This window comes from Lissotriton vulgaris, chromosome 11 (assembly GCF_964263255.1).
Source record: "Lissotriton vulgaris chromosome 11, aLisVul1.2, whole genome shotgun sequence".
In the NCBI taxonomy this organism is placed as follows: Eukaryota; Metazoa; Chordata; class Amphibia; order Caudata; family Salamandridae; genus Lissotriton; species Lissotriton vulgaris.
The window spans coordinates 308,903,919-310,057,351 of NC_141699.1; the positions used below are offsets into that span (position 1 = coordinate 308,903,919).

The window sequence follows — 1,153,433 nt, forward strand, 5'->3', positions numbered from 1 at the left end:
GTTCGAAAGCTACTAGTTCCGGTGGAACGGTGTGAGGGGAAGGGGTGAATGTAGATTTTAATCTAAATCCTGTATCACTTGTGGCTGACTGGGAATCCTCCTCGATCTTGTTTTCAAAAAAGTTTTTCAGTCTGAGTTTGCGAAAAAAATCAGACAATTCGCAGAGTAAGTTGAAGCGATCTAACCGCGCCGTAGGTATAAAACCTTGGCGTTTCTCTAAGACAGAACTTTCATCCGGGCTTAGATCAATTGAGGATAAATCGGTTACTAGGCTCTCAAACTGCTCGGGCCTGCTCATGGCTCCTGAGTCTTGCTCCGTGTATTGTCCCCTACAGCTTCTTCCTGCGCCCAGTAAACCTGGTTGTTCCCTCTTCTCCTGCCCCTGCCCCTCCTGCCCCTTTCTAAAAAAGGTTTTGGGTACATGCTCTGTTGGTATTGGGGATAATACATCGGTGGTGGGTTCCAACCCAATAGAGGTGGGAAAGGGGGTTGTTGAAATGATTGATGAAAACCTCCTGAATGTGGAAAGGAGTACCATGGTTGGGATGCTTGTGCTCTCCTATATCTACCTCTCCCTCTTTGTCTGTTTCCCATTCTACCATTGCTGGACCCACTAGTGTTAGAGTCATTGTCCCCCGAAGTATCAGTGTCTGCATTATTTCTGTTAGGTGGTATGCATTCTGGACAAGAATAGGGATATACTTTTGTATAGGACCAGCGTTTTAAGTATTTTTGGAACTTTTGAGCTTTGGACTGAGCCAAATTTTCTTTGTATTTGTTGAGTTCTTTATTGAGCTCGTCCAGTCTTTTTTTGTATCCGGTCTTCTCGGTGGGAACCCAATGATGAAGCATGTCACCCACTAGGGGTGAGGGAGGGTTCTTTTGAAAACCTAAAGGGTTTTTTAGAATAACACTGTAAACACTAGTCCGCCTCTGAAGTTTTTTGCACCATTAGTCACTCATTTGTTGTTCATATGTACATAATGAATCTCCATGGGGAGTGAGACCTGAGCTGGAGAGGTAAACGCCATCGGGCGGTGCCGTGAGGGAAACGGCGGTGTGCTTGGCAGAAGCGAAGCCCCAGGAAGTGGAGCGCCGGGAGACTCCCTCCCGCTCAAACTACATTGCCCAGCAGCCTTAGGGGCGCCCGTGATGCGAGGCTAGCGTACGGAGGCGCGTGAAAAGCCGACGTGCCCAGGAGCCCCTGGGGGAGTGAGACCTGAGCTGGAGAGGTAAACGCAATCGGGCGGTGCCGTGAGGGAAACGGTGGTGTGCTTGGCAGAAGCGGAGCGCAGGGAGACTCCCTCCCGCTCAAACTACATTGCCCAGCAGCCTTAGGGGCGCCCGTGACGCAAAGCTAGTGCACGGAGGCGCGTGAAAAGCCGACACACCCAGGAGCCCCTGGGGGAGTGAGACCTGAGCTGGAGAGGTAAACGCCATCGGGCGGTGCCGTGAGGGAAACGGCGGTGTGCTTAGCAGAAGCGGAGCCCCAGGAATCGGAGCACCGGGAGACTCCCTCCCGCTCAAACTACATTGCCCAGCAGCCTTAGGGGCGCCCGTGATGCGAGGCTAGCGCACGGAGGCGCATGAAAAGCCGACGTGCCCAGGAGCCCCTGGGGGAGTGAGACCTGAGCTGGAGAGGTAAACGCCATTGGGCGGTGCCGTGAGGGAAACGGCGGTGTGCTTGGCAGAAGCGGAGCGCCGGGAGACTCCCTCCCGCTCAAACTACATTGCCCAGCAGCCTTAGGGGCGCCCGTGACGCGAAGCTAGTGCACGGAGGCGCGTGAAAAGCCGACACGCCCAGGAGCCCCTGGGGGAGTGAGACCTGAGCTGCAGAGGTAAACGCCATCGGGCGGTGCCGTGAGGGAAACGGCGGTGTGCTTGGCAGAAGCGGAGCCCCAGGAAGCAGAGCGCCGGGAGACTCCCTCCCGCTCAAACTACATTGCCCAGCAGCCTTAGGGGCGCCCGTGACGCGAGGCTAGCGCACGGAGGCGCGTGAAAAGCCGACGCGCCCTCTCGCCCCGCGAGTCGCGCGCGGGAGGCGCTAGGGAGAAGCCCGGGACAAGGGCGGGGCCGTCTGTGGCCGTCAGTGGACTTCAGCGGCCGGGCGGGCCACCCATCTGACATCTTGCATTAGGTGAGTGGAGTCCCATTTAACATGGAATCTATCACTAACACGCCCGCACTTGATGACTTTCCATTTCCGCCCCCTTCTTTCGAAACCTTATTAGAGAATGCCTTAAACATGGTGTCCAATGAAATCGCCAATACAGAAAGGAGAATGTCAATGAGCAATTCTAATACCAACTTTAAGGAGGTACCAACCCTGCCATAATCATCGATTCCCAGACTGATACTATTGCCACAATCCCGGTAAAAGGAAGCACTAAACCGGTAGGGGAAAAACGTAAAAGGGCCTCCTCCAAACCTTTTGTTAATAAAAGGAGACAACCCACTTGTAATAAGAATCAGCCCACACCACAGAGCATGTGGACTAAGCAGAAGCAACAACCTTCGAGTGGGCCAACAATTTCTATTGCCGATTCAGAACTTGTGGACCCTGATGTTACCTCCACTCCCACTGGCATTCCTACTGGTAACAACAATACAATATGGACACAGACTGCCCCACTAGGGGATAACACCTTCCTAACTAAACAAAATGGGAATCTAATAGAGACTATTGTGGACACTATTTTTAAACGTTTTCAGAGTCAAATGATCGTACAGTTTAAGAATGTTTTTAAAAGATTGGACAGATTGGAAAATTTGGTAAAAAATGAAGAAGTGAAAAGAAAGGGAACCGTCGCACTGGATCAGATTAGGGGTGACCGCCTCCTGAAAGACTTGGAGACACTGAGTAACACCTTATCTAGTGGGGGCCTGCAACCTCATGTAGTAGTACTAAACCTGTCAGCGCATCTAGCACTGGCGGCACACAGATACCTAGCCAACCACCCATCCCTCCACTAAGAAGTAACAGTGCCGGGCATAATAAGGCTGCAGCTAGCTCGCAACCTAAAACAATTACACCTGAAGTCCCGAGCACTTCACACCGTGCTTGCCCTACCACTAGAAACCTGAAAGACTCTCAAGTATTAGCAAAAACAGGGTCCAACTTGGGTAGTACTAGTAATATGGGCCGGTTTGGGGACAGCAGACCCATAAAACATCAGGGGCCTGCCTTGCACTTGCCCCCAGATGCCTGCCCTTACGTTTTGGTCCTGGCAGGCATCCCACCACTTAGGGAGGGACAAGGAGAATCATGGGTCCAGTTAAATAATAAATGTATTGACTGGCTAACAAAGCATAAAGGGGTTGGCTATGATATATCAAATGAGATCGTCTCAGCCCGCAGGGTGTCGTGGGTAGGCCCCCTATTTAAAGATATTAAAGGTGACTGCAATGTCATTAACTTCAGGAACCCCGGCACAGCTAGATTTTTGCTCAACACAAACAATGCACGTCCAGGCCCGTCCACTGTTGTAATTCCACTTCCTTTAAGTCACTTCTATAGACCACCACAAAGGCCATTTTACCCAGCTCCTTCTCCCTTTGGGCTATATAATAGGTTTGCACCTCTATCAGATTTGGAGTCACACCTTGGACTGACCATCAGTTACCAAATTAGTTACCACCATAGTGACTGATCAGCCACCCCTGTTAGCTAATCAAGAATTAGTATTATCGACCCCCCGTGGTCGTTTCACCCACTGTTGAGAATAAACTGGAATGCATCACAAAAACGGAAGGACAGAGTTCTGACCTGTCTCTTATGAGTTGGAATATAGCTGGTCTTAAATCGAAATTAAAAATCAAAGAATGGACCGATTGGATAAAAAGCTTTGATATACGAATGATGCAGGAGACCTGGTGTACCACCCCACTCACATTAGAAGGTTTCTGTTGTCACAATCAAACTGTACATGCCCCGCCGATGGGTCGACCTAGTGGGGGTCTTTCAATCTGGGTGAAGATAAAAGCTGGTGTGCAAACCAAATTGATTAAGAGTAATGCAATGTGTTTCATGGCCTTGAAATATACAAATAGGTTAAAGTTATGTTAAATTAATTTTTACAATAATGATTTTACATCCCATCCAAATGAAATTTTTTTAATGTTTAAATTTATTGATGAAGTGATTGTTGGGCAAAAATATGGAATTTTTGACGGCATTTGTATTGGTGGAGACTTCAATGCTCATATATATCGTAGTAATCACACGTGTAGGTGTCACGGCTGCTAATCCTCAGGGTCGGAACGATGCTCAAATGGGGTCCACCTCCAGACGTCCCTGCACTCTGACTATCTAAAACCTTCAGAGTGCAAAGGCAGTCAGGTGAGGGAAAAAAGGTAGGAACAGGAACAGCAGGGATAGGGACCTGAAATGACAAAAGGGGACACGTTAGTCCACCACACACTAACTTCCTTGTTCAATCTCATGAGGGCTTATAAGGACCCTCACCTGATAATGCTCAGGAGACGACCCTTCCCTCTGCTGAATTCCTTCTCATGCTGAGGTAAAAACGAAGTAACAATTAGGACCCTCCTACAACCCCTATGTGTCATGTGTGTTGTTCACCCTTCCTCACAACCCACATTCACTCACCAGGTGCCAAGAGAAGGGAGCTGTAATGTATTCTCAATCGTACTAATGGTAGATCAATCTCTCCCCAAGTTCCTGATCAACCAATAATACAGCAACCAGTGTTCCTCACAAATGATAGTAAAACCAAACTTAAATATAGCCAGCCAGCTCTTCCTGCTTGAAGGGAATGATCGGAGCAAGAACAAGTACAAACAACAGGAGGGTGCAATCCCAGCGGCTCCTGTAAGATGTTCTCAATCGAGAGTACAGTACATAGTCTCAGTGTAATGTGGAGGGGGAAATCCGAGCGTCTCCACCAAACACCCAAAAGAAGGCTGAAGAAAAAGACAAAAAGGCGCGGAGTGTGAAACCCAGCGTCTCACGCGCCTACTATGAAACACAGCACCAGCCGGTGTCTGCATTGCGGTTATTTGGCCGCGTCCCGTGAGTGAAACGAAGGGGGCAATCCGGCGTCTCCAGAGTCACTCACCATTCAAGATAAGATGTCACCGCAAGGACGCGGAGGGGGCAATCCAAGCGTCTCACACGCCTCGCGGGAAAACCAATAGACAATAACAGCCGGTTACTGCCTTCAATCATCTCTGCACAAACTTGCTCCACAGCCACAGAGCAAAACGAACCACACCTCCCCAGCAGCTCCGCGGAGACAAGGCGTCCGCGAACAACAGAGTTCATAGGACAAATCACGAGCACCAATTGCAGGCTTCCGTAGGACTTTATGCTTTCTGAAGCCGTCCCACTACATGCAAGGCATTCTGGTAGATGTAGTCTATCCTCTAGGCAGGCACCTTAGTCAGTCCCTGACAGTAGGAGTGGAGAAGAATTGAGGGACCATCTTGCCCCACGTGTCTTATTAAATGTCATGGAATTTGCTGGTACTGAGGGGAATAATGTTTTTACCCCCACATATATTGGTCAGGGGAGTTCCTCAACTATAGATTATATATTTGTCTCCCCAACATTGTGTGACATCTTGGAAAAAGCTGAGGTCGTTTGCTCTCCCTACAGTGACCATTACCCAATATTAATACAACTAAAAAACCTTGGGATTAATCAAGATGAAACCAATAGGGTAACTGGAGTAAAAAACCTGGAAGCATCTACAGATGGGTTAAGAGTTGTATGGAAGGGAGCTGACAATAAGGGCATTTTAGCAAGTGTGATTCACAAACACCCCACACTAATTATGAATTGCCTGACCAGTGATAAACCGGGACACGTTATTGTTGATTCCTTCTGTGAACTGTGTACTGCCATTAAAAGAGAGACCTCGAAACCAGAACGGGCAAATAGAACTAGTAACCCACACTGGTTCGATTTGTCATGCTCCAGGGCTAACAGAGATCTGAGGGATGCTATTAAGACCATACCGAGAGATTTGGCACCTGTAAGAACATTGAGAGCCAGGTATAAGTCCACATTACGCACCCGTTCTGAAGTAATACCGAAGGACCATTGGGAAGCTCTTGTACGCACTGCGGTTTTAAAAGACACTACAGGGTTTTAGAGGGAGGTCAAGGCCCTTAGATCGCTTGGCTCTAATTTAACACCTATTAACTGTAACATCACGGGGGACACATGGGCCGAGCATTTTTCTAAAATCTATGCTGTATCAGGGTCTTCCCTTGACATTGTCCTCCCCGTCAGGTCTCTGAAGATTGAACTATACGAGGTTGAGGATGCCATATCAGAAAGCGCGGGCAATAAAGCCCCAGGCCCTGATGGCCTATCAATAGATCAAATCAAATCTGAAACTAGTTTTTGGGCACCCCTCCTTTGTAACCTTTTTAACAATTTATCTGATAATTCCATCCCAGAGTCATGGTCTAACAGTGTTATCGTGCCAATATTAAAAAAAGGCGATAGATCAGACCCCGGCTGCTATCGCCTGATATCACTGATTGACAATACCCTAAAGGTTCTCGGGAGGGTAATTTTTAAGAGGATAAACAGTTGGGCTAACGATAATGACATCTTACATCAATGTCAGCTCGGTTTTAGATCCAATGTGGGCACTGTTGAACAATGTCTGAACTTGAACCTGTTAACGGCAAAATACACCATTGTAAAAAAGTCCCCCCTGTATTTTGGTTTTATGGATTTAAGTTCAGCCTTTGATTTTGCTAACCGTTCACATTTGTGGTCACTCCTGCTTAATTATGGTTTAGATGATTCTTTGGTTTATTTTCTCTCCTACCTGCACAGGGATTTAAAAGCCCGTGTTTGCATTAATAATGAGGGTGAGGTCTCCAAGGACATTTTAATTGGCAGGGGGGTTAGACAGGGCTGTGTGCTCGCCCACCTGCTTTTTATCTTGTATATCAACGAGCTGAGCAACACTTTATGTACTCTATCCAATGACGTCCCAATCGTTAATGGCACCCCCATTCCCGCTTTGTTGTACGCAGATGACGCGGTGCTAATGGGCCGCACACCCAATGCCCTGCGTATTTTAATTTCAGGCTTTGTTTCCTTTATGGCAGAGTTGGGTTTGTCGACTAATTTTAATAAATCGTATATTATGAACTGCGGCCCTAACAGATATAACATCACCACAATCAAATCAGGAGAAAATACTCTAAAAACCACAAGCACTTTTCCATATTTGGGACTACTATTCTCAAACTCTGGATCCTGGCAGCCACATGTCGCTTATGGGAGAAATAAGATTGGCAAATCTATCAATTCGGTTCTCTCCCTCCGTCAACCTAGACATGCAGATGTTGTCTCCTCACTCATAAAGATCTATCGCACCCAATGCCAACCCACGGGCACGTATGGCTCAGAGGTGTGGGATATTCCAACTGCATCTCTATCCAAACTGAGGAAAATAGATTTTGTCGAAAGGTATTGGGGGGTGTTGTCTCCGCGGCAACATATATTTGCCATAAAGAACTTAATTTACCTTTCATAGAAGACTTCATTCGTTCAAGATCAGCTCTTTTTTTGGTTAAAAATCTGGCTTAACCCTTCGGCCCACTTAACACGCAGTATATTATCTGACTGCCTACAAAGTGATAGGTTCCACCATATCCCATGGTTGAATGCGGTCGAGAAAAGTTTGATCAGTGTGGGGCATGGCTCTTTATTTACTTTCCCTAACACCACAGACCGCTCTCATAAGAATATAATTAAAGGGGCCTTGTACAACCTTTATGGTATGGAACGGGTAAGATCTGAACACCTTAAGCCATCAATTATCAAGTACTCTACCCTTCTCAAACCCATTGTTGGCTCATCAGTGTCACCTCAGAGATATCTGCTTACTACATTAGGTAGATGGAATAGGAGCCTTCTGTTCCGGTTCCGGGATGGTAGTATTGTGAATCTGTTACATTTTCCTCTTGGATATAACAAACATCTTGATAAGTTGGATTGCCCTTGCACGGCGGGTGGCAAACAAAGCTTGGTACATTTTTTCTTTTTTTGTGGCTTTTATAGGCTGTACACTTCTCGATGCTTAATGCCGTATTGCCGTAGACTTGAACTTAGAGATTTCAATCTGGCATTAAAAACCTTTCAAATGTTGAGTTCGGATGAGGAGATATTCTGTGCAAGTAGCTTCCTTAAAGCTGCTGTTCGCTCCCGTGCTACTATGGATCCACTCTGAAGAAATCAGTATAACTGCATTCTTTGCACAATTTCTTTTTTTGCACATTTGATGGCTGTATATCAATGAATGGACATGTGGAGGCTCTGCTCTATATGAAATGATATTTTTAACTTTTATACAACTTTTGTACCAATCATTACCTGCCTTTACTAATTGCACTAATATGATGTATTCGTTGTTTTAATCATGATTATTTTGAATGTATATGTACTTTTATGGATGTATCTACTCCGAATAAAGATCATTTGACTTGACTTGACTTGAATGTCCATCTCCTTGGGCTATCAAGTTCAGCAGTGTGTTTGATAAAAACCTTGGACTTATCAGGCTGTTCAAACATCTTATCAAGGTGACGGATCAAGCCATTCCTGTAAAATTACAAGTTGCACAATGTACCTTTTAGTGTTAGAGATGATTTAGCAGAGGAACTTAAGAGAATGTGTGAGTCGGGTGTGATTGAGCCTGTGGAATCGTCTTTGTGTCCCTTTGTCGTGGCCCAAAAAAAAAAATGGTAATCTTAGAGTCTGCATTGATTTGCGAGGCCTGAACAAGGAAATATGGGTCCATTCACACCCTTTACCCTGTATTGATGATATTCTTTCTAAATGTACAGGTTCAATGTGGTTTTCTAAGATTGATTTATCTTCTGCATAGCATCAGGTTGAGCTGTCCTCATCTGCTAAACACCTTACTGCTTTTGTTTCCCCTGTTGATACTTTTCAGTTTAAAAGGATGCCTAACGGGCTGGGCTCAGCGGCATCTGTGTTTCAGCGTATTATTGAAAAGGTTTTGGTGGTAATTGAAGATACTGTTGTGTTCCAGCATGATATCCTGGTAGCAGGAAAATATAAACCTTCATATGACAAGAATCGTACCTATGTTTTGAGCAGGTTACAGGAGAAGGGTATTGTTGCCAACAAGCTTAAATGCGTCTTTGGGGTAGACTCCATTGAGTATCTGGGCCGTCATATTTCCAGTAAGGGAATTCTTCCGAGAGAAGGGGTTGATTGATGTTATCATTAAGGCTTTGTGTCCTAAGAAGAAGGAACAAGTGATTTAGTTTTGGGGATCTGTGAGTTCTATTCTAAATCTATCTCCAATTTTGCTACCTTTTTGTGGGATCAAGTGTGCCAAGGTGAATTTGACCAGATTAAGCGTTAGCTTGGCAGTTGCGAAATTTTAACTCCTTTTGATTCTTCTTTGCAGTGCATTGTTTCGGTTGATGCCAGTTTGGATGGTCTTGGTGGTGTGATCAAGCAAATCAAGCAGGGTGTCGAGCACACCGTTGGGTTTGCCTCTCGTTCTTTGCGAAAAAGTGAAAACAACTACTCCGTTATTGAGAGAGAGCTTTTAGCTTGTTGTTGGGGTGTCGAAAAAATTAAGACCTTTTTGTGGGGAAGGACTTTCAAGCTGTTGACCGACCACAAGCCTCTCATTCCCATTTTGAATGGGGTGGTGGTAACGTTGATATACTATCCTTAAACCACAGGTTTGTCTACATTACCCCCAAATGTTTCCTTATTTTACACCAGCAGTAATGAAGTAACTGCCGAAAAATATTTTAAAACCAGAACAAGCAGGGCCACTCCATTCAGAGCCCATGCCAAAGGTATATACATAGAAAAAACTAGGTTTAAAGCAAGATAAGTGATAACACTTGGTGAAGGAATCTGAAGTTTGTATAATGTATATACTGGCACAATATATTGCTTTCTCACACACTGTATGTCTTAACTCTTTCAGCACATGGGTAATCTCTTGAGCATGACCTCCTAGATGAATGGTGCGGTGTCAACGGGATGCACTTTTCCTCTTGTAATCCACCCCCTTTTATCCCAAATGTGAAACTATGATTAATCATATTCATCAATCAGGCATATTAACATCAGACCATATTATTGTCAATCTCTCCTTTCAAGAATCTGTGACGGAGTCCTGACGAAGGCGCAAGCCGAAAAGTGTGTAGCTAGAAATCAAACCGCAAGTCTCCTCATATCAAGAAAATTTTGAATATATATTGAAATCATTGGATGTATAATCAACTGTGTTGTTATATGATGAAATGAACATGTTGATTTTTCCTTCTGTAAATAATTAAATGCAGAGATAAGATAATTTTGAAATGTGAGAGAAACTATTAGTATTTAATGTATGCACACTAAAATATCTGTTTTTATATAAAAATAATTGCTATTAATTGAACAGATATCTTTTGTATTGAGAAATATTTCTAAAATTAGATTTTTTTTTTAAAAGTAATCATTTTTCCATCAATACACTAACGGGAAAAAAATAAGAAATGTATCAGATATTAGGTTATTTTGTGCTCGATATAAACGTGGTCATATTTGAGATTATTTGTTTTGATATGCCTGTGATTTGTTAAACCCACCTTGCCAAGGTGTTCTTTTCCAAGAATTCTGGAGTTCTGCTGAGTCTCCTTCTATGCGGAGAAGTGGTAGTAGAAGAGTTCCACCAAAACGCATGGATCTGTAATCTTCTTAAATAATTCTGTGAATGTTCTTTATGTATCCTATAAGTTTGCATCTGTTTAAATGGTTCTGTGAATGTTTTTTATGCATCCCATAAGGATGTATCTGTTAAATTGCATTTAGTTATTTATTGTTTGTAATAATTCCTATGATCTGTTGTTCTTGTTTCTCTTTACTCTTGTTTCTTTTTTCCTTTTACTATGGTTCACTTATGTTCTTTTTCTTCCACAGTTTAGTTTTCATTCTTCTTTTCTTTTGTGTAGTAAAGAAGGGAGATGTTATAGTAATGTATTCTCTTATTCTTAAGAATGTTCCCTGGCTCCATGGTAATGGAATGTGTATATTTGAACTCCCAGGGACTGTTAATCATTTCCCTGGAAGCTGTGGGAACGAACGGTAATTAAACACCAGATTTACCAACTTACCTTGTTTTTGTAGTCACTTCACTTTCATAAACTGCTCAACTGCATGTTCAAGCTCCAACAAAATTTGTTCCTCTCCCATAATCTTGTAAGTAGTTGAAATATTGGTGTCCATTTTGGGAACAGTTAGTATAAAGAACATGCCCAAGGCATCACCATTGTTTTGTGTTAGAGTTCTTGCAGGGAAGCTCGCACACTCTTTGTTGTAGTCTTCTGCTTCTTTCATGGTACTTGTATCTTCTGAACTAGCTACATTCAAAAGTTTAATCTTTAACTTTCCACAATGGTTACATTCCTCATGCAGTACTGACAGCAGGAAGAAAAATAAGTTAGTGTTTGTTTCGAGGCTTGGCTCAGGCCAGTAAAATTAATGATGTCAATATACGTTTGTTAGAACTGGGGGTCTCTATTTGGCTGAGGTAGGTACCTGAGTGCAAATAGGGACCCTTGCTTCTAAGTCAGGGAAAGGAAGGACACCTTCTCAGATAGATCCCCCGTTTCACCCCCTCGGTAGCTTGGCACTAGCAGCCAGGCTTATCTCCAAGGCAAATGTGTAAAGTGTTTGCAACAACGCTCTCAGTAACCCAGTGATAACACCACATGAGTTTCATAAAAAAAACAATTATATGTTTATAAAAAAAGAGATATGATGAGACCACACAATAAAAATCCAACATATGCATACATGTAATATTTCATCTTGCCGGTTATTAGGCCAGCAAGCCCTTGTAGGTTCTTTCAGTATTAATGAGCAATTCTCGATGATTCAATGCAGTCCTAATGCAATTCTATGCAGTTCGTAATGCAAGCATCAGGCACTTCGTAATGTAAAAATAATGCAGTTTGTGATGCAACAATCAGGGGTCCGGGCCGATGGCAATGACGATCGCAGCACTTCTGGTCACATTGTCTATTGAAGCAGAGAACACGACTGCTCCGGGACACACAGTCACGGGCAATTTCTCACAAATGTCTCAGGCTGCAACAGGGGACACGCACACGGGGCGCTGAGACTCACTTGAGCTCCGGGTGCACACAATCACTGGGCAATCCTCACGAAGGTCTCAGGCTGCACGAAGCACATGCACACAGCGTCGCTGAGACTCACTTGGACTCTAGGTGCACACGATCGCAGGACAATCCTCACGAAGGTCTCAGGCTGCACGAAGCCACGCACACAGCATCGCTGAGACTCACTTGGACTCCGGAAGCACATGATCACGGGGCAGTTCTTGCGAAGGTCTCAGGCTGCAAAAAGCTTACACACACAGTGTCGCTGAGACGCACTTGGAAACTTTTATGTTCCTGAGTTTCCACACCAGGGAGCCAGCTTTCCTCGGGCCCTTGGTGAAAAGTTACTTCAGGACACAGCACACAGCAAAGTCCTTTCAAGCAGGGGGACACAGCACACCGCAAAGTCCATTAGCCTCTCCTTAGTTAAATCAGCAAGGTGCAGGTCAGCCCCAGAACACACAGCAAGGGTCACGCTTTCTCTTTAGTTTCTTCAGCTGTTCTTCCTTGGCAGAGGTTCCTCTTGACCACAAAGTAGTTTTAATCCTTTTCAGTCTTGATCATTCCAAAGCCCAGGGGTTTCAGCTCTCATAGTTATACCCCTAAATGTCTTTGAAGTCTTTGTGTTCAGGGGCACTGACCCCTGTCCAAACTACTTCTGGGTGCCTCCCTGCCAGTGAAACCGTCTTCCTTTGATCCTCAATCACTCAGCAGGAGATGGAGACATTGTTTTATGGCAGCAGCCTAGCAACTTCACCTACAGGGGCTACTCCTCCCCCCCTACACTCCAGATGCAGGTCAGCCTATTGCTGTCTCCCCTCCTCGCCTAGGTTAAGACATTCCCTAGAGCCTATCACATTCAAATCTAGACATTCAATCCACAACCAGGCAGAGACACTCAGAATTGTTAGAACTAAGAAACCAGGCACTTCTAAAAAACCCGGTTTCTAAACACGCAATGCCAAAACCACCTTCACAAAAAGATGTGTTATTCAATTGTGTGTTCAGGCACACTAAACTTCACCTCTCCATCTTAAGCCTATGAGAAGATAGGCTGGAAACATACTACACAGCCTTCCCCATTCTGTCCTACGGGCAAGATGGCCTTGCAACAGTGAAAAATGAAATGGAGAATATTTCACTGTCAGGACATGGTACACACCTCAGTTCATGTCCTACCTTTCACATACACTGCACCCTGCCCAGGGGGCACCATGGGCCTACCATAGGGGTGTCTGATGTGCATAAAAAGGAAAGGGTAAGGCCGGGCAAGTTGATGCACCAATCAGGACAACAAGGCAGTTAGCAAACTGCGCGCAGGCACTGCAGTGGCAGTCCTGAGTTTTCTCTTTAGGGCTACGTGTGTGAGTGGCACAATTATTGTTGCAGACCCACTAGTAGCATTTGCATTACCAGCCCTGGCACACATAGTGCACTTTAATAGGGACTTTACTAGTAAGGCAAACATATCAATTATGGACAACTAAATACCATTACACTTTATACATGGAGCACTTGCACTTGGACACTGATCAGCAGTAGCAAAGTGCCCAACGCGTCTAGATTGGCAACACTATGTTAGAAAAAAGGTCTAGGGGGAAGGTGAAAAGTTTAGGGAACTTTAGCCAAAAAGGGTCAAATCCAACAATGCTGAAATGCTGAAGGGATCTAAACTGAGAGTTCAGTCATCTAGAAACACAGAGATATCTGTTCCCTCTGATTGTAAACTGCAGTATAGAATAAACTAATCTGGTTCTGATCCTCCCTCTTGTACAAGTTTGTGAATCAGAGCCAACAATTGGCAACGTGTTGACCAGCATTTGCAGCAGGTTCTTGTGAAAGCTCCATCCTCCCCATTGGTGTTCTTAACTTGATAGCATATTAGAGGAGTGGTCAGCAATCCAGACGTGAGCGTTAAAATAAAACAATTGAGACATACAAGATATATAAATCATGTTGCACTTTTTGGAGGAATGTGGAAGGAAGTAGCCAACAACAAACAGCGCATGATGTTCATGTTCATTGCATGAGAACTGCAAAGTCAAGTGATTCTGAAATTCGAAGGTCGGGGAAACTTGAATGGAGCTGTAGAAACTGCAAATGGATCAGTAAGTGCACGAGAGACGTGACTTGATTCAAATGGTAGGTCAATGGCATATCAGCAGCCATTTTAGTAATTTAAGAACACTGACTGACATTGTTTGTTCTGCCTCGATCAACTGCACTGACTTGCACTACTACACAGAGCTACCACATGACTCTGGAAATTGTAAACAACGCTGCGGGAACCAGGAACACCCCCTCGTTGGGTGACAACTATTACTAATGCTCTTCTGCTCAGCGTCAATATAAACTGAATGGAAAAGCACTAAAGTGGGCTCAAATCTATCAGAAGGGTGCCATAGCTAGTTACCCAACCATACCCAACCATGCTCACTAAGGGAAAGCAGCTTTATATATAAATAAAATCAGCAGGTTTGTAGCAGGTGATGTGGAATGCTGTTTATTGCACATCCAGTGCAGTTCTGCAGCTGGAGCGGTACAGGGCAATGCCGAGTACACTACACAATATGGGCTTGTGGAGGGCCAGCCAGAGTCTATCCAGAGATGACAAGTATTGTGTAAGAGGAAGGGTACAGTCCGCAGACTGGTCGCCGTGTCATTGGTCATCAAACAGGATGTGGCAGTCCATGTCATTGTCCAAGGTGAGTGCATCTGAGTGAATCGGTGGTCAGTGGAAGGTCATGAGGCCATGTGTTGGGGCCAAGCAGAAACAGTCCAGGTGGTGGAAATGAATGCTACTAAGTCCTTCTGATCATAGGCACATCCACGTCCTCATCCCCGTGCTCAGCCTCACCTGTGGGTGTTGCTGTACTGGCTGTGGCACTGTATGCCACCGACACATCAGGGGCTGGAGGTAAATTGTTGGCCGCACTGTGTCCCACTTACACATCAGGTGCCGGAGTGGTTAGGCCTGCAGCACTGGGAGGCAGAGACACACGAGGGGGCGGAGATGTGGATGGTGTGGGGCAGCAGCAATCATCATTGCCACGCCTTGTGGCAGCAATGCCATGATGAGGAACTGCAGGGCATTGTAGATCCCAGCTATGTTCCATTGATTTGCAACGGTGGATGCCATCCTTTCAGCCTCTATCCGCATCATGTCCTCCATGAGCCTCCGCATGGAGCCACTATGAATGGACAGGTGTTCTTCTCTCCACGTCATGACTCCAGCAATGTCAGTCAGGGCTTGTTGGAGACCATGGAGCGGGCCTACACAACCAAGGATTGCATCAAGTTCGGTTGCCATGATGCCGAAGCTCAACCTCACCTGCTCTGCGGTCTCTCTCTGGCACTCCAGCACACAGAGTTGGAAGGCCATGTTTGTTCCTGGGGGTCTTGGGGGAGTGCCGGGGCTGTGGGTGCCTCCTGCTGGGTGCTTTGGGTAGTGGGTGGGGTCTCCTCGATGTAGCTGGGATGCGCTGATCCTGAAGGTGAGTGGTGGAAGAGGTCAATGATGTCTTGGATCTTTTGGGTGTCGATGTTGGTGTTGTTATCCTCGTCATCAGTGAAGAGTGGCTGGGACTGCTCCACAGGAGGTGTTGACGACGCTCCTGCAATGTGAATGGGAGATGGTGTTTTACAATGTGTCCACATGTATGTAGCCGCATGGCATTGTACATTGTGACAGTCTGTAGATCTGGGTGAGGACCCAGAGTCATTGTGGGTGTGCACTGTGCACTGCTTGATTGTGCATGTGTGCCATGGTGCCCACCTCCACCCGTCCCCCCAGTACTTGGTGGTCACTCACCCTGTTGCGGTTGTGTTGTGTCCTGTCGAGCAGTGTCCGATCCCTAAACTCCGCCAACAGTCTCCACACTGATGACTGTCGACACCAACACCTCCATGTCATCCAGCTCGAACTGTGGAGCTGGGCCCCCACCTCCAGTCTGCGTTGCTGCTTTCTGATTGGCGGAGAGTTTCTCCTTGGTCCTCCGCTTGATGTCATTCTATCGCCTCTTGACCTCGTCCATTGTCCTCTTGTGTTCTATGATGGCATGCACCTTGTCCACGATGTCAATATTACATTTTTGTTGCCCAATGACATGTTGGAGGTGACGAACAGTTGTTGATGGTGTTTCATCACCTTTGTGACTATGGTCCTGTTCGCCTGTGGACTGAACTTCGTCTTCGTCTTCTTCTTGTCCTTGCCCTTCCCTGTCCCCGAGGTCCCTGGCTGGTGTTCGGGCTGGTCATCCGGGGTGCTCGTGGGGTTGCGCTCGTCCACTGTGCCTGCTCCAGCTGCCTACATGGTGCTTGGGTGTTTTTTTTAGATTTGGTGGGGGCGCACATGACAAAGTCCAAAACGAATGTAGGTTGTATGCAAAATATTTCTTCTTTATTTATTAAAATTTATAGAAAAGTTCATTGTTATCTTCACAAAAAGATCAGCCAACGCGTTCCACTCCCATGCGGGGAGCTTCCTCAGGGCTGAAAATCAAACATATAAACATAAATTGTAGGTAATACATTTATAGACAAGGCATATTTATAACATACATTTAAAAGACCCAAGCTCATACATTAAAATACAAAATCGAACACAACATTACTACACTACCATTGCACACAAACCAACTTATTTTCGTGAGTCACTAAAAGTAACATGACTCCAGCAGGAATGCCCTACCCTTTAACCTCTGCCTGGAGCCATCTGAATCCAGCTTCCGGAAGAAGCTAAAAACATATCTATTTTCACGATAACTGGGCTTACTCCACTCTTCTGCTTTTTGAGTTCTTCGGTTTCAGCGCGGGGACACGCCATCTGAGCGTACCGGGCGCTATATAAAATTCCCTTATTTATTTATTTACATTGCTATATAAATGATCGATTTCTCATTTATCCATCATAAATAAATTCTGTTTGATGTCCATAGTTAACATGTATAATAGCCTAGACAGAGGAGGATAGACCTATACCGAAAAGCAGAAAAACGGGGGAAGATGGATAGGTTTCCGGTATATGAAAAGCATAGACATGTGTAAGGACATCCAACAAGGGAATGGTGTTCCAAAAACAGAAAAGGAAGAGAGAAAAGAAGAGAAACAGAGAAGGAAAAGAGAAAGAGAGAAACAAAAAGTAAAAAAGCAAATATCAGTGAGGTAGCCATAATCCATCCCACGTCCCTGATTCTTCCCAATGTCACTGCATTGAAGATAGTTAGTCACAGACTATCATCAGGCTAAATTCATGCCGACTGCAAGACTCATTACTTAAATTGAGTCTTAAAAAACACACAAGGAAGCTTACCAATATATAAGCAGTTGAATTCCAAGAGTAGATAATCTATTGATGTTTATGCGATGATAAGTAAGCCAGTCAATATTCACCGTCACTTCAGGACTATTTGGAAACAACAGCATAGAATCAAAGATGAGCATTGGCTGTGGGTCAGTCACTATTCAGTGGTCACTAATTGGTACCAAACATGGTTAAATTTATCTCCCATATCGGATAAAGCATTATCTTACAGGACTGTACCTCATATCCCACCCAATGAGTTTTCTCCTCAACCAGTAAATCCAGAAGGGCTCACAATGTGCAGTTCCCAAAATATATTTTTGAGACTGTGCCTTAATTGGCAATCAAAAGCATATGGGCCAACAAAAGTCTCAATTTGAACACTAACCTTTTTAGTATTCAAGATTCACTTGTCGATAAATTGACCCCCGGCTATTTCAGTCATCGAATGCTAAGGCTGAGGTAAACAGTCATAATATCGATTCCAAAATATAGAATGGACATAATATCGAAGTAAAAATATAGAATGGACAAAATATCGAATGGACACAATATAGTGGTTAAAAATATCGAATTTAAGGTAAGTAATATCGATTTTCAAAATATAGAAGTCAAAATATCGAAGTATACAATATAGGCATTAAATATATCGATTTTTTAATAATATCAATTTTTTAAAAGTGTTTTGTATGTTAGTATATGTGTGAAAAGTGTATATTAATTTTTGTAATGTAGGTTTAATGTATTTTAAGTAATGAATTTTATGTTATTTAATTTTTGCGTAATTTAATTCTGTAGCGGGTTGTGGGTTTATAGGGGAATAGGGTGGGAAGTAATTTAATTATATTAAATTAAATATTAATTTGTAGCAATTATTATTAATTTTTAAATAAATTTTGCTTTTTAGTTCTGTAGCGGGTTGTGGGTTTATAGGGGAATAGGGTGGGAAGTAATTTAATTGTAATTAATTAAAAAAATGTATTTATTTATTGGTATTCATTTTGAATATATTGTTATTTTTTAATTGGTAGTTCATATTTATTAATTGCCAATTAATTTGTATTAATTGATTAATTGTTAATTATGTTAATTTTCTAAATTTATTTTCTGTAGCGGGTTGTGGGTTTATAGGGGAATAGGGTGGGAAGTAATTTAATTGTAATTAAGTAAATACTTTTTTTCATTCATTGGTATTGATTTTAAATGTATTGGTAATTAATTTTTAATTGGTAATTAATTTCTATTAATTGGCAATTCATTTTTATTAATTGGTAATTATTTTGTATTAATTAAATATTTGATAATTAGGATAATTGTATTAATGTATTTCCTGTAGTGGGATGTGGGTTTATAGGGGAATAGGGTGGGAAGTAATGTAATTGTAATTAATTACATGTTAAAAATACTTTTTGTGTATTGATAATTAATTTACTGTTAATTTTTAATTGGTATTAATTTGTATTATTAATTAGTTTTTGTTATTGAAAATTAATTAGTTGTTAAATAATTATGAATAGGTTATTAATTTTTAATAACTAATATGTAGTTATATTTCTAATTAATTACATAATATTAAATTGGTTATTAATTTCAATTAATGTTTTATTGGGATTGATATTTAATTTATTTTTAATGATATATTAAATCATTACTTTCCCTACTGTTAAACTCACTGGAGTGGGAATAGTAATTTTCACCCTCCCGCTATCCAACGCTTTCCCTACTGTTGCACTCTCTGGAGTGGGAATAGTAATTTCTACCCATACGCTATCCAACGCTTTCCCTACTGTTGCACTCTCTGGAGTGGGAATAGTAATTTTTATCCCTACGCTATCCAACGCTTTCCCTACTGTTGCACTCTCTGGAGTGGGAATAGTAATTTTTACCCTGATGCTATCCAATGCTTTTCCTACTGTTGCACTCACTGGAGTGGGAATAGTATTTTTTACCCCTACGCTATCCAACGCTTTCCCTACTGTTGCACTCTCTGGAGTGGGATTATTAATGTTTACTCCTACGCTATCCAACGCATGCCCTACTGTTGCACTTTCTTGAGTGGGAATAGTAATTTTTTACCCCTACTCTATCCAACGCTTTCCCTACTGTTGCACTCACTGGAGTGGGAATAGTATTTTTTACCCTCCCGCTATCCAACGCTTTCCCTACTGTTGCACTCTCTGGAGTGGGAATAGTAATTTTTACCCTTACGCTATCCAACGCTTTACCTACTGTTGCACTCACTGGAGTGGCAATAGTATTTTTTACCCCTATGCTATCCAACGCTTTCCCTACTGTTGCACTCTCTTGAGTGGGAATAGTAATTTTTACCCCTACGCTATCCAACGCTTTCCCTACTGTTGCACTCTCTGGAGTGGGAATAGTATTTTTTACCCCTACGCTATCCAACGCTTTCCCTACTGTTGCACTCACTGGAGTGGGAATAGTATTTTTTACCCCTACGCTATCCAACGCTTTCCCTACTGTTGCACTCACTGGAGTGTTAATATTAAATGTTACCCTCCTGCTATCCTACGGTAAAATATTGTACATTTTTTATTAATAACTTAAATTAATTATATCTTAATTTTAAGGTTATTTGAGTATTTTTAGGTATGTTTTAGTTAATTATATTTATTATTTCATTAATTTTAAATTACTTTTAAGACATTTAAAAAAATTCGATATTTTGACTGACTATATTTTTTACAGACTATATTTTGGATTCTATATTTTTGTACTTACCTGTTTGTAGATAGGAATTCGATATTTTGGCATTCTATATTTTGGTGACTATATTTTGGTAAGTCTATATTTTGTCATTCTATATTATGTCAGTGATCCTAAGGCTGAATTGGCTTTAAAAAGGATGCACATAATCACGCAGTGGACCTGTATGAGAACATGAGAACAGAACAAGAATGGACACTAACTATGATCCAGTCACTGTATAACAATCACTATTTGATAACCAGCGACGATCAAAAGTATGATCCTAATAGGACAAGACATTTTCTTATGGGACTGTACCTCATATCCCACCCAAAGGATTTATTTCACAAAGAAAAGTTCCAGAAAGGTGCATCATGTATAGTTCCAGGAATATATATTTTGAGACTGTGACATAAATAACACTAAAAGGCATATAGGCCAACATAGTATCAGTTTGAACACTGACCTCTTTTTAGTATTCAGGATTTTCGTGTCCATCAATTGACCGCGAGGTATTTCAATGAATGAATCCTAATGCTAAATCGGCTTTAGAATAAGAAGCGCGTAATCATGCAGTGGACCTGTGTGGGAGCATAAGAGCAAAGCTCAAAAGAACCCTTCTTAGTGGTATAGATCATTTAATATGCTGCTTCCAAAGCGTGTCAATTTAGCACTGAACATATATTCAGTATATTCTAAGATTTATTGACAGTGATATGGTTTATTAAGAAAAGGGCACCAAAAGCAGCCCATGCCGATGAGAAAAGTGACTAAAAAGGCATCCTGATTCATTTATCTCATACCTCTTGTTATGTGTGGGCAGAATAAGGCCAGTAGTAATTTGCAGCGCCCAACCTTCTAGCAAGTCAGAGGAATATAATAATTCCTTGAATAGAACACGAGCGTTGTCCCTGAATCCGGACCTAATGGAAACAAATACTGAAAAAATGTATCGTACATGTATTATTAATTTAATTGTCAAGGATTAGTTACGCCAACACTTATTGGTAATAATAACGGGTCCCCTAACCCCCAATACTGTTGACAATAAAAATGGCCTCGATTTTAACTGACATTCATACATTAATATCAGTTTTCATGAAGGGACTACATGTCCCAGACTCCCTCTTCCTCGTAATCACTAGATAGCTGCCTCTCCCTATGGTGCTTGGGTGTTGGTCAGTTTGGGTTTAGGTGTTTTTCTACTTTTATGGTGATTTTTCCCACCTGCCTTGTGTGTGTTGCAGGCCTGGCGCTGCTTATCGCAGATTTCCTCATTGCGTTTTGGCCCATCGCAGGTTTTTTGGTGTTGTGGTTTGTGTTTTTGTCTCCATCGAGGTGGTTGTATCGCAGACATTGTTCGCGGTTATGGCAGACTATAGCATGCTACCGCCTTGTTGTGAATTCCACTTTGCGACTGGGTAATTTTCCCACGATAGGCTGCGATGTTGAAAATTGCGTTAGGCTAAGCTTGCGGTAGTTATCACACATTCTTGTGAATATACCCCTAAGTACGCAACTTCCTGTTTCTCAACTCAGTGGCAGAGCAGCTAAGAGTATTTTGTTTGTGAATTCTTTGTTCCTAAGACACATCTTCAATTTTTAACAGTTACATTTACATTTACATTTACATTTTATGGAATTAGGAATCCATTCTAAATTCATAGTTTATAACAGCCATCCGGCTATTTTTCTGATTCTGTTATCAAGCGTAGTGCCTGGGAGAATCAGAAAGTACAAGTTCAAAGAGGCAGTACTTGCATAGGAGGGGGGCTAAGAGGAGGCATGGATAATGCAGTGTTTGGTGTCCAAGAGAATTGCCAAAAATTAGATCTAAACTGTGACAACAGGTCATGGATAAAGCCAATGCTGTGTCTGCACACCCTTCGACTGTAGATGAGTGCAAACAAATGCTTTTAAGATCTGAAGGGTGGGAGAGCCTGGCATCTGGTGAGTGACCTGGTATGAATTTGAAACTCACTCCCTAAGCAGGAAAGGTGTACAGTATCTAAAATAGTGCAAGATTTGAGGAGATTAAAGAAGGAGCAGAGACTGGGAGTGTAGAGGACCTAGGTGATCATATATGAATAGGCATCAGTATAAAAAAATAGGACTTTATGTGATGTTAAACCACAATGATGAATATTTACATGCCTTTTATATATTTTATAATTAATGTTAATTACAAAAAATGAGAGCACTGTATTAAAAAGACTAAGGTCATAATTGTTTTTCAGAATTTTTCAACTGGAGAGTTCATTCAGATTGACATAATTCATGGCTGAAGTACAAATCTCCTTGAACATTGGCCATCTGTTCCTCAGAACACCCTAAACATAAATAATTGGCCACAAACAATCTGTCTGTATCTAGCACTTCAGGAGCAGGGGCTGTTGGCTGCATACCAGCCTGCCCTTCATGAAACATCAGCAGTTGTCTTGAGGGAACATTTAATGCTATCCCTGTTCAGTCAAACCTATGTCCTGCACTCATGTCTGCCACCCACTCAACTTAGCCTCCAACATCGCAGTGGACCAAATATATATAGAATAAAAATGTTTTTTAGTATTATGTATAGTGTATAGTTTATGTTTTTTCACCTGATTTGAGTAATGGAAAATAAATCATTGTTGCTATTTCAAAGACGTTATTGTATAGTCCACAGAACAAACACATAATAATATTTAATTTGAGGAACTATGGGAGAGTCATAGATTATGGGCTACTAGTATCACAACAGCAAACAAATATACAATGCTATTCATGTTGTCAATCTATCTGTTCATCTCAAGATTGTGCTGGTGTGAAAATTGAATAATTTGATAAATATGTCTTTATATAACACACTTCAGAGGAAGACAGGGATGATCACCACCACAGCCTGTAACGCTATCTAAAATGAAATTTGAAAAAGCAGCAAGAGGTGCACAGACACTGGCAATTATGCAGGCCAAAACAACTCAATCTATGCCTTCTATCACTGTGCCCACAATCACAAATAGCAGAATCACACAAAAAGAGCTTGCTTCTGCAATTGGGGCCACCACAAAAACTCCATCTGATAGCACTAGAACAGCCACAATGTCCATGACCATGCCACTGCTGTTGGTACCCATTCCCCCAAACTGTTGTAGATGTACCCATTGCAGAGGGGGTAAGAGTTAGCAGAAAATAAGCTTATCACAGAAACCTATAAAGATACTAACATAGACTGCAACCCATCTGGTGGGAAAGAACATCCTGTTTCTGCTGACCTTCCACCACCTGTGACTACGACCTAAGTTGTACACCCCTTGGCCCCAAACATCACAGAAAATGTTCTTCATGGAGGAAACACATCCTGTTTAACAGCACAATGCACAGAAATCCACAAATGCCTTCAACAATGATAAATAGTATGGAGACTCTCTGTGACAACATGAGTTGAATGCTCAAGATGCAGCAACAGTAAAATAGAGTAAATACACAGCACCAGATAGACCTGGTTTAGGAAAGTAGATTTATTATTTGGGTGGACAAGTTTTCACCCCAAAAGATAAGGACACAACTTACTAGATGTCACACACTTTAAATAAAAGAAATCAGTCAGGCTTAAATCAAAGGCAATGTGTAAAGTCTTAACGCAGTGCATAAACAGTAGAAAATATAACACCAAACACAAAGAAACTAATTTTAAAAGAAAAAATCTATGAGCAAAATGAAACCAAAATGCCAAAAATCTAATAAGGGGAACGGGAGAAATGGATTTTCAAAGAATTAAAGTTAAAAAGTGCCAAAAAATAAAGTACTCAATTTAAGTCAATAATTGCAGTCGAAAGGGGCCAAGGTACAATTTCAGGCCAACCAAGTTAGAGGCCGGGTCAGATAAATCAAGTCAATTCGTCCAGGTGAAATCCTGGAAGTCAAAAATTTTAAAATAGTCCTACCTTAGATAGAGACTTTGTTGTTATTTTCTTGAAAAAAACATTGACATTGTTTCTCGTCTCAGGCATAACGGACTTTGCCACTTTTTGAAAAGAAAAATCCTCTCCACACATGATCCTGTTGACACTGTAGCCACAGCGGAATCAAACGCTAGATACATGAAGCAGTTTGGTCTCTGCTGGCGCACAGGAGCAATTGAAGTTCCTTGCTCAATGTTTTCTAAATCCCAACTTAGAATGGAATTTAGTTGCTTTTCAAAGATGAAGAGATCTCTGCGCGGGAGAAAGCTGAAACACAATCTGACCCTGTGGAACTGCCAGTGGGACACTTTTGAAATGTTTTCTCCAATGCTCCAGTTGAAGTTCTGGAGCATTGGAGAAAACGTTTCAAAGGTTTCCAAACTTTCTTCTGGTGCCCAAACAACCAGAGGAGTATACTTCTATGGTCCCTAGAGCTTAAGAGAAAGGCACTTAGAGACTTTCAGGGTGTCACGCAGAGATCATCAGCAAAGTCCAGTCCCAGTCTGGTTGCTACTGATCGACAGTGAATCTTCACAGGAATGTCCCACTTTTGTATGTTCCTTGAACTACCCAGGGGATTAGTCTTATGATCAATGGAGACCTTTCTGTCCTTACATATCACGCGGAAGGGGGTCCACCGTCTCCTCAGGACCTTCTCACAAGTCACAGATGCCAAGTGCTACAGTTTCTGTCAGTCTGGTATCCTTTCACAAGTCCAGTAGTATACTGAGGAAGGGTGGTTGATGGGACAGCTCTGTAGGGTTTACCAGCTAGTGGGGCAGGCACTTGCACACCTACATTTTCAGTAATTTCTATGTGTCTTACTATTATAAGGACCAAAATGCAATATGTCAAGGTAAAAGCCAAGGTAGCCAAGGTAAAGCCAAGGTTGACAAAGTCTTCAACCATACTAAACGTGTACTCTGTGAGCTGGGGTGTGTGTTGGGGGGGGGGGGGGTGTTATGGCTCCACATCTAACACTGAAATCCAGTTTTAATTAGGCCCCGAACTCACAACAAAAACGGAGACAGATGTCTAGTAAGACAAAGGAAGGTTCTTCAGTAACCAGCCTATTAGAACCTGTTCAAAGGAGCATACGTTTTACATGTGCCTCCGATACGACTGTCATGCATAATTAAAACTGTTGCGCCAACAGGAGGAGCATCATACCCCACTGTGAATGTTCTGCTGAGCTTAAATGAGTAATCTCTCCCTTTTCAGGTCCTTGCCAATCAAAGTGGTCTATTTTTGGCACCTGGGAGGTATTTCACATCTTATTACAGGTATAGCAGCAGTTGCAGACTAAGGCTGATTAGCCAATAACGGCTCAAGCAAGTAAATATATTTTTATTTTAAATAATATATCCAGTTAGAAAAAGTCCAACTTTATCAATTAATTGGATTTTTAAAGACAGCTACAAAAAGGTTTCAAACTTTTTCTGTGGCTGTTTCCTACTGAATAAATCGTAGTGTGGCTCACTGGTTAGTGGCGGCAGACCCGAGAGCAGAGGACGGCCCGGGACCAGGGTTCGATTCCCGGCGCGGCAGGTTTCTGGACCAGGGTCAGCGGACTCGATAATTCTCTCGCCTCGGTGCCCACTCTGATCAGCGATCACACTCGGCAACTCTGGGCATTAGCTTGCCTCATCTTCACTAACGGCCCCACCAGACCGCCGGGGATGCCTGGTCTCACCCTGGAGATACCCATTAAGGGACCATCTCTCAGGGAAGCCAGGAAGGGTTTCGCAGCGGTCGAAGCGCCTTGGGACCCTACGGGTAAGTAGTGCGCTATATAAATGCCAATACATTTACATTTACATTTACTGGATACACCATACGGTGGGGAACTATGGAGCAATGATGATACCAGATCCCTAGAGATTGTTGAAAACCATTTTTATGCACAACCTTATTAACCTTCCGGTCAGCTCCCCGCTCTTATACTGGCGGAGGCTTTAGATTGTTTTTTCAGCTTCTACGATATTTAAGGGCCCTTGGGTATGTCTTTGAGCAGCCTAGGGCCAATAGGATCTCCTGGCTTCGGTTAATTCGGCTACAACATCACCAGATCGTAAATGAGAACCTTTGGTCTACCCCTGCAGAAGGCATTGGGGTATCGAAAGCAATGCTAATGGTTGCTTACTGGTGTTATATTGATGGCCTAATGCTTAACCCTGCAAAAGCAGGCACTCGAACAGCCTCCTTTTTGGAGTATAAAGACTCTTATAGTCCGGAAGGCTACTTGGATGAGATTGAGCCCCCATCTGCTAAGAAACTTTATAATATATTTCGCATGGGAACTTTGCCATTACGCTCTGTGACAGCAAAGTGGAAGCGTGACTCCAGTAAATCAGATGGTCCTTTCCTCTTTGCTGTCAGGCAGAGTAAACAGCCAAACATATCGTATTCTTTTCCCCAACCTACTATGGTTACAGAAGGAAATGGATCCTTCCTGTATGCTGCATTTTTGGCCTCAGGTATTACAAAGCTTCATTCAGAATTTTGAGAAGTGATCCAAGGCAATATATCGCAATTTCTGTCTCACGATTCTTGACGTTTATGTGGCGGTTTGCAGAAAAGATGCCTTGCTGAAGGGCTTATGTTTGCATACACCCTCTTAATCCTAGCTCTAACATGTATCTGTTTATTTTATTGTAAATATTGTATTTTAGTCTCTGATCACCAGTCTCTAGATGCATTTGACTGAATTTTATTCTATGAATCATTTAATCTCACTGTTTTTATTGCTTTTAACCACATCCATACTTATGACGAGCCAAGCTCGTCATGAGGCACAGTGGAGCTGTGCTCATGACGAGCTGGGCTCCTCATAACGGCTGCAGCACTCCCACGCGCAGCGAATTCCCCACCTGTGGGGGTTCTATTGCAGCGGGCATAGACACCTCAGGGCAACAGGAACACCCCACCCCACAGTTAGCATGCATCCCGCAAATAACACACTAGACACCAGTGTTATATTGGGAAGAAACTGTCGCAGGTTTATTTTATTACATACAACGTTATGTAATCATAGTGGGTTATCTTACGGGCAATCCAAGGGCAGGCCGCATTCTCGCCACCTGCCCGCCTGATGAGCCAGGCAGCACCGTGGCAAACCACCATGTGCTGCCCCTATGGTAAACATAATACTCACGCCCCTTGCGGGGCGTACTAGGCAAAAACCCCGGTTGCACAGGCCCACAACCGCCCGAAGGACAAATGGGGCGCCGACACGTGTTCCCGGAACCTCCCATGAGGCCCCAGGTCTTAGGCTCTGGCACCCCTATGTGCCCGCTGAGGTCCAGTGCTGACCTTCTCTGCTTCCGGATTGCCCTGTAACTCCGCCTGCAAGAAAATTAAAACATTAAAACGTTCAAACTGTCCTCCACAATCTGACACACAGGGTGAGAGGTTGGGAGGGAAAATGTGTGTCCCACGCGAGGACACTACGACGCGTCCGGTGCGGCAAAGAGGCAGAGAAAATGGCGAGGGGGCTTAAGTACCCCTCGCCCTGCCTGCCGCACCGGACGTGCGCACTCAGCTCCTCCTAGCTCCCCTCGGGACTCCGCCTGCCCGGGGGAGGAGAGAGGCTAGTGAGGGGCAGGGGGAAGCCCTCGGTATCTAAGGGGCCGCCCTCCTGATGGCCACTGCGTGGCCTCGGGCAGCCGCCTAGACACCTCAGGGCAACAGAATCCCCCCACCCCACAGTTAGCATGCATCCCGCAAATAACACACTAGACACCAGTGTTATATTGGGAAGAAACTGTTGCAGGTTTATTTTATTACATACAACGTTATGTAATCATAGTGGGTTATCTTACGGGCAATCCAAGGGCAGGCCGCATTCTCGCCACCTGCCCGCCTGATGAGCCAGGCAGCACCGTGGCGAACCACCATGTGCTGCCCCTATGGTAAACATAATACTCACGCCCCTTGCGGAGCGTACTCGGCAAAACCCCCGGTTGCACAGGCCCACAACCGCCCGAAGGACAAGTGGGGCGCCGACACGTGTTCCCGGAACCTCCCATGAGGCCCCAGGTCTTAGGCTCTGGCACCCCTATGTGCCCGCTGAGGTCCAGTGCTGAACTTCTCTGCTTCCGGATTGCCCTGTAACTCCGCCACAGCCCGGCCGGCGGCAACCGTCGCCGCCCGGCCCCCCCCCACTACTTAGCTTCCTTCCTACCTGCAACCTTTGTCCTTTTGTCTCGCAATTAACTTTTCTCAGTTAGCAGTGTCCCTACTACGGGATACTAACACGTTTTTCTACTATTGAAGCTAAAGCTTGCTTACGCACAGCCCTCCCAATAGCAACCAAGAGGCACAGCCTCAGACCAGTACTTGACCATAAAGTCTAACTGATTATTAGTGCGTTGTGGGCAACCAATAAAATGGGGGCCTACTGTTGGAAGTTCTATTGTGAGAGAAAGCATATCGCTATACTGAAAGTAAACATGTGGGGAAATCTAAAGCCCGCTGTCCCAACTGCTCCATCTCTCAGAAACTAACATAAGTATAAAGATGGAACAAGAGGTAAATAACCTGACATTCAGAGAGAAAATATTCTAATTTCTGCCGCACATTTAAATTGGCAAGTTGACAGACTGGAGCTGGTCTTTATCGTAAGGATACATTGCTCTCACTCCTAAGTCCCTGAGGTAATAGGCTCACATGCACACTGTTCACCTCGCACTTCTGGCCGTCTTCCTTACCACTGCATGGCGTACTGAATTGTGCCCCTCACTAAGGTTTAGGAATGAACACATCTTCTGAAATATGAAGACGATGCAGCGCGTGTATCCTGGGGTACTGAGTGCCGCTTTCCACCTTAAACTCTTTATACCTTATTGCATAATTGCTAACCGCTGACTGAAATTCAGTTGAGGCGCCCATAAATGGAGCTCTGCCCATGCGCCCTAGACGGGACATCCACCACACGCGCACAACTCTGCCAAAATTGGCATTTCTCCAGGTACAGAGACACCTCTACCAAAGCATCCTCTACCCAGTGCTATTTATGTCCTGACTACACCTAAACACCAATGTCAGAGCAATTCAGAGCGAAATAAAAGAATTAAAAGCTGTGGGGTAAGCTACAGGGCTCGCAGTCACAGCTACTCCATGGATTAATTGTCAGGTCACCTTCATCAGGAGCGAGCCTCCACTCAGACCTGTCCATCTCTCTGATAACTAAATAGGTTATGGTTGTAAAACGAAGGAAATTACATAACCATATGCAAGATTTTTATATTTACAGCACATTACAGAATGGCAGTTGACAGGCTGAAGCTGGTCTTTGTCGTTCGGAAGCCATTGCTTTCCTACTTCGTAGTCTATAGGAAAATTAGTCTTAAAAATTGCACACTATTCACCTCGAAATTCTAGCCTCCGCCAAACCACAGCTTGGAGGACCGAATTGTGCCCATCACAATCAGCTTAAGAATGAACACCACTTCTAAATTTCTAGGGAACCTATCCGCCCTAGGTAGTATGTACATGGAAATTACCCCAGGGAGCCAAGTCGATCCCCAGGGGGACCCATCCGCGGAAGCCCATACCAGCGTGTTGGCTGCCGTTAGCCGGCCTCTCCAACTAATATAACAGAGAAGACATGTTAAAACAATGCAGAGCGAGATACCTGGAGTACAGGGATGCCGCTTATCTCGTTAGTCTCTTTGTAAATTAGCAGCCTCAAAGATGCTGTGGATTCAAGGCCTCCTACGCTGTGCAAGCCTATGTAGACCAGCTGACAACGTCGGTCAGGGAAGAGATCTCAAAGCCCGGGAAAGTGGCAGCTGAGTGCGGGCCACCCTGACTACTATTTATGAAGGGCAACTGGCGGGGCCAACACTGCCCCCCACCCGACAGAGGCTTGATTACCGGACAGTACTCCATACCTAAAAAGTTGACCAAACGCTCCCATGCGCTCAGAGGGTGGCAACAAGCCTGCACCCGACATATCTAGCCAGATCAAGCCAACAGCTGGCAAGGGGGACCCCCTGTCCTAAAAGCCAGACAGTGTTGTGCCTCAAATTGAGAAAAACTGTGCCACGCACCAGGAGCCAAACTGAAACTAGAGCGCCGGTGCATTTACTGCTGGAATAGCAGTGACGGGCCCTGCCGCACATAAGTAAGTTCGGGCAGGCTTTCTCACCCACTGAGGTTAAAAGATATCAAGAGACAGGTGGGTACCCCGCAGCGCTAGGCGGGGAAAAGAAGTGCCCCCTCTCCCTAGAATGGCACAGGTGGGCTTCTATTCATGAATGGTGTACTCGTGCAATATATTGTGCCCCGGCATTAAACCCCAGCAACATGACGGGGAGGACAATAGCAGAGCCTAGCCATGCAAAGCCTGAACACAAATAGACAGGCAGTACATCGTGGCATAGCACTCCTACAAGCCCTAACAGGGCTGCAACCCATAGCCCGCTAGTACCTATGCGTAAGGAAAATAGCCAACTGTGTAGACGTACTACCCACTAGTGCTTGTCAAAAGGACATGCCCCAAGAACTGCCGAGCGGTCATCTCTTATCTTGCCCAAGTTAGAGGCTCCCAGGATCTGCTGCCCAAGTGAACCTGGGTGTGAAACCAACTCTTCCCCGGGTCGCTTGCAGCCACAAAATAGCTAGCCCTCCGCCAGCGAGTTGTGGCATGGGCATACCTGAATCTAGTGAAGACTGGCAGGCATGAATTGCCGTGCTTATGCTATACCATGCCCTACATACACATGCCTGAGATAGTATAGCAAGGAGCCTTCTAAACTTGGGAACCAGTTTGCTGTCTCTATACACTGTATGCTTCCCGGATTTGCAAAAGTGCGACCACTGCTAGTGCTGTGAAAGACAGTCTGCCTGTAATGCAGCCTTGTACCTCTATATGTACTATGACTCTAGAACCTGCCCACAAGTCACTATAACCTTCTGAAAAGCACTTTACCTACTGCTTGTAATATTTGGTCGTGCATGTCACTATGTTCCATGTGACGTGGCGTATGCTATAAGAAGGTGTTCGATGGTGCTCCCAAATAACCGTTCTGTGCAAATGACGCACCTGACACCTGTGGTTAACTGCTGCGGCAACGACTAAAATACAAGAGGATGCAGCGACAATGATGACAAAACTGGGACTAGCTTAGCGTGCCGCATACTTGTGGAATCTGACATTACAGCCGCAAACAAGGGCTGGAATATTAACGCTAGCATAGACGCCCAGAGGACACCCCACCAGAATTGCTGCGCAAGTGTCATACCTATAAGTCCTGACTAATGGCATAATGAGTGGCAGTGCGCTGATAAAAGATCACTCAGCCGCAAACATACGTTGCACAAATTTTTGATGGTCAATAGTGTGGAACATGTCATGTAACTACGGCGACTTTTCAACTGCTATTTTGAAACACATAGTGCTTGCGTCCACCACAGCTTACGAAATTAGTTCTAGTGGAAACTTTGACATCTAACAGGTGTAGTGCCTAAAACATCGCGCCAGACGAGCAGGAGGTACGATGCCCGGCCGCGGGCTATTATGTAGTAACAGCGAAACAAGGGTGACATCTCCCTGAAAACAGCCACCAATATATCATGCGCCGGTCATCCGGGACCGGGAGGGCAGGGGCCACCCACACGGCCGTTCAGGGGAGAAAGAGACCTGTGGGGGCGACAATTACCACACACTCACGAAGCCCGAAAATGGACCTCACCCGGGCGAACCGGACGCCGCCAAACTGTATCTACCTGGTTCGTAAGGTAAACACCTGTTACAACGCATTCGTTACTCCGCACTACCATTACAACGCGACTTTTACAACGCATACCATTACAACGCATTGCGCTGGGGGGCGCTCTAGGATAGGGAATAAGTATAATTTACTATCCAACACCTTCCCTAGGGTCCACGGGGACTGGAGTTAGAATAGTAAATTATACTTACCACTATCCAGCACCTCAAAGCGCTATGCGTTGTAATGGTATGCGTTGTAATGTAATCACTAATACCTCTACCTGTACAAAGAAGCATATGTAACTTGCCCATAAGTCACATATCCACTTGTAATGGCAAGTTAGCTATACCCTGACACATTTGCCCACGTATGTCACTTATCTACCTGCAGCTAGGTAGCTATGTAAGGTGTACACAAAACACAATAGCAGGGCATAGTTTGTGTAAGTGGAAACGCTTCCACTTGCTGGTTCAGCAAAATTGACCCCACACTGGAAGCCAGTCTGTCACCCATAGCCCTGCTTAGTGCGACAGAGGAAAGCAGTGACTGTTAATCAAAAGCATGGTCTTGGTAGAAATTGTCTCTACTAGATCAAGCAGCTGTTACATGGGTTTACAGAGGTCTACTGGCTACTACAGAGAACTTTCAAGTTAGTTCCATGTACATATGAGAACTGGCTAATGGAGCCCAGCAATGTCTGTCAGTAACAATTAGTACATATATTTCCCCAATAGCCTGCCGATACATAGAATGCAGAATATTACTTCCTCAGTCTGACCAAAGGGGGGGTGCTGAGGCTTGAAATTGGGGCCATGTACCTTTGAAACCTGCTCTCTACCCCATGAGCTCCATCCACCCTCGAATGGTGCAATATTCTTAAACATAATGCAGAATAAAGATCGAACCCGGGGCCATAAACCCTAAAAAACCTGCTCTCTACCTCCAAGAGCTACCTCCACCCTCGTATGATGCAAAATTTCAAATCATTAAGCACTTTTCAAATTTCAACCGTAAACGAGGGAACAGTTTCAGTATGATGCGCTCATACAATTGTACCAACAGCAGGAACTGAAAATGCCTGCCACCCCTACCGCCAGCACCCAGCCATCTAGGCTACCCCAGAGCACCCACGGCCGCAACCTCCGCAAAGCCTGAGTGCACACAGAAGGGGGGCACAAACCGTTTAACACAGCAGCGCCGGAACGACCTCTATGGCTGATGGCAGAAATCCGCAGTGGGGTGGGGCCGGCCCGATGTCCTCGCCCCCGTCCCGAAAATTTTGTTACGCACGTTATGGAGTAAATACTAACCCGCGCTGGACCGAGCAGAGACGGTCCTATAAGACATAAACTGTAGCTATCTGGAATCAGTAGGGCAAGTTTGCATGCTAACCAAGTACGATCTGGCACACATGGCAACGTATACACGCAGCAAGATGGAGAAATATGAAATAAATGCAACCCGCCAGAAATTTATGGGGGATTTAATGTAGCATGAACTTGACCCAAAAGCGTTTGAGCGCTTGACAAGAGCTCCATAACATTACACAAGGACACATTCATTGTGGTATGATGATTTGCCCAGAATCGCAGAATGTCAAGTGAGCCTGCCGAGACTCGAACCCGTTACCCCAGCTCCGAGGTCGGCCCCCCTAGACGATAGGCCACATTCTCTCCCCAAATCGGATGGAAGTATTCTCATATTACCATACCCGATGTATCAGACCGCTACCCTGAGCGCCTAGTCCAAACCCGTTTCTGGCACGGGGAGGGTATTGTGAATGCCATGAGACAGCGGTGGAGTCCCATCATGAAGTGATCATATGCAATCTCCGACAATCTGCCTCAAAGTACACGACGCGGAGCGGGCTGGCATTTCTTTAATTCACCGTGCATTAATCTGTTCATTCCACATTTATAGCCTCCCCGTATTAGGCGCTTGAAAGATGTACCGCTGTACAGACCCGAAAGCTGTGCTTTGCAGAGGTCTACTTCTTGAATGACAAGAGTGCGAAAGGTAAATACCAGAAAACCACATCGCGCTACGGACTTCCTGGGTGAGCCAAATGGACCCCGCCCCTGTGGCCAAGATGGCGACCGGAGGCGACACCGAAGGGCCAGCACCATGCTAAGGGGCACCTCTTCCCCCGAGCCACTCAAAACCAAATAGCTCCTCCTCCTTCACAAAATCCAACAAACCACTTGCAATGCCTATGTGGCCCCACGTATTTCCACCCGATCGGCGCCATCCCCAGTTCCGGAGGATGATATTCGTGAGTTACCTAGGAACCTCAACATCCCTCGCGTGCATCAACGTTCCTGACCCGGATAAGAAATTCCGTGATGTGAATGACAGAAGGCCTCACAGAGTTTTACTTATAACACTAAACCAATACATGCTAGGCTGCCGCTTTCGAACTCTTCTAATCGGGTCGAGTCGGAGTAGGCACAATGTCTTGACCGCACGGTCCACCAGGAAAGTAAAATTACACCAAAGCACACTGAACAGGTGTAGTGCCCAAAACATCGCGCCAGACGAGCAGGAGGTACGATGCCCGGCCGCGGGCTATTATGTAGTAACAGCGAAACAAGGGTGACATCTCCCTGAAAACAGCCACCAATATATCATGCGCCGGTCATCCGGGACCGGGAGGGCAGGGGCCACCCACACGGCCGTTCAGGGGAGAAAGAGACCTGTGGGGGCGACAATTACCACACACTCACGAAGCCCGAAAATGGACCTCACCCGGGCGAACCGGACGCCGCCAAACTGTATCTACCTGGTTCATAAGGTAAACACCTGTTACAACGCATTCGTTACTCCGCACTACCATTACAACGCGACTTTTACAACGCATACCATTACAACGCATTGCGCTGGGGGGCGCTCTAGGATAGGGAATAAGTATAATTTACTATCCAACACCTTCCCTAGGGTCCACGGGGACTGGAGTTAGAATAGTAAATTATACTTACCACTATCCAGCACCTCAAAGCGCTATGCGTTGTAATGGTATGCGTTGTAATGGTCGCGTTGTAACGGTAAGTAGTTGTAACGGTATGCGTTGTAACATGGTACATCCGGTTCGTAAGCATGCATAATGACCGCGCCTAAAGCATATTGCGCCTGGCCCTCTCCTGCACTGAGCAGGCCCTACATCCGACCCTGAGGAAGGTTAAAATAAGCCCCGGGACATGTCGCCTACATTACCCCCTTGTCGACGTGCACCAGAGGGATGCCATGCCGATAGCCCCGAAGTTACATGGCACTAAAATCACCACCCGAACCATCAAGCCAGGAAAAATGCCCGGGCAGCAAGGCTTCCTCCAGATCATACAGGGAGGGGGGTGGGGTGCACGGGGATCAATCGGTACACGCGGCCGACCGAGAGAGAAAGGCAAAACAGGCTGCTGCTCACACCATGGTGCTAGAAAACACCAAATGACACCAAGGTCCTCATGCTATGCCAAATGCACTATCAAGGTGCATGCCGGATACCGCCAGGGCCCACCAACTACCCCCCCCCACCCACGCACGCGACCCCTCCGAGTCTGAAGGACAAAAAGGGGGGGGGGGGCACTCACAGAAGCGGACAACCGAAAACACCCTCCTCGCAGAGGGGCGAATCACCGTCAAGACAAACCACCGGAGGAGACAGCAAACCGCGCAAAACATAACTATGCTATCCACCACAAACGACCGTTTAACAGCCCTTTCTCCAAAATTCTCCCCTCTATACCCGCCGACAAAACATGCCCGTGAGGAGCCGAGGGAGGCAGGAGGTAAAAGGCACCTTAGTTAGGGTACAACTGTGGCCACCTTTTCGAGGTGTTTCGTCACCGCTGCGCAATCACCAAGGAAACCGTGCTGGGGATAGTCCACTCGGAACATCATTCAACAAATGGAGATAAATGCCCAGAATACTGAGTGCTTCCTCCACAGCGCCTCGAGAGGTGGGAAACCGCTCTCCGGATCGTCCCCAACCAAGCTATTACACTAGGGGGCAGCCCAGGAGGACAACGCACTCGCCTGGCACAGAGGGGAGGGAGGTGTCCGCAACCCCGCAAACGTGCTTGCAGACCAAGTCATGTCCCCCGTACCACCTGGGACTGGCCCAGAGGCGCTGCACCCACCGTCCGATGTCGTGCAAGGGAACCCGAAGCAAGACCAGGCCTGGAGACGACGACAAAATGTGTGTCCCCCGCGAGGACACTACGACGCGTCTGGTGCGGCAAAGAGGCAGAGAAAATGGCGAGGGGGCTTAAGTACCCCTCGCCCTGCCTGCCGCACCGGACGTGCCCACTCAGCTCCTCCTAGCTCCCCTCGGGACTCCGCCTGCCCGGAGGAGGAGAGAGGCTAGTGAGGGGCAGGGGGAAGCCCTCGGTATCTAAGGGGCCGCCCTCCTGATGGCCACTGCGTGGCCTCGGGCAGCCGCAGAGTCATGACGAGCCCAGCTTGTCATGAGCACAGTTCCACTGTGCAGCATGACGAGCTGGGCTCGTCACGAGTACCGCGGCTCCGCGCCCCTCCCTCCCCCCGCGTGGGAATTAGCCCGCGGCAAAGGGGTTAAGGATTCTGTACACTGTGATATTTTTATGAGCTTTTATGGCTGTATAGCAGAATAAGAATTATTTGATTTATTGATTTACTGGATAATGCAGAAATACTGATTTAGTCTGATTTACCAATATTTCCTATGAGAACAGCTAAATCAAAATAGTGAAAATAGTTTTTGGTAAAATAGTCAATGTAGGTATGAACTAACATTAATTTAGGCATGTACAAATTATAGGCACTAGGCACCCTACTTTATTGGCAATAAGAAAAGTTATGGGTTGACTTATTTTGTGCTTACAATTTTTTTTAAGTTCCTGCTAGACATGGCATCTTTTGGCGTGATTTTCTCTGTCTTTTTGCTTCTGACCTCCTGTTTTTGACTGTGAGCTGAACTCCGGTTTTGATGGTTTTATGGCACTTTACCACTGCTGATCATTGCTAAAGTGCAGGTGCTCTGTGACTAAAATGTAATGGGATTTGGTTTCTCAATGATTGGCAGATTTCATTTACTAGTAAGTCCTTAGTACAGAGCACTATGTGTGCCCAGGGCCTGTAACTCAGATACTACTGGTGGGTTGCAGCACAGATGGTGTCACCCACTTGGGTAGCCCTTTAAACCTGTCTCTGGCCTGCCACTGTAGTGCCTGCTCAGAGACCTGGCAAGTCCACCTAATTGCCAGGCCCAAACCTTTACTTTTATTGCATGTAAGGCAAGCTCCATGGGCAGGGTGCAGTGTATTTAAAAGTTAGGACATCTACACGTGGGTTTTACATGTCTTGGTAGTAAACAGCTGCTAAATTAATTTTCACTGGCAAGACTGATCTCTCCCATAGGTTAGCATTAGAGCTGCCTAGTATTACAAGCGTATATTTGCCAATCGGGAGCAGATAGAAAACTGGAGCTTGGTGTCGCTGGACTCACAATTTAAAGCCACATCTTTAAGTGAAGTTGGGTTTGAAATTGGAGGTCTGAAAATGCCACTTTTAAAAAGCTAGCCGCTTCTTACTTAACCATTCGATGCCTCTACCTGTCCGTAGAATACACGTCTGGGTTGGATGACAGTATGGATTTGTAAATTCACTCTAGACAGTCACACACCGGGAGCTGAGGTGTGCCCAGCATATCCTAATGGCCCATCACCAGGCTGGTGATCCTTCCTGAGCTACAATAATGGGAGGAGCTGACACTTGCACCAGAATAGGGTTGTGCCTATCCTCACATAAAGAAGTCACCACCACATGTAGTGCATCTGGGGCCAGGGAGAGAAAGGGCAGGGTCTTTTCACTACAAAGACCTTTCTTTGAAGTCTCCCTACTTCAGAGACCAAAATAGGTATAAGTACTGGACCTCTGACATCATTTTCTTGGATCACTTCTGGACTGAGAACATTCTGTCAGTAAAAAGAGCTGTTGTGCTGCCAGGAAGGACTGCTACTGTGCTGCTTGTTTTGCTCAGTTGGCCTGCTGCCTCTGTCCTGGGAGTGAGACAACTGGACTTTACTCTCTACATCCAGCTTTCTAAGGTCCTCCAAAGGATTGAGTTGAGCATGCCTCTTGTTGGAAGTCTCAGGGCCATCAAAGACTTTCCCCGTAGCACCTGGGCCCCCCTACTGGTAGTCCTACTTGTCAATCGGTGCCAAATCCAGTTTCTGGGCCCTTGGAAGTGAGTTCCATGCTACAAGTATAAACCAACGCAGGGTTATCTTTAGAATCGGCGTGTATCTGTAACTTTGATCTTATGCCCCTGCCTGCAACAAAGCCATGGTTCCTGCATGAGGTAATGACTGTGACATACAACGCAGGCTCTGAGGAGGTTGCAGAACCTCCAAAGAACTGCCACTGCGGGAGTCTTGAGCACTGCACCACTGACATGTGTGACGCATTGCTCCGACTCCAGCACCTCAGCTGTGGCCCAGTGATTTCACCTCGATTTAGTGCACCCGAAGCCTCACAGATTGACCTCCGGCTTTATCATTGACCCCTCACAGCAGTAAGGAACCTATTATCATCTTTGCAATCACTGCATCAAATCCCCTGTGCCCCGCTATGTTCCTGGGCTTCATTGACTTCCAGACTCTGCACCACTGCCAGGAACCAATTCATCACTTGCTACAGTGATGCTTGACCTCCTTTGGGCAACGCAGCGTCCTTGAGTACCAACTTACCAATTACCTGCATATCAGTAAGGAACTGACACCGTACATGCCTCCCCGATGCCTATCCTCCCTACGTCATGTTTAGTTGGTGTTTTCCAGAGTTGTGCCCGCACATGATTGATAGTAAGCTGACTGACCCCAGGAAGCTTGCTAAGGAAGTGGACCTCTGGCTCAGCACCAGGGTTCAAAAAGGTTTTATGTGGGTAGCTCCCAAAAGATGAAGGAAGGGTGGATAAGATGAAAAGTAAGGAGTTCTTTAAATGCCCCAAACTAGCTCCCAGGTTATGGATTCCTGACCCCATGTCCGAAATAAGAATTGGTTCCCTTCATAAAAACCTGTGCGAAAGGGAACCCTGAATTGTTTTGCCTGTAAGCAAGGAGGGCTCTTCAAGGGAGAACCCAAGTGTCCCAAGCAGGAAGAGCCCTCCATTAGTTGGCAATCACTGGGGATGGTGATTGTAGCTCTTGGGGAGGAGTTGGTCACAGCTATTGGTGGGGAGCCAGATTAGTTGACCTTATTCTTCCTTTTTCTTTAATGGTCCAGAAAACCCTCATACCTGACAACACTAAGAAGTACAGTCAGTGGTTGCAGGAGAAAAAGGAAATACCTGCCAGTCAAATTCAAATATAGGCCTAACTCAGAGGTCCTTGAATAAATTCACAAAAAAAACCCAGAATAGACCAGAGACAATTCAAATAATTGTGTCAAGGCATCATAACAAATACATAAAGGTTTTATTACATAGAATAAGTTTTTGTTCAATACATAAATATCAAGTCAACTGATAGTTCTTAAAAACAGGATAACTCTTCAATATAGTCCCACATACCATTTTCATACATAGCTCTCATACCATCATATATACCAAGGTTACATACAGTTCATACCACACACAAACGACATATCCAAAAGTAAATAACAGCCATGGGCTGATCTCAGTATCATAGATGGAGATAAATCGTCGGGGGAGATGAGGGAAATCAGTCAGATTATCCCCAGATGAGGAAAACGCCGACGCGCGTTTCGGTGTGTGGCCCCAGCCGGGGCTACACCTTCATCAGGGCGGAGATGTACAACTCACAGTGGGACAAAACATCTGTAGAGACAATACCATAAATCAACTAATCAATTTAATTTAAAAACATCACTGTTAGGGGGGCTAAGGTAAATGAGTTTTCTAATATCAAAAACATAATAATGGCCTAGAATAAACTGCAAATCAGCACTAAGACAAACAGGATAACATGTTATCAGAATAAACAACGTAAAAGACTCAGATTGCATAGTGGTGCAGAAAAAAGAAAAAAGAAAAACCAAATCACAGTGTTCATGCACAACCCGTGTCAGAAGAAAGAACAATAAATAAATAAAGACCAAACCTACAAATACAAGGGTGCACAGACAATACCTCAAGAATCGTGAGATAGTGATCCAGGTATAGGGATTAAATGGGTGCATTTCACCTCCACAACTCAAGTGATTTAAGCAGGCTAAAGAATAATTATGAGCCTCATAATAGTCCATACCAATTTTAAAAGGAGGACACGCTACATTTCGAGAGGGTGTTCTGCCCTCAAGGGACCTGGTGCTATCCTGTTTGTCTTAGTGCTGAATTGCAGTTTATTCTAGGCCATTATTATGTTTTTGAAATTAGAGAACACATTTCCCTTAGCCCCCCTAACAGTGATGTTTTTGAATTAAATTGATTAGTTGATTTATGGTATTCTCTCTCCAGATGTTTTGTCCCACTGTGAGTTGTACATCTCCGCCCTGATGAAGGTGTTGCCCCGGCTGGGGCCACACACCGAAACGCGCGTCGGCGTTTTCCTCATCTGGGGATAATCTGACTGATCTCCCCTCCATCTCCCCCGATGATTTATCTCCATCTACGATACTGAGATCAGCCCATGGCTGTTATGTACTTTTGGATATGTTGTTTGTGTGTGGTATGAACTGTATGTAACCTTGGTATTTATGATGGTATGAGAGCTATGTATGAAATTGGTATGTGGGACTATATTGAAGAGTTATCCTGTTTTTAAGAATTATCAGTTCACTCGATATTTATGTATTGAACAAAAACTTTTTCTATGTAATAAAACCTTTATATATTTGTTAAGATGCCTTGACACGATTATTTGAATTGGCTCTGGCGTGTTCTGGGGGGGGGGGGGGTTTGTGAATTTATTCAAGGACCTCTGAGTTAGGCCTATATTTGAATTTGGTATTTCCTTTTTCTCCTGCATTTTGTATTTTCCTCGCCTACCTGCCTGCATTTAGCCGGGGGTCCCCCTTCTCTTTAGGGTACAGTCAGTGGTTGACCATCAATCGGAGGATGGTGGAGGGTCTGAGAGACACAGGCGCCAGTATTACAATTGCCTGGTGTCATCTGGTGTCTGAAGAGGAGGTAGTCCCTAATTTGGTCCACCAAGAAGTTGCAGTAGACAACATTGAGTTCAAATGTGTGGTGGCTCAGGTTACCTTTGAATGGGGGTGGTCTTAGGTTCCTTGAGGGTAGCTCTGAGTCCATCCATTCCTGAAATTCCCATGGCCCAGGAGGAAGCTGAACCTGTGGGCGATGCCCCGGAAAGTATGGGAAAGATGTAGCCAAACTGGGAGACCTGCCTGTGCTGACCCATTGGCAGCAGGGAGGAGGCCCCATAGGGAAGAATTATGTGCTATGCTGAAAGAGTGCCTCACTCTTGAGAGTCTTGAGAAACAGTCTGAGGCCCAGGCAGCTGGTAACACCTCAGGATCTCACCATATCTATTTAGAGAATGATCTCTTGTACAGCAAGCCTTAGGTTGCTGAGCCTGGGGCAGTGCATGTGCTGGTGGCACGCCAGCACTTCGGAGCCTAACCCATGGGTTTGGTTCATGATGTGCTGGGTGGGGCAGGACAAGACTTTTGATAGGCTTGTCAAACACTTCTATTGGCCCCAAATAAGGATGGCCTCAGATGCATTTTGCAGGCCCTGTCCTACCTGCCAGGTGAGTGGCAATATTGGAGGGGAAGATGCAAGGCTCCCCTGCAGCCATTCCCAGTCATGAGCACACCTTTTGAGCGGGTGGGCATTCACATTTGGGGCCTCTGCATTCCAAAACAGCCATGGGTAACAGGTTCATCCTGGTCTTGGTGGATCATGCCACCAGGTAACCAGAAGCTATCTCTCTGAGGATGGTGACTGCACCCGCTAGGTCACTGATGGAGATCTTCATGTCCCTGTACATGAAGGCCATGTGGAAGGTGTTTGGTGAAATTCACATGATCACCACCCCTTACCACCCCCAAAGCAATGGGCTGGTTGAAAGGTTCAACCATACTCTGAAGGACATGACTCTGAGTTGGATGTCCTCTTGCCATGCCTTTTGTTTGCTTACAGGGAAGTCCCACAGAAAGGGGTTGGCTTCAGCCCTTTCAAACTTCTGTATGGGCACCTTGTGAGAGGACCTTTCAGTTTGTGAAAAAATGGCTGGGAGCAAGCTTGAAACCGCTCCAGGATGGATTCAACTACATGCTGATCTTCCAGAATCAGACATCCCTCTTCTGGAAGCTCACCCAGGAGAATCTAAAAGCTAGCCAGGATGACATGAATTGTTGGTACAACCAGAACACCACTCCCGATGAGTTATAGCCAGGTCAAAAAGTGTGCGTGTGTTTTTGTGCGAGTAGAGCCATGTGCTCTACAAGACCGCTGATCTGACCAATTAGAGGTAAGGAGCAGAAGAGTGACGTTGTCTACCTGGTAGACCTGTGGACTCCTAGGAACCCATTGAGGGTCCTGCACGTGAACCACCTAAAGCCACATTTTGAGAAGTCAGAGTTGATAATGCTCATGCTCACAGATGATGCAGTGGAATAGGAGATTGAACCTCTTCCCGACCTCCTGTCATCTGAAGAGCAGGATGGATCAGTGGAGGGTGTGATCCTTTCCCCTGCACTGACCCCAGAGCAGCAGAGTAACTGTAAACAGGTGCTGGCACAGTTCGCCTCTGTGTTCTCACTCAGCCCTGGAGTCACCCAATGTTGCACCCATGATATTGACACTGGAAAAAGCCTGTCTGCTGAGCACAAGTCTGATAGGTTATCTGACAGATTGAGGGCCAAAATCAAAGGGGAAATTTGTAAGTATAAGATGCTGGAGTTAGGGGTTATTAAGCCATCCAACAGCCCTCTGTCCAGTCCAGTGATCCTTAGTCCAGTCCAGTGGTTCTGTTCCACTAGGCTGTTTGCCTGCTGTCACAACTGAACTCCTGTTCTGTGTGGATTACCGTCGACTCAGTGCAGTCATGAATACTGATGCACATCCTATCTCTGAACTGATGAACTCATTGATTGCCTTGGAGCTGCCAAGTTCCTCAGCACATTTGACCTAACGTCTGGGTACTCGCCTATTGCCTTGACCGAGGGGGCACAAGAGAGCTCAGCGTTCTCAACACCTAAAGGTCACTACCAGTTCTGGGTCATGCCTTTTGGGTGGATAATTGCCCTAGCCACATTTCAGAGAGTGGCAAACCAGATCCTAGTTGAGGTTGGGAAACTTTAGTGGTATCAATCTTGACAACATTTCAGTTTTCAGCTCCAGTTAGGAGGACCGTTTGTACCACCTTCAGGAGGTGTTGCAGGCCCAGCAGATTACAGACCTCACTATCAAAGCCAGTAAGTGCCAGATAGGGCAGTGGTCTGTGGTTTACTTGGGACACCAAAGTAGGGGGTGGCCAGGTGCAGCCCCTTCGACCAAAGATTGACATCATTCAGACTTGGGCACCCCCAAAGGGACCCAGATTAAGGTGAGAGCCTGCTTTGGTCCCACCAGTTACTACAGGAGATTCGTCAATGTATACTTCACTACTGTTTCCACCTTGACAGAGCTGTCTTCCAGGAAGCAGCCTCATCAGGTGATCTGGACAGAGGCGTGTCAGACTGCTTTTGACACCCTGAAGGAGGTCGGGGGTACGGGACCTGTGCTTTTGGCTCCTAAAATTTCCAAGGAATTCATGGTGCAGACTGATGTCTTAGATCATGGTGTGGGTGCTGTGCTTTCAAAGCTAAGCAAAGAGGGCCTAGATAAACCTGTAGCCTTCATTAGTAGGAGGTTATTTCCCAGGGAACAGAGGTGGCACTCAATAGAATTGAGAGTTTTTGCTGTGGTCTGGGGTTTGAAGAAGCTTAGACTCTACTTTTTTGGGACTCACTTCTGAGTTCAGATAGAACACAGGCCCCACACAGGCCTCTCAGATGGTTAATGCACATAAGGTTTGAAAATCCTAAACTGATGAGGTGGTCCATCTCTCTTCAGGGAATGGACTGTACGATGGAGCACCGCCCTGGAAGAGAACATGCCAACACTGGTTGTCTTTCCAGGTTTATCCGCATTAGTGATGAGAACTCCCAAGAGGTTTTGTAGATCTCCCCACTTTCAGCTGGGGGGACATACGTGTTAGACCTGACTCTTTTGGCATGATTTCTCTGGTCTTTTGGCTTCTACAATACTGTTTTGACTGAGCGTTGAACTTCATTTTTGCTGGTATTAGGGCTCTGGGCACTTTATCACTGCTGACCAGTGATAACGTGCATGTGCTCTGTGACTAAAACGTAATAGCATCTTGTTGTACCATGATTGGCATTTATGTTTTATGAGTAAGTCCCTAGTACAGTGCACTACGAGTGCCCAGGGCTTACAACTTGGATACTACCAGTGGGCTGCAGCACAGATTGTGCCAACCACCATAGTAGCCCTTCAATCCTGGCTCAGGCCTGCCACTGCAGAACCAGTGGGTGCAGTCTCAGACCTCCCCGGTGACCAGAAAAGTCCACCTACTTGCCAGGCCCAAACATTCCCTTTTATTGCATGAAAGGTCCCACTAATGAAGGCCGTAGGTAGCACCATGGGTAAGGTGCAGTGTATTTTAAAGGTAGGACATGTATGCATGGGTTTTACATGTCCTGGTAACGAGAAACTGCTAAATTCATCTTCAATATGGCAAGACCAATCTCTCCTATAGGTCAGCACCAGAGCTGCCTTGTAACATCTTACAACCGTATCTGCCAATTGGGAGCAGATAGAAAATTGGCGTTTGGTGTCTCTGAACGAACAATTTAAAAGCATGTCTTTTCATGAAGTTGATTTTTAAATTACTGGTCTGAAAGTACTACTTTTAAAAAGTTGCCATTTTCTTACTTAACCATTTGGTGCCTTTGCCTGTCCCTAGAATACACGTCTGGGTTACATGACAGTTGGTCTTTGTGAATTCACTCTAGACAGTCACACACCAGGAGCTGAGGTGTGCCTGGCATATCCTACTTGTCCATCTCCATGCTGATGAGCTTTACCGAGCTGGAATGGCGGGAGGAGCTGACACTTGCACCAGAATAGGGCTGTGCCTATCCTCACACAAAGTAGTCGCTACCAAATTTAATGCGTCTGAAGCCAGGGCAAGGAAGGGCAGAGTCTTGTGAACTTCAAAGACCTTTCTTTGAAGTTTCCATACTTCAAAGGCTGAAATGGGCATAAGTACTGGACCTCTGACACCATTTACTCAGATCATTTCTGGACTGAGAACATTCTGCCAGGACAACAAGCTGTTTTGCTGCCATGAGGGACAGCCACTTTGCTGCTTGCTTTGCTGTGTTGGCCTGCTACCTGATGCTTCTGTCCTGAGAGTGAGAGGACTGGACTTTGCTCTCTACATCCTGCTTTCTAAGGTTCATCAAGGGATTGAGGTTAGCTTGTCTCCTTTTCTTTTGGAAGTCTCAGGGCCATCAGAGACTTCACCCCTAGCTCCTGGACTCCAATGCTGGGAGTCCTACTTGCTAAGTGGTGCCAAATCCTGTTTCTGGGCCTTTGGAAATTGTTTCCTTGCTACAAGAAGAAATCAACACCAAGCTGAGTCACTACAGAACTGGCGCCTCTCTTTAACTTTGATGCTGTGCCACTGCCTGCACAGAAGCTGTTGTCCCCGCAAGACGCAACAACCATGGCCCTGGCTTACAATGCAGGCTCTGACATCACCGCAACGCCTTGCCACAGTCTTGAGCACAACAACACTTATGTCCATGACTCATCGCTCCGTCCACCGCGCCACAGCTATGGCTCAGTGGTTCACCCTCAACGCCGTACCTCTGAGACCTATTGGCTTGACAACTGGCTACATTATTGACCCAGCAAAGCAGTAAGGAAACAAGGGAAATCTCGGCAATGACCGCACCAATTCCCTTGGGCCCCACAACTTCCCCGGCCATCAGTGACTCCCTGACTCTGCCCCATTGACAGGAACCAATGCCTAACTTGCTTCAGTAATGCCTTACCTCCTTCGTGCAAATGCTGATTATTTTTGTCGTTTTGGCTTACTCAGATAAATATTGGCTATTTTTCTAAGCTTGTGTTAAGTACTTTGTGGTATTTTCACTGTATACATCCACAAATAATTTACACATTGCCTCTGGGGATAAGCCTGACTGCTCATGCCAAGTCACCAAGTGGGTGAGCATGGGTTATTCTTAGAGAGTCCCTTACTTACCCTGCCTATGAGGAGAGTCCCTACTTGGACAGAGTAGGAACCCCGGCCAACCAGAGACCCCATCTTTAACAGGTCCACAAAAGAGTTTATTTTTAAAGGTCTTTCTGCAAGCATGAAAGTATGTATCCTTCAGAGGCCTTTGTCATGGTCCCAATTACCTTCCAATTATGCTATCGTAAGGAAAGATAGAGTCAATAAAACAGGGGGCAGCATAGCAATAATCTTCAAAAACACTCTACAATGCAAATTTGACCCTCTAAACTTCCGTAACTGTGATGCTGCCCTTTTTAAACTTTCACTACATCCCAATTTCACCTTCTCAGGCTTTTTAGTTTACCGACCACCAGGTCCTTCCAATACCTGGGCTCTATCCTTCCCGAATCTAACTACTCCCTTCCTCATGAACTCTACAAACTTTTCAATCCTAGGTGACCTAAATCTACATCTTGAGGACCCCCATAACTCTAAGAGCAGCAATTTAATATCTGATCTAGCTGCGATGAATATCACGCTCTGTAACTCGGGCCCCACTCACAGATTGATACGATCTTCTCTAACCGTCCCTATATCCACTGCAGTTCCGCACTACCTTTACTTTGGTCGGACCATTTCTTATCCAAATTCAGTTTTGCCTCCCCCCTATTTTCCATACCGCTCTCAGCTCAACCCTTAAAGTCCGTTAAAGAGACTGGAAAAAATTAGATATAAACATCCTGAATCAGGTCCTAGACTCAAATCCCCCCTCAGTTTGATCCAATAGGGAAACTTTTTCAGGAGACATAGAAACTATCAGGAAAGGTTGACAACTGGCTCGCGGGTGCCATAAACACCTGTCTCCCCCTTTCACAGAAAAAAACAAAGGTCCATAGAATCCCAGCTCCCTGGTTCAGCGAATCATTAAAAGCTGTAAAATCCAAATGTAAGCTCCTTGAACGTAGTTGGAGGAAGGACTATTCCCCAGAATCCAAGGAGGCCTACAAAAAAGAATTAAAACAATATCACAAATTATGTACTACCACCAGGGCTAGTTTTGTCTCTAAAAGTATCTCTGAGGCTACTAACCATTCCAAAACTCTCTTTGGTCTGGTCAAAGAGCTGGCGGGTTCCGAGACCACAGCTAAACCACCTCCCCTAAATAACAACCAGTGCGAAGAGCTCGCTCAATTCTTCACAAAAAAAATTGAAACTATCCATCAGGATATAGCCAACTCACATTCCAACATGACTCGGCAATCACAGACAACCATACCTAATACCACAGCCTGCCCCTCAATGACTGACTCTCCGTGCACTAATGTGTGCCTGGACTCCTGGCCACTTTTCAATCTGGACGTCCTGATAAATATATTAAGTAAACTAAAATCTGGTTCACCCAAAGATCCACTCCCCATCGAAATATTAAAACAACTTGACAACTCCCATTTATCCATGATTTTCAAAACCTTAAACCTCTCCCTGCTAGAATCAACAGTCCCGGCTAGCTGGAAACACGCCATGGCGACACCTACGGCAGATCCGAGTGATTTATCCTACTATCACCCTATTTCCCTTCTGCCAGCCATCTCTAAGATCCTTGGGAGGCACATTCATTCCCATCTCTCCCAGTTTATTGAATCCAATCAGATTCTTCATCCCTCACAATCCGGCTTCAGATCAGGTTTCTCCACCGAAACAACACTACTGGGAGTCACAGGGAATCTGCACCACCATCTTGACAGAGGAGACACAGCTGCGCTTATACTACTCGACCTGAGCGCAGCATTCAATACGATCTCGCATACCATACTCATTAAGACACTATACTCACTGGCCATTTGCGGCCCAGCACTGAACTGGCTCTCCTCTTTCCTTACACACCGCCTTGTTTCAAATCTTCTCAAACACGGCAAATTCCAATATTCACTCTTCACCCCATGGGGTTCCCCAGGGCTCTGTGCTCAGACCTTTACTTTTTAATCCGTATGTCAGGCCTTTGGCCTATATCACGGAACAAGCTAGTCTAACCCTATTCACTTACGCTGATGACTCTCATATCACCTTTTCCCTTTCAAACACGGGCCCTGGCTCCACCTCCCTCCTACAATCAGATTTAGGGAAAATTGCCACCTGGATGAACAACAACCTCCTCGTATTTAATGGTGGTAAGACCGAAGTTCTGATTCTGGGCCAAAGACAAGACCTATGGAGCTCTGCACATTGGCCTGCCGAGATGGGTCCCCTCCCTCTGCCCACAGACCATGTCTGCAATTTGCGAATTACCATTGATAATGCCTTAACCATGCACCAACAGGTTATCAAGGTCTTGGCGATCTGCTTGACAATCTTGCAGTGGCTCCGGAAAATCATCTGTATGCTGCCCAGCAACACCCAAAAATCTGTGGTACATGCCCTTATAACATCCTGGCTGGACTACGGTAATGTTCTCTATCTGGGCGCCAACAAGGCAGTGACCCGAGGACTACAGTTGGTACAAAACGCTGCTGCAAGACTACTATACAAAATTCCCAAAACAGCCCACATCTCCGGACATCTCTGCGACCTACATTGGCTCAGGGTAGAGAGTTGTATCAAATGTATCTGAGCTACATGTTTAAAATTAAAATGGGCACCGCTCCACTATACCTACAATCCCTGGTCTGCTCCTATACGCCTTCCTGCCACCTTCGGTCTTCATCCCACGAAAACTTTACTGTACCTAGAATCAAACTCGCCAGGATGGGTGGCAGATCTTTTTCATACCTTGGTCCCACACTCTGGAACTCTCTCCCCATGGACATCCGCATGGACATCCGCAAAGAATCTAGTTACATACGCTTCCGCAGAGCCCTTAAAACCTGGATGTTCAATCAATAACTCTGCTCATAGTTTTGTACTTTATTACCAAGTACTCTGCCCGGTGACCACTCTAAAAGGGGTAACTTTCCTACAGTTGTAACATGACATGAGTACAGCTCTACAGTAATGATTAGTGGACCTTGCAGTATATCGGACCAATTGAACTGCTGTCCGTTGTATAACACATGCAGTTATACAACTCACAATCCAGGTGGCAGGACATGTCACCATACCTTGTCATTGAATGCACATGCATATACACATGCGGTTATGAAAGATCATTGAGACAAAGGCAAGGTTGGAAAATTCATCTAAAAACCACAATCTCAAGAAGCCACTCAACCCCACCATCCACCTCCTCAACACCTAGTGAACAGGACTGCCCAGTCAGGTCTTGAAGAATTTCTGCCCGTATAGCAAACATACAAGCTAAAGATACTACACCTGCCGAAAAGAGCTCACCATACATATCATCAATAAGAGGGACTTTTTACTGTGTCTGAGTCTGATATTGTGTAGCATACACAGTCACATGCATTAAGCAATGGTGACTAGGCCTGAGTGACTGCACATCTTTATGACACAGCGTTTCTACTGTGCGAGTCACCATAGACGAGCGGACTTATCAAGGACTTACCCACACATCTATCGCTGATTCTAATGAAAATAGACAGGTGTTGTGGGATTGTTTACTAGTACTGTCCAGCACTTACCCAAATTCAAAACCCTGAGCTACATGTTTAAAATTAAAATGGGCACCGCTCCACTATACCTACAATCCCTGGTCCGCTCCTATACGCCTTCCTGCCACCTTCGGGCTTCATCCCACGAAAATTTTACTGTACCTAGAATCAAACTCGCCAGGATGGGTGGCAGATCTTTTTCATACCTTGGTCCCACACTCTGGAACTCTCTCCCCATGGATATCTGCAAAGAATCTAGTTACATACACTTTCGCAGAGCCCTTAAAACCTGGATGTTCAATCAATAACTCTGCTCATAGTTTTGTACTTTTGTTACCAAGTACTCTGCCCGTCCAGCGCCGGGAAACCCTTTTTGGGTAGCTGCAGCACTCTATAAATTTAATAAATAGATAAATGGTATCAGGGTGACAAAGTAGATGGCATAATATAGTGCTTCAGTCCACATGACATTTTACATGCCATAGGTCTAGTGTTTCCACTAAAAACAATGGCCTTAACTATGCCAAATCGGGTTTTCAAGAATTTATTGACTTTGATTTTGGGTCAGAGCACATACACTTGGGCACTGGTTATGAATGTGTCAGTGCTAAAGTTCAAAACTGCCAGCCGATGAGTCCAAGTAAAAATTGAAAACTAGTGGTGACCACTCTAAAAAGGGTAACTTTCCTACAGTTGTAACATGACATGAGTACAGCTCTACAGTAATGATTAGTGGACCTTGCAGTATATCGGACCAATTGAACTGCTGTCCGTTGTATAACACATGCAGTTATACAACTCACAATCCAGGTGGCAGGACATGTCACCATACCTTGTCATTGAATGCACATGCATATACACATGCGGTTATGAAAGATCATTGAGACAAAGGCAAGGTTGGAAAATTCATCTTAAAACCACAATCTCAAGAAGCCACTCAACCCCACCATCCACCTCCTCAACACCTTGTGAACAGGACTGCCCAGTCAGGTCTTGAAGAATTTCTGCCCGTATAGCAAACATACAAGCTAAAGATACTACACCTGCCGAAAAGAGCTCACCATACATATCATCAATAAGAGGGACTTTTTACTGTGTCTGAGTCTGATATTGTGTAGCATACACAGTCACATGCATTAAGCAATGGTGACTAGGCCTGAGTGACTGCACATCTTTATGACACAGCGTTTCTACTGTGCGAGTCACCATAGACGAGCGGACTTATCAAGGACTTACCCACACATCTATCGCTGATTCTAATGAAAATAGACAGGTGTTGTGGGATTGTTTACTAGTACTGTCCAGCACTTACCCAAATTCAAAACCCTGAGCTACATGTTTAAAATTAAAATGGGCACCGCTCCACTATACCTACAATCCCTGGTCCGCTCCTATACGCCTTCCTGCCACCTTCGGTCTTCATCCCACGAAAATTTTACTGTACCTAGAATCAAACTCGCCAGGATGGGTGGCAGATCTTTTTCATACCTTGGTCCCACACTCTGGAACTCTCTCCCCATGGATATCTGCAAAGAATCTAGTTACATACACTTTCGCAGAGCCCTTAAAACCTGGATGTTCAATCAATAACTCTGCTCATAGTTTTGTACTTTTGTTACCAAGTACTCTGCCCGTCCAGCGCCGGGAAACCCTTTTTGGGTAGCTGCAGCGCTCTATAAATTTAATAAATAGATAAATGGTATCAGGGTGACAAAGTAGATGGCATAATATAGTGCTTCAGTCCACATGACATTTTACATGCCATAGGTCTAGTGTTTCCACTAAAAACAATGGCCTTAACTATGCCAAATCGGGTTTTCAAGTAATTATTGACTTTGATTTTGGGTCAGAGCACATACACTTGGGCACTGGTTATGAATGTGTCAGTGCTAAAGTTCAAAACTGCCAGCCGATGAGTCCAAGTAAAAATTGAAAACTAGTGGTGACCACTCTAAAAAGGGTAACTTTCCTACAGTTGTAACATGACATGAGTACAGCTCTACAGTAATGATTAGTGGACCTTGCAGTATATCGGACCAATTGAACTGCTGTCCGTTGTATAACACATGCAGTTATACAACTCACAATCCAGGTGGCAGGACATGTCACCATACCTTGTCATTGAATGCACATGCATATACACATGCGGTTATGAAAGATCATTGAGACAAAGGCAAGGTTGGAAAATTCATCTAAAAACCACAATCTCAAGAAGCCACTCAACCCCACCATCCACCTCCTCAACACCTAGTGAACAGGACTGCCCAGTCAGGTCTTGAAGAATTTCTGCCCGTATAGCAAACATACAAGCTAAAGATACTACACCTGCCGAAAAGAGCTCACCATACATATCATCAATAAGAGGGACTTTTTACTGTGTCTGAGTCTGATATTGTGTAGCATACACAGTCACATGCATTAAGCAATGGTGACTAGGCCTGAGTGACTGTACATCTTTATGACACAGCGTTTCTACTGTGCGAGTCACCATAGACGAGCGGACTTATCAAGGACTTACCCACACATCTATCGCTGATTCTAATGAAAATAGACAGGTGTTGTGGGATTGTTTACTAGTACTGTCCAGCACTTACCCAAATTCAAAACCCTGAGCTACATGTTTAAAATTAAAATGGGCACCGCTCCACTATACCTACAATCCCTGGTCAGCTCCTATACGCCTTCCTGCCACCTTCGGTCTTCATCCCACGAAAATTTTACTGTACCTAGAATCAAACTCGCCAGGATGGGTGGCAGATCTTTTTCATACCTTGGTCCCACACTCTGGAACTCTCTCCCCATGGATATCTGCAAAGAATCTAGTTACATACACTTTCGCAGAGCCCTTAAAACCTGGATGTTCAATCAATAACTCTGCTCATAGTTTTGTACTTTTGTTACCAAGTACTCTGCCCGTCCAGCGCCGGGAAACCCTTTTTGGGTAGCTGCAGCGCTCTATAAATTTAATAAATAGATAAATGGTATCAGGGTGACAAAGTAGATGGCATAATATAGTGCTTCAGTCCACATGACATTTTACATGCCATAGGTCTAGTGTTTCCACTAAAAACAATGGCCTTAACTATGCCAAATCGGGTTTTCAAGTAATTATTGACTTTGATTTGGGGTCAGAGCACACACACTTGGACACTGGTTATGAATGTGTCAGTGTTAAAGTTCAAAACTGCCAGCCGATGAGTCCAAGTAAAAATTGAAAACTAGTGGTGACCACTCTAAAAGGGGTAACTTTCCTACAGTTGTAACATGACATGAGTACAGCTCTACAGTAATGATTAGTGGACCTTGCAGTACATCGGGCCAATTGAACTGCTGTCCGTTGTATAACACATGCAGTTATACAACTCACAATCCAGGTGGCAGGACATGTCACCATACCTTGTCATTGAATGCACATGCATATACACATGCTGTTATGAAAGATCATTGAGACAAAGGCAAGGTTGGAAAATTCATCTAAAAACCACAATCTCAAGAAGCCACTCAACCCCACCATCCACCTCCTCAACACCTAGTGAACAGGACTGCCCAGTCAGGTCTTGAAGAATTTCTGCCCGTATAGCAAACATACAAGCTAAAGATACTACACCTGCCGAAAAGAGCTCACCATACATATCATCAATAAGAGGGACTTTTTACTGTGTCTGAGTCTGATATTGTGTAGCATACATAGTCACATGCATTAAGCAATGGTGACTAGGCCTGAGTGACTGCACATCTTTATGACACAGCGTTTCTACTGTGCGAGTCACCATAGACGAGCGGACTTATCAAGGACTTACCCACACATCTATCGCTGATTCTAATGAAAATAGACAGGTGTTGTGGGATTGTTTCTAGTACTGTCCAGGACTGGGTAATTCAGGAAAGGTTTACCCTACATTTAAATATGTAGGTGATGCAACAGAATCTGTGAGGAGCTTCTACAACTCACAGCTGTTCTAATTCTTTTAGCCAGGAGGACAAAACATGTGTTGGCTGCGGTGTTTTGGATTTTTATATCTGTGACTCTGACTTTGAAGTAAAAGAACTAAACTTCAGTGGATTTAAATGATTTATTATCAATATCCTTTCACTCAATACGAGGACTTTTATTGATTGGACTATTGTGTGGTGTGTGCTTGATCTTTCTTTGGTCATTGTGTAGCAAACATATTTAGGCATTATTATGTTACTTGTTATACATTATTAAGTGTGCTGTGTGATGCAACCTTGTTCAATTTATTCTTTTAACTTTTTTTAAATAAACAATTGGAACAAAGATGTTTTAGAAAATGTAATGTTTTAATAATAAAATAGTATTTGTAATAGGTATGATATTTTCCAAAAATGATTTGTGTTGAAAAAATATTAAAATAAATATTTTATTTGCAATGCATGTGTCTGTCTAATTCTTTCCTTAATCATAAATACATATTATATCTATTTCTAAGAATTCACTTTATTGTTGAAAAACATAAAAATGTTGTCACTAATTGTGTTTATAATTTAATTTTTAATATATTTCCTATTTTAAATTACAAAAACAGAAGGATGGGCCTGCTTCTCCTTTTTATAATCTTATTAGAACTATGATTTCTGTTTCCCACCGGTTCTAGCCAGGTGGTAAATTTAGGTTCCAATTTCTCATGTGGAGTAGATTTGCTAATAACTTGAAACAACGGTTATCCTCTCCTGCAAGCAAATTAATTGCATGGTATATTGTATATGTTTATTTTACATGCTATTATCCGCAAGCATTTTTACTTCAAGGTAAAATTGCATGAAAGAAAATCAGATGGAGCAAACATTACAACATAAAACTATGACGTCATTTTGCTCCAACTGATTAGCAGCCGAGGACTCTGTGCTGGCAGCTGATCAAGCACTTAACTATTGAAAAGTAAAATATAAAGTCTGGTGCTTTATCTACAAGTGACACTGAGACTTATTACCCAAATACTTACAATATTGCCAGGCTAAAATTTGTATGTATTGAATACAGATAATAAGTATTCTCATTGGGGTAAAAACCCTATCGGCTGGCAGGGAAAGGGTTTGGAGAGGCAGGGTGCGGTGGGGACAAAATACAAAAACAAACCCCCCTTACCTCCTCACAGCCGCAGTGTCTGTCTCTCCACCGTTGTGTCTCTTTTAGGGGTGGGCGCAAATTCCATTCCGCTCACGGAAATTGCGATAATTTGACATCTTCGCGTTCCGCAGAGAGCGCGAAAATGTCAAAATTTCCACAATCCGCATCGTACCGGAACTTTTTTTCTTGTTCGCGCTGCAAAAATACATTCTCACACGCGCGTTCGCCTTACCTGTATCCCCGAGTTCGCCAACAAGTTTTCCCGATCCGGTCATGTTCTCCACGAGACGTTGGAGTGTTGGTAGCCATTTTGCGCTATCTCTCGAGAGCTGGCGCCAGCGATCACGTCATTCTTCTCACGATCACGTCATTCGTCTTGCGATCATGCACCGAGAGAGTATGAGATCTCAAACACGTCAATCTCCACCACGAGCGAGAGCGTGAGGACGTGAATACGTCATATCGAATTCGACAAGGAGCGAGAGAACCCAAACACGTCATACCCAACGCGACAGGGAGCGAGAGAACACAATCACGTAATTTTGGACGCGCCAGTGGAAGTAATGTGAAGCTCGAGAACTCGAACATGTAAAATTTTCAATTTGGAGTAAAATATCAGCTCTAGCAGCATGAAATCTTCTGCAAATGATGATTTGGATGAAAAAACTCATATTGGCATTTGGCTGTCCTTTTTGGTGCAAGGAATAACCCTGGGCATTGGGATCCAAGACGGCGGCGCGCGATTAGAAGAGGGAGCCCCGGACCCGCGGACAAGGTAAGTGTGTTTTATTTATTTTATTATGGCTCTGTAACAACAATAAAGTAGTAGGGGAAGGCGGGAGGGAGGCACGTAGTGGGGCTACGCGGAGTGCGGAGGTGGGCGTAGTTGCTCGCCCACTTCGCGTAGCTCCGCAAAGCCCCACTACCCCTGCTACGCACAGGCTTAGCAAGGAGTCCTTTTTTAAAAAGGTGGGGAGAGGGAGTAAGTGCCACAGAATCTCCAACTTCCTGTTCCTGTCCAGCAGACTCCTCCCAGTGCTTTGTCCATCTCTTGCTCATTCTGCCTTTGGATTTTGAGCTGGAAAGATCATTCTTTTTGTCTGCTGCATCATTGCAATTGGATTTGAAGATTTTGAATTGGATATTCTACAAGTAAGTGGTTGTTGTGTCTGTTTGATTGGGGGCATTGCAGTTGTTGCAACTATCATTCCTTTTTTTTTTTAAATGTTGTGGTAGTAGTCAGTAGTAGCCCTGAGATAGTCATGGCCTCATGGGTGTGTGCATGATGAAGCAACTGCTCCTTTGGTGTTTTTTTAATGTATTTCATTTTCAAGCATCATTTAGGGCCTGGATGGCATTGGATTGAATTGGGAAATGTGTTTTTTTGGGGTGGGCTTTCTGTTGTTGGGCCTGGCCTTTTGGCTGGTAGCCATTTAGAAGCCTAGGCCTGCAAGGTTGTCTGGCCTTGTCTGCCAACAGGCCTGCTTTCATCCAGTAGGCTCAGAGCAGGTAGCCACAGCTTAAGTAATCAAGTGTTTCTGTGTGGTCTGTTATTTTGTAGACATCATTTAGGGCATGGGTGGCATTGGATTGAGTTTGGAAGTGTGTTTTCTTGGGGTGGGCTTTCTGATGTTGGGCCTGGCCATGTGGCTGGTGGCCATTTTGACGCCTAGGCCTGCAAGCTTGTCTGGCCTTGTCTGCCAACAGGCCTGCTTTCATCCAGTAGGCTCAGAGCAGGTAGCCGCAGCTTTATTAATCAAGTGTTTCTGTGTGGTCTGTTGAATTTTTAGACATCATTTAGGGCATGGATGGCATTGGATTGAGTTGGGAAGTGTGTTTTCTTGGGGTGGGCTTTCTGATGTTGGGCCTGTTCATGTGGCTGGTGGCCATTTTGAAGCCTAGGCCTGTAAGCTTGTCTGGCCTTGTCTGCCAACAGGCCTGCTTTCATCCAGTAGGCTCAGAGAAGGTACCCACAGCTGCATTAAACAAGTGTTTCTGTGTGGTCTGTTGATTTTTTGACATCATTCAGGCCATGGATGGCATTGGATTGAGTTGGGAAATGTGTTTTTTTGGATGGGGTTTCTGTTGTTAGGCTTGGCCATGTGGCTATTGGCCATTTTGAAGCCTAGGCCTGCAGGCTTGTCTGGTCTTGTCTGCCAAAAGGCCTGCTTTCATCCAGTAGGCTCAGAGCAGGTAGCCACAGCGTTATTAATCAAGTGTTTCTGTGTGGTCTGTTTTATTTTTAGACATAATTTAGGGCATGGATGGCATTGGATTGAGTTTGGAAATGTGTTTTTTATGGGGTGGGGTTTCTGTTACTGGGCCTGGCCATGTGGCTGGTGTCCATTTTGAAGCCTAGGCCTGCAAGCTTGTCGGGCCTTGTCTGCCAACAGGCCTCCTTTCATCCAGTAGGCTCAGAGCAGGTAGCCACAGCTTTATTAATCAAGTGTTTCTGTGTGGTCTGTTGAATTTAGACATCATTTAGGGCATGGATGGCATTGGATTGAGTTGGGAAATGTGTTTTTTTGGTGTGGGCTTTTTGATGCTGGGCGTCTTAAAGACATGCCTTTGTTGTGTGTGTCTGGTGTGTGTTGGTGTGCAATGCATCCTCCCTGCAGACCTTTTTGGGCCCGTGAATTTTTGTATTTGCATTTTGCTGCATTAAAAAGGCAGAGCAGTGTGCTTTCGCATGCATCCTTTGCCTTGCTTTTATAGGCCTTTTGTCAGCTCCTGGTGTTTCCCAGGCCCCCTGCTTGTTGCTTGTGATTTGTGAGTGTCCATGTAGCTGGTGGCCTTTTTTTGTGGTTGGAGTTATTAGTGTCCTGCTTTTGCCATATAGGCCTGCATGATTTTCCTATTGGCTTACTGCTTCCATCCATCCACCCCTTTTGTCAGCAGCAGCTCCATGAATGGTGTGATGCTCAAATAATGTAATGGTAAATAGGGTCCACCCCACTTCCATTACATTTGTATTTTGGTGGTTCTTATTCTCTTTCCTATCCTGAGAGTGTAGTGTGTGTACACAGTAGTAAAACATTGCCCTTGATGACAAAGTTTCAAAAATGGCTAGACTCTATCTTTTGTTTGCACTAGTACAATAGTAACTGAACCACAAATGCAACATTTCACTGATGTTCTTCTCCTGGCTTATGTGCTTTTAGGTGCACAAAAAGCCAGAGGAGGAGGTGTCATCATCATTACCCGTTGTACTGCCAGCCAGACAGAAGTCCTGCTGCACATCACATCCACGTGTGACCACAACTTGTTGTGGATCTGTGTCCTGCCTGACATCTGAAGAAGATGGCCCCAAGGAAAGGTACCAAGTCCAGTACCAAGAAAGTTGCCAATGAGAAGAAGGAACAGAAAAAGGAAGTGCCAGCATTAACCACAATTGGTGTGCCGGCCAATGTTTTTTTTGGGACCAAAAAAGTTACCCCTGCAGCAGCGTTGTCCGGGAACCAAGCTGGGAGCAACACCTCAGTGTCGGGATCTTACGAATTGCAGCGACCTGTCTTCCTCCGTTTCAGGGAAAGCCTCGAACATTTATAAAACCCAATCGGGTAAATGTTTGGTTTCCTTGCCTGTAGTAAAAGACTTCATTGTATCTTGTAAATAGTTCCTGTGGTCCAGTTAGTCAATTCCCCTATAACACGTATTGGGAGTTTCAGTTAGTGAATTCTTGTATCACAAGTATCTGGTATCCCCTCCTAAGATGGCCGACGAGTTGGGCTGTCTCCCTACACTGTAGAAAGCTAGAAGGTCTAGTTGACTTAGGAAGCGCGCAACCTCCGTGTTGCGCACTTCAACGGAGTTTGTTCTGGAAATCTGCCGCTTGTTCCCTGAGCTCCGCGTCGATTTTCTTGACGGGAGTTCAGAGGAGCAGGCTTTTCCAGGGCAACTATTCTTAGCTCAGAGCGAGGGTTAGTTTAGACTCGGAGACTGTAGGTCTCAATTCCATAGTCTGACTGAGGCTAGTGTTCGACTTCGCACCTGAGGAGAATGACCGGCAGCAGAGACATTGAGAAGTTCGGCGCTTCAGAACACAGAGTCAAGACGAGTGAAAGCAGTCTGGAGTAAGCAGCAACTGGGACAAATACAGTAAGACTGCTGGCGCGCATTTTGAGCTGCGTATTTATGGCCAAGAGAACCCTACCCTTTGCGCTTGCCTTATCTTCACCTTTCCTCTTGTACCTTACCCTGTTCCTATTTGCGCGCTAAAGGAATTCCTTTTGGCCAGGACATTGCATTTTGGTGACAAGCTGGACTTAAAGGCTCTGCTGAGAAAGAACCCCATTACAGCCGCAGTTGGAGGATTCTCAGGTACTTAGTGAAGTAAACCTTAGACAGAGAGAGAGTTCCCAATTACAGTACAGTCTGTAATGTTAGTCTCCCTTGCCTTATAGCCAGAAAGTCTTCTGCTGAGTATTCCCACTACGTGAAGAGTTGGAAATGCCTTGAGAACCACTGGTAGGATAAGCTTACTTTTATCTAATATAGAGTGGCATAAGAAGAGATGGGTTGTTGTTTATTCTCTTCCCCTTCTGTGTATTAGGCACTCCTTTGAGACAGACAGCAGCCGTTACTAAGAGTCAAGCAGGCTGTGCCAGTGACTACCAAGTTCAAGGTGTCTCTTCTTTCTTCCACTTCCCCTTTTCCCTCTGGCTGGTGTATTCTGCTCTTAGTAGCGGAGACACTGGTGGGAGGGTGATTGGGACTTGCTTCGATACTGCCTCTGCGAAGTGTTCCTGAGCCTTCTGACACTCAGTACCAGTGGTCCAACCCCACCAACCTTGGCTCAAGCCCTTGAGTGTCGCAGAGGTAGCCAGTCTACTAACGAGCAGCTATGTTGAAATGTCACTATCGCAAAGTAGTACACATTCAACGCAGGCGGAAACTCAGCAGATAAGTGTGCAGCCGCAACAACAGCAGCAGCCTTCGCAACAACAGCAGCAGCCTCAACAAGAACAGCAGCAGCTGCAACAAGAACAGTAGCAGCTGCAAGAACAGCCCACAATAGTTGTTGTTGCTCCTGAAATAGGGGCATTTCAGGAAATCGAGCCTCCTGCAGACAAAGTGGAGCAAACCACTGTTTCAGAAGATCTATTGTCTTCCAGACCACCAGCAAGGAAAAGGAGGCTTAGTCCATCATCTTCTTCTTCAAGCCATGCGTCTGATGATTGTGATGCCACTTGGCTGCCACCAGCTCAGTCTGAGAGTGATGCACGCCACAAGACAATGCTTCTGAAAAGGAAGGTTCCAGAAAAACTTAAAGTTATGGAGGTAGATATACAAGAGGGAGAGGATGTTGATGAAGAGTCAGACGAGCCAGTCATCACGCACATCACTCCCGCCCCAGAGGGGATGGAGACAAACATTCTCACCCTATCCAGAAAGGCTGTTACTGAGCGGGATGTAGCACGGATACCACCAACACAGGTTACACCACCACGACTTCCAGCTGCCATATTTTCAAAGGCCCGTCAGGGACCTCCAACATCCAGTTCAACCCTTTCAGTAGGTAGTGGTGGTAGTAAAAGTCACAGTGTACCTGCACAGAGTCACATTCCAAGCACACCCTCCAATTCATTTGGTATTGAAAGTGGCACATCCAGCAGTGCCAGAAAGTTCTCCTCCCCAGTTTGGGACTTCTTTTCTGTTAGCACCAGGGAGGAGAACATTGCTATATGCTCAATTTGTCGCACAGGTGTTCGGCGCGGTAAGCTTGGTACAAACTATGGTACCGGAGGCCAAGCAAGTAATTTCCGAATACACCACACTATCGTGTGGGAGAATCACCTACTTTGCTTAAAACAAAGTAAAAGAAATCAACCCATTCAAGTTGGGCAAGAAGAATCAGGGGACGATATTATTGAGGTGGAAGGTGAAGAAGAGGGAGGCATTTCTAGCCCTGTCCCAGTGGTACCGCCCACATCCTCCTCGGTAACATCTGAGTGGCACCGCAGTAAGAGCCATACTCAGAGTCAGCCTGAGACACCAAGGCGACCGAGTACTGGAATGAGACAAAGTGCGTTGTTGAGACTAAGTCGGTTAATGAAAACAACAGCACCACAAAGCAAAGTAATCCAGCCTACCATTGAGAGCATGCTTAGGTTGGAGGGGCAGTTCCAACACAACCACCCAACAGCACAGTTGTACAATGCGAAGCTGGGTAAAATGTTAGCACTGGACCTTCTCCCTTTTTCATTTATGGAAGGGGTGGGTTTCCTTGAATTTGTGTCAGCCATCTGACCTAAATGGAAGGCTCCCAGCCGGCCCTATTCCGCAAGAATTGCTGGTCCGGCACTACATCATGATGTGCTGGAATTGGTTGGACAAGCTTTTCAGCAGATTGCTGTTCAATATATCCCTCTGACAACAGACATGTGGACCAGTTGCCAAGCCACAGATTGCATGTGCATCACTATACACTGGGTCTCTTTTGTGGGGGTTAGAGATAAGCTATCTGAACGAGGTGTTGTTGACACAGCTGAGATTTTTAAAGCTACTCGGAAACATGCAACTGTAGCTATGTTCACCATGGAGAAATCTCATACTGCTCAAAACATTTTGGACGAGTTTCGCAGCAAGGTTTTTGAATGGCTATGCCCAACAGAGCTTAGTATTGGTTTTGTTGCCACAGATAATGGCAGTAATGTACTTAAGGCCATGGACCGTGGTTCCTATTTCAGGGTTCCGTGTTTGGCGCACTGTATAAACATTATCGTTCAAGTCTTTCTGAAAAAAGAAACCATAGTCAACAAACTTACTGACCACCTGCCATAGAATATGCACTCATTTCAGCCATTCTTTTAAAGCTCGGAAGCAGCTCAGGATCATTCAATGTGAATATAAGATGCCAGTCAAAGCACTCATCCAGGAGGTGGCAACACGTTGGAACTCTACGTATTACATGCTTGATCGTCTGTTTGAGCAGTACAGGCCACTCAATGAATATGTCATGCGAAGAGGAGATGCTACTGAAAAAGGCATTATCCTTCAGATGGACCAAAGAGGCCTAGTTAAATGCCTGACTGAGATGCTTCATCCTTTTGAGGTCTTCACACGTGAAGTCAGCAAGGAGTACTGTGCAATGGGTCAAGCTATCCCATTATTGCAAATGCTAGAGCATCAGCTGAAGAAGGTGTCTGAATCATACCAATTTGTAGAGGAAAAAAAGGAAGCCTATAACTTGCTGAAGAGCTTAGCTGAAAATACAAGGATGCACAATAAGATTTTGTCACAAGAACATTTCATTTCTGCCACAATTCTGGATCCACGGGCAAAAATGGGACTGAAGACATTCATTCCTTTTTCAGAGATGGATGTTGCCCGCTACAAAACTTGGATAGCTGAGGCAGCGAGTAAGTTGGAAAATGAACGGCCACTACTTAAAAGCCCGGTAGATCAACCCACAAGAAGTACCGCAGCAGGGCATGCGGCATCAAGTGCAACTTCGGAAGCTGAGGGCAGTGCGTTTGGCTCACAACACTCACCATCACTATCGACAACAGCAACAATACCTGGATCCTTAGGCCCAGTAGAATCGTTAAACGATTGATATTTACAGTTAGGCATTAATAAGCACAGTGCTGATGCACAGAGAAAAGAGCCCTAAAGGTTAGCAGCAGAACCCCTGAACATTGAGCGGATGGTCCAGGCCTATCTGGACGACCCAACAAAGGTGTACATTGATCAAAACCCATTGCAGTATTGGTATAGGAAAAGGACTGAACGGCCACTGCTCAGCAGGTTGGCGATAAGCTATCTGGCTTGCCCTGTCGCAAGTGTCTCTTCCGAACGTGTTTTCAGTGCTGCTGGTTCCATTGTAACAGTGAGAAGGACCAATCTCTCGGCCAAAAGCGTGGAGAGGATAACAATGATCAAAATGAATCAGCACTTCATACCACCGAATTACACAATACATGAAGCAAGCGAGGAAGATGAGGACAGTGGCTCAGGTGACGGAAGTAGTGTGTCACATCATGATTACCTACTACTGGCTGAACCCTCAGAGTTTGAGGACGAGCTATACTTCCCTGACAATTAGGCTTGCACTTACTGTCTTCCTCACTTTTTTTCCTTTATTTGTGTGTCTGTCGGTCCAGTTACAAACTTTGAATCACAACAAATCCATTACCACCGTCTTCTACTCTTCTTATTTAAATATACAAGTGTCAGGTGTCTGCATTTGATAGTACAGTCCTCCGAATCCAGCTCCTCTGCTCCATCATACTGAATCTCCAGCCTAAATCCATTGCCCTCATGATGATTGGATGATGGAAAAAGACTTCAAAAGAAGTGGAACATGATGACTACTATAGCTATCCTCCTTTCAGACCCGAGAGAGACTGCCCATTAACTGAAAAGGAAATGGAACAGGTAATGATTGATGCCATGCATTGGACGCAGATTTGTAGACTGAGTGATTTTGTTGTTGTTTATTGTGCATGAAGTTATGTCATTGTGCACTAATCATCTTTCTACAATACACACTAAACGTAACTCAAGGCAATTTTCCCCTTCTTGCAAATAAGAAATGTGTACTTCTACTGCAGCTTGATACATTTCTTTTGATTTAATACAGGAAGTGGAACTCAATCTGCACACTGAGCATGACAACAGCACCATCCATGAAGATGATGATGGCGAAAAAGACGGCCCGTTAACTTAAGATGAGAATTAACAGGTAATGAAAATGAATTGCATACATTGGACACCTGACTCTGAGTGATTGGTGTTTGTGTTTTTGTTGTTTGCTTGTTGTGCATGAAGTGAAGTCAAAGTGTACTAGTAGTCTTACTGTACACACTAAGGAGTGACTCAAGTATCGGAGATGATTGATGAAATAATAACAAGTCAGGAGGACATTTCATGAGTGGCATAAAAAAAGCCTAAAGGTAAACACGTTAACAACAACCACAGCAGACCCAAATGTCTGTGTAGAAGTGGAGTTGAGTGTAGCGGTGGGATGACTGTATTGCATTAATTTACTAACTTAAATTGTAAAATGCTATGTTTGGAATGGTAATGGGCTTTGTCCAACTCTTTAAAAACAGTACTCTAAGCGGAGGATGTGCTAAGCAACGTGCCGTCACTGTGGGCCTGCTCTGTCCTATTGTTGTTGAAGGTCAATTCTGGAAACAGACTAGAGTAGAGATGATGCATACATGCCGCCTCGGAAAGTGTTCTTGTTGCACTACACCATAACTTGTGCATTTGTTTCAACTTTGTTTCTCCATATCCCCTTTGTTTTTCCATCTACAATTACAGGCCGGGCCTTGCCCTATACTTGGGGAAACATTACAATGCACACTTACCTTACCAATAAATCTACATTTTTTCTAGGCGGGCAGTGGGACTGGCGAGTGGCGACACTCAAGATTGATAGACAAGAGGAACAAGAGGAATGCCGAGATGCAAATCCAGTCCACATTTTTGACTAGGATAACACAGTAACAGTATCAACTTTCATCTTCTTTTAAATAATTTGATTAATTTTTTTGTCTACAATCTTTACAATAGTGTGTTCTTCTTGTTGTTGTTATTATCATTAGGTTTTCTCTCTGTTTATGTTTCATCCCTACCAATATTTTAAAATTGTATTTGCTATCTGTAAAAGTATTAAGCCCGTAATAACTGAAAAAGAAGTGTATGTAATCCGGGTCTCCTTATCAATCATCATCATGCATGCATTTCCTTTTTCTCCTTTAACATATTGATATGGATCTGGTAGTCTACAAAAATTGTCGTTTGTTGTTTGTCCACGTGTACTGTTTTTCACTGTCAAACCTTTCCCCAACCCCCCTTCCCATCCATTCAACAAAGCCTAACTCTCTTCCCCCGGGCTGTGTGACTTATTGAGGTGTGACTAAATTAAATGTACACCAATAATTAATCACAGGCTTGCTGGGGCGGATGTTGCTAAAGCAACAGTACTTTAATTTCAAGGCAGAGTGATGATCTTCTTCTGCTTGCCCACCCATGAGCAGTATATTTTAGAGGGGATTTTTAACAAAGGAACATATACCTTAGCATTAATTGCCGGCATTGATTGGATTTTTTGCCATGATCATCCTCATACACAGCACTATCTGTTACGCTGTGGGCCTAGTCAAGTGACTCGACACAACTATAGTTTATAACTCTGTCTAGTAGACTATCCCCACCACCATTATGTTTAGTTGTACAATATTTTTGCATATTATTGTTGCTCTGTAAGTTCTCTACTGTACTTCATTCTACTACTCCTCAAACAGTCCCTCAAAGGCGACTGACTGTCTCATTTTCTTTTTTTGCAAATGCTGCTGCCCTGCCAGTGACTAATACTACTACTACCACACCACCACAATCATGGGATGTTAGAAAAAGGAAACCATCATGCAGCCATCGCTGTGCCTAAGTTAAACATCAAGCAAAGGTAAGAAAAGTTTGGAGGAGGCATAATTAATAATGGAAATGTTTTCAATCAATTCACACACCCCTTTGAGTCCAGATAAAGAATGCATAGACTAGAAGAGAAAGACTGACAGTACTAGTAGGACAACTTAATCAGTGAGGAGTGGCACATCTATCTGTTTGTGTCTTACACAGTCAGTCAATTATTTAAATCAAACACTGGCTATGGGTGGACCTGCACCAGCAAGGAAACAGTGTTATGTAAAACAGTAACCTCACCTACAAAACATTAAAAACATTGTATGTAAAGTAGAAATATATAGATTTAATAGAACCCTAACAAAAATAAACTATGTAAAAAAAAAACCTTAAAAGCTGACCCACCCCCTCCCTAACCCCAACCAATGTCCGTAACCGTAATGAGAGTCCAAAATGTCCAACCCCAACTCCCATTTCCCACCCATCAAAACAAGAATTAAAAAAGGGGCAATAGACAGGGTTTATGTGTGGCATGATTGTCTCTGGAGGACACATCGCATTTGCTCTTCTAGTTTGGCGACGCAACGCTTTAAGGCGCAGCAGTTGCAGCCACAGTGGGGGGCACCAGAGATGGTAAGGCGGCGGTGGGCGGCCGCCAGACGGTGGCGCGGTACCTCTGGGGGCGGTGGCTGGGGTCTGGAGGATTGGAGGAGGCTTTAAGGGCTGCAGTCTCCTCCTTCTCCTCTTCCAAGACCACCAGCCGCCGATATTCACGCTGGATTGCCTCCAGCTTGCGGCGCCGTGCCTTGGCGGCCAACTCCTTTCTATCAGGTTTGGAACTGGAAGGAGTAGCAGTATATAAAACAGAAAAAACAAGACAATTTTTAAAATATACTCTTAGAAAAACAGTAAGACAAGTTAATTATACACATAGTGTGGCATGGTAGCACTATAAAGCACAGTACATAACATTTGTGGTATGTATCTATCCTCCCACTTGCTTGGCTTTAACATTTGCAGGATTTTTTTCAGGCATTCAACCAACCATGCTTCAGATTCTTTACTATCAGCCACCTTTGCAATTTGCATGATTGCTTCACACGTATCCTTCTCTCCGTCAGTCATAAATATTAAATCTCGCCCGGCCTTCTTCCTTTCACCCGTCTTTCACTTTTTTTTAGTTCAACACCAGGTGATCTGATCTGACTTTTAGTCTTCTCCATAAAACTTTCATAGCGGAGTTGAAATCACAGATAGATGAGGCCATTGGTTACTCAATACTACCTCCCCTAATGCCTTTACTAATGCCAATTAAAGAGTGTCTTTACTCTTCAAACGTTCACAATAACTTTTACTTATTTAGGGCATCATTAGGATGGCGGGCGGACTTTGTCCACCTGCCATCCTCACACTAAAAGGGACCGCCCGCCATAATGGTGGGGGTCCTGTGGGGGCAATTAGGGTGCGCCTGCCAGAGTGGCGGGCGCATCCCGTATTTTTAACATTTTGGCGGGCGGTGCTGAAAGCAACGCCCGGCGCAATGCTAAAAATACAAGTTGTGCTTTTCCAAGCACAATGTGACAGGCCCCACGCAGAGCTTGCCACGTTGGGCTTTGAAAGGCAGGGGGTACCATAGGTAGTAAGTACCCTCCATGGGGGCCCGCAACGGGCACCCCAAGCTTACTCCGGATGCCTTTCCGTGGCGGCAATGCCACCACGGAAAGGTATTTAAAAATGCAGAATATATGGCTGGCGGTGTGTTTCAGACACCACCACCATATTGAACCCTTTTTCGTCCGGTGGACATGTCGAGTCTGCGGAAAATCGGCGGACGGTTTCTATCCACTGCGGACCCCCAGCCATTGTAATATGGCAGGGGGGTCTTTTCTACAGGGATGGCGGGAGGTTTGCCCCTGCCGGGCCAGCGGTGACTACCGTCGGCCCGGCGGGGGCAATCCGCCCACCATCCTAATGGGGCCCTAAGTCTCAACAGTACAGTATACATACATGCAGTACACCATTGCATTGATGGATTATGAATCTAACTTACCGCCGGCCGCCACTGATGCTGGCACTCCCCCTACCGCTCCATCGGTATCGGCAACTGCCGCATCCTCCCCCTCCACGTCGTCTTTACCGCCACTGGCCCCGGCAATGGTGGTCGGTAGTGTGCCTAGAAAACATTACAGATTTTTTAGGCATCATATACACCTCCCCCTATTGGTCAGTAGCAAGATTGAAAAATTAGTTAATAGTATACAACATACACCACTAGTACAAATCAGGTAGTAGTAGAATAGACACTAGTATTTATATATGGTCCCTATGGTCATTCTAGCCTTTGCTTAGTTAGCCAGAGCCATGCAACCATTTTACCTTTGTGTCTTTTATTTTTGCACATGTGACTTTACCTTGCAGCTTGTTGTATAAGACACTTTTAAGCCCACATGACCTCATACTGCTACTGTCTAAGCGGTCAACCAAAACATTAACAAGGCACTTTTTTATGAAGTTCTGGTGTACTGTTAGTCCATATTGCTTATCTATAAATGCTACACTTTTTGGCACAGCTGAGAAATGCTTGCAATATACTAATGCACACCATTTCATTTTTCGCATTACAGACAGAAGATTCCCTTTGCTTTGCAGAGCTTATATGATCCAACAACTACCAGTACTAGGTTCTTCCAAGGTGATGGGTCCCCAGAATTGACCACCACTGTTCAGTTATCATGATTTATTTCCCAACTGTAAGTAAGTGTAACAATTTTTATTGTTTTAATGTTATTGATTTTCCTGTTGGTGCCGCATTATCGAGCAACGTATAGAGCTTGTCATTTCAAAATGCAAAATTTGAACTTACATAGAGTTGCTGGTATTTGGTGTGGACTTACACAAGTGAGCGAGCGAAAGGAAGGGTGTGCATGTGCATTGCTTCCATGACTGAGAGGTTGGGTGTGTTCTCTTCTGGGTTGTCTACTTGTTGGGTATCTGGGGGAGGGTTCGGAGAGCTACTAGTTATGACAAGACACTACTATAACTAGTCGGGCAGGGGATTGTAGTGGGTTATGAACTTCTGATTGAGGTGTGTGTGGAAGGCCCAACCTCCCATCACCAACATCCTATTTTCTTGTGAAAAGTTCTGTATGTGCAAAATCCCTACAACAGTAGTAGTATGTCCTATCATATTAAAATAGTTATAAATATGGTTGGGCATTTGTTGGTGTGAATTGTCAAAGCCTCAAGATTAACAAAGACTCAAGATCAATGAGGCTAGAAGTAGTACAAAAGGACGACCCAAAGGACTGGACTTAATGGCTGGAGCTACTGGTGAATCTGAGTTTTATTTAAAACCTTTTAAATAAAGAGTGGCCAAATGGGCAAGCTTAGCTACTACAGTACAGACAGACTAATAGTAGTAGTAGTACAGAGAGTCATTATAGCAGAGGCAGGGATAACAAGATTTTCGAAACAGTACAGATCGAAGGATAATTGTTGATAAAAATTAGCATTAGGAAACGGAAACAAAAGTTCGGCAAAAATATGGTGCAGTAAAAGTTATGGAATAATAATTATTATTAAAAACAAGAAGACTTACTAGGGCCAGCAGAAGAGCCCGCGTTGGTATCCTCCTCCTGTCGATGGTTTTGTTCTCCCTCCAACTGCACCCCTGTCTGCTTGCCCCTGGGTGCTGAACAGGAAAGGTATAAGAATGAGACAAACATTGATGAATGGTGTCAAACAAATAAAATATTTTTAAAGAACGGTCAAGACTTATGTAAACAACAATTGCAATACCTAAATTGACCGATCTCTTCTGGAAAACAAGTAGTATCGGGGGATTCGCGAATCGACTACTTAATATTTATCAACACTAATCCACTCTTCCATTCGGATTCCAGAATACTAACTAGGCCAAAGTAAGACGTACCCTCTGAATTAGCCCACCTATTCCAGGCGTGCCAATTGTGCATTAAAGTATGCATTTCCACTTCTTTTAGTCCTAAACAACGCATATCGTCAAATGGAGGACACATGACTAAATTTGTGTATACACCAAATTTTTGGTTGATTGATTGATGCTGATGTTCTGCTAGTGCTGCTAAGCCTATTATCACTCATTGAGCAAACTAGAAAAGGTTCTAATAAAGACTGGGGTACTAGCAGCACGTGACGTAACAGAGGGGGCTTCATGCAAACCGCTAAAAAATTACAAACTCAAACAAAGTAACTAAACCTAAGTATCAATCCACCCCTATCTCTTAGTGACAGGACAAAGTAACGACTAGAGTCACTATAGCATATGTTACTTAATTTCTCTAAAATAAACTCTTACATAATCACGCTAAGTAAGCGAGCGCAAACGCAAAGTTGCAAACAAGTAAGATTAGTAGAGCAGAAGAGCACCTGTGTCATAACAATTACAGAAGACTTTTAAACGTAATTTACCTGTAATGTAAGCAGCAGCATTCTAGCTGGTTGAGAGAGAAAAAAAAGATATTCGCAATATATAACACAGAGCAGAAGAACAGACACAAAGTAGTAATAATTAAATATTTACTCACCAAGACCCAGGACCTTCACTCCTAGCAGGTCCAGCAGGTCCTGCTCCCGGTCCAGAATGTCGGACCACCGGTGCGTCAGCTGGGCCTGGGTGCGCCAAACCCCAGAGCAGCGGAACACTGCCGGGCGCACCTTCTCCCACCGCTGCCGACGCTCACGGAGCCCGTACCTGGACCCAGGCCTGCCACCTGCTGAGGGTTGAGGGGAGGTGGCGCTGCACAAAGAAAATTAGTGCAGCCAACTCCACCTCCCCAAGTAAGGCCTGTGCCTGCACTCCTTGTGGGCGCCGCCTTCCACAGGGAAGGCGGTCGCGGCTTTGGCTGCGGTGAGCCCTACCCTTTGACATGATTCTGGGGAGAGTGAGATGGGGCGGAAAAGAAGGTAATGAAATTAAAAAAGTAAGTAAAGGAAATGAAAATAGCAGGCAATAGAAAAAGAATGAAAAAGTAGCTAAAACCACAAAAAAAGTAGACAAAAACAAAAAATATAGAAGCAGAAAAATAGTCAGAATAATAATAAGTAAAAAAGAAAAAGTTTCTAGAAAGTAAGGATTGAAAAGATAAAGGGAGGATGCAAAAGCAGGCCCCAAAACCATATCATAGAGTGAAAAACAAGATGGCCACTCCCATTGCGACCACATGCGCAAGTTCACGCAATATTTTCTCCCCGAGCACGCAAAAGGAGGTGCGAACACATGAAAGCATTCACGAACAGGAAATGCGAAACATGGACGGGCGCGAGCATGCATTGCGTGACCCGAAACAGGAAGTAAGCAGCTCGAGCGGGCGTAACAAGTGAAAACAAGATGGCCGCGCCCATGAGCGACCGCATGGGTAAGTTATAAAAACATTTTTCAACATGATCACGCAGAAAATACCGCGAACGGGCCGGAAAAAAACTTCTGCGTCTTCGCGATATTTCCGCGTGATTGCAGTGATTTTTTAATTTTTTGCAATAGTTTGCAAAAGTGAATTTCGCAAATTCCGCCCACCCCTAGTCTCTCTCTCTCTGGCGAATCCTGGAAGCAGGAAGCACCCAGGTTCCCTTTAGCCAATCACAATGCTGCAATTACATGTTGTGATTAGTCTGCACGCCATGGTTCGACACTCAGACAGGCAGTGGGAGCCTGGGCATGTTCCTCACAGGCTGTGTATTACAGCCTGGTGAGGAAAATACAAAGTGTGCATAACTGTTTTACCAGCCCAAGATGGTCAACCAAACCGTCATGCGTACTTCGAGTATGCAAACCACTCCACCCCATGCCACCAGCCCTGCCCTGCAATATGCTAGCCCACACCTACAAAAGATAAAATGACAATAATGACGTTATTATCATTTAATTTTTCCTGCTCTGAGAGCAGTATGGCAATGCTCCTCTGCCTTAGCGGAGAAGCCACCCCTAGTAAAAAGCTTGTACTTTTGAGACATTCTGGCTAATCTCTAATATGGCTCAGTTCCTCATGTAAGGTGGCACTAAACTTTGGAACACACATCCCTCAAATGTTAGAAGTGAAGACATGGCTACATTTAGGGAAGGTAGATTCAGCATTCATATTTAATTGCTGTTCCACAGTGAGAGCATAGTGTATTCTGATGTGTTTAGTCTATCAATTGCCAGGATCTCACCATTGTCCATGTCGTCACTTAAAATCCCTCGGTTCAAAACAATTATTTTGTTGACACCTACCTATCTATAATTACACATGCATACTCTCCAAATAATGCTAAAACCTATAGGAACTATGAGGTGGAAATTTGGGAGCAGACATCGTATGCAACATGACCTTTGGATGAGCTGTGCCCTTTCATGCTCAACTTTCTTCATGCTTTGCTGTGGGGTTCATGCACTGGTCATAATCTTCGTGATTTCACTAACAGTAAGTATCAGTCCCAAACATTACATAGCACAAGGAACAAAAATCCATGATACAAATACAGCCATGTAGTTCAGTCTAAATACAATGTCCTATAGGGGCAAGTTTTTTTGTATTTGTAAAACTTTGTAAAATTTGTAATTTGAGGAAGTTTGCAAAGTTGTACACAGAATGAAACAAACATAATCTAGTGCAGCAAATTAGAAAACAGTTTTGTGTAAGTAATCACTAACGCAGCATAGTTTGATGAAATCAGCAAACTTTCGCAACGTGTGACTTTTGACATTTTTACAGTGAAGTAGAAATTTTTCAATACTTAGGGCTACATTATGAGTCTGGTGGACGTGGTGGGGTGGAGGATCCAGGCACCGCAGCACCGGCGATTTTACAGCCTGATTACGACTTGGGTAGTCGGACCGCACTTGGGCCCCCGGCTCTGCCAGGAAACCGCCGTTCCCTGGTGTAGCAGCGGCGGTTAGAGGCTGCAATATGCTTGGCAGATTTGCCAAGGTCCCAACAAGTATATAATGAGGTCCCTCTCAGCCATGCTTTTCATGGTGGTTCCACCGCCATGAAAAGCCTGGCAGAGAGAAAAGAAAGGTGGCCCTACCGGGTCTCTTTGTGCCACAACCGGCATGTGCATACACACAGGGGGGCATAACATGTGCTCCCCTGTGTGCATGCACATAGGATCCTGCACATCATGGACTTTCGAGTCCATGCTGGTAAATGTAAAATGTAAATTGCTACTTGTATAGCGCACTACTCACCCGCAAGGGTCTCAAGGCGCTTGTACGAATACCGATGTGGAACCCATCCTGGCTTTCCCTGTGAAGCGTCCACTCCTGGGCACCCCCAAGGTGGAGGCCAGGCATCCTTAGCGTTGTGGGGGCCGTTGTGGAGATTAAGCAAGCTATTGCCCAGAGTTGCAGAGTGGGACCCCATGATTGGAAAAGGAACCTTGTGTGGTGTTCGTTACTCAATGGCGTATTTCCTACAGTTACAACAATGGTGTATTGTATGCATTTCATTTGTGTCCATAGCCAACATTCCAAAACCATACTTTCTAACAGTTTCTGCCCCATGTCAGCAACACTGAATAATTCCAAAGAAGTTACAGTACTTTAGGGAGCTTGCAAACTGCAAGCTTTTCCTAGTATTAGTACAGTTTGATTTACCTCGAACCAAAAAGAATGGACGAATCCGAGTCAAACTATATCTAGGTACAGATTTGTTTAATTAGTGAAATTGGGTTGATAACCAACTCGTATTCCCTGTGCTATGACCCTCGAGTATGCCCATTAAAATGAAAATTCTAATGCTAAGTGTTGGCATATGAAACCATTACCAAGCTTCAGTAAATTGGGTAATAGCCCCCAGGTGATTCAGATAGATTTCAAAATGCCCTGTAGTAATATAAAGTGACATATAAAAGATAAATCCCTTTAAACATTGTCATTTAATACTGTATCTCCAGATATACGATATGTGGCAACGGTTTACATATTTTATGATGCCATTGTATTTTGATTTAGGGAGGTTCATTCAACTTTTGACATCTCATGGACTGATATATTCTTAAGTGCAGTACACTGAGAAGCGGCTTCGTGTTTGTAACCATATTTTATCTGTTGCATTTTTCGATTCTTTTTTTGGCAAGTAGCTATGAGAAGGAACATAATGACAAATAATTATGGAACAGTTTCACTTGGGGACGTGGGGTAAATGCAGCACAAACAAGCTTATCATTCTGGTATGCACAGATTAAGAATACAATTATAGAGTTTTGCAAAGATTACTGCGTTTTGGAAAGACTGAAACCCACTGGCTGCACCATCGAACAAATTGGATGTAAACATGAACATACATGTGCTTTACAATAAAACATGTGTTGTGTTTATACAGGACGTGAGTCTAGTGTGTTATAAAAGGGGTAAAGTATTCCAAAAAGTAAAACTCCTTTTGGAACGGAGATAATTGAGAAGAGAGTGGGGACAAGGGATTACATTGTGCAAAAATACTGCAGTTGAAATGGTATTTTATTCTATTGTGTGTTTCATTTACTTGCCATTTTGGTGCTGAAAATCATTGCCATTGTAACAACCAAAAGGTTTTTAAAAATAATATTGTATATTGGACAGATGCGAAATTCTAAAATATTGCATATGATTGGATTCTACCTGGTAGCTATCTAAAAGGAGCTGCACAAAAGCTTCATTAAATGTGCAACCAATTGTCCACAGTACACTCCACAGACATTCAACTTTATTACAACAATGGAATGTTGAAAGCTTAATTCGAGTGACTGAGGAAGACCAATAATGGCTGATTCTGATCTTCTGCTCTAACATTCCAAAATATGTCTCTCTCGTTCTCCCTTAATTTAGAACATTCTACCTTCAGTAGATGGAATGATATAATACTATTACAGACCAGCTGCCTTCAGCTATCATGGTTGTGAAAGGCACTTAAAGCTTCCATAGACGCTCGCCTGTGACTCTGGGCTTTAACTGAGAATTAAGGTATTTATCAATCATTAGAGCCCTCGGCAGCTGCCTATAATTTAATATTACAGGATGTCCTTGCAGCAAAAGGAAGATGGTGGGCTGTCGCTGCAGCTGTGAGCTTTCCTCCGCAGTTGACCCCAGCCCGCCATGCCGCTGGCCTGTTTACCTGTTGGCTACCCTTTTCACTTCCCACTGCTCTTGGCATCCAGCAAATTATATAATAATTATTAGTACCCAATCGGCAACCTGATGGGGCAGCTCCGTGCTCGGAGGCTCCGAGGCAGCATGACATACCTGTGGTATGTGAAGTGGCATTCACAACTCCAGACTCGGCACAGCCAAATGTGATTCGTGGAGGTGGAGGGGCCATACAGCAGCAAGAGCGATCAGTGAAGTGACACCAACAGCTGACATTTTAAGAGAGGCTTCAGGTGGCCACCATCAATCAGCGACAGGGAGGGAATCCAGCTTCCGGGTGGACAACCCTATACAGAGGCTCTTGAAATCCAGCAGTGCAGCCAGCCTCCTCCAAGTATGCTTTGAGAAGCATCCCAGGTCGGGCCAAAAGTCATCTATTGTGGACATGTTAACAGAAGCAGCTCAGGCTCAAGTCGGTAACATAGTTTACAACAACTATGATACATCGCATGCTAATACAACACAGTCACTACAACGACCTTGTTGTTACATCGCATACCATTACAAGGTACGTTGTTACAACAACTTGCTGTAGGGGCCGAAGGTGTTGGATTTTTAATCCAACACCTTCCCTACTGTTGCACAGACTGGAGTTGGAATAGCACATTATACTATTCCAAAATCCAGAACCCCCCATACAGCAAGTCGTTGTTATAACTTGCGTTGCAATGTAATGTGGCTTAACAAAGAGGTTGTTGCAATGCCCGCATTGTAATGGCATGCATTGTAATGTGGCCTATTCCTCAAACCGCGAGAATTGATTTATCCGCTTCCATGTCTTCTTCTATACCACCCCGCAACTGCTGGCAACAATGTTTCAACACTTCTCCCAATTCTGGTGACTTTGCAACGAGGGAACTCTCTTAGTCCTCTTTGGGCTCTCACTTAATCTCCTGTGATCGAGTTAGTTCAGCATGGGAAGATTGATTTTGATGAAAATCAAAAAGTATATATGAATTCACAAACAGAGAAGGTAGCTGCGGTTAGGCTGAGGCCCCAACAGTGACTGAGGCTGGAGATGGGTTGGAGCTGATAGAACAAGAGGATTCACCATCAGCCTTGGGTGCTTCAGTGGAGAATTCTCCACAGCGAGCTAGCTCAGTGAGTTCACCACTTATAGCAGCAACCATGGATATTGAGGGGAATATTACCAACCTACAGCGATATTTATCGCTAAGTAGGGTTAGCAGTAATATTTTTATCGCCACCCTTCACCTGTTTTTATCGCTGAGATAACTTGCTATTAGCAAGGTTTATCTCAAAAGTGATAAAAATAAGGCGAAGTGCGTAAATATCGCTGTCAATACAGCGGTATTCACGCATTAGCGTGGCAATGCTCTTAGCCATGTTATCCACCTCCCATTGGATAACATGGCTAAGAACTGGTCAGGGCAGGCGTTAGCATTTGGAGATATTCACGCTTAGCGCAAATATTTCCAAAGCTTCGCCTGTGTTGATCATAGGCGATAGCGATGTTAGCGACTGTTTTCAGTCGCTAACATTTTGGCACGCCCACTTTGCATGTCATTAGTGATAAATATAGCAGACATGCAAAGCGGCCCCCAAAATGCTCGCTATCGCCTACAAGCTGTCGCTAACTGGTGTTAGCGACAGCTTGGTAATTGGGAGATAAAATTATCGCTGCTTTAGCGGGAAAAAGTCCCGCTAAAGCGGCTATAAGGGCCCTTGGTAATATGCCCCTAAGTTTTCTACCTTTTCTGAGGTAACTAACGCAGACACAGCTACAAACTATGCAGCTATGGATAATCCATCCTAATCCAGTGCCATGTCTGGCCCTACTCCGCAAGCAATAAGAAAGGTGGCAAACAGCAGGCTCAGAGGAGCCAATGCAATCCGAGGAAAAACTCGGATTTACAAGAGGACTCTAGACACTGCGACTCAGCCACTGCTCATATGAAAGGGGGTGTCAGAGGTAGACCAGTGTGCAACTGTTTTACATCTAAAGGGTAAGTTAAAGCCTTACTCTCCCGACTAACTACCATCTGCTCGTCTAGCCAACTAGCAATGGGGGTGGGGAACAGCTAGTCCTGGAAAGTCATGCTACCAGCCCCTTCAACTTTGAAACTAGCCTGACTCAGTATGAACTTTTAGTCTCTTCTGGCAGCATCCCCTATGGGTATTTCACACCAATAGCTGTGACCAATACTTCTAAGCCGGCTGACTCACAAGAACAATCTTTGTCCATGATTTTACCGTTTTTTCAAGCACAATGATCTGAAGCACAGGAACATTATGCCCAAGTGTGGGCAGACAATTTGGCACTACAGCAGTCTTTAGCTGAGGTGACTGGCAAGGTTACGCTGCTTACTACAGAAATGGCTGAGCTACAAAAATGTATTGCAAGGGTTTGAGGCAAGTCACCTCAGCTACAGCCAAGTTCATTAGAATCCGTGAGAGTCAATTGCTCTCTGTTCGAAATAAGGTTACAAAAAATTGCCCACGCTGCAATAATCTGGAGGTATTTGGAATACCCGAAGGGAGAGAGGGGGTTGATCCAAGGCTGTTTATAGTTAAGATTTTTGAACAAGCATTCCTTGAGCTTGCAGAATGGAACATGGACTCACAAATGCAATGGGCACATCGACATTCTATAAATCAGACGCAAACAATTGTCAAAGCAAAGTCCTCATAGCCTCGCACAATAATAATGTTTGCGGGCAAATTTTTGCTTAGGCAGGCAATATTTTTTTAAAGCCCAGCAGGCAATGCCCATGACAGTTGAATCTATGTCCATTACAGTTCGGTCAGACCTTTGCAAACTAGCCAACGCTGGAAGTTGCACCAAGTGATCAACCCTCTGAAAGCTGTTGGCACCAGGTCTTTCTGCATGAACCTGCTCGGTTCAAAATGATCAAAGATGGACGGGCACAGTTCTTCTACACAGAATCTGACATAGTGCAGGCTTTAAGCCATTGGCAAGGGTCAACCTTGCTTCTTTAAACAGCCCAACACCGGGAGGGTTGCCTGGGGGTCCCCTTTCTCTTGAATCTTGCTACTTTGATAGAATAACGGACAACTAATGTTTAGATACGACTGATTAGTCTATATGTGCCTCTGTCTTTTTTTATGGTTCACTTTGTTTTTTCTTATATTTGGTCTTTCTACTGTCTGTTGGATTTATTTGCTCTCACAAGGGGGAGCGAGATATTTTCTTACTGGACTCAGGACGGGGATGGTGGAAGGGTGCTTGGGCTGGGGGCTCCCACAGCGCTGTGTATTCAACTGACAGCTAGGGGGCGTTGGATGATTTATTTTATCATACAAGGGGGGGGTTCGAGGGGTTAGAGGCCCTGGGGATGTAGTCACTAATTTCAAATGGACCGGCATGGGGTAGGTGGGGAGAAAATGCATCAGAATGATTACGATAAGCTCTTTGAATAGTGGTTAACAGTGTAATTTGCTGTTATTATTATTATTATTATTATTATTATGTTTCTTATATAGCGCCTGAATCGACCCCCGAAGGGGTATCTCCACGCTTGCCTTGGGAACCCGTCCTGGCTTTTCCCTGTGAGATAGCCCCTACAGGGCATCCCCAAGGTGAAAGCCAGGCATCCCGCCGCGGGAGGCCGTTGTGGAGATTAAGCAAGCTTAATGCCCAGAGTTGCAGAGTGTGAACCCATGATTAGGTCAGGCACCGAAGCGAGAATTATCGGGTCCATGGACATTTGAGCTCAAGACCCTGCCGCGTCGGGAATTGAACCCTGGTCCTTGGTCTGACCTCTGCTTCAGGGTCTGCCTGATCTAACCAGTGAGCCACACTTCTCTGTCTCAGACTTTAATTTAGGAAGTGCACAGCAGAGATTAGTTTGACCCAATGGCTGGGTTAATATGCATGTGTTGGAATATAGATGGCCTTAATCGTTCTAATAAGCGACAATTAGTTCAGTAAGAAATAATGATGTATAATACACAGCTATTTAGAATAACCGAGACCCACCTGGCTTATAAAGATTGGTTAGTGCTGAACCACTTTGGATATTTCTAGTAAGCACATTGCAATCTGTCTCAATATAAGGGATGGCTATTATAAAATCTAAGAACTTGGATATATATTTACTGAAAACTTTAGCTGACTCTAAGGGTAGATGGGCCATTGCTCAGCTTGTAATATACAGTCAAAAAAAGTTATTTGCACAGTTTATGGTCTGAATGTTGACGAACCTGGAACGTTTGATTCAGTAAGTCTTGAATTCTTAGATTGGCAGAGGAATATAATGCTGATGAACGATTTTAATAGTATAATGAGTTAAAGAATAGACTCTTCTAATCGGCTCGCTCACTTGAGGATGACTAAAACTAGGGCACCTATATAAGAACTCCTGTGAATGCATGGTTTAGTAGATGTCTGGAGGTCAGCACATCCTTCTGAGCCAGGGTATACTTTCTATTCCTCCCCACATAAGCAATATTCGCTCATAGACATGATCTTTGCTGGGGATCTGCTAATAGAGGGAGCAGAAATGGACGTATGCCCTAAGGTTGCTTCCGATCTTAATCGGATACTGCTGGTACTTCGGAATGTAATGGGTGAGAGGAGCCATCACCTGTTTACATTTCCTCGTCACTTACTCACTAATATAGAGTATTGGGCACATCTTGATGGATCACTTAGAGAGTTTATTCAAGTGAATAACGGGTGAGCTCCATCACTGGTTTTGTGGGACACTATGAAAGCATACATAAGGGGTGTTACTCTTCAGGTCCTACGCTATAAAAATAAATGCATGCAGCAGGACGTGAGACAGCTCTGGCATAAGATTTTGCAATTAAAACTCCAGCACGCATAGGCAATACAATATTAGTCAGAGACCTGGGTGAACAGTCAATACATCTTAGGCTAGTTGAAAATCGATGCTTGGTTGATCTTGCTTGCTTGATCGAGGGTTAAAAGAAAATGTAGCTGCCAGTTACCACAAGAACAAAATACTTCAGTATGAATTTGAGGAGAAAGCAGGGCATATTCTAGCTCATCAGAGCTCTGAAATATAGAAGTACTATCCGATGTATTAAAGAGGAGGACGGAGTGTTACATACTCACACCCAAACAATCGCTGAGCAATTTACAACTTTCTATCGGGAGGTCTACGGTGAGCCTCAGGGGCTAACTATTTTGATATCCTGGAATACCCACAAGGTTGCAAATTATCACAGTTAGAACCTTACCAGGCATCTGAGCTTCAGAAGTATGGCCCACATGCATCATTGTTACATTTTGCACTTCCTAATTTGCGAAAAATAAGGAATCGCAAATTAAGAAGTGCAAAATGCTATGCATCATTGTTTTCGGTATTCATTTGGGATTCGGTAAAAATCGCAATTTTTACCGAATCCCAAATGAATACCGAATTCTTAAGTGCATTTTCGCAATTCCTATTGATTCCTATGGGCCAAAAGGCCCATAGGAGTCAATGGGAAGGCATCAGCAAATTGCGAGTGGCACTTTGAAAATTTCATGGGTGCAGGGGGGGTCCAAAGGACCCCCCCATGCACCCCTGAAATGTATTTTTCGCATCATGTTTCACACACACATGTCCTAAGGACATGTGTGTGTGAAACATGAATGTAGAAAAAAAAACATTTGCAGCATTTTAAACACTTTTTCCAAATTTACCGAGTGGTTCAACCACTCGGTAAATTTGGCACCCTAATTGCGACTTTGCACTTGTGAAAGTAATGATGCATTGCTTTTAAGAAATCGCACATCTGCGACTTCTTAAAAGCACCCGCAATTTTAGAACTCGCAACAATGTTACGAATTCTAAAATTGCTTCATGCATCCCAAAAAGCACTTTTGCATTCGCAAACGGCCGATTTTAAGTAATCGCACCGTTTGCGACTACAAAAATGCTTGATGCATGTGGGCCTATATCACTATCGGTGAAATTAAGACAGCTATTAATGCTTTATCCATTGGGAAGGCGGCAGGAGAGGATGAGATTCCACTTATGTTTTACAAAGTATTTATAACAGAATTTCTCTACTTTTCAAGCATATAGATGAAGGAGATGTCCCTGTGTCATGGACTTTAACTAGTATTGTCGTCTTTCTGAAGAAGGATAAACTATCAGTAGACAGGGGTTAGTAACGTCCTATGTCTTTGACAAAAGCAGAAGCAAAGGTTTTTTCTGGCTCCTTTTATGCATAGCATAGTGTCATCTCAACAGCACGGTTTTGTACACAGCAAAGGTACTACTAGTCACATTAACACAGCAATTGCATCATTTGTTATCATTGAAAAGACTAGAAATCGGATCAGCAGGATCCTTTTGGACACCAATAAGGCCATCAATCGTGTGGTTTGGGAATCCCTGTTGGCTTTTGGAATAGATTTATCAATTGGGTCCAATCTCTACACAGGAACCCTATGGCAAATGTCCTACAGGGGGAAATCCTTCTCCTATATTTAAAATCTGTAGGTGCACGCATCAATGGTGTCCGCTTTCCTTCTTCTTTTTGCCCTTTATTCCGAGCCATATTTAAAGCATCTCCTACTGAATGAAACAATTTAGCCAGTAATGTCAAATGGCTCTGAACTCAAAGGCTCCATTTATGCGGATGATGCTGCGCTTTTTTCAACAAACCCGCTGGCTGCCCTTATTCAAATATAGAGGAGGCGGATCGATTTGGAGTTTTTTCTGGATACAAGCTAAACCTAGCAAAAACACACATAATGCTAAACTTTGATTTGGATGTTAGTGTTCCTGGAGTTACAGTTATGGCTACATATTTAGGAATACAACTGAGCAGTCACACAGATGATATTTTTTTCTCAATTATGAGCCTCTATTGCAGACAGTATCTTCAAAAGCTACGGCTTTGGCATTGTCTCCACTTCAGCATTGTAGAATAGTGTAAAATGATTAAAATAATATTTTGACAAAATGTTTGTACCCATTTTAAGGTATTCCACTTCATGTCCCTGACTCTTTTTTCCAGCGTCTAAAATGTGTAATTAATTGCTTTATTTGGGGCTATAGAAGGGCTAGACAGAGTACATACCTTCTAAAACTTCCATATAAATAAGAGGGATTTAATCTTCCCAACGTCACGTTGTATTTTTGGGGCGCTTTTGCCAGTCGGATCCATAATCTGTTGACTGGGTAGGATCCGGATATATCTGTTTTAGGATACCAACTTGCTTTGGGGCTTGAAGTTAGGTTTTCGTTAATAAGCTGACAGACCCTAAAAACTACCAGAGAGTTTGATTTAAAATCATTAGGGATAGGGTTTGCCTTTGGTAGGAAATTTGCTCCAGGTATTCTTTAGCTACACTGCATACATATACACCAATTTGATGCAATCCGGTCTTCTCTATCGTATCTCATGATTTGATGGGAAAAGCATTGGGAAAGATTGGTGGTGACAACTTTAGGACAACTGTATGACCTTAATGTCGTTTAGGCATTCACCTTGTTAAAAGCAGCATATGAGCTCCATTAACGGTTCTTTTTTAAGTGTCATGCACGGCTGCAAGGACAAATAGACCTCGAAATATCTGATATCTTGTTTTATCTCTATAAGGTATCTGGTAATGTTACCATTATTCTACTATCTCAGAGGTTCTCTCTGCAAAGTTAAGATGACAGCTCACTACTACCCTCCAAATGGAGCAGGGTACCTGTCTCTCAGATCTCAGCAGTAGATCTTCAGGAGGCTCTTGAGGTCTTAGATTGGCCAACTCATTCAGTGATTTTAGTATTGCAACAATTTGACTGTTTGTATGCTTTATTACACATCCAACTGGATTCCTAATTGAACCTCTGATTGGGGCTCGGATAAGGCTTACTGTCCGAAATGTCACTGCTATGTGGCTGATATAGTACACATGTTTGTTGGTTGTACGGTACTTCAGAATTACTGGACTGATGTGGCCCAGTTGATAACATCCCACCTTTGGTTTGATTTCTAGTTGTCTATAAAATAAATGCTGGTGGGGCATAAGCTGTACTATGATTTTAGTACTAGATTTCCTTGCTTTGGAAGGCCAGATACAAAATATTACATAAAAACACCTTGAGTTTCTGAAATAGCAGATTGTATATCTAGATGACAAGGATTCTCATATGCCCTGCTGGAATTCCAGAAGAGGATCTAAAGAGATATGATTCCCTGGGTTTTTACATGAACATAAATTATTAATTGTTGTGCATCCATCTTGTCCTCCCATAGATGGTGAGAAATCTGAGAATGATTACGGATGCATCCCTGTCCGTTCGAAAACAGAAATTTGCAGACTGCATGGTCTCCGTTAATTCGGTGCCAATAACACCTAGAAGCAGTTGTATGACACTATATCAAGAAAAACCACATCAAAATACAACAATATTGTCAAAAACAATAAGTTTTGTGACCATATATGTAAACAGTATAGACACATATATTAATGACCAAAATATTACACAAAAATCTCTAACTTAATATAATAGATTAAAACTAAGGAAACATAATAACAACATCAAATCTAAAATACAACAATATATGAGGAGTTGCCTGATCTATTCTGTGTGACGGAGACCTGGCTGCAGGATGCCGACACGGCCGTTGTTAATCTGGCCTTCCCGCCGGAATACTCGGTATTCACTTTAAACCGAGCTTCCAGAGGCGGAGGAATAGCTCTCGCTGTTAAATCTTGCTATTCTTGTACGTGGCAGGGGCAAAGAATTCCGGGGTGCGAAAGTGCATTGTTCAAGGTAGCCATCACACCTAACTTCACCCTGTCGGGCCTCCTGATTTATCGGCCACCGGGAAGTGAAGTGGCCTTTAGAGCGGCGCTACCTGACGCCATTAGTGAACTGGCTATAGGGTGCTCCAACTTATCCATTATTGGAGACCTAAATCTGCACTTCGATAACTCATTCAGCCCCTCGGTGTCCAGTGTTGTGGCAGATCTTGAGCGCTCCAGCTGATTCAGCTGGTGGCACAGCCCACCCATTCAGGGGGTCACACCCTTGATCCGTTTATTACTAATCTGACGGAAGCCTGTATTACCAGCTACACACCTTTAGCCTGGACTGATCATTACTTGATACAGATCCAGTGCCCTATTCCGGCTATTCAACCTAAGCCAGTGGTGTGTTCGATGCCAAGACGTCGCTGGAACAAACTTAAACTGGAGGAGTTTTTCCACCTCCTATCGGCTGACCCATTTGTCATCACGGGGTCGCCTGACCAGGTTTATGTCAGGTTTTGTGATTGGGTATCTAGGGCTTTGGACACTCTTATTCCCTTGGTCAGCTGCAAAACTGGGACCGGCAAAGCCAGCCCTTGGTATGATGACTCTCTGCGTGCATTGAAGGTCTCCTGTAGGCGTGCAGAACGGGCGTGGCGTAAAGCCTATAACAGCACGAAGAAAGCTCTCTACCTGGCCACTGTGAAAGTGTACCATCGGGCGGTATGTCGAACCCGTGCCGCATTTTATGCGACTCAATTTAGGACTAGTTCGAACCCGTCTAAGGCTATCTTTAAGGTATTGAAAGACCTTACTGCCAAAAAGGTAACAATGACGTGCCAGAGCTCCATTGAGCACTGTGAAAAATTGGCAGAGTTCTTTCTGGAAAAGGTGAATGCTATTTATCGGGCCTTTCCTTTGCCCATTCCCCTGGCTAATCCATCTTCTATGCCATTACCATCTGAGGGACTGCATTCCTTTCCTACTTTAACCTCTGATAGCCTTGGCACATTGGCTCGTCATGCGAAGTCTGGGTCCCCAGAGGATCCACTCTGCCCAGACGTGTTCAAGGACCTAGCGGTACATGACATCTCGCCGCTATGTTCCTTGATCAATACGTCATTAACTTCTGGCGATGTTCCACTGAAGTGGAAGCGAGCCATGGTTCGTCCTATCCTTAAGAAACCCAGCCTGGACGGGAGCAAGCCGGAGAGCTATCGGCCGATTTCACTCCTGCCGTGGCCGGCTAAGGTTATGGAGGCGCACGTAAATGCTGTCCTCTCGGAACATCTCCGCCGCGCAAATATCCTCGACGCGACGCAGAATGGGTTCAGGGCCGGTCATAGCACGGAGACGGCTCTGCTTTACATGGTGCAGCACATTCGCTCCGTGCTTGACGCGGGACAAACGGCAGCGCTTGTGCTATTAGACCTGAGCGCTGCCTTTGACACCGTCTCGCACCCGATCCTTCTGCAGCGCCTAGAGGAGGTTGGTGTGACCGACATCGCTCTCCAGTGGTTCCGGTCGTTTTTAGCCAACCGGGCCTTTAGCGTGACCGTCCCACCTTATCAGTCCAAATTCCATCCGTTGAACCAGGGGGTCCCCCAAGGCTCCTCGCTGAGTCCTACGTTGTTTAATCTGTACGTAAGGCCGCTAGCTGAGGTCGTCAGGCAATGGGGTATGACGATGGTGTCATACGCCGATGACACCCAGCTAGCGGTCACGATCAGCGGGGATGCCGAAGTGGATGCCCCCAGGTTTCAACAAGGACTGCGGGCGGTCGCCAGCTGGATGACGTCCAACTATCTCCAGCTGAACGCTAGTAAGACCGAGGTCATGGTTTTTGGCAGACACCCGGAGCTCTGGGGAGAGAGATGGTGGCCTGGAGATTTGGGTCCTGCTCCCATCCCAGTCGCCGAGCTTAAGAACCTCGGGGTCTGGCTGGACCCTTCCCTCACGTTTGTGTGTCACACCAAACGCACGGCGGCATGCTGCTTTGGCATCCTGCGCGGGCTCCGTCCAGTGCTTAAGTTCTTCGATGCCACCACCAGGCAACTCATGATCCAAGCCACAGTCATCTCGAGGCTGGATTATGCTAGTTCCTTACTGGTTGATTTGAATCAGGCGGAGATTGGGCGCTTACAACGGGTGCAGAACGCCGCAGCAAGAGCGGTGGTAGGCCTTCCAAGATTCTGCCCCACCTCCAGCACCCTGCGGTCACTGCATTGGCTCCCGGTGGCCCAGCGGATCCAGTTTAAGGTCCTCTGCGTCGCCTATAAAATCTTGAAGGGTTCCCCAGCTTTGATCTTGATGACCCTCCTCGCCCATTACACTCCAGCGCGTCTTTTGAGATCTGCGGACCTAGAACTAGCTGTGGTGCCGCGCTTCAAGCGGAGCAGAGCTGGAGGACGCTCGTTTCGAGTGCGTGCGGCGGTTATGTGGAACTCCCTGCCCCCGGCGATTCGTGCTATGAGGGATCTGCTTTCCTTTCGCCGTGCGGTGAAAACCTTTTTATTCCCTTAGTTTGGTTACACTGTTTGTTTGTTTAGTTGGGTTGTGCAGCTGCCTTGTCGGGCGCCAGGACGCTCCTTAGCTGGAGCATCTGTGCGCCAAATAAAAACGCATAACATAACATAACATAACATATGAAACAAAAAAAAAAGAAATATCAAATTGGCCTACACATTGAAACATAACACTGGAAAATTGAAAGAATTTTAAATAAAAAGAAATGATAATATATTAAAATTATATATACACACATATAAATATAATTCATAATACAATGAATATAAATTAATATACATTAGATATATGATGAAAACCCTAATAAGCGTTTACCACCGTAAATGGTGCAAAAAAATAAAAACCCTAGTCTCTAATCAACCTATAAATCTAAACAAATAGAAACTCTTTTCCAGTTAAACAATAATATAAATAGGCCACAAAAAATGCAAAACAAAATGCTTTCTGAAGAACAATTACAGCAGGATGGTAAGAATCTGCCAGATTTCACTTCAATGAACCCCTAAATAATACAATAAAGCAGGTTTAACATGAAATGAAAGATAACACATGTAATACATGTTATGATAACAAATCATTAAAATTAGGCTACATGTCTTAATCCAATATACAGGTGTATCCTCTACAAGAAGAAAAACCCCTAAAAAAAGAAAGGGACAATGAATTGTTGGCAATGGTTTGCAGCCTGTCCAAGTAGGTACCCCTATTCTAGTCAGGGTAAGGGAGTTACACACCCATGATAAACCCTATTTACCCCCTTGGTAGCTTGGCACAAGCAGTCAGGCTTATCTCAGAGGCAACGTGTAAAGTATTTGTACAGTAAACACACAGTAGCACAGTGGAAACACTGCAAATTGACACCACACCAGTTCAGCAAAATAACTCATCTTTATCTACAACAAACACTACCAAAACAACTAAAATCCAACATACATAAGGAAAGATAGCCGTTTTAAAAAGTTTATGCAAGTTTAGTCCATAGAACTCTATGGATGCATTCATTTTACCACAAAGTACCTATGATGCAGCAAAATCCGAGACAAAAAACAGCCGCAGAGGAGGGAAGCATCAGAAAACACAAGTGGTGTGTCGATTCCTGAGTCCCAGGCAATGGAGGGGTCAGTTCTGCTACACGGCAGGAGAAGTGTTGCGTCGATTCCTTACTGTGGTGGAAGCGTTTCCTCAAATTACGGACACGCAGCCCTGGCTCCTTACTGCAGTTATGTCGCTGGAGACTTGGCACACAGATGTGAATGTGTGGGAAATTCAGGCACAATGGGTCAGTGTGGCGGCGGCGAAACAGGTGCTGTATCAATTCTTCTAGTTACAGATAGGTGATGCGTTAATTCCTTTAGCCACATGAGCGGCGCTTCGTCGATTCTTCAGCCGCACCACAGCAATGTGTTGGTTTTTCAACGGCACTGCGTTGCTGCTGTGGTAAAATCAGGCACTGAAGTCGATGCATGGATTTTCAGTACATGAAACGGGTAACCTTCCTCCAAGGTCCAAGAACTGGGATTGTCACCACTTTGCAAGTTATAACTCCCAGCATAGGAGTTATGGGGTGCTGCAGAGGAAGTCTTTGCTGGCAGTGAGACATCCAAAAGGAGGCAAGCACAAACAATCTCTTGGAGGACCTTGACAAGCAGGATAAGAAATTAAAGTACAGTCTTTCTACTGCCCAAGACCGAACCAGCAAGCAGCAGGCCAGCATAAGACAGCAACAAGCAGATTGGCAGTTCCCTTCCTACATTCTCCAGCTCTTCTTCTTGGCAAAGTCTCCTCCTGATCCAGAAGTGTTCTGAAAATGTGGGGTTTCAGGTCCAATATTATACTCCTTACCCCTTTTGAAGTAGGCATACTTCAAAAGGATAGTCTTTGTATTGCACAGATCCTGCCTTGCCCCCACCTGGTTCCAGACACACTACAGGGGGTGCAGACAGCTTTGTTTGAGGACACGCACAGCCCCATGAGTTGTCAGTGACAACTACTCCCACCACTCTAGCTCAGGAAGGTCCATCAGCCTGGTGAAGAGCAATCAGGATATGCAGGGCACACATCAGCTCCCTTTTTGTGACTGTCAGAGTGAATGCACAAACAGCCAAACTGTCAGTCTAAACCAGAAGTGGATTCTACAGACAGGCAGAGGCAGAGGATGGTAAAGTAAAAAAATGCCCACTTTCTAAAAGTACACAACTAGGGATAGGCCTATATCTCTAAGTGTTGAAACGCATAAATAATTTGAGCTTTTTTAGACAAACACTTTCAACTTATGTTTATCTTGGTTCATTTATTCAAACCTCTTCACTTAATTTTTTAGGAAGAAATTTCACATTAATAACATGAAAGAATGAAAACAATGTCTTTCAGTTTTCATATCACAAAAAACACATCATAAATCATTTACACAAATGAAAGCAATAAATCATATTTTACAAACCACCTCACCAATAGACAATTTCTATGACAAACAGTTTCTGAAAAACAAATATACTACAATAAAACAACTACTTCCTGTCTTATTGCCCTACTCTTAAATGTCCACAGAGCGTTTCCTTAGTTTATCAACTACAATGGACAATATATATTATGGGCATAAAGGGTACTTTATCCCTCAGTTTAGAATGGATTTAAACCATATGCCGACGCGTTTAAAGTTCTGTTAAATTCTTCACAGAACTCTCATCAGGGCGTTTCTTCTAGATCTAAAAAAGAAGTTGTAGAATAAAAACAATTTTTAGTATCTTCTCCCTTCCTATCAATTTTTCACAAAAAATATGCTTTATGCACCTCTTATTTCATAGTACCTGAAATAGTTTGGTGAAAAACTTCACACTGATATATACATCGATTCAGGACAATTTGCGCTCCTTCGGTTCACAGGTATTCTAAAACAGCGAAAGCAATATTTTACTACAGGTCTTCGTGGTGTCTCTATTGCACTCTTAATGTCACCTTTTTGCTTTTGCCTACCTTCTTGCTGTTCTCTTATAGCAGGCTACAATTCTCAATGCCTTTTATTGTATTTTACCGCCTGAACCCTGCAATTAATACAACATGTTGTTTAGTCTATACCCCTGTGTGTCTAACATCTCTTTAATGTTGGAGAAAGCTTTAATCAATACCTGTTTGTGGAGCTGTCTCAGCTTATTTAATGAGGCCACCTTTATTCTCTCTTAAATTGTACTGCTGTCTCTTTGTGATTGCAGAAAGAATGAGGTTCTATTTATTTCTTTTAAATAAGCCACGCTGTGTCTATTCACGGTTACAATGTTGCCTTTTGTTACCTTTATCCTTGTTCTTTAAGGGTGAACCGCTTTACTGAGTTACTTGAAGCCTTCCGTCAAGACCCGTATTTCCTGTAACGAAATACGCGAGTGAGTTTGCCTGCGTGATCTGCTTGTATCCATTTCTTTAAAAAAAGATTCCAAAGCATTAACTCTGTCTTCAGACTATCGCCTCCATCACTAGATTTCCCTTTCATTTATTATAGGAGCTTATAGAGCGCCTGGTGACGTCTCTCGACGTGTCCCCGCGCTATGGAGAAGAGTGTTACTTGGATGGAGCAGAGCATCAGACAGTTTAAGTGGTGAAAAGATAAGTTTTTAGATGTTTCCTAAAGAATGTTTCACTTTTTTCCTGTCTGATATTCATAGGAAGGGTATTCCATTCCTTGGCTGCGAGAATGCGAAAGGATCTACCTCCAAGTCTGGCTTTTTTTGGGCGCATAATCTTAAGCAAACCTGTTCCCTTCGAGCGAAGGGATCTGGAAGGTTCATAGGGTGAGGCTAAGTCAGACAGATAGGAGGGAGCTCTGTGGTGAACAATTCTGTGGCACCAAAGAAGGGCCTTGAATATTATTCTCTTTTTTATGGGCAACCAATGTAGAGCATCCAAGGAAGGTTTGGAAGGAGCTCTTCGCGGAAGTCGTAGCACAAGGCGTGCTGCTGAATTTTGTAGGACCTGTAACTTCCTGATGTTTTTTTCTGAGGTTCCCAAAAGAAGCACATTCCCATAGTCAATTCGAGATGTGATGAGGGCCTGCGTCATGGTACGCCTGGAACTCAGGGGAAGAAGATCCAGGGTGCGATGGAGTGTCTTCATCACTCCGAAGCATTTTCCAACTGTTTTTTTGACATGACTGTCAAATGAAAGTTTGGTGTCAATCCAGACGCCCAAGTTCTTGGCCTCCTGACTGGGGGTGGGTAATGATCCCAGACATGAGGGCCACCAATCCTTGGTCCAGTTGGTGTTGTTCCCACCTATGACGAGTACCTCTGTTTTTGTTCCGTTTAATTTGAGGCAATGCTCATTCATCCATGTAGCCACCTTGTACATACATGAGTTGAAGTTATCTGCCTCATAGGAGGGGGATTGAGATAGGGAGATCAAGAGTTGAGTGTCGTCGGCGTAAGAGACAAGCTCTACGCCGAACGATTGGATCACCTCTGCCAAAGGGGACATATATAAATTGAACAGGGTGGGACTCAGGGCCGAGCCCTGAGGTACCCCCTGTTCTAAGATCAGACTTTCAGAGAGATAGATCCCTCTTTGGACCTGAAAGCTTCTGTTTGTTAAAAAAGCCTTCAGCCAGCATAGAGCCTTTTTAGTGACTCCCGCTCTGTTTAGACACTGTAGCAGTATGGAGTGAGCTACAGTGTCAAACGCGGCACTGAGGTCCAGCATGATCAAGGCCATGGTTTTGCCTTTATCAGCTCCCTCCCGCAGAGTTTCAGTAGCTCTTAAAAGAGCCGTCTCTGTGGAGTAACCTGTTCTGAAACCCGATTGTGATGGGTGGAAGATATTTTGGGTTTCGAGATGGGTCATTAGTTGGGCGTTGACCACTTTCTCGGCCAACTTGGCAAGGTAGGGGAGTAGGGAAATTGGGCGAAGATTCTCCAGTATGTCCTGACTTAAATTTGGTTTTTTCTTTATGGGAAACACTATGGCTTGTTTCCAGTCAGCAGGGAGGGTGGCTGTGGAAAAAGATGTTTCCAACATAAGTCTAAAGTGTGGCTCCAGGACCGAGAGGCTAGCATTTAATACTTTCGGAGGTGCGGGGTCACGGGGTGATCCAGATTTAATCCCTTTACAAATTTTTTCCAAGAATTCAGTTGGAGGTACAGAGAAGGCACATAGGTGTATAGACGTGTTGATGTGATCTACATTCTCTGAAAAATCAATGCCAGATTCTATATTGCCAGAAAAATTAGCGTATTAGCCACCATTGCTCGTTTCCCGCTTACTCGAAAGGAGATTAAAAGGAAAGGGGCGTGGCTAGCTGCATCATCCAATCACATTGCGGTCACTTTCCAGAGTCCAAACAATGTATTCTGGGAAGTGTAGTTGCTGGTTTGACCTTCATTATCAAATGCGCTCATATTAAAAGCCACAACTCTATCATTCAAACAAATGTTATTAAATACACTCTCGTGTAGTGTACAATATACAATTGCCCTGCAGTATTTTCCAAGTATATAATGAAATTTATGCTTCAGACCTTATTAAGTTCGCTCATATTGTTGAGGCCTGTCACTGTACTAATGAACTTCATAATTAGATAAGCCTCTTTCTATAACAGTAGGCTTTCTGAGTCAATGTGTCGTTTAGCTGCACTTATTACTGCCAAAAGGGTCCAGTAAAATAATTCTCACCATGGGTTTTTGCTACAAAATGCTCGACCATTGTGTGGTAAATAAAATTACCGGGACTATTTTTCTATACATTAAATGACATTAAGGATAGCTCAATAAATGAGAGGCAGAGTCCGTGGTATCTGAGTCATACGGGCTTTAATTAAGTGGCTCGAGTCACTGGACATCGGGTTCCATCACCACTAAGGTTCAGGAAGGGATATTCAAGGTTTTATTAACATCACACATTATATATAGTAAAACTGTGCAGTTGCATTGAATACAGTAGGCGTAACAAGTGAAAAAGAGAGAGATAAGAACACATGGGCGTAAAAGAAGGCGTGTACAGGGGCGTACACGGAGGTGTGTGCTGGAGGCGTCACAGAAGTGTCATAGATGGGTGGATGCATAGAGAAATTCTGCAGGGTCAGCAGAAACCTTTACCACATATGCGCGCGCAACTGAGCATGACGTGGTATTGACGTGTAACTGGGGAGAGCTGGGGGGCTTGACTTTAGCACTAGTAGAGGAGTCTGGTGTCTGGGATGTCGGAACGACCTGCACCTATAGCATTTCTGATATCTTGTGTTTGGAGGATGTGTTGTCTGAAGTAAAAGGTCTCTCGGGCAGAGGACGTACATCACTGAATGCTAGTGGGTGCATACGTGTCTTCGTGCAATGCGCGGGGCCATGGGCCCACTATGGCAACGGGTGCAGTAAATTACTTGTAAGGAGACAGGAAGGCCGGGCCCTTTGCTCTGCAGGCTGGAATATGTTTACCTATTTCACTAGACTGCAATGTGTTTTTTCGGAGACTGAGCAGATAACTGTAGGCAAAATACCGTCTTGGCAGGCAGGCCAGGCCGAGCCGGGCACCGCTCGGCTGGGCAGGAAGTAAGGTAGAGGTCAGGGATGCATACCTAAACTGCAGCTTTCTGAGACAGAAGAGGCTCGGAGCCTCAATTAAGGGCCTGGCTCGACTGAGCCAGAAAAACGTGGAAAACGTGTGCTTTTGCAATATTTAAAAGTGCACCATGTAAATGCATTGGAAACGTAGGCCTGAATGCAGAATTGACATTAGAACCATGAAGGGCCGAATTACTGACATGCTAACATTAGACGGAAATGCAGGGAATTTATTAACAGGCACGGAAAAGGAAGTACATGATAACATGGACATACATGGGGCACGGGTGCATGGATAGGGTGCGAGTGGGGGTCACACTGACTACCTAAAAATTTCTATTTCCTCATTCCCTCCTTGGCCCCTACTGTGCCCTTTAGGATATATCTATTTTCATGAGACCATCTATTTGTTCGTATAACATCATTTGCTCATCTTTTTTCATTCGGGCACGGGAACGTGAACGTGGACGGGGAATACAAGACGTGGCGCACAAGCCTCAAATTGCTGGGCCACATTGTAGACAGAGACAGCAACTGAATACTACAAGCAATACTAGTCCTAAAAACAACAGTACTTTCCATCCCCAGGCTGATATCACACTCCAGAGCCAACCGGACCAAGTCCAGGTGCCAGGATTCTGGTGTATCTGGTGAGCTATTTTATGAAGCCTTGTTATTGCTTTATATACCGATGGTGCGTTATTAGGAATAAACACACAACAACTGGATCCGATCACTCTACAAGCCCCGCCCCTATCGGCCAGGATGACGTCAAGAACAAGGCGATTTTGAAGAACAACAAGTCTCATAGCAGACTGCTCTTCGGTCAGGTTACCTAAGGCAGAAGTAGTCTCATTCACTACTGCTTCCAAAGTTCTGGTTAATTTGCGTATCAGTTCACTGTTTTGGACAGGACCTACAAAGAAAAAGAATCCTTTATTGAAATCTGTATATTGCTCCCACGCTGTCTCAGTCTGATCGACAATTGGGGACTCAATCTCCCTCTTATGTCTTATATGCACAAGATGGGTATCTCGATGATAATTGGATGGGGCTAGAAAAACAGGTGGTAATAGGAACGCGATATAACATGCTCCACCCCAATCTAATGGCAGACGTACATAAGCTGTCTGACCACAAATAAAGTAGGAATGGTGAGAAGCTTTGAAAGTAGACTTTCCTTTATCACTGAATTCGACCACAGTATTACAATCACTGTTTCCTAGATGTACTGAACCATTCTTTCTAACGCATAATTCACCTTTCACTGGTAAAACTGTTATAAACGGCAAGTCCGAATTAGTCTCGGACTGAACGTTCAGAATCATGAGGCTAAGGGTAAAATTTCCTAAGCCATACACTTCATTTTCTAGATCGGTCCCTGTCCTTTGGGGAAGACCGTCCTTGTCTGGGAAACATGCTTTATTCATAACTGTATTCAGGTTCCCCCATATCCAATTGCCCTGGGAAACTTTGGACTTACTGTCTAAGGAGGACATTAAAGTAAACCATGCTCCGCACGAACCATTGTGTGTAAACGGATAGGGAAATTCATTTTCTGGTAAGGTGGGAGTCGGCCACACACCCAGCAATTCGTGACATTGCTGGTCTGATGAGAATGGTGTAACATACGGATAAAAGTGTTGTTGCGCAGTGCTAGTCGATAGGATAGTTCGTGAGGGGGCAGGTCACTGAATGTGTGCTCTATGGTGTCATTGAAAGAAGAATGTACATGAGAACCAAGAGGAGGAAAGAAAACATGTAACGTCCAGCTTATACATATGATCATAATACTCAGAAAAAACATAAAAAGCAATGTAACGATGCATCTACTGCGTAGATTTTTACAGTATTTCACTTTCTTGACTTTCTGTCTATCTCTCTCACTATTTGGGTCTATCTCATACATGTCAGAAACCTGTCTAACCGCTTCACCCGAGGGGGACTTAAACAATTAAACGCTGTCTGACTTACTAGACCGTAACTTGACTTTATACTCCTGCTGCGGAGTTTTCTCTAACAGAGGGAGTTTAGTGTCAGTATCAGAATCAGGGCAGTCCTTGGGAAATGTCTCTGGACACAGTCCATGGAATCTTTTAACGTGGCTGGAATGAAGCCAGCCTTTCCTTCCCTCTACTTTCACTGCGGTCCTCGTGGTCATCAACACCAGCTTCGGCTCCCGCCACCTGGGCTCCAGAGGGCTTGAGCGGTCGAAGTTCCTTATACAAACGAGATCCCCCGGAACGATTTCATGCGGTTTCACCTGGGTGTTGTCCGGGAAAGCAGCCGCGACCTGTGAACGACAAGAGAGTAGTGCAGACATCAAGGAAGCCAGGTAATCTGTCAGCATATTACTATCAACATCGGTGATCTTGCGCGGCATAGGTGTTCCCCACATATTCGGTGGTCTTCCAAAGACCACTTCGTACGGGGATAGTCCAGTTCTGGAATGTGCTACCATACGCATGTAAAAGAGGGCAACCGGTAGGGCTACCATCCAATCTACACCTTTTTCTGCACAGACCTTCGCTAACCGTGTTTTCAGAGTCTGATTATGTCTCTCAACGAGACCAGCTGTTTCGGGGTGTCGTACGCAGTGAAATTTCCACTGGTACCCTAACAGGAGAGATACCTGTTTCATGAGCTCAGAAGGGAATGGCTGTCCATTATCTGAGTACACGACACGGGGCAAGCCGTATCGCGGGAAGAATTCACGAACCAACTGCTTGGCAGTGGTCACGGCAGTGTAATCTGGAACTGGATAAGCTTCTGTCCATCTGGATAGGGCACATACAACTACGAGGACATACTTGAATCCTCGACATCTGTCCATCTGGATATAATCCATCTGGAGGACTTCAAACGGGTGGTCAGGAGGATGAAATCCACCTTGTTCCACGGGAATGCCTTTGCCTGGATTGAACTGACAACAGATCATACAGGTACGTACTTTCTGTTTTGCTGCTGCACGTAAATGTTTGTTGAACCAAAGGTTCTGTATGCTGTCTAGCATGGCTTTTTCTCCTAAGTGTGCTGGACTATGTGCTGTATTAATGATAACTTGAACCATAGAGTCGGGGAGAAACCATGTGGCTTTCCCCTTTATCATCCATCCCTGATCTGTCTGGACCCCTCCTTGTTCAGTCCATTTCTTGATTTCGTCTGGAGTAGCATGTGTCTGTATGTCGAGTACATCTTGTGTGGGATCCCTGACTGTCATGCAATTCGTCAGTGATGGTACTTCGGTCTTTGTCGTGTCAGCTGGAATGTCTGTATGAGTCTGAGCTGTAAGCTTGGCTGTTCGATCTGCCAGGTCGTTACCCTGGGAAATAGTGTCAGTAACTTTCGTATGTGCTTTGCACTTCATGATGGCTATGGCTGTAGGCAAGTGTATTGCCTCTAACAGAGCTTGAATGAGGGGACCATGCTGTATCTTGGCTCCATGAGAAGTCAAAAAACCTCTCTCTTGCCAGAGGACACCGAAGTCGTGAACGACTCCGAATGCGTACTGTGAATCTGTGTATATGTTTACTTTCAGGTTCTTGGCTCGTATGCAGGCTTGGGTCAGAGCGATGAGCTCTGCTGCTTGGGCAGACAGGGTGTCAATACGATGTGTTTCTATGACTTCAGTTTCAGTAGTCACTGCATATGCGGCCACTAACTCTCCTGTACTTGTTCTCATACATGAACCCTCCACATAAAGTGTCAGGTCTGGGTCGGGTAATGCAATGTCTGTCAAGTCTTGTCTTGGCTTCGTCATGGTGTTAATGACTTCCACACAGTCATGTGGTGTAGGGTCTGCTGTAATCGAGGGTAACAGTGTAGCAGGGTTTAATATGTTGCAACGTCTGATCTCTATGTGTGGTTGGAACAGTGTTAGTTCATACCCTGTCAGTCGTGCTATGGTCAAGCGCTGAGTCTGTGTCCTGTTTAAGAGAACCTCCACAAAGTGTGGGACCTGTACTGTCAGGGGATGTCCTAAAACTATGGAGTCGCTTTGTCTGATAGCTAGAGCTGTTGCTGCAACTGATTTTAGGCACGCAGGCAGAGCCTGGGCTACTGGATCCAATGTACTAGAAAAATAAGCACAAGGCTTGTGTTTTCCTGCTTGATCTTGTGTGAGAACAGATAATAATGTGCCATCGCGTTCAGTGACAAAAAGTGTAAAAGGTTTGCTGTAACATGGTGTCGCTAAAACAGGTGCTTGACATAGGGCTTTCTTCAATTCATCAAAAACAAGTGTATGTTCCTGAGTCCAAGGGAGGACAGTCGAAGTCGCTGCCTCCTGTGTTGTCAACTGTATGAGTGGCTTTGCTGGATATGCGTACTGGGGAATCCATTGTCTACAGTAAGAAGTGAGGCCAATGAAGGCCCGTACTTCCTTTTGTGTCTTGGGTTGTGGAAGATGTGCAATCAACTGAATGCGGTCAGGTGTCAACTGTCTACCCCTCTTGGACAGCAAGTGTCCAAGGTAAACCACTTGCTGGGCACAGAATTGCAGCTTCGAAGGGGACACTTTATGCCCCTTTTCGGCCAGAAAATACAAGACTGTCAGTGATGCACGTTCGCAATCACGTTCTGTTCGTGCTGTGATCAATAGATCATCAACGTACTGGAGCAGGGCAGTGTCAGTAGGCATGTGAATACTGTCTAGTTGTCGTTTCAGTGCTTGACTGTAAATACTAGGGCTTTCTGTGAACCCTTGAGGAGCACGCGCAAATTTGAAGCTTCGGCCATTTAAACAGAATCCGAAGAGATACTGGCTTTCCGGATGGATGGGAACACTAAAAAAGGCGTTCTTGAGATCAATTACAGTGAAGAACGCAGCTTCGGAATCAATGGCAGTCAATAAGGAAGAAATGTCTGGGACCACTGGGTATTGGGGTATTATGCATTTGTTTAATTCTCGAAGGTCAATCACCAGTCTGTAGACCGGTGGTGCATTCGGGTCAGTTCGTTTAAGAATCGGGATGATAGGAGAATTACACACATTGGAGTCAGTTTCTACAACCACTCCTTGTGCAATGAGCTTGTCAATAATTTTCAGTAAGGCCGCTACAGCCTCGGGTGGTAACTTGTATTGTCGAATTCGGGGCAGTACAACTCCTTGTTTGAGAGTAACACGATATGGTGTAATGTGCATGCAACCTACATCAGTTGGACCTTGCGCCCATAAATACTGTGGTACATTCTGCAATCTTGGATCAAAATCTCTTAACACATAATGTCCTTTAAAATCACGTAAAAACAATCTCACTCCTTCCGGAGAACAACAAATCACTGCTCCTAGTTCTTTCAATGTTTTTATACCAAGCAAGTTTTCTGGACATGATTTCGTAAGTAACAAGTCTGTAGTGCGAGACAATGGACCAACTTCTAGGGAAACTGGTTTTGATACTTCATTAACAATAGGCTTTCCTGAAAATCCCAGGGAAACATTTCTTGAGCCTGAGAGGGGTGCCCCTGGAACCTCGTCATGACTGATGGTAGTTCTGCTCGCCCCTGTGTCAATCAAAAATGTTCTGTCTTTCCCTAATACCTGACTATGTACATAGGGACCCTCTTGATCTACAGGAACCTCAATAAGGGGCAAGCCAACCTCCCTCTCTAGGCTGTTTCATGAGTACTGTTGATAATCTGGGTAATCTGACTGAGCATACTGGTATATTTGCTGTGTAACTTGTTGTGTGGCAGCTATAGGCTGGGGTACGGCTACTGTCTGTTGCGCGTTCTGAGGAGGTTGCGTGTTCTGCGGAACATGTTCCTGTCTTGGAGGACGCGGTCTTTCTTTCATCTTGCCTGTAGCTATATTGTGTTTCAGAACGGCACATTCATTTATATAGTGACCTGGCTGTTTACAATAGTTGCACGTCCCTTTTACAGGTGGCGCGCCTTTTTTCGGACCATCAGCTGCCGGAACAGTTTGGGCAACTAATACTTTCATTTTCGTGTCTTTCATGCGTCTCTTTTCGTGTTCTTGCTCCTCTCTGATTCGGTTCTGGTGGTACTGTAACATTTGTAACATTTGGGAAGGGGTATTAGCTTGCCAGGTACTCTCAACCTTTAGTACTCTATTTTTAACTTGTGGTAAGGAATTCTCTACTAATTGTGGAGAAGTGTGGCTCAGGGGTTAGAGGCGGCAGACCCGGAATCTGAGATCGGCCCTGGACCAGGGTTCAATTCCCCGCCTCGGCGGGTCTTGGGCTCAAAAATTCCATGGACTCGATAATTCTCGCTCCGGTGCCTTCTCGACTCACGGGTTCACACTCTGCGACTCTGGGCAATAGCTTGCTTAATCTCCACAATGGCCCCTCGCGGCGGGATGCCTGGCTTTCACCTTGTGGATACCCTGCCGGGGTTATCTCACAGGGGAATACCAGGATGGGTTCCCTAAGCAAGCGCCGGGAAACCCACTGCGGGTAGCTGTGCGCTATATATGCTCAAATACATTTACATTTGGTCACAAAAAGATGTGGGTACGATTCACTACTTGTTTTTAGCCCGCTATTAATAATGAAACATTTCTCGAATCTGGAATAAAAATCACTAGTGTCTTCGTCTTGTTTCTGTTTGCAGGCTGAGATAGCATCCCAGTCTTCCTTTTTAGTTGTCAATAACCTCGGCAAGACCTGTACTAATTATTCTGGTAATTCTTTAGCTTTGGCCCCGAGGCCAGTACCAGGGGTCCGTCTATTTTCCTCGTCTTCTAATTCTGTCCAACTAATCATTTTCTCTCCCACTTCCCATTCTTTTTCTTTAAGTTTTTCGTAAATACCTGCAGGCAACAGAACTTTTAACATTTTAAGTATATCAGCATATGTATACTCTCCCATGCGGAGCATGTCTTTTAATTCACGGTGGAACCCTGCTGGATCTTTATCATGACAGGGCACTAATTTTTTCATTTCTAGTAATTCCATTTTTGTCAAGGGTGTGTATACGAATACTCGATGAAGGGTACCTCCAGTATCTCTAACGGGATGAACCTCTCGTAAGGTATTCTGTCTGTCTATGTAAAATGTTTTCCTTACTGGGGGTGGAACAGGAACGAAATGTGGAGTCAGGAAAGTCCTGTATTTGTGTCGCTGTTCTAGAATGACATTAATTAAATCGGTACCTAGGCCTCTCCATCTATTTAGGAGTAACTCTTCCAATATATTGTATAGGGGACCTGGATCAGAATGCTGACTTTCGTACAGTGTAATGAGATGTTGGATCATGTACATACCAGCTAGTCACTGTTCGTCTGGGGAAAGATTCAAAAAGGTTTGCGCTACTATGTCATCTTTATATACGCTAGTATTGCCAGCCCATTGCACTGATGACCGGGCTAGTTCCTGTTCATGCATGGTACTAAGTTCACTGTAACCTATTCGTTGTTTCAGTACCTTATCAGTGGCTTGGAATAGATGCTCAAGAGAACATTGTTCTGGTATGGGAGAAAGAAAACTTTTCTTACATTCTGGGCGTATGGGTTTGTCAAAGGGTCTCGCCCTACCTACGTACGCTATTCTATTTGCGTTCTCAGTTTCTATATCATCGTCTTCTGAGACTTCATCCTCTTTCTCGGTTTCGTTCTCGTCGGCCCGTTCTTTCTCACGTATGTCGAGAATTTCCTTACGGATTTTTCTGTACATTGCCTCTACACAACTTTGTTTATCATGCTTTCCGACCGCTATGTTATCACTCCAATCTAACATACGTTTAGTTACTTCTCTGTGTGGTTGATCTTGTTCCCTGATCAAGCAATTTATCAAGAACTGTAAAACCATGCGTTGAGTTTCCACCTTTCTGTGTGCCATGGCCTCCTGTATACTTTCTGGTCCCTCCCCCGTTCTAATGAAGTGATATATCTTGTCTAATTTCTCTCTCATGCCTGGTAAAGTGATCAAATAATCTGCAACGCGCCTTAATCGTAGTGAGTGTAAGACCAATGAGTCCTCACCCGGTACTGGATCATATATACAATCAGTAAGGTTCTTTCTAAGGGTTGCGTATGTTGCCTTTGGTGTTTGTTCCAGTGCTAAATCTCGTAATGATATTCGTTTTACTTGAGGAGGGGTGGAGAAACCCCCTCCCGCGGCTCCTTGATGTGAGCCGCCGGGGCTTGCAGGATGCACTGACACTGGTAATATGGGTGCTGGTAAAGTAGGTGTAGGTAAAGTAGGTTGGTCCTGGGTTACTGGTGCATTAAAAGGATTGCCAGGACCAGTGGCAGGAGAAACAGTGGGGGGAATCGCGTCATTAACAGGGTTGTGAGGATGAATATTTGGAGGAGGATTTGTATTTGCATACTCTGGAACAGTGTCATCTAAGTAGGAAGAAAGGAAAATTTCCGCTGCGGTCTGTTTATGACGAGGTTTAGTCGGAACCAGTGGTGGCGGCAAGTTACGGGGTACTTCCGGGGTCACTTTGTGTAGGCCCTCGGCAAGAAGGGGATACATGCCTTTCATAAGGGCATTTCTTTGTCGGTCTAATTGTTCTGCTCTAACTCGTTCACCTTCTTCTAGTAGTTCTTTTTCTTGGGCTTTTTCTGATGATTCTCTACTTCTTTCTGCTTTCTTAATTTCTTTCTCTTTTCTTCTATGCGCTTCTTTACGCCACAATTCTATGGCATCTTTCTGGGATTGTCTGGCTTTCTTTTTCCACAATGCTTCCTCTACTCTCATGATGCAATCAGCATCCCATGTCCCTGAGACAGGCCATCTATATTTCTCTTCCAGATCTTTGGTGTAGTCAACCCATAAGTCTAAGTAGAGTATGGCATCTAAGCCATGTTTATGGTACATAAAATGTCCGGGAGTGTCCCTAGGCGGGACGGGAACTGCTTCTTCGAGTATCCCTTTCCTGGTTCCTATCTGACGTAATTTCGAAAACAGCGGCATATTTGAACTTACTTGAACGTGAACACAATAAACACAGTAATGAATTACAAACAATCATTCATACCACGACATTAAACACATTAAAACATTTCGGACAGATACTACCTGGTACATAGAAAAACATAATTCTGAATATCTCGAGAGACAATACTAGAATACTGAATTACTGGATGCACTGCTAAAACAGTACAGACATACCGGTCCCATAAAGAGACACGTCATACCGTATCCACCTAAGTGAACACGTCTGGACCGGGTCTGCGTACCCAGACCCGTCTGGACCAGGCACAAATTAATGAACCCGTCTAGATGCGTTCCCAACAACGGTACTCACCGGGAAGCAAAACTGAAGGCCTCGGAAACTCGACACTGGACTGGACTGGACTGCTACGGCGTCTGGCTGCTACGCATGCGCTTCGGAACAGGTGGGCCTCCGGATACCTCGGACCTTGCTCTCTCGGCTTGGGCTCTGGTCGGGACTCTCCGCATTCCTCACCGCCTCGTCTGGATGCCGGGTCGCAGTCTCCGTCTCCTCCGTGGGCCTGAGGGAGTTAGCAGGAAAACCCGCGAATGTGCACTGAAAGGGGTCCGTCACGGCTGTAGAAGGGGTCAGGGGCCTGCGTTACATCGCCGGCGCGTGGGGAAGGGGAGGGGTCCCTATTCGGGCGCCAGATTATGTGGTAAATAAAATTACCGGGACTATTTTCCTATACATTAAATGACATTAAGGATAGCTCAATAAATGAGAGGCAGAGTCCGTGGTATCTGAGTCATACGGGCTTTAATTAAGTGGCTCGAGTCACTGGACATCTGGTTCCATCACCACTAAGGTTCAGGAAGGGATATTCAACGTTTTATTAACATCACACATTATATATAGTAAAACTGTGCAGTTGCATTGAATACAGTAGGCGTAACAAGTGAAAAAGAGAGAGATAAGAACACATGGGCGTAAAAGAAGGCGTGTACAGGGGCGTACACGGAGGTGTGTGCTGGAGGTATCACAGAAGTGTCATAGATGGGTGGATGCATAGAGAAATTCTGCAGGGTCAGCAGAAACCTTTACCACATATGCGCGCGCAACTGAGCATGACGTGGTATTGACGTGTAACTGGGGAGAGCTGGGGGGCTTGACTTTAGCACTAGTAGAGGAGTCTGGTGTCTGGGATGTCAGAACGACCTGCACCTATAGCATATCTGATATCTTGTGTTTGGAGGATGTGTTGTCTGAAGTAAAAGGTCTCTCGGGCAGAGGACGTACATCACTGAATGCTAGTGGGCGCATACGTGTCTTCGTGCAATGCGCGGGGCCATGGGCCCACTATGGCAACGGGTGCAGTAAATTACTTGTAAGGAGACAGGAAGGCCGGGCCCTTTGCTCTGCAGGCTGGAATATGTTTACCTATTTCACTAGACTGCAATGTGTTTTTTCGGAGACTGAGCAGATAACTGTAGGCAAAATACCGTCTTGGCAGGCAGGCCAGGCCGAGCCGGGCACCGCTCGGCTGGGCAGGAAGTAAGGTAGAGGTCAGGGATGCATACCTAAACTGCAGCTTTCTGAGACAGAAGAGGCTCGGAGCCTCAATTAAGGGCCTGGCTCAACTGAGCCAGAAAAACGTGGAAAACGTGTGCTTTTGCAATATTTAAAAGTGCACCATGTAAATGCATTGGAAACGTAGGCCTGAATGCGGAATTGACATTAGAACCATGAAGGGCCGAATTACTGACATGCTAACATTAGACGGAAATGCAGGGACATTATTAACAGGCACGGAAAAGGAATTACATGATAACATGGACATACATGGGGCACGGGTGCATGGATAGGGTGCGAGTGGGGGTCACACTGACTACCTAAAAATTTCTATTTCCTCAATTGGGGCAGTCATCACTTTCTTTTTAATTCTAGACCTGTGCTTTGTGATTCTGTTGTTCACCTGTTGAGTTGTTTTCCCTATATAGATTTGATCCCACGGGCATACTATTGCATAAAGTAAATTTTTAGTTTTGCAATTAGTGAACTCAGTGTGTTTCCACCTAACTTCCTTGTGGTTGAATTCAGTACCTTCAATTGTATTACTACAATGCTACACACACAGGTACCACATTTGTGGTGACCTGCTACTGACTTCATATTCCATTTTTTTTCATAACAAATAGAGGCTTTGGGAAGGGGCATTCAAGACCTTCAAAGAGGTGCCTGTTTCTTAGTATAATTTGCCTAAATTTGTTCGTGTCTGGGCCGAAAGTTGTTACACAAACCAATTTTCAGAGTTCTCGCTTCTCTTTTACTTATAGGAGGTTCTCATGAGGTGTGAACCTTTCTCTCTTTGCTGAATGCTTCAATAATTATTTGGGGGTAACCTCTTCTAGCCATCTCTTCACAGAAGCCAGCTGCATGTCCATTAAAGTCTGGTACATCTGTACAATTTCTCCTCATTCTTAATAATTGCCCGTAAGGGAGATTCTCTTTAAGGCTTTTGGGATGGGCACTTTTGTAGTGTAATATTGTGTTTTTATCTGTCTCTTTCTTGTACAAAGATGTACGCAATTGATTCTCCTCAGATCTAGTTTCAACATCTAAAAAAGTCATTTTTGTGCTACTTGCCTGTACTGAAAACTTGATGTCATTATGTTGGTTATTGAGCCAGTCATGGAACGATTTCAATTCTACCTGGCTCCATTGCCACAGTAGCCAGATATCATCGATATATCGCAGCCATTGCAGTATTTCATCTTTGAAGGGATTGTTATTCTCAATAAATCGTTCTTCATATTGAGCCATGTACAGCACAGCCATCTCCGGTGCATAAGGACAACCCATGGCAGTACCTTTTACTTGTAAAAAGAATTGATCCTCAAATTTGAAGTAATTTTTCTTCAAAGCTATCTCTGCCAGTTGCAAAATAAATGCAGTTGGAACTCTATGGGGGTGGTCTCTGCCATCCAAATAAAATGCCATCACTTTCAGAGCCTCATCTTGAGGTATTTGGGTATAAAGCAATGTGACATCAAGTGTCACCTTGAGTTGCTCTTGATTATTGAAGACTAAACCTTCCACATTATTGATGAAATCTGTTGTATCACGTAAATACGATTTTACATCCTTCAAAAATGGTTTTAAAAAGAAGTCTACGCACTTCGAGATGGGCTCTAAGACCGAGTCACACCCAGAAACTATTGCGTAGCCCGGGTGGTTTGACAACGCTTTTGTGAATTTTTGGCAGGAAATATAAGACGGGAGTCCTTGGGAACCTTTTAGTTAGTAATTCATGTTCCTTAGGTCCCAGGAATCCTCCATCAAGACCTAGTTGTAAAACTTCAAAAATCATTTCTTGAATAGACTGTACCGGATCATCTTTAACCTTTCGGTACCGGGTTTGGTTGTTCACGTGGCTTCTTCCTTCCTCAAGGTACATTGCTTGTGGCCAGATCACTACCGCGCCACCCTTATTGGCCTGTTTTATGACTACCGTAGTGTCTGCTTTTAGTGTTTGTATTGCTTTTTGTTCTTTATGGCCGATGTTTCTCTGAACATATTTTTTTGACTTCTCTAGTTTATTTATTGAGCAGAGTATTGTTTGTTCAAAAGCATAAATTTGTTTAGGAATATTCGTTTGTTGGAATGAACTTGGATTTAACCCGAAGTCCAGTCACCTCTTTATTTATCATAGGCTCTGCATTGGCAAAAAATCTTTTAATCAAATTTTTCTGCAGAACTCGACTGCCTCAAGTTTTAATTTTGTGTAGTCTGTAGGTTTTTGTGGAACAAATTTTAGGCCCAGATTTAATACCTTCTCTTCTTCTCTAGATAGTTCTTTTTCTGACAGATTAGCAATAGTGGATGTATCTAGGACTTGTAAAAATGGTTCCGGGTTCTCATTTCCCATGGGGCGTTGAACCTTGTCCTTTGTTGCCCTCTCTTTTCTAAAAAACAAACCTGCTTCTTGGGATTTTCTGGCCTTGATAGTAAGGCCTGCCTTCTACAGGGCCTTCCACACTTCCCAGTGGTGGTGCAAGTGATAAACCCAGCTGGAGCTTAACACTGCAATGTCATACAGGTAGGCAGAACTGAAATCCTCCAGCTCAACCAAGACCTGGTTGACCAACCTCTGAAAGGTGGCAGGGACGTTCTTCAACCCAAAAGACATAACTAAGGACTGAAAGAGCTCTTCTGGCGTTGAAAATTCTGACCTCTCTTTGGTCCCATTGATCAGGGCAATCTGCCAGTACCCAGATGTTAGATCAAATCTACTGAGGAACTTGGCTGCTCCCAGCCAATTTATGAGCTCATCAGCTCAGGGGATGGGGTGTGCATCATTCTTGGGGATGGCATTGAGCCCATTTTAGTCCACACTGAACCATAGGTCAGGAGTGGCACTGGGCTGGCCCAAGGACTGCTAGAGGGTCTCTATCACCCCTAATGCTTGTTCTGAATCAAGTTTCCCAAATAGTTGCTCCTACTATTTTAAAACGTATTAATCTATCTGTGAGAACAGGGATTGTTCCATCTTTATGGAAACAAGCCATGGTGACAGCACTGTTTAAAAAAGCAGGATTCGACCAAAGTGTACTCTAAATATCGCCCTATTTTACTGCTTCCAGGGATAAAAAAAATTGAAGAGAAACATGTAAATTCCATCTTTTCCTCCTATCTGGAAGATAATGGCTGTTTTCACTCAACCCAAACAGGATTTAGTTTAGACCTCATCAGGGCACAGAGACAGCTCTGATTGCTGTCGTTGAGGAAGCGAGAAAAATCATGGATCCTGAAGGCTCGGCAGCAATCATCCTCCTAGACCTGAGTGTAGCTTTCGATACTGTGAACCATCAACTGCTGATCTCTAGCACTAGAGTGGCAGGGATATCGGGAACTGCACTAATGTGGTTGGAGTCTTTTCTAGACGGCCACTCATTTCAGGTCTTCGAGGGCAACTCCATCTCCAAGAGTATGCCATTGAGGTGTGGGGTGCCACACGGCTCATCTTTAAGCCCCACCCTTTTTTAATATTTATATGAGCCCCCTCGCCAAAATTGTTGAACCCTTTGGCATACAATTCCTTACATACGGTGATGATACCCAATTGATAGTATTCCTTAATCAACGGGGAAACAGTCCAAACAATCTAGCTATTTGTTTAGAAAAAGTTTCAGACTGTTTAGAGCGCTCTTTTCTTCAACTAAACAGAGCAAAGACAGAATTGATGTTTCAGGGTAAACCCCTCCCAGTTGGCTCTACCCCCTATGGCCTAATTGCTTGGGCAGCATACCAATGCCCAAAGATCAAATAAAAACCTTTATTTTAAAACTGCTCTCCCCTGAGGCGGAAGCCGGGGGACTCTCTGTCTATCCCTTTACTTTTTAAACGAATACCTGCACTCAGCTGACATTGTCCGCGCATAGGGCAGTGAATTGATCGGTGTATTTTTAAATACATTTTGGGTGGCTAAATCACTGCGCTTACCCTCTGTGATTATCGCGCGCTGCAAAGCGCGATTGCTGTGCTCATTCCCAACAGCGCTGCCCTCTCGGTCGCGGTCACGTGACCTCTCCTACCTCACCCGCCATCTTGAGGAGGGAAGGGCTGCGCTCCAGTCTATCCAGCACTCCCGCCCTCTTAGATTACTTAAGGGGCGTTTCATCTATCACAGGTAAGCATGGGCGAATTTTGCGAATCTCGCGTTCGCGAATTTTGCGGATTTGCGAACTCGCAATCCGCAAAATCCGCGAATTCTTGCGAATTTGCGGATTTTTTTTTTTTTTGTGTTTGCGCGGGTTTCTGCCAGTTCGCGAGGGTTTTGTACACTTTCGCAAATTGCGAACTTACCTGTCGGGTCGCAAGTTTCGCGAACTTGTTGTTTCTACGTGTCCAGCCTGTTTGGGACACTCTTCTTCATCACTGCCACTCTCTGACACCACTGCCACTCTCTGACTACTCATGCCACCATCTGGCCCACCCATGCCACCCTCTGTTTCATCACCACACCCTCTGGTTGTCCAGTGTACATTATTTTCGGCAAAGCAAAGCACACCTTCCCTGCCTCAAGTGACCTGAATTAATTTGGGGCTGATTAATGTGTCACAGAATATTTTTTTAGCTGGCACCTGCTTCCTTAGTGCGCCCTGATTAGTGATCTTTTGCACTTGCTAAGTGCTTTCATTGTTGCAAAATTAGTTACAACACCTGCCCTGCCCCAACTGACAATAATGAATTAGGGGCTGATTAATGGATTTTAACTTCCAGCCTGGCTCCTGCTTGTCTCCCTTAGCTGTAATTCAGGACCTTTGTGGCATATGTGTAACTATTCTGAGGTTCAGAGCAGGGTCACATAATAGTTGCAACTGGCAACTGAACTCTGGAGGGGCCCCTCAGGAAGCACTACAGGAAATGGCTACTAATGATGAGCCTGAACTTTTGAACCTGGTAAGTAGTTTCAGTTTTGCTAAGATCGTATTTCTGCAATTTAGCACTTATTCGCGGGGCGCGAAGTTGTACTGGGAAGCCGCGAACTCACGCGAACAGTGCGAGCAGTGCGAGCAAAATCCGCTGCTCGCGGATTTGCGGATTTTGCGGGAGATTCGCGAATTTCGCGGATTGCGAATTTCCCGAAAATCCGCAAAATCCGCGAGCGAAACGGATTTTCCGCCCATGCTTAATCACAGGCAAAACCTTTATTTTAAAACTGCTCTCCCCTGAGGCGGAAGCCGGGGGACTCTCTGTCTATCCCTTTACTTTTTAAACGAATACCTGCACTCAGCTGACATTGTCCGCGCATAGGGCAGTGAATTGATCGGTGTATTTTTAAATACATTTTGGGTGGCTAAATCACTGCGCTTACCCTCTGTGATTATCGCGCGCTGCAAAGCGCGATTGCTGTGCTCATTCCCAACAGCGCTGCCCTCTCGGTCGCGGTCACGTGACCTCTCCTACCTCACCCGCCATCTTGAGGAGGGAAGGGCTGCGCTCCAGTCTATCCAGCACTCCCGCCCTCTTAGATTACTTAAGGGGCGTTTCATCTATCACAGGCAAAACCTTTATTTTAAAACTGCTCTCCCCTGAGGCGGAAGCCGGGGGACTCTCTGTCTATCCCTTTACTTTTTAAACGAATACCTGCACTCAGCTGACATTGTCCGCGCATAGGGCAGTGAATTGATCGGTGTATTTTTAAATACATTTTGGGTGGCTAAATCACTGCGCTTACCCTCTGTGATTATCGCGCGCTGCAAAGCGCGATTGCTGTGCTCATTCCCAACAGCGCTGCCCTCTCGGTCGCGGTCACGTGACCTCTCCTACCTCACCCGCCATCTTGAGGAGGTAAGGGCTGCGCTCCAGTCTATCCAGCACTCCCGCCCTCTTAGATTACTTAAGGGGCGTTTCATCTATCACAGGCAAAACCTTTATTTTAAAACTGCTCTCCCCTGAGGCGGAAGCCGGGGGACTCTCTGTCTATCCCTTTACTTTTTAAACGAATACCTGCACTCAGCTGACATTGTCCGCACATAGGGCAGTGAATTGATCGGTGTATTTTTAAATACATTTTGGGTGGCTAAATCACTGTGCTTACCCTCTGTGATTATCGCGCGCTGCAAAGCGCGATTGCTGTGCTCATTCCCAACAGCGCTGCCCTCTCGGTCGCGGTCACGTGACCTCTCCTACCTCACCCGCCATCTTGAGGAGGGAAGGGCTGCGCTCCAGTCTATCCAGCACTCCCGCCCTCTTAGATTACTTAAGGGGCGTTTCATCTATCACAGGCAAAACCTTTATTTTAAAACTGCTCTCCCCTGAGGCGGAAGCCGGGGGACTCTCTGTCTATCCCTTTACTTTTTAAACGAATACCTGCACTCAGCTGACATTGTCCGCGCATAGGGCAGTGAATTGATCGGTGTATTTTTAAATACATTTTGGGTGGCTAAATCACTGCGCTTACCCTCTGTGATTATCGCGCGCTGCAATGCGCGATTGCTGTGCTCATTCCCAACAGCGCTGCCCTCTCGGTCGCGGTCACGTGACCTCTCCTACCTCACCCGCCATCTTGAGGAGGGAAGGGCTGCGCTCCAGTCTATCCAACACTCCCCCCCTTCCCGCCCCCTTGATGCATAAAAGTGAAGGCACATCCCGTCCGCGCAGCGGGCGGGCGCAGCGGGCGCGCCGGCGGCGCGCCGGAGGCGCGCCAGAGGCAAGCCCGTCTGCGCCCGTCCGCGCCGGGACCGGGCCCAGGGCCATAACCCCTGCCCAAAAGCTATCAGGAGACTTTAAAACCTACTCCAGCCAAAACCTACATGCGCTTCGACCACTCATCTTGGCCAATTGCTCAAACATTAAACCCTCAGAGATCCATAAGGATACCGCTATCATCTGCCCTCACTGTAATGACACTATCCCACTAATACTCCCCCAAATTAACGGCACTATAACCAAACACGATCTGGGTGCTGCCACCTCCATAGCCCTTATAAATGCTCGCTCGCTCGGTAAGCATAGGCAGGAAATCCATGATCTTATAACTGATTTTAAACTAGATATACTGTTCATCTCCGAAACATGGACTGATGACACTTCACAGCCAGACTTGGTCATCGCTGTTCCAGAGGGATTTAAAGCCTACTGTCAGGACAGGCCTAAACAAAGAGGGGGTGGGATGGCCATAATTGCCAGAGATTTATATTCGGTCAGAACGACATCTATTCCATCTACTTCCTGTGAGGCCATGCAATTTGCCATCAACATTTCCCCCTTGTTCAATTTCAAGGGAATACTAATATACCGTCCTCCAGGATCGAAGACGACCTTCCTATCCAACATAAACACCATGATGGAATCCGTAGCCACGGAAAGTACCTTTACGGTTCTAGGTGACCTAAACTTTCATTTAGATCTAGGTCACCTTACCGATTCTGCCGCCCTCATCTCTGATCTAGGTACCCTAGGGCTAAAACAACTTGTTACATCCTCCACCCATCAAGCAGGCCACATTTTGGACCCCATCTTTTCTAACCTAGAAGGACTGCAAATTACCAATATTTTGCCTATGCCTTGGACCGACCACTTTGCAATTTTTGCAAATATAGTCACCAATAATCATCGTAATATCAATCCTCAACCTATGCCTAAACAATCTTTCAAAGACTGGAAAAATATAAATTATGATGATTTGAAACTCATACTGGAACAATCTCATCCAGTGTTCGCTTCAGACTCCAATCTAGCGCTTCAGCAATTATACGACTGGATGGGCCAGGCAACACACCAATCAGCCCCTTCCAAAGAACATTCTAGTAATAGAGCCAAACCCACCGCCCCCTGGTACTATGACAAACTAAGGGCACAAAAACAGATTAATCGTAGTAAGGAAAGAACCTGGAGAAAAGACTATGATATTACCAGTAAATCAGTCTATAAGGAATCCTTAGCATTGTACAAAACCATGATAGCGGAAGCAAAAAAAGAATACTACAGTGATCAAATTGAGAAAGCTAAGAATTCTAGTAAACAACTATTTTTAATCACAAAAGCACTATCAGGTAATTCCCCAGACCTTACTCCCCCCCCCGTCACAACTTTTATGTGACTCTCTTGCCTCCTTTTTTTTCACCAAAGTAGATGATATCTACCAGGCTTTCTCTTCCAAATCACCTCCCAGTACAATCTCTTCTACTACTTTTTTTCCAGCCAACACGTTTCCCAGCTTCCAACCGGTCACCCCGGACCAAATACAAAATACACTATCTACTATTAAATCAGGATCACCCCTGGACCCCTGCCCTCTCTCTGTACTCAGACCGGTTATGGATGCCATCATACCGGCACTCACGCAGGTCTGCAATTTAATATTGTTGTCAGGCAATTATCCGGACCCCCTCAAAAACACTTTACTAAAACCTCTGTTAAAAAAACCCTCCTTGGACAAAAGTGAGTTAAAAAATTATCGCCCAATTGCCAGTCTACCCTTCATGGCAAAGGTGATTGAAAAAATTATGAACACCCAGATTTCCGAGTTTATTGAAAAACATCAGCTCCTCGACAACACGCAGTTTGGGTTCAGGAAACATCACGGGACAGAGACAGCCTTGATTAAAGCCGCTGATGATATCAGGGTAATCAGGGACCAGGGTGGCACTGCCATACTGGTTCTGTTAGATTTATCGGCGGCTTTCGACACGGTCGACCACAACACCTTGGTCGACCGTGTCCAGGGATTTGGCATCTGCCACACTGCCAAAGACCTAATCACGTCCTTCCTAGCCAAAAGAACGCAGGCTGTCATTCTGGGACCCTTTCAATCAGCCCAACTCTCTGCTCCTTGCGGAGTTCCCCAAGGCTCATCCCTGAGTCCGACACTTTTTAACATTTATGTGTCGGACCTTGCTAAGACCATCAAAGCACACGGGATGAGCCTAACCTCTTACGCCGACGACACCCAACTAGTGTTGGCGATTAAAGGGGATGGAGAGCAAGTAGCTGAAAAATTTAAGAAAGGGCTCCTAGATATAGAAGACTGGATGGCTACCAACTGCCTAAAGCTAAACTCGGAAAAAACCGAGGTTCTCATCTTTGGACCACTCTTACCAGCCTGGCCTACCAGTTGGTGGCCAGAGACCTTCGGTACTCCTCCCACTCCCACCTCGAAGGTTAGGAACCTCGGTGTCATCTTTGATGATGGGCTAAATTTCATGAACCACGCCAACAAAACAGTATCGACAGCACATTTGAAATTAAAAATGATCCGGAAAATACGCCCTTTCCTCCCTGACTCTGCCATTAAGACACTGGTTTCCGCCCTGGTCCTTTCATCCTTGGACTATTGCAATGGGCTATTCCTTAATGCTCAAACTAGAGTAATTGCAAAACTCCAAACAATACAAAATGCGGCAGCTCGCCTTCTCTCCGGCAAAACAAAGTTTCAACCCATCTCCAAAAATATAAAAGATCTTCACTGGCTTACTGTACAAAAAAGAATTCATTTCAAATCCCTCTGCATTGTATTTAAAACAATCAACAATCAAGCACCACATTTTTTAAAAGACCAATTAAAACATTACAAACCTACAAGAGCTTTACGATCAGCCACTCTCAGCCAACTGGTCGTTCCTCGTACCAAAACAGTTACCTGGGGTGACCGACGCTTTTTGGTGGCGGCCCCCAGACTTTGGAACACCCTGCCTCTTAACATCAGACAAAGTGTCACCCTTCTTCAGTTCCGTAAACTTTTGAAAACCTGGCTGTTCTCTCATTAATCTTTTTTCTTTTTCTCCCATCACATCTGTTTAATTATCTGACTCACCCCTCACTTTTCCTGAGTTTATAATGGTTTTAGCGCCAAGACGCCCACAGGTATATGCAGCGCTTTATAAATATTAAAAATAAATAAAATAAATAAATAAAAGCTTAGGAGTCTGGCTGGACAATAAACTGAACATGAAGGACCAAGCCCAGAAGGTAGCAGGATGCTGCTTTAGATTACTAAGGATGATAAGGAAAGTTCTATCCTATTGTCCTTTGATGTGAAGAAATTATTAGTCCAAGCCCTAACTCTTTCTCGCTTGGACTATGTGAAAGCCCTTTATTTGGGATCCCCACGATCCACAATAATGAGAATCAAGATGGTTCGGAACTGTGCAGCAAGACTGCTTCTACATATTCCCCACAGAGAATGAGCTCGAGCAGCTATAGCCTCTCTACTTTGGCTGCCAGTTGCAGAGAGGATTCAGTTTAAATCCCTCTGTGTTACCCACAAGATTATGGCCGCCAACGGTTCACCAATCATCCCAGCAGAACTTTTCATTCTGAAAACAAACGCATGGCTACTGTTCCGAGAATTTACAGGGCCAGAAGTGGTGGCCGACGATTCTCCTACACTGCCTCCAGAAGGTGGAACGCTCTTCCTGACTATATTCGGTTGGAAAAAGACCATTTGTCTTTTTGCAGAAAGTTGAAGATGTTCCTGTTCCCAGCTATTTAAGGCGCGCACCTATAGGCTCGGCTCTTAGCGCTGGGTGACCTTAGGGTAGCCATGCCTTTATAAGTGCCATTTTCATTTAATTTCATTGCATTTCATGCTAGCATCAAAGAAACATCTCCCTTGATGTTGGCTTTGACCTTGTCAGTCAACCTGCAGATTTTGTGTTTCGCAGGTGGACTATCCCCAGTATCCACATCATGAGTACAACAATGGATGACTCCTGGGGTCAAAGAGAACAGAGAGTCAAACTATCCCAGCAACTGGTGACAGTCATTCTTCTGTTCTAGGGTCAGTGTAGGGGAGAGGTTCACAAGCTCTATGTACCCATCCTGCTCCTTAGTAAACAGGAGGTCAGGAAGAGGCTGAATCTACTCTTCCATCCCATCATCTATAGCCAATAGCATAGTCAATTTAGACCTCTCAAAGTGTTGTTTGAGGTGGTTTACATGCAAGACCCATAAAATGTTCATTGGAGTCTGCAAGTCCACCAGGTAGGTGATATCACTATTGTGCTCCTTCACCTTGAAAGGCCCAGACCGCTTATCCTGTAGAGTGCAGGGCTCCACTTGGGTGATGACTGACTTTCTGGCCATGCTGAAACTCACCCAGAGTGGTATTCTGTTCATACCAGCATTTCCTGTCCTCTGACCTGCTTCTAGTTTCACCTAAACAGGTTTCCTGAAGCGCGCAGTCTGGTTTCTGAAGGCTGGCATGTAGCTGAATACATAATGCGGGGGCTTCCTGGAAGCTTTCTCCCAGCCTACCTTCAACAGACTAAGAGGTCCCTTCACAGGGTACCCATACAACTGCTCTAAGGGGCTGAAGCCATCTCCCTTCTGCAGTACTTTCCTATGAGCAAAGAGATGGCATGGTTAGGAATGTCCTACATACGCTTCATGGATTCTGGCAGACCCCCTATCATGCCCTTTAGGGTACAGTTGAACTTTTTAACCAACCCACTACTATGGTCATCCTGTCACTGGATTCAAGCTATCCTGGCTGATATGGGGTGATACCCCAAACCCGATCCCAAGATGCTTGTTTCTGGTCCAGAGAGGACCTGGCCGTGCAGTTCAGGCTGGACTGTTCCCATAAGTAGCAGTGCCGAGACTGATTTGCATATGGCTGTGTCCAAACTGGGGTGGCATAGTGAGCAAAACTACGATGGATTCAACCCTCATTTCTTGACTGGGGGTGAGTAGTTGAAAAGTTTCAAAACTCTGGCTATCATCTTGTTGTGTGTGCCACTCTCTAAAAGTGTCATTTTCAAACACACGATTTAAAAACCACCATCACAGGAAGATGTGTTTTAAATGCTGAGTTCAAGGAACCTAAACTCAGCATTTAAACCAAATCTCCATGTCTTCTCAATTGAAAGTTACACCTGTAAGCTGTTACAGCCAGGTCCAATGAAAACTGATGGGAGAGATAGCCCTTGCAATAGTGAAAAACACAATTAGCAGTATTTCAGTAGAAGGGCATGTCCTACCTTTCACTTACACTGCACCCAGCCCATGGGCTACCAGGGGCCTACTTTAGGGGTGTCTTACATGTTATAAAAGGGAAGGTTTGAGCCTGGCAAGTAGACATGGCAGTTCAGTATTGCACTCACAGCCACTGCAGTGGCAGGCCTGAGACAGGTTTGCAGAGCTACTCATGTGCATTGCATAATCAGGTTGAATTATAAACCCTTGGCACACACAGTGCATTTGACTAGGTTCTTACCAGTAAACCAAATATGTCAATCATGGATAAGCAATCACAGTAATAAATTACACAGGGAGTACATGCACTTTAGCACTGATCAGCAGTAGTAACATGCCAAGGGTTAAAAAGTCTGCAAAAACTAAGTCCAGCATGGTCAAAAGTACAGGAGGAAGAAATAAAAAGACACAGGAAACCACATCAAGGATGCCAGTTCTAACAGTATGTTTTAGAATTGAACATTCAAAAATATTTAAAAAATTGAGTAAATCTTTTTTTTAATTCTTTTTATTGTCAGCATAAAGTGAAAACAGGCAAAGACACTGCAGGTATACCAACAATATCTATATATGAATATAAACAGAATGGCAAAAATACAAAATAAAAGAAATACACAGTGCTAAACAGAAGATTCATACCATTTTGAAAGAAATCCCCTTCACAGAAAAATTTAAATAAAGTTGCCCCAAAGTTTCTCAAATTTAAGCAAAGACCTGGTACCCCTAATTCGTGCTATTCCCGCTTCCATGCTATGAATTTCATTGACCAAAGACCACCACTGCATAATATGTGGCGGCTGTGACGATATCCATGCCCGAGCTATCGTAAGTTCAGCACAGGACAGCAGAATAGTAATTAAAGCCTGTTGCGGTAACGTAATACTATGTATATCTAGAAGTACGGTAGGAGCTGTAAGTAGTGGTGGCCTTAACAATTTTAATTTCAGAGCTTTATCCAAATTAAGCCAAAAGTCATTCAATAATGGGCAGGAAAATAACATGTGTTCTATATTAACGCCCACAGTATCGCATTTAGGGCATTTGGTACGATCAGTATATAGTACATTTGAAGACCATTTGAGAATCACTTCCGGAGTATAGTATAGAAAACAGGAGGTTTTAAATTGTTGCAATCGTAGGCTGGCGGATTGAACCAAATTATTAATTTTTGAGAGAGAGTGAGCAATCTGATCTGGATAGATAGTCACACCTAATTTAGAGCTCCACTTCTCTGCTAATTTGAAACAATCCTGTTTTACATAAGAAATTAAGCAGCTATAGCCAGTGCTTATTACTGATTTGGTTCTAGATAAATAGAGGCACTCCCAAATATCGGAGTCTGAAATCGTTAAAATTTTCATCCGACGTATCAAAAAGTCATGTAACTAAATATATTTAAACCTCACAGACTCCATAAGATGGTACAAATTTTTGAATGTCTCGAAGTCTAAAAAACCATTAGTACCATACATGTCCCCTAACGTTACAATACCATGGGTTGCCGACACACTAACCCGGCTATCATTAAATATCCCCGGAAGTCTGAATGAAAAAAAGAGGTCTTACAGAAAAACAAAATACCGTACCAGATCTTGGCAGTATCTTGAGCTGTCTTAAATTTAACTCTTTTGTAAAAATGTGGGTCAATTAATCTAAACAAAAACATTCTTGCATCTGAGTTGAGCATAATGGTATGGAAAAACAAGTTTTTTAAATCAGGATTAAGCAAGGAACGGAGGCGTCCATTAAAAGTAGCCTAGAAGTAGAGTTTAAAGTCTGGGAAGTTAAGTCCACCCATATCAATAGATCATTTTAATGAGGATAAGCTTTTACGTGCTTTCTGATAGCCCCAAATGAAGCTGCTAAAAATTCCATCGAGCTGTTTACAAAAAACGATATTAAGTGCCAACGGAATAGAACGAAAAAAATATAGAAATTTCGGAAGACTTTTCATCTTAATTAAATTTATTCTACTTATGATATTTAATGGTAGTTTCTGCCATTTTTTTAGAAGCAGTTTTGTTGATTTAATAAGCACATCATAATTGATGGGAATTATGTCACAGATTTTAGATGAAATTTTCAACCCTAAGTAGTTATCAGCCCTAAAGATCCCCGTAGTTATCCCCGCTATCTGGGTTATATTCACGTTTAATTTATAGCCGGAGATATTGCCAAATTTTTCCGCTTCAACCATAATGCCCTCTAGTGCTGTTGTGACATTGGGAGAGTATATTGCAATGTCATCCGCATATTCAGTAATTTTCAGGCAGTGGGGTCCTGAGCAGAATGAGGTTATCCTAGGCTGGGCCAGGAGTGCTAAAAGAAATGGCTCCATAGACAGGGCAAAGAGCAGGGGTGACAGCGGGCACCCCTGCCGAGTTCCCCGTGCGATCGAGAAGGCAGAGGATAACATACCTGAATAGCTCATTTTAGCTGTAGGCTGATCATATAAAGCCAGAATCCAGCTGACCACTTTACCCCTAAAACCAATGAAAGACAGAACCGACCAGAGATAGTCCACCCCACTCGGTCAAAAGCCTTCTCGGCATCTAATAAAATCATACCGAGTGGGGAGGCTTCCGTCTCTGCTATGTCAAAGGCTGTAATAGCTGTTTTCATGTGGGTCGTACTGTCCCTGCCCAAGACGAATCTGTGTTGTTGTTCACTAACAATTTGAGGGATAATCGGGGCCAGTCTATTTGCCAGAACCTTGGCAAAAGCCTTCGCATCTGTGTTAATCAAAGGAATTGGCCTGTACGACACACATTCTTCTGCTGGCTTGTCCTTTTTTAGGAAGAAAATTATTTTTGTTGTATTGCAAGAATTCGGGGCCTTCCCGGTTACCCCAATGTATTGTGTTACTATAAGAAAAAGAGGAATTATTTCCTCAATTCAAATTTTATATAGTTCCACCGGGATTGAGTCTTCCCCTGAAGCTATATCCATAGGTAGAGATAAAATAGCCTGCCTTAGTTCCAACTCGGTAATATCATCTGACAGATGTACTAAACCGGGTAGGTTAAATTTTTCCTTAAAATAATTTTCCAATTAATCTGTAATGTCAGATGTAGGGGGTTGGTTCTCGGGGGTATAGAGGGTGCTATAATACTCAGTAAAAAGAGTCAAAATCTGCACAGGTTGGTTATAAATAATTTGGTTTGCACCTTTTATACATTTAATATGGGTGTGAGCTCTATCATCCGCCACTTTGTAAGCCAGTAACTTGCCAATTTTGTCCCCTCCTTCATAATACTGAATTTTAGACTTGTACATTTTGGCGCAGCTTTTTTCAATAAAAGTTGTTTTAAGATTAGATTTTAATGATCCAAGTTTTAGCTCTATTTCTACAATGCTGGTGGAGCGCAAACGAAGCGCCTCAACCAATAAAGTTTCATATTCCATAATATCTGCTATTAATTTAATATTAGCCTTACAACGTTCAGAATTCTGTTTATAAATATATTGTTGCGCATGGCCTCTAATGCTGACCTTACAAGTGTCCCAAACACAAATATGAGAGGCCGTGTGGAGATTTATTTTAATAAATTCACACACATGCACCTTAAGCTGAAAAATATAAGCTGTATCAGTCAATAAATAACTGGGGAAGGAAACCAATCTTGGAGCAGTTTGACCCTCAGAGTAGCTATATGTTAATAGAATAGGGTTATGATCTGAAAACACCCGAGGGCAAATTTCCATAAAGCTATTCTGAACTATTTGATCCGTTGCCCATGCCATGTCGATACGTGAACAAAGTTTATGAGGGGCTGAATAGAACGTATACCAGGTATGTCGGGATAGAGAGAACGCCATACATCTTTAACATTCTGTACCCGGCTGAGATCTAGAATACCAGCCCTGACTTTGTACATACGCTGAAAAGTACCCAGTCTTGTTGTATCCTGCTGGTAATCCATATTGCAATTAAAATCCCCCATCACAATAAGTTCCCCCTCCCAACCCAATAGTTCCAAATTCAGTTCATCAAAAACAAAAGCTTCATCCGTGTTAGAACCATACATTCCACAGAGTACATATTTATGATTACCGATACAAACTTGCGCAATCACCCATCGGCCCAATTTATCAGTACCAGTTTTAATCGTTTCAATTTTGGATCTTTTATCCTTTAATATGGCAACTCCCCTAAGAGAAATCTGTTGAGAAGAGCAGACTACAATCTCATAGCCCAGCTGGTTAAGTAACTTTCTATCCTTATAAGAGATATGTGTTTCGGATAAAAAAATTAGCTGAGGGTTATATAGCCTTAGTTCTTCAGAAATTAGTCTTCTTTTATTCTTACTATTTAGGACGGCTACGTTCCATGCTAAGCATTTTAATATATGCATTTTAATCGATAGTTTAAACCAGTTTCTCCATACAGTGTATTATTAAGCAAAATAAATAATTTTAAAAAACAGCGGTGCCTTCCTTTCAAATTGAAGCCTTTATCACAAAGTGCTGGCTTTTTAAATATTTTAACCCCTCCCCCAATGATCACCCCTCGGAGAACCTGGGCCCACCCCCCCCCCTCTCCCTCAACCCAAAACAAGAGGAAGCCCCCTACGTAGCTGCTGCCGTTGTATGGGCAGCTCAGAACTAAGCAGCACCGGGGCTACCAGATCACCCAGGAAAAAGAGGCATTTTAGTTGCTGTCCCCCGAGAACTGAGAAAGTTAAAGAGAAAAAAAATATACAAGCTTTAGCTCAAAGTTAAACTCATCTTAGATAGCATGTTCCTCGCCTCCTTCTCATCCGAGAAGTAATAGGTATGGCTCCTTTAATGACTTTGAGACGGGCAGGCTCCTACAAAAACGCTTGTTCCCCAATAACTTTGAAAGGGTCTATAATTTTTTTTATCTCTACCTCCTATCCATAGTAGGTTTACTCAAATCTGAGCGAACAAATCGAGACATACTTTCAAACTTGATAGGAGAGTTGGGGCGTGCTTTTAAAGCTACTGCCTGCCTCAAGAGAAAATTCCCAAAATAAATAATAAAGGGCCTAGGGTATTTGCTATCCCTATTCTTCTGAAATGGGGGGAGACGATGAGCTCTTTGAACCTAAGAGTCCCAATCCCAGTCAGCTAAATCAGGTAGAGCTTTATTTAGTAATTTTACCACGTATGCCCTTGCATCCGACCCCTCAGCACCCTCCGGAATACCAAGGAGTCTCAGATTTGATCGGCGTTGGCGGTTCTCTAAGTCCTCAACTTTCAGCTGTAGAGTAAATCAAACAATTTTTCAAATTAAAAGGAAAACCAACACAACCAATGAATGTCTTGCTCTCATCAGACTGTAAGAAAAGAAAACTGTCAAAAACAGCACTAAGCATTCCAGCAAAACAAATACAACTACAAAGAAGCAAATGCAACATCCAGAATATAATTCAAAATGTTCACCTGCAATGTAAAATTTTTACAATAAATATATAAATACACATATTATTTATTTTAACAATATGTTTTACACTCTAAAGGTGACAGATAAAATGTTGGAAATAGTAAAATACACCAAATTGCAAAAACTGAAGCAGTTATTAAATTATAGATGCTATACTAGTAGCAAGGAGAGCACCTTCAGTAAAAAAACTCACCTGAAATTCACCAAATATTACAAAAAGGCATGCAATGGCAGGTCTGAAAGCATTAGGGAACATAAGCATCCCAATAATATTACTAAAATGGAAGTCAGAAACTTTTGACAAGACCTGGAAGAGGCCAATACTGGCTCACAAGAGGCATCAGAAACAACACTCCTGAACAACAACAAACCAACTCCAGCAGTAGATCCCTATACAGATCAATTGCCAGAGCTCATAAAACAGGCAGCGAAACACAGGTAGGAGCAAACAATTATATAAATTAGGACATACCCTCAACACTTACTATCCACACGTTAAATAAAACTTTTTTATTACATGACAACCTCAATAACTGTAAAAGAGTTATCATTTATGCTACCAATAATAATTTACTAACTTTAATGCAATGTAACACATGGATGGTGTATTGTACTTTTAGAGTTGTGCCCTCCAACATCTAGTCAAATATACACAATAAACAGTTATCAAAATACAAGCATCCCGATAATTTATGCATTGTCACCGAACAAGCAAAATTAGAAACTTACAAATAAATTCTTTCACATATAAAACAATAAATTAACAAAAATAACCCACAAAAAAAGCATCATAGATTTTAATAAGGAAATAATTTCGACTATACTTAAAATCTGCCTATAACATGCAATTCAGGAAAGCTACTATTACTTTAACCAGAGGATATAGATGCACCAACAAAAAAACACCCTGAATATACAATACCCAGAGAGCCCATAATAAGGACATAAAGAACAAATCAAATATCTTTATCATAAGTTTCTAATAATATGCTAATTAAATCTCTCTAATACCAACAACATGAAACCAAACTAGCTCCTCTAATGCATAATTATAAGGATTCTTAGGTTGGTCGCCTTGTCGCCTTCTCCGATGCAGCTACAGGCAACAAACCAAGTATCACATTCCATGGTGGAGGTCTCTGACAACACAATTTCCAAAGAAGCAAAGACAAATAACACAGTAGAAGTATGGCACAGTTCCATGCAGGAAACACTTGGAAGAAGCCACCAAACCCTCTACCAATTTCTAGAAATACTTGCAAAAGAACTAAGGGCTCCATTATGATGTCGGGCGAATCGCCACCGCCATGGTGGCGGTGGCGATCCGCCCGACAGAAATGCCCACCCGCCACCCTTCCCCCCCCGCCACATTACAATGGCGGGGAGGACCTCAACGTATGGAAACAACGCCCGCCACTTTTCCGCCCCGGTCGCATTGCGGTCGGGGCGGAAAATGATTAATATGGTGGCGGTGTCTATGAGACACCGCCAGCCATATTACAATGGCACAAGTGCAATGCCTTTCCGCAGCGGCAATGCCGCCACGGAAAGGCAGGCGGTGTTCACTCTGGGAGCACCCTGTGGGCCCCCGGAGTGAAGGCAAAGGGGGGTGGTACATGGGGGGTACCTGTGGTACCCCCCTGCATTTACATAATCAAATCGGCAGACACCGCGCGGTGCCTGCCGCTTTGATTATGTAAATGATGCACAGCATTTTTAGTATTGTGGCGGGCGGAGCACAGAGCTCCTCCCGCCACAATACTATTATTACAGGATGTGCCCGCCACTGTGGTGGGCACATCCTAATGGTGCGTGCGGGACCCCCGCCCTTAGGGCGGGCGGTCCCGATTTCCGATAGGATGGTGGGCGGACAAAGCCCGCCCGCCATCCTAATGGGGCCCTAAGCTTCAGGAACCACGACTAAAACACATACTAACCAAACTCAAAACAAAACTCTCCAAATAAAATGAAGAAAAACATGAACTCCTAGCATGAAAATGTTGCTAACAAACATGGCCTAAGATATCTAGACTTAATAGCAAAAACCCTACTTAAAAGAAATACAATAAAAATATAATTTTGCTCTCTAAAATATTACCACTCACTGTATTAATGTTCATGTGTAAATATTATTATAGCAAATTTAAAATACCAATCTGAATTTCTAAAAGTTTTAAAAACAAAAATTCAGATTGATAATTTAAATTACTATGATTAACATTTGAAAATAAATAAATAAATATGCAATATAAAATAACCAACATTACTTTAAATAAGCAAACATATTTTTCTATCACATATCAAAATATGCAAAAACCATAAAAATCCATATATTTTGTCAAAAAATAAACAAATACAACATCAAATAAATTAACATAATTAAAATAAGATAACACTCATAATTTTATAATCTAAGTTTTGGTCAGTGACCCAAAAATGCACCCCCCAATAAAAAAACAATAAAAAAGAGCCCAAAAATGTGCAATAAATCGAGAGAAAAGTAAAACACCCAATGTGACTCCATTAATACAGGGCGTCCAATCATAACTTGACAAAGTAGAAAAAAATAAACAACAATCTCCAGGAAACCAAGAAAATCAAGGAAAACGTAAGAAAATGTTTTTGCGTTTACTGAATCTTTTTCCTTGAAAACAATTGAATTCAGCCAGATAAAAAAATATGGCCCGAGGTCTTGAAATAACAAGTATTGGCATAGCCAATAGGTCTCACTTTCGGGACCTTATAAGTATTTAGTTATGCAGCAGAATATCCTTGGTGCAACAACACCAACTGTTGCATGGCTAAACACATAAGTTCTCAAATGCGAGATCTATTGGCTATGTCAATGCTTCTTTTCTTTGCAATAAAAGCATTTTGTTTCTTTACTCGTGCACATTTATGTCTACATCGCACTGTCCTCAAAGGAAGAAATATTTCTATAGGGCACTCCTAATCCCAAATATTTTGCATGTTACTATGACTTGTCTTCCTGAATTTAAAACATCTCTTACCAAGTCACATAATATAAATGGGGTGTACAATACAGTTCTGCAGAGCTACTTCTTCGTAGAGTGAAATACTTCGAAAGGCACTTGCAAAATTATAAGATCCGACCTTAGTAAGTGTGAATCTTTTTCTTTTTTAAAGTAGAAGCAATAAAACATCAAAAAAATTAAAGTGGAAAATATCAATTAAAAAAATTAGAGATTGACACAACAGCCCTCGTACTGAAGTGCACTACGTTTTAGGCAGATGTGCACCTCTGATAAGAAACAAGCATTGGTAAGCCACAAGGGCTCTTCATCTAACCCAAATTAATTTGGCAATTTTTTTTAGCATTGCCAATGCTGTGTGGTATGTCTAAAGAGCAGGAAAAAAGAAAAGCCTACAACGTGGCTGGCTGTGTCCTTTTGTGGGCAAACGGAGTATGGCAACAAAATGACAAACGTCTTTTTTACGTTTATTTACCTATCGGAGTTGGATCAATAAATAAAAACATAGAGCACATTTTTTTCTAAAGCAACTTGGAGGGCGCTGATGACGGAAACATGGGGGCAGAAAACAACACTGAGGAAGGAGGAAAACGAAGACAAGCACATGGGTGGGAGCAACATGGAGCTGAAGTGGGAAGAAACAAACAAACAAGAAAGCAACACTGGCAACATATTTATGGAAACCAGGGGCCATATTATCAAGAAAGGGCAATACATTATCGCCGCTTTTATTGCCAGGAAGCTGCCGCTAAAGCGGCGATAATGGGCTTGGTAATATGCTTTTGTGAATTCCCATAGACGCCCAGGTTAACACCAGAACCTGGGCTTCTATGGGAATTCACAAGGGCATATTATCAAGCTCATTATTGCCGCTTTAGTGACAGTTTCCTGCCAATAAAAGCGTCGATAATGTATCGCCCTTTCTTGATAATATGGCCCCAATTTATAGGGCTCTAGTTATCGAACTGAATAAAAAGGTCAGGTGGCTTTTAAAAGGGCTACTCCTAAACTGCATTCAACAGTCTGCTTATGTTAAGGCAGTAGTATCCATTATCCTCAACCACTACGGAGACTCTAGGAACTCTTGCAGAGACTGCATGGTTTCAATCAGAAGATCCTGAAAAAAGGCTTGATGACGTGATGGATACCGATTAGTCCAGTAATGGTATGGTGCGACCATGAGAAGCACACAAAAGTGAGATGAGTAGGTAAGGCGAGTAGCACAGGAGGGTTAGATGTGGGTAAAGGAGGGATCATGAGGACAGGGGCAAAAATTACCAAAGAGAAAGAGAGAAAAAAAAATACAAGAGCAAGGGAAAAGGGACAGAAAAACGGGGCACAAATTGAGGGGAGGTGTTGGGGATGGGTACGGGTAAAGAGGCTGGTTCAGCAGAGGGGCGAAGAGGGCAGGAGAGAAGATGCTTCAGAGTCAAAGAGAGAGACACACTCAGGGTAAAAGCAGAGTAGCGGAGGAAGAATGAGCAGGAAAGGAGGGTGAGAGGCTAGTGGGAGTGGCGGGAGGAGCAAGAATGGTGGCGATAGGAGTGACATGTACAATTATAGCAGGATTAAAAATGGCATTGGTAAAGATAAAACTAAGAATCGGTCGTCCAGGCGTGCAAAATGCATGACACTCAACGTCGCCCACATTTTAGGCTTCTGAGAGCTGAGCGCAAGGTGAGAGGCTAGTGGTACTGCGAAAAGGTGGCGGGAGGAGCAAGAATGGCGGCGATAGGAGTGACATGTACAATTATAGCAGGGTTGGAAATGGCATTGGTAAAGATAAAACTAAGAATAGGTCGTCCAGGTGTGCAAAATGCATGACACTCAACTTCACCCACATTTTAGGTTTTTGTTAGCTAAGCCCAAACACAAGAATGAAACAAGCATTGGCTGCGCGGCCGTGAAAGAAACGCGGCCGCGCGGTCGTAGAAGCAAAAGTGATTACAATCAAGCAAAAGTGATCACGGGGACGCGCTCTCTTGTGGGTCTCGTGCTCACTACGCCACTGGAGTCTAGCTATCCTGGCTGAAGATGGCGGATTGCCAGAAACCGGTCCTAGGATGCTTGATTCCGGGCTAGGGAAGACATTGCTTGGCAGTTCGGTCTGGATTGTTTCCATGAGGCACAGGGTCAAGACTGATTTGCATATGGCCATGTCTGAATTGGGGTGGCTTGGTGGGCAAAATAACGATGGGTTAAACCCAGATCTGTGACTGGGGGTGAATGTTTTGCCATTGTGTAACATTTTGGCCATCATCTTGTGTGTTTTGCTGTTCACTCTATGTGGGAAGGGTATGGCCAGACGTGGGTCCCATGCTCACTACGCCACTGAAGTCTAGCTATCCTGGCTGAAGACGGCTGATAGCCAGAAATCGATCCTAGGAGTCTTGATTCCGGTCAAGGGAAGATATGGCTTGGCAGTTTGGACTGGACTGTTCCCATGAAGCACAGGGTCAAGACTGATTTGCATATGACCATGTCTGAACTGGGGTGGCTTGGTGAGCAAAATAATGATGGATTAAACCCAGATCTGTGACAAGGGGTGAATATTTTGCCATTGTGCAACATTCCATCCATAATCTTGTGTGTTTTGCTGTTCACTATATGTGGGAAGGGTATGCCCAGATGTGGGTCCCGTGCTCACTACGTAAGGAAAGGAAAGGGTGCCGCGAGGAATGCACGCAACGCCAAAAGCAGGCTGGCGAGTGGTGTGCACGCACCATGACGAGAGAGGAAAGCCATATGGGTTCACCATGACGATAAACTCTTGTTTATTCACAACGCCAATGAGGTAATCTCTTCCTCTTTCTACATCCTAAAAAAAATAAAGAAACTACTTCCTTTCCTCCCACCCTCCGCAGGTAAAACCCTGATGTCTATATTAATACTCTCAAAAATAGACTACTGTAACACACTCCTGCTGAATGCTCAACAGAAAGTCCTCAATAAGGTACAATTGGTCCAAAGCTGCCAGAATGTTAACAGGCATCCCAAGTTCCAACTCATCTCACCTACCATCTGCCAACTTCATTGGTTGCCCATCAGAAGCCGGATCAAATTCAAAGCACTATGTATCGCATACAAGGCAATCAATGATACAGGACTACAGTTCCTAAAACAAGCACTAAGCCTACACACCCCCAACAGACCACTACCCTCCTCCTCAGCACACCTACTTCCAGTCCCACACAGCAAGAAAGCCTCCCGTGGAGACTGACATTTCCTAGTGTTTCCTAGTCACCACAGCAAGACTCTGGAACTCCCTTCCACTCCCCATTAAAACTAGCCCCACACTTATCACATTCAGGAAACAATTAAAGACCTGGCTCTTCAGCCAGTAGTCTCCACTCTCAGAGATTATCCTCTGAATTACTCCTGAAGCGCCTAGACACGCCAGGGTATTTGCGCACTATATAGTTGCTTAAACATAAACATAAACATATGGGCCGGGCCTCAAGGAAATCTTTCCACAAAACCTTTTTCTGTGGCCAGGAAAAACTTGTTCGTGTCACCTCTTTCCCCTACCTGGGGATCACCTTTGATGAGAAAGGTAGTTGGGGTCCCCATGTAAAAAGCAGAGTAGCCACGCTGGCCAGAACTTCCGCTGCCCTCCATGGGTTTTCAAAAAAACTGGGGGGTAGGCCATTCGCAGCTATCAGTAAAATATATAAAGCTAAATGCATCTCAGTAGCTTCATATGGTGGCTCACTGTGGGGTTATAAAAGAGTTGATCCCATCCAGACTGCGGAAAACAAATTTTTTAGATCTGTTTTGGGTGTTCCGCAGTCAACCCCGTCCTATACTGTCCATCAGGAATTAGGGGAAGGCTACATCGCTGATTTGATTAAAACAGCACCATTAATCGCCTGGCTCAAGATGTGGCTTAATTCTGAAATTCCCCTAAATCATACTATAATAAGGGACTCTCTGACTCTAGACAATGTACATAGGATTGGATGGTTGATGTACATTAAGGATAGCTTTTCTAGGTTGGGGAGGCCTGAACTATACTCGGTCATTGACTCTATAACATCCAATGACGTCGTTTATACCAAGGTGGCCATGAAGGAGCTCCTTTCTTTGGAGAGGGAAGAAACTGAGCTAAAGAAACCCTGTGTTAGGGCCAGTCTTTTGCTGGCTATACCTAGTGGTCCTGACAACTACCTCAACGTGGTGACTCATCCCTACCACAGGTTCATTTTAACCCGTTTTCGACTTAATTTGATTCATTTTATCCTGGGTTCTTTTCCTGTGTGGAGCACCCCTGAAAAGGCCCCGCCCTGTTCTTGTGATCTCTTTTCGGAGCAGAGTACAATGCATTTTATAATGTTCTGTAGTTATTATAATGATGCCCGGAAGTTGTTTCTTGTTCCTATACTCAAGGAAGCAGGATTTATCTTAGTCAGACCTGCTCTTATTTACTTACAAATGTTGCAAACTCCCAGGATCATGTTTTATGTGGCAAGTTTCCTGGTGAGAGCTATAAGAAGTAGGAACATCAGACTTAAAAATGCGCCTACCTCCTCTTGTAGCCCAGACTCGTTTATTAACTAGTCTGGCTGCTGGTAATTTTTGGTCAAGAATTCTAGATTATAGTGTATCAGGGCTTGTAGTAACCTTACTTTAATATCTATGTGGGGACCCACCTATGGAAAAATTGCACTTTTTTCTGCACTTTAGCACTTTGCACTTTAGTACCTCGTACTAATATTTTATCAAAAAATTTAACATGGTGTATAATGATTTTAACTAAAATGTTTCTTTTTAAATGTTTTTTAACTGTTTTTAACTGTTTTTACTCATGGTATTTGTTGTTTGTGATTTCATGCCATTGTCTTTGTATGATATTAAGTTATCGCAATAAAGAATTTTGACTGACTGACTGATATGGCGCCTCTGCTCGTCATTGTGCACTTAACCGCACGCTCAAAAGCATGTGGTAGCAATTTGAAAACCCACACACTAAATGTCTCGCCGCGCAGGGCACGCACTGGCTCAGGAGAGATATAAAAACATGTAAGGAAAAAAACATTTAAACCCACCCAAAAAAATACTTAAAACACTGTAATAAAAAAAGATACAGCAAAAAAAAAACATTCAAATCAATGTTAAACACATAGAACGCCCATTGAAGAGTGGCCTCAGGGACCCAGGGGGATAGAAGAAGCCACAGACCTGCCTGGGGTCCAGGAACATAGGCAGTGAAGACTTGGGGCTCAGTGAGGTGCCTGGCTTGTACAACGGGACACGGCCCTGGCGCAGTGACATAAAGTGGTGCAGTAGAGATGTGTGGCACCTGCTGAACTTGCCAAATGATTAAGCCAGTGCTGGTGAGTCTGGCTCTAGGGGCTGGGCTTAGGCAACACGTGTGCAGGACATTGGAGTAGTGCACAAGCGCAGTGGGCCAGACGACCCCAAAATTTTAACTGTGAGAGGTGCTTTTGTAAGGTGCAGGGTGCAGTGACAAGCCACCCACAACATAGGGACACTGTGACCCTGCACTGGAGTGGTAGGTAGCTGGCACTCTGATGGGTGCTCCCCCACCACTTAGAGAGGGGTGATCCAGATATCCATTGGATATCATACCCTACTGGCGATGGGAAAACCCAGAGGGAAATAGGTGGGGCCTCCCCCAGACCATGAGGACACTGCACCTGACCAGGTGCACAAGGAGTCGGAGAGTGAATCCTCAGACGTCCCTGTCCAGCAGCAACTGGCTAAAATACTAGCAGCCATTGCTGATACCAAGGCAACACTACACCATGATATTAGTACCAGGGTAGTAGGCCTGGGCCTGCTGAGGACAGAGCATGCAAAACTTGCGGACAGGGTCAAGCAGACCAAATCCTCTCTGTCAGTTATTACCCCGGCGCAACAGTCTTTGACCAGTCAGATGGGGGAAATATCCAACATAGTTGGTGTATTGGAGTGGAGAGCCAAGGACGCGGAGTGGCGGAACCGTAGGAACAATGTGAGAGTCCTGGTTTGCAGGAAGTTGTGGAGGGTAACGATATGATCCAGTACTTGTATGGTTGGCTCGCGAGGTGGTCACATTTGAGGGCTTGTCCCAGTTTTACACCTTACTGAGAGCGCACCACGTTCTAGCCAGACAGCCGGCCCCGGGAAGGCCCCTGCACCCGTGGTGGCCAGGATGTTCCACTTCAAAGACAGAGATGTGCTATTGCGGAAAGCGTGCATGGAAGTATCATATGTGGTTGACAATAGTAAAGTGTCATTGTTCCCTGATTACACCTGGGAGGTTCAGAGGTGCCGCATCTCCTTCCTTGAGGTCAAAAGGGCTCTACACGAAGAAGGGATCCAATACTCATTGATGTTTCCAGTCCGATTGTGGATAATGCTAGACACACTTTTGTGATGATCCGAAGGCAGCTTGGGAATGGTTGGAAGCCTATAAAATGGAAGGCCGTACTGGGACACTACCAAATGTGGCTCAGCCTGGAGATCGAGAGTCAGGGAAGAGATTGAGGAGACATCAGCGGCGTGGGAGCTCGGAGAAACCGAGTCTGTCACAGACTGAAAAAAAAAGCGGAGCCATTACAGGCAGTGGCAGTCATGATGCAGGGTCGGCGATCGTCACCAGAAAGAGGCATGATACGAAGAAAGGGACAGATGAATCAGACTCAGACACATCCCATAGTGGCAGAACAAGTCTGAACTGTGGGATGTTAACTCAGGTTTCCACCTATTTTTCCCGCACCGACTTCCTTTCTTGTGCTGGCCTCCCCCTGCCTTAAATTACTGTGCCTTCTCCTTTTGTTTTGGGCTCTGAGGAGGGTGGTAAAGGTGGCCCGATGCGCTCCTGGGTGTGGGTCGGACTGACTAACCAAGGCTGATCCGTTCTGGGCGAATATTGGTGCTTCTGTTGGGTGCCTGTGGTGATTCCCACGCTCCCTCTAGGTCCTAGCTTTTCAGCTCTGGGACTTCACTTGTTGATGCAGGTTTGGGCGGATGGCCATTGCTAGACCATCCTGGGGTAGGGGAGTTGTTCAATTGGGGATGTTTGTTCTTGCTTATTGTTTTATGCATGCAGAGGGGGCGGGCCTGAAGACTGGAGTGTTAACAATTGGGGGAGCAGCGGGGTGGGTGGGGGAGAATGTGGAAGCATTCTATTCAATGCCTAATTCATTCAAGTTCATTACATGGAACATACGGGGGATGGGGTCTATGGCTAAAGGATATAGGATATATCGGTATTTGAAGAGGAGAGATGTGCATGTAGCTCTCTTGCAAGAGACTCATTTGACTAGTGGCGAAGCGGATAAATTACGCAGGAGAAGGAAACATCACATTTATGCCACTATTTACTCTGCTTTTGCTAGGGGAGTATTGATATGGGTAAGGCCAGGAGTTCCCTTTGAAAACACCTGCACTAAGGTTGACAGTGAAGGCAGGTTCGTTCTGATAACAGGGAGACTGGCTGGGAGAGAGGTGATGTTTGGGAGTGTGTATGCACTGAATATAGAGCAGTTGGCATTCCTCACCTCCCTTTCGGCTCAGTTGGTTTACTATGTGGGGGGGGACACACTGCCATTGGTGGTGATTTTAATTGTGTGGCGGATACTGTGGTGGACAGATCCCACCCGCTTTCACTGGGGTCGCAGGTGCAACGGGTCACAGCTGGGTTTCGGAGCCGGATAACTCACTGCAGCCTAGAATATATTTGGAGGATACAGCATGTGATAGATAGGTAATACTCGTATTTCTCCCCTATGCAACAAGTACACACCAGGTTTTTGTGCACACCAAACTTCAGCACGTCCATCACACACACAAAGTCTCTTTGTAGGACCCTTTCGGACCATAGTCCCCTTTTGTTGACACATCAGCTCCTTGGGAGGAGGCCCCCGATCCCACCGTGGAGATTAAACCTTCTTGCGTTGGAAGATGCCCCATTCCGAAATTTCCTCAAGGCCCTCATTGAGACGTATTTTTTATTGAACCCAGAGTCAGAATCCCCTGTATTAGTGGAATGAGAGGCAGTTAAGGTGGTGGTGAGGGGTCATTGCCTAGGGCAATCAATCGGTGCGCAGTGGGAAATTAGGCAAGAGTTATTGAATTTGGAACATTGGATTTGGCAACTAGATAATATTCAGATGGTTGGAGGCTAACTCTGGAGAGCGTCTGCAAAAAGGTCCAGGCTAGCCATAGCGATACGGTAGAAAGGCTGAGGTGCCACAGTTATCGAGATTTTGAATCGAGCCCTTTTACCCTTCCAGGAGGGGTTCCTCAGGGCTCCTCCCTGAGCCCTACCCTATTTAATGTTTATGTTACCTCCCTCGCCCCGGTGATTCGTTCTTTTGGCTTCGAATTAACATCGTATGCAGATGATACTCAAATTGTGGTATCTCTGCTCCCGGGGCGAGAGGAAGGAATTGCGGCCAGATTCCAGGATTGCATGATGGCAGTAAGTTCATGGATGGCTAAGAACTGCCTTAAATTGAATTCCTCTAAAACTGAGGTTCTTCTCTTTGGAAATGTGACCAATCTCTGGACCCCTGACTGGTGGCCTCACGAAATGGGAGCCCTACCCATTCCAGCCACTACAGTAAAAAACTTGGGGGTAATTATTGACTCCCAACTCTCCTTTAAAGCACAGGCTTATGCCTTATCATCCTCCATTCACTGGATAATAAAAACTATTAGGAAAATCCTTCCTTTCCTCTCCAGTGATAGCAGGAAAACGGTGGTGACAGCACTTGTGCTGTCTCGCCTTGACTACTGCAATAGCATGTATCTGGAGGCCCAGCAGGGAGTTCTGAACAAATTGCAAACGCTACAAAATGCTGCTGCCCGACTGATTACTGGTCTACCTAAGTTTGCATCGGTAGCTCAGGAATTAAAAAATCTACACTGGCTTCCAATACGGAAACGTATCATGTTTAAGGCTCTTTGTATGGTATTCAAGGCAGTAAATGGAATAGGTCCATCCTTCCTTCAAGAACACCTCCAACTGTACAAACCAGGGCGACAACTAAGATCTGCTAATAAAAGCCTGGTCATGACTAACCGTATTAGGAAAGCCCGTTGGGGAGGCCGTAGCTTCTACCACGGAGCATCTAACATCTGGAATGAATTGCCTCTCGCCCTAAAACAAAGCAATGATCTCCTGACCTTCAGGAAAAATATCAAAACATGGCTTTTTAACCTCCAGTAACTTTCTTTGCCTCTTGGAGATAATGTATCGTTTCAGCGCCATGACACCGCCCGGTAACAGCGCGCTCAACAAATGGTAAAAATAAATAAAATAAATAAATAAATAGGGGTGCAGAAGGAGGAGGGGAGGACCGGTCGTTATATTGGCGTGGTTGATTGCCTTAAAGCAGAGGAGCACCGATCACACAGGTTCAGACAGACACTGGGGAGGTGCTCCATTTCCCCAATGCCGTTAATACCCTGTTTAGCACTTTCTAAAAGAAATTATATTCTAGCCCCGGGCCGGTCTCTAATTCTGACATTCGGGATTTTCTTGAAGAATTGCCATTGTGGACTATGGACTAACAGGTGCAGGATGACCTGGGAGGCCCAGTGACTCTGCATGTCAGGACTGCTATCGCGACCATGGCAAAGGGGAAGACACTCGGTCTGGATGGACTTCCAGTGGAGTTTTATGTAGCATACGTGGATCAATTGGCGCCAAGATTGGTGACCCTATATGCAGAGTCTCTGCACCCGGGTGCCCTGCCTGAATTGACCCACAATGCGTTGGTAATACCCCTAAGGAGGCCAATGCTCCAGTAACAGAATACCGACCACTCTCAATGCTCAACCTTGATTTCAAAGTCCATAGTAAAATATTGGCAGTCAGATCGGTCCTGCATATGCACTCCATCGTTCATGCAGATCAGAACGTCTTTATTCCCTTCTGTAATACCTCCTATAATCTGCACAGTCTGTATTATGTTCTGTTCCATGAAGAGACGAGATCCATGCCCTCGGCAGATGCGCTGTCAGTCGACCTGGAGAAGGCCTTTGACACGGTCAGATGGGAGTACCTTTCTGAGACTATGCTGCGGCTGGGCCTTGGGGAGGGGTGGATGAAGTGGGTTCAACTGTTATATGCCTCACCTACTGCACTGGTTAAGACTGGAAAATCAGTATCCTCCCATTATCACATACAGTGGGGGACCGAGCGGGGGTGCCCCGTTTCGCCCATATTGTTTGCATTGGCGATCGAACCCCTTGCAGAGTTGGTTCTGCAGGGTGGAGCAGGGATGAGTCTTAGATTAGATGGGTGAATACATATGATTTCATTGTATGCTGATGATCTGTTGATATAACTGGAGGCAGCAGTGCCTGGTACCTCAACTGTGCTTACACTACTGGAACGATATGAGGCGCTGTCGGGCTTGAAGGTTAATAAGAAAAAGACCTACTTGTTTCCTCTGGTGGGTCTGACACATCGGCCAGCATGTCTACCAGCCAATATTAATTGGATCCCTCACTCATTCAGATATATTGGGACACATGTTTTTCATTCCCTGGAAGATCTGAGGGGAGGGAACCTCGATAGGGCCCTGTGGTCTCTCCGGACATCTGTACACTTCTAGCTCACTTTGCAGATGCATATCATGGCGAGAGTCTCTTTGATGAAGATGGTTATGCTGCAGAGACTGCTGTACTTTTCTGTTAACTTACCAACCCAGATGCCCTGGGGATGGTTCAGTCCTTTGAATGCCCTGGTGAGGGACCTGATCTGGGGGTATGATAGATGCCGGGTTTCCCTGCAGACGTTACAATGCCCGATGGAGCAAGGAGGCCTGGATGTGCCAGATTTTGAACTATATATGTTGGCTGCCCGGTTGCAGTGGCTGGCGCAGTGGATGGAAGGGGTAAATGCAGAGGGAACCTGGCTAATAGAAACCGACGGTGACCCGGCTTTATTGTTGGCCAAATTATTGAGACCCGCAGTCAGTGCTCCATACAAATCAGTGATGATCATGAGGTTTATATGCTACTACCTTGCATCTATAATCTAAATGAATTTTTCATTGTGTTCTAAAAATGGGGGTGCATCTTTAAAACCTGTGAATTCATTCAGGGTTGGATTACCTTCAGAAATAGATCTTTTTGTACGCTCAGTAAAAACCCTTCTCCTGATGATGACCATGTAATTATACAAAGGTCGAAACGCCGTTGACACATATGTGGCCGTAACTAATGAAGGACACATCGTCTTGCTTGATATTGTTTCAGTTTTGTCCTGAAGCTCTTTTGTTATGTAATCCCTTCTGTCTGCCACTTGTCTGGTTTTGTGTTGTATAACACATTATTTTATGTACCAGTAAATTGTTCTGAGCATTTGTCCTAATTGTTTTACTATTTATAAATTGAATAAAATTGATGTACTTTTTAAATTCTTTTTTATATGGGTTTCTCAATATTTTGTTTCTATATAGTTTCTTTTTCTCCTTTTTTAAATTTAATCTGTTGGTATCACTGATTGTTTGTAAAATGTGTATGTTCATGTAAATAGTATCTTGAACCGTTGTTAGCACTAAATATTGATTGCCCCGGGTTCAGGTGTGCAGGGCTGGCCCTGTTGTTAATAATGATTAGTTGGACAGGAGCAGAGGCCAGAGACTTGAGCTAGGAGGAAGCAAGGGGTATCCAGAGAAGGCCAAAAGTAAATTTATGGAAAGAACTACTGGCAAACTTGGAAAATCCAGAGCTAGCACAAAATACTGGTGAAGAGTTAGTGAGCGGCAGCGAGTGATACTCACTTGTTTGCACAGGTGAGCCTGGTAGAAGAGTACTGGTCAAAATACAGCCTCTCCCTTCTGGAAGGGTGGACAGGCGGCGCTGGCGGTGGGGAAACATAAGCAGTGGATGAGGGAACAAGGCGTGGAGTGGAGGCCTCTCTCCTCCTCCCTCCCCCTCCCCTCCAGGTGACACATGCGCAGTATGGCATAGACTGCGTAATTGCTGATAATCATGACTGTACCCTCAGAATCGAATGCCCTTGGCATGCAGATTTTTCTTTGATTTCCTTTTTTTGTTTCTTTGGATTATTTTACATGTCCATGGATTATATGCTCAAATTCAACTGACTGGGTGTACAATCTTTGAGGACAGCACCCGAACCCGGGACTGGGGCCCAGTTGCTCACCGAGACAGGGCAGGGGTCATAATAGTTGCTTGTTGGTGGCAGTGGGCTAGTGCACGCACAAGGATTGGCAGTTACTAAGATCAAACATGAGATTGATGACGCTACCCCCTACCCCAGGATTGCAATTGTAATGTATGAATGTTAACCTGTCTAAAGTGATAAATGAGACCTACACCGAAATCTTGTTGTTGCCAAAATTGTATAGCACAAATGTGAAAAAACCATAAATGGTAAAACACGTAGAATGCACATATAGAATATAAATAAACATAACAGTTCACATAAAGGCCTACCGCAATACAGTAAACTAACTAAAACATTCTACAACAAAAAAATACACAAAAAAAACATCTAAAACGAAAGGCTGGCCTAACTAAATCTAAACATGCCCCCGCCACTAAAGCCTTAGAAAATAAATTCAAAATAGTATTAATGAACCAGAGACCAGCAACAGGAAACTGCAATCACAAATTCCACAAATAGCCAAAATGATGAAGAAATACTACTAAAATCTTAGAAACTTGTAAAAATAATTGCAAAAAATGAAAATAGAAAAATGCTTCCATCTTATAAATCAATGTAAACAAATACTTATTTTTTAATGCTTATGTGATAATAAGCATGTTAAAAAATGTTTTAAAGTCTGTGCTGAAACAAATTAGGCCTGGGTTGAATTTGTAATGCAACCGACAGAATCGGAGGAATTTGGTAATTTCACTTTAACTCTTATAACACGGAATTACTTATAAATTCTGCCGCTCCACAGGAATAATTAATCTGCAGTAAATGGTTTCTAAAGTTAATTTGAATATTAAGTATTCACTCTGGGCCTCATTTAGGAGGCTGTGCGTCACTTTTACGCTGCCGGTGCGTTACTTTGTGTGACGCACCAGTGGCGTAAAAAATGCACCTTTTTGCACCATATTTACAAAGTGACGCATCTAGGTAGATGCGTCACTTTGTAAACCCCTGCTCCACATTATACCTGTGCCAGGTTTAATGTATGCAAGGGAGGCGGTTTCACGCAAGAAAGGGTCATGGAACTGACGCAGTGAAATCTATAAGATTCTAATTCTAGGACACAAATGCGTCAATTTCTTATGCCTGCCTCACAGCAGGCGTAAGACTGACACAGGCTGTCTCACATGGGGTTTGCCCCATGTGAAAGGACATATTGCTGGAGTTGCGTCACTTTTGTGACACACTCCAGCAATGCGTCCCTTTTGCGCCACACAGATACATCAGAAACACTGACGTATCTGTAACTCCTTGCGCCATGATGCGTCATACTTTAAATATGACGCATCATTAGTGTCGCAAGGAGGGTGTAGTGAAAAGTGATGCATCGCTGTTTTCACGCAGCGATGTGTCACTTTTCATAAATGAGGCCCTCTATGTTTAAAAAGCATTGCAGATTAAAGTTTAATCTGCAGTGGTTTTAAAATATAGAGGTAATGCTCCCTCTTGCAGCCCCGGTTAGAAACCACTGCAGTGCATACATCTTAATGCCCTTACATACTCTGCAGTAATCACTGCAGAATATGCAAAGGTACCAAGTGGTAATCAGGAATCAGCTGTCTCAACCTCCACCGTTGGGCCACTGTAGCTTGACAGTAGTCCGGTCGAACAAAGAACTGACAGCCGAGACCATCTGCTTTCTTATCTGGTCTCGCATATCCATAAATGGCTTCACGGGCAAGAAAGTTATTAAATGAGACCAGAATAGCCCTAGGGTAGTTTGCTTGGCCTTGTCGTGGACTCCGCACAGTGAAGGGAAACCTGTGCGCGCGTTGTACTTCTCGTGACCAGTCCCAGTCTACCATTTCAGGAAAGGCATCTTTCAGTAAATTGACAATAAACCTCCTTGGATCAGATCCTTCTTTATTTTCAGGAATTTCCAAAAAACGTAGATTACTTCTACGGGCCTGATTCTCCAAACTAGCGATCTTATCGGACAGGTCCTCTTTTAGGGCTGTAAAATCGCCAACTTCCTGTCTCTGTGCCATACTTTCTTCTTCCAGGGCTGCGATTCTGGCCTCTGCTTCGCCAACTCTGTCAGTGGTCTCAGAGCACATCTTAATTGCACGGCGAACTGAATTTTTGACCTTAGCACAGGTCACCTGCGTGCGTAGATTTTCGGCCTTACTTTCAGCCCTGTGGCTCATCATGGTGTCAAAGATCATTTTCAGAGTGATCTCCTCACAGCCTTCACTACTGTCCTGTGCTGTAACGGATCCAGAGACGGAATTAGGGTTGTTTCCCACAGTATCAGTAACATCGGAAGAGGGAGCAGAAGCCGAGTTAGAAGGTAAGGTATTACCCCCTCTAGGTGAATTAGAGACAACTTCTTTACTCCCTGCACGTAATGACCGCTTTTTCAAGAGTTTCTTTTTTATGGCAGTAGCTGTGTTAGCGTCGGGGCTCATACTGACTTCGCCATCTGAAGATAAACTCTCGCAACTGATCTCAGCCCAGTCTTTGTGAACACCTGTCGTCTCATCCGAGGAAAGTTCCGACAAAGAAAAGAACTTATCCGAGGTTTCCAGATTAGTACACTGTGTGGAGTCACCCGTTGCTTTCTGTTGGTCATTTTCTACTGATACTAATACTGATAGCGTGGGAAGAGAACAAGAGCGACTAATACCGGCACCTCCAGAGACTACCTCCCCCATAATACCCTTCTTTAAGGGATTAGCCAGCAACAAGTTTGGAGAATTATTTAACGGAATATTGTCAATTGCAACTGTAATAGTAGATTGGTCAGAACGCGGCTCCGTCACATCTAAGCCTTGCACATTCACATCAGTTATTGTTTTTTTTCTGGTCACTTGCTTCTCAAATAGGGCAGGCAAGGTTTGTAACGTGGCATCTTTAACATTTACGGCCTCTTTATGCTTGACAGGGGGTCTGCTGGAGTTCTTACCCTGCTTTGTTGTTGTATTAGCCAGAGTTGGGGGTGCAGCCTCTGGAGCCTCGGCCATCACGAATCCCTCGCCGCCCGATTCCGCTCTTCTCAGCGTTCGATCCTCGTCGTCTCTCCTGTTGCTCCGGGTGCTGACAGACGAGGGTAGCGGTGTCTTTTTTTTCCCCTTTCGTGTTCCGCCTCCGCCTCTACCAGGAAAGACGCTGCTCTGCGCCCAAAACAGACAGAGTGTAGCACGCCACAGCGGAGACCGCCGACTGAGCTCCGAGAAATTCAGCAACATTCGTGTAATCCTTCAAGGGGATACTTTGTATCGTGTTCAGCACACCAGTATGCCGGTACGTTGAGAGACTTCCAAGGTACTTCTCCGCAATACTTTTCTCAGCGTCGCAGAAGGAGCCTGATTGAGCAGAACAAGCCCGGGTAATCAGCCGGAAGTGGTCAACGCCTCAAACGGCCCCGTCTTGCGGTGTCCAGCAATGGAAGAAACGCCGATATAAACGGGTGAATGACCATATGCGACCGTGCAAAGCAGTTCAAACCGAATATATCACAGAGCGCTATCATGGCAGGTTTTCCTCGCAGAGAATGGCTCTGTCCTCTCTCCCCTCTCCCGGACGCCTGGAGCCAGGGAACGAGCTGCTCACACAGCCTTCCTCACGGCAGCCATCTTGAAAGAGGCTACCGTTTTTCTTCAAGGCCCAGCAAAGCTAAAGATTGTATTCAAGGGCACAGTCAGATACTTTACTTCAGAGGTCAAAGCCAAAGAATACTTGGACTCTATCTGATCAATAAATCAGATGTTAAGGCCTTTATTGAATACAAGGTTATTATGTTGTAGGACTATGAGGACTATAAGGGCTGTTAGTTTATGTTCTCTTGTCGAAGCTTCAATCTTCTTCTTTCTCTTTTTTTTTTCTTTCTTTCTTTCAAATAGGACTGATAAGCTTCTCTCTTTCTTTTCTCTTTCTCCTCTAAATTTTCTCTCTTTGTCTAATGGCTTTTTCCTCATCCCTTTCTTCCCTTTCTTCCTGTATGGACGCTATGGCCCAGGGACACGGCACCCATACGTTCTAGGAACTGGTAGTTCCTATGCCTCCTATAGTGGGGAGGGTGGGGGGAGGGGTTCTGGGGCAATGGGTGGGGGTGGGAAGAGGTAAGGGTTGGTGGTGGGGGTGTAAGGCAGAGGTATTCATTGCAAGGATGTTTAATCGGTATTTCAGTTGGTATTCAAGTTGTAGTAGTGAGGGTTACACACTGTTGATGTTTGCTAATTTTTTCTTAATCATCATGTCAATATGGAGAAAAAGGTGAAAAAGGTGAAAATATGTACAATTAACATTAATGGTCTCAATGACTTCAAAAAGATTGGAATGTTTCGTTCTATGATTCAGACACTGTCTATTGATTTATTATGTATACAGGAAACTCATATTGCATGGGATAAGCGCTCACTTTTGGACAAGCTGGGATTGGATGTGTTACTTGTATCTAAGCAGATGGGTATAAAAAGAGGTGTTGCTATATGTATGCGAAAAGGAGTTGGGAAGTGTTTGAAAACTCTAGCTGATAAATGGGGTAGATGGGGACTTGCTGAGTTAATCATTGGTGGATCCAAATTTACCGTATGCTGCATGTATGGTCCAAACTTAGATGATGGGGAAGTTTTTAATACGATTAATGCACAACTAGCTATGTGGACGCAACCCATTATAATGTGTGGGGATTTTAATATTCATTTGTCGGCTGACTGGAATATTAAATTAGGTAGGAGATATACGGGATATAAACCTAGAACTTATAGTGCCCTTAGGGAGTTGGTTCTGAATAATGGACTAACGGATGTTTGGCATAAAATGTGCTCTAAAGATCCTGGATATACCTTCTATTCTAGCCCACATCGAAAGTTTGCCCGATTAGACTATTTTTTTACGTCTTCGCAGTTTTTGGAGTCAATTAGTGTCGAAATTCTACCCCAAGTCATCTCAGACCATAATCCCATAATTGTTGAGATCGAGGTCCCTACAGAATGTCAGAACACAAGTAGGTCTTGGTCATTTCAGAGAAATTTGTTATGTGATGAAGAATATTTGCAATGTATGGCGACTATTATTAATGATTTCTTTTTAACAAATAACGATACGGCCTCCCCACCAGTGGTTTGGGACACTTTTAAATCAATCGTACGTGGAGAGACAATTAGCTTCGCAAATTTTAAGAGGAAAAAAATACAAACAGAATTTAAGGAGAGGTTAAATAAGATCAGGCTAGCCGAGTTGGATCTTGCGACGGCATGCAAGAATAATATAAGCATAGAAGACGCGCAATTACGTTTAGTAATTGAACGTTCTGGTCTACGGACCCATATTGCTGATAAAGTAGCATTAGATTTTAAGCAATACAAAACAGAACGTTATGAGTATAGTGAGCGCACCGGCAAAATCTTAGCACAACGTCTCCGTCAGAAATCCTCTGTTAATGAAATTCAGGGTGTCAATGACATGAATGGGGACTTTCACGAATGTAGGGAAGGAATTCTAGAATCATTCCTGGAATTCTATAAAACATTGTATAATGACTTCAACAATGAAGTAGATAAGACTCTGAATCCTGTAAATTATTTTCACAGTACCAATCAATCATTATTGGGATGTGTAGAGGCTGATTTATTTCGACGCCCAATAAACTGGGATGAGATTGAGCAAGCCATTTTGAGTCTTGCGGCTGGCAAAGCCATGGGATTTGACCAGATACCTCTCGAATTTTACCGGACATTCAGACATATGTTGAAATCAGAGTTTATAAAGATCTTTAATTCAGCATTTCAAGGGAAACCACCTGATTCATGGTCCACCGCTATTATAGTGGTGTTTTTAAAGAAAAACAAGGATTCAAAAGAATTGGGTTCATATCGACCCATATCACTTATTACGGCAGACAGCAAGATTTATTCTAAAATTCTTGCAAATAGACTTAACCAGGTAATGCCCAGTTTAGTGTCTAATATTCAACACGGTTTTATCAGAGGTAGAGATACTACTGATCACGTTAAACGGGTGATCACACTTTTAGATTGGGCACAGGCAAAGGAATCCCCAGTTGGGGTGATCCTACTCGATGCTGAAAAAGCGTTTGATAGAGTAGACTGGGGATTCCTTTGGACTGTGTTAGAAGGGAAGGGGTTTCCCCTACAATTTATTCAGGCGGTGCGCTCGCTTTACTCTGCTCCTAAGGGTATAATAAGATTAGGTACTGACTATTCGAGATCTTTTTCAATCACGAGAGGGACTAGACAAGGGTGCCCTTGTTCCCCGCTTTTATTTGCGTTATACATAGAACCTTATTTGAGTAGACTCATTTTGGAACCTAATATTCCACCAGTTCGTCTTTCTGAAATTGACCATAAAGTTCTAGCGTACGCGGATGACGTTGCAATTGTCACTTCTGATGTCTCCTCTGCGCTACCCAAAATAATCGATTTGGCCAATGAGTTCGGGAAGGTCTCCGGTTATAAGCTAAATATTACAAAAACTCAGATGATACATTCGGAAACGGGTAAACCCACTGATATCCCACTAAATTCTACTGGTTCATATCTTGGTGTTACTCTATCTTCTAAGGTTGAGGATATTGTTGCATTAAACTTAGACCCCCTACTCATATCTACCAATAGAACGTTAGAAAGATTTAATAACTTACACTTGTCATTGTATGGTCGAACTAATGTTATTAAGATGATGATTTTTCCAAAATTTTTGTATTTTTTCCGTACTATTCCCCTGTTCTTCTCAATGTCCCTTTTCAACAGAATAGACAGAATGGTGTCGAGGTTTTTGTGGGGGTACCATCGTGCTAGAAGATCTTTAAAATGGTGTACTCTCCCATCAGATTGTGCTGGTTTGGGGCTTCCGAATTTTAAAATGTATTACTGGGCTATTGCTCTGAAAACTTTTCGGGTTCTGCTTTTTCATGATTATGTATCAGACCCAGCCATTTCACCTTCTATCTTCGAAATGCTCTTAGGTACCCATGCGCGGCAATGTCTGTTGAAAGTCATTGAACCCAGTTACTATAAAAAAACAAAGTTCAAGGTGCTCCTTGCTGCTTGTTTAATTTGGAGGCAAATGAACAAAATTTTACGTATAATCCCAAAATTGAATTATTACACACCTCTGTTTGATAATAAGATATTACCCGTAATATTCCAAGATACTGTAATTTACCGATGGCGTATGAGTGAGATTTATCTACTGGGTCAATTGTTCCAAAACGGGTCCCTTATGTCCTTTTCTAAACTACAAGAGACATTTGGTTTATCTAGGAACGATTTTTTTAAATACCTACAGATTCGCAGCTTCCTGGAAAAAAAAAATGTTTTACTTACCGATACCATGGAAACAATTGACATTCTAGAAAGCTCCAGGAAGAACAGTCGTATTGGTATTATTTACCAGTTAATGAATAATAGGATGCAGAATGATCTTGATCATCACACCCTGAAATGGGAGAGAAAGATTGGCACTGCAGGGATTGATTTGGTAAAAGTGTTTGAGATGAGCAATAAGACACTAATTAATAGCTCTCTTAAGAGTCAACATTTCATGTCCACCTTAGATCTTTACTATACACCTGCAAAACTGGTAAAATGGAAATCTTTAAAAGGTATTAACTGCAGTCGCTGTGGAACTTTAGCAGCCGACTCAATTCACATGTTTTATAGTTGTACCAAACTTGCTGTATATATTGAGAAGATTGAAAAGTTTCTGTCTAATTTGCTACATGTACGGATTACGCTCCATCCTACTATCATTATCTTTGGTGTTTATTTTCCCTCTCGGAATTTAAAGACAGATCAAGAACATTTTTTGTTTATGGGAATGTCTATCTATCGAGCTTGTATTACCTCTAGATGGTTGGATGTTGATCCACCAACTTTTGAGTTATGGCTGGGAAAGCTGTTAAATGTATATAGAATGGATAAAGCAGTCTATAAATTGAAAGGACTCAAAAAGAAGACTTTTGGTCGGAAGCTATGGTCACCAATTGATAATTGGATTTAAAATGTATAATGGTTGTTTTGTGTAAAGAATTATGTTGGATTTCTCATTTTTGTTTTATCCTTGTATGTATTACCTCTGCCAGAAAATAAATAAAAAAAATAAAAAAAAAAAAAGGTACCAAGTGGTATTTGACCGTACTATTTTCTTGCTCAAACATTTTTGAATGTGAGGGGCCATTTTGTGCTACGAAAATAGCGCCAAATGCCTACTGTGCACCCTTGTGGAATTCCATCATGGAATTTTATTGTAATTCTATGGAATGCCACATAATAAAATGTCTCCAATTCTGCCCACCCTTAAAAACAGATGTACAAACATATTTAATATTACATATAAAAAATACTGAAAATATTAAGCTATATAAAACTTTATTGATAAAAAAGTACTTTGTCGCATATAATAATGTTTAAAAATGGAAGTAATGTAAAAATGTTTTAAAAAAATTACTGGAGAACATGCTTAGAAAATAGTAAAACTGCAATACAGCTATATCACATATAGCAATTGTATTTTTTCTGAAGTAAAAATGTCTTGAAAATAAATTCCCAAAAATATGTTGTAATTATTGAATAATAATGCAAAGCAAAAAACAGAGGAAATGTTTTAAAGTGTACATAACAATAACATAAAAAATGATACTGTACAAAAACTATAATATTAAAGAGGCTATGTATATTGTAACTTACTTTACCTTGTATGAGATTGGAACTGCAAGCAAATGATATCACCTTTATTATTCCTATTATTCCATCCGCATTTGGGAAAGTGTTAAAATTTGGGGGAGGTTCACATTTACTCTTCCCACTCCACACTTAACAACATTAGGAAAATGTTGGATTTTAGGAATATGAGATTTACTATTTACACACTAAGTTTAACTTAATTGAAGAAAGTTTTTCACTTTGGGAAGGTTCATATTCCCACTCCAAACCTAACGAAATTGGGGAAATCCCACTTTGTGGGGGTAAAATGTGCTATTCCCACACCACACTTAACCACATTGAGGAAAGTGTTGAATTTTGAGGAGATCGTGTTACTATTCCCACCCCACAATTTACTACACTGGGTAAAGTTTAAGACCTTGGAGGTAAGTGAGATTTACTAATCCCACTTCAAACTTAATGACATTGGGGGAAGTGCTGGAATTTTAGGGTCCAAAACTAACTACCAGAAAAATAGACATAACACAAAAAATATTATTTTACAGACTGCCCTTTTAAATACCCTCCAAAAAGTAAACAACAGAACATAATTAAGGAAAGCGGGGAGAGGTATCAAAAAATAAAAAATATGTACTATATTCTCATAAACATCATAAACATTGTTGGTTTAAAATATATATATATATATATATATATATATATATATATATATATATATATATACATACATACATATATATATATATATATATATATATATATATATATATATATGTTGTAATTTAAAACAGATAAAAATGTGCAATATTTTAAACTATAGTGAAATGCATTTATAGTAATTTTTAAAAGATGTAAACATTATTTGTAATATCTAGATACACATATTTTTATAACATTTTAAAAATAAAAACATACCTTTTTTATTTTTATAAAATGTAAATTATTTAAACAGAGATTCATTTTTTTAAACCTTTACATATAAAAAGGAATATGCTACTTACCAGTATGCATCTGTTCTTGGCATGTAGGGCTGCTGACATTCATATCTGTGCATAGATCGTCGCCTAGTGTTGGGTCCGGATGATTGCACTTTGTCCTCCTGGAAGAGTCTTCGAAGTATCATGAGATAGGTGACTCCTCCCCCGGACTACAGTGCGCATGGGCATCTTCTCCATCCTCAGATTGTTTTTCGCCATTGTGGCAGAGATGGAGATAGTAAAGTAAGATATGGCTATTCAAAAGATAATGCTGCAGCTGCGACAGGCACCGGGGAGGAGGGCGGGACCGGGGAGGAGGGCGGGCGATATGAACGTCAGCAGCCCTACATGCCAAGAACAGATGCATACTGGTAAGTAGCATATTCCGTTCGAGGCATGTGGGCTGCTGAATTCATATCTGTGCATAGACTGTATAGCAGTATCTCCTCTAGCGGGGTTACCTGTGCCAGCTGCAGCAGTTTGAAAAAGAGTTTTTAGGACAGCTTGGCCTACAGCAGCTTGCTGCTTTGCTTGCACATCTACACAGTAGTGTTTTGTGAAAGTGTGTATGGTAGTCCATGTGGCTGCCCTACATATGTCTTCAAGAGGAATATTCCCTAGGAAAGCCATGGATGCCCCCATATTCCTTGTAGAGTGTGCTCTTGGTGGGACGGTTAAAGTGAGTTTGTTTTTTTGATAGAATATTTGAATGCATTTAACTATCCATCTGGCTTTTCCTGACTTTGATATTGGATTCCCTTTATGTTGTGGTGAAAAAGCAACAAATAATTGCTTTGTCTTTCTAAATGAGTTCGTTCTGTCCACATAGTAAAGCAGAGCTCTCTTTACATCTAGTGTGTGTAGGGCTCTTTCAGCTACTGACTGTGGATTTTGAAAGAACACTGGCAGTTGTATCGATTGATTAATGTGGAAATTTGATACAACTTTTGGCATAAACTTAGGGTTTGTTCTAAGAACTACCCTGTTAGCATGTACTTGCATGAAAGGTTCTTGAAATATTAGTGCTTGTAATTCGCTAACTCGCCTGAGTGAGGTAATGGAAATTAAGAAAGCTACCTTCCACGTTAAGAATTGCAGTTCGCATGAGTGTAGAGGTTCGAAAGGAGGTCCCATAAGTCTGGTAAGTACTATATTTAGATTCCAGACTGGGGAAGGAGGGTGTCTTGGAGGGATCACCCTTTTAAGACCCTCCATAAAAGCTTTGATTGCTGGTGCTCTAAACAGTGAAAGGTGTTTCCTGTTTTGAAGGTATCCTGCTATAGCAGCTAGGTGTAGTCTTATTGAAGAGTATGCTAGGTTGCATCTTTGAAGATGCAGCAGGTAACATATAATGTTTTGTATGGAAGCATCTAGTGGGTTGATTTGGGTATTGTAAATAACAAATCTTTTCCAGTTAGCTGCATAGCATGCTCTAGTAGTTGGCAGTCTTGCCTCCTTGATAATATTCATGCAATCAGGAGGCAAGTTGAGGTATCTGAACTCTAAGACTTCAGGAGCCAGATCGCTAGGTTCATCTGATTGGGATCTGGGTGCCTGATTTTTCCATCGTTCTGAGTTAGAAGATGGGGTGCGAGGCACAGCCTTTGATGAGGAACTACTGAAAGCTCCAGGAACGTTGTCTCGCCCATGTGGGAGCAACCAGGATTAGCATGAGTGACTGTTGCTGCAGTTTGCGTGCCACCAGCGGAATCAGCTGTGCTGGGGGAAAAGCGTATGCAAATCTGCCTGACCAGGTCATCCATATCGCATTGCCCTGTGACAATGGATGTGGGAACCTGGCAGCAAAGTACTGGCATTTCGAGTTTTCTTTTGTGGCAAACAGGTCTATTTCGGGGTGACCCCACTCTTTGAAGAATGGCTGGAGAACTTGGGTGTGAATCTCCCATTTGTGTAGTTGTTGGCTGTGCCTGCTGAGCAGGTCTGCTATCTGATTGTCTTTCCCTGGAAGGTGTTCTGCTAGGAGAAAGATGTCTTTTGGAATTGCCCACTTCACATTGCGGTCATGTTGTCCGTCCGGATCAACACAGTCTTGTTGCACAAGTATTTCTGGAATGCTTTCAGGGCTAGGAATATCGCTAACATCTCTAGTTGGTTGATATGCAGTTTATTTTGTTTGGTTGTCCAGAGCCCTTGTACTGTGTAGTGAAGGAGGTGGGCTCCCCAGCCTGTCAGTGATGCGTCCGCTGTTAGTACTAGTTGTGAAACCGGCTCTTGGAACAGTCACCCCTTGGAAAGGTTTTGTGGGTTCCACCATTGCAGAGAGTTGTGAGCGTGACTGTCTACCAAAACTAGGTCTTTTAGTTGTCCTTGAGCCTGGTTCCATTGCTGTGCTAGGCATTCCTGCAATGAACGCATTTGAAGTCTGGCATGGGGGACAATGAATATGCAGGAGGCCATCATGCCTATGAGCTGCATGAAGACACGAGCTGGCAGAGAGTGTTGTGGCAGAAATTTGCAAATGAGCATCTGCATGCTGGCTATCCTCGCTGAGTTTGGGTATGCCTTTGCCACTGAGGTATCTATAGTGGCTCCCAGATATTGTTGTATGTGGGACGGTCGCAGATGCAATTTTGGGTAGTTTATCGAGAAGCCTAGGCTGTGTAGCAGCTGTAGTGTTTGGGACGTGTTTTCTGCACATTGTTGGTACGATTTTGCTTGTATTAGCCGATCGTCCAGATACGAGAACACATGAATGTGTTGCCTTCTGAGATATGTGCCACTACTGTCACTAAGCATTTTGTAAACACTCTTGGAGCTGTGGTTACCCCGAAGGGCAAGACCTTGAATTGGTAGTGTTGACCTTCTATTGTGAACCTGAGATATTTTCTGTGAGCTGGATGGATGGGTATGTGATGATACGCGTCTTTGAGGTCCAATGTTGCTAGGAAGTCTCATTGCTGTAGTAATGGGAGCACTTGCTGTAGTGTGATCATATGGAAGTGCTCCGACAGCATGAATTGATTTAGGGGTCTGAGGTCCAGTAATGGTCTGAGGGAACCGTCCTTCTTGGGAATAAGGAAGTATAGGGAATATACTCCTGTCCCTTGATGTTGGAAAGGGACTGGCTCTATGGCCCCCTTTTCCAGCATGCATTGTACCTCTTGTTGTAGCAGGGTGATGTGTTCTTTGGACATAGGATGGTGTCTGGGTGGTATGTTTGGGGGGGTAGAAGTGAGTTCCAGGCAAAAACCATAATGGATAATTTGTCTCACCCACCTGTCCGTGGTAATTGCGTTCCAGACAGGTAGGAATTGTTGGAGTCTGCCTCCGACCGGTGTTAGGTGGTCTGGAGGTAGCGTGATGAAATCACTGTTTTGTGGTAGTGGAGGCTCTGGTGTTATTGCCTCCACGTCCTCTTCCCTTATTATTGTTTCCTCTATAACCTCCTCTGGTAGAGTTTTTGGTAAAGGAACTTTGTGTGTTGCCTTTGTATGATGATGACGTTTGGGAAGTATTGCCTCGTGTATCTGCCCTGTATGAGGAGCGTTCAAAGGAACTTCTGTGTTTGCTGAAACTGCAATGTTCCCATTTACTTTGCGGTTTTTGTGTCCTTCTTCATTTTATCTAAAATGGTGTCTACAGCAGGGCCAAAAAGGAAGTCTTGATTGACTGGCTAATTAAGGATGGTGGACTGCACCTCGTTCTTAAAGCCCGAAATACGCAGCCATGCATGTCGCCTTAGTAAAACACTAGTGTTAATAGACCTGACTGCGGTGTCTGCTGCATCAAGCGCACATTTGATGGAGGCGTTTGTGATGAACTTTCCCTCCTGTATGAGGACATCAGCTTGGGCTTTAAAAGGCTCAGGTAGGTGTTGTGTTAAGCTTTCAAGCTGGTCATAGTGTGCCCTGTCGTAACGAGCTAGCAGAGCTTGTGAATTGGCAATCCTCCATGAATTGGAGGCTTGTGCTGCTACCCTTTTACCTGAGGCTTCGGGGGCCTTATTTATGAAGGCCTTGCGCCACCGGTGCGTCACTTTTTCCCATGTTAAAAGTGACGCACCGGCGGCGCAAGGCCTTCATAAATAAGGCCCCTAGTATCTTGGATTCCTTATCGGGGGAGGGGCTTCCCCCGTTGTCTGTGAGTTAGCCCTTTTGCGTCCATTAGCCACTACTAGTGAGTCTAATGGTAACTGCCCTCTGATGTAGGTAGGGTCTGTAGGGGCTGCTCTATACTCGTGCCCTGGCTGTATCTTTAAATATGTCAGGAGCGTGTTTTAACACTCCCTTTAGCATAGGAAGTGTTCTGACACTTTTTTCTGAAGTAGGGAAGGTGTCAAATAAGAAGTCTTCCTCTACAGGGTCATTATGCATATCTACCTTGTGGTACTGTGCTGCCCTGTCTATTAATTGGTTGAAGAAAATGGTGTCATCAGTAGGTGATGGCTTAGTTGGATAAGAGGAGACATCAGGGATGGGGTGGGTGTTATAAGGGTCAGTTAGCTACCCCCATGGTTCATCTTGAGGGTTAGGATCCTCTGGATAATCATAATCATGCTGTGGATCCTCCCCTGTGTTTCCCTCATTGTCCCCATAGTGAGAAGGAGAGTAAGGAGCAAAAGGAGTAGTAGGCATAATGGGATAGAAAAGAATGAAGGGTCTAGAGGGAGAAGTCCCAAAGTCCTTCTTCTTTAGTGGAATAGGGGAATGAGAGTCAGTGTCCAGTGGTCTCTTCTTCCTGTGCAGGATTGTCACTTTACCAGTCTCAGGATTAATATATATTTTAGCCTGGTCGTCTGCTGGATCTGGATGGAAGAATTCTTCCTCCACTGTTCTTGGTTGTGACTTTTTTGAGTCGGCAACACCTTCTGTTTTGACGACCTTTGGTGCCTTAGTGTTTTTCTTCGGCTCTGGCCCTTTTTTCGGGTCGGCGAGTGTTTTTGGGTCAACCGGGTCTTTTGGTTCGACATGTTTCTTGTGCTCGACAGGCTTTTTTGGTTGACTGTCCTTTGCCGAGTCGATGGTCTTTTTAGGATCGACTGGTGTTTTTGGAGCACTGGTCTTCGGGTCGATAGCCTTCTCCGGCCAGGATTATAGGCTTCGATACGGCACCCTTCCCGTCGGCGACCTTCTTTGGTTCGGTGACTTTTGGCACAGCCCGCTTTTTCGGGTGGACGTCATTCTTTGTGTCGGCGCCCTTCGGCTTGGCGTCCTTTTTGGGCTCGACGGCCTGTTTGGGGTCGGCGCCCTTCGGCTCGACGGCCTTTTTCGGGTCGCCGGTTTTCTTCGGGTCGACGCCTTTAGGCTGTCCGGTTTTCTTCGGGTCCACAGCCTTTTTAGGTCCTGGAAGATTCTTTGGGATTGCGGTACTTGGCCCTGGGGTATCTGAAGGTTTCGGTTTCGGTTTCGTAGCCGAGCCGGATGGCAAATGTTTCTTTGGATCTTGGCTAAGGCCTTTTGCTGATGCCTCGACCGGAGCCTTCGGTAACAGGGTAATTGTTGTCGAGGGCAGTGTACTCACGATTTGCCCCAGTGGGATCTCGTCATTGGAGTCCGAGTAGTCCTCGACGGTGACGATCTCTAGGTCCAAATCTGGAACTTCTGGAAGTTCTTGGTCATCATCGAAGATGTTGTCCGGTTCCGGTGCCTGCCGCTGCATCTGTTGCCTAGCGGCCCGTCGATTCCGTATGGTTTTCTTCGACCAAAACTGGGCGTAGGCTGGGCAAATTTCTTCCTAATGGCCTGGAGAAAAGCACTTGTTGCAAACTTGGTGCTTATCAGTATGCGGGAACTTGGAGTAGCATTGTGGGCATCTTTTGAACGGGCTCCTTTCCATTGACAGCAGGCCCATGTGGCGTAGAAAAGGCCCAACGGCCCGCGTCAAACGGCCGATTCAAGATGGAAAGCTTTATCGAGTCAAGAGGTACCGAACGAGAACAATACCGTCGAAGTCGAACGCCTTTTGGCCTTTATAAAAGTTTTGTTTTGATTCCGAAGTTGGAGTGTAGGGAAAACATCCGAACCCAATGGCGGAAAAAAACAATCTGAGGATGGAGAAGATGCCCAAGCGCACTGTAGTCCAGAGGAGGAGTCACCTATCTTGTGATATTTCGAAGACTCTTCTAGGACAACAAAGTGCAATAATCCGGACCCAACACTAGGCGGCGATCTATGCACAGATATGAATTCAGCAGCTCACATGCCTCGAACACTTAGATTTGATATAGTTTTAAAATTTCAAAAATTAAAAGCAAATCCAGATACATTTTCACACAAAAAAAATATGTGAAATATGAAAATAACCCCCTCCCTATTCTCACATAAACCAAACAGCCCACTCCTAAACATATCACACAACAAATACAGATATGTAAAAAACAAACGGATTAATACATTTAAAAAACTCAAAATGCACTTTAAAATTATATAAATTATAACAACATAGCACAGAATGTTATTTTTAATGACATTACAAAATTGTCACATAACAATAATCTTATATGACTTGGCTTGACTTGAATATTCTTATATGTGATATTCTGACCTAAGATATTTTTGACACCACAATATTTAAAACATGATACTCATGTCTCACAATATTCTTTCCACTATATTTTTTCAGAACAACCCAGGTGCATTAAACCACATTTGACAGTGAACTTTAAAGGTTTGCCTCACGAGTGAAGCAGGTATAGTGCTTCCAAGTCCAGTTCTATGTAAAGTTCATGATGTTGCATGATAAGCATAGGATTACCCAGAAGGACTTTTGTATGGAAGGATGATCAAATCCCAAAAAGAGAAAACTTCAAGATTAGCATCTCATCATAACCAAGAGTCCACCCAAGTGCATCTGTAGAACTTTTGGGGTAGGTCATTGGACCTTCAATCCTACATTATGGAAACACGTTACAATTTAGTCCAGTGGTCTTTCCCTGAGCCCAAATCCTCAGCGAACCAAGATCTTTAAGGGCTTGCACCTTTGCTTGTCGACTCATTTACAAGCAAACCTTATGAACCAGCTAAGTGTGGCATGAAGAACTATATAAAAAAATACTTAGGGCCTCATTATGATGCCAATTGGACCAGCTTCTGCGGTCCTGTCGGAGGCAGTGGTACTGCTGATGTCTCGTCAGACTCAGTCGGCCAGACCGCCGGATTACAATGCATGCAACATGTACTCTGACTGACCGCTAACAGACTGCCGACTCCGACAGCCTTTCTCTGACCTCTGAGATGGCAAATGGATAAAATCTGCAGCCTTAGAGCTGTCCAGATTACGATGTGCATATCTGACAAGTCAACTGTGCCGGTCTCACTGGCTGCCTCGACTCAACGGAAACGAACGATTTTGGGTGCATACTCACCCAAATTAGCTTCTCTCCCACAGGATCCAGGGTGGATCCCTTTCTCAAGGTCCCCCCTACACCGTAGCAGCTGAACCCCAAAGACTACGACCCTGTGGGTGCAGAATGCAGGTAAGTCCGTAGGTGGTATCTATCCCCTGGACTTTGCACAGATCGTCACACTCCAGCAATAGGGTACATGCATTGCAAGGCATATCCCCACATATGCCATGCATGTGTGTACATATCATATGTTTCCTGTGAGTTTGTATGCACTTTCAGTGACATATTCGTGGGTATGTGCACCACCGTGGATGAGAGTGCTGCAGTATCAGCGGTTGCATCAGGAGGAACTTTCCCAGAGTGGGTGGGCGGAATCAGATGGCGGCAGGGGTGGTCATATGGTTGGTCCGACCGGCAGTGTACTAAGGCCCTTAGTTGTTATTATCCTAACATTAACATGTAAATGAAAGCAAAAGTGATCGTTATTCAGGCCAAAACAAGCTCATTTTAAATAAACTTTGCAAGTATGGAAGGGTGAGTGGATACATCTGGGAATTTTCTTGATGTTAGATTTTTATATGTTGATGTTCCAAAGTGGACTAGTGACTCTTGAATGATAAGAAAAGGAAAAATATGATCTTCACCTCTTGTAGTCAAGTGCCTTCACAATAATGGCCAACATTTTTAGGTCTCAGGCAAGGCGACAACTCCATGGGGACTGGCAAGGATGGAGAATGTATAGATATAGACTGAGAGGAGAACACTTGACTGCTGTTAGTGGCGGGCCAACGTCTCTGAAAATTCAGTGGACCTGGTACAGTGCCAGTTACATCTCACAAGTCTATGACACATCTGAATCTTCTCCAAATCTACTACTGTCCTAAGAACTATTCGCCAATGCAAATATTGGATAATTATCTAGCTTTCTCTAGGGGCAAATGTGCCCATGAGGCGATATTGGCAAGCTGCTGCAAATATACAAGCCATGGGCACAACAGAGCATTTCCTTAGTAAACTGAAAAAAAACCCGCAAGGCACATTTTTTCTGCACAAGGAAGGTGGCTGTGGTCGGCTTTATTTTTCATTTTTGGGTTTTAAAAAAGGCAATAAAGAAAATGCACACAGTCTAAAAACAACAGAGAAGCTTCCAGTAACACGTTTAGTATTATAAAAAACATTGGCGAGAGCGCTCAGGGATCAATGAGAGAGGCTTTGTGTTGATTTTTAAAGTTCGGGTCAGCAATGCATATGATATAAACAATGACGAAATACTGGCAACCGCAAGGAAAATGTACAGCAGCATCTCCTGTTTCTAGCCACCACAATTGGAGCTACTGAATGCCAGCAGCAAATGTGAAGTGAATGAAATAACTTGTAGACGTCTACAGAGTTTGCCATATGACAAATGGATCCAGATGTCTACAATAGAGTAAAGAGGCTAACACAATGGCACCCCTTCAAGTTTCCGACGGTCCTGAAAAATAATCAGCTTTACTGGTGGTCGAATGGTTAATGAGGCCATTTGGAGAGAAGTATCACAGTCATCAATGATGTAATTCCGGGTTAACTTTAGAAGTAATGGCCAGATAAAATGTCTAATAATTCACGAGTGAGACCTCATTGTGTGGTAAGTAGCAGACATGATCTTGCCACAGTGAATTATGGAACTTTCCCTGAAACGTGTAAAATAAGGCTCAGAATAAAAACTAAATGGAGGATTTCTCAGAGCTCACGAGTGAACTATAGAAAATAACTGTTAGTAATTAATTGGGTGGAAATGATCGAAGACTGCCACCAAAGTATGAACCAATTCTCTTCAGTGACATTACCGAGGACAGAGCGAATATTCATGTTGTGTCTCAGCTGCCTTACTTATCCCCTAATAAAGCAAAGCTGCGTAGGATTCTTTCACTTCATCCATAATATGTTTTAGTAAAATGTACTCTATTTAAGAAGCACATTGAAATGTTTGTAGTGAAAAACGTTAGATGTAGGTAGAGCAGGCAAGCAGGATATACCTTACATGCCCAAACATTTTCATTGATCATGATTTTCCCTCCTTCCTCACTAACACAAACTTTGATTTTAGAAATAGATACACATAATTCATTCCATATATGTGAATATTTTGGGGCTTCTGTAGAAGGTGAGGGAGCTCATGCACCCTCTGCATCTGCTTTATTAAAATATAATAAAATATTGAGCATGTCAGGGACAGAATGTGCTTTGAACTGTAAATCGTTCGCTTCCCCATTCCACTTTGTGAAGCGTAGAGGCACTGAACCAATAGTGGCATTCAGGGCCATACTGGGGAACTAAACGCAGACCTGGACAAAAATGCTCAAGCCAGCCCGCTCCCTTCCTTTTCTCTGCTCTCTTTTCATCCATCCATTCTCTCACTCCTTCTCTCCTCTCTCACACTCTGACTCACTCTCTCGTCAACCCTCTCTCACCCTATTTCTACAAGCCCGGGTGACTGTTGCAGTTAATCTCGTGGGTTGAGATGGACAGAAGGGGGAGTGACACAGGCACCAGCCCTGGCTTTCTGATCATCCTCTGATGGCTCCAGCCCACTGGGCAAAATGTCCGAAAGAATATGTTGCAGAGCAGACATCCAACAACAAAGTGAGGTCAATGCTAACAGCGCGGGAGTGTGGCGGGTCCTGCCTCCTGATGGAGTGCATACCCTGTAGCACTCAAACAAATGCCACTTCCTTCCCTGTAATAATCATGCTTCCATTTACACCCACGTTCCTCCAATGACTCTGTTTCTTCCTTATTGGGGTTAGCGGTCTCATAGGCTACTGTAAATTCCTCAGCCTCATCTCACTGCCCCTGATGTACATGCCATTAATTATATATCTTCCGAGCAATAAAGTTACATATTTGTCCCAATAATTACAGATATCCCCATCGAAGCGCAACCAGTAGTGTCAACATTCAAAATATCTTTATGAATACATCCTCCTTAATGGCTGTCTTATGTATTTTATATCACGTCATTCGATAGTCATTAAAACCACCTTGACCACACTCCTTTGATTTTCGCTTTCCCTATCTGCTATCTTTGACTGCCTAATGGACTAATCCTATCACTAAACATACTCTCGATGGCAGGCTTCTGCAACCAGTAGCTCGTGAGCTAATGGTTGCCCTCCGGCTACCTGTAAGTAGCCCGCCTATGGTAAACCCAGCCTATTAAATTAGAAACTTTTTCTAGGATGAATTAATGTATGCACATCACATTTGAAAAACATGTATCCAAAACTAACACGTGTATTTTCAAATCTTCTAAGTCGATATTTGAGAAAATAAATTATTGAATTTTCAAAATATATTTAAAGTTGATATTTGAGTAATAAATCATGCAGCACTGGGGAGACTTATAACTCATTATTTCCTTGGTTCTAGCGACATTGCAGTGTAGGCTGTTAGGTATTACCCACATAGAGGCATTCAACATTGACAAAAACCTTTTTCACATTATTGCTGGCAACACTTTCTGGTGCTAAGTGGTGACCACTGCTGGTAAGCTTGTATATGATGGCCACAAATGTAATCTTGTCTGACATGGTCACTTTTACAACACTAATAATATTAGTAGCTCGAGAAGGTTTTCTTTGAACATAAGTAGTACCTATTGCAGAAAAGGTCCGAGACCCCCGCTCTATAGGACCCACAGACCTTTTATCTGCATCCCAAATACTACACATTGAAGTCGTGACATACATGGAGGTCGTGACATGAGCCTCTTTATTTTTTTTTTAAATGCACCTTATCTTCACCATCCTTGCAAATCAGGGTACTGTCTGTGGTAATATCTCAGTACAAAGATACAATCTTCAGCAGAAAGGCTATCCTTCGGCAGAGGTGAACCTCTCACAATGATAGCTACGGAAGTGAAATATGCCAATGATTTCAATTATCCTTTAAATCTTTCAAATAACGTGATTGCTGACTCTAGAAACTAGGCAATCAGGCGATGCATCACTTTACATTGCAGGTGTCTATACCTCCATTAAGCATTAGCAGGTTTTCTTTTGTTGTATTATTGAACAGCCATGGTACTTCAGGAATATTCAGAAAGAAAAACACAAACATATTTTCATGTGACTATTGACCATGGCCCTTATTTATGAGGCCTTGCGTCAGTTTTGCGCCGCCGGTGCGTCACTTTTTGTGACGCACCGGCGGCGTAAAATATGCGCCTGGTTGCGCCATATTTAAATAGTGACGCATCTAGGTAGATGCGTCACTTTTTAAACCCCTGCGCCACATTATACCTGCGTCAGGTATAATGTATGCAGAGGGGGCGTTCCCCCGCAAAAAGCCTCGTAATAGTGACGCACTGAAATCTATGAGATTTCACTGCGTCACTTTTAGGATGCTGTTGCGTCAAAATCTTGCGCCTGCCTCACAGCAGGCGTAAGACTGACGCAAGCCCTTTCACATGGGGCTTTCCCCATGTGAAAGGACGCATTGCTGGAGTTGCGTCACTTTTGTGACACACTCCAGCAATGCGTCACTTTTGCACTTACAGATACGTCAGAAATACTGACGTATCTGTAACTCCTTGCGACATGATGCGTCATACATTAAATATGACGCATCATTGGTGTCGCAAGGAGTGCGCGGTGAAAAGTGACGCATCGCTGTTTTCACGCAGTGATGCGTCACTTTTCATAAATGAGGCCCCATCTTTCTAAATGTAAAGCTATGGTGATCTAATACAAGGATGCTAATATGACTCTAAGCCAACTGCTTATTAAGTGTGTGCCATATCAACGGCCACGTCATTCATATTACAACTATTTGTACTCGCACCAGTATTCGTCTCAAGTATCCTAAATAAATTTACCTACGGCTAATTAAATCAGGACACATAATGGACAGCCCTGACTTGAGAAATAGCCACAGCCTGAAGGCAAAGACGCCTGTAGAACAAAGTAATGGGCAATGTCCTTCAGCACATGCATACCTACACCAAATGCTTCACTCAGATCCAAAACATGATGTACCGGGTCACTATCCAGTATAATCCTTCACTAAGAAAAATATTAGTCTTGCCTAAACTTGTTGGACGCTTTCCAATATGACTTACTCCCAAACAATACAAAAAAAACGAATCCAATATAACAACAGACCACTTTGTCTCCGGTTATGAGAATGCGAGGGCTGTGCATTACGAAAGCACATTGGAACCACACAAACGGTGGGAATGTGCACTTCGCAAAGGCACATTTTGTGGAGAATTCAAAACAAAGAGAACACTTTAAGTAGCCCAAACCCAAATATGTCAAATTGTTATAAAATCTGAAAAATGTTTTCATTGGTACTTTTCCATCTATCAATTTGCAGCTGCAAGGTGGCCAACAGTATTTGTCACACCTACAGGGGGTCCTGGCTTTTTGTTCAACAGACCATTGCAGCATTCTGGAACTTCTCTTCTGTTTTTTACATTTGCAGAATACAACATGCTGCTGAAAAACACAAGACAGCTCAAGATATCAGACATGAACGTGTTCCCCTATTATACGTTACCACATGATAAACATCACCCTTTCTTCTTTGATGCCTATCAAACTGTACCTCCATAGTGAACACAACCCTGTGGTCCTGAGCTGTACATAACGCATACACCCCCTATACAGAACACACCGTTTTCACTGCTGCACACCCGACAATGCCTTTGGCTACATGCCATTGCAACTGAATGTTGGATATTGTGCATCAACCATTGCATGTTTGCTGATAGGTGCATGATGGTGCCTGTGAGTTTGATGGACTCTAATGAAATGACTCTCTATAGCTTGGCTAATTTGCTGCGCATGTATTCGAATTTTGTATGCACTTTTGTACGTATTGCACCTCTGCCCCAAAGCACTATACATAAAAACAAATCGGTTTTGCTCGAGGTTTATTTCTTTCTTTCTTATGTATGATTTGTATTACTTATATTCTGTTTCTTCTCTGACGTTTTACATTACACCCTGTTCATACCTATACATCCTTTGCTCATGATAGGTGCAACCCCACAAGCTTTCCTTAAACTTTTCTTCTTCAATTAAAGTTTTTGTTTGTGATACAAATAGAGGCAAAGCATGACATGATACGTGATGGTGATTCGTATTGTATGGAGATTACACCTTCTGGGCCTTAGTCACAAACTGGAAAGGGGCGACCACTCAGTCCCCCCGAACGTATGGTAGGGTGCCCTGACCCCCCGGGAGACCATTTTGGGCGGGAGGCGTGCCCCGGCTGGTATGCCCGAAGCGGCGTAGCCGGGGCGCGCCTTTTCCCGCCCAAGAGGGGTTGTCCTAGACACCTACACCGTTGGCCACGCCCCGTAGGCGGATCGGAGGAGGGTACACGCCCTCCCGAGGAAGAATAAAAGAGCAACAATCTAAGGAAGCATCCTCTTGTTCCTGTGCTTGGAAGCTGCACCTCCTCGTTGCACGTGAGCCCGAGACGGAACAAGGAGCCAATTTTGAGAACTTGTAATTTTTGTGTTTCTCCTTTCAGTGATTCCGAAGCTTTGGATCCAGGACCTCGAGTCAAATAGCCGTGAACGATGCCTGGCAAGAAGGTCGGAAAGAAGGTTGGGACCGAACAAATGCTTCGCATGCTGGTGAAAGACATGGCGAACATGAAGAAGCAGATGGCGGCAATGAATGGTACGGGTAGACCGAAGAAAGTCATCGGGCCAGCATTGCCGGGAGTAGTCCCTGCCGGGAGAGGTAAAAGGGCCAGGAATAGGGCGGCAGGGGGGGAGGCCCCGGTTCCCGAGTCACCTCCGGCGAGCCCGGTCAGTCCAGTGGAGGCCCCAGTTCCGAGCCCGAACGCGGGACAGCCGATCCCTGTGGTAGTTACACCCGTTAACGAGGGGGATATGCCTCCCGAGCTGGCCGCCCAGTTGGCAGCGTGGTTAGGCAAGAGCAACGATTGTGCTGTGGCACCGGGAGACACGGCCGAGGAGGCCAGGTTAATAATGAAGCAGTTGCGGCAATCGAGAGATGCTGCGAAGGCGCCTTGTCCTCTTGTTTCCCCGCAGAATCCCTCGGAGCAACCGGCGTCGAGCGTTGGAAAAGCAGCAACAACAGATCCAGCTACTGCTTCGGGTAAGCAGCCGTTGCCAATGGCGGGGGAGGGATCGTTACCCTCAAGGAGGGAAAAGGTGGTCCAACATATCCCGTTGGATGTGAAAGAAAGGATTTGGGCGGATAAATATGTGAACATGTTTTCGCTGTTGACCGATCATTATGAGATAGAGCACGTTAAAAATCAGAAGGAGTTGTTGCATCCGAGTGTATGGCGTGCCAAAATGGCGGGTTTCAGGGTAGCTAATTGGGCCAGAGCGTTTGGAATGTTCACTGCAATCATGGGGGAACGTAGGCCTGAAGTATTGTCGGAATTAGCTTGTTACCAGACACGTATAATGGAATTTTATGAAACGTATGAAGGCAATCAATGGATGGGTTATGATAACAAATTTCGTAAGGCCAAGGAGCACGATACATCCCTGACGTGGGATTGTTTCGACTCCATTTCTTGGCAGAAGCAGGTTATGCCGAACACGACGAAGTCGTCTTCTTTCGGCGGGAATGGGGCGGAGCCTTCCCGCCATTATGTGGCGGCGCCCTTTCGGGCGGGTGCCAACAGTGATCAGCACACAAAGAATAACGGGAACTCGGGTAGAAAAGGGGTCTGTTGGAGCTTTAACAGGGGCAAGTGCACTAGGCCACAGGGGACATGCAAGTTCAGGCATGAGTGTGCAGGGTGCGGACAGTCTTCACATCCTGAGAGTTCGTGCCAAGAATGGTGATACAGGAGGTAGAGGGGGGGCAAACAGGTCTAACGTCGACCGAGGGGCACCGTTACCTACTCCCGTTGATATCATGGCAATGATCCCTTGGCTGAACGAATACCCTGATCATGTCTCTGCCGGGGTGTTGCGAGACGGTTTCTCATATGGTTTCCGCATCCCGGCGGGGGATTTTCGGGGGGAAGCACAGTGTAAGAACCAACTATCGGTTCAACAAAATACGGCGGTGGTACAGGCAAAGATTGCAAAGGAGGTGGCCCGAGGTCGGGTTACGGGTCCATATGGAAACCCGCCGGTTGTTAACTTTGTTTGTTCACCGTTGGGAGTAGTCCCCAAGAAGGACCCGGGTGAGTTCAGGTTTATCCATAATTTGTCCGCTCCTAGGGGTCTTTCGGTGAACGATGCGATTGACCCGGGAGTTTGTTCGGTGCGGTATGCATCCTTTGATGAGGCCGTCGCCATGTTGAATCGCCTGGGGCCCGGAGCGCTGATGGCTAAATCAGATATCGAGTCAGCGTTCCGGTTGCTCCCGGTACACCCACACGATCAGCGTCTCTTAGGTTTTGTGTTTCAAGGACGCTACTACATGGATAAATGTATGCCGATGGGTTGCTCCATCTCTTGTGCGTATTTTGAGAAGTTCGGTACTTTTTTGCAGTGGGCGTTCACCAGAGCCATGGGCCTTACGCAGGTTATGCATTACCTTGATGATTTTCTGTTCCTGGGGGCAGCTGGGGACACGGAATGTGCACAGGCTTTGAGGGAATTCTGTAATCTCATGAAACGTTTTGGCGTGCCATTGGCACCAGGCAAAACGGTAGGGCCATCTACTTCACTCGAGTTTCTGGGAATTGAGCTCGATTCTGTAGAGGGGTGCTTCCGTTTGCCCAAGGAGAAGGTAATGAAATTTATAGCCTCACTTGAAATGTGCCTCGGCGAGAAAAAAGTAACTCTCCATCAGTTACAGCAAGCTGTGGGTCAGCTTAACTTTGCCCTTAGAGTGATACCGATGGCTCGCCCCTTTTCCCGCTCTATCGCACAAGCCATGGTTGGCCTCAAGGAAGGGCACCACCGCACACGACTGTCAGCAGAGGTTCGCCAGGATATGTGCATATAGCTGGCATTTCTGGCGGATTTCAACGGTCGCGTCGTGTGGAGCAAACCGCCAGCTTCCTCCGAGGAGCTGGGGTTGTGGACCGACTCGGCAGGGAGTGTGGGCTTTGGCGCCATCTTTGGTAATCAATGGTCGGCATGAACATGGCCGGCGTGGTGGCACGATAGTGGGCTCACAGGTAACATTGGGTTTCTTGAGCTGTTCCCCATTCTGGTGGCCTTGAAAACATGGCCAGAAGGGTTTCGTGATCGCACTGTGGTTTTCTGGTCTGATAATATGACCGTTGTTGAATGTATCAATAATCAGGCAGCACGCTGCAAATGGATTTTGAGATTGCTGAAAGAAATTGTCCTGCTATGTATGAGACTCAACGTCCATTTTAGGGCAAGACACGTGCCTGGGGTACTGAACCAGGCGGCTGATGCACTCTCTCGTTCCCACATGCAGGCCTTCCAGGGTTTTCTGCCCTCAGCGGACTTGGTGGCGGCACCATTTCCCGAAGCTCTCTGGTCTCTCGGTGCCCCGGATTACAAAACCTCGTGGGAGAGAGTCTAGCACCCAGGACAAGGAAGGCATATGAAGGGGCGTTCCGTTCCTATTGGGAATTTTTGGGTTCAGCTAGGGGGGAGCATTGGGGGCAGGAGGAGTATGTCCTGAAATTTCTGGTATCACTACATCAGGCAGGCCGATCACTGGCAACAGCCAAATAGGCACAGGGCCGCCATTGCCTTCATGGCGCAGGCACATGGCATCCAGGACCCCACATCGTCCTTTCTCGTAAGGAAGGCTCTGCGTGGGTGGCAACGCCTTGAGGGTCGTAGAGTGGATGAGAGGCACCCGATAGGTCTAGAAAGGTTGTCCCTGTTAATGTCCGTACTCCCTGCGACATGTTCATCTCAATTCGAGACAGTGCTGTTCCGGGCCGCTTTTGCATTAGCATTCCATGGGGCTATGCGGGTGAGCGAACTGGTAGCGAGGAATAAGCAGGATACGGGGGGAGGTCTGTGTCGAGAACACATTCAAATTAAGGGTGAGACGATGGTAGTCTCAATAGCCAGGTCCAAGACCGATCAGGGAGCGATCGGGGACTGTGTGGTAGTCCAGCGGATTCCAGGGTCTCCCATGTGCCCGGTAAAATGCGTGGAGGAGTATTTAGCGCAGAGGGCGGCATCATGGGGGGGAAGCTTGCTGAGACACACCGACGCCACCCCACTGACGAGGTTTCAGTTCCAGCGGGTGTTAACAATGGCAATCGCGGCAGCGGGTTTGAACCCGAGCGATTTTGGGACCCATTCCTTCCGGATAGGGGCTGCTACAGAGGCTACAGCCAGGGGCCTGAGTGTTGAAAAGGTGAAACAGTTGGGGCGTTGGTCCTCGAATTGTTATAAAAGGTATGTGCGGTTGCACATGTTGTGAAGCTAATGTCATGCACTCACGCTTCTTGTTTTCTGTTTGGTTTACAGTTTCGCGAGCAGGCTTTGCGGGGCTGACTGTGCAGTTGACCCGACACCTGGGGACCAGCGGTCAAAGATCACCGGCTGAGGGAAGAGTGGTGTGGGTCGTTGGCCACTCATACGTGAGGCGAGCTGCGGACGTATTCAAAGCAGGTGACATGATTCACGTGGCTGGGGAATATGGGTGCAGGGTGACCTTCCACGGAAGGGGCGGACTCTGTATTGACCAGTTTCAAACTTTTATGGAAGGATTGCTAGGGCGGACGAGGTCACCGCCGTCTGTAATCATAGTACATCTTGGGGGCAATGATTTGGTAACCATTGGTCGACGAGTACTTCTCGAGTTAATTTTATCCACAGTGAGTTGGTTGGCGAGAAGGGTTCCGGGGTGCACGATCGCATGGTCACACATGATTCCTAGAAGGGTGTGGCGGGGGGCCCTCTCTGTGTCAGCTTTGAATCAGTCGGTAAAGAAAGTTAATAACAAACTTAGTAGGTTGTTTCGTTCAGGCCAGTTGCATTGTATTCCACATGGATGTATTAGGGGGGACCATATGTATCTTGAAGATGGGGTCCATTTGTCCCGGGAGGGGAATGTCTTACTCATAGGAGACTTCATAGCTTGGTTAAAGAGTTTGTGTAGCCATGACCTTTAGTAGGAGTTTGTGGGGGGTCCGGATAGCCGGTCAACTATCCGGCCTGTGGCGGTAAGGTCATGATCGGTGAGCAGTAATTGGAAGATCCCTAGAGGTGGGGCGCCACCCATTATGGATGGGAGCGCCCGGGGGGAGGCGGCCATTGGCCCCTCACACGGGGAGGCGGTACCCCTCTAAGGATGGGGCCGCCGAAAGGGAAGGCGGTCATATGCCCCTCCCTGGGGAGGAGGGGCTACGGGCCCCTCCTGGGAATTTCCCGGGGCCAGGACATCCGCGACGGTGGATGTGGTAAGCAGTGTGGGGTGGGAGAGGGGTCTACGCTACCTTCTAGACACCTCACACGAGTCCTCGGACGACCACTAAGATGGCGTCGAGAAAATATGGGGCCCCCGTTAAGACAAGGGAAATTGGAAGTTGGCACAGAGGTACAGTCCTCTGTGCGCCCGCCCCTCACCAGTAAGGGGGGGGGAGTTCTGGTATTAGGGATCTGACACCGGTTACGACCTTGCCGTTGGCCCGTAATGTTAGGATGTACAATTTAATTTTGAGTATATGCATTTGCAGGATGTTTAGAATCGGCTAGGAGAACCTTTGTATTAGAGACGTGTTAAGGTTAGCCAATAAACATCGTAATGTAAAAATGAAATTGTACATGATATGAAACTGTTATTTTAATGTTTTAATTTTGTTTCATATTTTAATAAATACGGCCGGGAGGGTAACTCTCTCCCGCCTTCCAAAAGTCAAGAACTGTGTCCGTCTTCCCATCCTTGGGGATTGTGTTGGGAGGGGGTGACGGGTATCCCGGCCATATGGAAAGGGGCGACCACTCGGTCCCCCCGAACGTATGGTAGGGTGCCCTGACCCCCCCGGGAGACCATTTTGGGCGGGAGGCGTGTCCCGGCTGGTATGCCCGAAGCGGCGTAGCCGGGGCGCGCCTTTTCCCGCCCAAGAGGGGTTGTCCTAGACACCTACACCGTTGGCCACGCCCCGTAGGCGGATCGGAGGAGGGCACACGCCCTCCCGAGGAAGAATAAAAGAGCAACAATCTAAGGAAGCATCCTCTTGTTCCTGTGCTTGGAAGCTGCACCTCCTCGTTGCACGTGAGCCCGAGACGGAACAAGGAGCCAATTTTGACCCACCCACCAGCCCCTTATGGCAACGATTAGTACTGCAATAAAGTCGATTAACGGTGATATTATCTCTTTTTCAGGTTGTTTTAATAAAGTCTGGATTGTCTTTTTTGAGGATAATAAAATGGTTGCTATTTAGCATGTTCTTAGGCGAAGTATCACAGCCTAGTTGAATGATGTGTTACTGGTGTAAATAAAGGTTATTGTGTAATATCCAGTCTAACAGTTTATTCCGTCCTCATTAGGTTCAAAATGTCGTATTTATTTTGGTCGGGCGGTAAAGTCATGATCGGTGAGCAGTAATTGGAAGATCCCTAGAGGTGGGGCGCCACCCATTATGGATGGGAGCGCCCGGGGGGAGGCGGCCATTGGCCCCTCACATGGGGAGGCGGTACCCCTCTAAGGATGGGGCAGCCGAAAGGGAAGGCGGTCATGGGCCCCTCCCTGGGGAGGAGGGGCTACGGGCCCCTCCTGGGAATTTCCCGGGGCCAGGACATCCGCGACGGCGGATGTGGTAAGCAGTGTGGGGTGGGAGGGGGGTCTACGCTACCTTCTAGACACCTCACACGAGTCCTCGGACGACCACTAAGATGGCGTCGAGAAAATATGGGGCCCCCGTTAAGACAAGGGAAATTGGAAGTTGGCACAGAGGTACAGTCCTCTGTGCGCCCGCCCCTCACAAGTAAGGGGGGGAATTCTGGTATTAGGGATCTGACACCGGTTACGACCTTGCCGTTGGCCCGTAATGTTAGGATGTACAATTTAATTTTGAGTATATGCATTTGCAGGATGTTTAGAATCGGCTAGGAGAACCTTTGTATTAGAGACGTGTTAAGGTTAGCCAATAAACATCGTAATGTAAAAATGAAATTGTCCATGATATGAAACTGTTATTTTAATGTTTTAATTTTGTTTCATATTTTAATAAATACGGCCGGGAGGGTAACTCCCTCCCGCCTTCCAAAAGTCAAGAACTGTGTCCGTCTTCCCATCCTTGGGGATTGTGTTGGGAGGGGGTGACGGGTATCCCGGCCATATGCACTTTATAGTACTTTTTGTAGTACTACACAACTGCACTTTTGTAGTAATTTACACTTCTGTAGCAATTTACACGTTTGTAGTATGTTCCTACCTACATTACTTTCTATGGGATGGTGTTGGAGTAGCAATGTTTGGCCGTGTGTTGTGCTGGACTTGCTACAAAAGTGCTATAGAAGTGCAAGTTACTAAATAAGTACAGTTTGTGAATATCATAATCGAAATGTAGTAAAAGTACTCAAAAGTGGAAACTTACTCAAAAGTGTAAGTTACCTTTATGAATCAGGGGCTATGGGGCACATGCATCAAAGGAAATTGCATTCGCAAATGGTGTGAATCACAAAATTCGGCCGTTTGCAAATGCAATTCCCATTTTTGGGATGCATTAACATTTTTGTAATTTTCGAAATTTAAGAAATCGCAAGATAAATTGCGATTGCATTTAGGGAATCTCAAATTGAGATTCCTTAAATGCAATGCATCAAACTCTAGAATTCGCAAATAAGGGGAGCAAATTACCATGAAGTTGACCTTCATGGTAATTTGCAAAAACTTTGAAAAATGCACTAAAGTGCATTTTTCAAAGTTCCATTTTACACACACACATGCCCTTGGGGCATGTGAGTGTGCAAAATTTACTTCTAAGCAGATTTCAGGGGTGCAACAGGGTGCCCTTTGGACACCCCTGCACCCTTGAAATTGCATTCTTAATTAGCAAATTTCTAATGATGAATTGCAAATTAAGAATGTCTTTCCATTCATTCCTACGGGCCTCTAGGCCCATAGAGAATGGATGGGGAGGTATTCCTTAATTGCGATTCTCAATTAGAGAATCGCAATTAAGGAATTTTAAGAAATCACTATTTTTATAGCGATTTCTTGATGCATTGCAGTTTGCAATTCCTTAATTGCGATTTCTTATTTTTCGCAATTAAGGAATCGCAAAATGCAATATTGATGCATGTGCCCCTAAGTGTTCTAAATATGAATGAGGCAGGTATGAGATCAATATTTTTCGACCAATTCTTTTCATAATGAACTTGTAAAATTAACAAGTCTCAATACTTTTGTCTATTATTATATATGGTTGTTCTTTTGCAATCAGTGTCATTTTATGGCTTTCTTTGTTTGCTGTTTAATCCTATGGTGGCAACAGACCTAAACATAAGTGCGATAGTACATGGGAGTGTGGGCATAGAAAGGGTTTTAATCCAGCATCACATCTTTAATTAGACTTCTGGCAATAGAACTATGGTGCGGGTACGAGTACTATTTGAGTATTTGGTGAAGAAGTGTGCTGAAGGTCTATGGTTCTGTTGTGTTAGTGCCCCTCCTAGGTATACTTTGTTCGCTTTTTCATTTTGAATGCCCGTATGGTTTTTTACACTTCACTCTATAAATGCCAACACCAGTGTGGGTCATATGTACTTAGAGCAGTTTTACTTTCCACACCTAGTAATGGAGGATGATGCAGTGATACCACATATTTTTTCCTTATCTTATCTGCAAATTTCTGCGTACTGTGGTATTTCTCAGCAGAAATCTGACCAGGTTTAAACTGGCCAAATGTATGTGTCTGAAAAGATGCAAAATGTTTATGTTACTTGGATCCCTGATTCGTATACAAACTCAGATTTGCACCCGAATCGGGATTAGGATGAGTGTCAGAAAGAGGCCCTTATGATTTATTTAATTTTTTTTTAATTTTGGGTGTGCTATTTCTTTCTTGGTAGCAAGATTATTTCGGTCGAGCAGTTTACAGCTATCTGATGACCAAGGAGTCTATAGCTGCAATAATTCTTTTAATTTCTCTATGAATATTGCTCCTGACGTGATAGTTGATGTGTTTGCAATTATTATGTGCATACACAGGTACACTGCAAAGATGAAGGGTATACCATGAGGTGCCCATATGAACATTTAAAAAAAAAAAAAGAGCAGTCCAAAGCAACTCAATTTTTTTGAAGATCCTTCATGGAGAATAAACAGCAAAAACAAGAAAACAAAAGAAGCTGACATAGGATACTGATGAAAACAAATATAGTTTTATTAACAAAGCTTTTTGTCTAGTATTGATGGCAGGTAACAGTACCAGTCGCTCAGCACAAAATATATCAGCATCCCCCACCCACTCTCCCAGAACACGGGATGGAAATACATTTTTTTCGTCAACACAGTGTTCCGTTATACGGTCATAAATATTCCTTATGACCATTCTGTACATTTTTTTTAGGTTACTGATATCATATTACTCCCTATAACCGAAGAGCATCAGTCAAAGCCAGCTTGACGTCTCTACACGGGCAGGGGTAGGACTCTCCCGCAGGAAACACATGTGACCAATCAAATACTAGGCCCCTAAGTAAATTTGCTGTCTTCAGAGTCCAAACATTATTATTATGATATATTAAAGTATCCAACACATTTGATTGAAGACACAAAAAACATAAAAAAGTTAATTAGGCAATTGCAAAATAGACACGTCTGTAAACATGTATAGCTATGGTATGTATGCATTTTAAGTGTTGGAAAAGCGCTAGGCAAACTAAGGGAACAAAGCTGTAAGTTAATTTTCTTGATTTCATGGGTTCATCCTTTATATTCAAAGGAATCACAATGGAGATGAATGGGGACATTCCTCTGAAAAAAACATTGACTAAATTGGAAGTACTCAACAGGAAATGCTTTGACTAAAAGTGTAACTTTTCCCCAAAGGTTGACCAATGTTTTTTGCAATTACTACAGTGTGTGTTCCAAAAAGTCTACATTGCAGGTGAAGAAGTATTTAAATAAATAGAATGGCAGTCTATTCAGATAACATGTGACTATTCATCATAGAACCAAGAGGTGCACGCTATGCTGCATACATAATACTTGCAAGAAGAATCAGAGGACTAGATTAAAAAATACAAAGAAGGATAATCTCTTTTCCATAATGGAGAGCATGGATTTATCCAGAAGACATGTGCATGTGATGTTTCATGTGAAAATAGGTTTGGAGTTAGCAGGGTTATGTTTTATGGCAACTATTAATTTTATCTTGTTGCCTAGAACCACTGTAGAGTATTTTAGACTATCCTGTTTTAGGTCCTAACCTATAATAACTAAAAGTGCTCCAATAAAAGTCAGTGTACACTATAAACACCTGCAGAAAACAACTTTTAAAATGTCATTCAAAGAAAAGTAAGTGAGAGATAATGAGTCATTGTTATCTCTTCCAGAAGCGGCTAACACAATGCAACTTTGTAATACAAGGTAGCAGCAAGAATTATTAGTCTAAGATCATTCTGCTTGAGTTTTACTACTTAGAGGTGTAATTAAAATATTGTTTCTTCTTTCTTTTGTTTCTTCCATGATTATGCGCTTGGGTTAAAGGTGCAGAGCTTAGAACCATGTTTCAGGTCTGATCTAATTATATTATATACAATAGAGGCAATGTGAATTTTAGAAATCATATTTGATCTTTTGGTAGTGTTTAAGTCTTTCACTGGTGAAATGGCTGACTCATAATAATGTTTATCAGTATGTAGTTTTACAATTAACGACTGAATGGGTAAAACCCTTTCATACATCAGCCCTCCTAATAAATCCAATTCTTGCGAATCAGTGTTAATAGCAGGACATCTGCCAAAGATCCCTATCATTAAACATTCAATGCAAGGTGTGGTGACAGGTACCTGTGGAAAGAGTGTTGACATCATGATAGTGGTGAAAACATAACACAACCATTTCCATATACTATCAAAATTCATAGCTGTGAGGTGTCCCATTGTTGTGAGTGATACCATAACTTTAGCAGATACTAGCTTTTTACCCTACTGCAGTTTACTGCTGGGGTTTTTTAGACCCTATAGTAAAACCCAAAACACAATGCGATGTTTGTTAAAATGTCAGGACTGAAAAAGTTAGAGATTTGAAATGTGGACTCTTGGCAGCAATGAATGTCCACACAACAGCAGCAGCACCTTAATGCATTCAGGCACAGAATGCAGAAAAGTAGTGGCAAGGACACTTAAATCAAGAAGTTTTAGGTGCCTTAGAATGTAGGGCTACAAATGGATTTAAAGGTTTCACAAGATACTATGCTATTGGCAGTGCTGACTACCCTAAAATGTCATAATATTCTGCGTCCAGGAATTTGTTTATTAAAATGTGTTTATTAAAATATTTGAAAATAGCACTCTTACTTTTTTAAATCCATTAATAGTCCTATTAACCAGACAAAGCCCTCACAGAGTGTTTTTGACAGGTAATGCGATGTGAGAGAGGGTAATGAGGTGTGAGTGGGAGAGCAGTACACTGACTTCCTATGCTTAAAACAGTCTAACATAAGTTCATTGGACACCCTCCAATCAGAAGACACAACATACCTATCATTACTTCTTTAATTTAAATATGTGCTTCATAATCTTCACTGCAAAAAAAAAACCAAAATGTTTTTATAAACACTGGAAAAACACAATTTTTGTCTATTTTGTGGTGTAAGCAACTGAATAAACACTAATGATCACTGATTTCAAAATGATTTTGAAAGTATTGAGAAAACACCACTGAAATCCACACATAAAACACTGAAAATAAACCAGTCAAACTATTTTTGCAATTCCTGCTATTTCAAAAATCTCCCTCAGCTCTGAAGTTGCCTGATATTATTTTTTATTACTAAGGTTTTGAGAGCAAAGGAATACAACTGTGTTGTCAAAAGATGTAAACAAGATGATGTGGTGATATATTAGAAAACTGGAAACCTGGAAATGCCAGAGTGGTGGCAGAATACACAACATCCAGAATGGGAAGAAAATAATACTGTGTTGTATTCTTTTTAAAGATAATATCAACATCCTGAACAGAAAGTGCTACTATTAGCTCTAAGGCTATCATTAGAAGTTGGCCTCAAAACTAATGTGGAAATGGTACACTCAGAGTACTGATACCACATGGTACGGTAAGTACCGGATGCAATATTGCCACCTCATTACAAGCTTTTGACTGTGGATACTAATTCCTACAGGGTTACTACATTTTCTGGGCCATCCTCACTGATACATTTTCCTAATTTTCAATGCCAAAATGTGTCTTAGATGTCTCAACAGAGATGAGAAGCATATTCAGAGCTTGTAGAGGAATATGGATGTGTGAGTATAGATGATAGGCAAGTAAAATGCACACAAAGTGTCTACCTATTCATCTATTAGTTCTGCATGTTTAAGAGCAGGTCTTGTTTTTTACCTTTTTTCATCTCTCTCAGCCTCTTCAGACATTGTTGAACCTACTACTACATGGTAAGTAACATTTGTTATAGTAATCCAAACACCACTTCACCCAATTAATAACATGCTCCTCTGTGTCTATTATCAGATTATGTATGTTCCATCAGTGCCATAAGGTGAATTAGCATACACCACGAAGTCCAAGATAAAGAAAATGTACATGATGGAAATACCAACTGGCCAGTAACAAACAGTTTGTATTTGTGGCTTCTAACAGATTCCGGTTTTGAAAATGCACGTCTATGTAAAGAAAAGGGAAATTGTACCAGTTAATTACTTATAACAATTGGAACCAATAGAATTAGACAGAACATTATAAAACAACAGTCATTTTTCACAATGCAAAGGGAACCGGTTAGAGTGTTCTACTTGTCATCCCAATAAATGGCCAAAACCATTTAGGACACAAAGTAGATCCATTCATGAAAACTATTTGTAACTGGCCAAATTTCAACAGCGATCAAAGCACTTGAGATTGGAGTCATACATTCGACAGTGGCCCTAACATGGTGAAATGGTGATCTTTTCCAACATGCTATTGATTACCAGAGCGTGAAGTTCAATGACATTTGACATTTTTTCATGACAAAATTGTGTTACAGTACAAAATGATGTGTTACACTTTTGATTAACTGCGATGTAGAATGTTTGCTGCTTGAGCTTGGCTAACATCTTCATGGTTGAGAGGCATTGTTTCATGCTTTGGCTCCCGCATATTTGTCAAGGGTCCGAAAACTCCCCTATTTTCCTTAAAACATAAATGATTATCCCTTTTTCATTTGTGATAGGTCATGTGACTTCTAATGGGGAGAATGTCTTATACTTTCAATGCTACCATTAGCGGTGTACCAGGCAGAAATAAAAAATGTACATCAATCGTGACAGGGAGTTAGCATAAAAATGGGAGCAGATAACACACACCTCCTGAAGGTAGCTAGCCTTTTATCTTCTAGTTCAACACTTGAGAAAAAGTTCTAAAGCCAGTGAAAGCACAAGAGATGTTGAAGCACTGACGAATCTAAAGCCCAGAGGATGATTGACTCAACGTTATATATATGTGTCTGATAATGCATGTACTACTCGATGGTCAACAATAAGGCATTGTAAGACACGTTCAGTTTACAGAAAATGACACTCGGACAATACGGTGAATGCTCAGTGGGATTGATGAATGCAATGCATCAAGTAGTGTATGCCTAAACCTAGACTCTCAAAGATTAATAGCATATCCATTAATAATACAGAAGTTTGGCAAGTGACACATTTCCAGTGTTTTCAGCAGGACTCAGGAATGAGATAAGACAATAATTCAGTATAGAAAAATTAAGGCGGAAGGAGCTCAGGACGAGAGGTACCTCTATATACCAATCTCAGAATGAAGAGTGGGTGAGATTTTCAGAAATTTCAGGAGATGAACATGTCAGATTGCTGCCACCAAGGGGCAGATTTATGTTAACTGGCGCATCCCCAGGGATGCACCAGTTAACATGCGCCATAGTGCGCCACAGCTCCGCCAGCCATGGTGCGCCGCATTTATAATGCGGCGCACCATGGTGCAAGAACGGCACAGATGCGTGACGCATCTGTGCCGGAAATGTGGCGCATTGCTGGAGTTGCGTCGCAAGCGCGACGCAGCTCCAGCAAGGCTCGGGGGTGCCCCATTTTAACAATGCTGCGTCAAGACCTACGCCTGCTTCAAGCAGGCGCAGGCTTTTGACGCAGCATTGGCTTAAAAGTGACTGAGTGAAATCTCATAGATTTCACTCAGCCACTTTTGCGAGGCGCACCTGCCCCGGAACGCCCACCCTGCGCCGGAACACCCACAAGCGGTGCAGGGCTTTACAACGTGACGCATCTGCCTAGATGCGTCACGTTGTAAATCGTTCGTAGGGATGCGCCACGTTTACGCCGCCTTGCGTGACGCAACAGCGGCGTAAACGTGGCGCAAGGGCCTCATAAATCTGCCCCCATATTTCTAGGCAATCCCTTGAGTGGCAAGGGTTTGTGAATCAGGGTGATGGTGATCACTCACTAATAGGATAAACTGGTTTACAGAATATTTCACTTCTTCAAACAACAGAGTTTGCTCAAGAAGGCATCCACTTCTCAACCTATGGTGAGAGCCTAGTGTTGCCCACCAGTGCACCTCCCAAACTCTCTATTCAACATTTTGAGAAGTTTCCTCTCAAACTTTCTGCCGTTTCCAGCTGTGCTTACCACTAGTGGTTGTGCACCGCACTTGGTGCAGAACAAATTGAAGGTTCAGTGAGTGCTGTCCAATGAGAGAGTTCATATTATGTATTGATGGCTAAATATGTACTCATACATGTTGCAACGTAATATACATGTTTGACTAATTTTAGTGGATCCACTGCCAGAGATAACTGAGGACTCCTCATAAAAATTCGAAAGAGAGCTTGCCAAATCTTGTTCAGTGCTAATGTAGGACTTTTTTTTAACTTTTTCAAACCTTGAAGATGGCAGATTAAGAAATGTATTATGCCTTTCTGATTGTCAAACTTTAGCAAGCAGGGTGCAGGCGTTATGTGCAGTTTTTCCTTCCTTCGCAATGGATAACTTTTACCAACAGATTGGTCTAAATACTGTTGAAGGGATACACTCTAGATTTTCACACTTGCATTGGCCATGGGAAATAACCATAAACAGGTTTACAAAAAAGTACAAACACAACAAAAAAGGAGAAAGCTAGCTTATCCATTATCGCATGATATAACTGAGTTACAAAAATGTATTTATATTAAAATAAGCACTGCTTATGCATTTTATAATACTGTTACCGAAGTCGACCAGTTCTTTGTTTTTTTATTTATTTTATACAAAATAATGCTACCCTGATCATGTAGCACTGACCACATAAAACCAAAAGATCCCATAACATAATATTGTACCTTGATGCCTATTAAAATAAGCACTCAAAATTGAGACTTTCAGGGTCAGTATGTCCGCTTCATTGTGCCTCTTTTGCTTTCATTTTTAAAAGTACCAACCATTTGCGTGCCACCGCTCCTTCCGCAGCAAAAGTTGCTGAGTAAAGTTAAGAATACATTTTGGCCCCATGTTAAATATGAAGTGCTGACTATCCTGTGGAAGAGGAGGCTGAGTGTGTCACGTAAGACAAATCTGAAGTGTTTTACAGCCCTTGATTTTATTGGAGCACGGCACTAGGGAACCATCTCTTTTCTGCTTATTCATTCCGAGTGGCAGGATCCACCCACCCACAAGAAGAAAGAAAAGCTCCTGTGACTGATGGCAAAGAGTTCCAGCTCTGTAATTCACCATCTGTGCACATGGTCCTTTGCAGACAGACCATCATCTTTTTTTATCACTTGTGGTGTGTCTTCTGTATCCAAGGTTACGATCTTCGTATATAGAGTAGGAACATAAAGCTGCAAATAGCTGCTGAGCTGCTCCCATTCACAGGATGAGAAGACAATAAGCCACCATAATTCTATAAGGTACAATCATGGTTTTAGGCTTATCCAAAGCTCAAGTGTTAACCATTTAAACTGCAACTGGTTATTCCTATATTTGTCACTGGGCTCACAATTAGAGCACAGCAAAAATGCTTCTCAAGGATGCTTTTCCTGGTACGTCAAAGAGTTTTCTGTTCCAAAAGACAGAAGTAAGCGTACTAATGCCCCTGTGGAAGTGTTGTTACCTCTAATCCCATCTGTACTACTTTACCGTCTGGGGGGGCATGATGGCTGTTTTTGGCTGACTCTTTGCATCAGAGTCTATGGCAGCTTCTCTGCTTTTCTTTCGAGGGGGTTTCTTGATGGGTGTTTTCTTCACTGCTGAGTCACCAATTTCTTGCTTGGAGTTGGAAACATGTTCCTGGCTGCTGTTGGAGTTCTGCTTCTCAACACTTTTAGCTGGGCTTGGGATTGCTTCAGATACAGGGCTGATCATTTTTTGTAGGTTTGTTGTGGTTGGAATGGCTGGAGCACTTGCCTTCTGGCTGCTTGTAACCACTGAGCGTTTGGCCTTCTGAGGTGGAGTTGGCTTCTCTTTCTGGCTTTGAACTGGCCCAACTCCATTTTGCTTGGCTGGGCCTTCATTTCTGTTCAAGCTCTGGGTCTTCTCTTTTAGTTGGGCAGCCAACAGAGTGGCAGCTTCTGAGGAAAAATGGGGGTGAATTACCTCAGAGACAGATTTGCTGTGGTTTCGGTTCTTAAGTGCTTCCTTGCTTTCTGGAGACTTTTTGTCAAAGTGGAAGTTCCCAATCTTCTTCAGTGCATTTTGGACTGTGCCATTCATGTTCTCCACATGATCCGGGGCCGACTTATTCCTGTGTTTAGTTTTAGAGGGAGACTGTGGCTCTTCTGGGGTTACACTTGGAATAGAAGATTTATGCACTTTATCTCTGCTCCTTGAGTGGACTTTCTCTTCATTTTTATGATGCGAGCTGGAGGATGTTTCACCGGAGATCTTCTTTGTGCTGTGATCCTTGGCAGAACCGTGCCCTTGCTCTGGAGAATCGGAAAGACTTGTCACTTTATCTGTTGATTTGTTGGTGACAGGCAATGAATTGGACTGGTTAGAGTTATATTTCCCATGAATCCAAGACACCTTCGGCTTTGTGGAAGGATCTGGTGGGGGTGGTTTTGTTCTCTCAGGAGAAGGAGGTTTACCACCAATGGTGGCACTTTTGTTTTCCATCATTGTCTCCTCTTCATCCTTCGACTGCTTGGATAATCTAGCAATTTTCGCATAAAGGGCTCCACCGGTAGATCCTGACCCACAAGATGATCGTTCACTATCAGAAGACTTTAGAAGAGGGGTTTCACTCATATCGGGATGGAAAGCTTTATGCGATCCAGTTTCTTTTAAGCATGTGTATTCCCCTGCTTCATCTTCACTGATGGGAGGAGCAATCTTTTCAACATGACTTGAACTTCTTTTCTCTTTGCTCTCTGAGACTGATTCTGTAAGAGAGAAACACAAGTCATTTTATTGTTCATATTCTCAATTGGTACAAGCATAAAACACAATTTTCAGTTAGGACACTGTATTTAATGGACAGCCCAATATGTTTCTTTTCAAGAGTTCAGGTGATTAACATACCACACTTCCTGCATGTGTTCACTGAATGATTCATGAATAAGATAATAGACCATATCAACTATATGACCCAGAGAAAGTCAAATGTTGAAAAAACGAAACCTGCTTTACTGCTCCCTTCACCCACACACAACCAATACTTACTTCTTATTCCCGTCCAAAATTTACCTGTGCGATATCTGAGCAGGAACGATCTACCACACTCATCATTTCCTTAGCATAGCCTAATGTGTTAATTTTCCTCCCTTTGAGATGTTGACAGAAGCAAAGACCCTGTTCCCTACCCACCCTTTCTGTATCAGGGCAGTAGAAATCAGCCTAGAACTGAAAATTCACACCCTTTTTCTCCCACTTTTAAATTCTCAATTCCCTCCTAATTGCTTCAGAGGCTGAGAATTACCCATTCTATTGACTGTAATCAAATCAGGTATTTACAATATTTACAAATAGCAGAAGTGCAGTATGAAGCGATCAATAAAAAACTATAAGGGCCTTATTACAATGGCGGTCAGACAAGCATCCAATGGCTATCACAGTGGAGTGGGACCACCTGACAAGTAGTCAGTGGTTCCACCTGCCGCATTAGGATTCCACCACCGTGTAGGCAGTGACAAGCATCCCTTTTTCTATTGCGGCTTGTGCTGCAGCCCAGAAAAATGCTGCAGCACAAGCCGCAATAGAAAAAGGGACGTCTTTAAACATCAGTGTACAGTGTGGCAGTCACCATGTGGTGCCTGGCACATGGTGCATGGATGTTTTGGGGTGGCACATAGCAGGGAATGGGGTTAGGGACCCTTAAAGTCCCTTTCCGATAGCCTTTTTATGGCGCCATGTAAAGGCCATCTGAATATGACATCCTAATCCCTACAGAAGTCCCTCATCGGTCACCGCCTCCATTGTAGGTCTTAGGCTCTGACAACTGGTCTATCCCCTTGCCTGCTGCACTCCAACTGGTGGTATCATATTCTTGCTGTCGGACTGCTGTCAACATAATCGAGCCCATGTTTTATTATGATTATTATTGTTATCATTATTATTACCAACATTATTAATATAATAATATACACAATACAATAGAAATAATCATCATAAGTCTTTATTTTTATCAGTATAATAAGGTTGGTGCATTATTTTCTTATAACAGGAGTGCCATGATATAAAAAGACACCTGTCATAGCAGCATGATGACATCACTCACTTGTAATTTTCTCAAGTATTACAAGTGAATAACGTTGTTGTGACACGTGTATTTGATGCTGACATGTCCTCACTCGTGAGAGAAGAGAGCCCTCTGAACAGATTGTATTACTGAATATCACCACCAACCATATTGTGGCATACTAATATCGAGTACAGAATAAAAACAGACAACATATCGAAAGGTAAGTGCATTTAGGGAAGTATAAAGGTACTATTCCTAACTCCACATCTACATACCTTGAAGGTATACATATCCCATATTTATATCTGCTTGCTGCCCATCAAATTAAGATGTGATGCAGAGAAGCATGGCTGAATCAGAACTAAAAGAGTAAAGGGGCACACAAGTAAATGAAGGCGAACAGGTAGATCATAAATGACTGCAGCAGGAAAAATATTCTCGGAGTCCTGCATCCCTGCCATTTATGGACCCTGCGAACACTGGGCCTTATTTATGAAGGCCTTGCGCCACCGGTGCGTCACTTTTTCCCATGTTAAAAGTGACGCACCGGCGGCGCAAGGCCTTCATAAATAAGGCCCACTGAGCTTGGGGTCAAACGGGCCGTTACAGTAGAAAAAAGTCAGGGATACCATCTGTTCCTCTTTTCAACCATAAAGTATTGCCCTGTGCTTGTTGCCTATATTTCATAGAATCTCGTTCTATTATGGACGCAGGTTTATTCATGGCTGTACTTTGAATCATGCTTCCTCCACCTCACACAACTGCCCCTGCTGGCCTGCTCTACACATTTTTACCACAGGCTGCCTTATTCAGACACACCTCGTCTGTGCAGCAGCACAGCAATATATGACTACTCACTGGCCCTCGTGGCATCAGAGAGAGAAGGCATGTTGCAGGAGCTGGTGTTCGTGTGCCGTTGTTTGCTCATGTGCATCATCATGCATAGGCTGCGTAGTCGATACTTGAGAGTTTTTATTTCGGGGGTTTATTGTCTGTTGTTTACGCATAGTTTTGTATAACTTTGGAATGTAATCTGTGGTACCATATTATTACAATATGACTGGTCGTTTTTGTTCCATGCTTCCCCCTTCTTTTGTAATGATATCTTTTGACTTCCTCAATCAAAAATTGCAAAATAAACAAAAAGCTACATTTATTGCAAGGTGTTAAAATGTATCTGAATATACTTGACCCATCACATATTATAATGCTGACACCATCTTTCTTCTATTTATTTGTCCACCCTGCTGTACCCAAGAAGATAAAGTTATGATTGAGAATTTAGATAGAAAGGTCATGGTATAAAAATCAGCATTTATAAGATTTCACAATAATGTATCACAGTAAGCAGTGCTCACAGGGCGACACCACTGCTCAATTACATACAGCTTACAGGATCAGGGAGCAGACAGCTTACATCCGAATTACCTGATTAGCCTCCGGAAGAAAGTGTCAATATCATGTAGAGGGTTCTAAATATAATCGATGAAATAAGTATATTAAGTCATAAAATAATGAGCATATAAGTAAGTGCCCTCTGGCTTCCCACACTCTGCATAAATTATCCCTTAAATGTTTGCTTTAAAATATAATTCTTACAAGCAGTACTCTTGTTGGAAAAATCAGCTTGACCATTTCTTGTAAATGTATTATATACACAAACAACAGCTTGTCATTATCACCCAGCACTTTACTGTACTACTGTCATGGATGAACAGATTCTGTCTTTCGTGTCCCTTTACATATCAAGGATGGTCATCTCATTTCAGAGATGTACTCTTCTAATATACAAGGGACAGCCTCAAATGTGGCAAGCATCCTCAGTATGTCAATATTGCTCCACCATTATGCACCATGAATCCCTTCTCGTCCTGCTCGTATAACCCTATGTTTACCACCAACTTGACCTTAAGTGCCTTTTCCACCCTTCCCTATAACCCAGATCTAGCTTTGAGGGACTCTAATGTCTGATGGTGCCTTTCAACTCCAATCGCTTTACTAACCTCTGCCACTGATGCTGCATGACCTTCAGCTTGCCCTTTTATATCTTTGGGCTTCTTTCACTGCCCTTACCTGGAAACCATTCCCTGCCATGACTTACTGTCTACGCTTTGAGGAGTCCCATGGCCTCTATGTTCATCCATTCAAACATGTCTCTTTCTTTCTGTGTTGCTTTGGGTGGGATCCTACTGCACCTGATTTCAAAGAGGTTATTCATCGTCGCAAATATCTCCTCAGTAAATACACTATATTTCCTTGCGGTCTGCCCTGATGTGTATAATCTTTCTATTAACACAGCAGAGATAGATGTGGACATGGAGTAGTGAGGGCAGGTATCGGTATAAACATTTAGGGGGAGATATTCAAACCTGTTGCGCTGGTTTAGCTTTGCAAAAGAGACGCTAACCAGCACAATTTTATTAATGTTTCCTATTTTCTTTCCAGTGCAAAACATTTTTTTGTGGTGGAAAGCACCCTCTAAGTAGCGCAAAGAAGCGTAAAGAACTGCTTTGCGTTACTTTGCACATAGGGGGTGGTACATGGGCATTCCCATGCAACCACCCATGCCTTTTGACGCAAAACCATATTTACAAAGATTTGTAAACATGGTTTTGCGCCAAAAGTTAATGCTCCTTCAAAGTAGGCACTAACTGGAGAAAGGTTAAGGTAAGAGAGAAGACCCCACGTGTTCCAGGGAACAAGGTGCTAAACGACAGTGTAAGTCAAAGGAATATCCCTGGACAAACTTTTAGACAACTGTTTTTGTTGTACTATCACTTTACTCACAACTCATCCATACATATACCCTTTGAAAACAGGCCAAAAACGAAAATATAACGTTTACACTCTTTTATTGAAACACAATTTGGTCACCTTTGGTTAAAATTTCAGAAAAAGCTAATATTCTGAAAACATTCAATATAAAAATATCTCATACATTTCAATAAAATATATAAAAGAAAAACTTTTATCAACAATGCCAAGTTAATACATAAAAATAAAGAAGACCACATTCACCCTAGTCTAATAAACACATTTTTTGAAAAAAAATCATTTCCAATAACACAAAAAGAGAATGACAACATAAACCCCCTGTACTGAATAACTTGAATGATGTTTCTACAGATTATTTGGATCCAATAGCCTTAAAGCAATTAATACATTGCCACCAGAATTCCTGATTTGACATATGTCTGGTGACCCATGGGCTTTACTTGGATTCTCTATTTCACAGTGCGTTGACGCGTTTCGGTGTTAATGCCGTGGATAAGGTCATACCTTCCTCAGGACAAATTTGAGCGGGGTCATCATATTCCTGCCACTGGTATCCTTCTGTATATTAGAAAGATAACCATCAGTACATAATTTTGTCTATCTAAAACAATTTATATATAACATTTCATAGCATCATTAAAATTATGCTCCTGGTTTATTAACGTAAACCCCTGGCTTTAGCTCATTAGCTGGGACTTGAATATACAGTCTCCTAATACAGCAATGGATTTGTTATCTGTGTGACTTGGGGCATCATAAGTTAAAGACGATAGATGTGATCAATATATACAAGTTACACGTCTGTATTAGTTCATTATAGATTACATTGTGTGTTTGGTATCACATAGTTGTTTTATAAGCCCTCCATTACACTTTAGTTGTTGGCCAAAGAGGAAAAAACATCACTAAAACTTTAGCTTATTCCTATGTCTTATCGCTACCAACCTTTAATTTTTCGTGTAGGTACAACAGTGCGATCAGCAGGTAGATATCATGTATAGCTGATCTTGCCAGGTACCATCAGAGGCACTATTTCACTCTCATACGAGGTTCGTGGTTAGGTGTTTCAAATCTAAGGAAGATTTCATAAAGAACTAATGAGATACACTCTCTGCCGTCTATCGTTCTCACTTCTTTTTCGGGCTCATAACCATATTAATTCTTACCTTCTACAAGCTCTGTCTATTAAGTTCCTCTATCTTGATCGTTCTATCTGTTTTCATAGGTTCCTCTATTATTGGATGCCCATTATCATTTCTTTGTAGTTCAAATTTCTATTCTGGAGAGATACATCTGGAATGTTATATATTTTTAAGCTATACATACTCCATCATGACCCTGTTTTCTAATAGTCCTAATTGGGTTTCCTTACCTTCTAGCGTATACAGTATTACTGTCCCTGAGGTTTTCAGTAGTCGTGTAGACACGAGCGTTGATTAGTTCTGCAGGTTATAAGCTAAAGTTTTAGTGATGTTTTTTCCTCTTTGGCCAACAACTAAAGTGTAATGGAGGGCTTATAAAACAACTATGTGATACCAAACACACAATGTAATCTATAATGAACTAATACAGACGTATAACTTGTATATATTGATCGCATCTATCGTCTTTAACTTATGATGTTCCAAGTCACACAGATAACAAATCCATTGCTGTATTAAGTGACTGTATATTCAAGTCCCAGCTTATGAGCTAAAGCCAGGGGTTTAAGTTAATAAACCAGGAGCATAATTTTAATGATGCTATGAAATGTTATATGTAACTTGTTTTAGATAGACAAAATTATGTACTGATGGTTATCTTTCTAATATACAGAAGGATACCAGTGACAGGAATATGATGACCCCGCTCAAATTTGTCCTGAGGAAGGTGTGACCATATCCACGTCATTAACACTGAAACGCGTCGACGCACTGTGAAATAGAGAATCCAAGTAAAGTCCAGGGGTCACCAGACATATGTCAAATCAGGAATTCTGGTGGCAACATATTAATTGCTTTAAGGCTATTGGATCCAAATAATCTGTAGAAACATCATTCAAGCTATTCAATACAGGGGGTTTATGTTGTCATTCTCTTTTTGTGTTATTGGAAATGATTGTTTTTCAAAAAATGTGTTTATTAGACTAGGGTGAATGTGGTCTATATTTTTATGTATTAACTTGGCATTGTTGATAAAAGTTTTTCTTTTATATATATTATTGAAATGTATGGGATTTTTTTATATTGAATGTTTTCAGAATATTAGCTTTTTCTGAAATATTTACCAAAGGTGACCAAATTGTGTTTCAATAAAAGAGTGTAAACGTTATATTTTAGTTTTTGGCCTGTATTCAAAGGGTATATGTATGGATGAGTTGTGAGTAAAGTGATAGTACAACAAAAACAGTTGTCTGTCTAAAAGTTAGTCCAGGGATATTCCTTTGACTTACACTAACTGGAGAAATACTTTAATTTCTCCGTGCTTTTCCGACTTTCCATGTGTGCTGCATTGTGCAGCACGTATGTAAAGTGGGAAAAGGTGTGCATAGTGCCTAGCACAGTATTTTGTACAAGAAGGGTGCTCTTCTTGTACAAAACCTAGGCTTCACTCATGTACACATTCTAGCGCTGCGGCTCAAAGGTGTGGAAAGGAGCAGCAAAGGGGTCCGTTGACAAGGAGGATATCGGATAAGGACCCTTGGGGGTGGTCTTCTTTCAAGCTTGGTTTCCTTGCTCAGAACTTAAAATAGTCCTGTTGCTAAGGGAAAGAATAAAAACGCATTCAGTCAACAGTCTACATGATTGTACTGCTGAATATAGATACCAACAATATTGTATACAATAAGGTGGTCCCAGTACTGTAGCATCCACAGTGTTAAACAGTAAATACAATTGTGCAAACACAGTTTTCGGGTGTAACAGTGTTATTTAATCACACTGAAATAGATATTTTGTTGCAAAAGCCTACATTTTAAACATATATTCAACATGACAGTGCCCCAGGTGGAGAAGATGGAAAGGGGGGGAGGTTGTGACTTCGGTGGGGTAGTGAAGTGAAGTTTTTAGAAACAATGGTGACAAAAAATCACAAGTAGTTCAAGCATACATTCCTCATATGCCTGTGCAACAGGCGGTCAAATACACATTCATGATAGTACACAATCCATGTATAGTTTTGCCATGTAGCAGAATGTTCACAGTAAAATAAGTACTGTTGAAGGAGAGAGGCTGAGCAACATGCAACACGCAGCAGTGCACAGCAAGAAAGACAGGACAGTAGGTAAGACGCAGGAAGTGGTGTGTTACCAGCAGGCACGGACAGCATTACGGGCTTCCACTCTGAAGACTGCCGCATTGAACTGCATGAGAAACTATTTTACCACTACTCGCCTTCAAGGCAGATTTTCTATGAACATTCCACCTGGTGTCTTCTCTGCTTGTTCTGCCCCACTCCTCACCTGAGTGTTGCTGCTTGTCCTTGCTCACCCTCTCTCTTTTCTGTACAAAAAGGTCCACGCGGTCTTGCCGTATGTAGTTCTGTATTCACCACGCCCTTGCATCTGTCACATCTCATTCACCCCTGCTCTCTATTTCCCTTAAGCCTCACGTTTGCCTCCTGCTCCTGCGGCATTTTCTTTCCCCTCCATCACTTCCACCCAGTGCGTAATTTGTGAAGAAATAAATGCAAGGACGCTCGTCAAGAGGCCACTGAAGCTTGCACCTTCCATTGCCTCTGTCAGTGCTGCCAACGAAAGTACCAAGACAACTATTAACCATCACACTCTTGCAAGTGTGACAATTATAGTTTTCCAAGTCCCCAGAGCTATAAGATTGGGTTTGGCTGGCAGTTATCAGTCAATGTTAAAGTATTTTAACCCCTCCCCTGCTGATGACGGAACCGTTCCGTCATCAGCTACGGTTGGGCTGTGCTGATGACGGAGCGGTTCCGTCATGGCCCGGCCGCCGCACCTGCGCGGCAGTTTTAATGAGCGGGGCGGGTCATGACAGAACCGCTCCGTCACCAGCACAGCTCAACCGCGGCTGGTGACGGAGCGGTTCTGTCACCAGCATGCGACCGCCGAGCGGCCGCCCCGCCCACTTAGCGCTGCGGCGGAATAGCTGCCGCAGTGAAAGGGTTAAATTAATTATCAGCTGTTGTTATATACTGGTGTTGTTATATGATGTTGTTATATGTTGTTGTATGCTCATACCCAAAGTAGGCAGACATAGTCACCGTGTGGCAAACTGTCATAAGCACCGGTGTTGATGATTTAGTGCTGATGCCGAGCACCTGGAAACCACCAGCTTAAATTAAGCACTGCTTTCACCTCCCTGTGTGTTCAATTAACCTGCCATCACTTCCTTCACACCCTGTCTACAGCTCCATATTTATTTAATTTTATTTTTAAAAGTTTTATATAGCGTCGGCTAGACCCGGAGGTATCAGAGCGCTTTACATGAGTATCAGACCATAGTTGCAGGTTAATTGTTACAAAGATTACACAGTGATTAGAGCATTGCAACATAGTTACATGTAAGGTCAAAACAATCAAAAAGGACATATATATAATGGAAAAAGCAAGCAAGGGTAGAGATTCAGGGGAGTAGGAGACGGAGAATGAAGGAAAGAAAGTGGTGCGGAGGGTGAGAGACACAGCAGGGAAAGAGGTGGGGAGGGTGAAGAGGACACAAACCGGTAGACAAGTCAAAGCTGCGTCCAAAGTCCAGTAGGCTGTGATCCCAGGGGAAGTGGAATCATTTCCCCGTCTCTGTTGCGAGAGGCTCCCTATACGCAGTGGACTCTCTCAGAGGGGTCCCTTAGAATCCTAGGCCTACATACTGGATCCTTCCCCAAAAAAGGGAGAGGGAGTGCTTTGGCAAGGGGTGCCATACCATACCTCAACTGTGAGTGGCTCCCTTAGTTGTTTGGACTCTCTCAGCGGGTTCGCTGAGACTCCAGAGTATAAATATTGGATCTTTCCTTAACAAGGGGAGAAGGAGTGCTTAGTCAAAGGGCACAAAAGGACAGGGGGCTAGGCGGTGTAGCAGGCAAGGGGAGAGATTCAGGGGGGAGGGGATGGGAGCAAAGGAAGTAGACAAAGAAAGAAAGTGTACTAAATGGGAACAAACTGTATCAGTATGGGGGACAGACTATTTTCTCACTGTGGCTATGAGTTTGCCCCATCTTTAAGGTAAAAGCCTAGCACAGGTCATCCAGAAGTAGTCGTGCAAGAGTAGTACATCCTGCTTCCATTGCTTTCAGCAGTCTCTCCCCTGCATCTTGCTTGAACTCCCAGTCCCACAGAGAATTGCAAAGAGCTGCAGATGAGCATCTCATTCTGACAATGCACGCTTCAAAAGAAACAAAAAGTGGCCTGTATTGAAGGCTCCCATGACTTCATTAGAGTCCTCTTATTGTTTCTAGCTGAAATGAAGCTTAGTGGGAATGGATACTGCATTATATTCTTTCATTTTGTTCTGTTTCATAGAAACATTAGAAGGTAATTTCGGAAGGCCTATTTGGTACCCAAGCCTTTATTATTACAACTGGAACACATTAAGCAAAAGGGTTTCAAATGAATGTTCATCCTATTAATCTACTCCAGTTTAATGACTGTTTCTTGAACCTCACTGTACCATTTATTCATTCTCACTTTAGGAAAGCCCCTTTGTGTTAAGAATATCACAAGCCCTGATTGAGGTGGGTTATAAGGGAGGTTTTCCCCCCCGTTCACCCCTTTCCCCCCTTCCCTGCCCCCTTAAAACTCTCTTTCCCCTCCCCCCCTAATCTAAAACTGCAAGGAGGTTGGGATGTCCCTTTTGTCTGAGTGGGTTGAACCTGTATGCTGGGTCCCCTAAGAACAATCGGCGAATTGCTGTCAATGTGTTTGATGTAAAACAGTACCTTGAAACAGTGACATTTGATTATGGACCATGTTGTTCATATTTTTTCGAATACTCTGTGGCATGGCTCAATATAGTCCTGCTACACATGAAGGGGTGTAAGTTGACAGTCTGAGTGGGCACATAAAAGACTCCTAGGTGTATATGTGGTATGTAGGAGCATGGGTAATTTAATTGGCCATTGATCGTAATGTATAGGTTTCTTACTTGTTTAGGTTACATATTCTCTTGACAAAATAAGTGTTTAACAGCTTTTTGAAAAGATGAAAAACAATGAAATATAAATGCATTGGAACTGTTTATGTACATGAATAATCTATGTATATGACTATATTGTACTGTATATATATATATATATATATATATATATATGTATATATATATATATATATGTATATATATATATATATATATATATATATATATATATATATATATATATATATATATATGTATATACGTTAACGCTCCCACAGCGCACCGCACATACCAGTACTCTCCAGGAGAAGAACGGACACTGAAATCCGGTAGCGAATGCAGCAGAGTTTTTTTATTTTTTATTTTTTAGTGAATCAGGGGTGCCACGATCTGATGCGTTTCGGCGATCCTGTCGCCTTGCTCACCATATATATATATATATATATATATATACATATGAAAAAAGCAAAGCGCTCCAGCGCTAGTAGGAGAGCTCACCACAGCATCCAACCATCCGGTCTTTAGAAAAGCACCCAGGCAGCTTGCACACCTCCCTCCAAGCTTTACAGAGTCCGACGCGTCTCGGGGCTGGAAACGCCCCTTCTTCATGGACAAACAGCCATTGCACACCTTATTCACCTCGTATTCCAAATGTAGTTTATTTGAAAAAGTTACGCCCTAAGTGGGTGTGGTTACTGAAAGGATTGAGTCCCCAGGCCTGCTAGTTACTGAAGTCCTTCGAGGTGAGGTAAAAATATTCCTTGAGTAGGCGGCGTGTCAAGGTGTAAAATATTAAATCCTTTTATTGCATCCTTAATTCGGAATTGTAGGGTGGGTTGTGAAGCTGCATATTTTCAGAGGATGTCGCGCTGGATTTTAGAGATGTCGTCACCTCAACTCAGTCTGCATTGGCGCAGAATTTCTGGACGCCAAGTGAAGTGGAGCCTCTCCCCACGGCAGGAACCGACCGTGTGAGTACATGAAAAAAGCAAAGCGCACCAGCGCTAGTAGGAGAGCTCACCATGGCATCCAACCATCCGGTCTTTAGAAGAGCACCCAGGCAGCTTGCACACCTCCCTCCAAGCTTTACAGAGTCCGACGCGTTTCGGGGCTGGAAACGCCCTTCTTCATGGACAAACAGCCATTGCACACCTTATTCACCTCGTATTCCAAATGTAGTTTATTTAAAAAAGTTACGCCCTAAGTGGGTGTGGTTACTGAAAGGATTGAGTCCCCAGGCCTGCTGGTTACTGAAGTCCTTCGAGGTGAGGTAAAAATATTCTTTGAGTAGGCGGCGTGTCAAGGTGTAAAATATTAAATCCTTTTATTGCATCCTTAATTCCGAAGTGTAGGGTGGGTTGTGAAGCTGCATATTTTCAGAAATACATTTGGAATACGAGGTGAATAAGGTGTGCAATGGCTGTTTGTCCATGAAGAAGGGGCGTTTCCAGCCCCGAAACGCGTCGGACTCTGTAAAGCTTGGAGGGAGGTGTGCAAGCTGCCTGGTTGCTTTTCTAAAGACCGGATGGTTGGATGCCGCGGTGAGCTCTCCTACTAGCGTTGGAGCGCTTTGCTTTTTTCATGTACTCACACGGTCGGTTCCTGCCGTGGGGAGAGGCTCCACTTCACTTGGCGTCCAGAAATTCTGCGCCAATGCAGACTGAGTTGAGGTGACGACATCTCTAAAATCCAGCGCGACATCCTCTGAAAATATGCAGCTTCACAACCCACCCTACACTTCCGAATTAAGGATGCAATAAAAGGATTTAATATTTTACACCTTGACACGCCGCCTACTCAAGGAATATTTTTACCTCACCTCGAAGGACTTCAGTAACCAGCAGGCCTGGGGACTCAATCCTTTCAGTAACCACACCCACTTAGGGCGTAACTTTTTCAAATAAACTACATTTGGAATACGAGGTGAATAAGGTGTGCAATGGCTGTTTGTCCATGAAGAAGGGGCGTTTCCAGCCCCGAAGCGCGTCGGACTCTGTAAAGCTTGGAGGGAGGTGTGCAAGCTGCCTGGGTGCTTTTCTAAAGACCGGATGGTTGGATGCCGTGGTGAGCTCTCCTACTAGTGCTGGAGCACTTTTCTTTTTTCATGTACTCACACGGTCGGTACCTGCCGTGGGGAGAGGCTCCACTTCACTTGGTGTCCAGAAATTCTGCGCCAATGCAGACTGAGTTGAGGTGACGACATCTTTAAAATCCAGCGCGACATCCTCTGAAAATATGCAGCTTCACAACCCACCCTACACTTCCGAATTAAGGATGCAATAAAAGGATTTAATATTTTACACCTTGACACGCCGCCTACTCAAGGAATATTTTTACCTCACCTCGAAGGACTTCAGTAACCAGCAGGCCTGGGGACTCAATCTTTTCAGTAACCACACCCACTTACGGCGTAACTTTTTCAAATAAACTACATTTGGAATACGAGGTGAATAAGGTGTGCAATGGCTGTTTGTCCATGAAGAAGGGGCGTTTCCAGCCCCGAAACGTGTCGGACTCTGTAAATCTTGGAGGGAGGTGTGCAAGCTGCCTGGGTGCTTTTCTAAAGACTGGATGGTTGGATGCCGTGGTGAGCTCTCCTACTAGCGCTGGAGCGCTTTGCTTTTTTCATATATACACATATGTATGTTTTTATGTTTTATGGATATTGAAAGTGCTGTGATGTGATTATTGTCATTTTTAAAGCCTGAAGAAGGTGGTTGGACCTGTAAGACCACCGAAACGCGTCGCTTCTTGGTAACTTTTTAAAGATATATTGTCCTTTTGGCGACATTCATTTTTGTGAGATTTTGTCTCATTAAGTTTTTAATTGTCTATGAATATTGATTGGTCACGCACTTTTGTTTTTTAACTTAAAACTTGTACTTTGTTGTGATTTTAATGTTATCATGAACTTAGAAGGTATAAATAAATGAAACACATTTTACATTTTTGATCAATTGGCACATATTGGAAGCTCCTATTGGATGAGTGAGGCCTGATTAGTTGAAGTGTGGGTGATGTGAAAAAATCAAGAGGGGTTTGTGTCACTTTAGGAAAGAGTCCTGGTCGCCTTTCACAGAGCATAGCAAATACATTCCTTTCCTTTACTAGCCTTCCATTACCTATCTTTTCTGTTTTGTTTTAGGAACAATTTCCTGTGACATGGTTTGGAAAATAATGTATTTTCATTTCATGGATTTATGTTCTGTTTCTTAACCCTTTCACTGCTGAAGGGTTGGCACATCTCTGTTCCAGGAGCGTTTTTCAAAACATCTTAATTTAGCTGTCAAATACATGCACCATAGTGGCCTCTTTGTGCATCCATACAAACCATATGTTTTAAATCATCACACTCAGGGCTATGTATTGGTGGTAATTCAGGTTAGCAAAAGGAAGAAATGTCCCCAGTATTTTGTTGTACTTTTCAAATGGAGAAACATAAATACCAGAATTCCCACTGAGGAAATGTCTGTATTCAGGAAATACCAAAAATATTCTTAGATAAATTAGTTTATGGTGTTTATGGCAGACTGTTCATTTGATGACAGTTATCGAACTCTGATCTATTTGAAAAGTATCAAAGCAATACATTTTAAAACTCTGCACAACCTATGTTACCTAGAGCTGCAAGCCACATTTCCCTCGTCCTGACTGGCTGGCCAGTAGAAGACGGTGAACATGACATTTGTCAGATTTTCAGCAATTTTTATTCTAGAAATGTGAATTTACCTGAGTCGACCTCGTGCTCCAAATTATGGTTTTCACGCAGCGACCCACTTTATTGTTGTGCTAGGTCTCATGAGCATGGGGGTATGAGATGTATGGGTTTTCTATGGGTTCAGAGTGCCTACAGGAAACACTGCAGTTAGTGCACTCAGAAAATTTGGAAATCCACTTAAAGCATGATGCCTGTTGAGGGGAATCCAGCTTCGGTTACAGGTATCACCCCTGGGGCATACAGACATATACCACAGTCATGTCGTTTCAACATCTACAAAACCTAAAAATGTAAATGCTGGATGCCACTCCTGTTTTTGTCTTGAGTGCATTGACCATAACAACTGTGAGTTTTTCAACACTTTTCCCCGAAGCATGGTAATTCTTTGCTACAAAAACAACAGTGGTCCCATGCAATATAGGATATGACATACAAATGAATACAGACACAATGGATTCTGTATTTGTCTGACTTGTCCCGCCGGATTGAGGTCAGAGTGTATTTACTTATATCAAAAAATAGAGGATATTTTCCCTCTATTTTTTGATATAAGTAAATACACTCTGACCTCTATCCGGCTGGACAAGTCAGACAAATACAGAATCCATTGTGTCTGTATTCATTTGTATGTCATATCCTATATTGCATGGGACCACTGTTGCTTTTGTAATAATTGCTCCCCGAGGTCCTGTGCTGACTAAACTTGGGGTCCCTTGTTGTTTTCTAAACACATGGTAATTCTTTACAGCCTCCCTCACTCAGGAGAATCTCCCTGCTCAGACTTGAAACAAATTGGTGACACAGTGTATTTTGAGAGTGAGAATAACAGTCAGATAGGTTTCTTTAGGTTCGGAGTGCCCACAAGTGTCATGTATATTTAGGAACTTTTGAAACCAACTTAGAGATAAGCCAGTTTTAAGACACCTGTCATGTGGTGGCAGGTTCGTTTTTGCTGCTCGTCAGACCTTCCTCTTGCTGATTGGCTGCCCAGGAGAAAGCTCTGAATATGTAATTTGTTAGATTTTTAGCATTTCTTTCAAAAACATAATTTTCTCTAGTCTTCCACATGCAGGAATACATCATTGCCCATGCTGAACTACATTGGTGTTTCCCTGGGTGTCTTTATAATGAGGGGACTTGACATGCATATGTTTTCTATGTCGTTGGGGTGCCTTCTGTTGTTTGGTCATAGGTATAACACCTGGGAAATATATGACCATACATTTTCAACATGTATGCATTCAACGGTGTCTATTGCTGGGTTCCAGACATTCCTATCCCTGGCTGGCTGGACAGGAGAATGAGCTGACATTTTCATATTTTTACCTTTTAAAAAACAAATGTGTAATTCCCTGCAGTCCTCGTCACACAGTAACATATGCTAGACAAGGTTTGATCCACACTGGTTTACCTCTAGGTCTCCTAAGCATGGGGGTACTTGGCGTAGTTTTTCTATGCGATAGGGGTGAACCAAAGGTGATGATCTTGGTGCAGTGCACCAGTGAAATTTGGAGACAAACTGAAAGAGAAATACCTGTGATATACATGTCATTTGGCCATAGATATCACACTTCGTTCACATCAAGCATACCGTAGGCATTTATTTCCAACTTCAAGAGCTCTGCCTTGGAGGTAAAACACGAAGCGCTTCCTCAGTTCCTCAGGTTTACAGTGCTGATTCCAGATCTCTCTCACCCTGATTGGCTGGCTGGGAGAACGTCCTAACAGAACTTTTGCCACGTTCTTAGAATTTGTTTTTAAAACATGGCAACTCTCTCAATTTCCAGCTTGCAGGAACATATTCCTGCCATAGCCTGACCCTCTTTGGTTCCTGAGTCTCCTGAATGCCTGGATACCTGACATGCATAGTTCAACCAAGAGTGGAGTGGAGTAGAGTGGAGAGGTGGAGTATAGTGGAATAAAGTAGAGTATTGTGTGATAGAGTGCACTGGAATAAATTGGAGTGGAGTGTGGTAGAGGGAGTTGTGTGGAGTGGAGTACAGCATGGTATAGTGGCATAGAGTTGACTACAATGTTGAATAGTGACATATACTGGAATACAGTGCTGTGCAGAGGAATAGTATAGAGTGGAGTAGCGTTTGGTGAAGTTTGGTAAAGTGGATGGGTGTAGAATGTCATTCAGTGGACTAGAGTGGAGTAGACTCAAGTGGCATAGACTGGAGTGGGGTAGAGTGCAGGGTTGTACAGTGTTGTATCATAGAGTGTTGCTTTGTGCAGTATTGTGGTGTAGAGAGTCATGGCAATGAGTGTTGTGGCATAGATGGTTGTGGTGTACAGGTGGAGTGGCATGGACTGGAGTAGCATCCAGCAGAGTGGCTACAGTGGAATAGCATAGAGTGGATTGGCGTAGAGTAGAGTGGCATACAGTAGAACAGCAAATAGGGGAGTGTTGTAAAGTGGTGTGGAGTGGCGTAGTATTGAGTTGCATAGACTGGAGTGGCGTCCAGTGGAGTGGAACAGCATAAAGGGGAATGTTGTAGATTATAGTTGGGCACAGTAGAAAAGCATACAGTGGAGAGAGAAATAGTGTCGATTCATACAGTGAAGTGGTGTACAGAGGAGTGGCATGGCATAGACTGGAGTGGCATATTGTGAAGTGGTGCAGGCTGGAGTAGTGTACATAGGAGTGGCTTACAGTGGAATAGTTATAGCATATATTCCATATATAGTTTTAGAATGTTAGAGCCTGTTTGTCTGCAGTGTTCAATTGGTTCACGTCTGCACAGCTGAAATGTAACAAAGACAAAACAGAGATCATGTTCTTTTGGGAGATCCCCTCTCTGTTTTGACACTACTTCTGGTCTGATGATGCCCCTCGGTCCTCTCCTTCAGGCCTCCCAGTAAAAAATCTTGGAATCTGGTTGGATGAAAAACTCAGTTTTGGTATTCAGATTAGCAAGCTGAAAGACACCTGCTTTGGTATCCTGAAGCTTCTCAGAATATGTTTGCCCTTGCTGACTCTTTCTGCCAACAATCGTTAGGGCTCTGGTTACATCCTGTCTTGATTATGTCAATGCATTGTACATTGGACTCCCTGGCTACCTTATGAACAAGTTGCTGCTCGGCTACTGCTGGACCTACCTAAACACGCCAGCGTTAAGCAGCACCTGCGCAATTTGCATTGACCGCTGATAAAAACTAGGGTTATGTTCAAGGCTCTGGTCAAGGCCCATGAGGCACTCTATGAGTATGGCCCGGGTTATCTGAGGAAACGCTTTGTGTTTTACCTCCCAGGCAGACTCTTGCACTCCTCTAATGCGTTTCTGGCTGCCACCCCCAGAATTCATCTAAAAAGAAAGGGGGGCAGCTCCATGGCACATCTCGCAGTGAAGTCTTGGAACTCTCTCCCACTTGATCTGCATAGCATTTCAAATTCCACTCAGTTTAGGAAAAAAATCAAAACTTTCCTATTCACTTAAGCTGGTTTTCTGCCTAGCCTTCATTTCTGTATCCCACTCTGGTTTCTCTTTGGTCTGCGCCGGGACACTCTTCTGAGTACCTGCGTGTGTTATAAATCATTGCTAACATAACATAACAATAGTGTAGAGTGGCGTAGAGTGTAGAGGCATACAGTGGAATGATAGAATGGACTAGCGTAGGGTGGAGTAGTGAAGTGTCAGCACAGTGGTGTCTAGTGGGGTGGCCTAGAATGTAGTGGCATACACTGGAGAGGGGATAGTGGAATAGCATACAGTGAAGTGTGGTATAGTGGAGTAGTGTACAGTGGAGTGGCATACAGTGGAATAGCGTAGATTGGAATGGCGCAGAGTGGAGTGGCATAGAGTGGAATAGCATAGAGTGGAGTAGCATTCAGTAGAGTGGTGGACAGTGAAGTGGTGTTGGTACAGTACGGGAATATCGTCGCAAAAATATCGACTTACCTAAATATCGCTGCAAAAATATCTACAGGAAGAAATATCGATGACAAAAATATAGTCTGACCAGAATATCGACAGACAGGTAAGTAATATCGTTAACATTAATATAGTTGTAATAAATATCGTTTACAAAAACATAGTTTACAATAATATCGTTTTTTAAATAATTATAAGTAATGTAGTGTTTTTAATGAGTATTTGTAGATAAAGTAGTATTTTTAGTAGTATTTTATTAGTTAATAATGTATTTTATGTTGAATTTAGTATTAATAGTTCCGTAGCGGGTTGTAGGTTTATAGGGGAGTAGGGTGGGAAGTAATTTAAATATAATGAAATAATAGATTAATTAATGTTTTAAATGAATATAAATAGTGTAATAAATAATAGTTAATTAATTTCAATTAGTTAATTGATTAATAATTATGTAATTAATGATGTTAATTTATTAATTAATTTTAGGTGTGTGTACAGGAATTTTTTAGTGAAAATGTAGTAAATTAATTACAATTTAATTGATTAATTATTTAATTAATGATTAAAAAAATAAATAATAATTGTTATTTTATAAATGATTAAATACATTTAGTAATTTTTACCCCTACGCTATCCAACGCTTTCCCTACTGTTGCACCCTCTGGAGTGGGAATAGTAATTTTTACTTCTACGCTATCCAACGCTTTCCCTACTGTTGCACCCCCTGGAGTGGGAATAGTAATTTTTACCCCTATGCTATCCAACGCTTTGCCTACTGTTGCACCCCCTGGAGTGGGAATAGTAATTTTTACCCCTACGCTATCCAACGCTTTCCCTACTGTTGCACCCCCTGGAGTGGGAATAGTAATTTTTACACCTACGCTATCCAACGCTTTCCCTACTGTTGCACCCCCTGGAGTGGGAATAGTAATTTTTTACCCCTTCGCTATCCAACGCTTTCCCTACTGTTGCACCCCCTGGAGTGGGAATAGTAATTTTTACCCCTACGCTATCCAACGCTTTCCCTACTGTTGCACCCCCTGGAGTGGGAATAGTAATTTTTACCCCTACGCTATCCAACGCTTTCCCTACTGTTGCACCCTCTGGAGTGGGAATAGTCATTTTTACTCCTAAGCTATCAAATGTTTTAATTAGTGATATATTGTATATTTTAATTATATGTATGCATTATTTTTGTTATATAAAGTAATGTGTTAAATATATGTATATGTCCACATTTATTAAGTTTATAATTAAAAAGTGTTGTAAATTTGTTTTAAATAGTTAAAAAATAAAAGTAATGTAATGTATTTTGTTAATAGTACTTATATTTATTTATTATTTAATGTAATTTTAATTATTTTAAAAAGTCGATATTTTTTACATCTATATTAATTACAACGATATTTTGGAGTCGATATTTATGTACTTACCTGTTTAAGTATAGGGAGTCGATATTTTTGTAAACAATATTTTTACAACTATATTTATGTCAGCTATATTTTTGTAATCAATATTTTAACACCCTACCGTGGTGTTAACTGGAGTGCCGTACACTTGAGTGGGGTAAAGTGGACTAGCATAGAGTGGACCAAAGCTGCATACAATGGAATAGTGTAGAGAAAATTGGCGAATAGAGTCTTAGCGTATTTTGGAGTAGCATACATTAGAGTGACATACAATGGAGTGGTGTACAGTGGAATAAAATAGAGTAGAGGGGCTTAAAGTGGGGTGGTACAGGGGAGTGTCATACAGTGGAATAGCGTACAATGGAGTGGTGTTGATTGTGGTGGAGTACAGTGGAATAGCATACAGTTCAGTGCCGTACATTGTAGTAACATACAGTGGAATAGCATAGCGTGAAGTGACAGAGTGGAATAGCATTTGGTTGAGTGGTGCAGAGTGGAGTAAGATATAGTGGAGTGTGTACAGTGGAGCAGCATTCACATTGGAGTGGAGTAGAGGGGAGTGGCAGACAGTGGAGTGGCGTAGACTGGAGCGTCATAGAGCGTAATAGCGAACAGTGTTGTGGTGTAGAGTGGAGTGGCATAGAGTGGAGTGGGGTAGAGTGAAGTGGCATAAAGTGGATTAGCATAGAGTGGAGTGCATATAGTACAGTGACATAGAGTGGAGTAGCCTAGAGTGTAATTGCAGATAGTGGCTTAGCGTAGAGTGGAGTGGCATAGAGTGGACTGCGGAGAGTGGAGTGTGGTACTTGAAACAGATGTAGAATGAAAGTGGGTGAAAGGATGTAGATGTAATGTTGCAGGAATATGAGGTGTAAATGGTAAGTTTTGGTAGTTAGTGTAAACCGTGTAAGTGTTGTAAAAGTTTAAGTGTTAAATTACTTAGTTATACCTTGTGCCACGGTATACCACAGTAACTTTGTGGTGTACCATGGGACATGCCAATGAGAAGACAGTACCTGATTGGCTTATGTTTGGCTTCTGCATTTGCTACATTCTGGGTCATGGACGTTATTGATAGCTTTTGGTAAATAGTAGGTTTTATTGTTTTTCCATACCTAGTACCACTTTCTTAATATGGTAATAGGTAGCGAAAGGTATATTTCTCTATATATTTTTACAGCACTTTATGGAAAACCATGCAATTTTTTAAACATTTTTTTAAGTAGCGCAGTATAGGTATTACTGCGGTACTTTGTAGATTTCTTTTTAAAGATTTACCGATATTTAAAATTAAAAATACACTGTAGCATACTAGATTTGTAAACTATAGTGTACTACAGTGTATGTTTAATTTTTTGACATATATATTTTTTAAACATTTTTAAAACTGCAGTACTTACTAGAAAGCACCATGGTACTACACATATTTGTTTTAAATATATATACATTTATAAATAATTTTCCCTACTGTTAGAACTTGTATCACTGTCCAAATAGGGACCCTTGCTTCTAGTCAGGATGAGAAGGATGCACCCTTTAGATAACCCCTGCTCACCCCCTTGGTAGCTTGACACCAGCAGTCAGGCTTATCAAAGGCAATGTGCAGAGTATTTGTACCAACACTCACAGTAACACAGTGAAAACACTACAAACTGACTCCACTACACTTTAGAAAAATAAAAGTATTTAATCTAAACTAGACAAGACCAAAACGACAAAAATCCAACATACACAGTTCAAGAATATAGTTTCAAATGAGTTCTTAAGATTGCGTTAAAATAATCCACAGTTGCGTCACGTTTTAGCCAACAGTACCTTTAGATGCGACAAAAGTTCCAAGTGAAAGCTGTAGCGTTGAAAAGCAAGCAATGCGTCACTCCTGAAACCCTGGGGAGATGATGCGACAACCCCGCTGGAGGTAGCGGTTGTTTTGCGTTGATTCTGGTCTGTATGGGGAGGGATGCGATACCTTGCGTGGATTCCGGTGCACATGTTTAGATGGAAGCGGCTCACAAAAGGTATGATGCAACGATCTTCGGGGCGGCGACGCTCTCTGGTGCGGCGATGATGCGCGGCTCAACGGCGATATTCTTCTCTTGCGGCCCCTCGATGCGATGGCTCTACCACGACTCTCGCAGCAAAGTGATGCGGTCCGCAAGCAAGCGGTGCGACAATCTCACCCATTGACGACATGCTTTGCGACAATACTCGCAGCGATGGTAATCGTCCTGCCCCGGACTGGTGCGTACCATAAATGAAGGAAGCGACGACTCTGGCAGCAGCAACAGGTGCTGCGATGATCTCGGCCTTCGTAGCGGCGGGAATTTTCTCACACTGACGGGGATGTGCTCCGCAAGCGAGCGATGCGTTAAATTTTGCAGAAAGTTTTTAAAATCTTGGTTTCCAGCTTCCCAACACGGGTACAACTTCCAGAGGCACCACAACTGGCCCAAGCACTCTGAGAAGGAAAGAACTCTTTCAGTAGAGTTCAGGGAAGCTGGGAGTGAAGTCCTTTTGTTCCTGCGACTCCTTAACAGGGAGCCAGCTCTTCGTTAGGCCCTTGGAGATTCCTTCAAGCAAGGGGACACAGCACAAATGAAAGTCCTTCCCCTCTCCTTGGCAGCAAAGCAACTGCAGGTCAGTCCAGCAAAGCAACAGCAGGACAGTCTTCCTTCTTCAGTTTTCCAGCTTTCTCCTTGGCAGAGGTTCCTTCTTGATTTCAGGATGATCTAAAGTTCAGTGGTCTGGGGTCCTGTACTTATACCCCCAAAACGTCTTTGTTCTCTTTGTGCAGGAGGGCTCTGAACCTGGTCCAAACCAGTTCTGGAGCACTCTGTTTACATGACTCCTTCTTTCCTTTCACAGTGCAGAGCAGACACATCAGACTCCCCACAGGAGGTGGAGCCAGCATTGTGGACGGAAAGCACAGCCCAGGAGCACTTTGTTGACATGATTCCTTCCCTCCTTTCACAGTGCAGAAGTTCAGAGATATCAGACGCACCACAGGGAGTGTAGCCAGCAGTATCAAGGGCAGGCACAGTCCTATTCAGGTCCCAGGTGCAACTCCTCCCTACCATCTAGATGCAGATCTCTCTATTCACCACTGGGCAGACTCATTCTGTCTCCTGGAATCCCCCAGCCCTGTCACTCACAAACCAGACAGTCAATTCACAAACAGGCCAAGGCACACAGAAAGGTCAGACAAGAGAACAGCCACTTTCTAAAAGTGCTGTTCTCAAACACAGGATTTAAAAACCACCTTTCCTAAAAGATGTGTTATTAAATTATGAGTTCAGGGATACCAGACTTTTATGTCCTACCTTGCTCCTATGGGAAGATATGCCGGTAGCCACTGTAGCCAGCAGTCCCCATGATAGCCTACATGCGAGGTAGACTTACAATAGTGAAAAACGAAAATGGCTGTCATTCACTACCTGAGCATGTCACCTGCACTAGTACACGCTCTACCTTTCACATACACTGCACCCTGCCCAAGGGGGTACCTTGGGCCTTCCATAGGGGTGGCTAATGTGCACAGAAAGGGAAGGGTTAGGCCTGGTCAGTGGGGACACTGACCAGGAAGACATGGCAGATCACAGACTGCACACAAGCACTGAGGTGGCAGGCCTGAGACACCATTTTAGGGCTACTCATGTGGGTGGCACAATCAGTGCTGCAGGCCCATTAGTAGCATTTGAATCACCAGCCCTGGCACACTCAGTGCACTTTACTAGGGACTTCTTAGTGATACAAATATGCCAATCATGGATAACTAATTACAATAACAATTTACACAGAGAGCATATGCACTTTAGCACTGATCAGCAGTGGTAAAGTGCCCAGAGTCCTATTGCCAACAACCATAGGTCAGGAAAAATAAGGGAGGAAGAAGCAAAATATTTGGGGATAACCCTGCAAAAAGGGCCATTTCCAACACCCACCTGTTACAAAATAAATTGCAAAACCTATCACTTACCTATATCTAAGGCTCTAACTCAGAACACAGGGGAAGTGGCCTTAAAACAACATGGCTTACCTTTAAATCTTGAGGATGCAGTCATTAGCCAATCAAATCAAATTTCAAATCTTTATTTCGATCATGTGATCATAAAAGATATACAATATAACACATCAATTAAAATTCCAAAGTATCAATATTTCATTTAGTATAAAATACATGAGATAAAAGAATGTTAAAACAAGAGAAAGAGTGGACCAGAGGAGAAGGATTTTCATGGGTCTCCTGCCATCTTTATGTAACGGGTTCGGACATGCCACATTGCAGTTAAAAATTTAGCTAGTGCAAACACAGTTGGCGGAGATAAGTCTGTCTTTAGAACTCTAAATGCAGGTGTGAAAGTTCTAAATCCGAGGTTTTTGAGGAGGGGGACGAGCCAAAATTTCCTACTTTTTTGGTAGGCTCGGCAGAAAAAAATTATGTGTATTTCGTTCTCCTTAGTGTGGGCACATGCGGGGCACATCTCTATTGGGGACCGACCAGACCATGCTTTGGTAAAAGACATTAAAGGAAGGGTCCCATACCTCCATTGCAGGAATAATTTTCTTGTTAAAACAGGGGTCATACCGTCCAAAACACTTTCAAAATTGTATGAGTCTTTGGTTGTAATAAAACTGTGTGTCCGAGATCCCTCTCGTGTACTGTCCAAGGCTCGGAAAAGCATCTTATCATAGTATGCTCTGGAGAGCACTTTCCTTGGGATCCTGGTACTTGTGCTTTCCGGGTGTGACCACAGTTCTGATAATCCAAGGGTCTCACAAGTTCTCTTAATATAATTTAGCCAAGGAATCTTGGTGGCATTGGGTAGCGATAGGAATTCCTTTAACTCAGTTCTATAAGAGGTGAGATCTTGGCTACTCCAGAGGCGACGACAGAATGTTAAAGGTTTGAGCCCTAGTTCCTCCGTAATGGGCCTCAAACCCAATTCCAGTCTCAGGGGCAGGAGTGGGGTACTTGGTGGGGGAGCGGTCAACTGCCTTAAAAATTTGTTTTTCTGTAATCAGCAGGTTGGAGGAAGAGGTATTACCCCACATCTCTCCCCCGTAGGTTTCTCCCCCCCGCGCCTGGGCTTTATATATTTGGATAGCGGGACTCAGAGGGCGGTATCTTGACTTAGTCGCAATTCTCATAATGCCACCCGCCCTCCCAAGGGGGTACCTTGGGCCTTCCATAGGGGTGACTAATGTGCACAGAAAGGGAAGGGTTAGGCCTGGTCAGTGGGGACACTGACCAGGAAGACATGGCAGATCACAGACTGCACACAGGCACTGAGGTGGCAGGCCTGAGACACCATTTTAGGGCTACTCATGTGGGAGGCACAATCAGTGCTGCAGGCCCATTAGTAGCATTTGAATCACCAGCCCTGGCACAATCAGTGCACTTTACTAGGGACTTCTTAGTGATACACATATGCTAATCATGGATAACTAAGTACAATAACAATTTACACAGAGAGCATATGCACTTTAGCACTGATCAGCAGTGGTAAAGTGCCCAGAGTCCGATTGCCAACAATAGGACTCTACTCACCGTCTCCTCTACCAGGAAATCCGCTCATGGCTCAACACTCTCCATCACACCATCTCAACTCTTCCCAGGCAGAACCACCATCACCATCTACAATAACGGGATTGTCCTAATTCAATCCACAGACAGGAACCTGGAACTACTAGACAACATGTTCCCCACCTTCAAACAGCACCTCTCCAATCCACGAACCCCCACTCACAGCACCCCCAGTCCTCTCATCCCCAAACGCACAGCCTCCAATCACAACCCAGCTAACATAGCTCAGCTCCAAAACGGCACGCACCTCTCCACTACCCCCAGCACCTTAATAACCCACCCACCTTCTGTAGCTACCCCACACTCCTTAAGCACAGACATAGATCTCTCCCCCTCTACCCCCTGCACCTTAATCACCCACCGACCTATTGTAGCTGCCCCACACCTCTCAATCACAGACATACACCTCTCCCCCATATACACCAGCCGCACCCCATCACAGCTGAGGAACATCTCACAGCTCTCCCCTCCCCAATCCGCGGCAATCAGTCACCCTCCTGATCATACCTCCCATTGCATACCACCCGTTCATATCCCCCAAATTCCTCCATGCACTAGCGAAGATCACCCCCCTTTGCTCACTCCGGTTATCCCCACCCTCCTCACCCCCCACCACACAACCTCTGCGAACGTCGCAGATGCTGCTGTAATCGTTCACCCATCCGATCCCACTTCCCCACACCCCTCATGCACGGGCGATTATCATCCCCCTTCACACATCACCAATACCCCCACCCTCCTTATTCCCCACCCCTCTCCTCACACAAGTCGCGCAGAACCCACCTCCACCACCTTAAGCATACCTCCCGCGTCCCGCGACATGACCAACCCTCACCCTCTCTCCCCCCCCACTCTCACTCCCCACTACCCCACCCCATCGGCCAGACTCATGGAACACACCACCTCCCTCAACATAACCCCTTATCCTTTATCCCCTCCCATTCTTAGCCCCCACCCCCCTATTGTCACTCCTTCCCCCTCCAGTCTACATTCATCCCTCAACTCACCCACACCGCCTACCACAAGCGCCATCACGCACGCTATCAACCGCCCCCTGTCCTCATCCCCGCCCCCTGTTCCCAAACTCTCTCATCCTTCGAACGCTACCCCACCTACTCGGACCGCAGAGCCCTGCTCCATTGCGCGCACATCACGTCACATTCGACCCAGTTCCCACCCCATTACCCGACTCAAACACTCACCCACTGCTCTCACTTCCAACTCCATCCCCAATCCAACACTGGACACGATCATCTCCACCCTCCTACAAGTCAAGGAAGAGCTCCATACCATCAAAGAACTTCTTCTCACACACCCCAGGCACCCACTACCCTACTCTTCCCCGCCCAACAAGGACTCCATTCGCCCCTCAAACCGTTCCACCTTGCTCTCCCCGCGTTGGCCCTCTATCCCTGATCGTAAGGCCTCCGGCCGTCCCCGTCGCACCCTAAACACCCTTTCGGGCCGAGACTTACACAATCTACTCTGCTCCTATGGCCCAGGTCCCACAAAACGCGCACCCACAACACACCTCCCCATACCCACGATTCCCACAAATCCCCTCAGGCCACCCACACTGAACGACAGAAGTTCTGTCCCTTGTAATCTCAAAAATATCCCCCTCTCCTTAGAACATTCCCCCACCCTCCTCACCCCTAGACTAAAGTGTATCCTGCTCAACTGCAGATCGGCCCGGAGACACTCCTCTGGCGTCGCGGAGCTCATCTTATCAAGGGGCATTGATCTAGCCATTCTGACTGAAACATGGTTAACTGAAACATCCACACCCATAATGGACATACTAGTCCCCCCCAACTATCGCATTATTAGACTCGATAGGAATGGCAAGACGGGCGGGGGCATCGCATGCATCTACAGGAGCAACCTAGCTGTCACTGAAGGCCCCTCCCCCTCTCTCTCCTCCTGCGAACTCATCTGCCTTGAGATCTCTAGTGAGGGCAAACCTGTGTGCTCCCTTCATGTTGTTTACCACCCACCCGGTGATAACTTCATCTTCACCCAACAACTAATGGACATGATATCCACCAACGCCGGTCGACAGCTCAATCAAATTTACCTGGGAGACTTCAACCTCCACTGGAATGACCAGAAAGACACTGTGGTGAAGTGCCTTAAGACGTTCCTCGACGCACTTGACCTCACCCAAATCTGCAACGGTCCGACACATGAAAAAGGCTCTATCATTGACCTTATCATCGCCAAAGAAGACTCTACCCAACTAGTCGCAATCGAACCATGTGACGGGTCAGACCACCACATCATCACCTTCTTCATCAATGAAAAAGTCAAACTTAACCCGGCGCAACCTGCCAAAACCAAGATTTGGAAGAGGGACCTGAAGAACCTTAACCCAAAGTCCTTGCCTGCCCACACAGGCAGTCTCCTTCTTCCCCCGACGGACGTCACTGATGTGCATTCATTGACCAACCTCTACTTAGACTCCATGTCTACAATAATCAATGAAGCCGCACCCTTGCAATTGTCTCCACCAAGAACTCGAACCCATGGTACGATGGCAGACTCAATGAAGACAGACGTGTGATGCGCTTAGCTGAGCGCGCGTGGAGATCGGACCCCTCAGCACTGAACCTTAGAACGCTTAAGAGTAAGAGAAACACCTACTTCAGAAAAATCAAACGCTCGAAATCAATATTCTTTAGCCTACAGCTGGATCAAGCTAAAAACCGACCAAAAAAACTGTTCGAGTTAGTCAAAACCCAAACCAAAACGCAACCACCACAACCCAACAACTTAACAAAGGCTATCCCAAGTTGCGAAGACTTCTCCGCTTTCTTCAAGCAAAAGAACGACACTATAAGAAGCGATCTCATCAAGGACGTAAGTCGATTCGCCGGCTCCATATGCATAACTAACACTCATGCTAAAAACAACGCTTCATGGACGTCCTTCGACACCTATTCCGAAGAATCAATTCACAAGCTGCTGGTCACCTTGAAACCCGCCAATCATCACACAGATCCCCTACCTGCCAATGCTGTTAAAGTCCTCACCCCCCTGTTCCTCCCACTCTGGACTAAAATCATCAACTGTTCCCTGCAACAAGGGCTCATCCCAGACTCCCTCAAGATTGGGCAAGTCACGCCTATACTCAAGAAACCCACAGCTGACCCGGCCGACCCAAACAACTATCGTCCTATCACCAATATCACCACTCTAGCAAAACTGTTAGAAAAATGCGTACAACTCCAACTGACATAACACATTGAGCAGTTTGACCTCCTCAACTCTCACCAATCCGGATTCAGAGCAAAGGATAGCACGGAAACGGCCATGACACACATAATAGATGATGCCCTCCAAATCCTTGATCACAATGAGTCTTGCCTCCTCATCCTCCTTGACCTTTCTTCAGCATTCGATACGGTCAAACACGAGAATCTTCTGGAGCTCCTAAATACCAGAATGGGCATATCCGGGACGGTTCTCAAATGGTTCACGTCCTTTCTACACAACCGTTCACAGAGGTTCAAGATCAACAACGCACTGTCCTCGCCTGTGCCAGTAACACTGGGCGTTCCGCAAGGTTCCTCCCTATCCCCCACTTTGTTCAACCTCGTCATGGAACCACTCACCTCCTTGCTTCAATCTTCTAAGGTACATTTCCATATGTACGCCGATGACACCCAGCTCTACCTCAAGCTTCAATCCCCTGAAGACATCAATCTGTTGAATGCCACACTAAGAAACACCCAAGCTTGGCTGGCCGTCAATCACCTCAAACTAAATGCTCTGAAAACTGAGTTCCTTCTGATCTCTCCTCCTGCGAAAAAGGCCATCACCCAAACCTGGCTCAATCATTTAACCGCACTCAATGTCCAACCCACCATCGTGGACTCAGCGAAATCCCTTGGCATCACACTGGACTGCAATCTCGACATGCAGCAGCATATTAGCATAGCAACTAAAGGAGCCAACTTCCAAATCAACACGTTGAGAAAACTCAAACCCTTCCTACCACCCAAGGACTTCCAAACTGTGGTACAAGCCTTAGTCATTCCTCGCATAGACTACGGAATTGTGGCTCTCAGCGGGCTCCCCCTGACAACAACGGCTCCCCTAAGAGCCTCCCTGAACACGGCCGCGAGACTCATCACTGGCTCAAGAAAACACTCACATATATCCCCTGACTTAAAAGCCCTGAACTGGCTGCCTATTGAAGCCAGAATTCAGTTGAAAATTGCCTGTATGACACACTCGGCCGTACACCACAAGGCACCCAACTACCTCTCTCATAAGCTGACCATATCAGGAGGCTCAAGATCCAACAGAAGCACAAACACTCTCCTCCTGAAACCACGGAGATTCCAGAAGGAAAAAACATACAAACGCTCCTTCTCTGGAATGGCACCTAGGATCTGGAATGCACTCCCGCCAGAAATCAGGCTTATCCCGTCCACTATACTCTTCAAGAAAGAGGTGAAGGCCATCCTTATGGCTAAATACACCTGAACACTATTGATATTGGAACAATGACAGTATTTGGCTCCCTTATTATCAGCGGTCTGAATACTTACCTTTGTACACTAGGACTTGAGTGCCTCAACATCCTGCAACGCACCCACTACTGACTATTGCTTTACTGTCAACATTGTGCTTACTCACCCTCTGGGGTGCTATAATCTTATCCGTATAGACATTGTATTGCTTCCATATTATTGTTTCTTGATTGTTATTACTCTGTATACTCTTGTATGATTGATACCCTATTCTTGCAACGCACTGTCTACGGAATCTCATATTGATGTAAGAGTCTCGCTTATCCGACCTACTGTTTCTGTAAAGCGCTCTGATATCTGCAAAGATCTTGTTCGCGCTATATAAAACTTTAAAAATAAATAAATAAATAAACCATAGGTCAGGAAAAATAAGGGAGGAAGAAGCAAAATATTTGGGTATAATCCTGCAAAAAGGGCAATTTCCAACACCTACCTATTTCAAAATAAATTGCAAAACCTATCACTTACCCATATCTAAGGCTCTTACTCAGAACACAGGGGAAGTGGCCTTAAAACAACATGGCTTACCTTTAAATCTTGAGGATGCAGTCATTAGCCAATCACTTTCATGACGTTCTGCAATATTTGGCACATTTACAGCAAAAACAGATATCACTAATGTAATAAATGCTTACATTACTTACCTGTAATACCAAATAGGATCACCTGCACACCATAAAACATAATCCTGCCAAATTTCATGTGTGGTGTGTGTTTGTGTCTGTGTGTCTGTGTGTGTGTGTGTGTTTGTGTGGGTGTGTGGGTGTGTGTGTGTGTGTGGGTGTGTTGGTGTGTGTGTGTGTCGGAATGATCCATTGATCAGGGCCTGAGAAAAAGGGGGTTACCCAGACACATAATCCTCATGCACTTTTTTTAAAAGGTATATAGCCTGGGACCCCAAATGGCACTACATTTTGCAGGAAGCCAGATCTTGGTCCAGAAAATGTACTTTTCTGTGATTTTGTGTAAGTCTGTTCAGTAGTTTAGGACAAAGTATTGTAGAAAAATATTTGTATATCTGGACAGTTGGGTTCAAGGGAATCTAGCAAGAGTCGGCTTGCCCAACTTAAAAAAATGGAGTGATCTGATTGGCCGGTTGTTTTTATCCCTTGGGCTACCTCAGTCCCATGTATGGTAATACAATATTACTTATGTTAAGACCGTGAGAAATTAAGTGAAAAATACAAAGGTTAAAGAGACGTTATTGTTAGTTTAAACCTTTAGTGACAACAACGGTGTCATTTGAGATGTCATGACTGATGTCATAAATGGTGTCATAGACATGTCATTAGTAATGCAATATGTGAGGTCATAAGCAGTGCATGGCAGGAGCGCAAGATATGTTTTTCTCTGGTAACTATAACAGGTGAATTTATGTTTTTATTTTAGTGCAAAACATTACATTGGCACTGACATTTTCACCTAACTTTAACCCTTGTTTTTTTCAGTGATATATATTTATATTTCAACACACAGAAAACACCCTCTAAAGTCTGGAAGAGGGCACACACTACAATGGGATCAACTGCAAAAAGTGTTTGTTCGTTTCAAATTGCTGCACTCAAAAATAGTGATCTAATTGTCTGTGCATATTCTAACATATAAAAGGACCCTATCACCATGCCCCAGTAAATAATGCAGAAAATTGTACCGTTAATAAATAATGCCCAAGTGGGTAGTGATTTCTGTTCTAAGCATACCCTACCTGTGATCACTTTTCTAATTTTTGAGTGCAACTTAGTGCCGTCATCATCTTTCCTTACCTTTTTTTTTGTGATATTGCCTCATTATCTTTTCCTGCAAAATGTCACCCTAACACATGACATTGCAATGGGGAGATGTGACCATTATGTCAGAGTATATTGTTATGGATTTTGTCGACTAGTATGTCACTGATTGATAAATCTTCTGGTTCTAGTTATTATTATTTGTTTTTCCTTTTGATCTCATTATTTTCATCACTATGTTCGATTGAAAATGTATGCCATCCTTTCCTTGAATCATGTAAAGACAAACCATTGAAATATTGTAATGTGTTTCACATACATAAACGATTTGGGAAGTTATACATTGTGTAACAAGGTATTACTATTACATTTAAAGATGGTTGCCGTATTTTCACCACATACATTTTGTTGTTTCCTTTGTATATGTCTGGAACACTAATCGTGTTTTCAAGTCAAGTAATAATGCTTGCACTTCACCCGTGAATAACACCTTCAATGCTAAAGGTATTTTCCGCCTGTGCTGCATTTTCTGATTTACCATTGTTCATGACGAGCTGCTCAACCGTGCCTCATGACGAGCTCGTCATGAGCATCGAAGGTGATAAGACGCTATAGGACAAATTGTGTTAGGTTTACCAATGACATTTGATATGAGATGAACTCTAATTGAATGCCTTCTCTGGACTTGGATACATATTGTTTGTGGACGTATCAGGGACTCACTCTCCAACCACCATCACAGACCTTGGAAACCTGTGAGACTCAATGAAGCATATATACACACATTCTCCAAAGAGCATCCAATCCCGAAGCCCTGTTGGCTGGCTGTGGTGCACGTTTGGGTAAGGCAACCCATACGTATCAGCCCCTGCCTCCTCTCCCAGGTCCAAGAGAGAAACACACACTCGGGCAGTGTGGTTCACAAAATCATGTATTCACATATTCTCATTGCCATTGACAGCAGAAGAACTGAGAAATACCCTATGCATTTGGGCGTGTCAGACGCCTTGATCATGCGTGACATACTGTTTTTTCCTTCAGTTTTAAAGCACATCAGGTGTAAACATAAAAGCCGGTCTGCAGGGTTAAAAAATTCCAAACCATCTGTGGCAGCCATCTTAACATGGCATTGCTCCCTTCATCCTTGTGCATCATATGCTCCAAGTAAGATTTCCCTCTGATGTTCCTTGTTTGCACAGCATTTTGTCCAAAGTTACCCATCCACTCCTACCCGTTTCCTTCCTCCTTTTCTCCTTTCAATATTTTTCTGAAAAACCAGTTAGGTGCACCATCTCTCCTGACAATTCCCCCTCATGTCAGCATCTCCTCAGGTCCTTCAAATTAAGACAAAAATGTTGGACATTCTAATTTGACATGGCAAAGCTTAGTCTCAAGTATACTGGCTCCTATGTCCCACACCACATTGAAAAAGACCAAGGCCATTTTTTGGCAGACATGAATTATAGTAAAAATATTATGGGGTCTTAAATTGACTTAAGGTTTTGCGACAATGTCCATGAGATTGGCTGGGATATAATGCAAAGTATGACAATATTTCTTTTTTGGAGCTAATATATTTTTGACTATGGCATTATTCTGTGGTGTTAGAGATGTGTTGTCATCCATGCCAACTGCTAGTATAGTTTCAACTGATCTGGGATCAGTGTGAAGGATACATTTCTGAATTTCCTCACAGGATGAAGAATAGCCTAGTCTTATTTGCTGTTAAGCTGCCGCCAAATGTCAGCTGTCCAGTTTTAAACCCATTGGAGGTAGCTCATAATCTTCTCAAAGTAGCAAAATGTGGATTCAGCATGAAGAAATATTAAAATATCAGAGTGATTGGACTATGAAGAAAAGTTAGGGATTTGTTGATGACAAATAGTGGTGGGATGAGAGTAGTGAGGATGGAAAGGAGGTTAGTCGGAAAAATATGTAATAAAAAAAGAAAGGAGTATGAAAATTGGAGGAAAGCAAGAGTTAAGTTACAGAGAACAAACAGACATATGACACGAGGGAAAGCAGAGAGAGAAATGAAGAGAAGCACAGAAATGAAATGGCAAGGTGCGACATAAAGGAAAAGAGACAAAATTTGCAGGAATTCATAAAAATAAGAAAAGCGAAAATAGTTGTGTAGGGAAAGGGAAAATGAAGAGAATAATAGGGAGGGGGCATTCAATGGAAGAAAGATTTAAAGAGAGAAAGGTGCAGGAGTGTTCTGAAAAGTGAGATGGTCAAGGGAAAAAAGAGGAGCGGGAGATCAAGAAAAATACTTGTGACAAGCAAAGATGAGAGGGAAAGATAAGTGTGCAATAGGTCGAACGATTGAAGAGAGGCAGAGGTAAAACAATGCTATGGGGAAGAGGGAGAAAGCATACATGAAAAAAATGGTTTGGAAAGAGAGAATGGAGAGTACACGACATTTAGAAGTCAAGAGAAGGGCACAGAGGAAAAAAACCAAATGATGATCTGAAATAAATAGATAGAGAAACTGAGGGCCACTGGATAGGGTGTCACACTTTAGAGGGAGTCATTTCCTGGGCACTGCATTTGCATTTCTAATTTGTGAGAATGTGTTGAATGTCTTTTTAGGTCTTGTGTGGGCATGGCAGCGTAGCTGCCCCGCCTCTGCGAGAGAAGCTGTAAATACAAGATTTCTAAAAGGGACTATAAGCCCTGCCCCTCCTTTCCATTGGGTAGCGTCAGCGTTTATTATAAACGCTGGCTTTCCAATGGAAAGGAGTGTTTTTGGGTGTCACCCTGTCCGCTATTCGTACAGCCCCTCTGGACACCGTGTATTGGTTTGCGGCAGGCTGTCGTGAAGACTTTTCTTATCTGCTAGTTTATTTTAGCAAGCAGATAAGAACATTCTTTAGTACAGCCGGGAAGCAGGCACGGAGCTGGGAGGCGCACGGTATCACTGGGAGGACAGAACCAAGGCAGCAGCGTAACTCAGCTTTGCACAGAGCAGACCCACCACCCACAAAAGACACGGGGAGGGCGCGCAATCGTCCATGCCCGCAGCTGCATGGTCCACAAGGCGGCACCTGGTCCAAACCCTGGTTGCAGCTGCAGAGACTGGAGTACTGGCACTGCCCACGTCAAAGCACAGTAGCACAGAGAAGTAATGGAACAGGAGTGTCCCGAGCAAAGCACAGCAGTACTGATGCAGGTTAATTCATAGCATAGGATTCCTGGTGAGAAGAACCCGTACATTCCCGTTCAGAGCAAAGAAGCCCCTGCTGTGAAGAACCATTACTGTCCTATTCAGAGCCCTGCTGCAAAGAACCGGTACTGTCCTATTCCGAGCACGGGAGCCCTTCTGACAAGAACCAGTATTGTCCTATTTAAAGCTCTGATCAGATGAACCGGCACTGTCCCATTTAGAGCAAGACTCTGCCGGATCGCGTTCAGAAGAATTGCTCTTTAATATTAAACGGCGTGCAAGTGTAGAATAAGCAATGTTCTGGCTAATGCCAAACATTGGGAAACATTAACCTTCATTCTCACCATGTTAAAGGGAGACAGAGAGGCGAGGGCTTCAATGTAGTGCAGTGGGGAAGCAGCAGATTAGCACTTGTGTAAAAAAAAGAATAAAAAAGCACAAGCACGTCCCCTACCAGTATTGGATTTGATTAAAAAGCGCAGACGGAGCCCTCAATTTTTACATGGCGCCCACTTTTCCCTGAATAACCTACAGATGTTTGCCACGCAACAGCTGTAACTGCGTGCCATGGTGGGGGAAGTGTCGGATTACATAGCGCTATAAGGCAGCTCAGTGGCGTCACTAGGGTTGGTGTCACCCAGTGCGGTAACTCATGGTGTCACCCCCTCACGACTTACCCCATGATGGACCTCCTCGGAATCTGCCAGTGACTGGCGGGCTCGGAGGAGGTCCATCATGAGGTAAGTCACGGCCAAAGCTTGCTGACTGCCCTCCTTCCATTCATTTATTGGATGTTTAAGTGTTTAATCACTAATCTTAGAAATATAATAGAAAACTGTTTATAAGCATTTGTAAGTAAGGTGGGCACGACAACAAAGGCGTGGCATGTAAATGTTTTTTCGCCACGGTGTTCTTAACCACTCTGTCCCCCCTTACGCTTTGAAGTGGACTCTCAAAGAGACTCATCTTTAGATCTACCCATCTGAATACTCACTGAGAACTGGCGCTCTGAGAGGTGTGGACGGGATTGCTACCTAAGAGTATTGTAGGTGAAAATAAAAACAATTTATTAACCCCTTCCATGTGGCCGCGATTCTGCGCCTGTGTGGCAAAATCGCGAGTGGGCGGGTTTATGACGGCCCCCAGCCGTAATCAGCACACGAGCACCGTAGTGCATGACGGCTGGGGGCCATCTTCAGCATGCAATGGTTAAGATTGGCTAAACTCTTCTAAACTTACACTTTCATGGATGCGAAAGCATTTTAGCTTTTACAAAAAATCTTTGGAAAAGTCCCTACCATCAATCTTCGAAGGGCCTTTCAATACTGGCCATCTTGCTCCTCTTGTAACTAGGCGTGCAAAGAAGTTCAGGTATGTAGTGAACCACACAAAGACTTAATTGTGATAATAGTAACTCTTTGTCTGAACGATTCATGTTACGTAAAAACGAGACTCCCTTCCCTCACAAATGTGTAATGCCGGATCTGTATACATGATGTGAAGTGTTCTATTGTCCACTTTATGAAAATACTTACCTTTGTATTCTGTACATACAACTTGTGGAGATTCTTGATTAAATGTCAATAAAGAAATGTAAACAAATAAACATAAAAAATAACCATCAATGAATCCGAATGAATGACTAAAAATCAGCCTACAGAGTCTCTAAATAAATGAGAGAAAAGGAGAACAACAAATATGATACCAATAAAGTCATGGCACTACAACTAACAGTTCTACCCCGTTGATCTTCTGTACTTTACTTGCCAACCCAGGTATGCTGATGCAGATTACATATACGGATCTACTGGACCGTTATATATAGTGCCCCGGTGTTTTTAGGCTTTCTTGCATTAATGAGGCCAGCACCGATTAGATTGCATTACAGGCTACATAAACTCGGATAACCTTTTCTGCAAGAGGAAGGACTAACGTGTGAGGTTAATGATGTGTTATCGAAAGACTCTTATGTTGCCCACAAGGATTGAAATCTAAAATGGGCTCCATCGTCCTTTGTCTCATTGTTTTTATTTAAATGTTACCCACGGGCAATCACGCAAGGTCAACACGGGAAACATGAATATAATACAAAGATAGAAAGAAGTGCACACTTTTGGAGAAAAAACACACCGAATCCAATTGTGCCACTGCCAGGCAGTCGTACTTTGAATCTTACTACAGAACCAGTTAATGGCTGCATGGAGAAAACAGCAGTGCTTCAACAGATGCCTTGAGTGGTACCAACTGTTTCTGCCATAGCAATCTTTCTGAGGAATGAACTTCACGGTTGCCCTCTGTGGCTCTGTCCAGAAGTCGACATTGACAAACAGAAACACGTTACCTGTGTGCGGCGGAGACCCCTGGAGCAGCGGGGGGCCCTGCCGGGCCTGGCCAGGCCTGGCGGTCGGGACCGGGGCCTGGTGTGATTCCCAGGTGCGGTGAGGACGATCCTGTGGTGCTGACCAGCCTGTGATGTGTGAGGCGGGCTTGGGAGACTTGCAGGCCAGGCAGTGAACAGGAAGGTCAGATCGGGCCCTGTGAAGGGGGCGATGGCGTCCCCGCTGAGAAGAGCCCCCAAAGCCTAGGGAAGCTGTGCAGATGGCGTGGTCGAGGCCTAGGTGCGGATGTCCTCTGAAACGCAAATCCATGCCGAGGCACAGAGATTGGAGAGTCCGGATATCCCAAAGGCTGACGTGGTGTCGGTGAGAAAAAGGAATCCCTTGGCTCTGCGGTTGACTGGAGCGGGAGCTCCTGGGGACAAAAAGCAGTGGTCTGCCCATGAGGTGAGGTGTCTTGAACAGGGTAGTTGAGTGGCAATTGTGGGGGCTGGGCAGCGGTGCAGTGACATCACGGCTGTAAGCACGGCCTTGGGGCTAACCCCGTCCTGGTTGCAGCCCTGACTTGCTACGGCCCAGAAAAGAGCCGGCAACCCGATGGAGCGTACTGCACCGGTCCCCACGGTGCTGCGGGGGAAAACGAGCAGCTCGAGGGGAGGACTTAGAAGACAGTGCACACTCTGCGTGCACCGTATCCAACATGTAAATCTCCTCTTTCAAAGCACTGGGCAATCTCTGGGCATCTTCTAACACGCTCCTTTCGACAACACCCTTCACCCGCGTTGAAAACAGCGGGTCTGGGAGCCACGTCACGTGAGTGACGTCATATAGCTGAGCTAATTGGACAATTAATTTTGCCGGCGGCCGGGTAAGGGTTCCTCATCACATGGGGTGACACAGTGAGTGAGCCTCTGCTTTAAATCGCTACATAAATCAGGATTTATGTAGCGATGTAAAGCAGAGGCTCACTCACGGTGTCACCCCATGTGATGGTGTCACCCGGTGCGGTCCGCCTAGTGACGCCACTGAGGCAGCTGCCTACAATGACCTTAACTTCGCACCGGCCATGGCCAGCAATCACAAACCATTCAACAGTTCTCTACCTATCCCCCCCCATCCACACACACACCCTTTCGGAAATGTACATCTTAAAAGAACACCCATGGTTCATTTACACCAGAAATGCCATTCATGTTGTCAAGCTGCAACATGCAGTACACCCTGTACAGTTATGCTCAATTCTGCCCTGCAAAAACCATCCCAGTAAACTATTCTGTGAGGCAAATTCCATTCCCAGCAACTTAACACAATAACAATACAAATGTAACTTTCTTCAGCAAACGACAGGCTTCCCTTTTCTCAAACTTGTTCAACAATCACAGACTTGTTTTGTACTGTTTGGGGCTCTCACTGTGATGTAGCCATAAGCATCTTTGGAGGGTGCTGGGTCAGGAGGTTGTTAATGCCAAAGTAGTAAAAGCAAGTACTTGTTTAAGTGGAATTCTGAGCAATGTTGAGAGGATCGTTCAGCTCTATAGTGTTAAGCCCACCTCTGATATTACAACTTAAGGTGCTCGCGCATTGAAATGGAATTGCACCTTTAGGCTGCTCCAGATAATGTTTTAAGTAAGAGACCTCTGCTCTGGCACAGTAATGGTTCAAGTTGCAAAATTTAGTTACAACAAAGAAAAATTACAAAATTTAAACAAAATAGAGATCTTGTTTATGAGAGATGTTATTTATTCACATACTGAGAGTAATACGAACATGTGAGAAGCTGTCAACCGCCAGGTCCGCGCTTCAAGCACAGAACGGGCTAGTTCCACAGCCTACGATCTGAGGATTCACTCTAGCTCCAACCCGGGAGGTCTTTCAAAATACCCAGACTTCCAGATTCAAGCACGGAACGGGCTTGTTCCACAGCTTACGATCCGAGGATTCACCCTAGCTTCAACCCGGGAGGCCTTTCCAAATACCCAGACCTCCACATTGTTGCTCTCTTTGATGACTGGAGCCCAAGGGCCCATTAACTTTCCCTCTTCACGTTGCCACATCATTGACAGTGGCATTTCTGGTGCCCTACCCCGGTCCCTCCACCCCCCCTTGTTCACCACCATCCCAGTCCTAATGAAGACCCCGCAGTAAGGTGTAACGTCGACTTACTCCTTTTACATGTCCTACCCAAGCTCAACAGAACATTTTTGACTGTGTTTTAACCATTGGGATAGGATTATATATATGTATAGAAGTGTGTAATGGCGATACCAACATGCCCATGTGCTGTCAACTTGCTAAATGTACCGATGTGACCACATGTGACCTCAGCCTAACTCGTTTTACACTATCCCGATCCTCACCAACCACATACCTCCTCCTCCCTGTACCCCTTTCACCCTTGCCTCTCTTTGGGCATTTAAATGTTTAAAAAATTTTGAACAAATGTATGCATTATCCATTTATGATTGAGGATGTGAATAAATTACATCTCTCATAAACAAGAGCTCTATTTTGTTTAAATTTTGTAAATTCTCTTTGCTGTAACTACATTTTCCAACTGGGACCCTTTTATATGTAACACTGAACTACCCAGGTCCCAGTACCAGTGGGTCAACCCTTTTTCTATAACACAGTAATGGTTCAGGCACTGGACCAGGGTACCAAACTGATAATAGTGGTGATTATTTACAGTGTATGGTAGGCCACAAGAACGCCTGAGCGCTGTGCAGAAAATAGGTAACAGGTCTGCTGCCCAAACGGAAAATAGAAACAAATAACAGTGCAAAATCACGTTTACATTCAGGCGTTACAGAGCGTATATTTTATTTATTTAAAAAAAATAAAAACTAAAACAAAAATCATTGTCATTTACAAAGTCACTGGCTCAAAAATAATGTAATTGCGAGACATATTGCATTGTAAATGCTTCTTATGTTATATATGTGATCTTGCCTCTATGACTAACCGAACAGGGAGCCACAGGAGATTTTAACAAACAACACTTGTTCACCATCTCCATGACCACACTCAGTAAGCATCCACACAGCGGGAGGAGCAAAAAATCACGTACAATTATACTTCTATAAAAAGCTAAACCAGAAGCAATGCGGAGGACAAAAACCATAGAGGCAACATTTCAAGACACTGTAAAACAACATTGCCTCCACATGAAACAATGTCACAAACCGCTGATTCTAACGACCTTGCGCCAAGTACAGGAAGGGAGGATCAGGTTAAAAACCATGACATTGACAGAATGGAAGCGTAATGCCATCCCGGGGCATCTGTTTGGAGAGGCTTGTAAAATAAAGGTGATAGCTGCACAATTTTTGTTTCACTTATGTGTTCAGTAATACTCAGTTTTATGAGTTGTACAATTCTGCATTGCAGTTTGTAATTAAAAACACAAAGTCCTAGATGATTATTTTATTGCTACAGTTCATACAATCTTGGGCTCTCACTGCAAGAGGGCCGGATCATTCCGATCCGTGCGTAAACCCCAGTTAGTGCATTTTAAAAAAAATATTAGGAGTTTTTTTTAACCACACCTACTAATTACCCAGTGTGATAAAATACACCCACAGTTTTCACTATGTGCATATCAGAGGGACACGCTTGTAAAAAATACTGGGGAAAATGGCTGCTAACAACTATAACAACTAGGACATGCTGTGTTTAGTGCACAAACCCCCGAAATATACATATTATGCCCCATTTTAAACTGTTAAACTTGTAATAAGTGACAATTATTGCGCCCCATACATTCCAAAACCTAGGGTATGTGATTAATTAGGTGTGTGCATTATCTATAATCCCTCTAGAGTGTTCGTATTTGGGGACATAGTCTGAGCAGATAAAAAACAAACATGTTTACGAGACTACTATCATCATAAATTAAGAAAATTACTTTAAAATGTAAGAGGGCAGAGATGTTGATTGTGAGTAACACTCCATTTAATTGCGAGAACCAAGATGTATTGGGAAAATTGGGCAACATGTGTGGAAGAGGACGCAGATGAATGGTGAACATGGGACTTCAAGCGTGTAAGATTCCAGACAGTATCATCTTAAGGACCATGTATGTACAGTCTCCCTAAGATTCATAGGAATAGACAAAAACCTCCAAGAAGACCCATTATTTCAGGTATTGGGATACCCACTGAAAAACTCTCACAATTCATTGACTTGCATATTAGACCATATGTACAAAATTTGCCCTTTCACATTGAGGACACTAAACATGTATCGAATTTGATGAGTGACGTTTGGGAATCAGGAATGATACTGGCTACACTAGATGTAGTCACCCTATATACGAATATAGAACATCAGTTGGGAATAACAGCGATGGAAAGTTTTCTCAATAAGCAGAGTATTATGAACACACCAGAATGCTCATGGATATGACAAGGGTAGTTTTGGAAAATAATATTTTTTCTATTTGAAGATCACTGGTACAGGCAGAAACTTGGTACTGCGTTGGGTTCCAGATTTGCTCCGTCTTTTGCTAACCTATTAATGGGGTGGTTTGAGGCGGAGTGGATCTAGGGTCATAAGGGCAGTAGGTGGATCGACCATATTTATTACTGGGGGCGGTTTATAGATGACTACCTCCTCATTTGGATAGGTACCACCGAGGAATTACATGATTTTTTTAATTACTTGAACACTAATGAGGTGAATATGAAATTTGACTTTTCTCATTTGACCCTTTTGGATATTGAATTGTTTGTTGAGAGGGACAAATTTTGTAGCACGATGTTTCGTAAGGAAACTAGTTGCAATGCATTATTACATGCCAACAGTTGTCACTCAAGAAGTCAAATCAACTCAAACCCATATGGGGAAATGCTGAGAGCACGCAGGAATTGTTCAGAACAATGTGATTTTCATATGAACTTGAAAGATATGGTTTCTAGATTCAAAAATAGGGGTTATGACTAGAGAATTGTTGGTCAAGCAAAGGCGAAAGCTCAGAAACTTAAGAGAGAAGATACTCCCAAGATTAAGCAGAAAACCAGTGTATCTGATGATAAGGTTGACAAAATTAGAGTGAACACTAACTTTGGAAAAGGGAGTCAAAAGTTGTATACGATACTCAACAAATACTGGCATCTTATAAAAAATGATAAAGATAAAGTACCATTTCTTACTGATAAAGCCAGTATTACCTTTAGGAAGGGTGTAACATTATCTAACACTGTGAGCCCTAGTTACCCCAGATCGGTACAAAATGAGAACTGGCTGAGCAATCAACTTCAAGGCTTTTATTGTTGTGGAAAATGTAGCTCATGCAGATGGGCCACCAAGAAAATTAAGATGTTCAATTAAAATGATACAGGGTTGCATGAAATCAAATAATTTATCAACTGTGATACTACATTTGTTGTATATATTATAGTCTGTACGTGTAACAATATATATGTAGGGAGTACGATTAGGCGATTAAGAGACAGGATGACATTTCTGAGCATTGAAGAATGGAGACACAAGATACCCAATTTTGGCACATCTGGTTCCAAATTCTGATGACCATGAGAAGCATAAATTTAGTTGTCATGGAGTTGAGAATGTTGAAATTGACAGGCGAGGTGGTAATAGGATTTTTAAATTGAGACGTACCGAGGCAATGTGGATAATGAAATTGAAAGCAGTAGGGCGGAGATTGAATTATGACCCAGATTTACAATATTTCTTGGGGCAATAAGTTAGCGAAGAAAAGTCTGTACATTATAGGGTCTCTAACTGTTAAGGATGCTTGATACTAATAATTGTGAATTACCAACTGTATTTTGATAAACTTTGTAAAGGACTATGTACTATTCAGATTTGATTATGATTCCGATGAGTGTACCATGTGTATAGATAAAGTATTATATGAATGTATAGTAAGAGGTAATGAGGTTGATGCCAATATCAGACTAACTTATCAAATGTCACAGTTGGTGGATATTCATTTAGAAATGTGTAAAGAAGAAATTTATCTTTAGAACAATCTCTCTATCCCTCTTATTTCTTATCCATATATAATAATTATTTATCTTACTTTGATTTTAACTCAGGAGTTGGATATACAATTGTTTTGTATGAGTTACAATTAGGACTTCACGTCAATAACTACGATCCCATAGGGTTCTGATGGTCGTATGGGAGCTTTGATGTGGCATAATGATGAATATGAGATAAACCGTCTTTTTGTGCACTTGCCTAATAATAGGTATACATTGATTTATAATATTGAAAATGCAGGGAAACTATTGAAGGGAACGTTATTTTTTAATATCCCTATTGTCATTGTCTGCATTCAAATCGCCCATAGACATGGTTCGGAACAAGTCTATTGAACTCTAATAATTTTATACCCTGTTAATGGAGGCTTATACGTTGGAGTTGAACCATGCATAATATAGTTCAGAGAAATTGTGGTAACTTGAAGCAGAGCGTTACAGGATGTTTAAGTTCACAGTGGAGTGTGAACTATTTTTCTGCCTGCGAACACTGAGACTTTCGGTTCGATTCCACCTCAAGGTGAGGTGTTTTTGGATATGTTCTTCTTTTGATTACTATTAGATATTGACTTTTTCATAGAATGATGCTTTCATTTTTAAATGCGGATGGTTGACTTTAGACAATTTAATCTCTCTTCGGGATACTGTTTAGTAACTGGTGTACAGCAGCGGTTCTTGATATACTTTCGGATTTTGTATTGACATGGAATTTAATATTCAACAACTTAAATAAGTAAACTGTAACATGTGAGAATGTGAATATAATGGGCGAAAGATGGCGCCCATGTAGTATGCGGATTGAGAGCAGAACTAGATACGGACCACTGACCCTCCTGGTAGGTCGCTCCCCCTCCACGCAGCTCTGACTGTGTGCCCCTGCTCCTGCTGCCGCTGCTAGTGTCCTCGTCGCTTTGTTTCTGCGCCACTGTCTCCCCCTCGATGTGCCCCGTTTTTCTCCTCTGTGCCACTCGTTTCCCCCTGTGCCCCATTTTGCCTTCTGTCCCATTGCTTTCCCGCCGCTGTGCCCCCTGCGGCCCCACAACCCTGCCCACTCACTGCTCCTGTCTCCCGCCTCCCAGCTGCTTCTCCCTCCCACCTCCCCAAAAATGCCGGACGCTGTGTGGTGAGGTGAGCGACCCCTGACCCTCCTGGTAGGTCGCTCCCCCTCCACGCAGCTCAACTGTGTGACCCTGCTGCCGCTGCCACTGCCGCTGGTAGTGTCCTCCTTCGCTTCTGTACCACTGTCTCCCCCACGTTGTGCCCCGTTTTTCTCCCCTGTGCCACTAATATCCCCCCCCAGCGCCCCATTTTACCTTCTGTCCCATTGCTTCTCCACCGCTGTGCCCCCTGCGGCCCGCCCCTGCCCCCTCGCTGCTCCCGCCTCCCAGCTGCTCCTTCCTCCCACCTCCCCATAAATGCTGGACACTGCTGGGTACGCCGCTCGCGCACCAAAGGCGCGCCTTAGGCAAGCCCGTCTGTGTCCGTCTGCGCCTGGACTGCGCCCAGCACCAGAACCCCTGAACCCCGCGAACGCCACGACACCAGACTCCACTACGACGCCAGCACCCTCCATGCACTCAACGCCGGCCGAAACCACACCTGCTTCCAGGCCTCCCCGAAACGGACCCACGGACCCTTCTCCTGCCGCACCTGCAGCTTCACCTGCAACAGAACCACCAAACCTCCAAAGACTGGACCCAGCCACCTGCGCTGCATTCTCCTCAACACCCGCTCCGCACGCAAACACGCTGTTAAGCTCTGGAATCTGCTCGACACCTCTGCCCCAGACGTGGCCTTACTGATTGAGACCTGGTGGACATCGCCATAGCCATCGGCTACAAGATCACCCGCAGGGATCGCGCCAACGGAATCGGAGAAGGAATAGCCATCATCCACAAGTCCACCCTCAAGGTCACCACCCACGCAGACGACACCCTCAACACCGCCAAACACCTGCACTTCCGGATCCACACCGACCCCAACACCACCTTCATAGGAACACTCATCTACAGACCCCCCGGATCCCGGGCTCAGTTCAGCGACTCCATCACCGACCTCGCCAGCACCCACGCACTCGCCTCCACGGACAACATCCTCCTCGGGGACCTGAACTTCCACCTCGAGAACAACGACGCCAACTCCGCCACCCTGATCGCCAACCTTGCCAACCTCGGCCTCAGACAACTAGTCACCGCACCCACCCACACAGCCAGCCACACGCCGGACCCAGTCTTCTCCACAGGCACCCACGTCGCCTTCAACCACACCACCGAACTCCACTGGACCGACCACTGCTGCATTCATTTCACCTTCAAGAAAAAACAAACCACGCACCACTGCACCCACCAGCTGCCTCGCCGCTGCTGGAGCAAAGTCACAGAAGACCAGGTGATCACCACCCTGGCCCAGAACCCACCCACCGACCGCACCAACCCAGAAGTCGCAGCCCGCAACCTCAGACAGTGGATCAACAACTGCACCAACACCCTCGCCCGCTCAAGAAACCCGCCAGCAGCCACGCCAGTAAGAGAGCCACCTGGTTCATTAACGAGCTCAAGACCTCCATACGCGCATGCCGGAAACTGGAGAAAATATGACTCCACGAACTCACACCGGACAACCACGCAGCTTACCAGGACGCCACCCGCAGACATCACCACCTCATCAGATTAGCCAAGAGATCCACCTTCAAAGACTGCTTGGATAACAACGCACACGACATCAAAGAGCTCTTCAGCATCGTAAAGGAACTCTCCCACCTCAGCGCCAACAGCAACGACATCCCGCCCACACAAGAACTGTGCGACTCACTAGCCAGCTTCTTCCACCGCAAGATCGCTGACATCCACGACAGCTTCAACACCATGACCGCCCCTACTAGCCCAGACTCCTCCTCCCCTGTGAACACCACCAGCGCTATCCACCTGACCTCCTGGTCCAACGTCAACGACGACGAGACACACAACTTTATGAACTACATCCACTCAGGATCTCCGTCAGACCAGTGCCCACACCACGTATTCAACAAAGCAGACGCAGCCATCGCACCCCAACTACGGAAGGTCATCAACATCTCCTTCGAAACAGTGACATTTCCGGAAAGCTGGAAGCACGCCGAAATCAACAAGAAAATCATAATCGAGACAATCGTCAACAGGCAATTGGCCCCCCCACCTGGAAGACAACAACATCCTGGCCCCATCCCAGTCCGGATTCAGACGAAACCACAGTACCGAGACAGCACTCATCGCCACCACAGATGACATCAGGCACCAACTAGACAACGGCGAAACATCAGCCCTCATCCTCCTGGACCTGTCGGCTGCCTTCCACACGGTCTGCCATCGCACTCTAAAGACAACCCTCCTAGAATCCGGAATCCACGAGAAGGCCCTTGACTGGCCCACTTCATCCCTCTCCTGCAGAACCCAGAGCGTCCGCCTCCCACCCTTCCGATCCAAAGCCACCGACATCATCTGCGGCGTCCCCCAGGGCTCATCCCTCAGCCTGACGCTGTTCAACGTCTATATGGCCCCCCTCGCACAAGTGGCCCGCCATCACGACCTCAACATCATCTCCTACGCCGACGACACCCAGCTCATCCTCTCCCTCACCAAGGACACACACATCACCAAAACCAACCTCCACGAGGGAATGAAGGCCATCACCGACTGAATGAGGAGCAGCCGTCTGAAGCTGAACTCCGACAAGACGGAGGTACTCATCCTCGGACCCACCCCCTCAGCCTGGGACAACTCCTGGTGGCCGACCACACTGGGAACAGCATCAACACCCACCGATCATGCACATAACCAAGGATTCATCCTCGACTCCTCCCTCTCCATGTCTAAGCAGGTCAACTCCGTCTCCTCCTCCTGCTACAACACCCTCTGCATGCTCCGCAGGACCTACAAGTGGATCCCGACCAAAACAAGAAGAACAGTGACACAGGCCCTCGTCAGCAGCAGACTGGACTACGGCAACGCACTCTATGCAGGAATCCCAGCCAAACACCTACGACGACAACAACACACCCAAAGTGCCTCCACCCGACTGATATTCAATGTCCCCCACCACTGCCACATCACCCTCCACCTGAGAGACCTACACTAGCTCCCCATCGACAAGAGGATCACCTTCAAGCTCCTCACCCACGCACACAAAGCACTCCACAACGCTGGACCAACCTACCTGAACATTAGACCCAGCTTCTACACCCCCACCCGCCAGCTCTGATCTGCCAGCCTCACCCTCGCTGCTGTCCCCCGCATCTAACAAACGACCTCCAGCTGCAGATCTTTCTCCTACCTCACCACCAAGACATGGAACACTCTCCCTACCCACATACGGCAGATCCAAGACCTACTCGCCTTCAGAAGACTCCTCAAAACCTGGCTCTTCGAGCAGTGCAGCCCCCCTCCCTCCCTTCAGCGCCTTGAAACCCTCACGGGTAAGTAGCATGCTCTACAAGTACTCTGATTGATTGATTGATTGTATCTGTCGAGAATCGATGAGTTAAACAGCTAGTAATCTCCAACTCATATGATATTAGACGAGACAAAGTTTACATGAGTTCTAAAATTGGTAATTCTATATTTTCACACAGGTCATGTACTCGTGGACTGAATAGATACTTACAGATACAAATTTACAGAATCATGCTAAGGTGAGATTGAATACACGCAAGCATTACGGTTATTTTAATAGTTTTTGTGATGGTATCCAGTTATTTTATGGGAGTACCTTTTCTTTCCCCTTTTACATAGGAACATTTATAATGATGAATCCCGCAGATACTCATACAGAATAAGAGAAAGATTCACAGAACTGTATTTACTAAGGTGAGGTTTTAATTGGTATGGGCTATACTGTTAGTATTATTGACTGTGGGTGCAACGATTATATCAGGGAGATAATGTATGACACCCTTGTGACTTAGGAGTGGTATCCGAATTTGGGACACTGTTGACCAGAGAATTCATACCTGAGGAGTAAATAATACAACAACGATGGTGGAATACAATTTTTAGGGTGAGAACAGTATTTGGTTCATTTAGACCATCCGCTATTACTGAACTTTAGGGATTGGCGAAAGCTTGTAGTGATGCTTTATTTGGAAATGTACCAAGGTTACAAGTAAAATTGGAAAGTTTCTTTTGATGTGCATTTAGTTAAGACAAACGGAGTAGAGGGACTCTGATTGAGTTGCTGTTGGGACAGGAATGCATTAAAATTGATACTAAATTGATAGGTAAACGGATTTTAAATGAGTTTATAGTTTGTGAAGTTAGTGGCAATAATAGCGTTTCAAGATAGAATGTCCTTCTTTTATAGATGGTTGAATTGATTGAGTATTTAAACAGATGATTATAGTTTGGTGTAGTAGTGTTTAAGGCGAACCCTGTTTTGTGTTAATATGCTCCTGGGTCCAATATATGCATATGGGTGCTAAACTAAATACTTTCCTCTTACATAGTATGCTTTCTTCAGTTTACTAATAGATCACAATGGTTGAACTGTGACTTTTGTTTACTATTTTCTTCTCGTTTTCTGACTGGATCGTGGATCTGAGTTCAACTAATTTAATAATGTAACAAATTGTGAAGAACAATGTTTTATTTTATTTATATTGGGTTGCAGCCCTGATGGAGTCATGATTCAATAGGATTTGCATGACAAAACACGTGTTGACTGCATTTCTGGAGTTTTCAGTATCACCTGGATTTGTACAACAAAATTCTACAAAGAAGTTGTTTGTTAAAATTGGAGTAATTCTGGACTTGTGATTAATCGATGGCTTTGTGACCAACGGACATTTACAAGACTTGCAATTAGAATTGATAATTAAATATTTTGATATCCATTTTGGGACTTTGAAGCAAATATATTTGGATGACCTGCTACTTGAATATTATTGTATTGTTAAATTTGCATACTTGAAAGTTTGATAATTTTATTTACAGTGCTCAGGGAGGAAGTTTCGTATAGTTTTAGTAGTGCCCATTATGTGGGGACCTGTGGGATTGTTTGTTAACCGATCCCTTCACCCTTGCTAGCATGTATTGACTTCAGAAATTCTTATAACGAGCCCAGATAAGACGGTAAAGCACCCTAACCTATACCTGGTTACCACTCGTGTTGTAGAAATATATTTAATTTATATTTTAAAAATAAAAACAAAAACAAAAATCATTGTCATTTACAATGTCAATAGCTCACAATAATGTAATTGCGAGACATATTGCATTGTAAATGCTTGTTATGTTATTTATTTGATCTTGCCTCTATGACTAACCAAACAGGGGAGCCACTGGAGATTTTAACAAAACAACACTTGTTCACCATCTCCATGACCACACTCAGTAAGCATCCACACAGCGGGAGGAGCAAAAAATCACGTACAATTATACTTCTATAAAAAGCAAAACCAGAAGCAATGCAGAGGACAATAACCATAGAGGCAGCATTTCAAGACACTGTAAAACAACATTGCCGCCACATGAAACGATGTCACAAACCGCTGATTCTAACGACCTTGCGCCAAGTACAGGAAGGGAGGATCAGGTTAAAAACCATTACATTGACAGAATGGAAGCGTAATGCCATCCCGGGGCATCTGTTTGGAGCGGCTTGTAAAATAAAGGTGATAGCTGCACAATTTTTGTTTCACTTATGTTAAAACGCACACTAGGTAATAAAGCATAGAGTAATACTCAGTTTTATGGGTTGTACAATTCTGCATTGCAGCTTGTAATTCAGAACACGAAGTCCTAGATGATTATTTTATTGCTACAGTTCATACAATCTTGGGCTCTCACTGCAAGAGGGCCAGATCATTCAGATCCGTGCGTAAACCCCAGTTAGTGCACTTTTTTTTTAAATATTAGGAGTTTTTTAACCACACCTACTAATTACCCAGTGTGATAAAATGCATACACCCACATTTTTCACCATGTGCATATCAGAGGGACACACTTCTAAAAAATAATGGGGAAAATGGCTGCTAACAACTAGGACTTGCTGGGTTTAGTGCACAAGCCCCCGAAATATACATATTATGCCCCATTTTAAACAGCTAAACTTGTACTAGTTGATAATTATTGCGCCCTATACATTCCAAAACCTAGGGTGTCTGATTAATTAGGTGTGTGCATTATCTATATTTCCTCTAGAGTGTTCGTATTTAGGGCCATAGTCTGAGCAGATGAAAAACAAACATGTTTACTACACTACTATCATCATATATTAACAAGATTCCTTTAAAGTGTAAGAGGACAGATATGTTGATTGTGAGCAGCACTCCATTTAAGTGCGAGATCCAAGATGTAGTGTGAAAATAGGGCAACATGTGTAGAAGAGTCACAGGAGTTTGCCTTGCGCCAGGGTGTACCGCAGGGATCAGTGTTAAGTCCCCTATTGTTTAACATCTACGTCCAGCCTCTGGCTACGTTGGCGAGTGATAGGGGCTTGGCACTGGTCTCTTACGCTGATTACACTCAGTTGGTGATCGCTTTCTCCCAAAAAAATGTCACAAATTTGTTGGAGTTTAAGGAGGATCTTGCCGCGATAGCGGACTGGATGGCAGCAAACTGCTTGCAGTTGAACGCTGGCAAGTCCGAAATCCTGCTGTTCGGAAAAGATCGGGGAATGTGGTCTGAGAGTTACTGGCCTGACCAGCTGAAACCTGCCCCGCTGCCTAAGGAGACAGTGAAAAATCTTGGTATCTGGTTCGACAGTGAATTAACTTTCGACGCCCAATCCAAAGCCGTGGCCGGAATGTGTTTTGGCGTTCTGAGGGGCTTGAAACCATTACTGGGTTTCTTCCCCTCGAAAGTCCGCCAACTCATCCTAGAGGCGACCATTTTGTCAAGATTAGATTATGGGAACTGCCTATATCTAGGCGAAAACAAAGCTAGTGTTAAGCGTCTGCAGAGGGCACAGAATGCTGCTGCTCGCATGCTGTTGGCTCTCCTCTATACCTGCTCGGTCTCCCATATCATGCAGAGGCTTCACTGGTTGCCAATAGCAAAGCGTATTCAATTTAAGACGCTTTGCTTGGCGCATAAGATCTTATCACCGCAGGCAACGGCTGGTTTGAGGGGATTGCTGCAGTCTTACACTCCCCGCCGTCCTTTAAGATTTGCCACCTCAGCGCTGGCATGCACCCCGAGCGTCTGGATAGCCAGAGCGGGTGGCTGTTCCTTCCGTTGCCTGGCTGCGCAACTATGGAACTCTCTCCCCGGGTCAATCAGAATAATTCAAAACCATCTTGCGTTGAAAGCCATTAAGACCTGGCTTTACCGGGCTTATGGCTGTTTGTTGCGGTTTTATGTCTAGGAGTTGTTGGTCTGCGCTGGGAGGCCCCGTTGCTGGGGCAGCCATGCACAATATAAATCTAACAAATAAAATAAAATAAATAAAGAGGACACAGATGAATGGTGAACATGGGACTTCAAGCGTATAAGATTCCAGACAGTATCATCTTAAGAATTTTGGGAAAGACATAATTTGGGGGCCCCTGCACAAAACAAATGTGAATTCTCTTACCCATTTCCTGAGAATTCAAGCCTGCATGATGTCAAACTATATTAAATTCTACGTTAAACATAAACAGTCTCACACAAAAACAGTTAAAAAATGTTTTGACTGGGACCCCAAAAATCTTTAAGATGACATGGGGTCAAGAGGCAGTCCGAGCTAGAAGTGGGCAGAGATGGAGGGAAGTTTAGATAGATAAATAGAATAGGCAGTGGTGGAATAGGGAGAAAGTGCACTTCCTAGGGCCCCTTTCCAGGTGGGTTCTCCAGCAATTGCCCACTCTGCCCATGCCTTTAAACATCTCTGATTACAGAAATGGAGGGAGAGGATCTTCCAGTGTCTGTTAATATGCTGACATGGGCATGAGTTGGATATCATGGATGTAGGAGGGCAGTGACTGTTCTCAAGTGTCAACATTACGTAGGTGTTATAGAGTATTAACACCTCAAATTAGTATTTGATGCACATGAAAAAGATGAGTGAGAATGAGTGTGACCTGATGCTGACATTCATAATATATGTTCAAAATCAAGGGAACAGCAAAGCATGAGTGCATTTCTAATTATGTGTAGAAACACACAGGCGAATGGTTTACATTCAGTCCTAAAGACCTGAAATGATGAGATTCGGTGTTGCAGGATATGAAATTATAGCCCAGTACCGTTTGAACCGAGCCTGAATTCTTATGAACATAAAAGTCATGGGCGGTATGCTTCAATTAATCTCAGTCACTGGTAATACCTTGGGTCACATCCCAGTCCATTGTTTCTTTGCTCACCATTCCACCTCAGATTATAAGCAGCTATATGCAAATCAGTCTAGGGACTGTTGCAATACCTATAGTCTAGCTTAAACTGCCAAGCCATGTCCTCTCCGAACTCTGAATTCTAACGTGACAGACTCCATCTAGAAGGATGACACACCAGCTCTGGCGGTCAATAATTGTATTCAAAACACGTTATTAATCTCTCATGCCATCTACAGGACCATAGATGCCCTGCCTCTCCCAATTCAATGCATGTTGACTGGTCACCAGGATTTGATGTTGAGGTGGATCCATGCTATGAAGCAGTCTATACGTGGAGAACATTTCCATCAGAGAAGAATGTCCCTTTAACAGTGTTCAGAAAGTCAGCTTTATGCAATGTGCTAATAAATATGGCACTGGCACAGGAACACCAGTTGTGAATTAAAAAGGGCAGAATTCAAGTGAGAGAAAATGACTTGCTTTGACGTGCTGGAAAATGGCTTGGTTGGACAAGCTGGTGAAACAGCTGCCACATTTCCCACAGTAAATATATTTGGCTTTTACTCACCCTCATGTGGTACACAGTACACCGGGCCATCATCCGTGGTATCAAATGATGAAAAGGAGCCACGCGAAGACCAGGAAGGGGACGGCTGTTCCACAACAGATGGAGGTTCAATGAAGCTGCAGTTGAAAGTGTTGTCCATGTCGTGGTGAGCCACTGGAAGGGAAAAGAACAGCAATGACGCTATGCAGCAGAAAGGAAGCACCACAAACGTCCATTTTAGTGAACAAAAGTACTTTCTTGAAGGCTTTTTTACCACCAGAGGAAAGGAGGTTATTCAAGCTTGTAAAAGGGTAAATACACAAAAGCAACTCATGTGCTGTTCATAAAGCCATTTTGCCCACGTTGTCCAAGTAATTGACCTTTTTGTTGCAGAATTTTGAAAAAGAAATGTCAGAAATAATTGTGTTGCCTGTTATGAAATTTCCTTTTCACCAGGCATACTTCAGATACTGTGAATAGCTTTAAACGGACACACCTGATATACTACACACCATAGACATAAGGAAGGTGACATAAGTTAAATAGTTGCCTTCAGGATCAGTAAGCTGAGCACCTCTCCATTTGGGAATAATACACCACTTGGAAATCGCAGAAATGCAGGTTGAAGTGCAATATAAAAAATACATTACAATTATAACAAATCTTTGCCAATCACTAGCCTGGCCCAGGGATAAAATAAATGTCATTGAGCATTCATCAATTCTTTTCCATAATATGTGGCTATATTCAAGACATTTACACCACTTTCTCAATTAAGCTAAATATATTCTGATGAATATTAAGCAATCAATGAACATTCGGCTTTTGTGTTGGTTGTGGGCTAACCTTATTGACACTCATTATCCAACTGAATCCTTTGTGTACATACTGATGACCTAAAAGCACTAAAAAGTACAAATTGTGAAAGGGGAACTCCAATAATAAAACAACCTCCACTCTCTTGCAAGTTACCTAATACAAATCTACTCCTGACTCCCAGAATTCATTTCTCAAGTTGTAGAGTGAAGTTCTAAAGTGGCATGAATGCCAACAAAAAACAGGAAACTGCACTCCTGGGGCACTAATGGATAGAAAATACTTCAATTTATTTATGTATTTACCACTCTGGGAGTGGTACAGAAACCAGAGTAAATTCAGCATTGCCACCACCCCCAATTTCACTTGTTACTGTCTATTGAAAAAGAAATACATTCCTGAAGCACGTGCCTGGAGATAAAAAGCACTGGCTGCACCAACAATGCTGAATAAAAAAAGTCTTTCAACTGAATTGAGTGTTATCATTCACTGTGCTTTGCATAATGAATCTAGGCTAATTGTTTTCTGTCTTGTAAGGCGGAGAGCTCCCTCCTCCTTTCGTGATTGGCTCCTTTTTGGGTTATTGGGCTGACAAGCTCTGGGATGCACCTGCACTCTGAGAGTTGTACAGCAACATGAAAAAACTGTGAACAGCATTGCCAGGACCCTCGAATGTCACTTTTTTCTGTCTACAGAAGAATGACAACAATCCTTAAACACATGGCTAGAGATAGACAGAACTGGCTTCACCAAAAATGGTGAATACTAAAGACTTTCAACTAAATTGAGTGCTAGCATGCACTGCATTTAAAACAATGTATCTCGGCTAATTGTGTGGATGTATTCCAAGCAAAGCGATCCCTCCTCCTCTTGTGATTGGCTCCTTGTTGATTTGTTGGGCAGTTGAACTCTAGGATGCACTTGCACTCTGGGAGCGGTACAGAAACCCGAGAAGACAGTGAACAACTTTGCCAGCACCCCCAAATTTCACTTATTACCTTCTGAAGAAGGGCCACCATCTTGAAACGAGTCTAGCAGTACAAAGCACTGGCTGCACCAACAATAGTGAATGCTAAAGACTCTCAACTGAAGTGAATCTTATAATGCACAGCAATTACCATAATTCATCAGTGCTAATTGTGGGATGGGAGTCATCTGTGCTCTGGGAGTGGTACAGAAACCTGAGATACTGTGAGCAGCATTGCCTGCACCCCCAAATCTCAATTATTTATCTCTCTACTGAAGAAGGACACCTATCCTGAAACACATTTCTAGAGATACACAGCACTGGCTGGACCAAAAATGGTGCATAATAAAGAGTTTCAATTGAAGTGAGTGTTATCATGCACTGCAATGCATCTGGGCTTACTGCGTGCTGGTATGACAGGCAGTGTGCCCCCTCCTCCTTTTTGTTATTGGCTGCTTGTTGATTTGTTGGGCTGACGAGCTTGGGGATGCTCTTGCACTCTGGGAGTGGTATAGTAACCTGAGAAGACTGTGAGCAGCATTGCCAGCACTCCCAAATGTCACTTATTACTCTCTTCTGAAGAAGGACAACAATTCTGAAACACATGTCTGCATGTACACATGAAACACTGGCTGCACCAACAATGGTGAATACTAAAGTCTTTCAATTGAAGTGAGTGTTATCATGCACCCTGTTTGCCAGGCAGTGTGTCCCTCCTTCTTTTGTCATATATTTGTAATTTCACCTGATACAGTTCACAAAGGCTTCACAAAATGCAAACATATATGTTAACAAGGGTTGCTTGAGGGAAGATCCTTTAAATATGCCAAACATCAATTGTTGAGGGAGCGATACAAACACTTAGAATTATATGAAACTGTTAAAAATTGAGTTGAGTTACATTAAAGATTCAAATGCGGTTATGCCTTAATGCACACCACAAACTTGTTGCCAAATTTCAATACAGTAGGACATCCATAGACGGTGCTTGAATTGGTAAATATTAATGCCTATTGCATTTCATATATTTATTTTTATATAGCACAGTGAAGACCGTCATCTTGTGCATGGTAACTGGAAAGATTGTGATGTTGGAGCTATGATGACTGTGAGATAGCCTTTAGTTAATATTAACATACTGGCGGTGTTACTACTGTACATTTAGTGTAGCTTGTCCTCCTCACTGAAATGCTTATTCTGGTGTTGGGCATTGGTATGACCTGTTTTTCTGTTGTGCATTAGGTATGACTTGTTCTCGTTGAAACAGCTGTTCTGTATGTTGCATACGTCGAATCACCTACTCTTCTAACTGCACTTGATTGGGTTGCTGTACGTTTATGATGATCCATTCTATTAGTTCAAATGCTTATGCTGCAAGATCGGTTCTGTCTGTTGTACATTTGATCTGACCTGCTCTTAATTAAACAAGTGTTGACCAGTGGAAGCTGGAAGAAACAGGGGTGGGGGTGGACGGGTGGGCAGGCAATGTGTGTGTTGAAATGAAAAAATATAAAAATAAAAGGCAGCACATGCGAAAATACACTTAAAATATATTTAAAATAGCTTACCTTATGACAGGACCTCCTGCTCTGAACCTCTTGCGACTGTATCTCGGCCACCACCAGGAAACTCCCTCGACCAATCCTGGCGCTGCTCTCATGCTGTGAGATCAGCGCCCTGATTGGAGGGACTGGATTCACTTGGCGCTCCCCAGTGCCCTGAAGGCCTGACCTTATTTTAACCCAACTGCATTATGACAGCTCAGTTAGAGGTTTCAAAGTGTACCTGTCTGGCTGGCTATCCCAAGACGGCCGGCCAAAGTGTGATGTGCACTTTGGAAAGTGCATTCACTGCCCACCCTTCTCCATGCTGCTGTCATTCAGCAGCCGCCCACCCCCATCCTGACACTCGGTTCAGGGCAGGAGGATGAAAAATAAAATGGTAATGAATTACCATTTTCTTTCTAAATGTGAGGCTTTGGGGGTATTTTTAAGTGGTGCAATGCTTCTCTACTCAAACAGAGGAGCCTCCCCTGGTGTTGATTATCGGGCATAGGGAATGACATGTTCTTTCATTTGAAATGCTGTTCTGTCCATTGTACGTTTGGTGTGTCATGTTTTCATTGAAATGCTTGTTCTGGCTGCTGAAATGCTTTCTCTGTGTTACAGTTGGTTTGATGTGTACTCGTTAAAAAGGGTATTTAGATTGTTATACATTTTGTATGGCCAATTCTTCAACACTTATTTGGGATATTTTATAGTTAGTATGACTGGAACTTTTCATCAGTACTATTCATCTGGCTTCTGTACATTCAGTATGACCCTTCGTTCCCACTGGAATGCTTGTGCTGCCAGATCTGGGGTTTTAATGTTTTCTCAGTGCTTCGGATGCTTCCTGAATACACAATCTCTAGCTTCTGAGGGCCCATTGTGTTTGACTGGGCTATGGGCGTCTTTGTTTCCCTGGCCTTTAACCACCTCAAAAGAAGCGTGCGCCTGCCAAAAAAATTTGCTGTCATGGGCTTGTTAAAACTTTAAATCCAAGAGCTACACAAAAAGGGTCATTATCTTCAGCCGGTCAAGATTAGCTTTGAAGCTTTAGTCGGGCCTGTGATTTCAGCGCCAGCAGTCCTGCTTCTGTGGACACTGTTGGAAAGTTCTTGCTCCGGATCTTCTAAGTGTTTTCCGGGGTCAAAGCAACCACATTATCTGCATTGGTTTCCCACCTGTCTCTACTCAGAACTCAAAAAGTTCTTCTAAGGTATATGTAGTAAACGAAGTAGACTGGTGCCAAAGATATATAATTGTAGATAAAGATATTTATTGCGAGTAACAGAGAATAGTTGGTGCTCCCACCAAGGCTAGCAGGCAACTGCCCACAAGAAGCAATGTACAGAACATCAGCAGCTCAAGAATCTAAATAGAATCAATAACTTAAAGGGGAAAGGTGCACGTAACACTACATGAGAATACAACATATCCTCTTCCCTTCATACATTAAAAGAAACACACGAAAAGTTATGAAAAGGAAATAAAGCAAGCAAACAGAAGAAAAGAAAAACGCACCATAAATTAAAAATCTTCACATACGTAATCTTTTAAGTAACTAGGTGGTCGTCTGCATCTCTGAAAAGGAACACGAGAGCCAACCACATTATCCTTATTACCTACATGAGTACCATCATGAACACAAGTTTCATCATCCTCATCTCTTGTACTTTTTTTGTAAAACGCAACCCTTCTCATATTCCAGTGTTCCCCATTGTACAATGTAACAAAACGATTATGTACAGATTTAACCTTGATTGGGCCCCTGAATTTTGTCAAACCACTGCTAATGCGACCAGGTTTCACCTTCACTAGGTCATTAACCTTAATCTTATTAGCAATAACCCCATCACCATACTCATTTCCCTTTCCATAATTCTCCATTTCTTCCATATTCACACCTTTCTTCATCCATGCAGGTAGGAGCTTGGTTCCAGCAGCCCTTCCTCTCACCATTTTGAAAGGAATTTCTCCAGAAACACTGTTCTCTGTGTACGATATGCCCACACTAAATCGTTCACCATACTTCTAACATCACCACCATAAGAAACAGCCATCGGCATCACACCCTTCACCATCCTGTTCTCCCTCTCCACAACCCCATTCCCTTGTGGGTTATAGAGTGATGTTCTTGAATGTATGATCCCACATGCCTTTAAGAAAGACACCATTTCACCTGAAGTTAATTGTGTTCCATTATCGGTGATTATTTTCACTGGATACCCTTCTTCTCTGAAAATTTCAGACATCATGTTAATAGTAGACCTGGTTGTGATTTCACAACAGAACTTCACAACCAACCATTTCGAGCAAACATCGACCATGACAAGTGCAAATTTCATATCCACCGCCAATCCACAAAAGGGTCCAATGAAATCCATGCAGACAGTGTGCCAAGGTAACCCTGGATCCTCTATTTCACCATGATTACCCTGACCGCCCACCTTCAATCGCTTCTCACTCTCTAAACAATCCACACACCTTTCAACCCAACCAGATATCTGCTGATCCATTCCCGGCCACCAAAAATGCTCTCACACCCTTTTCTTAGTAAGAGACTACCCAAGGTGTCCCTCATGCGCCAACTTGAATAAGGGAAATCTTAAATCACACAGTGGAATATACTTATCATCCTTCATCACCAAGTTTTCCTCTTTATTAAAAATTGACAACTGATCTAAAACTTTCAAATACGGTCTTAAACCAATTACAAGAGTGCTTTCCCGCCTGGCTCCCTTTACAATCAACTCCTTAACACTATGCAAAACCTCATCCTTTTCCATACTTTCATTCCATTGCGTTTTTCCTATCGCACCATAACACAAACTAACCACATCATCAATAGCTGCAACTGCACCTTCACATTGTGCTAATTCTACACCTGACCTGTCCACATCCTGCCACGGTAAAGGAAGCCTCGATAAGCCATCCGCTTGGCAATTCTTCCACCCAGGTATATAAACCACCTGATACAAGAAATCCTGCATGCGTGCCGCCAATCTCGCCAACCTTGCGGACCCCTTACCAGCACCACCAGGTGACAAGATTCTCAGCAAAGGTTTATGGTCTGTGAGTAATCTGAATTTAAATCCCCACAAGTACATCCTAAAATACTCACAGCCCCATGCGGCCGCTAGCGCCTCCCTCTCTATTATCGAGTAATTTCTCTCTGAACTGGTAAGCGATCTTGATGCAAATGCAACAAACTTGAGACCAGCAGGATGCTCCTGTGCCAAAACAGCACCTACACCAACTCCACTTGCATCAACAGTTAACACAGATTGCAACTTGGTATCAAAACGTGTGAGAATTTTAGCCTCACAAATCTCCTTCTTTATGTTATCAAACACTCCCTCCAATTCCTTGTCCCACACAAATTTGCAACCTTTTCTCAACAATGCCCTGATCTTCTCCGTCTTATCTGCAAAACGTTCCACAAATTTCGCGTAATACTCTATTAAACCCAAGAAACTCCTCAACTGATCCTTATCCTCAGGTGCAGGAGCCTTCCTTATTGACTCCAACAGGTCTCTTTTTGGTCTCACTCCATCAGCTGACAAGGTATATCCCAAATATTCTACCTCCTCTACAGCGAATCTGCACTTCCCTTTCTTTAATGTCAGACCCGCTTTCTCCATTTTGTTCAAAACTTCACTCAAAATCACATTGTGCTGTTCCATACTTTCGCCAAACAACAAAACATCATCCTGGAAGTACACTACGTTCTTTATGCCACCCAATACTGATCCCATCATGTGCTGAAACACGCCAGCAGCAGACGCCAACCCGAAAGGCATGCGCGTAAATTGATAAATACCCTCCGGAGTGATAAACGCCGTCAAAGATTTTGATTCATCATGCAGTCTTATCTGATGGTACGCGCTTCGTAGGTCTAGTTTTGTAAAATACTTCCCTCCTTTCAACAACAAGATCAGTTCATTTATATTAGGTAAGGGATAATTATCCACAACGATATTTTGGTTCAGGGTGCGCAAATCCACACAAAATCTGTACTTCCCATCAGACTTGGTCGAAAGAACAACGGGCGAAATCCAACTAGATGTCTCTATTTGTTCAATAATACCCTGCTCCAACATCTCAGTCAACATCTTCCTCACTTCATCCCTTGCAATAATGGGCACCTTCCTCACCTTATGCTGCATGGGAATTGCATTCTCCTTAAGCATAATTTTATGTACATACCCCTTCAATGCCCCAATCTCCTCCTTGAACAAACTTGACATCCCATCCACAATCGAATCTGTTGTCACCTCATCCACAACCATCACTTGATTTTTTTGCCCTGGGGTTTATAATAATATTAAGATCGTACTGATGACCCCACCCAAGTATTGGCAGTCCAGAATGCGCAACATACACTTTTCCTTCCACACTTCTCCCTTGAAATACAATGTCTGTCAACATGTACCCAATAATGTCTATCCTCTCATTCTGGTACCCCCCTGGGTTGATATCCTTAGGCTTAAGAACTACATCTGGCCAGTTTTTTCTAAATAGGCAAGCTGGAATAATCGTCCAGAATGAACCCGAATCAACCATCAATTCGGTTTCCTTACCCTTTATGACAAACACAGCCTTGGGTCTCTTCTTTCTACCCTTTTCACCTTCCATCTCCTCATCACTTACACACAATATTTTGTTGGCACTCTGTACTTTGCATCCGTTCACCACGCACACTCCTTCATCTTGTACAACAGCAACCTTTGTTTTACTATTCGTTTTGCACATCTTATAAAAATGACCTCTTTTCCCACACTTCTTGCATTCTTTGTCCAATGCAAAGCATCTTCTATAATCAGCTGTATGATATGTGCTCCCACACCTTGTACAAACTTTCTCCTGTCCCCTGTATTGCTCCGCACCATTTTGTGCGTTCCCATTATACTTTTTCACTCCTCTTTCGTTTCTTTCACTACTTCTCCTAGAAACAACCGCTACTTCCTCCTCTTTTCCATCCAGAGACACACCCACGGCACTCACATTTTCTTTGACACTTTCTTTTTTCTCCATTTCTTTCATGCAAGCACTAGATTCCTCTACAACCTTAGCTATTTCTATTGCATTTTGCAAGGATGGATTTTTTGCCGCCCACAATTTTTCTTGCAACTTTTTGTTCCTACACTGGACAATAACTTGGTCCCTTATCATCTCATCCCTTATTGTCCCAATATTGCTCTTTATTGACAACTCCCTTAACCTTGTAACAAACTGGTCTATGTTTTCATCCACCCTCTGCGGTTGCGTATAGAATTTGTGCCTGGCCATGACAATATTCACTTCCTTTGAATATTGTTTCTTAAGTCTGGCTTTTGCCTCAAGGTAAACATTGGCTATAACTCTCCCATCTGCATTTGTGCCAGCAGGTAAAAACTTGAAAGCATGCTGAGCCTCCTTACCCAGTGTGCTCAACAACAACGCTTTCTTCCTGGCTGCGCTAAAATTTTTCCCATCCAATGCCTCTATGTAATTTTCGAAAATTTCAATCCATTCCTCCCATTCTATTGGAGGATTCCCACTCTGTTGCAGGAACGATGGTGGAATCACCACATTATGCCCTTCCATTGGTAAGTATAAATCTTTTCACCCACCTCTGTAAAAAAAAAATATTATTTTAAACAATCCCTTTTTTTTTTAAAAACGTTTTTCTCTTCCACGCTTATATTCACGTTTCAATTCCTTTGTCCCTTTGGCTCTCTAAAGGAAGTGACTGCTATCTTCTTTTCTTTACCGACTCGCCTATGAAAACGGGTTGTTTCAGAAGTTCTCCGTCGTCTTCCGTCACCTTCGTGAAGGGTTGCTAAGATACACTCTGTTTTGTTATTTTCAAAATGGCCGCTACGTGCCACGTCACTACGTCATGTTTTCCTATAGCTGTAGTGCGCTCCGTTTCTAGGCACGGCGCACGCTGCTCTACGTCATGCCTTCAGCGTCATAGTCTTCCCTCAGACGCTTGCACAATGGATTGTCAAATGGTGGCATGCACAGACTTCGTGAGCTAAACGGCAAAACGCGCTGACTCCACGGGCTCCCAAGGTATTTTAAAAGTCGCACTTAGCTCGCTTTAACTGCCGTACGGTAGACAAACTTCAAAAGATGCACACTTGTACTTCTAGAGTTGTACTCTCTTTTTGGCCATTCTTTTACAACAGTTCACACAACAAAGTCTTGTTTCACGATGATTTCCTTCTTTTTCTTCGAGTTAGACTTCACTGTCCATACTCTGCATCCCGTTTTCTCTGTTGTTTTTCTTTCTTACTTTTCCTTGAATATTAGCGATTTTCTCCAATATCTTCTTTTTTTCCTGCCAAGATTTCTTGATAAATTTTTTTAGCTTTCTTCTATTTTCTTCTGCACACGAGATTCTTTTCCACCAACAGAGGTAAAACCTCACTCTGTCCTCATCATTACTCTGCTAGCCATCGTCGCCATCTGTAGTAAACGAAGTAGACTGGTACCAAAGATATATAATTGTAGATAAAGATATTTATTGCGAGTAACAGAGAATAGTTGGTGCTCCCACCAAGGCTAGCAGGCAACTGCCCACAAGAAGCAATGTACAGAACATCAGAAGCTCAAGAATCTAAATAGAATCAATAACTTAAAGGGGAAAGGTGCACGTACATGAGAATACAACAGTATACCACCAGAATACTGAGTTTTGGATATCATATAAAAAAAATTGCAGCCAGAATATCGACTACTAAAATATGATGAAGTTAAGTGCATATAAGTAAGCATAGCTGTACTATTTTTAACTCAACTTAAAGGTACTTTAAATATGTGCTTCACAGGGTACATAGCTGTATATTAAGAATAGTGAGTCTATACTTAACTATACAAAGTTAACTTGACAATATTTTGTAGTCAGCATTCTGGCTATAATATGTTTGCAGGGTGATAATGAAAACCTGACTGTCATAAACAACCTTAGGTGTGAGGGGTCAAAAAGGGGTCAAAAAGGTGAAAAATCAACTGCTTCCTATGGGATGCCTTTTCAGTTCATTGATGTGTCTAAACTAAATATAGGTTGTAAAAAAGAGGGCTATTATTTAGGGTGGGCGGTTGCCCACCACATGGAATAATGATTCTAATATGTAACTTAGGGCAATGCGTCAAGTTTTAATGCAGTACCAAAACAAAAGTAAAGTAAAAACATCAAACAATAACAATCACAAACCAAATAAATAAAATGGAGTACAATTTAATAAATAAAATGACACAAAAACAACAAAAATGCAACAAGGGGACTTCAAGGCATGAATTAAAATTGTTTACATAAAAATAGCACCAAAAAGCACTAAGCACTAAGCACGAATGATATCATATCAAAGCAATGGATCAGGAACTAGCTGTGATCTTGGCTGACTAAGATGGAGTGCAGGTCGAATACACCAAGCAGGTTTGTCTAACTCAAAGGTTTTACAATCTGCCGAAAAATTTACATAAAGCAAAATATAATGGTAGGATAGGATAACCCTGATACCCATGCCCTTGTGGAGGGGTCATAGAAGGGCATCGCTCCCCACTGGATCTCAGTGGCAAAAACTAAAATGGTGCCACTTGTGCAGTACTTCTTAAGGCCCACTTCCCAGTACTACTGTGAAATTACAATGAGATTAGGGTAGAAGAAAAATAAAGTTGGGTGTGTGTTTGTTGGTGTTGTGTGACCATGGTGAGTAGGCCAGCATTGCTGGATTGGACGCCAATGGGAGGGTGGGTGCAGAGCCTTGCAACAGGCCAAGTCCTGCAATCAACCCCATACCATGCATGGCTGAAGGCCATGAGTGGCGATATTTGGTCACCCACAGGGGTTGGGCGCTTAACCCATTGCTATGCAAGGGCAGAGGCCGTGCATGCAAGGGGTTATGTGTTGTTGCCCTGTAGTGCACGATCAAGGGCCTCACACTGTGGGAGGGTTGTGATAGATAGGTTTGGTAAGAACATGTTACTTCACACAAAAAACAATAGAAATTCACTGAAATAAACAAAGGTTAAAGTGGCCATTTAGTTAGGCATAGTAATCCCTGACAATGTTATTGTTTTTTTTTACATTAGAAATTCACAGAAAAAAAGAAAAATTAAAGTGATGTTATAGTGAGGTTAAAATGTCAGTTAAAAGTATTAAGTATATATATATATATATTCAATGAAAAAACCATTGGTTTTAGGCCATATATAGTTAGGGATTTGCATTTACAAAACCTTTTTTTATTCGCATAAAACCATTGAAATTCCATATATAGTTATAAGCGCTAACTATATATCGCGCACCCGCAATCCACTGCTGATGATGTCACATATTACATCATTCATGACATGGTTAGTGACATCACTGATGACATCACTGATGACATCTCAAATGACATCACTGATGACATCACTGATGACAACATCCAGTGACTGTATGTTTCTGTAAAGTAAAAATATGTCTTACATATTGAAGAATGAGTGGATGTATAAGTGTCTGGATGAAGGATTTAGTAGGTGCATGTCTGACTGTATGAGTGAGTGATTAAATGTGTCTCACTGAGTGCATGGGTTAGTGACTAAACTGTCTTAATTTGTGCATCATTATGTCTGTTGTTCTGTAAACTGCTGCATGTGTTGATCAGTAGCTATATGAGTAACTATATGGGTTATTGATTGGTTGCCCAAGTATTTGTATGGGAGACTGAGTGTGTGTGTGGGTGGCTGGGAGGTGTATGACTCTGTGCATAGATGTGTGAGCAGTTGATTCACTAGATGTATGGGTTCAAAAGTGCATGTGGAAACAGCTGTATGGGCGGTTGACTGTGTGCATGAGTGTATTGGTGAATGAATGGATATCTCAGTGCTACATGTCAAAGTAAGTACATATGTAAAACACAGTACATGTGAGAGTTGACATATATAAATAACTGTGCATAAGAGCCAGTGAATGTGTGAGTGGCTGTATGGATCATTGTGAACTTGTATCAGGGATTGTATAAGAGAGTAAAGTAAATATGTGTTAGTATATGTTTGAATAAGTAAGGTGTGTATAACTGTATAGTTGAGAAAATGGAGGTGTGATTGATTTTTGGCATAACTGACTAGGTGTGTGAGTAATCCATGGATGAGTGACAGTCTGTGACTGTCTGTTTACACTGATTGTATCTAAGGTTATATTAGAGTCTGAAGAGGTTCATGGTATTATCACATGAATGATATCATCAGTGATGTTATCAGTCATGTCAAATGAGATGTTTTCAGTGATGTCATCAGTGATGTCATTTGAGATGTCATCAGTGATGTCATCAGTGATGTCACTAACCATGTCATGAATGATGTAATATGTGACATCATCAGCAGTGGATTGCGGGTGCGCGATATATAGTTAGCGCTTATAACTATATATGGAATTTCAATGGTTTTATGCGAGTAAAAAAAGGTTTTGTAAATGCAAATCCCTAACTATATATGGCCTAAAACCAATGGTTTTTTCATTGAATTTTCAAGGTTTTGTAAATGCAAATTCCTAACTATATATCCACTATAACCTATGGTTTTTTCTGTGAATTTCATTGGTTTTTTAATAGCAAATATGAAAAGCTTTAAAATGTCAAGTACGTGATAGATAAAAACGTATTCGTATTTATGCACGCTGATGTGCTTTGAACGCTGCCCCCCCCCCCTCCCCTCTTTTCTCTTAGTAGTACTCTCTCTTTGCAGATAGTGAACGGTAGTTAACGCAGGCCTTTGCCCCCGTTGTAATCCGTCGTGCCTGCTTGTCTCTCCATTTGATTGATTGTTATCCAAGCATTTACTGTTTTAGAATTGGTTCTCTTTGGATCATTCTCTATTTACAAACAAGCACAAAGTCGCAATACTCTGTTTAGTCTTTGCAGATAGTGAAAAATCGTGTAAAAAAATAAAAGTAATCGAGCAAAATCAGTAGGCCACTAATTGGATCTCTTTTTGACCTCGCTAAAATAGAAATATTAGGAACAACCCTTCATGAGAAATACGAAAATAGTGAGATGAACTGAGCTCCACACCATGAGGGCTGCAAGACAGCTCGACTCCGTCACCCACCCTGCCCAAAATAACGACAAACCCTATGCAAATATTAAAAATATAGACAACACACCAGCAAAGAAACAGGGTAAAACATTTTATTAAATAACTATTTACATAACTATTTTATACTTTTTATTGCCCGATCCGGCTAGCTCAATCGATCGAGCATGAAACTCATGCACTCTGATAGCAAGCGTTGCTACTGATGCTATGCAGACCAAAACTGGTTTTCAGTTTGTACATTTTTCTAGATTTTTCAATCCAAGGTTGGTTGACTTTGTAGAACGATGGCTTCAGATTTTCAACATACGGTGTGGTGGCGCGGACTGGGAGGGGGCGCTTCGCTCCTGCCCCCTCCCCAAGTAAGTTTTTCATACGTGAAAGTACGTTAATGGTTTTGGTCCCTGAGTTGCTTCAATGTCACTGCCATTCTCAAATGGCATAAGTTCTGGATGTTGGGTGCCATAGTTAAGAGTTCTGAGCAGTGCTTGTAACACTGTCTGAAGCTTATTTCCACCTACTGCAGCTTCCCTATTCTCAAAGTAAGTGAGTGTCGTTTGTGGACCTGACTGCATTAGAAAACAATGTGATATGTTACCTTCCTAAACAGCTTGACGGAGGCCCCTGAGGGGCGGTGTGATGGCCATGGACTCGGAGAAGACGCTTGGCTCCGACACCCTCCCCAAGTCTTATAGCACCGGTGTAGCCTGAGATCGCCCCCGACATAGGCGGCCGGCTCCCGGGGTCCGGCGGAACTTTTTGCCTTTTGATGACTCTTCTATTCTGGACCTTGTCCCACAATCCGTTTGACCTGAAGACACGCTGTAGTGGGGCGCCCCTTTACCGTTTCAGTTGCCATTCCGCCCGCTTTTGCTACACTGTGCCTCTTCCGCCATTCTGCTGTTTACCGCCCGCTCTTGCGACTACAGCGTCTCGCTCATCATGTAGTTGAGTTGCTCCCGCTCTTGCGGTGCAGCGATAGGCGGCTGCCACAGGACTCTCAAAATGGCGGCCGGCTCTTCGGTTTTGGACCTGGTCCACTAAAATGGCCCTGGGACACCTTTGAACTCGGACGCTTCCCTGATAGGGCTTGGGTCCCATTCTCGAAAGCGTCCCCTCAGCCGTGAAGATTCTACAAAAGTCTTGGGGGCCTCCGACTCCAGCAGGCTTCTGGTGGGGAGCGGCTGCCATGATTGCTCGTGGAATGGCCACGACGGAGCTACGAGATGGTAGTGCTCTCATGCTGACGCCAGCTTTAGTCTGAAACATCCAGAAACACTTTAGACTACCAATTCGATCAGTTCCGGTAGCGCCCCAACATGACCCGGAAGAGAAGAACTTGCCCTCCCCTCTTTGACTGATGGTTCTTCTTGCCTGTCCCCTCTGTTGTCATTTAACAGAACTTTTTGGACTGCTGAAAGGGGTTGTGTTCCGAACGCTGGTTGGTGGAGACATTTTGACTATATTCTTGACCTACGTTGTCGCGTAATGCGTTATATGACACGCCGCGTTAGCGCACCCGGAAGTGATCCGAGGCGCGGCGCGCAGCGCGTAACGTAAGCATAACAGGTCATGTGACTTGTTAATAAAACTTTTCATTGGTTCATTTTGCTTTTGTTATTTTAATGATGAAAAGCTTGGTCATATGACCTAAAAATTACGCTTTTTATTGTTTTCGAACATTATTTTTTTTAAAACATATATGTTATAATATTCCAGGCTAATGTACTTTCCCGGAAAATTTACAACTGTCCTGCAAGTAAAATATATTCCTTTTTCGAGAAAAAGGGCGTTTCTTCGTTCCATGACGGAGCCGTTGAGTAAAAGAGACTCGGCCTGCTGTCTTAGTCGCCGATACGCCTGATTATCAGATTCTTATCGATCACTTTATGTTGCAGAAATGAAAAACACAACTGCCCTTGACCATATGGCTGAAATACCCGCCACCCCCTCTCAACACAATCCCCAAGGATGGGAAACCGGAAACGGTTCTGAACTTTTGGAAGGCGGGAGGGAGTGACCCTCCCGGCCGTATTTATTAAAATATGAAACAAAATCAAAACATTAAAATAACAGTTTCATATTATGTACAATTTCATTTCCACATTACGATGTTTGGCTAACCTTAACAGATCTCTAATACAAAGATTCTCCTAGCCGATCTAACATCCTACAAAAACATTTGACTTGAAATTGTACATCCTAACGTTAAGGGCCAACGGCAAGGTCGTAACCGGTGTCAGATCCCTAAACCAGAAATACAACCCTCACTTGTGAGAGGACCAACCGCACAGAGGCGTACCTCAAGTGCATCTACCAAATTCCCTTGGACTTGACGGGGGCCCCAATGAACTCGACGCCATTTAACGGTCGTCCGAGGACTCGTGTGAGGTGTCTAAGAGGTAGCGTAAACCCCCTCCCGAACCCCACACAACTTACCCATCTGCCGTCGCAGATGTCCTGGCCCCGGGAAATTCCCCAGGAGGGCCCGTAGCCCCTCCTATCCAGGAAGGGGCCTTGACCACCTTTCCTTTCCTTCCGGCGGCCTATCCTTAGACGGGACCGCCTCCCCGTTGAGGGGCCAATGGCCACCTCCCCCGAGCGCTCCCATCCGTAATGGGTGACGCCCCCCCATAGGGATCTTCCAATTACTGCTCACCGATCATGACCTTACCGCCCGACAATAAATACGACAAATCTACCTAAATTACTAAATTACAAAACAATTATAGCCTATTAAAGCATGATTACTGATCAATACTACTGCAAAATACTTTATTTGCAAAACATACTGAAATTGACCATCTTTATTGCATACTCAAAAATTATCACGACAATTGTCACAACCTGTAAGAAAAGAGAGTTACCACATCAAAACTTCATTTCAAAACAACTAGCTGTCCTCAGGGGCTGGTGGGTGGGTCAAAATTGGCTCTTCGTTCCGTCTCGAGCTCACGTGCAGCGGGGAGGTGCAGCTTCAGAGCACAGGAACAAGAGGATGCTTTCTTGGCTTGTTGCTTCTTTTATCCGTCTTCAGGGCGGGCGTCAACCCGCCCCCGCCCGCCTCCGAGGGCGTGGCCGAGTGCGTCAGTGTCTAGGACAACCCACTCCAGGGCGGGAAAAAGGCGCGCCCCGGCTACGCCGCTTCGGGCATACCAGCCGAGACTCGCCTCCCGCCCAAGATGGCTTCCCGGGGGGATCGTGGCACTCCACCATACGTTCGGGGGGACCGAATGGTCGCCCCTTTCCATATGGCTGAGATACCCGCCACCCCCTCTCAACACAATCCCCAAGGATGGGAAACCGGAAACGGTTCTGAACTTTTGGAAGGCGGGAGGGAGTGACCCTCCCGGCCGTATTTATTAAAATATGAAACAAAATCAAAACATTAAAATAACAGTTTCATATTATGTACAATTTCATTTCCACATTACGATGTTTGGCTAACCTTAACAGATCTCTAATACAAAGATTCTCCTAGCCGATCTAACATCCTACAAAAACATTTGACTTGAAATTGTACATCCTAACGTTAAGGGCCAACGGCAAGGTCGTAACCGGTGTCAGATCCCTAAACCAGAAATACAACCCTCACTTGTGAGAGGACCAACCGCACAGAGGCGTACCTCAAGTGCATCTACCAATTTCCCTTGGACTTGACGGGGGCCCCAATGAACTCGACGCCATTTAACGGTCGTCCGAGGACTCGTGTGAGGTGTCTAAGAGGTAGCGTAAACCCCCTCCCGAACCCCACACAACTTACCCATCTGCCGTCGCAGATGTCCTGGCCCCGGGAAATTCCCCAGGAGGGCCCGTAGCCCCTCCTATCCAGGAAGGGGCCTTGACCACCTTTCCTTTCCTTCCGGCGGCCTATCCTTAGACGGGACCGCCTCCCCGTTGAGGGGCCAATGGCCACCTCCCCCGAGCGCTCCCATCCGTAATGGGTAACGCCCCCCCATAGGGATCTTCCAATTACTGCTCACCGATCATGACCTTACCGCCCGACAATAAATACGACAAATCTACCTAAATTACTAAATTACAAAACAATTATAGCCTATTAAAGCATGATTACTGATCAATACTACTGCAAAATACTTTATTTGCAAAACATACTGAAATTGACCATCTTTATTGCATACTCAAAAATTATCACGACAATCGTCACAACCTGTAAGAAAAGAGAGTTACCACATCAAAACTTCATTTCAAAACAACTAGCTGTCCTCAGGGGCTGGTGGGTGGGTCAAAATTGGCTCTTCGTTCCGTCTCGAGCTCACGTGCAGCGGGGAGGTGCAGCTTCAGAGCACAGGAACAAGAGGATGCTTTCTTGGCTTGTTGCTTCTTTTATCCGTCTTCAGGGCGGGCGTCAACCCGCCCCCGCCCGCCTCCGAGGGCGTGGCCGAGTGCGTCAGTGTCTAGGACAACCCACTCCAGGGCGGGAAAAAGGCGGGCCCCGGCTACGCCGCTTCGGGCATACCAGCCGAGACTCGCCTCCCGCCCAAGATGGCTTCCCGGGGGGATCGTGGCACTCCACCATACGTTCGGGGGGACCGAATGGTCGCCCCTTTCCATATGGCTGAGATACCCGCCACCCCCTCTCAACACAATCCCCAAGGATGGGAAACCGGAAACGGTTCTGAACTTTTGGAAGGCGGGAGGGAGTGACCCTCCCGGCCGTATTTATTAAAATATGAAACAAAATCAAAACATTAAAATAACAGTTTCATATTATGTACAATTTCATTTCCACATTACGATGTTTGGCTAACCTTAACAGATCTCTAATACAAAGATTCTCCTAGCCGATCTAACATCCTACAAAAACATTTGACTTGAAATTGTACATCCTAACGTTAAGGGCCAACGGCAAGGTCGTAACCGGTGTCAGATCCCTAAACCAGAAATACAACCCTCACTTGTGAGAGGACCAACCGCACAGAGGCGTACCTCAAGTGCATCTACCAATTTCCCTTGGACTTGACGGGGGCCCCAATGAACTCGACGCCATTTAACGGTCGTCCGAGGACTCGTGTGAGGTGTCTAAGAGGTAGCGTAAACCCCCTCCCGAACCCCACACAACTTACCCATCTGCCGTCGCAGATGTCCTGGCCCCGGGAAATTCCCCAGGAGGGCCCGTAGCCCCTCCTATCCAGGAAGGGGCCTTGACCACCTTTCCTTTCCTTCCGGCGGCCTATCCTTAGACGGGACCGCCTCCCCGTTGAGGGGCCAATGGCCACCTCCCCCGAGCGCTCCCATCCGTAATGGGTGACGCCCCCCCATAGGGATCTTCCAATTACTGCTCACCGATCATGACCTTACCGCCACAGGCCGGATAGTTGACCGGCTATCCGGACCCCCCACAACAACTCCTGCCTAAAGGTCATGTTATAAACTCCTTAACCAAGCTATGAGGTCTCCTATGAGTAACTCATTCCCCACCCGGGACAAATGAACACCGTCCCCCAAATACATACTGTCCCCTTTGATACAACCATGCGAAACAGAATGCAGTGTACTTGAACGAAACAATCTACTCACTTTGTTATTTATTTTCCTTACTGAATTATTCAGAGCAGAAACAGAAATAGCCCCCCGCCACACTTTTCGTGGGATCATGTGGGACCATGCAATTGTGCACCCCGGAACTCTTCTTGCCAACCAACTTACTGTAGAAAGCATTGCCTCAAGAAGAAGTCGTCTACCAGTGGCCACCAAATCGTTGCCCCCAAGATGGACTATGATTATAGACGGCGGTGACCTTGTCCGCTCTAACAAACCCTCGAAAAAGGATTGAAACTGGTCAATACAGAGCCCGCCCTTTCCGTAGAAGGACACACTGTACCCGTATTCCCCAGCCACGTGAATCATGTCACCTGCTTTGAATACGTCCGCGGCACGCCTCACGTATGAGTGGCCCACGACCCACACCTCCTTTTTCACAGCCGGTGATGTCTGACCGCTGGTCCCCAGGTGTCGGGTCGACTGCACAGTCCGCCCCGCCTCGTAGGCTTGCGCAACTGAAACCAAACAAAACAAGAAGCGTGAGTACATCATTACGGCTTCATAACATGTGCAACCGCACATACCTTTTATAACAGTTCGAGGACCAACGCCCCACACGTTTTACTTCTTCCACACTCAGACCCTTGGCTGTAGCCTCTGTAGCAGCCCCTATCCGAAAGGAATGGGTCCCAAACTCGCCGGGATTTAAGCCCGCGGCCGAAATCGACATCGCAAGCACCCGCTGGAACTGAAACCTTGTCAGTGGGGTGGTGTCAGCGTGTCTCAAAAAGGTCCCCCCCCATGATGCCACTCTCTGCGCTAAATATTCCTCTACGCAAACCACAGGGCACATGGGGGACCCGGGAATCCTCTGTATGATTATGCAGTCCCCAAACGCACCCTGATCGGTTTTGGACCTGACAAACGAGACAGTTATTGTCTCCCCCTTGACCTGAACGTGCTCTCGGCACAGTCCCCCCATCGTATCCTGCTTGTTCCTCGCCACTAGTTCGCTTACCCGCATAGCCCCATGGAATGCTAGCGCAAAAGCGGCTCGGAATAACACTGTCTCATACTGTGATGAACACGTTGCAGGGAGTACGGATAATAACAGGGCCAACCTATCGAAACCTATCGGGTGCCTCTCATCTGCTTTGCGACCCTCAAGGCGTTGCCACCCCCGTAGCGCTTTCTGGACTACGAAAGACGCTGTCGGGTCCTGGATCCCATGAGCCCTTGCCATAAAGGAAATGGCGGCTCGATGCCTCTGGGCCGTAGCTACTGATTTGCCTGCCTGATGTAAAGACAGCAAAAATGTTACGACAAGCTCCTCCTGGCCCCAAAGCTCCCCCCTAGCAGAACCCAAAAAGGACCAATAGGAACGGAACGCCCCTTCGTATGCCTTCCTTGTCCTGGGCGCTAAACTCTCTCCCACGAGGTTTTGTAGTTCGGGGCACCGAGAGACCAGAGAGCTTCGGGAAAGGGTGCTGCCATCGGGTCCGCTGTGGGCAGAAAACCCCAAAAGGCCTGCATACGGAAACGAGAAAGCGCATCAGCCGCTTGGTTCAATACCCCCGGGACATGTCTTGCCCTAAAGAGCACATTCAACTGCATGCACGATAACACAATTTCTTTAAGCAGTCTCAGCATCCATTTACAACGTGCTGCCTGACTATTGATACTCTCCACCACGGTCATGTTGTCAGACCAAAACACCACAGACTGATCCCGGAACCCCTCAGGCCAGGTTTTCAGGGCCACCAAAATAGGGAAAAGTTCGAGAAAAGCAATATTCCTCGTCAATCCGCACTCATGCCACCATGACGGCCATTTTTGAGCCGTCCATTGTGTGCCGAATATGGCGCCAAAACCTATACTCCCCGCCAAATCTGTCCACAGCCCCAGCTCCTCAGAGGACACCGCCGGTTTTATCCAGACAATTCGACCATTGAAATCCGCCAGAAATGCCAACCAAATGCGCATGTCCTGGCGAACCTCTGCCGAGAGCCTCGTGCGGTGATGACCCTCCTTCAGGCCGACCATGGCTTGTGCAATCGAGCGGGAAAAGGGGCGGGCCATCGGCATTACTCTCAGGGCAAAATTCAACTGTCCCACCACTTGTTGTAATTGATGCAGTTTTACTTTAGTCTCACTGATACATGTTTCAAGGGATGCCCTGAATTTTTCCACCTTTCCTTTTGGTAGTCGAAAACAACCCTCTACCGAGTCGAGCTCGATCCCCAGAAACTCGAGGGAAGTTGAGGGACCCACGGTCTTACCTGGCGCCAATGGCACCCCCAATTGGTTCATCAAGACACAAAATTCATTTAAAGCCTGTCCACATTCTGGATCCCCGGCTGCCCCCAAGAACAAAAAATCATCGAGATAATGCATAACATGTTGAAAACCCGTCTTCTTTGTGAAGACCCATTGCAAAAAACAACTGAACATTTCAAAATAGGCACAAGATATAGAACATCCCATTGGCATACATCTGTCCATGTAATAGCGACCCTGAAACCTAAAACCAAGGAGACGCTGATCGTCTGGGTGTACCGGGAGCAACCGGAACGCTGACTCGATATCTGATTTTGCCATCAGCGCCCCGGGCCCCAGGCGATTCAACATGGCGACGGCCTCATCGAAAGATGCGTACCGCACCGAACACACTTCCGGGTCTATCGCATCATTCACGGAAAGACCACGTGGGGCTGACAAGTTATGTATCAGCCGAAATTCACCCGGGTCCTTCTTGGGGACCACCCCTAGAGGGGAACAAACAAAATTATCAACCGGTGGCAAGTCAAATGGACCGGCGACACGACCTCGAGTCACCTCCTTCCCAATCTTTGCCTGTACCACAGCCGAATGCTGTAAGACCGATAGTTGATTCGTACAGTTAGCTACACCCTGAAAGTCCCCCACTGGGATGCGGAAACCATATGAAAACCCGTTCCGCAACACCCCAGCGGAAGCATGATCCGGGTATTTACTGAGCCAGGGAATCATTGCCATGGTATCAATCGGAGTAGGTAAAGTCGCCCCTCGGACTATTTCAGACCTGTTTGGCGCTTCCCTTACCACCGTTATCACCCGTTTTGGCTCTGCACATGGACTCAGGATGGGATGGCTGCCCACACCCCCCACATTCATGTCTGAACTTGCATGACCCCTGGGGCCTCGTACATTTACCTCTGTTAAAATTCCAACAGATCCCCCTTTTACCTGCGTTGCCACTCGGCTTCGAGTGGTACTCGCTACCTGCACCCATCCGAAAGGGTGTCCCAGAGTATTGGCGGGAAGATTCACTCCCGCTACTCCCTGACAATGGCACTTTTAACATTCCAGTACTCTCCATTTTTTGCCATGACACGGAGTCGTAACAATCCCAAGTCAGAACTGGGTCGTGTTCCTTAGCTTTTCTAAAAATATTGTCATAGCAGAACCACTGATTGCCCCCATACGCTACAGAATACTCCATGATACGCGATTGATAAATAGGCAACTCGGTCAGCAGCTCGGGCCTGCGCTCACCCATGATGGAGGTAAAAATGCCCCACGCTCTGCCCCAAGTACCAATGTTTTCGTCAACTTTAAAGGCGGCCATCTTTGCGCGCCAAACACTTGGATGCATGAGCTCCTTTTGGCTCTTAACATGCTCCATCTCGTAATGGTCGGTAAGCAAAGAAAAAATATTAACATACTTATTCGCCCAAATCTTTTCCTTAATTTCCAGTGGAACATGTTGAGCCACCTTCTCCCTTCGTGAAGGTACAGACCCTTCCCCCGCGATCGGCAATGGCCGCTTACCTGAACCAGAAGCTGCATCCGCCGCCGAACCTGGGCCTGTTGCATTTACCCCCACCGGAACTGGCGGGGTAACAGAAGATGGTGCCTTCCCAGCCTCCCTAGATTCCCGCAGTTGTCTCATTACTGCCCGGGCGTCGTCAGCCGTGGTGCCCTCGTTATCTTTTCCCAACCACGCTGCCAATTGTGCCGCTAACTCGGGAGGCATATCTCCCCCGGTCACGGGGGTGACCACCACGGGGATCGGATTCCCCTCCTTCGGCACCGGGGTTGGCTCCTCAAGTGGGGTATCAGGAACCGGGGTTTCCCCCCCAAGCGCCCCCTTTCTGGACCTCTTGCCTCTCCCACCGGGGACTACTCCCGGCAAAGGCCGTTTCGGTCCTTCCTCCCCGTTCTTAGCCGCCATCTGCTTCTTCAAATCGGCTACCTCCTTCATGAGCATGCGGAGCATCTGATCGGTACTGACCCGCTTTCCGACTTTCTTAGGCATTCTCAGACGGGATATCTGTAAGACAAAAAGAAAGATTACAACGCTCAAAATTGGCTCTTCGTTCCGTCTCGAGCTCACGTGCAGCGGGGAGGTGCAGCTTCAGAGCACAGGAACAAGAGGATGCTTTCTTGGCTTGTTGCTTCTTTTATCCGTCTTCAGGGCGGGCGTCAACCCGCCCCCGCCCGCCTCCGAGGGCGTGGCCGAGTGCGTCAGTGTCTAGGACAACCCACTCCAGGGCGGGAAAAAGGCGCGCCCCGGCTACGCCGCTTCGGGCATACCAGCCGAGACTCGCCTCCCGCCCAAGATGGCTTCCCGGGGGGATCGTGGCACTCCACCATACGTTCGGGGGGACCGAATGGTCGCCCCTTTCCATTTATCTTTACTGCGTTCCTACATATTATACCTTTTATCCGTCATGTAATTGGACTGCTTTATTTCACTTGCCTTTTACTGATTCGAAAACAGTGACTAAAAGTAAAAACTTTACCAATGTAAATACTACTACCGTGTTTTGTTTTAAAAACCTTTATTGTGAAAATATCAGTATACAAATACGGGCCTATAACCACGTGGGCCGGCCACGGAGCAAACTGAAATCGTATATGATGAGGAGACATTTACACTGTAGAGGAACGTAACGAGCGGGCCATTAGGTTGCAAGAACAAAGGTGTCTAACAGTTGCGGAATCGGTGGACGTACATTTTGTAATTAAAATACGACAGGGCCACTTACAATAACATTTTCTAGATATACATTTGCGGGCAAGGAGTTACGAGTCCCATTTATACCGGCGCCATTTTGTGCGAGGCCGGGCAGGTCCAAGATATAGTCAAAATGTCTCCACCAACCATCGGCCAGACCAGAACCCCTTTCGGCCCTTTATGCTACAAGATGGTGTCTTCCATTCAGAAAATATTGTTGGCAGCATTTTGAAAGGAAACAGAAACAGCCGTTCTCCTAGTGAGTTTCACATTGTTACATTTAGGAAGAATGTTGAAGAGTAGTATGTGGAAAATCTGAAGCCATTTTTCTACAAACTGTCAATCAGACTTGGATAGAAAAAAAAATCCTGAAGAATGTACAAACTGAAAACCAATTTTTGTCTGTATAGCATCAACAGCAACGCTTGAGTCAGCTTTGTGTCAAGCCGCCATTTTCATTCAATCAATAGCGTCCCCCTGCACACATTCAGGGACCTGGTCGTGTCTTCAGATGAAACGGATTGTAGGAAAAGAAGCAGAAAGGAAAAGGAAAAAAGTTCCGCCGGACCTCGGGAGCCGGCCGCCTATGTCATGTGCGACCTTTGGCCACACCAGGGCAATAGTGAAGCTGCAGCAGGTGCACATAAGCTTCAGACAGTCTTACAAACACTGCTCAGAAATCTCAACTGAGGCACTCAACATCCAGGACTTGCCATTCGGATCTTGGCGCCTTGTGCTGGTTCCGACCTATTCACACATCGGTCCACTACTGACATCACCTCATAAGCCAACGGGGCACCCCACGCCGACTTTCGGCGCAGCATTGTAGGATGGCCACACCAGTGCGGCAACTTGCTGGACACCACCTCGGTGCCATCCGGATCTCGGCGCGTTCGAGTCACTGTGCCGGAAGAGTGACCGGAACTCAGCTGAACACGCCGTCTTTCGGCGCAGCATTGTAGGATGGCCACACCAGTGCGGCAATTTGCTGGACACCACCTCGGTGCCATCCGGATCTCGGCACGTTCGACTCACTGTACCGCAAGAGTGACCGGAACTCAGCTGGACACGCCGTCTTTCGGCGCAGCATTGTAGGATGGCCACACCAGTGCGGCAATTTGCTTGACACCACCTCGGTGCCATCCGGATCTCAGCGCGTTGTGCTGCCTTCGGCCTATTCGCACATCGGTCCGCTACTGACGCCGCCTCACGTGCCAATGGATTTTCTACGCTTTTTGTAGCCCTATGCCGCATAACAGGTCATGTGACTTGTTTATAAAACTTTTCATTGGATCATTTTACTTTTGGTTTCCTAAAGATGGAAGGCTTGGTCATATGACCTAAAAATAACACTTTTCATTGGTTTAGAACATTTTTTTTTCCCAAACGATGAAAGCCCCACCTTGTTTCTGGATCATTCAGACTGAAGCTGGCGTCAGCATGAGAGCACCACCATCTCGTGGCTCCGTCGTGGTCATTCCGCGAGCAATCATGGCAGCCGCTCCCCACCGGAAGCCTGCGGGAGTCGGGGGCCCCCAAGACTTTTGTAGAATCTTCACGGCTGAGGGGACGCTTTTCGAGAATGGAGCCCAAGCCCTAGCAGGCAAGCGTCCGAGTTCCAAGGTGTCCCAGGGCCATTTCAGTGGACCAGGCCCAAAACCGAAGAGCCGTCTGCCATTTTAAGAGTCATGTGGCAGGCGCCTATCGCTGCACTGCAAGAGTGGGAGCAACTCAACAACATGGTGAGCGAGACGCTGTAGCCGCAAGAGCGGGCGCAACTCAGCTGGATGGCCGCCACCTGGGGAGGCCCGTTCACGCCGCCTCCCCCACGCGCCCCCCCCCCCCCCCCGGGCCGCCGCACGCAAATTTTCGGAGCAGCATTGTAGGATACCAAAACCAGTGCGGCAGTTTACTGGACATCACCTGGGTGCCATCAACATCTCAGCGCGTTCTGCTGCCTTGGGACTATTCGCACAACAGACCGCTACTGACGAGGCCTCCCCCCGCACCACCCGGGACGCCCCACGCCAATTTTCGGAGCAGCATTGTAGGATACCAAAACCAGTGCGGCACCCAGGCGACATCACCTGGGTGCCGTCCAGAACTCTGCACGTTGTGCTGCCTTGGGACTATTCGCACAAAAGACAGCTTCTGACCATTGTTGCTTTTTTGGGTGAAAAATGTTTAAATGTTTTTACAGTTTTTGTTCCGTTCATTATAGTTAAATGTTAATAAAGTTTTAAAATCTAACTTTGTTGGAGTGCTATATATGTTTAAAAAATCGGGTGAATGGGGCCTTGAATCGGATTATTGTCATGTGTGGGCTTTGCAAGTGTACTGCTACAAGATCGGACATTTCAAACTCAAATGCACGTTCTTTTTCTTACCTTTCCGAAGCATGGAGCGCAATAGCAGGCAGAGAAAGGGTGATGCACGTGTTGAACACTGCCTGGCCTGGCAAGTTGCTGGCAGTGCCCCCCCCGCCCGCTCCTGAAAGAGGGCACACACACACCGCCGCCCCGAGTACTTCATAAATCTTTAAAAGACCATGCGCTTGTTCATGAGGCTTAAATGGTTTATCACCCCTTCTAGAACCCCTGCATCGACCCTCTGACGTTTCCTGGAAGAATTAGCACGTAACACAATACCAAGCCCTGTCAGCTGAAACCCCCGAGAAATCATGGGGCATATTATCAAGGGGGGTTATTTCCGCTTTTTTGGCTTTAAAAGCCAAAAAAAAAAGAGATAAAATTATCTCCCTATTACCAAGCTGTCGCTAACACCAGTTAGTGACAGCTAAAAGGAGATAGCGACCATCTTGGGCCCCGCTTTGCATATCAGTGATATTTATCACTAATGACATGCAAAGTGGGCGTGCCAAGATTTTAGCGACTGGAAACAGTCCCTAACCATCGCTATCTCCTATTACCAACTTTTGGAGATATTCGCGCTAAGCGCGAATATCTCCAAAACCTAACACCTGCCCTGAGCAGTTTTAGCCATGTTATCCAATGGGAAGTGGATCACATGGCTAAGAGCATTTGCTGGATAATGCATGAATATCGCTGACTTTTCAACGATATTCATGCATTGCGGCCGTTTTTTATCGCATTTGCGATAAACCTTGCTAATAGCGAGGTTTATGTGCGATAAAATTCGCCGATGTGCGGCGATAATTTTTGTCTCTAAACAAGTTAGAGACAAAAATTATCGCTAGTTGTTGGTAATATGCCCCTGGGTTTTTGCTTGCAGGAATCGGGAGGCGGGAGACTAGCACTGAAATCAGTAGTCTCACGCCTGAATCGGGAAGGTTGGCATGTCTGGATACTCTACAGCTGGGGCCATAAACTACATCCGCAGGGCTAGGTGATAGCCTAGGTCCGGCCTGGACAATCGGACACAGAGGAAGAGGAGTGTCAGGGGGTGCGGTAGTGAATAGGGTGAAAGGGAGGTGTCGGGCGGGCACAGGGTGTGATTCTCAGAGAAGAGCAGCGCAGATGGGGGGAAGTATATGGCCCATGCATGAGAGAAAGAGCGGGGGTGACCAGTGCGTGGGGGAGATGCTTGCGAGGGTGGGGAGCCATGCTGAGGATCGGCGGCGTGCAGAGAGTGGCCCTGGTCAAGGCATCTAAAATGGCTGCCGTGCACGACAAAATTGTGGCATTGGACAAAAACGCAAGATGGCGCAGACAATGTTTATCAATAAGGATTCATTTATAACAAAATATTTACTCGCAGTGACAAAATGGTGGTCAACACTTCCTGATTTCCATCGAATCGAACGTTAACAAACGTCACGCAGCAAAAGAAAAAAAAAAAAGCTCACGCACAGAGCAGTTTTTTGCCATGTTATCCAATGGAAGGTGGATAACATGGCTAAGAGCATTTGCTGGATAATGCATGAATATCGCTGACTTTTCAGCGATATTCATGCATTGTGGCCGATGTGCGGCGATAATTTTTGTCTCTAAACAATTAAAACGAAGCACAAAATGGCGAATTCCCGTTTCGCCACCAGTTTGCGGCCCAGTTCGCGGCCCGTGAAGCGCTTCTACCGTGAAAAATCATTTTTTTTTATTTTCCCCACGGGACCCTTTAATAACCCCAACAACATTCCTAGGGGGTCAAGAGGGGTATACCTTGCCCCCTTTCAATAAATTCCCCCTTCGTTTTTCACCTCTTCTTCTCTCTCGATCCTACCGAGAGATAAGATGGCGGCCGCTCCGGACTGTTTAGAATGTTGACAGACACCGGAGAGCCAATCAGCTTTCTGTTATCCAATGGAAGGTGGATAACATGGCTAAGAGCATTTGCTGGATAATGCATGAATATCGCTGACTTTTCAGCGATATTCATGCATTGTGGCCAATGTGCGGCGATAATTTTTGTCTCTAAACAATTAAAACGAAGCACAAAATGGCGAATTCCCGTTTCGCTACCAGTTTGCGGCCCAGTTCGCGGCCCGTGAAGCGCTTCTACCGTGAAAAATCATTTTTTTTTTATTTTCCCCACGGGACCCTTTAATAACCCCAACAACAATCCTAGGGGGTCAAGAGGGGTATACCTTGCCCCCTTTCATTAAATTCCCCCTTCGTTTTTCACCTCTTCTTCTCTCTCGATCCTACCGAGAGATAAGATGGCGGCCGCTCCAGACTGTTTAGAATGTTGACAGACACCGGAGAGCCAATCAGCTTTCTGCGCGCAAAGTTCCGTTTCGCGAAAAGTAAGCGGACCGGATCGCTGCCCGGAGCGCTGTTACAGATATATATCTTGTTTTGAACGTTAATTTCTCAAAAACTACTGGAGCACATATATTGAGACCTAGCAAAGGCACATCGGGCTAACAGTCCCTACAATTTTGCCAAGTTTCGTGAAAATCCATTCAGCCGTTCGGGCTAAAAGTGAGTCCAACCGCCCTATGGAAATTAACATGGAAAAAACGCGTTTTGGGACCCCCCCTTTTTCTCGGCCCCCCCTTGACGACCCCCCCCCAAATTTCCAGGAGCTGCTCAGAAACAAAATGTGCCATTTTCCTGAAAATTTCAGCCGATTCCGTCCACAAACGCCAAAGTTATTAGACATAGAATTTTCAAAAATGCCATAGGGAAAAAATCCTAACTATATATACCTACTGGCGACCGCCAGTAGGTAATATATATATATATATATATATATATATATATATATATATATATATATATATATATATATATATATATATATATATATATATATATATATATATATATATATATATATATATATATATATATATATATACACACACACTGTGGGCCTTACTTCAATGTCGGGCGGAATTGCTTGTGCCCGATACCATCACGGTTACGGATCCAACCGACCTCTGGTCCGCGGTCCCGACTGCTGAATTATGATGTGAACACACATGGTGCGGTCTCATACTCCCATTTCTCAATTGGAGGTTGTGCTACAGCCGTAAACCGCCCATAGCGGCTCGTTCACAATTTGGCCGAGATTGGAGGAGTATGGAGAGCGGAGGTCGGCTCCGCTTACCGGCACGCCCCTCGGTCTGGTGCTCCACGTCTGCCGGCAAAAGTTGTTGGATGAAGTGCATGGACTGCACAACGTGGCGCCCCCCCGACCTGGACTTTGCGAAGGTATCGGGGAGAGGGAGCAGATTCTCTGCTAACAGGTTGCCCAGCAAAGAAGTGATTTCGCCAGAGACCCGCAACGTAATGGAAGCGGCAGGAAGGAGAGCATTATTTCAATGCCAACTATGGGAAACTTTACCTTGTGTTGAACTCTGAACAGGCTGCTTTCATACATTGGGATTTGACAACGGCATCCAGGCACCCCATACAGTGAAAGCGGCAAGCAACAGCCGGTAAACACCTCGCTTGTCCGCTTTCTATGGCCACAAACATCTAGCCAATGGGGTTCGCTGGCAGGACTTATGAAGTAAAGCCCCGCGAAAACTGGTAACTGATCACACAGCAGACAGCCGGCACTGATGAGGCAACCGCCGAAACGCGTCTGCCAAGGGCTGTGAAAGTGTGAGCTGCGCGCCATTGAAATGCTGTGACCTGGTGTTAAATAAATTTGAGTTGGGCAAACCTAGCATGTGTCGGCTCGTTCACAATTTGGGCGAGATTGGAGGAGTATGGAGAGCGGAGGTCGGCTCCGCTTACCGGCACGCCCCTCGGTCTGGTGCTCCACGTCTGCCGGCAAAAGTTGTTGGATGAAGTGCATGGACTGCACAACGTGGCGCCCCCCCGACCTGGACTTTGCGAAGGTATCGGGGAGAGGGAGCAGATTCTCTGCTAACAGGTTGCCCAGCAAAGAAGTGATTTCGCCAGAGACCCGCAACGTAATGGAAGCGGCAGGAAGGAGAGCATTATTTCAATGCCAACTATGGGAAACTTTACCTTGTGTTGAACTCTGAACAGGCTGCTTTCATACATTGGGATTTGACAACGGCATCCAGGCACCCCATACAGTGAAAGCGGCAAGCAACAGCCGGTAAACACCTCGCTTGTCCGCTTTCTATGGCCACAAACATCTAGCCAATGGGGTTCGCTGGCAGGACTTATGAAGTAAAGCCCCGCGAAAACTGGTAACTGATCACACAGCAGACAGCCGGCACTGATGAGGCAACCGCCGAAACGCGTCTGCCAAGGGCTGTGAAAGTGTGAGCTGCGCGCCATTGAAATGCTGTGACCTGGTGTTAAATAAATTTGAGTTGGGCAAACCTAGCATGTGTCGGCTCGTTCACAATTTGGGCGAGATTGGAGGAGTATGGAGAGCGGAGGTCGGCTCCGCTTACCGGCACGCCCCTCGGTCTGGTGCTCCACGTCTGCCGGCAAAAGTTGTTGGATGAAGTGCATGGACTGCACAACGTGGCGCCCCCCCGACCTGGACTTTGCGAAGGTATCGGGGAGAGGGAGCAGATTCTCTGCTAACAGGTTGCCCAGCAAAGAAGTGATTTCGCCAGAGACCCGCAACGTAATGGAAGCGGCAGAAAGGAGAGCATTATTTCAATGCCAACTATGGGAAACTTTACCTTGTGTTGAACTCTGAACAGGCTGCTTTCATACATTGGGATTTGACAACGGCATCCAGGCACCCCATACAGTGAAAGCGGCAAGCAACAGCCGGTAAACACCTCGCTTGTCCGCTTTCTATGGCCACAAACATCTAGCCAATGGGGTTCGCTGGCAGGACTTATGAAGTAAAGCCCCGCGAAAACTGGTAACTGATCACACAGCAGACAGCCGGCACTGATGAGGCAACCGCCGAAACGCGTCTGCCAAGGGCTGTGAAAGTGTGAGCTGCGCGCCATTGAAATGCTGTGACCTGGTGTTAAATAAATTTGAGTTGGGCAAACCTAGCATGTGTCGGCTCGTTCACAATTTGGGCGAGATTGGAGGAATATATATATATATATATATACATATATATATATATATATATATACATATATATATATATATATATATATATATATATATATATATATATATATATATATATATATATATATATATATATATATATATATATATATATATATATATATATATATATATATATATATATTACCTACTGGCGATAGCCAGTAGGTATATATAGTTAGGATTAATTCCCTATGGGATTTCTGAAAATTCTATGCCTAATAACTTTGGCGTTTGAGGACGGAATCGGCTGAAATTTTCAGGAAAATGGCACATTTTGTTTCTGAGCAGCCCCTGAAAATTTGGTGGAGTTTCGTCAAGGGGGGGCTGAGAAAAAAGGGGGGTCCCAAAACGCGTTTTTTCCATTCATTTTTCCATAGGGCGGTTGGACTCACTTTTAGCTCGAACGGCTGAATGGATTTGCACGAAACTTGGCAAAATTGTAGGGACTGTTAGCCCGATGTGCCTTTGCTAGGTCTCAATATATGTGCTCCAGTAGTTTTTGAGAAATTAACGTTCAAACCAAGATATATATCTGTAACAGCGCTCTGGGCAGCGATCCGGTCCGCTTACTTTTCGCGAAACGGAACTTTGCGCGCAGAAAGCTGATTGGCTCTCCGGTGTCTGTCAACATTCTAAACAGTCCGGAGCGGCCGCCATCTTATCTCTCGGTAGGATCGAGAGAGAAGAGGTGAAAAACGAAGGGGGAATTTATTGAAAGGGTGCAAGGTATACCCCTCTTGACCCCCTAGGATTGTTGTTGGGGTTATTAAAGGGTCCCGTGGGGAAAATAAAAAAAAATGATTTTTCACGGTAGAAGCGTTTCCCGGGCCGCGAACTGGGCCGCAAACTGGTAGCGAAACGGGAATTCGCCATTTTGTGCTTCGTTTTAATTGTTTAGAGACAAAAATTATCGCCGCACATCGGCCACAATGCATGAATATCGTTGAAAAGTCAGCGATATTCATGCATTATCCAGCAAATGCTCTTAGCCATGTTATCCACCTTCCATTGGATAACAGAAAGCTGATTGGCTCTCCGGTGTCTGTCAACATTCTAAATAGTCCGGAGCGGCCGCCATCTTATCTCTCGGTAGGATCGAGAGAGAAGAAGAGGTGAAAAACGAAGGGGGAATTTATTGAAAGGGGGCAAGGTATACCCCTCTTGACCCCCTAGGAATGTTGTTGGGGTTATTAAAGGGTCCCGTGGGGAAAATAAAAAAAAAATTATTTTTCACGGTAGAAGCGCTTCACGGGCCGCGAACTGGGCCGCAAACTGGTAGCGAAACGGGAATTCGCCATTTTGTGCTTCGTTTTAATTGTTTAGAGACAAAAATTATCGCCGCACATCAGCCACAATGCATGAATATCGCTGAAAAGTCAGCGATATTCATGCATTATCCAGCAAATGCTCTTAGCCATGTTATCCACCTTCCATTGGATAACATGGCTAAAAACCGCTCTGTGCGTGAGCTTTTTTTTTTTTGCTGCGTGACGTTTGTTAACGTTCGATTCAATGGAAATCAGGAAGTGTTGAACACCATTTTGTCACTGCGAGTAAATATTTTGTTATAAATGAATCCTTATTGATAAACATTGTCTGCGCCATCTTGCGTTTTTGTCCAATGCCACAATTTTGTCGTGCACGGCAGCCATTTTAGATGCCTTGACCAGGGCCACTCTCTGCACGCCGTCGATTCTCAGCATGGCTCCCCACCCTCGCACGCATCTCCCCCACGCAATGGTCACCCCCGCTCTCTCTCTCATGCATGGGCCATATACTTCCCCCATCTGCGCTGCTCTTCTCTGAGAATCACACCCTGTGCCCGTTCGACACCTCCCTTTCACCCTATTCACTACCGCACCCTCTGACACTTCTCTTCCTCTGTGTCCGATTGTCCAGGCCGGACCTAGGCTATCACCTAGCCCTGCGGATGTAGTGTATGGCTCCAGCTGTAGAGTATCCAGACATGCCAACCCTCCCGATTCAGGTGTGAGACTACTGATTTCAGTGCTAGTCTTTCGTTTCCCGATTCCTGCAAGGAAAAACCCGGGGGCATATTTCCAACAACTAGCGGTAATTTTTGACTCTAACTTGTTTAGAGACAATAATTATCGCCGCACTTCGGCGAATTTTATCGCACATAAACCTTGCTATTAGCAAGGTTTATCGCAAATGCGATAAAAAACGGCCGCAATGCATGAATATCGCTGAAAAGTCAGCGATATTCATGCATTAGTCAGCAAATGCTCTTAGCCATGTTATCCACTTCCCATTCAACAAGCGCATGGTCTTTTAAAGATTTGTGAAGTACTCGGGGCGGGGGGGGGGCACTGGCAGCAATTTGCAGGCCAGGCAGTGTTCAACACGTGCATCACCCTTTCTCTGCCTGCTATTGCGCTCCATGTTTCGGAAAGGTAAGAAAATGAACGTGCATTTGAGTTTGAAATGTCCGATCTTGTAGCAGTACACTTGCAAAGCCCACACATGACAATAACCCGATTCAAGGCCCCATTCACCCGATTTTTTAAAAAAATATAGTACTCCAAGACAGTTACATTTTAAAACTTTATTAATATTTAAATATAACGAACGCAACAAAAACTGTAAATATATTTAACAATTTTTTGAAATTAACCAGAACTATAACGATAACAACAACAACAACAATAATATAACTTTTATGCCTAAATTACGCAAACATTTAGCTAATCTGCTAAAGGGGGGAGTCGCCATTTCTTTACAATAATCAATAATGAAAAATCCACATCAATAGGGTTGCCCGTTTTGTCGATGCAGCACTATAGTGCAATATACACAGCACCTGGGGTGTCAAGAGTGAACAGGTCTTTCTTTGTTCCTTAAAATGTTATCTGTGTCAACCTCTTCCGAGAATGCTGATGCGTTAGGGATTTCCTTGTGACAGCTGCTTCATAGACAGACGATATCTTTGTTAAGTCATTAGTGTTAAGTGTGTCTGAAACTACAGTGCCCTTCTGTTTTACTTTCCACAGACACTACAGAGTTTTGTGTGTTGTTCTTCTGAGCGACAATTATTCCAGAGGTTTCAGGTTCACTTGTTTTGTTCTGCAGTGAGTTAACAGCTTTAGAGAGTTCATGTTTATTTGCTATGTCCTGCTGTTCGTGAACTGCTTCAGAGACGTCAGCCTCATTTTTTATGTTTCAGTAGATCCTGGACCTGCCCGGCCGCGCCCAAAATGGCGCCGGTGTAAATGGGACTCGTAACTGCTTGTTTTGTACTGGTTGCCCAACCTTGATATCACGAGATACATATGCAGTTTTGAAGCACATGGCGGAGGCTTGTCTGCTGTAGTGGGGCGCCCCTTTATCGTTTCAGTCGCCATTCCGCCCGCTTTTGCTACACTGTGCCTCATCCGCCATTCAGCTGTTTACCGCCCGCTCTTACGGCTACAGCGTCTCGCTCACCATGTAGTTGAGTTGCTCCCACTCTTGCGGTGCAGCGGTAGGCGGCTTCCACAGGACTCTTAAAATGGCGGCCGGCTCTTCGGATTTGGGCCTGGTCCAGTAAAATGACCCTGGGACACCTTGGAACTCGGACGCTTGTCTGCCAGGGCTTGGGTTCCATTCTCGAAAGCGTCCCCTCAGCCTTGAAGATTGTACAAAAGTCTTGGGGGCCCTCGACTCCCGCAGGCTTCCGGTGGGGAGCGGCTGCCATGATTGCTTGCGGAATGGCCACGACGGAGCTACGAGATGGTGGTGCTCTCATGGTGACGCCAGCTTCAGTCTGAAACATCCAGAAACAAGGTGGGGCTTTCATCGTTTGGGGAAAAAAAATGTTTTAATCCAATGAAAAGTGTTATTTTTAGGTCACATGACCTAGTCTTACATAATTAGGAAAAGAAAAGTAAAATGAACCAATGAAAAGTTTTATTAACAAGTCACATGACCTGTTATGCTTACGTTACGCGCTGCGCGGCGCGTTCTGGATCGTTTCCGGGAAGCTGCGCCTTGCGCACCGGAGCACATCCGGGTGCGCTAACGCGTCGCGTCATATGACGCATTACGCGACAATGCAGGTGCAGAATATAGTCAAAATGTCTCCACCAACCAGCGGTCGGAATTCCACCGCTTTCAGCAGTCCAAAAAGTTCGGTCAAATCTTAAGAGCGGGAGCAACTCAACTACATGGTGAGCGAGACGTTGTAGTCGCAAGAGCGAGCGGTAAACAGCTGAATGGCGGAAGAGGCACAGAGTACCAAAAGCGGGCGGAATGGCAACTAAAACGGTAAAGGGGCGCCCTACGACAGCGTGTCTTCAGGTGAAACGGATTGTGGGACAAGGTCCAGAATGAAAGATTCTTCAAAAGGCCTCATGGTGTGGAGCTCAATTCATTTCACTATTTTCGTATTTCTCATGAAGGGTTATTCCTAATGTTTGTATTTTACCGAGGTTAAAAACAGATCGAATTAGTGGTCTACTGATTTTGCTCGATTACTTTTATTTTTTTACACGATTTTTCACTATCTGCAAAGACTAAACAGAGTATTGCGACTTTGTGCTTGTTTGTAAATAGAGAATGATCCAAAGAGAACCAATTGTAAAACAGTAAATGCTTGGATAATAATCAATCAAATGGAGAGACAAGCAGGTACGACGGATTACAACAGGGGTAAAGGTCTGCGTTAACTACCGTTCACTATCTGCAAAGAGAGAGTACTACTAAGAGAAAAGAGGGGAGTGGGGGGGGGGGCAGCGTTCAAAGCACATCAGCGTGCATAAACACGAAAACGTTTTTACCTATCACGTACTTGACATTTGACAGCTTTTGATGTTTGCTATTAAAAAACCATTGAAATTCACAGAAAAAACCATAGGTTATAGTCCATATATAGTTAGGAATTTGCATTTACAAAACCTTGAAAATTCAATGAAAAAACCATTGGTTTTAGGCCATATATAGTTAGGGATTTGCATTTAGAAAACCTTATTTTACTCGCATAAAACCATTGAAATTCCATATATAGTTATAAGCGCTAACTATATATCGCGCACCCGCAATCCACTGCTGATGATGTCACATATTACATCATTCATGACATGGTTAGTGACATCACTGATGACATCACTGATGACATCTCAAATGACATCACTGATGACATCACTGATAACATCTCATTTGACATGACTGATCACATCACTGATGATATCATTCATGTGATAATACCATGAACCTCTTCAGACTCTAATATAACCTTAGATACAATCAGTGTAAACAGACAGTCACTCATCCATGGAGTTACTCACACACCTAGTCAGTTATGCCAAAAATCAATCACACCTCCATTTTCTCAACTATACAGTTATACACACCTTACTTATTCAAACATATACTAACACATATTTACTTTACTCTCTTATACAATCTCTGATACATGTTCACAATGATCCATACAGCCACTCACACATTCACTAGCTCTTATGCACAGTTATTTATATATGTCAACTCTCACATGTACTGTGTTTTACATATGTACTTACTTTGACATGTAGCACTGAGATATCCATTCACTCACTAATACACTCATGCACAGTCAACCGCCCATACAGCTGTTTCCACATGCAGTTTTGAATCTATACATATAGTGAATCAACTACTCACACATCTATGTACAGAGTCACACACCTTCCAGCCACCCATACACACACACTCAGTTTCCCATACAAATACTTGGACAACCAATCAACCCATACAGTTACTCATATAGCTACTGATCAACATATGCAGCAGTTTGTAGAACAACAGATATAATGATGCACAAATTAAAACAGTTTAGTCACTAACCCATGCACTCAGTGAGACACATTTAATCACTCACTCAATCAGTCAGTCATGCACCTAGTAAATCCTTCATCCAGACACTTATATATCCACACATTCATCAATATGTAAAACATATTTTAACTTTACAGAAACATACAGTCACTGGATGTTGTAATCAGTGATGTCATCAGTGATGTCATTTGAGATGTCATCAGTGATGTCATCAGTGATGTCACTAACCATGTCATGAATGATGTAATATGTGACATCATCAGCAGTGGATTGCGGGTGCGCGATATATAGTTAGCGCTTATAACTATATATGGAATTTCAATGGTTTTATGCGAGTAAAATAAGGTTTTCTAAATGCAAATCCCTAACTATATATGGCCTAAAACCAATGGTTTTTTCATTGAATATATATATATATATATATATATATATATATATACACACACACTGTGGGCCTTACTTCAATGTCGGGCGGAATTGCTTGTGCCCGATACCATCACGGTTACGGATCCAACCGACCTCTGGTCCGCGGTCCCGACTGCTGAATTATGATGTGAACACACATGGTGCGGTCTCATACTCCCATTTCTCAATTGGAGGTTGTGCTACAGCCGTAAACCGCCCATAGCACCAGCTCCCATTGAGAAATGGGAGATTGTGTTCATCCCTGCACTGTGTAGAGGGCACCTCAAAGTGCCTGCCATACGGTGCAGGGGTCAGCAAGGGGGCACCATAAGTGCCCCCTCGGCCCTCAACCAGAGACCACAAGGAGAAGGGGGCCCTGCTAGAGGCCCCCTAACTTACTTTACCACAGTCTTTCCTTGTCGGAAAGCCCAGCATGGAAAGCCTATCTGAAACTAAGCATCATAATCCCAACGGAGATAACGCTGTCCATTGGGATTACGGGCCAGTGCCGACTGGCCAACGGGCTCCTTGAGCTCGTCAGAAGCCAGCCCGAATGACCGGCCGGTTTCAATTCCAACTGCCTAAATTGTCATGAGACGACCAGAAGTGAAACCAATGATGAGTGTTGGAAAGCCTCCGACCTGATGTCAGAGGCTTTCCGACACTCATTGTAATCGGCCCCTGTACATTTCTTTATTTATTTAACTTTATTTAGTGTTTTGTCTGGAAGTATCCAGTTACATTATGAAATACACTGTCATTGCACAAGTACGATTAAATAATCTTACACATGAAGTTAGGCACAATACGTAAAAAGCAAATCAAGGAAAACATGGACATATGCAAGGGAACATTCAACATGCAGTGGGCAGCCCCCCAGAAACACACCATGGCCCAGACCCTAGAGAAAACACCTCACCCAAACATCTGGTGCAAGACTGTAGGAACAATAAAGAAAATAGAAGTCACAGAAAACGGAACACACATCACTTATCGTGTGACATATATCCCATTTAGCCCACTCCAGTGGGGACAATGCCCTATCCAGCTGAGAGGGAGTGTCAGGTTGCAAGGATGCCAGATATATTCTTAAAGGGCCCCATATGTCCCTGGGCTGAGAGGAAGACGGTACTGTGGTAACGTACACCTTACTCCTCATGTTCTCCCCTCCATATTTTAAGGAGTGCAATGATGTAAAACAAAGCCATAACTACTCTTGAGACAAAGATGAGTAGGGTTTTCGACAATATTGCCCCTATAAAAACAGCAACCACATATGTAAGACCTTCCCCGGCACCCTGGTACTCTGACAGTTTGAAATCAGAGAAATTGGCATGTAGAGTTAAAGAATGCAAATGGAGGAAAACAAAATCAAATGAAGATAGACTGGCTTATAATGTATCACACAGAGACTATCTCAGGAACTGTAACATGGCCAGGCGTTCACATCTAGCCACCCGAATAGTGGAAGCTAAGGGTTCCTCTAAAGAACTTATCAGAATTCTGAAGGAGTTTACTACCCCTAGTGGGAGCAATCTTGCATGTCCCCCTTCGCAAGACTTTTTTGAGGAGCTTTCTCTACATTTCACTAGCAAAATAGATAACATCTATAACTCCTTTGCTTTAAATCCGGAGCATATGTCAGAAATCCTGGTTCCAGATAAGCCCATGCTCCCAAAACTGGAGTACTTCGACCCCATAACGATGGAGCAAGTCCTCGTGTTATTAAAACATAGTAAATCGGCTGATGTGGCTCCTCCCCACATCATGTCTGATTTGGGGCTTGAGCTGGCTAACCCTATTAAGGAAATTTGTTATCTATCTTTATCATCTGCCTCTTTTCCGTTGAAATAGAAAAAGGCATTTATTAAACTGTTGCCAATAAAAGCCTCGGCTGATCAGGGGGATCTTCAAAATTATAGTCCCATTTCTCTTTTGCCCCTATGCTCAAAAATTATGGCGTCTATGGTGAACCATCAACGTTTAGACTATCTGGAACAGCATAACCTCCTTGACCCTTCACAGTCGGGTTTCCGTACAGGTATTAGCACTGAGTCTGCACTAACTGAAGTGTCAGATACGATCAGGCTTCTGTTGGATGAAGGGGCCCTCTACTATGCTAGTTCTTTTGGACCTATCAGCAGCCTCTGACACCATCTCTCACAGGATCCTCTTAGAGAAACTGCGAGGGATTGGTGTGAGGGGGAGGGTGCTGGATTGGGTAGAGAGCTTCCCCTCGGAAAGATCTCAATGTGTTTAACTGTATACTTTCGTGTCCAGGACCACAATTGTGGATAAGGGAGTTCCTCAGGGCTATGTGCTAAGTCCCACACTGTTCAATATCAACATGTCGTCTTTGGCTTCCGTTATTAGATCATGCGGGTTTCATACCATCTTGTATGCCAACGACAAGCAGATTATTGTCCCGATAGAGAAGGACACAGGAGGGACTAGAGACAGATTAAAGCTATGCATGTCCAAAATTGCAGTATGGATGAAAAAGAACTTCCTGCAATTGAACTCCAATAAAACTGAGATCCTACGGTTCGGCAAAGCCGAGCAGATATGGACTAAGGAGTGATGGCCGAAGGAACTTGGAGAAGCTCCCCGCCCCAAAAATTGGGTAAAAAATCTGGGTGTGCTAATTGACTCTAAACTATCCATGGAGGAGCATGTGAAAACTTTATCTGGTAAATGTTTTGTACTAATCCGCATGCTAAAGAAGATCTTCCCATGGATTCTGCTCTCCACCAGAAAGGTCCTGCTACAGGCACTTTTAGTCAGCAGGCTTGACTATGGAAAAGTCCTGTTGATAGGGATGAGGGAAGATCTATTTTCCAAACTTCAAGTCGTGCAAAATACGTGGCCCGCCTAGCTCTCAACAAACCTGCACGCACCCCCTCTGCCCCATTATTGAATGAGTTGCATTGGCTACCAATGAGGAAAAGAGCAGTTTTTAAGCTCCTGTGTCTGGTTTTCCACACCTTGGTTGGGCTAGGACCAGAATATCTAAGGAAAAAATTATTATGGCACACTCCATCCCATCAGATAAGATCCAGTGGCCATAAGTTCCTCCAAATTTCTAGAAATAAAAAGGTCAGGATGGGTGGACGTGCTTTCCCTCATGTTGCCCCTAAATACTGGAACGCATTACCAGAAGACCTGCGGATCAGTCCTACATTCATGGCCTTTAAGAAAAAACTAAAAACATGGCTATATTAATGTATTGATGTTGTATATCGCTGTCTGCATTCCGGGCGCCGAGATCCCCCTAGGGATGATTCGTGCGCCACACAAATAATAATATTAATAAATAATAATGTTGCAAGAGGCAAGGCTGCTCATCCACCCCTGAATTGAAGGCGCGGTCCAGCCGCCCCAGTGGATAGCCACCTCTCTCTTAGCCAGTAGGAGACAGTTAGCCGCAAATCGTCGAATCTTTTGGAGGAAATTAACTACATTGCCTAGGAGGGCAATTTCATGTAAGGGGTCCAAGGGTAAGTGGATCATGTCCCCCAGCTTTCTGTGCACTTCTGTTCAAAAGGCGTGTATGCGGGGGCAGGTCCAAGCTATGTGTGCGAAGTCAGCTTGTGGGGCACCACATTTATGGCAGTTGTGTGAGGGGTCGATTCTGTGGACTCTGGCCGGGGTAACATATATTCTACGAAGAAATTTGAAGTGAATCAACTTGTGACGACAGTTAAGGGAGAAATTTTTCGTGACTATGTAGCAAGCTGCCCACTGCTCGTCCATTATCTACCTGCCCAAGTCGTCTTCCAAGTCCCTACGGATCTTGTCGTCATTAAGTGGGACGAGTGTTGCGCAAACCCTGTAGAGCTTGGAAATTGGGTGGACCCCTGGATGCTCTCAATGAGTAGTGTGTGAGGGGTGAATGAAGGCGGTTCGAGAGGAAACTCTGGGAATGTGGCGCGCAGAGCAGAACGAACCTGCAGTAATATAAATTTGTCCATGAAGGTGGCATCAGAGAACCTAGACTCGCCTTTGGCGTCAAAAGCATGTCTGTCGGGGAACAGATCACCAATTTTAGCAATGTCAAATTTTGGGAAGGTACGTTGTATGAGTCGTTCAACCCTGATTTGCAACCAGCGAGAATTGGAAATGGGCAAGTCTGTGGAATAGAGGTTGGCTGTATCCATGACCCGCATTATCTTTTCCCAGGCCCAACTGATCAGGGAGACCGTTTGGATTTCTTGTGGGTCTCGATGAAGACCCTTGGGGAGTACAGTTGTCAACGTCTCAGGCAGGACAAGATCAGCCTCTGGTTGAAGATAAGGGATCCGGGCGAAACCATGTGTGCGCGTAGCTGCACTGTGCAACTAAATAATATAAATGCAAGTCAGGCATGCCATAGCCCCTTCTGTCGTACGGGAGAGCCATAACCTGCCAGCGGACACTGGCCCGCTTGTTCCCCCAGACCAGTCTAAGCAAATGACAATGAAGAGTCATAAAGAAACTATTTGGAAGGGGAATAGGAATGTTGTGAAAAAATATGAAAATGTAGGAAGCACATTCATTTTGATAAGTGTTCCCCGACCAGCAATAGACAGCAGGAATCTAGGCCACATGTCAATTTGCGCTTCCAAAGTGAGGCGGAGGATCTGTTCGGTGTCTAGGTGCATGCGGATGCCCAGATAATTGACAGAGTCAGTGTACCACTCCAGAGGGAACTCGAGATCCCATGGTTTCGCGCTGGGGGTGAGGGGGAAGATCACGGACGTGTGCAATTGATGCAAAGGCCGGAGTATAAGCCAAAATTAAGGATTTCACGGATGAGAGGACTTAAATTAACTTGGGGATCCCTAACATAAAGAATGGTGTCATCAGCATATAGTGACCTTAAGGGTGGGCCCTTATTAAATTGTAGGCCTCTGTGAAGGTGTTTTTCTTGAAAATGAGGGTCCATAGCAAGAATAAATAATAAAGGTGAGAGTGGTCAGCCATGCTGTGTGCCGCGCGACACTGCAAAGGGTTCAAAGAGCGTTCCGTTAAGCCGGTGTGGGGCAGTGGGATGGCGATACTGCAGAGCTGTGGTTGCAACAAATCCAGGAGGTATCCCCATACAATGCATGATGGACAGAAAAAAAGGGCCATTTCAATGAATCAAAAGCCTTTTCAGCATCTAATAGTATTGCAGCCACCGGAACCTCTGAGTTTATCCTATGTAGGGTGGAAAATAATGTCCGTAAATTAAACGACGTGGAGCAGTGGGGAACAAAGCCAGATTGTGTGGGGGCTATTATAAATTCCAAAAACTGGGAGAGCTGACAAGTGATAATCTTGGCTAAAATTTAGTAATCAAGATTTAATAATGAGAGGAGCCTATATGAACCGCAAAGCCACAGATCTTTACCTGGTTTGAGGAGTAGAATTATGACTGTTTTGCGAAGGGTGGGTGGTAAGACTTGTTGTTCCAAGGCCTCTCCGTAAATCTCAAGGAGTTGTGGCAACAATAAGTCTTTAAAGGCCTTGTAAAAGTCGCCCATGAATCCATCAAGACCTGGGTAAGGCATCAATGGTGGCGATGACGTCTGGTTTAGAGATGGGCTCTGCGAGAAAATACTGCATGTGTTTTTCCAGGTAGACAAGCGCTATCTCATTTATATATGATTCCTGCTTAGAGTGGTCGCTCCCAATCCTGGAGGCATAGTGTTTTAAAATAGGACAGAAATTCCCTTTGGATCTACTTTGTGTTAGTGAGCTGTTGGCCGAATGAGGGCTGTAATGGGGGAATGTAAGCCTTGCTATAAGGAGGTCTGATCAGTTGCTCGAGCACCCTCCCCGGTCGCTCGCTTGTTTTGCATTATGATATTTTCCCATGAATAAGATCTCCAGATGGGCCGTGTCTCTATATTCCGAAAGCAGGGTCACCCGTTTTTGTTCGGCCTCAGGGTTGCGAGTATGCAGTATCCCTGCGTCTAAGTCAATTAACTCATGTTCCAGGTGGGACAGAGTTCCGCACAAATTGCAGAGTACTCCGGTGTGTTTAGAAATGCACACACCTCGTATGTATGTTTTAAATCCCTCCCAGAGAACCGCCATCGTGCCCACCGAGCCAGTGTTTATGGTGAAATAGTCCTCAATTGCTTCCCGGATTTCGTGTTGAAAGAGCTCATGATCTCAGGTGCGGCTAGGGAAATGCCATTGCCTCTCAAATCCCTCAGGACGGGGAATCCCAAGCAGCAATAGAACGGGGGAGTGATCGGAATATGTCCGAGGGAGAGTCTGGATCGAACGCCACCAACCTAAGACACAGGGGAAAGTTAACCAGTAGTCAATTCTGGTCCAAGTGTTGTGGCAGCTAGTGTAATGGGTGAAATCAGTGTGTGTTGGGCTAAAGGACAGTCCCAGGTCTAATATGGATAACTGTGCACGCAGGGACTGGAGAGCTTAACAAGCATAAAGTTTGGTATCAGGGGCAAGGGAAGTGCTGTCTAGTGTCCGGTCTGGGATGATGTTGAAGTCCCCTCCCATCAGCAAGGTCCTAGGGCCGAGTTGTAAGAGTTGGGAAAGTAGGGAATGATAAAAGTCGGGGGAATCAGTGTTCGGGCCATACACACAAACCGGCATGATGCTGTGGCCCATCAATGTGCCAACTATGACTATGTTCCCGTCTTTGTCACGGACAGTCAAATGCAGACTGAACAGGATACGTTTGTGTATGAGAATGGCAGTGCCTCTAGCATGGCTGCTAAAATTAGCTAAATATCTATGGGCTCCCCAGCTAGAGGCAAAGCGGGCAGGGTCAGATGCGGGCAAATGAGTTTCCTGTAGGAATGTGATGTCAACTCTAAGGTGAATCAAATAGTGCAGGATGTGGCACTTCTTCCCATTATCATTAAGGCCACGGATGTTCCACGACATCAGTGACAAGTCTGAGGGGCCATCAATGCGTCCTAACTGGGCCATGGGTGTGGTAGCATGTATGAACCAGAAGGGTGTGGACGCACAGTGAAACAAATGAAACAAAATACAAAGAAATACACCCCCGCCACCCCCCACCCAGCCTCCCAACCCAACAGGAGAAGCAATACCAACAATGTCCAGGCGAACCATAGTACTAATTGAATCAGCAAGAAAATGCAAAAAGCCCAGTAAAGGCACATTCATAATCAACAAAACCAATACCAATGTACACCAGTCGGGGGTGGCAACTCAAGTGCAGCCAACCAGCAATCCAGGATAATAGAGAATATATAAAAGTATCCCAATGTTTTCACACAGAAAAGGAAGAAGAGGCCATTTGAGTGGAATCCGACGGGACCTGTCCCAGAAAAAAGTTCCATACTGGCATCCGAGCCACTGTGTGGTGGAGAGAGTCCATGTTCCTCACCTGACCTCTGAGTGCTGTGTTTGTAAGTGCAGCAAAACTTTTGAGCTTCTGTGGGGCTGTCAAAGATGAGGGCCCGACCATTGATCTCGAACCGTAGCCATGCAGGATAGAGCATGCCATTTGTCAACAAAAGGTTCTTGAGCGTGGCTTTGACACTGTTGTGCTTGCAGCGGGCCTCCTGGACCATGACAGTGAAGTCCGGCTATAAAGACAACTTGGACCCTTGCCACACGGTTTCCCCATGCTCACGTGCCAGGCGGACGGCAGTGTCGCGATCCCTAAAGTTCAGAAGGCGGGCGATGATGTGCCTAGGTGGGCAGCCAGGATTTGGTCGGGCCTCCAAAGTTCGGTGTGCATGCTCTACCACGAAGCCAGGGGTAAAAGAGTCCCTCCCGAAGACATCAGTGAGAAGTGTTTTCATGAAAGTATCCATACGGCCTGGAGCCGTGGATTCGGGCACATCTATGATGCGTATGTTGTTTTGGTGACCGCGTGCCGCCAAATCTTCATTCTTGATGGCAACGTCTTTCAGGATACGTTCCACATGGTCAAGGCCCTTGAGGGATTGCGCAGTTCCATTTTCGGGGTCAGATATACGGGATTCCGCCACATCAAGGCATCTATCATGTACCTGAACCTTCGCACCCAAATCCGCAATAGTCTTGTCCAATGCATCAAATCTCCCGTCCAGGGCCTTTAAGCCCGCCTTCATCTCCTGGAGTAGGGAGCCCAGCTAGGCAGGGGAGTCAGGAGTAGAGGTGGAGACCCGGTCCGACACTTCAAGGGTGGTCGTCAAGGAAAGGCAGCAGGCAAGGGACACGGGAAGCACAGCAAGGAAGGCGCAGGCTCACTGCAGGGCCGGAGGCAGCAGCAGGCCAGACTGGTATCAGGGGGGAAGGGGAGAGGCAGCCCAGCGCAGGCGGGACATTGCAGCAAGCGACCCCAGTGATTGAGCGCTGTGTATTCTGGCAACCAGGAGGCTACAAGAAAAGGCCCCCATAGGCCCTGTCCCTACAAGGTCCGATAAAATGCCGGGGGAAGCTCACGTCACAGCACGCGGATGGCCGAACGGGCCGCCGCAACGTATCTGGCTGCAATCAGTGTGGGCATCAAAGTTAGCTAACCCGCCCCGCGCCGCAAGCGCTCACCGCCCCCTCGCATGGCAACCCAGTCAATGTACTCACGGGACCTTCAGCCTCCGGGCCGCAGCTAGTGTCCAAAGGCCCACGCCACCACCATCTTGGAAATTGCACTCCTCACAGAACCATCGCGTTTCTCCGGAATGCCTGTTCCGATTGTCCTGCTGTGTGGATTGCAGAGCTTAGGAGCCGCACAGGTAACCAGCGGCGGACATCTCCAGGCGAATGGCGGCATGGAAATGGGTGATAAATTATTGACTGCTGGAGTGGCCGACGGAGCTTCAGAGCTGCGCGGCCATCTTGGTCCGCGGCTTGGCAATTCCCCTCAGCCCCCATGCAGTTATAGTAAGGAGCACGTTCCCATAGGAACATTTTTGGTTTACTTTCAATTTTGGCACAGTTTGACAAATGTTTACAGAACTGTTTCAAAAAATGTTTTGAAAGGTTTTGGCATCATCCATCAAGCCGAGCTGACAAAAAAGGGGGAGGGTCCCAAATGCATCTACACATTCATTTTGTATAAGAAATGTTAGATCAACTACAGCCGAAACAACTGAAGGAAATGTCATTAGTGATGTAATCAGTGGTGTTACTGACCATGTCATGAGTGATTTAATATGTGAGGTCATAAGCAGTGCATTGCGAGGGTGCAAGTTATAGTTAACTCAACTAACTATAACAGCTGAATTTCTCTGGTTTGTATGAGTACAATCTGACCTTCACTATAACGTCCCTGTAACCTTCGTTTTTTTAATGAGATTCTAAGGTTTCTAAATACAATCTGCTAACTATAACATCTTTGTAAATAGTTTTTGGTGAATTTCTAAGGTTTTTTAAATTCTATTTGCTAACTATAACGTCCCTGTAACTTTTTTTTTTTTAGTGAGTTTTTAAGGTTTTTTAAATTCTTTTTGCGAATTATAATGTCCCTGTGACCTTTGTTTTTTTAGTGAATTTCTAAGGTTTTTTAACTAGCAGTCATGTTTGCAGAATGGTGGAGAAAGTGGGCTGGATCTCCAACCACCTCTCTAAAGTTCTGCTCTGTAGGACTTACAGGAGGTACCAAGAGGGCTTCTTGGCCCCCAACGTCCCTCAGGAGCTAAGGAGACTTTATCTCCCAACTAGTAGAGCGCTGGGAGGCACAATTACATAGTGGTGGAGAAAGGGGGCGTGGCCTCTCAAAACCTTTCAGCAATCCTGCTGTAAAAGACCTACTGGAGGTAACAGGAGTGGTAGTTGGCCCCCAAGGACGTCCTTGCGGGCCAACTACCCCTGCTATTATCTCCAGTAATTCCCACACACCGGGATTGCTGAGTTCTAATAGCAGACCATGCCCCCTTTCTCCACCACTCTGCAAACACGACTCCTGGCGCGCTCTTGGTTGGGAGATGAAGTTCTCTTCACTGCTGAGTGCCCTTAGGGGCCAACTAGCCCACCTGTTTCCTCCAGTAAGCCCAAAACAGTGTGATTGCTAAGAGCTGGTTCCAGGTCACGGCCTTTTCTCCACCACTCTGCAAATGCTCATCCAGGTGCCTAGGGACTTGAAATCAAATCATCAAGAACTATTTAGGTCTCCCCGCTTCTCTAAAGCCAGGTTGGGCAGCCGTGCTTTCTGAGTGAAAACCGCATCTCTTTGGAACTCCATGTCTGTACACCTTCGTAAGGCTGAGACAAAACTAGCATTCAGGAAGGCTCTGTAGACCTGGCTTTTTAGCCATCCTTAAAGACCTCCTCTCTTACTGCTGAGTCCGCCGTTTGCGCTGGTACCCCTCCATTGGAGGTAGCTGCGAGATGAATAAATGCCCATTGATTGATTGATTGAACTTAAATGCCCATTGATTGATTGATTGAACATCCCCACTCTGACTGAGCTCAAACATTTCCAGAGCTTTTATATAATTAGAATAAAGTGCACTTCTTCTCACTCATTCTGACTGAGGGTTGGTCTTGGCCCTGCTTCTGGTAAATTTGCCTTCTCTTTTGATTTCTTTTCCTCACCGTCATCCTTTTGTTTCATCATCTCCATTTCCTGTTTGTCAAGCAGCAATCAAACAAACAAAAGCAGGAGGCTGGAGACTGTTAGAAATGTGGTCTCTAGTTGACAATGGTTTGCAACCTATCCAAATAGAGAACCCTCACTTTAGTCAGGGTAAGTAAGTTATACCCTCAGAATAACCGTGCTCACCACCTTGTTGGCTTGACATGAGCAATCAGGCTTATCCAAGAGGCAATGTGTAAAGTATTTGTACACACACACACACACAGTAACACAGTGAGAACACCACAAAAGGACTCCACATCAGTTTAGAAACATAGCCAATATCTATCTGTTCAAAATAAGACCAAAATGAAAAAAATCCAAATGCATTTATCAAGTTATTAAATAAAATTATAGCCATTAGAAATCAATGGTTGTGCTTACCAGGACAAAGTGCCTTACATGCGCTAAAAATCAAACACGATGTGTGGTGCAGGGCAGGTGAGTCGTTAAAAAAACAGATGATGCATTGGTTCCTCACTGCTATGCAGGTCATTGGCACAGTGATGCTCAGGGACAGTGTGTTGCATGTAGGAGGTGATGCGTCACTAGTAGCAAGGGATGCATGAGCTCTTTAGGGTGATGCAGAGTCATTGAGGCATCCACATCCAGGGACGATGGGTGGCACAGGGGAGGTGTTGTGTCCTTTGCATGCATGACACTGTTGAATTAAAGAAGTCCTGACGCTAGTTAGAAGTCAAGGGTTTATTCAGGAACACAGCATAACGGTACAGCACCAACTGTACGGCAGGATACCCATCTTTGGAATGAGTGATTCATGAGATGCCATGCATCAATACATTCCATGACATAGCAGGGTTCCATGAATCTCCCAGATTACAACACATCCCCTTGTCAATAATGGAGAAAAACAAATAACAACAAAAACAAAATCAAATGCATTAAAGAAAACAACAGGACAAAAGTTGGGAAAATCCTACAAACAGGAAAACACAGTGTAAGAGAAATATTGCATCAATATCAGACATGGTCTCTTAGCTTCACACGAAGATTTCTACACATACTAGAGGAAGTGTCATCTTTTCAGTTGCAGGCATCCTCACTAAAGGAGTCATAACATGACATGAGAAGATCTCTCCAGCCTTGACGTGCTCCAGATGCAACCCGTGTCAACCTTCACAACATTCTTTCTGATGGCAACAATTGTGAAAGGACCCATGACGCCAGAATTCCCTTTAGGAGTATGTCTTGGATTTTTCACCATAACCCGGTGACCAAGGCACCACTTCTTGTTTTTCACATGCATCTTGGAGTCATAACTCAATTTGTATCTTTGCTGATAATCAACAAACCTAGCATGCCTCGTTTCAACAGCAATACCCACATCACGACATTCAGGAAGCCAAGAAGGATTTAACTTCGAAAAAGCCTTCCTTCCCCTCAAAGGAGACCTCTGCATGACTATATTAGCAGTAGTGTGGAGTGTGCCCACCATGTATCTCTCAAGACACTGCTGAAAGACAACTTTGACTCAAGAGCATGCTGAGCACAATCTTTGACAACGCTGTTCATCCTTTTGGTCAAACCATTGGCCTGCGGTGTATACAAGGCTGTTTTCTGGTGAATTATGTTGAGATCCTTAAGAAACTTGCACATTTCATGAGACACAAATTGTACCCCATTGTCTTTGACCAAACATTTAGGCACACCCTCAGACACAAAAATATCTCCAAGGAAGTCAATAACAGTTTTAGTGTTCACAGTGGACACAAACTTCGTAACCAGCCACTTGGAGGTATAGTCCACTAGTAAAAGGACAAAATGTTCATAGGAGGGCAGAAGTTCAAAAGGACCTTTGATATCTAGGCCCAATTTTGACCACACAACATCTGGGACCTCTACAGGGGATAAGGGCGGATGATTGGGAATGCGAGACTTATCGCTGGAGGCACACAACACACAGTCTTTAACAACATTTTCAGTCATGTGGTCCATACCGGGCCACCAGTATCTTTCTCTCACACAAGCTTTGGTGAGAATTCTCCCCAAGTGATCCTCATGAGCTATGTTAATTATTCTGTCCCTGAACTCAATGGGAGGAATTACTCGGTCTCCCTTCATGAGATTGCCACAATTTTATTTTATTTATTTATGGGTTTCTATAGCGCTGGAATCGACTCCAACTGGAGTATCTCTGCGCTGTGATACCAAATAAAATTTCAACATGTATGCAGATAAAGGCATGGGGCTAGATTTTATCAGTGAACAGCAGAGTTTTCAGTTGTTTCCTGAATTTTAAATGATCTGTGCAGAGCTTAAGGGCCAGAGGAAGTTTATTCCACAGTGTGGGCCCTGCAACAGATAAAGCTTTCCCTCCGTGTCTAGTTTTTTTTAGCACGAGGTACTGCCAACAGAAATTTTTCGCTAGATCTCAAGGATCTGGAGGGAGTGTAGGGGGTGAATTTCTGCTCCAGGTATATGGGGCCATGTCCGTTTAAGCATTTATGAATAATGCAGCATATCTTAAACTTGGCCCTTTGTCGAATACTCAACCAGTGTAGTTTCTCAAGGAGAGGTTGTGATGCTGTTCTAGGGGGGGGCGTTTAAGACAAGGCGAGCTGCCGTATTCTGGACCACCTGGAGCCTATCCAGAACTCCTTCATTAGCAGAGAGGAGCAATCCGTTGCAGTAGTCGATGCGACTCAGTATAAGGGCTTGCACTAGGGTTTTTCTGAAGGAATCCGGTAACAGGGGAAAAATTCTGCGCATCATGCTGATGGTGTGAAAGCATGAGCCAGCTACCATATTACTGTGCTGTTTAAGGGAAAGGTCATGATCAAGGCGAATCCCCAGATTTTTGACGATCTGTTTGGGCTCCGGAACAGTACCAAGATCAGATGGCCACCAGTCTGGGGTCCACAGTAATTTGGCATCTCCAAACAGCATTACTTCCGTCTTGTTGACATTGCACTGTAGGAAGTTGGTGGACATCCACTGTGCGACGGCTTTCATGCCAGCGGAGAAGGAGTTTCTTATTTCCGCAGTGAGATTTTGAAAGGGAAAGAGGAGCTGCGTGTCATCCGCATATGACACGGGAATTAAACCAAATTTGCGCATCACTCTTGCCAGGGGTGCCACGTAGATGTTAAAGAGTGTTGGGCTCAAACAGGAGCCCTGTGGCACCCCTTCCGTAATCTCTACCTCAGTTGATCGATATTCACCCATGGTGACAGTCTGGGTGCGATCGGTAAGAAAACTCCTTAGCCAAGCAAGGGCCTTGTTCTTAATCCCTACGTTCGACAACCGGTCAATAAGGATGTTGTGTGACACGGTGTCGAACGCTGCTGACAGGTCTAATAACACCAAAATTACCGAGTAGCCTTTGTCCTGAAACATATGCAGGTCGTCAGTAACAGACAGGAGGGTGGACTCTGTACTGTGTTTCGGCCTAAACCCAGATTGGGAGTAGTCTAGGCCGCCAGCTTTCTCAATGTAGCTGGATAAATGACGATTAACATATTTCTCAGTGAGCTTTCCCAAGAATGGTAGCAACGAGATTGGTCTGAGATTTGATAGATCAGTCCAGGGAGTTGTGGTATTCTTCCTGATTGGCCTAACTAAGGCCTGTTTCCACTGTTTGGGAACAGAGCCTGTACAGAGGGATAAGTTGATCAGTTTTTCAATGGTGAGAGATAAAATTCCGAGCAAGGTGGGCATAAGTCTTGCCGGGATGATGTCATCAGGACTTCCACTTTTAATCTGCATCGTGAGTAGAGACACCTCTTTGGGAGTAATTGGGGGGAAGAGGTCTAAGGTGTGGGGGCCGCTATTAAGCTCTGAATCTTGAAAGATAGAGACTGCATTGGTAGTCAACGTGTTGTTAGAGTTGACTATTTTCGCATAGATGAGATCTATTTTGTTAGAGAAAAATTGAGATATATTGTCACAAAGTAGTTGTGAAGAAGTGTCAGGACTCTCACATGCTGTTGGATTAGTAAAGGAATGCAGGACCTGGTATAATACTCTGGGGGAATTGTCTGCAGCCGTAATAAGGGTGGTAATATGGGTTTTTCGCGCCGTTCTAATAGCTTTATGATATATGCTTAAAGCATCCCAGTAATGTCTCCTATCAGTTACAAGATGGGTAGATCTCCAAATCTTTTCTAATTTTCTGGCTGTTTTTTTTAGATTCCTGAGCTCTTCAGAGAACCAGATCTCTTGTTTTTTGGCTGGTCTAAATAGTTTTAAGGGGGCTATCTCATCTATGACTGTTTTAGTAGCTTTGCTGAACATATCAACAGCTTTGTTGATATCTTCAGGAACCATATGGAAGGGTTGAACAAATTTCTCTGCAAAGGAGGTATCATTAACTTTGTGCCATTGCCGCCGTACTTTTGGGATGTTGGTAGGGTTGATGATAGTGGTTACAGGATAGGGAGTATTAAACTCAAGGATAAAATGGTCAGTCCAGCTGACCTGTGTGGGGGGAAGGCATGTAACACTGGAGAAATTGGTAATTATAAGGTCTAGGGTGTGTCCGGCCACGTGCGTTGGGCCCACATTGTGTTGTTCGAGACCTAGCAGTGAGAGATCATTTAGAAATGCTTGTGCTTCTTTACAATTTGTGAGTTCACTGTGTAGGTTGAAGTCACCTATTAGCAGGAATTCTTTGTCTTTGTGAACATATGGCGCAAGATTTTCCAGTAGTATGTTGACAAAGTTAAGGCTTGGTCCAGGGGGACGATAAACCAGGACACCTAATCTGGTTTGTTTAGTGGAATGAATTGTTTTAAAAATCAGCAATTCAATGTCCGGGGTGCAGAGTTCTGCCAAAACAGTGCAGTTGATATTATTTTTATGAGCAATAGCAATTCCTCCACCTATTTTCTTAGGTCTGTCTAACCTGATTATTTTATATCCTGAAGGAATGGCCAATGTAATAGAGGGAGTAGAATGGGGTTTAAGCCAAGTTTCAGTCATGAAACAGTAATCAGGCTCGTTCGTGGAGATAAGGTCCCATATTTCAGAGGTATGCTTAGGTAGAGAGCGTACATTGCAGAGGATGTTTTTGTGACCCGTGGTTTTGGATGTTTTGAAAGAGGGTGTATGGGTTTTCAGACATCTTTCAGGACTTTCTCCCTTCAGGGTAGAGAACTGGGATTTGCAATATAGGCATGTGAATAAAACGACAATTCATCTCTCACAGACCAATATGCTTTTGATTCTTGGTCTAAAGCCTTGTAGTCAGACCACCCCTGGCTCGTCCACATTTTGAGAGAAGAAAGAGTTTTGTCTTTCTTTACACCATCCGACCATTCTGCACTGGAAAGGGCTGGCTCAGCAACCCAACATACACTCTCAATTTCACCATCATTCTGTTCGTACTCAACAGGCAACTGAGAGAGACAATTGGCGGACTTGTTGCTGGGGCCAGGTATCTATTGTACACAAAAGTTATATTCCTGGAGACCTTCACTCAAGCGCCTGAGTCTGGGTGTGATATGTTCACTCTGACGGCATGACAAAATTTGGACTAAGAGGCGATGATCTGTCCTAACCAAAAATGGGATACTCCAAAGATAAAACTTAAAGTGCTGCACCACCCAACACTCACTCAAGGCCTCTCTCTCAATACATGAGTAATTCGCTTCTGCATCCCTGAGAGCCCTGGAGGCAAAAGCGACAGCCCTCTCCTCTCCATCCACAACTTGAGAGTGTACCACCCTTAACCCCTTGAGGCTGGCATCAGTGGCTAAGATGGTTTTTCGGTTGACATCAAAATGCCTAGGGTGGGTATCCTCCCAATTTCAGATTTGATGGAATCAAATGCTCTTTGGCAGTCACTAGACCACTGGAATTGCGTACCCTTTTTAAGTAGAGCACTGATGGGTTCAGTCACACTAGCAAACCCTTGCACAAACTTGGAATAGAACTAAGCAAGTCCCAAGAATGACCTCACTTGTTCCTGATCTGTTGGGGTGGAGGCCTTCACGATACTCTCGGCAAGCTCTAACTTGGGTTGGATCCCTTCTCCTGAGATCACATGACCTAGATATATAACTGATCTCAACCCAATGCAACATTTTTGTTTTTTTACAGTAAGTCTCCTCTCCTTCAACTTCACCAAAACACATGTTAGAGTCTCACCATGTTCTGTTTCACTCTTGCCATAGACCAAGATGTCATCCTGGAAGATCACGATGTTGGGTATCCCTTCCAGGACCATCTGCATGACCCTCTGGAAACATGCCGCCTCTGATGCCAAGCCAAAGGGCATCCTTAGCAAGCGATAAGCTCCCAGAGGTGTCACGAAACATGTAAGATGCCTCGAGTCTTTGTGTAGGAGAACTTGGTGATAGACCGAAGACAGGTCTAACACACTGAAAATCCAGGCTCCTTTGAGCATGCTAAGGGACTCTGAAATATTGGGCAGGGGTAGGCCATCCACCCAGATCCATTTGTTCAAACCCCTAAAGTCTACAAACATCCTAACGCTGGCACCTCCATCTTTAGAAGCCAAAACAATGGTGGCCAACCATTCTGAAGCTTCTATCTCCTCAATGACTCCCAAACTCAACAGTCTCTTGAGCTCAGTTTCCAATGGCCCCATCATCATATTGGGTACTCTTCTCACTTTATGCACACAGGGTACAGCCCTCTCCTAGAGGACAATTCCGTGCTCGAACCCTTTAAGACAATCCAAGGTATCGGCAAAAACTTCAGGAAACCTATTAAAGTACTCACTACCTTGCTCTTCATAATCCACCAACATGACTTGATCCCTAGGATCTCTTGCACTGGGATTGAGCATGATACCTAAATCACATTGGTGTCTCCATCTCAGCACATTGTCCCCTCTCTCAACCACGTAGACTTTTCCAACAGTACGTCTATTTTTTAACTGGATACAAGCCTGAACATATCCAAGGACATTCATTTTTGCAGCACCATAACTGACAGGATTTATATCAGTTGGCGACATTGTCATGCTGTCTAACCCCACAACCTCATCCCATTGCTTGTTGCCAACCATGGTGAAAGGCAAACCAGAGTCGGCCAGTACAACAAAGTCCTAGCCATCCACTAAGATGCTGCACTCCGGCATTGTTATTTTGCCTGCATTAACGTCACCATCATCATCACTGATACTTAAAACCACAGTGTGCCCAGTCTCAGGCCCCTTCTCCGGGTTACGAGCTTTTTTAAAAGACTTGCAAACCTGAGCATAATGTCCCTTGACACCACATTTGTTGCACACTGACTCTCTGGCATAGCAATGAGGATAGTTGGAGAAGTGTGAGAAACTCCCAAACCTAAAACAAGTAGGCTTAGAATATTCCCTTGGGGCTTTGTCATTAGCACTACTACTAGTACTAGGAGGACGATCTTCACGTTCTGTTCTCCCCAGAAATCCTTTGAGAGTACCACGCATGCGTGTATCCTTCTCTGAAGCTTTATACTTGTCCGTAGGTGAAACTTTGGCTACCTTGTCACAAACCTCCAAGGTGTCACAATCCACTAGAGCATGAACGTCACATTGCCCCTCCTTTTTATCCTCGCTGTTTTTCCTCATCTCTTTCACCCGAGTAGAAGTGTTCTCCATTCCCTCTACAATGGCAACAGCTTCAGCCAAAGACAGGTTCTTTGACAAAAGTTTTTCCTGAACTCAGGTGCTGTTGGTGCAGAGGGAGTCAGAGAGCTCACCAAATTCACACGTCCGTGCCAGAGTCTTAAGGGAGGCAACATAACTTCCTACCAGCTCAGCGGGACCTTGGAGGCTGGTAAAGAACTTGTGCCTTTCTAGGACAACATTAATGCGGGGACCAAAATATTTCTCCAACATAGTCATAGATATCTTATAAAAATCAGCTGGTTCTCCGTCACCATTACAAACTGGAATGAGATCCATACTATTGTAAATATTCCTTCCTTCTACACCTAAATTGTGGACAGGAATAGCTTGCTTTCTCAATGCTGAGAACTTCTCTCCACCAATCGCTACAATGTAAGATTCAAAGAGATGTCTCCATCTTTTCCAAGGAAGGATCGGTTCACCCTTCTCTGATAGGAAAGCCGGGGGCTGGAACATACTTGTTGTGGCAGCCATGGTAATATTTGAAATACAAATCAGATGAAAAGAAACAATAAGTCAATCTGAGACATATAATGCAAGCACACTGAAAATCTAACCTATTGAAGTGCCAACAGTTGAAATCCATACTTGACAGTTCCTTCCACTGTAGAATAATTGTTGGCGATTATAACATGAAAACCAAACAAAGCTACTGCTGTACTAGGGTGAATTCATGAATAAGGGCAATGTCACTGCTGTACTTGAGGCAGGTTTAGCATAAGAGTCATTCCAACATTGCCAACTCTCACCAAACACTGAAAACTGTGTAGCGATCAATGACGAGTTAAGAAAAATGACAAGATGAGCCTTGAAAGTAGAAATGTGGCGTGTGCTCCAGTATGCGTTCCTCCGTTGACACAGGTTTGATCCGACATGCCTTTCAGGATGCGTTCCAGAAAGGAATTGCCACGCGCGTGGGAGATGAAGGTTAAGCGCGAGAAAACACTGCTGGCGGTGTGGCAGTTGAATAGGTGAGCCTCGCGTGTCCCATGAAACAGCCTCACGCTCATCCAAATGCTTTAATTGTCGGGAAAAAAACAATAACTTACAGGTCTTGTAGTGATTGAAGTCCCGGCCTCAATTTTTTTGAAGAATAATGAGTGCAGACCAGTAGATGTTTAAGGTAAAGTCAGCAAACAGGGGAGTCGGTGCTGGAGGTGCCTGTCCCCAATCAGGCAAAAACTAGTTGTCAACAGTGTTGAATTAAAGAAGTGCTGAAACTGGTTAGAAGTCAAGGGTTTATTCAGGAATACAGCATAACAGTACAGCACGAACTGTACAGCAGGATACCCAGCTCTGGAATGAGTGATTCACGAGATGCCATGCATCACTACATTCCATGACAAAGCAGGGTTCCATAAATCTCTAAGATTAGAACAGGCACCTCAGTTCCTTACTGCATTGCGGTGTCGATGATGAAATCCGCGCCCGGAGAAGATGCGTCAATGATCGATAATAAGTCAAAGGTCAAGTCACGCTGCATTGATTCCACAGCAACGAAGTAGGCACTGCATCGGAGTCAGAGCTGTGCATAGCGGACTTCGGTGATGTCGAGTTTGAGACTCATGCAGCGGTGTTTCTTCAGCGGCGCTGCAATAAATATTTAGATCCTGCATTGTAAGCAGCGTCATTGCATTGAGCAGAGACCACGCTCCAGTGCTGGCAGCGGCGATGCATCCAGTTTTGCAATGATGCACTGGTTTTGACTGTCGCTTTGAGTCAATGCATTGGTTTTTCTTCTTGTTGCACCAGAACTCACTTCCAAAGGCTCAGGAACTGGACTTGGCACCACATGGCAGAGCAGAGCTCTCAGCAGAGGATCCCAGGTGCTGACAGATGAAGTCTTTGATGGGCTAAAGACTTCACACAGGAGGCAAGCTCAACTCAATCCCTTGGAGAACCTTAGAAAGCAGGATGTAGAAAGCAAAGTTCAGTCCTTTCACTCCCAGGATAGAAGCAGCAGGCAGCAGGTCATCATAGCAAAGCAAACAGCAAAGTGGCAGTCCCTCCTGACAGCAACACAGCTCTTCTTCCTGGCAGAATGTCCTCAATCCAGATGTGTTCTGAGTATATGGTGTCAGAGGTCCAGTACTTATTTCCATTTCAGCCTTTGAAATAGGCAAACTTCAAAGAAAGATCTTTGTACTGCACAAGATCCTGCCCTTCCTGGCCCTGGCTCCAGACCCACTACAGGGGGTGGAGACTTCTTTGTGTGGGGACAGGCACAGTCTTATTCAGGTGTCAGTGTCAATTGCTCCCACCAGTCTAGCTCAGGAAGGCCCATCAACCTGGTAATGGGCCATCGGGCTATTGTGGGCACACCTCAGCTCCCTTTGTGTGACTGTCTAGAGTGAATGCACAGGATCTCAACTGTCACCCCGACCCAGATGTGTGTTTAGAGACAGGCAGTGGTACAGAATGGTGAATGTAAGAAAATTATAAATTTCTAAAACTGGCATTTTCAGACCTACAATTTAAAAACCACCTTCAGTAAAAGATGTGTTTTTAAATTATGAGTCCAAAGACACCAAACTCCAATTTTCTATCAGATTCCTATTCGAAGATGCCACTTTGTAAGATGTTACAAGGCAGCTCCAATGCTAACCTATGGGAGTGATAGGTCTTGCTGTAGTGAAAAACGTAGTTAACAGTATTTCACTACCAGGACATGTAAAACACAACATTACAGTACATGTCCTACGTTTTAAATACACTGCACCACTTGGGAAAATCACGGCAAATATATGTCAATACTCCGTAGGAGTGCACCCTATCTGCGTGGAATACCCCCTAGAAAAAGCCACGAGGTGCATGCCAGGGCAAACATATACACCTTCTCTGCATTTTTGTTGTACATCTCTGGGCATAAATGTGTGTCAATCCTCCCATTGTGAATCTGGATTGGATTTTACTTATTGTATTCCACTTGCTCATCTGTTATGTTCTGACTCGGAAACGTTACAGGAATTCGACCCCTAGAGTATACTTCGCACATGTCTTGACAATCTCCCACCTCTCGAATTTCATAACATTTGCTCCCAGATTATAAATCCTGTGGAATTTTAATAAACTTTACATTTTCATTTAAAGGCTCACTTTCCATTAGGCAAGAGATTCTGGATGGTGTATATGGGACTAGCCTAGTGGAAAAATATGGGGAAATGTCTATTGATGATACTTACTGAAAAAGCAGGCAACACCATCACCCACCTCTATGGGATTGACATTATCAAGCTGAGAAGAATGAACACCTGAATTTGCCCTTTCAGTTCTGAGTCCCATAAACTGCATATCTTCGGGAAGGCGTATTTTCGATTAAGTCATTTGTAAGTTATAATCACTGTATTCTTTAGGTTTGTACATTCATTTTTTTTTAGGTTTGTACAGAGAACAAAAAGTCCTCATCCTGTGCTCTAATTTAAGATTCAAATGTGAAGAGGAAGTGGAGACTACAACACATAAAAGTGCCCTGTAGCGAATCTGGTGGAGGGGAGATAGAACAATTCCGTTTCAAATAAATCTAAGGCCAACATCGCACTAATTGATTCACAGCCCTGTGCATGTAATGCCGTCTCCTTATTTTTAACAAAACAAGAGGCAAAAAAAAAACCAAAATGACAGGTAGTTACTTAAAAATACATAAACAGGATACAGGGAGGCGGATATTGCAGCCCAGAAGGAACCCCCAGTGGGTAGTCTTTCCTGCATCTGGCAGCTCTGAAACATCTGTTTTCACGGTGGCCAGTGAGGAGATAAATGAGGGTCTGACAGTGATGAGAGGAGGGAGGGTTGGCTGGGTTGTTGTCTTGGTGACCATGTCTCACAGACTGGGTGCAAGTTCCATGTTTTTCAAGGTCACCAAACTCCTGGTCAGTTTTACAGGAGTAAAACATCTGGGAATGTTTGGTTTTCTGTTAAAATATCTGGAAGAAGGGCCAAATTTAATAGACAATGAACTATTGGAATTTGTTCCTGCATATTTTACTTATTTATATTTATTATTCGAATATGTTGTGGCAGGCGCTGCACACCTCTTGGCTCCTGTTACAGAACTCAAGAGGAAGGAGTTGCAAAGTAAAACATAATAGCAGAACAATGATTATGCCTTTATTTATGATCTCATGCTAAGAAGAATTACTTCCAATAAAAAAAAGTTAGATAAAAGTGATCTGATGATTATTTTGAGTCTTTAGATTTTGGCTTAAAGAATATTTCACCACAAACATTATGGAGTACCTTGTTCACCAAACTTGTGTTCCTCTGCTCTATTTAGGGTCAGGAGAACCACCATGTTTCCCCTGGCATAGCCTCTGCTGCCTCCAGTGGAGCAAACCTTTAACTAAGGGGCAAAATTGCATTGGTGTGTGCTTATGCGTGTAAGGAGGCAGACCGTCTACTTACTGATGGAACAACTAAGTTGTGTTTTTTAGTGTTTGGGTCCGTCATGGATAGCCTGAAGGTCCTGACCAGGAAACAGGTCAATGACCCCATGCACGGAGGAAAAACCTCACTGAACGTGAATAGCTTTATTCTCTTTTTTCCACAACAAACTCTAACTTTGGGAGTTTGTTGTTGAAAAACAACTTGCTGTGCAAGTGCATTGAGCATGACTTCAGCACATTGAGCTTCGGTGTCTTCAGAGGGCCGGTATGTCGGGAATAACATTTATGACAGCATTAAATGAAAATATTTATTTTTCCCTGTTCCTGATACAAATCTAAGTACACACTGTCTAAATATAAAAATAAATAAATTATCATGGGCACTGTAACCTTTGTACAGGTCTAAACATGTTTTTTTTCATCTGTCGTGTTTTTCGCTTCTGTCGCATGGACATAAGGGGATCCAGACAGGCACTCACTTTCACAGGGAGGGCTGGCTGGGGGCTAGCAAAGAAGAGAATAAGGGCATGTGAAATTGCAAAACCTTTTTCTGCAAAACTACACAGCATGTTAAACAACTATACAAATTATGCACTTGCTTGCAATTTGTGATATCTCAATTAAAACGTGCATGCAAGAGACTACCTCGAGTTTAAAAGTCATCAAGATACTGACAAGTGGACGGGTTCACTAAGATAATATATTTCCCCCAAGAGATTTGCTGCAGGAACGAATCCTCTGCAGCAAAAAAGACTGTGTATGATTGGATACTGGCACAAAATTATACAAATTATGCAAGCGTAACCGAAAATCTCGCATGAATCTAAAAGTGAAACACCCACGCTAGGACATTTCAGAGACGAAATCCCCAGAATTTATAGGCCGTGCTGAATTAATGTTTTCAACTATTAATTTCACCAGCCGATCGCATTGCAACTGCTGTGTTGAACTGGATGACTGCTGGAGAGGTATAGCAAATGATCCTGCCACTGCTGCTGCATCTTCTGGCATTGTCTTTGCTTTGGCTGCCACAAGCCCTAGAGCCAGGTAAGATGTCTTGTCCCAAAAGCGCCGGATTTATGCCTATTTGCACATGATGCCTCCCTGTGCCCCATTTCCTTTGTTTTGGATAGAGCCTCCTTTGCAAATAAGCAGCCTGTGTTCAGCCACAAAATGCATCTTTTCTGCTCACTATAGAGCCCAAGCCTCACAACTATGCATATCATCTATATTGCCACCAAGGAAATCCTCTTCACAGGACACCATACATTATTCAATTTGCACCATCCGCCATCAGAAGCAGACTGTAAAGTGTGATTGATTGGTTTCTACGCTTGGAGATTACAATGGCATGTACGCAGATAACATTTTATGCCTAATATGACTTTTGTTCCATGAAGAGGAAATTCATGTGTTGTTTATCCCTCTACTGTTATTTATTGTTTATTGCAATGGTCAATGCTTATGTTGCAGAAAAGGTGTTAGGGTTGTTAGCATCATATCAAGGTATAGAATGGTCCCACTCTTAGGAGTCCAGTACACCACTGAACAACTGTTGCCTGTAATACCCAATTTCACTATAAAACACTCGTTATGGCTTCAGAGTGACCATTTATCAGATCAATTTAACACAGCTCTAGCTCATTCGGTGATGGAAACACCAGATATCAAACAAGTCTCAAACGCACCTGGAAGATTGCAGCAATAAATCACATATGACCCCAGGATGTAATTCCTAAAGAAACGAGTCAGATGCACACACTCTTAAGCACAAATGCACAACAGAGGGCCTGCCTCCAGTTCAAGGAAATGATTAGCAGCCGATCAGTTGCATTGTTCAGATAAAGCCCAAACAATGCATAGTAGTAAGTGTCACCCTAGACACACATGACACACCCAGGCACCTCGACCACCTCAGATTATGGCCTCCAGTTGGTATTTATGGCCCCTTCTATCAGAGTGGGATCAATAATATAAACACGCAGTTTATGACCCACTGTGCCAGTATTTCCTGACCAAAGGGGGTCGAGCTTCACTTTATTGCGCCCACTGTATAATATAAAGCATGCAATGTACCTAATGAAAATTGGATTCCAGCACGCAGCTGTAAGAGATGAGGCCTTTATTGTTTTAATTCAACTTAAACTGTTCCTGTTTGCCAAGACTGGCTGTTCCCCTTTTTGATAATCAGAATGTGCTTCAACAGGGTTGAATGTTCTGCGAAGATGCTCAATTTTGGCATTCCAAATGCCATGGTTGCTGACTTCCAAGGTTACCTAGTTTTGAATCCGCCTTTTACCGATTTGTTTCCACCACTGTCTATATTCTGTCCCCATCTAATTTTCAGGCACATTTGTATTCCTACTTTCTCCCTCAGTCACTCTTTTCGTATCTCCTCACCCTACTTCCCCCTTTTCTTTATTTACATCTCTGGACTGGGGCGGGCAGATTGTTTTGAAGTGGGGCAGTTTGTTTTGGATTGGAGTGAGGCATATTGAAGTGTGGTGGACTAGGAGGAATGGAGTGTGGTGGATTGGATTTGTGTGAGTGGTTTGGATTGGAGTGTGGTGGTTTGGATTGGTCTGGAGTGGGGTAGGGCAGAATGCCATGGGGTGAGGTGGGGTGGATTGCATGGAATGGAGTAGGGTGGATTGGAATGGGGTGGATTTGGGTGTACTGCACGATTATGTGTGAAAGTATCATTTCAGAAATTACACATAAGAAAGGAACAATGTCGCTTTGCAGCGAAATAATCTTTGTCTTTTGAGAACCGTGGCCACGAGCAAAAACCAAAGAAAACTTGAGTGGAAAGTGAGAAAGGAAGTCTTTGTAAAAGAAAAACAGTTTAACTATATAAAATAAATCTTTGCAATTGTGTCTGTCCTACTTAGCACAGTTTTGCCAATCACATGCCTTTTGTTTGCGGGGCACTAAAAGTTAAACCGAACAAAATAGAACCTCAATCAGGGTGGGAGCAGCGGATGGGCGCTAATTAAGTTGAATCAATCAGTGTTTGGCCCCTGCTCCACAGAGAGGAATGGAAATGATGTTAGGGCTGCCTTGACGAATTATGGGGCTGTAAAGAAGAGTGCCACCATGGAAGCCAACAAATGGTACACAATGAGTGGGCTCCAAGCCCTCTTATGTGTCTCGCAAGCAAGACGCATGTGCCAGCACATGCTCTTGCAGGCTCGACCCTGAAAATCCTGATGAACTGCACTAATTTTAATCCTACCCAAGCAAACAGCTTTCGAATAAAACATTTCTCTCCTATTACAACCTACAACTTCGATTTCCTATATCAAGTTAAATGGCGTGCTGTCTAAGTTGAATGACATGTTTCCTAAGTTTTATGCTAAGTTTACATGAAATATTGTAATGGGAATACGTTTCTATGTGGCTAAAACCCGTATGGTGAAGTCCACCGCTATATAAATGAATTAGGTAAACAACCCAGCTATATATTTACCTTAAAAGTTTCACAAGAGAGCCCATTGTATGACTAACTGCTCGTGGGAGGGTTTAATCAACCAGAGAATACAAAAGATGGGCACTGCTGGGGAAATTATGTTTCGAATACAAAACAATTGGGCCATAAACCGTTTAAGGAAATTATCCAACTATAGAAAAGTAAATGAGAATCCCTGGGTGTTTATGGAGCAGGAGTATGGAGTTACATAACTCCTGGGAAATTGATTGCAGATGATGGGAAACATGTTTTTAGCTAGACTATTACCTTTACCAAAATCAACCTCAACTTTCATTACACATGCGGAAGCTGGGGTCGGTTTTGTGGTGCACTCTATCAATTTAGCTCCACTGGTATTGTGGTTACAACTCTGGAATTACCCCAGGGCTGTTCTATCAAGGGAAGTTCAGACTGATTGCTTAAATCTTGAAAATGTAAAGACTATCCCATGGTTGGTCTTTGTGAGAAAAAAACTTTTACACCTTAGGTCTGACAGATCATTTTAATCTCCCTGAAAAAATAAAACCTCAGACAAAGAAAAGGGTGAAAAAGAGTTTATTTTCATTCTATGAAGAGGGCAGGTTAATAAAATTGCTTGATTCGTGTTCCATTATTAATTATACGAAAATATCTATTGCTGCTGGTACTAAACCCTATTTGTTATGGTGTATTAATCCTCAGTTTGTATTCTACTTGTCAAGATTGAGATTACATCTAATTCACCCTATATTTGCCTTTCCAATGGCTGCTTCTTGAGTTACTTCTTTTTCAAAATGTCCGTGTGATGATGTTTTAACCCAAACGAGCTGTACATTTTATGCTATTTTGTACATTGTATCATACGTTAAGGGTTCCACTTTTATGCCCCTTCCTTCTGCACAAGCACTTTTCCTCACATAAAGAAGCCATTGAATATATCCAATCTTTAGCCTTACCTGAAATCTGTATGACGTCACCTAAGTATATCCCTGCTTCTATAACACGTAGGAAACATTATCCAATGTAAAAGTTTAAATTCCGTTTTTTTATCGTCTTATAGGAATAACAACTATTTGGCTGTTATTTCAATTGTGCATTGTATTTTAATCTATCCGCTGTAAAGATGGCTTAGGTCACACTGATCTTATGAACTGTACAGTCTTGTGCAGGACCATATCTTGCTGCTAGTAAACATATGGAATTTTTGTTGTTGTAAAAATGATCTTATTTTTTTTAGCCTCTGGAAAGACAGTTATATATTTTATCTATTGTAGTTTTTGGCGCTACTACGTACTTTTTCGTGTGATTATGTATGTGTTTTATGACAATTTTTGGTCGAAAAAAGACGATTAATTGATTGATTAACTAACTACTCATAAAGCAATATGATCATAAATTCGAGGTTTACACTGGAAAATAATCATATCACAATACATAATTACTCTCTTTTTCACTTGGCATTACAAATGTTGCCTATAACAGCTTGGGCTGGTGGAAGGAATAGATAACATATTTACATAAGGAATCCCGAACATTCCTTTACCCTGTGCTCCTGTGCATGCCGAGTCTGGTAGCTCAGTCTAAGGTATTCAGTACAGGGTGTGTAGGACCTTATGATCACAGGTGCAAATCCTCGCAGGTCCACTCTGCCTTCCATCCTTCTGTGGGTGATACAAATAATATCCTTGGTTGGATCACACTAAACATCTGTAAAACAGCTCCAAGATACCCTTCTTGGCTTAAGCATGATGTGGTTTAGGTTAAGTCCTCCCAGTCTGCTATTTACGTTTAGCAGATCTGAGCCAAGGAAGCCATTTGAAAATGCAGGACACACCAACAAATCTCATTACTGCCCTAGCGAAAATTTTAAGCAATAAGAAGTGGTTTGTCCCTTACTTGTTTACTTCAAAGTTTAAACTCAAACTCTTAGGTTTGAAGGCAGCTTCCCACGTTCTGTCTCAAAGATTACGTACGCATGGTTAAATGTTCAGCAATGCTCTGCAGCAGAGGGGCACACTCATTCCAGCCAATCAGATTGTGGACCTATTTCACAATCCGGTTTCAAAAACTGAGCCTCAAATAATAAGAACATATGGAAAGGATTAGGAGCCAAACACCGCAGAGCCTTCCTTTAAAGTGGAATAACAGACTGTCCTGGCAAAAACAAGAGGCTTGCAGAATCACTTTATTTGTGTGGTTGTATGGAAACAGAGAAAAAGAGTTGAGCAGGTGAGGGACATCAGAGATAGGAATAGTACGAAATGTGAATGAGGGACGCAGGGCGGACAAACAAAGCAGATAATGGTGATAAGGTCGTGGGCCTCATGCTGTCTGTCCATTGTCCTACCTACAAATAAACCCGCAGCCCGTCATAAAATTCATGTTTGTCACCTGTGCCTCCACCTTTCCTGCACGTTCACTGTTCCATTCATCCACTGTTCTTTATTGGTGAAAGACATCAGGGCACTATATTCTGAATTCAGTTCTCAGGAAACTGTCTTGTTTCAGGAGCAGATGTAATATGCTGAGAACTCTTGCCTTATAGAGTGTAGCAACTAAAGCTGACACACTAAAACAGTGGTTCCCAAACTGTGCGCCGCGGCACCCTGGTGCGCCAATAAAACCAGCCAGGGACGCCGCCAGGGACGCCGCGGTTGCAGTTGCTGAGAAGAATTCATCATGGCAAAGTCAATGTTCTCGGAGGTACAGAGTCAAATTAGCAATGAAAAGTATTTGCAGTGCAAAAGTTCTTCAGAGAAAGCTAATGGAGACATGAAATAAATGACTCAGAAAGAATGTGCAAATATTTAGTGAGTAAAAAGTTAAATTACCCATCCCTTGTGAATATGATACTTCAAATTCTTTTCACCAGATTGAAAGGTACACATTCCTTACCAGTAAGAACGTTCTTACTGTTTGGTATCTGTCATAGTTTACTATTCTGCAGGACATCTCTAATCTTAGTGCACCACTGACACGAAATAGCACATTTAATGAACTTTCAGCCACGTTACAAAGCAGCCGCACTGCTATAGAACATGGCTAAAAAAACATTGAAAAAGCCAATACAGCTCGTAGGCGAGACTTATTGGCTTTGCCAAAGCTTGTTCTCACAACCAGACTTTAGATGTAAGTTTTAATGTTGATACATGGTTGGGGTATGGGGGCATTAGGGACCTGCTGTCCCCGCGCCAGCAGACATAGAAATAAAAGCTGCTATTTTCAAACTGAGCAGCAGAAATAAACACAGACTGTGATGCGGTCTTCTCAAAATTGCACCATGGCTTATCTGAAGTCAGGACACAGCAGGGCTGATGAAGGGTTAGCTCCAAGTCCTATACAACTGTTGATGATGCTTTTGACACATGGCAGGGTCCTCACGTGGACAGGACTAACCTTGTGGTAGAGCTCACTGGTATGAAAGGTTACCCTGGTATACTTTAGACAAGCGCCTTTTGAGATAGTGGGTGTTCTTTGTATACGTTACAGTAAAAGTGTGAAATCCTGCATTCTATAGAATGCCTAGGTAATGTATAGAATGCCTGAAAATGACTGAAAATAGAACGTCAAAGTATGAAATGATTGATATTTTATACATTGCCTAGGCATTGTATACTTTATCGGATTGTCTGCCGGCAAGGTATATAATACGCCTAATCCTGCCATTTTATTTGCGCCAGGTAATTTGTGAAATCCGGCATTCTATAGAATGGCTAGATAATGTATAGAATGCCTGAAAGTCGGACGTCAAAGTATGAAATGATTGATATTTTATACATTGCCTAGGCATTGTGTACTTTGCCGGATTGTCTGCCGGCAAAGTATATAAGTAAGTCATGCCAGTTCTGCTTTGTGTTTTACTGGTAAGAATATTCTGTTTGCATTCTGTAGGTCATGCCAGTTCTGCTTTGTGTTTTACCGGTAACAATATTCTGTTCGCATTCTTCTTTAAGTCGTGAAATGTATGTACAAGATCAAAGTGCCAAAATATAAGGTGTTTTTGTGTGAAGAATACACGTGAGTACAATTCCACGTGTTACTCCGGCCTTTCTTAGTGTAACAAGTACTTCAATCTCAGTTCTGCTTTCATTGTTTTCCTGTAAGAATATCCTGTGCTTTATTTCGTAGTTTTGTTCTTTCAGTTTCAAATGCGTATTAATTAATAAAGGCTTCCCATCTTGTGCCCTTTTAACACTTTGCGTAAATGGTACTGGTCATTCTGTATAATGCCTAGGAATTGTACAGAATGCTTAGGAAAAGTATGTAACATTTTCACAAAAAACTTATATTTCCTAGTTTGCCTCTAAACCATCAGGCATTCTATACATTACCTAGGCATTCTATACAATACCGGGATTTCACACTTTGACAAATGCCTAGGAATCTCATCTTGTGGCCTTTTAACACTTTGCGTAAATGGTACTGGTCATTCTGTATAATGCCTAGGAATTGTATAGAATGCCTAGGAAAAGTATGTAACATTTTCACAAAAAACGTATATTTCATAGTTTGTCAAAAACCTTCATGCATTCTATACATTACCTAGGCATTCTATACAATACCGGGATTTCACACTTTGACTGTAACATATATTTTACACAAAAGATAGTGAATAATCCCTGGATGGAAAGAAGTGATAAAAGTGCTACCCTTGATGTCTTGTGCACTAGTAGACACATGATCATGTCAGGGTGAACATTAGGCTATCTTTTCACAGTTCCCTGAGCAGAACTATCCTCTTGATGGGGATCAAGTGTAACTTTCCACAAAAGCTGGCGTAAAAGCATTATATACCTGTTGTACAGTAGCACAGCTAGTGTACAGCATAGCTGAACGTTTGAAACAAAAGTGCAATAATTCTTGCCGCACTATAGTGCTTTTTTTCTGGCGAGGCCAGAGGAACAGATCAAGCAAAAAGAAAGGTGGAGAGAGGGTCGTGGCAAGCAACAACAAGGGAGGAGGATTGGGGTGGCATGGCAAGCAGCAAAGAGGGAGAGGTGTGGGGGACATGGCAAAGAACAACGTGACAAGCAAAAACGTGGGAGGGGCAGGGCATTCAGCGAAGCAGGAGAGGGTGGGAGGGATGGGGCAAGCAACAAAGCAGGAAAGGGCGGGAAGGGACGAGTGCAAGGAACACAATGGGAGGGGTGGGAGGGACAGGGACAAGCAACAGCGTGGGAAGTGGGAGGTTTATGGCAGGTAGCAATGTGGGTGGGAAGCAAGAGATACGGGGCAAGGAACAACATGTTAGGGAGGTGGGAGGGATGAGGCAAGAAAGAACGCAGGAGGAATGGGACAAGAAATGACAGGGCGACAGCGAGGTGGGAGTGCAAATAAATGAAACAAGCCTTGGCATAGCCAATAGGTCTCGCCTTTGGGACCTTATAAGTGTTTAGCCATGCAACAGTTGATGTTGTTGCACCAAGGATATTGTGCTGCATAACTAAATACTTATAAGGTCCCAAAAGCGAGACCTCAAACCCAATAGTAACTTTTCTATGCACCTATAGGAATCCTATTTTTCTATGATCTTTATTAAAACTAAGCAAGGTTTCTATGCATGTTATATTCACAGTTGCCTAATAGGAAGCACCCATAATGTTATATCAAACATATGTGTGATGGGTAATTACATTACATGTATATATATATATATATATATATATATATATATATATATATATATATATATATATATATATATATATATATATATATATATATATATATATTTTTTTTTTTTTTTTTTTTTTTACTGCAATCAAAGTGATGAGGTCTGATTATGCAGTGAAATCTGCAGTGATCAATTCTGACAGGAGAAAGACCACTGACTCATTGTCAGTGAAATTGCTCTCCCTCCCTCGCACCTCCACCATTAAGTGAGGCCTTCCCCGAGCCCCTGCAATAGTGGTCCAGTGGATCTCTGTCTCCTTTCTCAATTTCCCCCTTTCACTATCCTTCTGTGTCCTCTTTGTCTTTCCTCCACTCTTTTAGCACTTTTGCTGCCTTATTTGCACTTTTCCCTCTTTTTTTACCTTTTTCTGTCTGTTTTTCCCTGCCGCTGCTGCCCTCGAGGCCCTCCCCAGCACAACCAGCATGACTGGCCCAATCCAGCTTACCTCCCCGCTCACGCCTCCAAGCTGTACAGCCCTCCCCGACCCCTACTTAATGGCGTCTGCTCCACAGGCATGCAGAAGTCGCACCAAAGGCAAGCCTGTCTGCGCCTGTGCACGGCCTGACCGTGGCCAGCGCCAGGAACCCTGGCTGTCTGCACCGCCAACGCTGCGACCCAGCAGCACTCCACACTCTCAACCAAGGCTGCAACAACAACTGCAAGCTAGCATCACCAGCCGTCTCCCATGAACCCTTCAGCTGTCACCACTGCCGGCACTCCTGCAGCACCGCCAGGACCATGGATGCAGCGCAATCCACCTGCAAGAGCACAACCAAACTGAAGACCCTGCAATGCACCCTCCTCAACGTTCGATCCCTCAACACAACCATGCCACTGAAATCTGGGACCTCCTCAACAGCACCACCCCAAAAGTAGCATTCTTTACCGAAAACTGGACCAACACCACCTCGGGACCGGACATCGCCATCACCATTCCCCAAGGATACAAGATCTCCAGGAAGGAGTGCCCCACCTGCCCAGGAGGAGGAATCGCCATTGTCCACAAATCCACTCTCTGCCTGAGCACACTCTCGGACGAGCCCACAGACCTGATGGAACACCTTCACTTCAAGATACTGACCAGCCCTACCTCCACCATCCGAGGAACCTTCATCTACCGACCCCATTTAGCCAACTCCATCACGCACATCATCTCCCTGCATGCCATCGCGTCTACCAACTACACCCTACTGGGAGACCTCAACTTCCACCTCGACAATCAACTGGACCCCAGCACCATATCCCTCCTGGACAACCTCCACAACATTGAACTCTGCGAGATCGTGACCGAACCCACACACCCTCTACCCCTCTTCACAACGGGAAACTCCATCACCTTCAGCCACACCACCGAACTCCCATGGACTGACCATAGATACGTCGACTTCACCTTCAGAACACCCACCATCCACAGACACCAGCACCTGCTCCCACAAAGAAACTGGACCAGAATCTTTGACGACCAGCTAACCTCATCACTCAACAACTCCACCCCAACCATCGCGGAAAACAACAACCCCAACACCGTAGCCCGATCCCTGCACAGGAAGATCTCCGACAGCGCCAACATCATACCCCCCTCAAGAAAAACAACAACACCCACGCCAAAAAAGCTAGATGGGTTACCAACAAACTTCGAGAGTCCAGACGCACTTGCCGTTACCTTGAAAGGGCCTGGAGGAACACCAAATCCACAGAAGCCCACAACAACTTCAGAGCCGCCACCAACACCCACCACCAACTCATCAGAAAAACATGGAAAAAAGCAATGGAAGACAGAATCTCCACTCATGCACACAACAGCAAAGAACGCTTGAAGATCCTCAAGGAGTTCGCCCAACCCACCAGCAAGTCCACCGACATCCCTCCCTCACAAGACCTCTGTGACAAACTCAGCTCCTTTTTCCACCACAAACTTAGCTCCTTTGTCCACCAAAAAATCAAGAGCATCTATGACAATTTTGACGAAGACAACCAACACACTGAACCGTCACCAACCACCCCGACACCCTGAAGCCAGCTATCAACAACTGGATAGCCCTCACAAGCGAGGACACACTGAAGATGATGAAGTCAATCCACACTGGCGCCCCCACGGGACCCTGCCCCTCTCACATTATCAACAGAGCCGCAGACACATCGCACCCATGCTCTGCCACACCATCAACCGCTCCCTGGCAACCATCTAGTTCCCCCCACGACTGGAAACACGCCGAGATCACCTCCCTCCTGAAGAAACTCTTTTCGGACCCCACCAACCTCAAAAACAACAGACCCATCTCCCTGTTCCTGTTCCCAGCCAAATTCATTGAGAAAGCCATCAACAGCCAACTCGCCACATTCACCGAAGAGCACAACATCCTCGACTCCTCCCAATCCGGCTTCAGAAAAAAACACAGTACCGAAACCGCCCTCCTCGCAGCAACAGACCACATCCGCACCCTACTGGACAAAGGAGAAACAGCAACCCTCATCCTCCTTGACCTCTCAGCGGCATTCAACAGTCTCTCACTGCACCCTAATACGCAGACTTCACGATGCAGGGATCCAAGACCAGGCCCTCGTCTGGATTCGCTCCTTCCTCTCCGGCAGTAGGCAGCGGGTCAGACTCCCCCCTTTTCTCTCCGACCCTACACCAACCAGCTGCAAAATCTCCCAGTGGGCCTCCCTCAGCCCTACACTCTTCAACGTCTACATGGCTCCGCTCGCTCCCATCGTCAGAACCTACGGACTCAACATTGTGTCATACGTAGACAGCACACAACTCGTCTTCTCCCTATCCAACGAACCCAACACCGCCAGACACAACTTTCGAGAAGGTATGGAAGCTGTTGGCAAGTGGATGAAAAACTGCTGCCTACAACTAAACACCAACAAAACGGTAGTACTCATCATGGGCCCAAACCCTGATGCCTGGACCGACACCTGGTGGCCCCCTCCTTCGGAAGCCCGCCCACCCCCACGGACCAAGCACACAACTTGGTAATCATCTGGACTCAGAGCTCAAAATTGACCACCAGATCAACTCTGTCTCGTCCCACACCTCCGCCTCCTATGTAAGACCTTCAAATGGATCCCCCTCGAACACAGAAAGACCGTCACTCACGCCCTGGTCACCAGCAGATTCGACTACGGCAACACACTCTATTCCGGAATAAACAAAAACCTCACCCGCAAACTACAGAACATCAAAAATACAGCCACAAGACTGGTCCTCAATCTGCCAAGACACTGCCACATCCCCAGCACCTACGCACACTCCACTGGCTCCCCATCAAAGCTAGAGTCACTTTCAAGATGCTCGCCCACTCTCACAAGACCCTCCACAGCACTGGACCAGCATACCTTCCATGCACCCCAAATGACCCTACGATCAGCCCAGCTCTCCTTTGCCATGGTCCCCCACACTAGAAAGACCAGATCTGGAGGCCGCTCCTTCTCCTTCCTCGCGGCCAGAGCCTAGAACAACCTTTCACTCCACCTCAGACAGACAACATCGCTCCCCATCTTCGCAAGAAGTGTGGAGAAGTGTGGCTCAGGGGTTAGAGGCGGCAGACCCGGAAGCTGAGATCGGTCTTGGACCAGGGTTCAATTCCCCGCCTCGGTGGGTCTTGGGCTCAAAAATTCAACGGACTCGATAGCTCTCGTTCCGGTGCCTACTCAACTCACGGGTTCACACTCTGCGACTCTGGGCAATAGCTTGCTTAATCTCCACTACGGCCCCTCGCGGCGGGATGCCTGGCTTTCACCTTGTGGAGACCCTGCTGGGGTTATCTCACAGGGGAATACCAGGACGGGTTCCCAAGGCAAGCGCCTTGATGCCTTCGGGTGATACGTGCGCTATATAAATCGCAATACATTTACATTTACATTTACAAGAAACCTCAAAATCTGGCTCTTCAATAGACCCCCTTCTTGATGGACTGGAACATGTGACCCCTGCTCTTCCCCTCCAGCGCCTTGAGACCCTTGACGGGTGAGTAGTCATGCTTAAGAAACACCTTATTGATTTTGATTGATTGACAGTATCCAGTGAGGTCTACATTGATGAAGTCTGATTGTGCAGTGAAATCTACAGTGATCAATTCTGACAGTATCCAGTGAGGTCTACAGTGATGAAGTCTGACTGTACATTGATATCTTCTACGGTGATCAAGTCTGAATATTTGCAGTGAAATGTACCTCGATGACTTCTGAGTGTGCCATGACGTCTACTGTGAAGAAGTTTGGTAGAGGGCAGTGACACCTGGTGGAGCTTGTCAGGGTGAAATAGTAAAAAAACACAGTTATTGTGGATTCAAAGGCTGCTTTCCCCTCGCTCCACACCTGTACGCATGTCTGTCCTCTTTGTTTCCCAGCCCGGAGAACATCACAACAGACAGCCAAATATGCACACAGAATACTTGCACATTGATAGGTCTCTATGCTTTGGGTTTCCAACGACCCTCCCAACCCTCAACCCGTCCCCCCTCTTACCCCATGCACAAATAACACAGCAAGAGCAGTTTTCTTCCACCAACTGCAGGAGATGCTGCTAATCTTTGAATAAAAGATGTGTTACAGTGGGATCTGTCTGGAAGGACTATAATAGCCTGAGAATAAGGGCATGCTAATATTAGCAGACAGTTGTTTGGGTGCCTCAGCCGGCGCTGCCGCCCTTCTTTCTCCGACTGCTTGGAGCTGGCAAAGGACACAAAGCCCACCGAAGGGTACCACCTATGGGCTAGCATTTAACAGGGCTGGTAAATGATTGATCCCACTACACTTACCCGCATTAGCATCATCCTCTCTCGGGGAACGGCCAACCCACAAGGGCCTCTGACGGCAGGTCTGTCATTCCATCTCATGCACTCTCCCTCCCATGCCTGCTTCCTTATATGCGTTGTGTGCGTGCTGGGTACCGCAGGTGCCCTCTACTGTCAGAGATGATTGCAGGCACGGCTCAATGCCAAGAAGTAAAAGAGCCTCTGAGAAAGCCTTACCCGAGGGCCCCTTGCCTTTTGGGGACTGGAGTCCTTGACCACAGTGGGTCCTAGAAGACAGGGGATGCTGGCTGCCTGGAATAATTCACACACATCGAAACCATACACTAAGACAATTACCAGACAGGGGCTGGGTGGGGAAGAAATAGGTCATCTTCCTACTTTAAAAATTGTTAATCAGTATTGCACTTCATCCCGCTGCCTGTGAGTGCTTTTCAGGCTGCAGCTGTAGACGAACAGAAAGACATCCAAGAAACAGTAGTGTGTTTGTGTAACAGTGAATGGTGTTCAATGAGGCACCTGATCCAGGTGCGCCACTGCTCACTTCTGAGACCCAAAGGCCATGGCTGTCAACATTTAGAGAAAAGGCAGGACATGCACCTGCCTTCGGCCAATTGTGTGCTTTCATTATTGAAAGCCACCCGCAAAGGCCAATCCAATGTGTGGAAAATCTAAAGCCACACGCATGAGTTTTCTGAAAGTCTGGTGTGATTCCAAGAGGCCCTCTCCTAGTGCAGTTCATGCGTGCTGTACTAGGCTCTACCTAAAAAGCACCTCTAAAATAACAAATGGAAGGACACAAACTGGTCAAAGTAGCAGTACTTCAGCCATGCTCCAAAGGACTGACCATCACATGAAGAGAAAGTGAAGCCAGCACTCACTGAACAAAAAAAAGCAAGGAAGTGAGAGTGACGATGAAGCCAAACAATAGTAAACATTGGGCGGGATCTAAGGCCTCTAAAAGTAAACAAAATGTCTCACAAGCAACAGCCCATGCATTGTATCAGATGAAATCTAAAAAGAAGAATCACTTGTATCTAATTTCTTTTTATACATTTAAGATATCACTATTGACTGAAACTCCACAATACCATATGCATTTTGCAACAAAGATTATATTCTGTATCTTAATTTGAGCTTGGTTTGTTACTCCTGCAATTTTTCGGAGCGGCTTTAGTTGTCTCATCTGATTTTGTTTATGTATTTGGGGATATTTCTACCAAAGAAATATCTGAGACCTTAGAGTTCTAGAAATCTAAAAATACTCTGTTTTTTCAAAGAATTCTCTATTGGTGCCCTCTCTTACTCAATTGTATACACCACTTGTTAACTCTAATCATAGCAGCTATTCTCAGCACTGCAACCAATAAGGAGGCCTTTTTCCATCTTTGTCGTGGCAGATGTACAGTGACCTCCAAGACTTCAAGCATTATATGAACTCCCTGCTCGAAATGCATTGACTGCTAGGTGCTTCAGGAGTTTTCAGAGTTTCTTCTTGTGTAAACACAATCCAGACATTAACCAAACTACATCATCTCTACTATATTTAGAGTAAGAAACATCAATGTATCTGCTACCTTTGGTCAATCTTCACCTCTTCTTGTCTTAGACTTCAGGAATAACACTTTAACTGTATTGCCTCTTTACAATGAGGCAATATAGGACAGCCAGAACTTCTCTAAAGTGATCAAATCTCCGACATGAGGGAGCTTGCCTCCATGAGAAAGGAACAGCAGCACAAACATATCTCCACAAGAATGCAATGGAAGAGGTGTTAGTGTCAGTGATATATTATTAATATTACATAATACTGAAACTCACTCCATCGCTTGATTAGTGACTAAAGGTCTGCAGCCAACAATCCTCTTACTTAATTGGTTAAAACCAAAAAGTATGGATTTTAAACTTTATCAATGGAAACTCATTGACATTGTTACCACTAAGAAGCAATGCTATTAAAATTGGCCAAAGATGTCATAGCTGTCCAGTTAGCCAGATGTACAAATGTGCACTTCCAAAGTGATATTTACCTAAGTACAATTATTTGGAATTCTATACGTTTTCAATAATCTAGGTACTTTCGCAATGTACGAACAATGAGTCTGATGAAGTATCTATTTTGAGAGCAACAGTAAGTATGATTTGATGAAAAACAATCCCTGCTCTTCACTTTTCCTTTCGGCTGAGTGTTATAACCCCAATAACATCCTATAAAACCACAAGGCTCAAAGGAAGCACAGATGGAATATTTTACTGTTGTTCCTCTGGAGTCAAACCACATTGAAAACCTACTGGGCATCTTGTATAAATATTTTGTGGAATGTGATAATTGTAGTTGTGATTTGCGAATACCAGAAACATTAGATCACTTTACAAAGAATGTCCTTTTTTCTGGCATTCCTTTGCGGTAGGTTGAAGCAAAGTTCATCTTTAAACATTGAGGGAAGGTTAAGTAATTGAAAATCTACTATTTGCCTGTTTCAAATTTGGCAAAGTCTCAGTTTGCATGCTGAGAAATTATTTTAAAAATGTTGTAAATATCATGACATTGTCAACAATTGTTTGCATGCAATATTATTTGTCGAATGTACAAGAAATATATAACTCTAATTGTAATTATGTAAGTATTTTGAGATTCCTTATCATAGCGTTTTATATAACCTATACGGAATTGTAAAATGAATTTCAATTTGTTTGGGATCGTCAAAAATCTCATTTGTTAAAACAGACAGAAGTAAGCCTTCCACTTGTGCAGAATGTACACCAAGCTTCCACTGTATGGCATGAGGCTGTTTTAAATATTCTGCTTGTAGGCCCAGATATCTAATGAACTCCAAGAACAATGTCGGCAAGCAATGTGCCAGGATTAGAAAAAATGGCAAAACATGGCGAACAATCATGGTAGTTCTTTCAACACCTTCTGATATTTTGCCTGTTGTTTGAATGAAGGACACTGTGATCTCCTGCTGCTCTTAGCTAGCCAGTTCCTTTTAAATGCCTAGCTACATACTTTCAGGAAACATCATCAGCAACTAGATTGTTGATCCTGGCTTGTATTTGTAAAACTTGGATTCCAGAACGCATGACTGTGGGTGAGTCGTCTCTAACCAATATATCATTTGAGAGACTTACCAACAACCTTTGGTAGCTTCTGACGGCCCAGGGGGATTCTGGGTAACTTCATGCTGATCCGACTGAATCTGCCGCAAAGACGCCTGGATACCTTCTTACTTGCGGAGGGTTCTTGGTTTGCACTAGAAGATGATAAAAGCATAATTTTTATGCAAAAGGTAAACACCAAAATAATTTCTTAAGCACGGAGCTGGGACATAACTAACAAAATAAATCAATGTCTAATTCAATTGAACACACCTCCTCCAGCCATTTAAAATGTCAGTATTGCAGAACAACTGCTTATATCTAGGGTGTCCTGGCACTGTAAAGATAGATATATAGCTGTATAGCTATATTTGGATACATATATATAAATTTCTACACATGTGTATGTATATATATATTCAATGAAAAAACCATAGGTTTTAGCCCATATATAGTTAGGGATTAGCATTTACAAAACCTTATTTTACTCGCATAAAACCATTGAAATTCGCATATATAGTTAGATGCGCTAACTATATATCGCGCACCCGCAATCCACTGCTGATGATGTCACATATTACATCATTCATGACATGCTCAGTGACATCACTGATGACATCACTGATGACATCTCAAATGACATCACTGATGACATCACTGATGACATCTCAAATGACATCACTGATGACATCACTGATGACAACATCCAGTGACTGTATGTTTCTGTAAAGTTAAAATATGTCTTACATATTGAAGAATGAGTGGATGTATAAGTGTCTGGATGAAGGATTTAGTAGGTGCATGACTGACTGTATGAGTGAGTGATTAAATGTGTCTCACTGAGTGAATGGGTTAGTGACTAAACTGTCTTAATTTGTGCATCATTATGTCTGTTGTTCTGTAAACTGCTGCATGTGTTGATCAGTAGCTATATGAGTAACTATATGGGTTATTGATTGGTTGCCCAAGTATTTGTATGGGAGACTGAGTGTGTGTGGGTGGCTGGGAGGTGTATGACTCTGTGCATAGATGTGTGAGCAGTTGATTCACTAGATGTATGGGTTCAAAAGTGCATGTGGAAACAGCTGTATGGGCGGTTGACTGTGTGCATGAGTGTATTGGTGAGTGAATGGATATCTCAGTGCTACATGTCAAAGTAAGTACATATGTAAAACACAGTACATGTGAGAGTTGACATATATAAATAACTGTGCATAAGAGCCAGTGAATGTGTGAGTGGCTGTATGGATCATTGTGAACTTGTATCAGGGATTGTATAAGAGAGTAAATATGTGTTAGTATATGTTTGAATAAGTAAGGTGTGTATAACTGTATAGTAGAGGAAATGGAGGTGTGATTGATTCTTTGCATGACTGACTAGGTGTGTGAGTAACTCCATGGATGAGTGACAGTCTGTGAGTGTCTGTTTACACTGAGTGTATCTAAGGTTATATTAGAGTCTGAAGAGGTTCATCGTATTATCACATGAATGATGTCATTAGTGATGTGCTCAGTAATGTCAAATGAGATGTCATCAGTGATGTCATCAGTGATGTCACCAGTGATGTCATTTGAGATGTCATCAGTGATGTCATCAGTGATGTCATTTGAGATGTCATCAGTGATGTCATCAGTGATGTCACTGAGCATGTCATGAATGATGTAATATGTGACATCATCAGCAGTGGATTGCGGGTGCGCGATATATAGTTAGCGCATCTAACTATATATGCGAATTTCAATGGTTTTATGCGAGTAAAATAAGGTTTTGTAAATGCTAATCCCTAACTATATATGGGCTAAAACCTATGGTTTTTTCATTGAATTTCAATGGTTTTTTAATAGCAAATATCAAAAGCTGTCAAATGTCAAGTACATGATAGGTAAAAACATTTTCGTGTTTATGCACGCTGATGTGCTTTGAACGCTGCTCCCCTCCCCCCCTCTTTTCTCTTAGCAGTACTCTCTCTTTGCAGATAGTGAAGGGTAGTTAACACAGGCCTTTGCCCCCGTTGTAATCCGTCGTGCCTGCTTCTCTCTCTATTTGATTGATTGCTATCCAAGCATTTACTGTTTTAGAATTGGTTCTCTTTGGTTAATTCTGTATTTACAAACAAGCACAGAGTCGCAATACTCTGTTTAGTCTTTGCAGATAGTGAAAAATCGTTTAAAAAAACAAAAGGAATCGAGCAAAATCAGTAGGCCACTAATGGGATCTGTTTTTGACCTCGCTAAAATAGAAACATTAAGAACAACCCCTCATGAGAAATACGAAACTAGTGAGATGAACTTAGCTCCACACCATGATGGCTGCAAGACAGCTCGGCTCCGCCACCCACCCCGCCCAAAATAACGACAAACCCTATGCAAATATTATAAATATATACAACACACCAGCAAAGTAACAGGGTAAAACGTTTTATTAAATAACTATATACATGGCAGCCTGCTGCAACATCGATCCAAATGCCTTTTGGTGACTCTTCCATTGTGAACATTGTCCCACAATCCGTTTGACCTGAAACGATTACACAAATAAAACATTTGTGAGTTTTAAATTTCCGGAGAAGTATAATTCACCAATAGTTTTCTCTGTAGATCTTTTTCCATTAACAATCCTAGTTCCATCACCCGCCCAGGATATCACTACTGTTAGTTGTCATTGTTGCTTCTGTTTTAATAAAAAATGTTTTAAGGTGTTTACTGTTTTTGTTGCGATGTATATATTTATAAGTTATTAAAGTGTTATAATCCTACTAATTTTTTTATCGATTATTGCTGTTTGAGATATTCCCTGTCTACAAACAGAGAAGAATAGAAATATTCTGTCTCCCTTTGCAGATAGTGAAGGATAGGTAATGCAGACTTTTGTTCCCCGTTGTAATCCGTCATGCCTGATTGATTGATTGGCTGGACATTTATTGTTCAAGGAATAGTTCTTTCGAGGTACTCTCTGTTTGCAAATAACGTGGAATAGAAATATTCTGTCTAGTCTTTGCAAGTAGTGAAGGAAGGGTAATGCGGACCTTTGTCCCCCGTTGTAATCTGTCATGCCCATCTACTCCCCACTGATTGAGAAACTAGTTCCACCCGGACCATTTATTAGAGGTACATCATCTGACTCAACCGGAGAGAACCCCTAATAAAGAAGACATATGTAAAATACGAAGTAATCCCTGTATCCTGTTAAACAGAATCTTTAGCATGAAACACACTTGAAAAGGAAGGGAAAGAAATCGAACAAAATCAGTAGGCCTCTGATGAGTTTTTGACTTCGCTAGAAATAAGAAACATGAAAGTGGTGAAAGAAGCCAAGCTTGACGTTACGGCAGCCACAAGGTAGCTAGGCTCCGCCACCCCCCCACTGCTCCAAGCATGTCTGTCCCACCGCCCGCCACGCCCAATAACGGTAACATGAAATAAATACAAATCAGCAGATACCTACCCCCATTCCGGAAACTCCCGAAGTGCAACAGGTTCGCGGCTACGCCCATCCGGAAGACGAGGCCTTCGGCACGTGTAGGGCGAGTCCTGCTGGCAGCCGTCGGCCGGGGAGGTCATCCTGTAAGGTGGGCCAGGAGAGGAGCCGAGGCCGACGGGATTCTTCTTCTTTCTTAGATAATGGCTGCGACAACGGGGGGGGGATGTCTTGCACATGCCACCGACCCCCCCCCCTCGTATCTCCTGGTCTGGCCCCGGCTTGATATGAGCTCCCCGTTCTGGCCTGAAGCGGCGCCCTGCAGGCCACGGGGGGGGGATGTCTTGCCTCTGCCTCCGACCCCCCCCCTCTTATCGCCTGGTCCGGACATCACGGATATCAACGACAGGTGTCGGCGTGGGGTGCGCTGGGAGGGAGAGGCGGCGCGAACAAGCCTCTCCCACCCCCACAGGTGAGGGCCCCTCGGCTGCACCCCCAACGCTCCACTCACCCAACAAAAGGGTTCCTCCACTCTTGCGATACAGCGACGCTGCATTCATCCGACAAAAGGGTTCCTCCACTCTTGCGATGCAGCGACGCTCCACTCACCCAACAAAAGGGTTTCTCCACTCTTGCAATGCAGGGACGCTGCACTCACCCAACAAAAGGGTTTCTCCACTCTTGCGATGCAGCGACGCTGCACTCACCTGACAAAAGGTCTCGTCCACTATTGCGAGGCAATGATGCTCCGCTCACCCAGCGGGGGTCTCGTCCACTGTTGCGGTGCAACGGCGCTTCTGAGTTCAACTAGAAAATGAGTCCTGCATCCAGAAACGTTCTCCTCAACTTTGAAGATTCTATAAGAGCCACTGGGGCCCCCGACCCCCGATGGGGAATGACTGCCATGATCACCCACGGAACGACCACGACGTAGCCGCGGGACGTCGGCGCGGTCATGCCGGCGCCGGCCTCAGTCTTGAAATCACCAAAATCCTGCAAGACTACCAACTTGATCAGTTCCGGTGGGACACCAGTATGACCCGGTAGGAGAGATTTTTACCTCCCACCCCTCTTTGACTGATGGTTCATGTCGCCAGTCCCCTCTACTACCCTTCAACGAAAACTTTTGGACTGCCGAAAGAGGTCCCGGTCCAACCACGAGTTGGTGCAGACATTTTGACTATACTTGGACCTTCCTGACCTCACCCAAAATGGCGCCGGTACAAATGAAACTATTGTGCCCCGATTGCTCAGCCTTGATATCATGAGATATGTATGCAGTTTTTAGCACATGAATTGATATGGGATAAGACTGATTATATGTTCGGACAATTAATTGATCCGGGATGGGTATTGATTATACGTTCGAACAATAAATTGACATGGGACTTGTACTGATTACACATTCGGACAATGAATTGATATTAAGTTCTAATGCATCATGGATTACTGTATTTATTGAAGGTTAGAATTGTTGACACTTTTGGTACTTGCTCACAATGAATTATCGATATGATTTTGTTGCACTTGTCGCACTTTTTACTGATTATATATTCGGACAATGAATTGATCAGGGATGGGTATTGATTATAAGTTCGAACAATGAATTGACATGGGACAGGTACTGATTACACGTTCGGAAAATGAATTGATATTAAGTTCTAATGCATCATTGATTACTGTATTTATTGAAGTAATACTGATCTCTCCGCATGAAATTAATTTTCCACATGCTACACAAGTCAATCTCATCTGCCCAAAGTTCTTTTGCAGATTTGGGACCGTTTCCCTTGCCTCTGACTCACTTATTGCTAAGTCATTGGTGGATGTTTTTGCCGGTCGGGGGTTATCCCCCAAATCTCGAAGTTGTGCTTTAGAATAATTAAAAGGGTGCCACCTCTCCATGTGCCGATGCATGGTATGATTACCATAGCAATATTTTTTTTCGGTCCCTCTCGAGAGTTTTTTTTTTGCAGATGAGGCAGGTAACGAACCTGGCTTTAACTTTCTTTTCATGAGAAGGAAAAGAAAAAAATTGCCAGATAAAATTCACTTTCACATGGGACGTTCTTGGCATTTCTTTTAGTTTTTTAATGTACATGTTCATAAAACGATTACACAAATGAAACATTTGTGAGTTTTAAATTTCCGGAGAAGTATAATTTACCAATAGTTTTCTCTGTAGATGTTTTTTCATTAACAAACCCAGTTCCATCACCCGCCCAGGATATCACTACTGTTCCCCATGTCATAAAACCTTAGGATGTTCAATAACTGAAACAGCTAATATGGGTTTACTTACAGGAGACATCTTTTGTTCTGTTTTGTAAAGTAAAACTATTGTGAACGCAAGTATTATACATAGTAAGTGTTTAATATAGCATTTGTCAGTCATTGGTTAAGCAGCTAGGACCTGTTCACTCTTAACACCCCAGGCGCTGTGTATGTTGCACTATAGTGCTTCATCGGGAATACGGACAACCCTATTGATGTTGATTTTTCATTATTGATTATTGTAAAGAAATGGCGACTCCCCCCTTTAGCAGATTAGCTAAATCTTTGCGTAATTTGGGCATAAAAGTTATATTATTGGAAGTAGATGGTTATAGTTCTGGTTAATTTCCATTCAGAATGTCCTACACAGCACCACTCTAGGTAAATATGCTGCCTTGGGACTATTCGCACAACAGACCGCTACTGACCATTGTTGCTTCTGTTTTAATAAAAAATGTTTTAAGGTGTTTACTGTTTTTGTTGCGATGTATATATTTATAAATTATTAAAGTGTTATTTTCCTTCTACTTTTTTGTGAGTGCTATATATTTTTAATGTGACACATAATTGTGAAGACTTTGATGTACAAAACGCTTCTGGCTCGGTCCCACACACCCTCACAGTGAGAATCCCCTCTCCAATCACAATACAGGATGGTTATCAGATTGCAGGAACGCGTGTAGTGTGACGGATCTCATCGGGTGGGGGCCTTGATCTACTGTAACTTCTTTGAAGAGGGGTGATTCTTTACAGTTGAGGCCATAAACTACATCTGCAGGGCTAGGTGATAGCCTGGGACGGGCCTGGACAATCGGACACAGAGGAAGAGGAGTGTCAGAGGGTGCGGTAGTGAATAGGGTGAAAGGCAGGTGTCGGGCGGGCACAGGGTGTGATTCTCAGAGAAGAACAGCGCAGATGGGAGGAGGTTTCTAGCCCATACATGAGAAAGAGAGCGGGAGTGACCAGTGCGTGGGGGAGATGCTTGCGAGGGTGCAGACAGTGGGTCAGTCAAGACATCTAAAATGGCTGCTGTGCTCGACAAAAGTGTGGCATTGCAAAAAAGGCAAGATGGCGCAGAAAATGTTTATCAATAATGATTTATTTATAACAAATAAAATATTTACTCGCAGTGACAAAATGGCGGTCAACACTTCCTGATTTCCATCGAATCGAACGTTAACAGACGTCACGCAGCAAAAAAAAAAACGCTCACGCACAGCCGCTGGAAGACATGTATCAACATATATGTGCCTCCTCAGCCACCCTCAGAAAACGAAAAGGGGTCAGGATACGTCTCCCGTACCCCCTTATACCTAGTAATTTAATGAAATCGAAACACAAAATGGCGAATTCACGTTTCGCTGCCAGTTTGCGAACCGGTTCGCGAGCCGAGAAGCGCTTCTACCGCGAAAAATCTAATTTTTATTATTTGCCCCACGGGACCCTTTAATAACCCCAACATCATTCCTAGGGGGTCAAGAGGGGTCTACCTAGCCCCCTTTCATTAAATTCCCCCTTCGTTTTTCACCTCTTCTTGTCTCTCGATCCTACCGAGAGACAAGATGGCGGCCGCACCGGACCGTTTAGAATGTTGACAGACACCGGAGAGCCAATCAGCTTCGCTACGCAAAGCTCCGTTACGCGAAAAGTACGCAATCTGGGACGCTGTCACAGATATACCTGTTTTTTAAACGTTAATTTCTCAAAATCCACTGGAGCACATATATTGAGACCCAGCAAAGGCACATCGGGCTAACAGTCCCTATAATTTTGCCAAGTTTCGTGCAAATCCATTCAGCCGTTAATTTGCGAACCGAGAAGCGCTTCTACCGTGAAAAATCAAATTTTTATTATTTGCCCCACGGGACCCTTTAATAACCCCAACATCATTCCTAGGGGGTCAAGAGGGGTCTACCTAGCCCCCTTTCATTAAATTCCCCCTTCGTTTTTCACCTCTTCTTGTCTCTCGATCCTACCGAGAGACAAGATGGCGGCCGCTCCGGACTGTTTAGAATGTTGACAGACACCAGAGAGCCAATCAGCATCGCTTTGCAAAGCTCCGTGACGCGAAAAGTACGCGATCTGGAGCGCTATCTGGGACGCTGTCACAGATATATAAATTTTTTAAAACGTTAATTTCTCAAAATCCACTGGAGCACATATATATTGAGACCCAGCAAAGGCACATCGGGCTAACAGTCCCTACAATTTTGCCAAGTTTCGTACAAATCCATTCAGCCGTTCGAGCTAAAAGTGAGGCCAAATTAATATGGAAATTAACATGGGAAAAACGCGTTTTGGGACCCCCCTTTTTTCTCGGCCCCCCCTTGACGAACCCCCCCAACTTTTCAGGGGCTGCTCAGAAACAAAATGTGCCATTTTCCTGAAAATTTCAGCCGATTCCGTCCACAAACGCCAAAGTTATTAGACATAGAATTTTCAAAAGTTCCATAGAGAAATAATCCTAACTATATATACCTACTGGCTATCGCCAGTAGGTAAAATGATATATATATATATATATATATATATATCAGCAACCAAAGAGATCCCATAGCCATGGGAGCGCGCTCCACAGTGTGTGCTCTGCCCAGGGGTCGGATCCTTGACCCAGGTAATTGTTTGGAACAAAGGAGGCGGCACAGTCAGAGATCGATTTTAAGCCTTATTTATTGCAAGACTTCACCCCACCAACGCGTTTCGGCCTCACTCGGCCTTGCTCACGGTTGGTTAGTCCCTCTACAGTGTTTGTATTTATACTGACCCATTTGTAGCCATTTATGAGGCATTATGGGAGATGTAGTTTTAGTGCAAGTAAATAAAAAGAAAAGAAAGACTTTGCATCCTTTTTGCACTTAAATAATAATTATTGTTCAAAATCAAGGGTTTAGTACCCATTGTCTTTGTTAGATGTTTTTCGGAGTTGTTCTGGGTATAGTACCCATTTTTGTTCTGAGGTTCTATTCCAGATGGACATGCAGATCCTCTCCAAAGTTCATCCCCTTCGGGTGTTTGGTTCGGAGTCTAATTATCATGCGAGACTCCATTTGTCGCAATCTTCTGACCACATCACCTCCTCTTTCCATTTTGTCTAGAACTTTCGCTCCGAAAAAATGCATTTGCCTCCAATCACCATTTTGGCAAGTACTCATGTGCTTTGCAGTGGCATATTGCATGTTGGCATTTTTTACTGCTCGAATGTGCTCCAAGATCCTTTTTTTTAGCATACATGTGGTGCACCCCACGTATCTCATTCCACATTTGCACTCAATTATGTAGATGACATTTTTTGAGGTACATGAGATTTGTTGATCTATTCTCATTGACTTGCCATCTGGTTCTTCGATTGCTTTCATACTCTTTCCAATTTTGCAGGCTTTGCAAGTGTTGCAGGGTTGAAATCCTTTTCGCTGCATTTCTAGCCAGTTTTCTCTCGGTTTTTCTTGGAAGTAGCTTGTGACCAATAGGTCTTTGAGTGAAGTGTTTTTCTTGTATGTTATTTGCAGTGAGTTGCCAATGGTGTTGCCAATATCAGGATCATTTTTCAAGAGATGCCAGTATTTTCTCATTATTTTGGCAATGTTGGAGCTTTCTTTGCTGTAAGTCATTATTAGTCTTGGAGGTGTGTGGGTTTCATTCTTTTTTGGTTGTTCCATCAAGGTTTGGGTGCGTGTTTTTTGATCAATTTTCTTTTTGCAATTGGTCAACACTCTTTCTTCGTAGCCTCTCGCTCTGAATCTGCATTTGCTTTCCTCAATGATTTTCTCCGCATCTTCAGCTACTGAGCAGTTCCTTTTTAACCTTGTAAATTCGCCATATGGTATGCTTCGCAGCAGTGGTGTAGGATGGAAACTTGTCCCATGAAGCACACTGTTCGTGGCTGTCTTTTTACGAAATAGAGTTGATTCCAACTTTTCATTGTGCACATATATTTTTGTGTCCAAGAAGTCTATTTCTTTGGTGCTTGTGTTGCATGTAAATTGCAGTCCGACATCATTGTTATTGAGTTTGTTGAAATATGACTGGAATTGCTCATTTGTGCCGTGCCATATAATGAACAGGTCATCGATATACCTGACCCATAACATTATTCTTTCCAGATCTTGGTGATTTTCTTCATTCCACGCTATGGTCTTCTCCCACCACCCCATAGTGATGTTGGCGTAGTTTGGTGATAGAGAAATGCCCATAGCGGTGCCACAGGTTTGTCTGAATAGTTGCTTGTTGAAGAAAAAGACATTGTTTTTTAAGCATAGATCAATCATTGATATTAGCATTTTCGAATGGTCCAGGTATATGATGTTTCGTTGTTTGAAATAATATTCACAGGCTAGCATTCCAATGTCATGGCGGATTGAGGTGTAAAGTGAGACCACGTCAATGGTTACCAGTAAGAATTCAGGGTTCCAGGTCACATTCATTAAAATTCTCAAAAAATCACCAGTGTCTTTTATGTACGATGGAAGATTCTGAGCAATGGGAGCTAAAAATGTATCGACATAGTTGGAGATATTTTCGTATAATGATCCGCACGAAGAAACAATTGGCCTCCCTGGTGGTTGGTTTAGGGTCTTATGAATCTTCGGGAGAAAATATATGCACGGTATTATAGGGTGGTCAATGGTTAGGTACTTTTGCTCTTCTTCATCTATTAGACCATTTTTGTGCCATGTTTCCAAATGTTCATGCAGTTCTTTTTTCATCCTTTCGTACGGATTAGTTGTCAATTTTTGGTAGTTGTTTGCCTGGTTTAATTGTCTCATTGCCTCTTCTATGTAATCAGTTGTTTTCATCAGGACAATATTCCCCCCCTTGTCCGCGGGTTTTATGGTGATTTTAGTATTGTTCATTAATGTTTTAATTGCTGTGCGCTCACTTTTTGAGAGATTTTCCCGTGTCTTATTCTTGACTTTGATGAGATTGTCCAATTCTTTTACCACTGTTTCCGAAAATAGGTCTATCTTATTCCCAGGTGACAGTGTTGGATAGTACCTTGATTTCCTCTTCAGTCCTGTTGCTGGTCTGACGTCAGTTGGGATGTTAAGCTCCTCTAACAATTCAGCATCCGTGATAGAGGTACCATCTAGGTCAAATAATGATTCAAAACTGTTTTTCATATCTGGGATATCTGCAATGGTATTGAAGGGAACTTCCTCATTAGTATCATGTACAGTGTCGATGGGCTCTGTTTCTATATATATATATATATATATATATATATATATATATATATATATATATATATATATATATATATATATATATGATATATATATATATATATATATATATATATATATATATATAAGTCAGCGTAACTTCTACTTCAAGAAATGACAGCGCAGGACACCTCAAGATACTTTATTTAATTTATTTCGCCAGTTACGGCTTGGTCACGTGACCAAGCCGTAACTGTCAAAACGCGTCGGTAGGAAGCTTTCGCAATAACTTAAATCAAGCATCTTGAGCTGTCCTGCGCTGTCATTTCTTGAAGAAGAATTTACGCTGACTTATTTGCAAGGGTAACCGGTACCCGCGCAGGACCCCCGCAAGTTAGGATACATTGCTGATACTCACCTGAGTTTGATTGTAAGCAAAAGTAAAGGGTATTTATTGGCAAGTCACGTGTTGACACTTCTTTGTTGCAGCAAACCTCTGATGAAGGGCGGAGCCAGAAACGCGGCAGGTGCTGCGGGCGCAGGCTGTGTGAAAGACCTTTCCTGACCCTATGAACGCCTAATGTGAGTGCACCCTGCAAGTGGCAGTTTGTGGACCTTAATCTATTCCGGCCAGCCAGGTCGGGGGGGAGCACCGCCGCACAACATGCGGTTCCGTGGCTGTCTTTGGTGATAGCATACAGGACTACCAGGCGAGTGGCAGAATGGGGAAAGCCACCTTTGACACACCCGTGTAAGATAAACTTTATTGAACAAGGAAGTGCTGCCAGCTCACTTGAGTTTGATTTGGACTACCAATCCCAGGATACATTGCTGATACTCACTTGAGTTTGATTGTAAGCAAAAGTAAAGGGTATTTATTGGCAAGTCACGTGTTGGCACTTCTTTGTTGCAGCAAACCTCTGATGAAGGGCGGAGCCAGAAACGCGTCAGGTGCTGCGGGCGCAGGCTGTGTGAAAGACCTTTCCTGACCCTATGAACGCCTAATGTGAGTGCACCCTGCAAGTGGCAGTTTGTGGACCTTAATCTATTCCGGCCAGCCAGGTCGGGGGGGAGCACCGCCGCAAAACATGCGGTTCCGTGGCTGTCTTTGGTGATAGCATACAGGACTACCAGGCGAGTGGCAGAATGGGGAAAGCCACCTTTGACACACCCGTGTAAGATAAACTTTATTGAACAAGGAAGTGCTGCCAGCTCACTTGAGTTTGATTTGGACTACCAATCCCAGGATACATTGCTGATACTCACTTGAGTTTGATTGTAAGCAAAAGTAAAGGGTATTTATTGGCAAGTCACGTGTTGGCACTTCTTTGTTGCAGCAAACCTCTGATGAAGGGCGGAGCCAGAAACGCGTCAGGTGCTGCGGGCGCAGGCTGTGTGAAAGACCTTTCCTGACCCTATGAACGCCTAATGTGAGTGCACCCTGCAAGTGGCAGTTTGTGGACCTTAATCTATTCCGGCCAGCCAGGTCGGGGGGGAGCACCGCCGCACAACATGCAGTTCCGTGGCTGTCTTTGGTGATAGCATGCAGGACTACCAGGCGAGTGGCAGAATGGGGAAAGCCACCTTTGACACACCCGTGTAAGATAAACTTTATTGAACAAGGAAGTGCTGCCAGCTCACTTGAGTTTGATTTGGACTACCAATCCCAGGATACATTGCTGATACTCACCTGAGTTTGATTGTAAGCAAAAGTAAAGGGTATTTATTGGCAAGTCACGTGTTGGCACTTCTTTGTTGCAGCAAACCTCTGATGAAGGGCGGAGCCAGAAACGCGTCAGGTGCTGCGGGTGCAGGCTGTGTGAAAAACCTTTCCTGACCCTATGAACGCCTAATGTGAGTGCACCCTGCAAGTGGCAGTTTGTGGACCTTAATCTATTCCGGCCAGCCAGGTCAGGGGGGAGCACTGCCGCACAACATGCGGTTCCGTGGCTGTCTTTGGTGATAGCATACAGGACTACCAGGCGAGTGGCAGAATGGGGAAAGCCACCTTTGACACCCCCGTGTAAGATAAACTTTATTGAACAAGGAAGTGCTGCCAGCTCACTTGAGTTTGATTTGGACTACCAATCCCAGGATACATTGCTGATACTCACCTGAGTTTGATTGTAAGCAAAAGTAAAGGGTATTTATTGGCAAGTCACGTGTTGACACTTCTTTGTTGCAGCAAACCTCTGATGAAGGGCGGAGCCAGAAACGCGGCAGGTGCTGCGGGCGCAGGCTGTGTGAAAGACCTTTCCTGACCCTATGAACGCCTAATGTGAGTGCACCCTGCAAGTGGCAGTTTGTGGACCTTAATCTATTCCGGCCAGCCAGGTCGGGGGGGAGCACCGCCGCACAACATGCGGTTCCGTGGCTGTCTTTGGTGATAGCATACAGGACTACCAGGCGAGTGGCAGAATGGGGAAAGCCACCTTTGACACACCCGTGTAAGATAAACTTTATTGAACAAGGAAGTGCTGCCAGCTCACTTGAGTTTGATTTGGACTACCAATCCCAGGATACATTGCTGATACTCACTTGAGTTTGATTGTAAGCAAAAGTAAAGGGTATTTATTGGCAAGTCACGTGTTGGCACTTCTTTGTTGCAGCAAACCTCTGATGAAGGGCGGAGCCAGAAACGCGTCAGGTGCTGCGGGCGCAGGCTGTGTGAAAGACCTTTCCTGACCCTATGAACGCCTAATGTGAGTGCACCCTGCAAGTGGCAGTTTGTGGACCTTAATCTATTCCGGCCAGCCAGGTCGGGGGGGAGCACCGCCGCACAACATGCGGTTCCGTGGCTGTCTTTGGTGATAGCATACAGGACTACCAGGCGAGTGGCAGAATGGGGAAAGCCACCTTTGACACACCCGTGTAAGATAAACTTTATTGAACAAGGAAGTGCTGCCAGCTCACTTGAGTTTGATTTGGACTACCAATCCCAGGATACATTGCTGATACTCACTTGAGTTTGATTGTAAGCAAAAGTAAAGGGTATTTATTGGCAAGTCACGTGTTGGCACTTCTTTGTTGCAGCAAACCTCTGATGAAGGGCGGAGCCAGAAACGCGTCAGGTGCTGCGGGCGCAGGCTGTGTGAAAGACCTTTCCTGACCCTATGAACGCCTAATGTGAGTGCACCCTGCAAGTGGCAGTTTGTGGACCTTAATCTATTCCGGCCAGCCAGGTCGGGGGGGAGCACCGCCGCACAACATGCAGTTCCGTGGCTGTCTTTGGTGATAGCATGCAGGACTACCAGGCGAGTGGCAGAATGGGGAAAGCCACCTTTGACACACCCGTGTAAGATAAACTTTATTGAACAAGGAAGTGCTGCCAGCTCACTTGAGTTTGATTTGGACTACCAATCCCAGGATACATTGCTGATACTCACCTGAGTTTGATTGTAAGCAAAAGTAAAGGGTATTTATTGGCAAGTCACGTGTTGGCACTTCTTTGTTGCAGCAAACCTCTGATGAAGGGCGGAGCCAGAAACGCGTCAGGTGCTGCGGGTGCAGGCTGTGTGAAAAACCTTTCCTGACCCTATGAACGCCTAATGTGAGTGCACCCTGCAAGTGGCAGTTTGTGGACCTTAATCTATTCCGGCCAGCCAGGTCAGGGGGGAGCACTGCCGCACAACATGCGGTTCCGTGGCTGTCTTTGGTGATAGCATACAGGACTACCAGGCGAGTGGCAGAATGGGGAAAGCCACCTTTGACACCCCCGTGTAAGATAAACTTTATTGAACAAGGAAGTGCTGCCAGCTCACTTGAGTTTGATTTGGACTACCAATCCCAGGATACATTGCTGATACTCACCTGAGTTTGATTGTAAGCAAAAGTAAAGGGTATTTATTGGCAAGTCACGTTTTGGCACTTCTTTGTTGCAGCAAACCTCTGATGAAGGGCGGAGCCAGAAACGCGTCAGGTGCTGCGGGCGCAGGCTGTGTGAAAGACCTTTCCTGACCCTATGAACGCCTAATGTGAGTGCACCCTGCAAGTGGCAGTTTGTGGACCTTAATCTATTCCGGCCAGCCAGGTCGGGGGGGAGCACCGCCGCACAACATGCGGTTCCGTGGCTGTCTTTGGTGATAGCATACAGGACTACCAGGCGAGTGGCAGAATGGGGAAAGCCACCTTTGACACACCCGTGTAAGATAAACTTTATTGAACAAGGAAGTGCTGCCAGCTCACTTGAGTTTGATTTGGACTACCAATCCCAGGATACATTGCTGATACTCACCTGAGTTTGATTGTAAGCAAAAGTAAAGGGTATTTATTGGCAAGTCACTTGATGGCACTTCTTTGTTGCAGCAAACCTCTGATGAAGGGCGGAGCCAGAAACGCGTCAGGTGCTGCGGGCGCAGGCTGTGTGAAAGACCTTTCCTGACCCTATGAACGCCTAATGTGAGTGCACCCTGCAAGTGGCAGTTTGTGGACCTTAATCTATTCCGGCCAGCCAGGTCGGGGGGGAGCACCGCCGCACAACATGCGGTTCCGTGGCTGTCTTTGGTGATAGCATACAGGACTACCAGGCGAGTGGCAGAATGGGGAAAGCCACCTTTGACACACCCGTGTAAGATAAACTTTATTGAACAAGGAAGTGCTGCCAGCTCACTTGAGTTTGATTTGGACTACCAATCCCAGGATACATTGCTGATACTCACCTGAGTTTGATTGTAAGCAAAAGTAAAGGGTATTTATTGGCAAGTCACGTGTTGGCACTTCTTTGTTGCAGCAAACCTCTGATGAAGGGCGGAGCCAGAAACGCGTCAGGTGCTGCGGGCGCAGGCTTTGTGAAAGACCTTTCCTGACCCTATGAACGCCTAATGTGAGTGCACCCTGCAAGTGGCGGTTTGTGGACCTTAATCTATTCCGGCCAGCCAGGTCGGGGGGGAGCACCGCCGCACAACATGTGGTTCCGTGGCTGTCTTTGGTGATAGCATACAGGACTACCAGGCGAGTGGCAGAATGGGGAAAGCCACCTTTGACACCCCCGTGTAAGATAAACTTTATTGAACAAGGAAGTGCTGCCAGCTCACTTGAGTTTGATTTGGACTACCAATCCCAGGATACATTGCTGATACTCACCTGAGTTTGATTGTAAGCAAAAGTAAAGGGTATTTATTGGCAAGTCACGTGTTGGCACTTCTTTATTGCAGCAAACCTCTGATGAAGGGCGGAGCCAGAAACGCGTCAGGTGCTGCGGGCGCAGGCTGTGTGAAAGACCTTTCCTGACCCTATGAACGCCTAATGTGAGTGCACCCTGCAAGTGGCAGTTTGTGGACCTTAATATATATATAAAGTTGCAGAATTCCGTGCTTGCCAGCTTCCATCCCCATGAAGAAGGAGCAGGGGCTCTGAAACGCGTTGGGAAAAGAAAACTATGTAAATATTAGCGCTGGTTTGGAATAAAAGGATTGTTAATCAGCATCTGTGGAGTGGCGTCCTTGGAGCTCAGGGCACCTTTGGGAAACATTTGACACGGCAGCCCGGCCGTGTGAGGATTGCACCACCTGTGTGAAAGATGTTACAGTTCTGCGGGTTTGGAGACTTCTCCTGAGCCTTTTTGCAGCACAGATGACCCCGAAAATAATCCAGCGCGATATTTGCTAAACCCACTGGAGGGTTTTAAATGATAGACATTGGAAAGAAAAATGAACTGTCAAAGACACGGACCCCAACTTGGGGATCAATGACACTACAATTACCGGCATGCTGCTCACCTGGGAGCACGTGTGCCAAACGGAAATTTAAAAAGTTGCAGAATTCCGTGCTTGCCAGCTTCCATCCCCATGAAGAAGGAGCAGGGGCTCTGAAACGCGTTGGGAAAAGAAAACTATGTAAATATTAGCGCTGGTTTGGAATAAAAGGATTGTTAATCAGCATCTGTGGAGTGGCGTCCTTGGAGCTCAGGGCACCTTTGGGAAACATTTGACACGGCAGCCCGGCCGTGTGAGGATTGCACCACCTGTGTGAAAGATGTTACAGTTCTGCGGGTTTGGAGACTTCTCCTGAGCCTTTTTGCAGCACAGATGACCCCGAAAATAATCCAGCGCGATATTTGCTAAACCCACTGGAGGGTTTTAAATGATAGACATTGGAAAGAAAAATGAACTGTCAAAGACACGGACCCCAACTTGGGGATCAATGACACTACAATTACCGGCATGCTGCTCACCTGGGAGCACGTGTGCCAAACGGAAATTTAAAAAGTTGCAGAATTCCGTGCTTGCCAGCTTCCATCCCCATGAAGAAGGAGCAGGGGCTCTGAAACGCGTTGGGAAAAGAAAACTATGTAAATATTAGCGCTGGTTTGGAATTAAAGGATTGTTAATCAGCATCTGTGGAGTGGCGTCCTTGGAGCTCAGGGCACCTTTGGGAAACATTTGACACGGCAGCCCGGCCGTGTGAGGATTGCACCGCCTGTGTGAAAGATGTTACAGTTCTGCGGGTTTGGAGACTTCTCCTGAGCCTTTTTGCAGCACAGATGACCCTGAAAATAATCCAGCGCGATATTTGCTAAACCCACTGGAGGGTTTTAAATGATAGACATTGGAAAGAAAAATGAACTGTCAAAGACACGGACCCCAACTTGGGGATCAATGACACTACAATTACCGGCATGCTGCTCACCTGGGAGCACGTGTGCCAAACGGAAATTTAAAAAGTTGCAGAATTCCGTGCTTGCCAGCTTCCATCCCCATGAAGAAGGAGCAGGGGCTCTGAAACGCGTTGGGAAAAGAAAACTATGTAAATATTAGCGCTGGTTTGGAATAAAAGGATTGTTAATCAGCATCTGTGGAGTGGCGTCCTTGGAGCTCAGGGCACCTTTGGGAAATATATATATATATATATATATATATATATATATATATATATATATATATATATATATATATATCTCCAACCAAGGAAATGTGCGCCTTTCAGCACGCTACACAGACCACACCATCAGACTTGACAAAGTTCTTTTTATTCAAGAAGATTGCAGGCATAACGCGTTTCGAGTTCAAAATAACTCTTTCTCAAATGCCATCAGCTAACATCTCCGTGGGTTCGTTAGGGTTTTTAAAATAACGTAACTCTTAAAACAGCGAAGAGGGACTTCAGTCTCTTACATCCAGTTAAAGGGACAGTAGTTCAGGAATTGTTACTGCACGCCTTGCAGGTGAAACAACAGAGGTGAGTACTACACAGTATACTGGGTTCACAAGTAACCCCACAGTGGTACGGATGTCACAGTTTCCTCTGCTGTTGTGGCTTCAAATGTAATATATGTGCTCACAGGGACTACATTGCCCATAATGCTCCTTTACGGCCCTTCAAATTCATGCTGGTCTTCACTGTCGATTGTGGCAAAATTGCAATTAGCACAAGTATCCCGAGTATATATATATATATATATATATATATATATATATATTCATAACGCCGAAACCCCCAGATCATGGGTTTTTCCAAATGAGAGCACTCCAAGCCAGTACGGCGTAGGTTAAAAAAATATATATATATATATATATATATATATATATATATATATATATATATATATATATATATATATATATATATATATATATATATATATATATATATATATATATATATATATATATATATATATATATATAATATAAATATATATATATATATATCCGGAAGACTGCTCAGGAACACCGCTTCCCACGTGGAAGACCAGCAGGCAGAAAACAAGCAGACACGAACCCAGGCTGTGTGCGAAAGTCTGTGCGCTTATTTGTTGACGGCCATAACGCGTTTCACCACCGGTGTGGCTTGATCACATATATATATATATATCATATATGTATTACACAGTGGGGGTCACCAGTATTTAGTTATACTTTAGGTCACAGTTTCCATATGTAAAGAATTTTTATTTTGCTAATACATTTGGTGCCATTTGAAATATCTTCACAAAACTTTTCAAAACATTTTTATCTGCCTCAACTCTTACCTGCAATGTCGTGGGAGATCTGTAAAGAAGAGACTGAGAAAAAGGGGAGTTCCCAAAACATCGTTTTTCTATGTCCATTCTGAGAGTAGTTCAGAAAAAAATAGTTTAACAAAAATACATCACATTTGGCAGGAAGTTAGATTCTTGCTTATTTGATGTAAGTCTGCTGAGCAGTTTTCGAGAAATTAGCATTTAAATTGTAGTGATATCTGGACAGTTGGTCCTGCGGTGCCCGCGCAGTAACACATATAAAAATAAAAAGAGTATTCTGATTAACCTTCCAGACTCAGCATTGGCTTTCCACAACTTGAAGAAAAATGCTGTGGTCGCCACTTCAATACAAAAGGACTAGTCCTGAAAATATCATTGTAAAATCCTAGAAGCAGGTATCAGATGACCCCAAGGAATTTGTAAGGGTCAGGTGGGATAGAGGACCCTAGAGAGCAAAAAAAGAAGAAAAAAATATTAATGCGGGTCCGTTGGCATTCTTCTGGGACCCTGCGTGTCCTCCTTGTGAGGTACAGCAGGATTCCTGTTGGAGACTATTACCACGAGATTCCTTGCTAGTCCGTCTCGCAGTACTGAAGAGTAACACTTGTACTGCAATACCTCGCGATTATTGCAGTACTGGCACAAAAGTGAGAAAATAAAGTGAGGTGTGGTGTGTGGGGGGGAGTTTATTGCCTGTGGGTGCAGGTCATGGCTGCAAGCCAGGCCCTGTAGCCAACTCCATGCCACACAAGTTCAAAGGCCCTGTGCAGTGGGGGTTAGCTCCGCTGTGCTCAGTGAGGGAGTTTGTTGAATATGATCAAAATACCCGAACAGTCAGTGAAAGAAAATCAGGACATCAAATTGGTCATAGTGATGTTCTAGTTTGATGTGGTACTAAGAGCTTACTTCACATTAAAAAATTCCGAAATTTAGCGAAAAAAGCCAAAGGTTTAAGTGATGGAATAATTAGGTATAGTAATAAGATTTTAGATTACATCAAAAAAATATGAATAATTCACAGACAAAAAGGAAGGAGCAGCAACAAAGGACAGCAGTAGGAGGCCTTGGGGAAAGCAACGCAAGGGAGGTTGCTAAGGAAAAGGATGGAACCAGCAACAATGGACAGCAGGATGAGGCGGAAAAGCAATAAGGGAGATGCAGGGGACCAGGGAGGGTGCAGTAACAATGGATAGTGGGAGGAGGGTGGGGGGCTAGCAACACGTGGGAGGGGCGAGGAGAGAGACAGACTGCATGCACACACACTTTTAAAGAGTGCATTCCAAAAAATAAAATAAAATATCTGCAGGAGCGCGTGGCCATTGGAAAGACAATAGCTGCAGAAAGGAAGCTGTACTAGGACCATGCTCCACAGCAGGGACAAAGATTAAAACCTCAGGGGAAATCAAGAGGTGCTGACCAATAAGAAGCAAGGAAATTAGAGTGATGTCGAAGCCAACCAGTGGAAACTAATGGCAAGTAACAGAAGGACATTAAGTCCATGTTATGCCTTTTTTTTGGTAACAGTGCATACGCTGTCCCAGGCGAAACCTATAAATGTTCTTCCTAGGTAAATACTGACACAAATAACTGCATAAATATCTGTATCTATATATACATTTAGATATAAATATTCATTAAAGAAAAGGTTACAAGGACATTATAGATTATAGTTTGGTTTGGATTTGACGCACACAAAACAATAGAAATTCAGCAGTTATAGGTATCTCAAGTAACTATAACTTGTGCCCTAAGGTAACCATAAATCACGCCCCTCCCAAGCAGTCTTCTCATGAATAATTTCACTGCAAATGCTGCAGTGATATTATCAATGGTGTCATAGAATATGTTGTGCAGGTTATAATTACCCTTGGGCACAAGTTATAATTACTTGAGATAATAATGACTGTAACTGCAAAATTTCTAAGGAGTTAACCCCTGCAGCCAACCTCCCGCAAGCTTTCAATCCTATACCATGCCAGCCTTTAGAAAAGTTACTACTTCTACACTGAGAAAAAGCCTAACTTTAAGACTTTCGGTATTCACAGAAGGCATTTAGGAGTCCTAAAGTTAGGAGTCCTAACTTTACTACTTCTAAACTGAGAAAAATCCTAACTTTAAGACTTTCGGTATTCACAGAAGGCATTTAGGAGTCCTAAAGTTAGGAGTCCTAACTTTACTACTCCTAAACTGAGAAAAATCCTGACTTTAAGATGTTCGGTATTCACAGAAGGCATTAAGGAGTCCTAAAGTTAGGACTGCTAACTTCTGTGAATACCAAAATGAGTAAGTGCCTTTGGTGAATACCAAAATGGTAGTAAGTTTAGGATTTTGTCTTACGTTAGTTCTGTGAATCGGGCCCTTCGTTTGACCACTGTACATATAAAGCCCTCATGAGCATTTAGGAAGCAGGGCTATAGGCATCATGTGTGAACGTCCACCACCTGCATGAATGTGTTTTAGCTGAAGATGTGGGGTTAGTGTTTAAGTTGAGTGACAGACAGAAGAAAGCAATATCAGTGCTTGTCGTCAGCACTCAGACGAAAACATAGGGATCACTTGTCAAGATTTCCTTCCCACCCTCAACTTTCCCTAAATGTGTTTGGTTTGGCTGCTTTCATCATAAGGTGTATCTCCGTAATGTCAGGAATACATGAGTGAATCACTAGTAGGTTATATTATAATCAAAGCCAAATGGCCATCAGCAGCTGATGTGAGCTTGGAGTGCTTTCTGCAGACGAGAGCTTCCTTTTTGGAAGTCTCCTGTCATGTGGCCAGGAGACAAGCTCAGCAGACAGAGTCTGGGCAGCAGCAAGCAGAGCCCTGATGATGTGTTCCATCCCACACAGAACCCTTGGCTAGACAGAAGGATTTTAGTAACAAAGTGCAATGATCCTCACGTGTTATAGCCACAAGGACATCTTGGCAAGTTATAGAGTTGGACACCAATGACCTTTGAACTACAGTTGCTTTATATTATGTGAACCAACCGCTGGTGTGGAGAGATGCACTGGCACCATATCGTTGAGGACCATGGAGAATGCGAACTCCTTACAAAGGAGCAAAATATTTTAAACACAAACAACTCAAAAACAATCTTATTCAAAGAGGTCTACCACTTTACCAAACGACGTAAATAGACCTACATGGAAAATACTTTTAGGCTCTTATCAGAAAATTGTGCTCCGGGAACAAACTCTGGATCAGGGCCGGACTGCGAACCAAAACCGGCCCGGCAAAGTGCTTGACCGGGCCCCCTCCCCACCCTTAGGGGGGGAGGGGCTGAAGGTGTCCCCGTGCTCTTTGCCGGGGCCGGTTTTCAGCCGATTTTGGTACAGGGACGATTTTGCAGCTATGCAAATGCTAATTAGCTAAATGGTATGTATGTAACATGTTTGATGCAAAATATGGAATCGCAAAATTTGCGATTCCTTATTTTGCGATTGCACTTAAGGAATCGCAAATTTTGCGATTCCTTAAATGCAATGTATCAAAGAAAAAATATTCAAAAAATGCCCATAAGGATTCACAAATTACCACCAACTTCAAGTTGGTGGTAAGTTGCGAATTCTTTTAAAAAAGCTTTTTTCTAAAAAACCAAAGGTGCCATATGACGCTCATACATGCCCTTAAGGCATGTATGTGCGCCATATGCCCCCAAATGTTATTTTCAGGGGTGCAGCAGGGTGTTCTTGAGACACCCCTGCACCCTTGAAAGAATTCCTAATTTGCGATTAGCAAATTGCTAATCGCAAATTGCGCCTTCATTCCTATGGGATTCCTGGCCCATAGAAATGAATAGGTAATTTGCGATTAGCAATTTGCTAATCGCAAATTAGGAATGGTAAGGAATCGCTATAAAAAAGCGATTTTGTTCATACATACCATTTTGCATTTCCTAAATAGCGATTCCTTAATATTCGCTATTTAGGAAATGCAAAATGGTTTGATGATACATATGGCCCTAAGCCACACCTTGGATAAGATAATATCCATCTAGCCGCACTTGCCAAATTTAAGAATCCTTTTGGGCCCTTCTGCCTGATCCACAAAATAGATGGAAATTCTGCAGTTAAATGGATCGAAAACAAAGACATCTCCTGATTGGTTGGAAACAGGGCCTGTATTTTAGGATTATGACATGTTAATAATTTAGTGAAGTGGTATGTTTCATGTAAAAATAGGGGATGGTGGTGTTAACTAACATGAGTTAGTGGAAGAGGTGTGGCGTAGCGGCGCAGCGGACAGGCCACTGATGGCAGACGCTGGGGATCACGGTTCGATCCCCGGCACCGGCGGCAGGGGTCTGCCCAGCACCACGTGACTCTAGTCAATAGCTTGTTTAATCTTCCTGACGGCCCCCAGCGCTCGAAACCTACTACGGGTAGCTGTGCCCTTAACAAATACAGGATTATATTATTATGAGTTATTTTCAAGTCTTTCAGTTCTTGAAGATTTTATATAAAGTATATGGACATTTACTGAAAATATTTACCTACCATATTGCACACCCAGGATATTTATTAGCTACATCTCTACCATTTTAAACTCAGCTTAGAGATGCAACCAAGCCCACAGCCTTAAATGCTAAATGATATGTGTAAAATAGAGTGCAGATAACCTATGTATTAATTTAATACATGTAATATTCAGCATACACCTAGCCACACGGTCTGAGCACACTTCACCAGTAGTCTAAAGTTTAAAATAAACTGAAGTAACAGCAAAATGTAGCAGTTTATAGTAAGCTGGACAATACAAATAATTCTACAGGTTTAAGGTATAGTTAAGAAGGCACGCTTTTTGTCTTATTCTGAAAATAACCTAATTTAAACTGAGTTCTACAAGGTAGTGAGTTGAGATGTTATCATTTAGACATGAAAAGACATTAAAAGACATGGGGCTGTATTACACATAGTGCCCTCGTGAGCACAACAGGACATGTGTTGCTGCTGTTTATGCCCCTGGGCACTATGGTATTATAAAAGGGGCGGCAGGCGCTTGTGCATCCCCATCTGTAATGCTGATGGGGCTGGCGCACATGCAGCTCCAGCGCTATCTTTAGAGGGCATTCCCTTATTTGCATGGGGGCATGGCTTTATGGAAATGAGGGACTCACATTGACTCGGCACCCATGTCGTATTATGGAAGAGGGAGCTGACGCAAACATGCCAAAACGGTGACCCATTGTCAGTGTGCCTCCTTAAGGCAGGCCTCTGCGGGTTGGAAAAGGAGTGCCATAGACCCCTCCCACACATCCCCCTGCAGGAAGGTACAGTCACTCACTGCAACCAACTGCAATGGGATCTCTGACCCCTCTTCAAAGTGCAGGTGGGTTGTTGCCTACACAGAGAATCATGGAGCCGCTTGGTAACAGCCACCCCGCATTTCAATGAATGCCCTAATACCAGGGCTGTGTAAGTTCGTGGTTGCCCTGGGGCCATGAATTCATCATAATGGAACACACCGTCCCGGTCTGCACACCAGGGACATCCTTTGAAAGGTGCACTGTGGTTCAAACAAGGATGGCGTACCCTATATATATTGCAGACCCTGGTAGGAAGTTTTTTAATGTTATGTTTTAGTGACTTCTAGTAAGATGCTGTATTTGTCTCTGATCTATTTTTTCTGGTCCTGTTGTGTGGAGCTTAATTTTCAGGTATCTGAGCAAAACTGGGGGGAGGGGGTGACTTTGTGTGAAAAAGAAAACTTTAAAGTGTAATCTGTTTTTGAGAGTGAGCCACAGAATGTGCGGTGGAATACAAATGATATAATGATTGCTCATCCTGACTGCTTCTGGTAGTTGCCAACTATATGCCAAAACAGCATTATGAAACTTTTTAACATTGACATTTTCTACTATGGGTACAGTCAGAATTTATCAAATACACAAAAGGTGATGGGAGGTATGCTCTGCCACAAGTTTAACCACTGATAATAGCTCGGTAGCATTCCACCACAACATTCTTTTGTTCACGATGCAACATCAGTTTGGACATAGCCATACGATAATCTGTCTTGAACCTGCTCCAATAGGAATGGTCCAACCCAAACTGCCAGGCCAAGTCCTACCTGAACCAGAACACAAGCAACCCAAAATTGGTTTCTCATTGATGGGGCTCTTCAGTTGGGTGTAGCTTGGCTTCATTGGTACAATGAGCACAGGACCAATGTCTGGACATAACAATGGCTTCTTAGGATGTTTCATCAAACACATAACAGGTGGAAGTAGACTATTCCTATTGAAGCATTATTCACACTGTTTTGCATATGTCTGGGTCCAAACTGGGGTGGCATGGAGCGTGAATAAATGATGGATTATAATGCTGCCCCAAGTGATTACCAGTGGTAAGACTTATTGCAAGCATTCCTAACATCACCTTTTGTGTGTAGCGAAGTTAGGTAGTAGTGTTCACAATGGAAACGTCCGCACTGTTCAATCAGACACGATATTATTCTAAAAAAGCTTTAGGTGTGATATATTAGGAGGATTCCTATAAATTTGGGTGCTAAAGAACCTCAAAGCACCTACTACCTCAAGGTGCTATAGGTACACAGGATTGTGAAACCAAACTAGAAACATTGGGAATGAGATTCTGATTACAGCACACATTACAATCAAAGTATTTTAGTCTTGGCTAAAGTAATATGCCACCAGTAGAAAGGTCTAACTACTATACACAACAAAGATAAATAATAGCACGCACAATAAAGAAGAATAGATCCAACCAATCCACATTAATTTTAGAGAGAGTCCTCTTCAAAACCACAAATGATGACGGCAGACCGTAGGCAATTTGATCACGTTGGAATAAGATTGGGCACATCCAGTGTTTACGATCCTAAGTAAATTGAATGAGCATTAAAGCACAAGAAGTATATTTGTATATTACAGCCTCACTGGTCAAACAAAATATTCATTGTGAAGGAACCGCCGCACTACGTAAGTGTGAGGAGGTCTTAAAGAGAGAAATTAATAACCAACTCTTTAAGTTATGTGACCAGTGTATCGGAGTCCATCTTATTAAGAGGTACTGTCCATAAATTAAAACCTGTCGAGAGTGGCGGTCTGCCATCATCATTTGTGGTTTCATTTTAGCAGATCAACAAAGAACAACCTACCTAATTTCTGCCTTGATGAAGTCTCTGTGCGAGACGAAACACGTGTTGGCGATTTATGTGCTGGGAGATCTTTTTAAGAAATTATGAACATTAATAAAGAACGATCTGATGAAATTTGAAGAGGACTCTCTCTAAAATTAATGTGGATTGGTTGGATATATGCTCCTTTATTGTCCGTGCTAATATTTATCTTTGTTGTGTATAGTAGTTAGACCTTTCTACTGGTGGCATATTACTTTAGCCAAGACTAAAATACTTTGATTGTAGGGTGTGCTGTAATCAGAATCACCTTTTGTGTGTTTGTGCATCACTAGGCTGGTGGTGGATCATGCTGAACAGCCACTGGCCTGGGTATGCGTACATTCCCATCTGGAGGGTTCCTGGCCTTGCAGTCTGGGTTGGACTTTTACTGTTGGAGCAAAAGCAACACCGACTAGAATAGCACACTGAGAAGAAAATGATGGTCTGGAATGTAGCCTGCAGGATCGTCCTTCCATCACCTTGTATTGTTGCCACATTGTCTTCTGGGCAATGCATGCGCAGGTACAATAAATCCAACTAACATATGTCATCCATAGTTAGTGGACTTCACAAGTAAGGTGTGTGCTCAAGGAAACAGGTATCCAGACCTATATTTAGGCATTCCCCAAAATTGACTTTATGCATTCATATTAACAGTGTCATAGTCCACTTGCAGTAATTTTGCATGTGAATATTATGTTGAAAAAAAACTAGAAGCAGGAGATTGGAGGGTTGTTTCAACTATCTCATCACGTGCCATGAAAAATAACACTAAAAAACACATTTGCAGAGGGTCAAGGGGAAATAATTTACCAACCTGTCTACTCGCGCCCCTACTGTCAAGGTACAAACAACAAAATAGAGAAGACCAGGTCCATGGTGGTGTGCTGCCATAGGCGGTAACTGGGATTATACAGGTACGTGTGTGAAAGGGTGTATTGAGTCACACTGGGCTATGAAATTCCCATCAGACCACACTCGTGGCGGAATTACATCATATGGGAGTAAGTGGTCGCTCCATTCATCGCCCTGACCGTCATGTGATGGTGCGGAAGAGGATAGCGACATATTGGCCACAGTGTTGCTCAAAGAGTGGTACTAGATGGGTGCAGTGCTCTAATTGTGGTGCTCACTAAAATTGACTACCTAGACTCAAGAGTAGTTAATAAAGGATGGTGTAGGTGTCAAGATTAAAATCACTCCTGGTAGTTAAGGAGTAAAAACTACATTGTGGCGCTGTGCAGAGTGGTCGACTAGTTTCAGCTTGATGGAAAGATACTCCAGCTTTCTTCAGGACCTTATAAGTAATAAGCTACTGCAACAACCAGTGTTAAGTACAAAAGTAACAAAGTAACATTTAAATTAAATAGATAACGTGCAGTGTACTTGAAAGGGTCATCTATCTGCCCGGAACCTGGAGCCCCAAGTGTCCACAGAAGACAGAAAGATAATCTTCTTCCCAGCTTCCCAGGCCTCCCCTTCCGCTCAGTCTTCAGCAATGGGTACCGACGGAGAGAGCGGGGCCTCTATTTCCCGAGCGGTTGCCGGGTGAGGTGAGGTCTTCACCCACACAAAGCTGGGAAGTAGATTATCTTTCTGTCTTCAGTGGACACTTGGGGCTCCAGGTTCCGGGCAGATAGATGACCCTTTCAGGTACACTGCACGTTATCTATTTAATTTAAATTTTACTTTGTTACTTTTGTACTTAACACTGGTTGTTGCAGTAGCTTATTACTTATAAGGTCCTGAAGAAAGCTGGAGTATCTTTCCATCAAGCTGAAACTAGTCGACCACTCTGCACAGCGCCACAATGTAGTTTTTACTCCTTAACTACCAGGCGTGAATTTAATCTTGACACCTACACCATCCTTTATGAACTACTCTTGAGTCTAGGTAGTCAATTTTAGTGAGAACCACAATTAGAGCACTGCACCCATCTAGTACCACTCTTTGAGCAACACTGTGGCCAATATGTCGCTATCCTCTTCCGCACCATCACATGATGGTCAGGGCGATGAACGGAGCGACCACTTACTCCCATATGATGTAATTCCGCCACGAGGGTGGTCTGATGGGAATTTCATAGCCCAGTGTGACTCAATACACCCTTTCACACACGTACCTGTATAATCCCAGTTACCGCCTATGGCAGCACACCACCAGGGACCTGGTCTTCTCTATTTTGTTGTTTGTACCATGAAAAATAACACACCTGAAAAATTCAGGTAAAAGGACAGCATGGAGCAGATGTTCCTAATTGTAAATGTTTCTTTAAAACACTATTGTCTTTATGATGAAATGTAGACAGCTCGTAATGTGATAACCGCACACCCAGAATTACCAATATTAGTGAGGGTAGTAATTCCTGGGTGTGGCATTAAATCAGCATTGTGAGATTTTAATCCTGGAAATGAGAATACCCAGATTTGTGCACTGAGCACCATGTTTCTTTGGCATTTTACCATAAGTCTTAACCAGGTTTTTACTGGCAAAATCTGCATGCTGAAAAACAACTCGGGAGTATGATTCCTGCAAGCATAGACACCTGGATTGAAGACTTGACAAGATGGGAAACCACAGAAGCAGACATCCTAGTGGCACTGGGCAAGAGGGGGTGAGTGGTTGCAATGGGGACTGCCTGGGAAAGATATCTGTTAGTGTTAGAGGCAAAGTCCAATATTAAAATCCCCCTGAAGGGAGCAGAACAGGGAGATTTTCCTACTGAGTTAAAGTACCACAACGGTAACAGGATAAGGGCCACGATAAACAAGTTTGATGGGGACATAGAATGTTTAGCAGTGAACTACGCTCCTTTAGTTGGGTCTGGGCCACCGTCGACAAAGTGAGTAGTGTACGTGGACCCTTAGAGATCTACTTCGGCTATGAGAACATGTGTGCTGGGAAGCGGAGACTGTGGTATGTGGGAGAAGATGAGGACGTAGTTTTTGTGGCGTTTGTTTTGTAGGCAATGCTCTGCTCTGGATGCCATGCCAGCGGCCTTAGTATACGAGACGTGACCAAAATGTGTGCAGGTTGCAGATGGGAGTAGGGGGGCACCAAGCCCTCCAGGGATAGACACAAGGCTGCAAAGAGAATGGGTGGCCTTGACAAGATATTCGCTACTATATATCCTGTTTGATCTCTGCATTCATGCATCATGTACCCAAGTTAGTTGGTTAATGAAAAAAGAGCAATACAAAAAAAAAAGCAAGCACAAGATCCTTAACTTCCCACAATAAACGAATTTTGCACTTACTCCAAGAGGTCTTCCTTCTTGCGGCACACACAGCAGCAAAACAAAAGGGATAGCAGCAGTATTAGCAGAAACGCCACCAAGGCCCCGGCTCCAATCACTCCCATACGTTGATTGGCTTCTGAAAGAATATACAGAACATTCTCTTAGGATAAAAAAAATGAAAACTTAATAATCACAAACTGTTGTTTTCAATATGATATTCAAACACTCATTTTTAAAGATAAAAACTTTAACGTAGGGATGCAAAACTAACCAGTACTGCACAGAAAACCTCATGTCTACTTAGTCTTGTGCTGTATTGAAAGTAGTGGACTTTGCTCAACCTTTTGCTAAGTACAGGCAGGAATCTCTGGGCAATAACTATGAAAAGCCAGAATTACTGTCTATAATGCTGCATAACATTCGCTCTTTCCATGGGGAGGGCTGGTGAGAAGCACTGTTGCTGCTTTAATTTCAGGGGGCTGCAAAACCTGCACCCACCAACAACACGCATTTACAATGCAATGGTCTCACCTTTGCAAAAGTTAGAGCTATTGCAGAATCAATTCATTTTGATGGCAGGCTATTTAATTTTAACCTCGCTTTCCCTTGTAGTTGCTGCTTTGACATTTTATTCAAGAAACGATAGGTTTGGGACTTAGTGAGAATAAGTTGCAATCACTTTTATAACGTTCAATGCACATAACAAGTCTGCACCCTGCTAAACAGAGAGCTGGTCTGTGTCTCCCTACTTAGTGGGTGCATTTAGAGAAGTGAATGTAAGGTTGTGACACTCGCACAACAGATAATCTGTTAAGGTTATGTCCCCCATTAGAAAGGTACAGGAAACATACATGATATAATTTTTTTATCATAGCTTTAAAGATTCAGAATTAAACACCGAAACATCTGTTCACCAAAATGGCAAGGGTAGCGGTTGCAACATCACTTACCTTTGACCCCTGGTTACACCACGGGTTAAAGAGTAAATAAACAATTGCACGCTGTTTGAAAATATATATGGTTTTCTGTGCGCAAAAAGCAACTGTGCTCCTGAGCAGTTTCCAAGAAAAACAGAATAGCAGGGCTAGCCTAGGTCGGGAACGCGTCCAAACACAAAGAGCGAGGGCATTTCAAGCATATGGACATTGCCTAGATATTACGGAGCACGTGGGATCTGAAAGTATATATCGCCACAAAAAGCAGTGCATGTGTGTTCTAGCATGCTACATTTGAAACGCAAACTATCCTTGCAAAGTGTATTTGAACATGTACAGGCAACACATCACTACACCCCAAGCATTGTCGCCACAACCCCGAGATGGCAATATAGGTGCATATACCACTGTTAATTATACATATATAAATAATGCATGCTTATTTTTAAGTAGTCCGCTTGAAAAGGCAGTTTTAAAAAAAAAATAAGCGAACGGTGGAACCAAAATGGTTACTTTTTTACATTTTATGAATACATTGTTCACAAGTTAGTAAAAGCCACAGCGACCACATAACTATGGATTTACTGTATTTGCCGCATGCAACAAAGAATCCAGCTCAAACGGAGGAAAATATTGCAGAGAATGTACCTCTCATTTTTTTTTTTTACCGGGCATACATTTAGAGATAATCGTGGTGCATAAAATGGTTTACCATGCTGCATTACTCTGTAGCACGGCCGATGGTAAAGCTCAGCGTGTAACCACATACACAAGGAAATAGAAGCAGCACAATGAACAAATGCACAGCGCCATCAGGTGTGAGCACATATTTTACACTATAGTTGACGTTTCTATACAACATATATGGAGAAAGAGCAGCGTGCTAGCAGGCCCCAGCAAACACATCGGACCTACATATACCACTGCACACAGGCCGAAATTGCACGTGCATTCCTGCATCTGGGGCATAACGAGCCTACTGCACACTCCAGCGCCGTCCAAACACCCAGCCATGCGCAACGCAGGCAGTGCCTCGAAACCCTCTCGTCAGCAGCAGGATTCTGCTGAGGGGGAGGAGAGGGGCTGAGAACTTGCTTTAACATGCCCGAAGGGTTTGTGTTTTCCTAAACAGGTCATTAGTGCCAGGGGTTGGTGCAGCTGGCAGACATGAGGGAGAGGCTAATGTGCAGGTTGCTGCACACCCAGATATTAGGAGTGTGTGCAGATGTAGCCCGGAGTGATTACACCTGGTCTGCGCGCGTAGCACCGGCCATCTCTCAAAGAGGTCCACTGCTGCATCAGAGCAGGAAACACACCCACCAAGGAGACCCCGGACACCTCCACAAATAAGAAATGGTTAGGACTGTCACTTCGATGAAGATCTGGAGGGACATTTATGGCGAAATCGGGCATTTCTTTCCAAAAGATAAATACATCTTGCAAGCTACAGCTTTCATGCTGAAAACACAACGTAAAAAATCACTTGCCTAACAGGAAACGGCACTAAAGAACCCCATTCAAAAATAATCAAAAAAATACATTGAAATGTTTTTGAAAAAGTGGTGTACATCGATAACTATAAATCCCTTCTTTTTTAAACACACCCGACCGTTACACCAGAAAAAAAGTTACAGATATTAGAAGATAAGGATTTCTTTTATCGCTACAGAGCCAATGTAAACAACAGTCAAAAACACGCCCCCAGTCTGAAAAGAAACAATAGTCAAAAACACGCCCCTCAGTCTGAAAAGGACGGGACTTAAAAAGAAAAAAATACGTCATGGTGACCTCTTCTCCAATGGCTGGCCACCGTCTAGGAGGCCAGCCAATGGAGAAGAGGGGCGGGGCTTAACCTTGCTAGATTTTCTCCTCTATCTCATTAAATCTCGCCAGCGAGACTACGGAAGCGCAGCCATCGCAGGCTGATACCTAAAAACGGCCTCCACCCTTTCGACCCACTGGGAAAACGCCCAGTGCCGGCTGCGACCAGTCCGGCCTTGAAAGTAACTTTACAGATAGAAAATTGGTTCTGTTGTTCTTGCACATACAGAATTCACTTGTGAATAAGAAGGGTAGGTTTCGATATGGGTATTCTGTTTCACACCCAACTTATTATCAGGCCCCAAGTTGGATACTGAAATGCTATGCCAGGGGACCACTACCACCAGACACAACCACCGTATGTCCAAGTACTTCCACAATGCCAAAGCAGAGGTCCAAACACCTGGACAACCCACCAACTGGCCAGACACAACCTGATTTGCCCAATCAGCCTCAACACAGATGTAACAGTATACCCCGTGTGCTCAATAATCCCTCAAATACTCAGTTTTGTATCTCACTTTTTATCTGCGAATGCTTAACCTCGCCTGCTGTTCTTCAAATGTCAATGCACAGCCTCAAGCCTAAGAACTCAATAAACAAACATCTGGTACAACGTAATTGTTTCCATACATATCCCCAAATGATCGGTAACTCATCTTCATGTATAGCTGAATATGCCTACAAAAACCTCTTAAATGCAGAGAGAAGCTTCAAACTATGCTATCGCCTCAGCTGATCAATTCAGCCTTTCAAACTGCCCTAACTGACCACTGCAACCTCAAATTTAACAGATACTGAGTCAACCATCCACAGCAGCTTCAAAGTGTGCAGCAACTACCTAACAAATATGACGTAGGATGAGAATAAGTAACTTAAAAAGAAATATCAGGTTTATGCTGCTTATCAACCCGAAAGACAAAAATGAATTAATGTGCTTCATTTTAGCATTTTTTAAATAGGTATTAGGGGTGTGCAAGTTTCAAAGCCTTATGGCATTTTGTATCAAATTCTGGAAGCTACACAATGTAAATGGCTCCTATAAGTAAACAAATATTTAACGGGAAGCTCATGGCAACATCACGACTGGTGCCTGGAAAGGAAGGCAGAGCTGGACTGGGAACACCAGAGAGCCCTGGCAATTCTGTTGGACCGGCCTCTGGGGTGGTTTGGAGGCACAAATGGGAATGTTTCTGCTAGTGAGAAGAAGCACTGCTGTCCCTTCCGCTTTTGTTACAGGGGGGCGATATTGCAGCCCTACTGCAAAACCAGCCCCCAGTAACAAAACCAGCCCCCACCCCTCCGGCCCACTGAGAAAACACCCGGTGCCCGCTATGGCCAGTCCGGTCCTCGAGGAAGGTATGCATACAAGGCACTTTTTGGATCAACCATGAAACCCTCACACTCAATACTCCAGCTGCCAGCCAAAGCTGTAAAAAGTGGATACTATTGACAGGCGGCACACTCCACCAATGCCAGCCCACACACTTGTAGCCATCCAGCATAACTTATCTGGGGCGGACCGCAGTGTTACCCAAAATCTGTATTTTGCATTTCACTTATTTCTTATGAAATATATAATACACTTATTCCAATGCCATTTGCTATATTATTATTTTTTTCTTTTCGCAATCCATAAATCTTTATATATATATATATATTGTTTTCATAACAGTGAAAATCAATGCAGCCCAGTAACACCTTTGCATCTCTAGCCCTAACTATATTGGGGAGAATGTTCCCACACACGAGACAGTCCTTATTTCAAACCAATCTTTTCTTTGTGAACAAATATTAGATGCCTGAATTCATGTCTCCTTCCTTGGATTATTAGTCATGGCTATTATAAAAATGATCGATTATTTGAGACAGATATTCAGTAAATCCCTGAATAATTATTTTATTGGACAAACAGGGTTTAAAAATCTAAGGGCTTTCTTACGAGTTTGGCAGTCCTCCTGCAGCACCACCATTACTGCGCTGGCGAGAGGACCGCCAAGCCCGTGGTGCTCCGGCCCACCAGATTCTGAGTTGAATCCAGGGCGGGTGGACAGTGCTGCGCCACTCTCAGGACGGCAGCGGTGTTAGGCTCATGCCTTATCAGCAGACCACCGCTATGGCAACGGCTGCTGCATGTTCCTGCACGGTGTGGCATGCACCATGTCATGCTTGCCACACCATGCAGGAATGGGGGTGAAATTCCAGGGGGGCATGATATGTAATATGTTCCCCCTCCCAAGTACCCACAGGCTTAGAAGCGGCAGTAGGCCTTGCTAGGGCCCCCTTACCTGCATCTTCCCCACCCTTTTCATGGTGGGCTCACAGTTATGAAAGGCAACTCGGAATATGCTTGGCGGTGCTGCAACAGCACTGCCAGCATATTCCTGCCCCTTACTGCTGTGCCACCACCATGGGATCCTGTGGGTACCGCTTCAGATTCTGATGCCTGTCTCCTCTTTGTCATGCTGCCGTCTTTCAGAAATGCACACACCTCTCTGAAGACTGCACTGGCGATGTGGTTAAATGTAAGAGCGCTCAACACGCTTTGGAGTTGTGGAGCAAAGGCGTGATTTAGCACGGGTTCAGGCACAACCTGTGCTCATAGTAGGGAGTCTGAGATCTCATGAAGAGGGCTCAAGCCAAATAGCCCTGGGAGTGCACTTAAAGGTACAGAGCACAGCAGTAGGTAGTAGGCAGCGTGCCAGCAACATGAGGCAAGTAGTAGAGTGGCAGTCCCTCCTGAAGCACAGCACACAGCAAGCAGCAGGCTAACACAGCAAAGCAGGTAGCTAAGTGGCAGTCCCTCCTGTTAGCACAACAGTTCATTCCACAATGTGCAAAATCGAGAACCAGCGATATCTGGTTACCGGTCCAAAAATGTCTCATTAGAAGGGGTCAGAGCCCCAGTACTTATACCCTAAAATGCCTTTGAGGTGGAGGTTACTTAAAAAAAAGTCCTTTTAAGTGCAACCAGTTCTGTCTGTTTAGCTACCCTGGGGGCTGATCAGTGCTTTATGTCAGAGCAGGACACTTCCTATTGAAGTGTAAGTGTCTGTTTCTTCCCTTCTTCCCTGCCCAGGGAGACCCATTAGAATGCAGACGTATTCAGATACAGCTCAGTGTGCTGTGTTTGTGACTCTCTAGAGGGAATGAACAAAGTGTAGCTGTCACCCAAACCCAGATGTGTATTGGAGAAAGGCTATAAGGCAAACAAAGAGGTACTAGCAAAGAAATGCCTACTTTCTAAAAGTGCCACTCCTAAACTAGTATTGCGAATTCCAACTTTACCAGTACAGATGATTTGTCATTACAAATCCAAAGAAATTAAATATCAAGCAGCTACTCCTCTGCAATCAGGAATTACAGCTTACAAGTTTTGAAGGAATCACCGATGAAAACCTATGAGAGGAGCAGGCCTCACAGCAGTGGCTAATGAATTTGGCAGTTTGTCACTGCCAGGACATGTGGCACATATATGTATATGTTCTACCTTTAACATGCATGGCATCCTGCCCTTAGGATCACGTAGAGCCTACATTAGGGGTGACTGATATGTAATAAAAGGGGAGTTTAAGGCTTGGCAAGTAGTTTGAAATGCCACGTTGAAATGGCAGTAAACTGTGCACAAAGATCCTGCAATGGCAGGACTGAGACAGGTTCGAAAGGCTACTTATGTGGGTGGCACAATCAGTGCTGCAGGGCCACTGGTAATACTTTAAATACAGTCCCTGGGTATATGGGATACCAATTTACAAGGTACTTACATAGTAAATCAAATATATCAATCAAGTATACACCAATCGCACCCATTTTTAAGAAGAGCACATGTACTTTAACCCTGGTAAGCAGTGGTAAAGTGATCAGATTCCTACAGCCAACAAAAACAAGGTCAGAAAAATAGGAGGAGGAAGGCAAAATGTTTGGGGCAGCCTTGAAAAAAGGGACATTTCCAACAAGTCCCCAGCTCACACATGCCAAGCAAATATGAAAATTCATGAACACACTGAAAGAGAGCTTGATAAGATACTGAACACATTAACATTCAGTTTTAGATCTGTCACCCTCTGTTTAAATTATATGTTCACATTATGGTGCAATGCTTCAATAACTTCAGCAGCTGAAGAGTAAATAAGCAGACGTCACCCCGGTTCTATAAAAGCAGATCCAACCAAACATTTCTAGCAATTACCTTCTAATTTCAGAACTTCTGATTACTTTCGAGATCCTGGTAAAAAAGTATAAATAGACACATTTTTAATTTTTCTTGATGAACAAGCAGCACTAGATATTACACAATCAGGTTCCAGAGAACTGCATTACTTGGTAATAGCGCTGTTGCCTACTGTGGATGGCATCATCTGGATGCTGGAAGAGGGCAACAGAACAACTCTGATTTTTCTTTATCTCTATGACAATTTGATACTATGTCACATGACATTTTGGATGCGAGATTGCATGACATTGGGATTTGTTGCATGGTCAAGGAATGTCCCAAGTTGTATGCCCAAGATAGCAGTCGGTAGTACAACTGCATCTTTCTTTTCTACTTCTATAACAGTAAAACAAGGAGTGCCACAGGGCTCTTTACTCATCCTGACCTTTTTAGGTCGACCCTGGGCAGCGCATGAGCGTGCGCTGCTCTGCGAGGCATGCTGTATTCTGGTATGGACTTGAAGCCCCACCCATTTTCTGTCCATCTTTTCAATTGGGTTCTGTTACTGTCCTTTCTAAAGGGTTGCTTTTGATTCATGAATAGACTTAGTAATCCCACCTTAGTACAGCCTTGTCTGCAGATGTAATCTCCCATAAGGACAGGACTTTTTACTTGAGTTGTTACACCGTCTGTTTTATCTACAGTCTGTTAGCACTATTTTCTTTAACGTTTTTCCCCTGTTGCAGGCACAAAGTGCTTTCCTGTAAGGGAGCTCTCTTTACCTCCGGATGTAGTGCTATGATTTCAGCACGGTACCCGCTTTTACATATGTATTACCAATAGAGCCAACTTTACATACAAATGCTTTTTTTTGTAAGAGCACCCCATACTGCTCTTTCACTTTAATGGCAGCTGCGCACCTGTTTTTAGATGAGCCACTTCTAAAGAAAGGGGTGTGGTGACCATTAAAGTGAAAGTGCAGCATGGGGCACTTTTACAAGCAATTGCAATGCAATAGGTATCGCATTTGCAATGCAATCGGTATCACATTTGCAATGCAATAGGTATCGCATTTGCAAGAGAATAAGCTACTGTCATTGTAACGGACAATGCCTTTTATTTATGTGTTGTTTTTTAAAACATAAATAAAAGGCATTGTCCTTTGCAATGCCAATAGCTTAAACTATCACTATTACATTGCAAATGCTTGTTTAATATGTATGTGGAACGTGTTGCATGCCTATTCAAATCCTTTGGCTTTAAATTCATGATATATGCCTAAGACAGTTGCCTGGTGGTTACCCAGTTTTATAACCCAAGCCCAACTAACTCAACTTTTAAATTGGAGCTATCAGCAGTAACCCTATGGATAGCGGACAATGCATCACAGCTAAACAATGCGAAGATTGAAATTCTAATTTTTGAAGACCTACAAGACAGTCTGTCATCGGAGTGGAGGCCTCGCAACTAACCCTCTACTCACTCAGCTTGTGCAGCTCCAGGAAGGAATGTAGGCATCACAATTGATACAAACAATGACACCCGCCTAACAGATCTTGCCGCCACTTTGCTCAGGAGACCAGCGGGGGCCAGGACTCCCCGCCCCACAACCCCTTGCGCTCCTTCTACAGCGAGCAACTTTACTCTTGCGCCTGGAAGTGCTGTATTTATTTGCCAGTGGGCTCCTGCAGAGCGGAACGCCCGCCTAACAGATCTTGGCGCCACTTTGCTCTGGAGACCAGCAGGGGCCAGGACTCGCCGCCCCAGAACCCCTCGCGCTCCTGCGACAGTGCGCAATGTCACTCTCGCGCCTGGAGGCGCTGTATTTAATCACCAGCGTGCTCCCGCAGTGCGGGACGCCCGCCTAGCAGATCTTGCTGCCACTTTGCTCAGGAGACCAGCAGGGGCCAGGACTCGCCGCCCCACAACCCCTCGCGCTCCTGTCTCACCATGCAATGTCACTCTCACGCCTGGAGGCGCTGTATTTAATCACCAGCGGGCTCCCGCTGAACGTGGGCAGCGCCCGGGCGAAGCCCGGTCTAAGGGCGGGCCCATCCGTGCCCGTCAGTGCCAGGAAAGGGCAGGGTCACATCCGTTTCGTTTGCTGTCCAGCTCAGGTCGACTTGGGAGGCTGTATTTGAATAAGGTACTGTTTTTGTGACGTTACCCACTCCTTCCCACACATTGTGGAAAACTCTTATAACGGTTGTTTATTTGCCTGTGTTGATCCAAGCAGATCCCTCTAACTATCCAATACTGTTCTATAGTGATGGGGAAAAGAAAGACCATGGAAAGGGGAGAAGCAGGGGTGATGGTGGTATGGGCGGTAAAACTCATAAAGGGAAAAAAACTAGGAAAGTATCAAAGCATTCAGCGAGTAATTGTGTCTTAGATCGCATTGACTCACTTACAATGGAATGTGAGGACCTATTAGTAAGCGAGCCAAATTTACATGTGAAGGATAGGGCTCTGATAAGTCCTTTACAGCATACAAGGGTCAGCCCAAGAAAGTGCTCCATGATCCCTGACATGTTCTTCAAACATAAAAAAGGCCCTAAAGAGAGCAAGGACACATGTCAAACAAATTCTGGTAAGGAGCCAGCCCCCTCTGATCTTGTCCTAAATTCCACAGAAAATAGTGGCACTCTGCCTCATTGTCGAACCCTCAATGGGAGAATAGCATGCAGTGCCCGGATCCACAAGTGGTCAAAAGACCAGAGCAGGGCGAAAACCAGGCCAAGAGTCATACTGCAGACACACTAGAAGTTATTAGTGTTGTTCAATCACTCCAGACAGAACAAGGCACTTTGAAGGTTATGATGGAGAAATTAACATCTACGATTAAGCTTTTGACATCAGAAAAGTCTTCTAGCACCTATTGCTTAGCCTGTAGTATCAAAATCCTATGTAAGCAGCCACTAGCCCAGGCAAAATCATCATCCACCCTAGTCAATGAGACACATAATAAAGCGATGCCCCTATGTAGCGAAGTGGTTAAGCAGAACCCTCCACTCGTAGTATTCCCTACTAAATGTAACGCACCACCCTCTATCAGAACCACCAATGACTCTCTTCCTAATAACACATCTAGTAAGCAGCTACAGCAGTGTTGGAGTCCACACGTAGGCATACCATCAACAAGGCAGTGTGCTAGTCATGAAGAGAGGGAGGATCGTGTAATCACCAAGTTAGATAAAATCCATAGAATCTTCATGGTGAATGTACCAAAGCTGGGGCATAATAAAATAGAAAGTGCTGATTCACAGACCAATAAGGACATACATTGGAAACGGCATGTAAGGGGCTGTCGCTCTATTATAAGGGAAGACATTGTGAAAGCGCGTAGGCTTACATCCCCTATCAACACCCTGGATTGTATTGAATTAACTTTCCTGAATGACGTACTAGTTGAAAATCTACTGGCACTTGAATGTAAAACTTGCTCCCCTGACCATTCCTCCATCCAGTTTAGACAGTCACCGCCTGCTTGCAAACCTAATTACCATCATGGGCTATTGGCAACTAGAATATGCAGCTCCACCCTTGAATGTAACGACTGACTGACTGGTGATCCAATATTCCATACTGGTAGTGGAGAAGATTAGATAATAATGGGGGAAAGTGATCTAACAATGTTTCTGTCATTTGGAGTCAATAACAGTTCGTGTGAGCAGGTTCAACAATTAATTTTGCAGTTATATGAACCTGTGGGATCTAAGGGGCCTGGTATTCCTTTCACACGGAATCACATGTACCCACCACTTAGCACTCAAAACCCCAAAAGAGACACCCTGTTATCGTGGAATATTGCAGGTATTGGCTCCAAATTATCATCTCCAGATTGGCTTGCTTTTATCGACACTTTTGACATCTGTTGTGTGCAAGAAACCTGGTCATTAACTCTGCTTCATCGGGTAGGTTTCTTAAATAATATGTGCTGGCAGCAAAGGGGGCAAAAGGTCGTCTCTCGGGTGGTCTGTCTATATGGGTTCGACAATCTTTAGGTATCAGCATCAAGGAACTTCCTTCTAATGATAATGACATCCTAGCACTAAGTTTAAACTTGGGACTGCTAGGTATTACTGATATCTATAATATCTATGTGAGGGGAACAAGAGGGGGTAGATCTTAAGTTTTAGCAGCTTTAGTTGAACTCCTCGATTCCCACTCTCAAGAAAGTAACATAATTATAGGCGGTGATTTTAACTCAACGTTTGAGCCACTTACTAGCGAGGATTGGCTACTCACTGAAGAGGAAGACGCCCAGTGGGGAATCCAAAAGTTGGAGCTTGTTCCCATAAAGAAATGGACAGAGCCGGTTATACAGATAAACTCTGTTTGCCTAGAGAAGGGGCTTAGCGCATTAAATGGTAGAACCACCTGCGACAGGCTGGGGGCTAACACATTTAATAACGGATTCAATAAAAGTAGAATTGACTACATACTTGTGAGTTTGAAACTCTGGCATACTGTTGATGATATGGAAGTAAGGGTTCAATTGGAAAGTGACCACAATCCTCTGTGTGTAGCTCTTAGCTGGTGGTCCCCGGAGGGATCGCCCAGTAGTGAAGCTGAACTGCACACTAGGGATGTAGTCCCCACAAATGATATGAGATGACTCAAGGGGTCGAGCATAGCTGAAAATCCAGGGTCCCTAGAGAAAATTCTAAAGGATGTTGACCATGCCTTAATAATGCTGGTTAACGCATGTTCAAACAGTATTGGGTCGGACATCATCAACCAGTCCCACAATAGCTTTTTCTTACATATGAAACCGTATTTTATCAAACCTTATAAGCCTAAGAAGGCAACATACCATAAATCTTGCGGCTGGGACAATAAAGATTGTCGGCCTACAAGAGCTCTTCTTGGGGAGACCATTAAAAGTGGGGAACCAGTCACAGTACGAGCAGCCAGGAAGGCATACAAAAACTCCATGGCCATAGCAAAATACTCATGGATGAAAAGAGATGGCTTGATCTTAAAGAGGCTAGTAATAAAAAGGACTGTAAACTATTCTGGAGCATTATAAAGTGGGACAGAGAGGGCATGACCGAATCTGCGCATAATTATGTTTCGCACGAACAGTGGGTCAAACACTTTGAACCACAATACGCATGTAGCCCACTAGAGCCAACTGAGGGGTAAGCCATGTCTTTCATGTAGATAAGGCTTTTAACAGCAAAGATGTAGAGACAGCTCTCAGTGCAGTAGTTGGAGGGAGAGCTCCTGGCCAAGATGGCATTCCTGCCGATGTTTTCCTCTACGATAAATCCAGATTGGGAAAGTACATCATGCTACTGGTAAATGCAATTGCGCGAGAAGCCCCAATTACCGGACTCCTGGAAAGGAACTGAAATTATCCCAGTGTATAAAAAGGGTGATAAATCATTGCCGGGGAATTATCGATCCATTAGCGAGATTGACTCACTACAAAAAAATACTGGGGAGATTAATCCTTAATAAAATCCAGGATTGGGCTGAGGAGAACACATACTGTCACCCCTGCAAGCCAGCTTCCGCGCATGCAGAAGTACCATCGATCAGGTGTTCCGGTTTGTCTGACTGCACTGGAAGGTGGTGGTCCTGGGCAAAGGCAGCATGGATGCTGCCTTTGTGGACCTGAAATCAGCCTTCGATCTTGTTCCCCGTTCCAAGCTTTGGGCAACACTTCATGAATTAGGGCTACCTATCGAACTTTTGACACTCCTTATGAGATTGCATAAGGGTAATTATGCTAAAACACGATGGGGATCTCAGTGTCAGGTGGCTGGTTCATTTCCTGTTGAGCGTGAGGTGTGACAGGAATGTGCTAAGGCCCGACTCTGTTGACTCTATTTGTTAATGGGATAGTTGATTTCATGTCACGCGTGAACATAGATGCCCCGATTTTAGCATGGATTAAAATCCCAATTTTAATGTTCGCGAACGACACATTCATAAATTTGAAGACCCTGAGTGGGCTCCAACGAGCACTGATTGTATTTGAGGAATTTTGCTCAGCTCGTGTTCTTGAAGTCAATGTGTTGAAAATGAAACATGACTTTGAACCATCACAGAGTTTTTAAGGGTGGTATTTTAATGAATAATCGTCCTTTGGAGCAAGTTTGGGAGTTCACTTATCTGGGAGTGAACATACAGTGTGACCTAAAGTGGAATCACCAGATTGACATGGCAACACTGAAACATCGTCAACTGTCGGGGGCCCTACGCCTTGAACATAACAGGTCCCTTATGAAACCTATTAGTCCGGTACTCCAAGTATATGACTCAAAAGTCGTAAGTTCTGCTCTGTACAGTGTTGAACTATGGGGGCTAGATAATGTGCTTAAACTTAGCGTGTCAGAAAATAAATTCATGCAGGGCATCGCTAATCTCCCTCAAAGCACACCACTGTGTCCATTGTTTTATGACCTTGGGAGAAAACCCCTCTGACATTGCTAAGCTACGTATTGTGTTGTATTGGCGACAACACAATATGTAGCACCTTACGCTAAGGGTTTTAAGGATATCAAAAAAACTGACACGTTTCATAAAATCAGTTGGCTACGTGGTATCAAAGATATCCTAGCCAAAATTGGCATGTCTATGCTTTGGGAGGACCCCACTACCGCTTGTTTTCCAACAAAGAAGATCTCAAAAGGAAAGTATTGGGAGGCGATCACGGCACATGTCCTTTAGCAGGATCCTTCCTGGAATCTAAATCTACCCTGAGTTTAGAACCATACTGGGACACTGTCTCAAAACCATTAGACAGGAAGATTTACTTCCAGCTGAGAGCAGGCACGCTCCCCCTAAGGTATTTTACAATAAGGAGGAACACATCTTCTGATAGTAAGTGTCCAAGCTGTCTAGCATGCTCTGAATCAGGTGTGCACATGTTATTTGCCTGCCCAGCTTATGATACCCCGCGAAGGGTGTGGTTAAGCCCCATATGCAAACTCTTGGGGACAAGAAGTAGCTTGGTAGCTGGAAGAATCCTGCGTACTGATATCACATCCCCAATTTTTTTAGCAGTTGCCAAATTCTTATGGTGGATGTGGATAATCAGGTCGAAATGTATCCCTGTCTAAAAATGTGTATGTAAATTAGTTAAAATATTTGTCTGGTTTAATGGTAACAAGTATCTATGTTCATCTTTTTAAAATAGTATTCCCTTACAGTATGATTCCCTTCCTATAATATTTTCCACGTTTTGTTTAGACACAGTGTTTTAGAAAATGAGATGCTCTGTGTTAGGATTGATTATCTGTTGTGGAAGAGATTGTTCCAGGAATATTATGAATTATTTGTCAATCAACTAAATGTGTGTAATTATCCAGCATTCGAACAAGCCTATTTTACATATTCTGTGTGTGATATTTGTATTGTAAATTGTAGATATGTTTTATGTGCTTTTATGACTATCAGTCGAATAAAGCTTGTTTGAACTGAACTAAACAATGTTTGATACCTCATGTCATAAGAAGAATATCATCTTTTACATTCTTCCTTTTAAAGTTACTTAAAGTATTACTTAAGAAGATTTGTATTTCATGCTATCATACTCTCACAACTGGACTATTGCAACTCCCTATTGCGCGGTTCTCCAACGTTTCAGCTGTATGAACTAAGTTACCTCAAAACTTGGAAGCACACACCATGCTAAGATTGTATAGCAGGACTAGGATGTCCCCGACCAGTACTAGCGTTTGGTAAAAAAACAATTGTGTTCAATAGGGTTTGTGTAATTCACTGTACCTTCTATAAGCAAGATTCGGTTTTTATTCAGGATAAAATAAAGCCCTATAGCCAGAAGAATCATTGTGCTCATCCACAGCAACACTTATCACTATTTTGCACTACAAAAGGACATTAGATGGCTTCTCTTTCTTTATAGTTGCTGTTGAACAGTGGAATATTCTGCCCCTTATAGTAGGATCGCTCTCTGATTGCTTTGTTTTTAAAAAAGTCTAAAAGACCTGGATTTTCAGTATATTAGTAGCCTTTAGCAAAGCTGAGTTTCCAGGTACACACCCACCACCAGGACACCTTTTCAGCTTTCACAAAACGATTAAAGTAATACAGAATAACTTGCTAATGATAATAACTGTACTATTACACACACATTCACACGTTTTACTCTTTCTCTAAGTGACTTCCCATTGAATGTAGCACAATCTAGTGCACCCTGAACCTGTTACAGACATGATGTGATATAACATGAACACTAATTAACAACGAGCATTGACAAATTCAATAGGTCTGATTTTGGCTGCCAGTCATTTAGCATGTAAATTCTTGTTTTGTTATGTCATGGTTTTTGAAAAACATATTGTTGGGGAAGCTGCCAGGCCTTTGTCAATTAAAAAAAGAAAATTTGCTAAGGGAAAAAAGCACACAATACCATAGTAGTCTCTGTCAGTAAAAGGAGCTAGTTTGTATGTGGATGTACTGCTTGTGAAAATGCAGAACACTGTCACACAGTGAAATTAGCCAAAGGTTCTTATTTTTGTAGCCACAGCGGTAGCACAATTATGTATCACCTTGGACTGGCTGAGCCTGACACCCGATACCCGACATTTGTAATATGGAGAAATAGGTTCATGCCCATCTATAATATTGAGGCCAGCTTGTATGAATTCAAAAGTAACGAGAAGAAAAGACTAGGTGAGATTATGTGGTTCCCAGTTACAAATTAGTTTGCAGGGCTAAGAGCTGATCCAGGTCCAGCCTTACTAGCTGAGTGCAGATTAAGGTAATACATTAAGCCTACCTAGATGGAACTCATCAGTTTAATTTACAAGAGGATATTAGGTTTTTATTTGTTGGTCCATTCTGTTAAAGCATAGTGTGTAGCTACGGCCACATAGCATTTTATCATACTGTACATTAAAGTCACTTCTTGTACTCGGATGAAATCTATTGGTTAATCGTGTTCTAAGATGTTATTATCTACTGTCACGTAGCACTTTATTTATCATGTAAAACTCTGCTGCTTTAGCTTACTAAATACTATCAAATTAAATTCAAATCTCTTTCTGATATACATAAAATGAATTGTTTAGATTAAATTAATTGATTAATTTTATTATATGATATTATGTATTTATTTATTCTATTAAGCACTTTAGCTATTATGTAGAATTCTGGTGCTCTTGCTTACTAGCCTACACATGGGTGTAAATATTAAAACCATTTAAAACTGAAGTTAGCCAATGGCTAAATCGGGATGACACATTGCACCGTACTGTATGCTCCAATGGGCGGAAGAAAAAATGAAAATGACACGATAATAGACCAATGGATGAAGAGGGCTGACTGGAAGCCTCATTGTATAAGTCTATTATACATATAATGATAGTACAAACAAAAGGTCTTGGCTAAAGCCAGACCGATAAATGGTGCTTGCTAGCAAGAGGCTCTCTGTCTAGGCATTTATTATGCAATCTAGACAAATGCAGACTCTCTTGTTTTATACAAAATAAATGATAATTTCTTGCTGCTTGTTCCTATATGGAAAAATATGATTTACTTATGTGTATTCCGGTGCATATAAAATAATCTGCTATGGATTGGTGCTAGATAAACCTCTTGCTAGTTTAAAATATTCGTTTAATTTGAATTATGTTTCTCTCTTAAAGCAGATCATCCTTAGTCTTACAGTCCCTGTGACCTTTTTGTCAAAGACTATTATAAACTACATTTCCATCCATTAAGGTTTATACTAAAATCCGATGTGCATGGCATATTCTCAGTCAAGTCTGTTAGATATTTATTAACAGATGTGCCCATTTCCTGACACAAAAGCACATTCTTGCAGAATTAACAGCTCAGACAAAAGTTATTCTCCACGTTATTGATTTACTTTAGACCCAGAGAAGGGAAGAGCCCCTTCTTATCTTTACCATCACCCTGGAGTGCAAGAAAAACAACTCTGTATATTTCAAAGATCTTTGGGGTCCTATGAGCCTTGCTGGATATAGAAAGAGATTTTAGTTTTTTAAAGTCACTATTATTAAACTTCTTTTTAATATATTTTCTAGCACCTTTTGGCACATTCTAGACACTATTGAGAGCTTCCATAAACTTCTTACACTAAGATTAGGCTAGGCTCATTCTTTTCACAGTAATAAATCCTAGCTAGTGTGTATAGTGAAACACCTTGAGATGGAGATGAACGTTAGTCATGTCCGAGGCCTGATTTAAATAGTTCAATATTTTGCTTTTGATTTCATTGGTCATAAATGCTTCTAAAACAGGGGAGCCCAGAGATGGGACAGGAAGGCTGTCTCCGATCCAGAGTATTTGACAAATATATTTATTTACATTGAATCAAAACAGAAAAAAAGAAAAATATTTACATAGCCACCAGCTATCTAGAGAATGTGTACGATATAGTCTCCCTGGACCAGCAGTGGATATCCCAATGCCTAATCATCATGTATCTTTTGCATGCCTGACTCTGCTTCTGAATGCATTCATCCCATTTAAAGTAAGTAACCCTTACTTCATGGATGGCATGATTCTAAACACCCTCAAGTTGAAACATGTGTAAAGTGTATGACAAAAGATGATTTCTGGATGAGCGAAAAGATGCAAAAGCTGGTTTAGGGCACCAGAGAGATCCATGTGGCTATTTAAACGTTGGACCTGCTCTATGTAGCCTGAGGAAATGAAACCCTGTCTGCCTCCAACTTTATCAGTCTAGAACTGAGGCTTCAAATTGCAATGTCCTCTTTTCAATGTAATTTTGGCCTCTCGCATTCATCCTAAATGGCTACAAACTATTCCTACCCTTCTTACCATCTCTCACATAAATCTGAAGCTATAGCACTTGTGTAATCTTGTCTTAACAATGCCATTGGTATTTACTTAGGTCATCGACTTTGGCCTTCTAATATATTTAAAAGGACACTTACATAGAGTGAAAAATGTTGCAGGCCAAATATGTATGAATTTATGTTGTGAGTACATTAAACATGCATACATTTACTTTCAGCTGAAAGCATTTTCTAAGCAGATTAAATTCTAGGCTTTGTGCACTGACCAGAATGTATTTGAATAAAGTTTTTTTTAGCCATTGCTAATTATTGTCAACTTTCTGGTTGCTGCTTTGTGATAATGAATTTTAGAAGTCCCAAACACGTGAATATTGAACTCTCTGAATCTTACGAAAACACTACTCTGCAGAACCTTCATATTGGCAAATTTCAGAAAATTAAATGAAATATTAGCACCAAGAGGTTGAGTTAATGTAAAGCGAAATTTCTTCAATTCTTGCAATATATCCTATCACTTCTTTTGTCACCACATTCGCTTTGTTTTCTTTGGTTTCTTTGTAAAAGAGATTTGAACTTTCACTCACTTTTGTTTGGAGTTCTACATGTCTTCATGAGGTTCATCGAAACATTAATATTGTTAAATATTCTTTAGCTACATTGGCAGTGCCTTAGTCAATTATAACTACTCACTTAAAAATAATTCCAATTTGTCAAGTATATTCTGAATAGAGTGGCTTTTTAATCTGTGTTATTGCGTATTGGCTCTGTTTTGCTGTGACTAAATCAAATGCTGCCAATCCAGTGAATGGCTGTCTCCTCCTGTTTCAGGTAATGTTATGTCTTTGCTTATCTTTTTAGTTTTTCTGATTTGCCCACAGTATGTTCATAATTTGTTTGATTATGTTACTGAATATTGTGAATATCATTTGGCAAATTCCTTCAGATAAGTCAGGATTGAACCCTTTAGAGAAATGTGTCTTTCTTGTAATATTGAACCTCTTGCCAATTTCTTTTCCATGTGAATATGTCATTCTACAGCTGATTTTATTATTTGGGGATTTCCTTACGGGTATTTTTCTGCGTACAGTTAGTACATTTTTGTTAGAGTCAGGTTATTTCTTATCGTGCAGCTTTCTTCTTTTGTGGGCCAACATCTTGTTGAAGTAGTGTGTGTGGTAGACTGAACTGTACATTTTAAGGAGACAAAGTAAGTTGTGTCTCAACATTAGCTATTTACCGAAGACGAGTACTATGAAGGGCAGGGTATTAAACAACTGTTTTATACATGATGCATTTTTCCTTGACAATTAACTGATGTCTTACGAAAGTGCTTTTATCTCTTAAACCGGGAAAGTTCAACTATTTGTGATCTAAATGTATTAATGTTGACCATTCATTTTGTCCAGGAGTTCGTAAGATTAGCCTTGCCCTACAATCCAAGTGACCCCAAATTAGAAGGAAATAACGTGATGTGGGAAAAATATACACACTTGTGTCCACATGTCACATCACTTCAGGAAAGGATATCTCATGAAACTGAAAAGTCATCACCCTATGGCCCTTAAAAGCCGCTATTTTTCTCTTACTTCCCTAGTTCCTTTTACACTTCTTATTACTTTTGACCAGTCTTCTATCAAGTTCCCTAGTTGGTTTATTGTATAAAATTTCAGTTTGCTAACTTTTCATTTATGCACTAACGTGCTCTGATTTGAAGTATTAGAGTATTGAAAAAGCAAACCTACTCCCCTGTGTAGTTACTTGAGACCAGGAAGTCCTTATTGCCAATTACTCTAAATATGAAAGGATAGGACTACTGGGTGTCTCGGACTGCAAGCTGTGCCAGAGCTACATTATGTGTCATAAACATTATAAACTAAGCTACGAGACAATGCACAACTTTTGTCAATGTGATTCTCTTCCTATTCACCCCCACACATCCTTCACCCCCACAGAGCATTTTTACTCTTTCAGTGCTCTATCAGGCAATCCACCACACACTAACAGCATTAACAGCATGTTTTTGAAACTATTTATAGTGTACTGTGTTTTGGTTTCCTTTCTGATTCACATTTGTGTGCAGTGGTATCCTTTTATTACTCAAGTGTATATAAATTCACTGGTGCATCTGTTAATTATTTATATTTGTTGCCAGTGCCTTTTATTTATAGATACAGACCAAAAACCTTCGTAGCTTCTCCAAAATATACTATTTTTTTTCCTGATCTATGTTAATAGACCACATTAGTGGAAGTATGAGGACTGTGAGTTCTTTCATGTGATTTTTAAATACCATTATATGGATAAAGAAACCAATGACTTTACACTCTTGCTGCTTTTCCTATGCTTGACATGAGTGGCAATTTTTGTGTAGGTGTGGAAGTAGGTTTGTAGCTGTTTGTATATCTTGGGAGCCACCGTAGTGAGAAACATCTAGTGTTTTGCTGAAGAAAAGATACCTTGTGAGCAATTATTGATTAGATTTTCATGAATAGCAGTCCTGCTGACTGTACCTCATGTGGAAATGTGGAGCAACATCTATAAGTTGCAGAGATCTGTCTCAGTGTTTGACCTTATGCACAGGGCTTTAAGTGGGATGAAAAAACTGGGTTTGAGGGGTCTCTCAAAGGGGCGTGACCGATGCAATTAAGGGCATGGCTTAAAAACACATAAGCTAAAAATCTGTGCTTAGCATACTGTGCCGCCCAACTGGTAGTTTACTGCTTCTGTCCTTGCATCCAGTTACATAATACAACAAGTAACATTACACTTACAACAAGCCATGACTTTTAGATTTGTCAATAGTTGTTAGTTGTGTAAGATAAATAAGAACCAACTGTATATAAGATTGAAAATGCTTCAGTTTTGAAATGATGAGACTGTGAACGAACTTTAACAAGTCTCTTTGAAGTTACATCAAATATACTGAAGGGTGGTACTGCTGCAGAGTTAAGATTTATTTTTCAGCACTGGCAGGACCTGGCCCACTTAAAGCCCTGCTTATGACTCGCCTTCATGTCGCATCTTCAGTTTTCTTATAACCAGTAAGAAGCAATTGACGATTAGCATGGGTGTAGCTGTTGATTTTAACATGGGGGATTCATATTAATAATGCAATCCAAGGGTGAAAAGAAACACATTCAGAACGCCTTATGCCTTTGTTTCCTTCCTGCACCTGTCCAAATCCTAAAGTGTAAAGCAATTGAAACTGTTTCTCGCTGTGAGAAGAATGTGTGTGAGGCATCTAATAACCACAGTGTCTGCGTCGTAAACTCAGCAAATAGAGCATGCTGGGCATTTATGAACAGGATGTGATCAAGAGGCTACGCCTTCACAAACAAGACGACGGATACAGAGTTAGCCAGAGACATACATTTGTATGACGTCTGTTGCTAGCAGGCGCATGCCTCAGCAGGGCCAGCTTTTTGGGTGTAATTCAGACAAAGATGCAAGAACAGCATGAACTGACTTAACACTACAGGCCTGATTCTCAAAATGAAGTACATGTAGCGCTCTAGTGTTTCCACGGGGTTTCGGCTGAGCCCCGAAAACACATGCATACAATGTATCACCTTCTGGCCAGGCGTGGCCAGAAGGCTTTAAATAAATGGACGGGAGTCGCACGGGACTTCTGGTCCGATACAGCAACAGTGCCTGCCTGTCCAATTATTGTCTGTGTGGCTGGTATGTCTTGGGCCCATGACGTATGTCCTTTGTGTCTGACCCCGACACCCCCACACTGGCGACAAGGGTGGGATCGCGATAAGATCGCCCCCAGAAGATGACGAATCCGTACCTGGGTGCCGGAGCCGCACGCTGGGTCCGTGTGTGAGCGCCGAGACCAGCATGGCGGTAGAGAGGCGTCTGCCGAAAGAAATTCCTGCACCGGTAAGCAGCGTATGCCAGGAGCTGCGAGAGGGACCGGCATTCAAGGCGTGTGGAAGGCGCGAGCTTCAAAGACAAGCCGAGCGTCTGGGGAAGCTGATTACCGGCAGAGAAGGGCGCGCATGCGCACAAGCAACAAGGCCTGCCTCAAGCACGCAAGCCGGGTGTAAAGGCATCGGAGAGGCGCCGAGGGTGAGCACCGAAGGAGAAAGGGAACAGAACATGAGTAAGCAACAGCGCACATGCGCAGGGACAGAAGGTGCATAAGTGAAAAGCACAATAAGCACTGGCAGCCCGGAGAGACTGAGGGAACCAATAAAACAAGCACCCAGCCAATCCAGCAAGCATTGGTAGCCACAAGGGGAAAATAGCACAAACAAAGACCTCCAAAACAGCAGGAATAGGACCATTAAAGCCCATAAACATCAGGATACATCAACCAAAACAAGGGCAAGGACACACCCAAGCAAGGAAGGACCCCACAAGCATTGACACCAACAAAGGCCCAAGAGCGCAGTATGTCGAACCAACCGGGAGCCGCTGCTGGGGCACAACAACCAGGGAGCCCACCAGCTGTCGCAGCAGGAAGAGCACAACATGGACCACCCCCTGCAGGACCACCCCCAGTGCAACAGGCAGGGGTGCAGACACCACAATCAGCGCACTCCCAAAATACAGGCATTGCCGCCATTCAGTGAGCTCATTGACCCAGGAACAGCCGCTACGAGGTGGGCAGTCTGGATTGGGCGCTTGAACAATTACTTTGTGGCCACCCGAGAAAAGGATAATGAGGTGAAAAGATCGCTACTGCTGCATTTTCGTGGTGATGAGATATATAAACTCTTCGCACATCTCCCAAACACGGGAGGAGCCACCGACTACGACGCCGCTGTCCCAGCGCTAAATGCCCACTTCGATCCACAACTCAACCCGCATTACGAACGCTTCAAGTTTCGACAATCTAGGCAAAGAGAGGGAGAAACAATGGATGCGTTCCACGCACGGTTAAGAGAATTAATCAGTACCTGCCCGGACGACGACCAGACAAAGGAAGTCACTGCGCAGTTGATCCAAGGATGCCGCAACAAGCCGTTAAGAACACTAATACTGCGCCAGCCTCGCATCACATTAGAAGAAATACTACTGTTAGCTCAATCGCACGAGTTGTCTGATGCCAGAGCCACAGCAATGGAGGCCGCTCTCAATCCTAATGCAGACACAGGAGCGACAGTAAAGACGGAGAGGGTGGATGCCATCCGCAGCTCTGGACGCAACAGTCGAGGGCGTTGGCCAACCAGAACACCACAGCGATCGACGTGTGGATACTGCGGGCGAGAAGAACACAACGCCGAGAACTGTCCTGCCCGAGGGAAAAAGTGCTTGAAATGCGGAATACAGAACCACTTTGCAAGTGTGTGCAGAGGTGGTTTTCGCGGAAAGAACCAGTAAGGAAGGAAGATAACATCAGGAGCAATCAGGCACCTAACCATGGATGACACACAGTCCTCGCGCTCAGCAAAGTCCTAACATCGCCACTACGAGTGCCTAGATGACTCTTCTACCGAAGAAGATGACGTATGTGACTTCATATCATTCACCAGTGACTTGAAGAGACGACGGAGGCCACAACCCAAATGCCAGATTCAAATTGATGGATCACCGGTGACAGGAGTAATAGACACGGGAGCTACCATAAACGTGATGGGAATTCAACACTACAAGGCCCTCAGCCCAAAGCCACAGCTGATACCGTCCGCAGTCCGGATACTTACATATGGAAGTCACGAACCACTACCCCTACGAGGCACAATGAGAATGCAAGTCAAATCAGAGGACCGAGAGGTGACAACAACATTCCATGTCATCGAAAAAGAAGCTGATCTACTGGTTAGGAGCCACACGGCAGAGGACCTCAATCTCATTGCATTCGCTAATGCTGTAAAGACCCTTCAAGTCGAAGACATCTTACAATGGTTCCTGTCCCTGTTTGAAGGCTTAGGGACAATCAAGAAAGTGCCTGTGAAACTTCACATAGATAAAGCCGTCCAACCCGTCGCCCTACGCCATGGGAGGATCCCATTCCACCTGCGAAAAGCAGTAGAACAAGAGCTGACCTTGCTAGAACAACAAGGAGTGATTGAGACTGTGACTGGCCCAACGCCACGGGTGTCTCCTATGGTAATTGCAGAGTAGCCTCGACAACCAGGAATAATACGAATCTTTATTTACATGCGTATGCCAAACAAGGCAATCAAAAGGGAGAGACACATCACGCCAACCGTGGATGATATCCTAGCTGACCTGAATGGAGCCCAATGGTTTTCGAAACTAGATTTGAAAGCTGGATATCACTAAGGTTAGCAGAGGAGAGTAGGTATATTACTACCTTTTCAACACACCTGGGCCACAGAAGATTCGGGATATCATCAGCTGCCAAGATATTTCAAAACTCAATCAAAGAAATACTATCCGGCTTGCAAGGAGTGCTAAATGTCAGTGATGACATATTAATACATGCCAAGACGAGCGGGGAACATCATCGCAGACTGAGAACCACCCTCAAAAGACTAGCCGAACATGGAGTCACCCTGCACAAAGACAAGTGCAAGTTTTTCCAGAAGTCCATAGAATTATTTGGATATGTATTCGACGCCGAAGGAGTCAAGGTGGACCCCCGAAAATCTCAGGCCATTAGACATGCGCCTGCGCCCAAAACAGCATCTGAAGTAAGAAGTTTTCTCGGCATGGCCCAATATTGCGCAAGATTTATCCCAAGTCTAGCGACCATCGCTGAGCCACTGCGCAACTTAACAAAGAAAGACAGTCCCTGAAAGTGGGCCCAAGAAGAAGAAGAAGCGTTCATGAAAGTAAAAGACGCCCTGCTAGATGGAACAACCATGGCCTACTTCGATACCGAAAAGCACACTGAGATCCTGGTAGATGCCAGCCCGGTCGGGCTGGGAGCACTACTAACTCAAGAAGCTGAACCCGGAGCGTGAGACCCCTTAGCGTTTGCCAGCAAAGTGCTCACACCAACAGAGGCAAGATACTCCCAGATAGAAAGAGAAGCACTAGCGGTTAAATGGGCGTGTAACCATTTCCACTTATACATCAGGGATGCCCATTTCGAATGGTGACAGATCACCAACCGCTAATATCAGTATTCAAGAGTACTGCCCGCCACCAAGGATTGAGCGTTGGGCAATCCAGATACAGCAGTATCAGATGTACCTCGTATACAGGCCCGGATCGAAAAACCCTGCTGATTTCCTATCTTGCCATCCGACAACAAGAGACATGACCGAAAACGAACAAGACACGCAAACAGAAGAGTTCGTGAATCTGATTTCCCAGGGGGCCTGCCTGCAAGCAATGTCTGCGACTACCATCAAAAGCCAATATGCCAATGATGCTGTTATTCAACGGGTCACCCAAGCGATACAAGCAGGGTCATGGGAAAGATTTCTCCACAACGTTCAGGATTGGAATGAGGCAGAACGACTACATCTGGGAAAATTCTGGAGAATACACAATGAACTCAGCATTGCCGAGAACGGACTCATACTGAGAGGATCCCGGGTGGTAATACCCATAACCCTACAGGAACATGCGACGGCTCTCGCACATGCTGGGCATCAGGGCACGCGAAGAATGAAGACCAGAATGAGGGAGAAAGTATGGTTTCCTGACCTCGAACAAGTGGTGGACACCGCTGTGCAAAACTGCAGGGCATGTCAATTGTTATTATTATTGGCTTTGGCCATAAAAGATACATACATGAAAAAGCACAAGATCATATCAGTTTACACATACAAGTCTAAAAAGGGTTAAAAATGTATCTGTAAGAACAAAATTAATTATAAACATCCTTATAGATATACATACATAAAAACATTAACAAAAACACCAAAGCTTCATCTCAGTTATTATCTAGTTAATTGACAAGTGCCCCTGAAGCCCTAGCTCCTGTCGTTACAGAAGATCCTGCACCGGCTCCGTGGTCGTGGCTCAGCCTGGATTTCGGCAGCTTCCCTGATGGGAGAATCACAGTGGTCATAATTGATAGCTACACCAAATATCCAATTGTAGAGGTGGCGGCATCAACAAGCTTCGTGAACATAAAACCAGTGCTCAACAAAACATTCGCCATGTTTGGAATTCCACTGGTGCACAAAACAGACAACGGACCCCTTTCCAGGGGCTGGAATTCAGGGAATTTCTGAAAGGACTCGGAGTGAAGCACCATCGCATCACACCACAATGGCCCCAGGCCAATGGAGAGGCAGAAAGGTTCATGACAACCATCAACAAAATTCTGCGAATAGCCACGGTAGAAGGTACTGATCCCGAAGAGGCACTCCAACACGTTCTCAGAGAGTATCGGAGCACCCCCCACAGCACGACAAAAATATCACCATGGTGACTCATGCTGTCGGGACCGCGGAGAGATCGCCTTCCTATGGCAGAGAATTGGAGGCCGGGAACCCTACTCTCCTGTGGCAACCCAAGAGCGAAGACGGAGGAACAACGACAAAGCAAGTAGGAAGAGGAGAGCTCATAACAGAGAACTAGTACCCGGAGATTCACTACTAATCCGGACCCGAAGACCTGGTGGGAAATTCCGCACCCCATATGAAGCCGAACCATGGGTGATCATGGCGACCAAAGGGACCCTAAATAACCGCGCTGTGAAACGGGGAAGAAGTAATACGTAACATCTCGCGGTTCAAGCGGATACCGTCTGATCCTCGACGGGAGGAACAAACGGATGATTTGCCGGCTGGCGACCCTGCGGAGAGCAGACCTGAGCAAGTTCGTCCAGACTCAGCAGCCGACATACATGGAGTCCCCGAGCAGTCACCCCGCAGAGTCTCCACCGAACAAATACCTACCAGAGAAGGCAACGGATGATCTCCAGCCAAACCCAAGACCTAACCCAAGACTGGTAGATTTTGCCTGCTGAACTGTCACTCACATCAGAGACCGTCAAAAGACTAACTTGGGAAGGGATGTAGCACTCTAGTGTTTCCACTGGGTCTCGGCTGAGCCCTGGAAACACATGCATACAATGTATCACCTTCTGGCCAGGCGTGGCCAGAAGGCTTTAAATAAATTGGCGGGAGTCGCACGGGACTTCCGGTCCGATACAGCACCAGTGCCTGCCTGCCCAATTATTGCCTGTGTGGCTGGTATGTCTTAGGCCCATGGCGTATGTCCTTTGTGTCTGACCCCGACATCCCCACAGTACACACGTCTTAAATAAGCCATGCTTTCTTTAGGGCTACAGGCCACGCATTACTGTAGTTTATGAGCGTTTTAGGACCTCAAGTCGATTGCCATACGGTATTTGGCCAACGAGGCATGATGTATGTTCCCGTCCAAATATACGTATTCATACAGGGACATCTTAAGACTTCTGGGTGGCCTGGGTCAAACGTATTTTGGGGGTCCGTGCTTAGAACAGCTTTGTATTTATAATCCAATGTCAGCTTTTTCATGCAGTCTTTAGACAGGTTACTGACACTGCACAGACAGACAGATTGGTCCAAATTCTAAATGAATATCCATCTAATATTTAGGGGTAGTAATGCGTGTTTTCAATTTGTAATATAACAGCAGCTCAAGAATTGTATTGCAAATAATCTCTGCGACCCACAGGCATTTCTCATAGTGAAGTCCTGTGTTGACCTAAAATAAACTTTTTAATGGATGTTGTTGAAAAACTTAAACAGCGGACTTATCTGCAAAAGGACTCCCTTATATCAAAAGTCTGAAAAAGAAATAAAAGAAAATGGTATTTAAAACAACCTATCTTTAAGAATCATTCAAGGTCATCAAGGCACGATCATGTAGACAAGAGAGCCGGATCTATAAGGGGCCCCTGACAGGCTGGGGCCCTGGGCAGAGCCCACTTTGCGCATGCCTCTGTATTCAATATGCATTGCATGCTGTACACATGTGCATGGTTGGATGAAATTCGGGAATGTTGTCCCTCTAAATAATGTACTTTATTCTTCATTATCAATTCTTTTAAGTGAATACATACTATTCCCTGCACACGCACACTATGCAAACATGTATACTTCGAGGCGCTCTCTGACACTTAATACTGATTCCAAGACCATTCAGTTTAACCTCGAAATGCAGGTATATTTTGGGAATGCATCTCTGTGAATAACCACTAAGTTATTACTGTGTAAAAAAATATTCGCATAATGTGTACTGAAAATCTGTGACAACTCCTCTGACTCTCCTTGCCTACACCAACTAGTTCTATGTCAGTTTAGTTATTAATGTGCTTGTGGTGTGTACACACGAGTTTCATACACTGCACTCAAGTAGATTAATTTATATGCTCACATGCATGCTCTCCGTTGAATACTTTGTGCAAAGAATGTGCTCCTATATCCATCATGACTTTAGTTAGTTACATCTAGAAAAAAGACGTGTTCCCTCAGCAACCATACCTGATCAGGACCAGAGCGCTGATTGCCACTAACGGAACAGAGCATGACGTATGCACATTTCCTTAGTACCAGTATTCGGGTGTTTTGCCGAACCATAACGTTCCTATCACTGGTACAGATCGCAGAAGGATCAGCTGTTTGCTAGATCCTCATCTGGGTCCATTCACACGAACACTGCAGGCACATGAGGACGGAGTCACATAAGCACTGCACTTTGCCCAAAGCACGAGATGAGCTGACAACTTCAGCAGCCTGTAGAGCACTTCGATTCTCGAATGCTATGGATTGCTGAAGAGGCACTTCTATGCCAAGTTTGCATTCTGATGTCTAACCCTGAGCAGGACCTGTATCAGGGCATACAGTGCCACTGGCTGAAGCCTGGGGAAGGAAGGCATGACTCCTGCAAACGCCACTATAATGGAGACATCATACAAGGTAAAGTGTGCTGAAAATATACCTTGTGAGGAAGAGGCTTAAAATCAGCAGACAACACACTTGTAACTCGTAGGGAGCAGGTAACTGCGTGCCACTGACAGCCGAATAGAATACACCCACAGCAGAACCAGGCTAGGAAGCCAGTATCACTGGAAGATAGATGTGTGCAAGAGGCCTGACAGATACAAACACAAAATCTGTACTTACCTCACTAAACATATGGGTTTTCTAAAACAATGTACTTTTCTATGCTCAAGCTGTGTGCGGTGAGGAATAGTGCGAGTACAGTCATGTATTCAAAAAAGGTTTGGTGCAGGCACTGGGTGGCAAAATTACCTGGAAAGCAAAGAAAGACTTGGAGACCAGGCAAGGTTTAGTAGTTAGGAAAGGAGCCAGTGCTTGCTAGGTACTGTACTGACAGCCGAGACAGGATATTAATAAATAGAGCATGTTTACTCAGCTCTGTGAAACTGTAACACACTACTGTCGTTATGACTATGACCCAGCCATTTGCTCTAAATTCACTTTGTATTTTCCAAACATTAAGAAGAGATCCAGCTTTCAGACCACTTCCTGTCTCCCGCTTTCCACGCGGCACTGCTGTGCATCAGAAGCCAAGGGCTGGCTTTATCCGGCATGCCAGAAACAACAGCTGCTATGAATAGCTTGGGTTGGACACTTACTCAGTGCCCACAAGCAGGCCTTAATACAAACAATTCTTTTTTTCATACGCCCTGGCCGGCATGCGGGCTGAACACTTTCAAAATAAATGTGCAGTTAAAGTAGCCCTCTTTAACATTCTAGCTAGCGCTGTGCATGCCAGGGCAAAACAATCTGAGGGTAAGCATAGTGAGAGTGTACGGCTTCTGTAGCACTTTTAAAGTGAAAGCACACACATTAATCTCCCAAAGGCTACTACTAGTCTTGTAAAAATTGAATTTCCTTATGAAATTCTACGCCAACTGATATCAACTGGCCTGGTTTCCCCAGGTACCGGAACTAATTTTACCAGTGGGCAATTAACATAAAAAAGAAGGCATGAGCTGTGCTTCAGGAGCCAATCTTTTTCCACCCATTAATTTTTTGGTCTCGCATAGGCAGCGCTTGCGCTGTCTCTTTGGGAATGCTGTATTCAGGATATGGGCATAAAGCTCTGTCCACTTCCCACCCATCTTTTTTATTGGCTCCTGTCCCTGTCCTTTGTAAATCATGGCTTTTCATTGGTCAATAGGCTTAGTTGTCCCTCCTTAGTTTCCACCTTGTCTCTTCTTGTAACCTCCTATGGGGACACCGCCTGTTACATGTGTTGTTACTCCCTAGGTTTTATTTACAGCCTCAAGACACTATTTTCTTAAAAGGCTTCAGGCAAGACACAGATTCGGTCAATAGCAAAGCTGGCAGTGGTTATTTTGTTCACTAGAACATCTCACATTTATATGAGAGCGTCTTTACATTTGCCTTCACCAGCTCCACACAGAGTACAACCTAATCCAAAATTAATGTAATAATCCTTTTGCCACATTTCAAAGCTACTAATTGTATATATGGACAAAACTATTTGAATGTACTTGATGTCTGTATTGCATGGAATGCATTATGGGTAGGGTGGATTTACCATATCTTCTGCAGGGTGCAGTACCATATGTGATCAAAAGAGGTCTGCAGTGCAGATGTCTTGCTTACTAGGGACCTATAGGAGCAGCTTGCTATACTGCACCGAGTTATGCAGTGCTGGTGCCTTGCTCACTAGGGACCTATAGAAGCAGTGGTACTGCACCTAGACATGCAGTGCTGGTGCCTTGCTCAATGAGGACCTCTAGGAGTAGCCTGCGGTACTCTACCGAGACATGCAGTGCTGGTGCCTTGCTCACTAGGGACCTCTAGGATCAGCTTGCGGAACTGCACTGAGACATGCAGTTGCACTGCCTTGCTCACTAGGGACCTCTAGGAGCAGCTTGTGGTACTGCACCTAGACATGCAGTGCTGGTGCCTTTCTCAAAAGAGACCCCTAGGAGCAGTTTGCAGTACTGCACTGAGACATGCAGTGCTGGTGCCTTGCTCACTTGGAACCTCTAGGAGCAGCTTGCAGTACTGCACTGAGACATACAATACTGGTGCCTCGCTCAATAGGGACCTCTAGGAGCAGCTTGGGGACTGCACAGAGACATACAATGCTGGGTCATGGCTCACTATGCAAACATTTGCAATGCACTAGGTCTCACATTACTGAAAGTATGAGCTATTGGCTTCGCATTATTACTTGTAACGCCAGTACCTCAAACTATCTGTAATGCAAGACTATTGCATTGCAAATATTTTTTTCATTAGCAAAAGGAGAGGATTCGGTGTTCCCCTGCCTGAAGTAATCTCCTCTCCCACCTCCTTATCTTCCCTAGGCCCACCCCACCCCAACAGAAGTCCACGCACTCATTAACCACCTACTTAAAACAGATTAATTTTTGTTGGCTTAGGACACCGAAAACTTTACCACTGCTAACCAGCGCTAAAGTGCATGTGCTCTCCCCTATAAACATGGTAACATTGTCTTATACCGAATTGGCATGTTCAATTTACTTATAAGCCCCTAGTAAAGTGCACTACATGTGCCTAGGGCTACTAGTAGGACTGCGGCACTGATTGTGTACCCACTGAAGTAGCTCTGTAAACATGTCTCAGGCCTGCCATTGCAAAGCCTGTGTTTATGGTTCAAACTGCCATTTTGACCTGTCAAAATAAACCTTTTACCAGGGCCAGACCTTACATCTTATTACATATGTCAACCCTAGGTTCCAGAAGTAATCTCCTCTCCCTCCCTTATCTTCCCTAGGTCCACCCCACCCCAGACAGAAGTCCATACACTCATTAACCGCCTACTTAAAACAGATGATAAATGTGATATGTGACTTAACCTAGCAATCCTACAACCACACAGGTATACCTCATTCCAAGGGAGTTAGTCTAAATAGTAGTAAACTTGTGCTGAGATGCACCTTGTAAACAGTAATAGCCACCAATTTGAATATCCACATGTAGAAGTAGGCCCTGGACAGCCCGAGGGCAGGGTGCAGTCTATTTAAAAGATTAGACATGTATTTTTACGTTTTACATGTCCTGGTAGTGAAAAATGCTTACATGTTTTTCTCTACTGTCAGGGACATCTCTCTCATAGGTTAACATTGGAGTTGCTTTATTACATTTTTTAAGTGTAATTACCAAATAGGAAGATATCACTGGTTCATGTTTAGTGTCTCTGGAATCCTAGTTTAAAATCTTAACTTATGGTGAAGTTGGATTTTAAATTACAATTCTGAAAATGCCACTTTTAGAAAGTTGGCATTGTCTTGCCTCGGGCATTTGGTGCCTGCTGTCTGTCTCTGGGCACATGACTGGGGCTAGTTGGCAGTTGGGTTTTAAGCATTCCTCCTAGACAGCCACACACAATGGGCGCTTAGCTGTGACTGGATGAGCCAGGCCATCACTGGCAGGTTGAGAGAAAGGATCTGGGCCCAGTCTCACTTACACCTGAAAAGACTATGTCCTATCTTCACACAAAGAGCCTAACAGCACTGGATTGTCATCTCAGCGTGCTTCGAGCCAGGCAGAGGAGGCCTGAATTACCATGCACTTCAAAGCCACTATCTAGAAACTCCTCCCACTTTCCAGGACCAGGCCTCAGACACCACCACCTCAATACACTTCTGGACCTGTGGATGCTCGGCCAGAAAGAAGGATTGCTGTGCTGCTACAAGGACTGCTACTCGGCTGGATTGCTCTGAAGGAGCTGCTTCTCTGTTGTGTTGACCTGCTGCCCTCTTACCTGGGGAAGAAGATCTGGGCCTGCAACCCATCTTGAACCCAGGACCCTAGAGTTACTCTAAGGGCAAGTCTGTTGGCCTTCTGATCTGAGTCTCAGGAACATAAAAGACTCAGTGACAGCTCCTTTAGCGCGTTCCTGACCATGCAAGTGCTGCCCCTCAGGTCCTTGACCCTTGGGTTGGCTCAACAGGCTCTTAAGTCAAGCTTTTGGGCTGTTCACAACTGAGACCGTTCCTGTTTGCTCCGCGCAGTCGCACCAAAGCTCAGCGCAAGCCACTGCCAGTCTGTCTCCTAGCACAACTAGCATCGCTTCCATTTGATTGCCACCACAAAGCTCCAGCCTGCCCATCTGCAACACCCGACCTGCACTTCATACCATGCCGACACCCTCCTTGCTCCCTGCGGCCCTCTCCAAAGCGAATGGGTCCCTTGGCAAAAAACTTGAGAAGGTAAACCCTTCAAGCGGGTGTCATCTGGTACTATATCTGACCCACGCTTCAACATGGTCAGCCTGAACATTTGACTTTGACCAGATCCACTGTGACCAGATAGCTGCAGTTGGTACTTTCTGCTTTTAGGACCTATATTGCAGTTTATTCTTTAGAAATCCATAACTCTGGTTCTACTGATTGGATTTTTATAAATTGGTCTTGTTTTCTTTATTAAAGTAAGCTCTATTTTCCTAACCTGATATGGGATTTCACTGAGATTTAGTGTTTGAAGTGTTGCACAAATACTTTACACATTGCCTCGAAGTTAAGACTACCTGCTCTGTGCCAAGCTACCAGGGGTGAGCGCATCTTAATTTGCTTGTGGCTTACCCTGTCTTGGGTTGTGTTTGCTGCTTGACCAGGGCTCACACCCCTGTCAACCATTAACCCAATTTCTAACATCCAATATTCAACTAATCTTTACTCCTCTGCCATGGATCCTGCCTTTTACTCCAGCTGAATGATCTGATCCTAAAACCTAATTGAATTCAGATTCTTTATTTTTTCATTCCAGTGCAACCTATCACTGCCTTTAAACCCCTAACTACTAGTTAGGAGTACACGTGTGGAGATTCAAATTGGCAGCTATTACTGTTTCCAAGTTGCATCTCAGCACATGTTTACTACGATTTAGAGGTAACTCCCCTGGAATGAGGAATACATGGGCGGTTGTGGAATTGCTGGGTTAAGACACATATCACATTTACCATCTATTTTAAGTAGGTGGTTAATGAGTGCATGGACTTCTATCTGGGGTGGGGTGGACCTAGGGAAGATAGGGGGGGAGGAGACTACTTCTTGCACCTAGGGGTAACATATGTATTAAGATGGAAGGTCTTGCCCTGGTAAAAGGATTATTTTGAGAGGTCAAAATGGCTGTTTGAACCATACACACAGGCTCTGCAATGGCAGGCCTGAGACTTGTTTAAAAGGGCTACGTAAGTGGGTAGCACAATCAGCACGGCACTCCTACTAGTAGCCCTAGGCACATGTAGTGCACTTTACTAGGGGCTTATAAGTAAATTGAATATGCCAATTCGGTATAAGACAATGTTACCATGTTTATAGGGGAGAGCACATGCACTTTAGCACTGGTTAGCGGTGGTAAAGTTCTCTGTGTCCTAACCAAACAAAAATGAATTCAGCAAAAAATAGAAAAAGGAAGGGAAAATGTCTGGGGATAATGTTGCAAAAAGAGCCAGGTCCAACACTGGACTTGAAGCAGAATTCAGTAATTTTCACCAAATCGTGCAAAACGCGCTGAAAGGGTTACAATGGCTTTTGATGTTCAAATGCCTAAGAGGACAGGTCATTAGTACACATGACGAAAAAAGGAGATTAGCAAAAATTGTTTTAGAGGCTAATAACCAAAACTATATAAGTTGAACATGAAGCAGTTTGGGCAGATCGTAAGGTCGCTTTTAATATGCCAAACATCTTGCAGGAACAAGAAACCTACCTAACAAAGTCTATCACAATCGAAGAGGTTGAAAAACCATAAATACCTGAGATGCTGATAGTAGGACTATACAGAGTGACAAAAATAATTGCCTTATTGAGCAATCCCTCGTCAAGGTTTCATTGCAATGTGGCCCTTTGCTGATCAGATAGGATCAGTCTTAAGTTGTTTAATGTTGTGTATTTTGTAAAGCTCACTATCACATGGGCATGTATTCTGGTATTGGTGCAGATCTAGCCTGGCCTAGGTCTGGCAAGTGGATTATTTGAAGAGTCAGGTCATAAGCTTCATGCGCAACTCAAGAAGTGAGGAAGGGCTCTGATGTGTAACGGCAAACCGTTCCAGGCTTTAGGGGCAATGTTGGAGAAAGCTCAACTACTAGTTCTGATTCTGTGTATGGGTGGTACGTGTGCAAGTAAGATCCATCCGAGAGGCCTGAACTGGGCTCACTTATGATGCATAGTATTTGGCTGTGAAAGGAGCTAACTAAGAAGGAAGGTCTTATATCACTGGATGTCACAAAGGGACATGATTGGGAAGAGCAGCCATACTCGTTGCAGTCGCTGAGGTAGACGAATACAACTGAGGCATTTTTGAAACAGAGTGGCATCATGCATATAGTAGCCCCATGATTAGTGGTAGCTATCATTAGGTTGTTTTCTGAGAATGTTATGCACCGATGGAGGCTTTAATAAACCCAGAACCAAGAAAATGACCACTGCTTGAAGGAGAAGATAGTCAAATAAGTTAGCATATTTGCAGAAGGTGATGGCTCAATGTAAGCGCGTTACTGGGTTCAGGCCACAGCTCAGTCACTGGGGCTTAGACTTGGTACCAGTGGAAAGCAGGGAAATGGTGAATAAAGAAGACATGGTAAAGACATAATTTTCATTCACAAAACGTCATGATTGTGAAAGAGTGTCTGCATGAGTGATTATACGACTGGAAGTTAAACACAGTACTTTTTGTTTCTTTTAACAAAGTGACACTGTTATATTTAGAGGTATTTTTCAGTTCAAATGGATGTGTGGGCCTTGAGTTTAATAAAAAAGGGTGACAAAGGACAACTTTGCACCTGCAAATGAAATGTATGATGCTTCAAGTGAGGTTTTAACCTCAAAATAGTGATTTGCCTGGTAATGATAAGCCTATCACAGATTATTTTTACAAAACGGTCAGTCAAAAAAGAAGATGAGTCTTCAGTGGTATCTCTGTGATCCCTATTCACAGTTAAATAATGTACAAAAGGGTCCATTTGAAAGCTTATAGTAATTGTTTTTTTGCCTAAAGTTATCACCAAGAGAAACTGGGCAGCTTTGTATCTCCTCTTGTTCCATGCAGTGGAAAGCTCCTCAGACACCATCACTTGCGCCACTTTTGTTTATAGTATGTAGGGATTTGCAAACTTTGGGTCATTTGGCAACCTTAACATTTCTTCAAGGGTTCGCCGGTGACAACTTGACATTGTTACATCTCTAATGGTATGGAGAGATGAATATGATATTTTTTCTTGTTCTCTCCCATGCACCTAATATCTTTTGCATGGTGTATTACTAGCACTTAAGACTGAATGAGGGAAGTGGTTAGTCCTCAATTAAAGGATGCTCAGCCCATACTCCAACCAACAAACTCAAGCATCCAGGCACCCAAACATTCCATTCAAGACTCTCACACCAACATTCCAATGCATCACATTCTATTGGCTGAGCAGCTACAATAACACCCAACAACAACTGAATAGAACAGTAGGGGGAAAAAAGAAAAGAAAGTAAACAGCTGTCCATAAAGCCACTCTGAACAAGGGGCAGACAACAGTGCATATAGCACATGATGTCAACACACCACACAACAACATATCCCTAAATGAAGGGTATGCAAAGGTAATTCACAAAAATGGAACACCTAACCATTGGACACCCTGCTGAAGAGGTAGTGTGAATAAAAAAATTGCAATAATTATACACATGGGACTCGTACCTATTGGAACCCCTTGTGTGGAGGCTAGAAAAGTGAAACATAGAACAATAGAACACATGGGACTCGTACCCATTGGAACCCCTTTTGTACAGTCTAGAATATGAACAAAACGAATGAATATATGGGACACGTACTCATGAGCAATAGAAAAAAAACATGGGACTTTTACCCATTAGAACTACGTAGATGGGACTAAAACCCTCAAACTGCGTAGATGTGACTAGCACCTACTACAAAAACAGTGGGACTTGTATCCATTAGAACTTCGTAGATGGGTCCAAAACCCACTACAGACTGCGTAGGTGGGACTAACATCCACTACAAAATCAAAGTGAGAAGCAAAACGTGACTACACCCATGAACTGTGAACACAACATTGAAAGGGACTAAAGCCCATCAACTTTGAAAAGGGAGAGACACCCTTAAAACACCCCTCTAGTAAGGGTAAAGACTAAGGGCAAGATGTAGGTGTCAAAATACCGGTCGGAAACGGCAGAAAATCGGTATTTTCGGCCATTTCCGACTGGTATTTTGACATTGATATGTAGGGGCACTGAAAACATACAGATTCGGTAATTTTACTGAATCGGTAATTTTACCAGAATTGGTACATTTTACCGATTGGGTAAAATTACCGATCGGTAAAATTACCGAATCTGTATTTTTCTATGTAGGTAGCACTTCTAACATGCACATCTGTGCCATGTAAAATGTAATGTAATGTAAAAAGGATTTGTATAGCGCTGCGTTCACCGGACGGTTTCTTGGCGCTGATCACCAACCCAGGAGGAGGCAAAGAGGGGAGAAAGAAGAACTTTATGTATAGACACCACGGAAAAGGTGAGTTTTTAGGAGAGAGCGAAAGTGAGGATAGGAAGAGGAGAGTCTGAGGTCTAAAGGTAGGGAGTTCCAGAGTGAGGGGGCCAAGAAGGAGAATCTAAGACCTCCGTGCTTTTTACGCCTGTACCTAGGTGTCTGGAGGAGGGCGTGATGGGAGGAACGGAGGTGTCTGGGGGGTGCGTACAGATGAAGAAGAGAGGAGATGAAAGAGGGGCCAATACCGGCCAGGGATTTATGAGTTAGGCAGCCAAGTTTGAACTTGCAGCGCTCCGACACAGGAAGCCAATGATCCCTAAGGGCATGTATGTGTGCCACATGGTGCACAAGCCAGTTATAGGGGTGCAACAGGGTGTCAAAGTGACACCCTGTCCCCCTTTGCAATTCGGTATTTTTACCGATTCAGTAAATACCAAATCAGTATTTGCTATTGAATCCTATGGGCCTTAATCGATCTTACCGATTCGGTAAAAAATACCGAATTATTACCCACATCAGATTTACCAATTCTAAAATACCGAATCAGTAAAATTCTGTATTTTAGAATCGGTAAATCTAAATTACCTACATCTAGCCCTAACTGTCTATGGGCCAGATTTAGGTCGACATTTACCGACCGGTAACGGCAGAATCTGCCGTTACCGACCAGTAAATGGCTATTTCTAGATGTAGGTGGCCTATTTTACCGATTCAGTAAATTTACCGAATCGGTAAATTTACCTACTCTTCTGAGTCCCACAGGCCTTACCGAATTGGTATTTTACCACCCAATCCAATTGGGTGGTAAAATACCGATTCCAGGTGTGCATGCACATGTGTGCATGCACACCTATGGCATGTGACAGACAGACATGCCCTTAGGGCATGTCTGTGTGCCACATGTCCCACATGCCTGAAATCGGGGTGCTAGAGGGTGTCAAAGTGACACCCCCTGCACCCATGCAACATTCGGTATTTACCGAATCGGTAAATACCGATTCGGTAATGCCCATTGATTCCTATGGGCTTCAATGCCCATAGGAATCAATGGGCATTACCGAATCGGTATTTATCGATTCTGTAAATACCGATTCTTACAGAATCGGTAATTCAATTACTGATTCTATCTACATCTCCCCCCTTCTATTTTACCGATTCATAAATACCAAATCGCTAAAATTCGGTATTTATGAATCGGTAAAATATACTTACCTACATCTGGCCCTAGGTCTCTTATATTACAATCCTTAAAACTGACCCTTCGCCGGTGAACGGCATCTCACCCGAGTAGTACTACCATGACAACTCTAGTCTTGTTGGCACAAACAAGCATGTAATAAAAGACATAACACATTAAAAACAAGTTGGAAACAAACATTGTTGTTAAAATAAAGATGTGTGTGCTCTGCCTTAAACTTCAGGCATCGTACTTTCTGTCCATGAAGAATGAGGATACTGCGAGTAGAGAAACTTGTGTGACATGGAACATTAAAGCAGAACCTGATAATGCTCTGCTAGAAAATGTGAGCGTGTGTGCTAGAAAAAAACAGTGTGTCCATTGGAGCTACAAACCAAAAAGAAACAAACAGGACTGCCAGCACCGTATCCGTGTCCTCAGGTCCTTAAAATAATTGAGATGCTGTTCTCCAGGGTAGTACGCCATCCGAAGGTAGATGAAAATTCAGACTAAACAAACGGGCACGTAAGGATGACAAACGCCAGCAGAATCAGGTTTAGGGTGCTGGCAAGCTGGGATGTAAACTTCCTCGAAACCCCAAAATGGCAGCACGCATAAGAGATGCACACCGAGTGGCTCCAAGCACATCTGAGCAGCAGAGCTTTTCACAGCAGCTCGAGGAACCCCAAGACAAAAGGAACGTCATTGAAGACTCTCCTCTCTGCGACACCATAATGATGGTACATGTGCGCAATACATGACTCGTGCTGGTGTCTCTATTTAAACACACCGCATCGGTTAAACTGCCAATGTAGTTGGCTGTGATTAGAAACAATTTTAAAAGTTCAATAAAACTGACTGAAACAGTCTCCCGGTATATGGGGGGCTTCTTCAAAGTGCCCTATGTTTTCAAATATAAACATAGCTATTAATAGCAAAGCATTTGAGGAATTGCCTCAAGAGAGTAAATACGAGACAGAATGAAAGACAAAATGAGCCTCACCAGTACCGGCCCAGGTCGCTTGCACAGGGCCAAAATCCAAACGAGGGCCGAACATTTTCCATAGATGAAATTCCGGCACTGTAGAAGGAACTCCAAAAGCAAGTCTAGACCTTCATGCAACCAAACAAGTCATGTGTAGCCAATGTCCAGAAACAAATCTGTTTCGAACAGATCGATGGTTGAAGAGTGGGAAGTAAACACTAGGCTTTGAGTAGTTGAGCTACTGATCTCATGTTGAGTTGTAGCGTATTGTCCAGTGTTAAGTGGAAGATGTCTATGAGCATTCCATGCATGTGCGTGGGTTGGCCAGCGTGAGGAAAACAGGCGAAGAGCAAACAAAGTGCTCAGGATCATATAGGCTGTCATAGGAGCAAAAATCGCTAATCCTTTAGCCCAATGAAGTACAAGCAGGTTGAGGCTGTCCATTGAAAAGGACACTGGTCAAATACTCAAGATCACACAATCAGTCAGAGAAGCAGGAACTCCCAATACATTAAACCAATGAAGTACAAGCAGGTTGAGGCTGTCCATTGAAAAGGACACTGGTCAAATACTCAAGATCACACAATCAGTCAGAGAAGCAGGAACTCCCAATACATTAAACCAATGAAGTACAAGCAGGTTGGGGCTGTCCATTGAAAAGGACACTGGTCAAATACTTAAGATCACACAATCAGTCAGAGAAGCAGGAACTCCCAATACATTAAACCAATGAAGTACAAGCAGGTTGAGGCTGTCCATTGAAAAGGACACTGGCCAAATACTCAAGATCACACAAACAGTCAGAGAAGCAGGAACTCCCAATACATTAAACCAATGAAGTACAAGCAGGTTGGGGCTGTCCGGTGAAAAAGACAGTGGTGGGGATGGCACGCCGTCTACAACAAACTAGAGGTTTATTCTTAGTTTCTGTAGGTTTCCTTTAAAGATTTATTGTTTCAAAGTCCTTTTTAAAACACGGGTAGTTTCAAGAATCATCGCCAAAAGTCTGTAGTGATGAAGTCCGTAGCCAGGATGCAGTTTTATGTAGATTTATTGAGTTCAGATACAGGTAGATAAATTGTGGATATACAGCCCCGCCAGGAGAAGTCTGCCTGCTGCACAGCCCATACTCCAACTGACAACTTAAGATCCAGGCACTCAAACATTCCATTCAAGACTCTCACACCAATATTCCATGCATCCCATTTACACTGGCTGAGCAGCTAGAGAGAAAGTAACCAGATAAATACAATACAGGTTACAACACCTAGATGCCACTTATACTCGTGAGGCACAATTGATAAATATATCTGAACTTTGACACTCACAAGAACCAAGTAATGAATCATATGAATTACTATTCTCATCTGCAAATAGAACAATTTTGCTCACAGATAAAAATGCCATGATCTTTCCCCTACTAGGCTGGTCTCACAGACTTCTCTAGAAGCTAATACACCAGCTCCAGAAACAAACCAGTCAGCCTCACGGCTGATCAAGAAAGACTGCAGTGGTACCTGGTATGAGTAGGATAGAATTCATGCTCAGATGGAGACAGCTAAAGTCTACATCAAATTAACAGGGATACACCACAGCAAGAAGGTAACTGCAATTAGTTAGACAGGTGGTAGTATCGTTGAAAAAAATGAAGAGTGAAGTTCAGAAATTGATTTTCCATGGTGCGCTGTGTTAAGTTCATAACCCCACACACTCCTAGTGTAGTTTCCAAGTATTTATTCAAGACAGGTTAAAGTGCACCAACCCATGCAGGCAGCTAGACCATTCAACCTACATTCTAAACATTCCCTTAGCCCAGTGTATGATGCTTTGTGCTGTCATAAATGACCTAGACACTGCTCTGGTCATCTAATTGGGGAGAAGATGTGGCCTGACAGCTAGGGTGGTCGACCTCCATCTGGAGAACCAGGTTCGTGTCTCAGCGACGACACTCCTGTGATTCTGGATAAAACACTTAATCTCACTGTGCCTAACAATAATATTGTGTCCTTATCTAATGCAACTGGTGCTCATTTAAAGCGATCTGATACCTGATACCTTTGGGTCAAGTTTGCAACTATATAAAGCTCAGAGAAAAACTAAATACAAATAAGCACAGATGACATAGGTAACATTCCAGTGACAGGGTACTAAGACAATTAAGCAGACCATAACACACTTCTATTAAGCACCCTGCATTTCTGAGTCTCAGCTATTGAAGACTGTGAGATTTTTCAGTGCAATCGGCAGACAAAACTTTTCAGGGAAGCCTTCAAGAACCTTTACAGCTCCTTACTGCATGAGACTTTATTGGATTTTCCCAAACATTTCTTTCAGGCACTCACTTCTATGCCTCTCTAGCCACTCATTCCTAAATGCACCATGAAAGTAAAGACATTCACCGAGTCATGGCCAAAAGACCCTTAAACTCCAGACTGTTTCTCCAGAAGTATAACCTTATGTTACCAAAGAGACACTAACAACCAAGGACCAAAGAAGATTTAAGGCTGTACCATTATGCACATTATGAAACATGAACTAAAAGGAAGCCTTGTGTAATAATACAAGATTGCCTGTGACATGCTGGGTAAGTTTCATGTTAGTGCTGGTGATCAGAATCTGGCTGTTCAATTTGATATCCCGACCTTCCTTATAAAGTACATGTCTTCATTTTCAACCCTGAGACATTGGAGCAATTTCTCAGCAGACAGTTCATACATTTACGCACTTAAGGACTTTTACATTTAGAAAGTAGACGTCCAGCATGTATAACAGGTATTATTCTCAGTATCCTTAGGAATTACAGTAACAAGGTAAAGGAATTCAGAGTAAACAAAGAGAGAGGTATATTCGCCTCCAAGATTGGACTCTGAAAAGTTGAGTTTTTTCCTTTTTCTTTCTTGTTTGCCTGAGGAAAGGGTTACTCCTTCCTAAAGACACTGAACCACACTCTATTTAAAGGTACGCAGGAAAGGTGTCATTGGGCACATTATTAAGATCACAGTTCGGAGGAAAAAACGCAAATAGACAAAACCTCCTTGGCAATTTTGTAGCTCTGGATGATTGAAAATGAAGATTAATACAAAAGTTATTAGCAAGACATCAAATTTCTCTAAGTATCAGGGAAGAGGAAGGAGCCAGCAAGACTATCCAGAAATAAATTCAGCATAATTTCCACCTGCAAGAAGCAAACAAATTCAGGGACAAAAGCAGTAGGAAGGGGGCGAAAATAGAGTTGAAAATCTAGGTACAAATGCATTGCGATGCATCCATCACTTGTAAATGATTCTTTATGTGTCATTCCAACAGGAACTAACATCATCTTAAATTGGGTATAATATATCTGATATCATTTTAAGTACAGACCACCATCATGGAAATGGTTGTTTATAAGTCTTGTCAACGTATGGCAGTAAAGGTTTGAAAGCACACATAGTGAAAGGGGTGACTGCTTTTCTCTCCAACTCAAACTATCTTGTCCCATATTAAGCGCTGGATTTCATCCACAATGCACTGCACTGAAAGTGTAATTCTACAGGTCATAGACCAGTTGAGAGAGAATCTGGATAGAGGGCATACCCCAGCTATGATATAATTAGATGTATTCTCGGCCTTCGATGCAGTCGATCACAAGATTCTTTGAGGATGTGTGGTGGGTTTCAGGAAAGTGCCCTAAACTGGCTCACCTCCCTCAACCTTTTAGGGCAGCAGATCTTAAGACTGAGTGTGTTGTGCCACATGGGTCTGCCTTTTCCCCTCCAACTATTCAATATCTACTTTCAACCCCTCATTATGGAACTTGTGGACGAGGGTGTGGGATCTTTAACTATGCAGATGACTGTCAGAGTCAACTTAACCTTGATTCACTGAAAAATGTCTAAGATCATTTTAACATTATGTTGTGTTTTATCAGTGTTTGGATGAGATGAATCCACTAAAAATTAAATGGAGATAAAACTAAAATTGTGGTGCTAGGTCAAAATCCTTATTTATGGTGCAATTCCTTCCGGACTGTGGAAATAGGTGTGTTTTTCGCCCCCAAACCAGTGGTAATACAACTTGGCGTTTGTGCGGATCAACTTCTTTCTTTTAAGCCACATATCATTGAGGTGGTTTCTAAATGCATTTTCACGTAAGGAGCAATTAGGAAGATCCAACTATTTCTGACCATGGATGCTGTGAAAACCATCATGGCTGCCGTTTTTAGTGCCAGATTAGACTATGCCAATAGTATAGATCTTGGTCTCCCAGAGAGAAAGATTAAAAGATTGCAGTTGATTCAGAATGCGATGTCCAGGCTGGTTTCCATAATTCCTCAAAGTACATGAATCACTCCTTATCTGAAGAACCTTCATTGGCTCCTCATTAAACAGCAAATTACATTTAAAGTGTGCTTCCCAATTTCTAAGTCTCATACGGGGATACCCCAGAGATTACTGAAAAATCCTAAAAGGACTCTCTGATCTGCATCCACAAATGTGTTTGTTGTACTCTGATTAAAGAAAACTAGGGAAGGTGTGGGCAGTTTTTCAGTGCTGGTCCTTAAGGAGTGGAATGCCCTCACAGAAAGAATTTGCTTGATTGAGGTATTGGCGCCTTTTAGAAACTCATAAAAAACGTGACTCAGCGGTCATTCAATTAACAGTTATAGCTTCCCTTCTTTGCTTGCGACTCTCTTAACTATTAGCGCCAAGACACCTACAGGTGAATCATTCATTTTAGAAATAGCATATAACATAACATAACATAATATTCCTCTCCTGCAAACTCATGTGTCGGTTTGGCAAAAGAATAGAAGCCCAATTCTGACATGAGTTGCCCAGCACTGAACTCCGCAATTCCACTACTACCCTTCTCGTCTGGTGATCTGCGATGCTTGTGAAACACCCCAGTGGGTGAATGTGAGCATGGATACTTCAGTGTCGTATAGGATGCCATGACATTTAAACACCTTCTGAGCATGGCGTCCAGCAACAAGCTTCTCGACTGCACTAGGAGCACACTGTTTTCTGCCGAATGCTTACAATCTCTAGAAAGTTATTGCTGCAGATGTAGCTTGTGCTGTTTATGCTACTGTTTTACAGTAATGGGTGGCATGTGGTTTTTGGACGGTATGTATTTTGAACTGTTTGCATTAAACTATTTTAAGTCTCAAAGCAATGTCACAAAAGAGGAGTTGCAAAAGGAAAACACAGCCTGTGGCCAGTCCCTGGAGAAAGCGGCTATTTTGAATAGTTTTTAAAAGTATTTTAAATGATGCTTATTGGGCAAGACTGGGGAAAGGCATCTTTGGGGAAATTAAGATTAGCCTCATCAAATGTACATCTCAACGCTAACCACAGTGTGTCAAGTCTTTCCAAGGACTGGACGAAAATTTGGTTAAAAAATGTATAAAGGCTTGAGCAGTATTGTCTGTAAAGTAGAGAAGGCCAGACACCTAGGAACTCCCTAAGGGGATGAACTTGGTGTGAGTCAGGGAGGCTGGAACTCCAAAAGTGCTATCAAGGTTAGCAGACTGGTGGGCAGTGTTGTGCAATTAACTAATAGCTGCACGCAAAATCATATCTTTAATGACTAATATGTTTTCTACATTTCAAGGCATAAGTGTCTCAATTCATCACCCTATACCATGCACCAGAGCTGGGATTTTCATAATGTCATCACTGCTATTGATCACCCCTCACTGCTGTCTCTCTGGTGTGGTAGATGCGAATATAATGCTGTGGTTCATCACTTCTGCGTGCCATGTGAACCAAGATCACAGTCAGCAGAGTGTACAGTCCAGTAATGAAGCTCAACCGGTGTTAACAAAAATGAAATATAAATTGGAGCTTATAAAGCGCGCGGCTACTCCAAGGATTGTCCCGGCGCTGCTGGACCGAGGGAGCATGGCCTAGTGGTTAAAAAAGCCAAGTTTTCAACTGTCTCCTGAAAACAATCAGGTCCTGAACCATCCTGAGATAAGGGGCAAACTATTCCACAGGCGGGCGGCAAGCACTTGAAAAGAGCACCCGCCCGCCCGAGAATGGGCAAAACTGGGAATACGTATAAAGGCCTGCCCAGAGGACCTCTGGGAGCGGGTGGGCACGTAATTGTGGACCCGTTTCCTCAAATAAATGGCTCCCGTACCATGAAAGGCCTGGAACGCCAAAACCAGTGCTTTAAATTGAATCCTCTTACGGATTGGGAGCCAGTGCAAAGTTTTTAGATGGGAAGACATATGTGCTCTGGGCCCCACCATAAGAATGGCCCTGGCTGCAGCATTTTGAGCCACCTGCAGTTGGTCAAGTATACTCAAGAAGACCCAAATATAACACGTTGACATAGTGAAGCCTTGAGATGATCAAGGCCTGAACTACCGTCTTCCGGTGCGCTACAGGCAACATAGGGAGAAAGTTATGTTACATTCTCAACAAGCTAAAACATGTGCCAACCACAGAAGGGAAGCAATGTACTGACCACATGCTCCGGCTGAAGAAGGAATGACATCAGAGAGTAATCACAGGGCAGAAGTGCATTCTTTCAACAAGTCAGTAATATATATGTCCAGCTGCCTGCTGGATATGCTCCATCCCCCATTAATGATGTTGGAAGGCAGCCGCTCCTAGAAGGCGCTCCCAGAAAGCAGGGCTCTTATTGCTGCCCCATGTCTGAGCTACACTTCACAAGTAGGCACAAGGCCGTGGCCACGGGTTTGAAGCAGTTAAGCCGAGACCTCAGACATGCAGCTGGCTTGACCAATTGTAGCTGCTCCTTGCCACGTGGATGTACAAGGAATCTTCTACTTTTGGCAATCAGATGCTAAAGTTCTGTCATTCCATGCTACGGCTGGAGCAGCTGTTTATTCGGGCATGCTCCATTCTGCATTGAGTGGCATCTTGCTGCTGCCAACCATGAGAGAGACGTCCCCAGTGACAGGTGCCTCACCACATTAGCACATTTGCTGCAGCACCAGTAAGACACATGAACATTTCCTAGAGTGTACGCCCTGTCTGCTTGAGGGGGCACTGCCCAGACTTATTGGCTTCCACTATACAGAAGGAAAGCTCACTGATTTCATAAAAATATTTTGTTTTGAATCACTCGGTCATCGCGCTTCACACAAAATCCCTGCCAAAAATGAAAACCTAATGTAAACAGACAAATGTGGCCTAACGGCTAGAGCGGTCGACCTCGAAGCTGGGGAACCTGGTTCAAGTCTCGGCAGGGACGCTCAACCTCCTGTGATTCTGGGCACCTCACTTAATTTCCCCCTGCTTGAAACATAATTGTATCCGTCTGTAACAAACCTGGTGCTCATGTAAAGTGCTCCGATACTTTTGGGTTGAGTTCGCAATGTATAAAACAAAAAAACAATAATGACATGACTGTCGTATATTTGACAAAAGATTTACGTCCCATCCATAAAACATACCGTCTTAGAATCTCCTATGCTTCTACATGCTGGTGGTCACACTCACCACATAGTACCCATAAAACTGGCCTCTCTTCCTTTCATTTCGGTAGATCCCTACTTGTCTGGTGAACTTCAGACAGAAACTGGGCAAATGAGATGCTTCTAGGGAAGCATCAGTAGGCGGCACCTGTAGGACCTTCGAAAGATCTCTATTTGAGGTGCTCGAGTTTGGTGATTATGGAGTAGATCATATGGATCTGTTGTAAAAGAGCTGCCTGCAAGGGAAATCTCTGCTTCCTGTTTCTCTGGGATTCTTAAAGGTTTCCTATTGAAGAATGTTGAGAGGACAATGACCACCTGTTCAGGCCCTAATAAAAAATTACATCCTAACTTCTACTACCAAAACCCATGGGATCAGTTTCTTATTCAAAACATGGGACACCCGCATTGTGTAAGCTCATTCTCCACCTTGTTCAACTGTGATAAGAGATGCATTTGTGTCTCACAGTAACGTACTGTCTGGTCAATACGTAGAGTCACTTGACAACTTTTCAAACTCCCTATGCCACTGGAACAGCAAAATAACACTTTAATCAAAACCTCAAAGGGTCACTTTCTGCAAACTTGTCGTCATATTGGCAATAGTATTGACTTAAAGCTCCTGTCAATTAGAGCTCAGACAAAACCATTGTCCTGCTTGTCGTAAGAAGATGCTTTGTCTCCCTTGATTTCCTAGTAGTGCACTCGAAATAAGAAGGACACCTACAACTTCTTGCTCAGTAGACTCATGTGCCTCGTTTGAGTATGGCATGGTCTAGTGTCTTCTTGCTTTTTGCATGGCCTTTAGAAAGATGCAGACACATTCTTTCCCTTTCCAACAGATAGAGTTTTAGGGATAACAATCTTTGTCATTCTTCAGTGAACCCCAGTCAAACTCGGGGTATACACCTGCATCAATTGTTTTGGTGAAGGGCACCATTGATCCTGTAACTTACTAAACAGTGACACATAGCTGGAGACTTTGCATCATGAGTGCATGTGATGATTTAATCTTGCTGCTTCATAATGGTGAAATGTCTCTCAAGACTCAACAGCCAAAAGTAACAACTGAGATGAAGGAGTTTCATCAAACTGAAACTGCAGAATTGTAGACACAGATGAGGACGTGAAATGCCAATATAAAGAAGCAAGTGCATATTTTGCATCATTGGCCAGTGGGCAATTCCACATTATGGTGGGAATTGCAGGCCATCACATGATCTAACGAATTCATTGTCAGCTGTGCCTCCTCACAGTACCACATTCACTCTAGCACCAGAAAAGACATATACATTTTTTCCATATCGTATGCCACATTCTTGTGCACACATCATGAGAGATGAGTGTCACTTTAAGACAGGCACCCTGCCCAGCCAATTCAAACATAGCTTGGATCCTGATATCAAAAGTTTCTATCCCCAATTATTGTGTCCATCGTGTAACCGCAAATCAGAACTCTTGCACCTCCTTTTTTTGCATCTGTTTTAAAGGCAGCTGCTAAACTGAGTACTTATTAGGGGGTTCTCATCTGTTTTTTCTCTTTATTTGCAGGCCTGGCAATTGACATGGGTTTAAAGGATTGGAGTGACGGCATGACTTCTTGCAGGGACGAGGGGCTTCTGTTTGCTTACGGTATAAGGCGGCACTTTCCAATTCCCAATGTGTGGTAGTGCAACATAAAATGAATGGCCTAACGCCTTCCCTGATGGCATTGGTGCTAGGCTAGGTGTGGGATTTGTAGAGCATGGTGTTCAAGATGGTGAGTGGTGTCTCTACAGACTATTGGCAGTTAAAAGCAACTTAGCCTTACCAGGGTGGCGATCATGTGGCGGGGGAGTATTCCCCTTGCTGGCATTGAGGCTTATTTTTGGTGTAGTAGTAGGGGTTTATTTTAGGTCATTTTTGCTTGCAAAGGGAGAGTGTTGTATCTTTTCACTCATGTGGCCCAAGGTGAGCGGTATTGTGTAGTCACAGCTGGCAACTTAACTTGTGCATTGTGTGGGATGTCCACAAGACCATATTTATTACGGCAGTTGCTCTCTATTCAGTTTTGCTCTGCACTGTTGTGCCACCAGTTTAATTGGGTTTGGGATGACAAGCTTCTTGTTGTGGAATTACAGATGTCTGCTTTACTGCTAATTTGTTGCAAGGTGTGTGGAAATGGGTGGCTTTAACTCCACTAAAGAAAAAAAGGGAAATCCTCTTTCCCTAGGCACACTACAATATGAAGAGATTGGTGCTATCTAAGCATTAATTGAAGTCTACGATGGAAGAGACTATGGGCCAGATGTATCAAGGCTTTTGCGACTCGCAAAGGCCTAAATTCGCAGAATTTCGGCCTTTGCGACTCACAAACTGCCTTTTAGCCTGATTTAGTATGTATCAAAAAATCGCAATTTAAGGAATCGCAAAAAATTGCGATTCCTTATTTTGCCATAGCATTTAAGGAATCGCAATTTTTGCGATTCCTTAAATGATATGTATGTAACTTTTTGAAATTGCGAATTTGTGTTAAGAAATCGCAAATTACCACCAACTTGTAGTTGGTGGTAATTTGCGATTTCTTTTAAAAATGCCCTATTTGGCATTTGTGAGGGTGGCATGTGACACACATACATGCCCATAGGGCATGTATGTGTGCCACATGCACACACATGTACATTTCAGGGGTGCAGCAGGGTGTCTTTGAGACACCCCTGCACCCTTGAAATAATTCTCAAATTGCGATTAGCAAATTGCGAATTTGCAATTTGAGAATTATTGCACTATCATTCCTATTGGCCTCCTGGCCCATAGGAATGCATTGGAAATTATTCTTTATTTGCGAATTCTCAAAATGTGAATTCGCAAATAAAGAATATTTAGGAATCGCTAAAAAATTAGCGATTTTGTACATACATTCCATTTTGCGAATTCTAAATAGCGATTCGCAAAAAATCGCTATTTAGAATTCGCAAATCGGAATCTTGATACATCTGCCCCTATGTTTGAAACTCTGGAGGAAAAAGACGATAAACAGGTGAAAAAGTTTAAATATTTCATCTGTCCTTCCCTCCTCTCCTTTTCGAAAGTTTATTCTTCCACATTGCCTTCTTCACTCTGAGTCTAGTTTCAATAATTCACTGGCGAGGAGGTTGTAGAGTAGAAGCTTGGAGCCTGATCATAATGGTAAATATGTTTATCAAGGACAAACTCCCTTTTCTCTTGAAGAATCTCTATGAGAACCTGGGCCCCTAACACAGCATTAATGGTGGCCTTAGCTGCTGGATTGAAAGGCCTCTATCAGACACATTTCATATGCAGCTGACACTTTAGAGGCCTGTGCACCATGAATGATGAGATTTGGACAAGATGGATGTCTCCAAGTTCATTTCTTGCTTGGCTAAGACCAACATTTCTTAGGTTATCAAGGTGGGTCTTATGTTGGCTACTTGGATTGGATACCTAGTCGTGTCACCAAGGACGTTACTTCTGAATGCTACATATATCAAGTTGAATCAATCTTGCCCTTCTAGTATGCTATTCTAAAATATACCCTTGAGGGCAGGTGCTAGTGCCCCATATCCCTCTGAGTCTTTAGTTAGGGTCTTTAACCGCATGCGCGCTAGCGGGTTTTCCCCCTGCGCGCTGAAATTTGAAAATCGCGGGTTACGTGACAAAGCCAGCTCGTCATGCGCGCAGCGCAGGTAACGCCCATGACGAGCTGGCTTTGTCACCAGCATCGAAGGGGTTAAGAGTCTCTCCTCAGGGAGAAGGAGAAGAATTGCATGCACTGATGTGCTGGAAGCGACAGAGCTAAAGGGCAACACCTCATTTGAAGGTCTCCTGCCCTATGTGTAGGGTCGTTTATGATAGCACACCAGCAGGTTTGACAGGGGATTGGAAGGAGGAGAAAGTTCAAAAAGCACCATCATTGACTCTTGTTTCAAGGCATTCAGTTCTTCGGAAAATCCCTGAATTATATGATGCATCTGACCTTCAGTATGGAGGTGCACTCTCTCCCCTTTCTCTCTAAGGAAAATAAGCCAGTACTCCTGCCATGTTTCGCTAAGGCTAAGTGGTTCTCTTTGTATAACTGGCAACATTAATTTTGATATAGGCAGGTTGGGTGCTATGGCCAAGATGACGGTCAGCAACTGTTGCTCAGCTGAACAAGAGGTATGGGTGAACTGTGTGCTCTGGGTGACTATGGTGCTGTGCAGTTGGTACATGGTTGAATTCTGGGAGGTCACTCAAAATTCAGACAATGTCTTGGATACCAAATGCTTCCTCAAGGTTGTGATGTAGGTCAATGACACCAGTTAGTTGGAGAAGAGAACCATTTGTGCTATTCTCAATAAAGAGAAAACCCAGGGTTGAATTTGAAAATGATTAAACTGTTCACAAGGACTATACTTTTGAAGATAGGAATCGTATATTGCTTTAGCCTGTTTGTACTTCTATAGAAGTTCATGATTTCCTGGGAACAGAACAATGTTTATCTCCATAGTCTTGTCCACCAGGATGCTTCAATTTCCCTAAATTCACCCTCCAGGATTCCAACCTTCAGATCCAGGTCTTGCCTTTTTGGTTGATTGAATGATTATCTTCATTCAATTATAAGCATATAATAATAAAAAAGCATGCATAAATATAAAATTCACAAAAATTCCGTAATTACATACAACAACATCAAATAAAAGCCACACCAAGTGATCAAACAATAGTGAATTAATCAGCCACCTCATATGCGCCCAAGAGCAAGACGCAATTAAGGGCAAATAAAGTGCTTGTGTGCATCACATATACGAAAAGATTAAAAAAAAACTAGTGAAGATAAAATACACATTGTACATAATTGGCTACTTATAGCAAATTCTTTGTCTTTACATAAACATTATATACTCAGGAATAAAAAAAAGTACTAAAGATCAATTGATTTACACCAGCATAACTTATTTGTTAAAAATACTGCAACAGAATAACATACAAAAGGGTCAGGCAACATTCCAAGAAAATAAAGAGCAGGCTTATATTGATAAAACCATGAGTTTTGAGATTGGTGCCAAGTATTTGCATCTAAATGGGTGGCAAAAGCTATTTTCCAAACATTTTTCACATAGGAGAGATATGGTTACTCAGGATTGGCTTCATTGGTATCCTATCGTCCCCGTTGGCAGCCTCCCCCCTCAAACAAAGATTCTGCATCTTGCCAGCCTCTCTTTTTAAGATGGCACGAGATGAAATAAATAAACCAGGGCCCTTATTATGAGGCCTTGCGTCAGTTTTACGCCGCCGGTGCGTCACTTTTTGTGACGCACCAGCGGCGTAAAATATGCGCCTTGTTGCGCCATATTTAAAAAGTGACGCATCTAGGTAGATGCGTCACTTTTTAAACCCCTGCGCCACATTATACCTGCGCCAGGTATAATGTATGCAGAGGGGGCGTTCCCCCGCAAAAAGCCTCGTAATAGTGACGCAGTGAAATCTATGAGATTTCCCTGCGTCACTTTTAGGATGCTGTTGCGTCAAAATCTTGCGCCTGCCTCACAGCAGGCGTAAGACTGACGCAAGCACTTTCACATGGGGCTCTCCCCATGTGAAAGGACGCATTGCTGGAGTTGCGTCACTTTTGTGACAAACTCCAGCAATGCGTCACTTTTGCGCTTACAGATACGTCAGAAATACTGACGTATCTGTAAGTCCTTGCGACATGATGCGTCATACATTAAATATGACGCATCATTGGTGTCGCAAGGAGTGCGCAGTGAAAAGTGACGCATCGCTGTTTTCACGCAGCGATGCGTCACTTTTCATAAATGAGGCCCCAGGTCTTCCTGAGCTTCTACTGTTTTCTTTATATAGTTCAGAAACGGAATTCTGGCACAAAGTCGCTTGCAAGACAATCAGCTATAACTTAGTGATTGAATGTTGCTTTTGGTTACACGCAGCGATGCGTCACTTTTCATAAATGAGGCCCCAGGTCTTCCTGAGCTTCTACTGTTTTCTTTATATAGTTCAGAAACGGAATTCTGGCACAAAGTCGCTTGCAAGACAATCAGCTATAACTTAGTGATTGAATGTTGCTTTTGGTTATTCCATAATGAGATCCTAATGAGGAGTGAGACGAGCAACACATAATCAATAACGTAGGCCAGTCCCAGCTCCTCATGCAAAAAGTGATGAGGACTGCTTGGTCCTAGTCCTAACAGGCGCCTGCAGAAACGATTCCCCTGCTGCTGAAGCCTAATGCAGTTGTGAAAACCCCATATACCTGCCCCATATGTTTACACTAGTCCAGTAGGCCTTTCAGAGTGTACATTTCCAGTAGGGAAGTTTAGGCTTGTAGCCGACTTTTGAAGACACATCAAACAAGGTCCTGAGGCAGGAATAAAGTGATGACAGCAACTGGAGAGACAGGGCAAAAAGCGATTAGAGGAGTCGAAGGTCATCACTAGTTAAAGAAATTCATTAACCCTCAAGATGTTATTGCTCTTAATAGATATTGGCCTGACTTTGCTGCTATGTGAACCATACAACGGAATTTAGCTGTATTTGTTTTGAGGTTTAAATTATCCTTAAAATGTACAAAATTCTCAACAAGATCCCATAACCCATTGGATGTGCGGGAGAGCAGAACAGCATTGTCGGTATAAAGGATTGTTGGAACTGGGATTGAGTTCACTATTGGAAGATCTTTTCCTTTGGAAATGAGAAATTAATTTAAATCATTTATATATAAAAGAAACAACATTGGTGCAAAGACGCAGCCCTGCCATACACCTCAGGACAAACCACAGGTAATTGAGCACTCCAACTCCGTGCTCTACCTGACCATTGCCGAAACCCCAAAATATAATGCTCTTAAAATGTCCACCAAATATTGGAATAGGCCCATCTGAGTTAGGATGAGCCGCAGTTTGGAGCAGTTCACATGGTCAAAAGCACTGCTTAGGTCCATTAATGCAGGAAAGAGAGATCTCTTTTTGGCAATAATGTATTTCCCAATTAAGAAACTGAGATTAAGGCATTGTTCCTGGCTCCCCATATTGCACCTTACTGAGGACGCTTGACTGTAGGACCCAACTCTCTATCCTGTGCTAGATAACTCATCCAACAATTTTAACCACCGATTCGAAGAGCAAAATCAGTTGATAACGCTTTTCTGAAATATTGGAACGATGATGGACACCTGCCAAGAGTCAGGAATCCCACAAAGTAGAGCAGCATTCAGGGTGTTGGAATTAAAGGGGCCCACTTTGCAATGTTCTCCATTGCAGAGTCATTGGGACCCCATCAGTGCCAGGTGCCTTCCTATATGGACTGGTGGAAAGGGCAGTGATCACCTATTCAAGGTTGTACCTAATATCTAGGGGATGTGAACAGGGGTACTCGTCTGGATTCTCACTCCAGTTGTTGTCAAAGAAGTAAATGTGTTTTAAGTGGTTGGACCACCTGTCTGTTCTAATATTGGTCCGTAACCCATCACTTTTGAGGCCTGCTAACTATATCATATTTAACCTCATAAACCTCAAGAATTATTTTCTTTGCAGGATCTTATAAAGCCAGCCCAAACTTCCGCTTTAAGGGCCAACTTGCATTAGTTTACGGTCCTTTTATAATCATGGCTTGCATTAACAATAACATCTCTATCCCCAGGGCAGTGATTTAGAGCAGATCGCAGAGAACGATTAGCTGCCCTGCATTCTCAATCTAACCAGCCAGGCTGGGTAACATTAACATTTTTAGCAGGACCAGTATGAAGGGACTTGATGGATAGGCTTAAACTTTCAATTTCTGCAATCACTTCAGATGCTGGATGGTCCGCAATTAACAACTGATTGAGAATCCGAGCAAGCTTAATTGTTACAGTGTTAGTCAGCAAGGAGGAAATATTTGCTGCCTGCCACATAACCTAAGTCCTTTATCCTTGGGAGTTATGTTTTTAACACCTTTACACATTGAAATGTTTAGGGACAGATTGGCAAGCAGAGTTTTAGTTCACAGAAAACAATACCTCAATTTGATAGCCCAATTCCATCACAGAATTATAAAAATTAATAACAAAAGAAATTCAACCTATTTGGGAGAACAAATCCATATTGTTTGGATACCAGAATGATTGCAAGCAATCGAGGTTCCCTTAAATGATTTGGAGACTCAGAACATAGTAGTCAGAGCCCGCAACCTCTGCCTACAACAGTGCGAGTAATCGAATTAAGGTTTCAAACCAATCCCTAACAAAGGCTCATAAAAGCCAATTTTTCCTGCAGCATCACAGTATCAAAGTTTACTATATGTATAGGCCAATTTGGGTCTGCCTGCTTGGTCCTCAAACCAGCAATGTTCCAACAGATCATATTAGTTTATATGCCTATAGCTGGCAGCAGCTCAGGGGAACTATCTCTATGGGATGTTGTGTTTGGGTTACTGCTAACCGCAGCAGTACTTTCTTTTTCTACAAGAGAGACACAATAGTTGGGCGTCACTCGATATCCTCTAGACCCCATTATGGGGATGAATCTGTTGGATGTAGGGATACAAGAGCGGGCAACGGGTTCAGGATACTAGGGGAAGCGAGAACACCTGTACTGATGGCCAGAATAATGTTGGTTATGGTAGCCCAGTAGCAAGATTGTAGTATGTTTATTCTGAATATTCCAAAAAGAATGTTCAGCACTATGTGAGTTTAACCAGCCAGCTAGCGTCAGATTTCTGCAGTTTATAAACACACAGTCCACTCTGGAATGTTTACTTGATGGCTCAAGCCAATCAACTCTTCTGACAAAGTGGGTATCTTTGTATTCTGAATTGTCTAAATCAGAATTCTTAGTACCCAGTGGCACACCTCGTTCTTATGGTTTTCATGTGTTTCCTCCCTAACTGTGGGCAAACATGGGACATTAGGCAAAACTATTGCATATGGGTAGCACTCAGGAGGAAGGTTAAGATGAGGATGGTTGATAGCATTCTTTCGTAAAGACAGCCTTCCTAGTTTGGTTACAGGGACAACATTCCTGTTTCCAGTTCACACCATGATGTTCCTTGAGTCTATTGGATAAGGTTCCCCCAATGGGATCAAGGGATGAGGTAGCTGAGGTACCATTGCAGTGGCCACTGAACACTGTGTTTGCACCCTTCCAAAGTCTTCCACTCCAGAGATAATATTTGTGGTACTTCTTGTCATCACCTCCACTATCTTGGTATGTAGAGGAGCTGAACTCATGCAGCGATTGTTGTTAGATAGCTTTAAGATCACTTGCTGAAGACTTGCAATTGTGTCCACTAAAAGGGTAAAGAAGGTATGAGTTGAATCTTTATTATTATCAAATATCATATCCCAACTGATTTCAACAATTTTTTTCCAAATGGCTGCGTAATAGCATGAAAGCAGGGTCTGGATTGGGTGGGAAGGCTGGGAGCCCTTGCTGGCCCATGGACTTCCGGAAGTGATGTGCTCCTTAGTCATTCCTCATGCGTCTTTCACATTTGTGTTGCTGGTAAGTTTTTATGCAGCCTTATTGAGGAGGAGGGGGTCCTGTTGTTGTCTCTCCCGGACGGAACAGGAAGCACCCAGACTCCCCTAAGCCAATCACAATGCTGCAATGCAGCGTTGTGATTGGTCTGAGCACTGTGGTCTGGCACTCAAACGGGGACTGGGAGGCTGCGCATGTTCTCCACCAAGGCTGTAATGCAGCCTGGGTGGAGAACATGCAAAGTGTGCATGACTGTGTGGGCGGCCTGAGACAGCCGGCCTAACATTCATGAGCACTTACAGAGTGTCCACCATTCCTCACCCTGCTCATAGAGCAGAGCAGCCCTGCCCACACCCGCAAAGCTGGTACAGCAGGAAAAAATAATCACCCCTGTTTTTAAATATACCAACTAGAAACAGGAATAAAGTATTAGCCCACTAGTTAGGTATTTTTAACCCACTCTTTCCCACTCCACATAACTGCACTACATATTTTTTCCACAAAAGTGCTCCTACGTAATTTCGCAAGTCGCAGCACGCCTCAATCCACGGCAGATTGAGAGGACCCCTATGATGAAGCATGCCACCAAGGGGAAACCCTGATGGGTGAGAGGACTCTAGAAAGAAAAATTATTCATTCTCGATAGGAGGCTTTTCTACTTCATAAGAGTGGAAGCCCTGTTTCTCTCACATGGTTACGTACTTATTCCGGTATTCCGTTTTTTTTGTTTTCGATTCGGAAACATAGTCAGCCACTCCAATTCAGTGGCGCCAGGCTTTGGTCAGATTTAGGGTCAGTGTTTCCTACCACGTCTATGGCTAACAAGCAGATGGATCGTCTGCTTGCACCTTCTTGACCTTGAGGCTAAGAGAGCTCAAGGATGGTTTACTGTGAAGGGTGACATTGCACACCTGCTGGGGCCTCCACTTAATAATGATGTTGATCAATAGGGTTGGCAGTTTCTGTCTACAGGTGGTGGTAGTTTACATTTGTGTACGGACAAGGCTGATCCTCTATTTCTGGATGTACTTCATCACTGGGATCAGGATTCACTTCTTAACCGCTTCCATGTTTGTGACGAGCTGTGCTCGTCATGAGGCACAGTGCAGCTGCACTCATGATGAGCTGAGCTCGTCACAGCCGTTGGAACGTTCGCACGTGGGGATAATTTCCCCGCTGTGCTGAACGTTCGAAAACGGGTGTGGCTGTGCCATGCTCAGCTCGTTATGAGTGCAGCTCCACTGTGCCTCATGACGAGCTTAGCTCGTCACAAGCACAGCGGCGCCGCGCGCGGCCCCCCTCCCCCCGCACAGCGTGGGGAAAACACTCCGCAGAGAAGGGGTTAAGGCAGTGAGTCCCATGTTAGCTCAAATGTGCAGGAATCTGCAGTGGCCTCTCATACCTGTGAACCTATTCAAGTGTAGTACTCAGATTCTTGCCGAGCCATTAATAGACATCATAGAAACTTCTGGCCTTTGAATATTTCGACATAGGAATGGGCTACACAGAGGATTCAGACAGGTCCTCGACCTTGAGCAGCTCCTTTACGTTACCTCACTGAGGCTGCTCAGTGCTGTTCCAAATTGAAATCACAATGTTCAAGGCATATCTAAACCGACAGGTGACACTCAACAAGGTATCTCACTGCAGTGGAAGTACCAATTTGTTTCTCAGTAAAGTTGAAAAATGTTAAAATTTTTGGCAAAAATTGTCAACTTTCTCTGAGGAATAGTCCAATGAATTTCAGCATGACAAGTAACATTTAATTTTGTCGTTTTTCTGGCCACTCTACTCTACCCACATAAAAATGCCTGCATTTGGAGCTACCATTTCTAATGTAGTGCTCCTTGTGGTTCCTTGTTAGTGGCATAAAAAGGTGGATGCTTGACCACTGCTTAGACAACGTGTATCGTCCCTAGTTTACCTCTAGAATTGGAGGAGTTGACACATAGGACACTCAATGAACGATATCTTATACCCGCGCATATTGCGCTGAGTTACTTTAAGCTTAACAGATGCAATGCTCAAATTCTGGGATTGTGTTAAACAATTTAATGCATTCTGGGAGCTGTAATCTTGACTCATTTCCATTGATCCAATTGAAAGATCAAACCTGAAAACAAAGATTTGTAAAAGAAAACTTAGTTCTACAGCACTGTGTCTTTGGTGACATGGTGTGTTATCTGTGAACCTTATGGCACCTCGAGCAGCACTGTTTTTGTAACCCCACCAAAGACCACATTAGTTTCGAATTTAGTAGGGCACGACAAAGGCTTTCATTGTTGTATTGTGCGTGCACATAAAAACCGTACAACTTTCAAAGACTTCTTTTACAATTGGAAAATAAAGTAATGAAAGACTTGACTCTCGAAGCGCGGCTACACCCTGTGTTTACGTCTCTGCTTTGACCTGGCTGTGCCAGAGAGCCGCTTGCGGTGATGTTTGGTCGGTTTAAACTTTCTATTAAACTTAAGTACATGTGTACAGTTTATCTAGAGCATTACAACAGTCGTTTATGTACACGCGTCTGCCACGTTACTGTCTCTGCTTTCCAGAGTTCGCTTACCCTTCGAGAAATCTCCAGAAATCCAAATTCACATTTCCAGTTCACACATTTATTAAATTTGACTCAGACATTTCAGTCTTTGGCTGGCCTTATTAGATAGGGGAGGGCTGCTTTGCCAGAAGGAGCCTCGTGTTCTTGTTTGTAACTGGAATGTAGCCTGGTGGTAGAACTGCCCAAGCCTTGATGCTTTCCTGTCTGGACATTTGTGTTCACTAAACGTGGTCTTAGGTACCAGAAACTTTGAAGCATTTTGTCCATAGGTCGTCATATTTGAAAATACAATTTTGTGGGTAATATTTCCACTTTAAAGGGCCATCCAGTGAAAAGTATAAAGACTGTTGTCTTCTTACCCACTCTTATAGCATCAACAGCCAGTGGTTTCTGAATGTCCTTGTATTCGATGAAGTCTGATTGGATTTGTAAAACTTTGTCACATCATTCACTAGATGGCGTTTTTAAATCTGCAGAATGTCCTTCAATGAAAATAATTCATTGTTTGCGTTTCACTCAATGCGTTCTAGGCTCTATACTTCTAGTGCCTTTGCCGACTTACTACCTAGGGATGGAAGGTCCTCTCCGTTGGGGCATTAGGTCTACCTCGTATAAAGTCTCAGTAAAATACTTGCACCATTGTTTTCCCTCTTACTGTGTTATATGTTTGAAAATAAAAAAAAGATGGAAAGGAACCAATTAACACAAGGCTGCTGAGAAATCCATGCCCTTCTTTAACCAATGATAATGAAACCTGAGTATTGCACTGAAAGCAGCACTAGCCAGGAAGGACAATTCCTAAGGGATTCACTTTAGTTTTGAAGGCTCTGCAGTGTGGCAAGAAAAGTCAATAAATGTGCCCCTCCACTCTTCTCTAAATCAACTACTGCCTATCTGCAGCACTTAGGCTCTTGTGACGAATGCCAGTATATCATTCTATCACCCTGAGCGTTCCCTTTGGGTGGGATACCCCCTGGACATTGCACGTAGACTGGTCTCTCTTCACATAATTATGGGGCTGGAGACAACACCAGAAGCAGCTACTGCGGACATGAGCAACCCCCAGCGTTGCTCTCCAGCTGCCATGTTCTGCTTGCTCTGAGACTTTGTGGAAAATATCAGCAGATATTTTCCTGGAATCAGGGAAAATCATTGGAAAAAGATCCAATATTGCTGGCTTTGGATGGGTATTTACCAGAGCTGGGACAAAACTTGAAATTGCTGTATTTTAACATGAGGATACCAGATGGAAATGAAGATCTCCCCGTTGGTAACCCTGCAACAAAACAACCCAGGTCTTAAACAAGAAGATGAAGACCTGGCTTTTCAATTAGCCAACCTACTCCGTGCCAGGATATCCCCACATGTGATAGTGCGCTTTTTAAATGCACATATCATAACATGACAAAGTCATAAAGATGGTGTGTCTGTAATTAATCAATGCCGTATGTGAGGATGACCCACCAATAGAGAGGCATGTTCCATTAATGATACCCCATTCAATTGATCCCAACTTTTACTCCATCATCTGCAATACTTCCTTATGTCAACGTCCCCAGTATTTACACTTTCATTGATACAGTTGCAATAGGCTCTGAAGTGACCACAAGGAGACATCTTAGGCATTCTATAAAAACAAACAAATGCATTTATTGGCTCATTGTCCCAATTCTCACCATGTTCTAAATGAGACCCCAGTAGGTCTTTGCACAGGAGGTTCCTTTCAAATAAACGTCATTAACACATGACAATTTGTAATAAACTTTACAGACACATTTCCAAGGCTTATTAGCCTTTTTTTAGCTAGACCTGGCAAGTATTTTCCCTCTGTATTGTTATTGGCAAACCGTTAAACCCCATCTGCTTTTGGGCAGCCTATTTTCTAGCAGTAACTAAAGTTTCATGTAACATATGTTTTTCTTCTCTCTGACGAGCTCAATGGAACATCGGCTTCCCTTCAGTATATGGGTATCCAGATCTTCCACTCCCCGAGGGAGGGTAACTTGGGGGAAGGCACCATTCTCCAGCTTGGCCTTTTGGAGTTTGCTGCGGTTGCCCTTGATGGCTAGGATCTCCCTGACAAAAATGGTCATGTTGCCCTGCTTACTGTATTTCTTTGCCAATCTACCGGTCTTGATGCCTGCGGGCTGGTTTAAGCCATTGGATGTGTTAGTGCCGGACCTTATCTTGGCAGATGGAAGACGCAGGGTCGCACTGCGGACGTTGCAATGCCCTATGGGGGATGGAGGACTGGGGGTGCCAGATTTTGAACTATACCATCTGACCGCACAGTTGCAGTGGCTGGCGCAGTGGCTAGAAGGGGTTAACCAAGACGGCACATATCTAGCTGAACCAGGGCAGCACCCTCATCTATTATTGGCCAAATTATAGAACCCTGCCACCAAGGTGCCCTATGCATCGACTCTACAAACCACTGATTTTCAATGCTAGAGGAGGTGCATGGCCCGACTTCCGATAGGTCTGAGATACACGCCAGTGTTGCCATTGATAGGGCTCCCTCATGGAGACCCCAGGTGAAATTTGGGGCAGAGCAAATGTCAGCTTGGACTGAAGCGAGAATAGACACAACCAGGGATTGTTTTCAGGAGGGATGCATGCTCCCTTTGGCGGAGCTGGTGGAGGGCTATGGACTGCCTCCCGGCCACTTTCTCTTGTACGAGACGCGGGTGAGGACATTTGAACAATTGTGGGGCGCAGGGCGGGAGGAGCCGGCGATGCATGGGGTTCTTCATTCAGTGGCCACACTGGGCACGGCCAGGCACCAAATAAAGTGGTTCTATGCATCACTGTTGGAGGCATCCCTGTCCCTGCAGTTAGATATATGGGGTAAATGGGAGAGATGTCTTAACAGAACTCTCACTGATGCAGAGTGGGGACTTGTATTAAGATCTCCCAAGAAGATCTCCCATAATTCACGCCTCAAATATTTACAGTTTAATTATGTCCATATGACATATATGACCCCACATCGCATGCAGGTTGCATTTGGGGGTGAGCCCAGGGAGTGTCCACGATGTCGACAAATGGATGCAGACTTCCTACACTTGACGTGGAGCTGTACGATTATACAGCGGTTTTGAGAAGCAGTGGTGTGTAAACTTACTGACACAATGGGTTGAGCGTTGACTCAATCGATTGAGGTTTGCCTCATGGGGCTGTATCCAAGACCACCTAAACGTAAGGTGGGAAGGTGATTTATTGACCTGGCCCTGGCCTTGGCCAAGAGGTGAATCGCAATCACCTGGAAATAAGTGCCTGGACCACAGTTTGGGACTCAGAGGTCCTGCATTGGGCGGCGGCGGAAGGCAGGGCACTGCACAGGGAAGAACTGAAGGGCTTACGCAGGTGCCCTATCGCCGAGGCTTGGAGAGAGGTATTATTCAACTGGGAACATCCGAGCTGCCCCAACAAAGTAGCTAAGAGGAGGAGAGAGGGACTACCCCAACACAAAGGAACTAGTTGAGAGAATGTACAGAGGGGAGGTGGGAGACCGCAGGAGAAGCTACGCCATGATTTCTGACCTATACCAGTACTGACCCTTGCCATTCGCTTCACCGAAGTAGCGTTCTCCTCTTGTGGAAGCTCTACCTGGTTGCTCCTCCTCCACCTCCCCTTCCCCCTCCACTTAGTTGTAGGTGGTTGATACTATTCGAGAATGGGCCTGACCCCGATGACAGATGGACGACTTCACTTGGCTGGACCAGTGGTGCTGAGCGATCCACATGCATGGAGAGTAGTAGTACTAGAGAAAGTGCATATAAGGAATGGTTTCTGTTTTTGTTTTCCTAAGTTTTAGTTTAAATGGTTCCCCTTTCTAATGGCATACGAACATTGAATTTCACTGAGATAGATCGCAGGTAGCCCACCTCTCATTGATAAGATTGGGCCCTGTGGATTGCAAGTAGGAACGACATGGGCACAACCAAAATATAAGATTGGGTGGGTTTGCTATGCCCACACCCTGTGACACATGTACCGAGTTGTATCTTTTCCATTTGATTGCATTGATTGCTTCACTGCTTATTTTTGTTTGCATGGAATACACTCAACTTAAGGCCAACTGCCCAAACAGATAAACATTATATATAATGTGTTTGTTAGATATCACATCTTTCATTTCTTTATGTGAATGTTTTACGTATGATTAGAAATGCCAATACAAATATTTTCCAAAAAGATATATATATTTTTCTTGCCTTTCTGCAGCCCACTCAATTACTCCCTAGAACCATCTCTAAGCTATTATAAATAAATAACACATTATTAACCCAATACCGAATACTATAGAACTTAATTTGATAACAGACACCACTGTGCTCTTTGCTTCTTTGGAAACTCCTAAAAGTTATTGAATTGAGACCAATTATTGTAGAATGAGACCTTAAGGATCCTTTACAGTTTTGTGTAAGGGTGGAGTTTTTTTTGTTGGTAGTCACAAACGACAATTTAATAGTAAGTTTATGACTGTGGAGATTCCGCAGTCGAGACACAGAACTCCGCATATAAAAAGATAGCTTGTCCTTTTCCAGTAGGCTGCTTTATGAACTGCATCCTGATAAAGGTGTCCAGACATTTTGAAACACATATATTGATTTCATTTGCTTATACTTGTGTTTTCAGGAGCAACGTACATGAGGATATACATGGTGTTAAGAAGGAGCATAGACTCACTGATTTCAATGCATCAATATGAAGTAAGCAAATGGGCTCAATAAACAATAAATATGCAACCAAAGTAAGTAGGCACACTTAACACTATAAACAATCACTGTGGTTAAAACTACAAATTAGAGTATTGTATACAGCTATTGGGCAAAGAAAAGTAAATTAGCACTATAAACAAACAACTTGGAACCAGATGGGCGAAGTATATAATGAACTCATACAGAAGCATTAATGCCCCAAACTGTTATTTCTTCCTAGAAATATGAATTAACATTCAGCCAAGCCAGTAGTATACCATATTTTCCAAAGTACGTTTTCTGAAATCATTTTTTTGAACATTGAGTAATAGATGAACAGTATTTTGCCTTCGGGGGTCTATGAGTTTGCAGGGGCTTAACCCTGGCCCCTGCAGCCCGTGGCACAGGGGGGCCCTCAAAAACTCCAAAGGGCACCAGGCCGTCTTGGGGGGCAATTAGCTCAAAGTCAATTGATTTCTGTGGTATATGCAAGACTTAGTGGACCCTCATCACATACTGCAGGGGGCAACATTGTTTTGTGTTATGCCACTTTGAGTTTACACTGCTGTATTTAACTACTGGCCTCTGTTTCATAGTTAACTTTCAGTCCAGGATCTGACGGCTAGTTGCCACACCACAGTCCACATTGGAACCTAAAGGAGGTCTGGAGATATGTTAAAGTTGATCTTGTACTTACCCATGTGACATGCTCCAGTTACTGCATCACAGCGGTCATCGCGGCAACTGCAGCTCTGTTCACAGTTAACCCCATATTGTCCGGCTAGGCAGGTCATGTTGCAGCTGAAATAGAAAAAAAAAGATATTTACGAAATATTCCGAATCCATGGCTCCTAAGATAAGACATATAGCTTAAAAGGACCACTTACTCAGTTTTACTGAGTTTTACTTAACAATGTTACTTAAGGTTACAGTCCGACAGAACAGACGATTGTCAGTTGCGGTGTGATGGCCACATCACAAAGGAGTTCAAGCCTTACAAGATTTCTCCATCTTGACATTCAGGAGTAATATGCACTGTGGCATCGAGGTACTGGTTGCAGTAGGAGAAATTGGAACTGCTGAAAAAGTGGCTGGGATTGCCCCAGGGAGCATTTTCCAGGAGTCGCCCCCTCTCAGTGGCTAGTGCCAGCCATAAATGTGGCAGCCCAAGCAACTCTCTCCAGAATACTTTTTAGATCTGTAGAAGATCAGAAGAAGACTGGACCTGCTGCCTGGGATTTGAAAAGAGCCGCATGGGACTGGACTTGCTCCCTCTTGTACCCAGGACAAAGAAGTGGATTCCAAAGGTAGTTGCCTGACCTCCTGAGTTACAACAGGGACACAACAAGCACAAGAGCCCTTTTTCTTGAAGCAACCAGGCAGGCCAATACCAATTAGACCTTGGCTAGACCTTGCTAGTGGCTCTGCTAGAGTGCGCTATTGCCCTTTAGTGCTGTCACTGAGGTCCCGGGAGCCTTAGACGTGACTCAGAGGTGCTGCTCCAGAAACCCTAAAAAGGGAGGATCTAGGCAGCTGTTAGGGTTACCTTGTGTAATAGTTGTCTGACGTTGATGCATCTTCCTCAGATACAGTTTCAGGCTTGCCCCGTGTACGGATTTTGAGCTTCATAATAAAACAAAGCAAGAAGGTAAAATCTTTGACTGGGACAAACCAGCTTGGAGTATTCAACCACTGCTCCATCACAGTCATCCTGAAATAGCTTCTAGGTTCCGACCTATTATTTTCATAGTCTATTATTGGTGCTTAGGGCTTTCTGGTGGTATTTTGACTTTCAAATTAAAAAATTCATAAGTTCGGTTCCCCTTATTCCATTTTTGTCCTTTTACTGTCATTCTACTTATTAAGATTTGCCAAATTCAGTTTGGTATTTTTATTGTTTGATGTTTTGACTTTATTACTGTCTTCATACTTCAAACATACTTTACACATTGCCCTAAGTCACATTTTTCTGCTATGTGCCATGGCTACCATGGGTTGAGCTCAGGTTAATTTGTTGACTTCAGAGTTCAACCTGGCAAGTTTGTGTTAATATTTCTTGAGGTGAGCCACGATCTACCTAAAATAATAATCAACTCTTTTAGAATAGGTCATCACATTATTTCATACTTCAGTTATAACATTGCCACAATCCACAGCATCCACCGGCTCAATTTGTTGATCCTACTACTTACCATAATCATGCCTATATTTGGTGAAAGCATCTATACATTTTCTTTGATCACTGAGTCAAAAAGCATCCTTTTTGGCAATATGCATCCATAGTGTCAAAGTAGCTTCACTGTAACTTCCTGCACTTGACTCCTTCACCTTTACAGGCAGTTCAAAGTAATCCCACTATAGAACCAAGCTAATTCAGATCCCACAACCTAAGCAACCAACGGACCCATCTCTTGACCCCCCCTGTGTGACTAGGACTCTTAAAAGGGTTGTCACTGCCAAACCTACCTCACATCTGGAACAAAAGGGTCTTCTCTGCAGTTACTAGTCAGTCTTATACCTGGCTTAGAACTGAAACTATTTTATTGTCGCCTCTGCACGATTTTGATCCCAACAGCTGACAATGTGCCTCTCCCTCATAAGCTGTTGTCTTTTATCTAAAGCTTTGAAGTCCATGTGCTCTGTAATCTACTTCTCAATGGTCCATCGACTTCAGACCTTCTACTCATAAGGGAGGCATAAATGATAGGGTTGTTCAGAAATGATAGACAGCACATCAACCAGTACACTTCATAGCAGGCACTACAAGAAGTACAATATTCCATCTGCCCATTTCTTTATATACTTGCACATCCATTCGTGAACTGCCCTTCAAAGGCCATGGTCATACTAGGTATGCTGGTACATTTTTCATGTCCAATGCTGACGCTAGTCTTATGTGCGAAAAATGCAGCCACATTAGGTCCTACTGATTCGGCAGGGTCAGTCGGTGGATATATTATTGATGAACTGAGCTCCTTTATAGAAGATTAGGATGATCAAATAATAATAGATTACATTATGTTGGTGGTGAGATGCATTTTTGACTGGTTGCAGCCTTCCTTTGGTATGTGGTGTTGGAAAATATCAAACTGCATCATGAATTAAAAATAAACTAAAGCAGCTTTCTAAGTTGTCCTGTGGTTTTCTGTTTCATTCCTTCTTTCTGTGTTTTTATTACTCTGGGATTCTGCAGTGTAGAAAAATAGGCTTTGGCTTTAACTTATAGAATACTGAAATGTGGTGGAAAGTGTAACAACATGAGCATAGATAAAATGACCTACAACGTGGACTCTGTACAAGTACTTGTACCTCCAGCTTCCAAGACAGAGCTCTGTGAACCTGCTACCTAGAAAGGACCATCCTCATGGGAGTGGGATCTTCGTATAAATGTGTCTAAGGTGTGGAGTGTGGATTTTAGACTCACAAAGTTCAGATCATCAGGCTAATGGCGGTGAGGTGTAAAGTGTCCTTTTCTATGAGAGGTGAGGTCATCCTCCATGTAGCGTCATGTGCTAATAAACATTGGTTTCAGTCAGGGACGGCTTTGCCTCTGGTGGCGCGCAGTGCGGCAATCTTTGTTGGTGCCCCCCATTGACAATGTTCTGCATGCATTTTCTTAATACCACCCTCCAACAGTGCTCCTCATCTCTCCATAACCTGTCTCGTTACATGTATTTAATTTTTTTTATAGTGCTACTCATATCAGTGTAGGGTGTCAGAGCACTTTACATCACACACATTATACAGAATCATACGCGTGTAAATCATTTTCTAGGAACTGGTACATTAAACAATGAGGATTTCAAGGTGTAGGAATCACATGTCATCCAGGATGTAAAAGGTAAGATAGTGATGGGGGTTGGCTTTACTAATGAGAATGTATTTCTACCCAAACAAACCGTTTTTAGCAACATTAGGATAATGAAAGACTGGGGAAAAATATAGGGTTTTAACCAATACCTTGCAGTTGGCATGCAGCTCTTTGATGACAGGTCACTGCTAAATTAGGATTGTAACTAATGAACTACAAGTAACACAAGGATCTCTAACAAAAGCAGTAATCCACTGAGCTATCCACATAAAAAAACATTTCTGTGATCTGCAAATCAGACATGCTTTGCAGCAAGCCCAGAACCCTCTATGCTACTTTATGATGAATCACAATTGCCACTAGAGAAAACTATGATCTCTCTCCAACAGCTAAATTAATCCTCAGATTTATTTTGAGATTTGTATTAGTCCCTGAAAATTGCAGGACACACAAGGAACTTTGCAGTAGGTGGTTTGAAACGCATAGGATCTTTCAAAACAACGCACTTGCCAAGCTTGGCGCCAGGATCTGTGGCACTGGTCTCACCAACCTAAAGAAATGGTAAAACATGACCCGGTGGCTACCTCAACATCAAGCGTTGAATTGTAATGCCTATTTGACTAAATGCCTGCTGCCCTAAACTGTTCAGTCCCATTCCCATTTGGAGCAGTTCCATTTCATGCCCATGATAGCAGCTTATTGTGCATGGTTATGTTAGACGTTTATTCTACATGCAAATGGGGAGGCAGGCTCAATATTCAGGAACATGGAGCAGAGAAAAGAGGACTGACTCTCAGTGTCCAATGGAGATTCTTCCTCCATGTCTATTACAGTTGTTTATTGAGACCTGGGTGAACCCTATAAATTCTACAACAGATATTTTAGCATTAATTAAACAATTCAGGCAATCATTTTCACAATCAATTAACCAAATGGATTACCAGTAAGGGCTCGGGGAGGCAACTGATCAATTTACACGCAATTAGCACATCATTCTCGTAATTTGTTAAGGCTTGGCCCATGAAAATCCATCAAAAATTGATCAAAGACCTCTTACTGCACAAAGAATGAATATCAGCCATAACAAATCATTTATGTTATCAAGCAATTACTTGGGGCACCTCACAGTGTAAGACGTTTGGGGTGCAGTTGGGGGTATCAAACGGACAAAATACAACAAAGTGGAGGTGATGAGGAGAAAGCACATGGTCAGGAAGGCAACGCTGAGGGTGTTGGGGAGAAGCAAACGAGAAGAACATGAAGCGCTGCAGAGAGGGTAGAAAGCACATGAGGGAGACAGCTGGAAACACAAGCACTCCCATAGAGTGCTGAAACAATAAGAAAAAAGATGCACCAGAAAAAGCAAACATTGGAAAGATACAATAATGTATCCTTGCTTCAGCACATGGACAAACACAAGAGAAGGAAGTAAAGCCCACACAACTGTTGAACAAGTAGCAAGAAATTGAGAGTGACAATGAAAACAAGCAATGGTAAGCAATTGACAGGCTCTAAGACCACTGTAATGTGATCACGTGAGGATGGCGAGATTACTATAGCTTTCTGGTGGCCAGTCCTAAAAATTAAGGCAATCTGTTCAACTAGTAGATACATTGACTAATTCATAAATCAATCACTAGCAAACAGTCAGAAACAGAACAAAGAACTTCTTTCAAACAACATTCTTAACCACGAATACCTAATCCCGTTTTAACAAGCATTTCTTCAATAAATCCATCCATCAATCAACTAGTAATCAATAGATTACACCAAGGATTAATAAACTCAGTAATCAACTGGATCATCCATAAGTCAAGCTGATGAATTATGATATATTTGTTAATCAATCAAACAATCACCTATTTATGTATTCACTCAATCAATCCATTAGTAGTAGTATAACTTTATTTCGGTTACAGTGAATAACCATAAAATAACATAAATACATCACATTTGTATCATGTCCACAAATAAAACCATTAGAAACTCACAGCTCCATAATGGTTAATTATTAAATATCGAAATATGTTCCCTTATTAGGTAGACAGGGTCTAAATAAACAATCCGTACTTTTTTTCCACAAAACAAGGGGGAAAAATGAGGCTCTCAAATTCTAGTTGATGCTCACAAAATACATAACATTTAAGGACCAACCTAAAGTGTCATGTACCATAACAAATTCATGCAGTAAGTCGCAATACATCCCAGGATTTGGGAAACTAACAAAAGGAACTTCATCAACAGTTATAAAACATATTGCACTATTCTGTGAAGTGCTATTATATGTCGAATAATAAAATACGAGGTCTGATCGAACATTGGGGCATATTACCAACAACTAGCGATAATTTTTGTCTCTAACTTGTTTAGAGACAAAAAGTATCGCCGCACATCGGCGATTTTTATCGCAGATAAACCTTGCTATTAGCAAGGTTTATCGCAAATGCGATAAAAAACGGCCGCAATGCATGAATATCGCTGAAAAGTCAGCGATATTCATGCATTATCGAGCAAATGCTCTTAGCCATGTTATCCACCTCCCATTGGATAACATGGCTAAGAACTGCTCAGGGTAGGTGTTAGCTTTTGGAGATATTCGCGCTTAGCGCGAATATCTCCAAAAGTTGGTAATAGGAGATAGCGATGTTAGGGACTGTTTCCAGTCGCTAACATCTTGGCACGCCCACTTTGCATGTCATTAGTGATAAATATCACTGACATGCAAAGCGGGGCCCAAGATGGTCGCTATCTCCTATTAGCTGTCACTAACTGGTGTTAGCGACAGCTTGGTAATAGGGAGATAATTTTATCTCCGCTTTCTTGGCTTTTAAAGCCAAAAAAGCGGAGATAAACCCCCTTGATAATATGCCCCTAAGCTCGCAATTCAATATCCAGTAGGCAAGTGTAAACATTACTAAGTTTTAATACAAGTTAAACCACCCTAGGGTACATGAAGGGTAATGTAATTAAAAACACACCGAAATAAGATAAAAATATAAAAAAACAAATACGAAATATTACATAACTAAATACTCATAATAAAACCTGTAATGTGAATAACTAAAGAGAATCCTACTTGGATGCTGTATCATTTTGGATTAAGAATTATTGGGAATAAAAAACATCGCGTTTCACAGAGGACGGAGACAACACAAATGTTGGCCTCATGATCCACATCAATAGAGTTAATCAATCTATTAACTAATAATGGAGCAACTTGCCCTTAAGTACCAGGCCCAGTTTAGTTATCTCGATAATGCAAACACTGTTTGTTCACATGTATCAGATCTGAGAGTGCCTCGTGACACAGCGCAATGATTGAATCCCAAAAGGATGCATATCAGAATGATTCACTTTGAGCGATGTAAAAAGTACTTTGGGCAAAAAATAGAAAGTGAGCCTGTTTCCTTAACCGAAGGGCAGAAAGGTCACTCCTATTGCGAATCAGTTAACCCTTTTCCATTTTTCAGTCAATTAATGAAAAGAGAGGGTACTAATTATCACCAAAAGTGTAATCTTTCGGCTTTACGGGGGTGATCTTATTCATGTAGGGTTCATTTTTTGAAAGACATTTTTGGGGTAGGAACCCATCTATCACACCCTTCGTTCATGCTCCCCGCCAAGTTTTAGTTACAATATGCTCCCAGTAAACCCTCTTAATCTGAACAGCCATATTAATAAACAGATTTTCTGGGTTTTCACACATTTCAGACATATGTAAACTACTACAGAGGTCCTTAAGCACCTTTAGCCAAGGAGTGGAGCAGTTCATATGTAGTGCAATCAACTCTTTCAGCACCATCTTGTATGAAGCCAGTTCAAGGGTGGACCAAACTCTAATCCAAATTTTAAGGTCCTTAGATGAACAATATGATCATCCCTCTGTAGAGCAAGGTCCCATTGCAACAGTATCATATGAGCACTACATGGTAAGTTGAGTAGGGGCTGTTGGAATGCATTTTCCATTCAAACTAGTGGGCTAATAATACAGTGTCCCAAAATGTCAGCCTCGTACAGAGCCCGGCCAGTGGAACTCCTTTATAAAACTTTAGTATCGGGTAAAGTGCTGTACTGGAAGTACATCTATACTTTTTTAAGATGACTGATGAATGACATTTCAGCAGAGATTGGCTTTTCTCAACTTGGGGCTTCCACAACAATTTGCCTGATAGTCTCATTTCTAAATAATCAAAACTTGTGACCTGCTCAATTGGGATACCATCTACTTTCATCTTGCCTTTAAAGGAATGATGAGTATTTAAAGCCATAAATGTAGTTTTCACTGCATTTATTTCAAGATCTCTCATTACACGGAAAATTGTTTAAATTCACCCAACAATACTTGGAGAACCATGGCAGTACATGATATGTGTAGGGTGTCATCAGCAACCATCAGCACTGGAATGCTGATGCTTGCTAACTTAGGAGTGCTGTTTTGGCACCTATTCAGCCATTCCACCAGGCCGTTTTTGTATAAACTGAAGAGGGTGGGGGCTAATAGCCACCCTTGTCTAACACCGCAGTCAATGGGATTTCTGTTTGTGAGCTCTCCTTGGTTATTTCACTTTATTTGAAAAAAAGTTACCTATATGAATTCAGATTAAAATTATTAAGAGATCTTCAGGGATATGATATTGTTTGAGGACATCTCACAGGCCTTTCCTGGGAGCTAAATCAAAAACGGCCTTCAAATCCATGAAGGCCACATAAAGGTGATCTTTTCTTAGAGGGATGTACATCCAGCAAAGGTATTAGTCTTCTCCCGAAATCCACCCTGGAAGTCAACTAAAATCTGATGCTCTTCCATCCAAGTTTGGAGTCTGAAGAGAACATGATCTTTTGCAGAAATCAATGGACTAATCAGCTTGTAGTTTTACGGTTTGTCTCTTGCACCTTTCTTGTGGATAGGAAAATTATTGACACACACCACGTCTCAGGCAGTTCTTGTTCAATAACAACAGCATTTGCTAGACTGAGTATTAAGGTATGAAATCCAAACCTCTGGTGCAGAGAGAAACACATCCTCTGGGATACAATCAGGCCCTGGTGCCTTCCTCCACTTAACTAACTGAAGAGAAGCCTCAGTCTCTTTTAAAGAAAAAGTGCACATAAGGGGCCTGCAAGCTTAAAGAGTACTGGTCATTTTGCTCAACATCACTCGTTTTAGTTAGCTTAGGTATATCACACTATTTATAAAGGGAAGAAAAATAACAAGCTCAGATGGAACAAATGACTAAATTTGGAGGATAATCATTCTATTTCCTCCTATAATAATTTTCTAAAATGTTTGGGTATCTTTCTTTTTTAGGGACTCTGTAAGCTTTACCCAGTGGGCTCTTCCCCCTCTTTATTGTTAGTCCTCAAAGTATACTTGTATAATTTCCAACTTTTAGTTAATTTGATTAGAGTACCTTTTCTAGCAGCCTCGCGCAACCCCAACTTTGCCTTTTGGCACACCCTGTTAAACAAAAGGCAGGATGAGTACAAGTTGGTTTTACCTTTAACATGTGACAGGAAAATTGTCCTTAATGTGGCAAACAAATCAGAATGAGCCAGAACAAAATTACTATCTACAAGGCCAGTTGTATCATAATAACTAAAGAAATAGGCAAAAGCCTGATATACTCTGCCTAGCTTAAAGATAGCATTAATTATATCCACCCATTTTAGGTTTCTTTGGTTATTTGTAAGTGCCTGGGGAGCAGGGTAAGGTTCTACTTTGCTAACAAGAGTCAGGGAGAACCCATCTGATGCTAGTATCAAGGCCAGGGCATTGTAGTCGCTGTCTGAGGAAAATACGACTCAGAAGTCAATTAAGTGCGACCTTAATCTATGATCAAAAAAATATAACCAATATAGCTTGAAGAAATACTCCTCTTAAAGGTAGGATTGGCTGGGTAATCCAAATTGGAGTGTCCATTAACTGCTCATAACCCATTCTCCAATGTGAGATAGAAAAGTTGCTCAAATGGGGAGAAAAAATCTCAGATATTACCCACTGTTTGTCTCCATCTACCAACAGTGACAGGAATGGCACGTGGAGATAAAAATGTATATTAAAAACCACGATAAAATCACTGGCCAGTCATGTTTAATGGAGTTAAGAAGATTTCGAAGGTAAAGTAGTATTTGGGAGTCGTTATTGTCCATAACAGTGCGGGAACAATGTGTCTATACTTTGCTTTCAAAGTATCAAGTAAGGACAGCTCTATACCCACAATGTCCCTTGAACCAGACTCCAGTATTTGAATCTTACTGGCAATTGCTGACTTGACCCAAATAAAAAGCCCCCCCACCCTCCCCCCCCCCAAAAAAAAGGTTCGTCCCGAAGTAGCAGGGATACCGTTGCTAAAGAATGTTAGAAAACCCAGCCTGAACTAGGGTTTGATCACCCAGGTTTCCTCAAGGTCTGTAACTGTTGACTGAGTTCCTGCTAAGCTCCATGACAACAATTTGTTCGTTTCAAAAGATCTACCATCCTGGTGAATTAGCAGATGGGGACACACCTCTTCCGGCACACAGGCCATGACATCCCTAATTCAAACCTGAGGCTGTGTCTGCTGTAGTCAATCAATATCTGATGTCCTTAATAAGCCTAGTCTTTGGGTACAATTCTTGGAAGTTTGAGCAGTCAGTGGTACCAAAGTACTCAGGGCTCCAAAAGAAAATTCTTGGGGCAGATGAAACCTTACATAAAGAAGGGAGTCACTAGTGAAAGTGGATCTCAATTCCATTTGAATTAAGCCACCAACTATGTCATTATTCGTAAATGTTACACCAATACAATCGGTTGACCTGTTCTTATTCACATATCTTGATGCAGAGGCAATATCTTACCTAATCCCCATAAGTCCATACATGGCGGAGCCAATGAATTGTTTTATTGGTAAGAGATGTGTCACTTTAACGGTTATCCGATTTATATTTGGGAACATTTGTCAAAAAGACATCTCTACTCCTCTGACTACCCAGTGAGGAATCCTGTATAACGATCCTGGATAACCATCCCATATAACCATCCTCAATAACGCTCAAGGAGCGAGGGGAAGATCATAATAAGGGAAACAAATTGGCTGCCTGTGGATTGGACAGGGATAGATGACTATTAGCAGCATGCCATAAAGCAGGGGGGGGGGGGGGTTGTAAACTTTCAGCATTTGGAGCAAGATCATTTTGTCCAGCATTTCTCCGAGTGAGAGGCATCGCTCCCAGTTGTTAACATTTGAGGTGATTTCTAGTGAGGAAAGTGTAGTACATTGCAACCTGTGTTATTGCTCTAGTCTTTCTAGAATATGTTAGTAGAATAAGAATGCATTACTTCTATGTTCTATGCTATCTCATGTTTGTGCGTTCCGTTTACTGGTTGTTGCTGCAGGGAAGAGTCCGCTCTTGTCCAACTCTACAACTCAATAAAGGACTCTTTCTACTTACCTGGATTGGCCTCGTAATCAATTTACTACAGAAAGCTTCTCTCCAAGGGGGAATAGACTTCAGCATAACCCAAGAACCTGTTATAGAATTAAGGGGGCTAGATGCTTGGGTCTCAGGGCACCCAAAAGTGTTTGGATGCTCTCTCCTTGCTAAAGTTTCAAGGAAAGTCCCCATCTTTTCCATCTTTTCCATGAGGAATTGTGTGAGTGTAGAAACATCAGTGTTAAGCCCCATAATTTCTGACTTAAGTAAATTAAGCTCACCCTCCATCTCCGTCGCCCAACCTGTTGTTGTAAGGGTTGACACTGAAAATGTCATTAACTTAGGAGTGGGGGACATCATGTGTCAATTCATTATCCAATTTTCCCAGACCGTGGAATCTATTTGAGCACTCAACTGTGAAAGTGTTGAAAGTTGAAGGAGGGGCATCCTCAAAAGGAGCTACACTCTTTGGATCGCTACTTGGGCCTGCCTGGAAGGCTAAGTGGACATCAGCCTACGTTAGAGTTGACCTCATTCCCCCTCCCCCGACCGTAGAGAAGAAAGACTTAATTTTCCTTGACGTGTTAAGGTGCTTTTAGCCTTTTCATTTTTTTTAACCCCTTCGATGCTGATGACGAGCTCAGCTCGTCATCACCCACAGGTGGCGTGTGCTGATGACGAGCTGAGCTCGTCATGTAGCGCGGAAATTTAAAAATTGCCGCACAGCGCAAAAATCGCCGCAGCAGCGATGCGGTTAATAAACCCTCCACTTTATTGATGGACTCATTGATTTCTTCTAATGCCCAATTTGACAACATTTGTTTTAACTGTTTCCATGCCTTGTTTGCTACCATAGTAGGCTCTGAAAGCCTTTCTTTTTCTCATGGCAGCAAAGGAGTCAGCCCTCAGCTAACACAATTATAAGCAAAACAACAATAGTCAGATCAAATTAATTTAAAATATCAAATTCTGGTTAAGTACAGATTAAAAAAAAACTAGATTAATTAGGCACCCTACCTTTATCAGTATGTTGAACATTAGAGATACGATAACCACATACAGTATATTACAAATAGAATGTAAAAAATAGGCAGTCCAGATAGAAGTCACGAGTCATGGTAATGCGGAGCAAATCTTATCATAAAAGTACACGTGATTGAAAGTCTTTGCAACCATACACTGTCACAGATTCCAAACAGGCACTTTAACTGCTTCAGTGACGAGACCCAAACAATACCAAAATAGAACTACAGCAGGACCTGTTCAAAACAGCCAATCGGGGGAAGCATTTTTGAAACCATGTGATGGATGAAGATATTAGGCACCAGGCATCTACTGTTCTTAATAACTGCAGACAGAAACCTCCAAACAAACCAAGATGAAAGTTATAGGCAGCCTAGAAACTAAGGTCAATAATGAGCTCTTACCACAGCAGAGAAGAGTGTAAATCCTAAGGTAGAAGCCAGGGGGAGGCCTTGCCTTGGCTCTTACTGGTGCTGATGGGCAAAGGACAGGCCCGCCCTTGGCCTGGGCTTTGCCAGGCGCAAGCCGCGTTGCAGGGTTACAGAGCGCATTTCGGCATGTTGAGTGGAGGCCCCGCCCCTTGAGGCAAGAAGCTGCACCTGTGCCTCCTGGCAATGTCGGATGGGGTAGTGAGTCCACAGAGGTCTTGGCAGTCCAGAAGGATAGTGCACCCACAAGTGAGCCCACCAGCATGTCCCCACTAATCCATTACTTCCTTTGGTTGCATGTAAGAGTATGGAACACGACAATGTTGTTAGCTGAAAATATCATCTACCAAAATAGGTAAATAAATATACCTAAGTACAGATTAATTATTCTTAACTCTACTTCAATGCTTGTAAAGTTGTAAATATTACTCAGTGGGTATCACTACTCTGTTGTTATGGGTCAGATGGTGCTTTCATTAAAAAGTAATTTTGGCTTTGCTTACACTTTTTCCCCCTGTGGAAGGATTTGCACAAAACTTGCAATCTGCTTACTCGGTCAGATAAATTTCAGCATGCCAAGTTTCAGTGCTTAGTTTAACATAGTGCTGGTGCAAAAAGCTCTGCTCAGACACCTGCGGCCAGTACCCTTAAATGTCAGCGCCCTGAATACCATGGCTTCAGTTTTGAATTCACTTCATGTCCATTTAATGGACTACCAGACACGCCTTGCCACTGGTCCAGGTTCCTGTTTCTCCATTTGTCCGCCTTTCTCTTTTTACTTCTTTCCTTTTTGTGTGTTGCCGGTCCTCTAACCACGCCAGCAACCACTGGCTTAAATTAAGCACTGAAGAGTTTTTTGAAGATCCATCCAGAGAAAAAAGTAAAGAGGGTGAAAAAAACAAGCGTTATCCGATTTTAGCTCCCATAGAAAGTTTTTTTCACATCTACAGCCCAAAAGTGTTAATGGATTTACACCATAGTTGGCCTGAAGGCATACCTTCACTCAAAAGAAGTCCTTTTTTGAGTTTGGTGTAAATTCGTTTAGTGGTTTATGAGATATAAGCATTTTATAAAGTTCCTGAGTGGACTTAAAAGGATAAAACTTTTCCTATAGTTCTACCATTTTCACTATGAGTCATGACTCATGAATCCTATCAACCATATTCTGATTTATTTACAAAAGGAGATTGGCTGGATCAGGGTTTTCATTTTTGTTTGGGCCATCTTGAAACTCAAGAGTTTGCTTCAACAGCTGACTCTTGTGCTGTGAAAAAAAATCCCACCCAAGGGAGTGGGGGGTGGGGGGGGGGGGGTAGGCATGCCCCAAAAACTGACCGCCTGCCATGCATCAGTAAGGAGTATACGGAACAGAGGGGCAGCCAACTACACCTTTTACTTTGTGTTATTTTTGGATTGAGTTGAATGTTTGTGGTACATACATCTCAAACTGCGCCATCTGTCAGCGCAGATAATATCACAGAGATTCTAAGGATAAAGTTTCATAGATATTGATCACAATCAGCTTGAAAGATGTTTCTAGACTATGGGTGTTAGGGCTGTCTGGTTTCTCATTCAGCAAACCTATTAGCAGTTTTCATTTAAAGAGCTGGATGGAAAAAATGTTTTGAGATACGGTGGTCAACTAGGTAAATTGCTGTGGTGGGCAAAGGAGTTTTAATTTACTATTAGTTCTAGAGTATGTTTCTCTTTTCTTGTAGTCTGCCATGAGCCTGACAAACATACGTGTTTAACTTTTTAGAATGCAGTTATTTGGGCATTCTCTTCATCGGTGCAGTCTAGGTCTGCATTAACAATGTTGCGAACAATGATCAGATGCCGAGCAGGGATTAGGGATGTAGTTAGTAAAATAGGAGTGTAGCTGGATACAGCAAGTCCTTTATGAAAGATATTCTGGTGTTATTATGAGGCTGAATTGGCCATTGTAGTGGTAAACTGTATCCTTAAAAGTAGTTTAGCTAGTAACACAGGTCAAAACATTTTGGGATTTCTGGCCAAAGGTTCAGATTCCCAAACCATTTGCCCAGATCTGTGCTAGCAGTGCTGGCCTAACACAGGGATGGCGCAGGAGAAGGAACATTGGATGCAGGGCACAGAAATGTCCCACGTTCTTTGCAGACCATTATGCCACAGTTAGGTGAAAACGGCGGCTTGCTAATGTATATTCCCTCTCTGACATAGGGGTAGAAAGAAATTTTGAGCATTGACCATAACATGGCCTTAAAGACTCATACTTGTAAAATATGCTGCCATGTGAAACATAAGAATAGCAACTGTTGTGAACATGCCCAAGTAGCTCATGGGAACCAATGCATAGCACGGCAACCAGAGTGAGCTCTCCGCTTTGCAATGCGTGGAGTGCTGAGCAATAAATGCCACTACAGCATCTAGATTTTCCCTTCAACAGCTCAGTAGCCTTCCAACAGACCCGGTAGTCCCATTCTTGATTTAGGGCATGAAGCCAAAGTGGGTAATTTTACCTCTCACAAAAGTGAAATAGGAACTGTCTAAATGGGAAATTTGTGAAGCTATGTTTTAACTTTGCTCAAAAGGACAGGGTAGTGAGGCTATAGGGGGCGTTCACCGAATGATTGGGACCCAGTAATACACTAGTAGTATATTCATGTGGCGCTTCAGGACAAGGTGTTGGCTAACATGCAACCTCAGAACCTAACCCCCAGAGATAGGGTAAATGTATCTTTAAACAAAAGGAAAGTCCTGAGCACTCAAATAGTCAATCATCAAATTTCTGAAGTCATGTAGACTCAACTATTCTTTATTCCATATCCATCCTGTAGTTTATGAAAGGTTGATACAAGGACAGGCAGCCATATTTCACGAGCTTTTGGTACAAAAGCAAGCAGCCAACACGTTTTGTCATATGGCGAGCATGCTCTCGACTTCATCAGGACAGCGATGTAAAATCAAAAATTGCCTATGCGAGAACTATTAATATAATGTATTGAGGACACACCATCACCCACTCATGAGGCATCAGTGAATCTAGAAAGTATGAGGGAGTTAACCTAATGGCTAGGATAAACACCTATAAAGGGCCAGGAATCTTGCCTTTATAAGTATTGCAAAGCAAATTTTTACGACATAACGTCTTATCAGGAGACACTTCGAAAAAAGGGATCAATAGTCTCTTAAAGAGATAAGTAAAAATGTAGAACCAACCACTAAGCATGCACTTCATTATCACCCTCAAAACACCAGTGCACCATGAGGTTTAAGAGAACATACTAACCAAAGCAGAGGGACAAGAATGTATATGCAAAGTTGTACAGCATTGAGTAGGTTGTGTTAGGGCCATAATACCAATATTAGTTCCAGTCATCAATGAATTCCTATTTAGGAATACATATAATCCATAAACATAGACACACCATATTACACAGTCCAATAGGATAACAGTCTCACTGATTATCACACCTTCACAGTGGCAGTGAGGTGAACAACCAAAAATTAAGCACACGAAAGCGGTTCCCTAAAATATGTGCTCCGCTAAATCAGATTAACAAATATGTATCATCCCCGTGAAGGTCCAAACCAAATTATTGTCCTAGAACCATGTGTACAGCTCAAGATTAAAAAGGCTCTGGGCGATCTCTGAATAAAAAGTCAAACAGACAGAAGGTAATGTATATACGGAGACAATAACCTGCAAAATCCATTAATGTGCACAGCAGTTTACGAAAAGATAGTGATGTTTGTAACAGTTCCAGTCTCCGGTTAGGTCCTGACAAGGAATACACACAACAGATAAGTGTAAACACATCCATATTACACAAACCAGCATTAAAGCTTTTCAGTAATTCAGAACCAGGAATACTCTAACTGGCTTTATTATAAGCAGTTCCCAGACAGTCTGCTGGTTTGTGTAATGTGGATATGTTTACACGTATTTGTTATGTATATTCCTAGACAGGACCTAATCGGAGAACTGTTACAAACATCACTACCTTTTCGTAAACTGCTGTGCGCATTAATGGATTTTGCAGGATACTGGGTTACGGGATGTGAAATCTCCTCAGAACACAGCTGGCAGGCCTAGGAGCATTGTCTTTTATATATATGTTTTTTTTAGCAAAGGTGTTGGGGAGGGATATTAGTGTCTCACACTGTGCTGGGCACTAAGCCCTACCACTCCAAGGCTCCATCACTTCTCACACATGGTGAAACTTTTTTTGAAGTTGGCATGCAGGGCTCGAGTTGAGGGTAGACTTGGGTGGACATAGTCCAACCACTGTTTTCAGGGGGTAGACGAGGTCTACCCTGCTGCACAGCTGGCTGCTTTCAAATTCACTGAAATATGCTTAACTCGCCCTGTGTTATTTTCGGACACTTATAGCAGTGCCTGCTTTTATTCCAAGCAGCAATGTGCAGGGGGGAGGGGGCTTATCAGATTCAAGCTGGGCCCATAGGAAAAGCTAGAGTTAAGGGGCCCTTAGGTCTCTTTATGTTGCAGCATCCTGGCTGGGAGCTATGGGGAGCCTCACACCTAGATGCAATGAAGGGGAAACAAAGGCTCACTTCTTGTAACCTCACAGGTACTTAAGAGAGAAATGCTTTTGACTTTGTTCAGTACCTGTATATAAGAGATATGCACAGTGGAAAATATCTTTCCCAAGCAACTTCAAGAGCAAAAATGCAAAAGTAACTATCAACAGATACATGAGTTCAAAAAGGATAAAATATTTAACAATCTTTAATAAAATTCATTGTAATAAAAAAATTCAATAACATTTATATTTTTCATCTGTTAAAAATACATAGGCGGCAAAGGTTATTTCTTACACGCACTTTTCGACATGAAAAGGTGTCTTCGTCAGGAATAGCCAACAAATACTTGTGATTTATTTCACAAAATTAATGATGTGGCAAACTTTCACAGCTGGGACCTTGAACTCTTGATGGAGAGGTAGCATGTAAGTACTTTTTTAATAGGGATCGTTATTCTCAGCACATCTTGATCGTAGATCACGATATTAGCTTTTCAATAAATAATATTTGGGTGGGGGTTCTTAACCCCTTAACTGCGACGAACGTTCTGCGCTAGTGCGGAACTTTCCACTGAGCGGGAGGAGCCGTGACGGCCAACGGACGTGCGCAGCACTACAAAGGTAGTGCATGCGACTGCCATTGGCCGTCAGCAGCAGCCATGAGGTTAAAATAGTTAGGATTGGTATGCAAAACGAGCCCACCTCAGATACTGCATGAAGCGCTATATACTGTACTAGCGGCCCGTCCCGACGTTGTCCGGGTAAAAAAGGCTAGGCAGCAATGGTTTTAGTATCATTGTACATTCGTCTCACATGATAAGAGACACATTTTGAAGCAGTGTTCCCAAAAGTCAGTTTTTCCGAATAGAGCATATTGAATCCCTTTCAAGGGGAACTGTTAGCGGCAGTTCAAAGGTAGAATGTGCTGTTTTCCCAGCTGTTAGCAAAGTGGCAGCTATTCCAGATGAAGCAACAGCTAGAGCCAAATTTCTAGAAGATCGAACTTTGGCAAGTATGAGGTTGATTAGGTAAGTCTTTCCTGTGCCACCGGGGGCGTCTATGAACAATAGTTTGCCTTGCTTCTTTTCAACACTATCAACTATGGTGTTGTAGGCAAGTTGTTGATTGGGAACTAAGTTAGGCATGTGTTGAGCAAGGTAGTTATTTAGCTCTGGAATATTGTGTGCGGTAGCGATATTGTGGGATCCAGTCAGGTTAGTTCGGACCGCTGGCGGCAGGCTGAAATCTTGTAAGGACTTCTCGCTTAATAGATACAGTGAGTCTTCAATTTCTATAAGTCCTTGGTATATGATTTCATTGTTGGTAGCAGCCCGTGCCGACGTTGTCCGGGTAGGAATTGCTGCCGGCCAATAGTATATTGTTTTGTAGGATTTCGTTTTGATAGCATTTCTTATCTGTGACAGGCCTGTGAAACGCTCCGATTCACAGTGCACTGCTGATGCACTTAAGAGTGCGCGTTCAGTAGTGTGTGAACTCGAGTTTCCCTACTTTATATTTCTTTGCAATATTATATAGCGCAAACTCGAAAACATGGCATGAGCACAATTTACATTACAGAAGAACACATTCATTTGGGGTAGGCACGGGGACACAAAGTGATTTGCCTGGAATCACAGGATGTTGAGCTGATGCCGAGATTCGAACGTAGCTCTCCAGCTCTAAAGTTCGCAATTCTAGAACTTGTGGCGGGAAGTGTGTCTAAAAGTGTATGTTGGTGCTGGCCATCAATGAGAGAGACCTGTGCATTTTTCAAATGGGTGGTGAAAAAATATGAGTATGTTGCTGGAGATGTGGGCCGCCGTGCCACCAATGTACTTACCGGGGGAGGGTAAACACCGATTATTCCGCAACTTTCTTTCCGCATACCATCACTCCGCATACTTTCATTACGAAAGTACCATGACTCCGCAATGCCATTATAACGCATGGCATTACATTTTATATGCTTTTACTGCGCATACATTTACAACAAAATTCGTTGTAAATGCATGAATGGTAAAAGCATGTTTTTTTAATGTTTGGATAAGGTAAGTATGGGTATAGGGGTATATGTTTTGGGGTACTGAGGTATATGTTTTGGGGTGTTTGGGTATTTTAAGGGTTCACGTATAGTTTTGGGTTATGGGGTACAGGGGTAGTTTTAGGGTTTAGGGATAGGTATGGGTTTTGGGGTACAGGGGTATTTTTAGGGTTCAGGGCTAGGTTTGGGTTTTGGGGTATAGGGGTATTTTTAGGGTTCAGGGGTAGGTTTGGGTTTTGGGGTACAGGGGTATTTTAAGGGCTCAGGGCTAGGTTTGGGTTTTGGGGTACAGGGGTATTTTTAGGGTTCAGGGCTAGGTGTGAGTTTTGGGGTACAGGGGTATTTTAAGTGTTCATATATAGTTTTGGGGTATAGGGGTATTTTTAGGGTCAGATGTAGGTTTGGGTTTTGGGGTACAGGGGTATATTTAGGGTTCAGGGATAGGTTTGGGTTTTGGGGTACAGGGGTATTTTTAGGGTTCAGGGGTATTTTAAGGGTTCAGGGCTATGTTTGTGTTTTGGGGTACAGGGGTATTTTAGGATTCAGGGGTAGGTTTGGGTTTTGGGGTACAATGGTATTTTTAGGGTTCAGGGCTAGGTTTGGGTTTTGGGTACAGGGGTAGGTTTGGGTTTTGGGGTACATGGGTATTTTTAGGGTTCAGGGGTAGGTTTGGGTTTTGGGGTACAGGGGTATTTTTAGGGTTCAGGGCTTGGTTTGGGTTTTTTGGTACAGAGGTATTTTAGGGTTCAGGGGTAGGTTTGGGTTTTGGGGTACAGGGGTAGGTTTGGGTTTTGGGGTACATGGGTATTTCTAGGGTTCAGGGGTAGGTTTGGGTTTTGGGGTACAGGGGTATTTTTAGGGTTCAGGGCTAGGTTTGGGTTTTGGGGTACAGAGGTATTTTAGGGTTCAGGGGTAGGTTTGGGTTTTGGGGTACAGGGGTATTTTTAGGGTGCAGGGCTAGGTTTGAGTTTTGGGGTACAGGGGTATTTTTAGGGTTATGGGGTAGGTTTGGGCTTTGGGGTACAGGGGTATTTTAACGGTTCAGGGCTAGGTTTGTGTTTTGGGGTACAGGGGTATTTTAGGGTTCAGGGGTAGGTTTAGGTTTTGGGGTACAGTGGTATTTTTAGGGTTCAGGGCTAGGTTTGGGTTTTGGGGTACAGGGGTATCTTTAGGGTGCAGGGGTAGGTTTGGGTTTTGGGGTACACGGGTATTTTAAGGGTTCAGGGCTAGGTTTGGGTTTTGGGGTACAGGGGTATTTTGGGGTTCAGGGGTAGGTTTGGGTTTTGGGGTACAGTGTTATTTTTAGGGTTCAGGGCTAGGTTTGGGTTTTAGGGTATGGGGGTATTTTTAGGGTTCAGGGGTAGGTTGGGGTTTTGAAGTACAGGGGTGTTTATAGAGTTAAGATGGGTTAGTGTTTAAGGGTGTTGGGGTATTTTAAGGAGTAAGGGTGGGTTATGATCATGGGGTGCAGGGGTATTTAAAGGAAGCAGGGTGGGATTAGCACACAATATGAGACATGGCATGAAGGGTGGAACGTACCACACGCCCCCAGTGTTTGTCACGCCCCCAGCACACGCCCACAGCACAACGCAGACATGCCCACAAGGGACTACTTTGCTGGCTCTGTTATTTTCCCTTTTAAATGTATATGGTGCGCGTCTGTACAGCCTATGTCCTTCTGCTGCAACTGCCCTTTCCAACGCTGTATTGGGTGTTGTGATTGGTGCTGTGGTTCCTGAGATTACCCGCCTCAAAGGTTTGGGCTCTCTCTTTATATTATTAGTATGGATAGTTCTGACTTGCTTTAATAAAAATACGCTTCCCGAGTGCAGGAAATGGGTCCAGGCGTAACATAAGGCTGGCATGTTAATGCGATTGATATCGCTTAAAAACGCGCGGTCGACCTACATATAAGAGATATGCATGCACTGTACGAATGTCAGATATGTTGGTCGCCCAAGTATTTGCACAAATAACAATTTAAATACTTCTATTTTGTTTTATTTATTTTATAGCGCTTTAGCATTACAGTAGTGACCCTACTCCTCCCAATGCAGGGTGTCAGAGCGCTTTACATCACACATAAAGATTATACATTGAAAACAAATCGAGTGTGTACCTCAATATAAAAGGATGTGTTGCATAATACAAGGGTTACAAGGTGTAGGAGCAGCATGACCTGCATACCTCACTGTGCTTTATTAGAAGAATTACAACTGAACTGCAAGTAAGAAAAGGATCTCTATCTTAAAAGCAGTAACACCCTTAAACATAACTATAAAATAAAAATCTGCCATCAGTGTGTTACACAATGTGCTTTGCAGTAGTCATATTAACCCTCTATGCTACTTTGATTCACAACTAGGACTAGGCAAAACACAGATCCCTCCAGCAAATATGATATCCTTCAGAGTTATTTTACTATTAATATTATTATTCCTTGAGATTAACTCACACACAAATATCTCTGCAGCAGGTGCTCTAACAGTATAAGATCATTTAAAATGCAGACATTGCAAGCAATTAAGCAGAACAGATTTGTTGCCTCCTTTCTCCTTGTTGCCAGTCGACTCCCAGGGTGCTACCACGCCACACCACGACGCACCCACGGACCCTTCAGCTGCCACGCCTGCAAGTTCACCTGCATCCGGACCTGCATCGCACCAGCACCCGCCAAGTCGAACTCCAGCAGCACCCACCTCAAGTGCATCCTGCTCAACACCCGCTCCGTCCACAGACACGCCATCGAACTCTGGAACCTCCTGGACACCACAGCCCCTGACGTTGCCTTCCTCACGGAGACCTGGATGAACGCCTCTTCAGCTCCCGACATCGCCATCGCCATCCCAGAAGGCTACAAGATCACCCGGAGGGACCGCACAGCCAACCAGATGGGAGGAGGCATCGCCATCATCCACAGGAACACCATCCGTATCACGACCAGCACCGACAACACCCTTACCACCGCCGAACACCTGCACTTCCAGATCCACACCGACCCGAAGACCACCCTCAGAGGCACTCTGATCTACCGACCTCCGGGACCACGCACCCAATTCAGCGAGGACATCACCGACTTTGTCAGCCCGCACGCCCTCCCCTCCGCTGACTACATCCTCCTGGGAGACCTCAACTTTCACCTGGAGAACAACAACGACCGCAACACCAGCACCCTGCTCGACAACCTCGCCAACCTTGGACTCAAGCAGCTGGTGTCCACCCCCACCCACCTCGCCGGACACACACTCGACGCAGTCTTTTCATCCAGCAAAGACATCGCCTTCAGCCAAGCCACAGGGCTTCAATGGACGGACCACAGCTGCGTCCACTTCACCTTCAAAAGAACGACGACCCACCACCACCAGCAACAGGCTGCCCGCAGAAGCTGGAACAAGATCACAGCCGACCAGCTCGCCACCTCCCTGAGCCAGCACCCTCCTGCCAGCTCAGCAAACCCCAGCCAGGCCGCCGACAACCTCACGAAGTGGATCAGCAACTGCACGGACGAGCTCGCCCCGCTGAGGACCCCGCCCAGCAGACCCGGCAGCAAGAAAGCCCCATGGTTCACCGACGAACTCAAGAGCTCCAAGAAGAACTGCCGAGCCCTCGAGAAAGTCTGGAGAAGGGAACCAACACCGGACAACATGACCACCTTCAAGCTTGCCACCCGGAAGCACCACCAGCTGATCCGCACCGCCAAGAAAACTGCATTCAAGGACCGGCTGGACAACAACGCACACAACTGCAAGGAACTCTTCAACATCGTGAAAGAGCTATCCAACCCCAGCGCAGGAAACAACGACATCACCCCATCGCAAGACCTCTGCGACTCCCTAGCCTCATACTTCCACAACAAGATCGCGGACATACACAACAGCTTCAACAACCAACCAACGCACACCACGACCGAACCACCACCCCCCACCACCACCCTCCGCGCCTGGACCCCGATCAGCACCGAAGACACCGTCCGCACGATGAACTCCATCCACTCCGGATCTCCGACCGACCCTTGCCCCCACCACGTCTTCAACAAGGCCGACGCTGTCATCGCACCCCACCTGCGAGACATCATCAACACATCCTTCGACACCGCCACCTTCCCTGAGAGCTGGAAGCACGCCGAACTCAGCGCTCTACTCAAGAAACCCACAGCGGACCCCACCGAACTCAAGAATTACCGCCCCATCTCGCTCCTCCCGTTTCCAGCCAAAGTCATCGAGAAGACCGTCAACAAGCAGCTGGCCGCCTTCCTTGAGACGAATGGATCCCTCGACCCCTCACAGTCTGGCTTCCGAGCCAACCACAGCACCGAGACCGCCCTCATCGCCGCCACCGATGACATCCGAGCCCTGATGGACAACGGAGAAACAGCGGCCCTCATCCTCCTGGACCTCTCCGCGGCATTCGACACTGTCTGCCACCGCACCCTAGTTCAGCGCCTCAGCAACGTCGGAATCCAGGACAAGGCTCTGGAATGGATCATCTCCTTCCTCGACGGAAGAACACAGAGAGTCCGCCTACCACCGTACAAGTCAGAGGCCATCGAAGTCATCTGCGGCGTCCCTCAAGGATCCTCGCTGAGCCCCACCCTCTTCAACGTCTACATGAGCCCCCTCGCGGCCATCGCGCGCCAACACAACCTGAACATAATCTCCTACGCCGACGACACCCAGCTGATCCTCTCCCTGACCAACGACCCCGCCGCCGCCAGAGCCAACCTGCACGAAGGGATGAAAGAGGTAGCCGAGTGGATGACGACCAGCCGCCTGAAATTGAACTCAGACAAGACGGAGGTCCTCATCCTGGGCTCCTCCCCCTCCGCCTGGGACGACTCCTGGTGGCCTCCAGCCCTGGGCACCGCACCCAAACTGACAGACCATGCACGAAACCTGGGCTTCATCCTGGACTCCTCCCTCTCCATGACCAGGCAAGTCAACAACGTCTCCTCGGCATGCTTCAACATCCTACGCATGCTATGAAAGATCTTCTGGTGGATCCCCACCGAGACCAGGAAGACCGTCACCCAGGCCCTCGTCACCAGCCGACTGGACTACGGCAACGCCCTCTACGCCGGCACCACCGCCAAGCTCCAGAAGAGACTCCAGCGGATCCAGAACGCCTCAGCCAGACTCATCCTCGACATCCCACGAACCAGCCACATCTCCGGACATCTAAGAGACCTGCATTGGCTCCCCGTCAACAAAAGAATCACCTTCCGCCTCCTCACCCACGCACACAAAGCCCTACACGACCAAGGCCCGAGCTACCTCAACAACCGAATCAACTTCTACGCTCCCAAACGCCACCTCCGATCAGCCAACCACGCCCTCGCCGCCATCCCCCGCATCCGAAGAGCGACGACAGGAGGAAGGTCCTTCTCCTACCTGGCCGCCAAGACCTGGAACTCCCTCCCGACCGACCTGCGCCTGACCCAAGACCACCTCTCCTTCAGGAAGAAGCTGAAGACCTGGCTGTTCGAGCAGTAACGGCACCCCCCTCCCCCCAGCGCCTTGAGACCCTACGGGTAAGTAGTGCGCTCTATAAATGTCTTTGATTGGTTGATTGATTGATTGATTGTGCCAGTGTTTCAAAAAGAAATGTATATGTTGAGGCACAGATTTTGCATCTGGGTTGAGGCAATATTTTGGCACAACCCCAATGCAAAATCTCATTTGTTAAATATTGTGATGTGCTCAAATGTACTCATGATAGACCTGCTAAACATATGTGAGGTTGTAAGATCTGATGTCACTTCCTTTGAGGTCATGGGTTGTGGTGCCACCTCCTGCGAAGCCACCTGCAATTTCACTTGACCTGATGTCACTTCCTGTGATGTCACACGTGGTGATGTCACTTCATGAGATGTCACCCGCGGTGGTGTATCACCCATACTGCCTAACTTGATGAGTCCCCCTACTTCTTTTTTTAGGACTTGAGCCCTATTGGCAGGTCTACAGTTTTATTAAATTACATTTTTCAAGGACACGTTTCACGTTGCCTGTTACATTTAAGTAACAAATATAAGATTGCAAGTCAACCCTTCTAATTTCTCAATTTTTTGCAGCATATGAGCTAGAGGAACGCTTCTTTCTTTCTCCATTTAGTGTTTTTCTCTCTTTTTGTCTCTAGATCATAGGTTGTTAAGGGAAAGTCCACGTCCCTAAAAAGGAGTGCCGGTGGGCCCCAACTGCAACCACTGGCTCAAATTAAGCACTGAATATCGTCCTTATTTTCTAGACCAAAACCTGTAATACCAACATAAAATCTACCCCTTTACGAAGCAGGAACGCTCGTTGCTGTGGAGAGGACGCCAGCCCTGCTAGTCTCCCCTGCTGCCGAGTCTGAGGCCCTCCAGCCAAGAGTCCAGTTGTGTTCCACATCTTAGCAGGTCAGTGCCATCCCTCACATATGCATCTTATTACCTTGAATCTCGGCAGTCTGGTGGAACCACTCCACACAATTTGCTATTCCACCCTGTCCTGGTGATGGGCTAACTGTGCTCTAACTCAGGGGCTATTCCTTTTAAGTCTCTGACCTTGTGGACAGCGTTGTGCCCACTGCATGTGGGGAGCTGGCTCCGATGACCAATTAGCTAAGTCGCCCAGCAGGAGAAGGTCACTTAATGATGTCCGTGGGGAAGAACCGAGGCCTTAAGTAACAGAATCCGCCACGGGGAAACTCTGTACACATGCGGACACAAAGCAGCAAAGGCAGATAACTTGACAAGTTAAGAGGGGAAAATGAATTCCCGAAGACAGCTCAGCCGATAGATCAGCAAGCCTGCAGAGCCCGTGTCTAGAAAGAGCCCCCAGCTTATGTTTCAAAAGGTCTGCTTTTCATTAAGATTGAAATTACTCATTTTTTATTTCTAGCAAGAAAAGGGGGGCTTGAAATTGTCAAAAGATGGCCCTCGGGGATCACACGGCAAAAAAACAATCTAGACAAAGATAGAAAAAGGGAGAGAGAAAGAGAGAGAAGAGAGGGAAGAGAGAGAGAAGAGAGGGAGAAGGAGAGAGAGAGAGAGAGAGAGAGAGAGAGAGAGAGAGAGAGAGAGAGAGAGAGAGAGAACGAGGACACGGAGACAAAAATAGAAAGCCAGGGAGGTAGAGAAAGAGAGAGCAGAAGGGAGGCTTAGAGTGAAACAAAGAGATTGGAGACAGAGAAGGATAAGCAGGAGGAAGATAGAGCTAGAAACAGGAGAGAGCATGGGACACAGAGCACAAGTGAAAGAGATGTTAAAGTATGAGAAAAGGAAAAGGAGCAGGAGCTAATAAACGTTTAGACAGAAAGAGAGAGAGAGCGAGAAAGAAACAGGGAGAAACAGAAAGCAAGTGATCATCTTGCAAGGATCAGAGGGAGTGAGATTATACGGGTGAACAACTAAACAGAAGGGGGACCCCAGGCAAAGTAGAGGCAGGTAAGCAGGGGGACTAATGAAACACCAAAGGCAAAGGAGTACCTGCCAGATAATTTCGGACAAGGCCCAGCAAAGGGGTCCTTTTACTGATTAATTAACACCGGAGCAAACAAGGGCTAAATCAATTAATCACATCAAAAAATGCAAATATATAGTAATTTTATAATAAAGAGAACATGTTCTTCAATTCATAAACAAACATGATAAATATCAGACCACACAATAATTTTAAAAAAGAACGAATCCATAAATACAGTCCCACACACCCAGTTCATCACTCACAATCATACCATCATGCATTCCAAAATTCAACAGAATTCATACAACAGACACACAAAATATCCAAAAAGTACATAGCAGCCACAAGGTGGTGTAGATGACAAGATGGCAACAAATCAAGGTGGGGGGGGGGGGGCGGGGGGAAGGTGGAGATGAAATCAGTCCAATGGCCCCAATGCGCCAACGCGCGTTTCGGTGTATTGCCTCAGGCGGGGCTACACCTTCATCAGGGCGGAGATGTCCAAAGAGGAGTGGGACAATATATCCGAATTGGAAGAGCACACAATGCTGGGTGTATATTTTCCCCCCAACGGAGCCAGGAGGGTGGATGGTTGACAGTAATGCTCAGAAATGATCCTTGTGATTCTTTTATGGGAAAGAACCCAGTTCCTTCCTCACAGCCACGGGAGGGCAGCAACGGGTCTGTCAACGGCGTGAGCTGGTAGGGCAATCTTTATATCACACGCTCGAGGCCCCCATCAACTGGCTAGGACTTTTTTGGGGATCGATAAAATAGAGGAGGTCGGTACTTTCGCCGGGATGAATCCAACCAAAGATTCCTTACACGCCAGGTGTCCCGCGGAAGAACAAGACATACTGGGTGAAATAAAGAGCTTTGAAGGGAGACTAGGGTGTAAAAATAAGAGAATCTGCGAGAGAATAAGGTAGCGAAAGAGATAAAGAAAGATTATGGGTTTGATTGAGAGAGATAATAAAGAGAGCGAATTAGAACAAACGTGAAAGGGAAAGAGAGAGAGAGAGATGTGGGGATAGAGAAGGAGAGGAGAAAGCGAGAGTGTGGAGAGAGAGGTGAATACACTGAACATACAACATGATGCATGAACTTCAGCACTGAAAGGAGTGCGTGAATTGTTGACAGTAATTGTATGTCTAACCATAAAGAGATGTGTAACTCAGGCTAGAGGTGGCCAGAGTGGTCACAGGCCTCTCATTATTCCTGCGTCAACTGACATGATTTAAATTGGGTTAGATGTCCACATGCCATTATGCATGCCATTTGGGCCTCTTGACATCATGTCATTGATGTAATTTTGTTTAATCTGATTAGTGTTCTGTTTACCACTTATAAAACTCGAAAAAGCCGGCCTGTTTTTGTCCGAAGAATGGTGTCAAGTAACTCCACCACTCAGGGTCGGATTGGGATCACAATTTGGCCCGGGCACTGACAAAAAAAGTGGCCCACATTCATGAGGCGTGGCCCATATTTAAGGGGCGTGGCCCACATTCAAGGGGCGTGCCCTTTCATGAAACACAATTTGCACAGACAAGGAATGAAAGTGGGAGAATACTGTTCTAGCGTAGGACACGGGGCCAAGATGACAATAGCCTACATGCTGAGCAACTAAAAAAAACATTAAGGCTCCTTTCTTTCACAAAATTATTCGAGCCCTCCAGCGCAGGAGCACCTGAAAAGCAGCAAAGCCCCTGCTATTACTAACCTGCTTAGCCCTCCCCAGCCCTTCAGCTTAGGAGCACATGAACAGAGGTAAGGCCCCTGCAATTAGTAAATTAATCAGCCCTCCAGGCCTCCGGGCAATGTCCTGGCAGGGGAGCACAAAACACACTTGCTGGGTCATCCAAGGTAGCCAAGTAGCCAGGGGGAGGCCGAGGTGAACATGGTGCCTGAGTTCAAAACATCATCTGGCCCACACAGGGAGACCCATTCTTCCTCACCCACTATGGCCTGAATGTGAAGGGCAGTGGGCGAGGTGTTAGGAGTAACACTGTTTCTGGGCTACGTGGGCCCCAGGGGGGCCGAGGTGAAAATGGCTCAAAGGCCTGAGCAACACCTGGCCCCCAGGGAGGCCAATTCTTGCCAGCAATCACCCCTCCCCAGCCCAGCCTCAGCGTGAATGCTTGGCAGGGCAGGGGGTGAAGGAGAGGCCACCGCTGATAATCGCTGTACGGCGCACAGCGAGGCTGTTTTCATTTCTCAGTCTCTGTCTCCGTGCCCTCTGTGGGCCGGTTTTATTGTCTTCCCTTTCCTAGTCCACTCTCTGTGGACTGGGAAAGGGGAGAAAAAAACGGCCCACAGAGGGCACTGAGACACCGGCCCTTCGGCCGATGCCCGAATGCCCGCCTTGCCAATCCGCCCCTGCCACCACTGAATCCCAGAGAAGAAAGTCATTGTACAAATGGGGCAGAAATGATTACTGTGATTATGCAGTGTCTGATCACACAAAGTCATTGATTTTGTGCTGAAAGAGAGGGTGTGAGCTGACACAGTAAAGCATCCTGCTAAATCTAAACTTATAGTTATTACACATTATATTATTAGGTATTTTTCTTTTTATGCCACTTGAGTCAGAGCGGTTGCTTAGGTGAAAGACGATATGGTGGACGGTAACGGCATACTCGCAGCTAGCAGTATTTTATTGGCTACATCCTAAAGTTTAATTCTGTGATCTCTGCAGGCCGCTGCCCTGATTCACCTAAGTAGAGTGCTTTAAATGGGCTGGTCCTGTCCAGTACCGGCGCTTACTTATTTTGCATTTCTTTATTCCATTTCAAGCAATCAATCCATTTCCATTTGTAAAGCACGCCACTTACCCGTGAGGGTCTCAAGGCGCTGCGGGGGGTGGGGGGTAGGGGGGGTGCTGCTACTGCTTGAACAGCCAAGGGAATAGGACATGCAGACATAGTATATGGTACAGTAATATTGGTAAGGCATGAGTTCTACGGGGACATATGTTGACACATCTAGGGTAGATATGTGCAATGAAATGTTTTTACGTAAGGGAGCAGTGGCATAGCAAGGATGCCATGGGACCCGGTGCAAGCAGGGTTAAATGGCCCCCTCAGGGCCTCGGTGCCACTCACTGCAACTGTTACACCAATTGTAGCCACTCCCCCTAGGGAGGAGATTAGTGTACACCATTTTTCACTGCTGCATTCTAGTCTTTGATGGAACCTTGTGTCTCACAGGGCGGCACTTAAGTACAACACAGCACCAAATAGGTATGTGAGATATATTTAGATTTGGACACTGGGTTCTCTTAGTGGTTTGCTGATGGTGGTGTAGTTTCTGATATGTAACAAACAGTAACTGGTCATTCCTAAAATACTTTTTTCTAGATTGGGTGGAACCTTTTGCTTCCCAATATGTGTAGAAAAACTGGATCTGGGCACAGACGGAATGGGAACGGAAACCAGCACTGGCACGCAGATCGACTGCCCGAGGGAAGCACCACTTGCGCTGCACAGCTGCTGTTTTGTTACAGGGGGCAGATATTGCAGCACTGCCCCTTGTAATAAAACCAACCCCTACGAACCCCAAAACTGGCCCCAACCCTTTCGGCCCACCGAGAAATGCCTGATGCCTGCTACAGCCAGTCGGCCCTGGATCTGGGTTTTGTGAAAGTAGCTTTTTCAGCATTTTACCTCATGTTTCCCCTTACTAGGGCACACATGTGTCAGGCTCTTCCTGCGATGCTACGAATACAATGATGCCATCACTGTAGCTTACGGTATGATGACAGGTATGATCACCCTTCTGATGGCCTCCTGGACAATCTCAGCAGCAGATGACATTCCAAAGCTCAGTCTTGTGTCTAAGAACAATCCGAGATGAGTTGTGAGCATTTATGCTGTTAGTCTTTGAGAGGTTCTGCCAGATGGTATCCATTGATTCATTCAAGTATGGAGAAAACTGTGGAACCATTCAGGAGTGATATCATGTCACGGATGTGTGACCTGGTGGTTGCGCTCTCCCAGTGGCTGTGTTTGGGATTCACATGGAAAACTCAGAGGCATCTTGGTTTCAGTCTTTAGCTTCATGACCACTACTAAAGGTGAGATGCAAGATGTCAGGCCACAGGACTCTTCTAATATGTGAGTAGGTCCTGCAGCTCTAATTCTACTACCTTCTGCAACTGAAAAGGTGTTTTCTTTTGGCGATGGATGACAGGTTTTATGGTCTCATTGATGTGTAGGCACACTTCAAAGTATCTTACTTTAACAAGTCTGGGGAGTAATTTGGGGCACTATCTTATTCCTGGGGGGTCTTTGTCCACATTATACAAGATGCCAACTATCCTGAGTTGTTCTGCTGTTGAGAGGCTGAGAAGGCAGTCTGTTGATACTTCTCCATCCATTACGTAAACAAGGGCTTGATAGCAGTCTCTTGAAAATTCCTAAGTACTTGAGAGGTTTGCTGGCTATCCATTTGTAAACTTTTGCACACGCTCTGTCTAGTTTAGAGTTGGTTCTCGTTCACCAATATTCCATGGCTTCTGTATAGGTTAGACATGGGCTGCTGTCCAGCACAAATGATGGCACATGGTTTCTCTTCATGAAATGTAGTCATGGGTACGTCCTACTGGTAGCTTGCTTGTCCATCACCAGGAAAATGACTGCATTGATTTCATGTGAATATGATGATGCGCTGATGTGAGATTCCTTTGATGATCATAAAGGTGACTTGGGTCTGGATCAGGACAAGCTACTGCTCTTGCCTATTCCTGCATGGGTGTGGTAGCAGGGTATGTCATCTCTTTATCCCCATATTTATTTTTTTATTTGGTAATTTTCACTTCTTTCACAGCAGTTTTCTTTTCTGCAGTGATGACACAACTTCCCCATGACCAGATATTTTCCGTCATGTGGGTGTTAATGGCCACACAAATAAAATTCATGTATCTTGTTTTTTTAGTTCTGGCTGGGCATTGCCACTGTTTTTGCTGTTGTCATCTGATTACAATCTACTTCTGCAAGTGTATTAGATTTTTTTTTTGATTCCGGACCCAGAATGCTTGCTCCCGCTCCGCTGCATTTCCTGATTTGATTTTTTAATTTGTGTATCTACATGGTCAAGAAGTCACAACATCCCTTCAATGTAATCTAGCATTGCACTTTTCCATTATAGGTGATGTCGAAGGGATTCTGACTGACATCCCTAAAAGATTTTCAGCTAGATTGCTGCTTCATCAGAGAACTTGTGGAACTTTCAGTGTTGAACCAAATTACGCAGAAGTGTTACGAGATCACTCATTGACTCACCATTTTCTTGAGTCACTAGAGAAATTGTATCTTTTAGAAACTACATTTTTCTTGGGGAAGAATGTTGTGTTGAGGATCAATCATACACTTTAATATGTAACTGTTTGAGTCGTTGTTAGCATTTTGATGACTTTTAGAATGTTTCTCCCCGCTGTATTTTCCAGTGTGTGTAGTACTTGCCTTTCATCTTCTTAACCTGATACTTTAATAACATTGTGAAAGTCATCTAGCCATTCATGCTGTTTGGGGCCCATGGAGTTGCTAGGTAATATTACAAACTGATCTGGCACTTTTAAATAGGTCATTGGTCATTTTTTGAGTTTACCTTGAAAGACATTGCTGCTTAACTGAAATTGTGTTTGTGTTTCCTATGCCAGTTAAAGTTGTTCCTAGAGCTCTTACTGCAAGTCTTTGTATTTTTTTTCATAACTCTTTTTATTAAGCAGTTGTTCAGTTCACAGCTATTCATATGGAATGAAAAGCAAATACGATACTCCACTCGCAGGAGGCATTAACATTTCTCTTTTTAATAATGGCCAGCTTCGGTCAGGACGCATGCACTACATGTATCATGCGACGTGTTCCCTCTGATAAGTGGAGCAAAGCCGGCCCCTGCCTCCCACACCTCCCATCACCCTTATCAAAACTCCCTACAGTGTTTTCAGTTTACTCCAGATCTTGTCAAACTTAAGGAGACATCCTCTACCCTCATATATCTCACGCTCTGCTATTTGACACCAGTCCAGATCATGTTCCCAGTCCTGAACAGTCGGGGGTCTTTGTATTATTTATGTTGCCTTGACAATTGTCTTTGTGCATGTACTATTTTGCTTGTTAGACTTTTATGTGGCTTTTTAACACCTGTTTGTGTTCTTTCATTTTCTTTTACACTATGTGGTTGTCTGGATTGCCTTCTTGGGGCTTGCAGGTGTTTTGCCCCATTGTTATTGTTGACTCTGCCTGATTTTAAGATTGCTGCTTGGCCTTTTGAGATCTTGCTCCCAATAGCTGAAATGTTGTGCTCCTTCTGCCTGAATTCAAGATGGCCACTAAACTACTGGCTATGGGCAGGCCACCAGACCTTGATGTCTCACATAATGCTCTTCTGAAATTGCTGCTTGTTATTTCCGCACATTCACTATTCCTGCATACCCTTTCTTCATTATCTGGCACACCCTCTCTTCCTTTGGAGCTGGGTGGCCGCTCAGTGCTCTCATGCTGCCCGTGTACAGCACTGTGCATTCCTCTGTTTATGCCAATTCTATTGATGACTGGGCTTGCTGTGGATCCATCAGGGTTAACTGTGTTGATAACCGAGTGCAGCTGAGCTAGGTCTTACGACATGCACCAAGGCTCTTCTAGATGCACTTCTGCAATGTGCAGATGCACCAATTTAAATGATAAAAAACAATAAATGCCTCATTCTTTCATGCCTCCAACCAGTGATGGATTTCTGACCTAGCGTACTTCCGTTTATCTGATGTTCTCTAATCGGATATAGAACAGGCTTACTTCATGTGTTTGCTCTACTGAGAATAGCTATTGTATTTTATTGGATCTGGTCAGAGATAGCTTTAGCTGTCTCACCAGATTCATGTTTTCCAGAAAGATAATAAGAAAAATACATGTATATATAAATACGTACAAACATACATTCAGCAGCTTTCGCTCAGCTGTCCTCATCCATTGGTGTTTTCAAGTGGCATCCACATTTTGCTTTTGGCAACCACAGCAGACGCCATGATGCAAATGGACAGCCTACCTCATTGGCTGTTCTGCACTTTAGGTGATGGTATTTTGTTGATTACATATGTGTAGTCACCTTCAAAAGAGTGCACTTCAGTGCTGGATCTGCTGTGCCTGAGCTTGTGGGCTATGCTTTTCTTTTTTATATTTTTATGTTTGCTGCATGTTTTAGTGCACTGGATGTTTAGAAGATTGCATTCTTGACGGACATGTTGTCTTTACCAGTGCTTGTGTATGTTCTCTTGATTTCTACAATGGAAAAAAATCACCATGACTTATAAGTACCATTCTCTGATATCTAAGCTTTTTCTCTCGATGACTCGTCTTAGTCCTCTATTAAGAGAACAGTTAGGGCCTGAGTACGAGTTCCGGTCCTCTTGGAACAGGCGGCACACCACCTCTAGGACCGCTGATACTGACCGCTGCGCGCCAGATTACAAGTAATTGTGTGGTCTGGTGGGCAGGCAGCACGGCCCTGCTGTTTAAAGGCTGATTGTGAGCCTTAAACAGCACCGCAGCGGGACTGCTAGTGCAGGTTCATGCATGGGAAGGAATGCACCATGTTGTGCATTCCTTCCTGTGCAGCAACTGCTGGTGCAAATTTACAGGGGCACGACATGTGCCCTCCTGCATGCACCCCCACACACAGGGGTAAAAGGGTGCCCTACTTTCCCTCACTGCCAGCAGTTACATGGATAAAGAACCTCCATGACACCGCCGGCAGTGAGGATGGTTGTAATATGCTTGGTGATTGAGCATATTGTAACCCTCAGACCACTACAGGACCACCAGGGATCAAGACCCACTGGTGGATGCAGCGGTCTGACTGTCAAATTCCTAATATGGCGATCGGACTGCCGGTGCAGCGATGCCTGGACCACCACCACCGTGTCCGTGAGTCTGGCGGTCCGATGACCGTCTGACTCGTAATCAGGGCTCCCACACTTTGTTTCATCTGAAATCTCAGTTTTGTCTCTTTACACACCATCTATTGATCAGTCAGTGGGTGCAAAACCTGGTCCCTATTGATCTTTCCCCTGACATCTTAGCTATATATCCTAACATATCATTCCTTCAGTACTCAGATCAGGTGGCACACTTAAATTATTCATTTCTAAAGTGGTCACAGTCAGCATTCTATTCACGTAGACCGGCTCTCTGCTTATAGGAGGTTGTGCAAAATCGAAGCATCTGCCTTCTTTTGTCAATTATTCCTCAAGAATAGCATAATTGCACAATAATCTGCATACTGAAGTGGACTGCATAGGCTTTAGTTTAGAACCCAATCATGAGGGATGAATGGACTTCTGGGGAGTTCATGTCGTTCAATGATTTTTATACTAATGGACTTACTCATAACTGCATTTTGTAATACTTGTAGGTTGGTAGAACAACTCACAAACTACAAAATGCTAATCATAAACCTATGTGCCGAGACCTTCACTTTTGCCTCTCCTATCATTTCTAAGCAAAGATTTCTGCCAAAGTACACAATCTACACTTTTACGTTTACTACAGTTTAAAAGGTCACAAAGATGTAGTAAATGCACTCCACCCCAGCCCTGGAGTAAGTCTAGCACCAAACATGGTCACTGACAGGTACTGCAACTCACTACTATAGAAAATAATGGAGGCAGTGACTTACAATGACACTACATAGAAAATAATATTTAATAAATTACATTATTTTGCGTTTTCAATTAAATATATATGTATAAAGTTATGTTTAGTGTTTAAAGGTCAGATTAAAAAAATGAAATATATTAGCATTTTATTAATCAATAATTAACTTATTTGAAAAAATAAACGTGTAAACTTTAAAAAATAAATAATTTTTAAAGAGTACATAGATAACATTTTACAAAATGTACTAAATAATAAATATATTTTAAAATGCTAGTAAAGGTTATTTTAAATTCTGATAAAAAAAAGAATATTTCTAAATAAAAATAATATGTTTAAAATAATTATTTTGGCGAGTTAATCTGATGTAAGATTATATGCTATTAGTTCTAGGTTAATAATAATTATTTTAAATAATTTAATTTTTTATTTACCATCAAGTTATTTTCAGTAATATTAAACATAAATATTTTCACTATACTTTACCAAAGGCAGATCTCTGCCCTGGTGGTGGACATCTCCACCTACATGGGAAATGAGGTGGGCAGATATGTAAGTCTGTACTTAGATGTAAATCTACACTCAGAAATGGCAAATAGTTAAAAATTGAAGACAGACCTAGGTGCAGATGTATGAGAAAATCTTCATGTGTATATTAACCTTTGTGAGTAGGCCCCAAACTTCGGGATGGGCCTGCATTCCCTTAATGCCTGTGTTTCTATTCAATTTTAAATCTTAATAAGCACAGTTATTTCCTACCTATTCTCTGCGGGGTAGATCGCTAATCTCTCCACTCTCTGCTTCTGATATGCCACTTCGTCATTGTTTCGTTTGGCACTGGTAAGTGAGCGCCTGATGCCGCTAAACATTGTCCCATGGATATACATGTTCCTGACAGTCACAAATGGTACTGGTGCCATTTGTATTAAGGCAAAAGAGTCATTGGCAACAGATGGTATGGGAAGCAGGCATCTAGACCATGAAAACTTTTTGCTAAATTCAACAGCCCAGTTGAAGAAGCCCTCGGAATTCGCTGAGGAAATGCTGTGGACATCCAGTCAAATGCGGAATGTAAACTCCCTTCCTGGCGTCATAGCACAGGGTACAGAGCAAAGAGAACCTTGAACCATGTGACCCTCTCAACGTGTGGCCTCTGTGCTTCTCTTATAAGGCACACCCTGCTTCATTACTTGTGGATGATGTAACCATCCAGGTGTAGAATTTTGCACCATCAGCACAGTTCACTACATAGACTGAATTTTCCACAGAACAAAGCTGCTTGTCTAATAGTTCGCAATTTTTTAAAAAATGTTTTATTAACGAAACAAAGAATGTCTAATGGTCTAAATAATTTATATAGTGCTTCACATTACCAACAAGGCACTAAAGCGCATTACCTTTTGGGTGTTTTGCTATAGCATGGAGAAGTGACTAACTGGAAGGCTGTTGGATTAAAGTGTGGGCCATGTGGGAAGCATTTTGTGTCATGCTTCAGTCACCAACGTTATGCAATTTTCTTTTGTTAGGTCTCTGTACTTAGATGTGGGATGGTGGAAAAAGGAGTACGAAATAGAATGGAGCCAATTTATATTAATTCATTGTACTGCATGATTGGATGCATCTTTGTGGGCTCCATCCAGGAGAGACAGAAACCTGTTCCACCAAGTGCCCTAGTTACAGGTACCCAGGATAAACACCCCACAGAGTGCCGGTAACAGTGATACCATCATGAAAGCCCACCAGGAACAGGGGTGTAACGAACACCCCCACAGCCCCCGCGGTGCGGGGGGGGGGGCACTCTCTTCAGTAAATGAAGGGGGCCCCGGGGCCCTCAGCACTTCAGAGAGCTGTGAGAGAGGCTTGTGCTGAAGCAAGCCTCTCTCCCACTAAGCAAGTGCAGGCTGTCTGCAGCCTGCTCCGAGCCCCTCTCCCCCTCTCTCTGACTGAAGAGAAACAAAGTAACAAGTTGCAATGTTTCTTTCAGTCAGAGCTTAGCAAGGCCCGGAAAGAGGATGGGATGGGTAGGGGCCCCAGCAGGAGGCAGCACAGAGCAATTAGGATGCAGAACAAGTCATGAGGTCAGGTCTACCTAGTTGTGAGAGGGGAAATGGAGATGGCGTTCTTCCGACAGGTTTTGAAGGCACATACAACACTCATGACAAGAGTATGGATGCAAATATGCATGTTATTCATGAACTGGTTGCCATTTCCTAAGGAAGAATGGGGCTGTCCCACACACTTGCAAGACTATGTTTTGAATTAATGGTTTCAAGATCCTATCTTCTCAATGTTGTCAAATATTGTAGTACTATTTCACAACTTTGGTTGTCATGTAACACCGCACCTTTAGCTGTAGCTCTCCACTGTGAAATTTTTAAAACAATAGCTTGATTCCTATAGGAAATCTTTGAGTTGGATATTTTCGAGCTTTCTGGTGAGGGTGGTGTGTAAAGTTTGTATTCATTAGTGAATTTGCCTCTATAACATCAGTATATTGTTTCTCTGAATTTAAACTGTGAGAAAGGTGGAGTATGTCTTGAGTCGGTATACCCTTTGGGAGTGGGGGCCCTCAGAGTCAGACTGTCAGCATTCTCAAGGGCAAAGCTCATATGAGAAGGGATGAGGCAGCAAAATGGTGCCCTCAGGTAAGCACTCTTGTTAGAACGCACCATGTGGGCGTCCGCAGGGGGGCTTGTAAGGGGGGCCGAGAAGGGTGCAAGGCAGAGGGGAGAAGGGTGCAAGGTAGAGACAAGATGGGTTCCAGGTCTTGTGAGAAGGGTGTAAGGGGGAGGGGAGAAGGGTGCAAGGCAGAGAGGAGAAGGGTGCAAGGCAGAGAGGAGAAGGGTGCAAGGCAGAGAGGAGATGGGTTCCAGGTCTTGTGAGAAGGGTGCAAGGGGGAGGGGAGAAGGGTGCAAGGGGGAGGGGAGAAGGGTGCAAGGTAGAGAGGAGAAGGGTGCAAGGTAGAGAGGAGATGGGTGCAAGGCAGAGGGGAGAAGAGTGCAAGGCGGAGAGGAGATTGGTGCAAGGTGGACAGGAGATGGTGCAAGGCAGAGGGGAGAAGGGTGCAAGGTATAGAAAAGATGGGTGCAAGGCAGAGGGGAGAAGGGTGTAAGGCAGAGAGGAGAAGGGTGCAAGGCGGAGGGGAGAAGGGTGCAAGGCGGAGGGGAGAAGGGGAGCAGGATGCAAGGCAGAGGGGAGCAGGATGCAAGGCAGAGGGGAGCAGGGTGCAAGGCAGAGGAGAGAAGGGTGCAACGCAGAGGAGAGAAGGGTGCAACGCAGAGGAGAGAGGAGAAGGGTGCAAGGCAGAGGAGAGAGGAGAAGGGTGCAAGGCAGAGGAGAGAGGAGAGAGGAGAAGGGTGCAAGGCAGAGGAGAGAAGAGTGCAAGGGAAATGGGAGAAGGGTGCAAGGCAGATGGGAGAAGGGTGCAAGGCAGATGGGAGAAGGGTGCAAGGCAGATGGGAGAAGGGTGCAAGGTAGAGGGGAGGAGAGTGCAAGGGAAGGGGAGAAGGGTACAAGGCAGAGGGGAGAAGGGTGCAAGGCAGAGGGGAGAAGGTTGCATGGCAGAGGGGAGAAGGGTGCAAGGTAGAAAAGGGTTCAAGGCGGAGGGGGAGAAGGGTGCAAGGGGAAGGGGGAGAAGGGTGCAAGGGGGAGGGCGAGAAGGGTGCAAGGCAGAGGGGAGAAAGGTGCAAGGGGGATGGTGATGAAGTTAAAAATGTGCCCCCCCTCGGAAATATTTCTGCGTACCCCATGGCAACACACACTACTTTGGGAGAGAGAGTGGAGTGAGAGAGAATGGAGTGAGAGAGGGTGGAGTGAGAGAGGGTGGAGTGAGAGAGGGTGGAGTGAGAGAGGGTGGAGTGAGAGAGGGTGGAGTGAGAGACGGAGGAGTGAGAGACGGAGGAGTGAGAGACTGAGGAGTGAGAGACTAAGGAGTGAGAGACTAAGGAGTGAGAGACTGAGGAGTGAGAGACTGAGGAGTGAATGACTGACTGACTGACAGAGAGACTGAATGACTGACTGACTGACTGACTGACTGACTGACTGACTGAGAGAGACTGACTGACTGACTGACTTACTGACTGACTGACTGACTGAGAGAGACTGACTGACTGACTGACTGAGAGAGACTGACTGACTGACTGACTGAGAGAGAGACTGTGATGGAATTGGGGTCACGGTGTGTATGAAGCTATGCAATGCTTCTTAAGAATGCTATTGTCTACTAATAAAAATTGATTATCAAAATTTGCTCTTTGCCATTACATCTGCTTTTGAAATACTGCATTGTCGCATTGTCTAATGTTTTAAAATGGAAATGAAAAGGAGTAGTGGATGCACTTTAGTCAAAACTGAACGATAAGTGGGCCCGATGTTGTATATCATGACAGGAGTCTGCATCAGGAAACCCACCTAGAATTGGGCAAACTTCCCTGGCGTACTGATGGCAGGGACCCTCTAATGAATGAACCACCACCTATGATAGCCTGCTGGCAGACTAAGCCCAACCTTTGACTCCACCATCCAGTGTTACTTATAACGGCTGGATTAGTTACAGTGGTGTAACAATAGCCCTGCATCCCCCGCAGTATGGCGGGTCGCTGGCCTGAGAGCTCTAGACTGGCTCGGAGGATGGGAGGGGGGCCCCCTCCATGTAGTTTGCAGGGGGGCCCCCTCAAGTTTTGTTACGCCACTGACCAGGAATCTAGATAAATAAGACAAACAGGTGTGGCAAATCACAAGTCAGAGAGACTATGGCAGAAGGCCAATATTCTAAAAATAACATTCACTTCTGTTAAGTCCCTCAAGAAGACGTGACGGTGAGGCCAAAGCAATGCTAGGGAGCCACAGTGGGGGGAGGGGTAGGTCTATGAAGTCACCTAGATGTGGAGGAGAGAGAACCCAAGCTTAACAGAGACACCCAAGTGAGAGCCATATGGAGTCCACCCTGATGAAGTGAAACCACAATCCAAGGATATTTACAGGCTCCTCAGTGGAGGGTTTAACATCCCACCAAGCAGTGGTAAATGTGTCTTAGTGAAGGGTCTATTTTGTACCACCCAGGGTACTGGCGGCTCAACCCAAGGAGTGCCATATACACCTTAATAGAAAGTCTAAGTGGTACTACATTGAAAAGCTAGAGGTTAAACTGAAGGATTATCACATACACCTCAGTAGAAAGGCAGCAAGCAGAGGAACAGTTTAAATAAATTATAGTCATACCTGGCACTAGTAGGCTCAAACGTGGAGGAAGTCACTGTGAACCATTCATAATTTTTTCTTCCCTCCATCTGGCTGCCCTCAATAAACATGTTGAGGAGGAATAGTAACAATCGCTAGAAAAAGTCTGGGAAGAGATTGGTGGTCACGTGGTTGGTGGGAACGTTGAAACTGCTAAAAACAATCAAAGCCAAGGGAGTGTGTAGTTTGGAAGTTGGGGAGAGCAAGCCTCAAATGAAAGAAGAGTATGGCTCTGCAGGGAGTGGAGAGAGGGGGGAGAAGCACTGCATAATGAGGCCCAGAATACAGCTTGTGTGGAGAAGTGTGGCTCAATAGTTAGAGCAGGCAGACCTCGATGCAGAGCTCTGGCCAGGGACCAGGGTTCGATTCCTGCCCCAGTGGGTCTCAGGCTCATTAATTCCCCAGACCGGATATTCTCGCCTCAGTGCCTATTCTGATCATGGGTCCCACGCTGCAACTCTGGGCAATAGCTTGCTTAGTCTCCACAACGGCCCCCACAACGCGAGGGATGCCTGGTCTGCACCATGGGGGTGCCCAGGAGTGGACACTTCACAGGGAAAGCCAGGAAGGGTTCCCTTGCGGTATTCGTACAAGCGCCAGGAAACCCACTGCGGGTAGCTGTGCGCTATACAAGTACAAAAACATTTACATTTACATTTACACTTACACTGGGAGATAATGAACTTAGTGTAAGCGAGCAAATTGAAGCACATATAAATACAAGTTGAACAAGCAAACTGTGAAATTATAATTATTTACAGCAGGCTATGTCACACAAGTTGAAAGGAACAAGCTTAGTGACATGGGCACTAGATACCTGTTTCAGCCACAGCCCCTTCGTTCACAACCATCTTGAATGGGTGCTCAAGTCTAATATGTTTATGTATGTAAAGCCATGATGGATTGGATCCACGGATTCCACAGCAAATGGAAAAAACTATATATATTCTCTTACACCCACTCTGACACTCATACAGATACCATGATACCCTCTTACACACCCAGACAGACACTCTTACATCTACTCTTATGTTCATACAAACACTGTCACACACACTCACACACACAGACACTCTCACATCCAGTATGATTCTCATAAAAAACTTTCATGCCCACTCACACACCTATACAGACACTCCTGCACCCACTCTGACATCCATACAGACACTCTCATATCTGCTCACATGCCCAGATAGACACTCTCACACCCACTCTGATGCTCAACAAACACTTTTATACCCACTTTCACACACCGCAGACACTATCACACCTAGTCACACACACTATCTCTCTCACACCCACTCACACATGCAGACGCTCTCACACCCAGTCTGATGCACATACAGATAATTTCATGCCCTCTCACAAACCCAGACACTCTCACATCCACTCTGATGAGCATTCATGCTCACACCTTCTCTCACACACAGACACACCTTACTACACCCTGTCCCACACAGATACTGCCACAACCACTGTAATGCATAGACAGACACTCTCACACTGACTCACACACCCAGAAAGATACTCTCACACCCAGTCTGATGGTCATACAAACTCTTTCACATCCACTCACACTCATATGGATATTTCCACACTCACTCTGACTTCCATACAGATACTTTCATACCCTCTCACATGCCCAGACAGGCACTCTCACACCCACTCACACAGTCTCACACTCAGTTTCACACACAGACACTGTTGTGAAACTGAGATGCCCATACAGCAGCTCTGACACCCACTCACACACCCATACAGACACTCCCACACCTACTCTGACATCCATACAAACACTATCACACCACTCATACACCAATACAGAGACTAACACACCCACTCACAGACCCACACAGCCACTCACACACCCGGTCTCCAACCCATATACCTATTCACTCATCCACTCACAGACCCATACAGCCACTTGCATACCCCCTCAGGTACCCACAAAAATACCCACACACCAGCTCAACAACCTTTACAGCTACTCACACACTCACTCTCAAAAGTTTCAGATTACAGTTTGGAAAATAAAATGTGAAAAAAACGTTGACGTTTGCTGAAAAAGCAAAGATTGATGGGACATTATAATTAGGAAATAAGGTTTTAAAAAATATTAGAAATTCATACAAAAAAACACACAAAAGTTACAGGGACATTATAGTTAGGAAATAAAATTTAAAAAACCTTAGCAATGTCCTAAAAAAAACAAAGGCTACAGGGACATTAAAGATAGGCTCAGATTTCACTTGTACAAAATCATAGAAATTCAGCAGTTATAGTTACCTGAGCAAACTATAACTTACCCCCACCCCACAATGCACTGCTCGCATAGTACATCACTCATGACATGGTCCAGGACATCACTCATGACATCACTGATTACATCTCAAATGACATCACTGATTACATCATCCAGTGAGTGGAAGTGTTTCAGAAAGGTTTCTGAGACTTTAAGACAGATACTAAGCTGATACATACGTTAAAATACTATTTATCTGTAATACTAATGAGCTATACTATTCCTAACATGTCATCTGAGTAGCTGTGTGACTCCCTTTATGAGTGTGTGTGTGGGTGTCTGAGTGGCTATCTGGGTGTGTGAGTGGGTTTATCAGTGGCTGTATGGATCTGTCAGTGGGTATGTGATGGACTGTATAGGTTTGTCAGTGCATATGTGAGCGGTTTTATGGGCCTATGAATGTGTTAGTGAGAGGTTTTCAGGATATGTAAGTGGTTGTGTGAATGGTTGTATAGGTGTTTGAGAGGGTGTGTGCGTGGTTTTATGGGTGTGTGAGTGGTTATATGGGTGTCTGTGAGTGTGTGTGTGAGTGGTTTTCAGGGTGTGTATGTGGCTGTGTGAGTGGGTTTATAGGTGTATGTGAGTAGCTGGGTGTATGAGAGGAAGCGTGAGTGGTTGTATGAGTTTGTGAGTGAATGTATGGGTGTGTGAGTGGTTGTATGTGTGTGAGAGCAGGCATGTGAGTGGTTTTATGGGTGTGTTAGTGGGTGTGTGAGCAGTTGTGCAGATGTAGGAGTAGGTGTGTGAGGGGTTTTATGGGTGTGTAGGTGGGTGTGTGAGAGGTTGTATTTGTCTGTTAGTAGGTGCGTGAGTGGTTTTTAAGGTGTGTGAGGGGTTGTGTGGGTCTGTAAGTGGGTATCTTAGAGTATGTATGAGTATCTTAGTGGTTGTATTGAATTGTGAGTGGATGTGTGAGTGGTCATGTGGGTGGTTGTATGGGAATGAGTGAATTACAAAGCAAGCCCCACCTAGTCACTGGAGGCCCCGCCCCTTTTCAACCCCACTATGCAAATGCGTCTCCTAGTGTACTACTAATTGAGGGATAAGGTACCCTTGAGTCCTCAGGGACCCTGGGGGCCAACTGCCCCTCCTGTAATCTCCAGTAAGTTTCACACAGCGAATTGCTGAGAATCATCGGAGGCCACTCCCCCTTTCTCCACCCCTCTGCAATCACGCCTTCTGGTGCACTACTGATAGGGGAATAAAATTCCTTTGGCTGCTGAGGGTCCTTGGGGGCAATACACCCGCCTGTTACCTCCAGTGAGTCCCAAACAGCAGGATTGCTGAGAGGTCATGGGAGGACACGCCCCCTTTCTTCACCACTTTGAAAATGTTTGAGATGTCATCAGTAATGTCACTGACCATGTCATGGGTGATGTAATATGTGAAGTTATAAGCAGTGCATTGTGGGGGATATTGGTTAAAGTTAGCTCAAGTAACTGTGACTGCTGAATTTCTATGGTTTTGTGTGTGTAAAATCTGAAACTAAAACATCCCTGTAACCTTTGTTTTTTTCTGTGAATTTGTGATGTTTTCTAAAGTCTATTTCTTTAATTTGACGTCCCTGTAACCTTTGTTTTTTCAGTAAATTTCAATGGTGTTTTAATGCTATTTACTAAATATCACAACCCTGTAATCTTTGTTTTTTTAATGTATTTCCCCATTTCTTTAAATATTGAGTTTAATTTATGAATATATATTTTCACAAGTTTATAAATACATTTTATTCACTCATTCATTCTTTTTATATATTTAAAACTAAAATTGTAAATATTAAGGTAAGGTAACTTATACAGTTTTTCTATAAATATAATGCACCAAGTATTTCTTTTTTTAAATTCACTTTATCAATCCGTAGATCCAATTCCAACCACATTCAATACTAAAACAATAACACATTTAATACAAGCGTATACTTTTGTAATTTCTCTAAGCACATCACTGCCTGTGTGTGAGTGTGTGACTGACTGTGTGAGTGGCTATATGGGTGTGTGGGTGTGTAAATGAATATGGGAGTGGGTGTAAGGGTGTGTGAGTAGGTGTGTGACTGGCTGTGTCAGTGTGTGAGTGGTTGTGTGGATGGGTGAGTGAATGTGTGAGTGGCTGTGTGGGTCTGTAAGTATGTGGGGGTGATTTTGTGGGTATTTGAGTTGCTATATGAGTGTGTAAGTGGGTATATGAGCAGTTTTGTGGGTGTCTAAATGGGTGTTTGAGTGTGTGAGTGGGTGTGTGAGTGCATGTATGAGTGGCTCTTGAGTCCATGAGTGGGTGTGTGAGTGGGATTGTGGGTGTGTAAGTGGCTGTGTGAGTGGCTGGATGGATGTGTGAGTGGTTGTTTTGGTGTGTAAGTGGGTATGTCAGTGAGTGGGCAGGGGTGTGGAATTTAATAAAATATCTTCTTGTCCATGGGGCAGGCTGCTTATTAAATCTAATTGTCCTGTAACAAAATTCACTTGTCCCCTGTGTGCCATGTAATGCAGCAACAAATTATGCAGCAATCTCATTATATAAGAGTTCTGATATAGCCTCTCTGATTATGCCAGGGTTCATACCATAGTAATGTTTGAATACTAGCAATTACCTTATGCTGCTATGTTTCTTCAGGTCTACATACTGGGGCTGAAGGTAGTGGTAAGCAATAATTCCAGAGTTGGAATGCCCTTTTTAGTCTGTGCAAACTAACATGCATGTTTTAAGGGTTTTTACCAATTCTTCTCTAATCATTTCCCATACTGAGAACTGTTGGAAATTTACTACAGACAGTGGCAGACTTAAAACTTTTTCCAGGGTTGGGAAAAAAGTGGTCGGAGGAAAAGTGAACTTGAAAACATTCAGATTTTCACATAAGCAAATCTACACCTGCATATTTGCACATTCTCAAATGCAGTTCAAATATTTTCTGGGAGTACGATTTCTTGGCCTACTTCTATAAATTCTTGTCAATTCATGGAAACTGTACAAATGCACTTAATGCAAGGATATATACCATGGATGCACTTCTGAGACTTTCTTTAATAATGGGGCCTCTAATTAGGCCTGGTGCTAACTATGACCTTTTGTTTTGTTTTTTATTCTGTCTCTCTCCATCTGTCTATCAGCTGGCGTCCCTGTAAGGAGCAGTATTTTGCTCTTTTAGAAGAAGCATATTGGCACACAAAGTAGTTTTGTTCAGTGCCCAGAACCGCTGTGGCAATGTGTGCTGAGGCTAACATTGTTTTGTTTGCTTTTGCCAATGCTTGTTAGAATGGTGAGGACCCAGCAGCTCTCACAATGTTAAGGTTTTACAAAAACCATGCCTAAACAAGTCATGCCTTGACAAAACCAAAAGGCTGACCACCAATTTCAGACCCACTAGCTTTGCCAATGCTTGTTTGATCTTGTTTTCCATATTCGTATTTAAAATGTTTACACTGATTTTCCATTCTGAATATTTTTGGGAAATACTAACATACATCAACATGTTACTAAATGATGCTGCGAAGATACGGTACCTAAAATCTTACAGTAGTTTAGCTAAATGTTTTCTTTTCTTACATGCATTTTTTTGTGAACGTATTATTTTGAAAGCAAAGAATCATCACTCTTGCTTTCTAGCTTCTGAAAATAGTTGCATAAAATCAGAGAGCATTCTGGATGCATTATACAGAGCCTCGTATTATTAAACTTTAAAAATGTATGTACATTTTTATACTGGAACCACTGTCAGTAGTGGAGGCAGAGCTTACAACATTTACTTTTAGTGCTCACCCTAATAATAAAGGCTTTGCGTTAATGAACCATATATACAAGTTTGAACAGCATTAACACACATATTACATATAACATACACTTTATCTTAATAGTAGAGAATGCCCATCCCAGAGCCACAATGTGGTACTGTAAACTGGCAGCCAAAGGGTTTATGCTGCAGGGGGTTGGGCCTACTTGTCCCAAGGACAAAATGCACATTAAAACTTGTTGCCCATGACCCCAAACAATATGCGTCGAGCTATAGGAATTCCACATCCCTGGTGGGTCTGTGATTGTGTGTATCTGTGATTTTGTGGGTCTGCAAGTGGATGTGTGAGTGGCTGTATGGGTATTTGAGTGGTTGTGTGAATGATTGTGTGGAGGTGTGGGTGGGTGTGTGAGTGGCTGTGTAGGTCTGTGAGTGAGTGTGTGAGTGGTTTTCATGGGCATGTGAGTGGGTGTGTGAGTGGCTCTATGGGTGTGTGATTGGTTGTGTGGGAGTGTATGTGGATGTGTGTGTGAATAGGTGTGTGGGTCTGTAAGGGGGTGTATGTTTTTTAAATGGGGTTCTGGATCTACGTATCCACTGCAGAGTGCACAGGGGGGCACACTGAGCACCACAGTTGATCAGCCATTCCTCACAATTTCTTGCCTATTAGGGGTCACTCACGGACCCCCTCTGTCAGTCCCATGGGTTCAAAGTGACTCTACCCTGACCCCCTCTATCACTTCTAAATTGTACCCCTCCCCCTGGGAACTGAGTCCTGATGCACAAAATGGAAGCTGCAACTTTCTTCTCAGTTTGATGCCAGCTAATCTTGGCATTGCTGCTGGCACGTGGATCACCGCAGAGGATATGTGTCTCTCTCTCTCTCTCTCTCTCTCTCTCTCTCTCTCTCTCTCTCTCTATCTATCTCTCTCTCTCTCTCAACAACTTTCTGCTTCTCCAGCGCAGCATGCAGAAACCACGGACCACCAGGCAGCTTTCCAGTACACAGGTAAGTTTATTATCACCTCTTTGTTTCGTTTGGCATGACGTGTTTCGGGTAGACACTACCCTTGATCACATAACATATATATATATATATATATATATAAATCACCGGAAAGAGAGGGGCGCAAACGAGGAGCATGAAGCTGAGAAAAGCCCGGAAATAGATGAATTACAAATTGTAAATCTTTCAAAACGAGAAATGTCAGAGGCAGAAACATCGCTACTCAAAAGAGACATAAATTATTGCCCGAAAAAAAAGAATGGACGTAGCCCACACCAGAATTGACCTCTACCTATATGTGCGCAAAATAAAATTGAAGAAATTCTTTATGGAAAACAAAGACCAACCAAGACCAACAAAAACTATTGGAAGACAATCAGTTTTATGAAAAACTACAAAGAGACCCAACAAGGAACTTAAAAAGGGAAATTGATACAAAAATTAAGGCCAGGGCACAAAAAAACCTAATAGATATGGATGAAGCAAAATATTTGACGGTAGACCATCCAATCCTTGAAACTATCTATTTCCTAACAAAACTCCATAAAAGTTCCATCGCACCTCCAGGACACCCAATTCTGTCAGCAAAAAATTCCCTCCTGGAACCAGCAGCAAATTACATTGATTACTTTCTGATCCCTTACGTCGCACAGTTAAGCTCATACATAAAGGACACCAGTGTTGTGCTCAGAATTATACAGGAGATCCCATGGCAGGCAAAAAAATAATCACAATGGATGTAATTGGACTCTATACCAACATTGACAACAGTTTGGGAGAGAAAGCTATCACATACTTCCTAAAAGAAAGAAGCATGCATTATAGTAAACATAATGACATGCTGATGGAAATGATCACACTATGGCTGACGCAAAATTGTTTCATGTTTGGAAACAAACTGTATCACTAATGCAACAGAGCGGCAATGGGGTATTCTTTTAGTCCCAGTTACGCCTGTCTTGTAATGGGCTGGTGGGAGAGAGAAGTGGCATGGAACCCAACCCACAGTAATTCGGTAAAAAAAAAAAAAAAAGTGGACACGGTTCATTGACCATTTACTGATTATCTGGGATGGTAGTGTGGAAGATTTTCAGGAATACTTTGAAACTCTAAACTCAAGTTTGGAGAACCTGAAATTTACCTACAATATCAGCAGTGAAAGGGTAACATTCCTTGACACTGAGATATATGTAAAGAACATGAAAATCAAAACCACCCTGCACAGAAAGATAACAGCCACAAACTCCACCTTGGAAGCAACAAGTTTTCATCAACCAGGTTTGGTTGCCAGTATCCCATATGGAGAGTTCCTCTGATTAAGGCAAATTTTTAGCGAGGAAGAAGAGTGGCTACATCACAGTGTGAAAACGGAAAAAAGATTCTTAAATAGGAAGTACAACAGCAAAATTGTAAATAAATGTTGGCTTAGGACAAATGAGAAACCCAGAGAGGAATGCCTGTCACCAAAAGAATCCTTGGCAACAACACAAACAGAAGAACCAATCCGCCTAATCTTGGATTACACCCAAGAAGCCAAAGAAATCCCACAGATTCTGAGAAAAAATTGGAAAATCCTGAAATTGGATAATACAATTGGCAAACTTATGGGAAATCATCCAACATCACGTATTGTAGAGCCACCAATCTCAAAGACAGATTAATCCACAGCCATCTAAGAACCAATCAAAGAAAAGAAATAGGGCTGAAAACAAAAGGCTTTGCAAAATGCCACAGTTGTAAAGTTTGCCAAATCGCCAACCCAATAAAGGAATTGATTACGGCTGATGGAAAAAATATGTTGGATACAGCAATTTATCACCTACAAAAGCCAGTACACTTTGTACATAATTGAATGCTCATGTAAATTAAAATATGTGGGCAGCACAATTTGTGAGCCAAAGAAGAGAGCACTGGAACACGTAAGAGCGACGGCAGACAAGGATAAAAACAACGCCATTGCAAAACATGTGGAACTTCATCATAAGTGAGATTAGAAATGTTTAAAGTTCAGTGGAATAGAAACTGTTCCTCAGAGTGAACGTTGAGGTTACAGAGAACGACTTCTAAGGCAGAAGGAGCCCAGACACATTCTCAATTTTAGAAGTATGTCTCCATATGGACTGAATTTATCGGAAGGATTATACATTCACCTATGAGGCTCCCTGGAAATCATACTTGCTCTGAATAACAAGCATTTACAATGCAACGGTCTCGCCTTTGCAAAAGTTAGAGCTATTGGCATTGTAAATGACAATGTTTTTATTTATGTGTTGGTTTTGAAAACAGATAAATGAATGACATTGTCATTTACAATGCCAATAGCTTAATCTCTCGCAAATGTGAGACCTATTGCATTTGCACACACACACACAGATCCACACACACACACATAGAGCCACACACACACACACACACACAGAGCCACACACACACACCCAGAGCCCCACACACACACACACACACAGAGCCACACACACACACACAGAGAACCACACACACACACACATAGCCACACACACAGCCACACACACACAGAGCCACACACACACAGAGCCACACACACACAGAGCCACACACACACACAGAGCCACACACACACACAGAGCCACACACACACACAGCCACACACACAGACAGAGACACACAGACAGACAGAGCCACACACACACAGACAGAGCCACACACACAAACAGACAGAGCCACACACATACACAGACAGAGCCAAACACACACACAGACAGAGCCACACACAGACAAACAGAGCCACACACACACACACACACACACACAGAGGTGGTACTCCAATAGCGGAGTATGTTAGTTATCAATCAGTGCTTGGTGCAAGTCTGCATGGGTACCATGCATTGCTACCTGTGCTTTCCAAAATCACTATAAAACATCACGCAGTGTAAAAAATAAAAAATAATCTGCACTGCCCCATATGCACTACACGTCGTACCAGAGAGAATAAATTTGGCTCCGTACCATGATCTAGGCTGTGCCACATGTCGAGCACCCTGAAATATATTGGCAGGGTGACCCTTTTCCTGGTATTGATCTGTGAAATCCCGTTCCCTGTACTTTTATTTCCTGCAGCTCCCTCCCCTTCGCCCCCACCATGGCGGTTGCCGGGGACTTTATCAGTTGCCGCTGCCGCAGGGTGTCAGTTGGAGAGAGCTGGGCGCCGGCGACTTTACCGCGCAATGATGAGGCACACAGGTGGCTGCGGAGGGCTGAAAGGGCCCGGGACGCTCTGAGAGAAAAGTTTCCGCGCGGCGCCACCTGATCCCAGGGAGTGCAAGGGCGGCGGGAAGCGGACTGGTCCACCTGGGGAGCAGCAGGGAGCCATGGCGGGCATCTCGGTGGCCGTAGCCCACGGCGTCTTCTCGGGTTCGCTGAACATCCTAGTCAAAGTGCTGATCAGCCACTATGGATTCTCCTACCTGACCTTGATGCAGTGTCTAATGAGCTTGTCCACGGCCATGCTGCTGGAGCTGCTGCGTCACCTGGGGCTGGCGGCAGTGCCTCACCTGGACCTCGGCCTGGCGCGCATCTTCACAGGGGTCACCGCGCTGTCCACCATGCAGTCCACGCTGACCCTCTGGGTGCTGCGCGGCCTCAGCCTGCCCATGTACGTCATGTTCAAGCGCTGCCTGCCCCTGGTCACCCTGCTCATCGGGGAGGTGGTGCTCATCACCACCGGCGGGGCCGCTCTGGCAGGTAGGCCACACTAGCACTGCTGTATGGATTGTATGCTGTGTTAACAAGAGTATGTCCGGTCACCCTTTTATTGTGACAGGTCTCCTAGTTCTTTGCTTGTTGTGCATCCCCACAAAGAGAGACCAAGGTGTGCCTGAAATTAAACAGAGAAGACAGCCTGTGCTAGTTAAGTCTGGACGGATCTAAGCAGAGTTTCGCTTTAGTGAAGATGGCGGCCAAAGACAGTATTTGGCAGGCCACTATGTTCCAACAAGCATTGCCATTTGTCTCTAAGCCCCTCCTTTTCAGACGGGGGGCGTGTTTTTCACTTACAATGTCACAGGTAGAACAAAAATAAAAAACACACCCCAATCCGAAAAAGACGGGGCTAAGTTGGAAAGAATGACATCACTGAGACCTCTTCTCCAATCGCTGGCCGCCGTTTAGGAAGGCCAGCCAATGGGGAAGAGGGGCGGGGTTTGCCCTCGCTACTCAGAGTCATTAAGTCTCGCAGGCGAGGCTGCACATGTGTGCAGCCTACGCCAGTCTCGACCTAAAAAGTAAAAGAAACACAAACTGGTCCCACAAAGATAAAGGATCTATAAGAGAAAAATAGAAAAATGTATAAAGAGTAAACCCAGTGCAATTTTGTCTAAACCACAGCGAATATAGGTTATAAGAATGGTGTAAATAAATATGAACATTTTTTAAATAGAAAAGGAAATGAAAAAGACCAAAGAATTGAGCGTTTGAACAATAAAGTTGCAAAACGAAAAAATATGTCAAACAGGCTATACATGGTTATATCTACTGAATTCACCTCTAATCAACCTCCAGAATCTATAGTAAATATACACCAAACCTATAAAGAACAGACATATCCAAATTGCATACTCGAACTGGGTACCAAGTTGGACTGTTTCAAGATGTATACACTAATGTGACTATATGTCCCAGAATGCACCATGTGATTGAATGCAAAGAGACAGGAAATTGTGTAATATTCTTACAATTAAAAAAAACGCTGTTTTTTGAGAGCAAACCAACCGTGGCCAAGGTATATGCATACCGAAACGCGTAGGTTGTTCTCCTGTACTCTAATTTGAAAAATTGATTTAAGAATAAATTAACATTGCTGCTGGAAAATACAACTGTGAGAGTGCGACTTCATTTGGTTCGTCTGGGCACAGAGGAACAGAGTGGAAATATATATATATAAGATTTCAACAGAGAGGCTATCCTGTCAATGTAATTGACAAAGCTATTGCCAAATCTTTGTTATTGAGTAGGGATGAGGCATTGCAAGAAAAAGACCTACAAACAAATGCTGTAACAGACCAAACCAACACTGAGAAGGAGGAGTTCAGATTAATTATGAGATATAGTAAACAACACAGGTCACTTGAATAAATTATTCAACAGAATTGGCCCTTAGTGCGAAGTGACCCGATGATTAGACCCCTGCTACCGCAGAAGGTGTCCATCACCTACAGCAGGGCCCCCGCAATGAAAGACATTTTGGTTAAGACAAGCGCTGAAGTAGTGGACAATACTGGCTGGATCAAAGCTAACAAAGGGTTTTATCTTTGCAAAACCTGTAAAGCATGTTCCCATGGAATTAACAAAAATACTTACATGACACCCTTTAGTGATAGAACACACAGAATATCAAAATTGTTGACATGTAAAACCGAATTTGCTCTCTATGCCCATGTGGCCTGCAGTACATAGGCAGCACTAAACTACCGGTTCATAAACGGTTGTCGCAACATTTGAAAGCTATCACAAATCAGGACAACACCTATCCTGTGGCGCGACATTTCAGAGAGTGTCATAACTCAAACAATGCAACTCTGAAATTGTATGTGATAGGCACGGTTCCCCCGAGCAGAAGAGTTGGCAATCAAGAAAGTAAACTGAGAAAGTTAGAAACACGCTACATTCTGCAATTCGAATCAAAATATCCGGGGGGCCTAAACGCCACAGAAGATTTACATACATGTCTTACATAAAGAAAAGAAAGGGTGTAAGTAAGGTAAATGTAGGACCAGATGAGAGGGTTTTATCTACGTTTGATAATCAAATCTATTGATAGTATTTATATATGATGTTTTATCCACCCATGTTTTATAACCAATTTTAAAGAATGAATTATTTAAATTGTGATTATATTGTGTTTCAACTGTGCAATAGGAGATTATTTGAATTTTATAGTGATATGGATTATCAAATCTGTTTTACTATTTATTTATTTAATCATACATATTTATTACTATTTATTCAGTTATAATGTTTACATCCATACATCCATGTCTCAAATGTGCACAACATTGCCTCATATGAGACACAAATCAATGGCCTAATTGAAAACATGGGGTGGTCACCATATACGATCAATCAAATGAGATAATATGAAGCAACATCAACAGTGGGTATCAATAACATGCACATAAAATCCGAAAGCAGATAATGGGATCCCACCATATTCTGAATCAAGGATATCATAAGAAACCCATCCGATCTTGTACTGTTTTGCACAATTAGTTGCATTTATTGCACAAGCACTAAGCACTTTCACTCACGTTATTTGCACTAGGGGGTAATAACTCATACAGCTGCTAGATAGAACTAATGTAAAACATGGGAAGACTAACAGGGATTTAACCCGTAATTTATTGCCAAGTAATGATCAAGCACGAAAAAAAAAAAATCAAGGTATTTGATCAATATTTTATTGAACTTCAAATATGTGTTTGTAAATGTGATTAATATTTTACAAATCGTGAGATGGTTTTTAAAATAATGGTTGTACAAGATTTCACTACTTTATTTATGGTAAGGTTGAAAAAATGTTAAATGCAATGCACATTGTTCCAAACATGTAACAGCAAGTATGTCTTCCAGTTTCATTACAAAGATGCAACACGCGATGAGTTAATCAGGGAGCACTGTCACTTTAAATATTGCCATGTTTTACCTTGCCACTGTCATGTGATCAAGGATCAAGAAAGCCAAAACGTGTAATGGCGACAGGGGACGTGTAATAAAATTCTTTGCGCACCATTCTTTGGGTCTGTGTCCGTCAATAGAGGCAAGCCTGTGCAAGAACGGAATATTCGAATATATATATATATATATATATATATATATATATATATATATATATATATATATATATATATATATATATATAAATTTGGCATAAAGTAAGATCCTGGTCCAGAAAGAGTGCGTTTTGTAATTTGTTGTAAATCGGTTCAGAAGTTTTTGAGTTATTAGATTAAAAGATGTGTGTGTATATATATATATATATATATATATATATATATATATATATATATATATATATATATATATATATATATATATATATATATGTCCAGCAAAGCTACTTCTGCTGCAACGCTGTGACCCGTTGAAAAGTGGCGTACGCTCCGGCGAAGCAACCGGAAAATAAGTATTCCACACAAAGTTCCAATAAAGTACGCTCTCAGGAACGACACAACAATCCAGGAGTAAACTTAGATCCTTAGTTTATTCACACAACGCATTTCGGAGACTTGCCTTGATCACGTGTGACAAAATGTGTGAGAAAGTGTGCCATTAAATGAAGTTACAAAGTCAAAACAGAAATAGGACTACGTATGAGTATACAAAATCATGTCGGCCATCTTGTAATGGTGTTGTAAACATAACAATGACGTGACTAATTCATCAAAATAACATTCATAAGATGAGCTTCACAACCATCAATAATTATACAATCAAAGTTGCATGATTGGTACGGCAAAAGGTCTCGGTCTAGCAGTGAGACTCGGGGAAGTAATACCCGCGCTAGAAACAGGTGAGTCTCCTCATGCTATCAATATACTGCTCATTGACAAGTGTCCTGAAAAGTACAACACATGTTGTGATCAGATGTAAACAATCTGATACACCTAATCAGTAATGGCGTCAGCAACAATAAACGGAAAATAAGCAGCATAATGAGACACAGTTTACTATAAAGTGCTTACTGCATACCTCCTATACAGTAACTAGAAGGCAAAGCTGAAATGTACACTGGCCTCTTAAAGTAAGTAAGAGCAATCAAAATATTCTATATGTCAACGACATAAACAAAGCCCATCTTAATGTAATATGCTGCAGTAGTCTCTCATCTTTTCTGAGATACGTGCTGGGTACGGAAGATCTGTACTCAGAAATATTGTTGACAAGTGTCCATGCGAACAAATGAGGGACAATGTATCATTACATCACATTTGGTGTGGCTTTGCTTTCTAGTTACTGTATAGGAGGTATGCAGTTAGCACTTTATAGTAAACTGTGTCTCATTATGCTGCTTATTTTCCGTTTATTGTTGCTGACGCCATTACTGATTAGGTGTATCAGATTGTTTACATCTGATCACAACATGTGTTGTACTTTTCAGGACACTTGTCAATGAGCAGTATATTGATAGTATGAGGATGTCTCACCTGTTTCTAGCGCGGGTATTACTTCCCCGAGTCTCACTGCTAGACCGAGACCTTTTGCCGTACCAATCATGCAACTTTGATTGTATAATTATTGATGGTTGTGAAGCTCATCTTATGAATGTTATTTTGATGAATTAGTCACGTCATTGTTATGTTTACAACACCATCACAAGATTTTGTATTCTCATACGTAGTCCTATTTCTGTTTTGACTTTGCAACTTCATTTAATGGCACACTTTCTCACACACTTTGTCACACGTGATCAAGGCAAGTCGCCGAAACACGTTGTGTGAATAAACTAAGGATCTAAGTTTACTCCTAGATTGTTGTGTCGTTCCTGAGAGCGTACTTTATTGGAACTTTGTGTGGAATATATATATATATATATATATATATATATATATATATATATATATATATATATATACACATCTTTTAATCTAATAACTCAAAAACTACTGTTCAGAGGTTCGGGCTGTAGGTGTATCTAAAATAAAAATGGGAAACTGCATGGGAAAAACACATTTTGGGACCCACCTTTTTCTCGGCACCCACTTGACAGATCACCCTGAAAATTTTCCAGATAGCAGTTGTTGTGACTGGCAAACCAGTTTTTAAAATGTCATGAAGATTTGTCCTACGGTGCATTAAGTCTTAACTATAACTACCTACTGGCAACTGCCATACATACATATATATTTATAGCTTAACTGTACATATTTAGCATGGTAAAGGCATATGTGTGGTAAAGGTATGGGTAGTAAAGGCTTATGCATGGTAAATGCATGCGTGGTAAATGATGTGTGGTAAAGGCACTTCTAGGTAAAGGCTGCTTCCCATCCATGGTACAGTATATCCTGCATAACACTTCACGCAGTAGAGTGGTGTTTGTTATGTTTTTATATTGCACTCAAATCTGTTGACTTCCTCTCATCAGAATATTAGTGATAAAGTTCCTCCTGCAATACTTTACAAAAATGTTGCAAGCCACCGAGAAGTTCCATACCACATAGAGGAATGAGGCTAACGGTCAGAATATGTGACGTTACAACGCGATGATTTACATTGTGGTACGTTACATTGCAATTATTACAATGCAAGTCGTTACAACAACTTGGGCTGGAGGGCGCTGGACTTAGGAATAGTATGATTTACTATTTCAACTCCAGCCTATGTAACAGTAGGGAAGGTGTTTTTTACCCACCGGTCGAGTTTCTTTATAAGGTTATGGAACTCCAAGGTGACTTTCAATATCCTTATCATATGCCGGGGGTAATTTATCCCATATAATGCATGGTCACACATCACCTTTCCCACAAACCACTGAAAACCTTAGTGCAAAGCAATTTCATTTGAAAGAGGGAGCAAGTTTGCAAACGTGAAAAATGAAAATAAAAGAAATAGTGCAACACATCAAAACCTGTTAGAGATTTATTGTAAACAGATATTAGAAGCAATTCAACACAAGTTAGTTTAAAAAAATAGCCGCAGTAGCTCAGAACTTGTAGAAACATGCAGTATGATTCTAGCTTTTCTCTACTAAGCAATGAGCAAAATAAAAAATAGTGTACACACGATATCCGAGAAAAATCCACATAGGGCTCTCTGAATATGTTGAAGCACTCTTTAGAACTGACTGTAGCTTCTGCCCTGAGACCAATGTTGAACCATGAAAGATGAAGAGGGTGTTTGATATGTCCAAAGGGTTCCACCATTGTGTGTATTTTCCCTTATTAGAACCCCTATATAGGTTCATCCAGATGTATAAGAGCGGAGGCATGGGATACCACTAAAGGGGATATTTTGATACCTTTTTGTTCTTTTCCCCACGTCACTCGCCTTCTTTCTTATTCAAGGGGGAATATGGTACTTTAAGTGCGCTTAACCAATTGTGCACGCAATAACTATAAACTCTTCCTTAGGGACTCATTTGGTTAAGTTTCCGATTTCACCTGACTTCCTTACAAGTACTTTGGATTTTCTTTAACATCTCATACGCCATTCTTTGGGGAATATGAGTGGACAACATCATATTATTTGAGAAGAATCATGCCATATTATAAAGGGTATCATCAGGGAATTTTTCCATAAAAACACGTTATTCTAGCAATAAGGCCGTTTTTTGTTCCCACAGCAGCCTCGAACCCTGGCCACGGTGTGCTACGGGCGTGTGAAACTACACTTCCCATGATCCTCGGGTCGCACGCGGGAGACGCGATGACGTCCGTAGTCGTGGTCACGTGGGACGCGAGTGCATCCCAGATCAACAAGAAGGCGGGTGCACCACCGCGTACTCCATCTACGCGGTGCCACGGGTTGTACCAGACTAGCGGAGGACAAGCCTTCAGAACGGTATTGTGGGGGCCTCATTAGTAGGAAGGGGATAATCGCTTCAGGCATAAGCGGCTGCTTATTCACTGACGAGGGCAATCCTGAGTGCACGTTTATGGAGGGGTGAACGCTTCTGACATAAGCGGTTTTCACGGTTTGACGAGGGCAATCTGAGCGCTAATTTGCGAGTGGGGACCGGTCCTGGCATAGGCGATTTCTCCACTCGTTAAAAAGATGACAACTATAGTGGAATAGAACACAAGAGTGTTTTTGACATATATGAGGGACATATACTTCTCACCTCATTGTTCCCTCTATATGTTTATTTGCAGATTGTGTTCTCTGGCGTCCTGTACACCGGACACCAGTGCAAGTGTTTGTAATACATAAACTCGGTAAGTGAAATGACTGTGTGTTACACCTACAGTGGGGACATTACAACAGTTTTGGATACTGTTGGTTGGCATCAGTTTTTGTACTGGATATAGTGTTTCTAAGTACTTGGGACTGCTGTCTGTACCAAGACAGTTAAATGGTTTATTATAAGGGATGCATGCCTAAGATTCTCAGACTACATAGGGATTCTTAAGGTTGTTATAAAAGTAGCCTATGCACGACTATGCATCTGGGCCTTTCTAAAACTTATCAGACACACCACTTAGTGGCCAAAAATTAAATTAAGTACATTATTGAAAGTTGGAATGGGTGGATATACATAAGGGTCCTTATCCGCCCCCTCTGTTCTTCTTTCTTTGCCACAGTGATTGTTTTCCCGCACTTAAGGGGACACTCTTCATAGATTACACAGGATTGGTAAGGATTTCTTGGACCTACCTCCCTGTAGGGGTAATAACTTTCCCCCAGATTACAGGGGGACCCCGAGAGAAACCGAATGCGATGGTCCTGACGAAGACCGGAGTGACCATACAGGCGCATCAAGAGCGGTCAAAACATGTTGACTCTGGCAGTGGTAGGAGGGAAGCCTTGAGGTTCCTAATTATCTCCTGAAGGCAATTTCCCATCCTCTGTTTTTTCATCTTTTTAATCCTGGTAGAGGTGCCAAGTAACGTTTAATAAAGTTGTTTTTCTAGTTGACACCTTTAATCAGTCTTAAATCACTCCTCATACTGCACAATTTCTTTGTCGCACTTTTCGGTTTGGAAACACATGGTGTTTGCACTATTTTCACCACAGTGGATGTGTTAAGTGTTGTGTCTATCTAGTCTGTTTGACTATATGTTGTGTTGAGTGGAATTTATTATTTATCCCCCTCCCTTATGCTCCGTCCTGTGTGGGGTACACCAGGGCGTATTGTAAGCAGGCCCAATGATGAAGCATGTCACATACCTCGGTATGTCAGTGAGGGCAGTTTTTCCAAATAGAGCGATTTGCCCTATTGGGGCTGGCTCTATCCTTTACCACATTAGTATATATGGTATTATTATTTACTCTTCCCACCCCTTTCGTGTGTACACTAGTGTTCTCTCGGGGGGTTCGGGGTGGCAGAGTATAAATTGTCTTTGACCCCCGCCCCTTCTTTGTGATTATAGTTACAAAATAAAAAATAAGCATATTCTCTCTGCTTGTCATTTTAAGCTATTAAAATAGTGCAGAAGAAAGAAAAGCAAAATTCTGTTTAATGCTTTAAACGGCTGCTTTAATTATGCTCAATTACCTGACCTGCCTTTCAACTGGGCTGCAGGAGGCATTGTGATGTCAGAAATCACCCATAATGACCTTCTAATAGTGAGTTCTGACTTCTGGTTTTTTATCGTTGGCGACTTGATGCATCACAAGTCGCCAATTATAAAGAAATTAGGGGCATATCAGAAACAGACGACGATAAATATCGCAAAGCGCGCTTAGCGCTTTTATATTTATCGCCATCTATCGCTGGAATTTATCGCCTGGTTAGCGTGTTATCAACAACGTGTTACGCCAGGGCGATAATATTCCATACTAATGGGCCAACATCGCTGGAAAACCAGCGATGTTGCACCAAAAACTGAGATAGCCTTGGTGATACGACCCTGTGGTCGTTTCACCATAATCCACCTCCCATGTTAGCTATGCCTTAGTCAGGAATTTAAAAGACGTTAAATTCCTGCATTAAGGCATAGTTAACGGTATTTAACCCCTTCTCTGCTGCCGTCGGCCGTTGGCCGTCGTTAGCACTACGTTCGTAGTGCTGCGTACGGCCAACGGCCGACGCGGCCCCACCCTCGCACGGAAACGCCCACACCGCGGCGGAATTACCACTGCGGTTAACGGGTTAAAATATCGCTACCCCTCGTTGATGATATCAAGAAGCTGGGATAGCGATATTTTCCCATGGTGTTTTATCAGGCACGCCTCCTTTGCATCTCATTAGAGATGCAAAGCGAGGCGTGAACAAAACGGGAGCTGAACCAAGGAAACACATATTAGCTTGTCCTTGCAAATAATGCAATATAATTATTGCAGCTTTTGAAATTCGAAAACGGACACTAAAGTGGTGATAATTATATCATCAGACCTTGATGGATTGCCCCTTAGTGACTGCTGTTTATACTTGGGTTCCAGAATCCGATGTTTTATATACCAGATATGTTCCGAGTTCTTCTGAATAGGAAATAGTGACTACCGTAATAAAACTGTTTTGTAGCTTGAGATTATAAAAGGTGCCCTCTCCAACACCAGCCTCAAAAACGTGCCAACAAGGCATATAAACAAATTCAAAATTAGTCACTCTATAAAAATTTGTAGTACCGCCAATTACAGGAACCCAAGTAACATACCGAACTGGAAGGCTTCTTGTCCCAGGCCTAATACTAAAACTTTGGATTGGGAAGTCAAGAAAGAAGCCCCTGGAACACCTGCTTCCTCTTAAATAGTCCGATACCTGTGACTGATCTAAACATGTTCTGTCTTTTAATCCAGGGTTCAGAGAGCTCAGCTATGCTTCAGAAGTTGGGGCAGAAATTGTAATCTTAAGATTGTGTCTACAATTTGAGGTACTGTAGGTTTTGTGCAGGCTTAATTATGACTAATATTCGCCTATAAATCTTTATTCATGTTAAGAAGATGGTTTTGAGCCCAAGCCTTTGATGGGAGGCAGATGCAAGACATGTGACCCTACAGTCATGTGACAATTGTATTTTTTCACGATTTGAATCTGTTGTCTATCACGCATAGACATCAACAGGTCATTAAATAAAATCCCCATTCATAAAAGTGTAAGTAAAATCACAATAAATGATTAATCATTTTAGGTTTGTGAAGTTTTCTCATAGAAGTCACTTTTTCTAAAAAAGTTATCGTTCGACCTTTATGTTAATAGTCTTACATTGTATAACTCTTCACTAGTCTCCTGTTTTCCAATTCCCCTGTATCCTGGAAGAGGTATGTAAAGAAATTATGTTGAGTGTAGGTTGCATAATTTTCTTGTGAAGGGAAGAATTTGCAAAGTGAAGTTTCAGACACACAAAAATGACCCAACAGTCACAGGCCGGCACAGGTGGTCATTACTTATGATCAGATTCATATTAGTTTCAACTAATGAAACTAATAAAGTGATTGAAAGAAACAGGTGCTATTATGATTTTAGTGCAACACCTCTATAAATTTGCAGTATTATCCTCACATGGTACTTAAGTAGTATGTCAGTATTTACTAGTCAAAAGTGTTTTTTATTTATTTTTGTGGAGTTGTATATAGCGCAAAGTAGACCCGAAGATATCTGAGCACTTTACATGAGCACCAGTTACGTTACAGAGGGAGACATTAAATTTTGTTAGGAACGAGGAGATTAAGTGATTTGCCCAGAATCACAGATTGTTGAGCGTCCCTGTCGAGACTCGAATCTGGTTTCCCAGCTCCGAAGTCGACTGCCCTAGCCGTTAGGCCACATTTTCTCCCCATGTTTTTCCATTATCACTAATGTCTACAGCACTCTCCTGACTGCGGATTTTCGATAACACATAGAGAAGGACCCTCATTCTACCTGAATTACATTGCATGACAACAGCATCACATCTTCCCTAAGTCCATTTCCATAGTGTGATTAAAGTCATCAAATCTTGACTTTAGTGCAATACATAGCATCTACTTAGCTCTGCACACAGACGATAAATGCAAGCGTACTATAAGAGTATCAGTCAAACCTCAGATTTTTCTGCACTAGCCTCATTTTTATAAATCAACAATGACATAAATATTCTTTGGCCCATATAAATATATGCCACCTTTGGACACTCTAGAACATAGATAATCGCAAACATTTTCAGAGGGGCCACAAAGTATGGTCTGTGGTGAGCCCGCGGGCCGCATTGATGCTGGCAGGATGGGAGTGGGGCTTGATGAGTTGTTAAATGGTGCAGGATACTGCATTAGATTATTTTCCTTTACTTCAGTTGGCTTGTAATTAAAAGCATCCCCATTTTTAAAAATCTTTTTGAATGTTAGTTCTCTCTGAAGTAAACAGCAGCTTGGCTTGGTGCCACCCTTACTGCATCTGAAGGTTAGGAAGGCCACAAGTGGGTCACATGCCGTATTTTGAATATCACTGCTCTAGACTGACAGTATGATTTGTTGAGGCTGTATGTACCTACCAGATCCCACCTCGGCCTTTGGAAGCAACTAGAGGTCATTCCCCTCGACTGCGAGAAGGACCTAAGCAGACTAAGCCTGTTTGCATCCTCACCAGTAAGTTTTCGATGCAGCATTAGGACCAGATCAAGACCACTTCATCTAAAATGAAGAAACGTGTTAGTATTACAGTTCTTGAATAATGCTGTTTTTTTGCATCAATGGTTTTTTGCAGCACAATGTGTACTATTTCTAGCAGCTGGTGGTCTAGTGACTCAGCCAAAATTCCCTGAGAATCTGCTGTTTTCAAGTTGTGCTCTGATGGTTCTTGCAGACCTCAGGAGGAACTGCTGCCAGAATAGAATGCCAGCACAAGATCACGTGTTGATTTTACAGCGTTAACCCTTTGGGAGAAAGACTGACAAAAAGTCCCTCTATTTCCCATCACAAATCACCCGTTGGGTTTGGTTTCATTTCGCAGCAACAGACAATCTTCTAACACTTTTATTTTGCTGTCCACAGTTACTTAGTACTGTTTGGTTCCATGTAAAGCAGCAGTGTTAATAATGTACATAATCAGGGTAGGATGGAACCTGTGATCCCCATGGCTCTGTTGCTCACACTTACCCCCAGCTCTGAGTAGAACCCATGAAGTTATGCTGCACACTTATCACCAGCACTGGATGGTATGGGGGTGGGAGTTATATTAAGGGTCATGCCATGATCAAGTGAACATTATTTTTTTAACTCTCCCAATAGGAGCTGTCGTATTTGTGTAATATTACGGGGTATCTGTCATTATTTTCGGGCAGTACCAGTCAGAGAGTCTTGTTCTACACTGAAATATTCCATCTCATGATGATCGCTGCTGTCAATGCCATTAGAGAGTGGCAGCCATCAAAAACATATAGCTCTTCCCAGCCAATGTTAGATAACTCAGTAGAGGCAGGAAACTATAGTTCATTCTCAAATGGAGAGGGATTGGTGGACAGACAGAATGCAAGACCAGTGGAAATGGTTAATTCCTGCAATTACATCTGATGATATATGTGAAATGCAATGGAGAACAAAATGTATCTAAATGTTAATAATGACAACACATTTTCTGTGGCGATTTCAGTGTGTGAACTCGCTGTTTACAGATTTCAGCCTGGAAAGTCCCAGTTGGCCCCCATGGTTATTGGAACGCCGGATTCCCCCCAGTAAGCTAGCTTTTCTCCTCCAAGATGCTCCAATAAAAACCTCATTATCAGCAACTCCAAACTCTGAGCGATTCCCAGGGAGTCAAACCATCACATCTGATCCCTGACATGGGACACTTGCCTACTCTCAACTCACAAACACCACTCAGTTGGCAACATCCTAGATCCAAACGAAATTCATAGAAGCACCAAGCTCAAAGCTGTGCTAGTCCTGGCATGTGGGTAGAAATCGATAAAAATAAAGGAGGCCCCCTTAACTGTCGACTTTGGGACAGGGGAGATAGCTTAGGAAAACATAAAAACGTCCCACAGGTTTACCCCAAGATGGGTAAGAGATGGAGTAGTAATGCGTTTTTGCAGTGTCTAGCAATACCAGTCATTTACTTATACTAATTTCCCAACTGAGAGATACAGGTCATAAACATCAATAGTTGAAAATATGGCACCAATGAAATACACAGTACATCAAGTATAAAGAAACCAATCAGAAAAATGTGTTATTAGGAAAATATATATATATATTTTTTATATTTATTCAAACAAACATGTTATACAATCACTTACAAATCATTAAAAACCATACAATAGTATGTTATAACATTTCATAAAAGGTTTTAAAAAAACATCACATGTGCAACAGGTTAAAAGTTCAAAGGAACAGGGGTCGACGCGGCGTTTCGGTTACACGTAAATAAACAACCTTCTTCAGGACCAAGTTCTAGAAGGAAACACATAATTACTTATCTTGCACACCAGATTGGTCATACATTATCATTTTCCTAAAACAACATATTAGCTAAAACCATGGCGTTTGACAATTGGTGCTGTTCTTACACTAAAAAGGATTGTAAGAGGGTAGTTGGTAATTTAGGTATTGCTAAAGTGCATCGCGCATTAATACTGATACCATATCGTGGGTCACTATGTTAACTATCATAGTGATGACGGAAATCACTTATGTGGGTAGGTTTTACTCATATTCACCACTATAAGGTTACCTGGCATTATTCATATTACTGGAAGTGCCTCTATTCTTATCTAGGCACTTGACTGTTGGTCACAGTTAGTATATATGCGGTAATTGATGGCTGTTTGCAACTGTTATATACATAGAGGAAATTACCTTAATGGTTTTAGTAACCTCCCATTAAATCCAGGAGGGCACCGGGCCGGTTCAGTGATCCGGTAATGAACTAGGATAAGTTCATGTAATTAAAATATAATTCGTCAGGATCTCTGTAAATGGCAATAAGGATATGTTTATCTGTTTCTCCGCTGAACGTGAAATAGTGATGAAACAAATTTATAAATTGGAGATTACTACCTTGAGTTAAAGAGAGGATAGGACTAGTTCTGGTAGTAGGAGCAACCGATATGTGTCTTCAAGTATTGCTGTAATGAAATGCCCCTATTAATTTATTGCAAGTGAGGAGTAATAGCCAATAGTCTACTAGGTTTTTTTTGATACAGAGTTTAGACATTTATACTCACCCAGATTTAAATGCCTGGCATGTGATATACCTGCTTCTCAATATGCTTGTATATCATAAAGTATATAACATACTATTGTATGGTTTTTAATGATTTGTAAGTGATTGTATAAAATGTTTGTTTGAATAAATATAAAAAATATATATATATATTTTCCTAATAACACATTTTTCTGATTGGTTTCTTTATACTTGATGTACTGTGTATTTCATTGGTGCCATATTTTCAACTATTGATGTTTATGACCTGTATCTCTCAGTTGGGAAATTAGTATAAGTAAATGACTGGTATTGCTAGACACTGCAAAAACGCATTACTACTCCATCTCTTACCCATCTTGGGGTAAACCTGTGGGACGTTTTTATGTTTTCCTAGTCCTGGCATGATCACCATGCTCACATGTCAGTTTCCTACCTTTGAACATCTGCCCAAAATCGAATCCCTTCCTCAGTCACCCCTAAATCAAAGAACCAAAAGTAAGACTCCTTTCAAAATACACACCTTGAAATCTCCATCCAAAAGCTTAATAAATCTTAACAAGCCTGAATTGCACAGGGATCTCAACACTAATATGAAGACTGGTGTAGCAATCAAAAGTTCTTCGATATCCAAGAAACCTCAGAAATAGAATTTGACAACTAGTGGCTAAACAAGGGCATGGCGCTACACTTCTAAAATGGGAAGGAGAGAACAAAATAAAAACACCAAGAACAAATTGAAATTTGTGAGATAAGCAATGGGGATTACAAAGCGGCAGTACCTTCCAGGATGTCATTGTATTCTAATTCTAGATAAACAAAACCAATACAAATTTCAACCGAATCTGATAATTTTAAAATCTCTTGTAAGTGAAAATAGGAACGAGTAAAGCAAAACTCTAGAAAACCCAACAATCTCACCACTTCCTCAAAATCCAAGCTCATTTTGACCCTGACAGCTATTAAAGTATTTACCAGTCACTTACAACACTTCATTTTGAAATAACAGCCTAAAATCCTATTAACCACATTAGTTTAGCTTATGTATTGAGATCCCCTTTTTGTGAATAGTGTGGTTATGACATTCATATTTTCTGTTGATCTCTGGTCTTCATATGCTATGTATGTACAATCCTTACACACAGATGATGATCCCTTAAGCTTCCTTGCAAAGTCACACAGCGCTGTAAAACACACTCAGGAGTTGATTTAAATCTTGGTTGTAAGGATACTCCGTTGCAATGGTGATAGAATTTACTGAACGCCAAGATGCTGGCCCGCCCGTTGAATTTAGGTGTGGGGGAACCATCGGTGTAACCATTGTATAGACTACTCCATCTCTGCCATGTTACACCCCTGTGACTACCTGATGGCGTTAGGGCTATTGAAGTCTGACCTTTGTGTTCACCCACCTAATTTAGATAGATTGACACAGAGGACAGTTTCCACTGCCCATCACTGCCAGACAAATCCTTGCAGTAAGGTGAATTGAAAACTGTCTAATGCCACCCATACCATGGGAGATATATTCCCTGGGGATGGGTTATTTTCAAAAAGAAAATCCTGCTTTGGAATTTTCTTTTTGAAAAAACAAAAGTTTGATGAATGGCTTTGTCATGTTGACAGAGACAAAATTACAAACGCATTGATCGGAACGGCTGTAACAGTGGTTCCTGGAAATGCTTTTAAAATGACCCCAGCTTGGCGAGTAGTCTCGACCTGGCAGATGTTAATTCCTCTACCAGGCCAAGGGAGATTACTCTGTCCATCAAATATTAAATTGTGCCCTAAGTAACTTAAACAATTACTCTTTTAATGCCTGGATTCGATCCAAATATGTAATTCTGTCCCATAACTCCAATTTGATAATGAAGAAAATTGTAAATGTAATAAACAAACAAGGCCACAGAAGAAAAACCCAAACAAACAGAAGGTGGATGGATGCCATCAAGGTTTGGGAAGAATTGAGAGATAAGTTAAAAAAAAATTAAGACATTTATTTAAAACAAACACACACAACTTAGGACTAAGAAACCATCCCTCAAGACATAGACACAACCCCCTCCCCAAACACATGCTAATTGCAGAGATCACAATATTGCAGGTGTAGGTATTGGAGGGTATACTTCGGGATATAATATTTTTCTTCTCAAATGACTACTTCAACATCATTTGATGAATTTTCATGAATATTTCCAAAAACAATTCCAAGTCACTTCTTTCTATCCTTTAAAGATTTGTACAGACTATTCAAGGCAATTCCTTCATTTGTATTCCCTAAAAGAATTGGGATGATTAACAAAAGAAAACTCCTGGGAGAAATGACATAAAAACTTTGGCATGCACAATTGTATGCATTTTGAAATCTTAGGTGAATTAAGGTGTCTGTTTTATATAAATATATATATATATCTGTATATCTATATGAAAATATATATTCACTGAAAAAATTACAAAGGTTACATGGACGTTATAGTTAGGCTGAGATTTCACTTGAACAGAACAAGTGAAATTCAGCAGTTGTAGTTACCTGTATAACTATAACTTATGCTCCTACAATGCACTGCTTATGACCTCACATATCACATCACTCATGGCATGGTCAGTGACATCACTGATGACATCTCAAATGACATCGCTGATGACATTACTGATGAGGTTATCCACAGAACCACTCACACACCCGCTCACATCCCCATAGAACCTCTTGTATGCCCACTGACACATCCCCTGGAGCATCGCCTTTTTTTTTTTTTAATAATGGGAGGGGGCCTTGCTGATTTTGGGCCTGGGGACCCCAAGCAATGGGGTCCGGCCTCAATTGTGGGTGCCCTGGTCCCAGCCCAGGGCACCCACTGGATTTCGAAAGCATATGAGTAGCACTGAGGAAAAATTCCAGCTCTTTGATGGTCTGACATATATGAGTTATGATGATATCTAGTAACTTATAATAATAGCAGATGTTATCCCATCACCTGAAGCATGCATACTAGGTATAATCTATGTATCATCTTCATTTGCATGCATGTCAGATTGTGTTAGGTACTTTCCAATTTTTCAGTTGATGTGACAAGTTCTACACGACATTTGAGTCTATACCTATATATTGTGAGGTTGCACTTGGCATTTGAAGCTATACCACAGCATACATCTATACACTAGAAAATGGTGCTATACCTTACCACTTGACGCTACATCCTTGTATGTGAGGCTGAGTCTCGCCATTTGTAGGGTTGACTGCACATTTGTGTTGACTGTCATTGACATATTAAGTCTGTATGATAGGATAGGATAGGACATAATGTATAGAATGCAATAAAACCTGCAGGTGCCAAAGTGGTGTAGCTTGATGTTGATAGCTGATGATTGCACCCCAGGGAAATAATAGCAGTCTGCCATATCAAGGATGCATACTGGGGCCTATGACAATTGCACCCCGTAGAAATTATAGCATCAACCAAGTCAATATAGCTAGCAATTATCTGCATCAGGAACGTTTCTGTTTTTTATGTGCTTATTTTCATGAACTAGCAGTTTTTACCTCCAGAAATGTCACTTCCCGTGATGTCATCAAGACCAAAGGTCATCTGATATCAATTCCCACAGTGTCATCAAGGTCAGACATCAATGCAGCATCCCCAGGAGTGGAGTTAACCTCTAGAATTTGATGAAGTCATGTCCATTGGCAGGAGAGAGGAAGTGGAGGTAAGTGAACGAGTACAGTGAAGAGTGGGACAGACAGCAACGGAAAAGCACAAAGGGAAATAAGGGAGCGCTGGAGAGGCGAGGTTTCCTAAGTGATCACGTGGTTCCGGTTGTTTATGAATATTTTTCTGAGTGAAAACCAGCAGATTTGACTGCATTATTCGAACTGAGAGGTATGACAATACACACTTATTGAACAATGATCAATCACCAATAAACTTCGTTTCGAAAATGTGTATGGAAAGGCGTGTGTACCTTGATATTTAAGATGAGAGCAGATCTGGAAGACACTCGGAGAGAACAGAATTGAACATGAAGAAAAGAAGAAATTGGTAGAAGATGGCACAGAAGCAAAGAGACTGATGTCAAAAGAAGCAGTATACTTTTTAAAAGTATGTCAAAAGTAGAACTTCTGTAGAACAATGCAAGTGCTTGCCGCCGATCGGATTCCTCCCCACGCCCTTCCCATCACATTCCCTGCGGTCACAAGGCTCACGGCCCTGCCAAAAATAAGAGCACAGTCCTTTTAGTGCTGAATAAATCCGCGCTCAGGGATGTTTGTTCAGAAAACACCAGTGTGTACAGTGCTTTAACAAAACTCAGCTCCCGGCAGCCGAGCCCCCGATTGCTCCCTGGGAGCTGGGGGCTTGCTATGAAAGGCCATTTAATCATATTTGTTTTCATTGAAAAACGTATTTGTCCTTTGATAACGGCCTCCCTCCGAGATATGCAAAACACCGTCCGCAGTCCATAACAATGATTCATTCAAGCACCGCGTTCTCCCTTGAGCCGGGAAGAAGCCTGGGAATTTCGTGAGCAGATTTGTCAAACTAATGTATTTTGCATAACCGCAATTTTTGCAAATATTTGCAGTTTCATTCCATTTGTCTCTCTTCCACATATGATTATCCACTTCTTCGAATCGATATTTCATTTCCAAGTACCATCACCTTACTCCCACGACCCAGTGGTTGCTGGTGTGGGCCACCAGCACTAATTTTTATGGGTAGGCACTTAGTTTTCCTCATCAGACATTTCCTGCGGGCCTAGAGAGGGTAAACACACACATGGAAGAGAAGGAGGAAGAGAAAGACGAAAAAATAGTCACCAAGGGAACAAGCATTTGCAATGCAATAGGTCTCGCTTTTGCGAATTTTTAAGCTCTTGGCATTGTAAATGGCATTGTAAATGGCAATGACTTTCATTTATCTGTTTTCAAAACCAACACATAGACAAAAGGTCTGTCATTTACAATGCCAGTAGCTCAATACCACTGCAGGAGAGAGAAACGTAGAGCTCCGCCAGTGCGCCTCAATCTTACACTAATATTCTCGTACTGGAACGAGCACCTCAGTCCACACTTGCAACACTCCTACCATTCCAGTATTGAAACAAGAACACCGTACTATTCGAGTGCTGAAGACCCACTGTCTGCTCTGCCAGTGCCCCTCAATTCTGAGCCTTGCTATTGTACGTCTGAGGCTAATTCGCAGCTCTACCAGTGTAACTCAATCAGGCGCGCAACACCCATTGGGCTCACCGGGCTTCAGCCCTCCCCCGTCGTGTGTGTCAGCCCGGGCTGACACAGCTTCGCGGCTGGCGACGTTTTAATTGCAGCCGCACCCGAGTACTTCACAGGTCTGTAAAAGACCATTTAAATGTAAATGAGGCTTTTGTTATGTTTTTAGCCCTTCTTACATCCACTCTGGTTACGGCTGGAAGAATTAGCCCCCCCCCCCCTAAATCTTTTTCAGCCCCCCCCCCCCGAAATTTGACTCTAGTTGCCTGCCTGCCTCCTGTAGCCGCCTCCACCCACACACCTCTGCTGATTGTTTACAGTGGGATTGGCTGGGATTCGGTATTCTCTGGTGCATTGTAAACCCAGCCTGATGGCGTGAAGCGAGACTTTATTTGCTGGGAGGTGTGAAGGTTTTAACGTGACAGTGGAAAGAAAAAAAATTGACTACCCAGAATCGTGAATGTCCTGAAAACTGTCTCGTAGTAAATAGGCAATAGGCGTTACGTGAATAAGGAAATTATGCAGTATTCTTACGTTTCCCCATTCCTTGCGCTAGAAATGTCCAGTTAACGTTTTCTCTGCATTCTGGTTCTTGTAGTCCTAAATTTGTAACGGGATGAACACTTCTATAAGTGCCTGAATTTACAGAAAAACCTTAACAGGAAAAGCTACTCGCGCACAGAAACAGGAGGCCTGAAACCTGCTTGAACGTTGTGTAAATTGCTGAGGTTCAAAGAAGGGAATAAAGGAAGCGTACTCTTTTATCTGCAGAACTTCTGCTGTTTGTAGACAATCCACGTTCTTCAGCAGCTGTGAAAAAGTGGGTGTTCTCAAAACTGCACTATAAAAAGAATGTACGTCTTCTGCTGAATGGGAATAGTGAAGCTCTTGGTGGAATGGCCAGGGGACGGCAGTGCAAAATGAAGGTACACAGCTACAGATTAGTGTACATATCTGCCAGGCTAAGATGATCATGACCGCATGACACTTTACTGACACGCATTAAAATAATTAAAGCATGGAAACCTTTCTTCCCCAGTTAAATTTCTATTTAGGCTGCGTGTTGTGGAAAATGAATACGGTTTGGTAAACATTATCTGCGCCATCTTGCCTTTTCTCCCTATGCCACACTTTTTGTCGTGCACACCCGCCATTTTAGGTACCTTGGTCAGAACCACCCTCTGCACGCCACTGACCCCCAGCACAGCTCTTCGCCCTCACAAGCACCCCCCCACGCACTGGTCACCCCTGCTCTCTCATGCATGGGCCATAAACCCTCCCCATCTGCGCGGCTCTGCCTCGGAATCCTATCCTGTTCCCAGCGCGACACCTCCCTTCATCCCTTTCATGGGCCCAGGTCCTTTGATACAAACCCCTTTTCCTGTGTGCCCGTTTGTCTTCCTCGTTCCCAGACCGCCACCTGACCCTGCGGATACTGTTTATTGCCCCCCCCCCGTACAGTAGGAAGCTTCCCCCATTTAAGGACCCTCGAATTGATCAAAGCCCCCACCCTATGAGATCCGATCAAACCCCACACATTCCGTGAATCGGCGGAATGTCCAGCTGCGCGATAATCATCACCTGTTGTGACCGGGGTGGGGACTTCAACTGTAAATGTGTGTGGGAACGGGCCTGAAGGGGAGATTCCGAGGATGTCCTTTCATACTTCAAAGCATTGCAAGAATGTGTTACATGCAATAAAGATCATAAACTTGTGTATAAGAGGCCAGGCCTCAGAGATGCGGTTAGAGCACCTCGTGACAATACTTGCTGTCCGAACTGATGTGTTTCTCCTCCGGAGAGAATAAAACTTCTGTTTCCTGCCTTCCACTCTCCAGCGCCAGCCTCTTTGTTTGGTAAACTTGAGTGGGTATAGAGGCGGCTAACGCCGGGCAACTTCGAAAAAGGTCTTCTGCCTGTACCTTTTTCAACAGTGTAGCATCGGATGCTTTAGCATCCGAGAATGTGATTTTAATTACCCTTTCGGAGAGGCCCAGAACAAAGCCCTGCCAGCCCGCCTCTGAAAGGTTTCATCAACCCTCCCTGCCCCACATTTTGTTTGAGACGGGCTGCCAGCGAGGTGATATCCTTGCCTGAATGCAGGGATTTCACCTAAGCGCTTTTGGTGTGTTGAATTTGTATTCAGTTGTTTTAACAAGGCAAGGCAGCAGCTGCTTTGAGGGGAACATTGGCCCCAGACGCAGAACTATGCTTGAAGATAGGTGGCGCATGTTGTTTTGGGCACAGGGGCCTCACATGTCAACGGTTGTTTTAAGAGAAATGGTACATGAGCGTCTTGGCACCTGGGACATCATGGGCATGGTGTTAGGATCGAGATTCAGTATGGACGAGACTGCATAATTGCTGTCAAATTCACTCATTTTCCTATGATGATGAATATTAACAGAGGTTGAGGTGACATCTGTCACTGACCCTTGGGAGGAAAAAGGGATAAAGGAGAGAGAAAAGGTAGACCTCCCAAAAGATCACCACAAGGACGCGCCAATCAATGCGTTGCCATGGTCCATCTATCCGAGGGAAAGTCTGGAGGTGGTTAGAGAAAATATGATCAAATACAAGGTAAGAAATGTGAACCAAAAGATCTCCACAGTAGCCCAGAGAATTTTACTGCTAACATTCAGAACAAGAGTGTGACCAGTCTCCCAACTGCCTGAATACAGCCAGAGAACCTAAGAGAAGAAAGGCAGGATACTTTGCTGAGGTAGAAGACACTGTCAACCCCATAGAAAGAAGTGAAGTAGCTGCAAGCTCCAGATTCAGGTCCATAGAGCCCACCCCATACGGGACAAAATAAAACTGTAGTGACACCAACATGTGATAGAGCATCGTGGAGTGAAGGTAACTCACCAACTGCTGTCGCAGGTGAGAATACTCAGGGGACTGCGGCTCCTATTCTATCTCTGTTCCTCCCTTCCTCGGTCTGCTCCCATAACCAGTGCTCTCCCAAAGCTGTGCCATGAGTGTTTCCATCTTTGTGACCCCAATCTATAATGTCAACCAGTGCATCCTTCAGCCATAGCCTGTTTGGAATTCTCCTTCGATGGGACAGATCAGTCCTACCAATTCTGACACTTTTCATCAATAGTTGAGATACGTTAATGCAGAGGGCAGGCACAGTCCTCACATAGTTATTGTGTTCCAAGAGAGAGACACAATGCAGGGCGTATTATATTGTATTTGTAGAGCACTTACTACCCCTATGTGCGATGCTGAAGCACTTGTCCATGCGAGTAGCAGGTTACACCTTATGCGTGTGTGGTTGGAAGAGTGTTTTCTTTGCTTTGAGCCTCTGTGGAAAGCGTCTCCATGCGGTGCATGATGAATACCAAGGTGCAGTTTTGTAATGCAGAATCGCCACTTCGGTTTCTCAGCTTGGCCTGAGCATTACCTGATCCTGCTTGTCTGCCATTTTAGCTCCGCCCCCCCTTGATTAACTGTAGCCACGCCCCTTATTTGCTATGTTAGCCACCCCCGAAGTTAAGACCTAGTTGCGCCCCTGAACTCAATCCTGATCTGCACCACCCTTGTCATGCCACAAAGACCCACATGCAGCTCTCCCAGTGCATCTCAATCCTGGATTGCAGCCTCCCATTTGATTCCAGCTCAGAGACCACACACTGCTCTTCTAATGCAGTTCCTTCCAAACATACACCCCTGCCGTTCCATCACATACAGCTCCCCAAGTGTACCTACAGCTCTGAAACCAGGCGCTGCTCTTCCAATGCACCCCATCCCTAACTTACACCACCCTTCCATTCCACCCAGATCACATACAGCTCCCCCAGTCTACCTGCAGCTCTGAACCCACATGCTGCTCCTCCAATGCACCTCCTTCCTAACTTACACCACACCTGCCATTCTATCACATACAGCGCCCCAGTGTACCTGCGGCTCTGACCCCACACACTCCTCTTTCGAGGCACCTCACTCCGAACTTACACCACACCTGCCATTCTATCACATACAGCTTCCCTAGTGTACCCGTGGCTCTGAGACCACACGCTGCTCTCCAAATGCACCTCCTTCCTAACTTACACCACCTTCTCCATTCCACCCAGATCACATACAGCTCCCCGAGTGTACCTGCAGCTCTAAACCCACACGCTGCTCTTCCAATGCACTTCACTCCTAACTTACACCACCCCCTCCATTCCACCCAGATCACATACAGCTCCCCCAGTCTACCTGCAAATCGGATGCTGCACGCTGCTCCTCCAATACACCTCCTTCCAACCTTACCCCGCCATTCCATCACATAGAGCTCCCCCGCGTGTTATCTCAAAGTGCAGCTTTGAGATAACACGCTGCTCTTACGAGGCACCTCCCTCCTAACTTCACCACCCCTGCCATTTCATCACATGCAGCTCCCCCAGTGCACCTGCACCTCTGAGACAACACACTACTTTTCCAATGCACCTCCTTCCAAACTTACCCCACCCCACCATTCCATCACATACAGCGGCATTAGTGCCTTCATATAGCGCCACAAAGCATGACCTTGCTGTAAGGCACATAGCTGCCTTCCTGCTAAATCATTGTAGTTTAAGACACAGTAAAGTAACCATTCTGAGGTCCTAAAATAAGCACAAATCCTTACTCAGGCGGCCCTTACCTGTTCTCCTTGGCGATGGCATGCCTGTCTCTCTGTTACAGGGACTTCTTTGCGCCTGATGCACAGGTGTAACTTTCGGGGTGCTGGGGCTCCTCGGTTCCCTGATGCGCAGGTCTATTTCTTAGGATGCAAGGGCTCCTTGGCAGTCAGTGCTCACAGCTCCGGGGTGGGGGGTGGGCACTCACAAAGCTCCTCCCTGCTCCACTGAGCCTCACAGAAGGAGAGGTGATGCAGCCTGCAGAGAAACCCGGCCCAGCCCCCAGTTCCTGCTTCTGCCGAAGAAGGAGCTGAGGTGGGAGGAGGAACCAGCCGGAGGTAGTGAGTGCCTACGTCTGTGTCTTGTGAGAAGCCACACGGATGAGCCTCTTCACAGAGCGCCTCTCTGCTACACCCGAGGGTGCATGATAAAGCGCTATACAAATCGTCTTAGCGTAACATAATAGATATGGCAGGATGTTAAAGGAGGTCTCTAGCAGAGCAGCAGTCTGCACTCTTTTACTATGGGGCCCATACAGGGCAGGAGGTCTCTAAGAGAGAAGTAGTCTGCTCTCCTTTTAGCATGGGGGCCACACAGGGCAGAATGGTAAAAGAGGTATGTAGGGGTGAAACAGTCTGCCCTCTCTTATTGAGCTTGGAGAGGGCAAGGTGGTAAAGGAGGAACCTGGCAGTCCTCCCAGCTGAGACAGGGCATGATGGTAGGGGGGATCTGTGGGATATACCGCAGTGGTGGGGGGAGTCTGTTAGCAAGAGATGGAGTGGAAGGGAGGTGGCAAGAAAAGCTGTAAAGTGCTCTGTGCATGGCAAAGGGTGCGGGAGATCTTGTGAGGCCTCTCCTCTCTTTTACCTGCTGAGTATAGAAAGGACATGACAAGGGGGTGCAGAAAATCTCACGGGATCTCTGTTGCTATCTTTTACCCATGGATAACAGACAGGATTTGGCAATAAGGTACACAGGAGATCTACACGGGGGATCTTGCCCCACCTCTCCCCTTTACGCATGGCACACAGACAGGACATGGCAAGAGCTATACAAAGGGGGCTCCCTGTGGTGAGCACAGCCCCACAGCTCCCCTCAGTGTAGTGAGCACAGAGCCCCCTCCCCCCACAAACACAGACTCCCTGAGCCGGCTCACCACCACTACCCTCCGTGTGGCGAGCACAGCCCCACAGCCCCCTCAGTGTGGCAAGCACAGCCCCACAGCTCCCCTCGGTGCAGTGAGCACAGCGCCCCCTCCCCTCATAGACACAGGCTTCCTCAGCCGGCTCACCACTGCTCCCCCGGTCACCAGTGCCCTCGCTGCCTGGGGAAAGAGCAGAGCCATGTCAGCCCTTCAGCTCTCACCTAATTGACAGAGCTGCCATAACACCGCAGGCAGTGGGGAGGGGCCCTAGAGATGGAAACCGGTGCAGAAACAAATGAGGCTCTGAGGGGGGCGGGAAGAGCCTCTTACAGGAGATAGCACTGGTGAAACCCCCAGAACCAGCCACTATGCTCCTGGCAGGAGGTCTCAAGTCACAATACCTTGTTTGTTGTTCCAGCTTTGCCCGTACCTGCCTTAATCATTACAAATTAAAGACCCGAGCCTGGAAACTGCACTGCCCCAGACGACCAAGGCTGCATTCTGTATACACGACTTCTCCTTTTCACACGAGTGTGCGAATAGTTCCACTTTCTGTAACCTGTGCACCCCAGGCTCCCAGCTGCTTATTTAAGAGACACAAGTAATGTGCTTCAGTCTTGGGACTCCAGAAAAGACGGTTTTATGACTGAGGCCCTTACAGCTCTGGACACTTCCATTAGTGAACATGGGAGCAGGGCGCTTGTGCTCCAATCATATGGCACGGGTGAAATGCAGCATCTTTGGAGGGCAGCTCATGAGTATTGTGCCCGCTCATCCTAGAACTCCAAACATCCCCATCAGCCCCACCCAGAGCCGGAGTTTTCTGCGATAGCGCCATGGCCGGTAAGACATGTTACCCCTCACTGCTACTGGTGAACTGAGCTCTGTGGCTGCCTGCCGACAACCAATCACAGAGCCGACTGCAACCACGCTGTCTTCATGCTCCAGGCGTGAAGGCAGCATGGTTGCAGGAAGCCTGGGGCATTGGCTTGTGTGCTTTACGGCTGTTGTGAAGACTTTTCTTATCTGCTTGTTAAAATAAAAACGATTCAGAAAAGGGGGTGGTGATGAACAGAGTGTCTGAATTAAGCAGACCACTCTTACCCAGTCCAAAGATCAGGGCTTGATCCATCACCGTTATTTATCTCACTGTCCCATCCCAGCTCAGAACCTGGCTATATGCAAATCAGTCTGTCCCTGGCCCAGTGCATCATGGGAACAGGGCAGACTAAACTACCAAGCCAATTCTTCACCAGAAAGGAGACAAGCTACCGGGGACCGGTTTCTGGCATTTCAGCCGTCTTCGGCCCGGCTTGCTTGAATCCTGATGGAGCAGTGAGAAAGGGACTCATGTCTGAGTATACCCTGCCGCACCTATAGTGGCCAAAAACGATTCAGAAAAGGGGGTGGTGATGAACAGAGTGTCTGAATTAAGCAGACCACTCTTACCCAGTCCAAAGATCAGGGCTTGATCCATCACCGTTATTTATCTCACTGCCCCATCCCAGCTCAGAACCTGGCTATATGCAAATCAGTTTGTCCCTGGCCCAGTGCATCATGAAAACAGGGCAGACTAAACTACCAAGCCAATTCTTCACCAGAAAGGAGACAAGCTACCGGGGACCGGTTTCTGGCATTTCAGCCGTCTTCGGCCCGGCTTGCTTGAATCCTGATGGAGCAGTGAGAAAGGGACTCATGTCTGAGTATACCCTGCCACACCTATAGTGGCCAAAAACGATTCAGAAAAGGGGGTGGTGATGAACAGAGTGTCTGAATTAAGCAGAGGCTTCTGGCGCACAGGTGCGCATTAACATTGGAGAAAAACGGGAAGTGCGGCAGTGCATCTCATCCGCCAGAAGCCTCTGAGGAGAATTATCGAAACGCGTCAGGCAGGCGTGTGACTGCTAAAAGGATTCTGCTGAAGTATGTTTTCCCTACCTTTTGAATAAAGGCTGTTGCTTGGAGCCTTCGATGTAGTTCGAGTGATTCCTAGTACTACGGACTCAAGCTGGAGCCTCAATATATATATATATATATATATATATATATATATATATATATATATATATATATATATATATTACCTACTGGCGGTTGCCAGTAGGTATATATAGTTAGGATTTTTTTCCTATGGGATTTCTGAAAATTCTATGTCGAATAACTTTGGCGTTTGTGGGCGGAATTGGCTGAAATCTTCAGGAAAATGGCACATTTTGTTTCTGAGCAGCCCCTGAAAATGTGGGGGGGGTTTCGTCAAGGGGGGCCGAGAAAAAAGGGGGGTCCCAAAACGCGTTTTTCCCATTCATTTTTCCATAGGGCGGTTGGTATCACTTTTAGCTGAATGGATTTACACGAAACTTGGCAAAATTGTAGATATGGTTTGCCCGACGTGCCTTTGCTATGTCTCAATATATGTGCTCCAGTGGATTTTGAGAAATTAACGTTTTAAAAAACAGATATATCTGTGACAGCGCTCCGCGTAGCGCCCCGGTTCGCGTACCTGACGCGTAACGGAACTTCGCGAAGCGAAGCTGATTGGCTCTCCGGTATCTGTCAACATTCTAAACAGTCCGGAACGGCCGCCATCTTGTCTCTCGGTAGGATCGAGAGACAAAAGGTGGAGAAAAACGAAGGGGGAAATGAAGGAAAGGGGGCCGTAGAGGCGCGTCCCGGTACGCGAACCGGGCAGCTAACCGGGCAGCTAACCGGCAGCGTAACGGGAGTCTGAGGAGAAGCTGATTGGCTGTAAAGATTGTAAACAGTCTGGATCAGCCACCATCTTGTCTCTCGGTAGGATTGAGAGACAAGAGGTGGAAAAAAAAGGTGTAAATGAAGGAAAGGGGGTAAGGTAGACCCCTCCTGTCCCCCTAGGATTGATGAGGGGGCTATTAAAGTGCCCCGCGGGGCAAAAAATAAAAAAACAATTTTTTTTGCGATTTTTCGCGGTAGAGGCACTTCCCGGTACGCGAACCAGGCAGCTAACCGGCAGCGTGGCAGGAGTCCGCCATCTTGTGTTTTTGGAGCGTCCGGTTCGTGTACCGGGTAGCGTTCCGGTAAGGGTAACAAGGGGAAAACCAAGAGAAACAGTAAAATAAAATTTAAGGGAATAGATTTCCACCAGTGATGTCATATGAGATGTCATCAGTGATGTCATCAGTGATGTCACTGACCATGTCATGAATGATGTAATATGTGACATCATCAGCATTGGATTGCGGATGCGTGAAATGTATAGTTAGTGCAACTAAGTATATATGGAATTTCATTGGTTTTATATCAATAAAATGTCCAGCTAACTATATATGGTCTCTAACCTATGGTTTTTTCAGTGAATTTTCAAGGTTTCGTAAATGCAAATTCCTAACTATATATGGTCTATAACCTATGGTTTTTTCAGTGAATATATATATATATATATATGTGCTTGCACGTAGGCTATTGGGAGAAGCGGGTCCTCATGGGGGAACATCAGGCCATCTTTTCTAAATGTGTGGAACAATGGGTCAGATTTATTGACGATGTGTTTTTAATCTGGAGGGGTGATGAAGCCAGTGCGTTGGATTTTATAACAATGTTAAACACCAATGAATACAATCTAAAATTCACGCACCATATCAGTAAAACATCAGTTAATTTTTTGGATGTAAAAGTTTACCCCAAAAACAACCGGTTGGCAACCACCCTGTACAGAAAAGAAACAGCGGGCAACTCCACATTGCACGCCAGTAGTGCCCATCCGAAACATACCATAGATAACATTCCATATGGTGAGCTACTCAGGATTAAGAGAATCTGTAGTGTGGCAGAAGAAAGGGACAAATGTATAGAAGAATCCATCAGCAGATTTAAGGCCAGGGGATACCAAGACAAAACCCTTAAAACAGCAGTTACAAAAATCCAACAAGTAACCAGGGAATCCCTTCTGTCCCAAAATAAAAAGATTCTGAATGAAAAGGAACACTTTGAAAGTTCTGATATTAGGTTCCTTACAGCTTTCAGTTATCAGGACAGAAAAATAAGATCTATCCTCACGAGAAATTGGCCAATTCTGCAAACAGATGGAGTTCTAGCCGGAGATCTTCCAGCCAATCCAATCATTACGTTTAGGAGGGGACCCTCCTTACGTAGCCATGTCTCCAACCCTTTCCCAGAACTTACTACACAACCTACCCGATTACCACCCAGAAATGGGTTTTTCAAGTGTAACAGCTGTCGGGCATGTAATTTCGGGATAAATACATGTTCATATTCTACTCCATTCAGTCCAACTCCCCTACAAATCAAGGGGAATTATAACTGTAGGACCGAATATGCGGTCTATGTCCTGACCTGTACTTGCGGCCTGAGGTACATTGGAAGTACCCGACCAGCAGTACATGGCAGGATATTACAACACTTGCGTGCAATTCTTAACAACGACAATGCTTATCCTGTCGCCAGGCATTTCAGACAAGTTCATAACAACAACTTGGAATGCTTGAATTATTTTGTGTTAACATCAGTTGCACAACCAAGAAGAGGGGGAGACAGAGACAAACTTCTGCGCCAGATGGAATCTAGAATGATATTAGAGCTTGACACTAAGGTTCCTAATGGACTTAACACCACGGAGGATCTCTATCATTTTCTTTAATTGATTTGTGAGTTTTTCCATATGTCAAATTTCACACCCATTACTGACCCTTGTGTAGTCTCTTACTTTATGGTTGTGCTGTTATAGTTCCTTGTCCTTCTCCCTTCCCTGTGGCCCTCACTCTTTCCCTCGTTGTCGATTCCAGTCTATCTTTCTTTCCTTCCCTTTTCTATATATATTTTGCACTGGGGTTCACTCAAATTGAAATGGATTAGTTTATGTTCCACCTTGAGTTTAACACATGGCACTATGGTGTTATCAGCACATTTAGAACATTTGACATAGAGATCTACCAGACGGGGTGTTAATCAAGGAGAGTAATAGGGCTGCCATCGCTTTTTGATGTCCCTTACAATTTATTTAGGATAAACAGGGTTGCCATCATTTTAAGATGTCCCTGCAGGATTGACAACAGTATTTTTTGGTCTTTACGGTTCTTGTATTTATATTGCGATTTTGCACAGAGTATATATGTTTACAGATCTTGTCTCTTTTAATGTGTATATAGGATATAACATTTTTATGATATAACAATTAATTTTGTATTGAAAGTTTTTAAGTATTTATACTTTTATAACTAAAAATGCCTATTTTGCACAAGATGTAAAGATCTACAATTTGCACAATATAGCACCTTGCACTTTGCACTTTATATGAGAAACTGTTTTAGACCATAATCATGCATTTATGCAGATACAATCCTGTGTTACATTATCTATATTGTAAATGAATTACCAAATTGATTTTTGGGTATTCAAAACAAGAGGACTTTTCAATATAGCAGCCATACTCCAGAAGATGTATAACCCAAACCGTAATAGTAACTCTTCTATGTTTTTTACTATCACATGGTGTGCACTAGCAATTTAAAAAACCAGGCATGTAGGGTAATCTGTGACTGTGAACAAGGGCAACTGCCCGAAACGCGTCAGTCTCGTATGCTGCCTTTGCCTTAAGAAAATAAAAAGAACTTGCCTTGATTTTGGGACTCGTGTCGTTTTCTGGGTCTGGGGCTCCAGATTTCAGTCTTCGTGCTTTGCCTGCATATATATATATATATATATATATATATATATATATATAACCTACTGGCGGTCGCCAGCAGGTAGTTATAGTTAGGATTTTTTTCAATGCAAAATCTCAACATTCTATTGGGAATAACTTTGGCGCCGGTTGAGGAATCTGCCTGAGTATTTCCTCAAATGTGCCTCGCAGCGCTTCGGTCCTTCCCTGAAAGTTTGGGGGGGATTCGTCAAGCAGGGGCCGAGATAAAAGGGGGGTCCCAAAACATGTTTTCCCCATGTTAATTTCCATAGGGCGGTCAACCTCACTTTTAGCCCGAACGGCTGAATGGATTTCCACCAAACTTGGCAAAATTGTAGGGACTGGGAGCCCGATGTGCCTTTGCCATGTCTCAAGATATATGCTCCAGTGGTTTTTATGAAAATTACCTTTGAAAAAAATAGATATTGGGCTACATTGGGCTATATATATGTTAGAGCCCAAATGTAGCCCAATGTAGCCCAATGTAGCCCAAAGATGGCCACCAGAGACAAAAAAAACACATGTAGCCCAAATATCAGCCAGATGTAGCCCAACTATAGCCCAATGACAGAATGTCCCAGAGTGTTGTAAAGAACAACTAGAGTGCTAACAGTCTTACTTATGACAAAAGTATGGCACACCTGAAGTCATCTTGATTGGAATAAAGTGTTAACACTTAAAACATTTAATTTGCAAAGGAACAAAATGAGGGGGTTCATTTTGCCATAGAAATTATGATTAGTGCTGAAGAAAGAAAAATGAGGGCACATTTTGAGTGACTTCTCAAATCCTCTTATATTTCATTAAAAAAATGTTGATATGCAGTCTCCCAAGATGGCCACCAGAGACAAAAGAGCCCAAATGTAGCCCAAATATCAGCCAGATGTAGCCCAACTATAGCCCAATGACAGAACGTCCCAGAGTGTTCTAAAGAACTAGAACGCTAACAGTCTTACTTATGACAAAAGTATGGCACTCCTGAAGTCATCTTGATTGGAATAAAGTGGTAACACTTAATACATTTAATTTAAAAAGGAACAAAATGAGGGGTTTCATTTTGCCATAGAAATTTTATATATATATATATATATTCACTGAAAAAACCTTAGGTTTCACACCAGTTATAGTTAGCTGGAAATTTTACTGACATAAAACCATTGAAATTCCCACGTTATAGTTAGTTGGACTCACTATAACTTGCGCGTGTAATGCACTGCTGATGACATCACATATTACATAACTCATGACATGGTCAGTGACATCACTCATGACATCACTGATGACACCATCCAGTGAATGTGTGTCTTTTTGAAAAATAAATATTAGTGAGTAAATATATGTATTAGTGTTTCACTTTGTGTATAAGTAGCTGCATGGGTTAATGAGTAGGTACATGTGTATGTACATGGGTTATTAGATGTTTTATTAGTATCAGTATGAGTGTTTGTATTGTTTAGTGTGGGAATTACTTACAACATTGATGCATGAGTGACTGACTCACTGTTTGTATGTGTTTTGAAGACAGCATATGTGCAGGACTGTATGGGTGGATGAGTGTGTATATGTGTGTGTTAGTGAGTGAATGACTGTCTCACTAGCGTCTTTATCAGTAACGACATATGTTTTAATCTAATATATGTGAGTATTGATGTTTATAAGTGAGTATATGTGAGATTGTAAGAGTTTCTGTTTAAATAAGTATGTATTTCTATAAGTAATTGTTTAAGAGAGTGAGTATGTGTAAGTTTCCTTAGAAGTAAGGCGGTAGTGTGTGTATAGCTGTATATGCAAATTAATGGATGCTCAATAGTTTATTTGCATGTGTGATTATGTGTGTGAGTAACTTTTGGATGACTGTCGGTGTGTAATAGGATGTATAGGTGTTTCACTACATATGATGAGTGAATATATGTATGAGTGACTATGTAGAACTGTTGGTGAATGAGTGGATGTGTATATAGATGGTGGTATTACTGAATTGGTCGTTGTAACTGGTATGGGTATCACCAATTTTTTGGAAAATGTTAGTTTTTATTTTTCAATATGTGTTTCAAGGGTTACTTTACTGTGAAAGGAGGTCAGTCTCTCTGTCACAAGAATGGTGTCATCAGTGATGTCATGAGTGATGTCACTGACCATGTCATGAGTGATGTAATATGTGATGTCATCAGCAGTGCATTACACGCGAAAGTTATAGTGAGTCCAACTAACTATAACGTGGGAATTTCAATAGTTTTATGTCAGTAAAATTTCCAGCTAACTTTAACTGGTGTGAAACCTATGGTTTTTTCAGTGAATTTGATAGGTTTTTTAAATGCTAATTCCTAACTATAACTGGTGTGAAACCTATGGTTTTTTCAGTGAATTTCATAGGTTTTTTAAATGCAAAATTCCTAACTATAAGTCTCACTTTATAAGTAAGACTGTTAACCCTCTAGTTGTTCTTGAGAACACTCTGGTACATTCTATCATTGGGCTATAGTTGGGCTACATATGGCTGATATTTGGGCTACATTAGTATTTTTTTGTCTCTGGTGGCCATCTTTGGGCTACATTTGGGCTGTAACATATATATAGCCCAATGTAGCACACTATATATTTTTTAAAAAGTTATTTTTCGTAAAAACCACTTGAGTATAGCAAAGGCACATCGGGTTACCAGTCCCTACAATTTTTCTCATTTTTTTTAAAAAAAGTTTTTTTTTTTTTCCTAGGAGCGCTCCCGGAGCGCGCCCCGGTGAGAGCCCCGGAGAGCGTACTCGTTTGAAGCGCCCCGGGGTGCGCCCCGGGGAGCGTCCCGTAAGCGCCAATATCGCGAACGAAAACATGATCGTGACGTATCGCATAACCGCGTGATGCGTCATATGACGCACAGCGTAAGCGCACCCGGAAGCACGCATGCGCATACGATCGCAAAACGTTTCGACGCGCTTACGCTATGCGCCCCGGGTCGCGTAGCGTAAGCGCGTCGGGTCATGTGACCTGAAAATAACACTTTTCATTGGTTCACAACACTTTTGGCTTCTAAATGATGAAAGCCCTGCTCATGTGACTTGAAAATAACACTTTTCATTGGTTCAAAACACTTTTGGTTTCCAAATGATGAAAGCCCTGGTCATGTGACTTGAAAATAACACTTCTCATTGGTCCAGAACAGTTTTTTTTCCAAATGATGAAAGCCCCCTCCTTTTTTGTTTATTCTGACTTTGTACTTTGACTGAGGAAGACCTGTTTGGAGATCTGTCTCTAATATATTCTGCTTAAAAATGGCTACAGTAGCAGCAGTAGCTGGAGCATCTGCCCCACCACCACCACCACCACCATCAAAAAGACCACCAGAAGATCACATTGGTGGTCAAGAAGAAGAGGAGGAGGAGGAGGAAGAGGAGGAACGCTCAAGGCAGTTCCTGCAAGAAGTTCATCAGCCCTACAAACCAAAAGAGCACTTCGTATGGCAGTTCTACAAAATCCCAAGGGGTTTCAAAAAAGTCAACGCTGCGAAGGTGACTTGTTTGATTTGTGATGCAGAGCTGTCCAGGGGTAACCCTAACAAAAAATATTCCTTCGGGAATCATACCATGATTCGGCACATGATCCGTTGGCACCCAATCAACTATTCTGCTGCAGAGGTAAGGGACCTCTGCAGTAAGCTACCCCCATCATCATCTAGACCCTCAACATCAAAAGAACCAACTCCATCGGGTTCAGAGGCAACAGAGACAATGCCTATCATACAACCCAAATTTAACGATTTTAAAATCATGTGCAAATATTGTGGTAAGTTAATTTGCTATTGTGAGCAAAGTGTTAAACTTATCATCTGTGCTGGGGAGAACCATAAGTGCCCGAAAAAACCCTAATTTTTTGCACAATTTTTTTTGCTCCAGTTGAGCCATTTACAATTCCCTGTTTTTTGTTGCTCCCCCAAGAAAATACAAAAAAAATATAAAACTGTTCAGAAAAGCCATAAAAAGTAAAAAATGTTCAAAAAACAAAAAAGAAAAAAGAAAACAAAAAAAAGAAAAAAAAACTGTTCTTTCCAGAACTACCTCCCATTTATATAAAATGACTTAAATTTTTAAACTCTGTCATTCCCTTTTCTCCCCGGTGCGCTCCCCGGTGCGCTCCCCGGTGCGCGTACCGGGCGCTCTCCCGCGCAAATCGAAAAAAATATATATATTTTTTGCCCCACGGGGCCTTTTTATTGCCCCCACATGAAACCTAGGGGGTCAGGGGGGTCTACTCTGCCCCCTAATGGTCTTTTCCCCCTTTGTTTTGGCCACCTCTTGTGTCTCGGTCATACCGAGGCACAAGATGGCGGCCGCTCCGGACCGTTTGGAATGTTTACAGACACCCGAGAGCCAATCAGCTTTCCGTGCGAAAGTCGCGTAGCACGACCGGAGCGCTTCCCGGAGCGCATACCGGGGCGCTGCCATAGATATATATATTTTTTTGAACCTAAATTACTCAAAATCCACTGGAGCACATATCTTGAGACATAGCAAAGGCACATAGGGCTACCAGTCCCTACAATTTTGCCAAGTTTGGTGGAAATCCATTCAGCCGTTCGGGCTAAAGGTGAGGTCGACCGCCCTATGGAAATTAACATGGGGAAAACGCGTTTTGGGACCCCCCTTTTATCTCGGCCCCCGCTTGACGTCACTGACCATGTCATGAATGATGTAATATGTGACATCATCAGCAGTGGATTGCGGGTGCGCGATATATAGTTAGTGCAACTAACTATATATGCGAATTTCAATGGTTTTGTGTGAGTAAAATAAGGTTTTGTAAATGCCTATGGTTTTTTCAGTGAATTTTCAAGGTTTTGTAAATGCTAATTCCTAACTATATATGGTCTATAACCTATGGGTTTTTCAGTGAATATATAATGATGCACAAATGAAGACAGTTTAGTCACTAACCCATGCACTCAGTGAGACACATTTAATCACTCACTCATACATTCAGTCATGCACCTACTAAATCCTTCATCCAGACACTTATACATCCACTCATTCTTCAATATGTAAAACATATTTTAACTTTACAGAAACATACAGTCACTGGATGTTGTCACCAGTGATGTCATCAGTGACATCATCAGCATTGGATTGCGGATGCGCGAAATATATAGTTAGTGCAACTAACTATATATGGAATTTCATTGGTTTTATATCAATAAAATGTCCAGCTAACTATATATGGTCTCTAACCTATGTTTTTTTCAGTGAATTTTCAAGGTTTTGTAAATGCAAATTCCTAACTATATATGGTCTATAACCTATGGTTTTTTCAGTGAATATATATATACATAAAGTGGACTTCAGAGGAGTAAAATTCTCTTGCTTCCTGCTGTTGTCTACTTGGTGTATCTTCCACCTTTATATCTCTCTTGTCTGATCTGCTCCCATTGCATTGTAGGAGATATTATTTTCTATTTGCATAGTAATTATTTATGTTATGTCTCTTTTTTTGTTTACTGTTATTTTTTTCTCTTAATGAGTTACGTTGCTGCCGGGGTAAGCATTTTGGGCAGATTTACAACTTCTGTCGCACCTCTGCTAATCAGCAGGGATGCGCCAGAAGGGTTGCGATGAATCTGCCCACCTGTGCGCCACCACTGATGCACCGCATTTACAATGCAGCGCACTGTGGTGCACGGATGGGCAGATACGTGTTGCATCCCCCGATGGAAAAGCGGCGCATTGCTGGAGTCGCGTTGCAAGCACGACGTGGCTCCAGCAAGGCTCGAGGTGCCTTATGCCTAACATGCTGCGTCAATCCTTACACCTGCTTCAAGCAGGGGCAGGGTTTTGACGCAGCAATGCCGTAAAAGTGACTCAGTGAAATCTTGTAGATTTCACTGTGTCACTTGTATGAGGCGCACCTGCGAGGGAACGCCTACCCTGCGCTGGAACGCCCACATGAAATCTGAGACAGGTTTCAGTTGGCGCAGGGGTTTACAATGTGACGCATCGCCATAGATGCGTCACGTTGTAAATACGGCACAACATGGCGCATGATTTACGCCGCCACTGCGTCACAGAAGTGACGCAAAGGCAGCGTAAATGTGTCGCAAGGGGCTTGTAAATCTGCCCCTCTGTTTCTAGTTTTCATTTTCAGCAATACCGCTACTACTTAAGAAGTTTGACCAAAGCAGGGGTGTAAGGTGGTACTCTGCCACACTGCAAAGCAGGGGGCTATAACCTTTTAGGGGACCACCCACATTCAGCCTCAGGAATAAGATTCTAGGTGTCAAATTGGAGTCTTAGAGGTGTCGCTACACATTGTGTAGGGGAGTTCCACATTTTGCGTTGCATGGCTGGACTCAAGTACCTCCAGCGGAGCTCTCAGCTTCCAAGCAGCATGTAGTATGCACTGCCTTCACATGTATCAGAGTGACTGTGTACGTTGAATTGTCAGTGCTGAGTCCTACAGATCCCTCTTTCTCTGCTATGGCCCCTCCGTCATTGCTTCCTCCATCCCTCTCACTTTCCCCCAGTGTCTGCTTCATTACTGCCTCCTATCACCCTTTCCTCATTCCTCTGGTGTGCCCCCTCGATTATTGCTCACTTCTACCATTCCATTCACTACTGGTATTTCTGCTTCACTTTTGACCCTTACAACACTTCTATCTGTTCCTCTCCACTGGAATCTACGGCGCTTGTAAAAATCATTTTGGTTTCTGAGGTGCACAGCACCCACCTCGATTTCAAGATTCCACTCATGATAAAACACTTGCGAAACAGGCAAACAACCATCCTTCAAAGGTCTAAACAAAGTCCTTACTGACAGCACATTAGGATCTGCTCATGAACACATTTCAACCACTGCACCTGGAAGCTTCACAATTGCTTGGTCTAATTCTTTGTAAGTATGGGCTGGCATTCCGGTGACTATCATTGGATTTTCGAATAATTACTAACAAGGTTTACTAGAATACTTGACTGAAATAACACAAACATGCATTGGAAAATCAAATTAAATGGACTTGCATTGACAGGTACAAGTCAGACCTATTGGCTTTGCAATTGCTTGTTTTGGGCCCTGTTTGCATGGGCCTTCCTTTGTGCATTGCATTATACAACGATGTTCCAAGTTCTCCTTGAATGAGCATGTCATTCAGTTTCAATGTACTCATTTTCACTCATCCTCTATAAAAAGTTGCTCACAGCCGGTTTATTGAATGTATCTGAGCACCTTTCGGTGTAAACGCATTTACTTATACCTAAAATTACACCGTCATGTAATTATTGGAAGTGTGAGGAAAACTTCTCACAACAGGGAGCAGTAGGTGTTCCAGTACGGGGCAACCGAAAGCAGTAATGAGGAGCCATAGAAGCACAAGTTAGTCGATACTCACAAACCTTTTTAAGTAGAATTCTATTCTAATAATAAAAATTATTGCAGATTTACTGCTATAAAGGGTAGCATCGAGTCTATTTTGAGCTTAGGAACATGAAGGGAACATTCCTACAGTTAATGAATGAGAAAGAAGGTGTTTATCCATTCTAAAAATAAAAAATAAACGGATGCTTTTCATTCATATATATATTAAAAAATAAACGTAACACTTTTTGTGCACAAACATGATTGTGCATATCTGTACTTTTTAAAATCTGAGTAACTTTCCCGCTTTATTTGAGAATCAGGACCTCCGTGTTGTTATGGCTGGTTTCTAAGTGTTGTTACTGACAACATCACCGAGCTTTTAAATAAAAGCAGCCTCTCTTCTCACGACCTCAGGAAAGTGGTCTGCAAACCAGAAATAATCCTGTGAATGTTTCCGATACCAAAAGCCCTCATATCTCTTCGAGCAAATATATTTTACATGATGTTCTTGCCAGGCTGTGCATTTGCCCTTATCATTGTTTATCACTGGTCATTTGTTATCCCTGACCAGGAAGTCCATAATGTTAGCAATGACTAAAGCGAAGTCTCTGCCTTGCTTGAAGTAGTTAATGTCTTATTTCGCTATTTGTAATTGTAAGGGTTTTGAATTTTAATGTTGCATTATAACAAGGAATAACCAGTTATTCATCCCTAGCCAAATATTCCTTTGTCATGGGAACATAAGGGCAAGACATTTATTGAAGTGTGAGAACAGCATGTCAAGGACTTTAGGACAGTTATTTCTAACCAGTGATGTTTACAAAGTTATGTAACTGACCACTCGACACTAGCACGTCAAAGTGACTCTTAATTTTCCACCAAGGTAGGGAACAACGGCCAGAATCCTTTTGTGCTGCTTCTAGTTAACAGTGCAACTGTTTACCATGTCCATAAACATACGGTATGTCCATTTCCTAGAACAGGTCATCCTGATGACTTTATTGGTTTAACGTCTCATTCATGCTAAAAGCCATCATTTCACCTTAGTCCCACTTTCAACAACAAAGCCCTGTTTTCCTTGTGAAAAACAATGTCAACAATTTGTGGGGTGCACGCTATTCCAAATTTTATTTGTCTACTAACTGAAACATGTTTACAAATAATTGGTGGCATTATAGTAGCTCAAAGCTCATTTTATTTGTTTTTTTGTCTATGTGAGTGTTCTGATCCTGTGATGAACATTATTTTGGAGGGCCTCCCTTCCTCTACTTCTCTCCCCAAAATGTGGTGTCTCAGCTTGTGAGCCCCCTGCCATCGAAAGTTCTTCTTGCCTCTCTGTGGCAAACAGTTATCTGTAGGACAGGGAAGAGCCTGCCATTTTGGCATTTATCTTTTACTTAGTTGCATCTTGCATTCCACTGACAAACTGTTACTTTACAATTGTGAGATCCAGGATGCTACTTACACCTCCCTTCTACAGGAACGTGGGGAATGGGTGCCCTCAATCTTTTCTGGCACACTTGCCCATACTTCGCCCTTCATTCTTCTGGTCTATCTGCAGCCTTTCTGCATTGAGAGGCCAGGAGGCTACTGAAGCAGTAGCCTTTAGAAGGCTCATGGAGGGCCACCCAAAAACTACGTTTCGGATATCTCCCTCTTACCAGCAATGATGCACTACTTCAAGGTTAGACTCAACTGTGTCTGGTTTGAGCTATATAAATACATACACAAAGGCCATAGGGACTTGCAAGTATGGTAACTGATAAAATAAACAGCAATCTAATGCAACTACTTAAATTGACTTGGTTGAGAAGTCTCATAATCTCCTCATGATAAAACAAGAAATCGCAACACACTGATACTGGGCGACGTCATATTCACTGTAGCTGAAAGGATTATTCACCTGTGAAACAATCAGTCACAAGTAAAGGCAGCTGCGCGATCCCCGTCATCACTCCCTCACCTTCCAGCCTTCAACTCCACATACCGAATCCTGGAACTCTCGATCTCATGAGCTCCAAAGGTTCTATGACCTAAAGAGTAAAGTGGCAAGGAAAGAAGCGAAGACTCAACACGACGCCCCTGCTGTCATGGCTGTATGGATTATAGCCACCGTAATTGTAAATTAATGACCACCCTTCAATACAAATGCTTTGAAACTCATCCTGGTAATAATAATAATAATAATAATAATGATCTTTATTCGGTTTTTACAGTTTGAAAAAGCCATAAAAGATAACATGATATTAAAAACATTCGTTTAAAAAGCAATTACATTTAAGTTTTAAGATATTACGAAGAGTAAGAGGGTAGTAAATTACGGGTTTACAAATTATTTCTATGTCTCATAATACATTTTAAAAAGTTTAGTACGTGGTACACTGTACATTCAGAGTCCAAAAGTTGAAGTGATAACATCGCTGGGCGACACTGCCTATAGCCCCATTTTTTTAATAAAGGGATAAGCCATGTCTTTCGATGTGGGTGATAGAACTTACAGAAAAGTACTGTATGGATGGTGGACTGGTGAGAATGATCGTCACAAGGGCACAGGACCATTTGGGTGCTCCAATTGTTTTTATCAGGGAAAGTCACCAGTCTGAAAAATAGGTTCAATCTGAACCTTGTTAGGAGCATCTTTTCGTAGGTGGAAATCTCCAGTGTGAGATATGGCTGAATTTTCAAAGTCTGCTGAGTCAAAATTGCATGGATGGCAGATTTTTTTGTAGCCATCGTTACTAGTCTCAGGGAGTCTAGATGGCTCAGTGCTATTTGTTTTAGATCTTTTTTAGAAAGTTCACTCATTAGTTCTGGGTTGTTATAGTATTTCTCGATCCCTAGATCATAGAGGAAGTTTCTAATGTATGTGAGCCAGGGTATTTTTTTTGCGTTGTCCAACTCCATGATATCTCGAAGAATATTTTTTGTCAGGTTATTTTCTTCGGATAACCAGACTCTTCTCCAAAGCATTAGAGGTTGGATTTTAATCAAGTCTTCAATGAAGGGGATTCCCAATTCAATGTGCGAGGCATAGATCGAAGTGCCTCGTGGTGTTGCTAGGAGGAATCGCGTAAAGATGTTTTCCTCTTTTTGAATGGGGCTGGTGTTAATATGCCCCCAAATCCCAGCACCGTATAATGCAATGGATTGGCACTTTGCGGCGTATATTTGAAGCAGTTCGACTTGGGGTTTTTTCCCTAGTCTGTTTGAAAATGTCATGAGTGCCATGATCGCTCTTTTGAAAAGATGTCTCCTGGCCTCTACCGCCGGTTTCCAACTTAGGGCATCATCTATCATGATGCCCAAATAGGGGTAATGTGAGGTTCTTTCGATTCTTTGTTTTTTCAGAAAAATGGTTTTTACCTGTTTTTTTGCGCCGCCTGCCACCATAACAAAGGTTTTTTTTACATTTATGTGCAGGTCCAGGGCGGCCATGAAATCTGCGTATTTGGTCAGTAGTTTCTGTAGTTCAATTGGGGTCTGGGCTAAAATGACGGCGGCGTCCGCGTAGAGCAGGGCGGGGATCAGGCGATCTTTTGCTTTTGGGAGGTCCCTTCCCCCCTTCAACATACACTCTTCGAGACCGTTGGTGTATAATGAAAATAGAAAGGGGGCCAGGACACAACCTTGCCTCACTCCCCGCTCTACCCCAAACGGTGCCGTCAGTTCTCCTCTTGTACCAAACCTCACTCTCGCCGTGGCCCCGCTATAGAGTTCCCTTAGATAGTCCAAAAGGGGGGGGTCGACCCCCATCTTACTCAGCAGCGACCAGAGCTTGGAGTGTGAGACACAGTCGAATGCGGATGACAAATCCACATATGTCATGAAGATTGTTCCTGTTTTTGCGAGGATATACTTGGATGTAAGCATGGAGAGGTTCAATACTTGGTCAATTGTTCCAAAGCCCTCCCTGAAGCCAAACTGTAGGTCAGAGAGAATGTTTTCGTCCGCTACCCACTGTTGCAATTTGCCAAGGAGGACTATGCCGACCACATTACCCAGGGAGTCAAGAAGGGAGATTGGGAGATAACACTTAACGTCTTGCCTGTCCCCCTTCTTGAAAATGGGGACCATTATTGATGATGACCATGAGTCCAACAATCCGAGTTCCATGGTTGCCATGCAAACTCTCGTAATTATTGGGGTCCAGAGGTCGGGAAGAAATTTGAATAAATCAACAGGGACCCCATCGGGACCAGGAGCTTTTCCAGGCCTACTTAGGGATAAAGCTTTTTCGAAATCTTGTAGATCGACTTCCAAAGAGATAGGAAAGGTGGCTGGTTTGTGTGCAGCCTGATGCAAATCACAGTTAGATGTAGATTGGAAGATTTTCGAAAAATGACTCGTCCATGTGGTCTCGTCAATGGCCACGTCTATTTTTGGTCCGCTGGGATCAGTTAATGAGGGAGATTTGACTATTTTCCAGAAAGCCTGGGAATCCTTCGCGAGTGCACTCTCGTGTAGTGCTTTCCAAAGGGATATTTTTAGTTCTTTTTTCCTTGTCTTTCTGGCAATAGTATATTCTCTTCTGAGGCCTTGGATCTTTGTTGGATCTCTATTAGTTTCTCCGAGGGCTTTCCTCAAGTTGGTTTGTGCTTTTGTGCAATCTCTGTTGAACCAGCCTGTGGTCTTTTGTTTATTTTGGTTATGAGGTCTGGTTAGCAGGTTTTTGACATATTCTATAATGGTGTTGAAATTTTCTAAGATTTGATTCGCCTCCGCTTGGGGATCAAGACAGATCATGATGTTTTTATAGGCGAGAGTGACAAGTCTCTTCGTAAGAGTATTAGGGTCCACTTTACTCCATTTAATGGTGAAGCCATTTGTCTTGTGCAACTCGAGCCTATTCTGTGATAGGGTGTTGGCTATTGTTACCATCAGAGGATTCGAGTGAAATAGTTGGAGACTAAGGCTGAGGGCGGAGTGGTCACTGAGGCAGTTTTCCAAGATTTTAAATGTTCCAACTCGCGGTTTTAAGGCTTCTGTAATTAATATATAGTCCACGGTGGTCTCATGGCCCCTTCCTCTATATGTTGGCTCAAATTTATTGATAGTTTGTTGAACAGGGTTCAAAATATGGAGATCCAGGTTTGATAGTATTTTGTTCATAGCAGACCCCACTCCTGAGTGGGTGAAGTGAGTTAAAGGGATATCTGACTCGTCTACTATTCCACAGACATCAATGTTCGGACAGGGATGCAGATTGAAGTCACCACCCCAAATTACATAGGAAGAGTCCGCTTTCTGTTTATGGTGGGTATGTTCTGTTAACTTGTCTTGAATTTGGTCAAGAATGATCAGAAATTTGTCGGGGTCCAGGTTGTTATATATGTTTACTATTGATATGCGAGTTTTTTTCCCTACAGAGAGCGTAAGGATCTGAAAGTTCGGGAAAAGGTCTGTCTTGATGATCTTTATGTCTACCATAGTGTTGGCCATGTAGATTACCAGACCCCCCTTCGGTCTACCTGAGACACTCGGAAGAGCGGGGGAATTAAAAGTTCTATATCCCACTAGGTGGAGGGCAGCTATTGCCCATGTTTCTTGAATGGAGATGATTTGAAAGTCATTCAAAAAGACTGCTGCCGAACCATCCTCAATCTTGTTGCGGAGTCCAGCGACATTCCAGAAAATCATGGAAAGCTGGGTGGGTTCAAGCTGCTGTGCGACATTGTAATTGTGTGGTATGGATTGGGTAGGCACCAGGTTTGGGTGTGAAAGAGCTATTGTGGTTGATAAGGGCTCCGGTGATTTAGATGTTTGTCAATCGACCATTTCCAGGCCACTGAACCTGTTCGCGGTCGGGAAGCCTAGCCAGTGTTGCCCGTTGCTGGTGCCTTCATAATTGGGACCGAAAGATTGGTAAGGTGGTCTCTCCCATTGCTCCCAGTTTCCAAATCTATTTTGAGGACCCACGGTCTGCCATGGGACTTCTCTCTGCTGGTAATTCGGATTAGCTGGATACCGAAAGTTAATGGGTTCGGTAAGTCGCGTTGCAGGATTTGGGGAGGCAGGTTCAAGCTCCCATGGTTGCGGGATAGGCTTCCTCCACATGTTATCAAAACTACGTTGGTAGTTGCTGTTATTGAACCTTTTCGGGTAGAAGTAAGACAGAGGTCTTGTGACAATCCCCCCGGAAGAGTTGTTACGTTCCCATGAACAAATGTAGTCGGCTATATTGGGATCCTCGAACGTAATGACTATACAGTCTCCTCGGATTGTTTTTTTCCTATAGCCTACCCACGAGGTCCTGGATACTGAGGCGATTTTACTTTTCCAAGGTGGCGGGACGGGGCGATTGGTGTTCAACCAAAACTGGACCTTGTTCTTTAATGACCAGTTTGGTTCTGTCCCTTCACCTGTGAGTTCGGGGACCCCCGTCATAACTACCACATATGGGGTGGCCTCAGGTGGTAAATTAAAGGTGGGCACTTGTTCGCTTGTCGATCTCGGTGCATTTTTTGTTTGAGGTGGTTTAGGGTTTGTTGGTGCGGGTGTTTTAGGTGCTGGTGTTTTGGGAACAGGATTTTTGGTGGAGGTGGGATTTATGGTGAGTAATGGTTGGGGACTAGCTTGAGAGGGGATGACCAAAGGCATGGAGGTCGCCTTCTTATGATTGGTAGGATTTGTTGGAGGGATCGATGTGGTTTGTTTTTTAGACTGTGGGGGAGGTATAGTTACAGTTTTCTTAGGAACAGTGTGTTCTGGGTTTGCAGCGGGCTTGGTATGAAGTTGTGGGGATGTGAATTTTAAGGGGCCGCTGATTTTTACTAGGTGCCTCTCTATGTTACTAAGTCTAGTTTCTAGTGGGCGTATGTGGGAATTTAAAAGAAACGCTATCTCTGTAATTAATTTTGCTGTTTCTCGTTGTCTTCCTATATGTTCTGAGGTTAGTGAGTCTGGCATTAACAAATCGCAGGGATCACGCGGAACATGATGGATTGTTACCACGTTCTTAGTTGGGGGAGCGGGGTAATTGGTTGCGATTGGGGCATTTGTGTCAATAGACAACATTGGATGCTTAGATGTTATGGTGTTTATAGTATGGTCCGATGTGTTTTTAGTATTCCGTTTTTTTACAGCCCCCTCCCGCTTGCCTCTCAATTGCCTGGTTTCTTCGGGTGTGGGGTCGGGAAAAATGTCGGGGGTGTTCTCAAGGTCAGTTTCTGAGAGGGATACGGATATTTGTGAAGCTGACAAATCGACGTTGTTGGGTAGACTAAGTCTGTTTGTCGTCGTCGCCGTTTGCGTTGTAGCTGGGTTTACTTCCGGGGTTTTTGCTGTTGCAAGTAATCCCATTGATGAGCGACGTGCAATTGCCAGTTCCGTAGAAACTCTGCCCTCGATTAAGCTTATACTCTGATCTATAAAAGTATTCGCTTTGGCCAGAAAGTCATCCATTGGACCTAGTAATTGATCACCTATGCCATTCTTTTTAGATTTCTTTTTCTGCCTGGTGGATCTCGTGTTCATTTTACAAAGGTTGTACACCTGGGGTCGGTGATAATTGACCAGATAGTGAGGGACTCAGGTTGTTTGTTTGCAGATACCTGTATTATAAGGGGCCGAGAGGTAGACGTTAGGGTGGTGGGCCGGACCGGACTCTTCCGTACTCTAACGGCCTCAAACGGCCCTGTCTTTGCCCAGTCTTAGCCCGGGCTGCGTCCCGCGCTGCGGGAGTTAGTTGCCTTTATGTAGTAAGCTTCGCGAGGGCAGGGGGCGGGCCAGCAGGGAGAGCGGACCGGAAGCTCTTCCTTGGTCTCGCAGGGACTTCTGGGAATTGAAGTCCCCGCACGCTCGCAGCCCTGCTGGTGACTCGCGCCCCTTACCGCCTTGCCGCTGTTGGTCCTTGCGTGTCCTCCAGGAAGGCTGCTGGCGCTGTTACAGAGCAGCGATGCGGCACCCGCGGAGCGGGTGCGGCGAGGAGTGGGCAGGAGATCTCGTGTGCCGATGTGCCGAGTGCCCTGGTGCACTTGAAGGCTTCGTCTCGCTGGGTCAGTGTCCTCCGTTAAGAATACAGGAAAGTAAGTGTCCCGCTGATGGCGGGAACGGGAACGCTTTTTAAACAACTTTGATGGGCGGGGGGCGGGCCAGCAGGGAGAGCGGACCGGAAGCTCTTCCTTGGTCTCGCAGGGACTTCTGGGAATTGAAGTCCCCGCACGCTCGCAGCCCTGCTGGTGACTCGCGCCCCTTACCGCCTTGCCGCTGTTGGTCCTTGCGTGTCCTCCAGGAAGGCTGCTGGCGCTGTTACAGAGCAGCGATGCGGCACCCGCGGAACGGGTGCGGCGAGGAGTGGGCAGGAGATCTCGTGTGCCGATGTGCCGAGTGCCCTGGTGCACTTGAAGGCTTCGTCTCGCTGGGTCAGTGTCCTCCGTTAAGAATACAGGAAAGTAAGTGTCCTGGTAATAAAGTACACCAAGAGAGACAATGCATTTGTACCTACGGCAGATATAACTAAAGCCTCACAATGTGTTTCTTCCGAACTATACTCACTGATACCTCCTACACATTATCTACTACTTCACTTTCTCAGAGAGTCTACTAATGCAGAAAAAATAACAACTAACCGACACAGAAAAGCAGCTAAATCTATCTCACCCATGCCATGGCACAAACAAGAATATAAGGACCATATAACACTCTGAAGACTGCTGAAGCTTGAATGTACCACAGCTGGCACCATTTTGAACATTCACAACCTCTGCAACATTGACTCACATACTTGTTATATCCCAACCAGGAGTGTAGCGGGCACTCGTGCAGCAGGTGCAGTGGCAACAGAGCCTAGAGCTATGAGGGGCCCTTTGAACACTGATAATTGCTGTATTTACTACCCGATCAGACGTCAAAGTGACCATTTTCCTTTCTTGCACCAGCGTCCATCTTTGCTATGCCACTGATCCTATTACAAGATACAGAGCAACAAACTAAAAAAACGAATTTGCAAGCAACTAGTACAGGACTATCGTCCTCTCACCCAACCAACTAATCCAAATGGACAATCCCACAATATATGGCCACCATATCTAACATTGCTCGCCCTGGGTGCATCATGAGAAGTGTCATACACTGAATTAGAGCTCCGAATCAGCTTGAAAGATATAGGCTTGTGCTTGCTGAATGAACACAATTATTAAAACATGTTTCTCAAGTCAGGCTCACACAATCAGATGAAAGCTAGTATAATATGCTATCAAATTACCTATCAAGAAATGCCACAGGCACTTTTATAATTCTGGAACCAGAAAGCATCACCATGGGAACTGTGCATTTTCTTGAGCCAGAATTACTTTTTGTATTGTCACCTCCCATCCTCAGCGAGTTGGGAGAAACTTGCCCTTCTAGAGATATCGAATGGACTCTGGAAAGATGCTTGAGTGTGACGCACGAACTAATTAACTCGAGCAGCTTATATAATATGCAACGGGTGAAAAGCACCCGAGGAGTGAATCAAACGAATGGAGCCCTTGAGACTGTGTCCGAATTCCTCTGCCATTGAGGCGCAACTGACCAAATAGCACGTTCCACAAAGAAACAAAAATGAAGCCATTCCGCTCAAACACCCTATTTAACAAAACATACTCATCTTTTAGGGAACAGTGCACCTTCAAAGTAAAGATGGACAAAATAGGTCACTCACTGACCGATCTTGAAATTTTCTCAGTTTTTTCTTCTGAAAATGTTAGGAATCGCTGAGTGTTTGGCTCGGATTCACTCGAGTCATGGATCTTCGACAACGCCCCGGGCCTCTGTGGTGGTGGACAGGAGGAGGAAGGCATTCCCTCGGAAAACAAACAGCTCCTCTTTGAAAGGCGGGCCCTCATTCCTTGCCGCGTCGTTAACAGTTCCTGACAGCATGTGCTCCACAGAAGTCCCGCATTCCAGGGCCTCTGAGCTCATTCCGATCCTGTCCACAGGCACTGAACCAATTAGACCTCTCGAGGAGAAGATGCTGCAAGGGCGCCTGACATCCTTCATTTTTTCATCGCAGCGCTCTATCACACGAACAGTTCACATCCCTAGGGGACAATCCATTCCATCACTTGAAGATATTTCTGTATTCCGGCTTCTTTATGAGCGAGGGAATGATGCTATTTGAATAACTGTCGAAACTCCCCAAATCGCATGATATTCAAACATGACCTCGCCCCCTCTTAAGAAAACTGGAACCCTGTCTATTCCCACAGCACAGCAGGAGAACAGAAAGCAAAGTTTCGATCTCTGAAGGAAGGGCTGTCACGCTCACATAGGTAAGTCATTAGGAGTTATAAACTCAAAGCACAAAGCATTTTGTGCATCTAAGTTAATCAAAAAAGGACAAATAGTTAGATTTGGGGGTACAATGTGGAAATCCCAATTCAGGGGACCAGTGTTAGAGTATGCCAATGCCTCTAGAGAATCAGTGTTTAAGGCTTCAGCAGGATGTTAAAAACAAGCATTGGCATAGCCAATAGGTCTCGCCTTTGGGACCTTATAAGTGTTTAGCCATGCAACAGTTGATGTTGCTGCACCAAGGATATTGTGCTGCATAAGTAAATACTTATAAGGTCCCAAAAGCGAGACTTATTGGCTATGCTAATGCTTGTTTTAATAGACTGACAGTTCCACCATGTAGTGGGTTCTCATAAATCTGTGCCGTGTGAAGAAATAAGTACAGGTGCCGAGCACTGACTAACACTGGCACACATTAAGCACTGGGACTCAAGTCCGTCCCTGACACGTCAAGCGAGGCAAATCACAAAATGATCCGATGCATAGGCAAAAATTCCCTTTATTTAGGATTCCAACAAAAGATTCAAGCCACCTATAGTCTAGTCCTCATCCGTCTGAACTTCGACAATGGTTTATAATGCACAGCAGCCAACTAAGTGATCAAAAAAAATCTGGAATGCAACTTCAAAACAACTCATCAACCTTCATATAAGTTCATGCATTTTCCTTGCTCTTCAATTTCTACACTGGCTGCCTTTGGCTAGGTGTATCTCTTTCAAAACATGATGTCCAGCTCATAGTGCCATCCATGGTTGTGTGTGTAGTTGTGTGTGGTTGTGTGTGGTCATGGTTCTGTGTGTGGTCGTGGTTGTGTGTGTGGTTTTGGTTGTGTGTGTGGTTGTGTGTGTGTGTGCGTGGTTGTGTGTGGTTGGGTGTGGTTGTGTTTGTGTTGTGTGTAGTTGTGTGGTTGGGTTTGATTATGTGTGTGGTGTGTGTGGTTGTGTGTGTGTGTGGTTGTGTGTGTGGTTGTGTGTGGTTATGTGTGTGGTTGTGTGGGCTTGTGGTTGTGTATGTGGTTGTTGGTGTGGTTGTGTGTGGCTGTGGGTGTGGTTGTGGGTGTTGTTGTGCTTGTGTTTGATTGTGTGTGTGTGTGGTTATGTGTGTGGTTTTGTGTGGTTGTGTGTGGCTGTGGTTGTGGGTGTGGTTGTGTGTGTGGTTGTGTGTGTGGTTGTGGGTGTGTGTGGTTGCGTGTGTGTGGTTGTGTGTGTATAGTTTTGTGTGGTTGTGTGTGGGTATGGATGTGGGTGTGGTGTGTGTGTGGTTGTGTGTGTGTGGTTGTGTTTGTGTGTGTGTGGCTGTGAGTGTGGTTGTGTGTGTGTGTTTGTGGGTGTGGCTATGGTTGTGTGTGTGGTTTTGTGTGGTTGTGTGTGGGTGTGGAAGTGGGTGTGGTCATGTGTGTGAGTGTAGTTGTGTGTGTGGTTGTGTGTGTGTGTGTGGCTGTGGGTGTTGTGGGTGTGGTTGTATGTGATTTTGTGTGGTTGTGTGTAGTTGTGGTTGTGTGTGTGGTTGTGGTTGTGGGTGTGGTTGTGTGTGTGGTTATGGTTGTGTGTGTCTGTGGTTGTGGGTGTGGTTGTGTGTGTGGTTGTGGATGTGGTTGTGTGTGTGGTTGTGGCTGTGTGTGTGGTTGTGGGTGTGGCTATGGCTGTGTGTGTGTAGGTAGTTGTATGTGTGTATGGGTAGTTGTCTGTGTGTGTGTGTCTGTGTGTGTGGTTGTGTGGGTGTGGTTGGGTGTGGTTTTGTGTGGTCATATGTGGTTGTGTGTGGTTGTGGGTATGGTTGTGTGTGTGGTTGTGTGTTTGGTTGTGGGTGTGGTTGAGTGTGTGTGGTTGTGTGTATGGTTGTGTGTGAGGTTGTGGGTGTGATTGTGGGTGTGGATGGTTGTGGGTTTGTGTGTGTGAGTGTGTGTGTGGTTGTATGTGTATGTGTGGTTGTGTGTGTGTGGTTGTGTCGCTCTACGTTGGCAATCATCAAAAGTATTAGCGAGGTTGCTGTTGTGATCTCCGCGCAGCTAGTTTGGGCCTGGTCTAACCTGACAGCGGCCCCACTGGCCGCAAACTCTCACTTGTTTCCCCACTGGGTCCGAGAGGAACAGCAGAAACCAGGGAAAAGTGGTGTGTTAATAAATTGCATTAAATCGAAATATTCAATCATAAATACGCAGCAGGTCTGCTTATCTTAGGAGTACGAGGCGTCGCATTCATACCACTACGTGTCTAACCCTACATGTGAGGATCACCACCCATGCAAGCACCCCCACCCAACAAAAAATAATAATAACCTGCCCTTTACTGACCCCCCACTAGAGAAAAAGAGACGTAAATCACTCCCCATCGTAGAAGCGTCAATAGTCACTGTGCATCAGCAAGGCTCGGGGGTAGGTGAGGAGACAAAAAACTGCAGGCAGAGGATATAAAGTGAGGAAGAGGTGCACTAATGAAGGGCGAGGGTGAAGTGCAATGATCTGTAGAGGAAGGGGTGACAGAAATTATTCATAGAGTGCGCGAAAGAAGGAAAAAGCGGCGGCGAGGGGATAAAGAGAAAAAAGGGAAAGGGAAAAGAGAACAGGGACAAGGGATAGTTACGAGGGGAGAGAGTGGAAGGATACACGGGTAGAGAGAGGGAATATGGAGATACACATAAATGAGAGAATGAAAGAAGTGGGGACTTGATGAATGAGAAAGAAAGACGTGGCAGACACGTCGAATGAGGGTTGCGGGAGAGGCAGGTGAGTGGGTGTCGGGGCGAGAGAAAATGAAGAGGTGTTTATAGAAACAGGGAAAGGGCAGAACGTGAAGTTCAGTGAGAATGAGGAACAGAAGAAAATAAGAAGCTGGAAGAGTGATAAAAAAGGGAGACACGAGCAGGGAGCACAAGAACACAGTGGCAAGTATCAAGAAGAGAGTTTAAGAAAGGACAAGATGGGCCAATGTGATAAAATGGATGACATATTGTAGATAGGATCTGGTAGAGGGAGAAAGATGGTCCTGGGAGAGAGAAAGGGAGGAGAAGGAGATATGAACAGGAGCCGATCAGATGAGAGCAATAAAACGGACAGTGTTATTATTTAGGCTAATAAAGAATCGAAGGGGTGGGTGGAAGAGACAACAACGACTTCAATAGGAGGGAAAAGTGGAAAAATAAAGAGAGGGCTGAGGCAGGAAGAGGTGAGCAGAGGGCTAGCTTTCAGTGCACAGCTGATGCAGTGACACTTGGATTATAGCTATTATTACTACTTCACTTGAGGCTGGGGGAGGGGGGTGCAAATAACCCATGACTACATTATGGCCCATAGCACGCTGGATACGAAACAGCAGGAAAGGTGGCTAAAGCGAGGATGTGGTTAAAGAGAGACATTGAGCAGGGAGAAGAAATGAGAACCAAGAAGGGTGGGCGGTTGGGATAAGAAATGGCGTGAAGGAGAGAATGAAAGAAGCGTGCATCAGGTGGAAAGTGAGGGAGAGGGAAAGAGAATTTAAGATGAGGGAGCCAGAGACACAGAAGGGGGGCAGAAACGAGGCCGTAAGACGGGGCCACTGGGTCAAATACTGGAATAAAAGAGGAAACGTAACAGCTAAGGAGTGCGAAGGAGAGACTTGCAGAGACAGAGAAGAAGGGTAGGAAGAGGCAGAAGGGGGAGCAAGAGACCCTGACATTTATAGGAATAGCAGCTCAGATTTAGAGGGATCCAGTGGGGCTGCAAAAGAGCAGAGAAACGCAACAACAAGTGTGCGCCTCGCGCGGCAGCAGGGGAGGGGGCCTGCGAGATTTCCTTATGGGAGCGTGCGACCATATGGCGCCACCATATGGCGCCGTGCGCTCCCGCAAGGAAATAGCCAGTCGTGCATGCGTTGCCATTGCAAACAATGCAACGCTTGCATGTCTTTGCAGGGAAAGCTGGGCCGATGGCTACAGGTCTCTCTCCTATGCAGCGCATGCGCGCTGCTTAGGCGAGACCTAATGAGCTATCTCAGCAACGATAGGTCATATTGTGGTGGTTCAAAAGATTCAGGGGTCAGTCAGCTCATCTTTGTATGACTCTATGGTGGGTGAAATGGTATATGAATTATGTTAATTTAACCATACTGGAGGCACAAAATCGCCCTAAGGCACTTTTCAAGGTAGTACAAGAACTGTCGGGCGCGTCGTGCCTTCCCAAATCGCCTTGTCTAGATGCCTCACAATGCAACTCTTTGGCTGCATTCTTTACTTCTAAAATCGATGCCATTTACACTGATTTTGATACACCTACTGCCCCCTTCAATCACCCGATCCAGCCGTTTCTTGTGATTCTGAGACTTTGGCGGATTTGCACGTCATACCTGCACAACAGAATACCCTCTGTAACGCACCTGACCCGTGATCCTCTGCGAACCCAATGTCCCAGAAGAGAATATCCTCTCATCTGCACAGCAGATCCGTACCTGGGATCTCCTTACCACTTCCACACTTCATGATACCATCAGTAGTATTAAATCAGGCTCCCCACTTGATCCACTTCCTCCTCATATTCTAAAAATCCTGAACCCTTCCTCTTTTAAACTTATTTTGGATTTACTTAATTCTTCCCTCAGAGAATCCAAGGTACCTTCTGCATGGAAACATGCAATGATAGTACCTATACTAAAAAGGGCTAATGCTGATCCCAATAATCCATCCAATTTCCGACCCATTTCTCTCCTTCCTATCTTTTCAAAAATATTGGAAAAACACATTAATTCACAACTCACCCGGTTTATTGAATCTAATAACGTTCTTCATCCATCACAATCAGGCTTCAGATCCGGTTTCTCGACTGAATCCACTCTGTTGGGGGTCTCAGAAACCATCCGTCGCCAGTGGATGGGGGGGAAACCGTGGCACTCATCCTGCTTGACTTGAGTGCGCATATGATACGGTTTCCCACCCCATCCTTATTACTGCCCTTAAATCATCTGGCATTACCGGCTCTGCCCTCAACTGGTTGGTCAGTTTTCTTACAGACCGTACATTTCAAGTATTTTCCCCTTCCTCTGCTTCTCAAACTTATAAATCAGCATATGGCGTCCCTCAAGGCTCAATTTTGAGCCCTTTACTTTTTAGTGTATATGTTAGATCCTTGGCCACGATTGCGGAACAAGCTGGGCTAACCATTTATTCATATGCCGATGAAACGCAGATCATCTATTCTCTCTCGACAGGATCTCAAACCACCCCCTCTTCCCTCTGCATGGGGCATAATAACATTGCCACGTGGATGCACGCAAATAAACTTAAGTTGAACGGGGGGCAAACTGAGCTTCTCCTGTTTGGCCAGAATACTGCTCTATGGGGGCCCCAACATTGGCCCACCCAAATGGGTACCCCCCCTGTTCCTTCTAAAACTGCTCGTATCCTTGGTATCATCTTTGATGACCAGCTCTCCATGAGACACCACGTGGTTAAAACCTCCTCCACTTGCATTACTATCATCAAATGGCTCCGAAAGATCATCTGGATGCTTCCCCTAGAGACACAGAAAACCGTAGTCCATGCTTTAATTAATTCCAGACTGGACTACGATAATATTCTTCTCCTGGGGGCAAGTAAAGAGGTAACTCGAAAACTTCAGACAGTGCAGAATATGGCGGTTTCGCTGCTCTGTAATTTTCCCAATAAATCCCCCACCTCTAATTCCCTCCGTAACTTGCATTGGCTCCGCATTGAAAATCGTATGAAATTCAAGGCACTTTGCCTTATGCACAGAATCAATGCAGGCCAGGCCCCATCCTATCTCAGTACGCTAGTTCATCACTATCGTCCTGCCAGTACCCTTCGTTCTTCCAACCAGAATAGGTTTCAGATCCCCGGAGTAAAAAGAGCAAGAATGGGTGGCCGTTCATTTTTCTACCTAGCCCCCTCCCTCTGGAATTCTCTTCCCCAGGCCCTGCGCACTGAACCTTGTTACCTTAAGTTCCGCAAAGAGATAAAAACCTGGTTATTTAACCAATAGTCGTCCTTCATATTTCTCAGCCTCTCTCTCCTTAATTTGGTCTAGCGCCGGGAAACCTCCGGGTAGCTGTGCGCTTTATAAACTTAAATATAATAATAATAATATTAATAATATGCCTCATGCTGTACTGAATCGAAATAGGGTAACACAGGACTACACAACGGCAGCCTCAACACAGTTGCAGTCCTTAACCACTTCCGTGCGGCAGGAATTTCAGCACTGTGCTGAACATTCCTTAACTGGGTGTGGTCGTGACGGAACCATTCCGTCATCAGCACAGCTCAACCGTGACTGATGACGGAATGGTTCCGTCACCCGCATCGAAAGGGTTAAATGTCTATTCATTTCATGGACTCTCTGGTGTTCAGAGCTCCTATTTGGTCCAACATCTGGAACTAAGCATGGGCGGAAAATCCGTTTTGCTCGCGGATTTTGCGGATTTTCGGTAAATTCGCGAATCTCCCGCAAAATCCGCAAATCCGCGAGCAGCGGATTTTGCTCGCACTGCTCGCACTGTTCGCGTGAGTTCGCGGCTTCCCAGTACAACTTCGCGCCCCGCGAATAAGTGCAAAATTGCAGAAATACGATCTTAGCAAAACTGAAACTACTTACCAGGTTCAAAAGTTCAGGCTCATCATTAGTAGCCATTTCCTGTAGTGCTTCCTGAGGGGCCCCTCCAGAGTTCAGTTGCCAGTTGCAACTATTATGTGACCCTGCTCTGAACCTCAGAATAGTTACACATATGCCACAAAGGTCCTGAATTACAGCTAAGGGAGACAAGCAGGAGCCAGGCTGGAAGTTCAAATCCATTAATCAGCCCCTAATTCATTATTGTCAGTTGGGGCAGGGCAGGTGTTGTAACTAATTTTGCAACAATGAAAGCACTTAGCAAGTGCAAAAGATCACTAATCAGGAAGCACTAAGGAAGCAGGTGCCAGCTAAAAAAATATTCTGTGACACATTAATCAGCCCCAAATTAATTCAGGTCACTTGAGGCAGGGAAGGTGTGCTTGTGTTGCCACAATAATGTACACTGCCTGGACAACCAGAGGGTGCTGTGATGAAACAGAGGGTGGCATGGGTGGGCCAGAGGGTGGCATGAGTAGTCAGAGAGTGGCAGTGGTGACAGAGAGTGGCAGTGATGAAGAAGAGTGTCCCAAACAGGCTGGACACGTAGAAACAACAAGTTCGCGAAACTTGCGACCCGACAGGTAAGTTCGCAATTTGCGAAATTGTACAAAACCCTCGCGAACTGGCAGAAACCCGCGCAAACACAAAAAAAAATCCGCAAATTCGCGAGAATTCGCGGATTTTGCGGATTGCGAGTTCGCAAATCCGCAAAATTCGCGAACGCAAGATTCGCAAAATTCGCCCATGCTTATCTGGAACACAAGGTCCTCTTGGCTCCACTGGGATTCACTACCCTGTGCAGTCTACAGTGCCCTTGGCCTCTTAAATATCCTCTATTTTGCATTAATTGCCAAGCTCTATTTGGTCAAAGCAGTGTTTATTTGGAAAGATATTGTCGGGACTTCCTAAGTGTGGTCCCTCCAAGTTTCAGATAGCTCTCAGTCAAAACAAAGAGGGAGGCCACAGAGATAATCTGTCTTCTGACAGATCTGGTAAAAGATCTGCCCAAGTGCTTAAAACTAGGTCAGCTGTTTTTTTGCTTTGAGGTTTGGCCATGGCTTTGATGTATATTGTATTATGAAATCAATCCAAAGTAAAACTGCTATATGATTTTAGGGCTGCGACCACAAGAGCTACTTCAAGAACTGGGAAGATGGAATGGCCTTTTACCTAGTGTAGTGATCCACTATTTTGTGCTGGACACAATGCATCCTTGAAGAGGGAATCAATCTTGCTGCAGACTGTCTCTTAGTATAATCAAATCGAATCAGGGACATTTTATACAGCACACATATCACTCTGAAGTCTCATGGCGCTTGCAGACAGCTCTGATAGAATACTCATTTAGTTGTCAAATAGCCATGGCTTCAGCTTCTTGCGAAAGCAGTTGTTATCTGAGATAGTACATAGGTTTAAGGGGATTTTGTTCCAAGAAGCAGGGGCAACAAAGGAAAAAGATCTACCTCCATTTCTCGAGGAACGGATTCTGAGAGGTGTGAGAAATTATTTGTTGCTCGATCTTAGCACCCTACAAGGCTTATACCAATGTAGTTTTTTGGACCAGTACCCCAGGTCTTTACCATACATATTTTTGAGTGTTAGACAGAGAATCTTAAATAGGATTCGCTGTCTGACTGGGAGCCAGTGTAGAGATCTCAGATAGGGGGCAGAGGGGATCTGGGTGGAAGATTCAGAACCAGCTTGGCCGCAGTGTTAACATAACATACAATAACAGAAAATGCAGTCTTGCCTAGGTGAGGGATTCCAGTTATGGGTGACTGCACTGTTTTACAAAGCTCTTAAATGCCTCTCTCATGGGTAGATATACAAAGAGCCTAGGTGATGGGAGTAAATAACGGACGTAGAAGCTATAGATACTAAAGAAAGAAATGTTGGTAAGTAGTTCACTTTCAAGGCATTTCAATTTCTGATGACAACTGCCAGAAATTTACATTTATGATTCCCTTCAAAGGAATTAAGGTGAGGTACACCCATCAATGAAATGAATACTGGCAGACTGGGAAACAAATGGAGGTCCTCACACTCAATCATAGCAGGAACTCAATTACTATTTAGCTTAGACATAAGTGAATTGTCTTCAAAACTTAAGTGCAAAAACAGGAACTAATGCATTAGAAATAGAGGATGGCCAAGTCATTCAGCTTAGACATAGAAAGCACCTTTCAGGACATACGTCAAACTTGACAGACATTCAGAGCCAAACAAGAAATGATCTTCTATGCAGGTTACCACCTTAAAAGATTACAAACTTAAATTATGTAAAGATAGAAATTGAGTGCAAAGATAAAGTCAGAAATAGTGGAACTCTGGGCCAAAGCCATTACAGAGTGGGTCTGATTCACAAAGATAAACCTACACGTTTGTGTAAGTATAAGATCGTTTGGTATTCACAAAGGTATTTTACTAAGACAGTTCTATCTTTTATGTGTAGAGACCCCACAGTCATAAAGACACAATTAGTAAAATACCATTAAGAATAGAAAACGATTGTAAATCTACTCAAAACTGTAAGTTTACCTTTGTGAATCAGGCCAACAGAAATGCTGGTCTAAGAAAGGGAGAAAAAAACTTTGGTTCACATTTTTCATAAACCAACTTGTAACTAAATTTAGTGGGTGTTGTATACATTTGAGTATTTTGAAGCATTTCATGCAGCATTTCTCATTAAAAGACACAGGGTTTTACAGATTGGTACAGCAGGAGACCCGTCATAAATTGCCAGTTCACCTGCCTCATTAAACTCACCATAAAGAAGTGGTGGAACTTCAGGGTTTCCACAGGAGGAGTCTCAGCTGGCTCTACCAGTGGAAACCCTTGATCCATTGGCCCATCTGCCACTAAGCCTCCAGTCAGAGTGAAGAACACAATCTGCTGTTTATGGCAGGGTGACTATCAATAGATTTTCCTCCCTTTGACCACCTTATTTTGCGTGGTGATCTTTAAGGTCATTCCCATAATCAATTTTTTGCTTAAACTTGTGTTTAGCTTATTTAGTCAACCATTTGTGTTGCGTTAAAAAAATCTCTCCAAATTAATGTTTTGGCTAGCATAAGTCAGTATTTCTTGACTCTGTCTTTTACACTGCTACACATGGTTCATTCCACAGCCTTTAATAATGAATGTTAATGAAGTCACCCACATCCTTATATCTGTAGTGAGAATATGATCCCAAAATGTACCCAATAATTGGCCATCTAAAGCACGTTGCCACACCGCACTAGGCATTATAGAATTTATTCAAATGCCAAGTAAAATAATTTCACCACCAAGATGACATACACTATAAACCATACAATACATTCTTTAAAACATGCAAACTGGTAAAGCGACAATGACAACAAATAAGGTGTCCATTGCTTTTACATTAAAACATTAAATTAAACATACAGGAGTTGATGCTCTTCTGTGTTGATTTGCTGATCCTTGTTGCAGCCGGAAGAAGAGAAAGAAAGAACATGAGAAAGATAGATTGAAGGAGTAAGGGGAAGAAGAAGTACGGGGAAATGGAATACTAGCTAATGCCAAGTGTTAAGATATGAGTAATTTTGTTTGTATATTTTGTAGAGTATATTTTGGTCACTTCACAGTTTTTGATTGCTGTTTATTGTCAGATTGCCAATCATGAAGATCTGGAAGGAAAGCATGCCAATCATGAGCTTCATGCTAGCACCTAAATGAAGCCCAAGTCAGCCACTGAAAGCAGGAGGAAGAGAATGTGCGTTTCTGGGCCTAGGTACATATGCAGCCTTACACGAGGGAAGCAGGCAGTTTTGAAAAACATTAACGATAAATTCAGAAACCTCATTCAACACCAAAACCAAGGCGGAACATAATAGTATCACTTACTATGGACCATATGATCCTGCACTGCAAAGGCACTGTCCAGTTTCAAAGTGGCATTCCCCATTGTAGCAGTCATTGCAGACAAAAGCACAGTTTTCACCATAGGTGCCATTGGGGCATTTGACTTCACACCTGGACAAAGGACAGCAATGGGTCAACTAAAGTTACATATATTAGAACATTCCTATGAGCAAAACAATGTTCTTATTAGCACTTAAGTACATTTAAAATGTCCACATAAATGTCTATCAGTACATTAATGGTGATCACGGTCCTAAGGAACATCTGAAGAGTTTCATAAACTCTGCCTCTAGAACTGTCTCTAGAATATAGGTGTTTTTCACATAGCATATATAAATGAAAGCCATCAAAATCCCATTCCAAATATTTATTTAAAACATATTTTATAAGCCAGTAAATCTGCGAAAAAAGTACTTCGCTTGATTGTATAACCCCATGTCAATGTTGATAATATTGACCTACAATAATATTGCATCCATTATCCAGCCTAAACCTACATCACACGGTAAGTATACAATTGCCATTTTTAACGCCATCTATGCTTACCTTGTGAAGTGTATCATCATTATTCTAATCTCAAGCTATATGTAAGTTGCAATATAGTGATTAGATTGAAAGAATGGATGTGATACCGCTGCTATGCTTTCCAACGCGTGCAAATTAGTGGGGGTATAGCACTCCTATAAGGCAACAGCAGCATTGAAAAATATTTTTGCATAACTATCTTCTCCTATGCTTTTATCAACATATTGTTGCAAGTTGTGTTCGCCTGTCTTCAGTAAAATAGAGTGAATACTTGCGAAATTAGCAGTAGCTTACCTATCTCCGATCCAGCCGGGGTTGCAGTGTGAGCATTTTCCATTGATATGGTTGCACGTGTGGCCGTCCTTGCAAGGCGGACAAATCTTTTCGCAAGCCTCCCCGTAAAACCCAGTGGAGCAGACCTGATCACATTTAGTCCCATTCCAACCTGGTTCACAGGCAAGACATCTGCCATCAGCTATGGTGCAGGGTTGCAGCCCTTTACATTGGCCACACCTGAGGAGAAGTGACATTAATATGTAAATTAATACATGGATGAAATAAGCTATGGCTTCATAAAGCACAACTTTAGTTTAGTGCTCCTCTTTACATGACTGGAAAATGAAACCTACTCTTTACATAAGCATAATAGTATTTGTAATACAACAGAAAAAGTCAATCTTGGTACTTGTAATACGACAGAATACGTAAGCCTACTCTTTACATAAGATTATCAGTATTTGTATTATGCGTTTGCACAGGTTTCTCTCTACATGCATGTATGTATGGATGGCTGCTTGTACTTCTGTGTGTGTGTAAAATTTCATCTCGATGTGAAATGTGTCCAGCCCTTATATCGTCAAAGGAATATAAGTGCAGCTAATTTCACAGCCAATGCAGCAAACTCCATAAGACAGACAGAGAGGCAGTCCATTCACACATTGGCCATTTAGAATTGAGTGAGAGTCAACTTATGTTGATAAATGTTTTCTTAATAACAATACATGCACACATTCCAAAATAATGTGAGCAAATGGAAAGGTTCAAGGATAGCAGCACACAAGCTCACAAGTGGGTCCATGGATGATTGGTTCCCAGGTAGGTTCATGAATACTAACTCCTATACCCATAGCTGGGTCATTGATAAACACAACTCATAGAAGGGTTACTGGAGATTTCTTCAAGTGCTCACATAGTGGTTCATGAATAACAATGTGTGGGATCCATAGAATACTCTCAAGGATAGCAATGTGTTGGCCAACAATTGGGTTTCATTAATATCAAGGAGTTACCAAATGTAAAGATTTTGGAAACAAATAAGGTTTGCTCTAATGAATGGCCTAAAAGATGCATGCCAGAACATCATTGACCGATATGTATTGTTTAACTTAAATATAGTGTCCTAAATATAATTTACAATCATATTGTCTCCTTTGGTGTAGATGCTCAAATATTGAAACCAAAGGGGCAAGATTTTTGTAAACAATAATTAGGACACAACATATTATCAGGAAATATTTTTTCCATGCTATGTTGATACCAGACACCCTAGGAAAAGTAATTTGTGGTTAAAGAGATGAGTTTCAATTTAACTTTGTGTGGTCTATTGGACAAATTCGTGGATCACAGCATGTTAGGGAAGAAAAGTGTTGGGGATAACAATGTGTGTGATTTTGATAGGGTCATGAATGTCAATCTTTTGCTTAATATATAGATTTAGGGAAGGCAGTTATCTGGCTAATAGAGGGCTTTGTGGATAGCAATGTGTGACCTTATGGATAGATTTATAGATAATAATGAGGGCTGGAGGAGGTATTGCTAAATAGTAACTTGAGATTGAAATATCAAGAAGTCTCTCTCATTTTCAATGTACAGCTGACTGCAACACACAAAAACTTGGAAATTCTGTACCTAAATAAGTGACTGCTTTTTGCCAGCATTCTAAATCGCACTCCATCCAACAAATCCTTGTTGTAGGAACCTGCATATCTCTTCTGTGCCATAGAGCAAAATATTGAGAACTTACCGTCTCCGACATCCTTGTCCATATAATCCAGCTGGGCACGGCTCTCGGCAGAACCTCCCCCTGTACCCTGGATCACAGGTGCAAGTCCCATCCACTTGGTTACATTTTCCCTTGTGGCACTGGCAAAAGCGTTCACAGCGTGGCCCCCACAGCCGCTCACGACACTGGCACCTGCCAGTCAACTGCTCACAGGGGGAATTGTTGCAGGCACATTGGTTGTTGCAACTGCGTGCCCACCATCCAGGTTGGCAGATGCACCTTCCAGTATTCTGCTCACACTGAGAGTTGGTGCTGCAATAGCAGGGATTGGAGCACTGTGGACCCCACCAGCTTGGATCACAAGTGCATTTTCCATTGTTCTGGTCACACTTGCCATACTTGCACAAGCAGGCCTTCTCGCAATTTACTCCCCAGCGGTTTGGGTTGCAAGTGCACTGCCCGATTACGTCATCGCATTGGCCATTAGGGTGGCATGCACATTTTTCCTTGCAATCTGGTCCCCAAAACTGCTTAGGACATTCTAAAAGAGGAACAAACAACAGGCAACACTAAGAAGTGTATTTGTTTTTTCATAGCAGAAATCGATTATGGGTGGAGATCAAAGCCATATACAGTGTCAGAAAATTTGAAATGATAGTCAGAGACTGAAACAATGAGTCTTAAAAATATAGATGTAAAATATGTTGTCAACTTTAAAAGGAAATACGTACTGAGTCCTTCAGCCGGCAAAGATGATAAACTCTAACTTAAAAACACATCAAAATAAGCATTAAAAACCATCATCTTTCAACCCCTGTGCAAGGTTCTAGAAGGAGTGTCCAAGGACGTTATGAGGCACAGGTTTAGAGCTATAGGTGATAAATGGGCGGAAATGCGAGCTGGATAAAATTGAATGTTGAGAATTATATGTGAAGAATCACTGTATTAACTCAATTCGGAGAAATCAAACTTTATTTGAGGTCAAGAGTAATAATGCAAGGCTGACGAGGGGCTGCCTAGTTTCTCTCGGTATGTAGTTCAAAGTCCTGGAGCACATCCTGTGAAGGAGCAGAACAAAGTGTAAGTATGATACTTTGGGGATTTTCCAGTGAACATCGTTTTTTTATTGGGAGTTCTTTACCTTACATGAGATTCTGAATTAGTCGTTTAGGTATTTGGACGTATTTATTTTGAGGGCTTGTAAGAAATACACGTTGAACTTAGAATGTAGAAAGTTTCAATGAGTAAGACAAGTTTTATACGTCCACTTTTTTTTGTGTCCGAAATCATTCTGGCGGCCTCATGGATGATCAAATTACAGGCAGGCCTGAAAGTAAGGTTATCCAATACATTAATGCAGCATTTATATAGTGCTTACTACCCCTGTTTGCATGGCGCTGACTTGCTTGCCTACATGAGTGCACGCTAAACCATGTGGGGTGTGTGGATTGAAGGATGTTGTTTTTGTTTTCATCCTATGCGGACACGACAAACGCCTGCATAGATGATTTCAGATTACTTTGGGATGAATGGTTTTAATGGACTTAGTCAATCACTCATTTAACCTCCACATAACTGAATCATCCAACTGTTTTATCTTCTAACCTATGAATTATGACTTATCACTTATTTAGCAGGCGCTAACTGATTGGCCTTACATTGATCAGGCAATGTGAGAAATAATATTTCCCCTTCCTCTTTACACCATAAAAAACAGTGTCCCTTCATTCAAACTTCCAAGATAGGTAGATTTAAAAGTTACCGTAGTTTTTTCTAATAAATTAGAAAATCCATTGATTGAATGCAACCTGCATGATCAGCTCTTTATCTAAATCAGTAGCAACAATTAATTATTTAATGGTAAACAAGGTTGAAAATATAAGTACATTTTATCGCAAAATACGTAAACAATGAGAAAACATCACAATGTATTCCTAAAGGGTCTTTCCCATGTACAATATAACCTTTTTATATTTATTAATTATAACTGGTGATAAGTCCAACAGGAAATCACACACACTTTTCGGTAAAGAAATTAATGTTTGTGGTTCTACACATTGTCACTTGAATGCAGCTCCTATTCACACAGGGTACCCACCTTTTTCCTATAGTGGTGAAAGTCTACACTTGGCTTTGAGTAAATCTGAATAAGTCGCTTGCACCTTTTTTCGTTGCTGTCATAAATAAAAGGCAGTGAATCTTTGTGGGCGTCAGGAACATAGACCATAGTTATTCCCACCTTAAATTATATTTTTAAATATTGCGTTTTCCATTTACATTATATTGTTTACTGTTTCTCTGTCAGGGAGATGGAGTAAATTCCCAAGCAGGCGATCATTTCTTAAAGCATTGGTGGGAACCACCCTTACGGTGGTTCCAGTCAGTGCATTGCAAAGTTGGTACATGGCTCCGTCAACATGATGGAGCCATGCGCCAAACTGTTACCTTTTGTATTTTCAAGAAGAAAATCCCAAACTACAAAGTATAACACTCCCCTCACCATGGGAGTCTGCTCCCACTGTTTAAGAATTAACGCATATCTAAAGGCACCATCCAAACTAGTGTAACTACTCTGCCAGCACAAATAAAACAATCTAGAATTGAAGATCCATAGGTGTCAACATGCACAGATAGCAAAAAGGTATTTGCAAGATAGAGTTGCTTCTATTAAAGAGACTGATTCAATGATGTTGACTTCCAATCCGGATAAGAATGCATTTGCAATTCTGGTCATATTATTGGAACTTCTCACCCATGCACAAAATCCTCTGTGAATTGACTTGTGTTGTTTTTCCCTAAGGCCTGTGGGACCTGTTCAATAAAACCTCCACTGAAAATCCAGACTGAAGTTCAGATGCCAACACTAGTATGGCAAACTAAATAAAATGTGAGCAATAGAACCTAATGTATTGTTACTCCAGAATTGTAAAAATCCTATCTATTCTGGGATGTATTTAACTGTATGTCTTTTCTGCTGTTGTGTTCTTTTCGGTAAGCCTTTGCATGAGTTTGATATTCAAAGAACAGAAAGTATGGAAGGCTATAAATTAGCTTTTTGTCACAAGTCTTTTCAACTCTGAAGCGTTGGCAGAGATCCCTGGTCCTATTGTAGAAAATGCATTTGAAAATGTTTTTTTTAAGATGAGAGGTTGGGGATGGACCAGGGTCTGAGAGCAGTGAGGGGAAGAAATAGTAACCTAGCGGAGCTATGATTCCTCTCTGCAAAAAAACTGAAAACCGGGGAGGGGCGTGGCTTGGAGCCAACAGCAATGGCTGCACACTAGAGGAGCTCCGGGCTCGTGAGTGCTGAAAGCCCAACATCCTTATTTAAGTCCGTACCAGGCAGTGAAATTCAGAGCAGGGAAGCATGCTAAACCCTGAAGGAAAGATCGAAGTGGCCGAAATCACTGTGAAATTTGAGGAATGGAGGTGGGAGCTGAGGCCGTGTGAGACCTGCAAGACGGAAAAGAGTGAGCAGAAACCGAAAGCAAAGGCTGGAGTGATCTGCCAGACGGGGATTCTGGATAATTGGTGAGCCTGCTCGACGACCAGCAGTCTCCCGCGGCTTAAATGTTACTGGGCCGACTCCCAGGGGAGCGGTGTTGACGGGATCCCTGGGGCTCCAAAACAGTGCAATTTGCGGGCCCGACTGGGCCCTGAGGGTGGTGAAAGTCTCTTAAAGGGAGCAAGTAGGAGGACGAGCCCTGAGAGCGAGGAAGGCCGGTAGTGAGACCGCAGCGCCCAAGAAGACAACAAGGTTAGCGGTTGGACTGGGGCAACGCAGGGCGTCCCTAGGCGCAACCAGCAACAGGATTTACTGAATTGCCCGAGATTGTGGCAGCAGGGGGAGAGGTTTGTGGAGAGAGGAACGGGGCACGCTGACCGAGCAAGATCTCGGACACCGCACCACACCTGAGGAGCCAGAAAGAAACCCTAAAGGGCGAGAATCAAGGGAGGTTGCTGATAAAGGCTGACTGGGACAGGGGGACAAGTCAGGACCTGCTAAGTCCTAGAAGTGAATGGCTGGTGTGGCCCCAACATACAGAAAGACAGTACACCGCCCATTGAGAGGCCACAGGGGAAGAAAATGGTCCCAGCTCAGTAGCATTAGTGTGAAGAGTGTCTGGGTGAGGCGAGATGGGTGAGTACACCCAGGAAACACAGGGCCCACCAACCTGGAATCGAAAGCGGGCCTGAGAGGGTGCCCAAGTTTAGAAAAGTCATATTACCCACACAGAGAGCGGTTGGAGATAGGAAGTGGAGTGACTCCTGGCTGTTTTAAACAGGAGAAATATCCGTAGAGGGTGGCCAACTGCAGGTGGGGCAAGGACCTATGACTCACCTGAGAAGGGACTGGATATAGCAGCCAAAACAGAGCTGAAGAGGCATCAACACAAGCAAGTGGGGTACTGCAAAGGCAATGGTGAAAACCAAAGGGACCTGTGACAACAAAATCTAATAAAATGGACAAAAATGCGGTGGAAAACCACTGTCAGGGGACATAGGGGCCCAGGAAGAGGAACCCTCACTGGCTGCCATCATGGCGGCAATAACGGATCTCAAAGGAGTGTTGGGACCCAAAATAGACACCATCACAGTGAAAGCAAACCTCCTGAGAGCCAATTTCAGGAAAATCTCTGAAAAAGTAACGACGGTGGAAGGGAATATCACACAGCTACAGGCCACCACGCAGGGTCTTGAGGACCAAGTGAAGACCCTCAAGCTACAACAAGACACCCTAGCAGCAAAACTCGAAGATCACGAAGTACATGCGCGACAAAGTAACCTGCGGGTGGTAGGTGTGCCCGAAGGACTGGAAGGACTAAGGGGCAGATTTATGTTAACTGGCGCATCCCCAGGGATGCGCCAGTTAACATGCGCCACAGTGCGCCACAGCTCCGCCAGCCATGGTGCGCCGCATTTATAATGCGGCGCACCATGGTGCAAAAACGGCACAGATGCGTGACGCATCTGTGCCGGAAATGTGGCGCATTGCTGGAGTTGCGTCGCAAGCGCGACGCAGCTCCAGCAAGGCTCGGGTGTGCCCCATTTTAACAATGCTGCGTCAAGACCTACGCCTGCTTCAAGCAGGTGCAGGCTTTTGACGCAGCATTGGCTTAAAAGTGACTGAGTGAAATCTCATAGATTTCACTCAGCCACTTTTGCGAGGCGCACCTGCCCCGGAACGCCCACCCTGCGCCGGAACGCCCACAAGCGGCGCAGGGCTTTACGACGTGACGCATCTGCCTAGATGCGTCACGTTGTAAATCGTTCGTAGGGATGCGCCACGTTTACGCCGCCTTGCGTGACGCAACAGCGGCGTAAACGTGGCGCAAGGGCCTCATAAATCTGCCCCTAAGTGTAGAGCTCTTGCTGGAAGATTTGATAACACAACATCGATGCCCCAAAAGAATGTTAAACTGGTTCACAGAACACAGCACACAGAACCCCAGGCCAAGTCCTAGCCCGGGGGCACCCCTAGGAAGATTATTGCCAAAGTCCTCAATTTTAGAGATAAGGATGTAATACTACAAATAGTTGGAACCCATGGGGACCTACACTACGAAAATGCAACAATCCACTACTTTCCAGATTTCACACTCCAGGTCTAGAAGCTATGCCACAGCTTTGAGGCAGTAAAAAGAGAGCTACGCACTAAAGAAATTAAGTATATGATGTTCTATCCAGCGCGACTGCAAGTAATGGCAGAGGAAAAATCTTGGTACTTCACAACGTCAAAAGAAGCCTAGAAGTGGCTAGCTGGATGGTGTTTTTTTTAAATTATTTTTATTTATTATGTTTTGTATAGCGCAAACTAGATCCCGATATCAGAGCACTTTACAGGTGAGGCCAAGAGTGTAATGACAACAACAAATTAGTAAAAGATGGCGATCATACAGTACGCATAAGAAAGCGGGCCATGAGGGGGCAATAATATGCATAGTAAGAAACGGGGATCATTTAGTAAACAGAAGTATAATATGCATAGTAAAAAACAGGTATCATATAGTAAACAGAAGTAAGCGGGCCATGAAGGGGGGGGGGAGTAATATGCATAGTAGAAGATCTGTGTCAAATGAGGGTACCATCGTAATATTAACAAAAGTCACCCGATCCAGTGAGTCAAACCCACAAGGTTAAGAATTTGTTCATTAGGAATATTTTGGTTTCCAGTTTGAACGCCCTCTTCAAGGTGAGTTTGTGTAGTTCCGGTGGTAGAGAGTTCCAAATCTTAGGGGCAGCACCTGAGAAAGCTCAAAGACAAGTTCGCTTTTTGCTAAAGATGCCAGGCTTCAAGAGGAAAGTAGAGGCGCTTCTTGATGTTCTCTCCCCACAGGATAGTTCAAGTTTTTGTGCCAGGTACCTGGGTGAATTGAAGTGAAAGGCTTTGTATGCTAGCACTGCAATCTTCATCTGAATTTGTGCTTCATAACGTAGCCAGTTGAGAGATTTAAGGATGTATGGTGACAACTGGAGGAAACATTGCCTGGAAAGAGAGTAACATGATGTTTGATCTTGGGTGGGGGGCTAGTGCGGGGATGAGAGCGGACACAAAGAAACCAAGAGATAAGGGCTTGATATCTGAGACAGTGCACAAGGTAACAGGCTTTAAATGACATGGAGTGGCTGGAAGCGTAGATGAGAATGGAGTGAAGATGGAACCCCAGCCCACCTTAACGTGAAGTAGTTCTAAGGGGCAACAGGCTCTCTGCAAGTTGGGGAGGCAAGTAGTTTTAAACCTGTCAAGCAGGGAAGCAGGGTGGGGGTGAAGTTAAAGGGGTTGTGTCCCCACCAGGTGGGAGTGTTTATTAGTTTAGTTAGTAGTTATATGATCAGGGACTGGAAGCGCACAATTACACGAGGAAGCAGGATTGAGGGTAGACAGAAATATGTAGCCCAAGCAAATACAGGAAACCACAACAAGGGACATAGACAAAACAATTTCCCAAGACGACGCTTACAATTTTGGCATGGAACGCTAATGGTCTGGGCAGCAAAGTTAAAAGGACGTTAGTGCTACAGCTTCAGGAAACCCACCTGCAGGGTAATCATTGTAAAGCATTGGATAGATATGGCTATAAACTTCAGGCACACGTGGGGTAAACAAAGGGCTCCAGGGGAGTGGGAATCCTAATAAAGACCTTGACACCACTGATAATACATAGATGCTGGTTTGACAGGCTGGGGAGATACGTAGCGCTTTCAGCTCGATAGAGGACCCTGAATTTTTGCTGGGTATATGTCCCCCCTTGATTGGATACTGATTCCCTTAAACAGCTCGGAGCCACTATCCTAGAGATGCCAATGGGCATGCTGATTTGAGGGGGTGATATGAATGCTGTTATGGACCTGTATATTGATAGATTGACAAGTGCAATAGGCGCGGCGGGAAAGGAAAGATTGAGGGCGTTCATAGAGGCAAGGGGTATGACAGATCTATGGAGGGCACATAATCCCTTGGGTCGACAGTAAGCACATACCTCAGCGGCACACAAACCTCACTCCAGATTCAACTACATCTTCACCTTGACCTCACAAGTGGGACAAGTCCGAGATACAACACTCAAAGCACGGGGCATTTAGGATCATTCACCCGTTATGGTCCAAATACAAGGACCACATAGAAATACCACCTTGCCGCCATGGCTATATCCATGGCATTTCAGAAACAAATACTTCACCCAGAAGATACAGACACATACCACACAATATTGTGAACTTAATGAGGGCACAGTGAGTCAGCTTCTATTCGTTGGGAGGTGTACAAGACAGTGATTAGAGGGTTCATCCAGGCAGAAATAAGAATCCATAAGAAAGAGCAAATTAAAGAGGAGGTAAACCTGGAATTTGAAATAACCCAACTGGAGGACAAACTTGGAGATGAGGGATGTATTGATGGCTCAGTGGCTAGACGACTGGTTCACAAGCGACTGGAACTGAAAGAGCTTGGAGGAAATAAAGCAAGATTACATGCACTAGCGGTCCAGAGGAAAATCTATGATGTAGGGTAAAAAGCCAACAAGATGACAGCATGGCTGGAGGGTAGAGAGAGGGACAGAAGCTGGGTTTCAGAAATGGTGGTGAAAGTAAACGTACAGGGAAGGAAATAGGGGAGGAATTTGCTAATTATTATTATGAGGGTATTTATACCTCCACTGCGGAGTGCACAATTGAGGATAGCGACGAACTGCTGCGCGAGACAAAAAACTCCCACAACTAGGGAAAGATGTCAGGCAGACTCTGGAAAAGAAATAATGTTGGAAGAGATCACGAGCGCCTTAACCGATCTGCAATCAAGGAAGGCAGCTGGCCCTATTGAACTGTACAAAAGCGTTGCGAGCAAGGTGGCTCCACACCTTTTAAATATGTATGCGGACTCGAAGGAGAAGGGGGAACTCTCATAAGATCTGCGTACAGCCACAATCGTAGTAATTCCCAAAAAGGGTAAGCCACCAACCGACTGCAGGTCATACAGACCTATATCACTCCTAAATGTGGAGGCCAAAGTGCTGGCCAAGGTGCTAGCCATTAGGCTATGACCAATAATCTCCTCATTGGTCCATCAGGATCAGTCCGGGTTCATGCCTCACAGGAGCACGCAACTTCATTTGAGAAGACTATATGGGGTACTTCATTGAACCAAATCATCGGCGTGTAGGGAGGCAGTCCTCCTATCACTAGACACGCAAATGGCGTTCGATTGTATAGAGCGGAAGTTTATATTTGCCACCTTGGACACACTAGGTTTTGGACCCGACTATTGCTCCTTGGTAAAAATCCTTTATCAAAACCCACAAGCTAGAGTGAAGGTAAATGGAGACGTGTCCCGCTCTTTTCCCCTCAGTACAGGTACGCGGCAGTGATGTCCGCTTTCGCAGATTATCTTTGCGCTGGCATTGGACCCTCTAGCGGCATGGGTCCGTAACAACCCAGTGATGTAGTGGATACCAGGGGGAGGAGACTGGGAGGACAAGATATCTCTTTATGCCCGAACGTTCTCCTGTACTTGACTAAGCCATATAGATCAGTTCACAGGGTCCTACATATCTTCCAGCTGTTTGGCAGCTACTCAGGATACACAATTAACTGGACAAAATCACTTATGTTCCCACTGGTGGGTGAGATTCCACAGAGACTGTCAGATAATACTTACTTACAAATCAAAACTATTCCAAGATATAAACAGCGAAGTGCGTAAACTCCTTTGGGATCGTGGTAGCGCTAGGATAGCCCTAGGTAAGTTTCATAGGGGAGTATATTAGAGAGGATTGGCTGTTTCAAATAATACTTAAATACTACTGGGCCTCACAATTGATAGTGGTCAATGAGTGGATTTTAGCAGATCGCAGAGACCCGGCATTCAGGGCGGATCACTGGGCGATGGAGGTAAGGGGATACCCAGCAGAACAACACGGTGGACACACAGGTAAGCATCTTCCCCTGCATAGGCAGCCGGTAGTATGGATCTGGAAAGCAGTGACAAAGCACTCGGGCTGGAAGGGAAATTAACAGGCAAAATGCCACTATGGGACAGTGATTAGTTGGTAGAGCTGGGCGCCCTGAGGGAGACCTTTAAGAAGTGCGAAATCCTTGGTATCGAGAAACTAGAATATATATGGAGAAGTCAGAAACCCTTCCAGACTATTCTCCTCTGGAAGACAGACTGCTGGTGGATCCAATGGAGACAAAGGCACCCTCCGTGAGTTAAAGTCCCTATATCTCTCCCAATCTGATAGATCCCCCTTGGGCAGCATGGGAGGGTGACTTGGGGTTACTAGAGGACGACGACTTGGAGGAGGCGGTAAAAAGTCCCCGGAAAGTTGCAATCAGAGCCAAGTTCCATCTGGTACAATTGCGCATAATACGCAGATCTTTCGCCTCCTGAACGTTACTACATAAACTGGAGCATGGGTTGTCAGATTTTTGGACTAGGGAATGCGGCAAAATAGGTTCCTTTACTTTATACATGTTATGGGACTGTAAATATATTAATGAATACCGGAAAGGGGTGACGAATGTCATGTCAGACGTCATGGGGATAAAATCCCAATAGAGTCGCGTTGGCTGCTTCTGTGTGTAACAGGGGAAGAAAAATGGCCGAAATATACAACCATTTGGCTGAGAGTTGCTGAGATGGTGGCAAAACGAAACATAGCAAAAAATGGGGTGCACAATATGCACCGGACTTGAGAGAATGGGAATCTGACTTGGAATGGTGCTCCAACGCAGAGAAGGTGATATATAAAGCCAGAGGATGCCCACACAAATGGGACAAAATCTGGGGGGATCGGCAGAAATGTCGTGGGTACTAGCATTATCCAGAGGGAAGGGGGGCCGAGTTTCAGATCAGACTAGAGAAATCCTGTTGTTCATTATGGGTAAGAGAAGAGACTTGTGGCTACACTGCTAACAAAGAATAACATAATGCAAATATGTAATCTTGATATTGTGATTACGTGACTTACACTGAGCTTTGTTTAATAAAAAGAGTTTTAAAAAACTGAAAATCAGATAGAAGGTGAGAAATCAGCGATGGGATTACCTTAACTGTACTGTGGACCTAACTTGTGCATAATTAAAATGGTATCCATTTCTGTTTACGATACAACAGGAAACAAATCAGTCATATTTTACTTCATAAATTTCTCCAGTCAAATGTGATTAGAGGCGGCATTTAATAATTTCGGATCAACACTATCCTATGGATGCTTTTGGGTTGACCATGAGAGAAGCAAAGTTAGGCCCATAGTTGCAAAAGGTAGTATAAGTTGGGACAACAGAGCAGGAAGAAATCTGCAGGGAGATTGAAACAGAAAGTGTGAAAAACGGGTGAAATATTTAAAGAAAATCCATCCTTGTTTTAATGACTTACTGGTCTCACAGTTGGCTCCAAAGTATCCATGGCGGCAGCGGCACTCGTTGGGTCTTACACAGACTTCATTCTCTTTGCATGTAAAGTTGCCCTCACATAATGCTAAACGGATGTGCGAAAGAAGAAAAACATGTTAGATAAAGATAAAGTCTGAGGATTTTGTGATGTTACAAATAATTATCTATCATAGTAAATTAAAAGCAACCTAGATTTAGTTCTACCAAGGCAAATCAAAACATAGCACAGTTAATAAGTACACATACATGTCCTTTACTTTGATAGGTCATTGCATGCCAGATTCTGTAGTTGTTGAAACAGGACCTACTTTCTTGACAGCCTCTCATGAATTTATAAGACACATTGGTGTGTTGTGAATGTTACTCGGAAGATGTGCAAGTGAGGTATGCAGTAGGCACATAAATACTTAAGGAGGGATTGCTGAAGAAACCTTTAGAGTTCCCATAACAGCATTTAAGGCATGAGTGGATATGAGTGACATCATGATGAAGATTGAGATTGCAGTCTGCACTTCATGAGTGTGGGGGCCTGGTCAGCACCCAAGGGAGGAGCACAAGGTCACACTTTTTCTCTCATGTCATTTGTGTGGGAAGTCACTGCGAGGTTTCCCACTTGGGTAGGACACTCGCCCCTCACATTGGCTTACCTTGAATATTCCCAATGTTGCGTAGGTACCCTTTGTGAGTGTTGGGGAGGAGCAGAGCAAGGAGGTGTTTCGACTTGAGGTACGCGAGAGGAAGCTCTGACGCAGAGCATGCTGGAGACATACAGACCCACACAACCCCGATCCAGTCAGCTTTCTCTCTGCTCTTCGTCCCTCGTCTGTACAAACAGGCAATTTCCCAGCCGCCAGTGCCTTTATTTTAATAGGCATACAGGGTGTAATTCAGAAATACAGTAACACAAAGATTGAATGCTTTGGTGCTAGCTGTAGATTTGAACTTGATCTGAATTGCTTTTCTCGTGGATTCGGGCTGGATTGAGATGAAGGGTGGCTGGCCGGTGGCCTACACCTTCTAGCTCTACCCGGGGTTGCTCACATCATGGTGTCTTTGTTTTTTGGGAGGGTTGTGATGTGGCAGCTCAGTGGTGGTTCTTTGGTGTCTGTGTTTCCGATTCCCAGATACGCTAATGTGAAACTAATGAATATCATAATTCATTAATTATAATTTAATAATAATTTTGGCCGAATCGCTAAATATTTGCCATTGTGTTGATACATTCCGATTAGCGAATCTGGAACTGCGATTCGGTAAAAATCGCAGTTTCTGAATCGCTAATCGGCTTCTTCATACATATGGCCCTTAGTTCTAAATTAGATTGGCAGTGGTTACTTTACTTGCTAGCACATCGCACATTTATATTAGACCTTCTATAAATTTCCCTTCATCAGCTCCACATAGAGTACAGCCTAATCTGGAATTAATATAATAAATATTGTGTCACATTTCAAAGCTACTAATTGTATACATGGACATAGATACTTGAATGTACTTGTGGTACTGTCTTTAATGCAATGCATTATGGGTAGTGTGGATTTACCATATCTTAAAAGTTTATGATTCTCACTAGGGACATCTAGGTGCAGCTTGCTGTACTGCACCTACCACATCTCATTTATATTAGACCTTCTATAAATTTCCCTTCATCAGCTCCACATAGAATACAGCCTAAACTGGAATTAATATAATAATTATTCTGTCACATTTCGAAGCTACTAATTGCATACATGACATAGCTATGTGAATGTACTTGTGGTACTGTCTTGCATGCAATGCATTATGGGCAGTGTGGATTTACTATATCTTCAAAGATTATGATGCTCACTAGGGACCTCTAGGCGCAGCTTGTGGTACTGCACCTAGACAAGCAGTGCTGGTGCCTTGCTCACTAGGGACATATAGGCGCAGTTTGCTGTACTGCACCTACCACATCTCATTTATATTAGATCTAGACATTTTCCTTCATCAGCTCCACATAGAGTACAACCTAACCTGGAATTAATATAATAATTATTTTGTCACATTTCAAAGCTACTAATTGTATACATGGACATAGTAACTTGAATGTACTCGTGGTACTGTCTTGCATGCAATGCATTATGGGTAGGGTGCATTTACCATATCTGCAAAGTTTATGATGCTCACTGGGAACCTCTAGGTGCAGCTTGTACTGTCTTGTATGCAATGCATTATGGGTAGGGGCGATTTACCGTATCTTCAAAGTTTATGATGCTCACTAGGGACTTCTAGGCGAAGTTTGTGGTACTGCACCTAGACAAGCAGTGCTGGTGCCTTGCTCACTAGGGACCTCTAGGCGCAGCTTACTGTACTGCACCTGCCACATCTCATTTATGTTAGACCTTCTATAAATTCCCCTTCATCAGCTCCATATAGAGTACAACCTAATATGGAATTAATATAATAATGATTTTGTCACATTTCATAGCTACTAATTGTATACATGGACATAGTTATTTGAATGTACTTGTGGTACTGTCTTGCATGCAATACATTATTGGTAGGGTGGATTTACCATATCTTCAAAGTTTATGATGCTCACTAGGGACCTCTAGGCGCAGCTTGTACTGTCTTGTATGCAATGCATTATGGGTAGGGTGGATTTACCATATCTTCAAAGTTTATGATGCTCACTAGGGACTTCTAGGCGGAGCTTGTGGTACTGCACCTAGACAAGCAGTGCTGGTGCCTTACTCACTAGGGACCTCTTGGCGCAGAATCCTGTACTGCACCTACCACATCTCTTTAATAAATTTACCTTCGCCAGCTCCACATAGAGTACAACCTAATCTGGAATGAATATAATAATTATTTTGCCACATTTCAAAGCTACTAATTGCATTTGTCCTTTGCACTTATAGACGTTGCTTATGAGAAGCAAGGCTGGCAGTAATTGCACCTCTTTTACTGCCAGCCTTGCTGTTCATAAGAAAGGACTATGAGCACAAAGTGCGTATTTAGGCACCGCTTGCAGGTTTTTAAAACACATAAATAAAAGACATTGTCATTTACAATGGCACTAGCTCAAGTTCTCAAAATAAGAGACCTATTGCATCACGAATGCTTGTGTAATGTGTCAGAAGCTACTCCCCCTGTTTTAACGAGGTCCCTAGTCTTCATATGAATGAAAGGATAAGCCTTGGCTAACCTATTTCATGCACAGAATGAATGTGCAATATCCATGCAAGTTTTCATGAAATTCACAAAGTTACCTAACTATACAGTAAACATAATACTCACCAATCAAACATTCCTCTCCTTGTTGCTTCCATCCAGGACAGCAAGCCAAAGTGGGAGATCTAATGATAACAATGAAATAATAAACTCTGTTATTGTGGAACTTCATAAATAGGTCACTTTTTTCAGAACATTCATTTAGTCCTGGAAACAGAACTCTGGTATTTTCAGTCCTGATCATTAAATGCCAGAGCACATTTTCTCCTAGTGCAGTCAGCCCTCTCCACATCTGCAAACCATATGGCCCGTAAGTGTTCCCAAGTCTCCATCAGCTGCCTTCCCTCACAAGTTTATTTCCTTCTTAGACTTTTTTAGAGATCATGCTATAGTTGGTGCTGCATTGTATTGGTAGTGACTCTCTGGACATTACTACATTTATTGCCGTAGAGGTACACACCGAGTATGTACTCATGTCATACCAAAGGCAGTGGCTAACACATGAACTCCTTCTGTCAAGCTAGTTTGAGTGTTTAGGGCTTGCTACCGGTCCTAGAATGACAGCATTTGGAAACTGAAATTTTCTGGTTATACAAAGAACAAGCATGTGGTAAATAAAGATGGAGGGTAGTCAGTGGTATAGGTAAAACTGGATAAGGTATACTCTCGAGATAGGAGGCTCAGGAATCACGGTAAAGATGGTGGTAAGGAAGCCCCACTGGAAGCAGCATCCTTGCTGCTCAGCTCACACACTCCAACTAACCATCACTCCACCAGGCACATATCATAATTCTAATTACATCACAGTCACTCTGGCTGAGCAACAAGGGACATAACACTAAGGGGAGGCTGCATGGCATTGAAATGAAGATACCACAAAGCACAAAGCAGTTGTACTTTTCATAGTGGCCTTTAATTGTGCATAATTTGAGTGGTTCATGTAGGATATATCTGCCACCCTCCATACCTGACCTCCCCACTGGGAACGACAACAATGGGCCACATGTACATGCTTCGACAAACATTCATCAAAGTCGTGAACTGTCCAGCACATGTGGCTGTTTTACATAAAGTGTGTACAGTGGTGCTTTGTCCTGCACCAAAATGTGCAGTAACTGTGCTTTGCCCCATCTTATACTGCATGAGGAATGCTGCATAATATGCTGTCTCTTAAAAGTGTGGTTGATCTATTTATGTCCACACCGATTGCCGACAACCCCCCTTTGGAGTGCAGTGCTAGTATCGTCATCATATTTAAGGAGTGACTATTGACACAGATTTTTCTTTCCAGAGTGTGACATGCCAAGCAAGTTATGTCAGACTCTGGCAGTGACAATCGGAGGTGATAGTCCCACCCTAAATATGGTGGTAATACTCACCGATGGCCCTGTAGTGGATGGGCCATTGCTTCAAGTGTTTCCAATAGAGAAAATGCCTGCATGCCACTGAACATTATAACTTACATAGACAAAAAAAAAGGATCTGAGCTGGTTGTAATGAGCGGGTGCTTTGCTGCCACACAATTATTATGCTTGTTTCCAGTCCAGGGAGAACCTGGTCTGGCAGTTAGGGCTGGACTCTTTCCATTGGGCGCAGGGTCAAGAGTGATGTGCATATGGTTGGGTTTAAACTGTGGAGCATAAAAACGATGGATTTAGGCTCAGATCTGGGGAGAATGTTTGGCTTTCAGACCATCAATTAACAATATTCTGTCTGTATATGTATGCGTGGGGGAGTCTTGTTGGGAAGAGTGTGTAGTAAGGATCAAATAATAGTTAGGTGGAAGAGAATTAGACAGTTGAGATTTTTTACAAATTCACATTTACACATCTTACAACTTACAAAATCAGGTCCACTGTTTTTCACGAAGCACTACATTTTTAATCAAATGTTGGAGAAGGTGTTAGAATACAGGGCTCTGGCTTCCAAGTTTTGAAATTTAGCCTCACCCCACACTTGCGCCAGCACATAAGATTAACACAACTATGTAAATGTAAATGTGTTTCGATTTATATAGCGCAACACTTTAACCCAGGGGTCTCAAGGCGCTTGCATAGGGAACCCGTCCTGGTATTCCCCTGTGAGATACCCCGGCCGGGTATCCACAAGGTGAAAGCCAGGCATCCCGCCGCGAGGGGCCGTAGTGGAGATTAAGCAAGCTATTGCCCAGAGTCGCAGAGTGTGACCCCGTGAGTCGAGTAGGCACCGGAGTGAGAATTGTCGACACCGTGGAATTTTGAGCCCGAGACCCGCCGAGGCGGGGAATCGAACCCTGGTCCACGGCTGATCTCAGCTTCCGGGTCTGCCGCCTCTAACCACTGAGCCACGCTTCTCCACTATGCCAACCAGTATAACAAATATCGCTGCAGATGTCATGAAGTAAATGTTTGGCCTTGCCTACTGACCCATTTTGAATGGGACACCTTTAGCCTTGCGCAGTAGGCTCAAGGTGTAGAGCTAAATGCAGTGCAGACCTGCATCCAGTGGCGGCTCCTCTGCAATGGTGGAGGAGCATCGCCCCATTGGCTCAGAGCTTGCAGCTGAAAAATAAAACTATATTTTATTATTGTTTTATTTTTCAGCTGCTGGCTGTGCCAGCATATGCAGGGAAGGGCGGGCCGGCTAATGGGAGGGGGAGGAGGAGTGGTAGGTGCACTTTTAACTGTGCATGTCAGTTTGGCCGGCCACCTTAGGCCGGCAAAACTGACATGAGCACTAAGGTTTCTCCAACCCAGCTGTATTGCACAGCCAGGTTGGAGAAACAGCACATACTTTTTATGCCGGAGCGAGTGTTAATCCAGCCAATTCAGGACAATCCCCACACTGCCCTCATGCTTGAGAGCACCACAGGGATTGGTTAGGGAGTCTGTGATGTTGTCCCAGGGAACTGGAAGCAGACTAGCATGAGGCAGCTGGCAGTATCAGGTAAGTCTTTTAATATTTTTCTGATTATTAAAGTCCCCACCCCCGCACCCCCTCCAACCACCCCACCCCTCTTTTTCTGTGTCGGCCGCCACCGCCTGCCCTCAATCCCTATGCCTCTAAGTCTACTGCCCACAGGTTTCAGCTTTGCATGGCACACTATAGATACAGAGTCTGGCATGGCCAGGCTCCACGCATCAAACCCCATGGATCAAAGACCGCTGTGCGCAGCCCTCACTAACATGCAGCAGAATTTGAGCGGAGAGCTTGGACACAGGCCAAGCCATGTGCCAGCTCCACACTTCTGATACCACTGTGCCTGGCCTTCTGGCATACATAGCATGCCCATGGCTGCAAGGCCTGCTGCGGCCGTCATTGAGACTAAGATAAGTTAGCTGAGTGGTTCTGTACTCTTTGAACCTTAGATAGCTCTTATTGCAAGAGGCTAGAGTAGAATGTGCTGCAGCAACTGGGCCTGGAAACAACTGAAACCGTCTAGGTGAATCTTTGGGGAAGGCATAGTGGAGGTACAATTAATCATAGCTGGTGCAGATGAAACAGTTTTCGTAGTAGCTTATTTGTGCAGCGAAGGAACATTCATTGTTTAAAATGACACAGAGTTAAAAAAGTTCTTCGTTCCCACTGGTGGCGGTCCTAAGGATTTAAAGCTTATGAAAAGAAGAGGTGAATGGTCATGGGCCCATAAGAAAGTCCTCAAACTTTAGGTTGTTAAAGTTGAGCCAATTGAGCTTCACCCAGTGCTGGGCTCCCTTCTGGCAAATAACCATTGGTTATTGGCATCTCTTGCATTTTGCAGTCGGTTTGAATGTTACCAGAATATACGTGATTTCTGGTGTTGTGAACATCCAAATTCTCATCAAAGGAGACATATAGGAGTTGAATAGAATCAGGGAGGAAGAGCAATCGGTGAGGCATGCCACAGGCAAAATTGGTATTTTTGAGAGCAAATGACCAAGTGTCACTTCCATTGAATAATGATTCAGAAAGAAGGATAACCATGCTAAAGTGGTCCACTTGAATGCAGGAGCCGATTGAATGTACTCGATCTTCCTGTTATGGTCAATTTTGTCAAATGCTGATAAAAGGTCCTACATGATGAGTGCGCTTAACTGGACTTGGAGTCTGACTCACAGCAGCTCGCTAATGTAGAATGGTTGCTAAACAAATCTTAGAATATTTTTATCCTGACTTGCATTTATCAAATCTACATTCAGCCTCTGCTTTGACACCTTCAAAACTGAACAATTACATTACATAGCAAAAACACTATAGTGCAAGATCAACTATCCCCAATTTTGGAAATGTTTGATATAATGCAGAAGAATCTGATGCTACCGTACATCAAACGATCAGTTTAAGTGTGATGAGATTTGTAAAAATTCAACAGACTTTTCTCGTCTATAAAAAGTGAACGTGTGTCAGGGGCGGCCTTAGGCATGTGCAAGCTGTGCACCTGCACAGGGCCACCAAACCCCAGGGGCCACCACACCAATATATATCCTTAATAAAATAATCCTCTGAGGATGGATACATATTTGCGTGGCGGCCCCTGGCAGGGATTTGGTGGCCTCCGACTCTGTTCTACTTCCAAACACCCTGACCCCCCCTCTTCACTGGCCTCCGTACTCCGCCCCGCCCGGACCCCCTCTTACGGGGACCCCTATCTAGGCACCCTGCCCAGGGCCGCCATGAAACTAGAGCCACCCCTGCGTGTGTACAGATGTGATGCACAAAAGAATTGAAAAGCTTATGCTTCTTGAATGCAACACATGCATATGTTATATAAAATCAGACGGCTTTGATAAAAGTGGGCAAGGTTAGAGAATTGTCAGAATAGTGGTCAGGGAAATGCAATGCAAATTTGAATACGTCCCACAATGTAGCAATATTTTTGCGATTCAAAAACATCCCAGGGGTTCTTTGCAGTTATTTGAAAACAAAATGTTACACCCCTTGGATCTAAAAAAATTGTGTGTCAAAGGGTAGACGTATGAAGTAGGTAAGGTGCTATATACACGTGTAAACTTAGTCGCTAAACATTCATGTACGTTAGCATCCCTCTGAGTTCCCCTGAGAACTCTGCAGTCTAAACTATTAACTAGTATTGCACAACGTAACTATTCCAAAGACAGACATATTCTAATTGTAACCTATAATATTAAGTCATGAGGTTCACTTCTTCATGTAGGCATTATTGTTTTAATACACTATTCAGCATTGCGAATTTGTGGCAGCCAGAAAACTAACCAAATACGCGCAGAACATGTAGCTTAGGAAAAGAAGAAATACATTTGTAAAGTCTGCACATTCTATAGAGATGATACATTTAAAAAAGTCAAGTGTGAATAACTCATCAAATCATATTCCATAGTTCAGCATTTCCTAAATGCATTTATTTATTAAAGAAGAAAATTAACTGAAAGGTAGAAAATGGAAGAGCCTTAGTCTGCCTAGGAGTGTTAATTCAATAGGAATGAGTGCTTACAGCAAAAATCATGCTACATATTACTTTTGCAGGTTTAAGAAAAGGCAAGTTTTCCTATGTTTCATTCAATTAAGCATTTTGGTGTTACTGTCTAGAGTAAATTATGGCATTTGCTTAACCCAAATTCTTCTAGTCTATCACGGTCATATCATAAAGTCACAAAGGTGCACCACTTAGCAAAATGACAGAACAGACACGTTATCAGGCCCATATCCATAATTTTCTTCATATATTCTTCTTTTATTCAAAATGTATCAAAATCAGTCATAATTGGAAAGAACAGCCGACGTGTTTCGTCCAGACAGATGGACTTCTTCAGGGCATGAAATCAATTTGGGGCACTCCTGAGAGAAGTCAACGTCAGGGTGTCCGTAATAAGTGATAACTTCAAGCACAATGGCAGATGTGCAATTCAACAGGAGTTCATGAAAACGGCAGTATATGTATCCCTTTTTTGGGGGGCATAGACAGCCAGCCTGAGCAGGTATTTGTCTAGCAATCTCACCACAATAAGGAGCGCAAAGGACAATCACCTGATCCTGCCAAAATATGGCACAGATCCGGCCTGGGAATTTTCCTGCTGCGTACGACGGCAGAGAGTGCATTGACTCTTGGCCTCGTTTAAATAGCTGTGGCAGTGGGTGCATCATCAGTGTGCACACTTAATCAGTGGGGGTCCACCACTATATGTATATTAACTAGGGATAGCAGGTCATGTGATAGTCTTTTGAAAGGCTCACTGTCAAAGCATGTCTAATCTATCACAATCATCGTTGGTGCTCACCACTCAATATTAGGAATGTCTCAATATTTACAGGACATTTTTCTACCTCAGGAAATGTATCCAGGGGAAGCAGTTAACACTCATATCAGAAGTTATTGGGTCTTTTGAAATGAGGGCCTAAAACATGAAAAAGTGCTTTAAGTCAACACACCTGTGCTAACCAAACTTTGCACCCGCGTCCCCTTTATATATATGTTTTTTATCCTTTGCATACATTATGCCCGCTCGGGCATGCAGAGATGTGAATGTGTTTTTTCCCACTTGCTCTTTCTCCCCCTTCTCCCTTCCTCTTTGTTTTTGTCTCTGGTTCTATCTCGTTCTTGTATCAATTAATCAGTTCAGAAAACAATCTAGATGTGGTCAAATAGACAATTCTGCTCCATAAATGAGGGTATTCTATAGTTTCCATTTGCCATGGGTGGTAAGCATCGCCTCTTCCAGTAGACAACACCTTTATGCAGTTCAAAAGTACAATCACGAGTCGGGCTATGACAAAGAGAAATTGCACATTTCGTTTCTATCAATAAACTCTACTTTGGGACAATTTTACCGCAAGCATTGTCTGTTGCTTCAGTTTGGATAAGTGGACTTGGGCTGGGATCTATTTGTTTTGATACAGTAATGGATTAGGGTCAAGTGGTAGATTTCTTCCAAGTTTCCGCCCAGCCATCATCCCTTTGCATTCTAAAATGAAATATTTCTTGCTTCCTAGTAATGTGAACTATACAGTAAATAGGCAAGTGGGAGGATGACGGAATAACTGCAGATGGATGGCGAGAAAGAGGAGTTGAAAAAACTGCGGCAAGAAAAGGGGAGGCATTCAATGCTGATATGGAAAGACGAGAGGTACATGGCGTGTGCAGAAAAAAAGAAGCGGTGGTATTAGGGAAATGGAAAGAAAGGAGGGAGACAGAAAGTGATAAAGAGAAAAGAACCAAACACTGATAGCGAGTCGACACAAGATAGAACAAGCATTGTCAAAGCCAATAGGTCTGGTTTTGGTTGTCAGCTTTTGATTTGTATTAATGCTTGTTTTTTTTAGCATGGCTTTTCTAATTCTTTTTTGAGGAGCTGCTGGGTTTTCATCAAGATAAAAAATAAACATTAATTAAAAGCAAAAATATTTGGCCTCATATAGAGAAGCACACTTAGCCATTGTTATCCCTAGTACAAAAGGAAATTGTCTTTTGTGGGCGAACAATGCCGTCACTCACAATGAAATTTGCCAATAATTAAAGTGAGCAGACCCTTGCCCCATGCGGTATGCTGTAGTGGGCGGAAGACAAACGTGAATGGCACCACAACAAACCAATGAATAAAAGAGCTAGCTGAAAGGTCATACAAGTAAGTATGTTATGTGTGTCATTTTTGCAAAATCAAAAGTCTTTGCTAATACCAGACAAGCATAAAGAAGAATACAGAGAGACAGAAAAAAGAGAGAAATGGAAAGAAAGAGTAAATAGAATGATGTAGAAATTCAAAGAAAGGGAAACAATAAATAGGAAGAGGATGCAGATAGTAAAAGAGAAATACAAATAGAACAATCATTGGAAAAGCCAATAGGTTTAACATTTGTATAAAATATGGACTGGGAGTGCACACGCTGCACAAACAGTGAATCAGCGCTACTAATGCTAACACAAGAACCTCTAAAAAGGGATTCTGTTAACAGTACTTGCATCTCGGGGCTTCAGGGATGTTCACCGACTGATTATAAACATAATGTTCATCTTGGAAGGATAAATAATAATAAGAGTTTGCAGAATTTGGCCACCATATCTATAATCCTTCGGAGAGGTCGCCTAGCAGCACTGGGGTGAGAACACCGACAAAGGCATCTGAAAAATGGATGCTAAAGAAAAGAGAGCAACTCTTATTTTGGAAGCATATATTTTTTAGATGATTTTGCTAGCATGCACTCCCCAGTGTTACCAGTTCACACACCAACTGATTTCAAATATAAAATAGTCCTCAAACATTTCAGTGTAAGAGAAAGGAGACTCCCATAACAGTCAAAAGATAAATGGTGGGACTTGAAAGCTTGTGCGAGCTGATTCAAAACATGACTAACAATACCAGTGCTTTAAATGGGCCGGTACTCACCGGTACTGAGTACCGGCACTTCTCTGTTTTCTGCCCCTGAGTACCGGAACTTATTTTCAGTACCGGTACTCTCAGAAGCAGCAGGGCTCAGGCCCTGAAGTATGGGTAAAATGGAGCGTGTTTATGTGCCTGTGTATTTGTGTATTCCTGCGCTGGGTTCAAAGGGCTTCAGCGCCCCACCTCCCATCCCTCCCTCTCCTCGTGTGTTTTAGTTCGGGCTGAGACAGATTCCCGGGCACACTAACAGCCGCACCGCACCAGAGTACTTCACAGGTCTTTAACCGCTTCCATGCTCATGATGGAGCCGCTCCGTCATGAGCCTCGGTTGAGCTGTGCTCATGACGGAGGGGTTCCGTCATGGCCTGCTCGGCGCACCTGCGCGGCGCGAATTCCGCGCCTGCACTGGACTTTCCATTGAGCGGGCGGGGCTATGACGGAAACGCTCCATCATGAGCACAGCTCAACAGCTGCTCGTGACGGAGCGGCTCCGTCACGAGCATGCATGCGCCGCCCGGCCCCCCCTCCTCCCTAGCGCTGCGGCGGAATTGCCGCCGCAGCGAAGAAGTTAAAAGACAATTTGCTTATTAATGAGGTTTTGTTGTGTTTTTCACCCATGCTTAGAGCTCCTCCGGTGATGTGCTTTGCAGGGGTTGATTCACCCTTGATGAAACCCTGCTGTGTTGCCTGAATTAAGTCAGGCAGCACAGTAAGAGAATCTTTCTAACAGTTCTCTGTCCCTGGTGTCTTGAGAGGGCCAGTGTGAAGGTGAACCTTCACAGAAAAGTGTGAACGTTCGTGCTCACCCGACCCTCTCTCAAAACCGGGACATTTGTTCATATTTGCAATAAGTGTCGGCACACTGGGACATTTCCTGAAAACCCAGGACTGTCCCGGCAAAATCCGGGACGCCTGGTCACCCTAAATTAGTGAGTACCGGCACTTTTAATTTTCCATTTAAAGCACTGACAATACCTGCTGCCAAGTCAAGATGCATGTGCAACAGCACATTTAGTAAGTATTGGCAAAGCCACTAGGTCTTGCCTTTTAAAGGTGTTAGCTGACTTTTTGGCTTTGTCAATGTTTACCAGCTATGCAGTTCAACAGGGGCAATAAAAAAAGTGCAAGATTGCTGGTCTCAGCATTAAGACGAATGCACACACACACGCATTACCAAGCATGTGCATGAATCTATCAAGACACTGCAGTGATCATTTTTAGTTTTTTTTGGTTTTAATTTAGTGTTCCAGAAATGTGGATGCTCCTCTTAGAGCAGTGAATTAAAAGATAAAGTGTGGAAAAGCATGCTTTAGGCACTGCCGAACTGGGAGTGCAAACCAGCCCAGGCAATTAAATCCTTGAGTGCGGGTGGCGGGGTTAGGCGTGGCACTCCCGTACTCAGAACGGCTCGCGGCCGTCATGAGTCACAGTAGGCATGTGCTCATGACAGCCGGGAGCCGTCCGAACGTTGCCGCTCTTTCCACCCTGTATTAATTCTCCGCCTGTGCGATAGAATTGATCAGAGGGCGGAGTTCGGATGGCTCCCGGCCGTCATGAGCACAGGCCCACCGTGATTTATGACGGCCGGGAGCCGTTCTGAGTACGGGAGTGCCACGCCTAACCCCGCCACCCCTCGCACCACGGCAGAATTTACCCAGCGGTGCTGGTGGGACACACTGCTGCTGCTTTTGTCACAGGGCCCGATATTGCAGCACTGCTGCAAAACCGACCCCCAGTCAAGGCCCTGACTACACGGAAAGGAGTATTTCGGTAGCAAACTGCAGCTGTTGGGCCTTCCCAAAAAGAAAAAAAACAGCAAACAATTGAAACAAAAACTGTGAGAACATGGGGTCAGGAGTGCAGCACATAGGGCTGGATGGTGGCATAGGAAGAAAATGTAGGCACTTATGCAGATAATAAAAAGAAACAAACACTGACTAGTCCAAAATCTCTGGGTATAAGGTCCTAATGCTTGTAAACTAGCACGCTTATGTACTATTTGCCTTTGTTGGCATGCTCTATTGGCTTTCACAATGTTTGTTGAAATAGTAAGGTGGATCATTATCACGCTTTTTCACAAAAAACATCTTTTTTTATTTTTTTTTATTTGATTTTCTGACATTCACAGATAAAAATTGAGTCTCCCCCTAGTGAAGCACATTGCCAGTTCCTCTACTACCCATGTGCTAACTTTCCTGAGTAAAAGGCTTCTAAGGAACCAAGTGAAGGCTGCGGAATCTCAGTGGAATTCTCTATGACTCAAATGGATACAATCGAACTTCCTTCCTGCGTCCTGAGGTTCACTATATATGGCAATCAGGACGGGACTAGCCATACATTCCATCCGGCATGTCCCCAGAGGCAGTGGCGTAATGCAAAATGATAGCCCCCTTGCAGTGATGAGGGCTCCTAGCCTTCCATACCTTCAATACTCATTGATATTTATAGGCTTTAGAATGAATGGGGGCCCCTGTGGGTGGAAGTCCTTTGAGGGTGAGGATCCCCTGCTCCGCAGGGTCTGCAACTGCCCGTGTTCCACCCTGACTCAGAGGGCCGGAATTATACAAGAGGCCATTTTTAGGTCTCGCACCTGTGACACAGAGCGAAGCGCTGTCGCAATGCGAGACCTATAGTCATCGACTATGCTTTCAAAGGCTCCCAAGGGAGACAGGAAATGGGCACACGCAGGATGCAGGACAGATTTGATCAGTGAACGTACGCGTTCACTTCATACACTCACGCGCTGTGCTCATCTCCTGTCTCCCTTGCAAGCCTCATGGAGTAACTTTCACTTTCCCTCCCCCTTCTGCCGTAGGCTCCACGGCCCGTCAACCGTTACCGTACACACGCCTCTAAGACCGGCTCCCTAGCAACACCAAGCCCCCCCCACCCTCACCCCGCCAAGAGGAAACGTGCAAACTCACCTGATGTGGTGCATCGTACACGCGCCTCTAACACCGGCTCCCTGGCACGACCAAGCCCCCCCTCCCCCCCGCCAAGAGGAAACGTGCAAACTCACCCAGTGTGGTGGCTGGCTGCGGCGTGGTACTGCAGCACTCAAGCTCCTCCTAATATCTGGCAGCACAATGCGATGCTTCCTTCTTAGGCATGGGAGCCCCCACTGCTATCTGCTGCTCTCCCGGGACTTCAGCTCCCACATTTCACTTCCTCTTTGGTGCCGGGGCTCCCTCTTCATCACGGGAGCCCCAGTAGGGGACAGGCGCTGCCTACACCGGCCGCACTCGCGAGCCGCAGGGCACGCAAAAGTAACCTGTACCGTGCATGTGCAGCCAGTGTGAAGTTTTTCTACAAGTGCATCCCTCCTCCCCCACCTCGTCTAGTCTGTAGCTGAGGTTTAAAATGACAGTGCATCCCAACACAAGTAAGTGCATGACTGAGATGGAGGCGATCAGGAGTAGCAGAAAATATAATTTCTTGGAAAGAGGCTCCTCTCCTCCGGAGAGCAAAAGACAAAATAGTTATTGAACAAAAAAAAATCAGGAACAGACAGACCATGCTCTCTGAAATCTGCGTAGCATTTCTGATAGAAGGTACCAGCTTGTTTCAAAATTAGCAATATGTAAAGTGTGTCCATGCACAACTTAGTTACCAAAGCTTGGGGCAGTGGGCCCGATTTACCAGGGTGTTTCTCCGATTCACACCTTCCATTCTTTTCCTGGCAGTGGCGGTTTCTCCATGGGGGCGTTTGGGCACCGCCCCCCCCTGCTTTCTCGCGTGCGAGAAGAAGGCAGAAACAAATGGTTGTTATTTATTTATAACTACCATTTGTTTCTGCCTGCCCTTCTCGCACGGCGAGAAAGCAGTCAGCAGATTAGAACTTCCTGGTTACTAACTCGAGCCTCAGGGCAGGGGGGATTGGCTTGGGGGAGTGGCTTGCCCACTGTTATTAATACTGACTGTTTGGACAGCCTGAGAGGCTGTACAAACAGACAGTATTAGCAACAGTGGGCCAGCCGCTCCCCCAAGCCTCCTCCCACTCTCCGTTCTGCAGGATGCAGACTAGGAGAAATGACGCAGTTAGGGCAGCCGGCCGAACCAATCAGCGCCGGCTGCCATGGAGGGGAAGGAGGCTGCCTGAATCCTTCAGTGACGAGAGCGGCGGCATTCAAAATCCAGGACGGCGGGAGCAGTCTCGGGACTCGAGTCGGGAGTCAGCGCGGGAAGCCAAGGTACGTTTTTTATATTTATTTTATAAGTCTAAGCTTGTGCCCCGGCCTGCTTTATGTTGTGACCTTGTAATGCAGCAGCAGCAGCGCACTAATATGAATGCAATCTTTGTTGCCCCCTAACATTTCTCATGTGTTAAAAATCTAGCCTTTATGCACGCCTCGCATCCCAGTTTGTGCGCCTTACGGGGAAACCTTGTCAGCAGCACCTGTGATCCGAGATCTTGATACCGTGGACTCTAATCACATTTCAGAAAGTAATCCATTTGTGTTAGCCATATTCTCTCATATACATAATAGATCACACTCGAACCTTTTCCACTCTCTCTTTCAACCTCTCAGATGGCTTCCCAACGGTTCCTCACACCTACCTTCCCACATTCTCATCTTCCTCTGGCAGTCCGAAGATTACAACTCCCCCTTCCTCCCTCCCGTCCAGCAGAAGATCTCTAGAACCGGCTCCGGCCCGAGGAAAACCCAAGTAGCGTACCATACCAAACCTTTACGCCCTACCACTTTCAATTGTCACCAGCCGCCACTGTTTCCTGGGCAAGGTAAACTCACACCTCCTGGATGCGAAAACTTTCCACATTGGGACCAGGGTCTACGCTAGTTGCAGAGGGAAACTGACCGGCTGATTGTGGCCGTCAAACTGTATATACTGTCAAAACGTAACGTGTCAGCAGTCAGTTGCTTTATATACTGTTTTTGGGTACATGTTTAATTTCCCTGTGGCTTGAGGGTCCTTTGAACCCACAAATATATGACATGGTGTGGGTGCATGTGTCCTGCCCCTGTCTTTGAGTTAGGGAGCTGTTTTTTACACTTCAGGGTAGTTGTGTCGGGTGTGAGTGTTGTGAAATGCCACACTCTGGAGAAGCGTGTTTACACAGAGCCGGTGCCAGACATTCAGGGCACAGCCAGTCCTTTCCTGACCCCAGCACTGCCCTCTGCATGGCAACCTGTAAAAACAATTTCACGGACCAAATGTAGTCCATGTATGAAAACATTCAACTCCCTCCACCCTCCCACACCCCAACCCTCCAATACTTGGAAACAGCTAAAAACAGATGGACTCAATTGGTGCAATGAAAAACGTATGGGCGAGTGATTTTGAGTAGCTTTAAATACTGGGGAGCCCGGGGACGAAAAGGTGCTGTTAGGGCCACGTGGTAGATGTTGTTACCTCCTCATGGTTCAAGTGTGACATCTGTATCTTTCTTAACAATTGTGAGTGAACTTCCACAAGAGGCAAGCAGCAGGGCATCTTGTATGGTCCTTGAGAGCTGAGGGGAGGTGTATAAACCCCCAGTGGCAATGGCAGTATATTCAAACCATTGTCACAATGAAAGTTGAGCTTTAGAGTACTCACCCTACCTGCAAATGTCTTGCATTAATGGCTGACTCACTCTCACTGACTATCACACTCACTGACACTCTCACAGACTCTCACACTCTCACTGACACTCTCACAGATTCTCACTCTCTCACTAACACTCACACTAACTCTCACTCACACTGACTCACTCACACTGACTCTCACTCACACTGACTCTCACTCTCACTCTGTCACTAACTGACTCTCCCACTCTCTCACTCACTCACTGTCACTAACAGACTCTCACTGACTGACTCGCCACTCTCTCTCACTCACTAACTGACTCTCCCACTCACTGAGTGACTCTTCCACTCATTCTCACTCACTGACTCACTCACTCACTCTCAGCACATATTGCATTACAAATGCAATAGGTGTCACATTTGTGAAAGTTTTGGCTATTGGCATTGTAAATGACAATGCTATTAATGTATCGATTTCCAAAACCAACACATAAATAAAAAATGTGTCATTTACAATGCCAATAGCTCAAACTTTCCTAATGCGAGACCTATTGCATTGCAAATGCTTGTTTAAAAGGCAGGTGCCAATAATGGCACCTCTGTCACTTCGGGGGACTTAAGAAGAGAGAGAGAGAAAGCAAGCAAGCAATCGAAAGAGCAGAAATCAAGATGTGAGAGAGGAAAGAAACAGAGAAAGGAATGAATGGAAAGAGAGATAGAAAGAGTAAAGCAAGGTTGGGGCTGGTGCCAACGTTTTTGCCAGGACTGCTTTTCATTCCTAGATTGGTCCTGGTGGGTTTGGAAAAGCAGAAACACTAGCTATCTCATATTGTTGGTCATATTGCTGGATTAGATGCCTAAATCAAATTTAGCATACATTACACAACCTCATCACTTCTAACAGAAAGGCAATGCCAGAGAGAGGTTCACCCAGCTACTGATGCAGCTTGGCCCCAGTGTAATAGGTACATGATCAGAATTACTGCAGCAGATACTAAAACTTACCTCAGGTCCTTTGAGCGCCTATGAATGCATTAGGGTTGCCACCTAGCCACTTTCATACTGGCATGAGTGTGTTTTAAATTCTCTGCTGGTACAAAAATGATGAAAATAAATCCGGCAATTTTCCCGTTATCAGTATATTAGGTTTTCCTGAGAGAAGCTGCTGATTCGTTTTCTTACAGCACATCTAGTTGGTAGATGATGGGGGTTAAGGTTGGGAATGCACATCTATTGTTAAAGGTGATGGTACTTCTTAGCCAACCCTTTTCCTTTTGCTTTTCGGCCCACCGCTCTTAGGTGCAGAAAGCTCACATCTACTCTTTGTGCCTCTATTGTGGCGGTCCAGGTTGAAGACTACCCTGCTGAAAGGAGCATAACTCTACACAATGTCTGTGCCTGGAGAGCAGCCTTGAAAAGTGAACCACAAGAAACCATTTCTGACTTGTCCTATCTGTTGCGACGGTATCAAAGTGGGACCCACTGTTGCACTAGTTTCAAACTCCCTATGACTAAGGAAGAGAGTGCTCCACAGAGTACTCAGATGAGTGTTGTATGGCCAGATCTGGTTTGTACCTTACAGTCAGCTCCCCAGAGGTAAGGGGGCATCATTCACCCATATAGTAAGAAAGTATTAATCTGATCTTAAGTGCCTAGCACCCAGCCTGCCTCCTGAGAGACAGAAAGGGTATGTCAAACCTACAGCAGGAGTGAGTGTCTAGAAAGACCCACGTATAGTGAGAACCCAGTGCTGGTGTGGTCTGCCAGAGAAGAAGGACGGACGAAGGATACAAATCTGAGTGCCATAGGTGCCAATGGGCAGTGGGAACTCGGATTTGTAGTTCAAGGCAAGAACCATGGCCTAACCGGTGCTGTGACCAAAAAAGACGATTGTGACTTTACCTGTGTCACTGTGCACCAAAAAAAATGGTGTCTTATTCATGCACAGGTCCACAACGCCTCGAATACCAGCCTTTAATAGGGAAAATGAGTGATGTTTCCCTGCTCTAAAGAGCATGGAGCCACAGTCCCTGTGACCTGATATACCATTAGTGGATGGGCTGTCAGGTCAAGGATATTCACTGGCGAAACCAATTTAGCTTTTGTCAGTTGAAACTCTGCATTTCCTTTATCTCTAAATGTAGTTGGGAGAAAACAAGGTTGGCAAACCTAGCACTTTTTGGTTGATGGTCCACTTCTTTCTGCCTCTAAATTTCTCCCAATGGCTTGCACACAAGTTTGAAATTCTAATTCTCTCTGCTTACGTATGGCGCTGCTGGACGCAGAGTTAACATTAATAGGAAAGTCCTCTGTGGCCTCCCGATGAAAACACGATCAACAACATTGAACAAGTATTATTTCTTTTTTGCCTTTTATTCTGCCTAATGAGTAGTGGCGGTGCCTGCAGAACCAGCGGAAGAGCGTCACCCCCGCCCACACACTGCTGCTAGAAAGCTGAAAAAATGAAATGGTAATAACAATTATTTTACTATTCCATCTTTCTGCCGAACGGAGTGTGGGGCCAGTGCCTCATGTTTGCCAAGTGATTGGCAGCAATGAGGAGTGGTCCTTCAGTGTGAATTGCGCATGTAGGTTTGGCCGTCTACCATGTTACGGCCTACGGCCAAACAGACATGTGCCATTCAAACATTCCAACCTGGCTGCTTAGACAGCTTGGTTGTAGAGCAGGCACAGAGCTCCAGGGGCTTTCGGAGCACTTAGGTAGCCTGCCCCAGCCAATCCAGATGCTGTTCTGAGCAGCGTCTGGATTGGATAAGGTGAAGTTTGCCAAGTCAGAGCGACGGACTGGAGAGGGTGAAAGCGTGCTGCAAGCTAAGTAAACATTTTATGTATTTGCCTTCCTGACTCGCTGTGTGATTGATTGTGTGGGTGTGTTTATGATTGTTACTGTATGTGTGTGTGCTTGTGAGCTTGTCTGTGTGCCCCACCTTTTTTTATGTACCCAACTGTTGCAGGTAATTTGAACACACGCGTCACCTAAGCACCAGTCCAGTGCTCTTGACACTGATGGTGTTGACCACTTTAATAAAAGAACAACAGAAAAGTAAATTGTCCACACCCTTAAGAGCAATTCAGTTTCAATATTTTGAGTTACAGGTTTGAATTAATATATTTGGCAGTTATAGACAAGTTGTTAATTGTTATTTGCATCAGAAGAACACGCATTCCGACTTAAAAATGACATGGCTTACAATTCTAGCAGGAATGGACACATTTATTTTACTAGAGGGTAGGTGTGGCAGCTAGACATTTAGAAATAGTGGAAAGGAGGCAATGGTATTTAACTATTGGACTTGACCACAGCTCACTTATTTTCGCTTTAGTAAAAAGCTATCTGCAGTAGTGCTCCATGTAATTACACTAGACTTCCCTCTCTGAAATGATGTTCAGTTGCTGTCCAGTTTGAGGGGTGGTTTACTAGCACAGGTTAAACATCTCCCTGGACAACACCTTCTCAACCTGCAGCTTCTGTAACATTTCATTTGTACGTAAGACAACATTAGACCACTGCCGACCCCCCAAAGATTTGTCCTTGTCTCCTAAGCTCTTGTCGCCTAAGCTCTAAGTCTTCATTTAGCATCCCTTAAGATGTGCCTTACCTTACAGGAACTGTTGAAACAGTTTGCATGCGGAGTGCTACTCCTTTAAGAGGAAAGATTTGGGCTGTCGAAATTACTTTAAAAAACAACCTTTCATTGTTTACTCAAACGCATGGATTCAATTTGGAGAATCCCTCATATCAGTGGCAAGTCTGCTGAGAGATGCCAGTAAAAAGCCTTAATATGGTTTATTACATTTACTATATTGTCGACCAGTGATTCTTCTTTCCTTACGTGGAAATGCTTAAGCTATAGGATCATGGTACATATAGAAAAAAGTACATCAACAAGTCTAATCTGTGTTTATATTTTGTTGAAAGTACATCAATCTTTTGTTTCTAGAGGATCCGATATAGGAAATGTAACGCTGAATGATTTCTTCTAGATATATAGGGTATTCTTGTTGTAAATGAACAGCACAACCAGTGCATAGTGGGAATATGATTGTGTCTTGAAGGGACAGCTGTTTTTGAATAGGATACAGCTTCTAAAAGAAGTTTCCAAGGACTCCACACCACCTTTCTTGCTAGTGTTGGCCGGTTTCCAATGTAACCTAGCTCGTCCTGTGTCTTCACAGCGCCTTTATCGCTAGCATTGGCTGTTTTGCCCCAAGGACCTGGCTCGTTCCTATAATTGACTGCAGTTTGTCTATCCATGTTGAATGCCTTCCAGCAGCACCACCTCCTGCGACTTTAATCTCTGACCGCCGGCAGCAGGACCCAGCTGCTAGAATATCCATCTCTTGGCGCCGACCCACTGTTTATTCTCCAAAACCCATTAGGATCGCAAAACTCAAAGCGGAGAGGGAACATTTCCATGAAAAGTAAACCACTCCTTTCCCAAATGAGAACCTTATTCTGAAGGTCATGTTAATGTGGAGCAATTTTCGTTGCTTGTTTGACATTTTGGTGATTACCTATCTGATAGTATTTCTCTTTCATAAGTCTTTCTATATTTACAATTGGGTGTACTCGTGTGTCATTTTTTACCTTGAAAAAGACCATTCAGACAGCCTTATCCAAATGTGCAAAGATCAATATTAGTGATCATTCTGCACAACTGCACGGGAGAAAACAAATTGTGGAATATGTACTTTATGCAGATCTTCATGCACCAGAAGTCTAATATCAGACCAGACTTGTCTTTCATTGGAAGCATTAATCATCAGTGTGAGAAGTTCCTCTTCATGCAGGCAATGCTTCATAAGAAGTGCCAAGACTTCACTAGTCTTACTCGTATATTGCTTGTACATCCCTTGTGCTAAATTTCACAAGACTTCAAATGCATGAAATGGTTTGGAATGGGTGTTGTGCATTAGTATTAGCAGAAAGCTCTGCCATGCTCTGCTTGGTGCATGTGCTCACCCCAGGAGCACTTAGCACATGTTCAAATGGTTTTCCATCCAATTATGAATAGCTGTAGTGCAACAGAAAAATCACTACATGCTGATCATTTAACTCATTTGCCCATCATTACAGTAAGCATCAGCAAAACCAATAGGTCTCTCCTTTGGGTCCCATTGGATATACTAATACCTCTTAGCCAAGCTGTACAGTAGCCCCGATGCTGTGCACTATGACGAAATAAGGTAAAAAGGCTAGTGCATCGTTCGGCAGGCCCACGTACCATGAAATGATGTGATCATCAATTTTTTTCTTTGTCTTTGCCAATACAACTCGGATCTGCAAATAAAAAGGAAAAAAACGCGCATGCACTGTTGGTTGTGAGGCATTCTATGGCTTACTAACGACACAGAGGGGTTTAGAGCCTGCCCATAGATTCTCATATGTTTGCATTTGTTTGCTTTGCTTGTCACTTTCATATCCTTGCTTCTCATTTGTATCTCAGCTTGTCAATCTTGTGTTTGTCTCTCCCATGGAGCATTGCCTCTTTGCAATGTCTTTAATTGGCTGTCATCGCTGCTTCCACTGCTTGCTTTTGAAGCAAACCTTTCTTATTTTTCTGTGAAGCACTTGTGTGTGAGTGTGTATTCAAGCCATCTCCCTCATGTAAGTCTTTTGACCTGCACTACGCATTGCTGTCTGTTGCCCGACTGCTTTTTCTCGCCCCTCCCTCTTGCGATTGCCCTTCTCCCCATTGCTTCCCCCCAACCGCGCCCTCTGTGTTTTTTTTCTCCAGCTGCAGGTTACTTTGCTCCTGTCCTCCCCTAATGCTTTCCCATTCCCTGTGGGTCACCCCCTGCTGCTTTTGCATACCCTCCCATGTTGCTTGAGAAACTCTTATCTTCTCACATCTTGCTTCTTTGTTCTCCATAACCTCCCCCTTTTTGCTTCTGATCACGCTGCCCGCTTTAAAAAGATATACTTTTGGTTGTTTGGCTGTTTTATTTTATTTTTAGTTATTGATCGAATTTGGATAGGTAACTACAAAGAAAAAAAGCACCAGCTTCAATTTGTAGGAGCACATGCAAAAAGATGTGGGTGGCCTCATTATAGGCGTTTTTTTTGTTTTGTTTAACTTTAGCAACACACAAAGGGGCACAACGGGTGAGGGGGGGGGAATATGGGCAGGGGTGCAGAAGCGGTAGTGGGGTCTTAAGCAACATGGGGGTGGAGAAGCAATATGGAGTGCGCAGATGGAGTGCGCAGGTGGAGGGGAATTAACAGGGAGGGTGCAGGGAAACTGTTGAGAGGGAGAGCAACATGGAGTGTAGAGGGGAGGGGAGAAAAGCAAACAGGTGAGAGAGAGCTATGGGAAGCCTGGAAGGGGGAGGATCACACGGATGAGAAACCAATTGAGGCAGAGGAGTATAGGAGGGAGACTGCATCACAGAGGGAGCAGGTAAGAACCACACTTGCAGAGAGAGCAGTAAGGAGAGAAGAAGAGAAACACCCATGGGAGGCAGCTGGAAAACACATGCACTCTCATGGAGTACATAAACAAAAAGATAAAAGTAGTGCCTGAAAAAGTAAGCAGTGTGAAGACACAGCAATGCAACCATGCTTCAGGGGAGGGAGAAACACAAGTATAGCAAGGAAAGCCCACACACACTAAAGAATAAGCAAGTAAGCAAGAGTGACAAAGAAGCTAATCAATGGTAAGCCAAAGAGTGGGCTCTAAGCCCACTGTAAGCTAGCAATATGTGTTGCAGCAGACAGTGCATGCGCCGAGTAGTAGGCGACTTATAAAAATGGACACAGAACATAACCTCCTAATACATTTTAACACAGGTATTGTTCTTCGCAAAAACATAATTGGCTGGAACAGATTTCTAAACTGTCAAGTGCTGTTTCCAAGGCGGTCCTTAATTTCCAATCACTGCACAAGCGTGTCTGTTTGGGGTTACAATTATTAGTATTGTAGTAATCACCACATAACCTGTAATTTTTTCCTGGTGAATTTCGGTAGCCAGAACCTGTCTATAATTACTAGTAAATTCTGATACATGCAGAATATCCAGCAGAAAGCACCAAATTCCATCTGTAATTCATAATTTTCATGAGAAAAACCCGAGATTGAAGGTGTTTGCCGCACCCTTGACTACCACAGCAGAAAGTATTGGGTTAAAATTCCTTAAGTCTTCGTCACCCAGTTGTAAATTGACACGGGCAGTGCAAATTCACTTTCAACCACCACTCCGCAGTCAGTGTGTCATTGTATTCCATTTCCTGTATCGTGCTTTTGTTAATGTTATCGCACGCTTATGTACATTCATGCTCTATATTACCCTCCTGCGGATATGCATATTTACGGGTTCTCTCGTGATTTTGTAAACACTCCACGTAGAGACAGATCCCTCTGTTTTCTGTACAGTGCTCTAAGACCCCCCTGCCCCCCCCCCGCTCTTCGTTTTATGTTTTATTGAATAATACCAATAACGAATAATATTAATTCTGCAAACCAATATCAATCAACGATCATTCATGTTATGATCGACATACTTAAATAGAATATTCTCCAAACAAGTCTGTCAAATGGAAATGTATTCAATGAAATTTCAAACTAAGGGTCGCATTACGGAAAAGGTGGTTTCAATAACAGAAGAGGTCAAATATGGCTCATTGCAGAAGGGAAAAAATATTCCAATCTAAAATGGTGTTAAAACAAACAAAAAAATTAACTGTGGCATAGTCTGAAAATAGCCAATGTCACACCCAACTGAACCATCTATTCTGAGGTGTAATTTAAAAGGAGACATCAAACGCTTAGTTAATGACAAAGAAGTGTGTTTGCTACAACTACTGGTATCACAGATCCATTAATTCACATGTAGCGGTTATTTACTAATAATTGTGCGAGTCATTGTGAAATCTTTCAATGCATCTGCAGGTTTTTATAGTAGTAAACAGGGTCGTACTGACCTATAGGGCATTCAGTCAGTCAGTGGCGGCTCCTCCGCTATGACGAAGGAGCTTAGCCCCGCTCCTCAAAAGTAAAAATACAGTGATTATAAAGTGCCTTCATTATCATTGATTTTTCTATTGAATTTAGTGGCTCTCGGGGTTGGGCGGGGCTGGGCGGAACAGGGAAGGAGTGGTTTTTACTCCTTAAGTGGGCATGACTGCTTGACTGGCCCTATCGGGCAGGCCAAACATTCATGCGCACTCTGCATTTTCCTCACGGGGCTACCTTACACAGCCTGGTGAGGAACATGCAAACCCTCCCAGTCCCCATCTGAGCGCTGATCTATGGCGCTCAGACCAATCACAATGCTGCATTGCAGTGTTGTGATTGGCTGTGGGGAGGCTGGGTGGCGGGTGCTTCCTGATGCAGGGACTGCAGGACGAAGGAAGCTAGAGAAGACAGAGGAGAGGTGGCAGCTGACGAAAAGGTAAGTATTTTTATTTTTTAATTCCCTCTGCCACACCACTCCCAATGGGTAGCAGCCGCTACTGCAGGCAGGGCCCCATGGGCTGATCTGACAGGTCAATGTGTGGGCTGGTATTTTAGATGGTTGTGGGCCTGTTTTATGATCTGTTTTTACTATTGATTACTCTGACATTAAAACGTTGACTTCAGCAATCTCAAATCCATGCGCTCTTTCATATCTTGTAAAACACTTATACAGTGGGTCTTTAAAAGTTAAAAACTGCCTCAATTTGCAAATATGAGCCACTTTTTTAACTATCAAATTCACTAATGCCAGCCACTTCTATGTTTTTGCCTTGGCTTATTTTCTGTCCCAGTCCAACCAGAAACAACTAATCATTGCAACCTTTGACTAGTGAGCCCTGTAACGTATCCAGCACTGTTCCTCAGAATAAACAATATACGGCGAAAGAGATTATTAAACTGATCAAAAAAGCTAAACCCAATGGGGCGCCAGGCCCAAACGGCATCCCGCAAGCAGCTTACAAACATGCTCCGGAATATTGGGGACCCTGTCTGGCGCAACTACTTTTTGGATGTGCAAAACAGGGAACAGAGTACCCGAAAGCTGGCAAGGATCCATATTTAGGCCAATCTATAAAGGTGGTGAAAGATCAAATCCAAATAACTATCACCTAATAGCATTGCAGGACGCTTCTCTTAAATGATTTGGTCACTTGGTCAAGTGAAAAAGAGCTGATACCCATTAATCAGACAGGGTTCAGGAAGGGGATAGGTACAAGAGCAAATATCCTATCTATCACTATGATCGCGGAGAAGTGTATTACCAGCAAACAGGACCTGAACCTGTGTTTTATTGATCTTCAGGCCGCATTTGACAGTGTGGACCGTAACTTATTGTGGTCGAAATTGAGAGCATGGGCAATACCGGAGAATATTTTAAGGGGTTTGCTGTTATTTTATTCTAGTACTTGGTCGCAAGTAAAAATAGGGGATGGCACACGGTTGTCGAGAAAAGTCTTTACATCAATTGGACTCAAACAAGGGTGTGTCCTTGCCCCTCATCTATTTAATCTCTTCATCTCGGATCTCACCGGGAAACTGAATAATTGTAATGCTCACCCACCTAAATTAGGAGAACTACAGCTGACCCACTTGGCTTACGCCGATGATATAGTACTCATGAGCCTAACAAAAGTTGGTTTAACCAGATTAGTTACTGAACTCTCAACATTTCTGTTGGCAAATAAGTTGGCTTTAAATGTTTCAAAAACCAAATCCATGTTGATAACCAATCGCCGTGGATCTAACTGCAACATCTGGCTAAAAGGAAAACCATTAGAGAGAGTCTCAGCATACAAGTATTTGGGTTTCTATCTGGATGATAAGGTTGATTTTAAAGAACAGAAGAAAAGAGTGGGTGCCCTGATATTCGGACTAAGTACATTGACAAAAGAACTTGAAGGTCCATCACCCCTTAAACCTTTAATAATTGTAATGGCCAACAAAGTTCTTCCAACACTGTCCTATGCAAGTGAGGCATTGCATGGAAAGGATATGGACCTACTTAACAGTTTAACAACACAAATCTACAAGAAGGTCTTACGATTACCCAGGATGGCGTCGTCATCCCAAATGCGACTAGAATTTGGCATAAAAAACGAAACTGTGGGCAGATTATACTCATATACCAAGGTATGGTATCATATCAAGCAGAGAGCAACTAATAATAACCTTAATACACACCTATGGCAGGAGCTTGAATCCCCCAAAAAATCCAAAGCAAATCAATTCCTCGCGCACGCTTTGGAGGTGACTTGTTCAAAAACCCTATGGGACAAAAATCTGTCATTTGCAGCACTAAAACAGGCATTAAATAAAGCGGCCAAACTCCATTCATTGGTATTGGACAAAGAGATTTTCTCCCATCGCTCGCACTCCTGGGCTGTGATAAACGGCTATAAAACACTAACCCCAGCAGTGTACCTGGAAACAACATATTACATTTTTATTAAAAGAAAGCTGATGTTACTGAGATTTGGCAAATTCCCGACATTGGCAGAGGAACCAGCTTTGAAACAGCATGTAGCTGTAAAATGTCGATTGTGTAGTAGCCCCAAAGAAGATTTAATACACATAATCTGCCACTGTAGGAAGTTGTCTAAGGAACGTTCATACCTTTTGAAGCAAAGTTTTCGGATCAAGAAGCTACGAACATGTAGATCTGCTATAATTGGAAGCTTGGATATAACTGCCCCTCGAATGCATTGCAAGTTGGTGAAGTTCTTGCAAGCATTTGAGAAATATCTTAAACAACACGAAGATCCCAACCGTTAATAATCTGGAAAAACATTGACTCTTAATTCTTGTTCTTATAAAATGTTTTTAATCCTTTTTAAATGATAATTTACAAACTTTTATAATGTGAGTGCGAAATACATCAAATTGTTATGGTTTTAATTAACTAAACAATAAAGTTTAAATTTCAATTTAAAAAAAACAAAAAAAACTAATCATTGCAAAGCTCTGTGTCACTCTGTGCCACATGAGCAGCAATACAAAACACAAGTCAATAACCACCAATATTTTTTCCCACTATTAGTAATTTTAATACCATCTGCTGGTATTTGCTTAGCTACAGTAAATGATGTCAGAATCATGAATTAGCTCTGTGGCTGGTATTTTCTACACTGGAGGTAAATATCATCCACAATAATTAGCAGCTGCAGTAATGCCATATTTTACAGGTTTTGAGCTATGGAGCATTAGTTGAAGAAGAGCGGTAATTCACCTCTAGTGGTATATCTTAAATAATGCAGTCCGTACAAATCAATTTGAAGACCAGGCATCTGACAATTGCTGAAATGCCAGAGCATGGAGGTTTCTTAGTGGACCTATATTTTTCAGTAGTTTATGTGAGAGGTGATGCAAGACATTCTGAACTCCTTTAATTACATTGACAATATCATACTTCCTAGAAGGATGCCAACAAAGACGCAGCATTCACCCAAGCATATACAGAAGTAGACAAAACAAAACCAAGTAAATATAACTAGTTGATCCCTTGTTTATATGGGCACCTATTCCTGGCAGTCAGAAAAAAATGCAAGCCAAAGCACAGGACATTCTAGAAACCACACTTTCCAGAAACATAGCTTCAAAACACACTATTTTGGAGAGAGCATTATTTGCTCTCAGTAATTCAAAGGCTTTTTTCCATCTGTCAAGCAGATGCGAAGAATGGAGCAAGTGCGCCTTTTTTGGGGAGGGCTGGGGGGGGTCCTTTTCAGCCTGCTACATGATAAAAACAAGCATCAGCATTGCAATAGGTCTTGCATATGCAAGATGTTGAACTATTGGCATTGTAAATGACAATGCCTTTTATTTATGTGTTTAAAAAACATGCAGAAAAGGCATTGTCATTTACAATACCAATAGGTCAAAGTTTCTAAAAAGCAAGACCTATTGCATTGCAAATGCTTGTTTTTACAAGCGCCCCATGCTGTATGTTCACGTTGATTGAGGCCACGCCCTTTTCTTTAGAGGAGCCAGGTCTAAATAAAGTTCAGAGGACACTAATAAAGGGAAAGTGCAGTATGGGGAGATTTTATCCCAAAAAACATTTGTTTGTCAAGTTGACAAGCAAATGCTTATTTTTGTAAAAGCGCCCCGTGAAAGCATGTATGGCATGCTGAATGAGCTGAATGTTGAGGAAAGCATGTGGTGCCTGCAGTAGAAGAAATGCAATTAAGAAAATAGAGCTTACAGACTAAATAATAGGTACCGTGTAACAACCAAAGTAAAAAGGGCAATCAATCAAACCAATCAGTCATTTGTTAAGCGCACTACATACCCTCGAGGGTCTCAAGGCGCTGGGGGGAGGTGGGGGCCGTTACTGATCGAACAGCCAGGTCTTTAGTATCCTCCTGAAGGTCAGCAGGCGTTGGGTCTGTCATAGGCTCAGTGGGAGGGTGTTCCATGTCTTGGAGGCGAGGTGGGAGAAGGATCTCCCGCCGTTGGTTGTTCTTTGGTTGCGCGGGACGGTGACGAGTGAGAGGTCGGTGGAGCGTAGCTGGCGGTTAAGGGTGTAGAAGGAGAGCCGTCTGTTGAGGTAGGCTGGGCTAGTCTTGTGGAGAGCCTGGTGTTCGTGAATGAGGAGCTTTAAGGATATCCTCTTGGTGACGGGAAGCCAGTACAGAATTCTCAGGTGGGGGGTGATGTGGCTGTGTAGTGGTACATCGAGAATCAGTCGTGCTGAGAATTTTTGGATGCGTTGTAGTTGATTCATGAGCTTGGTCAGGGCTCCCACGTAGAGGGCGTTTCAGTAGTCGAGTCTGCTGCTGACGAGGGCCTGGGTGACTGTCTTTCTTGTATCTGTCGGGATCCATCTGTAGATCTTGCGGAGCATGTGGAGGGTGTTGAAGCAGGAGGAGGAGACGGCGATGACTTGTTTGGTCATTGAGAGCGTTGAGTTGAGGATGATTCCCAGGTTTCATGCGTGGTCAGTGGGGGTCGGGCTGCCCCCAGTGCCGTTGGCCACCAGGAGTCGCCCCAGGCTGACAGGTTGGAGCTGAGGATTAGAACCTCCGTCTTGTCCGAGTTCAGCTTCAGACGGCTGATCTTCATCCAGTCAGCGACAGCCTTAATTCCTTCATGGAGGTTGGCTTTGGCGGTGATCGGGTCCTTGGTGAGGGAGAGGATCAGTTGAGTGTCGTCGGCATAGGAGATTATGTTGAGGTCGTGCTGTCAGGCGACGTGTGCGAGCGGGCCATGTAAATCTTGAACAGTGTTGGACTGGGGGAGGATCCTTGGGGTACGCCGCGGATGATCTCGGAGGCTTTGGAACGGAACGGGATGAGGCGGACACTCTGGGTTCTGCGTGAGAGGAAGGAGATGGTCCATTCCAGAGCCTTGTCTCTGCGGCGTGGAGGTGTGCGCGTAGTGTGCAGTGGCAGACGGTGTCGAAGGCGGCGAAGAGGTCTAGGAGGATGAGTGCTGCAGTCTCCCGGTTGTCTAGCAGTGTCCTGATGTAGTCAGTGGCGGGAATGAGGGCGGTCTTGGTGCTGTGGTTACTGCGGAAAACCTTGAGAAGGGTCCAGGATTCTGTTCTCTTAGAGGTATCGGGTTAGCTGTCTGTTAACGATTTTCTCGATGACCTTGGCCGGGAAGGGGAGCATTGAGATGGGTCGGAAGTTCTTGAGGTCTCTTGGATCTGCCTTGGGTTTTTTGAGTAGGGCGTTGATCTCGGCATGTTTCCAGCTCTCTGGGAAGGTCGCGGTCTCAAGGGAGAGATTGATGACGTTGCGTAGGTAGGGTGCGATGGAGCTGCTTGCTTTGTTGAAGACATGGTGCGGGAATGGGTCTGACAGAGAGCCGGAGTGGGTTGCGCTCATGGTCTTGATGGTGTCATCCAAGCTCACGCTGGTCCAGGCTAGCAAGGGGACGTGATCAATGGTGTGAGGAGGGTCGGTAGTGTTGCTGTATGTTGGGGCTTTCTGGGTGTTGAAGCTGTAATGAATGTCTGCTATCTTGCGGTGGAAGTAGGTGGCGAGGGAGTCGCACAGGGCTTGCGACGGTGGGATGTCGTTAGTGTTGGAGTTGGGGTTGGAGAGTTCCTTCACGATGTTGAAGAGCTCCTTGCTGTCATGTGCGTTGTTGTCGAGGTGGTCTTTGAAGGAGGTCTTCTCCGCAGCACTGACGAGGTGGTGGTGGTGGTTGCGGACGGCGTCCTTATGTGCTGCGTGGCTGTCCGGAGTTTGTTCACTGTGCCATTTCTTCTCTAGTTTCCGGTAGGCTTGCTGGGAATCTAGGAGTTCTGGGGTGAACCAGCTGGCCCTCTTGCTGGTGTCTCTGTGGGGGGGTTTGTTCAGCGGGGTGAGGGTGTTGGCGCAGTCCTCGATCCAGCATCTGAGGTTGTGGGCAGCGTAGTCGGTGATGGAGGGTTTGGTGGCTGGGCTGTGAGCGAGGTTTGCATGTAGTTGCTCTTCAGTGATTTTGCTCCAGCGGCGGCGGGGATCTGTTGGGTGGAGTGGTGTGTGGTGGGTTTCTTGGAGGTGAAGTGGATGCAGAAGTGGTCGGTCCAGAGGAGTTCGGTGCTGTGGCTGATGGAGACACGCATGCTTGAGGAGAAGACTGGGTCGAGCATGTGGCCGGCAGAGTGGGTGGGCGTTGTGACGAGTTGTCTCAGCCCGAAGTTGGCGAGGTTATCGATCAGGGCTGTTGAATTGTTGTTGTTGTTGTTCTCAAGGTGAAAGTTTAGGTCTCTGAGGACGATGTAGTCGTTGGAAGTCAGGGCGTGCTTGCTGATAAAGTCGGCGATGGAGTTACTAACCTGGGGGCAGGGTCCGGGGGGTGGGCAGACGAGGGTGTCTCTGAGGGTGGGGTTGGGGTCTGTGTGGATCTCGAAATGCATGTGTTCTGCAGTGCAGAGCGCGTCGTCTGTGCTACTCGAGACCCTGATGCTGTTCTTGTGGACAATGGCGATTCCACCTCCGACTCAGTTTGTGCTGTGTCTGCGGGTGATCTTGTAGTCGTCTGGTATGGCTATGACGATGTTGGGTGCAGAGGGGTTGTTCAACCAGGTCTCTGTCAGGAAGGCGACGTCCGGGGAGGTTGTGTTGAGCAGGTCCCAGAGCTCGACGGCGTGTTTGCGTGCGGAGCGGGTGTTCAGTAGTATGCATCAGAGGTGTTTGCAGTCTTTTTTGGAGGGTGGTACGTCAGCTCTGTGGCTGGTGTAGCTGCAGTTCTGGCAGGTGAAGGGACCATGTGTGCGTTTCGGGGCGGCCTTGAAGCAGTTTTGGGTCCATCCAGGGTTGAGTGCGTGCAGAGTGCTGGCATCGTAGTGGTGGCGGTCGTCGTGGCGAGTGCGGGGGGCCAGGGGTTCTGGCGCGCGGTGCAGTCGAGGCGCGGCCGGGCGCAGACGGGCTAGCCTTAGGCGCGCCTTTGGTGCGCCAGCAGCACGACCGCTCAGTGGCTGGCATGTTTGGGGAGGTGGGAGAGAGGAGCAGCTGGGAGGCGGGGGCAGCGAATGGGCAGTCAGTGGAGCGGAGCCGCAGGGGATGCAGCAGCGGGGGCGGTGAGGGGCGATGAAGGAAACAGAAGGCAAAAGGGCACAACAATTGAGGGGGAAATGAGTGGCATAGAGGGCAGAAAGGTCACAAAAAGGTCACAAGAATACAGGGGGAAATGAGTGGCACAGAAGGCAAAAAGATCACAAGAAGGGCAAAATGGTCACAGAAAACGGGGGAAACGAGTGGCACAGAAGGCAAAAGGTCACAAGAAAGGTCAAAAGGCCACAAAAAATGGGGGGAAACAAGTGGCACTGAAGGCAAAAAGGTCACAAAAATCGGGGGGGAACGAGTGGCAGAGAAGGCAAAAGGTCCCAAGAAGGGCAGAAAGGTCACAAAAAACAGGGGGAAACAAGTGACACAGAAGGTAAAAGGTCACAAGAGAGGGCAAGAAGGTCATAAAAATCGGGGGGAAACGAGTGGCACAGAAGGCAAAAAGGTCACAGAAATGCAGGGGCAGCTAAGCAACAGAAGGCAAAAATGGGCAGAGAGATACGGGGCCGCGAGGGGAGCAGAAGGAAAAAACGGGCAGAGAGACAATGGGGCAGCGAGGGGCGCAGAAGGGAGATTGGGCAGAGAGAAAGTGGGCGGTAAGGGGAACAGAGGGAGAGAACGGGCACAGACCACGTACAGGCAGCTGGGGAGACAGACAACAGCAGTCACAGGCACATCAATGAAAATGCAGTCACTACAACAGGAGCGATGAAAGAAAATACAGGCAATCCAATGGAGGATGAGCAAACCTATGGCCTACCACTGGCCACCAGCGATGAGGCGCAGGTGGTAGCCTGCGGGTGGTGCTCATGGGAGGTTACAAATGAAGACAAGGTGGTACTAAGCAGGGACTAACAAGCCTATTAACGAATCAGAAGCCAGCACTTAGGAAGGACAATGACACAAGCCAATGACAAATATGGGTGGAGAGTGGGCGGGGCTTCAAGGACATACTCCAATACAGCATGCCTCACAGAGCAGCGCATGCGCTGCCCAGGCTCGACCCAAAAAACACAACAGCAGACAATGTCCCAAAGAGGTCCACGGACCTCCCGGCCATTGTAAGCCTACATGCAAGTCATATGCTGTACTTGCCATGCCCCCAGCCATTCTGAACAGCTGTCAGCAGTCAATCAACATGGACAAAACACAGAGCAAGAGGCGTTGTAAAGCATGGGCAAGTTTGGTAATTGCCCTGCATCCCCCTCCAAGGGGCTCCTGGGAAATGTTCACTTTCTCGCTGTCTCAATTCTGTCTATTTCTAACTGTAAACCTTTCTCCTTTCGGCCTACCTCTAATTCTGTCTCTGTTTGTCCATGATTAGTTTGAGGATTTTTGGCATCTTGGGAAAGGCATATTTTGTTTTGTTGTTATAAACACCTCTTGTTAATTTTAATTTTTTAGGTCAGGACCAAATCATGCAGCAGGTTTGAATAAATTATGCAGCAAGAAAAGGCAAATTATGCAGCATAACGAGGTGCATTTTGTGATAGTATTCATTATTTTGTCATTATTACACTTATTAACACTGTCTGAGCATCGGTTGCATCTCATTAGCACCAGTTTTACAGCCAAATATAGCAATACGCAACAAGAAGGTGACCAGCCAAGTTTTGAAAAGGAACATCCACCATGTGTTGTTTCATTTTTAGTAACTTTTTAACCGGTTGAGCTAGAAATAATTTTTTATTAAAATCTTTGGTGGATTATGTAGGACATTATGGATTATGTGAAAAATGCTGCAAATATACAAATATGTCAAAAGCACAGCAACCGCACGAAGACGTAACTATAGTGGTTCGGATTATTGGCAATACGAATAGTTTGCGTTTTCAACTTTATACGTGGCAGGCATATTTAATCTGTTTTTGAGTGACCCGTTTTCAGCAAGTTTGCTTGGCATTATGTAGGCTTGAATTATTAGAAAGGGAATAATAAAATTCAAAGTTGTTCCCAACAGGGCCCCCAAAATATGTTGTGCCGAGGGTCCCAAAATTCCTAAGACAACACTGAATAGAACTCTACACTTGTTTGTCAAAAAAGAAGAAATATACCAAAATACTGAAAGATAAACCATACATAAGGGGAGGCCCAATGAGAGGTGCCGCACCCCAGGAGAGTGCTAAGAGACACACAGAGGCATAGGAAATGTGAATAAAAACAAAAAATAACAAATTTGCAACAGTAAAATAGTATTTCTTTTCAGAAAATCGTTAAAAAGCAGACAATGTTTTGTTTTCAGAACCAAACACTAAAAATCCCGATTTTGATTTTTTTAAATAAAGTACAAAATGAACTATGTGGTTGGATGAAGGCCCTGGTCAAGTGCACTGGTGAGTGGCTGCATGACCTGACCGCAGGCCACCCCCTTTTGTACCGCTGACCGCAGGCCAGGCACTGCATGAAAACTTTCCTGTGCATGCCTATGCATAGTGAGGGAGGTCTGCCTATGGGGGTTGGGTGCAGTTCAGCCATCCCATACGACCAAACTTCACATGTGAACAGGTACATGGGAGGTACATGCAGCACATAAAATACTTGGAAATTCACTGAAAAAGCACAGTTAAAGTACAGTTATGATTAAGCGAATATAAATCTGTAAAGTTGTGAAATTTGCTATTTATGCTATGCAACGCACCATAAACACAGGAAAAAAGGTTGTCTATAATGAGCAAAACATTGCACACCCTGAATTATGGTGTTTATTGCTCCTTGCATATAGTTGTGGTGAAATTTAGATAACACATGCGTAAATCATGTAATTTTGGTAATTGTGAAGAACCGGGTTTTAGAACCCAGCGGCGCGAGGGGCACGCCCAAAGTCTTCGGGTTCACCTGTCTTAGAATACAGAGACACGGGATACTTCTCGGTGACGTCAAAGATCAAATTTATTGGCTGCAACCAGGAACAGAAGTCTACGAAGTACGACACAAGTAGGTTCATCAGAGACTGCTCAATTTTCGTAAGGCGAAACATCGTCTTTTATGCCAAAAATCACATTCTGGACAAACACCCACTATTTACAATTTGTCCAGTCACAGGTAACATTGCGAAAGATATCGCTTGATGACAAACCCACTTTTCAGTTGTCCAGCCCACCATCAATTACACGGGAAAGCCCACCATTCTTTCTCGAACAGGCCGGACAAACCCATAATAAAGGACCACAACCCATACCATAATCGGACCATAAAAGAAGGAACAGAAACAAATGAGAAATAGGATAAGGGGTGTGTGTGTGCATACCAAACTTTACAATCTCCTATGCTCTGATCCTTAATCTTGATCAGCTACCGGGCAAGGAACTGGCTTAGCAAGGTCAGCTTCAGGCAACGAGGTCAGTTCACTCGGGTCATTCAGAAGTCAGCACAAACTCAAGCTATCGTGTACGTGTACTGAAGACTTGTTCAGCCGTAGTCATCGGCCTATGTGAGGGCAACCACAAAATGGCTGCCATACACAAAATGGAACCCAAGGGTTCAGAACGAAATCCCTAAATACATAGTGAATCCATCAGTCTAACATGACGAAACACTCGTACTTGCCGCACTCACTAGTTACGGTTCGCTTCTATCAAATTCGTAACGAAACCATGACCTTTATGAAACGGGTTCAGAATTCACGGAACCTCAATTGTACTTTATGCTAATTAAACAAAATTCATGAAATTATGCCACTAAGCAACTTTGTGAAATGATGTGACATTCGCATTACAAATGTGCAGTGAAAGTGCAATTCATATGGTAATGCACAGTGCCAAAAATGTTGCACTAAACTTTAGCTCAAAATCACTGATTGCATTTCATGTAATTATGTGTTTTTATGTACTTTTGCAGCAATTTCGCATAATTATGAAAAAGTCAATTATGCAACTTTCGCGCAATCCTAACTGCTTACCATGTATGGCGAATTTTAGGGCTTTCTCTGGTTTGTTTATTTCTGACCCCTAGATTACCTTTCACTATGATTTTCAATTCAGTTCAATGAAAATGCAACTTTTGTATTGCCTATATCGTTGCCACTTCCTTAGCGCACACAAAGATCTTTCAGGATGTCAATTTTCATGCAGATCCATGCAGGGAATGAAAGTAAAGCGGGTGGTCAAAGAAAGAAGCGCTTTTAATTTTAGAAGTCCAACATGTGTCAAAGAGGCCCTTGCTCGGAGTTTGCAGACCCCGATGCACGGGTCATAGAATTCTTAGCAACAGTATGGAGGTGAATTCCCATTCTGGAGTCTACGAACCCTGCAATTAAATTTACTTTTCTAAACAATAATATCTAAGGCAAACAGGTGACTTTGGAGCCCAGTATCTGAACTGGGGGTCAGGGGATTCTAGTCCTGCCCCTTTATGCTCAAGTCCTTATGCCATTCAAAAGAAGGTTTGACAGCTTGGTCTTGCAATCACCTTTGGCCAAACCCTACGTTTTTACTTTTAAGGTTTTTTAACTATCACAGTCTTATAGGGTTTACAGACTTGAGGCAAACTTTGTGGGCCTATTGGATCTCCCTTGGGATTCGTGGACCTAGTTTCAGATTCATAGAACACAAGAAAGGACCAGGTAAGGCCCATGAAGCATGTTGAGGATTCACACTATCCAGAGTCAATACTTCATCAGGCAGTATTCGCAGATCACAGAAGTCATGTGGGAGCACCAGACCCAGCTTCAGGGTCTGCACCCCCACAAGAAATCCTGCATTTTCTTTTAGCATTGATGTGCATTTGGTCCCTTTTGATTTCCCTCGCATGGGTCTTGCGGTCAGGGTGTTGTCACTATTGCCCCTTATGTGCCCTTTCAGGGTTTTTTTTCAGCACACGGAAACCGAGTCCCTACATCCGGTTATGGAAGATGCAACATTTTTCCTGAAGTTCGAGCCAAAAATCACAGTGATTCTGCACACCCAGCTTTTGGGTTTGTGGCCCGAAATGGATGATCGGAGGCAAAATTCCCTCATCCAATCACATCTGAATATTTTCAAAATTTTTGGTCTGCAGAGGTCAGCGAAATTGGGTTCGCAGTCCAATTTGAATTAACGGTCAAGAAGGCTTTTTAAATTAACCACTTCACCAACATTTTTAAAATGCTAATTTCTTCAAAAAAGCTGAACCGATTTACACCAAAAGATGCAAAGGGTATTCCTTTAGTAAAGTTCTACTTTCATGATAAGTTTAGATGTAATTCTGTTCATGTTTTTTTCATATATGAGAGCAAAGAATGATATGGGAACCGCAAAGAAAAAAGTAATTTCGGACATTGGCAGCAGGTGCTCTGATTCTCTGAAGGTTAGCGCCTTCAAGTGCCTAAAGCACATTTATTTAGAATGTACCGGTCTCATTCCGACTTATTGCCATTTTTATATCCTATTTCTGCAATAGATCTTGCTAGCCACCTCCCTCTCGCACTAAGGAAGCTCCTTCATCCTTACATTTCTTCTTCTCATCCCTCCTACTTTACGCCCTACTTTACACTTGTTGTTTTTGTCACTCTTACACATTCCCTTCCTCTCCACCTATCCTTGTCCAAATCTCACTGCTTCTTAAATTTAACCGTTTACCCTGTTTATGTCCTCGTTTCCTTCCTCCTCTTGTCTATTTCACTACCTGCACATCTTCTTCACTCTCTCCCTATGCAGCCTGCTCTGGCCCCCTCAGTTCTCTCTCTCCGTTTTGCTCTAACATTCTTTCCTCCCTCTCTCTATCTCCTATGATACATTTCTTGCCCTCTCCCTCTATGTCCTGCTCACCCACACTTTCGCTGTTTCTCTCCAGCTCCCTTTCCCTCTTTTCGCTTTCTCTCTGTTCTTACTTTAATCCTCGAGCTCTCAACACGACTCAATACTTGCTCTTTCCTTATACTGCCCGCCCACTCTCCTGTTCCCCTTTCCAACTCACTATATTCCTTTATCTTCACCCGTTCCTACCCGTTTTTCCCTCCCTTCTTTATCTACTGCATCACTCTTGTTCTGTTCTAACTCACCTCCTCCGCCCTCAACCTCTACTACCCACTCGCTCCTTCCCTGTATCTCTTCTCCTACTCTGCAGTCCCCTCTTCCCTCTCTTCCTAGTCTTTCGCTCTCCTACTTATCCTTGCTACCCACACTACTAATCATTTCCCATTCTGTGTTTATTTTGAGATCTCAATGCCCTCTTCCCTGGTTCCCCTTCTCCCATAACTCTCTGTTTTGTAAGTATTACCAATTCTATGATTGGTGCATTGACCATCAAGTTTGTGTTATCGTCTTTTGTGTCTTTACTGTTCTTTATAAAGCGCTCTCCTACCTTTCTGTGCTTGGCGCTATATAAAACTGCTAAGTAAATATATATTTTTTGTATTTTAAAAAGGTAGATTCGATAATATGAGTCAACTCAAGTAAAAGTAAGCTTTATTGGAAATCACATAGTGAATCATAAAAGCTGAAAAATACATTCATATCAAAAATGTAAAATCAATTAAAAAAGATAAAAACAGAGATCTAAAAACGACCATAAAGAAAAACAGTGTCCCCTGTATAATCAACAGCATTTCTACAATTCGATAATACCCTCGTCAATGGAGGTCTATACTGTTAATGCATTTGTTTACTTAAGCACTATATCTTTGAAAATGGGACAAAATAAAATATTACATAAAAGTATTACACAAATTCCTAACATGTAAGAGACTGAAAATCAGCCAGACAACAAATTTCCTACACTTGGTACTTTAAATTAAATTCCAGTTAACACACAAAGTAAGTTGCATAATGCCCCCGTTTTAATATAACCAGATGCCATCATATACTTCTTAGCACGCGTGGCAAAATACCACAATAACCAAATTAGCACAGTGTGAGATTTTAGGATGCCCCATTTAATAGACAGTCATAGTCATATTCATAAATGAATTATTTAGCACACAGCCACATTCCATAAAGCTTTGAATGACACACAGCAGATTACAAGCGAGTACATAGTAACAAAGTTTGGCCATATAGCCAAGCTCTGATGACTTTGATCCTAGGGTGCACCCATGCCATTAAGCAGAAGCCTTCAAGGACATCTAATATACTTACACTGACACGCATATAACAATAAATTGTTCTACACAGAGTACTTCATATCACTCTTCAGTCATTTAAAAGTGCTGCAATTTTTTTTTACTATTACTGAATTTGGGCCTCATTATGAATGGCCTCGATTGAGACGGGTTGGTAAACTGGAATTATCAGCCACACAAACCCGGCTCCTCCTCTATGGCAAAGGAGCATCACCACCCCCTTCCAGCAGTGAAAACTAAAATTAAAACAAAATGATAATAAACCGTGTTTTTTTATGAGTGACGCTTTGTATGTCATGGTGGAGCATGCACGGGCAAAAGTAAGGTCGAATGAGTCTAAATATTTCTATAAAAAGTTTCTATTTTCAGCGAAATTGTTATTAACATGCACACTTCTGGCAACAAACATGACTAAGGGGCTGTCATTTACATGGAGCCCGTAAACCTGGCTAATATCCTCAATTTTCTGAGAAATAGATACAATAATGTACATTTATTGTAAGATATGTTTGCGGACACTCTAGCCCGTGTGAGCCTCTATGGCAGTTTTCCAAGGCATTCCTTCACATATGGTTTGCTTTGATAGCATCAGTGCTTTGAAACTTACAGTATGCATTCCATCAGATACACATGTCTATGGGTCTAATGTGTTGGAGTCAGAGGCTCTGGTAAATTAGTACAATATGTGCCAAGTGTTGTATCTCAATCCACCAGAACCCTTCCATGTTTTTTAACGTCCTTTGAAGGAATGCCTTAAATCACATTGTAAAACAGAGGCAACGTAGGAGAACAGTTTTGTAAGATTTGGGATAAAAAAAGCAGAAATATACTGGCAGCATCTGAACTTTTTTTAGCCTGTAACAAAACAACATTCTACATAATCCTTTCATCACTCTATCCTATATTCACACACACAGATGCCCCGGCCCACACCACACACACACATAGAAAGTGTAAGCTTCTTAAATATCATCTGGAAAGGGGACTGTATAGACTGTCATAAACTTTGTAAGCCAGTATCTTATTAGGTAATTTCTAGTTTTAATAATAAAACCTGGGGATTACCGCTGATAACTATGGCACAAAGCAGCAGGTTTTACTTCAGAGAAATGCCAGTAAAGAATTCAAGTAGCACTAAAACAACATCAAAATATCGAAATTGGTAACTAAAATCAACAAACCTATTTAGTGAGACGAAGAAACGTTTAATGATTAAAACAAAATTTAAAAAAAGACAAATATGTGTTATGTGGTTCAAGTGTTATGAATTTTTTATGAAAATGTGAAAAAAATCCTTAGTAAGAATAGAGCATAAAAGGCTATTTAAATATACGTGCATAAACAAAAGCAGCCACCAAAGACTACTCTTGCTCCATACATGAAAAGCAGTTAGACAGTGCTGCCTCACAAAAGTTATTTGAGAATGGTCAGTTATCTTCTAGGCTAGAACATTCAAAGGCTCTCAAACCTCTCTTGATGATCATCATCTTTGCGGTCACTCCTAAAATGCCCTAGTATCAAGACAATCAAAGCAGGGGAAGATATACCCATCCCAAGGAGTGCTTGAAAACAAAGAAAAAAATTGCTCCACACACCGGGAGCAGTGTAAGGAGACATGTACTTGGTCCATGCGCTTTGGAGGGCCAAACACAAGACGAGGGCATGACGCCTGCATGCAATGGCGAATGGCATCAAAGAAATTGAGAGCAAAGCTGAAGTTTACCAATAGTAGAAGATAGGCGGCCTGTAAGCCCGCCAATAGAACACAACACGCCTCTTTGAAACAGTTCATGCACTGTCTAACCTAGACCTAAAAAAAGGGATGTTTACTCTCCCCGTTCCTCCATAGTGCCTAAATTCTTGAATCCAATATATACAGTGGCTAAATCAAGCATCTGTCTGGGTTAAAGCCCTTACACCAAGGTATAACAATAACAATTGATGGAAGATAATTTTGCTACACTCAAAATGTAGTAGATGTTTCTAATTTGTAAATGCTTAGTAGCTCCAAGTCACTATTTACATGATATTTGTTCCACAGTTTCTTTTACAAGAAGCCGTTTGACGTATCATTGTTTTATAATTTTTATTTGTGCAATAGTGTCTAGGTGAATACACATTGGCAAGGCCGCTGGATAGTAAATTATGGATAAACAAACCTTCAATACAAGTTATACATAATAACTTCATAAATACATGTCGAAAAGCAGTGTTGCTTCTACTAAACATCAAACTTTCAGCCAGCACATTGTGCCACATAACAGCCGAGAGCCTGGTGCTTTCTCAAGGCATAATTATCTCAGAGTTCATCCAACCCCTTAAAGACAATATTAGGTCTTTCACTGGAGAAATAAAGGGCCTTATGTCTGTTTTGGTGAGTACCAATGGTCTATTGTCATACGTTCAGGATACAGTTATTAACTAAAGCTTTTCAGGCCTGCAACTACAAGCTTTAAGACATGCTTTTAAAGTCACACATAAGGGTGATGTAGAGGGACTCTGGTCTCTGCTGCCCACAAGTGTAATGTGTCCTCTATACCACCAGTGTTTCTACGCAATAGTACTTTAAGTTTACTTAAGATCAAGGGATGGCAATTAGGGTTACCAGATTTAACAGGCAGAGCATATGCACAGGAAAGTGAAGTGCATGTGAGCAGCCATCCAGTGCTCAACATAGGCCAGCAAATTTCTCAGAAGCAAAATAAATCCTGGGGACCACACAGAAAGGTGAATTTACACATACAAACACTCAAACATCAAACAGACATGCAGTTGACAGACACACCTACTCGCTAATCAAACATCGATTCACACCAGTCATTCTCAGACTTTTCAAACAGTAAGGTAGCAGGGCAGGTCACATCCAACCCCATGCAATATGCAAGCACTGCAGAGTTATGTCAAAGTTGCTAACATCATCATTATACTCGACTCATTCCCTATAATGACACGCTACAATGACAGCCGAGTGCCTTTATGAAATAGCCGATTTATGACGGGGCGATACCCCAGGTAGAAATAACAATTCTGGCTGGTATCTCCCAATTAAAAATAGTCCAATTAAGGAAAATGCCCCAAAAATGGGACAAAAGCCATGTGGTTCCAGAGTTACTAGGTCCTTTTTCGCTGGTTAAGCCGATGGCATAGACATTTCCACTCATACTTACCACCTAATGTGAAATATGTCACAGAGTGGCCTGTGGGGTGGGAATCATGGGGCAGGGCAGGCTCTTACTGTGCTAATGGAACTGTTGTTTGCTCACCCATGCTTTTTTTCAGGGCTGCACAACACCTTGCATGACCTCAGATTTTGCACCTGGTAAAACTAGATCTGGTATTCTCGCATTCAGTTTTATTTCCCTGGGGGACGCCACTAATTAAACTCAAAATGTCCTCTGCTAAAACAGTAGGAAATTACGTTCTTTAATCCAAACCTTTGCATTCAGAGAGGTATTAATGCAAAAAACCTCTAAAGCTGTCACCTGTCAATCATGATGCCTAAAAAGTATTCATATAAACAACATGCTATCTCAAACTCAATAGAGCCCTCCTGTCCAGTAGCCGCTGGTGCAATGGAGTAAGAGAATTGTTTGTATTCATTCGCTGCTCATGGAAGCAGGGGTGTAGCTTCAAGGGGGGTGGTCGTTGGGGTGTTACACCCCCTTATAAAAGTATTCAGTAGTAAATTGTTGAAATCAGGTGCTTTCAATCGGGTATGGTGAGGTGTCTGTCGGATTTCACCTATTATACCTATTATTTTACTTGCACACACAGACTAAAACATACACACAAACACACCCTCCTCTCTGTTTTAAAGTTTTAAAAAAAATGGTTATTTTACAAAATATTCAGTTTTAAGCACCACTAAAATTCTCACTGCTCTCCCTTTCCACTGTCCCGTAAGTCCCCCCTCATGTCCTGCTTCCAAGATAATGTATGTTAACGAGATATGCCAGCGTGATTATTGGGAAATCTGTAGCTCACACCCCCCACATGCTATTGACCAAGCTAAGCACCTGCATGAAAGATTAATGGTTGGGGAAAAAGTTGGGTTGATGTTAATGGTATGCATGTAATGATGAAAGCAGGACTTGACATGTGTACTTTGCAGGGCCGGACTGGGAACTTAAAGCAGCTCTGGCAAAAATGATGAATTCAGTCCCCACGTGCAGACGTGCTAATGCGCGCTAGAACCAGAGCAACTCTTTCAAGTTGCCACCGGATTCTCGTAACATGATACACCACTCTTGAAGGTGAAACTGACCTCCAGGTGTCAAAACCAGCCTCCCGGGGATTGCTCGCTTGCCCGGCTGGCTAGTCCGCCATGGTACTATGAATCTTGTTCCTTTCTCTGGTCTTCATGGAGGTTAAAGATGACCCAACATTTATATGCATGTCAGCAGGTTGCACTATTTAGTTTCAGAAAGTGGTCCTTAATGTTATCCCAACTTTAGCTTATCTTTCAGCACCCAGAATTTACTGAAAAATCTAAACGCCAAACATTTAAAGAATAAACGCTATGAATACTTGAAACCACTCGATATGTGCTTCAGCTGCCTGAGAAAGAAGAGGTGGAAGTTCCGGAAGGGCACAATGTCGGTGTCTGCAGTGAGTAAGGACAGAGAGAGTCAAGTCTAACACTTAAACATTCTAGGAATTACTTACCCTTATAAGCAATTCAGTGTACGCACTTTAGTGTTCCAAGTACAAAGTCAAGTAGTTTTCTATGACTGCTAGATGCAATTTAGCCCTCATTCCAACTAGGGAGTAAATCCAAACTTGAGAACAATTAGTTGTTTGGATCTGAACCCCATTTTTCGAGGTGTGTGACTTCTTTGCACCCCACATTTGATCTCAGTTCAAGTTTTGCAAGCAATGCCTGGCACTGTGCACAGGAAAAAGTCAGAAAAAGGTATGTGTGAAATTTGGTGCACTTTAGTGGAATAGGAGAATTTCCATACCTTGTCCGCCATTTCCACCTGCAGATAGTGTATGGTAATATCACCACTTCATATCAATCTACGAATATGAAGCAACATCAGAAAACTCAATGCAATCAAAACGGAGCTAGCATTTCTTAGTGCCAAATGCAGCCCCATCCATTCAATTCCCACTGATCCTAGGTCAATCAGTGCTAGATTTAGAAAAAAAACCTAGGCATCACTGCTGATGTTAAATTGGCTCTTGAAACCCAGAATGAATATGTTGTCAGCTCCTCTACCATTTTCTTTACCACTCCAGTATATATGTCTTGTCATCCCTGCAGAATACTGCCTGGTAGTACTCGGAAAGCCCAAGTTCTATCTTAAAAATACCTCTACACTCTACCTTGGTATGCTAAGTAACTAATGCCCACCTTCAAGTGGTCCAGAACGCAGCAGAGAGACGAGTAGCTGGAAACATACTCCTGGACAACCTCGTCCCACTTTGACATTCCTACGTCAGCTTCCAGTCAACAGGTTCATTAACTCAATAGCCTTGGCTCCATACACAAATGGACCCATCGGTAGACCCTTAATATTTCAGCAGCAACATACAAGATTACACTACTGCACCCACCATGTGCTCACCTAAACAAAACCTGCTCCATATTGTCCTATGTGTGGCTACTCACAAATAGGCATCTGCTTTGCATTCCAAGGGTTATGCAGTGTGTTGCAAATGACAATTTACAGAGCCACAAGCCGTCTTTCTTTCAGGGCCAAAATTAAAACTCATCTTTTATAAATCCTCTTCTCCAATATTCAGAAAGTCACACTGCAAAATGTTATTATTTGTTTGTTAAGTGGCCAGTTTATACTAAAGCGTAGTCTGTTTTGCCCTACAAAGATTTTTATTTACTACCTGGCAAGAGAGCCGTGATGCAATGTCGATTAGGGATAGTTGGTCGCATCATCAAAGACCCTGCAAAGGCGAGAAATATTGAAGTGGGAACCTGGGGAGATACCCCGGTTCCGGGCTCGTCTTGCCATCGGCAAGTCTGGTTGTGTTTTAGGAGATGTGTCTGTAGACGGCCACCTGCCCTTCCACTCCAGTATGCCAGTCCCCACTTGCAAAGCAGCTATTTATGAGCCGGGAAGTCCCTGACTTCCCCAATCTTCCACACCCCTGTGACCTGTCGGAGGGAGAGAGCAGGGTGGCCATTCTGTGGCAGAGTGAGTCCACCGTCGCCCTCCTTCACCAACCGCTGGATGTCTGTAGATGGCCTCCATTCCTACTGTCCTGCACAGTCCATCCTCTTACCGGAGAAAATAGGAATACAAGCTGGACCCAAGCTGTGGGGGCACTCCGATGCAGCCTCTCTGCTAGCCTGCATGTCAGTGATCTCCCAGAGTGGGGGAGGGTCAAGAGCAGGGCAGCGAAGATAAAGAGAATGAGGTAGCCATTATGTCCTCACCCCTGCACTCCTCAGCTACTAGCCTTTTAAGGCACTGAGCAAGCACTGGCACCATAAACCATTCTCAAGGTCTCAGGAACGCTGAAGCAACCGGTACAACAGGCAAGGAGGATGTCTGATCCATCAATGCCATCAAGCGACACGCCACAGTCTGGGCGCCCCCCACTGCCCCAGTCTCTCTCCCACAGCATCGAACCAGTGACTACCTTTCCTCCATTCATGAACCTCCCTACACCAGATTTGGAGCCTTTAAGCCCTACAGTGCTGAGCTACCCCCCTTCCCACAGCTGGAGCCCAGCACAAGCTCAAGAAGAGCCCCTGGATCCAACACACTGCCTTCGCCTACTGCCAACTGACCTTCTACACCTACGGCCATCACCAGCTTTGGGATCCCAAGATAACCGCCCCTGTAGGCCTGACTTAATGAGCATCGCAGGAACCCCAGCAATGGCGAGAAGATCATGCTCTGTAAATATGTAATATATATTTGTCCAACCCTAATTGCTTCAACTTTTCTTAAAATGTAATCTTGAGTGAATTTGCAACTTGTATGTATGTAACCCTAACCACAAGTATCTCCAGTTGACAGATGTACTAACTACGATTCCTTTTGAGATTAGAGTGTATCTGTTTCATATCTTTTATGTAATTCATGTGCTCTGAAGTCCGTATGTAATGCAGTTGGTTCTATTGTAAAGCGCTCTGCCACCTTCAGGTAAAGTTTGTGCTATATAAAAACGCATAAATAACATTGAAAGTGGTCTCCCTTGTACAGTTAGGAAAAACGATGTCAGGTGGTCTGCATTTCCCCATATGGCGTTAGACATCCTACAAAGATCAGTTTTAATTCTAACGTGATCTAATAACACCAAAAATGTATTAGACTCCATTATATTTTGATCCAATGCTAGGTGTGCTGTGCCATAAAATGGCCGACTTTAACTATAAATACAACATGAAGTTATCTCTTCCCATCACCGAGTGAATTAGCATGTAAAGATTTTCTTATAACATGATCTGCTTACAATATGAAGAGTTTTTTTTTTAACCTAAAGTCATCTTCATTTAACTTGATTTGAGCTATGTATCCCATAGGGGATGCATTCCATAAGGTGAAATGAAATTAAATGAAAAACGATTTTTAACGCGCAACTAAGCCCAGGTGGGCGTCAAGGCGCCTGACCAAATAATACCAGGTAACAGAGAATAATCCTAATTACGGATATGCCCTGACAAAACACCAGGTCTTGAGCACCTTTTTAAAGGAAGACAGAGAGGGTTGCATCTTAATCTCAAGAGGTAACAAGGTCCATAGTTTGGGAGCAGCAATGGAAAAAGCTCTGTTTCCCCAGCGAACCCTTTTGGCACGTGGGACAACCAACAGATTCATCTCTGAAGATCTTAAAGATCTACCAGGCTGGTAACGGGTCAGCAGGGCACCATGGGGATCAGAAGAACCCTCTGCCAAAGCTCGATAGACAAGACAAAGGATCTTAAACGAGATCCTGAGATGAATGGGCAGCCAATGAAGGCTCTTTCTGGCCATCGTAGCAGATGATGCTTTGGGAAGTGCTAAGACAAAGCGAGCAGCCGCATTTTGAACTACCTGTAATCGCTGAATGAGCCCCTTGTTGGAGTCTACATAAAGCGCATTACAGTAGTCCAACCTTGAGCCTATCAATACCACTGCCACCTGTTTACGTGCTGAGGGAGAGAGATAGTGAAGAATCCTCCTGAGGATCTTTATCACCCCCCAGCAGGTGGCCACCGTGCGGTTGACCTGTAGAGTCATGGATAAGGAGGTGTCAAAGATTACCCCAAGATTTCTTGCCGACTGGGAGGGAGATGGACAGGTTCCCAGTGAGGCCGGCCACCACTCATCCGACCAAATATCCTGGTCCTTGCCAAAGACCAGGATCTCAGTTTTGTCGCCATTCAACTTCAGGGAATTCTGAAGCATCCAGTCGGATACTGTCTGCATACAGATCCTGAAGTTGGTGGCAGATGATGAAACTGAGTGGGCCAGTGACACCATAATCTGGGTGTCTTCGGCGTTTGACACCAATTCCATCCCCTGAGATTTTACTAGCCTTGCAAGGGGGGCGACATAAATGTTAAATAGGGTCGGACTGAGAGCAGACCCTTGTGGCACCCCACACTGCAAGGACATAGCAGGGGAGAGGAACTCACCAAGCTTGACTCTTTGCTCCCTGTGCTGTAAAAAGGAGTGCAGAAGGTTCAGGGCCATGCCGGAGATCCCTGCCTCCCTCAACCGAGATGTAAGCGTTGAGGGAGACAGGGTGTCAAACGCCGCTGTGAGGTCCAGTAGCACCAATACAGTAGTTTGGCCAGCATCCACCTTCCTACGGATGTTATTTGCCACCATAGTCAGAGCTGTCTCAGTACTATGCGCCTTTCGGAACCCATGCTGGGAGCTGTCAAGATACCCAGATGAGTCCAGGAAGGCGGTAAGATGGCCGTTGAGGTGTGTCTCAAGAATCTTAGCACGAGCGGGTAACAGTGAAATAGGTCTGAAATTTTTCAACTGTTCCGGGTCTAGCGTGGGCTTCTTGAGTAGTGGCTTCACTATCGCCTTCTTCCATATTAAGGGGAAGGTACCTTGAGTTATAGCACCATTCATAATTTCCAGGAGTGGCGGGAGCAGTATCGCTCTGCATTCCTTCAATATCCTCAAAGGACAAGGGTCTAGGGGTGATGATGATTTGATCCTATCGAGTAGAAGCTCAAGTTCTTCTCGAGTAAGTGGTGGAAAGACCGTTAGACTATCAGGGTGGTCTCTAGTCCAGGCTTCTAATTTGTTCAGGGTTTGGAGTGAAGAGTCGGTCAGGGACTTTCTCTGAGTTTCCAGCGCAAGATCAATGTCCTCAATTTTCTTATGGAAGAACTCTGATATGTTGTTGCAGAGCTCCTGCGAGCCCACAACTGGATCCGGGACCTGTAGGGAGCAAAGGGAGTCTACAATCTTGAAAAGCTCCCTGGAGGAAGTGAGGGAGGTAGTAAGATTAGAGAAGTACTGCTGCTTTTCCCTAATAACACTAGATTTGTAATCGGCAAGTAGACCCTTATGTAATTCCCTTTCAATAGGATCCCATGCTTTCCTCCATTTTCTTTCCTGTCTTCTACAGCCCTGTCGAAGGAGTCTGAGTGAATCCGTGTACCACGGAGCAGTGGGCTTACGGCGAGCCGAGTATTTAAAAGACGGGGGAGCCAGCTCATCAACCGCCCTGGTGATAGAGTCAGAGAGCAATACCACTGCATCCTCCACATCTCCCAGGGAAGAGTAGGTGAACTTCTTTATGTATGGTTCAAGAGTGTCATTGGTGATGTTCTTAAAGCTCCTTTTTGGACCTCTGGTAGTGGGGAACAAGTCGGATGTTCCTTCCAAAGGAAGGGCCATCAGGAGAGGGATCGCCGAATGGTCCGACCAGACCAGAGGCACCGGGGTGTCAACAGACAATCTGTCGTCGTTAGTAAAGACTCCATCAAGAGTGTGGCCCGCCAGATGATTAGGGCTGTTGACCAGCTGTATGCATTCACAGGCTGCTAGTGCGTCCACTAACCTGATGGTATCCGGGTCCCTTGTGTTGTCCAAATGAAAGTTAAAGTCCCCAAGAATGGACAGATGGGAATTGCCAAAGTAGGGTTCCAGGATTCTGAGAAGGTCATCAGTGAACGTAGCTCTGGAGCCAGGGGGTCTATACATAAGGATTCCTGAGAAGGAGACCGAGGGAGCAAACAGGATGGAGAAATGCAGAGCCTCAAAAGAGTCCGATACTACAGACAGGGCTTTAATCGTGCAGGGCAAAGTGGCCTTGCAGACAATAGCAAGTCCACCCCCTCTGCGTATAGGTCGGTCTTGTTGCAGTAATTTATATCCCTCTGGGATGGCCATCACTAGGTCATGTCCAGAAGACTCCGAAGCCCATGTTTCTGTGACAAGCATCCAATCGGGTTGCCTGTCTACCACGAAATCATGGAATGCAATATTGTTTTTAATAAGGGATCTAGCATTGATTAAAAAGCCCTTTTTTATCAGTGTATTCCTAGCCACTTTAGAAGGTGTGGGCGGTAGTATAACAGATTTGCACGTGTGACAGCGGAAGGAGTGCAAAATGCCTTCAGGGGAAAATCTATGGGTACAAGGTAAACGAGGGGGCTTTAAGGCTAATAGCTCAGGCAGGGAATACAAATGCATTCCCAAAGTTCGTGTAGGTGAACGTCCAGTGTCCAGCCCGTCCTTAGCGCGGACGGGCGCAGACGGGCTGGACTCTGGCTCGACTCCGGCGCGAAAACGGCGCGCCCGCTTAGCGCGTCCGCTACGCGGAGTCATGGCCGTCTATTTTTATACTTCCTAGGCTTACCCAAAATGGCTGCCTCCGTATTCCGGCCGTGTCCCAGGCAAGCCCTCCCTGAATTGGCCGGTTGCTCTGGGGGGGAGGCAGAGGAATTGTCCAAGTAGCGCGGAGGTCGTGGAAATGCAAGGTAATTTTTAAATGCAGTAAAGTGGTAATTGCCTCCACCCTCACTCGGTGGAGACACGCGCTGCGATAAATCCGCGCGCTGAAACAGGAAGGGGGTTGGACACACAGGGAGTTGTTAAAACAAGAGAAATCAGAGCAAAGTTAAAAATCAACTACCCGGCTCAAGCCTCAGGCATCTATTAATAAAAGGTATCTCGCGAACACAGTCCTTCCCCTATTTTTATACTTCCTAGCCCTACCCAAGGTGATTTTCTGAAATCACAAGGAAACTCCTAAATCTCTATAAACCAGGACACTGATATGCAACTTTTTGGACTTCTTAAATGTTTCCTGAAGCATGCCTTGAAAGTTTCATTGCAGAACTCCAGGGGCCATATTATACAAAGTGCCCGGGGGCACAACGGGCATTTGCGTCCGCATTGCATGCTCCCAGGGCATTTTGGTATTACAGAAGGGGCTGTAGATGCTTGTGCTGCCCCTTCTGTAAAACCGATTGTGCTGGCACACATAATCGCCAGCCCCATGCAAATGAGGGAATCCTTTTGCCTCTGCACCCGTGCCGTATTGCAGACGTGAGACAAGAAACAAAGAAACTCTCTGGAGGAACACAGACAGTGGAGTGGGCAAAGGGGGTCCTATGGAGCCCACAGACAACCCCTTGCAGGCTGATGCAGTCACTGACTGCACCCACCTGCAGGGGGATCTCTAACCTCCCTTCAAAGTGCAGGTGGGTTGCCGCCTTCACTGTGAAAGTATGGAGCAGCTTTAAAGCAGTCGCTCCGTTTTTCACAGGAATGGCTGCCCTGAGGGCAGCATGAGTTCGGGGCTTACCTGGTGGCAGTGCATTCATAGTAATATGACACTTTTTTTCATTGCTTGTGCAGGGCGTACCTTTTTAAAAGGTGCACCAGGAGCAAACAATGAAAATGTGCATTTAGTGTGATACTGCCCCAGGTGCACTCCTGGAAAACATATGTGAACTGAGTTTTCCATCAGTTTTGAGGCATTTCCACTTCTATAATTAAACATGTTGTAATGGGGCTTTTTTTCTCCAAAAGGAAATATTTTACACTTTGAGAAACCTCTATCCCTACACCCCATACATTTTATGGCTGTACCTTTCCTTTCCATCCATGAAATAATTTTACTCCTGCCTTTGTCAGAAGTATATTGAAACTAGGCCTGAGTGGTAAACTCCTCTCTGCGGAGTTTTATGCACTCTGCGGAGCTCGCGGAGCTTGCAGTTTGCGGATTTTTATTAACTCAGCATAGTGGAGTGGAAAAAACTTCACTCCCCGTAGTGCAGCTGAGGTTTTCCCCTCTTGCGCGCACCAACGGTAGGTTGGTGAGCGCGAGTTGCCGTTCGGTTAGAATTTCTACCCGAGCGGCAGAAAGATCAGCGAAAACAGCAGTACACGCTGCACTCCCCCACTTGTGGAACTCCTCAGAGTGTTTTTTCGTCACTTCATGGAGTTCCTACGCAAACTCTGCCCAGGCCTGGCTGAAACCCGGACGGATGTCCTGTACCCTTGAAAGGGATTTACTCACACACAAAGTTACACCACCACGGGGAAATGTTATGCCTGAGTAAAAGGAATTTCAAGTGTAAGGTCACTTTTTGATTTTAGCCCTACGCTTGTAAATCGAGCCTTTTGTGGGTGTAAATTAACCTTGCATAAACAAATGGCCCTGTGTAATGGATCCAAAGATGTTGGGTGCTCAAAGCATAGAGTAAACTGCATGCCATTGAAAATATACTAAAGAGCATGTAAAGTGCACCATACATCAAAGGGGTAAACCACTATCCCAGTGATTGTACTTGCCAGATATATGCTTGTCGGTATTGGCTTTCTCCTGTGAAGATTTGGGAACAGACCACCCTCCCCCTCCTCCCCGTCAGAACATGTGCCATACTTGCGCCTATTTCCGATGGAATCTCTCTCGTTTACCGCTTTCTCTTTCTGCCTCATATCACTTCTACTCCTCGTTTGCATTGCCATAGAAAAGTCCGCGCTCTCACTGATGTTCCCGCTTAGCCTCACTGATTGGAATCCTTCAGTGCTGGCCAGAATGTTATGGTTCCACATGGAAAAAGCCAAGTATTTGGCCCAGGGCCATCTTTGAGGTTGACATATAAAACTGAAAATCAAACTGTTAAGATTGCAAACAGGAAATGCACAGCATTCCTTTAGAGAGTCTGTGCCAGAAAAAAAGCAGGGCGGGCTGGTGTGAGTTAGGGGGCTCTTGCGGGGTCTCTGAAGGGTTAAGGAATCAGCAGTGAAGCTTGATTGTCAAGTGTGTAGAATGCAGTTCTTTTGCAGTCTCCTGAATAATAAAATAAATTGTAAAACCGTACAACTATATCTATTCAAACTATAAAATTAAAGTCTGACTTTTAGGTTGACAAATGCAACACAGACTGCTTTTAAAACAGACAGAAGCTTAATTATTACAGTCTGATTCCAGAACACGAATGCAGGGGGAATTAGGGCAGAATTCCATTGCTTTCTTAAAACAAGACATCTAAGCAGTATATGCTCGAGTCTATACTCTTGCAACAAGGACCCATGTTCCCTGAACTGAGTTTGAAAAGGACAGCCCAGATCAGAATTTCTTATACCTGTGCATGTGCTGTTCAAGAGATGTGTTTAAAGAATAGAAGTAACTGTATGATATTAAAAGAATTGCTCAGCCAATTGGTAATTGGGCAAGGTAACTAGATCATGCACTGAGTCTAACAGCATCTACATCGTCAGTGTCTCCAGCGTGACTAGCTATTGATCTGTAATTGCATTTATGTTGCGCTTTTTACCCCTGACAAGGAAAAAAATGTGCTTTATTGGGAGAGACACAGGATTATCCATAGGTTGTACGGGTTTGGCAGGATGTGGTTAGTAGTGTGGCCTTGTGGCAAATGTTTTGTGCCGTGCGTGATGACCATGTCATTTGCACATCATGTCGTATGCTGCTCCGCTTGATTTGAGAAGCAAAGAGGACGAATCCACAGAATCCTTAAGGGTTACATTATTGTTGTGACTGGTTAGTAAAATGTGGATTGGTATGTGGCCTCTATTGAAATAGTTGTTGGTGTCATGCCTGGTGAATTGATTTTGCATAAGCAGAAATAGCTGAGAATTTGACCTAACATATCATCCGTGTGAGGAAGAAATGTATCTCGTTCTTGGATGGGTATGTTCCTGAGACACCTGTTGCCCTTACTAACCTTGAGATAGACATTGCATCTGGTTTTTGGTTGATGTGATCCTACATCATTTGTTGAAACAGAACCACTGGCAGTTTTTAAAAAATAATGGTGTATTTTTTGTGGCTATCTATGAACGTATACGTGTGGCTTTTTTCGCGAGAGGAGTATGTAGACCAATTACTTCTGTAATGCCAGCTGTATTTCCATTTAAGAGTAAGATTGCTTGTCCCTTTCCTGAAAAAGAATATTAAACAAAGACGGTGAGAGTTATTTTTATATCTGGTAATACTAGCATTTGCTTGAGGTTGCAGGGTACATTAGAACAGCCTATTAGAATAGGTGTCACAATAGAATTACCCTTGATTGGCTCTCTCCATTTACACCTCATACCCTGAAATAGTGGCAATGGGAGAAGACTAGAACTAGAAAAAAGATGATGTAAAGTTATCAGAAGTGTAAATTAAATGCAAATAGGTGTTTGCATGAGAACCAGAATAGCAATTCAATTTGAGAGATGCTATAGAGAACATTATAGTGCAAGATTAATCTTCCCATTTTGTAGAAGGATGCCCCAGATAAAGATTTAAATTAATCAAAGAAAGGAGTTGATGAAGCAGACGATTCTGTGACATGAGGAGGAGGAGAGGAGAATAGATACAGTCAAGCCTACTCAAATGGTAATAAATTAATAGTTATTGTGGAAATTGGCTTGTCATGTACTTCTTTTTTAATGTGAAAAAGTGTCAGGTGAAGCCAGAGAAAGAAACAGGCAAGCTTTAAATGTAAGAAAATACTAAATATAGACCAATGGGCTCATTCTGAGTTCCCTGTTAATTGAGCTTGGAACTCCTGGGACCAGAATCAACAATTCCATCCAGTATCTCAGTCTGAGTGGGAAACAGCTGGTATTTTGAAGTGGGCGCCTTGACGCCCATTGGGCTAAGTTCGCGCAGGATAAGACGCCTTTCATTCATTCATTCATTCACAATGCTGTTTTTACAACGAAGGACCATTACAACACGGTCAGCACAACAACCGTTTTGTGAAGTACACAATACCTTTACATCGCAAGTCCTTAGCATGACTTGCTGTAGGGGGCGCTAAGGTATTGGATATGAAATCCAACACCTTCCCTGCTATTGCGCAAGTTGGAGTAGGAATAGTAAATAATACTATTCCTAAGTCCAGCGCACCCCCTACAGCAAGTCGATGTAATGACTTGCGATGTAAGGGTATTGCGTACTAACAGGCACATGCATCAATATAGCATTTTGTGATTCCTTAATTGCAAAAAATAAGGAATTGCAATTAAGGAATTGCAAAATGCAATGCATCAAGAAATTGCTAAAAAAAAGTGATTTCTTAATATTCCTTAATTGCGACTCGCAATTAGAGAGTCGCAATTAAGGAATACCTCCCCATTCATTCCTATGGGCCTAAAGGCCCATAGGAATGAATGGGAAGACATTCTCAATTTGCGATTAGCAATTAGCGAATCGCAAATTGAGAATGCGATTTCAAGGGTGCAGGGGTGTCCAAAGGACACCCTGTTGCACCCCTGAAATCAATCTGTGCACATATGTTGTGCACACACATGCCCTTAGGGCATGTGTGTGCACAACATGAAACATGCAACATGCACAAAAGTGCATTTTTCAAAGTTTTCACAAATTACCATGAGCTTCAACCTCATGGTAATTTGCTCCACCTAATTGCGCAATCGCAATTTTTAAAAGTTTCATGCATTGACTTTAAGGAATCGCAAAATGCGATTCCTTAAATGCAATCGCAATTTGAGAATTCGCAAATATTTGCGATTTCTCAAATTGCGAGGGCCTTCACCCTTCATGCATTCCAAAAGCAGATTTTGCGATCGCAAACGGCCGATTTTTGCAATTCGCACCGTTTGCGATCGCAAAATCCTTTGATGCATGTAATTGCTACAACCACGTTGTAAAAGTACGAGATAAATAGCATGCGATGTAACATGCTATATTTAATCCTGCATGTAGTTTCACCTTCAGGCAGAAATAGTGTGCCCAAATCCGCAGGCATTAACTATGAGAATGTAGCAGGTGGTAAATGTTAAGGAACCTTTTTCTTCTTCCTTGGGAGTTGAAAGAGGGTAGGAGTTGGTGGTAGTGAAGGACTCTTTCTTCTTCAGCTGGAGGGATCTTCTTCTGCTCCCCGTTTGCTGAAGGATGTAGTGAGTTGGGGACCAGGCACAGCAGCTGCATGCCGTCACACAGCTCCACTGAGAGCTACAAGTCTGGAGTTTTAGGACCTGTAATTATAAGGTCCGGAGTTGTGGACCTGAAATTATAGAAAAATGCGAATTTGTTTTACCTTATTGAGGGCCAAAGTGTGCATATAGAAAGATGTGTTTCTGTACGTGTAAATCAGTATTTGTATTGGTGCAAAGTATTGGTCAAATTTGAACAGCAAAATTGCCATTCAATCGCAAAGAAAATGTACCTTCATTGCTTAACATATTAGTGACCCTACCAACACTTGTGACTTACAAATGTATGTAAGGGAAGAGAAAATTTCAGGTTCTACACCCATGTTTAGTAAAGACCTCATACTTTCCTTAACTGTTTGCCTTGCCTTTGCAGCATGTAGAAATTATTTTCCAAATTCATAACTTTTCTCATTTTGCATCTCCATTCATGTCCAAGAGTTTGAGGACTTCCTTCTCTTTATTTCTGGGCCGTTAATTAGCATGAGACTAGTGATCCAAAAAAGCTGATTTGTTTTCTCAATGGTAAATTCCTCTGGATGCTCCCTCAAAACACCTGTCTATAATGCTTTAATTCTTTAACATTCACAAACAATATGACTTTAGGTGTCAATAGTGTTATGGGACTGCATGTAGCCAGTGCATTATTGGGTTTACACTCTACTAAGCCACTTCCTTGAAATCAGGCTTTCATTTTACCAGATTCAGGCAGATTTGCTTCACTGCATAAGTTGTGCATTTGGTCAATAATCCCCTTATTAGGAAGTGAAGGAAAGATCCTATTGAAATTCAAGTTTATTGCTTGATCTTCTTTATTGCCTGTGAAGTAACTTCTCATCTGCAAATATTGTTTGAAAAGTGCTCTACTTGCAATCCCTACTAACTCAGAGAAGGGAACACAAATATTCTTTATATTACAGCTTCTTTCATTCACTAACCCTTTTCCATCTAATCCCTTAAAATCCTAGTAATAATTTCTGGGAGTGTGGGGATATTCCACAGTGGTAGTAGCCTGCATCTCCTTTATGTCTGTATCCCTTTATCCAGCTTAAATATATTAGGCATATGACTCTGGCCATTTTTAATATGCACCTTTTACTTTTCCACCCAGGGAAATTATGCAGAAATCCATTGGTGTTGGGTTCCTCTAACATGTTAGATGGGAAAAAGGAACAATCTTTCTGCTGAATAGGCAATTTCTGTATGAACTGGACAGAAGATGCCAGATAATATAATTCAAATTCTGGGCAGGTAAAGCCACTTAGCTCCAACGGTGCACATAGTTTCCTTTTGGAAACCCTATGGGACATTTTGTCCATATAAGAAAAGTGACCTCCCTAATTAATTTCTTAAAACTTTCTTCTCTAAAAGAGCAAAATAAAAGTGTGGAATATAGTAAGACAGAAATCGACATTGGGACAATGTAACCATTTTTGAAAGGTTGTTTTTCAAAATCAAAGATAAAGTTATATGTCTCTGTTCGCAGAAGTCATGTTCAATCTTGCTCAACATGCATTTGTAGTTTAAGTCAGCTATTCTTAATCTGTGGTCTGTGGACCATTTGGTGCCTGCAATGACTACTCGGTGAGTGTAACTAATCAGAAAAGGAAATATTAGCAGATTCAAAAAGTATATATATACATAAAAGTTTTTTTTTTATTAAATGTTACAAAACACTTGATTTGTGTGAGCAACACAAGTGCAGCAAACGGAGTCTAGTGTGGACTATTGGTCGCCTCAACGCCTCAATTGAAGCAGCACTGGTATAAGCCAACAAAAAAAGAGTATGCATTTGGAGCAATGAAAGAAAGTAGAATGCGAGAATTTAGCAATTCACTTTGTCTTTCAAACAAAAATATAAATATTTGAAAAGCTCTAACTGTATCATTATAATTAAAATGGATATTTTCACAATTTTTTTGAATGAAAAAACTATAATTTGTCTATTTGTTTGAAGTGCATCTGTATTTTTTTGCATTGCTTTGAGGTACAAATCAAAGAAATTGCTCAGGTGGGGGTCATCGGCATCCACTACTGATTCAGTGGAGAAGTCAAAAGGATAAGCAGCCCTAGTTTAAATTATGCATGTCATCCATGGTACGGCTCACCTGAATTTAGAAATTTCTTACTGGAGCAGATGACATAGTTCTATGAAATTCCGGTTATAGATCTAATTTATGAGCAATTACCAAGATTCTTTACATTTTTTATTTATTTATTTATTTATTTTTAGAGCCTGTAATTTCGGAGAATTTCACAATAAATGAGCACATTTTCCCCAGATTTGGATGCTCAGGCAGTTAAAAATACGCAACATCATCAGAGTACAACAGTAATTATTCCTTTGTTAAATACAGGGGCTCGCTATGGGAGAATCACTCTTTGTTATCAACCTAGAACGTGGTTTGATAAGCTGAGCAAACTTCATGGGGCAGCAGGCAGCCAGTGCGCTAAAAATGATCTATTCACACCATCTAGAATTAATACTGCCATAGCCACCCACATCTCCCCAGTACATTTTAGAGACCGTCCTGGTCAAATGCAAGGAAAAATTCATACATTCAAACAGCATTTCTAGGATAGACCGGTTTGCCAGGTCAACAGTTTTTTTCAAGTCAGTGTTGGCCACGCTAAAATTCCTAAATATCTTTTAGAACTTTAGAAAAACAGCAGAGATTAGCTGATTATCAGTAACAAAATGCATGCAAATATATATCCTAGGGGGTACCAGAGAGCTGTGTTCTCCTGGTCCAGTTTGCATAGTTGTGTTTTTCAGTCCACGGCCCACCAACCTTGTTTTGTCCTCTAGTGCAGCTTCCGGGCTTGAACTCATTGGCGGAGTGTTTCTGGAGAGGCCTTCTGTGCGGGCCTATTGCCCAGTGCAACGTGGCTAAGTGATTCTTGGAGAGACCCAGTAGTGGTGCCAGCGCAACGTAGCCAATGAGGAGGATCATGGGACATAAGGACCGTGGCTGATGTCGGGCAGGCAATCGGAAGCAGCAGACCTCTGGGACAGTCACGTTTCCTGCATCAGTGCCCTGTAGATGTGCGAGTAGTAAAGGGCCTGATCTGATGGGAAACAGGGCTGTGCAGGTGAGTGTGCCTGCTATGGAGTCAGGGAGGTGCAGGTGCTGGGAAGATCTTGGCATGTGAAGGTGTGTAACTGCAGCTGGTGAGTGATCAAGGACCACAGCTCCTGGGGGGGGGGGGGGGGGGGGGCGTGCTTAAGCCTGTGTCACTGGATGGACTTGGACTGGGAATGCCCAGTGAGATGAACCGAAAAGAAGGGTCCAAGTGCTTGTCAACCTTTGTGCTCCACAGCCTCTGTGTGTGGCCACTTATTTGGCCTGCCCTGCTGGTGTGGTGGCCCATTAGGACATGGCAGATCGTGGACGTATATTACATTGGTGGATGTGCCAATGGCGCTGTGAGAACCACTGGTGGGCATGGGTTGACACCATTTTGCCACATAGTTTGTTTTGAAGCAGTCTATGGGTGAAAGTTCTCATTTAACCGATTCCTGAGCAGACTAATGCAGTGCTGGGGTTCAAAGTAGGGGTAGGTTTGTGGGACTGGTTGAGGCTGCATCTTGTCGGCCCGGTGCTGCCATTGGGCAGCTGGCCACCCATTGGATCTCGGATCTTTTGATGCTGCATTATGGTCTGGAGTAATGCAGATGGAACCAGCTATTCTACAGAGTGTTCTTGTGAGGAGGGGGGCATCCCAACATAATTATAACAACTCAGACTTTTTGATCTGTGATGAGGACACTTCAGAGGTGAGGGTCAGGGGTCCTGATTAAGGGAACCGGATAGCAGGAGGGCTTTTCTGACAATGTATCTACCTCTGCAATGCTTTTAGGGTCCTGTGTGGACTGTGGCCTGTTTTAGTAAAGTGGCTCAGATTGTCCCTCAGTAAGTTAGTGAGTCAGAGCAGGGCAAGATGAAAAAGAAGCAGGCGAGGCCACAGGTTGATACGTGGCAGGGTGCTGCTCAAAGATGAAATAGAAAATCTGTGGGTGATAGATGGGAAAATAGCCAATCTGGATGAGAAAATGGACCAGTGCCAGGAGTGATTGAACAGGCACAATAATCAGCTGTCAGCAGCTAAACGACGATCTCTGCCAGGATTCCCATCGAGTATCAAAAGACATTCTGTCTAAATTTGTGCATGAGATAAAATTGGAGAAGATAAAGAATGCAGGCTTGGAAGTGCACTCGTGCCAAAACAATATTCATATCATGGGGGTTGTGGAGACCAATAAAGCTGCCAATTTGGAAAAGTTTGTGGAGCGCTTGCTAGAATCATTGTTCTGACATGATTCCTTCTTTTAGGTGTTTATCATTGAGAGCTTTATAGATCTTTGAACTCCCAAGCCGTGACCAGGCCATACTCAAAAGGCACACCTTCTTAAATTCTGGGCAGGGATGTGATCCTCTGCCTTAACAGAGAAAAAACTTACCTACAATGCACAGGCTCCCCTATAGCTTTCTTTCATGAATTTATACCACTAGGGCTGGTGCCAAAAGATCATTCTTGGAAGTTAAGAAGAAATCCATCAAGTTTTCAATGTTATAACCAGGGAAACTTAGAGTGGGGCACATTAGAAAAGCAATTGTTTAACTCAACCAGAGCAGCTTGGACTTTATTGACATACATCTGAAACATAAAGTTGAAAAGCAGTCTGGTTCCAGTGGTCCAGTTTCCACTCTTAGGGACCAGCAGAATGACCCCGCTGGCCCTAGTGATAAGGACTAAGGCCTGATTTATTTTGTGGCGGATGGGCCATTGTTACTCCAGAGCGATGGAGTAAATTACTCCACTGCCTCTTTAGAGGGACTTCCCGCCAGATTTATAAATGACTGCAAAACTGGTGGTCATTTATAAAGCATTGCCAGGAGAGACCAAATCAGTTACTGTCAATGCATTTTGCTGTTTGATAGAGGGCTCCGTCAACATGACAGAGCCCTGCACCAAATAGTTGTCTTTTTTTATTTTCAAAAAGAAAATCCAGACCCTGGATTTTTTTTTTGAAAATATAAGAAGACAATGTTCCCCTTGTCATGGGAGTTCTCTCCATGGCGAGGGTTGCTTTTAGCAGTTTTTCCATTTGTATATTTTGATGGCTATCCTACATTGGACAGATACTGATTAGCTAGAGTCAGCTATCCTACTTGATGCTGTGAAGGCATTTGATGGTAAGACTGGCCATAAAACACAGGAAGTGCTACGAAGTCTGAGCCCAGGAAAGCACATTTTAAACTTGATAGCACTGGCCCTTTGGCAATGTGAAAGTTAGTTGCTTATATTCCGACACTGCAAACATTGCAGCATTGCACACATTGGTAGGGAAGCTCATCAAGGCTGCCCGCTAACCCCATTGATATTTGTTCTAGGTACTTAGTCTCTTTCATGATTACTCTGCGATTATAGTTCTAATAATTGTACAATAACCGATGACTTGGTAACATAACTGGTTTTGGAAATGCAAATGTAAAGCGCTCTGATACCCTATGCAGGGTCATGTTTGCGCTATAGAAAACACCAAATAAATGAAAAATAAAAGATTATCAATCTCCACTAGCCATTTACAGTGGGGGTGGGCCCTTCTTGATCTTCCTAAACGCTGATGATGTTGTCTTATATTGTCCAACTTATTGAAACTTTTAGCAAGGCATACCGTTTAAATGGCTTAGCAACTGATCTCATGTTTTAAAACTCCTAAAAACATTGTAGAACATTTAACATTATACTTGGTTTGCAAACAATTACAGTCAATTTTGTATCACTTGAACAAGCAAAGACGAAATTCTTACTTTATCCTGTAAAAATGATAAAATTCCCTTATTTTTGGAGGAGGAAATCTTGCCCATCCCTTTACATTTAGGTGAATGCTGCATCTGATATTCGCTGTCTCACTTTTCTACTGGGATCCTACCCATTTTCACCCCTGTTCAACTTCCTCCACCATTGCTAGTGATGAAAGTAACATCAGATAGCATCGGTGAGGCCATTGATTGTGCACGAGCCTCATTAGGATATTACTCTCCTTGCATTCTAATGGCTTCTTTTATCTCCCATTAAATTCCTGCAGCATGCTTATGTAAAACGTTGACCTATTACTGCAATAGCTCAATATGCTGAACCCTCTTTTTAGACATACAGCAAAACATGTCAGAGTTGTTTTCGGCTCCAGGAAGCATTATCATGTCATATCATAAGCATAAGCACTGTAAAGCACACATGCACAACTGGCAAACACACCCAGAAATGATCAGGGATGAAGTGAAAAAACCAATACATTTGAAAAGGAAAAACTCAACATGTATGATGGACATTCACAAAAAATAACGAGAGCAGGCGATATTTGTAAGAACAATATCATTCTCGCTGCAAATGTGTTCACCATGTCCACAGAGATCAACTGAACTCCACTGCCAGGACGTGTTTTAGGGACAATGGTTTCCTTCCAAAATAGTTTGCACATGCATAACAAACTAACTTGCTTCAAAAGAGACAACATTGCTTCAAAATACCAGATCTCTATTCATAAAAACAAAATCTGTGGATTTCACTGTACCACATTGAAACTCTAAACTTACAACCACTTCAAATGGGACTAAACAGTGTAATAAGTGTAGTACACAGCCCCAATACCCGCACATTTTTTACAGGTGTATGGAAAGGATTTCTTCACACTGAAAAATGCTTTCACATGAATAAAAATAAAAATCAAGTAAATGTTCAATTTCATATCTCATCTAATCCTACAACTGTGTAAATTCTGCTGGTTATGTTATACATATTTGATATAGCGCACTGATGCCCCAGCAAAGAGACGTCCCGGCGCTGACAGCAGTGAAGGAACAAAGACCCAAGGGATACTAGAGCCTATGGCAAAAGAAAGAGGTATGTTTTAATTGCCTTCCGGAATGTTATATGGTTGTTCAAGCTGCAGATCTGTAACAGGAGAGATTTCCAAAGTTTTGGCGCCATGGTGCGAAAGGAGCGGCCCCCAGAGTGCATCTTCCTCACCCAAGGGACTACCAGTAGGTGCTACCCCAAAGAGAGGAGTTGGTGGGTAAGTACATAGGACAAAAGCAGGTAAGAGAGGATCCCTTGGGAGGCAGATTTCAGAATCTTAAAGTCCATGCAGAGAGCTTGGAACTCTATCCGCCTGGCCACCGGCAACCAGTAAAGCCGGCGGATGGCATCTGCCAAGGAACAGGCTCTAGGGAGGCCGAGAAGGGTCCTGGCAGCTGAATTTTGGACCCTTTGTAGTCTCAGAATTTCTGCCTTATTAGTACCCAGATAGAGTTAGCTGGCTTAGTCCAGTTTTGACAGAACTGCAGACTGGACAATAACTTGCCTGGTCAACGGGTCAAAGAAACCCAATAAAGGTCTGAGCCCCCGCAGTAGCCCGACACATGTCCCTGCCACCTTTTTAGTTTGGGCTTGAAAACAAAGGGCCGAGTCCATCCATACCCCCATATTTTTTTCACCATCTGTTTGGGGGGGGGGCGCTGCCAGGGGCAACAGACCACGACCGCTCCTTCCATAACCCAGCGTCTTTTCCGACCAACAACACCTCCGACTTGCTGGTGTTGAGCTGGAGACAGTTGGCAGTCATGGGAGCGTCCTGCGTAGAGTCATCTGAGAGTGCCACTATCAACTTTGTGTCGTCGGCCTAGGAGACAATGGTCAGCCCTCTGTTCTAAACAACGGCAGCCAGAGGTTGTACGTATAAATTAAATAACAGAGGGCTCAGGGATGAGCCCTGTGGCCCAACCTGCTTAACGGTGTGAACTCCAGAGGTAAAAGGAGGGGCTGTAACCTGAAACTTCCTCTCAGAGAGAAAGGAAGAGAGCCATGGTGCATGCCAACGGCCGACAATAGCATGGTAGACAAATTACACAAATCTTAGTTTTCGATGGGATATGTATAGACCTTGTCTCAAATGATTTTTGGTTGTTTTTGACTTCTATACACCAAAACACATCAGGGCCTATTCAAAAAAGGCATTTCGGAGTATGTAAAATACTAGTTCTGTAATAAACCTATACATACTCTCACATGAAATTTAGCTTCAAAAGGTGTCACATTTAAATACAATGGGACCATGAACAAATTAGACGCAGATGCCTATACAGACATGATCTTTCTGATTGTTGAGATTCAAATTCAAAACAAAGCTGAGGTGCACTGCATTGAGATACAGGGGCATATTTACCAATATGTCACGCAATGCAGGGCAGAAATCAACGAGTCCTAGCAGAAATAAGTAATATCTACGAATATATGGTGAATTTCTGCTGTCTCCCAGCGCTGGCACACTGTGTGCTGCCTAACACCAACGCAGGCACTGTTTTTGTGCAGGAAGGGACACGTTCCTGGACAAAAGCAACCCTTAATGGTGTTATCTCTTTCTAGGTGTGCTGCAGAATGCTGCACACATGCAAAGAGAAAATAACAGAGGCGTGTTAAGCCATTTTGGAGAAGGCACAGCATATTGACACATCCCCAGGTTTACAAATCTTTGTAAATCTGGGAATTAACCAAAATCCATTGCTGGATGCAAGGGAACGCCCATGATCCACCCTCGCCTTCCCAAAGCAAGATAACGCAAGGCAGCACTATGCGCTAACTTGCGTTACTTTCTATTTATTAAACCACACAAACCCACGTTTAGTGGCTTTGCATGCCTTAGTAAATAGCAAACAGTATTTAGCTGACTCAAAATCTTTGTAAATCTGCCCCAATGGACTTACCCACAGCCATACCATATTGAGAGTTTCTCTAATTCAAGAGAAAACCGTGGCTGACAATGGTTAAAATAATGTATGTAAACAACCAACATTTATAGGCCACCACTATAAAATAATTTCTGCCGGTGGCAACACCTCCAGCATTATTTCAAAAATACAAATCTGAAGTTGTCCACTAAAATGTAGGTTATTAAGTTAAATAAGACAACATTTCCTTCCCTTGTGTCTCCTTAAGTTTCATTTTCATGCACTGGCGGCCTGCAGTGTTGAGATGCCAAGGCTTGGTGGATATTTGAGTGCCAGTGCCTATCTAAGGTGACTTTCTTTGTAGCATCAGCCACTGGAGAGAACTTTCGCGTTATCTCAATGTAAAAGAAACTCTTTTTACTTTCACGTCGGACTACGAGAGCTGGGAGGACAAAAAAAGTACATTTGAACAGGAAGTTTCCTCATAACTCGTGGCTTCCACGCTCTATAGCCAGAGGGCCTGAGATCACAGGGAGCCGTGGTGGCAGCCTTCCAACATACTGTGTGAATGCTTCACTGTGTGCATCCTTCACTGGCACGAGCTTAGTGTGGACAGTAAGGAGTATAGAACCCTAACACACAGTGGCGTAACGAAACTTGAGGGGGCCCCCCTGCAAAGCACATGGAGGGGGCCCTCGCGGCGGCCCGTCCCACCACCAACCATTTTGCCCTACCACCCGGGAATCTATTATATTTTGATTTTAAACCACCAACATTTAAATGAAATGCCTCTAAATTGTCTCGCTAAGTTCTAATGAGAAAGTATAAAACACTCTTAACATACAAGCTATGCCATTTGTAAAAATACTGTCAAAAGCAGATTATTTAACTGAGACAGCATCAGAACAATGCCAAGGTCCGTTCTAATTGTCTCAGGAACTACCTATAGCTGAAGAACAAAGAACAACTATGAAGCGTCTGAAATAGAATTGACATTCATGGACAATAACTTGAAACTTTGAAAGACAAACCCAAGCCTGCAATTCCATAAAAACTCGACTGACAATATACATGAGAAGTACACAAGATATAACTCAGTACTGTGCGAAAGTTAAGAGAAATAGAATTGGTGAATTATCTGCATGCCATGTGTGACATCTTCATAATTTCAGTGTAATTATGAGTGACATTTCAACGACTAAGAGTGACACCTTCTTGCAGGCACAATTAAGCAATGAAGACGATTAACACATATAAATATCAGTAATACCACCACAAAGACCATTCCGGTCAAAACACGTCAGTCTTTTGAATAAACTTTTGAATAAACTACTACGGCAACTATATCTCAGAATGCGAGCTTTCCTCTGTGTGGGCCACCACGCAGTGCTGTTTGCATTTTTATAGTGGGACATGCTCCCACTGCTGTTCACCAACCCTGACAGTGACAGGTGGATGCGATCGGAAGACTGTAGTCCTTTCATATATACATATTTATAGCCTTTCTTTCATGCATTCTTCAATCATTATATCCAAGGATATATCCACGCATTATTTAAACTATTCATTCTTCCCAATCTACCGATTCTACACCCTTAAGTTCATTCACCCTTTAACCATTTGATCTTTCACCATCCCATCCACCATTTCAACATTCCCTCTATCAATTCTTCCACTACTCTATTAATTAATTCTTTCATCATTAATTTCTCCCTTCCATCCTGCCTTTTCTCCCTTATTTCCTTTCATGCTTCTTTCCATCCAGTCTTTCTTTCATATACCCATCTTCTATTTCACATCCTTAATTTTTCTTTCGCTCATAATCACTTTTTCTATTTGTCCCTTGAGCAAGGTGTTTCCACTAATTTCTCTTTCTCTATTTCCTTGCTCCATGTCAGCCTACCACCTACACTCCTCTCTCATGATATTGCCAAAGAGTATTAATCATGAGCATCTTTATGCAGGGCTGAGAGAAGAGGCCCAGAAACACAGAACTAGATTGTTAGTCAGAGGAAAAGTAGGGTGGGCAGGAATGCTGGCATAAAGCAAAATTAAGGTTTGAAATAGTATAACATTTTCATAATGACAGCCATAGTGAAATTGCTAACTGGGTACCTAGTTTATCAAATGAACTAAAATGTACAAGTCACTTTTATTTGCCAGTTAAATATAGGCTGGAAAACATATTGCTAGAAGCAAAGTTGTGCTGAGGTACAGCAATGAGGTAATAGTTATCTGGTAACATACCAGTGTGTGAGTTATACACAGGCATTTTTATGCATTACTTAAAGTATTTTATGCTATTACAAGTGCGATTGCCAGGCCCATAAAATATTCGAGGTTGTTGCAAACTTTTGTCATTAACAAATTCGATTTATGGGCATGGAGTGGCTAAAAACACAAGATCCCGAAATCATCCATTTATCTGAATTTTACCACTTTATTTGCAAACTTTAACTGCTAAAAGCGAATCCTTGACATCTGTCCAGTTGCTCCCTCCTTGCTGTACGCCATAAATGTATTCATGTTCAATAAGTGAGAGCCCATGGTGTTTTCAGTTATGACCCTCCTCCTCCCAGTGATGGTTTTTGTGCAATGAAGGAGTCTCTAGTGTGTGATTATGTGCAGTGTGTAAAGCCCTATTGTCTCTTGAAGGTGGTGTTCAGGGATGGCTGGCCTCTGTATGTACCATGAGCATATGAAGGAATAGACCTTCGCATTCGAACAGATATACTGCTAAAGGAAAATATCAATTCTACTCTTACCTATAGTGCTATTAGCAAAGGTCTACATTTTGGCATGCACGTTACTGGTGGAAAGAGCATGTAGTATCTATTAAGGGGCAGCTTTTCATATATACAGTGTTTGCAGAGAGGTTCTTAGTGTTTTCATATATAGGTTTACTATTCTAGTGTTCATGGGCATAAGCATCCTTAGTAAATAGATTCTAAGTGCTTGTGTTGCATTGTTAGATGGGTTTTCGTGCTTGTATATGCATTGTTGGCACAGTGTCCATAAATTGTTGGTATAGAGCTTTCGTGCTAGAGTGTATGCAGTGTTGGTGATCATTCTTTTTGGGTATGTGCATTGCTATCTCATTGGCTGAGACTTCCAGCATTGCCTCTCCTCCCTCCAGACTCTGGCTCGTCTACCTACCGAATGTCTTACACTCTGTCTACTCGTCGCGCTCCTTCTTTCTCTGCGTCTTTCATGCCCTTGTTTTCTTCCCTAGCCCCAATATTTGCTACCCCACTATCTCCGCTTTGTATTCTATTTTGCTGTTCTGCTTTCCCCGATGTTCTCACAACTTTTTATTTTATGCAGTGCTGCTCTTGTTTCTTTCTCCACCCTTTCTCTCGTGTTTCTGGCTGTTGCTCTATCTTACATTCACGCAGTTTCTTTCCGCTTCCGTTCGTTTCTTCCCTTTTCAGTTTTTTTTATGTCCACCACCTTGATTGGCCCCTGCAAGATGCTTACAACCGACGATCAGGAAAAGGGTCTGTCAGAGTTGAATCCAAGAAAAAAAAAAACACAGCCCATTGTGCTTGCATGTGCTCGCTGCATGTACGCACTTCTGCCCACTTACATTACAGCACGTGGGTGGGTGTCTGTGGCGGAACAAATGCATTTAGTGCGCAAGAGCATGTCTGTGTAGTTATGCCTTTGAGCAGCAGCCGCTGTTTTAGACAGGTGTAGAGTGTGGCTATCCGGGGTAAAGTCAGCACGGCAAGTTAGGGGACTTATTCGGAGTTTGGCGGACATTTTACTCTGTCATAAAGACGGCCAATGTCCCGGCTGCCACGTAACAAGTGCATTATAGCTTTTTGACACTTGTAATACGATGAATGGTATTTTTACCACTTTGTGATGGAGTATCCTTTCCTCTAAACACGGCCTTATGTTTTCAAAGCAGAGACATACTGTTCTCTTTTGTTAACATTTCGACCGAATACTGCCTAAATTGAGTGGCAGCATCCTGCCTTTCCACCCTCATCTATGTAAACTTTCGGACTAAACACTTGACTGTGGTCTTACATCCTAGCGCACTGAAGCAGCTCTGTACTTCCAGTGTGCCATTTTATCAAAACATCGTAAATAATTAAGTGTACTTAAATGTTAGAGAATAGCCAAAAAAGTGTACTGCCTCCTACTTTGAACCAAAGCAAGTGGGCCAAACCCTCCCTAGAAACGCTCCCTTGTCTCTTCCATCCCAGCATCTATCATTTCACCCTCCCATTCAACCTCTATCTATCATTTCATCTTTACATTCTATCACCCATGCATTCTTTCATCCATCATTCAGTCTTTCATCATTTCTTCCAGCCACTGGCTATTCCATCCACCCATCCATTCACACATCTATCCTCTATGCATTCATCCATCCATCCATTCATTCATACAGCCACCCATCATTGACTGACCCATTCATCAATAAAGCCTTTCATCTATCAATTGACATTTTGTCCATCATTACAGCCTCTCAGATTTCTATTCACTTTGCCATCCATCATCTATGGTTTCCATTTACTCTGTCATTCATCCATCTCAGATTTGCATTTACACCCAATCCATTCACCCCTCCCTCCATCCATCATCCGCTCATCGGTCCATCTTCATAGATTTCCATTTACTCTACTCTCCTTTCACTCACCCACCCATCCTCTCAGGTTTTTATTTAACCTGCCACCCTTTTGGCCCACCCACCCAGACCACCCATCTATCCGCTCACATTTCTATTTGATCTGCCACCTTTTCATCCACCTTTCCATCCACTCAGATTTCCTCTTACTCTGCTATCCATCTGTCCATCCATCCATATTCTCAGATTTTTATTTACTCTGCAATCCTTTCACCCATCCATCCATCATCCACCCTTTCAGATTTTCAATTACTCAGCCATCCTTTCACCCACCCACCCATCCTTTCATCCACCCATCCTTTCACCCACTCATTTATTCATCCTTTCACCCACTCATTCATTCATCCGTTTCACCCACACATCCTTTCACCTACACATCCATCCTTTCACCCACCCATTCGTTCATCCATTCATCTATCCATCCTTTCACCAGCAGGAGACCCAAACACGTACCACTACCTCACTCTCATAGGTGACAATATTCACTAGACCCCCCAACAATTATCTGCACCCCGCCGTAGCATGACATCTGTAGCAGAAGCCAGTGCTCCGCACCCCGTCCTAACAGAAAACCCTGCAACAGGTACCAGCACCACACCCAAAAAGCAGCCACACCTAGCAGTCCCCCACTGCAGCTAATGGAAGCATCTCAGCATCTCACTCAGAGGTGCAGACAACCACCCAGCAGATTCATACCTCAGTGCCCCCCTCAATAGGGAAAGAGCACCCAAATGTCTCAGACGATGCTCTCCGCACTAACAGTACTACCCCAGTGATAGCACGCCTGACAAGTACACCCCTAACTCGGGCAGGTACATCTCTCACGAAGGCACAGAAGTAGCCCAGCGGGTAGCCTACCAGGAGTACCTAGCACCTTATAGGAGCTGCCCAGCGGGAGTTGATCTCTAATCCAGCCAAAAGCTTCAGGGACACCACACTTTTTTTTTCTTTTAATGAGCGTGGCGTCGTCTTCACGGACACCGCACTCTGCAATGCAATAGGTGTTGCTTTTGCTATTGTAAATGACAATGCCTTTTAATTTTTTAAAAGGCATTGCCTTATACAATGCCAATAGCTCAAAAACTCGCAGTTGCGAGACTTATTGCATTGTAAATGCTTGCATTGGCATAGCCACTAGGTATCGCCTTTGGGAACTTAAAAGTGTTTAGCCATGCAACAGTTGATGTTGTTGCAGGAAGGATATTGTGCTGCATAACTAAATACTTTAAAGGCCCCAAAGGTGAGACCCATTAGCTATGCCAATGCTTGTTGACTGGTGTGTTTGCCTGTGTGCTGGACATATATTGTGTGAGGTGTTATTTAAGTGATTGATGTATCAGGATAGTAGGCTATGAGGGGGTTGGGCTGTGTTCATACTGTTTGGGTGGCACGTGTGCTTATCACGCTGGGTAGGGGGCTTCAGGAAAGTTACATATTTAGGGGAGTGTAAGTGATAGCTGGACACTGAAGACCATGTGGAGTCTGTGCATGACTTGCGCTACTGTGTGAATGCATGCTGCGGTGTGTATGCCATCTGGGGAAAGTGATGTCTTGCACTAGTGTGTGAAAATCAATGTTTGTTGGAATTGTTTCTGAGGTGCGGGTGAATCAAACCAGAGTGTGCTAAATGCTTTATTTTGTAGGGCGGGAGTGGTGCGTGTTTAGTTTAGCGATGGCTGTTATTTCCTAGGGCTGGGCTGCACAGTCGGAGTCTGTGTTAAAGTTTAAGGCAGGTTGCTTTTTATTAGGCGGGAGAAAGCTGATTGGAGAGGTGTAGTAGCGTAAAATCAGCTGAGTAATGTTTTTGCTTGGCCTTTTATGTGCTAATGGATTTCTGGGGGCAGGTGCATGAGGTGTGAGTCTGTGGGGGAGATTAATAGGAGTACATGACCCTGGGGGCTGTTGAGGACGTGCTCTCGGCCATTTGTAGAGCCGCCATAGTAATCTGTGGCAGAAGATCACATATAGCAGCAGCAGTCCAGTGCTTCGAACCGCTAAACTCGCTGTGCGATTAAAGTACGCTGTCCTTAGTGTTTGCTTTTATTGGCGCCAGCGTTTTGAATTTTGTCTGTTCGGTTGTCCCCCTCCACACCCCTTCAACCCCCCAAAATCTGCAGATTGGTGTTAACACACCATAATAAAAGGGGATGCACATTAAAGAATGAAAGGCAGTATAAACGAGGATGATCGCACAAAGCCTGCACGCCATTTTTTTAATGAAGATTGAAGAGGCTTGCTGGCTCCGCAGAGTGAGGGGTTCCCTGGAGCGCGACCCATCCCTTGCAACACGGGACCTGTGCTACATTTGGTTTACGTTTATTCCCGGCTGGGCCCCTCCCTTGATGCTGTGATGGATTCCAATGATCTCACGATCCCACCCTGGACTCAGACTCCTCGCCACGGACCACTACTGCCTCAGGCAGACTGACTCACCTGAACCGAGGTCTGGCCTGCAGCTGCATCTTAAGTGACAGGCAGGAGCGGGCAGCAGAAGATGAGCAAGGCAAGCAGGGGCAGGTAATAAATTATGGCCAGCGCCGCAAGGTACTTCTAGTAGTCTCCGTGGGATGCCGCCCTCACCTCACTGGTCACACGCACTTTTAGTTGCACTGCTCAATGCGCATGACTGACTATAGTCACCAGCCCCACCCAGAAGGCCGCGGGGCGCTCAGAAGCGGAGACAACTGCGCAACGCGCAACATTTTATGAATGAAGAGGAGGCTGAAGCTCAGAGGCCGGGAGTGCATCAAGAGCCAGAAGAGATCGTGGTGCTCCAGGGGGCCCCCCACGCTCCAGGGGCCCCCTCTTGTCTTCATTAATAAAATAGTGCGTGCACGGGCGTGCACACACCATTTAATTAATGAAGACAAGGGGATTTCTGGCTCTGCTGAGTGAGGGGGCCCCTGGAGCGTGGGGGGCCCCCTCGAGCGTGGGGGGGGCCCGAGGCCCCCCCGCAGCGCAGGGGCTGCGGGGGCCTGTGTTACGCCCCTGCTAACATATCACAATAGCACGGGCACCTACATCATGGAATAGTGTTAGTGTGCATCCCCGTATTTTCACTATGAACGATTTCTGTAGAGATTTTTTTTTAAAATTCAGGTATTCTCTTATTATCGGGTATTGCGCTCCTCCTGTGCACTGAACTCTAGTCTATAGCTATCCCTTCTGTGTTATACTTGACAACCAGGTAAGCGCATGTATCAACTGTGTATGATGTGCCGCTACCAGCCGCGGCCCATGCAGGTAAGAGAGGTAGGGCCAGGTTGGGGGGTAATTCAACAGATGACCACAAGGGAAAATAAAATAAATCATACATTTTCCCACGTCATCGTCTGTAGAAACGCCCCCACACACCCAGCCCCACCACCCCACCACTCTTATCTACACGGGCAGTGGCTGGTCGCTATTTTAAAAGTAAATCTGGACTTGTCAAGTCATTCATGAGGTGTATTGGTCAGTCTACCTGTACGTATCATTTCGACAATGGAACTGGATAAAAATCCAGATTTTCCTGATTTTGCGAAAGGTTCCTAATTTTTGCAAAAGATAATTTTGCAGCTATTTTTTCAGCAAAGATAGTGAAAAAATTCTAACTTGAACTAACTTCGACAGGAAAAGTATTACTTGATGGTACAGCATTTTTAGGTCTCGCCTAGACGAAAGCAAAGCGAAGCTTTGCTGTCTAGGGAGACAACTAATGTCGCCGCTTTCCGGGGAATGTGGACTGCAGACTGTGACGAGCTTGTCCTCCTGGAGATTGTAGCTCGTGAGCGCGCACGTCGCGTCGGCTCCCGCACGCATGCGCACATACACACACTGCATACACACACACACACGCACCCCCCCTTAAACAGACACACAGACAGACACACGCACGCACAGACACACGCACGCACAGACACACTACAACAGACACACGCGCACACCCCACCCCCACTCACCCCTCCTCTCCCTCAACACACTCACCTGTTCTGGCGGTGCTCGGCGGCGGTTCTGGCTCTCGGGCGGCGGTAGCGCTTTGCGGGGCTCTCACCACATGAGAGCCCCGCCTTCCCCATGCGCCCGGCCGCTCTTCACCCGGTCCCCCATCTCGGGACCGGGACTCGATCTGGAGCCCTCGGGGCTCCTCGGACAGTGGCTTTCCTCTCACGCCGCGATGGGGGCGGGACTTCCGGTTGGGGCCGCGCTGCGATTGGCCGGCTGCCCAACCGCTTCCGGGTCGTCGCAGGCAGCACGGCGGCCCGGCGGGAACTTGTTTCTTTTCAGTTTTGTCTTTGCTCATCTGTCCTGGTTCCACAGTTTTTTTGAGGCGACTTTCGTGCGGCAGAAACTACTAATCAGATATTTCATTTGTGCATGTAATTTCTATAACTTTTATTTAGTCTGGCAGTTCTTGGATTGAAGTTTATGAATCCCCTTGCATGTATTGCTATCTTCAGGAATCAAGCCGTTTTTGCTTGGTGCTTCTCCTGGCAATGGTTAAGGTAGAGGAACTAGGACATAGGATGCTGAGTAAGTAGTCTAGCGTTCTGCCTAAATTGTGGTATAATTATTTAATCATGATTAGCTGTTAGAAGTAGCAGAATAGTATTTATGTAGGTATGTATTGGTATTTTTAGTGCAAAACTAGTTGTGAAGCAACAGCTCTGTACGTTACATGAGGGATTGGTTGAAGATCGTTTATCGTGTCCATCAAGTGGGGATTACACCAATACATTTTTACTCGCATTTAGGCACAATAGATTAAGCGATTTGCCCAGAATTGCACGCCGTTTAGCCTGCCCCAGTGGCACGATTCGAGCCTGGGTCCCCGGTTCTAAAGGCCACCTACCGCTCAGCCCTATAACTAACGTGCATTCAGAGTGATTAACTGTGACAGTGTGCAGAATCAGCAGAGAGAAGTGCAAGCATGCAAAGGTGCACAGTAGCAGTCTGTCTGCCACTGTCAGAGTTGCTATATAAATCTGAGTTTTCATGGTTGGCTAACCTTAAATTTGTACACGAAACAATACTACGATTGTCTGCATATATTTTTCTCCCTGTCCTTTAAGTATGTTACTTTTGCTTTGCTTATTTAGAAGATGAATACCGGCACCTGTTTTTATTGCTTTTTGCAATGTTTTTGGTCTTAGCATTCTTAAAACCTTTTTAGTATCTCTTAACTACTTTATAATTAGAAGCATGTCTGAAAGTGGTATCTTTTCTGTGGATCATTACCCAAACATGCTGAGACAGGGTATGACTCTGGCTCTATAAATTTCCTTTTATGTGCATAAAAAAGATCTTTGTAACAGGCACTTATAAAATGGTATTAGTGAAAAAAGCGTCTAAGAATATTTTTTCTTCGAATATACAGGGTGTGGACATCACTAGGCTTGCTTCAGTTTGAATCACACTTGGCTTAAAGTGCAATTTTAAGTTTTAATATTTTGATGAGCTAGGGATATTTTCAGTTTCAGTGCATCAGAGGTGGCCAACAAAGTTGTACCTTATAACCATCGGGACAGGTATTGTAGCTCACCCTTATGTATTTTTCATTATCTTCGTCCATTCTTGTATCTACGTGTACTACTAGTCCAGTGTTCTGCAAACCTTTTAATGCTGAGCACCCATTCAAAACATTTGCTACTCCCCACCCCATTGCAAACCTATTTTCTCACAATTGCACAAAAGGGTAAAAAACATCATTATGTAATGTAAGATTATAAATGAGATTGGATTGTTCTCCCCAAAAAGATACATCTGATACAGACTCTCCCACTCTCGCACTCACTCACTGTCACTAACACTCTCTCTGACTGACTCTCCCACTCACTAACTCACTCACTGTCCAGACTCACTGACCGACTCACCCACTCTCTCTCACTCACTGACTCACTCACTGACTGACTCGCCCACTCATTCTCACTCACTGACTCACTCACTCTCAACACATATTGCAGTACAAATGCAATAGGTGTCACATTTGCGAAAGTTATAAGTATTGGCATTGTCATACACAATGCCAATAACTCAAACTTAAATGCTGCGAGACCTAATGCATTGTAAATGCTTGTTTAATTTTGGTTGTGTTGAAAGCCTTTCACATGGCATCAGTTAACTACCGCTGGACAAACATTTGCCTGGTACACATCTAATGCTGTGTACTAGGCACACAATATGTATAATTACACTGATGATTTGCTGCAATACAAAATACGTCTCTATCCTGCATAAGAAACTAGGAGCTGCATAAAGTGCATAAAGTGTAGCTTTTTAATAAAACAAATAGGAAAATCGTAATGTAAAACTAAACCAAAATGTCCAACCAGTCTGTCCTTTTCCTAACTTCTCTTTACCATTCCTAATTTCTCTTTATCCTAATCATCACATTGTCTCCTCCTCTACCTCTGGAACTTGCTAAGTCTGTTTATAGTGTTCACTGTTTATCCAAGGTTTTCCAATTTAGAATAACTGAACAAACAGCACAAAAGTAATCAGATTTTGAAAAACATGGGGGCATATTATCAATGGGGTTTATGTCCGCTTTTTTGGCTTTAAAAGCCAAGAAAGCGGAGATAAAATTATCTCCCTATTACCTAGCTGTCGCTAACACCAGTTAGCGACAGCTAGTAGGAGATAGCGACCTTCTTGGGCCCCACTTTGCATGTCAGTGATATTTATCATTAATGACATGCAAAGTGGGCGTGCCAAGATGTTAGCGACTGAAAACAGTCGCTAACATCGCTATCTCCTATTACCAACTTTTGGAGATATTCGCGCTAAGCGCGAATATCTCCAAAAGCTAACACCTGCCCTGAGCAGTTCTTAGCCATGTTATCCAATGGGAGGTGGATAACATGGCTAAGAGCATTAGCTCGGTAATGCATGAATATCGCTGACTTTTCAACGATATTCATGCATTGCGGCGATTTTTATCGCATTTGCGATAAACCTTGGTAATACCAAGGTTTATTTGCGGTAAAAATCACCGCAGCTCAGCGGTAAATTTTTCCCGCTAACCAAGCAATAGCGATAATTATCGCTATTGATGGTAATATGCCCCATGGTCATTGGATAACATTCAACTAAATATTAACAACTAATTAAGCTGGTTAGTGGCACTTTCACTGTTGTGGAGAAAGACTCAGGATTAGTTGCGGACTGAACAGGGCCAAAAAAGCTGTTTCTTGATTCTTTCTTGATACCTACCACTCAGTAAAGCTGGTCAGGAACGGGGGTGGCATGGCAGTGAAAAAAAATATAAATACACCTCTGAACAGCCGCCGTCTTTCCTCCGTCGTCTCTCTTCCACTTCTCTTCCTGACTCCAAGAAGTAGGAAACACACAGGCTTCCCTAAACCCAATCACAACGCTGCTGTCACCAGCATGGCAGCAGTAACATGATTGGTCTGAGCAGCCTGGTCCTGCTTTCAGACATGAAGTAGGAGCCTGTGCATGTTAAGTGTCTATGACTTTTCGGTGAGCCAAGACCACCAACCAAATCGTCATTCTCAATTAAGTGCACACATTTCCTCCTCCCCCTGCTCTGACAGCCCAGCCCGCCCCACTCGAACCTCGCTTGCACTGAAAAATAAAGTGAAGATAACATTGTGTTAATATAATTTTATTTTTATTTTTTTGCACTTCTGAAAAGCAGTGAGGCGACGCTCCCCCACATTACCAGCGGAGGCGCCGCTGCTGGCACTGGAATTAAAGGATTCCATGGTGATTGTTCCCCATCAATCAAACCTCGATGCTTCCCTGTAGTATTTTGTTGGTAAAAGTTGTTTTCTCCGAACCTCGAAGAAGACAGTGCTTGCGATCAATCTTATTGCATCTAACTACTCAAAGAAAAGCACCCATTTGCATCACTCTGCACATAAATGTCACAAAGGTGGGCTGGTATGGAGCACAAATCTCGCTAAGGAAGACAAATATAACGCAAGAATTCCACAAATGGAGACAGATATGAAGCATGAATCCCATCATCCTTCTAAGATCTAATGTCTCTCATTGTTCCTAGAAATCTCCTTGAGACATTGCATGCAGGATTAAAACAAGACACCTTCCTGAGAAACCCAGAAAACCCTATTTAACCAGGACCAGACTGCGGACCCAAAACTGCCCTGGCACATTTTGTCAGACCAGCCCCCATATGGTGCACAGTGAGCGGGGGCAGCAAGCGAGCCTGACCACTACAAGGGAGCTTGGGGTGGCTCTCGCCAAAAGAAAATTTGGGGAAAAACTGGAAAAATGGTGCCTTCTACAAAACATTTTTCATTCTATATTCAATTGTATTCATTTTTAAAGCATAGTAAATGATGATCTACTGTGCACAAGGATACAGCAATATTTCTTGTGGCTCTTCAATGATTTCCTCACTATAACCCTCCAACAGTGTCTCTCATCTCTCCATAGCCCCTCTCTTACATAATTTTGTTTGTTTTATACTGTCTCTCATACAGCATAGGGTGTCAAAGTACTTTATATCACACACAAATGCAGAGACAATGAATCATACTTGTGCAAATTAGTGTATAGAAAATGTTACATTAGATAAAGGGGACTAAGAGGTGCAGGATTCATGTCATCCATGCTGGTAGGCGTTTTTTAAAAGTGCTTGCTCTGGGGAAGTGCAAACTCAAGATTTAGAACTTAACATAGTGGTTGTGGTTGACTTTATTACTATTAATGTATTTCTACCCACACAAACCCTTTTTTAGCGAAATTAGGATAATGAAAAACTGGAGCAAAAAACATACATTTCTAACCTAGATTACAATTGTAACTTATGAACTGCACTGTATCAAAATGATCTCTGTGACAAAAGCAGTGACACACTATGCTATGAACATAAAATACTGTTCTGTATGATCTGCACAGTACATTCTCTTTGCTGGAGATATATTAATCCTCTGTGTTACCTTAGATGAGTCAAAACTGCTGCCACTAAACACAACTCCCATCTCTCTCATAAGATTTATCTTGGCACTTTTATTGTTGCCTGGAAACTGTTGGATATGCAAGGAACTCTGCAGTGCTTTTAAAACTGTTGCACTGCTACAAAACCTGTCCACATTAACAAAAGTGATCCCCGCACTGCCTAATGCCCAGTACCACCAGTCCGGCCTCATCCTTAACTCTCAAGAACAGCTCTCCATTTCAATTCAACAACAATAATTTTCCTCGCCTGTTTTAGAGAGATATCACAAAACATGCTGCAAATCTTCTTGGGGTAATAGTCTGAGCGATGTCGATCTCGATGCTTCTTGTCTTTGTGAAGAACTCACAGTTGTATCTCATAACATAATAACCACACCTTAGTGACCATCACACACTAAATGGACCCACTTCTCACATAAGCTCAAAGACAAGACGCATCCCACCAAACACTTTTCAAGTTTCAGCATGCTACCAGTGTAGATAAGAGCTTCAACACCCCACATAGGGGTAGTAAGCACTATGTAAATGCTAAAGTACAATAGCATCTTAAGGCAATACACACATGGGCAACATATATCAGAATCATCATCGGGCAATGAAAGGCTTCTCTCACTTGTTTGCAAAGTTCTACTGGATATTACATCAAGATATTAGTAAATCATGTGGCACTACATTCCATGCAATATGCACATTTGATCATAGAGGAGAGGGGGACTTAATAGAGTTGGTGGCTTCTTCACTGCAACTGTGTAACAAGTGAGAAAATCCATATTGCTCCCACCTTCATTGCGACGTGAAGTGTGTTCAATATGCATGCCAACCCCTCAATCAATCAATCAATCAAGAAATTTGTATAGCGCGCTACTCACCCGGAGGGTCTCAAGGCGCTTGTGGGGGGGGTCCGCTACTGCTAGAACAGCCAGGTCTTGAGTTGCTTCCTGAAAGAGAGGTGGTCGTGGGTGAGACGGAGGTGGATGGGGAGTGAATTCCAGGTCTTGGCTGCCAGTTAGGAGAAGGATCTTCCTCCCATGGTGGCTTTTCGGATGCATGGAACAGCGTCGAGGGCATGGTTGGTCGATCGTAGTTGGCGGGTGGGAGTGTAGAAGGTCAGGCGGTCGTTGAGGTACCTGGGGCCTAGGTCGTGGAGGGCTTTGTGTGCGTGGGTGAGGAGGGGGAACGTGATTCTTTTGCTGACGGGGAGCCAGTGCAGGTCCTTCATGTGTCCGGAGATGTGGCTGTGGCGTGAGATGTCCAGGATGAGTCGTGCGGAGGCGTTCTGGATGTGTTGGAGTCTTTTCTGCAGTTTGGCTGTGGTTCCGGTGTAGAGGGTGTTTCCGTAGTCTAGTCGGCTGGTGACAAGTGCCTGGGTGACCGTCTTCTTGGTTTCGGTGGGGATCCATCGGAAGATCTTTCGGAGCATGCGTAGGATGTTTAAGCATGAAGACGAGACAGCGTTGACTTGTCTGGTCATCGACAGGGAGGAGTCCAGGATGAAGCCCAGGTTGCGTGCGTGATCCGTTGGTTTGGGTGCGCTGCCTAGGGCCGGGGGCCACCAGGAGTCGTCCCAGGCAGATGGTGATGATCCAAGGATGAGGACTTTTGTTTTGTCTGAGTTCAGTTTCAGGCGGCTGTTCTTCATCCATTCGGCTACTTCTTTCATCCCTTCGTGTAGGTTGGATCTGGCGGTGGCGGGGTCGTTGGTGAGGGAGAGAATCAGCTGGGTGTCATCGGCATAGGAGATGATGTTGAGGCTGTGCTGGCGTGCGATGGCTGCGAGGGAGCTTATGTACACGTTGAAGAGGGTGGGGCTGAGTGATGATCCTTGTGGCACGCCGCAGATGACTTCGGAGGCCTCAGATCTGAACGGGGGGAGGCGGACTCTCTGGGTTCTTCCGGCGAGGAACGAGATGATCCACTCCGATGCCTTCTCTTGGATACCGGCGTTGCTGAGGCGTTGTACTAGATTGCGGTGGCAAACAGTATCGAACGCTGCGGAGAGGTCCAGGAGGATGAGGGCCGCGGTTTCCCCGTTGTCGAGCAGGGTTCGGATGTCGTCAGTGGCTGCGATGAGGGCGGTCTCGGTGCTGTGATTGGCTCGGAAGCTGGACTGTGAGTGGTCGAGGGATCCGTTCGTCTCGAGGAAGGCGGCCAGCTGTCTGTTGACGGTCTTCTCGATGACTTTGGCAGGAAACGGGAGGAGCGAGATGGGGCGGTAGTTCTTGAGATCGGTGGGGTCTGCTGATGGTTTCTTCAGGAGGGCACTGAGTTCAGCGTGCTTTCAGCTCTCCGGGAAAGTGGCGGTGTTGAAGAAGCAGTTGATGATGTCCCGGAGTTGGGGTGCGATGACGGAGTTGGCTTTGTTGAAGACGTGGTGGGGGCATGGGTCGGTTGGTGAGCCGGAGTTGATAGTGTTCATCGTCCGGATGGTGTCTTCGGTGTTGACTTGGGTCCAGTCACGGAGGCTGGTGGTGGGGGGCGTCAGTTCTGTGGTTGGGTGCGTGGACTGTTCGCCAAAGCTGTTGTGTATGTCTGCGATCTTGCTGTGAAAGAACGTGGCGAGTGAGTCGCAGAGGTCCTGTGAGGGAGTGATGTTGTTGTTACCGGTGCTGGGGTTGGAGAGCTCTTTGACGATGTTGAAGAGCTCCTTGCTGTTGTGTGCATTGTTGTCTAATCGTTCCTTGAAAGCTGTCTTCTTGGTGGTGTGGATCAGCTGGTGGTGTTTGTGGGTGGCGTGCTTGAGGGCGGTCATGTTGTCTGTGATCGGGTTCGTTCGCCATGCTTTCTCGAGGGTGCAGCAGTTATTCTTGGAGTTCTTGAGGTCGTCGTTCACCCACGGGGCTTTCTTGCTTCCGGGCCTAATGGGATGGGTTTTCAGGGGTGCGAGGTCGTAGGCGCAGTTGGTGATCCACTGTGCCAGGTTGTGGGCTGCTTGGTTGGGGTCCGTTGATCTGGCGGGAGGGTTCTGGTTAAGTGAGCCAGATTTATTGATCGCAGATTTAATGATCACCAAGTGCATTTTCACTCACTTGATGACATGCAGATCAATCACAGCGTCATCTCCAGAGGACGTCCATGACCTGTAGGTTTACCATTCTTTTAGATAACAGTGGCAAACATCACTTGAAACTCAACCCATCCAAGATTGAATGTATCATTTACAACCAAACAACAGTTCTTTGACTGCTCAACCCACCAGTGGCGGCTGGCACAGATAAACGTGGTGAGCAGGGGGGGCGGAGTTGGGTGGGAGGGGTTAAGTCGATAGAAGATGGAATAGGTATAATTAAATAAATAAATAATACATATTCCATCGTCTATTGGCTTTCCCTCTGCCGGGCCCTGCCCCGCCGCACCACGCTTATCTGTGCCAGCCATCGTTGCAACCCACTTCTGAAGGGGCCATGCATCCTACGGCATCACCTTTTCTTGATTCTCAGCTCCTGCTCACATCCCATACTGTGAAGTAGTCCCAAACAGCACAGTTCAACTGCAGCTGCCTAATAGGATTAAGCTATAGATCCAAGTAAAAGTGTTCTGCTCTAAGGTACAGGCTTTGGTTTTATCACACATTTTTGGTATTAATACCCTGCTTGTCGGATTGCCAGCGACCCCGCTTCTCCCACTGAAGCCGTGTTTACACTCAGCAGTCCGCCTGGATACAGGAGCCAGGAAATATGACCACATCTCCCACATACTGCGCTCTCCACACGGGCTTCATCATGACGCCTGTATACTTTTCAATTTTGGCTGGATTATGTGCAAAGCTTTTTATTTCATTACTTTATTCTGTGCAAGGGAAAGTTTTCCTTACTGGTGGTTCTCGGGTTACTAGAAATAAAATGGTAGCACATTTAGATATTCCACATGCTAAAATAACAAACACTCTGACTCAGGCCTTCTCTGATGCCACACCACGCTTTTGGAGCCAATAAATCTCTGTCTCTAGGATCTGTTTTTGCAAAGAATTCAGAAATGCTCCTGCCTAAATTATTCCTCATCCACATTTCGGGTAATATTCGAGTAATCAAGCGTATATTTAATGTAAAAATATAGTTGTATACGTTATGTTTATTATATTAAACGTGTATGGTGTTTTATTGTTAAGGATGTTGCCTGCGTGAGGAATTTGGCTCAAAGAAGCAGTTGACAAGTTTTGCACAAAAAAAGCAAACTCATTTAAGCAGAAATGTGGCATAACAAATCTTAAAGCCAAACCAAAATATGATCAATGATCTTTAGTTATTTAACATGCTTCTATGTCACTCCGGACCCTAACCCTCAAGAGTATTTGTTCACAGCCCACTCTCCACATGTTGACATCAAAAGGGATATGTCAGAATGGTCTAAGCGGCCTCCAGGATAGATGGTCTACTAACAGGTTCGGCAAGTCCTTAAAGTGAGGGTGGTGAGGCAAGGCACCACCAGCAGGGGGCAGTAAAGTGCAGTATACTGTGGAGGGGAACTGTAAATGTGGCCCTTTTGCATGCTATAATACATTTTTGCTTGTGATGCTAATATACTTTGCAAAATTCCTGTGCACCCAAGACCTTCGTTTTTAATTCAATGGGAGGAAGGTGCTTCATTTTCACATCCAATCACTTTTTCCTCTCGTGATGGGCAAATTAACACTTTGATCAAGAAATAAAGCAGTGCCCAGTAAGTTGAAACATAATGAAGAAATATGACTGCCTGCTACCCCTTCCACCGCCACCAAAAAAGCTGCAGCTTTAAAGTTATACCTTAAAATATGTACTGTTAAATTTTAGTTTGCCTTCCTTCCCTGTTGGCACGGGACATAGAGTCAAAAGACAGAACTACTGTTAAAATCTGTAGCAACACTGCAGTACACAATGTCTCATTTTGTGTTCAGTTCTTAATTATAGGGCAGTAACTTCCCTTGATTATAGATTTCATTTTGGTCTGACGCCGCTACAGTACACTGCGTTCTGGGCGGTGAGTCACGTCAGCTTACATGCAAAATGCCTAAAGTTTGTGTACTGATTATACCCCATAAAGATAGGTACTCATATAACCTACGTTTGTTTAAGGGGTTATGTTTGGTAGCACAATCGCTCGCAGGGCCGACTTTAGCCCTGGTGACGCCCTGTGCGACAATGTTTGTTGGCGCCCCCCAATGACCACTGCTGCCACAGATTCCCTCTCTACCATCATTTAACAGTGCCCCTCAAGTCTCCATAACCAGTCTCTCAGATTCATTTAGTTGTATAGTGCCACTCATACCAGTGTGAGGCGTCAGAGAACATCATACACACATTTAACAAAGAAAACCACACGTGTAAATCAGTGTATAGGAAATGTTACATAAGAAAGAGGATTACAAGATGTAGGAGTCACATGTCGTCCATACTGGTAGGCAGTATAGTTTAAGAGTCCTTGGTCTGGAAAAGCACAAATTCAGAATTTAAAACATAACACTAATTATTAGGGGTTCTCTTTAATAATAATAATGAATTATACCCAAATGAACCCTTTTTGCAAGATTAGGTTAAGGAAAGACCGTGCAAAAACACATGTAGGTCAGTTTGCATGCTGCTCTTTGATGACAGTTAATACCTCATTTATCTATATTAAGATTTTAACTTATAAACTGCAAGTAACAAAAAAATATATCTGACAAAAGCAGTAGCTCATTGACCTATTAACATTATATGTACTTTGTGATCTGCATGGCACACGTTCTTAGCAGCAGCCATATTAACCCTCTGACCTAACTTAGGAGTCAAACTTTCAATAGACAAAACTCTGTCTCTCTCCAGGAAGATCATTAATCACTAGAGTTATCATGACCTTTTAATGGATGTCTGAAAATTTCTGGAAGTAAGGAACGTAGCAGCAGGTGGTTTTCAAGCCATAATATATTTGCGAACAGGGTGCCCCCACCCCAAGTCAATGGCCGGTGCGGTGGCACCAATTGCACTGCTCTAGAGCCGTCCCTGTTCGCTCGTCTCACTTGACTGAAAATGTGGGTGAGAGAATTCCACAGAATTTACATCTTGCTTCTTTAATGAGAGCCTTATGAGCTGTCAGGATGTCGCAGACAAAGACTGTTTCAATGACCATTTGGAGTTAATTAAGTCTTATTAGTACACACATTTGACAGCTATGGCTAATAATTTAAATTATAATTGCTTTTGTATAGCGCTTACTACCCATGACAAGGCGTCAAAATGTTTTTCTGTGAGTAGCACGCTTCTCTGGACCCAGAAAAGGATTAGTAGCCTGTTATTTTGATTAAAAAAGGATAGTGGGGGGATAGAAGTGGGAAGGGTCTAGAAAGTGTTTATTTAGGGACCATAGCAGCAGGAGGAGGTTTGGGATGAGTAAAGAGGAGAGGGCGGGGGAAAGAGTCAGAGGGAAGGATTTAGAAAGGCTTGTGTGGGCGATATCAACAATAAAAGAAGTTTGAGATGATGCAAGAAAAAATGAAAATAAAAAAAAAGGAGAAACACCAGGACTCCCTGGGTTTAGTTGTTTTTGCTACTCCCCATTGAAGTGTTATAATCATACTTCGTCACAAGCCGAATCACACTCTGCTTTGAGATTAAAACCTCTGAACACTATGGAAAGTCAGGCCCGGACTATTGATAGTCCTGCTGTGCAATACCAGTGGTAGATTGTGTGCCATACAAATGCCATCAAATAACATCATGTAGCACATCATAATATGAGAATACAACATATACAACATATGAGACATAACATGGGATAACATAACTTGAAAGAAGCATTTTTCTATAAAAATAGCCATTCTGTCAGACCCTGCCCTGCGTATGTGACATAAAATAAGACAAGCATTTGAAATGCAAAGGTCTCGCATTTACATGAGTCTGAGCTATTTACATTGCAAATAACAATGCCTTTTATTCCACAAGGTCATGTTACTTTTTTAAGCATGGGGGGATTACGTGATTTACCCAGAATCACGGAATGTTGAGCTGACCGCGTGACTCAACCCTGGTTCCCCATTTGTAGCGCCATGCCTTCTCCCGTGTCATTTCTTGTTTTCTCTCACTTCCCTTTCTCTTGCTGATAAGCGGAGTACAAGACAGGAATCAACTGATTTAAGCAGTTTGAGCTTAGAGTGAGTGGCACCCAGGATAAAGGCAAAGAAACCATGTGCTGTGCAGTCACCAGCACAATTAGGGAAGCAATGGGCTTGAATGAGTATGTGGACATGTCCTCGGAGACAATGAGTGCCTTGGTGCGCGGGGCACCACTGAGGTGAAAAAACAAGCATTTATGTTAAGTTTAGAACTGAGTGTGGCACCGCTTCAAGGCCACCGCACTCGGTTTCTTTTTTTTAAAAACGTTAACACTGATCACGGTGTCCTTAAAGCGGGCACTGTGCTCAGTGTTAAAGTAAAAAAACATATAACGAAATGGAGCGCGGTGTCCTTGAAGCGGTGCTGCGCTCAGTTTTAAAGTAAACAAAAAAAAAGTAATAAATAAAGGAGCGCGGTGTCCATAGTAGGCGCCAGGCGCCGCGCTCATTAAAGTAATACATGAAAAACATACAATTTTGAGCGCATAGCACTGCAGCCGCCATAGTCCCCAACAGTGTCCATGTTAAAAATAGTGCTCACTCACCATATAAAGCCCACCATGTAACGCCGGAAGCAAACGATCCAGTCCAGATGGGTCATCCCAAAAGGAGACAGGGCGGTAACAAAGAAGCCTCATTTTCAATCAGAAGCCAGCGTTTAGCATAAACAATGACGCCAGCCAATGAGAAGGATGGGCGGGCCTTCAACTCCACTTCTGAAATCTCCTTAATTACAATAAGCCTCGCAGAGCCAGCAGCGCATGCATATTGCAATGCAGGTCCGCGAGACCTAAAAATGAGAGAGGGAAACTAACAGTGAGAGCATGAGGGTGTATTTCATGTAGGGACAAGATAGAAGGAAGTGGAGAGAGGAATAAAGAAGGAGAACCAGGCAGAGATAAATAAAATATTTTGTCAGAAAGGAAAGCTATGCCACTCTTGCACGTTTTCTTGTAATCTGTGATTTCTTTATGGAACTCAAAGGTCTGTGAGTTTACTCAAGGTGCTCCAGGTTGTTGATGATTTTCACTAGGACCATAAGAGTCTCTCTTGGCCATGGGTGCATTCACATCTAACGCAACCATGATTACTATTGTTCCTTTATACCAGGTTATGAGAATACTGGCTGTTAAGGGCAACTGATTATAGGGTCACTGACATGTGCTTTTGTATCTGTACCCCTGAAATGGAGGCACTGCAAATTCTGTTAATCATTTATGCACAAAAGACTCATTGTGTCCATCTATGGAAGAGCATAATACATTATTATTGTATGATGATGTAAAAGTAATTGTGACTAAATATTTCCAGATTGGTCCAGCCTGAAAACTGGCTTGGAATAAATATTGTTATAAAAAGGAGAGTATGTGGTTTGATATGGAATGTTATTAGTTTAAAAAAGTTAATGTGGAAAGGTCATTACATATTGATACACAAGAGAAAATATTGCCTCTTGATCGAGTTTCCATTATGAGAACATATGATAGACAAATTACTAAAAAAAAGAAAGTGACACTAACAAAGAACTGGCAGGTTGTGCATAAAATGACTAAAAACAAGATATGACCCTTACTTTTTCATATGGAGACCAAAAGAGCAATGTGTGTATTAAATACTCTTGCATGTATTATAGTGGAATCCTATTGTATATGATACCGTTCATAAACTTTTCAGTAATCCACTTAGAATTTCATTGGCATTATCTAAACAGTAGACTTAATTTACAATAGCGGCAGTCAGTAGCAAGCACTGATAAATGCAATAGGTTTTGCCTATCTGATAATAAGTTATTTTTAGTTGTAAATTTTAGCTTTGTGAGCAGTTGTGCAATTTAAGTTACTGAAACTAAGTAAAAGTCTATGTTGTGTTTCATTTATTGCCATGCATTTTTTTTCTTTTATAAGTCATTATGAAAGGTAGCAAATGCAGACAAGGCGGCACCAAGGAGGAACTAACAAGCCTAATAACCACTCGGAAGCCATTGTTAACGAAAGACAATGACACAAGCCTATTAAAAATATGGGCAGAGAGTGGGTGGGGCGTCAAAGCTATACTCCAATACTGCATGCCTCGCAGCAGCGCATGCACTGCCCAGGCTCAACCTAAAAAAAAATTATAATAAATAACCATACAGAGAAATATAAGGGATACTTCTGTAGCACGTTGAAATTAACAGTGAACAGAAAAGGGACATTGGCGTGAAAAGAATGATGACTGACTCTTGGTGTCAAGCTCGGGCACACAGGGTTGGTTGATTAGGATGTATTGGTTAATTCTGATAACAAGCCCAGGGGGAGGGAGTGCTCAGACATCCATTGAAGCGGTGTCGCATGGTGAGGAGAGCGCTGTGCAGTTGATAACTGCAGATTATTGGTCCCAGGACTGAGAGACAGTTTTATACAACAAACCAATGCATGGACACGTATATAGTGGCAACATACCTGCGGTATGTAAACTGTTGTGTGGAGAGTGGTGTGCAAATGCATCTCAATAAACATCCATGGATTAATGGACCTAATAATAATTTAGAAGTCTAAAGACTGGTCAATTGCTTAGAGTTATGTCAGGGCCACGGTATTGTGTTCGAGATTTTCTGAGACTTTTTGAATTTTATGGAAGAAATCTTTAGTGTCATTACTCTTGTGATATATTATAATTTATTTTATTGTGCTCCATCAAAAAGATAGGAAATTAGACTTACAAATTGGCATTTCATGTTTCAGATAGAACAATTTAGTCTATCTTCACTTTCTATAAATGGCAGAACGTATTTGACAAATGATGCTCTAGATGTTTCTGTTTCTGTCTCTGCGTGACCGGAAACTGATGTTGTCTATCCATTTTTTTTGCCGCGTTTCGGAGGTATTTAAATGCCAGAACTAGGTAGAAGGGATTGTCTCGCTTTCCTTGAATATTTCCGGAGGCGTATGCCCCGTGACCTCGCGGGGACCCTGAGTTAAAGTTAATGTACTCTGCGTTTCTTTTGTTGGGAGTGTTAACGCCAATATCCTTCTTTTTAGACCACTGAAGACACTGTTTTTATTACATGCAGGATTCTCTGAGATAATCTAAGTGCATTTTGACAGACGCTGAAGTAATTTGGACCATGCGTTCTTTCGCACATCATTGCACTACAAGGTAATATGCTCGACTTTATATGGTGCAAAACAACAGTTGATGGACAAAATGCAGAACAATGTCATACATTCACCCAGTACAGAGATCTGGGCCTTAATCCATCGTTTTTTTGCACTCCACACCACCCCAGTTCATACATGGCCATATGCAAATCAGCCTTGACCCTGTGCCTCATGGGAACAGTCCAGCCCGAACTGCCAAGCCATGTCTTTCCTGGACCGGAATCAAGCATCTTAGGACCGGTTTCTGGCTATTAGCCATCTTCAGCCAGGATAGCTTGACTCCAGTGGTGTCAGAGTGAGGGTGTAAACATACATATTGGCTTTTGAGTAACTCATGGAGAGCGTGTTAGTACAAGCGGCTATGAACATAATGTGATGGGTGGTCTCTGGTTCGACTAAGTGGGCGAGTTCTGGTAATAAAATTTAAAACAAGCTTTCCCGCTGCTCGACAGAAGTGCTACCAAAAAGAAGTTATGCTGTGTAGTGAAAATGCTAGGCATAACAGTGTTTATGGATTGGGTACTGGCGGCGATTTTTAATTTTTTTTGAACAATATCCCTTAGCTTGAAATTTTTTTTTTGTTTGTGCGAAAGAGTTCTCGGCTAGCATTGAAATACGGTTTTTCTTTAAATTTCAGATCTTTATCAAACCCAAAAGTTGTCAGCACGTAGAATATTGTGCGACCTTCCCTTAGAAAAACGATGCAAGAATAGCCAGCACAAGAGAGGTTTGTCTGAAACCCCGGTAAATAAATACAATATGAAAGGATGAAATTCTTACACTGTTAATAAGTGGGACTCTATCCTTTTATTTTTATCTTGGATGCAGATATTGACATTTTTATCTTCAAATAATTTCGAATTCTGGAGGCCTTTTCAGCCCTAGGACTTACAGGTACTTTGTTGAGACTCTGTCTTGATGTGTGGCCAAAATGTTAAAGCAACAGTGTGTGCTGTATGTAGGGACTCTGTCACTGACCGTAGTTTGGGTTTATTAAGGCTTGTTACTACCGCCATTGGGGTAAATGCACCTATGACCTTGTGCAATGCCCGATTTAATCCCTGGAATTAGTATAATATATATGGCATTGTATTTACTCTGGTTCGTGACACCATCTATATGGAGGTTTTCTATGCCCTATCTACCTGATATATTTGCTGTATGACTGTTGTGACAATATGATTACATTTTGCCATTTGATCTTAATTCTGAGCACCACCAGCGATATGAACTTATTGAACAATGAGGTTATGTAATTATCTGTAATAACTGTGATATGTTAGTGGTTATTCAGTTGGATTAAAAACATCTTTTTATTGTTTTTATTTTTTACAGATTGTAATGTGGTAACTGGGAATGTATTATGTTTTCCTGAAGAAGGTGTTGGCTGTATAGTATTTGCCCACCGAAACGCGTCGATGCTTTTAAGAGTGGAAGCTACTTTAAGTCTCAGGAGACAATTTATCTGAATGAAGATTGGAATATAAATCAGAATTGATCCCTGTTTGATCACTGTAGTTTCTCTCCATTAATAGGAACCATTTCTTCCTTATTGTATTCCCAATTGTGTTTGCTTCCTATGATGTCTCTGTGCATACTATATTAATGAAATCGTTTTGCTTGATATTGTAAATGTTTTTTAAATGATTATAACTGTATGTGTGATAGGGAAAGATTACTAGGACCTAATGACCACATTAGATACTGTGTCTAATATGTTTTTAATGATTTTCTGAATACATTGTATATATTTTTTATATTTTGTATTTTCACATTTCCTCTTTGTTCATCTTATTGGTGTGTAAAGAATGTCTGTGGCAAATTGATGCTTGGTGTGTAACATTTACCCAAAGGGGATTTTTCTTTAGACTTCTGTCTTTTTGGCACCCTAACCCTTTGGTTGTTGGGTCCCTCTCTCTTTGTTTAGAGACCTAATGATAATTTATACACAGGTTCTTGCCACTCTTCTTCCACACCTAAGTACTATAAACAGCAGATTATTGTCAACCTATTTAATTATACTAAATGTATAGACCACACATTCGTGGAAGGCTAGATCCACCTTGCCGAGGTTCGAATTTGTGACTGACAGACCATCACACAGCCCACCAGAAAGTGTTCAACTTACATAGCTATCCACAAACAGAAGTGTGAAATATTACTAATAGCTAGAAACATGCACTCATCAAGGTGCTTTGCTGAGTGCTTGCATGTCTACTGACTGATTCAAAGCGCTTTTATTACATGTGCAATGCTATATTACACAAATAATTGGGCTTGTCCGTGCGGAGTAAAGAGTATTTACTGACTTCCAGAAACTGTGCCCAGAGGAGTCCTTGGCATTACATTCAGCTGAGGGAATGTCTGTGACCATTGTCTCTCTTCAAGGGGTCCTATAAACATTGGAAATGGGCAGGCCATGGGGAAAAGTAAAGTGACAAGCACAGGGACCAATAAGTGGTGAAGGTGAGATGTAAGTCCCTTTTAATATATATTTAATACAATAGGTTTCACTTGCGCTGTGCTGGCGAAACCTAATTAGTGCCATTTTGGAGGACTAGATTTAGGATTTGTGCAAACCTTCTACCCTAAAGAATTCCATAATGTGACAAACAGAGTTCCAGGTAGTTATGAAGATATTTGGAATAGCTTAAAGTAACTCTAGGAATAGTTTCATTGTTGCACATGTGTGCTTGGCCAGTACACCCTGTACCATTTCGCCACTGTATTGTTGCTTTTTCTCTTTCCTTGATATTTCTGTATTCCTTTCTCTTAATTTTATTTGTAACATACTTTTGTTTATCTGGGCATCAAACTGCAGAAGGACATGAGGTGGAAGCCACACATCCAAGTCATGGCACTAAAGCGATGGCAGTTAGCTGGCACCCTGAGAAAGCAACTTAAAACCTCTCTGACAAAGCCCCTTGGTCCGGCTCTTCAAATCTATAGCAGCAAAGTGGTAAGCTCAGTCCTTTATGGAGCTGAGCTGTGGAACCTAGAGAACCTGACCCAGCTAACAATTGCTGAGAATGTGTTCCTGCATGCTATTACCAGTTTGCCTAAGAGTACACCTACCCTCCCCCTAAGGTATGACCTAGGCAGGAAAGCCCTGGTGGATCTAGTCAGGCTACGGCCAATTCTATACTGGCCTAGAATATGGTGTACTCTGGAACTGGCAGCATATACAGAGGGTTTAAGGGATAGTATCAACCTGGATTGCTTCCAAAAAATCAGCTGGCTGCGAGATCTGAGAAGTCTAATTATTAAAATGGGATTTTCACACCTGTGGGACTCCCCTTCTACCTCAATGTTCCAGTCAAAAAATAGCTTCAAAGAAACCTACTGGGAAATGGTTTCACACAAAGAGTTTATGCGCCATGACCCCACCTTACTTTCGGGGCTCTTTCTTCAGATAAAATCACGCCCGAGCCTTGAGCCCTATTAGGATATCATTAACACCTTGGCTGCTAAGGCAATTCCCCTCCTGTGCTGGAAATTGCTATTTGGCTTTATTCATGACGAGCTCAGCTAGTCATAAGCACCGCTCCAGTGTGCCTCATGACGAGCTGAGCTCGTCATGAGCAGGGAAGGGGTTAAAAAGTCTTTGGACCGAAAACTTTATTTCCAATTCAGATCAGGATCCTTGCCCCTGAAGGGCTTTTCATCCAAATGGTCTTCCAACGGGGATAACAAATGTAATATATGTACCAAAGATATTGAATAATTTTTGCATGGGCTGTTTGCCTGCCCCGCCTACGCAGGCCAGCGCAAAGTTTGGCTGCCACACCTTTGTAAGAACATGGGCATAAGATCACACAGCATAGCCCTGCAAATCCTTTTCTCAGATCCATCACCTAGGTACGCAATCCCTGTGGAAAAATTATTGAGGTGGGTGTGGCACATTAGTTCCAAACAAACTGTGGCTGGAAAACAAACATGATTCAAAATGTTAACATCGTGTAGGTGCATGTGGGCATAACGTGACCTGTGGGGCCCAATATGATTGCAAAGGCTTACAGGACTGTCTTTATTTTATGTTTTTTAATCCTGTCATGTAATGTTTCATATAGCGATAGCTCTGGTTGCCTTAGTTGTCATTTTTTGCACAAACAGTTTAACTTAGATTTTAACTATTATATTGTTTTTTAACTTTTATCTGTAGTGCTTTTATGATTAGCATAGTCGAATAAAGCTTCTTTGAATTGCCTTGTAACATCAGTTGTTTTCTGTACAAAATATGTCTGTGAAGGCTAATATGCCTTCAATGTACTTACAACTCTAATCAAAAATGAAATTACTGATTTGTGTATATGCCTGATATTGTCATAGTTCTGCTTCACAAATTAGAACAAAAGTAAAAAAAAATAGCAGCCTTTCCTGCTCATCACATCTCTTAAACCACCTACAGTTAGGTTTAGCTATTTCATTTATCTCATTCTAATTAATGTCTTCTTTTTACGGTACCTGAAGAGGGTAAGTAATTTTGATCTCCCTAAAATCTTAGGGCCCGATTCACAAATTGCACATTGTAGTAGGTTCTGTAGTACTGCAAAATGTATTATAAAGTGCAATTCACAAACTACATGTGGAGTTTTACGACTCAGTACTGCCTATACTTAGATGTGCAGTGTTCTCCGCCTTAACATAAGTATATGTAAGTATGTGTTTTAATAGTTAATGTGGCAGGGACTGGAGGGAGTGGTTGAGAAAAATGGCAGAGTTACTACTAAAAGGGATTGGGACTAGCAAGGAGCAAGAGTGGTTGGAGGAAAGTCACCCATCCACACAAAAGTAATCCAAGTGCATTACTCTGGGGGTGGAGACAGGTAACTTACCCTTTTGTAGTAAGTTTGCACTCAGAGAGCCGGATTCACAAAGGTAAACTTGAACTGTGGAGAAGCGTGGCTGAGTGGTTAGAGGCGGCAGACCCGGAAGCTGAGATCGGCCGTGGACCAGGGTTCGATTCCCCGCCTCGGCGGGTCTCGGGCTCAAAAATTCCACGGAGTCGACAATTCTTGCTCCGGTACCTACTCGACTCACGGGGTCACACTCTGCGACTCTGGGCAATAGCTTGCTTAATCTCCACTACGGCCCCTCGCGGTGGGATGCCTGGCTTTTACCTTGTAGATACCCAGCCGGGGTATCTCACAGGGGAATACCAGGACGGGTTCCCTAAGCAAGCGCCTTGAGACCCCTGGGTTAAAGTGCGCTATATAAATCGAAACACATTTACATTTACATTTACTTAGTATCTTTACTCCTGTAGAGTATCCAGTTTCCTGGCGGAGACTACGCACCAAAAAAGATAGGCATTCATAAAGATACCACTCTTAAAAAATGTTGTGAAATGCAAGAAATCATAAACTTACACTAATATACAAGTTTACCTATGTGAATCAGGTGAGCTGAATACCAGAAGTAGTAAATTAACTACAAGGTGTAAACTTATTAAAAAATGTAACTTTCCATTGTGAATTATGCCATTACTGTAGATGGTGTGGATTTTGTTTAGATTTTTTGGTGAACTGAGGCCCACCTATCATGCCCAGAATACTTTGATATGTCAATTGAGTACCTGTTAACACACAATGTACAAATGCATTTAATATAACTTCACATTTAGGGGACTATTTCAATGTTGGTCGGAAAGCTTCCGTCCTGTGGTCGCAGGCTTTTCGGCCAACATCTACGGTTTCACTTCTGACTACCTAATTGCAATCTCGGTGGTCGGAAGTGAAACCAGATGGTCATTCCGGCTGGATTACGACAGGCTAAAGGAGCCCATCGGATAGTCGGAACTGGCATGTAATCCCTTTAGGAAGGCGTTTCCACTGCAGGGATTACAATTCCAACACGCTTTCCATGCCGGGCTTTCCAACATGGAAAGCCTGTTGGAAAGCGACTTTGGGGGCACCTAGCAGGCCTCTCTTCTCCCTGCGGCCTCTGGTTGGAGACCGTGGGAGCACCTATGGTGCCCCCTGTCAATCCCTGCACTGTGGGATAGGCACCTTAAGGTGCCTACCATGCGGTGCAGGGATTAACATATTCTCCCATATCTCCAGAGAGCTTGTACTGCAGCCGGTTTACGGCCGTAGCACAAGCTCCCATAGAGAATTGGGAGTATGTGCGGTCGCATTGTTATTTCAGTGTCAGGGCACCCGACGGAAGGTTGGTCGGTCCAGAGACCTTGACAGTGTCAGTCGAAGGCAACTCCGACCAACATTGTAATGAGGCCATAAGTGTTATTAGGTCAACTCCATAACAAACCCCAAAGTCCACACAATGATATTAGAGTCCACCCCATTCCTCTATAGTCCATAAAAATTTGCAATTTTTACAAATCCAAGTAATATTAGGTTACAACTGTGTCTTCCATATCAGTGATAGGATATTACACTACAAAATTGTGTCACTTTACATTTTGAAAAATGTTATATTCTATTCTCTTTTTAAGCATATTTCCCATACAAAGAACACCTGAAAGAAGCTTAGCTCGTTTTGCATAGCTCATACGTATTCCAACATAACAATTCTCTGGCATTACCTCACCACCAGCCCTGTTTCTCCAATTCTTCTTTTATAGGCTCTGGTTGGGACCCAATTACACCATTGTAGACATTAAACCCAACTCTTAGAAAATCTCAATGGGCAAAACTCTGAATCACTGCCATGCAAATAGAAATGAAGGGAAAGCCCTATTTGGACGCCGCTTGAGGAAGAAAGATGTCACTGTGAGCTCTGATGACATGCAAAGTCTATTAAGGAATCAGTGTATGGGTAGGAGTATGTGTGATTTTGATGAGCCTAAGAAATGAACAATCAGAGCATCCCTACCGAATGTTCTTGGGGGTGGGGTTCCTAATAAACCAGGCAATGATGTTCCCACTATGAATGCCTTGCGCCTAATCTTTCAGCATCACACTTTCAGGTTCACCAGATGTGCTGATAATAAGCAAGCCGAGTGCCGAAGGCTCAGGGAAAAGCTAATTCTGATAACATCCAGCTCCTTGGAGGATCGCCTCAGTATGCTGGTATTAGGTGACATGGAAAACACAGGCCACCTTCTGAAATGCTGTAATCTGCAATGACTGCTATGTCATTCCTTGTGGACTCCCTAGCTCAAAGACCCCAACCTGAGATGCATCAGAAATCTCCAACATAAACTCTTAGGATATTCTGACCAATCACATGTTAACTCCTTTCAAATCAAATTTACCATCTAATCAGAGCACCTCTATGTATGGTTCAGCAGTCTAGTCACAATTCAAACACAAATGCAATGAGTTAAATTCTACTCTTTCATTCTTTCCCACAGGTTCTTCGCTCCACTCCATTGCCATATCTTAAGTTAACGTTTTCACTACCACTAAGAGTATTCTGTCACTTGATAGCCCTCTCCACCGTTCCCCCTCCCAGTACCCCTGCCCGCTTGTCCAAACACCCTTGCTCCTCTCCAACCTGCTTCTCCAACACCCACTTCTAATGTAAATATTCCTCCTGCACAGCACTACTCTGCTTTTTAGCCAGGTGTGTGCTTTACAAATCCTACACACAGAATATGAACATTCAATCTTCTGTGTAGAAGGGGGTTCAGTGGCTCCAACCAACAGTCCCAGCCTTCACCCTCATTCATTAAATCCTGTCCACTCACAACATGCTGCACCATTTCACTGCACTACGGAAACAACAGTCCACTCCAATAAGTCAAACATGAGGGGTTTAAACAAAATGTCATATTTAGTTTACGTCTCTTCCATGTATGCATGTAGTGTATTGGTAAAGAGTGAACCTAGATAAAGAGCAGCAGACAGATACCAAAAAGGTCTGAATGTGGTGAGGGTAAACTGCTTCTTTCTTTAAAGTGTGTAAAGACTAAACATGGTGTAAATATGGAACATTTCTTTCTTGCCTTGTGCACATTTTATTACATTTTTTATAAGAAGTCCCCTTTTGTGACCAGGCACGTTTCCAAGCTAAAGCTATAACATACCCCAGATGCATGTGGGCTGCAGTGGTGTTGAATTTACTCTCGACCCCCTTCTGAGATAAGTGTGCAAACCCTAGAGCCCAGATGTGAGCCTTCACAGCTGGAACCCGTAGAGAGCAACCTAAGGCAGATGTTTGAACATGGCGGGAGGGTATGGTGGGAATGTGGCAGGAATTAGGAGGTTAAAGAGCATTAATAATAAAATAATAAGAAAATAAAGTCACTTTTGTGTTGGAGGCACCTCTGGAGCTTGATCTGGCATGTATAAAAAAGAAAAAAAATTACAATTCAGGCATTCTGTAAGCAGAAGCAGGAATTCTTTAAGCAGAAGGAATAATTTGGAAGTTAAACTTGTTGTTGTCATTTTAATGTGTCCCAGGATTCACAGATACCGATCAGTTCAGGGTTCATGTGGTTGTAGTACAAAAAACCTGATCTTTATGCTTAAAGCTATTATTTTAAAAAGAAAAATATAGAAAATGGAATCCATAAAAAGTAACTACTATGGTTATTACTCTGATGGCGATATGTATTCCCACAATGCAAAAAGCAACACCTTTATTTTTTTCTGCTCTTTTGAGCATGCATCACGGTTTCGGAGATATACCAAAAACATATTCAAAATGTTGTATGTAAAAAGGCACAGATGCAGGGAAATTCAAGACCCATATTGTAAACTTGAAGTTTGTTCAATGATCAGAGTGTTCACTGTACGTTTGTGAGTTCTAAGGGCCAGGTGTACCAACATTAGGAATACTGATTTCCTAATTGTGATTATCTCTGAATCACTCTTAGGAAATCAGTATTCGTAATATATCAACCTTTTTATTTCCAAATAGCGATTCCTAATAGGACACAAAGGGCCATCCCCCACATGCATCAAACTCCCGTTTTGCGTTTCCAAATTTGCGATTTTTACCGATTCGCAAATATGGATTCGCAAAACGGGATGCATCACTGAAAGTGCATAATTTTTGCGATGCGGTAAAAATCGCAATTTTTACCGAATCGCAAATATTATGCGAATTCAAAATTACGAATTCGCTATTCCCATTGATTCCTATGGGCCAAAAGGCCCATAGGAATCAATGGAAATTGCGATTTCGCAATTTTGCATTCGCATAATGTTGATGCATTCCATGGGTGCAGGGGGGGGGGTCCAAAGGACCCCCCCCTGCACCCCTGAAATGTTTCTTTAAATGGATGTTTCACACACACATGTCCTAAGGACATGTGTGTCTGTAACATGACATTGTTTAAAATGTAAATTTGACCATTTTAAACATTTTTCGCAATTTACCACGAGGTTCAACCTCGTGGTAAATTGCACTTGCAATCTTCAAGATCGCAATGTTTTCAAAGAATGATGCATTGCATTTAAGGAATCGCAAAATTGCGATTCCTTACCTGTAAACTCATATCGACCACCACATACCCCCGCTTCACTGTCAAGACAGGTGGCTGGGACTCCATTTCTGTGGAGGACCTCTGGCCTGAAGGGAGTGCCCGCTCCTTTTTGGCTGCTCCATGGCTGACCAATCTGGGCCAATGAGTGACACCTAATTTTCACCGATCTGATCTCAACCCTGGAGGCAGCACCCTGTATCTGGCACAGGCTGATTTTAGCCTCCTTTGTCTAGCCCCTCCTGAAGCACCATGTGATGCACAATTCTCTTGCTATGGACCTCATTGCCCTTTGAAGCCACCCACACACTGTCATTCTGTGCTCACATCGGGGCACGGCATATCAACAATTCTCCATCTACCTCACTGGCCATACTGCAGCCCTTGCCAGATACCTTTACCTGCTTCTTGCATATGCAACGCTCCTCGCTGTAGCTTCTGTTCTACAACTACCTACCTACACCTGACCTACAGTGTGATTTAATCAGCTGTCAGGCCTCATTCACCGGCACTCCCTCTGTTCGGCCTCTTGGGCCACACTGCGGAGCGTTACGCCTCTGGTGACGCCTTTGGTGCTTGTGTCAGGGCACACTCCACAATTGACCACTCAGCACAGTGGTGCTGCTCTGCTCCCCCACCAACCTCTGTCCTAGATAGCATGAGGTGAGATGTGCTGGTAGATCAAGTACCCTAGGGCATCCTTGCACTTATGCTGATTGCCCAGCCACAGGGTCCCTATCACTGGAGCTGATGTGCATAACACTCCTTGGGCATCTGGTGTCCAGATCAGGGCATGACCTGAGTGTAACTACCTGATGAGGCATATTTCCACTGCACTCCCACTTGCAACTGCCTCAATTAAGGGCAGGATGGACATTGGCCACCCTACTCTTACTGGATCGCCCTCACCACATCTACAGCACCTAAAGTCACTGATGTGTGTGTATCTTTTTACCCCTCCCGCCCCCTGAAGCCACACGTGGACAATCTATGGCCATCTGTTCTGCTGCTCTGTTCTTGCTTGTACCTCGTGCCTCTCGAACCTGGTGCCTGGTTCCTGTATTTTCCTAGAAACTGGGTGGCAAAGGATCTGCCCCCTTTCACATCTATTAATGGACCGCCCGAAGGGCACCAAGTCTGCTGTGAAGCCAGGGTGGCCAGATCCTCCCTTCACGGTGCCGGACACTCCACTGCAGGAGGCACCGGGCGAACAGTCAGGGCCGCCACAGGATAAACTGGATCAAGTCTTAGTAGCTATTGAAAGCTTACGGAAATAAATGGAAACATCTTTGGGATCCTGGGTTGCAGAACTAAGCTTTCTCAGGGATGACCACCAAAGGCTGGCTGACCGAGTGACAGATGGTGAGAAGACATTGACAGCACTGCAACCTCAAAGAGTGGACAATCAAAGTGTTATGCAGGACCTACAGGAATGGGTACACATACTAGAGGAGCGAGCAGACGATGCAGAGGGTAGTTCACATAGGAGCAATATTTTTATCCTTGGCCTGCCTGAAGGGGTTGACGGGACAGACCTCCGATCATTCCTGGACACATGGTTCTGATTGTTCTACTTCTGACCTCACTGCCTTCTTCTCTTTGGAGAGGGCACACCAAGTCACATCACTTCGCTTCTCACGGGGTGAACAACCTCGTCCTATGCTGGCAAGCTGCTTCATTTTCGGCACTGAGATGCCATTCTATAGGCATCCAGACTTCATGGTCCCTTATGGCTAGGGGATAAGTATGTCAAGCTTTTCCCAGTTTATACTTTGGTAGTTCAACACCAGCTTGCTAACTTCCTAGAGATCAAGAAATGTATCAGGCATATAGGGGTCCAGAACTTCTTATTATTTCCAGCAAGCCTCAAGATTTAATATTAAGGTAAGTCCCAAGGAGGCATGGGACTGGATAGATAGTCACTCAGACATCTCCCTCCACCACAACATCAAAGAGACTGCCAAGCCACCCATACCACAGCTGAAGCAGAAGCACTCTTCTAATAAGAGCCTCTTCCCAGCCTCTCCGAAGTCACCTTCTGGGAAATCTCCAGCATTGGAGCAAATAATTGAAGATCACAGACAGGCCCTCTGCGCTGCAACGCACTTTACGATCAGAGGCTGGCTCATCAGACTTGGATAGTGAACCTTACATCTTCTCCTCCAATGGAGACTCTGACTAGTCACCTGCTTTCACACAGAACTTCCATTGGTGAAACCCCAAACAACAGAAGCATAATATGATTACCTTCTAAGGCCTTCCCTCATGGGTGGTTCGCGTTCCACCCCCTCTGCCACATAGCCATTTTTTTTATTATTGCATAATCACAACAGCAGTGAAGTACAAGGCACTTTCAAGTTGATAGAAACCCTCAGCAGAGTGGGATCTATTACCGAGAGCAAAAAGAAGAATTCAATGTCACAACATTTCCAATGATATCCACTCTATGGAAACAAATGCACAGGGAGGGAAAGAAAAGAAACATAGATGAAGAAAGTGTTGGGTCGCCCACATAGCCTTTTAACAAGAAACACATACTACATCCACAGAACTGCCTCTACTCAATAAGTGCTTGCTATGTCTGTTTATGTTACCACATACTGTGCATATGCAAGAGGTACTATCATCTGGATATGACCAGAACTTCTTTTCAATTCTCAGATGTCATAGTAGAAAAAAAGGAAGTTATATCCTACTTGAGGATCACCTAAATGGTCCACCCGTATTACTCTAGTGCATCTATGCTCCTAACACTGACCAAGTCACTTTTTGGACAGCACTATCACCAGTTCGAGCTCATAAGTCTCATGTCCCCAGTATTTTAGGTGGTGATTACAACTGCATTCTTGACCAGCGGCTGGACCGTTCACACCCGCTCTTGCCCTGTTGCCCTCCACATACTCAGACAGATAATTTTGCATCCAGGGTGTCACACTGATCATTTACGGACTCGTGGAGGGCTCTTAACCCTACCTCTCAAATGTACTCTTTTCATTCAATACCCCATGATCTGTTTGTGTGTCTTGAGCATGTCGATTGCTCCAACATAGGCTAACCTCCTTCCAAACTGCAGACTAATTAGCATCCTCACCCTCTGACCCCTATGTGGCATCTACCAGAAGACTGTCTTGAAGATCCCATTTTCTGAGATGCCCAGGAAATTCATATCCGCCATTACTTTACTGATAACGATGGCATGGCCACTAATGTAAGGGTGGGCGTAGTTCGCGTAGTAGCGCTACGCGAAGTGCACTTCGCGAACTTCACGTAGCACTACGCGAGCTGCGTAGTAGCATGTTTGCACTGTGCAAGATGCGTTTTCAATGATTGCACAGTGCGGACAAGCATCCGGCACTGTGCAATAATTGAAAACGGCATCTTGCACAGTGCGAGCTGTAGTTTTCTGCAGCTCGAGTTGATTATTACTCGAGCTGCAGCTTTCTCAATGCAAACTGGTAGTTTCTCATTGAGAGCGGTCGCCAGTATGCACAACCACTCACAATGAGAAACCTTACCTCCCTGCGTTGAGAATCTCCCCGGGATGTAATTTTGCTTGCTCGCGGTCGCGAACATGACGTTCAGGACCGCGAACAAGCAAAAAATGAGCGCTGCACTACGCTACACTGCACTACGCATGTTCGCACTGTGCTACGTGCAGCTCGCATAGTGCAAAGTTGCGCAAACTTCGCAAACTCCGCGAGCGTAGCGTAGTGCTTCGCCCAGGGTTACTCTAATGTACTTTTTGAGTGGGATGCCTTCAATGTGGTCAACCGTGGTATCTGCCTGCAAACAATAGTAGTAGTTTGTCGAACTCTTGACAAAGGACTCATGGAGGCGGAGCTGAGCTTGCCAGCATTTGAGCAGCAGGCTGAGTGGGAGACATCTTATCAGCGTCAATTGTAATAGGCTAAATACCACCACACCTGCCTTTTGGAGCGCTTGTGGTGCTTCAAACCTATGGCCTGTACAGCTAAAACTTAAAGAGAAGGTAACAAATCATGCCACCTTCTTGCATCGTTAATTCAACAGGAGCAAAGGGAGACCCCAATTCTCGAGGTGATTTCCTCCTCAGGAACAGTCCTCCATGAACAACATGACATTCTTTTGGATTTCCACTGATATACTCCCATATCTATATAGTACTCCAGTTGACTCCGGAACGGTCTGTTGGCTCTTTTGTTACAGACCTCGCTCTACCACCTATCACTACAATCCAACATGACACCGTAGATGGCTCCATTACACCAGCTGATGGTAAGCAAGCAATCCAAGACCTGGCCAGGAACAAGACTCCAGGCCTTGATGGCCTTCCTATTGAGTATTAAGGCACTTAAGCTACTATCTTAGCACCTCACTTTGAAGCTGTATATTATGAGGTCCTTCGACTAGGTGAGTTACCATGTTCCCTTCAGGAGACTTTGCTAATCTCCATCCCCAAACCTAATTGTGATACTACCAATGACACTTCTTACTGCCCTATCACCATAAATGGGGCAGACTATACATTCTGGGCAAAATTGTATTTCACAGTGCTCAGTTAACAGTACATGGAGGACATATCACACAGTATATCATCCATCAATGAGTCATGAGTACAATGGTCAAATCAACTCTCACTTGATTAAATTATTGCAACAAAGTTATATAAGTATCTACTTCATGTAACTAAATGTCCCTTCTTGCAAACCCTGACAAGTTTGCCAATCTCCCCATACCTTTTCCCATTTACATTGGCACCATCTACTCATATAAATTGTATGGTCAGTTTGCCAGCACCAATCCAAATCTGTTTTCCAGTCAGCTACTCACGGTGGAGAGATTGCTCCGCAGCACCTCACTATATTATGCTTTGCCACCACCGTGGCCAGTGCCACCCATAACTTTTTATGTCTAGGTCAAGCCTCTTTGTAGTGAGTAGGTCCACGCAGGAAGGTTGTAATTAAAGATGATTTATTCAAGCAGGTAACATGTTGAATAGTTCAGAACAACAAGTAGATAAGTTGTGAAGGAGAGTCCCACCAGGAGCAGCCTGTCTGCTGCTCAGCCCATCCTCAACTGTCATTTCGCCTCTCTGTGTCCTAACATTACGAGGCTCATCAACACTCCAACATTCTATTGAGTAAAGAGCACATGCACTGGCTGAGCAGGAGGAGTAAAATACATTACATTACAAATGCAGGATACTACACTCTTCCCCACGGATAAGCAACTGATACCATTTTTCAGCTCATCTCAGACAATGTAGCAGTGATCTGGTGTAGTATATTCCATATAAAATCTTCTACTAAACCAGCTGGAAGAGAGAGCGTATGGCCAACTCTCTTGGCCCAGTCCTCGTCATCTATTGGACCAAGATTGGTCTCCCGTGCTGCCCTAAGTAGCCCCAGCGGGTCTGGAGAGTTGTTCACTTGTGGGACACCCCCGCGCCGCACGGCCACCAGCTGCTGCGTGTGCCCCTTGCCTGCCCCTGCCTCGCTGCTGCCTCGTTTGCCGGCTGCCGCCGCTGCGAGTGGTTTTTGCCTTGTTTTTGTCATTAATTTGTGCTTGCCTGTTTAACTCTGTTTATCTCTGTTTTTGCCGCTTTTAGCGGTGATTTGTGCCTGTTTTTTTGTATTTGAGCGTGTCTGCTCTCCTTCCTTGTTGTCCGCCTACCGCGCCGCCCCCCGCCCTCCCTTCCCGCCACCGCCGCTTGTCCCCGCCCCTTTTGTCTTCTGTAACCCTCCCCGCTCCCGCCTCCCAGCTGCCCCGCCCACCCGCGCACTTCGCCTTAAATGGCGACCGTGCGATCGCGCAGCGGTCACGCGCAGCGGGCGCGCCGATTGTGCGCCGAAGGCGCGCCAAAGGTAAGCCCGTCTGCGCCCGTCCGCGACCGGATCGCGACCAGCGCCAGGACCCCTGGCCCACGAAGACCCCGACCTACCCGCCTGACGTACTCAGCCGCCACCCTCATCGCTCTCAACACCGGCTGACTCCCAGAATGCCACCAAGCCACTCCAAAACGCACCAACGGACCGTTCAGCTGCCACGCCTGCAAGTTCTCCTGCATCCGGACCTGCCTCGCACCAGCACCCGCCAAGTCGAACTCCAGCAGCACCCACCTCAAGTGCATCCTGCTCAACACCCGCTCCGTCCACAGACACGCCATCGAACTCTGGAACCTCCTAGACGCCACAGCCCCTGACGTTGCCTTCCTCACGGAGACCTGGATGAACGCCTCATCAGCTCCCGACATCGCCATCGCTATCCCAGAGGGCTACAAGATCGTCCGGAGGGACCGAAACGCCAACCAGATGGGAGGAGGCATCGCCATCATCCACAGGAACACCATCCGTCTCACGACCAGCACCGACAACACCCTGACCAGCGCCGAACACCTGCATTTCCAGATCCACACCAACCCGAACACCACCCTCAGAGGCACCCTGATCTACCGACCCCCTGGACCACGCACGCAATTCAGCGAGGACATCGCCGACTTCGTCAGCCCGCATGCCCTCCCCTCCGCTGACTACATCCTCCTGGGAGACCTCAACTTCCATCTGGAGAACAACAACGACCACAACACCAGCACCCTGCTCGACAACCTCGCCAACCTGGGACTCAAGCAACTGGTGTCCACTCCCACCCACCTCGCCGGACACACACTCGACGCCGTCTTCTCATCCAGCACAGACATCGACTTCAGCCACGCCACAGAGCTTCAATGGACGGACCACAGCTGCGTCCACTTCACCTTCAAGAGAACGACGACCCACCAACACCAGCAACACACCGCCCGCAGGAGCTGGAACAAGATCACAGCAGACCAGCTCGCCACCTCCCTGAGCCAACACCCTCCTGCCAGCTCAGCGAACCCCAGCCAGGCCGCCGATAACATCACGAAGTGGATCAGCAACTGCGCGGACGAACTCGCCCCGCTGAGGACCCCGCCCAGCAGACCCGGCAGCAAGAAGGCCCCATGGTTCACCGACGAACTCAAGAGCTCCAAGAAGAACTGCCGAGCCCTCGAGAAAGTCTGGAAAAGGGACCCGACACCGGACAACAGGACCTCCTACAAACTGGCCACCCGGAAACACCACCAGCTGATCCGCGCCGCCAAGAGAACAGCATTCAAGGACCGGTTGGACAACAACGCACACAACAGCAAGGAACTCTTCAACATCGTGAAAGAGCTTTCCAACCCCAACGCAGGAAACAACGACATCACCCCATCGCAAGACCTCTGCAACTCCCTCGCCTCATACTTCCACAACAAGATCACAGACATACACAGCAGTTTCAACAACCAACCAACGCACACCACGACCGATCAGCCACCCCCCCCCACCACCACCCTCCACGCCTGGACCCCGATCAGCACAGAAGACACCATCCGCACGATGAACTCCATCCACTCCGGATCACCAACCGACCCCTGCCCTCACCACATCTTCAACAAGGCCGACGCTGTCATCGCACCCCACCTGCGAGACATCATCAACACATCCTTCGACACCGCCATCTTCCCCGAGAGCTGGAAACACGCCGAACTCAGCGCTCTACTCAAGAAACCAACAGCGGACCCCACCGACCTCAAGAATTACCGCCCCATCTCGCTTCTCCCGTTCCCAGCCAAAGTCATCGAGAAGACCGTCAACAAGCAGATGGCCGCCTTCCTCGAGACGAATGGATCCCTCGACCCCTCACAGTCCGGCTTCTGAGCCAAACACAGCACCGAGACCGCCCTCATCGCCGCCACCGATGACATCCGAGCCCTGATGGACAATGGAGAAACAGCGGCCCTCATCCTCCTAGACCTCTCCGCGGCATTCGACACGGTCTGCCACCGCACCCTAATACGGCGCCTCAGCAACATCGGAATCCAGGACAAGGCGCTGGAATGGATCATCTCCTTCCTCGACGGAAGAACACAGCGAGTCCGCCTACCACCGTACAAGTCAGAGGCCTCCGAAGTCATCTGCGGCGTCCCCCAAGGATCATCCCTGAGCCCCACCCTCTTCAACGTCTACATGAGCCCCCTCGCGGCCATCGTACGCAAACACCACCTCAGCATCATCTCCTACGCCGACGACACCCAGCTGATCCTCTCCCTGACCAACAACCCCGCCGCCGCCAGAGCCAACCTTCACGAAGGGATGAAAGAGGTAGCCGAGTGGATGACGACCAGCCGCCTGAAACTGAACTCGGACAAGACGGAGGTCCTCATCCTGGGCTCCTCTCCCTCCGCCTGGGACGACTCCTGGTGGCCTCCCGCCCTGGGCACCGCTCCCAAACCGACTGACCATGCACGAAACCTGGGCTTCATCCTGGACTCCTCCCTCTCCATGACCAAGCAAGTCAGCAGCGTCTCCTCGGCGTGCTTCAACGTCCTACGCATGCTACGGAAGATCTTCTGGTGGATCCCCACAGAGACCAGGAAGACCGTCACCCAGGCCCTCGTCACCAGCCGACTGGACTACGGCAACGCCCTCTACGCCGGGACCACCGCCAAGCTCCAGAAGAGACTCCAGCGGATCCAAAACGCCTCAGCCAGACTCATCCTCGACATCCCACGATCCAGCCACATCTCCGGACATCTCAGAGACCTTCACTGGCTCCCCATCAACAAGAGAATCACCTTCCGCCTCCTCACCCACGCACACAAAGCCCTACACGACCAAGGCCCGAGCTACCTCAACAGCCGAGTCAACTTCTACGCTCCCAAACGCCACCTCCGATCAGCCAACCACGCCCTCGCCGCCGTCCCCCGCATCCGAAGAGCGACTACAGGAGGAAGGTCCTTCTCCTACCTGGCCGCCAAGACCTGGAACTCCCTCCCGTCCGACCTGCGCCTGACCCAAGACCACCTCTCCTTCAGGAAGAAGCTGAAGACCTGGCTGTTCGAGCAGTAGCGGCACCCCCCCCCCCCCCAGCGCCTTGAGACCCTACGGGTATGTAGCGCGCTTTATAAGTGTCAATGATTGATTGATTGATTGATTCACCGTTTTTTTATACATTAGCTGTGTCGCCTTCCAGATGGGCTGCCTTGACCAACACCTACCCTTCACAGATGTGACACCGAAGAGCATGTTCCAACTGTAAGTATTGGAATCACTCCCCTTCCCCTAGGTCGTATTCTTGTTGTTAAGTGGCAAACGTGATGTTAGCTTGTCCCCTCCACACATCTCTCAATCTTTCAAAGCCAATCAGTTCCCATTTGTAGAATCCCCGCAGGTCCCCCATTCTGCAAAGAAGGTCGCTAACCCAGTGTGGTGTCATCCCCATTAAATGACCCTCCCTACCCAAGCATTTTTGGCCTCCCGCCATACCCTTACCACAGTTTGCATATGTACAAGAAGACCCTTTTGCCTCTTCCTGGAGTTCAGTAGCGGGGGATATCCCCTTGCGCCCATCGCCATTGTGTCTACTTGATAGGCCGACACTGAGTCGTTCACTGTGACCAAATGGGCAGCCCAATAATATTTATTAACCTCAGGGACTGCCTGTCCCCCGTCGCAGACTCTTCTCTGCAGTTTATGCAGAGCTATACGGGAGGTACCCCCACTCCAAAACAGTGACCACAACTCACACTCTAACTTTTGAAAAAAAGATTTTTGAACTGGAAAGGGCGCAGCCTCCAAAATATATAGCAGGTGCAGTAGTGTCATCTTCTTAAATATGGCCACACAGCTCATTAATGAGACCGGAAGTGTCCGCCAGTGCTGGGCATCTCTACTGAATCTGTGTAATTGAACCAACAAGTTTTGTGCCTAGAAGATCTGGGCCCTCCTAGTCAAATACACCCCCAGCTATTTAAACCCATTCATCTCAACCAAGACTTTGCATCTAGACATCAAGTTAGGCATTCCCCCACCAGCAGCAACAGCAGGGACTTGTCCCAGTCAGTTTATACTATATCCAGAATAGTTCCCATATATGTGGAAGATCTGCAAGATTCTATCAATAGATTGCATTGGTCTCATTATGCATAACACAAAATATCATCCGCATATAAGGAGATGCATTCATCCTTCTGCGTAAAATCATATCCGTCCGTTATGCTCAACTATTACCTGGACTTAGTCAAAGGACCAGAATGGGCTTGCCCCCCGGCGCAGCACTTCCCATAACCTTACCTGGTTGTTTAACATTAAGGATCATGTTGGGGGTCAGTTCCCCTTCATGGTGTGCCTGGACCTGTTGAAAGCATTTGATTCCTTGGACTGGAGTTATCTTTTTCAGGTTCTTGAGAGAATAGACATAGGCATCCGTCTTTTAGCCTACACCAGGCTCCTATACACACATCCTGTTTTACATGTCCAGGTGTACAGGTGTGTCTCTGACATCTTTACTATGGAACATGGCCCTCTGCACTCGGCAGAGGTGTCCTCTCTAACCCTTGCTCATCGCATTGGCTATGGACCCCCTTGCCTCCGCAGAGATGTAGTACATTGGGGTTTTCCCCTTGCAGACTGGACATATGCAGTGTCATTGTACGCTGACGATCTATTATAATTTCTCTGTGATGCTTGCACGGATCTCACCCTCATTAAAGTTTTCTGCACTCATTCATCAGACTGTCAGGCCTAACAGTCAACTGGAGCAAAACCTTTGTCTACCCACTCCACAGTGATCTTGCCCCACAAGTAATCACTGTGGGTGGAACTCCTCTCACCTGGTACAATTCTGCAGTATAATAGTTAGGGATCTGCCTCTATCATACCAGGTCTGACCTCTTCTAGGGTAATTTATGACTCATAGTAACATCGTTGAAATCCCTGGTGTTTTTTTGGAACAGATTCCCATCGGCAACAACTGGGTGGATTGAGCTGTCAAGGATGGTGAAAATCCTATGACTTCTGTACTATTTTGCCAATCTCCCAATGATACCTCCTTGTAACACTTTTCAGGACCTCGACACATTGTTATCTGAACTTACTTGGAGCAATGGTCAGCACCTGGTTTACTCTGAGGAAGTTACAATTACCTATTGGGGAGGTGAACTAGGCGCTCCCTCCTTTGAGGCCTATTTGCTAGCGGCCCAGTTGCAATGTGTATCTCATTGGAAAGCCAACCACAATCTCAGAGAAACATGCAATCACTCCATGCCGCTCTCATCCTTTGCAGTTAGTCGTCTCTTGCTTGCTTGAATACCACCGGTCTCCGCCCTACCCTCACTACAGTTAACCTAAAAATGATTGATTAGGACTCGCACTCTAATATGTCAAGTTCTCCCATATGCCAGGAGGTTTCCTCTTCATGGCCTTCCTCGCTATTCGGGTATATATACGGCCTTGCCTTTATGTAGCTGGTGGGATTGCTCTCTAACCACAGTTGGTGACCTATTTTTAGATGGTCATCCTATTCCTTTTTAATAGCTCTAAACAAAAATTGGTATTCCCCCAGGGCAATTTCGCACCTGACACCAACTCCATAATACTTATCATACACTATGGTTGACTAGAGAAGAAGAGTCCCCTACCGACTCAGGACTGCAGGCACTCGTCATCATGGGAGATGGTGGTCATTTAATCACATTGCTCTCTAGGGCAATCCGTAGCCACCAGTGGTGGCTCCTCCACTATGGTGGAGGAGCATTGCCTCACTGCTTTTAAGCAGTGCCAAATAGAAACATAAAATGAAAATAATTTAGAGTAATTATCATTTTTATGCTTTGTGTCCTGCCGCTTTGTGGGTGGGCAGGCTGCTGTGCTCTCGGAGCAGGGGAGGATTCGTTTGCCCACTACAAGTGCGCATTGACGGTTTGGTCGGCCCTCTCAGGCTGCCAAACCAGTCATGCGCACTTTCCCCATTCTCCATGCAGGCTGCATTACAGTATGCATGGAGAACAAGGCCACCCCTCCAGCCCCTGGCTGAGCGCTGTGTCACACCACTCAGTCTAATCACAATGCTGTATTGCATGGTTGTGATTGGCTTAGGGGAGGGAGTCTGGCTGCCTGCTTCCTGTTCCTGGAGTCAGAGGCAGGAGAGCAGGAGCAGAGACGCGGGACCCAGCCTCAAGTTATATTTTTTGTTATTCCTTCCCCCCTGCAACTCCCCTGCGCCTACCCCGCCATCCACTGGTAGCCACACCTTAATTTCCCTAGGACCCCTTCGCGTTAAATGGGGAGATTAATTAGCAAGGGTACTTAATGACACATAATAGACACAGGCACTGGAGTTCCCACATACCATCTCTAGAAACTCTCTGTATAAAATTGTTCAATTTAATATCCTTCAAGGTGCTTATTTGAACCCCGCACAACTCAATCTGTATTTGACCATTTCAGACCAACACTGTCCCTGCTGCCATTCGGGAAATGCAGACATACGCTTTGGCCCTTTCCCACTCTAACCACCTACTGGTGAGATATTCATGCCGCACTTCATGTAGTTACCGAACTCAGTGATATATACGCTTGGGAGGCATCTGTCCTCTGTATTTTTAAATGTAGAAAGAAGCATGATGTCCTTAATCACTTTTCTGGTCTGGCCTTGTTACTAGTCAAGAGAACACTCACACAACATTGGAAGGCCCAGTCCACTCCACCGCTGTCGACTTGGCAGGGCACAGTACACAAAAGGTGGACGGCACAGGGAACTGCCCTCTGCTATAAAGATGCTACAAGGGACTTATTTAAAAAAAGATTTAAATTAAATCATGAGTTGTACATATGTAACACACTCAAGTGTATCCAGCAGGATAACAGTCTTATATCAACAAAGTAAAATGTATTACAGGAAGGAAGAGAGAACACATAGAGCAAAAATTGTATTCAAGTACAAAGTTTTTACTGCAACAAAAGTAGGGAGACAAATACAAACAAAATAAAGCAAAAAGTCATGAACAGAGGTAAATAATATTTTCACTAATGTTCAAACAGCATACAAAGTATCTTCGTCAGTTTCCGACGAACTGACGAAGATACTATGTATGTGTTCTCTATTCCTTTCAGTAATCCATTTTACTTTGTTGATATAAGACTGTTATCCTGCTGGATACACTTGAGTGTGTTACATATGTACAACTCATGATTTAATTTAAATATTTTTTTAAATAAGTCCCTTGTAGCATCTTCTGACCTGAATTACATAGTGCCCAAGCCTACAAGGGTATATTGGGTTTCCCCTGCCTTGAACACTCTGCTATAAAGAGGCATGCCACATTCGCAAGCGTCCCATTTCACTCGAACGGGACGTGCGTGTAACGCTGTTTCTCCACCTTATATCCCCAGACGATCTACCTCCATGAATTCATAGCAGTGACACCAATGGTTTGTGAGTCCACCAAATGTGCTACCTTCTGCTACTGTACACAACACACCTACCCTCCTAGGCACTGCCCCTACTCCTCTTCCTTGCACACACCAATACCATACTCACAAGACGGACCAACCCTCTTACTCACCCTTGCAATATACACATATTGTGACCTCCTTACCATCGACCCCACAGCTCAAAAGGTAGTATTCTTTCACCGTCAGCCTCTGGACCCACTCCTACCCAAGTTCTAGTTCCAAATGTGTTTTGTTACTACAGAGGACTACATCATCGATTGTATCTCTAGCAAAAAGCATTTTGTTTTGATGTCTCCTTATGCATTTTGTTTTTGAGAATTGTTTGTTTACTGCATTCCTCTGAAGCTTTGTTTTCTCTTACAAAATCTAAACAAAAATATTGTTTTTAACATCACTGGGATGTTGACCTGCTGGGTTCAGCAGACCACTATGACTGTGACTGTTGTAAATAACGCATTATTTTCTTTTGAAATGCAGTCTGATCTCCTTAAAGGAAAACAGGATGCATTTCAAAATAGAAAATAAAACATTTAGGTTTTATGGCAGACCATTGCTTGTTTTTCAAAAATATTAATTTTCATATTCTCAGAGGGGAAGGGGTCCCCTGGGAACGCCTTTCCTTATTACCACCAACTTGGAATTTGTGGTAAAGTATTCAGAAAGGACGCTTTAAACATGCCCCTTTCGAATACCGAATCAATATGCATTCTCAATCCCAAACAACGATTTGGTAAAATGTTAGTAAATCAAAATTTTTGATTAATACATAGCAAAATGCCTTTTTGCATTCACAAATTGCCTGATTCAGTGGCTTGATACAGCTGGTCCTAAGTGGGTCTGCATTTGGCATGGTAGCCACAAACTTCCTGCAAGGCTCTTTTCCAATAAATGATATTATGTCTCAACTCACAGCCTTAATGAAAAGTGTGAATTATGTTGATGGGGAAAGTAAGATCAGCTCAGCAATATTGCTGGAGACTTCAATTTGCAGTCTGAAAATAACACAATTACATAAACATTGTAGGAGAAACATTGACATAATTACAGTGATTTAAAGACTACATGATAGAATGTTACATACAATTTTCAGACACAAGGTCATACTATAAGCTTATGCTATGATGAACTATGATATAAGAATCATGGCTAGTACTTCTACCAGGTGAGGTAAGGCAGCAGCGTAAAAGAAACCGCCTCTTGATGCTAACAAGTTACTGAAAAAAAGTCAGGATTGGACTTTCTTTTACTAAGAGTTCTGAAATGATTTGCATCAGCAATGTTAACAAAACAAAATACATCATAAACAATACCTACAGCCTACATTATAAGGATAGTGCATTCACCTCAGATTTCTATGACCTTATAAAGTATCTTGGCCTTTGGCCTTATTTCTTTCTACAGTCCTAGAACTCCTCGGTGGCATGGGGTACTTTATCACATGTTTAATGTCATTTCAAAAACTGAAAAAATCTTATTAATGTAGTTGTCCATTATTAGTCTCAATGACGCAGAAGGTACAGCTGGTGTTTCAGAAATGATCAGATAGTATCATTTGGCAGAAGCAAATATCACAAATAACTATGATCTGCTAAAGTAAGAACTAATTAAAGAAGAGCAAATTAAATTATTCCATATGTAAACAGGTAAACACCAGAATAACATAAATGATGTAAAGACAAATTGACTTAGAGATTAAATAAAGTGAAACAAAAACATTTACTATTATTTGCAATTACTTTTAGCAGGGAAAAACAATGTGAGGTACTATAGGAGAAGATGTGTCAAAGGAAGGGTTTACCCACTTTGTGCCTATGGGAAAATGCATTGATACATTTGGACTTATTTGAGGAAAAGATCCATCAAGTGCTGCACCAGCATTCTGATCCTTGACAGAGAATTGGGATGCCTTTACATCCAAAACATTGGTTAATTGTGGGAAAATTAGTCATGCAATAGATGAACAACTAATATAAGACACATTAATATTAAAGATGGGGTTCTTGGCATTGATGAATTCCCAAAATGGAGCATACTAGTGTCACGCAACCCGGCTGAACGAATTCCATTTTGATGACTTGTCCAAATAAGAAGTAGGATTTTCTACAAAAAGAGGAAGATCTTGTGGGAAAAATGTACCAAACCTGGGTTATAAATCCAGGTCCGGTCTACAAAACATTCAAAAACGTATCACAATCCCTAGAATAATAATAATCGCAAAAAAAATTTTTAGTAAAAAAAAACGAAAACCATAAACAGGTATGATTATGGTAGTCCATTTTCAATGTCCACAGAGGCAGGGAAAAGAAAAAGAAGGCAGAAAAGAAACAAAACACGCCCACAAAAAGAAAACAAATTACACAGATTTTGGCGAGGGGTGAAGTAGAACTAGGGACAAGACACAAAGAAGTGAGGCGAGCGGTAGAACAAGAGGAGTGCAGAAGCATAACCATTCTGAAAATTGAGAAAGCATGGGACTGAAAGGGTAAACATATTGAAAAGGGGGAAAAGCAGAATTACATTTTTTTTATCAAGAAGGGCATTCACCAGAAAGGAAACATCAAACAGGCTGGCCTCTCATTGTGTACATTTTGTAGAAACTAGGTCAACGGAAATGGTTTGTTTAATCTGGTTTCTGCAACTTAAAATGTAATTAAGTACACATATAACCATGATAGGTATGTTTTTTAAACTGATGTGTCTTCCTAAAGTGAGGATGCTTTCCACTAACAGAGACACCACTAGCAGTAATAAAAACTGTTAGAAAAATATTATATTATCAGTGTACAGGGATGACCCAAATTCCTTCAAAAATTTATTCTAGAAAATAGAGAATTGTTTGCACCCATGATTAGTAACCCTATTAATGCATCATTTAAATTATGCATTAAAAAAGTCGTATTATAGCCTTTCACTAAGACCTGCACTAGGCCACAGGCGAAGGCTGTTTTAGGTCTGGCCTTTGAGACAACTTTGGATGTGTCTCTAGACAATAGTTTTTCTAAATAATTCACACATAATATACACACAAAGAGAGGACTTTGATCAGAGGGCTTCGTCCATTGTTCAGTTTAATTATCATTCACTTTGGTCACCTTCATTGTCATTCACCACAGCATAGAGCATGGGACAATGGGTATGCCGGCTTTACACTTTGGTTCCCTTCACTCTGAGTGACAGCACCAAGTTTATGCACATTGGTCACATCCACGTAAAAATAGTTCCTTTCTTTTCATTATCAGAGGTGTTTCAAGGTGTGCATTTTATTCATTTATATCAACTTTATTATTATCTCCAACTTAATTCATTTTCTATCACTCTTTTAAAGAAGGCATTGTAACTTACTAGCTGTCTGCGATTTAGGTACTTTAGGTGATCATTTATTTTTGTCTCCTTCACAAACAATAACAAAATGAAGGCGCACTGAGTATTTTTTTAAACCACCACGAGTCAAACAGCCATATCAGCATATTAAATGGAATTTTTCTTTGCAAGTATACAGCAATCATATTTTGGTGGAAGTATATTTTTTTGTTATCCCTTTTCTGAAATATGCTTGCAATAAAAAAATTCTATTATTTTATGTTATGTTATGTTAACCCATCTTATATATCGTGCAGGTGCCTCAGCAAAGAGGCATCCTGGTGCTGCCAGCAGTGTGACAATGGAGCTAGAGCCTAAGCCTGAGGAAAGAGATATGTTTTAATTGACTTCCGAAAAGCCAGATAGTTGTCTAGACTGTGAATCTGTAAGGGATGGGAGTTCCAGAGTTTAGCCGCTAGTCCGCAGAAGGAACGGCCCCCCGGCACGCAGTCTTTTTACCCAGGGAACAGTGACCAAGTATTGCTCCATTGAGCACTGTTTTGCTCCATTGAGCACTGGTGGCGGGAACGTAGGGCATCAACAAATTGGCCAGAATACCAGGAGAGGAGAGTTTCAGAATTTTAAAGGTCACGCAGAGGGCCTTAAATTCAATTGGCTTAGCCACTGGCAGCCAATGCAATCGGCGCATGGCGCCCGCTGTCGGGCAGCTTCTAGAGAGCCCAAGCAGGGCTTTGGCTGTCGTGTTTTGGACCCTCTGCAGTCACATGACCTTTGCTTTGTTTGCCCCCAGGTAGAGCGAACTGGCGTAGTCAACCATGACAAAATAGACGCCTGGACTATGATCTGCTGGGTGGATGGGTCAAAGAACCCAACAGAGGTTTCATCCCCCGAAGTAGGCCAAAACAGGTTCCTGCCAATCTCTTAGTATGGTCCTGAAAGCAGAGGGTCGAGTTCATCCACACCCCTATTTTTTACCACCGACTAGTGGGTGGGGCATTCCCAAGGGTAGTAGGCCACCTTTGTTCACCCCATAACTTAGTGTCTCTACCCACCAGCAACACCTCGGACTTATTAGCGTTAAGCTGGAGGCAGTTGGCGGTCATGCATTCCGCGACTGTCATCAGGGCACTCCTAAATTTGAGCGCATCCTGCGTCGAGTCATCGGAGAGAGCCACCACCAACTGTGTGTCATCAGCACAATGGCGAGACCTCTGTCTCTGGCCACCGCAGCCAGCGGTTGTATATACAGACTGAATAGTACAGGACTCAGGGCAGAGCCTTGTGGCACACCCTGTCTGATAGACTAGACACGGGAGAGAAAAGGAGGGGTTGTCACTTGGAATGATCTCTCGGAGAGGAAAGATCTAAACTATTCCAGAGCTGAGTCGACGATACCGGCCTCCTCCAGCCGATGTAGTAGAATCTGGTGGGAGACCATATCGAACGTGGCACTTAGATCTAACAGTATCAGTGCCACGGTGTGCCTAGAACTGTCCGTAGATGTTCAGTCACTGTTAAGAGTGCTGTCTCTATGCTGTGACCCGGACAAAAGCCATTCTGTGAGGGATCCAGGATGTTGTTGTTGTTCAAGTATTTCGTTAGGATGGTGTTAATATGAGCCTCAGCAATCTTGGCTGCCCACAGTAGGAGGGATATAGGGCGGAAGATTTCCAATTTAGCGGGGTCCAATGTGGGTTTATTAAGTAAGCGGACCATCCTTGCCTGCTTCCATAACCTAGGGACAACTGCTGTGGAAAGAGAAGTATTGATCACCTGGCAAAGAGGTGCCAAGAGCACATGCAGAGAGTCTATAAACTGGTCGGGTTTAAGGGGTCAGGAGGAGAGCCTGATTTGACTTTACTGCATAGCCGGCGGAGCTCATCCTGTGAGATAGATGGAAAGGCCACAAGTGTACGCGTGGGCGGGTTTTATGTAAAGAACTAAAGCAGACAGGAGACAGAGGAAAGGACTTATAGTTTCCACTTTCTTAACAAAGAAAGTGTCAAGGTCATCACAGTGCTGGTCAGATGTGATCACAGATGCAGTAGGTGTTTTCCTTGACTTAAGATCATTAAGTATTGCGAAAATACACTGGATTGCTGCTTAACTTAATTTTGCTTGCAAAATAGGCCACCCATTCTGATTGAATGGCCCTATTATAACTCTTGATGGCGGCCTGATAACATCCCTTAGCCACCAGGTCATAATCTTTTCTCCAGCCCCACTCCAGTTTTTTACATGCCTTGATCATTGTGGCCAGTCTGTCATTAAACCAGGGGTTGGAGTTAGAGTTGTGGCACTTAGACCATTTGGACAAAAGTTATGTTGGGAAGCACACCATTCTTCAAACATAATCCATATTAGTCCTCATTTATTTCATCAACATGTGCATGCCTCATTGGCTGGGTGACATGCCCACAAGTCACCAGTGAAAACAACTGTAGTTGGGTGGGGCGACTGTACGCCCCAAGCCAATCGCACTGCAGAGCCAACTTTGCCACATTATTTGAAAATTATTCTTTCATTTTGACGTAGTTTAAACCTTATATTCATGTCTTCTAACTTCACTGTTCATGACTTTTGTTGTAGCCACAACATGAGACAAAGTGGTATGTCGATAACTAGCTTTATTAACATAAGCAACAGGACATCAGCGCGCCCGCTGCCTGCAGTCAGCCTGTGAGAACTGACAGCTGGCATCCGGCGCTCGGCATAGAACCTTCGGCATTCCAGCATTCCACGGCGGTGCGTGGAGCGGAATGACGTCACAACATACCCCCCTTTCCTAACATGAGACAAAGTGGTGTGTCGATAACTAGCTTTATTAACATAAGCAACAGGACATCAGCGCGCCCGCTGCCTGCAGTCAGCCTGTGAGAACTGACAGCTGGCATCCGGCGCTCGGCATAGAACCTTCGGCATTCCAGCATTCCACGGCGGTGCGTGGAGCGGAATGACGTCACAACAACTTTCAACCAGTGAAGTTAGAAGCATGAATATAAGGTTTAAACTAGGTCAAAATGAAAGAATAATTTACAAATAATGTGGCAAAGTTGCCTCTGCAGTGTGATTGGCTTGGGGCGTACAGTTGCCCCATCCAACTACACTTAGACCGTTTGGCCAGAATGAGGGAGTCTAGTGACTGAAGAATCCAGTCACATAGCGTTTTATATGCCTTGTCTGGATCACTAGGCAGCTAGGGAATCTTTAGAGAAAGAAGGGCATAAAATTGCTCAAGATTCAATTTGCACCAGGGGCGCTTAAAAGAAGACTTCTGATCTACCCTGTGCAAAGGCTCAGAAGCCGGGAGTGTCATAGAAATCAAATAAATAGTCAGACCAGCACGCCGGGCTAGGGGTGTTATCAGTAAGGGAGGGGAGAAGACGGGATCTAACAAGTGTCTGGCAGATTGGGTAGGACCTGAAACTAATTGAGTTAGTTGGCAAGCTGCAAGATCAGCAAGAAAGCTGCCCATTTCTGTATCTCCATGGCAGTCAAAGTGCAGGTTCAGGTCTCCAACAATACTAAAGTTGGCGGCTCTCATTGCCAGAGCACTAGTGACTTCAATAAGTGCAGTCTTAAACTCCTTGGATGGTCCAGGGGGACGGTAGACCAACAAGCCTGACATTGTATGATTGGCGCTGAAGGAGAGCCCAAGCATTCGCAGCCTGCCACAGGCTTTTTAACAAACGTACAGCTGTAGCAGGATTTAAAAATGACAGCAATGCCACATCCTCTCTACTCTCTATTTAGGGTCAAATTACTGTAGCCCTGAGGGAGCGCTAAGCCTGGCTCAGCAACCATATCGTCAGAGAGTCGGGTTACTGTTAGAAAAAAAACATCAGGGGACTCCTCCTGCACCAAATCATACACATCCATGTAATGTTTAGCCAGGGAATGGCAGTTGAGGCTCAAAATTTTAATAAAAGGCCTAGAAGAGAGCAAAGGGAGTGGAAGCGGCGATTTCGTCCAAGAGTCAAATCTACAACTAATACAACAGACTGGCCCCTCCAGGGGACCAGGTAGAGAATGACTGTACAGGCTTACAGAATCACTAACTGCCAACAGATCCTCCCTAGAGTAAGACAAAACATTTTGCCTGACACCAACAGCATTTCTGGTGCCTGGCGACATCCAGGCGCAGACAGGCGCAGACGGGTTTGCCTTTGGCGCGCCTTCGGCACTCCGTGCCATGACCTGCCTTTAAGTGGTGAGTCCAGGCAAATGCGAGTACACTAGACTGCCTCTCTCCCAAAATGGCAGAAGAGACACAGCCCACAGGAAGTGAGTTAATCCGGAGCCGGCCGTTAGATTTTCCCTCCACACAAACAGCCCGCTAATGACTGCGGTGGACCAGGGAGAATGCCAGCAAACAACACTCCACTCCCGAAATACTGGGACGGATCAGGTCAGTGTAACCAAAATTAAAAATAAAGTCACACGGCGTAAAGCAACAACCAGTCAAAGCCAGCCAAAGCCAGGCCTATTGGGGTTGAAAATGCTTGTTATATTTAAATACCAAAAGAATATTGTAACTGCAAGATTTCATTAACATTTAGGGTCCAAATCAGAAATAGATTTTTTACTTAGGTATATAAACTTTTATGAGGGCAAATTCTTCTTTCTGATCCATACTGGCAGAATTTCAGTTTAGAGGTGGGTTGGCAAACAAATTAACAGGGAGAGGCGAGCCAGAGCCGACCCAAGGGTCTGGTTCGGATATTAGAGCCCATATATGAGCCGAGCTCTGAATTATGTGTTATGTAAATCATGCAACAAACCATGTAAAATATGAAAAAGTGTTTTTAATGTTCAATTGTATTTCTTCAACATGTGGAAGCTTTCACATTAACAGGGCACAATATAGCAATGCACTGAGACATACTTATTATAAGTGTTGTATTGTATTTGTTTGGTATTTGGTATTTGTTAGGCGCGTGTATCACCCGTAGGTCTTGCAGCGCCAGCAGATACTCAAAGACCAAAGGAAGGTGACTCATCAGAGCTGGAGAAGCCAGGTTTTATGAGTTTTGCGGAACCTCTTGTGATCTTGTTCCATTCGGAGATATAGAGGTAGGGCGTTCCAGGTTTCAAGACCTATTATGGAGAAGGCTCTGCCTCCGTTCCTTACTGTACGCACTTTGGGTATTGTTAGGAGTTGTTTACTGGTCAAGCGCAGAAGTCTGGTTGGTTGGTATTTTATTAGTTTTTTGGCTAGATATTTTGGCCCTTTGCCATTCAGGTTCTTGTGGACCAAGCAGCATATTTTGAAGTTGATCCTCTTTTTATGGGGAGCCAATGGAGGGTCTTCAGGCTAGGCGCGGAAGAGGTACAGGGAGGGAGGTTTAGGACCAGTCAGGCCACAGTTTTTTGTAGGACTTGAAGTTTTGACAGCTGCTCCTCATTAATGGAGGCCAGCAGCACATTTCCGTAATCTAAACGGCTAATGATAAGTCCCTGTAAAAGGGGCATGCGGGACGATAGGGGAATCCACTTAAAGATTTTTCTAAGGGTTTGCATTAGACCGTAGCTGGTGCGTACCGCATTGTTTATGTGGTCCGTTATGGAGAGTTTATCATCTATTAATATGCCCAGATTCCATGCTGTGGATTTGGGTGGAGGGCAGTGTCCCAAAGACGGCAGCCACCAGTCATCTGTCCATATTTTCTGAGCGTTGCCAAAGAGCAGTATTTCAGTTTTGCTAGCATTGAGTAATAAATGGTCACTCGCCATCCAATCCTTCATGAACGACATGCATTGTTTGAATATGGATTTGGTGTCATTGGGATCGGATCCAAGGGAGATCAGTAACTGCATGTCATCGTGTATGACACTGTGTCGAACCCATGTGTTCGGATTATCTTTGCCAGTGGTGACACATACAGATTAAAGAGCGTGGGGCTCAATATGGATCCCTGTGGGACTCCCTTGTCTATTTTCTGGTTTTTGGAGGAGAAGACACCTACTTGGACCTTGGAGAACCTGTCTGTCAGGTAGCTCTTGATCCAGCTTAATGCTGGGCCCTTGACACCAAACTCCAATAGTTGTTCCAGAAGGACGTTGGGTGAGATGGTGTTGAAGGCCGTGATAAATAAAGCAAGATCAAGGTGGCAGATTGTTTTGCTTTGAGAGAGAGCCTGATGTTGTCGACTATCTCGAGCAGGGCAGTTTCGGTGCTGTGAAACGCCTGGAAGTACGAATGAAATGAGTCCAGCAAATTGTTGTTTTCCAGATATTTATATACCTGGCCGTTGACCAGTGATTCCATGACCTTGCCAGATAAGGGTAGGAGGGAGATTGGTCGATAATTGGCGAGTTGTTTAGGGTCGGCTGTTGTTTTTTTCAGGATTGGTCTAATTATGATCACACTGACAACAGATGGAGCTGGGCTCTAGAATACGTTTGATTGCATGCTTGCAGTGCACATGAATCATCTAAAAGTCAAGACTGAGGTGAGTCCAGAAAATTGTTGTTTTCCAGATATTTAAATACCTGGCCGTTAACCAGTGATTCCAAGACCTTGCCAGATAAGGGTAGGAGGGAGATTGGTCGATAATTGGCGAGTTGTTTAGGGTCCGCTGTTGTTTTTTTCAGTATTGGTCTAATTATGATCACACTGACAACAGATGGAACTCGGCTCTAGAATATATTTGATTGCATGCTTACAGTGCACACGAATCATCTAAGATTCAAGAAATATTGTATAACCGTGTTCTTCATGAACACAATCAATTTAGTGCTCATATTAAGCATCAGATCTCCCGTTTGCTTTCTTTGAGATTTGTGGTCCATTATGCAAGCTGCATGACAAAAAACAGATCTCAAAAAACCAATCTCTAGAATCAAACCAACATGGATGGTGGAACATATTTGCATCTGTCTCAATATCCAACAGCATTTATATATGAATTTTCATACAATCTAATATGGACTTAAGGTACGAAGTACGCCCATGATAACATGGCCCATGCATTGTTAAAACTATTGGGGAAAGATTTACTAGATTTGCACGGAGAGCAGTGCAGCAGCTGCAAATACTGTGCTGCGCTGTGTGAGAAGGAGAGAGCAGGAGAGTGACATATTTACAGAAATATGGCACTTTCCTCCCCCCTCCCAAGCGCCGGCACAGAAATATGCTGCCGTGAGCCACGGACACACCATTGCATCATAGTGCAAGGGTGTCTCCTTGAGTCTAGCATAGGTTTTGAACTGGAAGGGAACCCTTCATTACAAAATACCATGCTTAGACTAACTTGAAACCTTTTTCCACTTTGTATATGTGCTGTACAGTGCAGCACACATAAAAAGTCAGAAAATAAAGGAGAAATGAAAGCATTTATCCTTCATAAAGCCTAATTGAAATGTGCACTATTTTCTGACACTAACCACTGTCTGATTTTTGAAGTAAATATGGCTTAGTGTCAGAAACCTTGCGTGGTTGCATGGGAACACCCATGCACTGACCCTGTTACGCCCACTTGCTGCTAAGTAATGCAAAGCAGTGCTATACACTGCTTTGTGATACTTTCAAGTTATTTTCCAGTGTAAAACAGGTTTTACGCTAGAATGTAAATTGATGAAAAAAGATTTTGGGTCATTTTGCGTCACTTTTGTGACAGAAACCCAGCGTTCAATCTTAATAATTAGACCCCTAAATTAATAACTAAACACAAAGTGTTACCATGCAGACAATCACTTTGTAAAGAGCCTGGCAATTAGATTACCTTACTTAAGGTTGTAATGAATCTTAAAAATATCTGTATTGAATTTTTCAAAATAAGAAGATACATATTTCATACAAATTAAACACAATATCATCTATCAACATCTAAAATAGAAACTATATATTAACAGTCTAACTTGTCTATCAGAAAACAGAGGTTTGGATCAGTAAGAATTTAGTATTTACAAAATGAATAATATCAATAAATAAAATCACTGTTTCAGGACAGCATTTATCTAGAAAGCACCCCTAGTTAAAGTGTCTTTGGTGCCCTACACTTGTGAGCCCCTTGTCACCGCTTAGTCACTCAGCGGACTAGGCGTGACAACATCACCCGGATCGAATTGGTGATATTAAAGTATTTCTTGCTTGTACCGGCATCCTACTCTTTATTTATTTATTTGTCCAATCTTTTATTTTCATGTTTTTTGTTTTATATACAACAAAGTTGAGGGATTCGGAGCGCTTTACATAATGTGCATAGAAACCTGTACACTCAATATACAAGGAGAATAGTAAAATACATTTGCAGACGATATTAGTCACTATTGCCAGCTAGAGACATCCCTGTAAGACTTAGGTGCAAGACAATGACAGTGTTTGGAATTAAGCACTTCCAGGCAACTGCTTGGAATACTTCATTGGAAATGAAGTTTTGAGTGGTCTCTAAAATCCAAAAGGACGATTTACTTTTCATTTTTTTCACCAAAGTCTGAAGCAGGTGGGATGCAGCAGAAAGGTTACAGTAGCACACTAGAGACGAGGCACTGCTCTCAGAGCCACATGCAGCAATTGCTGGAATGGCACACTTGGAATGTGGCACCATTGTAGAATTAGACAAACATCTGTAAAGTGCTGTTTGCATTAAATCATATTATGCACTCGTCGATACAGGGCTTGAACAGCAAATGGCCCAGTATCGAATCACTAGGGGCTTGTGGAGATGTCTGGCCACTACACCCAGTTCAGATTGAAAACACAGCTAAGTGTTTGCCATAGTTTTCAAATGGTCATGCATTAGGCACAACATTGAGCAATCTGTTCAGGAATACTATACATCTATTTGTGTCATGAACAGTATGACCTCCGCACCAGCATGCATGCACTAAGTCCCTCTTTGGGAGAGAGGAGCTGCTGGGAGACTTCAGTGCTATATGATAAAGTGAAATCACCGGCTGGTGGCTAGACAACTTTCCCAGACACAGGTGAAAGGAGAACGGTGAGATTTACACCAGGCCCAATTGCAGTTACCAAATCAATTCCCTATGTGCCCAAGACTGTTGCATGCTTGAGAGACAGAATTCCGTTTGTGTACAGCATTATGGCTCATGGTTTTTGAGTCCAAACGAGGCCTCCTTGATGTGGATTTCATATTCGTTGTAAAATGTCCCTTCCTTCTTCCCACCCTCAACTCCTTTTTACCTAATTGGAAATCGCAAATTAGGCAATGCAAAGCCCAGGCTCCTCTGAAGCACCCTAAAAAAGAAATTTGCACATGTAAAGTGCACACATGCCACATGGCACTTTGCAGAATGCATTATTGTGCATTTTTCAAATTTTTACGCAAATTTTTACGCATGGTTGTCATCGACTTGAAGTATATGATAAGAGCATTTTTCTAAATGCACAATTTGCATTTAGAAACTGCTTGGAACATGTGCTAAGGGAATCACTAATTGCAATTTCTTATTTGTGTTCAGGTAATTGCTATTTTTGCGATTACCTAAAATTGCGACCACAAATCCTTTCGTACATCTTGAAAGGCCATTTTGAATTTGCAAACGGCCGACATTACTGATTCGCACCGTTAGGGAATGTACATTTTTTCGATACATGTGGCCCACAAGGGCCAAATTCACAGATTACATCTCACAAGTCTGAGGTGTGCACTGTACACACATGTCAGAGCCTTGGTGAAAAGGGCAGAACAACACTGAATGTCACATTTCATGAAGAGGAATTATTTGCTGTTGGCATTAAGGGGAGTTAATGGAAAAATGGTGCTACTATAACCCTTTCCACTCTCCTTGAATAGCTAAATAGCATATAAGAGCCCAGCACTAAGCTGTTCATTTACTCGATAGGCAACGAGGACTGGTAGGAGCCTTCGGACAATAGAAGGTCCTTCCCTCACTGCTCCCTTAGGCAAAGGAAGTGTATATCAGTGGGCCGGCCTTAATGGGCGAGTCCTCTGGAATGCAATGTTTCAGTTACCCACCCTGATTGTGGAGTGGTGAAGAACAAAGCTAAGACAATGCTCATACAATCCCTCTGCATTACTTCCAGGGCTTGCCAATAAAGGTATATGTCTAACGAAACCATTGTCCGCCTAGTATGTTTTACAATGCCTGCCCTCTCTCTGTTCAGATCAGGCATAAGGGAATAGTGTCCAGGGACAGTTGCCTCTGTGTGGATACCCTACATGAAAGGACAAGCCTCTTCCGGAGCTAATCTAAAGGCTTGCCCGTACGGTGCAGGAAAGTGCTCTTGGTAAATTGTGGAAGCACTTTGAGCATTCCTTTGCATACTTTGATATGAACAAGACACAATGAAATAGAGCAAGTGTCTTGTGAATTAAGCACTTATATTTCGAAAATGTGGATACCTCTTATGCTACCAACTTTACGAGGGAAGGGGGCACAAGAGATATTGAATCATTTATTCTCAGAGTCTTCTTTGAAATACACCAATGTAAATGGGCTCCTTTCCAGTTCAATATTTAAACCCCCCCCAAATAGATGATGCGGTCGGTGTTTCCTGGGGTATTTGCTAAAGTACTCTTTTCCCATCTTATCAGATTTGCTGAGACTGCAAATTCTTACTGCCATTGAGACTGCGTTATTCAGTTGGGGCCTTCGACACATAAGGACAGTGGGCGGAATTATCCACACTGCATTAAAATAGCGACGCCCCTTCATGGTCAGCCATTGGTTGTCACATGATAGACTTTGCCTGTCATTTTTGATATCCTTGACATGCCAGGAGATGAGGCGAGAGTCCCAATACTCTCCTGTACCACACTCATTAGTGCCTCCAGCCCTGGCACGGGTCAGGAATGTGGAGAGGGTGCCTGAGGACATCTGGTAACATATCTATAAAAAGAACGGCTTGCTAGCCTCGGACATCCCTTTCCCAGCGCCAAGCTACGCCCCGAAGCTGGGAAGCACTAACCAGACACTTATTATCCTGAGCATTTAATACACAAACGAAAATCCGGCCTCCAGTGCTCGGAGTTTTCAATGAAAGGCAGAACAGTTTGTTTCTGGATGAAGTGAGCACTTACTGGGACAATGCGTCCCCGCCGACTGCTGAGGAAGTGCCCAGCACTCGCAAGGAACACAGGGAAATGATAAAGCTCTGTCTTCCTTCCTCAGTCTATGATTGCATTCTGCAGCCCCTTCAGCTGAAGCTTTGGTGTCATTTTGAGTGTCAGTGGGTCCTACAACACTTGAATGGGCCCCCAACACTTCAGACGGTGGGTGCCGGGGGATGAGCAGGGGTCAGTCAGCCGATGGCCAATTCATTGTTTTGAGATATGGAAACTCAGGGACCACTCATCATATTCAGCAGGGGGAGGGGTATCAACTTGCGTTCCTCCACTTCAATGCTGCAGTCCACAAAACTCGTGCATTTACAGATGTATCTTCTTTTGTAAGCCAGCCCCAGGCCTTTACACCACCTGACCCACGAGTACTGCATGCAAAGGATACACGTTTTGTAACCCAATGTTTCTGCGTATTACCGTTTGAGCATTTAATTGTATGGAAATGCCTAAGTGACCTAAAATGGGAGTTCATGGCTGAATTGGAATTGTTATACGGAGGGAACACCACACCTCTAGTTTCCATTTCTCAGAAAACTTTTACCAAAGAAAACCTAGTGAAATCTCTTCCAAAGTGCACAGAATGGAGGAAAACATGCCGAAATGTGATTGCACAACCACCTATATCTTCATTTATCCTTACATTCCCAAGTGTGAAACTCGTTAAGGGTTCGTAATTCTGGATGTTGGATTATCAGTGCAGTTTTACTGCTTCTCTCACAATGAATGTTTAGATACGATGCAGTTTCACCACATTAGAGTTGCTATTAAACAGCATCATTACAGTTCTCGTTATCACGAGTTTGCGTTTTTTTTGTGTGGGAAAAACGGGCAAAAGCATGGTGCTACAAACCATGATTCCTCCCTATCTTTCCATTACTGAAAATTGGATTTTAAAGCACTGTGTAATGATAATCTTGTTTTCAGATGTTACCGCCGAACTGTGGCTCTCATTACGATAGCGGGCGCTTGGACCACCTACTATTGTTGTATCGGGTAGGTGGCAATGAGTCGGTGGTCCCACCCGACCTATTACTATCAGACCACCATGCAGGTGGTTGGAAAGTGCCTTTTTCTACTGTGCTGTGCTTTGGCCCAGAAAAAGGGCAGCAGACCAAACCGCAGTAGAAAAAGGGACTTCGTGCACATTCACGCATCATGTGCCAAAAAAGTGCAAGGATGTGTGGGGGTCGCTACATGTGAATACATGGGACTGGGCCGTGCTTGGGGCCCCCAAAGTCCATTTCCATCTGCCTTTTCATGGCGGTGCGACCCCCATGAAAAGGCACTCTGAAAGGGACATCCTAATCCCTATGGTGGTGTCTACCCAGCCGCCTCCATTGTAGGGATAGGATTCCGACTGCCACCCCAATGGGATCTTGGATCCTACTGGAGGCAGCGGTGACCCCCGACTTCTGCGGTCTGACGAGCTGATTCAAAATGCTGTGGTCGGACCGATGCCCTGAATGTCGGGTGAATTGCCACTGACGGCCTGTCAGTGATGGTCCACCCGACATCGTAATGAGGGCCTAAGGGCTATGTTCTAAATACCTACCTACGTGATTTTCAGATTGAATCTGGCTCTTTGCTTTTTATATATATGTTACTTGTCCTTCCATTTAACTTTTAGGTTTGGCTATAGGCACTTTAGCCATCTGTGAGGCCTAATCTTAATAATTCTTCAAAATAGTGCAATAAAAACCATAGAGAGTGAGTGAGCTTTGGCTTATCTATTCTGCTATTGCTTAAATGGCCTATCCATCAAGGCCTAATCATTTTGTGCATGGTTACTCTGCCCTATTTTTGTTCCAATTAGGTTTCTGAAATAGGGTATCAAATAATCTTTTTCTAGACTGCAGATGCGATGTGATGTGTTGCTTTTAATTGACTTGTACTGTGTATTCTTTGATGCATTTAATTTGCTGATACAAAGACATTTTATCAGTTAATGTATCACTTCTTTTTGTGCAGGAAGCATGTACTGTTGAATGTATTAGCATGTCAAAAAGACAAGTAGGATTATTATTATGTCGGCCCTACACCCTTGCGGAAAAGGAACCACATGACCTTAGGTTGGCGGTTCTTACCGCACTATTAAGTTGTGACTGCCCATAGGGCAGTCGCAAGCCTCCATTTGTTAATAGAAGCTTGTGCGGTGGGCAGAAAAGGCCATAGACAAGGAGGCTTTGAAACATCCCTGCACCGTGTGGCAGGCACCATGCGGTGCCTGCCACACGGTGCATGCGGTGCCTGCCACACGGTGCAGGGATGTTAAGGGGTGCACCATAGGTGGCCCTAGACCCTAGAGCAGAGGGTGAAGAGGGTTGGGGGCCCTGCTAGAGGCCCCCAAAGACAGTTTCTGCCAGCAGTTCCAAGTTGGAGAGGCCGACATGGAACTGCTGTCGGAAAGTGCCATCATAATCCCAAAGGTGGAGCCGAGGCTGGCTCTGTCGTCATTGTGGATTATGGATGGCTTCCAATGCACCAACAGGCTCCTTGAGCCCGTCCAAGGCATTGGAGATGGTCCCTCTGACAGATGCCTCCTCTCGCAGCATCTTAATTCAGGGGGTGGACCGCTGTGTGAGAATGGAACTTACAGTACATAAGAATATCAACAGCTTGGGCGGAAGCATTTAGATGTCTTCTGAGTCATATTAGAACATTGGAATGTTTAGCTCTCCACTGAAGACAATGGAGTACTCCGGACTTCTAATGCCCGGAAGAAGCCCTGAGAATCAACATTTATTTCAATGTCTGTTCACTTCTGCTGCTGTGAACAAAGGCCTCACAGAGCCTGAGGGAATTTCAACACCTCAAACACTGTGAGTTCTTTGTTTTACAAATTAGAACATTCTGCCCTCTGTGGGTGGAATGTTCTAATAGCCTTAGAGCGCTCCGTAGCAGGCTCTACCAACCATTAAAGGCCCGCTCCCCTGTTAAAGACCCCCCACCTTTGGCTCAGACCTTTAATGCTGGAGTGGGCCTTTTAATGCGGTAGAGCCCGCTATGGCTATAATAGATAATTAATGAGACAACAATGAAATATCATGCATGCAATGGATTTCACATTATACATATTTACAAAGGGGATGTTGGGGATTTCAGGGATTGGATTGGCCTGGTCACTGGTGGGCTCGAATTTTTCAACCATATTGTTGTAATAATTTTGTAACTGGATACTATGCTCCAAATGAACAGACATTGTCGATAAATGAAGTGGTAACACAACCTTACTTTTCTTTGTGTAATTTCTTTCAGTAAGGATCCTGAGGGCCCTCTAAGAACTCTTGTGTGTTTCTGTCACATTATTAACTACTGTGACAATATCATTGATGACAACCCTGAGGTTCCACACACATTCAGTGGCCTTAAGAACCTCATTTACGATCAGGTTCCACTCCTTTGCATTTCTGTGTCCTACACGCATGGCAAAATGCTTCAGATAAGAGAATAAGGTATCTGTCAATACTGTTGCACTGAGTGATTACATTTAGAGGCAGGTGGAGACATTTAACATATTCTAGACTAGTCTTTTAGTTTTATTAATTGCTCATCATTTCTTATGTTTGTCTGGAGGATGAATCCCATGAACAGCTCCATATCAACAGCAACAAACTATCTTAACAGATGTTCCACTACGTCTCAGAGGAAAGTTTAGTACAGGAATGATCTGAGACAACAATCCTTTTGCCAGATTCTTTTCCCCAGAGCGGACTGCATTAAGTTTAAGAAGCACTCTTTTTTCTCTTACTTACCCAGAACACTAATTTCAATGTCAAGGCTGTTTAACATGCTACAACTTCTTGGTCGAAGATACCGAGGACTTCCTCAAGTCCAAATAGATGTCATCCATATCAATGATATGATCTAATTACTGCTTAATTAAAAAAAAAAGAAATCATAACTTGCTTTTGGTGTTATGGCGTTAATCTTGCTACAGTCTGGCCAGCTGCTTGCAGGATATTTCTTTCATAAACGTCTCAATGTGTCCCTTTTTTAGGTCTCGCCTACGCAGCGTGCATGTGCTGCTTAGGAGAGACCTTTAGTAATCGGTTTGCTTTTTCGTTCAAAAACGTGCACGCATTGCAATGCTTTCAATGGCAACGCATGCACGTTTGGCGATTCCCTTCTGGGAGCGAGCTTTCAAAACCATCTGTTAGTAATTAACGGATGGTTTCTGCTCGCTCCCGCAAGGGAAACAGGAGCAGGCCCCCTCCTCTCTCCCCTCCCCCTGCTTCCTCCTCCTCTCCTCATTCTCACCTCCTCCACCCCTTCCCTCCTTCCCCTCAACACCGGGGCATCCCCAGAGCCGCATCGTCGCCAAAGAAAGGTCAGCGCCGGGAGAGTAGCTGCGCCCGAGTCCAGGAAGTCTGCCTGTGAAGTGTCTTGCAGGAGAGGGCTCCCGGCCCAAATGAGTCCACCACGGCACGGATCGCACTGAGAGAACAGCTCCCAGTTAACACGCAGATTAGCTCTGCATCTTGTCGTGTTACCTCGGGTGGGTTGGAAATCGGCAGGAAACGCGTAAAGCATCTGTTTTAGATGTGTCCCTCAAATGCTTGCTAGCAATTGCATAAAAGGTTACAGGGCAGCAATCCTTCCCCGCCATCTGCCAATCTATACCACACCACCCCTGCCTACCCTCAGCTGGGGGTTCAAAGCCCTGGTCCGCCCAGATACACGCATTGCAGCAAGCCTTTCATTCACCACACGGGAGCCCAGCGCACCTCGCAGGAACAATTGTCCGGCGTGTACGCCATGCAGCAGAGAGTGCTTGCCCACCATCTACAGGAGAAGCCTGCATGCACCAAAGACTGAACACCTCCCATCTACAGGAGCAACATGCTGAACACACAGCTGCAGCCTGTGTGCATCAGAGTCTGCACGTCCACCACCTACAGGAGCAGCCTGCTCCACACTGCTGTAGCCTCTGTGCATCAGAGCCTGCGTGTCCACCATCTACAGGAGCAGCCTGTGAGCACCAAAGCCTGAACACCCATCATATACAGGAGCAGCCTGCTTCACACCGCTATAACCTGTGTGCATGAGAGACTGCCGCCCCTATCTACAGGAGCAGCCTACTCCACACCACTTCAACCTGCCTGAATGCTTGCATGCCTGTACGCACCCATCTACATGAGCAGCCTGCTCCACACCATTACAGCCTGAATGCACCAAAGACGGAACGCCCCTCATCTACAGTAGCAGCCTGCATACCCACAGGAGCAGCCGGCTCAGCGTCACTGAGGCCTGCGTGCATGCCGTGCCCTGAGACCACCATCTACAGGAGCAGCCTGCTTTGCCTGCTGCACACCACTGCAGCCTGCATCCCCGCACGCACACCTCAACCGTTCGTTGCAGCTACCGCAGGCTAGCTGCACCATCTGCAGCTGAGCCTCTGGGCCGTGCACACATGCCTGCCTCCACCAAAGCAGAGACCTGCTGCGGTGAAGGGTGTGTGCCAGGATCTGTCCAGCCCATAAACAGACGACAGACAGCCCTTCTCCCCACCACATCTGCATTGGCTGATTCATCATGCTGTCCGCCTCCCCCGCACCCCACCTGGCCACACACAAACACAGACATCCTTCCTGCCCGCTTCGCTCCCTTGGCTGGGTCGCGTGCCATGCACTGCAGGATGGGCGGAGCCGCGTTCCAATGCCATGCAGGGTAGTCCTGTGCTTTGCTTCTAGTGATGCCCCTCGCCACCTGCATGCCCTGCACTGCAGGGTAGGCAGGGCTGTGTTCCAATGCCATGCAGGGTAGTCCTGTGCCTTGCTTCTAGTGATACCCCCCACCGCCTGCATGCCATGCACTGCAGGATGGGCGGAGCACGTTCCAATGCCAAGCAGGGTAGTCCTGTTTGGCGGGCCGGCCTGTGATTGTGCCAGCATTGCCTAGGAGATAAGCGCGGCCTGTACCAGCTCATAGGGAGAGCTGCGGTACCGGGGCCCATTTCTCGGCATCCGTGTCTGTCACTCATTGTGGGCCTAGTTTCCCCGGTGCTGGCTGCGGAGTCAGCTTTGGGACAATATTGAAGGGCGCAGGGCCACAGGGGCCGCATCCGTTTGTGCTGAGTGAAGTGGGTTTTGATACCACATTTGGGCACCTAATCCTGAACTGTCTTGCCCTAGTGAACTCTGGCGTAAAGGGAATACAAAGCCTACAAGTTTATTGGTTAACACCTGTGAAAGGAACACAAGAGCTGCACGTTTATTTGTTTTTGAAGAAAACACTGCAAGACAACATTTGAAAGAAGAGTCACTGTGCTACTTGCTCCTCTATAACACTGCGAATCAAAAACATTCAGTACACTTTCGTGGTCCAAAGGATAATTGCAGTGGTGTGTATGTGTTTATTTAAGCGATAAATACTATGTAAAGGCAATGGGATGCCATAACTGCATTTAGCAGTAGGTAGTTTCACTTTCCATGAGTAGTTTCACGTCCTAAGCTGCAGCGTGCACTGTGCGTTCAGTCAGCTTTGTATTCATAGACCTGCCAATTGTTTCTTGGAGCCCGTTAGTTTTAGGAGGTTGGTGATTAAGCATCCCCTTCTGATGTTTCTTTCAAAGAATGGTTTCATGTCCCTCCGAGTTGCCTGGCGAGTACTTGTCTAGAACTTTATAATGTGCTGTGGTGTTATGATGGTTGCTAAACATTTTTAGTCATACTGGAAATGTTGGTGAATGTTCATTTGTTTGTCTCTGCAAGGGGAGTTTTTACACTGTTATCCTGCCTTTATAATTGCCTACATCCATGAAAACATGAGGACGGAAGCAGCCACCTTTCCTGATAAGGAAAGGTAAATTTCAATATGTTACACAGCACTCAGTATACTGTGCTGCGCGGCTACACACTTACAAGGTCCAAAATGCGAGACCTATTGGCTATGCCAATGCTTGTTGTTATTTGATTGTAAATCAGCTTCATGACAATAAAAAGTATGCAATAAAACGAAGATTTCTGATATTATGAAAAAATTTCAAATGTTTCAAGGTTGATGCCTTCTGTATCTACGTATTTTTTAAAAAAAAACAAAGATTAAGCAACCTAATGTAGTTCTCCATCACTGAGATCATCGAATGATATATCGTATTCCACTCATTTTGGATTATGAGAGCAATTGTTGTGCAATATTTGCTGTTGATAAGGTGCAAATAAAGGGCTAGATGTAGGTAATTGAAATTTACTGATTCGAAAATACCGAATTTTACCGATTTGGTATTTTCTAATCGGTAAATGCTATGTAGATAAAAAATCGGTAAAAATTACGGAATCATTAAGATTCGGTAATTACCTGGAGGCCCATAGGAATGAATGTCAATTACTGAATCGGTAAATAACGATTCGGTAAAATAGAGAAAGCTTCAAGGGTGGCAGGGTGTCACATTGACACCCTGTTGCACCCCTGAATAGTGCTTGTGTTCACATGTGGCACACATACATGCCCTAAGGACATGTATGTCTGCCACATGGTACAGTTGAAAATGCATTGATTTGCATTTTCAAAGGTATTCCTGATTTACCACCAACTAATAGTTGGTGGTAAATAATGAATCCTTAAAGCACATGAGCACTGTTTAAAGTGCTTCCTACATGTCATTTACCGATTCGGTAAATACCGAATCGATAAATGATGATTCTGTAAATACCGAATCGGTAAATACCGATTCGGTATTTACTGAATCTGTAAATAGCCCCCCTACATCACAAAAGCCTATTACCGGTCGGTAACGGCCGATTTCGGCCATTACCAACCGGTAATACCCTTCCTACATCTGGCCCTTAGTCACATGCTACCGGATACAATGGAAACCGTCTGAAAATTGATTGTACGGCGCCAAAACATCAACAGAGGCCAACTCTTAGCACTGGGCATTGCTGAATGTGGACTGTGTGAGGAAATAGTGCCAAGAGGAGTGTGTGTATTGGTCAGTTCTGATAGACAATGCTATTTTCAGTGATCTCTCGAAGACCATTAAGCTTAAAAGTGCTGTTAGGTGCTAGAGCTGTGCACCCTGCACTCAAGGCAGGTTTGACGTCCTATCTCTTACTGTTGAATTTGATCTGACTTATTTGACTTTTGGTGAAACCATTGGGAATTCAATCATTTAAAAAGATGCAAAAATAATGGAAACATTCCCAATACTATGTGTCATAATGTTTTGAATACCAAGAACTATGAAAGAGAGAAGAACTCTTGAAGTGATATTCAACTATAATAGACTCACCTGGTCAGAGGAACTTGTTAAGAGTATGGTTGAGAGACAAACTGCAGGAATACCTTATGCCCATCAATGGGTTTTGAAATGAGGGAACTTCAATTAAAAATAAACACAGTATCTGTTGAACATTTTGTAAGGTGGCATTCTTATGCATCAGCTATAGAGACATGTTGAAAATGCCTGGCTACTCAAAGGCCATAAATATTATAGAAGTGTCTTAAGATGCTCTGGAACTAAATAGTAATTTTGGCTATATAGAGAGACATGTTAAGGAAAAAGCAAAGTGGGCTGTGGCCCAGAGCCCCAGCCTTTCAAGGGGACCCCTGATAGAATCAGCTCTCTTCTGCAGAGAGTCTTGCCCTGATGACCTTGAAAAATTCTTAAACAGATTGTTTTAAATACCGTTTTCCTTTAATTTATTTTTAATATGGGTGATATGTCAGAGTCTATTACAGACATTTTGCAGAGAAATATTATGTTTAAGTTTAATGCAACATTAATAAAAAAAGGTTCTTTTAGTTAAAACAGGACCTCACTTTTGAGTAATGGGAGGGTATCATATAGATTATTTGCAAAACTAGTGAGTTGTTGCTTTCTTGAAATATTGAAAACGAGCATCACTATTCTTGAGAATACTTTGCTTACTTATGGCCTCACCAGTGCCCCTTGGGTGTTCACTAAGGTGATGGGGGGGTTGCAGCTCATATATGACTGTTGAAGGTGGTCTCGCCCCAGGCTGTTGTTTCCCACCTCCAAACTACGGTGGGCCTCCTTCATCCTCTGGGGGTCACCATCAACCTGCTGGAGTCACACCTGACTCCCTCTCAGACGCTCCCTTTCAACAGAGCTTTTCTGGACACTGTGCAGTTTCAGGCCTATCCTCCTGAATGGCGAGTCCAGGATATTCGGGCTAACCTCTAGCCTGGATTTAAGTGAGACTGACTCTGAGGCTCCTGAGCTGCATGGCCTCCTGTATCCTGCTTATGACACATGCCTATTGGCATATGCAGGCTCTGCAGTGGGATCTGTCTAGTGAGCGCAGCACCAGGGTAATCTCTCTGACATGGTCAAGATCTAGGAGGGAACTGCAAAGGATCTGCAGAGGTGGCTTATGAAACACGATAGGGCCAGCGTCGGATCCCCTCTTCCTTCTCAAACCAGATCTGATAGTAGTGACAGATGCATCACTCTTAGGATGGGGTGGTCATCTGGGAGAGGTGAAGATCAGAGGACTCTGGTCTCTGGTGTAATCCAGACTCCACATCAACTTGTTGGAGCTCCATGCAATCTGATTGCCATTGAAAGCCTTTCTACCCTCCATCTAGGGAAGGCTAGTGGAGATGTTCACAGATAATACCACCGCCATGTGGTACTTCAACAAGCAGGGCAGGATGGAATCATGGACCCTTTGTCAGAAGGCCCCACATCTTTGGGAATGGCTGGAACAGCAGGGCATACACCTCGTAGTTCAACATCTGGCAGGTTCTCTGCATGCCAGAGCGGATAAACTCAGCTGGAGATGCCTAGTGGATCACAAATGGCATAGCCATCCGGAGGGAATGCAAGGTCTATTTCAGCAGTGGGGAGAGTTTTGCTTACATCTATTCGGCACTGCCATGAATGTGCAATGCCAGCAGTTCTGTGTGCTGGAGTTTCCAAGGCAACTCTCGCTTGGAGATGCTTTTCGTCTCGAGTCGAACTTAGACATTCTACAAGCCTTTCTGACCATACCGCTATTGCCCAGAGTTCTCAAGAAGATCAGGAACGACCAGGCCCAAGTCATCCTTCTGGCTCCAGATTGGGCACAGAGAGTCTGGTTTCCTGAACTGTTGAGCATGGCCATCGGTCCTCTGATCAGGCTGCCCCTTCAGAATGGTCTTCTGTCGCAGCAGCAGGGGAGGGTTCTCCACCTGAACCTGTCAACACTCCACCTTCTCGCATGGAGGTTGAGCAGTAACAGTTGATAGCCTTCGGCCTTCCTTCCCCTCAAAGTCTGAAATGTTATCTTGGCAGCCAGGCGTCCTATACCAAGACAGTTTACGCCTGACTTTTGGCTAAATTTGTTGCATGGTATTCAGAAAGACACATTGATCCCCTTTCTGCCCCCCTTTCTCAGGTCCTCCTGTTTGTTCTTTCCCTTGCCCTGCCAGGCTCTTCTCTGGGCACTGTTATGGGATATCTATATGCAATTTCCGCTTTTCTTTGGTTGCCTGACCAACCTTCCCTTTTCCAATCCCCTATTGCATATAGGTCTCCCACAACCCTTTGTTATGTCCCAGTGGGATGTCAATCTCGTCCTCACCTTCCATCTGTACTCTCTCTTTGAGCCTCTGCACAATTGCCCATTCAGGATGGTTTCCATCAAGACTGCCTTTCAAGTGGTGAAAACTTCTGCCTGGAAGGTCATTGAGCTTCAGGCCTCGTCATCCAAGCCTCCTTATCTAAACATCTACCCAGACAAACTGGTGCTCTGTAGAAGGGCATCATTTCTTTCGAAAGTGGTCACTCCCTTTTATATAGGCTAAACCATCTCTCTGCCTACTTTTTACACTCCGCCTCATCCCTCCAAGGAAGAAGAGTAACTCCGCCATCTGGACCCAAAAAGTATATTGACATTCTACCTTGACCACACATGAGAGTTCTGGGTGGATGATTAACTGTTCGTGGGGTATGTTAGAGTTAAGAAGGGCAAGGGTGTGCAGAAGGAAAATATCTCCCAATGAATTGTGCTCTGCATAAAAATCTGCTACGCGTTGGCTAAGAAGCAACCACCTGAGGGTTTGCGTGCTCATTCCACCAGAGCTAAAGCTACAACCACTGCGTTACATTTCATGTCTTCATCAGAAGCGTCAACGACAATGCATCCCCTACCCTGCTCCTTGTATCATCTCCTACATCTCCTCATCTAAGGTACTGTTTCAGCGGGCCAAGGCTGGTCCATGTATCTGGCCTATGCTCTATCACGGTCGGCCTAAACCTTTGGATTTACCCCAGTCAAGCGCATCCAGATGTTTCCCGGTTGGGGCTATATGCTTTTAAGCACTATAACTCCGATTATACTCATTGGACGTTTGCCATTTTGGTCTTGTTTTGTTCATTTAAAATATAAGCTATTTTCTAAACTGGAGTGGGGTCTTTTTGTGGTGTTTTTATTGTGTTATTGTTTGAAGTGTTGCACAAATACTTTACACATTGCCTCTTTAGTTAAGCCTGTCTGTACTGTGCCAAGATACCAGAGAGTGAGCACAGGTTAATTTATGGTGTGTATCTTATGTACCCTGACCAGGAATGTGGTTCCTGCTTGGACAGAGTGCATACTTCTGCCAACCAGACACCCAATTTCTAACACTGCTTTTTGCTTAAAATAGATACTTGGTGCTTGATTTCTGAAGCCACCAAAAGCAAATGGAGAGCTTTCAGTGCTGATTACACATTGTCTAATTTTTATAGGCCGTGGCAAATTCTGGCCACCCCGTTCTAACACCTTTGTTGTCTGTCATTACGTTTTTGAGGAGCCTGGTGTAAATGAATTTGCAGTAGTCCAAGTGATAGCTCATCTGCCATATTACAAATACATTGCATCATATTTCAATATGATATCTTGATTTAAGGGCATAATAACGAATGAGCATCGGGATGAAGAATTAAGTCAAGTTTTAGAGAGTTTAAAAAGAGTGGTTATTCCAACAAGAGGTAGGAGCATAGATTTAGAGTAGGAACAATATTGTATTTTGGGCACACTATATCAGTTAAAGGAATAAGTCCTAAAGTTCATTTAGCAAAGGCCATTGATAAAGCTTCAATACCTGTGGACAGGAATGAGGTATGATCGTTCCTTGAATTTGCTGAATTTTACTTAACGGTCATAGAGAACTTTGGTGCAAGAGGATTCTACATAAATACTTAAAAGGAACTTTAACATACCAACCACCTTATGCTGGCCTGCAGTGATTATTCCTGTTTGCAGAGGAACGTTTGAGCTATATGGATTTCAACGTGGAGTGCTCTTCCCTAGGAGACTGCAGATGTCTTTATGTGTACACATGAAATACCTGCTCCACATCAAGCATCCTGTGAGCAGCAGTTTCCCACAGAGGCCAGAGCAGGAACTGCTGCCAACAGAGATTATAATATGTCAGAGGGGGTTAGGCTGGTTGGTGATGCAGTTAGGTATTTTGAGAAAGCTGGCAAACTCAACACCTAATACTGAATGCTTCAAACCCTCTTTTACTGTGCAGTGTTTAGAGAACAACCAAGGCAGGTGGAGATATTGTCTAACAGGCCACCAGCACAAGCATGCTGACTCCAGTGGGAGAGTGTAAGATACATGTCAGTCAGACTCAGGGTGAAGGTATTGACACCCAATTCTTGATTCAAGGTGAGAGGTGTGTGTCCGTACTGACACACAACGGAGCTAAGACTCATCTACTGTGAATTTCACACAATAGAGTAGCAGAAGAGCCCGTTCTGGCACAAGACGGGTCTATAAAACAATACCGCAGTGCGCTCATAATACTGAAAGGGCTTGGGGCTCAGGGCTAAATGTCAAGTTGCAGAGAGGCAACATTGTTGCCCTTGAGCAGCGAATGAAAAAACAATACTTCGCATGGTTGTGCATATATGACGGCAACATTTACACGTTTTCATCCCGTTGTATCACGTTCTGGTTTCTGTAATGGAGTCTAAACTGAGCCCCACATTCACAGAACTGTTCACGGTGTGAGAACTTGTATTTCAGATAATACTGCTGTTAGTGGCTGTTCTCTGTAAAGTGCTCTCCCGATGCTTGAGGTTCTCTTCGTGCCTTGACAAATAACTAAGATAAGATAATACAGTAAGTGTTCAGAGCCTGGGCTGATAACCCTGCTTTAAGTGTGTAAGCTACCCATAATTCATGGTCTCCTTATCAATTACAAACCGATTAGGGCTCTGCTCTGACCACTGTGCTTGCCCCTCCACAAATTGGAGTCTGGCTCTGCCCCGACCCCCTTCTGTCCTGTGAAACAAAAAGATTGTACCTCGGCACTCTCAATGTTTAAATATCAATTTTTTTGTGGCAGTAAGCCTAAAAGGTAGATCCAATATTCAATGTGACGACTCACAGGAAACACTGGTCTGGAACCATAAATTCAACAAAGATCTGTTTTAATGTTAAGTGACCAAATATACAGTAGTGTTCAAGCTAGCAGTCCTGATTGATAATTTGGACAATTGAGGTACAATTGGCATATGGAGGTCCTGTTCTTAGGGCCTCCTTAGATGATGACACATGATGGCAGCCGACACGTGTTTTGTTACTTTCTGTTACTTGCTCAAAGCTTGTTTTGGAATAGCAATGCACTGATCTTATAAAATCCACCCAAGGTGGATGGGCTGGAAAATTTCAGCAAAAAGTCAGGAAACCCACTAGAGCAACCATCTCAGAACACAAACATTGCAGGACCATAGTTATGAGTACCATCCACAACTCTCCACTCACTAGCAAGATGTGTATTTTTGCACACAATACACCACAAAATGTCACAACCGCATTGCTGCACATTGGTACTTAATGCAGATGATTGGTGACTCCGCCCTCAGTGATTTGTCTAGGCTGCAGTTCTCTCTCACATCTTTTTCTCGAACTCTGTATCATGTTGAGTGTATATGACGCAGAGCTGAGCGCCTGTTTTATGCGTCAGCAGCAGGTAGTAAAGTAAATTCATTCAACCCGATATTTCTTTGAGTTGGTGCTTTATTTTCAGGTAGTACAGTTCGAAGAAAAGAGCAATAACTCAAAGAAACGTCAGGTGGAATGATGTCACTTTACTACCTATAGGCCAGGGGCGGCTCCTCCGCTAAGGCAAAGAAGCATTGCCCCACTGCTCTCACAGCAGGGAAAATAAAATCATAACGTCATTTCATTATTATTATTTTATTTTTCGTAGGTTCAGAGCTGGTTTAGGGCAGGGCGGGACAGGGAGGGGCTGGTGGCACAGGGGGAGGAGCGGTTTGCACACTCCAAGTGCGCATGACTGTTCAGCCGGCCATCTTGGGCAGGCCAAAGAGTCATTCACACTTTGCATGTTCCTCAACAAGCTGTAAAACACATCCTGATGAGGAACATGAATAGGCTCCCATTTCCCGTCTGAGCGTCAAACCATGGCGCTCAGACCAATCGCAATGCTGCTTTGCAGCGTTGTGATTGACTTTAGGAGCCTGGGTGCTTCCTGCTTCTAGGACTCAAAGAATCAAAAGGGGGAGTGAAGAGGTAGTGCTAAAAAGCACTTTGGTGGGTGCACCCTCCTCCAGTTAATGGTATAAATAAACAACAAGGTCCACCTCTAGAAGGTATTCTGTGAGCCAGACTATATCAGGCATACACAGTATTTATTAGAATACCCCTCACACACCAAAAGGGCCCTTGGTGTCATGCTTCATCATCGGGGTCTTCCCGCCCCGCTGCGGGACGGGGTCTGCTACGACTAGCGACGACGCTGGAGCACTTAGATATTGTGAGTGCTATATGAAGTGTATTGAGTTAGTGTGAGTAGGGTCAGGAGTGATATAGAAAAGTGAGATTTAAAAGAATACCTGGCCTTATGAAAGCAAGAAATTCTTTATTAGTCATAGGCTGGTACCGTTAAAAATAGATCCCTCTGTCACTCACTAAGGTTGGCAAGAATGTGTGCTATGTGTATATACAGGTGAATGGAAAATAGATTATAATACAACTGCAATATGGCATTCAATATTGAACATTTATAGCCCTGTCAGTATTTCTGAGTCATAAAACTCAGAAATACTGACAGGGCTATAACTGTTCAATATGAATGCCATATTGCAGTTGTATTATGATCTGAACCCGTCCTGACGAAGAGGCAGTCAGCCTCGAAACATGTTGACAACACCAGGAGAACTAGCCCATTGTTAAGCTAGATTATCTCCGCCACACTATTTTTAACGGTACCAGCCTATGACTAATAAATAATTTTTTGCTTTCATAAGGCCATAAGAGGGGTATTCTAACAAATACTGTGTATGCCTGATATACTCTGCTTCTAGGACTCGCCAGAGAAGGAGACACGATGGTGGAAAGACGGTCACGGAGGATGTCAAGAGGTGTTTTTAAAAAAAAAATGTATTTTGTCCCCCACCCGCCAACCCTCTGCTTCTCCACCCCTGTTCCCTGCCAGCCGCTACTGCTATCGGGAAATAAAACAGTGGTTCGGCTCTGCGCTGGGATGTGCCACAAAATCTCGGTCGACCCCAGTTCTCATGCATAAATTATGTTTCTATGCTGAAATATTAAAAATAATATGAAAAAAAGTTGTTATTCTTTACACCAAGCAATGTGGCTACTGCCTTTTTGCAATGCTAGTCATTTCTTAAATTGTACTTACGGAACACTGGCCATGTGTGCATAGTTTAATGGAGGAACACACACTTATAAAAGGCCAATAAAATAAAATGAAAACATAACTCTTTTCCCTAGTTATCGGAACGCAAGAGGTGCCTTGTGAAGCAATCTCTCTGGCAGAATTATATGTGAATGAAACAGATTCAGCCAATCGGAGCGCAGCAATACACATCTCAGAGGGGCTCTAAGGACAGACGTTGCAGGAACTCACGTGACTGCCGAGCACTGCTTCCCCCTCGACAGAACCTCAGCCTCAAATTCCCCACATTAAAAACATGTGATGTGGAGAAGGTCAGTGGAAATAGCACAGCCGGATCTGAGTTAGGCACATAACAGTGTGCTACCTAAGGTACACTTCTTAACTCGGTAGTACACTTAGCATGTACAATGACGTTGTAGCCAACAGTGTGTGGCCCGGTCCTGGTTACTTGTTGTTTTGTAAGACCCAAGAGGCTAAAGAATTGGTTAAAATTAGGTTTGAACATTTGGCCACTTGAGAGCCTAGCAACGCCATTATCCGTGTCCGGTTTTAATTTTTGAGCCTCCTTAAACTTCACGTTGCCCTATTTGTTTCTGCAATGAGATGGAACCTGCCAATTTGTCTGACCCAAATGACCCTCAATTTAAATGTCCAATGTTGTGCTCGTGGTAGAAACCACATGAATATGAGTGCACATCACCATTATTAAACTACTTTTTCAACTTTTATTTTCATGTTCCCTGCCTTTCCACCCAACCTGAAGGGTTTGTGTAATCAGACAACTTGAAACGACCAATGTGGATTATAATGTTTCATACCTCATTGTACATTAGATGATCAATGACATGGATCTCCTTCCAAAGGCCATGAAAAGGATGGGCTCATATGGGGCCTTAAGACTGCCCACACTTACCCTTTAGAAAGATTCTTCCCACAGCTTCCTTCCTTTTACCTCTGTCTTTTCTCTCATTTATTTTAGTACCCTACAAAATGCAATGCATATTTCATCATCAATTAAGAATGTTAGCAATTAAATTCTATGTGCCTTTTTTAAGGTTTATAAACAGGAAACCATCGGAGGAATGAGGGTGGACGTATGTGGAACAGACACAAAGAAAGTCACAAGACTTTTTCAGGAATATGGAAATAATAATTTCAAAATGCCGAATTCTCTCTGCAGTTTTCAGGCATATAATTTACTCAAAGTTTCTCCAGTCAAATTATTTCGAACCCAAACCTGACTCACATTATCTCGACACTACTTATTTCTTTGGCTCATCAATTAACACAATTAATTTACTGCCCATTCCTCTACATTAATCTTATGACTGGATTCTTAATATATATATTTAAACAACAAAAGAGAAAGGGTAAAAAGGGTTACTCTCATACCCCAAAGATTACAACTACAAAACAACAAAAGAGTACCTTGCTACAACTCAAATAGGCAAACTGGGAGATCTAAGTTATTAATAGACCACCACCACCACCCAGGAGTATTAATTACGAAAGAGGAGGGGAAAGTGTGTATAAACTGCAGCGAACAAGCAGTGAGGAAAAAAGGGGAACCCTCAGGCACCCGCACTGGGCAGGTAGCCAGTCATCTTCATCAGGTTCCTATTTGTTAGTACGTGACTAATACTGAAAAAAATAGTGCTAATTAAAAGGAGTCATGACTACTCCCCTGAAAAAAGATTTTTTAATAAAGGGGTAGTACTGACCCAGTTAAAACCAAGTGAACAGTCGGACATGTGAAAGGTTGTGTAAATTTGAACCTAATGTCCTAGAAAGGTCGACATGTTTCAGCTAACGAACTAAAAGTTAGTTCAGCATTCCTCAGGACCAATAAACGCTCTTACCTGTGGGGAGGTGCACCCTAAGGCACCTACTGCCAACTAGGTAAATAGACGGATACAAAATGTTGAATCTCTACAGAAGGACCCTGACATTGTGATCAAGAGTGCCGACAAAGGGGGGGGTGCCGTTATACAGGACACCACCGCATATGACGCAGAATGCAGACGCCTTCTTGACGATCGAATAAACTATTCAGCTCTCGAGGAAGATCCATCCACATCACTCAGGGATGAAATAATTGAGTTGTCTCGACAGCTGAACACGATGGCTTTATTGATAAACATGAGGCAGATTTTCTAATCAATTCGGAAGGAAAGATTCCATACCTTTACTGTCTCCCGAAGACGCATAAAAATCGCAGCCCACCCCCGGGCAGGTCCATTGTTTCGGGGTTAGGTTCACTATTAGAACCACTTTCAAAGTATTGTGATTTTTTCTTTAAACCACTCATTCAAGCCACTAGTACCTATATTAAGGGTACAAAGAGTTTGCTGGCCATGCTATTGACTGTGACATTACCCGAAGAGCCCTGCTTTCTTGTCTCTTTAGACATTGAAAGCTTGTATACGTGCATCCCCCAAGATGCAACCCTGAAAGTTCTGGCAGGTGTTTCAGAACATACAGTTTGGGAGTATAACACCTCGCGCACCTTCATTATGGATTTTGCTATCTTAGTACTAAAACGCAATTTTTTCCAATATGAGGACAAAATCTATTTGCAGAAGACAGGTACTTCGATGGCCAGTACTTTTGCCCCAAGTATAGAGGGATTATATGTCCACAATTTTGAAAAGACCCACATCCTGGCTAATACAAACCCATACACTCTCAATGTTATCAATGTTATCCTGTGGCAGAGGTACATTGATGATGTGCTTTTAATTTAGAAAGGATCGGAAGAAAGCCTTTTGGCCTTTTTCGAATGGGTTAATACCTGCAACCCCCATCTTAAATTTACACACCAGTATTGCAAAGATTCGATTGAATTTTTAGATGTCACAATTACTAAGACTGGGGATCACTTAACTACTATGACATATTACAAACCTACCAGCAAAAATAACCTGCTTCGTTTCACAAGCTTCCACCCGCGGCCTTTGCGGGAAAATTTGCCCTACGGTCAGTACCTGCGTATACGCAGGAACTGTAGCAATGTGAATGACTATAAAAGACAGGTAGATGATTTGACAGCGAAGTTATCATCTAGAGGATACCCTACCAAAATCCTGAAAGAAAGCTACAAGAGGGCTAGAAACCAGAACAGGGAAGCCCTTTTGGAGGATGTTACCAAAGACAATGAATCAGAAGTGCCTCTCATGTGCGTGACCACGTATAGTAATATATCCAATACTGTATCGCGCTGTATTAACAAACATTGGCGAATTCTCACGAGCAATGGCCGTGACTGGCAGAAGCCACTTTTTTCGTATAAACGTGAAAGAAGCTTACGAGATGCCTTGGTACATACTCGGCCCAGGAATCGTGAAGCAGAACGAGAACCTGACGTACTATCTGCTTGGGGCATATCCCCTGTTGTCGGTCACTATCCCTGTGGTGGGTGTAGTGTCTGCCATTTGACATCAGCTGTCAAAACACTGAATTTGGAAGAAGGCAAGATTTGGCAACTTAGAAGTCATACAAATTGTAATTCTTGCAACGTGGTTTATCTAATTGTTTGTCCCTGCAACCTAAGGTATGTGGGTCACACCACACGCAAGATAAAACTACGTATAGGGGAACACCGCAGTAACGTGAGATGCCACAAGAACACAACGAAACTGACAACCCATTTTTTAGAACAAGGGCATGGACCAGATGACATAAAATGGACCATCATTGAACAAATGAAAAAGAACAATGAGGGTTCCATTTTTGAAAAAGAACAGTGTGGGATACATCGTTTGTCCACACATCGTTGTGGATTAAATGATGACATACCTTGGGGGTCAGTGTTACGTTGATAATCTTTCATCAGATAATTTGTCTCCCCCTATTTTCTTTATTCCCTCACCTTCCATTGGGTATAGTTAGTTTTGTGCAGACATCCCCATATTGTTACGATCTAGCGAGGAATGCAGCAACTATATTGCTGTATTCGTTTGGTTTGCCAATGTGCTTTTACTCAGAATGGCCAACAATGGGTTTGCACTTACCTAGCTTTGAGGTCTTACCACTCCGTTTATTTTGACTAATGAAAAGGTTGAGTCTGTTTGCACTAATAGAAGAAAAACGGGGGACACTTTTTTCATTATACACTGGCCCTTTAAGAAACACGGAATGGGCAATGACCACGTGGTAACATCCTGACGTGGCACGTCGACGCAAATTATACACGTAACGCGGGCTTTTATACCAGCAGAACCCGCGGCTTCCGTGTATACGGGCCGTGGATGTGATTGAAATAGGTGTGGACGCGGGGAGTCGCCGGCAAGAAAGTAAGTGGATGCGTCACTTATATCCTGGGTCATCGTGAACGCACACGAGCGTTCGATGCAATGATTTCTTGTATACATCTGTTTTTGCGTATACTACAATACGCTATCTCTAACATCGGAAAAAGATACCTATATATTTTTTTATGCATCTTTCCAACAGACGCTGGCGTGAAGGTTTACCCCTGCCAAGCGCCCAGGAAGCCCGTTACCTCTCCTTTTAGAGTGAGTAATATTGAGTCTCGATGAGCGTGATAACTTGCATTTGGTGCTCTTTCAAGAACCTAGCATTCTGTTGAAAGGTTACGAAGGAAATTCGTTTCGTGTTTTTAACATTGACCGGGTAGAAGTTAAGAACCCATTAACATGGCATGTTTATAAGTTTGGATGCGTGCCGTTATAAGAATGTTGTATTGACAACCATTGTTTTTTCCCAGAATCTGGATAATTTATTGCAGTGGATCAGTGTAATAGAAATGTATTTACAATGGTCTGCTTTCTTCTTTTTCATTGCCCTAGCTTTGGGAAACTATTCCAATCTAGACACGAGTGAGGGTTTGCTGGGTGTGGTACGAGCGAGGCGACTGCAGTGTTTTTAATGAATTAGCAATTTTGTAAGTGAGGTCACACATATGTTGAGCAATTTATTTTATGTTTTTTTCACAGATTGTGCACACCCTGACATGGGAGTGTTTGTACCTGGGAATTTTGCAGGTCTTCATTTACAAGTTTGTATCCGTATATTTACCTAGTTGGCAGTAGGTGCCTTAGGGTGCACCTCCCCACAGGTAAGAACGTTTATTGGTCCTGAGGAATGCTGAACTAACTTTTGGTTCGTTAGCTGAAACATGTCGACCTTTCTAGGACATTAGGTTCAAATTTACACAACCTTTCACATGTCCGACTGTTCACTTGGTTTTAACTGGGTCAGTACTACCCCTTTATTAAAAAATCTTTTTTCAGGGGAGAAGTCATGCCTCATTTTAATTAGCACTATTTTTTTCAGTATTAGTCACGTACTAACAAATAGGAACCCGATGAAGATGACTGGCTACCTGCCCAGTGCGGGTGCCTGAGGGTTCCCCTTTTTTCCTCACTGCTTGTTCACTGCAGTTTATACACACTTTCCCCTCCTCTTTCGTAATTAATACTCATGGGTGGTGGTGGTGGTCTATTAATAACTTAGATCTCCCAGTTTGCCTATTTGAGTTGTAGCAAGGTACTCTTTTGTTGTTTTGTAGTTGGATTCTTAATATCTCAGGAGGCGTTGTTTTAGACAAACATGGCCTTGATTGAAAAGTGACTTAATTTGCAGAGGAGTAATAAGCAGTATGGATAAAATAAAGTCTAATCTCTCAAATATTATAGGAGATAAAGCCAGAGAAACACAACTGTGTTACAACCTATGACCAGGAATTAGATCACATTCATGTTATTTGTTCTTCACAGTTATCCCTGCTAAAGTGCATATGCCTATAATCTGAGGTTTTCACTCCTGCATGTTCCAGGATTTTGTCAGTGAACTCAGTTCCAAACACTGGTTTCTCAATTACTGTAGAAAATAGTAGTCTTAGTGGTGGGAACTGCTCACAGCAATCCCTTGGACCTCTACTCAGGAACACTATTCTTTGAGCAGACTAGTAATACAACAACTCAGATGTGCTGGGAACAGAGATTAAACGACAGACATCAGTAACAACAAGCATTTACAATGCAACGGTCTCGCCTTTGCCAAAGTTAGAGCTATTGGCATTGTAAATGACAACATTTTTATTTATGTGTTGGTTTTGAAAACAGATAAGTAAATGGCATTGTCAATTACAATGTCAAAAGCCATACAACTTGTAATTACATTACACACACAGAGGGTCACACGCACACATACAATCTTACTACCATACACAATTTCTCTCTCACACACAGTCTCTCTCTCCCCCACACAATCTGTCTGTCTCTATCGTGCACACACACTTAAAATCTCACACAAACGCAGCGCTCACACATAATCTCTCGACCACACACACAATAAGTATCACTTTCTCACATACACACTCTCACACACAATCTTTCTGACGCAAACACTTGCAATTATTTCCACACACACAAATGATCTCTCTCACGCACACATAATCTGTCTGTTTATCTTTTACACACACAATCCCTCTCACAATCTGCCCCCCTCTCTCATACACACACACGCAGTACGGAGGTGACAATCAGATGTACCCCTGAGAAGCCTGCCTCAGGAGACAGGCGTCCGTGGAGACACAACCAGGATGAGACAAGCACACACTCTCTCAGGAGCCGTCATGGGTGGAGCGAGCCTATCGGCACCAGCTGTGCGTCACCAGAGAGGCCTTAATTCCGTGTTATTCACACATTCACGGAAAGGTGAAATGAGGAACGGGGGTGCAGACTGCAGGCACGAGCAGAAATGTGCGCAAACGCGTCTGCACGTATATGATCACACACTGAACAATATCCAATGTATAGCTATATTAAACTGCCTCACTACAACCACATATACATGTTATTATATACATATCTATATGACCATAGATTATACAGCCCCATATCACGGAAATAAACGCCCCCTTCATCGCCGTTCCTGCCCGGATCTCACTGTCCTCAAGAGCAGGTTCAAGCCTCGGTTGTTTTAAATGTCTATGCTTATGTCAGGCGGAAAATCCAGTTTGCTGGCTTGAGCGGCTTTAGACAGAGCCTGAGTAGCGCCCTGATCTGCGCGGCGCTACGAGGATCGGGACGTGCGCAGACATTCGTGGTTGGGGGGGGGCGACTTTGAACAGCTTCAAGGTAGGTGGAACCGGCGGCTATGCTGCTTTGACAAGGATGAAGGGGGGGGGCGTGCGCACATCTGCCCCCCCCCCAAACGACAGGACTCGGAGACGCCCCCAAAAAACGAAGCATTTACCAGAAAGAGATCGCCCACCTATTCTAAATCCAGAATGAAATGCTACCTGGTTTATTCTGGCTCACTGAGTGTGATATGTCTATCGAGTTTGTTTTTCAAATTAAATTAAAGCGTTTTAACCGAGAAGAATTGAAGCAGAATTTCCGTTTCTTTCAACGATCACGAAGTGCCCTGAAGCCGCTCCTTCGAAAGCCTTTGTTTTATGTACTTGTTTTACCTGCCGCAGGGTTGTTTGAAATACTGCACTTTATATAGAAAGCGCCTAGACGTTGACAATGCGGCACTCGAGACCCTATAGCGCTTACATTTGGAACTTTAAAATAATGTAATGTAACAAAAACTATGACGTGAGCTCCGCGCGCCCCAGCTGGAAGCAGCGCTTTGCACGAGGTTGTAGCGTCTTTCTAGACAAGCCAGCAACAAAACAAAAAAAATGCGTGGTGAAAACGAGGCCTGACACGCAAACAGGATTTCCGGCCAGTGGAAAGGAGAGGCCTGACACGCAGGAAATGTCCTGAAGGGGGCGGAGTAAGAAGCGGGCTGCGGAGTCTGGACACGGGGAGACAGGACGAGAGGAGCCGGTGAGGGGGGGCATCGGGGCACATTGACGGTGCCCGCCCCCCGATATAGAAGCCCTGCGTGTGCCCGGTGAGCGGGGTTGGGAGTGTGTGTGTGCGCGTGTGTGTGTATGTAAGGGGGGGCGCTTGTATGTGCCTGCGTGTGTTGTACCTGTGTGTGTGCCTGCCTGCGTGTATGTGTGTGTGTGGGGGGGGCGGCAGCGTGTTTAGGTGTGCCTGTGTGGTGTGTGAGCAGGGGTGTGGGGGCTGGCTGTGTGCGCATGGGAATATGAGGCACGTGAGGGGCACGGCGACGTGCGCGCCCACGAGGTACAATCTCGGCCAGAAAAAGCACGTCGCACTCTGCAGTCCACATTCCCCCAAAAGTAACAACATAAGTTGTCGCCCTAGAAAGCAAAGCTTCGCTTTGCTTTCGTCTAGGCTCGACCTAAAAAGGTGTAGTTTGGAAGGATAGCTGGAAGTCCCCCTCGCTTTCTGACATCTAATGTGCTCTTGAACAGTTCAGCACATGGGCATACAGGGGAAGACAGTTCTAGTTCAACCAATCGCCACCATTTTAGAAATCTGTGATGCTGCATTCAGAAATAGAGGATTAGAACATGGAGAGGGAGATCCATAGAGACTCACGTGAGAGAGAAAATAAAAATGCAAAGTATCCTTTCAATTAGATTACTTTCAAGTGTCTCTCTATATTGAGCCCCACTACACCCTCATCTCTAATGCCTTCTACAACATGGTGGACAGCTGCATGGACATCTATCTCCGAACTTTTAATCTTATTCTTGCCACCTATATCTTCAAACCAGCAGGGTAAAACAGCCCGAAGAACCCTTTTCTGATACTGGAATGCAAATGGTGACTTCAGACTCACATAGACCTCTACCATTACGTATGTTTACATTTCAGTTTATTTTTCTCACTTGTAATAGTTTTGTATTGATAAGTAGGTCTGCCACTTTTAATGCTCAAAACAGCCCCAATTATCTTTCGAACTAATTATACGTCTGGCACGTGTTAACCCCACCATCTGCCAAACATTCTATGTAAAGATTCATTTGTACAAAAAGTCTGTTTGAAATGTCATGGGTCTAAAAACATAAATAAAAATGAGTAACCAGTCCCCATGAATCCAGAGGCTGGTAACGTCCACAAATAGATAAACCCAGCAGAAGCTGGCGCTGTTCACAAATGCAAATACTCAGAAGACCATGGAAAGGTTTTCTACACAAACATACTGACCTATAAGTCCAGAGACCATTATGCCTACAGACAGTCCCTTATGTCCACAGACTGATACCTTTCAGAAACAGAAAGGCTCAGATGTCCAGAGCATGATGTAGGCCACAAACAAATAATCACAGAAGTTCAGATTCCAGAGGCTGGCTCTACACAGAAATCACGTCTCAGAAACCCAGCAATGAATGCTGCACACATACAGACCGAGAAATTTACAGACTGCTGCTGCCCATAAAGAGGCTGACTGAAAAGTCAGACTGCAAGTCCTGTCGACAAATAGAGAGATTTCAAAGTTCCAGAGGCCAGTCCTATCACAAATAGATCCGCTGAGTTTATTAAGGAGGACCTTTGAGTCCTCAGCACTACCATTTATTTGCTCCTTGGCTATACAACAGCTGTTCTCATTCGCCCACATTCGCCAACATTGCTAAACAAAGCTCTGACCCCATTCTGTCAAGGAAGCAGTACAATCTAAAGGGTAAAGGAAGTATGGTTGTACAGTACATTCCCCTACGCCTAACCATAACTTAAGGAAGCACATAAAATTACTTGGCTATAAAACAATACAGCTTAGTTATATCGCATAAAGTGACCCTGTTGCAAATTATAAGGATAGTGCAAGTCACCGAGGAGTTCCTTCACCATATAGTGGAACAAGGTTGAAAGTGGAGTTCTCTTATGAGGCCTTGAAACTCCGAGGTGACTTCCAATATCCTTATAATGTGTGGCAGAGGGTACTTTATTCCTTATAATACATGGTCACGCTGTCACCTTCCCCACTAACTGCTTAAATCCTTGCTGTGTTGCTTTTTGATATGGAAAAGATGTGATGTTTGCAAGCATGAAGAAAAAACATCGATCCTCTAGTGCAAAATTAAACACACAAAAAACAATTCAATATTTGTAGTAAAAATATATTGGAAACAGCTTAATATGCGCAAGATTTTAAAAATAAAATGCAGTTGCTCAGAAAACGTAGGAACATGAAAGAGCCTCTATCATTTCAACAATTTCCAAAGAGTAATACAAATAAACATATTGCCAGAAATATTCAATTTCTGCTTATCAGTGTTCATCTAGAAAATGAGAGCAGAAGGAAAACAAGCCAAGGTTTTTGTTTGTTTTTAGACTGGATCTTTTACCTTTATAGCTGGTTCTGGCAGCAGGCATTATTATGCCAGAATACAACTTTAATAGGTTATCACAGTTAACCAGCCACATCATTTCTTTAGTACAGCCATCTAATGATGCCACACATCACCTGTTTTTTTGTTGCCTGTAATAAGGAAATTATATAGTGATTGCAGGCTCCCAAGTATCATAAAGGAATAACAAACAGAAGCATCTCAGATACCCTAAAGAACATACAAATCTATACAAAGAAATTAACATGAAAACATACATAATACAAAGTGAATCCAGAACCCAGAGTGAAGATACTTACAATTCAATTGTGAACTACTCGCGAACAAATTATTGGAGTTTATTGCAAGTCTTAACCACTCACTCTCCACTCTGAAGGGTCTCCTTATCCAATTCAGGTAACAGGGAACATCTTCCACCAAGGGAATCAACACATTTATTTTTTCACTCTCCTGACCTGCCATACACTGAATCACACCATGCTCGACTTCACCCAACTGGTCACTCCACAGTAAGTGCCCGATTAGGAGATTGAAGGTGCGGCGGCAGGACCCCCCACCCGCCACAACACTGCCAAACCTGTGTGAGAACCACATGCCAAATAATGATTTTTTTGTCAATGGCGGGCGATTCCTTTGCCGTTCCCCCGGCGGTGCCTATAAAATAGCAACAGCAATGGGAACATCAAAATAAGTTCCAGCACGGCATGGACTCAATAGTCTATGCCATGCTGGAACTTTTGTGTATGCACACAGGAGGGTTCTTGTTGGGCTCCCCTGTGTGCATACACAAGGCATGAGGCAAAAGGGGGCTCTGAAGGGCCGCCTTTCTTTCATCTCTACCACTGTTTTCATGGAGGAGAGACCTCTGTGAAATCAGTGGCCCAGATGAAAGTCATGGGGGGATCGCAGCAGTCTCACCAAGCATATAGATGCTTCTTGACCTCCATGCAACTACCAGAGAACGGCGGTCCTCTGTCGGAGATGGCGTTGCCACACCGGCATGACCACTAGGGTCGTAATGTGGCAGTCACAAGACCACCAACGCAGCGCCACTCTGAGTAGAGTGGTCCTCGGAACGCCAGACTCGTAATTAGGCCCTTAATTTTTCTCATCATGATGCTGGCGGTTTACTATTCTATATTCATCCAAACACTAATAATGATAAAAAACATCACTGTTAGAGTCCACAACCAAGCTTATGCCCACGTTCCTGGACAACAAATCAATTTGTGTGTCACATCTTTCCATTCTGCCATTATACTACTTGACCTCAGTGCCGCGTTCGACACGGTCAACCACTCCACATTATTACAACGACTGAGTGGTTTGAGTGTGTCGGGCGCGGCCCCGGAATGGCTAACCTCCTTCCTGGATGACAGATTCTTCCAGGTGTTTGAGGGCGAGTCTGTCTCCCCTAAGCATCCACTTAGTTGTGGGGTACCCCAGGGCTCCTCCCTGAGCCCCACTCTTTTTAATGCCTATATGGAACCCCTAGAGACGATAGTCCATCCCTTTGGTGTGCGTATTGTTACCTACGCAGACGACACCCAACTGGTGGTCTCTCTTGACCACTCCGAGGGTTCGTCTTCCATCTTAGGTCCTTGTCTAGAGGCTGCCGCCAGATGGATGCAATCCTCATTTCTTAAGCTCAATGGGGAGAAAACAGATATCATGCTGCTGGGCAACCCCCCTCCATCTGCCCTAGCATCCATCTGGCCTCCATCTCTTGGCCCGCCTCCTCCTCCCAAATCCCAGATTAAGAGCCTCGGAATTTGGCTGGACAAAGCGCTTGATTTTTCAGCCCAAGCCACCAAAACCGCCTCCACATGCATCGGGATGATGAAAATGCTTCGTAAGGTGCTCCCCCTGCTCCCATTCCAGGCCATCATGGTCCTGGCCCTGATCCTCTCCCGCCTGGATTATGGGAATGCCCTTTAAATGGGAGCCCCCGCAGCAGTGACCCACAGGCTCCAAGTCACACAAAACTGTGCCGCCCGTCTACTGTTTAACATCCCCCGCTGGCAGTCAGCTAAGAAAAGCTCTGAAAGAACTTCACTGGCTCCCAGTAGCGGCCAGAGTGCAGTTCAAGGCCATGTACATTGTGCACAAATCATTCCATCGCACTGGCCCGGCAATTCTGCACCCTATAGCTACACCCTACGCACCGTCTAGAGCCTTACGCTCTAGCTCTCTACAGCTTGTAACCACTACCAAAATCAACAAAGCTCGCTGGGGTGGTCGTTCCTTTTCTCATACCGCGGCCAAACTTTGGAACTCCCTCCCCCTTTCTCTCCGAGAGAACAATAACCGCATGTCCTTTAGAAAGGCTTTAAAAACGCACTTGTTCGCAAAAGCGTGTTGATCTACCCTGAGCCCGCCACTAGCAATCATTCTAAAGCGCTGCGAGGCCTCCGGGTAGTTACGCGCTATATAAGTGCAATTTTTCATTTCATTTAATTTCATTTTACTCTGACTGCATCATTAATACTTCTTGCATTTTCTTTTCGACTACATTCTACGCTTTTTCAACCCCTCCGAATTCCAACCCACTACCCTTGCTTTTGATCATTCACCCTAGATTACCCTTTGAACATGGTACACATCCACGCATAATGCCACAGAAACTTTCTCCTGTGGTCTCTTGTTTTCTCAGGCAATAGGCCCATAAAATCTTCTGAATTCTCCTTACTAAATCTTTATGCCTATAGTTGGGACAGAAAATTGCCACAGGAGCACACTATTGCAAGGTAAAGCATATTAAAGATCATGCCAGGTGCATGAGATGAGGTGCTAAAGGCTGCATGTTGGGAGTAAATTCTTGAGTTGAGATGCGCAGCTCGCACTAATAACTCTGCTGCTCGCGCACTCAGTACCTTTGAGTTATCAGTGAGTTATTTGCAAATTCATTGCTGCTGAATCCATTATGTAGAAAATTCCCTATGAGTTTCTGGTTAGTTCAATAACAAATGCAATTAAATTTGCAAATAATCCATGTCACCTAAAGGGCTGTGTGTCTGCATCGGGGTTGTGTACGCCAGCTAGTCACCAAATTGTAGTATTGTTGTGGGTCAGGCTGCACACCAACTTCAAATTGAGGAATTTCTTAAGAAGCACAGTTCCAAGTCCTCAGCTCAACCATCCGTTTCCTCCACCATTCTCCATGCTTGCTCTCGATCCCCCAACATCCCTAAACAAAGCACCGGCCCATCATCCTACTAAGGAAGCACAGAAATACTCTGAAGGAAGCATGAATGTAACACTCTTAAAGTATGGATGTATGTTAAGAACTAACCTCTGCCTCCGTGGATGTACAAGACTAAACTATTGTACTGTATTGTAATTGTATTTATATAGTGCTTGCTACCCGTGACAAGGCATCAATGCGCTTTAGGGGGAGTAGCACTCTACTCTGGAACCCAAAGAGGATAAGTGTGAATTATTATAGGGAGATATGAAATTAATTTGAGCAGTGGACTTGTGAATTTGTTATTTGTGTTGAAAAAGGATAGTGAAGGAATAGAGGAGAGAAGGGTTTGCACTTATATAGCGCTTGCTACCCCTTATGAGTTGTGGAAGTGCTTTTCGGCGGGTAGCATGCTACTCCGAAACCCAAACAGGATTATTTGGAATTAGTATAGGGAAATATGATGAGGACAAGATCAAGGTGTCTCCAGGACTGGAGGCATAGATCCAAGTTGCTCCAAGCTTTCCTCACTGGTCTCTCCTGTTAAATTATATTGTTGTTTAATGTGATGTAAGAATTCACGCCTACCACACGAGCCACAAAAACCTTCCCCCAATAATTAAAGGTGGTCTATTCTGGTGTATATTGTATACATAGCTGGTCATTTCTGAAGGCACTTCAAGTCCTCATTCAATGACGGATGCTCTCTTTTACGTACCCTGTAGCACGCTTTGCTTCCTCTGCAGCCCACCCACACTGCGTGCTGCATAAATATTCAAATAAATAAAAGAGCAATGTAACGAATCGATTGCCACACACCGGCCATATGCAAAATGCATTGCTCTCCACTTTAGTAACCGCCCAAACTGCCCGTCGGTGATTAATGCCCCATTAGATGGCAGTATGCAAAGTTTAACATGTAAAGTTGATTGATAACTACCGTCTTGACTTACAACAATAATAGTGCTCTAGTGTATGTGCAGAGACATGAAAGGGGCTGCACACAGGGGGCAGGGGCTAATATAGGCCTCTATCTGACTGCGGGCGTGGGGGAGGGACGTAGGAGGGATGTGATTAATTGTAAGCTAACAATGTGTGGCCTGTTGTCAGGCAGGTAGAGGATTCCCCCAGTCTGGGCGCTCACATGGAATGATTTATCTGCGGCCCTCTCAAGCCCAGACTCGGGTTGAGTTTCTCCCCCCAGCAATGTCCCTGCTCCTGACGCCTTTTTAATGGGCGTCTTAAAGCAGGACCATGTGCAGAAATGGAGACACAGAATTGATAATTTACTGCTTCCTGTTTCGTTCGGTGCTGGGAGCTCGGCAAAGAGAAAGAGTTTCGGAATGCCCAGCTAAATGCGGAAAGAGAAGAAATCCTCCCTTAAAGGACAGACTGAAACCATCCTGTGCCCAGAGACCAAAGAGTGTGGTACCTCTGTATTGTGCGATTTAGAACTGTAAAATCAAAGGGACACACTGAGACGTCAAAGAAATGGGAGCTAATGCATTCCGACGCACAACATTCCAACATGGGTGACTAGATGATCTTGAATTCCAAAATGAGACTAGGAGGCACACAGAAGCAGTATTAAACAATCAGCATCAAGGCATCCCACTTTCAACCCACTATTGCATCAAAATTATACCTGCCTCCTGTCCTGCTTGTCCTCCCTCCCTCACTCTACTGGCTGCTCCTACCCACATACTTAAAGCTTCTGTTGTCCTTCACCCCCTACCACATTGTATTTTCACCTTGGAGCACAGGTACCACTGCTTTGTAGCTAGATTTGCACTATGCAAGACCACAGGTAACGGTTCACCAGTACCAGAAGCAGCAGATGTGATATCAACACACCCTTTGACACCCTGCGACAGTTGGACCTGCCATGCTTATTGTGGTCTTTTCCCAATTTTTTTGCCTTTTTCCTTCAAATTTTTGCTGCTTTTTGTTGGCCTTAGGACTCTGAGCACTTTACCACTGCTAACCAGTACTTAAGTGCATGTGCTTCTCCATTAAAACATGGTGAAATTGGTATATACTTGCTTTGCATATTTAGTTAACTTATAAGTCCCTTGGAATGTGGTATACCATGTACCCAGGGCCTGTAATCTATCTGTCTCAGGCCTGCCTTTGGAGGGTCTGTGTGTGCAGTTTACTGCCACTCAGACTTGGCATCTTAAAACACTTGCCAAGATTTAAACTCACCTTTTGTTACACATTAATCACCCTTAAGGTAGACCGTAAGTGACCCTAAGGGTGGGAAGCTGCTTTACTAAAAGGCAGGACAATGACGTTTAAGTTTTTATATTTCACTGCTGGGAGGCCTACTGCTTCCATAGGCTGGCATTGGGGATTCCTCAAAATACCTTTAAAGCTGTAATTCCTAGGGCCGTATAATAGTAAGTGCCCCAGGGACACAACAGGCGTTTGAGCCTGCTTTGTGTGCCCCCCGGGCATTTTGGTATTACGGAAGAGGGTGCAGATGCCTGTGTGTCCACTTCAGTAATACCAATAGCGCTGGCGCACTTAAAGTGCCAGTGCTACCTTCAGGGGGCATTCCCTTATTTGCATAGGGGCTTGCCCTATGGAAACAAGGGAATCCCTTTGCCTCTGCACCTGAGCCATATTAAAGACATGAGCGCACAGGCAAAGACACTCTCAGGGGGCGCAATCACAGTGCGCCACCTTTTTGGTGGCGCACTCACAGTATGCCCCCTCAGAGCAGCTCTGTGGAGGAGGACACGCCTGCAAGGTGATCTCTAATCCCCTGTAAAAGAGCAGGCAGGTGCCGCCTGCACTGTAAAAACACGGAGGGGCTTCAAGCAGCTGGTCTACGTTTATACACGAATGCCTGCCCTGGGGCCAGCGCGAATTCACGGCTGCCCTGGGGGCAGCGCATTCATCATAATAGGGGGCACTCATTGTTTGCACCGGGCGCACCTCTTAATTGGTGCACCCGGCATAAACAATAAAAATGCATAGTACGGCCCCTGATTGGAAAGGAGTAGCAACTTCATGTTTAAAATCTTTGGAATGGTGGCGATAAATCCTCCTTTGTTGCAACGTTGGATTTAACATTACCATTTTATAGATGCCACTTTTAGAAAGTGAACATTTCTCTGGTCTTAACTTTTCTCTGTGTGCCAGACTCCATACACGTCGGGGCTGGGTGACAGCTACACTTTGTTCTTACTTCCTAGAAAGCCTCAACATAGGAAGAGCTGGGTGTGACAGGGGATACATCTGTATTCATCTGCATACTGATAGTTTTCCTGGCAGGTAGAGGGAGAGGTGATTCACACTTACATTTGAATAGTTTGTACCCTTCCCTCACACAAAGGGCTGATTTAACCCTACAGGTATTCTGAAGCCATGAATGGGTTGAAAGGGATCCCTGTGCACTTTAGAGAACTCCCTTGAAGTCACTCACTACATCAAAGGCACCTTTGGGTATAAGTACGAGGGCTCTGGTTCCATCAAATCAGTACACTACTGGACTTGGGGATGAACTTTGCTGGAGTGAAGACTGCTGTGTTGTAAGAATTGCCACTTTGCTGTGACTGACTGTTCCAAGGAATTACTTCTCTGCTTTACTGAGCTGCCATGCTGCCGGTTGATCTTGACCTGCTGAGGGGAAGGACTGGACCTATCCACTTGAACCCAGAGGGACTCCAAGAGCTTGCTGACTTGTCTCCTGTTCCTAGAAGTCTTTGCGATGTAAAGGACTTCCTCCATATTCTTCTGGTGCTGTTGGACTCTGCCTCTATTAGTCCTGCCCTTGCCAGAGGTGCCCCTTCAGTTCTAGGGCCTATGAAGTGGGGTTACCTGCACCACAGCTCTTTACATCAAGCTTTTGGGTTTTTTGTGAATACAAACGAGCCTGTTTGCTCCAGAACTGTATCGCTCACACAAAGGATCAGCACAAGCGGGAGCAAGATCATCTCTTCGCATTGCAACATTGCCTCTTGCGACCCTGGGCCCACAACCTGTCTGCCTGTGATGCCCAGAGGCTCTTAGCGCTCCATGGACATTCGCCAGCGACGCGCATCGTGCTCTTGGTACCCGTTTTCTCCGCAAACGGGGCACCTCACTCAACTTGCAGAGGTAAAATTTGGACAAAACTCGTTTGGAATTTATCTGACCTGCATTCCAACACAGTCAGCTTGACTTTTCAGATTTACCCCAGTCTAGCACAACCTCAAGTATCCTTTAGTGGTATCGACTTTTAAGAACTGTTTTAGCATTCATTGTTTAAAAATACATATCTCGACTTCTACGGATTGACTTTTTGTTATTTTGGTCTTGTTTTACTAATTCTCTACTATTCTCTACTAATGTATAGAGTACTTTTGTGATGTTTTCATGGAGTTACTGTAATTTAAGTGTTTTACAAATACTTTACACATTGCCTCTGAAGTTAATCCTAACTGCTTTGTGCCAATCGATCAGAGGGTGAGCACAGGTTATTGTAGGGTGTGTTTTTGACTTACCCTGACTACGGTGGTGTTCCCTACTTGGACAGGATGCAAACCTCTGTCAACTAGAGACCCTATTTCTAACAGCAACATAAAATGTTGTTCCCACTTGTTCCAAACATACACAGTCAACAATGTTCTTGCTGCCTGTGAGGAACTAAGGAACGGGTGGGTGTGGCAAACTACATAAAGTGCTTTCTTGACCCCTGACATTAGGGGCAGCAAGGGCAGTGTAGGGGGACCAAAGTGCTACTTAGGGGGAGCAGTAGAGACCCATGTATAAAATAATTGATGTTCATGTAGGGGAACACATGGGTACATCACTCTCAAACCATACCTTTGTCCACAACTGGAACTGGACATTGCTTGATGTGTTTTCAAATGGTTCTTCACACCCTGAGGATCTTGATGACTACTAGGTGGTCACAAAGGGGAACCAGATCCTCCTGGGTGCAAGTATTCACATTCTGTTGAACGCTGCAGAAGTCCACAGTTAAAAGAAAGCAGTTCCAGTGGTAGACGCTATGTGCCTTACCTCGAGAACCTGTCTGGCTGGGTTTATCTCTCGGACCATCACAGCAACACACATCTCTTTCAATTCCAAGATTAGTACACATTGCAACATACCGTGGGCAGATTTACTCAACAGTCACTAGCAATCTCAAGTCTTCCAAAACTGGTAGAATTAAGTATCTCGCCAACAAATCTTGCCGTACGGAGGGAGAACATTCACTGCTGGGTTCAACTATCCAAATCATTTTTGGTGTTCCAGAAAGGACATTTTCAGAGACAAGGTAAGTTTTACAAAATATACTGAAATGCATCAGAACTAGGCTTGTATTACTGAGAGAAGTAGGTAAATTGTTGTTTTCATCAAATCACATGACCATCTGGCAAGTTTTCATTTTGCAAGTCACTGCACTTTTGCGAGGTAGAGCTTCACTGTTAAACACATTAGGTCTTTTACGAAGAGCAAGCATGCATAATTTCTCTTCAGCACAGGCTAGGTTATAAAGACGATTAAATAGAAATAGCGAGAATTTTCCAACGAGTCGCTGCATATCTTATCTTATCTTATCTTATCTTAGGTGCAGTTTATAAAGAGCACTGACACCGAAGCTTCCTGGCGCTGATAGACAGAGCAAGTGAGGGGTGAGCACAGATGGCGAAGTTCTAGCTGAGGGTGGGGAAAAGATGAGTTTTTAACAGTTTTCTGAAGTTCAGGAGGGAAGGGGAGGATTTGATTGATAGAGGAAGAAGGTTCCAAAGCACAGGAGCTAGGTAAGAGAAGCGGCGACCGCCAAATTTCTTAGTTTTGCTTTTAGGGGTGACTAGCAGATCACGGTGGGCTGAACGGAGGTTGCGTGTTGGGCAGTGAGGGCGGATGAGAGATTTAAGGAATGTGGGGCCAGAGCAGTGAAGAGCTTTGAAGATGAGGCATGCCACCTTGAAGGCGGCCCTTTGGTCAATTGGAAGCCAGTGGAGGCTGATGAGCAAAGGCTTGGCTGATTGCCATCTGGGGGTTCCATGGATCAAGCGGGCCGCTTGATTCTGGACAACTTGGAGACGTTGTAACAGAAATTGTGGAAGACCATGATAGATGGAGTTAGAGAAATCCAGACGGGAAAGTACAAGTGAGATGACAGTTTGGGTAAGTGCCGCGGGGGGAAGATGGTGACGAACTTTGCGAATCCTCCGAAGTTGGTATATGCAAGAGGAGACCACCGCTCCAACTTGAGCTTTGAGGGAGAGTTCGGCGTCGATGATTACGCCCAGACTCTTTACTGTTTTAACTGGAGTAGGGGGGGAGCCAAACTCCGGAGGCGAGAACTGTGGGCCCCAGTAGGTGTGACTGAGTCCAGAAAGGAGGAGCTCGGTTTTACCAGGGTTCAACTTCAATTGGTTCTGGTTCATCCAGAGTTGGATGTGGATCATGGCTCCGTGGAAAGTTTTAATGGCATGGGGAGAATTGAGAGAGAAAATGATTTGTAGGTCGTCGGCGTAATTATAAGTGATAATGTCCCATTTCAGAAGGGACTGGATCAGTGGCCGAAGATATAAATTAAATAAGAGCGGGGAGAGGGAGGAGCCCTGGGGGACTCCGCAGGACGTGGGAGTTTTTTTGGCAGTGTAAGGACCCAGGCGGACCGCCTGTGTTCTTCCCGTAAGGAAGGATTTGAAGGATATAAAATGCAGACAGGTCAGTCATAGGATCAGATAAATTTCAGGCTTGCTGGTTAGGTCTGACATTTTAGGGATAAACTCAGATTTTACAGAGCCAGATGGTCATGCAAATTTACTTACAAAATGCACCCTTTCTCTCTAATGTGAAAAAAGAGTAATCTGACGTGCACAGTAGCGTAGCAAGGGGGGGACAGGGAGGTGGGTCTGCCCCAGGCGGCACAAGTTTTGAGGGCAGCGGCCTCCGTTCGCTTTTACCTGCTGTCTCGTGAGTGGCAATCACCCCCCCTCTACATTGCGGCTGTTGCGGTACGGCAAAAGCAGGCACCGCCACGGGCAGGCATTGGGCTAGCTAAGCCACTGGATGTGCAACTGATTGTGATCCACCCCTCTCACCTGTTCAGATGTACCACACTATTGAGAAAGGTTTGTATTTCCAAGAAAACCAGCCTTCCTTTCCCTGCTAATCACACTGAACCCATGTTTAGGAATCAAAAATAAAAATGGAAAGATTTACAAAGTTGCCAAATGTGCCAATAGGAACACTGGTGTAAGCTATGATGTGCGGTCATAGCTGGACCCTGAATGAGCTCATATATGGAAGCAGGTAATTTATTGATTGAAGGACTGATATGGCATCCCAAGTGAACTAATCCAGTGAAAAAACCATGCATGATTTAGTTTTAACCAGCGGCGGCTCCTCCTCTATGGTGAAGGAGGGTTTCCCCACTGCCTGGCTTAAAGCCAGCAGGTGAAATATAAAACAATGTTCTAGCATCGTTTTAATTTTCATTTGCAGGCTCTAAGCCAGTGCGTCTAGGGAGGGGCGGTGCCGAGGCATGGGAAGAGGGAGAAGAAGTTCTATGTGTACTTCTAAGTGCTCATGTGTGGTTGGCCGGCTGTCTCAGGCCTGCCAAACACACATGTGCACTTAGGTTTCTCTAACCTGGTTGCATTGAACAGCTGGGCTGGAGAAACCTCACAGTCTGACAGTCTCCCTGTCCTGACCTGAGCGTGTTTTCAGCCCTCTTAGGCCAATCCCTGTGCTGCTCTTATAGCACGAGAGCAGTGCAAGGATTGCAAAAGGGAGTCAGCCCAGGGGCTCCTGGGACCAGGAAGATCACTGGAGGTGCAAGGCGACGCAGGAACGAACAGCAGCTTAACGTAAGTTCTTTTTTTATTATTATTAACACCCCCCACGGTCTCCCTCCCACGCGCTTCCCCTCCCTCGTTCTCTCCACCCGCCCTACCACCCATTGTCTGTGGTGGCCACCACTGGTTTTAACACGAGTGTTTATTACTCCTAAAGACATACCATTACCACTACCTACTTTAGCATGTGATTGACTAGTGAGGATAAATACTTTTATTTGTACAGTATCACCTTTTGAAAAATTTGACTACTTCATGAATATCTTTAAAAAAAATCTTTGTACAATTGTGCTGCTGAATAAATTATTTGGAACCAATTTATGACATGTTTGTCCGCTCTACCAAACTTTATATGAATCGTTCAGACTTTTCACGAAACCTTGATACCCTGTGCATTCAGGGCATTTTATTTGAAACCCCAGGGAAGGTGTATTCTACAGTTCAGTTCAGGGGTTCAGTTGTATTCATCTGCCACGGACACTGTGTTCCAATAGTAGTATTCTTCTGACAAGCTGCAAGACAAATAACATTGTGATAACAGTTCTAACTCAGAATGTAGACCTTTCCAGCACAAACGACAAAGCACTACATTTGTTACTACAGATGCTCATTTGGATAGTGAAGCTTCCCTCTCTACGGCCCCACAGGTGAGGGGAATGTATAATTTAGTAGTATGCATTTCCATCATTTCAGAAACACCTATCTCTCAGCTTTGTTCGGGTAAATTTAAAGCTATGTTCGATATGCACTATTGCAGAGAATCTATGCAACTACACTACACATCACAACTAAATGTAAATATACCCAATGGCAGACAATATATCCAAGATGTAAACACTGAGGGCTGAACTGCTCCACAGTGCCTGGTCTTTAGCGCCCTTGAACGTTGAAGAAGCTTCACGTTTGTCTGGCGACTGGCGTGCTGCCTTTTTGTCCAAAACTCAGGGCATTTTAATCTTGTGCATGAAGAGCCTCACACTGTGTCTCTTATTATGTGTGCCCTGTCCTCCCATTCTTCCGACACTGCTTGTCCATTTATCCGAGCAGTCCACGTTTAACTCACTGGGCACGTGCCCTCCAAGCTCCACCCACTGTCTGCCCACGTGTCTTCAATGCTCCTCACTGTCTATTCGTGTGCAAAAAATTGAAAATTGATACTCGTATAGCGCACTACTCACCCGCAAGGGTCTCAAGGCGCTTGTACGAATACCGCTGTGGAACCCATCCTGGCTTTCCCTGTGAGACGTCCACTCCTGGGCACCCCCAAGGTGGAGGCCAGGCATCTTTAGCGTTGTGGGGGCTATTGTGGAGATTAAGCAAGCTATTGCCCAGAGTTGCAGTGTGGGACTCCATGATTGGAATAGGCACCAAGGCGAGAATTATCAGGTCCGTGGAATTTTTGAGCCCAAGACCCGCCGAGGCGGGGAATTGAACCCTGGTCCCGGGCAAGACCTCTGCATCAGGGTCTGCCACTCTAACCATTGAGCCACAATCTTTTCCCACGCTAAAAGTAACTCACTTGTGCCACGGGCCCATGGAGGAGGACAAAAGAGGCTGTACTTTCACCTTGTTAAATAACAGTTCCTCCTGAGCTTGAAGTGAAGTGTAGCCAACGTGAAGGGACCAATTCCCACGCTGTTAATTTATTTTACCGCTCACTGATTGGTGAAAACCTTAGAAATAATGACGCATATGGCTTAATATATCACCTCAGAGAAATGTTCTTTGCCATGAAAACGCTGTAGCCAGACCCAGCCGTCCTCGTGACCCTGGGACACCAATCATGAAGGAATGACAGTAATTATGGGTTAATTCCAAGGCACTAATGAAAGCAGACGTCTCGCGGGGAACTCGCCGGTGCCTGGTATGCCCTCTGTCCAACCACAGTGAGACCCTGGTCGCAGTCTCTGATCTCCAGGCCTGCGGTGCTTGACCCTGCTAAAATGTAATCCCCCCCCACCACCACCTCCTCCTCCCCCACATACACACACACTTTCCTTGGGGACCTTCCCACACTCTACTACTGCGGCAGTAGGGGCTTTTGATTCAGTCAGTTTTAGGGCTTCTGTCAGAGCCCAGATTGGAATGCAAAACTAAGTGCAGACCCTCAAAAGGGCCTTGTGCAAGCCTGCAGAGAGTGATGTATGGAATCCGATACAATGTGAGGATTTTATTAGCTTTGCCCTGAGTATCCTGTGACGTGAGGTATCTCAGTATGAAAGTATTCGGCTGCTTCACATAGTTAGAAGAGTTACATATTTAACTGACCAAAGTTGTATTTACTGGATTAGCAGAGGTAAAAAGATACGTTTGATGCACAAGTGGTGTGCGACCCAGCACTGCAGTAAGTAAGACACATTAATACTGTCAGACAGAGCCACCAGAATAGTAACAAGTAAAACAAAAACAATACTTTTGTACTCAAAACGCAGGGCAACGACATGCAATATATCAACACAATCACTGGCAAAGCACTTTGCTTCAACTTGCATAGAATAAAAAGAAATCTACAAAGATACATTAACAGTCAGAGAGTCAATGATATGAACAGCAAAAATGCAAGATTCCCTAACCGGGCCCCCAACAATAATCGTACATGTAGCAGCAGCAAACATATCTTTACATACATAAACATGTATTGAACAGTTGCAGCACGTCCAGGCAATAGGGTTAGATTCCCTCAATCCCTCGCCCTAATACAATAGCATGGTTACAGGCAGTAGCCGCACTGCATGTGCGGGCCATGCAAGTCTCTGAAGTAAACACATTAGCAATCCATGCACATTTCCACTGACACAAACCAGGTACCCCATGTGCAGCAGCAGTGAAAGATTTCCTCGCACATTATGTGTCTAGGTGTGTGTGAGGGTGTGTACGGGTGATGTGGTTTAGGGCATGCCGTGGTAATATGTGAGGTATATAGAACATGTGATATGTGTGGAAATATGTGTGTGATGTTTGAGTGGTGTGATGGTATTGGGGTGAGTGAGAAAGTGAGCAGGAAGTGTGTGTGTGAGAGAATGTGACTATGATGGTTTTACATATGTCTCTTAGTGTGATATATGTTTGTTGGTGAGATGGTTGTGTGTGTGTGTGTGTGTGTGCATGATGGCGAGTCTGTGAGTCGGAGCACCACAACAGCAAACTCGGAGACTGCAGAGAGAAAGCCCAGAATGAGGTGCAATTAATGGTTAGGCGGATAAGATGAACTTGAATGTCTGGAAGACGATGAAAGCAGGACAGAACAATACGAGTTTTGGATGAGGCATCAAACGCAAACTGCAACGACTGTTCAGAACAAAAAGAACCGACCCAAGTGTAGGAGGAGGACATTGGCCGCATATGGCTAGGAGAAGCCCCACAATCCAGTTTAAGCAGTATACAAGCTGCCAGGACTACAAAACAGACTTAGTACCTGTCTAGAGGAGGGAAGGGACTTTCTCCATACAGCGTTCAAGCAAGAGCCATCAACCCATAGCACAGCCATAAAAAAGAGATAAGAGAATCTCCTAGTCACAGGGCTCTCACTTTGGAGGTCTTTCACAACAGGGGGGCAGGATGGGGGGACTTGCTTAAAGAGGCCAATGCACAACCCTTACTACACGTCTGTCACTATGTGGTCGCACACCGTTCCCAAAACACAAAGTCGCCGAGGCTGTACTCATCCACCCAGGTTCCTGATCCCACTGCATTTCCAGAACTCCTTTCTCCCTGAGAAGTGCTGGACTACAGGGCTTTGCACCGGTCTATCTCTACAGAAGATAGCCCGGCTCCTGCAACATGGGTTAGCTCCTACCAGAACACATGATCTCTTCCGAAGGCAGGGGCAGGGAAGCCCAAGGCACTGCTGCTGCCCCAGTTGCTTGACCGCATACATCCAGTTCCCCAAAAGCAAAAACGTTTACTTGCAAGGATCAAATCAGAGCTCCCTGTTTAAAGGCGCCATGATCCATTACAACAGGCACCCAGTTTCCCATGCGTTCCAGTGAGCACTGTCTTCCTTTGCTTGAGGGCATGGAGTAGTCAGGATTTTACACAGCGGGGGTATTCAGCTGCCCGACCTTCGATAGTGCTGGTCCTGGCAGTCTGAGCAAAACTTGGGCTCCAGGAATTACTCTTTTTACAAATTATGCACTGTTCAGATCTCAGCTATCCCCACCCTTTCACATTGACTTATAGTTATGATTCTTGAGGATGCCTTCAACATCACCCGTGTATTACACAGTTTTACAAATATATAGTGCATCACAGTTTTGGTTCACACATCCTTACAGTGTGGGTTAACACCTTATGTCACTATACTTACACTTCGGAAAACCATATATAACACAGTTTGTTAGTGCTGGTACATATAAAAAATCCTCCAACCAATGATCACACACCCTTTTTTATTATGGCTCACATTGCAGCCCCTTATTGAAAAAAAAGCTTTGAAATGAGATTGCATTTAACAGCCTTCTACGACAGAGCATTATAGAGGGAGCTCATATTATGATAAAGCCCAGTACAGGAAATGGATAATAAAGCATCATATCACAGAGACTTGAAGCACTTCTTCATATCACATATTAATTAATCCATTTCTTCACATGAGAATTTTTTTTTTTATGTATGCATGCATCTATTTATCGGATTGTTTAGCACAGGCAGTGGCTGAAGGCATTTGAGGACTTCACTTTGTAACAATAACATTAAATATAGTGGATCAGATTACATACAGTTAGAAGGAACAAATGCAGTCCAAAAACTTACTAGGAGGATGAAGAATGGACATGGGGGGGGGGCGCAGTGGGGAGGGGCTTGCGGGAAGCACTCTCCATGAGATTAAACAGTTAATGGGTGAGGAAGACCTTAAAGGGATGAGTCTTAGGTCTCTTGTGAAGGAGGGCAGAGAAAGAAACTGCCCTAGACTCTCTCCTAGCCATTCCCAGAGCTTAGGGACAATCATCATTGTTATTTAATTCAATTTTTTTCTATCCTCAATAGCATGGGGCCCCCCACTTTAGCCACTGGCTAATTTAATGTGAATGACACTATTCAGCCATTTCTATAGGGAGGTAGTAAACTCCACTCGTCTGGCGGAGTTTGTGGAGTTTTGCCAACTCTGCGATCCACTGTGAGCGTGGAGCTTTCGAGAAACTCTGCCAACCGCTGCGAGGCAGAGTTATTTTCATACACGGCTTGCTAACAGTAAGTTGGCGAGCATGAGTGAGAAAATCAAGTGCTAGATAACCTCCTGATGAGCTTCCTCAATGCAAGGGTCGCAACAGGTTGTTACCACTCATGTTGAGAAAGCTGCCACTCGCGGTAGTTGAAATCTACTCGAGTGACAGAAAGAAGAAGCTCCTTCTTGCATGCTGCAAGGTGCCATTTGGGCTAATTTTATAGCACAGGACAACCTCCTGGCACTAACAATCAGCACGAGCATCGCAAAGTGCCACAACTCCACTGCTCGGGGAACTCCGTGGAGTCAGGCAGAGATTTTGGGTAACTCCACGGAGAAAAACTCAGCAAGTTCTGCCCACCCCTAGGCATTTCACAAGTAGCACACCAACACAAAAAATAGTGGCGTTCAGTGCCAGGTACGACTATGGCAATGTGTTTTTTTTTTTAGACCAAAACATTTTTTGCCTTTTGCTAAAGTTTTCTCTTTTGTTGGATTGACAAGGGCTGAGCAGCTTCCATGACAATAATGTTTTGCAAAAATCATTACAAAACAAAACAATCAATGACAAAGTAAGAAGGCAGGCAGCCAACACCAGACTTCTAGGTTTTGCCAATGCTTGTTTCACTATGGGGATTTCAAGAATAGCTAGGAACTTGATTCTGGCATTGGCTCAGCTGTGGATATGTTCCGGTAGCATGTTTTAGGAGCACTTCTTGCTTCCTTATGAAATCGGTGAAGGCCAAGTCCTAAATGTGTAATATCACCTCTTCTTCTGTTACCCAAGAACAGTTTGCCAGAGGCTTGCAAGATCGAATTAACAAGACAGGAGCAGTTTTGAACAGACCTGTGAGGATAGCGTCATTCCTCTCTAAATAAGACAAGACCATTAAATGCACTTTTTACTTGAATTTTTCCACGGGGAATCAAGTGATTGAGTCTTTTTGCCACACAACCATAAAGCACTAAGTCACAGCTGAGAGCCATGCCTCACAGATTTAAAGTGCTGATTCATATAACAGAGCCATGTATCACGCCCCCTTATAACACTGTTCATACCTCAGAACCCTGTAAAACACATCCTTGTAAAAAGGGTACATATCATAATCTCAAATCCGTAGATATACAATAATAATTTATATATCAGAGCCTTACATATACAACACCGCATTCTGGCACAAGAAATACTGGAAAATGCAACGAGAGTGACTATGACAAAAAGAAACGATTTGCTCAAACTTTCCGATTTTTTCCAGGTCTGGATTTACCTTTTAGACTTATAAATGTAATAAGAATGTGGCCAATATTTTGGAGTTACCTGCAAACAAGGAGTCTGAGTTTTGAGGAAATACCCACATGTAACAGATTTCCTCATTGTTATTTCACCAGAAGAACGTGGCAAAATAGTGATGCCCAGTAATGGCGGCAACTGTAGAGATCAATGCAGAAATTTCCTTTGTTATGCCCTCCTTGCCATCACCAAATCTTATAATTAGAATCTAGGACCTAGGAATTACTTTTCCCTGTGATATCGGTCAATCATCAGTGCAGTAATTCCCAAATGATTACTAGCCACTTTAAAATGAAGCACAACCAAGGATCTGTTTCAATTGCATCAAAACTATTTTAGGAAGAAAGTATGTCCTCAGATCTAGCAACCTAAAGCTATCATCTCAGCAACATCTGATGCTCTCTTTTCCCTTTTTCGGAAAAATACTATTATTTTATAATATTAATTTATATTAGAAAGCCATATAGACATTAACGTGAAGATTAGAGTCTTATATTAAAGAGCCTTATAATAACAAAACAATTCATATTACAAAGCCATGTTTTAATCGTTCTTACAGTGTTGATCTATCCCTTGGGGATTCTCTTTAACACGGAATGCATATCACAAAGTAATGTGTTGCACAACTTTATAGTTGTAACTTATAAAAAGAGAATATATACCAATATTTTAGGATAATAGATGTGGACACATGCTACAAAGTCCACTATTACACTTTAACATTGAATATTTACATGGCAGACTCATATAGTACCAGTGCTTAAAACAGGTGCATTGAAAGGAAGATACCACTGGCTGAATACATTGAAATTTGAGCCAATTTTCTTTGACTATCGATCAGCATGGCCAATAAATATTATCTCCTAATTCAACTCAGGCTATGCCCTCCTTATGAGTGGCCTGGAAAAAGTCCTGGATTTTCCTCAACCCCGAATTACCAATATTGGGGGTTACCAGTAACTCTGGGAGTGGAAAAAAATCTAAATTCAGTAAAAGATGGACCATGAGAAATGATGCATTAGTGAATGAATCGGTAATTCTGTTGTCAGATCCACCAGTATTTCTTTATTTCCCCCCGGATTTTGGCACACACAAATAGGAAATCTGCGGAAACATTGTGGATCTCATAATCCGATGGAGCCGATAAATGCAGTCACTTACCTCACTGGAATTAAGAGACCGCTCATAATAATATGCAATGTGTCCACCAACAACTCTTCTTCTCATAGCACAATGCATTTGCAATACCACTATGTCTTCTAAAAGTGAACGCAGATTTGATTTCAGTCCAATAATTAGCATTGTAATATTCAGGACACTTTTTGGCATAATTACAGTCCACGAGATCTAAAGAATGCTAGCCAAATGCAAACCCTTACACATTAAAATCTCCAAAAAATGCAAAAACTTTACAATGAGAAAGTATTGCTTGGCTCAACAAGATTCCCCTGACTAACCCAAATGATTCATAAATAGCAGAATGTTAGACAACAATTCAAACTGGGATTAACAAATTAGCATTGGCATGAATCACAAACCTTATCTCAACTCATCTAGACAGGTCACAACCTGAACATTTTCCATTTAAAGCACCAATCAGTGCTAAAGTAACCTCCATAAATAGCAGAAGTATCATGAAACCAGGAGAAACAAAACAAACGTGACAGTTAGCACACCACACGCCACACAGAGAAGATATCACAGCCCAATATTCTGTTTCTTTGCAGGCAGTCACAAACAATCTAACTCTAAGAAAACAGAGGTTTGTTTATAAACGCAAGACAAAACATTAGACTCCCATGTTTAAAACTCTGAACTTCGACTCAGAAAACAACAGAACAAATAAATGATAAAACCTGGGAAGAAATTGACCACAGAAGAAAGATAGTCTTATTGTGTACCAATAAATTACAAACTGCAATGCACACAAAAAAACATCTTCATCATCCAGACACCTTACTCTTTGAAATCTATCCACAGAATGTCCACAGAGTAGCAGATAACCCTTAGAGTAAATACTGAAGTGCTAACATGGAGAACTGGGTGTGCCATATATAGTGGAACAATAAAGACTCAACATTTCACACTCTGACCATCAACCTTTTAACCTATTATTAACTACAAGGGTTTAACTGTCTCAGAGAAGCAAAAAACACTCAGTCACAACATGTATAGAAAGTACTGAACCCCCTGTTGAAGTGTAGCAGAGCGCCTTCAGAGTAATTGGGGGAATAGTGTTGAGCCACAGTTTCAGGAGTACATCAAGAGAGTGGCGGGTAAACTGCATATATTATTATATCAATATTGTTCTACTATTATATATTTTTGTCATCGAGAATGTTCTATGCAGAGATAAATATTTCAAATGTACAACCTTTCCATGTAATGACAGCTATCACTAAGGTGTGTTTATCTCATCTACCCGTGGGGAGTGTTTCAAGACAAAAGAAGCAGGAAACAGCAAAGCTAAGTGCTGTGTGTGCAAACCAGAAACTTTGAAACTCTGTTGCATGTTTTCGTGCTAGGTCATTGTTATGTTAAATTTGGGACAAAATGTTTCAAGTTATTGCTTTCAAAAATCGTATTTGATACTCTAAAACAGTTTATTGATTCTTCAAGAGAAATGGGCCTATGGGGAATTATACATTGTATACCATGGCACCTGAAAGATCCTCATTAAATCAACAGGCGCTTGGAATCCTATTTTCTTATTTTTCCAGATGAAGATATTTTGCCATAATCCGAAAATTGTGTTAACTACTACAATTAGCTTCTACAAAAGCTTTCAAAATTACTACCAAGGTATTTGCACACTTCAGTTTATCTCAGGCGTGGAAATGGTTCCAATTACAAATGTAAATTGACTATTCGATTAAAAAAAGAGATTTCACACTTCTCAAGTCATTTGGTTGATGGAATTTTAGGGCAATATCGTGTAATATCACATGTGATTGAATGCGCATCAGGGGGCAGGCTGTGAGTGTCCCATCAACTGAAAACCCACAAACCTTGAGTTTGTTCTATTTACAAACCAACAGACAGATTGGATGGCAACGGAAGTGGACGCCTGAATCCAGAGCTCCGCAACTCCGGGGGACGAACGGCGAATTAAGCAGCGAAACAGACACCGATCCTAAAAACAAAGGATCCAAAACAAAGCATGAACACAAGGAGAGCAAACTGATGCCCAGAAAATTCGAGCTGAGGTGGGCAGTAGGCAAGTAAGGTCCTCCGAGAGCCACAGATTGAAGGGAACGAAGAACCCAAGATGGCGGAGTGAGAAGTAAGAGAAGGGAACTACGGAGCGATAAGCGGCGCCGAGGGAAGGTACCACCAATAAACAGCGAGCAAACAGTAACGAGCGGGGAAGTTGGAAGAGGCAGTGTACGGCCAGCGTCAAAGAGAGCGAAGCACGGAGCCAAACAATAACAACAACAACAAACACGCTCCTCTGGAAACAAATGAAAGTGAAACAGGACGAACGCGGCAAGGGTAAACAGAGCGGCCATTTTGAGCAAGGCAACGCCGAACGGAGAAGGAAGGTGGAAGCAGCGGAGCCTCCGCTTCACACCCCTGGGTGCAGAGCAGGTACATGCAAGTACGTGCGAGCAAGGGCGGCACGAGTGGCTGAAGCAAGCGGAAGGCAACGTGCGAGGAGCCGGCGATCACTACTAAGCGGTAGCCGTCTTGAGTGTCAGCTGATTCAGAAACAGAACAGACCGGCCACTTTGAGCAAGGCAGATCGCAAGCAGAAATTAAAGGTGGAAGCAGCGGAGCCTACGCCGAGATAACCCTGAGCGCAGAACGAGTACATGAAAGTACATACAAGTAAGCAGCATGAGTGATTTAAGGCGGGCGGAGGACTAAGGCGCGGGCGTGCTAGCCACCACTAAGGAGGCAGCCATACTGAGTAAAGGCTGCACCAAACAAGAAGAGAGTGGAGGTGGTAGCTGCGGGGCCCCGACAGAAACAGCGCACGAACGCCAGAACAACAACAACAACAGCCACACGCTCCTCTTACGGAAAACAAAGAGAAATAGTACTACGCAGCAAGGGGAAAAGAGCGGTCATCCTAAGCAAGGCAGACCACGAACAAAGAATAGAAGGTGGGAGCAGCTGCGCATCTGCCGCAACACCCCAAAGCGCAGTACCAGTACACGCTAGCACAGGCGAGTAGGAGCGGCATAAGTGGATGGAGGCAGGTGTAAGGCGATAGGCGGAAGGCGTGCAGGCCACCGGGAGCAGCTCCTACATCACCACCTACGAACATCAGGAGAGAACCTGGGCCCAGACGCGCTACAACAACGGAAGCACAGAAATACAAGCCCTCTGCCGCACAACCGCAAGCAGAGTCCTGGAGTCCGGTAAAACTAGAACAAGAACAATAAGGAGGCCCAGTAGATTCTCCCTAGGCGTTAAGCCCAAGATCAGACACAAGACCACAAGAAGCAGCGAAACATCCCAAACAAGCCAGCAAATAGACCAACAGGCAAAGGGCAATTTGAAGACACAACTACAGAGGAGAGGCCCAGATAAGATGGCAGGCAAAGACGATAAAATAACCAGTGAGAGCAAAAAAATCAGGAAAGACACATCGGAATCACCAGTCAAAACTAAGAATCCTACCTCAAACGAAGCAGCAATGGAAACCCTGCTCAAAAAGATCACTGAAGCCAATGACCTAGCCAAAGCCACTAAGATATCCATGGACAATGTCCAGTTGGAACTGACAGCCATAAGGGCGGACCAAAACAGAGTGGTCAACAGAGTGGGAGAAGCGGAGAGGAGAATAGGGAACATTGAGGACAGAACAACGGACAATGAGCCAGAAATATACCGAGTAACCAAGGCAACTAATGACCTACAGAGAATGTTCGCGGAACAAGAAGACAGAAACAGGAAGGGCAACATCAAGATCCTGGGGATGCCGGAAGACGAGGAACAAACCGCTGGGTCATGCGCTGCGATGCTGGAAATACTGATCCCGAAAATGACAGGACTGGATTTCGAAAGACCCTTTGAGATTGATAAGGCCTACAGAGTCCCAGCAACGAAGCAACAACACGCCAAAGAGCCGAGACCGATCATATGCAAACCAACAAGATCCGGACATACGGACGCCATCTTTGCGTTTGCCAGAAAGGGCCAAACGGTGAAATGGAACGGGCATAAGATCATACTAACGCAAGACTTCTCAAAGGGCATGGTTGAAACAAGGAAAGGCTTCCTAGCCCTCAGACAAAAGCTCAAGAATGCAAACATCACATTTCGGTTCGCAGGGCTAGCCAAGATGCGCATAACAGACAGGAGAGGAACGCGCACTATCGATGACCCAGCTGATCTGCGTAGATACCGCCAGGAACCGGAACAGGAGGAAATGGAGGCCCTAACTCCAGGAACGGCGAAGAGGAAGACGTCCTCAGATGGCTCGGAACTAGGCGCGGCAGGAGGCCGCTAAAGAGAAAGACAGAGAGACACCCCAATCTCAGGATACCAGAACTGGGCAGATAGCACAACACATCTACCTCAAATATCTAAACCAACCGCGGTGACACCATCAACATTGTGTCCACCTGAGACACATTTTCTGCCTCAGTCACCGCGGTCATGGGCAGAACACCAGCGACATTAACTGGGCTACCATCTCAGTATTTTCTTACATCCTCAGGAACCAGAACTCTATGAAGATATCTATGCACAACGTGATGGCAGACATATCCTTTAACATACGAGAACTAAGTCAAGGAAAGGGGCAACAAGGACTCGGAGGGGCGGGGGCGGAGGGCGGGGAGTAATGTTGTCGTCGCACGTCTACAGTACTTTGGCAGAGGGGAGGGGGGAGGGGAGGGAGGGCGGGGGGGAGGCTCGGAGGGGGGGACGAACAGCAAGAATTTTTGCAACTCCGTGGAGACATTCTTTTTCTTTTTTCCTTCTATCCTATCACCATTCCCACACACCCACTAGGGCCCTAAGGGGGGTCAAACCAGCAAGCCAAGTGGGAGACAAGGCTACACAACGCACTCAGTACAAGGCAGAGACTACACAACAACCGCGGACACAGGTGATGGACTCACCACGCCATGACTTCACAGCCAACACCCGCGCAACCACAACTAACATCTGACATTAAGATAGTCTCCATGAACGTCAAAGGCCTCAACCACCCCATAAAACGCCGCAAGACACTAGACCACCTAAACAAACTCAAGGGAGACATTTTTGTCCTCCAAGAAACCAGGGTAAACGAAGAGGACGCAAAGCGACTCAAGGCACGGTGGATAAGCGAAGTGGTCTGTTCTCCAGCAGTAAACAAGAAGGGAGGGGTCATCACCATCATTAGCAAGAAAGCGAAACTTAAAATACAGAACTGCCGAGCAGACACAGAGGGTAGGAGACTAATCACAAGCATTAGGAAAGGCGACAACACCATACACGTGGCCAATATCTATGGCCCGACCTCAGTGAACACACAGTTCTGGGAGGAAGTAGAAGGGGAACTCAGGGACATACCTCCTGGGGAGATGCTGATAGTTGCGGGGGACATGAACTTAGCGATGGACAACGCCACAGACAGACACCCGCACAGAGCCAGCCACACGTCACTAGAACACACCACCCTGAAAAATCTGTGCGCCAAACTTGCACTATCGGACCCCTGGAGACTACAACATCCAAGCACAAGGGAGTACACCTTCTATTCACACCCGCACAACTCATATAGCAGAATTGACTATATACTCATGTCCTCCACACACACCCACCTCACACATGAAATGGAGATCGGACCAATAACAATATCAGACCACGCACACATCACCCTCTCACTGAGCGGGTAACACAACAACATCTTAGAGAACCCCACAAACATAGTTGAAATAGAAGAGGCAATTGGGGAATACCTATCGCTCAACGATACCCCGGACACCGACACCACCACCCTATGGGAGGCACTTAAAGCCACGGTAAGAGGGAAACTCCTTTACATCAAGGGCAGGATGAACAGGAAGAGGAACAAGACAATACAGGAGCTAGAGGAGCAAATCAAAGAGCCAGAAAGCAACCATGTCGCAAACATAACAGATAGGAACACGCTCACCACACTCACAAAGAAAAAATACGAATTAAACAGGATACTCAGCGAAAGAGCAGGCAACTGGATCAGCAAATACAAGTCAATCAACCTCTGCTCGGCAAACAAAGCAGGCAAAGCACTAGCAGGGTACCTCAAAGCTAAACAGAGGCAACACTCAGTAGTAGCGATCACGGACAAGAACGGCAGGACACGCATGAACAACAAGGGAATCCTAGAAACTTTCAGGGCCTTCTATAAGGAACTCTACACAGCAAACAACTCGCTAGCAGGGGACGGGGGCGCCAGCATGCTAGACAAACTAGACCTGCCCAAGCTAACGGAAGAACAGAACACAACGCTAAAACAGGACATATCCGGTGCAGAGGTGGAGATGGCAATAAAATCCTTAAAACAAAACAAGGCGCCAGGGCCAGATGGCTTTACGGCGACCTTCTACAAAACGTTCCACCCCCTCCTAAAAGACACCATGGTCAGGGTCTTCCAAGCATGCGCCACCAGGGGATGCATGACCGATTCGATGGCAGAGGCAAACATCATTGTCATCCCTAAGGACGGGAAAGACCCACAATATGCAAAGAACTATAGACCTATCTCACTAATCAACGTGGACTGCAAGATATACGCCAAAGTAATGGCATCAAGGCTAAACACATACCTCCCCCACCTAATACACAAATCACAAGTAGTATACCTTAAGAACAGACTCTCACAAGACAACACCAGACTCCTCTGCCACCTCATTAACCGCACAGCCAATAGCACGGAAAAAGCAGTAATGATTGCACTGGACACCAAAAAGGCTTTTGATAGAGTCTCATGGCCATTCCTCAATGAATGCATGCGCAAGTTCGGCCTAGGGGACAAATATAGGGGGATGGTCATGTCACTCTACCAAAACCCCCGGGCACGAGTGGTAGTCAATGCATCCACATCAGCAACATTTACCCTAGAAAGAGGGACTAGGCAGGCATGCCCCCTCTCACCTGGACTATTCCTACTAGCCCTAGAACCACCCCTCCACATGATCAGAAACAACCCGCTAATAACTGGAGTTCGCGTAGGAGATCAGGCGTTCAAGCTAGCAGCATTCGCGTATGACATCCTCATCACCACCCACAACCCTAGGTCGTCAATAGAAGCTTTAATGTCCACCATTGAGGAGTATGCCCAAGTTTCGGGCTACAAACTGAACCGCGACAAATCGGAATGTAAACCGATGAACTGCCACACCACCAGGGAGGTGTTGGGTGAGTCAGGCCTGGCATGGCAGACAAAACCGCTGAAATACCTAGGCCTCCTCTTCGACAGAGACCTAAGGACAACGCTAGACAACAATGAGGAAGCTATGCTCAAAAACTGAAAGGCAAACTGGAGGAGTGGAGTCTGAGATACATAAGCTGGTGGGGGCGCGTAGAGACGATAAAAATGATGATCACACCTATGTTAAACTACCTGCTAAGCATGCTACCGCTCACACTAACTGCGGATTTCCACTGCAAGTTAGACAAAGCAATCAACACATTCCTATGGGGGGGGGAAGAGCCAGAATCAGCCTCTCGAAACTAAGACTGAAGAAGGAACTGGGAGGGCTCAACCTAACTAATTATAAGGCATTCCAAATGGCTTGCCTTGCGAAACAAGGCATACACTGGATCTCCCCCACACCAGACTATTCGCCAGTATGGATGGAGGTGGAGAGGAACATCCTGGGGGGGGGGGCAAACCCACTAATGGCACTAACAGCCAGCAAACACCCAGAAACAAAAAACGCCATCATCAGGAACACCAAGACAGCCCTTCTCAGGGTAGACAAAGAATTGGACGTCAGCATCAAAAACTCCAAGTGGGAGTCCTTGTGGCACAACCCCAGAATAACACACAGAGGGGCCATACTAACGAATGAGGGGTGGTGTAGCAAAGGGATCACAACACCGGCACAACTAGAGCTTAACAATAACCCACTCACTTTTGAGACGCTGCAGGAGATACACACACTGCACAACAGAGAATTCTACACCTTTCTTAGCACCAAAGCAGCAATCACCAGAGCCAACCTATCGAAACAAAAACCCTCAATACTACAGTATACACAGAACCTAAACAAAGTGGGACACCAGACAGCGCACATCTACAAGCTCATCACCCCGCGCACTACAACGCTCAACAACAAGACGCTAGCATTTTGGGAGCGGGCATACAGTAATCCACTCACCGAAGCAGCTAAAGCCAGGCTATGGTCATCTGCCTCAAAAAATAAAGTAACACCCCAGCTTGCCCAAACGAAATACTGGCTGTTGCACAGGATACACTGGACACCAGCCAAACTAGAGACAGTGGGAGCTAGGGATAATGACACCTGCTGGAACTGCCAGAAAGCAAGGGGAGACCTAGCACACATTCTATATGACTGCCCCAAGGTCAAGGCATTCTGGGGCAAGGTCCATGACTTTATAGACACACTCACGGGCAGCCAATCCACACGAGGCCTACCAGGCATCACCATGGCCTTCCTGGATACAACACTCGACTCGAAAGAAAACAGTGACCTGGTAGATGTTCTGCTCACTGCCGCTGCCAAAACTGTCCTAGGCAATTGGAAGGACACGGGGAAAGCCACTTTTAAATGCTGGTTTAACTGGGTAACCTTCCTGAGAGGGGCGGACAATATAACAGCAAACTACCAACCAGCTAACCACACAGCAAGAAGGGGGATGTGGTCGGCCCTAGATGCCCACCTGGAACAATAACCCCCACCCCCCACCCCCCTCTTCTTCTTTTCTTTCCTTTTGTATCCACGGTCACTAAAGCCAAGCATATGGGTCAAACTGCATTAAATTATATTTTCAATAAAAATACTTTGAAATAAAAAAAAAAAAACAACAGCCAGGCGCGTTTCCGTCCTTGGAAGAGCAGGAGTAAGTTTGTATTCAGGATGGCAACGTTACATCCCAAACGTTGTGGGGCTTCTACAAAAACAAAATATATTCCCAACACGAAGAAAACAAATAAAAAAATTGGCGAAGAGGCCGCACATTTTTACAAGCCTGAATGGAGGCTTGTTAGATTTAATACCAGAAAATGTTTTTGTACATAACTAATGTGGGCATCACACTATAAATACAGAAACACAGACTACACCTTCTCAAAGGTACTCTATAAATTCCTGATGAATTCCAAATTAGTCCTCCATCTGCTCCAACTATCAGCATTGACCTACATACTAAATTTCAGATTTTTTTAAAATAATTAAATCCCACGGTATTTACAATCTTGTAATATAATGAATTACGTTTTTAAATGTTTTATTGTATGCCACAGAACACTAAACTTTAAAATACCCATATGCTTTGGCGGACGTAGGAGGGAGAGGGCAGACGGAACACACACGCACACATCCACACTCACACCCATGTATTCATACACACGCGCGCACACACACAAATACATCCATTCACAACACTAATGAATAAATATTCAAACATATGCACGGCATGCACGAAACATTAATTTAAAAGAAATCACACTTAGCTGCGGCTCTTCCTCTGAGGTCACAGGAGGCTTGGGACTGCTGCCTTCCCTCATTGGCTGACCTTACGCAGCAGTCCCTATGTCTTCACAGGAAGGGATGGGTCAGTGAGACTGCTGTCTCCACCCCACTCTGTGACGAAGTATCACTGATTGACCACAACCCTGGGAGCTTCTGGGCTTAAAACTGAAGTGCCCAGGTGTGAGACAATGAGGGACGCTACCTCTAATCACTGAGGGGGAGAACCTCAAGGAGATTTGCTGAGTTGAGGAAGTCATGTCCACAGGAGCTGTGACATTCTCAGCCCAGCAAATTTCAGCTCAGGCAGCCAGGAGTATGTGCATTTTATGCATGTCTAGCTCCTGGTTGCCTGACCTGAAAATAAACAGTATCGGTCAGGCTGACCTTTGCTCGGCCTGACAGACAATGGTCTTGAGGGACCAAAGTTGAAGGCGCTTGGCCCAAAAGACCGGCCGCAGCTGCCCAGATGCAGACCACTCCAAGGAAACCATTCTCACATTATTGTGAAACAAAAGATATGCTGCTTACCTCGTCTATAGGCCTAAGTTTTCTGACTATATCCTTGAAGCCATGAATTCTCCTTAATCACTGATGGTCAAAGACTATAGATGCTAAATGCACCTTGTCAAGGCCAAAAGTCTTGAGATAGGTCTGCAATTTGTAAAGACATCTGGGTCAGCTGTAGATTTTTAGAGATTTTGAATGCTAATAGCAAGTTTAGGTTTACAGAGTCCTTCTCTTCCAAAAGGGAGATATTGATACATTTTGCGATGATGAGCACCTGATCAATTGAAAATATTTATTATATTTTACCTTAACAAGGGATGATGGAGTTGCAGCAGCTTTGCATTTATTGATGATAATATTGATAGTATTACCAGATGCTATTATGCCTTATAATCAAGCTGTTAATTTCATTCTGCCAACACATGACTGTACTTTTATTCCATCCGGCATTTCCCCCGTTGACTGGAGCCACAGGAAGCCAGTTTTGAAAGCACAGGGCCGCTCCTGGTGCCTCTGTCATTTCCCCAGCTCCCAAAGGTTTTATCCCCTGCATGAAGACGCACTCCACAACAAGGTCATTCAACCTGAATAATTTATTGAGGCAAACCGGCACTGGCTCCCACATAGAGAGTTGCCTAACGCTGATCAGAAGTTTTGAAACCTGTCATGCGGGACAACTGGTCTTAATAAAATTAACTGCCTCTGGTTACCCGAAACCCCACTGGAGGGTATTTTGAATTTACTAAGAGTGTGTCACAGGGCAGAACCCACTGAAGGGTGAGAATTGTAAAAGTACAATACAGGTCCCAGCCTGCACCAACAATGTATCTTACTAGAAAGGCCCATCAGAGGGCAATACATTTGAAGTAACACAAGTGTCTTTTGTTTCTGCGCAGGTGCACCAACAGCCTGTGATTAAGGAGGGAGATAGCTCCGAAACGCGTTAGGGAACTCAATATCTGGATGCCAGTGCTGGTTTGCCTCAATAAAGAATTCAGTGGAATGACCTTGTTGTGGAGTGTGTCTTCATGCAGTGGATAAAACCATATATATATATCATATATATCATGTGATCAAGGCCTCGTTAGGCCGAAACGCGTAATGGCAGAATGGTGTAGAGCATATTAAAAATTCTCAAGCACTATAATTGGGTTTGCCTCGTCTCTTCAAGCTGGAAATCTGCTGTAAGACGTCTGTTTACCTCATATATATATATATATATATATATATATATATATATATAATAACCTTCACGATAAATCTGTCTTCATGGTAGGTAGATATTTTTAAAGAATAGTAATGCAAATCTTACTTTTCTAAATTCACCTTCACAATGTTGTTGTAATAGATATTTGAGAGGACAATATCTTTCTCCTGGATATTCTGACATGCACCTCCTCAATATTAGAGAGAAGGTGTTCATGGATGTGTTGCTGAATGTTGGGGCAATAGGGACTTGCTGATGAGAGGAGGAGAGCTATTTTGGTCTGAGGCACAGTGGGCCTGTCATCACAGAAGGGCAAAAGGTCAATGCAGAGCTGTTTTGGAGATAGTACTTGAGGATTCAACCAGGAAGCTACAATAATTTCCTGATAGATGCTTCAGAACATTTTTCAAAGAAGTTCCTGCTGTGGGATCCAAGACGCTAACGAGGCTTTTAATTTTCTGAATATAGTTCACTTGTACTTTTTTTTATTATGTATGGGGCAAGTAGCTGTGCTGCTCAAGTAATTCAGCTGCTTCCATCGACTTTCTCGAACACTGCCCTCTCCTTTTGGGAGACACAGAAAGACAGCTTGTTACATCCGAAATGGTGTTCCTAGAACACAATTATTACATTCCACTAATGCCCATTCCTACTATCTAGTATTTTCAAAGCAAGCCGGGAGATTCGCTGAAGGCTAATCCCTTTTTCAGAGGCAGCGGTAGCGGGAAGATGACCGGGCATCTAAATCTTCAGTGGAGGTTGACTTGTAGATGCCTAGTGTTAAATGTAAGGGTATGGAGTGGGGAGAGAGAAAGGGGGTATCAGCCTGCACATTGTAAAAGCTTTTTTGTGACCAGTAACCCATGGGCAGTCTATCCTGGGCAGTAAAATATGGACAGGCATTCTCAGGGCTGCAATTCATGAACAAGCATTTTACTTCTGCATAACACCAACTTTAGACTTTTCCAGTGGTTTTTATTTCTATGACTAGCATTTAATCGTTATAGATTCATGCACCAGTGTTAGAGTTGTGAGCAGTGCTCCTCAGTTCTGTAGTAATTAATGCTCATAGCTTTTCAATGTTATCTGTCAAAACTAAGAACTGGTGTTCAGAAATGCTACAATCCCTGTTTCCCAGCGCGCTATCCTTCACTCACTCAATCAATCAATACAATTTGTAGAGCGCACTACATACCCGCAAGGGTTCCAAGGCGCTGGGGGGGGGGGGGGGGGGGAGGGAGATGCTGTTGCTACTGATCGAACAGCCAGGTCTTGAGTTGCCGCCTGAAGGTTAGAAGGTCTTCGTTTTGTCGTAGGATGAGGGTGAGGGTGTTCCAGGTTGTGGCGGCGGGGTGGGAGAAGGATCAACAAGTGCATATAGTGGTTCCGGCCTTGAGAGCTTAACAGAACAGCTCAGAGATCAGTATTGAGGTCATCCAAAAGAGTACATCCAATTCCTTCCTAGCAGCCCATTCAGATCGTAACATGATATCTTCGGCTTAAAAAGGAGGGGAAACTTTAAAATTCCAGGTTCAAGCCCATTATAGATAGAGTAATGTTAAATGTTGTATACTTGTAAAGCACACAGCTGGCCCAGCAAAGGGGTGTCCCGGCGCTGTATACCGCTGGGGAACCCCTCCTGGCTTTCCCTGTGAGATGGTCCCTCCTGGGCATCTCCAAGGTGAAGACAAGCATCCCCGGCGCTGATGGGGCCGTTAGTAGAGATTAAGCAAGCTATTGCCCAGAGTTGCTGAGTGGGACCCATGGTTGGAGTAGGCACCGAGGCGAGAATTATCGAGTCCGCTGACCATGGCTCAAGACCCTGCCGCGTCGGGAATCGAACCCTGGTCCCAGGCCGACCTCTGCTTCCGGGTCTGCCGCCTCTAACCAGTGAGCCACACCACTCAAAAATGGATAATTGGTCTGTGTCTCAGATAAGAATGGGTCCCTCGTACTTCGTTGAGTACTTCGTTGAGTCAGTGGAATCGCTCACGCCACTACACGTCACTCGGAGTCAGCTGACTAGGAAGGAATTGGATGTACTCTTTTGTATGACCTCAATACTGATCTCTGAGCTGTTCTGTCATGCTCTCAAGGCCGGAACCACTATATGCACTTGATGAATAGGGGATAGTTTCCCCTCGACGTGTTGATCCTTTCTGGACTACAGATATAATGTCCCACACACCTTTGAACAGCTCCACACTGATGAAGGTGTAGCCCCGGCTGGGGCGATACACTGAAACGTGCGTTGGCGTTTTTCGTGTGGGGGCTGCTGGATTGTTTTTCTCCTGTATTTTTTCACCTATATGCTTCCCCCCCACCGATGATTTGTTCCGATTTGTCATCTAATCATCCTGTGGCGCCAATATACTATTTGGAGTACATGTATGTTGATGTATGAGTTATGTTGAATTGTGGAATGTCTGATGGTTTGATTGTGGTATAAATTTGGTTGTGTGGGACTTGGTCTAATGTGTTATATTTCTTGTTTATTGAAGAAGATGACCATGATATGGCTTGATATGTATTATGTCTATTTATGAAAGGAAAAACAATTTCTTGCTCTGATAATAAAAACTGTTTTATATGGATTTATATTCTTTGATGTAATTATTTGATGTTGCCCTTGTCCGCTCCGATGTCTAGGTATTAATATAAGAACCCTCTCATAGGGCCTTAATTGAATTTAGTTGGCAGGTGTCCTTTTTTCTTGTTTACTTGTTATTTCCCCTGTTTAACTGCCTTTATTCTGCCGGGGCTGCCCCTTCTTTGTAATATCAGAGTCAGAGTTATTAGAGTGGTCAATTATTATTCATTCGTACGTTTTGAAGTTCAAATTAAGTTAAACTTAACTAAGAAGTAGGTGGCACACAGGCTGATACCCATCACACCTGCCCTCTCCCTTCATATTGACGACTAGACTGATGTGTAACTGGCAAGGCAGTGCCTGCTCCATACAGGAGACATCTTCTTCTGACTCCCTGAAAGAAATGGAAGCCTCATCTCATGGGAGCACCGGCAATAGGCTATTGTCATGGACTGTGTGATATTCTATGCATAGTTTTGACACTTGTTCATTCACAGTGGCCGACATGCGAACCACGAAGGACTCTGCTGGGTTCTGGTCCTACAAATGTGATTTTGTACCTTTGGCCACACACTTTTTATGCATTATGTTTTGCAAATGTCTGTTATATGAGCATTGATTCACCATTATTGACCTCACTCAAGTTCCATAAAAACTGCATAATTAATATAACAACAAAGACATGTGTCCATTTCGTATACTACTTATATAAGGGTGTTGACTTGATCTTTAAAAGTGTAACATCATAATACTTTGCCTGAATTAGTGTGAATAAATGAAGTAAGAGAGCTAAATTTATTTAGGAATTGGAGCGGGTTCTCCCCTAAGAAAATATTGAAATAAATGAGGTTGAATGGTGCATTTTAATGCACTATTTTCACCTAAATATGCTAAAAAGCCATAGGCTCTGAAAGGGCACTCACTAACTAGTTGCGCCCCTTCCTGGTGTGCCAAGTCAAAGAAATCGGACATTCACTAGGTGTAGATTCCATTTTTTTCTGTAAATGCACCTAAGGTGGAGGGGGGTGCATATATCAAAATGTGCCTCTAGGATAACAAGACCAGCTTTTTGTTATGGATGCCCCCATTTGCCATGGATGCCACCTTATGCCCAAAATTATTCACAATTTGCCAATGCAAATACTTGTCATTATGCTCTTCCTATACCATGGGGTAGTCTTATGTTAAAATGTACCTCAGTATGTCAGGACAAGCATTTTGTCTGCGTGCCTCCCTCGCATGTGCCACAGATGTCCTCCCTTATGCCCAGAATTGCCGCCTGTGTGTTAGCAGCAGCATTTTGTCATGAGTGCCCCCTATGTGAAGAATTTTCTAAAGTATGCCAACATTTTTCCACAGGTACCCCATAGGCCAAGAATTACCTCTGCTATGCCATTACCAGCATTTTACCATGGGATTCTATTAAGCCAAAAATTACCTCCAGTATACCAACTCCAGTATTTTGTCATAGGTGCCTGGAATGCTAAGAATTGCCTTCACTATGCCAGGGCCAAAGGCAGAGTCAAAAGCATTATCATCCACACTCACCTACATTCACTCACTCAAGCTCATTTGCACTTACACTCACTCATTAATTCTCAGTCACTTGTACTCCCATTTACTCGCTAATACTCACGTATTTGTAGACACGAGCACACTCATTCTCACTCAGTTACACTAAGTCACTGTAACTCAAACTCACTCATTCCTTCTCACTTACACTCTAATACTCTGTTACACTCATTCATACTCTTTCTTTCTCACTGAGCAGCACCTGTGTTCTTGCCACTCATTTGGTCACCTCTGAGAACAGGAGTGTCAAAGGCATTTCCAGGGATCACAAGAGGTAAACCAGAGGTCACAGTAGTTACAACCTAAATGACGTCCATGCCCCGGTGAATTGAGAGCGTTATGCTGCAGAAGGTTCCTGATGCATTCTCTGGTTGCATGAATCACTGACTTGAATACCAAATAAACAAGAATTAAGTCTTCATTATGAGAGGCCAGTTTTTTCTGATCTCCTCACAAATAAATGTCACACACTTTTGCCCATGTGAATTTTGGCAGGTCAAGTCATGCGAAATTTACAAGGAGGAAAACTCTTTAAATACCAGGAGATGCAAATCTTGGTGCAGAATGATGGAGACAATTTGTGTTAGCACGTGTTCCTTGGACTCTGGTTCTGGTTTTTCGGACACTGATAAATATCTAATTTCCCTCTTGCCCTCTCAAAATGAAGGTCTCAATGCTATATTTGCTGCTACAAAAATTGTTGCATGATTAAACATGAGCACCACCTCATTCTAGATTTTCCGCAAATAGTTCCACCCAAATGTCTGCAACGTTTTGACCATGTTCCCATTTGGCCGGTCACTCCAGACCCATTTCCTCCTTGCAGAAATGCAGTTTGGGTACTTACAGCGATTTCTTGTGTACAGGAAGTCAGTGGTGGGAGACCCACCTGTGCTTCTAAACTGAGTTGTTCAGACAAAACAAGTGTACGATAATATCAAGGAAGCTATGCACCTTTGTAATGAAACCTTGTATTCAAAGATCTTGGTTTTGGAAGACAGGAACAGGAAGGCGGTGCTTGGACAGTGTGTCTGACTTTTGATGAATTCCGCACAGATGTTCTTCTGGCAAGTCAGACAGCCCAGACTATTGGACGCATCTGTGTTAGAGGAGTAAGGCATGTTTGAAAGGAGAACTACAGGCACCAGGACATGAACTGTACCTGAATAATTTTAATATAAATGGACATCTATCTGTGTATGCAAGCGTGCTGCAGTTGGATAGGGGCAAGCACAAATACCTGTGTCTACAACTATGCATGTCACAGAAAAGCATGGTACAAACCATTTATCATGTCAGAGTCTTGGTCCTTCAACAAACTGTATAGATTGGCACTCATTTTTGTGGACCAGCACTTATTTGTCCCAATCAGAGATTGACCACGAGCAAGAGAGAGAAAAACACACAAACGGAAACGAAAGAGAATGAGAAAGGTGGATAAATAGGCACAAAGAATGGACCCGAAAGACTAAGATAAAGAGGCAGCAGGGTCTGGTAGTGGATTAAAGAAGCATGAAGTAAATTCAACACTCTACAGCCTTATTATTTGGCGCTCTGATTAATAATAGCACCGCTGGAGCAGAGCTTTGGGCACCAGCTCTCATTCTTTTAGAAATTAAGCACTCAGGGTGTCACTAATCATTCCTAATCCTGCTCTCTGCTTGATCATTATTTTGTTTTGTCATTTATATAAGATTTAGAAAGATCTTAGAAGTCCTCTTTTTTGTTTCAAAACAGGGCTGTTTTAAGTTAGGTTTCAAGCACTGAAATTCTGTCTTTATTTTTTCACATACATTTTCAACCATCCTTTGCCATTTCACTGCAGTCTTCTATTTTGTAATTGCACTACCAACAAAACACCTAGTTGGGAGCCAAGAGTGCATGTTTGATAAGGAAGAAGTTTGTGTTGTGTGCATTCACAAAAAAAGCACCACCAGCTGTGAACGTTTTGTTTATTTATCCAGCTGGCTTAGCTTGAAATTTCAGGACCACGCACATGACATTGTAATGCTGTAAAAATGTTTAAAATAACTAGATACTTTATCATGTTTGTTTTTCTCTGGCAGCAGCACAAATGAAAGAAAGTCAATCTGCAACCTACAACGATTTTAAGGTCTAGCTTGACAGTGCAACTGCCAGCTGACCTTTTAACATACGCAAATATTATTCTACAGTTCTTTGCCTCCACAAAATTACATATTCATTCATTCCCATACTTTTCAACAGTAATGCTTCACATTACCATGTAACATTCTTTTAAAGCAAGACCTAATGGCCAATTTGCCAATGCTTGATTCTCCAGGCTCTGCCACAGTATCACGGGACAACATTTCTTGAAAGCAAAGTCGATCCAGTATATGTCATACACCTGTGTGCCTCATTGCATCCCTGTAATTCACTCTGTAACAGACACTGATTGTCAAATCCCAGTCTTTTGATTTTTTTGTTATAAAATGAGGCATCTACCAAATATTGAGAAGGAAACATCATCTTCAGGCAGGTGAACCCTCAAGCTAAACCTCAACCGATTTAATTTGACAAACTGGAGAAATGGAGCTAACGTAAACAGAGCTTTGTTAGAAATCGGTGGTGTGGCAGCTGCAGAGCCTTCCGTTTTGGCTAAAGGTGCAGCCCTGCAGGAAACTATCTTGTTTCCCTTAACTCTGTGCAAATAAGAAATAGCCCCTTAAATTTAGACCCTCTGGAGTTGCAATGAGATTCTGGGGCTTGAAGTTTTTTGACAGAGGTTACGTTTGTAGTGTTGCGATCTGGTGTTTCCGTGGTCACGTTACAGAAGACACTAGGAGCGCGGGGCAGAGACTTCCGATCATTGTAGCCAGCCATAGCCAGAGAGCTGGAGTCTCCCCGACACTCTCTATTTAATTAAATAAAAACTTAAAAAGTACAGCGTGTCTGCCTCGTCCTTACCCCAATGACTCTCCACAAATTGGCGATGAGACTGGGGGGGCAGACACGTTCACAGCCAGGCCACAACGCAGCAGCCGAACTAACGAGGCTGCGAGGCATCGAGAGAGAGCATGGCAGGCGAGCCGCGGGAGCCAGCACACGGATGCGGGAAGCGGCGCTGCAGGGGATAGGGGGTGTGTCACACCGGCAGCAGACATAGCACTTGTCCAGCCTCACACCCGTGCCATAACGAGTGGCAGAACCGTGAGTAAGCGGTGCCCCTCCCCTGCAGCGGAAGCGATTTGGAGCCATAAGCGAGAGGTGCGTGCATCAGCATCCACGCTGAGGGCGCAGTGAGACCGGTGCAGGGCACAGTGACCCCTCCCCCGAAAGCTAAAAGGGTGCTACACCAAGGGCCAGATTACTGGGTCCCACACCAGCCACAGTGCAGACCCCGGTCCCGGGGAGCAGCAGCTACTGGAGTGCGCCACCGCTTACAGAGAGGCACATCCAGTCTCCAACCCCTGGGGTGTGGACTGTACCCAAAGCCACCGCCCAGCCTGTCTCGTGCACCGCGCTCCCCCAAAGACAAGGGCCTTGGCTGCAAAGAGAAGGGGAGAGCAACTCAGCACCAGTGGGCACCACAGAGCAGAATAAGGCCAGAGCATACCAGCCTGCCACGGAGGAGCAAGTAGCCGGGAGGCACCGCCTTACACCCCACGCAACGGCCAGCAAGGAGGCAGACCCACATTGGAGGCTGGGGAGCCCAGAAGCACCCACACCAAGCACCCAAGGACCGGTGAGGAAAGGCATGCTGAGCTACAAGAGGAAAACCGATCCTGGCGCACCAGGCTCAAGGCAACATGGCTGAAGACCTCGGGGCCCAGGCAGATGCGGTGGATTCGCAAGACCAAAGCAGGCCAGGGAGCCCACCGCACAGAGCAGGTGATGCCCCACCAGACGGCAAGCCGCCATGTGTGCCCAAACCTTCTCCCTCACAAACCCCGTCCCCTTCCTACCGAAACCAGGGGAACCGGCCATAAAATGGGAGGATTGGACGGAATACTTCCTGAACTATTTGTCAGCTCTGGAGGATGAAGGCGGTGAGGTGTTTTCCGACCAAGCGGAAAAAGAAGATCCTTTTACACAACTTGGGTCCGGAAGTCATCAGGGTGTACATGAACCTGGTAAAGAAGACCAGGGATCAGGATGAAGATGAGGTGTTTCAACACGTCATTGAGGACTTGGACAGCCATTATCAGCCAGTGATGTGCATTGCAATAGACTGCTTCAACTTCTTTTAATGGAAACAGAACATGGGGGAATCAGTAGATGACTACGTAGTGGCATTGAAGAGGCTAGCGAACACCTGCAAATTCGGAGTCCTCCACAATGACTTCATCAGAGATGAAATCATCATGCACACGGTGAATACATCCATACAGGAGAAGTTGTGGGTCAGCGGAGAAGCCCCCCTCAAGGAGCTAGTCGCCATGGTTAAAAAAGCAGAACTCTCAAAATGGTGTGCGGAAGCTGCCAAAAAAGAAAGTGCCAGCAAAGCCATGGTGGGCAAAGTATCGGACGCCACCCCTCAAGAGCGCAAGCAGCCAATTGCGGGAAGCTCAAGACAGTCCAAAAGGTATGCTCCCAAGACACCTACAAACCGGAAGCCCCAAGGGGAAGGCAAGAACTCTTGCTACAGGTGCGGCAGGTAAGCACACGCAGCCAACCACAAACGTTGTCCTGCCTTCAGAGCCAAATGCCTGTACTGCGTTTTCATGGGACACTTCGAGAAGGTCTGCAGATGCAAACCCAAGAAACCGACACTCAAATACATGGCCCAGGACTCAGAGACAGAAGAATGAGGGGGCGAAGATGACGACAAAAGTGTCCTGTGCATAGATGACCAGGACATGGGCATAGACTGTTCACGCACGTGGAAGCTGTTGTGCAAACTTTTAATAGGGGAGTCCAAGTAGCAATAGTGGCCGACTCTGGTTCCCCATACACCATCATACAACACAGCATCTGGGACATAGACTTTGCGCAAACCATTGGCACACACCTCCTGGCCCTGAACATCGGCCCAGTCACTTTCACAGGGGATCCCATCCCCATGGTGGGGTACTGACCCCTCCAATTTAAATTCAAAGGCCACACGGCAGAAGGAAAACTCTATGTAGCAGAGAAAGAACCCTCTGTCTTAGGATGGGTGGACCAGGGAGAACTCGGGCTCCAACTGAACCCAGGAGGCACAACGCAAGTCCTGATGACGTCCCCAGCACAAGCATATGAGGCGGACAAATGGAAGGCAGAGTTCTTAACGGTATTCGGAGGCACCATCCGCAAGTTGACGAAGTTCACTCATAAGATCTGCCTCAAGGAAGGAGCGAAACCAGTGAGCCACAAAGTACAGAATATTCCATTTCAGAGCAGGGAACCGGTACAGCAAGAATTACAACGCTTGGAAGATAATGGAATTATTGAACCGATTGAGAGCACAGAATGGCTGGCGCCCCTGGTCGTAGCCAGGAAACCCAACGACAAGGTACGCCTCTGCATCGACTTGCGGGAGCTCAACAAAAGCATCTTAGTGGATAAATTCCCATTGCCCAGGATCAATGAGATGTTAGCCCTGACGAAGGGCGTCAAATGGTTCTCCACTACAGACCTGACCTCTGCCTACCATCAGATCGCGCTGCACCCCACCTGCAAGAAACTAACCTCGTTCATTACACCCTTTGGATGCTATCAGTTCTGGCGGATGCCATTCGGCCTAGCGTCTGCTGCTGCGGTCTTCCAAAAACGTATGCATCAACTTTTCCGACACACAGACGGGGTGCAGTACTTTCGAGAGGACATCCTAGTAATGGGCAAGACCAAAGTAGACCATAATGCCAAGCTCTCCACAGAATGGCCACACCGCAGAATGGGACAAGTGTAGGTTTGGAGTGTCATCAGTCACGTACCTGGGACACGAAATAAGTGAATAAGGATTTGCACCAAAACAGGCTAAAGCGTAGGCTATAAAGGACGCACCTACCCCCAGGAATAAGGATGATGTGCGATCATTCCTCGGAATGGCAGAATTCTACAGCAAGTTTGTGCCCCATTTAGCCACCAAAACACACAACCTGCGTCAGTTATTAAAGGAGAAAAACGCCTTCTCTTGGCCGGAAACAGCTCAGTCAGAATTCCAGAAAATTAAAGAAGACATATGCGAGGGCGTGCCACTACACGGATTTGACCAACGGGCGTTGTCCATTCTGACCACAGATGCGAGTGACAGAGGGTTGGGAGCGGTCCTTATGCAGCAATTCGCAGAAGGTGACATGACGACAGTCAGCTTTGTGTCCTGGTCCTTGGCCCCGAATGAAGAAAAATTCAGTGTGGTTGAGAAGGAGATTCTAGCAGCAATCTGGGCAATGGAAAGATTCCACCAATTCCTGTGGGGCTCCAGATTCCTGCTTTGGATGGATCACAAGCCGCTGGTGAAGGTACTTACGTCAAGTGGACACGCAACTACCACACCTCGCATAGCAAAAATTATCTTGCGGCTGTTGGATTATGTGTACAACGTCCAACACATTCCTGGATCCAACAACAAAGGTGCCGACTTCCTCAGCAGGGCAGCAGCAATGGAGAACGCACCGGTGCCAACGGAAGAAGATGATTACACCATAGCATTCACGAAGGACCAGGAAGCGGTCATAAGTGCACAAGCATAGAAGATGACATACGAGGAGGACACAAGCCTCACTGCAATCAAACAGTTCATTATCATGGGGTGGCCAGAAAAGAAACAGTTAAACACGGAACAGCGGAAATTCTATAAAGTACGAGAAGAACTGTCAGTAGGAGACAACGAGAGGTTCGTGCTCAGAGGAGACAAAGTGGTGCCCCCAGGACGACTGGTAACCCGGCTGCTTACTATTCTGCATGAAGGACACTTGGGAATTGTGAAAACAAAACAAAGAACCAAACAAACATACTGGTGGCCGGCGCTGGATAGCCAGGTGGAGAGGCATGTCAGAGAATGTAAACAGTGCAGCAATGCAGACGAAACACAGTCCACGATGCGACCCCCGTTAGGCAAGTTCTCCAACCCTGCCAATCCATAGGAAGAATTGTCAGTGGACATATTGGGCCCTATATTAAATGCAAAAAGTGTACCCAAGTACGCCATCGTGCTTGTCGACCGGTACTCCAAGTGGCCGGAAGTTGAGATATGTGAGACCATGGACACTGATGCAGTACTGGCCTTCCTCACATCCACATTCCTGAGAGAAGGGATTCCACGAGTCATAACTTGCGACAATGGACCCCAATTCACATCGGAGAAATGGAACGCATTCATGGAAAGGAACGGAATACAGATCAAACACACCCCAGTATACCATCCAGCAGGGAATGGCCTGGCCGAAAGATTATACAGGGTCATCATGGGATCCATCCAAGCGGCCATCAACGTCAGGAAGAACTGGGAGAAAGAACTCAAGTGCACTGTTTGGGCCTACCGAATCACTTCCACTAAGAATGCATACAGCCCATTCAAAATATTAAGAGGCCGGGACCCATTCACCAAAGACAATGTGTCGTGGAAACAACGCACAGTACAAAGCAAATGGTCTCCGGCGGTAGTGCGCAGCAATCTGGAGAAGGCGCAAAAGATCTACACTGACCACTACAACAAGAAGCACAATGTCAAGGATGCAATGCTGGAAAAGGGGGAATGGGTCAGAGTGAAGCTCGCTCAATTGAGGAGGAAAGGCGACAGCAAGTACAGTACTCCTCTGCAGGTCAAAGAACTGTACACCAGGTCAGCCTTATTGAGTGATGGGAAGATATGGTCCCTAGACAGAATATATATAAACAACAAAGGAGTGACTGTAATGCAATAAAAATTAATATTAAACTGGTGAAGGTAAAATGTTAGCACCGCTGTGTGATGCACGTGTGATCAATACTCACACACGTGCATACACACGATGGGACAGTCTCAGTCTCAGTCTCCCTATGTGAGCCCAGTGGGTTATCCTCAGTGGAAGAAAACCAGGGGGCTTGCTGGTCACCCGATGTTAGGAGGAGGGAAAAAGAACCTTTCTTGTTTGAAGGACCCTCACTCACCACTAGTTGGTGACATGCTTCATCATTGGGTCCCCGCTGGGGTGACCGAATGTCTCCCCAGCGTGCTACAACGCCTGGTTACAGCGGAGCAGGATGTGGTGAGTGCAAACAGTGCCCAAATTAGGAGGTGACTAAACGTGAATATGCAAATGTGTTTAATTAAAAAATGCGAAGGTTGTGCCATTACAAAAATCTTTAATAATGGCCAGCCTGCATTGGTTAAAAACAAAGTGAGCGGACTCCTCAGGTTCTTAGTTAAGGAACCGGAATCCTAATCAAAGACAAGAGTTGGTCAACATGTTTCTGCTGTTAGGATGCGTTTAGCTCAGCATTCTTCAGGACCTAAAAAAAAGTCCTCCGGTGGTGTGCGCGCACTTAGGCGTACCCTCCCGAGAGGCTCTAAATGTGAAAAATATATACAGTGAAATTTATCCGGATATTTTCCCATCATACACTGGGCCAGGGACAGACTAATTTGCATATTGCCAGGTTCTGAGCTGGGATGGTGCAGTGAGCTAAAAAACGGTGTTGGATTAAGCCCTGATCTCTTGACTGGGTGAGAGTATTCTGCTTAATTCAGAAACTCTGTCCATCACCACCCCCTGTTGTTTAATTATTTTGTCCACCATAAGCGTGGAAGGGTATACTCAGACGTGAGTCCCTTGCTCATTGCAACATCAGGATTCAAGCAAGCCGGGCTTAAGACGGCTGAAATGCCAGAAACCGGTCCCCGGTAGCTTGTTTCCTTCCCAGTGAAAGAATTGGCTTGGTAGTTTGGTTTGCCCTGTTCCCATGATACACTGGGCCAGGGACAGACTAATTTGCATATAGCCAGGTTCTGAGCTGGGATGGTGCAGTGAGCTAAAAAACGGCGTTGGATTAAGCCCTGATCTCTTGACTGGGTGAGAGTATTCTGCTTAATTCAGAAAATCTGTCCATCACCACCCCCTGTTGTTTAATTATTTTGTCCACCATAAGCGTGGAAGGGTATACTCAGACATGAGTCCCTTGCTCATTGCACCATCAGGATTCAAGCAAGCCGGGCCGAAGACGGCTGAAATGCCAGAAACCGGTCCCCGGTAGCCTGTTTCCTTCCCAGTGAAAGAATTGGCTTGGTAGTTTGGTTTGCCCTGTTCCCATGATACACTGGGCCAGGGACAGACTAATTTGCATATAGCCAGGTTCTGAGCTGGGATGGGGCAGTGAGCTAAAAAATGGTGTTGGATTAAGCCCTGATCTCTTGACTGGGTGAGAGTATTCTGCTTAATTCAGAAACTCTGTCCATCACCACCCCCTGTTGTTTAATTATTTTGTCCACCATAAGCGTGGAAGGGTATACTCAGATGTGAGTCCCTTGCTCATTGCACCATCAGGATTCAAGCAAGCCGGGCCGAAGATGGCTGAAATGCCAGAAACCGGTCCCCGGTAGCTTGTTTCCGTCCCAGTGAAAAAATTGGCTTGGTAGTTTGGTTTGCCCTGTTCCCATGATACACTGGGCCAGAGACAGACTAATTTGCATATAGCCAGGTTCTGAGCTGGGATGGTACAGTGAGCTAAAAAACGGTGTTGGATTAAGCCCTGATCTCTTGACTGGGTGAGAGTATTCTGCTTAATTCAGAAACTCTGTCCATCACCACCCCCTGTTGTTTAATTATTTTGTCCACCATAAGCGTGGAAGGGTATACTCAGACGTGAGTCCCTTGCTCATTGCACCATCAGGATTCAAGCAAGCCGGGCCGAAGACGGCTGAAATGCCAGGAAACCGGTCCCCGGTAGCTTGTTTCCTTCCCAGTGAAAAAATTGGCTTGGTAGTTTGGTTTGCCCTGTTCCCATGATACACTGGGCCAGGGACAGACTAATTTGCATATAGCCAGGTTCTGAGCTAGGATGGTGCAGTGAGCTAAAACACGGTGTTGGATTAAGCCCTGATCTCTTGACTGGGTGAGAGTATTCTGCTTAATTCAGAAACTCTGTCCATCACCACCCCCTGTTGTTTAATTATTTTGTCCACCATAAGCGTGGAAGGGTATACTCAGACGTGAGTCCCTTGCTCATTGCACCATCAGGATTCAAGCAAGCCGAGCCGAAGACGGCTGAAATGCCAGAAACCGGTCCCCGGTAGCTTGTTTCCTTCCCAGTGAAAGAATTGGCTTGGTAGTTTGGTTTGCCCTGTTCCCATGATACACTGGGCCAGGGACAGACTAATTTGCATATAGGCAGGTTCTGAGCTGGGATGGTGCAGTGAGCTAAAAAACGGTGTTGGAGTAAGCCCTGATCTCTTGACTGGGTGAGAGTATTCTGCTTAATTCAGAAACTCTGTCCATCACCACCCCCTGTTGTTTAATTATTTTGTCCACCATAAGCGTGGAAGGGTATACTCAGACGTGAGTCCCTTGCTCATTGCACCATCAGGATTCAAGCAAGCCGGGCCGAAGACAGCAGAAATGCCAGAAACCGGTCCCCGGTAGCTTGTTTCCTTCCCAGTGAAAGAATTGGCTTGGTAGTTTGGTTTGCCCTGTTCCCATGATACACTGGGCCAGGGACAGACTAATTTGCATATAGCCAGGTTCTGAGCTGGGATGGTGCAGTGAGCAAAAAAACGGTGTTGGATTAAGCCCTGATCTCTTGACTGGGTGAGAGTATTCTGCTTAATTCAGAAACTCTGTCCATCACCACCCCCTGTTGTTTAATTATTTTGTCCACCATAAGCGTGGAAGGGTATACTCAGACGTGAGTCCCTTGCTCATTGCACCATCAGGATTCAAACAAGCCGGGCTGAAGACGGCTGAAATGCCAGAAACCGGTCCCCGGTAGCTTGTTTCCTTCCCAGTGAAAGAATTGGCTTGGTAGTTTGGTTTGCCCTGTTCCCATGATACACTGGGCCAGGGACAGACTAATTTGCATATAGCCAGGTTCTGAGCTGGGATGGTGCAGTGAGCTAAAAAACGGTGTTGGATTAAGCCCTGATCTCTTGACTGGGTGAGAGTATTCTTCTTAATTCAGAAACTCTGTCCATCACCACCCCCTGTTGTTTAATTATAACACCAGTGCTTGCCCCATCATCTTTACGGTCATGGAATAGGCACAGCGACATAGAACATGTCATTTTTCAGATTTGATTGGGTCAGTGGATTGGCAGGATCCAGACCCTATCACTTCTACTGATGGTTGATCTCAGGAGGCAGGCACAATGAGATGATATAGATCATATATCAACTCTGGCAGAAGGGCACGAGAGGCGAGCACTTGCCACCTCAAGAGCTGTTAGGTTCAATGGATTGGTACAATATGAAGTTTATTTTCTTCAGGTCGGATAACATATGGGGTTACTAGTGGAACACAAGGTTTATGAACTATTCCACTGCATGTGTCCAAAATGGGCTTGTGAAGCCAGACCCAGTGACTACAGTGCTGGATATGTACAGAGGTGTGAACATGGTTCTTCTACTGCATGAGTAGGCAGGCTCGCAAGTAGCATTTGACTTCTACGGAGATACTTGGTATAGGCCTATAGGGCTTAGCACTATTAGGACAGGGTGGGTCAAAGAATGAACATATAATATGCAGAGCCCCTCCACTCATTAAGTGTATGGCGCAGAGGTTTAACACTTGTTATTTATAGAGAGCTTGTTACATCTCGGGGTGAAAAAGCACAGAAAAATACTGTCGGTTCACATAGTCGTTGAATTGTAATATCTCAGGGTATTGACGCAAAAGGAGAAATGGTTGTCGCCTTTTATGAATGGTGGGCTCGGAGGATTAGCAAAGTCTGCAGAATAAAAATTGGTAGGTGGGGATATAACACGATGTGCGCTATTCAGTTATGTTCCTTAATTATCTGCAAATCAGTGGCCTACCGGTCTTGCCTGTCAGCCACTCTGCAGAAAGCCCTGCTTTTAGATGTTGTCCTCAAAATGATTTACACCCAGCACGCGCATACCTTGCTCATACAGAGGGTGCCCACTGCTTCTGAGAGCGTGCTACCTCAGAGTGTTCACACAGTCTACAAGGCCACTTTTGATGCAGGATTACCGCCGCCCCAAACAACCCTCCACCAATCCAGCTATGTGGTAACCTGTGTGGTCCACTTCCTCTGACTTCATTTTCTTGGGCACAGATTTGAATAAAGATGACACAATACAATATTATCACGTCAGCCATGATGCTGGGTCTGGCGTTTCACTGAACTAATGCATCCACTGGAGAGGTCTGTGTACCACCTCATGGTCACAGGTTCAAACCCCTATGGGTCCCCTCAACATTTCATCCATTTGAGGTTGATAAAATGAGTACCATTGAGTTGGGTAACAAAAAACATCTGCTATTAGAGCCAAGATACCTATGGGTGAAAGTGAGCTTTACAAATACACGTTATGTTTTGAAAGTGAGGGAAATCTTTTTTTTGTGCTTACCACGTTTGCAGTTTGTATAGACTGGTGGTGCGCATTCAGAACCATGGGGACCAGTGTAATATATGCCTCGAATCTTCCCCTGTGACTGACTTCCTTGTGTGCTCCTGCTAGAAGGACTTTACCACAGGAACCAGAACCTCTTCCTTCCTCAATAAATCCCGCCTCAAAATTTGATCTTTGGCTTCAAGTTTCCCTTCTCGCTCCCGAGTGACGCAGCTGTTTTTGAAACAGCCACACAGCTGCACTAATAAAATGTACACAGAAAAACGAGGGGCCTTGTGCATGCAGCTGATCGTGTTCGGAGCCCGCATTCCCCTGTGCTCCCTGTGGGCCTCCGGTGAGGCCTTCCTTTAAGAGAGCCGCCATCTGCCTGCCAAGCCACGAGGTTGCTCCGCCTCGAAGGCCGCCTTACACGGATCCATGCAGCGTAAGGCGCCAAAGGGTTGAGGCGGCACCAGGCATCCTCTTCGCGGGGAAAACAAAACTTATGGATATGCAAAAACGCACAAAATAAATGCTGACGAGCAACGTGTGTGTTTTACGCAGGAATTCCACATAAAATGTATGCTTGTCGAGTGTGTGTTTTTTCCAAAAACCCTGTCTTCAGTATTCTTGACCTTGTAATTTTGTTTTCAATATTGCTTTATCTGTGTATTGTAAGAAAGTGTTAATTTGCGTACCTGTTACAATACTACCACGTTTCCCAATTCCATGTGTTTCTTACAAATCTGGGACTTTATGGGACTTGTAGGCTTATTTGACCCATTATAAAACCAGGACTACAAATCCCAGAGTTCTAAGAAAAAAATGGGACTGGACTAACTAATCAAGTATGGATCTGTGAAACTTGGCAGCCATGCTGCCAGAATCGGAGGAACTCTGGGGGGATGCCCTTCTCAATTGGGTTTCTGTAAGTGACAACACTCAAACTTAAACCATGAAATAAGTGGGAAGCTCGTGTTTTGCAAGGTTTCTACACATCCCTCCACTCCAGGCAGTGGAGTCCAGCCCCGGGTAGTTGCAGAAGTGTCCTTCAGAGTCTTAGCACTGTAGTTATCAAGAAATAGCTTGAATTGTGCACCCAGTGATGGACGTTATGACCACAGAGGAGGCCTGAAGCAGGGTTCATGTCAAATTTTGGGGCAGGGCATGGAAGAGCAAGTTGTGTGCTATCCACTCTTGATTTCTAACCCCCCTCCATTATTCAACTAAGGCTTTCCTACAATTGTCGTCTTCTATACCTTATTGTTTATTAGCTCCTTTGGAGCGCACGGACTTCCATTCAATAATGATGTCCCAATTTCTACCTACAGAAGTACACATTACAGCGAATGTAATATCTGAAAGTTAGAATCAGCCCAGAAGCACTTGGGAACCTAATAATTAAACATGTCTCAGACAAAGTGGCAGTGACTTAAAAGAGAATGCAGAGATGAGGACAGAATTAATATTTAAAGTAACATAAATGAAAGGCAGAATGAAAAGACTGACTAACTATAAATGACCCCAGACGCGAATATGACGAACAGGAAATCACAGTCAGGCAGCACTCATTAGCTTTATAATAACTTACAGGGCCTGTTTGGTAAAATTACAAATAAAAAAAAACATAAAGATCAGCTGCTTCTAATAACAGTTCACCCTCCCGCCAAAAAAATAATGATTTTTAAAAGCATTACTCCATCATTATTTAGCAGAATGTTGCTGATATTTTCAAGCTGTTTCTTATAGATTTGAGACACTGCTCAGAGGACATAAACCTAGTGAGAACCCAAGGTCAAAATCTAACAGCTGAAATGAGCACTAGGATTCTCTAAAGAGTTCTGGAAGCAGTGATAACTGCAATATGGTTGAGAATAAAAATATTATATTTATAAACAAAGACTTGGGTAATTTTTAAATGAAAAGACTATTTATTTCCTACAAACACCTTTAGTAATGGTCTGGATGGACTCACTCGATGGTACTAAGCAGGATAAGGAAAAGGAAGACTATGCAAACAAAATACCAGCAAATGGTAAAAACCATAGAACAATATGTAAAAGTTGTGAAGAACTACAGATGTCTTTCAATGGTATGTTACCAGAAAAACAATACATCCCTTCAGAAACCCTGAAAAGAATGGCTCACTCTCAAATCAATAGAAAGTAACTTTTAACATTAAGACCCACAACAACATTTACAGTAATGATTATCCTGACTAGAAAATATTACGCTATTTTTTAGGACAATTGGTAACAAGCACACTTTTTCACTTGCACTTCTCTTCTCTTCTCGGACTTAGAGATTGACTTCTTTGGTCTAATGTTTGGGCAGCAACAATCGATATCTTATTATGCTTGTTAGACAACTTTGAAAGAGCTGACCGGCCTCCCTTGTATAAGGGAATGGAGAATGAATAGAACTTTAAGATGAAGGCCAAATGATAAATTGAATCCTTTGTGGTGTGTTGAAACAAATGGTGAAGCAAGAGTTGTGCTACTCGAAGGTTGTAGCACTCAGCTGTGGGATCCCAAATGGCTTAGTGTTGTTCCCAATTTTTTTTAATTTTGACATCCAGCCTCTGGCTAGACTTAATTTAGAAGCAGCTTCTTGATTTTTAGATGCATTCTGACACTACCTAGATGATGATGAGGATAGACAGGTGGAATACATTATTCCACAAGATGACGTCTGATATCCAAGTTTGGATGATATTGACCATTTTGGAACTGAATAGGAAAAAAAGTGAATGTTGAAATACCACATTTATTTGGACTAACACCACTGGCCTCAGACACTATTATGGACCCAAATTAATGGTTTAATTAAAGACCTCACAACTAAAAGGCATATCTCTGAGCATGTCGTGGTATCATCTGTCCCTAGCAAAAAACCCACACGCAGCACACTAGTCAAGGTCTAGTTTGCACAGGGCCTCCCTCCACTCAATGATAAAGTATGCAAATATCTGATATACAACACTACCAAGCTACTCTATTAGGGTACCCCAGAAAGTTCAGAACATTGTGATTTAGGCAGTTTTCAAGTTAAGCCCTAGAGAACCCATCTCCGCTGATATGGCCTATTCGCACAGGTCTGAGGTTAGAAAATGAATTCAGTTCAAGGTCCCGATGATTTTCCACAAAGCCATTCTTAGATCTGAAATCCTTGGTGTGTTATTCCCCCAAACCTTTGCCTTCATTCCTGGTGTTTTGCTGAAATAGTTTTTTGGGCTTTAGGATTTAGTGCACTTTACCACTGCTAACCAGTGCTAAAGTGCTTGTGATCTCTCCCTCAAGCATGGTGAAATTGCCTTGCACATAATTGACACATTTAATGTACTTATAAGCCCCTTGTAATGGTTATAATAAACCTTCCTATTTAATACTTATAAGATACCCCAAAGGTACGCCCTAAAGTCTATGGGGAAGGGTGCATTATATTTAAAAAGTAGGACACATATACATACATTTACATATCCTGGCAGAAAAAAACTGCTAAAGTCAATTTTTCCCTTTTGTAAGTTCTGTCTCTCCCATTGACTAAAACTGTGTTATCTTATTATATTTATTCAGTGCTAACGTTATAAATTAGGAGCAAATAGAGGTATGCTGTTTACACTCAAATGAATTGTAATTTAAAATTCTATTTCATGGTAACGTTGGACTTTAAGTCATAATTCTGAAAATGCTACTTTTAGAATATTAGTATTTTCTTGTCCCAACCACTTGAACCTTCTGCCAGTGTCCTGGGTCACATGCTTGTGAATGGCTCTGCTGGTGGTGTTTGTGTATTGCTTCCAGACAGTAACACAAAGGGGGGGGGGGGGGTTGGGGGAAACAGGATGGACATTCTGGCAGGATGACTGGGTTGGAGCTGTACCCAGCCCCACTTACACAACACAGGCCTTTGCCTTCCGCACACACAAAGGTACATGACATCAAGCCTGCCCTGCCTTCTGTCACTCACAAACAGCTTGGAGCCTTGACAGGGGTAGGGGAAGGTCTTTCAAGAACCCAATATGGGAGTAGGTCAAGGAGTCACCCCCACACAAAGTCTGGCACCAGGTATAAATATTGGACGTCCAGAGCCACTCTTCGGAACACTCCTACCCTTGTGGAAGTTACAGCAGTAGGAATGCCTTGCTACCAGAGAACTGCCCTGCTGCTTGAAGGAGTGCCTTGCTGTCTGAGAAGGAGTACTGGACCTGCTTGCCTTTATCCCAGGTTAATCAGAGTGACTCCAAGGGTCAGTTGGCGGACCTCTTGTGTGAGCTACAGGGCACAACAAGCTACAGAATGTCCCCGCAACTGCCTAGCTGACCTCCCTGTTCATGCAACTAGACCTGACTGACCCCTGCTGACCTCTGCTGGAGTGAGTCTGATACCTAAATGTTGCCTACCTAAGTCTTGGACCCTTAGCTGGCATCAGAGTGAACTTCTCCTTAACAGAAGATGGCAATCTTGAAGTTAGGGCTCTTTAAGACTCCAAACAAGCCAATTCATGCCGCAACTCTGCCGCCTTCATCAACTGCCAACAAGAAGCTCTGGTGAAACTTGCTTTTCATGTCAACTACTGTCCGTGTTGACCAGCAACGCAAGTCCTGCACTTTGCCCTACAGCAAAAACAGCCTACTATGACAACCAAAATGAAGCGACAGAAACGACATGGCCATGATGCCCAACTGGCTCTTTATGCTACAGCAATGACCTTACGTGATGCCTGAGCTGCTCTTCATGATTAAGTGATGACCATCCGTGACGCTCATCCTCCTCCTCCACCAGAAACAGAACTCTTTGAGTCGGACTTGAGAAGGTAACCCCTCAGCGGGTCTAACCTGCTGCTAGTATCTGACCCACGATCCATTGCAGTTACCTTGAACTTGTAACTTTACCCCTGTCTAGCACGACCAGATGACCACAAGTGTAGTATGTGCTTTTAGGCGCTATTTTTACTAAAAACGTTTAAAGGGAATACCTCCAGTTCTATTCATTGGAATTGTGTTGTTGTATAAATGTATTTATTCAAGTTGAATCTATTATTTTTTATTGTTTTGGGATTTATCTTGTGCTGTGTTTTCACTTTATTACTATTTGTGTGCTGCACACATACTTTACACATTACCTGTAAGTTAAGGCTGACTGCTTTGAGTCAAGCTACCAAAGACTTCAGCAAAGGTTAATTTGGAGAATTTTTGTGGTTTGCCCTGAGAAGGATTGTGGTTGTTTCCTGAGGGGAGCTTCCACCCCCTCAACCAATCAACCAATTCTTACAACCATCCAGACACAAAGTCCTTCGTATTTGTAAATAGTGCTTATACGATGTGTGTTGTCACACCAGTTTAGAAAAGCAGAGCATTCTCTATGAGAGCATTTTGAGGTAAGAGTTACAAAATTCAAGTCTTGGGTGAATATCATTGTTGGAAAGTTGTTCAATGAGATTCCTTGTCACTTAAGACTTTAAGAAGGTCACCTGGGATTTAGAATGACTGGGAAATCAGAGCTGTTTAGGAGTGCTTTGGTAAGGACAACTACCAATATTTGCACAATCTTTCAACATTTATTCTTGCACTCTGAAGCAACCTGTGGGAAATGTTATTGTGCATTAAATAAAGCATTTGTAAGATAATTCGACACTATGACAGCCACTCAAAGTGTGGTACCATAGTGAAGAATGTAAAGGTGAAGTCAAACTTGACCCTGAATAATCTGGTCATACTGGTGGCAGAGGGAATAAAGCTGTCTTAAAATGAATCAGAGTTCACATTAATGAAAAGGTGTGGTCTCTGGTTACTCCTAAACCGGTGGGTAATAATTACATTTATGAAGGCTTGGATGTTTAATGGAGCATATTATATGCATTAAAAAAATATATTATTTTTATCATATAGTTTAAAACTGTATTCCTATTTTATTTTACAGTGGTTCAATTGATGGTAAGAGATAGATAGGGAGTAGTCATTAAGCATGGTGCAAGAAGAGCGTTATTGGAACTTTTTTTTTTCAAAGTTTGGCGGTCAGGAGCTTGTGCTGTGCTCGATTGATCGTCAATGAAGGGATTGCATTACATAGGTGAAGTGGCTCCTCTTTTTCAGGCCAAGATGATTTGAGAAGCAGAAGTCCATACACGTTGGACCTTAACCACCCATTTGTCACTAGATCCAGCGAGAATACAATTACAGTAATCAATACAGGAAGGAACAGATTTGAGGACCAGAGATGTCAGCGGTAGTAACAACAGCAAAGGTAGGATTTCACATCGGTTATGAAGGAAAAAAGTGGAGTTGTTTTCCTTGTTTACATGTAGAATGGGTTATAGTTCTTCATAGAGGAAGACTTTCAGATTGACATGAGGATGAAAACTGTGGGCAACGTCTGACAGACCGCAACATCAGAGTTGTTTTAATGTATAGGTCCTGGGCAAAAGAGATGTCACTAGGAATTAATTTAGATGAGAGGCTAATAAGGCTCATCCTCCACAATGTGGATAAGTCAGAAAGCAGATGAAGAGAGAGAGAGAGAAGAATACATGAAATGAGTATGATAAGAGAGAGTGAATGAAAGCAGGCCAAAAGACAAAGAAAAGAAGAGAATCAGAGAATTTAAAAGAAGATTGAAATTGGAGGTTACGAGAGAATCACGCCGAAAGAAATTAAGAAGGGCACAATGCAGAAGCATAAGCGTTCTTGGGTTGCTAGTTTCTGTTTCAGGGCGGAACTGGCTTGGTTCTGGCTGAAGTGTGCATACTGGAGTAGAGTCGACTCTGATTTGCATATTGCTGTGTCCAAACTGAGGTGGCACGGTGGGCAGAAGAACAATGGGTTGGAATGCTACCTGAAGTGATTGTCAGTGGTTAGAGACATATTACAAGTCACCTCCCTTCACATTTTGTGTGTTTGAAGCATATGGAGGAAGCAGATGTGGGGTAGAGAAGCAACCTTTCCAGAGGTAATGTATAGCTTAGATACACAACAGCGGCTCTCATACCCCAAAGAATTGTTCACTCTTTGGTTTTTTAAAGTATATTTTAGCTTTATAATGAATTACTTATTTTCAACAAATCAAGGTAGATATCATTCTTGGCCAGTAGCTACAAAGAAGGGGAATGCGCCGGGACTCCGTGTACTTGAGTAATTAGGCAATTTTTAGATTTCTCATTCATCATTTATTGAATAGTAATGGGGCGGCTAGTCAGACAACCACCCAACCCATGGTGTCCATGCGATGGAACTATGGAAAATTACAAGATAAATCAGTAGTTCCATGAGGGTTGTCTTCACCTCGGTTCTAATCCACTGAGGAAATCCCTTGTTTCTGCAAATACACCCTAATGCACCACTATACTGCCCCATTCAGACAACCACAGAAGTAAATATGTAAACCATTTATTTCTCCTTTGCCAAAAGGGTAACATCTAGGTACTCCACTATATCTCATTCAAAATGCCCAACCATCAAGTAACCTGCACATCAACTGCCCCCAGCCCCCCTAGGAGCAATGGACACTTGTGCTAATGTTTCTGCTCACCTTTCAAAATTTTCAATATTTTACAGCATTGCGCTATGAGATCAATTCCCTGCTGTATAACCGTTGTTCCATGAAGTAAAAAAATCCTCCCATCACATTAGGCTTCAGGACTCCGCAAATGAAAAGAAATTACCGATTCTATATCCAAATGAAGACTGCCGAAAATTACTTTCACATTTAATAGAAATTACTAAGGACTGAGCCAGTACTTGATGCTTATAAATTCTGTTTAAAATGTACAGTTTGGCTCAATTTCTAAACTTTTACTGGGTATCATAACATTGGATAAGTATAAAGAGCTACCCCTCGTACAAAGTAACATAATTAAATGCCTTTTTTCCACCATCCTCCAATAGAGAATCAAAATTCCAGGCTTACTCAAAGGGACACATTGTCCTGTCTATTACAAATTGCATTGCAGTTCTGCCACAATGATTGGTTGATACCAAACCAATCGAATTGGTGACAAATTCTATGCGCTTGCAGCAAATCTGATTGGTGACAAGATGGCCAACTGGGGGGACCATTATGGCCAATGGCCTTCATGGACAGGACCAGCAGATAGTGTCCCTTGCAAGGGCTGCAGAGTGGAAAAGAAACAACATAATGAAACTCAGTGTGCCGAAAAATGGATGGAGATGGTGTTAGTGCAAAAGAGCACTGTGTGACTTGAGAAGGATATACTTTCATCCAGTTTGGTGTTTTGGATAGTCTCATGCCTTTGTTTCTTTAAGTTAGACCAACGATTATGCACACCTACATCAGGGTTCTTCCATTTTTATTGGTGTGAGAAAGCGAGTGGGGCTCTGATATTTAAGAGTCACCCAAATCACAGATTGACTAGCATCCCTTCTGACGATGCTGTGAGAGACTGCTAATGGTTTCAGCAAAATATATAGTCACTGCTATAGCCATTTTACCAGCACCCTATAAGACGAAGGTCTTCTGGCTCCCTCCGTTTAAAGTCTGTTCCATCTCCCACAAAAGGGCTCCTTAAATTCCGTCCAGTCTCAGACATTGATGGAGAGTTGTTAGATGAGTGTGTGGCATTGATGAGTGTCTGTAGTTTCCCTTGTGCCTGCTAGACGGAATGGTGGAGCCAAATAGACTAGAGATTTGTGTGCATGAGCTTTCTATAAGGTTGAAATGGGGTACATGGAGCAGCCCTGGATCTTCTCACGTCTTTTCTCACCCACCGAGAACAAAGAGTGAAGCTGGGGGACTATCTATCTCCATCCCTTCCTGTGCAATGTGGGGTCCCTCAGGGGTCGGCTTTAAGTCCGACCCTCTTTAACATCTACGTGACCCCACTTGCCAGGCTGATCAGATCTTACGGGATGGAGATAATTTCCTACGCTGACGACACCCAGATCCTGGCCTCTCTCTCCCATGCTAGCGCTCCAACTGCCTCCAATTTTAGATCTTGCATGGAGGCAGTCGGCAAGTGGATGATAACAAACTCGCTTAAACTAAATGGAGAGAAGACAGAGGTGATGGTGTTCGGAGGGAAAGAGGAAGTATGGTCTTCTAGCTGGTGGCCAGAGTCACTGGGAGCCTGTCCCACCCCTACTGCCTCTGCCAAGAACTTGGGGGTCATGATTGACCCCGCCCTGGACATGAGCAAGCAGGTTAGTCGTACCATCTCCACCTGCTGGGGCATTATCCATATCCTGAGAAGGATTAGGAATTACCTCTCCCTTCAGGCCAGGAAACAACTAGCAGTTGCTCTGATAGGCTCTAGGATTGACTACTGCAATGCACTATATGCGGGCCTGAAAAAGAGCCTACTGCAACGCTTGCAGGTAGTCCAAAATGCCGCTGCCAGGTTCGTCTTGGACCTCCCCAGGCGCTCCTCAGCCACAGCAGCTAGAAAGCTGCTACACTGGCTCCCCGTAGAGGCTCGGATCCACTTTAAGATCTTATGCCTGACATACAAGGCTCTGGCCAGAAACAGCCCCTCCGGTCTAGGCTCCATCCTGTTCCGCTATCTCCCCACCAGAAATCTACGGTCCTCCGGTAGACTTCTGCTAACGATCCCTCGTTTCAGGAGAGCGAAATGGGGTGGTAAGGCCTTCTCCACCTTGGCCCCTACTTGGTGGAATGCTCTTCCTCTGGAAATAAGATCACTGCCTACCCTTCAGGCTTTTAAAAGGGCCCTGAAAACTCACCTTTTTACGCAAGCGTACCTGTAGCAAAGCAACAATCTTTTTTGACCTCTTTCTGTTAGGCGCCTTGATACCTTCGGGTTATTGTTTGCGCATTATAAATTTTAATCATTCATTCATTCATTCATTCAAATGGGGGCTTACAAGTGCACATTCTCCTGACCCCCTACCCAAACCTCTTTGTCTCTGTTGATGGAAGAGGTAGGCCACCAGCTCCTTTGAAGTAGCCAATGTTCCCCTTGCCAGAGAGAAATGAATCCTCCTCCTCCCACCCTATATTCTGCATTCCTTAAGAATCGGTGCTAATGCGTTAAGATAATACCAGTTTTAGCTATACCGGTTCAAGGGGGGCTGCCGGGCTGGAGCATTTCAACGCCAAAGCACGGGGAGGTTGTGCCAATTATGGCACTTCTAGAACTGGGTGAGTACTCCAGGAATTGAAAGCAGCAGTGATCGCGATTCTGAAGGAAAAGTACTGGGGCCTCAGACCAGTAAGTGATTCAATGTTTAACTCTATAAATAATGAGGAGGTGTTCACCAATACAGTAGGGAAGTTAACGGAGTAAACTTTTGAGTATGGCCTCTCTCCGGAGTCCAGACTGGGATTTAGCCTCTGTCAGGTTCTGTAAGTGCTACTGTTGTTATGCTGTGGGGGAGAAAGCCTGGCTGCCTGTATGAGCCACTGGAGAGCGACTGGAAAGAGAAGTGATTGACACTCAGAGAAGGACAGAGATCAGTTACAGTGTAGGACACGTGTTGACAGCCCAGTGGACTGCATCTGCTCTAGAGATACTAGACTGCCCTTCACTCAACAGAAAACTAGATTTACAAGACAAAGCATCTAAGTCCAGAGGATGGTCAATGCCTACATTCACCACTGAGGATGTCTGCAGCATTTTGGACCCTCTCCATGACACCCTTAGGGAGCTTGTATCATTCTCTCCCTTTACCCCCAAGATGGTGAGCTTTCCCCAATTCAAACCTAAGCATGGCGAGTCATTGGGGATAGCCAGATAACTTTTTCTAGGACCATCACCTACCTACCTACCTCTTCCTAGAATCATCAACTAGTAGAGGCATTCCGGGTGGAAAGTCACCTTGAACTGTTAGTGCCCCCAACTAGTAGTCCAGTGGCTAGGGACTGTTGGGACTAGTATGGACTGTGTCCCCATAAGTGGCACTTGGAACCAAACCACCATTCACTGTACCAGAAACTGCACACAAAAAAAACAAAAAAGCGTGTTTTCATTAGCCAAGTTGAAGTAGGCACTATATCCTTTGGGAGGTGGGTCCACACTTTGGTGTCTCGGGTGTTCAGCTGGAGTGTCACAGAAGAGTCACTGAAACCTCAAATTCCATTACCTGTTAAAAAAAATAAGTCTCTGCAAGTCAATCACACTGCCATTACTTTGATTCTGAAGTTTACCATTGAGAACATCTGCCTTTGGAGCGCATCCTTTAAAAACGTTGATTCAGCTACTGCGATACAGTGGATGATCTCGTCGCGAAGATCGTTAGTTTTGGCTTTGGTTGCATCATGGAGTCTCACAGTGGGCTTCACAAACATTTTCCATAGACTAACATTGACCACAGCATCCATGTTAATTTTATTTATAGCTCTTGGAACTTAGGAGCTACAGAACTGGCTGGAGGTTGGATCTGTGATTAGGAAGGTGCTGGAGACTTCTGGTTTTCGCCACATATACTAATTTTATGAGCAGTATTTGACATGGATGTGTCTTAAAGTACATTTATTTTCAAAAATAAATTACTCGAAAGGATGCCAGCATTTTGGCATGTGGTTATTACATTCTCTGTATTCTGAGTGTCTATCGCACACCTCCTCTGTGAGTAACCCTTCGACTGCTGGACTTAATTATCTTGAAAGAGTCAAGTGGCAAAAGGTAGTTCTTTTTCAATCAAGCGGAGTGCCTCAATATTTTGGTGCCAGGGAGGGCACCAGTGTTAACTATCTCACATGTTACAGTTGAGACCCACTACCCTCATCTTCACTGGCAACCCCAAGAAAAGTTCTCATAGTCCATTAGGCATCATTGCCTTCAGGTGATACATTTCACAAGACCCTAGCGATAATCTCTTGAACCCACAGAATTGTCTGGTTGCGTGCCTAGTTCTTAAGAAACTGATAGCATTCCCAAACCATGATGGACATAGATTGCACAGATCTAATCATGTCTGTCTGTGATACTCACGCGAGGTATGTCTTTGCAGTCTTAGTGGGGGCACATGCTTGATACATAACCCGTTAGTACTGCTGCTGAGTTGTACTATAACTCATTTAAATATGAGTAAACGGGAAAAAACTTCCACCCCACCCCCGTCTTTAAAAATAATAATCCCTCTGAGGGATCTTCCTTTATAGAGCTGAAGTTTTCAGTCATCATGAAGGCAGCCGACCCGAAGGCCACCGTTTGACACTTCCAACACTCACAGCAGGGCCGCGTGATGGAGGGCCTGAAAGTTGACACTGCGGCTGCCTGTGCAGTGGCGGTGCGGGCCCCCTCGATGAATGGGGGCACTGTTCAGGTCTGTGAGCCTCGCGGAAGAGGGCTCGGAATGGATAGGAAAGACGCGCGCGCACAGCCAAGCCTCCCACTTCCCACAGAGCGTCTCTCCTGACAACAGTCGCGTGGCGTTGCTCAGGACACCACCGCACTGTCCCGCGCACGGTATGGAGACAAACACAGAAACGTTCTCCGTTTAATACTCACAAACATTTAGGAGCGGGAGACCCCGGGTCCTCTCCATTTCGCAACAAGCTCCAATGTGAAGCAGATGTCTGTCCTCATCACGAGGAGCCCCAGCTTACTACAGCTCAACGCTATTGTTTTTGAAACGCCAGAGTAGAAGGATCACACCTGTTGGGCGGGGGAAGGGGCATTACTGGAAAAAGCCTCAGCAGGCATCCACGCGTTCATGCTCTCCCAAAAACGTGCATGCGGAATTATCAACTAGGTCTAGGTCATGACGATGACGTTCAACCCGTCCTGCATTTTCAGCAACAAACACGTTGCATGCTGGGTTTTGTAGTTCTATATTTCTTGTAAGTATTGATCTCCAAATTCCACAGGCTCACAGGTTTTGTCTAAAAGACCCGGACTGGGTGGAAGTCATCGACTAGTTGACCTCTTATAGACTAAGTGCTCGTTTTCATTGCACAGTAAAATATATTTTAATCAGAATACTACTATTTGAGGTCACACAGTATATGTCTGGTCCTGCCTATAGAAGAAGAGAGTGATATTTTCTGACATACTGAGGGGTTGGGCATAGTCAATTACCAATCATAATTCGACTGACATGTGACTGACTGCCATTCCCCACCATGTGGCCTGTGAAGGACTCTGCCCAGCCCCATAAGCCTAGAAGCCTCATTCATTCGTCTGGGTGTTAAACAGAGCACACATCTAACCCGCAACGTTCACTTTGCTAAATCCAGCGTCAAATTCTAACTGTACACAGAAACTGATTTGCACCACACAATAAGCTATGAAAAGCACATAACAAGGAGGCATGCAACGTACTCTATGCCTACCGTTTTTTGTCGCACTTCCTGTTGGTTGCACTGATTTTCATACTTCATAAAATTTCTCTAACAAAGAGTTCCAGAGGTAAGCAGTCATAACAAAACATGCGCATCACCACGCAAGCAATGGCAGAAATGTAGGTCGAAGAGGAAGCCAAAGAAAGCAGATCGCGACGGAAAGGTTAGGGGCGTTGAATTGTAGGGCTTGGAACCTACTGCACAAATAGGGGAACTGTTAAGCAAAGCACCAGATGCAATGGACCGTGATCTAAACTAACATCTGACCTCAGCTGGAAGCCAGTGAAATGTCTAGAGTCCGAAGTGGGTGGAGCATGTGAAATAAATTCTTCTCTAACCCAAAAGTACTTAGGAAATATAACTATCCATGCCACAATATTGTGAATGTAAGCATAAATAGGTAAGTATAGGTTTACTATTCTTAACTTCATATCTATGTATCTTGAATATATGCATATAGTAGAAGGCAGTTCTTTTATATATATGGCTGCAAGATTTGGAATACTCTGCGTTTAAAAGTTCAGCGGGCCCCATCGGAAAGCATCCTTAAGGAAATGGCATCTAACATTGCTTTTCACCCTATGGTGTATGCCTTCCATCCGTATAGCCTTTCCCATTTGGGCAGAATGCTAGTGCTGGGCAGTTGAGTCGCAACGAGCGGGGGTTTCGTCCAGGGAGACATGAGTTTTGGGGCCGGCGCCCCCCCCCCCAATCTAATATGCAGCCGCAGCGGGCGGCAAAAGCAGGGACAGCCACAGGAAACAAAGTGTCTACCTACGCCACAGGCGCTGGGACACTTCAGAAGTAGCCATGCACTCTACAAATCTGCTTCTTCTTCTTCTTCTTCTTCTTCTTATTATTATTATTATTATTATTATTATTATTATTATTATTATTATTATTAATATTATTATTATTATATCATTAACCCGTTCAGCGCTGCGAACGTCCAACGGTCGTCGCGCGCACTACCTCGCTAGTGCTGCGCACGACCGTTGGACGTCCGGATCCCGTTAGCGAATCGAAAGTCCGCACTGGGGCGGAATGTTCGGCGCGCTTAACGGGTTAAGGTACACATAAGTTGAGTTAAGAACAGCAATTCTATACTTACTCTTATATACTTACCTTCACGGTATTGTGGCAGTCAACATTAATTCATCATATTTTTGTAGGACGACACTGCAAATGCAATTTACTTGTAGAGTACTGATTCAAAGTGCAAACATTCTGAAGGTGCTAGAACTTAAAGGAGGAAAACCAATGAAGTTACAGAAGTTGAGGTAAGTGGTCTTCAAATTTTGTTGGGAGGGAGATGAGATCTGATTAGGAATTAGGTCGTTTGTTGTGCAGAGATTTATGAATCAAGGCCAGAGCTTGCCTTTGCAGTTTTCTCTTGGTAGCTGTAGTAAACGAGTTCTCCTTTCAACATGGCCACCTGCTGTCATCACACTTTCCTCTAGGCTCATACCTACTAGCCTCCCACAATGCCTGCTACAACTGGTCTGGTCAGCTGGCGAGTTGTGTTGCTCTGTTGTACTTGAATAAACCTAACTTATAACAACTAAGAAGTCTCCTGCCATTTACATCTACCTATTTACAACAGTAGCCAGTGGAGTTCTTTATGAATCAGTTTGTAAGGGCTTTGGGTTTGGCATTTGCAGTTAGTCTTTAGCTGGAGGTTTAGGGAGTTTGGAGTTTCTTCAAGTTGAACGAGTTGATGACTTTAAGAAGAGTATTAGCAGTGGTCTAGTTTAGACATAATTATATTCTGAGTAGTCATCCTGATGTCACTTTTTTGTATACTTCAGTGTACCACCCTAAGTGGAACGGATCTCCCCAGGCATCGGTCCTGTGCGCACTGTGTCACTGGAACCAAGCTATACCTGGCTGATGACCCTTAGCTAGGGCAACACTGGCTATGGGTTGCTCGTGTTCCAGCTCGGGGAGGACCTGGTTTGGCAGTTCGGACTGGTCTGTTTCCACTGGAGCAGTGTCCAAGTTGAGGTGGCATGGTGTGTAAAACAACGATGCACTGGGATACAGCATTAAATTACTACCTATGGCTTAGTATTCCATCCATCACTTTACTGTATACATTTGTATACTTTAATCATGCTGATGTCTGCATAGGAAATGCTTCTTGTTCTGATTAATGGGCCAGTATCCTGATGAGGTTATCTTGTTTTGTTTTATGTGAACTCCTAATGATAGAAGGAACTCTCACATATCCACAGCTGGCTTTCAGTCTCACAGAGAAGGGCTCGTGACACTTATTGCATTAGAAGATTCACTTCGTAAAAAGTAGTTTATTTGCATGGGTCAGAATTCCATGTATGTGTCCGCTCTCACACAGGCACAGCAAATTGAGTAAATCCTTGGAAGTATAGCGGGTGCCCAAAAAACTGTCCCTTGCCAAAATGTGCGATACTTTCAGGGTGCACAGGGACTGTGGACATTCCTGGCAGCCTCGCAGGGTCAGGGATTCAAGGACCACAAGAATGAAAGCATGCAACCTTGGACTGCATCCATAACTGCCCCTGTGGTCCCTGACAAAGGCAGAGGTGGAAAGGGGTCCCTGGCCAACAGAGACTACTCTTTTGTATCACAGATTGCAATGTGCATCGGTAACGGAATCAAATTTTTCATAAATGTGACAGATTTGGGGTGTGCTACTTAATCGATCACCTGCTCAGAGCTGTCAAGAAGCGAAAACATCGGTGTTGAAAAAGCGGCCCCAAAAAAGTGCTCTTTTTCAGAGTTTTCTGGAGTTTCCCGACTCATCCAATCCCTCCATCATCCGGCTGTCTGTGACTAGCACAAGGTTTGGTAATTGGACTGACAGACAGTGGCTGACTGTACCCTAAAGGAAGTACACGGAGCACGCCTGACTAGAAATCATGTGAGGAGATGATGTGGAAATACTTAGGCACGGAGTGGGGGGGGGGTGGAGGGGGGGGTGAATGTCTCAATAACAAGGAGCTCAAATGGCAACTAAAGAGCAGGAAACCCACTCTGTTATGGGAAGCGAGCTGCAGATTTTATGATCACTCCTCAAACCCACTGAAGCTATCACAACAGCTCTCACAAGCCCTATGGTGAGTCACATGAATACTTACATCATTAACCACAAAGTTTGTCAACTCTTTCTGCTGGTACAGCAGGGTTGGGGAGCTATTTCGGGATACATCCAACCATCATGTGATGACGAATTAATTCAAAAGACTGACTCCAGAGAAAAAACTGCTTCTGTGCTCCTCCTCTCAACATTAACTTTGTAAAACTCAATTCATGAAATCAAAGTGATCTGGTGTATAAATCAATAGTTTATATTTCTTAAAAATAAGACGCTAGTAAGTTGAATATCATATACTAATAGCACTAGTGGACATCCTAGAGGCCATTATCATGAGATAATTGCCTTCCAGCAGCTGTCTCATTGAGCATTAAATCTCAGCGTTAATACTTTCTAAGCAATGTCTTTTCAGATGCATTAAGATGCACAACACAATATTTATTTCCATAACAGAATTAAGCAACTGAAGCAACCGGAAAAGCTGCTAGAGTCACTTTTTGTCTCGTGGAGTGTTATTATATCACAAACTATGGATTTGTGGAAAATAGAACTGTGTTGTCAATTACTGCTGATGGTACTGATGACTAATCAGCACAAACTGCTTATTCCAATGCAAAATGTTTACAAAAGTGAATTACAATTACATTGCATCGCTTCAGCACACTGCTAACACTGAAAACCAGGAAGTATCATTTATATTAGAAAAAATATTGTATGCAGATATATAGACTCAAAAATCGTAAAAATCATTTTTAAGATAGCACTAAAACCCTTATTTTCAAAGCTATTTTCTTGTTGCAAAGGCTCCGAATTGCTAAGTCAGAGCCTTTGAACAGCAAAATAGCTTTTGGGCAAGTTCAAAACCCAAATTGGGATACAGTAACTCTTTCCCAAATCACAAAATAGGTTTGCAACTACATAACGAAATGCAAACTGAAAAGGGTGTGTATAGGGCGACTCTTTCAATTTGCGATTCCTTATGGTATGTACAAATAAATTACGACAGTAATTGCTAGGTTACCAACACCTCAAAGGAGAATGTAACCCACTTGCAAATGGGAAGGTGTCTCTAAGGGATGCCATCGCCTTTGTCAATGTTGTAAAAAACATTTTTAGGAGTAGATAGTGGTTACTCGTACCACTGCTTACTTGTAAAATAAGTTTTAGAAACTATTTTCCTTTTCTGTTTTTAAACACATCATGTTTTCTTATAAGGAAAACTGGATGAGTTTTTTCTTTTTAAAAGATTGCTTTATTTAAAAGCAAATACAAACCTGGTGCTCTACTAACCCAAGCAGGCCACCATCCCTGTGATGGCAGCGATTTGTAGTGGTTCGCAATTTGTTACCTAGCTCATGCATATTAAAGAGGTAGGTCAAAATGCGACCCCCTCCGAATCAACATTATGTGAACCAACATGTTTGAACATATGTTAGTTCACAAAAAAAACAATGCATTCGGTAAATGTTGGTGCCCAAATTGCGACTACTTTAGCCAAACGCAATATACAAGCATAAGGCCATATGAGACAATGGCTAAATCATCAAGAAGATACCACGGAATTTGGATCGGCTACTAAAGCGGTAGATTAACCCTGCAGTATATTAAAATATCTGCTGCAGAGATCTGTATATTACCTGAGGGTTGTACTACTGAATATCGACCCCCAGAATATTGTGGTATAAGAATATTGAGGACAAATTATTAAGGTACAAATTATTGAAAAGCATAGGGAAAGTATAGAGTTATTATTCCAAACTCCAAATCTATGTACAATGAAGATATGCATATATCAACAAGGTATAATTATGTGGAGTGTGGTTTAGAAAATTTAGATTTACCTGTCGAATTGTTATTTTGATATTTTGATCTCAGTATTGTACCCCATCAATACTGTGGTGTCGATCTTCAGGGGGCACACCTTGAGGTATTTGTATTTGGATCCAGACACAATCCAATAAGCCTTCTATCCTTCTAATGTCAATAAACTCTCATCAAGGCTGTAGTTTGCCTTTATCAGGTAACTTTGTCTCTTTTTCTCTTGATCCCTCTCTTAGCAATAATAGGCCTTGAAAGTCATGGGCCACACAAAATAAGAATGGAGCTCAAGGTTGAGCTGAAGCTGAATTAGAAAGTGTTCATCAAACGAACAACTGCTGATGCGAATCCGGGAGTTGGGAAAAGGACATTCGTATACACTGAGGCTGCACATGATGTCAGTCACTGTTCTTTGTGATTGATGAACCAAGTGAAGCCACCAGTCCTATAACTCTTCTTTGCTTTAAGGAAGCTTGCACTGTATGCAAGTGAAGCATGGAGAACACCTTTTTAATGCTCCAAATTGAAAACTATGTGTACTGTCAAGGATGAAGGAGAGAACAGGGTGCAAAGGGTGAGGATACAGGTTTTAAGGATGAGAGAAGACTGCAGTGGGGAGCACAAGGCACCTGGGTGTGTCATGATGCAATAGGCAGAGTTGCAGGTGCAATATGAGGGAAAACTCACTACAATTGAGGAGCTCAGGGCGTAAAGTGGAGACCAAGGTGCAAGGGTGATGAGCTGGGTCTTAATCAGCAGTATAAGGATCACCACTGAGGGGAAACCCATCCTCTTACAGACTTGTGATCATGTCGTCCTGTAGCCTCGCAAGCATACCTTGCCAATACTCTGAATTGCAAGCACTATAGCATATATCCCAAGGTACCCCTTTGTTGCCGCTTGAGGGGCTCTCTTCTGCTGGCCCACTCACATCTCTATGGCCTCCACATGAATGGTTTCTCATACTACTTGTGTAGCACCAAACTCTGGTCTGCTCCACAATCTCCGGCCACTGTGAGTTCAGGTTTGTACAGACGAGAAGCTCTGCCCACCACTAATTTGTGGAGCAAGGACTCCCGCTGTGTAAACTACTCACCACTCTATCCTGTGTGTGTCTTTGAGTCCTGCACTGTCCATATGATACCTGTGCAGTGCATGTTTGTTTGTATGTGGGAAGTTCCCACTTCTGCTGCCGACATTATAACTGTTCTGTGAAATCAAGGGAAAGTAGCAGTAATAATACTCAGGAGGTACTGCTTCTACTTATGTATTGGGAAAGCCTGCCCTACTACACAGGAAGCCATCATCATCTACTTAAAGCAAAGACAGCTCAACTCTCATTATGATGTATGAAGAAAGGCTACTGTCCAATGATGCACGCCTAACTTTGCAAATGGACACAGCATTACAATGGTCCAGCATTTGTTATCATGTACGTCATTTATATCACAAGCAGTCTACACTTACCCCACTGCGAGTTCGTACTGTACAGAGTGGAGGACGATCCTTCTGTTTTCTTGTCCCCAATCTCTGGTACAAGCTTCCAGCCCATCTCTTTTCCATTGCTGATCATAAGTGCTTTCGGAAGGAATTAAAAACATGGCTATTCGATCAGAAATGAAGCTGTCTAGCTTGGGAGGGAGGAAGGGGCGCAAGCACGACCGACTACCATTTTGTGTGTGTAAAAGGCCGCTTTATTGAAACAGGTGCACATCACATTTTATTAAAGCCTGACAAAACGCCTTACAAAACTAAAATCTCTCTAAACATCGATTTACCTGACCCCTTTGTGTTTTTCTCCCCCCACCCCTACGATCCCCACATGATAAAATCCCCCCACCCGCAATATACAAATATATAACTCAATTACATCATAATAATATCCAATTTTATCCCCTACATCCTAATTCCAAAACCTCGCAAGACCTACGGTCCTATTTGCCTTCTTCCAACTGTAACTAAGTACCCTCTAATGTAACTCCCAAACTGGTTAACCTTTCCCCGCTCCCGTTCCTGAACTCCCCAAAGTTAACGATAAAGTACCGAACTCCAGCCAAACTTGGCCAACATCAAAAACAACTCTGCCAGCACCTGTTCCAAGCGACAGCTTACATAAGACTCCCACCTGTGCACCTGTCAAAACTCAGCCCGCTTTCAACAACCAAACCTACCCAACCAAAAACCTTCCACAAAAACCCATAACAAAGGGAGGGAGGGCGGGACCAAAAAAGCACCTTAATATCCCGCTCCCAGCCACCAGGTCTCAGTACCTAAAATGGTGGCTGGGAGGAAACGGACACCCTGTTAAACCCCTTTGGGCTGCTGATGTCATTTTTGGGCTGCCTTTGGGCTATCCCTAGGCAGCCCAATCCGGCAAAATGGCCGCACTTTCGCTCTTCCCCCCTCCCCCCTCCCAAAACTGCCCGGGGGGGCAGACCTCGCGGCTCGGCTGCCCCCTAAGCCCCCGTTCGACCATCAGTCTATAGGAGTCCCGCAAGTGCCATGAGACCTTCTTTGGTGATTTGAGCGCTCTATACGTCGTTTTGACTTTGACTTTGGCACTTCAATAGTTTGAAGCCTGCATAGACAAAACAAGTCATAACACCCAGAAAAAGCATAGGCTGGGCGTACACTGAGCCATATGTGTCCCCTTCATAAATGAAAAACTTATCCCTAAAACATAAAAAAGGCATTGTGGCCCTAGAAATACATAGTGATGAGTTGCCAAGAAAATCCCCTATTAAAATGGAAAGCTAAGTAGTTACCAATGAGCCGAAGGGTGATCGGTAAAGAGTTCATTAATTACAGAATCAGGTGAGAAAATATCTTGCCCTGGCACCCCTCAAGTACAACACTGCTGGCAAAGGTAATGCTCCAGAATGCAATGTAAAAAATAGGGGTATAGTGATAGAGCCTTGAAGTGATACAGCCAGACCCATGACCGAAGAAGGTCCCTAGAGCAAGGCAACACATCTAAAACATGATCCCCTGAGCAATAGATAGCCAATGAAGTCCTCTGGAACTTCAGGCACGCAGTCCAGACTCCACAGTCTGAGTGTCAGATTCTGCGCAGCAAGCAGATTCTGGATCATCCCAGAAGGAGGGGGGTGGGGGGAGCCTCACATCCAGGATTTGCAACTGTTGATATACAAAACCTTATTGGTGGAAGCGGACAGGTACAGCTGAGTTGACCGGATTACCCCATAAAAATCCTATGTTTTTCACCTTTCCCAATGGAGAGGATGGCCCATCCCTTTCGGTCAACATACAGCACCCCCTCAAACTGTCCTGGCCCAGAATCTGAACCTCTGTCTTTCTGGCATTGAGCTTCAGAAGACTATGACTCAACCAGGACTGGAGCTTTGTGTAAGTTGACGGAGGTCTGTGGAAGGGTAGGATCAACTGGGAATCATCAGCTTCTGATACAGACTTGACAGTGAAAGATCTCATAACGCCAGCCAGGACTTATGTATAAACATTATTAAAATTAAGGACAGGGAGAACTTTGATGAACTTCTCACTCGATGGCAAAGAGATGGGATGGCAGGAGGAAAATCCATAGACTGGCTTTATCTGGATGTACATGAGAAAAACTGGCCCAAAGGAACACCCCGAAGGCAAACCACCCTAGAAAATGGCTAAAGTTGGAATGACCCTCCCTTATCAAGACAGAAGAGAGAAGGAGAAGAATAAGAGTGGAAGGGTCCCCCTCCTCCGGGTCCATCAAAGATCCATTAACATAGGAACCAAAATGGCTGCTGTTTCCATTCGCAGAGAATAGCTGACCTGCACAAAGTATATCATGTCATGAGTTTCAGGATGCTTGAGAGTCGACTAGCTAACTACTCCTCTCCAACCTTAGTGACTGGAGGGAGAAGAAAAATTAGCTTGTCGATAGGGGGGATGTATGACGTTACAACGCATGCTTTTACCACGCATGCTGTTACAACGCAAGTATTACAACGAAAACCTTTACAACGCATAGCGCTTTGGGGTGCTGGATAGTAAATAGTTTAATTTACTATTCCAACTCCAGTCCCCGTGGACACTAGGGAAGGTGTTGGATAGTAAATTAAATCTATTCCCTATCCTAGAGCGCCCCCCAGCGCAATTCGTTGTAATGGTTTGCATTGTAATATTTGCGTCGTAAAGGCACTGCGTGGTAAAAGTTGCGTTGTAAAGGATGTTCCCCCGATAGGGGTGGGTAAAATTGCATTTTTTTCATAAAATATTCTTGATGGTGCCTCGTGTGAAAAGTGAAAGAGAGGATATACCTTGTATTAAACATCACACAAGATAACAGTGGTCGACTATTTCAAGGAGAAAATGTCTCTGGACTGCAGTTTCACGGATCCCTCCACATTATACGAATCTTATGAAATTTGCGTGCCATAAAATTAATGAATTTTACAATATTTAACCTGTGTAAGAAATAATTCACCTAGGCTTACATTTAATTAGACTCTATGTTTTCATCAATGTAGCACCTTGCTTCCAGCAAAGTGGAACTGCCCATAAAAAGAAGGAAGCATTAGCATTGTGGTCAGAGTAGAGATATTCACTGGGGTCAGAGCCTCCAAACAGACACCAGGCAAATATCGCCTGGGTCACCTGATTTGATGGGCAGGAGTGAATCATGGACCTCATTATCAGAGATAAGTGGAAGATTGTTCTGGTTCACTTCCCAATTAGAAATTCTGAATGTGGAGGAAATGCACTCTAGTCTTTATTGTGTGAATGTAAAATAACTTATATTTTTGTGTGGCGTGCCATCTTGGAACATTCTCTGTCCTCAGAACACGAGTTGAAACTTAGGAATAGCATTCCAATAGTTGAAGAATGGAAAAATGATATGGATTGCTGCTGGCAGGCAGGCACAACGCATGGCATACAAGAGCAGGGGGTGCCCCAGGAAATGGAATAAGATATGGGAGGCCTGGCAGACTAATAGAGGCTTATAGGGAGTTTACTGTAAATGGTAATGGTCATAATAACCCATCATCGTTGTAATGAATAACATTGCATAGATGATACCTTACAAGTGTATAACAAAAGAAAATTGGCAACCCAATATAACTGTTCCTTAAATGTACTGCTCATTGATTATGTACCAATAAAAAGAGTATTTAAAACAAAAACTTAGGAATGGCTGGTGGTGTAAGTCTGCTCACCAGTCCTAGGACGCATCCACTTTCAAATTAATCATGGGTAAGACCTTGTTGACCAGGTCTACATGATCACGTAATCAGACAGCAGAGCGATGCACAGCAAAGCTTTCACCTTACCCGAGCCCCTTCCGACGGCGTTCCACGGCGGAATGGCGAATTCCACAACACAAACCAAAGGCCAATTTCAAGGATCCAAAAACAGCATGCCGTGGCCCAATTTTTGCAAAAAAAATAGTTTTATTCAATAGCTTGACACACTACGCGTTTTGCGGAAAACCCCTTGTTCACGAACTCTTCACGGGCAACCTACCCTTTTCCCCTCACACTTCTTTTGAATGAGCACTGTGAGCTTGCACAACATGGTAGGATCTAGATTACTATCTTTACAATGGTTCACGTTGTCCGATGTTTTTTTAGGTCTCGTGACCTATCAATGCGCGCATGCGCATTGAGCGGAGCGAGAATTCAAGTGCTCAAAATGCTCGTCAAACCAAGGGCTTTTTGGTGCGGTTTTCTTTGAGTTCACGTGAATCACCTGACCAAACAAGCACGCGCATCAGCCTCCACCACATCAAAGGGCTTCGCCCAGCGTGCGCTCTGCGGCTTCTCCTCCCCTAATTAATCATGGCTGGCCGGCCGTACTTTCAGTTTCCCGGCCGCTCTTTTATCTCTCCCCCACTGTATCTGTCACTCCTGTCTGTCTATCCTCGGCCCCTGTGTCTCCTCTCCACTGCTGTCCCCCCCTATCGTTTCTCCTTGTGTCGCGCTCGCCTCAACTAATCGCTTTCACAAGTTTGCTTTTTTCCCTGTACCTTACCCCTTTCCCTGCTTCTCATGTCGTGTATTTTCCCAAGATACTCCAGCGTGTTTGTTTGGAAATTTGAAGTCCCCCCGCCCCCAATCTTGCTGACCACGCTACGTCCCTGGTGAAAGGTTACTCCAATTGTTGTTCCGCCGGTCAGCTGCGCTCGGTTCTTCGCAGACGCCCACAAATATAACCTCCGTATCTGGCTCCAGCAAAACAATTTCCTAATTGACATCTAGAATTTTTATGGGGTGGCATATAGATTTGGTATTTTGGGCTGTGGTTAAACGCAACATTATGCCCCCAACACTCTCGAAAATGTGATGCCCCCTGTACCTCCATCCATATTTCACAGACAGTTATTCACTGTCGTGTTTTTTTTTGGGGGGGGAGCTGCGCCTGATCTACGCCCTGAATTTTGGAAGAGGCTGAAAGAGCGTGCCCATCACAGTGGCATAGCAACTGCGTTGCAAGCCAGGACACACCCCTTCTTTCAAGCAATTTAGGTAGTATAACAGAACCAAAATTGGGTGCAGTGAGCTCCTCAGGTCTCCACCCCGGTGCCACTGCGCCTGCTGCATCGGTGCTAGATGCGACCCTCGTCTATTGAGCACCTCTGGAACAGAAGAAGCGTTTGTTTGGTTTGTTGTATGTGATTGTCATTCAGTCGGTGTCAGCAGGGTGTGTGTATTGCTGGTTACATTCACCTGTACTCCACGTCACTGTGACTGAGTGACTGAGTGACTCAAGCGAGTGAGTTGAGCTGCAGGCGGGGTGAGAGGGTGGAGGATTCCACGTCTTCGTGGCTCAAAAAAAACAACAAAGATCTAAAATCGCTTTTGGGAGTGACGTCAGAGGCTCCAAAAACATCTCGCCCAAGTGATTGCATACGGAAGCATCAAACGCAAAGAAGACAGACAATAAAAGGATGTATTAATTACCCTGTTCCTCACAGCTCTGAAAATAGCAAACATTGGCTCTGACTAAAAGGTGGAGCGTTGTTACACTCAGGACAGATGCCTCTCCTATAGTCAATGTATTACTATTTCTCGTGCCTTTAACTTTCTGCCTCGGGGAGAATCTATCCCTCAGTTCATCACAAATCAACGGGCAAAAAAACCATTGGGGCTTCTTTACAGCCCCTTGCGCCACCGGTGCCTCACTTTTTCCCACGTTAAACACACCGGCTGCGCAAGAGGCTTGTAAATAGCCCCATAGTCTTTCAGCTCCAAACCTCCCACTTGCTGTTAACAAATCGCGCTTGACCTGTACGTGTACTTAAGGATACATTTTTGTATACAAATGCGTGGCCTTTCGTGGATATGCCTGGAGTGGTTCAGGCCTTGAACAACAACCTATGATTCAAATTGAACTAATCTCACTTCAGCCAAAATTAGAGGCTGAAAAAACAGAGAACAATGCGCCGTGCCTAACTTTGGCATTCCGTATACTTGCTGGAGGTTGTGTTTACTCTAGGGGTCCTGCAGCTCCCCTGGCAGAAGTGTGCGCCCCTCCCCCACCCTGCAAGCCGCAGAGGTGCCGATAAGGGAACAATGGGAGCCGGGCCAGGCAGACCGACTGCCTGACAGACTGAGTGCCGGCCAGACAACAATGTGGGCCCGTCGTAAAACAGCCGCAACAAGCACTCGTGCTCAGATAAAAGGCCGGCCGTGTGGTTTTGTTGACTTCAGCAAGGGACACAGCTCTGTGGCGCATTGTGTGCAGCGTGTTACCAGCGCAGGTACAATACCTCGGTATACTTTGTTTAGTACAAATGTATCTCGTATGCCCATTAAATACAAATTAAGCATACAATGATGGCATAATGTGCGCCACTTCAACTGTAGACGAAAGATGAGGTAACAATGCCTGGATGCGAAGTGTGTGCTGTGAGGTAAAAAGAGGCCTGATTGTGTAACGGTCACAAACATGGCGCTGATTTACCTCCAAACATGTGTACTCAGCACCGGCTGCAGCCTTGAATCAAAGCGTAACCAGACACATGGATGGGGCGTGTGCCCAAATCCAAGATGCTTCCTGGATCCCAGGAGGTGGGGGTGGGGGGAGTACATCACCCAGTACTTGCATTTTAGCCAACATCCACCTGCACCAGAGTGACCAGATTTCGAAAACCAACAACTGAGACATTTTGCAAACATAGAAGTAGGACAAAAATTTGCATCGAGTTTGGGAATTAGTGGCACCGCTCACCAACACGGAAAACAGACAATGAGGCACTGAGTGGACTTCAATGCAACGTTTACACATCAGTGTAAAGTAAATTAATTTCTGCTAGAGGCAGTTAATCCTGCTCTCGAACACATGCGAATTGATCTCAGTCAGTGTTCAGCGAAACCTCATCCAACCCAGGATATAGGCTACATTTAGTGAAATGTGCATACATCTGACAAATCCCGGACGCCAGATCACCCTCACTTGCATATAGTTAGAAAAGCAGTTCCAATAATCCAAAGTGCTGTTAGTAAAAAACCCGGATTGGAAAAAAATGAATCTCATGACAATGGGCCCACTTGATAGTCATTAATTCTTCTGTGTCCAGCCACGTCTGTGGTGGAAAGGCATGCCTTTATTCCCATGTTCCTCCGCTCCCATTGTACAAAACAGCCAAAGTACAACAGCACATTCTACCCTCTTCCAGTAGGTCAGACCTTTGTACAGTATTCGCAGGACAAGCTGCACCTTCTCTTCTGACCTCACTACTGGTGAACTGAAGGTAAGGAAATTGTTAATATTCTACTGCAAACTAATGAAGCCGGTCCTGGTTAAATGCACTATGACATTTAATTGGCCCAATACCGTCAGAAAACATGCATATGAGGTGACCTCAACAGTATATATGGTGCTTCCCAGCCTTGTGAGTGGCACTCAACAGGACACACACACAACCACACACACACGCACACAACCCCCCACACACGCAACCCCCCACACCCCCGACATACAACCCCACACACACACACGCACACACACACACACACACAACCCCCCACACACACAACCACACACACACAAAACCACACACACAAAATGGCACACACACGCAAAACCCCACACATGCAAAAAAACACACACAACCCCACAAACACACACATACACACACTCCCACATACACTCACAACCCCACACACACACAACCCCCCCCCCCCCACACACACAACCCCCCACACACACCCACACACACACAAACACACACAACTACACTTACACACAGCCCACTCACACATTTCCCACTCACACACTGCCCCCTCACACACTGCCCCATCACACTGCCCCCTCACGCACTGCCCCTTCACACACCGCCCCCTCACACACCACCCCCTCACACACTGCCCCCTCACGCACTGCCCCGTCACACACCGCCCCCTCACACACCGCCCCCTCACACACAACCCCCACTAACAAACACAACCCCCCACACACAACACAACCCCACACACACACAACCCCCACACACAACCACACACACACACAACCACACACATAACCACAAACACACACACAAGGATAGCAAAACATAGCATAGCAAAACAAAACATAGCATAGCATAACAAAACATAGCATAGCATAACAAAACATAGTATAGCATAACAAAACACATACACTCCAAATACCACTCAGTGCCACATAATTACGCACAACCATTCAACAACAACTGGTTTAAATATGTTCTCTCAATGTTTCAAGCTTTATTACAAATGTCACAAAAAGATGTTAATATTTCACTTCTGTTCTTGGATTTTCATCACAATAAAATACACTGAACATAATCTTCACAAAAGTTATTTACAAAAGTTTAAGCTATTTCCATTATAAATTAAAATCATTTATTTAAAACAATTAAAAGCCATTGTAATTTGTAATATCAATACATCTAAGTCACGTAAATACAAACATGTTGCATTACAAATACTATAGGTGTCACATTTGCGAAAGTTATAACTATTGGCATTGTAAATGACAAAGCGATTAATTTAGCTATTTTCAAAACCAACACATAAATAAAAAAAATTGTCATTTACAAGACCAATAGCTCAAACTTTCCTACTGCGAGACCTATTGGCAACGCCAGTGCTTGTCTTTAATCATTTTTACACCTGTCAGGATAACACGACGCGACTATGCATATGACTTAACGACTGCACACATTTTTAGAAGAATTAACCAACAAGAGTGCATATTTATTGGTTTTCCATTTACCGGTTACATGGAGATATTTATTTGTATTGTCGAGATATACTCTGTAACATGCATATGAGCAGATATGAATATTGAATTCTGTTGGCAAACCTACTCGTATCGAAAGTAGTTCAAAGACATGAACACCTGATCGTGGCCGCAGAGTACCCTTAGCGGAACACACTCGCTGCATTTTAAGTACAACGTGTTGGTTTGGGATCATGTACTGTTTGTATATTTGTCTTTCTGTATTTAATGGTGCCAATCCACTGTAACTCAGAGATCTATTTATTTGACAGTCATGTTTATGCAATAGTATTACACATTATATTATGGCTGCCACAGGACTGTTTATTTGTTTATATGAGTTGTCCTCTTTCCATGTTGTGTTTCACAGTGTTTCACCATGCTTTATCCATTCTCAGTTTGTGCATATACATTCGCGTGAACAAGGCTTCGTCTGAAAGCCGAAACGCGTAGTGAATAAACATCCTTGAAACCTTTGGATTGTCTAGTGGAGTCCGTATTGCTGAGAGCGCACAACATTGGTGCTGTATTTTGTATATATATATATATATATATATATATATATATATATAAAGAGAGAACACAAACCTTTGAGCCAGGTAAACTCGAAAAGTACATCACCAATCAAAACACCCAAGACATCGTTGAAAACCTCAGGGCAAGCAGAAGGACATAGGCTATTAAAATAAAAAATATACGTTGTTTAAAAAATTTCGAAATAAAAATAAAGTAGTCCCTTGCAAGTAGTGCCGGCCGCAACGTCTGCGTGATGACATAATTTGCGTTTGCGCTTCCTGGCAACACTTCCGGAAATGGCGCCGAAGATCGTGACCTGCTGGTAGGACTGCAGCGGCCCTGCTTGCTGCTGTGCGAAGTGGCGGCCTGTGCGGGCAGGCCGCCTGGAGAGTGGCGGCCTGTGCGGGCGGGGCGCCTGGAGCGGGACCGGCGGCTGAGGTAAGGATCTCCGGGACACAGGCGGGAGGGGGCCGGGGCGGGAGGGGGCGGGAGGGGGCCTGGAGCAGAAGTGCACGCAAACCTCAAATGCTGCCCCCAGCCCCTTTCTGCCCCAGGCAACGCTGGGGCGGGCTGCTAGTATATATTTATATATATATATATATATATATATATATATATATATATATATATATATATATATATATATATATATATATATATATATATATATATGTATATATATTTTACCTACTGGCGGTCGCCAGTAGGTAGTTATAGTTAGGAGTATTTTCAATAGAAAATCTCAACATTCTATTGTGTATAACTTTGGCGCCGGTTGAGGAATCTGCCTGAAAATTTCCTCAAATTTGCCTTGCGGCGCCCCGGTCTTTCCCTGAAAGTTTGGGGGGGATTTGTCAAGTGGGGGCCGAGAAAAAAGGGGGGTCCCAAAACATGTTTTCTCCATGTTAATTTCCATAGGGCGGTCGACCTCACTTTTAGCCCGAACAGCTGAATGGATTTCCACAAACTTGGCAAAATTTTAGGGACTGGTAGCCCGATGTGCCTTTGCTATGTCTCAAGATATATGCTCCAGTGGATTTTGAGTACTTTAGGTTCAAAAAAATATATATAACTATGGCCGCGCCCCGGTACGCGCACCGGGGCGCTAACCAGCGCGCTACGCGAGTTTGCGTAGCGCGCTGAAAGCTGATTGGCTCTCGGGTGTCTGTCAACATTCCAAACAGCCCGGAGCGGCCGCCATCTTGTGTCTCGGTAGGATCGAGACACAAGAGGTGGCAAAAACAAAGGGGGAAATTACCATAAGGGGGCAGAGTAGACCCCCCTTGACCCCCTAGGTTTGATGTGGGGGCTATAAAAGGGCCCCGCGGGTCAAAACAAAATATATATATTTTTTTGATTTGCGTGGTGGGAGCGCCCGGTACGCGCACCGGGGAGCGGACCGGGGAGCTTACCATAGGGAAAAAAGAATGATAGAGTTTTTTTAAAATGTAGCCTTTTTTTATAAATTGGAGGTAGTTCTAAAAAGAACTGTTTTTTTTCTTCTTTTTGTTGTTTTATATTATTTTTTATGTTTTTTGAACATTTTGTACTTTTTTGGGCTTTTATGAACTATTTTATATTTTTTTTGTTGTTTTTATGGGGAGAAACAAAAAACAGGGAATTGAAAACGGCTCAACTGGAGCAAAAACAAATCATGAAAAAATTAAGGATTTTTTAGGCATTTGTGGTTGTCACCAACACGGTTGATGAGCGTTATGCTTTGCTCACCGTAGGTGATGGTCTTGCCACAAAAAATACAAGAGATCTAGTATTGCCCAAACTTTTGTTGAATGTTTGGGACCATCTCCCTTGCTTCTGTTCCCGATGGAGTGGGTTGCTTTCGTTTGGCGGTGCTGGGTGAAGATTGGGGAGGGTTGCTGGCCAGTTCTCTCACCTCTGCCGCAGCATAGTTGTTGGGATGCTTGCACTGCATGTGCCGGATCATGGTGTTATTACCAAATAAATATTTTTTATTAGAGTTCCCCCTTGAAAGTTCAATGCCACAGATTTGGCAAGTCACCTTTGGCGCGTTCACTTTCTTCTTGCCCTCTGGGATGGAAAAAAACTCCCATACAATGTGCTGCTTTGGCCTGTATGGGGTATTGTCTTCTTGCAGCCACCTCCTCCCCTCCTCCTCTTCCTCCTCCTTCTCCTCTTCTTCTTGACCACCAATGTGATGTTGTGGTGGTCCTCTTGGTGGTGGTGGTGCAGATGCTCCAGCTGCTGCTGCTACTGTAGCCATTTTAAAGTACAAAATATAACACAAAGATCTCCAAACAGGTCTTCCTCAGTCAAAGGACAAAGTCAGAATAAGGAAAAAAGGTGGGGCTTTCATCATTTGGAAAAAAAACCTGTCCTGAACCAATGAAAAGTGTTATTTTCAAGTCACATGACCCGGGCTTTCATCATTTAGAAACCAAAACTGTTCTGCACCAATTAAAAGTGTTATTTTCAGGTCACATGACCCGACGCGCTTACGCGACGCGCCCCCGGGTGCGCCCGGGGGCGCGCCCCGGGGCGCGTCGCGTAAGCGTGTCGGATGCTTAAGTTGCGCGATCGTATTCGCTCGAGTGCTTCCGGGTGCGCTTACGCCGTGCGTATCACGCGGACGCGGCTACGCAATACGTCACAATGATCTTTTCGTTCGCGCCAATAGCGCTAACGGGACGCTCACCGGTGCGCGCCCCGGGGCACGCCAGAAAACTGCGCTTTCCGGTGCGCTCACCGGGGCGCGCACCGGGAGCGCTCCAGGGTAAAAAAAATTTAAAAATCAAAAGTATTATATGAATGTACTATATAGGATTCATTATAAAAAATATTACATTTCATAGGTTTGAGGCCTTATATATAGTTAGGAATAAGCATTTAAAAAACCTATGAAATTCACTGAAAAAAACATAGGTTTCACACCAGTTATAGTTAGGAATTAGCATTTAAAAAACCTATTAAATTCACTGAAAAAAACATAGGTTTCACACCAGTTATATTTAGCTGGAAATTTTACTGACATAAAACCATAGAAATTCCAACGTTACAGTTAGTTGGACTCACTATAACAAGCGCGCCTGCAATGCATTGCTGATGACGTCACATATTACATCACTCATGACATCGTCAGTGACATCACTCATGACATCACTTATGACACCATCCTTGTGACAGAGTGACAGACCTCCTTTTATTGTAATGTAACCCTTGAAACACACATTCAAATATAGAAACTAATATTTTCAAAAAAATGGAGATACCCATACCAGTTACAACAACCAATTCAGTAATTCCACCATCTATATACACATCCACTCATTCACCAACAGTTCTGTATAGTCACTCATACATATACTCACTCATCATATGTAGTGATACATCTATAAATCCTGTAATACACCGACAGTCATCCAAAAGTTACTCACACACATACTCACACATGCAAATAAATTATTGATCATCCATTTATTTGCATATAAAACTATACACACACTACCTCCTTACTTCTAAGGAAACTTACACATACTTACTCTCTTAAACAATCACTTATAGAAACACATACTTATTTAAACAGGAACTCTTACAATCTCTTACTCTCACATATACTCACTTATATACATCAAAACTCACATAAACTAGATTAAAATATATGTTGTTACTAAAAAACACAATAGTGAGACAGTCATTCACTCACTAACACACATATACACACTCATCCACCCATACAGTCCTGCACATATGCTGTCTTCAAAACACATACAAACAGTGAGTTAGTCACCAACCCATGCAGCTACTTATACACAAAGTGAAACACTGATACATATATTTCAATATTTAAAAGTTACTCGCTAATATATGTATTCAATAAAATACACTTAATAAGGCAGTTAACCAATCATTTTTTTAAAAAAAAACATCCATTTACACACTTATTTAACCATTTATTCTTCCATCAACCTTTACAAATACAAATATAAAACATATTAATTTTTCAGAAAGACACACATTCACTGGCTGGTGTCATCAGTGATGTCATGAGTGATGTCACTGACGATGTCATGAGTGATGTAATATGTGACGTCATCAGCAGTGCATTGCAGGCGCGCTTGTTATAGTGAGTCCAGCTAACTATAACGTTGGAATTTCTATGGTTTTATGTCAGTAAAATTTCCAGCTAACTATAACTGGTGTGAAACCTATGGTTTTTTCAGTGAATTTAATAGGATTTTTAAATGCTAATTCCTAACTATAACTGGTGTGAAGCCTATGGTTTTTTTCAGTGAATATATATATATACATATTTATTTATACTGCAGTTCCAACATGAAGCAAATAAATGCACTTGCTATATTTTTCACTGACAATGAAGGCATCCTCATAAGATAACACCCAAGAAGAGTCAAAGAGAGCTACCACATGATAAAGCCTTTTTCAGCCCTGAATTATGCTACTAAGTCACATGACTCTGAGTTGTACAAAACATGTTTACTGTCCGTTAATGCCTTTTTTTCTGAGCCAGTGACTACCTGGCACATAAAGATTGTACTTACTAAGGACAGGCTGGTGCAAAGTTGGCTGCGTAAGGGACTAGCATCAGCCCGTCACAGTAGCTTCATGTTCTTGGACCAGGCCATCATAGGTGATAAGAGCGAAACATTGTATCATGATCAGGACTGTGCTACTCCACACCTAGCAACATGGTGTTATGCTATGTCTATTTGTAAAGTGCACTTTCACCTCTGAGGGTATCCTGGAGATGAGCAGGTGAGTGTGCCTAGCCCTCCCTATGGTAGGTTGGTTACTTATAAAACAAGGCTTCTTTTTCTTGTGGACGCCAAGAAGAGAGGAGGAAGCTCTGATGTGGAGTGGGAGCTGTTTCATGCTTTAGTAGCAATGTAAGAGAATTCTCGACCTGCTGGTCTGGTTCTGTGCAAAAGTGGGATGTATGTGAGTAGGAATCCTGAAGAGTGAAGGTGTCTGGGTGGTTAGTGAATGAGGGGCCTGAGTTGTGTTGTGCCTTGAGTGTGTGTGTGAGGAGTTTGAATTTAGCATATTTGTGTATCAGGAGTCAGTGGAGAGCCCTGAGTTGTGGTGATGTGAGTTCTATGTGGGAGGTTGAAGATGAGCCTGGTATCCTCATTGGATGGAGGTGAGGAGAGGCAGAAAAAGTTTAGAAACTGGCTAATTGTGAGGAACAGTGGGCCTTCAGTCAACCAACAGACTGGCTCCACATACACACTTCCCATTGAAGTAGCAGTGCAGTTTGTAGGAGAAGCTGGATTTGTGGAAGTAGAAAAGTGGCGTCACTCAGGCAGCTCTCCACACTTTACCAGACACACAGGGCATATTGAGCTGTGCATGTGGAATCGTAGAACTTAAAACTGCATCCTCTTTCATTACTATGTTATCCAGATAGTTTCCAGTTTTATTTTATGCTTGCCTGCCCGTGTTAGCTGCATTACGTCAGTGCACCAAGTATACCTATATTTTTACACTTCTTGACCCAATCAAACTCTGCCACACGTCTACCTTCACCATCATCCTACGACCATGCTGAACACATTCTGGGGACATAAGGAAATGCAAGAATGGGCTGGCTGTCCTGTTTGGTTCTGGTTGATACTTCACTCTACCAGGAAATGGCCTCTTAGCTGCATATAGTATTGCCTTGACTGGGATTTGTCAGCCTTTCAACCAATCCGAATAGTCCCTGGTGTTAAGATTATTCTCCTTGGTGTTTGGTTGCCAAGAATATTAGCTCTGAGATTGACTTCCTCCAGCTCTTGTGAATGTCTATAAGCTTGCACTGGATTGCGGATTTCTTCACCATTAGCACCTTCAGGAAAGGGTAAGCAAATCGGACCCCCCAAAATTCAAATCTGTCACAAGATTTTGCTTTACCTTGGCCAGACTGAAAAGAACATTTCACCCAGAACCAATCTGAGAAACGAAGCGAAGACATGAGGTCTACTAAGATATAGAAAATTAAGGAGATCAACAGGAAAAGCCCCATGTGTGCCTCATGGATTCTATCAAAGAGCAACATCTGACGTGAATTGGGTGCATGGTCAGCCATCCCAGCAGTTTATCCAAACTGAATTTGAAGAATTGTCACTAGAAAATGCCTATTTGCTGTTCTCCCGTTTGATCTCCAATGGATTGCATTCCCTTCTTCCCTCCAGTTACCTCTGAGGCTTGCAAACTGTTTGGGGGTCTCTCTGGAGTTCGTTTTCCCTTCTCCACACTGTGAATACACAGGTCATGTCCCTGTGTGTGCTTAAGTCGTTTCCAGCTCCCAGAAGGCACACCCTTTCCCAAATCCCCCTTGGGAACTCTCTTTCTATGCGCATTTATTTTTGGATGGATCATATAAACGACAAAGGAGTGAGACTTATGACTGACCCCAAACCTTGCGAGACTGAGCTCCACAGCCTGAACAAATCACCTTTTGTCTAAACTCGTTCTCTCCTCAACTCTGACCCCCCCCCCCCCCAGCCTCCCACTCTAAGGCCCTTGGAGGGCTTCTCAAATTACCTTCATGTCACCATGCATGAAACGGAGATAGTTGTATTTTCAGTGTTTACTGTTAATGGGGTCTTGACTTGTCTTATTGATGTCTTTTTACATTTTATCGCAAATGCACCATTTTCTAAATGCAATAAAAACCATGACGAACCAAACGCACGACTGTATTTCTATACCATTAATATACATTCTAGATAGCTTTATCATGAGATAATTGCCCGCCACCTATTGCTGGGTTTAAGCCAAAGGCGCATCATAAGTGACAAGTCCAATTACTTCAAAATAATGACCTCTGACACAGTCACTTATTCTGCTGTACTGCATGACTCTGCACTGTGGAGAACTAGCTTTACAGCCTCTTGTTGCCCCTTTTCTGAGGACGCTGAGGGGACTGTGCAGCATAACAACTCCATTGTCTGTTTTATATAACTCTTCAACTGGAGGACTGCAAGGTTAATTGCATGACACTGGCCTGACAAAGGACATTTTTAGTTACAAGACTAGATCATGACACAGGAAACACATGTCATATAGTGGGCTGTGAATCGAGATAATACAACATTCCTTTTCGTGAAAACATTTCCCAATAATGTCAATAAAACCGTTTTGTTTTTTTAAATCACCCACGTGTTTTGAATTGGTAGTGGTGCGTTTTTACGTGGATCAAGGGAGGGAAGCTAGCGGTCTCTTGATCCAACAAGCCCGTGGTTGCTGCCTTTCCTGGAGACGCCTGCCTCATGCTGGCAAGCAAAACTGCTTAGAGCCTTTGCCTCAAAGTAAAAAAGTGGTTGTTGTTGAATTAAAGTGTGCATGTCGGCCGTTTGTATCACGATTCTGGGAGGAAGCTCCGAATAAACGTTTACGGTTCATGTTGTTTTTCTTTTCAAAACACACAATGTTGCGATTTATGTCACTTTGCATAACTTGCAATAATATATTCAATTTTTTGGGTTTTGAGGCTCTCTTAGAACAGACACATTCTGATCCAACGGAACGCCACAGTCAGGCTCTTGAACGGTAATCATGTGCACGCACGGAGAACACACGCACACGTGCACACACGTTACAATGAGTCAAGTACCATCTTTGTGTAAATGCGCAGACTTCGCCCTCTAAATGTACACCCCATTCACATTCCTTCACAGACTTTGCATACTCAAAATACGTTATATACCGACCTTGCCAATGTAAATGTCGATCGTTGTGAACACTCACTATATTTTATAGACATCCATCCACGCCCTCAGGCACGAGCACATGCTGAAAAGCACCCAGAGCCCTCTGCACACGCCCCCGTCACACACTAAGGGGTAGTGTAGATTGTCCATCCGGTAAGTATATTGAATGGCGTGTTAATCAATATACAAACTGAGTCACAAAACAATCAATATATTAGAATACGGACGTGAACACACTCAGCAGACATCTGAAAACACTTAGAAAACAGAGCCCCGCGCAGTCGCGCACACTTAAAACACTGACTTCCCCTCACGCTGGCCACGCCCAGTAGACCCCCTAGTACACTGCCCCCAGTACAATACCCCTATGTGCATTCAATAAAGGCCAGGTTACAGACACATATTTAATTTAGTTTATGGGACCGTGTATACGGTCTCCCATGTATCTTCAGTAGACAGATTCGCCTGTATAGTCTACATCGTTAAACTCCCAAACACACACTATACACAGAACCCTTATATTTAACACACTGATCCGCTTGCCCACTGGACACGCAGGCTCTGTGCACACTCGATATACGGACACCCGTGCATATACTGTGTGCAGTGAGCATTCATTACAGGGGTCGCCTCCCTTTTTGGTAAACATATCCTGCACATAAATAAGTATTGTGAAAATGACAGTTCAAACTCATTTGCACGCATGCATACGGTGCAGAAACGCAAAGATGCCTTCCGACACAGAAAAAGGCACAGACTCTGCACAAGGGTCTCCATCTCAAACTAAGTGCACATTTTCCAGTGCACAGAGTATACGGCACCCTAGACATTCGGTATGCAGACTCCAGACAAGTCATCGCGCAGCTCTTCGTACACGATTTAGTCCGTAGACCCCTGGTGCACTCCGTATACCGCCCACGTGCACACTCAGTATACCGACCCTGCCACATATTCAGGACACTGAGCCCCTGCATATGGTGTTTCAGGATCAGGGGCACTAGTGATGCACACTCGGCATAGATAGCTCCCGTTTGACACCTACCCTATTCAACGGGGAAGCACAGAATACGAACTAATCTCCCTATACATGCAAGCCCAATTAAGTAAGTATAGAGCCATCCTGAATGCCCAGTACACAGAACGCCGTTTGCAAGTTTAATACATAAATGCAACATATCCCCCCCCCCCCCCCCCCCTGCACGCGCAGGACGTGTATATTGACCTACCCTGCTGATTTGCACACGTTCCTCCCGCGTGGGCTCAGCTCCTGCGCCTTTGCACAACAAACGGTGAGGACCAGGAGGGCCCAGATGAAACCCGACCTGCGGGAGCCCTCGGGGGCCCGAAGGGTACAGCTCCGCCGGTACCCGGGCGCCGGGTTGGCCTCCAAACCCATCTCCAGGCAGATCAGACCTGAGCCCGAAACTTCTTCCAGAGACCCCCGAGCTCACGGGCCCCCGCCAACATCCGGCGTATTCTTCTGCCTCCCGGTCAATCACTCCGAGAAAAAAAAGCCACCGCAAAAAAACCAGGCTAAGCCGAAGCACAAAAACGGGAGAAAATCCCACGGTTCACATCCAGCCCCGACCAGCGGAGAAAATAACGGTTCCTTGTGACAGGCAGCAAAAGAAACAGGAAAAAAAACCACGCACGCACGGTTCCCATCCAGCGCTGTCTGCTCTCCCTTCAGAAGGAATTCCGGCAAAGACTTGGGCTGACTGCGTGCTATGAGGGGAGAGGGAGGGGATGTCAGATCTCAGGGAGGGAACGAGCCAGACAGAGCTGAGGGGACCGAGCTACAGCTTTTGGTGGAGGGAAAGAGAGAAGTGCCTTATTCATACACAGTGCACAGCCACAGAGCACGCGCTTCCAAACTCCGGGAGGAGAGACGAGTTTACTTCACTGAAAGGGAAGAAATGGTGCTAAGTGTGTGAAAAAAAGAGAACCTCGAATAGTAGGCTCAAGAAGAGAAAGCAGCTTGATGTACAAGCAGGGAAAGGGAGCACAGGCAAGAGAGAGGCCAGCTAGAGTCACAGAGTGAAGGAACGACGAGAGAGCATGCATCCACATAAACGAAAAAGAGTGCACGCTTCTTCGGTGATGAGGGAGAGAGCATAGAAATGAAAAAGAAGAGATGTCTTCCAACATGGACATATAGCGCATTGAAAGAGCCTTGGCTATATGTGTAGCGCCTATACACATGCCCTTCGTGATTCACAAAACAATGGAGCTTTAGCACACATACGAGAGAAAGACAGGATAAAGTGCAGCCATGCACAACGAGAGATTGGAGGGTGTCGCCGTCATTGCACATGACGTGAAGAGTGAGTCCTCATCCGTAGGAAGGGAAACAGGGCACACTTGAGGCGAACGGAAAACAAACATTCAATAAAATGGACGGGAAGAAAGTTCTTTCATTGGCACGGAGGAAAAGAGAGTTATTCATTTAACACGGAGGGGAGGAAGGCTCGGCTCCTTAACAGTCGCGCAGGGAAGGAGTACTGCGCCTCCACACGTAGATAAATGGTACCCTAATTGTCGAGAGCATTTCTCAGTCAAACGAAAAGAAAGGCACCATCACGGAAGCAGAGGGAACGAGGTCATGGTCATTCACACGGGGGAAATAAGGACCCCTCATTGACGCCGAGGAAAATAGGGTACCGTATACTCATTCACGAGGAGGGAAGACGATTGACTCTTTCTCACTAGAGAGGAAGAGCCTGGACTCATTCACGACGAGGGAAGAGGGGGGGGGGGGGGAGGGGGGGGCATTCTTTTAGGAGGAAACGGGGCCGTCTTTCCCACATCTGGAGGGGAAAACGCAGCCGAATTTAGCTAGAGAGGAAGAAAGGAGCAGCCTCAGTCCTCTGTGATCCACAGAAGAGGAAGCTCGCGCACGAGAGGAAGTCTCACACAGTTTGCCGAATGTTACCAGTATATTTCCCGTTCACGTAAAAAGCTCCATTTTGTGATACGTGGTTAGGAGTTTCAAAAACTTAAACTGCAGTTGGTTTTGGATCGCCTGACTTTCCGGAATGTTCTACAGGATGGAATGCCGTGCTAGACATGCCTTATTAGCATCAGACGTCAGAGTCTAGGAAACAACAAGTTTCAGTTAGGGATGGAAACCTCTCTTCTTTCTGAGATGACCAACATGTCTGCCCTTATGACCCCTCTGGCTCAGTTTCAGAAATACACTTCTGTAGCTGTCAATCCTCACAGGAAAAGGACATTTTTTGCACCATTTCCTATGAAGAACCATAAAGGCATTGAAGGACAGGCAGACTGAGGTCATGTAACTGATGGTCATGGCAGTGGTACCACTTCCGGATGCTCTAGTCTCCCATTAATCTGCCTCTGCCATTCTAGACTTCCTACCGACATACCGATGCAAAAGGCGGGAAGTCGGTGTGTGATGTAGGGCATGTCCAGCCGCTCCCAGCCGCCACCATGCCACCAGAAGAAGCGACAATTATTATACTTGGAGCAGAGCAGAACTGGGAAAAAGAGCATGGCTGCTCTCTCTCCATGCACATATGGGACCAACCCTGCCACTACCAGAAGACAGCAGTGGTGGCAGCCTCCAACCTTCACATCTGGAACTTGAGGTGCAACACCAAGGTTAAAAAACAGCACCATGATGTCAGAGGGATAACCGTGCACACGGAGCAGCCCGCAGACTCACTAAGCAAAACTTTTAGTATATTTACACTTATTGAAATCCAAAGCCACGTGACTATCACAGTCAGAATACCTCATCAAACCAGCGCATCCCCGGCGTGCTGAGTTGCATCTCTGGCATATCATGCAGCATGGATGGCACACTGAGCAGTCCTGTGGCATACTGAGAGCCATACTGGCATCATTAGTGTCCCCCATGAGACCTTGCGGCATACTGAGATCCATAGTGGCATCCACACTGACATAATTAGTGGCCCCTTAGAGACTCCGTGGCATACTGAGATCCATACTGGCTAAATTAGTGACCCCCAAGGCACACTGAGCAGTACCCCCCATATACTAGGCAGAATACATGGCACACTGAAGTAGCGGCCAGGACTCACAAATCTGTATTGCAAGCACACTGCACTCTGTCAGCGCACACTGCCCCACTCATGCACCATATTTTGGTAGTTGGACTCGCACATGTTGACTTACCGACAAGAGTGGCAAGTGTTGAATGCATAAGGTTAAAATACCCATCACTAGATATTACAAGAGTTTTGTGCTTAAAGTGCCCAGCACATAGCTCCAAGAGCAGAATGTCTCTGGTGAACTGCAGAGCTCGAGGGCATCTCACAGATGCAGTGACGTGCATGTTTGACAGTATCTGCTGACTACAAATATGGCCTGCAGTGCATATAAAAGCAGGACCTGTATCACTACACTATAACAGGCTCATGTTCTCCACCATGTGGCAGGACCTGCACACCGTGAAAGGGCCCATGGTGACATAGTTAATGTGACTGAATTGATTTGAATACTGTGACAGGATCTGTATCTCATTGCATGCCTAGAAATGAGTGATTCTTCGTAAGTTTGGATTTAGATTGACAACAAATCAAAACTAACTGTCCTATAATGCAAATAAAAAACAGGACTGGTTGAGCCATGCATAACTCTTTGCTCTCCCCAGAACATCTTCCAGAAAGGGTGACCAGCTAACATTTTGGAGTTGTTCAATCATGTGTGACACATTCAGACACTATCGCATTTTAAGACAAAAATCCGTTATGTGGGATTGTTGTGTTATGTTTTTACTGTTATAAGGGCAATTGGCAGCAGTGCAGCTTGCATGCTGGTGGTTATAAACCAATACTAATCATGGTAAATGTGGCAATAACATCCAGAATCCAACATGATATTGGCAAAACAACAAAATCTGGCTGAAGCGCGACACGACACTGAGACACTTTGACTAACAAGCCAGGCATGGCTGAAGGAGTTTCCTGGAGCCACTTGGCAATTAGAGTTATTAGGAAATAATCAATCAATCAATTAATCAGTCAATCAATCAGGGTTCTTGTACAGCGTGACTAAGCACCAGTAAGGGCCTCAAGTCACAGGGGTGATTCTGCAGTTCAGTGGAAGTTCCAGGTCTTGATGTCGGTCCTTCCTGAATTGAGGCAGTGAGGGCGATTGCCTGAGATGCAGAGGTAGAGAGTTCCAGGTCTTTGCAGTGAGGTAAGAGAAGGATCTTCCTCCAGCCGAGGTCTTGTGGATCTGCGGGGTAGTGGCCAGGGCCAGATGAACGGAGCAGAGATGCCTGGTCAGTGTGTAGAAGGAGAGGCATTGGTTGAGGTATTCGGGTCCGGTATTGTGGGAGGCTTTGTAGGCATGCGTGAGACGCTGGAAGGTGATTCTTTTGTTGATGAGAAGCCAGTGGAGGTCTTCAAGGTGACCGGAGGTGTGGTTTTGGTGGGGGATGTCCAGGATAAGTCTGGTGGAGGTGTTCTGAATGCATTGCAATTTAATTTGGAGTTTTTGGGTTGTGCTGCGTGGAGTGCTTTGCAATAGTCAAGCTTGCTGCTGACAAGCACATGGGTGACCATTCATCTGGACTCAGTGTGGATCCATTTGAAGATCTTTTGGAGCAGGCAGAGTGTGGGGAACCAGGAGGACAATATGTCATTGATTTGAAGGTTCATAGAGGGTGAGGAGTCAAGAATGATGCCAAGGTTCTGTGTTTGGTCAGTGGGTTTGGGGGTGGGGGGGGGTTGCGAGTGTTGCTGGCCACCAGGAGTAGATTCAAGCAGAGGGAGTGGAACTCAGGATGAGGTCTTTGGTTTTGTCGGAGTTGAGTTTGAGGCAGCTCTCCTTCCTCCAAGCGGCGCCTAACTTCCTCCTCTCATGGAAGATGCTCTTAGCGGCTGTAGGTTCATCGGTGAGGGAGAGAATCAGCTGTGTGTCGTTGGCATAGGAGACGATTTTGAGTCTGTGGTTTCTGACGATGGCTGCAAGCAGGGTCATGTAGATGTTGAAGAAGGTTGGGCCTAGAGAGGAGCCCTTGGGCACTCCACAGCTGATCTGTGTGGGTTCTGAGGAGGACGGTGGGAGCCTGACTCTCTGGGATTGGCCTGTGAGGCAGGAGCAGTTCCACTCTAGAGCTTTGCCGCAGGTGCTGGCATCACGGTGTCTTGTGCAGAGGGTGTGCTGGGAAACGGTGTTGAAGGCGGTAGAGAGGTCCAGGAGGATGAGGGCTGAGGTTTCGCCTCGGTCGAGGAGAGTGAGGATGCAGTCAGTTGCAGCAAGGAGTGCAGTCTCAGTGCTATGGTTACTCCTGAAGCCAGATTGGAAGGGTCCAGGGTGTGGTTCTTTCAATGAATTCTCTGAGTTGGGTGTTGATGGCCTTCTCAATGACCTTGGCAGGGAAGGGGAGCAGGGATATAGGTCTGTATTCTGAAATCATGAAATTATTTATTTTCATGGGGTGGAATGTACGCTAAACTGTTCCACTCTCCCTAAAAAACAAACTTCAATAGCCATCTGTCCTAGGCAGCCCCGGGAGAACCTTCAGGAATGTTTGCAAAGAATGCTGCACAGTAACAAAGAGCATATCTGTAACGTGGACATGTGTCATTTGAGACATCAGGGCTGCAACCCTGCACCATCGCTTATGGCAGATGTCTTGCCTGTGAAGCAGGTTGGAATGGGACTAAATGTGATCAGGTCTGCTCCACTGGGTTTCACAGGGAGGCTTGCGAAAAGTTTTGCCCCCCTTTCAAGGACGGCCACACATGCAACCATATCAATGGAAAGTGCTCACACTGCAACCCCGGCTGGATCGGAGATAGGTAAGCTACTGCTAATTTCGCAAGTATTCACTCTATTTTACTGAAGACAGGCGAACACAATTTGCAACAATCCGTTGATAAAAGCGTAGGAGAAGATGGTTATGCAAAAATATTTTTCAATGCTGCTGCTGCTTTATAGGAGTGCTATACGCCCACAAATTTGCATGCGTTGGAAAGCATAGCAGCAGTATCACATCCATTCTTTCAATATAAGCACTACATTGCAACATACATATAGCTTGAGATTAGAATAGTGATGATACACTTCACAAGGTAAGCATAGGTGGCGTTAAAAATGGCAATTGTATACTTACCGTGTGATGTAGGTTTAGGCTGTATAATGGAGGCAATATTATTGTAGGTCAATATTATCAACATTGATATGGGGTTAGACAATCAACCAAAGTACTTTTCCCAGGTTTACTGGCTTATAAAATATGTTTTAAATAAATATTTGGAATGGGATTGTGATGGCTTTCATTTATATATGCTCTGTGAAAAACACCTACATTTTGTCTCTGAGGCGGGTGTCTTAATTGGGTGGAGCCTCGTCCATATCAAGATGGCCATCTGTGGCCTCCCTCTTTGTTTTGTCTGAGAGCTATCTGGAACTTGGCGGGACCCCACTTAGGGAGTACGGACAAAAATATGAGGGGGCCACTGGGGCACCCGTGGAGCAAACATTTGTAAATTATTGTATTCGTTATGTTTAAATAATTACAGTGGAAGGACTTTTGTAACATGGAAAAATGTGCAATATAAGCAATTGCTGCAGGGTTAGACTTCTAATATTGCCCATAGGTTTAGAATAGGAAGCACAATTTCTGATATGTTACACGAGTTTTTGGTTCTTTTCTTCATTTGATGTGGGTGAGGTCATTGCCAGCAGTGCAAAATAAAATGTTCTCCTAGGAAAAAAAAATTGCTTATTGGCCATTATTTAAATAAGCAATGGCAATCTTTTCACAGTTCCCGATATATATATTGTTTTTGTTTCTTCAACTATTGTACTGCTTTGTTGTAATCTTTGTAACTTTTTCCTTTGTTTTGTATTTGATGTCTGCCTGACCATCCTTAATTGTGAAGCGCTCTGATATCCTTTGGGATCATGTTCGCGCTATATAAAACTTTATAAATAAAATTAAAATAAATCTTAAGTCATCACTGGCATTTAAAGGGGGAACAGATACCTCAGTGTCACAGGGAATACCACTGTTCTATTAATAGATTATGGTTTTACATATCAGTGCATTCTGGGAGTTGCAGTCTTGGTTCATTTTAATTGTGCTAATTGGGCCGACACATCTGATAACAATTATATGTAAAAGTAAAGTCCAGGAATGGAAAATTGGTGACTAAGTGGCATAGTGCAATCTGGTCACTTAGCTTGTTAGCCAACAATTTGCTTTCTGGAGCTGTTCTGCTGCACATGATTACAATGTAAAATAATATACTACATGTCCCAGATTGCAATGTCTGTTGTATTATAATGTATGCCCAGCAGAAGGTATCACTGCATAGTAATGCCCGCTCAGAAGTCATGGAACAGACTAAAACCTGGAAGAGCCTCTAACAGTGGAATGCCTTCCTAAAATTATCTAAGTCTATTTGCATCTGGAATGGGGCAGATAACCCCAATTTTATTTACATTCTAAATAAATCAGTATCCTTCATTCCATAACCACATCTTCCCAACCCTAAATTCTGCCCTCTTAAGCCACTGTTTTTCCTTAATGTAAAAGGCTCTTTAGTCAAAGGGAGAAACCAAGGTGTGTCGTGCACAGCCCCAGGACGAACCATTGGTCCAGCTGGTAGGAGCAGGAAACTGCAAGATCTGGGATGATTTGTGACACTATTTTACATGGAAATGACAAAACGTGTGTCAGGCTCTACATTTCAAGAAATTTCAAAATGTAGTTCTGATTTAGATACTGCATGGTAAAAGTATCCAGAATGTTAGAAGTAGTTTGTGTTACATTTAACATTCAATAAGTAGATGTGAAAACTGTAACAATTTAATGACGTAATCTTTTGATTATATAACGTGATAATAACAATAACTCCGAAATTCTTATGTGAGAATTAAATGCTTCATATGTTAAGGATGAAAAATATATTAGAATGTGTAATGTGGGTACTGAAAATGACAAAAGAAAAGTAAGTGCTACACAAGTTTATATTCAGATTGCCTTTAGTAAATCATAAATTTGATATACCTTTAAACATGTATGCTTTAATACCATATAGTGTGCAAAAGAAATGTGCAAATTTATATGTGAGTGACAGTGATATATTAAACATTTTATTGGTATCCTATACTTACATGAATTAATTTCAATCCTATTGAAGTAATATTAATACGTTCAATTGAAAGATTAATACATTATTCTATGTAATGCAGGATTCATATTTTAGCACAATTTCATTGTGTATTAGCTGTATTACAAGTAGGCCTCAACATTGCTTCTTTCCCTACTATGAACTAATTACCAGAATGGAAACCTTATGTAAAGTTGCCACTTGTGTTCTAACTTTCAATTGCCTTCTTTGACATTTGCAACACACTTGATTAGACTGGCAACAAAAGTGCTACATACGAGAGCACAATGTGCAAAAATATATGTGAGTGACAGTGATATATTAAAAAATGTATTAGTACCATATACTTCATGAAATAGTTTCAATCCAATTGATGTGTTATTGATATGGTTAATTGAAAGATAAATACATTATTCTATGTAATGCGACATTCATATTTTAGCACAATTTCATTGTGTATGAGCTGTATTTCATGAAGGCCACAACTTTGCTTCTTTCCCTCCTATGAACCTATGAACTGAATAGTATGAAGGCTATGGGAACCTTTGGTAAAGTTACCATTTGTGTTCTAACTTTCAATTTACTTTTTTAAATTTGTATCACACTTGATTAGCCTCGCAACAAAAGTGCTACACACTAGAGTGAATGCTTGAGAAATGACTGACAAATGATGGAAGCATAAAGTCGTCTACTGCCTGAATGCTACAATGATCGCATGACTACACTACCATGGTTCTAAGGAAAATCACAAGTGAAGGATTTTTTAATTCTTCCGGATGTGGTCCGGCAAATTTGGTGATGTCATCGGGTATAACCCTGGAATCGATGGAGTAGAATTACTCAGATTTTGGACCTGGTTGGGCAGCACCCTTACCAATTGCGCAGCATTGATATTGAAAACTTGGACTTTCAGAAACAACATGAACTGTGACGAAATACTGCAATCTGCTCCTGGCTGGCATGCTAGGGTAGTGGAATCTTTCAGGCTGAAAAGGTTTGTGTCATAATAGCGGTGGCATTAATGTTGCAGTTGTAGACAGAGGCAGATATTCTGTCTTAAAAATGACAGATATTTTGGAATTTACTGGACGCTTCTAAAGGGTTGGTATGAGACACAACTCATTTCCTTGTTGATCAATGTTTTTTTAAGATAACAATCTCCCTCAGCTGAGAAATATCAAACTCTGTATATCTGCATCTCATATAGTTGTCCTAAAGCTTTATTAAACCTGATCTAATTTGAATATAGGGTTGTATGCCATTCATTTTAAATTTGAATAGAATACAAAAAATGAAGGCATATGCATAATATTCTATGTTAGCAATTATCTTATTCCCTGTCCTCATTTGATAATTACTCATTCTTTAAGTATTCAGACCCTTCCAGCACAGAACAAGATCCATCATAGAATCATAGAAATTTGTAATGGTAGTTAAGATTATTTGGGATAGGAGAAAATTAGACAAATGGTAGTCAACGCAAAAGGGTTCAACATGTTAATGCTACAAAAGGTGTGTGAGTCAAAGGATGTGGCCTTTTTTTGATACAATGTGCGGATTATTTCCATGTCCTGAGTGATGACCTCTGAGGTGTGGTTATCGTGTTATGGAACTCACTGGTTAGCCATCTGGTGGATGAAGAAGTGTTAGAGATAGGTGCAAGGTTTATGGTTTTCAGTAATCTGGCAGCTTTGAGCAACTCTGCAGGTCCCTTATTGTAGTTTTTATTTTCATAGTCCACTGAGCTAGTTACTGCTATGGGTTGTCCATTCTGTAATATCTTGTTTAAAGTCCATGGTCCTGAGCAGGTTGGAAGAAAACATGGATTAGCTAACTGATGGAATGGAGATTCTTACTGTTATCCTATATCTGAATATCATTGTGAGATGTTGAAAGCGGTCATAGTATGTAGCTAGTTGGAGCCCCGGTTGTGGACTATGTTAAAATCCTCCATTGGCCAGAGGTATGTGGCATATCTCTTCAGTTATACCATGCCTGTTTAGTTGAAGATGAGTGGTTTATGTAAGGGAGACACAGTTTTCAAAAGCAATGATACTGAAGTCCTAAGCAACAACTTATCAGTAAAAATGTAATATATGGTGACCAAACTTACTGCCCCTACGGTGCACTAATGCTGCGTACCTTACTAATTGCAATGAGAAACACAGTTATTAGGGTCTAGATGTTATTGTGGCATATGAAAACATATATATACATAAATGTATGTACGTATGTACATATATATATATACTACTGGCGGTCGCCAGTAGGTAGTTATAGTTAGGACCTAGTTTTCATAGGAAAAACATTTTCAAAACTTGTGGTTCAGTCAGGTCGGCTCCTATCTTGAAAGTTTTGGTGTGATTCGTCAATCGGAGTCCCAGAAAAAAGGGGGGTCCCAAAACACATTTTCTCCATGTTAATTTCCATAGGAAAATTTAGATAAAGCTACAGCCCAAACTGCGGAACGGAATTACACCAAATGTGGAAAAAAGGTAGGACTTGGTTCAGAAAGAGTTCTTTTTTTAAATGGTGTAAATCCGTTCAGTAGTTCCTGAGAAATGAAAAAAATACAATATCAATATCTGGTGACCGAGGCGGATTCGTGAACCCTCCAGATCACAAATTACATTTTGATTGGCTGACAACACTCCAAACCAAGAAATGTTGGCAGCCATCTTGTGACTCTGGGGGATGAAGTCCACTTTTCTCCTGCAGGACTTTGGGGCCAAGAAGCCATCCTGGTACCTCCTGTAAGTCCTACACAGCAGAATTTCTGAGCGATGGTCAGAGGCCCAGCCCCCTGTCTCCACCTCTCTGGAAACACGACTACTAGTTAAAGAAGCATTTGCAATGTAATAGGTTTTGCATTTGCAAGAGTTAGAGCTATTGGAATTGTAAATGTAAAAGTATTTTATTAATTTTTCATGGAGTGGAGAGGATGTAGGTTGTGTGTAGTGGAATTATGTGGTATGTTGTGCAGGGAAATTATATGGATAGAAAGTATGTAATATTTAGTGTATAGGAATTATGTAAAGCAGGATTATGTGTTATGGAGAGTAATTGTGTGGTATGATAGTCTGTGTTCTGGAGTGGTAACCTCAGGTTTAGTCTTCCTCATTTCCATAGAAGCTAAACTATAAACTCGATGGGACAAAAAAAAGAAGCAACCACTGAGGAGCACTTCTTAACCTAGTCAGTGGTATGAGCAGGGCCACTCGAAAAATGCAGTGTTTGGCTGCACCAACTTTTGCACAATTATACATTTTCCGCATTTGCCACATAATCCATCATCTGCTGCATAGTCTGCAGATTTGAACCAAAAAAACCTTGTTTCTAGTTAAAACGGCGCAAACGCTACCAAAAATGCACCGGCAAGTGTTACAGCGTGGTGGCAGGCCCTTTGCAAACCTAGAATGGTCACCTGTTACTTATTTCTAAACATGGGTATTACATTGGTACTAATGGTGTGCAAACCACTCTTGCTTCTTTCTGCGCCTCTCATGCTTCTTTCTGCATTTCTGTTGCTTCTTTCAGAACCTTTCATTCTTTTTCTGCACTTCTTTTGCCTCTTTCTGCTCATCTCTTCCACTTTCTGCACCTCTTTTGCCTCTTTCTATGCCTCTCTTGCCTCTGTCTGTAGCTCACTTGTCTCTTTCTGTACCCCTCTGTCCTCTTTTTGCACTGTTCTTCCCTCTTTCTGCACCTCTTTTGCCTTATTCTGTACCTCTGTTCCCTCTTTCTGTACCTCTCCTGCCTATTTCTGGACCTCTCTTGCCTTTTTCCGGACCCCCCACAGAAACCTATGGACCCCAAAGAAGCGGGGGAAAAATGCGTCAAGTTAGCCACCTTCTTCGACGAAAAGATTAAAAAAATTCTAGTCTCCCTCCCACCCGCCAACTCCGATGCCTTAGAGAGAGACAAGGAGCAGATACCCCACGTCGACAAACCCTCCCTGGAGTCACTTGGCCCAGTTACAGAAGAAGAAGTAAGAGTCATACTTACCTCAATCAAGAGCGGAGCCCCGAGCGACCCAGTCCCCATACGTTTCGCCAAAAACATCACGCAGACTATAGTTCCCCAATTGACAGCCCTGATTAATATCTCACTGGAACAGGGAGAGGTCCCTTCTAATTGGAAGGAAGCTGTCGTCAAAGCGCTTCTCAAGAAACCGTCGCTCGACCCCACAGACCTCTCCAACTATAGACCTATCTCACTTCTTCCTTGGATAGGGAAAGTCGCCGAAAAACTAGCAAATAAAAAGCTGTCATACTACCTTGAGTCAAACCATCTCCTCAACGACTCACAGACAGGCTTTAGACCAGGTCAGGGCACGGACACTGCTCTTCTCGTGGCAGTAGAAAGAACTAGGGAAATCATCGACACAGGAGGATCAGTGGCAGTCGTCCTCCTAGACCTGAGTGCGGCCTTTGACACGGTCAGTCACCAGGTCCTAACCCACCGTCTAGGGACTGTTGGGGTTAAAGGCAGAGCTCTGAAGTGGCTATCGTCCTTTCTCTCTCGACGCTCCTACCAAGTATGGGAAGGCGAAAGTCGCTCCCCTTCCACCCCCCTCCAGTGCGGCGTGCCTCAGGGCTCCTCCCTGAGCCCTACGTTGTTTAACGTTTACATGGCCCCACTGGAGGAACTCGTCGCACCCTTTGAAGTCACCATCGTCAGCTACGCTGACGATACACAACTGGTGGTGACACTCTCCCACCCCAAGCTTGAGCCCTCCAATCTCCACGACTGCCTTTCCAGCGTATATCAGTGGATGAGTGACTCTGCTTTGAAGCTAAATGGCTCTAAAACAGAGATCCTGCTCTTAGGACAAAAAACCACGAGCCTCCCCTCTAACATCTGGCCCGCCTGCATGGGTGAACCCCCCACTCCCAAGAAGGAGGTCAAGAGTCTCGGAGTGTGGCTGGAGACCGACCTGACTTTCAGGACTCAGGCAAGAAAGACGGCCGGCACGTGCTACGGTCTACTTAAATCTTGCAGGAAGGTAATTCCACTTCTACCTTTCCAGTCGCGCCTCATGCTGATCCAGGGCCTAATTCTATCGAGGCTGGATTACAGCAATGCCATCTACCTGGGCGCCCCAGAATCCACCCTGCAAATGCTGCAAAAAGCTCAAAACGCCGCAGCTCGTCTCCTGACAAACACCCCGGCCAGATCATCGGCCAAGCCCGCCCTGAGGAAGCTGCACTGGCTTCCGATCAGGGAAAGGGTCATTTTCAAGGCCCTCTGTCTTGCCCACAAGGTTCTCCATAACACCGGCCCTCCCATCCTAAACAACTGGATCATCCCCTATAGACCCACGAGAGCGCTCCGCTCGGAGCACGGAAACCTCATTACTATCCCCAAGGTGAAAAAGGCCCGCATAGGTGGCCGCCGCTTCTCGGTAAACACTGGAAACAAGTGGAATGCACTCCCTCTGAGCCTCAGAACAGAACCCAACCTCCTCCGGTTCAGAAAAGCCCTCAAAACTCTACTCTTTGTTTAATCCGACACTCTCCCGAATTCCACCTTTCGTGAGTAAAAAGGTTTTTAGCGCTGGGATACCCACTGGGTGACTACGCGCTCTACAAAACAATAAATAATAATAATAATAACTTCTCTTGCCTTGTTCTGCACCTCTGTTGCTTCTTTCTGCACTTCTGTTGTCTCTTTCAGTACCCCACTTATCTCTTTCTGCACCTCTGTTGCTTCTTTCTGCACTTCTCTTGCTTCTTTCTGCACCTCTGTTGCTACTTTCTGCACGCTTTTTACCTCTTTCTGTACCCTTCTTCCCTGTTTCTGCACCCCTCTTGCCTCTTGGTGCACCTCTGTTCCTTCTTTCTGTACTTCAATTACCTATTTCTGCACCCCTCCTGCCACTTTCTGCAATTCTGTTGGTTCTTTTGCACTGTTCTTGCTTCTTTCTGCTCCTCTCTTGCAAATTTCAGCACCCTTTTGCATCCCTCTTCATACTTTCTGCACCTCTCTTGCATCTGTCTGCACCCTGTTCCCTCTTTCTGCACCTCCTTTGCCTCTTTCTGCAGCTTTCTTGCCTCTTTCTGCAGTTGTCTTGCCTCCTTCTGCACTTCTTTTGCTTCTTTCTGCACTTCTTTTGCCTCTTTTTACACCTCTCTTGCTTCTTTCTGCACTCCCGTTGTCTCTTTCTGCACTTATCTTCCCTCTTTCTGCACCTCTCTTGCTTCTTTATGCACTTCTCTTGTTTCTTTTTGCGCCTCTCTTGCTTCTTTCTGCACCCCTTTTGTCTCTTTCTGCACTCATCTTACCTCTTTCTGCACCTCTCTTGTTTCTTTCGGGAGTTCTCTTGCCATTTTCTCCACCTCTCTTGCCTCTTTCTATACCTCACCTGCCTCATTCTGCACTTCTCTTGCTTCTTTCTACACATCTGTTGCTTCTTTCAGCAACTCTTTTGCCTCTTTCTGCACTTGTTTTGCTTGTTTCTGTATCTCTCTTGTATCTTTCTGCACCTCTGTTCCCTCTTTCTATACCCCTGTTCCCTCTATCTGCACCTTTCCTGCCTGTTTCTGCACCTCCCTTGCCTCTTTCTGTACATCTGTTGCTTCTTCCTGCACTTCTCTTGCCACTTTTTGTACCCTTTTTGCCTCTTTCAGCACTACTGTTGCTTCTTTCTGCACTTCTCTTCCTTCTTTCTGCACCCTCCTGCCTCTTTCTGTACCTCTCTTGCCACTTTGTGCACCTCTCCTACCTTGGTTTGCACCACTGTTGGTTCTTCCTGCACTGCTTTTGCTTCTTTCTATATTCCATCTTCCCTATTTCTCCACCTTGCTTGCTTCTTTCTGCACTTCTCTTTCTTCTCTCTGCACTGCTCTTGCTTCTTTCTGCACCTCTTTTGCGAATTTCTGTATCCATCTTACCTCTTCCTGCACCCCTGTTATATCTTTCTGCACCTTTCTCACCTGTTTTTGCACCTCTCTTGCGTCTTTTGGCACTACTGTTGCTTCCTTCTGCAATTCTCTTGCCATGTTCTGCACCCTTCTTGCCCCTTTCAGCACCTCTTTTGCTTCTTTCTGCATTTCTCTTACTTCTTTCTGCACCCCTCTTGCCTTTTCCTCTACCCCTTTTGCCTCTTTCTGCACCTCTCCTGCCTCTTTCTGCACCTCTCTTGCCTTTTTCTGCAGTTCTCTTGCCTCTCTTTATGCACCTCTTTTTGTACTTTTCCTGTCTCTTTCTAAACCCCTCTTGCCTCTTTCTGCACCACTTATGATTCTTTCTGTCAAGTCAAGTCAAGTCAATAGATTTATATAGCGCGCTACATACCCAGAGGGTTTCAAGGCGCTTGAAGAAGGGTGGGGAATTACTTGTCAAATATCCACGTTTTGAGTTGCTTTCTGAATGCTAGGTGGTTCTGAGTAAGGAGAAGGTGAGTGGGAAGTGAGTTCCAAGTTTTAGCTGCTAGGTAGGAGAAGGATCTACCTCCCATGGTGGTTTTGTTGATGCGAGGTACAGTGGCAAGGGCTTGGTTGGAGGATCGTAGCTGGCGGGAGGGGGTGTAGAAGGATAGTCGTGTGTTGAGGCATTCGGGTCCGATTTCGTAGAGTGCTTTGTGTGCGTGGGTTAGGAGCCGGAAAGTAATCCTCTTATTGACGGGGAGCCAGTGGAGGTTTTTCAGGTGACCAGAGATGTGTTCTTTACGCGGGATGTCTAGTATGAGTCTGGCTGAAGCGTTCTGGATGCGTTGGAGTTTTTTCTGGAGTTTTGCGGTGGTACCGGCGTAGAGGGTGTTTCCGTAGTCCAGTCGGCTCGTGACCAGAGCGTGGGTGACCGTTTTTCTAGTTTCGGTGGGGATCCAACAAAATGTTTTTTTGAGCATGCGAAGAATGTTGAAGCAAGATGAAGAAACGGCGTTGACTTGTCTGTTCATCGAGAGTGAAGAATCCAGGATGACGCCCAGGTTCCGTGCGTGGTCCGTCGGGATGGGTGCTTTTCCAAGGGCCTCTGGCCACCAAGAGTCATCCCAGGCGGAGGGGGAGGTGCCTAGGATGAGGACTTCTGTTTTGTCTGAGTTCAGTTTCAGACGGCTGTGCTTCATCCAATCGGCTACTTCTTTCATTCCTTCGTGCAGGTTGGTTTTGGCCGTGTTAGGGTTTCTGGTGAGTGATAGGATCAGTTGAGTGTCATCCGCGTAGGAGATGATGTTGAGATTGTGTTGGCGAGCGATGGCCGCAAGGGGGCTCATGTATACGTTGAAGAGGGTGGGGCTGAGTGATGATCCTTGTGGTACGCCGCAGATGACTTCAGTGGCCTCTGACTTGAATGGTGGAAGGTGGACTCTCTGGGTTCTTCCGGAGAGGAACGAGGTGATCCATTCCAGTGCTTTTCCTTGGATTCCGACGTTTCTGAGGCGTTGTAGAAGGGTGCTATGACAGACCGTGTCGAAGGCTGCGGAGAGGTCGAGGAGGATGAGGGCGACTGTGTCTCCATTGTCCAGTAGAGTTCGAATGTCGTCTGTTGCTGCGATGAGGGCGGTTTCAGTGCTGTGTTTGGCTCGGAAGCCGGATTGTGAGGAGTCGAGGGATTTGTTGGTTTCGAGGAAAGCGGCGAGCTGGTTGTTGATCGCTTTCTCGATGACTTTGGCCGGGAAGGGAAGGAGTGAGATAGGGCGGTAGTTTTTGAGTTCGGTGGGGTCAGCTGTGGGTTTCTTCAGGAGGGCGCTGAGTTCTGCGTGTTTCCAGTTTTCCGGGAAGGTTGCGGAGTTGAGGGAGCAGTTGATGACGTCTCGGAGGTGCGGTGCAATAATGGAGTCTGCTTTGTTAAAGATGTGGTGAGGGCAAGGGTCTGTGGGGGATCCTGAGTGGATAGAGTTCATCAGACGGATGGTGTCCTCAGTGGAGATTGGCTTCCAGTCATTGAGGATGTTCAGGGGGGGTGGGGGTCCAGCAGGGGATTGGGTGGGTTGGTCTCCGGGTTGGTTGTCGAAGCTGTTGTGGATGTCCGCAATTTTGTTGTGGAAGAATGAGGCTAGGGAGTCGCAGAGGGCTTGAGAGGGGGTGATGTCGTTGGAGTTGGCTGAGGGGTTGGTGAATTCCTTGACGATGTTGAATAATTCCTTGCTGTTGTGGGCGTTGTTATCTAGACGGTCTTTGAAAGCGGCTTTCTTGGCAGTCCGGATCAGTTGGTGGTGTATGCGGGTGGCGTTTTTGAAGGCGTCCTTGGTGCTGGTGGTTGGGTCTTTTTTCCAGGCCTTCTCGAGGGAGCGACAAAGTTTCTTGTATTTCTTAAGATCATCGTTGAACCAGGAGGCCTTCTTGCTGCCTAGTTTGATTTGTCGTTTTTTCAGTGGTGCTAGGATGTCGGCGCTGTTGGATAACCATTGGGTAAGGTTGGTGGCTGCTTGATCTGGGTTTGAGGAGTGGGCGGGGGGGTTTTGAAGAAGCGATGAGGAGATCTGGTCGATGGTGATTTTGTTCCAGTTTCTTTGCAGAGTAGGTTGGGGGTGGTTGTTGGATGTGGGCTTGTTGTAGGTGAAGTGAACGCAGCTGTGGTCAGTCCAAAGGAGAGCTGTGGTGTGGCTGAAGGAGACATGTTTGCTGGAGGTGAAGATAGGGTCGAGTGTGTGACCTGCGATGTGGGTGGAGGAGGTGACTAGTTGTTTAAGTCCGAGGTTTGCGAGGTTGTCTAAGAGGGTGGTGGTGTTGCGGTCGTTGTTCTTTTCAAGGTGAAAGTTGAGGTCTCCCAGAAGGATGTAGTCCTCGGAGGGGAGCGCGTGTGGAGTGATGAAGTCCGTGATGTCTTCACTAAATTGTGCGCGGGGTCCTGGTGGCCTGTAGAGGAGGGTGCCTCTGAGTGTGGTCTTGGGGTCGATGTGGATCTGGAAGTGAAGGTGTTCAGAGTTGGCGAGATTGACGTCTGAGCTGGTTGAGATGCGGATGGATTTTTTATGGATGATAGCGATGCCTCCTCCTGTGTGGCCGGTACGGTCCTTGCGAATGATCTTATAGCCTTCCGGGATGGCAGTGGTGATGTCTGGGGCTGATGTGGCGTTCATCCATGTTTCTGTTAGGAAGGCGACGTCGGAGAGATGGTGTCTAGTAGATTCCAGAGGTCAATGGCGTGCCTGTGGACCGAGCGGGTGTTGAGCAGGATGCATTGTAGGTGGTTGGTGTCAGGTCTCGGATTGGTGTGGGTGGATGAGGAGCTGGTTTTGGTGCCGTCGAACTTGCAGGAGTTGCAAGAGAAGGGTCCATGGGTGTGTCCAGGAGCGGCTTGGACGCAGTTGGGGGAACGGCCGGGGTTAAGGGCTAAGAGGGTGGTGGCATCGTAAGTGATGCAAGTGGGCTGCTCTTGTTTCCTTTTGTACCTCTGTTGCAAATTTCTGCATCCCTTTTGCATTGTTCTGTAGTTATCATCTCTCCTTCTGCACATCACTTGCCTCTTCCAGCACCTCTGTTGCTTCTTTATGCACTTCTCATACTTCTTTCTGCACTCCCCTTGCCTCTTTCTATACCCCTTTTGCCTCTTTGTGCGCTTCTCCTGCCTCTTTCTGTACCTCTCTTGCCTTTTTCTGCAGCTGTCTTGCCTCTTTCTGGACCTCTCTTGCTTTTTTCTTCATTTTTCTTGCCTCTTTCTGAACCCCTCTTGCCTCTTTCAACACCTCTGTTGCTTCTTTCTGCACTTCTCTTGCCTCTTTCTGTACCCCTTTTGCCTCTTTGTGTACCTCTCCTGCCTCTTTCTATACCTCTCTTGCCTTATTCTGCAGTTCTTTTGCCTCTTTCTGGACCTCCTATGGTTCTTTCTGAACTGCTCTTGCTTCTTTCTGCACCTCTGTTGCAAATATCTGCATCCCTCTTGTCTCTTTATGCAGTTCTCTTGCCTCCTCCTGTACCTCACTTGCCTCTTTCTGTACTTCTCTTGCTTCTTTCTACACCATTCCTCCCCTTGTCTGCACATCTCGTGGCTCTTTCTGCACCCCTCTTGCCTCTTTATGCACTGCTCTTGCTTCTTTCTGCACCTTTATTGCAAATTTCTGTATCCCTTTTGTCTCATTCTGTATCCCTCTTCCCTCTTTCTGCACCTCTCTTGCCTCTGTCTGCACACCTGTTCATTCTTTCTGCACCCCTTTTGCCTGTTTTTGCAACTCTCTTGCCTCTTTCTGCAGTTCTCTTGCCTCCTTCTGCACCTCACTTGCCTATTTCTGCTCTTCTGTTGCTTCTTCTGCACCCTTCTTCTCTTTTCCTATACAACTCTTGCCTCTTTCTGCACCCCTATTGTCTCTTTATGCACTCATCTTCCCTCTTTCTACACCTCTCTTGCTTCTTTCTGGAGTTCTCTTGCCATTTTCTGCGCCTCTCTTGCCTCTTTCTACACCTCACTTGCCTCATTCTGTACTTCTCTTGCTTCTTTCTACACCTCTGTTGCTTCTTTCTGCACTTCTCTTGCCACTTTCTGTACCCTTTGTGCCTCTTTCAGCAGCTCTGTTGCTTTTTTCTGCACTTCTATTACTTCTTTCTGCACCCTCCTGCCTCTTTCTGTACCTCCCTTGCCACTTTGTGCACCTCTCCTACCTTGGTTTGCACCACTGTTGGTTCTTCCTGCACTGCTATTGCTTCTTTCTGCACGTCTTTTGCTTCTTTCTGCATCCCTCTTGTCTCTTTCTTCACCCATCTTCCCTATTTCTCCACCTTGCTTGCTTCTTTCTGCACTTCTATTTCTTCTTTCTGCACTGCTCTTGCTTCTTTCTGCACCTCTCTTGCAAAGTGCTGTATCCATATTACCTCTTCCTGCACCCCTGTTCCCTCTTTCAGCACCTTTCTTGCCTGTCTCTGCACATCTCTTGCCTCTTTTGGCACCTCTGTTGCTTCTTTCTGGACTTTATTTGCCTCTTTCTGTACCCCTCTTGCCTCTTTCAGCACCTCTGTTGCTTCTTTCCGCATTTCTTGTGTTTCTTTCTACACCCCTCTTGCCTTTTTCTGTACTCCTTTTGCCTCCTTCTGCACCTCTTATGCCTCTATCTGCATCTCTCTTGCCTTTTTCTGCAGTTCTCTTGCCTCTTTCTGTGCATCGTTTGCTTCCTTCTGTACCTTTCTTGTCTCCTTCTGAACCCCTATAGCCTCTTTCTGTACCTCTGAAGTTTCTTTCAGAACTGCTCTTGTTTCTTTTTGTACCTCTGTTGCAAATGTCTGCATCCCTTTTGCCTCTTTCTGCAGTTCTCTTCCCTCCTTCTGCACCTCACTTGCCTCTTCCTGCACTTCTCTTGCTTCTTTCTACACCATTCTACCTATTTTCTACACATCTTTTGCCTCTTTGTGCACCTCTGTTGCCTCCTTCTGCACATCTTTTGATTCTTTCTGCACTGCTCTTGCCTCTTTCGGTACCCCTCTTGCTTCTTTCTGTACCTCTCGTGCAAATTTCTGTATCCCTCTTACCTCTTTCTGTACCCCAGTTCCCTCTTTCTGTACCTTCCTTATCTGTTTCTGCACCTCTCTTGCTTCTTTCAGCACCTCTGTTGCTTCCTACTGCACATCTCTTGCCTCTTTTGGCACCTCTGTTGCTTCTTTCTGGACATCATATGAAAGTGGGAGCCTACACTCCTGGGTTCCAAGACCTGTCTTGTGCTGTGGCTACTCACCAAAATAATAAGTGGAGCCAAAAAAGAAAGAAAGCTTTCTTTCTAGAGTCCCCTCACTCACCGGGGTTTCCCACAGTGACATCATTGGGGCCATCCCAGTTCTCTACGAAAAGGGGCGTGCTGCGACTTGCGAACTACGTAGGAGCACTTAGTTGTAAAGGACTATGTGTGGTGCAGAAGTGTGGTGGGGTGGAGTGGGTGTAAGTGGTTAAAAATACCGTGCTAGTGGGCCTCAATAATTTATTCTGCTCCTAGGTTGGTATATTAAAAATAGGGTTTTACACTGTATTCAGACCTGCTGTGAAGGTAGGATCAGTGTATGGTCAACATGTTTCACGCTACCCCTGGCGTTTCTTCAGGACCATACAGGGACCAGCCCTGTATATGCTACTCCTATAAACCCTAAATTAGGGATTGAATATAAATTAAAATGATTTCACAATTTTCAACGCTGCTCAATATACAAACATGCGTAGTTCAGAATACATACGTTTTTGCTTATTGACGTATGCTTTCACTCATTGATAAATCTGTAAGAAATGACACAGAGTTAGTGGCACCTCATCCCTTTCTCAGAGAGATCGGGTACACGTTTATCCTTCATGCCGCACGTTTTGAGTATATATGGTGTAATTCACCCCATATTGGTGCGTGCAGGCTCTCAGGTCCTGCGCATAGCTCACTTAATATACACAGAGTGATTGTGGCGTGAAGTCACACACAAAAAATGACACAGGACTTATTGTGACAAAGACGGTAAACATACACTACACATAACATATATATGAAAAAAGATTCTCTTTTTTTTTTTTTCATTCTAAAAATTTTCTATAGCCAGATTTTCAGCTTCATAAGTTGTTATTTTGTTCGTTGGACTTTCTTTTAGGTAATTATCAATTGTATTGCCATTAGGCGTGTTCTCTGGTGTATACAAAATTTCATAATATTTGGCAAACTGTTGTATTATATGGTCTGTCTGGTTATATCTTTTATTATCAACCCCGATAATTTGTGAAACCGTAGATTCTGCTCTATCCTCTGCTACTTTAAACGCTAAAATTTTGCCAATTTTGTCACACCCCTCATATTGTGTGAATTTGTATTTGTGAATCTGTGCGCTTCTTTTTTTTAATAAAGCTTCTTTAGTCTTGCATTTTAGCTGACTCAGGTTTGTATTAATAGTCAGAGTTGACAGATTCCCTCTTAGAGCCTCTACTAGTTTCACCTCTTCTGCAGCAATATCCAAAGTCAAGGTTAAGTTACATTTACGTCTTACTTGATTTTGTTTTAGGACATACGCCTGTACGTACCCTCTAATACTTGCTTTGCAAGTGTCCCATACTGTTAGGCAAGAGGCAGTATTTCTGTTAAAGATCAGGAATTCTATAATGTGTTGTTTCAGATGTGTAATGAAGGTCACATTCGATATTACATTTCTTGGAAATGTAAAGGCTCTAGGAGGATTGCGTTTTTGAGAGATGGTTAGTTCAACCATAATAGGGTTGTGATCAGATGTGATGCGTGGGTGTATGACCATTGTTGTTATAGAGCTCATCAATGAATCTGATATTAGGGCCATATCTAAGCGTGAACATAGTTTATGAGGAGCGGAGTAGTATGTATAGCCTGGGGTATTTGGATGCAGTGAATTCCATACATCTTTAACACTATGTAACTTGCATAAATTAAGGACAGATGTTCTAGTTCTAGGCATTCGAATATAATTACCTGGGCGTGTTGTATCCGTCTGACCATTCATAATACAGTTAAAATCACCCATTATTATAACTTCTCCTTCCCAATCTAATAGGGCTATACTTAGTTGTTCAAATATTCTAGGGTCTTCTCTGTTTGGTCCATATACAACACATGCGACAAACTTCTGATTATTATGACATAGTTGAATAATTGCCCACCTCCCCTGTTTATCAGATTGCGTCCTAGTTATTTCTACCTTGTATCTTTTATCTTTTAATATAGCCACCCCTCTAACATGAGAGGCAGCTGCTGAATAGATTATCATCTCGAAACCTAATTGATTCAACAGCTTCTTGTCAATATCTATGATGTGGGTTTCTGACAGAAATACTAGATGGGGATTATATATGTTTAATTCTGCCGCGACTAAATGTCTCTTACGCTTATTGTTTAGCCCTGAGACGTTCCATGCCAAACATCTAATACTTTGCATTTTTAAAGCAGTAAATGTAGTCAATGGCGCAAATTATCAACATAGGTTGGTGTTCTTCCACATATAAAAAATGGTACCTTTCAAACATAAATCTCTCCTCGAGTCTTTCTACCAGGTTGAAAATATTTTTTTCCCCCATTTTCCCCCTGCCTTTCCTCCACCCATCCACCCCACACACACCCACCCCAAACTGCGAAGATCTTCCCTCCCCCTCCCCCCCTTACCTACTGCTGCCGTTGATAAGGCAGCACTTGCGGCTAGAAACCTAGGATTTCCCCCCCCCTCCACCTTTAATAATTTAGTATCTGCTAATATTGTTGATTTGTTTCAAAAGATTCTCAATATTTACATTTACGGGTGCCTAATAGCACTTCATGTTATTATGGTGTTAATTGCTGAAAACGAGCATTTTTAAAACGGCGTTTTTTAATTCACCTACCTTGTTTGCACTAGCCTAACTATTGCATTAGACATAACGTGAGCCTGCACATAGTCGGTGACAGCCGATTTTCGGGCTGAATACCGATCTATTCACCTGCAAGGTCTCAAAAAACGGCGGACATCTTGGGTAGGGGCGTGAGCCTAACAGCGCTCTAGCCACCACTACTTAAGGAGCCCCAAGGTAAAGAAGGCGAGATTCTTTGTGTGTTGTAACCTTTGGACCCCTCTTGAGGCAAAATAGCCGGGAGGTAGTTGGACTGCACATTTATCTGTGTTAATTGCTGAAAACGAGCATTTTTAAAACAGCGTGTTTTAATTCACCTACCTTGTTTGCACTAGCCTAACTATTGCATTAGACATAACGTGAGCCTGCACATAGTCGGTGACAGCCGATTTTCGGGCTGAATACCGATCTATTCACCTGCAAGGTCTCAAAAAACGGCGGACATCTTGGGTAGGGGCGTGAGCCTAACAGCGCTCTAGCCACCACTACTTAAGGAGCCCCAAGGTACAGAACGCGAGATTCTTTGTGTGTTGTAACCTTTGGACCCCTCTTGAGGCGAAATAGCTGGGAGGTAGTTGGACTGCACATTTATCTGTGTTAATTGCTGAAAACGAGCATTTTTAAAACGGCGTGTTTTAATTCACCTACCTTGTTTGCACTTGCCTAACTATTGCATTAGACATAACGTGAGCCTGCACATAGTCGGTGACAGCCGATTTTCGGGCTGAATACCGATCTATTCACCTGCAAGGTCTCAAAAAACGGCGGACATCTTGGGTAGGGGCGTGAGCCTAACAGCGCTCTAGCCACCACTACTTAAGGAGCCCCAAGGTAAAGAACGCGAGATTCTTTGTGTGTTGTAACCTTTGGACCCCTCTTGAGGCGAAATAGCCGGGAGGTAGTTGGACTGCACATTTATCTGTGTTAATTGCTGAAAACAAGCATTTTTAAAACGGCATGTTTTAATTCACCTACCTTGTTTGCACTAGCCTAACTATTGCATTAGACACAACGTGAGCCTGCACATAGTCGGTGACAGCCGATTTTCGGGCTGAATACCGATCTATTCACCTGCAAGGTCTCAAAAAACGGCGGAAATCTTGGGTAGGGGCGTGAGCCTAACAGCGCTCTAGCCACCAGTACTTAAGGAGCCCCAAGGTAAAGAACGCGAGATTCTTTGTGTGTTGTAACCTTTGGACCCCTCTTGAGGCGAAATAGCCGGGAGGTAGTTGGACTGCACATTTATCTGTGTTAATTGCTGAAAACGAGCATTTTTAAAACGGCGTGTTTTAATTCACTTACCTTGTTTGCACTAGCCTAACTATTGCATTAGACATAACGTGAGCCTGCACATAGTCGGTGACAGCCAATTTTCGGGCTGAATACCGATCTATTCACCTGCAAGGTCTCAAAAAATGGCGGACATCTTGGGTAGGGGCGTGAGCCTAACAGCGCTCTAGCCACCACTACTTAAGGAAACGGAAACTCTCCGCGATAGCGGACGCGAATAGGGGACGCGCCTGCATCAGCGCCGGAGTCACGCCTGAGTCAGCCCGTCTGCGCCCGTCCGCGACTAGGACGCGCCCAGCGGCCATGACTCCTACTCCCCAGCTAAATTTACCGGTATGTGTTAGTAACCAGACAATTAGCGACACTATTGCTTCCCCTTATATAAAATATAGTGCAAATCAGCTTCTAGCTTTAAGAACATTCAGACAACCAGATTGCTGTCTCTTAGACTTAAACAGACATCATAACATCTGTTACGGCTGTTCACTGACAACGAATGCTGTTAGAATTAAAAGGCTTGAGACCCAAACCAATGCTGCATGCGTTAAATCTAACTCTAAAGTATTCACCTTCTTCAGTCTAAACTGTCGTTCTTTGCCTAGACATAAAACTGAAATTTTTAATTTCCTACTGGATGAAGCCCCTGATGCATTGTTCATCACTGAAACTTGGCTTCATGAAAGCTCTGGACCGGATGTGGCCATGGCCCTCCCAGACTCATATGCGATTATACGCCTTGACAGAATTAATAAAACCGGAGGAGGCATAGCTGTTATTTAAAAAAAAATCTATACCTGTGAGTTTATAAACCTCCCATGTCCAGGGTTTGAAGGCGCCACCTTCAAAATTATACTCTCACCTAATTTTACCTTTTCCGGTGCGCTTATCTACCGCCCACCTGGTGCTGCATCAAATTGGCTAAATAACATTTCGGAACTTCTAGGCCCTTTTATTATGAATACTACCAATTTTACAGTTATTGGTGATCTGAATCTTCATCTGGACAACGAGCATTGCTCCAAGGCTACTGAACTTATTGATGACTTCATGTCCCTCAATCTAAGTCTTAAAAATTCTGGCCCTACCCATACTGCAGGCCACTTACTGGACCCAATCTTTTCAAATATTCATAATTTAAACACATTTCCAGCTCTACCTATTCCTTGGTCAGACCACTTTCCCATTAAATTTTCCTTTCAAATGCCAACCTCCAATAACCCTCCTATGGCGCTGCCCGCCATGGTGAGAAAATGGAAAAAACTAGATTTTAACATTCTTAACACCTTGCTAGAAGACACGATACCATGCACCAATTCAGGAGTACAAAATCTATCAATCTCTGTCCAATCATGGCTCTTAACAGCCATTGACTCCTGTCTTCCTAAGACTAAGCTAAAAGGCATAAACCAACGTCCACCCGCTCCGTGGTTCAATGACTCTCTAAAGCATGAAAAAACCAAATGTAAGAACGCTGAGCGTCAATGGAGAAAGTCCTACTCCGTTGAAGCTAAAAATGAATACAAAAATCAATTAAATCAATACCAAAAACTGTGCAGTAGAGCAAAAGCCAACTTTGTCTGCACAAAAATTACTGCAGCTTTAAATCAAGCTAAAACACTTTTCAAAACAGTCAAAGAGCTAGCCGGCTCAAATACCTCACCAACTCCACCTGATCTAAATAAAACTCAATGCAATCAACTTGCCGCATTTTTTGTCGACAAAGTTGATAAAATGTATCAGGCCATCCAACTTAATCAGGACAATCATGAGGAAGATCATTGTGACGGTAATGATGCTAACAGATCAGACAGTGAAGAGACCAATTCTGCCATCCCTTCTGATAAAATCTCTACCCCTTCACTGAGTGCTTGGCCAACACTCAACGTTGACACTGTCACCGAACTTCTAAGTACGATAAAATCAGGCTCGCCAAAAGACCCGCTACCCTGTTCCATCTTAAAATTACTTAGTAAGAAAGCCTTATCTACCATCACAGACCTTCTAAATAACTCCTTGCAAGAAGAATGTGTCCCTCAGGAGTGGAAGCATGCTATGATCCATCCCCTTCTAAAAAAAGCTAATGCTGACCCGAAGGTACCCGCAAACTTCCGACCAATATCTCTCCTACCTATTTTTGCTAAAATTCTAGAAAAGCATGTCCACCGCTGTCTTTCAAATTATATAACGATACATGACCTGTTACCTCCCCATCAATCTGGCTTCCGAGCAGGTTTTTCAACAGAAACCACCCTCCTAGGTGTAACAGAAAACATTTGTTTAATGATAGACAAGGGTGAAACAGTGGCACTGGTGCTTTTAGACCTCAGTGCCGCATTTGACACTGTTTCACATGCGGTACTAATAAAAACTCTTCGTTCAATGGGCATCTGTGGCCCTGCTTTAAATTGGATCACATCCTTACTCGAAAATAGAACATTTCAAATCTTCTCAAATTCTGCGTACTCTGATACCTATACCTTTAAACATGGAGTCCCACAAGGCTCAATTTTAAGTCCACTACTTTTTAATTTATACATGAGCCCTCTTGCTAAAATAGCTAAGGATACTGGACTGATAATGTTCTCCTATGCTGATGATTCTCAGCTTCTCTTTTCCCTTCCACCAACAGGCAATAATGATCCTTCTACCTTGAGAACAGGGCTTATAAAAATCGCTGGATGGATGAAAAATAATTTCTTAAAACTAAACGGTGAAAAAACCGAACTTATAATCCTGGGAAGAAATAAAGAACTCTGGGGACCCCAACACTGGCCCCCGGAAATGGGCTCTACTCCAATTCCAACTAACCAGGCCCGAAACCTTGGCTTTGTTGTTGATGACACAATTAGTATGCACCAGCAGGCCATTAAAACATCAGCCACCTGCTTCGTCATCTTGAAGTGGCTAAAGAAAATCTGCTGGATGCTACCAGATCATACTAAAAGAATTGTCATTAACGCCCTAATAACATCTAGATTGGACTACGCCAATGTACTATACTTAGGGTCCAACAAAGCCACAGTCCGCAAACTACAAACTGTGCAGAATGCTGCTGCAAGACTGTTAGGTAAAATTCCTATCCATGCACCCACTACCAAACTCATACGTGAATTGCACTGGTTAAAAATTGAGAACAGAATCAAATTCAAATCATTATGCTTTATGCATAAAATCTCAGCAAACAAAGCTCCTAAATATCTACGAAGTCTGGTACAATGTTACCTTCCATCTAGGACGCTGAGATCTGCAACAGCGAACAAATTTGTTGTGCCCAAAATAAGACTTTCACGCATGGGAGGCAGATCCTTTGCTTACCTTGGTCCCTCACTGTGGAACTCCATGCCACAAGCTTTGCGCTCAGAGGTTAATTATATCAGATTCAGAAAAGCCATAAAAACCTGGCTGTTCAACATCTAGTCAGCTGTCCAATTACCCTTCACTGAATCACAAACGCCGGGAAACCCTTTGTTGGGTAGCTGTTTGCGCTATATAAATTAAATAAATAAATAAAAATAAATAAATAAATGGTCTCTGAGGGGGGCGGTGTCACTTCTATGGAAACATTGCTGCAGTTGCAGGATTAACAAGATATGTGATTAGTTTCAAAAAGTAAGGTTTGATCGTATCGAACGGGCTGGATTCTCAAGCCTTACTGTATCTTTATCACTAAAAACGAGGGGAAAGAGGAACGGTACACTTACTTCCTGATCGGTAACACCACGTAGCATTACCTAGCTGCTTCCCTGTCGGACCTTATCTTGGAGTGCGTTCGGCCGGGGATGTTTTTGTTACTTTCCATTTCCGGGTATGAGGAGGAGAACACTAGACCGCGTTGCCGTGGGCGGCCATCTTAAGAGGATGCGATTCCACTCATTAATAAAGTTTCACAATCAGACAGGCAAAAAAAGGAAAAAACAGGCATTGTATTGCTTGTATCCACGCAATTCAGTTTGTTTACCAGATATTTTCAAAATGAAATTCCTCATGATTAAGAATACTAAATTTAGGACGAAGTGTCTTGAAATGAAGTTTTGCTTGTATCCACGCAATTTAGTTTGTTATCGGATATTTTCAAAATTCAATTCCTCATGATTAAGAATACTAAATTTGGGCCAAAGTGCCTTAAAGTGAAGTTAGTGTAGTTAGGGCGAAGGCACAGAAGTAACAAGTAGTGGGTGGCGGTTTCTCAAAGAATCATTACTGTGAATTCATCTGGCGTATTATGCATTAATTCACTTTGACTGGGAAATGTTCCTGGATTTTTAATCGGGCAAATCCAGACCCATGATTTTCATATTAGTAATCCAGCCATTGTTCGGTGTATAGAGACAGTATTTCTCATAAGTTCTTGTTGCAATTCAAATATCCCCTTTAGCGGTTAAAGGCACCCCAAGGAATATCATCGTTTAGCCCATGTATATCAGTTTGAGGTTTGAAACCAGGGGCACGGCACCAGGGGCACGCACGAAGTCTTCGAGTTCACCTGTCTTAGAATACAGAGACACGGGATACTTCTCGGTGACGTCAAAGATCACATTTATTGGCTGCAACCAGGAACAGAAATCTACGAAGTACGACACAAGTAGGTTCGTCAGAAACTGCTCAATTTTCGTATTGCGAGACATTGTCTTTTATGCTAAAAATCACATTCCTGACAAACACTCATTATTTACGAATTGTCCAATCAAAGGTAACATTGCAAAAGGGATCACATAACGACAAACCCACTTTTCAGTTGTCCAGCCCATCATCAATTACACGGGAAAACCCAGCATTCTTTCTTCGACAGGCCGGACAAACCCATAATAAAAGGGGTGTGTGCATGTGCAATAAACTCAACAATGTCCTGTTCTTTGATCTTAATCTTGATCAACTACCGGACAAGGAACTGGCTTAGCAAGGCTAGCTTCAGGCAACGGGGTCAGTTCGCTCAAGTCACCTAGGAGTCAGCTAAAGCATACGTGTACCAAAAGACTCGTTCGGCCGTAGTCATCGGCCTATGTGAGGGCAACCACAAAATGGCTGCCGTACACAAAATGGAACCCAAGGGTTCAGAACGAAATCCCTAAATACATAGTGAATCCATCGGTCTAGCATGGCGAAATCACTCGTACATGCCGCACTCGCTAGTTACGGTTCGCTACTATCAAATCCGTAACAAAACCATGACCTTTATGAAACGGGTTCAGAATTCACGGAACCTCAGCCCCTCCTTTTGCCCTTACATAGGCAATAACCTAAACTCACGTCAATCTGAATCCAGGTCTATATTCATCAGATCATCAAAATGTTGCTGGAGCATAATCCTAGTACTTAGTAACTCTCTCAAGACAGGTCTCCTTGCACACGTAGTAACACAGAGGCCACATATAGCAGGAGCACACTGTACACAAAGACAGAACAGGAAAAGAATCACTAAAACCATCCCAATGATCATCAGAATCTTCCATCCTCAAGTGGAGAACAATTCCCAAAACCATCCCATCAACGACCACTCTCCTTCGTCCACATGTACAGACTCGGAGATCTTATGTAGCTTGGAAATGGCCTGGTACACTGTCGGAGCATTGTCTGGAATGAAAACGCAGCAACTCGATTGAATCAATTTACTTACCCCTCCTCTATCTGCAAGTATGACATCTAATGCAACTCGATTCTGCAACGTCATAAGACGATCCGACTGGAGCTCAGCAATCAAGTTACTAAGGGCACCGGCAGTCTCAACTACGGTGGACTCAACCACTCTCGTCAATTGCCGTATGTTCCTACTGTTAACCATAGGTCCCCAAAATGGCAGGAAACTCTTAAGAAAGTCTCCCAATTCTTGTCCTGAAGTATCTTCCTTACTGAAGACACCTCTAGCAACTCTCGTTCTGTGGTAATCTGCGGCTGCAGTATACGTAGGGGGCAACAGAAACGAGACATAACATGTTCCTGAAAAATCAGGGGGCAACCATGTATATGCTCTATCATAGCAGACAAAATACGTTCCCTTAGCTGCTAAAAATGATGGGGAAGTCTGGGACGCAAAAACATACATCTCAGTGCAAACACTCTTCCCTAACTGAGCTCTCAGATTCTTGCTATTACCTTGCAGACAAAAATGACCACGATGGGGTACGATCCAAATCGGAGATGACCCTTTCCTTCGCTGCTTTTCACTCAGACTAACACCATATCCAGTCACGTTCCATCCAATATATGCTCGTGTCTCATCTCCAGGAATAGTCTCATAGGAATTAACTTCTCTAATCATATTTACTATTCCCTTCACAAGAGCACTATTACTCAGATTATCTTTCATGGAACGCAGGGGCTAGACTTCATGGGCATAAATGAACATCGTCCTATATGCCCACACAGATCCATTATAGCTAAATGGCAGGACCAAATAAGGGATACCTTTAGCCGTAGTATGAGGCATAAGCCCACACACCCAACAATTAGTGGTGTTCACTACTAACTGATGCTGATGCAGAAGTTGAACAAAAGAATTATTAACGAATTCCAATCTTCTAATTGATTCATGTTCAGGCAAAGGATGAAAAGAATGGGAAGAAATAGTAGTAGGAAAAGACATAGGTTGTGTGGTGGGTGCAAATGTCACTTGAAAATAGAAAATTACATATCCCACCAAAAACATCGTCATGCTAAGTAGCATTAAAAGACACGTTATCAAAAAACATTTTCTACTCATTAATTTACACAGTCTCGTCTTAAAGTTCATTTCTACAACAGCTCTCTCGATCTCAAAAAACTCCATCCTCTAACCGTGCTGTTCGCGGCAGTTGGTTCTCTTCTGCTTAGATGTACATCTGTAAGTCCAGGGAACGCCCTAGAACAAACCAGAACCGTCGACCATGTGTCTACCGGCTGTACACTCTAAGGCTGTATACCGCGACCCTACAGCTGAACCCGGATGGCGGTTTGAAAAAGAAAAATAGATCAAAACAGCTTTTCGGATGAGAGAGCGCAGTTTCAAAAATAGAAAGAAATTACTTTATTTGTCCATCGACTCTTGGTCGTAAATTATAGCGGCCTTTACCAGGCAATGTCTGATCACGAAACAACAACTCAGGCTCAGTAGTGTCTAGTCTCAAAGAAGGAGACACAGCTTCTTGCAAAATATCGTTGTCCTAACGTTCAGAGCTTGTCCCAACCAAACGCGCATCACTGAATGGAACGAAACGTGGCACAGTCTCAGTCTCTGAATCACCAACACCCTCCTGGACCCACTGGTCGTACGGCAGAGGTAAAGAAACCCTCTTACAATGTACGCCGTGGATCCAGTTCTTATTGCCGTGAACTCTCACTGTGGTACGCATCGCCAAAAGGACCTGAAAGGGTCCAGTCCAGCGGGGCTGATCGTTCTTTGTCCGCTGAAAATTGCGCACCAAAATCCACGAGCCAGGATCAATGGCGTGTCCTGGATCTTCAGATGCTTGTGGGAGGGTATCGTGAACCTGTTGGTGTAAGACACGCAATTTAGCCGTCAAATCATACAAATAATGAATCAACACAGGATGTTCAATCTCGCTAAACTTTGTCGGCCTCGGCACTCCCCATATGTTCACCGGGCAACCAAATACGATCTCGTATGGACTAAGGCCCACTCGAGAATGCACTGTAGTCCTAGTTGACAAAAGTGCCAATGGCTAAGCATCGGGCCATTGGAGACCAGAGCTTGCCTGAATCTTGGCTAACTTCAGTTTCAAAGTGCCATTGTAGCATTCGACTAAACCAGCTGATTGGGGGTGATTTGCAGCATGAAATTTCTGCTTAATGCCCAAACCTTCACACACTCTCTTCATGACTTGACCCACAAATTCACTTACGTTATCACTCCACACCATCCTTGGCAAACCATACCTAGGGAAAAATTCCTTGAGTAGGACTTTGGCAGTGGACAAGGCAGTATTATCTTTCAGGGGGTGTGCTTCTACCCATCTTGAAAAAGCACAAACAACCACAAGGAGGTATTTCAAGTTGTTACATCTTTCCATGTGTATAAAATCCAGTTGCAAAACCTCGAACGGATACGTCGGAGGCGCAAAATGACCAGCCGGAGTTGGAGTTCCCTTGCCAGGATTATACATCAGACAAACCATACAATTCTTGACCCGATTCTCCGCACACTTAGGAATTGCAGCATTCTGCCACACTGGAGCCAACAAGTTACAAATCCCTTTCGCACTAATCTGAGCCACTCCATGTGCCATCGTAACCACTGCAAACACATACGCATCAGGTAACAACCATCGCTGATGTTCTGACAACTCAATCCAACAACCAGTCGAATCAAATTTTCCCGTACTCTTTCTCCATACATTCAATTCTTTCTCAGTAGCTTCAGCCTGAATTGACTTCACACTCTCTATCGTATCCTCACACATTCCTCAATCCGGAACCCATCTTGCAGGACCCGCAACATACATTCGACTCATCACATCTTTCGCCGACTCTTTCGCAACTTCATCTGCAAACGCATTACCTTCTTATGTGCACTGCATTTCACGATCGCAACTTGCATCGGCAAAGTAAGTGACTCAAGAAGTTCATTCACCAACTGACCATGCTGAATTTTCGTACCATGCGAAGTTAAGAACCCACGTTCTTTCCACATGCGACCAAAACTATGAGCAACATCAAACGCATACTGGCTATCGGTGTACACAGTCACTCTCTTTCCTTTCGATAACACACACGCTCTCGTCAGTGCAATCAACTCTGCTGCTTGAGCTGAATTTTGTGGGACACGTACAGCTTCAACAATCGTATGCAAAGTCGTAACCGCATATGTTGCAGTCGTATCGCCAATCGGAAGCTTAAAGCATGAACCATCTACCCATAAAGTACCATCAGATTTTGCAAGAGGAGTATCTTTCAGATCAATTCTACCCTTCGTTTCTTCCTCTGTCCTAAGAAAGCAATCATGCTGTTCCTGAACATCTGTTTCTACAGAAATCGGCAACAAAGTAGCTGGATTCAACGTGTTGAATCGCTTTATATGCACATGACTTGCCAAAAGTGTCAACTCGTAAACTGACAATCGAGCACTAGTTAAGTGCTGTGTTTTCGTCCTGTTTAATAAAGTATCCACTGCATGTGGAACCATCACAATCAACGTATTATCCATTACCAAACCAGCAGACTGTCGAATAGAAACAGCTGCTGCTGCTGTAGCTCTCAAACAACTCGGCAACACTCTAGCTAGCGGATCCAAAGTCGACGAGAAATACGCACATGGACGCTGTTTATTGCCGAACTGCTGAGTCAAGACTGACAATGCACATCCCTCTGTCTCATGAACATAGAGTGTAAAAGGCTTACTGTAGTCGGGAGTACCCAACACAGGAGCCGAACACAATGCATCACGCAATTCAGAAAAACTCTTCTGGCATTCGTCAGACCAAGGAAGAGGATTCGGAGTATCCTTAAGAGTAAGTGCTAACAGCGGTTTCGCAAGCAATGAAAAATGCGGGATCCATTGTTTACAATACGAAGTAATACCCTAAGAAGGCACTCACTTCTCTCTGTGTAGTTGGCACACTCATTTTCGCAATCGCTTGAATTCGTTCTGGGGTCAACCTTCTTCCCTCCTTTGATAAGAGATGACCTAAGTAGGTCACTTCTTGTCGACAATACTGCAACTTCGAAGGTGACACTTTATGATGGAGGTCAGACAAATGTCGCAACAAAGAAAGAGTAGCTTCTTTACAAGTCTCCTCATCATCAGCAGCAACTAGCAAATTGTCTACATACTGAATAAGAGCAGCACCATCAGGCAAGACAATCGTATCAAGCTGTGTTTTCAAAGCCTGACTATAGATGGATGGACTCTCACAATAGCCTTGAGGAGCGCGCTTGAACCGGAAACTTCGGCCTCCTAAAGAGAAGCCAAAAATATCTCTACTCTCCTCGGTAATCGGGATGCTGAAGAAAGCATTCTTCAGATCAATCACCGAAAACCAGGAAGCTGAGGCAGGAATCATAGTCAGCAAAGCAGTAGTATCTGGAACAACAGGTAACTGTGGCACAACAATCTTGTTCACTTCTTGAAGATCGATCACAAACCTATACACAGGCGGCTGAGAAGAATCAGTACGTTTCAAAACAGGCAAAACCGAACTATTGCACACATTACCTCTCGTTTCTTCAATCACACCTTTCTCAATCAGATCATAGATAATCGCTAAAAGTGCTCTTTCACCATCACTAGAGATCCTGTATTGGGGAATACGTGGCAATCTAGTATTCGCTTTCAGCGTCACAACGTATGGTGGAATCTCCAAAAGACCCACGTCATTAGGACCAGTAGCCCAAAGAGTATCAGGGAGAGAACGCAATTCCAATGGAAGCCGATCTTTAGACAAATACATCGGAGAGATCACCGTCTTACCCAATCTAAGCTGTACCACCGAAGGAGAACAATGCAATGTCGCATACAATCTCTTCAACAAATCCAATCCCAACAAATTCTCACCACAACCTGTCATCAGAATAAGGGGTGCTTCCAATTCACAAGGTCCAACCGAAAGAGACAAAGGACTAGAAACCGGATTACAAACTGGGGCACCAGAAAAACCTACCGAAACATTTGTCAAGCCAGACAAAGGTGTGCCAGGGAGTTTAGAGTGCATGATGGAACTCTTCGCCGCACCAGTATCCAACAGAAAAGGCTCTGACACACCCGATGTAATCACTTCAACATAAGGTCCACTCTGATCTACTGGAACTGACATAACTCCCTCTCTTTGTCTATGGCTGTCCTAGCAATCATTACCGTCAGCATTCTCATTCTCAACATAGTAGTTGTCAGCATAGTACTGAGTCGATCTACCAGACGCAACATTCTGTTGATCAAAACAATTCATCGTATTCTGTGGAGGCAAGGAACGTGCATTCTGGGGGAACACACCACGTCCTCTACCTCTAGAAGCTTGCTGAACACCTCGACCTCTCACACCAGACACACCATTCGTACGTTGCAACAGAACCGGACAACTACTCTTGAAATGCCCTTCTTCTTTACAATAGCACATTGATTAGGTCCTGGTGGAACACGCTGCTGAGATCCTCTCTGAAACTGCTGGGGTTGCTGAAATTCACGCTGATTGTAACGAGGCGGATACGCTTGTTGCAAAAGAACCTTCGTCTTTAAATCCTTAGTCTTTCTCTCTGCTTTATCTTTCGCATCCTTATCCCTATTTTCGTAATATTGTACAGTAGCCAATATCTGGGCCAACAAAGAAACAGCCCATGAACTCTCTGAATCCTTCAACTTATTACACAACTCGGGAAGCAAGTTATGAACAAACTTATCTACGAACAATCTTTGGCCACTTTCCGTACTCATGTCTTGACCACTATGATCTATAAACGTCTCTTCAAACCTAGTGAAGAAATCAGACATACTCTCATCTTTCTTCTGCTTGCATGCAGACAATTTATCCCAATTCACTCGCATAGCAGGCATCAAAGTCTTCATATAATTAATAATCCTACCAGGAAGTTCTGCAACTAAAGCTTCAGGTTTAGCTCCTCCACCCTGAAGACCATCACTTGCAGTAATGTTCACCCATGTATCACCTAACTCTTGCGCATGATCCTCGTGACGAATCTTCGCCCACAAAGGTTGAGGAACCACATTCCCAAACAACATGTCTATATCGGCTAAATTCATGACACACGCATCAGCTGTCTGTGATAACTCCTTATAATACCCTGCGGGATTCTTACGGGGGTCAGGTAGAGTCTGCTTAAGGGCCAAAACTTCAGCTCGTTTCCACAGAACATGTACCCAAACACGCTGAAAATGAGGTTCTACAGCTGCAATACCATTGTTAACATCAGCCTGAACTGCCTCTTTCCATACCGGAGGAACTTCTTTCATAGGGTACTGTCTCGTTTTTCTCCTAACAGAAGGATCAGGCTCAAACAACGACCGAGAAGGACATTCACTCCTAAACGCAAGCAACGTTGCAACTGCTTTCTCAACATCGAAACCAACTATCGTTCCTTTCACAAACTCGGACTGTACTTTAAACAACTCTGATGGAGTCTGACCCAACTCACCATCTTCCAATTCCTCACGGAGGAAGGTACACATGTTATCGAAGACATACCTCTGCTTTGGTGCTTCCCATTGTCGGAAGACATCCATAACCGACTCTAAATCATATATCGAAGAATTAGTAACCCATTTATGAGCCAAATGATCCAACACTGCCCGTTCTTCGGGACCAGGAAACTGGCTACGCAATTGTTTATGCTTAAATACAGGAGTCACACTCAATGACTCAAAGAAGAATGACAAAAGACCAGCAACAGTATCAGTCATTCTCTGTCGAACAGAAGGAGAAGCTGTCATAAGGACAGGAGGCAAAGCAGGCTGAGATAAAACAAATGTAGGAGTAGTAGCAGAAGTGGTAGCAAGTACAGGAGAAGAAGTCGTAGGAGTTTGAGGCAGAACTGTTAGCAAAGTCGGCGGCCCTAGAGAAGGCTGCGCCAAACGAGGAGGAACCAGCTGAAGAGGAGCTGGCGGCTGTGCAACAACAAGAGGCTGAACAGCTGGAGGTTGCGCAACTAAAGGTTGCGGAGGTGCCGTAGCACTCTGCACATAAGGTGGTGGCGAACTTAACAAATGTGACATCAAAGGATCCTTTTCAGGGTCCTTCGTTGTACCTTGTAGAAGAGGTGACAAAGCTGGATAACATTTATCGATGGCCATTTTACGTTGCCTATGCAACTCTTCACTTGCTTGATCTTCATCATTATCTTTAAACTGCCTAGCAGCTTGCATTATTAATATACCCTATTCTCTTTTATCTCTCTTCGCTTGTTTAATTTCTCTCTGTTTGGCTTCCTTACGCCAAAGGCGGAAAGAGTCAAACATTGCCGGTCGGGCTTTCTTCATAAATAGTTTAACTTCCAGATTATCTAACATCTCTGTGTAATAGCTACCATGTTGGGGCCATTTCAAAACACTGTCTTTCCTAGTGTATCGGACCCACAATGCATTATACGTAATGGGGCCCACACCATATTTAGAATAGAGCTCATAAGTCGGAGTTCCAACCGGAGGTATCGGACATGAATCCTCCAATCGGGAATCCCTATTACAACTACAACAAAATATCTTTCCAAGTTTGCTAACACCAGGCATCTTCGCTCACTTATCTAGCTTCAAACTTCAAGGGATTACCAAAAACGATAGTCTTGCAAATATACGAGTCCCTCGGCTTTGGCACTTGCAAGTTCCAAATCAAAGATCCCGAAGGAAACCCAAAACTAAGGACTGGGAGCGACCCACTTATACTTAACTGAAGTATCGATCACGTCACCAGAAGACCCGTCTATCGTCTCACTCTACAAATCATCACAAAGGGTCCAAGACAGGGCGACAGTCAGGGCAGCAGTCCTTCGTAGCCGTCGGAAAGCGGGAAGCCTCGCAGCAAAAACCTTCAGTCCACGTTCGACATGCCGGGGTCGATGAAGTGGGGGCCGTCTTTCAGAATTTCCACACGAAGCTCCTCACGATCTTCAGGTTAGGACCGGTACCACTGAAGTCGCCCCACATTGGGGGCCAACTCAAGAACCGGGTTTTAGAACCCAGTGGCGCCAGGGGCACGCCCAAAGTCTTCGAGTTCACCTGTCTTAGAATACAGAGACACGGGATACTTCTCGGTGATGTCAAAGATCAAATTAATTGGCTGCAACCAGGAACAGAAATCTACAAAGTACGACACAAGTAGGTTCGTCAGAAACTGCTCAATTTTAGTATTGCGAGACATTGTCTTTTATGCTAAAAATCACATTCCTGACAAACACCCATTATTTACGAATTGTCCAATCAAAGGTAACATTGCAAAAGGTATCGCATAAGGACAAACCCACTTTTCAGTTGTCCAGCCCATCATCAATTACACGGGTAAACCCAACATTCTTTCTCGGACAGGCCGGACAAACCCATAATAAAAGACCACAACCCATACCATAAACAGACCATAAAAGAAGGAACAGAAACAGATGAGAAGCAGGATAAGGGGTGTGTGCATGTGCAATAAACTCAACAATGTCCTGTTCTTTGATCTTAATCTCGATCAACTACCGGACAAGTAACTGGCTTAGCAAGGCTAGCTTCAGGCAACGGGGTCAGTTCGCTCAGGTCACCTAGGAGTCAGCTAAAGCATACGTGTACCAAAAGACTCGTTCGGCCGTAGTCATCGGCCTATGTGAGGGCAACCACAAAATGGCTGCCGTACACAAAATGGAACCCAAGGGTTCAGAACGAAATCCCTAAATACATAGTGAATCCATCGGTCTAGCATGGCGAAATCACTCGTACATGCCGCACTCGCTAGTTACGGTTCGCTACTATTAAATCCGTAATGAAACCATGACCTTTATAAAATGGGTTTAGAATTCACGAGACCTCAGGTCCGATGGGGAAGCAGCTAGGTAATGCTACGCGGTGTTACCAATCAGGAAGTAAGTGTACCGTTCCTCTTTCCCCTTGTTTTTAGTGATAAAGATACAGCAAGGCTTGAGAATCTAGCCCATTTGATACGATCAAACCTTACTTTTTGAAACTAATCACATATCTCGTTAATCCCGCAACTGCAGCAATGTTTCCATCGAAGTGACACCGCCCCGCTCAGAGACCATGAAGTGCTATTAGGCACCCGTAAATGTAAATATTGAGAATCTTTTTTCATATATATGTTATGTGTAGTGTATGTTTACCGTTTTGTCACAATAAGTCCTGTGTCATTTTTAGTGTGTGACTTCACGCCACAACCACTCTGTGTATATTAAGTGAGCTATGCGCCGGGCCTAAGAGCCTGCACACACCAATATGGGGCAAATTACACCACATATATATATACTCAAAACGTGCGGCATGAAGGATAAACGTGTACCCGATCTCTCTGAGAAAGGGGTGAGGTGCCACTAACTCTGTGTCATTTCTTACAGATTCATCAATGAGTAAAAACATACGTCAATAAGCAAAAACGTATGTATTCAGAACTACGTGTGTTTGTATATTGAGCAGCGTTGAAAATTGTGAAATCATTTTAATTTAGATTTAATCCCTAATCTAGGGTTTATAGGAGTGGCATATACAGGGCTGGTCCATGTATGGTCCTGAAGAAACTCCAGGGGTATCGTGAAACATGTTGAACATACACTGATCCTACCTTCATAGCAGGTCTGAATACAGTGTAAAACCCCATTTTTAATATTCCAACCTAGGAGCAGAATAAATAATTGAGGCCCACTACCACGGTATTTTTAACCACTTACACCCACTCTACCCCACCACACTTCTGCACCACACATAGTCCTTCACAAGTAAGTGCTCCTACGTAGTTCGCAAGTCGCAGCACGCCCCTTTTCGTAGAGAACTGGGATGGCCCCAATGATGAAGCATGTCACCGTGGGGAAACCCCGGTGAGTGAGGGGACTCTAGAAAGAAAGCTTTCTTTCTTTTTTGGCTCCACTTATTATTTTGGTGAGTAGCCACAACACAAGACAGGTCTTGGAACCCAGGAGTGTGGGCTCCCACTTTCATATGATGTCCTAGGAGGGCGACCTGCTCTTAAGTTCCTCCTTTTTTCCCCCTTGTTATACAGCTTCTTTCTGGACTTCATTTGCCTCTTTCTGTACCCCTCTTGCCTCTTTCAGCACCTCTGTTGCTTCTTCCTGCATTTCTCTTGTTTCTTTCTACACCCCTCTTGCCTTTTTCTGCAGTTCTCTTGCCTCTTTCTGTGCATCTTTTGCTTCTTTCTGTGCTTTTCTTGTTTCTTTCTGAACCCCTCTAGCCTCTTTCTGTACCTCTGAAGGTTCTTTCTGAACTGCTCTTGTTTCTTTTTGTACCTCTGTTGCAAATTTCTGCATCCCTTTTGCCTCGTTCTGCAGTTCTCTTCCCTCCTTCTGCACCTCACTTGCCTCTTCCTGCACTTCTCTTGCTTCTTTCTACACCATTCTACCTCTTTTCTGCACATCTTTTGCATCTTTGTGCACCTCTGTTGCCTCCTTCTGCACATCTTTTGGTTCTTTCTGCACTGCTCTTGCCTCTTTATGTACCCCTATTGCTTCTTTCTGTACCTCTCTTGCAAATTTATGTATCCCTCTTACCTCTTTCTTCACCCCAGTTCCCTCTTTCTGCACCTTCCTTATCTGTTTCTGTACCTCTCTTGCTTCTTTCGGCACCTCTGTTGCTTCTTACTGCACTTCGCTTGCCTCTTTCTGTACCCCTCTTTCCTCTTTTAGCACCTCTGTTGCTTCTTTCTACACTTCTCTTGCTTCTTTCTGCACTCCTCTCGTCTCTTTCTGTACTCCTATTGCCTCTGTGTACCTCTTCTGCCTCTTTCTGCACCTCTCTTGCCTTTTCTACAGTTCTTTTGCCTCTTTCTGCATCTCTGATGTTTTTTTCTGCACTGCTCTTGCTTCTTTCCGCACCTCTGTTGCACATTTCTGCATCCCTCTTGCCTCTTTCTGTATCCCTCTTCCCTCTTTCTGCACCTCTCTTGCCTCTGTCTGCACACCTGATGCTTCTTCTGCACCCTTCTTCCCTTTTTCTACACATCTCTTGCATCTTTCTGCACCTCTCTTGCCTCTTCCTGCACATCTCTTGGTTCTTTATGCACTGCTCTTGCTACTTTCTGTACCCCTCTTACCTTTTTCAGCACCTCTTTTGCTTCTTTCGGCACTTCTCTCCATTCTTTCTGCACCCCTGTTGCCTCTTTCTGCACCTCTGTTGCTTCTTTCTGCACCTCTCTTGCATATTTCTGTGCCCCTCTTCCCTCTTTCTCAACTTCTTTTACGTGTGTGTCCACCCCTGTTCCCTGTTTCTGTACCTCTTTTGCCTGTTTCTGCAACACTCTTGCCTCTTTTTGTAGTTCTCCTGCCTCTTTCTGCACCCCTCTTACTTCTTTCTCCAATTCTCTTGCCTCTGTCTGCATCCCTGATCCCTTTCTGCACCTCTTTTGTTTGTTTCGGCAACTCTCTTGCTTCTTTGTGCAGTTCTGTTGCCTCCTTCTACACCTCTGCTGCTTCTTTCTGCACCCCTCTTGCCTCTTTCTGCACCCCTGTTGCTTCATTCTGCACTTCTCTTGCTTCTTTCTGTACTCCTCTTGCCTCTATCTGTACCCTTCCTCCCTCTTTCTGCACTTCTCTTTCCTCTTCCTGCACCTCTCTTGCCTCTTTCTACACCTCTGTTGGTTCTTTGTGCACTTCTCTTGCTTTTATCTGCATCTCTCTTGCTTTTTTCTGCACCCCTCTTGCCTCTTTCTGCACAGCTGTTGCTTCTTTCTGCACCTCTCTTGCTTCTACCTTTTGTACACAAATTTACAGAGTATGTTGCTTGAAGTACAGATATTCAAGTATTTGTATGGTTATGTTTATGTAAAGTGTCACTAGGTAAAAGCAGAAACACACACATATGTACCTTCACAAACTTGGTCAAACTTATAACAGTGATATGCTTAGGATTGCTGTTTTATATTTGGTAGGCTTAACATTCTGAGCTGTCAATAAATTTTGAACATTCACGAGAAAAGTGAGGTTTAAGACATTTTGGGAGACGGATTAGTGATTAGACTACCTTGTATGAGTCTGTTGAAAGGTACAGTCAAAGTAGACCTCTTTCTGCACTTCTGTTGGTTCTTTCTGTACATCTCTTGCTTCTTTCTGCACCTTTCTTCCTCTTGCTGGATTTCTGTTGCCTCTCTCTGCATTTCTGTTGCTTCTTTTTGCACCTTTTTTCCTCTTTCTACCCCTCTCTTGCCTCTTTCTGCACTTCTTTTGCTTCTTTCTGTGCATTTCTTCCTCTTTCTGTACATGTCCTACCTTTGTAGGCAGAGTTAGAAATTAGCGTTTAAAAAACCTTAGAAATTCACTGAAAAAAACAGATGTTTCATGGAAGTTATAGTTAGAGATTAGCAATTAAGAAACCCTAAAAAATTTACTGAAAGAACCACAGGTTTTAGGGATGGTATAGTTAGACATTTTCATTTAAAATTCTTTTAAATTCACTGAAAAAAAAAGGTTTCAGGAATGTTATAGTTAGAAATTAGCATTTAAAAAACCTTTGTATAATTGTGGTGTGTCTGAAGGCCTCATTAATGCCAGGGGATTGGGAGTAGTGCTTTGCAGGGCCGGGGTGGTGGAAAGGTGGGAGTTGGGAAATCGAAGCATGTACATGGTGTGGTCAGTGAGTCATGGAGTTATTTCAAAGGTCTCATTTTATACTGTCTTTTAAATGAACCCCATGTCTCTGGAAGATACATAGATTTGACAATACAGTGTTATGGAGTATCTGAATCACTGTCCGTCTACCACTTTTTAGGATAATCTTTCTCTACTTACTATCACTATTTTTGGAGAGTTGAGTATGCAAAAAAGAAGCTACCAGAAAACATACGATCAGTCCTGGCTACCCCACTTGACCAAATTCTGTGATCCTAGGCAGTTGCTTTCTTCATTATCATATGTAAGAGCACCTTGAAATATGGGTGTTCAGGATATACACTCTAGAAAATCTTCTCTTGTGTTTGATATAATAAACTATAATGTTGCCAGCATATAATAGCAACCCAGGCCACCCAGAGGGGTCCACGCAACAAATTGCTTGCCTCTTAGCTCACTATTGGCATTGTTGTCAGGGTGGGAGGAGGCATGTATGCCTCTATGTTTTTTTTTAAACTAGCACTTTTAAAAAATAGTTTTTACTGCACTAATATAAATTGATGTACAAAAGTGAAATAATTATGCATGTCAATGGAATAAACATTTTTGTATTTTGAAGAGTTGTTGTCATTTTTATACATAATTATTGCAAGAGGTCTTAAAAATGAATGTGCTCCTAAAGTTTGGTGGTGTTGGATACCTTATTTGCTTCTTTTCCTTCAGTTATCGCGGAAACAAACGCTTGCCCCTTTATTTAACATCTTTCTGAAAGTTAGTGTGTTCTTAATTAAACAACAGCCCAGTGCGGTAGGTTGGCAGAGGGCCCCATGTAAAGGTAAGAAGGTCCGCAAGCGGCCCCAGACCATACTTTCAGTTTAGTAATTTAGGTAAAGTGAGGGGGTGTGTGCCCCCCATTCCTCACCTTAGGAAGCCCCGGGGTCCCAACCCCCCTGGGGCTTAATACTTTTACATTAGGGGAGGGGGCATGCGGCCTCCTCCCTGAACCCAAATGGACCCCAGGGACCCCACCCCGGCCATTTTTTTTATTAAAGGGGAGGGGGACATGGCCCCCTTCACAAGGCCAAATGGATCCCCGGTATTTCATCACTCAGGCCATATTTAAAATAAAGGTGAGAGGACACATGCCCCTCATTCTTTGTGTCTATAAAAGAACCAGAGACCCCACACCCTGAGGGCCAATTACTTTTCCATAAGTGGAGGGGGCATGTGATCCCGCTCCCCAAGACTAAATGGGCCCCAAGGGCCCCATTTCCCGGGGCTAAACATAAATGTAGCTGCTGCGGAGGAAGCCCTAAGGCTCTTACGGCCACAGCCAGCTCCGATACGGGTGCCGGCATTGCCCCCACCCACAAGAAGCAGCTACTTCTGCTTGCTTCTGACAGATGGGAGGCAGGGAAACAAAAGTGTGCTCCCACCCAGCAGGAGAATTTTACAAGCTTGGGAGCACACTTTTTTCCCTTCCTGCAGTCAGGGGAAACCACAGTGTCTCGTGGGGGGGCTCCTCAGAATACAGGGAAAGATCCAGCACAATGGGATGAGGTCTTTGAGGCCTTGTAAGGTTCAGTGAGGGGGGGAGGGGCTGCACACCCCCTCTCCTTTACTTATTTTTGACCCTGGGGAATGGGGTGACTGGGTCCCATTTCGGCTCAGGGCGGGGGTACATTAAATGTTTACTCCCACTGGATAGGGTCCCTGTGCCTCTTACTCTCTCTCCCCTGAAAATAAAGAGTTTGGCCATAGGGATGGGGCTAAAACAGGCTTGGGATGGAGGGCCAAACATCCTGCCCCTTTTTTTGTAAGTGGGCCCCAGGGGATATGGTACCCAGGACCCAAATTGGCTTAGAGAGGGGTCCCCACTCAGAACCCCTTTATAAATTTTGCCAGGCAGACATTTCTTTTTTTTTACCTCAACCCTCGTGACTCCTGTGGGATTGTGGCAAAAACACCAAATTTATTTTCTTTTTTGCCCTCCACCCACAAAGTGTATGGGGACAGTGTATCCCTACCCTGCTCCCTTATATCTATTTTTAAATAACTTTGCAAAACAGGGAACTATGTCCCCTAGTCCAGTAACGGTTGCCAGCAACATTTTTTTCCATGTTGTTTTTAACCAATCAGATTCTTGTTCCTGTGGGACCGTTACACCCGTGGAAGCAAGATGGTCAAGGGTAAAAAAGGCCCCTGGATCAATCAAATTGCTCTATAATTTAAAATTGGGTTTGTGAGTCCCTTAACCCCAACTGTCCAAATGTAGAAATATTTTTGTATCCTAATATTTCCAAAACTACCAAATGGATTTACACCAAAAAGAACGCTCTGTGGACCAACATCTAGCTTCCTGACAAATTTGGTGTAATTCCGTAAAGCAGTTTTTGTGGTAGAGCTCCCCAAAAGATTCTATGGAAAATGCATGAGGATTTTGTGTTTTAGGATCCCCTTTTTTTCTCTGCTCCACTTTACAGATCACCCCAAAAGTTTTTGTCAGTTTATGGTGGTTTTCGAATAAAGCATTCAAAGTAGAGCTCCCCTGTGTGCTATGTTTCCTTTTTGAGGTTTTTAATGGTTCACGGAATCACCTCTGCGAATAGCATCACCCGTTGCAATTGAGAGCAGTAGTTTCGATAAAGTGGGAAACTAATATATATATGAACTTTCCTGATTTGGATTTTGCTCCATTTCCCCTTGTTTCCGTTGCCCACTGACTTTCCTCTAATGGACTTTAACTTGATCCCTTTGTCCCTTTTTGAGTGAACTCTTTTGAATCCTCCTCCTGCCTTCATTGGTATTAGAAGTCTATAACCTTAAATCATCCTCTTTATGACTAGAATACTTTGACTAAATGTGTGGTTGTATACTATGTGCTGTAAGATTCTTAACATAGCAACTTTAAATTTTGTTTATATGCATTAATTTTAGATCTCTTATACAATAACCAAATTACCTAAATTGTCTTAGTCTTATTATTGTGTCTTAATGTTCTTTCCATAGAAACTGTGCTGTAGGGAGATTGATTTCGAAACATGTAATGGGGAGAGGCATAGATTATATTCAGAACATCAGGTTCTGCTTTTTTTATTCTGTGTAGCGACAGCAGAGCTTTTGGTGTGTATAATCCTGGTTGGATTAACCTTCTTCAGGAGGTTGGGTCATCCAATGGCAATTCCTTATTTTTACAGTGTGGTTCTGAGGATAGTGTATTTGAACCGTATCTCTAACTTGTGAGTTGACTACAAATGACATTACAGATATTATCCATGTCTTAAAGCACAGCATGAGCTGTAAGGGACATAGTGTCTTTCCCACCACTTCATCCACTTTTCCCCATATATCTGCTCTATCATGGCCCTCTCCATAAACACCGTGTAGGCACAATGTTCCTTATTGGAGAACAACAAGCCTCTGTGTTCTGACCACTAATCCAGATGTCCATGATAAATGGAACTTTCAACCCCCAAAACCGTTCAAAACTTTTCCCTCTGCAAGAATTATTTGCCTGTGCAACTTGGATCTAGCCTTCCATTAAAAGTAATAGCAATTGATAATCTGGCAGCTGCATCAGCATATGTCACCAGCTTCCCACACAGCAATATCACAAAAGATCTACTTGCTAGCATGAGCATCAGTTTGGCATTACGAAAAGGCCCACCGAGCTACAGTTCTGGTCTTAATTTGTTCTAAACTCAAACGATGCAATAAGGCTAGACTGGTGCATGTATTCATGCTTGCTCTGTCTCTGGGGTCCAAAAGAGCCACTGAGCACGTAGCTTGTACTAAAATATGCCCCTATGGTGTTAGCGTTCAATGGCGTACACGAATGCTGACGTGTGTGTTGTCCACATTGCGCTTTATGGTGTTGCTTCACTGAGTCCTGCAGGGAAGAGACACTAAGGTTGGTTTTTGGCTTCCCAAATACAGTAGTTGTAGGATGCAGAGTACCCTTGTCAACATTGGCATCAAGTATACAAGGAGTGGTGTCATATGTGCAGTTGACCAGAAGAGGGTAGAAGAGGGAACTTGACATTTACATCCTGCATGGCTCGCAGATATGACAGGAGTACATTGCAGTAGTTACAGTGATGTCCTTCTTGCACGCAATGAAGCTCATGCACTGGCACTCTGTGATCACTGAGGATTTGCTAAGAGAGCACAAAGGCTCTCAAGTAGGTGAACTCAAGTAGGTGTTCTGGGTGGTGTTTGAGAGTTGTTTTTTGAGAGTGTGTTTGTTCGTCCATACCTTCATGCCCTGGCACAAGTGGTGTGTGATCAGTTTCAGTGGTGTTTTGAAATTGTTCTGCCACTGTTCTCTTATGAAACTTTATAATCATCAAAATCCTGCTTCAGAGAACTAGAAGGGGCAAAAGATTAGATTAAACTGGAAATGGGTGAGACACCATGCTCCTCTGAAAATGACAAATCACCCTGGATCTGACCTACTTTGTTGCGTGCTCATCTAGGACCCTGATCGATACTGTGACCTTATGCCCCTATACGGCTATAATCCCCTTGTGCCCCTATATTGGCATAACCGATCGAATGCAATATTCAGAAACTCGTCTCTGGCCTCACACGAACAGAGCCACATTTCAGAATCGCTTCCTCTGCCACTTCCTTTGCAGCTAATTAGTGCAATGACATAGCAGAAGTTACTATCTAAGATTCCTAGATTAACACTCCGAGTTCTTCAACAAGATAAAAACTCAGCAACCTGGGAAAGCCCAGCTTGCTATGTTTTGATTAGTAATAGAACTCTAATGAGCACTGATAGACGATCACTTCCTAGTGATATCTTTATTGATGTCTTATGTCCAAAAACATACGTCAAACAAGGCACCTTTCAGGTATAAATATTACCAACGTTGCCTTAAGCTGACGCTGTCTCGCTGCTGTTTTCGCTGATGCTGCTGCTGTTTCACTGAAGCTGAAGCTGCTGTTATGCTGATGATACCATAGCTGCTATCGCTACTGCTATCGCTGCTAACGAGCGAACGATGGTGTGGTGAACTTAGGAGCTGAACAGCCGTCCCCTGCAAGAGCCCAGCAGATGCAAGCTGCCCACGGACGCTGCCCCTCCTCCTCCTCCTCGACGCGCTGAGAGAGACGCTGTCTTTTCTCCTGCAGAGAAATCCAGCTCCGGCGTTTCCAGCCTACCCTTGCGGGTGACTGGGATATCGAGTCCCTGAAGGAGATACCAGACCTCCATCATTCTATTTCAGAGGTATGGTGTTGACTAAACCCTTAGAGAGAATTCTTGAAGCAAACCTTGGCAAAACCAACTTAACTTAAAGCTACTTACTTACTCCCCTCCCAAGTATTAGGTTTAGGTCAGGTACACTGGGGTAGGCGTAGTTAGAAGCACCAGTTGAGTATTTTAGCCTAATGTATATATGAATGTATATATGTTTTATTCATTTTAAACCATTGTATGGCTAAGAAACCATATCAATGCTTTTACAGTATTATTTCGCAATACTCATCTTACTGTACGTACTTTTTATAATAACAAGTCTTGCAATTGTGGCAATTCATTTCTCTTGTACGAGAAGAAAGACTGTTCAATAAATGTTACCCTTTATTGAAAACGCCCGTCTCTCTATTCTCTACATATTGTGAAAGTAATCTGCACAACAACTGACTGAGTAAAATAACTGTCTATTGTTCACATGACTCTAGAGATTGACTCTTATCTGAGGAGCAAAGTTGTCATGTTGCACGGTTGTTGGAAAACTGAATACCTTCTTGTCTGTACCAGGGAAGCTGATCACTTCCTATTCAGTCAAGAAAGTTTCCAGTGACCTCTGAGCTAGTTGGTAACAAACCCAATTAAGTTTAGCATAGTCAGTAGAGGCCTGGAAGATCCGCACTTCTACGTCGATACTACTGTTTAAGTTATTCCAATGCGCAGGGCCTATTGGGAAAATAGGAACTACACTACATGGCGCCCAAACGTTTGGTAAGGCGATAAACTAACGCAAGACGTTAGAGTAACTCAGTTGGGCATATTTCACACAGACCCCTTTCTCTCGTAAATACTCCAATAGACGTCTGGAGTGGGTGAAAGGTTAAAATCCGCCCGAACTCAGTAGGAAGAGATTCCTATGTAAAGCTCTGGTTTATTCAACGTTGAAGGATACAGTGTTCCAAAATATTGTGCACCTAATCTTTGTCTCCTTGGAGACCTGCTCTGCAAAACCCACATTTATAAAATGTCAGTAGAAAACAACGGAACTGATGCCGCAGTAGATGCGACTCAGCAGGGTCCCGACGGGACTACTGAACCGGGTGCAATAATCATCCCGGCACATTTAAGAAAATCTATAACGTTAAAACTTATAGAAAATGGACTGACCACACAAGGTGGCACAGTCGTCTTCGTGATAGAGGCACACGAATATTGGCAGACAGAGGTATTCTATTCATGGATAAAATTTCCAGCGGCAAACGCCGCAACACACGAGTTCCGCTACTATGTAGTAGGAGTTCCACCGGATGAATACGCTCCTTTTGAGGAGATTGAAATCCCATTAAAATACCAAGAACATTTACTTTGGTTTAAAGGCGCCCTAAAACACAATGATCATATTACCAGGCTCGGTCCACTAGGTAGACCAGGAGCAACGTGGCCGGTTCTAGCCAGCTACACACCACACCCGGACATTGATAAAATGTCTAGAGAAGAACTTTTAGCACAGCTAAAAACATTAATTAAAATACATAGGCAATTAGTCCAATATGTAATGCGGACTGCTACAGTCCAACCAGCTGTTAATGTACCACAGCTGACCCCTCATCAGGGGAACACTAATAAAATTACACCACAGAACATACAGTCATGTCTTGGTAAAACACCCATAAAACGGGAACAAATTCCTTTCTGGTTAGCGCAGAAAATTACTCAAATAGAGGCAGTATTTCCGGATACTACCCCTATCGAGAAACACAGAATCTTGACCATCTGCCTTCCTATGGGAATCGCACCACACGTGGAGGACTGTGACACTTGGGGTACAGTCTTTGCTTCCATCTACACAAAAACACATGGTGTTCCGTCTATGGCGGAAATACCAGATGTACTAAGACAGATTCAAAATGAATACGGTCCAGAACCTGCTTTAACTCTGGGTATGAAATTACTGAAAGACTTCAAGCAGGTCTCGGCTATATTATTAGCCAACATAAAAGGAGAAGCAGCATCTGTGGCGATCCGCCAGAAGTTGAAGGAAACAGATATAACAGATCAACCAATTGAGCTTGCCAGAATCATAGAGAAATGCTATGAAGAATTAGGTAGAGACAGCTTGGGTGGGAAACCAGTAAAGCCCCAACTGCTCGAAAATCCTGAAAAATGATTTATTAAAAATAATTCAAACACTCCTAAAAAGAGCTGGGATGGAAATAAACAATCCACTCCCAAAGAAAAAGTTTTCCAGTCCAGAGGAAGGTCTCCTCGACAGAGGGAAAGAACTCCGACTCGAGAACACCAGTCTCCCCAGAGGGAGCCCTCTGAGAAAAGATATAACCTTAGAAATAGGGATAATTTGAAAAAACCTGATAGATATCAAAGTATTGATACACGTCCCTCTCGATCTTTTTCGCAGAAATTGGAAAGAAGAGGACGGTCAGACCCAGGAGAGCACACCAAGTCCAAAGACAAGGAACCTGCTCAGAGTAAAAAATCTCAATTTCCAAAAAAGAAGGTAGCCAGTATTAGAGTAATCAACCATGCCGAGAATACTGAGGACACAGTTGAAAAACGGGGAGTGGGCACAGACAATGCTAGACAGTGCAGCAGAAATCACTATAGCCCGCAAGATCTTGATGAGTCATCTGGAGACAGTGGACACGAATGAATACATTCAGGTTGAAACTGCCGACACCAGACTTAGCGAGCCCCATAAGATATACGAAATAACACTGCGTATAGAGGGTGATAAGACTAGGAAAATAAAGGGTCTATTTTGGGATAAACTCTCAAAAGGCTATGATATTCTGTTAGCTGAAAAAGATTGGGCCCCAGAGTTTGTCAGGGAGTGCCCTTGTGGCGAAGAAATGATTATGCCTGCCTTCTCGAATCACATTCCGATTCACAAAAAATATACTTATGCAAGGAAATGGGCAGTAGCCCAGGCACCTGCATTATATAAAAATCATGTAGGATGGGTTGAGGACTCTCCTCACAAAATCCAATTAAAAAGTGAACCAACTGCCCAACGGCAGTATCCCATTAAGCAAGAAGCTAAAAAACAAGTCAGGGAGATCTTAGATCAACTTGAATACCGGGGGGGGTGATTGAAACATGCACCTCTCAAATGAACAATCCTTTGTTTCCTGTCTCCAAACCAGACAATTCATATCGTCTAGTTTTGGACTACAGACACCTTAATGCATGTTGCAAAACATTTGCAGTACAAAATTCGCATAGTGCTGCACTAATGAACAACATAGTTAGGAAAAAATATAAAACGACATTAGACATATCTAATGGTTTCTTTTGTCAAAACATTGCACCAGAAAGCAGATAGTTGACCGCTTTCTCCGTAATGGGGTCTCAGAAAAACTTCTGTAGGCTCCCACAGGGGTTCAAGAACAGCCCAGGACTATTCTCAGCTAGAGTAACAGAGTTACTACAAATATATGATGATGAGGCATTATCTTACGTAGATGATATCTATCTCACAGACGACGACTTGGATACTCACTTGAAAAGAGTGAACACCATTATACTTGGGTTCGCAGCAGAGGGTTACAAATTCAACTTTAAAAAGTCCCAAATTGCCCATCTGACAGTACTATTCTTAGGATACGAATTATCAAGTGAAGGAAAAAGCCTAGCGGACAACTTCTTAGAGAAGTGCGCTGTACTCCAAGCTCCAAAAACGCTGAAGAATTTACAAACGATTCTAGGTTTCCTGAATTTTGGTAGAACTTACATTCTAAATTACGCGGAGAGGGTTAAACCTCTCTACGAACTAATTAAACCTGATTTTAAACAAATCAATTGGACTCAAAAACACACAGAAATTTTGAGATCACTGCAAACAGACATGTTAGCAAAAACAAAATTAGATACACGTGACAACACACGCAATCTTGTAATCCGAGTCATCCCAGGAAGATGCGGATTCACGTACCTGACCTCTAATGAGGGAGAAAAGGTACTAATTTCAATTAAATCTCACTTGTACACACAAGCAGAAAAAACATTCAGTCACACAGAAAGAACGGTGAAACCAGTGCAAATTGCATTAGCAAATGAACGAGAATTAGCACATGGTAAAAGGATTAATATCCTCACAGCGGAATCCACCTTCGAGGCGCTATTCAGCCCAGTAAACCTGCCTACAGTGTCACTGGATCCGAAATGGATACAGTATGTAGATTCTCTAGGAGCGGAAGACGTGAAATACTATTTCGCCCCGCAATTAAAAGAACTGAATGATTTAGAATATGAAGAAGAATATCCTCTGCCAATTGAACTTCTGCCTCTCCCACAGTACGCCTGTATAATCTATACAGATAGATTTGTACAGCATTTCAACGTAGAGAGCAAATCCTACGATGCAGCCTGTGCGATTATTAAAGGCCGTTGGCTGTGCGGTAAATTCAGACCGAAAATAACAAAAACTGAATCAGTAAGAAACTGTTCGGCTCAGAGAGCTGAGATCAGATCTTTAAAGATGGCGCTTGAAAATGCAGAACGTGAATTACCGACACTTATCGTATGCGATTCTCATTTTTGCGTCAACTCTTACAACAATAAGTTGCAGAGCTGGATTGAAAACGATTGCAAAGATGACACAGGTGCCACAATAAAGCATAAATTGCTCTAGAAACAGGTAGCTCTTTTTCAGAAAGAACTACAAAAGACTCACGTGATACACGCCCAGAGTCTTCAACGTGATGGCGTTCACGTTGCAGGGAATTCATTGGCTAACACAGCCACAGCGGAAGCAACTGAACCGGCTTCCGTAGCCACAAAAAAGCGTGCAGAAAAATACATAGACGGGGAAACCATGCTGGCAGTCAAAACGACTGTGAAAGGCGACTGTGCAGCACTACCCGTGAACTATCCACTCAATTATGCATACGTAATCGATGCAAACTCCGTTCCCTTTGCTCAAATCCCTGGAGTGGGGGATAGGGTAATTCCAAACAGGGACCGGAGGGGCTTCCTCACACAGGAAGCACATAAGGGGTTAGGTCTGAGACACCAAACAATCAAGGACTCTCTGAGAGAATTAGAATCAGAGTACTGGTGGACGGAAATGAGTGAAGGTATTCATGAATTTGCAAAAAACTGTGAAGACTGCAACAGAGATCGCAGTGGAGAACCGGCCAGTGTAGTGTCAGAAGCCCTAATAGAAAGCATAAGGCGATCTATCCGCACTATCAAAAAAGAGAAACGTGTCCCATTGTACATCATTAAGGCTAAACCCACTTAAAAAAAATGTGGCCCCAGTGCTCGGCTGACGCCAGAACGGTTATAAAAGATCTGCGAGTCTTTATCGGCACATTCGCAATTGCCATGTTCCATTCTGACCAGGGCCCTGCTTTTAGCTCTCGAGCTTATAAGGAGGCCATGGCCAGCATGGGAGTTGGGTTGCGGTATTCTTGTCCGTCACACCCCGAAGGGAACAGTGTGGTAGAAAGAAAAAACTGGGACAGAAAGCAATCTATAACAGCGAAGGTATTAGGTTCAGGCGCTGGGTGGGTCAAACATTTAATAAGTGTCCAAATCAGTCTTAATAATTTGCCAAGAAATTCTCTAAAAGGTTTCAGCCCATACGAACTATTGTCCGGAAATAGAATGAGAGTTCAGGACTTAGATAGTCAAGTATCAGTGGTACAAGATAAGAAAACAGACTTTGACATCAAAGATCGTTTGGCTGTTTTACAGGACTTGAATGAAACAAGAAAATCCTTAAGCAACATAAAGTTAAAGCAACAGCCAGCTACCACTGACGAGGCACCACAAGCAACAGCCCCAGCAAGGCCTGTCTGGATTCCAAAGATTGGGGATCTAGTCAGAGAAAAAATAGCGGTGAAGAAGGAATTTGGGCCTTCTTACAGAAAAGCAGTACCTGTCTTGGCAGTCACCGGAACAAGATCAGTAGTACTACCGCCCCTTGCTGGTAAAAAGGAGAACAGAGTTGTATCAATCGACCTGGTAAAACCACAAGCATGTGGCCTATAATCAACAGTAGGCCCAGTGGACTCCCAAGAAACAACAGAATACCCAAACTTGCAACAATCCAAGAGGTTCAAACTGAAAGACTAATCACATTCGATCAGCCTGCAGTGCACAGAGAAGGACTATGCAATAATGCCATGGAACTCGTGCCTCTTGAGACACAGATTGAAACAGTTCGTCAAGAAACACCAGTCTACAATGATGTGGCATCTGAATGTGCTACCGAAAGAAAGAAAAATACATAGACGGGGAAACCATGCTGGCAGTCAAAACGACCGTGAAAGGCGACTGTGCAGCACTACCCGTGAACTATCCACTCAATTATGCATACGTAATCGATGCAAACTCTGTTCCCTTTGCTCAAATCCCTGGAGTGGGGGATAGGGTAATTCCAAACAGGGACCGGAGGGGCTTCCTCACACAGGAAGCACATAAGGGGTTGGGTCTGAGACACCAAACAATCAGGGACTCTCTGGGAGAATTAGAATCAGAGTACTGGTGGCCGGAAATGAGTTGTATCAATCGACCTGGTAAAACCACAAGCATGTATCCTATAATCAACAGTAGGCCCAGTGGACTCCCAAGAAACAACAGAATACCCAAACTTGCAACAATCCAAGAGGTTCAAACTGAAAGACTAATCACATTCGATCAGCCTGCAGTGCACAGAGAAGGACTATGCAATAATGCCATGGAACTCGTGCCTCTTGAGACACAGATTGAAACAGTTCGTCAAGAAACACCAGTCTACAATGATGTGGCATCTGAATGTGCTACCGAAAGACAAATTGAAAGAACAATCCCAACAATTGACAGAACTGCCTCTTGTTATTTCATCAACTTCGATAACTTTTCCGAGGATCAAAGTAACCCCGAAGTGATGCCAGAAACAAAAAAGACTTTTAAAGAAAAAGCAACAGAACTCTTTCAACAAATCAAAGAAGTATATCTGGATGCACCATTGATTGAGCATTGGATTATTTCAGGGGTATTCATACTCCTACTATGCCTAATTTTAGTTTTAATTTTAGGAAAGTTTATTACAATTGAATGGACACAGCAAGTCAGAACATCAACCTAGTCCTCAAACCACACAGATCATCCCACGTGAAGAAAAGAGAACTGTCAACAGTAAACGTCACAGCCATTCCAATACCCGGTGGGGTAGTATGGGAGAAAACTGACTATGAGATCTATGGTCCGGTCGAGATCCTGAAGTATCCTCATCAACTGAAGGTTTCCTTAAGTGACTTTGTAAAACCTAGTACATTCTCTGATGATTGGGACTTTGACAGTATTAATAATATGATGTCTGATTTAGTAATGTCAGCTAGATTCACAGATCATGATTATTTACAAGGTTTGTCTAGTTATGAACAGATGTTCTGTTTTACACATTATGGCGATCATTATTTGCATAAATCTGCACAGCCTAGAAATGTTTTTAAGTATAATCAATGGGAGCATTGTGCTACACCACCTAAAAGCAGTTCTAAAACATTCTTTGAGAAATTCAAGTACTTCTCAGGGTTTAACACCAGTGATGCAGAAACGTTTTATTACAAACTGTTAGATAAAACAGGATTGAAAACAATGCTGACAAATACTAAATTGATATATTCAGAAGCATTTTATGAAAAAATGATGACATTTGGTTTTGATTATTGGAAAAATAACATTGAAACAAAAACCATTTGGGGTACAAAAGATTGGCAGGTACAAGGCCTAGAAGCACTATTCAGAACCTGCATGATACCAGAACAAATGATGTTTTTAAATGACACAATTCATCAAACATCCTGTCTTGGCCTAGCTAAGATCAAAGACCTAAACAAACCGTCTATTCCAAAGCCAATACCTGAGAATGCAACAACAGATATTGAGATAGACGTAACTAAAATTTTACATTTTAACAGAACACATCCTGATTGGAAAAAGTGGTTAATCTGGCCTACTGACACAAACAACTGTCAAGATAGATTCCTGAATAAAACACAGGGGTTAAAAATGACCAGACAAGACCCTAGATACTCCCAGAGACAACATCCAGGGATAGTAACAACATACAGTGTAGGGAAACTCTGCCTTGAATGGCTAGGATCATCCACACTGGCTGAAATTAAGCAACACTTATCTTTACTTAAAGATGGTGCTGATTTGCGCGATTTTATTATGGGACCACGCAAACAGCGTCAAAAGCGTTTCATAGCGACCAGTATATATGCTGCATACAACGAGGCTTGGAAAGTCACACAAATTGAAACAGCAGAAAAAATACGAGAAATTGATCGTATTAATTTGGAAAAATCACTTTCTGTAGTGGACAATGGGTTAATGACTCTGTCCTCCAGAATATATTCGTTGGACAATATTGTATCCTCTGCCTTTGACATAATAGACAGAGACTTGCTAATGTTACAGCATGGCCAGTCACAATTACGTTCTATTGTACAATTAGGCTGGACGCTGCAAAATCTTCGTTCAGCTATGTGCCTTGGCGTTTAATCAACACAACATCATTGTTTTCCATTTTTAACCTTACTGATAAACAAATCAGCTTGGCACAGAAAGGAGCAGACTATACAATCCTGAGCATCGAAAAACTTGAGAGATTACCATTGACAATGTCAGAAAGTCCTGTCATTGAATGGATAATACACGGAATTATCACAATTCCGATAACAACTTTCCGATTTAAAAAGTGCCTTGAATACATACCTACTGGCCAGTATGAACGATTGGGTCAAGGATATGTTAAGTCAGCATGGAAATTACCATACACACATTCATGCTATAGTGACAGCGACAAAAATGTATTTCTTAGTGGTGAAAACTGTAAACGTTCACTAAGCGGTATACTTTTGTGCCAGGGTATTAATTTACACGGAGCCTGTGAAGGTAATTCTAACAACCTTTCATGCCACCAGCTTGTCACACCTGCAACGCAGATAGAGCCCTTCTTTATGCAACTCGCGAATGGGAGTTACATTCTAAGAACCGATCACAGATGTTGTGGCCTTTTGCCAGGAAAAGCGTATCTCGTAAGCGTAACTTCCATGGTCAAATGCTGTATGCAAGCATTGTTCCCGAGCGGGCCTGGAGACATAGAGACTCCCATCTGGCCTTGTCTGCATTTCTCTTCTATACGAATTGATACTTTAAGCAAAATTAAGTCTGTGCTTTTGCAGACAACAGTGCCCATCACGTCATCAAAAGAGACGTATGATCTCCTAGTTGCAAGGACAGCTACGGAGGTTCATGACCTTTTATCAACAAATTGCCCCGTGCATTTCGTAGAAATGTTGAGCCAACTCCTTAACATGTCTAGTGCCACAGGCATCCCAGGCATATTTAAGACAATTTTTACGGGACTGCTTCCACCAGTTCAAGCAATTCTGGGAATCGTTCCAAATTTTGTCCACTCTGTTTTTGGCGGCATACCCCTATTTTTGGGACTTGTAGCAGGCATTTTATTTTTGACCCTCCTGCTCCGATATGGCAAGCCACAGCTCAGACATGACTCCTACGAGAATGGAAGAAACAATCCTAGCAATTCGCTACCGGGACAGAATAACTAGAGTCCTTGGATTGGCCAGGCTGAGAGATCAAACCTGGTTCCTTTCATTCAGACCGATATGGCAAAACTGCATCTTACCTGTACTTCGATGTATTCTATGCGGAGATGAGTGCGTGTTGGACACCTGTCTTGCACTTCCATCAGCAGTACCAATGGATATCGATACTTTGCTCAGTCCGATAACGGCTCACGCATTGTGTTGTCCCCAGCGGCTACCAATCCTGATGACGGCATTCGTTGAGACTCCTGTACTACGACTAGGTGGTAACAGTGGAGCGAGTGACAAAAGCAACATCACCCAGGTACGACCTTCTGTGAGCATTGCTGATCCAGCCTTTGATGACAGCAATCATTCTCACACCTGCCAAGCTACAGCACTATCGAATTTGGTCGAACTGTCACCTGATTTTGTAGACCAATTCTTTGAGAGCCTGTCTGATATGCTGTTCTCACCCGAACAGAAACAATAACTTTAGAGAAGCATTCCGACACACAGCATTCCCATGAATTCTGAATTCGGCCTTCAGTTTTGAACAACAAAAACTGCTAAAAGCGTTGGAACTCTATTTCCCCGTTCAGCAAGAATTCTTTTGAATTGAACACTTTTTAATATTCACCTTTTTTGGCACGAAAAATTCTTTGCTTAAAGTAGAACTATTCATAGAGAACAGAAGCTTCTACTTCTATTTTTAGATACATCTAGAGACATAATAACTTTACACCAGCCTCTAGCACATTTTACTGCAATGCATTTATATGTGATGAAATTATCTCGCCCTTCTTTTCTGTATTCAGAGATATTTCATGTGTAATTCTTTTTGCAAAATCGTTCATTGATTTCATATGCTATAATTTTTGAATGATTTCTATGCTTCCAAAACGTACAGTACCTATATTTTCATGTATTACAAATACGCCTATTTCAAATGCATTTATGTATTTTAGGGTTGGCAATGTTACACATGCATCTTATTGCTCTAGTTTTAGTAATTTGATGGACATGAATTTGTGGAGTGGGTGTTGCGTGCTAATCTAGGACCCTGATCGATACTGTGACCTTATGCCCCTATACGGCTATAATCCCCTTGTGCCCCTATATTGGCATAACCGATCAAATGCAATATTCAGAAACTCGTCTCTGGCCTCACACGAACAGAGCCACATTTCAGAATCGCTTCCTCTGCCACTTCCTTTGCAGCTAATTAGTGCAATGACATAGCAGAAGTTACTATCTAAGATTCCTAGATTAACACTCCGAGTTCTTCAACAAGATAAAAACTCAGCAACCTGGGAAAGCCCCGCTTGCTATGTTTTGATTAGTAATAGAACTCTAATGAGCACTGATAGACGATCACTTCCTAGTGACATCTTTATTGACGTCTTATGTCCAAAAACGTACGTCAAACAAGGCACCTTTCAGGTATAAATATTACCAACGTTGCCTTAAGCTGACGCTGTCTCGCTGCTGTTTTCGCTGATGCTGCTGCTGTTTCACTGAAGCTGAAGCTGCTGTTATGCTGATGATACCATAGCTGCTATCGCTACTGCTATCGCTGCTAACGAGCGAACGATGGTGTGGTGAACTTAGGAGCTGAACAGCTGTCCCCTGCAAGAGCCCAGCAGATGCAAGCTGCCCACGGACGCTGCCCCTCCTCCTCCTCCTCGACGCGCTGAGAGAGACGCTGTCTTTTCTCCTGCAGAGAAATCCAGCTCTGGCGTTTCCAGCCTACCCTTGCGGGTGACTGGGATATCGAGTCCCTGAAGGAGATACCAGACCTCCATCATTCTATTTCAGAGGTATGGTGTTGACTAAACCCTTAGAGAGAATTCTTGAAGCAAACCTTGGCAAAACCAACTTAACTTAAAGCTACTTACTTACTCCCCTCCCAAGTATTAGGCTTAGGTCAGGTACACTGGGGTAGGCGTAGTTAGAAGCACCAGTTGAGTATTTTAGCCTAATGTATATATGAATGTATATATGTTTTATTCATTTTAAACCATTGTATGGCTAAGAAACCATATCAATGCTTTTACAGTATTATTTCGCAATACTCATCTTACTGTACGTACTTTTTATAATAACAAGTCTTGCAATTGTGGCAATTCATTTCTCTTGTACGAGAAGAAAGACTGTTCAATAAATGTTACCCTTTATTGAAAACGCCCGTCTCTCTATTCTCTACATATTGTGAAAGTAATCTGCACAACAACTGACTGAGTAAAATAACTGTCTATTGTTCACACGACTCTAGAGAATGACTCTTATCTGAGGAGCAAAGTTGTCATGTTGCACGGTTGTTGGAAAACTGAATCCCTTCTTGTCTGTACCAGGGAAGCTGATCACTTCCTATTCAGTCAAGAAAGTTTCCAGTGACCTCTGAGCTAGTTGGTAACAAACCCAATTAAGTTTAGCATAGTCAGTAGAGGCCTGGAAGATCCGCACTTCTACGTTGATACTACTGTTTATGTTATTCCAATGCGCAGGGCCTATTGGGAAAATAGGAACTACACTTCAACTTCTAAAGACAGCAACACCGAGGCCCCCCTACATCACATTGCCTTTTGTCACAAGTCCCTCGAACTGAACTTCCCTTGGAGCCTAATCAGCCCTCTGTGAAACTTGGACTGGTATTGTCATCTCTTACCAAGAGGAATTCTGCCACATTTTTATACTTCTGCAAGTCCCTGGTGTTAGGGTAGGTGGCCGTTGAGTCAACTGTCGTGAAATAACAGTAACAATAGAAAACCTGCCATGTAAGTGTTTATGTGCGAAATGTCTTTGTAGCTGTGGTCAATGTGCTCCCTTGGTTGCTAGCCACGCCATGCCACTATCAATCTGTGCATTTTCACCAGAAGCAACAGTAGCCGTTCCATCATTACACAACACACCATTTGCAAGTGTTTCCTCCTCTTAAATGTTTATTAGGCACCTGCAGTCAGATCATGGGGCCTCGTTAATGAGGCTGTGCGTCACTTTTACGCCGCCGGTGCGTCACTTTTTGTGACGCACCAGTGGCGTAAAAAATGTGCCTTGTTGCGCCATATTTACAAAGTGACGCATCTAGGTAGATGCGTCACTTTGTAAACCCCTGCGCCACATTATACCTGCGCCAGGTATAATGTATGCAAGGGGGGCGTATTGACGCAAGGAAGGGTCGTAGAAGTGACACAGTGAAATCTATGAGATTTCAATGCGTCACTTTTAGGACGCCGTTGCGTCAAAATCTTGCGCCTGCCTCACAGCTGGCGTAAGACTGACGCAGGCCCTTTCACATGGGGCAAGTGTGAAAGGACGCATTGCTAGATTTGCGTCACTTTTGCGACACACTCCAGCAATGCGTCACTTTTGCGCTTACAGATACGTCAGAAATACTGACGTATCTGTAACTCCTTGCGCCATGATGCGTCATACATTAAATATGACACATCAGGAATGTCGCAAGCAGTGCGCACTGAGAAGTGACGCATCGCTGCTTTCACGCAGCGATGCGTCATTTCTCATAAATGAGGCCCCATGCTGTTTAGTGTCTCTCTTTTTGTACCCCATGCTTCAAGCCTTGCAATGCCGAGAGTCCGGCCGGCATTGGGATATGTAATCTCTAGTCTTCGATGCACAAATCCGCACGTAGCTGCTATCATGCCTCAATTACAGTGGCCTGCCAACTCCCATCCTCTTCCACAGTCCCTGGACCAGGTGGCGAAATGTAGTACGTGCAATAAGGAAATGTGGTGCAAAAATCCAGAAGCAAGCAATGACGTGTCACTATATAAACCGGCAAAAACCCACCATAATCAGCAATCTACATCACCAAAGAGTGTTCATGAAATCAAGAATGTGCAAAATATGATCATCTGAGCTTACTTCGTGCAAATACTCAGAAGCAGATACTTTAAAATCTTTCAACACTTTGGTTGAGTTTCAAGCCTCACTTGCCCAAAGTCTGTCTGTCAGTGAAATATAGATAAAACATAGTTTTCTTCTCTCTCGCTTTCAGTGCAAGAAATGAAATGCAGCTGTTCTGTAATGTCGAACCCAAAGTGTTCCAATAAGAAAGAACCTCGTAGGTTTTCTCCTTAATAACAACATTTCAAACCGCACTGTAGCAGAGATTCGAGTACTGCCAGGGATCCATGTATGCAAACAGGAGTTCTCACTCAACAGCCTTTTTAAAGGAGACCTAACATGGTAGCGCGGGACCCAATTTGGGAGTGGGTAGGAGTAGACGTGGGCGCAATTGCATTAGCAAATTTTACACAGGATTCTACACACGGGGTTGCATTGAGTGTGTTTCACTTGGAGCTTAGAACCTCTACAGCAGGGTTCTCCAACCTTTTCTATAATGAGAGTTATTTCTGCTCAAATAAAATCAACCAGAGCTACTAACACATTCGATCACTGTACAAATGTGAACACATTTGTTAACACCGCACTAGGTCCAATACAAGAAGAAAACAGGAAGCGGCAGAAATAGATTCTCATGCTACAAAAAAAGAGGGCCGAATCACCAGCTCAAACTCCAGGGCACAGAGGAATTGATATTGCCAAAAAAGGGGGTGGATACCCAAGATGTTATTGCAATTAATGTGAATGGAAATATACCATCTGATGCTATTTCAATTGTTAATCTCTCCTGCCATGTACTAGATAATGCAAAAATAAAACTCCTTTCGAAGGGGCTTAGTTTTTGTCCTGCTTCCAAACCACATTTTTCTCCAATGCATATTGATTTATTTAAATTTACTCGCAAAAAAGTTATTTTACTTAACTCCAAACATAACACAAATTCAGATGAAGTGTCTTCTATATCTTGTCAAAAAGCAATCTGTGATATTGAGGATATACAGTTCTTATTATCACTAGCTGAAGAAGAGTCAACTTCATCCTCCATCACACATATTTTTTCTGACTTGGGTATTTTGGTTGATCTTAGTGCAGACAGTGGCCTGTGCACCCAAATCTACTTTTTTGCCAGCTTTAGCGAAATATAAGGCTATAGACATTTTTCATCAACGAGTGACCAAGAAACAATTTATTAGGGAAGAAAGGACCAAATAACATACAAAGATTAGTAGTAACAATCTATTAGAGGGGGAGACACATGCTCTTGTGAAACTAACTGCACTTCCAGAATTAATTAATTATTAAGTAAGCAGACAAGGGAGGCAATTTGATCTAATGAACACACAGGATTATATCCATGAAATAGATAGACAATTGTCTAATATCACGGCATATGCAAAATTTAGTTCTAATCCCTTACATAAGATTACAATAATAATAGAAAGGAAACTCAAGATCTGGTGTGACAAATGCCTTATCAGTTCTTTAGAATTTCGATATATGTTTATATATGTTTATACCTTATCCTAGGGCACCTTGTATCTATGCTCTACCTAAAATACATAAACCTGGCAACTTTCCACCAGCGAGACCAATTATATCTGGTATTGGATCTCCAACTCAGCACATCTCTGAATACAGTGACATCTTCCAACAACCATTAGCGCATAATCTTCCATTGTAAGTATGTGATACAAAAGATTTACAGAATCAATTAGTTGATTTTAGTTGGTCTGATGAATGTTGTTTTGCAACTTTGGACATTTGCTCACTATATATCTCTATTCTCAAAGATGCAGGCACCAAGGCTAGTCAATATTTTTTATTATCTCGAGATGCTAGATTGTGGGAACAGCAAAACACACAAGGTGATGGATGGAATGTTGCACATTGGCAAAACATTCACCCCCAGTCACAGATCTGAGTTTAATCCATCGTTATTTTGCCCACCACCCCACCCCAGTCCAAACATGGCCATATCCAAATCAGTCTTGACCCTGTGCCTCATGGGAAGAGTCCAGCCCAAACTGCCAAGCCATGTCTTTCCTGGACCGGATTCAAGCATCCTAGGACCATTTCTGGCTATCAGCCGTCATCAGCCAGGATAGCTTGACTCCAGTGGCGTAGTGAGCATGGGACCCAAGTCTGGGGATAACCCTCCCACATAGAGCGAACAGCAAAACCTACAAGGTGATGGATGGAATGTTGCACATTGGCAAAACATTCACCCCCAGACACAGATCTGGGTTTAATCCATTGTTATTTTGCTCTCTATGCCACCCCAGTTCAAATATGGCCATATGCAAATCAGACTGATTTGCATATGGCCATCTCTGAACTGGGGTGGCGGAGTGAGCTAACGAATGATGATGGATTAAACCCAGATCAGTTGACTGGGGGTATGTGCTTGCATTGTTTAATACTCCATCCATCATCCCCTTTGGATTAGATTGTGGGAACATACATTGACGCTAATAGAAAAAATAACATTGGTCTAGGACAACAATGTATTTTACACAATGGTAAATGGTGCCACCTGTGCCAGGGCGTGGCCATGGTGTGGACATTTTCTACTTTTTATGGCTTGGATAAAGAAAGTTTATATCTGGAGGAACAGCCCTGGAGAAATGATGGATCATGTGGTCTATTGGGGACGTTATATTGATGATGTGTTAATTATTTGAGCAGGGGGCGAGGCCCAGTTAGGTGAATTTTGCTCCTTCCTTAACAATAATCAATGCAACATGGTATTTACACATCAACACAGCAAGACAGAGATAACTTTTCTAGATCTTAAACGGTATATTAAGAACAAAAACATTCTGTCTTCCCTGTATATAAAAGCCACGGCATGTAATTCAATTCTACACTCTCATTCTTCACATCCTAGATCACAGGTCTTTCCTATTCCTTTTGGAGAGATGACTATGATAAGATGTAATTGCAGTGAGGATGAGGTTTTTCGATCTGAGATAGGCATAGCTGAAAAAGAGTTCTAGCAAGGGGATATCCTCCGAGTATAATTTCTGCTGCCAAACAACTGATATTAAAAACAGATCGCAAAAAGCTACTCGAATACAATAAGAGACCAGCAATAAATAAAAATAGGGTATCTGTGATTACACCGTACCATACTAAGAGTCACATGTTTTAGAATGTCATATGCCAATATTGGCACATACTCAGAGTTGACTCTAATCTGAACAAATGTATAGCGGACAAACCAGGGATAATTTACAAAAGAGGTACAAGATTACACAATATACTGTGCCCTAGTTTCTATAATCCTAAAAAGACAAACACAGGATTTTATTGGCTACCTCCTCAACAAATTGATTCTATAAATGTGGTCATCGTAAGATGTGTCAATACACTCTGGATAAGACCAAAGGTTTCCAATACAATAAGGCCTTTGAACACAAGATAGAGACCTGAAGAACCGGGTTTTAGAACCCAGCGGCGCCAGGGGAAACGCCCGAAGTCTTCGAGTTCGCCTGTCTTAGAATACAGAGACACAGGATACTTCTTGGTGGCGTCAAAGATCAAATTTATTGGCTGCAACCAGGAACAGAAGTCTACGAAGTACGACACGGGTAGTTCACTAGAGACTGCTCAATTTTCGTATTGCGAGACATCGTCTTTTATGCTAAAAATCACATTCCTGACAAACACCAAATATTTACAAACTATCCAATCATAGGTAACATTGCAAAAGGTATCACATAACGACAAGCCCACTTTCCAGTTGTCCAGCCCATCATCAATTACAGGGGAAAACCCAACAGTCTTGCTCGGACAGGCCGGACGAACCCAAAATAAAAGAACCAAAACCCAAATAATAAATAAGCCATAAAAGAAGGAACAGAAACAGATGAGAAGCAAGATAGAAGGGTGTGTGCGTGTACCATAAACTCAGCATTGTCCTGCTCTTTGATCTCTATGTTGACCAGCTATCAGACAAGGAACTGGCTCAGCAAGGTTAGCTTCAGGCAACAGAGTCAGTTCGCTCAGGTCATCTAAAAGTCAGCTAAAGGTGTGCGTGTCCCAAAGACTCGTTCGGCCGCAGTCATCGTCCTATGTGAGGGCAACCACAAAATGGCTGCCGTACACAAAATGGAACACGAAGGGTCAGAACAAAATCCCTAATTTCATAGTGAATCCATCAATCGAACATGACGAAAACACTCGTACTTGCCGCACTCGTCATTTGCGGTTCGCTACTACCAAAATCATAACAATACCATGACCTTTACAAAACGGATTCAGAATCACGGAACCTCAGACATTTATAAATTGTAACACCAAATTCTTGTCTACTGTGTCCTGTGTGTATGTAAACACATCTATTAGCAGTTCTATTTGGCCCCTAAAAGAAAGGATTAAAGAGAACACTAATGCAAACAGGAATTATAACAAAAAATATCCTCTAGCTATGCATATTAACACTTGCCAAGGGTCTGCAGACTTGCAGCTAATAAGATCTCATGGTGTGGGGGTTGCACTGGATCATCCCAAAGGGCAAGATAGAACACAAATGTTGAAATAACTAGAGACAGGCTGGATAACCAAAGTCAGGGCCGTAGACTTTGGCTTGAATGTCAACAGGGAACTGTACATATTGTCGGCCAGATTTTCCACTTAGATCCTGTCTTGATGCTCTGTGAAACATCCCGTACTCTCTTCACATTAATTCTGTGGGGGTAGTCACCCAATTGGCGTACTACATTGTGATACATTTCTAGGTCTCCTGATATTTGGATGCATACTAAATGGGTTGAGATGATTCATTCATGACCAGTCTGTATCTGTATGGATGGAATAACTTGATGTTTTGTTTTTACACTATAAGAATTATAAGACATATAAAGACTATGTTGATACTGTTGTTGACTAATGTCTGTCTGATTTAAGTCTCACTCATGTATTTCCATGTGGAACTGGAAATGTTTCTTCTCTTTTGAACACTATGCTTATCAAGGTGTTATTATTCCCTTTTTCATTTTCCTAATTTTTCCAATGGAATATTTGTTATTAAATATGTTCTTCACATTATGGCACCTTTTTGGGACTGACATTTCGTTCTTTTCTCTCGCACTTCTACTTTAACTTTTTTAACCATAGAGTGCTTGTTTATTTTACATCACGCAATACGGGAGGTGGTGATTTTTACACCGTTAACCTTTTGGATGCTCCCTTGAATGAGTACACATTGATTTTTAATGCCGTCAATTTGGTAAGATTTGACGCAACAAATATGTCGCCTATTCTCGTTTATTGAAAGGAGTAATGAGCTGTTGTTACTGTCTGTTAACCCCTTTGATTTAAAGGAGCTCACTACGCAATACACAAGGGGTTAATTTTCGCTATACTTTTAGACTTTTTAGATTTAGATCTTATTGCTCCGCTTCAACTTTCATACAGTGTTTTCTACTGTTATGTAGTTCGTGAGAACTTGACATGAAAATATGGCACACTGTTTATAAGACCGAATTTTGAGCCATCGTCACTTTCCACTAACTTTTCCAACTCTTAAGAAGTTATCATGTGATTACACTATGCTCGGGTCCACAATGACGACGATGTCAGTAAGCGTTGGCTTCACTTTTTAAACTTGTTAAGGATATGATTGGATTGCATTAGGCGGTGCACTGGATGCTTATGTCATATTTTTCTATAACTTTTGTTACTTTTTCAGCAACTGCAATATATGACAATTATCCGCTTACCATAGCTGTTGATGTTACAACATCTTCACTATGATGTTGTTCCTCTGACCTCAGGTAAAATGGCGTTAGCTGTCGGGGCATCCTTCTCTTTCGGCGTTTAGTGTTTGTATTCTGTGTGTACTGGCCAGTGTCTGTGACTAACAGATTACATTGGTAATAGAGTGTTAACTAAAAGATAGACCTTGGATATGACATTGACCGCATGGTTTATACTCCCTTTTTACAGTTCTTAGAATCTTTTTCCATTTTTAGAGCATGTATAGTTTACATGCAGTTAAGAAAAACTTGCTAAGTGTTTTACTCTTAAAGTGGGTGTAGGATACGCAACATGGTGGGACAGAGCCTCACATGAGGGGGCGGAAGCACCGTGGAGGCTGTTAATGGGGGAAGCAAACTGAGGGCAGGGTCGGGTACGGAAAACAATCGGATGAGACAAAGAGTAACATGGAGCATGGGGGAGAAATGCAAGCATGTAAACAGCAAAGTGGAGAGGGGGAGAAGCACATGGGCAATAAAGAAATGCAGGGGGGAAGCACATGAGGGCAAGTGCATCACAGAACAGGGCAGTAAAGAAACACTTAAGTGAGAAGGAGCAACACTGAGCACAGAAAAGAGAAGAGAAGTGTTTGAGGGAGACAGCTGGAAAACATATGCATTCTCATGGAGTGCTTAATCAGAAAGAAAAATGTATTGCCTGAAAAATTAGCAGTGAAAGGACCCAAGTAATGCAGCAATTCACCAGGAGGGACAAACACAAATAGAGGAAGGAAAGCCAACACAAGCTAATGAATAGAACCAAATAAGAGTGATGATACAGCCATCTAATAGTAAGCAATGGGCAGGCTCTAAGCTTACTGTAAGCTAGCAATAGAACTTTTTAGGTTTATCCTTAGGCAGCACATTCGCTATTTTGCAGGCCATCTCTTCCCACCTACCACCCCTCTCATTGTGTTGCTTGCCCCAGCCCCTCCTGTGATGTGTCGCTTGCCTCATCACCTCAAGCCCTGCCAAGTTGCCCAGGTTTATGCATTTTTGCTTGTTTTGTAAGAAAGTAGCATGGTTAGTTCACAGGAGAGAGTAGGGCTCTCTAATTTGTTCTTCCTCATCTCTTACCCTAATTTGTAGTATAATATATATATATATATCGCAATCGGGAGCTTAAACTAAGGCGGCTAGAGTCGAGTTTGATCCTCGAATATGACAGCAAATGGCCCAACGGGCTTAATAATACTGAGGATCTTCGTCATTTTCTTTAAAAACTCACTCTATATTCAAATGCCAAGATAAGAACATTTGTTATCCTAAATAGCATCCTATCTGCTCCCTAGATATGTCAGGTTCCCTGTGATCTAGGGAGTTGTCCTATTCTTAAGTACTGTACCTATAAAGTATCATGTTCGTATATACTGATGTAAGTGGCTGGTCAAGTTCCTTGTCAGCCACTTCTATGCACATTTCATCATGTTCTGCTTCTTCTTTGTACATAGTATTCACTTTTATATGGAAATATTTAAGAATTTTAGATGTGAGATTTTTTTAGCACTTATTTTACACAGGGTGTTTTTTATCCAATCTTTTTCACATGATGATGTATTTATACTGGTATTTAATGTTTTTATGTATGCTTTTAATATGACATATAGGAAGATGATTATTCTCCTTTAACGTCAAAATCAGCATTTATGCATTGTATACACAGGTCAATATCATCATGCACTCACAGCACTTTTTCCTTTTTCCTTCTCCCTCCAACTGTATTGTTGCACAGAATGTAATTGTTGCACATAATACAATTTACTCCATGAATTGCAGACTGTGATTCAATGAAAATGTGTTATTTGCACTTCCACTTTTACCCGCTCCCCCGTTGTTTACAGGTCGCTAATTTGCACATAATACAATATTTGCACAGGGATTTATCCCAAAATAACTACAAAATAAACGTTACAGATATATATGTTTTTTTAAATGGAAATGTCTATTTATTAGTTTTTTTGTGATGTTAATATAACTTATGTAGTACATTTATTGTATTTGATCATCTATATTGTAGAGTCTTTTCTCTACCTCCATGCTCACGTGACCTGTTTGAAAATTGGCGGGGAGGCGGGCTTCACTGCATTACAAAAACTAAATGAATTCATTGAGTCATTGCATGTGAACAAGGGCTTTGTAAGCCCGAAACGCGTCTTGCCCTCTACTTTCCAACCCTCTTGCAATAAAGACCTGTGAATCCTGATTGCGGTCCGTCTCCTGCTTGCCTCGTGGGTCCTGGGTCGTACTAGGTTCAGAAGTGGCGTTCTTGGGAGTTTGCGCACATATATATATATATATACGCACACACACACACACACACACACACACACATATGTATATATATGATATATATTTTTGTCAACCATCCTTCATTTAGTCCCTCATTTAGCACATTCTTGATTTATTCTGAGATTTCATTGGTAAAATTGGAGAGTGTGTGTATCTAGTGTGCCTGACTGTTAAAATGTCTACAGAATCTGTGCTTCGTATTTTGCTTTATGTAGGAGCCCCTTAAACTCCCTATATCCACCTGCTTGATCTGAACATTGGGGTTTTTGAGTGCTTTCAATACCATTTGCTCTTCGGTAGATAATGTTTTATTTTTTTCACAATAGTTGATACCTTGTCCAGTTCTTGTGGGACTGCTTTTTCGGAGATTGATATTTATGGTGCTAGCATGTGTGTTGGAGAATGAAAAGTGGATTTATGTCCAAGTCATCTTTTATCAGTGGTGCGTAATTCTTTTTGGGAAAAACGTCCCTATCATGGACGTCTAGATGAGGACATTATACATAAATATGTATATCATTTATTGCTGCATAACATGCCACTTTGGGTTTGCAAAATGCTAGATAAAATCACTTGTTTTCTTAAATTAATCTGTGTGTGTAAAAGGGAAGCATTCTGTGAGTGCAGTTTACATTTGTAGTGGATTTTTAGGTCGTTCTGTTAGTGTTTTCAGAGTAATTCAAAATTTGTAAAACATTAGGGTATCAGTTTTTATGGGCCCGATTCACAGAACTAATTTAAGACAAAATGCTAAACTTACTAAAATGTTGGTATTCACAGAAGGCAGTTACTCATTTTGGTATTCACAGAAGGCACTTACTCGTTTTGGTATTCACAGAAGGCACTTACTCACTGATGAGTAAATACAAATTTGGGAGTCACCAATAGTTTCACGGTGAGGTTGAATGATAATCCCACTATGTTTATGATTTTTTCCAATATTCTATGCATATCAGAAAGTCCTACTGTAAATGTAGGAAGTTCCCTAGTGTTGTGTAATACTGTAAACAGTTTGGATTAGGGCTTTTGCTTTCATGACTTTCTGGAGTATAGTATGTTCTATGGAAATATTTGGATTGTATAAGATTCTGTCAGGTGGATATTGCCAATTTATGGGGGTCTCCCTTCATCCATCTTCGTCTTGCTCCTAATGGCTGTTGAGAAGCCGTAAAGGGATATGAGGTAATTATCACCAGAGACCAGTAGGTTGAGGACTCATATTTCCTAACTAGCTGCTCCAGGGTCGACTTCACCTCCATTGGGTTGAATTCAGGAGGTGTGTTCCAGTTAGCATTATCCTAAGACTTGTCATTGTTGTAGATGTTGGTTAAATTTGGCCTACATCCCATATGTAACCAAGTCTGGTAATTCCAATCAGGTCCCAGTGCCGGAAGCCCCTCAACTGAGCTGAATGTGCTAACTATGCACCCTGCCATAGATGAGTTTCAGTTGTGGGCTTACCATCCCCATTTATCTACCACAAGGTTTTGCAACTGCAGTCTAGGTTTACTCTAATGATAGGATTTATGTGTTAAGGCTGTGGAGCCATACTGAAAGACTATTAAGGAGGAGCCTTCAAAGAGCTTGAGTTCCATGCCACAAGCTACGTTGTCTCTGTCCACGAAAGTCACTCACTTACAGTAAGGAATTCACCTACCCAGTTGTCAGGATCCGTCCACCCCCTCGCCAGAAGGGTGGATCGAGCAGAAGGTGCAAGCTAAAAAACCCTTGTTGGAAAACTTCATTGAGATTCCTAGTGACAGCGCTGCGGAGGTCCGCCATCTTGGGAGTGCGGAAGTCATTCCGTTTCCTGCGTGGCGGTTTACTTTGCAGTTGATTTGAGAGTGTCTGCATATCGCGCACGCGCGCAATTCGCGCTGCGCACTTCAACTGAGGAAAATACCGGAGACGCGTGCTTACCTCACGCTCTCTTCAGAGAAAGTTCTTTTGACCAGAGTTTTTGTGTACAAGGCGGCTGAACTGAAACCTTAAGGAAAGTAACAAGTTACGCTTTGTATTATAGAAAAAGACTTTTCCTAATTCGCCTTTTTCCCTTCAGTATTGTCAAAGCTGGAAGAATCCCGTCGTCGGAGTTCAGGAGAGAAGTTGTGTGGAGGAGTCAGAGCTGGGGAAAAACTTCAGTCAAGAGAAGTTCCCTCAAAGACCTTCAAGTAAGAGTATTATTCTTGAGTTATCTGAGAGAAGTCTCAAGGCAATGAACTAAAGACGCTTTTGAACTCACTTTGGCAAAGAAGCTGATGAGCGTTGCGTCAAGAGCCTTACTGAGACATCTTGAGGAGAAAGACTTTGATTAAGAACGTGAATCTTCAAAACGTGTCCAGAGAGCAAAAACATGTGATGAAAGACTACTCCCTGTGGAGTTTCCGAAATAGTCTCAGAGTTGAAAGACTGTACATTCAGAGTTATAGACTTGAGTTTCACAGATCACAGAGTGTATTCGAAGCATTGTTCTCGTCACGAAAATTCCAAAGACCAGAGTTTATTCTTCCAGTGAATCAGTAGTAATTCTCCAGACATCACTTATAGAGAGTGGCTATCTTCCTAGTTTGCTTAGGTAAGACATAGAGGGCATAATAATAATAATAAGACAGAGTAACTAAAATATGTTAAGTAGAGAGGGCTAAAGAATTGTCTTTTCCTTTGCAGCGAGTCCAACCTGAGGGCTATCGAAGCAAACCTGACGAGGAAGAAGTCTCTCTTGTTTTGTCTGTCCACTTCCCCTTTCCCTTGCTGGTGAGGACTGAAGACTGTATATCTAAGCGGTCTTGGGTCTTGGCTAGAAGGGGACTGAGGAATTAGCGTCTGTTCCTGAGGGGGCCGAACCAGTGTATCCTTTACGGTTCTGACACCAGTACTACAGTTGTATGTTTGCTGAACCTAGACACCTGTTATAAATTGTCTGAACTCATTTGCCAAACAACACCCATGGTTGTTTACTTGCCCAAATGAAGTTAAGGGTGTGGGCATATGCCATTGTATAGAAATGCAGTGGGATGTTAAAGGAGTAATTGTGGTGAACAAAAACAATTGTGGGGTGGGGGGCAATCATTTTAAATAAGACCACACTGCTCAGAATGAGAAATGGAAGTGCACCCAGTCCTGCTTGTCCTTCAACATCCTTTCGATAAGGGAGACCATGTTGAGTTACCAGAATTTCTTTGGATTGAATGTACTTGGGGCCTTCAAGCCTTTTATTACACCAGGCATTTGTCTGGCGGGCTGGATCCCTCGGAGGTAGGTTTTGAAAAACCACAGTCGCTCCTGGTGCCTCTGGCGCTTTCCCCAGCTCTGCAAGCTTAACTACAGAAGGCAGGGGATGCTTCAAAAAAGAGAGAAAGAGAGAGAGGGAGGTGGAAGGAAGAGAGAAATCCATCACAAGAGAGGAGAGAGAATGAATGGAGGGAGGGAAAGAGACAGACTGCGTATTGTTAGAGCCTTTTAGCTAGCGCTGCTTTTGCTCCCCTGTTCGGCCTTGTAGGTACACTGTTTCTCTTTGGATGTGCACACAGATGTGTGTTGTCAAAATCATGCCCTGCATCTGTAAATGAGTCAATTTGTCCTAACTGACCTGAGGCCTCCCCCTAAAATGCTAGTATTTACATCAGACTATCCCATCCACTTGGTGCATTGCAGGAAAACGAGCATATCAGCAGCACATAATCCTCATTATATCCCTTCCACTTAAAGGCTTGCATCAGGCTGTCTCGCCTGATCCCCCTCACCGAAGGACTTATGGCAGAGAAGATTAGAAGGGGTGAAAGGGGACATCACTGACAGATTCCTATCCTGATGGGGAAACATGCCAATTTGGCTCAGAGGGAATTATGCAGGACCCCAAAATATTACAGGAATTAGGGCCAAAGTAAATATTATGAAGGGCCAGGTAGAGGAAACCCCAATTGAGAGAATCAAAGGTCTTCTTCAAGTCCACTACCATGAGTGTGCTGGAGCCAGATAATTCATTTGCACATTTTAGGACTGATTGGAAGTGCCAAAGTGTTAGAAATGTGGGTTTCTGGTTGACAGAGGGGTGCACCCTGTCCCAGCAGAAACCACAATCCTAGTCAGGGTAAGTGAGATACACCATATATTACCCTGTGCTCCCCCTCTGGTAGCTTGGCACACAGCAAGCAGGCTTATCTTAAGAGGCAATGTGCAAAGTATTTGTGCAACAGTAACACAGTGAAAACACCACAAAAGACTCCACAGTTTAAAAGAACAGCTTATACCAAATGACAAAAATCCAATAGGTTGAACCAGAGTTATACATTTTTAAAGAATACATAAAAATGCAGTGCTTAAAAGCTTATGAAGCGAACCGGGGACATCTGTTCATGCTAGACCGGGGTAAATTCAAACGCTCAGGCCGACTGATGGAGCACGAGTCAGAAACAGGGACTAGCCTTGGTCCACTGCAAAGTACCTTTGATTAGACGTGGAGGAGAGAAGCAATGAAGTGATGCTTCGCCATCGAATCAATGGATTGAAGGTGATGCGTTGGTGTTGAGCTGTGCAAGGTAGCAGAAGCATCGGAAATTAGAGACAATGCACTGTGCAGTCAGCGCTGTGATGTCTACAGTCCGTGCCATAGGGCCCAGGACTGAATTGGCACCACTTGGCAGGGCAAGGCTTGCAGCTAGCAAAGTCAAAGTTTAGCTGTCACCCACTCCAGACATGTATTGGGAACAGGCTTCAGGCACACAGAGCTAAGAGCAGAAAAATACCATCTTTCTAAAGTAGCATTTTTAAAAGGGTAATGATAAATTCAACTTCACCATTAAAGAGGAGTTATCATCACCATTCCAGTGATATGAAACTTGACAGATCTTCTCCTTCTCAATCAGGAATTACAGCTTATGAGTGTAATAAGGAATTCCCACTGTTAAGCAATGACAGGGGTAGGCCTTTCAGTTGTGAAAACCAAATGTATGTGTTTTTTACTTTCAGGACATGCAAAACATAAAAGTATATGACCCTCCCTTTGCTTACACAGCACCCTGCCCTATGGGCTACCTGTGGCTCACCTTAGGAATTACTGATATGTAATGAAAGGGGAGTTTAAGGCTTGGCAGTGTAAACTGCAGACACAGGCTCTGTGTAAAAGTACAACAGAGCCTACTGGCGTATTTTTGCATGTGCACACATTACTTCGAAGTCTCCGGGTTCCATTTTCGGAAACTCCGAGGTTGCTGGGGGAGCATGTATAGGTAGAGAAGACCCCCTTAGTCAAAAGGGGCTTTTTGAATATATAGCAGCTCACTGGTCAAAGGGGCCTCAACAGATCTCAGTAAGGAGATTGGCAGATAAGGGAAACATAAAAAGTAGGTCTGGGGGCCTTTGTAATCACTGAGGCGGACTTACAGGTGTCATCCTCTAGTTGTTCACATGAACTCTGTTGGGGCTATCTGATTTAGAGACATCTTGCTGTGATAGTCTGCTCTCTGGAGAAAAAGCATACCAGAAGAATTGGGCACTTCAGAGTGCCCAGAACACGACCTTCAAAGACGGAGCGTTAAATTACATTTGTGCCGGAAAATGGATTTTAAATATATGGGTTTGAAACTCACAATTGTCAAGCTGAAGCTGTAAACCAGTGTGACTTCTGCCTGTTTGAACATGGCCAGCCTCCCTGCTGGGTGAGGAGTGTGAATCAAAACCACTCTCTCTGGAGCCTGGAACATTAACTTCTGCCTGACACAAGGCCAGAGGACCCTGTGAGGAGAAGAAGATTGCCTGGAGGGAGCGAGGTCCAGTGGACATCCTGTTGAGAGGAACCCTGAAATAGTATGTGAGATATGGGTCTACTGCTGGACCATTGACCCATATACATTGCTCATTGCCCCTTGGTGAAGGTTGATGGCTGTCTCCTGCTGCTTTGGAAAGAGAGTCGTCATTCTGTGCAATGTTGTGACCCATAGAGGGATGCCGCCTTAGCTTTGGTTCACAACCACTGTATGCAAGGAAGGGAACACAGGGGCTTCTTAAGGGCCGTTGCACTGGTGCAGTGCTGTGATGAAGAGAAGGGCATCTCTCTGTGCAATGTTGTGACCCAAAGAGGGATGCTTCCTTGAGTGCTTGGAGAATGACCCCATATACCAGGTGGGAGCTGCGGGGGAAGCCAAGGTCATTTACCGGTGAGCAATGCGCAACTGTGAATTTAGAGCTGCTACTTTTTCAGTGGCACTTGAGTAGCACTTAATGGGACAACAGAGGAGCGCCTGAAGGTCTAGACCCTGTGACGTTCACCATTAAGCTACTGCTCATCGCTGGCACCAGCCACAATTGATCTTGACCCAAGACCACTGAGTGCTCCTAGGATTCCGTCTTGTTTCTAACGGTAGCAGGTAAGATTGTATCTTGTGTCGTAGAGTCACTATGAGAAGAATTTGCTCTGACTGAAGCACCGAAGGCACTCAGCCATTTGTGACTTTCAAAAGCCGTTGTGAGACTTCTAAGACTCTTTTTCTCAAGCAGTGCCTAGCCTTGATGTTGCCTTGAGAGTTCACTGACAAAACATTGACACCCAAAACATCCCCATACCACAATATCGAGTCATAAATATAGATGTCAAAGATATCAACATCCCATACTTATAAAGGTAAGTACGAAAATATTGAAACAAAAATATTGATGACATAAATATAGATTTAAAAAATATTGTTTCTTATATATATATATATATATTCACAGAAAAAACCATAGGTTATAGACCATATATAGTTAGGAATTTGCATTTACAAAACCTTGAAAATTCACTGAAAAAAACATAGGTTATAGACCATATATAGTTAGGGATTAGCATTTAAAAAACCTTATTTTATTTGCACAAAACCATTGAAATTCCATATATAGTTAGTTGCACTAACTATATATCGCGGACCCGCAATCCACTGCTAATGATGTCACATATTACATCATTCATGACATGGTCAGTGACATCACTGATGACATCACTGATGACATCTCAAATGACATCACTGATGACATCACTGATGACATCACTGATGACAACACCCAGTGACTGTATGTTTCTGTAAAGTTAAAATATGTCTTACATATTGAAGATTGAGTGGATGTATAAGTGTCTGGATGAAGGATTTAGTAGGTGCATGACTGACTGTATGAGAGAATGATTAAATGTGTCTCACTGAGTGTATGGGTTAGTGATTAAAGTGTCTTAATTTGGCAATCATTATTTATGCTGTTCTGTAAACTGCTGCATGTTTAAATCAGTAGCTATATCAGTAACTATATGGGTTATTGAATGGTTGCCCAAGTATTTGTATGGGAGACTGAGTATGTGTGTGGGTGGCTGGGAGGTGTATAACTCTGTGCAAAGATGTGTGAGCAGTTGATTCCCTAGGTGTATGGGTTCAAAAGTGCATGTAGAAACAGCTGTATGGACAGTTGACTGTGTGCATGAGTATATTGGTGAGTGAATGGATATCTCAGTGCTACATGTCAAAGTAAGTACATATGTAAAACACACTCCATGTGAGAGTTGACATATATAAATAACTGAACATAAGAGCCAGTGAATGTGTGAGTGGCTGTATGAATCATTGTGAACTTGTATCAAGGATTGTATAAGAGAGTAAATATGTGTTACTATATGTTTGAATAAGTAAGGTGTGTATAACTGTATAGTTGAGGAAATGGAGATGTGATTGATTCTTTGCATGACTGACTAGGTGTGTGAGTAACTCCATGGATGTGTGACAGTCTGTGAGTGCCTGTTTACACTGAGTGTATCTAAGGTTATATTAGAGTCTGAAGATGTATTATCACATAAATGATATCATCAGTGATGTAATCAGTAATGTCAAATGAGATGTCAGTGATGTCATCAGTGATGTCATTTGAGATGTCATCAGTGATGTCATCAGTGATGTCATTTGAGATGTCATCAGTGATGTCATCAGTGATGTCACTGACCATGTCATGAATGATGTAATATGTGACATCATTAGCAGTGGATTGCGGGTCCGCGATATATAGTTAGTGCAACTAACTATATATGGAATTTCAATGGTTTTGTGCAAATAAAATAAGTTTTTTTAAATGCTAATCCCTAACTATATATGGTCTATAACCTATGGTTTTTTCAGTGAATTTTCAAGGTTTTGTAAATGCAAATTCCTAACTATATATGGTCTATAACCTATGTTTTTTTCTGTGAATTTCATTGGTTTTTTAAAAGCTAATATCTATAGCTGTAAAATATATTCTTTATTAAGTGACGTATCACGTAGCCCGTGAGACGCCTCATGATGCATCGCATAACCGTGACGTATCGTCTCTGCAGCGCAAACCAAACCCAAAACGTAAGCGCACCAGAACACGCTTAAAGATATATATATATTTTTTTAACCTTAATTAGACAAAATCCACACGTGCACATATCACAAACGTTCAAAAAACACAATATGTCGGACTCCCGTTACGCTGCCGGTTAGCTGCCCGGTTAACTTACCAGGAAGCACCTTTACCGCGAAAAATCGCAATTTTTTTTTCTTTTGCCCCGCAGGGAACTTTAATAGCCCCCTCATCAATCCTAGGGGTTCAGGAGGGGTCTGCCTTACCCCTTTCATTCATTTACACCTTTTTTTTTTCCACCTCTTGTCTCTCGATCCTACCGAGAGACAAGATGGCGGCCGCTCCGGACTGTTTACAATGTTGACAGCCAATCAGCTACTCCTCAGACTCCCGTTACACTGCCGGTTAGCTTCCCGGTTAGCTGTCCGGTTAGCTGCCCGGTTCGCGTACCAAGACGCGTCTCTACGGCGAAAAAATCGGATTTTTTTTTTTTTGGCCCCGCGTGGCTTTATAATATCCCCCTCATCAATCCTATGGGGTCAGAAGGGGTCTACCTTGCCCTCTTTCCTTCATTTCCCCCTTTGTTTTGGTCTCCTCTTGTCTCTCGATCCTACCGAGAGACAAGATGGCGGCCGCTCCGGACTGTTTACAATGTTGACAGCCAATCAGCTACTCCTCAGACTCCCGTTACACTGCCGGTTAGCTTCCCGGTTAGCTGCCCGGTTAGCTGCCCGGTTCGCTTACCAAGACGCGTCTCTACGGCGAAAAAATCGGATTTTTTTTTTTTTTTGGGGCCCCGCGTGGCTCTATAATATCCCCCTCATCAATCCTAGGGGGTCAGAAGGGGTCTACCTTGCCCCCTTTCCTTCATTTCCCCCTTTGTTTTGGCCTCCTCTTGTCTCTCGATCCTACCGAGAGACAAGATGGCGGCCGCTCCGGACTGTTTAGAATGTTGACAGACACCGGAGAGCCAATCAGCTTCGCTTCGCAAAGTTCCGATACGCGAAAAGTTCGCTAACCGGAGCGCTACCCGGAGCGCTGTTACAGATATATATCTTGTTTTAAACGTTAATTTCTCAAAATCCACTGAAGCACATATATTGAGACCTAGCAAACGCACATCGGGCTAACAGTCCCTACAATTTTGCCAAGTTTCGTGGAAATCCATTCAGCCGTTCGGGCTAAAAGTGAGGCCAACCGCCCTATGGAAATTAACATGGGAAAAACGCGTTTTGGGACCCCCCTTTTTTCTCGGCCCCCCCTTGACGAACCCCCCCCAAATTTCCAGGAGCTGCTCAGAAACAAAATGTGCCATTTTCCTGAAAATTTCAGCCAATTCCGTCCACAAACGCCAAAGTTATTAGGCATAGAATTTTCAAAAGTTCCATAGAGAAAAAATCCTAACTATATATACCTACTGGCTATCGCCAGTAGGTAATATATATATATATATATATATATATATATATATATATATATATATATATATATATATATATATATATATATATATATATATATATATATATATATATATATATATATATATATATATATATATATATATATATAAATATATATATATATATATTTATGTATATATATATATATATATATAACATTAAATAATAAATATTAAATATATTAAATAATAAAATTAGTTAAAAACAAATAATAGATTTAATATGCATTTTACCAAAAATAACAAATGACCTCAACCTAAAAAAGTAAAAAACGCATATATAAAAATTATTAAATATATTTACTGTAAAACAATTAATAAACTATTAATTTACATTTACTTTAGCATTATAAAAATATTCAAAATTGTAACAAATATATATATATATATATATATATATATATATATATATATATATATATATATATATATATATATATATATATATATATATATATATATATATATATTCCTCTCAATACGCCTCAGCTTTCAGGAGTCACGCAACAGTGTGTCCATGGACTCGGTATTCGAAGTTAATTAAAAGACGACCTACGCGTTTCGAGATCATTTATCTCTCAACAGGGGCTGGCCTCATTTTCATTGGTGCACGTGATGTATAGCGTGTAGTACGCTCGATCTCCACTGCATGTTGGGACTTATAGTCCTAGGGAGTTCTTGTTATCTCTTTAGTAGATTTGCACAGGCACCTTGAAGCAGGTCTTGTCCATGGTAGGAATTGAACAGCGAGTCAATTTCTCTTGTAGATGCAGGACTCACTGTGCAGCAAGTTCGGCAAAGTTCCAAACTGCATCCTCGTCATGTTTCACGATGGTGCTCTCCTCACGGCAAAGCAAACGTGTAAATTATTCCTCTCAATACGCCTCAACTTTCAGGAGACACCAACAGGGTGTCCATGGACTCGGTATTTAAAGTTAATTAAAAGACGGCCTACGTGTTTCGAGTGACTCCTGAAAGCTGAGGCGTATTGAGATATATATATATATATATATATATATATATATATATATATATATATATATATATATATATATATTCACTGAAAAAACCATAGGTTATAGACCATATATAGTTAGGGATTAGCATTTACAAAACCTTGAAAATTCACTGAAAAAACCATTGGTTATAGACCATATATAGTTAGAGATTAGCATTTTCAAAACCTTAATTTACTCGCACAAACCATAGAAATTCGCATATATAGTTAGTTGCAATAACTATATATCGCGCACCCGCAATCCACTGCTGATGATGTCACATATTACATCATTCATGACATGGTCAGTGACATCACTGATGACATCACTGATGACATCTCAAATGACATCACTGATGACATCTCAAATGACATTACTGATGACATCACTGATGACATCTCAAATGATATCACTGATGACATCACTGATGACATCTCATTTGACATTACTGATCACATCACTGATAATATCATTCATGTGATAATACGATGAACCTCTTCAGACTCTAATATAACCTTAGATACAATCAGTGTAAACAGACACTCACAGATTGTCACTCATCCATGGAGTTACTCACACATCTAGTCAGTCATGAAAAGAATCAATCACTCCTCCATTTCCTCAACTATACAGTTATACACACCTTACTAATTCAAACATATTCTAACACATATTTACTCTCTTATACAATCCCTGATACAAGTTCACAATGATTCATACAGCCACTCTCACATTCACTGGCTCTTATGCTCAGTTATTTATATATGTCAACTCTCACATGTACTGTGTTTTACATATGTACTTACTTTGACATGTAGCACTGAGATATCCATTCACTCACCAATACACTCATGCACACAGTCAACTGCCCATACAGCTGTTTCCACATGCACGTTTGAACCCATACATCTAGTGAATCAACTGCTCACACATCTATGCACAGAGTCATACACCTCCCAGCCACCCACACACATACTCAGTCTCCCATACAAATACTTGGGCAACCAATCAATAACCCATATAGTTACTCATATAGCTACTGATTAACACATGCAGCAGTTTACAGAACAACACACATAATGATGCACAAATTAAGACAGTTTAGTCACTAACCCATGCACTCAGTGAGACACATTTAATCACTCTCTCATACAGTCAGTCATGCACCTACTAAATCCTTCATCCAGACACTTATACATCCACTCATTCTTCAATATGTAAGACATATTTTAACTTTACAGAAACATACAAACACTGGATGATGTCATCAGTGATGTCATCAGTGATGTCATCAGTGATGTCACTGACCATGTCATGAATGATGTAATATGTGACATCATCAGCAGTGGATTGCGGGTGCGCGATATATAGTTATTGCAACTAACTATATATGCGAATTTCTATGGTTTTGTGCGAGTAAATTAAGGTTTTGAAAATGCTAATCCCTAACTATATATGGTCTATAACCAATGGTTTTTTCAGTGAATTTTCAAGGTTTTGTAAATGCTAATCCCTAACTATATATGGTCTATAACCTATGGTATTTTCAGTGAATTTCATTGGTTTTTTAAAAGCTAATATCTATAGCTATAACATTTATTCTTATTCTAATTCACAAATATATTTTATATATATTTGTATTATATTTTTTTAATTCAATTTATATTATAGTTTAAATTATTTTTTCTTGTTTCGCTGCCGGTCCGCGAACCGGTAAACGTTCCGTTAGTGCAAATACCGCGTTAGAAAGGCACATCATGACGCGTCCCGTAAACGCAACATATCGCGTTACTACGTAATGCCCCTTATGACGTGCTGCGTTAGCGCACCCGGAAGCGTTCTGGCACGCGAACCAAGGCGCGAAACGTAAAGCCCCGGAATCGATCCGAGGCGCGGCGCGGAACGTAAGCATAACAGGTCATGTGACTAGTTCTTAAAACTTTTCATTGGTTCATTTTACTTTTAGTTTCCTAATGATGGAACGCTTGATCATATCACGTAAAATAAACACTTTTCATTGGTTTAGAACATTTTCTTTTCTCAATTGATGAAAGTCCCACCTTTTTTCCTCACTCCGACTTTCATTTTTATGAGAGAAAGACCTGTTTTTGTTTGCTAAGACATGGCATTTGTATTAGCTGCAGCTGGTGGATCTCCACCACCTCCACCACCACCAAATAAGAGAGGACCGACTAGCCAGGTCATCTTCGACCAGGAAGAAGAAGAAGAGGAAGACGAGGAACAGGAGCAAGGGACAAGTGGCTTTCTGAAAGAAATGCCAAGAACGTCCCATGTGAAAGTGAATTTTATCTGGCAATTTTTTTCTTTTCCTTCTCATGAAAAGAAAGTTAATGCCAGGTTCGTTACCTGCCTCATCTGTAAAAAAAAACTCTCGAGAGGGACCGAAAAAAAATATAACTATGGTAATCATACCATGCATCGGCACATGGAGAGGTGGCACCCTCTTAATTATTCTAAAGCACAACTTCGAGATTTGGTGGATAACCCCCGACCGGCGAAAACATCCACCAATGACTTAGCAATAAGTGACTCAGAGGCAAGGGCAACGGTCCCAAATCTGCAAAAGAACTTTGGGCAGATGAGATTGACTTGTGTAGCATGTGGAAAATTAATTTCATGCGGAGAGATGAGTATTACTTTAATAAATAGATCATACGAAAATCATCAATGTCCAAAACGTCCTAGAAAGTAATTTTTTTTTGTTGCTCCTGTTGAGCCCTTTGAAGCAAATCAGTTTTTGTTTCCCCTTCCTCAAAAAAAACACAAAAAAATATAAAACATCAAAAATAATTAAAAAAAAGTTCTTTTCAGAACTACCTTCCCTTTTTAAAAAAATTGCAAGAATGTTTAGCACTCTAGCATCCTCTATTTCTTTTGGTACGCTTCCCGGTTTGCGTTCGGGTACGCGAACCGGGAGCGAACTAAAAAAAATATTTTTCAGAAAAAAAAGACGAGTTAATAAACAGAGAGTAATGTGAAAAGAAAGACAAATAGAAGGAGTAACACACAGTTACTGTTGAAAGAGGGACTGATAAAAGAAGTGAAAAGAGTAGTATAAATAAGTAATAGAAAAAGAAATGAAGGAACTAGCAAAGACAGGAAACTAAGGGTTATAAAAAAGAAGCAGAGAAACTAATAAAAGTTAAATCTGATAGACATGTAACGTAAAGAGTACTAAACGCTTACCTTATAATTGTCATTACCGTACTGTATTATCATTTTTATACTTTTAATCTGTGTAAGAAAGAACAAAAAAATTTAAATTAATACAAGGTGGTAAAAAAAGAGTGAGCATGAGACAAAATGAATGTTAAATGTTAAATGTGGTATACTAGTAATGCGTACAGCTGTCCCAGCAAAGAAGCGTCCCGGCGCTTTATACCGCTGGGGAACCCATCCTGGCTTTCCCTGTGAGATGGTCCCTCCTGGGCATCCCCAAGGTGATGCCAGGCATCCCCGGCGCTGATGGGGCTGTTAGTTGAGATTAAGCAAGCTATTGCCCAGAGTTGCTGAGTGGGACCCATGGTTGGAGTAGGCACCGAGGCGAGAATTATCGAGTCCGCTGACCATGGCCCAAGATCCTGCCACATCAGGAATCGAACCCTGGTTCCGGCCCGACCTCTGCTTCTGGATCTGCCGCCTCTAACCAGTGAGCCACACCAATCCATATACATATTAGAAATCACAATTCAAAGTAGAAAATTAATTAAACATATTTAATGGTTTATTTTTGCTGTTATCAGAAAATATCAAATTTCACTGAAAACAGTGAGTTGAAGGTATTCATCATATAACAGCGGGGAAAAAAAACACAATCAAAATGATTGTGTTTAAAAAACCCAAATAATATAAATAAGCAGAAATAGGAACTTCTCCAAAGTAACTTACTTTCTATGACGTCAAAGGATATCCTATGAACAGCTTATACTCTGTTGTGCTGTTACTATTTTCTGCCCGTCACTTTCTGAAAGATAAACTCAATTGTTTTAAGAAAACTGAGACATACAAAGCAATTTGAAACAGCACACTAAGTTACAGCAACACCTAGAATCATTATAGTCCAATTACCTACCCTAAATTCTGACTTCAAAAATCAAGTCAAAAGGCAACATTGCTTCATACTCAATTAGTAATGTTTGCTGAAAGACTAGCCATTTTATAAATTTTAAATAAGCTGTGTAATATCCAGATGTTGTCAAAGGACCAGCATATTATATAATAGCTGCAGTTGCAAATGTTCTTTCTGAAATCGATGACTGTGTAGCCAAAACATTTTTAATTAGACTGGACAACTTATTTTCTTCCAGTTTATGTAGTTGAAATTGTAAAATGACATTTCATCCATAAGTTTCCATAAATAATGTGGACAGCATTGCAGACTTACATTTCCTCTTCTCCTTTTTTGATCTGCTGCTTGACTTTGCTTATAAAAACAAACAGTTTTCGTTCTGTACTACAATTATCCACAAGGCCATATAGAGTAGGAGCCATTAGAACATCTTGAAATTCCTCTGAACAAATCCCAAGCTTCCTTTCCTAAAATTTTGGTTGTAAGAACACCAGGTAAGAATTTTGAAGGTGGAAAGGCAATCTTTTTTTGAAAGTTAAAACAGAATCATTGCAGAATGACCAACCGTTTCCAGATTTCAAATAAGCTGTATAATGTCCTGAATTAGTTGAAGGACCATTATGATATATAATTGCAGTAGTTTTAAAAGTCCTTCCTGATATTGACAACTGCGAAGCCACAAAATTATTAATTAAAGTTGTCAATTTAGTTCCATCAGGCCTACATCGTTGGAACATTAAAATGACATACTGGCCATAACTTCGTAAAAATAACGTGGACAGCATTCCAGACTTACATTGGCTGCACTCCATATTTTGATCGGCTGCCTTTACTAGCTTATTGAAGGATACTGATTTACTGTCAGGCAAAGTTAAATATATAAATCTTTCTGAGTCTACACTTGTAGTACTTGATAGCCTACAGTTCTCGCAGTCATGCTGCCATTGATAAGAAAGGCCAAATAGATAATCTACATCTACACCCTCATCTTGCAATACATCAAGCATATACATTAAAAACACCTGACAATCCTGCTGAATATTTTCAGAGAATTCTGTTTGACCTGAACATTCGTCTAACAGAAAACGAATTTCAGACACACTTTCTACTCTCGTTTTATCAGCACTACATTTCTCTAACACAGAATTCAACAAACAGCATAAACTTTGTTCCGAATTGATCACAATCTGTTCTTTGAAAGTCTCTAGTGAAAAGAGAACATTAACAACTACATTAGCATAGCAGTTGACACCAGAACTATTTTCAAATTTAAAACCAACAACATTTTCAACAGAATTCATTTTATTCCTGCTTACAATTTTGGGTTCATCGACTTTTGGTCTTTTTGCTACAACCTCCCTACTATTACTGATATTTCTTCGTTTCCGGCCTACCACACGTTTCTCAATCAAAGGATATTGAGGCAAATGTGGCGCATACTCTCTTCTTAACCTATTGTATTCCTTAACACTATCTAGATCCGCACAAATGTTTGTGACATCACAGTCAATCAAGTACAAACCCGATAAAGTTTTGACTCGTGACAATGCTACATAAGCCATACCCTCTTTGAATACAGAACTGCCAATATTCACTAAAGCAGTGTCTACACTTAAACCTTGCGATTTATGAATTGTCACCGCATATGCCAAGCAAACAGGAAACTGCTTACGGCGAACATATAAGTCTTTAACAAGCAAAAACCTAGCAGAGCAACAACCAATTAGTTGTACTTCCTCAATGCCATCAAATTTAATTTTTAAAAATTGAATTCCATCTCTATTTCTGTATTTCTCAAAATCAACAACATTACCCATTGATCCATTTACCAGACCTCTTTCAACATGTAAATTCCTTCTCAAAATGATTCGGCAATTTAAGCACACATTCAAAGTCTTTTCAAAACCCACAGTTTTAGATATAGTCTTCTCTAATGAATCCAATTTAGATTTCAAATTCTCTGACAAAATAATTGTTGCTCCCATATGCTCTATTTTGTCAATAGCTTCAAGTTTCACAATCTCTTGTTTTTCTAAATTCAACATTTTGTTGTTGAAGATGGAACATTCTACAAGAGTTGGCATCAAACATATTCCAGATTTCTTCACAGTAATTTTCTGAAAAATATCCTCTGGCAAAACGTCTTCTTCTGGATATAAATTTAACAGTAAGTGTGCATGTAAAGCTTCTTTACCATGCTCAGTCACTTTCCCGATTCTAATATCTTGTAGAATATTCTTGTAATCTTCGTCCTTCGCCTGACGCATATTTTCACGCAGCTCAGCATAACTGAAGTTTAACCATATCTTAACGTTGCCAATGCTCCCTAGGCACTTCTTGGTATCTTCATGTGTAAGCAGTTTAAACACTGGTTGTCCTTTCACTGGTTTCAGCTGCAGAAGATCACCAAAAACAATGATGTGTTTGCCACCGAATAACACATCATACTCTGTTTTAAGAACTTCCTGCCTTCTTAAATGCACAAAAGCAAGCATGAGATTGTAAACCATGCTTACTTCGTCAATGATAAGAAGTTTCATCTTCTTCAAAACTCGAGATACTTCACAACAAGCATCTCCAGATAACTTGTGGTATTGTAATTTGTTATCATACTCCACTGGCAGCATCAGTAACCGATGCAAAGTAATCCCTTTAATGTTATGAGCTGCCAGTCCAGTTGGAGCGGTCACAACACAAGACAGCGATGAATCAGTCCTTTTCTGCATATAACATGAAATTGCTTTAATAAGGAAACTTTTTCCAGTTCCTGCTTCTCCACTCACGTACAGTCGGACAGGCTTCAACGACGTACATGGACACTCTTCCTTCTCATGACTTAATCCATGCTCAATTTGGTTGGTAACTTCGACATATATTTTCCTCTGCTCAACGTTAAGTTGTCTTTCCAATTCTTCTAAGTTAACCGCATCCTTCTGAGCATGTGCCATGGCTCTTTCCACTTCAATCATGGCAGTGACAGCTTCATTTTCAATAACTGGTTCTCCTAGTGGATCCTGACTCAATGAAACAGAACTCTGACTGTCCTGAGAACTGTCTCTAGCAATCTCTGCTGCAATTGTTGCTTCCTGCTCAATTTCTGCATTCAACATTTGTAGATATTTTGGAAAAACAGGACATTCTATGGACTCCTTGGCTGCATTGAAAGAGTCTTCGTAACAGAGGAAATCCCCAAGCAGTTCCTCTTCTGCACGCCAAGGCTTGAAAAGTTGCAAAAGAGCTAAATAGAAAAACTCTTTTCTTTCGGGAGATTCGCAATCCAATTTTCGATGATTTATCAATTGACATTTTTTTTGCTTGACCAGACATCCCTCACTTCCAATTACAGCATACACTCCTTTATCAATATCTTCTTTGATGTTCCTCTTGAAAACGTAATTTTGAAGAACTTCATACAGACAAGCATTCTCCAGGTGACTGCTTCTATTTGGATAATATGTATCCAACATGTTGCTCTTCAAAATATCTGTACTGTTTGGCTCCTTCTCCGCCAAATACTCAATTTCCCGTACAGGTTTCAGAACTCGATTACGCGTTGCAGCAAGACCAAGACTCGCCCAAATGATACTCCTAGATTTGGCATAGAGACTTGCTGAAGATAACCGGTCAGAACATTCGTAAGCTCCGATTTCTCGATGCGACAACATCTTCAGACTGAAACTGTACAACTTCTTACTGAGGCTCTTTTCATGGGAAATATCCTCCCACATATCCTTCAGTTCTGTCTTTTCTTTTTTAGTGATGTAAGACGTCACATACCGAGCCACAGCCATACAGTTGTCAGCCACAAACTGTATATCCATGTTAGCATTCCACATGGACAAAATCACAGGGTTGTAGTCGTTGATGTACTTGGACTCTTCGTTTCTTTTCAAATTGTATGTGTTTTTGGGTGATTTCCTCATCACATTATGTCGCAGCGATGACATCAAATTGTTAACTCTTCCTTTTGATAACACCGACCGTGGAAATGCAAAACGACATTTGGTGTAGAATTTGTCCTTGTTTCAGAATTTACGACGGCAGTACTTTCCACAACGATGGCTTTGAAACCGTAAAACTTGTTCTCTTAGACTTTTGTCTTCGTTTGTCTTTGGAACAGCACATGTAGCACACTGTTCTATGAAACTCATCACTAAGTCATCCGGATCTGTTCCAAATTTGGGTGCATCTTTGATCCATAGCAGCATATGTATATGAGGAGCACCTCTTGCTTGATACTCCTTTCTCCAGAAGAAATCCAACACCTCTCCAAGAGGTGGATTTTTCTTGTTCGTGATGAAAGACATCATAGCTTCAATTCTATGATTGAAGTACCTACATACATTCACAGGATCCAAAGAGCACAGTTCTCCGGGTGTCTTGAATTCAATATTTTCAATGTTTCCATTTACCTCTCGTAGAAATTCAAGTAAGTCTTCCCAGCCATACTCAGCACAGCTGAGAGTGAGGAACCATGTGGGAGTTCCTAAGTTCCTCAGCATACATTTTAAGTCACCATGACGGCGGTACCAATACTCATTAGTACCACGCTGACAAGCCATGAGATTAATCAGGTGAGAATCCAAAATACTGTCTTGCACATTGACTTTATCCATAAAGTCCCTTGCCGAGATATTTCGCAGTTGTATACCACTTTTCAAGATGTGGTTCACTGCATAAGACAATCCAGAGAGATCACTTTCAAACAATAGATGAAATAAATAGTGAATGCATTGTCGAAACCTAGGATCCTCTGTATACAATCGTAAAGTCCGGTATTCTGAAGCAGGAATTTAAACAGGTCGCTCATCATATCGTCCTCCTCGACCTGTGGGAAATAACTGTGGGAAACACCGAGCTTCCAAACTTTCCTCCCAAACACTAATGGGACTCCCTTTGGCTTATTTCATTTGAAACAACTCAATAGCATTCCCCATGACTTCCTTGGAATGCAAAGGATGAAGACTATAATGTTCATATATTTCTTCCTTTTTAGAGTCTTCTACTTTCTCAATTTGACCAGGACACAAATCGCTGTCCTCTTCTTCACTTACTTCCTCTTCTGCAACACATACATTCTTGTAGTACTTATTATTTTTTATCAAATACAATGTTGCCTTTTTGACTTTCCTAACATCCACTAAATCTTGCCAGATTTTCTTACTCTTTGTCGGAACACCATTAACTATGATAACCAGAGGTTCCTCTTCCACTTTCTCTACTCCAATTGTATTAATGTTTTTCTTCAAATCCAAAGGCAAATAAACAACCCTTCCCTTTAATCCTCTCTGTAAATCTGATGGAGGCAACTTCCCTGTCTTTGGCTCCATTCGTACAATAGCCTGGAAGGGATGGACACTTTGAATCAAAATAGATTCATAAGTATTTAAATCCTTCAATTCATAAGGAATGTCATCTAATTCCAGAATATTATAAACCGCTCTAGCAGGCATCTGGTTTTGGTTTAATTTGTTATAGCAATAAGTACACATACGTTGGTCTGCTCCCAAATCAAAACAATTTTCTACCATCAAGTATGTGGCAAAATCCTTCCATTCACTATTGTTTTCCATACCACTCTTTGCATATATATCCACTAACTTAGTCTGATTCTTATAAGAAGTCCGTCGACAACACACACAAGTGAAATTAGGCCTCTCACTTGATTTCACCATAAACGTGGAAATTTCCTTGTGAAACTTATCTGTACTGAAAATCTGTTCACTGTCTTCCACATTACCTTCTTCTAGTGGTTCAATATCAACATTGTTCTCTTTACCAGCAAAATAACAGAATCAATTTCTTGACAAATATTCTTCACATCTACTTCAGAACCATGCAAAAGAGCTCTGCTTAATTTTTTAAGCATAATTGCTGGACTCTTAGCATAATACAACATTCTAACTAATTTCCTCACTTAATTATGATGCACTGCTAGCATCCTGAAATGATGAAATACACTCTGGCATACTCTCCTAGAAAGACAAGCCAGTGAATGACCACGCAAACCTGTCACTTGTCTCACTCTGCAAGGATCTAATATGGTTGGGATACCCGTCACCCCCTCCCAACACACTCCCCAAGAATGGGAAGACGGAAACGGTTCTTGAACTTTTGGAAGGCGGGAGGGAGTTACCCTCCCGGCCGTATTTATTAAAATATGAAACAAAATTAAAACATTAAAATAACAGTTTCATATCATGTACAATTCCATTTATACATTACGATGTTTCTTGGCTAACCTTAACACATCTCTAATACAAAGGTTCTCCTAGCCGATTCTAAAACATCCTGTAAATGCATTTCTCAAAATTCAAATTGTACATCCTAACATTACGGGCCAACGGCAAGGTCGTAACCGGTGTCAGATCCCTAAACCAGAACTCCCTCCTCACTTGTGAGGGGCGGGCGCACAGAGGACTGTCCCTCTGAGCCAACTTCCAATTTCCCTTGTCTTAACGGGGGCCCCATATTTACTCGACGCCATCTTTAGTGGTCGTCCGAGGACTCGTGTGAGGTGTCTAGAAGGTAGCGTAGACCCCCCTCCCACCCCACACTGCTTACCACATCTGCCGTCGCAGATGTCCTGGCCCCGGGAAATTCCCAGGAGGGGCCCGTAGCCCCTCCTCCCCAGGGAGGGGCCTATGACCGCCTTCCCTTTCGGCGGCCCCATCCTTAGAGGGGACCGCCTCCCCGTTTGAGGGGCCAATGGCCGCCTCCCCCCGGGCGCTCCCATCCATAATGGGTGACGCCCCCACCTCTAGGGATCTTCCAATTACTGCTCACCGATCATGACCTTACTGCCCGACCAAAATAAATACGACATTTTTTAAACTAAAGAGGATGGAAAAAGACAGTCATACTGAGCGATTCAAGAATACACTCCTACTAGGCTCTACATTTAACTCTGCTGTCACTGCTTGACGACATACATGCTGAAAGAGCAACCACTTTATTACATACAAAAAGTACCAACTTTATTCGAAAACAACCTGAAAAAGAAACAGTATTGTGTCACTCGACTTTATTCAAAACAAATCGCTGTCATCAGGGGCTGGTGGGTGGGTCAAACTTGGCTCCTTGTTCTGTCTCGAGCTCACGTGCAACGGGGAGGTGCAGCTTCCGAGCACAGGAACAAGAGGATGCTTCCTTGGATCGTCGCTCCTCTTATCCTCCTTCGGGCGGGCGTGGACCCTCCTCCAATCCGCCTACAGGGCGTGGCCAACGGTGTAGGTGTCTAGGACAACCCCTCTTGGGCGGGAAAAAGGCGCGCCCCGGCTACGCCGCTTCGGGCATACCAGCCGAGACTCGCCTCCCGCCCAAAATGGCTTCCCGGGGGAATCGGGGTACTCCACCATACGTTCGGGGGGACCGAGCGGTCGCCCCTTTCCATTCTTGCAACAACTTTATTTTTTGCTTTACACTTTTCTTATGAAATGTTCGTATAAAATCACAAAGCAAATTGATGGAATCCTGTCGCACACTGCAAATAGAACTACACTTCCAGGTGTACACTGGTCCCTTAGGACGTCTCCCTAAAACCTCATCACTTAGCGCCTCTTCTGCATCTGCAGACACAAGTATTTCTTTTTCAACCGGATGACCATCTTTTACCTCATATGCTCGACCACTGCTGTCAACTGCATGCACCAAAACATTGTCCTGAAAATAACTCTCCTCATTAAAAAATGCCTCACTATTTGAACTATGCATCCATTCTCCTAAGAAAACTTCACAAAAATTACTTTGATTAACTTCTCTCTTCCATCTACTATTAGATTTGAAAACATAAATTACCTTGTTTAGTTTCCTAATTCTATTAATTACCAAAATAAATAACTTTCGCTTAATTTCGAAAGCCTGATCAATAATTTTCTCTACATTTTTCTTTTTCTTATAAAATGACACTTTCTGTTGACCTTTTTTAAATTGTTTTAGCAAATTGACAATTACCCTGTTGCGGAACATTCGCTTACGAATGTCCCTGAATATATTTGCCCTTCTACTGCCATGCACAGAGTTATCTCCTGCTCTAGCACAAACTTTTTTCACGGGTCTTTCCTTTCCATTTAAATTGGCTCTCTTTTTCTGGACTAAAACTTGTTCTGTAGTTATACTTTTGTTTCTACAAATGTTTTTAAGGAATGATTTCGTTCTCTTACCCGGTGTTCTCTTCGTCCGTTGAGGTAATTCTAATGTAGAGGACTGCTGCAAAATGTTAGGTAACTGCTGTCTTTGACATTTCGTAGCCTTTCGAATTCTATCCTTAGACGGCATTGTCTAATTTCCAAATAATCTGCAGTTGAATCTGTGGTGAAATATAATAAAAAATGTTATTAACCACTATTACCAAACAGTAAATCAATAACAGTAAGAATTAGATTCAACAATGCTATAAAAATAAATAAAATAAAAGAATTCACAAGGGTGCAGGGGGTATCACTTTGACACCATCTGGCACCCTCAAACCAGGCACGGGTGCCATGTGGCAGACAAACCAGCCCTAAGGGCAGGTCTGCCTTTCACATGACATAGGTGTGCAAGCACACATGTGCATGCACACCGGAATCGGTATTTTACCATGAAGTTTGATTTCATGCTAAAATACCGATTCGTTAATGCCTTTGGGACTCAGAAGACTCCCCCCTACATAGCAAATTTACAGAATCGGTTAAATTACCGATTCGGTATTTTACCGAACCAATAATTTTTCCGATTCAGTAAATGTAGATTTACCTACATGTGGCCTTGGATTTAGGCCCCTACATACCGATTGGCCATTTACCGGTCAGAAACGGCCGAAATCGGCCGTAACCGGTCGGTAAATGGCCTGAAACGACCACCTACATCGGGCCCTAAGTGTGCATGCATTTGATTTCAAACAAAGTTTTTAAACCTTTTATCTAAAACAATTATACACCTACATTCATGGGGAACAGACTTAAAATGCCCTAATACACATGAAAACGTTTTTTTAAGGAACTTGCACCTTTTTTTCAATAACTTTTAACATGGCTATGTAACTCAAACAATCAAAATGAAAATTTGCCAGGCACACATGGGGGCGTATTTACAAGGGCCTTGCACTACGAGGAAAGTGACTTCAAATGACCAGACACACATAGGGACGTATTTACAAGGCCCTTGAACCCGGGGGAAGTGACTTGAAATTGCTAAGCACACATAGGAGGGTATTTACAATGCCCGTGCAACACTTATGCATCATTCTCTTTTAACATGGCTATGTAAATCAAACAAATAATCATTCCTATGGGCTTTGAAGCCCATAGGAATGATTAGGCATTACCGATTCGGTATTTACCGAATCGGTAATTAAAGAATTCACAAGGGTGCAGGGGGTATCACTTTGACACCCTCTGGCATCCTCAAAACAGGCACAGGTGCCATGTGGCAGTCACACCTGCCCTAAGGGCAGGTCTGCCTTTCACATAACATAGGTGTGCATGCACACATGTGCATGCACACCGAAATCGGTATTTTACCATGAAGATTGATTTCATGCTAAAATACCGATTTGTTAAGGCCTTTGGGACTCAGAAGAGTCCCCCCTACATAGCAAATTTACAGAATCGGTAAAATTACTGATTCAGTATTTTACCGAACCAATAATTTTTCCGATTCTGTAAAAGTACATTTTCCTACATGTGGCCTTGGATTCAGGCCCCTACATACCGATTGGCCATTTACCGGTCGGAAACGGTCGAAATCGGCCGTAACCGGTCGGTAAATGGCCTGAAACGACCACCTACATCGGGCCCTCAGAGTGCATGCATTTGATTTCAAAAAAAGTTTTTAAACCTTTTATGTAAAACAATAATACACGTACATTCATGGGGAACAGACTTAAAATGCCCTAATACAAATGAAAACGTTTTTTTAAGGAACTTGGACCTTTTTTTCAATAACTTTTAACATGGCTATGTAACTCAAACAATCAAAATGAAAATTTGTCAGGTACACATGAGGGCGTATTTACAAGGGCCTTGCACTACGAGGAAAGTGACTTCAAATGACCAGACACACATGGGGACGTATTTACAAGGCCCTTGAACCCGGGGAAAGTGACTTGAAATTGCTAAGCACACATAGGAGGGTATTTACGATGCTGTGCAACACTTATGCATCATTCTCTTTTAACATAGATATGTAACTCAAACAAATAATCATTCCTATGGGCTTTGAAGCCCATAGGAATGATTAGGCATTACCGATTCGGTATTTACCGAATCGGTAATTAAAGAATTCACAAGGGTGCAGGGGGTATCACTTTGACACCCTCTGGCATCCTCAAAACAGGCACAGGTGCCATGTGGCAGGCATACCTGACCTAAAGGCAGATCCGCTTTTCACATGACATAGGTGTGCATGCACACATGTGCATGCACACCGGAATCGGTATTTTACCATGAAGTTTGATTTCATGCTAAAATACCGATTCGTTAAGGCCTTTGGGACTCAGAAGAATCCCCCCTACATAGCAAATTTTCAGAATCGATAAAATTACCAATTCGGTATTTTACCGAACCAATAATTTTTCCGATTCTGTAAATGTACATTTACCTACATATGGCCTTGGATTTAGGCCCCTACATACCGATTGGCCATTTACCGGTCGGAAACGGCCGAAATCGGCCGTAACCGGTCGGTAAATGGCCTGAAACCACCACCTACATCGGACCCTAAGAGTGCATGCATTTGATTTCAAAAAAAGTTTTTAAACCTTTTATGTAAAACAATAATGCACCTACATTCATGGGGAACAGACTTAAAATGCCCTAATACAAATGAAAACGTTTTTTAAAGGAACTAGCACCTTTTTTTCAATAACTTTTAACATGGCTATGTAACTCAAACAATCAAAATGAAAATTTGCCAGGCACACATGGGGGCGTATTTACAAGGGCCTTGCACTACGAGGAAAGTGACTTCAAATGACCAGACACACATGGGGACGTATTTACAAGGCCCTTGATCCCAGGGAAAGTGACTTGAAATTGCTAAGCACACATAGGAGGGTATTTACAATGCCCGTGCAACACTTATGCATCATTCTCTTTTAACATGGATATGTAACTCAAACAAATAATCATTCCTATGGGCTTTGAAGCCCATAGGAATGATTAGGCATTACCGATTCGGTATTTACCGAATCGGTACTTAAAGAATTCACAAGGGTGCAGGGGGTATCACTTTGACACCCTCTGGCACCCTCAAAACAGGCACAGGTGCCATGTGGCAGGCATACCCTAAGGGCAGTTCTGCCTTTCACATGACATACGTGTGCATGCACACATGTGCATGCACACCGAAATCGGTATTTTACCATGAAGGTTGATTTCATGCTAAAATACTGATTCGTTAAGGCCTTTGGGACTCAGAAGAGTCCCCCCTACATAGCAAATTTACAGAATCGGTAGAATTACCGATTCGGTATTTTACCGAACCAATAATTTTTCCGATTCTGTAAATGAAGAATGCAAAATCGCCTTTGAAAGCAGAATGCAAACACTTGACGCAAAACATCATTTTAAATACACAGCTGACTTTCTTATTTACGCAAAAAAGAAAACTACTCTTTATCTAAAATATATAAACGATAACTCACCTTTACAAATTCTTTTTGAAATTCAAAACAGTCTCAGAAACACACCAAATATTCTTTACCAGAATTAAAGGTATGCACTCCAGAGGCTGGAACCAACAAAGGCACCGAAACGCTGATATTCAACACACATATCTCTCATGTCAGCCAATAAAAACTCTTCCCTCACTTTTTTCAAATCAACACCCTTCCCCCCTCTGCCCTTTCTACCTCTTTTCCATAGCAACTCCCGCCTGCCTGACCTGTCATGGCCACAAGTTCACACAACAATGTTTCAAATGAACTCTGAACTCTCAGTACACCTGCTAATCCACTGCAATCTTTCATAACAACATTTTTAAATAACCATTCAAAATACATCTTTCAAAGAACACATCCATGCACCCTAACTTTCTGTTTTCAGCAATGGAAATACACCAATCACTGCTAATGAATCATTTGCACTTAAACTCCACAGTTTTTTTCATTACAAACGTCATTATTTCAACTGCCATTTCATTCCCACACTTCATCTGACTGCAGCAAAAACTCCTCTAGCTATGTTTTCAGTCTGAATTCTTGGACATAGCTACATCCACTGGGCTCACAGGTATGCTGATAACAGAAATTTACACAACCTCAATTTACAAAATGTGGAAATCAAATGGATTGGTCGAAGAGGATTGAAATGTCACCAATTGATACCATTGGTGAAAACCTTTTTACATTTGCCAACCCCTGACCTCATAATAGTGCACTGTGGAGGAAACGATTTGGGCACTTTGACTGGGGTAGGTCTGGAAATGCTTTTAAAGGACACCTTTGAGCAATTGATGACACTTTTTCCTCAAACTGCCTTGGTATATTCCAATATATGCCAAAGACAAAAATGGAGGTGGTCCAATCAACTTTGTCCACAAATTGAGAAATCGAGGAAGCATGTAAATAAGTCTGTTTCAGCTTACATGAGGGACCATGGAATGGGCTGCATCTACAACAATAACTTGTGTTACTACATGCAAGATATCTACAGAGGAGATGGCGTGCATTTCTCAGATGAGGGGAACAGAGTTTTCATACTAAATTTAAGAATGTGTATTGGTTCCTACTTATAAGTTTCTAGAACATACACAGAACCCAAAAGCTCTTTTCAGAGCTACCTTAACTTTAATTACTCTTTTAAAATTTCGAATGTACCTTTTTTCACTTATTTTCACCTATATTCGCTTCCCGGTACGCTACCCAGTTCGCGTACCGGCAGCTAACCACGCGAAAAAAGCAATTTTTTTTTCTCGACATATATGAGCCTCCACAGCCACCCTCAGAAAAGTTAGGGAAACAGGATACGTCTAAACTACCCCAATCTACCCATTCTGAACATTATTTACCCTCCATCTTATATCTCAATTCTACTGAAACACAAAATGGAGGACTCCCGTAACGCTGCAAGTTCGCGTACCGGGAAATGCACTGACAAGCACTCGCTCAAAAAAGGTGGGAAAGTAATTTACAGAAAAACCACTGGAGACACTTTCACCAATTAAACAGTAGCTCATACTACATACCAATCCCTACCATTTTCACAAATTTCGTTGGAATACCATTTGGCCATTTAGCATGTAGAACTCTCTAAAATCCCTGAGGTAAATTACTTCACAAAACATATCGGAAGTGTTGGAAATGACAACCAAATAAAATATTACTTTCAATTTCTACTATTATATCAAGACATTTGATTGGTTTTGTACCTGAATATATATAAACAAAGAGAGAGAAACACAGCCATTTTGACTACTACTTCGTGAAGTGCAGAACAACAAAAAATCAACTGATAACTTCAAATTATATTTAAAAGGTAAGATATTATTTATAAAACTGAAGTATGTTCTGTACTGAAAGCTAATTATAAAAACATTTTCAGACAGTTATATTCTATCACTCTGTAATACTTATAGAATAAAATAGACTTCTCTGTTTTAGTTATGGCAAGGCCAGTCCAAGGATTTGCGAGGCCCTGGGCTAAAAGGGAACGTGCGCGAAGCCCCCTCCAAATTACATAAGTGACCACTTAGAAGGAGAACATTCACAGACACTGTGGGGGCCCCATTGTCCAGCATTTTGACGCCCCCACAGTTTTAACTTTTAATCCACAAGCATTTCTCACACCTTCATAGGTGTGAGAATTGATTGTGGTCTAAAATTTAAAACTGAGGGTGCGCCAAAATGCTGGACAATGGGCCCCCCACAGTGTCTGTGAATGGTCTCCTTGCAATTCAGAGAGCGTCTCCTTCTACCTCCCCTATACCTCCTGACACCATCCATGAAAGGCCCAAGGAAGGGGCCCCTGCAATAGACCTTAATTGCAGGCGACACCTTTCTTTGTGATAGATCTCCAAGAAAACAAAATGACACATCACCAGTGCGTGGCACCATGCTGGTGGGCTAAGTGCGAGGTCCTGAACGGCAGCCCACGCTGCCCATGCCTAGCGCCGGCCCTGAATTAAGGATAGAGTTAGACTTCTCTAGTATAATTCAGAATTGACTAAGAGTTTATTTGATAATTTTCTACATATTTCTACTTCCAATTTGATACCATACACTGCTCAAAGAAAAAAACACTGTTTAAATAACCAAACTACCTGTCTGTACTGAAACCCGACAGTGCCCTATCTGTACTGATATATTTTAAAAAAAATCATTTTTCAGAATTCAAAATGGAAGGACAAGAAAACAACTTGAAAACTGAAACAGAAAAAAAAAGGAGACAGAAGTTGACAAGGATTTCTACGACGACACAATAAACAATGAACTTGTGCAATGTGTAGATGCAGTAGATTTTCTACTGAAAAATGAAGAAAAAAATGATCACGATTTTTTAGACTTTCTTTTAAATTTTGAAAAACAATCTGAAAAATAAATTTTTATTTCTTAATTCAAAAATTGTTTGACACATTATTTATTTTTATATGTATATTGAAAACTAGTAGCAAATTGATTATAACGTGAAGTCAGACTTTAAATATACTGTGCAACTTTTTGGTGTTACATACTAACTTTGTTCATAGTTACTTCCTTTCTCCCACTATATAATCCCCAATGTGTATTTAACATCTCTTTATCATCTCCTGCCTCCATGTTGTTTCGGCTTTCCAGACTGACTATGGTATGAATTCCATATACCACTTTATCTTCTTTAACAACAAGCAAGATATCTACAAAGGAGACGGCGTTTATTAATTTATAGACTCTGCATTGGTACCTACATGTTGCTACGTAAATAAAAATAAACAAAAAAAACCCATCAAAACGAACATTTAATAAACATACAATAAGTTAAAATTTAATCATTCTTGTTTCATTATAGTACGCTCCCCAGACCGCTTTCCGGTACGCGTACCGGGCGCACCCCACGAAAAAATACATTTTTTTTTTTTTTTGCCCCGCGGGGCCCTTTTAAAGCCTCCACATCAAACCTAGGGGGTCAGGGAGGATCTACTATGCCCCCTTATGGGCATTTGCCCCTTCGTTTTGGCCTCCTCTTGTCTCTCGATCCTACCGAGAGACAAGATGGCGGCCGCTACGGACTGTTTAGAATGTTGACAGACACTGGAGAGCCAATCAGCTTCCCTTCGCAAAGCTCCGTTACGCGAAAAGTACGCAAACTGGTGCGCTATCCGGTACGCTGTCACAGATATATCTGTTTTTTTAAACGTTAATTTCTCAAAATCCACTGGAGCACATATATTGAGACCCAGCAAAGGCACATCGGGCTAACAGTCCCTACAATTTTGCCAAGTTTCGTGCAAATCCATTCAGCCGTTCGAGCTAAAAGTGAGGCCAAACGCCCTATGGAAAAATGAATGGGAAAAACGTGTTTTGGGACCCCCCTTTTTTCTCAGCCCTCCCTTGACGAAACCCCCCAAATTTTCAGGGGCTGATCAGAAACAAAATGTGCCATTTTCCTGAAAATTTCAGCCGATTCCGTCCACAAACGCCAAAGTTATTAGACATAGAATTTTCAAAAGTTCCATAGAGAAAAAATCCTAACTATCTATACCTACTGGCGACCGCCAGTAGGTAATATATATATATATATATATATATATATATATATATATATATATATATATATATATATATATATATATATATATATATATATATATATATATATATATATATACATACATATACCAATAACATAAAATGTATGTTAAAAACAGTCTATTGTTAATTAAAACATTAAACTATTTAAAAATATTTAAACTTACATTTCCCACTCTAATCAAGGTAACAGTGGGGAAAGTGTTGGATAGCAGAGGTGTAAAAATGACTATTCCCACTTCATTGAGTGCAACAGCAGGGAAAGTGTTGGACAGCGGAGGGATAAAATTTACTATTCCCACTCCAGTCTTTGCAACAGTAGGGAGAGTGTTGGATAGCGGAGGGGTAAACATTACAATTACCACTCCAGTCAGTACAACAGTAGGGAAAGTGTTGGATAGCAGAGGGATAACATTTACAATTTCCACTCCAGTCAGTGCAACAGTAGGGAAAGTTTTGGATAGCAGAGGGATAAAAATTGCTATTTGCACTCCAATGAGTGTAACAGTACAGAAAATGTTGCGGAGTGGAGAGGTACAAATTACTTTTCCCACTCTAGTGAGTGCAACAGTAGAGAACGTGTTGGATAGCAGAGAGGTAACAATTACTATTCCCACTCTAATGAGTGCAACAGTAGAGAACGTGTTGGATAGCAGAGAGGTAACAATTACTATTCCCACTCTAATGAGTGCAACAGTAGACAAAGTGTTGGATAGCGGAGGGGTAAAAATTACTATTCTCACTCAGTGAGTGCAACAGTAGGGAAAGTGTTGTATAGCGGAGGGGTAAAAATTACTATTCTCACTCAGTGAGTGCAACAGTAGGGAAAGTGTTGTATAGCGGAGGGGTAAAAATTACTATTCCCACTCCAATGAGTGCAACAGTAGGGAAAGTGTTGGATAGCGGATGTATAAAAATGACTATTCCCACTCTAGTGAGTGCAACAGTAGAGAACGTGTTGGATAGCAGAGAGGTAACAATTACTATTCCCACTCTAATGAGTGCAACAGTAGAGAACGTGTTGGATAGCAGAGAGGTAACAATTACTATTCCCACTCTAATGAGTGCAACAGTAGACAAAGTGTTGGATAGCGGAGGGGTAAAAATTACTATTCTCACTCAGTGAGTGCAACAGTAGGGAAAGTGTTGTATAGCGGAGGGGTAAAAATTACTATTCTCACTCAGTGAGTGCAACAGTAGGGAAAGTGTTGTATAGCGGAGGGGTAAAAATTACTATTCCCACTCCAATGAGTGCAACAGTAGGGAAAGTGTTGGATAGCGGATGTATAAAAATGACTATTCCCACTACAATAAGTGCAACAGTAGGGAAAGTATTTGATAGCGGAGAGGTCAAAATTACTATTCCCACTCCCATAAGAGCAACAGTAGGGAAAGTGTTGGATAGCGGAGGAGTAAAAAGTTACTACTCCCACTCCAGTGAGTGTAACAGTAGGGAAAGTGTTGGATTTCAGAGAGATTTCAGAGGGATACAAATTGCTATTCCCACTACAATCAATTCAAAATTAAAAACAAACAAAATATCAACAACAACCAAAAATATTTGAAAAACAAAATAAAATTCAAAAATATATAAATATGTAAAAAAATAAAATACAAACATATTTAATATTATACATAAACAAAAATAAAAACATATTTTAATGTTAAATACATATCACTATTACCTACAAATATTATATTAAATACAATATAAAAATATTTTTTAAACAAAGAAATACTTTTAGTTAAAAATTATAAATAAACAAAAACATTATTACATACATTAATTTTATTTACATCCTACCCTATAACACCACACATTCACAAGCCACATCTGAATAAATATAAAATGTGCTTCCATAATTAACATAATTCATTGTCAATTAAATAATACTAAACATTACAAAACAAATTAAAACACATAAAGATTAATTAATGTCCCATCCACTACCCCTATAAACCCCACAACCCGCACCTAAAATTAATTACACAATTTCAATATTTAATTTTTAATTAACAAATTAATATTGATTAATAACTAATCATTAATTAATTAAAAATAAATTACTTCCCACCCTTTATCACTATAAACCCCACAACCCACACCTAAAATTAGTTACATGATTTCCACATGTAATTTTCAATTAATTAATATTAATTAATAACAAATGAATAATTAATTAAAAACAAATTCCTTACCACAATTAACACTATAAAATATCAATTAAATACATATTCATAAATAAATAAATATCATTAATTTATTATAATTGAATTACTTCCCTCACTATTCCCCTATAAACCCACAAGCCACTATGGAACTAAAAAATGCAAAATGTAAATAAAAGAAAATTGATAACTACTAAAAATGGAACACATAAATTTAAAAACATAAACAATACTTATACAAAAATATACATCACATACATGTAAAATATATACTAAAATACATAACACTAATAGAAAAATCGATATTTTAATCAACTATATTTTTGTGAATGCTATTATTGACTTCTATTTTTTTTAAAGTATATTTCTTACCTTAAATTGGATATTCCTGACCACGATATTCTTGCTGTCGATATTTCCCATTGACTATATTTAGGACTCGATATTCCTGTAGTTCAAGAATCCCAACAAAATATTTTGTCTACACACCGCTTTGAGTAAATGGGGAATAACTCTGGTCTGCAGCTAGAAAAATGGGACACTGCTGCCCATGCAGACTGTAATAGAATACAGATGTTAGGTAGAGTTTCTTATTATTTAGTGTGTACCATATTTTACCTTTGGTGGGTGTGTATATAAATACTACTTTTTTACAAAAGTGAGTATGTATCTGGACATCTGGGGGCCCATTAGGATATCGGGCGGTGGTACCACTGCAGTGCTGGCGGGGCGGAAAAATGCAATTTTTCACCCGCGAGCAGCGGGAAACACGTCTGCCATATTAGTATTGCAAAACATAGGTCAATTCTCGTGTGCCGCGGAGCGACGTGCTCCGCCATCAAAGTGTGCCCGCCACCGCGGCGGTGGGAGCCAATGGAGACTGTCCGCCATCCGGAATGACCTCCACCCCGCTCCACAAATTAAGATGGCTCAAGCAAGCAGACGCACCTCAGCGGAGACACCGACCAACCCAAGACGGCGGAAATTTGACAGCGGAGCGCGATACCACAGTCCCGGTCCTCTCCACCCGGTCACCACCGCCATGGACCCTGCCCTACACGTGTTTCCGGTGCTGTACCCGCTACAGCACTATCATCTCATGGGCCGCCACGGACGCCGCCGCAGGTAGGCAACTACAGAAAAACAACACACAACACATGAGCTGACACAGGGTCCAAATCCACAACAGACACATGCTGGGCGCTTCAACACATCCACAAGGGCACCCACACATGACCCACCTGCCACCAAGTCACCCCACTGCATCCAGGACACACATCGACCGCGAACTTGCAGCAATGTCCTGGTCATGTCACCGCAGTGGTCAATACATGCGCACAATGCAGAAGGCAGGGCCAGTCCAAGGCAGGGGCAGGGCACAAACACCCCAGGGACACACTTCCCCCCCACACATTAACACACCCCATGAAGGCACAGGCCAGGTGCCCATCCTGTACACCCCCATGCACAGTAATAAGCAACAAGCAGAGCAACAAGCAAGCTCAATCCACACCCTGCACCACACAACAAACAGCCAGGGAGACAGCCACTGCAGGACAACACAACACACAACCCCAGTGCCACAAACTCCAAAGGCTGCCAATACTTGCCAGTACATACACACACAAACAAAGACACACCCTGGGTGTAGCCACAAACATAACACACAGGCAGGGATGCCTGAACATATGTCAACACACAAACACAAAACACTACAGAAACACACACAGAACCCCATACCCTGTCAGCAAAACTGATGAAAGGTAATGGGAGCACAGACACCACAGGAGTGCACAACCTCATCACTCAGGAACAAAACACACACAACATACCACAAATCACACAAGAAGTGCACCATCACAGAACTACACTGCCACATGAAACCAACTACAGATGCACATGAAATAAAAAATGAACACACACTACAGGACTTCAGGGGATGCACATCAGGCAAGCCAAGGCCACATACACACAGCACTGTATGCACAACAAGCAGTGTGTGCACACCAAGCAGAATAGTCACACACAGACATTACTGACACAACCTCAACACACACAACACAAATCAGCACAGCACAAACACAACAGCACACCCAGGAAGTGAAGGAATACCCGCCAACACACATACATCCAACAAAACAACAACAAATGCACCACTCTGGGATAAAAGAGCAGAACCATCTTGACCAGAGCACTGGAAGGCACACACAGCTGAAGTGCACATGAGCAATCCTCACTGACTAATAGCACAAGAACATCACACATAAACCATTGGGGCAATGTCCATACTGGAACACCACACTTGGCCCACAAAGCACAGTGTCACAGATGAAGTGATGGGGAGGCCCACACACATGTAAACCAAGGGGACAGCTGACATCAAAGTGAACTGTCTTGCATGTCAGTAGTCGACATGTAAGGGGTGTACCATACTCAAATAGAGGGAGTGCAGACTCACAATAGCAGGAATGCAGTGGCACGCATAGGGGATGGCATTGCACCACACACACCATGCCTTACAGGAGGATAAAGGGCACCATGTGCCTGCAATGCATGATAAACACAACCACAATGGCAGTGTGGAGCAGCAGGGCACAAACACTATCAAGACACATGGATGATCAAACAAACACAACACTGATGTGCAAGTCACACACTCTGACAAAAAAACAATTAGGAGTCAGACAGAACAGCATAGACACACCAACACACTGCACAGTGCACAACAGACAACTCACACATGTGCATACAACCACATCCACAGGGCAGAACAATCCAAACAACAGGCACACAACTCCTGGGTGACACACACCGGCGTAGCTAGGGAGGGGTGAGGGGGGCGGTCTGCCCCAGGCGGCACTATTTTGGGGGCGGCCTGTTGTGGTGGCCTTGATCATTTATTTGGGGCATTCCTACGGTCAGTCATTACGGAGGAGTGCCCTAAATAAATTATAAAGGCCACTACAACAGGCCGCCACTCTGCTGTGTGGCCCCGTGTGATGTGCAAGCGCACCAACAACGTTTAAAGGCTGCCTGCAGTGTGCACGCACCACCACCTAGCATACTGGTGGTGGTGCGCAGCGCGACGTACCACGTTTGTGGCCGTGGGTCCCCTCCCAAGGCGTCAATCTTGTAGCGTGCGAAAGCGATACCAAGGAATGGCCCTGGGAATGTTTGGCCAGCCCTCGCGCTGAATTTGCAGTGACAAGGGCGTCATTCTGCCCCCACCTGCCCGCGGTGCGTGTGTTACTAGCGGTAATTGTACTACCGAGGTGAGAGCTGAAGAGGTAACAAACCCGCCCGCAGCTCCCACCGCAACGCCCTCTCCCCAGCCCACAGGGCCGCAACACCTCCCACATCAAGTACGAAGTAAGTAATTTTCATTAAAGCACTTCTGGCATGATGATAAAGTTTAAACTATATTTTCATTGCTTTGAGTCGAGCCCTGCACGCTCCTTGTTAATAGCGGGCGGCATCGCATGCTTGACGACACCGGGGTCGGTGTTCTAATTGATTGTAATTAGTTATTTTACTGCTCAGTACAGTGTCTTCACTTTTAAAGTAATACCGCCTCTGGCCTGACTAACTGTTTTTTACTTGCGGATGAAATGGCCATTACTTACATTCATCTACCTTCTTTATTATGGGGAAATAGATTTAAAAACGTAGGGTGGCGACAAGCAGGGCCAACTCTAGAACAATGCAATTGTAGAATTACTAGGCCCCCCGTCTCCAGTTATGTTTTATACTATTAATTACATCTGTACAGTTTCGTTTTTTTGTTAGACATTCTTACTTCCCCCATTTACAATCTGTGGTATAGGGAGAAGAGGCAATTTGCCCACAATCGCACCATTCACATGTAAAAAAAGTACACATTTGCAAAGTATGTCTGTATGGCTGGCATTATATAAGTCTGTGAGCACATTATGCACCGCTCTGCCATCCCCTTTATCTTGGTTCGAGTCTCGGTAACGATGCCAAACATCCTGTGATCCTGGGCAAATCACTTAATCTCCCCTTGCCTCACAAAAATAAATATAACTGGTGCTATGTAAAGCGCTCTGATACCCGATTCGGTTCGGGTCAAGTTCGCGCTATATAAAACTCTTGAAAAACAAGCATTTGCAATGCAATAGGTCTCGCATTAGGAAAGTTTGAGCTATTGGTATTGTAAATGACAATTTTTGTATTTATGTGTTGGTTTCGAAAACAGCGAAATTAATAGCTTTGTCATTTACAATGCCAATAGTTATTACTTTCGCAAATGTGACACCTATAGCATTTGTAATGCAATATGTGTTGTATTTACTTGACTTGGATGTATTGATATTACAAATAACAATGGCTTTTAATTTTTTTAAATAATTAATACTTAAATAAAAGTTATTGTAATTTATAATGGCAATAGCTTAAACTTTTGTAAATAACTTTTGTGAAGATTATGTTCAGTGTATTTTATCGTGACAAAAATCCAAGAACAGCAGTGAAATATTAACATCTTTTTGTGACATTTGTAATAAAGCTTGAAACATTGAGACAACATATTTGAACCAGTTGTTGTTGAATAGTTGCACAGATTGATGCTGTGGTGGCACTGAGTGATGTTGTGGTGGTGCTGAGTGATGCTGTGGTGATGCGATAGATAGAGTGAGTGCGATAGATAGAGTGAGGGCGATAGGTAGATAGAGGGAGGGTGATAGATAGAGGGAGGGCGATAGGTAATTAGAGTGAGGGCGATAGATAGACATATAGATAGAGTGATAGTGATAGAGTGAGTGTGATAGATAAATATATAGATAGATGGATGGATGGATGGATAAATAGATAGATAGTTGTGTGTGTGGTTGTGGTTGTGTGTGTGGATGTGATTGTGGGTGTGATTGTGTGTGTGATTGTGTGTGGTTGTGTGTGTGGGGTTTGTGTGCGGGGTTGTGTGTGGTTGTGTTTGTTGTGTGTGGTTATGTGTGTTGTGTTTGGGGTTGTGTGTGTGGTTGTGGGGCTGTGTGTGTGGTTGTGTGGTTGAGTGTGGTTGTGTGTGCTTGTGGTTGTTTGTGTGTGTGTAGTTGTGTGTAGTTGTGTATGTGTGTGGGGGGTTGTGTGAAATATTTATAATTCAAATGCGTGTTATCCGATAGCAAACATCACCTTAAATCAAAATGTAAAATACATGTTTAAATTATTGATTTGTATTAACCAGTGACAATCGTAACTCTAAAATGTGATATTCTTATTTGCATTCTGATTTGACGTAGTACCATATTTGCATGCAGTGGCTCGAGAGAGGTTTTTAGTAAAAGACGCTTCGAGTAAAAAAAACAAAAAAGCCTAACCTAGTAAATAAGCGCTGTCCTCCCGCATCCGTTTGGCTTAAAGAGCTGACAAAACCTTTCCAAACTCAAAGCACAATTAGTCAATAGGGTCTACTTTTTCAGCGCTGTTAAGCAATTTGTAAGCTATTCCTTTTAATAGGGTTAGGCATTACTTAACCGACACAGATGTCCTGGAAATTGAAACCTCTAGTTATGAAGCCGCCACCTTGTTCATAACTACCCTGATAGTCAAATCATCTAGGAAAAACCCGTGTTTAATGGCCAGCCGATGAATAATCAATGGCTCACTTTTCATCTGAGAGTGAAGACGAGAATAATCTAATACCGCGTCCCCTGGTAAAAATGGACGGCCTTGGGTTCCGCTTCTCTTCAGCGTTGATTTATAACCCGGCGGAAGGATAATGTAAACAGATGATCAATGAGTCCCATCATTGTTGATAATAACCCCCAACCGGCCTCTCCCTCCGCCTCGAAAGCCTTCCCTTTAGGCTATTAGCTCCGTCCAGCTAATCCTTCCCCCTTTCCCTGCCTGCTGCTCTTACCGCGGCCATCCGCCCAGTCCGGCAGACTCAGAAGTAATTTTATACGCAGCAGAGAGCGGCCGGCATTGATTTTTCACTCAGCACTCAGTTCCCATCTGAATAATTATCAATTTTACAGCCTCATAAAGGGGAAGAGTCAAAATTTCAAATCAATTCAAAAGAGCTTCAAAGACTACAGAGCTTGTGCGTGAGAATAGAGGTCAAAGCTGCTGGCGACCCCGGGAGATGATGTCAGACATTACCGCGCTGAATGGCTGACATCAGAGGCACTCAGTGTGATCGGAGTGCTGCTAATGCAAATCATATTTATTCTGACTGCTGTAGACCAGCCATTAATATTTAAAACAATACCTAAAAGCCTGCATTCAAAATAAATACGGTGTATTCCACGGGTAATGAAGTTAATAAAGATATAGCAGTCATATGCTATAAATTTGAAGGATGGCAGAGTACAACATTAAGACAGAATAACACACAACAAACACGAGGCATTTTCAGGGCTGCAGTTACCCTAACTGCCAGCAAAGGTGCGATAAAAGTGCAATCTTGTTTTATCTTTTTCTTTTAGGAGGAGCGTGCCAATTTGGTTTAATTTTAATTTCATAAAATTGTACTTCAGCATTCGGAGGCTTCCTCAGTAAATTAATAAGCTACAACGAGCCAGAATCAGCCGAGCGGCACCGTGCAGCCGATGAGGAGAGGGAGGGCGAGGGCTACCTGTGCATGTGCGCCACTCTGCAGTTTTGTTTTGCCGAGCGCGAGCCTGGAGAAGAGAAGTGCCGCATGAAGTCCCGGGTCCCAGGAGGGGGCCCGTGTGAAGACCAGCGGGGAGACTGCGGGGCCCCCATGCCTATGGGGAGAGCTCTGCTTCTTGGTGGAGTGGCAGAGGAGCTCGAGTGTCCGACTCCGGTCAGGTAAAGGAGAGGGGGTAGGGGGGTGGCTGTGTGCCGTGTGCCTGTATGTGTGTGCCTGCGTGTGCATGCGCGTGCCTGTGTGTGTGTGTGTGTGTGTGTGTGCATGCATGCAGAGGGGTGGGGGCTGGCTGTGTCTGTGCCGACTCCGGTCAGGTAAAGGAGAGTGGAGAGGGGGGAGGGGGGGGGGGGTCTGTGAGCATCCTGCAAACTTCCCCACTTTCGAAAACTAGCTTCCAATCACACGCAAACGTAGAAGCGAAAAGACACGTTCTCTAGAAATGAAGTACAACACAATTATTGCATAAGGCTACATTTGCAACTTAGACATGGCGGCGTCAAGTTAACATTAGACGTATATCTGCTACTTGAAGTACACCTCTTACATAATAAAGGAGCCACCAAATCACCATATGACATCAGATAGTGACTAATTAACAAAACATCACAGTATTCACCAGCTATTCGCCATCACGCTGTTTTAAAGCGACCTGCAAATTTCCCCACTTTAAAAAACTGGCTTCAAATGACACCGCATGATAAGACAACCGCTGTCTAGGTTTGCATGGCGCCAGCTTCACAATCTAATACACAAAGTAAAAGGTCTCAAACAGCTAATAGCAAAGTGCTTTCCATTTGCATAGAGTCAACTGGGTATGGCATACCTTTTCACCAGCTATGTCACATCACGCGTTATAAATTGTAATTAAAAGCCAGCTGTATAAATAATGGTCACAATGAGCGTGTGCATTAAAAGGCAGCCATCAAAAGCATGATAAGCAAACAAATAAATAATTCCGAATGTTTAGGAAAAATAAATGAAAGCACCTTTCAAAGTAATGCTAATAGCGAGTTTGTTAATCAAAAGAGACTCCACGATGAAACCTGATAGCTTTTAAAAATTGTAACTAGCTTATTGAAAGCATGTCGGCAAATAAATAATGGTGTTACTTGAAATTCAACTTTGGAAATATTAATTCAAAGGTATGTTTAAAATAATAATTAGAACACACGTTTAAAAATAATAATCACAGCGAGCGTGTCCATTGAAAGCGCTAACGCACGTTTAAAAATAATAATCACAGCGAGCGTGTCCATTGAAAGCGCAAACACACGTTTAAAAATAATGATCACAACGAGCGTGTCCATTGAAAGCAGCCTTCGGAAAACGAAACAGAAGCGTCAACAAATAAATAATGGTGTTACTTGAAACACAGCTTTGCAAATACTGATTCAAAGCTATGTTTAAAAGAATAATTCGAACACACGTAGAAAAACGAAACAAAAGCGTCGGAAAATAAATAATACTGTTACTTGAAACACAGCATAATAGTGTTACTTGAAACACAGCTTTGGAAATAATAATTCAAAGCCATCTTTAAAATAATAATTCAAACACACTTTTACAAATAATAATCACAGCGAGCATGTCCATTGAAAGCAGCCTTGGAAAAACGAAACTAAAGGCAGCTTTGAAAACCAGTGTTTTAATGATGTCTGTTTCTGCTCGAAGGGAAGAATAAGGCAGCAGGAACTGTGACGTAATGTTAAATTTAACTTGCAAACATGGCACTTGAGAAATGCCTTTGGAGTTTTCGCCTACAGTGTTTTCCCTGGATTAATTGGGTTGTTGCTCCTGAGAATCAAAATTACAAGCAGTTTAACCAATTGATAGCTGTACACATGAGAGCACTGCAAAGAAATGTTTTGAAAGGGATAGGGGCGTTTCAAAACATAATATTACGTGTTATTAAAAAGCCAGATTTATTCACAGCAAGCGTGTTCATTCAAAGCCAGCCTAGGGAAAACGAAAGTAATAAAAAGCGAAACTGACACTGACACTGCACACACAGCAAGCAGCGCGCTCCCGAGGTGAAATCTGACAATGTAAAAGCGCGCGTCTGATTGCTGTCCACATTCCTAAATACGGATAACATTAGGTCTGAAGCAGACACCATCAATGCTCACGCATTGAGGGTAGGCCTGCTCGACCTAAAAAGGAGACAAAAAAAAGGCAGAATGAGTCCAGGCTACATGAGTGACTGATCAAAACACCGGGTGCGCACCACTGCCCATACAGGGCCAACTGTGGAGGAAGCAGCAAAATATAACTTCCTAGAGGAGCAGGAATCATTGCCCTGCCTTGTGAAAATGTGCAACTATGTCACACTTCAGAATAGCTACCTATTTGCGCTTAGGTAGGGTGGAAACATGTATTGCGCACATCATATCACCTACGCTTTGCGTATAACTGGAATGTCGCTGGCACTTCAAATTCAGAAGGTACTGTTTTTTTCAAAATCAGTGCACACCAAAAAAAGACATGTCACCGGTAAACGTTTATCTTTTTCATAGCTATGCCACGCGGTGGCATAGGCACTTATTGACCCTCTGAAAACCTTCATCACTTTCAACTGAAGTCTGGAGATTATTATTTCAGGAGGCCCTTCTAAAATCTAGACTGAGGACTGCTGGCCCTCTTCTTGGCATATGCCCATGCATGTGGGCAGAGTGAGCATTCTTGATTTTTGCTGAAAATCGACTATTGATGCTCTCCTGGATCCATTGTGTTACTTTCTTGTTTTCTTTTATCTAAATCTTTGAGAATCATACCACCTTTTCTTCCCCAAAAAAAATCGTAGGATGGTGCTCCTCTCTGTTGTATTTACTTGCACCAATTATGTTAGTTCTTTACATCTGCCATTCCTAAACACAATTTGTATAGGGTCCAACTGCTGGTGGGTCGATACATGACCTCCTCAAATCTGCTTAGGTTTACGATATTGTGGCCAAAAGACAATAGCAACACAGTGACAGTTCTAACATAATATTGTTCAAATCTCTACGCATCTGTCACAGAGTCCATTGTAAAACTGGTCCTGGAACTCCTGACCAAAGGGTTTATCGGCATACACCTACTAAAGCTCTTCAGTCTGCCACCTTTGCAGCACTTGTAAATAGGCTCACAATTCATTCTAAGCTGTTTTCCCCCCAAACTGTAGAGCTGCCTGCCCCTCCCTCCAAGATCACATCCAGCTACTTCGCCTTCTGTATGAAACTAAAGGGTTGAATTTATCGAACAGGCCGCTTGGCTTATGTGGTTTGTTTTCTCTTTTGACTCCTCCCAGTATTTCTTCATATCACTGTTGGGTATTTTGTTTCACTATGGATATTTAATATAATTCATATACAAAATTTGCAACTGCAGCAATTGTGCAGACAATAAACTACACAACTCTCTATCTTGTTCTGGCCTTTAGTCTCTACTAATTCCTGTTTCTTATCCCCCCACCCCCGAATAAGCCCGAAATTTGGTAGTGAGATGAGATTCAAAATTCAAGTCGAGACTTACCTTACACAATCACAGGACTGCGGATGCCAGGGGGCGGCAATCTGAGGGATAGCCCTGGGCGCCACAAGCTCTAGCTACGCCCCTGGTGACACATGTGTGTATTTCACAATCCAGGGGCCCACACACATCCACACCCCTACAAAGTCACACCCTTCACACTACACACCTCTTGATTACCCAAGAGCACACATCTCATGTAGGCCATGGGACCAGGATTAAGGGCCAACACAAGATGACCATACACATACACAGCTGGGCACACATAAAGGAATAACACACATACATGACGACATTGCCCAGCCTGCATGCAAACCGGTGCACAGCATCAAACCCTCTGCTGCAGTGTTCCCCAACCTGACATCTGAACAATCTAGTCAACAATAGCAAACCACGATAAAAGAGAACTGCATGACAGGTAAAATAAACATCACAGATAACACAAGTATCAGTGTCTGAATGAACTGAAGACCCTGTCATCCCTGTTAAAAAATGTGATGCGGGCAAAGAGCCTAGCAATATTGAAGTGACATATAGAGTATGGGGCACAGTCAACCAAATGCACACACCAAAATAACTTTAATCAGCAAGGACACTGACAAAACAGACAAGAGGAGTAACTGTCTTTATTCACATATTGCACAGATGTGACAGTAGAACAATAGTAGACAAGAGCAAGGCACAAAATGCTGATCATATGCAAGATAATCTGCACAGGCAAACTCAAAACAGGAAGGCCAGTGTCCATGGCAGGGGGTCCAGCAAGTACATGAGAGGCTGCACAGGGGAGAATCCAACACAGTAGAGCAACAGGGCCAGTGTCCATGGCAGGTGGCACAGCAAGTACATGAGAGGCTGCACAGGGGAGAGTACAACACAGCAGAGCAACAGGACCACTGTCCATGGCAGGTGGCATAGCAAGTACACAAGAGGCTGCACAGGGGAGAGAAAAAAACAGCAGATCAACAGGGGCAGTGTCCATGGCAGGTGGCACAACAAGTACATGAGGGGCTGCACAAGGGAGACTCCAACACAGCAGAGCAACAGGGCCAGTGTCCATACAGGGTGCCCAACAAGTATTTGAGAGGCTACAAAGGCAAGGGCAGAACAGCAGTGAATGACAAGGAGAGTGGGCATGGCAAAGTACAGAGTCAGGACATGGGAAGCTGCACAGGCAAGGGCAGAACAGCAGTGAATGACAAGGCCAGTGGGCATGGCAGAGTGCAGAGTCAGGACATGAGAAGCTGCACAGGCAAGTGCAGAACAGCAGTGAATGACAAGGCCAGTGGGCATGGCAAAGTGCAGAGTCAGGACATGAGAGGCTGCACAGTGAGTGTGTTCGACTGTACCCTTCCATGGCCAGCAACACACCCAGGTGGTAAACAATGGGCAGGACTAGCACACCTGTATGAGAGACGGGTGTGTGAGGGGGACTACCACTCACTCTTGGCTGTCAGTCAGACTTGGAGCTGGCTGTGTGTCAGGGACAGCAGGACCACTTGACTGGGGATAGAGAGACCCATGGGATGTAGGGCTATCAGTGGCTTGGCAAGCTGGAGGGCTGTTTGGACCAGGTGGTATAGTGGCACGTGGAGGGGGAGTCATGCAGACCTGTGACACAGTGTGGGTTGGAGAGGTTTGAGGGGTGCCTTTCCACTTCTTGGGAATTCGAAATGCCTTCCCTGTACTGGGGTCAATGGGAACTGGTGATGACACAATAGACACACACACCAACGGACCCGCATCAGGTTCAGACACAGGCACTCCCTCTGGTGACGTGCTGGATCCTGCAGAACGCTTTGTCTGGCTACGCCTCCGGACCACCTTGCCCTGTTTGCCAGGTGTCCCCCCTACAGTGCCCTCCTTTTCTGGTTTGCCAGGTGTCCCCCCTACAGTGCCCTCCTTCGCCTGTTTGCCAGGTGTCCCCCCTACAGTGCCCTCCTTCACCTGTTTGCCAGGGGTAGCCCCTAGAGTGCCCTCCTTTGCTTGTTTGCCAGGGGTAGTCCCTACACTGTCCTCCTTCACCTGTTTGCCAGGGGTAGCCCCTATAGTGCCCCCCTTCACCTGCTTCACTGGGCTTGGAATTGGAGTTGATGTGGCGGGGGGAATGTGGCCCTGAGCCCTTCCTAGGTGTACCCTTGCCATACAACACCTCCTGAGTGGGCATAGACACTGCACGCCTAGCTCTGCGTGAAGTTTTAGGGACAGGAGAGTCCTTCGCTGGTGATGCCTCTGAGGCAAGTGAGCCTGATGTCTGCTTCATTGCTTTTTTCGGCCTTGCTCTTCCCTGACGGGCTCCTGTCTTTCCATTCTGGGGTGGCTATGCTCTTCTGTGGGGATGGTTTCTGCAGGCAGGCCTGCTTGGGTTGTGTCTGCTGGGTGCTTCTTGTGCTGTATCATGACTGTGATGCATGGGAACCGTGGTCACTATCATCCGATGTGGCCACTGACTGGGGGGTGGACAAAGGCACTGGAGCAGGAATGGGAGAATGTGTCTGTTGAAGGACAGATGTCACTGTGGACAACAAATCCTAAACAGTACTGTGTAGACTACCCACGTCAGAGTGTATGCCCTCCTTGTAGGCAACCACCTGGTGTAATTTCTTGTCATGGTCACTGAAGGCATTGAGCAGGGCTGTCTGGCCCACACAAAGCTGGTGCAGAAGCTCAACAGACTATGCACTGAGGGCAGCAGGCGGGACGGGTGCAGGCTCAGCGGTGCCAGGTGTGAATTTTACTCGTCCCCTCTTACTGACATGGACACAGGCAGCACCAGAGGAAGTGGATGGGAGTGTGGGCACTGGCCGCCGTGTGGTAGAAGATGACGCAGAGTCCCCATTCCCTGTGCCTGCCAACATGGATGCATCCCCGCTGGCATCAGATGAGGTTGTACTTTGTGTCTCAGGCAGGGATTCCTCCTGCATACTATGGTCCCCCTCTGATGCGCTGGTGACCTCTGTGTCACTGGGCTCCTGTGCAGCTATAGTGCTACTCTCGCCACTACTGGTTTCCGGTTCCTCTCCCTCCATGTCCACTGGTGAATCTAAACAAGAGAGAGATGCAGGGTTGGGTTAGTGTCATCAACGGGGAAATGCAATGTAATCAATGCAGTACAGAAGATGACCAAATCTACATCTTGACCACCACGCTCTGCAATCACATTGCAGCAACTTGCTACATAGACCACAACAGTGCCTGTAGCCCTGAATATCTGCAAGACTGAGCCATGTTAAGGCTACACAGCACAACACCCTGCAAGTGGATGAAGTCTACCAGACATACCTTTTTCTCTGCCCATACCTAGGGAAATGATGTGGGCATACCGCTTATTGCCACTGACAGACCTTGAGGGAACAGGAGGGGGACAACACAGACAACGATTAGGACATGACATTCCACAATGGCAAGTAGCCCATGCCAAACACCATATTGTACTCTGTGGCAAATTGTTGTCAGATGTGTGGGACTCATCTATCAAGGTGCATGCAAAGTACACATACATGAAGTCTCACTCAGATAGTGGACACTGCTGTTCACCCCCAAATATATTCCCCACACTATCCCAATGCTAGAATGACCATGTAGATTCTAACACATCCGGCATATGGGAATGCACAGCAGGGAGGATCACCTCTGTAAGGCCAGTTTGGGCCAATGCATGACACTGGCACCCATCCCAGCAGCCACTCACATGACACAGCACAGCACCACCCCACGAACATCACATAGGCCACCGCTGCCACTGGCCCTGTACACATGCATCCGCTCTCTGCCAATGTCGCCCTCCGCAAATACTCACCCCTGCTTTGCTGCTGACGCTCCTCCAGCCGTGAATCCAGCTCAGGATGAGTCACTGCCAAGATGCGGCCCATCAGTGGTGTCATGGTGCGCCGTGCCAAACGCCCAGTGCTTGGTAGCAGCCCCAAGGTCATCTCTGCCACGTTCTTTGCCAGCCGGCTGATGTCGTCCCACCTCTTGTGGCAATGGGTGCGTCGTCAGTTAGATACCCCAAGGGCTCGTACCTTTGCTGCAATGGCCCTCCACACGGCCTTACACCGGTGTACCTTGAGCTGCAGGCATGGGAGAATAGAGGAGGAAATGATCAGCGACACAGTGTCATGTACCAACATCTATCAGTACAGTAGCAAGACACAGACTCATTAACAAATGTAATCTCTGTCCATCCCACCCTGGGGTACACATCACATGGGCACTCTGCACAAGCCAAGCGGATGTGATTGCATGAATTTATGAGGGCGTACAGGGTCCCTGATAATCTCACATACATGCAGGATGACTGCACTGAAACCACTCTGTGGCTTGCACACATCTCCAGTCCTATGCATGTCTAGCCACTACATACATCACATATCCACCTATGTCTGTGTGTAGACTCACTGTGTGTATGACTGGGCAGCCTTCAATGAACATGTCCTTTGAACATATCCATATGTCATGAGTGTGGCATCGAGGTACATGGACTCACCAGCAGAATATATATCAACACAAGTGTGGTTGTGTGCAATTTTGCAGGGCTGAGATGGTGCATATATGGATTTCAGTGTGAATGAACAAGAGTAAGGACACAGTAAGTGCAGTGATGTCATCTCGTCTTGTTGGGCGGGCACTGTGCAGAGCATCTGGGTTCACACTGAGTTGGGCAACAGGGGATCTCAGAGAAAATCAGCCAAGTAATTACTGTCCTGGCACCTGCATGTCCAACATCCTGTGGCTCTGTATGGCTGACAATGTAACACACTCCACTCAGACATACAACTGCAGGCAGGAAAAACAGTGACATTGGGACACACACTCCTTTCCCCAGGAGATAGCATGTTTGTCAGTGTATGACACAACACCACACCCTCAGGCATATACTGCAGCAGTCCAACTACATGACAGTCCCCAGCCCTACACCTCCCTTTATTTATTTATTTATTGAGCTTATAGAGCGCGACAGCTACCCAAAAGGGTTTCCCGGCGCTAACGAGACAGTGAGCTAGGAAGCTAGAGAATTACTATCATGCAACAGGGGGAATTATTGATCAAACAGCCAGGTCTTGATGGCTCTGCGAAAGAGGACATAGCTTGATTCCATTCGGATAGTCAAAGGGAGAGAATTTCACAGCTTAGGGCCCAATAACGAAAAAGAACTGCCTCCCATTCTGGAAAGCTGGATCTTAGGCAGGCTAAAAAGGCCATGAGATGAGGAACGCAAACAACGAGCAGGAGTATACATATGCACCAAAGATTGTAGGTATCTCGGGGCAGTACCCCATTTTATTTTGTGCATATAGCTGAGAGCTTTAAACTTGACTCTACTCTCGACCCTCAGCCAATGTAATGCACGGAGATGTCCTGACATGTGTTCCGTTCTATGACATTTACATTACAGCCTCGCAGTGGCATTTTGGACAAGCTGAAGGCGTCTAATGACTGCCTGTGACACCCCTAGGTAGAGAACATTGCCTTAATCTAACCGTGAAGTAATCAGGGCATTAATTACTGACTTCTGTGTGTCTTCTGGCAGCATCCAAATAATTTTCTTTAGCCAACGCAAGATGGTAAAGAATGAGGCTGTTAACTTCCTAACCTGGGGCTGCATAGTTTGGCCTTTGTCAATGGTCACTCCCAAATTTCGCACGTGGTCAGATGGAATGGGGAGGGCTTTACAATGACTTACCACAACATTTGGGGCACCATACAGCCTTGGGTACTGTGCGAGCACTCCATCCGCCAGGACCTCCAGCTAATCGCTTGTTATTGGACTGGTACAGATCTTCTCTGTCCTTGCCATCCCTGTGGACATGGAATACCTGAGGTGGAATTGGGTGGTGAGGGGTCCCAGGCAGCAGGCTCTGGAGGCAGCAGCAGTTGAGGGTCTCTGGCAGCAGGCTCTGGAGGCAGCAGCAGATGAGGGTCTCTGGCAGCAGGCTCTGTAGGCAGCAGCAGGTGAGGGTCCCAGGCAGCAGGCTCTGTGAGCAGTTGAAATGTGAGGCTCACTCCCACACATTTATAGCCCCCTGGGGTCGTTTCTAAGGTGCCAAGCTGCAACAATTGGTTGTCCAGGTCTGCCTCTTTCAAAAGCATCCAATGACTGCCTCCACGGTGCCGGAGCACGCCTACCCCGATCTTCAAAATTGCATCATGCTACCACAATCATCGCTCCCATTGGCTGTAGGCAATGCTCTATGGCGGTGATGCACTGCAAGGCCCCAGGGTACGCTACTGCGATGGTGCATCTTTCAAAAGCATCCAATGTCCGCCTCCGCGGTGGCAGAGCACACCTACCGCCATCTTCAAAATTGCATCATGCCACCGTAATCATCGCTCCCATTGGCTGTAGACAATGCTCCATGCCCACCGCCATTCGGGCATGTCTCCATGCCAATGACTACTGCACTCATGTAAGGGGTGGTGCTGGTGACACACTGCCGGGGCCAGGCTGTAGCGACCGAGAGTAGGGTGGCAGAGAATGCCCACACCATCTTCCCATCTCTCCATGCCAATGACTACCGCACTCGTGTAAAGGGTGGTGCTGGTGACACACTGCCGGGGCCAGGCAGTAGCTACAGCAAATAGGGTGGCGGAGCATGCCCACGACCATCTTTCCATCTCTCCATGCCAATGACTACTGCACTCATGTAAGGGGTGGTGCTGGTGACACACTGCCGGGGCCAGGCTGTAGCGACCGAGAGTAGGGTGGCAGAGAATGCCCACGCCATCTTCCCATCTCTCCATGCCAATGACTATAGCACTCGTGTAAGGGGTGGTGCTGATGACACACCGCCGGGGCCAGGCAGTAGCTATCGTGAGTAGGGTGGCGGAGCATGCCCACCGCCATCTTCCCATCTCTCCATGCCAATGACTACCACACTTGTGTAAGGGGTGGTACTGGTGACACACCGCCAGGGGCTAGCTACCACGAGCAGGGTGGCAGAGCATGCTCACCGTCATTTGGGCATGTCTCCATGCCAATGACTACTGCACTCGTGTAATAGGGTGGTGCTGGTGACACACCACCGGGGCCAGGCGGTAGCTACCGCGAGGATGGTGGCGGAGCAAGCCCACCGCCATCTTCCCATCTCTCCATGCCAATGACTACCGCACTCGTGTAAAGGGTGGTGCTGGTGACACACTGCCGGGGCCAGGCAGTAGCTACAGCGAATAGGGTGGCGGAGCATGCCCACGACCATCTTTCCATCTCTCCATGCCAATGACTACCTCCCTCATGTAAGGGGTGGTGCTGGTGACACACCGCCGGGGCCAGGCGGCAGCTACCGCGAGTAGGGTGGCAGAGCATGCCCACGACCATCTTTCCATCTCTCCATGCCAATGACAACCGCACTCGTGTAAGGGTTGGTCCTTGTGACACACCTGCTGGGGCCAGGCGGTAGCGACCGCAATTTGTTGTACATACAATGTCAGTGTCCATCAGGAACATTTCAACTGTGCACAGTGGCCATATGGTGAAGTGGATATCATTTGTCACACAGTGTCAATGTTCCATTGACTACACAGGTGCCTACATGGGCCATGGTTGTGTATGGGTGACGTATATTGGTTTGTAGTCCCTAAAATGTCACAATTGCATTAGATGGTTGGTGAGGTAGGACAGTTTTGTAGAGGACTCTACAATATGTACACATATGAATGTGTTGTGGTGACAGTGATGACCTCGGCAAGGCTTGTCTCACTGTATGATGTTGTTACTTACTTTTGCTTATCTCTGTGCTCATACACGCAATTGTTAATTCACTGCCAATTGTGATCATTGTGTTCAAGATGTGTGCCAAGTTTGAATGATGCATTGAGGTCTGACAGGTACAGCAGAAGAGTATTAGACAGTTGTGTTGATTTGTTGCACAATGGCTGGATGACACGCTTCCAGGCGTGCACATGTGGTATGTGGCCTTGAAAATATGTGCATTCACATTGACCTATGTGGTGTTTTACGCACTGGTGTATTATAAATGGAGAGGTGTGCCCTCTGTGTGGCTCAAATGACAAACCCATGTAGCATTGTGTGTCACACATCCTTCAAGTCAGTGTTTGTTCATTCTGTTTCATCCTGAACGTGATATTCTGTGGCCATCTCATGATGGCTGTCATTGACATGTGTCCAATTTCATCTCAACTAGGAGGAGGCCGAATCTGATACGTCACTTGACACTGCTGGAGGACATGGAGGATATAGCAATCATTTGCAAGTTCCGTCTCGACAGAGCCACCCTGAAGACTCTTTGTGAGTGTTGGAGCCCCACCTGCAGCCTCGTCGCCACTACCCAACAGCTTACACACCAACTTACAAGGTGATGGCAGCCCTCCATCTTTTTGCCACTGGATTCTTCCAGGAGACCGTGGCCAGCGCTGCTGGGATGTCTAAACCCATGTTCGGTACAAAAGGGGGTGGTGCTGGATGGAGCATCTGAACCAATCAAACACTCACACCCAGTCAACAGATCTGGGTTTAATCCATCAGCATTCTTTAGCCCACTCTGCAACCCCAGTTCAGACATGGCCACATGCAAATCAGTCTGACCCTGTGCCTCATGGGAACAGTCCATCCCGAACTGCCAAGCCATGCCTTCCCTGGACTGGAAACAAGCTTTTGAGGACCGCTTTCTGGCATTTCAGCCGTCTTCTGCCTGGCTTGCTTTGTTTGCCATAAGTTGCTAGTTTATTTTCTTAGTACAAAAATGTTTCCACACGGGTACTTTAAATATGACAATCGATTGGCAATGCAATAGGTGCTGTGTTGGGACTGAGCTCCCTTCTCAGCAAAGAGATAAGCAGGGATTTATAAAAAGGATGGACAGAACCCTGATAGGATGGTGAGGCCTTTGCATTTCCCCCTTTCTTTCTAGTGGAACCGTTTGCAAGTGTCTAAATTCCCCCTTATGATATCCCTTTGCAGTCTAACCATCTAAATAAGAGTTTCGCCATACTGATGTGCAGTGTGACCCTTAAAGGCAAACAATCTGAACAGAGTCACTACTTCTCCTGCTCTGCCACTCTGGACAACTTTCGTCCATGGTCTATGCAAAGCAGAATGTGCATAAGCGACATTGTCCTACTTTCTAAAAGTCTCAAAGCACAAAGTAGTCCCCAAAGTTGAGCCCACAGAAAGATGACGTCTGTGGGATCGAATACTGTGTATCTCTGCTTTATATAGCATCTTGTGATTTTATTCTGCAAGTGCAGGACCCCTCTCCCGTCTCTCACTCCCTTCTGCTCCCACCGTCGTGGTAAGGGGTCTGTGTTCCATTTGGAAGTCTCCGATTTCAGATCGCTGCAGACATCATTCTTTCACTGACCGCAAGGTCAAGAGCTGCATCCTGGATGTAATCCCGATTCAGGAGGCCCTGTGAAATGCCAAGTTTATGAGTGAGTGGGGAAGAGGTGAGGACCCCTCCGATAAGACAAGCCCAGAATGTAAAGCAGCTGATCCTATCCTTCTGATGCATGACTCCTCCCTGCCATAGCTCCACTACTAGCTCAAGTATGAAAACGAATCATCTGAAAGTATGCACAGTTATTGCCTTGTGCCAGCAGCTGTATGATCTTACTGATGGGGACTCGAAAATAGCGCATCATCAGTGTAGTCAGATTTTTGTATTTCTCCCATCAATCAATAGTTCGTTATGCGATTAATAATTAATAATCATAAAAGTACAACTAAAATTACAGGCAATACAATACACTTTTATAATAAAGAGCCATAGATAAATATACTGTAAGTAAAAATATTATTTTTCTCCAATCAAAAAAAATATTGTGGATTTTTGTTTCTAAAAAAAAAAAACTTCTTGGAAGCAATTCAAAATTGTCTTCGGCCGAAGATACTAGAAAAACTCACCAGTTAGTGACATCTCAAAACAGCAACTAGTGACGGAGGCAGGAGTGTAAGAGCGTTGAATACCTGTACCTTCGGGTGACTACTGGGTTCCACATGGTGACTCTATGAAAAGCCAGTAAAGATCGATCAAGGGAATTGGGGAAGATATTGCAGGAACAGTCATCTTTGGAGTTCCTGCATATGTTTAACTTTTTTCTTTTGTTTTCTAAATCAAGTCACACCATGGCAGGGCCATCCACAGGAACTCGTGTTTGATTTCAGTCAACCAAATATCAAGGATAATGGAAGTGACATCACTTCCCCTTTGATCCCACAACGACTTAGCACAGTTCAACTCTGATACCAATCTTACCCCCACATGCATCAAACGAAAAACCGGTCGCAAATGGGCAGATTCTCAGAATCTGCCCCTTTGCGACCAGTATTTTTGCATTTGGGATGTATCATCCCAAATGCATGCAAAAATTGCTACTTAAGGAATCGCAGAATTTGTGATTACTTAACTTAAATGCAATTGCATTCAAGGCATCGCAAATTGAAAAGACAATGCAAGTCATAGCATAGGGGTGATACGATATTTAATAGGGTTGGGCAAGAACAATTGTGAAAACATGAATCAGATGAAATGTGCCCTTATTTTAGTCCGACTGTGTAACAAAATATTGCTTGAAATCTGTTTTTATCTTGTTAGCTTTTTCGTTTAGGCAGCGTATGTGTTTTTGAAAATGGCTAGCAGCGTCAGTTATGTTGTGTGTTGTGTGCTATGAATTAACTGATGACACCATCCAGTGAATGTGTGTCTTTCTGAAAAATAAATATGTTTTATATATGTATTTGTAAAGGTCGATGGAAGAATAAATGTTTAAATAAGTGTCTCAAAAGATGTTTTTAAAAAAAATTGATTGGTTAACTGGCTTATTAAGTGTATCTTAGTGAATACATATATTAGCAAGTAATGTTTAAATATTTAAATATATGCATCAGTGTTTCACTTTGTGTATAAGTGGCTGCATGGGTTGGTGAGTAGCTGCATGTGTGTGTATATGGGTTAATAGATGTTTTTTTAGTATCAGTATGAGTGTCTGTATGGTTTGGTGGGGGGATGCATCAATGACTGACTCACTGTTTGTATGTGTTTTGAAGACAGCATATGTGCAGGACTGTATGGGTGGATGAGTGTGTATATGTGTGTGTTAGTGAGTGAATGACTGTCTCACTAGTGTCTTTATCAGTAACAACATATGTTTTAATCTAGTATATGTGAGTATTGATGTATATAAGTGAGTATATGTGAGAGTGAGAGATTGTAAGAGTTCCTGTTTAGATAAGTATGTGTTTCTATAAGTGATTGTTTAAGAGAGTAAGTATGTGTAAGTTTCCTTAGAAGTAAGGTGGTAGTGTGTGTATAGTTGTATATGCAAATAAATGGATGTTCAATAGTTTATTTGCATGTGTGAGTATGTGTGTGAGTAACTTTTGGATGACTGTCGGTGTGTAACAGGATGTATAGGTGTATATTAATAGCAAATTTCTACAGCTATGAAATGTAATATTTTTTATAATGAATCCTATATTGTATATTTATGTAATACTATTTTTTTATGTATATTGTTCATGGGTTTTTTTTTTGCCCTGGAGCGTTCCCGGTGCGCGTACCGGTGAGCGCATCGGTAAGCGCAGTCATGCGGCACGCCCCGGTGCGCGTACCGGTGAGCGTCCCGTTAGCGCTATTGCCGTGAACGAAAACATCATCGTGACGTATCGCGTAGCCGCGTCCGTGTGATACGCATGGCGTAAGCGCACCCGGAAGCACTCGAGCGCATACGATCGCGCTACGTAGGCGCCCCCGGGCGCACCCCGGGGCGCGTAGCGTAAGCGCGTTGGGTCATGTGACCTGAAAATAACACTTTTCATTGGTTTAGGACAGTTTTGGTTTCCAAATGATAAAGCCAGTGTCATGTGACCTGAAAATAACACTTTTCATTGGTTCAGGACAGTTTTGTTTTCCAAAAGATGAAACCCCCCCCTTTTTTCCTCATTCTCACTTTTTGCTTTGACTGAGGAAGACCTGTTTGCAGACCTATTTGTACCTATTTGTACTGAGAAATGGCTACTGTAGCAGCAGCAGCAGGAGCATCTCAACCACCACCACCACCACAAGGACCACCACAACACCACAGTGGTGGAGAAGAAGAAGAGGAGGAGGAGGAGGAGGAGGAGGAGGAGGAGGAGGAGGAGAGGCGGTACCTGCCTGAAGATACTACCACCTATAAGCCAAAGGAGCACATTGTCTGGGAGTTTTTTAAAATCCCAAGGGGCCTCAAGAAAGTTAATGCGCCAAAGGTTACTTGTCTGATCTGTGGCCCTGTACTTTCCAGGGGGAACCCTGCCAAAATGTATTCTTTTGGCAACAACACCATGATTCGCCACATGCAACACCGGCACCCAAATAACTATGCTGCGGCAGAGGTCAGAGAACTGACCAGAAACCCTCCCCAATCTTCACCCAGCACCTCCCAAAGTAAGCAACCCACTCCATCGGGTCCAGAGACAAGTGAGATGGTCCCAAACATCCAAACCCAGTTTGGAGATTTCAAAATTGTTTGCAAATTTTGTGGAAGGACAATTTGCTATGGGGAGCAAAGTATTAAACTGATTAACCACGCCCCTTTTTACACCTCTCTGCAACGCAGCCCCCATGCATGTTTGAAGAGGGGGAGCTAATTCCCCTTGCATACTGGGGGCCCCTGGGGGTCAACTAGCCCACCAGGAGCCTCCAGTATGCGCCAGGGGGCTGCATTGCAGAGAGGTGTAATGAGGCCGCACCCTTTTATACACCTCTCTGCAACGCAGCCCCGTGCATGTTTGAAGAGGGGGAACTAATTCCCCTTGCATACTAGGGGTCCCTGGGGGCCAACTAGCCCATCTGGAACCTCCAGTATGCGCCAGGGGGCTGCATTGCACAAAGGTGTAATGAGGCTATGCCCCTTTTTACACCTCTCTGCAACGCAGGCCACTGGCGCGTTTGCAGAGGGGATACTAATTCCCCTTGCATACTGGGGGTCCCTGGGTCATATCTGCCCAAACACCGATATTCCGAACGATTGAAAATTACTTTTCTTGAGAAACATTCGGATTTGGATTATCAAGTTGCACAGAACGCGGCGGCCAGGGCCATCTTTGGCCTAAGTAGACGCACCAGCGCCTCTGGGTTGTTGGTGACGCTACACTGGCTACCCATCCGCAAATGGATTGCCTTTAAGGCTCTGACCTTGGCCTACAAAGCTCTCCATGCTGTGGGAGCTAAACATCTTCAAAAGAGACTTACTTTTTACCACCCTACTCGCTCGTTGAGGTCGGAATCTTTACTTCTTGCGGCTGTTCCGCGCGTGAAGAGGGCTCGCCTAGGGGGCCGCTCCTTTAGTCTGCTGGCTCCACAGATGTGGAATTCATTACCGCTCCCTTTGCGGGGGGCGACTACTCTTCTTGATTTTAGAAGAGGCCTCAAAACCTGGCTGTTTTCTCAATAGGTCTGCCAGTAGCTCCGTTTTTTCTGTTGACTTCTTAACTGTTTTTATCTGTGTTGTGTTATTCTGAATGTGTTATTCTTGAAACCTGTTCACCTTACCTAAAGCGCCGGGACACTCTTTTTGAGTAACCGTTGCGCTATACAAGAAAATAAATAACATAACATAACATAACATAACAAGTCCTATACTTTGGAATTTTTGAAAGACTGACTTTGAGAATGCTATAAATTACTCAAGTCTGCCCGAATTGTGTGGGTAAAATTGATACCTAGTCACTTTGAATAAGAATGTACTTACGTCTCGTCTAACATTTGGAAGAAATATCTAGTTATATGACAACAGGATACCAACATAACTTGAAGGAGATAAGAAAGCCCTGAAGAAGTTCTGTTGTACAGAACGAAACGTCTCGGCTGGCTGTGGTACATAAGCTTAAGGAAAATAAAAGCATTTGAATATACACCAAGATTCAGCGCTTCAATAAGGACTCTAAGTGATATGATTTGATTGGACTTATTGTGCAAGTGGTGCTGTGCCAAACTTTGGAATATTCTCCACTACTCTCTACTACTTACTCTCTCCTACTCCACTACTCTCAAATACTCACTCTCTACTACTCATTCTCTACTACTCTACTACTCTCTACCACTCTCTCTCTACTACTCACTCCCTACTACTCACTATCTACTACTCTCTACTACTCACTCTGTACTCTCTCTCTACTACTCACTCTTTACTACTCACTCTCTACTACTCTCTACTAATCACTCTCTACTTCTCACTCTCTACTACTCTCTACTACTCACTCTCTACTACTCACTCTACTACTCACTCTCTACTACTCTCTAGTACTCACTCCCTACTACTCTCTCTCTACTAGTCTCTACTACTCACTCTACTACTCACTCTCTACTACTCTATACTATTCTCTCTCTCTGCTACTCACTCTCTACTACTCACTCTCTACTACTCACTCCCTACTACTCTTTACTACTCACTCTTTACTACTCTCTACTACTCACTCTCTACTGCTCTCTACTACTCACTCTACTACTTACTCTCTACTACTCTCTACTACTCACTCTCTACTACTCACTCTCTACTACTCTCTACTACTCACTCTACTATTCACTCTACTACTCTCTACTGCTCCCTCTCTGCTACTCTCTCTACTGCTCTCTACTACTCTCTACTACTCACTCTCTACTCTCTATTACTCACTCTCTACTCTCTACCTCTCTCTACTTCTCTCTCTACTAGTCTCTACCTCTCTACCGCTACCTCTCTACCTCTACCTCTCTACCTCTACACCTCTACCTCTCTCTACACGCACACATATACACATATATGTGATCAAGGGCGCCTGAGCCCGAAACGCGTCATCTGTTGATTGCTGCTGAAGGTTGAAATAAAATAACATCTTGCCTGACAAAGAAGTGGTTCGCTTCTCCTTCTTCGCCGCCGAGGCTTTGGTGGAAGTGGTTGGAGTTTTGCTTGCGATTGACACATATATATATATGCATATGCATTTATATATATGTATGTGTATGTATATATATATGTATATATATATATATATATACATACATATATAAACATATATAATCTGTATATCTATATAAATACAAATATAAATGCATGCATACATATACATATATGCATACAGATGCATGTTATTTACATGAAAGTTTAAAAAACACTAATAAAAGCAAAGCTAAAAAGCCACCTCATTATAAACAGAATGGCTTTAACTTAAACGAGGGCGACATCTATTGCATTTTCAATGCTTGTTTACTTTGGTTCCATCAAGAAGGCATTCAGATGTGTCACACATTTGCCATAAATTCTGAATGTTAGCACTCTAGTTGCTCATTAGATCACTGTAGTAAAGCTACTGCTCACCAGGGAAGTCTGCTGCTGGTATTCAAAGTGCATGTTTCAGTCTGCATGTCAGAATTTTTTTAATGAAATAGAAGAGGATTTGAGAAGTTACTCAAAATGATCCCTAATTTTTCTTTCTGAAGCACTAATCATACTTTCTATGGCAAAATGAACTCCCTCATTTTGTTCCTTTTTAAATTAAATGTTTTCAGACTTACCACTTCATTCCAATCAAGATGGCTTCTGGTGTGCCATACTTTTGTCATAAGTAAGACTATTAGCGCTCTAGTTGTTCTTTAGAAGACTTTGGGACATTCTGTCATTGGGCTATACTTGGGCTACATCTGGGCCATATTTGGGCTACATTTAGGCTCTTTTGTCTCTGGTGGCCATCTTGGGAGACTGCATGTCAGAATTTTTTTATGAAATTGAAGAGGATTTGAGAAGTCACTCAAAATGTGCCCTAATTTTTCTTTCTGCAGCACTAATCATACTTTCTATGGCAAAATATACCCCCTCATTTTGTTCCTGTTTAAATTAAATGTTTTAAGAGTTACCACTTTATTCCAATCAAGATGGCTTTAGGTGTGCCATACCTTTGTAATAAGTAGGACTGTTAGCGCTCTAATTGTTCTTTAGAACACTCTAGGAGGCTGCAGTAGAACACAAAGGAATCAACTGACAGTCTCTGTCCTTGTTGGATGTACATGTTTTACTGAGAATGTCAGACTTCATTCTCAAATGTCTGAGAAAGATAATGTGAATTTACAGAAAATATGCTTTCAGTTTAGCTTATAGATCCCCTTCCAAACCACTGTGGGAAAATCATGAGATATTAGTTTTCTTTCAAACATGATTCATGATATCACAGCAGAAGGCTTTTTCACATGGTAAAATCACCTTAGAACACACCACAATTCCTAAAATGAGTATGGTACCATCAACAAATGATGTATAATGTAACTAAAGTCCTAAAACCCTCTATTAACTACAATGCTTTTTAATGAGGTGCTATCATGTATATTGGCCCCATGACGGCTGCCAACACTTCTTGGATGAAGTGCTGACAGCCAATCAGATCAGATGTGTGGTTAGGCTCCGCCCAGATATATATATTTTTTTGAACGTAAATTACTCAAAATCCACTGGAGCACATATCTTGAGACATAGCAAAGGTGCATAGGGCTACCAGTCCCTACAAAGTTTTGTGGAAATCCATTCAGCCGTTCGAGCTAAAAGTGAGTCCAACCGCCCTGTGGAAATTAACGTGGGGAAAACACGTTTTGGGACCCCCTTTTATCTCGGCCCCCGCTTGACGAATCCCCCCCAAACTTTCAGGGAAGGAGCGGAGCGCAGCGAGGCAAATTTAAGCGAAATTACAGGCAGATTCCTCAACCGGCGCCAAAGTTATTCCCAATAGAATGTTGCGGATTTCCTATAGGCCCCCAGAGTGAAGACCGCATGCCTTTCCGTGGCGGCATCGCCGCCGCGGAAAGGCACCTACAGACGCCCATCATAATATGGCTGGCGGTGTCTGATAGACGCCGCCACCATATTATTCCTTTTCCGCCCGGGCCGCAAGGCGACCGGGGCGGAAAAGCGGTGGGATGGTCTTTCCATCCGCCGAGGTCCCCCCCGCCATACTAATATGGTGGGGGGGGGAAACGAGTGTGGATGTCGGGTGGATTGCCCCCGCCAGGCTGGCGGTGGCTACAGCAGGGTTTGTTTGCATGGCCTGTCCTTTGGTCAGGCCATGAAACCAACCAGCTATGAGCACACAATCTGGTGTGCTGCTAGGCCTGATTGCTGGGGTTGTTTGCATTGCCTGACTGATGACCACGCCAGCCGCGGTCCATCCATACGGGCGTAGAGGCCACATCCTCTCACCTTTTTTTCAGAGAAGAAAAGTGTCTGTCTGGCTAAGCAAAGGCCAGGCTGAAAGACAATATTCTTGTTCAAATAGCGAAGCCAGGAGCTAGGCATATACTAAATTCACAGGCTCCTGCTGACTGCCTGAGCTGAACTTTGCCAAGTTGAGGATTTCACATGCCCTCTGGGAGTGACCTTCTCAGCCCAGCAAAAGTGCAAAAAGGCCTTCTCCCTTGTGACGATGGCGAGCACCACTGATTGCCTCGGACCTGGGCACTTCAGTTTTAAACTCTGAAGTGCCCAGGGCTGAGTGCCAAATCAGTGACACTTCGTCACAGAGTGAGGTGGGGTTAGCAGTCTCACTGACTCCCACTCTGTGACGAGTGAGGGACTACTGCCTTCCCACATTGAATGATCTATGGTCATCAAATGAGGGAAGGCAACAGTCATTGGATGACCTATAGTCAGCCAACTAGGGAAGGCAGCAGTCCCAACCTCTGAGGATTTTCTCTCCCAGAGTTGCAGGGCAGGTACGTTTTATGTTTTTGAATGTTTGGCACACGCGTGCATCCAAGTATGTATAAATGTATGATTTTTTTGTGAGTGAGAGCTGTGCATGGGTGTGTGTGTGGTGAGTGAATGCATAGGTGTGAGTGAGTGCATATGAGTGTGTGTGTGTGTGGCCTGCCTGACCCACTGGCTGCCGAAATTACCATACGCCAATGGACCATGCCCGCCAACCAACCCACCGTGGAGTTGTGGAATTTTAGTTTGCGATCTGAACATCATCTGCGCCAGCTTGTCACCTATGTACTACGTGCACGGCAGCCATTTTAGGTCACCTATGTACTACGTGCACGGCAGCCATTTTAGATATCATGGTCTCCCTGTCCACGATCAATCGCCAGCGCGCCCCTCTGACCCAGCAAGCATCCTCCGCGCACCCTGGCTCCCCCTCCCTCCCCCTCATGAACATAAACCTTCTGCATAACCCTGTCCTTGGGAGTCACGCCAGCGCCTGACCAACACCTCCTCTCCTCCCATGAATGCCCCTCTGTTGATAAACCTTCCCTCCGCACTGGTCTGTCCACGCGGCATGAATACCACTCCTTTGATGACCCCTTCCCCCGTGTCCAGCTGTCCACACAGGTCCGAGGCCATCGCCTAAGCCGGCAGATATCATTTACTGCCCCTTATTGTATGAGGTCGCCCTCCTTCAAAGGACCCTCTATTGATCCAGGCCTCCCCACCCCCTGTGACATGATCAGGCGCACACATCCTAAGACTCGACGGAACACTTAGCTGCGTGATGACCCCCTCCTCTTATCAGCAGGTTGAGGACCTCTATTGTGAAGGTATATGGGGGTGGGATTGACACGAGGATTACGGGGATGTCTTTTCCTTTATGCTACAATGTTCTGATTGTAATAAAGAAAGGTCACATGCCATAAACCAGTGTATAAGAGGCCAGGCCTCCGAGAGGCTGTTAGAGCACCTCGAGACGATACCTTGTTGTCTGATCTGATGTGTTCTGCTCCGTCGGAATAAACTTCTGTTTCCTGCCTTCTGGTCTCCGGCGCCTGCCTCATTGCTTGGTAAATTTGAATGGTACAAGGGCGGTTAGCGCCGGGCAAATCTTGAGAAAGGTCCTAGCCCTACCTTTTTCCACAATTTGGCGTCCCAAAGCGTGGGGCCCATCAGCGACACGTGGATCCAGTGGGAGAGGTCCCGATGACAGAGTGAACGACTGCAACGATCGGGAAGAGCTCGTGTCCGATAGACCCTCGTCTGACAGCCGATCATCCGACCTTCACTAGTTCTGAACAGACCTCTCTCGAGTGATCTACGGTCCTGACTGGGAACCATCAGGAGTGCCACGAACATCACGAAGGAGAGAGGACGATCGGGCGCTGGATCCAGAGGACAGGAAACCGTCCATGCGGTCCGGGTAAGGTCGTGTAAACACGACGAATTGAGAAAAGATTGTTTTGTTTGGATAATACTAGTATTACGCTTTGTTGAAACCTCTGGAGATTCGCTGTCTGCAAACGGAGAAAACAACAGGCTCTCTCTTTGCAAACAGTGAAGGATAGGTAACGCAGACTTTTGTCCCCATTGTAATCCGTCGTGCCTATCTTCCTCCCCCACTGTTTCCCGAACTGTCGTTCGTGGATTATTGTCTGGAGATTCTTTTTCTGCAAACAGGGAAGAACAAGGTCTCTCTTTGCAGGTAGAGAAAGAGTGGATAACGATAACTTTTCGTGCCCACTTATTCTCCCCACTGAATTGTTTTGATTGACCGATTATTCGGTATTGGTTCGTTTGAGGTATTCACCGCCGGCAAACAACGGAGAATAGAAATATTCTGTCTAGTCTTTGCCCGCCGTGATAAGATAGGTAGTGCAGACTTTTGTCCCCGTTGTAACCCGTCATGCCTATCTTCTCCCCACTGGTTGGTAGCCTGTTTAGCCCGGACCGCTTATTAGAGATGAACCATCCAGCTCCACTGGAGGGCACCCCTAATAAGGACATGTTCACTAAGTATGGACTAGTCGCTATAGCTTACACTAAACTATGGCATAAATATACGAAAAAGAACCCTGAAAGTCAGTGGCCACTGATAGGTTCCTTTAATGAAAATAAAATAAGAACATTAGAAATAGCGCTCCAGAAGAATAAGACCACGCCCACTATGCTCGACAGTATCTGCATGTGGCGCAAAGAAACGGAACAACGAAAGAAAAGAGAAGAAGCAAAAATAGGGAAAGAATTACGAAAGGCAGCCCACCTAGCCGCAAAGCAACTAGAAGAGGAAATAAAAGAAAGAAAAGAAGCTACACAAAACCAAGAATCAGGGTCAACAGGCCAATGTCCTGTTAGGACCCCCTCTGCACTCTACCCTGAATTGCCCTCCAAACAACGGGCAAACGATGAGTTACTGCTAGGTCCCCCAATCATCTACATGCCTCCTCCGTATGCTCCCAGCCAACAAAGCCTGCCAGCCCCAAGTATGAGTGAAAGTGATCCTAGCGCTAGCGCACCGGCCCTCACGGCCTCCGCACCAACCACATTAACAACTTCGTCAGACGATCCCGAGGCTAGCAAACAATCACCGGCCAGACTAAGTAGGTTGAGCAAAGATGAGCGGGATGGAATCGACAAAATAGCAAAGACATTAGTAGAACGAAGGGAGAGCGAAGATTATACAATGAGTGTATATAATTCACATGCCGACAGCCACAGACGGCATTTCATCTTGCGATTCAGCTACTACACCCTGAACGCATATGAAGATAGGTATCAGAGTAAGGGTCCCGCTAAACTAACGACACTGTATAGGAAGATTGATGTGGGAGATGGGACTGAACGTGAGGCGACGGAGCTCTTCATGCAGATGCTTGAGGTCTTCCGCCACCTCGCGGAACAGAAACCAGAAGCCAAGATTACAGTCCCTGAAACAGCCTCGGTAGAGGTAGCCAATACTATGATGCCTATCAGAGAAGCAGCTCCTTACTGGATCCCGCCACGGGGCCAGGGAACGAGCGATGATATTAATAATGAAAATGCAAAGGGAAGGGTTGTGTACAATTGGGTTTACCAACCATGGGACCGACAGGATATCCTAACCTTCAAACAAACCCTGCCCGATTTAAGAAAGAACCCGACAGCATTTTATACCGAATTAGGCACAGCCTTGGGTTCGACAATAATGACTTTAGCAGACATTGACTTGTTCTTTGGGTTATGTCTGCCAGCTGACGTGTGGAAGCAAATCCGGAAGGCTGACCACATGGACCTGTTTGGACATACCTGGGACCAACTCGGTAAACTAGATAGACAGCGAGAGCCGGGGAGTAAACCAGTGAAGGACATACTGGAACTCCCAGACAAACTAGTTCAGAAGTTAAAAACACTGGTCCCGGAAAGAAAGGTAGACTGGTCGATAGTCACGGCCTGCCGACAGAAACCCCAGGAAGATGTGTCAGAATACTTCTCCCGATTCGAGACAGTGTTCTCCGACTACAGTGGCCAAGACATGACCACCGCAACCGGTCAGCACCTGTTTGTACAAAATTATGTAAAGGGACTAACACAAGAAGTCTCCCAAAAACTGCAGACGAGTGAGAGTAGTTGGGGGGCCTCCAAACCCGCAGCTATCCTTCAGATGGCTCAGTATTACGAGCACCAAAAGAATGAGAATGATAGGGCGTCCGAGAAAAAGAAGAAAGATTTAAAGGAAAGGGTAATGATAGCCCAGATACAGGGTATAGCGGTAGGACGGGAACACCAAAGGGGGAACTACCAATCAACCACCCCCAGAGATCTACCTCCTAAAGATCACACCCCAGCACCCCACACTGGACGTAGAGACATTAGCAATGACCAATGCGCCTTCTGCAAAGGGCTCGGCCATTGGAAATCCCAGTGTCCGGTTCTGCTAGAGATGAATAGAAATAGGGATTCCAGGGATGTGGCAGGTGGTCCGAGGAATAGAGTACAGGGACGAGGGCACCCCAACGACACCAACAATGACAGATCAGGGAGACTGAACACATTTGACCGTCCCCGACAGAACCAATATCAGCTATCCGAAGGTGAAAATGCCCCCGATTTTGCATAGGACTGCCAGGGGCAAGGGAGGGATCCAGTCGAGCTCTGTGTTGACCAGCAAGGTCCTTATGTCACCGCTAAGGTCCTGGGTACAGAGTCTCCATTCTTGGTAGACACTGGGGCGACACGTAGTGTGTTATCAAAACGACTGATTCCAAGGGCACCCTTGTCTGGCTCACACATAACGTCGATAGGTTTCGATGGAACGCCCTCCACTAACCCCCTGTCCATACCTATTACCTTTGACCTAGAAAACAACACCACTGACGCGACATTCCTGCTCTCCTCCAACTCCCCTGACGCCATTATGGGCATTGACTTACTGAAACATTTTCGAGCTACCATTAGGTGTTCCCCAGATGGAGTACGAGTCATCCTGTACGACAACCCAGACATGTCCAGATCCCGTCCCCCACGACACATGTGCTCCATAACTGACGCTGACATGTCCTTGCTTGACACCCTACCTCCGTACCTATGGGCCAAAAATGACTCTGATGTGGGGCGAATGATGATTGATCCTATTCACATAACTGTACGACAGGACGCTATGCTCCCGAAACTTCCGCAATATCGGATATCGCCAGAGGGTGAGAAGGCACTGGTAGCGATCATTCAGTCTCTGGTAGATGCAGGAGTGGTTGAAGAGGTGGTTAGCAACGTCTGCAACAGCCCAATCCTACCTATTGTTAAGAAGCAAGGTGAAGGAGATGAGAAAGCGTACCGCTTCATCATCGACTTACGAGAGATTAACAAAGTGGTTGTACCCCAATATCCTGTAGTCTCTGATATCACCACCATTTTGACCCTCATCCCGTCCACTGCCACCACCTTCACTGTTATCGACCTTAAGAACGCGTTCTTCTCTATCCCCATTCATCCAGACAGCCGTTATCTCTTCGGCTTCACTTTAAAATCCCGCTCGTACCGATTTTGTAGAGCTCCCCAGGGGTACACCGAAAGTCCCAGCATTTACAGCCAGGCCCTCAAAAGGCAGCTAGATGCCTTCCAGCTACCAGATGGAGTGGTGTTGATCCAATATGTTGACGATATCCTTTTGGCAGCCAACACCACCCCGCTTGCAACAACAGCCACCGTCCAGCTCCTACACTTTCTTGCAGAAAATGGCCATAAAGTCTCCAAAAAGAAGTTATAGTTCTGCCAGCCACAAGTGACTTACCTAGGCCATCTCCTGTCCAAAGAAGGGAGGAAACTTACACCCGACCGAATCCAAACCATCCTAGACACCCCCATCCCAAAAACACAAAAGCAGGTCCGCTCTTTGGTTGGCCTAACCTCTTTTTGCAGACAGTGGTTGCCTAATTACAGCCTCATTGTGAAACCATTACTTGCCCTGCTGACCAAAGATGTCCCCTCCCCGCTTCCTTGGACCACTGAGTGTCAAGCCTCCTTTAAGGAATTACGGGATGCACTCTGCTCAGCGCCTGTCCTAGGAACCCCGGATTACTCCAAACCCTTCTCCCTCTTCACCCACGAAAGGGAGGGGTGTGCATTGTCTGTCCTAACTCAATCAATTGGTCCTAAGCAGCGCCCTTGTGCCTACTTCTCCGCCACTCTTGATCCTGTAGCCAGAGCCTTACCTGCCTGCCTTCGAGCGGTAGCTGCCGCTGCTGTCTCTATCCGTCAGAGCAAGGGAATCGTACTTTCCAACTCCCTCACAGTGCTAGTACCCCATGCAGTCGACACCCTCTTGAACCAGACAAAGACCCAACACCTGACTAGCGCACGACTGACAGGGTACGAGTTGACTCTGCTTGCTCCCCACATCACACTAAAGAGATGCACGACTCTGAATCCTGCCACATTGTTACCCCTGCCTGAAAATGACCCCGGCATTCCTCCCGTCCACGACTGTGTGACCCTCACGAACGAACAAACTAGGAGTAGGGTTGACCTCCGAGACACTGCTTTCACGGACCCCGATGGAGAGCTATGGGTAGACGGCTCATGCATCAAACTCCCAGATGGCACCACTTCAGCTGCCTATGCAGTAACGACAGCCCGAACAGTAGTTGAGACAGCCTGCATCACACAACGATCTGCCCAGGCAGCAGAGCTGATAGCCCTCACCCGAGCATGCATCATAGCCGCAGGGACCACCACGAACGTATATACGGACAGCCAGTATGCCTTCGGAGTGGTCCACCATTTTGGGCTCCTGTGGAGGGAGAGGGGATTCCTGACGTCCCACGGCACCCCGATCCTCCACGGAGATCTAGTCTCCGCTCTGATTGAAGCAGTTCTCCTCCCCAAACGATTAGCGGTAATCAAATGTCAAGCACACAAAAGGGTGACAGACTTAGTCGGACAAGGGAATGCATTGGCCGACATCACTGCACGAACCACAGCTGAGAATAGGACGGTGACACGCATGTACGTGACCAGGTCACAAGCAGAAACATGGAGTGACACAAGGATAATGATCAGAGACATACAGTCGGCCAGTACCCCTCACGAGCTGACTAAGTGGGCAAGGGTGGGTTTGAAGGATGAGGAGGGCTGCTGGCGAACGAAGGATGCAAGCAAATGGTTGCTGCCCGACTCATATCTGATTCCCATACTGACAATGGCTCACTCCCCCGCACACATAGGATCTGCACCCATGATCGAACTCATTTCCAAAGTCTGGCACAACGACAAAATCCCTGACTCAGCCAGACGCCTAGTTCAGCAGTGCCTTATCTGTCTGCAACACAACCCCGGGAAAGGAACTGTAGTACCCCGGGGAGGGTTTGGGACCCCCAATCACCCCTTTGAGGTCCTTCAGATGGACTACATCCAACTCGAGAGGTGCCAAAACCTGAAGTATGTACTAGTCATCGTATGTGCCTTCAGCAAATGGGTGGAGGCCTATCCAACTCGTGACAACACTGCCATGACTACTGCCAAAGTACTACTGAAGGAATTCTTCCCTCGCTATGGCCTTTGTCGAATTTTATGGAGCGACAATGGCCCCCACTTCATAGCTGAGGTTATCCAACTAATCCTAAAGGGGTTGGGGGTGAAGCAGCGGTTTCATGCGGTCTTCCACCCCCAATCCGCCGGTCTAGTGGAACGCCATAATGCCACACTGAAGCTGAAACTGGCAAAAATAGTGGCCACCACTGGACTTAACTGGCCGGATGCCCTCCCACTGGCCTTGTTATCGATGCGCTCCACTCCCACCAGGCACCATTTGACCCCCTACGAGGTCGTGTTTGGGCGACCGATGAATCTCTGGACTGCTCCCAAACCGACCTCCATTCATGACGTCCCAGACGTCCTACTATCCGATTATTTGTGCAAGTTAACTAAAACGTTGTCTGTCATTCATCAACAGGTGCAGCAGGCCATCCCCGATGCTTCCAGGGGCCCCGGCCATGACATCCAACCGGGAGATTTCGTGTTGATACGAAATTTCCAGCGAACCAAGAGTCTGGAACCTCGGTGGACGGGCCCCTGGCAAGTGCTGATCACCACCCGAACGGCACTCCGAGTGGAGGGGAAGAAGCACTGGCTGCACGCCCATCATTGCCGGAAGGTCTCTGCGAACCTGGCCACGACAGAAAACGTCAACACCCAAGAAGAGCTCCTGAGCAAAGACCGACCGATATTGGACTGTTATCCTGATACCGAGGCACTCGAACTTGCAAAATTCTCTGATCCCACTGTGCCATCCAGAGAAGGGTATTTCCTGCGTCGAAAGGAGGGAGTTTCGGCTAAGTAGGCCACGGACTAAGTTAAATCTCAGAACGGTGACCTAAACACAATCAAGGGTTACCGGGAGAGAAGCTAAACGAAGTCTGTGGTTCTGCCCACTACCGAGCCCCTTGAAGGTGATGGAAGCGCCCGATAAGAAGATGATGGAAGCGCCAGATAAGAAGATGATGGAAGCAACAGGAAATACCCAGTATAGAAATACAAAGACTGACAACTTGCACACATCAAAGACAATCGCACTCTTCATTGTCTTCCTCTTCTGCCTCCTCCTCATGACCTCCTTCTGGATTCTGGAGGAAAGCACACCGGCTCATGAGGCATTGCTACCTACTGCACAGCCAACACCTCTGAAAGAGCATCACCTAATCTCTCTGTCGCCTCAGCTCCGAGAAAGGCGCAGGGAATTCTGGAACAATTCCTTCGTGCAACTGTTGCACCAACACAACCTTGCTGCAAATGCTACGAACTGTTGGATCTGCGGGTTGCTCCCGCATGCCACTGGACACTCCATCCCCTTCATCCCTTCACCTTTCTCAGTTCACGGCTCCTGCCTCGCCTGGTTGATCCTCATGCAAGAGAGCCACAAGGACAACGCCACCTCCAGCCGGACAGTGTCACTCTTCTACTCTGGGTTCTGGCTGAATAGAACCAGAAAGACCTCTGCTGCTCTGTGTCCTGCGCTCGCAGGCGCCACCTTCCTCAAAGACATTCCAGCCAAAGAACGAGTCGAAGTACAGGTGCTCCACAATCCAGCCAGAACCACCTTCTCTCATCTGCAAAAACAAACTACCGCCACCCTGACTGTGGCTCTGTCCGTAATCAATGTCACTGGCCTTGTGTGCCTAGAAGGCCAGGGAACGCAGCTGGTGGGCCACAGCTCCTGCCGAATCACCAGAACATTGGACTCAGTCGACCCCCCTTCTTTTGTCGCCTCTCCAAACATGTACTTTGTGTGTGGCACCAAAGCTTACACCTGGCTCCCGAGAGGCTGGAAAGGCGTCTGTTACATTGCCTTCGTTCTTCCACCCACAAATGTAGCCCCTGCCAACCACCACCGGCAGAGGCGTGCAGACGACATTGGACAAGCCGACTCCACCGGAGCACAGTTCCTGGATGCAGCAAAGGGACTTGTTCCTCTGTGGGGCCCAATGGCAAACAGCCGTGCCATCCGACACCTGACCCAGGCAGTGGAAACAACGATCAACATCACGGCTGGCATCCTCGCCAACAACACTGCGGAGCTTCAGGCGGTCCGCCTTGTGACCCTCCAAAATCGTCTTGTCCTAGACGTGGTCCTAGCCGACCGAGGAGGAGCATGCCGCATCATCGGATCCAGCTGCTGCACCTACGTGCCAGACAACTCGCCTTCAGTCTACAAAGCCATTGAGCACCTCCACAGACTTTCTTCGGAGGTTCACCAAGAACAAGAAGGATGGTCGCTCGGGAACTGGTTGTGGGACACTGTGAAGAATTGGGGTTGGAAGTTGTTCTCCTTCATGCTGATACCTGTTGTTATATTATGTGGGTGTTGCTTCGGTATCCAATGTCTGCCACCTTTGTGCGGCCTTGTTTCTAACTGTATGTGCCCAAAGACTTTGGACTTCCGAAATGAGCACATGAGCCCCCTCTATGAAGTAGAAATACGTGGCCTTATGGGGATAAATCCAAACTGACAAGATGGCGAGACATGTTAAAAGGGAGGACTGTGGAATTTTAGTTTGCGATCTGAACATCATCTGCGCCAGCTTGTCACCTATGTACTACGTGCACGGCAGCCATTTTAGGTCACCTATGTACTACGTGCACGGCAGCCATTTTAGATATCATGGTCTCCCTGTCCACGATCAATCGCCAGTGCGCCCCTCTGACCCAGCAAGCATCCTCCGCGCACCCTGGCTCCCCCTCCCTCCCCCTCATGAACATAAACCTTCTGCATAACCCTGTCCTTGGGAGTCACGCCAGCGCCTGACCAACACCTCCTCTCCTCCCATGAATGCCCCTCTGTTGATAAACCTTCCCTCCACACTGGTCTGTCCACGCGGCATGAATACCACTCCTTTGATGACCCCTTCCCCCGTGTCCAGCTGTCCACACAGGTCCGAGGCCATCGCCTAAGCCGGCAGATATCATTTACTGCCCCTTATTGTATGAGGTCGCCCTCCTTCAAAGGACCCTCTATTGATCCAGGCCTCCCCACCCCCTGTGACATGATCAGGCGCACACATCCTAAGACTCGACGGAACACTTAGCTGCGTGATGACCCCCTCCTCTTATCAGCAGGTTGAGGACCTCTATTGTGAAGGTATATGGGGGTGGGATTGACACGAGGATTACGGGGATGTCTTTTCCTTTATGCTACAATGTTCTGATTGTAATAAAGAAAGGTCACATGCCATAAACCAGTGTATAAGAGGCCAGGCCTCCGAGAGGCTGTTAGAGCACCTCGAGACGATACCTTGTTGTCTGATCTGATGTGTTCTGCTCCGTCGGAATAAACTTCTGTTTCCTGCCTTCTGGTCTCCGGCGCCTGCCTCATTGCTTGGTAAATTTGAATGGTACAAGGGCGGTTAGCGCCGGGCAAATCTTGAGAAAGGTCCTAGCCCTACCTTTTTCCACAGAGTGCCTGCCCAGCCACTAGTTGCCAATGCTGGTAGCTATCTCCTGGAATGCCCATCCTATGACTGTGTGTACAGCAGATATTTTTCACAAATTTTGGAATGGGTAAATTATTTTCCCATATCGTTGATTCTTTTCTTTTTAGTGAAAATTCACGGTGTAAAAGAAAATGGTGTTTTTCAGTACAAAATGACTTCTCTTGGCACCTCTCAGTCCTCTCCTGGGGTAGGGCACATCTTATGGTATCTGCCACGGCACTGCAGGTTTTTGTTTACGCGCATGCAAGGTTTTTTTTTCCCGTGCAAAGCAAAATGCTTAACTTAAAAAAATTATCCAAAATTTCAAGATGCCTGAAAAAAGTAAATCCCTTCATCAGACAATCACATCTGTTAAAAAGTAAAATGCAATTGGTAGTTTTCACAATTTTCTGTATTGCTATTTCAAATTGTAGAGATATGCAAAAGTGGTAATCCTTTGAACCCTGCTTGGATTTATTTTAAATGCTTATATCTCTAAAATTCATGAATGGAGATATTTGGACAGTTAATAAGTGCATCCTCTGTGAATTTGTGAATTTAATTAGAAGAAATAAAGGCACACTATTGGACCTGGCAGCCTTTTCTCCTGCCACTTATTTCGGAATCGCAAATCATGCTGTTAATAAGCAAACATGTACACTCTGATTGGCTGGCTGTCACAGAAAAAATGATTTTGCGGGTGCCATTCCCAACATGTTACATTCAGCATCCTGTTGCTAACAATAAAAACAAAAAGAGCTTAAGGAGGCAGGATGAGCCTTATCCCCAAGCTATGTGGGGAGACAAAAAGGGACCCCATTGATATAACAATCAATATTAAAAAAAATATTTGTATTGCTGTATTTGTAGATCCTGTTTCAGACGTGTGAATTATAGACCAGTCCTTTGGCTCTACGGACCATTCTATGGGTCTCAGGATTTGATAATCTAGCACAGGATTTGAAAATCTTGAAATAAAAAGTATTATCTTGAAATAAAAAGTCTAAGGGACCCCTGCCTGCCCTTAAAACATGAAACAAAATCTTATTTCTTTTTAATTCATCCCTTTTTCCTTAAAGGATTTGTCAATTTGTCAAAGAGGCGACTGCATCACAGACTGATCAAAAAGTCGAAGGCAGCCTTTTATGCAGGGAAAATTCTAGGGGCAAAAAACTCTGCTGAGGAGCTCTTCAGTATCTATAAGTCACTGACCACAATCGATTCGTTCGCTGACCCGAAGAGCTGTTCGATTAAAACATGTGACCGCATCGCCAACTATTTCTCCACCAAAGTCGAGAAAATCTACTCGACCTTCCCCAAGCCTCCTTCCATGGGAGTTGAGTTTGAAGTTAATGCACTGGGTATGGAGATTCTCACAAATTTCATCAGGCCACCTCCTGAGGAGCTGGTCAGGACGTGCCTCTCGGTAAAATCTGGCTCCCCTATGGACCCGGTGTCTCCTAAGCGGTTGGGGGACAGTTTGAGCGTCCTGGAGCCTTACATAAGGCACGTCTTGGATGTCTCCTTCAAATCTGGCACGCTTCCTGAGGGGTGGAAACAGGCGGTGGTACTCCCCCTCCAAAAGAAATCTCACATGGGTTTTGAGGTGTTGGAAAATCTGAGGCCCATCTCACTCCTACCTTTTCTGTCCAAAGTGGCTGAGAAGGTGGTGAACACCCAAATCATGAAGCACGTAGAGGAGGTGGGTTTGCTCCACGACACGCAGTTCGGTTTCAGACCGTGTCATTCCACAGAGTCCGCCCTTCTCATGGCAACCGAACATCTGAGACAGGGCGTAGACGAGGGGCAAACCATGGCCTTGAACCTGCTTGACCTCAGCGCAGCGTTCGACACTGTAGCACATTCCACCTTGCTGCAGTGTCTGAGCAAAGGTGGCATCGCCAGCACCGCGTTGAGGTGGATCCAGGCCTTCCTTACAGGAAGGAGCTTTAAAGTGAGGCAGGGCGACTACTACTCTAAAGGGGTACCTTTGGGTCAGGGCGTGCCTCAGGGCTCGTCCCTGAGCCCGACCCTTTTTAATTTATATGTGGCGCCCGTTGCATCGATTGTGGAGAGTTATGGCCTCCAATTGGTAACTTATGCTGACGATACGCAGCTGGTCATCTCCCTGTCGCACGCGCCCTGTCTTGCTGCGGATGGCTTCCAGTCGTGCATGAAAGATCTTGCCGATTGGATGGCCATTAATTATTTGAAGCTAAACGGCAGCAAGACAGAGGTGCTGGTGGTAGGGAGAGCCCAGTCGGCTTAGTCGTCAGCCTGGTGGCCATCCTGTCTTGGACCAACTCCTACCCCCTGTCAGGAGGGCAAAAACCTGGGCGTTTGGTTCGATGCGGCTCTGACCTTTGGGCCTCAGATCAATCGGGTGGTAGGAGTATGTTTTGGGGTCCTGAAGAGACTTAGGAAAGTTCTAGACCTTCTGCCATTGGAAGCTCGCCAAACCTTGGTGCATGCCTTGGTGACCGCAAGGTTTGACTATGCGAACCTGCTGTACCTTGGGGCACCGAGTAAAAGCGTGGCACGTCTTCAGGTGCTGCAGAATGCGGCGGCACGCCTGATTCTTAGGCTGCCCAAAAGGGCGCCCTCGAAGCTGGCATTACAAAAATTACACTGGCTACCGGTAAAGAGCAGAGTTGAGTACAAAGCTCTCTGCACATGTCACCGGATTCTGTATGGTAGGGCGCCCCGACCTTTGCAGAAACTGATCGAAGCCTATGAACCTCCTAGAGCGCTTAGATCTGCGGGTGGAGGACTGCTGAGGACTCCCAGGGTAAAGAAAGCTCGTATGGGAGGCAGGTCTTTCAGGCACCTGGCCCCCAACCACTGGAACAAACTTCCAGTGGACCTTCGCTTGGAATCAGCAGAAATGAAGTTTCGAGCTAAGTTAAAAACCTACCTTTACACTAGATAATTTTGACCTGCTAGCACTGTTTTCCTTGTCTTATGCTTTTCTCACTGTCAGCGCGGGGACACGCCGGTGCGCGTAACTCAGCGCTTTACAAATGCCCCTATTATTATTATTATTAATATCTTTGCTATTGTACAATCTCGGTGCTGCCCTCTCCTGTTTTCCAGTCACATATGGATTTCTGTTCCTGTATGCCTAAATAACAAATCAATTACTAACCTTCTATGAAATTCTGGCTTTTTCCCAACAACAGTGTTTAATAGCTTTTCTATGTCAGTCTACAGGTTGTATCCAGCACCACAATACCCTTCTATAAATGTATAAATCAGATCAGAGCTCGCTTCTTACTAAGGATTGTAGGCCCTGTGTGCAGTGACCTGTGACTCGCTGGAATGATGCAAGCTATTGACCATGACGCCTTGATACTGCGCGGCAGAGCAAGATCTGGACTCGGGTGACCAAATCACCAACCCTGCTGGCCTAGCAATACACTCTCCTTAAGGATTGATTTAGTGAGTTGTAGAAAGTGAACTGGGGGTGGTTTGGGCTCCCCCATGAAACAATGCTGTTTTTGTACAAATTGGACATTTTAAATCCAATATTAGCTAGGTATTCTAATGTATGCTCTGTTGTGGCTCAATGCTGGCAACGACACAAACTAGAGCCAATAAAATTGAGACACTCACCAGCCTGGATTTACTTTTATTTTTTAAACATTTTCTGATGTTATCAAGCCAGTCCATTCTTAGGGGATGGGATAGAAATCCGAGAAAAAGCAGATTTATGTTGGTGTCTCGGCCTGCAGGACTTTCTACCGGCCTTCCTTAAAAGCCTGCAGTAAGTCTAGGCCTTCGGTACCTGAATAAAAGTGTCACCATGGCCATGCACCAACAGTAAGGATGCCTGTAGTTGCACTATTAGGCATGTAAAATTAAATCAAACCCCTAAGCAGTCCCATTAATGAACTCATTACACAACAGTAATCTTCCTTACCCTGAGTCATAGTCCTCCTCGTCCCAGTCCTCACTGCTTTAGGAGGTGTCCCACCCCCAGTTTCCTCAATGCTCCGTAAAACTTATATTATGCAACAAATAGTCCTTTTTTCTAATTTACTTTGCCATTGCATTTAAATACCTTCCTCCCTTCCAAGATGGTATGCACATAACAAACTGATCAAAATAATTGGAGGTATAAAAAGATTGCAGGGAGGGAGACTATAGGAATTAGATGAGAATGACTATGGTCCAGGGTAATAAAGATTACCAATAAGAAATGACTTAACTACCCATTCATCCACCATTCTTGTCCCAGTCCTCCCTGCTTGAGGAGGATTTATCAAAGTAAAAAAAAAACACCAACCACTCTCATGCTCTTGTGAGGGGTTATTGGTAGCAAGTACTTGGTTGCTAATAACATAATCGCAGCATCAACATTTTCAGACAGAATTAACCAACTGCAACCTGTACTGATTTGCAAAAGTAAGCAGTGTGGACCACATTGCTGCTCTTCAAATCTCTTGCAATAAGACACCACAAACTGCAGCACATGATGTAGAAAATGTCCTTGTAGAATACCTCTAAATATTCTCTTGAATAGGTTTCCAAACTAATCTTTAAGTTTGGGATATGGCCTAACAGTCAGTCCTAAGGAATCAGAGTGGAAGTTCAAAACTTTTTACCCATGTTAGCAGAACAAGATGCCATAAATAGGGAGCCCGATAGACGAAATTCCTTAGTTCTGACTAAGTATAAAAAAAATAATAATATACAGAGCCGAAATACCAGGGATAAAAAATAAAACTATTGACAAAAGAGAAAGGGGGGGACCAAGAGCTAATCAAAACAAAGGGGACAATGTTCCTGAAGAGTAGTGCTCCATGTCACCCACTCACTCAGAGGAAGGAAAGAGACAGAGAAACAGGAGGTGAAATGAAATGAATGAAATGAAATTAAATTAAATGAAAAGACTATTTGTAAAGCGTGGTGGCTACCCTAAGGCGTCCCAGTGCTGCAAGAGGTCAGGCCTGAGACAGAGCCGCAGAAAGTTACTCTGGTTTGTTAAAGAGCCAGGTTATCAGGAGTTTTCCGAAAGTCAGTAGTTTGGGCTCTGATCTGAGTGTGAGAGGCAGGGCGTTCCAGAGCTTGGCGAGATTGTAAGAGAGTGAGCGGCCTCCGCATCTGGCTTTCTTAAATCCGGGTATTGTGGTGAGGTAGGAGGATACTGATCTAAGGTGTCTGTTGGGATGGTAAGCGGTTATAAGGGGGCGGTTGATGATGGGACCTGTTCCCCAGTAAGACCGACGGGCGATGCACATAGCCTTGAATTCAATCCTTGCCTTTACTGGGAGCCAGTGGAGGTCTTTTAGTCGGGATTTAACTGGGACTCACCGGAGGATTTGGAGGAAGGGTCCTGGCTGCGCAGTTCTGGATTATTTGTAGTTTGTTCAGGGTGGACTGGAGGGCACCCAGGTATAGGGCGTTCCCACAGTCCAAACGGGACAGAATCAGGCCTTGTACCATAATCCGTCTGGCATGAAAGGGAAGGAAAGGGAGGATTTTGCGCAGAAGTTTTAGGAGACCAAAACAGGTGGCAGATAGTTTGGCCGCCTGATGATTAAAATTGAGTGACTTGTCTAGCCATATGCCGAGGCTTTTGATTGATTCTTTGTGTGGAGGGGGAGGACCTAGACAGGGGGGCCAGATTGGATCTATGTCTTTGCAATGGTGTTTCCAAGGACCATAAGCTCTGTTTTTTCCCCGTTTAATTTTAGGCAGGAGGATGTCATCCATGTGGTGACTGCGTCCAGACATTTATACAGGCCATGGTGCGAGTTAAGGGGGGGATCTAAAGCCACCACTAGCTGGGTGTCGCCCGCGTAGGTGGCAATTTTTACTCCGAAGGGGCGAACGACCTCAGCCAGTGGGCTCATGTAAACATTAAAAAGGGTGGGGCTTAGAGAGGAGCCCTGTGGCACCCCACAGTTCAGGGGTTTGCTGGGGGAGGTGTGTTCTTTCTCAAATACCTGGAAGGAGCGACCAGAGAGAAAGAACCTGAGCCAGGTGATTGCCATTCCAGAGATACCTATCCCGCTGAGTCGGTGTTGTAGGATGTTTTGGTTTACAGTGTCGAAGGCGGCACTTAGGTCAAGGAGAATGATGACTGTTGAACCTCCATTGTCCAAGATCCTTCTGGCCTCCTCCGTCACTGCAACCAGGGCCGTTTCAGTCGTTGGAGGGGACGAAAGCCTGTCTGGGATGGGTCCAGTCTAGTGTTTAACTCCAGAACATTTGTCAGTACTGCGTTGACATGTTGAACTAGGAGTTTGCTGAGCCAGGGTAGTAGGGAGATGGGTCGGTAGTTAGAGGGGTTGTTCTGATCTAAGTTTGATTTTTTTAGAAGGGCTTTGACCATGGTTTGCTTCCAGGGGGGTGGGACGGTGCCAGTGTACAGGGAGGTGTTGAGTAGGTCCAGAATGGTGGGTGAGATGTGATGGATGATTGGGAGAAGGATGCGCGGGGTGCAGGGTCTTTTGGTGAGCCAGATTTAACCTGATGCATAATTGCCTCTAAGTTGGTGGGATCTAGAGGAGGAAAGTGCTCAAGTGTAACTGGGGGAGGTGGCGCGAGTTCTAGGGAGTTACTGGTCAGAGGGGAGTGGTAGGAGAAAGAGGTGTTGATTGTTTCAATTTTGGGGAGAGAGAACTCTTCTAGGTTGCTGCAGTGGGCATTGACATCGCCGTATTCCTTGGGTGCCTCTGGTAGTTGAAGGAGGGATTTCGCAATGCGGTAGATTTCCTTGGGTTTCGAGGCTGCTTTGGCAATTTTTTCCTCAAAATAGGTTGCCTGTGCTAGTTTGATGCAGGCTTTGTAGGTTTTGATTGCCATTCTGTAGGTCAGTTTTTTTGTGGGTGAGTAGTCCAGGCGCCATTTCCTCCAGTTTTTTACATTTACGTTTTGATTCCCGCTGATCGGTGGTGTACCATGGGACAGTTGTGTTGCCGCGTTTGGGTTCGATGATTTTGAGGGGGAGCACCAAATCGAGAGAGTTGGTGATCAAGGTGTTATAGTTCTCATTCCCCGTCAAAGGGGAAAGGTGAAGAGTATCCTAGGTAATTAGGAACCACTAGTGAGAGGGAAGAACAAGTCTTGCCTCTTGTTGCACTCACACACCCCGAAAGTTGTCATGCTTCATCATCAGGCGTTTGTCCTCATTGTTCAGGTGCTGCAATGCCCCACGGGTCCCTCGAAGGGTCACTTTAGCGGAGATCTTTTTAGAGAACTGCCGTCAGATGCATGTGGGTGTGTGTGGGGTGGGTCCTATGTGGAGGGTGATAAAGTGTGTGCAACGTAAGCTAAAACTGTCTAAGGGTTACCAGAAAAATATTTAATGTGACGGTACCCTTGGCTGAGTAAAAAGCCCGTAGGTTGTGTGTTTCCCCAATAGGCTCAATGTGCCCAGGTAACTGCAAGGTTAAAAGGTCGACATGTTTCGCACCTATGTGGTCTCAAGGATCCATGGCTATTCTTTGGGACTGAAACAAACAAAGTGAGGTGATATGCACGTGAGAAGTGGAAGGGTTTGTACCCTCTGAGGGTGTCAGGGTGGGCCAAAGAATTGTGTACCCTACAGTATAGCTACACACTCAAAAGTTGTGACCGCTTCCTGAACACCACCTAGGAAAGAGAGGACAGACAACAAATAGGACATGAGTCAAACATGTGAGGCATTCCCCAACAGAACACAGCAGAGCTGCGCAAGTCACATAAAAAGATAAAAACACGAGACAGTTAGGGTTGAAGTGTTACCCTTAGTGCAGTGACCGCATCACAGTGTCTCAAACTCGAGCTCCAAGCGGTCAATCTGTCAATCCTTTCCGAGACAGATGGATAGCTCTTCCTTGATTCTGTGGGTGGCGGTGCACACCGATCTTAGTTGGTGGAGTGATTTGTCTGGTTAATTCTGATAACGAACGAGACTCCTCCATGCTAACTAGTTACGCCACCCCCAGCGCAGCGAAGAATGCGACCGCCGCAAGAGGCAGGAAGCTACTCCCCGGCCAGCACAACGGCGATTCAATCCTGTACCCCGGCAGTAAATTTAGACTGGTTGGGTCCCACTTGAACACACCCCAAGATACCTTCATAAATAAATCAAAAATATATATATATATATCTTCTTCTAAGCCCAAACCAAAACCCCAAGTTAAAATACTCACCTGGTACCAAGTAATTGATGTAGTGGTCCTCATACCCCATTAAGACATCCTTCTGCACCCAAGTACTACACTGAAGGAACTAAGCCTGCATAAAGTACTTCAGACACCGTTCCCTTCTTCAACTGCTCACACTGTCCTGATGATGATCTTGACTTAGAAAAGATCGAAACGTTGTCGACCCCCCATGAAAATCCTTCATTGTACATACCGCTGTGGATTTCTTGTTGTTATTTTTGCATGATATTTTGTTTACCTGCACTTTTACTTAAGTCACGTTACACCCCTTTTTCACTCATGTGAGCACCTGAACCAACCTATGATAAGCTAACTTGTATTTGTACTGATTAAAAGTACACATGTTGCCCTACTTACTGTGCTCCCTAACTTATTTAGTCTCTAAAAATAATGTTTTCTTGTAACTTTGGACCTAAGTAGGCCACCCTTGAACCACTGTCTCCTGTATATATATATTACAACTCTAGGTTCACTTAACGGGGTACCCTTGTTTTCTTAACCTACCGATGATGAAGTATGACATCCTTCGGGGTGTGTGAGGGCAACAAGAGGCAAGACTTGTTCTTCCCTTTCACTAGTGGTTCCTGATTACTTAGGATACTCTTCACCTCCTGTGTCTCTGTCTCTTTCCTTCCTGTGAGTGAGTGGGTGACACGTTGCTCCCCTCTTCCGGATCAGTGTCCCCTTTGTTTTGATTAGATAGTAAATAAATCTCACAATACTACCAAACTAATCTCTTTAGAAAGGTGAAACCTTGAATGCACTTGGGGTCAGAACAAAGAAGATCCTGTCTGGAAATATCCTGCCATAGTTATTACCATAAGCTCATAACCTTCCACCAAGACCTGGCTGATGCAGTCTCTTGGGATAGCAGAGATGAAAGATAGGTGCGGAATGCAGATATTTCTAGCATCCAGCAGTCGGAGATATCCTGCCTGTACATCAAAGAATGCTCAGATGAAGAGTTTCTGATGATCAGGCAACAACTTGGACTTTTGATGATTTAGGATGAAACCCAAATCCACCAGTTACTTGGAAACCATCTTCTCATTTTCCTCAAACCTGAATAAAAACGAAACTGAAGTCAACCAGTCATCAAGGTATGGAAATATTTTAATCCAACTGCAAGAACCAACTATTGGAGCTAGCACTTTCCTAAAGACTCTCATTGATTATGATGATGATACTGATGATGATGATGATACTGATGATGATGATGATGATGATGATGATGATGATGATAATGATGAGAGCCTGGAACTGAAAATGTTGCTCTCCCACTCTAAATCGAAGGTAACATTAACTTTTGGGGGAATCAGTACATGAAAGTAGGCAACTTGCAATACCAACTTTGCCAAAAAGTTCCACTCGGATAATAAGGGAATTACTGACTGAGGAGTAAACATTATCAATGGTTCTTAGATACCAAATCTGTTCAGAAATCTGATGTTCAACACAAGACTGAGTGCCGCTTTGCCTCGGAACTAGAAACAGAATTGAATAGGGCAGGGTGCAGGAACCATCACTCCCTTCTTTGGAGACACTGAAACCCATGAAGGAGAGCCTCCTTACTGATATCTTTCATCAGGAAAGACATTCATCGAAAGAAAGTATTTGCTGGGTGGTGATTTAATTAAGAAAAACAGCCTTCTTTGACTGTAAACTACACCCATTTATCTTGAAGTCTTTGAGCCTGTTAGAACTGGGGGTCTCTAGTTGGCAGAGGTAGGTACCACTGTCCAAATAGGGACCCTTGATTCTAGTCAGGGTAAGGAGGAAAACCTCTGAGATAACCCCTGCTCACCCTCTAGGTAGCTTGGCACGAGCAGTGAAGGCTATTCAGGAGGCAATGTGTAAAGTATTTGTACCAACACTCACAGCAACACAGTGAAAACACCACAAACTGACTCCACAACAGTTTAGAAAAATAAAGGTATTTAATGTAAACTACACAAGACCAAAACAACAAAAATCCAACATACACAGTTCAAGAATATGGTTTCAAAAAGAGTTCTTAAGGTTTGCGATAAAATTCTTTAGGTTGCGAAAGAATAATCCACAGATGCGTGACAAGTTCACAGTTGTGTCACGTTTACTCACAGTCCCTTTTAGTTACAACAAAGTTCCAAAAGCAGAAGCTGGTGCGGTGGAAAAAAAGCGATGCGTTGCTCCTGAGACCCTGGGGAGGTGATGCGACAGCCCCGCTGCAGCAGCGGGCGTGTTGCGGCGAATCCGGTCTGTATGTGGAGGAAGGCCAATTGTATGGATTCCGGTGCGTAGGTTCCGTAGGAAGTTTGTTCTCGCAAAGGCACGATGCGACGATCTTTGGAGTTGCGACGATCTCTGGGGCGTCCATGCGCGGACCAGCTGTGATCTTCTCTCTTGCAGCTCCTCGACGCGATGGTTTCTGCGACGACACTCGCAGCGACGTGATGCGATCCGCAAGCAAGCAGTGCGGCGATCTCACCCAGTGACGACAGGCTCTGCAACAACACTCGCAGCGATGTTAGGCTTCCCGCACCGATAGGGTGCGTCCTGCAAATGAAGGATGCGACGGCTCTGACAGCGGCAACAGGCGCATCGATGATCTCGACCTTCGTAGCGGCGGGAAACTTCTCACACTGTCGGGGATGCGCTCCGCAAGCGAGCGATGCTACACTTTTCAATTGCAAAAGTCTCTCAAGATTAGTTTCAAGCTTCCCCAGCACAGGTCCAACTTCCAGAGGCCCCACAACTGGATCAAGCACTCTAGGAAGGACAGAACTCTCTCAGCAGGGTTCCGGGAAGCTGGGGGGTGAAGTCCTTTTGTTCCTGGGACTTCAGAACAGGGAGCCAGCTCTTCTCAGGCCCTTGGAGATTCCTTCAAGACAGGGGACACAGCACACAGCAAAGTCCTTCCCCTCTCCTTGGCTGCAAAGCAACAGCAGGTCAGTCCAGCAGAGCAACAGCAGGACAGTCTTCCTTCTTCAGAGTCAGCTTTCTCCTTGGCAGAGGTCCCTTCTTGATTCCAGGAAGATCTAATTTTCTGTTGTCAGGGGTTCTGTACTTATACCCCTAAAGTCTTTGTTCTCTCTGTGCATGTGGGCCCTGAGCCCGGTCTGAACCAGTTCTGGGTGTCTCCTGAGTACTTTGTTTTCCTGGCTGCTCCTTTCTTTTCAGAGTGAGGGGCAGGGTCGTCAGCCGCCCAGAAGGAGGTGGAGCCAGCATTGTGGAAGGCAGGCACAGCCCTATTCAGGCCCAGGTGCTATCTCCTCCCACCACTCCAGTTGAAAATGCAGTCATTCAGCCTAGGGCTGACTCAGCCACCCTCCTAGGGAATCCCCAGCCCCTGTCACTCTCAAACCAGGCAGTGAATCCACAAACAGGCCAAGGCACACAGAAAGGTCAGACAAGAGAACAGTTACTTTCTAAAAGTGCTGTTCTCAAACACAGGATTTAAAAACAACATTTCCTAAAAGATGTGTTATTAAATTCTGAGTTCAGGGATACTAGATACTTATGTCCTATCTTGTTCCTATGAGAAGAAATGCTGGAAGCCACTGTAGCCAGCATCCCCAATGTTAATCTATGGAGCAAGATAGCCTTACAGTAGTGAAAAACGAAAATGGCTGTAATTCACTACCAGAACATGTTACCTGTACCAGTACATGCTCTACCTTTCACATACACTGCACCCTGCCCAGGGGGGTACCTTGGGCCTTCCATAGGGGTGACTGATGTGCACAAAAAGGGAAGGGTTAGAACTGGTTAGTGGGGACACTGACTAGGAGGACATGGCAGTTTCTAAACTGCCCATAGGCACTGCAGTGGCAGGTCTGAGACACCATTTTAGAGCTACTCCTGTGGGTGGCACAATCAGTGCTGCAGGCCCACTAGTAGCATTTGTCATCACCAGCCCTGGCACACCCAGTGCACTTTACTAGGGACTTCATGGTGATACAAATATGCCAAACATGTACATCAAATCATGATAACAATTAACATAGGGAGCACTTACACTCTGGCACTGATCAGCAGTGGCAGAGTGTCCAAAGCATCTAAACCAGCAAAAACGAAATCCAGCACAGCATCAAAAATACAGGAGGTAGAGGCATGAAGATAGGGGAAAACCACGCCAAAGATGCCAGGTCTTACAGAGCCTGTTGATGGAAGAAATGTCTTAGCCTTCGCCTTTCCACTACATGTTGGGACCTAGTCTGCTGGTCATGGGGCTGAGCAAGCTGCAGCAGCAATTTGTTCAAAAGCTCAATCACCCTCAGGCCCCTGCCATGGATGAGATGCTTATTATCATGAGAGAACTGTAATGAATGCTTCTCTACAATTTTCTTTTTTTTCTCGCAAACATTTTGAAGGGTTGAATTATCTTCATCTCCTCAGTTGACTTGTGAGCCATTTTGTTTCACTGGGGTCCAAAACAGTCAGGACCAAGGAATGGAAAACATTGGATAAGAGTCCTCTGCCCCACATAATACTCCCCCACATCACACTTCCCGGGCTTCATCCACAAGGTCTGTATACTAGCTCTTGCCACCCCTGCTGAATTTGCAGCTGACCACAGCATATTAAATGACGTTTCAGAAAAAAACTGTGTCAGAAGCTCTAGATTACTTAAAAAGGCAATCTGGCCATTATTCTTGCTATCGCTGAAATCCTTCTCCTCAAAACCTAGTCGATGGTTCTTGCTTAGCAGCATCAGAGGTAAGAAACCTAACAAACTCTTTATAATCTAAGACAGAAATTTCTCAATATACTCAGGTCCACAACTGGGTTCTGGTTAGTCCTTCTATTGCAAATTTTGATACAAATTTAGGTATATCAGCCCTAGCATAATGGTATGAAAGTACAATAAAAGTAGGATGTATTAATATCTCCGGAACCGGTTCACCCAGTACAACAAAAAGACCACACCATTAGTTCAGTTGTTGCTACATAGGTTATAAGAAGACAAAAATTTAAATTTGACTGCTCAGTCTCCTTTAAGGAACCCCTGAATTCCCTAACTGCCCCTACAGTACTTAAAGAGAAAAACAAATTTAGGCAAGGTTCGAAGGGAATGCTTCAAAGGTGTGAGCTGTCAGTCTTCCTAAGAAGAAACTCCAACCAGGGTAATGCAACATAAAGCTACAATCAACAAGTGAGGTCTGTAACTCAAGGAGTCATAAAGGAAAAGTGTCAGCCATCCCTAACTATGAGGCCTATTAGGATGGCGGACGGACCTGCGTCCGTCCGCCACCCCCGAGCAGGAGGTACCGTCCCCAGGGGCAGCGGCGGTCCCTCCATACCAATTAGGATGTGACACATCCCGTATCTCTAACCTTGCGGCGGGTGCTGCTTGAAGCAGCACCCGCCGCAAGGTTAAAAATGCATGTTTTTCATTTACATGCACATAGCGGCAGGCAACGCGCGGTGCCTGCCGCTTTGTGCATTTAAATGCAGGGGGGTACCATAGATAACCCCCATGTGCACCACCCAACCCCCGACACCCTGTGAGCCCGCAACGGGCCCCCAAACACAAAAGACCACATACTTTTCCACGGCGGAAAAGCCGCCGTGGAAAAGCATGTTTCAGCCTGCATCCTAATATGGCTGGCGGTGTCTTGCAGACACCGCCACCATATTTGCCTGCATACACCGCGGATCAGCGGCGGACGGACTTGCCGTCCGCCGCTGATCCCACCGCCATCCTAATGTGGCGGTGGGTGTTTCAGATGTCCGCGGCGGTGAATCTGCATCCTCTACGCCGGCGGTGGCTTCCGCTGTCCCGGAGGATGCGGATTCACCGCATCCTAATCGGCGCCTTAGTTAGAAAAAAAGTCAGCCCACAAATACAGGCGCCTCCTACAAAATCCTGGTGAAATTCCATTATTCCAGTTCTCTTTCTTTTCCCCTTCTCCACCTTCTGCCTCACACAGTGAAAAATCCCTCATGTCCTTACTGGTGCCATCTCCGTCTCCCACGAGTACTCATCTCGACTCCATTATCGCATTCCTTTCCAGGTCTCTCTATCTGCTAAAACAATAGACCCTTCTCTAAGCTAACGAAGCCTTGTCCACCTGCAGTGCGAACACAAAATACATGCATCATTTCACGATACAAGCAGAAATGCAAAGTTAAACGCTAGCTAGGAAAGTGAATTAGAGATACATTTCAGACCTACAATTAAGCTAAATAGGCGTCACACTGTTTTCAATATGTGCTTCTTCTCTGTGATTCATGAACCATACATTGTACCATACACCCTAAAATTTACAAGTGACAAATTCTACTAGGTTATTATTACAATTGCAGCGTTAAGTCAAAAACATGTTTAAATGGCATTCTTTATAGGTGTTAGAATTAAATTCTAAGTCTTGTCAGTTACATCTCTAATACATATGGATGTTTCAGTCAATTAGGGGGTTGCCGTAACATTTCGAACTTTAACTTTTAGTCCTACATTCGTCACACAGAATATATGTTGAGTGCAGTTTCAACAAAATATCTGGAGATGCTCGTCTTATTGATATCTTTCCACTCCTTTTAAAGGATATTTTTTATCACATCTTGGAGGAGTTAGTCATTATCTGAAGGGGAACTCCACTGAGCATAGAACTGATCCTCCTGCTGAGATTTTTGTTCAGAGTCCGAAAACACTCATGTGTAGCAAAGATCCTTGTAAATGAGCTCCTTGCACATCTTTGAATTTTTGTCACCCATCTTGCTCCACATCCACATCCTGAGCAAAACTGTGGGACATAGTTAGTGAAAAATGTCGGAGCATGGAGCTGGGCAACTTTGGCAGCACCACGCTCTGACATTTTGAAAACACAATAATGCGCCATATTCGCAACTATACGGCGCACCCCTGTGTTTGTCCTAGAGGTGGCACAAAAAAAGTTGCAGCTTGTTAAACAGGTGCCTGCACAGCAGGCACGATTGCTTATGTGCAAGAAGGGGCACCATCCTGAACATAAACAATCAATAATGGTGGTTTGCTCTTTCCATGTGTGCTGCAGAATGCAGCACAAATGGAAGGAGAATACAACAAAGAGAAATTAAAATGTTCTCCTTGTTTTGCCATTCTAATGCCTGGTATTCCGTGGCATTAGTTTTGGCGCTACCTCAGCCTTGTAAATCTGGGAAGAGTCAAAAAGCAATGAGTGCTGCGGTGGAACAGCCACAGCAACATCCATTCCATGTCCCTTTGCCACAGAGAACTGCGGCCGAAAGGGGCATATTCATAAAGTGGTGTTAAGCCATGCTAAGTGGCTTAGCACCACCTAGTAAATATAGAAAATGTGGCTACTCCACCGGAGGGTCAAGCAAAGTGATGCTCCAAGGGCGATAGGGGCTTGTAAATATGCCCTTGTGTTTCTTTGCTTCTGACTCACCTGTGACTCACTAAGGGTCAGATGTATGAAATTACAATTCTACATTTCCTAAAAAGCAAATTATAAGAAATCGCAATTTAGGTAATGCAAAATGGAATGTACAATGATAGCTATTTCCTAATAGCGATTTCTACAGGTTTAGAATCACTATTAGGAAATTGCTGTTAAGGAAATGCAAACCCATTCATTCCAGAGGGCCTATGGCCCAAAACTACGGATGGTTTTACATTTCTTAATTTGCAAATACTTAATATGAAATCTTAATTTTGGGAATGCAAAAGCATTCCTACCTATTGACTCAAGGACCTTCCTAAATAAAAGGGGAAAAGAGAATGATGCTTGCGTAGAGCGGTTGTTCAACAAAAGGTGGGTACTAGGAGCAAGATCAAGGTCCAGAACACATGCTCCCATTTAGCAATGCATAACTAAAAAAGTGGGGGTATCTGTTTCTATGGGAAGAAATAATGGGCCTGGAGCTGCAATGCCCCATGGGCCCCACTAGAGGGCTCTTTAGCGGAGATCTTCTGTTTAAGATGTATGGGTGAGTGAGGGTCTGTGAATGTAGGGTAGAGTGTACGTAGAGAAAACAGTGATTAAAGCTACCTAAGGAGTATCCAAACAACATTTTAATATATGATCTCCTTGGCAGGGTTAAAAACAAAGAAGTAAAAAAGCTGTCACCAGTATGTAATGGCCCGTGACAGTTTCTACACGTGAGATATGGTTAAAAGATCGTAGAGTGCTCAATTTCCCTCGGGCAAGTGGGCACTCTATGGCACAGGAATAAATGCATTTTAGGTGCATTTTCAAAATTGTATATTGTTACCATCGACTTAGAGTCGATGATAATAGCATTTCCTAAATGCCCATTTCGCATGTAGGAAATGCTTTGTACATGTGCTTAGGAAATCGCAAATAGGTAAGTCCTATTTGCGATTTCCTATTTAGGGATGCGATTTCTATTGGGTGGAAATTGCTTTTTGCAACCTCCTTTAGGCCTTTGTGCATACCGAAAAGCTATTTAGCATTTCTTAACAGCCAAAAATATCATTTGGTCCATCAAGAAATGCTAAATAGCTTTGTACATCTAGCCAGGGATGCAACGGACGGGGACTGAGATCCGTCTGGGGCTCTGGGGCCTAGACTGAGGGCTGCACAACATCTTTTCACCATGCCACCACGCTATCTGCGGCTGCGCGCACCCACCGCTACAGCGAGCTGTCTGCAGGTGTACCAGCTTGATCTGCTGCTCCGGGGGGCTCCGTGACCTGCTCATGCTGCCGGATGCCTGGAGATCGACAGTGGGAAGAGTGGGGAGGACATCACCAGAGGGATTACCATAGAGAACCATCGCGTTGGGAGGGCTAGAGCGGTATTCAAACGATGAACAGATATAGCTGCCTAGAGACGGTTGATTGACCACCATTGGTCGAAGACCCCTCTAGGCTTCAGTTAGTGGAGTCAGAGCCTAAACCTCAAATAGTTGACGTGGTCAACAGGGACCCCCAAGCTTTAAGCGTTGTTTTCTGGAACATCGCCGGCCTTCGCCCTAAGATCGAAGATGGGAGCGCCATGAACTTCCTGGGGAGGCAAAAAATTATTTGCCTCCAGGAGACATGGTCCGTGACGGAACTTCACCTCCTGGGTTTTAGGACATATTTTTCTCCAGCTTTGGCAGGAAGCAGGGGTAGGCCCAAGGGAGGACTGACTATCTATATAGCAAATACCATCCAGAATGTAAGAGTAACTATGGTTGAACTGGACGTAAATTTCCAGCTTCTCTCCCTCTCTTTTTCCAACAATGAGACTGTCCTGCTTGTTAATTTCTATAATAACCTAGAGGAAGGACAATTCCTGAGGGTGGTATCTAATCTCTATGAGAAACTCTCTCATTCCTGACAGGCTAAAGGAGGAAAAGGTACTGTGTACTTCCTATGGGGGGGGGAGGGTTCAATCTATATCCCTGCCCACGTGATGGAAATAACTGCGGCAGGATGGTAAACGAATACGATATCCCCCTTACTCACTTTAGCCATACTAAGTCGGGCACAGCCATGAAGGAGGTATTATCAGACCTGGACCTCCTAATAATAAACAATTCGATTTCTGACACCAATCAGTTACAACCAACATATCTGGGGAGGGGACACCAATCAACAGTTGACTATATCGTCCTTTCGGACGGTCTGTCAAATAGAGCTAAGCACTTTGAGGTTCTACCAAATATACTAAGTGACCACTCGGCCCTTAGGATAGAAATGTATCTAACCTATCAACAATCCCTTACCCTAACCATAGCAAAAGCACTGAACCAGAACAAACTACATATAGCTCAGACAAATGGGTATACTCTAAAATGGGGGAAGATAAACCCTGGGCAAATCACAGAAGATCTGATAAAAGCAGCCTACCCCCATATAATAAAATGCTTAGATTTAAAAGCAACAGAGGAGGAAGTTTTAAGTAACTTCTCTACAATATTAGATACCATTCACGGGCTTTTGACAGCAAAGCCAAAAGTAGAAACATCAAGCAAGAAAGGCTGGTTTAATCATAGCTGTACTGTGGCACATTCCAAACTAAAAGTGGCATTGAATAATGATGTCAGAGATCCACAGCTAATTGCCAGACTTAGAAAAGAGAACATGTCCTCACGTAAGCAGAGAAAGGCTGCTTTGAAACAGGCCTTGTGGGATGAACTGCACAAAAGTGCCTTAGATAAAAATAGCGAGGCCTTTTGGAGGGTAGTTAAATCCCCATTTCTGGCTGATGATGATCTTCCTAAGATTGAAGTGGCCATTGAAGAAGAAGTTTGGGTGTCCCATTTCTCTAAAATATTTTGGAAAACAATACATACAGCAGGAGTAGATGTAATTCATCCAGTGGTTGTTTATCCTATTCCCCTGTGGACATCTTTAAACATAACCTGGATCTCTGGGCCCCCATACTTACTAGGGTGTGTATGGCAGCCACAAAAGAGGCGTTGTTGGATTCTTGGACCAAGTCCATCATGGTCTCAATATTTAGAAAGGGAGACCGCCAGGAGGTTTCCTGTTATCGCCCTATCTCACTGCTAGACTCGCTGGGCAAGGTAGCTGGCAGGGTAGTCCTTGAGCGACTCCAGCAGTGGGCGGAGGAAGGGGGTATTCTCTCCGATTTACAATTTGGCTTCCGGGAAGGTTTTGGCACAATTGAACAGGCCTTAAACCTATCTATGATCCTAGGTAAATACACACACGCAAAACAGGACAAGCTCTACATGGTCTACGTGGACTTGTCCGCTGCTTTTGATTGCGTGTCCCACTCAAAGCTCTGGTCGGTCCTGAGACAAATGGGAGTGGATCCTCCTCTTCTAGATTTTCTGAGGGAGTTATACTCCAAACCTTCCCCGAGAGTCCGCTTTGGTGTGAAGGGTGAGTTGTCTGGATCTTTTGGAGTCGAGTGTGGAGTAAAGAAAGGATGCGTCCTGGCCCCCTTTCTTTTCTCCCTGTATACAAACAGCTTAGAGGTAGAGCTACTGAAGGGGGGCCAGGATCTCCCGCAAGTAAAACAACGCCTGATTCCCGCTCTGCTTTATGCAGACGACGCCGTCATACTGGGGTGTACCCCGCGTGAACTACAGAAGGCTCTGTCCAGGTATGCGGACTATATGGGCAGTCTTGACTTACACATAAACATCAAGAAGACCTTTGTTATGGTGTCAGGCATAGGGAGAAAACGGCCCAAAGACATTTTCCTTAACAAGCAAAAACTTGAAGTGATGGCCCAATATACCTATCTAGGTATCATAATAGATGAAAAACTGAACTGGAAAGCAGCAGTCGATGCTTAGAAAACACCTTTTTAAGTGAGCCATAGCCTCCCTGATAAGCTTCTCACAAATACTGGACAAAAGGTCACCTGTGGAACTACTGAAAATTTATCATGCTAAATGCCAGGCAATAGCACTGTACGGGGCTGGCGTCTGGGGACATGCGGATGTTAGTGCTCTACAGGTGGCAGAAAACTCAGACGAATCTCAACATATGCATGCCACATGGAACTAGGGATACCACATATAGAGGATCTGGCAAAAATTCAACCTTTGCTACTCTGGCGGCGTATATGGACTTCTGAAAAAAACATGTTAACTAAGAGTATTGTGGCAGATTCAATGGCATTAGATCATTCGGCGAAAATCAGGTGGCTCCTTTATATTAGAAACTTTCTCACCGACTTAGGCTTAGAGATTTTCTACACCACACCTGCAAAGATCAGTGAGATATCTAAGAAGTAGGCCTGGGCGAAGCACTACGCTACGCTCGCGGAGTTTGCAAAGTTTGTGCAACTTCGCACTACGCGAGCTGCACGTAGCACAGTGCGAACATGCGTAGTGCAGCGTAGCGTAGTGCAGAGCTCATTTTTTGCTTGTTCACGGTCCTGAACGTCATGTTCGCGACCGCGAGCAAGCAAAATGACATCCCGGCGAGATTCTCAACGCGGGGAGGTAAGGTTTCTCATTGTGAGTGGTTGCGCATGCTCGCGACCGCTCTCAATGAGAAACTACCAGTTCGCGTTGAGAAAGCTGCAGCTCGAGTAATAATCTACTCGAGCAGCAGAAAACTACAGCTCGCACTGTGCAAGATGCCATTTTCAATGATTGCATAGTGCCGGATGCTTGTCCGCACTGTGCAATCATTGAAAACACTTCTTGCACAGTGCGAACATGCTACTACGCAGCTCGCGTAGTGCTACGTGAAGTTTGCGTAGTGCGAAGCGCACTTCGCGTAGCGCTACTTCGCGAACTACGCCCACCCTTACTAAGAAGGATCTGAAAGTAATGGCCCTGAGCCATCTAGAAGGACTAAGGCTTGCTAACGAGTCAGGCAAAGCCTATGTCCTCCATGCAACTATGGTTCAGACCACCGTCATGATTCAGCCCTACTTAACACTTGATATTAGTATCTTTGATCGATATTTACTAACGAGATTTAGATTAAATCTCTTTCATCGCTTAGTAGCCTTTCCAACGAGGAACACCTGGGAGCCAACTCTTGGACTTTGTCCCTGCGGTGACACATCAGCACAGACTACCATACACACCGTATTGGCTTGATCTGCTGCTCCGGGGGGCTCTGTGACCTGCTCCTGCTGCCGGCTGCCTGGAGATCGACAGTGGTGCTGCTTCACCCCGTGAGGTCTCGTGGGCCTGCCTGTGATCGCAGTTGGAGGCGGTTGAGCCTCGTCATCTTCCGTCGTGGGCTGTGGGAGGTGGGGAGTGGTCCTGGCCTCGGCCTGCAACTGCAGAGGTGAGAGTGGGCCTGGGCTGTGGGCTGTAGCCTGCCTTCTGTGAGCTGTGAGCGCGGGTGCAGAGGCCTGACTGTCTCAGTCGCCTTGCGGGCACTGGCAGAGTGTGGGAAGGCCACCTCCCACTCGGGGTCCCCGAGGCGTCCCTGCATACTGTAGACCCCTGCCCTGTGGCCTAACATCTGTCTGCGCTTTCTGGGACACTCCTTTAGCCTGTGATACCACAAAAGAGCAGCGCGAGGCTTGTTGTTTGTTGGTCGGGGTGCAGCGCTACCCCCTCCCATCTTTGCTGGAATCGGCCCCTTCCAACTGGGGCCCTATCTCCTACCCTTATCAATGCTGTCTATACCTTTGTGGCCTGCAGAGAGGTGGCTGACTGCTCAATCCCGTTCTGCCCCTAGAGTGGGATAGTTGTGTAGGTTGAGGTCCTTCCAACCCTGGATGCTGCTGTGGGGTGGGGACGGTTCGCTGGTGACTCTTGGCAGCGTGCAGTGCGGACCAGGCTTTATGGCAACTCTACCACTTGCATGCCTATGCCTCCACAAATAATTGGACCTGGCCTCACTGTGCCTGTGTGATATTGATCTGCTCACTGGGTGAGGGTTATTTCTTGGCAGGTGCACATCTGGAATAGTCTCTGTTATTCAGTCATCTACACATCTCAGGGCAGCAGGTGTGTGGCCACTCTTCGAACATTAGTACTGGATAGGAACCACATTTTTAAAGATCTTCAGCACTTGTCTTTTTCTATTCTCCCTATTCTCCCTAACTGGTGAGGAAAGCCTGCTGTACTGTTTCAACTGTGCGTTGCGCTTCTTGCTGGTCACTGTGTCTGCTGGGGTGTTTGTTCAGTGCCCGCACCTACCATTGCTAATAATGGGGAAGCACGACAAGTCACAGCCCGCATCACATTTGAGGCGTGAAAATCTGGCAGGGTTTCCCAAAAAGCGGCTTCTGACTCTGAGGCTGATGGACAGGGGGAGAGCCTGCCTAATCTGGAGTCGACACTGATAGCGATGCAAAAGAGTCTCCAAGCTATTGAAGGCAGCATGGCTACCATAAATCATAGGCTGGACCATATGTCCTCGCAATTAGAAAGGCAGAATTCGAGAATGGGGTAGTAGGCAGAGGGTCTCTATTACGGAAGATGGCCTTGACGATGTCGCTAGCAAGACCCTCAACATGGAAAAGGTCTTAGCCCTCATACAAGCCAAGAATGAAGATTTGGAGGCCAGATCTAGGAGGAATAACATCCGAATTATGGGACTGCACAAATCAACGAACACTGGAAACATGGAGCACTTCATTGACTCTCTTACTAAGGAGATATTTGGCCCGAGCAATTGTCATCTATGTTCGTGGCTGAGCGGCAAATTGCTCCTTGGCGGCTCGACCTGTCCCTGGGGCTCTGCCTCGTCCAATAATAGCTCGGCTATTGAACTACCGGGACCGGGATGTCATCTTGTGGCTGGCCAGGGAGAAGGGCAACAACTGCCATCAGGGGAACGCATTGTCAATCTTCCCTGATTTCACTGTCACAGTTCAAACTGTGCGGCGTGAGTTTGGGGCAGTAAAAAAGTTCTTCCAACCTGAAAATGTTCAGTACGCCATGTTATATCCCATGCGTCTCCATGTGGGGGCGGAGGTTAGCTCCAAAATCTTCTCGACCACTATGGAGCATGCAAAACAACTAAAGAGACACAGGCGATAGGCCGAGACTGACCAGGGTGAAAAGGACTGATCCTGTTACGTGAGTTTTGGGGCTGGGTTTGCTACATGTGTCCTCATATTGATGTGCTTCATAGTTTGTGACATACCTCTCTGTCTCCTGCCTCACCCTTACATGCCTGGGGCGATTGTATCTATATTCTATGCATATTAGACTGGATGCCTAAAGTTCGGTATTTGCTGTTGGATTGTAACACAGGTAATTAACCTGATCAGTCACCCTTCCCCCTCCGCTGTAGGAGGACAGTAGCACTCTGAAACTCCTTATGGGAGTACCCCACTCATTGCTCTATGTTGGTTGTTTTTGTTGGGGTCTGCTTGGTTTTAACAGAGCAGTGCCCCTCATATTTCTGCTTCCTACCTTGGGGATTGCTTTTTTCGGGATGGGATGGGATGGCTTTGGCAAATTTGGGTCGCTGAAGTGGGTGGGGGGATTTAGGGGGTGGGATCAGTGGTACACTAGGTCTCTTCTTCTTGTAAACATATTGCGCCCTTTCTGTCTCATCTCTAGCCTAACACTCACACTACTCAGTACATCTGATTGTAACAGTCCATGGGTAGTAACATAAAATTCCTTACTTGGAATGTACGTGGCTTAAATAGTCCCAAGAAAATGAGGTCCGTACTAGCGCATCTAGACAGATTGAATGCCCAGGTGGCATTCCTGCAGGAGACACATATTACACAGCAATCTGAGAAGAATGTAGGCTCCCGATGGGCTGGGCTGAGATTTGCCTCCTCTTACTCCACTTATGCTCAGGGGGTGATGATATTGGTGAAGAAAAGGGTCCCTTTCACTGTGCTGCACACAGAAACTGATACACAGGGCAGGGAAGCGGTTGTCTAAGGTCATCTTGGGGGTATGGAGGTCCATTTAGTAATGTCTACGGCCCCAATGTGGACGACCCTTCCTTTTTTGCAGATGTTTGGCGCCGCATATCTAAATTCTCCTCGGACGAGTTGTTCTGGGGGGACTTCAATGCCTGCTTGGATGGACACCTAGACAAATGGGAGCGGTGTGCTGTGACACAGCCAGGTGTCTGAGGCATTACTGGGATGTCTGGATGCAGAGGATATACAGGATATTTGTCGCATGCGACACCCAGATATACAGGAAAGCACATTTTCAATGGTGCATGGCTCATGGTCCCACGTGGACTACTGGCTCCTCTCGAAGATAGCATGTACTTGGGTTATAAATGTACACGACTTGGCCAAAACGCTGTCGGACCACTCCCCCATGCTCCTAGAGATCCACGTCCCCACCTGTGAGCGCCCCCCCCCCCGGTTCACTGGCGATTGCAGGCCCTCCTCACTTACAGACCAGGTTTTCAGATGCGCCGTAGGCGCGGCCATCAGCAATTTTGTTTTAAGAAAACACCGGATCAGTAGGCAGCCCTGGGACCGTGTGGGAGGCATTTAAAGTTACTATCAGGGGTATCTGCATAGGTGCACAGGTGGGGGTCCTAAAAGACCTATGACGCCGGATGCATAAACTGGCAGACAAGACATCTGCTTTAGAGCACAAATACACTTACAACCCTGCCTCCCATATCCTTGCTTCCATTCGGGCATTGGTAACGGAGTATAATGACACTATGGACCAGGAGATCGCACATGGTTCACAACGCTTCTCGGCATGACATTATGGGGAGGGGTCCGTCCCAGTCGTTCATTGGCCCAGAAACTGGCTGCACCCCGGACTCCAGTCTCCATTACAGAAATGATGGACTCTGAGGGAGTGCCGCACTATATAACTTCAGAAATCAGTGAGGTGGTGCTGGACTACTACTCCAACCTTTATGGACAATGGGTGCATGTGTCAGCCACTGATATACATGCCTATCTAGACGACGTTGTTCTAGGCTGGCTGTCCCTCAACCATCGCAAATACATCACCCAACCCTTTGATGTGGAAGATGTGAAAATGGCCATCATATCCTTGCCCACCAACAAAGTTGCTGGACTAGACGGACTCCCCAATAAGTTCTACAAGGCATATGCTAATGAACTGGCACCTAGACTCCTGGACATCTTTGCAGCAGCATATGATGGTGGTACCCTCCCCCCACCCTGAAAGAGGCCCTCTTAGTTATGCTTCTCAAGCCTGACAAGCCGGTTAACAGGTGCAACTCCTATTGCCCACTTTCCATTATAAATATTGATGCCAAGATTTTGGCGAAAAATATTGCCAGCAGGCTTCAGCCCCTGATCCCCAATCTGGTCATTCCCGATCAGTAGGGTTTTGTCCCAGCCCGCTCTACGACCCACAATCTGCGTACGATCTTCTCCAACCTGCACTACTTTGAGGCCTTTTTCCAAGCTGTTGCTATGCTGCTCGATGCAGCTAAAGCATTTGATTCTTAACAAAGGGAGTTTATGTTTACTTTATTTCTTAGAATGGGTCTACCCTCCTTTTTCCTGAAGTGGATTCACCTCCTGTACGAGACGCCGGCCACACAAGTCCGGGTCAATGGCTGGGTATCTACTGCATTCTCTATCCAGCGAGGCACTCTGCAGGGTTGCCCCCTATCACTGATGCTTTAGGCTCTAGCTCTTGCTCGCAGGCAGGTCGCTCCCCACGTTGCTGCATGGCTCTGCCTGAATTGATTTTGCCTAATCTGGTATTTTCCACCTGTGCCTAACTTACTTTCTTGCCCAGACTTGTTTTTATTCCCCTTTGCCTAAATTGCTTTCTTGCCCGGACTTGTATTTATTTCTCTGTGCCTGTACTTGCTTTCTTGCCCAGACTTGTTTTTATTCCTCTGTCCTTGTACTTGTTTTCTTGCCTAAACTTGTTTTTCATTCCTGTGCCCAGTTCTCCAGCGCCCGCCTGTCTCCCCCACTGCTGCGTCCCTGCCCCCCTGCAATCACATTTGCCAACTCCCGCTCCTGCCTCCCAGCTGCTTCTCCCTCCCACATCTCCTCATATTGAGGCTTAGCAGACGCCGTGCCTAAGGCAAGCCCGTCTGCGCCTGTCCCGTCTGTGCCTGTCCCTGCCTGGACCAGCACCAGGACCCCTGGACCCCGTGAACACCACGACGCCCGACACCGCTATGATGCCAGAACCCTCCACTCACTCAACACTGGACAATCACACACCTGCTTCCTGGACACCCCGAAGCGCACCCATGGAGCTTTCACCTGCCGGTACTGCAGCTTCACAAGCATCTGACCCACCATGCTGCCGACCAGGAAAGAACACAACCACCTCAGATGCATCCTTCTCAACACCGCTCTGCCCGCAAACACGCCGTTGAACTCTGGGACCTACTCGACTCAACCTCCCCAATCTTCGCCTTCTTGATGGAGACCTGGATGAACCCCGCCTCGGCACCCGACATAGCCATAGACGTCCCGGAAGGCTACAAGATCACATGCAGGGACTGCTCCAACGGAGCAGGAGGAAGATTTGCCATCGTCCACAGGAACACTCTCAGAGTCTCGACCAACACCGATGACACCCTCAGCACCGCCGAACACCTGCACTTCCAGATCCACACCAACCCCAAACCCACCCTCAGAGGAACCCTCATCTACAGACCCCCCGGACCCAGACCACAGTCCAGTGACTTTATCGCCCACACACCCCTGTCTCCACAGACTACTTCCTCCTCGGGGACCTGAACTTCCACCTCGAGAACAACAACGACACCAACTCCACCACCCTTATTGACAACCTAGCCAACCTCGGACTAAGACATCTTGTCACAACACCCACCCACTCTGCCGCCGGTCACACACTTGACCCCATCTTCACCTCAAGCCCCCATGTCTCCTTCAACCACACCACCAAACTCCACTGGACCAACCATCGCTGCATCCACTTCACCTTCAAGAAACCCACCACGCACCACCGCACCCAACAGATGCCTCGCCGCTGCTGGAGCATAGTCACCATAGACCAGTTAACCACCACTCTCACCCAGAGCCCACCCGCCGACGCCACTGACGCCGACACCGCCGCCTGCAACCTCAGACAGTGGATCAACGACTGCGCCAACACCCTCGCTCTGATCAAGAAACCCTCCAACAGTCACACCAACAAGAAAACTAGTTGGTTCACTGAAGACCTCCGGGCCTCCAAGCAAACCTGCCGAAAGCTGGAGAAGATCTGGCTCTGTGAACGAACACCGGACAGCCACGCAGCCCACAAGAATGCCACCCGCAGACACCATCACCTAATCAGATGCGCCAAAAGGGCCTCCTTCAAAGACCACCTAGACAACAACAGGCACAACAGCAAAGAGCTCTTCAACATTGTGAAGGAACTCTCCAACCCCAGCTCCAACACTAACGACATCCCACCCTGGCAAGACCTGTGCGACTCGCTGGCCGCCTTCTTCCACCGCAAGATCGCAGATATCTGCAACAGATTCAACGCCACGACTGCCCGACCACCACTGAGACCTCCGCCCCCACGACCACCATCCGCATCAACCGCCTACTCTCCTGGACCAACATCAATGATGACGACCCCATCAAAATCATGAACACTATCCACTCCGGATCTCAGTCAGACCCTTGCCCACACCACATCTTCAACAAAGCCAAACACCGCCATCGCACCCCATCTCCAGAAAGTCATCAACACCTCCTTCGAGACAGCAACCTTCCCGGAGAGCTGGAAGCACGCCGAGATCAACGCCTTACTCAAGACACCCAAGGCGGACCCAAGGACCTCAAGAACTTCTGGCCGATCTCCCTGCTCCCGTTCCCGGCAAAGGTCATCGAGAAGACCGTCAACGAACAACTGACCTGCTAGCTCGAGGAGAACAACATCCTGGACCCTTCCGAGTCCAGGTTCCGCATCGATCACAGCACGAAGACTGCCCATATCGCCGCCACCGATGACATCAAGTCCCTGCTGGACAATGAAGAAACGGTAGCACTCATCCTCCTGGACCTATCAGCTGCCATCGACACAGTCTGCCACCACACACTACAAGCACGCCTCCACAACTCTGGGATCCAAGAGCAGGCCCTGGACTGGGCCACCTCCTTCATCTCTGGCAGAACACAGAGCGTCTGCCTTCCCCCCTTCTGCTCCGAAATCACCAAGATCATCTGCGGCGTACCCCAGGGCTCATCCCTCAGCCCAACTCTGTTTAACATCTACATGGCACCGCTCACCCACGTCGCCAGTCGGCACAACCTCAACATCATCTCCTATGCCGATGACACCCAGCTGATCCTCTCCCTCACCAAGGACCTCCACACCGCTAAAACCAACCTTCACAAAGGAATGAAGGCCATCGCTGAATGGATGAGGAACAGCTGACTGATGCTGAACTCTGACAAGACGGAGGTCCCCATCCTCGGATCCACCCCTTCGGCCTGCAATGACTTCTGCTGGCCGACCGCACTTGTAACTGCTCCAACACCCACCAATCATGCATGCAACCTAGGGGTCATCCTCGACTCCACCCTCTCCATGACTAAACAGGTCAACGCCGTCTACTCTTCCTGCTTCAACACCCTCTGCATGCTCAGCAGGATTTACGAGTGGATCCCCACTGAAACGAGAAGAACGGTCATTATGGAAACGCGCTCTAAGCAGGAGCTTCGGCCAAACTCCTGAGACGGCTCCAACGCATCCAGAACGCCTCTGCATGCCTAATCCTCGACATCCTTCGCCACAGCCACATCACACCCCACCTTAGAGACCTACACTGGCTCCCGGTCAACAAGAGGATAACCTTCAAGCTCCTCACCCATGCACACAAGGCACTCTACAACTCTAGACCGACGTACCTCAACAGACGACTCAGCTTCTACACCCCCACCCACCAGCACCGCTCCGCCGACCTCGCCCTCACCAGTGTCTCCCGTTTCTGAAGAGCGACCTACAGTGGCAGATCGTTCTCACACCTCGCCGCCAAGACCTTGAAGACCCCCCATCCACTTACGGCAGACCCAAGACCTGCTGACCTTCAGAAAACTCCTCAAGACCTGGCTTTTCAAGCAGTAGCAGCATTCTCCACCCCAGCGCCTTGAGACCCTCATGGGTGAGTAGTGCGCTTTGCAAATGATATGATTGATTGATTGAACTGCTGGCATGTAAGCGACGCCAGACTCACGCGCAAGCAGCAATGCGCTTTAGGCAGCGCCCATTGATAGTCTCCATGTAGGCAAATGATATGCTTCTGTATGTCCTTGACCCAGAAGCATTTCTCCCGGAGATACTTCAGGAATATGTGAAATTCGAACACTTCTCAGGGTTTGGCATCAACTGGGCAAAATCAAAGGTGCTTCCCCTTTTGGCTGGCACATGGCGTATAGAGCTGGATTTCCCTCTAACAGGCCCAGTATGCCCATTATTGGTTCTTCCCACAGCGTTTCCAGCTGCATGTTGCTATAGAAGACGATGTGGTCCTTCCAATGGCCCTGGCTGCGACGGCCTTGTCTGGAAGGAGTGGCGGACCACAAACTGAAATTAACCCTGCACTTTGAACGGCATTGGCATGGAAGATGCTTGTGACACGCGCAAAATTGCCCCATCACTATGCACCATGACTCCCACTGGCTGCACATCCAAATATCTCTGCTGCAAAAGAACATGCAGCTCTTAAGGCTCTAGGCACGGTGGGGATAACCCAATTAGGGGACCTCTAGACACAAAGCCGGTTTAGATCACTAACTGACATACAGGGCGGTAGGGACCGGGGATTCATGATCGGGTTCACTTATGTGTGGGTGAGACAGGCGACACGTGCTATTTACCCCGATTACCCTACAGAACCCACGCCGTTGCTGGCACTGCAGGCAGTGCTTGCAGGTGCGGATCGCACAGGCCTGATCACAAAATTGTACACAATATCTCTCAGGGAAAGGGAACAACTCGATCCCTCTTCAAATAATAAATGGGTGGCACTGTTTGGGGCCTCGCTGACACCGGAGATGTGGAGATTCTGTTGCATCCTCACTGGCCGACTCACTGCAAATTGTAACCTCCACATCAACAGTTTTAAATATTTAAACCAGCTGTGATATACCCCAATACAATTGATGCGTTTTGTTCTGCAGGAAAGCTCCTGCTGTGTGTGATGTGGGCAGGGGGATGCTGGCTTCTTACACCAACAGTATGTATAGATTCTGGGGTAAAGTCACTGATCTGCTAACAAAAATAGTGGCTGAACCTGTGCAATGTACTCCCGAGGTTTGTCTCTTAGTCTGGGTCTCTAAAGCCGTGCAATCATAGACTAGTGGCTGTCTCGAATTTGTTAGCCAAGAGGGCCGTGGCAAAGTGCTGGGGCTCTAGACTCACCCCAACTCTAAAAAAGTGGGTCTGAGACTTACTGTATTGCAAAGAACAACTTGAAATATATGCCGAGGAACGGCCTGAAACCTCCCGCCCTAAGGACTTTTGGGCTCCACTTTCAGTGTATTTACTCACAAACCGGATGTACAATAGATGCTGTAATCTGCTCTTTTAATTGTGTTATTTCATGAGACTACCATGTGTTGCAATATTCCAATTGAGATGAGATGCTACGCTGGGGTCTTACTGCCTCTTCTAGTGCCACCGGGGATGAGATGCGGAATGTTGGAATTGTTTGTGGGTTGTTTATTCTTCCTGCTTTATTGTATAAACTTGTGCTTGTACTTACTAAATTGCTATTCCTGTTTGGCCTCCTGAGTGAGGGCCTGATATGTATTTTACTAGCTTCTCAATAAAAATAAAAAAAGATTGGGGTTAGACCACCCAATGATGCCAGGTCTAACACATCCTTAGCCAGGTCTAACACATCCTTAGCAAATAACACCTTGGAGGGAACTTTCAAACCTTAAAACTTCAAGTGAGCTTCTATATAACCCACCACATCTATGGGTTTATTCCAATAAGCCACCGCATTTACATCAGGTGAGTTGACGACCTGATTAAGGAACCTGGGGTCATATTAACAAGATGTGCTTTAAAATACGCACATCGCACATTTCCATATCGCCGGATTTTTTCGCATTGATATCGCGTAATTATCAACGCGCATCACATAGGCGAAATGAAATCCGCCGATAGTCGGCGATATGGAACATTAGCGCATGAAAACAAGCGTTGTTTTCACGCGCTAATGTGTGCCTTGTTAATATAGGGGGTGGATTCAGCTTTATGATACACACCCCCATGTTATCTATGCCTAACACCTTATCAAAGCAGGCGTTGGGAGACCTGCGATAAACTCGTTTATCGCAGGTCTCCTTCTCCGCCTGCCTTGATAATAGGGTGTTAACACCTCCAACCACATTTTACATGTGGTTGGACGTGCTAACGCCCACCCTGCATCCCATTAGTGTTATCTATCGCCCCCAGCGCTGGGCGATAGATAACATCAAGAATACGTCTCTAACTCAGGTTAGAGACGTATTGGTAATAGTGCGATGTGAAAAAAAATGCGTTAGCGACTTTAAAAAGTCGCTAATGCATTTCTTGCGGGCTTGGTAATATGCCCCCTGAGAAGATATTCTCCAATAAGTGTGTCTGCCATCACTTTAACACATTCTCCATCTACTTTTATCACACAGAATGGTTTGTCATCACTGATGTTTCCTACTAGTTCGACTTTCAAGATGGCCATATCTTTGTCATCATCATTTCCCACTGTGGTTACAAGAGTTCTAGCATACCTCTTTCCTTCCCCCATCTTTTCCAGACATACCCTCACAAAGTATCCCTTTGTTTCACTCTTACGACCCATTTTACCTTAAGCAGGACACAACACAGTAGACACATTTCCCGTCAATCCACACTTAGAGCAAACCCATGTAGATTTGTAACCAACTCAAAGTGCTATTTTCTTTCTGGAATCTTTTTTTGCATGACTTCCACTTTTTCCGTCACAGTCACCTCCTTCAGACCCTCATCTGTATTCTCAGCTATTTTAGCAATCTCCACCTCCTTTAGCAATGTCAAGCCTTGTATATTTAACAGTTTTCCTGCACTTTCCTGTTGTTTACCCTCAACAAGAGTTGAACCCTTCACAAAAACTTAAATCTCCACAGCTACGTTTTTCTACTTGTCAAAATTCACAGTCAGTTGCTTTAAGGCAGTGTCATATTCATCCATACCCTCATCAGCTTCATTCACATCATCAGGAATAAGGTGAAGATGTTTCAATAACCCCCTTCCTTTCACACTCAAGCAATGCTTGAGCATAGCTAATGTCCTTACTGCTGTAATATTCCACCTCCAATTGCTTGCACATCGACTTTAAAGCCCGATCGGTTCACCAGGGCCTTGTATAAACTTAGTGACAGCAGATAAACCTTTCATAATGCGAATTCACTTATCCAGCAGTCGTGGCCACTTCACACTGCGCCCACCAACGCAACTTCCTTCAATTGTCAGCTGTAATAACTCAATGCGCCACCAGTTTTCCTCCCCGGTGGTGATGGGTCCCATTGAATTGTCACCACTGAAATAACGTAGATGAAGCACAACAGGTGAGAAACACTGGGGCATATTCACAACAGAAAGGTGGAGAAAGGCCCGACATTCTGAAAAAGCAAGGATGCGCCACATTTACAATAATATGTATTTACAATAATACGGTGCACCCGTGCAATTCCCCTAGTGCTGGTGCTAAATTTAGCTACCTAGCACCAATGCAGGCACCAATGCAGGCACCATAGTGCAAGGGGGCCTGTGCTGAAGGGAATGATTCTTCATGTGTAGGAAGGAATCCCTTCCATCACATGAGCAATCACTAATGGTGAATTATAATTTCTATGTGTGCTGCACAATGCAGCACATTTAGAAGTTGCAACTCTTCATTATCGAAGGATGTTCATGTGCAGTAAGGGAAAACGTCCTGCACATGAAGGACCTTCCTGGACATGAACAATCACTAATGGCGATTTGCTCTTTCTATGTGTCCTGAAGAATGCAGCACACATAGAAACAGCAAAAACTAGAAGAAATTATTATTTTTGCCAGTGGAAGACTAGATTTTCCCTGGTCATATTTTTGTGCTGACCCATATTTATGCCAACCTTGTAAATAGGGGGCAGCATTAAAAAGCAACGGGTGCTGCGGTGGAATGTCCACTGCAGCACTCATTGCCAGCCCATTTCAAGCTAAGTGCTGCGTGAATAGGGGCATTATTTACAAGGCGGTGAATGCCGCCTTACAAATAAGGCGGAGGGGCCATCGCCAGCAGAACATCAAAAAAAGTGACATTCCGATGGCAATAACCCCTTGTAAATATGTCCCACTGTTGTTTATTATGGAGCAGATAAGTGTGTCCTGTCCAGGAGGAAGCGCTCCAGCAACTGACACAACATGTACTTTAGGATTCCAATACAAAAAGGAATCCTGAATAGCTTCAAGTCACTACAGCAACCCTTGGTCAGTGGTGTGCATCCTGCAAGGTTAATTTACATACTTTGTATGAGCAAAAGCTGTGGCCCCGATTTTGTGCCTATTCTCAGCTTTCACACTAAATGGCTGCAATAGCCAAGTTTATCTTGTTTAATTTGAGATGGGGTTTGTGCAATGAGGTAACTCTAGGCATTTGTTTGCCCATTTCTCTCCCCAAGAAGCCTCTACTTTACAGCTGGTCTTGTCCACTCCCTTACCCCGACTGCTGCAATCTCTTCCCAAAGGCACAAGAAGGATCTGTAATCATTTGACCTTCAACTTACCAGTATTTAAGTTCCTAGCACCAGGGCATCTAGTCCAGGGGTCCAGTAAAACAGCAGCTGGATAAGGACATCTTCATGTGATGTTCCCATGTTTTTGTCTGTTAGGCCCTGGAATAAATCTAAGGTTACAAATTCTGCTGCTCTACCTGAACACACAGCACTGCCCACCTCCAACTCTTTCCTTACTGCTGCTATCACCTGTCTGTTCATGGATATCCTAGTGCTCCTGGGTTGACTCCGTAAAGTGAATTCCTGGGGGTCTAACGGAGCATCCATAGGTTGCACTATTGTTTTTGAGTGGGTTTTCAAATAGTGATTTACTTGTGGCTTAATAGTTCATCCAGAGGTCACGTTTCTATCAATTTTGGGTGGATTTCCACGTAGTAATCCTATCAGCATTGATCAGTGCAGAAGGAGTAAGGGTGGAGAGAGACAATGTCCCCTCTCAGCCTAACCAAAGTTGATAACTATTTTTGGCTGCACCCTCAGAGGGTGATACCCTAACAGAGATTCAGTCACTGGGCACCATGGATTCATTTGGGCTAAGGTGGCCCAACTGGGAAAAGTGCACATGTTGCCTATAAGAAAACCTCTGTTCCTCTGAGGGGAGTTGATTGGGGTATTTACCAGGGACATTATAATGGATGTGGCCGACCACCGTGGCATTGGGGTATGCCCCCACACTCTCCAAGGAACAATCTTTCTGCATATCCTAAAGGGCAGCCGAGGCACGCCTTGACTCGTTCCCCCTTCTGACTGAAGAGACCTCCCTCTCCCTTCTTCCCTTGGTCAAATCAGGGTCCCCTCTAGACCCTTGTCCTGCTCATATCCTCAGGCACATCTACGCGACCTGTGTGCAACCCCCTCTTACCTTTCTTAACAGCTCTCTGTCGCAGGGCGTTGTTACTCTATCCCTAAAAACAGCCATCATCGTTCCCATCCTTAAAAAACCTGGCGCTGACCCCTCCGCTCCTGTCAACTATTGCCCCATCTCTCTACTACCCTTCTTAGGGAAAGTACTGGAGCGACATGTGACCAGAGCGCTCACCGCCTAAGTGGAGGAAAACGGAGTTTTAGCCCCCCGTCAGGCCGGCTTCCGCCCCGCTCACTCCACGGAGTCTGTGGTGTTATCGGTCCTCGACAACCTCAGAGAAGGAATGGACACCAACTTTCCCCAGGCCCTTGTCCTCCTCGGCCTTTGACACGGTTGATCATTCCATCTTACTCTCCCGTGTCAGGGCGGCCGGGGTCGGAGCATCGGCCCTGGTCTGGCTGTCCTCCTTCCTCAGGGACCGCACTTAAGCGGTGCGCCTGGGTGACTTCTCGGCGGACCCACGGAAGGTACAATGCGGGGTTCCTCAGGGCTCCTCCCTTTCCCCACTTCTGTTCAATCTGTACATAGCCCCCCTCATCTTCACTCTTCAGCAAATGGAGGTCTCCGTATATACCTATGCGGACGACCTCCAGCTTATTTTCTCCCTGTCACCATCCCCTGACTCCATGACAAACTTCCAATCTACTATGACCTTCATCCGGGACTGGATGAACTACAACCACCTGAAACTAAATCCAGACAAAACCGAACTGATTTTGACAGGTGGTTGCTCCAGTCCCTGGACCCCCCTTTTTTTGGCCTCTCTCCCTAGGTCCCCCTCCCTCTCCTTATTCCCCTGTCAAAACGCTTGGGCTCAAGCTAAACGATCAACTCACACTGCACTCCCAGGTGAGCTCAGTTGTGTCCTTCTTTTCTTTCACTTCGTACTATCCGTAAGGTCTCCCGCTTCTTTTCTTTCTCTGCCCTAAAACTCATCCTCCTGGCAATGGTCATCTCTCGCTTAGACTACGGCAACGCCCTATACTGCGGCATGCCCGCATACAATATGCGGCGATTACAGCTGGTCCAAAACCAGGCCGCCCGCCTAGTCTACAACTTGGCCAAATTCCATCACGTCACCCCGCTCCTAAAGTCCCTGCACTGGCTCCCCATCCGGGAACGATCCCAGTTCAAGATGGGCTGTATCACCTTTCAGGCTCGGGTCGGCTCCGCCCCTACCTTTATCTCCTCGTAAATTAAAGCCTATGCCCCCGCCAGGGAATTGCGCTGATCTTCCCAACATCTGCTGACAGTTCCCCGCTGTAGGCGCAAATAGTGGGGGGGGCTCAAAATTCTCCACACTCGTCCCTACCTTCTGGAACTCTCTACCGGCCAACCTCAGATCCTCCACTCAATACTCTTACTTCCGATAGGCGCTAAAAACCTTTCTCTTTCTACAAGCCTTCCCACTATAAATCCTCCCTATTCCCCCCTGACCTTCCTGTTCTCTGAGGTTCAGTAAACCATAGCGCCATGAAACCGCCAGGTGAACGCGCGCTGTATAAATGATTTAAACTCAAACTCAAACTCAAGTAGGCCTAGGGCCTGGGGAATCGCTGGAGCTGTTCGGGACTAACAGTGAAGAAGTCGGGAAAGGCCCACGGGACTCGGGTGCAGCGCTTAAAGCACACGCATGCTCCAATGCAATGTCAATGGTGCGTAAAAGTTATAAAGTTACTGTTTTAGGAACCTTCCGACTGACCTAGAAGGACAAAACTTTAGATCTAGACACTAGAGGTGTGCACCAGTGTAGGAACACCGGCGTTGCTGAGTTACCTCACCCACAGGAAGCGGGTGAACAGGTGCGAAGTAGTGTTGGGTTTCGTCACGCAGGTCGATGGTGGCTGGAGATGAAGCTGCTGCAGGCGGGTCGTTGAGAAGAGTTCCGGTGGATCCAAGGGTGGATCTGAAGAGGTGAAGACCTGAAAGCAGAGGGGACAATGTTCAAAGTCACTAGCCAGTGACTACCGTGGAACCAGGATGGACCCAGGCGATGTCGGGTGCAAACAGGCGATGTCGGGTGCAGCTTGTCTCCGCAGCCACGTGGACATGAAGAGGTAGAGGACGTCCAGGAGTCGATCACGAGCTATCCCACAAAGGCTCTAGCTGATGGCGGTGTTGGCAACTTGATTGGAGCAAACAGGCCTTGGCTAATGCAAGCCACGCAGGAAGTGAAGAAAGCTTGTTACTCGGACAAGCAAGGTCAGAGCGGGTGCTCCTTTTCAGGGGAGAGAGGGCCAGTCTGGAGCAACTAGACCAGCGGTGTTATTTGTAGGTTTCGTCGCCAAGATGGCCGCTAGCCACTTGACAAGTGACCAGGATGGCGCGTCGAGTGGCAAAGTGCAAAAGGGCCCCACGCAGATCGTGGAGATGCTGGGGGGCTGATCTTTGGTGCAAATACTGCTCGGTAGTGGGGCTTCTTAAACCCCAAAGCACAGCATTGAGGGTGCCTCGGGTGCTGCGCAGTCAGCTTCTCGGGGGTCTTTCACGAGGTCCAGTCTCAAGTCGCTCTGTGCCTCCACGGGTCTCTTCGTTTCAGGGACTGTGGATCGGGCTCTGAGATGTCTGGGAATCTAGAACTTGTTGGGCTCTGGGCTCGGGCGGGAGGCGGCGGCAAAGCAGATGTCGAGTTGCTCGTTGGTACCTGTATTCACAGGGTGGCCACTCCTTGGCCACAAGGGAGATTCTCTTCAGTCTTCTGTGCAGCAGAATGTCGAAGTCCAGTATTCTTCTTAGTTTCAAGTCGAGTCCAGGATGATCTGAAGTCCTGGGACACAGCTCCTACTCTTATTCCAAATCTAGGGGCCGGATTACCTGCTAGGTCCCTCCTCTGGGTAGGACCAGGAAGGGGGGTGGTTACACCCCCTTTCCTTTGTCCAGTTTCGCACCAGGGCTGGGGATGGCGAGCCCCAGCACCTGTTTGAACTGGCTTATGCACAGGGACACCTTGTGTGCCCCAGGCATATCAGATTCTATTCAGCCCTGTCCTACCCAATACACAAAATCCTGTCTGGGGTGGTGCTAGGACCTCCCAAGGCAGGAAACCCTTTGTCCAAGCCTCCCTCGCTGGAAGGACTCCCAGCAGCAGGAGGTCAGACTTGTGTCTGTGGTGGCAGCATCCATTTTGTGATGCTGAGGCTCTTGTTTAACTTTAACCGGGGTTCAAGTTATGTACATGTTGTGTCCCTCTAGAAGGGTGGAATGCTACCCCCGTTGCCAGAACTGGCAAGGGGGTAGTATCCCAATTCGTATGACACCTTACTCGACATGTTTTGATAAAGCCAAACCAAAGTTAGCAAGTAACTGCGAGGATTATATAATGCACTTAAGAGTATATGGTATGGCAATATCCTGGAACAGCTAAGGGAGTTGTTCCCGACAGCTGCAGACAGGCTCAGCTCATGCCAGAGCACCATCTCACATGAAACCACGCACTCTGCCTCTTGTAGAGGCCTTCCATAGGAGTGGCTTATAGGTTAACATGTGCCCAGTTAGGTTAGATATAGGTATACTATATCTAAGTAAGGGGTGATTACACCAACTTACCCCAGCTAATTGATCAGCCAGTTGTGTCAAATATGGAGGCCAGGCCAGGGGTGGCACAATACATGCTGCAGACCCTGGTAGGCCTTGCATACACCTATGCCCTGGGTACCTGGGGTACACTGTTACAGGGGCCTATAAGGTGAACCAGTTCCAATTGTGTATGTACCTAAGGTACATGGAGTGCATTTTAAGGAGAGAGCAATTAGCCTGGGGCCCTAAATAGCAGGATCCCAGGCCAACGAAGTAGAAAAACAGCTAAACACCAGGCAAAAAGTTTGGGGGTAACCTAAGTCAAATATCCACCTTCCAACACAATCCCCCCCCCCCCAAACGAAAGGAGATAAGGCTATCCTTGACCAGGTAAGCCTATATTGCCTAAGTGGCCATATAAGGAAGTACCAGCACTGGCTTGGTTACCCCCTGTCTCATGGTCCACTAAGCAATCCCTCACCCTGAGGGTATCTGAGGGTCTCCACCATAGGGAATCTCTACCTGTGGTGTGTCTTGGCAAAGTTAAAGGCTGATGTTGAGGTGGAGTACTGAAGTGAGATTCCTCTGTAGGACTCAGCTTCCTCCAATCACTCTCCACCATGTAGGCCTTTCTTTCTTTGACTGAGTTGCACTGTGCTCGCAGGGTCAACCTCTGGCTACCTAAAGCTGGAGGCTGGGTCCCTTTGGTTGGCTTACTGGAGGGACAGTTCAGGTTTGGGCCCTTTGGGTCCCAGGTTTGGCTGTGCCCAACAGAATCCATCTGTGGGAGGTCCCTAACTAATTTTAAGTAGGATCCCTCAGGAGTTTTTAAAGTTGTCACCTGGCTAGGGCTGCTAGCTTCGGTGCCCCTAATCTGCTGATGGGGGTGCTTTATTTGACAGGGGGCCCTTTGGGTCTCACTGTCCTTCTTGTCCTCTGCAGCCCTGGGCTGACTAAGGCAAGGTAGAGAGGGGCAGGTTACCTGCTCCAGACTGGGTCCCACCTGAGAAGGGTCCACTGACATCAGAGGCTCTGTCAGGCTAGGCCTAACCACCTCTGGGGCAGTTCCTTCATCAGGGGTAAGATCAGTTCCCTGAGGAGGCTGATCCTTTCCTGAAATCTGGTGGGAGGGAGATTTCTCTTCCTCCTCAATGCATCTGTTTGTGTGGTGTGATCCATCATTTCAGGCTTCACAACACATGAATCAGTTTGAGTTTGGGCTGTGGCCATCACACCCCCCCAACCTTTTCAGGAAGGGACTTGGTTTGGGTATGGGCTGTTACCATCACAGCCCTGCTAATCTTTTCAGGAGGGAAGTTAGCTAAAGATGGGGCTGAGGTTTGCCCAGCCCTACCAACCTTTTCAGGAAGGACATCTTGGATGGGGGCTGTAGCCATCACAGCCCCACTAACCTTTTCATGGAGATTTACCATTTTAGAATGGGTTTGCTGTTCAACCTCAGCCCAGGCTGAGATTTCCAAATCATTACCAAGTAGGCAATCTACAGGCAAGTTTGCTGACACTGCCACTCTCTTTGGGCCAGTGACACCTCCCCAGCTAAGATTGACTACTGCCATGGGATGTTTGGTTTCTATTCCATCAATGTTTGTCACCTGATATGTGGCATCAGGTAAAAGTTGCCTTGAGGGGACTAGACATTCAGCCACCAGGGTGATGCTAGCCCCCCTGTGTCCCTAAAGGCCTCAACTTTCAAGCCATTGATGAGGGGCTCCTGTCTGTACTTGCTCAAAGTGTTTGGGCAAGCAGTGAAGTTGGCAAACCCCATGCCAGTTTCATAGATAAGAGTATCTGAGGTAGGGGACCTGGTTAGGCCAGAGTCCACCTGTGATCCAAAAGTAAACCCACCCAAATGCTTGGGGGTGCTCCCACCACCTGGGGGACCACTGCCAACAGTGACAGGGGGTGTTGGAGCTTTACCTGGAGGTATATTTTCCTTATTGCCATTCTTTAGACAACAGTTTTCCAATGGCCAACCTGTTTACAGGCATGGCAGTAAGGCTTTTTCTGTGTAGAGGAAGTGTCTTCGGACCCACCCCCATCCTCGGAGTTTTGGGGCCCTGAGGAAGTCTTCTCTTTGGATTTATCCCCACCTTTCTCTTGAGGCTTGGTAGTCTCTTTCTTTTGGTCACCACCCTGGTTCTTAGGCCTGATCCTGGTTCTGACCCATTTGTCTGCCCTCTTACCCAATTCTTGTGGGGAGGTCAGATCAGAGTCCACCAGGTACTGATGTAGAAGCTGATTTTGACAATTACTTAAGATTTGCTCTCTCATAATTAAATTATACAATCCTGTATAGTCTGTAACCTTACTTCCCAGCAACCAGCCCTCCAGTGCCTTAGTGGCACATTCAACAAAGTCAGACCAGTCCTGAGCCTGTGTCTATTGGGTCTCAGGCCAGGGGTGGCACAATACAAGCTGCAGCCCCTGGTAGGCCTTGGATACACCTATGCCCTGGGTACCTGGGGTACACTGTTACAGGGGCCTATAAGGTGAACCAGTTCCAATTGTGTATGTACCTAAGGTACATGGAGTCCATTTTAAGGAGAGAGCAATTAGCCTGGGGCCCTGAATAGCAGGATCCCAGGCCAACAAAGTCAAAAACCAGCTAATGTCACGACGTCAATGGTATTTACCACTAACCTCTGAAAGATGTCAGCAGGAACGATGGATGGATGACTAGTCCCCCTCTTCTCCAGAACGCACAACACACAGTGCAGGGGTAACACAACTATGTATAAATGCCTCCCGGGAAAAAGGGGGATTAAAACAAGATAAGATGTTCCAAAGGGCTTCCTAGAAATGTCTGGATGCCGTCCACCCACTCTCTCGCCAGTCTCTAGGACCCCCCGGTGATTTCTGCAGATAGGGAAAGAACAAGAACCAACAATTAGAAACCCAGTCCTGCACAGGAATCACAGTAACAATTACTCTCTATGCGATAGGTACTAACGGTTGAGTGGAACTGGAACGCTTGAAAAGCCCTTAGGAAAATAAAACAGGAAACAGTACTTCATCCGGTAGAACCAAGCCGTCTCAGGAGCAGCCTGGCAACTAGTGGTCAAGGTTTCAGATGAAGACAAAATCAGCAAGGAAGGTGCAAAATAAAGAATAAACAAAATCAGCAAGGGTTTCTTCTTGTAAAGCGCACCGGTACCGGCACGCCTGGATGCACCAAAGGAATTCCCCAGGACAAATACAGTGACGGAGACGACAACGCGCTCCTGCGCGGGTCTCACAAACGCCACTTGCTAGAGCGAGGCCGCCCGTCTTATCAATGCGGGGACTCACTGAATGTAGCAATAATACAAGAATAACTGTCTCGAGAAAAACTGGGAAGCAGAATCCGTTCTGCTCAAGACTAACAAAGTACCTGGATCTCCGCTCTGACTAAACAGGCATGGCTCCGTCCAGACTATACGCAAGGTCCTGATTGACAAGCCCCGAGCCGTTACCTCGGAAGGCTTTTGTACATTCAACGCTTCCGTTTCCGTGTCTGATGGGTCTCTGGGGAATGTAGTCCCGCAATCGCCAGGCTCCCTCTAGTGGCGAGATGCGGTAACCACATCGTCTGACTACCGCTATCCGTCCCTTCCAGACCCTGTCACCCATGGTAAACGCTACAGAGCCCCCTCTCAAGGACCGACGTCCCGGCGGTCGACCAGGCTTGCCAGGATGAGCTTCATGAAACCGGTCTACCAACAGAGGGCAATGCAAATTGGCCAAAGGTTCCCAAGTCCTGTCCTCAACTCCATACCCCTTCCATGAAACCAGGTATTGCAACCTCCCACGGGACAGACGGGAATCCAGAATCTCCTCCACCTCATACTCATCATCCCCGTCAAGATCAATGGGGCCAGGGCGAGAAGGAAGACGCATACCCACCCGACAGGGACGAAGCAGGGACACATGGAATACAGGGTGGAGCCGCCAAGAAAGGGGGAGTGACAATCGAACAGCCACAGGGTTGACAATCCCCTCAATCCCATAGGGCCCTATGTACTTGGGAGCCAACTTACCCCGCCCTTTCAAACGCAGGTTCCTAGTGGACAACCAAACCTTATCCCCCACCTTGTACTCGGGTTCAGGGACCCTCTTTCGATCAGCACATCGTTTCTGGGCTGCTTGAGACAGAGCCAAGTGGTTTCTAGCGTCGATCAAGACAGCCCTAAGATGAGCGTGATGCTCCTGAATGGAAGGGTGAGCGGAGGTGACAGGCCACTCGAAAGGGAGCATATCAGGATGGAACCCATAGGAACAAAAAAAAGGCGAGCACCCTAGGGTGGAGTGTTCAGCGTTATTGTAGGCGAATTCCGCCATCCAGACCAGAGGAAACCAGTCACCGGTGTTCTGCAGAGTGAAGCACCGTAAGTATTGTTCCAGGGACTGGTTAAGCCGCTCTGTTTTGCCATCTGTTTGAGGATGGAAACTGGTCGATAACCGAGCTTCCATATGCAATGCTTGGCAAAGAGCCTTCCAAAAACGAGAGGTAAACTGAGAACCCCTGTCAGTGATTAGGACTCTAGGTATACCATGAGCTCTTACTACATGCTGGAGAAACACCAAGGCCAATTCAGAGGAGGTAGGCAGTTCTTTCAGGGGAATGAAGTGACCCATTTTTGTCAGATGATCTATTACGACTAGAATCGTGGTATAGGTCTCACACGGGGGCAATTCCACGATAAAATCCATTGATACTGTATGCCAAGGAGAAGGTGGAATGGGGATGGGGCGTAGTAATCCCACAGGTTTGGAATGACTGGATTTACTCTGAGCACAAACAGCACAATTCTGTACATAGTCTTTGGCATCTTTTCGCAGCGAGGGCCACCAAAAGGAACGTTCCATATTAGCGATGGTCTTGTATTCTCCCAGATGACCTCCCAGCGTAGAATCATGACACCAATGCATGGTCCGCTCCTGGAGGGTTTTCAAGGGCACGTATAAAGCATGATAATGGTACAGTAGATCATCCTTGGAACTTCTATGTTCCGGTTCTTCCTGTATCCATGCAGCGCCATCGATTTCTGACACGGCTACTTTGACGTCGTCCAAGAAATCCCGTGATATCACAAGAGCCAGCGTCGATTCCGGAAAGGCCGAAGGAGAAATAATGGGAGGAGGCTCCGTATCGTCCTTCTGCAGGGGTTCTGTGAGGTCCACCCTGCGGGATAGAGCGTCAGCCTTGCCATTCTGGGGTCCAGGTCTATACTTTATGATAAAATCATAGTCCGAGAAAAAGAGAGACCATCGTAGCTGCCTGGGAGTTAGTGCTCTTGCAGTTTTCAGAAATAACAGGTTTCGATGATCCGTATAAATCTCGACTGTATGTAGAGCCCCTAACAGATAATGCCTCCATTCTTCACATTCCCGTTTAATGGCCAACAGTTCTTTATCGGTGATAGAATAATTCACCTCACAGGGTGTGAGTTTGCTGGAGTAAAAGGCCACTGGATGTAACTGTCCCGTTTCTGGATGTCGCTGGGACAACACCCCACCCAAGGCATATTGTGAGGCGTCCGTTTCAACCACAAACGGCAGATTGGGATCCGGATGCCGCAGAATAGGAGCTTGAGTGAATCGCTTTTTCAACGTTTCAAAGGCTTGATCCGCTTCTAGAGTCCACTCAAAGGATACATTCTTTCTCAGCAATCTGGATATGGGAGTAAGAATGCGAGAGAAATCCTTGATAAACCGTCTGTAGTAGTTAGCAAACCCAAGGAAACTCTGTACAGACTTAACATGTGTAGGGGCTGGCCACTGGGTTATCGCTTCTACCTTGCTCATGTCCATTTGGAACCCCTGGGCGTTGATGACGTATCCCAAAAAGGCCACCTCCTCAACATGAAAAAGACACTTGTCTAGCTTGGCGAACAGGGAATGGATGCGAAGGCGATCCAGTACCGTTTTCACGTGGCAGATATGTTCTGCGATGTTACGAGAATATCAGGATATCATCGATATATACGATACAGATCGTTTCCAACAGCCCTCCTAATACTTCATCCATGAAGTACTGGAATGCGGCAGGGGCGTTGCATAGCCCAAAAGGCATCACTTGGTACTCGAATAAGCCGAACTTCGTACGGAAGGCGGTTTTCCATTCATCACCGGTCTTCACCCGTACCAAGTGATAAGCACCACGAAGATCCAGTTTGGTAAACACCTGAGCCCCTCGAAGCTGGTCCAGAAGAACGGGTATGAGGGGCAACGGGTATCTATTTTTTATGGTCACTTTGTTGATAGACCTATAATCTATACACGTTCGGAGTTCATCGCAGTCTTTTTTCGATATGAAGAAGAGAGGAGACGAAGCAGGGGAGGTAGAATGGCGAATAAACCCCGAAGTAAGGAGTTCCTCCAAGTATGTCTTCAAGTATCGTGTTTCAGGCTCGGTCAGAGCATACACTCGGCTGCAGGGTATATCTGCCCCGGGAACGAGATCAATTCGACAATCATACGGTCTGTGTGGTGGTAGCCTTGTTGCTTTCCTTTTGTCGAAGACATCCAGGTAAGAAGAGTATTCACAGGGAAGAGAGGTAGCACAGCAGTACATTCCTTCTATACATCCTTGGGCAAGAAGAGCGGCCTGTGTTTCACTGTTGTCATCTGACGCCTCTGGAGGGCAGCAATGTTCTTGACAGTACTGAGATGTCAAAGACACCGTACGAGCAGCCCATTTCACAACGGGATCATGTAATGTCAACCAGGGCATTCCGAGGATGAGGCGGAACTGAGGAGCGTCAATGATGCCGAAATGTATGGTTTCCTGATGATTCTCACCTACATACATCACTAGGGATACTGTGTGAAAACGAACAGGGCCAGAGGTCAGGGCCTTACCATCCACGGCTTTCACCATTTCAGGGATCTTTTTCTTCTCATTAGGAATGCCCATCCTCCGGGCATACTGTTGATCGATAAAATTTCCTGTGGCTCCCGAATCCAACAGGGCAGACACTGTAAACGAATTGTCCTCGGTTATTCTCAAAGACACAGTAATACACATATGAGCCACTGAAGGCTGCATGGTATTTGCAAGGTATAAAGGGATCCTTTCTTCTTTGTCCAAACCCAAGACGGAGACCCCGTCCGTACTTGGGCTCTTCAGTTTTCCCACTCCTGTGTTACTGCAACTTGGTTCCGGGGACCCGGACTAGGATTGGATGTTTTTCCTCTAGCCCGGCATTCTTTTATGAAATGGCCACTTTTCCCACAATAGTGACACAGCTTTTGCAGGCGTCTTTTCTCTCTTTCTTCAGGAGTCAAAGGACCCCTCACCCCTCCGATTTGCATGGGTTCTACTCCCATCCCAGGCTTGGTATATTCCTCTGGTGGAGGGCGAGGCTTCGGAAAATACGAACGTACTTCTCCTCTATTCTTGTCCCCTTTTCTGTCTTGCACTCTGTGGTCAAGTTGAACCGCAAGATCTATCAATTCGTCACATGTCTTGGGTAGTTGTACCACTTGGGAGAGCACGTCTTTTAACTCCCCACGAAATCCCTGATAAAACAAAGAGGTGCGTTTTTCAGGGGGCCAGTCTGTTTCCACTATTAGCCGATTAAACGTGGTGATGTATGTCAACAGATCCTGTGATCCTTGACGAAGTGTCATCAGTTCACGATCTAGAGACAGCATGTGTGTTTTCCTATCAAACAACTTTCTCATTTCGCTACAAAAATCCTGGAAGTTGTGTAGCACCGGGTCGTTCCTTTCCATCAACGGAATAGTCCAACTGGCGGCATTTCCCCCCATGTATGACATCATGAACGACGTCTTGGAAGCATCATCCACAAAAATGGTTGGTTTACAGAGGAAATGGAGCCTACACTGGTTTAGAAATGTTTCAAATTTCTTCGTGTCCCCATAGAATCGCTCGGGAGGTGCCAATGGTATACCTGGATTCTGGATGACATGGACTGTGGGACCAGGACTGAAAGGTGAGGGAGTAGAGGGTTGAGAAGCAAAGAACCCACCTCCCATGGCCGCCCCATCTGGATTTTGAGAAGGGGGGGAAGTGTTGCCTCCCTAATATAACTCCTCCCTTTTCGAGAAATGCCTGCCACCTCCCGTCTTAGCAAACTCACTTCTGTTCGGAGGTCCGCATTCTCCTGTCGTGTGGCATGTACCTCCTGTTGGAGAGCAGTTACACTCTCCAACAAGGTAGCCAACACTGTATTAGTATCCATCGCTCAGGCTGACGAATTTCATGGGCTTGTCAATCTGTCACGATGTCAATGGTATTTACCACTAACCTCTGAAAGATGTCAGCAGGAACGATGGATGGATGACTAGTCCCCCTCTTCTCCAGAACGCACAACACACAGTGCAGGGGTAACACAACTATGTATAAATGCCTCCCCGGAAAAAGGGGGATTAAAACAAGATAAGATGTTCCAAAGGGCTTCCTAGAAATGTCTGGATGCCGTCCACCCACTCTCTCGCCCGTCTCTAGGACCCCCCGGTGATTTCTGCAGATAGGGAAAGAACAAGAACCAACAATTAGAAACCCAGTCCTGCACAGGAATCACAGTAACAATTACTCTCTATGCGATAGGTACTAACGGTTGAGTGGAACTGGAACGCTTGAAAAGCCCTTAGGAAAATAAAACAGGAAACAGTACTTCATCCGGTAGAACCAAGCCGTCTCAGGAGCAGCCTGGCAACTAGTGGTCAAGGTTTCAGATGAAGACAAAATCAGCAAGGAAGGTGCAAAATAAAGAATAAACAAAATCAGCAAGGGTTTCTTCTTGTAAAGCGCACCGGTACCGGCACGCCTGGATGCACCAAAGGAATTCCCCAGGACAAATACAGTGACGGAGACGACAACGCGCTCCTGCGCGGGTCTCACAAACGCCACTCGCTAGAGCGAGGCCGCCCGTCTTATCAATGCGGGGACTCACTGAATGTAGCAATAATACAAGAATAACTGTCTCGAGAAAAACTGGGAAGCAGAATCCGTTCTGCTCAAGACTAACAAAGTACCTGGATCTCCGCTCCGACTAAACAGGCATGGCTCCGTCCAGACTACACGCAAGGTCCTGATTGACAAGCCCCGAGCCGTTACCTCGGAAGGCTTTTGTACATTCAACGCTTCCGTTTCCGTGTCTGATGGGTCTCTGGGGAATGTAGTTCCGCAATCGCCAGGCTCCCTCTAGTGGCGAGATGCGGTAACCACATCGTCTGACTACCGCTATCCGTCCCTTCCAGACCCTGTCACCCATGGTAAACGCTACAGCTAAACACCAGGCAAAAAGTTTTGGGGTAACCATAGTCAGATATCCACCTTCCTACACATACCTTTACCCCCAAAGGGCATCATAGACTTTTTGCCCCCAGTGGGCAGAGTGGGCATGTTTATCAGGAATTGTGATTTAAAAAGAAGGGGCAGAAGGGGTGGCATGCCTAGTCAGTGGTATTTGCCCTCACCCCATATCGAATCCAAAAGTATTTCTGTCCCCCACCCCTCTGGAGGTTTACCACCAACCAGACATAGAGGAAAATGGTCAAAAGAAAAGGAAGGGGTGCGGATGGCCTAAGCAGGCAATGGGCAGCGCCCCACCACAAAATGGCACCAGCAGACTTTCTATCCTCTGGGTAAGAACATTGAGTGAGATCTATGCAAGGCAAGTCACACCTGGACTCCCAGAATGTCTAGTTCTCTGAAATGTCTGGGTTTAGTAGGTTTTTCCAGGATGAGGCGACGCCCAGGCCAAAATACCACCGCTACTCACATTGACAAACTGGGTCAATTTTCATTGTGAAAATGTTATTTATCCACATGGGGTTTGGGGTCTATGGCTGTGCAGGCTCTAGGATGACCCTCACAAGTAGGGTACATTTTTTATCACGAGAAGTGTGGGGATAAAGACTAGTAGAAGATTTGTTACTATAAATTTCCATGTATGACTTCTAAAAAAATGCTGAGTTGTACAATTAACAACTGCTCTTAAACTCACAAAGGTAAGTTAAACTTATAAGTATTTATACATGTAAATTTGCTCTTACACTTTTGAGTCACTTAGGGGCTTATTATGAGTCTAGCGGTCCACAGACCGTCAGACTCCCAGGGGCGCAGCAGTGGCGGTCTTCCAATTGCCCTAGTATGACCAGGGCAATCGGGCCGCCCTGGGACCATCACAACCACCAGGGATCAGAGATCCCTGGTGGTGTTATGGTGGTCTAGAGACTGCAATATGCATGATGGGGCCACTGCAGCCCTGCCAAGCATATTATGAGTTTCCTCACCACCACAACTTTCAGGGCGGTGCGACTGCCATGAAAAGTGTGGCAGTGATGCAACGAAGGAGGCCCTAGAGGGCCCCCTGGTGACTCAAGCCATATAGATGCACATAGTGTGGCATAGCATGTGCCCCACTGGGTGCATGCCCACCAGGAACTGGCTGGCATGGACTGCATCAGACCAAGCCATGCAGGTCCTGGCTGCTACGGCCCGTGCAGGTAGGAGCGGTGGGGCCGGGTGGAGAGGGATTCCGATAAACGACAATAAGCGCAAATTAATATTTTATTTAATTTGCCATAGTGGTCGTCTGTTGAATCCCCCACCCCCAACTAGACCCCATAGCTCTTACTTGCATGAGCCGCGGCTAGTTACTGCTTTTGATATTACCATTGTGGTGCCTATTTCTGGCGGGTAATTTCTACACTGGTTTGGCGATGCAGGAGTAGGGTGGACTTGATCCGGCACCGCCAAACTCATAATAATGCCCTTTACTACTTTTGGCTATTCACACAATCTAAGTTTAAAGTTACAAAAAGGTGTAGTCTTACATGTCTCCAACCCTTCAAAAAGAGAGTGGAGTCTAACTTACAAGTGCAAGTTATGACTATAACAAACTAATACCACTTATTTCTAGTAGAGCTACACCATCCCCCAAAATAAAGGATGCATGGTAAAAATATTTTACTTAAAATATAAGAGTAAATCTCTTCAGGTCTTCAGGGAGGGGGCTCGTCTGATTTCTGCCAGAAGCTCGTTCCAGGTCTTGGCAGCGATGTAGGAGAAGGATTTTCTGCCTGCTTTGGATCGGTGGATGTGTGGGGTTTTGGCGAGTACAAGGTTGGCTGATCGAAGGTTTCTTTTGGGAACATGGAGGGTGACTCTCTCATTGAGATATTTGGGTCCGGTGTTGTGTAGGCATTTGTAGGCATGGTTAAGGATTTTGAAAGTGACTTTCTTCTTCACAGGAAGCTAGTGGAGCTTCCGTAGGTGTTGGTTGATGTGCTCGTGTCGAGGGATGCCGAGGACGAGTCTGGCGGCGGTGTTCTGTATCATCTAGAGTTTGCGGAGTAGGGACTTGTTGATGCCGGCATAGAGTGCGTTTCCATAATCCAGCCTGCTGGTGATGAGTGCGTGGGTGACTTATTCCTTGACTTGGGGGGATCCATTTGAATGTCTTGTGGAGGATGCGGAGGGTGTAGAAGCAGCTGGAGGCGACGGCATTGACCTGTCGGTTCATGGTGAAGGAGGAGTCGAGTACAATGACGAGGTTTCTGGCATGGTCCGTAGGGGCAGGTGGTCTGCAGAGGGCGGTGGGCCACCAGGTGTTATCCCATGCTGAAGGGGTGGTTCTGAGGATGAGGACTTCTGTCTTCTCAGCGTTGAGCTTTAGGCAGCTGTTGGTCATCCAGACTGCAACCTCCTGCATTCCTTTCTGGAAGTTGAGTCTGGCAGTGGTGGGGTCCTTGGTGAGGGAGAGGATGAGCTGGGTGTCATTAGCGTAGGGTACAATGTTGAGGTTGTGTTGTCGAACGATGGCGGTGAGGGGGTTATGTAGATGTTGAAGAGGGTTGGGCTGATTGATGACCCCTGTTGGACTCTGCAGGTGATTTCCGTGGGATCGGAGAGGAAGGGTGGCCGTCTAATCCTTTGGCTTCTTCCGTTAAGGAATGATTGGATCCAGTCTAGGGCGGTTCCTTGTACGCAGGCATCGTTTAGTCTGGCTACGAGTGCGCAATGGGAGACGGTGTCGAAAGCTGTTGATAGGTTGAGTAGAATCAGGGCTGCGGAGTGGCCTTGGTTGAGGAGGGTGCGGATGTCGTCTGTTGCAGCGAGTAAGGTGGTCTCAGTGCTGTGGTTGCTTCGGAATCCAGTTTGCGTCGGGTCGAGAATGTTGTTGTCTTGTCAGTTCTTTGTTGACTGTTTTCTCCGCAACTTTGGCAGAAAAGGGGAGAAGCGAGCTGGGCTGGTAGTTCTTGAGGTTCCTTGGGCCTGACTTCTGCACGTTTCCTGTCATCTGGGAAGGGGCCTGTTTCAAAAGTGGTGTTAATGGTGCATTGTAGTTCAGGTGCGATGGCGGCTTTGTGGTAGATGCGTGGTGGGTAGGGGTCGGTGGGGGCCCCAAATGGATGCCTTTCATGGTCGAGGCGGCGTCTTCGGCTGTGATCGACATCTAGGAGGAGATTGTGGGCTGGCTGGTGTGCGTGGAGGGCAGGCCGGCTGCGGAGTCTGGCGTATGGTTGATAAAGTTGTCGTAGAGGTTTCTGATCTTGAGGTTGAAGTAGGATCCAAGTTTGTCGCAGAGGTCTTGGGAAGGGGTGATGTCTGTGACTTCGCTGCGGGGGTAGGTGAATTCCTGGATGACACTAATAAGTTCCTTGGAGTTGCTGGAGTTAGCGAGAATATTGTATAATTAATTTAAAAATATATACTAATGTTTATGTCTGGTAACATTAAAATAGTTAATTCAACATGGCAACTCCGGCAAAAAACTTGGGAGTGAAATGGGAAGTAGATCTCTCTTTCACAGCTCAAATTCGGCAGGTGACAGCCTCATGCTTTAGCAAATTAAGAAGCCTAAGGACATTTTTACAACTACTGCCGGTGGACTGTCGCAGAGTCATTGTCCTTGCCACAATGACATCTAGGATGGACTATGCTAACGTTCTATACCTGGGTCTGCCCACGTGCTTAGTCAAAAGACTGCAAATGGTACAGAATGTGGCTGCGAGATTGATTAGACGTGTACCGTTTCGTCATCATATCTCTCCGCATAATAAACAGGTCCACTGGCTACTGGTAGCAAGAAGGATTAGGTTTAAGGCTTTAACTTTGGCATTTTGGACAATATATGGCAAATGCCTAGTTACCTTAGTTGAAGATGCATAAGGTTTATGATCAACAGCTTATGATTCAATACATTATAGGCATATTTTCTACTGGCTGAACTATAGAAGCTAAAAGCACAAAGACCAGTAAGAACATAAACCCAAACATGTCAGGAAAAGAAAGCATGGCCTCACTGCTCATGTTGCTGGTCTGTCTTTATTGCTCACACATTCAACCCAATATCAACATTAAATACCTGATGCTGGCACTGAGATTTGATTTCTTGCTCAAGAATACATATGAATGTACAAAAATCAGATTACAATGGGGCATTCGAGTCATCTGTCATTAGATTTCCTCTAGTTTCGAAGATGGTTCAACTTTTCTGTTATTTTATTTGATATGAAATATATTTGTATAGATTAGGGGATACGTTTATTTTAGTATTCTTTTTTTTATCCTATTCCTTTTTATGAATGCTTTCTTAAAACACGTTTGAAATAAACATTGATATGATGCTTAGATTATTTGCCACATATTTACAAAGAGCGCACAGTATCCTGACTTACGGGCTTTGTAAAATCTTATTTTTTTCACAGATGAGGGGTGTGTTACGGTTACCTTGATCTCTGAGCACAACGGTTAGGGCCTGTGTGATAAGGAGTACACAGTTCCCTCTTATTAAGCAAACAAAGACAGAAATTTCTTCTACCCAGAACGTATTCTTGCTGATGCACGTCTCTCTGCCTGTTACACCCTTACAGTAGGTTGACAACAAGGGGGCCGTATCAATATTAGTCTGAGTCGAGTGTCAGCTGACAATAAAGGTGCATGTGCACCATTTAGGCGCAGATTAAAAAGGCATTTCTTTAATTAAACACACTTCATGCCTCCTTAATCTTCTACCAGACACTCCCTCCCCCTTTATCTCACCCCCTGCTTTCTTCCTTTGTACCAGTTTATCCCTCTGTGCTTTCCTCTGTTTTATTTATATTTTCCTCTCTTGCTTTCTGTAAATGTCTAATGCAGAAAACAAAGTGCTGATCCCCAAAAAAGAGTGCCGGCCCATCATCAACCGCAAGGCTCAAATTGAACACTGAGGCCCATATTTATCAATATTTATGAAACGCAGCAAGCCACCTGCATTGCATGAATGGGAGAGGGAAGGATTGTGCTGTATTTAACATTATACAGCGCATTCCTGTCTTTGCCTGTACTGGCACACAAACTGCTGCCTAGCAGCAATGCAGGTCCTCTTGCACAATGGTTCAAGGGTGCCTGTGTTGTAGGCGGTATTATTTTTGTGCAGGAAGGGGTACCTTCTTGCACAAAAACTATCCTCAGAGGCATATTCCTCTTTCTAAGGTCCTCATGTTTGATACCCTACCGTCACTTTTGTGCCACCGGAATGTCACTATTTGGAAGTTCTGGTGGCGCAATGTGCCAATGGCATATTTATAAGGCCATGTAAAGCCACGTTATGTGGCGTTTCAGGGCTTTAAAATATGTTCCCCTTCCATGCAAAAAACGGCATGAAAGGGGCATTTCATGTGTGTTGCTGGGGTCGTTCTCAGCAACATCCATGGCTTTTTGACACTGCCCCAGATTTATGATAAATCGTAAGTCTGATGCAGCTCCATAAACATATGCCTCCCCAGGGGAGGTGTAAGGGAGGCACAACGAGGAGAAATATCTTTATTTCTCCTCATTTTTCTATGTGGGCTGCATTTTGCAGCACACCTAGAAAGAGGAAAAAGCCTCCCTTCCTGCACAAAAAGAACCATCCCCTCAATGCAGGCGCCCTTCCACCATGGTGCAAAGGTGCCTGCATTGGCGCAAGGCAGCCCATTGTGCGCTGGCGCAGGGAAAAAGGACAGGAAGGCGCTATATTTAGTAGATACGGCTCATTCCTGCCCTTTTCTTTTGCCGTAGGTCAGCAGCGCAGCAGCACGGCCTGCTCCACTGCCCTGGTAAAAAACCCATAAATGAGGGCCTTAGAGAAAAGAACACTTAGAAAGAGGAGAAATAAAGATATTTCTCCTCACTGCATAGAATTCTGAAGCATTCCCAGGTCTACCAGTGTTGGTAACTCTGGGAATATGTCATAATGCATGGGTGCATGCGTGGGAACACCCACACTCCAACCATGGTACGACTCCCTGCCGCAGTGTTGCGCAAGGCAGCGATTAGCAGGGCCTTGCTTTACTCTAGATTTGTCAAGCCACACAGGACCACGCAAGGTGGCTTTGCGTGGCGAGTTGTGAATCACCCTTGGGATGTACGACATTACAACGCATGCTTTTACATCGCATGCTTTTACAACGCGGGTTTTACAATGCATACCATTACAACGCATAGTGCTTTGGGGCGCTGGAATAGTTTAATTTACTATTCCAACTCCAGTCCCCGTGGATAGTAGGGAAGGTGTTGGACAGTAAATTAAACCTATTCCCTATTCTAGAGTGCCCCCCAGCGCAACGCGTTGTAATGGTTTGCATTGTAAAAGTTGCGTCGTAAAGGCACTGCGTGGTAAAAGTTGCGTTGGAAAGGATGTTTCCCCACCCTTGTGTCCCTTTGCATGGCGTGGGAAGGGCAATGCAAAACCATGGTAAATCCAGGCCTGAGTATGCAGATATTAATTGGGGAAAGCACTTTAAATTGGGGAGCACGTAGGGCTGCAGTGGATGACGTACATATGTACATACGTACATCTATTTGGGAATCACGGAGAAGTACAAGCAGCAGCTCTCGATCAGAGCAGTGCTGTACTAGTCCCTTCTTAGCTTTCAGTTGAGATGCCATCTCATATCCGAAGTTATGAATGCTGAGATGCATTTCTTTACAATTTAAATCCCTTATACTCATGAAGGCAATTCATGTTTAGTCTGTATTTCCTTTTTAGGTATACTTTGCCTGGTTGAGTTTGTTTTTTTAACATGTACATGGACTATATTTACACAGAAAACCTAATTATACCTCATATAAATGCAATTGCATTTTTTGCTCAAAATGTAAAAAAGGTTCCATCATCGGACAAGTTGAAAATACGCATATGTTTTCCATTTGAGCAATTTCACTCAATTTAAATATAAATCACCAGGAATATGGATGTGTTCTCTGAGTTAATTGAATACGTATCTCATTCCAAATAATACTATTTAGTCAAATAAGACATTTGTGTTAAAATTTCAGTCCGAGTGTCTGCTTAGACTTCAGGAACCAGTGCATGGGTTATTGAGCCGCTGAATAATCTTTTCCTGAATACCTTTCGCCCTCTAGTGGTTCTTTTCCTTCATTGTTCTTTTTTTTAAATAATAGCCTGGGTAGACTGATTGACATTACAAACGACAATAAACTTTCTCCAATCCATTGATCCTGGCATTAGAAAATACATCGTGTGTGCACCTCTCCTCGTTTTCATTGAAAAAAGGTAATTTCAGAGACTCGGAGATCTACCATGGAAATATATTGGTATTTCCATAATTGTAGCGGCTATTTACCTGGTCACCTGGTAAATAGTGAATTTTCACTGCTATTTACTTGCCTGCTGGCTAAATAGTATAAATTATTTACAATTTGGCTGGAGTCTACGAATATAGCAGGCACACATTCAGGGTCTTCTTTATGAGGCCTTCTGTCACTTTTACGCCGCCGGTGCGTCACAATTTGTGACGCACCACCAGTGTGAAAAATGCGCCATGTTACGTCATATTTACAAAGTGATGCAAGTAGGTAGATGCGTCACTATGTAAACCTCTGTGCCACATTATATCTGTGCCAGGTATAAAGTATGCAGTAGGGGGCGTTCCGATGTAAGAAAGGGTAGTAGAAGTGACGCAGCCACTTCTAGGATGCAAATGTGTCAATAACTCACGCCTGCCTCGTGGCAGGTGTAAGACTGATGCAGGCACATTTAACATGGGACTTACCCATGTGTAATGACCTAAAGCTGGAGTTGCGTCACTTTTGTGACACACTCCAGCAATGCGTCATTTTTGCGCCTACATCACGTCAGAAATACTGATGTATTTGTAACTCCCAGCAGCCTGGTAAGTAGAGAAGAAATTTCGATATTTTCTCGGCAGTCGGCTAAATTGTAGAAATGATGTACTGCATTTACGATAATCTCGCAAATAACTTGAAAATAAACTTCATTATTTACCTAATGGCTAGCTAAATAGTCGACAGAGTGAAAGACTTCAACAGTGGCCATGCACATAGCAGAGGAACTTCCCTATTAACCCAACTTCTGTCTAAACAGCTTACATTTTATTTTATTATGCCTTATGCAGATTTGAACAGGTGCCTAGACCAGGTAGAACTGCAAACAAGGAGTGAATACACTTGGCATCCGTCTTGTTATGAAAGTTAGGGTCCTGATGTATTATTATTTCAAATTTCATTAGCAAAAAGTAGTTGCAAATTATGCACATATGAAATATGTGAACTATGTGTAATAAGAATAAAATAGTGCTTTACAAACTGATATAAGTACTGTTCGGTTGGTTCACAAAATACTGAAACTCAGGGGTTTGCAGAATGACCTGACTAAATAATATTGATTAGGAAGGTGCTAATTTGTGACACTCTGTGATTGTCTGTAATCACAGAGATGGCGGCCTGCAACGGACAGCACACCATCATCTCTATGAATACCTTCCAACTTTTCTTATTTTAAAGCAGATCATGTACCTTAAAGGAATCAGTGCTTAAAAAAAATCAGTAATAGAAAACTTCTCCCTGTTGAGGCTGCCACTTTGATTCCCAAAGTGAAAGGGGTCCTAACGTTACCTCATCCCCTTTGCAAATTAGTTATCACTCCGACCTGACAGTTGTTAGCCCATCAATAGTTTGCAACAGCAGTTCCAGTCACAAACTATTAATAAATTCCTTTCCAAATTGGAAAGGGGAAAGAGGAAACCTCATTCATGAACTCTTCTATTTGCAATTCAAAATTGATTACAAAAGTCCTTTTACTTCCTGACAGCATTTTCCATCTCATAAAAAGGGGTTTCTACGTGTGAGAAAGTGGGTTAATGGTTGGGGGGGAGGAGCCCTTTTCAAGCAATAGCCACAATCTCTTTTAGGGTGAAACACAAAAAGTCCCTAAATGTACCTGGGCTTAACCCTCTGGTAGCTTGGCACAGAGCAGCCAGGCTCTGGTTGAAACCAAAGTGACAACATTCCAAGAAGTAAAACCGGAGCTATGAAATATTAAAGATGTAGGTAAAAATAGTGCCTGGAGCACTGGATGGGTACAGGGACCAGGTCAAGCCCGCTGAGAGGTGTACCGTATGTCCTGGATGTGGGGCATTGTGCCATACAGCAGCAGTTTAGAAGAACGATACAGGAGTTCTGCATTGAGTTGAGTCATACTGCATGGGTTCCAATGAGGAGCCGAGTAGGCTGGGAGGCTTGGTCCGCATCAAGTTGCACTGTGCTGCATTGGATCTGATTGGGATCTATGAGGACTGAGATGCGAGATCCTGCCTCAAGTTGCATTGCACTACATCAATTCCAATGATGAGCTGGGTCAGGTTGTGTCTCACTGTTTCTGTTTTGATGGGGACCCCAGCCGGGCTGACAGAGTGCATTCTAAAAGAAAATGTGTTTTTATTATCGCTTTTCATGTAAAAGACAAACAAATGAAAGCCTTACATAATGGCAAAACTGTAACTTTGCAGCATAGTCCTCCCAATACACATAGGCAATACATACAGTGTCAGAGAGAGAGTCGGCATGGGTGGCAACCTGACAAATGGGGACCAGGACTCAGCATTATAGTTGCAAAGGAGAGGCACTCTAACCCCCATTGTGAGGTACGGGAGGAGAGGGTGTTAGGGTCACTCCACCATTGATCAACCATTTGTAACCACCAGGCATACCCCCTGTCTGAACTCGATCACTCATCCTCTTGGGAGACATGCAGCAGGGGCTGCCTTCATTCTCCTCCAGAGTATCCAAGCATTCTATCATGTCTCCCCACATCTCTAGATCAAGTTCTGGTATTTCATCCATCTGCACCCACTTCAACCTTCATTCATCTACCACTGTCCACTCTCAGAGGTACAACAACCATCTATGGAGTGGGGGGTCAAGGCACTGATCCAATGTATCACAAAACACAGCCTATCCAACACCAATTCCAGAAATGCAAACCTATGTCTTACCTTTGTAGAGGAGTCCCAACAGGCGATGGAGAGCCTTCTTCTCCAGACAAACACCAACAACCTCCAACAATGTCTGCACTACCACTTTCCAATAGGTCTGAGGTCTGTAGCATCCCCATATCATGTGGAAGAAGTCTGCAGGTGTTCTCCAGCCCCTAGGGAGGAACCACCCAAGAGCCCTGAGAGACTCTTTACCATTCTCACAATTTCTCAGGATCAGACGAAATTGTTCGTATAAAACTGACTACTTCAGAGAGGCAAGTATACTCTCCACCAAACTGAAAGACCGCGGATACCCTAAAAGAATAATTAGGCAATCCCTGAAACGAGCGTGGTACTGTCCCCGAGAGGCCTTTCTTTCACCCAGAAATAAAGAACAAAATGAAAAAATTGCTTGTGTCACAACTTTTTCCCCAGTGTCCAATAAAATCAAGAAATCAATCCTAAAACACTGGCCGACAGTCAACGCTGGCTCGCCAAATATTGAGAGACCCCTTTTTGCGTTTCGCAAAAGTAAAATTCTAAAAGATCACCTAGTCCAAGCGGCGTTACCAGAGACACCGCAGGAAGCTACACTAGACGCTGCTTGGGGCCTCCCACCCCTCATAGGACATGTAAAATGTGGATGTTGTAATGTCTGTGAGTACACAGTGGAGGGAAAGAAATTCACCCACAACAACACCGTGATTGAAAGACGTTCGTTCTCCAACTGTAATTCGTCGAATGTAATTTATGCCATACAATGTTGTTGCCCTAAACTAAACTATACATTGGTCAGACTACACAAAAAGTGAAGACGCGCATTGGGCAGCACAAGAGCCGAATACGGTGCAAAACAGCTAACCCCCTCCTGGTGGAGCATTTTACTGAAGTGGGGCACAATGAGAACGACTTAAAATGAACAATTCTGAAAGTTGTGAAACTGCCACCTCCAGGTGGAGACATATCTCAGTTACTGAACAGAGAGGAACTTAAGACTATGATACAATTTGATACAATAAGGAATGACCTCAACAGAGCCGAAGATTGGACAACTCTACTTTAACTCTGACAGCCAGATGTAGTGTCGAATCGAAACATTGTCCATTGTTGTTTGTACACCTGCTAAAGACCTAAATGTCAAAGAACTATAATTTCCGTGGTTTTAATTGACTGTTCTTTTTCTACTAATTGGCTTGTATATTTATTAAGTAACAGTATTCCTTTGTCACTTGAGCACGAATCACAATATCACATGAGCACCAAAGGCCCGCTGTCCACCGAACATGTTCCAAGATGGCGTGCATAATCCCTATCCCAATGCCCGTTCTAAGATGGCCGACGAATAAGTAATCCGTCCTATATTTCTATATACCGTCTTAAGTCCAGCAAATCCGCACCTGGCTACACTGCAATCTAAGCAGCGACAGACGGACCGGACACTGTTCCCGCCCGATGGATATCTTCCCACGGAGGCTCAGCACTCCATATGTAAGCCCCCTCGCCCGCCACCAACCCACGATACCCATGTTGCCCGCAATGCTAAGCGGCCCGGAAACTGATCCCATATCTCATGTAATCTTTCACAGAGACACCCGCGGAGGCTAACGAAGCACCGCAGCCCCCGGAGACCGATTGAATTGAAAAAAAACAGGTATGTCCGTGGTTATGTATTTCGACCCCAACCAAAGCCCCATCTCCACTAACTCCCCCGACTTACTAAGGTTCGACTTTCTCCTTCCAGAAAAGTCGAGGTGTCTCAGCTAGGATACTTACCAGGACGCCTAGCACTCGGCCGCCCAGGTAATTTCCTTACACCTAAGCACGCCCATTAAAGAAATTCCTGTGTATATACTAACTTTCCATTCCCCCTCACCCCACAGGTACCACCTAAAACCGTGGCCCCACCCTTCTCTCCCACCCCGGGCCAACCAGTTGCTGATTAATTTAAACAGCTGTGAGCACGAAAACCCTATAGCAGGGTAAGCAAGCCACCCATCCCCACTTAAAAACACTGTATGTAAGTGCACGTATGAATGGACACAGAATGGGTCTCCAGTGTACTTTTATTAATTTTATCCAACGATGTCAGAGATGCGGCCCTATAATCTAGAACATGCAACGCAATAGTACCCAGGTGTGTGAAGTAGTGTGGCTCACTGGTTAGAGGCGGCAGACCCGAGAGCAGAGGACGGCCCGGGACCAGGGTTCAATTCCCGGTGCGGCAGGTTTCTGGACCAGGGTCAGCGGACCCGATAATTCTCTCGCCTCGGTGCCCACTCTGATCGGCAATCACACTCGGTAACTCTGGGCATTAGCTTGCCTCATCTTCACTAACGGCCCCACCAGACCGCCGGGGATGCCTGGTCTCACCCTGGAGATACCCATTAAGGGACCATCTCTCAGGGAAGCCAGGAAGGGTTTCGCAGCGGTCGAAGCGCCTTGGGACCCTCCGGGTAAGTAGTGCGCTATATAAATGCCTATACATTTACATACATGAAAACCGCAATGTTTACAATGAAGGAAATGCCATTCTAGCTAGGAACAATGTGATACACACTTGTCACCTTTGCACAAGTTCCTGTATGCCCGGGTTAGGCACAAATAGCAGGCACCACTTAGAGCACGCTAAGCCTATTCCGAATGAAAAATGTGTTACAATTGCGCGTGCAAGTTCTGTTGAAGGACCAGTCAGTAACTTAGCTACTGCTTTTCTTTCCCCTGTTTTTTCCCCATTTTCCTCCCTAACAGGCTTGTGTAATATTACAGGCAGGCAAATGTTTTCTAAAAACTAAGTCCTGATGATGGTCCCATATAATTGAGCAAAAGGGATCGAAACGTCGACTCGAAATAGTGCTTTCACGACTGTATCATTGTGTTTTATTTTGTTGTGTCTAGCACTTTCCTGGCATTCCTTCTATTCAAACACCGAGTGGCCAGTTTTGCTCCTCTATTTGCCTGTAAAATTGTTCTTATATGTTGTTTGTCCTTCTTGAGTAAGGTACAGGACTGTGCCTAATAACCACTAATTTATTGATTCCTTCAAAATAAATACCCTGTCTGGCTGGATAGAGAACAAAATATAGTCTCCTATCATGGCCTATATTTCATTGTTACTAGTAATCCTGATAAGCTAAGGACCCTTGTCCCTTATAGACTAGGGCACTCACCAGCATGGTTCAATAAATTCTGTCCAGCCTCTGCAGCATTAAATAGGCCTTATGTAAATAATAAAATTGCATGAGTTTAAAATGTGCATTACTGGCAGTGTCTTTCACTTGGGCTCAGGCCCGTTTCCATTTCCTCAGGTCTGCAGTCCAGCTATCACGAACAGGTGTCATATCAATGCCCCTATCGCTTTTCAAGGCCACATATGGGCGGGAATTAAGACCTCTACACAAGCCCGGGACCAGCATTACAAGCAGGCTGTGGGATTCATCTGACTCCTCCAGAAATGTATCCCTTCTCGTATTAATAATTTGTGCATATTGCAGAAACTGCTCCTAGCCCATCACATATAGAGTTTCTACTTCATCAAAAGTCACAAAAATGCCATTCCATTACCAGTCTCCTGCTCTCTGATAGCCACCTGCTATCCACTGCGACACGTTCATCAGTCTCTGTACATTCAAAAAAGGACAAAGCCACCAAAGTGGAAGAAGCCTGGCATACAGCGATCTACCCACAACACTGAAATGGGACACTGCATGGTCCCAAACTCTTGGCACTTGTTTCACTGTATAAGGAGCATCCTCCGACACACCTCAGCTGCACATATACATTCTGGGGAGAACTCCTTCCTCTACCAGGCCTGAAAGCAGTTCTCCCAGCCGCCACCATTCTTGCACCACAGCGTTGCATATTGTAATAGTCCCATATTATAATTCAATTGAAGGTCCAGTAGTCCCAGTGCTCCTCTATCAGGTTCTAATTTAAGGAAATCTAGCTTGAGTCTACACTGCTTGTCTTCCGACAGCAAATATACAAGGAGGTTGTTGAATTTCCTGAACAAGGTGTTAGGCAGGACACAGAGAGAATTCTGCATGACATACAGGCATCATGACAACATTACCATTTTACACAAGGCTACTCTGCCCATGACGGACAATGGTAAGGAGTTCCAAAACCATATGGAGGCACACAGACTGTCTACTACCCAGCCCACGTTTAGATCATATTGCTGCCCTGATCCTTGTGCCACCTTGATACCTAATTATTTGAATTTCTCAGTTTCTCAGGGGAGCCCCACCTCAGAAAGGACCATTCGCTATTGGGTTGCCAGGGCCGCCAGAGGAAAGATAACTTTCTTGTGTCTATTGACAAGGAGCCCAGATGCCCATTTTAAATCCTCCATTCCCCCCATCACCACTGGCACTGATCTCTCCGGCTGAACCAGATATGTGAGGGTATCTTCTGTGTACTGGCAGAGCACTGTTGTCCCCACCTCCAAGGGTCCAGGACTAGGGATGCACCACAAATGGGGGTGGGGGGGGGGAGGGGGACTCACAGTCGTCACAGTCCAAGTGCAGGGTTTAAGTGTGTTCTGGACCTTGGAATCACTCTGATGTCAATGGTTCTCAGTGCATTTCTTCAGACAGGAGAGCAACAGAGCAGTCCTTCTTGGAGGCAGGGCAGCAGAGCAGCTGGACAGTCTTCTTCCAGCACAACGGCTAGGTAGTAATTCTTGCAGCAGGTCATGAGAGCAGCCCTTCTTCTGAGTCTTTCACAGAAGTCATCTGAAGAGTTGGTTATACGGGTCCAATAGTTATACCTGGTGCCCATTTTGAAGTGGAAGAAGCTTCTGGAGTTTCACCCTACAGAGGGGTCTGGAATTTCCTGCCTCCCTGTCCTGATCCAGGTCTGTCAAGAGACACAATAGGCTACTATAAAGTCCTTTGTGTGTATGCTGAGCCAATGCCTTTGCGGTGTACGTATGGTAGGTGATGGCTCCGCCCCCCAATCCTGCAGAGACAGCCCATACTGCCAACACCCAGACCCTCTATTGTGATGCTGTCTGGGAGGAATTCACAAAGTACAACTGCCAAACTGCACTTAGTCATGTGACCCAATTATCCGGCTTCAGGCAGAAAATGGTTAAGACAAGAAAATGCCAACTTTCTAAAATTGGCATTGGCAGAATTGTGACTTAAAATCTAACTTTACCATTAACTACTTTGATGCTGATGACGGAACCGCTCCGTCATCAGCTGCCGTTGGGCTGTGCTGATGACGGAGCGGTTCCGTCATGGCCCGGCCGCCGCGCCTGCGCCGCGCTGATTTCGCTCCTGCACGGCGCGTTCTATTAGGCGGGCGGGCCATGACGGAACCGCTCCATTACGAGCACAGCCCAACCGCGGCTGGTGATGGAGCGGTTCTGTCACCAGCATGCGGCCGCCGCACGGCCGCCCCGCCCTCTTAGCGCTGCAGCGGAATAGCCGCCGCAGCGATGGGGTTAAATAGGGTTTTAAATTTCAATTCTTTGGAATCCTAATATGACATTCCTACCTGCTCCAAATCAAAAGATATAACTTATGAAATGTAATAATGTAACCCAATACTATACTAAGGGAGAGTTAGACCTTGCAATAGTGAAAAACAAATGTGGGCGTTTTTCACTACCAGGACATATAAAACTTAAATATACATGTCCGTCCTTTTAAATAAAATGCACCCTGCCTTATGGGCTGTATAGGGCCTACCCTAGGGGTGACTTATATGTGTGAAAATGGAAGGTTCAAGCATGCCAAAAGGTTTATTCTGCCAGGTCAAAATTGCAGTTCAAAACTGCATACACAACCTGCAACATCTCAGGCCTGCCATTGTACACTTTATATGGGACTTACAAGTAACTTAAATGTGCCTATTGGGTGTAAGCCAATGTTACCAAGTTTAAAGGAGAGAACACAAGCATGTTAGCACTTGAGAGCAGTGGTAAAGTGCATAGAGTCCTAAAAGCCAACAACAATGGGTTTAGAAAACAGGAGGGGTAAAGGCAAAATGTTTTGAGGGGAAACTGCAGAAAACCTTGTAAAAAAAACAGAACTGAAAGTGATGTAGGACAGTGGCATAGATACATCTAATATTTAGGGTGATTTTATCAAACTAGAAACAATTGCATGGGGCCCCTTGTGAAGTGACCAACACAATATAATTGAGCAGCTACATTCCCATTTCAGGACAAAGGCTAAAAAACTATGGGCCTGTTTGGAGTTTTGAAGACAGAGTTAACTCCATCACGATGGTGGAGGACAATAACTTTGCCACCTCTGCCTGCAACATTTAGAGCTGTCTGCAGGCCCTGTGGACAACTGTCTACATTGACATGAACTGCTGTCATGGTGGTTCCTGTCTATGCGCAAAATATTTGTAGGATATTACTGTCGGACATGAAGGCCAGGCAGCAAACCTTAAAAAATGTTTTGTTCTTAAAAAAAAAAAAAAAGAAATCATAAGTGGGACTTTGTTTTTGAAGCAAAAAATATATAATGTTCCCACGTGCTGGGAGGGGTCTTCCAGAGTGATGGGGCCATTTATTTCTCCTGTTTCTTACAGCCACATTTTACTCTAAATATGGTAGATAGTATAAAGTCCTTCCTTCAAAGGCCGTACTCTGTTGGGCCATCAGAGGAAGTTTTCCATCAACGAGTCACACGCAAAGGAAGGGGACTATAATTAATTGAGCTAAATGTCATTGGAATATATATTAATTTTCACAGTAAATCAGAAACAAAGACATTTAAGCAACAAAGGCACAGAAGAAAAGAAACTCACAGAGATTTTTATTCATTGACTTTATTACAAGTATTGTAAGAAATAGCACACTGAATAAACAGAGATATTTAGTTCCATTCACTCCTATGACCTTTGGATTTATCATTTCACAGTTGGAATTTATTGCTCATTTTCCAGACAGGGGATGTAGATCCACTATTGAGTGTTCTGAACAGATTTGGGGTGATTCTCTTTTAATTATTATTTTCTGGTTGAAGCTTAGATACACTTAGCCAAGACACCTAGCTTTGTGCTAGGTGTCTGGCAATAGTGCTGGCTCCAAGCAGAAGTATCAAAACAAAGGACACAATGAAGCATACATTATCAGCACCTGGTGGCCATCCCCCTTCCTGAGCAGTCATCAGGCACAACAAAATGGCATCCCTTTTTAGAAATCATGACAATTTTAACAAGAGAAACCTATGACCTCCTCTTTACTCCTACCATCTACCCTATGGCGTCACTCAGGAAGAACTAATCATCAGCTCTTTGCTAAAAAGGTCCTCAGAGAAGTTCTTGGGGTCGATTTTTCTCCATTTTCCCTCACTTCAGTTCTGGGTCTCCACACTCCATCCACAGGTTTGCAGTCAATACACACCCACTGTGTAGGGAAGTTTGATCTACTCTCCATCATGTTGTGTGAAATGTACTTAGACTTTCATCACATATGGAGGCTTACTACTGCACACTTGCAGGACACCCACAGCACATTCACTCACATGGAATGTCAGCGCAAAGATCTGGCAGTCACTCAGAATGCCTCTTTGAGCCACCTGAGAGGATCAATGTGGTGCCTCTATTACCCCCTCGTCTGCTCATCAGCAGCTTCTTTGATCCTGAACTCCCCTCTGCTAATTGCCATTGCCCTTTGATCTCTTTATTTAGCCATTAACCATTCTCCCTGGCTTCTGCCGTTTGAATTTCTAAAACCATTTCTGCCACCCTTCACAGATCTAAGTAAATGGCTCTTTTTGCATGATAACCCCCAATGTTTTGAACTGATACTGCAGCTTTTTCAACTCTGAAAGTGCGCTGAGGACTGTTAAAGAGACCTCACTATCAGTGCTCCAACCTCCAAAACTGTATGTTTAATTGGCTTATACCCGATTGGTGGAAGTTAAATTACTTATAAGTCCCTAGTATGTGGGACCATCAGTACCCAGGGCCTGTAGGGTAGGTGTACCTCATGGGCTGCAGCACTTCTTGTGCCACACTGAGTGTGACAAAGTAAAACATCTCCCAGTCTGCTATTGCAGACTGGCAGAGTAGTTTTAACTGCTAAATCAACTTTGCCATTTCAACTGATGACAAGGTCGAGACCTCCCTTTTTAACATACATAGGTAACCACTAAAGTAGGCCTTTCTTCTCCTTGGGTAGGGTACTGTATAATAAAAAGTAAGACATGCATTTGTATACACCATAACAATTAAAAAAGAAAAAAAAAATGTTTTTACTGTGGAAAGGCTACTAGTCCCACAGGGTTACATGCTGACAACTCAGCTGGACTACCTCCTGATTGGGATTACTAAAGTTGGTACTTCAAGGGATCACATTAATTGTTACATTAAACCTGACTTGATGCCCAAGTTGAATTTACTATACCCTTTGAGTAAATGGCAACTTTGGAAAAACAGCCTTCAGCCCTCCGATGAGAGAAGTGTAAATGTCTCCCAGGAAAGGAAATAACAGAGGCCTGCCATTGGAAGAGGTGTTACCTTTGAAAGGGAAATGGTGGTCACACACAAGATAGACCACTGTTTTGCTCAGGTAAACCAGTTGCCATCAGGGACAGAGAGGGGAAAATAGTTACCAAACTGGTTTTCTTGTGGAAGTGTAGCCCTCGGGGAGCCACACCTCTAGGGTGGGATACTAAGCTCTACACACCGACAGAAGGGTTCTGACATCCTAAGAGTGGGCAGAAAATTCCATTCTGGGATAGCTAGATGCCACTCATTGCAGGAAGTTGTCATCAGGCGGGAGGGGACCTGTAGCCCGTTAGTTAGCAATCACTGCATTCTCCAATGGCAAGTTGTGAGCATAAAAGTAGCACCCCTGGTATCCAGACATCAGATCAAGTCTGGATTGAAGAGAGGACTAAACGACTGCCCTGCTGTTCCCTTGAGCTGGCAAAGAGAGTCTGCACAAAAGACTGGACTGCACCTGCTGCACCTAGGCTAGCAAAGAGAGAACTGTTCCTGTGGTGACCTGCTTATGGAGAAGTCATCCCTGAGCCCAAGACAGAAGTGGTGAACTCCAAGAGTCTGGTGTCTGACTTCCTGATACAGCTTCAGGGCTTGGAAAAGTTGGTATCTACAAGTGGTTGTTCGTCACTGACTGCCAGATCAAAGAGCAGTAGATCATACCTCGAAACTTAAAAATTGCACCTGAGTCTGCCGCCTCCAGGAGAGTTTTCAAAGTACAGTTTGGTCGCTCAAGACAGACACTAGTAAGCATGAGCGAATTTTGCGAATCTGGCGTTCGCGAATTTGCGAACTCGCAATCCGCAAAATCAGCAAATTCTCGCGAATTTGCGGATTTTTTTGTTTTTATAGTGTTCGCAAGGGTTTCTGCCAGTTCGCGAGGATTTTGTACCAGTTCGCAATTGCGAACTCACTTGTCGGCACGCAACGGTCGCGACTATGTTGTTTCTACATCTGGTTCATCATCACAGGTTCACAGCACCCTCTATTTCAACACTGTCACCCTCTGTTTCACCCATGCCACCCTCTGGTACATCAATGCCACCCTCTGGTTCATCATCATCACTGTAGATTATGGGGGGAAAAAGCAAGCACACCTGCCCTGCTTCAACTGACATGAATTAATTTGGGGTTGATTTATTAATGTGTCACTGTTTTAAAATTCCAGTTTGGCACATGCTTCCTTATCTGAAATTTGCTTTCTGTTGCAGTGCAATTTTCTTTTCCAGGACCTTTGTGGCCTACTTGTAGCTATTCTATGATCCGGCTGTGAGGGTCAGAGCAGGGTCATACAATTGTTGCAACTAGCAACTGAACTCTGGAGGGGCCCCAGTCAGGAAGCACTACAGGGAATGGTTACTAATGATGAATTCTAACTTTTGCACCTGCTGAGTGCTTTCAGTTTAGCAAAACTCGTTTTTCTGCAGAACAGCAAATGTAATGCCCCAAACAAACTTACTTGTGAAAGTTGATTTCTAATCCAAAAGTGATCCAAAGAAAGTCAAAAGGCCTCAAATCCAAAAAAGGGCAGGCAAATGTCAACCTGAGGAGTTATTCTGATAAAAATCATCATTTTCAGAAGGTTTATGCTGCTTGCTTGTGGATTTCTTGTGCAGAATTGCAAATTTTGTAATTTCGCGAGTGCGAGATTGTTGCTGCCCGCCGCACCTACATGTTCGCAATTGCAAACTTACGCTGCACGCCGCAAAATTGTATCACCAAGAAAAAAAATCTGCTGCTTGCGAATTTGCGGATTTTCTGTAAATTTGCGAGCATTCGCGGATCGCGAATTTACCGAAAATCCGCAAAATCCGCGAGCGGAACGGATTTTCCGCCCATGCTTAGACACCAGCCACATTTAAAGGGAACTGCTGGTTGCAATGTGAGCTAAGGCCAGTAGACAAGTGACAACTGGTTTTTGGCTGGCCTTCACCTGGACTTTGAATGACATCAACCTCTGTGGCCAAAGTCTCCCCACCATGTTTGTGGACCAAGGGGTGGCCCCAGAAAGACCCATGTCCACTGGATAAGCATCCTTAACAACTTCAGCATCCTGTATCCCTTGCATCAGGACCACGTCTTTGATGTCTATGGTAATTTGCCAGTAGAACCTGGAATTGGAATGGAGACCACTTCAACTGCAAGAAAGCTGTTATACTAAGCCTTACTGACCCCCTTCACTTGCCCCCTGCCAGAGTTGGTCACGCAAAACAGGCTGGAGAAGCCAAACACAACTTTATTGAATGTTTTTCAAAAAAATTACCCAATTGTTTTGGTACTCCTAAAAGCTTTGCACTAGTTCCTTGTTAAAGCTTATTTGCTTGAAGCCACAGCTACCCAGTGTTGAAGTAAGGTTTTTACAAAAGAGCCTGATAGGACCCAAGACAGGTTTGTGAGTTTTTACACAGTGAGATTGTATAACCACACCGCATAATAAACAGCACTTCTTCACAACAGACCACACTCCTTTTCACCCATCTGCCTTCAAGCCACTCTGCTAAGTTTCAGTCTGTATACTCTCAAATCCACCCTCAGACTACTGTGCCAGCATCGGACAGCTTCTTCTATCACTCAGAGATCAGAGTGTAACAGTCTAAGCTTTTTATTCACTGTGCTGTTGTATAACATTTTAGGACCCTATTGTAATTTTCCCGATTAAGGTATAAATCACCATATCCTTATATAGGCATAAGAATCATAACCATATTTAGACATAGCTCATGCAGTCCAAATACGGCAGGGCTACTTCCACTAGTTCCGAAAATTTACAACGATTTCTTGGAAAACACGGCTTCAGCAGCTAGGGACTTCCCCTTGCTCGAAAACTGACTTGTCCAAGAACTCATGGAGTTTTCAGAGATCTGAGACTCTTTTATGATGTTATTATATCCACCTTTACATCAAACCCGGTACCTTCAAGGTATAAATATGCCCACACTTGCCATAGCAAACAGACAGTGGTTTGGAGCCACTGCAAGTGCCGAAGGAAGCCGACCCTCCAGCAGACACACTGAGAGAGACGCTGCCTTTTCTCCTGCCGAGAAATCCAGCTCCGGTGTTTCCAAGCTACCCTTGCGGGTTGTTGGGAAATCGAGTCCTGAGATTGACCTTCTTCATTCTAAACCAAGGTACGGAGCTGATTAGACCCTAAGAATAATACATTTATGCTACACCACACTTACTTCTTCCCTCGTACTAAGCTTAGGTTAGGTACACCAGGGTAGGCGTATTTTAGAAGCAATAGTAGAGTACTTTTTAGCCTTTGTTATTTATGTATGTATTTATCTATGTTCTAGGAGGGAAACAACCATGATAACGCAACTTTTACGACGCACTACCATTACAATGCAACTTTTACAACGCAGGATCCATTACAACAAATGCCTTTACAACACATGACATTACATAGCAGATGCTTTTACAACGCATGCTTTTACAACGCATGCCTTTGCAACGTAAGTATAGGTAAGTATATCATTTTATTTATATATTTATTTAATTCAAAAAAATATTTAATTGATTTTATAAATATTAAAAATAAATAACTATATTAATTTAAGTAATTTTATAAAGTAAATTAAATATATTAATTTAAGTAATTTTAAAAAGTAAGTATGAGTATAGGAGTATATGTTTTGGGGTACTGAGGTATATGTTTTGGGGTGTTTGGGTATTTTTAGGGTTCAGGGGTAGGTTTGGGTTATGGGGTCCAGGGGTATTTTTAGGGTTCAGGGGTAGGTTTGGGTTATGGGGTCCAGGGGTATTTTTAGGGTTCAGGGCTAGGTTTGGGTTATGGGGTACAGGGGTATTTTTAGGGTTCAGTGCCAGGTTTGGGTTTTGGGGTACAGGGGTATTTTTAGGGTTCAGGGCTAGGTTTGGGTTTTGGGGTACAGGGGTATTTTTAGGGTTCAGGGCTAGGTTTGGGTTATGGGGTACAGGGGTATTTGTAGGGTTCAGGGCTAGGTTTGGGTTTTGGGGTACAGGGGTATTTTAAGGGTTTAGTTTAAAAAAAACTATAAATAAATTGAATAAATTAATTTATGTCATTTTAAAAAAAAAATAATTTAATATTTTAAGTAAATATTTATTAATTACATTTAAAAAAAATAATATACTTACCTATACTTACGTTGTAATGGCATGCGTTGTAATAGCATCTGCTATGTAATGTCATGCGTTGTAAAGGCCTTCATTGTAATGGATCCTGCGTTGTAAAAGTTGCGTTGTAATGGTATGCGGTGTGAAAGTATGCGTTGTAACGTCATACATCCGTCTAGGAACCATACAATGCTCTTACAGTATTATTTTATTTTACTCTTTTTACTGCAAGCATTATATTTTGCAACCAGTTTTACGATTGTAGCAGTTAATTTCTTATGTTTGAGAAAGAAGACTGTTCAATGAATCCTTTTATTGAATACGTCCGTCTATCTATTTCTCTGCACCTTTGGTGAAACAAAGCATGCACGATTGACTGAGTAAAATATCTATCTATTGTTTCCACAACTCTGAAGATCAGTTTTATGTTGGGGAAACAAAGTTGTCATGTTTATGCGGTTGCCAGAAACTAAATCCCTTCTTGTGAACTCGAGAAAGTTTCTAGTGACCTCTGAGCTAGCTGGCACTCACAATTAAGTCTAATATATTTCGATAGAGACCTAGTAGACATAAGTCCTAGGTCACATCTATAGGATATATTATTCCAATGCGCGGAGCTTATTGGGAATATAGGAACTACACTACAGTGCACGCTCTGATTTTTCAAAATATGCTTACCAGTTCTATACATGGGCGAAAGCGGTGGGGGTTTCTTGGGGATGGAAACATAAGAAGCATGAATAAGAACCATTTACAAAAGGGATATCCTAATACATGTGACCTATACTCACATTGGTGTCCTCCTGCTCCCAGTTTTCTTCCATTTCTTTCAAGTCATTCTGTGACTTTAGCCATTGGTCCTCCTCCAAGACCTGTTCCAAGTCCCTGTTTTCTGGGTTATCTTGATCCTCTTCCTGGACCTGGTCTAACTAGTTCTGACCACCCTTACTGGTTTCCTGAATATGGCATTCCTGGTTATAGTCCTTTCTGTCCCTGGTCTTTCTAGTCCTGCTCCTGGCTTATCCAAGCATTACCCCTTCATGTATCTCATGATCCTGGCATGGCTGATCCATACCCTGATCCTACTCGTGTCCTGGGTCCTAATCCATCTAGCCCTGTTGTCCTGGTGCTCCTTGGGCTGACATTTCTATTCTTCCTGGTTAGGGTCATCCTGATTATCCTTCCCCTGGTCTGTGTTGTCCACCTATTACTAGTACCTAGTACCTAGTCCTCCTGTTCATTCAGAACTGGGTAGGTCCTAATGGTCCTTAGGCTCTGGTTGTCCTGGTTCCCATGATCCTTGCCATACTGGTTATAATAACTCAGTTCCCAGTCCTCCTGCTTCACTTGGCTCTTTTGGTACTGGTCCCCTTGGTTTTGACCTCTCAGGCCCTCCTAGCTCTGTTCCTGGTCCTGCTTATTCTGATCCTTCTAGTCCACCTAATCCTCCCCATCTAGTCACTTGTATTGTTGGCCCTCGTTTACCTGCTTCTTACCTGACTAGTTCTCTGGGTCCTCCTCTGACATGTCATGATACTATTGGCCCTGGTGCTCCTACTCATTGTCATCTGGACTAACTTGTTGACTTTGTCCTGAATCTTCTTGTTCAAGTCATCCTGCTCTTCCCCACACAGCTTGGTCATCACGACTCATGTCACCCTGGTCTCCTTTGTCCTGGTCATCCTTTGCCACCTTGTTATGGTCCTGCTGGTCCTGGTAAGCCAGGTCATGATATTCCTGGGCCTCAGCGACTTGAGCTTCCGTTTCCCCTTGAGTGTGGTCTCACTTGTCCTACTTGCCCTGGCCCTCTTAGCTCTTTTCCTGCTGGATCTGGTTACCTGGCCATCTCCTCCTGATTATTCGCCTACTCTTCTTTACTCTCAATCTGCTTTGCCTAATCCTGGTCTTCCTATTCCTGGTCTTCACAAACCATATTCTGTTCCTAATGTTCTGCCGTCTAGACTTGATACTTTTGTTTGTGGTCCTCCTTGTTTGGGTCTCATTTGCCTAATCCTCTTGGTGCTGGCTCTTCTAGAAATCCTGGTCCTTTCAGGCCCCCTATTCTGCTACCGGGACATTTCAAGAAGCCTTAATATGCCTTATATCACGATAATAAAGATCATAAGTTATGCAAAAATTTAAGACATATTTCCTTAGTTAATTCGGATTATAAGATTTTTGCCAAGATTCTGGCATTACTCCTTGATCCTCTCCTCCCAAATTCAATTGGTCGTGAACAAGCTGGTTTTGATAAAGGTAGACAACTCTCTGATAATAACAGGCTTTTCTTAGAGTAAATCTAAATCTCATTAACATTTGTTAGCTGCCATTTCCTTGAATGCTGACAAAGCTTTCAATCGGATACACTGGAAAGTTTTATTCTCTACACTTTCATGGTTTGGTTTTGGGGAAAAGTTCATTAACTTAGTCTCCCTTTTATATTCTTACCCTTTTGCATCTATATTTATCAATGGCCTAATCTCCTCTCCTTTTCTTTTACACAGAGACAACAATGCTGTCCCCTATCGCCTCTTCTTTTTATTCTGGCTCTCAAAACTTTTCTATCTACAATTTGACATATCTTGCTATACAAGGATTTAAATATGGAGAAAAACAAATTACATTTTCAGACTACGCTGATGATATTCTTTTATATAAGGCCTCTCCTGATTAACCCTTTTTAAACGCAGTTTCCACTTTTGCATCACTTTCAGGTTATAGCCTTAATTCTGACAAATGTGAAATCCTTCCACTTATTAAATGGTGAATCAAACCCGATTTCCTCCCTACAGGATTTCTTTGAAGCCCTACAAAAATGAAATACTTGAGCCTTTGGTCCCTACTTCTGTAAAAGACACTATGGGCCAGATGTACAACCGTTTTTTGCCATTGTAGAGGGGCATTTTGCCCTTTTGCGACCGCAAAGAATGGTAGCACAATGTACCAACCCTATTTTGTGAGTCTCTAATGTAATAGCGACCCTCAAAATATGGTCAGAACTCGCTATTAGGAAAGTGCGTTCCAGAAGCGACCCTTTCTAATAGTGACTCTGAAGCCTAAGTAAGAATGTTTTGCAACCGCATTTGCAGTTGCAAAACACTCGCAGTTTACCAACCTTTTCAAGAGGGTGGTAAACCATTCGCAAACAGGGAGGGGTCCCCACGGGACCCCTTCTCCTTTGTGAATGGGTGCGCAAACATTTTTTAAGAGCAGGCAGTGGTCCCAGGGACCACTACCTGCCCTTAAAAAATGAAACACGTTTAATTTTTTTTAAAAATGCATTTCGCTTTCCTTTAAGATAAATGGGCTGCATTTTAAAAAAGAACTGCTTTATTGACAAAGCAATTCAGAAAAGGGGGTGGTGATGAACAGAGTGTCTGAATTAAGCAGACCACTCTTACCCAGTCCAAAGATCAGGGCTTGATCCATCACCGTTTTTTAGCTCACTGCACCATCCCAGCTCAGAACCTGGCTACATGCAAATTAGTCGATCCCTGGCCCAGTGCATCATGGGAACAGGGCAGACCAGACTACCAAGCCAATTCTTCACTGGAAAGGAGACAAGCTTCCGGGGACCGGTTTCTGGCATTTCAGCCGTCGTCGGCCCGGCTTGCTTGAATCCTGATGGTGCAGTGAGCAAGGGACTCATGTCTGAGTATACCCTGCCACACCTATAGTGGCCAAAAACGATTCAGAAAAGGGGGTGGTGATGAACAGAGTGTCTGAATTAAGCAGACCACTCTTATCCAGTCCAAAGATCAGGGCTTGATCCATCACCGTTTTTTAGCTCACTGCACCATCCCAGCTCAGAACCTGGCTACATGCAAATTAGTCTGTCACTGGCCCAGTGCATCATGGGAATAGGGCAGACCAGACTACCAAGTCAGTTCTTCACTGGAAAGGAGACAAGCTTGCGGGGACCGGTTTCTGGCATTTCAGCCGTCGCCGGCCCGGCTTGCTTGAATCCAGATGGTGCAGTGAGCAAGGGACTCATGTCTGAGTATACCCTGCCACACCTATAGTGGCCAAAAACGATTCAGAAAAGGGGGTGGTGATGAACAGAGTGTCTGAATTAAGCAGACCACTCTTACCCAGTCCAAAGATAAGGGCTTGATCCATCACCGTTTTTTAGCTCACTGCACCATCCAAGCTCAGAACCTGGCTACATGCAAATTAGTCTGTCCCTGGCCCAGTGCATCATGGGAACATGACAGACCAGACTACCAAGCCAATTCTTCACTGGAAAGGAGACAAGTTTCTGGGGACCGTTTTCTGGCATTTTAGCCATCGTCGGCCCAGCTTGCTTGAATCCTGATGGTGCAGTGAGCAAGGGACTCATGTCTGAGTATACCCTGCCACACCTATAGTGGCCAAAATCGATTCAGAAAAGGGGGTGGTGATGAACAGAGTGTCTGAATTAAGCAGACCACTCTTACCCAGTCCAAAGATCAGGGCTTCATCCATCACTGTTTTTTAGCTCACTGCAGCATCCCAGCTCAGAACCTGGCTACATGCAAATTAGTCTGTCCCTGGCCCAGTGCATCATGGGAAAAGGGCAGACCAGACTACCAAGCCAATTCTTCACTGGAAAGGAGACTAGCTTCCGGGGACCGGTCTCTGGCATTTCAGCCATCGTCGGCCCGGCTTGCTTGAATCCTGATGGTGCAGTGAGCAAGGGACTCATGTCCGAGTATACCCTGCCACACCTATAGTGGCCAAAAACGATTCAGAAAAGGGGGTGGTGATGAACAGAGTGTCTGAATTAAGCAGACCACTCTTACCCAGTCCAAAGATCAGGGCTTGATCCATCACCGTTTTTTAGCTCACTGCACCATCCCAGCTCAGAACCTGGCTACATGCAAACTAGTCTGTCCCTGGCCCAGTGCATCATGGGAACATGACAGACCAGACTACCAAGCCAATTCTTCACTGGAAAGGAGACAAGCTTCCGGGGACCGGTTTCTGGCATTTCAGCCGTCGTCGGCCCGGCTTGCTTGAATCCTGATGGTGCAGTGAGCAAGGGACTCATGTCTGAGTATACCCTGCCACACCTATAGTGGCCAAAAACGATTCAGAAAAGGGGGTGGTGATGAACAGAGTGTCTGAAGTAAGCAGACCACTCTTACCCAGTCCAAAGATCAGGGCTTGATCCATCACTGTTTTTTAGCTCACTGCACCATCCCAGCTCAGAACCTGGCTACATGCAAATTAGTCTGTCCCTGGCCCAGTGCTTCATGGGAACAGGGCAGACCAGACTACAAAGCCAATTCTTCACTGGAAAGGAGACAAGCTTCCGGGGACCGGTTTCTGGCATTTCAGCCGTCGTCGGCCCGGCTTGCTTGAATCCTGATGGTGCAGTGAGCAAGGGACTCATGTCTGAGTATACCCTGCCACACCTATAGTGCTCAAAAACGATCCAGAAAAGGGGGTGGTGATGAACAGAGTGTCTGAATTAAGCAGACCACTCTTACCCAGTCCAAAGATCAGGGCTTGATCCATCACCGTTTTTTAGCTCACTGCACCATCCCAGCTCAGAACCTGGCTACATGCAAACTAGTCTGTCCCTGGCCCAGTGCATCATGGGAACATGACAGACCAGACTACCAAGCCAATTCTTCACTGGAAAGGAGACAAGATTCCGGGGACCGGTTTTTGGCATTTCAGCCGTCGTCGGCCTGGCTTGCTTGAATCCTGATGGTGCAGTGAGCAAGGGACTCATGTCTGAGTATACCCTGCCACATTTATAGTGGCCAAAAACGATTCAGAAAAGGGGGTGGTGATTAACAGAGTGTCTGAATTAAGCAGACCACTCTTACCCAGTCCAAAGATCAGGGCTTGATCCATCACCGTTTTTTAGCTCACTGCACCATCCCAGCTCAGAACCTGGCTACATGCAAATTAGTCTGTCCCTGGCCCAGTGCATTATGGGAACAGGGCAGACCAGACTACCAAGCCAATTCTTCACTGGAAAGGAGACAAGCTTCCGGAGACGGGTTTCTGGCATTTCAGCCATCGTCGGCCCGGCTTGCTTGAATCCTGATGGTGCAGTGAGCAAGGGACTCATGTCTGAGTATACCCTGCCACACCTATAGTGGCCAAAAACGATTTAGAAAAGGGGGTGGTGATGAACAGAGTGTCTGAATTAAGCAGACCACTCTTACCCAGTCCAAAGATCAGGGCTTGATCATCACCGTTTTTTAGCTCACTGCACCATCCCAGCTCAGAACCTGGCTACATGCAAATTAGTCTGTCCCTGGCCCAGTGCATCATGGGAACAGGGCAGGCCAGACTACCAAGCCAATTCTTCACTGGAAAGGAGACAAGCTTTACTGTGGCATTCACCAGAAACTGTCTCTGTCGAATTGCTCTGGATAGAATTTGCTCCTTAACCCTAACATCGGCAAAGTTAATGAGGATAGTCCGAGGTAGCGTGGAGTTCGAGGGGAGGTGTGCAGGAACTCGGTGGGCTCTGGTGATCGTGAAATCTCCTTTGTGTTCCGGAATCACCCCCTGTTGGAGAAATGTAGAAACCCATTGAAGCATATCTGAGCCCTCAATTCCTTCGGGGACCCCCACTATGCGTAGGTTGGATCTTCTATTGTAACTCTCCAAATCATCCAGCTTATTCTCCAGAGCCCTAGAAGTTTTGGATACGTCTACAGTTTCTTTCTTTACTGCAACCATTTGATCCTCAAGAGAGGAAATCCTTTCCTCTGCTTCAGTTAGACGAGCTGGAAAAGTGGACACTAGCTCTTCAATTTTATCCATTTTATCCAACCTCTGATGGATTGCAGACAGCTCCACGTTTTGTGATCTCTTGATCTCTCTTAGTTCATCCAATATTAAGTTTAGCATGTCTTTTACGGACATCTTCATCTCTCCTTCTGTTTCCGTATCCATCTCTAGTACAGGGGCCGTGGAGCCTGCCACCTCTGCAACTAGATTTCTATCAGATACAGATGAAGATTGGGATACTGTACTCATTAAATCCTCTTTTCCTAAAGCACCAGAGTTCAGTGAATCAACAGTTGAAGTGAATACTGCTGAGCCAAGTTGTGCAGACGAAGCTGAAATTATAGAGGAGCTAACTGCCAGACTTGAATCCCTTGTGCAAACTGTATGATTCTGGGTTATTGCCACATTTGCAACAGTTTCCGAGGTCATATTGTTGGGCACAAGCGAAGGAGTTTTTTTAACAAACAGGGGAAATTGTTTGGGCGGAGGGGGTGGTTGTGCGAGAGGCTGAGGAGAAGCAAGAGTATCGGATTTATCACCATTCTGGAAATCGGCAACTTTGTCCCCCATACTCAGATGCAATAGATCTTCTGTTAATACATCCTCTGTTTTTGAGCAGTCCGATGAATGCACTGAATCCACCGCCTTTATAATGCCTCCATCTGTTAATTTAGCCAAAGCCTCAGCCTCTTTTGCCTGCTGTCGGCGTTGCTTTGCTTTGCGCGCATTTAAAATCTTCCCCATACCAGCAGTAGCTCAGTAGCTCGATTCTTCACGGGTTAAAGATATTGCAGAGATTGCAGAGACTTACAAAAAACCCCTTTGACTTCTGTTTCCCTTCAAGCAACAGTATAAATGTTTTTAAGTAGACTAACAAGCTCTTGTGCACACAGCTTGTGTACACCTATATCCACCTGGTTAATCCTACTCCTCTGCTCTTCTGTTCCTTTTATTTTTCTACAAACTTTCGATATTCAGTGTTCTTTTCCAAACGATAGCTCCTTTAAGTATTTTTAGGAAAGTCCAGCCACTGCCACTGCTGACTGCTGACACAAAACAAAGCAAAGTGTGCCTTCTCTGCTCCTTTCGTATTTCACAATATTTAACAGTCTTAGACAATCTTCGTATGTATTCCCCTCAAAAATGCTAAGAGTTTTCAGTAGGAGCCACCATTCACTTCCTCAAAGAGGCGGCGTAATGATCTCAGCCTAATTCAGCCCTGCTCCGCAACTCGAGTCAGGGCATTTGTAAGAAAAAAAAAGGAAAAAACCATCATCAAATCGCAATTACTTTCCAAAGCGAAAGTGTTTAAACGAGAGCAGCCAGCTTCTAGTTGCTGACACAGTGCACAGCGTGTCTCCTCTGCTCCTACCGCGTTTTTCACAGATGCAGCTGTAAGCTCCTCTCAGAATGCTTGAAGCCGTTTTAGTAAACAGAAAAATGTTCACTGTAGAGCCGCCATTCTCTACCTCAGTGAAAGCAGCGTGGCTCCTTCAGCATGACTCCCTCAGCGTTGCACGAGCATCAAGAAAAAGCCTCTTTCGAAACTGCCGCTTTCTCTCCACTACGGGAAGCAAACGCCAGCGCCTTCCAGCATCGTGTACCTCGTATGGGGGGAGGGGCAGCAACACGGCAGTCAGGTGCTACGTGGAGGCGTGGAACTCCACTGTAGCGTCGGAGTGGAATGCACTTAGCAAATTTCCTCATTTTCAATCGTATCAATTTTTTTTTTTTAAAACAGTAAATATATTTTCAAGTTAGCCCACCCATAATTACATCTCCCTTATGATCAGGATTGGAGTTATCTTTTATTCAACCTTTCTCTTTGCAGAATTCCTGTCGATTACTCAACGCCCCTCTTCCATGTCTATTTCTATTCTTAAAAAAAGAAAAATGCTTGCAGAATATTACGTCAATTTTATATTTCTTCCCTTTCACCTCTAGATCAATTCCTTTAATCCTCGATTTGGTATAATACATTTATTAAAATTAATAATAAAGCTATTTTTTGGAAAGCTTGGAGAGATAAAGGTCTATTATGGACTCCTCAATTGATACATAACCATTCACCTATCTCTTTTTTACAAACTCAAGCCATGTTTCACTTCCCTCTTTCATATCAACACAAATGTCCATCACTGATCTCTTCTATTTCTACCACATATCTTTCACTTTATTTGTTACCCGTTTCCCACTTCCTATTTCACCTATACCAACATTACTGCTAATTGCCCCTACTGCTTCTCATGTGTATACCCACTTACCTCTCCCCCTGTTGATCAACAAAAATCAAACCTAGAATTACAATGCGAAGCAGATCTTGACACCTCCTTTCCTATTCCTTTGTGGAACGAAAATATGGCTTAAAGTTTGCCAAACATCACATGCTGCAAACACAACTCAAATGTTCTGTTTTATTTTAACTGCCTTTTAATCACACCTGTTTCTTTACACAAATTTGATAGCGTCACTTCATCGTCTTGTTGGTCCTGTTCTGCATCAATTTCTGTTATGAAACATATTTTATTTGAATGCCCCATCACCTATCAATTTTGGTTGCAAGTGTGGAAACACATTAATTCTATTCTTTATACACATATATCATTCTTCTTTACACATTTATTTTTAGGTAGTCTTTTTGATGATTGGCATTGTACTTATATTATACAAACTGTAGATGTATTTATTGAGGTTGAATTTCAAAAGATTACTAAAAAAATGGAAGAATGCTATGCATATCTCCTTTCAAGCACGGTGGTATGGTGTTTGCTAATATCGTAGACTAGATAGGGTGTATACTGTCCCAATGTCTCTTACTATTAAATGAAATTCTCTCTGGTCTCCAGTAACCATTTTCCTAGATTCCTCTGTTTCACCGACTTTCATATATCAACACTTAACTGATGAAATATCTAAGCCTCCTCAAATATATTACTTTTCTTCTTAGAGCTTCCATACTACTAGTAATATGTTTTCCTTTTTTATGTTTCACTGATAGTATGTACTCTATGATTTTTGTAATTCACTACTGTTTATATTTATGCTAATTTCATTACATGAGAAGTGCTTTTATTGTTTGCACTTTCTATTTTCTATTCCCCCACCCCTTCTTATCCTGTTTTCTACATATAATTGCAAACATTTTCCTGTTCTACCTTATTATTGTTCAAATGTTTTCAATACATTGTTATATTATATTGTGAACTTGCTACCTGTTACTTCCACTTTTCCTACTGAGTTTTCTGGGCCAGCTAGACTTTTGTTTTCCTCCAAGTATTGCAAAAGCTTATACCAGAGTAGAAGTAATCCACATAAATCGATACAATAAAACATAAGCAAGTTAGAAAAGTCACTTTTAAAAGACAGCTGCAAATGATACAATATGAATGCAGAGTTGAGGAACAGAAGCTAGAAGTCTCCCTGATAAACATCTTTTCCTGCCCTTTAGCCATGACATTTGATCTAATGCACAAAAGATGACCATTCGGCTGTCAGCAAAAACAGCTGACTTCCTTGAACTTAGAACCAAGGTAGCTGTTGTCTCTGCAAAAAGCATGTCCTATACATTCAAGGAATGTAAGTTAGTTATTTTGGTGAACCAGTCCCACCCCTGCACCCCTCCACCACCACCACATACCACCTCCCGTCAAGGAAATTCTACTCAAAGGAGTAGGTGGACCGTGCACTATATTTCTTTAACTAATTATGTTTGTTTTCTGAAATGTCAGTGATTACTTTTGTTTAGACATGATTAGATTGCTTGGGTCTATATTTTTATTTCAATGGAGTTCAATTGATTCAATTATTATAAAGTTGTATTCGGACAAACCCTTTTGCAATTAGGAAGGTCACCATGAACATAATTGTCAATAAAGGTCATGCAATGTGGTTTCACACCCACCAATCAGCAAAATGATAACATCACAATCACTGTGATGTCATCACGTGCCTTAAGGCCCGATGCTGACATCACAGGAAATCACATTGCTTTGCCCTGTACTCCGAGCAGCAGACATGGCAATGTGGATTTTCAACCCTGATGACATCATAACAAATAAATTACATTGCCTAAATGAGTAACTTTTGCATACTGTGACCAGCCTTCACTTTTCTATGACATCTCTTTACCAGCACACAGTGCTGTCAATCAGTAACTCGTATAGCTTCTGCAAGGCATGCAATGCAATTATTTTCAGTTTGTTGGAAATTTTCTTGCTACTCAGGCAGCTGGTTTTGATTTCTTAAAAGATCCAAGCAACATTTTGCCCAGAGATAGGAGGATTACCAGTGCTAAATTTGCAAAAGAATAAGTACCAGGGCCCAAAGATTTACTCAGACGTCCATGGCAGGCACTAAGGTCAGGTTGTCAACTACCAAGACTGCATAGTCGTGATTCCACCTCATGCCTCTTTCATCCACCACAAAACACATTCAGCATCTTTCTATTACTCCTGTAGCTACTTTTCATCCGTTTCTTCCTCTGTCACTGTTTTCCATCTTTCTCCTTTTTTCCCTCTCTTATGTTTCTCTCTCTCCTGCTCTGAAATGAAGTCTGCTGAGGTAATGTGAGCATTAGTTATAATGGGGTATCCCAGTTACCTTCAGAACCTGGGTCCTACGGTAAAAAAAGAGTAGGGGTTCTTTAGGGTGTACAGCAATTTCTTTGCTCATCTATATAAATAGTAAGTCCTTACGTGTGTTGTAAGGGAACGCCGTTGGAAGACCGAATCGGACGTCTTCTACATAACTGCCAAGTGATCGCTAATGCGGCACTTCTTTCATTTCTCCACCGGCTGGTGAAGAAATTTCTACCTATCCAATACAAGATTCCCTCTTTTAAAGAAAACCACCACAAGGAAGGTTGTCGGCTGACACCTTTTTTATGAAAACGTCAAGAGATCCCAAAATATTTACTCTCTCTCAGGCTGTCCAGACCCATTGCCCTGATGAAGACCTGTTCCGGATGCAATTAACTCTGCACCGCAACCCTGGGTCGAAACGTCGACGTTATGCATATCAATCTGTCCATGAAAAGTTGCAACACAAAAAGACAAATAACGCAGTTTGTTGTGACTATTGTATCTCAAATGGACTGATGATAATTTATGTTTTGTAGTACTGTATGTTAATATGTTATTTGTCATGATCCCTATATAATCTACTCATCACTTGTCACTACCAGTCACTGAAGCCTTTTCACTTTGTATGTGATTCTTTGTCACTTTTTTCTAGGACAGCCATTGTATATACTTAACTGATGCTTATAAATAAGAAGAATCTTTAAAATTCAAAGAAAGGCGACGTAATGTGAGCATCGGTTCCCAAAGATGAGTGCCTGGTGAGTATCACCTGCAACCACCAGCTCGAGTTAAGCACTGGATTATCCAAGTAAAGCAGAGTGCCTATTAAAAAAGATGCATGGTATTGAAAGCACTACATTGGAAAATCAATGTCAGAATGTAGAAAGGTTGAATATTGCCATTACATAACAACATATATAATATCAAAGCTAATTTCAGAGGTCCACCCGGCAAGCAGGAGCTACTTGGCCCAACCATGGGGATTGAGGCATTTCAATCCTGATATCCTGGAACCTGACCTACTTTGGGTCCTAAGAAAGTGGGCCAAGTACTATCCCGTCCATCAATTGACTCTTATTGGTAGTCTGAGTTGAGCAGTCAAAGGTTTTCCATGTAGAGGTAGGTGCTAGGCAAACACAGCATGATAACTCAACGTACAAACAGTAACAACAATAAGATGACTGTTCAGTCAAATACTAGTTTTTATTACAAATGGAGTATTAATGTAAATACACAAAGCATGTGATCGGCACACTAAATAATCCACACAGTTCACTTAAGATAAGCATGCTAGCGCTCTTTGAAACAGAATTCCCTAGTCCTTCTGTCTCTTCTAGCAGGAGTGGTTATTCTCAATTCTATAGTGGAGGTGACCCCCTCACTAGTCCCACAAAACAAAAGTCTATGTCAGCTGCTAACTTTGTGCAAGTCTCCTGTCGACGCTACAGCTGCAAACAGTCTTACGCGTCCTGAAGGCAGCTGGTAATCTCCAGAGGAACGGAGTACTCCTTCACAAGCTCCAGTTTCCACTCGTTGAGGGTGCACACTACTTGAGTATTTTCCCAATGTTGCATCAGCCTCTTTGGACTCTGGACAACCACAACGGTATCGCCTACACTTGGATCCTCCAGCAATAAGTGTTCTCAGTGGTACCTTTAACACAACATGTGAGGGTGACGGCTCTGGCACAATAATGGCCCCTCCTGGATCACAAAGGTCTCTGACTTCAGCTCCTTTATGTTGATGGCCTTGTCTTCATGGTGGTCCCTCCTAGCACAGTAGGATTGGCGATTACAACATGCACACAGGCAACAGCCCAAACTTCATAGTGACTCCCACCCAACATAGGATGTCAATGACTACAGTGTACACTGGGGCAACAGCCCCAAATTCAAAGTGGTCTCCTCCTGACGCACAAGGGTCAGTGAGAACAGCACATACACCTGGGCGATGGCCCCAGCTTCCGCAGAATTGGGTGAATGGCCCATGCTCTTGCAATGGTCCTAACCAGAAAAGGTGTCTCACACTTTACTCATAGGGATCCATTCGACGGATTCCCACTGGGCTTCCCACCATTCTGGTGATCTCACAAGACTCACTGGTCTTAGCAGGCAGGCAGACTCGAGGTGCTCCTCTCCTTACAGGATACTCTTGTCTTGGTAAGCAGGCAGAGAGTTACTGCTCCAGGCACAGGGCAACAGAGCAAGTGGTCTTGACTTCCAGGATGAAGTCCTCTCACCTGGCAGGGAGACTAGCAGACCGTGGTCCCCAGCCCTGGTTCCAAAAGCAAACATGTCTTGGTGATCTTCTCTCTCGTGTCAAGAAGTGCTGTGGAACAAAGCTTTGAGCAAATACTGCCACCTTTATAGTCCAAATCCAGACACATATGTGATTCTGTGTCTGGCCTTCAAAATTTGTGTTATGGATGTCTCTCCTTTTAAGTGATCTCCCTCTGCACTGCAACAAAGGATGTATAAGTATCATGAGGTATAACTTTTTCCACGGAAAGAAGGAGGTACATGAGAACAGTGATTAGCTATTGATTGTAGATTTGGCCTACTTCAAGAGGACTTAATTAGAGATCAAGTGGTAATGCATGCCACAGATCCCTGCATTCCAAACAAATCATGGTGTAATGGAGATTCGGATGTCAAAGACATATTGGCAATTTTACGCAAGACAGAATTCTCTGTAGCAGAAGTGCAAAAGCTATTAAATGTGATTGTGAACAAAACACTGAAAGGGAAAAGTAGCAAAGATTAATAGCAAGAAGGAAAGGAGAAAAACATGAAAATGTAAAATTTGCTAATGTGGATTTTCAGTTGGTGGTTCACAAAGGTGTTACCAATGTGATATCTGTGACCTGTTGGCATATTCAAAGACATGTCCTGCCTTAAGTCAATTAAATCAAATAAGTCCTTATTCATTAGTTAAAATCAATGTCAGCTGCGGGCAGAGGATTCATATTTGTGGCAAAATCTTGGTTGTTGTGGTTGGAGGTATAGTGTGTTGTTTTGGCTGTGAGGGTTCCATATTAGTGATCCTGTTAGTGTTCAAAGGAACGGTGGGGAGCTCTGCGGAGGACCTAGGATAGGGGCAGGCTCTGTCCTGATGTAGGCATAATATGGCAGTCTGGGCTGGTGTGTGGCCAATAGAGCTCATGAGGGGGCATGGTTGGAAGGTAATGTAGCAGTGTGGTCATGCTGTGGTGTAGGTGTTCAGTTGTGTCGTTATCGACTTATCATCAGCTTTTCACCAATATTCTTTGGAATGAGACTTTAGACAGCTTAAAGGTTTCATTACTCCAGTGTCTGTTTCCAATTTAAACATAAACCTTTAGAATTTTCTTCCATAGCATCAGTTTTTCATAGGCTTATGTTTACATTGTTTCAGAAATTTAGTGGTCATTTTATTCAGGGTGACATATTGATAAATAGAAAATATATTTTTGGGTATGATCAACATTAAGAAAGAAGTATGAAGCTTATTGACTGAAAAAGGTTCTACTATGAAGTAAGCTAAATGTAGATTTGCATTAGAGAGCATGACTTGTTTCAGACATAAAATTAGCAGCCAGTGGTATAAAATCACAGAATCATTTGATAGAGGCTATAAAGCAAGTGTCAACCCCCTTGCAGGAGTCAGGCTTGCTTATTGCGCTCGCTCACTACGCACCATATAGGTGAAGGTCTCACAAAATTTGCCTGCGCTGATTTTGGGTTCCCAGTCCACCCCTGACACTATGTCCTGATTTAGAGTATGGCAGAAAGGGGCTCCATTGCAGCTATGTTGGCATACACTTCCTGCAAAACTGTGAATATGTGTGCCTGTCTCATTTAGAGGTAGCCAGACCGAAAGTATGTCAAAGACGGAGCCTTCTCGAGGCTCCTTCGCTGACATACTCCTCCGATGGCCCAACCGAGTAACCTGATCCACTTATATGATTTTGAATGGTTTAAAAAATATTTATCAGGAATACAAAGGTCAGAGACCCTCTACATCTAGTTAACTGATCATTTTTCTAAAGGATGAAGACAGGAAACTAGGGGAGCGCTGAGCGAACACACCATGCTGCAAGTTTTAATCTGAACTCATTTGTTAGAGGCTATAAAGCAAGTGTCAAGCCCCTTTCCTGCAAAACTGTGTAGTATTCTACTATTACTATCTATCTCTTATGATAACTTGCTCCTAGATGCTCAGCCTGTGTGAGTGTTCTGAGTGGAATGTTTGGTGTGTGGGCTATTTGTGGAATGCTTGGATGACTGGATCAGAATGACAGTTGGATGGATGGGGCTGAGCAGCTAGCAGGCTGCTCCCGGTGGGTCTGTTGATGGATACTTAGGACTGCTGACAGAGATCTTCTTACCAGTTTATCTACTCTTCAATAAAGCTATGTTGACTTCATCACACCTGTGTTGTCCTGATTACTACACTTATTTTTGGCGACGATTTGGAGACCTCCCTACGCTAGAGAGTTAGTACAAGTGGCATGAGAAACCTCATCATGCTTTTTACAATATGCTGGAGAATAGATACCACAAGTAACGTAAGACTGGTCAATGCAACAGAAACAAGATGCTACAGAAAAGAGTCTCAAGAGGCCGTACAGGCATCTCCCTTTAAAGACATTCAGCTTCAAATGAAACAAAGGAAACAAGCACAAAGACAGCGCGCTATGCAGTCCCACTGGTGTCCATCACACCAGACAGCCCCCACACAAGCGTGCTGTACTCCATCTCCCGAAGCTTTTACAATAACCTACTTCAAGGATTCTGCACACACTGAGCCTTCTAGTACAGTAAGCCTTTTCTTTTACTTAATTGATGCTGCACAGAGTATGTGCCTGGGTACTGCCTGCATTGGAACAAAGCTTAGCTACATGGATACTGCGCAGAATGTGTGCCTTACAACTCCTTGTGTTATAACAGACTTTATCTACAATGACGCTGCCCAGATTGAGTGGCTGTTCATTGCCTGTGTTGGAACTGAGCCAAGAAACATGTTTGAAGTTACTCTGTCACTTCATCTCAACAGTGGCACTGGCGGGGAGAATGATGTCAGGTGACAAGATGTTAAATGCCTACACAATTTCACTGAAATGCTTTCACAAGATATAAGTAAAAGTGATAATTTGCAGCAGATACCACTTTCTGGATTCACCTTTCCATGTTCCAAATGCAAGCTGACATCTCTGTTAAAGCAGTGATCAACAGAGTGTGTCAGCAGCCGGAGTGAACTTTTCAACCATGCTAGTCTTGACTCTTATTGATTTGACCTCTGTGTTGGAGAGTAAATCAGTCTGTGGCTTTCACATGAGGAATGTATTTTAACTTTATTGCTCTTGGCCCAGTGGATCTGTTTTACCATTTTGGGAGACAGTCTATTTTGAGTGGCACACAGATCGACAGAGGAACTGCCATCAGAGTGAACATTGTGCAATTGCCCGAACCTGCCATATTTCTTTGCATTGAGGCCACCAGGAACAACTGTTGTGCTTGGATTTAAATTACAAACTTAGCTTGCGCACCTTACCTGGCTCGTACTGTGGTGTGGAGCAGCTACAGAACTCCTTGTGACGTCTGCCTTCTTGCTGAGCACGCATTGTTGCATATAGACGTATTTAGTGCTTGGATAAGCCAGGAGCCATCCGTGCCGCCATCTTGCTGTAGATAACATTGTTATAGCATTGTCTTTCTTCACATAGCCATTTGCCAACCACACTCGTATTTGCCAACCACGTTCGTTTTTGCCAACCACGTTCATTTCATTGTAAATCAACGCTCGCTCACAGACAGCCATTTCATACTTCATGTCAAGAGTGGAAGACGTCGAGGGTATTTACTCAATGGGCCTCATTTATGAGCCCTTGCGTCACTTTTACGCGTCACTTTTTGTGACGCACCAGTGGCGTTAAAAAATGCGCCTTATTGCGCCATATTTACAAAGTGTTGCATCTAGGTAGATGCGTCACTTTGTAAACCCCTGCGCCACATTATACCTGCGCCAGGTATAATGTGTACAAGGGGGGCGTATTGACTCAAGGAAGGGTCATAGAAGTGACGCAGTGAAATCTATGTGATTTCACTGCGTCACTTTTAGGACGCCGTTGCGTCAAAATCCTGCGCCTTCCTCACAGCAGGCGTAAGACTGACGCAGGCCCTTTCACATGGGGCTTGCCCCCTGTGAAAGGACGCATTGCTGGAGTTGCGTCACTTTTGTGACACACTCCAGCAATGCGTCACTTTTGCGCTTACAGATACGTCAGAAATACTGAGGTATCTGTAACTCCTTGCGACATGATATGTCATACATTAAATATGACGCATCAGGAATGTCGCAAGGAGTGCGCACTGAGAAGTGACGCATCGCTGCTTTCACGCAGCGATGCGTCATTTCTCATAAATGAGGCCCAATGTATTTATTGGCAGCGGAAGCTTTACCTGTTGTATGTGTGTTGTGCACATTGGAGCACCAGTACTTTGCCCAGACATTGCCTCGAATAATTACATTCCAGTTTTAGTTTTACGTCTGTATAACATCATTACTGACTCGTTTTGTGAAGGTGACATCCTTTTCTCGAGTGCAGTGTATGACTGTTCTAATTTCTGAAATCTTGTTTTATTGCATTTCAGTATTCACTGTTCTGTGCTATGCTGCCATCTAGTGGCTATTTCTCATATTTTTATCACAGTTTAAAGTTTACAGTATTTCAGTCAATGCATCACTGTTCAGTATGTATGTAGAGATCTTGAATATCTTATTTCAATTACTGTTTTACAGGATTTCAGCTTCCACATTTCACATATTAAGTTTTCCCTTACGTTGGGGATGTTTTTTTTTCCAGTGATTAGCTGCACTTAATTATCCCTTACATGAGCGATAGCCATTTTTAAAATGTTACACGTGGACTCTACACAGGGGTGAACCCTTACACTGTGTATATGTTCCTTCACATGAAGGTTGACCCTACATTGGGTAAGTTTTGGAATTTTTATATTCAGTCTTACGACATATTTACATTTGTACTCTTACGTGAGGGTGGTCTTTTTGACTTGTTACAGTGGTGGGTCCCTGCGTGCTTAAGATGCCTTGCGCCGCATGAGTTTTGTTGCTGAGTCCTGACATTGGAGAGCTTTCACATTTTATTTTACTGGTTGTCCCTTAGTTACTACTGGGGCAAGACATTGGGTGCAAGTCCCTATGTTCTCATGACGTCTTATATTCTTTACATAGTGTGATTTTTTTTCTAATCACAGGTTGACTCTTTTGGTTTATAGGCGCAGGACATTGGGTATCATCCCAATTGTCCACATTCACATTCACGTTGTCCCCTGTGTAGGGTGAGGGCAGGAATTTGGGGTTCAGTCCCTCTTTCCGCACCTTTACACAGAGTGTTCCTTACATGGGATTGTATGCATTTTTTGTCATCTATTTATTGCCTTTATTAAGAAGGGGAGATGGGTATTTCGTATTTTATATAATATTCCTTTTTCTCTTCTCTTTTTCTCTTGCTTAGTCTCTACCCCTCTCGTGATGTTATTTCTGTCATACCTGGGTTACTGACTATTTTACTTATCTTTTGCTGTTTTTATTACAGTCCTAAGATGTTTGGTATATTTATTTGTCTTATACATTTATGCTTGTAGTTTTAAGATGCTGTGATTTATCTTGATGTTTAGATTCGTCTTTTGCTTATAAATAAAGAGATATGTAGTATTCTCCTATTACTATCTATCTCTTATGAAAACTTGCTCCTAGCTGCTCAGCCTGTGTGAGTGTTCTGAGTTGAATGTTTGGTGTGTGGGCTATGTGTGGAATGCTTGGGTGACTGGAGCAGAATGACAGTTGGATGGATGGGGCTGAGCAGCTAGCAGGCTGCTCCCGGTGGGACTGTTGATTGACACTTAGGACTGCTGACAGAGATCTTCTTACAGTTTATCTACTCTTCAATAAAGTTAAGTTGACTTTATCACTCCTGATTACTACAAACTGTGAGTCTACCTGTCTGATTTAGAGGTAGGCAGATCAAAAGTATGTCGAGGATGGAGCCTTCTCCATCTCCGTTGCTGACATTCTTCTCCAATGGTCAAACTGAGTATGGGTCATCTGAGGATAGCCATCTGACTGGCTGCGTTGATGAGAGTTGGCAGTTCAATGGCTTTTTTTTGCTGCCCATCACCAACAGGTAAAACCTTTCAGTGAGAGACAGTAAAAACACCATGGTGTGGGGCCATTAGTTTTACATTTTTCAATATATGACTCTGTTTGGGAGTTTGTCTTTGAAAAATCTAAAACCTTATAAAAGTTTAACAATGGGAAGTCATGCGTGATGAAATCATTCATCAAACTTTTACAAAATTGAAAGCAACTGCTATAACAGTAGTTCTTGCCAATGTTAAGAGATGTTCAAGGGCCGGTGGACATTTCTGACTTTGGTAGACCGCATGTCCATAAGGGCGACAGAGTATTTTTCTCCATCACCCTGATGGACATACAATCACACATCAAAGTATAAATCAAGCCCATAGCCAGAATTAGTTTTCTTTGGGTAGAATTCAGGCCACTTTCTTATATGTGTACCAGTGTTGTTCTGAGCAACTAGTGATGGTCAGGAAGATAGTCATTGTACATGGAAATATCATTAATATTATTCATAAATTCTCTCAATTCTGAAAAGGTTTCTCATATTGTGTTCTAGAACACCTCCGCTGCTGACAAGACCCCAATACTGATGATTTACAACATGATTCTTTTGACTGAAAAATTAGATGTATTCCTATTAGTGCCTTAATAAGGTAACACATGGTATTGAGGTTTATAACCTCACACTGGACAATAACCTGGAGCTAGCATTAAGTACTGAAATGTGGCTGAAAGAGGGTTCAGCCCCCAGCATCACACTGGCGGTCCCAACGGCCAAGGCTGCTATACTAGCAGCTTGACTGCTTTTCACGTCCTGGTGGCTGTGTTTGAGTAATTTTTCAAACCACCAAAATCATATCTAACCTTTCCTTTGGTCAGATCAGTATGTGGAACACTTTCCTTAGATGATAACCATCAGCCCTGTATTTGTATAGGGATTTGTAAAGCACAGGAATCACCCCCGAAAGGGGTATCTCCGATCTATAGGAGCAGGCAAGTCAGATAAGCATGGGCAGACAGGTTTAGGCTCTGAATAATGCTGTTTTCAGGAGTTTCCTGAAGTGCAGTAGATTGGAGCATTTGCGCAGGTCCTCGGGCAAGGTGTTACAAAATTTTGAGGCTAGATGGACAACGGTTTTGCCTCCGGTTCTAATTTTCTTAAACCGGGGGACCACCAGCAACCCTTTGCCTTTCGATCTAAGATGGCGATTCGGACAGTAGATTTTGAATTCGTCTGACAGGAAGCTGGGGCTCGCTCTATATAAAGCTTTATAGGTGAGACAGCAAAGCTTAAAATTAATTCTCTGTCGGATGGGGAGCCAGTGAAGAAGTTGTAGCAATGGTCCTGAGGAAGTGCAAGGTTTTTTGTTTAGGGCTAGACGAGCCGCCACATTTTGTACAATCTGCAGTCTGGTTAGTAGGGACTCATTTGCTGATGCCAGCAGAGCATTGCAATAATCTAAGCAGCCAATGATCAAAGCCTGAATCAGGGTTCTTCGTACAGAGAGAGGCAGCCATCGAAAAACTCTGTCCAAAAGGCTTAGTGTATGGTAGCAAGTCCCAGCTGTAGTCATCACTTGGTCCTTCATGGATAACAATACATCTAAGTGTATTCCCAGGTTTGTTGCCACCAAGATAGGAGTGGGGGCAAAACCCAATGCTGCAGGCCACCACCTTGGGGACCATAAATTCTGGGCTGACCCAAAAAACAAAATTTCTGTCTTGGACGCATTTAGTTGCAGAAAGTTGTTTGTCATCCACTCTGATATAGCTAACATGCCCTTAGTAAAACTCTGATCAATTGACTTATCAAAGAACAGGAGCAATTGGGTGTCATCAGCGTAAGAAAAAGGAGTGAAACCGTACTCCCTAATAACTTTGGCAAGGAGGGCCACATAGATATTAAACAAAGAGCCCCAGGGAACCCCCTTAGTAAGTTTCAAGGTTTGGGAACAGAATGGACCAAGGTTTATGGTCTCAGTGCGTTGGTCTAAGAAACTGACTTGCCAATCAAGTGCCTGTCCCTGCAAACCGGCCTCCCTCAGTTGAAAAATCTATTTCTGATAAGAGACTGTGTCGAAGGCTGCTGTCAGGTCCAATAAGACCAGTATCACTGCTTTAATAGCAACCAATGCCATTTTAATGTAATCCATAACCCCAATAAGGGTTGTCTCTGTGAATTGGTTGGGTCTAAACCCAGACTGAGAGGGATCAAGAATGGCGTGTTTGTCGAGGTAGTCTATTAACTGAGTGTTAATATAACTCTCTGCCATTTTCTTCATCAATGGGAGGAGTGAAATGGGGCAGTAATTTGAGAGCGCATCAGCAGGCAGATGATCTTTCTTCTTAATAGGAAGTAGTTGAACGGACTTCCAGTCAAGAGGCAGAATACCTTCGCTTAAAGAGGTGTTCAGCATCTCAGTAATTGGGGCAGCTAGAAAAGGAGCAAGCAGAGCATATTTATGTGCTGGCAACACATCTAGAGGAGAGCCGGATTTCGCCGTACTAAGCATGTCTTCCACCTGAGAGATCTGAATTCTTTTAAAACCACCCATGCCTGCAGCTAAGTCTTTAACCATTTGAGAACAAGAGTCTGTGGACTCCGCGGGACAGGGGTTTTGAGGAAATTGAATATAGATCAAATTAATTTTATCCTCCAGGTGCACAGCTATGTTGTCACACAGTTCTTGAGAGGGGATAATCTGCTGTGCGCAAGCTGTGGGCCTAATAAAAGAGTTAAGGACTTTATATTGTTCCTTTATTGAGTTTTCCGCCTGGTTCAGTTTTAATATAACATGATTTTTCTGTGCTATTTTTTCATTCTTGTGATAGGCAGCTAGAGCCAGTTTGAAGTTATGTCTTTCACTATCTAGCTGAGATTTGCGCCAGCTTTTTCCCAGCACTTTACATCTGGATTTTTCCATCTGTAACTCAACAGTGTACCAATCTTCACTTTTTTCCCTGAGATTTATTAAGTCGATGTTTTAATGGAGCCAGTGTGTCAATTATTGTAAAAAGATTATCGTTAAAATCCCTCAGCTTCATAGTACTGTCTATATGTTCATTGAATATTGGGGCGTATATAGTTTGCCAAAAGAGTCATACGTGACTTTATGCCATCATCTTTCGTTACATAGACAACGTGCTTATAATTTGAAGAGGGGACAAGCCTTCGGTGGAAGCATTTCTGGAGTGGTTGAATACCATCAATCCCTTGCTGCACTTTACTTCCACTATCACCAAAACCAGTCTCCCATTTTTAGACTTGGACATTGAACCAAGGGACGGGGTGATCCATTCGAAAGTGCATCACAAACCAACGGACAAGAATGCCTTATTAGCTTTCAATAGCTTTCACCCCTGATCGCTACGGGAAAACCTACCCATAGGACAGTTTTTTCGTTTACAAAGAAATTGCTCATGACGGAATGATTTCACGACGGAGGCCAACCTTCTAACCCAGAACCTCACTGAGAGAGGTTATCCACCTCGGGTAATCAAGAGGGCAAAGAAAAGGGCATCCAATGCGAATCGAGAGTCTCTCCTTACCAAAACTGTAAGAACAGGAGTTAAGAAACCGGTATTTGTATCCACCTTTAGTACTGCTTCACAACAGGTAAGATGTACAGTTTTGAAGAATTGGAAAATTCTCAATTCAGGAAACCTGAAGATGGAAAAATGTATGTTTTCCTTCAGGCGAAGCCAGAATCTAAAGTACCTTTTGGTCCACACAAAACCGAGGACATCACAAAGAGCGGGGATGAGAACTACCACGACAGGGCTCCCTCCGGTCGTTGGCCACTTCAAGTGTGGATCATGTAGTATATGTCATCTCACCTCCACCACTAAAAATATTGACATCGGCCTACTCACTACTTGGAAACAGAGAGGACACACAAGTTGTAATTCACAGAGTGTAATTTACTTGATTATCTGTCCCTGTTCGAAACAGTATTTGGGAATGACCAACAGGAAAGTCAAGACCCGCATCACTGAACACCGCAGCACGATTAGATGTGGCAGATCTAATACGTGGTTAACAACACATTTCAGAGATGCGGGTCACTCACAGGATGACCTAAGGTGGACGGTCACTGAAAAACCTCACTTTCAGACCTCAGATGTAAACAGGGCACTATTTTTACGTGACCAGAAATGGGTGTTCCGCCTGAAAAGTCACCTGTTTGCTCTTAATGATGACATACCCTAGTACTCACTAAGCAGGTGAACTCAATTATACTGTTGAAACTAAACCTTATTGTCAAACCAACCTGTGGTTGCTGAAGGGATTTAGCAATGGTGGCCTCAAACTTCCTGAAACAATAGAGAATTGGGGTGAACAATAGAATCTTAGATGGTGAAGCGAACACACGAATATCCTCACATTCATAATATGATTCAGAAAAGGGGGTGGTGATGGACAGAGTATCTGAATTAAGCAGAACACTCGTACCCAGTCAACAGATCAGGGCTTGATCCATCACCGTTTTTTAGCTCACTGCACCATCCCAGCTCAGAACCTGGCTACATGCAAATTAGTCTGTCCCTGGCCCAGTGCATCATGGGAACAGGGCAGACCAAACTACCAAGCCAATTCTTTTACTGGAAAGGAAACAAGCTTCCGGGGACCGGTTTCTGGCATTACAGCCGTCTTCGGCCCGGCTTGCTTGAATCCTGATGGTGCAGTGAGCAAAGGACTCATATCTGAGTATACCCTTCCAGTAAAAGAATTGGCTTGGTAGTTTGGTCTGACCTGTTCCCATGATGCACTGGGCCAGGGACAGACTAATTTGCATGTAGCCAGGTTCTGAGCTGGGATGGTGCAGTGAGCTAAAAAACGGTGATGGATCAAGCCCTGATCTGTTGACTGGGTAGGAGTGTTCTGCTTAATTCAGATACTCTGTCCATCACCACCCCCTGTTCTGAATCACATTCATAATATGCACACTCTAGTTTCAACATCTGGGGTATATTCAATATCTCCCTTCGTACAATACCCTAAATAGGAGGGTAAATGATATTGAGGTGCTTATATCCTTTGTGCACTCGAGTTTGAATTAGGAGAATTTCACGAGTGGCAATTATCCCTGCAGCTTTTATAGGGACACGCTCACTTTGCCAATGGAATGGGCATATTAATTACTTATATTACGGGCCTTCAGTTAATTGACAATATACCTGCGGAATTTCTACTTTATTTTTGGTGCATCAAGAGAAGGTGGGCAGGAAACTACATTTCCCAGCTTGCAGGGTAATTCCTGTGACATCACGCATGCGCGCGACCGCTTTATCGCGCATGTGTTGCCCTGAAGATGCCCGATCAACAATATAGGCGTTTTCTAAACACCTCGCCGGTATCGCCGCGGCGTTACTGAGAGGGGCACAAGTGGTGCTCGAGTGATCCACCAGAACAGTAAGAGGCATACTAGGGGCGCGTTAAGAGCGGACATTTGTGTGGGGAGTGCGTATGATTTCGCGGCCGATTGTTTATACCAAAGGGGGTTATATGCGAAAGACCTGAAACAAAGGTTTGGTGTTGTACTGCATGTGTGGCAACGATATGAAATTTAAAATGAGAGAAATGAGCAACTATGGAGTACAACTTATGTATAGCAGCTCGAGAGGCAGCACTCGCATGTTCGAATATTGGCCATTTCTCGTCTTCCAGTGAGTTGTATATTGAGAGTGGATTCGCATCATCTCTTGGAATTTTTCATGTGACAAGTATGAAAATTGAGAGGGATACTTTCAATGGTTCCGACTTTCCCCATGTGTGATTCTCTACTATTTTGAAATATAGGTTGTGGTCCCTGGAACCCCACCCGCCAGACGCCAGGTCGAGTGGTATGTTTCAATAACTCTGTGAGTTGTGGCTGGTCTTTAAGGGATGGGGAGTAAAACCTCCATTGGGTTACATTCCCGGGATGATGAAAAGGTCATGATTCCATTTTGTGATAATGAGGGTCTTATGGATAATAATTTTCTTACAAACGTATTCGGTAACCAAGTTGAGTGTTGGGACGGACGTCTCTACATTTATTTTTTAAGCATTGGAAAGATTGGTTCTAGACATGGTTAACTGACTGTCCAGCAGTGGCCTGCAATTATGCATGAGATAGAGGGGCATGATGTAAGATAAGGGATTTAGCCACCTAATGACACTAGAATAAAAGGTAACATTTGGTGTGGTCCACAGTTGTGAGTGCCATTTGTTATTATTTTTTGCAGTTTATGTCACCCGTGTTGGCGGAACTCCCTCCACATTGCCTCATACTGATGGACAAAAGTGACTAATACCCTTTTAACACCAAACTAAGCTAAGGGGGGTATTATATGAGACTGGGACAGTCAGATGTCCTTACGAAGACAGAGGTGACCAATCATTCGAGGGCACGCATAGGTCGAAACATGTTGACTGTAGCAGTAAAGGATGGGTGCTAATTTAATTTAATTTAATTGTGGGTTTGTAATGTGCTAGAATCGACTCCCGAAGGAGTATCTCTGCGCAGTAGACCGCTGGGGAACCCGTCCTGGCTTTCCCTGTGAGATGGTCCCTACTGGGTATCTCCAAGGTGAAACCAGGCATCCCCGGCGTATGTGGGGGGCCGTTGTGGAGATGAGACAAGCTCATGCCCAGAGTTGCCGAGTGTGATCCCTGGTTAGAGTAGGCACTGAGGTGAGAACTATCGAGTCCGCGGACCCTGGTCCACGACCCTGCCTTGTTGGGAATTGAACCCTGGTCCCGGGCCGTCCTCTGCTCTCGGGTCTGCCGCCTCTAACCAGTGAGCCACACCACTCCACTCCGCTAGGGGGTCCTAATATCCTACCTTAGCACTACCATCCGTAATTTAGTTTTAATCCTGACCTTGGAACCTACTAATAAAGTTATACTTGGTATCCAGGAGCCAGTTTTAATCTCACTATTCCCTACTGCAATTTTTTGTTCTATCACTTTACCAAGTCTTGAATTGTTTGTGCTTGTTTGTGAACATTGTCGTCACTTTCAGTCTTGTGTTGCACTTTGTTCTTGTATTATTTGTTCCCCCTCCCTATGCTCCGGCCAGTGCGTGGCCACGCCTGGGTGTCACAGCAGACCCTATGATGAAGCATGTCACACACATTGTGTGTGAGTGAGGGCAGTTTTTCATTATACACAAATGTGCCACTGCTTGTACACTCTTGTATGGGCTTTTCTTTCCTCTCCACCCCTCTTTTGTGTACATTACATTTACTTTAGGGGGTTCGGGGTGGTGGAGTTATGTGTAGACGCTCTCCACTTCTATGTGTGAGAAAATCATCTTTGAAGGGCCATCTGGGTGCCTCCAACTGATTGCTGTCTTAGTCAGCTAGTGATTTGAAAAGGAATCATAGAATGATCTGACCACGTCAGTGGACAAGGAGGATCAGCATTTATGAGAGGGGAATTAGTAAGTATAATATCCAGAGTATGACCTGTATTAATCTTTCCCAGGCCCAAAGTGGCCATGTCAGCTAAAAACCTGTCAGCTTCAGTGTTCTCTTTGTCCTCACTGTGGATATTGAAATCCCCTAACAGCAAGAAGTGATTGTAGGCAATAATGTGAGTAGCAATTTTCTCAATTTACTTTAAATTAAAATCTTGAAGTGACCCGGAGGGAGATATAAAAGCGCACCCTTTTAAGTTTCCTGATGTGACGGCTCCACTTTGAATATACAGATTTCCTAACCTAACCCCTCTATCAAGACTTTACTCATATGCGGAATGGTTAGACCTGACAAGGGTTTTCTTACATTCCTGCTGCTTGAGTCAATATATATGCTATTTGTTTGGAAACAGACAAAGTAATTGTTTTGGGGTATTTTAAATTACTTGTCAATGACTAATCAGACACTGCTGCCCAAGAGCTAAATGATATTCCTCAAATAGTGTTTGGGCCACATGGCAGGCCATTGTATTGACCTCACCTTTTCTGAATGAGCTCTAATTCAATCCATTACCATATTACATGTGACATAATCTGACCTTACGGCTATTCCATTCACTATTGTCAAGCCCTTTCTACGTTAAAAGTGTCCCCTCATCCAGGTAAGTCAGTCCTACTGCCCATGGACTAAATGAGATATCTCACACCTCCTCTGGTTTTGAATCTACAATATCTACTTTTTGCCTTGATGTTTACACAAATCATGATCTATAAAACAGGTGAGAAAATAAGGCATTTGGTTCCACCATTCTCCTAAAACATTGCAGGTCCCATCGGGCTACACTCTGCTTGGTGGTTCACTGACAAACTCTCTTTAGCTAAGAGACAGCATAAGACATTTAAGAGACAGTGGAGATGGTCCTACAATTCTACCAATAAAGGCTTCTTTCAAATCTGAGCTATTCATGTACGTTCAACGTGATATACAAACTAAATCCAAATTCTATCAAAAGTGTATTGATCTCACTATGGAGATTTTCTCTATATTTAACAAACAAGCTTATCCTGCTGCAACTTCTACCTGTGTGACACCCACCCAGAATTTCTGTTCTTAACGTTATCATATTTATCCAATGGAAATTTTCCAACTTCAGAGTTCCTTTCCCTCTTGTATCAGCAGCATTCTATCAAGGCAGTCAGACGGCACCCTTCTGATACCGACCTGTTAAATACCCTCTTTTGCCTCAGTTATCCAAATTGAAAGTACCTGTAAGCTCAACACTATCTCATATGTATCACCTCTTGATCCTTGTCCCACTAAGGTATCCAAGACAATGGCATCATCTGTAGTGACATTTCCAACACCCTGTGTAATTCTTCCTTGAGTTCCGGTATTTTGCATAGCTCCTGGAAAAAGGTCCTTATTGTCCCACTACTGAAAAGGTCTACTGCTGACCTTTCTATTATGTCCAATTACAATCCCATCTAGTTCTTAATGTCTTTGGAAGCAAAGATCCCAAAAATATTTGTCAACCAAAAATTATACTCCTGTATTCAAGATCAACATTATCACATCATCTGTCACTCAGACTTCCTCCTACTGTGATGAATGAGACCATATTAATACCCACCAGTAAAGACATCAGAATGACAGTGGATGCTACTGGAACAGCTGCTTTTATTCTATGAGATCTCTCTGTGACCTTTCACGCATAATCACAAGATATTCTTTTAGACCACTAAAGTCTATCAGTGTCAAGGGCACAGTCCGTAATTGGTTCTCATTTCACAAAGATCATTTTCAAGCAGCTATTTTTGCATCTTTTTTCTCAGCATTCAAGGTTAACACATGTGGGGTTCCTCAAGGTTCTTCCCTGAGCCCTATACTATCTAATATGTTCAGTGCCTCACTAGCCACTTTCATTACGTCTTTCATCTTTAATGTTTATGCTTGACACCAAGATCGTCCTCAGAATTCTTGCATACCTGGATTCTTTATGGAGCCCTTTCAAAAATTGATTATGTCTAGTGACAAATTGGATGATTTCTAATTCCATTTGGCTCAACACAGACGAGACAGATGTCATTCTTTGTGGAAAACCTTCTATATGGACCTCAAATTGGTGGATGGATTCTCTGGGACTATCTACTACTTCTGCAAACATTGTTGTAGGTCCAAAATGTTTACAAACACTCCAGAATCAATTGGGGATGTGTCCTTTGAGTCTTGTATTGTCAGTTAGCATTTAGGTTGAGGGTGTCTAATTTTGGATGATCTCTCTACAACTCAAAGGATGAATATCTCCTTCATGTTTGTGATCTACCATAGAAAAGTGACTAATACATGTGCTTGTCCATTTATCATGTTCTTGAAGAGCACTTGTTGAGTTCTCAGCATGTCTCCCTTTTCCATAGGGCACATACCTCAGCTGGCTCTTCTTTGATCATCACGAAGAATAGCACCTTGCTGTTTGTGCAATTACCACTCAAGTGTGCTGGGTATGCCCAGATGTCAGTCCCTGTCTCTCTGTGCCACTGGAACCAAGCTACACCTGGCTGAAAAGCCCTAACTTGGGCAAAACCTGTCCTAGGTTGCTTGTGTTCCAGTTCAGGGAGAACCTTTCTTGCAAGTAGGGGTTGGACATTTCCCAAGAGGAGCAGAGTCAAGACTGATTTGCATATTGCTGGGTCAAAACTAAGGTGGTATGGTTGGCAAAAAACGATGGACTGGGATGCGGACGGGCAATTGCCAGTGGCTGAGATTAATCCAAGCATTCTATCCATCACTTGTTGTTTTCAGAATTGCTGTTCCAAGTGTGCTGGGTATGCCCAGACGTGGGTCCTGTGCTCACTGGAACCAAGCTACACCTTGCTGAAGAGTCCTAACTAAGGCAAAACTGGTCCTAGGGTGCATGTGTTCTGGTTCAGGGAGGATGTGGCCTGGCAGTTTGGGCTGGACTTTTCCCAGGAGGAGCGTAGTCAAGACTGATTTGAATATGGCTGGGTCCAAAGTGAGGTGGCATTGTGGGCAAAACACAACGGACTGGGATGCAGCCCGAGGGATTGCCAGTGGCTGAGATTAATTAAAGCATTACATCCATCATCTTGTTGTTTTTGCCATCATGAGAACTAGGCAGTAGCGGCCGGCACAGGTAATAGCAAGACAGGCAGTGGTGTAACGATAATTGAGGGGGCCCCCCTGCAAGGTACAGAGAGGGGCCCCCTCGGGACTCTATCAGGATCTCCCCCGCCAAAGTGCAGTGCTGAGGGGGCCTCCTGGAGCTTGTGGGCCCCCCGAACTGCGGGGGATGCGGGGGCCTGTGTTCCGCCCCTGGTTGCTTGTCCAGAGTATTTGTGTACGTTGAAGCAAGACTTCACCATGGCTCCTTGTACAGCATGCTGACAACTTGGGGAGTGCTTTGTAAAAATAAATGCATCTATTCGCTCTCACTCTTGCACAAGAGTGTTAGGTCGGTTTACAAAGGATCATTACAGCTTCCTTAGATGTAGGGATTGACTAGGTCTTGCCAAGATGTAATGCATTCAATGTGTATTGCACGTTAACAATGCCTTTCAATCTCTGGAACTCATTTAACGTTTAGTCTAAAGAATGATCAGAAGCGTTGGGGCACTGTTTGATCTGGTAACTCCATAAAAAGTGGAGGACATCAGAAACCATGTCAGACTAGTTCCTGACATTTTTGTAACTGTTGAGTAAGGCTCGCTCTGGCATTTCCCAGACTGGAGGTTGCTTTCTGAGCAGGATGGACAGCCAAGAGACAGGTATACCCCTCTTCTAATCACAGCCTCTTACACTGTGAGGCTGCTTAGAATATTTTTCCCTATGGCTTATTTTGGTTTTCAGCCCGGCCTGGATTAGAACAAATGTATTTACTTTACTTTGCCAAACCTCAATGCTAAAATATCTTAAAGAGATAATTCTGGAATATATCAGTACTATCCATTGGTAGCCCAGATGGTTGAAAGATATGTGAATCAAAACAATTGAGATGTAGCATTTTCATTCAAAAGCAGTTCTAGTTGTGAGCGAAGTATTTTGTCTGTATGGTATTGAATTGCCCGGAACACGTTACCTAGACTAAGAATAAGTACCCTGGGATTCATTTGTCACCACTACCACTTGCTCTACTTTAGAGGTATGCAAACATAAAAACTTATAGCATATTCAGGATTTAAAAGGAGGTACAGGACAGAATATTGTGTTTGATTTACAACAAAAAACGTTTTTAAGTCCTTACAATTGTGGTATAGAAACAATATAAATGTCTTATGTCTCAAAATTACTGCAGATGACGCAGTGCTCACAGTGAACAAATATTTATAAAACATGGAACAAGACTCTGAACAGAACCTAGGATTGCCTACACATTTTTGGGAAATAAACAAAAGTAGAGATCCTATCTGCACATATACAGTATCTCCTAGGGAACCCTGTAATTCTCGAAAGCAATGTAGGGATGGGATGTCGACTTTTCGACCCGTGACAATTTTTCGGGTCTCATCTGACATGTCTTCCATCTAAAGTTCCCTCAAACTTAAATCTTGGAACCTTCAATAAATCACCCATTCAACATTACAGATAAAGAAATTCTAAAAAAGTACCAACAATGTACTTTGGGCCGCTGTATTTCCTTAAGGGTCCTGCCTGTAATTCCAAACTAATCAGAGTAGATACACCATCCCAATATGTGTCAGTCAAGTTGCCACCATGTTTCCAAAAGGCTCTCTTTAAATGTTGAATATATCAGTGATCAATTAAGTTTGCACACCTCTAAACTATAGGAAGATGTGGTGATAAATGAGTCCCACAGGACAATTGTTTTGAATGTGTATGTTTGTGCCAAGCAGCAAACCATGGCTTTCTGACTTGTAATACCATTTATATAAAGCTTTTTTTTTAACCTCTTGCGAGTTACAAAGCACTACAACTGGCAGCCGCCCACTTCTATGGAATCTCCTACAGATTCACTGTTAAGTAGGGAAGTGTGTAGGTTCAGGAAGTACTATTTTCCTTGTGGGAGTTACACTTTAACACATGGTGGTCTTCCAAGGGACCCTTCCGGGTGATTGTTTAATCAAATCATTTTCTCTGTTTGCCACTCAGCACAGCAGTGTCGGTCACCTGCTGCGGGAGAAATGGCCTACTTTGGATAATCATGTACAACCTAAATAACGTAGAGTGAATAAGAAAATAGGGCAAAGCACACTACCATTAACTTGTTATTTTATTAGCGCAGCTGCTATACAGGGACCAAACCATTTCTGGGCACTGTAGCCTGGGACAATCTAGATTTATGCGGGTTCGGGGAGATTGATATTTGTAAAATAGTTTAAGTTACAGGTGCAAACGTCAGTTGTCTGTTGTGTGGATTGTTATAAGAACCTGCTTATCGCAAGGGGGTTGGTGTGTCGTGTTTTTGCAGAATGGCAGCTGCTCTCTGGTAGCGTGAATGTGTAAGGAAGCGATCGCCATTGTTGCTCTTAGCCCAGCTCCCCAAAAGAAAATTGAGAATCTCATTTTTTAATATTTTGGTTTCCACATAGTTTATCGGTTTAATTAGAGTTCATTATTAAGCATGCAGCATTCCCTCTGGCATCTGTCTCGGACCCGGAGCAAAGAAGTACAGAAGCGAGAAAGCTGGAAAACAACACATTCACTTTCATGGAGTGCTCAACACAAAAGAAAGCGGTGGTAAAGTGGTCATGTTCTATAGGAGGGAAAAACACGAGTGACAAGTTGGGACATAAATAAGAAGCAGGCAAATAAGCGACAGAAAAGCAACCAATTAGTGCACGCAGGCCTGGAGGCAGGCAGCCAGCAGCAGCCCTGCCCCGCCGGTCGGTGACAGAGACGGAGTGACTCTGAGTGACTAAGGGCCGGATGTAGGTCGGTCGGTAACGGCCGAAAATCGGTATTTTCGGCTGTTACCGACCGAGATTAACAAAATGGTATGTAGGGCCACATATTTTACAGATTCGGTAAATTTACCGAATCTGTAAAATACCGAATCGGTATTTTTACCGATTCGGTAACAATGAGATGTAGGTGGGACTCTTCTGAGTCCCACAAGCCTTACAGAATCGGTATTTTACCATGAAATCCAACTTCATGGTAAAATACCGATTCCGGTGTGCATGCACATGTGTGCATGCACACCTGTGCCATATGACAGGCAGACCTGCCCTTAGGGCAGGTATGCCTGCCACATGGCCCCCGAATCTTTTTTGGGGGTGCTAGAGGGTGTCAAAGTGACACCCCCTGCACCCTTGTCAAAATCGGTATTTACCGATTCGGTAAATACCGACCGGTAATGCCCCATTCATTCCTATGGGCTTCAAAGCCCATAGGAATGAATGGGGCATTGCCGGCCGGTATTTACCGAATCGGTAAATACAGATATTTACCGATTCGGTAAAAGGAACATCTGGATGTTCCTACATATCCACCTCTAAGATTTACCGATTTTTAATTACCGAATCGGTAGAATTCGGTAATTAAAATTCGGTAAATCTATTTTACCTACATCTGGGCCTTACTTCGGTCTTCGGACTCAGATTCGGAAATCGGATAGGGCAGCTGAGCGTGGGCGGGCCTGGTCGCCTGGCTGCTTTGTCTTGGACTTGGAAGGCTGTTAAGTTCGTCGTTTTTGTTGTTCTTCTGTTGTCTTCTTCTTTGGCTATGCACGCCGCCTGCCGCGCCCCTGATGCCACGCACAGGTGCTTACGGCTTATTGGCCCGCATGATGTTGTGCGTGCCCTGGGGCTGCCTGGCATTGCTCACCACCACTCAGCAGCAGCCAGCCAAAATGCCCACGCCCCCCGCGCACGCGGCACGCACATACGCGGCCGCTGAAGTGCGGAACGGAAAGTGAAAGAATAAAGGCCTGTCCCGCAGCCCGGCGCCATTTCATAGAATCAGGCGGGCTTAGACTAAGATAACTAAAAGTGCCTTACACACTGTGTAAGGCACTTTTTGTTATCTTAGTCTAAGCCCGCCTGATTCTATGAAATGGAGGCGGGCCGCGGGACAGGCCTTTATTCTTTCACTTTCCCTCAGCTCAGTCCGACACTCACTCACAGGGTGACGGGACGCGCCAGGGCCGGGGGCCCCCCCACCATGATTTCGGACTTGCTCTTGGGGCCCCACCCGGCCCCTCAGGCCATCGAAGTTTCGGGCCACGGCCGGGGCCCCGCACGCACGCACTTAAAATTTCGAAGACTAAGTGCACGGCCCCAACCTGGGCCCCCCCGGCCGCACCATTTATAAGACCCCCAGGGGCCCCGTCCGGGGCCCCGCCCGCACCATTTCAAAATTCAAATACTCTCTGGCAGGGGCCCCCAGGAGCGTGAGGCCCCCCGCAACGCGGGGTCTGCGGGGGCTTGTGTTACACCCCTGAAGGTAGGGGGGGATGAGGGGGGCAAGTAATTCAACATATGACCAACATATCACCAAGTTGGCAATGCGACGAGTGCAAGGTAAGTGGTTTTATTTTTTCTAAATGTAATATTACTTCTCCCGTCCTATGTTGACTTACCCGAAAACCCCTCCCTGCCCCACCGCCTCACTGCTCTTACCTGTGGGGGTCGAAACTGGAACTAGGGCATACTCTTTCTTCTCTGCCCATATATTTGAAAATGCATTCAATTTGTCAAGAGGGAAGACAGTCTCAAGTGTCATGCAAACCTCTTGAAGAATTAGCTGTAGCAATGCTGATGAACATCAGTCCTGTAACATCTGCACGCACCCTCGCCACTTTGACTTGGTAGGTAATCGATTGTGCATGTGCTAACAACTTGTTATTGTGGGCAACTATAAAAGCTATCAGTTGATTTGCTCTCCTTCTGCTGTGTTTGTCTAGGGACAGTACTTTAACAGTCAGGGTTTATTTTGAGTATAAAGTGGGTCTCGAGCATCACTACTGCTGCATCATAGTTCATGCTGCATCAAAGTTCATGCACTGTGTTCCGCAAGTTTAAAATTCCCCTCAACCGATATAGAAATACGATTGACCTTTTAATAACACCATCTGATTCCCTGGTGGCTTTAAAATAATTATTTAGGCAGCTCATTAAATATTTCTATCTGGGGGCTGCCGTGGACTGTGCCACCAACTCACAAAAGGTGGTAGAGGGGACTCTAAGCTGCACTGACGTGATGCATGGTGAGAGCAAACTAGCCAACTGGGATAGGGCCATTGCCATCCACAAGTTCATTGTGACTCATGTTGTGATCTCCAGATTTGGCTTTGGTATTTGCTAGGATTACTCATTCCTAAATTAAAGGGCCTCATCCTGGCAGTGGTGCTCCCCACTCAAAAGACTCACTGCACTGACCATGTGCTGCTAATGCCATTCTTATCAGCCCTTCTCCATGCTACCGGAGAGGAGAGTGTAATTACCCATGGATCTGTGTGAGTAATAGTCTTTTTGCTTTTACTTTTGGCTCTTCACGTTTTTTGCCTTTCATTCACAATGGTCTTCTTATCCTGTTAGCCACTATGTTCTTCTCTTTTTCACAGAGTTTATGTACTTCATGGTCCCTGTCTCTGTTGTGTGTGGTTTTCTCACATTGCAAAAAGGACTCCATGCAGCAAATTGAAATAAAGGCTGTGTCACTCCCTGGCTTACATCAGTTTAGTGCAGTATTGCGACTTCACCGCTGCACGGTGTCAGGTGGGTCACGGTGGCACCTCTCATCCTCTGGCACACCGCTCCAGGCAGGCGAAATATAAGGCTGTGGATTGGCAGGTGCACTTCACCAACAGTGTGTGCTTGCTTTCCCTTCTGTCAGTGCAGGTAAATGGTTGTTTTTGTCTGCTCCCACTCCTTTTCGCCAATGTAGAGCATAGAGAGAGGTTGGCACAAGAGAGGCAGGGCACACTGGTTCCAAGTGTATACTTACTGATCCTGTGTAATCACAACACCCTTTATTTGTACCACACTCTGTGGCCAGTATGGATTCATGCTGCGTGAGACGTCAAGAAAACACAAGAAAGTAAACTGTGCAATGGGATGGGGAAGGAACTGAGAGGTCCCATCCCTTCTTCCTCCCTTAGACTTTCAACAGATTTCTTTCTGCGGGTTTAAGGGTTAGTTGTGGGGCAAAAGGTGGGAACTACAGAATTTAAACATGGCTGTATGAAAGCCGTTTTTTATGTTCTGACAGCACAGCTACTGCAAGACAAATATGTGAGTATCACTAGAGAGGGGCTTTAGCTTCGCCCACATGTTGTGATTGGACAAAAGTTGTGTGCTTCCACAAAAAAGTACTTGCCCTCCAAACAGCTGCGATTAGTTTGTTTATTTATCCAGCTGCCTGAGTTTGAACTTTCAGGAGCACACTGATAAAACTGTAATGCTGTAAAAATGTCTTAGATAACTACATTATTTATGGTGTTTTTCTCTGGCAGAAGCGCAGATTAGAGAAGGGCATTCATTAACCTGCATGGATTTTTGGATCTGAATTGAGAGCGCAATTGTTACCTGACCTTTTAACCTACACCAATATTCCTCTGCAGCTCTTTGCACCCACACAAAACTATATCTATTCCCATGCTGCCTACATGTAAGGCTTCCAATTACCATACAAAATTCCTTTAAAGCCAGGCCATTTGGCATTACCAATGCTTGTAACTTTCTATTCTTGGTGATGTAGAAGGACCTCTGAATCAGGGGTTGTAAATGCAGTGCCAGGAGTCACAAAAGGCAAGCCCGAGATAATAGCTTCTACCCCTATGACCCACCAACTCACCTTCATGCATATTTAGATTCATCTACTCTGAAAGAGTTACATTCATTCTTTGGCAAAAAGATAACAGAGGAGTCCTTTATATTTGTATTGGAGGATTCAAAATAGCAAAGGAGGTTTATTAAATCAGTTGTGTTGAAGTCAGATAGGCTAGCAATGAGATCAATTTGGGGCATTTGTTTGGATGATGTGTAAGGCACGGTCAGAACTTGACAGGTTACTATTAAGACCGCTCCCATTCGCTCAATGGATTGGGTAGCAGGAATGCGGGTTTATCTCAAGCTAATTGTGTACACCGAGGGTTGTTGAAGTGTTGATTTTACATGTTTTTGTGCTTGGGCTTTAACGGCCCATTAGGGCATTCCAGGGCCTTCCTCACCAAAACTGATTTAGTCTCCAGTGATTGGCAAGTCAAGACATATTTGACGTAACTGCCGCGGCAAGTGAGGGGGGAGCAAAGTTGCAGCAGTGAAAAGGTTAGGACTGTGTGTAGGGCCAGTTAAGTGAAGCCATCCCACATGTTCCTCTAGTGGCTAGTGCGCCTCATTCACTTTCATCATCGCCGTTGGAAGCAGTGAAGACTGAAATTAAGTGTCCACAGTCCGGTGAGGGTAAGTGCAGTGACACAGCTCTCTAGGGTCTGTGAGCTGTGCCATGGTAGTGGCATGCTCATGTTCTCTCATGGGGAAGGTTTGCCAAGTCTAATTTGTCTTGAGTGTGGGAAGGGAATCCGGGTTGTAGTAGAGATGAGAGAAGGTTCTATGTGTGGGAGGATGGCATGAACTGTATAGGACACCTGATATGCAAAACATACATATCATTCCCTCTGGATGTCAGCTGCCAATGTGATAAGGAAGGCTGATGGATTTACTGTCCATATTGTGGCAAAGTTTTCAGTGTTCTAACCAAATGTTCTGTTTTAGAATGTTTTTCTACTGGAGAGACGCTGATTGTGGCGGTGCTCTTTGCAGATTACTAAGGTATGGAGAGCAATCTCCGGTTCATATCAAAGACAATGAGTGGCCTTGGAGGTGGAGTCAAGCCCTTAGGCCTGTCTCTTTCTCTGCACGCAGCTCTTTAGAGAAAGTTGTTCTATCTAGTTTGGACTTAACATATTCTCCAAAGAGCTTGCTGTTGAAAGTTGAGATGCACAGTAGATTCAAGTGGATCTTGTTTGGATTTAATAGAGAGAGCTGGGTGGAGTGGCTTCTATCAGAAGGCAATCCTGATTGGTAAGATCTCTCCCAGGAGCCAATTCTCACCCAAAGAACCCTAAATATTTCTACAAAATGGAGCCCTCATAAAAAGCGCAAGCTCCTCATTCCCGGGCAGTTCCTTTGCACTGTTTTTTTTCTGCTGGGACACATCCAAACTTCTCCCATCTCTAAAACACTAGACCACCTTCAGCCTTCTGCTTGTTCCAGCACCTCTGCAAGGTTCCTCTGCATTCAGGTGGTTGTGTGATGTCTCTGAGAGAGACCTGAAGCACATAAAGAGGAGACCAGGGGCAGGGCTGTTGCCAGGAGGAGATGCAGTTGCAGAGCACAACAGGCACTTGCTAAGAATCAAAAAAAGGATACATTTCGGGAGGAGTTATTGGGACGGAGCATTTTGTTGATTTAGGGGAATGGGATGGAATACAGGCTTGGGAGGGGGATTTGGTGTTGAAAGAGGCCAAACCCTATGTGTGGGTGTGCACCAAGGGAGGCCATGGAATGTGCAGAGCAAGTAAACCACCCCGCATCCCTAGCACATGACTCCAGAAATATTTGTTGAGATAATCAATCTGTTCCCAGCGATGATACCAATGCCATTTATTTCAAGGGTAATGGGGACACTAGAATTTCTGCCAACAACCAGCTCAATTACATTTGGTTTTGGAATAATTTCCAGAGTTTCTCTTCTATAAAACACTGAAATAGAATATTCCCTTGGCCATTTTCTGACTCCAATTTCCCGCCCCCATTTGTGTTGATGTTTTAACTTTTGGAAGACTGAGGATTCTATGTCCAAAAGAGACATTCAGAATATACAAGTTACTCGGACAGTTTCGAATCTTTCTGAGTGAGACTTTAAAATTAACATGTTCAACATTATTACGAATTTGAAGGTACTGCATAGGTAAATATAAAATTCATGCATAAGGTGGTAAATTATGGGAGACATTAAAAAGTAAGGCAAAAGCTTGCCTTTTAACAAAGGTTCTGTGACAGTGAGTTAAGAACACAACCATATTAAGACACTTGTTTGGTCTTCGTGCTTTTCATCATCTTTTATAATTTACCTTTTTCCCTTTCCTTTTGTTTATTATCTCTTTTATTCAGCAAATTGTATATTTTTGCTTTTAGTTGCATTTTCTATTTTCAGGTATGTATTTTTATTGGGTACTTCAATAAAAATATTTTTACTGAGGATAGTCTCTGTTTTCAAAAATGTTCGAAAATATCTTGTAAGTTAGTAGAATATTTGTTTTACTGACAAATACATTCGATTCGTTTTTTGATAAATGCAAATTTAATCGATTACTTTCAAAAATGTGTTAATTACATACAATAGTGTCTCAAGCAGAGGACACACTTTAATAATACAGCCAATTGAGTACTAGATAGAGGACCAAACCCAGTGCACATTTCCTACTGTTTGGATTATTTTTTCAGTACTTTATGCAACATTATTTTATTCATTTTTGTTACTTTAACTCTGAATCATACTATCATTTATGGTCCCGGGCTTCTTTTCAGGAACATATTAAAAAAACAAATTAAATATTGTAGCCTAGTATAATTAAAAAATGTCATGATATGGAAGGCTGTGCCCTGGGATCATCCTGTACACAGCTCTGTGCCTGAGAGTGGAAAGCGCATTGCAAATTAATATCACCAAAGGTTACTTTTAGTATGTTGTTTCAGAAGGAGGGAGCTCTACCATGCCACAGAATTATTACTCCCAGGAAGTAGAATAAAAAGAGGTGGTCATCTCAGGATTGATAATTGCAGTAGGAGGACATTCAGGGCTAATATAATACATAGCTTGTTCTCAAATAGATAATGGATTGTATTGAACTTTCTCTAACTATGAACCGTGAACACAAAATCAGAAAAACAAATGTATTACACAGGCAATAAACAAAGGCGAGCAATAGTACTAAAGTCCAAGGAAATGTCCATGTGGTGTCAGTTCATAAGGACATAAGGAGGAGAATTTAAGTTGGGTATGCCTTGGGTGGTATTATTACATGCGGTGTATTTTCCTTCATTGCACTGGGTGCTCCTTTAAAAAGGTGTGCCCTGCACAATGAAGGAAAATGCACCATAATATGATAAATGGTATGCCCTCAGGACAGCCAGAAACCTGCGCTGCACTGGGGGCAGCGCATTCATTTGAAAAACTGAGCAGATGCCTTGAAGCCTCTCCGTGTTTTCACAGTGCAGCCAGGCGGCAACCCGCCTGCACTTTGAAGGGGGATTAGAGATCCCCTTGCAGGCGGGTGCAGACGGTGACTGCACCCACCTGCAAGGGGATGTCTAGGGGGTCTCCTTCCCCCCTCCAGAGGGCTGCCATCAGGGGGAGCACTGACAGTGTGCCAAGCACATCCTGAGAGCTTCTTTGTCTCTGTGTTCATGTCTGTAATAGGGCGCAGGCACAGAGGCCAAGGGATTCCAACATTTGCATGGGGAACACCCCCATGTAAGCAAGGGGATGCCCTGAGCAGATAGTACTGTTGCTTTATGTGCGCCAGCGCTATCGGTTTAACAGACGGGGCCGCACAAGCATCTGCGGCCCCTATTGTAGTACCAAAGTGCCCCTGGGGCGCGCAAAGCAGATGCCAATGCCCGCTGCACCCCCAGGGCACTTTGTGCAAAATGACCTGTGATGTTTGCTATCTGTCAAAGCCATAGTGGTCATTCAAGAATTGTCACAGGATTCGTTTCCAACTTGTTTGATTTTACTTGACCCCCGAAAGCCAATGACTACCTCATCTTAGAAATTGCAGCAGTACTGCACTATCAGCCCCTAGTAACAAAAGTAGCAAGCAAGCGTTTCCAGTCTCCTGGAGCCAGGCTGTACTTCCCCAGGGAATGACCCAAGAACATTTCCAGGGCCGCTTTGGGTTTCCAGTTGGGCCCTGCTCAGAGGCTAGAAAGAAGCTACTTGTCAGGGGTCTTTAGCATAATTCCAGTTTGCGTGAACATAACTTGGGGATCTGCAGAAAGTTAAATTCTGACTTCTATGCTGCACTGCGTGAATTAAATGTATGATTTTTAACTGTCACTACAAGATTGTAAAGCCCCTTTCTCGTACATCTTTAGAACGAGAGGCTGTACAATGTGTGTTAGTGTGAAGTCAAGGAGATAAAAGGTCATTTGGTGTTACTTCCTGGCATGGCATGAAGATCGTGTGTCTTATGATGTCATATCTGCTTTTCCGATGATTCTGATGAAATGGCTTCAGCGCTCATTTAGTGACCTGATAGGTCTAAACGGTGGATTGATCACAGGATTTGGAGCTGGTGCCGGGGCCGGTGGTGGTGGTGGAGGTTTCATCTCTGAGAAAAAAAAAGGAAATATTTGTAAACATCTTAATTTATAGATTTGAGCAATTGTTTTGTATGCATCAGTATAATCAATGGAATCAGCTACAGGATCAAAACCCTGTAATGCAGGAGCTCGTGCAATAGACTCCTTAATGGTCTCAAAAGATTTTTGACAATTATCACTCCAGTGAAAAGGAACTTTGTTTTTCATTAAGATGCGCATGTCATATGTCTTGCTTGAGAAGTTATTCACAAATTTTGCATAAAATTCTGCCAAGCCCAACAAGGATCTCACCTCATCCTTCGACTTGGGAGAAGGAGCTTTCAAAATTGCTTCCACTAAAGAGCTTTTTGGTTTTATTCCTGACCCATCAATTTCATGGCCTAGGTAAGTAACAGGTTTTTCTGAGAATTTGCATTTGCTGCCCTCAGCAATCAAACCATTATTTATGAGGATGGACAAAACTTCCCTCAATAAAGTATCATGATGAATTTTGTCTTTGCCCATAATCAGAATGTCGTCTTGGAAGACAACTACCTCAGGAATGTGGCTGAATAGGTTCGACATCAGCCTCCAAAAAACTGCAGCGGCTGATGCCAACCCAAACGGCATACAAATAAATCTATAACATCCGAATGGAGTACAGGATGAAGTTAATTGTCTGCTCTGCTTATCCAGCACCACCTGGTGATAGGCAGACGAGAGATCCAAAGTGGAAAAACACTTGGCATTCCGTGTAAGAGAAAGCATTTCATCGATTCTAGGGAGAGGAAATTGGTCAACAATTATGTTATCGTTAAGATCTCTGAGGTCCACACACAAACAGGCTCGACCATTGGATTTTCGGGCTACGACCTATGGTGAAACCCATTCGGCAGCCTCAATGGGCTCTATAACTTTGTTTGCCAACATTTTATCCAACTCTTGTTTGACCTCCTCCCTGATGATAAATGGAATGTTTCTAGCTTTGTGAATCTTGGGAATAGCACCCTCCCTCAAATGGATTTCATGAGTGAAACCTTTTAATTTCCCCATGCGATTCTCAAACACCTCAGGAAACTCTTGTATTACCCACTTCTTGGTGTCCACGCTCTCACATGAAACTAACACTTGTTCCTTACTGTTTGGATTGAGGATGATGTCCAGTAACTTTTGGTCTTTCCACCCTAGAACCGGTGGACCAACCCTTGCCACATGCAATTTCGGTATTTACCGATTCTGTAAATACTGAATCGGTATCCCCCATTGATTCCTATGGGCCTTGAAGCCCATAGGAATCAATGTGGAATACCGAATCAGTATTTACCGATTCGGTAAGTTACGATTGTTGCAAGGGTGCAGGGGGTGTTACTTTGACACCCTCTGGCACCCCAATTCCGGACTTGTGTGCCATGTGTCTGTGTGTGTCTGTGTGTCTGTGTGTCACATTGCACAGGTGTGCATGCACAGATGTGCATGCACACCTGTATTCGGTATTTTACCACCCAATAGAATTGGGTGGTAAAATACCGATTCGGTAAGGCCTGTGGGACTCGGAAGAGTCCCACCTACATCTCAAAGTTACCAAATCGGTAAAAATACTGATTCGGTATTTTACCGATTCGGTAACTTTACAGATTCGGTAAATTTACCGAATCAGTAAAATAGGGCACCTACATCAGGAATGACCATTTACCGGTCGGTAACGGCCGAAATCGGCCGTTACCGGTCGGTAAATGGCCACCTACATCTGGCCCTAAGTCTCCTACTGTCAATGCCACTATCTGGGGTTATGAAAACGAATGATCCACACTCCAAGGTGCAGAATAATGTAAGATGGTTTATGAAGTAGCTTCTATGAAGAGCCCCACCAGGAGCAGTCTCCCTTCTGCTCAGTCCATACTCCAACTGACACTCACAGGTACCCAACATTCCAATGCATCACAATGCACCAACATTCCACATAGCAAACTCATATTGGCTGAGCAGCAGGTATAACACTTTAGCAACTTGATCACATAAGAGAAACAGGATACATGATAGGTTTTACTGTTTGCTCTACGTACATTACATATAAAATGTAATTTTTACCTCAATATGTTTTTGGCTCAACAGCCTTCCTTTGCACAAAGGATTAATTCTCCTACTGTCCATGCCACTTTTCTGGGGGTAATTTCCTTTCTATTCCCTCTTGCTCACTCTCCTCCTGGCTCCTCTTGTGTTTTGAAGTTTTACATCATTTTCTTTACAAAGCATCTTATTTTCACTCTCACACTAAAGGCCTACAAAGCATCAAAACCTATAACACATTAATTTTTTTTAATCTTTCAATACAGGCATGGCCCCTTCTTGAATTACTTGACATAGCAACTCCCACCGGATTATCTTTCAATTTGTGTAATTTTACACTCCCCTAGTTTCTAGAACATTGCGGCAGATTTATAATTCCTTCGAGCAACGCAGCAAGCCACCTTACTGAGCTGCGCTACATCAAAGGGAAATGTCAAGAAAGTATTGTATTTAAATGATATGGTGTATCCCTGTCCATTTCTAGCGTTGGTGCACTTTGAGCTGTCTAGCACCAATGCAGGCACCCTTACGTCATGTTGCAAGGGTGCTGCGTTGTAGGCATGATTATTTTTGTACAGGAACGAAAACCTTCCTGAAAGAAAACAACCCTGAGAGGCATTTTCCTCTTTCTACATGTAGAAAGAGGAAAAATAAGGAGAAATAGAGATACTTCTCGTTCTGCCTCACCAGGGGAGGCATAGTATTTCAATGTATTCTCAGGTCTACCACTGAAGATAAATCTGGGAATGTGCCAAAATCCATGGGTGGATGTGTGGGAACACCCATGCTCCATCCAAGAAACACCTCCCTGCCACAGAGTAATACAAGGCAGCAATTTAAGTTGCCTTGCATTATTCTAGATTTATCAAACCCTTCAGGACCACGCAAGGTGATCTTGCCTGGCCTGATAAATCTCACTTAGGCTTTGCGTCGCCTTGTGCACCCTTACATGGTGCAAGGGTGAGTCAAAACTGTGATAATATGCCCCTTAATTTAAAAATCCTTCCTCAGGCCTTGAGATTGTAAAATTATGTTTGTCACGGGTAGAATTGTCTGAGGAACTCCCTCAATTACCCGAGTCTGCTAGTACTTTGGGCCCCATTAGGATAGCGGGCGGACTTTGCCCGCCCGCCACCCTTGCGGAAAACGGGACCGCCCACCTTAAGAGCGGGGGTCCCGATGTCAGCATTAGGATGCGCCTGCCACAGTGGCGGGCGCATCCCCCATTTTTAACATTGCGGCGGGCGGTGCTCACTGCACCGCCCGCCACAATGTTAAAAATGAATGCACGCATTTGCATAAACAAAGCGGCAGGCACCGCGCGGGGGACCCCCAGAGTGAAGACCGCATCCGATTTGGCCCATACTAATATGGCTGGCGGTGTCTATGAGACACCGCCGTCTTATTAATCCTTTTCCGCCCCGGCTGCAAGGCGACCGGGGCGGAAAAGCGGCGGACGGTCTTGGGAGTGGATGTCGGGTGGATTGCCCCCACCAGTCCGGCGGTGGCTACCGCCAGCCTGGCGGGGGTAATCCGCCCGACATCGAAATGGGCCCCTTTATGTTACGCTCCTAAGGTAGAATAGTGAGCTGACCCTGAAGATACTATGTCAGGTCCAGAGGTAAGCTTTATGCTTTCTGACATTGTTTAACCTCAACTCAGTAGCCACATTAGACATCAATAATGACCCACAAGTGCAGAGCTAATCAGGCAAAAGTTAGTATTATAAATGTAAAACATGTAATCTAAACAGCCACTGGCAAGGTTCCATCCTCAATAAAGTCCATCAAGGCATCCGTTTTAGCCCCTTTCTTTACTGGTCAGCAGTCATAGATCAGGGGCCTTACTTTCTGCCACAGGTAATGTCTAGCACTTACCTGGCAATAATGAGGATAAAACTATGTACAGTGTGCTTGTTCTAATAGCTGTCATCTGTCTCTTCACTTTCATAGCTAGCAGTTAGTTCCTGTCAGACTATATGCACAGTTGTGATAACCATTAGAATAGAGAGACTGGGGATCATGAGTGGGGGTGGGCGGGGTGAGCGGACAGTATTGGCGCTGTACTGCAATGTGTGAAGAGCTGATACATTAGTCAGGCATGGTGTTGCATCCTCTTGTGTGTGAGGCATTATAGTTAGGGACTAGGGAGCCAGGTGGTCTTGGTTTACAGAATGCAGAAAGCACCGGCAGTTCTAATTTCCTGCATGTGTTTGTGTGTGTGTGCTTACCATCTTACAGAGTGCACCATGGCATAATGAGGTCTGTTGGCACAGACTCTATGTTTGTTGATCCACATTCTCACTTTGTCCTTCCCCCAAATTGGCATCATTTTAGAGAGGATTATTTTGGCTATTGTCCACTCAGGGACAACTGCGAGTTAGATTTTTTCCATATAAATAGAGAAAGGAGCATAAGGAGGTTTTCCATGATGGTTCAGGATTGCACTTTACAGTGGAATACACAAATTAGCCCGGTCTTCTCAGGCCTTACTTTGGTCTGCATTTTTCATGTTTCTGGTACCAAATCGATAATCTTGGCATGATTGCAGAGTTTCGCATGTTTGGTGCATAGCATCTGCATAGCATGAAAGGCTCTGAGGAGCTTTGTTATTCAATGAGACCTTTCTTGCAATAAATATGTGTCTTTCACAGGTCACAGAATTCAGTGCAGAGCCGGAAAACATACTAAAGCCTTCAGTGAAAAGGCAGAAGACAAAGGAGCCAGCCTGTACCTTTCTTATTTTTTTGTGTGGAGTTTTATATAGCTCTAACTAGACCCAGAGGTATCAGAGCGCTTTACATGAGAAGCAGTTATGTTATATACAGATGCATTCATTTTTGTTACTCACAGGGAGATTAAGTGATTTGCCCAGAATGTTGAGCGTCCCTGCCAAGAATCGAACCCGGTTCCCCAGCTCCAAAGTCAACTGCCATAGCCGTTCTCTCCGATTTGAGAGAAATGGACACCAGAGTGGCTATGTATATAGCGATAACTCTAATCACTAGTGTATGCAGTAGACCTTTGTACTCTCCACCATTCCTATGTGTCCATTAGAGTATATCCGGTCTTATCCCTTCCTATGTATATAGAGATAACTCTAATGACTAGACTCCTATGTGACTTTTAGAGTATATCCATGTGTATCCCTTGCCTATGTATATAGAGATAACTCTAATCACTAGGACATGCAGTAGTCCGCTTTGCTCTCTTCCATTCCTCTGTGACTCTTAGAGTATATCCATGTGTATCCCCTCCCTAAGTAGATAGAGATATCACTAGTATATGCCTAGAGTTTATCCATTTGTATCTCCTCCTTGTGTGACTCTATCTCTTGTACATTTGCAATTTTTTCTGTTTGTACCTTTTTTTTTTTATAACACTTGTAATCCTAAGTCCGTATGTTTTCAACTGGTTCTTATGTAAGTCAAAAATTTGCAAATCTGTTTTTCCGATGGTAACCATCAGTCCTTATGGTTGAAACTGGGTCCTATGTAAAGCGCTCTGACACCTTCGGGTAAAGTTTGCGCTATATAAAATCGCATAAATAAATAAAAATAAATAAATAAATAAAAAGCCGCCGTGCTGAAGGGCAAGAACAACGCTCAGGAGCACTTTGGAGCTACAGAAAGGAAAGGCAACCTGATCCATTTATAAGATTTTGCGTTGTTTAAAAAATATTTATCTGTAATACAGAGGGTCTGAGATCCTCCACATCTAGTTAACAGATTGTTTTTCTAAAGGATGAAGACAGGAACCCAGGGGAGCCCCGAGCTAACACACCACATTGCACTTTTCTATGTGGACATTTGTTAGTGGCTATAAAGCAAGTGTCAACCACCCTTGCAGGAGTCAGGCTTGCTTACTGTGTTCGCTCACTATGCACCATATGGGGACAGATCTGATGAAATTTACCAGGGCTGCTTTGAGTTCCCAGTCCAGCCCTGAGACTATATCCTGATTTAGAGTTTGGCAGAGAGTATCTTCCATTGCAACTTTGATGGCATACTCTTCCTGCAAAACTGTGAGTCCGCCTGTCTCTTTTAGAGGTAGCCAGAAGAGGATGGAGTCTACTCTAGTTCTGTCGCTGACACACTTCTCTGATTGCCCAACCGAGTATGGGCCATCTTTGGATAGCCATCTGATTGCCTGCCCTGAGTAGAGTTGACAGTTAGATGGCTTTTTTTTTTGCCCATCACCATCAGGTAAAACCGGACTGTGAGAGACAGTAAAAACCGGATGGTGTGGGGCTATTAGTTTTCCATTTTTCAATATATGACTCTGCTTTGGGAGTTTGTTTTTGAAAAACGTAAAACTTTAAAAAAGTTTAATGATGGGCCATCCTATGTGATGAAATCGTTCGTAAAAAAATTCCAACATTGAATGCAACTGCTATAACTGTGGTTATTGCCAATATAAGAGATATTCACAGAGCCGGTGGACATCTCTGACTTTAGTAGATGGCAAATCTATAGAAGGGTGACAAAGTATTTTTTTATTCCTTCACCCTGATGGACATACAATTGCCCGCCAAAGTATAAATCAAGCCCATAAACAGAAACAGGTTTTTTTGGGTAAAATCAGGCCACTTTCCTGTATGCATACCAGTGTTGATATAAGCACTAGTGATGGTCAGGAAGATTGTCATTGTATAGGGAAAGATCATTATTGAGATTCATAAACCCTCAATTCCGAAAGGGCTTCTCATATTCTGTTCTAGAACACCTCTGCTGCTGACAAGACCCCAATGCTGAAGCTTTTACAACATGAGTCTTTTATAACATTTTACTCCAAAATTAGATGTATTCCTTTTAGTGCCTATATATCGTAAAACGCGGTATTCAGGTTCATAACCTCACACTCGATAATAAACTGGAGCTAACATTTAGTACTGAAATGTGGCTGAAAGAGGACTCAGCCCTAGTGCTTAATTTGTAAAATATGAAGTCCAGGTGTTCAAATTTTTGTTGAAGGCCACACCTACTTTACCCCGGCTCCACCCACTTTCTCATGGGCTCCACCCACTTACTCTATTGGCTCCACCCACATCCTCAACTAGCACTGCTAAAAGTCAGATGTAATTCCCGATCTAAATTTCAGCAAGGGAGCATTCCTAATAGTAAGGTTTTGATAGGAGGTTACCCTGCCCTGTGAAGATTTTGAAAAAGATTACATCGCAAATGCATTTAAAGCACAATTTGGAAGAAATTAGCTAAAATTACTAATGCATTGAAAAGGGACTCTTAAAATATTCCAGTGCTCTATATGCCGATTTGGGGTCAATAGGGGTTTGCCATTTTTAACGGAGTCGATGAGTTCAAAGATACAACTTTTACATAGCTTATGTGAAAAATAACCCAAAATGTATGTGCATTTCATACAACTTTGCACATAAGTACTGCTGCACTAAACAACACAGCAGTGTTCTCTTTACTGACTACAAATGCACTCATGCATGGCTAATGCCAACAAGGTATAATTACATCAACTCATCAATTGGGTTAGAGCGGGCATTTGTATTCTTTGAAGAAAGGATCACAACTTTGTATACGTAATTGGGGTGGTTTGTCAAATTGTCACCCAGAGATTCTTTAAGGCATGGGCAAAGTGGGCAATTAATCTGGGCCCCCACCACTCAAGGCCCACCCCCAGTATTCTCTCTCTCTTACTTGCTTCTATTTTTCTCTCTAAATCTCTTCCCCACCCCCTGTCTACCTTTAACTCTGATTGTCTTTCTCTACCTATCCCTCCTCTCAAAAACCTGTCTTTCTATGTATCTTCCCTTCTTTCCTATCTCTTGCTCTGTCATCTCTCTCTGGGTATCTGACCTCACCCCTCTTTACCCCCGTCTCTCTCTGCTTCCTTTCTTCTCTTCCACCCTACCCTCTTCTAAGTTATTCTTCACCTCCCTCTTGCTACAATGCTTCTGCCTCTCCTTCGGCCACACTTTCTCTACGCAAACTCAATTTTAACTCTGTGTTCTTCTACCTCACACATCAAATCAGTAAATCCTCATTCTTCTCTCAGCTCATTTCTCTATCGCTGTCTCTGACTACTTCCAGTTCTATGGCACTTTTCTGAACCACCCTCCACCTTTTTGTGCCCCGCTGCCACTTTATGTATCATGTATGTATCCATTCTTCACTTCACCTCTCACTTTTCCTCTCTATTTAGCTCTAGAATTGTATGTACCTGAGTATCTCTCTCCTCTCTTAGCTCAACTCTCTCAGCCTCACTCTCTCGCAGGCACATCTATCAAGTGAGTCTTTCTCACGTCTCAGCCAGTCTCTGTGCCCATCTCTACCCTCTTCTCTCGACCTCACCTCCCGCTCTGTTGTCCACCCTTCACTGTGCACCACACCACACTGTTGCCATCATCTCTCTATCTAGCATCCACTTTCCATCAACCTCACCTCTTTCTCTCAACTGTATTCCGCTCTTTCCCCCACCTATCTTTACCTTTCTGTACCTCACCTCTTAATTTTTATCACTTCTCTACCCACTCTTTCACCATTGTCTCTCGACGTCATTTGTCTATGTCACATCTCACTCACTTCATTTATTTCTACATAGTCTACTCTACTCTCTCTCTCTCCTATCCTCTCGATTTACACCACCATTCATTGCATCCCTCTCCTCTCCCATCTACCATCTCTCATGGTCTTATTTCTTTCTTACTATACCTCTCCTACTCTAACTCTTTTTTCTGTCCCTCTCTCATCTTTCTGTGCTCCTTTCCCAGTATCAACCCACTCTCCCTTCCTCACCGTCTCAACACCCATCCCTCTACTTCTCCCCAGTTCTCTCTACTTATTAACTTTTGTATATCACCTCTTACACTCTACCTCTTTACCCCGACCCTATCTAGCTATGTTTCACTGGCTTCAGCTCTCTTTCACTACCTCACCTGTGTCTTTTTTCTTCACCTCTTTTCTCTCAACATCTCCTCTTTCTACCCGTGCTCTAACTTTCTTTCTACCTCTCTTCCATTGAGGGCACTTTTTTACATGTTCCCTAATCATACAGGCAACCTATGAAACCTACAGCATTTAAAGGCAGAGCATTCATGATTAAGTTTTGGCACCTCCTGCAATCACTGCTAGTCACACGATGGTTCACTTCACAGTTCATACGCATGAAGTGAATCAATGAGTGAAGAGTCTAAGGCATAGCCTGAGCAATCATGCCTCTAGCACCGGGCACTGTGTGCAGCAGTAGTAAAATGCCCTTAATGGCATTGATTTGTTAGCGACTTGCCCGTGCTGCTAAAGTCTGGGGTTAAGTTAAAGGCCCTGCACAGCCCCTGCCCTTCATCCAGCCTTCTCCTGGCCCTGACAGTGGCACTGTAACACAAGCATTACAAGTTGGCATCTGCAGCTATGATCTGTGTGGTGTTGAGTTTTAAGTGTGTGTTTTAAATAGCATTTCTATTTTAAGTAAAAATATGATTTGGACATTTAGTTATTGCACTGCTGGGTGGGTGTTGATTTCAGAGTTAGCGCTCCCTAATCTACATCAGTGGGAAGACCGTGACTGCAACAACAACTGAGACTCAAATTCTGGAGGAGTTGTACTACTCCCATTTTACTGACTCACAGTGCAAAGGATCTTGGGACATCAGAGGCAAATGACTGCGGCCCCCACTGCTGAGGCCCAGCAGTCTCCTGCATGTTACAAAGTACCTCTCAAAACCCTGGCTGACGTAAGGGTCGATGTCAGGCATCTGAAGTGTAGGCAGCTGCTCAGGGCCCCACCCTTAGTTCAACACCATGGGGCCTCACCCCAATATGCCAGAAATTTTCTATTTTTCAACATTCCCTCAGAAGTGATGCCCAGCAGAGTGAGTGAAAAAGGGGACTGCCTCTTGACTTCAATGCGCTAGATTATGAATTTGAGAGCCAGGTGAGAGGATCTCTCTTCCCTGGGTCTCACAGTGCTAAACCAAGACGTGGGTGTGGTGGGGGGCTCCACTAGGCTTGCCAACACATTGTTATAGGTGGGTAACACATGGAAGGGGGCTCTCATCCCCAGAGTATCAAAATGCTAGCCTATGGCTGTGAGGCCCAGGGTAAGGGGGTCATGTACCTCACAGCACAAACCCATCACTGAGAGGAGCAGGAGAGGAAATCTCTCTTTCCTGAGCATTACAGCACACAACAATGGCTCCTTCCCTTCCAATCACTTGCCCTCCTCTCCCCCGGACCTGGCAGCACTAGGTATAGCTACCAGGTCCTGGTCCAGCAAAGAGGGAATACGTCCCCAGGCCTCTTAGGGATTGCCCTCGGCTTCAAGGCCCAGTGTAGGGGTACCCTGTTCCTGTGGGCTTCTGAGCTAGACAATGCCTATGAGGCCTAGGAGAGCATACCTACCCTGCACATCGCTGAGTTGACTGTGGGCCTCAAAGCACTAAGTTATAGCTGCAAGACAAGATGTAGGTGACTGGCGAGGTGTTTGCCTCACCTGGGACTCCTAGCTTTAGGTCATGGCTGCGAGGCTGGGGCCCCTTCCCCTGGGATTTGCAGAGGTAAAACATGGACATGACTGCGAGGCCTACTGGGGACCCATGGTCTCATATCTGATTGGACCGTGATTTTGCATGTGTACTAACCGGTGCTAAAACCAGTGAATGTGATTTTTAACTTTTAAGAGCACTTTTGTGCTGCATAACGTTCCGTGCAGAGCAAGGGGAGTTCATGCACTTTACTGTAAACAGTTACAAAGCACTTCAAAACGGGTGGAATTTTGCCTCTCTCTCTGTTCTACTTGAAAATGTCAGTTCTTGTCATCTCTGTTGATATTTGTGGAAGTATTTGCTTTTAGGATGGTTTCCCACTTTGTAGTCAGACCATGTTTGGTACTAGATTAAACATAAATGCTTAGATATGAGCTTCCTCCTAGATTGTCAGTTAACGCTGGGTACGTGTACCTGGGTGAGAGAAATGGAGAAGAGGAGAAAAAGGTTGTGAGAGTGAGATAAGCAGAATGGCCACAATTTACAGGTCTAGTGCTCCCCTGTAGGCCTCACAACCATGTTTTACTTTTACCGTGGTGCTGCTGGAAAGTCCAGGGGGAGGGGCCCCTGCCTCGCAGCCATGACATAACTCTGGGAGACCCAGGTGAGGAAAAAATGCCCCGGTTTACTGCCACTGCCCGGCCCGGGTGAAGGGCAGCAGGGGCCGCTGCAGGGCCTTTTAAGTTTAACCATGTTACCCCGGAGTTCATCGCCGGGCGGGGGCCAGAGCTAGCCTGCCATGTCAATTACTGTTGCAGACAGGGTCACGCCACCCATCCACCACGCTAAAGGAATACAAAACAGCATTGCTACTTATGGTTTCTGCTGGTAGTGGTGGGCGGCCGGGCACTGGCCTGCCTGCCTTTATTGAATAGGCTGCCTAGGCCTGCTGCTGCCTGCATTCAAGTGGGCGTGGCAGTTTCTAAAAAATTATACGCACACGCTGCCAGCCGCACAGCACAGCCACACCCCCGCAGAGCCAAATCCAGGCCCCTGCCCAATCAGTGTCTCACGGCCGCCCATCAGCAGCAACACTGAAGGGCCGCAGCCCGCCACCCGCAGTAAAGCAAATTTTAAATGTGCATCGTCAATAAATAAAATGAGTCGGACGGTCTGGATCAGTCAGTAATGATGAATCATATGTGAAGTGCACGCCAAGCCTGAGCCGGAGGTAAATCAATGTTATATACTGACTGCAGTAGTCTCTAGACTACGCCACATTCACATTGCCTGATATATAACATGCAGGGTCAAAGTTGCACACACGTGCGTGGTATTATGTAGACCCGGCCCTGATAAATAAGTGCCAGTGCTAAGCACCGGAAAGCACCCGCACCCGCACAAATTAAGCACTGCTTAGCCCCCAGTATCACACTGGCAGTCCTTCTGGCCAAGTTTGCTATATTAGCAGCTTGACCACCTTTCACGTCCTGGTGGCTGTTCTTGAGTAATTCTTCAATCCAACAAAATCATATCCACCCTTTCCTTTAGTCAGATCGGGATTTGGAATCTTTTCCTTTTACGATAACCGTTAGCCCTAACCACTCTACCAAGACTTTACTCATATGAAGACTTATTGGACCTGACAAGGTTTTCTTACATTCATGCTGCTTGAGTTGATATCTGCTATTTGTTTGGAAGCGGACAACGTAATTGGTTTTGGGAATTTTAAATTACATGTCAATGACTACTCAGACATAGCTGCCCCAGAGCTAACTGATCTTCCTCAATTAGTGTCTGTGCCACATGGCAGGCTAGTTTATTGACCTACCCTTTGCTCAATGATCTCTAATTCAATCCTTTAACACATTATATGTAGCATGGTCGGACCAAAAAGCTATTCTGTTCACTATTGTCAAGCCCACCCCATGTAAAAAGTGCCAGGTAAGTCAGTCCTACCGCCCATGGACAAAAAAATATATTTCCCACTTTTCCTCCAGCTTAGAATCTACAACATCTAGTTTTTACCTTGATGTTAACTCCAATCATGATCTAGCAAACAGCTGGGTAAATAAGGCATTTGGGGGCATATTATCAAAGGGGTTTATCTCCGCTTTTTTGGCTTTAAAAGCCAAGAAACCGGAGATAAAATTATCTCCCTATTACCTAGCTGTCGCTAACACCAGTTAGCGACAGCTAGTAGGAGATAGCGACCATCTTGGGCCCCGCTTTGCATGTCAGTAATATTTATCACTAATGATATGCAAAGTGGGCGTGCCAAGATGTTAGCGACTGGAAGGAGTCGCTAACATCGCTATCTCCTATTACCAACTTTTGGAGATATTCGCGCTAAGCGCAATTATCTCCAAAAGCTAACACCTGCACCTGAGCAGTTCTTAGCCATGTTATCCAATGGTAGGTGGAGAACATGGTTAAGAGCATTAGCTCGGTAATGCATGAATATCGCTGACTTTTCAGCGATATTCATGCATTTCAGCCAATTTTTATCGCTTAGGAGATAAACCTTGATAATAGCAAGGTTCCTAAGCGATAAAAGTCGCCGCAGCTCGGCGATAAAAATATTGCCGCTAAGCCAACATAGCGATAATTATCGCTAGTTGTTGGTAATATGCCCCTTGGTTCCACCCTTCCCCTAAAACATAGCAAGTTCCATCAGGCTACGCAGGAGACAGCGTAAGACATGTGAAAGACAATGGAGATGGTCCTACAATTCTACTGACAAAGTCTTCTTTCAAATCTGAGCTACTCATATGAATAAAACGTGATATACCAACCAGCTCCTAATTGTATTTCAGCTGCAAAAATCACACTATGGAGATTTTCTTTATATTTAACAAACTAGCTCATCCTACTGCAGTTTATACCTGTGTGACGCCCAACCAGAATTTCTGCTCTTGACTTTCTTAATTTTTTCCAATGGAAAATTTCCAACATCAGAGTTTCTTTCCCTCTTCTATTAGTGGCATTCTCTCGAGGCAGCCAGACAGCACCCTTCTGATACCTAGCTGTTAAATACCTCTGTGGACCTCTTTCACCTCAGTTATCTGAACTGAAATTACCTATAAGCTCACACTATCTCTTATGGATCGCTCCTTGATCCTTGTGCCGCTAAGGTAGCACAGAAAAAGGCATTATTCTTAGCGACATTTCCTAACACACTGTGTAATTCTTGCTTGAGTTCTGGTATTTTGCATAGCTCCTGGAAAAAGGCCTTTATAGCCCACTGCTGAAAAAGCCTCCTGCTGACCTCTCTATTATGTCCAATTACTGTCCAATCTTAATTCTGCCTTTGGAAGCAAACATCCCAAAAATATTTGTCAACCAATATTTATATTCCTATATTCAAGTTCACCATTATCACAACGTCTATCATTCAGGCTTCCGCCTAATGTGATTATATCTGCCAGTTATGACATCAGAATGCTAGTAGAAGCTAAAGGAACAGCTGCTCTTATTCTAGTAGATCTCTCTGTGGCCTTTCGCACATAAATCCCATGATATTCACTTAGACCTCTAAAGTCTATCAATATCAAAGGCACAGTACGTAACTGGTTATCATTTCACAAAGATTGTTATCAAGCAGCAGCGTTTGCATCTTTTTTCTAAGCTATCAAGGTTAACAAATGTGGGTTTTCTCAAGGTTCTTCTGCGAGCCCTAAGCAATCTAACATGTTCAGTGCTCCATTGGTCACTCTCATTACATCTTTCATCCTTAAAGTTTACTCCTGATACTCAGATCTTCCTCAGACAAATCTGGATTCTTTATGGGGCCAATTCAAAAATGTATTATGTTCAGTGACAAATTGGATGATTTCTAATTCCTTATGGCTCAACACAGACAAGACAGATGTCATTCTTTTTTAGAAATCATTCTATATGGGGTATTCAGTCAAAATATCGAGTTTGAAATGTCGTATAATATTGAATTTTAAATATTGTGACACAGAAATATCGATAACAAGAATACTGTGGTCAAGAATATCGACGTTGAGGTAAGAATTATTGAGGTAAAAAATATATATATAGTCATTAATGTCGTTTGAAAAAATATAGTTGTTTAAAATATAAACTTTTTAATTAGTGTTATGTATTCTAGTATATATTTTAAATGTATGTGATGAATTTATTTGTATAAGTATTATTTATGTTTTTTAATATATGTGTTATATTTTTAGAAGTTATTAATTTTATTTGAATAATATTTTGAGTTTCTTAGTACTGTATTGTGTTTGTGGGTTTATAGGGGTATATGGTCGGAGATAATTTAATTATAATAAATGAATGAATATGTTGTATTTATTAATATTTATTTAATTGAGATTGTATAATGTTAATTGTGTTTTTAATTTCTTGGGTGAATTTTAAGTGCGGCTTGTGGGGTGTATAAGGGTAAATAGTGGAAAGTAATTTGTTTGTAATTTATTAATAATTAGTTGCTAATTAATATTAATTAATTATTTGACAACTAAATATAGTAATTGTGTCAGGAATGTTAGGTGTAGGTTTTGGTGTTTATAGGGGTAAAGGGTGGGAAGAAATGTATATTTAATTAATTTATAATTAGTTGGTAATTAATATCAATTACTTAATTGACAATTAAATATGGACATTTTGTAATTAATTTTAGTTGTGGGTTGTGGGTTTTTTGGGGGTACATGGTGGGAAGTAATTTATTTTTAATTATTCAATAATTAGTTGTTTTTTTGTGTTTGTGTTTTGGGTTTACAGGGGTGAAGTGTGTGGAGCAAAATTATTTTTCTAACCTTATCATTATTTGTTAAATACTATTAGTTATTTAATTGATTTTTTAAAAATTGTGTAACGAATTTTTTTACAGTTTAATGTTCGGTGTGAGTTGTGGGGAATATAGGTGTAAAGCGTGGGAAGTTAATAAAATGGTATGTGTTTTAATTTGTGTTTTTACTTTATGATAGTTGTTAAATTGATAATTATGTTAAATATACAAATACATTTTTTTATTTTTTATGTGGATTGTGAGTTGTGTGGTGTTATAGGTTAGTCAGTAAATAAACTAAATGTTTGTTATAATTAATGTTTTTGTTAATAAATAATTTCTAAATAAAAATGTTTATTTGTTTCAATTTTTTATTTAATATATTATTTGAAGGTATCTTTGATATGTAGTTAACATTATAATATGTTTTTTTAAAACTATGAAATGTATTTTATTTTTATATTTGTAACATATATATATTTTTTTACTTACTTTCAAAATAAATATTTTTTTACTGTTGATATTTTGTTTGCTTTTAATTTTGAACTGACTGGAGTGAGAATTTAAAATGTTACCCATCCACAATTCAGCACTTTCCCTATTGATGCACTGACTGGAGTGGGATAGTACATTTTATGCCTCCGCTATCCAACACATTCCCTTTTGTTGCACTCACTGGAGTGGGAATAGTAATATTTACCCCCTCTGCTATACAACACTTTTCCACCTGTTGCCCTGCCTGGAGTGGGAATAGTAATTTATATAAATTATTATATGTGTTTGTTTAACTTTTTACAATAAGATTAATATATATATATATATCGTTACACTCGTAACAGTGGATTCCCTCCAAACAAACCAGGTCCTGGCCACAGTATTGTGCCAATTTATTCCTTTATTTCGTGCCTGGCGGCTATATATATATATATAAAGAAAAACCAAAGGTGGTGATGGACGGAGCATTGACAATACAAACACTCACCCCCAGTCAACTGATCTGGGTTTAATCCATCACCGTTCTTTAGCTCACTCCGCCACCCCAGTTCAGACATGGCCATATGCAAATCAGTCTGACCCTGTGCCTCATGGGAACAGTCCAGCCCGAACTGCCGAGCCATGTCTTCCCTGGACCGGAATCAAGCTTCCCAGGACCGGTTTCTGGCATTACAACCTTCTTCAGCCAGGCTTGCTTGACTTCCGTGGCAAAGTGAGCAAGGGACTCACGTCTGAGCATACCCTGCCAACTTAGGGCGAACAAAGAAAAACCAAAGGTAGTGATGGACGGAGCCTTGACAATACAAACACTCACCCCCAGTCAACTGATCTGGGTTTAATCCATCACTGTTCTTTAGCTCACTCCGCCACCCCAGTTCAGACATGGCCATATGCAAATCAGTCTGACCCTGTGCCTCATGGGAACAGTCCAGCCTGAACTGCCAAGCCATGTCTTCCCTGGACAGGAACAAGCTTCCCAGGACCAGTTTCTGGCATTACAGCCGTCTTCAGCCGGGCTTGCTTGACTCCAGTGGCAAAGTGAGCAAGGGACTCACGTTTGAGCATACCCTTCCAACTTAGGGCGAACATAGAAAAACCAAAGGTGGTGATGGACAGGGCGTTGACAATGCAAACACTCACCCCCAGTCAACTGATCTGGGTTTAATCCAACATCGTTCTTTAGCTCACTCCGCGACCCCAGTTCAGACATGGCCATATGCAAATCAGTCTGACCCTGTGCCTCATGGGAACAGTCCAGCCCGAACTGCCAAGCCATGTCTCCCCTGGACCGGAATCAAGCTTCCCAGGACAGTTTTCTGGCATTACAGCCGTCTTCAGCCGGGCTTGCTTGACTCCAGTGGCAAAGTGAGCAAGGGACTCACATCTGAGCATACCCTGCCAACTTTGGGCGAACAAAGAAAAACCAAAGGTGGTGATGGACGGAGCATTGACAATACAAACACTCACCCCCAGTCAACTGATCTGGGTTTAATCCATCACCGTTCTTTAGCTCACTCCGCCACCCCAGTTCAGACATGGCCATATGCAAATCAGTCTGACCCTGTGCCTCATGGGAACAGTCCAGCCCGAACTGCCGAGCCATGTCTTCCCTGGACCGGAATCAAGCTTCCCAGGACCGGTTTCTGGCATTACAACCTTCTTCAGCCAGGCTTGCTTGACTTCCGTGGCAAAGTGAGCAAGGGACTCACGTCTGAGCATACCCTGCCAACTTAGGGCGAACAAAGAAAAACCAAAGGTAGTGATGGACGGAGCCTTGACAATACAAACACTCACCCCCAGTCAACTGATCTGGGTTTAATCCATCACTGTTCTTTAGCTCACTCCGCCACCCCAGTTCAGACATGGCCATATGCAAATCAGTCTGACCCTGTGCCTCATGGGAACAGTCCAGCCCGAACTGCCAAGCCATGTCTTCCCTGGACAGGAATCAAGCTTCCCAGGACCAGTTTCTGGCATTACAGCCGTCTTCAGCCGGGCTTGCTTGACTCCAGTGGCAAAGTAAGCAAGGGACTCACGTTTGAGCATACCCTTCCAACTTAGGGCGAACATAGAAAAACCAAAGGTGGTGATGGACAGGGCGTTGACAATGCAAACACTCACCCCCAGTCAACTGATCTGGGTTTAATCCAACATCGTTCTTTAGCTCACTCCGCGACCCCAGTTCAGACATGGCCATATGCAAATCAGTCTGACCCTGTGCCTCATGGGAACAGTCCAGCCCGAACTGCCAAGCCATGTCTCCCCTGGACCGGAATCAAGCTTCCCAGGACCGTTTTCTGGCATTACAGCCGTCTTCAGCCGGGCTTGCTTGACTCCAGTGGCAAAGTGAGCAAGGGACTCACATCCGAGCATACCCTGCCAACTTTGGGCGAACAAAGAAAAACCAAAGGTGGTGATGGAGGGTTCATTGACAATGCAAACACTCACCCCCAGTCAACTGATCTGGGTTTAATCCATCACCGTTCTTCAGCTCACTCCGCCACCCCAGTTCAGACATGGCCATGTGCAAATCAGTCTGACCCTTTGCCTCATGGGAACACTCCAGCCCGAACTGCAAGCCATGTCTTCCCTGGACCGGTATCAAGCTTCCCAGGATCGGTTTCTGGCATTACAGCCGTCTTCAGCCGGGCTTGCTTGAATCCAGTGGCAAAGTGAGCAAGGGACTCACGTCTGAGCATACCCTGCCAACTTAGGGCGAACAAAGAAAAACCAAAGGTGGTGATGGGCGGAGCGTTGACAATGCAAACACTCACCCCCAGTCAACTGATCTGGGTTTAATCCATCACCGTTCTTCAGCTCACTCCGCAACCCCAGTTCAGACATGGCCATATGCAAATCAGTCTGACCCTTTGCCTCATGGGAACAGTCCAGCCCAAACTGCCAAGCCATGTCTTCCCTGGACCGGTATCAAGCTTCCCAGGATCGGTTTCTGGCATTACAGCCGTCTTCAGCCGTGCCTGCTTGACTCCAGTGGCAAATTGAGCAAGGGACTCACGTCTGAGCATACCCTGACAACTTAGGGCGAACAAAGAAAAACCAAAGGTGGTGATAGACGGAGCGTTGACAATACAAACACTCACCCCCAGTCAACTGATCTGGGTTTAATCCATCACCGTTCTTTAGCTCACTCCACCACCCCAGTTCAGACATGGCCATATGCAAATCTATATAGAAAATGTTAGTTTCTATTTTTGAATGTGTGTGTCAAAGGTTATTTTATGCTGATAGGGGGTCTGCCACTTTGTCACAAGGATGTTTTGTCATCATTGATGTCATTTGAGATGTCATCAGTGATGTCATGAGTGATGTCACTGACCATGTCTTTAGTGATGTAATATGTGACGTCATCAGCAGTGCATTGCACGCGCAAGTTATAGTGAGTCCAACTAACTATAACGCGGGAATTTCAATGGTTTTATGCGAGTAAAATTTCCACCTAACTATAACTGGTGTGAAACCTATGGTTTTTTCAGTGAATTTAATAGGTTTTTTAAATGCTAATTCCTAACTGTAACTGGTGTGAAACCTATGGGTTTTTCAGTGAATATATATATATATATATATATATATATATATATATATATATATATATATATATATATATATATATATATATATATATATATATATATATATATATCAGTCCAAAGATCGCTTCTCTGGAGTATCCCTCGTCAAGTGGGGGTGGTACGCTGCCGGTGAATCACCCGGCAATCATATACCATTCAAAGCGGCGTTCCAAGCGTGCTCTCAGGTGCAAATAATCCACTCTAACACCGTAGGTCTGTCAGCAAAGGTAGGGTTTATTCACGCCATAAGCCCTACGTGACGCGTTTCGCACTCCTTGAGTGCTTGTTCACACAATGGTAATCACATAGTTTGCTGTATTTACTGTTTGCTTAGTATCAACATAAATGATGGACTAACAAACAAATGCTGTGATATGTGGCGCCATCTTGGAGTTATCAGATGTTATCTCATTGTATCAATCAGCTTACACACTATACATGTTATAATACACAGTACTGTAGTGCATCTCTAAAACATTAGTATTTAGCTAATCGAGGCTCATTGACAGACTAAACCCGTAAAATATACAAAACATAAATGAAGTCTGCAAGAATCCTGATGGTCACATGTTAATGATAATGATGGCGTAAATAGTAAGTCCATTTGAAAAGCCATGTCTTAGTGTGTAAAACTAGCTGAAATAGTGCCTAGTTTAAACAGGGGAAGAGCCGACGTGCGTGGAGTGGTCACATGTCCTGCCTACCCAATCTAAGGCGTGTATGTCTGGTCGTTATGGTAACTGTAACCCAGTGCCGGCATGTGTATTATAACATGTATAGTGTGTAAGCTTATTGATACAATGAGATAACATCTGATAACATCTGATAACTCCATGATGACGCCACATATCACAGCATTTGTTTGTTAGTCCGTCATTTATGTTGATACTAAGCAAACAGTAAATACGGCAAACTTTGTGATTACCATTGTGTGAACAAGCACTCAAGGAGTGCGAAACGCGTCACGTAGGGCTTATGGCGTGAATAAACCCTACCTTTGCTGACAGACCTACGGTGTTAGTGCGGATTATTTGCACCTGAGAGCACGCTTGGAACGCCACTTTGAATGGTATATATATATATATATATATATATATATATATATATATATATATATATATATATATATATATATAACATTTCTATGGCAAAATGAAACCCCTCATTTTGTTCTTTTTCAAATTAAATGTATTAACTGTTACCACTTTATTCCAATCTAGATGACTTCAGGTGTGCCATACTTTTGTCATAAGTAAGACTGTTAGCGTTCTAGTTGTTCTTTAGAACACTCTGGGACATTCTGTCATTGGGCTATAGTTGGGCTACATCTGGCTGATATTTGGGCTACATTTGGGCTCTTTTGTCTCTGGTGGCCATCTTGGGAGACTGCATATCAGAATTCTTTTAATGAAATATAAGAGGATTTGAGAAGTCACTCAAAATGTGCCCTAATTTTTCTTTCTTCAGCACTAATCATAATTTCCATGGCAAAATGAACCCCCTCATTTTGTTCCTTTGCAAATTAAATCTTTTAAGTGTTAACACTTTATTCCAATCAAGATGACTTCAGGTGTGCCATACTTTTGTCATAAGTAAGACTGTTAGCGCTCTAGTTGTTCTTTAGAACACTCTAGGACATTCTGTCATTGGGCTATAGTTGAGCTACATCTGGCTGATATTTGGGCTACATTTGTTTTTTTTGTCTCTGGTGGCCATCTTTGGGCTACATTGGGCTACATTGGGCTACATTTGGGCTCTAACATATATATAGCCCAATGTAGCCCAAAATATATTTTTTTAAAGTTAATTTTCGTAAAAACCACTGGAGCACATATCTTGAGACATAGCAAAGGCACATCGGGCTACCAGTCCCTACAATTTTGCCAAGTTTGGTGCAAATCAATTCCACCGTTCGGGCTAAAAGTGAGTTCAACAGCCCTATGGAAATTAACATGGGGAAAATACGTTTTGGAACCCCCCTTTTATCTCGGCCCCCGCTTGACAAATCCCCTTCAAACTTTCAGGGAAGGACCGGAGCTCCACGAGGCAAATTTGAGGAAATTTTCAGGCAGATTCGTCAACCGACCTCAAGGTTATTCACAATAGAATTTTGAGATTTTGCATTGAAAAAAATCCTAACTATAACTACCTACTGGCGACCGCCAGTAGGTAATATATATATATATATGTATATGATTTATATATATTCACTGAAAAAACCATAGGTTATAGACCATATATAGTTAGGGATTAGCATTTAAAAAACCTTATTTTACTCGCACAAAACCATTGAAATTCCATATATAGTTAGATGCACTAACTATATATCGCGGACCCGCAATCCACTGCTAATGATGTCACATATTACATCATTCATGACATGGTCAGTGACATCACTGATGACATCACTGATGACATCTCAAATGACATCACTGATGACATCACTGATGACAACACCCAGTGACTGTATGTTTCTGTAAAGTTAAAATATGTCTTACATATTGAAGAATGAGTGGATGTATAAGTGTCTGGATGAAGGATTTAGTAGGTGCATGACTGACTGTATGAGAGAATGATTAAATGTGTCTCACTGAGTGCATGGGTTAGTGATTAAAGTGTCTTAATTTGGCAATCATTATTTATGTTCTTCTGTAAACTGATGCATGTTTAAATCAGTAGCTATATCATTAACTATATGGGTTATTGAATGGTTGCCCAAGTATTTGTATGGGAGACTGAGTATGTGTGTGGGTGGCTGGGAGGTGTATAACTCTGTGCATAGATGTGTGAGCAGTTGATTCCCTAGGTGTATGGGTTCAAAAGTGCATGTAGAAACAGCTGTATGGACAGTTGACTGTGTGCATGAGTATATTGGTGAGTGAATGGATATCTCAGTTCTACATGTTAAAGTAAGTACATATGTAAAACACACTCCATGTGAGAGTTGACATATATAAATAACTGAACATAAGAGCCAGTGAATGTGAGAGTGGCTGTATGAATCATTGTGAACTTGTATCAAGGATTGTATAAGAGAGTAAATATGTGTTAGTATATGTTTGAATAAGTAAGGTGTGTATAACTGTATAGTTGAGGAAATGGAGGTGGGATTGATTCTTTGCATGACTGACTAGGTGTGTGGGTAACTCCATGGATGTGTGACAGTCTGTGAGTGCCTGTTTACACTGAGTGTATCTAAGGTTATATTAGAGTCTGAAGATGTATTATCACATAAATGATATCATCAGTGATGTAATCAGTAATGTCAAATGAGATGTCAGTGATGTCATCAGTGATGTCATTTGAGATGTCATCAGTGATGTCATCAGTGATGTCATTTGAGATGTCATCAGTGATGTCATCAGTGATGTCACTGACCATGTCATGAATGATGTAATATGTGACATCATTAGCAGTGGATTGCGGGTCCGCGATATATAGTTAGTGCATCTAACTATATATGGAATTTCAATGGTTTTGTGCGAGTAAAATAAGGTTTTTTAAATGCTAATCCCCAGCTATATATGGTCTATAACCTATGGTTTTTTCAGTGAATTTTCAAGGTTTTGTAAATGCAAATTCCTAACTATATATGGTCTATAACCTATGGTTTTTTCTGTGAATTTCATTGGTTTTTTAAAAGCTAATATCTATAGCTGTAAAATATATTCTTTATTAAGTGACGTATCACGTAGCCCGTGAGACGCCTCATGATGCATCGCATAACCGTGACGTATCGTCTCTGCAGCGCAAACCAAACCCAAAACGTAAGCGCGCCAGAACACGCTTAAAGATATATATATATTTTTTTAACCTTAATTAGACAAAATCCACACGTGCACATATCATAAACGTTCAAAAAACACAATATGTCGGACTCCCGTTACGCTGCCGGTTAGCTGCCCGGTTAACGTACCAGGAAGCACCTTTACCACGAAAAATCGCAATTTTTTTTTTCACCCCCCAGGGAACTTTAATAGCCCCCTCATCAATCCTAGGGGTTCAGGAGGGGTTTGCCTTTTCATTCATTTACACCTTTTTTTTTTCCACCTCTTGTCTCTCGATCCTACCGAGAGACAAGATGGCGGCCGCTCCGGACTGTTTACAATGTTGACAGCCAATCAGCTACTCGTCAGACTCCCGTTACACTGCCAGTTAGCTTCCCGGTTAGCTGCCCGGTTCGCGTACCAAGACGCGTCTCTACGGCGAAAAAAATCGGAATTTATTTTTATTTTTTTTTGGGCCCAGCGTGACTCTATAATATCCCCTCATCAATCGTAGGGGATCAGAAGGGGTCTACCTTGCCCCCCTTTGCAAAGTTCCGATACGCGAAAAGTAAGCGGACCGGAGCGCAGCCCGGAGCGCTGTTACAGATATATATCTTGTTTTAAACGTTAATTTCTCAACATTCACTGAAGCACATATATTGAGACCTAGCAAAGGCACATCGGGCTAACAGTCCCTACAATTTTGCCAAGTTTCGTGGAAATCCATTCAGCCGTTCGGGCTAAAAGTGAGTCCAACCGCCCTATGGAAATTAACATGGGAAAAACGCGTTTTGGGACCCCCCTTTTTTCTCGGCCCCCCCTTGACGAACCCCCCCCAAATTTCCAGGAGCTGCTCAGAAACAAAATGTGCCATTTTCCTGAAAATTTCAGCCAATTCCGTCCACAAACGCCAAAGTTATTAGACATAGAATTTTCAGAAATCCCATAGGGAAAAAATCCTAACTATATATACCTACTGGCTATCGCCAGTAGGTAATATGTATATATGTATACATATATATATATATATATATATATATTATGTTTTTTATTTTTTTTTGTGTTCCATCTTGGGAGTGATGTAAAATAAATATGCTTTAAAAGCTTTGGAAAAACGAATGTTGAAGTGCGACCTGTTTGATTTCTTCGTCAGGGAAAGTGTTGGGAAAATACAAAGCAGTAAAGCTCAACCGCGAAGTATTTATATATATATATATATATATATATATATATATATATATATATATATATATATATATATATATAAACTCTATATTGTACAACTAATTTTTGTACTTACCATTATAAGTATAGGGTGTAGAATTTTTTCACATCCATATTTTGGTCACAATATTTTTGTATAGGGATGTTTTGAGTGTCAATCTTTTCTCAGTTCAGTCTATGGATCTCAGATTGTAGGATGGATTCTTTGGGACTAACTGCTACTTCTGCAAATGTTGTAGGTCCGAAATGTTTACAAATTCTCAAGAATCAATCGGGCAGGCCCCTTTGAGTCTTGTATTGTCAGTTAGCATTTAGGTCTACCATAGATACGTGATTACTGGATCTGTTTGTATATTTATCATGTTCTTGGAGAGCTCCTGTGGAGTTCTTAGGATTTCTCCCTTCTGCTTGGGGTATATACTTCAGCTTGCTCTTCTTTGATATTCATGAAAACTAGCACTTTGTTCTTTGTGCAATTTTCACCCTACTTGCACTAGGTATGCCCTGATGTGGGTCCCTGGCTATATGTACCACTGGAAGAAAGCTATACCTGACTAAAATGCCCTAACTAGGGCAAAATCGATCCTAGGTTGCTTGTGTTCCAGTTCAGGGGAGAACCTGGCTTGCCAGTTCGGGCTGGACTGTTCCCATGAGGCGCAGGGTCAAGGCTAATTTGCATATGACTGGGTCCAAACTGAGGTGGCATGCTGGGCAAAACACAATGGATTGGGATGCAGCCCTGTGCAGTTGCCAATGGCTTAGATTAAGTCAAGCATTCCATCAATCACCTTTTTGTTTGTGGAATTGCTGCGCCAAGTGTGGGTATGCCCAGATGTGAGCCCTAAATAAAGCAATACCGGTCCTAGGTTGCTTGTGTTCTGGTTAAGGGAGAACATGGCCTGGCAGTTCTGGCTGGACTTTTCCCATAATGAGCAGAGTCAAGACTGATTTGCATGTGGCTGGGTGCAAACTGAGGTGGCATGATGGGAAAAAAACAAAGGATTGGGATGTGGCCTGAGTAATTGCCCGTGGCCGATCAATCACCTTGTTGTTTTTGCCATCATGAGAACTAGGGCATCCTCTTTATTCTCTGCCAATATATTTGAAAATATATGCAATATGACAAGAGGAAAGACAGTATCAAGTGCCATACAAACCTCTTAGCCATTACAATTCTGATGAAAATCAGCCCTGTATCAGCTGGCCTCTCACCTCTTTAACCCCTTCACTACGGCGGCTATTCCGCCTCAGTGCTAAGGGGGTGGGGGAGCTGCGCGGCGGTCCCGTGCTCGTGACGGAACCGCTCCGTCACGGCACGCGGGTGAGCTGTCCTTGTGACGAAACGATTCCGTCACGGCCCGCCCGCGCTTCAGAACGTTAGCGCAGGCGCGGAATTCGCGCCGCGCAGGCGCGGCGAGAGGGCCGTGACGGAACCGTTCCATCACCAGCACAGCCCACCTGAGGCTCGTGATGGAACGGTCCCGTCACGAGCATGGGAGGGGTTAATTGGATGGGTCAACGACTGTGCATGGGCTAGCAAGTTGTTATTGCGGGAAAATGTAAAGGCTATTGATCAATCCAAGTGTCTTGTACAGCGCAGCCTGTCACCCCCTGGGGTCTCCAGGCACTGGGTGGGAGTGTTGACCATGTTCAGCAAGGTGGTGGTCGATAAGCAAGACCTTGAGATGTTTGCTGATATCATTCAGGGATGGGGCGGTGTGGAGGTCGTTCCAGGACTCTGGGACAAGTTAGGAGAAGGAGCAACCTCCGAATTGACTGTGACAGATGCGGGGAATGTGGACCAAGACAAAGGTGGAGGAGCTGATACCGAATTTGAGGGCATGGTCAATCAAGGATTGGGCAGGGCTGAGGCCACCAGGTGTCGTCCCAGGGGAGTGGTTGTTTCTGAATGTGATGATGTCTGTTTTGTCCAAGTTGAGCTTCAGGCAGTTGGACTTCGTCTAGGTATCGTTTTTGGTCACAGTAGTTTGGAAATTGATACTTGTGATGTCCGTGTGCTTTGTGAGGGATAGGACAAGCTGGATGTCATTGGTGTAACGAGATGAGTGTGGACGATGTTTGCCAGAGGTGTCATGTAAGTGTTGAAGAGAGTGGGGCTGAGGGAGGAGCCCTGGGGGATTCTGCATATGATGTCCTTGGGTGCAGAGGAGAAGGGTGGAAGGTGGAGCATCGGAGTTTGGCTGCAGAGAAAGGAGGAGATAGATTTGAGAGCCTTGCCCTTGATGCCTATGTGGTGGAGTCTGGTGAAGAGGGTGTGGTGGGAGACGGTGTTGAAGGCAGGCAAAAGGTTGAGGAAGACGAGGGTGGCTGATCCACCTAGGTCAAGGAGGCATCTGATGTCAGCTGTTGCTGTGACTAGGGTGGTCTTGATGCTATGGTTGGACCAAAAGCCTGATTGGAAGGACTCAAGCAGGTAGTTTTCTTCAAGGTAGTCCATGAGCTGGCGGTTGATAATTTTCTCCAAGACTCTCGTGGGGAAGGGGAGGAGCGAGATGGGTCTGTAGTGCTTGAGTTCGTTTGGGTTAGCTGGGGGTTTCTTTAGGAGAGGTTTGACCTTGCCATTCTTCCAAGCACAAGGGATGGTGGCTGTGGTGATGGAGATGTTGAGGAGTGTTATGAAGGGGTCTCCAATTGCTTCTTTTCCTAGGATGTAGATGTGGTGGGGGCAGTGGTTCAAGGGAGATCCAGAGGGAATGGGGTTCATGATAATGGCAGTCTCTTCAGTTGAGAGCTGCTTTCAATCGGGGACTCGGTGGGGGTGGGTGACTTTGGGTAGCATTCGGAGGCCAGTGGTTTGGGGGTCGAAGTTGCTGTAGATGTCAGAGATCTTGGGGTGAAAGAAGTCTGCTAGAGTGTCTCAGAGGGCTTGGGAAGGGTGGATCATGTTCTCTTTGGAGGAAGGGTAGGAGAATTCTCATACGATGCTGAAAAGTTCCTTGGTGTGGTTGGCGCTCACTTCGAGGCAGGTGTTGAGGGCTTCTTTCTTGGCTTCTCTCAGCTGGTGGTGATAGTTGTTGAGGGTAAATCTGATGGAGTCAAGGTTGGCAGGACTCTTGTTGGAGCTCCACTATCTTTCCAGTTTCTTACAGTGGCGCTTGAGGGTCAGAGGTTCTGGGGTGCACCAGTTTGCTTGATTGGCGGCTATTCTGCAGGTGATGTTTTTTTCCGGGCAATGGTGTCGGTTGCAGAGGAGACCCAGTTGGGGAAGTTTTATACTTCGGTTACATTGGCGTCCATGGGAGCTGTTCTTGATTCCTTGAGGGCGGCTGTCCAGAGGAGTTTTGTGAATTTGCTCCAGTTGTGTCGAGGGAGAGTCGTGTCTCGTCAGGGATTCCAGCGGGCTGTCGATGGAGACATGAACAATGCTGTGGCCTGTCCAGGGCAGTTCGGTGGTGTGAGGGAACTTGGCGTGGTTGGTGGTGGAGAATATGCAGTCCAAGGTGTGTCCTACGCTGTGTATAGGGCAGGCGACTACTTGGGAGAGGCCGATGATTCTCATGTTTTTGAGAGGGTTTAGTTGGTGTCATTGGGGTCATCGAGGTGGAAGAAGATGTAGTGGGAGGAATCTACAACCAGGGAGACGACAAGGTGAGGGTACCTCTGAGGGTTCTTTTGGTGGCGGTTTTGATCTGGAAGTTTTGTTGTTCTTTAAATGGAGTCCAGGACAACGCATTTGAGGGAGTCCTTGTGGATGATGGTGATACCTCCGCCCGGTCAGTTGGGCTGTCATGGTGGATCATCTTGTACCCAGGGGTTGTAACGGTGGCTATGTCGGGTGAGGACACAAGGGTGAGCCACGATTTGGTGATGAACATCATTTTGGTAGCTAGGGTGGTTATGGTATCCCAGATTTTCGTGGCATGCTTGCCAAGAGATCTGACATTGAGTAGTGCGCAGTGGAGCTGTCTGTGGTCTATTGATCAGCAGGTTGGCACACAACAAGAGAGGAAAATGAACAATGGGTGGGAGAAGGGACTAAGAGGTCCTATACCTTGTTCCTCCATTAGACCACCGACTACTTTATTTCCGCGGTTTGAAGGGTTGGTTGTGGGGTGGAAACAACAGATGTTAAACATGACTGTTTAAAAACCATTTTTTATGGCCTGGCTTGAAAGAACAGCTACTGCCATACAAATATGTGAGCATTACTAGAGAGGGGCTTCATCTCCGTCCACATGCTGGGAGCCAGGAATACATGTTGTGATTGGAACCAAAGTTGTGTGCTTCCCCAAAAAAGTGCTCACCCTCCAAACATCTGTGGTCATTTTGTTTATTTATCCAGCTGCCTGAGTTTGAACTTTCAAGCGCACACATATATCACTGTAATGCTGTAAGAATGTCTTAGATAACTAGATCATTTATTGTGTTTTCCTTTAGCAGAAGCACAAATTAGGTAACTCCAGTCATTAACCTACATGGATTTTTAGATATGGCTTGACAATGCAACTGTTACCTGACCTTTTAACCTACACCAATATTCTTCTGTAGTTCTTTGCGTCCACCAAAGCCATATCCATTCCCATGCTACACACATGTAATGCCTGCCGTTACAAGATTCCTTTAAAGCGAGACCAACTGGTATTGCCAAGGCTTGTATCTTTCTACTCTTGGTGATGCAGAAGGACCTCGGATCCGGGGGTTTTAATTGCAGTGCCATGGGTCAGAAATGGTAAGCCAGAGATAGAAGCTGGTACCCCTGATGACCTACCAAATCATGTCCATGCATATTCAGATTCTGCTACCCTGAAAGAGATACATTCATTCTTTTGGCAAAAAGATAACAGAGTAGTCCTTTATATTTGCATTGGAGTATTCTAAATAGCAAAGGAGGTTTATTAAATCAGTTGTGCTGAGGTCAGACGCAGGCTAGCAATAAGATCAATTTGGGGCATTTGTTGGGATGATGTGTAAGGCAGGATCAGAACTTGACAGGTTACTACTAAGACAGCTACTATTCGCGTAATGGATTGGGTAGCAGGCAGGCGGTTTGCTCTCAAGCTTATTAGGCGCACCGATGGTTGTTGAAGTGGAAATATTAAACTTTTTTGTGCTTGAGTTTTAACGGCCCATTAAGGCATTCCAGGTCCTTCCTTACAAAAACAGATAAAGTCTCCAGGGACTGACAAGTCAAGACATATTTGCTCTAACTGTTGCATGCTACAGCAGTTTGGTCAAATCTGTCTTGACTTGCCAATGTGGGGGGAGGAAAGTTGCGACAGTGAAGAGGTTAGGACTCTGTGTGGAGGGACAGTTAAGTGAAGGCATCCCACATGTTCTTCTAGTGACTAGTTTGCCTCATTCATAATAATAAGGAAACATAAATTGCTACGGGGTAACCCAGTATCCCTCAGAACCTGGGCAGTACTATTTATCGTAAACAATGGTTCTGACGGGTTTAACCCTGATTGCTCCAAAGAAATTAATGTCACTGCGCACCTGAGATCACGTTCACAATAACTGATGGGTCGATCTGCAAATGTAAATTGATTCTGCATTTGATTTTTCATGAATTCATCAAGGGTACTTATGACTGCAAGTAATTCATAAAGAACTTTACTTTTACCCTACTTTGGTTTGGATTTGCAATATTATGTCATGTATTGTGTTTGAATTAATCAACAGCTGATGAAAACCGTGTGAAATTATTTCCTATTATTAATTAATTTATTTGAAGGAATCAGGTTGAAACCCGACAGAACCATTGTTTATGATAAAAAATATAATAAGGAAGACTGTTAGATTTACTGTCCTTCAGAAGCCAGTCTACTGAAGAGAGGCTGACTGTGAAGGTGCTCTTTGCAGATTACTAAGGTATGGAGAGCAATCTCCGGTGCATTTCAAAGACAATGAGTGGCCTTGGAGGTGGAGGCAAGCACTTAGGTCTGTCTGCTTCTCTGCACGCAGGTCACTTCAGAAAGTCGTTCTGTCTCATTTGGACTTCACATATTCTCAAAAGATCTTACAAATGAGAGCTGGGTTGCTATAGGAAGTCCAGTAGATTCTCCCTTGTGGATTTTATTTGGATTTAATAGAGAGAGCTTGGTGGAGTGGTTTCTGTCAGAAGACAATCTTAATTGGTGAGATCAAGCCCAGGCGCCATAATAACCATCCAAATACAGAGAAGAACCATACATATTTTAGCAAAATGGAGCTCTGATAAAAAGCACAAGCTTCTTACTTCCAGGCAGTTCCTTTGAACAGTTTTGTTCTGCTGGAACACATCCAAGCTTCTCCAGAACACATGGGACCGAGGCTGCCAGGAAGCATGTTAAATGCACAGACAACCTCTGCACCACCTGGGGAGTCTGCCTCATCCCTAAAACACCAGACCACGTTTAGCCTTCTCCTTGGTCCAGTACCACTTCAAGGTTCCTCTGCATTCAGGTGGTCGTGTAATATTTCTGTTAGAGACCTGAAGCACCTAAAGAGGAGCCCAGGAGCAGGGCTGTTGCCAGGAGGGGATGCAGTGGCAGAACACAGCGGGCGCCTACTAAGAATCACAAGGGATACATGTCAGGAGGAGGGACTGAGACTGAGCATTATATTGAATTCGTGGAATGGGATGGAATAAGGGCCTGGGAGGGGGATTTGGTGTTAATAGAGGCCAGCCAAAATGTGTGAGTGTGCACCAAGGGATGCCATGGAATGTATAGAGCCAGTAAACCATCCAGCGTCCCATCCCTGTCTCTGGCCCCTAGCCCATGGACAAGTGACAAGACCTTTTCCAGTCAATCAAGAACAAGAGTTTTTCCAAACCCAATCTAAAGTAACTACACTCTTTGAATACGAACAGAATATCTTTCCATTTCGGGTCAGTTGTTATCCCCTCTCTCCAGATTCCAACCATCTCCATTTCGCCTGTACTCAGGCCCTTCCATCTAGTTGACAAAAGCAGTCTCAGAACCTTTCTCTTAATCGTTGGGAAATACATTCTAGTAGCCCAGCTTCCCCCATGGCTCCAGAAATATTTGTTGAGATAATCAATCTGTTCCCAGCGACGGTACCAATGCCATTTATTTCAAGGGCAATGGGAACACTGGAATTTCTGCCAACAACCAGCCCAATTACATTTCGTTTTGGAATAACTTTCAGAATGTATTTAAAAAAAAAACACTAAAATTGAATATTCCCTTTGCCGTTTTCTGACTCTAATTTCCCGCCCCCATTTGTGCTATTTGTTTAACTATAGGAAGACTGAGGATACCATGTCAAGAAAGAGCCATTTAGAATATACAAGATACGGCGACAGTTCCCAATCTTACTGATTGAGACTTCAAAATAAACATGTTCAACAATATTTCGAATATGAAGGTCCTGCCTAGGTAAATACAAAATGTATGCATAAGGTTGTAAATAATGAGAGACATTGACAAGCAAGGCAAAAGCGAGCCTCTTAAAAAGGTTCTGTGTCCGTAATAGAGTTAAGAACACAAACATATTAAGACATTTGTATGGTCTTCAGGCTTTTTATTACCTTTTTTAAGTTACTAATTTCCATTTCCTTTTGTTTATTACCTCTTGTATTCAGCATGTTGTACATGTCTGCCTTTTGTTGTATTTTCTACATTCAGGTATGTCTTTTTATTAGGTACTTCAATAAAAATATTTTTACCGAAGATACTCTCTATTTTTCCAAAATGTTCGGAAATATCATGTAAGCAGACTGTTTTACTAACAGAAACACATTCGATTCGTTATTAGACAAGTGCAGGTTTAATTATTGACTTATACAAATGTGTCAATTACATACAATATTGGCTCAAGAAGAGAACACACTTTATTAGGACAGTCAATTGAGCGCTGGGCAGATGAATAATCACAGTGCATAGTTTTTACTGTTTGAATTATTTTTTCAGTACTTTATGCAACATTATTTTATTCGTTTTTGCTACTTTAACTCTGAATAATACTACCATTTGTGGTCGGAGGCTTCTTTCAAGTAACATGAAACAAAACCAAATTAAATAATGTTGCCTAGTGTAATTAAAAAATGCTATTATATGGAAAGACTATGCACTGGGATCATCCTGTATACATACAGCTCTGTGCCGGAGAGTGGAAAGCGCATTGCAAATTAATAACATCAAAAATTATTTTATGTATTTTGTTGCAAAAGGCGGGAGATCTACCATGTAGCCGAATTATTACTCCAAGGAATAAGAAGGAACAATCTACCATGCCATAGGATCATTACTCCCAGGTAGTGGTATACGAAAAGTTTTTCATCTCAGGATTGATGATTGCAGTATGAGACTAATTGTAAATGTGTAAATGTAGTAGTACTTATATAGCGCACAAATCACCCATGAGGCATCTTGGCGCTTGTACGCATACCGCTGTGGAACCCTTCCTGGCTTTTCCCTGTGAAGTGCCCACTCCTGGGCACCCCCAAGGTGAAGCCAGGCATCCTTAGCGTTGTGGGGGCCGTTGTGGAGATTAAGCAAACTATTGTGCAGAGTGGGACCCGTGAATTAGAATAGGCACCGAGGCGAGAAATATCAGGTCCGTGGAAATTTTAGCCCAAGACCCGCCGAGGCGGGAATTTAACCCTGGTCCTGGGCTAGACCTCTGCATCAGGGTCTGCCGCTCTAATCATTGAGCCACACTTCTCCTAGGCTAGAGACTAGAGACTAGAGACTAGAGAGGACTAATATGAAACGTAGCTTGTTCTCAAATAGATTCTGGATTGTATTGAACTTTCTCCCACCATAAATCTTGAAGACAAAAACTGAAAAAACAAATGTATTACACAGGCAATAAACAAAGGGAAGCAGTAGTATTAAAGCCCAAGGTAATATCCATGTGGTGTCAGTTTATAGGGTGTAAGGAGGTGAAGTCACGTTGGGTTGGCCTGATGTTTGTTATCTGTCTAGTCATAGTAGTGATTTGAGCATTGCCACGGTTGTGTTTTCTACCTTGTTTGATTTCACTTGACCCCCCAGATGCCATGGACAATCTCATTTTAGAGATGAGACAAATCCTGAATCTGCTGCTCTTACTGGAGCAGAGATATGAATGCTCTTTTGCACCAGGGCTGGACCGGTACTAGGCATGGGCGGAAAATCCGTTCCGCTCGCGGATTTTGCGGATTTTCGGGAAATCCGCAATCCGCGAGATTTGCGAATTTCCTGAAAAATCCGCAAATCCGCGAGCAGCGGATTTTGCTCGCACTGCTCGCACTGTTCGCGTGAGTTCGCGCCCCGCGAATAAGTGCGAAATTGCAGAAATACGATTTTAGCAAAACTGAAAGTAACTACTTACCAGGTTCAAAAGTTCAGGCTCATCATTAGTAGCCATTTCCTGTAGTGCTTCCTGAGGGGCCCCTCCAGAGTTCAGTTGCAACTATTATGTGACCCTGCTCTGAACCTCAGAATAGTTACACATATGCCACAAAGGTCCTGAATTACAGCTAAGGGAGACAAGCAGGAGCCAGGCTGGAAGTTAAAATCCATTAATCAGCCCCTAATTCATTATTGTCAGTTGGGGCAGGGCAGGTGTTGTAACTAATTTTGCAACAATGAAAGCACTTAGCAAGTGCAAAAGATCACTAATCAGGGCGCACTAAGGAAGCAGGTGCCAGCTAAAAAAATATTCTGTGACACATTAATCAGCCCCAAATTAATTCAGGTCACTTGAGGCAGGGAAGGTGTGCTTTGCTTTGCCAAAAATAATGTACACTGGACAACCAGAGGGTGTGGTGATGAAACAGAGGGTGGCATGGGTGGGCCAGAGGGTGGCATGAGTAGTCAGAGAGTGGCAGTGGTGACAGAGAGTGGCAGTGATGAAGAAGAGTGTCCCAAACAGGTTGGACACGTAGAAACAACAAGTTCGCAAAACTTGCGACCCGACAGGTAAGTTCGCAAATTGCGAAATTGTAAAAACCCTCGCGAACTGGCAGAAACACGGGCGAACACAAAAAAAAAAAAAAATCCGCAAATTCGCGGATTTTGCGGATTGCGAGTTTGCAAATCCGCAAATTCGCGGATTGCCAATCCGCAAAATCCGCTCATGCCTAACCGGTACGCCGCGCATTAGGCTTTGGGCATTCTCCTGGGAGGCTGGGGCCTGGTTTTAAAGTAGTGCTGCAATATCGGCCCCTGTAAAAAAAAAAAAAAAGCAGTAAGCAAGCATTTCCAGCCCAGGCCGTCCTTTTCCAGGGGCTGGAAAATTTCCAGGGCTGCTTGGAGTTCCGAGTCGGGCCCTCCTTGGGGTACTGAAAGAAACTACTGGTCTGGCCTCCTTGCCATAATTCCTGTTCGCATGGTGAACATCATTGATGGACATCATTTGGGGACCTACAGAAAGTTAAATTCCGACTACTGTGCTACACTGTGTGAATTAAATGTATGATTTTAACTGACAATACAAGATTTTGAAGCCCTTTTCTAGTATATCGTTAGAATGAGAGGCTGTGCGATGAGTCTTAGTGTGAAGTTAAGGAGCTTAAGGTCATTTGTTGTTACTTCCTTGCAAAGGCATGTAGTTCGTGTGATTTCATATCTGCAATTCCGATGATTCTGATGAAATGGCTTCAGTGCTCATAGAATGGCCTGCCGGGTCTACTGGGAGGGTAGGTAACAGGATTTGGGGCTGGTGCCGGTGGTGGTGGTGGTGGTTTCATCTCTGAGAAGAATAAAAAGAAATGTTTTTAAACATCTTAATTTATAGATTTGAGCAATTGTTTTGTGTGAGTTTTATATGCTTAAAGCACAGTTTATTGAAAAGCCAAAATCCACTTCAGTACTGGAAAAAATGCAAGGAATGGAAACCCTTGTCTTCATAATACAATTCTTTTTTTTGGATCAAATGCCTGCGTTCTAAGTTATCAATGTTCCTCCATTCTCGCTGTTGATTTTTTTTATCCTCCCCTTTCCTGCTCCCCAAAACCGTATTTGTTCCATTCTTTCCAGCTCTCTCAGTACCACAGAGAAATTTAGAAACTTGAACACATGAGAGAAACAGGATACATTATAGGTTTTACTGTTTCCTCTACGTACGTTACATATAAAATGTCATTTAATCACAATTTGTTTTTGGCTCAAGAGCCTTCCTTTGCACAAGGGATCATATCTCCTACTGTCCATGCCACTTTTCCGGGGTCATTTTCTGCTTATTCTCTAATGCTCACTCTCTTCCTGGCTTCTCTCTAGTGCATTGCATTTTTACATCATTTTCTTTAAAAAGCATCCAATGTTCACTTTCATACTACAAGCCAACTGAGCATCAAAACTATAAGGTATTTTGTTCTGTCTTTAAATAATGGCATGGCCCTTTCTTGAATTTATTGACATAGCAACTTCCACTGGATTTTCCTCCAATTAGAGTAATTTTACATTCCCCTAATTTCTAGAAAATATTTCAGAGCAGCTCATCTCTTTATCACCACCATACTTAGGGGCAGATTTATAATTCTTTCACGCAACACAGTAAGCTACCTTACCGCACTGTGCTGCATGAAAAGGAAACGTGATACGCAAACAAATGATGGGCAGAATACTGAATAAATCATACATTCACCCGAGTCAAGAGATATGGGTTAAATCCATCGTTCTTTTGCTCACCATTCCATCCCAGTTTAGACCCAGCCATATGCAAATCAGTCTTGACCCTCTGCCTCATGGGAACAGTCCAGACCGAATTGCCAAGCCAGGTCCTCCCTGGACCAAAAACAAGCATTCTGGGACCGGTTTCTGGGTATTACCCTTCATCAGCCAGGCTAGCTTGAATCCAGTGTCACAGTGAGCAAGGGACCCATGTCTGGGCATACCCATCCCACTTAGGGTCAAAACTGCAACACAAACAAATGATCGACAGAATGCTAAATAAATCATACAATCACCCCCAGTCAAAAGATCTGGGTTAAATCCATTGTTCTTTTGCTCACCATGCCAACCCTGTTTAGACCCAATCATATGCAAATCAGTCTTGCCCTGTGCCTCATGGGAACAGTCCAGACCGAACTGCCAAGCCAGGTCCTCCCTGGACCAGAAACAAGCTTCCTGGGACCATTTTCTGGGTATTCCCCTTCATCAGCCAGGCTAGCTTGAATACAGTGGCACAGTGAGCAAGGGACCCACGTCTGGGCATACCCATCCCACTTAGGGTGAAAAGTGCTAAGTGATAGATTTGGGGGTCTCTAGTTGGCAGAGGTAGGTACCTTTGACAAATAGGGACCCTTGCGTCTAGTCAGGGTAAGGGGGTACACTCCTAAAATAACCACTGCTCACCCCCTTGGTAGCTTGGCGCGAGCAGACAGGCTTATCTCAGAGGCAGTGTGTAAAGCATTTGTAAAACACATACAGTAACCCAGTGACAACACTACAGATGGACACCAGACAGTTGTATATTAAAAATAAGTATTCTTTATATAGACTTAACACGAGACCACAAACGACAAAAATCCACAATACTGTGCTTAAAAATGGTAGAATTAGCTTAGTTCTCTTTAGATGTTCAAATGCGACACTTTGAGTCAATGTACCTTAGGATGCGTACCGCAAGACAATGAAAATGTTGTAGGGAAGGTGGTGCGTTGTTTCCCTACTGCTGCGTAGGGGACGGTGATGCGTCGGTTTGTTACTGTGCTTCTGTGGCAATGCGGCTCGCAACGCCGTGTTGCGATGACGATCTGGTGTGATGAAACAAAGATGGGGTCTTCCTTTTGATGCGACACGATGCGGACTGCGACAGTCCCTGCAACACGCTTCTCGATAATGCGGCGGCGTCTGATACGACATCGATCCTCTTCTCCGACTATGCGAGGCGCTTTGACAATGATGCGAGCCGCGACAGGCCCTCCGACGTGGTTCCCGGTAATGCGGCAGCGTCTGATGCGACAATGATCCTCTTCTCCCCTTATGCTCGGTGCTCCGACAACGATGCGAGCCGCGACAGACCCTGTGACACACTTCCTGGTGATGCGGCGGCATTTGATGCTACGTCGATCCTCTTCTCCAGCGATGCGAGGCGCTTTGGTGGCCCTGCGATGACTCAACGGTTCTTCTGGGCTGCAATAGGCCCTGCGACACGCTGCCCGGTGATGCAGCGGTGTCTGCGGCGATGTAGATCCTCTTCTTCGGCAATACACGGCGCTTTCTCGTTGGGAAGCTACAGCAGCAGTTCGGTGTCACGCTTCTTGCTCGTGAGCCGCGCTTCCAAATCCTTGCGACACGCAGTTCCTTAGAAAGTCCAACACAACTGCCAGCACTTCCAAAGAACTCCTGGGGAGCTGGTGGGTGAAGTCTGTTGTCCCTAAGACTTCAGCAGGAGGCAAGTTTTTTTCTCAAGCCCTTGGAGATCCTTCGCAAGTTGATGAAAGTACACATAAAGTTCCTGTCTCCTTTCTTTGGCAGTCAGGCAACCAATGCAGGCCAATCCCCCAAGCAGCACTTCAGCTTAGGGATAGTCTCTCCTCAGTCTCTCTGGTTCCTCTTCTCATTAAATGTTTCTTCTTGTTTCCCAAAAGTGATCTAATTCTCTGAGGTCTGGGTCCCCCTCTTTCATACACAGTTTCTCTTTGTTCTCTGAAGGCAGAGAGGCCTTTGCCTAGACCAAACCAGTTCTGGTCAGTCCTGGAGCAATCTGTTCAAATGACTCCTTCTTTCCTTTCACAGTGCAGGGCAGAGACATCAGACGCACCACCGGAGGTGGAGCCAGCATTGTGGAGGGAAGGCACAGCCCTATTCAGGTTCCAGGTGCAACTCCTCCCATCCATCTGCATGTAGATCTCTCTATTCAGTCCTGTGCTGACTCACCCTGTCTCCTGGAATCCCCCAGCCCCTGTCACTCAAACTCCAGACAAGGAATATACAACCTAGCAGAGGCAGGCTTGGATGGTTAGACAAGAAAATACCTACTTTCTAAAAGTGGTATTTTCAAACACAGAATGTTAAAACCAACTTTACTAAATATATATATTTTATCATTCTGAGTTCAGGCATACTAAACTCGAACTTCTACCTGGTCCCCTTAGTCAGTTAGGATTATAAGATGTAATAATCAAACTGCCCATTCTGGCCTACGGGGAACAGATAGCCTTGCAATAGTGAAAAACTAAAATGTCCGTAGTTCACTATTTGGACATGTCACACACACCTGGACTTGTCCTACCTTTTACATACAATGCACCCTGCCCTTGGGCCTACCATAGGGGTGTCTGATATGAAGAAAAGGAACAGTCTAGGGACTCGCAAGTGGGTGCAATTGCCCAGTCAGCATGGCAATACCAAACTGCACACAGGCTCTGCAATGGCAAGCCTTAGACACACATTTACAGGCTGCTTCTGTGGGTGCCACAACCAGTGCTGCAAGCCCACCAGCAGCATTTGGTTTACAAGCCCTGGGCACTCCTGGTGCACTGTATTAGGGTCTGAAAGGTAAACCAAACCAGCCAATCATGGAATCACTAATCCATACATTAATTTGCAATAGGGAGCACTTGCACTGTGTTACTGGACAGCAGTGGCACAGTGCCCAAAGCATCTAACGCCAGCAACAACACATGAGGCAATAGCAAAAAATTGAAGGGAGACCCACGCCAAGGTGCCAGGTCTAACACTAAGCAAACAAATGATGGACAGAATGCTGAATAAATCATACATTCACCCCAGTCAAGAGATCTGGGTTAAATCCATTGTTATTTTGCTCACCATGCCACACCAGTTGAGACCCAGCCATATGCAAAGCAGTCTTGACCCTGTGCCTCATGGGAACCGTCCAGACCGAACTGCCAAGCCAGGTTGTCCCTGGACCAGAAACAAGCATCCTAGGACCGGTTTCTGGGTATTACCCTTCATCTGCCAGGCAAGCTTGAATCCAGTGGCACAGTGAGCAAGGGACCCACGCCTGGGCATACCCAACCCACTTAGGGGCAAAAAGTGCTACATAAACAAATAATGGACAGAATGCTGAATAAATCATATATTCACCCCAGTCAAGAGATCTGGGTTTAATCCATTGTTCTTTTGCTCACCATGCCACACCAGTTTAGACCCAGCCATATGCAAAGCAGTACTGACCCTGTGCCTCATGGGAACAGTCCAGACCGAGCTGCCAAGCCAGGTCGTCCCTGGACCAGAAACAACCATCCTGGGACCGGTTTCTGGGTATTACCGTTCATCCGCCAGGCAAGCTTGAATCCAGTGACACAATGATCAAGGGACTCACGTCTGGGCATACCCATCCCACTTAGGCTGAAAAGTGCTACGCAAACAAATGATGAACAGAATGCTGAATAAATGATACATTCACCCCAGTCAAGAGATCTGGGTTAAATCCATTGTTCTTTTGCTCACCATGCCACCCCAAGTCAAGTTATTCTTGCTGATGAGGGCTGAAAGCCTAAAACCAGTCCTAGGATGCTTGTTTTCAGTCCAGGGAGGACCTGGCCTGGCAGTTTGGGTTGGACTGTTCCCATTGGGAGCAGGGTCAAGACTGCTTTACATGTGGCTGGGTCCAAACTGGAATGGCATGGTGAAAAAACAATGGATTTAGGCCCAGATCTCTGTACTGGGGTGAATGTATGACATTGTTCTGCATTCTGTCCATCAATTGTTCTTTTTTTGCATTTGTCACACCTAGTGGGACGGGTATGCCCTGACGTGGATCCTGTGCTCTCCATCCCACTGGAGTCAAGCTATCCTGGCTGCTGAGGGCTGAAAGCCTGAAACCGGTTCTAGGATGCTTCTTTCCAGTCCACGGAGGACCTGTCCTGGCAGTTCGGGCTGGACTGTTCCCATTGAGAGCAGGGTCAAGACTGATTTGCATATGGCTGGGTCCAACCTGGAATAACATGGTGAGCAAAAAAATGATTGATTTAGGCCCAGATCTCTGTACTGGGGTGAATGTATGACATTGTTCTGCATTCTGTCTGTTAATTGTTCTTTTTACATTTGTCACCCGAGTGGGACGGGTATGTCCAGACGTGGGTCCCGTGCTCTCCATGCCACTGGAGTCAAGCTATCCCGGCTGATGAGGGCTGAAAGCTTAAAACCGGTCCTAGGATGCTTGTTTCCAGTCCAGGGAGGACCTGGCCTGGCAGTTCAGGCTGGACTGTTCCCATTGGGTGCAGGGTCAAGACTGATTTGCATATGGCTGGGTCCAAACTGGAATGGCATGGTAAGCAAAAATACGATGGATTTATGCCCAGATCTCTGTACTGGGCTGAATGTATGACATTGTTCTGCATTCTGTCCATCAATTGTTCTTTTTGCATTTGTCACCCCGAGTGGGATGGGTATGCCCAGACGTGGGTCCCGTGCTCTACATGCCACTGGAGTCAAGCTATCCTGGCTGATAAGGGCTAAAAGCCTGATACCGATACTAGGATAGGATGCTTGTTTCCAGTCCAGAAAGGACCTGGCCTGGCAGTTCAGGCTGGGCTGTTCCCATTGGGCGCAGGGTCAGGACTGATTTGCATATGGCTGGGTCCAAACTGGAATGGCAGGGAGAGCAAAAAAAAGGTTGGATTTAGGCCCAGATCTCTGTACTGTTAGGAATGTATGATATTGTTCTGCATCCTGTCCACCAATTGTTCTTTTTGCATTTGTCACCCCGAGAGGTCCTAGGCTCTCCATGCCACTGGAGCGAAGCTATCCTGGCTGATGAGGGCTGAAAGCCTGAAACCGGTCCTAGGATGCTTGTTTCCAGTCCTGGGAGGACCTGGCCTTCCAGTTCGGGCTGGACTGTTCCATTAGGCGCAGGGTCAAGACTTATTTGCATATGGCTGGGTCCAAAGTGGAATGGCATGGTGAGCAAAAAAACCATGGATTTAGGCCCAGATCTCTGTACTGGGGTTAATGTATGACATTTTTCTGCATTCTGTCCATCAATTGTTCTTTTTGCATGAAAAGGAAATGGCAGGAAAGCACTATATTTACCATTGTACAGTGCATTCATGTCCTTTCCTAGAGTTAGCACACTGATGACTGCCTTGCACCAATGCAGGCACCTTTGCGTCATATTGCAAGGGTGTCTGCTTTGTAGGCATGATTTTTCTTGTACAAGAAGGGACACCTTCCTGCACAAAAACAATCCTGAGAGACAATTTCCTCTTTTTACATGTGGTGCAGAATGAGGCACATGTAGAAAGAGGAAAACTAAGAAGAAATAGAGATATTCCTCCTCATTATGCCTCACCTGAGGAGAAGTAGTATTATGATGCATTCCCAGGTCTACCACTAATATTAAATATGGGAATGTGCCAAAATCCATGGGTGGATGCGCAGGAACACCCACACTCCACCCATGGAACATCTCCCTGCCTCAGAAAAATGCAAGGGAGCACTATGTGTTGCCCTGTGCTAATCTAGACTAATCTATCGATGCAAGGCCACACATGGCCTTGTATGGCTTCATAAATCTCACTTGGGCTTTGTGTTGCCTTGTGCACCTTTGTGTGGCGCATAGGAGAATCAAAACTTTGCTGAATATGCCCCTGAATCTATACATCCTACCTCAGGCCTGGATATTGTAGACTTGCCATGTGTAGTGTTAAACATTGTCCGAGGAACTCCCTCAATTACCCGACTCTGCTACTTTATGCTTAGCTCATAAGGTAGACTAGTGAACTGACCATAAAGATGCTGTGTCAGTCCCAGAGGTGAGCTTTATGCTTTCTTCTCTCGATAATTTCAACTCAGTAGCCACATAAGACATCAATAAAGAACCACAACTGCAGATCTAATCAGGTAAAAGTTAGAATTATGAATGAAAAACACGTAATCTAATCAGCCACTGAAAAGGTTCTACCCTAAATAAAGTCCATCAAGGCATCCGTTTTAGCCCCTTTCTTTACTGGTCATCAGTCATAGATCAGTGGCCTTATTTTCTGCCACTGATAATGTCTAGCACTTACTAGGCAATAATGCGGATAAATCGATGTACAGTGTGCTTTTCCTTCTAGCTGTCGTCTGTCTCTTAACTTTCATTGCAAGCAGTTAGTTCATATCAGATTATATGCACAGTTGTGGTAACCATTAGAATACAGGGACTGCTGATCATGAGGGGGGACGGGCTGGGAAGAGTGTGGCTCAATGGTTAGAGCGGCAGACCCTGATGCAGAGTTCTGGCCAGGGACCAGGATTAGATTCCCACCTCAGCGGGGTCTCGGGCTCAATTTCCTCAGACCTGTTAATTCTCGCCTCGGTGCCTATTCTAATCACGGGCCCCACGCTGCAACTCTGGGCAATAGCTTGCTTAGCCTCCACACCGGTGCTAAGGATGCCTGGCTTCACCCTGGGGGTGCCCAGGAGTGGACACTTCACAGGGAAAGCCAGGAGGGGTTCCACAGCGGTATGAGTATCAGCGCCAGGAAGCCGAATAGGCGACACCGCATGGTGACCGTCTGGTGACAGTGCGCTCTATAAGTACCATGAGATTTACATTTACATTTGGGTGAGTGGACAGTAAATGGTACTGTGTGTGTGTGCGCGCGCTTACCATCTTATAGAGTGCGGCACAGTGAGGTCTGTTGGTACAGACTTTGTGTTAGTTGATCCACATTCTCGCTTTGTCCTTCCCCCAAATTGGCTTAATTTCTAGAGAGGATTATTGGGCTACTGTTCCCTCAGTGACAACTGCGAGTTAGAATTTTTCCATATAAATAGAACAAGCATTTGCAATGCAATAAGTCTCATATTGACGCAAGTTTCAGCTATTGACATTGCAAATAACAATGCCTTTTATATTTTGTTTTCTTTTTAAAAACATAAATAAAAGGCATTGTTATTTACAATGCCAATAGCTTAAACTCACTTAACTGCGAGACCTATTGCATTGCAAATGCTTGTTTTCATTGGAGTCTAAATGAGCGTTTTAATCTGTAGCTGCACATTTATTCTGAACTAATTTCAATTACTCCTGAGCATTTCAGGTTTTTTTTTCTTTGCCCCCTCACACTTTTACTCGTGCTGCATTTTCACACATGACAACTGCATTTTGCTTTGTAACTAGTTCAAGCAGCAACAATGAGTGCGTTGGAACGGCAACATGAGAAGAGGGACAGTAACGTCAAAGAGGGAGGCTGAGATGAGGGGCAAGAATAAAGGAGAGGGATGTATGACTTTACATCTCGGTCACACAGATCGCGTGCTTTAACAACGTGTCTATGACCTCACCATGACCATTACATTCTGAACATACACATCTCAATCTGTTGCAACACGATTGCGTTGCTTCCCATTGGCCTGAACATCACCCCGCAGAACATCACGTCGCAGGCCAAAACAACGCGGTTTTTGGTATGTGCCGCGTCAACCCGCCTCTACCCCTGCCCCCTTCCTCCCCCTCGTCCCCCGACGCAAAATCTTCTCTTTTTATTTCTTTTTTTTGGGGTGTGTATTTATTTTCTAAATGTCTAACAATGAATGCCTGTACTTTTAGAAATCTTACCTTTCAATGTTTTTATCATGTAATGTGGGGGTATAAAAGGAGTCGCCCCCCTGCCTCCATCCATTTCGCAGTCTCTTGTCCAGCTGGTCAGACGTGAGAGCAACGTTCGTGCGCACCGACCTCCGCTATTGAAAGTAAGTAACCTGAAGTAATTGCTGCGCCTCAAACCAATGTGTACTCTCAGCACTCTGCACCTTAGTATGTTTGTACATCTGGTCCTTTGGCCTTGTCTATTGATTTCTACTGAAACAACATTTTGAGAGGTCGAGTGAGATCAGGAAAGCAGACAATGCAGTAAATTCAAATGAAGAATCCTCGCATAGTGACTTCACACGAACATTTGGAGGCTGATTTGGATGCTGGATAATCGCTCTATTTATTTAGTTATCTTTTTCCAATATATATAAATGTCGCAGTAATGATCAAACAAAAGTTTGGTGGGGAGTACAAAAGGAATTTCGGCCCTATATGGAAAGAACTTAAAGATGTGCAAAATGCAGGCCCGCACAAAGGGAGAGGATGTGGACAGACGAATAGCGCTGCCGACTTTGGTGCTGGAAAGCATGGTTCGAGCCTCACCTGACCCAGAAAAAAAATTGGACACTTACAAGTGCTTGTTTTTAATGTGTGGTGGGTGCATGACAGATGCATGGTGGATGCATGGTGGATGGATGCATGATGGATGCATGATGGGTGGATGGATGCATGGTGGGTGGGTGGGTGGATGGATGTATGGTGGATGGATAGATGCATGATGGATGGATGCATGGTGGATGGATGGTTGGTGGATGGATGAATACATGATGGATGGGTGGATGGATGCATGATGGATGGATGCATGGTGGGTGGGTGGGTGGATGGACGCACAACTACTCACTACTACTCACTACTCATTCTCTACTACTCTTCAGAACTGACTAACTACTACCACCACCATCACATGTTTCTTTTTGCTGTTCCAGAGTCTGAAAGGTAACAGATTTGCAAGGCAAGCAACATTTTTGGGTGTCATCGTGAAGTGCCAGAGCACAGTTTCCAAAACGGTAAAAGAGCGTACATTGACAATTTTCTCCCTCTCACTACTCTCTACTACTCACTCACCACTACTCACTACTACTCACAACTTCTCACTCTCTACTACTGACTACTGCTCACTCCTACTCACTATTCATTCTCTACTACTCTCCAGAACTGACTCACAACTACTCACTACTTCTACCACCACCAACACATGTTTCTTTTTGCTGTTCCAGAGTCTGAAAGGTAACGATTTGCAAGGCAAGCAACATTTTTGGGTGTCATCGTGAAGTGCCAGAGCACAGTCTCCAAAAAGGTAAAAGAGCGTACATTGACAATTTGCTCCCTCTCTACTACTCTCTACTACTCACTCACCACTACTCACTACTACTCACAACTTCTCGCTCTCTACTACGCCCTGCTACTCACTCCTACTCACTATTCATTCTCCACTCCTCTCCAGAACTGACTCACTACTACTCACTACTACTACCACCACCAACACATGTTTCTTTTTGCTGTTACAGAGTCTGAAAGGTAACGATTTGCAAGGCAAGCAACTTTTTTGGATGTCATCGTGAAGTGCCAGAGCACAGTCTCCAAAAAGGTAAAAGAGCGTACATTGACAATTTGCTCCCTCTCTATTACTCTCTACTACGCACTCACTACTACTCACTCCTACTCACTACTCCTTCGCTACTACTCTCCAGAACTCACTCGCTACTACTGATTACTCATTCTCTACTACTTCTCTATTACTTTCCAGAACTGACTCACTACTACTACTACCACCACCAGCACATGTTTTTTTTTGCTGTTACAGAGTCTGAAAGGTAACGGATTTGCAAGGAAAGCAACTTTTTTGGGTGTCATCGCGAAGTCCCAGCGCACAGTCTACAAAAAGGTAAAAGAGCGAACAATGAAAATTATTTGAGTGAACCAAATTGTTTTTGTAGCCCAATGTTATAGGTGCTGATGCACGTAATCAATTGTATTGTATACCAACATGTGTTGGGTTCTTGCCGCTATCCCAATGATCGTTTTTAGGTCTTGCTTAATCCATCGCATTAGTGATGCTTTGCGCAGATCTTAAGTAGGGTCTGCACAAAAAGATCACAAAGGTTTTTACAGGTGGATATGTTCCGCTTCCCCATAACCCAAAAATAATAACAAACAAGCATGAGAACAGGAAGTAGGTGCCAGCAGTGCAAGCACCCAAAAAGTAGAAGACAGCTTGTATGTTAAAATCTTTGTTTCATCTGGTTTTTCATTTGCATATAATGTTGCCTTTGTTTGCATAAAGGTTACTAAAACGCTTTACACTTTGTATTATGAGTTTTCCAGATAATGCACAACAGCCACAATGCTCTCCAACATAGCACAAACCTCTGGTTAAAGACATTTGCCCCCAAAGGCGAGACTTATTGGCTATGCCAATGCTTGTTTCCTTTTTCTTGGAAGTCAAGTACCTATAACCGTCTACACCTTTGATGACTTTCAACAGCAAATAATGTCCCTGTTTGTGTCTTAGAAATGATTCCGCTGAATACCTCGTAACTGAGTGAGGATCCTGTTTGCTGTTTGCTTTTTGTGGGCTCAGGTCGCTTCGCCACACCTCGCGGAACCCGCTTCGCGGGTCCCGCATCGCTGCCAGAAATACCCCTGGACTCTTGGACCAAAGGAGAGGGGCCACTGAGGAGGCTGTTGTAGGAGAGAGCTGTGGAGCAGGGCTGCGAGCGGCGGGCTTAGGACTCCATTTCCCAGGAGTCCCTGCTAGCCCTGATTGTTGCCACCTGGGCCGCTCTCCCTGCTCGTGACGCCACACCCACCATCGACCATTAAATCCTCAGTTTCTCACCAGCCAGGCGGGACGCTGAATACCTCGTAGCTGAGTGAGGATCCTGTTTGCTGTTTGCTTTTTGTGGGCTCGGGCCACTTCGCCACACCTCGCGGAACCCGCTTCGCGGGTCCCGCATCGCTGCCAGAAATACCCCTGGACTCTTGGACCAAAGGAGAGGGGCCACTGAGGAGGCTGTTGTAGGAGAGAGCTGTGGAGCAGGGCTGCGAGCGGCAGGCTTAGGACTCCATTTCCCAGGAGTCCCTGTTAGCCCTGATTGTTGCCACCTGGGCCTCTCTCCCTGCTCGTGACGCCACACCCACCATCGACCATTAAATCCTCAGTTTCTCACCAGCCAGGCGGGACGCTGAATACCTCGTAGCTGAGTGAGGATCCTGTTTGCTGTTTGCTTTTTGTGGGCTTGGGCCGCTTCGCCACACCTCGCGGAACCCGCTTCGCGGGTCCCGCATCGCTGCCAGAAATACCCCTGGACTCTTGGACCAAAGGAGAGGGGCCACTGAGGAGGCTGTTGTAGGAGAGAGCTGTGGAGCAGGGCTGCGAGCGGCGGGCTTAGGACTCCATTTCCCAGGAGTCCCTGCTAGCCCTGATTGTTGCCACCTGGGCCGCTCTCCCTGCTCGTGACGCCGAACCCACCAACCAATCACCTAATATAAACAACCCCCCATTATCGCTGCGCGAGAGCGCGCCGGGAGAAGCCCGGGAGAAGCCCGGGACAAGGGCGGGACCGTCTGTGGCCGTCAGTGGCACGAAGTGGCCAGGCTAGGCCATCCCCCTGACATTTCCTCTATGGAGTAGCTAAGGTACTGTACTGTGTGAGGAAAATATTTTGGATCACTGCCATATATCGTTACTGAACATTTCCTGATTGGTCCTACCAACCATCTGTATCCTCCATTCTTTTACCGGTTACCAGACGGGGGTCAGTAGGAAGAGGGTTTTTGACCCGTTACTGAATCGCCCAGGAACACCGACTAGAAGGAGGGGTTATTGTTACAGAAAAGGATTAGATCTTCCTTATATGAATTTAAGTAGGACCCTGTTGAAAAATTCTGTTATACAGGTGACCCATTTGAAGTCAATACGAACTTAGTACTGGTTGTTTTGAGAGGTTATCTCATATTGTTTTGGATCCCAGTCCCCATTTGTAATTGGCCTTTTGAACTGATTGGAGTAAGAATTTGCTTATCGTTGTATGGTTGTGTTTCTCCCCTGTTTTGTTAGTACTGTGTCTTGCCCTCATTTATTTACTTGAGTGCCGTTTTTGACCCGTGATAGCATCCTTATTTTGCTGTAAACATGCCTAGAAAATTGGCACCTGTAGCCTCAGAGTCACTCAACACCATAGATTCTTTTTTAGTTCAAGTGGTCAAAAAAATAAATAATGAAAGAAGGGAATCCCTAGGTCTGAGCCAATCACCAATTTTGCTCCCAGCGAGCCCTAATGCACAAATATCTGGCACACCATCACTAGATCTCACAACCCACATACCCGGCCTTAATTCTCAAGACATCAATGATGAAAACTCAGATCTGCTAGTTGATTTGTCAACAAATGCAGCATCTGATCCCGATCAACAGCAAAATATCGTAGTGGAAGTTCCCTCACCCTCGTTGCCCGTAACACGGCCTGTGAGAACTTGTAGAAAATCACAATCTAAACGCGGGGGGAAACAGTCAGGAAGAAAAAAGCTCACCACACCACTTAGACGCAAAGGGAAACATGTGGAGTGCGATGATGATGATGAGTTAAGACAAATCATTGACGACGACCTATTCAATAGGATCTCAGATATGATAGATATGAAAATCAGGACTATCATCAAGCCACTGATTGGGAAGGTAGACAAATTAACAGCAGAGGTGAAAAAGATGGGTGGGTCGCAAAGTAAGTTCGTTGATGATTTGGAGAATCTAGTTACTCATGTTATTAAACCAGTAGCCATAGCTGAGGAGGACACTGGTGTGGACACAGGCCCTACGGAAGGCCAACCACAGTCTATCCCATTAGGGCAGTTACCACCACCTGCGCCCAGCCAGGAAGTAGTAAGAGAGTCCCCCACTTTACCATCTGTTGTGCCAGCACCACTGCATTTAGGGGATGATTCATCACAATTTATTATGGAAGCTTCACCAGTAGTTCTTGTATTGGCCAATGTCCCTACTCTATCACATGAGCAAATAGAATCTACTCAAGGACTAAAAGATAAAGCTCTACACTGGCTCACTAATAATATGCATATGGCATACCAGGGGATTGACCAGCTAGCAGGGGAAATTGTTATGACAAGGAGGGTACCATGGATTGGGAATAAGCCAAAGAAGTTTAAAGGGGACTGCGTAGTATTAAATTTTGCTAACGCAGAAGTACTACCTAACATTCTTGCTAACATCTTCCCACCCCAACGAAGAAGTGGTCCCATAATCCCCCTTACTCTGAAATTCTTTTATAGTGAGAATCAGATTGCGACCTCTTCTAACATCCCTAGACCTAGAAGGAATCCAAGAGTCAATAACTGGGGAGGGGAAACTAGACCCAGATATAACAACGACCGTTTCCATCCTATGATTAGTCTTGGGACTGGGCAAAGCAACTTTCCGATTGGGCCAATTGCCAGAACACCCGGGTTAAATTGGCCCATTATAAATTGGTGGGGACCAAGTACCCCGGGATATGACAATAGAGGTCAGGGAAATGGGTTTATAGCCCGGATGGGAAATGAACAATTTGTGATGCGCCCAAATACCCCACGAGAGAGAGAAGACAAACTGAGCTAAACCACTGGCTCCCACTGGGGAACTCTGTACAATACTCGTTGCTTGCTGCTTCCTAGGACGAGTACATTGGACCCCATTAAAAATCGTCCACTTTTATTCCCCTTGTTTGATACCGATTCAGAGTCTTGCCAGTGATAACCTACAGAGTCTCCCGAAAGCGGGACCCAATGAAGGAACCCAATCATCACGAGAAGCTGAAGGGGCAATGGTGCGGTACTTAGAACCTAAGACACCTATAGATTCTTGCAAGATGATAAGCTGGAACATAGCAGGGCTAAATGCCAAACGACAGGATAAGGCATGGTCAAGCTTTGTTTTAGGCCACCATATTATCGCCCTCCAGGAAACCTGGGACACTTCCGCCAATCTTTGGTGGGATGGGTTTATCAGTTTCACTAAAGCAGCCGTTCCCAGTCGTATGGGGAGGGCCAAGGGAGGCCTTTTAATCCTGTTTTCCTTAGACCTGAAGGGAAGTTGTAGGCAGATTAGCACTGACTCCCCTAATATTTTGATGGTAGAAAGAGTGACTAATAACACCAGCAGGACCATATATATAAACTTTTACAACTCAGGGAATAGTGACTATAGAGGGTGTAACATTACTAATCTAGATAGTATTTTAAAATTGGCCAGCCAGAATACCAAGTATGACTTAGAGTATATTTTATTAGGCGATTTTAACATCCACCCATGTAACTTAGTTTGTAGGAGACGTAGCGATGATGGGGATGAAGGACTAGAGGGACCCCATTTCGAACATACCACAGAGGGTGAGGAGTTCAAATTTCAAATTTCAAATTTCAAATTTTCAAATTTCAAATTTAAAACATTTATAAAGCGCAACGTGCACCATACGGTTTCTTGGCGCTAGTGGAGAGTTCGGCAACTGAGGCAAAATGAAACCTGTCGTGGAAAAGAGGGGAAATTACACGGAAAAGGCCTGTTTAAAGAGAAAAGTTTTTAGATCTTTACGAAAGGAAAGATAATGAGTGGCAGAGCGGAGGTGATCAGGGAGGGAGTTCCAAAACGTGGGGGCTAGGGTAGAGAAGTTAGTTCCACCCCACTTTTTCCGTTTGAAACGTGGGATTAGGAGGAGGGATTTGGAAGAAGAGCGAAGCTCTCTGGAAGGGACATACTCATTTATTAGCGAGGAGATGAAAGCGGGGGCAGTGCCCTGGCGGGCCTGGAAGACCATGCAGCCGGTCTTGAACAGGGAACGTTCCTTGACAGGCAGCCAGTGAAGCTCCCTGAGGAGAGGTGTAGAATGATGATAACGTGGGAGACCATAGACCAACCGGGCCGCCTGGTTCTGGACCATCTGGAGTCTCCGCAGGCTGTATGCTGGAATGCCGTGGTAAAGGGCATTGGCATAATCCAGCCGCGATATCACCAGTGCGGCCATGATCAACTTGAGTGCTTGTGGGGAAAAGAAACGGGAAACAGTGCGAATGGTTCGGAGAGTGAGGAAACAGGAAGAAACTACAGTACTGATTTGAGAATGAAGGGTGAGCTGGTTGTTCATTTTAACCCCCAGTGTTTTAACTGTGGTTGAGGGAATGGGGGAGGGACCAAGAGAAGAGGGCCAGAAGAGGGAGTTCCAGGGACTGGACGAACCACCGGTGAGAACCAACTCGGTTTTGTCCGGGTTCAATTTAAGGTGGTTGTGGTTCATCCAGTCCCTGATGAAGGTCATGGTAGACTGAAAATTGGAGACAGAGAGAGAAGAGGAGGACAGGTCAAAGATGAGCTGGAGGTCGTCAGCGTAATTAAACACGGTGACCTCCAGCTGCTGAAGCGCGAAAATAAGAGGAGAAATATAAAGATTGAATAATAAAGGAGAAAGAGAGGAACCCTGGGGAACACCACAAGTGACAGGAAGTGGAGTGGTCGTAAATTCTCCTAGCCGGACCGCCTGAGTGCGGTCCCTCAGGAAGGAGGAAAGCCAAATCAGGGCTGAACCCTCAATTCCAGCCGCCCTGACACGGGACAATAAGATGGTGTGGTCAACCGTGTCAAAGGCGGCGGAGAGATCGAGGAGTACCAGCGCCTGATAATTGTTATTGTCCATACCCTTCCTGAGGTTATCCAAGACCGAAACCACAACTGATTCGGTCGAGTGCCTAGGGCGAAAGCCAGCCTGGCGGGGGGCCAGTACCCCATTAGCCTCTACGTGGGCGCTGAAAACCGCGGTGGCATGGCGTTCCAGCACCTTGCCCAAATAGGGCAGCAGGGAAATGGGGCGGTAATTGGCGGAGATGGAAGGGTCAGCGCCAGGCTTTTTTAAAATGGGCACTATAGTGGCTGATTTGAGCGCCGGGGTCACTACTCCCTGTGCAAGGGAGTTGTTGAGGAAAGTAATGGGGGATTCAGGACAAGAGGAATAGATATGTTGCAGAATTCGAGCCGGACAGATGTCTGCCGGAGAACCCGACTTTACTTTGGGGAGTATCTCCCGGAATCTAGCCTCAGTAAGGGGAGGGATAGAGGTGAGATAACAACGAACAGCGGGAGGGGAGGGATCCACGAAGGCAGATGAAGGGGGGGGGATATTAGCCTTGATGGTGGCGATCTTCTCTAAGAAGTAAATGTTGAGTTGGTCGCATAGTGTCTGGGAAGGAGGGATTTGAGGTGAAGCTCTGTCGGAATAGGCCAGGTCATTCACTATACCGAATATTTCTCTAGATTTGTTTTCAGGAAGATTTTCTTGCCAACTTCGATTTGCATGAACCGGATGGTGGCCCCAATTTGTCAACTTTCACTGGCCTCCCTCAAGGTACAATAATAGATTATATCTTTGTATCCCTAGGTTTTTTAAACCGGGTTATTGCTTACCGTACGGTACAAACACAATTTAGCGACCATAACCCGGTAGTACTTGAAGTGGCTTGGGGAGTTCATATGGGGTTATCTCCAACGATAGAAAGGCCTGCTCACCCCCTGAGGACTTCTGACCAAGGCAGGCGTGTGAAATGGGCAAAAGTGGTACCGGGAAAATTCTATGCAGAAAATTTCCTAAAGATTAAGGACCAGGTCGAGATTTGTAAAAATCCCTGTGCCCAGGGTCAAGAAATTGTAGAGGCATTTGAGGCAATATGTGGGCAGGTGTCACAAGATCTTCTAGCAAAACCAAAAAAGGAACTCCAGGAAACAAGCGCTGGTTTGACTCAGCATGTTCTAAAGCCCATAGACTATTGTTGGCAGCCCTAAAAAAGACCCCCAGGGTAAAAGATGAGATCACCAGACTTAGGAAAACGTATAAGTTAGCCGTTAAAAAACGAAAGGATATCATTAAACATGAAGCGTGGGATAGTCTCCTTTCGGAGGCAGTCCTGAAGGATAGTAGAACATTTTGGGAGATTATCAAACAGCCCTTCTTCTCAGATGACAACAATGAATCCATGGACTGCGTTATCCTTGACGAAAAATGGCTGTCTCATTTTAAAAACGTATACGGAGATACTGACGAGGCAACTAAAGGTGTGTCGTTGGTAACCTTAGCCGCCCGCCCCATCCTTTTTAACCATCAAGAAGTGGAAAAAGCCATTTTGGCTACTACAAAGCAAAAGGCACCCGGTCCCGATGGAGTTCCTGCCGACTTTTTTATGTATTCACCAAAATTGTGGGCTGAAGTTTTGGCAAACGTGTTCAATGCAGTCAATGGTAACTCAGCACCTGCCTCATGGGACACCTCTACCATCGTCCCTATTTTTAAAAAAGGCCAGCGGGATGATCCCGGTTGTTTATTTTATTTTATTTTATTTTATTTTTTGCATTTGTATGGCGCGCAGCTACCCAACAAGGGTTTCCCGGCGCCGATGACAGGAATTAAGCAAGTTTATGAAGGAAGGTAAGTGATGGTGGATTATTTCTGGAAGAGCCAGGTCTTTAGCTGTTTTCTGAAGATGTTATACCTGTCTTCTTTCCGGATATGGGGGGGGAGTTTGTTCCAAAGTGTGGGCCCTATGACAGCAAAGGATCTACCTCCCATTCTTGCAAATTTGAACTTTGGGATGGAAAAGTTTGCAGCATTTTGCGAGCGTAGTGCTCTCGCCGGAGTGTAGGGAGTGGCGAGGGTTTGGAGATATTTAGGGGCGGTACCAGATTTGATCCTAAACATATAGCTCAGGGCTTTGAACCTAATACGGCTTTCCACCCTGAGCCAATGTAGGTCTTTTAGGTGGCTGGATACACTGGAGGTTTTTGGGATATTACAGAGTAGCCTAGCCGCTGAATTCTGGACCACTTGTAATCGGTTAATGACAGCTTTGTTTGAGCCCAAGTAGAGAATGTTGCCGTAGTCAATCCTTGATGTAATAAGTGCATTGACTACGGACTTTTGGGTGTCGAGGGGCAACATCCAAAGGATCTTCCTTAGCCATTTTAGGATGGTGAAGCAGAGGCCTACCACTCTGTTTGCCTGCTGTTTCATGGACAAGGTGTTATCGATGATGACTCCCAGATTTCTAACTTGAGTGGCGGGAGTAGGGATGGAACCGAGCTCAGAGGGCCAGTGAGAAGCGTTCCAGAGGTCTTTGTTTTTCCCCAAAAGGAGGACCTCGGTCTTATCTCCATTGAGTTTCAGTTGGTGTGCGGACATCCAGCTGAAGATGTTTTGGAGACCTTGATTAAGGCGAGATGGAAGAAGTGGGTTTGCTTCTGACAGGGAGAAGATGATTTGGGAATCATCAGCGTATGTCATGAGGGTGAGGCCAGATTCATCCGCTAGATCAGCCAAAGGCCGGAGGTAGAGATTAAAAAACAGAGGGCTTAGGATGGAGCCCTGTGGTACTCCATGGGGGGCGCTCATTTTATCCGAGCAGGCTATTGGGGATGTGATTTGGAAGGTTCTCTGTGACAAGAAGGACTCAATCCATTTTAGTGCATCGCCCCTGATGCCATTTCTCCCCAGGGTGGCCAACAGTTTGGCGTGGGAGATGGTGTCGAAAGCCGCACTCAAGTCTAGTAAAATGAGTGCGACTGTCTGGCCTTCGTCCAGGAGTCTCCTGATGTTTTCGGTAACTCCTAGTAGGGCGGTTTCAGTAGAGAAGCCGGCCCTAAACCCAGATTGCGAGGGATGGAGAAGACCGTTTTCTTCGGTGAAGAAGGTGAGGGCAGAGTGAATATGTCTCTCCAACAATTTTGAAAAAATAGGGAGGAGGGAGATCGGCCGGTAGTTTGAGGAGAGCTCCGGGTTTGCAGTGGGTTTTTTTAAAAGTGGACTGACCATAGCGTGTTTCCACATTGAGGGCACTACTGCGAGTTGAAGAGAAGAATTTAGAGTTTCAGCAATAGTGGACAGAGCAGGGACGTCCAGAATTTTAAGAATAGAAGTGGGTACCGGATCACAAGGGGAACCTGATTTAACAGTTTTGAGGGTGGAGACTAATGACTCTATGGTAAAAGGAGGCCAGGATTCAATTATGTTAATGTCGTTTGGCCAGAAGGGAGTTGATTCACCAAGGTCATGGGTGGGGAGGTTACTCCTAATGCCAGAGATGATATTCTCGATTTTCTCTTTAAAGAAGGAGGCAAGATCTTGGCATTGTTTTTTGTCCAAGGGTCGAGCTGAAGCTGCCGTTTTTTCCCCTGCGAGGTTTTTTACCGTGTTGAATAGCATTTTCGCTTTGTTTGTCGCAGTATTGATGGTTTTAGCCACATGAAGGGCTCGGGCTTTGTTGCAGGCTGAGTGGTAATCATTCCTGGCTTTGTGGTACGTGATTTTTTTATCATGAGCGTAATTTTTCCGCCAATTTCTTTCAAGGGTTTTGCATTTTGATTTCATGGTTTTTAGGGAATCATTAAACCAAGGAGCCGGGGGGCGGTGGATATTGCTTTTTTCTTGGAATAGGGGAAGACATCTTTCGACGGCGTTTTCTAGCCAGGAGTGGGTGGCCAGAGCAATATTTTCCATGTCCGTGCCTGGACCTGGAAGCTGGCTTTCTAGAGTACGATTAAGTTCCTTCACATCTAGAAGTTTCCAGTTCCTTCTCATAGATGAGGGCCGAATGGTATTTGTAATCGGTGATGTAGGTAACTTTAAGCAAAAATGAATAAGGTAGTGATCTGACCAGCAAATCGGAGTCGTGTCTAGCCAGGAGAGTTGAGGGATGTTTGTGAAAACGGGGTCAAGCAGATGCCCCGCCTTGTGAGTAGCCCCAGTGTTAATTGGGGTTAAATGTAATGCAGCTAGGTCGTCGAGTAGGTTCGTGCAGGCCGTATTAAGGGGATCATCCAAGTGAAGGTTTAGGTCCCCCAGCATAGTAAAGTTTTTAGAGGCAAGAAAAAAGGGAGTAATGTAGTTTATCAGATTTGCAGCCCAGATGTTGGCATATCCAGGGGGCCTGTATATTAAGATGCCAGAGATCGTAAAATTAGGGTTAAGACACATTTTAAACGAAGCTGCTTCGCAGTCAGGTATGGGGACTGATTCAAGCGTACATATAGTGTCCCGCTTGAATATGATAGCGATTCCTCCTCCTGTATGACCTTCCCTGTCTCTTCTGACTATGGCATAGTCAGGGGGAAGAGCGGTTGCTATGTCTGGGCCGGCACTGTCATGCAGCCATGTCTCTGTTAGAAAGAGTGCGCTGGGTTTATTGTCCATTAACAGATTAAAAATGTCAAATTTGTGCCGTGGTAAGGATCTACAGTTGACACTGTAGAAGGAGAATTCACGTGTCTTTGGGGTTGCTCGCAGTTTAGATGATAACTTGATGGGTAAAGGATCCGGGTGGGGCTGAAAGTTAGACAGACTCAAATTACAATTACTGCATGTAATGCTGCAGGTAAGAGAGGGCATTAGTACACAGCAATCTTTGTGTTTTATTGGGCGCAGGCTTTTGAGATATGCGGCGCTCATACCTGTATTATGCCGCGTTGGTAGAGTATAGGTCAGTGCCCCGAGCCCCGTACTGTCCCGGACGGGCCCAGACGGGCAGGTCTTAGGCTTGTCTTTGGCGCGGCCATGGCGCGGTCGCAGCGCGTACTCGCTGCGCGTCATAGAGAGCGTCTGGCTTTTGTAGAGGACGGACTCGTGAGCTCCGCCTCTATCCACTGAGCCAATCGGGGTCTTCCTCGGCCTGGGAGCCGGAAGAAGGAGCCTCCCTGCGCCCTCCACTCAGACAAGCCTGGCGCTTGCGGTGGAAACGGGGCAGCAGGAGTGAAGTGGGAGTGAGTGAATCAGAAATTCAAATATTACATTTTGTTTACCAACACAGTGCAAATTATAAAATCAATCGGCGCAGTGTTCAGTAAAAAGCATATGCCACGCTAACTAAAGCTCAAATCGTTTTAGTGCGCGCTATACCAAGTGCAAGTAAAATAATCAACTGGGCAGTGTAAATCGTTCTTTCATTCACACAGCTAGTTTACAAAACGTTCCATCAGTTTCCTTCACAACAAGCGAGTGTCATCAGGGAGACTGCAAGATTTTCATGGGCTTTTGTAGAGGACGGACTCGTGAGCTCCGCCTCTATCCACTGAGCCAATCGGGGTCTTCCTCGGCCTGGGAGCCGGAAGAAGGAGCCTCCCTGCGCCCTCCACTCAGACAAGCCTGGCGCTTGCGGTGGAAACGGGGCAGCAGGAGTGAAGTGGGAGTGAGTGAATCAGAAATTCAAATATTACATTTTGTTTACCAACACAGTGCAAATTATAAAATCAATCGGCGCAGTGTTCAGTAAAAAGCATATGCCACGCTAACTAAAGCTCAAATCGTTTTAGTGCGCGCTATACCAAGTGCAAGTAAAATAATCAACTGGGCAGTGTAAATCGTTCTTTCATTCACACAGCTAGTTTACAAAACGTTCCATCAGTTTCCTTCACAACAAGCGAGTGTCATCAGGGAGACTGCAAGATTTTCATGGGCTTTTGTAGAGGACGGACTCGTGAGCTCCGCCTCTATCCACTGAGCCAATCGGGGTCTTCCTCGGCCTGGGAGCCGGAAGAAGGAGCCTCCCTGCGCCCTCCACTCAGACAAGCCTGGCGCTTGCGGTGGAAACGGGGCAGCAGGAGTGAAGTGGGAGTGAGTGAATCAGAAATTCAAATATTACATTTTGTTTACCAACACAGTGCAAATTATAAAATCAATCGGCGCAGTGTTCAGTAAAAAGCATATGCCACGCTAACTAAAGCTCAAATCGTTTTAGTGCGCGCTATACCAAGTGCAAGTAAAATAATCAACTGGGCAGTGTAAATCGTTCTTTCATTCACACAGCTAGTTGTTGTTATAGGCCTATATCCCTCCTGGATTCATCTGTAAAAATTTTAGGTAGAGTTCTTTTATCCAGGTTGAGGGAAAATGTTGAGAGCTGTGGTGGGTTGTCTGAGATCCAATATGGTTTTAGGGAAAGAAAGGGGACCATCGAACAGTGTGCAAACTTACATTTGCTCATCTCCAAATACACCGTGGCCAAGGAGGGGTCCGTGTATCTTGCATTCATGGATCTCTCCTCGGCTTTCGACCTGGTCAATAGGACAAAGTTGTGGGCCATCCTGTTGGAGATGGGTATTGACGAGGCATTGGTCGCCTTTATAGCCACCCTGCACCAAGAACTCTTTTCAGCTGTACGCGTAACGAACAAGGGTAGGTGTACCCCCCTCTTTAAATCATTAAGGGGGGTGCGGCAAGGCTGCATTTTAGCCCCCTTGCTCTTCACCATTTATATCAATGGCCTGGGCGCACACCTAGGTGGGCAGGAAGCCGACGTCCCGCATGTAGGAGCAGCTAAGATCCCGGCGCTCCTATATGCGGATGACGCCGTACTAATCACTTGCACTGGCGTTGGCCTCCAGCACCTTCTGAATGCCTTTGGTTCGTTTATGGAGCGATTGGATCTTAAGGTAAACGTAACCAAGTCACATACAATGGTGGTGGGCCATGAGTGTTGTAAGAAGAGAAGTAAAACATTCACATGTAGGGGGGACACGGTTTCCAGGGTATCTACATTTCCCTATTTAGGCGTACTGTTCGATCAGAAAGGGACCTGGGGCCCGCAGGTAAGAGCCAAGAGGCTGGCTGTCATTAGATCATCATCAGCACTCTTGGGCTTCGCTGGTAGGCTAGGGGCTAGGCCTATGGAAGCTCTGTTAAAAATCTATAAGAGTAAATCCGTGGCTATCCCACTATATGGTTCCGCATTGTGGGGTTATGTAAATTTGGAACCAATCCAGAGAGCAGAGAATAGATTCATCAGAACCCTGCTTTCTGTACCCCAATCGACCCCAACCTATTCCATTCATAAAGAAGTGGGCCTACATTTTTTGTCTGACATACTGAGTATGGCCCCCCTGATTTTTTGGGCTAAAAATGTGGATGAACGAAGAACTCCCATTAAATCACCAGATCATGTCTGACGTTCTGTCCCTGGATAAATCCAAAAAGATTCCTTGGCTGGCCTATTTGGCTAAGGCATTTTCAGACCTGGGACGCCCGGAGCTTTTTACCTCCCCCGAGAACATTAGGGTACAAGACATTGATTTCGTGAAAAAGTCCTTTATGGGAAGGAAGGAAGCATGCCGCGAAGAATGTGAACTGGCAAAACCGTCAGTGAGGGAACATTGCCTACTTGTCAACTCATTTTCACTTGCACCTTATTTTGGTTTTGTTACAATTCCCTTCCATAGGTTTCTTTTAACTAAATTCAGATTTAATTTGTTACATTTTTACTTAGGCTCTTTTAAAAATTGGCAGAAGCCGGAGCTAGCCTTGCCCTGTAGCTGCGACCAGTTCTCTGTACAAGATACAATGCATTTTGTCATGTTTTGTGGGTTGTATTCAGAGCCAAAAAAAAATATTTGTTGCCTATTCTTAAAGAGGCCAGACTCTGCCACCCCAGTTCAGACATGGCTATATGCAAATCAGTCTGACCCTGTGCCTCATGGGAACAGTCCAGCCCAAACTGCCAAGCCATGTCTTCCCTGGACCGGAAACAAGCTTCCGAGGACCGGTTTCTGGCATTCCAGCCGTCTTCAGCCCGGCTTGCTCACTTTGCCACTGGATTCAAGCAAGCCGGGCTGAAGACGGCTAGAATGCCAAAAACCGGTCCTCGGAAGCTTGTTTCCGGTCAAGGGAAGACATGACTTGGCAGTTCGGGCTGGACTGTTCCCATGAGGCCCAGCCTCAGACTGATATGCACATAGCCATGTCTGAACTGGAGTGGCAGAGTGGGCTAAAGAACGGTGATGGATTAAACCCAGATCTTTTGACTGGGTGTGAGTGTTTGATTGATTCAGATGCTCCGTCCATCACCACCCCCTTTTGAACCGCTTTTGGCCGCCATAAGTGTGGCAGAGTATGCTCAGACGTGAGTCCCTTGCTCACTTTGCCACTGGATTCAAGCAAGCCAGGCTGAAGACGGCTGGAATGCCAGAAACCGGTCCTCAGAAGCTTGTTTCCGGTCCAGGGAAGACATGGCTTGGCAGTTTGGGCTGGACTGTTCCCATGAGGCACAGGGTCAGACTGATTTGCATATAGCCGTGTCTGAACTGGGGTGGCAGAGTGGGCTAAAGAATGGTGATGGATTAAACCCAGATCTTTTGACTGGGTGTGAGTGTTTGATTGGTTCAGATGCTCCGTCCATCACCACCCCCTTTTGTACCGAATAAAATAAAGTGACATAGGTGTGCAAACTTTAGATTTATTCTAGACTTGATACTGCATCTCAGTGGCAATGTTGGTGTGGATAATTATTTTCTCAGGTAAACAAATTATATGAACGCTTAACCCTTTCCATGCGGCCGCGATTCCCCTGGTGTGCTATAAACAGCACGAACAGGGGCGGGCCGTGACGAACCCCAGCCATCATCAGCACACGAGCACCGTAGTGCATGACGGCTGGGGTTCGTCATCAGCATGGAAGGGGTTAAAGAAGCAAGCACCGTTTAGTGAAAAGGATATTAGACTACCCAAAAGGCAGTAGTGTTCAGTGGTCTTACCTTGAGTGGCCGTGACAACTCGCACTTCACTTGGAAGACTTCTTTCGCCACTCTCACAGAGGGCAGACACTCTGAAACAGTAGGGAGTATTAAGCTTCAGCCCATCTATGGAACTCTTCAAGGCTTTGTCTGGAACTTTCTGCTCAATCCATTTCTCTTTCCCATCTAGGGTTGCTTGTTCAGCCTGCTCCTTGTATTCTATCTTGTATTCAGAAAGACGGTAGCCAGTTGCAATGACTGCAGGTTCCAGCCAACTCAGGGTGATAACTCCAGCTTTCTCTTTCACTTCGTCAAGTTTTCTGGGTGGACTAATAGGGCGTGTAGACAAGAAGTTGGTGCTGTCGCTGGGAAAGCTGAACCACTCATTGTAAACTGCAGATTGTCTAAACTGATACACTGAATTTGCCACCAATCTGGTAACTATGACAGACTCCTTGCTGCTGGTTGATGTTGCCACTGTCCAGTTATCCTCTTCTCTGCTCCTGTACTCCACCCTGTATCCTTTGATTTCATTTGATATAGGAATAGTGAACTGGGCACCATCATGGGTCATTGTGTTGACAACCGGAACGGTTGCTGTTGGTGGTTCAAATGCTCTGCTTTTTACCTTTGCTGCTTCATACCAGTAAATTGACACTCCTGGATTACTGAGATCTTGTAGAGAAGACACAGTGAACTGGAGCTTCCTATTAGGCACAGTTCGGTTCCATTTTTCAAAGTCAATGAATGCCTTCACAGCCACTCGGCTCTTTCTGATTATGTCTTCATCACTGAACCACCGTTTGAGCTTTTGGGTAATGGCTGCTTTGGTTGTTGTTGGGTCAGATGTTTTTTTAAACTGCATCTGAAGCCACTGTTTTTGTTCATTAAGATAGGGCTCTTCATCCTGCAGTGAAGTAAAGGTGAATGAAAACACACAGTCGACCGTCGGATTTATTTTTACCTGATTTAATTCACTGCTAGTGGGTGTCAGCTTAATTTCTTGCAGCACTTTTAAGTAGGCGTTCACAAAATTAATCTCCTCCTCTTTGGCCTCCAGGAACTCAGTGAGTCGCAGCGTGCTGAAAGGGGACTGCTCCTTGGATTCGATCAGGTTCACTAGTGCGATTTCCTCTTCTCCGGCTCCACGGATAGCGGGCAATAGTTTGGCCACTTCCTTCTGGAAAGTCAGGCGGAAGTTCATGCAATTCTTTTGGAAGTTTTTAATCTTCAGCTTCACGTCAGGGAAGGTGGTGGCAGCAGGCTCTTTCAGCAGGTCATTGCATTCCATGTCGAAGTAGCTCAGTTCCTCCAACACATCCTGGACATTATCGATCAATACAGCGCTAAGTGTGCGCAGCATCTGAGAAGGCTTAGAATCAAAGTCATTTATTGGGTGAAGCCAAACCTTTACTGGAATGGAACTTTTTTCAACAAGAGATGGAAGAGTTGAGAAAGCTCTGATTGCATCTTGGTAAGTCACAGGATTGAATGGAAGAGCGAAATCCCCACAGAAGGTGCAGCTGAATGTATTCATGTTTTCTTTAATTTTCTCATTCATTTGAAGTGATCCTTCCCCTTCAATTGAGAAGCTTGGTATGCTTTTCACTGCAATCTGTAAGGTACCTTTTACATCTTGCATGCTCTCAGAGGCAGACACCTCACGATCAAACACAAAGAAGGCTTTTGCTCCATACAACACAGCAGTGACAACATGAGTCACATCCTTCTGATCAAACACACTGGGGTACTGAATGTTTTTTGGCCCAAGATGATTCATAGACAGTTGTTCAAACTTTGTGGTCGCTGAATACTGGAGGGTGACCCGGGCCTGGTTTCTGGATTTCTTTCTATCGTTCAAGTATTTAGCTGACCCACCAACTTCGATCAGACCACCAAGAAAACTAGCCTTCAAAGAAGCAGAAACATTGAGGGAGGAAGCCTTGTCGTCCATGGAGTCAGAGGCCACAATTTGAAATTCTGTGTTTGGTTGAAGTGATTCACGCACGTCATTCTTTATGGCGGCTTTGTCCCATAGAGTCATTCCTGGAAAAACATAAAATAAAGTGTAAGAAAGCTTAATAACACTTTAGATTGATTTCACCACTTTTCGCAGTGAATAACAGAAAAAGTGATTCAAATGAGGACGACTGACATGAGGATGGATCACATATTTCACTTTAAAGAGCTATGCCAGGTGATTTGATTAAGGTGAACACCATTCTGACTGAACCAAAATTATTTAATACACATTGGTGATCGGTTGCTACTCAGTACATACAATGAAAGTGCATTCTAAAGCACTGGTACATATAGTCCTCAATTAACAGCTTAGAAATGTTGTTGGAGTTGGTTTAACCATTGCAGTGCCGGGTAAGGAGAAATCGGGAGTCCATCATCTGCTGACTATTTGGCAATATTTTATGCATGACAATGCAAGGTACATTAGAAATTGTTCAATTGTGAGCAAGATTTTGAGAACGACAACAACTTACCATACGTAACCTTTGACACAGGAAGTTAAATTGTACCATAATGGAACATATCTGCAAAGCTGAACCTATGCAGTCCCATGGCAAAGCTAAGAGCTATTACACCAGTATTTTAAGCGTTGTGTAGAAACATCATTACAGCATCAGTGTAGAAAAATGTTGCAGAACACTCAACATGATTTTTCCTCACTTGGTACTCAGGACATGCAGTTATGGAAAAGGCTGTGCATTTACGCTGGTCCACCGAGACAGAGGTTGGAATTAGCTGTTGATTGATCCCGTCGGAATTATGAGGCACGTGGGAACACCCCAGATCTGTTTACTTTCACTTGGATATTTTGGGTGAAAGCAGCTAAAATACCCCGGTAAAAATGAGAGGCAATATGAGGAACTTCTAGGTGGAATCGAACCCCTTACTAATGACTTACACAGTAAACAATCTTTTGTCGGGGAATTCTTATTGGTCAGTGCAGAATACTTGTTAACTCCGCACCCTTGGACGGGGAAACAAGATACCCGGCATTATTACCTTTGATGGTTAAAGAATTATCAATCCCTCATCTGGAGCACTTCTAACGGACAATGCAAATGCACTGCAAAGAACAATTTAAGTAAGAAAAAATAAACATCAACCTATGTAATCCATGGAACAATTATTTGATTAGGACACAGTTCAATGGACAAAGTGGTGAACATAGCATATGTGTGCCGTGGTAGTGGCGGTGTGTGCAGTGGACAGTACTGCAATCTCCTGAGAGTATGTTCTTACTTTAAGTGGCTTGCAGCCTCCTCTGCACTACAGTCCCTGCATGTGACTGCAGCTAACAAGACCCCAAGTCTTGTCCCATCTACCTAGCAAGAAGGCCAGCATTAATGGGGGACCTCAAGTCTCAAATTAAAAAGTTCAACTCATGACTATTTTGTTCTAGAAACTGCTCCCCCATATCTTTTGCTTCTTTTAGTCTACCTGAAAATCTTCGGGGCTTAAAGCTACTTTATATCTATGTTATAGGCCTCGGCTATCTATATTCTAAAAGAGGAGAGGCATTGCACCTGCCTTTGAGACATCTATCGTTGATCACATCCCAATCAGGCAGTGGGAGGGGCAAACATACCGGCAAACACTCAAGCAAAAGGTTTTGAGAGCGTGCAGGTAAGTGATTTACAATGTCTTATTGGATGGATCTTAAACAAGGGAGTTAACAATGATAAAATAACTCAATCTTCATGAAAACCATTTGGCCCCGCAATAAGAACAGGGAATCAGTAATGAAAGTTGAATAGTTTTATTGCCAGTTAATAGACAATTCAATATATGTTCATGTCAAGAGAACATTAAAAATATACAAGATTATAGCTGGCAAACTGAAATATCACAATTGGTTCAGTCTCAGTAGGATAGGATGCAAATTAATCACAGCCACAGCAATACAGAATTAGAAACAGGTGTTCCGTAAAGAAACTATGATTCTCTCTCCTAAAGTTTTAAAGTTCATCTGATCATAGTTCTAAGTTTAGAATAACACTGGTTCATAGAATAAGGTCTCAAGGAAATTCGGAAGTACAAGAAGGTGTCAGCATAATACGACTCCAGTAGAAGTCTCCCAGAGTTGGATTAAGTGTTTAACATGATGCTTCACATTTGCAAGAATAAAGGAAGCAGCGAGGTCTGTACCCTTCCAAGTCTAAGGGAATCTGTTATAACATCTAACACTGTGAACATTAATTAAACTAACAGGCACTTCAGCTATAGTTGTATCTCATCCCACCCCACCAAGAACCAATCGTTTAAATCCTCCAGTTGTGCATTTGCAACACTACTAGACTTTCCTATCCCACAGAACTTGGAAAGTTAATGTAACTTTAAGCATCCCCCCCGTTCCTGATACTCAATGAATAGGAAACTTCATCTGCGCATTACATTTTCACGTTTCTTGCCAAGATTTCTCTTCTCTGGCCTTACTATCAAGAATCCTGTACAAACAACAATATTCCTTTTTCTAGCGAACTAGCTCATGAGAACACACCTGCAAGGAAAAGAACAACTGGCAAGGGAAAATACGTTTCGGTTAAGGCCTGTTGTCAGGTTAACTTTAAATAAACATTTATTGTGCATTTCAATTATAGGATTATGCATGCTCATATATAACTTTCAGACTAAATGCAGATGTAAAAAAAAGAATGCAAGTTTACTTATGCAAATATAACTTGAAATATAAATGTAAATGATGAACACATGCACTCATTTCAAAAGAACCTTAGTGCACACATGTATAAAGCTTCAGTTTCTCAATAGTTGCATTTCATGAATATGTTTAAATGTTCCTACATGTTAATATTACGAAGGCACACAGCAGATACAATGTCAAATTATAAATGAAAATTGTGCAATGATAATGTGTTACGGATGGTGTCTATATTGCCCTCCTCAAGTTTCATGTCTTTTATATTTATTTAGCATCTTGCTTTTTCACAAAATCTATACAAGACAAAAATATACATACTACATGTTAGACCTGGCATTCTTGGCATGGTTTCTACCTAACTTTTTGCCTATAGGCCTCCTGTTTATGCTGACAATGTTTTTGCCGGTCTTAGGACTACGCACACATTACCACTGTTAACCTGTGCTAAAGTGCTTGAGCTCTCTGCTTAAAACATGGTAACATTGACTTATCCCCAATTGACCTATTTAATTTACTTTGAAGTCCCTAGTAAAGTGGTACTACATGTGCCCAAAGCCTGTAAATTAATTGCCACTAGTGAACCAGCCACCCACTTAAGTAGCACAGTAAACATATCTTATGCTAGCCATTTCAGGGACTGTGTGAGCAGTTTGAAATGCCGTTTTGTCCTGGTAAAATAAACCATATGCAAGGTCCAAACCAGTCTTTCTAGTACATATAGGTCACCCTTAAGGTACGACCAGGAAGCCCCAAGGGAAGGTTGCAGTGTTTTTAAAAAGTTGGACATGTACTTTTAAGTTTTACATGTCCTGGTAGTAAAAACCTCTTAAATCTGTTTTTCATCACTGCAAAGCCCATATTTCCCTTAGAATAACATTGGAGTTCACTTATTACATTTTATAAGATTTCCAAATAGGAAGAGATGATTGGTTCATATTTGGTGTCTTTGTTATGAATCCTAATTTAAAATTCTGACTTATAGTGAAGTCTGATTTTTAATTACAAATCTGAAAATAACACCTTTAGAAAGATGGCAGTGTCTTGCCTTAGACATTTGGTGCCTGCAGCTGTCTTTTGTCACATGATTGGGTCTAGTTGGCAGTTAGGCTTTGTGTATCCCTCCTAGACACCCACACACAATGGGAGCTTAGGTGTGACTGGATGGGCCATCACTGGCAGGATGGGAGGGAGGAGCCGGGCACAGAAAATCAGAGTGAGGATAGCAAGGATCGATCGTCGTTAAGGACTGCCAAGGCAAATTTCATTCTGCCCGTCCGTGACACCCAGTCAGCTCTTTGTGCCATGCCAACCACATCCTGCAAAGTTTTCTCTGCTACCCGCCATCCTCTCGAGCTCAAAGGGGACTCTTGGCATAAAAGTTCCGGTAAAGGTAAACTTCAGGTAAAGGTAAAATTAAAACTTCAGCGGTACTAATATGGCACTGTATTCGAGCCAAGCTCCATGACCAGGGAGCTGCGGCTGGCACTTTATGCTTTTAGGTGCTATTTTGCAATTTATTCTAGAAGAATTCATAACTTTGGTTCTAGTGATTGAACTTTTGTTGTTTTTGTCTTGTTTTATTTAACACATTGTGCTCTTTTATTCTAACCTGGTGTGGGATCTTATTGTGAGGTGTTTTCACTGTTTGAAGTGTTGCACAAATACTTTACACATTGCCTCTAAGTTAAGGCTGACTGCTCTGTGCCAAGCTACCAGGGGTGAGCACAGGTTAATTTGGGGTTCGCGTGTGCCTTTCCCTGACTATGATTGTGGCTGCTGGTTGACCAGGGCTCACACACCAGTCAATCAGTAACCCAGTTTCCAACAATACTACTTTAGATTTCTTTAGAAAGTAACATGGTAATAAATGAAACTAAATAATCTAACATAATCTCATGTAGTATGTCAAGTTAATCTTCTGATGAACCCTTAAAGTTTGTGTCAGAAATTGGGTTACTTATTAAGGAAGAGGGCACCACTACTCAATAGACCAACTCTAATTAGGTCAAAATGCAGTTCTGATAGAATCTCTGCTCAACCCCTCAGAGCAATCTCCAGAGAAATGTGTGTGCCAAGTTCACACAGTGCCAAGAATTTTAAAGTAAATGCCACAACTCAATAACATTTCCAAACTAATATTGAAACACAGAAAAAATGTAATGAGCAATAATACACTATCAAAATAGGTTGAAGGGAACCAGAGATGTGAATATTTAATGGTTTTAGGCAAAAAGTGTCTAGAAAAAGTCAAGCACTATCGTAAATCAATAGTTTCTGGTGGAGCAGATTCTAGGTTCAATTTCAGGCCTACTGTGATGGAATGAAGGTCCAATACACAAAGCAGGTTATCCCAGTCCAAGTTTTTACCTTCTGACCTAATTTAATTCTTGGCAGTAAGAATACTCTGTCAAAATAGGTTAGGGTTAATCATGGTGGATACTTCTCTGCTGAAATGAATCCCCTCTGAGGGCCCTGTGGAGTAAGGGCTGTGAGAGGCTGACCTGTCCTTCTACCCATTTAATTTAGATGGGCGGAATTACAAGTCAGTTTTCTCTGCCCTTCACCAACAGGAAAACCTTGGTGGTTAGGGGCAATTACATTTGATAAATGCTCCTCTCAACATGGGAGAGGATCCCCATGGTGAGGGGAACATTTTCTTTTTTTATTTTCAAAGACAAAATCCTATTTCAGAAGGTTTTTTTGGGGGAAAAAAAGGAAATGTTTGGTCCAGGGGTCTGTCTGGCTGACGGAGCCCTGTACCAGACAGGAAACGGCAATGAAAGGAACCAACATCACAGTGGTTCCTGACAATGCTTTATAAATGACTGCCAGATTAGCAGTCATACATAAATTTGGTGGGAGGAGAAGTCTCTGCCTGGCAGAAGTAAAGTCCTCTGCCAGGCCAATGGAGATCACTTCATTTGCCAAAAAATAAATCAGGGCCGTAGTCTCCAACTGTTGGTAAGGATTATTACAGTCAGACTTGCAATCCTTATCTTTTCAGGGCAGGCTTCTGGGCATCAGAGCTCTCTCTTCTTCTGCAGGGTCCAGTCTTCTTTAGTCAGTTAGGCCCTCTTGGAGTCAGGAGTCAGATAAGCACAAGCTCAACCACTAGACTAGAGCAACTAGAGCAATTCCAGTTCCTCTGTGCAACAGGTTTCAGTTTTTGAGTACGTGTGTGAGTCCATCTTGCTGCGGGAGCCAGGAGTCAGAAGTCAGGATTCTTCTTCCTGCAGGGCCATCTTATTCATATGGAGTCTTCCCAGGTTCCAGAATGGACTGAGGAGTTGGTGGTATAGGTTTATCCTGTACACTAGTCAGTGTTTTTAGGAATTCTACTTCCTAATACCAACAATTTTCTAGCATTTCTTCATCTTTTTGCATTTCTTCATCTTTTCCTTACTTCAACATTACACAGCAGCCCCCATTTCAAGATCACAGGCCCTAGCTGCACCAGCCTTCTTGACCACTCTCCTACCTTACAAGGTGTCAGCAAATCGGTTGCCAGTATTTCTAAAAGTCCACCTGAGCTTAGAAGAAGCAGACATTCCTGGAATCCCCAGTGGTTGCGGCGGCATCCCCATCTCTGCTTGCTGTTTCGGAGACTGTTGCTTGCAATTGCCCTTACTGGGCAAAAGACAATCCAAGATGGCAGCCACCATAGTGCCCAACATCAGTGCTCTAGTCTTTTGCCTCTGATCCTCGAGCAGAAGTGTTCCTCTGGCACGCTCGCTCTGTGAGCTGCGCACTTCAACTAAAGTCTGAGTAGAAAGAGCAGTCTTTCAATATTGCGCTCACTCAATGAGTGTTTCCTAGTTGTAAATTCCTCATTTGTGGTCTCTGCCCTCGCAGAGTTGTGTGTACACACCTGGGGTATTCCACATTTTTGCAGAGATTAGTGTATCGAGATTTTCTGAGGAGAATGAGCTTACGTGAAGAGCTGAATCCCTGAAGAAGCATTTGCTATTGCTGAAGGAACTTCTAAAGGACAGTAAGCATAGACCTAATGTAGAAAGCAGTGGATATTTTGTATTAACTTTTGTATTGACTTTCACTTTTGAAATTTACGATAGCTTATGGCAATTTGTAGTGAATCTTTATACCACCAATTATCTGATTCTGTTCCTGACAGTGCAACTACGTTAGCTTCTACTAGCATGCTTGGAATTAGGTCAGCACAAGGTCAGGAATAATCATACAGAATCGTTCATAGAGAAAAGCAAGCCTACGAGTGACTCAGGTAGATGAAAGAGTGTGTGGAATGAGTTAGAACAAGAGTGTATAGAGTAGGATAGAGGAAGTAATTGTCTCCCATTCCCTGTACAGGTGTCTCCATTACCTCTTTCTGCGTAGAACACATGCACATCTACATACACAGAAGAACAGAAAAGAAGTGTGGTTGTTAGATAACTGATTCTGGAGGCAATCTCTCTTTCTCTATTCCCATTCCCCTTTCCCCCAGTGAGTGTGAGTGTGGACCTGTTGTTCCCACTGGCAGCTGTGGGAGGGACTGAGGATTTAGTCCTCTGCTGCTGTGGATTCTGGCATGCAGGTAAGATCCTGACAGATTGAAGTGCCATCTCTATTTCCACCTGAGCAGAATGGCTGAGGGGTTAGATGTTAGCGCTCTGGGAAGTCTGATTGATAATATGCAAAAGCAACTAACCCATACCATAGAAGAGAACAAAAAATTAAGAGAAGAAATAAAAAGATCCCAGTTGGAAAGTCGACAGCTTATTATAAAAATAAGTAAACTTACCTTGGGCACCCCTTCCCAGACTGGCGGAGCAACAGGGAAGACTCCCTCTGCTCCGACTTAAGAGACTACCACTCAAGTTAATCATTCCATCGCTCCTATTATCCCCCTTGCCCACCCGAACACTTCCATGGGCACAGATATTTCTGACGCAATGTTCATTACACTTCCTTTGCAGACCAGTCAGTTTCACTGATGCTAAGTCAAAGACATCCTTTGTATTGTCTTACTTGAGCGGGGATGCTGCTTATTGGTCCATGCCCATTGTGTCACAAAATTATCCTGTGTTATATGACTTTGAGAGATTTAAGGCAGAATTCCGTTGAATCTTTGATCATCGGGCAATCTCTCAAGGAACTGATAATGAGTTACTATGCCTACAACAAGTAAACAGAGATCTGATTTCTTATTTGGCACAATTTAATAAGCTAATTGTGGAGATGGAATGGCCTGAAAGCAAAAGACCAGCAACCTTCTACAGAGGTCTACGAGAAGAGCCAAAGGATGCGTTGGTACAAGTTCCAGACCGTCCCACAGAAGTGTCAAAACTAATTGACTTAGTTTTGCAAATTGATCAAAGGCTATTTGAGAGGAGGTCAGAACAGAAACATGAATTTCGCCCTATTCCGCCACGATTCGACTGGAGTAAGACAGAAGGCACCAAGAATACAGAATCTCACCTTACTGAAGAGCCCATGCTGATATGCAGCTTTAGAGGTCCCCTTTCAAAGGAAGAAAAGGAAAAAAGAAGAACTGGGAACTTGTGTTTGTATTGTGGTCAATCTGGACACTTTGTAAGAGAGTGTCCAAAAAAGCCCAAGACGAATAATTTGGTAAAAGAGAAACACCATCAGTGAAAAGGGTTGCCCTGAGTCAATGAGAGTCAATCCCAGATCATCAACAGGTGGCTAATACCTTACAGTCCACCTCTCCTCATCTAACAGTCTCGTTTGAAATAAGTTTTGGTGAAAACAAATTGAAGGAGGCTTCGGTAATGATTGATTCCAGGGCTACTGGAAATTTTTGCGATATCAAGTATGCTAAAAGGAGTGGAATACAATTTGCCAAAAAGAAAATTGCTGAACCTTTGCGTGCAGTGGATGGCAAAAATCTGTCTTCCGTCCCCATCACAGACGAAACAGAACCCATCGAGCTAAAGGATCATCGTGGGCACCGAGAAATAATTTCTTTCAATCTTATTGATACGCCTCAATTTTGATTGATCCTTAGGCTGCAGTGGTTAACTGAGCACAACACAGGAAATAAACTGGGGAAGAACTATCCAGTTGAATTCAAGTTACTGCCAGAAACATTGTTATGGTCCTTCTGATAAAGACTTCAAAATCACACCAGCCAAGGTTTTAGCAACCAGGCCTAAGGTAGTCTGTGCCTTAGAAGCAGTGGCTAATCCCCAAAATACCAGGACCTATCAGCTCTGTTTGACAAGCCTAAAGCAGAGAAACTACCTCAGCACAGACCCTACAACTATAAAATCGAACTTGAACCAGGAGCTAATTTGCCTTGTAGCAGGATATACGCCCTTACGGAAAAAGAGAATAAATTCCTTAAAGAATATTTGGATCAATATCTGGCCAATGGTTTCATCCGTGAGAGCAATCCATAGAACGCTTTTGGAAAATAATCTGTATGTTAAATTTGAGAAATGCGTATTTCCTGTGAACACGGTGGAATTCTTAGGATTTGTTTTGTCGGAAGAAGGAATTTCAATGGATACTGGCAAGATTCAAGCAATATTGGACTGGCCCTACCCTCAAAATTTGAAGGAGGTACAAAGTTAATTTCTACGGTCTCTTCATCCTAGACTTCTCCAAAAAGATTGTTCCAATTACTAAACTTTTGAAAAAGGTAGTACCATTTAATTGGCCTACCAAAGCAGACGAGGTCTTCATGTTTCTTAAAAGCACCTTTACCTCAGCACCTATCCTTCTCCGCCCAGATTCTGAGAAACCCTTTTTTGTGGAAGCCGATGCTTCTGACTTGGCCATAGGAGTGATTCTGTCCTAACGACACAAAGATACAGGGCAATTTCATTATGTGGCCTTCTGATCCTGAAAACTGACACTTCTGGGGGTGAACTATTCTATTGCCGACAAGGAGTTGCTGGAGGTTAAGGATGCCTTCCAGGAATGGAGTCATTATTTGCTGGGAGCTCGTCATGTCGTCACCGTGTTTACCGAATACAAGAATCTCTAGTTTTTGAAGTCAGCAAAAACTCTTACTGCCAGGCAGCAAAGATGGTCACTGTTTTTCTCTGACTACAATTTCACCATTACCTATCGGCCTGGGTCTGCGAACGGTAAGGCAGTCGCCTTGTCAAGATTGAACACAGGGTCTAAAAACGGAGAAGCAAAATAATTTCCAATAAGATCAGCAGCTAAATGTGCTTGCGCCTTACAAATCCCAGAAATAAAGGAGAAAATTCAAGAATCCATGTCTGAAGAAGAAATTCTGAATTGGGTAAAGCCAAATAAGAACAGGGAAATCCATGAGAACCTGCCTTACTTCAAGGAATCCCTGTATTTACCCACTCAGGAGTTGCAAGAGTCAGCCCTACAGGCCTGTCACGATGAGCCTCTAGCTGGTCACAAAGGAATCCAAAAGACTAGCGAGTTGTTGAAATAGGGGATAGACTCATGATTCTCCACCAGCTACCATCCAGAAACAGATTGTCAGACTGAGAGAGTCATTCAGGAAATTGAACAGTCTCTCCGTCTGTATCTTCTGGATCAAGATGCAGAATGGCCAGACCTGATTTGGACTGCGGAATTTGCGTATAACAATGCAGTTCTTGCCTCCACATTATACTTGAATTCTGGTTGGCACCCAAAACATAATCTTTGGAAAATCTGATGGTTCAGTCCCTGCAGTGGCTGATTTGAGTAAAAGAATCCAAAGAACCTATCAATCTGCTAGAAAACACCTGGCTCAGGCCAAAGCCTCCTATTAAAAATACACCGACACTAAAAGAAGGGACAATCCTAATTACTCTAAGGGATATAAGGTCTGCTTGTCCACTCAACATTTACACCTTAAGGGGAACAGGACATTCCAACCCAGATATTTGGGTCCCTTTACTGCGAGCAAGATCGTGAATCTAATAGCTGTAAAAGTTGTATTGCCCCCAAGATGAGAATTCAACCGGTTTTCCATGTATCCCTACTTAAGAAAAGACCTTCAAATGTCAGAACAACGACACCTCCAGATCCAATCACTATAGACTCACATTCAAAGTATGAGGTTAATAGAATTTTAGATTCAAAGATCAAGAAAGGAAATTATTTTACCTTACAGATTGGAAAGGATTTGGTCCAGAAGAGAGATCCTGGGAACCCTCTCAAAATGTACATGCTCCACGGTTTGTTAAACAATTTCACAACACTTACCCCAACAAACCCTTTTTGGGGGAGCATTCTTTGCAGGGGGGTACTGTCAGGAAATCGATTGCCAGCATTTTTAAAAGTCCACTTGAGCTTAGAAGACGAAGAAATTCCTGGTATCCCCAATGGTTGCGGCGACGTCCCCTTCTTTGGTTGCTGTTTTGGAGACTGTTGCTTGCACTCTCCCTTAATGGGAAAAAGACGATCTGAGATGGCAGCTGCCATAGTGCCCAACATCAGGGCTCTAGTCTTTTGCCTCTGTCCTTGAGCAGAAGTGTTTCTCTGGCACTCTCGCTCTGTGAGCTGCGCACTTCAACTGTAGTCTGAGGAGAAAGAGCAGTGTTCCCATACTGCTCTCACTCAACGAGTATTTCCCTAGTTGTAAATTCCTGATTTTTGGTCTCCACCATAGCGGAGCGGTGTGTACACACCTGGGGTATTCCCCATTTTGGAAGAACTTAGTGGCTCAAGATTTTCAGAGGAGAATGAGCTTTCGTGAAGAGCCGAATCCCTGAAGAAGCATCCGCTATCGCTGAAGGAACTTCTAGAGGACAGTAAGATTAGAGCTAACATAGAAAGCAGTGGATATTTTGTATTGACTTTCATATTGACTTTCACATTTGAAATTTACAATAGCTTATGGCAACTTGTAGTGAATCTTCACACCACCAATCATCTGATTCTATTCCTGACAGTGCGATTACTTTAGCTTCTACTAGCACGCTTGCAATTAGGTCAGCACAAGTTCAGGAATAATCATACAGAATCGTTCATAGAGAGAAGCAAGCCTACAAGTGACTCAGGTAGATGAAGGAGTGCGTGGAATGAGTCAGAACTAGAGTGAATATAGTAGGATAGAGGAAGTAATTGTCTCCCATTCCCTCTACACGTGTCTCCATTACCTCTCCCTGCATAGAACAAACATGCATCTACATACACAGAACAGAAAAGAAGTGGGAGTTTTGCAAATACCTGATCCTGGAGGCAGTCTCTCTTTTTCTATTCCCATTCCCCTTTCCCCCCAGTGGGAGTGAGTGTGGACCTTTTGTTCCCACCATCAGCTGCAGGAGAGACTGAGGAGTTCCTGTCGATTCTGGCACGCAGGTAAGATCTTGACACAAGGTCAAAAAAGGTTTTTCCTCCTACTCTCGCTGGGACCTAACTGTGTAGGTGGTCCTGGGGCTGACTTGGCCCCCCAAGTCAAACTTGGTAATGGTAAAGCTGCCCTTTGGTTGGCATGCTGTTCCTGTCCACTCCCAGGTGGCTAATCCCTGCTAAGTTATCAGTAATCGAAACCCATTGACTTCTCCTGGGTCCAGAGGCAACCTATTGTCCTCTGAGCCAGAGTTGGTAAATCTCTGAGCCAACAATGTATATTTTAACTTGGGACATGTGGTGAGTGGCAGAACTGGTTTTACCCCCTACTGTGACTGGAGGAGGTCAATGTAAGGTAGCCCTGGGCAGTAACGACCTGTACTTAAGTGCAGAAGGGCCCCACCTTCTGGTCAAAATAAAGAGTGTCTGTCTAGCTGAGCAAACGTTCTGCCTCACAGACACTTTTTATTTTCAGGTAAGGCAGCTAGGAGCTAGACATGCGTTAAATGTGCAGGCGCCTGGATGCCTGTGCTGAATTTTCTGGGCTGAAGAAGCCATAACCCAAGGGGTGGGACCTCCTCAGCTCGGCAAAGAGCCTCTAGGTCCTCCCTCTCATGACAATAGGGTGTGATAGGCTTGGTCCTCTGCATTTCAGTTTTAAACCCTGAAGTCCCCAAGATAGTGTGTCTATCACTGACACCTTGCCACAGAGTGGGGTGGGGTGGGCAGTCTTACTGACCCCATCCCATCCTGCTGCCTCCTCTCATTGGCTGACATAAAATTAGCCTATGAAAGACGGTGGCAGTCCTAACCCTGCTGGTATCTCAAAGGCTTAACTCCAGAAAAGCAGCAGAAGGTAAATATCATGTTTTTATTTAATCTTTGGTGGTTGAGTGTATGCATTAATTTATGTGTATATGTGAGTGTGTGATGTGAACGTGTGTGTTTGTGTGTGTGAATCCAAGAGCTTGCTAGATCTCTTTTTTATAAGTACTTCAATGCTGCTTTAACCAGTTTGAAATAGTTTCTGAGGGCTCGTATTCCAACATTGTTTGCCAATATGGCACCTACACTTGTAAGGCGTGTTTGTTTTTGCCTGTCTCCTTATCACATTGCAATCTCTGCAGCAGAATCTGGTCTTTTGTTGTTACTTTAGGGAGTGTTATGTTGAGTCTGCTGTGGAAGAAATGTTATTCCCCATATATTAGAACTGCTCGCAGTTTATTGAGGTAATCCCCATACGCAGAAGTTTCAGTTTGAATGCTGTCAATGATAAGATGTTTTTTATTGTCAACTCTGATCAGAGATGCATCTTAGTCTATATTGTTAGGGGTGAGTGAGCCTGAGACTTTCCAAAAGCCATTGCGTTGTACTCAACTAAAAACTACAGAAAGCAGGCTGGGCCAACAACTGTGGGAATAAATTGCTGGGATAGAGGCAGTAGTTATGAGTTATTTGGAAAATTACATACTTGGTAGCTTTTAAATATATATATATAGGGATAATACCAAAGTTAACACAGCAACTAGATGGATTGGAGTCATGTTGTATGCCTGAAAGTGCCTACAGAAGAATATTATGTATATTGTTGCTGAAGGGCAGTGTGTGAGTTTAATGTGATCTGGATGTGTTGCTGAGGAGGGACATGCTTCGCCCGCTGAATGGTTAGGAGAAGTTTTGTGTCCATAATGGTGCCAGGATTTTTGGTGAAAATTAAATTTTAATGTGGTGCAGCTGTTCTACCTATGAATATCTACTAGATGTTGGGCTGACCTGTGGGAGAGAAACATAAGGAGAGAAAATGCAATCTCCATATCCTCAAATGCGTAGAGACATACATCAGTTATTTGGTTATGTTAAGGCATTGATTAAATAAATAACCTGAAATGGGCTACCCTACTTTTGGTTGTGTTTAGGATATGGAAACACACATGCTTCACTAACCTGCCAGGTAAAGGATCCTTGCCCTCTATAAGCAGAGCCGTTGTATAAGTCCTCATGCCTCCTGTGCTAGTAATATTCCAGGAAGGCCAGGAGTTACAAAATAAATTCCATGTATAGAGTGTAGAGATTTGGGCTAGGCAGTGTCAGATAGGAACTGTGAAAGAGTGATGCCCCAAACAGACCACAGCAGTGCGTAGGAGCGTCGTCCCACTGTTTTGCAGCAGTGCAATAAAGGAAAAATAAACAGATAGAAACTTGATGCTATTTTAATTTTATTTGTTCCTACTGCTGCAGTTTTGCATGGAAGGTCAGGCCTGCTCTGCTCATAGAGGAGCAGGAGGAGGAGTGGTGGGCACTCTGTGAGTGTGCCATGGCTGTTTGGTTGGCCCTTTCGTACCGGCCAAACAGTCATGCACACTTTGCATGTTCTCCAATCAGGCTGCATTACAGCCTGGGTAGAGAATAAGCCTAGTGTTCCATTCCCTGGCTGAGCGCTGAACCATGGCACTCAGACCAATCACAACACTGAACTGCAGCGTTGTGATTGGTCAAGGGTGCCTGGGTGCCACCTGTTCCTGGCTGGGAGAGACCAGGCAAGAAGACAGAGGATAGACGGGGCAATGACGAAGGAGAGACGCAGCGAGGAGGTAAGAATTTTTTTCTTATTATTTTACACCCCTCATACACCCCCAACCTGCCCCCTCCCCCGTCACTCCCAATCTCTGCAGGCCGCCATTGGACCACAACTCCATCTAATGACTACAGCCCATTAAATCCTCCACAGGATTCTGGGAGTTCACTAACCTAAACGACCATCAAAATAAACCTCCCACCTCAGACTGTTGGTCTGTCACCTGTCATCTTCAATACCCACTGAACTAGGAGTGAGGGGTCCTGAAATTGGTATCAGTTATGGGAATACTGAAATCAAGCAGTCGGTCTCTATGTAACAAATTATCTGGCCTCATTCTCGTTGACTAATCAGTGAATATAATTTTTGCTAAGCACACAAATATCACAGCCACACTGATACTTTTCTTGAACACTTACCGTTTTTGGAGATATCCTGCGTGTAGGAAATCAGATTAATGGTTGAGGGGGGTGAAATTCTACCTACCCAGCAACCACAATTCTTCTCTGGGTGAACAAGCAATTTGGCATGGCATAAAAGCAGAAAGAGTTCCCTTAGAAAGGCTAGCATGAAGAGTCCAGTTCATAGGGGAGGGGGCCATGAGGAGCAGGGAGAGGCGTGAATAGTTGTCACTGTAGCACAAAGAGCAGACTGGGCATCACAGAAGGTCGTCGCTGTAAGGTGAAGATCCTGTCAGGCATCGCGGACTGTCGTTACTGGAGATTCACACTGGTGGTAACCGCGGTCTGTTGATGCTGTAGCAAGTCCAGATCTCTGCTGGTCGTTGCTGGCAGTCTATATAAAACTCGAAGAGTCAGCCTCACCGGAATTTTGCACTGGGGCTCGGCATGGGTGTCAAGATCTTGGCACAAACTAGGCAGTTACCGGTCACAAAATGCCCCAAACCTCATTATTTCTCCTCTCTTCAAGGAGGAGCTCAACTAATGCCACACCAAGGGTTCAGGACCTGTGGGCCACCTCTCTTGGATCAGGAACTCACTCCAGCAGAGGCCAACAAGGCTCAGGCAGCTCCAGTGGCAGGCCCAGTTGCAGGTCAAGGAACCATATCAGTTCGGCAGTTGTAGGGAGACCTCTAGGGCTTGTTATGTTTCTGTAACTCAGAACAGGAGGTCAGTCAGCTGAACTTTGGAGCCACTTCTGCCTGAGATGAAGGGTGCAGGTCCAGTATTCCTTTAAGTAAACAGGACCTCTTTCTTCTGTAGTATCCATAAGTCCGGGATTATACTGAAGAGCTGGGTCTGAGAGTCAAATAGTTCAACTCAGCACCAGCTTTGAAGAATGGAAAGCTTTCAGAGGTTTTCACAACTTCCAAGGTATTTGAAATGTCCTTCTTCCCTGCCCTGGCCACAGCTAGTCTGGGGGCACAAAAGACTTGTGAGTGTGCTGAAACAGAGCCTATGTGTTTTGCAAGTGTGGTGGGTGACAACCCCCCCCCCCCATTGGTGAGAGATGGCCTGCCTGGCAACACCGGTTCTCCCTCTGTCTTACTGTATGGTAGCCATACACAAAGCCCAACTGCCAGATACACCTAGTTATTTTAACAACTATACAGCCTTCAGGGACCAAATGGTTGGGACACTAAAATGCTGCTAACTTTCTAAAAATGGCACTTTCAGAACTGTGACTTAAAATCTGACTATCCCATTAAGAGGGTTTCAAAATTACAGTGCTTTAGACACCAAACTCTAATACCCTACCTGCTCCCAAATGTAAGTTATCACTTACCAAATGTAACAGCTAACATAATGTTTCCTATGACAGAGGTACACCTTGCAGTAGTGAAAACTGAATTTAGGAGTTTTTCAATACCCAGATATGAAAAACTTAAAAGTACGTCTCTAACTTTAAAAGTACACTATGCCCTGCCCTAGGGGCTGTTTAGAGCCTACCCTAGGGATGAGTTATGTGTATTAAAATGGAATGTTTAGGCTTGCCAAAGATTTATTTTGCCAGATCAATTTGGCAGTTCAAAACAGCACACACAGGCTGCAATGACAGGCCTGAGACATGTTTAAAATGGCACTTAAGTGGGTGGCACAATGAGCTCTGCCTACTGGCAGCATTTACTTTACAGGCTCTTGGTACCACTTTACTAGAGACGTGCAAGAAAATTAAATATTCTAATTGGGTGTGATAAAATTTTACCATGTTTAAAGGAGTGAGCACTTTAGCACTGGTTAAAGGCCAACAAAATAGGGTTCAGAAAACAGAAGAGTGAAAGCAAAAACTTTAGAAATGAGCCTGCAGAGTGGTCCAAATCGAACACTACAATTTTCAGAAAGATGTAATGAAATGGGTATTTAGTAGTAGAAGTTGTTTTGCAGAATGAAGACATGCTGTGCACCCAAACCGCCATCTAGTGGTTGGGTCCGGAATTGTTTTTTACCCTTCCTCTGTTTCTCTCTTTTTTTTGTGTGTGGGTGTCGTCGACCACCATTTGGTGGTAAGTCCATACCGTGTGTGACATTATACGGGCCCCAGAATTCTCAAAAGCATTGATGCCATCTTCCGATTCGTTTTTCTCCTGGTGCATGCTGTTCTTCGAACTTCGCTTTACCTTAAATTGCTGTTCTTCTCGCTTGTTTGCTTTTCCCCCATTTCTGGGGAGGAAGGGGGGTGCATTTAAATCAGAAAGCACGCTACAAAACTACTCCTATTGGTAAATGTTAGATTTGGGGGTCTCTAGTTGGCAGAGGTAGGTACTTGTGACAAATAGGGACCCTTGCCTCTAGTCAGGATAAGGGGATTACACTCCTAAAATAACCCCTGCTCACCCCCTTGGCAACTTGGCACAAGCAGACAGGCTTATCTCAGAGGCTGTGTGTAAAGCATTTGCGACCACATACAGTAACCCAGTGACAACACTACAGATGGACACCACACCAGGGGGCATATTATCAAGACAGGCGATAAAATTATTGCCGTTTTAGCGGCAGAAAACTGCCGCTAAAACGGCGATAATGGGCTTAATAATCTACTCTATGGAATTCCAATTGAAGCCCATGTTAGTTGGCCTTCACATTTGACATAGGTTTCTATTGGAATTCCATAGAGCATATTATCAAGCCCATTATCGCCATTTCAGCGGCAGTTTTCTGCCGTTAAAACTGCGATAATGTTATCGCCTGTCTTGATAATATGCCCCAATGTTTTATATAAAAAATAAGTATACTTTATATAGATTGACCACAAGACCATAAACGACAAAAATACACAATACTGTTACTTTAAGCTGGTATATTTAGCCTAGTTAAGTTCAGTTCTTAAGATGCAACACTTGGCGTCAATGTACCTTACGATGCGTTGCGCTTCCACAACAAGCAATGTCACAGCGAGGGAAATGTGGCAACGTTCAGGTGCACAGAAATAAAGATGTGAAGATCTTCCAGATGTGGCACGCTTCTCTGGGGATGCGAGAAGTTCTCGGTTTGATGTGTGGACTGCAGCTGCAACCCCCTTGTTCAGAATTTGCAAGGGCAACAGCTTCAGCTGCAACACTCTTCTCCCACGTTTGAGTGAAATATCCGCACAATGCGACAACTACAGCGGCGACATCCTTGTTCAGAAATGCGACGGCAGCAGCTCCGATGGCGGCGCGCTTCTCGGGGGATGCAAGGCACTTTCCTCGATGCGTTTAATGCGACCATTCCAGCGGCGTCACCCTTGTTCAGAAGTGCGATGGCAGCGACGGCGACACGCTTCGACCTTGTTGCGAGACTCTTCCTTCAATGTGGTGCAGTGCTACAACTCCAGCGGCGACACCCTTTTTCAGAAGTGCCACGGCAGGCAGCAGCGGGGGCGTCTCGCTTCCTCTTCGCTGCGAGACGCTTCCAGCTCCTTGCGACTAGTAGTTCCTCAGAAGGCGCAAAAATGCAGCAGGTACTTCCAAAAGAACTCTGGGGAGCTGAGGGTTGAAGTCTGTTGTCCCTGAGACTTCTGCAGGAGACAAGCTCTTTTCCAAGCCCTTGGAGATCCTTCACAAGTTGAAAGCAAAGTACACAAAGTTCCTTTCTCCTCCCTTTGGCAGTAAGGCAACTACTGCAGGCCAATCCCCTAAGCAGCACCCCAGCTTCGGAATAGTCTCTCCTTAGTTTCTTTAGGTTCCTCTCCTCAGCAGAGGTTTCTTCTTGTTTGTCAAAAAGTGACCTAATCTCATGGAATCAGAGTCCCAATATTTATACCCCAAACTGCTTTGTTCTCTGAGGGGAGAGGGGCCTTTGCCCAGTCCAAACCAATTCTGAAGCACTCTGTTTACCAGACTTATTTCCTTTCACAGTGCAGGGCAGAAACATCAGATGCCCCACAGGAGGTGGAGCCAGCATTGTGGAAGGCAAGTACAGCCCTGGAGAACTTTGTTGACAGGACTCCTTTTCTTCTTCCAGTCTGCAGGGCAGAGACATCAGCCGCTCCCCAGGAGGTGGAGCCAGCATAGTGGAAGGCAGGCACAGCCCCATTCAAGGTTCAGGTGCAACTCCTCCCTCCCATCTAGATGCAGATCTCTCTATTCACGACTGGGCTGGCTCATCCTGTCTCTTGGAATCCCCCAGCCCTGTCACTCACAAATGCCAGACAAGGAATACACGACCTAGCAGAGGCAGGCTTGAAAGGTTAGACAAAAAAAGACCTACTTTCTAAACGTAGTATTTTCAAACACAGAATGTTAAAACCAACTTCACTAAAATATGTTTTTTATCATTCTGAGTTCAGGCATACTAAACTCGAATTACCACCATGTTCTCTGAGTCAGATAGGATTATAAGAATGCAATAATCTAACTGCCCATGCTGGCCTATGGAGAACAGATAGCCTTGCAATAGTGAAAAACGAAAATGGCTGTAATTCACTATCAAGACATGCCACACACATCAGGGCTTGACCTACCTTATATTTACAATGCACCCTGCCCTTGGGCCTACCATAGGGGTGTCTGATAGGAGGAAAAGGGAAGGTTTCGGGACTGGCAAGTGGGTGCACTTGCCCAGTCAGTGTGACAGTGCCAGACTGTACACAGGCTCTGCAATGGCAGACCTTATACACAAGGCTGCCTCTGTGGGTGGCACAACCAGTGCTGCAAGCCCGCCAGTAGCATTTGGATTTCCAAGCCCTGGGCACACTCAGTGCACTGTACTAGAAAACCAAATAACCCAACATGGAACCACTGATTAATATATCAATTTACAATAGGGAGCACTCGCACTGTGGCACTGGACAGCAGTGGCACAGTGCTCAAAGCATCTAACACCAGCACAAATACATGAGGCAACAGCAAAAAATGGAAGGGAGACCCACGCCAATGGTGCCAGGTCTAACAGTAAGTAACTATTTTGTTTTGCAGCATGAATCCTTTTCTGGATTCACATGCTGTGCTTCTGATTATGAACCAGTGTTTGGTTCCTTGGGAAGGATGGGTTGAAATGTGGATGAATTGCCAAACAGGTATCACAGCACTTTCTATCGCCCGTGTGCTTCCTTGTTCAAAGGGATGTCCACACAGTAGTGTTTTGTGAAGGTGAGTGGGGATGCCCGGGTTGCGGCCATGCAGATGCCCCAATGGGTATGCTTGCAGGAATGCACCCTGGGCCATGTGGGTAAAGTCTTCCTTGCCTTTACATGTTTGGAAAGTTACCACTATCCATTGTTCAATTTTGCCTTTGGTATTGGTGTACTGCTGCTTGTCCTGGCAAAGGAGATGAACAGCTGGTTCCCCTTCCGAATTGATTTTGTCTCCTGCAGGTAGTACAAGTGCTCTTCACATGTCCAAAGTATGAAGTGCTCTCTTCGTCTGTGTCTTTGAGTCCTTAAATAAGGCCAGCAGTTGGGTCCTTTAATTGGTGTGAAAAGGCAATGCTACCTTTGGTATGGGTTAATTCGCAGAACCACCTTGTCTTTGTGGATTTGAAGGTATGGTTCTTGGAATGCGAGTGTTTGCAGCTCACTGAGCTTGCGGAGTGATGTGATGGCCATTAGGAACACTATCTATAGGGTTAAAAACTTCAGCTCCATCGTGTGCATTGGTTCAAATGGTTCTGCCAAGCAGTGTGTGAGTACTGTGTCCAGATTCCACATGGGTGCTGGTGCTGACCTTGGTGGCACCACTCTCGTTGATCCTTTCAGGAATGTTTTCATGACTGGTAGTATGAAGAGGCTGTTCCCTGTTGTTCCACTGGTGTAAGCGACTATGGCAGCCAAGTGGACCTTTACTGATGCATAGGTCAGGCCACTGTCTAGTAGGTGGTTAAGGTTGCTACAGTTTTCTGTCCTTGCCGCTTGTCTTTTTTGGTGTCTGCACCAGTGGATGTTTCTGGCCCACTTGACCATGTAGCTCTTTCTAGTGATCGGTTTTCTTGCCTACTTCAGTATTTCCACTCCCTTGTGGGACAGTAGAAGGTGCCAAATTTCTAGGATTTCAGGAGCCATGCTGCTAGGTTGAGTATTACTGGTGTTGGGTGACACACTCCCCTGTTATGCATAGTCAACAGGTCCTAAGTTGCTTCGATTGGAGTGAGTTGTCTTCTGGACGTCTCTTGTGGATCCAAATATGATGTCTGTCTGGCTCAATTTGGGGTGATTAGTATGAGAGGCATTTCCAGTTGTCTGGCCTTGTCTATTAACCTTGGATCATGGGACTCAGTGGAAAGGTGTAGGCAAATTTCCCTGGCCAGTCTATCAACAGGACATTCCCTCGACTGGTGGTGTGGAAGTTTGGATGCTAGATTTTGACATTTTCCATTTTCCATAGTTGCAAATAGGTCTATTCTTGGCATTCCTGCTTTATCTACTACTCATGGGAGGTGATCCCTTGCCTGCTCAACCTGTTTGCTTCTGTGTTCAACTTCCTGGAAAGGTTTATCCCAGGGTCATTCTCCATTGGATTGCAATGGGAATTACTTTGTTACCACCGCTTGTTGAGATAGAACATAGTTGTTAAGTTGTCTGTCTGTACCAACACTGTCTGCCCTTTAACGTTCACCTGAAATACTTTCAGTTCCAGTTAGTTTGTGATTCACTGCTTCGTTAGGGGTCCAGAGAACCCGAACCTTGAGATTCTCCAGCCCTTGTTGGACACTTCTATTTTGTATGGTCAGCATGGGAGATGGTAGCTTGAAAGTTCTCCCCACACTCATGTTTGTCAGTTTCCACCATTCTATCTCCTTTTGAACCCCTGATACGAAAACCTCTAGATCTTTCCAGCTCCCCGTGGCTTTTGACCATCCATTGCAGATCCATTCCTGTGTTGGTTGCATGTGAAGTCTCGCATGTGGCATGAGCGTAATGCGTGATGCCATTATGCACATCAGCTTGATGACAGTACTCGCTGTCAGAGATTGCCCCTTCTAGTAGAGGAAAGTTTGCTCTGCTATTGCTGATGCCCACTTAGGGACTAGATATGCTCGTGCTGTCCTTAAATCTAGTGTTGCCTCCAGGAACACCATCACCTGCTCCATAAGTGGTGATGATTTTTCATGGTTTATGGTAAACTCAAGGTTTTCAAGCATGTTGATGGCTGTTTGCATGTTTCTGTGGCATTTTTGGTTCGGGGTTGCCTTTACCAACCGGTCACCCAGGTATGTGTAGACGTTCATATCCTGTCTTCTGAGATGAGCTTCCACTTCTGCCAGACATTTTGTGAAAACCATTGGTGCAAATGTTATTCTGCAGTGTAGCTCTCTGACCTGAAAGTGTGCTCCAGCCATGATGAATCTGATGTAATTCTTGTGCCACTGACTTCTTGGTATGTGTAGGTAGGCGTTAGGTTTTGGTGTTGAAATGCTGCCAGTGGTCATCAAACTCCTCATTATTAAAGAGGTCTTCCTGTTTTTCTTCGTGTGACTCAATGTCAGGCAGATCTTCTCCCAAGTCATTCTGCTCAAATGGTTTGGTTAGAATACTGAAAATCTTGAGGAAGTCATCAAACTCCTTCTTACATTGCAGGAGCCCTTTCATTTCGGCCTCAAGTGAGCATCTCGCTCTTTCAACCTCAAGTAAACTTTCGGTATCGGTGATCAAGGAGGCTTTCCTCTTTAAGGCAATTGGCTCTAAGTCCTTTGCCTCCTTGCCCTTTTCCTTCGGCACTTACTTTGCGCTTGCCATCATTGAGGGGCATTAGGAAGGCTTGCCACCATGATTGTCCTTTGGTCGGGACCCAACCAAATAGTTTTGTTTCCGCCAACGTCCGGTAGTCGAGTGTTTCGAGGTCGAGGAGGGCTTCAGGGTTTTTTGGTCTTTCATTACCTTCTGCTTGGCCTTTTTGGCAACCCTCTGCACTTTCTTTGTGGCTTATTTTCTTTCTATGACAACAACGCTCCTTTTGGCGTCTAACTCTTCTCCCTGTGCCGGCTTATCTTCTTCTATTGTTTTTCGTCGTTGTGGGAGAGAGCCAACTCCTTCAGGGATTCTTGTGGTTTGTGAGTTTTGGCCATAGCACGGTGTGTGAGTTGCTGGTTCAATATGGCCTTGAGAATCTTTGGTACAAATTCAGTGCGGGCTTTGCAGTCTTCTGCCTTGTGAGCCATTGGACGACACAGATTCCAGACTTCGTGCGGTTCCTTTGTGGTGGAAGTTTCTGCAGAATTTAAAAGGGGTGTTCTCCATGTCCATTATAAATCCCTCTCCTCTACATTCTCCAGCCACATGTTCCTCAGAAAAAGGCCCCCTGTCAGGATGGAGGGGCTCCTCTACCGATCTTCAATGTTCCTTATAGACTTTGGTGATTTTCAGTGCTTTTCAGTGCTCTTTTCTTTCTCTTCCATGCAGGTTTTTGAAAATTCTTCAGAGCTCCTCCGCTGTGCTTCCATGAAGCCTAGTCATGATGTAGGCTACAACCCACTTCTTTGTTTTTAACCTTAGCACAGTGTAGCAAGAATAAAGCTCAGCAGGCTAACCTTGAGGCTAGTTTTACTCACTCACTTACTTGCACTGCACTTTTCACATCACCCCATTTGCTCACATTGGGTTTTAGTAATACTCGTCATATCTAAAAACATCCTTGAGCTCTCCCTCACAGCGAGGGGGTTGTAGCCCGCATTATGACTAGGCTTCATCATGCAAAGAGGATTCCCCATGATGAAGCATGACACCTTTAGTGCATGAGGGAAACACCCCCTTTAAGTCAGTTTGTTTCCCTTTTCTGACACTACTTTGTTGCGTTAGGCCTTAGGGCTCTGTGACTATAGTGTATAGACTACAGTGGGGCATTTTAGAGTGCAGTGCCATAAGGTACATTGGCATAGAGTGCAGTGGTTTAAAGTATTCTGTTGTAGAGTGCAGTGGTGTAGACAGCAGTGGCATACAGTAGATTATTTCAGAATAGAATGAAGTTGCGTAGAGTGGAGAGTTGCAAGGTAGTGTGAAGTGGTGTAGAGAGGAGGGGCGCAGGGTGGAGTGCAGTGAGGTAGAGTGGTTTTCAGTGCAGTGATACAGAGTAGATTAGAGTGGTATACAGTGGATTGGCATTGAGTGCAGGTGGGTAGAATGGAATGGTACAGAGTAGAATGCATTGGCATAGAGTGTATAGGCATACAGTGCAGCGGCATAGAGGGCAGTGTTTCACAGTGGCATAAAGGGGAGTGATGTATAGTGGGGTTTTGAAGAGTAGAGCGGAGTGGCCTAGACTGAAGTGGTGTAGAATAGAGTGGCGTAGGCTGTATTGGCATTGAGTAGAGTGAGGCAAAGGAAAGTAGAGAGGAATAGAGTGAAATGACATGGAGTGGAGTAGAGTGTGGTGCCATGGTCTAAAGGAGTGTGGTGCAGAGTAGAGTGAAGGTGATGAGTGATGCAGAGTAGAGTGCTGTGGTGTGGATGACTGCAGAGTAGAGTGGAGTAGAGTGGCGTAGAGGGGAGTATGCATGGTGTGGTAGCACAATGTCATTGCAGTCATTTCCAATTGAAATAACCATTTCATGATTCTTCTGCTCATGCGCACTACACTCTACATTTATTTCTAGTTACACTACTCATGCACCCCTTCTCCCTTTATCTCTAAGGCTGTTTTGAAGAGAAAGCCCTAATTTGGTCAAAACCAAGTAGAGGTAGAGGATGATGTGTTTGAAATGGAATTACTGGATAGGTTTCAAAGTTCAACAACTGAAATGCCCTCAGGCTCCCTGAAGCCTTTGTTCACAGCCACAAAGAAGCGTTGGAATGTTGGAGCTCTGGGCTTATACCAGCTATTATAAGCCGAGAGCTACTCAGTTGTTTTCAATGGAGCTTCCAACATTCCAATGTTCTAATACAGCCTTTTAGCCCACCATAGCGGTAAAGGCATGAGCCGAAGGTAAGGGACGTTAACAAGGCAGCGGCACTTTAAAAGCTTGTATGGCCCTGCAAGGAAGGGCTATAAGGCTATTAGAACATTCTGCAACTAGAGGGCAGAGTGTTGTAACAGATAAAACAAAGCCTTCAGGGAGCGAGGGGATTAAAATCCCCTCCGGCTCCCTGAAGCCTTTGTTCACAGCCAGACCTGTGAACAAAGAAACATTGGAATGTTGGAGCTCCGGGCTTACACCAGCCATTATAAGCCCAGAGCTACGCCATTGCTTTCAATGGAGCTTCCCACGTTCCAATGTTTCAATAACCATTAGTTGCAGAATCTCATCAGAAGAACCACAACACAATCTCATTACATAATCCCATAGTCTGACGGAGTGTAGATCAGAGTACAAGGATCCAGAAGAATCTCCCCTCTACATTTGCAATGTAGTAATAAATGACTGAATCTGCATTTATCATCTTAACTCTTGTAAACCCATGAAACATTGAAACAATAACAATAATCATTGAACTTGACTTTCTATAAACAACATGGTTAGTGTGTGATAGCTGGACAGATAGTTTTTTACCTGGAACGATGGCGTCACGACGGATGTCATACAGCATTCCAAGTGCAAGGGGGCGCCCAAGAGTCAATCTTTCTATTGTTTTGTCAGACGCCATTCTTTCGCTCAGACAGCCCAATCTGAAATCAAAATCAAAAATGTTATATTTTCATATATTTCAATGATGAATGGTGCAATGGATTACTGGGGAAGGGTTCATTGATCTCTATGGAAGTGAGGATATTTCCCAGCATTTAAGATACGTAAAAGACCAGTGTGACTGGGGCTGAGTTAATCACATACCAGAGAGGCCTCTCTGACATGTGACTCCTTGTATCCTATTAATATGGACCATTTCATGTAGGACAATTTCAGGTGGGGATTTTCCTATGCTCCAGGCATTCTGTAGGGTAATCCTGTTCATATATCAGACATGAGAAAGAAACTCTAGGTGTAACCAAGCTTTTCCATGAAGAGGCTATTTACTAGGGCCCTTTTGAATTGGAGATATTCTCTCAGATATTATTGGGGTTAATAAAGTTCACTAGGACATGGGTTTGAAAAGGTGAAAAAGAGCCCCTCTAAAATTATCCTTATTAGATTAGACCAGAATCAGATTGGGGGTACTTGGTAATTCCTCTGAAGGTGATTGACAGATTCTGTACTGCCTGAAGTCTAGAACAATTTTTATGATGGGGATTGGACAACACATCATTTCTTTGGTTTCAAGGTAAGGAGAAAGACACACACTGCAATGATTGCCATCATCTTCAGACAGGGAAGATTCTCCTCTCTAATTCACCCATGACAGAGCTCACCATCCCACAAGGTGCAAACCAGATCTCACTGAATACAAACTTTACACTTCAGGGGGCGTGGACAGTAATACATAAATAGCATTGTAATTCAACACAATACAATACAATGTTCATAATCAACAATATCTTAACGTTGGATACATCAAAGAAAGCTGTGTGTGTTTGGGGCAGAGATAGCAATCAAAAAAGCTTTCAAGCACTTACAAATAACTCCAAAAGCGGTAGTATATTGCAAACTGTTTGCAATCAGTACAGGCCACTGACGGTTCAATGTTGTTCCCATTAACAGCTGACACTGCCCCAGAAGCATCAGTTACAGTTGAGACAATATAACTAAGGGGCTATTAATACATTGGTCCCTTCGACCTAATTTCGCTGCAGCTTGAAATTAAAAGGCAAAGGGGTTGCTCGATGTGCCTGAGCTCTTGCATAAACAATAAAGAACATACGCATCCACCAGAAACGAGAAACACAGACCACATAGCCTAATGCTGTTAAATACCAAATGGCACATGGGCTTCAGTTCATGCAAGTCCAGTGTACTGGGGCTTCATGATGCAATACTAGTTACAGGGGATATTGGACAGAGTTCAGGTAATGAGGGAAATCAAGAAAGGGGCCTAGTCCATGTTCAGGGTGCAACTTGGCACTAAGAAATGGATTGGTACCTTGCAGATGTCACTTACAGGTGTCGCCAAAATAGAAGGTCCTCTGTCTCCATAATGGCTGACATCGGCTCATAGCGGTGACACCTGTGGGTATGGGGACACGTAGTAGGGTGTGTGGCAATAACAGGGGACAAGAGGGGTATCCATGATTGGTGCTTGAATGAAACCTCCCTTTCAAACTATGATTTGGAGTTAGGACAACCACATTTATCCAGTGGAAACACTTCAGCTGCCTGGGGTATGTTCCTGAAAGTACATGTTGATCGCCTTAAAGTCAATGAAGGATGAGTGGCATTGGAATCTCCCCAGCACGTTCATTTCCTCGACGGATCATTCACATCCCTTTTGTGATATCGATTGTGATCTCCTTTGCAGGTTTGGCCAAAACAAGGGGCACCTGCTCACGGCTCCTTTGCAGTCTCTTGCACAAGGCATAGCATAAGGGCTTCTCTAGGGTACCTAGGACTGGTCTACTCTTGAGTGGATCAGCAACCCTACTTTCTAGTCCTGGTTAGATTACTTCTGTGAGGTGTTTTCGCCAAAGTACTTCAAAGGAAATACAGCTTACTGGCTTCAGATTACTAGTATTTATGGCAAACTGAGGATACTGGCAGGGTGACAGGGCCAACAAATGTGTGCCATGTCTAAAAACTATTCCTCCATCCTACCTGTTGAGAACGTATATTCCGGCAAATTCTCAGAAGACAGTTGAGGGAGGAAAACCAAAAGGTCAGAGAGAGATGGCATTGAAGAGGCTCAGGACAGATAGTCCCTGCAGGGTCTCTCTATTAATAGACAACTCAAAAGACAAGAGGAGAAGAAGGAGAACCAGAGGTCACTTTGCATGAAGGCAGCCAGAACTTGCACATTCCAAGTGTGGTGATGGTGCTCATCTGTCTAGCTGGGGATTCAGCAGCCAGTGTAGTCAAAATTATTTTGTTCAAAGCAGTCATCCTGTTCTGGAAGCAGGTAGATATGCATTATCCTAACTCAGCTGTACAGTAAATAGAATTGCCTTTTGGGAAAACATTGATTTGTCATGTTAAGGTGCATAACGACAAACTGATATGGAGCCTCCATTTTCCTCTCTAACTACCCTGTTCTCACACTTGATACCCTTCACACAAGACGCAGACTCCCAATTAAGTAAGCTCAACTACCACTACGCAACGCAAATTTCAGTGAGGTAAAGGCCTGCAGTTGCATGGGTTTATTTCTTAGAAGGGATTTGTGCAATAGGTACGGGCAAGCTAGAAAAGTAAACAAAGCAGTGCTGCACAACCTTTCGTTGAAAGGAATGTATTCGTTAAATGAATTGCACATAGATGGATAATACATAGGTTAATTTTGATTAGGTAAATCCGCAGGTACACTGTTTTAATGAGCATGTATTTTTCCTATGAACATACATAGCAAATCCGATATATACAGTAATAATCAGATTTAATGCACAATATGTTTTACAGATCGCATTATGTATGGCATCTACAAATCTGTTACTGAAAATAGAACCCCGACATTGTACAGAATGTCTCCCTATAAAGTAGTATAAGAAAGAAAATCCTTTGGTGAAAATGAAAGCCCCACAAAATAGAAAAGGGTGAATTAGTGGGTATGCTCTAGCCCACATATTAGAAGTGAATGTCAATAACAAACTAACAAGATATTTTTGTAAAAAACTGTTGATGCTTTTATTTTCAATTAATTAAAAAGGAGTTTTTTTGTACAAAAATTACTTTAAAAACAGTACATGCTCAATACATTCAAATATACCACAAAATCATCTCTAAATTAAAAACTTAAAACAATTAGTCCTAAAGATAGGAAAAAGACAGAGGAGAGAACAAAAAAACGGACAATCTTATTTGTCATAGCAGTACATATCTGGGAATGCGAAATGGAAGAGACTAGTCCAGGACACGTTTTACTTATATTGACTATGGAAATAGCTCTGTCCCTGGATTATGTGCTTTCTTGCGTCGACGTCTTTCGATGGTTAATTTGAATTTTAGACCATCTTTTTCAAGACAGAAATTATGTGTCTCTCCTATTAATATGGCACTGGATGGTTGCCAAATTCATGAAGTTCCTTATAACATGGGCTCTTCTATTTCATATTGCTCGGCAGTTGTTCTTATTAAACATAGCATCTGCCAAATGATTGTCGTTGCCTTTTCTCTTTTTGTCCAGTGGGCTGTTTACGTCTCCCTATAAAAACAATAGGGGCTACCCCCGGGAATACATACTCATTACCTATTAATGACCCATATTTGTCTTTTTTACAGAGAACAAAATCTTATGAAATCTAGGTTGATCCAGTTATTGTCTGACAGTCAAATTCCAAGTTGATAAAGTTATTATTTTTACTGAAAGAAAAAGCTTTCGCAGTTATGCTGCGTTGGTCACAACCTCCTAGCAGTCCCTATACCTCCTGCACAGCATCGAGATTCAATTCTTTCCAAATATTTGAACATTTTCTTTGTAATTATCTCCCATATGCACCAAGCAATCTCTGGACTCCCTTAATTCAATGTTGACCTAAGGGGTCACTTCCAAATGAAAGGAAACACTCATAATATTCATTCTTGTGAGGGCACAAACATGTCTAATGAAAGGCACCAATTCCCTTCTATTCCTATCATGGTTACCCCGACTAAACTGCCAATGTGTTTTATTTGCAGAGTTTTATATAGCGCTGGCTAGACCTGAAGGTATCAGAGCGCTTTTCATGAGGATCAGCGAGTTACAGGTTACAAAATTACATCAGTTACAGGAGCCAAGAGTAAACATAGGTGAAAGCCTGCGAGGCCTCTGGGTAGTTATGCGCTATACAAGTGTAATTTTTCATTTCATTTCATTTCAAAAACAGTGATTACACAATATCAAGAGATATTAACACATAGCATAGCCAAGACACACATCAGATGGTGAATGGAAGGAAGAGGGGTAATGGTAAAAGGGGTAAGGAATGTAGACCAGCAAGGGGGAAAGTACTTCAGAGGGACAAAAGCAGACAAAGTGAGAGACAGACAAACTGGCTGGGGACCAACGATCCAAAACACGTGTGAGGCTGACAAAGTGGAAGTAGACACAGGATCACGGAGCGAGGAGGAGGGGAAGGAAAAGGAAACACAACGGGAAGAAGAGAAAAAAAAAACTATGTGTATCTGTTGCTGTTAGTAAGGGGGACTCTGTCAAGATGACATGCTCTGTGTGTTAACATGCTTTACCTGCAATGTAATGGTTCAGCCTAGGTCTTAATGCACAAAGAGTGGCCCAGGTTGCTGTGGCCCACACAAAAACATGTCCGAACAATTGAGGATTCACACGAACCGAATCAGGTGCATAAAAAATTGAAATGTGTCTTCTGTATGGAGAACAGAGTCAGCGGACTGGTGCCCACTGATGGTTGCCAGCAGGTTAGGGAAAACTGGAAAATAATACACTGCCCCCATTTTTGATTGTCTGTTGTACCACGGATGGAGGGCAGCAACACCCAAACGTTAATGGAAAGCTGAAATTTGAAATCGACATAAATACATATTTTCTTTTGCTCTCATCAGACAAAATAGCAGCGGCAAGGGGAATAGATACAACCATCTATTTAGGTTCACACAATTTGAGAGTGAGAGAGACTGAGTGAGTGGGTTTGAGAACGGAAGAAAGTGCAAGAGAATTAAAGACTGTGAGCCACAGAGTGAGAGGGAATGCGAGTGGCAGAGATAGAGTGGGAGAGAATGACAGAGTGAGATGAGCTAGATATTGAGAGAAATTAGGGGCTGGTAAAGGATTGTCTGAGCAATGGAGCTGGGACACCAGCACCATGCAAAGCGCTTACGAATTTGGTGAGTAGCAGGGAAATAAAAGATGCTCTTAGGAGTACTAACAGCTTTCAGACAGATGAGAGCTACAGAGGAACTCAAAGATAGAGGAGGTGGGAGAGTAGAGGGTGTTAACAGGTTGATGAAGTTGGTGAAGAGGTTAGGAGAGCCCAGTATATCAACAGCACGGTGGGCAGTCAAAATATCGAATTTTAAACATCGACCTACATTAATATAAAGTTTTTAATATCGTAGGGACAGAATATCGAAGTCAAGAATATCGTTGACCAGAATTTTATTTACAAACAAAGTAGGTAGTAGTGTTCCTTTGAAAAAGGAATAGAACCGCACAATCAAAGAATATTTTGTATGGTCAATATATGTGTGAAATTGTGTATAACATTCTTCTATACCTTTGTTGGGGTGCTCTTTCTCCACACACCTACTACCAAAAGGTGTCATTAGAACACAATCCCAGAACTGTGTATACATAATTTTTCTACAATCAAGAAGAATACAGCACACCCTATATTTTTTTTCTCTACTCCTTAAGAAAAAAAACTTTTTTTATTATTGCCATCCATATAGTCCACAAGACAAAATCATATCTCATAAACGTAGCTCAGGAACTGTATGTCTCAGATCCTGTATTCTCTTACAGCAACAGAGTCCATAACAATCAATATCTTCATATATGCAAGATTCCTTTATTTTTCTTTCTCAGTGATATTTCCAAAGCAAGCAAAGCAAGAGCCAACACGTGTTTCGTCTTCCCTTAGACTTTGTCAAGGCACGGGCGAAGTAGTGATAGCAATAGTCGAGCTCGTACAACCAGTCCACAAAATACATATTCTGATACCAAAACAAACTCTGTTGGTTTCAGATCGCAATAACCAAACAACGTACAGCGTAAACTTTTCAATCGTGTTTGCTCTGATGATGTTAATTTGTTGTGGTTCTCTTGCTAAAAACGAGAACTTCAGAATTGTGGAGTTAGTCAAATACTTTTGATAGTTCTGAAGATAATATGATTGGTGATCCTCCTAAAAGTGTTTGTGTTTTACTTTTCACAAGCATAACGATGAAAAACACAGGGACCCTAATAAGTCCTAGTAACTCAATGTAGTGTGCTCGGTATATGCACAGAGTAGTTGGATGCTGTGACCCTAGTAAGTCCTAACGCTACGCGAAAAAGAGTCCCAATTGCTATTCCTCCAACTATGTCCTCATCGTCATGTCGTTTCATTGTTGTGCTTGTGAAAAGTAAAACACAAACACTTATAGGAGGATCACCAATCATATTATCTTCAGAACTGTCAAAAGTATTTGACTAACTCCACAATTCTGGAGATCTCGTTTTTAGCAAGAGAACCACAACAAATTAGCATCATCAGAGCGAACACGATTGAAAAGTTTACGCTGTACGTTGTTTGGTTATTGCGATCTGAAACCAACGGAGTTTGTTTTGGTATCAGAATACGTATTTTGTGGAGTGGTTGTACGAGCTCGACTATTGCTATCCCTACTTCGCCCGTGCCTTGACAAAGTCTAAGGGAAGACAAAACACTAGTTGGCTGTTGCTTTGTTTGCTTTGGAAATATCACAGAGAAAGAAAAATAAAGGAATCTTGCATATATGAAGATAATGATTGTTATGGACTCTGTTGCTGTAAGAGAATACAGGATATGAGACATACAGTTCCTGAGCTACGTGTATGAGATATGATTTTGTCTTGTGGACTATATGGAAGGCAATAACAAAAAAAGTTTTTTGTCTTAAGGAGTAGAGAAAAAACTATAGGGTGTGCTGTGTTCTTCTTGATTATAGAATCGTTGACCAGAATATCGACCCCAAGTAAGTAATATTGTTTTCTTAAATATCGAAGTAAGTAATATCGTAAGCAAAAATATTGTTGTTAATATAAAAAAAATTTGTGTTATGCATTTCAGTATGTATTTTATATGTATGTTAAACATTTTTTAAGGTATTTTTATTCATTTTAAAATAAATGTTTAGAAATTAGTAATTTTGTTAAAGTAAATTTTGCGTTTTATTATCAGAGCGGGTTGTGGGTTTATAGGGCAATAGGGTGGGAAGTAATTTAATTATAATTATTAATTAGTATGTTCTTATTTTTTAGTATTGATGATTAATTAATTCTTAATTATTCATTGGTAATTTGTTTTTATTAATTAGTTAATTATATTAATAAAATTAATGTATTCATTTTTTATTGTTATTGTTAATTGATTTATTGTTAATTATTAATTAATTGGGGAATACTTTTTATTAAGTGATTAATTGATAATTAAATTAATTATGTGATTTTTTATTTGTAGCGGGTTGTGAGTTTATAGGGAAATAGGGTGAAATATTTTAATTAAATTAATTAATGAGATTGTTTTTATTTATTGGTATTTATTAATTAATTGGTAATTATTCATTAATAATTAATTAATTATTTTTATTAATTCATTAATCATTTTTATTTATTGTTATTGCTAAATAATGTATTGCTAATTAATCATTGATTGGTGAATAATTATCAATTGGTAAATAATATTTATTAATTAGTTGTTTTAATCATATTAACTGTTATTAATTGATTAATTGATAGGTTAATTATTGTGTCTTTTTGTATGTGTAGTGTTTTTTGTGTTACAGAGGGAATAGTGTGGGATGTAATTGAATGTTATTTAAGTAAATATTAATTTTAATGTATTGCTATTTATTAATACATGTTTTGTAAATTAATTATTAATATGTTTTTTTTATAAAAGATTATGTAATTGATGCGAATGTTGATTTAACCCCTACGTTATTCAGCGCTTTCCCTACTGTTGCACTCTCTGGAGTTGGAATAGTAATTTTTACCCCTACGCTATCCAACGCTTTCCCTACTGTTGCTCTCCACTAGAGTGGGAATAGTAATTTGTGCCGCTATGCTATCCAACGTTTTCCCTACTGTTGCACTCACTGGAGTGGGAATAGTATTTTTTACCCCTACGCTATCCAGCGCTTTCCCTACTGTTGCACTCTCTGGAGTGGGAATAGTAATTTTTACCCCTATGCTATCCAGCGCTTTCCCTACTGTTGCACTCTTTTGAATCAGAATAGTAATTTTTACCCCTACGCTATCCAGCACTTTCCCTACTGTTGCACTCTCTCGAGTGGGAATAGTAATATTTACCCCTGCTCTATCCAACGCTTTCCCTACTGGTGCACTCACTGGAGTGGGAATAGTAATTTTTACCCCTACGCTATCCAACGCCTTCCCTACTGTTGCACTCAATGGAGTGGGAATAGTATTTTTTATCTCCACGCTATCCAGCGCTTTCCCTACTGTTGCACTCTCTGGAGTTGGAATAGTAATTTTTACCCCTACGCTATCCAACGCTTATCCTACTGTTGCACTCACTGGAGTAAGAATAGTCATTTTTACCCCTACGCTATCCAGCGCTTTCCCTACTGTTGCACTCTTTTGAGTGAGAATAGTAATTTTTACCTCTACTCTATCCAGCACTTTCCCTACTGTTGCATTCTCTCGAGTGGGAATAGTCATTTTTACCCCTACTCTATCTAACGCTTTCCCTTCTGTTGCACTCTCTGGAGTTGGAATAGTAATTTTTACCCCTACGGTATCCAACGCTTTTCCTACTGTTGCACTCACTGGAGTGGGAATAGTAATTTTTACTCCTAAGCTATCCAACGCTTTCCCTACTGTTGCAATATCTGGAGTGGGAATAGTAATTTTTACCCCTATGCTATCCAGCGCTTTCCCTACTGTTGCACTCTTTTGAGTCAGAATAGTAATTTTTACCCCTACGCTATCCAGCACTTTCCCTACTGTTGCACTCTCTCGAGTGGGAATAGTAATATTTACCCCTGCTCTATCCAACGCTTTCCCTACTGTTGCACTCACTGGAGTGGGAATAGTAATTTTTACCCCTACGCTATCCAACGCCTTCCCTACTGTTGCACTCAATGGAGTTGGAATAGTAATTTTTATCTCCACGCTATCCAGCGCTTTCCCTACTGTTGCACTCTCTGGAGTTGGAATAGTAATTTTTACCCCTACGCTATCCAACGCTTATCCTACTGTTGCACTCACTGGAGTAAGAATAGTCATTTTTACCCCTACGCTATCCAGCGCTTTCCCTACTGTTGCACTCTTTTGAGTGAGAATAGTAATTTTTACCTTTACTCTATCCAGTACTTTCCCTACTGTTGCATTCTCTCGAGCGGGAATAGTCATTTTTACCCCTACTCTATCCAGCGCTTTCCCTACTGTTGCACTCTCTGGAGTTGGAATAGTAATTTTTACCCCTACGGTATCCAACGCTTTTCCTACTGTTGCACTCACTGGAGTGGGAATAGTAATTTTTACTCCTAAGCTATCCAACGCTTTCCCTACTGTTGCAATATGTGGAGTATGTATATGTATTAATTTATATGCAGATGTTTAATTAATTTTAAAATTATATGTATTAGTTATTATTTTTTAAATATGTTTTAATGTTTATATCTATAATTGTGTAAATTATATTTATTTTTTACTTATTTTTACATTATTATTAAAACATTTTAAAAACCGATAGTTTTAACATCGATATTTTTGACAACAATATTTTTCTCGATATTTTTGTACTTACCTTTGTGTAGATAGGACTTGGATTTTTTTGACGTCGATATTTCTGTGTTGATATTTTTGTAGGTCGATTTTCTCTCTTTCGATATTTTGTCATACAATCCAACAGCACAGAGTAGCTTAAAAATTGAATGGATTAAGGCGTATAGGGACACTAGGAAATAAGAGAGTCTATAGAGGGGAGCAATAATTAAAGGGTGAATGAGAAACATGGAACAAAAGAATGCTCCTGTCAAATATTTATTCAGAGGACCACAGGGTCAGAAGGGGTTACTAGGAACCACCATGGGAGTTGTGGCCTTTTATTCTTGCAGTCCCAGAGCCAGACCTACTATGGGCCCTTGGTAATGTGTCAATTACTGCCCCTTCACCACTTCAATCTCAGTGGTGTGAGTTGGGTAGTCCAAATCTCTTCAGGAGAAGGTAGGCACCATATTTGTTTAGGTTCAGAACTCAGAATCCCCACAGTGACCCAATTAGGCGTATTGTCTAGTCCAATACTTAGTTTGCGTAATAAACCAGTATTTATTGTACACATAAAAACACTCAAAAATAAACCACACAGTCTTCTCTCAAGTCTACAATCCAGGTGCTGAAAGGGTGTATCCCTGCCCATGGATCCTCTCCCCCCATTTCTACTCCACACTAAACACTGCATACCTGTACGTTTTGGGAAGTTATTCTAGATGCAACACATAGTAGCGGTGTTCATGAAATTCTGGCTTTGGCCTTACAAGGTCAACACGTATGGGTGTAAACTGCTGAGCTTGGGCAAGTCTCAAAAAGGACTGTGGCCCTACTTCAGTATTACCCAACCACATCCTTCAGAAGTGTCCGGGAGTCAGGGGTGTCTGCCCAGCACTGCAACCATGAGAGGTGGCACTGTTTTTTCCTGTAGTCAGCGGGGTTGGTGCATCGAAGTTGTCGTAAACGGTGAGGGTGTCCAGGTGATGTAGAAGCTGTGATGCTGTAGAGCGGTTTCTTGTATTGCCCATGAGTCCCTCCTCTGGTGGTCATGGCAACTCCTCTGGCAGAGGCAATTGCCCAAATGGTCCTAGGGGTCCCCCTCCTGGCGAATGGAGCTGACAGACTCTAGCAAAGGCCCAGTTAGTGTCAGCTGCAGTGGGCAACAGCCACAACAGTCTCAGTGACAAAGGTGATGACTCCACAAGCCTCAGTGGCCACATCCCTGCATGTAGGGTTCACAGACACTGGTGATGGCCCCACTGAGATCGGTGACATGAGGATATGACCTGCAACTTCACAGCAGCCCTTACTGAGGTTACCAACTTGTGCCGTCGCCACCCCGGTCCCAACGGGATTAGGCACCTCAACACTACTCACCAGGATTTACTTGTCAGGATCCCCATTGGAACTTGCTCCCTCGAGGCTCTCTGCTCCTCCTCCAAGGGCACACTAGTCTTCCGAGACAGGTAGAGGCTGTTATTGAGTATGCACAAGACAAGTGCTCCTAGTTTCCTGGGTGATGATCTCTCACCCATATGGAAGACTGGGTGGCCACTGGTACCCACTTCTCCTAACAGATCAAAGTCCTGGCAACCTTATTTCACCTAATGAACAGTGCTCTTGAACAATGTGTGGGTCTTAGGCTCCCACCCTTATAGTTAAAATCCAGACACAAATGTCATTTAGTGTCTGAACCTTTGAATTTCGGAAGGTGGGGGTCAGCTCCTTTGCAGTGCTCTCTTTTCTGTACTGCCCTCTTGTCAAATGGACTGTCTTAGCAGGAGAGGCCCCAATCTGTTTGACACACAAAACAGGCCATGGGAGTGACCGGGGATGGCTCCTAAAGTTTTCAATGCTTAAGCGTTGCTCTCTATAAAAAGTTCTTGGTACACATTGCCAAATTTATCATCTCTCTATCTCCCTGACAATGAGCCCAGGCCCCAATGACCAGTAGATCTTCCTGGAATCACAGAGACCTTTGATGTGCACAGAGGATTCTCTGTGCACATCTGAGAGAGAAAGAGAGAGAGAGAGAGAGAGAGAGAGAGAGAGAGAGAGAGAGAGAGTGTGTGTTTGTTTTTCCCAGCCTACAGGAATGTCAGCAATTCACGTCTCCTATCTGCCATTTGCAGTCCTCACCTCCACAAGCCTCTTCAGGCCATGGGCTTCCAGAATAGAACCCAAAAGCTTCCATGTTATGTACCATACACATGCAATCCCAGCATGCATAGAGAAGTAACATGTGCTGTCCAGCACTAAACACAATCCATGCAGACCGAGGGTGAGTTAAGTACACAGCCACAGAACTTGACACTCCAGTGACACAGAAAAAAATGCCTGTTCACTCTACTGATTACGATTGAAAGCAAAAGGTTTTGCTGCCACTACCATGCTCATGTCATTTAATTTCAAATGGAGGCAGTTTCAAGAGGGTATAATTTGGTGCACCCCTTCTGGTCAAACCAGACAGTGTTATCATGAGACAGGGTAACAATGACATACACACATGATCTGTGTTTTCCCATCACCAAAACCATAACCATGGTTCAAGATATCCATGCATTTGGGCCTCTCAGGGCAGGGTACACCATCACCATGCACCATACCATCCCTACAGTGCCTCACAAGGTAATAGAGGGCAGAGTATAGGTGGTGATGCTGAGAAGAACTTAACAGACAGGAAAGACACATGGATAAACCTGCAGAGACTGAATGATATGACATAGGAGGTTCTGAAGTATTGGTCTGTGGAGGAAAGAGGAGTAGGGGCCCAGAGTATCACCACTGGTAATCCTGAGAAGCCTGTGGCGATAGGAGGGCAAGACTTCAAGGAGCTAACTGGGTGGTACTCAAGATGGTGCAAAATCACGCACAGGCGTGTTTGCCATGCATATCACTATTGCTAGTAAGATAGCAAACTGGGCTAAATACTGTGAATCCCCCCAATGCCCCGTAGGGCATTGTTTCCTCCAAAAGAAACCTACAAAAAGAAAAATATAAATAGGCGTATGTAGTTGCAAACAGATATGCTGCCTGAGTCCTCTCGTCTAGTGGTAATTCATGGAATTATTTGACCACCCTTAGAAGGATGCTGTCCACACTAGGAGAAACTCTGGCCCTGGCATTTTGGTTGCACGTTTTAGCATTATGGGAATCCCAAATTACAATGGTGATAGTTCTTGGCCTTTTGGGGTAATTTGTGGCAAGATGGTGCTACAATGGGCAAAAGCTTGGCCATGGCATATTAGTGGTAATTGTTGGTAATTGTTGGCATATTGGTGCTGAGAAAGCTGAAAATCTATACTACTATAATAAAGGAAGAACTTTGAGGCTTTGAGGTGGGTAAACTCAGGAACCACAGCGCCATTCCACACACCCGATACACCGTTGTAATCGTCAGGGTGTGCAGATGTTTATAGGCTATATACATTTTAAAACAAAATGTTATTTAAAAGATGTACATTAAAAAAAAGAGTAGTCCCTCCGAAGTAGCGCCGGCCGCGACGTGCGTGCTCACGTCAGGAGCGCGGGGAGGAGCGGCGTCCATGAGCACGACGAGGAGCGGCGGACATGGCGCTGGGGAGGAGCGGTGATGTGAGGAGCAGCGGACAGGCCGGAGGAGCGGTGACCAGCGGCAGAGAGGTGACAAGCAGCGGACAGGCGGGAGGAGCGGTGAGGTGACGAGCAGCGGACAGGCGGGAGGAGCGGTGATCAGCTGTGGTGAGGAGCGAGGAGCGGTGGAGCGGTACACTGAGGAGCACGGGGGAGGAGCGGCGGCTGAGGTAAGGGGACCCACGGACAATGTCGGGGCAGGCGGGGGTCAGGCAGGAGGGGGCCGGGCCGGGCGGGGGCCCGGGGTTCTGGACAATGTCGGGGCAAGCGGGGGTCGGGGAAGCCTGATTGCTCCCGGACAAGGTCCCGACGGGCTGCTAGTATTAAATAAAGTTAAATTAACTAAGCTGATATGTTGCCTCAGATATTAACGTGAAAACACACTGTAAAATGACACATAGTCAAAATGTTCAAAATGCATTAGGCAGTCATATTCACTGGTAGACAGTAGTTGTAGTTCTATTTGCCAAATAGAAGCTTTTGAAATTGCTGAATTTTGCACAAATCCATTTGATAGGTTGACCGTAATGTGATTTACTTAGAATCTTCCTCATGACTACAAAATGTTCTGGGTTAATAAAATGTATTATCTTTTTTAAGCTACAAGATCTCATTTGAACCAAGCTTGAACGTCCCATATATCTTGTATTCATTTAACACTGAACAGAGAATTGCATCTTTTAGCAATAATTCTCACTTACAAGAAAAATGAGAAGCATTACTTAGCTAGAAACCTGAAAGTAAATGCTTCAGTCTTTAGTATAGTTCATTGTCACGCAGTGAAACATTGAATAAATGGTAGAATAGATTTTTCACTAAGTTTCCCTGGGAACGAAGATTAATGCTTCCAGAAACACAAATGTTTAGTGATGTCTGTTACATATTTGATACTACTACACCAGTAACTTCTCCTGGAGGGAGTGCTGCGTTCGGTGGGGCGGGGCATGGTGGGGGTAGTAAACTCTGGCATATGGCCGAGGGGAGGTAAGTACATAAATAAATAAAGAAAATGAATTACATTGCGCACGCTGCAATGCCGAATGGTGATACAGCTTGCACAGTGTAATTTGTTTTCTTTATTTGTTTATGTACTTACATCCCTTTGGCCGTATGCCAGAGTTTACTACACTCCACCCTGGCCCTCCCCGCCTCACCGCCCCGCAGCACTCCCTCCAGGAGCCGCTACTGTACTACACATATTTTCCATGGGAAAGGAAGAACAAAGTCTTCTCATCATTGAAAGTTGTTTTTTCCATTGGACATAAGTGATTTAACCTACAACAATGTTGTTTATATGTGCTCTTGTCTTTTACATTAGTGTGTCTAGCTAGAGCTTCACCATTCTTTTCTGTTGAAGGAGATTCTCCTAGACTCTCTTGGAGAGTTTAATCAACCTTCTTGTACCTGAAGGTTGTAGCTACTTCTTCATCTGTTGCCCCATATTTTCCTGTTATGGTTTTATTTGCATAGATTGCTACTGTAACTCTATGCTGATGCATTTTGGATATTGGCTGAGTTTCATGAACTGCTCTATGTGGGGAGTTTGATTGCCTGATTTCATTTTAAACTTCATGCTCCTTTGATCTTACTCTTTTCTTGAACTCTTTATGACTTCTATTACGTTTTGATTTTGAACTTCTATTTAGCGCAGGGATCAATTCCTTTGGGAGCACAATTGTCATTTTTGCCTTATTAATCACTAACTATTATTTTTCTTGATACATTTATGTAACGGATTTTATCTGACTTACTAATTGAATAAAAAGATCCAATAATTTGACTAATCTCTTTATGAGAGGAAAGGTTTTCAAAACCAATGTAAACCTCTCATTATTGAGTGAACTTAAGAACTGATTAACTTTGATGTTTTAATTTAGCTGCAATTAAAAAGGGTGGCAAAGACCTATCAGCTTGGAGAATGATTTTGCAAGGAGTCAGAACCCATGTTTGTAAGTTACAGGTTGAAATGGTTCTGGAAAATAAAATACTATACTCTTCTATGCTATCAGTGCTGTCCATCACATATTGTTTCACATTTCTTCACATCCTTTGCTGCCAACCGTACCATAAAAGTGGTCATTCTTAGCTTATTGTTATATTATGTTATGTGTGTTTGTAAAGTACACTATCACCCACGAGTGTATCCCACAGCTGAGCAGGTGTGTGTGACTAGCGCTTCCTACAGTAGGTTGGTTAATTGAAAAGTCAAGTATTTAGCTTCTTTTGAAATTCAAGAAGAGATGAGGAGGCTCTGGTGTGGAGTGGGAGTCCTTCCATGCTTTAGGAGCAATGTAGGAGCTCATGTCCTCCTGATCTGGTTCTGTGTATGTATTGGTTGTGTGCAAGTCAAAGTCCTGTGGAGTGGAGGTGTCTGAGTTGGTCCTAAGTGGAGTGTCTTTGAAAATGTGCGATTCCTCACTCAAACTTAACGGGTCTAAGACTGAAATTATGCTGCTGGGGAAAAAATGGACAGCGATTCCACCATCTGTCTGGCCCGATACTATGGGTGAGGTTCCCGCTCCCAAAACAGAAATCAAGAGCCTGGGGGTCTGGCTCGAACAGGACTTATCCATGAAAATCCAAGCAAAAAAACAGCAGGAACTTGTTTTGGACTTTTACGCTCTGTCCGTATGATTCTCCCTCTGCTTCCCCCTCTGTCCAGGAAGCTCCTAGTCCACGGATTGGTACTTTCACGACTGGACTACAGCAATGTGATTTACTTAGGGGCCCCTGAAGACACTCTTGGCAAACTTCAACGAACACGAAACGCGGCAGCCAGGATGTTGATGGGCCTTTCTTCTCGAGCCTCTGCTAGACCAGCGCTTAAAGCCCTCCACTGGCTTCCTTTGCGAGAGAGGATCGATTTTAAGGCTATGAGTATCACCCATAAGCTTCTGAATGGGCAAGGCCCTCCGATTTTAGCAGGTCTGGTCACCCCGTACAAAGCCTCGAGATAGTGAGCGACTGGCAACCGTCCCCAAGTTTAGGAAGGTACGCACGGGAGGCCGTCGCTTTTCTGTGAGGGCAGCCGCACGCTGGAATTCGCTTCCCCGTGGCCTGTGGCTGGAATCCTGCCATTTGCGCTTTCGCAAGCAGCTTAAAACCTTTCTTTTTCCTAAATAGGTCCTTTTTGCTTCCTTCTGCTCGTTTCTGACTTTTGACTTTATAGCGCGGGGATGCCTCCGGGTCACCAGGCGCTCTATAAATCTCTAAATAAATAAATAAAAATAAATAAATGTGTGTGATGAGTCTGAAAAAGCATGTTTGTGTATCGGGAGCCCGTGGTGCACCATGAAGTGTGGTGCGAAGTTAGTTCAGTATGGGAGACTGGGGAAGAATCTTCTAGTGAATTGCTTGATGATTCCGGCATAGATGGTGTTCTAGTAGTCCAACTTGCTGGTCACAAGGGCATGAGTGATGTTTTTCTGGTTTTACTTTGGTGCCATTTGAATATCTTTCTCAGCATCTTCAGGATGTGGACGCAAGATGCAATGGTGACGTTGACATGTGTTGTCATATCCATTCTGCTCTTCATGATGATTCCAATGTCCCTGGTATTGGTGCTGGGTGTGTGTCCGAGTTATTGTGTGCATCCATGGCCTGAGATGTGATATATGGCTTAAAAGCCAGTTAATCCATATATGACAGTATTAAATGTGAGGTCTTTGTGCATAATATAGGTTAATGTGGGAGTGCAGAGCATGTATTTACTAAAAATTAAAAGCTAGTATTTCTAGTAAGAAAATGTTTCTAATGAATTTGTTAAACTCTGGCTTCTGTACATACGTTTATTGTTCAAAGAGGAAAAGCATGTATTTGAGAGAAAAATGTATGTATTTTCATAAAGTGACATGCTGATGCCTGTGAGCAAATTGATTTATTTCTGAATATGTATGTAAAACAGATGGCTGAATGGTAAGTAGTATTGCTGTCTGAGCAATGCCGTATGATCTAGTAAAATCTCAGATATTACTCTACGAACTGCCTCAGGTGGCGAAAACTTGGTATTTTTTGTTCTGTCCCATTTAAAATAGAATCTTAGTTACAGCACATGATAGAGAATGTACTTGAAATAGGCCGAATAGCAAAATGATAGGAAATTATATTAATTAAGCTATATGCAACATTAATGATTGCCCATGCAAAATTGCATTTATAGAACAAAGAGTTTTACTTATGCTTTTTAAAACTTTTTAGGGACATTTTGTTGCACAATTTAACCACAATGTTCTTAAAATTATTCTACATAGGACAAATATCCAATACTTCTGGAGTCAGTCAGGTGTAGTTGGCACACCATGAAAGTACTGGATAATGTAATGAGCTCCTTATCAGAGTTTACTCTTTTTATCAAATTTATATGAAAAAATGTACTGCCGCCATTTCTTCAAGTATTCCTATGCAGAGAACTCCTCTGAACACTATTGAAAGAGTCCAGCTCACTCATTAAAATTCATAGACAAAAAAAAACACCCCACCACTTTCAACAAGCATTGGCAAAGTTTACAGGTCTTTTGTTTGGTAACCTATTGGCTCTGACAATGCTTTAGCCATGCTGCACAGCATCCCTGATATTGTGCAACATGGCTAATAAACAGGAAAAGAAAACCTATGCGGCTGGCTGGGTCCTTTTGTAGGCGCACGCATCAAGCATTTGTATGCCTACAAAATGACACAAGTTTTTTTTTTATTTACTGATCCAAGTTGGGTCAGTTAAATAAAATAGAAAAACCCACAAAAGCAGGAAAAGGACCATGGGTAAGAAAAAGAACAGAGGGTGGAATCACAGAGCACAGGGAAGCAACAGAAGGGCAGGGGGTAGCAACACAGAGGGAAGAGAGAGTTAACATACGGGTGAACTGGTGAAGAAACACGGGAGGACTTCATGAACATCATGTACTGCTGGGCATAAATAACAGTTGGAATAATTTTTTGCATTACAGGCCGCACAGTGTTTGAATGACATCCGAAATATGCACCCTTAGGAAAATTATATTCTTCACCTCCCAGCAACCTTATGCGGTGTAATATGTTGTCCACCTTAGGCCCTTCCTATCAATTATTGTAAGCAAATACCACACAGTTAGAGGGTGCACCCCACGTCACACCGATATCACAAATAAGTATTTACACAGGATTATACCACTTTTTAGCAGCACCAACGGCAGAGGCCACACAGCTTAATGCTTTCTAAGAGAGAAATCAATGTGTAATTCGATTTGCCAGCCAGTGTTGTGAATCACAGGCAGTTCACCTACTGTCACTCCCCCCACATATACATTTATTCCGCACTGCTATGAGGTGCAACGCATATCAGGCAAGTCCAAACAGAATGTATTCACACACATACACACCCCTGATTGAAGACACACCGTCCTCTTCCCAGGCACTGTGCCACACGCAGCCAAAGCCGCTCTTAGTCAGGGTCCGAGGGAAGCAGGTGAGGGTAGGTAGCTCGATTAATTAGGAGGCAGTCGTCAAAAGGGGTTTGACAACCACTCAAGAAGTTAAAACCACTGGATGCAGACAGGAACAGGCTGAGGTCAATAGTCAGTCACACCAACGGAATCCACCAGGCCTTCCGGCACGTGCCCAGTTCCGCAGAGCACAGGGGGTCACACAGTCTCTTGACCCACTTCCAATCATTCTTGAAAGCATTCCTCCGGCCCAGTCAATCACTCTCACCACCCAGGCGCTAGCCAGGCAATATTACCTGTAAGTATGAGCGGAAAATCCGTTCCGCTCGCGGATTTTGCGAATTTTCGGTAAATTCGCGATCCGCGAACTCCCGTGAATTTACCGAGAATTCGCAAATCCGCGAGCGGCGGATTTTTCCGGGGGCAAAAGTTGAAGCCTGCCTGTTGTAACTATTTTAGGATGGCGCCGGCAAGCTGCCAGCGCCATCCTAAAATAGTTACTAAGTTAGCTTCAACAGGAAGCTCTAATAGATAAAATAAAGCAGGTGCTCGATTTTATCTATTAGAGCTTCCTGTTGAAGCTAATTTAGTAACTATTTTAGGATGGCGCTGGCAGCTTGCCGGCGCCATCCTAAAATATTTACCATGCCCTTCCTGTGACTTCTTCACAATCTACCGTGGAAAATCAGCTGTGATGCTGGATAAAGGCTTTTGCATCCGTGACTTTCACGAGCGCAATACCCGTGCTGTTTCTGTGACCAGGAGCTTATTTCTCTTCATCTGCTGAACTGATCTTTCTCTGACCTTTTATACACACTAAAAGCATGTGTGAACTCACATGGTAGCCCTGCCCGTTTGGCCCAGCCCACACACTCGCGGTTTGCACCGTCTTCCCGCCATTCACCCACTATGATGGACAGCTCACTCAAGGGACCCCTGCGCCCTTCGGGGCAATTGCATAGTAACACGCACATGGTCGCTCGAACTAGTTGATGCTCAAAATCAGTGACTCATTCATTAGCCCAAAAACAATCATGAGCGTCTTCGAGGCAGGACAGGTGTGCCTCTTCCCAAATCTACTGTGGAAAATCAGCTGTGATGCTGGGTAGAGGCCTTTGCATCCTTGACTTTCATGAGCGCAATCCCCGTGCTGTTCCTGTGACCAGGAGCTTCTTTCTCTTCATATTATTGTGTTCGCACGGGTTGCTGCAAGTTCGCACGCGTTTTGTACAATTTCGCAATTTGCGAAATTGTACAAAACCCTCGCGAACTTGCAGAAACCCGTGCGAACATAAAAAAAAATCCGCAAATTCGCGGATTTTGCGGATTGCGAGTTCGCAAATCCGCAAAATCCGCGAACGCGAGATCCGCAAAATTCGCCCATGCTTAATTACCTGGCAACACAATGTCGTCAAGGAAGGCCCGGTGAGAAGAGGGCAGTTGCTCCATCATGCAAAGGGATCAATCGAGGAATGGAGAATGAAGCTGGGGAGGGGGGCCTCTTGGAAGGAGGAGGCACCTTGTCAGGTAAACGCTGATCAGAGTTGTACCTATTGAGTGATGATACGGGTCTCATCAGACCGTCTAGGTCACACACAGCGAAGAATTTAAAAATCAGTACCTCCCATTAAATGAGGCACAACTTCTGGTGCACTGTGATGTTGTTCACACCAGACAGCCCAGGCACGTCAGGTGCACGATGATACGTGTCCAACCAGGCCGTTCTGGTCACACACAACGAATAGTTGCAAATTCTGTACCTCCCTAGAAATGAGCCCCAACGTCCGGTGCACTGTGATATTGGTCATACCAGACAGTTCCAATCACACACAGGCACAAGTTCAGCAATGCCTCACAAGGTAAAATGAGGCACTACTAGGGTAATGCTCCCACCTCCAAGAGTCGCAACCTGTAAATCGGACATCAAATGCAATGACAATGCAGTTGGCTTGTCACATGAAATGTGGCACAATCTATAAAGCATGCCACGCTGGGACCTATGTTTAAAGACCTTTGGAAAGCATCTCTTTCTAACGTGTGTAAGAAGGTTGCACGCACTTTCACACTGCATTTACAGTGGGAAAGTACCAGGGCCAAACTGGGAACCTAAACCAGCCCTGGCAAACTGCTCAGCTGCCCGCCCTCGGGGGTGGGGGCGTGCGGCCAAACAGTTTGCTAAGGCCGGTTTCAGTCAATTTTGTTACAAGGGGCAGATATTGCTGGCAAACAGGGGCCCAAAACACCCTCACCCTGGTGCCCCACTGGGGAAACGCCCAGTGGCCGCTATGGCCAGTCCGGCCCTGGAAAGTACCTCAGGTTCTACGGCCACAATCAGGGAATCAACAACACCTGGGAGGTGTCCCCCCCCATAGGGAAATCCAAACCCCCTAGGTAGGGGAAACCCACATAAGGGTTTGCACCTACATGGGCAGTGCAACCACAGATGTACCTACCCGGACCCTCACATATCCCAGTGTGGTGGTAGTGAGCAGCCACCTCAGGGTTCCTATGGGGTGGACCAGGCCAACCTGAGCATGACAAATTTTGGATAGGCTACTCGGGAGGGTGGCACAGTAAGTGAGGCCTTCCCCCTATTAGCCAGTGTAACTCCCGCCCTTGGCATGTGTTGTACCTTTTTACCGGGGACTCACAGGCACGACACCTTAATCAATTGAATAAGCACCTTATCCTGGCATGTGTCGGAAGGGTGTGCGCACTTTCCCACTGCAGTACAGTGGGAAAGTGCCCAGAGTCCTAAGTTCAGGAAAGAAGAGTTCGTAAAAAACAGAAGGACGAAAAGCAAAAGGTTTTAGGGAAATCTTCCTACAGAACAGCCATGTTCAACAATCATAAATAAAAATATAGCACCAGTACCACTTTTAGAAATGTAAAATATATATTTGTTACCCTCGCCTAAATGTATGGGGCCCTTTATAGATATAGGTATGCCTGCATGAGACAACCTCAACTGTATCTTCAAAACTTGTCATTGAATCCCCTCAACTTTGTGCAAGTCAGTGTGCTTGGGGCTGCAATCCTGCACAGCATATAATCTCTGAGTTTATTCCTTGTACTGGAGGGTGAATCCTTACCTGCTATTTACTCTTTTACCCTAAAGGAGGGACTGCATGCATTGCTCATTTTTCACCACCAGATCCAATTAAAGATACCCGAAATTGTAGTGCAGAGGCTGTGAGTCCTACCAAAGACCAATCAGAGGAACTCATCCTTTAGACCGTGATATACTGAGGATAGTGTTCTGTAAGAGGGGACTCTCGGGGGCACAGTTAAACGTGCCCTATGCCCTCTAGTCTTCGGGCCAGTAGACCACCGGATCCCCTAATTGGCCACCCGCACTGAGCTCCTGTGAACCTGACCTGCCAATGTCACATCCAAGAGACACTTAAAACTCATTCAATTCCCTTCTACTCCAAAAGGATAAATTGTCCAAAGATGATGTTTACCCAGCCTATAACTACGAGTGCACATTATTCAAGCTGTCACCCCTCTACCGTTGTCCTCCCTGCACTGTCCCTCAGTCCCTTCTCTCAGACCTATCTGTCTTCTGTGGGAGTGAGCTTCACTGCTCATATGTATTCCACAATAGAGTAGGTAAGCCTGAATAAAATCCTTCGGAGACCTTATATGTCCCCCGGTACATTCCCAAACCCTATCAGGATTTCCATCCTGGTTGGGACTGGCGTGTCACCCAGGAGGAAGGAGGGATCAGACACCTGTTTCTCAAGAGCCCGGACACCCATCCTAAACCTTTTTTCAATCACTAAACTGAAATGTGCTTAGAGGAGTTCAAATTCACATGCTAAATGTATATATTTTGCTAACGTGCGCTTTGCCGCTGACCGCGTGGCCCGCAATGGAACATGGGCAGGGCAGCGCTTTAGTCCCACCCGGCAAGCTCCAGCCAACACCGATGGGGTGTCCCTCCCCGCGTCCACCATTCACCGGCCAGGGGAGGGCTTACCTGTGGGAGGGGCGAACCCACTATTTATACCGCGGTGGCCAAGGCTCGGCCTCTCTCCATCCCTGTCCACCCGCGGCTCAAGCGCTGTTTTCCTGCTTCGGTTTCCTGTCCGCCCGCCTGAACCCTGCACGTCTTCATTCGGTTAGGGATCGTCGTCTGTTTTAGGTGAGTGCCACGCTCTGTCCTCCCCCCACCCCGTCCCTGGGTCAAGTCCAGGTTGCACAGGGGCCTGTGGTTGTGATACCACGGGGGAGGGAGACGTGGCCAAATTGCGGTCCTGACCACATGGGCAGGCGGGCGGATGAGCCGCGGGGGCATTGTGCGAGGTATCCGTGGAGCTGCACGTGCACGCTGTCCACTCACCGGGAGCACATGCAGGTAGAAGAGCAGAGGCTGGGCTGACTACCCCCGCATCCCTCCGTCCGGCACATTAGAGGAGGGCATTCAAGCGCGCAGCACTTAGTTCCCGGTGCGCAGTATTAGAGGCAAGTAAGCTTGTCTATCGCCTCATGCCTCACCGGGAGCACGAGCTGGTCGGGGTCGTGTGCCCTCGGCGCCTGCTGTTCACCCCACGAGGTCCTCATGCTCAGGTCCCGGAAGTGATTTGGAGGTGTTTTGGGGTCACTGCGGTGACCGTTCCCCGGGGCATTGTGCGCGGCGTCCAGGCCCGGCTCGGGCACTGGGTTCCCAACTGTGCTGGCGAGGGGCTGATGCCTCTGTCGGGACGGGAGTAGTGAGCGGGTCTCGCAGCATTACCCCCCCCCACCCCCGCTACGTAGAAGTACAGGGGAAAGACAAATGGCGTGGCTGCAGTGGATTGCTCTGCCGCATTTGCATATAGCCCCCCCCCCCCCACACCCCACTTGCAACGATAGTAGCACAAGAATTCTCCGCAGAGTCGGTCATAGTAGGGCTCGCAAGCGGGTACGGCAATAACAGGGACAAAATAGGAACCACGCGAGCAGAGACATGATAGATTAAACCTTCCTCGCATGTCGGGCCGTCCAATCCTCTTGACTTGTGTTCCCTACTTTTCTCTCTGAGAAAGCGTTCGATGTACGTTTATGATGCCAGACAGTTTAATAAATGCTGGTAGCCACTGGAGACTGATGTTTCAAAAGATCTTGTTGTCGCTAAGTCTATTGTTTACAATAGCATGGGCGCGGCGAATACAAATCATGAGTTGAAATGTACCCAATGTATGCCTGGATACAGAAGCATCCTTACAACATGCACTCCTTTATGTGTTCCCAGAATAGAGTGCGCAACACAAACAACTTGGCTAAGGCCTTGCAGGGGTCTCCGATATCCCCCCCTCATGCCTTGTGAGGCGTGCCGTGAGTGAGAGGAGGCCACGGGCTGGAAATCCGTCCTCCCTGGCTAGTTTGAGGCGTGCATGATGGGCGAGGGGGGAGCGGGGTGCCCAGCATGGTGCACACGAGGGCACGCAGGAGCACACAAGTGCATGGGAGGCCCTGGGCTGAGTCCCGCATCGCGGTGATCCCTGTGACTCCTTGAGTCCCTAAGACGTCTTTTTGGCGTGAGTTCGCCCGCCGCTGACGGGTTACACCCCTCCCCCGACACAGAAAGGCGAGCGAGTCCGATCGGGAGCTGGGTTGGAGAGGCCGAGCCCCCGAGACATATGTTCAGGTTAGCATGGGTGAATGGTAGAATGGGTTACAATGATCAGGGCAGGAGCTGCGAGCGGCGTAATGTGCAAGTTATTGTCACATAATTGAGCAAGTGGAAGGGGTTGTCAAAATGGCAAGTAAGATGACCTCAATGAAAATAGTTCAACAGCCGATGCAAGTTGTTATATGATGATGATTTTGCTTAGATTAGCGGGCCCAACTCACAGTCAATATACCCTGTGTTCAATTCACTATTAGGAATTCAAGATAGGCTGAGGAGACTTGCGTTGTCTGAATGGTCGCCCGCTTTCTCAGAGAGCTGAACACTCGCTCATTTACAGGCCGCCGGTTCGAATACCAGCATTCCAGCCTACCAAGGTTGGTAATTTGAATATCTTTCCCAATCCAAAATAGCTCACATCATGTCCCTTGTAGGTGTTTGATTATTGTTACCGAACTATGAAATAAACCTTTATTGATCCTAGGAGCAAGGAAGGTTGTGGTGGCCTCGACCAGATTTAATCGTGTTACATTTCCAAGGTCCTCAGCAAGCAGTACAACGTGGTAGGCAAGTAGATCTGCGGAAGAATAGCATAAAAGGTTAAAGTGCTCAACAGAGCCACCGGTTGTACTAAGCAAGTTTCTGGCAAGATTGGAGGCAGATGTTTGCAGCCCTGACACATATGACCCTGTTGGATGTCCTCTGGGATCGCTCGGATCTGGTGTTCAGATCGCTAGCAGGATAGTGTGGTGAATAATTGAGTTTAGTACCGCCAACTTAAAAACCGGTGGACCTGGGTTCGATAACCGGCAACCACGCTTCACTGCTTCAGGTCAAATGAGTAGATCTCCCTGCGCCTAACAGATGAATGTCTCCTTAGGTATCACATGGCCTCCATGCTATCGGGATAGGGGTATATAATTTAGTTTAGTCCCTCCAACCGCAAAATTCGGGGGACTGCTTTCGAATCTGCAGCCACGCGTAATGCGCCCTCATGTCACAAAACTGGTGACCATGTAAAGCGCTCTGATACCGAATGTCTCGGGTTAGTTCCCAGTCACTGGCTTCTGTGGACTCACAGCGCTATAAAAAGTTTTCAACATTTACTGATGTAAATTAAACTTTTGTTTTATCTATCTCAATAGGTCTTTATTTCATCCGAGCCAGCAATGCTACAAAGTAAATTTCCCTTCATTTGCCTAGTTTTGGAAACAGTTGTATTCTTGTTATCGCGATTGTCAGGCCATGAACCCTGAAACAGCTGTGCTTGATTTTCTGTCATGTTAATACTCTGTTTGCTCTAGCACAGCCAATTATAACTTTCATGAGTAAGTGGGGTCAGTGGCCACTGCAGCTTGCAAAATGCTTGTCCCTGCCAGTACACAACGATTGACCATCACGTCCTTACAGGTGTTACATTTCGGACTGTTTTAGGCCACCCAAAGCCATAAGAACTGCTTGGACGGCTGGCAACATTACTTTTGATCGTTTTTCCAATGATTAAATATCTTGTTAATCGGTTCACCTCAATAATAGGCAAACAGCGCCAGCAAGTGTTAGACTGTCATAAGTGTAGTTATTACGAGAAAGAAAATGAACAACCTTTATACAGCATTCAGCCTCGATACTACTGTTATTTTCCTCCTGTGCTGGCTTTGCTTCATTCCCATTGTTCATGACGAGCTCAGCTCGTCATGTGTATGGAGGTGTACATCATGACGAGCTGAGCTCGCCATGAGCGTCCAAGGGGTTAAGATGTGGTTCGATCGACAGTACACTAGACAGAAATACGAATCAGCTGATGAAGCAACAATTTAGAACTTGGGTTTACATTCTTTAGCAACTAGGCAAGAATCTAGATGGAATTAATGTAAAAAGTGTCACCACCAGAGGTTACAGAAAATATTAATGGAAAAACTATGTGAAAAGAAACGAAATAGACAGGAGGCATATTTCAGGCCAGAAAAACAACCTTGCAAATGAGTTGCGATGTCTGAATCCAGAATTTCAGCGGGGGAATGTAGTGCTTATTAAGAATGCGCAAGGTGACTCCTTTTATACATGTCATAAGCCCATTATTCAGGTACACGGAAGCAGTTTGGGGAAGACAAAGCCTTAAATGGCTCCTTATTCCAATGTCCCGGTTCAGTGCATACCGTTATCGCAGACAAGTTTGGGAGTTGGCCTAGATCAGATTGCCGGGATGAACTACCTTCCTCTTACAAAAGTCTGTGATAATTTGAGACAGGGTGAAAGGGGGTTGGAAAACAGAGGGAACGGCGGCGGGCACGTTTCCCTGCCCTTGCAAACCCTCATAGCTCTAACAAAGCGCCAGGGGAGTGCAGCGCTCTGTTACTTGAGAAGCATCTGGGTACGTACTCCCCAGCACCACCGCGCGGCAGAATCTAGGTCACTGCGATCCCTTCCTGTGGAGTCAGTACATTCTAAACGGCAAGAAGTTTAACTAAGGGAAGAAAGACTATCAGCAAGACCACTGCATGGTCCCAAGCCGCCAACCGTCTCGTTAACCCCCCGTAAAATATCACTGACCTTTTTAGAACAGAAATGGTTGCCTTGAATACGGAACTCCTTTCGATTTCAAACTGATAGCATATGAGGTCCTTTAGATTAAACGCTTACGCATACGTCTAAGTTACTGAAATAGTTTATAAAACGCTGCAGAAACTGACACCCAGCTGAAGAATGCACGAGTAAAGGGGAAGTAGTGCAGTACAGGGCAGAGACTCAAACAAAAGAACAAATGTAAGGTAGGTAATGGTGGAACTGGTGCATGTATCGGAAGCAAAGACATGGTAAGGGGTAGCATAAAGTGTGTTGCAAGGGGAAAGGGACGGGTGCTCGTTACAATAAAGGACCATACACAGGTAGAAGGATAATAAAGTGAGGAAAGTTAACAATGTGAGACTTTTGTAAGATTAAGCTGCAAACAGACCCTACATGACTTTTGTAACATTAAGCTGCAACAGACCCTATAACCAACTTAAAACGCCATACTGTCAAGGAGGAATGTGGGTTTCACTCCGCTTACCATAAAATAAAGGTTTTAGATAGCGATTCTCATGGGATGCAAATTCAACCCACATGTGTGGCACTAAAAAGGCTGAGAGCAGGGGATTAGAATATTGCGTCAAGCTCAGATATAGAGTTAATAAAAAATTAAAATAGTAGCAGGAAGTAATCTAGTCCACGACCACACTGAGGAGACCAATTAGTAGAGAGCTGATGAACAGATAGCTAGTGGTGCCAAAACACAGTTATGACGCTAACTCGAGATAAATACGATAAAGTACCATAGACAGGTAGAAGGTATACTGCTGGAACTGGCAGACCACCCAACCACAAGCACCGCACGGGGACGACACTTCCTTAGTCAAGGGGAGAAGAAGTTTTATATTAAAAAGGGTTCCCGTCAGATATGAAAGGGCACCAAGTAAATTTGGAGGTGTCTTCGACTAATGATAACTTTGAGGTCAGTTTGAAGGCCTGGAGAGGAGAATAGGGGGATGAGTTCATGAAGTGACCCTAAACCACACACCCCTAGAGCTATGGTCGTTAGCAGAAGGAGCAGGTGGAGACACCACTTCTGCAACAAGCGCTGGTGATACACAAGCGACCCTTCACCATACCCCTGCGAGAGGAAATTGTGGGTGAAATAGTTCTTGCAACTCAGATGGGCAAGTCGCTAAAGTACAGAGAACAAGTAGAGGTACAACACTGCGATACATGACAGGCAGTCAAAATACACGGACATACGCTACGTAAGCAAAGGTGGCTCTGCTAGTACAGATGGTGAACGCTAACCACAAGAGGTATTAGAGGTGAGTAGTAATGCGATACATACCAGACGCCAAACATAAGAACAAACATTACGTACGCTATAGTGCCACTTGGGCAAGTATCGAAACAAACACAATGTAGAAGTAGCAAACAGTGTATTACCAGAGGCAAGTGACGGGCATGTCGCCATTGGGACCAACCTCAGAGTACGTGATATCACTGCAGCGAGGGGCGGACTGGCGAACGACTGATCACCTGGTAAGACACTTCCAAAGGTAGGGGGAATAGAATTTCCATTGAAACAGCGTTGTACAGATGAATTGGTAGACGCAATGGGGCAATGTGTCAGGGTCGGGGGACCCACGTTCACCCCAATACTGCCTCAGGATGTGGGGGCAGGCTGGTTACACTCAAGAATCTTATATAAATAGTACCATTGAGTGATCATCAAAAACAAATTATGATGGTACGGGGTGTTATTCCGCTGCGATTGGGTGGGAATCCTGCTACACATGAACTACATCACACATTTTGGGCTGTTGGGGCACAGGCTATATGTTCATCCTACACTGAGGAGAGGCAACCACACACCTTCTGCACTGCCAACCTTGACCCTTCTGGGGGGGGGGGCAGTGGTTAGGGGGAGATTCCCGAAAGATAAGACACGTGCGTAGAAATTATCACATTAACGTTTTTTCCTCTCCCTTCCTGCATTTTGATCCTGTTTAGACTGAGAACAAAATGTAAGATACTGATCACCTGGTGGTGAGCTTACATTTAAAAAGCCACCAAAAAGGATATAATTAATTTCCTATGCACGGCCACCGAGCTCGCCTTTCTGTAAGCTTAATGAACGTTGATGGTAACTAGTCTTGACTAGAATTGAGACCTGCTCTTTGTAGCATGATCAAGTGCAAGCAGTTGTTCAGAAGGGGTCATTACTATGTGATAATCTTTGTATCCATTATGTAATAAACCACTTAAGGCACCTTTACAGATTTAAGAATGTATTAGCAAAGCCAGTAGGTTGGCTTTATTGTGCTCACACTTGCAGGGTAGGCTCATTGAGGCCTAACGAAGAAACACAAGTGGACTGTATTGAAGGCTCCATTGATTGTTATGTGAATATATCGGGAAGAAAGACCATTAGAGTCGTAGAGCATGGAATGATTCTAATTCAGGGGGAGATTCCCAAAAGATAAGACACGTGCCTAGAAATTATTCCATTAACGTTTTTTCTGCCCCTTTCCTGTATTTTTATCCTGTTTAAACTGACAAACAAAATGTAAGATCCTGTATACCTGGTTGTGAGCCTGGTTGGGCCACCCAGGAATGAGATGGGGCAATTTGAGGCTCAAGCTAGACCAACACCTTGCTTACGGGGGGCCCCCACCCAATATCCTCATCTTTCATATGGGGGGGGGGAGAACAACTTAGTCACCATTGGAAGGAGGGCACTGATTCAGGGCATGCAGAAGGCCTTGGTAGCGATGGGCAACAGGTTATGAGCGGGCGAGCTCCTGTGGTCTGAGGTTGTCCCTCGCAGGGCTAGATCACCGGTAGCAGTAGAACATTCCCGCAGGATGGTCAACAGATCCATACAGAAGTTCATGGGAAGAGAGGCCTGGGTTTCATTAGGCAAGTACCAATACAAGAGAAAACTGAAGGGTACTACGATAAAGACAGGGTACACTTGTCTAGATTGGGAGTCGGTATATACCTCCTGGACGTACAAGAAGCAGTAAACAGCGACAGGATGTAAGTAGCAAAGTAGGTGGGGGGGCTCTGTCATCGACGGGGGCCTCCTCCAGAGCTGTGGCGGAGTACAGGGCGATCTGGAAGCAGACGGGTACAGTAAGGGTACCTCTGCGGCAGAAGGGTACAGTAAGGGTACCTCTGCCTGGCACAGTAAGGGTGCCTGAGCCAAGGACCAGGAGCCGAAGGAGGTTCCGGGAAAATGCGACGGCGCCCCATTAGTCCTTCGGGCGGTCGGGGGGCCTGAACCGACCGGGGGTGTGCCACACCGCTCCACCCTGACAGGGGGGGACGGGAGTATAACGAAGTTGGTAATGTGCTGCACCGTCAGAGCATCGACTCGCCGTGCAAGATGGCTCCTTAGGCATGCGGGACAGCGAGGGGCTGGCTGCTTTGGATCGCCCGTAAGATGACCCACCATAAAACGTCTTACGTGTGTTGTATGAAATAAACCTGCAGCAGTTCTTTCCCATAAATATGTCTCCAGAGTTTCATTTGGGTAGGAATTGTGTATATGTACAAGCGGGCGGGAGTGAATGGCGGTGTGGGCACCATGCCGCTGACCGCGTGACCCGCAGATGAACATGGGCAGGGCAGTGCTTTAGTCCCAACCGGCAAGCTCCAGCCAACACCGATGGGGAGCCCCTCCCCGTGTCCAACATTCACCGGCCAGGGGAGGGCTTACCTGTGGGAGGGGCAAACCCGCTATTTATACTGCGGTGGCCAAGGCTCGGCCTCTGTCCATCCCTGTCCACCTGCGGCTCAAGCGCTGTTCCCACCCTGAACCCTGACCCAGCAGCTTGGGCGGCGGCGCGAAGTAATAGATTGTTGTAATGTTCTTCTTTGTGTTCCAGGCGGAGTTACAGGGCGATCTGGAAGCAGACAGGTACAGTAAGGGTACCTCTGCCGCAGAAGACTACAGTAAGGGTACCTCTGCCTGGCACAGTAAGGGTGCCTGAGCCAAAGACCAGGAGCCGAAGGAGGTTCCGGGAAACTGCGACGGCGCCCCGTTAGTCCTTCGGGCGGTCAGGGGCCTGAACCGACCGGGGGTGTGCCACACCGCTCCGCCCTGACAGGGGGGGGGGGAGTATAACAAAGTTGGTAATGTGCTGCACCGTCAGAGCATCGACTCGCCGTGCAAGATGGCGCCTTAGGCATGCGGGACAGCGAGGGGCTGCCTGCTTTAGATCGCCCGTAAGATGACCCACCATAAAATATCATACGTGTGTTGTATGAAATAAACCTGCAGCAGTTCTTTCCCATAAATATGTCTCCAGAGTTTCATTTGGGTAGGAATTGTGTATATGTACAATCGGGCGGGAGTGAATGGCGGAGTGGGCACTATTAAAACGTAGAATCTGCAAACAAAGTCGAAGTGTGGTTTACCTCTGCTCTCTATTTAGCTCACTGTCCAGGCTTCCGACTAAAATATTCCAACTTTAAAGTAAAATCATCATGAACTAAACAATAATGTCGCATGTATATTTCATACTGCATACTTGCCAGATTAAACCGTTATGTTTAACTGTTGCATTGTTGTCCATCGTGAACATTCCAGTTCCCCAATCGGTTCTGGAAGACCCCGTATCTTTCAAAAGTGTTGTGTACATTTCTACTGAACTGCCATGTTGAAAATACGAGCGAGTTCCAGTTATAGGTTGGAGCTGGATGGATGCCTTTCACGGTGCCTAACAGTTTTAATTGTCGATTTGTATTTAACCAGCAGAATTTCCCTCACTTCTCAACAACACACTGACCAACAGGTGGCCCAAAAAAAGCATTTTTAAATTGTCTACTACCATTTTTCACCAACAGTGAATTTGAGAAGTAAAAGGAAATAAGACTGATAAAACAGAATACATTTTAATATTCTGATTCAAAGAGGTGCAATACGTGAAAAATTAAATCAGGTCTTTGTTCTGAAAGAAGGTCACACATGTTCAAATGCCTTTTTTATTTTTTTCAGAGTTTTATGTAGAGTGAATGCCACCCGAAGATATCAGTGCTTTACATGAGCACCATGTGCGTTACAGACGGATACATTCATTTTTTTTTAGGCACAGGGAGATTAATTGATTTGCCCAGAATCACAGGTTGTTGGGCGTCGTTGCCCAAACTCGAACCCGGTTCCCAGATTCGAGGTCCACCGCCCTAGTCGTTAGGCCACAGCCTTATAACTCTTGCCACTATGCAGCCACTGCTGTGTGACAACCATGTAGTGGCAGGAATGCATAGTCATTTAGACAAACAACCAACAAGTTTGGATCTAGATCCAGAGGGGCCCACTCAGGCTCCATGTTTCTGAGATATTGACTAGGAGACTTTTGAACTAGGTACTATCGACAAAAGTTACTTACAATGCAAGTAGCAAATAACAGTATTAATAACAACTGTTCATATTTGTATTGTTTTATTAGTAGTAGTAGTAATAATATTAATAATATTAATAAGAATAATGTTATTGATAATATCATTATTATTGTTGTTATTATTATTACTATTATTAGCAAGGCTTGCACGGAAGGGATATAACATATAATACTAACAATAATAATAATTAATATTATTACTAATATTAGTCAAATCCCTTCCATGCAAGGCTTGTTTCATTACATAAGACATCACATTCTCATACGAGATCCAAGGCGATTAGAATACAACCTACAAATGTGGATTTGAATCCGACAGGGCCTGGCTGGGCTTTCATGTTTATGGAATCTATAAAATAGACCCTTCGGAAATGGGTCCTGGTGCTATTAATTATTAACTGTGCTATGGCGCTCAAAAACTATAGCAACCAGTGCTATTTATATTTTTTTTATTATTATTGTTGATACTATTACTGTAGTGTGCAGAATAGTTTTGGGGGGAGTAGTCCCCTTTTTACCTCCTTTCAACATGGACATTTTCATATAGACAAACACATTCCAAAGGGAAATAAGATCGATTCCTTTATCAATATCCAATAGACTTTCAGCTAATCGAAAGACCCATTGTGTTTCTTACAGCTAATCCTGTTTGCAGGCCTCTATACAGACAACTTCAGTTCTCTGTCGCACACTCGTTGTATGCAATGCTGCACACAGTGAGTGGGCTCTGGGTCGGCCCCGTGCTCTGGCAAGGAGAGACTGGTTGGCTTTGCAAATGCATTGTTTAGTTTCCGTTATCATTAGGAAAATTAAGCAACAGGTTTTTTTGTGCCTTTTTTCACTTTCTTGATCTTGGCAACTGAGCAATGGTTGCACTCCGTAGAGCTGCACTGGGGCGTGTTCTCTCTAAAGGCTGCAAAATAGTGCACAAAGCTAGTAAACGGCAACTAAATGGAGCTAGGCCAAGAAAGTGACCGTTATTTTTGAAAGTCCACAAATATAATTTCCCAATTTAGGACCATGGCAATTCTCTCTTCCTATTTAGCCGAAACTGCTGAGCATAACTAAAACTAACACGACATGAAGGTAGCACTTCAAGCTCATGGAAGTCGGTGTGAAAAGTATCTATTGACAGAAAACTCCATTAAAAATCCTTGGGAAAGGGTCTATATAGATATAAATGAAGCAATACAAACTTTGGGCGAATTACTGTCATTTGCAGGGCAACAAGGAGAAACCACCACATCCTGGCTTATAAATTTCGGGGGAAATATCCATGTAGGAAGGGTAAAAGCACTCTCATGAGTCCCTACATTAATGACCATATGCGCCTATGAGGGATAACATCATAAAACCAGAAGGAACATTGCTAGGGGAGTATATTGTGGTATTCCCTAGCAAAATAAAACAACGAATGCTTGTTGCGTGCCATTCATTGTTCCTCGAGCAGAGGCTGAACGGGTGCTGCTTACCTGCGGTTGAGCGGTGTTTTTCACGGGGCCTCTGGGAGCATAAACCGGGTCCTTCTGAGGGAGACAACTTAAAGGCAGAGAGGGGAGGAAGAGCGGCTCCCCCGGGCTTTATTCACAAAGCAGGCGAGGTGCGTCCCAGTGAGACAGGCTGACACAGGGTTAGCCACGCCCACAGCCCACAGCCCACAACCCTACTCTGTTCCTGGAGGGGGTGAATTCTGGTGTTCAGCCCCGGCAGCTGAGCTCCATCGTATCACTAGAGCGGATGAGTTAAGGCTTTACTCTTTAATAAGAAAAGTCGGACTCGTCCTGTAAGACTGGCAAGCCTCAATCGTGAGGAATATTGTGTTTCATATTCATAAACTAGGTCCGCGTATGTTTGTGCATCATGATACAGAATTATTCAGAGCTATGTTATGCTTTAATTTCAGGTCATGTTATGCCATATTAGATCAGCGCAGGCTAGATCGTGTCATGCCATCCCATTAGGCACGATGTATCAGGTCATGTTATGTGGTTAAAGCATGTCATGTTATGTACACACGGTTTTTAACCTTTTCTGGTTCTGCTGGGTTAGATAATATGCCATGTTTAATATTTTTATATATTCTTTCAACCACGCCATTTTCGGTGCAACCCATTTCGGTCCTGTCATTTGTTGCACGGATAGGCGTGTCCTACTAGTAGTCCTTTATTTATGGTAAAGCCATTTAAGATCACTCTTGTCATGTGACGATATGGTAAGGACGGATAGGCATGTCACGTTACGTTACGTCCTATCACCTGCATGTGTGCTATACCTCCTTAGGTTAAACCACTGACTCTCGGTCAGTTTGGAGCGTGTTGTGTCAGTGAAGTACGTACTTTAGGTTATGGTGTGTGTGTGTCAGGTCGTCCAGGCAAGGTTAGGTGGAGTGGGTGTCCTCATCTTCTAAGCTTCGAGCTGGGCGCTCTCCCGCCCCTGCCTGCACTCCCCCTCCCTTACCTTCCCCCCACACCACCACTCGGGGGCGCATCTGTAATCTCATCTCTTGTCAACATAACTCAGGAGTGGAAAGGAATGCCTTTTCTTCTGGATGAAAGGATTACATTCACCTTTAATTCCCCCTTCCAGTCCCTTCCCTTCCCTATTCATGAGAATAAGGCACAATTCCCTGGAGTTCTCGGAGGTTAAGAAATAGCTAAGGAAACCAGCTGCGTTCACCAAGAAAGACACTCACAAACACCATGCAGTATTGCGCAGTTAACGCACCATTGTGAAAGGAGTCTCATGCTACAAGTCCTCTCTTTCTTAAATCTCTTACAGGTACTTGCGATGCAGACAGCTCACTTAAAGGGTCTATGTGTTAAAACATGAAGAGCCTGATGCACAGTCGTTAACTTACACTTTTGTGTAAATGTAAATGTTTTTGCTGTTCGCAAACTCCAATTTAATAGTTTGCGCTTGACGAGACTTGCAGGGGAGAACTCCGCATATTATGTACGCGGTATTCTTCTCTCCAACTGCGTAGCCTCCGCAGTCCTAAACATACCATTAACTCAGGCATGATTCACAAAAGGAAACTTACACTTTTGTGTAAGATTAAAATTGCTGTAGCATCTTTACTACTTTTTTAGAATTCCAAAAACATTTATCCCTCACAGCTTCCAAATGGCAGTGTTCAGGAACAGCTCATCAGCAGCCCCTTGACATCAAAGTCTTCATTGACTTTCTAAAGGTTGCCCTGTCACCATCCTCCTCACTTCGGTATTTGGATCTACACCCCTCAGCCACAGAAATCAGGGAATAAACTTCCACTGTCTGACTAAAACACATGTGCTACAAGCATCTTACACACGCACATGCTCTCCACAAACTCACTGGATGTAGGTACACGTTTCTGGGGTTTCATATAACAGCAACATTCTACGCAAGATGGGCCAGTAGGCTATATTTTCAATAACGCGCAGATGATCAATCAATCAAATCAGTCAGAAGTACTCATAATGGGCCCAAACCCCGCCGCCTGGAACGACACCTGGTGGCCCCCCGCCCTCGGAAGCCCGCCCACCCCCACAGACCTTGCACGCAACCTGGGAATCATCCTGTACTCCGTGCTCAAAATGGACCGCCAGATCAACTCCGTCTCGTCTTCCTGCTTCCACAGCCTCCACCTCCTACGTAAGATGTTCAAATGGATCCCACTCGAACACAGAAAGACAGTCACTCACGCCCTGGTCACCAGCAGACTCGACTATGGCAACGCACTCTACGCTAGAATAAACAAAAACCTCACCCGCAAGCTACAGAACATCCAGAATGCCCCCGCAAGACTGGTCCTCAACCTGCCAAGACTTTGCCACATCTCCCAGCACCTGCGCACACTCCACTGGCTCCCCATCGAGGCTAGAGTTACCTTCAAGATGCTCACCCACGCACACAAGGCCCTCCACAACACCGGACCAGCATACCTGAACAACTGACTCAAATTCCACGCACCCCAAAGGACCCTACAATCAGTCCAGTTCTCCTACGCTGTGGTCCCCCGCACCAGAAAGACCAGATGGGGAGGCCGCTCCTTCTCCATCCTCGCGGCCAGAGCCTGGAACGCCATTCCGCTCCACCTCAGACAGACAACATCGCTCCCCATCTTCGCAAGAAACCTCAAAACCTGGGTCTTCAACAGACCCCCTCATTGATGGACTGGAATCTCCACACCCCCCTACCCCCAGCACCTTGAAACCCTTACGTGTGAGTAGTTGCGCCTGATTGATTGATTGTGTACATGTAAGATTTACGTGACACCAGGGATGAAATAAAAGCTTGGATACTAGATACACATCGAGGATTCCATTCTGAACAGAAATTTATTCTAGTGGCAGATAGACCGTTTCGTCTGAGTCTAATGCCATTCAAATGTTTTTTTCCAGTTTCTTTCTACAGTTTTATATCCTCAGATTGCATGCTAACCCAGAAAAACCTCCTTCTGCTATGTTCTAAAACCGTGCATGAAAATATTACTTTGTCTTAAAACCTTCAATTGTTCCCTCTTTTTTTCTCCCTCTTTTTCTCCATCTTCTTCATGCCTCCTCTCTCTAAAAATCACATAGACTAAGGGGCCCATTAGGATGGCGGGCGGATTGCCTCCGCCAGGGTAGCGGTGGCCACCGCCACCCTGGCGGAGGCAATCCGCCCGCCATCCTTTCCTGCATTCCCCCCCGCCATATTAGGATGGCGGAGGGGACCGCAGCGGTGACAAACACCGCCCGCATGTTTTCCGCCCCGGTCGCCTTGCGGCCAGGGCGGAGAATCAGTAACATGGTGGCGGTGTCTGTTAGACACCGCCCGCCATATTACAATGGTCTGGTCTCAATGCCTTTCCGTGGCGGCAATGCCGCCACGTAAAGGCATGCGGTGTTCACTCTGGGGGCCCCCTGTGGGCGCCCAGAGTGAAGTACAGGTGGGGGGTGCACATGGGGGGGTACCTATGGTACCCCCCCTTCATTTGCATATACAAAGCGGCAGGCACCGCGCGGTGCCTGCCGCATTGTATATGCAAATACTGACAAGCATTTCTAGCATTGTGGCGGGCGGTGCTGAGCGCTCCGCCCGCCACAATGCTAGAAATGCAGGATGTGCCCGCCACAGTGGCGGGCACATCCTAATGCCACCCCCGGGACCCCCGCCCTTATGGCGGGCGGTCCCATTCCCCGCTAGGATGACGGGCGGACAAAGTCCACCCGTCATCCTAATAGGCCCCTTAGAGTCCATGCCTATCTTGCTCAATCTCTTTTATTGTATTTCTAAAAATTGTGTAAAGCTCATTTCATTGACCAAAATCACCTTCATTGGAACCATATTCCTGCGCCCTCATAATACCTAATCTGCAATAGCCTATCTGTTTATCCCACCTACTACTTACAAAACCCCACTAATGATCACATCAAATCCCTTTTTAATGTAATCCTCCCCAAAAAATACTGGAGCGCATGCATGGAAGTATTTTCATTGAAGCCCAAGACTAAATTGAATGAATCAGCATAAAAATTATGGGATGTGTGTTAAAGTAGTAAATGCATTTTTCAATGTTTTGAGAGTTTAATTGGTCAATGCAAGCACTGCAGATGTGTGTGTGTGTGTGTGTGTGTAACCAGTCATAGAAATACATTCTGGTTGGTTCACTGGGCAATAGTGTCATATATTTATGGTGCTTTGAGATCCCTTCCTGGGAATGAAAGCACTGTGAATATGCAAGTCATTAAAAACGTATACATTCACAGATTTTAAGATCGGCTGAGGCACATGTAAAAAGAGATTAGGACCTTGGTTTACAAACACCATTTGCCGGATTTGTGTCACAAAACTGACGCAAACCCAGCGCAAGGTCAATCAATCAGGGCTGTCTAAATCATGGCTACTCACCCATGAGGGTCTCAAGGGACTGAGGAGGGTAGGGGAAGCTGCTGATCTGTCAGGGAGCTGGGGTTCAGTTGAAAAGCCTGGTCTTGAGACCCTTCCTAAATTGGGTCAGCAACAGGAATTGACTGAGGTGGAGAGGCAGGGTGTTAAAGGTTTTGGCTGTGAGGTAGGGGAAGGATCTTCCTCCGGTTCTGGTCTTAGGGATCTGTGAGTCAGTGGCCAGGGCTAGTTCGGTGGAGCGGAGGTGTTTGGTTGATACAGGGAATGAGAGACTGTGGTTCAGATATGTTGGTTTTGTGTTGTGGAGGGCTTTGTAGGTGCATATGAGGTATTTTAAAGTGATCCTTTTGTTGACTGGGAGCCTGTGCAGTTCTCAAAGGTGTTCAGGGATGTGGCTGTGTGGGGAATATTGAGGACCAGTCTGGCTGTGGCATTTTGAACGTTCTGCAGTTTTGGGAAAAGTTTCTGGGTGACGCCAGCGTAGAATGCGTTGCCGTAGTCGAATCTGCTGCTGATGAGTGCGTGGGTGACTGATTTCCGAATTTGGTGGGGATCCATCTGAATATCTTTTAAGGCAGGCGAAGCGTATGAAAGCATGAGGAGGACACAGCGTTGATCTGGCAGTTCATTGTGAGTGAGGAGACTAGTATGATGCTGAGGGTGCGTGCTTGGTCTGTGGGAGTAGAGGGGTTTCAAGGGTGGTGGGCCACTATGAATCATCCCAAGCTGAGGCGGTGAGTCCCTGAATGGTAACTTTGGTCTTCTCTAAGTTGAGCTTCAGACATCTGTCTTTCATCCAGGTAGCGACAGCCTTCATACCACTTTGGAAGTTGTTTCTGCTGGCTTTGAGTTTGTTGGTGAGGGAGTGGATCAGCTGGGTCATGTCGGCAGAGGAGACAATGTTGAGTCCGTGGTTCATGACAATGCCTGTGAGTGGGGCCACTTAAATGTTGAAGAGGGTGGTGCTCAGGGAAGAGCCACTGGACACTCCACTACTAATGTCTGAACATTCTGAGAGGAATGGAGGTAGTCTGACTCACTGTGTTCGACCAATGAGGAAGGAGTGGACCTAGTCCAGGGCCTTGTTGCAGATGCTGGCATCGTGGAGCCTCATGATTAGGGTGCGGAGGGAGACAGCGCCCAAGGTAAACCAAGAGGTCCAGAAGGATGATGGCTGCTGTTTCATCCTGGTCGAGGAGGGAACAGATGTTTCCGATGATGGCAAGGAGTGTGGCCAAGGTGCTATGGTTCCTTCTGAAGCTGTACTGGGAGATGTCCAGAACGTGGTTTGCTTCAATGAACTCGGAGAGTTGGGCGTTGATGGCCTTCTTGATGAACTTGGCTGCGAAGGCGAGCAGTGAGATGGGTTAGAAGTTCATGAGGTCTGTCAGGCCAGTGGATGGCTTGTTCAGCAGGGGGTTGATCTTTGCGTGTTTCCAGTCGTCAAGGAAGGTGGCGGTCTCATTAGAGCAGTTGATGGTAAGGCGTAGCTTGGGGGTGATGGAAGCGACTGCTCTATGGAAGATTTGGAGCGGGGAGAGGTTCAAGGTGGTTACAGATGTGGATGCTCATCATGGTCGAGTGTGTCATCTATGGTGAGCGGGGTCCAGTTAAGCAGGGTCTGTTGGGCTGTGGTGTAGTTGGGTGCAGTGGTGGTGGCTGTGATGGTAGTGTCTTGGGTGGCAAAGCTGTGGTAGATCTGCCTGATCTTGTGATGGAAGAAGGTACCAAGTTTTTTGCAGAGGTGTTTTGGAGGATGGAAAGTCTGTGATCTCGCTGTTGGGTCAGGCAAACTCCTTGACAATGGCGAAGATTTCTTTGCTGTTGTGTGCGTTGGCATTGATTCTGTCTTGGAGTACTGTTTTCTTTGTGGTTTTGAGGAGACGGTGTGCGGTGATGGCGGCTTTGAAGGTTGCTTTGTTCCTCCATCTCTTCTTGAGGTATCTACAGGTGTGTCTGGACTCATGTAGGGCAGGAGTGAACCATCTGGCTTCCTTGAAGTGTTGCTTGCTATGAACCTCCTTGAGGGGTGCCAAAGTGTCGGAATAGTTGACAATCCATCTGTAGTGGTTGCATGCTGAGATATTAGCGTTGGCAGTGGTTTGGCAGTGCTGAGGGAGGCAGTGAGATGTTCTTCGGTGACTTTGTTCCAGCTACAGTGGGGAGGGTGGTGAGGGTGGTGGAGCATGGTGGGTTTGGTGAAGGCAAAATGCACGCAGTAGTGGGCAGTCCAGAGGAGTTCAGAGGTGTGGCTGTAGGTGATATTTTCGCTGGTGTAGTTGACAGGGTTGAGCATGTGTCCTGCTGCGTAGGTCGAGTACTGCTCGAGTCCTACATTGGCAAGATTCTCCAGAAAGGATGCGGTGCTCTGATCAGTGGGGTTCTCCAGGTCAATCACTGGAGTTGTCCAGTGCAGTAAAAGGCTTTACGTTTCAACAAAATTTATGATTTACTTTGGAAAGTTGCCTAAAGTAATGTAAAGTAGCTATATGATTCACTTTAAGCAACTTTGCATCAAGGGAGGTATTATGAGTGGTACAAGGGTGTTCTCAATTAAAAACTAATGAGTTTTGTCACTAATCTCTATCTACTAAGTCTAATAGACAAGGATTTGAGCCAAAAATGTACGCCTCTTAAAAGCAGATGTAACAGTGGAGCAACTTTTAAAATGTCACCACATTGTCCAACTTTGGATGTGTGCTGCAGTGTCTGGCATGCAAACAAAGGGGTAAAAGTATTAAAGCATAGTTTTTGTACTGCAAAACACCTTCCAGGACAAAACCTGTGCTTGACATCATGCTTGACATCATGCATCACTATTCAATTGTGTGTGCATTGGCATGGGGCATGCAAAAGAATGCCAGCACAAGGATAGAGGAAAAGAGTGCCAAATCTTGGTAGATATGATGCTGTCCTACTCACTTTCATGCAGTGCAGTACAGTAACACTTGCTGCTATTGAGAAAATCAACTCTCAAAGCAGAAACTTGTTTTCTCAATACAAAACATAAGCGGCCTCACATGAAAGGAGCTTTACTCCTGCAGGTTGGGGCCATTATACACTTTACCTGCCTCTATCCCCCATGTCTTGGGCATGGAAAATGAGTGATGGTATCCCTTTCCTCATTAGAGAGGGACAACCATCATTGTGACTTGGCAGTCAATGGGTGATATTCTGCCATGTTGGAGGTTTATCCCAGTAGACCCAACAGAGACTGCACTGATGTAAATAATGACCTTCTGCCAACTCTAAATAGAAAATGGGATCAGCAAATTTGGTGGTGGCACAAACACCAAAGAGTTATGGTTGTGGGTAGGCAGACAAAATATCGAAATTTAAATATCGATATACAATAATATCGAAGTTTAAATTTCGATGGTATAGAATATCGATGTCCAAAATATCGACAGACAGAATATCGTTTTTATGTTACTAATATCGAAATTTACTAATATCGAAATTATGTTTAGTGTTATGTATTTTATTATGTTGTTTATATGTTTGTTAAATATGTTATTAAATGTATGTTTGAAATTTAGTAATTTACTTTACATTTTGTGTTTTAGTATCAGAGCGGGTAGGGGAATAGGGTGGTAAGTAATTTAATAATAATTAATTAATTTATATATTTATTTAAATATTTTTAAATAATAATTAACTGGTAAATAATTAATAATAATTTGTTAATTAAATGAATTAGAGATAATGTGGTAATATATTTAATTTATTGTTAATTAATATTGAATTGGTAATTAATTAATATTAATTAGTTAATTACAATAATTAGAGTTAATGTGGTCATAAAATAAATTTTTTGTTATTGTTAATTAATAAATAATTAGTAATAAAAGATTATTAATTATTTAATTAAATTAGTTAGAGTTGATGTGCTAATATATTTAATAATTTTTTATTGTTAATTAATAACTAATTGGTAATTAATAATTATTAAGTGATTAAATGATATGATTTTTTTATGTGTAGTGGGTTGTGTGTTTATAGGGTAACAGGGTGTCATATAATTAAATGTAAATAATTAAAGAGATTGTATTTTTTTATTGGTATTTATTGTTAATTAATTGGTAATTAATATGTGTTAATTAGTTCAATTAAAATTACATCAATTTAATAATATTAATTGTTATTAATTGATTAATTGATATTTATATTAATTGTGTTTTTTGTATGTGTACTGTGTTGTGTGTTAAAGGGGGAGTAGTGTGTGAAGTAATTTTTACCCCCATGCTATCCAATGCATTACCTACTGTTGCACCCTCTGGAGTGGGAATAGTAATTTTAACCCCTACGCCATCCAACGCTTTCCCTACTGTTGCACTCTCTGGAGTGGGAATAGTAATTTTTACCCCTACGCTATCCAACGTTTTCCCTACTGTTGCACCCTCTGGAGTGGGAATAGTAATTTTTACCCCTACGCTATCCAACGCTTTCCCTACTGTTGCACCCTCTGGAGTGGGAATAGTAATTTTTACCCCTACGCTATCCAACGTTTTCCCTACTGTTGCATCCTCTGGAGTGGGAATAGTAATTTTTACCCCTACGCTATCCAACGCTTTCCCTACTGTTGCACTCTCGGGAGTGGGAATAGAAATTTTTACCCCTACGCTATCCAACCCTTTCCCTACTGTTGCACCCTCTGGAGTGGGAATAATAATTTTTACCCCTACGCTATCCAACGCTTTCCCTACTGTTGCACCCTCTGGAGTGGGAATAGTAATTTAAACCCCTACGCTATCCAACGCTTTCCCTACTGTTGCACCCTCTGGAGTGGGAATAGTAATTTTTACCCCTACGCTATCCAACGTTTTCCCTACTGTTGCACCCTCTGGAGTGGGAATAGTAATTTTAACCCCTACGCTATCCAACGCTTTCCCTACTGTTGCACTCTCTGGAGTGGGAATAGAAATTTTAACCCCTACGCGATCCAACCCTTTCCCTACTGTTGCACCCTCTGGAGTGGGAATAGTAATTTTTACCCCTACGCTATCCAACGCTTTCCCTACTGTTGCACCCTCTGGAGTGGGAATAGTAATTTAAACCCCTACGCTATCCAACGCTTTTCCTACTGTTGCAATATGTGGAGTAAGTATATATATTAATTTATATGTAGACTTTTTAATTTATTTTAAATGTATATGTATTACTTATTATTGTTTGAATATGTTTTAATATTTGTATTTAATATTTGTAAAATTATATGTATTTTTAAAATATTTTTACATTATTATTAATACATTAAAAAAAACGATATTTTTAATTTTGATATTTTTGTACTACGATATTTTTTTCCGATATTTTTGTACTTACCTTTATAAAGATATAACTCCGATATTTTTGATTTCGATATTTATTTATGTCGATATTTTTGTATGTAGATATTTTGTCTGTCGATATCATGTCAGACATTCATGGTTGTGGCCTTGGTTCTCCAAACTCTAAATTAGTGCTTAGGATTCACCTGTGTTTTTGCTCATGATGCCTTGAACAAGCCGGTACGCATTATAAAGTGTTATATAAAATATATAGGAACTGATTATGAGCTAAGGCGTTATTTATAGCCCCTGAGAAATAACAATACCACTGGATACGGGTGCGATAAATAACACCTTTTACGAACTCATGGAGAATACCATGTAGATTTTGGTGTTTAACACCTTAACCGCGGTACGATTTACCGCGGTGTGCTGCAGATTTTTAAAACCCACTTTACATGACGAGCTGAGCTCGTCATCAGCATACGAGCGCCGTAGCTGATGACGAGCTGAGCTCGTCATCAGCAGCGAAGGGGTTAATGCACCACAACCTGCATGGCACAGTGAATACAAAGTGTTTTCCCCTGTTGAATTTCGGCAGATTTGACCAGCTAAAATTTAAAGAAGGTTGAGTTATTTAACACACCCAATAATTATCGGATGCGTCAAATACCTTTACATTCATAATTACGACTTGTGTGTAAGCAGGAGTTTACGCATTGATCCGAATATTATTATGAGGAACTCGTAATCAGGCCCTAAGACTGATAAAATAAACAGCAAAGCATTGTTCTTTAGAGAGTATAACAGGCTGCAGGCAGTTTAGGCACATCCGGCAGAGGTCAGGGGAAGAGAAACAAGGCAGCAACTCCTCAACCTTTTGTATGTAACATATGTACACTTTTGCATTTAGCAAAACAGAAATTTGTATTTACATTAACATATACAAAAGAAATTGACAGCACTCCATGAATATGAAAAATTCAAGCATTACATATTCACAAGTTGTCCCTTACTGCTAATAAGACCTCTTTTGTTTCAAATTCTATTTCTCAGACCTCCAACTTCTCAAGGGTTCTATTGCAGTCAGTCACACCAATCTGCCATGTTTTAAAATAACCAATCTCAAGTTGTTTGTGACAAAAGGGCCTCTTTTTTTGTATCAAAAGACCAAGAGATCAAGGCCATTCATGATTGTGCTGCTGAGCTTCTGGTGTCATCCTTCTTCATGGAGCATAATTACAAGCCTTCACCCTTATTTGTGACTCCTATAGCAGTTCTCCAAATAATTGAAGAAGAGGAGAAAGTTTACTCCTTGCTTATCTCCCTACACCCGGGCTCCCCAGACGACATATATCCATGGAGGACTTTAAAATCATGGATCGATGGAAGGTTTCATGAAACCCCTTTTAAAGAAGTCAAACTTGGGTCCCAGGGCAGATGCTATCTATAGGCTCATCTTTCTTTTACCAGCAGTCACTACAGTTGGTAAGACGTTCTGGCTCATCAGCTTTATCTTGAAGAGCACCAGTTACTGGATGCCAGCTAGATGAGTTAAAAAACTTGGGCCTGCTTTATTAACATTTTGTGTTGTGATTGAGCCACTTTTTTGTGTGCAACCACAACATAAAATGTTAGTCGAGATTTACAAACCCACGGAAGGCAAATTGTGGCGTCTTGCATGGCTTTGTGAAAAAAAATATGTAATGCACGGCAGTGTATAGCGCTGCCTTGCTTTACTGTGCATTGGGGAGCAGTTCCGGGGGTGAAGCAGAGCATTCTCATGCATCTGCCCATAGATTTGAATACAATCCCAAATCTACTAAGGTCAGTAAACCTGGGATTGTGCCAAAACTATGCACTTCCTAGATCCAGGTCTAACAAGGTGAAATATCTTTATTTCTCCTTGTTACTGTCTTTTTGTGGTGTGAATTGACAGTGCAGCTGTCACCAGACAATTATGTGAGCATCACTGGAAAAGGCATTTGGCTCTGCCAAAATGTTGGGAATGAGAAGTGTATCTTTTGAATGAGCAAACATTATGTGCTTCTAAGCAGCTGTGATCATTTTGTTTATTTATCCATCTGCCTGAGTTTGAACTTTCAGAGGTGCACACATGACATTGTAAAGCTACTAAAGTATCTTAGTTACCTATATAATATTTTAGGCTGTATTCTACAAAGTGCCCTGGGACCACAACGGGCATTTGCACCTGTTTTGGGCACCCCGGGTCACATTGGGATTACAGTAGGTAGCGCAGACGCTTGTGCGACCCCTTCTGTAATACCGATAGTGATGGTGCACATAAAATGCATGCTCTATCTTCAGGGAGCATTCCCTCATTTGTATGGGGGTGTGCCCCACGCAAATGAGTGAATTACTGTGCTTCTGCGCCAGTGCCGTATTACAGACTTGGGTGCAGAGGCAAAGAATCTCTCAAGAGGCTCGCTGTCAGTGCGCCCCCTGAGAACAGCCCTCTGGAGGGGGGCAGGGGGTCCTATGGACCCCCAGACATCCCCTTGCAGGCGTGGTAGTCTCTGCCTGCACCTGTCTGCAAGGGGATCTCAAATCCCCTTAAAAGTGGAGGCGGGTATGCGCTGTGAAAACACAGAGAGGCTCCAAAGCAGCCGCTCCATTTTTCATATGAATGCGCTAATCCCAGGGTAGCGTGAGTTCACGGCTGCCCTGAGGGCAGTGCATTCATCATAATATGGTGCATTTTCATTCATTGCACTGGGCACATCTTTTAAAAGTTGCACCCAGCGCAATGAAGGAAATTGTGCTGCATTTATAATTTGGCCCATGGTGTTTTTCTCTGGCAGCCGCACAGATGGGAGAAGGACAGTCATTAACCTACAATTATTAGGTCTGCTTTGACAGTGCAATTGTCACATGACCATTTTACCTACACCAATATTATTTTACTGTTTTTTTGCTTCTACACAAATATGTATCCATTTCCATGCAATTTGCTTGTAATACTTCACATTACCATACAACGTTCCTTTAAAGCCAGACCTATTGACATTGTCAGTGCTTGTTCTATGGATAATGCATTCCACATCACACACAGAAAAAGAAAAATGCTTTTAAGGATTGTTTTTGTGCAGGAATGTACCCCTACCTGTACAAAATAACCCTGCTCGTTAATTCAGGTACCCTTGCAGCATGGGTGCCTTTGTTGGCGCCTCGCTGCACACAGTGGGCCAGCGTAAGTAGAGAGCAGAAGTGTGCCTTTTCTTTGCAGATATAGCACAATTCTGTTTTCTCTATTTCATGCAATGCAGCAACTTTGCTTGCTGTCCTATGTTGCATGAAACCTTGAAAAATCTGCCCCCTGTTTAAGGACTGGGTTGCCCATGTGGCTGTATTGAATGATGTCAGACAAGATACAATGGTAACATTTCCATCTGCCTCATTTTGCTGTTGCAGTATTCATCCTGTTACCTCCAAAACGAGAGTCTCAATGAAAAATATTTATATTATTCTGTGCCACATGAAAATTTGTGTTGTTAATGCTACCATCAATTCTATACTGAACAATGCCAATGCTTGGTACATTGGTCTTCCTAAATCAGCTATTTACCAACTTCAAGGGTTTCAGACTATGGCAGCATGACGTGACCCAAAGGTCTTTTTCTTTTGTTTTTCCCTTGGAAATGCAATCCATCCCTCCTCTTAACTCCATTTAAAATGGATCAACTGGCTAAAACTGGACTGTCCCCAGGGAGGTTGGAAAGAACCTTCTAAGTGAACAGTTGTAGTTTTGGGGTCGAAACGTCGACGGCTACTTCCTTATACATCAGTTTGACGCCACTCCTATCTCGGATATTGAATATCAGCGTCATACACATGATCTTTGATGAACATTTTGAAAGTATTAATTTCCTCTTGGCTCAGGGCTCTGAAGCCAATTCATTTTTATATGTCAATCGTGAAATAACTTGTGGTCACATTAACTATTTCTTTGCACATTTTCTTCCTTTATCACGTCACTTTTTCTATTCCTCCCATTCGGCACTATGATAAGTGTTTTGCCATTATTGTTTTCTAATGTATTGTGAATTTAGCTCATTGTGATTGATTAGCAATGCGCTCTGATGAGTATATGTATTTTATGCTATTGTGATTAAAGATGATGACTTTATAATGGTTCACTGGGACCCCTCTTTTTGTATGCATTGTAATGGACATCTCCCATGCCACAGGCAAGCCATAGGCAAGCCCGTCTGCGAATGTCTGCCCCCGGCACCAAGGACCCTTCCTCTCAGACACTCCACCACTACAGCGCCAGCAACCGCCTCGCCATCAACACTGGATGCCACATCCCCTGCTAGGACCAACATCTGCTCCGCACCGGACATCGCCATTGCCATCACTGAAGGCTACTAAATCACCGGCTAGGACCAACCCGACCGTCCAGGAAGAGGCATTGCCATCAACTACAGAAGCACACTCCGCCTGACAATGCACTCTAATGACTAACCCCAAACCCATCCTCTGTGGCACCCTCATCTGTAGACCCCCTCCCGGACAATGGACACCCATTCTCCGATACCATTGTAGACCTTATTGCACACCAAGGTCTCTCGTCCACGGACGACATCCTACTCAGTGAACTCAAGTTCCACCTGGACAACCTTATTGACCAGAACACTACTGCCTCCTGGGGTAGCTCCCCAACATCAGACTCAAGCATCTAGTCACCAGAGCAAGCCACATAGCAGGACACATGGTCAAGCACTTCTCCTCTGCCATCGAGACCTTCAACTACAGCCACACCACCGGACTTTCCTGGACCGACCATCATTGTATGCATAACAGCTTGACCATGCCCACCGTACACAACCACCGTCATCGCCCCCCTCTCAGTTGGATCAAGGCCACCGACGTACATCTAGTCAACTCCCTCAGCACCAACACTCCGCCAACGCTTACAGACGATAAAACCACAGCGCGCAACCACCACTGATGGATCTCCAACTGCGCCGACACCCGGATACCCCTCAGGAACAGCACTGCGTCAATGCCTTACACCTGCATATTGGCAGGCGTAAGGGCCACACAGTGCCACAGGGATAGGCTAGCCCATTGCATTACTGGAGTTGCGTCATGGTTGTGATGCGACTGCAGCAATTTGTGACTTTAGCGCAGACAGATATGTCAGGATTCCAGACATATCTGTCATTACTTGCGACATGGAGTGCTGTCCAGTAAATACAGCACAGCCGTGGTGTCGCAAGAACGGGGTAGAGAAAAATGTTTCAAAGCTGTCTTGTCGCAGCGCTGCAACACTTTTCATGAGTGAGGCCCAGGAACGCGCACTATCTTATTGATGGTGTGCAGTCCTGCTCCGTAGTTTTGTTACAGGGCAATGCAGCAACATTGCTTGCAGTGCGGTCTAGCAACAAAACCTGCTGAAATGAGGCCTCAAGGGTTATCTTCATTTTTAAGACCAGCTATTTTCTGGTCTTCAAAAAACTGCCTCTAACTGCACTTAGATGCATTTTTTTTGCTCCTCCAGACTTAAGGAAACCCCTTGTAAATATCGCTAATTGGGGTTAGCAGCCGTTTGTGCATGGGAATGCCTCCCTTGCATGTCATTATCGCTAACAGAAGTGGCGATCTTTATAATGGACAGAAGTGGTGATCTTTATAATGGAGGTGAGCGACAGCTTGTACATTCAGCGACAAATATAGTGCTGAAAAATCATCTGAAAAGTGCAGCTAAAGCTGTGTTAACTCCTTGTACATATGCCCCATAATTTTTTTTTTGGTTGGCCAGTACTTCAATGTGTGTCTCATTTATTGGATCACGTTGTCCATTGTAAATGGAATATCTGTGCACTCTTTTCAATGAAAACGTAAAATGGCTGAGAAAAATAACTATTTCACCAGCGGCCAGCTAAATAGCTGCTACTTTAAAATACATTGTAGAATCCAGAATACTTAAAGGAAGTTAGAAGCGTCAAGTTAGCACGAAATGGACAAGGCAGGGCGCTGCGTATTTTTATTTGTAACACTGTACAGCACCTCTAGTAGAAATGGTTTAGCTTTAGCCTTTTACCACAAAACAATCCACTTAGTGATAAAATATTCCTTGCAAATTCTTGAAACAGTGGGTGACGCGCTACATGACGGACATGTGATTAATTAAATGAAATTAGAGGAACAGACATGACGTTTGATGTGTCAGCAAAGAAGACCCGTTCAGTCGTGGTTGCAAAAAATGAGCCAAACTTTTCACATTTGCTAATCCGAGCACCGGAATCCTAGGTACATTCTTGGCATACAGCAGCCTGTTGCAGCACGCTGCAGGAGAGCGAAGACATCACGAGGAATCAGACTGCCAAAGTAAAGACAATGCCCCAGGGCTTAAATACGTTGATTCAGCCGCACACTGTTCAGACCGACTGCTCTCATGTTTACCTTGTCAGAACACGTTCCTCTGATCCACCTTGCTTTCTTCGACTTTCTCAAAATGTAAATAAGTTACACTTTCTAGATAAGGATGCCTCAGGCACTCATTAACAGTGAAAGGTTAAAATCTGATCCCTGAGCAAACAAGAGCTTACACGTGGGTCGGAATTGCTAGTTGTGTGCTAAGTGTCACACCTGCAACGTTTCCCCCTGTAAAATTCTAGCAGGATATTTGTGTGGAAATCAATCAGGGTTTACAATGACTGCTAAAAAAAAAAGACAAAACATGTGGGATTAGGTGTGTTGAATACGCATTCTGTGTAGTACAGATCATTTTGTAAAACTTGAGAATAGGAAGTATTGCCTTGTGTAAACAAGCATTGACAAAGCAAATAGATCTTGCATATGTGAGATTTATTGACTTTGCTACTGTGTTTTAGCTATGCGGCAAATGGCTGAAAGTAATGTGAAAAAAGCTGTAGCACACAGCCAGTGCTGTCGGCATTGTGGCACTTTTTTATTTGTATTTTGAGCTATGCTGCACTGATGCTAGTGCTGCTGTATAATATGGCTAAGAAACTTTTACAAAACCGATCGATATCGCATAAGCAAGACCTATTGGCTTTGCCAATGCTTGGCATGGAATGCCATATGGTGTTATAATATTTATATAGTGTTTACAACAGCTGAAGTGCTAATGTTATAGAACGGAAAATGCCCTTGCCAAGGTGTTAGTGCGTCCAGATTGAGAAGCATTTTTAAGACCATGCGAAAACTGGGAAAATGTAATATATAAATGCACTGATTGGAACATAAGTTGTAGGTAGACAGAAAAGTTCAATAGGTTCCAGCTTTTATTACAGTGATGCTTCAGGCTATGTGTTACTTTGGGTGCAATGGTTACAAAGGAACCAAAAAAAGAACTCCTGACTTCTTGTTTAGTACTAAAATATAGGAATGGTTGATGTTCAGTGGGTTTCCTAGAACTCTTGGCCCCTGTATCACTGCACCTGCTGCACCATTCAAATCATGGCCCCTAGTGCCTGCAAAGAAACTCCACATGTGACTGCTTGTTTAGTAGGAAAATATAGCAATAATCAGTGTTTAGTGGATTTCCAAGAGCTTTTGGCCCCTGTGCCACTGCAAATCATGCCCCCAAGTGCCTGCAAGGTATCTGTGCTTGTGGCTAGCTGCTCAGTAGTAGCACATGGCAATATTCAGTATCCACTGGGTGTCCTAGAGCTTTCAGCCTCTGTGCCATTGCACATGCTGCTCCATCCAAATCATGGCTTTAGTGACTGCAAGGTGACTGCGGTTGAGACTCCTTGCTCAGTAGTAAAATATGGCAAAAATTCAGTGTTCATTGGGTTTCCTAGAGCTTTTGGCCCCTGTGCCATTGCACAAGTTGCACCATCCAACTAATGACCCTCGTGCCTGCAAGGCTTGTGGCTGCTTGCTGAGTGTTAATGTATAGCAATGATTGCTGCTCGCTGGGTTTCCTAGAGATTTTGGCCCCTGTATCACGGCACCAGCTGCACCATTACAATCATTGCCCTAGTGCCTGCAAGGAAACTGCGCTTTTGACTACTTGCTAAGTGATAATATATAGTAATAATCGGTGTTTTGTGGGTTTCCTAGAGCTTGTCGGTGTTGGGAAAATAAATGAAATAAATGCAGGCAGTTTCCGGCACGCCTGATTACGAAAAAGGCGACTGCTGAAACGTGTCTGGTTGCTGTGAGCCCGTGAATAAAAGACCTGGATTCGCCCCCGTGGGTGCTTTTCTTTCTTGTTGTGGGAACATTTGCGAATTTGGGAGTGTACATATATATATACATATATACATATTTATATATATATACACACACACACACACATATATATAGACATATATATATAGATATACATATAATGTTAATTAATCATTTGTCGGTCTAGCTCAGGCAGCGCGCATGTGCTGCTGGAAGATCTGGTGTAGTTAATAAAAGGACTTTGCTCCTGCCTGCCGCTTACCATTGGTACAGTGCAGTGTCTGTCTTGATTGCAGCATCCTAAGTGGTTCACATAAGAGAATGTCACTTCTTTTTTGGGCAGAGCAGCATTGCTTAAGTTCAGTTTCCTTTTGCTGCAATTCATGATGTGTGTTTCGGAGAACTATGAAGTGCGTTAGAAAACGCACAACGCACATTCACATATCGACGGCTATTGCCTGATTTTTTTGCTTTGATAGCGCGCAATTATCAATGCGCATCACATAGGCGAAATGAAATCCGGCGATAGTCGGCGATATGGCACATTAGCGCATGAAAACAAACGTTGTTTTCATGCGCTTATGTGTGCATTGATAATATGGGGGTGGGGGGGTGGAATCAGCGTTATGATCCACACCCCCATGTTATCAATGCTCTAACACCTGGTCAGAGCAGGCGTTGGGTGACCTGCGATAAACTCGTTTATCGCATGTCTGCCTCTCCCAACGCCTGCCTTGGTAATAGGGTGTTCCCCCCTCCAACCACATTTTACATGTGGTTGTACGTGGGAACGCCCACTTTGCATGTCATTAGCGATGTTTGTCCCCGACATGCAAAGTGGGCTTGAGTCAGGCGTTAAAATGCCCTTGTGGATAGGGCTCTAGAAGTATCGCCGCTTTCTCGGCACAATTCCCAGAAAAAGCGGCGATACTTCCCCTTGCTAATATGCCCCTATTTTATTCTAATTATATTAGTACGCCAAGGCTTTTCTTCAATTATGACGATGTGACGATGTGCATTTCTTAAGTCGTGCAAGTAGTAAAAGCTGATACCCTTAATCCCCATTCATGACCGGAAAAGTGACAGCTGCCCCCCAGGGACCCCCAGCTCCCCCTCAGCGTGGCAGGAAAAAGTGTGTGGTTTGTCCGGAAAAGTTGCATGCATGACCGGAAAAAAGATGCCATCTGTGTGTCCTTAAATGTGACAGGCATCAAGCCCATGGAAATAAAAAGGGTAGGGGTCCCAGGGGTCCCCAGGGGTGTATAGGGGCGGTAATTCTTCTGGAGTCCTCGGCGAACCACAGCCCTGAGACGCGTGTATGACATTGTTGTGAAGTAGAGGGTATGCCCTTTTTTTTGGGGCCGTTTAGGATACATATAAGGCATCCTTAGGAGTATTGTACAGAAACCGGAATCCTGAATATGCCGCAGTTCCCACAGCAAGAAAAAAGAAAAAGGAATGAAGCGAGACAATCCCCTCGTGAAAGGCCCTATGTGGGCTGGGTCCCAGCCCACTATCAATAGATATTATAGCTGCTTGCCACCCCGGGTGGTGGATGAGAATGCTCAACAAGAATCACCCGGGGTTCAGGGCAGCGACGTTACTGGTTTTGATGCTGACCTGCGTCGGAGTATGGAAACACCTCGGCCCAAGGCTTGCGACTGTTGTATATCCCCTATTAAGGGCGATAGCAGCGGGAGTGAAGACTCTTGTAATGACAGTGCGTCTGAGGGCTTCGAATTTGTGGAGTTGGACAGCTTGGGAGATCCTGTAGTTCTGCCTGTCACCCCTATCTATGAAGACCTTGGTTTTCAGGAGGATTCGAATCCCGAGAAGGACGTCGTGCAGCCGTCCTGTACACCAGTCGAAGATGCTGGGTTTTCGGAGGACATTACCGACTCTCAGGATTTCAGAGCGGCCGCCGAGGGATGCGCCTACGGCATAACCGCTGGTAAAAAAGCGGTAGAACATCCTACAACACCGGTCTATGAAGACATGGATCTTCGTGAGCAGACGGATGTTGAGAAGGTTGTTCTGCAACAACCTGGCACAAGCGTTGAAGATGATGGGGCTTCGCAGGACATTAGCGACTCCCAAGATTTCAGAGCGGCCGTAGAGAGCTCTGAAATCTTGAGAGTCGCTAATGTTCTGCGAAGCGGCGAAGATGATGGGGCTTCGCAGGACATTAGCGACTCTCAAGACTTCAGAACGAGCGCAGAGAGCTGTGAAAATGCGGAGGTTAGTAAGAAAACTGTTATGCATCGTCTGGTACGTAGTGTTGTATTTTATTTCTCCAGCTAAACTAATGTTCCGTCAATCTTTCTTCTTTTACCCCCTAGGGTGGAACCCCAAAAAGAACAAAGGTCAGGGAGTCTCCTACAAAAACGGACAGCGTGAATTTTTACTGTCTATGTTGTGCAAACCAGGCTGAAAGTTCCATAAGTCAAAGTGCTGATGTTCCTGAGAAGCGGGTCGTTGTCTCTAAGAGAGACGTTGTTGTAAAAGAAGTTATTGCAATAACTTACGACAATTTGAAGTCTGTTAAAGGTTTCGTAGTGGCTGTGGTGCAAACGTGTGTCAAACATGACTATTACGATCTTTGTTACGGACATAAGGCGGATGATCCTCAGCAGGACGCGCACGATTGTCTGCTCGATGCATACAGAACCCGTTATATATGTAGTGCGTTAGACCCTCAACGGATGTATAAACTGCTAAGGGTAGTTTACGGGTTGTCAGATGAAAAGAAATATGTTCACCCTTCTATGGTTAAGATCATCACGGCGATACTCGCCGAAGCCCAACACGACCCCCATCCCGATTTAAAACTGCTGTGTATGCGGGCGGTGTGCACTGTTAAGGATAGAAAGATGATTGAAAGACTCATAGAAAGACGGGTATGTAAGCTGTATAAAAAAATATAAGAATAAGGCTGCTGGCTCCTCGAAGACTGTTTTAAATAAATAATGTCACACCTAAAGAACCTTGATAGCATGTTTTTAGAATGAATGAAGTAGTAGAATGTTACACCTCAAGGTGACTTACAAAGTTTACTATGAAAAAATGTAAAATGCTTTCTGTTTATGATTTGTTAAGATTCACTATTTTTTTAATAAAATGTCCTTACGCAGAACAAGTGTCATTCATTGGCTGTGGTGTAGCTGTTGATATCATGCAGGGGGAGCGGTTAAGAAAACTTCATTACGATACAGGCGGGGTGGGCGGCTTGGGAAGCGCCGAAGCTCTGTATAGAAGGGCTGTAGCTGAAAACAAGCATGTGACAAGAGCCAAGGTCAAGACGTGGCTTTCAGGAGAAGAGGCGTACTCCCTCCATAAACCAGCCAGAAGACGTTTTAAGAGACGCCCAACAATCGTTAATGCACAATTAGATTATCAGTGGCAGGCTGATATCATAAGCCTTCAAGGTATTGCAAAACATAACAACGGCGCTCAGTATATATTAATAGTCATAGACGTATTGTCCAAGTACGCCTACGCAGAAGCGTTACACGATAAAAGTGGTACGAGTGTCACGGCCGCTTTTAAAGACATCTTCGCTAGGGGCCGAATTCCTCAAAAACTACAAACAGACGCCGGCAAAAAAACATTTCAGAAATTATTAAACCATCATGGTGTTCAACATTTTGTGACACACACGGAGGTAAAAGCTGCTGTTGTAGAACGGTTTAGCAGAACTTTAAAGTCTAAGATGTGGAGGTACTTTACGGCCAACAACACCTACAGATACGTGGATGTTCTTAAGGCTTTTTTAGATGTATATAATGCCAGTTATCACCGGACCATCAAAACAGCCCCCGCATAAGCATGAGCGAATTTTGCGGATCTCGCGTTCGCGAATTTTGCGGATTTGCGGATTCGCAATCCGCAAAATCCGCGAATTCCCGCGAATTTGCGGATTTTTTTTTTTTGTGTTTGCCCGTGTTTCTGCCAGTTCGCGAGGGTTTTTACAATTTCGCAATTTGCGAACTTACCTGTCGGGTCGCAAGTTTTGCGAACTTGTTGTTTCTACGTGTCCAACCTGTTTGGGACACTCTTCTTCATCACTGCCACTCTCTGTCACCACTGCCACTCTCTGACTACTCATGCCACCCTCTGGCCCACCCATGCCACCCTCTGTTTCATCACCACACCCTCTGGTTGTCCAGTGTACATTATTTTCGGCAAAGCAAAGCACACCTTCCCTGCCTCAAGTGACCTGAATTAATTTGGGGCTGATTAATGTGTCACAGAATATTTTTTTAGCTGGCACCTGCTTCCTTAGTGCGCCCTGATTAGTGATCTTTTGCACTTGCTAAGTGCTTTCATTGTTGCAAAATTAGTTACAACACCTGCCCTGCCCCAACTGACAATAATGAATTAGGGGCTGATTAATGGATTTTAACTTCCAGCCTGGCTCCTGCTTGTCTCCCTTAGCTGTAATTCATGACCTTTGTGGCATATGTGTAACTATTCTGAGGTTCAGAGCAGGGTCACATAATAGTTTCAACTGGCAACTGAACTCTGGAGGGGCCCCTCAGGAAGCACTACAGGAAATGGCTACTAATGATGTGCCTGAACTTTTGAACCTGGTAAGTAGTTACTTTCAGTTTTGCTTAGATCGTATTTCTGCAATTTCGCACTTATTCGCGGGGCGCGAACTCACGCGAACAGTGCGAGCAGTGCGAGCAAAATCCGCTGCTCGCGGATTTGCGAATTTTGCAGGAAATTCGCAAATCTCGCGGATTGCGGATTTCCCGAAAATCCGCAAAATCCGCGAGCGGAACGGATTTTCCGCCCATGCCTACCCCCGCAGAGGTGACTCCTAGTAATGTTTTAACTGTATGGAGAACGGTGTACGGGCGCAATTTTGCTACAAAGGTCAAGAAGCCTATTTTTAAAAAAGGAGAGCACGTCAGGATTTCAAAATTGAAAGGCGTCTTCACGAAGGGCTACCAGCAGACATTTAGCGACGAGATATTTATAGTGGAAAGTGTGGAGCTCAAAGAGGGCCTGTATATTTACAGGTTAAAGGACTATGCAGGGGAAGAGGTATCGGGTATCTTCTACAAGGAAGAGCTACAAGCGGTACCTGATGATCCGAACCGTGTGTATAGGGTTGAAAAGGTTCTGAAAAGGCGGGGTCGAGGGGTTAACAGTCAGGCGTATGTCAAATGGAGGGGCTGGCCTGAGAAATTTAACAGTTGGGTGTTGCCCAGCTCCCTGAAGGGCTGGTGAGCTAAGGCCCTGTTACAAGCAGCTGAGAAGATGGAGACGAAGCCCTTTTATATCACCTTGCCTTCCAACTCTTCAAAGGCCATGTTCCCCGACAACCAGATTTCTAACTACATCGTGAAATTGGCAAAGCCGGTGGACCTGAAAGGGGATTGGGAGGTGGCCCTAACAGAAATACAATACCCTAGAACCTGGAATACATTGACATCGAGCGAAGCAAAGTTTTTCATAAAGCGTGAGGACAATGTGAACATGCACGCCGGCATCCCGTTTGGCTACTACCCATCACTTGCAAGTGTTGTCGACACCATCAACAAATCCATAGCCGCCCTCGAAGGATATGCGAATATTCAGCTGACGCTCGATCACGTCAGAAGGAAGGTGTTTCTTAAAGCCCCGACTCGAGGCACGTCCTTTAACTGCTCCGGTAAATTAAAAAGGATTTCAGGCACAGTGATGAATGCGACTTCGAAGGGCCTGGCGGAACAGGATCTATCTTGTCCTGATATTAACGGTGGGTTCTATACGCTCTATGTATATAGCGATATAGTAGAGGCCCAGAGGATCGGCGATAGCTACTCGCCGCTGTTAAGATGGGTCCAGGTACAAGGTGAAAATAATGGGATGGTCAATATCCAGTTTCATAAACCCCACTACGTCGCAGTTTCTAAAAATCATTTTGACACTATTTCAATTATGATCTACGATGATCAGTCTGAGCCAGTTGTGTTTAAATACGGGAAAGTTATTGTCAAGCTTCATTTAAGACCGAGACGAGACAGCGGCTATTAAGCAGGCATCATGGTGGTCGTGAAAACATACTGTGACCCTTCTATGTACCAGGACTATTACAGAAACCAAGCCGGCTATGGAGGGCCGCCGTACTTTCAAGGCTCACCGGTTATGTACGGGGCTGGTTTAGGGGGTTTCTTCAGGAGTCTGTTTAGAAGAGCAATGCCATTCCTGAGAAGAGGCTATGAAATTGCAAAACCGCATATTAAGACGGCAGCTACTAGCATTGCCGGGGATGTGGTTGGTTCTGTTACATCGGCAGTTGCAAAGCGCATGAACAAGCAGCCGCAAGAGGGATCGGGGTTGGTGTACGCCCCGCGTGCGCGTGTTAAAAGGAAGCGTCGTGCTTCGAGCCGCAAGGGCCCACCTACCACCTATAAAAAAAGAAGGAGCTCTTCAAAACGTCCTCAGAAAAGAAGAGCTCCAAGACGGAAGAGAGCTGTGAAGAAGAAGAGTGCCGCCTCTAAAGTGAATATTTTTTAAAAAGCCTCGTAAACTAAACCATGGCCTTTGTACATTGCGCATCTGGCGAGTGCGCCAAATCCGAGTTAGACCTGTTCACTCTAAAACCAACGCAGACAAGCATCGAAAACAGCTTCCTCATGGAGGTATCGCTTTTAGCCGCATTGACGCCTCTGGCCCCTATAGAGTTTTATGTGTCGGGGTCCACGGATATGTATTTGGATCTCAACAACACGCTGCTGCATCTTGTGTGCAAAATCACGAAAGCGGATGGGTCCGACATCGCAGCAGCCGCTAAAGTGGCGACGATCGCTTACCCTATAGCTACAATGTTTAATCAGTCAAGTCAAGTCAAGTCATAAAATTTATATAGCGCACTACATACCCAGAGGGTTTCAAGGCGCTTGGGGAGGGCAGGGCGCTTGGGGAGGGGAGGGGGATTATTTGTCAAATATCCACGTTTTAAGTTGTTTTCTGAACGCTAGATGATTCTGGGTGAGACGAAGGTAGGCGGGGAGTGAGTTCCATGTTTTGGCAGCCAGGTATGAGAAGGATCTGCCTCCCATGGTGGTTTTGTTGATGCGAGGGACAGTGGCGAAAGCTTGGCTGGAAGATCGAAGTTGGCGGGAGGGGGTGTAGAAGGACAGTCGAGAGTTGAGGCAATCTGGTCCAATGTCATAGAGTGATTTGTGTGCGTGGGTAAGCAGTCGGAAAGTGATCCTCTTATTGACGGGTAGCCAGTGTAGGTCTTTAAGGTGACCAGAGATGTG

The 1,153,433-nt window shown here is 44.2% G+C and overlaps 2 protein-coding genes across 2 annotated transcripts; both read right to left on the reverse strand.

Moving 5' to 3' along the window:
* Positions 1-173,022: 173,022 nt before the first annotated feature.
* Positions 173,023-756,363, reverse strand: SCARF2 (scavenger receptor class F member 2). The gene is made up of 11 exons (XM_086943279.1): positions 755,913-756,363; positions 523,801-523,859; positions 520,523-520,624; positions 509,671-510,190; positions 507,942-508,160; positions 507,105-507,233; positions 397,739-397,842; positions 333,736-333,853; positions 304,562-304,683; positions 227,520-227,672; positions 173,023-175,154 (listed from the first exon to the last, which is right to left on the reverse strand). The coding sequence occupies exons 1-11, from the start codon at positions 756,080-756,082 to the stop codon at positions 173,905-173,907; spliced, it is 2,946 nt and encodes a 981-aa protein (XP_086799405.1). The 5' UTR covers positions 756,083-756,363; the 3' UTR covers positions 173,023-173,904.
* Positions 756,364-1,005,353: 248,990 nt separating this feature from the next.
* LOC147679701 (stonustoxin subunit beta-like) lies at positions 1,005,354-1,128,440 on the reverse strand. The gene is made up of 4 exons (XM_086943280.1): positions 1,128,340-1,128,440; positions 1,094,405-1,094,520; positions 1,067,065-1,069,089; positions 1,005,354-1,006,751 (listed from the first exon to the last, which is right to left on the reverse strand). Exons 2-4 carry the CDS (start codon positions 1,094,496-1,094,498, stop codon positions 1,006,654-1,006,656), a joined length of 2,217 nt encoding a protein of 738 aa, XP_086799406.1. The 5' UTR covers positions 1,094,499-1,094,520; positions 1,128,340-1,128,440; the 3' UTR covers positions 1,005,354-1,006,653.
* Between the last annotated feature and the right edge of the window lie 24,993 nt (positions 1,128,441-1,153,433).

Coding starts and splice junctions, on each gene's coding strand:
- SCARF2 (XM_086943279.1), bottom strand. CDS start 756,082: ATGGGTTTGGAGGCCAACCCGGCGCCCGGGTACCGGCGGAGCTGTACC. Junction 523,860..755,912: donor AACGTGTGCAAATCAGCAGG/GTAGGTCAATAT, acceptor TGTTATCATTAG/ATCTCCCACTTTGGCTTGCT. Junction 510,191..520,522: donor TGGAGCCAACTGTGAGACCA/GTAAGTCATTAA, acceptor TTCCTCTTTTAG/AATGTCCTAAGCAGTTTTGG.
- LOC147679701 (XM_086943280.1), bottom strand. CDS start 1,094,498: ATGGCGTCTGACAAAACAATAGAAAGATTGACTCTTGGGCGCCCCCTT. Junction 1,069,090..1,094,404: donor TCGTGACGCCATCGTTCCAG/GTAAAAAACTAT, acceptor ATGTTTTTCCAG/GAATGACTCTATGGGACAAA. Junction 1,006,752..1,067,064: donor AGTTGTCACGGCCACTCAAG/GTAAGACCACTG, acceptor TTTTTTTCTCAG/AGATGAAACCTCCACCACCA.